Source organism: Lissotriton helveticus, chromosome 4_1 (genome assembly GCF_964261635.1).
Source record: "Lissotriton helveticus chromosome 4_1, aLisHel1.1, whole genome shotgun sequence".
In the NCBI taxonomy this organism is placed as follows: Eukaryota; Metazoa; Chordata; class Amphibia; order Caudata; family Salamandridae; genus Lissotriton; species Lissotriton helveticus.
The window spans coordinates 1,121,532,331-1,122,685,763 of record NC_136063.1 but is presented as its reverse complement, the minus strand read 5'-3'; the positions used below and the strand labels follow the sequence as shown (position 1 = coordinate 1,122,685,763).

The 1,153,433-nt window shown below is 44.7% G+C and overlaps 1 protein-coding gene across 2 annotated transcripts; it reads right to left on the bottom strand.

The window, feature by feature from the left end:
• Positions 1-186,761: 186,761 nt before the first annotated feature.
• Positions 186,762-1,122,113, bottom strand: EPB41L4B (erythrocyte membrane protein band 4.1 like 4B). 2 transcript variants are annotated; one of them, XM_078687730.1, is made up of 16 exons: positions 1,121,096-1,122,113; positions 802,986-803,090; positions 705,490-705,532; positions 595,026-595,104; positions 532,753-532,797; positions 443,783-443,835; positions 441,301-441,421; positions 368,500-368,587; positions 335,622-335,710; positions 317,217-317,286; positions 316,954-317,123; positions 276,372-276,481; positions 252,911-252,941; positions 226,587-226,620; positions 207,209-207,270; positions 186,762-188,227 (listed from the first exon to the last, which is right to left on the bottom strand). In XM_078687730.1, the coding sequence occupies exons 1-16, from the start codon at positions 1,121,375-1,121,377 to the stop codon at positions 188,080-188,082; spliced, it is 1,530 nt and encodes a 509-aa protein (XP_078543856.1). In that variant the 5' UTR covers positions 1,121,378-1,122,113; the 3' UTR covers positions 186,762-188,079. The 2 variants fall into 2 exon arrangements, 1 of the variants encoding a protein (XP_078543856.1); XR_013610581.1 differs by lacking the exons at positions 186,762-188,227; positions 207,209-207,270 and adding an exon at positions 221,490-222,192 and having other exon boundaries at positions 226,139-226,620; positions 1,121,096-1,121,884.
• Positions 1,122,114-1,153,433: the final 31,320 nt, after the last annotated feature.

Genomic DNA, 1,153,433 nt, shown 5'->3' with positions numbered 1-1,153,433 from the left:
CATTAAGGATACAATGGCCTGGGACCATGCTAGAAATATCCCTTGGTTAAACTACGTCAGGAACTTATTATATGATTTTTATGATAAGCCAGAGTCGATCTGTTCTAAATCCAGAAAAGAATTGAAAATATTATGCATGAATCACTTCGAGCTGCTTAGATTAGCTGGGGAAATTAACATAAAAACTGTGATTCAGCACCAAATGACCTTGGCCTGTTATACTATCCAACCCTATTTGCTTTATTGTTTAAGGGGTTTTGATAGATATGTTTTGACCAGGTTTAGGTTTGAGACCTTCCATCGACTGGTAACCTTTCCAACTAAAAATGACTGGTCGAGGGACCTAGTGCTTTGCCCATGCGATAATCTCTCTTTGCAAACTACCATTCATGTGGTCCTATTTTGTACATTTTACGTTAGGAAACGTGCAAGATGGATTAAGCCTTATCTGCAGCAGGGTGCATGGCGGCAATGCCGCCCAGCTTTTTTATTTTTACAGCTAATGGATAATGAATATTGTACTGGAATTATGACTGGTCTTTTAAAGAGTATTCTGAAGAAGCGGAACATTATAATTTGCTAAATATTTTAAAAGGGAAAAGCATGACCTTTTTTGTATGGAATGATTTTAAATGTAATTTTGTGTGAATTTGCTTCTTTTAACTGCTGTGTTTATGATTTTATTATTCTGCTAAAATCGAAGAAGGCATTTTTCTGATTCTTACTAATGAAAATCTAGAACCAACCAATCTGGTGGAAAGGAAGGAGCCACTGAATAAGACTGAACAAAATGTAGAGAAACATGAAAATGATTTGCAAGAAGGTAAGGGCATATACTTGTGATCTAAACTACCAATATGGGCACATCTACGTTTTCCCCACAACGGTATGAATCCCTAAGAGTTAAGGAACAACTGGACACAAAAATAAAATAAGGATACAACCACAAGTGAGGTGGATGACAGTTCAGAATCTGGGTCATCAGCAGATGAAGGCATCAGCACTAAACTAAATTGTTTAGAAGAAATGAGACTTGTAGATATGGTGAAACAACAAAGACGGAGAGGTATGCCATGACCAAGATGACAGAACCTATAAATGACTCTTTGGTGATTAACATATCATATAAATATTAACAAAGTGCAAGAGAATCTTTTAAATAAAGGTTTACCTTTTTGCCTGCAATCAAAAATACATTTTCCTCATCTCAGAATTGATCTGTATAGTTTGTGCGAAAACTGAAGTTTAAAAAGTACTTTGTTTTAAATGCAAAGAAAATTAAATATGGAAAAATAGAATAAGTTACAAAACTATGCAGCACAGATGTTGCCAAATGTCTGGAAATATGAGCCCTCTTCCAAGAAAATGAAAATGACTTACACGAAGGAGAAACACTGATGGAGACTGGAAAATGTGACAGATTGGGGTTTCGAGACGGATATACCACAAGTTGTGGTCTAAACCCGAAAAGTAGATTCTGTCCTAAACTATCTATGGGAAGCAAAGCAGAGATATTTCATGAACTAGTCATGGAGGCATTAATAAATTCACAATCACATGCAACAGAAATACAAAAATGAACACGATCAGCAATGATTAAGAAAGAACACTGAAGGCTGAGAATACGATTATTTTTAAAGCCTCTAACAAAGGAGGAAATGTTATAATTATGGACAGATTTTTTTATACAAGAGAACATCAGAAAGTTGAGGAATTGACTACAACAGACTACCATGGACATATAAAACGGGAGTACCATAAAATCAACAACATTGAGAAAATCTAGGATTAATAGAGAAAAGATGAGTACATCTATCTGAAGGTTAGTCACCCTATTAATCTGATGATATATGTTGCCCCTAAAATATATAAGAACCTTATTAATCATCCTGGAAGACTAATTGTAAGTTCAGGTAGGTCTCTATGGAAAACCACCAAGATTCCTGGATATTTTTCTTACCCAATATGTTCCAAAGCTTCAATCTTACCTGGTCGAATTCACAGATTTTTTCCTGAAAATCAACACTGTACCCTGGAACAAGAATTATCTCATGGCCACATTGGACATGGTGTCATTGTACACATGCATATAATAAACAAAGGGGGGAGGGAGAGGAGAAGTGGATTCTGTCTCCCCTGGAGGTATGTATAAACAAAAGGAATCCACAAGGTTGGGTTTGGTGATCCCTACAATTGTGGGGAGCAACCAGTGTTGTTTAAATACCCCTCACACACCAAAAGGCCCCTTGGTGTCATGCTTCATCATCGGGGTCTTCGCAAACCTCTACGGAATGCGGCGTGCTACGACTCACGACTACGCAGGAGCACTTATAGGTGAACTATGTGTTGGTGTGTGTGAGGGTGAATTACTGTGAGTGGTGAGGTGAAAGAAAATTAAAAAATACCTGGCTCGTGGGTTTCCAAAAAACTCTTTATTCAGTCCCCGGCTGGTATCATTAAAAAGTGCTAAGGAGGTAGCCTTTTCTATTAAGGGTAAGGCAACCTCACAAGTGCGTCGCCGACATGTTTCGGAGTGAAGAACTCCTTCTTCAGGACAAGGATATGCACTATGTATCCTCACCTTACTCACATGGGTGTGAATGTAAAAGTGTGCTCTACAAAAATAAATCTAGGTGAAATGTACCTATCTGATTAATTCAAGTTCGTTGCGCCCAATTGGCGAAATTACTGAACTTAAGATCATAGGTCTAATAACCTCCTGAGCCAGATGCGTAGTATTGGGGGTCTCCTGTCCTGCCCACTGTGGCAACAGTTACAGCAGTGCCTGCTTGGCTTCCTCCCCTCAACGCGGCTCCGACGAAGTGCATATCACCACTCACAGTAATTCACCCTCACACACACCAACACATAGTTCACCTATAAGTGCTCCTGCGTAGTCGTGAGTCGTAGCACGCCGCATACCGTAGAGGTTTGCGAAGACCCCGATGATATAGCATGACACCAAGGGGCCTTTTGGTGTGTGAGGGGTATTTAAACACTGGTTGCTCCCCACAATTGTAGGGATCACCAAACCCAACCTTGTGGATTCCTTTTGTTTATACATTGTACACATGCATTCATCATGATTTGGAAATCTCTACCTGTACATATACTGAGCAAGATATATAAGACTCAGCATACAGAAATGCTGCCTGATATGCTAGAATATTGTCTCCAGCACAGTAATTTTGTATTCAAAAGCTCACTATACCTACAAAAACTAGGAACTGCTTTGGCCACCCCCTTCGCCACAAACTATGAAAACCCCAACATGGAAGAAGGTGTTGGCCTGAGAAGAGGGAAAACCTGACATGAGGGACCATGTGGTTTATGGTCCAGATTTATTGATGCCTCGTTTCCTATATTGGATGGATAAAAATACTTACAGAAAGAGTTCAGAAATAAATTGAATCAAAAATAATATGCTATTCATATGACGAGTAACATCAATAGACAAGCCGTTGATTATTTGGATGTTTTACTATATTTGGTAATGGTCAATTACGCAGTAAAACATATTGTAAAGCAATGTCTACTAACAGCATAAGGCATACAAATAGTGGACATCCAAAGGGCCTGAAATGGAGTGTGCCCTATTGGGAACTAAGAGCACATAGAACATGCTGAAAAGAAACATTTTGAAAAAGAAGCACATCGCATGACCGGCAGGTTCCATGCTAGATATACCTATCTACAGTATTGAAAGATGCACTCAAAAGAGTGAGAGAAAAATAGAGAACAATTGCTACTGGCAACTATGGGAAATAATGTTAGAAAATCAAGAAGAGCAACTTTGCATATTAATTGAGGAATACTCTATGGAGTTCCAGAAAATCAAGGATATATTACACAAACACTAGAACCTGTTGCAAAATGATGTACATTTGAAAGAAATAGTAGGAATGCATCCGCAAAAACATACAAAAACTGCATTACTATGAAACCTACTAATGAAGAACCACTAGGAACCTATGATTAGGAAGAAAACATGGCCAAAATATGCAGACAAGAGGTTTTGGATTCAACAAAGCATGTAAAAATTAGATAAATATAGAAGAATATGTGACATTTGAACAAGTATATAAGGGAAACAACTACATGTAAAATGGAATATGTTGTCCATGTGTCAGAATACAAATGTAAGTTCAAGTATTTGGGAAGTACTACAAAAATGCCAAAGACAAGAATATTATCAGAGAACCATAAAAATTAAAGACATCAGCTATCCCATTGCTTAATATTACTGAGAAGTACACAACAGAAAGTTATAAGACCTGGTGTCCTGTTGTGTAGAACACACCCCTAAAGACCCACAAGAATGTAATCAGGAAAATGTACTTAAAAAAAGAGAACTCAAACATTATTTTGTCACTGGGGAGTGAAGCACCATGGGGTCACTACCAGGATGCAGGGAAGCATGTCAAAAGTCAAAAGTCAAAAAGATTTTATTTGGTTTGGTACTCGACTGAGGACCACAAATATTATAAAAACAAGTTCGTTACAGATTAATATAATGTCAAGAAAGATTTTAAGAATTTATAGAAATTATAACATACAAATTCATTGGGTGGTTGATTGCACACAAGTAACAGATCTTTTGCAGTTGAAATTCTACATTTCCGATATATAGGATCCAGATATCTTGACCGTGCTGATACTATATTAGCGTTTGGGCATATAAATAAAAGATGCTCAATGGTCTGATTTCCCCCCTGACAGAGAGTGCATAATGGGGATCCACCTGAAGTCCATTTTGATGTAACAGTTAACACAGGTAGAATACCTAGGCGCAGCATTGTAATTGCCCTCCTTGGACCGTGTGTGAGAGAAAACTCTAGGTAGGGCTGTACTTGCTTATACTCCAGTGTCTCTGCATAAAACTTGTACAAAGATAATTTACTACAATGTTTATGATCAATTTCAAAACTCAATTTAGGAGTAAAACATCTTAAAAAAAGTTTAAGTTGGGAAGGTGACCAGGTTAACAAAATTTCAATAGTGATATTAGCTAATTGAAATGCCACTTTCATGTTTCTGAAGAATGTTAAATTTGAAGCGTCTCGATCAAAAGTCTCGATCTTTAACAAAGAACGTAGTGATCTTTCTTTGGCATGGAGGAGATTGTAAGCCCACCTGATAAGGTTTGCAACCGCCGTAGCGTAGGAACTAGTGATCGAAAATTCAAGTCTTAATGCTTGCACCGGTGTAGATTCAGAGACCTTCAAAATTTTCTTTAATATTTTCCCTTCTTTTTGATCCATATAGGACCACTGTTTTATTGGTATATATTCAGTGGCATAGGATAAAACAGGAGGAATCTTTGCTCTGTATACTTTTAGCAATGTGGAGAAATGCCTATTCCCAGTGGCCGAATACAGTCTCGAAAGGGCCCCAGCATGTAGTTCGGATTTCTTTTTTAGATGGATGATTTGTTTGGTATTTTTCAAGTTCTTTGTGAAGATCCTACCGAGATAGGTGTATTCCTCGACCTCTTCTATTTTTTCTCCACCGAGCCTCCAACAGTACTTGACACTTTGTTTCCTACCAGAGAAAGAAACAACTTTTGTTTTATTTAAGTTGGGGATTAAAAAGTTAGCTTTCGAATATTTGTGTAAAATGTCCAGAAGATTTTGTAAGCCAAAGGGCGTAAGGTCCAACAGCACAATGTCATCAGCGTATAACAAGGCGTGTATGCTTTGTGCAGCGAGCTTTGGAGGCAAACTAGAGCCTTGTTGCAGATGGAGGGGTAGGTCGCTGAGATACAATGAAAATAGTATCGGCGCCAAGAGGCACCCTTGTTTGAGCCCATTGGACGTGTGGATTATTTTTGTCAAACCTTTTTCACACCCCATTTGGACTTGACACCACGTCTTAGTGTGGAGATTAATAACAACCTGGAGCAATTGATCAGGGATACCTAATCTCCTCAACTTATTCCATAGAGTTGGTCTATCAACTCGATCAAAAGCAGTCGAATAATCAATGAACGCTGCGTATATTGACTGAGATCTCCCTACTGTATATTTGTCGAGGATGGTCTGAAGTGTTGCTGTATTATCAAGAACGGAATGATTGGGTCAAAAACCTGCCTGAAACATTGGTATTAGACCCTGCGAAAAAGCCCAGACTTTTAGTCGGTCCAATACTTCTGCGGCAAAGATTTTCCCGGTGGCATCCATCAGCGCTATTTGCCGATAATTGCCGGCTACATTTTTGTTCCCCTTTTTGTGAATGGGAATGATGATACTTCCCTGCCATGATTTAAGTATTTTTCCTGTTTTGATTATGTAATTAAAAAGGGGAGAAAGCATCAGGCTCCACTCCTTGGGGTCAGTTTGTAGGACCTTGATGGGAATTTGATCAGGGCCGGAGGCTCCAGTGCTTCTAGCTTTTTGAATATGCATGGCAATGGAGTTTGCCGAGATCTTACTAATTTTAGTGATGTTCCTTACCACAGTGGTATTGGGATCCTTTCTTTCGAAATTGGTTGGATTTGATTTATATAAGTCACTCAAGTAGGTTTCCCAGTCCTGGGGTGATACTGGGATAGCTTGAAGTTTCTTTTTTGATCCGGTCATTTTAGCGATTAAGGTCCAATATTTTCACTGATTGTGTTGTTTAGCTGCTATTTGAATGTCTACCCAGTTGCAGTCCTGCACCTTTTTATTATGTTTGTTTTTCTCTCTTCGTGCTTGATTTTTTAATTTATTAATTTCTGCTTTAGTTGTGATAGAGAAATTCAAATGTTGTTCTCTAATGAGTTTATTCAGTTTTTTTGCAGTAGATGAATTCCGGTTTTTATTTTTATTGTTATTTTTACTTTTTCCTGATGTAACCTGTTGTGATTTATTTAGAAACACATTCTTGATGTTATTGACTATATATTCAAAATTCGTTATTGAAGCATGTTCATTTATGATTTCAAAATTGAACTATGAAGTGATGAGCAATCGATTAAGCGATGAATGGAGCAATTTAAAAAATATATAATATTATTACATTTTCTCTCCAACCATTCTGAAATGGAAAAGAAATAATGACCTGAGCAACCAATGTGAGATAACTGTACATATGATTGTTTCAATGATAGATGGTACCATCTGGAATGCGAATTGCGGAATTTAAATAAGACTGGAAATAGTCAAAGAACAATTGATTATTCAAAATTAATAAATGATATAAGGAAAAGTTGTTTGAAAATACACTATTTATCATACTGATTCAGAATGTAATGTGATTCAAAAAGAAATATGATAAGTAATGTTTCAAGAGGTTGAGCTCTGGTTAGCCATGGTCTTACATCAATTATTAACTTTGACAATATTGAAATTGAAAAATAAGGCATTGCATTAAAATACAAAATGAATTGGCAGGGAAATAAAAGATGTAACTGTCTAGGAGGTGGAAAATTAATTGGCCAACTTGAGGATGAGAAATTTGACAAAACTAATTGGGAATCAAGACATAACTCATCAACAAAAATATAACATATATGGATCACCTGTTGGAGTGGAAACGAATGAAAGAAATATACAAATAATGAGAATTACAAGGAAGAATTCAAATGGAATCATCTTGTAAATAAAACAGAGAAATATGTATTAAAGAACAGACTCAAATTGATTTGAGTCAGTGTAAAATCAAACCTCCAAAAACCAGATAAAATATTATGCAGCACTTTTGCTGATGTGCATTAAAGACATTTGCGTGTTACTGTAAAAAGTAAAATGTGAGCACATCTGGGAGCAATAAATCGGTGGAATCGTTTGAAATTCGAGAATGTTCAATAAAACATCTCAGCATTGTCTGCAAAAGCAAAATGTAAGCAAAGCATCTTTGGAATCCAGGCTGTGTGCAATGCACACATCTGAGCATTATCAGGATGAAGTACGATGCGAGCAAATCAATCTGAGAAAATTAAATTGGCAAAAACTGCTGAAAATCAGGATGTATGCAATAAAGAAATTGTAAAATTCTGCCTAAAAATAAAATGTGAGCAAATGGCCAAAGGCTTGAAAATAGCAGCTAAAATGGGGCTGTTCACTTTCTCATTACGGCCACGAAACATGTTTCAACAATAGAGAAAATGCACACTTTTTAGGGGGATCCAACAATTGTATTGTGGTCCAGAAGACATATATATATAAATGTTATTCATCTAAACTCCTCTTCTAATACTACTACCCTTAAAACCCCCTTACTACCCTGTACCCTTAACTATCCCTCAAAATGTAAAACCCATTTACTACATTGTACCCTTACTCATCCCTGAACACTTAACATCTCTTACTTTTTCCCAACTCCTACCCATCCTGAAAACCTAAAAACCTCTTATTACCGTTTACTACCACTACCTATCGCTGAACCCTAAAAACCATAACAACTATGTACCCTTACCTTACATTTACCTATCCCTGAACTCTAAAGAAAATCAATACATCCTACACTATTCCCTGAATCCTGAAAAACCTTACAACCGTGTATACTTACACACCCCTAAATTCTAAAAACCTCTTACTAACCATTATCCTTACCCATCCATGAACCCTGAAAACCACTCAGATGCCTTGCTTCCTTTATTTGATGCAATTAAAACAACACTTACCTGCCATGGTAAAGTACAGTGTAGTAAAGTCCCAGAAAATGGCAGGGGTGGTACTTACTTGCATGGTAATGGCTGTATTGTTAAGGTAACACATGTAACATCTGCATTGTAAGTGTTACATCCTGGCGGTCCTGCAAACGCCCCATCATAATGAAGTACTTAACCTCATCGTAAATCATCTTAAGCATGACACACTTTGTATTACCAAAACACGGTTAAATGACCACTCCAGTCCCACCCTCTAGATCTTTGCTCCTCAGAACTATTGAAACTTTAGTACCAATAAAAAGTACAAAATCTGTGTAGATCTAGAGGTCATTCTCAAAAAAGCTTTATTAATACAACAAACCATGACAAGTTTGAATTTGTCAAGCTATTGCTATAAGCTAAAACAATATCCTACAAACCCGAATTGCATCTAAATTTGCTGAGTAACTAACTGAATAACACTTGGAGAGCTCTATACAATCAATAATTAACAGCTTCCAAGTGGATCTGTATCTAGACTGGGACAATCATAAATCCATACACTCACCACAGTCGATGACATAGCCAAATTGAATAACTTACATAAACTCACTTGTTTCCCCAAACATAACAAGGGGGAAATTAATTGACATGATTTTCAAAAGTTAAAACTAAAGTGCAATTTGCGTGCCTTACATTTATCACTGACTACTCAGTTCTTTCTTTCCATACCTTTTTAATACCATGTTTCAACTACACGTTAGAACAGCAGTCTACCAGAACAAAGCGTCTCTTTTGTTCAATAACTAAGATTATGCCTCCTGCCAAGCATGAGTATGTCATGCCCAAAATCAGACAAATCACCCCAATTAAAAATGTCGACTTCACCACAAAGACTAAGGGGAAATAATCAATATAATGATAAAATCTGTCTCTACTACAGCTCAAGAACAACTTACCAAAAGCAAGCTAACCATGGTCAATGATTTGGTCGTACAGGAGAGAAGAACACTGTGGAAACTTGAGTGTGAGTGGAAGAAACATAAAACACATCAAACACTATCAGAAATGTCCAAAAAAGTGGTCACTCTAGGAAAGTAGGATCTGCTTCTTATGGTTACCCCCATGTTTTACTAAATGTGATACTGGTTTTGACTAGTCTGACTGGGATCCTGCTAATCAGGACCCCAGTCTATCTGCTTTCTCCTTAAACTGTTATGCTATGTACTTAGGTACACTCCAGATTGGATACCAAGGTACCCTTGACAGTCCTTAGTATATGGTACCCAAGTACCCAGGGAATAGGTACCCCAGAGACATCCGATGGGCTGAAGCTTGTATTATGCCTCCCATGAGAGGCCATGCAAAATGGAACTATAGGCCTGCCATTGCAGCCTATGTAAAATGGTGCGTGCACCACTTACTTAAGATATAGGTTTATTATATCTAAGGGTCACTGCACTTAAAACCTATAAGTCACCCCTCTAGCAGGCCTTTACAATTCTGAGGGCAGGGTGCTTGGTTCTAAGTGAGAGGGTGCCACTGCATCACTGCATGAGAAGAACACCCCTGCAGCCTACGGAGTCCATTCTCCCAGGTTGTCAGTGAAGCAGCCATTTACGACATATAGAGTGGCATTATGCTACAGAGTGATGACCAACTCTAAAACGGCTGAAACAAGCCCTGTCGTGTTTAATGTCAAACATGATGGAATCATACCCCCACAGTGGTAACCGGTGTGTAAGGTATGATTCCACCCCTCAGAAGCGAGCTTTGCTGGGTCCCTGGTGCTGGTGTTCCAGGTACAGCCTTCTAGTCCCTTACAGCACAAAATGGTTGCCGCTGACCTGAGACACATTTCTGCCCTCCTGCTGCTGAGCCAAGCTCGAGCAGGGGAAGGCAGAATAGGCATCCTGTCACAGGGAGGTGTGACCACCTCCCAGACAGGATTTAGTGTAGTATGGCTGGGTGGGTGCGCTTGCCAACGACCGAAAGTCTGCATGAGGGGCACATTTCATGCCCCTGTGCATAATCCAGTTCAAATTCAAACCAGTCATGGTAGCCATTAGCTCCTGCTCTGGCGCAAAATTGGACAAAGGACATGAGAGTAACCGCCCCACTGTCCAGACCCTCCCCTGGGAGGGTCCCCTGCAAATGTCCAACCCTCCTTTGTGGGTACATAAGGGCTTACCTGGCTGCAGAACCCTAGATTCGTGGGGACAAGATTCTGAACCAGAAACCACTGCGCTTCCACTTTCTGGAAACTCTGGACTTCGGTGGACTTTGTTTGGGCCAGACTTTGCCTCCCACTCAGTTTGCTACATTGTCTGTGCCCATGCATCATAGAGGATTCGTGCAGGACCTGTGGTGCATCAAGGACAACTAAAGATATCTCCCTTGGAGTGAAGGAGTCACTCCCCTGCATTCGCAGGCACCGCACCACTGCTGTCCGGTCTGCTGACCATGATCCTACAGACTCCAAAGGCTTCAGCAACACAGGACGTGGGTTTCTACGTCCCCCGAAGTCTGAGCTGCCCTCTCACCAAGTTTGAGGTCAGAATCCCTCTTGGGGGCTGCAATACTTGAACCCCTGTGCACCGCGTACATTTGTAAGTGCATATGCATGTTGCCATTTCAAGGAAACAAGTGCATCGGGCTCCAAGTAGCCCTAACCTCTGGCACCATTTCCTACCAAGATCTTTGACCTCCTTGCACCAAGTGCTTCATGGGCTGTGGGTCCAATTAAGGGTCAACTTTGCTTTTCTTGGGCTCCCCTGGTTGCTCCAGGCTTGCCCCGACTCCCCTGTGTTTGGTGAGTCTCCTGGACCTTGCTGGTCTGAACCGTACACATCCTTGACCTTCTATGTGGGGTGCCGTTGCCATGGCTTGCTGGTGCTCCCGCACGTCACCAACATTGCAGAACTCGACATCCTTTGTGGGACAGTTTGTATCCAGCTCCTGGTTGTCCTAAACATCTCCTGGTTCCCAACCTGAAGCACCCGGCATCGGTGGGCATTCGTCTACTGAGCCCCTAGTCACTCTGAAGTGACCCAGACTCTGTCCCCTCTGACTTCAGGTGCTCTTCAACAAGAATCCACATTTGGATTCCAATTTACACTTTTCTTCCATCCAGCAGCGGCTCTTCTTTGAAGTTCTCCATTGAGTTTGACAGCGGTTTCCGACGCCACTGCAGACATATGCACCCGGCTTCCCTGGGACAGGTAACTTGGGTACCTCGGTATCCACAGGTGGGGTGGCTCTCCAACCTTCTGTCTTCCACAGGGTTTCCTCAAAGTCCACTGGGAAGCGTCCTTAAACTCTAAAACTTCAACCACGACTTTCCCATAGAATTGTACAGAGCACGCGGTCATGTTCCCACACTGCACCCATTCTCTGTGTGGTCCCTACTTACTCAACTTGGGTGGTTCCTTGGGTTCCCAGTGATTCTATATCCTCTCAACACTGTCTTGACTCGAGTCATAGTTCTACCATTATTTTAGTGTATGGTTTGGTCTCCCTCGTGGCCCACTGTGTATTAGTGTTATTTACTGTCATTTCTGTGCTTAAGTATTGTGTGCTTTGTGATTGTCTCCTGGTATGAGATAATGTGTCGTACTATATAGTGTTATATTAATAAATACACATTTGTATAAGTACTGTGTGGTTCCCCTTTCATTTAACCAATACTATAAGATTGAATTCTGCTAAAACAAGCTGCTTAACATTCCTTCAAGATTAAGCCTAAAGGCTGCTCTCCACAGCAAACACTTGGATAGCTTTCTAAGGTTATTTTTGACCTCTTAAATCACCATAAGGGTTGTTTGGATTGGTGCAAGGTGCCCGCTTTAATTAGTGGACAGCATATACCAGGCCAACTTCTCAGTTACCAAATACAAGCTATTGATCACACAGAATGAATTCAACAATGTACAAGAACAAATCTCTACCAACTCAAATTCGTCCATATAATTTTTCTGTCAAATTAAAGTCCTCACCTTCTTTCAAATCTAGGCATCTGCGAAAGTCAAATAATTTGCTTTTGTGTAATTAAGCAGAATTTTAGGACATTGTGTAAGATTATAAGTAATTACCCAAAATGCAAATCCTTTATTTGGAGCTATATTTTATCAAAAAATATGTCCTGGTGTCCGTTTTATATGCAAGGACGCTTTCTGTGCTAAAACAAATAGTACCAAAAACACTAATACCACGAACAACAGCGACTTTTGTTGTGATCTTTTGCTTTGTATCCTTACTCATGGGCTTTAATTTTGCCGCAAATGCAACAGAATTATCTGACCACATCACTCCAGTACTAGTAATGCTCCAATGGCTCCCATTTAAGACAGATCTTTATACAAGACTGCTTACATCACTCATAAGGCGATACATACCTCCAGTCTGGGGTATTTGTCAGTGAAGCTGAAATTCTCTGGTGGACTCAAAGCATCACACAGCTGATTCACTGCTTCTAACACCAAGGGTTTTGGGAATGCGGTATACCTTGTCTAATATCAACAATGTGGCAGCATGATCAGACATCACCCGCCCCAGGTAGTCAAAGAGCGTCAATCGTGGAATAAAATCTGGGGAGCAAACAAAACAATCTAGTCAAACATATAAATCATGAGGGACAGAGAAGTGAGTATAGATGTAGGTGCGGATTACGAGTTCTCCATGCATCAAGGAGGGACCATTGCAGAGTCCACTGATTAAATTGTCATGAGTGCTGACAAGCCAGGGCACTTGAAAGTGATGGGTAGGATCAATCAAGGGAAAGATCTAGAACACTATTATAGCCCCCTCCTAGCAACCATGGGATGTCCACGCATTGGACAAAGATTTCAGATAGGGTGTTCCAAAAGGCTATCTTTTCCGCATTTGGGGTATACATGCATCCCAAAAGGAGAACCATATAAGGAGTTTGACAGACATTATTGTAGGAATACATTTCAGCAGCTCCTTGTACTTCTATCTTCATCCATAGTGGATATCCTGGGTCACCAACTGCCGGCTTTCAACATCCTTTTAAGGAATTCACTGTTTGCCTTCCTACATCCCTCCACATTTTTTATCAAACTTTCTATTTGCAGAGAGATCCAACAATAGGAACTCTATAAAAAGTTATAACAGAGAGTGGATATTATCTTCTTTATCCACTCAGCACTTGCGGTGAATTAACATAGTTATAACACATTCCTCAAAATCGTAATACCCAGACGACCGGTCCATCCGGGAGCCCTCCACAAGCCAAGTTGGTCGAAGCTGCATCTTCATCGTCACTTGTTGTTGAACTTGAGTCTGTGTCAGTGAGGGTCGACATAAAGCGCTGGCAGCCGCTATGGCTTATTTTGTTTCTGCCGCAGTCCATTTGGAGAGAGAACGCTGGTGCCCCTTAATGCCTACTGCATCTTCCACCACCTTGCCGGCCTCTCTGCCATCCAGATCATGAAGTTTGATTAGTGGCTGTTGTGGGGGAACGGCTTCCCTCAAATTGAGTTTCAACCGAGTCCCAGGCTGATCCTGGATCCATAAAGAAATGAGATCGCTCTTCATATATAATCCGTAGTTTTGCCGGGGACATCAAAGAGTATGGGATATCCAAGTGTCAAAGGTGTTGCTTCACCGATAGGAAAGCAGAGCGCTGTTGTTGGGTCAGCAGCGTGTAGTTGGGGAAAATAGAGACTCCGCTATTCCTGTATTTGAGAGGAGCAGCATGTCTTACGGCCTGAACAATTGTATCTTGGTATTTATAATGAAGTAGCTTCACGACTATTGGGCGGGGAGGTGGCCCCGGCTGGGGCTTGCACGCTGGCACACAATGTGCCCTTTCCATGGAAAAGTGAGGGGAAAGTGTTAATGTTGGGGTAAAGGACTTCACCTATTTCTCCAAGAAGGCAATCATTGATCGGGAACCCTCTGAACCTTCCGGCATGCCTACTACATGGATATCATTTCTTCAGGCTCTTCCTTAAGCATCCTCCACTTGGTATTCCAATTGCTGCTTTCTACCCTGCAGCTCACAGGAGGTCTTTACCTGGTCTGTCAACTGTGGTACCATATTGGGGACATTACATTTAGTTTCTGTGACTCTAGTTGTTATTCCACCCGGATTTCCCCAATTTGTGACTCAGGTGAGGTGCACAAGGACTCTATAGCTTGCAATATTGCATCTAATTTTTCAGAGTCTTGTGTTTGCTGGCTTAGCAGGGGTACTTGTTCTCGATAGCCTGGTGCATGTGGCACAGGGGAAGTGGGAGGAATGGCTTCTTTGCCTTTTCATTCTGCCCATAGTGATGTTTAATTCCAACTGTATGTGTTTTCGGGTAGGTTGGCTGAGCCTCTCTTGATTTTTCAGATTAATTGGTAGGATTTCGCCATTTTCAGGTAAACAAGTTAGATTTCACCAGAGCCAGATTATGTCCAGCCTTCACTAAATTTTCACTTATTGTGTCTTTTTTTGACTAGATGTTACAGGTAGGTTAAAAGTTGTTCATCATGGTATTTCAGTTTGTGCACCCTTCGAATGAATATTTCAACAGGCATTGAGCTGGGCATGTGTTGAGTGTTGTTTTTATGATGTTTAATGGCATTGTCCAAGTAGAGTAAAGCATCACTGAAAGTCACTCAAAAGATTGTTTAATACCAGGTAATAGGGCAATTGATCAGGAATAACTATTTCTAGTAGCTTAGCAACAAAACATGCTAGCCCAGAGATTAGTTTGTAATTGATGCATTGTCAGGATTGGGAAATAGTTTCTCTAGAATGGGGGCATGATTGTATGTTTGGGGTCCTGAGGAATGACCCCACTTGAGCAGGAGATGTCGATCATCAGCATTGTGATTAGCATGGTAAGTAGGCACCTGGGGCACCTAGCCTGCCACTTGCCTGTGGCCTCCAGTTCCTGCTTGTTTCAGCCTGATCTTGTGACAGCACCGCTGCCCCGTTTTTACTGCCCAAGTCTCCAACTCACTGTTCTTCCCGCCAGCAGAAGCCCCACCCACCCTAGGACCTACTTAATGCAGGCTGCAGCGCGACCGCACTATCAGGCACCTGGACACTTAGCCTGGCACTTGCATATGGCCTCCAGTTTCTGCTTGTTCAAGCCTGATCCAGTGACACCATCGCTGCATGGGTTTTCCTGCCGGGTTTTCCTGCTTATGGTTTTTCCTGCCAAAAGGAGCTCCGCCCACCCTGGGACCTACTTAATGCAGGCCTCAGCACAACTGCACCACTGGTGTGCCAATCACAAGCTTGTCTGCGACTGGACCGTATGCCCCCGCTGATATACCTTCGCACCTGGATGCCTTAACCCATTCGATGCTCATGACGAGCTCAGCTCGTCATGAGGTATACCTCTAGGGTGCTCATGGCGAGCTGAGCTCGTCATGACCACACCCATTAACATATGGCCCAGCACAGCAGAGGGATCTCTCAAGCAGCCATGAGGTTAACAAACACTGCCACCACGCTGACCCATGCTTCAGGGTAGGACCTTTCACCTGCACCTACTGCCACTTCACCTGCCACTGCACACACACTAGACTAGCGACTAGCCCCACCTCGAATACACCACAGACACCAACATGCACACTCCCTTCTAAACACACGCTCACTATACAAACACACCACCAAGATTTTGGATTTAATCTCCATCCTCACACCAGACGTCATTTACCTCACCGAGACCTGACATAACCCCACTTCTCCGGCCAACTTAGCTACCGCAATTACCAAAGGATACAAAATCACCCACCATGACCACATCAACAAGTCTGGCCGTTGGATCGCTATCCTACCCAAGGAATCCATCCAATGCAGTACCACAAATGACGGCATCACCCCAGCCATGTAACATCTCAACTTTCAACTCCAAACAGACAGCAAAACGACTATCAGGGGCACCCTCGCCTACAGTCCTCCAGGATCACATCCAGCCTACTGCAACTTCATGACCAACTTTATCGCCCCCCTCGCAATAGACTCCAACAACATTTTCTTTGGCAACCTTTTCTTCCATCTTGACGACCACCATGACATTAACACCACCAACATCCTCGACAGCATGAACAACATCAGACTTACCCAACTTCTCCACAAACCACGCACACTGCAGGCCACACTCTAGAACTAATCTTCACCTCGAGCGATGGCATCAGGTATAAGCCACAGCGCGGAACTCACTTAGACAGACCCCTACATCATCCATTTCAACATCACCAGCTCACGGATCTCCACACTCAGTCTGCCTACTGCACCACATTGCAGCAAGAGCAAGACTCAAACAAACACATGGCTCAATGCCCTCAACACCACTCACCCCATCTCTTTCAACAACCTAGACTAGAACATCAGAAACTTCAACAATTGGATCACCAACTGCACTGACAAAGTCACTTCCATCGACAACGAAACCCAAAGAAAGTCCACTAGCATGCTGGCTGGTAGACTGAAGACCTCAGAACTGCTAAACAACACTGTAAACACCTGGTAAGTAGATGGAGCACTAGAAAGGACATGACAGACAAGACAGCCCTCAATCTCTACAACAGACAGTTGAGAGAATCGAAGAAAATTGCCTTATGCTCATGCATTAAATCAAGCTCCAATAATAGCAAAGAACTCTTCAACATCATCAAACAATTCTCCAACCCCTCAGCTGCAACAAACAACATTACCCTCTCACAAGAACTCTGCGACAAACTTGCAAACTTCTTCCACAACAAGATTGCCAACATCTACAGAAACGTCAAACCCCAGCCCAAGGCCACCAACTTCTTCAAGCAACACAAAGACCCAGCTACCACCACAGACATCTGACTAACCAGATGGAGTCAGGTCGAGTTCACAGGACACCATGTCTATTATGAACTCGGCCCACTCAAGGGCACCCAACAGACCTATGCGTACATCACATCTTCAACCAAGGCGAATCAACCACATACTCACCACTTTGTCCAACCACTCAATTGCCACAGCCACCTTCCCCAAGGATTGGAAACCTGTGGAAGTCAACACCCTTCTAAAGAAAGCATCGGCAGACTCCAGCGAACTCAACAACTCCCGACTGATCTTCCTGGCTAAAATATTTGAAAAAGCCAAACACCAAAGACTCTCCTCACATTTGGAATGGAACCTTCTACTGAATTCTTCCTAATGTGGATTCTAAAGCAACCACAGCACAGATACGACCCTCATTGCAGCTACTGAGGACATAGGAGCCTTACTCAACTGAGGAGTGACTCCGGCTCTGATTCTCCTAAACCTCTTGGCAGCCTTTGATGTGGTCTACCACCATACATTCATCACACGGTTGCACAACATAGGCATCCAAGGAGCTGCTCTCAGGTGGATTTCCTCTTTCCTCACCGGAAGAATGCAAAACGTCCACCTTACCTCCTTCACCTCCAACCCCAAGAAAATCATTTGTGGAGTACCACAATGATCCTTGCTGAGCCCCACCCTCTTCAAAACTTATATGACACCTTTTTCTCTAACCAGCATCGCCAAAACCCATGGACTCATCATATCCTATGCGATGATACACAACTCATCTCCTCCCTTTCCGAAGACACCACCAAGAACAACTTTCACCACTGCATGCCAGACGTCGCCACCAGGATGAAGGACGACTGCCTGAAGCTCAACAAGGACAAGACAGAGGTACTGATTTTCGTAAAGAAAAGCTCCCCAAGGGACACATCCTGGTGACCCACAGAGCGCAGACCTACTTCTATTCCCACTGACCATGCTAGGAACCTAGGCATCATACTGGACAACAAGCTAACCATGATGACTCAGGTCAACTCCAACTATTCCTCATGCTTCTTCATCCTCCCCAAGTTTCATAGGATATTGAATTGGCTACCCCAAAGCTTGAGACGTACCATCACCGAGGCCCTTATCTCCAGTTGGCTGGACCATGACAATGTTCTCTAAGTAAGGATCGCAGCTCACCTCCTCAGATGACAACAGACCAAATAGAACGCCGCAGCCAGACTGGTCCTAGATCGCCCTAGAATAGTGATACTCAAAGTACGCCCAGTGGCCGCATGCAGCCCTCCAGACCATTACATGCGGCCCCTGAGTAACAGCAGTACTGGGCTGCTGTATACTGACTCAGCACTAACATAAAATAATATGCATCAAGCACTTATTTAAAGGTTAATTGCAGTTAAACAATAGGAAGTAACTAAGCTGTGAACTTTAGGAACACCTTCATTTTAGAGACAGCAAACGTAAAAATACGATCGTTTTTTCAAAATTCAAAAAGTGTATTTCATTGACCTGTAGAACCATATCACCTTAGTAAATCAAATTATAGCAGTGCATTCAGAAGTATTTTTTTAAAGTGATGGTTTGCAAACGTATTTAGAAACGTACATGCTCTCTCCCCCCGCCCCCACCCTGACAACAATGCCATTAGTGATTACATCCAAGCACAGGAGATGGTTTTGTACAGCACGCATCCTGAAGTCCTGTATTTTGAGGTCCTTTTATATGTGATAATGAAGAAAAAGGAGGCAAATCCCAAGTTTTCTGGTTTCACATTGCGCCATTGAGTTCAGCCAATAAGATATACATGTTGCCCTTCCTCTACACCCACTGTACACCACCCCTTCCCGGCTGGCATCAGTGCGGCCCTCGGTCACACCAAAGACCAAACTTTGCGACCCCTGGAAAAATGTTTGCGAGTGCACATGTCCTAGATAAACCCACATCACCCCCTACCTCAGGGAACTCCACTGGCTCCTTGTACATGAAAGATGCCAGTTCAAGCTCCTGACTCATGCATGCAATGCCCTATACAACTGCGGACCGGCCTACTTGAACTACCACCTGAACTCCCATCCGCCCACCAGACACCTCTGTTCTGAGTTCCTTTCTCTAACCTTCTCCCCCGCATCAGACGTAGCAGATGCATTAGTCTCTCCTTCTCCTGCCTAGCAGGGAAGCTATGGGAGGGGCTACCATTTCAGCTACAGACCTCCCCTTTCTCTTCCAGAGTTCCGACAGTCCCTGACGACCTGGCTAGTTCGATAATCAACTGGACCCAACCAGCACCTGGATACCCTTAGAGGTGACGAGAAGAGCTCTACAAATCTATTGATTGATTAGCAGATCAAATGGTGGGAAACCCAAGCTAATAACTTGGAAATTTCAGAAATCCCACAATGGAGAGGATTTTTGAAGGAAGCCAATATTTTTCCAATACATTACTCACTAATTCACGCAAATTATGAGCGCAGAGAGAGGAGGTGGCAGCTCATGATAGCCAATCTAAGTCACGCTAGTGAATGTTCTTTTCCTTCCAGCATAATTTTTTTACTAAAGAAAGATCCTGTACCAGAGATCATTTGAGGGGGCTGGAAACCTTGATGCAAGATTGGAGTATACCATCTCCTTGTAGCTTCGCAACAGTTCTTTTGTTCAATTCTCAGCCCCAAAGATGCAGATTTGAAAACATTTATTTTTGCTTTAGCACATGCTAATTAAAGCCTCGGTAATGCACACAACAGGTAGACTAATCAGACAATTGTTTGTATTTTTTCCAGTTATTTTCTAACAGTCATTCGAATTATTTCAATTGACACAAATTGTTAGTGAACTCTTTGTTCTTCAAGTAGTTCAGCTTGCTGTCAGGGACAATAGCGAAGTTCGGCCAAGGCTAGCAAACAGGGGGTACTTTCTCTCTGAAGGGACAGGGGATTTCAAGACAAGAGGCTTGCCATATGCAAAATAATACCTAAAACCTGAGAAGAAAAGTAGGACAGAAGCATAGAAATTGTGTAGGCTGGTACAGGCTGTGAGGGAAACTAGAAATATAACACAAAGTGAGGGAGATGGGGGACCTGGGCTGACATGTCCCATGTTCACTCCCTCGCTACAATGTTTGCTGCAGCTCTTCCACTGCAAAAACCAGAGCAGAGGTCGCCTTCAGCAACCTGAGTTCGATTGGAGGCTTGGGGCGTCTGATATATCCTCCCCTCAATATATGTTGGTGGCTTTGCCCTGATGCCCATCAGAATCGGCACCGGCCTTTCACTTTATTTAATGCATAAACATTGCAAATGTGATTGCTCTGTCTCTCCCCCACCCCCCTTTGGAATCTGAACCACCTGAGAGAATTTGTGGCCCACAATGCAATGCCATACTTTGTGCTGTGAAATTGGTAGTGCGCAGCCCCAGCACTAGCCGGACTCCTGAAGCTGTCACTGGTGGTGGGACCCGGGGTTAGTATGAGTAGCATCACTCACAGTAGCAGTTTGAGAAGGGGTCTGTATGACTCAACCCCAAGTTGCAGGAGTTCCTAGTCACAAATGCTGGCTTCGATAACAGCCACGGATTAAAGCACAAATACCAGTGAAGTGCACCTCTCAGGCCAGCCTTTTCAACTTTCTTACTTCACTTCCAATACACGGGTCAGGGGACACCTGGTTAAGGCAAGGGAGACCAGTAGCTACCATGGCCCCTCACAAAGCAGACATGAAAATACTGGTAACCTTGAGAAAGGAGCTCAGGGAAAAACTAAAATTCGAACTGGACAAAGGATCACCGGCCTCAAAAGACCACACGAGCCCTAAAATAGAATCTGTGAGATCAGATGTAGATTATTTTGGTTCAAGGACCGTTGCACACTGTTAAACAAAATGGATACTTATGCCTCTCATTAGGAAACAATGGAGTCTGAGCTTGAGAATTTGACAAATACTGAGAGCTATATATTTGGCCAACTGTAAGGATTTGGAAAATTGTGCAAAAGGGAGGACATCTGCATAAGACGCCTGCGGAAGGGACAGAGAGGCTAAAAGGCTTCTGTGTCAGACCTGCTTGCCTCTTTCTTATAGGAGATGCAGAACCCATGTGAACCAGATAGAGCCCACGGAGTTGGCACATGAAAACCACAGTTGGACAAGAGACCTAGAGAATTACTAGTCAAAGTCCACCGTTTCAGAGTTAAGGAAGCAATGCTGCTAGCAGCTCAGAAAGTGAAATCACCTTCAGGGAATTTTCTTGCCAACATTTCTACTCCATCTTCACAGAGACTCCACAAAAAAGAGACAGTTCCTTCGTCCCATCACGGATAAGCTGAAGGCTGACTACATCAGATATAAATGGAGATTGCCCATTGAGCTGTTATTCGAAAGAGACAATACAGTCCATCATTTCTCTAATAGGGAAGATATATACCTAAGTGTCCGGGTGTGAGCCTCTCTGGTGGGGTGCCCGGAGCCACATTTCCTCCTCAGCTCACAGACACGTCTCCACAGCAATCTACTTTGGACAGACCATGGACTAAGACTAGAGACGTTGATGGTAAACAAGACAAAAAGGTAGAAACACTTTGTGAAAATGATTCATGCTGCCGTGGATCCCCCTGGGGCCAGGGATGGGGACTCGAGCCTGAATGGACCAATAGAAGTCATCTAGACTGAAGGGGGACCGATGTCGGCCCGTGGCTTGCACAACAGAGAGGATGTGGTCTCACGGCTAGACTGCCTACCTTGGTGCTGGGAAACCAAGTTTCGAGCCGTGGGGTCGACGCTACATCCTGTGATTCTGGGCAAATCACTTAATCTCCCTGTGCCTATCAAAACAAGCATTGGAAATGCAATAGGTCTCGCCTTTGTTTAAGTTGGAGCTATTGGAATTGTAAATGGCAATGTCTTTTACCCATGTTATGGAGTGTATGTTTGTGGTGTGCAGTGGAATTATGTGGCTTGGATTGTATTAGTTAGTAGTGGAATTGTGTGGCATGGAGTGGATTTGTGGAGTGGAATTGTGTGGTACGGTGTGGAATTATGTGGGTAGTAATTATGTGGTATTGAATTACGTGCAGTTTGATTGTATGCAATGAAGTGTCATTTTGTGTTGTGGAGTGGTATTTTTACAGAGACCATGGTAGTAGTGTATATTAAACTGTACATTACCACCAATGGCCACATATGGATGAATGGCAAAAGTAGAGATCAGCTATAACCACAAACATGCAAATGGTCTGCTTACTAATTAATGTGCATCCTTGCAATTTATTGCATGCTATATTGCTCATAATACAGAACCCTCGTCTCACAGCCTCCAACTCAGAACATCTGTTAGAGAAAAATCCAATATCAACTGGATTGTCATGCAAGCTAATGGCCATGCTGATTAAATTATACTGTATGTTTCACCCTGGACTTTATATGAATTCACAGCTGAACCTCCTTCTGAGCGTGTAATCAGTTGATTTATTTCCTGCAGCGTGGCATTTTGTTCTTTATGTAGGGGAGTCTGGGTCTTTGAAAAAATGGGTGTAGTGGTGCGATTACGAACAATCATACTGGTAATTTACAAAATGTAAGGTGTTGTTAAGGAAAGACGGGGGAACTTAACTGAATTGGAAGCAGTGCCATGTGCCAGGGAGTGACTGTAAAGCCTCAAATACATAAACAGCCATACTTGCATTTTTACAATACCATCACACAGTACATGGACGCGCGGGAACACATAAATAGGGGTTCTGTTGATTTTAGACAGTATAGCAACATGGGAACGTTTGTTTTGCCAGAATGAGGGGTATGCGGCTGGGGGAGGGAAGGAGCCACTAGAAGCAAACACTGCTCAGGATAACGTGTGTTCTTAGCAGGCTGGCTGTATTAAAAGAAGAACCACGCTTGGAGAAGTGTAAACAAACCAGCAGCCGCATGTTTCACTAGAAAACCTATTTATGGGAACTGAGAGGAAATGCAAAGGAAGAGGATGGTATGAAAGGAGGTGAGAGAAGCTTTCTTTAAAATAATCTTACAAAGAGATTATTAAGTTAAATTAACACTTTGCAAACATACAGGACAATGTGCACCGCCAGCTTCTTTAGTGCTACTCATCAGCTGTGATTTCAACAGTTGCCCAATGAGGGCTCTTTCAGTTCATCTTTACTCGAGTAGGCAGAGATAGGGTGCAGGTGCCCGAGCTATCCCGCATGGCAGAGTCCATAAAATAGCCACAGAATAGGGAATGTACGTTCTAGAAGGGATCATACATATTACAAAACACCTGTTTGTGACTGACTCACCTTAGGTGCACCTTTAGCTAAAGGCTGAGCACGCTTATAGTGGGAGATACACCACCAACTGTTGTAGGAAGGCAAGGAGAGCGGCACGTGCAAGTCTACAGCCAATGCACTGGCGAAGATTCCACCAGACCCTCCCACTCAGTTAGCTCTTAGCAATACGTTTTACTGTAGGTTCAGATGTGATGAGGCAGGGATGTTTTTCTGGAATTAGAGATAAGAAGATGTGTGCTTCCCGTGGTAACAGAAAAACACTAATACATGGCGATCGCAAAACTGTAAATGCAGTGTGTTGGTTGATAAATTAAAATGCTGCTTGTTAGTTTCGACATGCCTTTTCTGTGCAACCCAAAAATACCAATGGTGACCTTCTGGCCCAGTTGGCGGGACAGATCAACAATCCCCGTTTGTAAACATACAGGGCGTGGCGAATGAAAGTAGTACAATCACCACCAGGAAATCTTAGTAACAAACACAGGATTGTCCGAGCTAGTATTTCAAGCCCGTACAACTGCCCCCGCAACTGCAAAATTCCACCTAGAAGCAGCAGCAAATGTGATCTGTTAGCCTTGCCCTCTGGCAGCTGCTGCAACCGAAGTTTAGCATTCACAAAAGATGCAGGGAGTAAGGGCCGCAATGTTGCCTCCGTCCAACTTGCTAAGGCACAACTCGCTTTACTGTAACACCATGGACAATAAAGGAGAGCAGCAGGAAGCGCGCGCCACAATGTTGCCTCCTCTGTTGTTCTGCTTGCTTGAGGCACAGATGCGCTTCACGGTCAGGAAGGGAAAGGGGTATTTTTAACATGCCGAGGATGGGTAGGGGAGAGAGGGTCGAAAGGCAACATGGACAAAGCTTGAATTAAAAGCTGTGCGCGAAGTGGCGCATGGAGGTAAGAGCAGGGAACTTGAGCAGACATTATTTACACTGAGAGGGGTTCCAACAACCGCAACCCAGGTGGCCCACTCTCACAATGACAAAGAAAGAGCACATCCCAGCTAATGAAGGAGACTGTGTAACACCATTAGTGAGAGATCCAATCCCGGTGGGTGGGGCAAAAGTGGACAGGGTGGTAACAAGGAGCGACTAATAAGCCTCCTTTTCAATCAGGAGCCAGTATTTAGCATGGAGGATGATGCCAGCAAATTAAAAAGATGGGTGGGGCTTCAAGTCCGCCTCTGAAAGATTCGGAATCCGTATTGATTCCAAGAAGTCCTCGCATGGTGAGACACCGCATGTGCGCTGCTAACGCCAGGCGAGACCTAAAAATGAATGTGTCCTTGTGTAACATAACTGGTGCTCATGTTAAGCACGCCAATTCCTTCGGGTCAGAATAAAAAAACAGTCACTGAAGAAACCCTCTTAGAAGCATCTCAATATCCTTCACAATGAGGACTTCTAACTATTTGTAGTCTCCTCAAAACTGTGCTTCTACTATACACCAGGAGAGCTAACATGCTTAGGTCCACTATCTAGAGCTGGTGACAATTGTAATCGTAAATACAAAATCTGACCCTTTTTGCCCACTATAATATTTTATACCTTGCGTGACTCCTTAGATGCCTGGAGGGGAGGTGTACTTATCTTATCAGAATATAAACATATTGCAGGAAAACAAAAATACATCAAAATCGAAAACCGTGAATCTAAGCTTGTCCCCGGCTGATCTGACAGACCTATGCATTGCATTTCCATATAAGTGGGCTGAAGCACACATTAATGAATGAATTACCCCTGCCTCCTGGGAGAGATAAAGATAGACCTACATAGCAGGGCCTCATTGTTTGTGTCCAGGATTGGCCGTATAAATGCTATACAAACGAATGCCCTTCCTAGAGTTCTCCATCTATTCGAGCCTTGCAGGCTGCAAATAATGCATTTATTTGAAGGGGTATCCAACCTCCCCTTCTGACTAAACTATTATATGAAAGTAGGAAACGAGGAGCACTGTACTACAAAGGGTAATAGTTGAATGGTACAAGGAACAAACAGACACTCAATCGACACATATGGAGAGGGCACTCACGAGCTCATTGTGGGACGTTGTGTGGCTGCATAAAATGCATAGACCCCAAAACACTTATTGGATTCTATGATCAGCAGGGGACACCTCATCACTTCTCCACCCCAATGTACCACAAACAGTTTCAATTTTCCCTGCATTTTAACAACGTCGTTTTGCTGGAGAGGAAGAGGGTGGTGTAGACTTATACCCTATATGTTCCATAATGAGATAATAAAGTAATTCATGCAATTTAACTGGAATTTCAAATATGTGAATCTGAACACTTTCACTTTGCTCAACTGAGGCACTGAGTAATGCAACCAGAATCCAGGCTTGTGGCCACCAGAGAAAAAAGGCTATTTGAGAAACTACTTGCTAGCCTCCAATTAGCCACCCCATTATACCAGTGCCGTTGTGGGCAAGGAATCATAAAGATCCATATTCCATTGGAATGGCCACAAATATAAAAATTGTGGACAGAGGTCAAAGCGGCTATTAAAGACACATTGGGTTATTGGGCTACCCACTGCCACTTACACTTGACTCGTATGTATTGGGTCTCTGGCAACCAAATCTGAGGTACATTACCAAGCAAAGAAAACAGAGCTGTGGAATTGCTTGGTAACAGCTAATTTAGCAATAGCTTTATGGTGGAAAAACTTGATTATCTCTTGATTTTCCATTAGTAAAGTAAATTACATGACTTACTCACCATGGAGCACTTACTGAGCACTGTAAGGGGGAACACTTGATTTTTTTAGGGTACCTGGATGCCTTTGGGGGAGTTTATATTAGGAGGTCACCCCAATACTGTGTTCTGACCAAGACTAAAGGCCCTTCAGCTTTCCTTTTAAAGAGAGTGGGTCTGGATAAAATATAATTCATTGTTGCACTGTAATTGTGAGATAGGAGTGAAGCAAGATGGCGACCGCATATTGGTCGGTTGCAGCACTGGCGGACTGGGTCTGAAAAAAGTTAGACCCCCCATCGATATTATCCCATCGATATTATCAGTGTAGCAACAAACAAACGCAAGGAAGACTTATGTTTGAGCGGAGGGCTCACCGTTTGCTCTGGTGGAGTGAAGCAAGATGGCGACCGCATATTGGTCGGTTGCAGCACTGGCGGACTGGGTCTGAAAAAAGTTAGACCCCCCATCGATATTATCCCATCGATATTATCAGTGTAGCAACAAACAAACGCAAGGAAGACTTATGTTTGAGCGGAGGGCTCACCGTTTGCTCTGGTCGACCCCGCGAGGCTTGTGCGACTAGTGGTGCGTTCAATCAGCAGGCTTCTGACTCACTGGAATCGACGGAGTCATCGGAGCAGAGGAACAATGGCTCCGAAACCAGCGGCAGGAGCAACATCTAAAGCAGCGGCGGCAGCGGCGGCTCGTAAGCAGCGAGGAGAGGCAGCTACGGGCTCGGCAGCTACGGAGCCAGGTGTGTTGGTGCAGAACCGGGTAGGAACTCTGCAGAAACTGCAGACGCCACCCCCAGACCCGGCGAGGAAAGGGAGAGGCGGTACTATGGCCAAGAATCGTCCGGCGGCTCCTACGATAGTGGAGCTGCTGACACGCGGCAAGGAACAGCATACGGAGGCAGCGGGAGCACTAGAAGAAGCTGTGACAGCGCCGCGGTCACAGAAGGGTGCAAGAAGGCTACATCCAGACCAGGTGAGCCCAGAGGAGACTCGGATCCTCCCCCAAGGGGGTGTGAGCAAAGAAACATAGCTGACTATACATTTAGGCACTATTTCTACGGCGGCTCTCCCGGTTTACTCCGTTGGGGAGAAGGGGGACGGGTGATGGTGTGCATGTGGGCGGCATGGGCCATATGGGTGCCAGTGAGCTGGTGACGGAGGAGGTTGCTCTGTGAACAGTGATATACTTGTCCTACAAAAAGAGACTTTGCTTTGAGGGACGGCGGTCGAAGTTGATCAATGCCATATTCTGTTGTAAACGTATCTAGGACCCTATTTAAATATTCCCGATTTATGCCCTTATGTGGTTATATCAAATCATACCCTTATAAAGGCATAAGAATCATACCCATATTAAGTCATAGCCAATGCAGTCCAAATACGGCAAGGCTACTCCCATAGACTCCTAGAATTCACAACTCGTTCTTAAACAAACCAAGCCTCCAGCAGCCCGGGAATTCCCCCTGCTTCTGTATTGATTTGTCCTAGAACTCCTGGAGTCCTGAAAGAACTGCGAATTCTTAGTGAAGTCTTATGTCCACCCTTACGTCAAACTCGGCACCTTGCAGGTATAAATATACCAGCATCTGCCCTAGCAAAGACACGGTGGTTTGGAGCAGATCGACTATCTACTTGCCCGACACCCTACTGTAGCAAGTGCCGTAGGAAGCCGACCCTCCCGCTGACGCACTGAGAGAGACGCTGCCTTTTCTCCTGCCGAGAAATCCAGCTCCAGTGTTTCCCTTTCACCCTTGCGGGTTGCTGGGATATAGAGTCCTGAGAGAGAGATACAAGACCTCCTTCATTCTATAACCAAGGTACGGAGCTGATTAGACCCTTAGAGAATTCTTGATTCAGATTCTTGGCAGAAAACTATCTTAACTTAAACTGCAGCTCACTTACACCTTCCCTGTACTGTACTAGGCTTAGGTTAGGTACACCGGGGTAGGCGTATCTTAGAAGCACCAGTTGAGTACTGTTAGACATGACTTTATCATTGTATGTATTTTAACCATTTTAAACACCGTATGGCTTAGAAACCATACCATGCTTTTACAGTATTACTTTGTAATACTCTTTTTACTGTACACACTCTACTTTATGACAAGTATTGCAATTGTAGTAATTCACTTCTCTTGCATGAGAAAGAAGACTGTTCAATAAATAATCTCTTTTATTGAAAACGCCTGTCTCTCTGTTTCTCTGCACTTCTGGTGAAACTAAGCATGTGTGGAAAATTAGTGCGTTTTGGTGAACATTATCTGCGCCATCTTGCCTCTTCCCCTGATGCCACACTTTTGTCGTGCGCGCCCGCCATTTTAAGATGCCCCGATCAGAACAAACCCTTTTGCATGCCGCTGGCCCCTGACATAGCCCTTTGCCTTCACTAAGCCTGCACGCTGACCACCCCCTGCTTGCACCTGCCTTGAGTCATAAACCCCTCTTCGGCGCTGCTCTGCCCCAGACCCTCATCCTGTTCCCAGCGCGACACCTCCCTGCTTTCCTTTCATGATCTCCGGCCCTTAGATGCAAACCCCCTTTTCCCCGTGTGCCCGTTTTGTCCTCCCCGTTCCCAAGCCGACACCCAGCTCTGCCGATACCATCCTTGCCCCTCCCCGTACAATAGAAAGCTTCCCCCATCAAAGAATCCCCGGGTTGATCAAAGCCCCACCCCATGAGATCCGATCAAACTCCCCACATTCCGTGAATCGGCGGATTATCCAGCTGCGCGATGCTCATCACCTGTTGTGACTAGGGTGGGGACTTCAACTGTAAATGTGTGTGGGAACGGGCCCAAAGGGGAGTTCCGAGAATGTCTTTTCCGTACATCAAAGCTTTAAACATGTATGTGTAATCTACAATAAAGTCATAAATGTGGGTATAAGAGGCCACGCCTCAGAAATACAGTTAGAGCACCTCAGAACGATACCTTCTGTCCGTTTCGTTGTGTTCTCCTCCGGAGAGAATAAAAAACCTTGTTTCCTGCTTTCCAGTCTCCAGCGCCTGCCTCTTCATTTGATTTAAATAACTAGAGGGTCACAGAGGCAATACCGCCGGGCAAATATCGATTGTCCCCGACCCGATTGAACTTTTTACAATTGGCGTCCCAAGCGTGGGGCCCATCAGCGACTCGTGGATCCAGTGGGAGAGGTCCCGACGACAGAGTGAACGACTGCAACGATCGGGAGAGCTCTTGCCCAATAGACCCTCGTCTGGCAGCCGATCATCCGAACTTCACTAGTTCCGAACAGACCTCTCTCGAGTGATCTACGGTCCTGACTGGGAACCATCAGGAGTGCCGTGAGAAATACGAGAAAAAGAGGCCGATCGGGCGCTGGATTCGGAAGACAAGAAACTGTCCACATGGTCCGGGTAAGGTCGTGTTGCCACGACAAGTTGCGAAAAAAATGTGTTTTGATTGCTTGATTGTTCAAAATACTAGTATTGCTTTGTTTATTTTTATTTGGAGATTCACTGTCTGCAAACGGAGAAGCAACAGGCTCTCTCTCCCTTTGCAAGCAGTGGAGGATAGGTAGGGTAGCAGCCGTGCTTGTTCTTTTTCTCCCCCACTCAATAATTGCTTGAAACTGAACTGTTGTTCACAAAACTATTGTTTCCTGGAGATTCCCTGTCTGCAAGCAGGGAAGAGACCACCCTTTTTGCAGATAGTGAAAAGGGTAGGTAACGCAGATCTTTGCGGACCTACTCATTCTCCCCATTGTTATTTATTGGTCGTTTGGTTTTATATTTTTTTTTGATCCATGAGGTATTCACTACCTGCAAACAACGTAGAATAGAAATATTCTGTCTAGTCTTTGCACCTAGTGATAAGATAGGCAGTGCTGACTTTTTAGTCCCTCGTTACGAGCCGTCATGTCTGTCTTCTCCCCACTGATAAATAGCCTGTTTAGCCCGGACCGGGTGCTAGAGGTGGACCATATAGCTCCACTAGAAGGCACCCCTAATAAGGACATGTTCATAAACTATGGGTTAGTCACCATAGCTTATAATAAATTATGGCACAGGTATACCGAAGATAGCCAAGACAAACAGTGGCCACTGGCAGGATCCTTTGACCTTGATAAAATAGAAACGTTAGAAATAGCCCTTCGAAATAATAAGACGACGCCAATTATGCTCGACAGTCTCGGTATGTGGCGCAGAGAGGCTACGAAACGACAGAGAAAAGACGAAGATAAACCAAGTAGGGAAATATACCGACAGGACAACCCCAGGACACCGCTACCCACAACTTATCCCCCGACACTATGCAAAGGACGACCAGACTTAGGGTCAGACCAATGCGCTTTTTGTAGGTATGTCGGACACTGGAAAGCCCAATGCCCGACTCTACTGAGCGTGAGTAAAGGCAAAGGGCCGACAAGAACGACAGACCGACAGTACGAGAAAAGGCGCGAGACAGAGAAGAACCCGACTTACATAGACAGACCAGACAGAACCACCACGTTTGATTATGCCCGATGGCACAGATTTCGCCAGGAAAATCTCAGCGGCATGCTCAAGTTCTCCTAGGTCGGGCAATGTCAAGACGGGAACCCAGCCTCGTTTAAAATTCACAGACGGAAAGAGATAATTATGACCGATAACTGTTTTTATATTTGTCTTGGGTCTTTGTATGTCGTACTTGTACTGTCCCCCGTCTGAGTTCGTGTGTATGTAATGTACAAATCTGCGTCATCCCTCTACACGTGTTTCCGTGTTACTCGACCTCTGTTAGCAGAAACTTAGCATAAAAGCAACCTGGAAAGAAAGAAATGGTAAAACAAAATCCGTAGACCATTAATAAACTTGAACTTTTAATTTAACACAACAAACAAGGAATAATAACGATAAACTGTAGAAAATGAAAGTCAAACAGAACATTCGCCCCCCCCATTCTGGAACCTTCCAAAGTAGGGCAGGGTTACGGCTACGCCCAACCAACGGCAACCCATATAAGGCGAGCCCCGCCGCCAACTCTTGGTCAGGAAATCTTAACGTATGGGGGAGCCGGAGGAGAGGCAGGAGCCCGCAGCCTGGGCATTTGCAGGTAGTCCCGCCACATGTCTCCTTGGCCGGCCGCAACGGGCCTGGAAAGACTAAGGTAGTCCCGCCACATGTCTCCTTGGCCGGCCGCAACGGGCCTGGAAAGACTAAGGTAGTCCCGCCACATGTCCAGAGGAGAACGAGGCACCTCTTCCTTTTCTCTTCCGTCACAGCCGCAGCAGTCCTGGACGGCGGGATGTCCTGCACGTACCTCCACAACAATTTGTCCAAGTTGGGCTGGGAGGGAGAGGCGACGCGGACGAGCCTCTCCCACCTCCACCGGTAGGAGGTTTCCCAGCCCCCGGCCCGACGCCGAACACCCCCAGTCAGGCGATGGTGCCAATACTTGCGCAGCACCGAACGTACAATGGTGGCACCCCAGTATTTGCGCAGCACCGAACGTACAATGGTGGCACTTGGGGAACACCGGATGTGGAGAGGCCTTCATGCAGGGCGATGAAAAGGAGCGGCATGGAGTGCACCGGGAGAAGGAGACGATGTGAACGAGTCTCCCTCGCCCCCCAGGTGGGGGCATCACAGCTGCACCCCAGCTGAACGTCCCGCTCTCACAAAACAGGGACCTCTTCCTTTCACTCCGAAGGGTCTCTTCCATTCTTGCAAACTCGACGAGAGTGGCCCCTGTAGGGCCTCAAAATGGCGTCTGGACCCGTTGGAAGGCGGGCCCCGGCCACTAGAGTAACTTTGGCCAGCCGTATAACTCGAACATTTGTCCCATGGAGCACGAGCCCCCATCTCCGACAGCATCTCCGCAGCCTTGAAGATCATACAAAGGTCCCCGGCGGAACCTTCGGCCTTTGCAGGTTTCCGATAAGGGACGGCTGCCTCGATCGCCAACGAAACAAACATGACATTGCCACACCTTCTGTTAGCGTGAATTCTAGAACTGCCGAAAAGGACTCTGGTCCAAACTGCCAGTAATGGAAACATTTCCCCCTGATGCTGCTTCCGGACTGTGCCGGCCCCGCCCAAAATGGCGCTGGTATCAATCGGAACTTACGAACACCTCGTGGTGTTCCTTCGCACTAATATAAACTTGATGTTCTGAGATTTTATATGATCCTTTGTACACTTGGCTAGAAAAGACGAAGAGAACTCACTCGACGAATAGTGTGAAAAGATCCCCGTTACAAATGTTGATTACGAATGTACAATGTATTATATTTTTATAACTGATGTAAACCCCATTTACGACGCACACGTACGGTATGCATATAGGAAATCTGATTACAACTGTTATGATTATGCTTCTAAATTATGAAAATATATGCCCCCGAACCCCCAGCCAATTAATAGACGTTTTAGTCTCTTACAAATGAATGAGTAAAACTTTCCGATGTTTTTATTGTTGCAAACGACACCCCCCACTGTACGCACTTTAGCCATTGCCACGACCGACCAAATACGACCGCACCCTCATAATCCATATGCTGAAATGATTTTGCAAAATAAAGTCTTTGAAACTATGGACGGGTATTGCATGCTTTATTTTAAAACAATATGGGATGGGTGGGAAAGTTCTTTTCTGTGCACCCTACTCTGCTCTCTCTTTAAGGTTAAAGGAAGATGGTTGCCCAGCCCTGGAGGACGGATCGGATCGGCAACACGACACTCCGCCTTCAAAGTACGCGACTGACTCATGAACTCTCGCATAGAGGAAGACCTTGACTTCCAAGGATGGGTAAAACGAATGGTGTAAACGAGGGAATGTAAAAGGAGGGTGAAATGAAATAATGTAAATATTATAAAGTACAACGTTCCAAAGTAGCAGGGACCCAAGAACCGAAGAACTTTAGAACGCCACGGCGTTGAAAGAGGTTTAAGGATCCCGATAATGAGATATATCCTTTGACTAGATACCTCGCACTAGGCACCTCTGGTTTCCTTTTTATGTTTCCCCGCACACGCCCTACATGAACACACTACCCCCCCCCTCGACTCCGGAAACCATATCCCCGGGGACCCTGCCCCAAGGAGGAAAGACGAGTAAGAGGTAAGTAAAGGACTTATGAATCCATGTATTTGAATGCGCGCGAATGCTGTCTCCCCCACCCCCCCCCTTTTTTCCTCCCTCTGCAGGTTGCATCAGAGATTACAGCCAAGGTGTGGCGAAGATCCGAGACCTTGCCATGTCTAAATACACGAAACGGACTAGCGCCGCAGGGTGGTGTCTAAGCACGCCTGCAAACTACTCACGTATCGAACAAAACCCGAAAAATTAGCACAACCTGATAAAAGTGATCACCCTTAAACCAGACCGGACGAATGAACCCATGTCACGTATGATGCGAAACTGTGAGGGAATGTGTGTGTGTGTGACTGAGGCGTTGGCCCAACTGGTCAAAGGACCGAGAATGCGAGAAAGTGCGACAAAATGGTACCTCCTTTCTTCTTTCCTTTTTCTCAAAGCATGTCCCCTCTACCCTGTCTAATGCTCAAACTGCATGATTACAAGATCCTAACGCAGACCCGTGAATGCCCTTTACTGTGTAATGCACTAAATAGCCTTTCTTGAATACACTGCCACCCTCTCTGTTGCACGTGTACTATTTAGCCTGCCGTTGCGCACTCTCTCTCTCTCTCTCTCTCTCTCTCTCTCTCTCTCTCTCTCTCTCTCTCTCTCTCTCTCTCTCTCTCTCTCTCTCTCTCTCTCTCTCTCTCTCTCTCTCTCACTCTCTCTCTCTCTCTCTCTCTCTCTCTATTTTTTCACTACCACTCTTCCGAGTGGTTAGCCCCGAAATTGGCAGATTGCCACCCCTAGCACACCACCTAATTGGCTTCAAATACCGTCAGTATTTGCACAAACGCTTGTCTCTAATACAATCACCCTGAAGCCGCGTCATTACCTCTCCTTTTTCGCTAGAAGTCAATGAACCCAGGTTGGGCCGTAAGGGAAAGGACAGGTAAGACGACAGAGGTTCCCTAATCTGACCCGAAATAAGGGAACTACATGTCAAACGGCTCCTATAGTATAAAACAAGGACCTCAGAATACGCGACCCTCCCCTCCCCGAATTGTCGCAGTACCCAAACCGGAAAAGTGACCACCCCCGTTACCTCCCCTGTCTATGTCCCTGGTTGTTTCCCATAAAACCCCTGTCCTTCCTAGTTAAGTAACCGGGCTGTAAAAGGTTGCGTAGGACCCAGAATTATGTTTTACAAGGTTAACAGACTAGACCAAGGTAAAGAAATCATCAAAATGAACCCCGCAGTAGTTGAAAAACAGGATGCACCGATAGAAAGGAAGTGTTTAGCCATGTTCGTCTCTCAGCAAAATACCTGTGTAGTACCATGTTGACGACTCACTGTACCCTTTTGTAAATGTAAAACTCTCCGAAGGTGGGTTACCATCAGATGAACTGTCATGCCTGTAATAAATAATTATGAAGGAAAGTCATAGTAAATCCAACAGGTCCGCCACCGGTCATTCATATGCCAGTTGTGAACATTAAATATAACGGACATTTTCATTCTTTGCCTGGAGCTGGGAGAGAAATAGACTTTTTGATTATCTTCATCTGCAAATTTTCTAAAGACTGTCTTTTCAAACTTGTTTAAGGGTACTGCTGTTGGAGGAAAGAAGGACCGGATGTGGGAGCACGAGGCCCGACTGCAGACTAAGGAACACCTGCGACATTAGCCAAGGCGAGACCACGACTGAAAAGAGCTGCAGGACGAGGCACTGTTTTCGACAGCATGAAAAGAAAGGGTCGACCTGATGCCCCTGCTCGACGTCCAGTGCCTGTCGACAAGTCCCCGCTCTCTGAATTCCGTCACACGCCCGCCTATTTGAAGTCTCTCGTTCCCCTAGTTTGTTCCCAACTTGGCCTTGCTCCATCCCCCTTTTTCCTCTGACCTACCCTATGGACTGTTTTGAACGCTCTTCTTCCATCGGAACTTTCTGACAATCACCTCAAAGGACACAGGGCGAAAAGGACCTTTCCGACCAGAAACGCGAGGAAAGGGTCGTGCCCTGCAACGCAGAACTTAGAACAGAGCTGGACTTGTAGCTCCACCGCCGGTGCTCAACAGCGCCAACGAAAGACCACAAAGAACAATGAGAACTCATAAAACTTCGAACATTTGACATCCTCAACCACCGTTTTGCTACGCCTCATTTCTCTCCCAGCCGCCATTGTATTGATCCTGCTCCAATCCGAATCTGAAATATGTATTAACCTGCCAGTTCACGTTATGATATGTACTTGCTGCTCGCCGTTTTTGTATTTCATTCCTATGACTTTCCTGCTGAACAAATTTATCAAAGTTTATCAAATAGGTGCACCTCCTAAAAACTAGAAACCTCAAAATGTATTGTTTACAACTCTTTTTCATCTAGGGTTCCTACCGTTTTCTTTCTCATGCTCACCACAGTAGAACCGAATAGAAAATGAACCAGCAAGATGTCTTGAATATGTTAAAGGGAGGACTGTGGAAAATTAGTGCGTTTTGGTGAACATTATCTGCGCCATCTTGCCTCTTCCCCTGATGCCACACTTTTGTCGTGCGCGCCCGCCATTTTAAGATGCCCCGATCAGAACAAACCCTTTTGCATGCCGCTGGCCCCTGACATAGCCCTTTGCCTTCACTAAGCCTGCACGCTGACCACCCCCTGCTTGCACCTGCCTTGAGTCATAAACCCCTCTTCGGCGCTGCTCTGCCCCAGACCCTCATCCTGTTCCCAGCGTGACACCTCCCTGCTTTCCTTTCATGATCTCCGGCCCTTAGATGCAAACCCCCTTTTCCCCGTGTGCCCGTTTTGTCCTCCCCGTTCCCAAGCCGACACCCAGCTCTGCCGATACCATCCTTGCCCCTCCCCGTACAATAGAAAGCTTCCCCCATCAAAGAATCCCCGGGTTGATCAAAGCCCCCACCCCATGAGATCCGATCAAACTCCCCACATTCCGTGAATCGGCGGATTATCCAGCTGCGCGATGCTCATCACCTGTTGTGACTAGGGTGGGGACTTCAACTGTAAATGTGTGTGGGAACGGGCCCAAAGGGGAGTTCCGAGAATGTCTTTTCCGTACATCAAAGCTTTAAACATGTATGTGTAATCTACAATAAAGTCATAAATGTGGGTATAAGAGGCCAGGCCTCAGAAATACAGTTAGAGCACCTCAGAACGATACCTTCTGTCCGTTTCGTTGTGTTCTCCTCCGGAGAGAATAAAAAACCTTGTTTCCTGCTTTCCAGTCTCCAGCGCCTGCCTCTTCATTTGATTTAAATAACTAGAGGGTCACAGAGGCAATACCGCCGGGCAAATATCGATTGTCCCCGACCCGATTGAACTTTTTACACATGCACAATTGACTGAGTGAAATAGCTATCTATTGTTTCCGCGACTCTGGAGGTATACTCCTTATTCTGGAGGGAGCAAAGTTGTCATGTTTATGCGGTTGTCAGACTCTAATCCCTTCTTGTGTACTCGAGAACGTTTCTAGTGACCTCTGAGCTAGCTGGCATTCATAATTAAGTCTAAAATATTCAATAGAGACCTAGTCGACCTCAGTCCTATGTCTAAACTATCGTTTATGTTATTCCAATGCGCAGAGCCTATTGGGAATATAGGAACTACACTACAATTAGAAGGGGTGATGTGCTCCTCTGATGCCCTACTAAATGGAAAAGAGAAAGATAAAGAAAGCTTGGAGTATGAAAAGGATAAAGATCCTAGTGACTGTTTTTTTCCATTTCTGAAGGGGCCAAGTGTTCTGAAGATGAATGGAACTCGTCTCCAGGGGACAGTAATCTTGACTCAGATAGCGACCCCGATCCCCTTGCAACCACTAAAAGGCCTAATACCCTACCAGAAATTCAAGGTCGAGGTATGAAAGATCTAAGATGGGATTATTCATCTGCTACCCCACTTTCAGGGGGACTTAACACCGAAAACATCACAACCTCACCTCCTATGTTAGAGGTAATCCATCAGTCTATTCTCTCACATAGGGAGGAAACATGCCAGGACAGTTGTAAGGCCCAGGCAGCAATAAGGAAGATGCAGGGGGTGGTAACGAAGCTCTCCAAGGCCTGCATAAATGTAGGAGATAGAGTGTCAAATCTAGAGGAGAGGATAGTCACGACGGAATCAGAAGCAGCTGCCGCCTCCACTCAAGTAGAGGCCCAAAGTGCCCAGATCAAGGATATCCAGTGGAAGATGGAAGATTTTGAGAACAGGCAGAGGAGAAATAATATCAGGGTATTGGGGGTACCAGAGGGGGTGGAGGGGTCAGATACAAGGGCCTATACAATCAACCTGTTTAAATCTGCCTTCCCCGAACTCCCGGAGTGGAACTGGTCGGCTGAAATTCAGAGGGTGCATCGTACTCCGTTCAAAAAACTAGTAGGATCAAGAGGAGGGCGATACTGGTATTTTGGGGGAACTTCCTCCTGCGGCAGGCAATATCGGAGAAGGCAAGACCCAAAGCAAGGAGATCAAGCAGGGGGGGTTACATTTTTTGTTCGGCCTGACATTTGTCACGCAACGGTGGAACGACGCTGGAGGCTAAGACAATTATTCAAACCATTTCAAGAAAACAATATTCAAATTTATCTTATCAATCCAGCACAACTTAAAGTGATAAATGAAGGACAGACCCGGTATTTTACATCTGAAATAAATGCACGAGAATATTTAGATTCTATGGGTAACTAGTGTAGTGTAGTGAAATGTTTGAATGTATTGTATCAGGCCAAGGGGGTCGGTCCATAGGTAACCTGAAATAACATTTAAAGCATGTCTAGCTGCTAGGTTTCGGATGGTTTCTTTGTTTACCTGTGTCTCCTTTTTTGGGGGGGGGATAAGGGTGTCATTTTTTGGTTTGATTAGGACGACCTGTCCGATATTGCTGCATGCATCACATGCACAGATCACGGTCTGAGCGCTTCACAAGGGAGGGAGGTGTAGGGGGATGGAGGGAGGGCTAGGGGTTTAGGTGGCAGAGAGGGTTGAAGAGGGGGTAAGGGGGGAAGAAAAGGAAAAACTTTAAAATTGAGAATACCTGGTATTATTCTGTTGCTATTCTGTCTGATGTAGACTCTTCTATATGGGCATGCTTTTTTCTGTCGGTACATAAAGGAAACAAGAATCTCAAAGGGAAGTATGGTGAAACTTAGCGTATGTTCTATTAACATCGGGGGTCTAAATGATTGGTAAAAGAGACAAAGACTGGCCGACTTTGTAAGATCAACGCATATAGATGTTATATGCTTACAGGAGACGCATTTGCCATGGAAAAAGAAACAGCTGCTGAGTTTGATTTGTTGGCTTGCATTTCCCAGACCTCCACAGTTAGGGTAGTCGCAATTTTAGGCAAATCTTCACTTGGGGGCGCAAAGCGCCATAAGGCTGATACACTAGGGAGATGGGCATTGGCCAAGTTATCTGTTGGCTTTACGATCTGCGGGATCTATGGTTCCAATCAAGATGATCCTGAGGTGTTTGATCTACTGGAAAATGAATTAACTAGATGGCCTACTCCTATTGTAATATGTGGAGGCTTAAATATTTATGCTGATCTTACTAATAAATGCCCTTATATAGGCCGGAAACCTAGGGTATTCCAGGCGCTGAGCTCCTTAATTAAGTCACATGGATTAGCAGATGTCTGGGGGAACAAGAAACCTAATAACCCAGGGTTTACTTACTTCTCTTGCCCATATCAGAAATATACAAAATTGGATTCTTTTTTAATTTCCTTAACAAAGTTGAGAAACGTTAGCATTAGAAAACTGCCGAAAATAATATCTGACCATAGTCAGTTAATGTTGTATTATGATTTAGATATGTTCAAGAGAAAACAGGCAAGATGGACGTTCGACAGGAAGTTATTAGTAGATAACAGATATGTAGAGCATCTAAGGAAATGGACCTTAGAGTATTTTGATGCAAACCAGTTCAGAGCATCTAGAAACAGCGTCTGGGATGCATTTAAAGCTTCCTTGAGAGGCGAGACAATTAGCTATGCTGCCCAGCTTAGGAAAGAGGCACGGCTAGAAAACGAGAGGCTGATAGGGCTATTAGCAGCAGCAGAAGAGCAACATGGGAATGATATATCGCATGGAAAGGAAGGTGGGGAGAGCCAACAGAGGATTAGTATTATCAGAGCAGAGCTCCATAAGCAGATGGCTGAGAAATCAGCTAGTGAATACCAGGCCCATAGGTGCAAACTGTATGAAATGGGAGAGCAGGCGGGTAAAGCACTGGCATTACGGATTAGGCAGGGAGCTACAAAGAATGTAATTTCAAACATAAAGGAGAATGGCCAGGATTATACAGTACCAACGGATATCCTGAAAGTTTTTAAAAATGTTTATCAAGTATTATATAAGAAAGAAACGGATATTGGTATGATGAGTGGAGAGTTAGTGGATGATGGTCCTCAGCTGGATGATTCAGAAAGGGAAGCTTTAGATAAAGATTTGTCAATTAGTGAGGTATGTGAGGCATTACAAGAATTAGCAACGTGTAAGGCCGCAGGGCCAGATAGCATCCCACTGGAAGTCTACAATAGTATCTCGAGCGAAATAGCCCCAATGCTTTTAGACTTATTTAGTGGAATAATATGTACTGGTCTAATCCCTGAGACTTGGAAAGAAACAAATATTGTTGTATTCCACAAAAAAGGGAACCAAAGGAAAATCCTGGGTCTTATAGGCCAATTTCCCTTATAAATGCGGACACCAAGATCTACGCCAAGATTCTTGCTAAAAGGCTGGGGAGGATCATTGGTGTTATGGTCTCCCCTTGGCAGCATGAATTCATCCCAGGTCGAGGGACAACCAACCATATTAGACCCACTATTGCTCTTTTTGATGCCCAGGCTGCCACGGGGGGACGGATGGCCATGATCCTCCTCGACGCGGAAAAGGTCTTTGACCCCGTGAAGTGGAAGTATTTGTGGGGGGTAATGGATAGTAGGGGTATTGGCCACCAAATTCTGAATGTACTTAAGGATATGTATCGGGACCCAGAGGCAAGAGTCCAGTTAATGGGAGAAAGCTCAGAAAAAAATATATTACAAGGGGGACACGCCATGGGTGTCCCTGCTCACCCATACTTTTTGCATTGTATATTGATCCACTGGTGCGGCTGATCCAGGGTTGTGTGGATATTAAGCCTGTAACTATTAATGGGTTTGAGACTAAACTATTGGCGTGTGCCGATGACCTGGCTGTAATTACCCCAGAACCAGATAGGGCTATGTCCACACTCGCTGGGATTGCAAGAGAATTTGGCAGTCACTCAGGATATAGTCTGAACGAGAGTAAGACCCAGATAATCTGCAACAAAAACATTACTAAAGTTGACTCAAGATATGTGGAATCGGCAGTCTATCTCAGAGTTACGGTTAAGGCAGCGACAGACTTAATCATTAAAGATAACTTTACTCCACTCTTAAAATTAATTACAATGGATTTGAAAAGAATCGATGCGCTACATTTGTCCTTAATAGGGAGGTCTAATGTATTGAAAATGACCATGTTTCCCAAAATCCTTTATATATTCCGCGCTATCCCGCTTATAATAGAGAAGGGTCTGATAAAATCAATAGAGGCAATCTTTATGAATTTTATATGGCAATACGGCAAGATCAGGCGATCATTGAAATTCATGTCTCTTCCACAGGAAAAAGGAGGGTTGGGAATCCCTAATGTTAGGTTCTATCAAAATCTCCCCTCTATATACAAGTTGTTACTGGGCAGGGAGGCCGTGGGATTGTTATTAAGGAAAACAGACCGACGGTACTTCAAGAAAATGCGCTAGGTCATAGCTAGTGAATGGGGGGTCTGAAAACTTGTGCAAAAGTCATTGGCAATCTCGAAAATCAACTGTCATACGCCACAATGGAAATCTAGTACCTTTCCACAGCTTAGTAATGATGGAATATGGAAATGCTGGGAGCAGCAGGGGATCAGAACTGTAGGAGATGTTATGGAAGTGAATGCTGTGCTGAGATTTGAGATTATCCAACAGAGTTATGGCATCTCTACTAACCAAGGGTTTAAATTTGTCCATGTCTCCCAAACGTTAATGGCCAAGAGACCCAAGATTGCCCTTGGAACTAGAAGCAACCTGTTGGACTATCTATTAAATGGAGGTAGTAGGATTAAAATGGTATATAGGTCCTTAATGACTGGGATCCAAGATGATTTGGAAAAATGTGAGGTCTCTTGGGCCTTGAAATTGGGTGATCCAGATGTGGATGTGGATAAAGCTCTGCAACTAGATAAGAAATTATTCCGCTCCTCGAATCTGAGAGCACAACACTTCAAGACACTGTTTAGTCTATACCATACACCCGCTAAATTATATGAGTGGGGTAAAAGGGAAGACAATAGATGCCCTAGATGTCTAGAAGGGCCGGCTAACTTACTACATATGTTTCATCAATGTGAAAAATTAAATTCAATAGAGGGGAAATCGAGATATTATGGGAGGGGCTGCTAGGTTTGAAGATTAATCTGTCCCCTACCCTAATGATAATAGGAAGTGACAGTACGTTGGGGCTGAAAAATGAGACCGAAGCCTTTGTGTTTATTTCTGTTGCGGTCCTGCGTATCCTTATATCAGCAGGGTGGAATGATAAGGCAGCACCATCCTTCCAGATGTGGCTGACCAGATTTTTAGGGATACACAATATTGAATCCTGCCTATATGAGCACAAGGGTAGGAGAGTACGGGAGAAGGTGGTTAAATATCTGGGCTCCACCTAAAAACTGGAAGGACTCTCGAGTATAGAATGAAAGTAGGCAGGTACAGCCCTGACATGAATAAGTACTGTATAATGTTCTCTTTTTCTCGTACCCTGGGGTCAGGAGATACCATTTACTGTATGTATATATGTATAATATCTGCCATATAGAATGGTTTTATATCATTAATATGAAAATGTATTGTATGAATATATAACATATGGAATGGTTTCTTTTCCTATTATTATGGATCTGTATTGTATATGCCTGCTCTAAATAATTATGCAATATTTAAATTATTTATTAATGTCTGTACCGGGAAATTCTCAATAAAAAAATGTATTAAAAAAAAGTAATTGTGAGATAAATGTAGGATCACAGTCAACTGTGTTCACACATGGATACTAGTCAGAAAGGGAGGGGGTGGACTGTTGGATTAATTTTAGCTTGCTGGCTCTTAATCTTTCTCTTTTGATGGTAAAATGAGGTAATCTTCACTTTGGTGTTTCGATCTTTAAACATAATCTTTCATGCCATACTATGTAACTATGCTATGCCAAGGTGAAAGTCAATAAATGTTAATTTTAAAAAAAAACATGAAAGACAGAGTATTGGAAACAAATATCATGGGCCAAAATAGTGTGTCAAGAATATCAAGGACACAAGTATCATGAATGAAAGTTTCTACAGGTATGCAAAGTATTACTATATAAAACTCCACATATATCCACCTTGATGAAATATATAACTCCAAGATATGCAGATGTAGAGTAAAGAATGGTAAATCTATTCCTACCAATTTGCACTTAACTTCTCAATATTTTGGTCCTCGATATTTTTGGCACAATATTATGTTGACACAATATTTATTTTTCTGATATTCTGTAAGTGATCCAGCACACTTACAACAAGAAGATGTAAGGCAGGAAGCAATAGATGAAATATAGCTTGTATGTTCCAAGGGAAGTAATCTATCTGTGAGGCGAAAAAACCTTACAAGAAGATAAGGAACAACTTAACCTCACACAGTACGGGGAGGCACCCAGCAGTTCTTATGGAGAAAGAGTGCTTGGTCGTTCTCTGTGCCAGAGGCTCAATCCTCTGTATCTAACTGGTACCTGTAATTGACTCCCAGAGGGGTTCCCCATATATTTCCCACCTGCCTGTACAGATGCTTGCGCTGTAACACCAGCGGGGTGGACTTCATACACCTGGCATGGAGATGCCGGATAGTGCAGGACTTCTAGGCACAGGTAGTAACGGACATCCAACAGGCCATACACTTACAAATTGACCATACACCATTACACTGTCTGCTGGGCTATGTTAAAAGACCGAAGGGTTGTAGGATGATCTACAAATTCCTGCAACTGGTGCTAGTTCTGGTCGGGTGCTGAATGGCTATCACATGGTTCTGTTGAATTTGATGTGCTCTTTAAAAAAACAAACTCTAATTCTTACCGGCGCACCTGCTCGGTTCCTTGCTGCTGCAGGGCAGAGTCCTTACTTCCTGGTGACACTCCCATTAGGGGCATTCCCTACGGAGTGCGAAAGGAGGAGTCTGTCGGCACCAGTTATTTAATAGTGGCTGCAGTGCGGGAGCGCAGCGTGCGTGCGCCGCGAGCGCGCCAAAGGCCAGCCCGTATGTGCCCGTCCACGGCATACAGGGCCAGGGGACAGTTAATATGAAGTCCTTTCATTCTAGGGACCAGCCACTTAACTCCTTTACTAGCTCTAGACAAACCAGGCTGGGAATTATGGAAGCAAGGCCTTCCTTCCCAGATATTACACACTATCAACACGAGGCAGGACTTAATCAGATAGGACTCAACAAGAATTTGGACTCTGATAGACCTTCCGAGTCAACCATCCTCTACTTAAATACTCAATCCCTGCCTACAGTTGCTGGTCCTGCCATTCACACCCTATAGACATCAAACATTTATTATTCACTTTCTTCTTAGTACTTACTTTTTGAATGCAAGTCCGGAAGCAAATTGACCTAATTTTTATTCAAGATACCCTTTTCCATCATACATTCTTTGGGGGAAGTCTGGCTGATTGTTTGACTCTGGTTTCCACTCACACAAGAATTATAGATTTTTTGCTAGCAGTAGCATTCCAACAAATCACCAAGAATTGGAAAGACTTCTCCCAATTATCCTTTCAAGTTTGGTCGTAAGCAGTTTGTCATAACCATAGACTTGACACATCATATTGCTATCCCCTCCCACTGGTTTTTAACTGTTCTGCTTTTTCGTCTCCAATGACAAATATTTCAGACAAACAGGCACAATCCTCTTCTCAACGCCACCCTACAACAACGGAAGTTCTAAAATCCTCCTTGATGTTCCTTTCCTTTCTTATTTTAAATGATGATTCACTGCTCTTTCTTTACAATATATAGTACTGCATAATAATATTTTATATTATCCTCAAACTGTTATTAAATCAACCATGTATGACTATGTTGTTATAGTAGCCCCCTTTTCTCCCCTTTTCTTTTCCCTCAACTATATCTTTCGCATTGGTTTAAATACCTTTTCACGCAGTACTTTGTTTACTTCTAATAATCTAGCTTTCTAAACTTTAAAAAATCAAAAACAGCTTTGACTCTTCCACCGCCTTCGTATTCTATATTTGTATTAATTGAAATGTCAGAGTTTAAAACTAACACCGGGGACACTATTCAACAAGTCATTCATGGTCCGCTGGAAGAGCGATAATAACATCAAGTCTCAGTAAAGCAAGATGAGCCAAAAGGTGTTATAAGAATTGTGGCATCTTTAGAATCCTCGCGGATTTTCACTTGATTGAATGCCAATGCAAAATCTAACTAGGGGAAAAAAAATCTTGAATTGGCTAAGGAGGCAAACGTGTTTGGTATCTTTGGTAAGAGAAATTGGTCTATTGAAACAAACGTAATCAATGCTCTTAAGATAGCACACACCTGCAAATCTCTTGATGCCTTGTGTGCTACACCAAATCAAGTGGACACAAAAAAAACAGAATAATGAGAGAGAGGAAAATTCAAAGAAAGGGAAGTGAATGGGCATTAGATATGGCACATTTGGTCACAACTTTGAGTATAAGTGTAAAATATGTATAAAAATAAGAGAAGAACGATATTAAATGTGGAAGACCTGGAGGGTCAGGTGGGAAGATCTCTTAAGTAAACAAGTTTGAGGTAATCTGTATCTTATATTTTGGTAAGCATGGAAAGAACACATATCCTAAGGAAACTGTTGAGATCAATGAAAAACCTATTGAAGTTTTAATGGACTCTGGGGCATGACTTACTTCATTTATTATATAATAACTTTCTGAAGAATTTTCGGGCGGGGGCAGGACTGTTAGACTAGTTTTATGCAAAAATTGTATTTCATGAGTGTTGTCTGAAAGGGAAGGTGTATGTATCGAAGGTCAGTGGAACTGTATTGCGTGCCTGCATCCACGTCAAATGGGCATTATATTAGATCTTGCTTCACCGGAACCTAACAACCTTAGTGAGCATTACTGGAAGAATCATGCGATTACTTTCCTCTCCACGTCACCGGTGTAACATACAAAGACATAAGACAGCAAATGAGGTAAGGTTCAGCTGGTTGTTTATTAAGCCTCCTCAGATCATAGGTCGCATTAAAAAAAAAAGGAACGTGAAACATTCATTACAATGTCCTGTGATGTAATGCCTGGCAGGGTTCTGCTGCTTGAAGAGCCAAGTAGGATACCATCTGACCACCAGAGGAAGGACTAGGACCAAGAGCTAGAACCACAGACGCGGTTACTTCTACTGCAATTGTGAAAAGAGTGACTGAAGCAAACTGAAGAGCAAGCAGAACTGAAATTCCAGTAACATGGCTATACCTTAAATGTGAAGAAAAAAAAACACATAGGATAAAAGTCCACAAAACAATGTGATGTAGCCAGGCAAGATATAATTGAAACATGTCCATCTTCAGCTGTCTCTGAAATGAAAAATTGCTCATGCATAGAACGAACATTTTCCTTTTTAGGGTCAGAAAAAAAGGGGCGGGTGAAGGCAAAAAGCTTTCCTCTTAGGTTCATAGATTTCTGTGCAGACTCCTAACTGGACTTTGTAAATCTCATCATCACCATGAATAAACTTTATTTGTTCCTCTTCAGTAACATAAAAGTATATAAAAGCACACAATCATATACATTTCGCCCTAAAATTCATAACCATACAAAAAATGCTATTCAATTTAAAATTAGCACACCTGCAAATTTGTCCTAATTTTTCAAATCTGCCATAAAGGAGAGCTCATTACGCAGCAGTCCAGTTGACTGTTTCGTTGGTGCAGAAATAAAGCTGGTCTGCACTGTTTTAAGTTGAACATTTAAAAAAAGGAAGGACAAATATTCTTCAAGGTAGCTCATGATACGGATAGAAAAATACAATGTGTAAATTCATTAGAGGGGACACATCAGCGCCAGGGCACAGTGAAGGATTTGACAAAGAATATCAATTAGCAGTAAAATGCATCATAAGTGGCAACAGATTAAACCTAAATCTGGTCAAAACAAACCAGTACTGGTCATGGACATTTTGCACTAGAGTTAGGAAAGCTTGTAGGCCTTCCTGGAGGGCAATCATGAATCTCAAATATGCCTAAATATGTGCACATGCAGAGACTAACACACGGTTTCATGAATCCACCCAGAATATTATCCTTTTCACAAAAGTGGTTCTGTCGGAAAGAACATTTCAATTGAACATAGTACTTAATACCCAAACAAACTCATATATCTAATGACGGATATATGAATTTGTTTGGGTATTAAGTACTATGTTCAATTGAAATGTTCTTTCCGACAGAACCATTATTGTTTGTTTAATTACCCGCCCAGGTTCTGAGGGTTAACCTATTATATTTAATGGTTTTCACAAATGTGGAGCAAAAGACTTCCTCAATGTTATTCACCGTGACCAGCTCAGGCTCCCAACAGAAAATACAATCAATAGCCAAGCCAATAAAGCCTGCCTTGGAAAGCATGGTTTTTAAAATGCATTTATGCATCTTGTGAAGATTTGCAATATGAAAAAAGTACACTCCTTTTCATACGGCTGTGGATGTAATCAGGCAAATTGCCAACACTCATAGTGCAAGAGACTCAATTAAACAAGTGGGCTGACCCAATGCCCCATGCTCTATGCCATAGTTCGGCAGAAGCAAAATGTGAACGACACTGAAATAGCCGCCTGGATGAAGAGTGCTGATTAAAAACCCCAGTATCATTCATACGAAAATGAACATTTATTGAATACATTTTTCCAGCCCACACCACTTCACTTTATAATTGAGGGTCGTGGTTACAATTTCAATTAAATAAACACAATGACCAGGATAAACAAAACACACAAATGAAAATATTTATGAATGTAAAACAAAAATTGTGAATATACATATTTGGGATTCCCCTTCACTGTGTCTCATTCAGCCCAACCATCTTTCAGCAAAAATGACACACTACTAACATTGGTAGGATCCTGACAGTGTTTGACTGGCTTGCCTCCTCTTTCCATTTTTAGGTCTCGCCTGAGACAGCGCATGCGCTGTCTCTTCGAGACATTTAATAAGTGGCTTTTAAAAGTGCCACCGGAGGCTTTTGCTGGCCTACAGCTTGCGTTCACGAGCTTGTGCACATGCACAGCTGCCATCTGTGTTTTTATTGCTGTAATCAGGCTCCTCTGCTTGCACTACCCCCTCCCTTTCCCCCCTACCTCCTGGTCAGCTTCATTTGTGTCTTCTAGCTGTGAATCATGCTCCTCTGCTCGCACTCCCCCCGTTTCCCCATCCCTGTTCGTCTGTTTCATTTGTGTCTTCTATCACTGTGAATGCTCCTGCTTCCACCAGGCACACCCACCACCATCCGTCAGTGCATGCTTCCACCAGGCACATACACCACCAGCCTTCAGTGCACGCTTCCACCAGGCACACACACCAGCAGCCATCACACACTACCCGCCGTCAGTGCACGCTTCCACCAGGCACACACCACCAGCCGTCAGTGCATGCTTTCACCAGGCACACACACACCACCAGCCGTCGGTGCACGCTTTCACCAGGCACACGCACCACCAGTCATCAGTGCACGCTTTCACCAGGCACACACACCCCCAGCCGTCAGTGCACGCTTCCACCAGGCAAACACACCACCAGCTGTCAGCGCATGTTTCTACCAGGCGCACACACCACCAGCCATCAGTGCACGCTTTCACGGGCACACACACCACCTGCAATCAGTGCATGCTTCCACCAGGCACACACACCACCAGCAGTCAGTGCACGCTTCCACCAGGCACACACACCACCAGCAATCAGTGCACGCTTCCACCAGGCACACACACCACCAGCCGTCAGTGCACGCTTCCACCAGGCACAAACACCACCAGCCGTCAGTGCATGCTTCCACTAGGCTAACACACCACCAGCCATCAGTGCACTCTTTCACCGGGCACACACACTACCAGCTGTGACACAGTACCAGCCGTCGGGCATGCTTTCACCAGGCAAACACCACCAGCCATCAGTGCACGCTTTCACCAGGCACACACACCACCAGCCGTCAGTGCAGCAGGTAGGCTCTTCTCAGAGTTTCTTGGTGAATATGTGTTCGATGCCTGGGAGGGAGTGGGTTAAGTTTCCTTAAACCATGCTGAGTATGCAGGTGTAGTGCATGAACTCCTGTGTGAGTGAGTCATGCTTCCTGGGGCTCACTCACTCCACACTTGTAAATTGTGCCTGCACCAGGCCTTTTCTCATTTGCAAAGTTTGGCGCATGCACACAGCTAGACAGCCCCCACACCCCCGGGAATGACTGCTTCCTGCAACCAGAATGGAAATAACATTCAGAGCAATGAAAACAAGTTAATTTGATGCAAAGAACTGTTAACAAAAACCATGTCCAGCTATTGTAGATCTGGCAACTTAAACAAAACAGCAACAAAAACAAACAAGTATTGGCATAGTCAATATGTCTCGCTTTTTGGATCCTATAAGTATTTAGTTATGCAGCAGAATATCATTGGTGCAACAACACCAACTGTTGCATGGCTAAACACTTATAAGTTCCCAAATGCGAGACCTATTGGCTATGCCAACGCTTGTTCATCCTGCCACGTTGCATCATTTTACCCACAAGAGGGTTTTTGGGCAGTCTGCATTGCAGGTCTCGTCTACAGACAGTTTTGGGTGTTATCAACTGATCTACTGTATCTGATAGTTTAACATATACTTATAGTGGGTCAGTCTAATTCATACTATTGGCTTTTTATATTCTTCTTTGTCAAGCTGTTAGCCTGAGACATTGTCAATCACGTTTTATATCGACCCACAGGAGTCACTGCATTCAAGTCCCTGAGGGACTATTTGCTCTCCATCCTGCCTCTCTTCCTGCTTACTGCTGTTCTCCCATCTCTTCCAAATGCCGACTCTCTCTTCCCACTTGCCTTCTTTGTCTGGTATTCTCACGCCCATGCTGTAAGTCTTTTTTTTTTTTTTTAAATGTTGCCTTTTTTTTTGTAAGGGTTTGCATGTTGCCCATTGACACCTGGCCATTCGATTTGATTTATATGTGCAGCGCCCTGTGCATTCTTGATTATAAACATACTGTTTAACCACTTCCGCGCTCATGACGAGCTCAGCTCGTCATGAGCGACGACGCTCGCACGCTGATGACGAGCTGAGCTCGTCACGTAACGCGGCTTTTTTAAAAACGCAGCACGCAGCGGGAAAACCGCTATCGCGCATGCGGTTAAAAATGGCTGTCAAACATCTTTAAACACTATGTTAATCATAAAGAATAACTAATAAGATGGCCACCCGTGCCTGTGCATCCAAGTGCACTGCAGCCATCTTTCAACTTGATCACAAAAATTAACCCGAGATGCCCACCATGTTTGTGAGAGTGTACACATGCGAAATGACCATCTTGAAGTGGTTTTGTCATAAAATAAAACAGCAGCAATGTATTGCCCTCAGTGCAAATGACAATCCTGTTGATGTCCTCTGTGCTGCCTTCACAGTGCACAGGAAGCCGATCAGTCTTCCTCATAGAGGGGTGCGAAGGAATCTCCGGTGGTCCAACTGGAGGTTTCCCTCATGTGGGCATCTGTGGGAGCTGATGCAGAATTGCTTCCATGTAAGCTCCGTCCCCTCCTCCACCCATTAGTGACTTCAGTACACAGCCCAGTGCACAGATGTCACAGATCGCACCAGACAGCACGAGCAGGTGCACGAAGCTCCCAGCGCATCCAGTGGAATAATAGCTTCCAGCTGCCTCCTCGGGGTTTAAGGAAGGCATCACTGGAAAGCGGAGAGTCTCCCCTTCCTAGCAATGCATTTTCTAAACAGGTCCCTGCTTGTGGATTGCAGGTGGACTGTAATCCATGAGCAGACACTCACTAGCCACCAAGGATTTTGGTTTTGTGTGCGGGGGTCTGCTCCCCTGGCATGGGCCTTCTAGCCTATTGTAACGTGATTTCTCCTCTTCTTTATGTGCACCATTACTCTCCCTTTTGTTCAGCCTGAATGACTGTAGAATGTAGGATGATGTCACAGAATGTTTGTGAGTGGTCTTGGTTAGAGTGTCAGTTGAAGATGAGAGGATGAGCAGCAGGGAGGCTGCTCCTGGTGGGGCTAATACTGATTACCATCTTATCGACTACTTACCTTATTTCTACTTACCTTACCCTTGACATAATAAATATCCTCTTGGAACCTACCACTCTGCCTACATTTAGACTTCTTTACTTAGTACACAGTCCATGGGGAAGGACTAATATTTATTGATTTTTCTTTCCCTGGGGGACCCATTGGCATCGAAGGAGGCAGAAGGAATGATCAGCTCGAAAGAGAAGGGAAAATGAGGTCATTTTTTCTTCTACTTCTGCTGCTCAGGCCTTTCTTGTACCTCGGTACGCAAATAGAACAGCATCTGATGGCTGAAGTGGACTGACACATTGCCCTGTTTTGTGGTGGGCAAAAGGTAAATGAATGGCTGAATAAATTAAATGATAGTGTCTGAAGTGGGTTCAGCCTTTGTACCATGATGTATGCCATGCTGGTAGAAGAAACACCTAAACAGATCAATAGCTGATGAATGGCCTAAAGTGCTCCTCCAGTTCCCAATGATATTTGCTGTGGGTGGAAGAAAAATATGAATGACACAATAACTGATCAGTTATTGTTGTAGTGGGCTAAAGCAGACCGGCATGTGGTGCACATAGCTATATTCATTGGGAGTCATCTACATTCTGCTCTTCATTAGGAGCACGTCTCACGAAGAAGTTTCACTTGGCATCAGGGGAAAATTTGGCACAATATGCTCTTGCCTTATTAGGTGTGTTTTTCAACTTACACTATTTTTTTATTCTTTTCCTCTTATCATTTTTGGAAAACGTTTTTTGCAGCGTTGATCTTTTTGGGTGAAGTTCTTTGCAGCTTTGACTCAGATAAGTGTTTTTTCCCTTTTGAGACTGTTCTTGTGATCACACGTTACTACACTCTAACAGTATTGCATTCCAATCTCCCTTCATAGCTCACACACGATTCATATCTATGAGGTCCTCTGCATTATACTAGGTCAGCAAATGTTAGATAGAAAACAGAGATGGTATCTTGTTGGATGACTGCTTCCAAGACTTAAATGGAAAGGACTTGCTGCCAACAGATTGGTCATCAGTGGTTTCAAATAGGCCTAGGCGGATTCGCGTTCCGCAGAAAATGCAGAGCTGTTGAAACTTCTGCGATCCGCTGCGCAGCGGAAGTTTTTTCTCATGCTTTAAAAATGTGTTCTCGCGCGTGCTGTAGTGACTTACCTGTTTTCCTATCCGTTCGCATGCGCCACGAGTTGTTGGATTGTTGGTAGCTGGTCGTGTTATCCGCGAGAGTTTGGGATCGCGAACACATCATTCGACCCGGAACAGGAAATAAGCATCACGAGCAAAATGGCCGTGCCCATTAGAGACTGCATGGGCAAGTTAGAGATATATTTCCCCAAGAACACGCAAAAACACATCGCGAACAGGCGGGATAAGCAATCTCAGCGGCTTCGGGAAAGTTGGAGCAATTTTGTGATAATTTGCGCAGGGCAACTATGCAAATTCCGCCCACCCCTAGTTTTAAATACTGTGAGCGAGATCCATCAGAAAGGCAAGAGATTGTTGGGCAAATGCTAAAAGATAATGAAGGAAAAACCAGGATCATTATGACTGGGACAGTAATTTCCTACCGGTTTCCTTGGAACAATTGCCTAAGAATCCGGCTAAAGTTTTTCAACTTTAATAGAACTGCTTGGAATCGCCACAAGAAGAATTAGAAGGCATTTGATGAGATTTGACTCCTTCCTTATTTCCGCCAATCGCGTACAAGCAGCGAGTCACCTGGGGACGGGACTTTTCCTCTGATAATTCAAACATACTGTTGAGTATAACTCTTGCAACCTTCATAAACATTGGGAACACTGTTCTCAAGTGATAGATAAAAGGAATTATTATTATTGTTACTAGTAACATAATTATAATAAATGAAGGATAATCTGAATTGAAGTGTTACCCTCAATCGGGTGAACTGCTTCCCCTCAGTCACCCATGATCCTTCTGTCATTGAGTGAGCTGTGGCACTTGCCTTATGCAGGCCTCTTTTCCAAACGAGTAAACAGTGCCATTTAAACATTTGTGCCATTTGCAATCGAGTGAAATGTGCCACCCTGAAGTCACCTTTATCCTTTTTGCAATTAAGTACGTGAACTGCGCCATTTGAGCTGAACACAGCTCTTTTGCAATTGAGTGTGCGACTGTAGGCTTTTGGGTAAATCAGATGTACACTGTTCTTGACCCTTCTTCAGATCGTTCCACCTAGTCAGACTTTGAAACACGTAATTTCTCGATGGAGTCTAAGGCCAACAAAGTGTTCAAGACCAATGAGCGTGACAACATTTGTGATTTTATTTTGGAAATCAGCTGCACATACTTCTTCATAAATAGCATATTGAAACCTTGCAATCAAACAGTTTTTTAATAACTGAAAAAATACTCTTGCCGCGAAATTTGTTTTTTTAAACAAATGAGTCCAGTGAAAAAAATATATTTGCAGGTTCTGAACAAGATATACGCATTATTATTTTTTTGGGGGGAGATTCATATAGCTTGAAATAGACCTGAAGGTATCAGAGCCCTTTACATGAACACCAGTTGCGCTAAAGACTGACACATTCATTTTTATTAGGCACCTATTACTCAAAAAGCTTGTTCTACTACTCCCTCAATGTTTCAAAGGGGCCGATTAGGATGTCAGTCGGAGTTGCCTCTGACCGACATCATGGCGAAATCAGGAAGACCAACCTCCGGTCAGCGGTCCCGATCACCTAGTTATGGTGCAGTCGCATAGTCGCATTTCCCTATGGGAGCTTGTGCTACGGCCGTATGCATGTATGTATGTATGTATGTATGTATGTATGTATGTATGTATGGCGTTTTTGTAGAGCGCATGGTTACCATGAGGCATCCCAGCGCTGAGATAGAGCAAGATTCTGTGGAGGAGGAAAATTATTTGGGGAAGAGGAAGGTTTTCAGTGATTTTCGAAAGCGGAGATGGCCGGATTCCTCACGTAGTTGCAGTGGCAGCGAGTTCCAGTGAGAGGCCGCCTTCACCGAGAACCGGCGGCCTCCAGTGCGAGATTTCTTGACTGTAGGCACCGTGGCCAGAAACCCATTGTCAGACCGCAAGGGTCTATTGGGTTTGTAGGGGTGACTAGGCTTCTCATAATCGGGGGTCCTTTACCTTGCAGGATTTTGTGGGCAATGCATAGTGATTTAAAGATGATCCTCTCTCGCACAGGGAGCCAATGAAGCGCTCTGAGAGCAGGTTTGGCTGATGACATGGGGGGGATACCCATTAAGAGCCTAGCAGCGGCATTTTGGGTTTGTTGAAGCTTGTTGATGCTTGAAGCTTGTTGATAGTGGCTTCCGGGGCACCGTAAACCGGCCGTAGCCAAGGTCCCATAGGGAAATGGGAGGTTGCGTTCATCTCTGCACTGCTCAGCAGGCACTTCAGGGTGCCAGCCACATGGTGCAGGGATCAACAGGGGGGCACCATAGGCACTCCTTCAGTCCCCAACCAGAGGCCGCATAGAGAAGGGAGCCCAGCTAGGGGCATCCAAACTCACTTTCGACAGGCTTTCCATGTCAGAAAGCCCGTTGGAAACCGAGCATCGTAATCCCAAATGCAGAAATGCCGTCCATTGGAATTACGGGCCAGCCTCGGACTAGCCAGCGGGCTTCTTGAGCCTGTCAGAATCCAGCTGGAATGACCGGCCAGTTTCAAATCCAACCGCATACATTGTACTTAGGTGGTCGGCTTTGAAACCGTCGATGTCGGTCAGAGGCTTTCCGACTGACATCGTAATAGGCCCCATAATTTTGCACCTTTCTGCTGGGGTAGCTTGTCATTTCTCCATATACTTATATTTTGTGTCAAATTTGTACCTTTGTCCTGGTTACTTATTGGAAACTTTATCAGGGTCATCAAATATTTATAGCAAGTATTATTGCAAAGATCAGTAGAAAACATAAATAGCATACAATTTAAAATCACACTGCACCACAGAATGGGACCAGAGTTTCCACTCATTATCAGTAAGCTTTACACCCATGGGAAAATATTGACTGTTTGTTTTCTTTTCTGTTGGACAAAGTGAAACGCTTAGAAAACCACGAGTTCAAATAGGTCCACTTCCCACCAAACATAATAGACCTGGATCATTTAAGGGAACCTCCAAGAGAGAATTTGAATTACTTTGCAACTCATTAGGAACATGGAATGTGTGCTGTACAGTTTATTCAAACATTAGTCCATTTCAAGCTTTGATAGCTCCGAAAGCAGAAAAGGAACCAGGAAAATATTTTACAAGACAAGTGATAGATTTGCACATTATTGTGTAAAAATGTATATTTATGAAATTCCCATTTCCGAAAACCTAAATTTAGCTATACACATTGGTGTCAGCTAAACTGCTGGTCTTAAAAGTAGTGCATCATCATATGCTTCTTAAAGCATATTTTATTGAGTTTACACTAACAAAAGAAGGCGTTCCAACTCAATTGCTCAAAATTTAACATAGATGTCCCAACAAAGTGACGAAACACAAATAGATGTCTGCACTGCCTGGTCCCCCCTGCATTCCACCCCCTACTGGGAGATCCACAGAATCTTCCTGACGTCTTCTGGTGGTAGTGGTTTGAGGCCAAAAGCTTGCGCCTGCCTTATCTCCTGATTCATATATACATTTCTGTTGTGTGATTTTACTGTCTCAGTCACCAGCACTCCTACTTCCGTGCAATGTGGGCCTTCTGGGCCTATGGGGGGAGGGGAGGGGGGGGCAGGTTCGAGAGTTCCCTCTCTATTTTGTTGAGCGACACCACCCTGGTGTTCTTGTCCCCCACTTCACCTGATATTATCTCTCTGTGTATTGTTGCATTATAGGCCTCCCAGAGTGTGGATACCTCCCTCACTATATTTGTGTTATCTTCAAAATAGTGTGGTGGCCTCTCATTGCGGGTCTGCCACCTTCGAATTGAAGAAGTGTCAAGTGTTCTGAGTTTCTATGCGAATGCTAAGTGGTGAGTGATCAGAGCTCCCTTGTGCCAGGTATTCCACTTCCGTGAATCTCTGGGAGGTATTCTGCCCTGTAAAAATAATAGATACACAAGTTGCTGTTGTGTGCTCATGAGCAGTAGGAGTATTCCTGCGAAGAGATGTGCAGTGTCCTCCAAACATTCCCTATTGCAAACACTTGTCTGAATGGGTACATTTTCTCTGTGTGGTTGGAGGTTGCCCCCCAGCCCAGTCAACCCCTTCATCTAGGGTCATGTTGAAGTCTCCACCCAGTATGGTAAGCGCATATCGCAGTTATGTGATTACACCATCTAGTAAGTCCAGTGTAGTGGACTGTAGTCCTGGTGCGGCATAGGCTTTCACTAGCACTATTGTTTCCCACTCATCATGTACAACCCATTGCATCCCCCCATGTTTTGGTCAAATGAAAAGGTGTTGCTTAACTATGTAAAATCGCTACTACCCTGGAGCTCGTGGTGTTCCACAGCATATTATACTTGGGCCAGGGCTGCGCAGATAGTGCTGAGTATCTATTAAGCGCTTTTGTCACAAGGCCCCTCTTTATTTTGGTGCCCAGACTGTTAATATTCCATGTCAGTAATTCTAATAGGTGGGTTGTCATGTTTGGAGCATTGAGTCCCTTTTCTGTGTTTCTCAGTCCTCCCTCTGGGTCGTGCTCCCCCACATACTGTGCATTGTGACGTGTGCTACAATTTATTAACCGATCCCCAACTCCCCTTTCATCCTACCTTATTGTGGTCTTCGACTTGACCGCTTCCCCAATTTACAGTAGTCTGTCGTTCCAACATATGGAACTGCTGCCACATTTGTGTCTATCCATTGCTTCGAATGTGGTCTCTTCTGCAGTGCCGGCCCGAACAACCTGTTGCACCTCCTCATCTCTGGTTGCATGCTCTTGTGTGAGGCCTCCCATCGGTAAGTGGTGTCTACTGAACCAATCTCTCTGCATTCCCGCCACCACGTTTGCTCAATCCAGTTTGGCTTGGTCTTTGGTGGGGACTGCCATGGTGTGTTTCCATGGTCTATGCCATTGCCTATGATCCTGCCAGCATTCAGTAGACTGCGATTCCCTCCCAAATGGTAGTGCATGCCCATGACATTCCAGCCACTCCCATAACTCCGGTGCAGTCGAGAAGAAATGTGCAGTGTCTTTCTTAATATTCCTAATTTTTCCCAGGAATAGTAGGGCACATGGAAGGCCCAACTAGTCTAAGTGTTGCTTCACCCCATGGAAAGGCTCTCTTTGCCTTTGTACCATAATGGTATAATCTGGGTATATGTGTACCTGTCTCCCTTCAACCATCCAGGTGCCATGCGTCCTTGCGGTCTGTAAAATGGTATTTCTGTTGAGGAAATTGAACAGTCTTGCCACAATAACTCACAGTGGTGCCCCCTGTTGTGGCGGTCTGCCGGGAAATCTGTGTGCTTGCTACACCATGAACTAAGACTTCTTTTCTAGCAACACCAATGCCGGTCAATCCTCCAGGAATAATTCCATGCTGGGTCTCTCCACCCCTTCCAGGACTCCAACCAGGCAGATGTGACGTGATCTCCCCTCTGCATCATCCACTCATTCCCTCACTGTGTTTATCATGATCTCAGAACCTTGTATGTGAGAGGAGTGGTCTCAGATGCCTGGCTTCAATTGTTGCAGCCTGGTCTCCGCATCCATCACTCTCAATGCCAGCTTTTTGTGAGCAGCTCATAACAGCTTCAGATCCAATACCACCTTTTCTATTTTACTTTCTAGGGTCACCTTGATGGCCTGAATGGCTGTCAATATGGCTATTGTATGTGCCCCGGTTCCTGCTCCATTGACGCCATTGACTGCCTTGAAGCCGAGAACTATCCATTCCCAGACCGAATTGTGAACTTTGGTCCACACCATCTTTTCGACATTGGCCCACAGAAATTATTGTGGGGCGGGTGGTTGTGAGTTCCCACCCTAATCTTTAGAAGTGTTTGGGGCTGTATTGTGTTGTGAGGCCACCTCCGGCAGGTGCACTGGTCTGGGCTCTTAGTCCAGCAGCAGCGGGTTCTGAGGCTATCTTCCTCCTGACCCGCACGCACCGGTTCTGCTCCTCTCCTGGACCAGTTCTATAACCACACCCCAGGCATGAGCACCCCCCATGCCCTTGCCTCACCCCTCCACCTTTCCTGGTCACACGTCCCTGTGCCCCACTTTTTCCCCACTCTGTGTCAGGGCCTAGTGGTGATGCTGGCTTGGCAGTTCCCATAAGCAACAGGGTCAAGACTGTTTTGAATATGGCTGGGTCTGAGCTGGGGTGGCGAAGGGAGCTAAAGGACGATGATGGATTCAACCCAGATCTGTGACTGGGGGTGAGTGTATGAAAAGTTTCAGTGCTCCGTCCATCATCTCCTTGTGTTTGCTTTGTTCGCCCTAAGTTGGCAGGGTATGCCGAGATGTGGATCCCTTACTCACTTTGACACTGGATTCAAGCTAGCCTGGCTGATGAGGGGTGTTACCGCAAAACCGGTCCGAGGAAGCTTGTATCTGGTCCGGGGAAGACCTTGCTTGGCAGTTTGGGCTGGAAAGTTCCCATATGGAACCGGGTCAAGACGGATTTGCATATGGCTGGGTCTGAACTGGGGTGGCGAAGTGAGCTAAAGAACGATGATGGATTCAACCCAGATCTGCAACTGGGGGTGAGAGTCTGAATTCTGACACCCCCTCAAATGCTGGAGATGGAATGTCTAAGAGGTCCAGGGAGGGATTGTCTGTACTGCAGGGGAGTGCTTTCCCCGAACCCTGCATACCTCTGCACTCTCACCTCAGGCGTGGGTTAGCAGCTCACTAAGTCAATATTCCATGGCCTCTATCTTGCCTGCCAAATTGCCACCATAGCAGCTGTCTCCAGGCCATTTGCTGCTTATCTGCAGGCACTGCGGTCCATGCACCTCACTGTAGGGCCAATGTTCTGGTCACATGTCTTGTTGTGCCCCCTCCCACACCAGGGGATAGTGGTCTAGAAACTCGGGGGGAGCATGCCGCAAGGGATGGTTTCTCCTACCTACCCTGTACGCTGCTGCGCACTCACTGCTGGGCCTAGGTCAGCGACCTGCCGCAATCGCTATACAGCGGTCGCCATATCGTCTCCCCCACAGTGGTCATTAAGCCATTCTCTAGCCACCCCAGTGCACTGCAACCATCTCTCCACACCCCTTGGTTTCCCAGCAGGTAGCAAGGCCTGCTGGGCCCCAGGATAACGTCCATCACTGGTCCGCAGGTTGCAGAAGCTCAGCAATATCACAGCCGATTCCATGCATCCCAGGATCATCACATGCTTATGAGTTTAAACCAATTGGAACATCTAAAGAATAGCAAACATGATAAAAATGTGTTTAACCCAAACAAAACAAAAAACTTCTGTTAGGGATGCATTCTATAGAAATATTATTGCACTGAAGAAAAAAGTACCACCTGATCCTTCGGTGCCTCCTCTGCTCTTTCCAAGCCAGTCAGACATTTTTACAATTTCATCGTGCCGCTTCCTCCATTTATGCCAGGTGGCAGTAGAACGTGCTTCTAAGTATAAAAGGAGGTAACCTCCAGGTAAACGAAAACATGGCAGCTCAAGCATCTAGCCCCACCTGCAACTGTGTCTGTGTTTAGCTTACTCATTATCAATAAGCATGCAGGCTTGCTTTAAAATCTGTAAATTATTTCTGCAGCAAGATTGAAGGGCCAGGGGCTTAATGAACCCTTTGCACTCCTTCTGTGAAGACCTGCCTCGTTATAAATAAGCAAACAGACTTGTTTTCTGTACATTATTTCTGCAGCAAGATTCTAGCCCTGAAAAAGCTCAGGACCTTGGGCTTGATGTCCCCTTTGAACTCCTAATTTGAAGACCTGCTCTATTGTGTTGTGCAACAAACATCTCCAGCCTTCTTTCTCAGCCGAAATTGATTCTTCTCCTCTCTATTTTTGACACCAAGGAATTCAACAATTGCCAGTGAACAAAATATGTAGTGCATACATGAAAATAGGAACCACTACTAGCACGTCGAGTTCACCATACGATAACTTTTCTATGTGGAAAGGGCATTAATATAAGTAAAGGTCAAAGAGCAAACAAGTAATTTATAATAGATAAAGTACCACCTGACGTACATTATAAAGAACATTGCAAGTCACCAAGGAGTGCCATAACTATGTAGAGAAATTAGGCCAAAATCCTTTAAAAGGGTATAGAACTGTCAGGTAACTTGCCATATCCTAATCATGTACCCCAGGGGGTACTGTATCCCATATAGTACATGGTTACATTATCACCATTTATCACAAACCAATTAAAATCTTGGTGTGTAGCCCTTCGAATGAAAAAACGATCTTGGTGGCAAATATGAAGGATAAAAATAAAACCTCTAGTGCAAAATCAAACACATCAAAAACCGGTTAGATATTTGTTGCAAATAGATATTAAAAACAGTTTGATACAGGTCAGTTAAAATGTTTAATATCATGCAGAAAGAATCTGGCTTCTCTCAATCTAAGGAGTGAAAAAGCTAAACATAGTCACTCTGTTTGTCACCTCGACTGCTGGCTCCGGCAACAGGCAATGTGATGTCAGAATTCAACTGTGATAAATTATAATAATAGTCAAGTGCCGATTATAAAAAAAGTAGAGACTGACGTTTATGCAGGATCACAGAATCCCATGTATAATATTTTTATAAACTACAAAGGCAGGGCCTTCTCTCCCGATAACCTTTTCTGCAGTGTTGGACTCTTACTTGACAACCAAGAAAGCCTGAGAACTTCAGGAAGCGTCCCATAGGAAGTAACAGGATGGAATAAATAAGAAAACTTGAAAATCATAATTCAGCAGAACCCAAAATTCAGACAGAGTCATACCCAAAGGAAACTCAAGGTGCAAAACATTAATTGTATTAAAATCGAGATCAAGATGAAGACTAAAAGGCGATAAAGCAAACACATACAACCTGCCATGTTGTGACTTGTTAGGCAGTCATCAACAATCAGAGCCTTTACTTATGTTCTGTTCCATGCAAGTTGTCCACAGCACCATTTTTGTACAGATATATTGAATGCCTTTAAATGTATTTCTCTTTCTCTTGATCAAGGTGCATTTGTCACAGCTGGACAAATCAAGACATAGACTAACACTGTGACAGAGGTACCAAGGACATTCTGACCAAGGAGCAGGCATGGCCTAAATCCCAGCAAGAAGCCAATTACAGTTTTATCTAGTGTGCGAAGGCCCTCATATATTATCGTAGGCGGGGGGGGGGGGAAGTATTCATTTTTTTCTCTGATCTGCCGATAATGTTCCCGTGTGTGTGTGTGTCTGGGGGGGGGGGGGTAATACTTTTCATTTCATCTGTGAAACATAAGTCTTCTTTACGATACCAGCCATACATAAAAAAAACTTGATAAAATAATCAAAATACACAACATTGATATTCGGGGAAAAAATGCCTGGAAAAAAACGCGTTTATAAAAATTTGATTATAAAATATAAAAGGATCGAGACATTGGCTGTTCCAAGAGACGGACAAACTCTATGAGAATTTTTGGTTTAACTGGGCTTTTCATTATTACATGAGAGTGTCGTGCTAATGCTGCAGGATATCTGCACAGTAGTTGGCAGTCCAGGTTTTAGATCCGACAAACAATGGTGTTTGTTATTCCAATTCTCATATGGAGGACAGCATTGTAGGTATGGGTGGGCGATAAACACCGCTCCCCCATCACTGAGTTTTTCCCGCTCTGCTTGGAGTGCAGAGTCCTTGAAAAACTGTCAACTGCAGCGTCGCAAACTTTTTTCATGTGCACCTCTCGCCATAGTCAAGTAGGCAAATACGAAAATCGAGAGCTAGAATGCCTCCCGGTGAGATTTCTCAAGAATACCGGTCGCGGCAGCTCGTAGCAGTATGGCGCACTTTACTTTTAAACATATTAATCTAAAGCGCAGCATGCCACCATTGCTCCAAAAATAAATACACAATTTTTTGGCCTACAATTTATAGACTTTTGTTGCAATTGGTGTTGCAATATTTAGCAATGCCAATAGCTCAAAGTTAATTAATGCGAGACCTATTGCATTGCAAATGCTTGTTTTTTTTCTGCGATGCTCGCAGCCAGCGGGATGCGACACCTTCCCGCCCTCGTGCAGTAACCTCCGCTGGTAAACAGACCTCATACCTTCAGGTTTCAGAAGTTACATGTGCAAATGTATGCTATTCACATACGTTTCTAGTGTACTATGACTTTTTTCCCAGGTGTAATGGTTAAGATATTAAAGAAACTGATAAACATTTTTTCTATTTTCTAGTACTTTGTTCACCACGTAGACATGGTTTATTCAGACGCAAGCTTCAGAGTGAAGTAGCATGGGAAATTCATAGAAATTGATGTGAATATTCACATTTACAACTGTGTAGCTGTGTTCATATTATTTGCACTTCATTTTATGACGATCCCTTTTCCCTCGACTGTAAACGCATGTGTGTGTACGTGACAACTCAGCATGCAAAACTGGCGTCGTGACTCCTTGATTAGTTTTTGCATGAGAAGATACCGACCTTTCGTGGTTAAAATGTGACTTATGCACAGATACAATAAAATGTGACTGAGGGTTACTTATGTATCTTCCATGGGATTTATTACAAGTGCCTCTTTAATTCTGATAGGGCTCGTACCACCCGCTACTAACGCCATCCGTATTACAAGGTCCATAGATTTACCGCAGACTCAGTGTTTTCCTCCCAAAAATGTTCCTCATTTCAAAAGAGACAGTGAGTAATTACCATGTGAATCGGGGGCAGAATTAATGATTCCGCTGGTAATTCCTTATTTTACTGGGGAACTGAGGAATTTAAAAAGGCGATACTAATGAGGCCATTTAGAAGAGCAATGCAGAGAACTGTCTTGTAAAGTGAATTACCTGATATATGTTCTTTTCTAAGGCAATATGGATTGATAAGGGCTGTGCATTATTAAAATCAACATTTATGAGAGGGAGTAGCTGTAATCTTTGTTCAACTCAATGTACCTGTGCACTGCGTTCAGTGAAATATATCATTTACGTTCAAGTATGAACGTTTTTTTTTTTGTATAGAACGTGCTGTCCATGAAAACTGCCTCCGCACGAGACGTGCGCGCGGCCACCGCATGGAAGGAGCCAGCTCGGAAATGTTGATTCATTGCCCTGCAGGAGGAGGCAGGGCGCCGCTGAATTCTAATTTCACGAGCTCCAGCCTTGGACACGGGAAGATAGTGAGAAATTGAAAATCTTTAGAGGAGACTTTAAATCTTCCTTAGAACAACGTCCAACTTTTAATTAGGAACGAGGAAAGGGCGAGCAAGATAGGCTGCATCTGTGTACGGGATGTCCTTTGGGAAAACACTGGGTGCGCGCGCTGACACTGGGATTGATGGGCTCAACTGAGAGCGAATGAGAGCGCATCTCCGAGCTGGAGGAGAATAATCTTATTTACTAGCATTTCCTATGACATGCCTTTAGAATTTGCTCACCCAGATAAAACAAAGAAATAAAACAGATAGTGCACGAGTTTGCAATCCATTGGAGCTAGCAAAAAATCATGGTCGGATATCACTACTAGATCCTAAAGCACCTCACGTCCTTTAGGAAAGTTTGAGGTGACGACAAAATCCGCTAAGAGCACCTAGAATTTAGGGTTCACCTGCCAGGAATTAATCCCATATAAATGTACCACATTTGATTACACAAAAAACTATCAAACACCATAAATTAAAACTTTTACTGCATGACTTGTGCTTCAACTATTATCACCATCCCATGCTGGGCCTTTTACTTCCAAATAACTATTTTTTGACCATTTATACTAGGGATAGGGGTTGGGTATTTAACAGCAGAGTATCTCCGACTGCCTCTACAGAGAATGTTCTTACTAGAGCGGTCCGCTGACCAACATACCCAGCAGTGAGTGGGAAAAGGTAGGTGACCCCAGGCCTGTCCTTGCAGACCTTCCACTTGAACTATAAAAAAACTGTTAAAGGTAGGTGGGAATGTGCTAGCCTTCAACAGGTCTTTTGAGATCTGATGATACTGCACCCTTAAAATGGGTGACTAAGAGACACTTTCGTGGAGGAGTTCAACACACATGTAAGAACAGCTTCAAGTCGTAGTTTCCGCACTCCAAGTGCAGAAGGGAATAGCAGCCAGCCCTCCACATATGAAGCAGGGGGTTATCTGCATTCCTAAATGAATGTATTGGCTGGCTCCCAGAAATTCTAAAGAAAAGACAAGTTTTCCAAATTTGAAATAATCAATGTTTGCTAGCCGAATGCCTGGGAGAGGAACCCCTGGCAACATGTCCACAATAAACCTTCAACTGCCCGATTACAGGGCAATATAGTTGGTAACCTTCTCAGATGAACATTGAAAACATGATTTTGTTTCTTAAAAAATATTCCTGTAGGCTTCTTGGAGGGTTCTTGCTCTGGACAAGTCATACTTCCATGATTCAATTGCTAAGAGACACCTTCGGGGGCCACAGAAATAAATAAGATACTTAAGCTACATGCAAGTGCCGTGCTCATGGGCATTTTATCTGGGTGAGTTGGGGTCCCTGTAGCAAGATGTGGTTTGCGTTTTTACAATTGATGGCGACCTAGCTGAAATAATGGGGAGAAAGAAATATGTTTATAAAAGCATGAAGCATTGTTTTAAGAGTCGCGTGCCTTTCACTTTTGCATTAAAACAGTGATCTTTCACCAAAACATAGATCGCAGAGAAACTCTCCGCACCATTAACATCAGTATCTATCTGGCACCAGTAATGTGAAAATGTAAAGTCCAACTTGCTAATTCATATAGTAAAACGCCCTGCAGGTCAAAGTTGGAAAAACCACCAATTGCATAAGGAGACTGCTTTGCGAAGACACAGGTAGGTAGACTTGCACTCTTATGGGGGTCACTTAAAAGGGCGTCATTCATTAAAATGCAACATTCCTGGATCAGCTTGCACCGATGACCGAAGTTCCTCCAAACTTCCATGGCACTTGCATGTATTCTCTTCCTATGGCTAGCTGCCTCCTTCTTGTCTGCCGGCCACTCACTATGATCTACTGTAAGGCAGTGAGAGAAGAACAATCCCTCAGCTCCTTCCAGACCAGGAAGGCTCCCTTCTATCCCACCTAGAGGACTGCTATTTAGCATGACTCCTGCTGGCAGTGTGCACCTGCTTGCAGTTCATGCAGGAGCCATGTGCTTGGAATATTCTAAAGCAGCATTTCCCAAACAGTGGGTCACGATGGGAAAGTCTGAGCAATAAGTAAAGATGCCTTTACATTCTATGTTCCTCTTGTCTCATTTGGTGCTTAAAGACAGTGGTCAAATGTCAGGCTATGTCTCCTGACAAATTACAGCTTATTCTTTTAATGGGGATTGATAGCTACTTTTCTTTTTCTGACTGCACAGCCAGAGGCGTTTTTCAAGTGAATTATGTCACAATTCTTCTGGAGTACAGAGAGTCTGAAAGAAAAGGCTGTCTGATGTCGTTTTTTCGCAACACACAACAAAATGGGAAATACCTGTAAATAAATTGTACTCATTCAGCAGTTCTGAATATAAAAAATTAAGCAAATCTTTTGTAATTCTAAAGTGTGCTGTAAAGAGATTTTAATAGGATCAAAACAGATCCAAACTAACAAAGACACTTTACTTGGTGATGCACAAATGATAAATATTCACAGAAACTCGATTTCCGCACATCACTTGTGTGCACTATAGCTTCATCAGTAAAACTATATGTCTATGCAAAGTTAGCAGCCATTTTAATGGAAAATGTGTTGTTTTTAAAGAAAATTGGCTATCACAAAATGCTTCTCTCTTCAGGTCCACTAAAGGTTCGTGGCTCACATTTTTCATTCTAAAAAATGTGTTGTGGTTTTAAAAAGTGTGTTGTGGTTCCAAAAAGTTTGGGACCCTAGTTCTGAAGGGTTTATTCAGCATTTTTTTTGTTGTTGCAGTTTTATGCAGCGTTAACGTGACTCACTGGCATTAGTGCATTGTACATAAGCTCTAGACGTTTTGACACGAGAAACAGACATTACACAGATTAGCAAGGCCGGACTGACTACCGGGCGTTTTGGAATGCTGCCGAGCTGGGGGCTGATTTCACTGCGGTGGGGGCTGACTTTGTTGATGGAGACCTGTGTGTGCTTTGAAATAAACAAAGCAAAACGAATTTTGTTCAGCACATGCAGGTCCCCATCAACAAAATCAGCCCCCAGCTCAGCAGCATTCCAAAACGCCCGGTAGCCAGTCCGGCCCTGCAGATTAGGATTATATTATTTGCCTAATATCACAGGCAGTTGAGCCAATGCCAGGAATCAAACTGATTATATAGTTCCAAAATCGGCAGCTCTGACCCACAGGCCACATCTCACATATGTTCTATTTCACAAACGCCTGTGGCACGAACTGGCAAGCACACATCAAGAAGGAAGAATGCACACACAATTTTTCGCTTTGCGGGTTTTTGATGCTCGCGTGGTATACTGCGCACATGCGCAGTCGAGCTCGCAAGATTTTATGTTTTAGAGTAACTTCACTAGCGAGGGTTAAGCCCCGCCCCTCTTCTCCATTGGCTGGCCTAAACGGTGGCCAGCCATTGGAGATGAGGTCAAAGTGACGTTCTTCTTTCTCTCTAAGCCCCGTCCTTTCCAGACTGGGTTCCTTGCCTTACATTTGTGGTAAAAGCTTTCTTATCTCCTTTATGGGTCCAGATGGCCACATAAAGAAGATAACAAACCTTTTAAGTCAGCATGAAGTCAGGGAGCCCAGTCTGAAAACGACGGGGCTAAAAGAGCAATGTGTACGTCATCCAACCGGGGGTCTCATCCATAGAGAATAGGGCTGGCGAGCTCTGCTCCTCCATTACAGGATGGTTCTATTTTGTTCTTTTTAGCCCTGTCCGTCTGCATCACAAACTCCACGTACCAATGAGCTCGGGACCAGTTCCCTTACTTTTTAAATGTACTTCTTCAAAAGCTAGTACACGCATTGACTACAAGGAGAAAGGGTCACAAATATATTCAAAACAGACGATTCTAATCATGAATGGTATTCCACAAACTTTAGGTTTTAAGTTCACGATAAACAAAGTTGCAGACATATATTGCCCGATGTGAGAAGTTGGACTGATGTATGATGTCTCCAATTCTGGGGGCACCTTATATCAGTCCAAACAATCCCTTATGGTGGTGATTGTAAGTCAACCTTAAAGACAAGCTATCCTAGAGGTAGCATGGACTAAGCAGCCTAATGGCTTAACTCAAGAGGACATGTGAAGCCAGCTGTTTTACCATATGCAATCCTGTAATATCAAATGAAAGGACACCACACAAGTTATATATTATAAAAATATATGTATTTATTCTCAGAATAATCCCCACTACTCTTTATGAGCAATGAAGCACAAGCGTTTAAACAAAAGCACAGTATAACATATACAAGTTGCACAATTATGGATGAGGCCGGTGGCCACTCAAACCATATATCAAAAAAGTGGTATAAGAATCACTAATCGATCAGGGGTAAGACCTAGGGCCTTGGGAATCGCTGGGACTACACTGGACTAACAGCAGTTAGGACGGGAGTAGCCCACGGGATGCGGGTGCAGTGCCTAAAGCACACGCATGCACCAATGCAAAGTCAATGGTGCGTAAAAGTTATCGAGTTACAGTTTTAAGAGTCTTCCGACTGGACTAGAAGGACAAAACTTTAGACTTAGACACTAGAGGTGCAAACCACTACAGGAGCACCGGCGTTCAAGAGTTACCTCACCCACAGGAAGCGGGTGCACAGGTGCAAAGATGTGTCGGGTTTCGTCACGAAGATCTATGTTGCCTGAAGCTGAAGATGCTGCAGGCGTCCAGAAGAAAAGTGTCCGGTGTGATACAAGGGTGGATCGAAGATGTAGAGTACCTGAAAGCAGAGGGGACAGAGTCTGGGTCACTAGCCAGTGACCAGGAAGGAACCAGGCAATGTCGGGTGCAATCAGGTCGTTGTCGTGAAGCTGGTCTCTGCTGCCACGTGGTCTCTGGGGCCCGGAGGATGTCCTGGAGTGAACCACGAGCTGTCCCACAAAAGCTCTCGCTGTCGGCGGTGTTGGCTTCAAGATCGGAGTCAACAGGCCTTGGCAAATGCAACCCACGCAGGATTCGAAGATCGCTTCTTACTCTGACCAGCAAGGTCTGAGCGGGTGCTCCTTTTCAGGAGAGCGAGGGCCAGTCTGGAGCAACCAGACTAGCAGAGCAAATTCAAAGGTTCGTCGGTACTGGTGCCACTAGCCAACGGGCAAGTGACCGGACCAATGCGTCGAGCAGGAAAATGCAAAAGGGCCCCACGCAGCACTTGAGGAGTGTGGAGGGGTGAGCTTCAGTGCAAAAGCTGCTCGGGCTGGAGCTTCTCAAACTCCAATGCACAGCTTCGAGGGAGCCTTGGATGCTGCACGGTCAGCACTTCGTAGTTTTTCCAAGATGGCCGGCCCCACGCTTCAGGTCGCATCCACGGGTCTCAGCTGTGCAGGGACTGTGGATCGGGCTGTTAGAAGGCAGGCACGCTGGGTCTTGTCGATCTCTGTTGCTCGAGTTCCGGCGGGAACTGCAACAAAGCAAACATCGAGGTGCTGGATGGTGCCTGTTTGCACAGGGTGGTCACTCCTTGACCACAAGGGAGATTCTTCAGTCTTCCACGTCGAGTGGGATGTCGAAGGGTCCAGAGTTTCGTTTCATAAGTTTCAGTCAGGATAATCTGATGTGCATCTGCACAGCTCCTACCTTTATTCCAAATCAAGGGGCTGGATTACCTGCTAGGTCCCTCCTATGGGTGGGACCCAGGAAGGGGGTGGTTAAACCCCTTTCCCTTTGTCCAGTTTCGCGCCAGGACTGGGGCTGGATGGCCCCAGAACCGGTTTGACTGGAATCTGCCCAGGGACACCTTGTGCGCCCCAGTCAGTGTCAAGTTTCTTTCAACCCTCCCTGCCACAATCCACTATCTCCTGTCTGGGGTGGTGTGACACCTCCCTGTGACAGGAAACCCTTTGTCCAGGCGTCCTCTGCCAAGTTTCGGTCAGCAGCAGGAGGCCAGATTCGTGTCAGTGGCAGCAGCATCCATTTTGTGATGCTGGGGCTCTGGTTAGGATTAACCGTGTTTTCAGTAGAGTAACATGTCTTCTCCCTCTAGAAGGGTGGGATGCTGCCCCCGTCGTCAGAACTGGCGAGGGGGTAGTATTCCAAAATGTATGACACCAAACACGACATGTTTTGATAAAGCCAAACCAGAGTTGCAATAACCGCGAGGATTATAATGCACTTAAGAGTATATGGTATGGCAGTATCACTGGAACAGCAGTAAGGAAATGGTTCCGAACACTGCAGACAGGCTCAGCTTATGCTAGAGCACCACCTCGCATAAAACCAAGCACTCTGCCTCCAGGATTGTAAAGGCCTGCCATAGGAGTGACTTATAGGTATCTATGTGTCCAGATATAGGTTTAGACATAGGTATACTATATCTAAGCAAGGGGTGAGTACACCACCTTGCCCCAGCTGTGTGAACAGCCAGTTGTGTCGATTTAAGTACCAGCCAGGGGTGGCAAAAGATATGCTGCAGCCCCTGGTAGGCCTTGGATGCACCTATGCCCTGGGCACCTATAGTGCACTGTACAGGGGCTGATAAGGTGTCCAGTACCAAATTGGTGATGTACCTATAGTACATGGAGCCCATTTAAAGAGAGAGCAGATAGCCTGGGGCCCTGATTAGCAGGATCCCAGGCCAACTAAGTCGAAAACCAGCTAAACACAAGCCAAAAAATCTGGGGTAACCATAGTCAGGTATCCACCTTCCTACACCCAACATACCTAATATAAGCAGGAACATAAGGTAAAAGGAGTAGCACTGCATCTGCTAGAGCACGCGCTGTCAAAGTATTATAGTTGACTGATCTCCATACCCGTTTGTGCGTGCCGGCCTGCACTCCATTAACATTAATCCGCAGCGTCCTTAAACGAGGAACCCACAGTCATTGGCCAGGAGGACCTCGGCGGGTATGCTCTCCTTAGCCTGTGAGCACACATGTATGGAGGCCCACTGCGGGAGTTGGAGCCGAACCACAAGTCTCCTTTAGAAGGCACGCGCAGTGAGCGTAGTGAGGCCTAGGAGACCAGGCCCGTGACGCCGTTGGGTTACCACCCGTCTTGGCACTTAGGCTGCCTGTTGGGAGACCACAGATGAGTTGTAAAACGTTGGCGCGAGGTACTCGGTGCAGGCAACGCATGTTAGGAAAATGAGGTCAGGTGACATGAAACAAACGTTGCTGGCCCCACGAGATGGAAAATGGCCACGCAGATCGCAGCTCCCAAGGCTCAGCAGCATCCCGAACCTTTTCAATAACCAGCCTCGCAGAAGCTGCTGAATGTGCACTCTCGGCATGTTGCCCATTTTAGTAGTCCGTTTAATGAAACATTGTTCGGGACTGATGGTGCCCCAGCCCTCAGGCCGCCATGGGTTCCAAGCTGTCAGAGCGCTTCCCATCTCTCTGCGGGTCAGCCAGTCTCAGCTGAGGCTTTTTGGCAGGCACTTAAGCGTGCTGCCTCTCAGGCAACGCAGAGCGCAGCCCAAAAAGGCTCAGGGGCCGCCCAAATCTTTTTAGTAACCATGATGGAAGTAGGTGCGTCACGTGTGACCTCCAGCCAGTCACGGCTCCTTAGACAGCATCCTCTGCCCTCTGGGATTTTTCAGCCTCTACTTGCGTTGTTAGCCACTAAAGTGTTATATAATGTAATGATTGGGGTGGAGTTCACATTGTTATGCATGGCTTTGTAGTCCTGTTGATGTTAAGCATGTGCACTGTCGGGATTTTGACCATTTTGGCCTGCGGAGAAGGAAAGGTAGTGTTTTTGTGCTGTCCGTTTAATGTAACATTGTTTGCGACTGACGGTGCCCCAGCCCTCAGGCCGCCAGGGGCTCCAAGCTGCCAGAGTGCTCCCCATCTCTCTGCGGAACAGCCGTAATGATTGGGGTGGAGTTCACGTTGTTGTTATGCATGGCTTTGTAGTCCTGTTGATGTTAAGCATGAATTTTGAGTTCCCACTGATGTTATGCACAATGATTGAGGTACTGAGGTTATACATGGGTTTGAGTGACTATTGATGTAATGCATAAGGTTTGAGTTCCCACTGATGGTATGCACAAGGTGTGTGCTCCTACTGATGTTCTTGATGCACAAGGTTTTAGCTCCTACTGATGTTATGCATGAGGTTTGATTTCCCACTGATGTTATGCATGAGGTTTGACTTTCCAACTAGTTTGACTGGTAGAGTAGTTATGTTTAAGTATCTGACTAGCGAAATGTAGACATAGCGTCTGACTAGACTTGTCACGACAAGTGTCTGACTAGCTAAATTGAGTGCCTATCCAGATTGATGTAGAATTAAACCAGCGATACCAGGTATTAGACCAGCTGGAACTAGTGTAGACCGGATACGTTATTGTGGTAGACTAGTTACACCCACTTCATAACCAGCAACAACACTATTGTGTATTACCAGAGGGTTTCACACTTTCCCTTGCCCCTCCTTAAAAAAATCATCTAAAACCTCAAAAAAACAAGACAGTTTCTCACAATTATTATGGAAAACGGTCAATATGGCGAGCAAATTAGGCATCCTTATCGTTTATTAGAACATTGCCTCTAAAAACATACACAAAAACCAGTATTTATGCTGTAGCGCTTTTCAGTTTGTCAAATAACATTCCATAAAAATGTCCTACTGTTTTGTAGTTTGTGTTCTGCGCATTGCCTAAAGTTGTGTCTGGTCCATTTTATGACCTGGCTGTGTTCTAGTCATTCACAGGTGTTGTTCTTGGTCCATTGTATGATGTGGTTGAAACAAAAATCAAAAGTAAAAAACATTGTAATTTACACCTCCAATAGCTCTAATTTTCACAAATGCGAGACCGTTGCATTGCAAGTGCTTGTTACTGCGTTCAACCCTGTAAACGTGCTCCGTCCGTGTATGTGAAGTAAAACTGCAAACCTTAGACACTTAGTCAGGTCCCATAGCAGGGTGCACTGATAATGTTTAAATTCTCAAAAATATATGTTCCAACAGTCCTTTTTAAAGTTTAATCCATTTTATATTTCGTTCAATTTTTCTTCCATATATCATATTTAATTTCATCCAGTTTATTCATAAGTTCAACCACTGCCTTACAGGCTTCTTTTCTACAAACATGGAGATTCACCATTCTTCAGACCACGACGTAGGAGGTCAATCCTAATGCATTTGGGGCACTAAATGCCCTTCTTCAGGGGTAAATACAATAGAACAGATAATGCATAAAAAGCTCATACCCATCCCAGTCTTGTATGTATTGATGGTTTCACCCTACGCTACTTCTCGAGTAAAAAGTGCCCTCCGTTTTCATTACTTCAAAGTAAAATAAAAAATATACAAAAACTATTGTACAACCATTGATTAACTGTGCAACCTTTCATAACCTGTCTTGCTTTTTGGTGCTAAATAAACATGCTTTGTGCCCATAATCCAAAACTGAGCCACTGTGCCCCTCACAAAACCGTGTATACACCCTAGGGAACACTACACGTTACCTTCAACCAAAACGCCAAATTTCCCTCTGCACCAGAGTGCTTGTGCTGTTAAACCACACGCCAGCGTCTCACGTGTGTTTTACATTCTACACGTGATCACACCCAAGCACATAACCACCACATCTATAAAGCTGAACAAACGTAAAACACTCCGTACTCCCAACCTTGGCAAACAAAAATTAAAAATAGCAACAAATTGCAACTTGGTCAAAATAATAATAAAACGCTCCCTTAGCATACGACCCCCGAACCACTAAATTAAATGAATACATTCAGACTCTCAATCCTCTCCCCCCATAATAAATAATTATCATCTTCGAGATCATGGTAACATAAACCAATACACTCAGGCTAACAGAGTGTGCCATTGCTGAGAAAAATACTATAAAACAATTTGTATCAATATTTTTCCCATGAAGTAACAAGGTTCTTCTAGCAAAAAGATGAAAATCTACTGCTGAGCATGGTACGTCGGTCCATGCCAGAAACGAACTGACTGGCAAGCCCCACAGTTCAGTCTTTGTTGATAAGGGTGCTTAACTATTCATTTCCATTCCCTTTCTAACTTTGAGGGGGAAACAGGCTGTCACATTGGGAATCTTTCCTAATCCAGAAAACACATTAGCACAAGTAGCATGTTTGTATCCTTGCAGACATCTCAGTGCAAGCTGCAGAATCAATTTTACTATAACACACACTGGGAACCTCAAGAACTTTAGCATTAAGGGGCTACTCTGAAGTAACCCATTCCAACTACTTCCAACATTAAACATAATGCTGCTGAGAACAACGCTTCCGTGGAAGGGACCGGCTTCCATGACCTGAGTGGTAAGCAAGTGCAATACCAAAATAAACAAACATCAAACAAAACCAGAAAGCAAGAACTGTGTGTCACTAAACAGAGATGTTAACAAACTAAGAGAAAAAAGGCTAAAAAGATCTCGGACATGGAAGAACTATGGGCCATACGTATCAAAAAAGAGTGTTGCGATTCTAAAATTGTGATTTTTAGCGAATCGCAATTAGAGAATCGCAAAATGCAATGTATGTAGGATTTGCTCAAAATTTTGTGAAACCTACATATTCCTTATTTGCGAATCGCAAATTGAGATTCGCAATTAAGGAATACCTTCCCATTCATTCCTATAGGCTAGGAGGCCCATAGGAATGAATGGGAAGACATTCTCAATTTGTGATTTCCAATTAGAGAATTGCAAATTGAGAATGCAATTTCAAGGGTGCTAGGGTGCCAAAAGGATACCCTGTTGCACTCCTGAAATATGCATGTGTGCACATTTTGCACACATACATGCCCTAAGGGCATTGTGGTGTATGTCTGATGCTTGTGGACGTCTGATGCTTCTGGATGCTTGTGGACGTCTGATGCTTCTGGATGCTTGTGGATGCCTGATGCTTGTGGACGTCTGATGCTTGTGGACGTCTGATGCTTGTGGACGTCTGATGCTTGTGGACGTCTGATGCTTGTGGACGTCTGATGCTTGTGGACGTCTGATGCTTCTGGATGCTTGTGGACGTCTGATGCTTCTGGATGCTTGTGGATGCCTGATGCTTGTGTATGTCTGATGCTTGTGTATGTCTGATGCTTGTGTATGTCTGATGCTTGTGGACGTCTGATGCTTCTGGATGTCTGATGCCTGATGCTTGTGGATGTCTGTTGCTTGTGGATGCTTGTGGACGTCTGATGCTTCTGGATGTTTGTTGACGTCTGATGCTTCTGCATGTCTGATGCCTGATGCTTGTGGATGCTTCTGGATGCTTGTGGACGTCTGATGCTTCTGGATGCTTGTGGATGCCTGATGCTTGTGTATGTCTGATGCTTGTGGACGTCTGATGCTTCTGGATGCTTGTGGACGTCTGATGCTTCTGGATGCTTGTGGATGCCTGATGCTTGTGGACGTCTGATGCTTGTGGACGTCTGATGCTTGTGGACGTCTGATGCTTGTGGACGTCTGATGCTTGTGGACGTCTGATGCTTGTGGACGTCTGATGCTTCTGGATGCTTGTGGACGTCTGATGCTTCTGGATGCTTGTGGATGCCTGATGCTTGTGTATGTCTGATGCTTGTGTATGTCTGATGCTTGTGTATGTCTGATGCTTGTGGACGTCTGATGCTTCTGGATGTCTGATGCCTGATGCTTGTGGATGTCTGTTGCTTGTGGATGCTTGTGGACGTCTGATGCTTCTGGATGTTTGTTGACGTCTGATGCTTCTGCATGTCTGATGCCTGATGCTTGTGGATGTCTGTTGCTTGTGGATGTCTGTTGCTTGTGGATGTCTGTTGCTTGTGGATGTCTGTTGCTTGTGGATGTCTGTTGCTTGTGGATGTCTGTTGCTTGTGGATGTCTGATGTCTGATGTTTGTGGATGTTTGACGTTTGTGGATGTCTGATGCTTGTGCATGTCTAATGTCTGATGCTTGTGCATGTCTAATGTCTGATGTTTGTGGATGTCTGACGCTTGTGGATGTCTGACGCTTGTGGATGTCTGACGCTTGTGGATGTCTGACGCTTGTGGATGTCTGACGCTTGTGGATGTCTGACGCTTGTAGACATGCTTTTGCAGATTTTGGCATGCAAAGTTTTTGGTTTTATGAGCAAATAAAGTAGTCAACTCAAATTGCAAAAGGTAACTAAAAGGAATTGATTTGAACATTTTAACCGCCTCTGTCAGAATTTGGCCTATAGTTTTCCACGAGGGGCTCTCTTACACTGAAGTTGTACACTGCACAATTACAGCAGATTCGGCCAAAAACATCAGAAATATTGCTGTTTTAGCTCTTTTAACTTACACGGCAATGCCAATCACAGCAGGGGACGTGGCTCAGTGAAATCTGCATAGTGGATCACTTGTTGGTTTATTAAAAAACAAAACCCGCGCTTCAGAAAACGGTGCCTTCAGCACAGTGTATGGAGGGCAGGTTTCTGCTCCGAAATCCACAGCGTCAGGTGGATCGGGCGCCTTGCTGCAGTTATGAGCAGGGGAAGTGGTTTCGAGGGAAGGGAAGCACACACTGTGAACGCCAGAGCGCAGTTCAGTAATTTACTTTTAAAGAAATACACAGCTGGAGCACACTTTATTGGCAGCAGTTGGGTTGTAACTCACACTGCTGCGTGCATTAGTGAGCAGGGTGTAAATCACTTCTGCAGTCCATCGAACATGCAGACTGCATCCAAGGGTCCTAGCTCACGACCTGCTCTATTACAGCCCACTTCTCAAAGAGTTTATACTTTTAATGTAATAAAGTTCTCCTAAGATCTATGGTATTCACATGTATAGCAGTCACGGGTGCGTGAGCCGCAGAACTCCTAACCCGGAGCGAAGCGCCAACATGCCTTTGTTTTCATGAGTTAACTGAGGCCATAACTCACACATGCCAAAAATTAAAGTACAAATGAGCGTTTCCTAAACGTCTTATTTATTGAAGGCTGCGGCAGCCCCGAAAAGAAATCCCACTGAGAAGGGGCTATGCGAGCCTGAATGTGTTCATTAATCCAGCCGGGCGGCTCGGCTCTGAAGGGGCAGCATATAAAATCTGCTTAACCTCAGGTTTTCGGGTGCAGGCTTCCTGGGCTGTACATCCCACAGGCAGAGAGGGCTGCCGAGAACCACCTGCACGAGATCCCGCACGTTTCTGATAGGTACATCAAGAGAAAAATCAATCACAATAATAAAATGGCCTTCAATCAATCAAACCACAAAGTAGTAGTGTAAAATGCTATGCAGGCAGCTATACAACAGCGCTGGAGCATGGGAAATTGGGTTCAACTGTTTGCGCCAGTCTATGTCGCCACCGCCAGCGTAAACCCTAGAGTAAAGTACATCAAACAAGGCTCAAAACCATATGGGAAGTACTGAACTGTTTGATGGCGACTCAACGACAACACTGTCAGTTGTAACTGCGCTCTTAAAACTAAATGAAAGTGTATTCCCCAGGATTACATTGAGCTTCAACAATTGCCAACACATCTAAATATCATTTCAACACAGTGATTTGAAAATTAACTGCGACGTGTGGATTGTTGTCTTGTGTCTACATTGCTGGTGGCACGATAAGGAGACAGAGAAATCCGCCACAATGAAGGGTAATTGCATTTGTCAGGGACAAACAAGGCAGAAAAGAAGGATTACACAAAGCAGGCTCGCTCAACCTATAAAAATGGATCAATGGGATAATTGTAATGCCTACTGGTGGCATTGCCCTAATGTAGCAATGCTACATCTGCCGCTCTAGATGGCAGAAGATGCAGGGGCTGCAGGAGGCCCCGCAGGTTGCCACCAGCTCCACATTTATCTCCACATTTACCATCATCCTACTGGTCCTGTTACATGTGGTGGGCATCCACCATTTCACAAAGCATCAGAGGCAGCAGGCATGAAGCCAATCTACGCAGTTCATGACCCGTGGCAAAGGTCTCCACCAGTAGCTCTGGGTCTGCTGCAGTGTGTCCAGCAGAGGTGCGGCTGCCAAGAATTTAGCGTCTTGAGCATCTACTGCTCATTACGTACCGGGCAGTAGTGAAGCAGCAGGTCCCTATACCCCCCTCCCCCCAGCAAAGACACTACTTTTATCAAATAAAGAGGACACTTGCTCTCATGATAACTAGTGTCTCGTCTGTAAAATGGCTAATTCCTTGCACTAGGCTACAGAAAGCCATTCAGCACTTTAATGATGAATTACAGATGGATAAAATCGTACTGTGCACTCGGTTTGTGAAAAGTGATCACTTGTGTGTAAATTCAGGAAGCCCAAAACGTTATCTGCTAAAAACATACAGTTCAATCAAACTAAATAATGTCAGACTAAAGCTGGAGTGTGACAATCTGTCCCAAAAATGGATGCTGACTCCTGATGCTGGGCCTGGAAACGTCTTGTAGAGCAAATGAACAATGGTCTTAAATTTGAAGAGATGGGCCGGGGGTTGCAATATTAAAAACAAGTTTCAGTCAAAGATACAGTTCTCTGTAACACGTTGTTTCCAAAAGTGTCTAAAGCAGATCAGTCGAAGGTTACCATTAGCTGATGTAGCTCAGTTTATGGATCATGGAGGGTCAGACCCAATATTGTGTATCAACCTTAAAGGAGGAGGAACAAAGATCTTGATAAAATGCAAGGTAAGCCATTCATTCTAGTTTAGGGAGAGAGTAATTTACTTTATATGGTAAACATCTGTAAATTGTCAATCATCCAGAGCTACTAAGCGCAAGCGAACAATTATCTCTGCTATGCATCTGGAGAGTGTCTTGTAAGCAGACATATTTCCATGGACAATTGCAACTGGCATCATTAAGATTAAAAAACACCCTCAGGAACTACTTTACACTATAAAAAGTTTGTACATAACATACAAGTTCAGCTGCGAGTGCAACTATACCGAAGTCCATTTTTAAATATTTGCAATATCAAAAGCCATTTTCCAGTACTTAGATCATATGCTCACATTGCTCCCTACAAAACAAAATCATGAACTACAAATAGATGCTGGTGCCAAAAACAGTTTAATTATTAACACTTTTTTACTGAAAGCGGTCTGTTGCTGCACTAAGGTTCTAAGTGCTAGCTGGAGTAAGTATGATAGCATCAACGCGGGACACAACATTTCTCCTTTGATAAGCATCATTTCAAAAAGTAGTTGAGATGCAGCATTTATAATGTTGCAAATGTAATATGCTAGAAAACGCTATTCCAAAGTAGTCCTTTACTATGATATGGGGCAATGGAATTATGCAGTTGTGTGGCCACGGCGTTTTTAAGCATAATTATGGATTTGCCACATAATCCATCATCTGCTACATAATCTGAAGATGATAACAAAAAAAACATTTTTCTAGTTCAGACGGTTCAAAAATTACTAAAAAGCAGCAACACTTTACTGTGTAGCAGAAGACCCCTTACAAAGGTTAAGGGACAATTTTCTGTTGCCGACTGCAATATTTAGGTATTAAACTGGTACTAATGAGGTGCAATTTATCTTTATGTCCAGTTTTAACAAGTATAAAAAATGAGAAAATTAAACAATACCATCACAAAATGTGCAGCATTAAGTAGCATAATTTGGCTTTTCTTGCTGCATAATTTAGTCAACCCTGCCACATAATTTGCACCTCCCCTGCCGCATAATTTCTGCAGTCCTGATCACAATCCTATCCACTGATGAGCCAAGTGAATGTGCATGGAACATCTGAAGGATGAGGCACAACATTAGACCATGTAGGTATGTAGACAGTCAACAAGTGGTTATTAAGATAGCAAGTTTTAGAAATAAGATATTGCTCCATTTACATCATGAACCTATTACCTACTCAATGTGCCAAAGGACACCTCTTTGTTCAAATAAAAGAAGGGATTGTTTTGAAATAAGTGGCATGAGATCATGCGAGTATTACACAGTTTATGATGTTCATTCTCTCCCCACTTTCTTTAAAAAAAAAAAAAAAAAAAACTAAGAAAGCAAGAAAGAAACTTGCCATAAGTGAACAGCAAAATATCCAAGCTGAAGGGAGCGATAGGGTTAAAAATTCAGCAGCCCACTCTTTTCCTCAAGCAACTCTCCCCACTGTAAATACTTTCTGCAAGGGAAATTTCTATAATCAGTTTGATAAATATTTATAAGACTGACACTTTGGAGAGAATTTAATTGGCAACTAAGAGGAGAGAATGGAATACAGGTTTGCTGTACAGCAGTAAGAAATACAATACCTTGTGTGAGATTTAATCAGAGTGAACAAGAAAATAGCTCCCACCCCCCTCCACGTCCAGCAGGGCGTGTAGGATAGTTTGAAAAAGATGTTTCCAATTTTGTTTCAAATGCTAAGGAGTGAATGGAGGCTACTAACCTACACTGTCTGTGCATGCTATTCCTTATTACACATGGCATTTTGTAATTTATTTCAATGCCTCTAATAGGAGGCAGGGGGACTGTTTGAGTTAACCCCACTCTGCCCAGGCCCAGTCGTCGCGCGCCGCGACGGAGGCCGTGGTGGCGCGCGCGAGGGGTGCCCCTGGTAATGATACCTCTCGGCAGCCGTTCCAGAGAGGGGAGGCGAGCGCCGTCCGTGAAACGCTTTCCAAAAACAGGGGCGGGAGGTCTCTGGGTAAACAGAAAGCGTTAACCGGTTCACCCCTTCATGGAAGGGGGCTCCGAGGCCAACCGGCGCCCTCTGCGCTCTGAACTTCATTAACAACAACAGAAACAACAACAGAAGAGGGACTCCGCGCGCTAAGTAATTATCAGCTGCGAAGACGGGTGAATCACCGCACTTCATTTTCATTAAAGAGGAAAAAAACTGCCAAACTAGTCGCGCGGTGGGTAAGCTACAGTAGACAGACATGATTTAAGGCTTGCAGAAGGATTCCCCGGGCCAGCACTTCTGTGACAGCCAATTACAGAGTCCAGCCCAGCCCCGGCGCGCGGGCTGCTCGCGCGCAGACCTTGCTGAAAAGGTAATGTTTCTTACAATGAGTTACAGATTCTCGAGAACAGGAAGGCACAGAGAACAAGCCGTGAGCGTGCACGTCCCGAAACCGGAAGTTCGGGAGCGTCACGGCTGTCGCGCGGTGGCTGCAGAAGTCAGGAGGGGCGACTGAGGACGTCGATGGGTGAGTGGGGCTTAGTTGGGGGGGCGGGTGTGTGTATGTGTGTGTCTGTGTTCAGGGGGGGCTGCGTGCGTGAATGAGAGAGGCGCTGTGTGAATGTGGGACAGACAGGAGATGTGCACGGCGCCGGGAGGCTGGGCATGCGCGTCCACGATGTTAAATCTGCGTGCCAAGCCCGGTTAGGTGGGAGAGGGGGAGAGGGGGTTGCCTGTATGTGTCTGCCTGCGTCTGGGTGCCTGCGTGTGTGTGTAAGTGTAAGTGTAAGTGCGTGTGCGCGCGTGTGTGTGTGTGTGTCTGTGTGCATGCATGCGCGTTAGGCTGACTGGCTGGGAGTATGGGAGGGAAGTGCGCGGCGCAGGATGGAACGTGCGCGTTCGCGCACACAAATCCAGGGAAAATACTCGTAACACCCTCTTGTCCTCCTTCCCTCATGACAGGCAACATTAGGTCTCTAGCTGTACCAGCTCGACCTAAAAAAATACTATGCTTTAATACTTTTCACACTTTGTATGTGTGGGGTACATTGTAGCACAGATACAACGTTAGGTAAATGTGGTGAGTTTTAAAACGTTCTCCACAGTTATACCCGCCATGAGGATGCATGTGTGTTTGAGGCAAATAGCCATGTACCAATGTGAGTTAAAAAGAATTTGTGTCAAAATGGGTGGGTGGTTGCTTGAGAATTCCTGGTTACCACCCATGGATGGCCCCTTGATGCAAAGTAGCACAAAGTATCGCTTAGCAATACTCTGCTTTACTTTGGCCAACTCTCCAACGCAAATGCTAATTGATAAATCTGGGTCTGAGTTTTTTTGTTTTTTTAAGTTTGATTTTTATTGAAGATTAAATAAGAAAAGGAGGAGGGTAGAAAAGAAGAAACAGTAAGAAGGGTATGTCAATAATTACAATGGAGGGAAAATACATTAGCTAATTACAATAAAATCTCACATAAGGCAGGTAAATGAGCATGAAAATATCAATAGCAAAAAATGGGTACGAACATCAAATACACTTTATGATAATATTGGGATTACAGATAACAAAAGGAATGGGAAATTCAAGGTGGTTTACGGACCTCAACAGCCTCAGGGTCCATGAATGAGCTTGTCGGGGCATTGGAGGATAGGTAATTTACCAAAGGAAGCCATATAAGATCTCGCTTAATTGCCAGTGAAATGGGGGAAACAAAATTAGTATCTAATCTGTGATGAAAACACACAGCGTTCCACCAAGAACGATAGGACACGTTTGCAGCTTGTTTCCAGTTAGATGTGATAGAATGCAGGGCGACCGCTATTAAGAGGTCAAGGAGTTGGTAGTGATTGGAGGACTGAGGAAGGTCAGGTGAGACAGAGCCAAGAAAAATAAGGGCAGGGGAGAAGGGAACCTGAAAATGAAAAATCTTTTGGATTTGGGCCCACACAGAGTGCCAGAACCTGGAAATATGCGGACAATCAAAGAGCATGTGTTTTAAATCTGCTGAGGGATAAGGGCAAGACCAACAGGTACAGGGTGTCTCTGGTGAAAAACGGAAAAGGGAGAGAGGAGTGAATAAAATTCTATTATAAATAAAGTATAAAGTTTGGGTATTATTAGCAGCTCTAGAGGTATCATGAAGTTTGGACCAGATTTTCTCCCAGAGAAGAACCGACCATTGTTGAGATAGATCGGATTCCCAAGCAAGCTCAATTTTAGATTTCTCTCGAGTAGCCGTGTAGCGAAAAGAATTATAAAGGGAAGAAGCAGAGGGGGTAGAATCAATTAAGGAGGAAGTGGTTTTGAGCTCTAAAGGAATATTGTTGGAAAGTGGCAATGACTGAAGATAAGAGGTAAGAACAGGGAGAAGTGAATCGTATTGTGAACGGGTACTGGAGGGTAATGAGAAAGAAGACTTAAGATTAGAGAAGGATAAGGGGATATTATGAGACAGTAATTGAGAGATCCAACACAATCCTCGAGAATGCCAGACCTTCCAAGAAATAGTACGATTACGAATTTTAAGATGAGGATTAAACCAGATAGGTTGTTCATGAAGAGAGGCGTGGGAGGGATATGAAGAAGATAGAAAGGGAAGAAGAAGAGCACGACAATGAGATATAATAGGAGATTGAAGGCGAGCAGGATAGGACTTGAAGGATAAAAGTTCTCGGAAGTTGAAAGGAAAAATGAAGGAAGATTCCAAGGGTAACCATATGGGAGGATAAAAGGGAATATCATTCGAAAGCCAACGGATGGTCTGTTTCAGAACAAAAGCTCGGTGATATTCTCTAAAGTCGGGAAAACGAATACCGGACTGAGCTTTATCTTTCCGCAAAGAAGCAATGGCTATCCTAGAGCGCTTGCCCAGCCACAAAAATTTTAAAAGCAGAGAGTCAATTTTTTTGAAATAAGAAACCGGAATACGAAATGGAAGCATAGATAGGGTATAAAGAAGAAGAGGAGAAAGCATCATCTTTATGAAGTTAAGGCGACCCCACCATGATAGAAAGAGCGGGTGCCAACGAGTAATGGGCGAGTCCAGTTTCTGAGAAATATAAGTAAAATTCAATTTAAGAGTGTCGGATAGATGTGGCGCGAATAAAACACCCAGATATTTGATTTTAGATGGTTGCCAGGAAAAACCCGAGTGAGCGAAATGATGTCGTTGACATAGAGGATTCAAAGGAAGTACTTCACATTTATCGACGTTTAGTCGATAGCCAGAAACCTCAGAAAAAGAGGACACTTGTTGTAAGAAAGGAAGTAAAGAGGATAGGGGGTCAGAGCAATAAAAGAGGATATCATCCGCATAAACCGAAAGTTTAACTTGAGTGGAACCGAAGGGAAACCCAGAAATCCTGTCGTCTTGCCGAATCTTGGTAAGAAAGGGTTCTAGAGCTAAAACAAATAGTAAAGGGGAAAGTGGGCATCCTTGACGCACACCTCTATGTAAAGAAAAATAGTCAGAGGTCATCCCATTGACGAAAATGGAAGCTCGAGGATTAGAATAGAGTAAGGAGATAATAGAAATAAATTTAGAAGGAATGCCAAACCATTGAAGAGCCTGAAACATGAAATCCCACCCAATCCTATCAAAAGCTTTCTCCGCTTCCAAAGAGATAGCTGCGAGAGGAAGATCTAACTTGGAGGCCCTGCTAATAATATTAAGAAAGACTCGCGAATTGTCTGAAGAAAGACGTCCCTTTACATAACCGGATTGTTCGGGGCCTATTAAATCTGGCAAGAGGGGATCCAAACGTAGAGCTAGAATTTTTGCTAGTATTTTATAGTCCGTGTTGACCAGAGAAATCGGGCGATAGTTCTTGCAAAGAGAGTGATCTTTATCTTCTTTGGGAATTAAACAAATGAAAGCTTGTTGAAAGGATCCGGTCGAAGTCCCTGAATCAAGGAAGGATTGAAATAGGAGTAGGAGTTTAGGGAGAAGGAGGGAGGCAAAATGACTATAGAATTCGATGGTGAAGCCGTCAGGGCCAGGGGCTTCCCCATGTCGTAGTTTAGATACAGCAAGAGATATCTCAGAAAGAGATAAGTCAAGGTCCAAAGAGTCGAAATTAACATGAGATATAGAAGGAGAAGGAAGGTGATGGAAATAGGAAAGAAGATCTACAGGTGTGGGAACCAGTTCAGGAGTATAAAGATTATCATAAAACTTGACGAATTCAGAGAGAATATCCTTGTCTTTGAAACAAGATTCACCCGAGGAAGTTTTTATAGATTCAATTTGTGTACGTTCCTTCCTTATTTTTAAATAATTAGCTAGAAGCTTCCCCATCTTATTTTTGCCACCATAGTACCGGGAATTGCATTTTAATAGAAGATTAGAGGCAGCTTCCGTTGTAAATCTATTGAAGGAGATTTTTGCCTCGAGAAGTTTTTTAAGAGAGGAGTCCGAGTTAGTGGAGTGGTAAACGAGTTCTAGTTGTTTAATTTCGTTTAGGATTTGAGCTGACTTAGCTTCTCTGAGTTTTTTCCGTCTAGCCACAAAATTGATCATGAAACCCCTAGAAGCTGCTTTGAATGAGTCCCAAACCATGACAAAAGAAGATTCAGGAGTGTGATTAAGAAGGAAAAATTCATTGGCAAAAGTAGAGAACTCAGAGCAAAAAGTGGGATCCTGGAGTAAAGCATTGTTGAATCTCCATCTGCCTGAGTGAGGCGAGAATGGGAGGAGGTCAAAGTCCACAAGGACCGGGGCATGGTCAGAGAGAAGAATGGAGCCTATTTCAGAATGGATGGCATGCTGGGCTGGGGTTTACTAAGGAAAATATGATCGATACGAGATTGGGATTGGTGTGGGGGTGAGAAGAAACTATACTCTCGGAGGTCAGGGTTGCATAATCTCCAGATATCTACCAAAGCATTATGCTGAGAAGTTTTGACAAATTGGGAATGCATCTTGGAGGGGATAAATCTGAACTTGGAATGACGGTCGAGGAAGGGGTCCATAATTTGATTAAATCCCCCCCAAACAAAATGTAATCCGCAGATATAGAAGCTAATTTGTCAGAAATAGAGGGCCAAAAGGATTTATCAGTTCCAGTAGGGGCATACACATTAAAAAGAACAAGGGGGACATTATCAATAAGCAAGTTAACAATGACCCAACGGCCATTAACATCACATTCATGAGAAACTGAAGCAATATGTAATTTCTTGTGTCACAAAATCACAACACCATTTTTCTTATCAACAGTGGGGGGAACAGAAAACATGACCCACCCAACATCTTTTATGTTTTAAAGCTTCAGCCTCCGAAAGATGAGATTCCTGGAGGAGGGCAACATCAGATTTAAGTCTTGCCAGGTGAGATAAAACCCTCTGTCTTTTAATGGGATTATTTAATCCCTTAACATCCATGTTGTAACTCTGAATGAAGCAATATATAAAAGCAACTAGCGATAACATGCTCGTTACATGCACGAATAATGGAGTGGTTGATAGAATGGAGAAAAGGAGAAGTGTAGAAGGAGTAGAATAGGAAAAGTATAAAGAAGGCAGGAGAAATAGAGAGTGAAATGAGAAGGAACATTGATGCAGAAATAGAAGGAAAGGAAAGAAAGATGACCAAGAAGAGTGAAGAAAAAGAGAGAAACAAAAAGATCAAGAAGACAGTACAAGTCCAAAACGGACGTGGGTCTGAGTTTTTAAATTGTGGATCTTGCTAATTACTGCAATGTCTCTCGGTTGCTCACAGTAGACAATCTACCACACTAACAGGGTTAGGGAGACTAGTGCTTCTGCCCTGATTTTTTTAGTCGTTTTCACTACAGGGATAACAAACCTGAATGGAGAATCTCCTTTCCCTTCATAGTCTAGCAAACAGGCTCACTCCAATTTTTTACTCACAGACATTCAATTGTGTTTGCAGGGCAAAATACCAGCAAACCCTTATGAATCTCACAAAGTCTGAATTCCCAAAAATGTTTTTCATGGCCAACCTCACTTTCCCAGCACTATGCTACATTTACTCAGCTACTTAAATCTACCCTGTTGTTGGACTTTTGCACATGCCTAAAGTAATACCTGCTTGCAAATCTAGATGCTGCAAAACAAGAATTAAATTTGAGAAGCAGTGTTCCACATACCTTTTTTGCAGTTGCTGAAACATCAATGAATACGTTCCTGAGCGCTCAATTCTATGTCAAGTAATTTTACCTCCACCATCATTCTTTCCTCATTGATCACTTTCTGTTATGTTCTGGAAATTGTATTTTGAGCTTATTTTTGTCTCTTCTTTATCGAGTTTGGAGCACATTTGGCCTCAGTAATTACTTTCAGTCACATATTCCTCTGGTATTCTTTGTACATCTCTTTCGCTCTGACAGGGACAACTGGGCTCTATATATAATGGCATTTGCCAAGGACATGGCTGGGGGTGGGGCTGTTCCCGCATCCTGGAAGGGAGCTGAAGTGATCCCCATTTTTAAAAAGGGCAACAGGAGCAATCCAGCCAACTATCGGCCCATTAGTTTGATTGATTGCATCCAAAACGTTTTCTGCCTTTCCCTCTTAGTGAAGATCTAAGACTGGATGCCAGACAACCAATCACATCTTGTCCCCACTACAAGCAGGGTCCCGCCACAAAACGGGAACAATGAATCAAGTCTTTCGCTTTCTCCTGCTCTATTGGAAGGTGGTAACACTGGGTAAAGGGAGTCTATACATAGCAATAGCATTCATAGACCTGACGTCTACATTTGACCTTGTGCCCAGGGGCAAACTTTGGCAGGTCCTTAAGGAGATAGGAAGGCCCATGGAAATCCTCTCCCTGGTCATAAACCTCCACGCAGAGAACTTTGCTAGAATAAGATGCAGCGGCCAGGGCAAAGTCACCGACCCGGTAAAATAATGTGTGGTGTCCACCAGGGCTGGGTCTTGGCCCCAACACTGTTCTCATTGCACAACAACCAAGTGGTTGAATTCCTAGCAGCAATCCCTGCAGATGTACCTTCCCTAGGGAAACAGAAAATTGCAACCTTGCTGTTTGCAGACAATACCCTCCTTGTCTCCAAAACACCAATGGGGTTGAAAACTTTACTAAATCGATATAAGATCTTCTGCGACAAGAGAGGCCTTAAAATAAACACCACATAGACAAAATTGATGATGCTGAACCCTCACAAATCCTTTAAGGGGTGCTTAACCCTGAACAACATCCTCCTAGAGAGAGTGAGTAGTTTTGAATATTTAGGCATACATTGTCTGAAGGAATGGCCTGAAAGCGGCATCTAAATAAGGCCCATTTCAAGTTCCTACAGGTAATTGGGGCCCTAAGGAAGGAACACTGTCGCTCCTACTCAAAACCAGTTGCACCAGCCCTGGAGTTATACAAATGTAAGGCTTTAAGCAGCGCCCTCTACGGGGCTGAGCTTTAGGGCTTTCACAATCTGAGCTACCTAACAGCGACTGAGAATAAATTCCTCAAGAACTTAAGTTCCCTTCCACCAAGCATACCACTCTACCCCTTAAAACTGGACATGGGTATAAAACCTGTTAAGGATTTAGTCAAGCTCTGCCCACTTCTATTCTGGCAGAGGCTTGTATCCACCCCAGAGCTGTCCCCGTATGCAGCCGCCTTCAACAAGGTTTGCTCACTAGATACATTGAACAAAATAGGATGGATAAACCTCATCACCAGCATTGGACTAATGGGGCCCACAGCATCAACTGCCCAGCACCACTTACCAAGAAACAATTAAAAGCTCTGTACTGGGACTGGGTAGCGCAGAACGAATCAATGGGTAGTAAGCGGGCAGATTAACCGAGGAATTTATAGACTTTAAATCAAGCTGCTTACTTGAAGGCTATTTTGACCTTTTCAAGGTGGCGGCCGATAGGAAACTATACATACAATTTAGGCACGGCTCCTTGCCGGTCAATTCATTCACAAGTTCCTGGTCATTTAACACTGTCCAGACTCAAAGCTGCCCTAGCTGTTCCACCCCGAACGAAACAGTCGGCCACGTCCTCTTTGCTTGTCCAGTTTACCCTAGACCCTGTGGAAAATGGTATCTCCCATTTGTAAGCAGCTTGGAACTCGCGACTTTGGCGCAGCGTTGCACCTATTGAAACCAGACTCTAGATCAGCATTTGTGTGTGCAACAGCAAAGTTCCTGGACCACATGTGGGCAATAGGAAGGAAGGCCCAGAGCTCAACCTTTACCCCACTCCAACACGCATAGACCCTGATGGTGGGGAATTGAGTTTGATTAAGACAGTACTCTATTCTTAGGTGAACACTTGGGCCAGGACCCCATGTCCCCTTAAGCTAGTGGAAGTACATCACCCAACATTCCATCTGTACCACCCCTCACAAAGCCCCATTTAATCTGCTCCCCACCTGTACTGGACTCCCTGAACTGGCTATCTTTCAGTTTTTACAGCATTTACTGCATTGTTTTTAAGGGTTATGTTTATTTTGTTGAAATTGTTGTGTTTTATTCTTAAGATGGCTTTTAACATTTAAAAGTTTTCACTGGGCTCTATATACCCATTTTGCACTTTTATGGTCCGTTTACCGACTAAAGTTTATTAATATACTATGAAATGTAGAACACAGGTAAAAAAAAATGAAGAGCTAAACTATTTTTATTATCACAGAGGGTCTTAAGAGAAGCAAGGGAGAAGGTACAACAAACAAGCATTTACAATGCAATAGGTCTCGCAGTTGTTAGAGTTTGAGCTATTGGCATTGTAAATGGCAATGTCTTTTATTTATGTGTTGGTTTTTAAAACATAAATAAAAGGCATTGTCATTTACAATGCCAATAGGTTAAACTCTCGCAAATGCGAGACCTATTGCATTGCAAATGCTTTTTTTTTATGTAGTTGTCTGTGAAGTTCCACTTGCAAGTCATGGAGCACGCCCAGGTCAAGCAGAATCTGTGGTGTTTCTAGACAACTGAAACAGCCAATTGTTTTATGGCCATTTCTTGCAGGGGCTTCACAAAAAACAACCACAAGGACTGACAGGGGAGACCCCTCAGCAATCCTGCATATTAATGTTTTAGGAGAAAAGATAGTTGCAAAAAAATACTAGGCGTGACCGTCTGGACAAGATTGGACAAAACCAAAGAAAAACAGCAGTCTTTTCCACGTTTGGGGTGTCTTTAAAGCCCTAGCCTAGCAACATTTTAACTGCACTCTGCATCTGCACTCTAAATCTGCACTCTGCACTCTGAATCTTGAATCTTGAATCTGCACTCTGCTCTCTGAATCTTGAATCTGCACTCTGCACTCTGAATCTTGAATCTGCACTCTGCACTCTGAATCTTGAATCTGCACGCTGCACTCTGAATCTTCACGCTGCACGCTGCACTCTGAATCTTCACGCTGCACGCTGCACTCTGAATCTTGAATCTGCACGCTGCACTCTGAATCTGCACGCTGCACTCTGAATCTGCACTCTGCACTCTGAATCTGCACTCTGCACTCTGAATCTGCACTCTGAATCTGCACTCTGAATCTGCTCTCTGCACTCTGAATCTGCTCTCTGCACTCTGAATCTGCTCTCTGCACTCTGAATCTGCTCTCTGCACTCTGAATCTGCTCTCTGCACTCTGAATCTGCACGCTGCACTCTGAATCTGCACGCTGCACTCTGAATCTGCACTCTGCACTCTGAATCTGCACGCTGCACTCTGAATCTGCACGCTGCACTCTGAATCTGCACGCTGCACTCTGAATCTGCACGCTGCACTCTGAATCTGCACGCTGCACTCTGAATCTGCACGCTGCACTCTGAATCTGCACGCTGCACTCTGAATCTGCACGCTGAATCTGCACGCTGAATCTGCACTCTGCACTCTTGAATCTGCACTCTGCACTCTCAATCTGCACTCACAATCTGCACTCACAATCTGCACTCACAATCTGCACTCACAATCTGCACTCACAATCTGCACTCTGAAACTGCACTCTGAAACTGCACTCTGAAACTGCACTCTGTAAGTGTGCTTACCCCTCTTCTAGTGCACTTACCCCTCTTCTAGTGCACTTCCTCAGAGGTAAGAAGCACTATATACATTCAGCTACAATACAATACATGCCTTTCGCGAAATAATTTTCTTCCTTTGGTTGTCTGCCCTGGACTATATATATATATATATATACTACGTGTAGAAAACAAAAAAAAGCTTAACACAAAAAAAGAGACAGGACGCTTTATTACAGTTTTATAAACATCAACTTTATCGACTGTTAACACCTCTCTTGGATCCGAAAAACCCAAACAGGAAATCACGATCATCACAAAATATGTAATTGCGCAGACAAAGCTTGAGAATACTTTCATCGTTAATAGCCCATAGCCAACAGCAAGATCTCAAATACTCTGTACCCAACAATACCTAGGGTACACTGCTAGATTGATTTAGTATGGCACTGGAAGGGGACGTGTGTGTACGAGGCCTATCATACGGTCTTCATAAATGTAAAAAGCCTACCTGTTGTGCTGTTCGGTAACTTTGCCCTACGGCTCCGAGAATATTTGCTGAAAGAACAAGCGGGAGGCGGCTCGGGCGCAGCACGTCTTCCGGAGACGTGCGCGTCCACAGAGCTGAGTCGGCTCGTGCACAGGCCAGTAGCGGCTCGTGCACAGCTCTAGACTCCCTTGCCAGTGAACACGGCGACTATAGAACTCGCTGGCAGGAGCGCTTCGCGCTCCAACGCCAGCTCGACCTAAAAACGAGAGCGCAATTGTTACTAGAAAAAGAAATAAACTAGCAAAGAGAGGGAGAATGCACTCAGGAATCTATGAGACTAGTTACAAACGGCCCCACAAGTGCATCAAAACGTTTTCCAAATAATGAAACGCAATTGGAATATTTTACGATCTGACCCAGTAATAGGGTGATCCGTGACAACAAAACCACAGATTTCATGCAGACAGAGTTCTGCAGTAAAGGACCTACTAGTTCACAGTCACTACTTTAGTATGGAACTGAAAAAGGAAGCAGTGACCGTATTTTTTCCTTGCTTAAGATGCAAAGCGTGCAAGTTCATTAAAGAAAACTCTGACATATGAAATGCCACAATCGAGAAACAGAGGAAATCACAAAACGACTTAACTGTAATTCTGATCATGTGGTACATTGCCTCATTTGTCCACGTGAACATAAATATATAGGAAGTACATCAAACGTGGCAAAGAGGGCATTAGAACATATGAGGGCAATTACCAATCATGATGCAACTAGCCAGTTGCAAGACATTTTCAGACACTACATGACAGTAACCGGGATGTTTTAATATTTTTCTGTTGAAATCAAATTAGGTAAGATGAGCGAGGGGGAGACTGGGTCAAAATACTAAGGCAGATGGTATCAAAATAAATCATCACATTGCAGACAAAACAACTGGCAGGCCTTAACTTCGAAGAACTATGGATCAGTATAGGATCAATATACATCTTTTTCTCCTCCACCAGTAACTGCTATACCCCATATGAATAGTAGGACTATAGTCAAATGAGAACTAACAGAATACCAATATGATGAGATTAGATGTAACTATCGGAAAGGGATAACTAACAAAAAGATATTTAATCAGTACATTGAAAAAAGTTATCCATCAGTATGTAGGCCCATTCAGGGGACAGATATGAACACTATGAGGACAAATCATACCTTCCCTTAATTTATGACAATACATCAGTGCACATTGTAAACTTCTATATTGAAATGATATATTAATATCTCCTCTATTGAAACAAAACAACAATTTATTATGAGTTTGAGAACCCTCGACAGAAATCGTAAAATGAAATGGAATGTATGCTATTTTTTAGATTATCATTGTTTTGTGCCGGCCACCAAGTTACTGGGCCGGTCTTGGCATTGTCTTAGCTAGTAGTGCAGAGACCCGCACACAATATTTAGAAGGTTTGCATCCAAAGTTTTTTCCGACTCAGCAGGAGCACTTTTGTCAACATTGATCAATGTTAATCACCCAATGGACAGGCTTTTTTGCATTTTTTAAGACAAACTACTAAAGCATTGTTTAATTTAGGGGGAGGGGGTAAAATCAAGTCCTGAAACATTTAGAGCTTTCTCCCACTGCCTAGAGGACTTTGAAAGGTGTTTGCTGTGGCTAAGACAACTAAGATTCTACATCAGAAAGCAAGCAATTCTTGCTCCTTAGTAGCATCCGCCTCTGAGACCCTTAGCAACGAGCTGAGCGACACACAGCTGCAGATTAAAACTTCAAAGAGCTATACCCTGAAGATTACTGTAACTATGTGCCTTACCGGTAATCTATAATAAGATTGGACAATGAGAAGGAATGATCTATGTAACTATGTTTGTGATCATTGAGTGAAAATATAGAATGGTATAATAAAATGACCCTGAGCTTCTTTATCAAGTTCCCAGGACATCATTCGACAAGTACTATGCCTGAAGGTATTGCCTAAACACCTCTTGTGAGAAATTCAACTGTCGAGTTGAGGGAAGAGAGCCCAAAGACCCTAAGGCCAAGCTCCCACAAAACCGAGGGTCATAAGAACCCTAGAGAAGTTATCCAAAAATACCCATATATTATCTCATTCATCGGTTGCGTGGACCGCAGGTGAAAAAGTACTCTTAGGAGGTGTTTATGAGTGTGCTGGGAAGGACAGACGTAGTAATGCTGAAAATGTCAACTAAAGAATAAATCTTTCTCGTTGGGTTGTTTAAAACCATTACTATGTCTCGATTCACAGTGAAATTTTACCCTAAAAATAACACAACATACAAAAAATACACAATCAATAGATGGCCCTGAAACATGGAATCTAAAACAGTGGTATTCATCTGTCAGCACTTGCTAAAATCTAGATTTATGTATTACTGACATTATAGTGAGGTCAAATCTAAAATCATATCCAACTCCTAGGTCCATAATACATATAGGGCTAACTGTCCTAGTTTGCGCCACAAGCAGGTGTGTTAGGAGCAAACAGGGACAGTGTGCAGCCCTATTAGAATAAATGAGCTGCTCCCTGGGCAAGCCTCAAACCCAGGGGGTAGGTAGCACATTCAGTGAAATATGGAGCAACTCCATGTTTCTCTGTGCAGCTGGCAACCCACCTGCACTTTAGAGAGGGGCTAGAGAACCTCTTACATGCAGGAGAAGTGAGTGACAATCTCCCTGAAGGGGGATGTCTGGGGCACCATGGTACCCCCTTTCACTCCTCAAGAGGGCTAGCCTCAGTAGGCGCACTAACAGTGCAACATCTTTGTGTGGCACATTTTCGGTGAGCCTCATAAGGGCATGTTTGCCCCTGCGTACACATCGGCATTTGTGATATGGCATGGGTGCAGAGACAAAGTGATTTCCTCATTTGCATGGTGCCACACCCCATGCAAAAGAGGAAATGGCCTCTCTGGATGGCTACAGGTGTGTCAGCAGTATCAGTATTACAGAAGGGTGGAAAACAGACTTTCCCAATGTGCACATCCTTTGCCCCTTTGCTCTGTAGAGTCATCAGAATTCATAGGCCAATTGGAATCTAACACTCCATTTTAAGCAGAAACGGCCATCACACAGTCCAAGGCACATTTAAGGCATTTCAACTGTGCCTAGCCACAAGGCTTACCAATCAGTAATGGTCACTTTCCTGCTTTGCAATAACACAAAAAAATCTTCTGTTATTTAAACAATTGTAAACACTCAAGCAAATAACCAAGTAACTCTTTTGATGGTTAACAGAGTAAAAATAACTATCTTTAGCAAATTTGCCATAACAAGCTTAAATATTTAATCCAGTCAAAGAACTAAAAAAATATTCCCCACCAGGATTCCTGTGTTATGCAACATCAAATATTCAACACAGGGTTTGCAGCACAACGTGGCATTTTCACTGACAAGTAAAGAAAAGAAAATACATTTTTGGTATGCGTTTCTCTCAGCCTTTTTGGCTGTATTAAACATATGTTATGTGGCACATAATAGAATACCAATCTTACATATGATGAACTATTAGACTTGGCATCGTTGGAGTGGTTTCTCACCTAACATTTTGCCTTCAGACCTCTTGTTTAGGCTGACTTCGTTTTTCCTGGTCTTAGGACTTTAAGCAGTACTAAAGTGCTTGTGTTCACCCCTTAAAGTGTGTTAAAATGTCTTAAAACCAATAGGCATATGTAATATATTTATAAGTCCCTAGAAAATGGCACCACCTGTGCCCGGAACCTACACATTAAATGCTACTAGTAGGCATGAAGCACCGATTGTGATACCTACTTAAGTAGCACTTTAAAACATGTCTCAGGCCTGCTATTACAGCCTTAGTGTGTGCATTTTACACTGCCATTTCGACCTTACAAATCAATCCTTTTGCAAGGCCCAAAACTTCATTTTTAATACATATAAATCATTCATAGGGGAGGACCTGACAGCCCAGCGGGCGGGGTGCAATGTATTTCAAAAGTAGACATGTACCTTTTAGTTTTACACGCCCTAGTAGTTTTTCCCTTCTGCACGGGCTATGTCTCCCATGGGTTAATATTGGAGTTGCCTTATTGCATTTTAAGTGTAATTTTCGAGGGGGAGCAGGTAAGCATTTCATGTTTGGTGCTTCTGGAATTGTGATGAAAAATCCAAGCTCATGGTGAAGGTGTATTTTAAATTACAATTTTGAAAATGCTACCTTTAAGAAAGTTGCTCTTTTCTTGGTGGAAATTCTATATAAAGTTGACGACTCGCCTGATATCATCAGTAAATTCCCAAAACTGTTCTATGGTCTAGGAAAACTAGCTCACTTCAAAGTTTGATTACATATCAATGAACAAGTGACGCCTGTGGCCCAGCACCACCGAAAAGTACCGTTCCACCTCCAGCAAGCAGTGGACGAAGAGCTACAGGACTTACTGAGAGCTGACATCATAGAGAGGTCAACGGGACCCACTCCCTGGGCATCACCGGTGGTGGTTGAGCCCAAAGGAGGACAAGAAAACAAAGTGCGATTGTGTGTGGGCATGCGAGCCCTAAAACACAGCATCGAGCGGGAGCGGCATCCAGGATCCCATATCAGCGACATGATCACTTGCCTAAATGGAGCCAAAGTCTTCTCAAAACTAGACTTAAACAAGGGGTACAAGCAACACGAGCTCCAAGAGAAGTCTCGATACATTACCACTTTCACCACACAACTAAGACTCTTCAGATACAAGCGCCTCAATTTCGGAATTTCCTCAGCAGCGGAAATCTTTCAAGAGGCAAACTCATTCAATTACAGCGACGATATCCTGGTATTCGGCGAAACTCGCAAGGACCACGACAAAGCACTTGATCAAATATGCCATGTCCTTCTCAATGCCATCCTCACACTCAACCAAGACAAATGCGAGTTTCACAAGTCCACTCTATGGTCACATCTTCTCTAAAGATGGAATGAGACCGGATCCTGAATAAGTCTTGGTGCTAGCTGACATGCCACAGTCCCGAGATGTCAGTGACATACGATCTTTCCTAGGCATGGCTAGCTACTGTGCATGCTACATTAAAGACTATGTGACCAACAGCTATCTGCTACGAGAACTCACAAGACAAGGTCAAAGTTTTCACTGGTGAGCACACCTTCAATCAAATAAAAACAGCAGTGAGTTCTGCCATCAACCTAGCATACTTCAACCCTCGGGAAAAAGACGAAGATCACAGTAGATGCGAGCCCCGTCAGACTTGGAGCTATCTTAGCCCAGTATGATGATGAAGGAGGAGAACAACACATCTTGGCATACACTATTCGCAGCCTCACCGTCACGGAGAGAGCTTACTCGTAGCCTGTAAAGAAGAGCCTGGCGGTCGTGTGGGCGTGTGAGCATTTCCATCTGTTCGTCTATGGGAAACACTTCACGCTCATCACTGATCATCAGGCCCTAATAACAATCTTCGGAATCCCCCGTGCGAAAATGCCACCATGGATCAAAAGGTGGGAATTCACCTTCAAGACTACATGTAAACCATCATTCACAAGCCAGGGAAGGCAGAAAACCCGTCAGTTTACATATCGCGACATCCGCAGGCCTCGACGTGGACAAGTTACTCGCTGACAGTAGAAAATCTCCACTTTGTTATCGATCAAGCATGACCACCTTCTGTCCCACTCGATGCCATCATAGAAGCCACGGCCAAGGATGCCACGCTCCAAATCATCATGCATCGAATCCGCACGGCCTCCTGGAGACATCTAGAGAACTCGCCTTGTGATAACACGATTAACATGCAAGATCTCATATCATTCAGACACGTCGAACGATGATCTCACGATCAGCGCCAATGGACTACTACTGGAAGACAGGAGAATCATCATTCCTCAACAACTGAGACAAGGAGCTGTCAACTTAGCACACGAAGGACACCAAAAGCGTTGTGGGAGGGAGTCTGGTTCCCATCCCTTGACCAGATGGTAGAAGCCACACTCCAAGACTGCCCTCAATGTCAACTCTTAGGACGGGAAGAACCACATCCCCCGCTGCAAATGTCCGACCGCCCAGACCGGGTGTGGTAACAAGTAGCTGTCGACTTATTCGGTCCACTGAAGTGTGGGAATTACATCATCCTCATCATGGATGAATATTCCAGATTTCCTATTGCGCAACAAGTCTCATTCACAAGAGCAGCTGCAGTCATAGATGAAGCGTTTGCTGCGTGGGGAATCACTGCAGTAGTGAAGACGGACAATGGGCCACCATTCAACGGGCACGAGTTTGCAGAGTTTGGAATCACCTGAACTTCAGACAAAAAAAGATCACTGCCCTGTGGCCTCAGGCCAATTGGATGGTCGAAAGGTTCATGGCCACCATAAAGAAAATGATACAACAAGCCGAACTGACTCGATGCAACATCCAACCAGCGAATTAAGTATTGCGAGCTTACAGGGCCTCACCACACAACACCACTAACAGATGCCCCGCCACTCTGATGCTTGGAAGAACACCACGCACCAGAATACCAACTGCCAATGTTGCCATGTGTAGTATTCCATGTTAGTATAGCATTCCATGTCAGAATTGTTATTGTACATTCTCACTGTAACATTCTCTGTGTGGTTACCTGAGCAGATCTTACTGGTGTTATGCTGAAGGTGGTTGTCTAAGCTGTCTCTCTGAATAAACTTCTCTACTCATCACTTGAACTCCTTGAAGTGATTTCTACATGAATTTGGCGACGATCGGGATCTTTGACCCAGTGATCCAGAGAAGATTCTTGTATTTATAAAACAAAATTCACTTTGAAGAAGTTTTGGAAAACTGACAGCGTTCACCTGTACAGCTCAAATTCAACCAGGTATTTACCATTTTTTTTTCTTGTGTATGAAGATCGCACCAGCGGCTGTTTATAATATTGAGTGCTTTGATTGCACCAGCGGGAGTTATACCCTGTTTTTTTTTTTTTTGGAGGGCCCTCTCTGACTGGAAAACTGTTTCTACCCTCAAATTATCGAGCACTGCTCGTGTACTGCACGTGTTTCCTCCCGATATTGTTTGGACATTTTTCCCGTTTTGCTCTGCCCCGTTGTGACATTGCGTTGTTCAATTTTGGAGGTTACCGAACACGCGCTGTTGTATTGCACCATCGCTGCATTATTTGAAAAGAAACAGAGAACTCACCGAACGCGCGCTGCTTCCCGTGCTCTGCCGGCGCCGACCTGCAACGAAGGAACACAATCCTTCTGTGTGACGTCACCACGCATCGCGTCTCTACGCATGCGTCTCAGCGGCCATCTTGATTATTGATATTTCATCGTTTCCATAGCAACGAAACCACGATCGCGTTTCTAACCATTTTAACTGATTTCAACCATTCCTCTTTCTCGTTTTCACTGCAGAGTACTCTACTTTCTACAATAACTACTATTCCTACATTTATTTAACGTTTTTTTTGTTTTAAAAAAAAAGAAAACATAATATTGAAAGACTTGGCTGTGGATATTTCCTGTATCTTCCTCACTACAGACAACGGTGACTACTTTTGTTATTTTGGTATACATCTTTTCTTCTAATTTTGTCATTTTAATATAGGAAAATAATTTTGATCTATAATGTCTAACAACATTGCCTCTCCGGCGCATTTCTTACCTACAGCTGGAGATCCAAAAGTAGAATGGGATCTTTGGTACCCCACATTTTTAGCTTATGTTGATGTCATTGAAGAGGATGGTTGTTCTGCTAAAAGAAAGTTAGCTTTGTTAAAAAACTGTTTAGGTGGTGCAGGACTCAAAGAGTTAGAAAGTTTACCTCCCATTGAAAATGTTGGTTCTGGTGACTTAAATATATTTGAAATAGTCATAAAACAACTAAGCACTAGATTTGGGAGAAAGATCAACGTCGTAATGGAAAGGTTTAAATTTTATTCCAGAATACAAAAAGATGATGAATCCATAGAAAATTACGTAGCTGCTTTACGCACTTTAGCTGGGTCCTGTGCGTTTGAAACTATAAATTTTGAACAGGTCCTTAGAGATCAAATAATGATGCGCACTAAAAGTAAAAAAATTCAGGAACGTCTGTGGATGGGTACTGATTCTTCCCTCAGTGCTGTATTAAATATTGCTAAGGGCATAGAACAGTCTGAACTGTTTGTAAATGAAATCAGAAATCAAGATGTCAAAAATAAGGTAGTTATTCCTGAAGTCTCACTAGTAAAAAGTTTCAATAATTTTAAGAAACCTCCCATCTCTTTTAAAAAGGATTTTTCAGGGAGAGAGAATAGATTTCCCATAAAAAAGACTCAAATTATTTGTTATAGATGTGGCGCAAATGACCATGTAGGCAACTATAGAGGATGTCCTGCGTGGAACAAAATCTGTGTCAAGTGTAAAAAATCTGGCCATTTTAGTAAAATGTGTAAGTCTCCTCAGAAAGTGAACTTTTTATCTTATGAAGAATATGAGGATGCTGAACAACCTTCCGAAATTAACACTTTGTTATGTGTAGGTGATTCAAAATGTGAAGGGTTTCCTTCTGACATTATTACTATCAATGGCAAAGAGATTCCTATGTTAATAGATTCCTGTGCTTGGTACACTCTAATTGGCAAAAATGTTTTTGATCGTTATTGGCACTCTACTAAGTTACTACCACCTGATGTACACCCTGGTGGATACACGGGTAAGAAAATTGATATTGAAGGTTGCATGTGGGCAGACATCAAGTTCAGAGACAGGACTATTAAGGGGAAAGTTTATGTTTCTTCTAAGGGTGCATCCCTATTATGTTGGCCTCATCAACATGATCTTGGCATCAAGCTTGATCCAAACGCTTCACCCCCTGTTTATGTTGTCCCTCCTGACAATGACTTCATTATCCAATTGAAACAAAAATTTTCATCCATCTTTTCAGATAATTTGGGAACCTTCACAAACTTCAAACACCGTATCATTCTCAAAGATTCAGCTATTCCCATCCGGCATAGAGTAAGAAATGTTCCCTTAGCCTACCGTGAAAAATTGAAGGGAATTTTAGCAGACCTAGTTGACAAGAAAATCATAGAGCCAGTAGAATCCTCTCCATGGGTTTCGCCAGTAGTTTTGTCCCTCAAAGGTAATGGCGAACTCCGTCTATGTGTTGATCTTCGAAGTTTAAACAAGGAAATTTGGATTGATAGACATCCTTTGCCCCATATCCATGAACTCATTTCTACTTTGTCAGGTGCTTCAGTATTTTCTACTCTAGATCTAACTAGTGCATACCATCAAGTATTGCTCCATGAAGAGTCAAAGTTTTTAACGACATTTATTACACCGGAAGGCATGTTTCAGTATTGCCGAATGCCTTTCGGCTTAGCCAGTGCGGCTTCGGTCTTTCAAAGACTAATGAAAACTGTCTTAGAGGGTTGTTTGGGTGCCATCGCCTTTCAAGACGATATTCTTATTTATGGAAAGAGTTATGAAGAGCATGATGCCAATTTAGAAAAAGTCTTAAAATGTGTTCAAGAAAAAGGCTTAACTTTAAAGTTGTCAAAATGCAAATTCAGGCAAAGCAATGTCGAATACCTTGGTCATGAAATATCCTTAGAAGGTATCAAGCCTAAGTTTAACCATATACAGAGCATTTTAAAGGCACCAGCACCATTGAACAAGGAACAACTAGTGTCATTCCTAGGCTTAACGGAATTTTATAGCAAATTTGTTCAAAGTTATGCTTCGAAAGTACATCCGTTAAGATCTCTGTTAAAGAAAGACGCAAAGTTTGTTTGGTGTAACGAACAACAACTTGCTTTTGATTTGATGAAGCAAGAAGTAGCCAATGCTCCTTTTCTTAAACCATTCGACCTGGGTAAAGAATGCATAGTATGTGTGGATGCAAGCAATGTAGGCTTGGGTGCTGTTTTAATCCAAAATAACAAAGGAGATGAGTATGTAGTCTCATATGCTTCAAGAACACTGCGTGGCGCCGAATATAACTATTCCACTATAGAGAAAGAACTCTTAGCATGCACCTGGGCCTGTGAGCATTTTAGGCAGTTTATTTGGGGCACTAGGTTCCGTTTAAGAACTGACCATAAGCCCTTGATAAACATGTTGGCAGCTGGAGGTGGTAGAACTTTAACTGCACGTTTAGCCCGTCTAGCAGCAAAACTACAAGAGTTTCAATGTGTTGTTGAGTACATCCCTGGTCGTCTTAATGTACACGCTGATTGTATGTCAAGGTTACCATTAATCAACTCTGTTTGCCTTGGACAATGTGATTCTGATGTTGTATTTAATATTGACGATGTTAATGAATGTGATACCTCTGGTTCATCTCATGGTATATCTGAGACTGTTTGGAGAGAAGCAATGTCTAATGACACATGTTTATCTGGTGTGGTAGATTATTTGCAACATGGTTGGCCCCAAGAAAGGTATCTTTCTGGTGATGTTCTCTCGTTTTTTAAAATCAAAGATGAACTTATGTTTGACCAAGGTTTCATAATCAGAGGTGACAAGATCGTTCCTCCTTTTACTTTGAGAGAAAGAATTGTTTCTATGGCGCATGAAGGCCATATGGGGATGTCCAGTACCAAAAGACGCATCCGTGAATTTTACTGGTGGCCTGGAATTGATAGAATGGTGGATAAATGGGTAAGTTCTTGTTCTCCGTGTGCCAAAAGTGACAAGACCGTAAAGCCTTTATCCACAAATGTTTCCCCAATCGAATTTGTAACTTCTCACTGGAAAAAACTCGGTATTGATATTATAGGACCTTTATCTTTGTCTCCCAATAAGGAGGTATTTGCTTTAGTCTTGATTGACTACTTTTCTAAATGGCCTGAACTTAAGGTTGTGGATAAGGTTAGTTCCACACAGGTTATTCAGTTTCTGGATGAAGTCTTTTGTAAGGAAGGAATACCAGCTGAAATCGTATCTGACAATGGTCCACAATTTGTCAGTAGAGAATTTAAATCTTTCCTTGATAGATGTGGAATTGTGCATAGAAGAGTGTCCAATTACAACCCTCAGGCCAATGGTCAAACGGAACGCTTCAATAGGGTTATCAAGGAATCCATTCAACTGGCCATTAAGAGTAACCTTGATTGGAGAAAATCTCTACGTGCTACGCTGTTATCTTATCGAACTTCTCCTAATTCGGTCACAGGTTTGTCTCCTTTTGAGATGCTTAGGGGTAGAAAACCTGGTTCTAAGCTTCTTCCTTGGTGGTTGAAAACTAAACTCCCGTTTGAATCTTCTTTTAATTGTGATGAGGTCAAAGATAGAGTTTTGAAATACCAGGAAAAAATGAAAAACAGTTTTTTGTCTCTGAATAGTCAGAGTAACAAAATCAAAGTTGGTGACTTTGTACGGGTCAAGTTTGGAAGGTCTGTTGGGAACAAATGGAACAAATGGTCAGATCCTTGCAAGGTGATTGAAGTTTTCTCTAAAGCCATTCGTGTTGAAGGGGGTAAGGTATGGAATTTCAGAAGAGTGTCTTTGTGCAAGAACCTGGTTTTGGATGATGATAATTCATGTCCATCTAACCCCTCTTTAGTCAACGTACCTAAGGATCCTGTTGTAGAAAATAGCACTTCCTACTCTGCCATGGTTGATACCTTCTTGCAGGAGAGTCCAGTTCCTAGCGTTGCTATTCCTGTATGTGGTTCTTCCCCTCAAACTTCCCAGGTTGTTAATGAGCGGGATGCCAATAACTCCAATGTTCAAGAAACTGTTCCTGTTTCCCAATGTTTCGCTTCCCAACAAAATGTAATTCCTTGTCTAATACAAAGGAAAAGTTCTCGCATCAAGCAAATTCCTGTGAAGTTACAAGATTACTTATGCTAAAGTTCTTCCTTTTGCTGAAGTTTTTTTTTTCTCTTTTGTTCTTATTTGCTAATTTTTCTAACTTGTTTTTTTTTTTTCAATTTGTTTTTTGTTTTTTTTAGGGGGGAAGGTGTGTAGTATTCCATGTTAGTATAGCATTCCATGTCAGAATTGTTATTGTACATTCTCACTGTAACATTCTCTGTGTGGTTACCTGAGCAGATCTTACTGGTGTTATGCTGAAGGTGGTTGTCTAAGCTGTCTCTCTGAATAAACTTCTCTACTCATCACTTGAACTCCTTGAAGTGATTTCTACACCATGCAATCTAGATCCCTGACCTCGGACCACGAAACCCTAGTGAACATTGACAAGACCAAGAAAGCAAAAATGAAAGATTATGCAGACGATCGTCGACATACCAAGGTATCCCACATCTGAGAAGGAGACTGGGTACTAGTAAGACAGGAGCAGAAGACCAAGGCTGACAGTCAATATGGTGTCCAACCATTGCAAGTGACGAGACGGAAAAGAACCATGATCAAACCGCCTCTGGGACCAAGAGAACAACACAAAACTAACCTGAATGGGACACAGACGAATCAAACAGAGAAAGCAAAGATCATGAAGAATCACAACTGATGGCGAATCTAAGTGAGCTGAGAGAAAGGCGACTCTCTCACCGACCATGGAGAACTATCCAGAGACCCACCCGGCTTATGGAGGAACTGTAAGAAAGCACAACCTGGAACACTTAAAATAAAAAGGGGGGAGATGTAGTGTTGCTGTGCCTGACCCAGCATCTGACTTCAGGGTCAGTCATGGCTGGAAGAGGAGGAGAAAGGGCGGGGAGGGGGGAAGGTATAGAGAGCTGCGCAGAGCAGGAATAAAGACGTGTTGAAACGCGGTTGGTTTCTGCGTCTTCTTTAACGTGCCCGACACGAAAGAGGTGAACACTCAGTTACAAGAAATTATCAACAAAACTAATACAGTAATTAATTTAATACACCTTTATCACACAAAGATGAAAAAGTTGCTTCCATTGGCCTCTCTTTTTGTCCTGCTTCAGGCTTTGACTTTGCCCAAACAAGGGTGGATATTTGTGCGTAAACTTAAGCTAAAGAAATTCTTCACCATGCAGCAAAACCCGACTCAGTCCATGACAAATGTAAGAGGCGGTCAAGACACTTTGCAAGTATTAGATATAGAATTTATGAGAGATCTACTTTCCCTTGAAGAAGGTGAAACAGAGACAGAAGGTGCAATTGGTAATACCCAACTCTTAAAGCTGGCAGTAATCTATACAGAAGAAGGCGGCAATACTTTGCTCAAATTCAGATTCCTCCCTCCCCATATACATGACGGTATAGAAGGTTTCTTAGATTTAGGTCTACCAAATGAAATCTAATGTGTTAAGTAGAAAAATGTATGAACAGAATAATTAATTGAGGCAGGTGGTGAAAAAGTAGAGCACAAATGAGGAATGCCTTGTGCCGTCATCATACAAAGGAGGGAATGTAGTCCTTTGAGACAAACAAATGTATGAGGGAAGCATATTGACAGCTCAATGACACTGAATGCTATATGAGAATTTCAAAAGTTGAGTATGAAAGAGTAAAAACAGAGTGGAGGAATGCTGAGCTCCTCCACTGGAATGATTGGAACTGCCTGAGAAAAACAGAATAGAAAACACCAGTGTTCTCTCTCATTCCCAAACCACATAAAAAGAAGACTAAACCATTAGGGAGAGCAAATTGACCACCATTGATAGTATATTTGAAAACACGTCTATTTACATAGTCCGTTTCCTACAACCGCTGGTACAAATCCTCCCAACTTATGTAAAAGACATAACAGATTTTCTAAAAATAATCTTTGATGTATTTTGGGCGGTAGACAGGCTCATGATGTCACTTGATGTGACATTACATTATACAAGCACAAAACAGAGATGGTCTAAAAGCCACAGAACACTTTTTAAGAGCAAGGGCAAAAAAAATACTACAAACACAATGAGTTGATTTTACAGATGATGGAATGGTGATTGAGTAGGAATATCTTTTTGTTCAAAGGTGAGCTTTTCCAACAACAGAGGCAGAGGGGGACTTCGATGGGTACCTGCTTAACCTCCAGCTTTGCAAATCTGCACATGAACTGGTGAGACAAGCAGCTACTGAACAGGCTAGAATTAAAGGAATGGATGGGCCAGGTAACTCTATGGGTCCTTTACATAGATGATGTGTTTGCACTGTGCACTGTGGAGATGAAAGCACTGCCAGAGAGTTAATTGAAGACAAACCAGAATAACTTGAATCTTTAACGAAAGATAGTATGATGACAAGACTAAAATAGAGAGGATATACAGAATCTACACTTAGTGAGGCACAGAAAAAGAACTCTCAAATTTGGTGTAAATCCATCTGGTAGTTTTTGAGAAATTAAGGTTAACAATTTATGTATACATCATGCTGTAGAGGGTCTGCGGACCTGACTGATCTAACAATATATGACTGGCTGCCATAACAGCAACAAATATATGGCGGCGGATATTTTAAGACTCAGTGAATCAGTCCAGTAAAAAGTATTTAAAAAAACATACAGGGGGGCAGGGAAGGGAACCCTGCCCCACTAGGCCTTTTGGGTGAGGATGTTTCAAGGTGCAAATATTTTTCTTTTTCTTATTGGTACCACAAATTCGCAGAGGATCCAGAAGCACTTCAAAAAACAAAAAGGGCAGGTGCTTTTGAGTTATACGCCCATGTGAAAGGCCAGGGCCCAGGTGAGTGGTGGTGTTGGTGGGGTCAGCTGAATTACTTTGTTTTTTCTTTTAAGGAGGGGGCATATAGCCCCTCCCCATGCCATATAGAGGTACCTGGGATACCATTTCCAAGGGCCGCTTTACTTATTAAGGGGAGGAGTTATGTGGCCTTCCTCTCTGAGCCTTAAAATTGCTATAGGACCCACATCCTCTGGGGCTTAAGAAACTTACAGTTGCAGTGAGTGCCCCAATCTCAACTGGGACACCCACAGCAATTACAGGACTTGGAGCTGTCGGGGAAGCCCAGGCGCATCCCGGGTGCGGAAGGAGTTGGATGCATTTGATTGCTCCTGCCTAGTGGGAGTAGCTTTTCTCTTTGCTCCCTGCCTCCAAGAGCGCAGGCAGGGAGTTATAGTTCTCTCTGCCCACCCTCTTGTGGGCAGGGAACAGAAGTGTTCCTGGGAATAGGGTCCCTGGGACACTACTGCCGTCATGCCATAGTGTATGGGGTCCTGGGGACACTGGATGGCCCGGAAATAGGGTTCCCACCTGCTTCCCAAATTAAAAATACATCGGATCCAGAGGATGGGGTGGCTGGTGCCTTTAAAATCCTCAGGGATAAGGGGCCACAACCCCCCTTCCCAATAAAACAAATATAAAACAGTGAATGTAAAATTAGCAGAGTAGCAATTCATTTTACATTCACTGCTGCAGCTGCTGAGAGGCACCTTAATGTCCTGCAAGGCCTTTAAAAATATATACATTTTTTTGTGCTGGTGCTGCCCGTAAGAATTGGCAAGGGCACCGCCAAGCTTAATGTTTTTTTAAATGTTGGGAGGAAGGGTCTGCAGGTGGCCTCCTTAGGAATATTTAAAATACATTTTCAGTTTAGTTTCCTGGGTTATTGAAATTATGACCCCTTGAGGACTTGCTATATTTTTTAAAGCACTTTGAGCTGGCACTATGTGTTCATCAGCTGGAGGAAAGAGACCTCTTGTGGTTAATTCTATGACTGTATTTTGTGGATTAAAGCATGTTAAAGAAAGACAACACAGGTTTATGGTTGTTTGGAGGAAAAATGCTTAATTATATGACAGTGATTATTATTCATCATTGCTATTTATATACATGAAAGTACACTGGATTATAGTCATTGCTAAAGGATTGTGTTGATTTATTGACAAAAACAATAATTCAATTTTACATGTGTTCATGTGCTGAGCCCATGAAAAAAAAACAAAAGGCCCACTTTTTGTATTTTGGAGTTTTGCCGTTATAGTTACTTTAGGGCACGGTTTCTAGATACTTGATTTCAGTTGTTTTGTTAGATTTAGAAGCTATGTTCTAACTGACATTATCTCCTAAGTATAACCTGCTTTTAACCTTTGGCTTTTTCAGTGAATTTTTAAGGTTTTATTTAATGTGAAGAAAGATATTACAATTCCTGACAACCCCATCACTAAAATATATATATATATAGATATCTTTATTGATTTCTATTTATATATATTTAACCGGTTCCATGCTGGTGACGGAACAACTCCGTCACCAGCCTCGGACGCGCTGTGCTGGTGACGGAGCGGTTCCGTCACGGCCCGGCCGCCGTGCCTGCGCGGCGCATTCTATTGAGCGGGCGGGGCCGTGACAGAACCGCTCCGTCACAAGCACAGCGCGCCCGAGGCTCGTTACGGAGCGGTTCCGTCACGAGCATGGGAGCGCCACGCGGCCCCCCTCCCCCCCCCTAGCACTGCGGCGGAATTACCGCCGCAGCCAAGGGGTTAAAAATGCATATTACCAACTGGTGGTCTCCAGAAGGTATAGTTAGGACCAAGTTTCTACAGGAGAAGTGTTTTTTGTCTTGCTAATAATTTTGATGCCATTTGACAAATCTTTATGAAAATGTCTAAACTAATTTGCTACTCACTACAGCTGCTGTCTGACGGGGTGATTCCTCAAGTAGGGACATAGAAAAAGGCAGGGTCCCAAAACATGTTTCCCTCATGCAATTTCCCAAAGGGATTTCAGAAACAACTATAGCCCAAACCTCTGAATGGAATTACACCAAATTTGGCGAAAGCTAGATTGTGGTCCACGAAGAGTGCTTTTTTTAATCTGGGTTAAATCTGTATAGTAGTTTTGGAGTTATTAAAGAACAAAATTTGTGTATATCTAGAGACGTGGATTCACATGCCAACAGCAATGCCGAGATTGGCTGGCCGCAACCTGAAAGAAAAGTTGCGGTCACAATTTTGTGAATTGAGACTGGTTTCCGGTGGAGAATAAAGCAGGAATAGGATATAAGGGGTCAGGATAGAGATATCCTGGCCCCAAGCAACTGATGGAGAAATTGTTTTTTAGGACCAGTGTTTCCACCGCTGCGTTCAGTGCGCCTCCCCATGTGAAATTGCAGATCCAGATCCCCATTTTTTTTTAAATACACCCCCTCACACAGCTACTTACACAACTACACGAACACCCCCACAACCACTCTCACACCCTCTCTAAGTCCCAGAACGCCACAAACACATCCACTCACAGACCCAATGAGGCACTCACACTTCCACACACATAAAGCCACTCACAGACCCATAAAGCCATTCACAGACCCATACAGCCACTCACAGACCCACTCACAGACTACACACCTGGTCACACACACAGTTACATGCCCACCACACACTCACATGACCACTTCCACACAACCACTCACACACCCAGGTTACAGGGACATAGTTAGGGAATAGCATAAAAAAAAACATAAAAAGTCACTGAAAAACCAAAGGTTACAAATATGTTATAGTTAGGTTCAGATTTTAGACACACAAAACCATAGAAATTCAGCATTTATATTTACCCTGAGTAACTATAACTCGTGCCAAAAGGTAACTATAACTTACATCCCCGCTATGCACAGTTTTCTCATCAATAATTTCACTGCAAATGTTACAGGTATGTTAACAATGATGCCATACAAGATGTCATGAGTAATGTAATATGTGGGGTAATTAGCAGTGCATGGGTTGGGAGCAAGTACATTGTAGTGAATTTCAATGGGTTTTTAATTCTATTTCCTAACTATAACTCCCCCATGCCTTAGTTTTTTTCAGTTAATATAAAAATACATGTGTATGTATCTATAAGTATGTTCTCTAATTCCTATTTTTTCTTGATATTAATATTGTATGTCATTCATATACTATTTTACTTCATTTTTATTAATTTTAGTTTAGCTTTTTTTAATACATAATTTATTTTCCATTTTTCTGTTCTTTAATGCAGCCTTTTTTTAGCTCAAACCCATTTCTTTGTATGTGTCATACATATATATATACACATACATTTGTCTATTGATTTGTATGTATATATACGTATATATATATATATATATATACGTATATATATATATATATATATATATATATATATATATATATATATATATATATATATATATATATATATATATATAGTCCCAGAAAAAAGTTTACATGGACTTTATAGTTAGGCTCAAATTGTACACGCACAAAACAATAGAAGTTATAGTTACCTGAGCTAACTATGACTTATAGCCCCACAATGCACTGCTTATGAGCTCACATATTACATCACTCAAGACATAGTCAGTGACATCACTGATGACATCTCAAATGCTAGTCCTCCTTTACTGTGTGCCACAAATGAAGACTGTGTTTCGGCTTGTACACAAGTCTCTGTCAAGGTGATAAACTGAAGCACTTTCCGTTGCTATTTTTACGTGCTTACACACTCAAAAGCACACATAGAAAACATTGGCATGCCCAGTGCAAATATGACTAAAAACAGACATTAAAAATGTTACTCCATTTGTGCTAGGGTGTTTAAAATAAACGCACAATATATGATAATGTTTAATTACTAACACGGACTGTTTCACTTTATAATTTGTATGGCTAATCAACAGCTACTGGCTTTCAAATATTTTATAAGGGGCAACATGTAGTTTGCATGCAAATTTACATATTTACACATGCCATATAGGCAACACCCCGATGCTTCGTTATAATTGTCATACAGCACTAAATAATGCATAGTTGCCATCAAAATATTTCAGCTGGGCAATGAAGTCAATTGAAGTAAACATTGAGCTTTCTTTGTTTTTAAATAGCTTTTGTGTGCATAAATTACCACAATCTCACATCACAAATTGATAGGCTTGTAGGATCTATTTTCAAATAAGCACTATGTAAAAGTCTGTGACAAATCATTCCTACAAATTAGTCTGTACTCCTCCTTATGTTAGAGACCAAAAAAAAAGCACTAAAACTCTAGGACATATATTGATAGCAACGTCCTTAATCGCCATGTTTCTCCATAAAGTGTCTAGCAACTGGATAGCTTACATCTTAATGGTTGAGATTCAAGCCACATATTCTAAATGAAAGCTGCCTCATGCAAAGTTAAGTAAACTATATATGGTGATGATAGAAAGGAATTCTTATCATAACTAAGAACTAAGGGGGTAATTACGATGGCGGTGTCGCAGGGCTGGGGACCGGCGCCTGTAAGGCGGCGGTCCCGCACATGAAATTACATTGCGGCGGGTGCTCCTGGCTGCAGCAGCCGCCGCAATGTCAAACATGCACTGTTGCCATTTCTCTGCACTACGTGGCAGGCACCATGTGGTGCCTGCCACCTGGTGCAGGGAAATGGAGTACCACTGCACACCCACCTTCCTCCAACACAAGGGGGCATGCAACAGGCCCCCAAATGCAATGCCTGCCAGCCTGTTAATGGCGGTTGAACTGCTATCCACCGCTGGCGGGGTTGAAGCATCCTAATATGGGGGGCGTTGCCTGCTAGGCACCGCCACTATTCTAGGTATGCTTTCCGGGTCCGCCAGGCAATTGCTCCGATTGCCTGTGTCGGACCCATAGCGGACGGTCTTCCCGTCTGCCAGCAAACCACCCTTCATCGTAATTCACAACTTCTGCCATATAGCATTGTGAATCAATTGGCGACTTTTCCCAAAATAAATTGCTTCAATTACATAAATTGATCATTTGCAAGCCTCTCAAGGAGAGAGTAGGATATCATTCCAGGAAAAGCAGAGAGCCACGCAGTTCTTAGTGGAAGTGCACCAAGATCACGGTCACTCAAAAATTCTGTGCCATAATTCACTTTCATGTCAGAGAGATGGACTGGACTGGAAAGTAAATGAAGTTTAGGTATGGATGAGTGAGGATTATATCTAAATACTGAAAACCCTCAGAACACAGAATTTAGATATAAAAGTTAGATATGTAGGGATCCTCCGCATGTACTTTGCACTTTGTTCTCTTTTCATAATTTTTACATTCTGTGCGGTCACTACAACTGTTTTGATATCTGCAATAGCCTTGCATTGATTCCTCGCTAAAATCGGCATTAATATAAGCCTTAGAAATAACTGTGTATTTGTGTGTGCACAGTTTGAGTGAAAGACTGCTAAATATCACAACAAAAAAATCTAAATGCTTTACATTCTCTGGCAGCTTTTACATGCCTAACGTATTCTCGCTAGGTAAATTAAGAGTTGTGTGGGACAAAACCTGCCTGTTTTCCCTGCTCAAGCTGGTAGGTTGAGTCATGCCTAAGCATCTCAAAGGGTCAAGGGAGAGCTACTGGGTTGTGATCACTTGAAGGCCCTGATAATATACCATGGCACTGAACTAATAGCTTGGAAAGTTAAGTACGTTCAGGGTCCACATAGAAGTACTTGCCAATTATTTATATCGAGATGTGCAATATTGGCACTTCCTCACACTTATGATAGGAATCCTCTATTTTGTTCGAGAATTTGTTAAGCACTGAATTATGAAAAGCATTTTCCTGTAATTCAATTGAACTTTAAATCTCATTTTGAATATGTGAAAATGGCAGACATAAATGTAAAAATAAGGGTTCTTATTTGAAGTCCAGGTACTAATTAGATGATGTCACGAGGGTTTCCTGCTATCGAGCATGTAATAAGTCTGGTACTAACAGCGAGTTAAGCTAATTCTTTTGAAATATTGTACTCATGCATGGTTTCAACCATATGAGTTTGCTACTAGACTCTTCACCTAGTACAAGCCAGCACAACAACAACTGCACAATACAGATCCTCATATATGTTATTAACAACACACCTTATGGTTCATAGGGGAGTTACCACATGGTGTGAAGTAGTTAGGATGGGTCCATTAGGCCTTCCAAGGCCCACATGGTCAGGGTTTACGGAATTTGCAGAGGCCACCCCTGAAGGGGGCCTCACTGGCTGACGCCTCAACAGCCGCTAGGGACCCGAGAAATCCGGTTTGGTTGCATCAGCCTGCCCGAAGACAAAAGAGGTGAGGGGGGGGGCAGCTCTCCCCCCAACAGGAATTAGCATGCCAAGAAAAGGGCGCTTGGCCAATGGGGGGGGCAGGTATTTGTTCGAACACCCCAATGGGGCCGCCGCCGCCATAATGAGGGTCTTGGGGAGGATTATAAACCACTACTCTGCCAGCACAATCCATCTATTCTACCTCGGAGAGCTGGGGAGCGGTGCAACGAAATCACGATTTCAATGGAAGGATTTGGTTGCCAGAAAAGGGATTGCGGACTTATCGGCTCCGGAGGTGGTGCAGCAGTCAGGCCTGTCACGATCGGCTCCCTGACCTCCTGGTGTCTAGTGGCAGCAGATCAAAGCTCTGCACTCCTAAAAAATACCTGGCGGTGCCGCACTCTTACCTCCTGTGACTCTAGTGCTGAGTGCGGCCCCCAGGGGAAGTGAGGTCGACAGACCAGTCTTCCCCTGGGGTGTTCGTGCGAGGCTAGGGACAGGCAGGCTAGGTAGGCTGGGATAGGCTGGGGGTGGGCTTAGGGGTGGGGAGCTAGGGAGGGTACTTAAGGGGACAGGGGAGGAAGTCCTTCCTCTTCCTGTCCCCGGTGCCGCAGGATGAAGTTAGTTTGTGTAGGCAGGTGCTCGGGTAGTGTTGGGTGCCTTTAGGTAGGGGTAGCTTCAAGGTCAGCAGGGGTTTGTGTCAGGACGCCGCTGGTGCCCCGGTGCGGTCCTGTAGGTGGAGCGCTCAGTTTTTCTTAGGCGGACTGCTGCTTGCGGTATTTGGTGCCGGCGGGCGCGCTCAGGCCCCGTTATTGCACGCGTTACGCGTGAGGCGCGAGGCTGCCGAAGTGCACGCATCTCGCGGGCAGGAGCAAAGGTGCCGAATCCCACGCATCTCGCGGGCGGGCGCGAGGTGCCGAATTACACGCATCTCGCGGGCACCTTAGGTTTTAGGAGGTCACGCATTGCGTTTGGGCCTCAGTGAAGGGGGGGCCATCGCGACATCGGACGCAGAGGCAGTGCGCGAGGCTCTGCTGGTGCTGGGGAGGGCCAATAGGGCGCTCCTCTTGCGGCCTGGAGTACTGGATCAGGCGTGGGTCGGCATGACCCGGATGCCGAGGTCCGCGTCGGCGGGTGTGGCGGTGGTGGTGGTGGCTTGCATGGACGAGCCGCCACTGGCCCGATCAGGTGCGGATGGGAGGGGTAGAGGCAAGAAACAACCGGAGGTGCCTCTGCGTGGAGGACGGCGTAAGAGCCTCCCTGCACGGTTGGTGGATGTGTCAGTGGGGGTGGGGGGAGGCCTGGAGATCGTGGCAGGGGGTGACGCCGCGGCCGCGCGCCTCCGGTCATGCATGTGGGCAGCCCAGCCCCCTCGGATTCGGAGGAAGACGGGCCGGATCAGGGGGGCATTGATGAGGCCATGAGGGAGGACAGTGAGGCTAGCGGGCAGGAGGGTGAGGCTGGCCCGGAGGTGTCTGCGGGGGAGGAGTTCACGCTCATGCTGTCGGAGGGGGAGTCTGGGCCTGAGGAGGGGGGTGGCCCGTCAGGGGAGCAGCCGGTGGATTTGTCAAGTGGCAGGAAGGGGGTGTGAGGGCGCCTGTCCCCAAGGGGAAGGGCCCGGCCAAAGCACTATACCAGCGGACGGGAGGGGTTCACCCGAAGGGGGGCCGCACGGCCCAACCGCGGGGGGCAGAAGGTTCCAGGGAGCTCACCGGGCAGGACACGTGGTATGCCAAGGGGGCACACATGACTGAGGAGGAGAGGGTCCGCGACCAACGTCGTATAATTGAAGAATCCGAACAGGCATGGCAGCGTTTGTGTGCTGCCAAGGAGACGTGGGCGGGTGGGGTGCATGGGGGCAAAGGGGCCCCGGCACCTGCGCGTGGGGCAGGAACTGGTAGAGGCCGCGTAGGGGGGACTCCCAGGTCACGGGGCGAGTGGGTCTGGGTCGAAGGGTCAGGGACTGCTCTGGCGGCGCAGAGACCTGGTGGCACTGGGGCCTCCCCGGGCGCATACGGCTCGGGGGGGGGGGCGGGAACAAGCCAGCTGTGAGTGCTGGCAGAGGCAAGGGTGGGCCGGCGGAGCGCAAAACGGCCTCCAAACGCCGGGACGAAGCAGCAGGGGGGTCCGCGGCGGCCTGCCCTCCACCGAGGGAGCTCGCAACTGCAATGTTGGAGTGCGAGTTTGTACCTGGAGTGCGAGGGAAAGGTGCGAAACGAGTGGTGAGTGAGGTGCGGAGAGTGGCAGCAGAGGAACGATTGGACTACGAGCACGAGGATGAGGAGTTGGAAGAAGGTGAGGTGCGTGACGATGAGAGTTGGGGGAAGGGTGGAGCGACAACAGGCAGATTTGGTGTTTTCCAGGCGGCACAGGATGGAGCTGGTCGGACGGCCAAAGGGAGTCAGAAGCCGGCGGATGCCCGGAGGACGGAGCGCTTTGGCAGGTGAGGGCGCATGGTGGGATGCTTGGGACGAAGGTCCTAGAGGGGGGCGCAAGAAGACCTGCCGGTCGGTGGGTGTGGGAGATGGCTCTGTGCGGGATGGGGGGGCCCTTGGGGATGGTAAGAAGCAGGTCGTGACGGCCAGCGTGCAGACAGACACGACGGAAGATCAGGGTGGGAAGGAGGATGGATCGGACAAGTTGAGGAAGAAGTTGCCTTACATGGGCTTGGCGATGCCACTCGGGTCACATTTGTCGGACAAGACAAAGGCCAGGATTTGGAAGCATGAGTATGTGGATGTTTTCAAACTTTTACATAGAGAGATTCAGGCGAAGGAGGGGTCTAAAGAGGAGGAGTGGGAGTTGACCAGGTGGCCGAGGGTGCCCGTGATGATGGAGAATTGGACGTCGGCGTTCTTGATCTACGCGAGTATCTATTGCGAAAAGCATGCGGACAGGGCGATAGCATTGTTTAAGTATATGGATGTGATACGGAAGGCCCAATTGCATTTTGGGGGCTTCACCTGGTTGAGCTATGATGAGGAGTTTAGGGCCAGGATTAGTGTGAACCCGGACAAGCCATGGGGTGACATTGATCAGGAGCTTTGGGTGCAGTGGATATCTTCTACGCAGGCGGCGGCATCTACTCATACCGCAAGTGGTCTCCCGATTGCGTACCGGCCTTTTCAGCCTCGTCCCGCCCAGTCTGGGGCGAGGGGTCAGGGAGTGTCCGGGGGTCAGGGAGTCAGGGAACGTGGACGGGTGCTGCTGGTCAGCAGTACAAACCTGGAAACACTGGGGCCTGCTGGAACTTTAATTAAGGTTTCTGCACGAGACACCCATGTAAGTTTAAACATGAGTGTTCCAAGTGCGGGGGACGTCACGCGGTCACACAATGCCTTACGCTTGCCACACCTTCAGAACAGTGGAAAATTACTAAAGGTGGGGGACAATCTGGGCCAAAGGGCCACTACTCCGGTTAAGGTGGAGGCCATGGGTCCATGGCTCTCTAGGTACCCTGATAGAGAGGCTGCTTTGAAAATTCACTGGGGGTTCGTGGAAGGATTTTGGATTGGCTATCAGGGTCCCCGGGAGAGTCGTTGGGCGGAGAATCTGCGTTTGGCGAAGGAGTTGCCAGAGGTGGTGGCGAGGAAGTTGCGGAAGGAGGTGTTGGAGTGTAGGATTGCTGGCTCGTTTGACACGTGGCCGATGTCGGACCTTATCTCACCACTGGGGGTGGTTCCCAAAAAGGAGCAGGGGGAGTTCAGACTGATTCACCATTTGTCGTGGCCGGAAGGGAGTTCTGTGAATGACTTCATCGCGGAGGAGGATTCCAGGGTGTTGTATGCGTCGGTGGATGATGCCGTTGGTTTGGTGATGGCTTGCGGGAGGGGGGCAGAGTTGGCCAAATGTGATATCAAGTTGGCCTTTCGCCTCCTCCCCATTCACCCGGTGGATTTTTCCTTGTTGGGCATGCAGTTCGAAGGGGCCATCTTTGTGGATATGGTGCTGCCGATGGGTTGTGCGATTTCTTGTGCGCTTTTTGAGACCGTCCGTTCCTTTTTGCAGTGGGCCTTCGTGAAGAGGAGTGGGCACCGGCTGGTGTCGCACTACCTGGATGATTTCTTGTTCGTCGGGAAGGGGCTGACGGGAGAGTGTGGTGTGGCTCTGGGACAGTTCCAGTTGTTGGCGCAGGAGTTTGGGGTTCCATTGGCACTGGAGAAGACAGCGGGACCTAGTTGTTGTTTGACGTTTTGGGGCATTGAGTTGGATTCGGTGGCTTGGCAGGCGCGACTGCTGGCGCAGAAGGTGGCAGAGATGCAGGCTGTGACGCAGGTGATCGGTGTCCGCAAGAAGATTTGAGGTCTGTGCAGCGCCTTCTCGGTTTGCTGAATTTTGCGTGCCGGGTGGTGAGGGCAGGGAGAACGTTCTGTAGGTACCTCGGCATGGCCATGTCGGGGGCGGTGCTCCCTCACCACAGGGTCAGGGTCGCGATGGGAGTCCGGTCGGACTTGCGTGTGTGGCTGGTGTTCCTGGAGGAATTCAATGGAGTGTCCCTGGATTTTGCGCATGACAAGATGGTCTGGCAGGTGCAGCTTTACTCTGACGCGGCGGGTGCAGCAGGTTTCGAAGTTTTCTGGGACGGGCGTTGGTGTGCAGAGCAGTGGCCGTCTCATTGGCTACGACAGGGCAGGAGCATTGCTTTTCTTGAGTTCTTCCCCATGTTGGTAGCGTTGTTGGTGTGGGGGCCAGAGTTCCGGAACCGGTCGGTTTTGTTCCATGTTGACAACATGACGGTGGTGGACATGGTGAACAATCAGAAAGCGAAGGACCTGCGAGTGCTGCGCCTGCTGCGAAGTTTCAGGCTGCTCTGCTTGTGTTTTAATGTGCTTTTCCGCGCGCAACATGTGCCTGGGGCGAGTAATGAAATTGCGGATGCGTTACCTCGTTCGCAGTGGCAGCGTTTCAGGAGGCTGGCGCCGGGAGCAGAGGCTTGCAAGACCAAGGTGCCGGAGGGTATCTGGGCCTGAGGGGAGTGAGAGTGGTGGGTTTGGTTGAGAAATCTATAGCTGAATTCACGAGGCGATCGTACAGGTTGGCATGGTCTGAGTTTGGTGCCTTTTTGGGTTGGAGCAGGGCTGCGTGGGGGATGCCCCAGAGTGACTGTGAACGGGGGGTGGTGTGTTTTGTTCTGGATTGCATGGACAGAGGATTGTCGCAGACTACGATAGCTGGCAAGCTGGCTGGCATCTCGTTTTACATCATGGTTTACTTGGGTTTTGATCCGGCCAGAGCGGATTTGTTGAGTCGAATGTTGAAAGGTTGGGGTCGCATGAGGTCAGAGGGGGGGGGGGGGGAGTTGCCGTATGAGGCGATCACGTTTGAGTTGTTGACAAGAGTGCTGGGGGAGTTGCCCCACTGCTGTTATGACGATGGGGAGGTGGCGTTGTTCCGATTGTGCATGGTCTGGATGTTCTTCGGAGCATTTCGGGTGACGGAATTGTTGGGAGTGCGTGGGGCTCCGGGACGGTTGTTTGAGGATGTGAGGGTGGATGGGGCCCGGCTGGGTATATGGTTGGGTCGTTCAAAGACGGACCAGACAGGTCGAGGCAAATGGGTGTGGTTGAAGGAGAGTGGGTGTGCGGGCGTGTGCCCGGTGCGTGAGTGTACGGCTTTTTTGGGACGAGTGCAGAAGTCGGATGGAGAGATTTTCGTACATGCTTCTTTGAGGCGCTTGACATCCTTTCAGTTGTTGGCTGTGTTGCGAATGGCTTTGCGGAGGATTGGCAGGTATCCAGCGCGTTTTGGCACTCACTCGTTTCGGATTCGTGCAGCTACGGCGGCGGCCGGTTTGGGTTGGTCATGGGAGGAGATTCGAAGAATTGGACGCTGGAGGTCCCGCTGCTGCGAACGCTATGTGAGTAAATGAAGGGGGTCAGAGTAAGGGTAGAAGGGGGGGCTGCTGCGGTTGTGTTGCAGATCTGTACTTTGCTGTGGTGTTAATCTCTTTCTCTTCGTAGGTTGCGTTCGGGGTCCAGGGGCCAAGACGGTTACCTGGATTGTTGGACACTCCTTTATACACTGGGCCTCAAAATATGCGGACAGGCAGGTGTACGGTCGTAGCCTGGGCCTGCGGAGCAGTCATCACGAGGTCCATTGGTGGGGTAAGAGCGGGATGCGATGGGGCGATTTGTTGCCTTGGCTGACGAAGAAGTTGTCTCAGCTGGGTTGCCAGGACATGCTGGTTATCCACTTGGGCGAAAATGACTTGGTTAAACTATCAGGAGTGTCCTTGTTACATTTGATGCAGAGGGATCTGGAGGCAATGAGGAGCAATATGGCTGGCGCCTGTATTGTTTGGACAGAGTTTGTACCACAAAGAATCTGGAGGGGGGCACTTGAGCCTGCAGTCATTGAAAGGGCGAGGCGGAAATTGAATAGGGCGATGTTTGTGATGCCCACGGAATCAAAGTACTGGCGCATGTGGGGCTCCGGCTTGAGGAGCCCCTTCTCTTCCGTGACGACGGTGTGCACCTTTCGCACATGGGAAATGCTTACTATCTAATGGAAATGCGGGATATCAGACTGTTGTGGAACGAGTCTATCTGGTGTAGGCGAGATTGAGTGCGAAAGGTGCACGATTGGTGGGGCAGGTAACCGCCCTCCGGGGGTTCCCTGTGTGGTAAATAAATAAATAATACCTCTCTTTTTGACTAGACATATATCGTAACAGATAGCTCAATAAATAAGAGTCAAGATTCGAGGTAGTAGGAGTTTTGCAGGTTTAATACAGCATAAGGACAGGAACAGGACAACCTGCATAGGAATAGGATGACAGGGCCCAGCAGCTGCTGGGGCTGGGTCTGGGATGAGCGCGCTGACTTTTAATAACAATACATGAGCATATATACATAACGCAAACACATAGCATTACATTGCAGTAGGCGTAGCAGTGGGTGGAGCAGAAGGTGTGACGCGTAGCAGTCGCGAAAGATAAAGGCAAAAGTAGGTGTAACTGGGCGTATACATAGACATGTGGTGTAGACGTAACAGGATATGTCATGAATGGGGCGGAAACCATGGAGGGGGCTACCTAAGGAGCCGGGACCTCTAACCTGGTGGTGCGCGCAAACTGGCAATGACGTATTACTAGGAGAAGCTGGGGCTATGAACTCTGTGCTAGGAGCAGAGACTGAAGTCTGGAGGGTCGGAGCGACATGTACCTAAACCCTATCTAGTATCTGATGTTTAGAGAACATGTTGATATAAACTAGAAGTCAGGAGGGGAAAGGCTAACTTGATTCTAAGACTGGACCATGCATTATTCTACATGTAGTGCGTGATGAAGAATATGAAATGACCATTAAATGCAGTATTTCTCTAACGTGGAGACGTGAAGGCTAGACAACGACGGAAACTATTGATGCGATTCAGTAGTTTAGGAATGCAGGGAAGGAGGACTGAACTGATAACTGGAATCATAACATACTCTTGGCAGACTCAGAGGCTGAGCCAGGCTGGACCGGGCACTGCGAGGCAGGAAGTAAGTGAAGGGTCGAGGATACAGGTGGGGGCTGTATCCCTCCTCAGCGAGGCTTCAGGAGACAGGAGCTGAATCTAGTGTCCAGGCCCTTTTGAGGCCTAGAAACGGGGACTTTATAATAGAATAACGTGCACACTGAGAAACGTGGCAACGTAACTTTACATAGGCCTGATATTCGTAGTATTCACGAGGACTGGAAACTGGCATACTAGAGGTGGACACAACTATAATTGCGTCATTAATCAAACATAGGGAGTACATATGCATATTTAATCATGCACACATAACATATGATGGATGAAGCGTAGGGACACAGAACATGGCAAAATTTACTTTTCCACATTCCCTCCTTGTCACTACGTTTCCATCAGGAAACATCAATTTTCATGATACCGTCTATCATTTCATACAGTATCATTTGCTCGTCTCGAATTATCCTGGAACGGGATTTAGAACGGGGCTTGGGACTAGGAATACAAGAGGTGGCACAAATGCCGCAAATCGCAGGGCCACATTGTATACAGAGGCAGCAGCTGAATATGATCGCTACTGCAATACCTAGAAAGGACAATATTTTCCATCCCCATGCGGAAATTATATTCCAGAACCAACCGGACCATGTCCAGGTGCCTGGATCTTGGTGTATCAGATGGGCAATTTTATGGAGTCTGGTTATAGCTGAATAAACAGACGGCGCGTTATTTGGAATGAAAATACAGCAACTAGATCCGATGACTCTACAGGCCCCGCCCCTATCGGCCAGTATGACGTCAAGGACGAGACGATTTTGCAAAACTACAAATCTCATAGCAGATTGCTCTTCGGTTAGGTTACCTAGAGCAGAGGCAGTCTCATTTACTACAGCTTCAAGGGTTCTGGTTAACCTACGGATTAACTTACTATTCTGGATAGGTCCTATAAAGAAGAAGAAACCTTTATTGAAATCGGTATATTGTTCTAGAGTAGTTTCAGTATAATCGACAATTGGGGACTCCCTTCTATGTCTAATGTGTACTAGATGTGTGTTTCTATGATAATCAGGTGGGGCTAGGAAAACAGGTGGCAGTAGGAAGGCAATGTAACAGGTTCCCTCCCAATCGAGGGGCAGACGAACATATGCGGTTTGACCACAAATAAAATATGAATGACGTGAAGCTTTGAAAATAGATTTCCCACTGTCACTATACTTGACAATAGTAGTACAATCACTATGTCCTACATGTATGGAACCATTATTTCGGACACATAATTCGCCTTTGACTGGTAGTACTGAAATAGCAGGTAAGTCTGGAGTAGTATCAGACTGAACATTCAGGACCATAAAATTCGACGAATAATTACCTAAATTATACACTTCATTTTCTAGATCTAAACCTGTTCGGTGAGGGAGACCTTGCTTGTCTGGGAAACATGTACTGTTAAGAAAAAACATATCTGTTGAGGATGACGTTAACGTGGACCATGCTCCACACGAACCATTATGTGAAAATGGATAAGGAAAAAGTGGCAGAACTCCCTTCGGCGTCTGGAAAGGGGGGAGTCGACCACACACCCAACAATTAGTGGCATTGCTGGTCTGGTGTGAGTAATGTAACATGCGGATAAATGAGTTATTACGCATAGCGAGGCGGTAGGACAGCTCGTGAGGAGGCAGATCACTAAACGTGTGCTCTATTGTAGCATTAGCAGACTTATTTACATGTGAAACTGGGAAACATAGGAAAAATGCATAACTCGTGCAGGAAATCATAATGCTGAGAAATAATATGAAACATAGAAAAACGATACATCGGATTGAGTTTTGACTAACTCTCTCACTATGGGGGTCTATTTTATACATGTCAGAAACAGTCTAACCGTTTCACCTAGGGGAGGACTTAGACAATCAAACTGACCGACTTATTTTACTAGACCGTAGTTTCTGTTTATACTCCTGCTGCGGAGTTTTCTCTAATAGGGGAGGGGTTGTAGCAATGTCTTTTGCGGGACAGTCCTTGAGAACAATATTCTGGCAATCCTTCAAATCCTGGGAAATGTTCTTAAAGACGGGTTTCAGTCCATTAAAAAGTTTAACATGAGAAAGGTGCACCCAGCCCTTGCGTCCTTCCAACTTCACGGCTGTACGGGTGGTGAGGAGGACCTGTCGGGGCTCTTTCCAACGAGGCTCCAGCGGACTTGATCTGTCAAAGTTGCGGACCATCACCATGGATCCTGGGACGATTTCATGCGGTGCCACCTCGGTATTGTCTGGAAATGCGGCGGCAACCTGTGAACGACATGAGTTGAGGGCAGACATCAAGGAAGCTAGGTAATCTGTCAGCATATTACTTGAAACATCGGTAATACTTCGGGGTCTAGGAGTACCCCACATGTTAGGGGGGCGGCCGAATACGACCTCATACGGGGACAGACCTGATCTGGAATGTGCGACCATGCGCATATAAAATAAAGCGACTGGCAGAGCTACTAGCCAGTCCACACCCTTCTCTTTACACACTTTTGCAATACGGATTTTTAGAGTCTGATTATGTCTCTCAACGAGACCGGCTGCTTCAGGATGGCGTACACAATGGAACTTCCACTGGTACCCTAGCAAAAGGGAAACGTGCTTCATTAATTCTGAGGAGAATGGCTGGCCGTTATCAGAATATACGACTCTAGGGAGTCCATAACGGGGGAAGAATTCACGAACCAACTGCTTGGCAGTGGTCGTGGCTGTGTAATCTGGGACTGGATATGCTTCGGTCCACCTGGACAAAGCGCATACAACTACAAGGACATACTTGAAACCTCGACATCGCTCCATCTGAATATAATCCATCTGGAGGACTTCAAAAGGGTGGTCAGGAGGCTGGAAACCACCTTGTTCCACCGGGACACTTTTACCTGGATTGAACTGACAACATATCATACAGGTACGGACTTTCTGCTTAGCTGCAGCTCGTAAATGCTTGTTGAACCAAATGTTCTGGATACTATCTAACATAGCTTTTTCTCCTAAATGTGCTGGACTATGTGCGGTATTAATAATGACTTGAACCATAGAGTCGGGGAGAAACCATGTGGCTCTACCCTTCGTTACCCATCCTTGATCTGTCTGGACCCCTCCTTGTTCGGACCATTTCTTGATTTCTTCGGGAGTAGCATGTAACTGGATATCTATGATATCTTGAGTAGGGTCCTTAACTGTCATGCATTTAGTCGGATCTGGAGTATGTGTCTGATTAACTTGAATGTCTGGAGTCTGTGCTGTAAGCTTGGCTGTGCGATCTGCTAGATCGTTACCCTGGGAAATAATGTCAGTGACCTTCGTATGTGCTTTACACTTCATGATAGAGATAGATGTCGGTAAATGTATGGCATCTAACAGAGCTTGAATAAGGAGACCATGCTGAATCTTGGTTCCATGAGAAGTCATGAAACCTCTCTCCTGCCAGAGCACTCCAAAGTCGTGCACGACTCCGAATGCATAACGGGAATCTGTGTAAACATTAACTTTCAAGTTCTTGGCGTGTATACAGGCTTGGGTCAGAGCAACTAGCTCTGCTGCTTGAGCGGACAGGGTGTCGATGCGGTGGGTTTCAATAACTTCAGTGTCAGTAGTCACAGCATACGCGGCGACTAGTTCTCCTGTACTAGTTCTTAGGCATGAACCATCCACATAAAGTGTCAGGTCGGGATCTGGTAGAGGAATATCTGTCAGATCTTGTCTTGGCTTTGTCGTAATGTTAACTACTTCCACACAGTCATGTGGGTCAGGATTTGATTTAGCTGATGGTAACAGTGTAGCAGGATTTAAAATGTTGCAGCGTCTGATTTCTATGTGTGGCTGGAACAGTGTCAATTCATAACCTGTTAAACGTGCAATTGTCAAGTGCTGAGTTTGTGTTCGGTTCAGAAGAGCTTCCACTGAGTGTGGAACTTGTACTGTCAAGGTATGTCCTAAGACTATGGAATCACTTTGTCTGATAGCTAGTGCTGTGGCTGCAACTGACTTGAGGCACGCAGGCAACGCCTGGGCTACAGGATCTAATGTGCTCGAAAAATAAGCACAGGGCTTGTTTTGTCCTGCTTGATCTTGTGTGAGAACAGATAATGCTGTACCTTCACGTTCTGTGACGAAAAGTGTAAAAGGCTTACTGTAGTTCGGTGTGGCTAGAACTGGAGCTTGACATAGGGCTTTCTTTAACTCATTGAAACTAAGTGTATGTTCAGATGTCCAAGGGAGGACAGTCGATACGGCTGCCTCCTGTGTCGTTAACTGTATCAGTGGTTTGGCTAGAAATGCATACTGAGGAATCCATTGTCTGCAATAAGAAGTAAGGCCGATAAAAGCACGTACCTCCTTCTGGGTCTTGGGCTGAGGAAGACTCGCTATTAACTGGATACGGTCTGGTGTCAACTGCCTACCCCTCTTGGACAGTAAGTGTCCTAAGTAGACCACTTGCTGGACACAGAATTGAAGCTTAGAAGGGGACACCTTGTGCCCCATCTCGGCTAGGAAATACAAGACTGTAAGGGATGCCCGCTCGCAAGCACGTTCAGAACGGGCTGTGATCAGTAAATCATCGACATACTGGAGCAGGGCAGTGTCAGTTGGCATGTGAATGTTGTCTAGTTGTCTCTTAAGTGCTTGACTGTAAATACTAGGACTTTCTGTGAAACCTTGAGGAGCGCGTGTGAACATATAGCTCCTTCCATTTAAACAAAATCCGAAAAGAAACTGGCTGTCTGGATGAATAGGAACACTGAAAAATGCATTCTTGAGGTCGATTACTGTAAAGAACGTGGCTTCGGAATCAATGACTGTCAATAGGGAAGAGATATCTGGGACAACTGGGTACTGCGGAATAATACATTTATTAAGCTCTCGTAGGTCGATCACTAATCGATAAACTGGGGGTGCATTTGGATCAGTACGTTTCATGACAGGAATGATCGGAGAATTACATACGTTGGAGTCAGTTTCTACAACTACTCCTTGAGCGATGAGCTCGCCAATAATTTTGGATAAGGCTGCTACAGCCTCGGGTGGCAATCTGTACTGTCTGATTCGTGGTAACACTACACCTGGTTTCAGGGTCACACGATAGGGTGTGATTTGCATGTAACCTACATCAGTTGGACCTTGTGCCCATAGATGCTGCGGGACATTAGACAGTCTTGAATCAAAATCTCGTAATACATAGTGACCCTTAAAGTCACGTAGGAACAATCGTATTCCCTCTGGGGAACAACATATAACTGCACCTAACTCTTTCAGTGTTTTAATGCCTAATAGGTTTTCTGGACATGACTTAGTAAGTAACAGATCAGTAGTGCGGGACAATGGACCTACTTCTAGAGTAACTGGCTTTGAAATCTCATTTACGATAGGCTTTCCTGAAAATCCAAGGGAAACATTTCTTGAGCCTGAGAGCGGAGCCCCTGGAACTTCGGCGTGACTAATTGTGGTCCTACTTGCCCCTGTATCAATCAAAAACTTTCTGTCTTTCCCTAATACTTGACTGTGAACATAGGGACCTTCTTGATCTACAGGTATCTCGATGAGAGGCAAGCCTACCTCCCTCTCTAGGCTGTTTCATGAATACTGCTGGTACTCTGGATACTCAGACTGTGCATACTGGTACATCTGCTGTGTGACATGCTGTGTTGCAGCAATAGGCTGCGGAGCTGTAACTGTCTGTTGTGCATTCTGTGGCTGAGGAGTCTGTGAAACTTGCTCTTGTCTAGGCGGACGTGGTCTTTCTTTAGTCTTACCAGTAGCTATGTTGTGTTTCAGAACTGCACACTCGTTTATAAAATGACCTGGCTGTTTACAATAGTTGCAGTTCCCTTTAACGGGAGCTGCAGGATGACTGGCTTGATTCGGACCCCTCTTCTGACTGTCTTGAGGAACAGATTGTGCAACTAGTACTTTCATTTTCGTGTCTTTCATACGTTTTCTCTCGTGTTCTTGCTCTTCCCTGATTCTATTCTGGTGGTACTGGAGCATCTGGAACATCTGGGACGGAGTATTAGCTTGCCAGGTGCTTTCGACTTTCAAAACTCGATTTTTAATTTGTGGGCTTGAATTCTCGACTAATTTAGTAACAAAAAGGTGAGGGTATGACTCACTACTTGTCTTGAGGCCACTATTGATGCTAAAACATTTTTCAAATCTAGAATAAAAATCACTAATATCTTCCTCTTGTTTCTGTTTACAGGCTGAGATTGCATCCCAGTCTTCTTTTCTCGTTGTTAATAATCTGGGTAAAACTTGTATTAATAATTCTGGTAATTCTTTACATTTATCTCCAAGACCAGTACCTGGTACTCGTGCCTTGTCTTCAGCTTCTAGAACTGCCCAATCTATCTTTTTCTCTCCCACCTCCCATTCTTTTTCCTTTAGCTTTTCATACACCCCTGCGGGCAACAGGACCTTTAACATTTTAATGATATCTGGGTAAGTGTATTCTCCCATACGGAGCATGTCTTTTAGTTCTCTATGGAACCCTGCTGGATCTTTGTCATGACAGGGAATTAATTTCTTCATTTCGAGGAGTTCCATCTTTGTAATCGGGGTGTAAACAAACACTCGTTGCATTTCACCGTCCTCTGTCTTAACTGGATGCACTTCTCGTAACGGGTTCTGTCTTTCCATGTAAAATGGTTTACTTTCTGGGGGTGAGACATGAACAAAATGCGGGTTCAGAAACGTTCTATATTTGTGGCGCTGTTCTAGAATGACACTAATTAAATCGGTACCTAAACCTTTCCATCTATACTGGAGTAACTCGTTCAGGACATCATGTAACGGACCTGGATCAGAGTGCTGACCCTCATACAGAGTAATGAGGTGCTGGATCATATACATACCCACCAGTCGCTGCTCGGCTGGGGGCAATTTCAGAAACATCTGTGCCACTATTTCGTCTGGAAAAGTGGTAGAATCAGTAATCCATCGGACTGCTGATCGGGCTAGTTCCTGCTCATGCATGGTACTTAATTTACTGTAACCGATTCGTGATTTCAGAATGTGATCGGTAGCTTGGAACACTTGTTCTAGGGAACCTTGTTCTGGTGCTGAATGATGGAAAATTGGCTTGTGTTCTAGGCGTAAATGGCGATCTGGAAATCTAGATTTTCCTACATACGCTATTCTGGCGGTATTCTCGTCGTCTTCCTCTTCAGGATCAGAGTTACTTTCTTTCTCGCTTACTTGTGCTGCTTTACGTTGTTCGTGTATCTTTATTATTTCTCTACGGATTTTCTTGTACATACTCTCCATGGCACTAATGGTATTGTGCTTACCCTCGGCTATATTATCACTCCACTTTGTCAGGGTTTTCATTTCTGCCGGATCTTTAGACGGGTAATCTTGTTCTCTTATTAGACAGTTAATTAAAAACTTTAATATCATACGCTGGATCTCAGCTTTCCTTTGAGACATGGCATCACTAATACTTTCTGGATCATCCCCTGTACGGATGAAACGATATATTCTGTCTAGATCTTCTTTCATATTGGGTAGGGTGACTAGATACTCGGTCACCCTCCTTACGCGTACTGAATATAAAACCATATTATTCTCGCCTGGGACTGGGTCATAGGCACATTCGCCAAGGGCTTGCCTGATTTCTGCAACCGACTTATTACTCTTGGGAGTACGCTGTGATGCTTGAGCATGTAATTCGAGTGCTGATAAACGCTTGCGTGGCGGCGGGGTTTGAGGAGGACCTCCTCCTGCGGCCCCTAGACTAGAATCGTCGACTGATATTCTTCGTGGCGGAGCGGGAAATTGAAATGCTGGCTGGACCGGGGGTACCGTAGCAGGTACTGCATGGGGTGCCCCGGTGTCTGGAGGAGCAGGATGTGCCTGATTTACAGGGACTGGCGGAGCGCGAACAGGATCTGCATATTCAGGGACTGTGTCGTCCAGATAGGACGAAATAAAAATATCAGCTGCGGTCGGTTTGTGACGTAGCTTGGTCGGAACTAGTGGTGGCGGGAAATTACTGGATGCCTCCGGGGTCGCTTTTGGCAAGCCCTCGGCAAGAAGAGGATACATACCCTTAATAAGGGCATTCCTCTGTCTGTCTTTCTGTTCAGTTTTGACTTGTTCACCTATCTCGATTAATTCTTTTTCTTGTGCTCGTTCTAAGGATTCTCTACTTAATTCTGACTTTCTGATTTCTTTTTCGGTTCTTTTATGAGCTTCTTTACGCCATAACTCGATGGCATCTTTCTGTGACTGTCTGGCTTTCTTTTTCCATAATGCCTCTTCTACTCGCATGATGCATTCGGCATCCCATGTACCCGATACGGGCCATCTATACTTTTCTTCTAACTGTTTGGTATACTCTACCCATAAATCTAGATACAATATGGCACTTATGCCATGTTTCTGATACATAAAGTGACCTGGACTGTCCCTGGGCGGGACGGGAACTGCTGCTTCCAGCAGACCCTTTCTAGTTTTTAACTGACGTAACTTGGAAAATATGGGCATGACTGAACTGTAATCTAGACACAATACAATACACAATGAACACGATACTTATTCCCCATTCATACCACGACATTAAAATACATGAAAAACATTTAAAAATAACAGTTCGAACAGAATACTACCTGGAAATACTGAGAACAGAACACATAAATTTTCTCGAGAACAGAAACTGACTAGAACAGAAACTAGATGCACTGCTGAAACAGTACGAAACTTACCGGTCTCATAAAGAGACACGTCAGGACCCGCATCCACCGACGTGGACACTTCGTTTGTGGGACTGTGTACCACCAACCCACAGACCAGAGTCAATTAAATTGACCCTGTCTAGATACCACCCCAGTAACGGTACTCACCGGGCAGCAAGAACGGAAGGCCTCAGACTGGACTGGACTGCTACGACGACGGACGACGAACTTCGGACTTCGGACTTCAGTTACGGGTGGACCTCCGGATACCTCGGACCTTGGACTCTTGGCTTGGGCTCTGGTCGGGACTCGCCGCGTTCCTCCACCGTCTCGTCTGGATGCTGGACCGCCTCCTCCGTCTCCTCCGTGGGCCTGAGGGATACTTGAGCAGAAATATCTGCCACTGCGCAGAAGAGTTCCGTCACGACTGCAGAGGGTCAGGGGGTCGGCGTGGCTTCACCGACGCGTGGGGAAAGGGCAAGTCCCTATTCGGGCACCATTATGTGGTAAATAAATAAATAATACCTCTCTTTTTGACTAGACATATATCGTAACAGATAGCTCAATAAATAAGAGTCAAGATTCGAGGTAGTAGGAGTTTTGCAGGTTTAATACAGCATAAGGACAGGAACAGGACAACCTGCATAGGAATAGGATGACAGGGCCCAGCAGCTGCTGGGGCTGGGTCTGGGATGAGCGCGCTGACTTTTAATAACAATACATGAGCATATATACATAACGCAAACACATAGCATTACATTGCAGTAGGCGTAGCAGTGGGTGGAGCAGAAGGTGTGACGCGTAGCAGTCGCGAAAGATAAAGGCAAAAGTAGGTGTAACTGGGCGTATACATAGACATGTGGTGTAGACGTAACAGGATATGTCATGAATGGGGCGGAAACCATGGAGGGGGCTACCTAAGGAGCCGGGACCTCTAACCTGGTGGTGCGCGCAAACTGGCAATGACGTATTACTAGGAGAAGCTGGGGCTATGAACTCTGTGCTAGGAGCAGAGACTGAAGTCTGGAGGGTCGGAGCGACATGTACCTAAACCCTATCTAGTATCTGATGTTTAGAGAACATGTTGATATAAACTAGAAGTCAGGAGGGGAAAGGCTAACTTGATTCTAAGACTGGACCATGCATTATTCTACATGTAGTGCGTGATGAAGAATATGAAATGACCATTAAATGCAGTATTTCTCTAACGTGGAGACGTGAAGGCTAGACAACGACGGAAACTATTGATGCGATTCAGTAGTTTAGGAATGCAGGGAAGGAGGACTGAACTGATAACTGGAATCATAACATACTCTTGGCAGACTCAGAGGCTGAGCCAGGCTGGACCGGGCACTGCGAGGCAGGAAGTAAGTGAAGGGTCGAGGATACAGGTGGGGGCTGTATCCCTCCTCAGCGAGGCTTCAGGAGACAGGAGCTGAATCTAGTGTCCAGGCCCTTTTGAGGCCTAGAAACGGGGACTTTATAATAGAATAACGTGCACACTGAGAAACGTGGCAACGTAACTTTACATAGGCCTGATATTCGTAGTATTCACGAGGACTGGAAACTGGCATACTAGAGGTGGACACAACTATAATTGCGTCATTAATCAAACATAGGGAGTACATATGCATATTTAATCATGCACACATAACATATGATGGATGAAGCGTAGGGACACAGAACATGGCAAAATTTACTTTTCCACACCTGGGTGGCAGGACTTGGGAGGGGTGGGGAGTCCATGACGGGCAGAATCACCCTTCCGGGGAGGGGGTTACAGGGGCAGGATGGGGGGTGTGGTAGACGGAGGTGAGATGGCGGGAGATGCTGGAGGAGTATGAAGGTGAAAGGGGAAAGTGAATGGTATGCATGAAGAGGTTGTGGTGTGAATTGGAGTGAGTAGTGGAGTATGTGAATGGATGATGTTTGGAGGTCAGGATGTTGGGGGGATTGTTAACTGTTATTGAGGTTATGTTGAAATTTGGTAGTCATACCTGTCCTAATAAATGGCCTTTTATGCTAAGTCATGCGTGGAGTGGTTATTGCGCGAGAGTTGGAGCAGCCAGGAGGGAGCAGACGAGCCAGCAGGAGCAACATTAGGGAGTGCGCCAGGTGACCGGAGGCAGGCGAGTGTGAGGCGGCCATACGGACACGGTTACCTCCCCCGGCAGAAGTTTTGTCAAGGGAGCAAGGAGCCCGAGGTGCTTCCCCACCCGCCTGGTGGGACGGATTACAGCCACGGAGCGGCCAGGCTACTGACAGGAGGCAGAGGCTCGCCCAGAGATGAGGCAGGAGGGGGGAGCCCAGCTAGTGGTGTCTGCCCCCTCCGAGTGCAGGGAAAAGCACGAACAGGCGTGCGGCCAGCCAGGACCCCTGAAGGCAGCCAGAATCCTTGGTCCCCGGTCACAAAATCAGATGCCAACGGGCTTTAGAGACCAGCAAACGTAACTCTTTGGCAGTGTTCAAGAAAGTTGAGCACTGCAAGGCCCCTCCCCCTAGAATTCTGTTACAGGAAAACTCTACATTTAATGGAAGACTTCCACTTCCACAAAAAAAGGAAAAAGGGAAGCGAAAGGGCGAGAGGGGAAAGAGAAGGAAACCCCAGTTTCTCCTAGCCCAGGGAGTGAGTGTTCCTGCATAAAGTAAGCAGCAGCACCCGGCAGATTCCTGAAACGGGAGTGAGTAGCATCACAGGGAATTGCGCAAGGGGATGGTGACAACCCTATCAGAGAGTTACGTAACCCAGCCTCTCCTGCCCCAAAGAACAAGTGTTAGTGCATACGGGGAGCGGCAGCAGCATGCAGATCATGGCAACAGGGGCGAAAGACACCTCAAGGGACAATGCAAGGGGCTGGGGACAGCCCGGTTAGGGGGCAATACAACTCAGCCTTTCACAGCAAGCAACATTCCTAGCCACCTAACACTAAGCAAGTATCATGGAGAACCAGAGCACCAACGAGTGGCCAGGGGAGATGGTAGAGCTCTTGTGCCAGATCAGGGCTGCATCCGAGGTGCATGGGATAAGCTGGCAGCAGGCACACCTGGACAGAGATGTTTGAGAGGGACCAAGCAATCAGCAGACGGAGGGGTCGAGAGATACTAACGGCTGGCAGCAGAGGCCTGCTGAGAAAACACCAAAGGCAATGGTTGCAAGTAAAGGATGCAAGAGGGCGGAGCCACTGCCTGCACCCATCCCGGCGACGATGGGCATCAACGGCAAAGCCAACAAAACAGTGGTGAGCATATAGGTTGCAATAGTGCAGGAGTGTTTGAAATCTATCACCCCTTTGTTGTCCAACGGCTTAATCACACAGGGTCAGGCTTCATCAGACACACAGCTGCAGGGGGGTATCAGGGCTTCCATGGCACCTGATGGATCAAGGGCACTCACATTTGGAGAGCTTGAAAAGGCAACAGGAGCGCTTGCAAAGGCAACAGGATGTGTGTGCTAGCAATATCAGCGGACCTGGACAATTAGGCAGCCAGGTGGCACAAGGGTCATACTGTCATGGTTTTCCCCATGACAGCATGGGATAGTGCCAACAGGGCAGGCAACCTGACATGGGTGGTTCAAACCCCAGAGGCTTATGCAAGGCCATCACCCGGGCAGCCATCAATGATCACTAGAGCCACAAGTTTGGCAAACCTCATTCCTTTACCAGTAAAAGAAGGGATAAGGAGGAAGGAATTTATAGACATCTTTTCATTATTGGAAATACAGTTGGACCTGACCACATGCGATAAAAAAGATGAGGATAGGAGGGAACGGCGAAGAGAGAGGAAAGAAAGGATTTTCGATAACTGGCTTGATACATTCAGAATTAGGGCGTGCATTATTGTAGAAAGATTCCCACACTGCGCAGTGGATCTGTAGCTGTACGAGGCAGACATACACAGAGCACATAGGCAATTCCCGGGAATTCATGGTTGGAATGCGACAAAGGTTTTAGACTAAAAAGGCAAATACACCCCAAAATGGAATGGAACGAGGAGCATGTGTCTGGGTCATCCACAAAAAGTTGGTAGCAAAGGAGGTCAGGACATGGTCATGGAAAGGGAGAGCAGCCCTTTCGGAACATGCCATATAAGGGGAGGGGCAAGTCATTTCAAAGACACAAATCACACAGCAGCTCGAAACACCCGCCCATCAGCGGGACAGTGGCAATCTGTTGGAAATATGAATCCAACAAGTGCACTGGTGGAGCTTATTGCAAGTTCCAGCACATATACCAGGATCAGGTTGTAGTCAAGGCAAACAGAGGGGGGAGAAGAAAGAGAAGAAGAAGCACTAGCAAGGACACGGAGGGTGCAGGGGGATGACAGAAAGGAATAGTTTTCAGCTAGCCAGGGCACCGATCAACACACACCGGCTCAGGAGGCTAGCCAATAAATACTGCAAAAAAACTACACAGCATTGCTAGTGAAAGGATTTGAGGTAGGATTTGTGATTCCGTTCGAAGGCCCCTTGCCCAAAGGCAGAGTGAAGAACCTGAAATCAGCTTTGGGACACCCAGAGGTGGTGCTCCAGAAAATAGACAAACAGAGGAAACTCAGGAGGATTGAGGGTGCCCTGCCCTCCCCTCTGCCAAAAGGATTAGTGATCTCCCCATTGGGGGTGGTGCCTAAGGAGGAGTTAGGTCAGTTTAGACGTATTCACCACCTATCCTTTCCCGAGGGCACATCTGTCAATGACAGAATTAGCCCAGAAGTTTGCTCAGTGGGTTATGCAACAGAGGAGGACGCCGTGAATTTTGTAAGGGCAAATGGGCGTGGCACCCTCATGGGAAAGGCGGACATGGAGTCAGTATTCTGCACTCCTCCCGGTGCACCCAGATAGCTTCCACTTGCTGGGTTTTCAATGGGAAGGGGCAACCTACTTTGAGAGAGCAATGCCTATGGAGTGCTCGGTGTTCTGTGCGTATTTTGAGCAATTTAGCACCATCTTAGAGTGAGCCATCATGATCGCCACCCCAAAGGGGGCAAGTTACACTACCTCGATGACTTCTTGTTTCTAGGACATTCAAAGAAGATAGAATGCAGGGACCTTCTGGCCACCTTCCCTCCTTGGCCAAGGACTTGGGGGTTCCCCTAGTGAGGGAAAAGAGGGTGGGCCCCACAACCAAATTTAATTTCTTGGGGATTGAACTAGACTCTGTGTCAGGAACATCCAGACTCCCTGAGGAAAATGTGAGGGAATTTAGGGAGGAGATAAAGTCTTTTATGTGGCAGGGAAAAGGCAACTCTCCGCAAGTTCCAGAGGGTGATTGGTAAGGGGTGGTGCAGGCGATTAACAAAGGCATGGCCAGGTGCTCTAACATACCGAGACTAATGCGCACTTGGTTAAATTGCAGCTGGAAAGGAACATAGAGCTGAAGGCACGCCACGTACCAGGGGAGGCGAACACAGTGGCAGACGCACTCTCTCGAGCACAGATGGGCAGATTCAGGGAACTGGCCCCAGGGGCAGAGGAGAATATGATCTCCTTCCCAGAGGAGCTATGGGCCCTAGTAGGATGGACTTGTCAGTACTAGTCAAACATAGCCCTCACCCCAGGGGCGGCCAGGTGCCACATGAAATATGCAGGGACAGTGATGCAAGTGGGGGGCTCCAGTCCTTGGGAGATGCAGGCAGGAAAACTGCAGCAGTTGAGCGTCTTACACAATGTGCATTCACTGGGAAAAAGACAAAATCTTGGGTGCAGGCTCACCTATCAGCCATAGTACATGTTTCAAAGATAATTACTGGGTCCTACCCCACCGCCACCCATTACATCAGGGAAGCAATAAAGGGAGAAACATAACACCTGGCGTCCTATAGACTTTAAGAAACTGACCCTGCTCATGGACACACTGGGGGAAGTGGCATGAGACACGTTTGAAGCAACACTGTTCACGACAGCATTCTTTGGGGCATTTAATGGTCAGCGTACTCATGGCCTCTGCAAGGAGTGGCCGGGCGGTAAGAAGCCTGCAGGCAACCGACATCAAGATAGGAGTATTCTATGTAGAACTGCTGTTGAGGACGTAAAAAAATGGACCAGACGGGTAGAGGGGTGCTGGTGTGGTTGGATTGCATCAGTGACCCCAGGTACTGCGCAGTATGCTGCCTCGTGGCCTACATGACAATTTGCCCCGCAGGGGAGGGCACCCTATTCCAGCATATAAATGGGAACATCCTAAGTAAATTCCAATTCACAGCGGTCATGTGCCAGGCCCTGGGCAGGGCAGGGCTCTGGACGACCGCCTTGGTTCACATTCCTTTAGGATTGGGGCGGCAACATCTGTGGCGCAGCTAAAGATATCAGCGGTGGGGATCAACGCTGTGGGCTGGTGGCGGGATTACATGAGGCCCCACCCATTACAAAATTAGAGGGCATGTGTGCAATGTGCCACCTGACAATGTGATTGTTGCCTCAGCAGGGAGGCTCACTCGGCTGGTATGAGTGGTGAGCCACTCATATGCCTCCTGAATGCACAACTGGCAGCAGCAAGGAGGCCACAAGCACAGTGGCAGACCGGTTGACATGCGAGTCTGGTGGCGGGGCCAAGCAGGAATGAAATGGAAGCAGCTTTCAGCAGCACTAGAGGGAATGCAGCCAGCGGCCGCATGGCATCCGGACAACTTGATAATCCATCTGGAGAAACGATCTTGCGCAGTTAGGGTGGAAAGGTCTCCTACACACCATCTAAACAGTCCTGACCAAGATGGCCAGGTGTTTTGGGAACACCACCATCATGTGGTCCAAATCCATACCCAGTTTGGTTTAGCGAGGAGCAAAGTCACATAAGGCAGTCTAAAACGCGAGGAGGAAACTGAACATCGCCATGAGCAGATTTTGTAGGATCAATGGCCTGGACAGCATCAGGCACGGCCTCATCAAACCTGGATGCCTGGAGCTTTATGCACAAGACTGGGTCCACCTGTGGGAAGAAGGGATGCAAGTGTTCTGGGCCAACATATTGGGAGCAATGGCATTGGCCGGCTGTACATAAAAAAAATTTAGAGAGAAGCAGGGGAAAACGCGGGAGATGAAAGCCTCCATACAACGTGGTGGGTAAGAGGGGGTACAGTTGCTGATTAAGTAGCACACCGACAAGGTAGTGTGTAGGATGAGGGCCACTCACCTGGGGATGCCTTACGGAAGGGTGAGTAGCCCATAAAAGGGGGTAGCAAATGGAGACGGCACTCTCAGCTCAGACCCGCCTGATGGCAGGGCACAAAAGGGACAAATAAGGTAGCGAGTTGGGGGCCTAACTCTGGGGAGAGGCTACCCCCAACATGCAATCAGTGTGAAAACTAACGGAACACTTTATGACCTCCAAAACCGTCAGGAGTTATATATTGATTTATGATACTAATGTATGACAGTTCTTTATGATGATTTTTGGCCAGGGTCATTAAGTTATGACCAGGCGATTGTAATACAAGACCTAACGTTATGTCTATGCAAATAAAACTGCGGACCTCATCAACCACAACTTAACAATGCATGTTGGCTAATTCATTGCAAGAGGAGAATATAAACTTTGCATGTCATTTGAAGTGGGCACAGTGCGGGGGTTAACACTTTGCACCCAAAGACAGTGAATTTGACGGGAGGTCTGTTAAGACAGGTGCTACGTGCACAGACTATATATAAATAACTGAGATAGTATGCATAACCAACATCAGTGACCAATACTTGAACTCCAGTAGTCGCATCTGGAACTCTTTCATAGACAGTAAACAGAGTATAAATGAAGTTATGGGCTCAGGGCCGGCTCTAGGCTCACGGAGGCCCTGAGCAGGGAGTGTAGGTAGGGGGCCCGAGGCCGCCAAATCCCTGGCAGGGGCCGCCACGCAAATATGTATCTAAGGATATATATTGGCATGGCGGCCCCTGGGGTTTGGCGGCCCTGTGCAGGTGCACAGCTTGCACATGCCTTAGGCCGGCCCTGCTCAGTGCCCACTACGTGAGATGAACTTCCATTTTGGATTGCTCAGAAAAATAATTAGAGGCAGTCTGTTCCAAAACTATGCCCCAAGATAAAAATAGAATGTTAACTGTGTCTCCCCCTGAGAATGCCACCACCTACTGAGCTATGAGGTACACGGGCAATTAGATTTGCTGATATATGCCATAACTCATGGCACCCTGTTCCACAGTAGTATTACCAGATGTTCTAAAACAAAAAACAAAGTGTGCTTGGGGCAGCTATGGCAGTTGATTTGGGTATGAACTGTCATGTCCTGATAGGGTGGGCGACCGACAGTAGGGCGTTAGGACCCTGTGGGTCCTAAGGGAGAGTGACCAGGTCGTCACCGGACACCAGTTCCGGTGACGGGACAGGAAGAGGACAGACAATGACCAGGACAGAGACGAGGACGGATGTACTGACGAGCTGCTGTACAATATGACAATAAATGAAGTACCCGACTAACCTGTGTCCTGTGCTTGGTATGCCGCCCAGCGAATAGCTACAACACGACACTGGCGACGAGGGAAAGAAATGGATCGACGTGTGTCCAGCACGTGCACCATCGTGGAAAAACCAGGTGCTCACCCTGGATGTGCCGCAAGTGAGATGGAAGACGGGAAGAGCGACGCGGGAGCCCACCAGACAGCGACTGTAGAAAGATGCAGCAGATCGCGGTAAGCGCTAAGAACAAGCGCGAGCCTTTGAAAGCAAGGCGGGAGGTCTCGCGAGAGCTTAGGAGTCTCGGCGGCCATCACTAAGTCAGGCGGCTGAGCCAATGAAAGTGGGAAACAAATGAGGAGGCCATCATGAGGTCAGGAAAAGCGAGATTTCGATCGCGAAATCTCGCGAGATAACGGCGGCCATTTTAAATGGGACATTGGAGAAACAGGCCATAAGAAACAGCGGGGCTGCCATTTCAAGGCCAGGCGAAGAAGAAAATAAGTAAAACATTGAAAAAGAGACAATTAAAGAACACGAAGAGAAACAAAGGTAAACAGAGGTAGAAAGGGACTAAAGATCCCCACAACAAAGAAGAAAATAAGGGTCAAAAGAAGATAAAAGAGAAGAGAATAAGTACAAACACAATTAAGGTGCCAGAGAAAAAGATAAAGGATAAAGAAAAAGGAGCACAACATAGCATACTAAAAGAAACAGACTCAAGAAATGATCAAAGGAAAGAACAGAGCAGCCATTTCAAAGCCAGGCAAAGGGCAAAGAAGAAGAAGAACATAAGACAAGGTGAATAAAGGAGAACGCGAGCAAGAAGAAAAGACAGGAAGAAAAAGAAGATAAAGAAGAAAAGAAAGATAAGCACGGAAAAGGTCTGAAAAGGGAGACAAAGGAGATAAATGTCTTGATTGAAGAATAAAGGATAAATAACGGGCAAAAGAGCACACAAGTGGAAAAAGAAAGAAGACAGTGCAATAAAAAAAGAGAAAGAAAGAGAAAGCAGAAAAGAAAAGAGTTAAGAAAGGAGCAAAAGAGAGTGAAAGAAAGAGTGGAAGAAGCCAGAGAAGGCTGAACAAAAGACAGAAAAGAGAAATAACAAAGAAAAGAGGGACAAAGAGGACTTAGAGAAGGAGAAAGAAGGAAAGAATATATACATATATAAGAAAGAAGAACAAGAGAGTGGAAGAAGCCAGAGAAGGCTAAATAAAAGACAGAAAAGAGACACAACAAAGAAAACAAAACAAAACAAAAGGAAAGAAAGCAGAACAACAAAGAGAAATAAAAGGACAAAGATTGCGCAAGGACAAAGAAAGAGCAAAAGAGCAATAAAGAAAAGAAGAAAGAAGAACGAGGAGCAAAATAACGAGGAAAGAAGGGACCAAAGAAACAGGAAAGAAAAAAGGAGAACACAAAAGAAAAAGAGAGAAAAAGGAGACAACAAAAGAGACACAAAAAAATGGGCAAGGAGAGCCTAGAAAAGGCTAAAAGGAAAGGAGGATAACAGAAGAAGAAGAAGGAAAAAGGATACAAAAGAGACACAAGAGAAAAGGACAAGGAGAGCCTAGAAAAGGCTAAAAGAAAAGGAGAATAACAGAAGAAGAAGAAGAAAAAGGACACAAAAGGGACACAAGAGAAAAGGACAAGGAGAGCCTAGAAAAGGCTAAAAGGACAAGGAGAATAACAGAAGAAGAAGAAGAAAAAAGGACACAAAAGGGACACAAGAGAAAAGGACAAGGATAGCCTAGAAAAGGCTAAAAGGACAAGGAGAGCCTAGAAAAGGCTAAAAGCACAAGGAGAATAACAGAAGAAGAAGAAGAAAAAAGGACACAAAAGGGACACAAGAGAAAAGGACAAGGAGAGCCTAGAAAAGGCTAAAAGGACATAGGAGAGCCCAGAAAAAAAAGGGGGTAAAAGGGAGCAACACGGAAAGACATACCACAGGAGAAAGAGCAGCAAAAAGAAAGGACAAAGACATGCAATGAGCAGAGCGGACAAGCGCCACCAAGGAAATAAAGGAAAGAGGCACCGCAGGGCCAGGACCAAAGGTGTTGAGACAGAAATAATATAGATGATAAGACAACAAGCTCTCCAAAGAGTCACTGGCGGTGACGAAAGTGAACGGATGGATGATAACGGCTGTCTACGATAAACAACGAATAACAAGAAAGAGATAGCATTTCAAGGACAAAGAAGGCGGAGAAAGAAGAAATGGCAGCGACAACTGCAGCCATATGGAAGGTAGAAGATAAAGGACAAGGAAGCGATGGAGAAACTAGAATAACGAAGGGCATGCAGTAAACAACAGAGACTCATTGAAGAAATGTAGAATGACAAGTGCTCTCTCTCTCTCTCTCTCTTTTTTTTTTTTGTTTTTCCCTCTCTCTCTTTTTTTTTGTTTTTCCCCTTCATCAATGTAACTGTGAATGAGGACTGTCAAGGGTGGGCGACAGTGGTTATGATAAATGTGTCATGAACATTTGTTTGCAACAAGGGGGGAGATGTCATGTCCTGATAGGGTGGGCGACCAACAGTAGGGCGTTAGGACCCTGTGGGTCCTAAGGGAGAGTGACCAGGTCGTCACCGGACACCAGTTCCGGTGACGGGACAGGAAGAGGACAGACAATGACCAGGACAGAGACGAGGACGGATGTACTGACGAGCTGCTGTACAATATGACAATAAATGAAGTACCCGACTAACCTGTGTCCTGTGCTTGGTATGCGGCCCAGCGAATAGCTACAACACGACATGAACTAGATGGGTAACTTTGATGTGGTCTCCTTGATAGTTCACAATAATGTTCGAGGTGAAGTTGCATTATTGGAGACACACTAGTGTCTTCCTGCAATAATGCTGCTCAAGAGGAAAAGGGAATTGGCAAAAATGACTTTGCCAATAGAGCTCTGCAGTCAATATACTATAGGTACACAGCCTTCAAAACTACAACTCATGCCTCAGGCTGAGGTAGATGGGATGCAGAAAGATAAAGGTCTCAGAATAAAAAAGTAATAGAAGGCTAAAGAGAAAACAGGCTGGATCTTTCAGCAGGAGTGCAGTGGGGACAATTTAAAATTTGAGGAACCGTGATAAAATTGAAATAAGCCCGATCCGAATCAGTAAACTAATTGTTCTTCCCAGGACTCTAGGGATGATAGGCCCTCACAGAAATACCAAGTAGATTAAATAAGTGGCTGGCGTGAGAATCATAGAAATGATTATTACATCAGTCAGAATGTTAACAAGCATTTGCAATGCAATCAGTCTAGCCTTTGGGACCTTATATATATTTAGCTATGCAGCACATTACCCAGGGTGCTGAAACATCTACTGTTCTTTAACATGGAGGGAAAGTAAGCACCAAACTGCATGGCACGCCAGGTATGGGAACACATGGAGAGAAATAGTGCCTTTTAGCAGAAAAGGGTATAGTACAAAGATCTGTTTTTAATATAAAATCAGGGGCTTTGGTGGTCATATCACTGAAAATACAAGATTTAAAAAAAAATATTATTGTCTACGGGTGCTCGTGGAAGAAAATTTCAATGGACTAGAATCTAGAGAATGATAAAGTGATTATGGTATTTTACTGACCTCTGCTGGGAGTTTTCTATCAAGAAAGTTAAATAATAGAAGCAGCTGCCAGAAAAAGAAAAAAAAAGAAAGACTCAGCAGAATGCAATTCTGGTATTTTACTGACCTCTAGTGGTCGTTTTCTATCATGACAGCTAAATAGAGGCAGTTGAACAGAAAAAAAGTCCCTATGCAGAACCAGACAAGTCCTAGGGCTGATCTCCAGAGCCCACAAATTACATACACATATAAGTATATACTAAAGTATATACAAGATGTCTTGAAAGCTCGACCTACAAATGAAATTGGCAGTATTTCACTATCAGGACATGCCACACACATCAGAGCATGTCCCACCTTTCACATACACTGCACCCTGCCGACACGGGTATCTTGGGCCTACCTTAGGGGTGCCTTACATGTAAGAAGAAAGAAGGTCAGGGCCTTGCAAGTGGGATCACTAGCCAAGTCCAGTGGCGTAATGTAAGTTGAAGGGGTCCCCTGCAAGGTACACAGAGGGGCCCCCGCTCCCGATTTAATCCGGAGCTCTCAGGCCTGAGTACAGTGCTAAGGGGGCCCCCTACAGCTCAGGAGCCCCCCACACCATGGGGGCTGAGGGGCCCTGTGTTAGACCCCTGGCCAAGTCGACAGGGCAGTACTAGACTGCACACAGGCTCTGCAATGGCAGGCCCGAGTTACCCTTTCAGGGCGACTCGTGTGGGTAGCACAATCAGTGATGCAGGGCCACTAGTAGCATTTGATTTACAGGCCCTGGCACACTCAGTGCACTTTACTAGGGGGTTACCAGTAAATCAAATATGCCAATCATGGAGACAGCAATCCATAATAACAATTTACAACAGGAACACTTGCACTTTAACACTAAACAGCAGTGAGAAAGTGCGCAGAGACACTAAACTAGCAAAAACAGAGTCAAAACCGGGAGGTCAGAAAGCAAAAAAGACAGAGGAAACACGCCAAAAGATGCCAAGTCTAACAGTCCTCATGTTCTTCTCTTTAGACAACATCCTGCATTAATGTCTCTTCTTTGCATATGAATGAACAAGTGAGAATTTATTCTTTGTTAAATGTCACAGGAGTGACTTCTAAGAACTTTGAGTTAACTACGTTGTGGTGTCTTCGATAGTATAGAACTCATCAGTTCCTCTTAGGGAAAAAATACCTTACTACAGTGTAAACATCCGCCAATATGAGTGAGGTATATTGTGTTAAATGTCATCCAAGTGGTTTCTAAGCACTATCGGTTTTCAACAAGGAGGGTAGGGCACTCTAAAAAACTTCACTACAACCTAAAAATGTTCTTACATAGTGTTACACTTGCACACATGATAAATCATGTTTCACTATAATATTTGATGATATGTATGTTCTTAAAGACGCTGTAACTGGTTGCCTATTTACGTGTATCTAAATGATATACAGGCCTCTTTGTATAAAAACATGAGTTCAAAAAGAAAATAAATAATAAAATGAACATTCCACATCTTTCTTTTTCTCTCCGAGAATGCAGAGTTGGGGTGATTTAGGCAGCTGGGATTAGTCTAATCCCAGCTGCCTAAATCACCCCAACAAACACTACGTTCTGGGAGAGAGAATAAGAAAGATGTGGAATGATCATTTTATTATTTATGGCAAAGCTGTAAAATGTAAAATGGATTTCTAACTTGCGGGGGGGGGGGTATTTTAGATTGGACCGCCCTGGCTTTATAGCTAAAGTGTGCCCCTGGAAAGAAGCTGCTGGACACAGACACCCGGAAGAGAGCTAAACGGAGGGAAGGGCTCCTTTATCTCCCATGGACTTCTCGGGAGCAGGAAATGGGCACCCTCCGCCTCAACTGCCAACAATGGACTCGTACCACAGAAAAAGCTCTAGGTATCTCCAGTCTGAGCAAGAGATAACCACCAACAGTGGAGTCTATTTGTTCAGTTTTCGCGGAGACAATTGGGGAGTTTGTCCAGACGGGGTAGTTTTTACTGGAGGCATTTTGGAGTGCTTCCTCGCCAAACAGGGCCGTCCCCTACAAAACGAATTTTTAAAATCACTGAATAAAGTCTGTGCATTTAAGTCGACGCAGATCCCACTGTAGGCCTTGAAATGGAATTTAAAATGTAGCGTTCGAAATTAGAAACATGACCTCCTCGCACGATTGGGACCATTTATTTGGACTGCAGTGTTTTGAAAATAAGGGTGGAATACATTTGGTAACCTGGTGATACCCTTAGGTCATTTTCAGAGTCTGGCATCCTGTGCTGCAATTAGTACCTGGATATTCGTCTATGTGGGCAGGCCTGCTAAAGATAGGTTCGCTTCTATTGATAAGTTTTCTTAAATATTTTGCCCTCGCATTGATCTACTAAAGTGCCAGCACCCTGGGGTTTCAGCGGGGTGGATATTCAGGGCCAATTATTATGGTTCACGTGCTCAGTGCTGTACTGTACTGTAAGATGTACCTGTGCGATATAAGGCGTTGGAGCACACTGCGCGCCTTAGTTCAGCTGACAACAAACACACCGGGCACTCAGACACAATCGAGTCGGGGTACCACACAGGTGGACGGGGTCCCCTCACTTATTTTTCCAGTAGCTCGATTACTGGAGCAAATGAAGCCACACATTCACTTTTTGGCCTCTCTGGGGTGAGATCGGAGCTCATTCACAACACTGCTCACGCGCTGGCTTCTCTGATGCTATCGCATCTAAGGGATGAGCAAGGGGAGGCAATGAGTCTGATGGTGCAAGCCACCTTTTGTGACGTCACTACCTGTCGTGACGTCAGCCTCCCCCTACTTCTTTCTTTTTTTTAGGACTTGTGCCCTGGTTACATCCTACAAAAGGGTGCCTCTGCTTTAGGAAAATAGAGAGCCCGGTCATCGTCCTCACTATTTTCCAAATGTAGGGCCATTTACCTTTTGCAAAAGTAACTTCGGAGTTATATGGAAAGTGCACAAAAACAAGCAATAGGGAATGTAGATGATTGAGGGTGGGGGGGGCTGCAATTATAAAGGGAGCACGGTAAAATTGATAGTGAGGATCTATCTAGAAAGTCTGTGCGTGCATCATTTCCCCACCCAAAAAGTTAAATAAAATTAGACCACTCATGCTATTATTAAACCATTGAAGGTGAAACGTAGCAAGTGCCCTGTGCCAATGGCATTCCAGCGAGAGAGCACGAGTCACTGGCCCGGGAAAAGTTTTAGGAAGCTTGACACACACACTCACACTTTGTGGTTCTTCTGCTGCCGGTGAAGCCATCCGGCACCGTGCCTTTAAATATGGAATCAGGAGTCTCCCTGGTGTCACACGTCTTGTGCTAGGGTGCACTGCTAGCGGGGAATAAATACAGATACTCAACAGGACTCCCAGCTCCGCCGCTTCTTGCTGACAACAGGTACAACCACTTCGCTCCTTGGCACTGGGGAGGGGTAAATGAAAGGGGCGGCACTTTATTCTTCCTAGGGACTGGCACTGACAGCTAGTGGGCAGTTGTGTAGTATCATGTAAAATGGGACTTTGGGGCCCACCCAGGAGGGCGGGGGGGGGGGGGGGGAAGGACCGACCACAGACACTGTATTAAGGTGTGACAAAGGCTGCTTTATAGAAAGCAGGTGCATCCTGAAAACCAATAACCTTGGCCTGCGCCGAACAAAACGAATCCTCACTAAATAAGCAAACACCTCAATAACACCCCCCCCACCCTCTCCCCTAAAACATATCCCCCCAAACACAACGTACTCATAACATCACCACAACATCTCCTCCGCCACATGCCTCCTTTCTGAATTAAACATTCCTTGCCCCCTGCAAAGCCACCCCACCCCTTGAACCAGCCTTCCCAGTGCTCCAACTTAGCCCCTTTTCTCTATGAAAAGCGCCCATCCTTTGCATAGTACACCTGCACCAGAGACATGGTAAAACACCAACCTATCACCCGGATGCACCGGCTCCCAACAAACCCCCTCAGATCCACCACCGCTACACCGACACCTTTTACTCCTCAGGCAAAACCCCCCAGGCCAAGAAACCCCTTGGTAACCCACTCCGAGAAGGTCCACCCACCAGGAACCCCCCCCCCCAGGGTAGGAGTATCCCCGCAAGCACCGTAACACTTAGGAGGGTGGGAGGGCCAAAAAACACCTGCCCAGTTAACCCCTCCGGCCGCTGTGTCACTGCCACCGAAATGGTGGACAGTGACACAAAATGGCAGTAGAAATACACCCCCAGCCCAAAAACAGCCCAAAAGCAGCCCAACCCGCAGATAGGAGCCCAACCAGCCCAAGCCCCCGGAAACCCAGAGTTAGGCTCTCTCCCCCCCCCCCCCCTCCTCCGGGCCCCAAATCCCACCGGGTGTGGCAGGCCTCCCGTTGGTCGGCCGACCCCCCAAAACCCCATTCCTATCACGTCGATTCAAGTCCTCTGATTATGGTAGCGTAGTGGGACTGTGACGAGCATTTCTGGGCGCAGCGGTGCTGCCTTGTGACCTCCACACCTCAAAGGTCAGCCTTTTACAAATCCCACAGCATGGAGCTAAGTAAGGAACGATCCCTTTCTTGTCCATGGGAATACAGAGAAGAAAGCACAGAGAGGCAATACAGGTATAAAGGCACAAATGCTAAGCAAAGAAATCTATCCGGACGCTTCAATGAAGTTTTATCAGATCCTTTAATTGATGCATGAACCACAAAAAGCGTAATGCAGTGCAGATGCTCCCAATGCGTTTCACCTTGAATAGGGCTTCCTCAGGGCAATAATAAACGGTACTGTATTCTGGAATGCACTCAGAAATGTACCCAGATAGCTGAGAAATCCGTAATAACTCAAATTGATGAAGTTAAATTCCAGATTGTAAAACCAAATTCACTTTCTGATCGTCAAATTCAAAATAACCGTATAATGTTCACTATGTTAGGTGAAACACTTTTGTCATCTTAATACGGAGTGCTAGGTAAGCACATTTGAAAGGACGCGGTGTTGCTCAACCCGACGTCGAAAATAAAAAGCTATTTCTCTTGTCTTTCTTATCCATGGGAATACCCTGTTCTTTAATTCATCATGCTGTAGTGCTTCGAATCACTGCTCCACCGATCCCTTATCTCTCTCCACCAGCGGGCGCGCAGCTCCAGCTTTCAGGCTTTGCTTTTCGCATCAGTTGCCTGAGCCACACTTGCTCAATCTATCCTTCCAGCTGGGCACCGGGAGCTGGTAAAACGGGCGTAGCTAGAGCTTGTGGCGCCCGGGGCTATCCCTTAGATTGCCGCCCCCCGGGGGGGGGGGTGCTGGGGAAAAAGGACGGCGAGCACTTGAAAGAGGTCCGAGAGACACGTAGTATTACCGCTAACAGCAATTATTTTCTAACTTTTGGTACAGCCGCACCTCCGGCTCAGCTGGGAGACAGGGTGGTGTGCTTGGGTATAAAGGTTCCTGCATGAGACACGTGTACCTTGACATCAGGAACTGTATTTAATGTAGACCGCTCAGTGGGCTATTGCTTTTGCGACAGAGATCCTTTTCTTATTTGTGGTTCAGCCGCACCTGCGGCTGAGCGGGAAGACAGGATGACGGACTTAGACATGGGTGTAAAAGCCCCTGCTCAATAGTTACTTGTCTAGTAGCAGTTTTAAGTCTCCATAAAATTGTGTATATAGGGTTAAAAGGCATGCTGCAAAGATCAGCTGCTTTGAACCTGTTTCTGGTATTTATAGGTTTCCTTCATCTTTATTGAGTGATTTTGCCCGTGAGAAAGTGTCACTCCTCATAGCTGCCAAGGTTTCAGATTGCTATGAGTGACATTTTCATAACTTCTGTGTAATTATGAGTGACATTCCAACGACTATGAGTGACACTTTCCCGCAATAGAAATGAAGCAGTGAAGACGATGGAATCCTACAAATGTCAGAAATTACACTCATTTGAGCATAGCTGCTAATGTTTCGGATTGCTTAGGGGGGAAACTTCATAGATTCAATGGATTTACGAAACGAAAGACATTTAACAACTAAATGTATGACAGGTAGAGCTACACTTTCTTGCGGCCAAAATCATGCAATGAAGTCCATGAAAACAGACACATTTCGGAAATCACACTGATTTGATCAATAAGAAATTCCAACTCAGTAGCATGTGCTTTTAAAGCAATTATTTAATTTTTAAATAATCAGCACCTACCACCCCAACCTCCGCTTCAGGTGTGGCTGAACCACAAATATCAAAGAGTTCTCTGTGACAAAAGAATTAACCCACTGAGCTATCTACATATAACACAGTTCATTACAATACAATATGCTGGTAACTTTATTTTCAGTATGCATATAAACTCTCTGCTCTACTTAATAGTGAGTGAAAACAGCCATGAGCCAAAAGTCTGACACAGACAGCTCTCCAGCGCGGATAATAATCATCTGCCTTATTTGTGACCAAGCAAGTCTCATGCTGCTTGTAGTAACACTGTCAAGCAAAGATATTAAACCCTTTAACTAAACTAGCAGTTTTGATGATTTATTAGTGCAGACAAAACTCGGAGATGGCCTGCATTTGCAGCACAGACAACTCTAGTGTACCCATTTCCTAGGCGCTATGCTGTGCTGGAGCCCCCTCGCCATTCTCTTAATAAACATTTTGAATTTCAGGAGCGGATTATTAAATTAATATCGGACTTACCTGGTGTGGTCCTTTGATAGAATGATCCACTGAGAGGAGTTGCCTGCGTGTCACAGCAGGGGGGCTTGGGGGAGGGAGCCGACCGCCGGGAGGTCTCCTCCCCCGGGCGGTTTGGGAGGGCTGCGAGGGGTTTCCCTTTAAGGAGACAGAAGTTTCTAGATTTGGGCTGGTCTAGTAGGACCAGTATAGCCCAATTATAAACTCCCCTCCCACTGCCTACCAGCCACCATTTTAGGTTTGGTGACCTGGTGGCTAGGTGGGCTTGTAGCTTTTTTGTCTTTCAGTATTGTGTAGAGATTATTGTCAGGTTTTAGGTGCTTTTGGTTAACCTGGTCTTGGTGACTGTAGCGCTGTCATTACGAGATGGAAGATTACCGCGTTTTGGAGGCCATGCGACTGCTGTCGGAAGCAGGTCGCATGGACTTGTTGGTGGGAGGAGGGCCGGCGCGCCCCCAGCGCCAGGCCTCCGCCGGCGTGTCCGCGGCGGTAATAGCGTGTTCATCGCCTAAAAAGAGGCGTTCTGCCCAGGTAAGTGAAAGGGGCCGGTCCCGTACGAGGAAACCGGCCCCTTCATTGCAGGCGCGTGCGGCGGCGGGGGAGGGGGGAGCGCCGATAGCCTTGGGCGCTCCCGTGGTTGTTGCTTTGAATGCGCGAGCGGCCCCTTTGGTTTTCCCTCAGCGGCAGGGTGGGGCGGGAGGTGCTCCGGCGGCGGGGTATTTGGCTCCCATGCAACCGGGTCCGGCGCCTGGCGCGGGTTCAATTGCCTCGGAGGGACGGGGGGGTCCAGGCCTGGCGACTGATGCGCTCGCTTCAGTGGGCAATTTACCGGCCAAGCGGGGGAGGGGGGCCGGAGAGGGAGCAAGAAGCGCTCCGCGTCTGACCCCGTTGAGGAGCGCCGCGTGGTGCCAGAGCTCGTTGTGTCTGCGCGAGGGGGGCGCAGGGGCTCGGTGCAGTTAGAAGGTCGTTATGGAGTGGCTCAGCAGCAAGCTATGACGGGCATGAATGTTTCACAGCATTTTGTGGCAGAGACGCAGTGTACTGTTGACCCAGGCGCTCACATGTTATTAACCCCCTCTGTACCAAGGATTAATGTGGCTGATGTTAGGGTTTCCAGTCAGTCAGTAGCAGGTGGATTGGGAGGGCATGTTGGTTTGGAGCTGCAGGCTGGCCAAGTTTTTCTTCCACAGGATGTTGTTTCTACACATGGAGAGGTGGACAGTAATGTGGGCAGCCCATTATTATTCTCTACCCCTGGTTCCTCTGTGGGGGCTGTTTTGTCTGTTGGAGGGGGATCCAGGGGGGAGGGCGAGTGGGCACAGATGGGGGTAAGTAGTTCTATGTCTGGAGTTGATTTGGGCCAGGATTGTTCTCGGCCTGGGGGTTTTGTTTTTCCTGGTGTTCAAGAGAGGGGTGACCATTTGCGGAGGGATGGTAATAGAGTGTCACTAGGGGGTCTTGGAGTCTTTCGTGGTGAAGGCACTGGGTCAGGTTCTGAGCATGGCCCGGGGCTGGGGGGTATTGGAAGGGCTGGTGCGGATGCTTTTGGGGGGTTTTCTCATCCTGAGGTAAGGTTTGCAGGGGATGTGGGTGTATCGAGCACGTTTTTAGAGCATGAGGGGATTTCCAAGCAGGTGTGTGGGGCGCCCATGCAAGGGGATGCTAGAGGTCCTTATTTCATGTTTGGTTCTCCTGGTTGGGAGCATTTCGGCACGGCAGGTTTGGCGCAACGCGGTTTTCCCAGAGACTTTGAGGGCCAGGTTGGGAGTACGGGGGCCCCTCTTCAGGCCTCTTCTTTTGTGGCAGCGGGAGGTAATTTGGATGTGAGTGAGGATGAAGAGATGATAGGCGACTCCCCGGGTAGGGGAGGGCCTTTGAGAAGTTGTATTAGGGGGCGTTCTTTGGAGAGGTTTCATGGGATGATTGGTGATGCTAATATACAGAGGCCAAGGGCTGTTTCAGGTGTTGTATTCAGGGACCCTAGCACACCAGTCCAAACTTTTTCTTTTCAGGATAGGAATAGGTGCGGAGGTCCAGACTTGGCAGGGCGCGGTCCAGTCCCATCTTGCCAAGGGGAAGTGAGGAGAGTGCCTAGCGCGGCCCTCTCTGTTCCACCGAGGGATCCCGCCGCGGTCAGCACACGAGGGTCTGGCGTGACCCCGCTGGCCCCAACGAGTAGCAGGTATAGGTGGCAGGCCTTGCCGGCGGCTATGGAGCTGCAGAGTCAACGCGCAGGGAGGTACAGGCGCGTACAGTCTGCTCCCCCTCCTGGAGTTTCAAAATCATTTAAATGTACGGTGGTTGATACCGGGTTGGGTAAGACCCGTGGTGATTTGTTACATACCAGTGTCGATTCAGTGGTGTTGGACTACGACGAGGAGAGTCCTGAAGAAGGTGAAGTGCGGGATCCGGAAGGGGGGGTGCCCTCTCATGTTTCTTGTAGTGTGTTACAGGCTCCAGTGGTCCAAAGTCAAGTGCAAGGGAGAAGAGAGCACGGCCCATCGAGTAGGGCGCCTCGCAGACCAGATGCATTGACCTCGGAGACACGGGCGGAGCCATCGAGAGTGGTCTCTCTGTTGCCAGGTGAGCAATCAGCCACACAGGCCAAACCTACGATGGTGTCTGTGGGTACAGGTGGTGAAACCGAAGTGATTAGTGGTGATGGCCGTCTGGTCAAAGGTCGTTATGTAAAAGACACAGCAGTTGGTACAGATGATGTGGTAGACGTTACGAACAAGGTGGTAAGTGGTGTTATGGCTGGTGCTTCCAGCAAGGTTAAAGAGCCTGTGGCCAGTAAAGAATTAAAAATCAAGAAAATGCCTTACATGGGGGTTACGAAACCGTTAGGTGCTCATCTCATGTTAAGTACCAAGGAACGAATTTGGAATGGTGAGTATGTGGAACTACTGAAGCTACTCCACAGGGAAGTCCGGTCTAAAGAGGGGTCTAAGGAGGAGGAGTTTGAGCTGGCAAAACGCCCCAGAGTGCCTTTAACTATTGAAAACTGGACAGCTGCATTTTTGATTTATGCCAGTGTATATTGCGAAAAGTTCCCTGAGCACAGCGTGTCCCTTTTTAAATACATGGACGTCATTCGCAAGGCCCAGATCACCGGGGTGGTTTTGCTTGGTCTCAATATGATGAGGAATTTAGGGCCAGGATGGCTTGGGACCCGGAGGCTAAGTGGGGGGAGCTGGATAATGACTTGTGGCAACACACAATGGGGTCGGCGTCAGGGGGGAAAACCATTTTTACGGCCAGTGGTTTGCCGTTAGTTTATCGGCCCTTTCAGGGGAAGCCCACCCGGGGAGGGGTGGGGGCCACTGCAACCTTGCACTCAGGGTCTGGTTTCTGTTGGGAATTTAATAGGGGCTCCTGTACCAGGGAGTATTGTAAATTTAAACATGAATGCTCAGGTTGTGGTAGGAAGCACCCGTTGTCCAAGTGTTGGGACAATCAGCCATCGGAGGGTACACATGGAAAGCAAACGGTTTCAGGAACATCAAATACGACTTCACAATTTTCAGGAGGAAGGGGATACAGAGGTGCTAAGGGTGTTGGGTCCAAGGGCTCGTACGCCAGTTAATTTAGAAAAGGCTGCGTATTGCCCTCCATGGTTTCGAAGATCAGTCAGCAAAAGTTACACTGTTGGAAGGTTTTCAGTTTGGGTTCCGACTCGGTTACTTAGGTTCTAGGGAACGGAGGTGGTCTGCCAATTTAAAATCAGCTTCTGAACATGCCACAGTGGTACAAGACAAACTTAATAAGGAGGTACATGAAGGGAGGATGGCTGGCCCGTTTCACGATTGGCCGATCCATAACTTGATTGTTTCACCGGTTGGAGTTGTCCCGAAGAAAGAACCGGGACAGTTTCGACTGATTCAACATTTGTCATGGCCTGAAGGGTCGTCTGTTAATGATTTCATTGACCCAGAGGCAGTGTCTGTCTCTTACTCTTCGGTTGACGTGGCCATGTCACTTGTTGTGACAGCGGGCGCAGCCGCTGAGATGGCTAAGTGTGACATCAAGTCTGCTTTTCGGTTATTGCCTGTCCACCCGGACGATTGGAGCCTTTTAGGTATTCAGTTCGCTGGTAAATGGTACGTGGACAAGGCGCTGCCGATGGGCTGCTCCATATCATGTGCCTTGTTTGAGTGTTTTAGTACTTTTCTGCAATGGTATTTTTCCCATCAGTCCGGTCATACCCTGGTAACACACTATCTCGATGATTTTTTCTTTGTCGGATCCCCGGGCTCCGCGGAGTGCCAGAAGGCTCTGGACACATTCCAAGGGCTCATGGAGGATTTGGGAGTTCCTTTGGCTCCCGAGAAAACAATGGGCCCTGCCACTGTCCTCTCCTTTTTGGGTATTGAAATAGACTCTGTGGTTATGTCTGCTCGACTGCCCGAGGACAAAAGGGTCAACATGATTGAATTACTGGATGTGATGTTGTCAAAGAGAAAAGTGTTGGTGAAAGAGATTCAAGTGCTTTTGGGTCATTTGAATTTTGCCTGCAGAGTGGTGAGAGCGGGCAGGACCTTTTGTAGGAGACTGGGCAGGGCTTTGGCAGGTCATCATTTGCCCCACCATCGTGTTCGTCTGTCTGCTGGTGTCAAGGAGGATTTGAGAATGTGGAAGTTTTTCCTGAACTCCTTCAATGGTGTCCCCTTGGTCAGAGAGGTTGACTTTCAGTGGGATGTACAAATGTTTTCGGATGCTGCTGGCAGTGATGGTTTTGGGCTCTTTTGGAATGGCAAATGGTGTGCGGAACGTTGGCCCGATGAATGGTTGAATGGAGGTCGCAGCATCACTTTCCTGGAACTGTTCCCTTTATTGGTCGCCTTGACACTGTGGGGGGAGGAATTGGCGCACAAGAAAGTGCTGTTTCGTGTGGATAACATGGCGGTGGTGGAGATAGTGAATCGCCAATCGGCCAGGGACGAACAAGTGTTGAAACTTATGAGAGTTTTTGTTCTTGGTTGTTTGAAACACGATATTCATTTTCGTGCTTTACACATTCCTGGCGTGGACAATGACATTGCGGATGCTCTGTCTCGTTCACAGTGGGGGAGATTCCGTGGACTGGCGAGGGATGCGGACAGATCCCCGACTCCGATGCCGAGTCATCTGTGGCACGTCGGCGAGGTCGGGTCGTTCAATTGGTGGTAGGTTCTCTGTCTGTGTCCACGCGTTCTGCGTATTCCCTTGCGTGGAAGGAATTTCTGGAATCTGGTGCTGTCAGAAGGGAGGATCTGTCGAGTCGGTCGGATGATGTGGTCAACTTTATACTGGACCTCATGGATAAGGGTTTGACCAAAGTAACCATTGCTGGGAAACTGGCGGGGATTGCTTTCATGGGGAAGTTGTGGTGGGGCTATCCTCCATCTGCGGGGGAAATTGGTAGAAGGATGCTTGAGGGCTGGGCCAGGGAGCAAGGGCACGTTGGTAGATCCAGAGCCCCTATATCTTGGCAAGTTCTTGCCAGGTTAATTACGGTTTTGCCTTTAGTTTGTTCGGATGATTTTGAGGCATGTCTTTTCTCAATGCTGATGGCGTTCATGTTTTTTGGTGCTTTCAGGGTATCGGAGTTGTTGGGTGCAAAATATAAGTGTGGATTGTTTTGGAAGGACGTTTTTTGTTATGATGAGGGAGTTCATGTATGGTTGGCCAGTTCTAAAACTGATCAGACGGGTAAGGGGAAAGGTGTGTGGTTACAGGCATGTGCTCCGAAGCTTACTTGCCCTCTACTGCTGGCGCGGCGCTGGCGTTCCTTGTGTGGGGGTGGCGATGAAGTCCTGGTTTTCCAACATATCAATGGCACCCCTGTAACACCTTATCAATTACGTATGGTTTTGCGCAAAGCGCTACAGCACATAGGTCTCGATGGCAATATTTATGGTACTCATTCTTTCAGAATAGGTGCAGCCACTGAAGCTTTTCACAGAAATTGGTCTGAAAGGGATATTAAGCGATTGGGGCGCTGGTCTTCTAACTGTTTCCAGCGTTATGTGAGGAGCTCGGCGGAGGAGGCGCATGCGTCATCCTCCTTCACATGATTCTAACTCTCTTTTCTTTTTCAGGATCCGTTGCTGGGCCTCGCTCCTCGGTGGTAACGGTCTGGATAGTGGGGCATTCCTTTGTCAAGTGGGCCAGAGTCCAGGCAGCGAGGAGTTACTTTGGAGATCTACTTGGTTTCAATGATCGAATGTTTAACGTTCTTTGGAAGGGTAAAGGCGGGATGCTCTGGAGAGAGTTGATCCCTTGTTTGAACAACAACATGGTGGGCGGTGTCTGCCCGGATATTTTAGTCATTCATTTGGGAGAAAATGACCTATGTGCAACGAAAGGTGTAGTCTTGCTGCGAGCTATGAAACGAGATTTAGGCCTCATTAAGGAACGGTGGGCTGGGTGTCATGTTTTTTGGACAGAGTTAATCCCTCGCAGGATATGGAGAGGAGCGGTGAATCCCAGGGCTGTCGATCGGGCTAGGAAGAAAGTGAATTCGGAGGTGTCTCGTTGCTGTAGGAGCCTTGGTTTCAGCAGGATTTCACACAGGGACATTAAGTTTGAGTCTGTTGAGTTCTTTAGGGATGATGGAGTTCATTTGTCCCGTGTGGGCATGGAACTTTACTTGTTGGAGATTCATGAGGTCTTAGCCCGGGCATTGGCCATGCAGCGCTGATTTTCTGGTTTCTCTTTCGCTTCGCGGTTGGGGGGCAGAAAGGGAGGCGTGTCTTCCCCGCCTACCTTTCTGGGTGGCGGTGTTTTTGGGTATCATTACGGTTTTAGGCAGATTGCTGGTTGAGTATTAGTTCGAGTATTTCTTTGACAAGTGCTGGGGTATGTTGGTCATGGTTTGACCGTTCAGTTTTGTGAGGGGGGTATCTGCAGGAGTGCAGGGTCAGGCAGGGTTTATGGTTATGGAGGACCTGACCGTTGTTATTGCAATTGTGGTTTGACGAATAAAGTTTTAACGATGACGTATGTTTGTTCAATGACGAAATGTTTTATTGATGATGTAATGTTTTATTGATGACGTAATGTTATAATGCTGTTATATTGTTTATTGATGTATTGTTGGGAGCGGGAGGGCTCAAATGTTTTAGGGGTGGGGGAGGGTTCGGGGGGCTGAGTTTGTAGTTATTTATTTATTTAGTGAGGTTTAGTTTTGTAAGGCGTTGCCAAGGTTGGTATTTGTAATGTGCACCTGTGTCTTAATAAAGCGGCCTTTTACACACACATACAACTTTTGGTCTACTTTTCTCCCACCCCTCGCCCTCCCTCCCAAGGGGGGCTTGGGGGAGGGAGCCGACCGCCGGGAGGTCTCCTCCCCCGGGCGGTTTGGGAGGGCTGCGAGGGGTTTCCCTTTAAGGAGACAGAAGTTTCTAGATTTGGGCTGGTCTAGTAGGACCAGTATAGCCCAATTATAAACTCCCCTCCCACTGCCTACCAGCCACCATTTTAGGTTTGGTGACCTGGTGGCTAGGTGGGCTTGTAGCTTTTTTGTCCCACCCTCCCTCCCTCTTTTTTGCATTAATGTTGCTTTTTTCCCCTCGCGGTCTCGTTTTTTCCCATTTTTGGTGCTTTTTGCTCCAATTTTCTTTTTTACGTGAAAGGCTGTTTTGTGGGACACCGGTGTGCAGGGGTTTTTTATCTTGTATTTGTATTCGTCGCTAGACACAGGTGCTGTGCGGTGTTTTTGGGTATCATTACGGTTTTAGGCAGATTGCTGGTTGAGTATTAGTTCGAGTATTTCTTTGACAAGTGCTGGGGTATGTTGGTCATGGTTTGACCGTTCAGTTTTGTGAGGGGGGTATCTGCAGGAGTGCAGGGTCAGGCAGGGTTTATGGTTATGGAGGACCTGACCGTTGTTATTGCAATTGTGGTTTGACGAATAAAGTTTTAACGATGACGTATGTTTGTTCAATGACGAAATGTTTTATTGATGATGTAATGTTTTATTGATGACGTAATGTTATAATGCTGTTATATTGTTTATTGATGTATTGTTGGGAGCGGGAGGGCTCAAATGTTTTAGGGGTGGGGGAGGGTTCGGGGGGCTGAGTTTGTAGTTATTTATTTATTTAGTGAGGTTTAGTTTTGTAAGGCGTTGCCAAGGTTGGTATTTGTAATGTGCACCTGTGTCTTAATAAAGCGGCCTTTTACACACACATACAACTTTTGGTCTACTTTTCTCCCACCCCTCGCCCTCCCTCCCAAAGATCGTTAGCCTGTCTCTTAAGCGAGCCGTCCCGCAATGTATCCTCAATCTGTGCCACCTGCTCTCACTACGAGACTCACGCTTGCATGGTGAGTCTGGGGCATTAGTTGGGCTCTGACTGCCTGGGCAGGGCACAGCAACAGGATAGTGTCGAGGTCATGAGGTGAACAGGTGATGATCGATTCTCGAACACCGGCTGCAGAGGAACAGCAATTAATTCCTTGGTGCCTTGGGGCCCGGCTGGCGGGCAGAAAATTGAAACTTCCTGTTACAGCTTGGGACAACGGAAGGAGGACCTGATAACACCCAGGAACTTTTACAAAAAGTTGGTATGGCGCTAGTTTATTTTAAATAGCTTCTTTTGCATTAGAAAGCCTACGTTCCGAAGACCAATTAATGCATTTGGTAAGTATGTGCCCCTGCAGAGTGAGTGGAGTTAGAGACGAGTAGCAGCAGCTGCGTCTCCTCAATCCTTTGTCCGTGCACCGGCCCGACTCTCCCATAGAGAGAGAAGCTGTCACAACAGCCAGCCTTCGGGGAAAGCACGGAAAATGTGGGAATGAGCCGCCCTTGCCCTGCCACCTTATAGATTTATATTATAAAAGCAATGCGCGGCACTTTCCACTACCTGGAAGTGCTGTGCTTTAGAAATCACACGAGCGCACTTAGGCTTACCAGAGAGCAATTTTAACACCATGCCCAGTGATAAGATCAGTGCCTGCTGCGCGTGATTTATTTTAGCTAGCCGCGCGCCCGCCTGTAACAAGTGGCGCCGGCATCACAACGTCATGAACGTGGTGATTAATCATCTGAGGCGCATGTCCGGTGAATTTCTGTCTCATTGTAGCGCTCTGCCACTCCCACACACAAACGCAATACCTTTGGCAATTTTGAAAGCACTGCAGGCGCACTGGCGCACTAGCAGTTACTAAACAACAAGAAGCAGGTCAGGTGTGCACATTCCACGCAGCTTTGCACTTTTAAACGCGGCCGCGGCACTGGAGGCCCGTCGCGGCCTCATAATTTATTTGGGTCTGGACTCTGTGTTCACAAATAAATTATAAAGGCCGCTGCGGCCGCAACAGGTCTCCAGTGCCGCGGCCGCCTCAAAAATAGTGCCGCCTGGGGCGGACCCCCCCCCCTAGCTATGCCGTGGTGGTAAAAGCTGCATAATGTTGTCAGGCTACTGTAACTCGCACTGCCCTTACCTACCCCTTCGTTGGGAACCCAGAAATGCATTTGATTAATGATTTTCACCCAGGGCTGGTGGATACTTGCACTTCAATCCCGGGGGCCGGGCTAAGGGGTTGACTTATTTCACGACCTCAGCATGAGCGGTTCTGCCCCTCAAAAGACAAGGACCTCTGCAGGCACTCTGCCATGCCTTCTATAAAGATATTCAGAAAGGCATTCCAACTGTAGGAAGTTTGAGCTCGTAGTGTCATCAGGGCCTGGAGCTCTTTGCGGACGCTCGAGCAGCTCTGGAGATAAGAGATCCGGGGAGTTGCCCCATCCCCTTTAAAAGGCAGGAGCGGGGGCAGGCGCTGAGCCAGGGCTCTGCTGAGCTGTCAAGAGTCTTGGTTAGACGCTGACTGCAAGACCCCAGGGTCATGACATCAGCAAAGAAACAAAAGCATTTGCGATGCAATAGGACTCTAATTCATGCGAGACCCATTGCATTGCATCACAGGCAACGGGAGGGAGGGAGGGGAGCACGGACAATGGGGGTGAGAAGGCACAGACAAAGTAGTGCTCACAGTCTAACACGTACCATACTGTGTAACACAAAGTAAAGGGGCCAGTAACCATGGGGGGGGGTACAAATGACAACATGGCCATAATAAGTAGAGACTAACAAGCCAAAGTCAATCATATGGCAGCATTTACGAAATACAATCACGCAAGCCAATTAAAAACATGGGCGGAGAGTGGGCTGAGCTTCCACTCCATACTCCATGACTCACAAAGCAAGCAGCGCATGCACGCTGCTGCTATAGGCTCGACCTAAAAAGGGCCTTTCTTGGGATAGAAAGTTCAGGGTTAAAATGTAAATGAAAGGATAGGATTCAAAAGCTCGTTACTAAAAGAAGAAAATGACTGGCTTGACTACTAAAAAAAAATATGCCTCTGAGAATGAGTCTTTTTCTATGGTTTAATTTGTCAGTGGGGGCTTCTTGACAACGTAGCTGAAAAAGCAAGAGTGCATCTAGTCAGGACTCCTATAGGTGAATACATTGAGATAGAAACACAGAACGGACAGATAAATTCCCCAGAAAAAGTCTATTATGCAGAAATATAGGTATAGGGTGGCATAGCACCTATCAAAGTAGTTTTCTGAAAACATGTGACAGAAACCTATGATCTCATCCCCGATGAGGACTTTTGGCCTCCATCTGTTGTAAGAGACAAACTGCAGTAGACTCTTCTTCAGTGCCTGAGGATCTCCTGGGCACGGGGCAAATAGGCATGGTCGTGGGCTTTGCAACAAGCACCGGCTGTATGTAGACAACAAAGGGGGTGGGATAGAGACTCTTTGCAACATGCGATTATTCTTTGGAGTGAACCACAGGTTCAAGACCAATATTCATAAAGGCGGAAGTGGTATGAGGGATTGATACTGTTCTTTGAACTGAAAAAGAACCCTGTCCTCTTTCTAGTGGTTAAAGTAGACAATATCAAATATGCTGGACTGAATTTCAGAATTATGCATTCTCTCAAGCAGTGCAGAATGACCACATGCACTGAACTGGTGGTGAACTACATACTGCAAAAAAATGCAAAATTACTCCTGACATCGCTAACGATTTTTTTAGTCAGAACAATCCCCCTGAATAACAGTATTCCACAACGTTCACATGTGTTGGTGTCCAATGTGCATACAAGAGATTAATTAACATAGGAGTGAAAAAACAGACCAGATTTATTGGTAGCAAGAAAAATGGGAATCCAAATGGACAATCCAGAACTGTTCTCGTATACTGATGATATATATTTTTGGGACAGTCACTGAGGTAGACCTTTATAGACAGTGCCCATTTAAACCTTACACCAACATTTCCCAAACTCTGGGTCGCAATACGCAACCCGTTTTTTTGTGGGTCGGGAAACCCAGAGAAATAAATGAAGATGCCTTTAAATTATTTGTTTATGTTGTCACATTCACCAGTGCTTCAAAGACAGAGGTCAAATGTGATGCTATGTCTTCTGATAAATTGCTGCTTGTTGTTTTGACATGGGTATTGGTGTTTAATTTTCTCTTACTGCAAATTTAGAGGAGTTTTTCAAATGAATTGTGACAATCATGCTGCAGTAAAGGGAATGTGAAAGGAAATGCTGCAAGATTTATTTTGCAACACAAACAAAATGTAAATACCTGTAAATGAACTATATACATTCGGCAGTTAGGCAAGCAAAAATGAAGCACTTTTTTGCAGTTCCAAAGTGTACTGGAAACAGATTTTAATAGGAACAAAACAAAATCAAGACATTTTCCTTGGTGAGGCACAAATGATAAATATCCACGAAAACTCAATTTCAATACTTTATCATTTGTGTGCTATATAGTTTTATCAGTAAAAATGTGTCTGTGGGAATTTACTTTAATTTCAATGGAGAATGTGATCTCTATTTATGATAATGCACTACCACACAATGCTTTAGTTAAGTCCATAAATTGCCCCACCTCATGTCCATTAGAGGTGGGTGGCTTGCAAATGTTTGTGGCTCTAAGAATTGTGTCATGGCTCTAAAACGTTTGGGAAGCACTGCCTTACACTGATACGACATACATTTTCATAAATCAAAGAATAGGATTTTTGGTGCAATGTATTTCTACCCCTCTGGTGCTTGAAAGGATTCAGAGATTGGAAAGATAATTAGATAAAACCTACCAGCTAAACAAGCAGTGATTCACGTTCAACCTAGGATGACCCATAAAAGTGGAACTGTGCGGCTGATTTAGCTGTAAAGACAGCTGTACATACCTGTAAAGCTGTAATTGTAACAGGATCTCTAACTGAAATTGTCACAAATATAACGGTAGCAAGAGAGGCAACATTAAAATAGTCCAAACCCCCTGAAGCATAAACATTCTTACAGGATGACTGAAGACAGTGTACCTACAGTATTTATACCATGGACAGGGGATAGACTCCGCCCCAATGAAACACTTGGGTTAGATATAATAGAAGCAGGACATGAGGACGCTACATAAGCCCATGCAAGTATTAATGCTATAGCATCAGTGCGGCAGCAACAATATTGGTGTCCAAAGCTACAAAACAATATGTACAACAATGAACAAGTAACTTACCTTCAGTAGCAATCTTTCTGGGGGATACTTTAACTTCAGTGTCCCCACCTTTTCAACAAACTCCCGGTACAGGACCGGAACCAGAAGCTTTCTGACCAGATTTTCTGCTCGTCACTATGTGGCATCATCCAGCTCAATGTGAACACTGTTCCATTCCGGAAGTGACAAATAGAGGCGCATATAAGCATCATCCCTGCGTGTGGAATTCAGTTAATTTCTAGGCTGTCTGCGCCTTCAGACACTGAGCTCATCAGCAATGGATATCGTCCATATTCAGATCTCTAGATTAACACTTTTTAGATGCAAACAAGTCTAGTTCATACAGCGGGGAGACTAGAGTGTCAGTGAGGATCTACGGATAGGTGAGTATCTATCAAAAAGATCACTACCGAAGGTAAGTAACTTGTTGTGATGATGGATATCTCTAACAGTAGATACTTCACCTTGTTAACAGATACTAAAGCAGTATCTTCCAACGTGGGGAGTCTGTGAACTGGATCACACCACAAAGTTCTGCAGAACAAAGTACGCAAAATGCCCCTCTTGATGGCCTGGGCTTTCAAGGGTTTAGTACTTTGTAAACGTATTAAATATGGAATAAGCACCCATCAAGGAAATATCATAATCAGACTTTTTTGTCTTGAGTGAATCGGAAGATAGTTTTCATAATAAACAGGTCCAGACTTTAGTGATGATCGTATTCAATTCTTTATTAGTTGATCCAAAACAGATAAAATCCAAATGTACATGCGATTTCTCTTTTAGGCAACGCGTTTCGCCTCGTAAACGAGACTTCTTCAGGGCTCAATAAACTGTCTTTACTAATTCGAATACGAAATAATTGTTCTTGTATCAGTAGCATAGTAACATAGCATTTAGTATTCTGTCATGTTCTTGCTGTGTCTTGTATATACAAAAAGAGGCATGGTGGCCAGCAACGGGAAACAGCATCCTGGTGCTGCTGAACCGCTGATGCTGTTTCCCGTTGCTGGCCAAAACTATCTTCCAATTCACTCAAGAGAAAAAAGACTGATTATGATATTTCCTTGATGGGTGCTGATTCCATATTTAATTCGCTTTGTAATTTGGGCTTTGCCCAAGAGGGAACAGATAGGGTTGTGTTCCCCGGTTTCACAAGCACCATCACAAGAACAACTAGCCACGTATGTTAACAGGTGCAGATCTCTGTTGCCTCAACCCTTTTGCGTAACTTTTCTACTTTGTAAACGTGTGCATAGAAGTCCCCGTTGCTGCATGACAAATGTTCAGTACAGATACTATGCATGCTAACCCAGTGGTAATAGCTTAGGCCCAGGTGGAATGAGCCCCTAAGCCTTCTGGGGGCTTCTTTTTTGCCAGTGCTTAGCAGATCTTTATGCAGAGAACAATCCAATGGGAGATGGTCTGTTTTTGCACTGCAAAGCTCTATGCTCTTTCAGGATCCAACAATGGAGCCTCTCTTCCTCTGTAGAGGGGTGAGGAGCAAAGGCCGCGGCTTGAAAGGTGAGGGCATAAACAACTTGGAAAGGACTAACTACTTTTGATAGAAAGGAAGCTCAGGTCTCCAAAATCAAATAATCAGGGAAGAAGGTTGTGCAGAGTTGGTTTACATAGAGAGCCTGAGGTTCACTCATCTATCTTTTTGATGTTATGGTGATGAGAAACACTGTCTTGAAGGTCAGAAGTCTTAAGGACAAACTGTGAAATGGCTCAAACGAGGTGCACATCAAGAATTCAAGCCTCACTGGGGCATCACAAAGGGTTTTGGTGGAAAAAAATGATGCAAACACTTAAAAAAAAAGAAACGCATCACAACTAGTAATTTGAATAACAAAGGCTGATCCGACATCTACAGGAAGACCAAACAAGCCAATAAGAAGCCTTGAACAGTGCCAAAAGTAATGGGGCTAGGGCCAAACTAAAAAAACTTCAGACAGCTTTGCCTGTAAAGGGTCAATGTGGCGGGTGCCACATCAATTCACAAATGTCTCCCAATGGTTGACATATACTGGTTTAGTGGAGGAATGCCTCATATGCAAGCTAACATGAACGACCTACCTTGGGATGCGGGTTAAAGGAGGTCAACTGCAGCCATTCAATCTCCAAACACGGAGTCCCAAAGTGTGCAGGCCAAGGTCAAATACCTTTCCCAGCCCCTGTAGCAGAAGATCCTCCCAAAGTGGCATCTAAATAGGAGGTCAGATGCTCACGCCTAGGAGTTCCAGCTACCACACTCTCCTGACCCAATCCAGTGCTACAAGGATGACTTGGCACAGTTGTCCATTATGATTTTCACAACTCTGGACAGGAGAGGCAGTAGTGGAAAGGCCTTCAGGAGTCCTGAGCTCCACTCTAGATTGAAGGAGTCTCCGAGTGAAAACTACTTTGTAAACTTCAGCATGCAGAAGTGCTGAACGTCTGTGTTCTCTGAGGTGGCAAAAAGATGGAGCCAGGGTTCTCCCCATTGCCAGGAGATGGGTGTATCTGCTATTCATGATCTGCTGGGTGCCTGCAGATTTGTTTGTCTGCCCTGGCATTTAAAGATCCCGCTAGGTGATTCACCAACAGAAAAATTCCTTGCAAGTCCAGCCACTTTTAAGGTGCATGACCTCTCAACACAGAATACAGTACCCTGCCCTCCTTGTTGCAGTACTACATGGTGGTGGTGGTGTCCATGAGCTTCCTTTGAGGGCAGGCAGGAAAGCCTTCAATTTCAAGTAAATCACCCTCAACTCCAATTGATCTGATCGCCATCTCTCTCAGATGGCATCCTCACCAGCAGTGATGCATCCCTGACCACCGTCACCATTGGGTGGGGTAAGGAGAGGGGCCTGCCACTGACCAAAATCAAGGCCCAGTAGCAACCACAGAAGATCTTTTGCAGTCTCCTCCAAATTCTGGATATAATCTGACATATCTCCATGATGCTGTGCCCACTGGGTCTGAGGTCCCACTGTAGAGTCGCATATATCTTCTGTTGTGCGTCACCAGCAGTATGCAGAAGAAAAAACAATTCCAGCAGTCTCAGAGTGATCGGCACTAGGATCAAAGAGAGAGGCTGAATCATTTGGGTGATAGCCTGAATACCCTGGACTCCCAGCTCAGGGGAAAACGTCTGAAAGCATATACAAAGGAGTCAGTTGGAGGTTTGTCATAGTCTAGTGGTGGTTGATGACTGCCTGGGGCAAGCCAGTCTTTAACAGCCAGTCATCGAGGTAAGGGGAAGACCAGGACCCCCGACCTATATATAAGTGACCGTAATCACTGTGGCAACCACACGAGGGACACTGATGAGGTCCAAGTCGAGCACTGCAAACTGAAAATGCTCCAGGCTCTTCATGAACCATGGATAGTGCCGGTGGGCCTGCAGGTCAAGGATATGAAAATAGGTGACCTATAGGTCCAACATCACCATCCAAGTCTCCAGAGTCTAGGGCAGGCAAGACCTGACCCAATATGGGCACCCGGATTTGTCCTTTTGCAGGATGGAGTTGAGAAGTCGAAGATCTAAAATATGAAAAACAGCCTCCATACTTCTTTGACACTTTGAGGTAGAGGGAATATAACCCTTTTCCTACTTTTTAGGTCAGAACCTCCCTAGGGCTCCAACGGCCAAAAGATTGTGCACATCTTGCTGTAAAAAGGATAACTTGGACTCTATTAGTCATTCTGGAGGTGGTGAATGGTGCGGCATGGGAGAAATGAAGGGAAGGGTCCCAGTAAACCCCGTTTATCATGATGGTCTGCTACCCTTGTCGAAAATATTGGATTCTGTCTCCAACATGGTGGTTGTGTATCAGCAAGGACACACTAAAGTGGTTTAGTGGGTGAAGCCACTGGACGGGAAAGGGGACTGAGCAACACGTTTCTACTAGACTAGTGGTTTCTCTGAACCATGGCATGCCCACAAAAAGGGCTGAAACATGTGTGCCGGAGGAGCGGTCTTTGGCAGATGGAGAAAACTTCTGCCGTAGCCACGAGGTCAAAATTACAGGTGGAATTGCCTTATGGGAGCAGACAGGCCCACAAAATGTGCTGTGGCTCTGCTCTTTACAGCATTCCAAGGCAGATTCCTTTTCATCCCCCAAAACACAGGATCTGTCAAAAAGAGTGTCCATTAAAGATGTATGGGTTTCCCCAGAGAAACCTGTAAACCATATTCAGGTGTAATGGTGGAGAGTAACACTGGTGCCGATCATACATCCTAGGCAATCAGTTTTGCCCAGTCCTGAGTATCACAGATCATGCCACATTGAGGCCAGCCTGAATAGCTTGTGTGATAGGTGCCTGAAGGTCATCTGGAACAGCTGTTAACTGTGAGCCACTTTATTCCATAGAGCATGAAATTCACAGCCAAGGACACAGCTTGCTTGGACCTATCTCTGAGCAAGGCTCGTTGAAGGAAACCATTTTTTGTTTTGTTATCAAAAATCTCTAATCGTTAGGATTCACAGTCAGGAGGAGTGGTGGCAAAAGCATTCAGGTTGACCCTGCTGGTAGATGCTTGAAGCACCACGCTCTCTTCGGTGGGATGTTGTGTTAGGAAAGCAGGGTTGCCAGGTGCAGGGCAACAGCGATGGGCAACTTGTCTACTGATAGCCACACCTGAACGGGGCTTGACCCAAGTGCCCCAAAGGGTGTCAATAAGTGTCTCGTTAAATGATAAGTGTTTTTTCACCTCCATGTTTGGCAGTTGGAGGTCTAATACTTCTGCTGCCTTTCCCATTACAACAGTGAAAGAGGTGCTTTCCTTTGCAGCAGGACCCAGGCGAGACAGCAGGATGGTATCAAGCAAAATGTCAAGCCCACTGAAATCCTGAAGCTCATCATACCAATTGTGCTCATCTTATTAGGGAACATAATTATCCCCATCATCATAGTTACCGTTTTAAGAATCTGTTCCAAATAGATTATGCAAAGTGTGGGCCCTACCACGTGGTAAGGGAAAGGTATCAAAGTCACAGGAATTACCAAGAGATTGTGCGCCTGTCAGCATCCGACATAACTTCAGTTGAGGTTGTTGCAGATTCAATTTGGGGTTGGCTATCACTATAGGCTATATATACTCAGCCAGCTTCATTGTGCTCAGGACAAAGGTAGTGGAGGGTGCCAGAACTGGGGCACAGACTGTGCAGAGGGCAGACTGAGCAGCGGAAGTCCAACAGAAGGCCTGTGCAGTTCCTTGGGACCAGAAGGCTCGCTGAAGGAGATATTAGAGTGCTAAAGATCTGCATCCTACTTACTGTGACACCGCTGACAGACCTGGAAACTTAGCGAGGGCCTGGACCAGAGAAGAAATCTGCTCCAAGAAAGAAAAGGAGTGAGACTGGGAGGCATGTTGATGCCATCACGCCCTCTCTGGAATTTGAAAGTGGTGGGAAGGGGCTGTTTCCCACTTGCCTGATTCTGTTCCGTGGACCCTTCTACTGCAAATGGCTCCAGATTGGACCATGTCCTCCGACTATTCTTCAGTTGCCTCAATAAGAGGTCAGCCAAGTTGAGTTAGTGTCCCTAACCAGAGGGATTGCTGAGTATTCAGATCTACACCCAACAAATCCTGTTTTGTTGTAAGCAGAGCATGAGGGTAGAGTGGGGGACTAGGCAGGGATGCCTTTTTCCCCTCTGCTGTTCACACTGGCTATGGAGCCACTGGCATGCCGGGCCAGAACGGGACGGCACTATACAGGATTGGCTATCAAAGACACTTATCACCGCATAGCACTCTATGCAGACGACCTTCTCATCTTCCTGAAAAATACAGGCAGACACCCGCAGGGGGCTAAAGATATGTTGGAAGAATATGCCACCCTCTCAGGACTGCGAGTGAGCTGGCAGAAATTGAAGGTATTCCCCATGACAAAAAACAGACACCATCCGGACGAGACAGGGACTCTGCAATGGGAGGCCACTTGCCTAGAATACTTGGGAGTGACGATATACCATGACACTGGGGACTTGGTGGAGGGCAACATGGGTAGGGGGATATGGGCACTCCGCTCCCATTATGGCCATGAGGCGCCTGATGTTAAGGGTCGTGTTCCTGTGTGGTACGAACCCCTTTTGGTCCACGTGCACCAGCTGGGACATGTGGGGAAGCAATCTGTTCGCTATGATTTTGCTCAATATTTTATAATCCATGTTCAACATGGACAGTGGTCTGTACGCAGTTCTGTCATGTGCCGGTTTTCTAGGTTTGATTATAGGAATTATTAGAGCTTCTTTTGTGGTGTTGAACAGCGATCACAGCTCTCTTGCTGCCTGGTACATCGCTACCAGCTTAGGAGCTGGTAGCAATGTGTCAGTGTATGTCATGTAGAACTCAGCGGGGAATCCATCTGTCCCAGGCGTTTTGTTGTGCGCCATATGCTTAATGGCAACTTTCACCTCCTGTAGGGAGATGTCTGCCCCTAGGTCCTCTGCCTCCTCCGCATCCAGTTGGGGCCATTCTAATTCCTCTAGGTACTCTCCGAATGTTTCGCCACCGCTCACGACAGTGCTACTGTACAATTTGGTGTAGTATCTGGTGAAGATACCATTAATGCCCCCTTGCGTGTATTGTCTGCCTCCATCTCCGTCCTCCAGTTCTACGATCGGTGACCCCCTGTTGTGTGGGTTGGTGAGCCACACCAGCAAAGAGCCCAACTTGTCGCGCTCCGCATGCGTACGGTCTAAATATTGTTTGTAGTCGAAACACCGCAGTCTCTCAGTCTGTTGTGCCACTAATTCTTGCGCTTCCAGGTGTGCCTCCTGCAGGTCAGGTCATTCTGGTCTCTTCTGTTTTAAATGTCTAAGCTCCCTTTCAACTGTTAGGACTTCTGCTGTCAGTGTACGTCTAACTCCTGTCATTTCTGCTATGCAATGCCCCCATATAGTTACCTTAAAAGCACCCCATTCTGGAAGCAGAGAGGTTGCCGTCCTGTCGTTGTGTTGGAAGTACTGTGTGACTTCCCCCTAATACCTTCTCTAAAGACCTGATCTTCCAGTGTCTCGGTGCGCAGTCTCCAAGTCGGAATGGCCGGAGCAAGGCTGGCCCAGAAATGCAGGGTTATCATCTGATATCGTCCTAGCTAGGTATTCAGCAGTGTCTACCTGGCCATGTATGTCTGGGGTGAAAAGGAACGTGTCCAATCGCGTGTGTACGTCATGTGTCGGTGAACAAAATTAATAGTTTATCTTGGGGGTGCAGAGTCCTCCAGGAGTCCACCAGCCCCCATTGTCTCTGTCTGTCTTCGCACGATCGCGCATGGCGGACGGTTGGGGAGTCCGGCGGGGGTGATCTATCCAAAACTGTCTGCTATGGCATTGAAGTCTCCCCCAATGAGCACCGTGGACGTCAGGTATGGGGTCAGCTGTCGGGATAGCCGCGCCAGAAATGGCGTTTGGTCCACCTTTGGGGCATAGATACTTTTAATGTTCACTTCTTTACCCTCTAACCTCCCTCTCAGTGCCACAAACCTGCCCTCTGGGTCTATCAATTTATTGGTGACCTGGAAGGGAACCCCCGATTTCACCCAGATCATAGACCCCCTGGTATAAGCAGAGTATGTAGTGTAGAATGCTTGTCCCCGCCATCTCTTCTGCAGGGTCTGACCCTCCTTAGCTGTGAGGTGTGTCTCTTGCAGGAGTGCAATTTGCACCCCCCTTGTGTTGAGGTAAGAGAACAGTTTATAACGTTTGGTCATTGTGTGCATGCCCTGTATATTCCAGGTTAAGCACTTATACTTCATATCATTCGCCATAGCTGTACTGTCCCCCCTCCCGCCTCCCCCTTCCCCCACACAGACCAGATGTGCCAATCCACAACTGCTGGAATGAGTATGTGATGCGACTCGTGCTTTCCCATCCCAACGATTCTATAACATTATAACAAACTTCCCAACGCCCCGTCCCCAGGACAAGCAGGTGGTACCTTCCCATCCAAACTAGTAGTCCAACTGCCGGACTATCATCCACAAAGTTAGGGGGGTCAATGCCAACAACCTCTTCTTCATTTGAAACAAAATGCTCCAACAGCACATTGACAAGATCAAGCCAGTTTCATTTCTAAGGCCCACCCCTTCACAAAAGGGTAAGTCTCCAAAGCCCTTGCTCTTTCAGACATACTCCATTCCCTCAAAGCCACTTCTTATGAAGATGTCACAACTTTATCCTTCATCAAAGTTATCTCTGGGGATGCTCTTACACCTACTGACCATTATAATGCTTCCCTCAGCCAAGGCATCTTCCTAGAAACTCTCATTGCATGTCAGATCCTCCTACTCCTAAAGAAACTTATGCTAGACCTGGATGACCTTGCCAACTACCAGACCTAGTGTCTAGTCTGATGCGGAGTGCTCGAGGGCAGGTAGATTTATTTCCATGCTTTACAGCTCCTGTGCTGTGGAATAACAGGCACACCCCTTTATGTAATTTTAAAGCAAGCTTACTGAGATGAGGGCATGCCCGCTTGCAACTGAGTTCTGTGGCTTATTTTCAAGTATCGATGGATTATTTCCAGTGCATACTTTTACCTCCAAAATTTTGATTCCCAAAAATGTTGTGGTAGCAACTTTGCTGCACATCAGGAGAGAGTTGGACTTGTAAAAATGCATCAAGTATAGCCTAAATCCTAAATTTACACTTCAGCAATTCTCATCCACGTTTTTACTGACTGTAAAACTGCTTCTCTCTGGAATACCCTTTGTACAAGCTAATTGAAATGTCTAACCATTCAGTGGGATAGTTTTGCCATGTGCCCTATATTCACACATTAATATGTATGTTTTAAACGAAGGGCCACTAGGCACAAGAGAATAACTGTGCTGGAATATAGGGAACGGTTTACCATAAAACAATTCAAAGGCTGGAGGCAAAATCGAAGGGTCAGATTTATAAAGATTTTGCATCGCCCTTGCACCTAGAGATTGGCTTTGTCTGGAGCAAGGCAAGGCAGCGCAAATTACTGCCTTGAGTTACTGTGCCCCAGGAATGCGTTCTATGGGTGGGGCATCCGTATTCCTCGCATTCACCCATGTTTTTTTTGTGTATTCCCAAATTTACCATAAGTGGTAGACCTGGGAATGCGTCACCTCGCCAGGAGAGGCATAACGAGGAGAAATATCCTATTTCTCCTCATTATTTCCTCTTTTTGCACGTGCTGCATTCAGTAGCTCACAAAGAAAGAGGAAAATACCTCTGAAGATTGTTTTTGTGCAGGAAGATGTCCCTTCCTGCACAAAACAAATCCTGCCTACAACGCGGCATCCTTGCACCATGACGCAAGGGTGCCTGCTATGGTGCTAGGCAGCCAAAAGTGCACCAGAACTAAGAAAGGATAGGAATTTTCCATATGATTATCATTCTTCCCCTTTCACGCAACGCAGCAAGGTGGCTTGCAGTGCTGCCCTGTGTAAAAAAAATTATACATTTGGGCTAAGTAATTTTGGTTACAGAAAAGTGTTCTGCAAAGGCACTTGACCCCCCAGAACACCCAGGCTCTGTTACATATTTAGACACCTAGAATTGAACCTTTTGCAAAATCAATAGGAATAACATTGACATAATGTAAAGCTTTTTACAGATTCAGTTAAGAACGAAAGAAGCAATGAGGAGTGCATACTAATGAATGCAACCACATTACAAGGACAGACATTGACAATACACTTTGCAATTGTCACCACTTACACTGAGCTTGAGAGGGAAGTTAAATGTTGAACAATCCACACGTATATTAACACAAATAAAGCACAGGTAGATGAGCTCATCTCATTTGTTATATGCTGCACCAATGGACCAATTCATAACTAGCATGCAACTACATGTACCCTTTTGATTGGTAACCTGTGAATAGAATCATAGTTTCCAATTTTAGGTTAGGTTTGCATCACGCTGCCTCACAGTTCCAGTAGGCAATTATAATGTTGCATGTGGCGTCCAGAGAAAATTGGTATACCGAACAAATGATTCAGGCAGGCAAGGGATATCAGGTCCTGTGTTTCTATTTAAACATTTTATTCTTTTCGATTGAACAATGGACTTTGCAGCATATTTCGTAAAGTCATCATGGCAGCTTTGAAAGGTTGTATGATTGGAAATATCGCAGTGTTAAATAGTTTTCAAGGAAATGCACAGTTTATCTTCAGTTAACACTGCAATCATGTTCCTTAATGTATTAAACCAAATAACTGGATATCTGTTAAGGATTCCAAAAGTCATTACCATATAGTTTATCTGTGAGATAAGTTATTACTATACAAGAAAATGATGTAGAGTGTACGAAACAAGTGTTTACTATTTGTAAGGCGATATTTCGTCTGCTACTGATTAATGTTGTGTCAATCAATTACTTTGGTTTATCACTCATATTGCATGACAGGCATTGGAACTTGCTTCCTCCCCTTCACCTAGAGATTCCAGAAAAACAAAGGATAAAGCTTCCTTCGGCTATTACTTACTCTCATTTTCCTGGGTCTCCTTCAGGTGAATGAGAGGCGAATGTTCATGTTCCCTTCTCTTCACCTGACGCAAATGACATTTTTCACCAAATGCTTTATCAAAAATATAAATGTGCACACTTTACATTTAAATATAAAGAATGTTAGATGGAAAAATGCATAGTAGGCAACCATACTTTAAACCTATAGGCTTGTAACCTCATAATGAAGTACGAATTCTAATATTGGCATATGTGAAGATGAAATGTTTGTAACGTAAAGTCCCATTAATACTGAAATGCTTCTTTTCCATTGTAAAATACTATTGTGCAAGCTGTTTTACTTCTCTTTGCTGCAGATGTTGCATTTTCGAAAGCTATTCATTAGTTAATGCATAAACATTTGTTACATTATACATCTGATAGTGAGGTTCACATCACAGAACATGTAGACGACGGAGAGGATGATTCATGGGAGACAATATTAGATACAAGAAAGGGTGTGCCTGCAACATTCAAGGACACATGGTTGAAAGACGACTGTGCTCTGGTGAGAAGATGGGGAGTAGACCTGTTCCCAGGATGGTGCCGAAATCTTATTGGTCAACATGAAGAAGAAAGAAAACTAATGTTGCATCATAGAAAACGTGTGTTCATATTAGTACCTATTCCTAGACTAGTTAGGTTCGATTACATGATTTCCTTTCACAGAGTACATTTGATGTGTCCCCTTTTCTTGACTCCGAGAAGATTTTTCTGTATTGAGTTTTCTTTGACATCTCTTAATTAAAGTCTTAGTTTATTTCTTGTTCTGCTGTTATTTAAGCAGAGAAAACTTTCCAGATTATTCTGCTAAAGCTCCATGCTCATGCTTGATTCGCTCATCAGAACTCTTCATGGGTTTGTGAACTGACACCTACAACCCTTTTTGCATTTATCTTGACATTAGCTTAGAATAGGGACATTTCCTAATGGAACGCACTGGTTACATTTACCTTATTAATGCTTCGTTAGAATAATACTGAATTGATTCATCGTATCACTAAATATTGATTGATTGTTTAGCCTTACTGATGACTCAGCTGATCACAAAGATCCATCGACCTGATCTATGCAGGCATCTTGGTGAGTAGTGAATGACAGTGGAAGCACATGCTTCAGCATGTCTGTGGCTGCAAGTTACTTTCCATGGAAATACAATGTGCCAGCACACTCCCTGAGCAAGATATTTTCCTCATCAATGGATTACTCCCTGAAGGTGATTTTTTTCAGGAATATTGTCTGAAATTTGAAGTACAAGCATAGGTCCATTTACATCACCCCTCCACTTCAGGCTCCCTTGATTCTTCTCTTGGGGGAGGGACTCAAAACTAATGCGGATGGATGTGCTATATTGCCCTTGGACCTCAGGGCCTCAATTTTCATAGCTCCCTTTAATCAGAGCCAAAAGATTATTTTCTGTGACTGCCATGAGAAGGCTCAGGGGACACTGATAGATCCAGCTTGGCTGATGAAGTCTTAGTTCCACTTCTCTAAAGTCTTCAGCACCAAGTCTTCCTTATCGGCCTCTTCTTCCACTCAAAACCTTCATTACCCTCAAATTCCAGATCTAGCCATTAGTCAAGTCAAGTAAAACTTTATTCGATTGCTATTTCAGAAATCATAAAAGCACATAAAAACACAATTCAATACACAGTAGAATTAGAAATATAAAATATACAATTAATTATAAAATTAATTCAATTAAATCACTATCCCTTAAATCTTTGTAGGCTAGACAGTTATATTACAATGGATTTCCTGTGTTTGAATATACTCTTTAACAACATTGCTACCCTCCAGACTATGTGTTCGTTTTCCAAAAATTGTAATACAGTAAACGGAGGAAGACATTGTCTGATCCCTAAGGATTTAAAAATTGTAACAATCCACGTTTTCCTCAATTCAGCATAAAATCTGCAAAATAAGACAAAATGTATGGTGGATTGTTCTGAGTGATTATTACAGGGACACAAGTGCATTACTCATGACCAGACATTCATTTTTGGGAAACTTACAAGTTTATGAGAGTCTGAATCTGGTCAATAAAAGCCTGTCTTAGCCACCAGGTACAATTATTAGATATGGTTGAATACTAAAAGTTGATAAAATCATTTGGTTGGACAGCACAGGGGGCTTCATGATCTCTGCCGATATTGAGTGTGTCTAGTAGCATGAGTCCCTCTTTTTTAGCTCTTTTCTTGTGATGGTGTACTTAGTGCTAGGCTCAGTGTAATATTCTAAATGGCCATGGTCACGCATGAAATGCCAAACATACCTTAGCCAAGGTATGGTAAGAACCCCTTCCAAATTTAAACTGTCCATTAAGATGTCCTGATTAAGCATGGTTTTTGTCGAAGACCAGATCCTATGCCATAGAAGAATGGGTTCCATTTTTATAAGGTCTACAATGTGTGGTAAACATGCAATTCGGAGTGGGAAACATGCGATGTTATGCTGCTTTGGACTGCCAGGATATACCTTAACCTCTTCAGCGCGGCACAAATTTTTGCGCTGTGCTGAAGGTTCTATTGAGCGGACGGGGCCATGACGGAGTGGTTCCATCATTAGCACAGCTCAACTGGCGCTCATGACGGAACCACTCCGTCATGAGCACCGAAGGGGTTAAGAACGCGTTTTCCACTATTTGTAAGGGATACACATCAGCAAAACCCTAGACCCCTGCCCCATACATGGCTGTGGAGGCACATTTTGCCTTATAAATCTGTATGAGCTCTACCGGCAGCCCTCTACCCAACTTTCTTGAAAACTTAGCAAAGGCAGCTGTGGTCTTTAAAAAACGCCAATTCTTTAGCTAGCACGACTTGAACCCATGTGTCATTCTTAACCAAAAAGGATACCAAGATATGAAAATCACTTTGTAAACCCTATCTTCTGCTCATCTACATATATATCCCTACACTTCTGACTGCCATGAACACACCTCATTATGAAGGTTTTCGGGGTGTTCACCCTAAGACCAAGGTTGCGCATAAAAACTGAGAAGCTATTTAAAACCTTTTGCAGTCCCACTTGAGTGCGCAACATCAGAACTACGTCATCCGCTTATAGGAGAGCAGGTATTGGGCGTCCACCTCTTTGGTGGCGGTCTTGGCAGTCTTTGATCAGTGCTTCGCCCAGGCCATTGATATAAAGATTAAAAATAAAGGGGGCTAGCACGCAGCCTTGCCTTACCCCCCTCCTTATTGGGAACGGGGCAGAGCACTCACCGTTAATACCGTAACACACTCTCGCCTTGGCATCACTGTATAACCGTCTGAGAAAGTGGATTATTTGCTTTTCCACTCCAAGGAGCTCCCAGAGCTTGCTGAGCCTGACAGTCAAAAGCTGCAGTGAGAGCCACAAAAGCTAAAAACAACCTATCCTTCTTGACCAGAGTATATTTCCCTATAATAACAGTCAAATTTAAGCTCTGTTCAACGGTCCCTAGGCCTTCACGAAAACCATACTGGATGTCAGATATAACCTTGTTGTCCTCGGCCCAGTCCTGTAGTCGTTCTAGGATAATTCGACCTGTCACTTTTACCAAGGAATCCACTGATGATATTGGCCTGTAACAGCTAGGATCCTGACGATCCCCCTTTTAAAAAATGGGCACTATGATCGATTCCACCCAAATTGTTAAAAAAGGGGAAAAGCAGCTTACAGTGATTACCTGGGTTATTAGCGGGCCCCATAATGTCACATTTGACTTATATAAGTCTACAGGGACCCCATCCAGACTGGGAGCCTTACCATCCAAGTTTGCTGAAATGGCACGGTTTACTTCATCCAGAGTGAACTGGAGATCAGTATGTTGGGTCAAATATTCCACTGCATCATCCCCATAGTGTTGTGTGCCTGGCGAGTCGAGACTCCCATCACCATTATAAACTGTGGAGAAGTGCTCAAGCCATTGTACTTCTGTTATGGCTATTTTAATTGTCCGACCACCTCCAGGAGTCAAAAAGGGAGATTTCACTGCTTTTCAAAAGGCCAAACTATCTTTCAATAGAGAGGCATTATGTAGTGATACTCAAGCATCATTTCTCAAGGATGATTTACGTTCCTTAAGTGCTAGCCTATAAGCCCCTCTAGCCTGTCTGATATCGCTTGGATTTCCTGGAGTCTTATGTATTTAGTGCTTTAGGTTGGCATATGCACGTGTACACTTAGAATCAAACCACCCCCGTTTCCCTTTTTTGCTGTTCTGTACAAATAGGGCCTCCTTTATAGCGCCCAATATTTTTTGAAAGGAGAATAGAACACTATCAGGTAAATCTATTTCACCCAGACAGACATCAAATTCAAATTTACACCCAGTTTTCACTTGTTTTGAGATTTCTAGGGGGTCAATCATTGACCAGCGCAGAGAGTAACCATTTGTCTTAATAGTTAGATTTTGTGCAACGTGGTCGGTTTCATCCTATTTACCAGTTGGTCTTTTCAGCAATAAGACAGTAATGCTCAATGGGAAATTGTCACTCAATGAGTTGAAATGTGTGGTGAATGATCGAAGTCTGCATGCATGACTATTTGACAGCAATATGTAGTCTATAGGGGTAAGGGAATCTATAGCATTGAAAGTGTAGCTCATCGGAGCAGGCGTAACACAGCTCATTCGCAAACCCCAAGTCAAGACGAAACATCTCTTTATTATGTAGTTTCCCCAATTTTGAGTGTCGAAAATGAATATTGCTAGTCCCATCTTCTTTTATAGATCTACAGTTTACCATCAGCATTTGAGCATAAAGCACAATTGAAATCCCCTCCCAAGATTATAAATATGTTCTTGGCATTGTCATTGGAGAATGATTTCAAATCGTTGGCCAATTTTTCCACAACTCCAATTTGATCTTGGGGAATAAATTGTAGAAGTTTGTCAGGACAATACAGTGCTTCCTATCCACATTAATTAAAATCAGTTGGTAATAGATTTCTTCCATATGCATCTCTATTTTTTTACATTCAACCTGTTAAAAACATAGGTGCATAACCCTCCCTTTGCCCTTCCACAGACCACCTCGACGGATGCAGTCTGAATTGTTTTAAAACCATTAATGTGAATTATGTCCTTTACCCAAGTTTCTTGAAGACACATTATATCGAAATTTGACATAAAGTCACACCAGAAGGGATTAGTCAACTTGGATCGTAAACCTGAAATTTTCCAGAAAACCGGGTTACAGGAGACACTAAAAATGTTGCATGACGGCCTTATTGCTGCGATATTATTAGGAGTTTATTCGCAGTTAGTAACAAATACTTGATTTGAGCTTGTGGGTTTCATTGGTTTAGGGTGCACATTCCGATTTCTGGTACCCAATAACTCTTCTCTCAGCTTAGGATGAGCCGGTGATAAAGTGTAGTTATTTATTTATTTGTGCGCATAGTCAGGAGTGGTTCTACCTTTGAGTAGTTTATCTGGCCTGCTTGCTAACTCAGGGGGTGAAAAAAATTCAAGAGCTGACGCCGTATGTTGCAATTGTGAACCTTGAGGGGAAGAATCTTGAGGGTTATTACCCGAGGAGTGACACCAACGAGTGAAGACCGTTTCTTCATAGTTTGAGGCTCCAGTGAGAGCTAGCGTTCTGTTAACTCTATCTCATGAATGAGGGCTGAATCAGCCCTCAAAAGAAACGCATCAAGTGTCCCTACAACTCCCGGGCCCTGCTGGTCGCTGGTAGTCTTAGCTTTACTCATTTTAGCAGCCCCTAGTAATGATGATAATAAGTGGCACAGTACCTCATACAATGATGCTCAATAAGCCCGGGATCCAGATGTTAGAGGGGGCAGCCCAGCCTCCTCCGGCCTTGGACGGGCACAGACGGGACCACCCTTGGCACATGCTTTGCCCGGGCACGGCCTGGGTGCGACTGCGTGGGTCCCGCGCCGCTGGATCCCTCAAGTGCTTTTGAGCACCTTAGGCGAGTCTGGGCTGGCACTGATGCCTCCTAGCACTGCGGCTGCTGGGGGATGCAGTCCCCAAAGGAAAAGTTCTGGTGCCTCCTGGTAATGAACTCCCGCGCTGCGGGAGCCCTCGGGGGACTATTAAGCACCTTAGGCACATCTGGGCTGGGGCTGGCGTTGGCGCCTCCTGGCACTGTGGCTGCTGGGGATGCAGTCCCCAAGGAAAGAGTGCTGGTGACTCCTGGTAACGGACTACTGCGCCGCCTTAGTCCTCTGGTGCTTCTGAGCAACTCAGGCGCATCTGGGCTGGCGCTAGCACTGTGGCTGCTGGTAGGATGAGACCCCAAAGGAAAAAGTGCTGGTGCCTCCTGGTAATGGACTCGCGTGCCGCGGAAGCCCTCTGGGACTTTTAAGCGCCTCCGGTGCATCTGGGCTGGCGTTGGCACCTCCTGGCACTGGGGCTGCTGGGGGATGCAGTCATCAAAAGAAAAAGTGCTGGTACCTCCTGGTAATGGACACGCGCACCATAGGAGCCCTCATGTGCTTTTGAGCACCTCAGGAGGTCTGGGCTGGCTCTGTGGCTGCTGGGTGATGCAGTCCACAAAGGAAAAAGTGCTGGTAATGGACTCCCATTAATAGGAAATGTATTAGCTAGAACTTACCTCTGAAGTTACTTTAGCTTTGCAAAATTAATAAGAGATTCCACTCTACATTCCTATAACAAGCATGTTCACTGCTTTCCAAAATGGTGTTCTCCCAAGGGTTTATGACCCCTCTCTTGGGATCCAATTTGTTTTTTTGGAATTCATAAAGGAGGGTTTTGTGTAATATCTGTCAGTTTAGACTCTTTATCACCAGGTGCCTGCCTACAAAGCTTTCAGGCTACCTTGTGGGAATTTGAATCAGGTGTTTATTCTTGCTCCTCACATTTTTTAGGGGATCTGATTGATCTAAGACAAGGGGTTGGCCTCCTATACCAATCTGGGATTTAGCCTCAGGTCTTGATTTGTGGGATCTGTTTGTACTCGTTTTTAAAGTGTTTTATGGTCTTGTTGTTGATCGAATAAAGATTATTTTGAACTTAAGCCTCAGGTCTTAAGGTCCTGAAGTCAGCTCATTTTGAACCCTTAGATGAAGTTCCCTTCTACTGGAAGAAGTTATATTTCTTGTTTTGCAATTACGTCAGTCCGCAGACTGGGAGAAATTGGATCTAATTTTTCTTATGAGCTTTTACTCCGGTCTTTTCCAAAGGGTCTGCCTTTGATTTTTTCTCCAAAATTCTTGCCTAAAGTTGTCAACAAATTCCATCGTAATCAGATTGCTTTGCCATATTATGTATTATCCCCTCATTGGATGATGAGTGTGAATTACATACTTTAGATGCTGGCACAGAGGAATTGATTTATTTGCTCCAGGCATCATACTTCTGTTGCTCTGACTTTCTTTTTATAACATTTGGCTTTAGTTTAAATGGGAATTATCACCTTACACTGCATTATCATTGAATTCAACCTGGGCATTTCTCTGTTGCACTGTGTGTTTGACACATATTCATTAACTAGAGCAGCTTCTTATATACAATGCACCGTCAGCCCTGAATATCATCTGTTGAACACCCCGAGATTACCCATGTATGAAATTTGTATCAAGATAGGATCACTAATATAAAGTACAAATGTTTGAGAGGTTGACATTTGCCTTGTCCTTATCCAGCATTGAATTAATTAAATGTTTTAAATATATGTCACACTGTAGAGTTGAAATTGAGTACTTTCTTGCATTTAATCTGCATGCACGGTCTGTGAACTGTGCATGTACACAAACTTAGAATCATACACGTATGAGTGAATGCTACGAAACCATTGCTCCTTTTATCTAGAAGGAATACTTCAGTCATTTTATTATACCTCTGGCACCACAGGCATAGGAGAAAGGTTATTGTTTTCAGTGTTAAAGATAGACCTAAGTACTTCCATAAGGGGGAAGAGTGCAAAGCTGGACTAGTCCAGTGAGCTGTCACGGGTGAGAGGGGGAACAAACACAGTGTTTGGGGAGCATATGCACACCACTGCATGGGCTTCATCTCAATCACAAGGCATTTTAAGAAATATGTATTTTTTAAACCCAGCAAACTTGGCTTATTTATCTTTGTAAATCACTTGAACATGCAGGTGATTTGTGATTAGTACAAATGTATGTCCTTGATTGGACTGTAGATGCTTTCCACATTGGTTTTACCTGCCTTTGCCGGGCAGTGGAATATGACGGCCAAAGAGAACGTGCTAAAGGCATTAACTTGCTTTTTCTGCACCACACATATCCAAAGGTATTCTCTAGCGCCGAGAAGTGTAATCCACTGTATCAACTACACAAATACATTTTCATTGATTTTGAGCATTTCGTAGGTACAATCCTCTCATGTCCGCAGACTACATTTGTTTTAAAGCACTTCCATGTCTTCATGTAATCTTGAAAAGGATTTGTTCTCCAAACAAGCATCAATATCCTCACACAGCTGACACATCCTTCTAAAGATGACAACATTAGCTCCTCCTTGACAAGAGAGTTGCAGGGTAGTTCTGTGTTTCGTATAAGGTTCAGGCAAACTCTATAGTAAGTAAATGTCTGTAACCGGAGAGCTATCCATGGCCACTCGAGCTTTCACTGGGACCACTATGACCTCTTGCAAGGATTAAGGCCCGAACAAAACAGATAAAGTCCAATTTCTCTGATGCACTGATCTGGGGAGACTTTGGCTCTCTAATCCAGGCCATTGAACAACTCCTATGCAACTGGAAGAAATGTATAAGCTGGACAAATCTCCATAAACGATCTTGCAATCTCTATAAACACTGCTGCACTGGGAAGCAGTTTATGGGAACAAGTCAGTCCTATATGAGACAATTAAACACATATCGGGCCAATTGTTGTTGTGGCAAGGATGTGTATTAGTATTCCATACTGGAGGGGTAAAGCTCAAGGTCATAGACACAAAGCTTGCCCATCAAAGAAAATAGGGGCTGTTTGTACCTGCACTAGTGAGCTCGTGAAGCAGGTCCAACATTTACCAGCAGAGGCATGTAAATAATGTCTCACAACCCAGCTCGTTATCAGTTGCACGGACAGCTTTTTAAGTACTCATTGCCCAAGCAGCCTGAAAACGATGCTCTGACAAGCTTTCTATGGAACCCCTAACGGTGCAGGAAGTGTGCACCATGGTTAGTGAGCTTTTACAAACTCAAAGGGTCCAACTTTGCTTTGAAGCATAACTGAATGATACGTCGATGTCAAAAGGGTGAGAGCGCTAACAAAAAAAAGCAAAATTGTAACAGGTCGTGGCCCCACCCATGGCACAACACCTTCCATATTCAACAGAGGTGTAGAGATAATACATAAAGAGTTTGTCAAAGGTTATGGCCAAAAATCTCTTCACTTATCTCAATCAGGAACAGATCAGGAATGTATCCGGAGCTGGGGCGTGGCTTGGCGCCCGACGAGGACGGCGGCTCTCATGTGAGCGCTCCCGGTCTGAAGGGGCTTTCGCTTCACGCTTTACTTCACCACTTCCTGCAAAGCGCATTTTCATGCACCGGAGCTCACGGACACCAGCGGGCTCCTGTCGGCGGAACGAAACGAGCAGCGGAATGGTCGTTTTTTACACGTTGTAGCGGACGCGGCTGTGAGATAGCTGCGCCCGCCATCTTGGCTCCTGTCACCACGGACGGCGGCGCTCCCGTTTGCTCACCATGACAGCCTACCATGGAGCCCTTCGTGCCTCCAACTACTTTGGGTGAGCCAACTTCTGCTTTTTAGCACCACCGCTGGGCACCTATCCCTCATGCCGCCTTTTTCTCAGTGAAATCAACAGCCTCCACTTCTCTCCTGACGTCCTTGGCGGCCATGTTTGCTGACTGTTGCTTCTTTACCTCAGGCACCCTGTATGCCTATTCAGCTGCAGCCTACTCTATATTATGAGAGCGTTTAATTTCTTCACGCTCTTACTTCAATAGGTATCTACTACGTGAAGCTGTCCTGCGCACTGTTTTTACACGGTTTTTTTCTCTCTACATGATCTTTTTGCATCTGTGATGTTCCTCACCAGTTAAATCTCTGCTGCACCACCATGTGCCATTCTTGCATGCCCTAGTGCAGTGCTGTTTTTTCGCTCTCAACCTCAATGTGCTGCCTCTTCAAGTGACTCAAGTGCTGCTCCATTTATCTGCGTAAATCCTTGGCGTTCCTGAATTCTGCGCAGACAGCTCTCTTCTTCTTCTTTTCATTTTTTTTTCTTGGAGGGGAATTTGCTTGTTTCCCTCCCATCACGAACTCCTGCGCACATTTGCAGCTGTCTACAGACCAGCAGAGATTACCACTGAACTTTATTTTCTCTCCCCAACAACTCCCTTTTATGGAAAGAAAGGCAATTTCTCGCACTCCCAAGACTCCACGTCGTGTATTCATTAAGAACTCAAAAGTCTTCTCTGCATTGGCACACCTCGAGGCCGCTCAAGCGCTCGTCACTCAGATGTCGCAGTCTAGCACGGAGCGGCCTGCCCAGCCACCAGGGAAAGTCACGCAGAAACGCCTTAAAAAGGATCCTCCATCGCCATCAGGATCTACTTCCACTGTTTCCATGGAGCTTCTGCTGGAGGAAATCCGTGCCCTCAGACCTTTTATGGAGGAAACTAATTCTAAACTACAGGTTCTCACCGATAATTGGTCTCAGATGGATGCCAGGGTGACAACAGTAGAAAAGTCTTTGACCTCTCTCCAAGAGTCGTCCTCCAAGGTCTCCCACATGCAGTCCCAGATTTCCTCCCTCCAAAAGCAGGTTGAAGAATTGGAGAACCGAAACAGACGCAACAACCTCCGTCTCTACGGCCTGGCAGAGAATTGTGAAGGGACTGACCCCATCGCCTTCTTTAAGTCTTTTTTACCCAAACTCCTTCATTTACCTGAGGGTACTACGCTTAATATCCAGCGTGCACATAGGTTGGGCCGCCTACCTTCTACTCCTTCTCCCTCTTCACGGCCGCGGGGTGTCATCATGTACTTCTTAGAGTACACTGACCTTCTCAAAGTCATTTCCGCAGCACGAGCATCACCTCGTCTTCAATGGTCAGGATCCCATCTCTTCTTTGCGCAGGATTATGCCAAAGCTACAGCAAGCCGTCGTAAAGCTTTTTTAGACATGAGACCAGAGCTTCGTGCTCTTGGAGCCAGATACGGCCTTTTTCATCCTTGCCTGTTCAGAGTTACACACAACAACAAGACCACGACCTACGAGGATCCCGTTCGTCTCCGAAGTTTCTTGAACGCTGCACAGTCATCTGACATGGACTTCTCTGGCTCCTCATCAGCTTTCCCACCATGAATCTTGTTTTCCGTGACTTTACTGGCCTAACCAAAATTATATGTTTCATGTTCGCTGTTTTGTTGTTTGCCTTTCATGGATTTCCCAGCATCTTCAGTTTTTATGTTCCTTTTGACCCCTCCCTATCTTTCTTCCATCCTCGATGGATGGCCAAGTATTCTCTTTTAACGTTGTTCTGGTTTCTTCTTCCTTCATTCGTCTCACTCATTTATGTTTTCGTTCCCTTTTTCTTGCAGGTTTATAGTATGTTTGGCGTTTTCCCCTCGACCTGTCGGTTCGCTTGCATTGGATGCTTGCTTCCTCTGCCTGGCGCTCCCCTCCCACTCATTTTTCCTCGTCTCCTTTCCCTGGTGATCATTCCTCCCCGCCTCTACCCTCCGTAAGTATGTTTTCCCTTTCCTTCCGAATGTTCACTTTCCTCATTGCGATTTTCTCCCTTTCAAGTTCACTAGTTTCCTTTATTCCACAGGTGTCTTCCTTTCATATTTCTCGACAACTCTTCTACTTTCAATTCCTTCCTATCATTCTTGCTACTTCACGATCTACCTTCTCCTATTTCTTATATCAATTGATTCTATCTCTCTCTCCTCCGCTCTATTTTCTACTCCTTCACCCCTCTTTTTCTCATTTTAATGCATTGCCTTTTATTGCTTTTCCTACTTTCTTTGACTTTCTTCTTCCTCTGGGTTCCTCTTGCATTTTTTTTCTGTCTTATGACATTTTCCTCCTTTCTTATTTGATATGTCTCTGAAAGTAATTACATGGAATGTTAAGGGCGTTAATTCCCCTATCAAACGACAGAGAATCCTATCTCACCTTGCACGTTTGAATGTGGATATTGCTTTTTTACAAGAAACTCATTTATCTGCTGAGGAATCTGTTAAATTGAAAAGAAGTTGGGTGGGCGATGTTTACTACTCTCCTGGGGATGGTAAACGCAATGGTGTTGCTATTTTATGTCACAAAGCTCTTTCTCATTCCCTGCTTGTTCAGGAATCAGACGCTGAGGGCCGATGGATATATGCCAAACTTTCTATCAAGAATGTTCCAATTTCTCTCCTAAATGTTTATGCCCCTACCACTGGTGAACCCACTTTTTGGCACTCATTTTCCCAGCACATCACCAGATTTATTGACGATAATTTTATACTGGCAGGAGATTGCAATCAGCCCCTGGACCCCTTCCTAGATAGGAACTCCAAAGCACACTTCATCCCTAATAAATCTCATAAATCCTTTTCTCAAGCTATTTCCCAACACAAACTCACAGACGCTTGGCGCCTCTGTAATCCAGAACTTCAGGAATTTACTTTTTACTCTCCATGCCACCATTCCCAATCCCGAATTGATTATGTTTTTGTTACCCACAACATCGCCCAAACTCTCACTCATGCGGAAATTGGTCCAATTTTACTTTCTGACCATGCCCCCACATTAGTTCAATTGGACATCTTACCCAAATCAATAGGCCCTAAACGATGGCGTTTCAACAATTCTCTCCTGCTGGACTCTAAATTCACCACCTCCTTTACTTCCTTCTCTAATGAATTTTTCTCCCTAAACGATAACTCCCCTGTCCCTAAACACACCATTTGGGATGCCTTTAAAGCGGCGGCAAGAGATTTCATCATTGGCTTTGTTGCTAACAAACGTAAAGCTGCCCGCGATTTTACCAAAGCTATTCTTTTGGATATTAAGAAATTGGAGCATTCTTATTTTACCTCCCGCTCACAGCAAACTCTAACCGCCCTGGTCAACGCTAAGATGCAATTTAACAAAAAATCTACGGACGACGCATCTTTGTACTTATTAAAATCTAGTGCCAAGTTCTATGGAGGCAAAAATAAGGCAGGCAAGATCTTAGCTAATTATCTCAAGGTGAAACACAATAAATTAAATATTGAATCAATCTACGACGCCAGCTCAAACCTCAAACATACAGACGCAGACATCCTCACTGAATTCTCTACCTTCTACAAGACCTTGTACTCTTCTGAAACTCAGCCTTCTTCTCACTCTCTGGACACATTTTTCTCCTCCATTCACAAGCCATCTCACTTCCCACTTGATCTTTCTCACTTAGAACTTGATATATCTCAACAAGAGCTACTCAAAGCGCTTCACACCCTCCAGAAAGACAAGGCCCCTGGGCCGGACGGCTTCACAGTAGAATTTTTTCTCCACTTTTCAAAACTCCTCATTCCCAGACTCCATTCCCTTATTGGCACCTTCCTTTCCCTGGGTTCATCCTCAGGCTCTTTTTCAGATGCCCATATCTGCCTCATACCCAAAGAGGGGAAGGATCCTCAACACTGCAAAAACTACAGGCCAATCTCCTTAGTCAATATTGACTATAAAATTTTTGCAAAGTCCCTTGCGGCACGTCTCGACCTTCTTCTTCCAGACCTCTTGGGTGAGGAACAGTCGGGCTTTGTCAAGGGTCGTTTTATTACGGATAACACCAGACTCCTCTTCAATATTCTTTCTAAATCTCGCCTCTTACCCCATCCCCTTGCGGCCATTGCCCTGGATGCCGAAAAGGCGTTTGATAGAGTCGAATGGACTTATCTATTTCACACCCTCCGTTGGTTTGGTTTCGGTCCTGTTTTTATATCATTAATTTCACTACTTTATTCTAACCCACGTGCAGCGGTTTGTGCCAATGGCCAAATTTCTTCCTTTTTTGATTTAAAAAGAGGTGTTCGCCAAGGCTGTCCCTTATCACCCTTTCTCTTTAATCTAGCCTTAGAACCCTTCCTCTCCAAACTCCGTCAAAATCCCTCCATTCATGGTTTCCAATTGTCAGATTCCCACACCAAACTAGCTGCCTATGCAGATGACATTTTGCTCTTTGTTTCCAACCCCTCCGTTTCCATTCCTGCCTTTCTCAGTGAAGTCCATGCTTATTCCCGAATATCTGGCTATAAACTCAACAACGACAAATGCGAGATCCTCCCCTTGACTAAATTCACATTCAAACCTGATTTTGCCGCCTCTAATTTCACGTGGAAACCTTCCCATATTAAGTACCTTGGAATGCATATTACCCCTACCATCCCAGACACTGTTTCTCTGTGCATGTCCAAATGTATTCAAAAATTAACGGATCTCACATCCAAGTGGCATCCCCTTTACCTATCCTGGTGGGGTCGCCTTGACACTATTAAAATGATGTTGTCTCCCATTGTTCTCTATACCCTCTCCAATATTCCGGTCCCTGTCCCCTCCAAATTTTTCAAAAAGATCAACTCTATTCTGGTGTCCTTTCTTTGGAATAAAAAGAAGCCACGAATGTCTTTACAACGTCTGATCCGTCCTAAGTCAGAGGGTGGGGTTAACTTTCCTGACTTCCCAGCCTACCACAAGGCGTTCCAATTGCGGCAAGCCTCTTTTTGGCTACAAGACCCTGACACCCCATGTCCTCTATGGGCCAAATTTGAACGCCTCCTTCTTTCTCCCTTCTCCTTCGCTGAATACCTCTCCTTCTCTCGCAAACCCACTTCTATCTCTACTCCGATTCATAAGTTCACCACTAAATTACTCCTCTCCTTCACTCACTCACCTCCTACCACCATTGCTGATTTCCTCTCTTCCCCCATATGGCATAACGCGTCCTTACTTATACGTAATAGACCCTTTTTTTGGAAAACTTGGCATGCCCGAGGTCTTCGGCGGATCTCCCAACTTTTTTCTCAATCCTCTTTCTTATCTTTTGACGCCCTTCGCTCCCTTTATGACCTACCTACTTCCTTTGCACGCAAATACCAATTACTTAAAGACACAGTCCTAACGAAATACAATGACCTTTCCCAGCCTGGTCCTCCTCCTGCTTCTTCCACTCCCACTTCCACACTTCATTCCTTCTTACGCACTACGCCAAAAGCTGCTGCTATTTACAAATACCTTCACGCTGGTGAGACTCCTAGACCTAAATCTAAAGTGGAAGAGTCCTGGGAGCATGATCTGTCTATCTCTTGGTCGGTTTCCTTCTGGGACAAAATCTGGATCAAACTTCGCAAATCTTCCAGAGCAGCAACCCTCACTCAGACTTTGGTTTTTATTTACAATAGACTCCTCTTTACACCCTCTGACCTTCACAAACGCTTCCCCAATACTCCCCATACATGCTGGTCTTGTTCGTCACCACAAGCTACTTTATTTCATATGTTATTTTTATGCACTCCTGTTTGTAATTTTTGGCTACAGGTCTGGGCTCAAATTAATTTAATTTTCCGCACTTCTATCCCTTTTTCCCACACACATGTTTTTCTGGGTAGCCTCTCCCCTTGCTGGGATGACGTTGATCTAAAACCTCAGATTGTTGACCTATTACTTGCCGCTGCCTTCCAACAAATAACGGCCAACTGGAAAGACTTCTCCAAAATTTCCTTCAAGGCGTGGTGGTTTAATGTGTGCCATAACCATAGACTCGATACTGCTCATGTTTTCCCGGCATGTATGGCTACTAAACGCATGGACTTATGGACTCCCGTTACACTCTATTTGGACTCATGTAGTAAACGCTTGTTTCACCCCCCACCTCCACAACAGGAAGTTCCCAAACCTCCTTAATCGCTCGATACATTCCACTTATCCTTCATTGTACCATTTTGTTTTAATGCTTTCCAATGTTCTCATGCTTTTCATATTTTTTGCTTAACATGCTTCTCTTTGCCTTCTCCCTCTCTCTCGTCTTGTACCCAGATTCCTTTCTTTTATTCTAATGCTTGCATTTGTATGATTGTATTATTCTGCTCAAAATCTTTAATTTGATATCGCATTGTATTTTGTTTTGACACCTGGTTTTCTCTCTTATTAATATCAAATAAACTTTTCTTGAACTTAAAAAAAGGAATGTATCCGGAACGTACCAGTCACCTTACCTTTCAATCCATGTCGTACTCGAGCGTAGGTTGATTCATGGACTGCTAACACCATTGCATTATCCATGCATTTAACTCAGAGATTATCTATTTTAATGACCCTTGTTCTTACTACTTCCAGTCTAAACGTGTTGGAATATAATTGGCAAACCTATGAATGGTTGTTCCATAAACAACCATTGCTTGCCTGCTGTGGTGGGAATTCATCCTGACTTGATGTGTGCAGCAGGCTGTTAAGTTGGATGCTAGGGTGGATATTATGCTCACTGTCCTACATAAGGGGGCTGGCCTCTGGCTGGGTACAATGTTGAACTAGGCATTCAGTGCATTGTGAATAGTGTTACATGTTTACCGTGGCTTTTGGTGCGAGTATTTTCTGACATTAAACATAGTTAGTCAAATCTTGATGAGTAAGCCACACTGGAAGAGCCCCTAGATTGCATCAGCATGGATGTGCCCATTGCTCAATTCCCACAGTGAAGCTTCCCAGTTTGTAAGTTACCTGAGGCTGAGGTACTAAGGCTGAGCCATGTGTCCACACGAGTTGTTCCCACAGGAAGTATTACCGATGCAGGGCTTGAGATGTTGCAGAACTCATGTATCAAAAGTTCATAGATCACTGTAACTTGGACGATACACATTTCTCAACACTACGGCCCAAACAAGCATTGGCAAAGTCAAGAGTCAGGGCTTTTACGGGACAACACTTGGAAGCACAAGCATTCACAAACATTGCTTACACGAGTTGCATGCACAACAGTTGTTTTACACATCATGCCTGCTCTAATGGCTTTGCTAGTGTTGGGGTGAGTGAAGCAAATAAGGATTGCTATGTGTATAGAACTGCGTGGAAGATAAAGAGTTGAATGGGACAAAGTGATGAGTGAGTGTACTTTCAGTTGTAAAATAGTCCCACATGCATTCCAATCGAACCATTTCCTGGAATGAAGAATGATACACAAAATACCCACTAGAATGAAGCGAGTAATGCTCATCTGGGGAGGGGGGGAGTCAAACGTCACTCTGTTTATCATTTAAAGAACAGGTAACAAACAGTATGCCTTGCAGATAGCTGCTAGACCTCAACCATGCACACCTTCATGAATGAAGATGTGGCCTAATCCAAATGGAGCCCATTGGGAGGCACTTTATTCTGACTTCGGGTTGTATTTTACAGAGCAATTATGGAAGTATAAACTAATTGGTCTTAGACAGGCAGGACACATTGTTACTCAGGGTAATTATCTTTCGACATGGGATTATCTGCAGGGCCACGTGATTTATGTGGCAGAGGAGGACCACGTTATGTGGCAGAGTTGAGTAAATTATGCAGCAATAAAAAGCAAATAGACCCGGCCTAATGCGAATCATTTTGGAATATTTTTCCACATTAGTTTGTCCTTTGTACAGATGGTAAAACTCACTGGGAAAAGCTTTGTCTTATTAGTATCAATTCAACACCCAAATACAGAAATAGACAACTGAAAGTTGACTAGTCAACTTTTGAGAATGTTTTTCCAGTATGCAGGAATAAGTTACCTTGTTTACAATACCGTTTGAGCTAAAAGACTATCTGTTTGCTGTAATTACAGATTATGCAGGATAAAATGGATTATGTGGCAAACACAGCATATTCATAACAATAAAAAAAAACGCTGTGGCCGCAGAATCGATTATTTGAAAGACCATTGACACAAACTGGCAGTTCCTCCATAGGGGTCCAGATCGAAAAGGCCCATAGAAAATAAATGTTGACGCCACTCCTTTGAGAATATTCCTCCTGGGCCAGGTTGACGTCGTGCAATGTCACTATGAAGATCTGTTTGTCAAACACCCTGCCCTCATTCACGTGTGCATTCCACCATTATGATCCACCACTGATGATCAGCAAAACTATTCACAACCAGACAAGAAATATAACTGGGAACTCCAGAGCGACTAGAAATCAAACTACAAGAAACGCACGACTAAAATAAAAAACTGAGAGCAGCAGGATATTTATTTGTACCTAGCACATACAACGAAAATTCAAACAAATGACAAAAGAAAAGCATTTGTAAACCAAAATAATTTACAGGAAATATAACAATTTCAAATCCTGCTTTGAAATGAAGGTAAACCCTTCCATTCTTTTAATACAGGATACTAAATTCAAATTTTGAACTGATTTAACATTAAATTATCGTTAACGGAGGGTATATCATTTTTAATATGTCCTAGACGGTCACAGCGTTAAGGCCAACGTGAAAATAAAATCCATTTAAGAATAGCGCAACAAATTTAACATGAAGATGCAACTGCAGCAAGCAAATGATAAACATACCACTTATGCCTACAAGCAACATTTTGGAAAATGTGAGGGATACCCTTTGCAGTAAGTGCTTATAATAAGAGCACAAAAGAGGGTGAAACACTTCCTGGATAGGGAAGGTGTAGTGTTAAAGCCTGGTTCTATGACCATCCTGCATTATGTTTAAAATTATAATAGATCGCGAAAATCAGACATAAAAGCACCCACAGTTAAGGCATCATTGACAACATTTCTGTATTATAGCAGCAAAAAGATCCTTTGGACTTTTGGGTCTGCAGTTTTCAGCTTATACAATCATTAGGTTAGCAATTACAGATGCACTGAACAGGTAAACCCCAGAAATTCAAGTGTTCCCTCCCTACCTCCACCCACAACCCACCCCCACTCAACCCTTTGAGATGTTGGTCCTACGAAACCTTTTTAAGTTTTTAAAAACATAAAAAATGCACACATTTCCCAGTTAGTAGTATCCCTTTGCTGCAACAGCCTGAGCAACTGAACTGGAACTAGAATATTGCATGTGGACCTGCATATTGAACCATCGTGCTTCAGAAGAAATATGCGACTCTTTGATACAGTACATACATAAGACCCATCAATGAAACAACGAATATAGTGAGGCGGTAAACTGCTGCATACTAAAACATACACAGCTAACTCACTGCTTTGTGCCTGGATTCAAAGCTCCTCGGACAACCTTATTAAGAACATGAATTAGAAATTAAACTGATTGTTCTCACGCGACAGCTCAATCCACTGGCACTTTGCTAATTTTGAACACATTTCTCTATATAATTAATATACAAACATAAATTAGCTCTTTTCAAGAATGCATACAAATATAAACAAGGCACTTGCACCAATGGAGGAATGAGTTTAAAGCATGGCGTTTGCATAATATCCTTCCCATACCACGAAGAAGACAGGTGAGTTTATGGAAGGTGACGAGTGTTTTTGATGGTTGATGAAATTAGGGAGAGAGAGTTTTTCAGAGGGTTGTCATGAGTTTATCTTGGTACAGCACACTTTGGATCCCTCCTAAATTCTTCTGGTTCTGATCTTGGATATACCGTGTGTTTCTGCCATCACCACTCGTAGCTGGTCTCCACTGTGCCCTGTCGTCGTGAGATGGAGGCCTGTACCATTTGCACATGGAATGGTTAGTGAGACATGGGGCTAAACAAAAAACAACTAATGAAACATACATTTCTTTCACAAGGTGTATAAGAGCATGCACCAATATCAAACAAGATGCAGTGAAGATGGATGGAAAAAGGCTGCTTAATTTCATGCAAAGAATTGATTAGATAATTAGCTTTGACGGATGCTTATTATAAGCACGTAGGTGGAGATCTCGCCTGCATGCTCAAGTGCAAGGAGGTTCACACAAGAAAGCAGTGAAGTGGAGGCAAAATGGCAGCAAGCCATGCTAGTAATTTGTGCTCAAGCATGCAAGGGTTGAGAACGTGAAAACATTGTTTTTTCCTAAAGCTTGCAAATCTGGAGTGGATAACCGTGTTAGAGCCCAATGCAAACCGGCATAAATTAGTATGGTCGGCAACAATCCAGGGTGCTTAACGCTCTTCCTTAACAACATCTAAATGCATGGACACAGCATGACTACTTTGTTAGAACACACGCTACGTAATGCCTCAAGGCCAACTGCAGAACAGCTTTAAACACAACTCCAAGAAAACAGGATAAAAGCAGAGCAATTTGTCAAGCAATGCGCCTTCACACTTTCATCACCACTGCTTGAACCGTCATCACCCTGACACCTCCCAAGCCGTCCACCAGCATCAAGAAACCAGCCACCGAACAGCAGCTCACCGATTAGTCGAAGGTAAAAAGAATCAATGGCAATTGTTGAGAAGTTACATAAAGTGACATTTGGATGACTCAGATGTTCACACAATCTATTTTATCAACAATACTCAGGTTATAATAATCAAAAAACAAGTGTCTGGAATACGCGCGATTGATCACTCATCATGACTCACCTTCACGTTTATTGTTTGACTACACACGAGGGATGTATCAGGTTCATGCAAAATTTGAAAATAGTTCAGCAACATGAATTGGTTTTCAGGAAGGCAGAGGTGGTGGTGGAAACTAAAATACCCTTTTGCATTTAGGAGTTTGGTATGCATTGGTGAATGACCTGACACGCAGCCGAGTACCTTAACAGATGTTCATCAGATGATAGCTGTGGGTAAATTACTATGTTAGGGGCGGGCAAGGATAAAACCTTTGCCTAAGAAGATCTGGCAAATTTAGAAACGTCATCTGAGTGAAGCTGGTAAACTTTTTCAACTTTGCTGCTTAAAAGTTTTCCTGTGGAAGATCGCCCCACACAGAAAGATTAGAATAACATATAGGTGTAAAACAGCTAAAAAGAGTGTGGATTGGGGCTGGGTTCTCAGTGGCATGGGCTAAAAAACTAGCGCTAAATGCAGAATTATTCTTATCGCATAGTCTCGTGGAAAGTTTGGTTAATTCTGCTTGATCCTGCTACATGGAATTAAGTGAGTTATGCCCACTGCTAATGTTAATGTATCTCCAGATCATAGTTAGCTGGCCACAGCATACCACCTGCAGGCAATTCTATTTAGGTAGACTATGGCATCATTGAAGTAGACCACATGCACCTTGCAGGCAGCTTACTATTGCAGGCGCATTTAAAATCATTCCGTGGTACTTTGGTTGATGAACAGAGTGGCCAGCACATGCCTGCATGCAATGTTTTTAAAATTAGTACAAGCTTTACAACTATGCAATAATGGTACTGGCAATGCAATTATAGCTGTCCAAATGCAAGTTTACCTGAGCACCGCGGCACCATCATTGTCAGAGATATAAGGGAGACTTCTGCAGACGGGTGCCAGGTCAAAGTTGCAAGTTCACAGAGTAGTCCTCACCTAGGATGAAGTGGTCATGACTCGGACTATATTCACCCTTTCCTCTGTTTCAAGGCTTGGTGATTTTTTTGTACAAAGACAGGTAATGGTTGTAAGATTTTTCATAGGATGGGACTATGACTTTTGTGTTAACTGTATTGTTCTAGTGCCACTGAAATTAAGTGAGCTAATTGCCATTCATTGGGACCTTTTGTAGGCATTTGCATATCGGCAGCATAAGGATAATTGGTTTTGAACTCTTAGTTAGAGAGCAATATTAACGAGGAGTAAATGGAAGCGATAAATGAATGCTTCTCAAAAAGGGAGGTTAACTTCAGATCTCAGGTTTAAACTCTGTGCTCAACAGTTGAGGTACTGTGTATCTCCCCTATTTAAGAGTCAGAATCTTCCCATTTCAAAACTTTAAAGGAGTCAACAGGGGTATGTTTTTTTGGGAGGGTGCAGTAGAGGGTATAGCCAGAACAATGAATATTCTCCCCACTTTAATTTAACTACCAGAGAATCTGGACTAATCTGTTGTAGAGTGTACTTCAAACATTGGAGACCAGCTTTTGCTTTGTGGGGACAGGAGACGTATGGGCACCTCTGACTGAGGCCTTAAAGCATTAAGGTGAATTCTTTGCAAGTCTAAATTTGTTTGTGTCCTTTGGTTGGCTAGGTCTGACAATTTTACTTTGATAAAAAGCCTTCACTTAATCTCCATTACTACCAACTTCAGCTAGGGATTGGTAGGAAAGAAATTACATTTAATTTCATTCCACAGATCTACCCTTGTTAGCTTAAATGAAAGATCTGTGTGCGCGTACTCTTATAGTAGGAAAATCCTGTGGCACTTCATGGGATAAAACAACTTCTTAGTCATACTTAGTTGGACTTGTTCTAAACACAAAGATGTTGCAAAAAAGCTGCTTTCATCAATTGCCAATAACCACCTGACCTTCAGCACTGCATGATTATCATAATACACAAACAAGGCTGAATGTTATTTTTCTCAAGACAGGGACTAGGTTTAAAGAAGTTAGGATCAAAAGGGTGTGGTGGTAGAGTTGGAAATCCTAAAATTGAGCGTTCTACGTCAGAAATATAAAACAATGTTAGGGTAACTTGGCTTCTCTAGGATTTAAAATGAGGCACAACACAGATGAATATAGTCACAAAGTGTGCCATGACCGTGAATGAAAGCCCATGTTCTTTATAATCTTTGGCTAAAAAGCCCATCCAACATACAAATGTAACATTACTTGCCTGTAACTAAACATCCTCAAGTCTTTTCGATGCCAAAAGGATTTCCACATACATTGTTCCAAGTAATCTACACTCTTGCAGTCACAGTGACTTTTTCTTATGGCCTTTACCTACTTTCTGAATCACATCCACCCTATGCAGGGAATTTCAAAGCTGTTCAGGAAAACTAGGAAAAAGATCCGGATAACCTACATAAAACGAAAGGCAAGAAGATTCTGCATTCAGGGGAGTAACTTGCTTATGCAGTTCAATAAACAGTTGTAGAATTCAACTCTTTTAATCAAATTTGATGGCGGAATCACCCTAGAATATAGCCATTTGGAAAGAGACTATAAGAAACTGCTATACAGGACTACACTAACAAATCATTAACAAGACGTCTATGTGCGAAAGCAGCGGTGGTATTTTGTGCCTTATAACAGCTATCAAGCGACTGTTTCAGATAAAGACGGTAGCTGATGCATTAGGCCTTGCTGAAAGCACCATTCATTACTCTTGGAATTCCAACTACCGATTCATTTTCGAATCTGTTTTCAGCAGAAAATTAGAGTCTGGGTAATTTTCAATCTTCTGTGAACTTACTACTCATACCAAAAGATTAGAAGAGATGCCTTCTAAAATCTCTTCCTATACCTCCAGATAATACGCAGTCATACTACTGCAGTATGCTAACCTTGTCAGCGAACATTGTATAATTAATTCAACCTAAAACGTGCACTAGGAAAGCCAATAGATCTTACCTTTTTCGTAAACATATGCAATATGAAAATGACAAAAAAAATTCAAAATCTAAAAAAAAAAAATGAGTGACTTAGTAGCCAAGCCACACCAACAGTGAGGATCCTACTTTTTCAGGTGTTGGTGCACATGATCAGGCAAAATGCCCTCATTCAAGCAAGACAGCCATTGACTGATACGAGCTGATCATTGGCCATGCTGTACGCTATTGGTTGACAGAACCACAGTATGAATGACATGTGAGCTAAACAGACTAAGAAAACTGACTGAAAGCCCCTTTCTGTATATATTTAGGGATTTGTATTATGTTTTCAAAGATACCCTGAGTCTGGCAAGACAGCTAAATGGGATTCCAGCAAAAGGTGTCGGCCTCCAAAATGTCAGGATCCAGAGACAAAGTCAGTGACTAGCTGTTTGAAGATTAAGGAGCAGATCCTATCAAAAAAGTTCATCTTTTACTGTATGTAGAAGGAACTGTATGGGTAGATCCAGTAAAGATCTTCGAATCAAATCTGTGCACATAGGCCAGAGTCGTTAATATCACTGTGATAGAAAATGATCTAGCCTTTTATTGACCATTTCATGAAAATTAGTAAAAAAGGTTTGACAGTCCTGTTCCCCATAAAAGGCTTATTCACCCCCGTAACAGGCACTGTGGATACTGCCACTAGTAACTGGGTAGCCAGACTAGCTATACTGTTTCAAAGCCTTGCCTATTCCAAAAGGAATTAATAACCATTTGAGACAAAAAGCAAACTATGGATACTGTACAAGCATTTTTTTAAAATTTGAAACAATAGCCAGTCCCTTTCACTGAAAACAATTAACATTCTCACATTTGGAGAATTTGGAGAAAAAAAACTAGCACGTTTTACGTTTGAGTATACGAACATTTAGGAATGTCATTGATCTTAAGAGAGAGCTTTTACCTAATCGTGTGACCGTTTAATTCAAAAGGTAGTGCAGTAGGAGGCTAACAACAAATGTTTAGAGAGTAAATGGGAATAAAACAGAATTTTAGTCAACTTAGTCCAGTAGTGTGAAGGTTCGCCTCAACCACAGAAAATGATATAGAACTAAGGCCAGCCTGATGCACGCGTCGAAGGTATCTAGTGAAGTGAGAGACAGAGTGAACAGCAGAGAAAAATATAAACATGCCTGTGCTTCCATGCTCACTATAGTGTGTAGGCTGACATTTTATGTTCAACTGGCACACATGGACTAAAAACACAGACATGCAGGACAACACGACCCACTGAGATCACAGTTCCTCTACATGAAGATTAATTGGCTGCTACTTTTTTGGCAAAACGGTTTTAAGCTTCTGAATTTTAAACCAATTTCATAATATTCGGATAGATTTCCACCAGCATTCGGCCCACGAGTGGGATTAAGGTTATGTGTCTCTTTTTAGTTATACAAAGGGAGACACGAATTATGAGGCTATTGGGGACCAAGTTAAGTGACATTGACATAATTATGCAGCACATTCTCCAGGAGTATTATTTCGCTCCTTTGTCATTTAAATACACATTAATACTGTCACTTCATGAACACCAGTTTAACACCTGAATAAAACAATCAGCAACTAAAAGATGACCAGTCAACCAGTAATGGTCGGAGGTGCTAGGGGGTGCGCGACCAAGATGTTCGCTAGCAGATGAGGCTCTGGTGGCCCGGCCCGCAATTTTTTAATAATATGCAGAATCACCGGTGAACTTAATAAGCAACGCAGCGCAACCGGCATCATAACACTGAGGGAGCCCCCAATGCCCTTCTGAATGCTGGAGGACCGCGGCGGGACATCAAAAGACCTGCTATAACTTTGAGTGGAGGAGGCGGAGCATGGTGCGGCTGAACATGAGGCGGGGGCCGAGGCGGCCGCGCACCCTCTACTCCGTGAGCCGTGAGAGGCTCTTACTGGGAAATGATCGAGCTGCTGTGTGCCCCCCCACCACTGGATGAGGTGAAAGGGACCCCCCCATGTCCAGGAATCCTGTGGTGAATAACAGGGAGCAAGTGAAGAGCATTCTCTCTTCCCCCCGGGCTAGAAATTCTAAGAGTGGTGGCGCACCGTCGCGGCTCCCCCGCTCTAGCTACACACCAGCACACCAGCCGCTCACTCGAGGGTTACCCCAAACCCCCACTGACATGTGGGACAAGCATGGAAAAGCTGGAACTAAGGGGGCCAAGCAGCTAAGGTTAGCGGGACTTACGACCACCCGTACAGTCTTGTCATGGCTGCCTAAAGACAGTGGTTGGACCCCCTCAAGTACCTGAGGGACTAGGGCACGACGTGGTGTGAGGTAGAGACTTTCATGCTAGTAGGGTGCAGCAAAGGAAAATGTGTGCCTGAAGTTTGGCGCATGTAGGCCCAGTTTGGAAGAGCTATAAATTGCGGACTCATTAAAGTGCCCCCTTACGCCCTTTGGCTGCATAGGGAAGATATTGTGGTGCTGAACCTTTACTGTTTGTGGTGCATGCGGCCTGGCACAGTGAATTTTCCCTGCATCTCATAACTAAACAGCTGGGCGGTGCCACCCATCTCACATGCCGCCTACCCGGATCCGGGAACTTAGCAACATCTACATAGCACCCCTGAGATGAGGTGAAGGGAAAAACATAGCCTGTGGTCTGTCTAGTGGATGTGGAGCTGCATCGCGTGAGGGCAGAGCCACATCCCAGAAAAAATATTGCATTAAGGTAAGACCAAAAGATCACCCTATAACATCGCAGTGGTGGCTAGCTGCCTAAAGAAGTCACTGCGGAGCATCAACATAGATGAAATGGGGCGTACGGACGGTAAACAGTCGAAGCTGCCGTTTGAGGCCCGGAAATCAGCTCGGTCGCAGCACGAGGAGCAGACCGACGAAAGGTCTCCTCCTGTCAATCAAGAACACGACTGGAAAGCAATACGTCTCATAATGAAAAGCAGATTAACCTCTCTCGAATCCATAATGGATTCCATGTCCATGCGTATGGATACCATTGTCCAGAAAAGTGAAAAGCATGACCACAGGATCAAAGAGGTAGAGACAAGAATCTCAGATCTGGAAGATAATACGACCAGCCACAAAGAGCAGATCTCCCAGATGGGCCGACTGCTGAGGGTAATAGCCATCAAAAATGAAGACCTCAAAGCGGGTTCGCTCTGAAATATCGTGCCCATGCTAGGCCTACCTAAATCAACAAACACAGGTCGTATGGAAGAATACGTAGAGCAGTTGCTCTGCGAAGTGTTCGGTGTAGAATCCTTGTCCAAACACCTGGTGGTAGAAAGGCCACAGAGAATGCTGGGGCTGAGACCACCCCAGGGAGCACCACCCAGGCCTATAGTGGTGAGATTCCTCAATTACCGCGACAGGGATACTTTGCTGCGGCTGGCCTGGGAAAAACAGAAGGTACAATATGGGAACACCACCGTCCGCTTCTACCCTGATTTCACCCAGTCTGTTCAGGATGCACAGAGAAAATTTGCCGGAGTTAAACGTAAGCTCCAAAAAGCCCACTTGGAATACGCTATGCTATACCAAGCGCGATTAAGAGTCGTTCACAAGGGGAAACAACATCTCTTCCAGAATCCACACCAGGTTGAAGATTTCCTGAAAAACAGTCAACACACAGAGCCCAGAGCTGCCCCTAGCAGATCCAGGTCTCGATCTCATTCACCACTGTCTAAACTCAATTGACCTGGCAGATGGTCTAAAGAGCAGCAGACTGTATGGGTTGTACGACCCCAAAGAACACTTACCTTATCTCAACTGTGAATTGCCGTGTCCCCCTGATCCACATGGATCCCCAAATAATCGCTGAAGAGAACTGGATGGTGCGGTCAGATAGACGGTAAAGGGCATAGAACTTTCGAAATAGAGCAGAATGCCCCTGTTCTTTCTCCCTCAATTGCTGCGTTTGCATAGTAATTTGTCTCCTTTATTTCCTTTAAGTGATATAAACTCCAACCAAAGGTCAGGAAGCCCCCCCTCAAGTCTCCATAAACTTCCAGTGCCTGGAGGTATCTCTCTCTGGTCATTGGGGCACAGTGGGAAGAGGGCTAATGCAACCCCACTAGTGGTACCTCTGCGGTAGAACCCCCTTATACAGCCACACTGTAATCCGTACAATCAGCTATGACAGCTGTGTGTAATGAGTCATGTTTCAAACTCTTATTGTCAAATTGGGAACAGGTGGCAAATGCATACCTGACAAGTTGGGGACATCGGTGTGGGAGGGAAGGGTAGTACAGTCACGGCAGACAAATATTCATTGACAGAAACTCAAAACAGTGCGGTACTTTTCAAGCTGCATAGTAGGATAACATTATTACATGCTTTCTTGCTAACGCTGTGGGACAATAAGTACTACCAGTACACCAGTTAAAACCCATTGCATATCCTGGAATGTAGGGGGCCTGAATGACCCGCGTAAAAGGCGGCACATAATTGCATATCTGGACAGGCACCAATTTCAGATAGCACTTTTACAAAACTCATTTTGACCCATCCGTGCAACCAAATTTTCCACTTTACGGGGGTGGCGATCCTCATTAAAAAGAACACGTTGTTTGTCCCCGGGGGCTCTGTAACATATCAGCAGGAGCGATATTGTATGGTGGGGCCACCTGGGAACACATGTAGTTACCATTGCCAATTGTTACAGCCCCAACGTAAACAACCCTCATACTCTCCATAGGAGAAAAGTACGTCCTCTGGGGAGGAGACTTTAACATAGCAGTCTCACCCGCCATGGACATATCTCACCCGACCACACTGCACTACACTACACTGAGGCGCAGAGACAATTGGCAGGGATTATCATAGGTAACTGCCTTCTTGACGCGTGGAGATATTTTCACCCCACTAAGAGAGAAGGGATGCACCACTCAGCTGTGGCCTCGATGTGGTTGAGAATAGACTACTGGATAATGACAAGAGGAATAGGATACTGGGTGGACCGGATCACACATCTAGCGAGAACATATTCCAGCCACTCTCCAGTGAAAATGGCACTCTCCATCTCGGGGTGAGAACCCTCACATACCAAGTGGCAACTAAACTCAACACCACTAGACCCAGTTTTTAAAGCAGAAATAGGACAAGAGATGCAAGAATTCTTTGAACGGAACATAGACACAGTCCTTAAAAGCACTACAGTATGGGAGGCATTCAAAATTACTATACAAGGTTCCTGTATCACAATGAGTGGGGGGATATTAAAAGACATCCGCACGCAACTTAATAGACTGGACAGGGACATAAAAGAATTAGAACAAAAACCAAATGATCCAACTAGTGGAGGGCACTTGAAAGTTACTTTGCGGGACAAACTAACAGAATATAAAGAGACAGCTGACCGAGAGTGTAAATTTAAAAGTAAATACTACAGAGCCGGAGTATATGGAGAGGGGGGCCTCCCGGGAACGGTCCTTGATGACTTTATTAGACAACCAAATTTCTCCAACTTTGTAACAGAACTATATGACTCTGAGGGAAACATCCACAGAGAAGCTGCTGAGTTAAACATATTCACCACATATTATTCCACCTTATACACTTCACAGAGGATGCAGCCCATAGACCTCTTCAAATACCTCGAAGACACTACACTGGCATGGCTGGGGACTCCCAAAGGGACTTCCTCGCAGCCCACCTTGAGAAAGATGAAATCATGACAACTATCATGCAAATGAACCCGGGGCATACCCCCGGTTGAGACGGACTACCAATAGAATTTTACAAGGCATACATTACAGAATTAGCCTCCAAGCTCAGGAAGGTATTTGAAGAAGCGCACGAAGACGGGATACTCCCAATGGCAACGAGGGAAGCTATGATCACCTCTCTGCTTAAGAAGGGAAAATCGGCTGAACACTGTAAATCATACAGACCACTCTTGTTGATAAACTGCGATACCAAAATCCTTGCCACGGTCCTAGCAAATAGGCTGAACCTTCCTGCCCGACCAATCTGGGTTCATCCCTGGTAGAGCGTCACCACACAATCTCAGAACCCTATTCGCAGTCATGCAGGATATAGACCCAGACATTGTAGCAGTGGCTGTCTTTTTAGACGCCACCAAAGCATTCGACTCTGTGGAAAGGGATTTCCGCAGTGGAATCCTAAGTCATATGGGAATGCCCCCAGTTTTCTAAGATGGATAGAGATTTTATATTGGAAACCCCTGGCCACAGTCCTACTTAACGGATCAGGCTCACCTCCATTTGAAATTACAAGAGGGTTGAGGCAAGGATGCCCGCTCTCCCCCATATTTGCACTTGTGATCGAGCCACTAGCAGCTAAGCTAAGACAGCATCATAAAGAACGAGCATTAGCATACCCTACCAGACACATCCTAATATCATTATATGCAGACGATATTACCCTCTTTGTAAAAGACCCTCAGGAAAATCTAAACCCCCTGCTGCAAGAAATTACCAAGTTTGGCGAGTACTCGGCATAGGCCTCAGTTGGAAAAAATCAAGCATATCTCCCCTCACAGATAAAGTCACACTATGCACCCTTGACTACCCTCTGGAATGAGGATAAAGCGAAATATCTTGGGACCAATCTGGCAAAAGATAGGAATGTACTGATGCGTATTAACTACGGCTATGCCATTGATGCAATAAAAGACTCTGTGTCCAGCTGGACTGCGATGCCTCTCTCCATGGCAGGATGAATCTCATTGATAAAATGGTCATACTTCCTAAAATGCTATACCTATTTACAAACATCTTGTATAACCCTGGTAGGTTTTTTAAAGACTTTACAAATGCAACTGATCCGTTTAACATGGGTGGGCAAATAACCTCGACTTCAGTGGTAGGTACTTACACTCCCATACTCCTGGGGAGGATTTGAAATACCAGATCTTGAACTGTCCTACTATTGCGCACAGGCACACTATGGGGCGTACTGGTTCCACCCACCCCCCTTTATGCCACACTTGGCAGCCGAGATGTGGTATATGGAACCAGTTCCCCTTACAAGGTTCATCTCCACTAAACCAAAGAAACGGGAAGCAGTCCCATAGACCGTAGCGTGCACCAGCACAGCATGGATAAAAATAGCAGACAGACTAGAGATACCCATGCTATACTCTCCTCATTTACAAATCCCATACCAACCCGACCTATAGGTCACATACGAGAAGACATGCAAACAGGTTCTAGACACTGTTCAGAGGAAAACATGGGGAGACCTCTATGAAAATGGAGAGTTTTTAACAAAAAAAACTGTTGTTTTGAGGCAACGCTCCCACACCCATGGAAATGTTCACGATTGTTAGGCTAAGGCAAAGTGTACGAGCCATCACACCGGAGTTTCCACTAGAACCTCAGACATGAACACCACTATATGACTTACTCCAAGTGGACCCACCCCAACATGCGACTTCGCGCATATACCATAATACACAAAGTACTCCTAAATCGCCTCAGTTACTATGCCGAAAGGCATGGGAAGCAGAATTAGGCGCATCAATACCAGACAAGCAATGGGACTTCTGCTGCAATAAAACTGAATATATCTCCGCAAACAGCAGATTAAAACTGATACATTATACATTTCTACACCGATTATATTATACACCTGCCAAGCTCCATTAGCTCCTCCTGAGGGACGATGATCGGTGCACACTCCGTAGGCAAAAAGGGTCAGGATTCTTACACCTGGCATAGGAATGCCCAACTGTCAATGAATATTGGCTACAGGTGTTCAGGGCTCTGAAACAAATGGTTGGATCCCCCTACAAACCACCTCGGTTATAGCTATTCTGGCATACTCAGACGGGGCTGAAACTACACACAAGACGTTTCGAGCACGAGGTCTACTGAAAGCAAAAGGCAAAGTCGCGTGCAAATGGAGCTGAGGCAGAGCTCCTAAATTCAAAGATTGGCTCAGAGATATGACAACATGGCAGGAACAAGCCCTAATATATGCGGAACTGCTCTCACCAACGTCCAAACCCAAGGACATATGGGAACCCCTCAAAACGTACCTCCTTTCCATTCCAGAAACTGCAATAAACACTCAAGAGAGACAGGAGATGTAGGGGCACCGAGAGACATAGCATAGGGCGCAAACTGATCAAGTCCCCCCCTGTGGGGCCACAGTAAGGAGTGTGTCCCGATTAGCACCAACAGATGTATGCAGAACAGACATGAAACACTGCTGGATAATATCACGGTTAATATCAACAGTCTATCACATATCAGTAACTGTAATGCATGGTGCGTACTCTCAGATGGACTACCAGGATATGTCTTCAAAGAAAAATGCTGTTCCCCTTTGGTATCACCAGCTTTATCCAATGATGGGAAATGTAACTTATCCTCATTGATATGTACTGTCCGCAGCATGTAATGCCAAGACTGTGAAGTTTCTCTTTCTTCTTGTTATTTTTAGTTTTGATGCTATATATTTGCCTATTGCAGAAATGCTGTATGAACTGTATTGTATGGATGCAGATACAAAAAATAAATAAACAAAAACAAACAAAAAAACAGTGCAAATGGTCTGACTGCTCAGCACCTGGAAGGAGTCTTTTTCTGTAACTTTTTATCCTTTTATCTTAAACTAGGAGCCGTTTGTGGATAATGTGGCAATTCCAACACACCCATAATTTTTCAGAAAATGCCACATAATCAGATAATCCAATGGAACGGTTTACATACCAACTTTCACATAGCAAACTGAAAAGCATTACCGCATTATATGTAATTACAGCAATCAGCAGAAAGCAACCTGCTTTACTAGCGAAATGAGGTATGGACACAAATATTTGTGTCAAAAAAGGGTCGTGACTCGTAGAGCTGGGTGACAAATTGAGTTTTTAGGTAACTCCGTGGAGTGAAACTACGCGAGTTCAACCCACCAATAGTGTTGAGAACAGGTTTGGGGAAAGGAGAAATGCTGAGACAAATGGTTTATACCAATAGAGGCCACCTCCCTCAGGTCAAATGATCAGGACATGGAATTCTCAACTTTTCCGTACACGGAAATGTTGTCAGATGTGACTTATTGAAAAAAGACATGCTTTATATATTGAAACAGTGCAACAACATATTAATTGTCACATGAAAAGAAAAGAAAACCGAAGGTTCATATAGGTATGCCTTTTTAATCTCAAATGAGGTTATGAAAGTTTATGATGTCCAAGACTGCTTTTAGCTAAAGTCCCAGGTCCGTGAGCCAAGCAACGCAACAAACATGCAAATATCTTGCTTGATATGGGGGTAATATAGGGTTTATATACCACGAAGTTTAAAAACAAAATTTATCACAAAGCAGCATTTTCTTAGGAATAAGAACTGTACAGAATTAACTGTGTGCCCATTGCTGCACTTCCCTCGAGATTTATACATATCTTTGACTGAAGCCGTGTCTACCAATCACATTTTTCCTCCAACTTACATTTGCTCAATTACAAGCAAGGCTAATGGATATTGTTTGTTGTCCATCTTTTCTATCATAGTATGAGGTTTTCTCACACCTGGTGTCCAACTTGATGTATAAGACGAGGTTGAGAATATAAAGTGGTTTGGAACCAACTAACTCAACTACACAAATTTAAAAACAACCACCGCATGAACATTAATGTCCGAATTACATACAGGTGACCAGCATATGTTTTTACAGAGAGTATTTGTCTTTCATCTCTTGCTTTCTGTGACATGTAATGAGAGGGAATTGTATGTCCATCAGGATAGACCCCCAGCATACCCGATTTTTTTTGTAATACACGTTGCACTAAGTTAATGGATATGTATATACATTTTGCCCTTCAATAATATAATCAAACCCATAAGGAAGAAACTTTGAGATGCAAAGTGTGAGGTTGCTAATCCCTGTTAAATGTGAGACAATGCCTATTCATGATTGTAGGGGACAATTTGTTGTTTCATGAATATAGGAGAGAAATACGGATTTGTATAAGAAATCAAAATTGACTAATCTTAGCTTCCATTAATAACTACCCCAAATAATTTTTAAAGTGTTCTCTTAAAAACATATGTTGTAAGCTCAGAATCTCTCCTTAATTATAGTTTGTGATCTCAGTTCAAGTTCAAATGCCTTCTTGAGTAGGTACATTTCTCTCGATGGTTTAGGGAATCAACATTGATCTAAAGTTGATCATGCTTAATGAATACAAGTGAAAAACATACGTGATGTATCTCGATTTGTTTTACTTGGAAAATTGACAGACTTGTCAATTTAAAAATTGGCCTTTGCTTCTTTATCATGGTGGATTTATTTGCCTTTTGTGTTTGTATGGAAACGGACCATTACATGTGTGGGCTGCACAAGTAATGGTTCTACACTCGTCCTCCACTGGGAACCAAACACCCCATTGTAGTGCTTGATTCCCAGGGTAGCGGAGCAGAGCAGTCTAAGACGTATTCATGGGAGGTGGTGAGAGCTAGTAATCACCATTTGTTGACAATCAGTAATAAAAGTCAATAAATAATTGTTCAGGCTGTGTTTTTCTTTGGAAAGTAAAAAGTATATTTAATATAAACTCACTACCCAGAAATCTGCATATCTAAATTAGGCAAAAGGAGGATACCATATTTGTCATTGCATAATCACCGGTTACCCCCTATAGGGTTGTATAAACAAATCCGGAAAAAATCGTGTCTTGGTCAAAGGTTGCAGATCAACAACCTACATGTCAAAACTTCATCATTTTATGAGTAAATGCAATATTCAGTAATAACCACGTGGAAATCCACTTATTAATGTGAATAAAGCATGTGCACTTTTGCGATCTAATACCTGTGAACATTTTATCGATAAAGCATTTTCTTCTGGCATGGTGGGGTGATGACGGGAATGCCCACACATTATGGATGGCTGATTAGGAAGTAATGAGATCTTGCAATGTTTAATTGTTTATGGTTCATTACTTCTTGTATTCATGGCCTGCTACCCCCTGCGGGGGCAACAGGCCATATTGACAATATCAATGACCCAAGCAGGGGCCATTGATATTGTCAATATGGCCTGTTGCTAATAGATTGTGACATACCCTGAGGATCCTCTATTTTTTATGTTGTAGCACTGGAATTGTGCGTTAGGAGTACCACTGACGATCAGATCACTATACTGCAACAAAAAAGTTGTCTATATTTGGGGGGGGAAAATCAATAACACATTAAAAAAATAAAAATTCATGTGTCATGTGATTTTTATATACTTTCAAATTAGGATTCCACTATCATAATAAAAGCCCCCAGAGTGCATCACATTCTGATTATGAGGACACTGGACAACATGGACCTTTTTTTGGAATCCTTTGGGCCACAATAGTTTTAACCATAGACTTAGCCCTATAGGGTACTGCCCTCCCAGCTATACAGCACATTCTTCAGCCTGGGGAGAGCTTGAAACTTGAAGAAATTCCTTATTTGGTCTTTCTTTTGGGGAACCTGTAAACTTAGGGTCAGTACTTTCTTGAAAAAGCTCCAAGAGCCATGGGTGGGGTGAGTTGTGACACCGCTGCAACTTCTCTGCACCCTTTTTGGGGTCATCAGTGGTGGCACCACTGTCCTTGGGGCGCCACAAACAGCAGAAAAGTCTTTGGCAGTTTCAAGCCCTGCAGGTCATTATGGGGCACTCCTCTGGAAGCACTCATATTTGATGAGCGGCTCTCCTGAAAGAGCGACTGCCTTTCCTAGCTTTTGTTTCTGTTGTTGAGCAGCCTTGCACTGCACTGCTTTTTTTTGCCTTAGTCGGAGGCAGCACAGGGAGCCCACCCGTGGTTGCCCCACCAGATCCTGTGCGGCCCGTACCGCCACGTACAGCGGAAGAAGCCGGCAGCACCGACAGCCGAAGAAGCCGGCAGCACCTCCTTCCCTGCCCGTTTCTGCTTTCCTTCATTGGTGTGGTGGCTGTCCACTCCACCCCAGACACTGGCACAGGGAGTGGGGCAGGCCCTTTGCTCCTAGAGGGTGCGTGACAGAGCTCTCCCATCACCTCTGACATGTGGGGGCGAGATGATAATAAGTAACCCTGGGCATTGGGTCCCTGTCCCCTGGCTATAGGGATAGTCTGGCCAGGGGGACCCATGCACGCCAACTCCCTGCAGAATTTTAAAAAGTGCTAACATGCACCAAGCCCTGCTCCCCCCAGTGTAATACTCTGATGTGGCAGCTGAGCCTCATGCACTCCATTCTGTCAAAGGTCGCCAATCTTCCAAATGCCTTAAATTGGGCCCGCTAGGCCGATTTGGGAGCTCCTGAGCTCGTTTTTCTCTTTATGACAGGCTATATCAACCTGGAGCCCTTTCCTCAAGCTTCCTGCCCTCTAAAGTGGCAACATTTTCAGGGAGCTAGTCCCACTGGCTCTTCTGAATGTCTTCTGCAGCTTTTATCCTCCTTGGCGCAGAAGCCCAGTCTTTCTCCAACTAGTCCTCACGGGCTGTAAGGGGAACAGCTTCACTGGCCCTAAGGATAGACCCACTGGTCCTGGAGTCAACTGCAGGCAGAGTCCTTATCACAGATGTGCATCAAGGCGTTCCTCCTTCCAGCTGTCCATGGCTGCCGCCTCTAGTCTGAGTGACAAGCAGAGAGAGCTCCCCCTTACACAATACCTTTTAAGTGGGGGCAGAATGTGGAAGAATCGAGGCACCTCTGGCCTATCCTGGGTGCCATATCACCTCTCCACCCCAGCCCCAACCATCCTGCACAGCCTGCTGGGACATTTAAAAATGGCATCACCCAGGAGTCACTAGTTATATCTGATCTCGGGGCCTCAGCTCCACCCCTCGTTGACATCACTGCCAGGGCCTTTCCCATCAAATGTTTAAAGGAGGCCTCCTCCTGTGTTGGCTCCAGAGGTCTGGGTTCCCTCCTTTGGTCAGTGGGCTTCGGCTGGCCCATCCCTCGTATAGTGTGACAGCTGATTGATGGATGCAGATCCTTCATCCCCATCCTTTTTCTCCTCAGGAGCTGAGTGAAGCACATCTAATTACTCACATTATGTGGAAAGGCCTTTGTTTCTGCTGCTGGAGAGAAATGTAACTAACTTGAAACATGAGGGTCACGAAAGACCTGGACTCTGCACCTGAGCTCAACCAGAGAAATATGACAATCTTGGTGACCCGTAAGCTGTACAGATATCTTCATGAAACTCTAATATTTGGGTTTGGCATACAGATTTCACCCCACTTTGATATGCCACTTGTTCCTGTCGGTCAAAAGGAAGCAACGCTGCACTCTAAGGAAGTTTTTTCTATAGTTGTATAATAGAGTGTTATTGCAGACAAGACAGTAAATCACATTGATTTTCCCCATGAGTGTACACTAACATTATGAGGTCAATATCCAATCCTACAGCGCTTCCTCTGTGCTAGGCTACCTGTGTGCAGTTACAGAGCTGCACACAAAAGGAATCTCTTAAGGGCAGCCTTCACACATGGCCATGTGTAATCACCCAAGTGCCCCTTTCCCTTGCTACATCAGAGTAGGTAGCCTTATCTTAAAAGGTGTACGCTAGCCGTAAGCAAGTGCAGCCCATATACCATGAGATTACCAGGGTTGAATCGCTAGTTAGAAGACTCACCGACAGTAAAATAGTCAAAACGAGTTGATGAAAAAGCTAAAAATCTGGATAGCTTTGATGGACAGAACCCATTGCATTACACGTCGTCGCCAGCTTATTCTTACGGGGAAGAATTAGCCACTACACATGGGTATTCTTCACCTAATCAGCGATAAAAAGAGACAAGGGTATCTGACCAGACATCCTTTTCGCAAGCTGTACGCTATCCTAGATACCTTACGCTGGCTGTTAGCCACCAAGACCCTGTACCTTACCCAGTCATGAAGACTACTCTCCCAAAAGGGAATCAGACTGTGCTATGAACTCTTCTGGTTCTAGAATGAATGCATCTAGGACACTGAGCGCCTACATAGGCTAAGTAGAACTAGACCTACCCTTGCCCTGGGTCATGCAACACTACATTCACCACACTCTCTTTTGCAAGAGTCCAATTCCTCAGCGTGAATGCCTTCACATAAGACCGGTCTAAACCCTATCTCCTAGGCCACTGACTAGTCTCACTCTGGGGATTACTCAACCCCGACACTCTCTCAATTCGGATCTCAAGATCCTGGAGATGAAGATGCCTTTGGACCTCACCCCTAGCACTAAGGCTGGGGTCTTTAGCTGCCACCATCCTTTTGGGACAACGGTGTTCCCCGCTGCGAGAACAGGTCCTATGCACCCTACCGTAGGAAATCTCAAACTCACTCTTCTGGTATCCTCCAGCCCTACCTTCCCCAGGCATTAGCTCTATCCCTTAGGGTTACATAGAAGAGTCTATGGACTTGGGTCAAGTCCACCCCACTGCCTTTAGGCAACTGCTTGGCCTCCCAGCAGCTTATATGGAGGCCACCTATGGACCCTAACGATCTCTTCTTTAGAACTTGACAAGTGACCCTGTAGACACACGCTGTCGCCTACCACCTAGGACACCTGCCCTATACTTGGTACACCTGTTGATTTACAACTAGCCACGTTCCCCATACCCTTGCTGTATCATAGTGCCCTTATCTTACAAGGCTAACATTGGAGGTAAACACACACAGTCTATTTACTGCAAGCTTACCATGAGTGAGTCACCGTTTGCGAGGCTCACCCATATTTACAAGGTACAAATCCAGGTGATCATAAAGTGAAAATTACAGGTGGATTTGAAGGGCAGAACCCATCGCCTTACAGTTTTTTAATGGACGTACAAGCATCCAATTGTTCCTCTTGGTTAAATATTGCCTGGTTTGTAGTGCTAACTATCCCCAACGCAACAATACACAAATTCTGTAGAGCAAAGTTTCACTTAAACAAACAATTAAAGGATCTCATTGTTACAGGCATTCTTAGTCATACCAGTAAAACATTGAAACAAAGCCAGTACACTAAAGGTATATAAAAGCTGAACAAATGCAGACTTGACCACAGGTGACAAAGCGTCACACACCTATAAGACAACCTAACCAGCGACTACAAAATTCTAAATGAATATGGAGTAATGAGGCTACTGCCTCGGTATCCAAAAACTCACCACTGTCAGAAGGTATCTGACAGGAGAAGACATGACTCAGGCTCGACTTGACCACAGTTACACAACACATCCATAATTACATTTACGTGGATTTTTCTCTGGTAAAAACTAAACTTTTATAATATGCTCTGTATTGTCTTAAGTACAAATGCTTACCTTGCATTTACAGGAGAATGAGGGTGCCAATGTGCTTGACTCTGCTGCATATTAGAAACATACTGTGAATGAGAATACATAATTCATGATTTTGTTATCCATCTGACAATTATTTAACTTATTTCTATGGCAAATAGACATCTTTTTTTCAGTGTAAGACCCATTCTCCTCCAAAACACGTTTGAACATGTATTAGAATTTTAAATTATTTCACCAGATTGATAATTCCTTCTTTAACGGATTGATACTGTATTAATTTCAGATTTACTGTACCACAAAACTTTCTGTTTGACTGCTTCTTTTATAGCTGTGAGACCATATGTACACTACACATCCCTGTTTTACTACAAATATACCTGTGAACTTGTCATCAGTATTTCAGTAACCAATAACATGTCATTTGACTGAGGCGCATAGTGCCTTAATGTTAAACCTGACTGGTCTCTTAAATCCAGGGCCATCAGGTTTGTGGCTAGCCTGTACCTCAAGCAAGCCTTCTGCATTTCCCAAAACTGTTCAAATAAATATATGTGGTAAGAAAGCCACTAGGTGAGATTACCTTGTAACATAAAAACATAACTGCTTTTCAAAAAAGCAGGTACACAAGGCACTAAAGATGTGTTACTCTTCCACATGAGCCTTGTCCCACCCACACACTTTACATATACCTCCTCACTTCCTGTTGGTTTTCACAAAGGGAACACACTTTGTAATTAATAATAACAAATGGTTTGCTAACCGCTCAAGTTTAAACCAGGCCTAATGCAAACTGGTGGTAAAACAATTGTTAAACTACAAGTCTCTCTGGAACTAATACTTACCAAATTTAGGTACTATGCCACTGAAGACATATACGTACAAGATGTATAATTTAGGAAAGTCATGCAATGTTATATGTGTAGATGAATAAGTATTATGCCCCAGTGGAAGAGTATCCATTGAATCTCCCAAAAGTGGGAGATGCAGGAGATGGCAAAGGGAAAGATATCGGGCATAGAGGATTATTAACCTGGAGCTTTTCCATCTTGTGTTATAAATTCTCTAGGATGTAGAATTCATAATTGGTTTAATTAAATAAAGAATTAATATAGCTCGCCTTACATCCACGTTTCAAATGATTAGTTTATCTTAACTGATGAGATCTAAGAAAGAAAGTCACAGTAAGAAACTGACTTGGATGAAGTGGACATAAGAAATTGTTTTAGGAAAATGTTTAAAGGCAAGTAGAGCACTAAATTGTCTTTGTCAATCAATGTATTGTGGTCCACAGTAAAACAATGTGTAGTTCAGCTTTCTCCATTTGACTATTATACAGCAGAATGGACGTTATGAAGGCAGAAACTGAATCACTCGGAAGCCATGTGTTGATTTATTTGGGCTTTGACAACAAGTCAACATGGACTAAATAGGATTCAGATTCTATATAGATGCCCTTCAACATTATATGCTAAAACTATGCTTATGTCACTCCAAATACACCAAAGCTGAAAATGGTTCAGATCCCAACTCCAGTACCAGTCGACAATGTATCCAAGTGATTGACCCCCAGGATGCCATCTAAAACTCAACCTAAACATTAACAACAGGGGGGATGTGGCGGGGACCAAGATGGCTGCACATCCGTGAAGCCGAGGTTTCTCTCAAACGGTTTAAGCAACCATTACTTGTAAGCTCCAACTAAGCTAACAGACTGAATATACTTTGGAAATCCCCCTACTTGCTTCATAAGCTATAATGAACCCATAAATCTATAAAAAAAAAAAGCTCCTTGATTTCTTCCTTGCCACTTACATATCACCAGCTTTCAAATTCTTGCATTGGCTCTCAGTGGCTATGGGCATATTTTTAATGCCAATGTACCCCAGATTCAAGCAATCCAGTGCATGGCCTGTTTCAAGAACACATTCAATTTGTTAAGGTTATTGATTTTATGTTCAAGTTGCAGTCATAGTTATGATGTTACTCTTAATGTTTCTGGAATTAGAAAACCAGGATAATATTTACAACGCCACTAAATATATAGCATGTCTAGCATAAAATGCTTTTGGAGATATAGGCAGCACTTCCGAAGATAACTTTGGTAAGTAATATTTTTACACCCAGATGCACACTAAAAAAAAGCCAATGTTTAGAGTGACGTTACAGTTAGGTGCTGTAAAAAGATCTTTGCTTACGTAAAAAAAAAAACCTCTAGATAGTCACAGAAAACCCCCCCAAAACAGTGATGTTATAGTTAGGGGTTGAGGTAACATAAAAACTAACATTTAACACCCCCCAAAAAAAACCACTGAAATTCACCCTTTATAGTTTACTCAGCTAACTATAATGTACACCTTCCTCCATGCACTGCTTATGGCCTTTCATACTGCATCACTCATGGCATGTTAAATGACATCATTAATGAAATCTCAAATGACATCACTGAGAACACCATAGTCACAAACAGCACAGATACTGACCGTACTGTGTGGGTCCACAGCATGCAAACAGTGCAACTTTAGGAGGTAAGTGCACTTTTGATGTTGCCCAGCCGCCAACCGCACCGCAGATGGCCAACCCCCCCTTTAGCCATGCACAGTGGGGGGGATCACTGTTTGCAACTGGGTTGACTGCAGGCCAACCCCCACTGTACAAAGTCAACTACTAAGGCACTACATCAAACCACCCCTTGGGCAGACAACCCCCCACTACACACGGCCTTTGAACATGCGCAACAAGGGTTGCAGCCAATCACTCTACGGGTCCCCGCTGCTGAAGCCCCTTGCCCATGTACATTGGGGATGTATTTTTTGTAAATTTTGTGTGTACCTCAGTACTGGCATTCTGGCTTCATAGCTGCCAAGGTTTCAGATTGCTATGTGTGACATTTTAATTTTTGTCAGTGTAAATATGAGTGATATTTCACCGACTATGAGTGACAATTCCTTGCGCGCAAAATCAAGCAATGAAAATAAGGGAAACATAAATATCAGAAATTACACCTATTTGAGCAATGAGATGGTCTTTGGGATCACGTGTTCTGCCACATGTAGTTAAGCTAAAAGGGTGTGGACCAGACTGGTGACCAAAAACTCTAAAAAAATGATAAAACAGGCAATTAACTTTCTCCATCTATGCGTGAAGGATCTGGAAAAACATTCCTGTATCCATCAGGACTGGCTCAACACTGCTCCAACTGAGGAAAGAGTTGTAGAAGAGCATGACAGCACAATGTAGTAATATTACATGTCTCCTCAGTCCTCACAGAACCCAGGTACCTCTCCCATCACTCGGTGACTGTTCTTGTGCCTTTGACCCTGTACAGCACTCCACTTGTCTTGGTCTGTGCTATTAAAATAGCATATACTTAGAATAATCTCCCTTCACTGACATAGAACTTCAGAGTACACTACGTGCACAGGTGCAAGAATGCAAACGTGCTGCTCCGTCATTTATGGCGACTACTAACTAGGATGTTAGCAGAGAAGCGATGTTAAATACAATAATCAAATAAAACAATCTTTTCATTTAAAAAGTAGCACTAAGGATCTGGATAACAATGTTGGAGTTATTTTAAAATAGTAATGTATTGCCAATGCACGCTTAAACAAATGAACAATGTTCATTTGCTATCATTCTTGTATCCCAACTCGGTTCTAACAGTGCACCTGCCTGGAAGCCCTCGCTGCCTGTGCACTTACTTAGCTCCAGCAGTTCCTAGAGGCCCTGGCTGCCTGTGCCATGGATCGGGTGTAAATGTCCGAAAATCCCCCTCTGCTCTGCAGACAGAACATGACTGATACGGTGAAAGGCTTCAGAGCAGCCCTGCCTGCAATTGTGTCTGAAATTAAAGGATCAGATCTTGCAGTGCGTGCGCTCGGCTCAGCGCTGTGTGTGTGACAAGTTACAATACACACACACACTACAAGTCTGAGTGGCAGCAGGCTGCCTGGCCAATAAGTACTTAAAAATACTAATAAACTTTACTTAAGTGATGCTTTCAGAGGTGGTGGTCGGAGCCCAATGAAAAACCTAAGGTGTCACGAGACAGAGAGCAGCCCTCCCCTGCGGCCTGCTGATTATTTTATGAAGGATTCAAAAAGGGGGTGGTGATGGACAGAGTATCTGAATTAAGCAGAACACTCCTACCCAGTCAAAAGATCAGGGCTTGATCCATCACCGTTTTTTAGCTCACTGCACCATCCCAGTTCAGAACCTGGCTACATGCAAATTAGTCTGACCCTGGCCCAGTGCATCATGGGAACAGGGCAGACCAAACAACCAAGCCAATTCTTTACTGGAAACGAAACAAGCTTTCGGGGACCGGTTTCTGGCATTACAGCCGTCTTCGGCCCGGCTTGCTTGAATCCTGATGGTGCAGTGAGCAAGGGACTCACATCTGAGCATACCCTTCCACACTTGTGGTGGCCAAAACGATTCAAAAAGGGGGTGGTGATGGACAGAGTATCTGAATTGAGCAGAACACTCCTACCCAGTCAAAAGATCAGGGCTTGATCCATCACCGTTTTTTAGCTCACTGCACCATCCCAGTTCAGAACCTGGCTACATGCAAATTAGTCTGACCCTGGCCTAGTGCATCATGGGAACAGGGCAGACCAAACTACCAAGCCAATTCTTTACTGGAAAGGAAACAAGCTTTCGGGGACCGGTTTCTGGCATTACAGCCGTCTTCGGCCCGGCTTGCTTGAATACTGATGGTGCAGTGAGCAAGGGACTCACATCTGAGCATACCCTTCCACACTTGTGGTGGCCAAAACGATTCAGAATCGTTTTGACCACTATAGGAGTGGCAGGGTATGCTCAGACATGAGTCCCTTGCTCACTGCACCATCAGGATTCAAGCAAGCCAGACCGAAGACGGCTGCAATGCCAGAAACCGGTCCCCGGAAGCTTGTTTCCTTTCCAGTAAAGAATTGGCTTGGTAGTTTGGTCTGCCCTGTTCCCATGATGCACTGGGCCAGGGTCAGACTAATTTGCATATAGCCAGGTTCTGAGCTGGGATGGTGCAGTGAGCTAAACAACGGTGATGGATCAAGCCCTGATCTTTTGACTGGGTATGAGTGTTCTGTTTAACTCAGATGCTCTGTCCATCACTACCCCCTTTTCTGAATCGTTTTGGCCACTATAGGAGTGGCAGGGTATGCTCAGACATGAGTCCCTTGCTCACTGCACCATCAGGATTCAAGCAAGCCGGGCCGAAGACGGCTGCAATGCCAGAAACCGGTCCCCGGAAGCTTGTTTCCTTTCCAGTAAAGAATTGGCTTGGTAGTTTGGTCTGCCCTGTTCCCATGATGCACTGGGCCAGGGTCAGACTAATTTGCATATAGCCGGGTTCTGATCTGGGATGGTGCAGTGAGCTAAAAAACGGTGATGGATCAAGCCCTGATCTTTTGACTGGGTATGAGTGTTCTGTTTAACTCAGATGCTCTGTCCATCACCACCCCCTTTTCTGAATCGTTTTGGCCACTATAGGAGTGGCAGGGTATGCTCAGACATGAGTCCCTTGCTCACTGCACCATCAGGATTCAAGCAAGCCGGGCCGAAGACGGCTGCAATGCCAGAAACCGGTCCCCGGAAGCTTGTTTCCTTTCCAGTAAAGAATTGGCTTGGTAGTTTGGTCTGCCCTGTTCCCATGATGCACTGGGCCAGGGTCAGACTAATTTGCATATAGCCAGGTTCTGAGCTGGGATGGTGCAGTGAGCTAAAAAACGGTGATGGATCAAGCCCTGATCTTTTGACTGGGTATGAGTGTTCTGTTTAACTCAGATGCTCTGTCCATCACCACCCCCTTCTCTGAATCGTTTTGGCCACTATAGGAGTGGCAGGGTATGCTCACACATGAGTCCCTTGCTCACTGCACCATCAGGATTCAAGCAAGCCGGGCCGAAGACGGCTGCAAGGCCAGAAACCAGTCCCCGGAAGCTTGTTTCCTTTCCAGTAAAGAATTGGCTTGGTAGTTTGGTCTGCCCTGTTCCCATGATGCACTGGGCCAGTGTCAGACTAATTTGCATATAGCCAGGTTCTGAGCTGGGATGGTGCAGTGAGCTAAAAAACGGTGATGGATCAAGCCCTGATCTTTTGACTGGGTATGAGTGTTCTGTTTAACTCAGATGCTCTGTCCATCACCACCCCCTTTTCTGAATCGTTTTGGCCACTATAGGAGTGGCAGGGTATGCTCAGACATGAGTCCCTTGCTCACTGCACCATCAGGATTCAAGCAAGCCGGGCCGAAGACGGCTGCAATGCCAGAAACCGGTCCCCGGAAGCTTGTTTCCTTTCCAGTAAAGAATTGGCTTGGTAGTTTGGTCTGCCCTGTTCCCATGATGCACTGGGCCAGGGTCAGACTAATTTGCATATAGCCAGGTTCTGAGCTGGGATGGTGCAGTGAGCTAAAAAACGGTGATGGATCAAGCCCTGATCTTTTGACTGGGTATGAGTGTTCTGTTTAACTCAGATGCTCTGTCCATCACCACCCCCTTTTCTGAATCGATTATTTTATGAAAGCATTCTCAGATCATTATTATCTTGCAGCTAAACCAGTCAGAAGGATGACTAGCAAAGCAGCCCTGCCTGCAACTGTGTCTGACAAGTAAGACCACAACTTCAAACATACACCGTATGTCAGTGGCAGCATTGCACAGGCGGCTGCCTGGCCATTACTTACTTCTATCTCTCTGAGTCACGTCAATGCCGGCGGCCGTGGCGGTGAGCCACAGGGGGGTCTCCAGACTCTTCCAGTGCAATATGGATGATCACAATGGCTGATGCGGCCCATGCTGAGAGTCAGTCAGTGACAGGTGTGGGGCGCCACAGTAATTAAATTTTTATGCGCATAGCAGGCTCTGAGGCAGCAGCAGCTCGACTCTCTGTCTCTCTCAAAACGCCTGCCACTTCTAATGACTTCCTGTGTTCTGGAGGTAGCCGGACGTCAGTTCCCAACATCCGATAATTACGCCACCCCCGCCCCCCCACCCCACCCACAGCGACAGGCAGCCAACCTCTGCGCCGGGACTGGGAATTAAATGAAATCCAGCCAGGGCAGTCTGTCGCAGAGGCAGATTGCAACATTGTAGCACCTCACTGACTCTCAGAGGAGAGACCGATTTAAAGCAGGTCGCCCCCACTTCACTGCTCGTCACCTGACTGCCTGGTTGCCTGGTTCCTGCCTCCTTGTTCCTGGGTTTCATTTTCCCTCCCCTCTGTTCTGCGCGCCAGTTCCCCCCCCCCGCCCCCACACCGCTCTCGATCCCGGCCCTTTCCCGCCGCTGCCTCCCTGCGGCCAGCCCCCTGCTTACACATTGGCCTCCCCACTCCCGCCTCCCAGCTGCTCCTCCCTCCCAAGCCACTTCTTATGCAGGCCGAGAAGCGGCCGCGCGCAGCGGGCGAGCCTAAGGCAAGCCCATCTGCGCCCGTACGCGCCTGGACCGCGCCCAGTGGCAGAACCCCTGGACCCTGCGAACGCCACGACAACAGAATGCACGACGACGTCAGCACCCTCCACGCACTCAAAACCGGCCGAAACCACACCTGCCTCCAGGCCGCTCCAAAAAGGACCCACGGACCCTTCTCCTGCCGCACCTGCAGCTTCACCTGCGACAGAACCACCAAAGCCCCAAGGACTGGACCCAACCACCTCCGCTGCATTCTCCTCAACACTCACTCCGCACGCAAACACGCCGTCGAGCTCTGGGATGGGCTCGACACCTCCGCCCCAGATGTGGCCTTCCTGACCGAGACCTGATGGAACGACTCCTCGGCGCCCGACATCGCCATAGCCATCCCGGATGGCTACAAGATCACCTTGAGGGATCGCGCTAACGGAATCGGAGGAGGAATAGCCATCGTCCACAAGTCCACCCTCAAGGTCGCCACCCACCCAGACGACACCCTCAACACCACCGAACACCTGCACTTCCGGATACACACCGACCCCAACACCACCTTCAGAGGAACACTCATCTACAGACCCCCCGGACCCCGGGTTCAATTCAGCAACTCCATCACCGACCTCGCCAGCACCCACGCACTTGCCTCCACGGACTACATCCTCCTCAGGGACCTGAACTTCCACCTCGAGAACAACAATGACACCAACTCCGCCACCCTGATTGACAACCTTGCCCTCAGACAACTCGTCACCGCACACCCACCCACACCGCCGGCCACACGCTGGATCCCGTCTTCTCCACAGGCTCCCACGTCGCCTTCGACCACACCACCGAACTCCACTGGACCGACCACCGCTGCATCCATTTCACCTTCAAGAAACCAATCACGCACCACCACAGCCAACAGCTGCCTCGCCGCTGCTGGAGCAAAGTCACCGAAGACCAGCTGATCACCTCCCTCGCCAAGAACTCACCCACCGACCCCACCAACCCAGACATCGCAGCCTGCAACCTCAGACAGTGGATCAACGACTGCGCCAACACCCTCACTCCGCTCAAGAAACCCTCTAACAGCCACGCCAACAAGAAAGCCACCTGGTTCACCGACGAGCCCAGACCTCCAAACACGCATGCCGAAAACTGGAGAAGACATGGCTCCACGAACGCACACCGGACAACCACGCAGCCCACAAGGACGCCACCCGCAGACACCACCACCTCATCAGATTAGCCAAGAGATCCTTCTTCAAAGACCGCTTGGATAACAATGCACACGACAGCAAAGAGCTCTTCAGCATCATAAAGGAACTCTCCAACCCCAGCGCCAACGACATCCCGCCCTCACAAGAACTGTGCGACTCACTAGCCATCTTCTTCCACCGCAAGATCGCGGACATCCACGCCAGCTTCAACACCACGACCGCCCCGACTACGCCAGACTCCAGGGAAAAAAGTTCCATTAGCCAATCGAAGAACCCTATTTATTTTACATTCTTTACATTTTAGTGCTATGGTTCTCCAGAGGGACCAATTGTCCAGATATATCTAACATTTTAACCCCCTTCTAATCCAACCCGAGCACATCTTTAAATGCCAATTTCTCAAAAAAGGCTGAATGGATTGACACCAACGTTGTAGCTTTGTCAAATTTGGTGTAATTCTATCCAGTTAATTTTATTGGTATTGGAGTGCAAGGTTTCCCAGAGGAATTCATGGAAAATCAACTTTCAGTTTCCCCAACCTTTTTTTGGTCCCTTTTCATGGATCATTACAAAACTTTCCTGTAGATTGTTTTGTACACATTTGTCAAACAGCGCTAAATTTATCAAATCAAAAATACTCTTCCTATGGAAACTCTGACCTAACCATAACAGTGGTGGCAGCCACTGTGTAATATTTCTCATTTTGTATTTCAATTATATTGTAACCCCCATACCTATCCCTGAGCTCTAGAAAAAAAACCTTGCTACCTTACATAACCCCTCCCCCAAAAAATAAAGTTAATATTTATGATACAGTAAAACATATGATCATATATATAAACCCCCTAACTTGGATCTTCTCAGGGGGACCTTGAGAGTCGAACTGACAAACAGGCGGACCACATCACTTTCAGCTATATAGAGATCATAGGGTCCTCCAGCACTGCAAAATGAAAGGTCATACATTGTTCACAGTGTAAATTGTCTGTCACATCAGGGCCTTTGATCATTTGGCATTTTGGTAGCTGGCTTTTTCATCAGCTCATTCGCTGGTTTTCTAATAGGCTTTGGCATCATTTTAGAACTGTTGTTTGGATTGGGATTCTTATTCTTACCAAAGTCTCCATTCACTCTGTACCCAAAAATCCTGTTTATCTACTCACTTCTCTCTAATGAATGAATGAACCGAATCTTATAGTGCGCAAACTTAGCCCCATGGGCGTCAAGGCGCCTAAATCAAATAGATCAGCAAAATCCCCCATTCTACAGCCTTCTCTCATTGATATGCCCTCTTAAAAAGGCAGGTTTTAAGAGCCTTTTTAAATGTCTCAATTGTGGGAAGGGTTTTTATTAGGATAGGTATGGAATTCCAGAGCTTCGGAGCCGCCACGGAGAAAGCTCTGGCTCCCCATCTAACTAGTTTAGCACGAGGAACAACCAGTTGACAGAGTCCCGAGGAACGAAGATCTCGTATGGGGACATAGCGCGTGAGAAGGGAGCCAATGGCGCTCGAGGGGCCTTACGTCAAGGCTCTGTAGACCACACACAAAATCTTGAAAGAAATTCTTTGGTGAACAGGGAGCCAATGAAGTTCTTTCCTGGCTGCAGTGGCAGAGGAGGATTTAGGAAGGGCCAGGATAAACCGAGCTGCAGCATTCTGCACTATCTGCAGTCGGTGAACAAGACTTTTATTGGCTTCAATGTACAAAGAATTACAGTAGTCTAATCTAGATCCTACCAGGGCAACCGCAACCTGTTTACGGGCCTGGGGGGAAAGATACCCACGGATTTTATTGAGTATCCTAATCACCCCCCAGCAGGTGGCCACGGTCCTGTTGACTTGGAAGGTCATAGAGAGCGAAGTATCGAATATTACACCCAGATTTCTGGCAGATTGGGAGGGAGTGGGGCAGATGCCAAGAGAAGGTGGCCACCACTCATCAGACCAGGCATCTTGGTCCTTCCCAAAAATCAACACCTCCGTCTTTTCGCCGTTCAGTTTCAGGGAGTTTATAGTCATCCAGTTTGCCACATACTGCATGCATACCCTGAAACTGGCAGCAGATGACCTGACGGAGGAGTGAGCCAGTGACACCATTATCTGGGTGTCATCTGCATAGGACACCACCTCCATCCCCTGCGATCTTACTAGTCTTGCAAGGGGAGCCACATAGATGTTGAACAGGGTCGGACTTAGGGCCGACCCTTGTGGCACCCCACACTGCAAAGACTTAGCAGGGGAGAGGTGGTTCCCAAGCATCACTCTCTGCTCTCTTCCCAACAGGAAGGAGTTGAGGAGACTCAGGGCCGAATACATTACAAATATTATTTGTAAACTAGAGGGATACATAGTGGCAGTTTAAGTGAATATGCCCATATTGCAGAACTCATATTTTTGTCCTGATTTTTTATTCTTCAGTCCACATGGGTTGGGGATCTCTGCAGTAGCATTTGCAAACTATCAGAACTCAAATGAATTGTCAGAAGTGGAGGTAGCCTGTCTTATTTGGAGGGGTGGCCCAGGCCTCCAGATAACAATGCACAATCACGTTGGGAACACGACTCTGAGCTCTTGAAAAAACCAAAACCTCTGGTATGCCTCTGTGGTACATTCCTTGTGACTGTTCAAACTAGCTTAAATACATTTTCATTTAAGTAAATAAACATTCATCGAAAAGGCCTCCCAGTGGGCAGGGGCTAAAGAAAAAGAGGCCACAAAAGCACTTAAAAGTGCAGAAAACGTGCAACCTAATGAACTGTTAATAAAATAGGGAGTTTTGGAATCCTTTCCATTCCTTCCACTCTCAGTCTCTGACATCTGATGCTATTCATGCCAAATCTCATAGCAATTGTAAGGGGCTCAACAGATCGATCAAGTACTATTGAAGGAGCACACAAGTCGATATGCCTCCCTAAACACAAGGGGTGAGAAAAGTGCAGCAACTAATTCTCCGTCATAGAAGCCAACATGGAAGATACGAGTGTAAACACACAGTTATAAACCAAAGCAACATTGTATACCCTTGCACTTCACCGGGCTGTAATGGAATGGCTCATAGTGAGCAAACACAGAGTGCTCCCTGCTGAGGCCAGGCTAGGAGCTGGAATGTGATCTCCTATGCTCCAAGTAAGTACGGTACGGGGAGAGGATCGACATGGTGCTGGGCACATCCTGGCCACCCAGCTGCCAAAGCAAGATGCAGCAAGCTAAAGTGCACCAGAGTGGGTTCAAGAAATAGGCTTGTGAGAACCACGCCTGCAGTGCCTCTCATGAATTACCACAAAGCCTGAGCACAAGTCAACTATTTGAAGGAGAGAGACTACAACCTTGTGCACATTCCAGTTTTAGCACCCCCTTAGCACTAAAGAAGAAATGTGATTTGGGAAAAGTATAAAATATAAATACTAAGTCCTTTAGGTGTCTCTGTAATGGGGCAATGTCTCCAAACTGTATTCATCAACATTGTCATGTTGTTATTGGCTCAGATTAGTGCAGTGCTATGAACATAAATGAATTTTGTGTTCTGGCCATACACTTCAAGCCATTGAGATTGCATATCAGCTGAGAAAAGGATTTCCTGCATGTCCCTGTTGACTTGTACACCTTCAAACTTAATCCCCTCTATCCAAAATCCCAAGCAATTTTAAACTCCCTTCTTCAAACTAAACTTTGAAATGCATTTATTTTTCATTTTGAGCGTATGTTGCACATTTTGTCCCATGAGGTTTTCTTTTTTCCACAAGGAAAAGAAAAATGCTCTGGTGTATTAAAGAATAATCCACAATTCACAAAACATCAGTATGAAAGGACTAAAACATGTGGAGAATAACTTTCTCTTAACCACTTTTTAACACAGTCCTAAAGAGAAATCGTTAACAATTTTACTTTCACCAGCATTTTGTCACCACATTATTCAGAAAAGGAAGGGGTGAGGCGCGGCTTCTCACCCACGGAAGATGCAGTCTTCTTGGGTTTGGTAGGGCGCTCCTGCTTGCAGATGCTGTGCTTCTGCTGACTAAGTCCTTTGCGGCTGAATTCTCGGCTCCACAGCATGTTCTTCTTTGAAGAGAGTCACCGCCTCAAGCACTGGTCACAGCAGCCATTTTAGGTGATAGTGCGGGTAAGTGAGGAAAGTGGTATTAACTGCCCATCTTTCCATTTTCCTTCCTGTGAGGCATTCTCCACTGTCACGAATATCAACCCTTGTTGATATGTTGGTTTCTTTTATGAACTCATGCCTTATGTTGCACTTATATTTAAAAAAATAAAATTCAACTGGTCTTCATCTCTACTGTGGATCTCCTATTTGATGGTGTACACCCATTCTTTTTGACATAGCCTGGGAATTTGACAAAGCCTGGAATTGCTTTCTTGCCTCCATTTTATTTTATTTTTACTGTCTATGGGAAGACTGGGAAAAAAAAGACCCCCCCGCTTCACGCTCAACGCAATCTTTCATAAAAATGTCTAAAATCTTCACTGAATTTTCAAAAATGGAGAACTCCTTGGGGTGTCTGTCTAAAAACTCCTCATCTTCAGGGCCTATTCCTCTTGCTGCAGGGAAGGCTTCTACAAAACGCTTGAAGAAAGAACCGCATTCCCCGCCAAAAACAATCTTCTCCGGTCTATTTAGATCTGTTGCTGGAGGAAATTCATGCTTTACGCCCCCATCATGGAGGAAACAAATGTTAAGCTGCAATTCCTCACAGATAACTGGTCACAGATAGATGAACGTCTTACCGCGGAACATAATGTGCCTTCTTTCGGGCTCACTGATGTTAAAGTCAATGCACTTCAAGCACAGGTATCCTCACTTCAGAAACAGGTTGAGCACCTTGAAAACTGGAATCGAAGAAACAGCCTTCGCATTTATGGTCTACCAGAAGGCTCAGAGGGCTCTGATCCTCTCTCCTCCTTCAAATCCTTCCTCCCCAGGGTGCTGAATTTGCCAGAAGGAACTAAGCTAAATATCCAACGCACTCATTGACTAGGTCGTCAGGCGATGGTTGTGTCGAATTCACGGACACCAAGAGGAGTCTTCTTGTACTTCCTTGAGAACACGGATCTGCTTGCAGCAGTCAAGTCGATTCAACGTGTTTTATGGTCAGGTAACACCTTATACTTTTCTCAAGATTATACCTAAGCCACTACAATCGGACGTAAGGAATTTCTGAATACAAGACCTGACCTTCATTCTTTGTGGGCCCGTTATGGACTTTTTCATCCTTGCCTCTTCAAAGTCACATATAAAAACAAAACCACAACATGCGAAGATCCTGTTAGGTTGCAGAGTTCATCAACGCCTGCATATCAGACTCCATGGACTTCTCTGGAGCCTTTTCGTCTCAGGCTAATTCATTTTAGTGGACTTTCATGGTAGGTCTTGGATTGACAGTTATTTGTTTCAAACTCCATTAGTTTGATGACTAGTTTATCGCTGTGGTAATAATGCATTCCATCATATTGTTGTGGTTGTGTTTTGATGGTTGCCTTCTTTCCTCCTTTACAGGACTGTTGATGTTTGTGCCTGACTTACTCCCTCATTATATGTAATGCAGGCCTTCCTTGCCCTCCGTTCCATTGAGCTTGGGCGTGTCGTCTGGTCCATGTGGTCTCACCCCTCCACCCTTATCTGGAAATTTTAGGTATGTTTTTCTTCTCTTATCCTCTTATTCTTTTCTTCTTCTCTCTTTGTACTTACCTGCCCCTTTCTGCTGTCTTTCCCTTTGATAGACCTCGTTTCCTTTTCAGTATTGAAATTTTCGTCCATCTATTTCTATTAACTTTTCTTGTCTCATTTGTACTGTTATATTATTTATTTGAATGGTTGGGCTGATATATGGCTTGTTTCCTACATCTTATATGGTATGCATAGAGCATTGTTTTTCTTTTAAATTGTACTCTGTCTATGAAAATTTTATCTTGGAACGTCAGAGGTTTGAATTATTCCATACAGAGACAACATGTTTTATCCCACTTATGTAAACTTGAGGCAGATATCTCCCTTATACAGAAATCTCACCTCACGACAAATGAATCCTTAAAGTTGAAGAGGGGTTGGGTAGGTGAAGCAAGCGGAATGGGGTTTTGACTGTCGTAAATCATTATCTGTTAAATTGCTTTCTCAGATTTCTGATGATGATGGTAGATGGCTTTATATTAAATTGTTGATTGGAAACACTCCTATTTAATTGCTCAAAATGTATGCCCCCAAAGTTGGAGACCCCTCTTTTTTTATTGCTTCTTCTCAACAAATAACACAATGTATTGATGATAACTTTATTCTTGCAGGTGATTGTAACCAAGTTGTTGATCCTTTATAGACCGTAACTCTTCAGTCTCCTTCACATCACAAAGTACATAATTTTTTTGTGCAAACTGTTCAACAATAAGCTTATTCACACCCTCCGTCCAATGAGCCACCATGACACCCCATCACCGATGTCTCGCTCTCTCATGACGTGGAATGTCAACGGCCTAGGCAATAGAATTAAAAGAGGGATAGTCATGCAATATCTTAAACGCCACGCTCCAGACTTGGTTCTCCTCCAAGAAACACACTTGATGGGCAATGCATGCCAAGCATTACACCGGGGAGGCTATAAACTACTCGTACACGCAGGCTTCACCTCTGGATCTAGAGGGACTGGGATTCTGGTTCTGAAAAATGTTGTGCTGACATGTACAAAGACGTGGGCTGACCCTCTGGGTCGTTTCGCAGTAATAGGGGCCACCTGGGAAGGCAAACCGCTAAATGTCATCTCAGTCTACATCCCTCCGGCCCTAGGCACAGCTGCGTTGCAGGCCCTACAACGCATTATGTTAGACCTCCCACAAGGACCCCTAATTATTGGGGGCGACTTCAACATGACAATGAATGATGCCCAGGACCGGCACCCCCAGCGGCCTTCACACTGACCGGGCTCTGATCTATTTGACTTCGCACAGACAATGGGGCTTGAGGACCTATGGGGTTCATCTCACCCTACTACTTCTTATTTCACACACTATTCCAATGCCCATAACAGCAGCTCTCGTATAGACTATCTGTTCTCTCCCATCGCTGACCTAGAGTTCTTTCGTCACCCTAAAGGTCTTCTCAGGGGAATCTCGGATCACTCCCCACTCACAGTGGAATTCACGCATCACCGCCAGAGACCCCGCGACCCTATAATCATAACACCCTGGATCCTAAAAATCCCTGACATAAAAGACAATTTACTAGAACACACAGAATACTACTTCGCGGAAAATGTCGGCTCTGTGAAATCCGCTATAACTATATGGGAGGCCTATAAGGCGGTACTCAAGGGTAAGGCGTTATCTCTTAAAACTGGTTACATCCACAAGCAAAGCGAGCACCTGACTCGGGTGGAAACAGACCTGACCCATCTAGAAGCACTCCACAACGCAAATCCCACGGACGAAACGCAGGCTCGTCTCCTTGCGAAACAAATGGAATATAAAGCGCTGGCCTCTGAGAAAGCGCAGGCCAAGCTCCTGAAAACTTGCCATCGTGTCTACGAACTGGGAGACAGGGCAGGTAAACTGCTGGCATGGCTGGAAAAACACGACCAGGGATCCCGATGGATCCCAGAGTTGACCATATCAGACCAATCCCCTATCACAGACCCAGGCGAAATAGCTGAGGCCTTCGCCGCCCACTTTGAGAGAATCTACACGGCCAAAGCACTATATAGCGCCGAAGAGTCTAAACTGCTCCTGGACGACATGAGACTTCCCACTCTCTCTAATTCTGATGTGCAGGAATTGGAGGCAGACCTCACCACAGAGGAGGTTGGAAATGCCTTGTTTGCCGTTCAATCAGGTAAAGCTATGGGCCCCAACGGTGTCCCTATTGAGTTCCTAAAGGGCATGGCAGGCGAGATCCTCCCGCACCTTAAGGCAATGTTTGAAGAGAGCCGAGAGGTTGGATGCCTGCCACTTGACCAACGGTTGGCATCAATAGTGGTCATCCGTAAACCTAATAAACCAAGTAACGATTGCGGCTTACCGACCAATCTCCCTCATTACCTCTGAGGCGAAGGTCCTGGCGAAGCTCCTCGCTACCAGGCTCATGACAGTCCTCCCCGCCTTGATCCACGAAGATCAGTCTGGCTTCATGCCAGGCCGGAATACAGCGCTCAACCTCAGACTGGTTCATAACGTAATGAGCAGAATACCACATCTTCAAGAAGACGCATCTATCCTCTCCCTAGATGCTACGCTTGCCTTCGATTCTATAGAATGGTCATACCTTTTCGCGGTCCTACATCGCTATGGCTTTGGTCCCAAATTCATCTAGTGGATCAGACTGCTCTACACTGATCTCTGGGGTCAAGTCTTTGTTAATGGACATACATCCAGGCAATTTCCCCTACACAGAGGCACGAGACAGGGGTGCCTTCTGTCCCCTCTGTTGTTCGCACTCACTCTTGAACCTTTGGCTCACTGGGTCAGGACTGACAACTCCATCAGTCGCCTCCAATGGAATGACGACACGATTGACAAGATCTCGGTCTACGCGGACGATATCCTCGTCTACGTCTCCTCCCCCAAATCCTCTCTCAATAGCCTACTACACGTCATCACTAACTTTGGCAAATACTCAGGCTTTTCCATTAATTGGTCCAAATCGATATTATATGTACTACACGGCCCACCACCTCCCCTCCCACGAGGCTACTCAATTGAAATGGCCCAGGAGGGATTCAAATACCTCGGAATTTTTGTCACTCCAGACCCCAAAATATTTTACGATCGCAACCTTAATGGCCCACTACAAAGACTTCATGATGACATTTCTCATTGGAGATCACTCCCTCTATCTCTCCCTGGCAGAGCAGCCCTCTTTAAAATGCTCGCACTCCCTCGATATGCCTTGCAGAACTGTCCATTTCCCATAGCCGATTCTTATTTCAACGCGCTCGGAGACCTCAGACTCCTCCTATGGGATGGCGGTTCTCCCCGCATTGCTCTCCTTTCGCTGACACAGGGGTGGTACGATGGAGGCACTGCCTTACCGAACATCCGACTTTACTATTGGGCTACCCAACTGACTGCCATTAACACATGGATCTATGGTTCACCCGCAAACCCGGCTTTTCACCTAGAACGATACCAGACGGGCCGCGAGGGGCTATCTTGAGGCTTTGTATGGTACACATCCTTGAGCCCGATATATAGGCCCAATGTCCCACACACTCACAATCTGGCACCGCGCTAACAAATGACTTGGGTGGGCTAACACCCTTACGTTATCCACCCCACTGTGGACCTCACATAAATTGGGTTCTCTCTGCCACTATCAGGGCTTTGACAAATGGGACACAATTGGCATCGCTACCTTAGGTGACATGCTTCATAAGGGCAAACTGCTGACATTCGAGGAGCTCCAGAAGGCACATGACTTGGCCCAATCCGAGGCTTTCCGCTATCTCCAAATCAAACATGCCATACTCGCCAATGTCCCTGATCTCTCTTCTCTTCCACAATCCTCGCCCCTTGAGGATAGAGTCTCCTCTAGGCAAAAGGAATATCGCACACCTACCGCAAACTATGTAACAACATGCCCAATGCCTTCCAACTTTTACGAGACAAATGGCAAAGCGACATCGGAGACTTAGACGAGACAGAATGGCAGGCGGCATTGATATCCCCGCGTGAATCAGCTATTAACCATAGATTTCGACTCATACAATTAAAGATACTACATAGAACATACATGTCCGCTCCCCTACTGGCCAGGATTGGTAGACGTGCATCTGACCTCTGTCTCCGTAACTGCGGTCTGATTGGTACCTTCTACCACATTCTCTGGGAATGCCCGGTGATTCAAGACCTATGGGAGAGAGCTATTCGCAAAATGACTGATGCTCTAGGGAAGCCCGTCCCTCTGACTCCCAAGTGCGAACTCCTTAATATATGGGACCCCACAGACCTAATGCACTGGAGCAACAGTGGGCAGCTCTGGGCTTCCTCTTACTGAAAAGGGAAATAGCAATGCAATGGGGCTCACCATCTAAACCGCTTTTGATCAGATGGGTTGCTGCTATGGATTTGTGTATGTTGTCTGAAAAAACGGTCTACAAGATCAGGGGATGCCCTGGTGTTTGGGATAAGAAATGGGGGCAATGGAACGTTTATAGAGGTGAACTGTGTACTTCCCCCTCAACTGAAATGGCATTGGCTAGACCTGGCTCCCCTCGTAATCGTACTGGCGATACATTGCTGTAACATACGTATTCTATGTAAAATATGTACTTTATGATTGACTACCTAATACTATCTCTGCTTTGTTCAATAAAATATATATATATTTTTTTTAAAACCAATAAGCTTATTGATGCTTGGAGACTTTGTAATCGAACCACGAGAGAATACACCTACTTTTATCCGGGTTCACCAGGCCTAATCACTAATTGATTATTTTTTATAATATACAATATATCCCAATCCTTAAGGGCTGCAAATATTGTATCCATTCTAATATCTGACCATGCTCCTATCTCTGTTCAATTGGATAGTTTGCAAAATCCCAATAGTCCCCAGAGATGGTATTTTAATAATGCTCTCCTTTTGGACCCTACATTTACCTCCTCTTTTGTTTACTTTTTAAATGAATATTTTTCACAAAGACACCCTGTCCGACCCTTATCATTAAAGGATTTTTTAAGCGATTACTCTACTAACAACTTTCAAGAAACTTCAGACCACACGTCATAAACAAATGTGCAACTGTAAAAAAAGAAATCATGGTGCTCATTTATATAAAATGATTGTCTTACCTGGTAGTTATGAATGTCCGGATTGTTTTTAGCACTACAAGAAAGAGACAAAAAGCAAAGTTCAAAACAATTGTTGGTACATCTGTCCAGCTAGAAAAACATGTACAATTTAGGAGACTAGCAAAATAGTCAACTGCATCCTATGTACTTACAAATTAGTATTCATTTCACAAGATATAGATGCGATTTGATGCAACTCACAAGAAATATTAGGACAATAGCAGTAATTCGAAATGTTTCTATGTACTAGGGTTTAGGGTGTCTATGATTACACCTTCGAACATCTATTGAAGTGCACCCTAAAATAATTTATTAAAAATCGCAACACCAATTGTAACGCCAACAAATCTATTCTTGTACACCCCAGGCTCTCCTTATGCAGGCTAACCCTTCTTTGTTACACTTTCATACATTGATCCAATTAACAAAAAAATACATTAAATGATGTATCCGAAAGAGGCATTTTACACACAAGTGAACATGAACATTATATCATTATACTTCTAACTAAAATTATTTGTTAAAATGTCAAGACAGTCAATGTAACGTTTTGTGCACGAAGCATTTCAAAGAAGACTTCAAATCAAATTACAAGATGAGTGACAAGACAAAGCTGTGTCAAAATATAAACATATAACAAAGGACTTCAAAAAGTTGATTTGGTTGGGAAGGTGGATCCTTTTAGGATATGATGAATAAATATTTAACAATGAGTAAAAAGGATTTCCTCGTAACAAATCCAAAAAATACACTATTTATTTATGATCTGGGGTACCCATAGCTAAAAATAATTGTCAGACATTTCTGGATAATTTTGTTTGATCAGTCCCTTCAATTTAATACGTTTGAATTCTTTTTTCAGTTTTCCAATGTGATCCAGAAAACAGACCCAGTAACAAATTTCATGCAGGATTTGCACAGAAAGACACACACATTTAATAGATACCACTGACCCTAGCCAAGCTTGCGTATTTTACTTTTTCTCTAAATTGCCATTCTGTTAATCAATGGAAATTCGGAAAGGTTTGACAATTGGTTAAATAGTAGTAAATTCATGTTTGCAGCTAAACAGAAGCCTCACTGCTTATTCAGAAAAACTACTGGTTCAAAATAACACTATCTACTGTCGGAGGCTTTGGTCATTTGGCAGATTAGAGGCCCCTCCTAAAAATATCAGGGCCGATTCACAGAACTAATCTGAGACAAAATTCTAATCTTACAGAAGGCATTTAGTAGGAGTAAAGTTAGTTGTTTGTCTTAAGTTAGTTGTTTGTCTTAAAGTTAGTTGTTTGGTCTAAAGTTAGTTGTTTGGTCTAAAGTTGGTGTTTGGTCTAAAGTTGGTGTTTGGTCTAAAGTTGGTGTTTGGTCTAAAGTTGGTGTTTGGTCTAAAGTTGGTGTTTGGTCTAAAGTTGGTGTTTGGTCTAAAGTTGGTGTTTGGTCTAAAGTTGGTGTTTGGTCTAAAGTTGGTGTTTGGTCTAAAGTTGGTGTTTGGTCTAAAGTTGGTGTTTGGTCTAAAGTTGGTGTTTGGTCTAAAGTTGGTGTTTTGTCTAAAGTTGGTGTTTTGTCTAAAGTTGGTGTTTTGTCTAAAGTTGGTGTTTTGTCTAAAGTTGGTGTTTTGTCTAAAGTTGGTGTTTTGTCTAAAGTTGGTGTTTTGTCTAAAGTTGGTGTTTTGTCTAAAGTTGGTGTTTTGTCTTAAGTTGGTGTTTTGTCTTAAGTTGGTGTTTTGTCTTAAGTTAGGATTCTGTCTTAAGTTAGGATTCTGTCTTAAGTTAGGATTCTGTCTTAAGTTAGGATTCTGTCTTAAGTTAGGATTCTGTCTTAAGTTAGGATTCTGTCTTAAGTTAGGATTCTGTCTTAAGTTAGGATTCTGTCTTAAGTTAGGATTCTGTCTTAAGTTAGGATTCTGTCTTAAGTTAGGATTCTGTCTTAAGTTAGGATTCTGTCTTAAGTTAGGATTCCGTCTTAAGTTAGGATTCCGTCTTAAGTTAGGATTCTGTCTTAAGTTAGGATTCTGTCTTAAGTTAGGATTCCGTCTTAAGTTAGGATTCCGTCTTAAGTTAGGATTCCGTCTTAAGTTAGGATTCCGTCTTAAGTTAGGATTCTGTCTTAAGTTAGGATTCTGTCTTAAGTTAGGATTCTGTCTTAAATTTTGTTAAGACAAAATCCTAATTTAAGACAAAATCCTAATTTGAGACAAAATCCTAATTTAAGACATAATCCTAACTTTACTAGTACTAAATGCCTTCTGTGAATACCAAAAGTAGTAAGTTTAGGATTTAGTCTCAGATTAGTTCTGTGAATCGGCCCCATCATCTATAAGCATCCACTGGAAAATTAGATTTTTATTAAACGTCGCAGTAGTTTATTTTATGCTTATTCCCACTTTAAGACAAACTTTGCAACAAAGTCCCATGATAGCAAAAAACAGCCTTCACTGGTTATATCCAGGGACCTGAATTACCTGTCTTTTAATGAACTCAAATAGGTGGATGTGGCTCTTAGGAGCAAAATGCATAGAAAAATCCTGAAAAGCTAGCAAGCTCTCGCCATTTGCTTCAGATTCTGAAATTCCTTTGTGCATATCTCTGTTCCATCAGGCACTAGCAAACTGTGTTCCTCCCAGTAATTAAATTCCATTTCAAAAGTCACACCAGTATGAGACTAATTACAAGGCTAAAATACAAAAACTAATTTATGCTACAACATATTGTGTTCTTCCCCACACTTTCGCCATATGGCTTGAAACACAGCGACAGACTTTATACACGTGTTCTTGCATATCAGCAATGCATCTTTTCTGGTCTTTACACAAAAACACAAGCAGTAATACTTTATATTTTTCAGTGTTTAGGTCTTCCCCCTTTACAGTGAAGGTTCTTAAAGCTGGTATACACAAGTCAAACTTCCTATAAAAAGATCTTACAGTGGATGACATCATGAAATCAAATTAACTCACTTGCATCTGTAACTTTTTTATACTGATATATGGCTCAAAAGAGACAATTCTGTAACATACATTTCTATTTTCCCTTTCCTACTACCTCCTTTTTAGGTCTCGCCTCTAGACAGCATACATGTGCGGTTTCTAACTGAGACATGCTGTACCTACATCGTGGGCTTCCAGCCCGCCTCTACATTTTCCATTTGCTGGCACCATGGTCGCTCCATTTTTTGTCCTCTCCGTTTGTCGAGGGCATGCATACGTCCTGCTTCTTCCATTGTTTAGCCCTCCCCAAGAGCACATCCCAACTACATTTAAATATACATAGCGGGCTTTGTTTCTGGACTACTTTTTTATTTTTTGGGGTGGTGCTATCACTTTGAACCACACCCTGAGGTGACAAAATTAGGCATTTGGTAACGAATAGTGGCCTTTATCCCAAAAAATCACAGAAAATGGCCAAGGTAATTTGAAGTACAGTATGGGTCAAGAATGAGTATTATGTCTATTCTACGACTTTTTCCGAAGTCGAAGTTTCCTGAAAGGTATGCTGGAACATATACAACACATTCGATAATGTTAACATCTCACAGGCAGCGTCATGCAAAAATGTCTTCTTCACCATCTAGAAATTCTCAGTTGCTCGTACTGTCAAATGGTATACAAACCATTTGAAAGAGATGGTCTTTTTAGGGCGCATATACCTAGAAGGATAGGTAGACTTTGGCTTTCATGCCAGCTTATTCGCATGCATTGCATCCAAATATACCTTGTTTTGATCAGTATGGCAATGCCACATATGAGAGTTTGGGGCAGGTGGGGATGCTGGCTGGTGACAAGTCTATCGAAAGACACAATAACAGAGCAGACTTGTAATGGATAGCTGCCTACCATACATTTGAAATCCCCTGTATAACAAAGCTGGTGAGATATGTTTGCATATGTTAAGGTTTCAGTATAAAACCGGACCAAACATTTCCAAGGCCAGCCTCTTTAAAAAGCCACTAGGGGTGGAAGAGAGTCAACCACATGACCGGTGTTTTTTTTCTTTCATCATCAGCCTTAACCCTCAGAATGAAATTTCAAGTTGCAGAAAAGGGTGAAAGGAGGGCAAAAAAGAAAGGAAACTGTGGTATCCTGAAAGACTAAGGCAGACCGGAAATGTAGGGTCACATGCAAGGACACATTTACCATGTTCGCATCAAAACCTATGGTTGCCTTGCTCGGCAACTGGCTGTGTAGATTTCTCCTTTTGTTTACCAACTTCACATTCATCAATGCTAACCCTTAGCATTGCAGGAAAGGGAGACATGGTGCCTGGACAAAATCCTGGTACTGGTTACCTAACAGTAGAACCTCTTGGGGGAGAGGAAGCGGCATTACAGCCAGGCCTGCTGACTTTGGAGCTGGGGGAACCAGGTTAAATTCTTGGCACCAGCTCAACATCCTGTGATTCTGGGGAAATCACTTAATGTACCCGTGCCTACCAAAAATGAATGTGTCCTGGTGTGATGTAACTGGTGCTCATGTAAAGAACTCCAATACCTTCGGGTTGAGTAACTATACCGATTTGGGCCCTTATCGACCCTAGATGTAAATGACTGACTATCTATTAGCCAGAACCTAGCAGGGAATTATAATAATTTTAGTACTGAAACTCAATGCGAATCAGCCCTAAATAGTTCAAATAGAACTGAACTAATGGATGAGGGGGATAGTAAGTATAAAGGTGAAGGAACATCTGGGTCTGACAATATCAGCAGGGTTCCCAAAGAAATGGACAATGTAGGGATCTTTAAACAAGCCATGCAAAAAGAGTCTGGACCAACAGAGCAGTATGAATCTGTCCCTGTAGTAATTCAATCCAAATGAAAACATTTTAGGGTCTTGTTTTGGAACGTAGCAGGCCTTAGGAATAAAGTGAAAGACATGCCTTGGAATGATTTTATAAACAGTTTTGACATCTTGTATATTCAAGAAACCTGGGCCATCAATGAGGTACATATTAATGGCTTCAGGACATTACACACACAAGCAACTCATACTTTGAGCGAAAGACCTAAGGGTGGAATCTGTGTATATGTCTCAAATATGGTTGGAGCCCAGAAGATCGAAATAATTAGTTCTGAATTGTATCAGATTGTACTGATCCACATAGAAGCGAAATGTATACTGGTTGTAATTAACCTTTATAATAACGTTGAAAAAGGGCAATTGGGCGCTACCACAAAGAAGTTGAGCCAGGATATTAGTAAACTAATACCAAAAGGTGAGATTTGGCAGGCGTGGATTCGCTACTCATGGAGTGAGATGCACGCCTTTTGAGCTCCGGGCCGCCGCCACATATATTAGCCATTATCAGCGATGCTCTGACCTGCAAGCGACTCTAGCCAGCGGACATCCGTTGCGGAGTAGCTGGTGGTTCTTTGTGAGGGATTGGAGGTCTCCCTGGCACCTGGGAGCGGAGACCCTGACGCTGCTGGAAGCGAGGCCTGGAGGCGAACGTTCAGCCCGCCATTTTATACGCCCGGGTCCGGCGTGGCTCCTGCCTCTAACTGCCTGGACTCCACCCTCCTGGTGCTCAGAGGGATCGGCCGGGACCCAGTGACCCTTCGACTCTGCAGAACCTTTGGCGACTCCCTGCTGGGTGAGGTAGCTGTCTGGCTGGTGGGAGCGGCTCTGAGGACATGGCGCCCGCCATTTTCGGCGCCCGGAGCCGGCTCTGCACCGCTTGACCCGCACCCGGCGCCTTCCACTACCGGAGATCCACTGCGCTGCTGCATGGCGACGGGTGATGGGGGCCCGGCAATAGAGGCAGAGAGGTCTGTAATTGCCTCTTGCCTGACACGGCACCTGTCATCTCTGGCGCCCAAAGCCTGCTCGGCGCCTCGTGTCCTGGGGCACACCTGGTGTGAGACTGAGGCCTGAAGTACTGATCGGGGTCGCGCTGAGGAGCCCGCAAAAGAACTGCAGTGGTGAGGCTTCTCCTTTGGCAGGGGCCTGGACGGGAGGCCAGGAGAGGCCTGGAGTTGAGCACCCGCCATTTTCCCTGCCAGAGCTTGGAGGCCGGGGGGGGGGCCTGGAGACCTACTGTGACCTCGAAGGACCTCACTAGCCCCGGAAGGGGAGCGGATGCTGCAGGGGCCCAGTTTGCCTGTATACTGGCTGCTTTGTGGAAGACGCTGCGGGGTGCGCCAATCAGCCCTGTTGTTTGAGCTGTGGAGGGCGGTGGAGCGAAGAAGAAGCCTGCCATTTTGAAACCGGAGTGCAGCTTAGATCTCATCTGGAGGTTGGTGACTGGCTCGAGGTGATGGGGCCCCAGAGACCAGGCCCTGAGCAGGTACAGTGGTGGGGGGGTGCCCTCGCCACCGCGGGGGGGGGTGCACTACTGCATTTTGGGCGACCTGAATCTCCTGCAAACCCGCTCGCGTCTTGGGTTTGAAGCTGTGCCCCGGCAGTTACTCCCCTGCCTCCCCCCTGTGCAAACTGGACCAAACTACTGGGGTGCCTCCTGGCCGTGGATACCTAGACCCCCCGCTGCTTCCTACAGCACTTGGACGCCCCCTCCTGCCCCCATCCTTACTCTTCTGACTTGCACTGGGGCACAGCGGAGGGAACACAATGCACAGCCAAAGCCCTCTTGCCGTTAGTCCTAGGCTGCCAGTCCCTTGAGAGGCCTAGGCCCGGTGGGCCAAACACTGAAAGACTTGCCCCCTATTTTAACTGCTTGGGGACTTCTCCGTTGTCGCTGCTCCTGCTCTAGTCTCTACCACCACAAATGCTGTCCCCGCATCCCTCTACGCATTGTGGATACGTCCTTGTTTTCCTTTCCCTTTTTGTTCTTCTTACATCTTTTATCCATAATTTTCAGCATATGAGTATACTACTGCATCGTGTCTCCATCTAGGCTTAGATGCTAGAAAAAGAATGCTAAATTGCTAGAAGCTATTTTTGCCCTGTAACATCATGCCACCACTGATTGACAATTGTGCCTCTACGGGACCAGTCGTAGGCGTGAGTGTAGTTTTTGCAGTTTTATACCACTGGTACGATAAGTCAGGAATATGCAAGGCGAGGACTCCGGACAGCCTAGGACTGCCTTATTAATATTGATTGGGATAGTAAGGGACCGAGGCGCTCTTGCTATTGTTTCCCTCTTTGTGATGCCTTGAAATGTATGCACAATACTGCACTGACTGTCACAATGTACTTACGTTTTTTGCTCTGTCTTCTGAATATTAATAAAAAACGTTTGAAACCCAAAAGGTGAGATTGAAATAATTCCTATCTGTGGCGGGGATTTTAATGTCCATTTAAGCTCGATAGCCGGGCTAGGAAAATGCAGCTTGACAACTGAGGATGCTGACCCGGTGACGCATTTCTCCCATACAGAGAGAGGAGAAATTTTCAATGAGATCTTATTCCAGCACGATTTCAGTTTTGTAAATTGTCTATGTTCACCTAGGGTGGAATTTGGACACACCTTTATTGGTAGAGGAGCCGAATCCACAATAGATTTCATACTTATGCCAAACCGCTACGCAAGCTACGTTACTGGTTATAACATCCACCAAAATGTAATGAGTGACAATCTGCCCCTAAGTGTAAATATAACCATTCCTACTATTGCAGCAAGCAAATATTGCAATCAAGTTGAGGGGGCACAAAATGTAACACTAGGAAGACAAAACAGCTATACATTACGATGGTCTATTCTAGCCCCCTCAGAGTTAAGTAAACAACTCGTCAGCAAGACATATGATTCAATTCTAACGTGCCTGAATGATAGCCGATTGCATGATAATATCCTGACTGCCTTTACCCACATAAATAATGCATTTAACAATTTGCTGCTAGTAGAAAGCAAAGCTACCGGAGATGATAGACAGGGATGGTTCGACAAGAACTGCACAGAAACATATACTAAATTAAAATAAGCTTTACATAAGCCAGCACGAGATAAGGAGGAAATCAGGAAATGCATGAAGTTGTACAATGAAGCCAGGAAAACTAGAAAAAATGATCTTAAAGAAAAGGCTTGGGAGAATCTTAAAAATGCCTCCGGGAGTAAAGATAGCTCCCTATTCTGGCAGGCTGTGAACGCGCCCTTCTTTTCTGTTAATACACCTGATGCACCTTCTATTGAAGTAGCAATAGAAGAAAAAACTTTGGTGGACTTCTTTTCAAATGTTTACTCCCTACAGAATGACACAGAGCGAAACAGATCGGAGGCAAGAGCTTGGGAGGGACCTTCAGGACTCCCAAGATTTCCGGCCCATCGACCTTGATATCATTCTGGAAGATGTAATAAGGACAGTAAACGCAAGTAAGAGTGATAAGGCCCCAGGCCCTGATGGGGTCCCAATCAAGCTTTTTATGTCAATTCCACAGTTATGGTCCCAATATTAACGTGGGTCCTACAAGCATGTTGTGCAAAAGGATTTATAGATACATGGTCTGAATCGATAATTGTTCCGGTTTTTAAAAAGGGGGATCAGGAAAATCCTGCCGGTTACCGCCCAATATCTTTACTAGATTCCCTAATGAAGGTGGCCGGAAGGATTGTTTTAGACAGGTTGCAAACATGGGCAGAGGACAACCACATTTTAAGTGATGTACAGTACGGTTTAAGATCTGGTTTAGGTGTCAACGAGCAGGCTCTTAATCTTAGTATTTTAATTGGAAAGTACATGCAGGCTAAATCAGAGAAATTTACTTGGCTTTTGTCAACCTTACAGCCACTTTTGACTGTGTTAAACACAGCAAATTGTGGGACATTCTTCGCAATCTTAAGGTTGACCCAATTTTAATTCAATTTTTAAGACAGTTATACTCCGGGGCTACAGCTAAAGTCTGTTATGGGCTTAACTGAGAATGTACCACACCATTCAAAGTGGAGAGGGGAGTGAGGCAAGGGTGCGTTTTGACACCATTCCTGTTCACTCTTTACACTAACGCGTTGGAAGAGGAGTTGGTGTCAAACGCTAGGGACCCACCATATGTAAACAAGTGCCCGATAGTCTCCCTTCTCTAAGCTGATGATGCAGTCCTTATGGCACGCACCCAGATTGGTTTAGAGAGGGATCTTACTTTTTATACTAGTTTTATGGACACCCTTGGTTTGAAAATGAACGCAAAGAAAAGCTTTATAATGACCTGTGGGAGAGGGAAACAAAAGTGTAGAAGTTTTCAAGCTGGGGGTAGCAGGGTAGAATCTATTAATACTTTTACACACCTGGGTGTTTTATTCAACTGCACTGGGTCTTGGACACAAGCGATCAAGACTAGGAGCCTTCTGTTTATGAAGTCCACTGTAGCATTAATACATTCCTCAGAAAAACTGGTTAAAAGGCCACCTGAAATTATCTTGAAAATTTACCAGGCCAAATGCGCGAGTATAGCAAACTTTGGGGCAGGTATATGGGGACTCCATGATTCTAAAACAATTCAACAAGTTGGAAAGGCCTTTTTAAGATCCATATTGGCAGTTCCTGCAAGTTTTTAATTGCCACAGCGAGTTAGGTGTACCATACATTTCAGATTTAATTAAGGTACAACCGGCGCTGCTTTGGCATAGAATTTGGACCTCCAAGAGCACAGGGCTAAACTAGGAAATCCTAATCTAAACAATAAAATTAGACCATGCAAATAAGATCACCTGGGTAAAATACGTGAAAAACGTTATGCAGGATATAGGGCACCCAGAGTAATTTCTCCAACCGGAAACGATGAACTCAATACATCGGAAGGAGTTCAAAAAAGTTTGCATGACGGTCTTGGAAGATAACAGGTTAGCTTTGGAAATGAACAAATCCATGGTGGTGCAGCACCAAATAATTACTATAACGTACAACATCCAGCCGTATCTACTGTGTTGTGTGTGGGGATGCGATAGATACGCGTTAACACTTTTCAGATTTGAGACTTGACCAGTCATCCAGACATGAACAATTGGTCAAGGGATTTAGGCCTGTGTCCTTGTGACAACACCTCTTCACAAAGAACCATCCAGGTAATTCTATTCTGTAATTTCTATGCAAATGAAAGACAGATGGATTAAACCCTTACAAAAACAGGGAGGCTGGAGACAATGTCGTCCAGCCCTATTGTATTTACAAATGTTGGATAGTTACTATTGCATCGCAATTATGGTGGGTTTCCTGAAAAGTATATTGAGAGCAAGGAAAACTATAAGTGCCTAGAAGTTCGAGGGGACACATATGAGAAGTTTTAATATTGCGATGTATTATTTTGGCATAGAGGTCATATGTTACAATTGTTTAAACAATAGAAAAAGCTGGAGCAAACTGAACTGTTTCTATGAATGTGTATATATTTATGAAGATCATGGTATATTTAGAATTGAGATGAGATGTTTGTATTGATGTTTGAATTGACGCTTTTATGATTTCATATGCCTAAAATCGAATAAAGCTCGTTTTGACTTTGAGTAACTATACAACTACAAAAGCAATCCAGGAGAAAATCATGACTGTATGTATGGGATGGGCATCAGACTGGACTTTAGATGATCAATAATGCAAGCTGGCTCAGTGTGCTGGTTTTACTCAAGGCTATCAGTCCTAAATTACCAATCTTATTCAGGCTGGAAACTGATCTAAAAATATGCCACTGATAGCACTAGTTTGTTTCATAGTACACTGGGTACTTAAGCAGACGTTATAGGAAAATCATATCACTTGGATACAAAATGGCCAGATGGTGTGTACCATTCAAAATTGTAATGTAGGGCACCAGCTGAAAAATAAATTATCAGAAATCAATAAGTAAATGTTTTCTTTGTGTGCTGTTCATAAATTCCTCTGCCTAGGCAAGCTAATAGTTAAAACCTGGCCTTGTTCCAAGGGTTTATCTCCTGTGGTGTGGAAACATTGTGGTGCCGCTCACCGTCAGGACATGGGGGTCTCAATGCCCATAGTCTGATTGGCCAACAGGATCAGGATTCATGACTGCCAGGCCAAAACTTTTTGCAGAGCAGTAATTGTTGGAGGGTAATTGCTGCAGCATACTCATCCCATGTGGCAGATTTTCTTCCACACATTGTGAGGTCAGGGTTCACCAACCACAATGAATTCAATGGGCTGGTGACTCCCTACTGCCTGTGCCCCAGGCACCATGAGACTCTCTCCCCTAATAACAAAAATCAGAGTGTGTAATTTAATTCTAATAACATTTCTGAACTGCACCAGCAACTCAATTAGCACTACTATGGGAATTCAACCACTCAATACTCGAAAATATGCTCTGACCTTTTTAGATCTCGGCTCAAGACAGCATGTAAGCGATGTCTTGAACAGAGACATACTGTATCTACATCGGGGGCTTACAGCCCGCACATAGGCTTCCCATTTACTGCCATCATTGTTGCTCCACTTTTCATCCTCCCCATTTATCAAGGGCATCCATACGTCATGCCTTTTCTGGTGTCTAGCAATCACCGAGCGCACCACCCAACTACATTTTAACATACCCAGAGGGCATTATTTCTGTACTTCTTTTTTATTTTTCTGGACAGTGTTCTCGCTTCCAACCACACCCTATATGATGTAACACGCTACCCATGTACACAAGCACTTCAGCGACAAACACACGTGTAGTAAGGGCTGTATATGTTGCTATGTAAGACAGCACGGTCTGCAAGCTAGAACTCTAGAAGGTTATGATGACCAACTGCGTTTCGTGGTCTGGTCTGCAGTATGGTGATGCGCAGAGGTGTCTGATTTGAAATACATTGAAGCATTATGCTGTGCACCTCTTAACTAGCAGTTTGGAAAATTTAATGAGGCACGTCTGGTTTATTTTTGCCTGTTTTCGGTCCAGGGAAAGGGCCCTCCCCCCACTTCTGTACAACAACCCACTTCATCACCTCCACTTCTCTAGGAGATTCAGACTCCATCTGCTTCGAACCTACTTTCCCCTCCTGAGGCGGAAGCCGGGAGGTCTCCCTACTTTTCTTTTATTTAGAACACTTGACTCGTGTTTTTTTTAAAATTTACAATTTCACTGTGTGCCTCTGCAGTTGTGCTCGCGCTTGTGTCTAAAGCGTGCAGGAGCACAGCGCTGCTTATTTTTCGATCTCCCAGCGCTTGTAAGCGCTTTGCTTCCCCCCCCTCCCTTGCCTGGGACTCTGAGACCGCCCTCGGCTGAGTATTGACGCCGAGGGCTGGGATCTCATCTTGGCAGCCATCTTGGGGGTAGGACTTCCACACGCGCGCTCTAGCAGCGCTATAAAAGGGAACCGGATCACTTTGCAGGTGATTACCATCTGCTTCGAACCTACTTTCCCCTCCTGAGGCGGAAGCCGGGAGGTCTCCCTACTTTTCTTTTATTTAGAACACTTGACTCGTGTTTTTTTAAAATTTACAATTTACAATTTACAATTTCACTGTGTGCCTCTGCAGTTGTGCTCGCGCTTGTGTCTAAAGCGTGCAGGAGCACAGCGCTGCTTATTTTTCGATCTCCCAGCGCTTGTAAGCGCTTTGCTTCCCCCCCCTCCCTTGCCTGGGACTCTGAGACCGCCCTCGGCTGAGTATTGACGCCGAGGGCTGGGATCTCATCTTGGCAGCCATCTTGGGGGTAGGACTTCCACACGCGCGCTCTAGCAGCGCTATAAAAGGGAACCGGATCACTTTGCAGGTGATTACCATCTGCTTCGAACCTACTTTCCCCTCCTGAGGCGGAAGCCGGGAGGTCTCCCTACTTTTCTTTTATTTAGAACACTTGACTCGTGTTTTTTTAAAATTTACAATTTCACTGTGTGCCTCTGCAGTTGTGCTCGCGCTTGTGTCTAAAGCGTGCAGGAGCACAGCGCTGCTTATTTTTCGATCTCCCAGCGCTTGTAAGCGCTTTGCTTCCCCCCCCTCCCTTGCCTGGGACTCTGAGACCGCCCTCGGCTGAGTATTGACGCCGAGGGCTGGGATCTCATCTTGGCAGCCATCTTGGGGGTAGGACTTCCACACGCGCGCTCTAGCAGCGCTATAAAAAGCTCACCTCTTTCTCCGCGCAGCGGACGCGTTCAGCGGCCGCGCCGGATCTGCGCCGGAGTCGTGCCCGTCTGCGCCCGTCAGCGTCCCGGAGGCGTTTGGCGTGGCAGGTACCTCTGGCCACTATGTGCTGCTATTCCGCTCAGGAGCTCTTGTTATTGCGCAATCGCAATACTTCATGCCTATCAGTCTTCCCTAGCCGGTATAAGGGTAAGCATAAGTGCCCTGCCTGTCTTTGGCACCCTGTTTGCACCCTCCCTTCCCATTTGTCTGTTAAGGAGAGTAGCTCTAAACATATCTGTCTACTCCTTAATACGAGGTCATTGCATCGCCACACTCAAGAGATCTTTGATCTTCTGTCAACTATCAGTCCCACCTGTCTGATGCTTACTGAGACATGGCTCAATGATTCCTCTAATCCGGACATAGTGGCTGCCATTCCCACTGACTACACCATCTATCGTCAGGATAGAGACAAGGGAAGGGGAGGAGGAGTCGCCCTGATTGTGAAGAATTCTCTTCCGTGCACGGTCACTCACACACATACCATCGAAGGGACCGATTCATTAGCCTTCACCATCTCTTTATCACCGCAACAAGCATTGAAGGGTATGATCGTTTACAGACCCCCGGGCGCTGTCGGCTCTTTTTTCGAGGACCTCCAACAGGCCATGTCGGTCCTTGTTTTGAGATCGGAGCAGTGCTTATTGGTAGGCGATTTTAATTTTCACATGGACGACCACAATGACCAAAATGCCATCAAATTGTTGGATATTACATCTACCCTGGGCCTTTCCCCTTATCTTTTTGGTCCTACCCACGATAAAGGCCACACACTTGATCAGGTTTTTTCCACCATACCTATCATGAACGTTACACTCTCGCCTATCGTTTGGTCTGACCATTTCCTGGCCCACTTCGAAATACATTCTATCTCGGCCCCCCCTGCCAGAACTACGAGACAGCAGGGCAGCAACTACAGAACACTGCACAGGGTGACCTCGGACATGCTCACACATGCCTTAATTGATCACCCTGTGGTCTGTACTGGGGATCTAGAGGAAGATCTGGAGAGCTTACAATCATGGCTCCTCGCCAGACTCGATGAGTTCGCTCCCCTCCAGCCACCCAGGTCCGCTGCTCGACGGGTCTCTGCTCCCTGGTTCACGGAGGACCTAGCCATTGCCCGCAGGCATTGCAAAGTGGCAGAGCGTGCATGGAGAGCCCAGTATGAGCCTGAGGCTAAACAACGTTATAAAACAACGATGAAGGCATACCATGTACTTGTTCTTCAGAGCAAGAAACGATATCTCGCCAAAAGGATTGACGACGCTGCCAACTCCTGTAAGGAGATTTTCTCAATCGTGCGGGAATTTACTGGCCCTCGGTCTGTTTCCACTCAGAGTGCCCCGACAGAGATCTGGGCCAACACTATTGCCAACTTTTTTACCACCAAAATCAGGCAAATCCAGGCCTCCTTTCCGCAGAGAGACCTGGATAATGTGTCTGTGAGGCCGATTGAGGCAGTGCCTCTGTCTCCACCGGGCCCAGTCCTGCTCGATTTTCCTCCTCTCTCGGCTGACATATCTTTAACCCTGATGAGGAACCTTAAGTCGGGCTCACCATTAGACCCATGCCCGGCAAAATTTCTGGCGAGAGTGGCAGATGCTATAAATCCTATAGCCAATCCCATCCTTAATCTTTCTTTGAGCGAGGGCTTTTTGCCTCCGACCTGGAAGCAAGCCATGGTCATTCCTCTGATCAAGAAACCTAATCTTGACCCGGAGGCTCCTTCCAACTACAGACCAATCTCGCTCCTCCCAGCACTGACCAAGATCTTGGAAAAGCACGTACATGGCGTGCTCTCCAATTTCCTGGAGTCTAATGATCTGCTCCATGAGTCCCAATCGGGATTCCGTTCCAACTTAAGCACCGAGACGGCGCTCTTGGAAGTCTCGGAGATCATTAGAGAGGTGCTGGATATGGGAGGCAGAGTGCTGTTAGTCATGCTAGACCTGTCGGCGGCGTTTGACACCGTCCCCCATGAGGATCTCCTCATTAGGCTCCATGACATCGGGCTTGGGGGGACGGTGTTCAACTGGTTTTCTTCCTTTTTGGCCAGCCGCCGCCAGACGGTCTGGGTTCCACCCGGATCCGCCGAGATGCCGCCATTGGGAGTCGGAGTGCCTCAGGGCTCTATCCTGAGCCCCACTCTTTTCAACATCTTGATGACCCCTCTGGCGACATTGGCGGAGTCCTATGGGGCCCGGATCGTCTCTTATGCTGACGACACTCAGCTCCTCTTCACCTGTCGTAAGGGTGAAGAGTTTGATGGCGAAGGGATCCGCGAGTGCCTTGGGGCTGTTTTTAGCTGGTTTTCACAAAACAGCCTCAAGTGCAACTCGGATAAGTCCGAGATACTATTCTTCGGATGCCCCTCTGAACCAGATTGGCGAGGCTGGTGGCCTGTAGACAAGTTCCCTCCCACACAGTCATCTAAGTGGGCTAAGAACCTGGGAGTCAAAATCGACAATGAGCTGTCGCTCAAATCCCAGGTGTCCACCCTTACGGGAACCTGTTTCGGGATCCTCAGAATGTTGCGCAAGTTTTTCCCCTTACTTTCGGAGCAACATCGGAGGATTACCGTTCAGGCCCTCATAGGGTCCAGATTGGACTATGCTAACGCTCTTTATCTGGGCCTGCCTGAATACCTCCTCCAACGCCTGCAGATCACCCAGAACGCTGCTGCGCGTGCCATCTTTGGCCTTCATCGTCGGACTAGTGCCTCTCATCTTCTTGCATCCCTTCACTGGCTCCCGGTGCGGAAGAGGATACTGTTTAAGACCATGACTCTTGCCCACAAGGCCTTATATGGCACTGGTGCCAAGTATCTTCAGAGGAGGCTGGACTTTTATCGACCGGCACGCTCCCTTAGGTCAGAAACTTTGGCCTTGGCTCGGGTTCCACGTATCAAAAAGGCTCGGCTAGGCGGCCGGTCTTTTAGCTTTCTCGCTCCTAAGCTTTGGAACTCATTGCCGTTGTCTCTGCGGAGCACCTCTAATTTGCTTATTTTCAGGAAAAACTTGAAAACTTGGCTATTTGCCGGATAATTCTCCCCTTTGTGGCCCCTTTTTTTGTTACTGTTGTGTTTTCTGCCCCCCTTTTGGTTTGGAGCTCAAAGCGCCGGGACACTCCTTTGGAGTAGCCGTTGCGCTATATAAGCCCTAATTTAACATAACATTAACATAACATAACTCCCCCCCTCCCCTGGTGATGACAAACTCCACCTCCGCTAATGTCGTGCACAAGCATCCCTTCCACAAATGTTCCACACAGGACGCCCTCATTACTCACAACCAGACAGACTCCACCAGCCACTCTCCATACTTGCCCTCATCAGAGTCAGCGGCAGCCATCCCTCCGGTGTTTTTATGACAAATTTGTGTTTTTGAATCTGGACCAAATGTTAAGAAACAACTTAACAGTGTAACAGAAATACAAACACCCATTTCTGGGGATAGTTAAGAGATTTTGGGCACATTAATACAATGACTTTAGAGACTGTAAAGGGAAGTAGAGGGATGGTTACTAAAAGAAGGGGGTCTAGGAAATTAATAGAGGTTCTAAGAATTCTGAAAACAGATACTACCCAGCTGATAGTGTTTGGTGTGGGTAGATTTTTGTTTGCTACTAGTCTAATGCGGAGGAAGAAAGGACTCAAAAGAAAAAAAGTTAGTGTGACAAATTATTACTATATTAGTTTTAATCATGCATTTACTACGCTGTTGATTTGTAAATACCCGAGATGAAATTTTATAATTTAAGTTTGATTAATTTTATGATGATGTGCTTTTTATGGATATTTTACCCGAAATAAAAGTTGTTTGACTAACTGAAAAGAAGGGGGTGAGTTAGTTGGTGATAGAAATTATTGGCGGGAGCAGTGGTGTAGTCTATGTCATCGGTCCGAGGGAAAGGAAGTGAATGGGCCTCCTGTCCCCTGTTTGAACTGTGAATCACAGCAATAATCAGGGTTCAGTGGGCCCCTGGGCCTCTGGGCCCCTGCACCACTGTACCTGGTCCACCAACGGCAGCCAGGCACTTGGTGGAAGGGTCACTGAAGGAATGAGTCAGATACCTAAGATCTTTTAGCAATATCGGAGAACAACAAATCCTTATTTCTGCCCGCCCTACCTTGGCTTGCTCTGACATTTTATAAGTCCATTGGTGCAGGAAAGGAGGAATCTGGAGAGGGTCACAAACATTTTGGATTCTGATTAGCCCCCATATGAGATTGGGGGTGTGGGATGGACAGAGCTGCATGCTCTTTTACAACTCAGAGAAAACAATATCTAATAAGAGGAAGCAATGCAAGGCCTGTATTACATCAGCTGTGTGACACACAGCCTTCCCAGGTTAACGTGCTACAATCTGTTGCTATTCCAGAGAGGAGATGACTCTGGGATCCACCGACTATGTACAGAGGGAGAACGAGAAACAGAGAGGATCAGCCTACAAAAGAGAGAGAAAGGACAAACAGGGAGAGAAAGTGCTGGGGAGCAAAAAATAAAGAGGGCGAAAAAGAAGACCGACTAGGAAAGAGAAAGAGCTGAGGAGGAGTCAGGAAAGGAGGTATCTGTGGGTAGGTAAGAATAAATTAGAGAGAACAAAAGAGAAAGTAATTTTTGTGTATGTGTGTGTGTGTGTGGGTGAGATAGCAGAAGTAAATAAATGTGTGCGTGTAAATAAAAAGCAGTCAGAAAGAGGAAGAACTGACCTGATATTAACCAATAGAAACACTAGGTCGGGTCTTGGAGAAGCTGCAGAGTGTTTAGGGAACAAGGTTAGAGTCCACCAGTGCTTAAGTAGCTATGGACGTGTATAGGAGAGGAAGTGGCAATTGAGGCAGCGCTTTATGCCTATCACTGACAAAGGCAAACACTCGTACCCTCCCCAAACATACCCACTTCCAATGTCCTGAGGAGGCTTTAAAACCTACAAGGGGAATTTAATTCTGTAAAGCCTCCACACACAACCTTGAAACCACTCTCACTGACAGGGTTTTCAGCTCCCCAGTCATACTGGCACTGGGTGACCTTGGGAAGAGTGTAGGATCATGTGACACTTGGTGGCATCATGAGAGTTGGCCAGGCTGGAAAAGAGTGAGGATGAAAAGCAAGAGTGATGAAGAATGAAACAAAAAGTGTGTGAGAGAAGCAGTATATTTGTGAAGGAGTACATTAAAGGCAGAAATTGGCAATCTTAGAGCGTTACTCGCAATCATAATCAGGCTTTGCTTTTTTGTTGGCTCGACCCATGGGTTTGGTTGGCTCGAGTCATGGTTGGATTGCTGGCTCTGCACTTCCTACAAATCTCGGCCTGACTCACATCTAGTAACAATATGGATATGGTTTGGGGGTGCGGCCAAGGTGCCAAAGCCAGTGGCTGCATTTTAGTGCAGCTCCTGGCCATCTACTCTATCCTTCACCATCCTCACCAGCGAATCACTCTGGGACCCTCCCCCCGATCTGCACTAGTGGTGAGACCCTCTTGGATTCAGGAGGGCAGCACCCGAACTGAGCCAGGGACCCTGCACCAAAGAGAGCCCATATCAGGCTGCCATCTGACATGGCGGCCTCGCGCCTCGAGTACACAGCGATTTGAAGATGGCCCCAAATGATGCTGCTGGTGCCGTGCCTCAGGGGTCCAACGAGTATCAGCTCCTCAAGGCTGTGCGGCTGCGGTGCAGACAGATGCCAGCTACACGACTGTAGATGGGTGCTATGTTGCGCATAGCAGTGTCAGGCCCCAGGGATCCTGGGAGTCCTAGCGAGCCGTTGACAGGAGGGCCAGAGAAAAGACGGTGAGTGACCCACTGAAGGGGATGTGGACCAACTGGTCATACCAAGCCCCAAAAGTCGTCAAGGTCCAGGCAGCCACAGCAGCTGAGCCTGAATAAGAGTGAGGCAGATGGGCCCCAATGGGAATCCCCAGTATCAGTACATTCACGTCCCAGAAGGGAGCTGTTGATTCCCTCCTGGGATGGGTCACGGCACCCCACACACTGGACCCCTCTTGGCATGGACCTGGTGCCCAATAAGACACCCACCAACATTGAGGCCTTGTCAACTCCAGCTGCTCATGTTGCCCATCTGGAATGATCTTTGAGGCCAGACACTGGCTGTCCTTTAGATATTATGGGCAAAGACTGACCCACTCCCTCCACGCAGGCCCAAACAACGATTGACTAATTAACCACACTGGTCTGAGCGGCCAGAGGACTGGCGGTAGCCCCTCAGCGATGCAACGTACTCTTACACTTTCAGATCTCACCCCCATCCAAGATTTGTGGAAAGAAGTGGAAGCCAAAGTGGGTGATGTCAAAGTGGATGTTTCATTACTGCTTCAAAATTTGCAAAATGTTGCCCACTGCGTCACTGAAACCAAATGCCGGATATCGTCTGTGGAAGGTGACATAGGTATCCTTAAAAATCAAATGCCCAAACTACTCGTCATGGCAGCAGCACTGGAGGGCAGAGCCAAGGATGCAGAAAACCGTGCATGCAGGAATATTCTCCTGTTTGTAGTGTTTCCTGAGGGCGCGGAGACCCTGGATGGACAGCATTTTCCGGAAGAATGGCTGCACTATTGTGTCCCCGAGGGAAGCCTGTCTGACTGGTTTATACAGAAGCAAGCACATAGATTCCTCACACAGTGACATACCAGATTTCGCAAAAATTCTACTCTGCCCCATGGTCGCTTGGGCTCCTCAGAGGCAGGCACAGGGTTGCCTGGTGGTGGTGGTCTGGTAAATCAACCAATATGCACACCAGAACTGTTTGGGGCCCCGGCTGGGGAACCTGGTTCCCTGCCCTGCTAACCCAGGTTTTCCCAGGAGATTTGTGGTCACCCACTATTCCCTCCGGGGGTCCATACACAAGCTCACTGGTTGAAAATGTGACGTATGCAACTCTCCTCACGTTCTCCAGGTGATACCAACAAGTTCACTGATTCACTCTGATGTTGGATTACTTGGCATGAATGATTACTTAAACGACTGGTAAATGGTTCATGCACTGAGAGTCATATAGTTGGAATCTATTACCCTACTTAGGACTCACTATTCCGCTTTTGGATAACATTATTTAATTTTTTTATTATTTGACAAGGGTCCACATATATATAAAAATCCACTTCTTCATCCTAAGGCTGGTCCCATGAACTTTTCAGACACCTGGGGACCGAAACATTGACGCAGAGATCACCACAATTATTGTAAGGAGGTGTAAATCCCTTGCCTCAAAGTAATCTTTTTTAAATATAAGGAGGACTATATTACTGGGGCATCTCAAATCAGTGTACCTACAAGAAAGCATGACTTGATTTAACTATTTGACTGTAACGGGGTAGGAACGGGAACCCCTGTTAAGTGGTGGAACGCTGATTGTCCCTCCCCTCCTTCCCCTCAGTCTGAATGAGACTCCAGTCCGTTGCTTTCTGACGCCGGAGATGACGAGACCACGCCCCCTCATGAAGTAGGAGGACCCGGACTGGATAAAAGCCAGGAAGCCCTCTATTCGGGGTGTGTCTACACCCAGGAGGAAGCGAAGCGGAGGACTGGAGAGGAGCATCGGAACGAGGAGGACAGAGAGCAATGGAGAGGACGTCAAAATACCGGAGGAGAAAGAGCGGAAGACGGTGGAGAGCCAGGAGGCCAACGACCTGGTGAACCGCCGTGCCACACTCCCGAGGGAGGAGTGTGGCTGTCACAGGTACGGCGGCGTTGGGCGGCTTGGGTCGGGGGCAAGGGGGCCCGTGTTTGATAGTGTATATAGTCCTCCCCTTCCTTTTTACTTCCCACAATCCTACCTTCCTAATCCCCCCCCCTCGTACCTCACTCTCCCGAGCACAGAGCACCGGCAAGTACTTGTGTAGCACTGGTGTTCCTTCACTTCACTTGGTTCCCGTGGGTTGCTTGAAGTCAGCTAGTGAAACTGATGATACCCCTCTGTTGGTTTCTCTTTTCGGAGCTGACCCGGAGCAAGAATGCCACAGCGCCGTCTCTTGAAGAAATCCACACCATCCCCTAACTGAGGACGACCTCGTCATCCTCGACCAGAACGGACGCCACCACGACCGGGCAGACCTTGCAAGAGAAAGGCTGACTTTCAGGACTCGCCAAACCTTTATCAGAATACAACCATCCTTACGAAAAACAAGTCTCCAGCCTGTTCATACTTCCTTGGTAGAAAGACTCCAGCCTGTCCACACCCCCACGCTACATTGACCCTGTTTTTTCTTTGTGTGATCAATATCCTCATGTAACTAATACATTCTATTTGATATATATACACACAGAAGCCTCACATCTGATATAATCTATAACTGATTTGCGGTTTATTTCATGTAACTAGGTTAGCAGATATATCCTTTACTGCTATTCTGCACATACTTACAGGGGTATTTTCCTTCACAGGATTTCTTTGTGTATTCATATTATTTGCTTGTGTTTGAGGTCCTACAGCCATGCACAACACGATACCATCTGCCTGCTTCGTGTCCATACATCCTTGCATAACCCACCACACAACATAATCATTAGAATTTGGACTCACCTCAGCATCCTAGTCTCGCACTGTTTGACCCATGGTCCACATGGCACCCCTTGAGATCCTATTGTGGAATGTGAATGGTATGCTGAACATGATTGGCAGTGCGGCAGTCGTCATGCTGCAGGAAACCCACTTAGTGGGAAAGCATTACCCTTTCCTCCGCCGCCAGGGCTATGACAGAGTTTACCACTCTAGGTTCTCCCGGTGTTCCCATGAAGTGGCCATTCTATCACATAAAGGCTTTAGACTAATGGTGATCAACACGTACACTAATTCCCCCGGGAGGCATGTTGGTGTCTAGGGCCTGCTAGAGGGCAGAAAGTATAGCTGCCTATCAGTATAAGCCTGAATCCGCTCCATTCCCAAACACTAGATACATTTGCCTCTCTCTTTCTGACGTTCCTACAAGGCACCACAGTGGTGGGAGGTGACTTTAGTGTGGTCCCGATCCAGACAGGGACGCCATTCTCGCAAGGATGCTCATCCCCTGGACAGACTCCATGAGGCTCTGTGATGCATCAAGGATACGGCACCTGCAGGACTGTACTTACACCCACACATCAGCGGCTCATAGCACAAGGTGTGTATTGACCACCTCTTGTTGTTGGCTATGGACACCCTTCAATTAACTAAAGTTACAACCCTACCACAGGGCATATCCGACCATGCCCAACGTATGGTGCATCTGGGGTCTTTGGAACTGGCCCTCAGTTCCATGTGGAGTTTTAATGCATGGTACATGACAGACAGACTGCTCGCCCAATATGAGGTCCGGGATACAAACCTACTTTGAAGAAAACTAGGTCATTGTCCAGTTCGCCTGCACCCTATGGGGGGGCAGCAAATCCATGATCCACAGTCAAGCTAAAGGGTTTACCCAAGGCAAGGAGAAGCAGAAACTTGCACAAATTACAGCCCTTAAGGCCCAAATCCTTTCCCTAGAACACCAGACCCGGTTGGAACATTCACCAGAGCTTGATCTGCAGTTGACATCTGCCAGAGCCTTGGTGGGACAGATTTTACTGAAGAAAGCCCTACAATGCTGGAGGGTATTGACCCGGAGGGTTTATGAATATTACGACAAATCAGGGAACCTTCTCTTTTATCTGGTCACCAGAGAGATCGCTTCCAGAGTGATACCACAGGTTGTGGATGCAGGAGACACCCAAAAGTCATTAACTCCAAAATTATGTAGTCTTTACAGATTACTACAATGCCCTACAGAGTCAAAGACCCTGACCCTCCCAGGAGTGGATCCACGAACTGAAATTCTGCTGCCCTTAATCCCCCGCCACCCAGCCTTAGGCCAAGCAATCACAGCTAAGAAACTACAGAGGCGATTTCAGACATGACCCCGGGCAAAAAGCTGGGCCCCAACAGGCTCCCTGTTAAGTACTATTGGTAGTTCTGAGAACTTCTGATCTTCTGGCTAAGTATTTGGCAGCGGGAGGTACCCCTCAACGACCTGGACTTGGCCACGCTAGTGATGATACCCAAACCAGGTCAGCCTGCGGTTAATTGTGCAGCTTGCAAGCCGATTTCCCTATTAAACATGGATATTAAAATACTCACCAAGGTGCTAGCTAACAAGTTATGGTGAACACTTCCCCACTTGATCCACCACAACCAATGTGGTTTCACGCCAACTAGAGGTTCTCGCCACTGTTTCAAGTCACCCTTTCTCAGGCACACCGGCTGCAACACCCATGGGCCCTGCTTCTGATTGACTAGAAGAAGGCCTTTGACTCAGTAGACTGGTATTTCCTAAGCACATTCCTGGTGAGAGCCAGGCTGTGGCCCCATTTCCATAAGCTCACTAATCTTCTGTACTCCCACATGTCTGCGCAGGCTCAGGTAAACTGGCTGCTCTCTGCCATCTTCCCAATCCGTAGAGGCACCCGGCAAGGCTGCTCTCTCTCCCTTCATCTGTTTACCCTTTCCATAGAGCCCCTGGCACCATTATATGCTGCGAAGCCCAGATAAGAGGCTGGGCTTGGGACTCTGGGCCAGAGGAGTGCATAGTGCTCAATGCAAATAATAACCTACCCTTCCTAGCTAATCTGCAGTCCTCGGGCTAGAGATGCCTGGAAATACTTGACTTTATGAAGAGGGTTGGGGCTCAAAGTCAACCAGACAAGTTCTATTCTGGTGCGAGTCAAAAGAGGCTCCACTGCCTGCTCACGGAAGACTACCATCCCACCACATTGTCTACCATTCCACTACTTAGGTATTCATGTTTACATGCTCCCTGAATTGACATTGACTCTTAACTTGTCTCCTCAACTAACATGAACAAGAGCCTGCAGAATTGGAGGCACATACCCCTTTGATGTAATGGGGCACTCTTCCCACTTCCACTCCCTGAGAAATGGTTCCACAACCTGAATTTCACTATCCACACCTTTTTGTGGGCAGGTGGGCATCCCCAGATAACCAATGCCAATTTCTGTCTGGCACCGGCTCATCTTCACTGCTACTACTTGCCTTCACAGATAATCATTAAACGGGCTCAACAGGGGCTTGGGCAGCCATATACACCAGGCAAAACTGACCGTGTTGTACCTTGACAAGATTCTGGATATCATCAATTGGGCCAAATCCCCCGCTCCCTCCTGGAGATCACTTGGGCGGTGTTTTTAACCTGGAGGTCAGCACTGTGCTACACATGATGGGACTGTAAGCTGATAGAGATGACTCCACTATGGCAAGGAACACGGGTACACCATACTGCAACGCTAGAGGGATTCTCCTAATTAGATATGATAGGAATCACTTACCTGTGAGACATATGGACATGCAGCCACTTAGACGTTTGAGAGGGTTCCAGCTTCCCGCATTCAGTTTCACAAGTATTTACAATTGCAGCACAGCTCTGACATGAACATCCCCTCCCGTCACTTTGGTACCAGAGTTTAGCCCCCTGGAGACCAAATTGTTGACCGGGAAGCTCGGCAAGGGAGCCATTTCTCAAATGTACCAATCCTTGGTTGTCAACAGTTCAAACCAATTCTATAAATTGAAACAGAAATGGTTGGGGGAGATGGATGACGCAGACTTAAAGGAAGTCTGGACGGCCCCTAGGGAAGTGGCCATATCATTACGCCTGCACCTAGTTTAACTCCACTATTTGCACCTCACTTACATGACCCCCATATGGCTTCACCAGGCCAGCAAGATCCCCCTGCCTACCTGGTTTTGCTACACAACTCAAGAGACTGACTTCTTTCATATGGTCTGCATCTGTGCTGTCCTGTTCTGTCATTCGCAGGAAAAAGAGCGCAGGCTGTCATTGGTGCTGGACCAGGCACCAGAGCTTACCCCTCGGATTAACCTACTGGGATTTATTGACGACCTTGGCAGTCCCATACTGGACCAAGTATTCATGGGGGTGGCGCTGCTGGACACCAAACAAGACATATCCTGAAAAAGGAACTCGCCACACCCTCCTACAATCGAGCAATGGTGGGCCGGAGTGGACTAGCGTCTCCAACAGGAAAAGCCCATTTATGCAGCCCCTGGCTGCCCACAGAAGCACAGGAAGGTCTGGGGCAAATGTCGGCACTACTATGGACGGGACTGGGGGCATTGATTACTCGGAGATGTGAAAACTAGGCATGGCTGACATTGGTTGTGATGGCTGGGGTTTATTTATGTATTTGGAAAACAATCAAATTTGGTTATTAAAAAAAAAGAATATGATAAGAGGTGAGTTTTAAGATTATTTTCTGAACTGTGTGGGAGGAGCAAGTCTGAAGTACAAAGTTAGTTCTTTGTTCCATAATGCTGGTGCATAGAAAGGAGGAGGCTTGCTTGGATTTTTATCATGTGTTCTGGTCCTATAGTCTTGTATTGGATGGGCTGTGGTTAATGCAATGGCCCTGGACATGTGAATTGTCTCTGGGAGCTAGTATGGTATTGTTAAGTGCACGGCCTTTTAAATTCACAGTATGATTTAAATTTCCTATCAGCTGGAAACTAGTGTAGTTGGTTTAGTCTGGTGGTAAATAAGTCACATTTTGTTTGATTCGAGATCCTGTGAGTAGCATTATGTGGGATATAACGGAGCCAAAGAGCATTTTGTCTGCTGGAGTGTTTCTTATACGCTGTAAAAAAGTAATTTGTTATGGGCATTTTGGAATAAATATGAGCTATCAGTAGAATGGTGCCTTACCTCGCCTTAGGATAGGGCTGGTCTTCAGTCTGCTATATTATTTTAGTAATGTATGGAATAATGGTAATTAGCTACAAATGTGGCCTGCATAAATAAACAAAACCCGTTTTGTAACATGACCAATGCTGATAGAGCAACGTGACACTGACAAGGCTTGGCGTGTGGCTTTTATCTTATTTAGAAAATAACAATATCTGTGGTAGATATCTCTCTGAGTGATATTTATCTGTAAAATTCAATCGAGATCTAAACATCTTTGCTGTTGGAAACACATTTCTCAGATGAGTTGCCTCTAACGTGACAGTCATGTAAGATCAAGACCATGATTGACATCTTTTGTGCGGCTAGTGAGTAAATTAGTCCGTGCTGTTTGGATTATATACATCATGGCAATTTTCCAAGCGCAGAGTAATTTTTTGACAGACTGTTGAACTATGATGGTGATTTACTGTGTCAAGTGTCAATCTTCTCAGCGCCTTGCATTAAACAGGTAACTGCACTATAAGACTTACCACCACTCGGCTCTACTGGCCCTTTATTGTGCGAGTCATTTCACAGAAACATTCACAAATCATAAATGCTGTGGTTTCACTTACCAAAGCTGGGCTGCTTTCACAGGATTAGTGGCTATTGAAAACAAAATGTATGACAGGAAACATTAGGACCATAAGTAGCAGAATATCAAAGACTTTTCAAAAACGTTTGTAATTGTTGAAACTGTTAAGAATTCACACTAATGCTGTAGATGCAGGCAAATGCACAAAGATTTGACAACGTATTTTTAAAAAAGTAACTTTCATTGCAAATACTGGGGCTGTTCATACATTTGTCTGAGTTTGCACTTCTGTAAGATCCCTTCAGATCCATGTAGTCAATAAAATAAAACAGGTTAGCTAACACAATACATGAAAAAATTGAACATCTCCTTTTGATGGTGGCTTTAATATGGAGTTCTACAAAGAATGGATGTGAGCAAAAAAAAGATATTTTGCAAGCATCACACAGTGCCCATCAGGCTTAGAGTGCTTCGTAAATTATGTAAACCACGAGTAGTTATCCGTGGGTAGTTACCAGTCTTGATATGCTGAGCTGCTCCTTTATATGGGGGCTTCGCTGACACTCTGATGTTTGCCTCAAATGTCTGTTTTTGTAGCAGAATTTTCAAGCGTAGGATAAGCCCAATGTTATCCACACCGAGCCAGAAAGACGAAATGTCTTTTACCATTTTTAACGAGCTTGTAAGTGTTCTCTGGAGTTGGGCCCTGCAGTGCAGGTAGATCGTACCTCTTTTTTCTCAGCGTGAGGCTGCTGCTAACCAGACGTTCAATGGGAAGAAGACATTGAATAGAAGAGTGATGATCCTCTTCTCACTCACTGGAATACATTCAACACTCTATCAGCTGCCTCTTGGCTATGTGGGTCCTCACAGGTCAGAAGTGTGGGGGCCCCGGGGACTGGATAACAGCTGAATGCTGCCACACACCTCACACTTTCTTGTCTTCCTTAACAAGGAGACATCAATTTGTTAAGATCTGAAACTGGTACATTTTCTAAAGCTTTTTAAAAAGGCAAAATGATTTCAAACAAATATGAACCAAGCTTTGACAAAGTCAATAAAGCTGTTGGTCAGGCACTGGCTGCTAACAGTTTGGGTTTGCCAATGCTTATTTATTGGTGAATGGTTTTTGTGTGAAGGAACTCACTGTATGATAAACAAGCACAGTCTAAAAATATACAAATATATGTTTTTATGTAAAAGCACCCCCTGCACCAGTACTTCTTTGCACTGAAGAGGGTTATTTATTGAGCGGATGTGCCCACTGTGCAGGCACACAATGGTATCACAGTCTGGTTAGTCAGTGGCTGAAGGGGTGTGACTCTGTGCCCCATGCTCTGTGCTGTGATAGGTGGAAACAAAATGTGAATTACAATATTTCACACAAATGGATAAACAGGGGCGATTGAAAGAATAGTTAGGTTCACATTTTATGCACACAAAACCATAGAAATTCAGCAGTCATAGGTAGAGTTATCTCAAGTAATTTTAACTTGTGCCCTCAGGTAATTATAAGTTGCGCCCCCACCATGCACAGTTTTCACATCAATAATTTTAAAGCAAATGTTGCTCTGTTATCAATGATGACATAGAAGATGTCATGAGTTATGTAATGTGTGGGGTAATTAGCAGTGCATGGCCAGGGAGTGAGTTATAGTTACCTTAGGTCACAAGTTATAGTTTCCTCAGATAACCAACTAGAATTGCTAAATTTCCATGGTTTGGTGTGTAAAATGTGAACCTAACTAGAACGTCCCTATTTTTTCAGTGACCTAATAAGGTTTTTTTAAATTCTGTTTGCTAACTAGAACATTCCTAGAACCTCTGATTTTTCAGTGAATTTCTAAAAATGTTTTTAAAGTAAAGGAATATCTAATTACCACATGTTAATCCAACTGGCGGCCAAGCCCTGCAGTCATACCCCCCCAAAAATAATGCAGTCAATCCAGTGGGGTGGGGGCGGGGGGGGGCACCGAGCCTCCCTTTACAGAAGGAATGACAAGGATATCACCCTACTTAGGGTCTGCTTCGGTTTTTGTAAATAAAGTATGTTTGCTATATACCTTACAAAATATATGAATGCTAACCAGTTACAATACACAATTTTTAGGCATGGGGAGATTAAGTGACTTTCCCAGAATCACAGGAATGTTGAGTCGATGTAGAGTCTTGAACCTGGTTCCCAAGTTCAAAGTCAGCATCTCTGGCTATAATGCCACATCCTCTCTTGACTTATCTTCCATACAGGGCCAGGGCATAAGTAGCCGGCTAATGTATTTTCTAATGTGTGTTCTGATTTTAGGGTTCAGTGGTAGTGGAATGAGTTGGCTGCTCATAATCCCGGTGGGTCATGTGACTGGGATTTCAAACATCTCTCCCACAAACGTGTATGGCCGACGGGGAGGAGAGGGGGACAAGTCCGTTTTCTCTGGCTCTGCATAGGAAGAGCTATATCCAGAACTCTCGGGGTTATGTAAGAAAGTAAGATTTAAACATGTGAAACCTCTAAAAGGGGGGGGAGGTGCAACTTCAGAATCCAAATATGCTGGGAGCTCAGTATCTCTTCGATCGCTGATGCACAACTTTATTTTGTGAGTAGGACGCTATTAAAAATTATCATCCGTTAATGTGCCACTTTACGGTGCTGTTTACCTCAAGAATGCACTGCAGACTGTTTTGAATATTAAGTGAAATGCTATAAAGTAGCTTGACAGCAGCACAACAAATTTTTTAGTAGGTGCTTCAGGGGTAATGATAAAAGATCAGCAGTACACTCTTATTTGTGCAGCACCTCAGAGAAAACTCTTAACTTGCCTCATAAAACCAGATGAACGTTTCTATTTCACCATTAAAGGCCTGTGTGACTGATAACCCATCTGCTTTATGACAAGTGGCACAGTATATACCATACTATGTAATAAGGTGAATACAATATTTGCCACGTTTGTGATGGAGTAACCCAGATGCCAAGCTCTAAATCAGGCACTAAGGTTCTGAAACATCAATACTATCACTTGGAGAATTTGATTATTGTATTTTAAGTGCACACTGGCTAAGATTACACATGAAGGGGCGCCATAAGGTAAACTGGTGAGACAGTTATGCGGCTACAGTAGATACACACAGCACGGGTGACTCTGGCAGAACTAATACCACAAGAGGAGTGCCAAGGTGAAATGCCAAAAATACCTGATTTTCAAGTGGCATCCAGTGCCCCTGCGACAGCAACCAAAGCCACCACTGGCAGGAAAGTGGAGCAAACCCTCAGCATGGTTTTTTTCTTTTGTGAAAAACTATTTCCTTGAGTTGATGCAACCAATATGTCTACATTACTAGATGCCACAATCCGACTTTTTCTCTGCAATACAGCACTGGCGTTATTGGTATTGACACAAGGCCAGAATTCAGACACATAGGTGGACAGACAAATGTATCTTTTGTTGCTTACTTTCTTATCCTACCCTGGAACTTTTTTCATGCCAATCTGTGCCTGTGATGGTTAAAACTGCATCTCCTATTGAGGTACCTATACTGGTTGGTATTATTTTACTAGTTGCCGTTTGCTATACGATGGATGGTGCAAACAACAGGTTAAAAAGAATTCTCTTTTCGGAGACAACAGGTAAGAATTCAACTTTGTTCTTGGCTTCAGACTTTCAGGTACAGTTATCCTTGCTGTAGCCCCTCTCATTTTGCTTAAGTGCCGAACGCGGTGAGACTGACCTGAAGCCACAGCTAAATGAATAGGACTTGTAGCCAGTAAAGAAGGCAGGAGAGAGTTCGCCTTCTCTTCAATCATGACTACGGTTATTGGTATAAACTGATTATGGCAACGCTTCTGTGCAGGCAGTCAGATCAGACACCAAAAGCGTGTTTTTCCCTCCTATCTGTGAAGTCGGATATCCGGGAGATTCATTGTTCCTGCAGCAATCTTTTTCCTGGTCCTATATAAACATGCATTCTATTGTCAGCACTACCTGCTCCCTGCATCGGAACGCTATCAGTACCAATTGGGTCATGAAAAGAAACATTCAGCTAGCAATACAAAAGTAAAAATTGGATGTGGCCCAACGGCCAGAGCTGCCGACTTTAGAGGTGGGGAACCAGGTTTGAGCCTCTGAGTTGGCAGGTCAGCGTCTTGTGCTTCTGGGCAAATCACTTAATCTCCCTGAGCCTACCAAACAATTCAATGTGTCCTTGTGTAACATAACTGGTGCTCATGTAAAGGGCTCCAATACCTTTGGGTCGCGATATATAAAACCGCAGGAAAAAAACAACAAAAAAAAACCTGAAAACGCACAAATGTGTCAGAGCAGCCATGCACTCCCCTAGGTTGGGCAGAGTGGGCAGACCGAGACTTCCATGAAGGTTCTTTTCGTGAGTCAGGTTTCAAATCTACTTCCATTCAAAGTGCATAGGTTGAATTCTCTGTTCCTATCACCTCTTACAATAGCCTTTTGGGGATCTCTTGCTACTAAAACAACACTTTACACCATGCTAGACTAGTCAACCAAAATGTGTATGTTCCAAATTATCCTCATTAACAACCCAGCACATCCAAAGATCTTAAAATTGGACTATGGGCATAATGAGGGTGGGGAGGGTAGTCCTGTGGTCATGTGCCAAGTGATCTGCAGGATCACGTCTGTAAAGTAAACTGGGGTGCCACTGATTTGTAAGTCAATAAGACAATTATAGGGAACAATGATATTTACCTCCTGGCTAAATAGTGAAATTGTACTTGAAGGAGGGCTGGTAAGTGACTTTCATCTTAAATACGGAAAGGAATGTTAATGGCCTTGACTATAGCTACAGTGTCCCAAAAAACAAATTAAAGAACGTCTGAGGTAACTGTTATTTCCTCATTGCTTCACCATCATAAGTGTATTGTTGGTACCTTAATAGGGATACAAACTCCTTACATTTGCCAATAATAGAAGCTGCCCAGGAATTTCTCTACTCTGTGACTTCTAGAGTTTGTAAAAACTTAAATCCCGCTATTGCACAGGATCTCGGGTATGTTGTAGCATCAAGGTCCGGTTGGACTCTCTTAATCCGCTCCGGACAGGTGCAAATGACAATATCCAGGGTTGTAGGAATTTCTCATGTGCCTCTGAAATATTCCAACGGTGAGTGGAAGTATCCTATGGCTTATTATATTTGATACTATAAAACAAGGAAAGGAGGGTCTTAGGGGTGTTTTTAGACCATGCCTAGGTTCAGCCCCCAACACAATAGTATAAACACAAGAAAACCTAGGGGTCTACGAATAGGGTATCTTTTATGCCCTTAAACCATAGCACAAGCTTACTGGAAGACAATAGTAGGAGTAGGATAAAGATAAAATGAAATATAGAAAGGTGTAAGTGATTGTAACCAAAAACCCGCTCGGTTGGTATGATTCCCATCAAACACTTGTATGATCAAATTCTATCATTTGGTCATCCTCAGGGATTTGGAGTCTCTAGATCATTGAGACCCATAAGTACCCTGTAGTAGAGCGGGGTCAATGCCCACAAGCACTAAATAACCAGTGATAGACAAAAGATGGGTATAGGTGCAGTGCAAAAATCAAAAAGTGGTGAAATTAAAATAGAATAGAGGGCAGAATAGTAAATTTATTAGGAATCTGTCCTCTTCCTAATTAAAACCAAAATGAACAGTGCAAGAATGCAGTATGGAAGCAAATTACTGCATTTAAGGCCAACATGTTTCAACCTCATCGGGAAGGACCCAAGGTTTTCGTCAGGGCCCTGTTCACAACATTGCTACTGCTTAGTGAAAATTCAAATATACAACTATATCAAACCCAGTGTGATAACCAACAAAGGATACAGCGTAAGGGTTCAGCACTCCGCCGTACAGAAGGTTCCAATCAGTGATCCTATTCTGCCGGGGAGGAGACCTCACCTCACCTGGACTCAAACTCAGGAGAAAGGGAGGCCACGCTCTCTCCGTCGTTGCCCCAGACAGTATCTGAGTAAGGGATGTTAGCATTACCTCGCAATGTATAAAGATAACTTTAAGGCCTAGTACCAAGGAAGTTTCAATGTATTTGTGTGATAAAATACTAGGGTTTCCTATGTTATTTGAGTTAAAGAAATGCTTCTGATGTGAGAAAGCAGACAAGGACAAGAGGTGAATGGGAGATAATTTACAGAGGATAATTGGAGAACTAAGATGTGGCCTCCATGAAGACTTCTTTTGGGTGCCAGATGGGCTTTGTTCGGCCGAATGAATAGGGTGAGCAAATGGTATCCAGTCTAAGTCAATATTCTGCAGTGGGTAATAAGTGTGTTGACTTGAAAGAGAAGCGTTGCGGTGGTGTGTTGGTGTTTGCGATCTCTTATAAGCAAGGATGGAAAAGGAAAAGCATACATCAGATGAAATATTGAAGGCAGATTTTTATTAATACGAAGGCGACAGATGTCAGGAAAGAGATCTGATGACTTCAAAAGACTAGTGGAAACCATGGTTTCAAAGAGAGATCAGCAGTAACATCAGATCCACATGGACTGACTGAGGAACAGTGGAAGAACATATAGAGTGAAACACAGTTACATGTGATAACCCCCCATGCTAGAAAGGCATGCACTGCATCACAACCTGCAACTGGAGAACAACATATACAAAGAAACCGATTTATTCAAGGTTCATGGAGATCAAACCAGGATTTTATCAACTATTTATTTTCCAGAACTGTTGAACCCTACTTTCCATAAGGGCCTCTCAGTGTAATACTGGGGGGGAGTTTGAAAGGGCCCAGAAACCAGTCTGGGGGAAAGTAAGTGATTTGGAGCATGAGTCCTGTAACAGAATGAGTAATCAGTTGGGTATTTCCATGGCAGTACACCAGAACACTATGCTTTCTACTGACACAGAGGTGTGCCAAAGGATAATTCTGAAACAATTAGTGGAAATATGGAGCTTCACTCCTCATGTGGGTGTCAGATTGGGTAACAGACAAGGTGGAAAGAGACAGTATCATGTGGGTTAAAGACCTCGCACATCAGTATATTAATAATGCCGAGTAACATTCTCAACAAAGAGACTCTTCAAGAGTTTCAATATTTTACTAAAAAAAGAGGAAATTCATGTTAGATTGTTGGACCAAACTATATGCAAGCCCCCCGTGGCATCTGTCATAACACTACAAAATGTGATTCCCTTCGCAAGCCAGTACTGTATATTTCAGGTCAAATCTGTTTAAGTTTAGGCCGGCTGGGCATTCTTAGAAAACAACAGTCAACACCGAATGTAAAAAAAACAACAACAAAAAACTAGCGATGGAATATTTTAATAATCATTTTTGCTTGTATGCACTTTTATACGCATACAGAGAGGTGACTCGCTTATGACAGTGTGTATTCTATTTTATATTTTCCATGTTATGATGCTCCTGTATTTAAATGAGAGTTTGTGAGTTAGAAACTAATGAGTGATGGTCCCAAATTCAAGAGAAAATCAAATCGTTAATTCCTTCAAAGAGAAAGCGCAGCAAAAAGAAAGTATAATGTTGGGAATTGAGTGTCCCCTGCATGTTCTCTGCACAGTGTGCCCTATTGCCTGGGAATTTGGTATCCCGACTCTCTCCTGAATCTAGTATGTGCCTGTCCATGGTTCAGACAGGATACAGAACCTGTTTTATGACAAAGACGGCTGCATATCTTCTGTAGCGACATGAGCTTTCTGTCCATGTCTTAATTTGATGACCTACAGGAAGGGGCAGCATTCCGATTTTTGAGGATCAATAGTTTTGAGCAGATCCTGTTATATCTGACTCAGAGCAGTGCAGACTATCAGCTTATTTGTGTAAACGTTTATTGAGATATAACACATTGAACCTTGCTCTGGCATGTTGTGTGTGTGTTAGCTGTGTGTATGCATAGTGGGTTTATGATACATATGTCAGAGCAAGACTGTGTGCAGTGGGAGTATGCTTCTTGTGACCAGAGGGATCCATTTTGGATAGCCCCTGATTATATCATCGCACACGCTGGAGGGTATATTCAGCTTCAAGATAATGCCATTTGCAAAGGAATAGCCCTAAACTGGTTCGAGAACCTTAGGCAGTAAATCCACATCTGACTGGAAAATGAGCATAGGCGTAGAACCCAAACTAGCCAACTTAGTTCCTTTTCCAAGTTCTTCTTGACCAAGGAAGTGAGTGTTCCGCACTGAACTTAAAGGACTGATGTGCAACTACGGCTGGTGTCCATCATCCAGTTCTGAGAAGTGAGGGAACACCACCTGACATCAACACAACTTGCTGGAGAAGCGGTAGGTCGGCCCAGTGCCTAGAGGCCTATTTGCCTTCTTAGAGAAGAAAAGAGTGTGTCTGGTCCTGCAGGAGGAGAGACTGTTTAGGAGAAGCCCACCTCTGTTCACAGTGTGAGAAACATGTATAAGCAGGCTTTCTTGGTTCATTTGATAAAACTACATGTGACTGCTGCTGTCACAGAAGAACAGTGTGACCCTTGCAGACAAAGACTTCCCCATGAGGCAGGAGACTGCAAATGCCCAGGAGAAGACAACCGCTGATCCTGGCTAGCTGTGTTATCACTTCATCATCATCTGAGAGTCGGGGCAACCTCCACAATCCTTCGTCCACTACTAGAGGACTTTGCCACGTGACTTCAAAAAACAACGGGTGACTGCTGATTCCTGCCTACTTACTGTAATTCAGATGCCACCTGAGTGAGGAGGCTCCCTCTGTGACCCTGTTCTCACTGCCAGGTGACTTTGCTATGTGACTGCAAGGAGTATAGTTGACTGCCGCATACCAAACAGCACTTTGTCCGGACAGGTAACTTGGGCAGTGAATCAAAGGCACAGGTCTTTCTCATTTTAGAACTGCATTTCAATCCTCCCAGTGGGAAGCTCACACTCTTAGCAAAATACGACATGAATGGGCTGATGGATCCCACACAATGGGCTGTGATTTTATAGCCCTAATACAGTACTGGGTCTGAAAAGATTCTTGCCTAATATTATCCTTAACTACACAAAAGGTGATGGGAGGAATGCTTGCAAATAGTTTAACCATTGGCAATCAATTGAGTAGCACTCTAGCCCGTTTTTTTGTTGTTGTCCAAAATGCCACCTCAGATTAGATCTAGCCGTATGCAAATCAGTCTTGGTCCTGCTCCAGTAGGAACAGTCCAGTCTGAACTGCCCAACCCAGATCCTCTAAACTGAAAAAAGCAACTCAATACATGTTTTGGCCTCTACAGTCCACTCAGGAAGGTTTCAGTGCCCAGTAGGCACTTGACCCACCTCTGGGCATAGCCTTGGCCACTTAGAGTGTTGTGTTACACAAACAAAGGACAATGGGCGGAATGCTTGCAATAGTCCAACCACTTCCATCACCTTGTTGGTTTTAGAGTGGACTCCCCAAGTGAGACAGGTAAGCACAGTCGTCTAATACTACATTTTGCTGTGTTATAAAAGCATTAGAGCAGACAGTATTTGTATTGTGTTCATTACGATAATTTTTAGAGTTGTTGATGGTTTGCGTGCACATGTGGTAGCTTCTTTCCACATGTTGCCTATGTAGCTATACAACCACATTAAAATATTTTATGTGTATGCAAGAAAGTTACATAAGCCAAACAAAGTTAAACATTTATAAGGTAACTCCTCTTCCTCATTGTGAAATCTAAATTCTGCATAACCTTGATTAAAGTGGAATGAGTGTTTCAATCACAAAAATGTTGCTTAGGAAATTGTGAATCTGAGCAGAAATTGTTCCTTTGAGAGCACGTTTTAGTTTGGAATAATTCTGCTCAAGTCTGGGTATGTTTTCAGATTGGATTTCTGATTTGCACTTTCTGATGTTTCCATCTTGCCTTTAGTCTGTGTGATTGCCAGTGGCGTAGCTAGGCCTATTGCCGCCAGGGGCAGTCCCTAAGTTTTCAGCCTGGTGCAGGTAAGGGGGGTGGGGGGGGGGAGGGAGGTCGACAGGCGAAGGGGGGGTGGTAGTCAACAGATGACTTGTACTCAGGGGAGGGGGGATTTAGTCAACAGATGACTTGTTCTCGGGGGGTTTAGTCGACAGAGGACTTGCTCACCTACGCCGCTCCAGAAAGAGTGCCGCCCCTCCCAGCTGTGCCACTGGTGATTACTGTGCGTTCAGGGTACATACTGAGCCAACCAAAAGCTGCTGACAGTCTGTGGTGTCATCATACCAGGTTGAGGCTGAGGGAAAGCTGTGTGTGACACAGTCGGTGAGAGAACTTTTGGAACTGAAGATGAGATGAAGCTGCATACCCGTGACTTCTGAGAAGTCATCATTTGAGGTTGTACCTGGGTAGACTTTTCATTTAAAAAACCTATCAGCAACCTCTCTCATATTACATTATGGAAGCCGAATTTGGCTGAACCACTCTGTTGTATTAGTATGGGGCAGTGTGGTTAAAGAAGAATACTGTACTCACGGGAGCAAGGGTGAACCCCCAGCATCTAACCTAAGAAGCATTAATGAACTATATACACTCCTACGCTGACAAAATAAGCAAACAGGTAGGACTGAATGAATTGGCAGTACATCTGTGGCAGAAATGTTCATTGGCAGCTTTTTCTGACAACCGGAATTTGCTGTGGTTCGTTAACAAATTATGTTGTAACAACACTGAACAGTATTAGATAATGAAAAGTAAACATTCTGGGTGTATACGAAACTGTCATTAAAAAGTCAGATCTTGTGTGTCATTCATTCAGGTTTGGTCGCCCAAGGATTTTTACAAACCTGTCCTGTCAGCACAAGGTCTACTCTAGGCTATTCTGATGCACACAGTGGACAACGCAAAAGGATCCTATGTGTGGACTGCTAATATATCTATTAGGCACCATAGGCTATAGAATCTGGCAGCACGGATATGGCTAAGACTTACGTGGGATAACTTGGCTCCAGCCCTCAACAGCTTGAACCATCAAAAGCGCATTAACAGCTTGCATAGTCCGTCATGCAATTTAAGGGACGATCCTTGGATCTCTTAGTGATCACCTTTAGCCATATGAACGATTCTGATTAATCATTCCTTTCCAAGAAACAACGTCTGGGCCAAATTATGAAAGATGGCGCACTATCCTTTTATGTGCTGGGTGCACTCCCAATTGGGTGTGCCTAATGCAGGCAGGGCCGGACTGGCCATAGCGGGCACCGGGCAATCCCCTGGTGCGCCGCACGGGTGGGGGCCGGTTTTGGGCCCCTGGGGGCCGTTTCTGTTACAGGGCTGTTTCTGCAGCATAGCCTCTTCTGCCAAGAGAGGCCAAAGAGACTGTGGCGCGCGCCCTCATTCTTTCCAGACTGGACTATGCGAATGCCCTGTTCTGTGGTCTACCTTCCTATCTGATCAAACGGCTCCAGGTGATTCAGAACGCGGTTGTAAGACTCCTATTTAATCTGCCAAGGAGATTTAGCATTCGCCCTCACCTGCGTAGCCTACACTGGCTTCTGGTGGCACAGCGCATTACCTTTAAAGCTTTGGTCCTTTCCTTTCGAGCTTGGGCCACTATACTTGAGAAAACGCTTCTCCCTATATGTCCCCAACCGCTGCCTTCGATCAGCTAATCAGTGCAGGATGGTTGTGCCCAGATTTAAATTCACCAGGCTGGGAGGTCAGTCCATCTCGGTGATAGCTGTCAGAGCCTGGAATGCACTCCCTCTCCACCTGCGGGCAGCCCAGACCATCTCATGCTTTAAGAAAGGTTTAAAAACTCATCTGTTCACTATTACTGATTAAACTTCCCATTAGTCCTCCTCTCTGCTCATCGCACTTCATTCCATGCTCCGCGCCAGGATACTCGCGAGTAATAGAGCGCGTTATAAAACAATTACGAACATTAATAACACATCCATTGCTACTTCTGATGTGCCTGAATAGTGTATGGATGTAGTAAAGGTCGATGGCAACAAGTGGCTGTGGACTGTGCTTACTGTATGACTGTCAGTTACTGGAATCCATCTTGGAGTCCCACTACAAATAAGCTGTACAAGCTAGAGTTTGGAGATAGTCTGCCAGACTAGCATTGTGTATTATCATCATTTTTGATGCCAAAAGACCCTGAAGTGCGCAAGGATGGAGACAGGACTCCCTTGAGATGTACATAGCGGACTTTTGGCTGTGCCCCGCCGTATTTCCAGGAGCACTCTCATTAGCGTAGGTAGAGGATGTGATGAGCCTGGAGACTGCAGTCTTCTATGAAGCTTTTGTCAGGGCTTGTGCCCTTTTGTTATCCAGGTGGTGCTGCTGCCAAAAGGCTGATGGCTTCTCACCTGTGCTAGTGTTGTGGGTTTCCCCTAGTGGAGACTACTTCCATCACCACCTGCGCAATCACCTTGAGACAGCATTGAACTGGTTACTGAACAAAACGTGGTATGTACAAGCCACATCTGGGAGAGGTGTATAACAGAAGGTCAAAAACTGTAAGTTTGTGTTCGAGGACTTCTAGCCGACTGATGAAGATGACTTTCCGCAGGTTGTTGGAGGAATGCTTGAGAGGGCTGGTGACAGTAGGGGGGCATAGTCTGCACCTATCTACCAGAAATATCAGAGAGTCTGCCTTAAAAGGGAGCCTGTATGGCTATCTGGGAGAGGGGAGCAGGAGGTATCACTGCAGGAGGAGTCTGGCAAATGGAAGAAGTCAAGTCTCAGCTGACCAGAAGGGCAGACTGAACAACTGAAGTAATTGCCAACAAACACCATAAATGTAGCATGTGCAGCCCAGAGCTGTGGTGAGCACCCTGCTGCTATGATGCAGGTCCCCAGTTATCAACTAATACTGTTCTCTCTAAAACAAGGAGAAAGCGCCTCTGAGCACAACGTTGAGGACCAAAAAGTCTTATTCCATAACACAATAGGTTAAATCAAAAGTTCATGGTAGGAAGTACCAAACAGTTCATCCAAAGTTCAAAATATTTATTTAACTGATGTTAAAGGTGTTGAATCATCGTTCAATGAGCAAATGTATTCAGTGACGTGTCTCCAACATTGAGAAAAGTTTTAAACAAATGATCACACATCCCGATGCATTTCGGGCCACGCCCTTCTTCAGGGGATTACTCTACAAAAAAATCGAAATGAAACTATTCAAATACATGTCTATCTGTTAACAAGCAAATATAATTTAAATGGTGCACCTAAGTGACTTAAGTAAAGGAAGTGACAAGGAAACGAAAAACAGCCTAAAAAGAACCTCAACCACAGTAGCAACACCGAAAAACGTGCGGGAAAGATATGAAGCGAGTGGCATAAGAGAAAATCATATATCGTATGTAACACTGAAAGTCACAGTTTGTAGAGTGCTGTGCTCTGAAGGAAAGAACGAGTCAATATGCACTAGGAAGGTGCAAGATAAGTGAAGCGGTTCACACGTGCAATACTAAATAAATAGTCTGGGAAACTTAACGATACGTGGGTTAAATATCAAAACGTCTAGTGGTGTCCCAAGTCGGGTACTTGCATACGTGTGAAGTAGTTCAGGCTCCGCGGAGTGCCGCAGAGGAAGTGTTCAGTCGGGTAAGCCGCTGATCAACTAGGTAAAGGCGTGTGGGAGAGATAGAAATGAAAAGAGGACTGACGGCCTAAATATAAACAAACGGAAGACAGGGGGGAAAAAAGAGTCGCCATGATGGAGCAGGATACAAACAAGGATAAGTGTCACAAAAATCAGAGAAAGAGATATGAAATCAAAGGAAAAAATAAAACTAAAAAGGTAAAAGTAAAAGATAAAAAAGTGCCAAGTAAAGAATATAGTTTACAGATAGCATAGATATTCCATCCGGTCATTGAGTCCATGAGGCACCATGGTGGACATGAATCGGATCCAAAAATTCTCTCTTTTTAAGATGGTGTTCTTATTGTTCAACGTAACCTTGACTTGCTCCAGTATTTGAAATTTCAATTGTGCCACACTGTGTCTGTTTTCATGGAAATGGGTTGCTACACTGGATTTCAAATTTTGGGTTCGGATGTTACTTTAATGTTCAAGAATTCTGACCCGAATCTTTCTCTCAGTGTGTCCGATGTAGCATTTGCCACAGGGGCATTTCAACATGTATATGACGTTACTGCTGTTGCAGGTGGCATTTACACGGAGTTTAATCATATGTCCTTTCATAGGGTGATTAGTTGTGTTGCCCAAGATACAATTATTGCAATTGCTGCAATTGTAGCAGGGTTTAAGTCCCATATAAGGGATGGTGTTTGTTGGTTTTCTGGGTTGACTTAAGATTTCTTTCACGTTTCTGCCTCTGGTGAAAGCAAACATGGGAGGTTGGCTAAATAGGCCGTGGAAGTCAGGTTCCATAGCTAGGATAGGCCAATATTTTCGGATGATGTGTTGAAAGTAATTAGATGTCTTAGAGTATTTGGAGACAACGACCATGCGGTCTGAATGTTTCTTAGGTTTAGACTTGAGAAGTTCGATCCTGTCGATCTTTTCAGTTCTTTCAACTGCCAGATCCAAAATAGGGGTGGGGTACCCCCGTGCCTTGAGTCTCTCCAATGTGAGTTTTATTTCTTTCTTGCTTTCTTGTTCATTTGAAACAATGCGTTTCACTCGGAGGAGTTGAGCATAAGGTAGGTTGTTCTTTAAGCCTCTTCGGTGAAAGCTTTTATAGTGTAATGTGGAGTTCCTGTCCGTGGGTTTCCGGAAGATTGTAGTGAACCACTATTCTGGCTCTCTATGTATTTCCACGTCCAGGTAATGGACACATTTTTCACTATATTCCCAAGTAAATTGGATTCTCTCATTGAAGTTGTTCCATGATCCTAGAAAGGTAACTAGGGTGTCGACAGATCCACCCCATAACAAAAACACATCGTCTATGTATCGAAGATACAATTTTCCATGTTGTAGCCAGCTGTTTTGACAGAGTATGTGTGACTCCTCGAATTCTTTCATGTAAATATTAGCGTAGCAAGGAGCTGCCGAATTTCCCAAGGCAGTGCCATTCAATTGTAGTATCCACTTGTCTAGTACGGTAAAATAACTATGATAAAGTGTGAAAACGGTGAGTTGCATCAAAAAGACTTTTAGATCCGGGTCTAAATCAGATGAAGCCAATACTTGTTCAATCGCTTCAATACCTCCATCATGGGGAATGGAGGTATAAAGTGAACATACGTCCACTGTACACATGATGAGTTCAGTGTTTTTAAGTTCATTCATGATAGGTTCAAGCTTCAACAAAAAGTCTGTAGTGTCACGAACGTGTGACTGAGTTTCTAGTACAAAAGGTTGGAAATATTTATCTAGAAATTTACCAACATTCTCGTGGATGCTACCTCTGGTGGATACAATAGGGCGAAAAGGAGGTTTTGTGGGATGTTTATGCATCTTAGGTAACATATAAAGCACAGGAGGTTTCGGGTTGATCGGAGTCAAGAATCTTCTGGTCTTATCATTAATAGTACCATTGTCGAACGCCGGGTTAATAATTTGAATCAGATTTTTGGAAAACTCCAAGGTGGGGTCCCCCAAAAGAACATCATAAGTGTTAGTGTCCATGATATGAGCCTCAATCTGTTGTTCATAGAATGAGGTGTCCATGATCACAAGGGCGCCGCCTTTATCCGCATTCTGACAGGTAATGGTAGGATTGTCAGCTAGTTTTTGTAGGATATTTCTCTCCTTCTTTGTTAAGTTGCCGTATTTCATCGGTTGTTGGAAAGGTAAATTCAAAATCTCTTGTTTGATCAGGTTCTCAAAAGAGTCAATGATCTTGTGGCTTTGGGGTGCCAGGAAAGTACTGTGTGGGTGAAGTCCTCTGAGCATATCTTCTTCTTGTGGAGGTGTTGGGCAGACATTCTGAAAGTAATGTCGGAGACGAATATTCCGTACTAATTTAAAGGCGCTAACTTCTAGCTCCAAAGTATTGGTACTTGTGGTCGCCACGAATGATTGTCACTTTTGAAGGGTGTTAATCTCTTCAATAGATAATGCCATGGATGAGATATTGATGACCAGATTCTCCTCTGAGTTTATCGTCTTCTGTTTGACCTCTTTCCTTTGGTTGCTAGTGGGCTTCTTTCGGATTCCTCGACGTGTTTTTCTCCCCCGGGATCTTTTTGTTGATCTGGACCTGATTCTAAAAAATGAACCGCAGGCTCAGTGGAGGTGCTCGGTGTCTGTGGTTCCACATTAGATGTTTCTCGGGTTGGTCTTTGTCTGTTCTCTTCCTCCGAGGAGGATGTTTCGTTGCCAGAAAAAGGATTATAAGGCTTGTTAGGTCGTCGGCGGGCGTACACCTCTGCCCAGGTGTACACCTCGCCGAGCTTATAATCGATAGTGTCTCTTTTAAACTTTCGAAACTTTCTTTCTTGTATTTCATTAGTGTGTTTGTCTATTTGGGTTTTTACATCCTCCAACATTTTGGTAAGTTCTTCAACTGACATGGCATCGTCCAGCTCCTTTTTTACGTTCGTAATCTCATGTGACAGTTCTTCCAGTGTTTTAGATAATTCCTCCGCAATCAGGAGGATCAGGTCAAGGGAACACTTGTTGAGAATGGAATACCATCGCTCAACAAATTTGACATTGTTTTTACATAATAAAGGTTTTAAGGGGACCCTCAGGCCCCGTGGGATCCGTTGAACACGATGGTACCGGATTAGGGTGCTAGCATGTAGTTTCTGATTGGATGTTTTTTTAGTAAGTAGAGTAATTGTCTGATGTTACTCTCCACACTACGAGGGTTACTAGTGGAGGTGATGTCTTGAATAAGGCCATAAATTTTATCTGCATCATCTGCGGTGAAGGCAAACGTGCTCGCCTTTTGATCGTTCATACCTGAGACCGAGTCGAAATTCATTGTCACGGCGTGCAGAGATCCAGGGACAGAAATTAGTAAGGACTGAAGTGAGAAGGAACTCGCACAGCTGGTTTAATCAAAAGAATGATGAATTGTAAAGGGGTGTAGTGTGCTGCTAGAGGAGAACACTGTCTGGCCTGGCAGTGCGAAATCCGAAGGAACTAATACTGTGCTCTCTCAACAAGGAGAAAGCGCCTCTGAGCACAACGTTGAGGACCAAAAAGTCTTATTCCATAACACAATAGGTTAAATCAAAAGTTCATGGTAGGAAGTACCAAACAGTTCATCCAAAGTTCAAAATATTTATTTAACTGATGTTAAAGGTGTTGAATCATCGTTCAATGAGCAAATGTATTCAGTGACGTGTCTCCAACATTGAGAAAAGTTTTTAACAAATGATCACACATCCCGATGCATTTCGGGCTACGCCCTTCTTCAGGGGATTACTCTACAAAAAAATCCAAATGAAACTATTCAAATACATGTCTATCTGTTAACAAGCAAATATAATTTAAATGGTGCACCTAAGTGACTTAAGTAAAGGAAGTGACAAGGAAACGAAAAACAGCCTAAAAAGAACCTCAACCACAGTAGCAACACCGAAAAACGTGCGGGAAAGATATGAAGCGAGTGGCATAAGAGAAAATCATATATCGTATGTAACACTGAAAGTCACAGTTTGTAGAGTGCTGTGCTCTGAAGGAAAGAACGAGTCAATATGCACTAGGAAAGTGCAAGATAAGTGAAGCGGTTCACACGTGCAATACTAAATAAATAGTCTGGGAAACTTAACGATACGTGGGTTAAATATCAAAACGTCTAGTGGTGTCCCAAGTCGGGTACTTACATACGTGTGAAGTAGTTCAGGCTCCGCGGAGTGCCGCAGAGGAAGTGTTCAGTCGGGTAAGCCGCTGATCAACTAGGTAAAGGCGTGTCCTCTAGCAGCACACTACACCCCTTTACAATTCATCATTCTTTTGATTAAACCAGCTGTGCGAGTTCCTTCTCACTTCAGTCCCCAGTTATCCTCATCAGCCCTCAAAATGTTTCTCAGCCCCTCTTTGACTGGGAGCAATCATAGTGGTAACCAGCGTGGATCCAAAGAGGGACATTGCAGAAGCTGACTCTAGCATGAACATGGGGGTCTCTGTAGCCTATACCCACGGTATGCAAAGCAGAGGATTACAGCCACATCCCACAGCTGAGGGGGACAAGTAAACTATGCCCAAGGAATGTGTGGCACCATAAAAATATGAAGAATCACTGGCTGCAGTTGTCGCCACAATGCTACTTTGCTGGCGCTGATCCAAGCACCAAATGAACACTCTTTCATCATGTGCTGGTTTCCTGGGACAAACTTTCAGCCGCCTTATGAACTCCCATCAACCTGCTGCAAGATTTGTGGTTGGGCTGTGAAATTTAGTTTGGTTGGGAGTGTTTACTTTGGGCCTGAACCACACTGTGAACTGGGCAACCGCTCCTCGGCACGATTGCGGTATCTCTTAAACAGCTACTCAAGCCTACAAGAAGGCGTGACTGGGTGAGTCTTAAACTCTATGGCTAAGACCTTCTGATCAGGGCGCAGCAGTAGTATTGGATTATCTGCACATATTCTTTCCTTGATCCCTACTCTTCTTTATGATTGTATTGTTTCCCAACCCTACTACTCTATCCCATGGATTGGTCTGCCCAGGGGTGTTGTTTAGCAGCCCTATGATAGAGCATGCCACAATTGCGTGGGTGAGGGCAGTTTTTCTAACTTTGCCATAGGACTCTTTAAGCAATTTTTAGTCCACTGCTACTTCTCTGTGTGAGTGGTGAGCTTTAGAGGAGGTCGAAGTAGAAGTTCTCCCGCCTCAGCCTTTTTTGTGTGTGGTACACATTGCAGCAGTAGTATACCATGTAAAACAGTAAGCCTGACCTCCCTCGAGCCAAAGTGAGGCTTCAGACATTATCCTTTCCCTGGCAAAGCCAAATAGTCAGGACCTATGTACAAAAGCCTGACCAAGGGATTCCAAAAACAGGACGCTGCTAACTCCTCACACGGTCAGCCTACACCTGCCCTGCTTTCTCCAGTTAATATTTTAGCATTTTCTTACCTGTAGAGTTAAATCAAAAAAACTTGTGCCTCATGGCCACATTTGTGTGCCTTATTAAGTATTTGAATTTAAAAAAGGACTTTCTCTTTTATAAAGTCACAGCACTGATTGGACAGTTAAATGTTGTGTCTCTAACAACGCAGAACTTCCCTTAAGATTAAGTCTTTGACTGCTCATCTCAGTGCAGTGAGAGTCAAGAGCTAAGGGGCACACTCAGTGCTCAGTTACCCAGTATCCAAATTAGGTCGGGCCATGGTAAATCAGTGTTAAATAGACTCAGCCCAACAGTTAAGACCCAGTAGCCCGTTTGCCCTGGAACCTGGGAATTGGTTCTGACATTCATCTTGTCTTTTCGCCACAACTGGACGAGCTAAATGAAAAACATAAATCCACATGAATGATATTATTTCAGGCATACACGGGTGGAAAAATAGCCTCTTAAACATCCACGATGAATGCTAGAATTATGCTCTTTTTGCGAGTTTTTATATAGCGCAAACTTGGCCTAAGGGCGTTACAGCGCTTTACAGGAACATCAGATTACATTACAAAAATGCAGTTATTTTAGGCTTCGGGGATTAAGTGATTTGCCTAGAATCACAGGATGTTGAGTCGATGTCGGGAGTCAAACTTGGTTCCCCAGCTCTAGGTATAGCAGCTCTCCTCCAAGATGTACCAAAAGTTTCTAGTCAGCTATCAAGGTACAGTGTTCTGCTCATGTTGGCACATTCCCAAATTAGCCTTCCCATTCATAATTTTAATTTTCTATTAACTTATTACATTAATATAAATAAGGACATTTCAACTCCTCAATTGCACCATGCCTCCATCTAATCTGCTTAGTGGGCACTTGCTTCTACATTCAATTCTTGCATACGGGGTGGCGACTACTACAAGCCCTTTCTATTCAATTCCTGAACTGTTCATTCACTGCGCCCCCTGTCCATTCACTGCGCCCCCTCTCACTTCACTGCGCCCCCTCTCACTTCACTGCGCCCCCTCTCACTTCACTGCGCCCCCTCTCACTTCACTGCGCCCCCTCTCACTTCACTGCGCCCCCTCTCACTTCACTGCGCCCCCTCTCACTTCACTGCGCCCCCTCTCACTTCACTGCGCCCCCTCTCACTTCACTGCACCCCCTCTCACTTCACTGCGCCCCCTCTCACTTCACTGCGCCCCCTCTCACTTCACTGCGCCCCCTCTCACTTCACTGCGCCCCCTCTCACTTCACTGCGCCCCCTCTCACTTCACTACCTACCCTGTTCATTCACTGTATTCACTATACCCACTGTCCATTCACTATCTACCCTGTTCATTCACTACGGGCCTTGTCCATTCACTACCAGCTCTGTACATTCATTTCAAAATAACTTTATTCGGCGCCTAGATCACAAGTTTAACAAAAAGACAATACATTTTTTAAATGTTACAAAATCCTTATAGAGATAAAATCACAATAAACAATAAATGCCTCATCGACCATAACATTTGATATTGGTTAAAATTAAACTATACAAAGTATTTCTTCTCCCCAACCAAATACTGCGGTTCATAACGTTTCCTGATAGCCATTGCAGTTTTGATCAAGTCTGACATTGCAGTGCAAATAACAGACTGTCAGCGATTGCAGATATATGAACCCCTCAACATATGTACATGGACGAGTATTCTTTAATAGGGGTACCAAAAATCTTCTCCTCGGTTCATTGTAAAGTGCACAATAAAGAATAAAGGCAGGGTGCTCTGGGTTGCCATATTGTCACAAGGACAGGGAGTGAGATTGTCCATTCACCCAAATTGTCTGGGAAATGCCACTAGAAAGAACCTAAGCGGAATATTGTTAAAAATAAACATGTCTGATGGTTTGTAGTGAAGGATAGGTAAAATTGCTGTTTAGGCATAAAAAAGCAGCTAGGATCTGACGCCTCTAATTGAGAATGACGCAAGGGTGCCCAGGTGTGGTGCACGTCTTTTATAATAGCCTTAGCGTTTGTAGGAATAGTCAACGGGGTGTCAAAGTACGCGTCCAAATAACATATCCCTCACAAAACGAAGCCAGGGGATCTTCAAAGACTTATCCAAATTCATACAGTCTTTAATGACCTCCCTGGAGAACAGTAACTCTTCAGACACCCATATATTGGTCCATAAAAGCAGGGGGGCAGAGCCAATGCGGTCAACCACATATTCCATCCCCACTTCTTGGTGAGAAAAAGAAGAGGCAGAGCTATTTGGAATGATCAATAAGCGTTTTATAAAAGGTATTTTCCCCCACTTGTAGTAGGCGATTTTTTTGGTAGCCCCACACACCCGTAAGATGCAAACATTCACTATGGGCCCAGCCCATTCACTACGGGCCCCCTGTCCATTCACTGCACCCCCTGTCTATTCACTGCGCTCCCATCCTATTCACGGCGCCCCCTGCCCATTCACGGCGCCCCCTGCCCATTCACGGCGCCCCCTGTCCATTCACTGCACCCCCTGTCTATTCACGGCGCTCCCATCCTATTCACGGCGCCCCCTGCCCATTCACGGCGCCCCCTGCCCATTCACGGCGCCCCCTGCCCATTCACGGCGCCCCCTGCCCATTCACGGCGCCCCCTGCCCATTCACGGCGCCCCCTGCCAATTCACGGCGCCCCCTGCCCATTCACGGCGCCCCCTGCCCATTCACGGCGCCCCCTGCCCATTCACGGCGCCCCCTGTCCATTCACTACCTACCCTGTTCGTTCACTACATTCACTACGCCCACTGTCCACTCACTACCTAGCCTGTCCATTCACTACGTGCCCAACCCATTCACTACGGGCCCGGTCAATTCACTACGGGCCCATTCCATTCACTACGGGCCCATTCCATTCACTACGGGCCCATTCCATTCACTACGGGCCTAATCCATTCACTACGGGCCTAATCCATTCACAACGGGCCTAATCCATTCTCTACCTGCTCTGCTCATTCACTACACCTCCTGTTCATTCACTAAACCTCCTGTTCATTCACTAAACCTCCTGTTCATTCACTACACGCCCTGTTCATTCACCATTCGCACTGGCCACTCACTACGCGCAATGGGCAATCACTACACGCCCTGGCCAATCACTCGCGCCCCGGATACTCACTGCGTGCCCTGGACACTCACCTCGTGCCCAGGCCACTCACTTCGCACCCAGGCCACTCACCTCGCGCCCAGGCCACTCACCTCGCTCCCAGGCCACTCACGACGTGCCATGTTCATTCACTACATGAACTGTCCATTCACTGCGTGCCCTGTCTATTTACTACGCGCCCTGTTCATTCACTACGGCCCTTGTCCATTCATTAACTGCGGGCCCGGTCCATTCACTACGGGCCCGGTCCATTCACTACGGGCCCGGTCCATTCACTACGGGCCCGGTCCATTCACTACGGGCCCGGTCCATTCACTACGGGCCCTGCTCATTCACTACCTGCTCTGTTCATTCACTACACCTCCTGTTCATTCACTACACCTCCTGTTCATTCACTACACCTCCTGTTCATTCACTACACCTCCTGTTCATTCACTACACCTCCTGTTCATTCACTACACCTCCTGTTCATTCACTACACACCCTGTTCATTCACCATTCGCACTGGCCATGGACTACACGCCCTGGACACTCACTGCTTGCCCTGGACACTCACTGCTTGCCCCGGACACTCACTACGATCCCTGGACACTCCCCTCGCGCCCAGGCCACTCACCACCCGCCCAGGCCACTCACCACCCGCCCAGGCCACTCACTACGTGCCCAGGCCACTCACGACGTGCCATGTTTATTCACTACATGAACTGTCCATTCACTGCATGCCCTGTCTATTTACAACGCGCCCTGTTCATTCACTTCGCCCCTTGTCCATTCATTAACTGCCCTGTCCATTCCTCCTCTTTACAGACTAAAAACACGCTTTAGAACTTTACGTGTTTTGGCAGTTAGCCACCAAGTTACTTTGTTATTCTCAATAACTCAAAAATAAAGCAATACATGGAATAAAAGAATTGTAGAAGATACTATAATTTGACTGTCCACCCATTTTACAATACATGTGGTTCTGCAACAGACACAGTGTAATCAACAGTTGGTGTATGCCTTATAGAAGGCATACAAAAGACAATATTCAGCTTACCAGTTATACAACATGTAATCAAACAATATGCATGAAGGAAAAGGTATAATCCGCTCACACAAAGTAGCACTTTCAAAATGTATCCTTGGAAAATGACAGCTTGCGTCACAGCCCATAAGACTAGGTCAGAACGCTATACACTGGGTATCCCTTGCTTTATCTTCCTTTCATCTACTGCGCCATGAGAGGCATGCTGCATTCTGATGTGGCAAATAAAAGGTGAGGACAGAGGCTTCGAAATGCTGTGCAGCTTATCATCAGATCAGCATAAGGAAGACTTCGATAAAAGAACACTAGGATTGTCTATATTGCCGCTGCGCATTGTGCTGTTCGTTCCCAAACGACCGTCAGCACACCGAACCTACTTGTAAACACAAAATGAAGCACTATTAAATGGTATTTGTATATTAAAATGACTGATAAAGCAACTAAAATAACCTTTGTATGTAGAATGCCTTCTTGAAGGATACCGTTTGCTGGGCCGCCTCTCAAACGTGCTGGTTCTCCGTAATCTGCCTGCGTGCGTTGCTTGATATTCTGTCCTTCCACTGAAAAGCAGAGATATTGTTATTGGCAAATACTTAAAACAATATATACTGCAGCATACGAAACATTCTTTGCACGGTCAGAGACTTCATGTTTTTGTACAAATTATATGACAGTTTGGATTATTACTTTCGGAGGAAGTGCACCACCAATTTAATAATACAATATATTGCTTTCTTAAACCCGTTTCAATGAGACTACCTTGCTCAAACCCTGGTAGCTATGGCACAAGAAGGTGATTCCTGAAAATCAAATATATTCGGCAAAACAATTCGGCATAAAGGGGAGTGGTTTAAATACATACATTAAGATAATAATATTCCAACTTGGAATAAGCGAACAAGAAAAATTAATCTTTATGATTTTAAGGACAAGTGACCATTTGAGGTTGATGGAGCGTAAATCGTTGAAAAATGTTTGCCTCTAGCAGTTCTCTTTACTAACTAGATTTAATATTGATCGAGTTGACATGAAATCGAGTTAAAATATGAACATGAAAATGTTCAACTGCATCGTAAAAGTATGCAGAGTATTCGAAAGTTTTGATTTATGCTTTGCAAATATAAGAAAAAATACTGACGACGATAACCGGAGTGATAAATATGTGATATAAAGAAAAATTTGGACTAAGATAAAGGTAGACGTGATATAAATTAAAACAAGGTGTTGAAAAAGAAATGAAATATGCATAATGATGCTTAGGGATTTGGTAAAAGAATCGCATGTGATTGAAATTAAGGCTAATGTGTTTTACGGTTTGAATTTAATAATTAAAGTCTAACGTATACAGAAAAACGTGAACGTTAGAAATTACATGTAAATAATGCACCTTTGAAATAAGAACATCTATGAGAAGTTTTTCTAATTAATGTGTGACAATAATTTAGATGTAGAGTATTGTAAATTATTTTTAGGTCTTAGGCAGCGCGCATGCGCTGCACTAGGAGGGCCTTTACCCATCGGTCTTCACTTTTCAAGCATTGCACTCGTGCTTGTGGCGGCATCCACCTTGCGGGAGCGAGCAGCTGCCCGCCACAAGCACAAGTGCAGTGCTTGAAAAGTGAAGACTGATTGTTTTTTAATGTGGCTTTTCCTTTGACTCACTGCCAGCTAGTGGTCACCGTTGAGCACTCTGGCCGACATGAGCAGGGCCCACGCGCCACATTGGCGCTTTTTGTCTCCAATCTCTACTAGATTTGCCACTCAAATCTTGGTTTCTTCAGACACTCTCCTGGTTTACATTGTCCATCTGCGCCACTTCCCTCGTTCTTCGTTTGTTTCTTTTTCTGGTTCACATTTCCTTTATACCCTCCCTTATTTTCTTTCTTCCCTGCATCGCTCATCACCTTCCTGACTTAGTGTTCTCTGCTCCCATTTGTCCATGTCTATTTCCTTTCTTCTTCTATAGTTTATTATTTTCCTTCCTTACTTCCATTGTCAACCTCTCATAAGTTCTGTCCTTCCTCAGTTTCTTCTTTTCTAACGTACACTTCCTCTCATCTCCTGCGTCACTCTCGTGCGTTCTTACTTTATTCATTTTGTATTCTTCCCCCTCTTTGTTCTGTCTTTTTTATTGATTATTCGCGGTCCACCTCACAGCATATGTCTTCCAGTGTCCTCGCTTTTCCGTCTTAATTACGTCCTTACATTCTATACCCATTTTAGCCCCTTAATTCCTTATCACCCCACCTTCTACCGGTGGGGAAGTATGGGTGCCATAAAACCTGGTGCAACCAAGCCCCGCCCACTCCCCGTTTGTGATCAAATTAAATACAGCCATAGCTATGCAGATTTAAATAGAGCGGATATTACAAACGGGTTAGTACCTTTTCAGTGAGCCCAGTACCACTGCATCTGCTGAGGTACTGCTAGCCCCTGCCCCCAATTTGATCTCCTCCTTTACGTATACCCTTCCATTTCCCTTCCCTGTGATACACTGTTTTCCTAGCTGTGTCCGAAACACGCTCTCTCGCTGCGCACGGGGTCACTGACTTTCTCTCACTGCCCACTCGCTAGTCTGACCTGGTCAGGCCCCCCCAGCAGCCCCCTCCTTGTCTCCTGCTATTTGCACACAAGAGAAGCAGGACTCGTCATTGTGAGTGAACAGCACACTGCTGCTCTTCGCACAGCGCATGAGATCTTCCAGAGAAGAAATAAAAGGCACAGTCGCCTCATTGCGCAGTTCACTGGAACTGCTCCTCATCCAATACATTCAGATAAGAAGTGGGCGGGCCAGCACTCTGTCATTCCGACGTCCAACCAATCAGCAGGAGAGCTAGTGAATCTGCAGTGGCAGCTGTAGGTGGCTTGGCAGGGCACCAGGGGAAGTGGTTTTACAACCGGCTGTTTGACGAAGGGGAAGGGGTAGGATGCCTGGCACTTCAGAGGCACCTATAAAATGCTAATTCCTCGAGTCTTTCATCTACATAATTGGCAGCTGATACCATTGACAATTTTTGGGTGGAAAGATGAGGTATTTAGCCTGCAGTGCAGCTAGATATATAACAAAAGACATACATGTTACTGAAAAGCAAATTTGACATGATGATTATTGGTGTCTTATCCACAAATAAATATTCTATACTTCAAAACATCGTCTGGTCTTCATGAAACTAAACCTTGAGAAAAAAACATGTTTCTGACACTCTTCTGTTTTGTCGGTGCCTTCCAATATCTCAGACTACTGAAAGATGAATCTCATTCCAGCTCTTAAAACAAGCATTGGCATAGCCAATAGGTCTCGCCTCTGGGACCTTATAACTGTTTAGCCATGCAACAGTTGATGTTGTTGCACCAAGGATATTGTGCTGCATAACTAAATACTTATAAGGTCCCGAAGGCGAGACCTATTGGCTATGCCAATGCTTGTTATTAATGAGTTTGGATATACTGTCATAGTGATTAACGTGACAGTGATTCAGCTAAATTTTATGTAGGCCCCAAAAATGCCATCAGCTTTGACTGACTGAACCAAATTTCCATACTTGGTTTGTATGATTCGAGACTTGTAATTCAAAATCTATAATCTAGAATTTTCTCTCTCTCTCCTCGTCTTTCCACAGGCGAGTCACTGATGTATACAATTTACTGCAATGTGTGAGACTATGTGCTTATTTGATTGTAGGAAGGTGGATACCTGACTATGGTTACCCCAGATTTGTTTGCCTTGTGTTTAGCTGGTTTTCGACTTAGTTGGCCTGGGATCCTGCTAACCAGGGCCCCAGGCTATCTGCTCTCTCTTTAAATGGACTCCATGTACTATAGGTACATCACCGATTTGGTACTGGACACCTTATCAGCCCCTGTACAGTGCACTATTGGTGCCCAGGGCATAGGTGCATCCAAGGCCACCAGGGGCTGCAGCATATCTTCTGCCACCCCAGACTGGCCACTTAAATCGACACAACTGGCTGATCCCTCAGCTGGGGCAAGGTGGTGTAATCACCCCTTGCTTAGATATAGTATACCTATGTCTAAACCTATATCTGGACACATAGACACCTATAAGTCACTCCTATGGCAGGCCTTTACAATCCTGGAGGCAGAGTGCTTGGTTTTATGTGAGATGGTGCTCTAGCATGAGCTGAGCCTGTCTGCAGTGTTCGGAACCATTTCCTTACTGCTGTTCCAGTGATACTGCCATACCATATACTCTTAAGTGCATTATAATCCTCGCGGTTAATGCTAACTTTGGTTTGGCTTTATCAAAACATGTCATGTTTGGTGTCATACACTTTGGAATACTACCCCCTCGCCAGTTCTGGTGACGGGGGTAGCATTCCACCCTTCTAGAGGGAGAAGACATGTTACTTTGCTTAAAACGCAGTTAATCCTAACCAGAGCCTCAGCATCACAAAATGGATGCTGCTGCCCCGACACAAGTCTGACCTCCTGCTGCTGACCGAAACTTGGCAGGGGAGTCCTGGACAAAGGGTTTCCTGTCACAGGGAGGTGCTACACCACCCCAGACAGGAGATAGTGGATTGGAGAAGGGAGGGTTGAAAGAAACTAGACACTGCCTGGGGCGCACAAGGTGTCCCAGGCAAAATCCAGTCAAACCGGTTCTGGGGCACTCCAGCCCGAGTCCTGGCGCGAAACTGGACAAAGGGAAAGGGGTGTAACCACCCCCTTCATGGGTCCCACCCATAGGTGGGACCTAGCAGGTAATCCAGACCCTTGATTTGGAATAAAAGTAAGAGCTGTGCAGATGCACGTCAGATTATCCTGACTGAAACTTATGAAACGAAACTCTGGACCCTTCGACATCCCACTCGAAGTGGAAGACTGAAGAATCTCACCTTGTGGTCAAGGAGTGACCACCCTGTGCAAACAGGCACCATCCAGCACCTCGACGTTTGCTTTGTTGCAGTTCCCGCCGGAACTCGAGCGGCAGAGATCGACAAGACCCAGCGTGCCTGCCTTCTAACAGCCCGATCCACAGTCCCTGCAGAGCTGAGACCCGTGGAGGCGACCTGAAGCGTGGGGCCGGCCATCTTGGAAAAACTACAAAGCGCTGACCGTGCAGCATCCGAGGCTCCCTCGAAGCTGTGCATTGGAGTTTGAGAAGCTCCAGCCCCGAGCAGCTTTTGCACCGAAGCTCACCCCTCCACACTCGAGTGTGGCGTGGGGCCCTTTTGCATTTTCCTGCTCGACGCATTGGTCTGGTCGCTTGCCCATTGGCTAGTGGCCCCAGTACGGACGAACCTTAGAATTTGCTCTGCTAGTCTGGTTGCTCCAGACTGGCCTGGTCCGAGTAAGAAGCGGTCTTTGAATCCTGCGTGGGTTGCATTTGCCAAAGCCTGTTGACTCCGATCCGGAAGCCGACACCGCTGACAGCGAGAGCCTTCGTGGGACAGCTCGTGATTCACTCCAGGACATCCTCGGTGCCCCAGAGACCACGTGGCAGCGGAGACAAGCTTCATGACAACCACCTGATTGCGCCCGACATCGCCTAGTTCCTTCCTGGTTCCTTCCTGGTCACTGGCTAGTGACCCAGACTCTGTCCCCTCTGCTTTCAGGTACTCTACATCTTCGATCCACCCTTGGATCACACCGGACACTTCTCTTCTGGACGCCTGCAGCATCTTCATCTCCAGGCACCATAGAACTGCGTGACGAAACCCGACACATCTTTGCACCTGTGCACCCGCTTCCTGTGGGTGAGGTAACTCTTGAACCCCGGTGCTCCTGTAGTGGTTTACACCTCTAGTGTCTAAGCCTTAAAACTGTAACTCGATAACTTTTACGCACCATTGACTTTGCATTGGTGCATGCGTGTGCTTTTAGCGCTGCACCCGAATCCCGCGGGCTACTCCCGTCCTAACTGCTGTTAGTCCAGTGTAGTCCCAGCGATTCCCAAGGCCCTAGGCCTTACCACGATCGATTAGTGATACTTATACCACTTTTTTGATATATGGTTTGAGTGGCCACCGGCCTCATCCATAATTGTGCAACTTTCATATGTTATACTGTGCTTTTGTTTAAACGCTTGTGCTTCTATACTCATAAAGAGTACAGGGGATTATTCTGAGAATAAATACATATATTTTTATAATATATAACTTGTGTGGTGTCCTTTCATTTGATATTACAGGATTGCATATGGTAAAACAGCTGGCTTCACAGGTCCTCTTGAGTTAAGCCTTTAGGCTGCTTAGTCCATGCTACCTCTAGGATAGCTTGTCTTTAAGGTTAACTTACAACCACCACCATAAGGGATTGTTTGGGCTGATATAAGGTGCCCCCAGAATTGGAGACATCATACATCAGGCCAACTTCTCAAATTGATGTATTAAATTAACCGCAAATGCATTTATTCCTTGCTTCTGTCCATTCTAAAGAGTTTAGATAAATGTTTTTGGTGAACTATCTTTATTTTGTCTTATTCTTTCAGTCATATTTCTTGTCTCACGATATATATTACGTCATTTACGGAAGAAATACTTGAAACAGATATTTTTTGGGGAAATTTCATATTCCAGGTCCTCATACTGAGATCACCCCGAATCTCTCAAGTTCTGGTCCGTATTAGCTCAACCAAAGATTCATCTGCGGACCTTCTGTAAGTGATATGGTAATTAGATGAAAGTGTTTATGGGCCTAGTTTCAATGAAATTATATGACATAATATGAGAAAAAGATTTTTGGCACACTTCACGATAGATCAGTTTTCTGGTAGCTTGTCGGATGGTTATTTTGAGTAATTAAATCAGGAGTTGAGGGAAGTGGCTAATAAGAATATTTTAGGTTGGTTAGTGATATATGGATTTTCATTGTCAATAGGAAAAATATTATTCATTCTGATTTCGACAAAGGACAGATATGGACTTGTGATCACAGAAGAGTATTGTTGTCGTCTATGTTGTATTCAGCTTAAGTCCGTCGAGGCTTAAGTATGGGTCCGCCGAGCACGAAGATCCTGGGATACGCCTATGAGCAATCTTAGTGTGGCATACACTAAGTGTGTTTGTCTGCTGTTTTGTGAGTACTGTGCATGAGACGTCGTTGCCAGTGCTGAAGGAATGGGAACGTTTGCAAGTATGACAGGTTTGGGATCATGGAAATTTCTCCAGGGAGCGCACTGGAGGAAGTTTCGAAAATGTCTCACCTAAAGAAAGTGGAATCGCACTGGTGGAGGTTTCTGCTGGAAGTAAATGAGATTTCTTTGAGTGAATGGGTATCTATAACTCTGAAGCAGACAAAGTTGTTTTATGTTGTATTGTCTTTGCGTAAGTAAAAGAAAAGTTGACAGATTGTAAAGGGAGGGTCAGTCGTAGTGAGGAGTTAGGCTGACATCATACTACTGCAGCGCTGCTATTGGTGGGTTGGTGTGGAGCCGCACTGGGATTGGTAGTACAGAAGCAAATTTTGATTAGAAGTTAATTATCAAATTACAGATGTAGATTATAGAAATACTAACATTTTGCACCTTTTGGAGAGAAATAAGTAGTTTTTGAATATGTTAAAAACGGTATTTCAGAAAGATAAACCGATTTCAATAGAGAAGGTGTTCCAGTGGCTCCAAAGGGCACACCTGATTTACAGATGTCGCTCAATGACAGTTGTTTTTCAGTTTTTACGAGTTTTTAATATTCTGCAAGAACATTATTTTTTAACTATATGAATGAAATATACAATGATTATCTTATAATTAAGCAACCCTGATTGTTTTTCCTTTTTGGTATATTTAATAATACATCCTTTGTGAAGTTTTGATTATATATCATATCTCAAAAGTCTTCCATTAGGTTTCCAAATTATTATATGCACTAGTGTTGTTTCTCTATTTATGGAAAGGGAATTTCTGTTTTTGTTCTTCATGTACACATCCCTTTTCTGAGTACGAGGGTAATTCCTTATGTTTTTGTGACATCATACTAGTGCAGCGCTGCTATTGGTGGGTTGGTGTGGAGCTGCACTGGGATTGATAGTACAGAAGCGAATGTTGGTTGGAAGTTAATGATCAAAATACGGACGTATATTATGGAAATACTAACATTTTGTATCTTTTGGAGAGAAAAATGTAGTTTTTGAAGATGTTAAAAATGTTATTTCAGAAAGATGAACCGATTTCAATAGAGAAGGTGTTCCAGTGGCTCCAAAGGGCACACCTGCTTTACACGCTCAATAGGGGTTATCACACTTGTACATGGTTGGAAAATTGGGTAAAATACACTGAGGAAGATGGTCCTTTGGCTTTTCCAAGGATCCAGAACCTTTAATGTGTGCATTTGGGAGAACCTATGGGGGATATTGGATGAATTAAAGCATAATCCTAGACCTATGCAGGATGAGGCTCTAGAAGAATGTGAACATGAGAAGTAAAAATATCAAGGGAGATATAAGAATACATTAAATCGATATACAGAAGCAAAATGGGATTCCCAAAAAAAGGTCCGGAGGGTAGATGTTGCAATAGGTACACTTATATATCCTGTAATGGTCAACGAGAATAAAGAGGAGGAAACATGTAAAGAGAAAAAGAAGCATATGGAAGAGCCAACAGAAAGGGTTCTCAAACTTACTGAAGAGAATCTAGATAAGATAGGCGATGATTTACTAAACAATTTATTGCTAAACAGACCACCTTAAAATGAGGAACATGATACCTCAGGAACAAACCCATTAGTGGGTATATCACCAGATGCTCCACCTGTTAGTTTGGATTCTGCATATAAAAATATTTTCTTGCCAGAAGAACAAATGGCAGAGAGAATGGGAGGTTTGAATACAGATATGACAAATAGCCCTGATGTGTTGTCAGTTCCAGTGACAATAGGTCCAATTGCTCCTTTATATCAAGCAGGACGATGGAATTCACAAGCTCATGCAATAATGATTCCAACTCGAAATTCGGAAGAAATTCGGATGGAGCATGAAAAAACAGAAGACAGGGAATCAAAGAGCATCTGTGAGCCGAGACAGGTCATTTTCAAGAAAAAGTGAGACAGGAGAAAGTGATCGGACAAATTCTGTTGTAACTGAGCCATTAGTAAGTATTTCAAAGAGGAGTTTAGAAACACAGAGTCAAGGACAGCAAAATGTTACTAGAAGAATTTAACAAATGGGGAACCAGAGAATCAATTCACAAAGGTCACAAAAGATCGGAGATACGAGTGGATAAATACTACAGTTAGAAATGAATACCACAACGGGGCCGTCACTAGAAGAACTTGATAATTGGAACAAGGACATAGCACCAAATAATAGTGGAAGAAATATTGAAAATCAAAGTGATTGTATAGATGTAAGTAGGTTAAAAGTGGAACGAGAAGAAATGATAGCCCGAACCATAAGCCCAGATAGGTTAGGGAAATATGGAGATGAAGAATTACTCTTCATGTGCAAAAATAAAGCACACAAAGTTAAGAACATTCATGTGAAATTTACGGGAGTAGCACAAGAATATGGGGTGGATATTGAGAAATTTAAAGCACTGCCGAGAATTTACAGATTAGACTTTAGTGACATATCTAGAGAGGTTGAATCTGTCAGGGAAAAGACTACAGATTAAAGAATTACTAATGACACTAAAGCGTTGGGGAGAAGTGGACAGGTGAGAAGACAGATAGTCTAAAAAGAATGAAAATGCTGTTGTGAAATTACCCCTTTATCCATTAAGGGAAAAGGAGACTGAAGCTACAGATTATCCTATGCAAGAGGTGCCTAGAGGAGGTTTTTCCATGTTCCATGGAGTCAACAGGATATTTTGTCATTTACAAATGATTTTCCGAGAGAAACCAGTAGAGTGGTATATGTTATGTTATGTTATGTTATGTTATGTGGTTTTTATTAGGCGCACAAATGCTCCAGCTAAGGAGCGTCTTGGCGCCCGACAAGGCAGCTACACAACACAACTAAATAAAACAGCACAGAACACACTAACTAAGGAAATAAAAATGTTTTCAAGGCACGACGAAAAGAGAGCAAATCGCTCATAGCGCGAATTGCCGGGGGTAAGGAGTTCCACAGAGCGGCGGCCCGCACTCGAAATGAGCGCCCACCGGCCCTGCTTCGCTTAAAGCGCGGTACCACGGCCAATTCGAGATCTGACGATCTTAAGGGTCGTGCCGGAATATAGTTGGCCATGAGGGTCGTAAGGATCATTGCCGAGGACCCCTTCAAGATCTTATGGGCGACGCAGAGTACCTTAAACTGAATCCGCTGCGCCACCGGGAGCCAGTGCAGTGCTCGAATGGTGCTGGAGGTGGGGCAGAATCTTGGAAGGCCCACCACCGCTCTTGCTGCTGCATTCTGGATCCGCTGCAGGCGCCCTATCTCAGCTACATTCAGACCGGCCAACAAAGAACTAGCATAATCCAATCTGGAGATGACGGTCGCTTGGATCATGAGTTGCCGGGTGGGGGCATCGAAGAACTTTAGCACAGGACGAAGCCCACGCAAGATGCCGAAGCAGCAAGCAGCCGTGCGTTTAGTGTGGCATGCAAACGTAAGGGAAGGGTCCAGCCAGACCCCGAGGTTTTTAAGCTCGGTGACTGGGATGGGAGCGGAACCCAGCTCCTCCGGCCACCATCTCTCTCCCCACAGTTCCGGTCGCCTACCAAATACCATCACCTCGGTCTTACTAGCGTTTAGCTGGAGACAATTAAGCGTCATCCATCTAGCGACCGCCCTCAGTCCTTGTTGAAACCTAGGAGCGTCGACCTCCGCATCCCCGCTGATCGTGACCGCTAGCTGGGTGTCATCGGCATATGACACCATGGTCATACCCCATAGTTTGACAACCTCAGCTAGCGGCCTTACGTACAGATTGAACAGCGTAGGACTCAGCGAGGAGCCTTGGGGGACGCCCAGGTTCAACGGGTGGAATTTTGACTGAAAGGGTGGGACGGTCACGCTAAAGGCCCGGTTTGATAAGAACGACCGGAACCAGTCGAGCGCAATGCCGGAGACACCAGCATCCTCTAAACGCTGCAGAAGGATAGGGTGCGAGACGGTGTCAAAGGCAGCGCTTAGATCTAATAGCACCAGCGCTGCCGTTTGTCCCGCGTCAAGCACGGAGCGGAGGTGCTCCACCATATAAAGCAGAGCCGTCTCCGTGCTGTGACCTGCCCTAAACCCATTCTGCGTAGCGTCGAGTATATCAGCTCGACGGAGATGTTCCGAGAGAGCGGCATTTACGTGTGCCTCCATCACCTTAGCCGGCCACGGCAAGAGTGAAATAGGCCGATAGCTCTCCGGCTTGCTTCCATCCAGGCTAGGTTTCTTCAGGATCGGACGTACCATGGCTCGCTTCCACTTAAGTGGAACAACGCCAGATGTCAGAGACGCATTGACCAAGGAACAAAGCGGAGAGATGTCATGTGCCGCCAGGTCCTTGAACACCTCAGGGCAAAGTGGATCCTCAGGGGACCCAGATTTCACTTTGCGAGCCAAAATGCCTAGGCTATCTAGATTTAACAAAGGTAGAGAACACAGCCCCTCAGATGGTGGAGGCTTAGATGATGTCATCACTGAGGGAACGACCACGGGGAAGGCTCGATAAATAGCATTCACCTTCTCCAGAAAAAACTCTGCCAACTTTTCACAGTGCTCCAGAGAGCTCTGGTGTGATGTTATAACTTTTTTGGCAGTGAGGTCTTTCAATACCTTAAAGATAGCCTTTGCAGGGTTCGAACTATTCCTGAATTGTGTCGCATAAAAAGCGGCACGGGTTCTACACACCACCCGATGGTACACCTTCACTGTAGCCTGATATAAGACTTTCTTAGAGCTGGAGTAGGCTTTGCGCCATGCCCGCTCTGCGCGCCTGCAAGACACCTTCAGGGCTCGTAGAGAGTCATCGTACCAGGGGCTGGCCTTGCCAGGACCAGTTTTACGGGTCACCAAGGGGATGAGGGTGTCCAAGGCCCTGGAGACCCAATCGGTGAACCTGTCGTACAACTGATCCGGAGGGCCTGAGACGTCAAGCGGGTCAGCTGATAAGAGATGAAAGAACTCATCTAGCTTAAGTTTGTTCCAGCGTCTTCTTGGAACAGAACACACCATTGGCTTAGATGGACTAGCCACGATAGGGCAGTGGAACTGTATCAAATAATGATCAGTCCACGCCAAAGGTGTGTAGCTGGTGACACAGACTTCCGTCAGATTGGTAAAAAACGGGTCAAGGGTGTGACCCCCTGAGTGTGTGGGCTGCGTCACCAACTGAGTAAGCTGTAACGCCTCAAGGTCGGCCAGGAAACTGGCGACTGAGGGGCTGCTGGAGTTGTTAAAGTGCAGATTTAGATCTCCAATGATGGTGAAATTGGAGCACCCCGTAGCCAGATTACTAACAGCCTCGGGTAACGCTGCTCTGAAGGTTACTTCACTCCCCGGGGGCCGATAAATTACCAGTCCCGACAGGGTGAAGTTGGATGAGATAGCAACCTTAAACAAAGCGCTTTCGCACCCCGAGATCTTTTGCCCATGCCATGTGGTAGGGTAACAGGACTTGACGGCAAGCGCAATACCCCCGCCTCTTGAGGTCCTATTCAAGGTGAATACCGAGTATTCCGGCGGGAAGGCCAGATTGACAATGGCCGTGTCAGCATCCTGCAGCCAGGTCTCTGTTACACAAAATAGGTCAGGCAACTCCCTGCCTAATAGATCATTGATGTCAAGATGGTGCTTGACAAGCGACCTAGCATTAAGATTCCAAATGCTAATACCTGGCACCGGGCTTAGAGGCACGCGCAGTATTTCCCTGCAGCTCCTGCTTACAGGGGCAGCCAGCGTAAAGCATCCGCAGCCACACGATAAGGGGCCGCTTAAGGGATCCACCCTTGGTGTCAGGCAGGGTGGTCGAGACCTCTCAATGGCAACCAGACCATCTCTGGTATAGCACCGCATGATGTAGAGTAGACCGACCAGGAGGGGGGCCAGGGTCCAGCCACGTCCAGCGCGTCCTGTCGCGGACGGGCGCAGACGGGCAGGACTCTGGCACGACTCCGGCATGCGACGGCGTCCCAGCTGCGCGTTCCCGCTGCGCGGGAGAGAGCGACTTTAAGTAGGCGCCGGAAATGGAGGGAGGAGCGCGTGGACGCTCCAAGATGGCGCCCGCCGAAAAAAGCCTGGTCCCAAACAAAGATGGCGCTGGTCGCCGATCAGGAAACAACCCACCCACAGAACCCGGACCCACCGAAAACGGTGGTGGAGATTCCAATTAAGTGCAAGTAAGAGGGGGGGGGAGAGCCCAAGCAGCGCACAGTTAAAAATGCTACCAAAAAAACGAAACAAAAACGAAGCAAAGACGCGCTAAATGCGTCAGCAAACAACAATTAAAATTTCAAGCGCTCACAAACCGCAGCGCGGTGATGTGCCACCTTGTCAGGCCGGCAGATACCTAAAAGTGCCTTAAGTAGGCGCCGGAAATGGAGGGAGGAGCGCGTGGACGCTCCAAGATGGCGCCCGCCGAAAAAAGCCTGGTCCCAAACAAAGATGGCGCTGGTCGCCGATCAGGAAACAACCCACCCACAGAACCCGGACCCACCGAAAACGGTGGTGGAGATTCCAATTAAGTGCAAGTAAGAGGGGGGGGGAGAGCCCAAGCAGCGCACAGTTAAAAATGCTACCAAAAAAACGAAACAAAAACGAAGCAAAGACGCGCTAAATGCGTCAGCAAACAACAATTAAAATTTCAAGCGCTCACAAACCGCAGCGCGGTGATGTGCCACCTTGTCAGGCCGGCAGATACCTAAAAGTGCCTTAAGTAGGCGCCGGAAATGGAGGGAGGAGCGCGTGGACGCTCCAAGATGGCGCCCGCCGAAAAAAGCCTGGTCCCAAACAAAGATGGCGCTGGTCGCCGATCAGGAAACAACCCACCCACAGAACCCGGACCCACCGAAAACGGTGGTGGAGATTCCAATTAAGTGCAAGTAAGAGGGGGGGGGAGAGCCCAAGCAGCGCACAGTTAAAAATGCTACCAAAAAAACGAAACAAAAACGAAGCAAAGACGCGCTAAATGCGTCAGCAAACAACAATTAAAATTTCAAGCGCTCACAAACCGCAGCGCGGTGATGTGCCACCTTGTCAGGTATAAACAAGTGGAAAGGTTTGTGAAGGTTTCTAAGGTTTTGCTAAAATACCTAGATTCCTTATTTGATATTGTAGTTCCAACAGGTTTATGGGTAGAGTGTTGAATGGCCAGAAGTGGAACCCCCAAGAGAGAAAAAAGGGGCTCCATCTATAGAGGTATTATCAGGTTTTAACCTATTTGAAAGGGGAGATTTGCTGAAAGAAACAGATTGGGTAAAAATAGACAGGACTACTCAAGAACTGAAAGAGTCGGTGCATGCATATTATGAAAGGTTACTACAGGCATTCAAACAGTATAGTGGAATTGAGAAGGTCTCTGAAAAAGATATGGGACGTTTTGTATATGGACTGAGACCAGAGATTAGTATTATGACTCAACCCCATTTGATTTGTTGGCAGAGCAAAACAATTGATGAGTTTCTTCATAATGCTAAGTATTGTGGAGATTACATTGATTCACGGCACAAGAAATTGAAAGAGAAATTGATGTTTCGATACTGATTTTTGAGGTTTATTCAAAGGAATAGACAGACTACAACCGGAATGTAAGGTGTCTGAATAAATTATGGACAGAATTCGAAACCTTTAGGGAGAGGACGAGGAGTACACATAGAAGCTTTAAAAAAGTTATACCCGTGTCATATTTGCGTCAGCTTCGGACATTGGAGACGTAAGCGTAAGGTTGATTTTGATTAATACACAGAATAGGCAGATGAATGCAAATTATGAAAATAGAATAGTTCAGACTCAGGCAAATAATGATAATATAAAGAATCAGACATTGATGAGATCTAGCGGTCAGAATCAGAATATGCCTCAACCTCCTCTGCAGAATTTGAATGGACAGGTGCAGACGTATAATGCAGATTTGGGTTTCCATACAAATAAACAGGTAAATTCAAATGCACAATTGGTTTCACAATATTTATTGCAGATGGATGACAGTAACTTGGATAATCTCAATGACGGTGCATGAGGGGGGAGGAGGAATGCGTACTTGGCGCATCCTTAGAGGTAGATCAGACTTGTCCCCATTTGGATGGCAAAGTAAATGGAACACCTATTTCATTCCTTGAAAATACTGGTGCTGCCCGCTTCAATGTGAGAACTGTGGAAATACCTAACCTTCCCCTCTATGGAGAAAGAATCCAAGTTGTGTTAATTGATTTCAACCCCAGTGATAGAACCAGTGCAAGTTCAAATCGGAACACTTGATAAATTACATACATTTGTGGTGTGTGATTCTAGTCCTGTGAATGTATTGGGTCGAGATTTATTATGCAAAATTAACTGCTTAATTTATTGTAATCCAGACAATATAGAATTTCATACAAAAGATGAAGATGTGGTGTTTAAAATGAGGAGACCGAAAGCTGAAGAGCCAGGTTTATTTCCTTTACTGACTGAAAACGAGTTACCCCCTGTGTGACGAGGAACAGTGATACCTGATGTGTGGGAATTTTCAGGAAAGGATATTGGTTTGATGAACGGAGTAGCTCCAGTTCAAATCACAGTGAAACCAAATGCAGAATACCCCCAGAACACCAGCATATAATCGGAGTCCTGGGACTATTGCTAGAATAACACAGTTAATTGAAACTCTGATTAAACAGGGAATTTTGAGAGAAATTATGGGCAGCCTATGTAACTCACTTACCATGGGTATTTGAAAACCGAACGGGAAATATAGAATTGTCCAGGATTTGCAGAAAATTAACCAGATTGTTATACCTTGTTGTTCAATCGTACCAAATTCTGCTGTGATTTTATATCAGATTCCATGTGAAGCTGAATGATTCTCAGTGATTGATTTGTGCCAAGCATTTTTCTCTATACCTTTGCATCCAGATAGCCAATATTTATTTGTGTTCCGGTTCGAAAATCATGTCTTGGCATTGTTCGGAGTCCTACAAGGGTATACAGAGAGTGCCTCTTATCTTTAATCAGATCTTGAAGAGATGCAGTATTGGTCCAGTACATAAATGATTTATTGGTTGCGTTCGGGACGAGAGAAGCTTGCATTTCTGATACCATTGCATTGTTAAATCATTTGTCAATCGGTGGACAAAGTGTCTCCAGCAAAGCTTCAGTTTTACAAAAGAGATGTTCTCTATTTAGGACATAATATTCAAAAAGGAGTCAGAAAAGTGTCACAGGATTGGATCACTGCCATCTTGCAGAGGAATCCGCCGAGCAAACAAAAAGAAGTTTGCATGTTCTTAGGAATGATTGGTTATTGTAGATAGTTGATACCAAATTTTTCGCTGATAGTCAAGCCATTACAAAGACTGATGCACAAAGATTTATCAGATCCAATTTCTTGGGATCAGGAATGTATGTGCTCGCAGACCTGTTGCCTATTTTTCTGCTACATTAGACCCTGTCGTTGCTGCTTTACCAGGATGTTTGAAAGCTGTGGTTGCAACGTGTGAGAGTTTGTAACAGTGTGAGAGCATCGTGATGGGTCATCCTTTAAAAGTGTAGGTGCCACATTCTGTTGAGATCTTGCTAACTCGGACAAGAACACAGCATCTTACGAGTAGCAGGTTAACAAAGTAAGAGCAAGTGATTTTGAGAGCAGTAAATGTTACTGTGCCAAGATGCACAAGCTTGAATTCAACTACCTTGATGCCATGGTCTGGTCATGAAGTGGTGATGGATGAAGCTGATCATGACTGTTTGAATGTGGTAGAATTGTGTACAAAACCACGTCTTGATATTCAAGATTTACCATTGCCTGAGCCAGACCATGTTCTGTGTGTGGATGGGTCTTGTTTGTGAGATTCGGCAGGTACCTTGTAGGCTGCATATGCGATTTAAAATTTCTGAGAGGGGTTTTAGTGTTTAGAGGTATATGGCGCACATCAGCTAACGGTGAAAGTGAGTAAAAGATGCTAAAGTAGGAACGGTGCTGCTAGGTCAGGGGAAGCCCAAAATCCCTGAGAAAGAGTAGCTTAGAGAACCACCCTATGAAATGTAAATGCAAGGTTCAGAGTACACGTGAAAAAGTAACTATGTAAGTACCAAGGTCCTTGAAATGCGTGAACATGGGTAAGAAAACAAGATCGCCAAAACGTTAGTTAAATGCTTAAAGTTTTATAAGTGGTTGTGGTCCTCCTTCAAGAGGAGATCCAAAGAGAAAACCAGCCGACACGTGTTTCGTCAGAGGGGCAGTCACCCGTGACTCTTCAGGGCTGGGGGTGATACAAAAGAAAATGGTACAGAACATGGTAAAGAAAATAAGGTGACGGTACGAAAAATGACTGAAACTGTGGTAAGAAATAAACACCTCCATGTGAGTAGAAACCTTAAAGGAGAGAAGTGTAAAGGACAACAAAAGTGAAGCATGATAAATAACTAGATAGTATCCACAGTTTGTGTGTGTTTGTGTGTACAACCTTGTTTGCCAGTTGTATGACCGAACATTATTTACAATATTGGCGTTTAGAAAGGCAAGGGAAATCCGAGCAAACAAATGAGAAACAATGGGACAAACTTATGTGTGAGAGAGAAAAAAGGTGCAAATGGATATCATTTGAACATTAAAAGTTACAGCACCACTATATCTTATCCTGCTGATATTGAGGCAATTGCCATGAGCATTGGTTACCTAAACGTAATTGAAAGTGAGTGACGTGACGTGGGTGATCACAAAGGGAAAGACATCAAAATGTTCAAATATCTACATCATTACAGTATTTTTTTGTGCTAGAAAATGCTAGTAAAAACAGATTTTGGTTGCGATAAACTGTAAACCAAAAAGCGTACTGTAAGTCACAGAATCAAAGAAGCGTTGACCTGAAAAGAGTAGGAGACAGAAAACAAAAACAAATAAAAGAAAAACAATATGCGCTTCAACTGTCAGTTAAAATGAAAAGCCTAGAACATTCCTAGTAGATTAAGTGCGATTCTGTTTGGTAATTCAACTGAGTAACACAAAGTACGTCTAAAACAAACAATGCGCCCAAAACTGAAATTACCATAGTTGTATTAGATAGCCCATTCCAAAAGTATTAAAGAGTAAAAAGGTAGAGCTGAAAAAACGAAGATAGAACAATGAAAGTTCACGGATTAAAGTTTACAGTTAAATACCTGCAAGTGTCTCTATGGAGCAGTATCTGTGGGAGCATGGAAGAGGAAACTAATGAGTATTAGCAAAAAAAAGCTCCTCGGAGCTGCTAAAGTAAAATAAAAGAAACCACCAAAGGGTTAAGCTCACATACCGGGGACAGAGGATAATTCCAACCCGGTCCTGATCGGGGTGTGTGGTTCCGGAGCAGCAGGATTAGCCGAAAACGTAAAAAGTGATCCTATGCAACTTGAATTGTATATTTGACGAACGGGTGATGTCGTCATGGTAGCAAATGGCCGGAGCTGTGGGCAAAAGGCAGGGGTGCATAGCTAGTTAGGAGCAGCAAAAAAGAACCGATTACGGTCTTCGCAGTGAGCCCAAAAATGCAATGGAAGGGAAAAGAGAGCGGGGCACCTACCTGTAGTGCAGCACGAAGCGGTGTGAGTTTTGCAGTAACCGGATACTCCCCAGGGGCCTCATTATAAATGACGAAGGGTGGAACAAATTAGACTGCTACATACACGGTCTTGGGGAGAGTGGAAACTGAGGACGGAAAAAGAAACCTTCCTGAAAGTAAAGGGAACTACCTCGATTATGGGTGTTCAAGAGAACAGAACTGTGTAAAAATGAAAAGCTATCCCAAGAACGTATGCGCTCGTGAGTTCATGTATAAGGTTTAATGCCGCTGTGTTGTCAATAACTTGGAGGAGGTAGCAAGCAGAAAATGCGAGAGAAAGGATGAAACAGGACAGAAAGGTACAATTGAAAAAGAAACTGGCCCTGTAAAATTACAAAAACGGTCATTGGCACAATGGCCACATACTGAAAGGGTTTAACAGTATGTAAGCAATGGTTAGTAAATATCAGGAACGGTTTTAAGAATATAACGTTATTGTCTGTCTTACACACCAAAGGTCAGGGCTTTAAGTGGGGAAAAAAAACTGGGGGTGCTCTAAAAGGGGCGGAGCAAACCTCTTAAAGGGGTGTGGCCTATCCACGTAGGGGCGTGGTCTAAATAAAGGTAACTAGTGTAGCTCTGCCCCCTGCTCTGACAAGCCGTCAGCTCTAGGACTCCTCAGAGGGTCATCAGATTTGGAATTCCCCACTCAGGCTCGCTCTCGCCCCTCCTTATTACAGCAAGGCTGTGTATGGATAACGCCATACACCCTCCCCAAGACCGGTGTCGTCATCCTGGGAAATGCCCAAGCGGACACCTCCTGTATAGGGTGGCTTCACGTGAAGCTGAGTGTACTAGAAGCACTGCTCCCACTAGGCAACGCGACTTCACAGGGGTGAGTTTTAACAAAGCCACCACCCCCTTCAAAACATGCCACAGAGTCCTCTTACAACGCGGTTCACGTGGCATGATGTCATGCTTTGACCTCCACTACTCGGTAGTGAGCAAAATGAGCATGCGCACATCGATGTGCATGCTCTCACTGAAGTCCAAGAAAAAAAAAAAGAAAACGGACTATCTCTGCGAGGTCTGAAAATAGAGCCCGATAGAGACTCGTTTGGAGGCCCCCTAAAAATAACTGCCAGTGATCAGTCCCAGACAGACCCGGCCCACTAAAAGCCCTGAGTTTAGTAGTAGTTAGGGCATATACCGCAAGCAGCAACATAACACCGGCACATAAGACATAAAATGTAGACTACAAGATAATGCAGTGGGGTGAATATACTGTGGAGAGATCTGGGGTTAACCTCCAGGTCACATGGTCAAATCTCTGGACAGCCACTTATCTTTCCACGTTTAATGAATTAAACGGCTGGCAGTCACAGCTGTTATTTAAATAACCTGGTCTGGCTGCTCTCGTGGTGGTAGATTTCCCAGTCAAGCATGCTAAAAAGGGCTCAGGCAGTCATGAGCAAGGCGTAAACGTGTGGGCGCTATAGATATTCTCTTCTGGGTTGCTCGCGTGATGGCTCTGCGTTATGCTGAAAGCAGTGCTGTCTTCACCCGAAAATACTGCCTGCGCCATTTTTCTCCGTGACCTATCTTCACCCTGAATACAAGAGGCCTCATTTATGAAAGCCTTGCGCCACCGATGCGTCACTTTTTCCCATGTTAAAAGTGACGCACCGACGGCGCAAGGCCTTCATAAATAAGGCCCAAGGCTGTGAGCCCTAGGGTCACGTGACCCGGCATGGGGCGACGTTGGAAGTGCAATCCTCCTCCATTCCCGTCACAAAATGTTCCTGCTGTATTGTTTCAGCACCCCCTTTCATTTTTGCGAAGCAGAAGGCTTGTCATGTAGGCAGAAATCCGGCAGTTACCTTTGACGGCCGTGCATTATTTGTGAAAGAAAGGACACACTCTGGTTTGATCATCTCGGAAACCACAAACAGGATCTGTTTTATATTCTGCTCCCCGAGGATGCCAGCATTGAGCTGTGCACATCGATGTGCATGCTTTCACTGAAGTCCAAGTAAAAAAAAAAAAAGAAAACGGACAGAAAATAGAGCCCGAAAGAGACCCGTTTCCAGGACCCATAAAAATAACTGCCGGTGCTCAGACCCGGACAGACCCGGCCCACTTAAAGCCCTGCCAAAGGTTAAATAATGTGAGAGGAATAATTCATATTGGAACAGCTATTGTTAATGAAAAGAGGAGCAAAGAGGAACAAAAAAGGAGCAAGAAAATAACGATGAACCCAATGAGAAATAATGCAAAATACACAGAAAATGCAATCACGTATCCTAACAGTGAAAGGACACATAGCGGAGTCCGAAATTGTCATGGTGTGTTACCATGGTTCATGGAACAAACACTACTTTGTCAATAATTTCTGCCGAGCAGAACTTCACCAAGGTTCATGTAGGGGTCAAGGACCTAAAAAGTAATGAAGCTCATGATCTGAATTCTGGCGGTGTTTCACTGTGTCCAAACGCATAATCCAGGTGGCTTCCTGTTGTCTGAGCTTCAGTTCACGAATGCCACCTCTGACATTTGCCTCAGTGGTGTCGAGTCCAAGGAATTGAAAAGTCTTGTGATGACCTTGCGACGGACATGTCGCCATATGTATAGCCATAGGGTAACGTGCGTCCTGTTGATGAATGGCTCTAACGTGCTTCCTGATCCGTTCTTTAAGGGGTCTTATGGTGCTACCCACATACTGGCTTGCATGCACATTGTAGGATACAGACTACATATCTGGTGTTGCAGTTGATATTCTTGTTGACTGAGAATGGACGTTTATGAAATCCTTCAAAGGTTATGGTACCGTGGTTGGCCCATTTACACACTCCACAGCATCCACATTTGAAAAAAGCCTTTGGATCATTCAGTTAAGCATTTGTCTGTTGTTGTGACATGAGGAATACTGCGGCTGAGTTTGTTTTTGAGGTTCTTGCCGCAGCGGTATGTGATTTGCGGTCTGGAAATTATGAACTCCTTTAAGGATTTGTTGGCCAAGAAGACATTCCAATGTTTGTGGATACTCTTTTTAACACAAAGGCTCATGTCGTTGTAGTCCATTATTAGCCTAACTGGTTGTTTGGTTTCAGTTTGAGGTTTTTTATTCTTGAGTGTGACTTCCCTTTTGACTGTCTCGATTCTTGCCGCGGCCTTGTGTAGAACCTGCGGTTTGTAACCTCTCCTGGAGAAGCATTCTGTCATATCATTAATGCAGATCTCAAATTCACTCTCTTCACTGCAGTTTCTCCTTGCACGTAAAAATTCTCCAAATGGAATGGTGTCTATTTGATAAGTGGGGTGAGAGCTCTCCACAAGTAAAATCGAGTTACAGGATGTCTCTTTACGATAAAGGCGGCTGTGCAGAGCATTATTATTTATGTATAACTCCACGTCAAGGAAGGTGACGTTAGTGGTGCTAATGTGACAAGTAAACCTCATGTCCATGTTGTTAGTATTTAGGTAATCACAGTAGTCACACAGACTTTCTTGGCTGCCAGACCAGATCGGAAGGCAGTTATCGATGTATCGACCCCAGTATACAATGTAATCAATCCATGGGGTACCCCTACTTCCCCATATCCAATCCGCCTCAAGTGCCCCCATGTAGAGGTTAGCAAACGATGGTGAGAATCTGGATCCCATGGCCACCCCTTTAGTTTGCCTGTACCACTGTTTGTCATGGATGAAGAAGTTGTTTTTGAGAATAATATCCATCATGGAGACAATCATGTTTGTATGCTCCCATAAAGTCACCCGTCTGCTGTGTAGGCATTTGGTTCTTGCTTTTAATCCCAAATCAGGTTTGATGGATGTGTACAGTGACAACATCCAGGGTGGCCATAACAAGGTCCGGTTGCCACTGGATGTCTGTCAGGACACTTAAGATGTGTTTTGTGTCCTGTCTAAATGACGGAAGGTTACTGACAAGAGGGTTCAAAAAAACATCAACATATTGGGAACGTTTTTCTGTTGGACCACCCATCCACGAAACTATGGGTATACCGGGGGGAAATGTGCAGGTTTATGAATTTTGGGCAGTGTATATAGCCACGGATAAGTTGGCCCACTACTCTCCTTTATAGGAGCTCATCTTCATCAATGAGTCCTTGGGTGTGCCACTCATATGTTTGTTAATGAGGATAGTGAGAGGCCCGTGGGGTTGTAGTCAAGTGGTTCGTAGCAAGTGGTGTCCAAGAGTTGTGTCAAAATTTCCTGGTGGTAGTCCTCCCTGTTCATGATTACCACATTCCCACCCTTATCCGCCTCTCTAATGATGATTTCCTGATCCATACTCAAAGAATTGAGAGCCAGTCTCTCATTTCTGGTTAGGTTGTCCCATGATCTGTGCTTGTGGTGACTGAGTCTATTCTCGTAATTGTCAATATCTTCCATGCTCCCACAGATACTGCTCCATAGAGACAGTTGCAGGTATTTAACTGTAAACTTTAATCCACGAACTTTCCTTGTTCTATCTTAGTTTTTTCTGCTCTACCTTTTTACTCTTTAATACTTTTGGGATGGGCTATCTAATACAACTATGGTAATTTCAGTTTTGGGCGCATTGTTTTGTTTTAGACGTACTTTGTGTTACTAAGTTGAATTAACAAATGGAATCGCACTTAGTCTACTAGGAATGTTCTAGGCTTTTCATTTTAACTGACAGTTGAAGCGCATATTGTTTTGTTTTGTTTGTTTTTGTTTTTTGTCTCCTACTCTTTTCAGGTCAACGCTTCTTTGATTCTGTGACTTACAGTACGCTTTTTGGTTTACAGTTTATCGCAACCAAAATCTGTTACTACAAGCGTTTTCTAGCACAAAAAAATACTGTAATGATGTAGATATTTGAACATTTTGATGTCTTTTCCTTTGTGATCACCCACGTCACGTCACTCACTTTCAATTACGTTTGGGTAACCAATGCTCATGGCCATTGCCTCAGTATCAGCAGGATAAGATATAGTCATGCTGTAACTTTTAATGTTCAAATGATATCCTTTTGCGCTTTTTTTCTCTCTCTCTCACATAAGTTTGTCTCATTGTTTCTCCTTTGTTTGCTCGGATTTCCCTTGCCTTTCTTAATAATAACATTTTAATAAGGAGGTGATACAAATGCTTTGTACTGCCTTGCAAATTGAACAAAAATTACACTGTGCCTATCAGCTGGAAGCATCAGGCGTAGTTGAAAAAATTAACGGATGCTGAAATCCTGACTAGCAAAAGTATGTGTGTCCACGTACCCGAGATGGCCAGATGCCTTATCTTTGGTGCTGATGAGTTTGCAAAGTGTCCCTGACAGAAGAACTGGACTATCCCCCCACATGATAATTATGGGGAGGGCTATGAGGCAGCCGACAGTCCCAGCAAATCAGCTTGTAAATATTTCTGATGACATTGTACTAAACTATTGTAAAGGATTGGCTGATGTGGTTCGTCCTCTGTCTCACAGGTTGAAGACGTCGCAACAACACTTCAGCAAGAGCAGTGCCACAACCTGTGCCTGGGTGCTAGTCAAGGAGCACTTGCGAAAGAGTTGCTTGGAACCTCATTGGCGTGGGCCTTATCAAGTGATACTGGTTACCACATCAGCTGTGAAATGTGGTGGTATGCCTAATTGGGTGCATGCTGCACACACTCGACGAGTCACATGTCCTCTTGAAAGGGCTGAGTCTTTTGTGGATGTACTGGTGGTTACAGAAAAACATCCCATATCGACTAAGCACGAAGTAGAGGGGGCGTTAGCTACTGGGTCTCGAAATACTGGTTCAGAAAGAAGCCAAGGAGAGTTAATCCCAGAAGGTAACGAGGGTCATGGAGAAAGGGATTTCACTAAGCGAGATATTGACTTAAGTAATGTGAACAGTGGAACTGAAAAATGAGTGCAAAAAGGCGACCGATGGCCCAGAAAATCAGAAACACGATCTAACTACAGGAAAAATACCAAAAACAGTGATTCAAGTCTCCTGTCAGTCTGAGAACAGTGACACAGACACAAAAGAAACTGCAGTTTTCAGATCAAAGAGAGCAAGAACACCAAAGCAGAAATACACAGCTCCAGAGCGGACATATCTTGCTGCTGCACGACTGGGAAAAAGATTAATATGCATTTTGCTTCAAAGATTGCATCTCACAAAAACCACTGTGAAGAAGAGTGGTTGAAACAGATAAAGGCCAAATGAAAATAAAGGGACAAAAGGCACTGTGATTAAGGCATCAAAAAAGCCTCAATGTTACAAAGAATTATTTTATAAAAAATAAGAAAAATGAGTGTTTAGAGATGGAAAATGCACATCAGTCCTTACTATGGCATAATCACACATGTGCTTGCTTCTCAACTGCTTTCATTATAGTGTCTGTTTTCTTTCTAATAATATTAAATCTACCACATTATGTTTATTCTGATACTAATCCGCATGGGACAATGGCTACTAAATCAAAGACTGTGCATGAAAAATAAATAAGGACTTATGAACTAATTAATGGTGAATTACATCATGATCAATCCATTAAAGCTTTCTCTTTGAATGTGTTCACAAAATTAGTATATGAATATGTGGACTCAATGGATGCAAGAAATTGTTATGTATGCATGCAATGAACTACTTCTCTGTCGGAGGGTGCGACTTATCATTCTTAGTTGAATTCCGCCTCCTCTCCTCGACCTCCTAGTGCCTCCTTTCCATAACATGATTTTTCTAGACAGAGCTAAAAAGCAGGGAGGTGGCCTAGCTTGTATTCATCGGAGCACTCTCTTAGTCTCTCACTCCGAGACCTCAAACCCCCCCTTCCAATGAATACCTCTGTCTCAACATTTTAAGTAACCACATCCCGATATGCAAACTACATACTTGCTATCACCCCCGGGGGATAATCTCTCCTTCATCGAACAACTGATGGAAATCATCTCCGGTAATGTCAATTCCGCAGTTCCCCCAATCTTCCTCGGTAATTCCAACCTTCATTCGTCTAATCCCAATGACCAAACTGTTACATGCCTTAAATCCTTCCTAGATGATCACGAGCTGACCCAATACTGTGACAGGTCAACGCATAAAAAAGGAGAAATCCTGGATCTCATCATCTCCAAAGGAAACACCATATCACTGGATAACATCTCCCCTTGCGACTGGTCTGCCCATCACATCATCCTCTTTTACATTAACCGGGAGATGTCCGCGAGGTAGCCTCAATCGAAGAAGCTAAAGGTATGGAAAAGGGACCTTAGACATATCAATACAGCTGACCTAGCAACCCAATGTAAACTTGCCCTTTCTGCCCAAGTTGTCAATTCAGAGGTTCACTTACTTACAGACTTTTACAACTCTACTATCTCAAGTATCATTGTCTCCGGTGCACCAATCCAACAAAAAAATGCATCAGCAAAAATCTCTAAACCATGGTTTAACGACAACCTAAACTCCGAAAGACGCAACCTAAGGGTGACTGAACGATCTTGGAAATCCAATCCTTCCTCGGATCAGCTAAAAGTCCTCACAACGGTAAGGAGCTCCTATAACAAACAAAAAAAATCAAGAGCGCCAAAGCCGACTACCTCAGATCTCAACTAAACCAAGCCTCTAATCGTACCAGGAAACTTTTTGAAATGGTTAAACAACAATCGTGTGATGCACCCACTCGGTCTGACCCAGGACACAGCCCACCCTCTTGCGACGCTTTGGCTACGTTTTTCTCTGAGAAATCGAGACTCATCAATATTGAACTTGAATCTAAAAAGGCCTCTCTACCATCCTATTGGCTTGTGCACCCTCCTTCCCCCACTGAACAGCTCAAACCAGCTAGTCTGAGCACCAAAAAACAATGCCTCTTAGGACACCTTCACCCCTTTCAGCGAAAGAGACATTAACAAAATTCTTCAGAGTATCAACCCATCCAACCACTTTAATGACCCGCTACCACCCTCGGTCTTCAATGAAATCAAGGAAGTTATCACCTCCCTCTGGACAAAGATTGTCAATGCCTCACTGTCTCAAGGTATGATCCCCGACTGCCTAAAAGCAGCTCAGGTTTCCCCTATTTAAAAAAAAACTAATAATGATAGTGAAGATCGTAACAACTTCTGCCCTATCTCCAACATCACTACTCTGGCCAAACTCCTTGAAAAATGTGTCCAATCTCAACTTTGTGCTCACATTGAAAATGTACAACTCCTACACCATCACCATTCTAGCTTTTGGAGTGGACACGGCACTGAATCATCTCTCATTCATGTTTTTGATGACATTTTAAAAATGCTCAACCACAACGAATCCTGCCTCCTGGACCTTTCCTCTGTATTTGACACTGTAAATCATGACAACCTATTATTAGTTCTGGAAGACAGGATGGGCATCTCTGGTCTGGTGCTGCAATGGTTCTCGTCCTTCCTCCACTACAGATCTCAAATAATAAAGGTGAACCCTCCCTATCCCAGCCCACACCTGTATCCATGGGTGTCCCACGCCTTATCCCCCATACTATTTAATCTATTCTTGGAACCACTTGTTAATTCACTAAACTCAATTAACATTCTCTTCCACATGTACGCAGATGAGACGTAACTTTACTTGAAAATCTCCTCCCCATACAATCTCACATCCCTCAACACTACCCTCCTGAACACTCAAAATTGGCTAACGGAGAACCACATCCTACTTAACACTTCCAAAACCAAATTCTTGCTAATTTCGTCCTCCGAATCATATCTCAAAGGTAGACCTCTGGAGGAACCATCTCACTGCCTTCAACTCCACCCCCCCATATTATTTATTCAGCCAAATCGCTTGGAATCACCCTTGGCAAACACTTACATTTGAAGAACTACATTATTAAGATTTGCAAGGGAGGGAATCACCAGATGAGACTACTCTGGAATCTCAAACCTTTCCTCCCACCAGTTGACTTCAAGCAGGTGGTTCAAGCGCTGGTTATGCCGAGGCTAGACTATGGCAGTGCTACACTATGTGGCCTCCCGAAATATACCTTGGCTGTATTGAATGCTGCGGCCAGACTGACCACGGGCACAAAAAGATCTGCGTACATTTCCCCAGTCCTAAAATCTATAAATTGGATGCCTTTTAAAGCAAGAATACAGCTAAAGATCGCCTGCCTGACTCACAAAGCTCTCCATCTCATAGCCCCCAAGTACCTATGCCAAAAGCTAGAACTATCTGGAGGTGGTAGACCCTCAAGAAGTACTAACACCTTCCTTCTGAAACCACAGATATTTCGCAAAAAGAAAACTTGTCAAAGAGCTTTCTCCAGGCCTGCTCCACAGATCTGGAACTCTCTCCCTCCTGAAGTTCGCAGACTCACCTTCACTGTTGCCTTCAAAATGGAAGTAAAACGACTCCTTATGTGCAAGTTCTTACCCTAAATGGGCTCTGATCATTTGCTTGAAGATACTGGACTTACACTCTCATCTCTTATATTGATGTATTTATCCCCTTACCTAATCTTTTCTTCCCCTCCCAGTCCCGCTATGTTGCACCCTGTGTAAATGTTTCCTTTGATATGTATTTGACGCCTGCCTAACCCGGACCATCCGTAATTGTGAAGCGCTCCGATATCCCTTGGGATCATGTTCGCGCTATATAAAACGTTATGAATAAATAATCTTCCATTAACTTATGGAATATCATGTGGTGTACTAAAAAGTTTATTTTATGGAAAAGGACAGTTTCAATATTATTATTCAAATTATGATTTAATATTTTCAGAAATTCCTTGTTAGCAGTAATTGACACATAATTCCTGATGCAGGGGATGCTGAATTTATGGGAGAATTTTTCAATCCAACAATACCAATTGATACAGTACATTACAAAACGTAGAAAAGGATTTTATTAACTCAATTGAAGATAGACTGGAAGAAATAAAGCGAAAATCTGAAAAACAAGGAAGGATACCACCTTGGGCACAGAGAGGAGGATAATAAAAAATGGAAATACTCACGCTGCAATGACTCTGGACTGGGAACATAAAGGAAAGCTTTCCATAATAAGACGCAAAACTGATGATAATAATAAATTCATTGGTTCCAGTTATTGTGAACATAACTTCCTGTTAATGGGAGGATCGGAATTATTTTTAGCTGGTATGGATCCAGAGTTTGCCGGAATATATTTTGTTTGTTAGAAAAACGCATAATATAAATGACTTACTCATTGGTATGGAAGTGGTTATAAGTGAATTGTCTTTCCAAAAATGTACCATTTAAATGAGAACAATGGAATCAATGATAAGAAACCCATACACTAAAGTAGGGGAGTAAGTGCTGCAGAAATAATTGGGGATATTTTTGGAGCAATAATACCTTGAGTTGGGCAATATTGACCTTGCACAAAATTCATAAATTGTCAACATTAGTAGATCGATTATCTACGGACATTGCTGGATGGTTCTTAGTTGTAGATACTAAAATGGTTGCTATAAGATCTATGGTCTTACAGAACCAGCTTGCCTTATATGTGTTATTAGAAAAGGAAGGCGGAGTTTGTCGCATGCTAAGGGTACTACAATGTTGCACTTATATCCCTGATAAAAGTAAAGACTTGAAGGGTTATATTAGCCACATTACTAAAATAAGAAAAGAAAAACAGAACTGAAACAGATGGTGCTTGGGAGAGGGTAGGAAAGGGATTTTCATGTGTGGGAGGTTGGCTTCCAGCACTGGGAAAGAGTCTTGTAGGCAAAATACTGACACCATTAATATCAATTGCTATTGGCTTAATAATGATTGTACTAATATATAAATGTTTCAAAACAAAAGAGGCAAAGAAAAGAGAAATAAAGGAAAAAAAAAAGAAGTAAAACAGAAGTAGAATTAGAAAATAAACAATGTGGGTATTATGATGACATGAAAAATCTTGAACAAGCTAGACTAAAACGGATGAAAACAACTGCATTCTGAAAATACAACATCAAGACAAGATTGAAAAATAGGATTTGTGTGAGGGCTTGATTCGCCATCAAAGGGGGAATTGATGGAGCGTAAATTGTTGAAAAATGTTTGCCTCTAGCAGTTTTCTTTACTAACTATATTTACGACTAATATTGATAAAGTTGACAAGAAATTGAGTTAAAATATGAACGTGAAAATGTTCAACTGCATTGTAAAAGTATCCAGTGTTCAAAAGTTTTGATTTATCATTTGCAAATATAAACAAAATACTGACAAGAATAACCGGAGTAATAAATATGTGATTTTGAGAAAAATTATGAAGATAAAGGTAATCGTGATATAAATTAAACAATAATGCGTTGAAAAAGAAATTAAATATGCATAATGATGCTTAGGGATTTGGTAAAATAATCACAAGTGATTGAAATAAATGCTAATGGGCTTTACGGTTTGAATTTAATAATTAAAGTCTGTAACAAAGAGAGAAAAATGTGAACATTAGAAATGACATGTAAATAATATACATTTGAAAAAGAATGTCTTTGAGAAGTTTTCCTAATTATTGTGTGACAATAATTTAGATGTAGAGTATTGCAAATGATTTTTATTAAAGAGTTTGTTTATAGTGTTATAGTAAATAACGGGACAGTGATTCCGCTAAATTTCATGTAGGCCTCACACATTATTTATTCTGCTGGCCTGTGCAAGAATATAGAAAAAAGTTATAATGAGCAATAATTCTGAAAGCTGTGAGAACCTTTCGTGAAGTTGCTTTTTAGCAAAGGAAGTTTCTTCCTATCATACATTGTATGCAGAGACTTTGTAACAATAGATAGAAAACCCAGGAAAAGTGCTCGGCTTTATGACAAAGTATCTAAAGAAAGTTTTATTTGAAAACGTCCATGGGAAGGATGAAAGTTTATTACAACTTTACCAAATGGGATGATATTTAAATTGGATTACCTAACCTTACGGATTTCTTAGATGATGTATTGATCACACCACGAGCAGACCATTGAAAGGGCCAATGAGCATTTAACAATTTGGCTAAAAGAAACATTTGTGGATGTATACGGAGAACATTTGGAGTATAACTGCCTTGCAAGGGAGGAGCAGGGGCTTGCTGAATGTCTTATTCCCTGGATGGCATGCTAAAGGAATGAACTCGCATTTTCCTTGATGCCAAACTCTGAAATGAACTTTTCCTGACTGCGATCTCGAAATCTGTACTTTGTCGACTGGCAAATTTAGCAAAGAACAAATATTCGGCTGAAGGGTTACTGGCTCCATCTGTGGCATTTTATGCTACAGGCTTTGATGGACTGAACCAATTTCCATACTTGGCCTGTATGATTTGAGACTTGTAATTAGAATTGTATAATCTTGAATTTTCTCTCTCTTTCCCCCTCTTTTCCACAGGTGAGTCACTGTTGTATACAATTTACTGTAATGTGTGAGACTTCATGTGCTTATTTGATGCATTAAATTAACTGCAAATGCATTTATTCCTTGATTCTGAACATTCTAAAGAGTTTAAATAAATGTTTTTGGGGAGCTATCTTTATCGATTTTGTCTTATTCTTTTGGTCATATTTCTTGTTTCACTATATATATTTCATAATTTACGAAAGGAATACTTGAAGTAGATATTATTTATTTTTGGCAATTTCATATTCCCGGTCCTCATATTGAGATTGCCCCACATTCTCTCCAGTTCTGGTCCCTATTAGTTCAACCAAAGATTCATCGGAGGACCTTCTGTAAGTGATATCATAATGAGGGTAAAATGTTGTTTATGGGCGTAGTTTCAGAGAAATTATATGACATCATATGAGAAAAAGATTTTTGGCACACTTCACACTGGATCAGTGTCAATAGCTGTGTTTCTATGGGAGCTTGCCACGATTTTCAGCTGGCCACGATAGAGCGGTTGCCAGGTAAACAAACTAGATTGCACAAGTCAATTCGTTTTATCTCTGGACAAACCCTTCCCACGGACTCAGGCAGGATCCTTTAGCTGGCAAGGGTCCCTCCCATCTGGACAAGCGCTTGCAGGCTCTGGGTAAAGCTTTAAGTATTAGCAACAAAAGCTCTTAGTAGGGCAAAGCTGGAATGTGTAGTCACCAAGGTCGCTTTGCATCCCGGATGATTTTACTGACTTTGCCAGATCCCTTTGGCCTTTATCACTTTTTTGGTTTTCAATTTCCCACAGCATTTTAAGGCTTCAGGTTCTAAGGGGTTGGATACATCTTTTTCAAGCAGTCCCACAACAGCCTTTAAAGTTGCCTGGAGATAAACCAGGAATCCTCAACTGCAGAGGTTACATTTTTCTTGCGGGATCTCAGCACCTTGTCACAATCACCAGAATTTTAAAAGAAATTACTATGTCCCACTCTCTTGGCAATGGAAATCTCTTGGCCTCTTCTGCAGATCTATTGGCCTCTCCTACAGCTTTTAAGCTTTCATGGAGAGCTCTTCTGACACAGGTCTCTCTCCAGCCAGGCAAACTACATGGCCCAATGCAGTCCGATCCCAAACGGATTCTTCTCCACAGGATGTAGCCCTCCTTCTCCTTCTGCCCCTGTGGCAGAGTGCCAGGAAATTGACGCTGTGGAGATCATTTCGTCCCAGATTATAAGTAACAAGCATGTCAACCCAGGGGCAGCTCCTCCGCTAGGGCGGAGGAGCGTCACCCTACTGCTCGGAGAGCAGAACATTTTTTAAATAAAATAACTTTATTATAATGATGTTCTTCTTGGGCTGGGTTAGGGGGGGATGGAGTGGTGTGTAAACACTCTCCAGGAGCACAAGGCTGCTTGGCCGGCTGTCTTGGGCCGGCAGTCTTGGCCCCACCAAAGCGTCATGCTCACTTAGCATGTTGCCCACCAAGCTGCATTACATAATTTCTAATTTAAAACATTTGTAAAGCGCGGCGTACACCTGTCGGTTTCTTGGCGCTAAAGGAGGGTATTGACTACTGAAACAAAGAGAAAACCGGTAGTAGAGTCGGGAGATAGAAAGAGTTATGCAGGGAAGGCCTGTTTAAAAAGAAACGTTTTAAGTTCCTTGCGGAAGGATACATAATGAGTAGACGCACGCAAGTGGTCAGGGAGGGAGTTCCAAAAAGTGGGGGCCAGGGTGGAAAAATTGGACCCACCCCACTTTTTACGCCTGAAGCGTGGAATTTGGAGAAGGGACTTGGTGGAGGATCGAAGCTCTCTGGGGGGAACGTAATCTTTTATAAGTGAGGAAATGAAGGCAGGGGCGGTGCCTTGACGGGCCTGAAAAACCATACATGCGGTTTTGAACAGGGAGCGTTCCTTAACAGGTAGCCAATGAAGCTCCCTGAGGAGGGGTGTGGAGTGGTGGAAACGTGGAAGGCCAAAAACCAGCCGAGCAGCTTGGTTCTGAACCAACTGTAATCTCCTTAGGCTATATGCTGGTATGCCATGATAGACGGCGTTGGCATAGTCCAGCCGTGATATCACAAGCGCGGCCATGATCATTTTGAGTGCCTGAGTAGTGAAGAAACGGGAGACAGTGCGGATAGTGCGGAGGGTAAGAAAACAAGAGGAAACTACAGAACTGATTTGAGAGTGAAGGGTGAGCTGATTATTCATTTTCACCCCCAGTGTTTTCACCGTGATTGAAGGAGTGGGGGTGGGACCAAGAGTTTGGGGCCAGAAGAGAGGGTTCCAGGGACTGGAAGAACCACCAGTGAGGACCAACTCGGTCTTATCCGGGTTCAGCTTGAGGTGGTTGTGGTTCATCCAGTCCCTGATGAATATCATAGTGTGCTGAAAGCTAGTAGCAGAGTGAGGGGAAGAAGATAGATCAAAGATAAGCTGGAGGTCATCCGCGTAATTATACACGGTGACCTCCAGCTGTTGAAGAGCGAAGATAAGAGGAGAAATGTAAAGATTGAATAGTAGGGGAGACAAGGAGGAACCCTGGGGGACACCACACGTGACGGGGAGTGAGGTAGTTGTGAGATCTCCCAGCCGGACCGCCTGGGTGCGGTCCCTCAGGAAGGAGGAAAGCCATACCAGGGCGGAGCCCTCGATTCCAGCCGCCTTGACACGGGACAGTAGGATGGTGTGGTCAACCGTGTCAAAAGCGGCGGAAAGGTCGAGGAGAATCAGCGCCTGGTATTTGTCATCCATACCCTTCCTGAGGTTGTCCAGGACTGATACCACGACTGATTCTGTCGAGTGCCTCGGTCGAAAGCCTGCCTGGCGGGAAGCCAGCCCCCCATTTGCCTCAACGTGGGTGCTGAGAGTCGTGGTGACATGGCGCTCCAGCACCTTGCCCAAAAAGGGCAGCAGGGAAATGGGACGGTAGTTGGCTGAGATGGATGGGTCGGCGCCAGGCTTCTTAAGAATGGGCACTATGATGGCTGATTTGAGCGTAGGGGTCACTACTCCCTGCGCTAGGGAGCTGTTAAGGAAGGCAATCGGGGGTTCGGGACAAGAGGAGTAAATTTGTTGGAGAATTCGTGCCGGACAGATATCTGCCGGGGACCCTGATTTCACTCTAGGGAGAATCTCCAAAAATGCCTCTTCAGTAAGTGGAGGGATAAAGGTAAGGAGGTTTCGAATAGCCGGAGGAGAAGGGTCAATAAAGGCAGGAGAGGGGGGGGGGAATGTTGGCCTTAATAGTGGTGATCTTATCCAGGAAATAAGTGTTAAGTTGATTGCAGAGGGACTGAGATGGGGGGATCTGAGGTGAGGCTCTGTCAGAGTAAGCCAAGTCCTGCACTATGCCGAAGATCTCCCTAGGTTTATTATCGGCAGATATTATTTTAGTTGAAAAGTAAGAGGATTTGGCGGCAAGGATTGCGGTCTTATAGTCAGTAAGAGATGACAGATAGAGGGTTTTTAATAAGGGACAATAATTTTTCCTCCAGCGCCTTTCAGCTTGTCGGGTGGCCACTTTTAATTCTTTCAGGTGGTCATTAAACCATCTATTGGATTCCTTGGGACGCCGAACGGAAATGCGACGCAGGGGAGCCACTGAGTCGCACCCTCTAGCCAGCCAGGTGTTAATAATGTTGGCTTTACATAGCTGCATTACATAGCCTGGTGGGAACATGCCCAGACCCCCCATCTGAGCGCCAGACCATGGCACTCAGACCAATCACAAAGCTGCATTTCAGCACTGTGATTGGCTTTCGGGAGCCTGTGTGCTTCCCTGATGTGGACTTGCCAAGAAGTGAAGGCACGACGAGAGACGGTGGCAGCGGAAAGTTACGGTTTTTTTTTTTTTTAACTCCGCCTTCCTGCCTTCCCCATTCCTTGCCAACCGTCACTGTCTCACCACAGTCCTCTTCAAAAATCAGCCCAATAGGAATTTCCACCTTCCGAGTCTTCACCAGTTTCAGTTGTAGTCTCATGAGTTGGTGGTGGGATGACATTTTTATCATGTAAGCTACCTAGTGACTGGTGACACTTCCTAATCCAATTATAACAGTTAGCCCAGCCATCTTACTTTTCAAACACTTCCCGTTTGTCTTCCTGCACACTATCTCAGAAGTCTTTATTCCTGATGGCAGGACCTTTGCTCCAGGATCCGGAGTGCCCAAACTCAACCTACGTTCTGCGCAATGGAAATGAAGATCCACTGATGGTCGAGTTTCCCCCAACTGAAAACTGAGAAAAAAAGTCTAAGAAGCAGCCCAGTTCAACAGCCTCTCTCATACTAGGTTCCTGTTTATCATAAAAATGCCAAAATCCATGCCTTTGCTTGGCCCTTTGTGACACTATATGTTCCTGTTCACTGCCAACTCCCCTCTTCTAGCATAAGTAGTCCGTGATTACTCTTTTCATCTTACCTGCTTTCTGAGGAAAAAGGTATTTCGCACCACATCATCAGTTAGGGCCAGAAGTAAAAACGCTTTTACTGATGACCAACCACTTTGATTTACTAAATTAGAGGGCTTGTAACTGGTAAAAAAAAAAACGTTTGCTAATGTACTAAATCCATTTATTGATTAAGAATAGGTTTTTTTCGGAATCACTATCGTGTCCAGGACATGGGCACTAGGACCCTGGGACAGCGCGAGGGCGAGGGGACACCGGACACCACATCCGGTCAGGGGGTGGAGAGGAACGGCACTCTGATGCTAGACCTCGAGGCAGGAGGACATGATCCAAGCATGATGTAAACCAACAAATAAAAGAATACCTGCAAGATGCACATCGTGTCCTGTGTGAGTTCCTGGGTGGTAGGACATGACAACTGGCGACGAAGAGTGGGATGCGGTATCCAGCGCAAGAAGAGGTAGAGGCGAGGCATCATCAGGAGGCCAGCAGCGACGTGGAAAAGATCGTGATTTTAAATAAGGAGCCCACCCTGGATCACAGTGCAGCGAAGAAGAAGAAGGAAGTGCTGGAAGAAGACGTGCAGCGACGTGGGAGCCCACCCCAAGCGCTGCAGAAAGAAGACCAAGTGAAGCGGTAAGCGCCGAGGCAAAGCGCGAAGACTTGAAAGAATCGGCGCGAGCTCTCGCGAGAGTCTCGGCGGCCATCTTAGAAACAGGCGTGAGAGCCAATAGGAACAGAGAACAGATGGGCGGCCATTTTAAAGCCAGGCAGAGTCCCGATTGGATGGGAAACAACGCGAGAACAATGGCGGCCATTTGTAAGTCAGGCGCGGGAGCCAATAGGAAGCGAGGAACAGCTCGGCGGCCATTTTGAGGCCAGGCAAAGCGCGAGAAAGGACGAAAAGTGCAAAAGAAGTGACAAAAAAGGGTGATTTAAAGCAAATTAAAGGAAAATAAGCAACAGTAGTAACTTAAAGGGACAAAAGAAGTGGAAAAGAAAGAACACAAGAACAACAAGTGGTGATAAAAGAAGTGTCAAAAGGGTAATTTAAAGTGAAGTTAAAGGGAAATATGTCACAGAAGTGACCTAAAAGGACAAAAGAGGAAGAAAATAAGGATCAGGACCTCGGAGCAAGAGGTCGGGGATAACGCAGGCCAGCAAAGGAGAAGACAAAGAAATAAAAGAAAGAGACAAAGAAATACTACAAGTGCATACCAGGAAAAAGAAGGATAAATAAAAGGCAAAAGAGCAATAAGGCAAAGGAAGATGATGGTGCAATAAGAAAAGAGATTACCAGAGAATAACAAAAGGACAAATAGAGAAAGAAGGAAAGAATATATACATATATAAGAAAGAAGAACAAGAGAGTGGAAGAAGCCAGAGAAGGCTAAATAACTGACAGAAAAAGAGACACAACAAAGAAAAGAAAAGAAAAGGAAAGAAAGCAGAACAACAAAGAGAAAGAAAAGGACAAAGATTGCTCAAGGACAAAGAAAGAGCAAAGGAGAAGTTACAAGGCAGTAAAGAAAAGAAGAAAGAAGAAAGAGGAGTAAAATAACGAAGAAAGAAGGGACCAAAGAAAAAAGGAAAAAGAAAAGGAGAGCCTAGAAAAGGCTAAAAGGACAAGGAGAGCCTAAAAAAAAAAAAAAAAAGGGGTAAAAAGGAGCAACACGAAAAGACATACCGCAGGAGAAAGAGCAGCAAAAAAGAAAGGACAAAGACATGCAATGAGCAGAGCGGACAAGCGACACAAAGGAAATAAAGGCAAGAGGCACCTCAGGGCCTGGACCCAAGGTGTTGAATATAGATGATAAGACAACAAGTTTTCCAAAGAGTCACTGGCGGTGACGAAAGTGAAAGGATCGATGATAACGGCTGCCCACGAACAACAACGAATAACAAGAAACAGATATCATTTCAAGGACAAAGAAGGCGGAGGAAGAAGAAATGGCAGCGACAACGGCAGCCACATGGACGGTGGAAGATAGAGGATAAGGAAGCGATGGAGACACTAGATTCATGAAGAAATGTAGAATGACGAGTACTCTCTCTCTCTCTCTCTCTCTCTCTCTCTCCATCTCTCGCTTTCTTTCTTTTCTTTCTTTCTTTCTTCGTTTGTTTTGCAACAAGGGGGGAGATATCGTGTCCAGGACATGGGCACTAGGACCCTGGGACAGCACAAGGGCGAGGGGACACCGGACACCACATCCGGTCAGGGGGTGGAGAGGAACGGCACTCTGATGCTAGACCTCGAGGCAGGAGGTCATGATCCAAGCATGATGTAAACCAACAAATAAAAGAATACCTGCAAGATGCACATCGTGTCCTGTGTGAGTTCCTGGGTGGTAGGACATGACAATCACTAGATGGGATTTCAAATTATTACAGGTTTGCAGCTAGGAAGGGCCGTGTTTAACGTGTCCCTTCAAAACTGTGCATCAGTAACATGAATGGTTTACAACCATAGTTCCGGTCCCAAAACATTGACAAGTTACTGCCTCCCAAGTTGAAGTGGTAACTTAAAGCACTGATGAGTGTGGGTTACAAGGCATACTTACGTGACTTACCTAAAATTTTAAAGCAGGTTTTTCTACCTGCCAAAATGGTTTCTTTTGACATGTACTACTACAGCAGTGCCTTAAGCTACAGCCTTCAGGTGACAATGGTGGTCCTGAAGCCAGCCTTCAACAGTCATACATGTGGGTGGGATAAATGTTTATTGCAACCCACATGTGGCATTTCACATGAATGCCACGCTACTAAATTAAACATGAGAGGCCTTAAATGAAACTTCCATATGGGATGTATTCTAAAACTTTCACCTTGACACTACACTAATGCATCCATGAAACCTAATTCTGCGCATCTAACAAACCACTATATTGCCATAAGAATACAACATACTGCACCTAAGTAGATCACAAAATCTGATGTGGCTATGGAGATTACACACAACACCTAAACCACGGAGGTTGAACATCTCACACTACCTAACAGCAAACCTTTTGATGGTTTGTTTTATTATAGTATTGGACTTGGCCCTCGCAGCAGGGTCATCCCCAAACCTTTTGCTTTCACCCTCCTGTTTTCTGAACCTGTTTTTGCTGGCTTTTAGGACTCTGCACACTTTACCACTGTTAACCAGTGCTAAAGTGCTTGTGCCATCACCTTTAAACTTGATTAAACTGGCTTACACACAATTGGCACATTTAATTTACTTGTAAGTCCCCAGTAAAGGGGTACTCTATGCATTCAGGCCTGTAAATTATTAAATGCTACTAGTGGGCCTACAGCACTTATTGTGCCACCCACTTAAGTAGCCCAGTCTCAGGCCTGCCATTGCAGCCTGTAGTGCAGTTTTAAACTGCCATTTTAACCTAGTAAAATAAACTAAATTGTCAGGCCCGATCCTTTCTTTTTTATAATTCACCCCTAGGGTACGCCCTAAACAGCCCAGATGCAGGGTGCAGTGTATTTAAAAAGTCAGACATTACTTTTAAGTTTTGCATGCTCTGGTGGTGAAAAACTCTTACATTTGTTTTTACTGCTAAGCCTACCTCTCCCATAGCATTACATTGGGTTGCCTCATTAAATGTGGTAAGTGATAACTTTAACTTGGCAGCAGGTAGGTGTCTAAAGAATGGTAATTTAAAAGCCTCTTTAATCGTACAGTTGGAATTTAAGTCACAATCCTGAAAATACTACTTTTAGAAAGCTGTCATTTTCCTCTCCTAACCATTGGTGCCAATATCATGGGTCACGTGACTAGGAACAGCTGGCAATTGGTCTTTGTATCTTGCCCCCAAACAGTGAGACACAGGAGAATATGTGTTGGCAGGATGGGCCACCTCGGACTTGATGATTGGGAGGAGTTGTCACCTACCCCACTGGCAAATCACAAAGGCTCTGCCTGAGCACACTCACAAAGGGTTTGACACTAGACTTTTATATCCACAGACAGGCTAGGGTAGGACATTCCAAACACCTCTAGGGATGGAAACCTCCAGAACTTTCTCCTACTTTAAAGTGGGCACCAGTTATAAATAATAGACCCTCAGACACAACTCTTCAGCAAACCGAAGAAAGACTAAGGAGGACTGCTGAGCTGCTCTACAAGAAGGACTGCTACTCTGTGGCCCTGCTGCCAGAGTGAAAGGACCTTGATCCCAGGATTACCAGAGTGGCTCTAATGGCTAGTTGTCCGGCCTCCTGATCCGACCCTCAGGGACAGAAAAGGCTCCATCTTGAACTAGCATCTGGACTCTACTGGCTGAGAGTCTTGCCCTCCAAGTGGTGCCACTCCAGTCCTGGACCCTTCGAAGTGGGCCTGAAGGTGCTTTGCCAGCCCAGCTTTGGTGTTGTCAGCAGAACCGATGCTGCACAGCACATTTGCGCTTTGAAACCGCTGCAGCGGGACGTATCCCTGATCTCGCATTCCAGGCCACAGTCTCCTCAGAACTGCAGCTGCACGATGCATCCTGGACACAGCCTTTTGCATAGCAAGTCCCTCGTCGATAACGCAGGACTTTGCATGGCAGCCCCACAGTCCTGTCAGAATTGCCAGTGAGCAAAGTACCTTCAATGCAGAACCTCGCATCGCAAGCCTCTCAACGATGATGCAGGACTCTGCATCACAGCCCCACAGCTTCCCAAGAACTGCCACAATGAGAAGCATCCTTAATGCGGAATCGCACAACACTCTGCAACCCTGGATTTAAGGTACTTTGTACTGTGGGTCCAACTTGGTCCCTGTATTCGGCCCACGCTACGTCGAGGCCAGCCTGAACTTGTGACTTTGCCCAGGTCCAGCACGAACACAGTGGGTGATTTGTGCTACTAGGCACTATTTTCACTCAAATATTTAACATTGCATATCTCCAGTTCCACTGATTTGAGTTTGTCACTTTGATATCAACTTATTCAGTTTTTCTAAATTGGTGTGGGATTTTTTTTGTGTTGGGTTTTCACTTTATTACTGTCTGAAGTACTGCATAAATACTTTTCACGTTCCCTCCAAGTTAAGCTTGCCTGCTTTGTGCAAAGCTACCAGAGGGTTAAGCACAGGTTCATTGCGGGTTTGCTTGTGACTTAACCCTGACAGAAACTGTGGTTGTTGCTCGAGTAGGGCGCTACCCCCTCAACCAGTAAACCAATTCCCAACAATAGTACTGCAAACAAATCATCTTTTGTGATAAGAATTTCCTGGAAGACTTTAGTCTTCAATGAGAAAAAAGACGGACACCCACACATACCTCCAAAAATACATCATATTACACAACCACCAACTGCAACACTGAAACTTCCATACAAAAAATAAGAGCTCTACTCTGGACCTGATAGTTTTACATAAACATCATATACTTCCATTAAGTCACTGAAGAGTGACAGTACTTTTTTCTCGCTGTCTCACCAATTAAAAAAGACAATGTAAAATGTGTAACAGCTCAATTCAACATTGAAACCCCCACTTTGTATTCTCTTTATTTTCTATCACCTGAATACTTACTTGCATGTAGCTAAAGCCATTAATGTCCAGACCTAAAAAGGAGAAAAAGCCTAAAACAGGTGGTGCGAGGCTGCACGGGAGGGATTTAGATAACTTAGTTTGACTCTAATCTTGCACTATGAATCTCCAGTTGTCACTGTTACTTCAGGATTAGCTTCCCGCTGAAGATTGCACAATCAAACCAACTATATATGAGAACAACACCACCATCGACAGCAAGAAATACCTGAATCGGAAGCGAGATCCTAGCCGTATGAAGTCAGACCGGTCTGGTTTAGTGTTCGCTGGCGTTCGCAATCTAAAGAAAGCATGGTGTTCCACTGCACACTTCCAGAGATGCTTACATACTTTGGCATTGTCTAACCGGAAAACAAAGGTATGTTCCTGTTCTCTACCCTGAAGAGGAAAGAACAAAAACACATTTATTAACACCAAAATGCTCGACATTTGTCGCGATAATGCAGAAATGTATGTATCAGAATATACTACCTGATCGTCATCTTCAACAACCACAAGTGTTAGTTTGCTTTTCTTGAAGTCCATTTTGGTAATTTTTGGCCTGGTAAGTGAAGAATAATAGTGTATTTTAAATGCTGGCAATGGCTTCTTCATAACATATAGTGAAAACAATTACAGTTAATCTAAACCTTTTGACAAAAACTAGAAATTTCATGGATATTGGATGAAGCTAAATCATCTATTTAATGTTATTGCTTCTAAGATCTTTAGCTTACAATTTGACAGTGTGTGCTGGCGGTCACACTAAGTGGGGACTCAGCTGTGGACGCCCTCAATTTCTGTGAGGGGTTGCGTGCGGTGGCCAATTGGATGACCCAGAACTGTCTCCAATTGAACACAATGAAGACAGAGGTGATGGTGGTTGGGAAGCAACCTGGATGGTGGAATAACAACTGGTGGCCCCCCGAGCTAGGAATGATCCCTTCTCCTGTTTTGGAGCTAAAAAACCTCGGGGTCTGGCTGGACCCTACACTCAGCTTTACCTGCCAGACTAAGAAAGTGGCGGCCTCTTGTTTTGGCACCATTAGGGGTATCAGGCCGGTGCTTAAATTCTTCGATGCCCCTACTAGACAGCTTGTGGTCCAGGCCTCTGTTCTATCCAGGATAGACTATGCCAGTGCTCTGTTAGCTGGCACGAATAAGGCTGAACTTCTGCGGCTACAACGAGTGCAGAATGCCGCCGCAAGAGCAATTTTTGGGTTGCCCAAACGTTGCTCAGCGTCTAGAGTTCTGCAAACGCTCCATTGGTTACCTGTTGCTCGGCGGATTGAGTTTAAGGTGCTCTGCCTGGCCTTTAAAATTTTGAAGGGCACGGCTCCACCTATTCTCATGAATTTACTGACCCCATATGTCCCCTCTCGCTCTCTGAGATCGATGGGTCAGAATCTGGCTGTTGTGCCTCGTTTTTCGCTGAGCAGGATTGGAGGCCGCTCCTTCCGAGTAATAGCCGCCAAGCTATGGAACGCTCTCCCTAATGAAACCCGTGCTTTGGAAGACCTATTCCAGTTCAGACGTGTCATCAAAACCTTTCTTTTTAATAAGACTCCCTGATTCTGCTGCATTCTGTGATGTTGTGTATACCTTTCTCTGCGCCAGGACGCCCCTTTGCTGGGGCAGCTGTGCGCGGTATAAAAACCATTAACATAACATAACATAACATAACATTAGTTAAACTTCAGAACCATTTTGAAAAACAGTTACAGGGCTGATACCACAGGTTCAGCTGTACGGTTTAGTTGTCGAGTCTCCCAACACTACAGCCACAAAAATGCAGACAATACACCTCCACGGGCTGAGCAGGGTAACTTCACCCCCATTTGAAACTATGCTAAATCAGAGGCATCCAAAATGGATCCCAATTCTCTTTTGCAATTAACAATCTGAGCCAAACTTTAAGGGTGAATATCAGAAGACACCCCCTCTAGCGTTTGCAGAATCTCCTTTTCAATGTTTGCGTTATTTACCCAAAAGTATGGACTCATGCTGCAATTATCATGCGGTTACTGCTTTCTTTGAGTGCAGCTCAAAGCTTTCCGTCTGATCTAGATTTGGATCCAGCCAATAGTTCATGCTTCAACCCCAAAACGGATTAACTATCCTTGCTGAAGAGGTGGTCTAGAGGTAGCTTCTCGGAGTATAGACTGTTCACCTGTTGCATGTTCCTACATCAAAACTACCTAATCTAGTGCTATCTTACATGTAAATAATGTTGTTTCTTTTACACTTTTGCTTCCTTGAATTGAATGTTCTCTTAAAAAGCCGACCCTGTATTCCCAAAGCGCAGCATGAAAAACTTCCCTCAATTTAAATCTTCCAATGATGCCCTCTCCCGGTCTTTCGAAGGTCCCTTGACTTCATTCCCATCTTCTGCAGGCCCCCTCACTCTTGGCACAGCCTACTGTAAGTCACAGGCATGTTTGCCTTAATCTTTATGAATTTATTCTGTAAATTGACCTCATTAAATTTTTTAAAAATCACAACCTCTGCTTTGGAAGTCATTCCTGTAACCTAACAAAACCTAACCTCGGTTTCATCTATTAATCCCACCAACCATCTGCATGAACTCACTTACCTCCACCCACTAATGAAAGATCACGCCTCACTTCAATAATGTCATCCACCACAAAGAAAGTGGTGGAAATACAATGAATGGTTTTCTTGAGAGCACAGATTTAACCCTGAAATCTAACAATAATCAAGAACCACTAGACTAACCACTATCCCTAGGTTCTGGAGCAGTGTGCTGCCCTGCGTAAAGTGCATCAACACCTTGTCTGGGGTAGTGAGCACTATATAAATAGAATCACAATACAATCCTCAGCCACTTTAGAAAACATCTGCCATCCTGGAGCCTGCTTTCCCCCAAAATCCAAATGATTAGATGGCCTGTTAGTGTTTCAGAATGTTTTTGTAAATGATTTAAACGACTTCTCTAGTTTTTCTCGTCTTAATGACTACGGCATCATAAAACAGACTTGCTGAAAATTAGGTTTTACAAGGATACCAAACACACCATGAAATGAAAAGGCTATAAAGTCCATTGGCTATGAAAATATAGTCAATAACATCAATCTATCACACTTTATGTACTTTTTTATTGGTTGTGTCTGGCATCCTTTAAGATTTCTGTGCGCACTTCACATAACTAATCTCCAAAAAGTGCAACTCCAGCATCACTCTGCTGAACTGAGATTAATCCTGACATCACGAAGATTAAACTAATGTATACAATGGAGTGCTGTTCCAATGCAGAACAAACCACTCTTCCTTGATTCTGGTGACTGACATGAGCTCACTATTGAACGCAGCGCCATAAATTACCCAAAAGAATCCAGCTTCAGTTAAGGATGTGGTGACTTGAATTTTACTCTTAACATAGTTTTGTCACTTGCCTCGAGGGCTGCTCGTGCGATGTCGTCATTGTTTCTAGGCAGTTCACTGATCACCTGCCAGAAGCAGATTTGGATTGGCCGTCTAAAAATCAGCTCAAAGTCACTAACCTGTGGACCGGTTTGGTGTCATTTGATAACCTCTAAACACTCAGCAACGCTTTACACATAACTATCCTCTCGGACATTGCTCCTGGACCAGTTTTCACTATTGACATAAAGCCATTCACCTTGCGAGTTATTCACGTAAATTTTAGAAATCATGAAAATTCACCTTGAATAAATTGGGGCCAACTGACCGTTTTAAAGGTGTCTTGAACTCGATTGGTTTTGCAAATCTCACTCAGAGCAGGTAGCACAGCAGCTGCCCCAATACAAGTCCGCTCGGTTCACAATTTTAAGCCGCAAATAGTCATCAGTGATGCAGAGGCCATTTTCCCCAAAGAAATCAGCTCCAGACACTTCCGGTGGAGTAGCGGAAGCACAAGGAGATGATGGACGGAGCGCTGAAACTTTTCAGAATCTCACCCCCAGTCACTAATCTAGGTTGAATCCATCATCGTTCTTTAGCTCACTTCGCAACCCCAGTACAGACCCAGCTATATGCAAATCAGTCTTGACCCTGTCCTCAAGGGAACAGTCTAGACCGAACTGCCAAGCCATATCTTTCCTGGACCGGAAACAAGCATCCCTGGGAGTATACAGCAGTTGTGACTTTATGAGTGTGCACATCCCACAACCAATTTACTGCTCACTAGAAGCATTCAACCCCGGAGAAAATGCATGGATTGATGAAAACATCATCTAAAGCTAAACACTCACAAAACCATTCCTGCTTATCTTCTTCCTCTCCTGCAATTCTTCAGTATCAATCATGGTTTGACTTTCTAACCGTTTTCGAATACAAGCCTGAAATGATCTCTTGCACCAAGTCTCTGTGCTTCAACTGTGAGAAAAGGCTTGCCATCATATCCCCCCCCAAAAAAAAGAATGCATGGCTCTAAATTAGGTTTATGAGAGGGATAAAAATCGCAAATCCCTGAGCAAGTTTTAAGATCAGTAGCAGTCTTTAGTGCTGTTAGGATTAGATTACAGTAGCACCCACCTTACTGGTGCATACAAAGAGCATCTGAACAAGCCACCCCAGTCCTAAGCCCTTTTCAGCGGTTGCCTAATTGGGTCTGATGCATATACCAAACGTCTTACACCTACACAGAATACTGCACTCTTTCTGTCCTGGCCACTCTGTAAAGAAACTGAACATCTAAGAGGCACTTTGTTCCCTTTTAAACTTTGAGATCCTCTGTCAAATGTAGGCTTTTAAGAACACTGTATGTTTACCATCATTTTCAATATGAGGCGAGAGAATAAGCAATTCTGTTGCCCCTGAATTCTGGGTATCTCGTTCCCATGCTACTACTAAAAAAACGAAAACACAAATAAAAAAACTAAAATGGCTCCTTCCCGCGAGAGATATATGTGGGCACACTTAATTGCCCTGAACTACCATGGCTTAATGGTATTTATCTAGGTTTCATTCTGTATCTAGTGCCACTGCTATTGATCCACTATATATAAGCTATCTCTATAAGGCCACACCATCATTTTTGCAGTCTTGCTAAAGACCACTTAAATTCTTCGTCACAGGCACAACTGTATCCAATACCACTAAATGCAAGCTTTGGGTCAGCCCTATGCACATTAATAGAGGACTTCGCGATGTCAGTGCCCTGCTCTTTCTTCAATGGCTTTCCTCCCTATTCTGTGATTGTACCACCCCAGGAGTATAGCTTCCTTACTTTTCCATTGCACTAAATAAGGCATAACTCTTAAATACTGAAGTCACACTTAACTACTGATGTCATGGAACTACTTTTCTTTTCCCATTTAATTTCCCCTTTAGTACTCCAGGAGTGAGCATGAGTTGCTCCTTCCCCTGCTTTAAGATCTAGTTCTCTTTCCCTACTCCCTGAGGGTTCTCCATCCTATCTCTCCTCTGGTATCCTCAACCTTAGTAATCGTCTAGGACACGCCAGATGGTGAATTTCATTATTGGAGCCCTGTAAGCTATTATACAGCCCCAAAAATCATCTCTACTGCACACCAGGTGCCATGGATGCGGTCCTGCAGCACTTCGCGGTGCCTCTTTTCCCCATCTCTTCCCTGCTGCAGCCACTTTTCCACTTCACGGTGGCTGCTGCTTTGTCTATGCCAGATGCTTTTAAAATGCACAAGCACTGACAAAGTCATTGATGATGTCCGGCTTTCTTAAAACTATTGCAAGGCTGGACTGGCCGCATCAGGCATTTCTATGGGAGGCCGGAGGGGTGAGGGCCGGTCTGGCTGCAGTGCTGCAACATCATTCCCCATTAACAGGCAAAAATAAAAGTGTCAAGGTTTATATATCAAGTGATTAATCTTCCTGCTAGAGAACTGAGGCTTGTCCATTAGCAGATTTTACTCGTCTAAAATAGAGGGTTAATATGCCAGCGTTCAAAAAACATGTAATATGCAGATCAAAGAACTGTGTTTTATGTGCATGCCTCAGTGGGTTACTGCTTTTGCCACAGAGATGCTCTTGTTACTTGCAGTTCTTAATTTACAATCATAATCTAGCACAGTGAGCTATGAACAGCTGTCAAAAACCTGCATGCAAACTGCAAACTACAGGTTCGAAAGTTAGTTTTCTCTCCCCGCCTTTCATTATTCTAATGTTGCTAAAATGGGTTTGTTTGGGTAGAAATACATTCTTATTAGTAAATCCAACCCCAACGAATGTAGTACGGTTTGAATCCGGAGTTTGTGCTTCTCAAGACCAAGCACTCTTAAAAATGCCTATCAGTATGGATGCCATGTGAATCCTACACCTTGTAATTCCTTTTGGCTTATGTAACATTTTCTTTACAATGATTTACAAACGTATGATTTATTGTCTGTCTGTATGTGTGTATGATCTAGAGTGCTTTGACACCCTACAATGATATGAGGGGTGCTATATAACAAATAAAATACATGTGAAATATTTGAGTAGCTATGGAGTGATGAGGGGCACTGGTGGAGAGTGATAGTGAGTGAATAATTGAAGGACCTCAACAAAGATTGTTGTAGCCGTATTTTCCTGGGGAGAACCCCTCTTGAAGTGGTCAGGCTCACTCACTGCGCTCGCTACACACTGTACGGAGCTGGTCTGACAACATTTGCCAGGGCTGCTTTGGGTTCTGGGTCTGACCCTGAACTATGGTAAACACTATTTTCTCTACTGTCCATGTGGACATAACTTTGCGGGATACAACATAATGTAACTCAGCAGCCATGCTGAAATTATAACTTCTGTCTTTTTGTACTTTTTAGAGGCCGCCCACCTACGGAGTCATGTTGCCTCATGGAATGCAGTAGCCATCTCAAAATATGAAAACATTGCTATCTGCTCGTTCAAGATGGCCGCTGTGTTATATCAAATGTGCTATGCAACATGGCAGTGATCTTCAAAGTGCAAGACAGTATAGACAACAATGTTTTTCTATGCAATCAAGAATAGTATGAATGAGGCAAAAAAGAAAAATCAACATCTAATCTTTCTACGACTGAAATTAGGCTATAGAACAATGAACGGTGTGAAAGGAAAGATGATGAAATTTACAAAATATACAAGCAGGAGTGGCAGCCTCTGCACTGTAAACTAGGCCACAAACAAACCCCTTAGAAGCTGCAGAACCCAATCAAGTACACCTGCACCGCCTTCCTTCTGTAAGTAATAAGCCAAATAAGTAGGGTGCTAAAATGGGAAAAAGAGGGCATTGATTAAGTGAATAACTAGAATCAATCACCACTCCAGTCACCACCCTGATACTCTTATATGAACAACTTCATGCTGCCAGCTCCTCCACAAAGAGACAGCGCCTCACTGATGAAGCTACGGCAGGCTAGGGAAGAAATAAGAACAGAGGATTGGCTCAGTATTGCAGTGGCTCCGCGTGGAAAATACATGGGCATGGGGACGTATGGCCACTTCCACGGTCTCAACAGTAGTACTGCATACTAGAGCATTATGTAGTAGGGAGGAGGAGCAAACAATGTTCTGTATAGTTTAAAAATGACTGGTCCACTATTGACTTCATCAATGCTGGTACACACTAAAAGCAGTGGAATGGAAAAGCCAATAGCAGTGGCCCCCAACACCAGGAAAGAGAGACAAGATGGATTTGCACATGCCTTTTTTCTTCAAGGTGTAAATAATAGAAATTATATTTATCTTTAGTTCTATATTATGTTTAATTATGTATCTTTTCAATGATGGCTACAAAGCACATCGACTTTCTCCTGTACCTGGGCCACACTAAAGAAATCTATAACTAAATAAATACCTGTTCAACATTATTCTCAATTTTTTGTTGTGGTGACCAAGGTTGGATGTGCCTGGGAGCTTCTCGGGTACTGAGTTTTGGATCTCTGCGGTGTGCGGTAGGAAAAGATGCGTAAAGCAGCAACTACTGTCTCTCTCTCTCCCACACTTGGGACATAATATGGGAGAATGGACCAGAATCTTTTTCAAAGTTCTGATTGTTGGACAGATGTGTGAGAGTTGGGGATAGTCCTTATAATTTTGCCCTCAATTTATAGCATAGGTGCTCCATAGTTGTAGAGGATATATGGGTAATGGCGTATGGAACATTAGTGCATACAGATGGAGACATCTCCAGCCATTTGGGGATAACCTGATTCCCCGCCCTGTCTATGGGCAGTTTTTCTTGCATCTCATTGCACAAGATAAATATTTGTTCCTCATCTGGAATGTGCAGCACATGAGCACATTGACTAGGAGGTATGAGATCTTATCATATCTTACACTGTGGGGGTGGATGTAGCCTTCCTCAGGAATCCCCTTTGGTGGGTACAAAAATAGCTACCTTAACAAGGCAGTGGAGAGGTCATGTGTATGCCATGGGACTCATCAAATGTTCAAATATCCCTGAGCTGCATCCAACCTGATGTTACACACAGAAAGGGAGGGCCAGTATGAGATCCTTCAGGGGATTCTGTTTGGGACTAGGGTATCACTAGGCAGTATTTATGCACCAAACACGGGACAGATACATTTTCTCACCTCCCTGGCACCTATTTTATCTGAGGGGGAGCAAACATGGATTATTGGGGGACACTACAACTGTGTAGCAGATGTGAATGTAGATCACTCCACCCCTCCGCTGGTGGACTCGCCCAGAGTTCAGGATGTGGACTGAACTAGGGGATGTCTGGACGCTTAAGAGCACCAAGCAGAGGGGATTTTGGATACAGGGGATTAACTACACATACATGGATTGCTTTCCACCACAAATTCCTACACCATTATAAGGAATTTTAAGGCCCACACAGGCAGATCGCGAAGGGCGATCTAGATGCTTTCCTAAACAGCTGAACCCTGCCACAGCTGTCGGAGGCAGCCAGGGAGCTCCTGAGAATCCTTATACCTTAAGCCAAAATAACAGCGGCCCTTAAGGCCCTTGCACATAATAAAACACTGGCATTTTCTGCCTGCCGATGTTTATCAGATGTATGCTTCTCTAATTGCAGAAGTGCACTGGGAGGCCCTGGAGAAGGATTTGCTACTGGCTACCAGTAAAGTGGCGCTGATAGTCTATTCATAAGATGAGCAGAGAGGCGACTGATGCATCCTTCTACAGAACTCTCTCCTTGCTGAATTTGAATTAAAAGATCCTCAGAGGGGTACTGGCCGATTGCCTCTCTCCATAACTTCGGGCTTTAATAGATATCGATCAGAAAGGCTTTTTTCCTAAGAGAAACACGTTCCTAAATATTAGAAGATTCTTTAGGGCCCTTGTGGAGACAAACCAGTGGCTATACCCAGATGCTGTGATTCTGTCAATCAAAAGGCATTTGCGATGGTGCAATGGGTTTACCAGCAGGTGGTACTGAGATGCATGGCACTAGGAGCTGGCTGGGATAAGTGGGTCATGCTGTTGTATGCAGAGGCACGGCGAGGGTCTGGAAGGAGGTTTGCCCCACTGGTCAGTCAGTCAGTGGTGAAGCAAAAAATAAATTGGTTGATGACTGTCTTAGCACAGGGCTGGACTGGGAACCAAAATCAGCCCTGGAAAGTTTTGTCAGACGCGCCACTTCCACCAGCCATTTCTGCCTGTTGTGGGGACTACAAGCCCCAGTGTGCCCTGCTCCCATGAGGGAGGACAAAGCGATAGCAAAGGGGATGATGGACGGAGCGTTTGAGCAAATCAAACATTCTCCCCCAGTCATCTGGGTTTAATCCATCACCATTCTTTAGCTCACTCCACCACCCCAGTTCAGACATGGCCATATGCAAATCAGTCTGACCCTGTGCCTCATGGGAACAGTCCAGCCCGAACTGCCATGTTGTTTTTGCATTTGTCACCCCGTGTGGGACGGGTATGCTCAGAGGTGAGTCCCGTGCTCTCCAGGCCACTGGAATCAAGCTATCCTGGCTGATGACGGCTGATAGCCAGAAACAGGTCCTAGGATGCTTGATTCCGGTACAGGGAAGATATGGCTTGGCAGTTCGGGCTGGACTGTTCCCATCAGGCACAGGGTCAAGACTGATTTGCATATTGCCATGTCTGAACTGGGGTGGTCTGGTGAACAAAATAACGATGGATTAAACCCGGATCTGTGACTGGGGGTGAATGTTCTGCCATTCTGCAACATTCCGTCCATCAATTGTTGTTTTTGCATTCGTCACCCCGAGTGGGACGGGTATGCTCAGACGTGAGTCCCGTGCTCTCGAGGCCACTGGAATCAAGCTATCCTGGCTGATGACGGCTGATAGTTAGAAACCGGTCCTAGGATGCTTGATTCCAGTCCAGGGAAGACATGGCTTGGCAGTTCGGGCTGGGCGGTTCCCATGAGGCACAGAGTCAAGACTGATTTGCATATGTCTGAACTGGGGTGGTTTGGTGAGCAAAATAATGATGGATTAAACCCAGATCTGTGACTAGGGGTGAATGTTCTTCCATTGTGCAACATTCCGTCCATCAATTGTTGTTTTTGCATTTGTCTCCCAGGAGGGAGGAGCTTGACACTTCCGTCGCACTAAAAAGCACAGAAAATCACTGCGGCGCGGGACGCGCCACTTCCATCAGCCAGCTCTGCCTGTTGTGGGTACTACAAGTCCCAGTGTGCCCTGCTCCCAGGAGGAAGGACCCTGACACTGCCGTCAGTGACAGAAAGAGCAGGGCAGGGCCACCCCTCTGTCATCTTTGGCTTGGGACAGGTTTCGACGCTGTTGCCGCCAGGAGACATTTTGTCTGAATCCTAAGGTACTGTTTCTGCTCGCTTTTCGAGGTTGTAAAACTATTGGTGTTCTATCTGGCAGTTTTTTTTAGTCCATTGGATTGCTGGACTTTGTGGACATCCTGGACATCCTTTATTGTTCCCGTTTTTTCACCTTCACCTTCTGTAGCTAGTAGGGGGTGGAGTGTTGTGGGTTATAGCTGTACCGTACCGTTAAAGATTAGTGGTGTCACCGCTTCCCGACTTCGGGGAGGCTAGTAATTCTATCCGGTTTATGGCTACATTTAGGGATATGGGGAAAAGAAAGATACCAGAAGAAGGTGGGGATGGGGATGGGGGGGATTCTGGAGGGACTGGAGCGAGAAGATGTAATAGGGGGAAGAAGGCAAGGAAGCTTCATAAAGGTGCATGTAGCAATTGTGTTATGGATCGCATTGACATCTTAATCAGCGAATGTGAGGAAATTCTAGAGTCTTCTCCCCTGGCATTACCTATCTGCAATAAACCCCTGCCCCAACTGAGCAAACTTTCCAACCCTGCTATCCCCGCCATGTTTCAGAAATCAAAAAACTAAGTATCAATCTCTTGCAATTAAATAGGGGTAGATGAGCAAAGGGTAGAACCCCTTCTTATTTCCAACCCGATCACGACCCCGCCCAACAATGAACATATTCACCCTATAATTATCTGCACTAATCGGTTTCAACCCCAGGTTGATCTAGCCCACCACGAAGAAGGGGAGGATGGTCGGCCTCTGTCGGCCCAGGCTCCACCCATACTAGACACACAACATCTGAGGATAGGGCTAGGCAATCTCGAGACAGGGCAGGATGTGATTCAATTGGTTACTATGCTGTGGGCAGAAGTGGGCTCCCGAGAGGCAAGATAGAGGAGCTAGCCGAAATGATGAAACTATTATCCCTAGATCCAACCGAGAGAGGGAGGGCCGAGGCATCAGAAAGCAGTCTCCAAGGGTGTTTGCAAGGTTCCTCCCGGGCTATACCATTGGCAGCCCTGGTTAGTTCTGCAAAGGATAGTAGGGATAACCCTATTAGGCCGCCAATCCCCTCAGGAAGGGTAACTACAAGGGTAGAGGAAACATCACTTCTACCGATGACCAAGCACCCACCACGCAGGGTAGTCAGTACCTCGATTAACCAATATAAGACGGCTACATTGATGGATCAGACCTCCCTTAGTAGAAATATCCCCTTGCATGTTAATAATTTGGAGACACCCCTCCTGTCTGGGAAACAAGATCAGTACCAACCTCAATTACCCAGTACGCCTAGAATATATATGTAAATGATCCAAAGCCATTCACTGGATACGGCATGTTAGGGGTTGTCGTTCAGTGATCAGGGTGGACATATTTAAAGCACACATGTTAACTTCCCCGTATAATCCTCAAGATTGTATAGAGCTCATCATGATCAGGGCAGACCTAGTGGAGAACCTCTTTGCACTTAAATTACGTACCACAGTGCCAGGTCATTCACCAATACAGTTTAGACGCTGCCGTCCGAGTAGCAGGAGTAACCATATAACATGTCATAGGCCATCTGTTATGCGAGGTGGCTCTACCCTTGAGTTGACTGTGGAAGGAAACGCCCCTAAAGCAAGAAGCAGCTCATATAAAATATTCCCCTAACTTAAGTGATAGTATCATGAGTCCCGAGTCCTCTATTGTAGGGATGGGCCAAATATCAAGGACCACTCCGGCAATCACAACCCAGGTAGCTGCAGAGCTGGCGGCAGGTGACCAGGATTTGTGTTCTCATAATGAGCCAATATTTCTTTAGATCCGAGTAAGAATTCTTTGCTGTTCTGGAACATCGCAGGCTTGCGCTCGAAGCTGAGCTCCCCTGAATGACTTACCTTTATTGAGGGGTATGATATCTGCTTGTTCCAGGAAACCTGGGCAGATGCTCTGCTATTTTGTGTGGGTTATTTGAATTACTACATCCTGGCTAGTATAGGTACTAAAGGAAGACCATCGGGGGTGACAATCTGGGTGCGGCAAAATCTAGGGATAAATATTCAGTTACTTACCCAGCAGTGTTAAGACATACTGGCAGTTAGATTGAACATGGGCTCCCAGTGGACTACAACGTCTATGTGAGAGGTACTAGAGGGAAGAAGTCGGGGGTTTTGGCGGCCCTTGACAAACGCCTTGATCCACACCTTGAAAAATCTCAAACATTGTAGTTGCGGGGATCTCAATTCAACATTTGAGCCCCTCACTAGGGAGGAGGTCAATCTCACAGATGAGGAAGATGCTAGGTGGGGTATCCCGAAGTTGGAGCTGGACCAAATTCCCAGGTGGACGGATGTGGCTATTCAAATTAACTCCTTTTGTATGGAGAAGGGTTTGCGGGCTGTGAATGGTCGCACACCTTCTGATAGATTGGCGGCTATAACATTCAACAATGGGTACTGTGCTAGCAGGATAGATTATGTTCTGATTAGTTTGGCACTCTGTCACGCCCTTAGAGATATATTGGTCATAGACAGGTTAGAAGGTGATCACAATCCCCGGTGTTTGAACCTGGATCTGACCAAGTATAAGATACCTACCCAAACTGGAAACAAGTACTCTTCTAGTGAAGTTATTCTATCGAACGATATGAGACGCCTCAAATGGGCTAAAGTAATTGAGATGCCTGAATTGCTGAAAAGCATTGAAAAGGGCATGGATGGTGCAATAAGCGAGCTAGAGGTCTTTGTAATAAATTATTTGACGCTAGAACAAGCTACTCGCACCCATAACGATCTATTTACCCACTTGCGTACTAATTTCTTCATGCAGTAGGAATAAAAAGGCTACAAATAGGAAAGATGGCCATTGGTTTAACAAAGATTGTCGCCAAGCATGTGTGGATCTGGGGAATGTCATCAAAATAGGTGACCCGTTGGTCGTGCGGAGAGCCAGGCATGTTCACAGGGCTACCCAGATAAAGGCGAAGAGAACATGGGACGACAAAAGATGGCAGGAACTGAGGGAGGCCTGCGCAATGAAAAACAGCAAACAGTTCTGGAATGTGTACAAATGAGATAGAGGAAGGCAGGCCAGTCAGCCCCTAAATCATGTGAGACAGACTGACTGGGTGAACCACTTCAAACCCCAAAATGCTGCAAATACAGTTGATGAAGTGGGTACTATAATCATATCATTCTATCAGGACGTGGCCTTTATCAGGGCGGAGGTGGAAGCGGCACTCAACACCATAATGTCAGGAAAGGCTCCATGTCCGATGGCATCCCCGAGGACATATTCTTGTATGACAAGGATAGATGGTGCCGATATATCCTACTGTTGTTCAATGCCATTGCTCAGGGAGCCACTGTCCCAACATCCTGGAAAGGAGCGGAAATTATTCCAGTTTATAAAAAAAGGGGAAAAATCATGCCCAGGGTACTATAGGCCCATCAGTTTAATTGACTGCCTACAGAAGGTAATGGGGTGCTTAGTGCCTAATAAAATTCAAGAGTGGATTGAGGAATTTAATGTCTTATCACCACTGCAAGCTGGGTTTAGGGCTTATATAAGCACTATTGATCAATTGTTTAGGTTTACCCTGCTATATTGGAACACAGTGACTTTGGGCAAGGGTAGTTTGTACGCCGCTTTCGTTGATCTTAATTCAGCGTTTGATCTTGTGCCAGGTGCCAAACTGTGGGGTACTTTACAAGAACTGGGTATGCCACCTAAACTACTTACACTCATTATTAGCCGGCATGAGAAAAATACTGCCAAAAATAGATGGGGCAAGCAGACGGAGGTCACAGAATCTTTACCTGTAGAGAGAAGAGTGCGGCAGGGATGCGTGATGGCGCCGACCTTATTTTCCCTATTCATTAACTGAATAGTGTTTTTTTAGATCTGTCCCTACGGATGCCCCAAATCTAGCAGGTGAAAACATCCCCATACTAATGGTCGCGGATGACAGATTGATCATCTCTAAGACCCCTAGTGGTCTCCAGAGAGCTCTAACTATTTTCGATGAGTTCCTTACGAAGCAAGGCTTGGAGGTCAAGGTGTCGAAAACTAAACTAATGGTTTTTAATCCGCATGGAGCCTACAACGGGGGTATTTTAATGAATGAATAAAGGCTAGAGCAAGTCAAAGAGTTTACATATCAGGGGGTTAATATTCAGGATGATTTGAAATGGAACGACCAGATTGACCTGGCATCTCTTAAGCACAGGCAACTGTTGAGGGTCTTACATAGGGAACATAATTTATCTCATTCAAAGCCAATCAGCCCGGTTCTTGAGATTTATAACCTGAAAGTTATTAGCTCAGCCCTGTATGGCTCAGAGCTATGGGGGACACGAGAATCTTTCCACGCTGACACTAGCGGAAAATAGATTCAAGAGGAAAATTAACAGGCTACCACATAGCACTCTAACTTGTCCGTTACACTATGATCTTGGGTGGAAATCTATTGCAGACGTAGCCAAATTGCGTCCCCTTCTATGTTGGCGGAGGCTGTGGACTATTCCCGAACGAGAAGCGTATGTGCTTGGGTTTCTCGCAGTAATTAGAGCAGATAAATCTCGCCGAATAAAATGGTTATGGGCGGTGAGAGACAGTCCAGCAAGTATTGGTATGATTTCACTGTGGGAGGGCCCAAAAAATTCCAATTTTCCCACTACAAAGATCTTGAAATTGGGAAAGAGTCCAGATGAACATACTCCAAAACAGTGAGGCGTCCGTTGTTAACCGGATGTTTCTCGGAAAATAAACCAATACCAAGGCTGGAGCCCTATTGGGACTCAATTACAAAGCTGCTCGACGGGAAATTATACTTCCAGTTTAGAGCGGGCACACGCCCACTAAGAGCATTTACTTCTAAATGGAATAATTTTACTGACGAAACTTGTCCGGTATGTCATCTTAGTAACAAGTCATTGGCCCATTTATTGTTTGTTTGTACTGGGTACGATGCACCACGTCGGGTTTGGTTGGCACCAATCTGTAAGCTCATAGGCACAAGTAGGGCTAGTGAAGCTGGTCGAATCCTTAGAACAGACACATTACCAACGTTTGCCATAGCAATGGCTAAATTCCTGGGGTGGTCGTGGGCCATAAGAATAAATTCCCTTTGCCTTCTAAAGGCTAACTAAGTAGTGTCTAACTGTACTTAACCCAGATATGATAGAAGAAGCCAACTAATTTTGTAAACCAGTCTAGTGTAAATATGCTTTGCAATTTATAAAAATGAGTTTCTAACTCTGTTTTAAATTAAGTTTTAAAATTTGAAGCCCATCAATTTTTAAAGTTTAATAGATCTTCTTTTATATGGTGACTAGGTATTACCACTAGGCTTTATATTTTTTTTACTGTGCTGATGTTGTATTGTTATCAGCTATGTTTCATTTGCTCTGTGTATGTGTATGTGCTTTTATGGCATAATCTGTCAAAAAAAGCCTGTTTGGATGGTTTTGTCAGACCAGCCCCCATACTGCCGGCAGCAAGTAAGCACGATGAGCGAGCTCAACAACTACAAGGTGGGTTTTGGTGAGTATTTCTCCCAAGAAATGTTGGGAAAAATTTGTGAAAATGGTGTACCAGGCCACAAGGGAAAAGGTCAGTTCTGCTCAAGGGAACAGAAGAAAGGTCTGAAGACTGTCTGCTCAGAGCCCGTCACACAGAGGCCTGTTTCCATTGTGGAGTGGCCTTTCATACAAGAGGGAGGGAGGCTACACAAATGTACCTGAACCATCAAGGACTGCCGGTGTGGTTTTGCTGTACAGACAGCTAGCTGGTAGTATTTGCCGGCAGCTCTCAAACCGCTCTCCTAGCCCTTAGTGAGACAACTAGGCCAGCAGTGAGAGCCCCTGATGCTGCTGCAATGTGGGAGGCTGGAGCAGCCTGAGCCTGCTGCACAGTGACAGCGACTGACCGCATGTGCTTCAAAACAAGGGATTTTCATCACGTTTTAAAGCTCGGCTTGCATGCACTCTTCACTGTACTGGCAGGCAAACCTGCCCCGGGCACCCCCCACACCCTGAGACACCCCCAGCCAGGAATGCGTCTAGCACCAATGCCTGCCTATATGCTTGAGTCACATACCTAACTTAGGCACAATGATGCAGGAGTGCAGGAGTCGGACTGTTTTACCTGCCATCTGCTTTTCGTCATTTTTCTGTTTCCTGTGCTCACATTTAATAAGGGCAAGCGTCAAGGTAGCTATTTTTGGAGCGCATGTGCAGGATGTGTGTGCGTCCTAAAGCAGCTCCAAACAATTAAAATGGGCAGCAATTGAAAGACATTATGGGACCGCATAAGTCGCACCACAACTTCGAATACCAGAACGGACTCCCGGGTGCCGAAACCGGCCTCCGTGCGTCAAAACCAGCCTCCAGGAGCTCCGGCTTCCTGGGGGATTGCCCGCTTGCCCGGTAGGCCAGTCGGACCCTGCCTCAGCCGATGCCAGCAGTCTAGGGAGGGGCAGGGTCAGGCATAGCAGGGAGGAGTGGTAGGCAAACTGTAAGTGCACATGTCCATTTGGCCAGTCGTCTTAGGCCGGACAAACAGAAATGTGCAGTTAGGTTTCTCTAACCAAGCTGTGTTGCACATCTGGGTTGGAGAAACGTCACAGGCTCCTAGGCACTGTCTGAGTGGCAAACCACACAGCTCAGACCAATCCTGGCACTGCTCTCATATGCTTGAAAGCAGAGCCGGGATTAGGTGGGGAGCCGGTGCCCCTGTGCATGCTCAGAAGAGAGCCGGAGAAGGGGACTGAGGTGGCAGCCTTGTGAGGTAAGTGCATAAATGCTGCCTAGTGTTAATTTGGACATAAGTTTTAAACAAATGATTATTTCCTCTACTGGGAGAGGTAGACAGGGCGGGTACAGAGATAAGGAGTGAAAATTAGCCCTAGCCCACCCACACAAAGTGTCCAGGAATACCAGATTTCAATATAAGAAATGTAATGATCGGCACACTATGTACCTTACACGTCATGGGTGGAATGTCATTGATCAGACCACTGAAAAAATATGCCCTAACTGTGCAATGTGACATGGACCTGCCAACTCACAACTGTTATTTTGGCAAGTAGCTACTCCTGAACTGGGGAGAACGTTTGACACGACTGACCTGCTCAAAGCCAGAACTTGCCTCCTAGGCCTCTACACTTGACCAAAGGCACAGTGAGTCGGCTCCAGATTCGCGGCTCTGACTTAGGAACGAGCTCCAGCACACCCCAGTGATGCACTGGAGATCTCCTAAAGGCCCCCCTGCAGATGGAAGGTGCTGCTTTGCGAAAAAACTGTGTACACCGGCTACGTAAATACCCTATTGCTGATCAATGGAGTGCGCTGGTGAACTACGTTGAGGGGGCGGAAGCTTAGAGTGGTCTGTAGCTGTTGATGGGACCTCGCTTGAGCGGGGCCTAAAAGGTGCAGCTGCATTCCAGCATACCTAGGGGGAACTGTGGCTCTTACCCGATAGCTTCAAGATGTTTGCCAGATAGATTTGAGATGTAACAGAAAGCAAACTGTGCAATACTTCCAAATCTTCTCCGTAAGATTCTACGGACTTGAACTGGGCAATGGCAGTATATTTTGTGTTTTTTTCTATATTGTTTTTAATATTGTTAGATATTTTTTTATTCAACCAACTTTCACTCCCGATGATCCGATATGCTAAATGCACTCTACTGATAGATGGGAGCTTTAGCCATGTTAGTATCTTACACTTTTTGGTGCGTGTCCTTGCTAAGTTGTACTAATGCGTTTCTGTAAACTGCCTTGATGAATCCTGGGAGTGTTGCTGTCAACATTATCTAAAAATTAATAAAAACATCTTAAAAAACATTGGTTCTCTAATTTGAAAATATACTCAAAGAAGCCTTAATTGCAATAATGAACAAATTAAATGGCTTGAATTTTAGTAAAGTCTATAACATTTAAGAGGTTACTTGAAGGCATGCATGTACATTCCTGTGAATGTCGCAGATGTCACAGTTTGCAACATTTCAAGATATGAAAATGTAGTACAAGTGTCAAGGGTTTTATGCTAAGTGGCATTTTCAGGATCTGGCCAACATACATGTGTTAAGTCAATCTTTCAGGTATTTATGTGCATTATATTCTGTCTTGCATTTAATGAACTGTCACTACAGTAAGGGTACTTTAATACAGGAGAAGGAATTCCAATGTGAAAGAAAAGGATGATGAAGCAAACTGGAATTACCAAAAAAACAGGCCTATTTTATTCGCTCCCTCGAAGATTAATATGCCTGTTGGAGTCAGTCCAAGAGCATAGTCGCAGCCATCCCTTCCCTGTAAAAAACACAAAATCGTTATTTAACAGCAGTTCAGATGCAGGCCTCCGGATTCAGTGTGTTAATAGTTCAATGACATAAAAACATCAGAAACAAAGCATGTCTGCAGCAAGGAAAGCAGAAATACAATCAGTGACCTCCGATTCCCACTGTGACCCCAAAGACTTACAATGCAGCGTCCTTTGAGATGCTGAGGGGTTTATAGATAGGCAAGAAATGGAAGCTGCATACATTAAGCAGGGTCATGAGAAACAACACACACTTCCTGCTCCTCTTCATGTCCTCGTGACTTTCAAGACTAGTTTACCCAAGGGCAGTGGTGGGGTACCAATGGGCAAGTGAGGGGTAAGGAAAATGCTACTTACCAGTATGCATCTGTTCTTGGCATGTAGAGCTGCAGAGTTGTACACTTTGCATTAGATCGCCACCTGGTGTTGGGCTCGGATGATTGCAGGTTGTTGTCTTCTTGGAAGAAGTCTTTGTAGTCACAAGATAGGTGACTCCTCCCGTTGACAATACTGCGCATGGGCATCGGCTCCAGCCTTAGACTGTTTTTCGCCATGATGGGAAATGATGGAGTTAGTAGAAGTAAAGAAAAAAAAGGATGTCCATGCGTGTGCATCTAAGTAAGATGAAAACTGGAACGGATACAAGTCCCGGGGAGGCGGGAGGGTGTGTACAACTCTGCAACTCTACATGCCAAGAACAGATGCATACTGGTAAGTAGCATTTTCCGTTCAAGGCATACGAGCTGCAGATTGTACACTTTGCATCGATTGTGCAGCAGTGTCTCCCCTAGAGGTGGTCACCTGTATCCGTTGCAGTAGTTTGAAAGAGAGTTTTAAGGACAGCTTGCCCTACTGCAGCTTGCTGTTTGGCTTGCACATCAACACAATAGTGTTTAGTGACGGTGTGTAGTGTAGACCATGTTGCTGCCTTGCATATGTCGTCTAGGGGTATGTTTCCTAAGAAAGCCATAGAGGCTCCTAGTTTGCGAGTGGAGTGCGCTCTAGGAGGAACTGTTAATGTACGTTTAGCTTTTATATAGCATATTTGTATACACTTTACAATCCACCTTGCAATCCCACCTTTAGAGATGGGGTTGCCTTTGTGTGGAGGAGAGAAAGATACAAACAGTTGTTTTGTCTTTCGAAAGGATTTAGTTCTATCTATATTGTATAAAAGAGCTCTTTTAACATCTAATGTGTGTAAAGCCCTTTCTGCTACAGAGTCTGGGTTTTGGAAAAACACAGGTAACTCTACGGACTGATTTAGGTGAAAAGGAGTGATGACCTTCGGAAGAAATTTTGGATTAGATCTAAGAACCACTTTGTTAGGATGTATTTGAAAAAATGGTTCTTGTATGGTGAAAGCTTGTATCACACTTACTCTTCTGAGAGCGGTAATGGCAACAAGGAAAGCTGTTTTCCATGTTAGGAATTGCAGTTCACATTTATGTAGAGGCTCAAAAGGGGGTCCTATAAGTCTTGTAAGGACAATATTCAGGTTCCACACAGGAGAAGGTGGCAACCTGGGTGGGATTATTCTTTTTAATTCTTCCATGAATGCTTTGATTGCAGGTACTCTGAAGAGAGACAGATGTTGCCTATTTTGTAAATAGGCTGCAATTGCTGCCAGGTGCAGGTGTATGGAAGAATATGCCAAATTAGACCTTTGTAGATGTAAAAGGTAACAAATGATATTTTGGATGGAAGCATCCAGGGGATCGATGTGATTATTTTTGCAATAAATTGCGAATCTTTTCCATTTAGCGGCATAACACACTCTGGTAGTGGGTTTCCTAGCCTCTTTAATGATGTTCATACAGTCTGGTGGTAGGTTTAGATAACCAAACTCTAAGACTTCAGGAGCCAGATCGCCAAATTCAGTTGGTTCGGGTCTGGGTGTCTGATTTCTCCATGGTTCTGTGTTAACATTAAGGGTGTGAGCTGTAACTTTTGATGTGGAACTAGAGAGAGATCTAGTAGTGTGGTGAACCACGGTTGGCGTGCCCATGTGGGAGCTACTAGGATCAATGTGAGAGGCTGTTGTCTGAGCTTGCGCACTACTAATGGAATCAGTGGGAGAGGCGGAAAAGCGTACGCAAATCTGCCCGACCAGTTCATCCATATCGCATTGCCTTCGGACAGAGGGTGTGGATACCTGGCGGCGAAGGTTGGGCATTTTGCATTCTCGTGGGTGGCAAACAGATCTATGTGTGGATGACCCCACTTGTGGAAGAATGGCTGAAGAACTTGTGGATGTAGTACCCATTTGTGAATCTGTTTTGACTGCCGACTTAACAAATCTGCTATCTGATTGTGAACTCCTGGAAGTTGTTCTGCTAACAGATGTATGTTTTGAGGAATGGCCCATCTCCAAATGTTCTGTGGGAGCTGGGACAGTTGCAGAGAGTGTGTCCCCCCCTGTTTTTGTATATAGTACATGACTGTCATATTGTCCGTCTGGATTAAGACAGCTTTGTTTTGTACTTGAAAGTGAAAAGTCTTGAGTGCTAGGTATATTGCCAGCAGCTCTAGATGGTTGATATGGAACAGTTTTTGTTGATTGTTCCATTGACCCTGAGTTGTGTGATGTAAGAGATGGGCTCCCCATCCTGTGAGGGATGCGTCTGTTGTGAGCACTACTTGTGGAACAGGCTCGAGGAACGGCCGCCCCTTTTTCAAGTTTTTGGTGTTCCACCACTGCAGAGAGCGATTCGTGCGGCTGTCGACCAACACCAGGTCTTTTAGTTGACCTTGAGCCTGGTTCCACTGATGTGCTAGGCACTCTTATAATGGGCGCATTTGCAATCTTGCGTGTGGTACTATGAAGATGCAAGATGCCATCATGCCTATTAGTCTCATGAACACACTGGCTTGCAGAGACTGTTGGTGTTGAAAAGTGGCAACTAAGGCTTGAATGCTCTGTATCCTGGCTGGACTGGGATACGCTAGGGCTGTAGACGTGTTTTTTGTAGCTCCTAGATACTGATGTACATGCGAAGGCTGCAGGTGCGACTTGGTGTAGTGTATTGTAAATCCTAAGTCGTGCAACGCAGGGATGTGGAATTCCTATAGCCCGACTCCCGGGACATATTGTTTGGGGTCAAGGGCAACAAGTTTTCAAGTGTATTTTGTCCTTGGGACAAGTAGGCCCAAACCCCTAACAGCACAAACCCTTTGGCTGCCAGTTTACAGTACCACTTTATGGATCAGCAAAGGGCAATGTCTGCAGTTAAGGTAATATTTGTGTCCATGTGTTAAATGCTGTTCAAGCTTGTATTTATGGTTCATTAATGCAAAGCCTTTATTATTAGGGGGAGCACTAAGAGTAAATGCTGTAAGCTCGGCCTGCACTACGGACGGTGGTTTCAGTATAAATGTGTATACACGTTTTCAAAGTTTAGTAATATGAGGCTATGTATAATGCTCCCAAAATGCTCTCTGATTATGTGCAAATATTTGCCAAAGTTTCAAAGCAAGAGTGATGATTCTTTGCTTTCAAAATAAAATGTTTAAAAAAAATGCAAGTAGGAAAAAAAACACTTTGCTACTGTAAGATTTTAGGTACCATATCTTTGCCGCATCATTTAGCAACATGTTGATGTATGCTTGTATTTCGGCAAAAATATTCATAATGGAAAATCAGTGTAACCAGTTTAAATACGATTACCGAAAACAAAAATAAACAAGCATTGGTAAAGCCAGTTGGTCTGAAATTGGTGGTCAGCCTTTTTAGTTTTGTCAATGCGTGACTTGTTCAGGCATGGTTTTTGTAAAACCGTATCCGTGTGGGAGCTGCTGGGCCCTCACCATTCTAACAAGCATTGGCAAAAGCAAAAACAAAATTTGGTTTTAAAAAGCACACATTGCCACAGCAGTTCCGGGCACTGAACAAAACTACTTTGTGTGCCAATATGCTCCTTGTCAAAGAGCAGAATACTGTTACTGACAGTGAAGCCATCTGATAGACGGAGCGAAAAAGAGAGCGAGAGAGAGATGGAATTTTATTAAACACAATAGGTCGTGGTAAACGCCAGGCCTAATTAGAGGCCCAATTATTAACGAAAGTCTCAAAAGTGCATCCATGGTATATATCCTTGCATTAAGTGCATATATACAGTTTCCATGAATTCACAAGAATTTACAGAAGTAGGCCAAGAAATAGTACTCCTAGAAATTATTTGTGAACTGCATTTTAGCATGAGCCCATGTGCATGTGTAGATTGGCTCATGTGAAAATCTTAATGTTTCAAGTTCACTTTTCCTCTAACCACTTTTTTCCCAACCCTGGAAGAAGTTTTACGTCTGCGACTGTCAGGCGTAAATTTCCAACCTTTTTCAGTACGGGAAAAGATTAGAAAAGAGTTGGTGCAAACCCAACACGCACGTTAGTAGGTTTGCACAGACTCAAAAGGGCATTCCAACCCTTGAACTATTTCTTACCAATACCTTCAGCCCAGTATGTTGACCTGCAGAAACATGGCAGCATAAGAGAATTGCTAGTATTCAACCGTACTATGGTACGAGCCCTGGCATAATTAGAGAGGTCATATCAGAACTCTTATTAAATGAGATTGCTGCCGTAATTTGTCACCGCATTACATGGCACAAAAGGGACAAGTGGATTTTGTTACAGGGCAAGTAGATTTATGAAGCAACCTGCCCAGTGGACAAGAAGATATTTTATTAAATTCCACACCCCTGGCAACGTTTGAATTGTTTGATGTGTGTGTTGGACACACTGATTGAATGACTTGGCTTTTATGAGACAATCATCTAGATAAGGGAAGACAGGTATTTGTTGTCTCCTGAGATGTGCTGCTACCCTTGCTAGGCACTTTGTGAATACTCATGCTGCCGTTGTGACTGCGAATGGAAGGACCTTGAACTGATAGTGTTGTCCTTCCAGTACAAACCTTAGATAATTTCTGTGAGCAGGATGTATGGGGATATGGAAGTAGGCGCCCTTTAGATCTAGTGTTGTAAGGAAGTCGCCTTGTTGCAGTAGTGGAAGCACTTGTTGTAGAGTGATCATATGAAAATGATCTAATTGTATGTAATGGTTGAGGGGCCGGAGGTCGAGAATTGGCCTTAGTGTCCGGTCCTTCTTGGGAATTAGAAAGTACAGCGAGTAAACCCCTGTTCCTTGTTCTTCTAAAGGAACTATTTGAATAGCATCTTTTTGTAGAAGTGACAGAACTTCTTGTTGAAGCAGAGTCAGATGGTCTGTAGACATTGGACGCTGCCTGGGAAGTATGTGTGGAGGGGTTGCTGTAAGTTCTAGGCAGTAACCATGTTGGATAATCTGTCTTACCCACCTGTCTGTTGTAATGGAGTTCCAGACAGGCAGGAACTGTGTTAATCTGCCCCCTACAGGAGTGGAATGCTGTTTGGAGAGCAGAGGGAAGTCACTGTTTTGTGGCGGAAGAGGATCGATTGCTGTTGTTACCACAACCTCTTCCCTTGTTATTATTGCCTCTGTATCCTCCTAAAATATCCCTTGTAAGAGGATGTTTGTGCTTTGAAAGATGTTGTAGTGTCTGCTCCAGTTTGTTTTGAGCCTCCTCCGTAGAAGGAGCGACAAAAGGAGCCTCTAGCTGGTGTGGACTGTAAAGCCCCCAAAGACTTGGCGGTGTAGGTATCTTTCTTCATCTTTTCAAATTTAGTGTCTACGTCTGGGCCAAATAATTGGTTCTGATTAAATGGTTGGTTTAAAATGGTGGTTTGCACTTCTTGTTTAAACCTTGAAATGCGTAACCACACATGTTTCCTAAGTATGACACTAGTATTTACAGCTCTAGATGCTGTGTCTGCGACATCTGGCGCGCATTTTATTGAGGCATTGGATATTAGCTTGCCTTCTTGTATAAGGTCATGTGCCTGATCTTTATACTGATCTGGTAGGTGCTCAAGTAGTTTCTCTAAGTGATCATAATGAGCCCTATCATAACGAGAGAGGAGGGCTTGTGTATTTGCTATACGCGATATGTTTGAAGCTTGTGCAGCTATTCTTTTACCTGACGCATCAATTACTTTGGATTCTTTGTCGGGTGGGGGTGCATCCCCAGAAGTTTGAGAATTTGCCCTTTTCCTAGTATTGGACTCGACTAATGAGTCTAGTGGCAGGTGTCCTTTAATGTAGACTGGATCTGTGGGTGCCAGTCTATATTTTTTCTCAATTCTGGGGTTTAATATTCTAGTGCATACAGGGTCTTTAAATACCTCTGGAGCATGTTTGATGGCCCCTTTAATCATGGGAAGAATTTGAGCAGCCGCTGAGACTGCCCAAAGGTATCTAGGAGAAAATCCTCCTCAATGTCACCGGAATGCATAGAGACTCCATGGTAAACAGCAGCTCTGTTTAACAGATGACCAAAACCAATGGTATCTTCTGGAGGGGAAGGTTTTGATGGGTATGACTGCGGTTCAGGAATGTCAGGCACATTTTGTGGGTTTGTAAAGTCCCATATAGGCACATTTTTTGGGAGGTTCCATATTCCCTCATCTACAGGGTATGAACCAGGTTCTTCTATATCCTCCCCTCCCCCCAAATCGTATTCATCATCATTGTGCTGAGGCGAATGTGATGATAGTGGAGAATGTACAGGAGAGATTTAAGGTGATATGTGAGAAGGAACAGGAGAAGAAGGAGGAGGAAGTATAGGAGAGGAAGGGTGCATAGGAGATGTTGCACAGTCCTTTTTCTTGGCAGGAACCACAGGTGTGGGTGGTGCATATGCTGGTCTCTTCTTGTGAGATGTAGCACCTACATGACCTGTCTTTGGGTCTATATAGATGTTCTTTTGTCGAGGATGTGGTCGAAAAAGTTCCTCGTCCTCAACAACCGTCTTGGGCGTCGATTTTTTCGGTTCCAGTAGAGGTTGTCGTGTGTCCTTAGCCTTGGGAGGTGTTATAACGTCCCATGCCATAGTTTTCGGTGCCGAAGGTGTCGTTTTCGGCTTCATAAGCATGTTCGAGGATTTGGGCACCTCGGAATCAGGCTTTGGGGTCTTCGGCACTTAAGATTTAGGAGTGGACGGCTTCGGAGCCGATGCTTCTTTCGGCTTCGGTACTGGTACGTCTTTAGGTTTCAGTGCCGGTACTATTTTAGGCTTCGTGCCGAAGGGTCTTTTGGCTTCGGTGCCGAGGCATCATTATTTTTCGGTGCCGATGGAAGAGGCTTGCTTGGTGTCGAGGCACTAGAAGGCTTAGTTAGTTTCTTCTGAGCTGGGCTCGAAGGCGTGGCTTTTGAAGCAGGTATTCGGTCTCGACTGGACCCTTTGGGCGGAGTGCTGACCATCGCCTTCTGTTTGGGCAGTGTATGTGGTGCAGGGGCAATAGTACTCACGCGCTGACCCGATGGAATGGAGTCATCTGAGTCGTCTGCCTCTAATACGGTCTGGAGATCAGGTGAGTCTTTTTCTGGAACGAGCGGAACCTCTTCCTCGAAGATATCTTCAGGTGCTGGAGCTGATCTCCTCATTTCGTGTCGACGGGCCCCCCGATCCCGGATGGTTTTCTTCGATTGGAAGGATGCACAAGCTGTGCAGGTCGACTCGTCGTGTTCCAGCGATAGACAGAGGTTGCAGACCTCGTGGTGATCGCTATGTGGAAACTTTGCTCGACATACCGGGCATCTTTTGAACTGAGTTCTTTCCATGTGGTGTAGGCCGCACGGCGTCGATAGGCCAAACGGCCCGCGTCGATGACCGGAATGGAACTGATGGCGTCGAAAAATATTATAGTGATGTCGAAGGTAGTTTTTAGAAATTTGAGGAAGTTCTGCGCTTCGAAGTTGCTGAAAAGTATTTTTCTAGCCGGAGCGGAGAAACTTTCATCCGAACCCAGTGGCGGAAAAAACACAATCTAAGGATGGAGCCGATGCCCATGCGCAGTATTGTCCAAGGGAGGAGTCACCTATCTCGTGACTACAAAGACTTCTACCAAGAAGACAACAACCTGCAATCATCCGAGCCCAACACCAGGTGGCGATCTATTGCAAAGTGTACAATCTGCAGCTCATATGCCTCGAACCAACTGTTACTGGATGGCTACCTATATTGAACGTCAATGACTGGGACTACACAGCGTGTGGACTAAGAGGAGGTTGAGGCAAAGCAGTCATTTAACAGTCATCCACAGAATTTTTTTTTAACAGATATGCCATGCATAAGAACAGCAAAAAAGAACAATTGATGGGCATAATGTTGAACAATGTCAAACAATCACCCCAATACAGAGATCTGGGCCTAAATCTGTCGCTTTTTTGCTCCCCATGTCATTCCAGTTTAAACCTAGCCATATGCAAATCAGTCTTGACCCTGCTCCCCACGGGAACAGTCCAGTCCGAACTGCCAGGCCAGGACCTCCCTGGACCGGAAACAAGCATCCTGGGACTGGTTTCGGGGTATCATCCCTCATCAGCCAGGCTAACTTAGCTCCAGTGGCACGGAGAGCACTGGACCCCCATCCGGGCATAGTTATCACATTCGGGTGACCAATGCAAAAAGAACAATTGATGGACATAATGTTATGTTGAACCATGCCAAATATTCACCCCAGTACAGAGATCATGACCATCAGTACAGATCAGAGACCATTGTTTTCTTTTTCTCCACTTGCCATTCCAGTTTAAATCAAGCCATATGCAAATCAGTCTTGACCTTTCTCCCCATAGGAACAATCCAGCCCAAACTGCCAGGCCGGGCCATCCCTGGACTGGAAACAAGCATCCTGAGACCGGTTTTGGTATATCACCCCTTGTCAACCAGGCTATCCTAACTCCAGTGGCGGTGAGAGTACAGGACACACATCTGGGCATGCCTGTACCACTCTGGGTGACAAATGAACAAAAAAAACAAGAAATTGATGGACAGAATGCCGAACAATGTCAAAAATTCACCCAAGTCAGCGATCTGGGCCTAAATCCATGTTTTGTTTGCTCCCCATGCCATTCCAAACTGTTTTGCATATGACTGGGTCCAAACTGGGATGGCGTGGTGGGCAAAAAAATGATGGATCAAAACCAGATCTGTTGACTGGGGGTGAATGTTTGCAGTTTTTAAGCATTCCGTCCATTATTTATTCTTTTTGCTTTTGTCACCTTAAGTGGGAAGGGTATGCCCAGACGTGTGTCACGTGCTCATTGAGCCACTGGATTCAAGCAAGCTGGCTGATCCCAGGATTCTGGTTTTCGGTCCAGGGAGGACCTGGCTTGGTATTTCAGACTGGACTGTTCCCATGAAGAGCAGGCCAAGACTGATTTCCACATGGCAGGTCCAAACTGGGGTGGTGTGGTGCGCAAAAAAAACCAATGGATTAAACCCAGATCTGTTGATTGGGGGTGTATGTTTGCATTGTTCAGCATCCGTCCATCATCTGTACTTTTTGTTTGTGAATTAGAACAGAAGCAGTATATAAAGATATGCAGTTGGGTTGTTAATGGATGAGTTGTTAGAAGGTTAAACAGCAAAGATGGACAGGCAGATGAATACATGTCTTATGCCTAGCCAGAAACACAGTCATAATGACATATTTCTAAAGTATTGGCAGTGGCGATGAGTAGAATCAGATGCCCCAACTGATATATATGTAACAAAAATTTGTATAGCACAAACTGTTTGTGAGAGAAGTGTCTACAGTTGCAGAAAACAAAAAGTTTTGAGAAAAGCAATAACTACTTTCTCCCTGTCAATCTTCTACCACTGCGTCTAGTGAATAAACAGTCGATAGATTGCTAGAAGGGCTTTCCTTCTAGTATTGCAGACCAATCCAATTATTACCTTTGCAATGCAGCAGACAATGCTTACGGCCTACTGCAGAGGAGAACTGACCTGAAATCTGGTGCATGACGGGAAAAAATGCACTTTACAAGACAAAGAAGTGGGAGCCAGTAAGCCTTAAGGAAGTCAGATTGTTCATTGGGAGGTCTTACATTATCATATTTCCCCTGCAGGTGTGCAATCCTACTGCAATGAATAATCACCCCCCTATAAATGGATATGTCACAGACCTTGCAAAGGATGCAGGGCACAATCCTACTGTAGCCTATTCGCGGTAGTGGGAAGCAACCAAGGCTGACAAAATACAGAGGAGAATAATTATATTTCTACTAATGAGATTTAGAAAAGGTGGCAAATGTTTCACCTTCTGTGACTGGGGATGAGTGTTTGAATAGTTTCAGCACTCCGTCCATCATCTCCTTGTATTTGTAATGTTTCACCCTCACATAGTTGCCATGTTTGACACCTTTGAAAACTGTGCATGCAAGAAAAACTGATTGTGCATTTATTCTGTGGGATTGAAGTCCACCACAATGAAAACGTTCATCGAAAGCCCTAATCTAGCTACTTCTCTTCGAAATAAATAAAATAGTGGAAAAAAGAATTTAGAGTTTGTTTTCATTTTAACCTTCATTTATTTTTGATAAAGCAACAAGGGTTAGGCAATGGCTTACAAGTTTCCCAGTTATATGGTGGAATGGAGCCCGGTCGACACATGAAGGGCAGATATCAACCCCGTTAAGTGACATTTATGGCTCAGCATTGGATTTCGGGCAACCCTTTCAACTATTGCGATAAAACAGAGCACGTATCAAACCACGGACAGCTTAAAAAAAGTCATGTTGGACAGGTGCAACCCTGCAGTTACATCTCTGGTATTATAACGAAGAGCTACCTTACAGGCTTTCAAAAATCACGAGCATTTCTGGCGACTCCTGAGGCTCCGCAAAGAGTGATATGTCGTTGGATTGAATGACTGCTGGCAGCAGAGCAATGCACGATAACCAGTCTGTTACAGTAGGAATCGGACCCACACCCGCGTCTTGCCAACTCCTTGTTTACCCTTGAAAGTCAACAGAAGCACCAGCAGAGGCGCCAGAGTCAGCCTCGGCTCCACTGTTTTGGACAATGGGTTTAGGACATGCATTCAGAAGATCTCGCCATGGGACCCCGGGACACCAGAGCTGTATTCCGCGTGGTCCGGACTAAGTTCCGTGGCCACGCCTCCTTTATTTTGTACCTAGCGCGGGGTGACGTACCACGCCCACGCTAGCGCACGGCTACGTGCGTACCAACTAGACTGCGCTCCCGCAGTCTTAAAACATTACAGTGTACAGGATCCGCCCGGCTATTCTCATCTGGACACGTTGTACTCCGGGACATCATGCCCGCCTTGTTTAACATAAGTGTGGCACACGTAGTGTAAGCAATTCGAATGTATTCGCATATGACTGTTTATAGGGGTCTGTTTTGCCGAGGCACAGCAAAGCCCTATTGTTCTTCTGCAAGCTGGATGTCCAGATCCAGGCTTCGACCGCCCTAGTAGAGAATGACTGATATGGCCTGTCCAGTGGCTTAGTTCCAGCTAATCAAGGCATCCATATGCATTTATGTAGCGAGTTTATTATCTTCTGCATGCTGTAATCGTTTTTGTTCTGGGTAATGTCCATCTCTTCAAACAGTAATATGTGTCGCCGTCTCAAATTAGTAAAATTATTTGGCAAGTTGTTCAGCCCTACAACGGTAATGTTCCAGAGATATAAAACTTATTTAGTTATAAAGAACTCTGAGACGACACAGACCCAACCTTTAGAGGATGTCCTTAGCTTTCAGCTCAAATGTCTCTGGTATACCAAGGACAGACTTGTGTTTGGTCAATCTGTTCTCCTAAATTGTACCAGGCAAGACTAATGCAGGTTACAAGGTTTATTGAGGAGGGACACAGAGTGATCATTATTCATTTGCTGTCTTACAACAAAAGCTCACCTGTATCCACCACCACGTGCGACTAATGGGGAGGTGGATGAAACTAATATAGGTCCCACTGAGCTTCTAATGCTGCTCCAAGTCAGGAACCATCAGTCCCCCTCGAGTAACGCCACATTTCATTTTCAAGGGGAACCTTAAGGATGAGGCTGCAAGGACAAGAGGCAGGAAGACAAAAAGACATAGAAGTTCTGATCCCTTATAGCACTTCTCAAAGGCCAGGTTATTCAGCACGATGAGAGAAATCTTGGCTGACGTGAACAGGCAGCAGAGCAGATGACACTAGGAAGGCAAACGACCATGAGCTGCTTTTTCCACCAGCTTCTTTTTCAGACTCATCTCCTTCCTCACGGGCCTATGATACTGAGGAAGAGGAGTCTTTCAGTATAAGCTTGGCAGAGGTCTCTTTTCTACAGATGGGATTGCATTGGGTATGTACTAGCATAGGGTTCCTTTTGGGTTTACTTGCAGAGGAAGGGATGCCTATCACCAGCAGGAATCTTGTATCAATCCGATTGCCCGATACTCATCAATTCACAGTCCGGCAAATGGAGGAGCAGGAAAAAGCTTCTGAATCCTCAGTTCGCCATAAAGATGTACCGCATTGAAGACAAGGACCTGCACAAAACTGTATTAATGCATCCTCTGCTTTCTAATCATGCAGGCCATATCTCAGTGGTCCTACAGGATTCCTTAAGGTGAAATGTCATGCTCAAAATAGAATTATAAATAGCCACATGGACACCACATTGGGCTAAGGTGTGATTTATGATCTAGACAGGCATTGATTAAAATTATCTAACACAACTCCTTGTGTAAGACTTTAATGCCTGAGCGACAGCACTGCAAAACGGAGTAGACTGTTCAGAATTAGCAAGTTCTATTTCTCACTAATGCATCCTTTCATTATTTTAAGGGATCTGCTCTGCCAGCAGGTGTGCCAATGGCAAATAGAAAACTGGAAAGTAATGGTCCTGCATCTTTCATTCCTAGGTCAGACACTATTTGGGTTGCAGCTAGAAGAACTGCTCTGTAGAGCTTTCAAGGATAAAGCGTGGGCTCTTACCTTTGCAATAATTCTCAAATCAGGGTCAGCCTCTGTAAAGTCCTTTTGATGGGGGCATGGCCAAGATGGCGGCGGGATAGGCAGTGTTTTCCTTGGCTCCTGCCCGCCGCCTCCTGAACCGGCACAGCACGGCCCTTCTGGGGCATAAGATAGCTTGAGGTTCGCTGATAACGAAGCAAGTGTCCCTCCGGAGCCACTTGGTGCCCCGTGTCTTGGCAGAGGGAGCAGATTCCGGCGACAACGTGGCACAGCCGGGAGGCTGCCTCGGTCTCTCTGAACTCGAGAGGCCCCAACAACGCGGCGCTCCGAGCTGCAGACCGTCGAGGCCGGCACCTTCCCTCCTAGCTGCTGTGGTGCATGCTTCACGGCCGGTGACCCACACGTCGGGTGCCCGGCCCCAACAGCGGCCCGAGTCTGGGGGATGAGGATCAGCCGAGGATCGACCGGACACCCTGCTGCGGAAACCCTGCCGAGCTCGCCCCTAGGCGCGGGCCGAGTGCTGCTTGCGGAACAGTCATGTAACTTCTGACTGGGCCGCGCAGATCCCCGACCCACAGTAGGGGGAGCACCCGACACAGCAGTGCACAACGCAGCGGTGCAGCAGGTGAGGCCGCGGCATCTGGGGGGGCGGGCCTGCAACTGCCACAGTTCCCCCGCACCGGACCAACGAGCCGATACGGCCCCCCCGGACGGTCTATCCACTTCATGTCTGCTGGGGGGGGGGCACCTGAAGGCCACGTCCTGATTGCAAGCCTGGGATTAGCTGTTTCAGGGCATCAGTATCAACAGAAGAGACTCTGAGGGCTGGAGATTGTAGCGGACTGGGCTGGTGCCATTCGCCCACCAGACCGGCACTGTTGGGGGGGCCCCGCTCGGAACCGTGCCTTGGGATCCACCGGAGAGCGGGTGCAGGAGAGGGGCCCTGAGACGCAACTTGACGCTCGATTGGGTGCGCAGCGGGGACCGGTGTCGGGTTCGTGTCCCAAGCCAGTGGTGATTTGAGGGACCAAGAGAAGCACAAAATCGCGCCTGTACTGGATCTGCGGATACGCAGGGAAGGACCGCCAGACCCCAATGCCGCCGGTATCTGGCGTTGTGAGACGAGGTAGGCTTTGGGCGACCCCTCGAGGACAGAGCTCCCCTACACTTAGCCTCTCATCTCTGTCCTAACCACACAGTTCTGCTGGACATACCGCTTGCCGGAGGGGTGACCCGGGGGCTGCTTCGGAGGGGGCCTGACGCGCACAGAGAGTGGCTTATACATCCTAACTACAGGGCTCTTCACGGGGAAGTCCCAGCTCATACCACATTATATGAGGAGTATTTGGCTTCTGCCTCCACGCCTGGACCCGGAGAATTCCCAGTGGTCATCTCTGACGGGAGCGTGCACACAACAGGAGTTCTGGGAGTCGCCTTTTCACTGGACCCCAGCTGCCAGTGCTGCCGCGATCGGAAGGGCCAACTCGCCTTTGTTTCTGCCCGCCCTACGTCTCCGGGGGAAGCGGCGGCCACCGGCTGAAAGCCCCTTGCCCCCCTGGGGGGCCTGCCAACCCTCAGACGCTGCTTAGTGGGGTGCTTAGGGGGTCGAGTGAGCATGTCCAAAGCCAGGACCAACAAGCCGAAACCCCAGAAGGGCATCTTCGGCCGCCCACAGCCCACTCCTGACATGGCTAACATAGCGCCGGAAGCCGAGACAGCAAAGCGCCCCACGGCGGCGGGGGATGAACCCTTCACGAAGGCCTTCCTAGAATCACTCTTCCTCACTCTCAGGGAAGATATCCAGTCAGTCTAAGCTGAATTTGCCACGGAAATTAAAGATATACGCCGGGATGATGACGGGGTCAGAGAGCGGGTGGCCGCACTTGAAGAGAAGAGCGATTCCAGTCACAGAATTGACGACGCTTCAACAAGAAGTCCTTCGGTTGCAAGACCAGAATAGGGACATGCAAATGCATTTGGAAGATATAGAAAACCACTCCCGTAGACATAACATCCGAATTCGGGGAGTGAGGATGACTGACGACCCTTGAGACCTCTTTGCCTTCACAGTTGGCCCTTTTCCGGCATATACTCAGTGACTCCCACGCGGCTGACGTCGTCTTGGCAAAGAGCACACAGAGTGGGTCCACCCCGCGGTCCCAACGCATCACCGGTGGATATCCTGGTGTACGTTCACGACTTCAAGACCAAAGAATCTATCTTTTCTAAAGCACGGACTCTCCACTCTATCTCATTCCAAGGTCACTCCCCGGCCCTATACCAGGACCTAGCAGTAATCACCCTTCAGAGACGGCGGCAGTTCTGCCCTGTGACCGACCACCTGCAGCAACAGGGGATCTCGTACTCCTGGGGACACCCGTTTCGCCTCATTTTTAGATACAACAGCAAACTCCACCAACTTCGCTCTTTGAAGGAAGCATGCTGACTGCTGGGATAGGCTCCACCGAGTGAGGAGGAGGAAACCGACGGGTCGGGACCCAGGCCGGAGATCTCTCCATCAGGCTGGCAACGTCAGGGCAGAAGGTGGCGCCCTCGAAGACCGCCCGCTTCGGAAATTGCCCGTAGCCAACAGGAAGCACTCGCGGAAGCCACTGAAGCCCTCGCGGGGGAAGGCTCTGAGGACAAGTGATGGGCCTGGAACTACTACACTTTTTTGAACCATCCTAATGCATCCTTGCTGGTTCTGAGTGGGTCGCGGGGGGGAGGGCCTCCCTTCCCATTGATCACACCATGGACCCCAACTGGATGATACACCAGTCGTCTTGGGACGATGGACTTCTCTTTTGAACAGTGCTTGTTCAGGTTGTTTCTAGGTCAGGGGGGGGGTGGGGTATTTCTTTGGTGCGGGTTTTTCAGGTTTTTTTTCGGGTATTGTTCCCCTCGTCCACCTTCCACCCCCTTTCGGGTGCCAGCTTGCAGCGCTATCAAACTCCATTTTCCCCTTTTTAACCAGGAGCTCTTGAGAGGCCCTTCCGGACCGTGTCCCAGCCAGTTCCCACTCCACATGTCACATGCCCCAGAAACCGCTTAAAATTCTCACCCTCAATGTTCGTGGTCCCAACAACCTGATCAAACGCAGAGCGGTCCTCCACTATCTGGAACACTCACAGGCTGATATTTGCCTTTTACAAGAGACTCACCTTGTCCCTAAAGATCACCACAGATTGAGGTCCCGGGCATTCCCCACAGAACTATTCTCCTCTAACTCCACTAAATCAGCCGGGGTTGCTATACTTGTCTCACTCTTTCCAAGGTAAGGTCTTCCAGAAGGAGGCTGAGATTAAGGGCCGCTTGCTCACATACAGATTTCAGGTAGCCGGGATTCCCCTCATAGTGGGTTCTATCTACGCCCCCAATGAAGGTCAGGGGGGATTTTTCCATACAGCACTCCCGGAAGTGACAGCTAACTCTGAACAACACTTGCTGTTAGGGGGAGACTTAAACATGGTCTTCGACAACGTCACTAACCGCTCTGGTCAGCGCACCATGCAGGTCGGAGCTCTCTCCCAAACCGACCTGGATCGGCTTCGCGATCTTGGGCTCTCAGACATGTGGCGCCACTTTCACCCTCATAGACGGGCCTATACATACTACTGAGGGGCACATAAAACATATGCCAGATTGGACTATTTCCTTAGTTCTACCCCCTTACAGGTGCATGCAATAGACACGGAGATCCTCACTGCAACCCTCTCTGATCACTCCCCAGTTGCGGCCACCTTTCACTTCCCACATGTCTGGCAGCCACATCGACACTCGTGCCTGCGCGATGCACTACTACACCATGCGTCTACGGTCACTCAAATCAAGACAGCCATCACAAATTTCTTGACCCTCAACGCCAACCCAGACACATCCTTGGCGACGCAATGCTCTGCCCTCAAAACCGTCCTACGAGGGGAATATATCGCCATATCTGCAGCCAATAATGTGGAACGCAGTAAAACGAGAGCTGAACTAATCCAGCGGGTAGCCGAACTAGAACAAATGCACCAACGAACAGGAGCCTCTCGGGCTGGCGCCAGCTTTGTATGGAAAGGAAACAACCGGCGGCACTAAACCAGGACTAGGCCGAATACTCTGCTCTTCGTCTCCGCCATTCCTATTATACTGAGGGCAATAGATGTGGCCGCCTCCTGGCTCACAAATTGCGTGAGGCGCGACAACGTCAGGGTGTACAGGCCATTCGGGATCCCAGGGGTGAGCTTAAATCGGAGGACGCAGACATAGCAGAAGTTTTCTGAGACTTCTATGCGGATCTATACGCGGATCTATACGCAAGCGACTCTGGGCGCTCTTCACGGTCTTGACTACCTAGAGACCGTGCAGATACCCCCACTCTCTCAAGCACAGGCAGAACACCTAGATAGGGATATAGGGACGGAGGAAGTAATCACGGCCATCTCCCGCCTCAAACTCGGAAAATCCCCAGGGCACTACGGCTACTCGCCAGCCTTTTATAAAACCTTCTGTGGTCAAATTGCCCCCCTGTTGCAGGACCTTTTTAATACCTTTGCACAAACGGGGGCCGTCCCTGGTGAAATGTTGGAAGCCTCCGTAGTAGTAATCCCTAAGCCCGGGAAAGACAAGACGCTTTGTAGCGCCTATAGGCCCATCTCCCTTCTAAACATTGATATAAAGCTCTACACGAGTACATTAGCGATTCGCCTAACGCCCTATATGCCCCCAGCTCATTGAACCGGATCAGGCAGGGTTCATATCGCAGAGACAGACCAGCGATAACACTAAAGGGTACTACACCTTATTGAAAAGGCTTCTTGCACTCAGGGGGAGTATATGCTCCTGCCTATTGACACAAAGAAGGCCTTTCATAGGGTGCACTGGCCCTACCGGGAGCAAGTTCTGTCGAAATCTGGTTTTGGGGACAAACTGAGAACACGAATACTTAACTGTTAACGCTCACCTAAGGCGACGGTCCGTGTGAACGGCCAGACATCGTCCCGATTCCCCGTAAGCAGAGGGGTGTCCCTTTTCTCCCCTCCTCTTCGCGCCTTATATGGAGCCACTGGTGTGGCGAATCAGGCAGCACCCTCTCATTAGCTAGGATTAAATACGGTGGAGATACCCACACCATCAGCCTGTACGCAGACTATATTCTGCTCTCCCTTTCTAACCCGATCCAGACCCTGAGGGCTCTCTTCGTCGAGTTATACAGCTTTGCGTGGGCCTCCGGGTTCAAGATTAATATGGATAAATCTACCGCCCTTGACATTTCACTCGCTCCGGACACTCTGGCTCACATTCGCGACGAACACCCACATCCGCCAGGAGCTAGATCATTGCAACCAACACACACTCTCCTGGCTGGGCAGAATATTGGCCACCAAGATGACCATACTTCCTCAGATTCTTTATCTTTTCCAGACGCTTCCCCTGCGTCCCCCTACAGGCTGGATCCAACAAACCCAATCAGACTTGGCGCAGTTCATCTGGCAGGGCCGCAAATCCAGGTTTAAGCATGCCATAGCAATTTTGCCTCCGGAGCAAGTAGGCATCGGGGTCCCTGACTTGCAGCTCTACTTTTACGCCTTCCAGCTCCACTACCTAGAGAAGTGGAGCCATCTTTAATCCAAGAAACATTGGCTGTTTCAGGATCAAGCAGTTGCCGGCACGCCCCTACAGGGTATCCCCTTCCTTAATAGAGCGCATAGACCATCTAATCATTATGCCTCTCACATTACGGGCACCACGATGGAAGCATGGGATCGCACTGCCATTACCCATGAGTTGATGTTGTTCCCCTCCCAACTCACGCCACTATTTAATAGCCCAGAGTTCCATCCGGGTACTGTTGCCAAGGCCTTCACACACTGGCGCCCTACCCCTTGCAGGGCGTTGGGTCACTTATTTGACCTAGAAGGAATTAACCCATTTACACGCCTCCGGAGAGATTACGGTATCCCAGAAATGGAGAGGCTGTACTATCTACAACTAAGACACTGGACTCTCCAACCACAAATAAGGACCGGGGCTCAGCGATTACTAACTGCATATGAGAAGTGGCTTATCACTCGCTCTGGCGACAAGAAACTCATTTCAGATCTTTACAAGCACCTACTGCTCACCACTGTGCACTCATATAATGCAGGGTGAGCGCGTTGGGAAAGGGACTTAGGCTGCACTCTCACTCATAAGGAATGGGCTAGTATTTATTATAGGGCCAGGCACTCAGCATATCACGCAGGTCTTACCGAGACACTGAATAAAGTAGTAACCTACTGGTATTGCACCCCAGAGCGACTCCACCAGTTCGACCCCCGCCAGAGCGCCCTGTGTTGGCGGGAATGTGGGGAGGTGGGCACACTGGAACATCTTCTATGGGGCTGCAGCCGAATCCAATCGTACTGGTCCCACATTTTAGACGACGTAGACTCGCACCTAGACACACAACTTCCACGCTTCCCGGCCTATATCCTCCTGGGCCAACCCAACCCGCTTATGTATCCGGCTAAGTCAAGGAAAGGGAGCCTGATTGCAATCGCCCTAGGAGCGGCTACCCAGAACATACTTGCACACTGACGCTCCCCCCAGCCTCCTCTACACTCCGGATGGCTGCAGAGACTTTGGACGGTGTTGGGGATGGAAAAGATGTCTCTTACTCCAGCGGGTAGGAGTTCTGAGTGCCCTGAACTGTGGTGCCCTTTCCTAGCGCTGCTCACAACAGAGTTCAGGGAGCTGACGTGTCCTAGATATATGCGACTCTTGCACCTAGAGGATACACTATTACCGCAGGCGAGCTCCACGCGAGGGTCTCGCAGACCGCGATGAATCATGAGGTACTCTGTCCTTTCTCTCCTTTTTTCTTTTAGCCTCTCCCCTTTTTCCTCTTATTTGTATCCCATTTGGTGGATGAGGGGTAGGGGTGGGGGTGGGACTGTTGGTTTTTTTTCTGTTTGCTTCTTGCAGCGCCATCTGTCATCGACTTTACCAGACCCGCTCCATGCAGATTCTACTGTACCACAGCTACCCAGAACACTTGTTGTCTGCACTAAGATAATTTTGAAAGCTGCGGTCATGTTCTTTGTGTCATTTGTCTTGAAACCAACAAAAAGATTTAAACCATAAAGTCCTCTTGATGCAAGTATCCCAAATATAAACACATAGCAATAACGTTTGTGCCCTATGAGAGAGGGTCACTTAGAAAATCAAACACGTAATGGTCAACATGCTTGTATTTATCTCAAACACTGGTAAAACTCTGGTCGCGTTTCAGTCTATAGTTGTTTTGCCCAATATGCTACTCCACAGAGACCAGCCATATCAGACTTGGTGTTGCTGTAATAGGTCATTTTCCTCTAGAGGGGAACACAAACAACCGATGAGAACATAACCAAAAGGCAAGTCTTTGATAAAATGATCAAGTGCAAGAATTGGATCTTTTGAATTCAGGCTGGGCCGTATACTGGGTAAATGTATGCAATACATAAGTGACAACAGCTTGGTTAGAGGCATATGCATCAGAGCTCCTCACATTATCTTCAGAACATATGTCATTTCCAGCAAGAACATTCATAAGTCTTGAACAAAGGTAAAAAGCACAGAAATTCCCAGTCAATTTTTAACAATGCCTATTTTGTGTTATGTGGTGGGTTTGTCTTTGATAGTCAATGAACTGGTTCAACCTGATTCCGATCGCCAATTAGAAGAGATAAAACTGAGATGGACCAATCAGAGCTCACAGAAGAAAGCAGTACCCACATGAAGCAAGAAGTGTACTATACTCCTTTTGACCCTAAAATCATGTAATGGGTCAACCCCACTCATCCTTAAACGAGAGTAATGTGGAGCGATTGTTTTAATTGCTCCTCAAGTTAAAAAGCTGAAATTACGGAACTGTGAAGGGGAGTTTTTCGTCAGAATGGATTCGTACGTCATGGACTGAATTAAGAATAGATAATGCTCTACTGGTATTCCTAATATGGCAGACCAAATTAGACATTCTATGGCTTCCACCCTTCCTCGTTACTTTAGTGCAATTCTGACTTTAAATAAGGAGCACAAGAGCATTGTTCATTCAGACCAGATCGAATCTTGAACTTTCCTCTCCCTTTTTGCCCAACTAGCCTGCCGTGACCGGTTTACCCGGTCATCTGCTTGGGCTAGACCAGGGAAATTCACAAGTCCAGGCCGAACATAATAGAATCATGGTTCAGATACAGGAACTGTAAGATGAGGCTTTTTTTGCATTCTATAACCATTTTTTCTATGGGCGTTTAGCCCAGATGTACCCACACTTCTAGGGTGGGCTACGAAGCTTCAAGCGACCAAGGAAGGGTTTGGATATTTTGAAGGTTGGGAGGACTATGAAACACAACTGCAAACAGCTAGAAAGAAGATGGTACTCCAGCAAAGACCCCACAGACCGACCCACATTTAAGTCATCCATCAACAAATATCACCAACGCCTAAAAGACACGAAAAGAGTGCTCCTGCCCATCCGCCACCAAGAAAACAATGGCCCCGACCCAGGAGCTTTGCGACACCCTGGCAGACTACTTCCGCAACAAGATATTCACCATCTACAACATGAACTCCACCCACTATGGACAACTTACGGGCCCTCTGCCTCCACCACCTCTTCAACCTAGGAAGCAAGGAAATCCCTTGCAAACCCACCTTCATTCTTAACACATACATCACCAGGGCAGCATTCCCTAATGAATGGAAACACGCAGAGGTCAAACCCCTCCTCAGGAAACACTCTGCTGACCCCAGTGAACTCGAGAACTACTGCACTATCTCTATGTTACCCTTCCCTGCCAAAGTCCTCGAGAAGGCCATCAACTGTCAACTCACCATACACCTGCAAGGAAACAACCTGTTATACACCTCCCAATCCAGTTTCCAGGCCAACACCAGCACCAAACTGCCCTGATCTCTGCCACCAACGACATCAGACATAGGAGAAACAGAATCCCTGATCCCCCTCAACCTCGCGGCAGGGTTCAATATCATATCCCACCACACCCTCAACAAGAGACTCCATCACATCAGGATCCAAGGAGATGCCCTCAATTGGATCACCTCAGTCCTCACGGGATGAAACCAGAGTATCCGCGTACCACTCTTCACTTCAGAACCCAACAGCATCCATCATCTGCGGCATCCCTCAAGGTTCATCCCTCAGCCCAAGGATATGACCTCCCCCCCCCCAGCTGACATTGTCAGAATCCATGGCCTCAGCATCATATCCTGTGCAGACAACATTCCGTTCATCCTCTGGCTTTCAGAAGACCCCTCCACCACGAGGACCAATCTCCACAACTGCATGATGAGTGTCCCTGAGACAAAGACCAACTGCCTGAAACTCAACATGGACAAGATGTAGTGCGGATTTTTAGGAACACCTCCCTGTAGAATGACACCTGGTGGCCCTCCAAACTCAGACTGACACCCACTCCGACAGATCACACCTGCAACCATGGCATCATCCTAGACAGCAAACCCACCATGAAATGCCATATTAACGCAGTCTCCTACACTTGCTTCCACACCCTATACCTCCTCCGAAAAATCTTCTTTCAGATGACTCCCCATCAACACAAGGAAAACCGTGCTCAAGCCCTATTCACCAGCCAGCTGGACAACAACAACATGCTCTATGCAGCAATCATCACCCATCTCCTTAAGAGATTCCAGAACATACAGAACACAGCTACCAGACTGATCTTCAACCTCATTAAACATACCCACATCACCCCCACACCTCAGGACCCTCCACTGGTCCCATCCCGAAAAGATGCCAATTCAAGATGCTGACACACGCTTACAAGGCCCTCCATGATCAAAGACCAGCATACATCAACCCCCTCCTGAACTTACACCAACCCCCTAGGCACTGCGCTCCGCATCCCTCACACACACACTCCCGGCATAAGCTGCAGCTAGAGTGGAGGACGCTCCTTCTCCTACTCGCCCACCAAGTCATGGAACAATCTTCTCCCTCACTTCTGAACATCATCCTCCCACCATAAATTCAGAAAGGGATTCAAGACCTGGTTTTTCCACTGATCCCAGCAAGATCCTACAGCCTGGAGACCTTCACAGGTGATTAGCTGTGCTCTACAAATCCAAGCTTATGGGGGTGGTGGGGAAAGAGGGGGAGGGGGTAAATTTATTTTAAAAAAAAAAACCACTTGCCTGCAGGCTGGCCGACCGGCTCTCGCCTCTCAGTCCTCTTCCACTCCTCGATCGACAGCAGGAACCAGGAAGCACAAATGCTCCAAGACTCCCCTAGCCAATCACGACATTGCCTTACAACAGCGTTTTGACCGATCTAAGCACTGTGATTCGATGCTCAGAGAGGGACTGCCAGGTTGAGCATATTCTCCACCCAGGCTGTGCAATAAAGCCGATGGAGAACATGCAAAGTGCACATGACTGTTTAGTCGGCCGAAGACGGCGGGCCAAACTGTCATGCGCACTTAGAGTGTGGTCACCATTCTTTTCCCTGGTTCCTGCTGTGGCCATCTCAGCCCCGCCCTGCTTCTAAGCTGGAATGGAAAATTAAAATGATAACATTGGTTATTGTCATTTTAGTTTTCCTTTCAGAACTGCTTGCAGAGCAGTGGGGCGACCCTCCTGTGCCTTAGCTGAGGAGCCAGCACTAGTTTATTGATTTATTGACAATAGCTAGATGCTGCACATTGCCCAAATTGTCATAAGGTGGGAGGGATCCTGGAAGCTCATTGGCTAATGTCTGCATTTTACCCCAGTGCACCTTTGGGGCATAAATATGTCACCTGTGGCACCCTGAACCTCAGGTAACTAGAGAAAGGAACAAAAAAGGACTGCTCTGACGACCCTTGGACCTGGAAAGAGGCTGCACCAACTGCTGGACAGCACCTGCTCCTCCTTGAGCGAGCAAAGACAGGACTGTGTATGTGATGTTTGGGTCTTTAAGAAGTCGTTTGAGAGCCCTGGACTGAAAGGGTGAACTCAAAGGGTCAGCCGGCTGACCCACTATTCCACCACCAGGGCCATCAAAGCTGTAGTACCTCACCTGGCTGGTCAGTAGCCAATGGCAAAGAAATGCAGCAGACCACTGGTGTGCAGCTAAGAACTTGTTTTCTTGGGACTCGAGTATTGTCTGCCAGACCCAGTATAGTCACCAGAGTGCAAATTGCTCAACAAAGACGGTCACTAGCCCTCACCAAAGGAAACAGCTGGACCTGCTGTGACCAGAGATCAATAGTGCAGTTGCTGCTGAAATTCTACTGACCCAAAGAGGACTTTGAGGGACATCTATCCCTCTGGCCAAAGACGTCCCACCTTACCTGTGGATCGAGGAATGAATGCATGGAGACCCCAATTGATCACACAGCATTCAGAGTATTTTTTAGCATCTTGTACCCTCCACATCAGAACACTTCATTGAAGCCTACAGCAGTTTTAATGTAAACTGTGCAGGACCAAAATAATGAGATTTACATTTTCTTAAAACATCTATATCTCTGGAGGATCTTGATAATCTTATATTTTTTACATAAATTGTGTATGATTTATTTCATGTTCTGTGACTCTAATTCTGTTTGGTGCTAGTGAATGCTTTACACTAATTATTTGTTTAAGACTTGCAGCTCAAAATTATAGCTTTTTATGGCTGAACATGAGGTTTTAAAAACTGACTACATCCAAGATAGTGTTGTGAGTATATTACATGATGACGTCATAAAACCACACCAAGTAATACACCACAATCCTCACAGGGACCAGGTTTGTCCAGCTGAAAGAGTAACCTTTTCAAAGTCTGGTGTGAAGAGTTCTGTTCACAGTGAAGAAGACCGTGAGGAGCAGGAAAAGAATTGCAGATGGTCACCACTGTAGCATGAAGAGCAGGCTGAGCAGTGCAGGTTGTCTTCGATGTAGCACAAAGAGGCGGTCAGGCATCGTGGACAGTTCTGCTGGAGCTTTACATTGTTGGTCACTGTGGGCTGTTGCTGGTGTAGCGCCAAGTGCAGGCTGGCAGTTGCTGTAGCACAAACAGCAGGTCTCACTGGAGCATCGCGTTAGCAGTTGTCACGGGCAGCAGTGTATTGGCACGAAGGGGGTCATTCGCGGTTGCGAACAGCCCAAATTTCTGCATTTCACCTTTTCTTCTTGAGATCAACTCAGACTGATACCAGCCAAGGGTCCAGGACCTACTAGACACCTGTCAGGATAAGATACTCATTCCAGCAGAGACCAGCACGGCTTAGGCCTGTCGAAGTGCAGGTCCAGGAAGGCCCAGTTGCATCAGGTGAGGGGGACACTTGCAGGAAGGCCTCTGGAGCTTGTTATGTCCCTGTATGTCAAACATGAGGTCAGCCAACTGACCCTTGGAGTCACTCTGGTTATCCTAGGATTAAGGTAAGCAGGTACAGTATTCCTTCTCAAACAGCAAAGCAGTAATCAAGCAGTAGGGCAGTCCTATGGCAGAGGAGCAGCCCTCGTTCTTTAATGTCCAGGAGTGTTTTGAGGAGTGGCTCTGGGGTCCAATATACATATATACCTACTGCTAGCCCTTGTGAGGGGGGATTCCCTTTACTACCCTCACATTTAGTTCTGGGAAGTTCTCCCCCTTCCTCGTGCCAGGCCTCAAAACTGTCTGGGGTGACAAAAAGCTAGTGTCCGGTCCCTTTATGTGTGCTAGAGGCAAGCCCTTTGAAGTGCCAGTGGGCTAGAGCACCGCCCCACCCCTACTCATCCTGGCAGGATGGCCCATCCTGCCCGCACCCAGTCCCCTTTATGTCACTGTCTGGGAGTAATATACACATCCCAACAGCAGGGCCATTCACAGGCATGTGACCCAGGACACTAGCAGGAGGCATGAATGGTTAAGACAAGAAATGCCAAATGCCAACTTTCTAAAAGGGCATTTTCAGAATTTTAACTTAAAATCTGACTTTACCTTTAAAGAGTATTTTAAATTACAATTTCATTTGAGTGTAAGCAGCATATTTCTATCTGCTCCCAATCTAAAGTTATCAGTTAATAAATGTCATATTATCCTAGTGTTAGTAAATAGGAAAGGTAGTCCTTACAGAGAAAACATCTTTAGAAGTTTTTCACTCTCAGGACACTTAACACTTTAGTACGCATGTCCTCCTTTTTAAATTCAATGCACCCTGCCCTATGAACCTTTAGGGCCTACCTTAGAGTGACCTCTATGTATTAAAAAGGAAGGTTATGTAAAAACTGCACTGTAGACTGCAGTGTCCGACCTGATACTTTCCAAAAGGCTACTTTAGTGGGCCCGATGAATAATGCAGGCCCACTAGTAGAATTTAACTTACAGGCCATGGGTACATTTAGTACAATGTACTAGAGACTTGCAAGTAAATTAAATGTGGGAATTAGGTGTAAGCCAATTTTACCAAGTTTGAAGGAGCAGGCACTGCGGAATACTATCCAAAAGATGTCTGGCCTACGAGTACTTCTAACCTTAGCATGGACTGCCCTCTTCTGCACCCACCACAGCCTGCCACCATCCTTTATAATAACCATTCCTATCAAAACAGCTTACCCTTTTAAAATTGCATGTGTGTGCCCTATGATCTATTTAAAACAATTGTACGATGAAAAGGACCAAACATCTTTTTATGGGGCTAGTGCATACAATGGAAGATGTATATTCTTTCTCATACAACACCTGAATGCAGCACAATATATTCCATCAACTATTATGCTACTTTCAAACATGAGCAAAACAAACAATTTATGGACGGAATGCTGGACAATGCAAATATTCACCCCAGTCACAAGGATCTGGGTTAAATCCATCATTCTTTTGATCACCACACGACCCCAGTTTGGACCTCAGCCATATGCAAATCAGTCTTGACCCTGTTCCTTGTGGGAACAGTCCAGCCCGAACTGCCAAGCCAGGGAACCTCTATAGAACTGAACAGGCAGTGTGGGCCCCATATTTTCAAATTCTTTTTAATGCAATTTTAAACTGGATGCTGCACCCAGCCACTTGGGCTGGGGCCGAAATCATCCCAATAAACAAAAAGGGGTCCCCAATTGATCCTGTAAGCTACAGACCAATAAGTCTGATAGACGTATCCCAAAAAATCTATGCCAGAGTGCTTTTAGCTAGGCTAAATGAGTGGATGGAGGAACACGACATTTTGACCCCCCTCCAAGCGGGTTTCAGTAGCAAAACCTCGACCATTGATCAGCTGTTTAGGTTACAACTGATCCACTGGAAACACAGTCTTGGAGGGTGGAAGTCTGTTCCTCACGTTCGTTGATTTAAAATCAGCCTTCGAAATATGGTTGATCACGAACAACTGTGGGGTATACTGCTGGACATGGGAGTTCCTTCATACCTATGCCACCAGTTTAGGCGTCTCCATGTAGGGACCTACGCCAGAGTGAGGTTTGGTAAGAATGGCAATTTGACCTCTCCTTTCCCTGTTGAGAAGGGGGTGAGACAGGGGTGTGTGCTCGCGCCAACCCCTTTCTCCCTCTTTCTCAACAGGCTAATCAAAGATCTCCTTGCTGTCAGAGATATAGATCCCCCACAAACTTGCAGACCGCATAATCCCTGCATTAATGTTTGCGGACGATACCATGCTCCTCTCGAAATCACCTATGGGGATGCAGCGTATCCTAGAGTAATTCGGTCAGTTCTGTAAAAGGAGGAATCTGGTGGTTAATCTTTTAAAGACCAAATATATGGTATTCAATACAAACACCACCAACCACCCTCACCCCACCCTGGATGGAAGAGACCACTAGAGAGAGTCTCTGTCTTTGATTATTTGGGACTCTCTCTAAATGATAAAATGGGGTAGTCCTCCCGAATTATTAAGGCCAACCTAAAACTGACTCAGGCCACTGGTGGAATCCTAAAGCTTTATAAAACCTCGACCTCAAAGATCATAAGCCCCCCAGCAGAAATGTATAAAATACAAGCCAGGGGATCAGCTAAACACGGGGCAGAGTTGTGGGGGCATCGCTTGGTGAGTGCACTCACAGTTACTGAAAATAATTTTATGAGGCAGATTCTAGGCTTACCTAAGAATACACCTACCACCCCACTTAGAATGGACCTGGGTATTAGTCCAATAGCAGATTTGATCTCGTCGCGCCCACTGTTATATTGGCGACGCCTCTGGAGCATTCCAGAATTGGCCCACTATAGGGACGATTTAAAAGCTGTGCTGTCCATTATGGGGGCAGGTAAAATCCCTTGGTTGGCATTTGTAAGGGACACAGCGAGATCATTGGGGATGGGAGATCTTTGGTCTAAGCCAGAAACTGCATGTCCTGAAATCCCAAAAAAAAACCTTAGCATCTGCCTTGAAAGATTACAGTTTGGGACGTATTGTGCAGAAAGTTGATGCTTCTTCTTTAACTTATGATTTCTTGAACCATAAGTGCCAATACGAATTCGAAGAAGTGATCGACAATATGCAACCAGTATTACTGAGAAAGCTCTATCTACAATTTAGGTACGCGACCCTCCCACTCAACGCACGCACAAACAAGTGGGAAGGCGGGGCAGTCCGCCTTTGTACTGGGTGTTCAGTGGAGGAAGAAACTGCTATACATGTGGTATTCTTCTGTCCAGCATATAGGAGTCCAAGAACAATATGGGTGATCCAATTTTGTAAAAACATGGGTATCAGTAACTATAGAGAAACCTTCAGAATTCTAAAACCAGATACTGACCCAGCTACTGTTGCTGTGATGTCGAAATTTCTATTTGCAATGTGGTCCAAGAGAAGGTATCTGCTAGCTGCAGGTTCTGTGAACTTGTAACCTGTATGTAAACGTTTATCTATGGCAATGTGCTAATGAAGAGGGCTTTATCTGCCGTTTCTTTAAACTCCTCCCCAATGTAATCTGCCTAAAATGAGGGTAAATGATGAATGGGCTTCCTCATCTTATCTTTAGCCGTACACTATTTACTGGTTGGGCCTTTTATGCTTGCGATGTTTTTATAATATTGTTCTAATTCGATTTTAATATTCACATATTAATTTATATTTTTAAGACATATTTTTATAACCTTTTCCCAGACTGCTGCTATTAATGGCCTTTCTCCCTATTTGGACATATTGTATTTTTACAGTGTTTATATCTCTGCACCTGTGAATTGGACTCTCCATTGTTTTTTTATTTTTTTATTTCTCTTGATTGTAAAAACTGTACTTTTTTCCAATGTACTTTTATGGCCATATTTGCCGAAATAAAGTTATTATGAATGAATAAAAGTAAGAATATCGGAGGAATCTGAGACCGTAATGAGTGATTTGCCTGACAATGACTCATTTCTAAGAGGATCTTGGGGTCCTATATATTATCCCATAGTCCTCCCCCCAGAGTTACCAAAGCCTGTATGCGGGATAAAGGTCTTCTTTTAAAATTAAATCTACCAGAAGTTGTTACAGATGTTTCTCTGATTCACTGGACTATTCACGTAAATTACATCTCAAGTTTTAATGGCATCATTAAAGGATGAAAAGTTATAGGTGGTTAAGAGGAGACAGCAATTTTTTCTAGACTTTGATCCTTGTCGTGCAGGCTCATCCAATGGTGAAAAAATACCATAGAACCAGTTTTCCACACCATTTGCTTAAAGGACAATTCCACCAGTTGTGAATTGGACCTTTCTTTGAAGTGAAGTGATGTGCGCCGTGCATGTTGGAAAATAACCACTTGTACAATGTTTTACTCTTGCAGAAAGGGGCGGTTGACGTTATTTTACCCCGTGATGAGGTTAAGATCCAGGCGAAGTCCAGTACTGACCCCACCCTACTCTCAGATGTGGCACCGCATATAACCTCAATCCTTTCGCATAAAGACAAGCACTAGAATGAAATCAGAGGTGGCACTTTTTCTGTGCACGCATGTACCAAAACCATAAAAATAGACAGACCTGCTTCCATAGCATATGTTAATTAACGAAAATGAAATAATTACTTACTGCCTTTTTGTTTTATTTCTAGGCCTGCTGCTAGCTGCTTGCTTCGTTTGAATGACTAATGCTGCAGCTGCGCACTACGCAGAGGCTGGCGAAAAGCGGGGATTCTGATCGGCATTGGTCCATCCGACTCGGTGGGGAGGGGGGCACTTGTCGATGCAAAGCCAAGGAGGGAGAACAGGGCTGACATCACCCCGCCCAGGAAGTTTCTGGTGGTGTCCGTGTGCTGTCCGTGTGCCTCGTGATATTTTACAGCATGAACAAATACAGCCCAATCAGTCACCCAGGCAGGCATCGATTTACCCTTTATTGTGTAATATAATCTCTTCGCCATCACTGGGGAGACCGCTATTTCGTTAAGACCCGGCCCTAAGAAATAGGTGCCGGTGTTAAGCACCGGAAAGCACCGGCACAAATTAAGCACTGCTGAAACCAGTCCAAGGATGCTTATTGCCAGTCCAGGGAGGACCTGGCCTGGCAGTTTGGGCTGGACTGTTCCCGGTGGGCGCAGGGGTCAAGACTGATTTTCATTCATTCAAAAGTACTGATTTGTATATGGCTGGGTCCAAACTGGAATTGCATGGTGAGCAAATAAAACGATGGATTTAGGCCCAGATCTCTGTACTGGGATGAATGTAAGACATTGTTCTGCATTCTGTCCATCAATTGTTCTTTTTGCAACTTTCAAACATGAGTGCAGCGTTAAACTAGTGTTTTACCAACCACACCCTAAATATCTTTCTAAAGATTTATTCCAAGAAAGTAATAACATGTATAATATGCTGTTTAACAGCCTCGAAAACCCCCAGGCCTGTGCGCCAGAAGGGGCGAAAAAATAAATAATTGATTTCAAATCGATCAACGTGATACTATATATATATATATATATATATATTTATTTATATACACACACACACACTAACTTGTAATGTGCCGATTTAACAAAGAAGTACATTGTGAAACTAAACAAAGGGTGAAAGCATTCCTATTCTATACTTTTAATTCGTGAGGTCCGTCCGATTGCCATCATGAAGGACCACGACTTCAGTAGTCCTTTTGAAAGTAATCTTAACATTATTATGTGTTTTATAAAGGAAGCTGCATCCATTATATTCATATTTGCCAATGCCAGGCCTTAATTTTAGTCATAAATGTATGTCTATATATGTCTCGATGAGCGAAACACCCCAAGGATACCCTCAAATAAAAAAGCAGGCTTTGGCACAATTTGGAAAATTAAATCCGGAGTCAATTTTCGAATTTTCCTGCTGAATGTTTTGTTATATTTGGATAAGTCTGTCACATAAATAACACGAGTCTCTCACCCACTTGAAATGTGTCGGAAAACAGCAAGGAGGGAGGAAGATGGCAGACGCTAAGTGTTAACTTTTAGCTATTAAAGTTGAAAAAGAGTGACAGAAGCTACTTTGGGAACAACCTTTATCAAAGCCAATAGGTCTACGTTGCATTTTGAGCCCGGATTAAAACATGACTATTAAAAGTGCATAGCTGTAAAAAAATTAACCAAACAGTTGCTTTTTCTAAACAATGCGGCTATAAGATAAATACTCGAATGCATTGAAATGATTCTTTACAGTGGTTAAAGAGACAGATGTGTATCATGGGCCATTCATTGCCCAAAAAGGGAACTTCCCCTTTGAACATCTATTTGATTTTTTTTTTTTTACTTAACTGTGCATCATAACCAAGATGGCTCTCATGGTTCTAACGGGCACTTCACAAACGACATATCTTAACATCAAAGTCAGAACGGACTTCGGATCTTGGTGCCTGCACTATTAGTTTTCCTCAAGACACATTCTGATCCCTATCAGGCTCAGTCAAGTACAGCACAACCTCCTACCGAGTACAGAAAGGTAACCCAACAGGTAAATGATTTGTGTTTTTACATCTGCTATCTCCTTCTAGCCAGAACCAATGCCCAAGACCTAATACAAGAATTAAAGTGTGCATTAAAATGGTTGGGCACCACTGTTCTTTGAATTCTGGTAAATCAGTGGTTGGGTTGAAGGATATTCTACTTGAATCTCCAGCACTTCAGATTCAGGCCACCAGAACTGACATAAAAGCGGAAACTAACAGTCTTTAGATTGAAGACCACTGTGAATCAGAGTTCAAACTGAACTAAACATTGTCAGTTATGAGAGGGAAACAAAATGACTGAAAGTGGGAGCAAGAAATCTTTGAAGAGGGAAATCCCACATTGATAGGAGATTAGAATGAAAGAGAAATATTTTTTAATGGATTACTTTAATTGACATTGATGAAGTTATGAATTTATTTTATATGGTGTAAGTTTTATATTGATCTTATTGATGCAATGGCTTTTTAACTTGTTTAATATCTGTACTTTTTATGCTTTGAAATAATGCTAAATAATATAATGTTTGACTGACTGACGAGTATGAAAACCAATGAACGAGAGGTGTGGCACCGTTGCAATACATGGAAACACATAACAGAGACGGAAGTGATGTAGTCTAAGTATTGGGAGCAGCTGGGAAGACTTGTTAAAACCCTGGGCAGAGGGCACGACCAGAGAAGGAATCGCGTGGGCTTGAAATATAGGACTGCACTGCTCTAAATGATGAATTGACTGTCAGAATGTTTTTTTTTACATGCACGTGGGAAGTTTTGTGGAGTTGTGAGCCTACAATATATTGTTGTGTACTTGATAAAAGAATAAAGATAGAAATGAAAAATAATTGTCCAATACTTATTGGCTGCAAGTATGCACCACTATTTATCAATGTCAATTTCTCCAACTGAAAAAGAGGTGTTATAACTGTTTAGTTCGAGAATATAGTTTTTTTTTTCTAAGATCGTGTACAGCCTTGGTTGCTAAATCTTGATCTGGATACAACTGCATTTTACGCTTACTTTAGGAAATGGTCCTAGTGAAATATAGATTTTGCCTCAAAATGTCTGTCCTTCAAGCTACACCAGGAAATTGTACACAATCAGAAAATGGAGAAGAATAAATATCCTTACCTTAACAACATGCATTTCTACTCCATACATTTCTAACCATTTAGCCTTATTCAAGTAGCAGAGTTCAGCCTGTGCAGGATTCTTTCCCCTGTGAACATTGAACACAAATATAATGGCAAACAATAAGTTATACATACAATCAAGGGCTTTTTTAAGTGAAATTGGGATTATATTTCACTATTCCAAAACAACATACATATTGATGCAAACATTCCCTTAATGTGACTGGTGCTGCATCCTACCAAATAACCTGCTTGAAATATACAGCAAACTCATATGGAATTAGCTGTGATCAATAACATATAAAGGCCACTGAGTGTGGTCATTTAAAGATGCACGTGGTTTTCTAAGGATATTATGCCACGAGGCAAATTAGAGGCAACATGCCTCTCCACAATACACAACTCACATCCACATAACATTGAAATACTCTGTGTAAAGTCGTCAGGCTGGATAGGGGACAAGGTGCAAGTAAAATATGCATGCATAACTTTAAAAAAGGCTTATATTGGGATGCTCTGATACAATGAAATGGTAGAGGGGGCTACTATGTTGCAGGCGTTCAATCGGCTAAGGGAGGAGTTCCGTAAGAGGCATGGAAGAAACAAGATTGATTGTCCTCAAAGTTCTTCAGATGTTTAGAAATGGTAAAAAGGTTGGGAGGCAACTTCTCAGTAAGATTCATGTAGTGAATACCTATGCCAGACTCTTGGACTACAGCATGGTGTTTGGGAGGGGGGCAATGCAGCTGGGTGAGATTAGAGAGATATTTTCCACCTTCTCTGGTTTTTAGTAATGTTTTCTGTATATTGCATTTCAAATGGACTGCAAACATCCCACAAGGGCTTCTCTGACTTCCATGTAAAACATTTTTACATAACGAGCAATGAAAGGATGAGTGCTACACAGGCCGCTGAGAGGTGTTTCCAGGGTTCTCAAAATCCTTGAGTCCATGCATTAGTAGCTTACCAAGTCCAGGGTTTTGTTTTGCTTTCTGAGAATCGAATTGCAGTTTATCCTAATATAAATACAGGACAAGTCACAGAATTCCAAGCCTTCATCTGCATCGTATGAGTTACTCATGCATGGCCTGGGAAACTTCAGAGCTGGGAGATACGTCCTGGAGGCTTAAAGTGGTGCATATGGTGAGGGGCATGTGCATAGTCAAAGGGTGGAAGAGGTAAAGAATGCAGACTTGCAGGGAATGCTCTGAAAGTGGTGTGGTGTGGTGATATCAAGGTGGGGAGAGTCAGAAAGGGAGAGTGTGAAACTGATCAGATCCAAAGAAAACATTTGGGGACCTCTGTTTATCTATGAGAGACGGCCGGCAATGCTAAAGTCTTAAGTAGATGGACATATGGCACCCCAATTAGTTTCTGTGCTTTGGAGAAAACATTGATGTTATTGAGGACACTCTCGAGTGGAGACAACTTAGTCTGGGAGCAGCCACCTCCCTAGAGTTGACTCGTATAGTGCTGGACCTGTGCCCTAAAGGGACTACTTCTTTGATGATTATGCAAACTCTAAGGCACCATCAAGCGCTCAGCCTTCAAGTTGGCGAAAACTGCATTATTTAGAAATTCATGTTGTGCCTTTTTGTGAAAGCTGTTTGATGGTGCAAAGGCACAACTATTTAAAAACAATTTATAGATTTGACCAAAATACTGTTCATGTACAGCAGACTCAGCCTTTTTTCATAACACTTACTGGATGGTTTCTAAAAATGAAGTCAGCATAACGATGTTAACTCTTTAAATGGACACTAAGGACGAAGGCCATTTTGGCTATTTATTTTTGGCTACAGCCAAATACCTGACCCTGAAGGTTCTTGGATGGATTTTCTTTAGCAAGATAAAACATGTCACTTCTAGAGAGTCTACAAGTAAGTAAACACAGCGATATGTGCACTCAGGAAACAAATTCAAAACTATTTCGATCTAACAATATTAACATCATAAACGTAATTACGTGTTCTGCAGGCCGCCTGGTTCGAAATGGAGAGAGATACCTAGATGAATATCTAGGTTAACCCAGTGCACTACAAATGTGTCAAGTATCAGTGTACAATCATCATGAAAATTATTCAAAATAACACTGTGTAAATACAATGAATCAATATTAATCAAAGAACTTCATCAGTTGCATCAAGTAAGTTCAAGAAAATCATCTAAAGCTTCAGTGGTTAGTAATCTGTGTTGTTTATTCCATCGTCATAGCAGATCAATTCCAATGTTAAAGAAATGAAATGTTGCTTGAATTCAGCATACAGAAACAGGTTTCAACGGTTCCCAATGCATTCTGGGGTTGTTTTAACGGTTCCAGCATTCACCGAGCCGCAGCACCAGCAGCAAAGGGCCGGGCCTAGCTCCGCCTGCTCCCCGGCCGGGCTTGGCTCCGCCGGGTCCCTCCCACCACCAGTGACGCCCTGAGCAGCACCAGGAGGCGCATAAAGGCAGCGCCGGTGCCGAGTACATTGGGGTTGTTTTAACGGTTCCAGCGTTCACCGAGCCGCAGCACCAGCAGCAAAGGGCCGGGCCTAGCTCCGCCTGCTCCCCGGCCGGGCTTGGCTCCGCCGGGTCCCTCCCACCACCAGTGACGCCCTGAGCAGCGCCAGGAGGTGCATAAAGGCAGCGCCAGTGCCGAGTACATTGGGGTTGTTTTAACGGTCCTACGTTCACCGAGCCGCAGCACCAGCAGCAAAGGGCCGGGCCTAGCTCCGCCTGCTCCCCGGCCGGGCTTGGCTCCGCCGGGTCCCTCCCACCACCAGTGACGCCCTGAGCAGCGCCAGGAGGCGCATAAAGGCACCGCTGGTGCCGAGTACATTGGGGTTGTTTTAACGGTTCCAGCGTTCACCGAGCCGCAGCACCAGCTGCAAGGGGCCGGGCCTAGCTCCGCCTGCTCCCCGGCCGGGCTTGGCTCCGCCGGGTCCCTCCCACCACCAGTGATGCCCTGAGCAGCGCCAGGAGGCGCATGAAGGCAGCCCCGGTGCTGAGTACATTGGGGTTGTTTTAACAGTTCCAGCGTTCACCGAGCCGCAGCACCAGCAGCAAAGGGCCGGGCCTAGGTCCGCCTGCTCCCCGGCCGGGCTTGGCTCCACCTGGTCCCTCCCACCACCAGTGACGCCCTGAGCAGCGCCAGGAGGTGCATAAAGGCAGCGCCGGTGAGGAGTACATTGGGGTGGTTTTAACGGTTCCAGCGTTCACCGAGCCGCAGCACCAGCACCAAAGGGCCGGGCCTAGCTCCGCCTGCTCCCAGGCCGGGCTTGGCTCCGCCGAGTCCCTCCCACCACCAGTGACGCCCTGAGCAGCGCCAGGAGGCGCATAAAGGCAGCGCCGGTCCCTCGTCGCGCGGGCACGCGCCGGGAGAAGCCCGGGACAAGGGTGGGGCCGTCTGCGGCCGTCAGAGGCCAGAGGAGGCCGGGGCGATGGACTTTGGGTCTTCTTTCCGGGACATTTGTGAACCGTGAGTGTTTATTGTTGGGTGTTTTCGACAGGCTGCTAAATGAGCCAGTCCAATATGGCTAAATTGCGTTCTTCAAAAACACCATCATTGTCTGGGCCGATAGATAATTATATGGTAAAAGTTGTGAGTAAAATCAACACAGCACGCCGCATGTCTTTAAGTCGAATCAGCCCGCCTGCTTCACCTACAAATGGTTTAGTACTACCAGAGTTTTGTGATCTAGCTCCAGGGGGTACTAAATGCACTCAAATAGTAGCGGATATAGACACATCTGCCATCTTAGCGCCTACTGTGGCGATATTAGATAACTCCCTGTTTTCTACAACACAACCTTTACCAACATCGTCCCCGGAACCCTCTCCGGTACCCTCGCAGGTACGAAGAAAAGTGAGAGCCTGTAGAGGGTCACAAAACAAACGGGGAGGGTACAAGAGAGTTAAGAAGGCAGCCATCATACCTGATGATGAAGTAGGAGCCTTCCCGGATAAACTAAATGAGGTGGATACGACTAAACTGAATAGTGATCAAATTGACTCCCCGATTAACATGTTTGTGGTGAAAATGGAGACTATGTTTAGACCATTGGCAGACAGAGTCGAACAGGTCACAAAAGAAGTATCCAGTTGGGCACTCTTTTAGCTTCCCACTTAGCCACCTCACAAAATTCTCAAAAATCTAACGTGAACACTAAAGAAACTAAGGGTCCTGCTGTCCCCAGTAAAGGGGTTGGGGACAAAATGGACCAGGTTTCAAAGGAGGTTTCTAGGTTGGGTGTTCTCCTATCTGCACATTTGTCCTCATGTAAAACAGCTAGGAACACTAACAAGGCACTGCTGTAGATGAGGGGGCTATAAGTTCCTGTAGTGGGGGTCACAAGGCAACACACACCGTGCCAGTTGTAACACCTGCTCAACCATCTAGTAATCAAACTATTCCCCGACCCATCTTGAGGGCTAACTCCCAACTTAATGTCGCAGGCGACAACTCGGGGCTGAGGGAAGGCAAGCAAAGACCCCTAGTTAATCTTCCACCAGATTGCGCCCCATATATAGTAGTGCTAACCAACTTCCCCGTGGTAGACTCGCGGTTAAATGACGCAAGGGGGGAAACGACTGATTCCTTGAACTATAAAGTAGTAGCATGGCTGAGTAAATATGGTGGTTTCCCTGTCGCATTTTGTAACGATATTATATTGACACGTAGAGTGGGCTGGATAGGTGATTCAAGAAAAACGATTAGGGGTGACTGCATCATTGTCAACTTTAAGCACCCACAGCATGTAGCTACCGTCCTGCTGAGGGCTGCTTCTTTACCAATTACAGATTATTCTATATGCGCGCGCCCCCTTGGGTTTTTCTACAATCACCTTAGTAACATCCCCAAACCTCATGCTGTCCAACAAAATCCCTTAACATCTTCATCCATACGGGGCACTGTGCCATGTGCCCATTCTGGCTATCGAAACTCCTTGCCATCGGATTCTTATTGTTATAGCTTGTCTAGGCCAAACTTTCAAGCTGAACAAATTCTCCCATTGTGTAATCGGTTCGCGCCTTTGGCCTCTCTGGAGGAAAACGATTGACTGGTAAACAATTCACGGATTAACTCACAATCTTGCAGAATTATGACCTGGAACATTGCTGGGATTAGGGGTAGAGGTGAAAATGAAATATGGATTGATTTCTTGAAATCTTTTGATATTTTGGCATTTAAGGAGACCTGGGATATATTGAACAGCTTTTCCTTAGATGGATACAGACATTTTATTATTCCGGCCACAAGCAGTGTGGCAGGTAGATCAAAAGGAGGTTTATTAAGCTTGTTCAAACTTGATCTAAAAGGAGTGTTAACCCAGCTCGAGTCAGGTTGCCAAAATTGTCTAATTGTTGAATTGAATTCCCCTGATTCATCTAATATTTTGTTTATTAATTTTTATAACGGAAATGCTAATGAAAGTACTAGATATAATTTGGATTATCTTGATAATTTTTTGTCAGTTTATAGAACCAAAGTAAATTGCTTTGAGATAATTCTCTTACGTGACTTTAATATTCATCCCTGTAAACAGCCTTGTGCCAATTCAGTAGAAGAGGGTCCCCCCTGTTCTACAGTCACGCATTTTGAACATTCAAAAAGAGGGGAGGCACTTGAGGATTTCTTGGCGGTGTGGAATCTGTATGAATCTGGATGCGGTGAGGGTGAAAATAAGGTCCCTACTTTTAAAGGACCTGGTGATGGCACAATTATTGATTTTATTTTTATGTCTTGTTATATATTAGGTAAAGTGGTAAGGTACAAAACAGTGGTGTCAGTTTTTAGTGACCACAACCCGATCCTAGTAGAGGTATTGTCCAGGGACTTTTTAACCATGAAATCAGTGTTACATAAGGGAGGCCAAAATGTGATTTCCATAGACCAATGTCGTAAGTTAAAGTGGTCGAATATTAATCCTGAAACTATTGTACAGGACGTTTTGGCCAGGGCGGAGGATGATGTAGCTATTTGCCTAGACACAGGGGCATTAAGTACACAAGTAGTTATGGCGTTTGATAACATCTGCAAACAAATCAACCAAAGTTTAACTGGGGCAAAGGGACCCCCCAAACATCATGTAAATAGATGGTTTGATCACTCATGCTCAAGGGCACATGCTGATTTACTTAAGGCCCTGAAGACTAGTCCAAAAGACCGTGCCCTAATAGCTAAGTTAAGAGTATGTTATAAAAACACTATACAAATTAGGAAGAACGAGTTAAAAGAAAAGGCCTGGTTAAAGCTACTTGAACCAGAGACATTAAAAAATAGCAGTCAGTTCTGGGAAGTAGTAAACCAGCCACTCTTCTCAAACGAGGAGAATCGTCCCCTTGAGTCCAATATTCCTGATGATGCATGGATCAAACATTTTGGGAATATATACTCTAACACTGCCCAGCACGACCCATTAAATGACATCACCCATAGTACTGAGGGTTCCTGCGTTACCTTTGAGGTCCTAGAAGTGGAAAGGGCGATAGACCAGACCCTGTTAAATAAGGCACCTAGTCCCGATGGGGTCCCTGCCGATATTTTTAAATATGCCCCAAAATTGTGATCAAAGATCCTGTGCAAGGTCTTTAATGCATTAAATCATAATATTATCCCAGCATCTTGGAAAGAATCCATTATTGTCCCAGTCTTCAAGAAGGGCAACAGGGTAGACCCAGCCTGTTACCGACCGATCTCCTTAATAGACTCATCCAATAAAATCTTGGGACGGGTCATTCTGCACAAATTACAGGAGTGGCTTGACGACAAAGGGATACTGTCAAACGTGCAATATGGATTCAGATCCAAAAGAAGCACTTTGGACCAGTGCCTTAGCCTACAACTGCTGGTGGATAAATATACCAAGGCCAAGGATGGGTCACTATATTTGGGGTTTATGGACCTGTCCTCGGCCTTCGACCTTGTAAATCGCACAAAACTATGGCAGATCTTAATTGATTTAGGTCTTGATCATGCCCTCGTAAACTTTTTAGCGGACCTACATTCTGGTCTCGGCTTCTGTTAGGGTGAACGCAGAGGGGCGTTGTTCTAGCCACTTTAAATCAGAAAGGGGGGTCAGGCAGGGGTGTATCATGCCCCCCCTTCTGTTTACAGTTTATATAAACGCCCTTGAACTCTTGCTTAGGGAGGCCACGCTTGACATACCGCATATAGGAGAACTGTATGCGGACGATGCGGTCCTCCTAGCACGGACCGGGGTAGGGCTTCAACGTTTGCTGGACGCTTTTGGCCTTTTTATGACTTCCCTGGACCTCAAAATAAATGTAAAGAAATCTCAAATCATGATTATGGGAAGGGGTTCAAGAAAGAAAAACTTGAAAACGTTTTTCTGTTGTAAGGAGGAACTTAGCAGAGTCCCTACATTCCCGTACTTGGGGATTACCTTCGAGGAGAAGGGGAACTGGGGACCGCAGATTAAAAATAGAAATGCTGCCTTTGCTAGAACCTCCTCTGCAATCATGGGCTTTAGCAAAAAAACTGGGGGCTAGGCCCATAGTGGCTCTGTTGAACATTTATAAAGCCAAATGTCCGACGGTAGCCACATATGGCTGCTCATTATGGGGTCATAGCGCTATAGACGGTATACAAGTCACTGAAAATAAATGTATGAGATCAATCTTATCAGTGCCACAGTCCACCCCATCTTACACGATGATGTTTTGTGGTCATTACACGGCTGTAAGGACAAAGTTTCTTGTTCCTATCCTTAAGGAGGCAGGGTTCTTTCAAGTTAAGCCCGCTCTCCTATATTTACAACTACTAAATAGCCCTAGGGTTATTTTTCATGTTGCCAGTTATTTGGTGGGTGCTGTTAGGGTTAGGAACAAGAGAATGATAAATTGTAATTAACTGTATTTTTATAAGAGTTGGATTTTCCGTATTGTATATATTTTTCTTTTTATTGAGTAATGTAATATGGCAGCTACATTTACTGTAAAATGATTTTTTAACATTTATGAAATTTGTGGGATATTTCTAAACATATGAATTGTAATTGTTTTTAAAGTGTATTTGATTGTATAGTATGTATCACCGTCTTTTTTATGATATTGAATTATCGAAATAAAGTATTTTGACTGACTGACATTCCGGGCTGTAAACAATAGCCCTTCATCAGGGGAATCTGCAACAAGTATATAAATTACAATGGAGGTTTTCTATGATTGTATGAACAGAAATTCTAGCTGACCAGAGCTCAAAAGTGTGAATGAGTGCCTGGGGAGTACCAATATCCAAGTGAGTAAGGAAAATGCAACCAGAAGTGCAAAAGAAGGTTTGAAAAACAAGAAGAAGCCATTTCCAACCTTGAAAGTTTAAAAAATGTGAGTGAAAAAGTAGTTGAAGGGGTGAAATGTGGAACTAAAAAGCCGAAAAACGAATCTGTGTACCTGAAAGCGAAACGTAAGTGGCTTAAAGCCACAATGCACAGCCAGCTTCTGGGGTGATGGTATCCGAATGGTTAAACTGTGAAAGTAACCGTCAGTGCGTTAACATCAGAGACCTTCGAGAAATGTAGGAATAAGCAGAAAGTAAGCAGCCAATCGTTACCTTGGAGGTGTGTGATTTCAGATATAATGATGTATCTGTCTTACGGCGCAACAAACCAAATGTCCGCGGTCACCTGAAAATGGAGCGTCTTAGGTTAGAAGCTGTGTGGGGTAATTCAATGAGGGAACGGATAAAAGCTGCAAACAAGAAATGTTGCTTAGCGCTGTGGGCGATAAAGGATGCCGATATCTAAGCTCAGCTGACTCCGTAACAACGCCGGCGTGAGTTAACGTGCCGCGTACTCTGGCTGTGTTGAAGCGTCCAATAACTAGTAAGCATAGAGAAAGGACTACGATGGTGGTGATAGTGAGCATAGAGAAAGGACTACGACGGTGGTGATGTGATGAAACAGATTGTGAGCTCCGCCATCTAAAGACGGTGAAGACATGGCTAACAGTCATCAATAGAATGAGTGATCAGTAAAATAAGCAGCTACGGGCATGTCCATAGATACAGATAAAAGAGAAAAAGGTCAAAAGATCATTTATAAATTGTGATGCGATCAGTGAAAGAATAAAGGAAAAAAAGAAGGAAGGAGGAAAGGAAAAAAAGGTCCTCAGACACCCAGAAATGAAGAAGTAAAATAAATCTATGTAAAAAGACCTATTCTAATACACAAGGTAGCGGTCTAAACAAAACCTACTATTTACAGAGAAGTAATATATCTCCAAGTGAATCAGTAGAGATGACATGTGACTGATGAAACTGTAAATTACAGAAAACACGACAGTTCAAATGTATCATTAAGCCCCGTAGGGGACAAAGATTGCATATACCATATCCAATGAGATTCTCGCTGCGAAAGCAGCTTAGACATGTCCTTGTCAGGTTGTTCCTCAATTTTTTCCAACACTCCAAATCTAAGCTGTGCTATGGAATGATGTGCTTACTGCCAGTGTTGCGCTAGAGGTGAACTCATGGGGTTGGTGCGAATTCTACTCTTTTGCTCAGTAATCCTTGTACGAAGGATTCTCTCAGTTTTCCCAACATATAACAAATCACACGGGCATTTAATAATGTATATTACGTGATGACTATTGCAATTCACATTAAAGTTTAAATTGATCTTTTTACCAGTGCGGGGGTGGCATATACTGTTGCCTGATATGACATTGTTACTATGTGAACAATTGATACACCTGGTCATACCTCTAAACGGATCCTTGCGAATGTCAGGACGTTTGTTCAAGATTTCCTTAAGGTTGCGTGATCTTTTGTATGCAAATAAGGGAGGTTCATTAAACATACCCTTACGATCTGGATCTGATTGGAGTAAATCCCATCTTTATAGAATACTTTTCTTTACAGCTGTAGAATGGGTGGAAACAGTTGAAACAAAGACTTCTCTGGATTGTCTAGGGGAAATTGTGCTTTTTTTTCCAAGAGGTCTTCTCGATTTAAAGCCAGTGTTCTTCTCTCTGCCTGATCAATTACTTGTAGGGGATAGCCTCTCGAGAGAAATTGTTTTTTGGCGTCATTTATGGTCTGCATGCCCAACTCCGGGTTGGAAGTTATTCGTTTGATCCAAAAAAGTTGAGAAATGGGTAAGTGGCGTTTCAAGGGCCAGGGGTGGAAACTCTGGTAGAGGAGAGCATTATTGCGGTCGGTTGGCTTTTTGAAAACTGTGGTTTCTATCCTAGTGCCTGAACGTTTGAGCATAACGTCTAGGAAAGCTATGCTGTGTTCCTCAATTTGAGATGTAAATTGGACTCGGGGATTGATGTTATTAAGGCTGAGAATCTGTGTCTCAAGGAGGCTACGTTTCCCTTTCCAAATGATGTCGTCTATGAATCTTCTGTATACAACTATGTTGGAGCTCCAAGTGTGGTCAGATAAGATGTTCTCAGTCTCATATTTTAACATGAAAATGTTTGCATAGCTGGGGGCTCCGGAAAAGCCCATTGAAGTGCCGTTGGCTTGAAGAAAATATTGTTTGTGCCAATGAAAATAACTGTGAAACAAACAAAAATGAAGAATTTCTAAAAGGAATACTTTGCTGGCTCTTATGTCACCTTCTTTCAATAGAGCCCATTCTATGGCTTCAATGCCTTCGGTATTGATTGTGTGTAAAATGTTCAGTAAATGTGTCCTGAAGATATGACACACTGGCTTGTTGATGATTGTACACTGATACGTGACACATTTGTAGTGCACTGGGTTAACCTAGATATTCATCTAGGTATCTCTCTCTTCACTTCTAGGAGTCGGCATTGAAACAATCAACTCATGTAAAGTTCCATTTTCAAGAATTAGGTAAATTACATGATGGCTATATTATAATTGTGTTACAGAAGTTGTTTTTCCCCCGATTTTTTTCATTAAATTCCAAAAACACACATTTCTCAAACTATGCAAGACAACAGGAAATGTTACAAAATAAAATGCAAAGAATTGTGAACTGGAGCCTACAGATTAATGAGGCAAGAGTATGCAAATTACAAATACTGTTCCGAGTCCTCATCCCTTACATTCACTATTAGTCAGTGGCCCCCAGTCAAGCAGGTCTTCTTATAACTGATCAAATCTCGTTCTCTAACAGCCACTCTTCACGGCCTCTCTTCCACATGTCTCAAGGACCCTAAACTCTGCATCCATTGACTGGTTAAGCAAGTCTCACCCAGGAGCAACACATTTACAATGTATAATACCCTTCTTTGGCCTGTGTGTAAACTGATGAAGCAGTGTCCAGGTGCCAATGAAATTAAATTGTCCACTATATTAGCTAAATGTGTCACTTTCATCCCAGAAAGTTATTACTACTACTGTGCAGTCAGAACCATGTCATGTGTCAAATAATTTGGGGTTAATGATAATTGTGATTGGAATAGTTTTACAGTGAATTCAAAACAACTAGATATGCATTTTCTGCAACTCTTTTCTTAAGAGTTTGTGTCAGGTGCAAACAGGCAGCATTTTAAAATGTTTTTTATGAGGTTTTTCATAAACCATGAAAAAACTACAAGACATTGAGCCCAACAAGGCAAGCTTGCATCACTTTTATTTATGTTTTATTTATGTTGTTAATACAGATTAACCTACCTAAACTGAAGTGCAAGGTAACCCAAATTTGATTGAGTGTGATATGGACTAAATAGTACTATGTATGCTACACAGACCTTCTGTTTTGCTGAGAAACTTAGATTATGCTCGCTGATGCTCTTTAATGTCATGTATAAGTTAGCATTCGCGACACAATTTTGACTCCATTTTCTTTGCTGTTTGAAAATAATCCTGTTTGATTCCAAGAAATGCGCCTTGCTAAGTTTTGTTTCTGCAACGAAGAATTGTCTGTGTCAGTGCATAGCTTTCCTTGGTAAAAGCCCTCCTCCACCTGTCCAGCAGTTTGATCACAGCCCAGGGTGGATCGGCCTTGAAAGTGTTCTGAGCTGTGCAAGATACGAGAGTAGAAGTCTTTTTTGTCGCCCACCTCTATTGGGAAAATTCCACTGTTGGCATGTTATTAGTGGACCATGCAAAGCATATATTGTACCTGTATGCTTACAGTTCCTCAGTTCCCTCTGAAGAACTCTCTTGAGACTGTGCAGGCGGGGACCGGCTCTGAGCATATACAATAAATGATTATTGGTGTATATTCTCCACTGTTTCTCTGACTCTTAATTTAGCATGGGAGGCTGAAAGGTGGTCAGTGGTGACCCGTGTAGCCCTAATTGGGTATTTTCCTTAAAAACACTGAATCATTTTCAACCCCCGGCTTACTTAGGAGCCCTCTACAAAACTGAGTTAAGTCAGGATATCCAAATGTGAAGGCTTCAGGAGACAAGCCACAGGTCCAGAGATGTTGCTCATGGATGAGTGATCATGCCCTGATCCAGGACGAACTGGCTATGACGAACCAGGAACTGCCCGTGCATCACGAACATCCAAATTGTGAACTCATCAACCAGCAATTTTCTAAACATCTAGAGGACAACTTGCTTCTGGATGACTGCCAAAACGGATTCCGTCCTAAGCATAGCACAGAGTCGGAGCTACTAGTAGTCATGGAGGAGGTCAAACAAATCCTAGAGAAGGGAGGAGTGGCAGTCATCATCCTCCTCGACTTCAGTGCAGCTTTTGACATGGTTGACCACCAGACACTGGGAGTCAGGCTGAGGGAAATTGACATAGGAGGTATTGCTCTCAAATGGCTTTGTCATTGCTAACAGAAAGATCGTTCCAGATCTGCAAACTCCCTTGTTACTCAAAGGCTGTCCCTCTGAAGTGCGAGGTTCCACACGTACCCCTGTGCTTTTTCATGTCTATGTCAGACCACTGGCCTCCATTTTCAAGGAATTTGGAGAGTCCATTGTCTCCTATACTGATGGTAGGTATGCATCTTGCCATCCCCCTTGCTCCAAGCAAGGTTCTCAACTTCAGTTACGCTAATGCCTTGAGAAAGTGTCTCACTGGATGGCTAGCTGCTCATAACCACTAAATGGAGACAAGAATGAACGGATGGTACTGGGAAATAATCCATCCTCAGTGACACTGTGGGCAGGCCAAACAGGCTAGGAATGCTACCCGTTATATCTCACCCTGTAAAAAGTTTGTGAACAAGGCTAGAGAGTTTTCTTTTGATGGAATCCAATCCAAAAAATAGACCAGTTCCAGCTGCGCCATATTGAGGACCCTGAGAAAAATTCTGGATTCCATCTATTGCAGAAGAGTGGTAGTCCAGGTATTGATTTCTTCACACCTGGACTATGGTAACTGTGTACCTCGGCTCCCCAAAAGCGATTAAAAAAATGCTACAAGTGATGCATAACACTGCGGCCATAACCATTTATAAGATACCGAATGGTTCATCACCCAAGAAAGCCCCCCACCTTCCCCATCAGTGCCTTGAGTCTCTCACGGGTGAGTAGCGCGCTTTAAAAGCCCCCAATTGATTAAAATCCCTGACCTCATTACACTGGCTCCAGTCAAACATAAAATCAAATTCTTTCCATGTGTATGACCGTGCTGCTGCCTGTAGTTTACTTTTGCCCACGAACCCTTTGCTGACCAGAGAATCACCCGCGGACCCGCATGCCTGTCTCCCGCTGCCTGACTGCTCACCTGCCACCCAGAGCCGGGCTGCCGAGAGGAGTCCGGCGAGGGGCGGACTTCAACACCCAGCAGCCCTTGCGGTGTTCCGCGTCACCGGTAAGCGCCAAGAGGCACTTAAAATCGGCACCAGACCCGTCTCGCGGAACGCGAGCGGACGCCGGGCGAAGCCCAGGCCAAGGGCGGGCCCGTTTAAGCCCGTTCAAGACCGGGTAAGACTGGACTGGGCTACCCCATTGACATTTTTAAAACCGTATTCATTATTCTCCCAAATTTTCATTGCTTTAGCTCTTGTCATCGTGTAAAATCCCTTACTCGGGTTCCATTACCTTGAACCATGTCACCTAGAGGGACCAGGAGTAACAAGGCGCTCCGTACTGCCCAAACTACTAGCCCAATCGACCAGTTTATTGCCAGAGCAAATGACGCCATCAATCAAGGCGTTCTTTTATTAGAACGGAGGGTTTCACAGGATTTGACTGCCGCTAAGCGCTCTTCGTTGGGCTTATTGGCGGCAGCCAAAACCCCTCAGCGCCCCCCTGTACCTGATACCTTACTGGCAGATCATGTTGACCCTCATATAGTCCCAGGTACTGTGGACCTGTCAGTCTCTTTAGAGCTATCAGCCCTCCAGACATCACAGCTATCTATGTCGTTGGAGAAGACTCCGGCCCTCTTCATTAGCCCGAGTAGGGACGACTCCACTATAACTACAATTCGGGGTATAAGGGAGGGAGCAATACCTAAGAATAAAAAGAATAAAAGGAACCCTCAGCTTAATAGGAATCTTCAGCAAAACAATAATTCTCATAAACAGACTCAAAAAACGACGCACTTTAACCTCCAATCCCTTCCTATTAACCAAACCCCCAACCAAGTTGCCCCTCCTCTGTACGAGGAGAACCCCATTCCCGCTGATATAATAAACCTCTCCACTACATCAGCCAATCTTAGCGCCAACAGCAACGTGGGTAGTAATAGTGAACTCTGCGGTTTAAACACCCAACTATTAGATAGGTTAGGGGCACTAATTAAATCTTACATCCAACCGATCGAACTCACCCTTATAAAAATAGAAAAACAGTTAGAAGAGTTATCCTCAACCCTAAAAACTAACAAAGGGTCTGCCCCCGGCCACACAATGGCCCATACTACGGCTCATAAACCAAAATCCAAAAATCCAAATGATGGGGTGACAGTAACAAAATCATCTACCACAGTAACGGCCGCACACCACAAACCCTCACTTCCACGGGCGACTAACACCCCAACCTTACCGAACGCCCCTGCCCCTCCACCTACCCAGCCCACTATTCCGCCCCTTAAACAAATTAAGATACCAGGGATCCAAAATACCACCTACGCGAACAGGAGGAAGGGTGGCCATTCTATTCACCTTCCCCCAGAAGCCGCCCCCTATTTTGTCATCATGACAGGGGTCCCCGAGCTGAACCCAAACTCGGAGGAACCGGGCTGGTCCCTTAGAAACAAGGTACTTCATTGGCTATCTGTCAATAGGCCCCTTCCCCCCTATTCTGACAATAGAGTTACTACAGTTCGCAGAGCCCCCTGGATAGGAAAAGAGTTAAAATCTATCCAGGGTGACTGCGTCATTGTCAACTTTGAGGATCCCCATACTGTGGAGCACATCTGCTCCTGGGGTACACAATTCACATCCGATGGAATTGGTACCAAGAGACTCTCCTTCTTCTATCCCCCAGTCCAACATTATAACACCGGCCCAGAATGGAACTGGACCCAAGTTGGAAACTGGAACAGAAGACGTGACTGGGCTGATTGGCCGAGTACTGGGGGTAGAGATGTAGCTCCAACCTTTGGATGGAGAGGCGTGCCACTGACCAATAGATATGACTGCCTGGAAATGGTGGACTGACCATTATCCGACAGGAAAGCACCGTTCAACCCTCCCTAACGTTTAATCTGCTAGAACATCCCAATCACTCTTTGACCCCTTTCTTCACAACCAGTACCATACTCATTCCAGAAGCACCAATTCCAGAAGCACCAATTTCAGAAGCACCAATTTTATTACCTATACCATTACAACATTCTGCTTCTAAGAAAGACGTTCATACTACAACACATTCTGTTGCTCCACTAACACACACCTCTCTCAGCTCAGGAATTTTGTCTGCGGACCTCACGTTGAACAGCAGAAAGTCTACTCCCTCTGCCTATCAGCTCTCTGTCCTATTTTGGAACGTGGCGGGCCTCCGTTCTAAGTTAAAACTTAAACCATGGCTGGACACAGTAAACACTCATCAAATAGTTTGTTTACAGGAAACTTGGGCTATAAACCCCATACACATTCAGGGCTACAAAACATTCCACTCCCCAGCTGGCATTACCACTCATGGCAGATCCAAGGGAGGTTTAGTGGTGTATATTTCAAATAATTTACCCTTAAAGAGATCATCTGTTCTATATACCACCGCGAACTTTCAAATTATTATGGTTGTATTTAGTAATTGTATGTTACATCTTTTTATTAATTTCTACAACAACCTTTGCCCCGCTGAATGTGTTAAGTCTGTAAATGAAATCTCCTTTGTCATAAATGAACAACGTAACAAGTATCCAACGTATGTATGCTATGTGATCTGGGGGGGGGGATTTCAATGTTCCGCTGTGTGCCAACCATAAGGAAGGTATCTGTGGTCTGTTAGATGAACACGACTGTCCACTAACTCATTTCACGCACACGCCTCCAGGCAATGCTTTGAATGATAGTCTTTTCACTCTGGAATTAGAATACGCCAATGTCTTAGTGGACCCTTCAGTCGAATTCAGACCCACTTTTCACGGCAGGGGCATGTTCAGCACTATTGATTTTATCTTATGTTCACTAGCGTTAAAAGGCAAACTCCAACGGTTTATTACTGGCACTGATATCTCAAGTGACCATTACCCCAATAGTATCACTTTGTCCATAGATACCGGTGTTTTTCATCCCACTAGGACTAGCCAATTAACCCATCAATCATTGGCCATGGATAAAGTCAATGGATTTTCTGTTAAATGGTCCAAAATCGACCCCGTAGTTATCAGTGGCAATGTTATATCAAAAACCCTTCCTTGGATAAACAATTGCCTGGCTGAGGGCTCCCCACCTCAGCTGATCCTAACTAGTTTTTCAGAGATTTTATCAGAAATGCGGTCTGAGCTATTCCGCAACCACAAACCTGGTACTCAGGAATCCTTAAGATGGTTTGATTCAGCTTGTCGAAAAGCTCTTTCTGCCCTAAAAAAGGCATTATACACTTCAAACAGAAACTCAATTGAGATAGCTAAATTAAGAAAAGACTATAAAGTGGCTCAACAAAATTGTAAAAAGGAATTAAAGAAAAACTTATGGGCCCAACTGCACGAAAGCTGCCTAAGTAAAGACAGCTCCCAGTTTTGGCGTGTCGTTAAATCACCTTTTCTAACTGACGTTAAAACTCCTCAGCATCTTGACGTGGCTGTGCCCGCTGATGTGTGGGTGACCCATTTCTCAACAATATTTGGGGGGTCCCCAGTTGACATCTCAAAAACGGTCAAGCCAGCAGATGACCCTGCTAAGGCACAAGTTTATCCCAAAACTGGTAAGGCGCCTGGCCCCGACGGAGTCCCTCTAGATATTTTTGTAAATAACATTGAATTGTGGTCTCCTGTCGTCACCCAGGTGATGGCGGCAGCCTTGAAAACTGGCCTTATAGATTCTTGGTCCTCCTCTATTTTACTCCCCATTTTTAAAAGGGGGGACCGCAACAACCCAGCCTGTTATAGGCCCATTTCTCTCCTGGACTCCCTGGGGAAAGTTGCCGGGCGTTTGATCCTGGAACGTCTCCAGGACTGGGCATCGGGGAATAACATCCTGACCGATCTCCAGTATGGGTTCCAGGAGGGACTTGGCACAGTCGAACAGGCATTAAATTGAACCCTTTTAGTAGGCAAATATGCTGGGGCTAAGTGCGGCAATCTATACATAGTGTATGTCGACCTCAGCTCTGCTTTCGACTGTGTGATACATTCTAAGCTGTGGTCCATTCTTAGTGATCTTGGGGTGGACCCTCCCCATATTAAATTCCTTCGTGAGCTCTATTCCGACGCCACAGCGTGTGTGAGATACGGGATATGCAGCGAATTAACACCCTTATTTACAATAAATAGAGGAGTAAGGCAAGGGTGCGTCCTGGCCCCTTTCCTGTTCAACCTCTACACTAATGGGGTTGAGACGGCCATGCTGGAGGGAAGCCAGGACTTACCATCTATCAATCACCTCCCAATCCCCGCTTTATTATACACGGACGATTCCGTCATTTTAGCAAGGACATTATTACAGTTGCAAAAACAATTAGACAAATATTGCCAGTTCATGCTCTCCCTTGGGCTAAAAGTTAACAAAAGCAAGACCTATGTCATGCACTTTGGTCCTAAGGCAAAGAACCCTAAACCCATCTATATAGAACAGGTTAGATTGGAGCGTGCTAGGGAATATCCTTACTTAGGCATTTTAATGGACGACCAGTTAGCTTGGAAACAAGCAGTGGTAAGTAAAAAAATGCTCTTTCAAAGAGCAACTTCAGCTCTTGTTTCCTTCTCAAGAAAACTGGGTAAACCAGCCCCAAAAGAGTTGCTTAAAATTTACCACGCAAAATGCCACAGTGTAGCAACCTACGGTGCTGGCGTCTGGGGCTACGCTTCCGTAGACTGTTTACAATTGGTCCAAAATAGGTTTCTAAAATACATTCTGGCACTTCCCCAAAGTGCTCCAATATACGGTTCCCATATTGAGCTGGGTATCGACTATATAACTGATAACATCAGATGCCAGCCGATTCTTTTATGGCACCGTATATGGACTAAACCCCAATGCCATCTCACCCGCTCCTTATTACAAGACTGTCTATCCTTGGTGAAATGGAAAAAAATACCTTGGCTTTTATATGTTTCCAACTTTCTAACGGATTTGAACTGCGCATCTTACTTCATTGAACCGTCTTCATTATTAGACATTAGTAGAAAGGCGTTGAAAGCTCTCTGTCTAAATCATCTGAGAGATCTCCGCCTTTTAAATGAAGTATCAAAGCCAACAAATGTGCAAATTCTTATGGTTCAAACCTCCCCTGGTATTCAGCCTTACTTAACATTCTTTCTATCTAATCACGAAAAATTTGTTCTAACTAGGTTTCGTTTTAACTCCTTTTTTCGCCTTGTCACCATCCCAAATGAGCTAAACTGGTCACATGACCTGGCAAAATGTCCGTGTGACGGTGTATCATCACAATCTACCATCCACCTCACTTTGTTCTGTCGCTACTATGAACAATCTCGCAAGCGCTGGATCATCCCACTACTTCGAATAATGGGGTTGAGAACTTGTGGGCCAGCTTATCTGGCATTCCAGATGTTAGACTCACCATATGTAGCCAAATGTGTAGCTCTTTTTCTAAAATCATGTTTGAGAATACGTTGTAACATAGGGCTCCCTCTCCCTTGATTTGTTGTAAATTGCTGTCTTACCGATCAACTTGTAAATACTGGTTTTTAATCATGTTTTAAACACCATCTTGTTTTTACTCGTACTATAATTCTGTTTTTAATTATTCATTCGATTTTTTATGATGTACTTTTCATGATTCAACTGATTGTTAATCGAATAAAAGTTTTGAAACGAACGAAACACATTGTCTGACCCGCTGGGTAATAAATGGGAAGGGTCCCTGTATAAATAGACCCCTATTCCCTGCCTGCATTCCAAGCAGGACTGTAAGAACCTTCAACACAGGTCTTCTCAGTTCCATACATTCAGAAGGCCAAATGGGGCGGAAGATCTTTCTCCTATCCCTCCCCTAAACTGTGAAATACATTGCCAATCTGTTTAAGAACTGAATCGGATGAGGTTAAGTTTAGTAACCGTCTTAAAACTTTCATATACCCTTATTAATTAGGGCCTAACAGCAGTTCTGTAGGTACACAGTTCATACTCACAACACTAGGAAGCCTTAGGGTAGCTATGTGGTTTATACGTCAAGCTAAGATTGGGATAACCACATCTGCCTGTCCCACACATGTGCCAGGAGTGTTGTCATCGTAAGCATGTGTCTTCATTTTCTGACTATTTGTGGCATTTCAAGTAGCTTCAGAGCCTAAGCATGCACCAGTCTAATTCTCAATGAGACACTAAGCAGTTGTGGGTACATGAATTGTATGCCTTTTTGGTGTGGCAGACACCTGGGTGACAGCAACGAGGCACGGACTCCCTCCTCCCCCCCCCAGAGGGAGCAAAGATCAACGAGGAAGACAGCGAGGCCCTGGGAGCCCCCTGATCCAACAACAACCAGCGGTGAGTGACCGGCCTGGGTCTGGTTGAGGAGCGCGGGCCCTCGGCTGTTCCCTGAACCGGGCAGAAGGGCTAGCACAACAGGCAGTGTCTGTGACCCACCTCGGAGAGGGTACAGGAGCAACGGCACTGGCCCCTATCGCCCCCGGCACCGATGTGAGCTTAGGAGGAGGTAAAGGAGGCCCTCAACATGCTACAGAGAGTCCCAATACACCTCGAGGAGGCAATTGCAGCACAAGCCCTAGGACTCAGGAAAAGGCCTGCAGTGGGGGCATCCTCTGACACGCCTCCCCTGGAAGTAGGGGCGGCAGACACATGGTGTAGTGGGACCTGGGCATTATACAGAGAGCTAATTAGCCCCCACATTGGTACCCAGGTTAAATCGAAGACAGGAATTACCCCCCCTCCTCTCCGGCATGGCAGGAACAAGCCTAAAGAAAGGGGGAGAGAGTACCAGACAGAGGGACCCGGATTCAACTAAAGGGAAAACGACACAACATGCCTATTGGGGAGACACTGAGGACTAGCCGATTATTCAGTTCACCAGCAGCACAGGGCAAATAGATAATCCGCATAAGAGTGAGACTATCCCGGGTGGAGGGGAAGACCCGAAACGGAATAGTAAAACACCTGCCTCACCCTCCGTATCCTCTGAAAGAATACCACAAGGAGGAAGAAACAGGGGGGATGCCCACCAAGAGTCCACTTCCCGGAGAACGCGGTCTTCCGCTGAGTCTCCCAAATTACCGGAAGTCCCGGAGAAACCAGCCCGAAGGGGGGCCAATGTTCATTTGACGGTGCTATGGGCTGCCCTCAACAGTGCACCCCCCTCCAAACAGAACCAGACCCTTCGAAGACAGGGCTGTCAACCGTCCTCGGCAAACATCGGACCAGTGGTGCCCAATCAACAGGGACTGGGGGAGCAGGGGACGGTCGGCCTCCTGCAGCCATGCTGAGGTCCCAGGCCCCATAGAAGAGACCCCTGCCTCAGTATGAGAAGTATCGCCTGATGCAGGGGTAGCCCAGGACCATAACACGCTTGTACCAGTGAAGGCTGAGAAGGGTACTACCCTACGCCCAAAGAAGCGACTGGCAGGGGAAATAAACCGCATCCAGACAGGTAGAAAGATTGCGCTCCCTTGGGCTATCACTACAAGCTAAAGAGGGACCTGAAGGAGCCTCCGCTGGTGTAGAGCCACGACAAACCACATGCCTAGGCAGTGGCGACCCAGGGCATCATAAACTCACCCGCGACTGAAAGAGGACACACCTGAGGACGGTTCTAGACTCCTGATCGGCGGCAGGCCTTGCGGCCCCAAAACATCCCGGGAGAGGTACTGAGCCAAACTCATATTCAGCAAGGGGAAAGACAGAGGGGCAAAGCCACCCTCGACACAAACCGGAATAGACCAATACACTACAAATAGACCAGGACCTGCTGAAGCATTCAACAAGAAAAAAACCTCCCAGAAGGAGACCTTAATGCAATTCTCCAGGCCACACGTTCCTCGCAGGCCTTTGTGGAGAACAAAATAGAGGTATGAGTCAGCATGGCCCTCATACAGCAAGGTCTCGGCAAAGCCATGGCCTGTACATCGGAAGCTGAATCCCGCCACTCCACAGTTTTTAAGATGATGTACACCAACTGAAGGAGCAAATCTCACAACTTCGATCCCACACAAAGGAGCTGCATAAGAGGACCGAAGATGCAGAAAACCGATTGAGGCATAATAACCTCAGTTTAGTGGGTGTTCCTCAAGGGACAGAGCAGGGAAAAACAGCGACCTTCATCCAAAACTGGACCAGGTCTTGGATACCGGAAGGTGAATTATCGGCATTGTTCACATTGGAGCTGGTCCATCGGTTGCTAGCGCCCAAACCACCACCAGGTGCCCCTCATTGGCCAATCAATGCTACGATTCTCAACTTTAAGGATAGGGACGCAATCCTACAAGCAGCCCGGTCTCAAGCAACCCTGACCTATCAAGGACACAAAATAATGATTTTCCCAGACTACACCAGGGAATTATAGTCCCAACAGTGATCCTACAGGGGTCAAACAGAAACCCCGTGCACTCAATCTCGAATAGAGACTGCTTTTTCCTGCTAGCCTCCAAGTCATCTTCCAGAACAAAACCCACTTCTTTGAATCACCTGAGTCAGCCTTGACATGGCTGACTGAGGAGCGTCCTCTTGGGTCCCAAGTGGTGGTCTCTACTCAGGTACCCCGGAGCAGCGCCCTGCCGCCTGTGAGCTGCAGGTCCCAGAGGCGGCGCACCTGCAGAGGTCGAGGTGCCCGAAGAGGTCTATCTCCCTCGCCCGCTGCTATCAGCTACAATCCTGGAAAGCTGCATGGATCATCAGCCACTGCGACCCCACAACGAGGCTAATCCTCTGAGAGACCAACTGCAGAGGGATGTCCTCTTATGCCTCCAGAAGCCGGGTCCATAGACACTGATCTCTCCCGAAGCATGACATTATAAAGAAAAGCTGATTAGAAACTGGGTTGTCCGCACAGAGAAGAACCTACCTGAAAAAACTGGATTGAACAGTCCAGTAGAACTGATGTAGCCAGCTAGATTCAATTGGAGAGAAACACATCCTGATACATGGAGGGGTCCACCAGGCAGCTTTCATACTAAGCTCTACAGTTTACTTCTGTTAAAACCACTGTTACCAGGGAGACAGATGTGTCCTGTCCAGAAGTATAGAGTGGGGGGAGGGGACTGTTGCTCCAGGTTCTGTTTCACCTTCATTAAAATGCCGCTGCAGCCAATCTCTCACTTCGAACATGCGTACACATGGCATTCACGATAGATGATTAGGCCTCTGCATACACCTAGCCATTGATCAGCCCGACCCGGCAAGCCAGAAGCATCATGGGGCTCATGGGCCACACAGGTCTCAATACGCTGAATACAACGCTTTCAACATATAAGGGGAAGTTCCTCTGAATCCTATCCTGGAACGTTAATTGCCTTCTTGACAGGGTGAACTGCACGGAAGTCCGGAGATATGCCCATAAACTCACTACCGTTGCCCTTCTGCTGCAAGAGGCACATCTGATGGGTAATTACTGTCCCCTCCTTGGGAGACATGGATTCAAGAGTCTGGCACTCTGAGTGTGGCTCACACATGATAGCAATCCTTCTTAGGCACGCCCTTCCCTTCGTACCTACTAAAGTAACCAGAGACCCTCATGGTCGCTTTGTGGCACAAATCGGGACTCTGGGGGGGAACAGTTGTCAACCTAGTTTCACTTTAACTGTCACCGGCTACCCTTACCACCACCCTGAAAGCCAACAACAGTATATCCTCCCTTCCCCTGGGTATGATGGTGATTGGGGGTGACTTCAACATGGTCATTCAGCCAGACAGACACCACAGGCACACCTTCCCCAGGCAGGACCCTACATGCAAAGAGACTGCCAGAGTGGGTGGCAAACCTGGGCATATGTGACGTCTGGAGAACATGGAACCCAGAACATCCTAATATACTCACACCTCCGGGGTGCACCACACACACATGCACGTATTGACCAGGTCTTCATGCCCATCCCTGAGTGCCGAGGCATCGCTGACATTAGCATCCTCCCCCGGGGCACACTACAACCCATCTGGAGGCTTAACGCCCGATTCCTTCAGGACAGCAAACTCTGGAAGGCGGTTGGCTATGAACTCCAACAATACTTCTTTACTAACCAGCACACAGTCCCCTCCCCAGGCACTCTCTGGAAGGCCGGCAAAGCCAACATTTGTGGCTTCACCAAATAGCAGCTTAAGGCCACGCTATTGGCGCACGATAGCCGATTCACCCTCCTCGAAGCCCAGGCGAGCGGGGCTCACCCGAATCCACAGGCGAAAGGGAGAAGAGACTGCTTGCGCTATTGAGGGACAAACTAAAACCATTGTTGCTGGACTAAGAAAAACTGGTATGAAGGTCTTCAGTTTCTCGCATATATAATTGGGGAGACAAAAATGGGAAGATACTCCACAGGCTGACATGGTATCCCCTGGTGAACCGATTAGTCCCCGAGATCCAAGATCTAATAAGTGTCGCCCACCATATGCCAACCTTCATCGCCTAAGCCTTTGCTGACTATTATTCCTGACTTTATTCAGCAACCTGGCCCGAAACCCCAGCATTATCTGGGTTAGGGGCAATCCAACTCTCCCGGTTACTTGAATCAGAAGCGGCCTGCCTAGACCTTCCCATTGTGCAGGAGGAAATAGGGGAGGCCAGCTCCCTTGTTGCATCCGGGAAGACACACGGACCAGATAAATTCCCACAAGAATAATATGCCTCGTATCGAGACATACTAATACCCCACCTCCATGAACTTTATGCCGAAGCAGTAGAGAAAGAAGCATTCCCCCCCGAAACTGACATCGCAACCGTGAAGTCATCCCCAAATCACAACCCCCTTCATCCTCCTGTTCAGACTATTGAGCAATTTCTTTAATAAACACAGAAGTAAAAATGTATGCAGCAATCCTGGCCCAACGGCTAAGACCAGTCATCAGCAACCTGGTCCACCCAGACTAGTGCGGCTTTATGCCTTTGCGCAGTACGAGACATTGCCTTCGGTGCCTCTGCTTACCCTGGCACACCGACATCTACTCTCCCCTTACTTAACACTCCTGCTGATTGACTTCGAAAAAGGACTTTGATACAGTGGCCTGGTTATACCTGGAGGATGTGCATCAGGTCTGGGTCAACATTTCCGTCACTTGACCTGAGCCCTTTACTTCAGACCCACGGCACGGGTGCTCATCAATGGAGACCTCTTGGAGATCTTTCTGATCAGAAGAGGGATGAGGCAAGGATGTCCCCTATCACCCCTCCTCTTTGCCATGGTGATGGAGCCACTAGCATGCCTCATTCAAGCAGATGAACAAATCCAGGGATGGAGATGGAGAGGTGTGGACGAGGACCGGATTGCTCTCTATGCGGACACATGTCCTGCTCTTCCTAGCCAGCCCGCCATGATCAGAGCCCAGATGCCTCCAGATTGTCTACACATTCGAGCAGGTGTCAGGCCTGTGCCTGAATCCCACCAAATCAACCTTGGTGCTCCTTCACATGTCAAGGAAGTGCATTGACGGCAGTCAACCATCCCCATACGACGCCAGTCACTTAAGTACTTGGGTATTTGGGTTGCGATGCTCCCAGACCTAGCATGGTAGCTCAACATTAGCCCGCTAGTCACGAAAACCAAGGAGAACCTCCACGGCTGGCAAACTCTCCCACTCAACCCCATGGGGAGACTCGACCTATTCAAAATTATGATTCTTACCCGATGCCTGTACATCATCCAGAACACCCTGTTCCATCTCCCACAAAGAAGGTTCAAGGAGCTGGACAGCCTCGCCACATTGTTCCTCTGGGGCAAATTGAGGCAGTGTATGGCACTCGTTCACTGTCAAATAACACCCTTTGACAGAGGCATGGGTATGACCAACCTCTACTTATACTACCCGCTAACTCATCTACTAGTCCTGCATGACTGGTTCAATGGCAGCTAGTCTGACCCGGCCTACAAAGTCGAACTGGAGGGACTGGGACTTTTCCAGATCCATACAATGCTATATGGGGACCCGATACCTAGTGCACTGGCCACGGTGACTCTGGCAGTCTTACTTGCCTGGCGATCCGCGCTGCACCACATACTCTAGGACACCAAACTCACGAAGCAGACGCCCCTGTGGCATGGTGCCTGGCTTAGGGAGGTGGTGACATTAGAAGGTATCAGGAATAGAGACCTAATTGGTATATCACAGTTGGGGGATGTATGGAAGGAAGAACACCTGCGTTCTTTCCAAGACTTACAGATGACTTACTACCTTCACCCATCACATTTTTACAAATACCTACAACTTTGGCAGGCTCTCACCTCCCACATGCCCGCAGGCACTTCACTTCAAGAATTCTTTTTTAAAACAAACTTTATTGAGCACCACTGGAGTACTTTGAGTTAGCATACCAGGTACATTGTAGCATTTTCTATTTTCTTACTGTTCACAAATGTTATCTATTTGCAATTCCCAAAATCTGTTTACATAAGCAAAAGTGAAAATAAGACAGTCTGTGTACATATGACAGCACGGATATCTACAAGGTGAGAAATATCCTTTGGTTCGATATGCAACATATTTCCGAATCACCCCCATTAACATAGATTCCCCCACCCTCCACCTTCCTCTTGGCCTGTCGGTTCCTTTGCGCCACTCAACATTGTGTGTTTGTGTATACATCACTTGGTATGACCTACAGCGGATGTGCGGGCAGTAATGCCATTTGGCCATTTAACAGTTATTTTAACCTAGAACCACATACCGCAGGGTAGAACTGGTTTGTTGTGGGAGAAGATCTAGTGTTTTGAAACCTTCCACCATAAGATCCCATTCCATGGAGATGGGGCGTTTTCGTAGTCCACGTGCCTCTTCACTCCTAATTGCAGCGCTTTCGGCACCACATCAGCATACCACCTCTTCCTGCCAAGTAGGTAAGGTAGGGCATCGTGGGGATTTCCATCTTATGGTGATAGCGTGTATAGCCAAAATGAGAGCAAGATCTAGGAAGAGCAGTTGCACTTTCAAGGGGCTTGTGAGTTTGCGGAGACCTAATAAACACTCCATTATGTTGTCCTTAATCTGCAAATGTGTGATCTCCCCAAGTGCGGTTCGGAACCCACCCCAGTAATCACGAAGCTGAGGGAAAGCCCATAGCATGTGAATGAAGCCCATATCCTCAGACCTACAACGTGGACAGCAGTGTTGGGCGTCTGGGAACATGCGATGTAGTCTCCTTGGGGTTAAATAGGATCTGTGTAACACCATGCATTGTAGTAATTAAAATTTGGCGTTGCGGGATACTCGCTTGGGGTGCTCTAGGATACTAGCCATGCTTTATCAGTTACTGCAACATCAGTTGTCTCCGTCCAATTCGTTCTAAGGTCAGTGAGTGGAATGGATGCTTGTGCCCGAATACCAAAGTACAACCAGTTAATGAGATGGCGACCCTCCCTCATATAATATAGTGTTCAGACTAATTTGTGTGGTGGAGACTCATTTATGCTGGGGTGCCAACATCTTCCTAACGCAGGGAGACACTGCTGCATGAGTTAAGTAAAGTTGATCCGGCATGCAGGTGGTCTGTACAAAGGTGTCATGATCAAGGAGGGTTCCATCGCCAAACAGTGACAGGACCTCGCCATGCCAGCTTCCAACCAGGAAAGTAATCAAGCCTTCGTGAGCCTGCCACTAGTGGTTGGTAGTCTCAATAATGGGATATTACCAGCGTAAGGGATCACACCTGATGTGTAAAGCAGAGCCTTCTTCCAGCCGTGGAGTGCTGTCTTAAGTAGCGGTGGCGCAGTCGGAGGGATTTTTACTTTTAGTAACAGAGTGTGCAGGGATCCTCCCTCTAAACCTTGGGTCTTACAACCTATTTCCTACAGGTTCCTGCCTGCCATCCAATAAGATACCCTTTGAAGCTGACAAGCATAATAGCAGTCCCTAAAGTCGGATACCCCTAAACCACCCTTGTGAGGTTCCAACTGCAATTTCTTGAGGCTCACCCTACGTCGACCAGTCCCCCAAATAAGCTCCAGTAGTAGCGTGCCGAGTGTGCGAAAGGTGGACTGAGTAACAACTAGAGGTAAATTTGCAAATAAATATAGGAGACGGAGAAGTACCACCATCTTGGAGATGGCAACCCGCCCCATCACTGATAATGGCAGAGACGTCCAAAAGGAATTGCTTGAGCCGATTGCTGTAATTGCCCTTGATAGATTGCCATCAAGTTGGTCTGATTGTGATCTGTATATCCGAATTCCTAGATACTTAAATGTATGATGAGCTACTGGCGGTTGTATTTACCAAATGTGAGTATATTTAGGTGGGGTCCATCATGGAGGTAGAAGGCGTTCGACTTCCCTTCATTAATAGCGAGACCAGAGATGGATTCAAATTTAGAAAAGATGGTGGGAAGGAGCTCTGACCGGACAGAGAGGTTTACTTCCGGAATTCAATCCCCTAGAAGCCCAAATCATGATAGGTAATCTTAGGAACAGTGGGTTATCGAGGATCTACCACTCACTGACCAACAACAGCCCAATCACACTTCACCCTCTTAGATTACAATGGGATGCGTGGCTGGGCCGGCTGGAGGACGAGCATTGGCACAACACCGTGATGGCTCCCAAAACCATTACCATTTCAGCCAGGCTCCATATGGTCCAACTATAATATCTCCACTGTGCAGATCACACCCCAAGCTGCTGCAATCGGGTGGGGCTGTCGGACACTCCAGCCTGTACGCGCTCTGGGTCAGAAGCGGCAGACTTCTACCACATGGTATGGGCGTTTCTCCACCTCATTCCGTACTGGGAGACTCTGGTGTCCAAACTAACTGACGTACTGGGAGGTTCTAAGTAGCCCTCTAAATCTGCTCCTGGGAGTTATTGACAGCCTAGGAGGGTCCCGGGTGTTTAGGCTCTTTCTGGGTACAGGCATTATGGTGGCCAAATGAGACATTGCGGCCGCATGGAAAAAAACCTACCCCCACCTAGCATAGTCAAATGCCGCAGAGGGGTGGATTGGTGTGCTGCACAAGAAAGGCCGTTATACGAAGCCAGGGGATGTCCTGCTAAACCTGGTTGAGTTTGGGGCAAATGACTGGGTCATGTGGAAAAGTAAATTTTGCTATGTTCTGTGTCCCTACGCGTCCTCCATCATATGTTATATGTGCATGATTAATATGCATATGTTATTCCCCATGTTCGATTAAAGACGCAATTATAGTTGTGTCCACCTTTAGTATGTCAGTTTCCAGTTCTCGTGAATACTACGAATATCAGGCCTATGTAAAGCTACGTTGCCACGTTTCTCAGTGTGCACGTTATTCCATTGTAAAGTCCCCGTTTCTAGGCCTCAAAAGGGCCTGGACACCAGATTCAGCTCCTGTCTCCTGAACCCTCGCTGAGGAACGATACAGCCCCCACCTGTATCCTCGACCCTTCACTTACTTCCTGCCTCGCAGTGCCCGGTTCAGCCTGGCTCTGCCTCTGAGTCTGCCAAGAGTATGTTATGATTCCAGTTATCAGTTCAGCCCTCCTCCTCTGCATTCCTAAAGCTACTGAATCGCATCAATAGTTTCCGTCATTGTCTAGCCTTTACGTCTCCATGTAAGAGAAATACTGCATTTAATGGTCATTTAATATTCTTCATCACGCACTACATGTAGAATAATGCATGCTCCAGTCTTAGAGTCTGTTAGCTTTTCCCCTCCTGACTTCTAGTTTATATCAACATGTTCCCTAAACATCAGATACTAGATAGGGTTTAGGTACATGTCGCCCTGACTCTCCAGACTTCAGTCTCTGCTCCTAGCACAGAGTTCATAGCCCCCAGCTTCTCCTAGTGATACGTCATTGCCAGTTTGCGCGCACCATCAGGTTAGAGGTCCCGGCTCCTTAGGTAGCCCCCTCCATGGTTTCCACCCCATTCATGACATATTCTGTTACGTTTGCATCACATGTCTATGTATACGCCCTGTTACACCTCTTTTCACCCTTATCTTTCGCGACTGCTACGCGTCACACCTATTGCTCCACCCACTGCTACGCCTATTGCAATGTAATGCTATGTGCTTGCGCTATGTATATATGCTCATGTACTGTTATTAAAAAGTTATCGTTCCTAGCCTTCTTGTCCAGATCCTGGCAGCGCTGCCAGGGCTTACCATTCTGTTCCCGTGCAGGTTGTCCTGTTCCTGTCCTTGTGCTGTATTAAACCTGCAAAACTCCTACTACCTCGAATCTTGACTCTTATTTATTGAGCTATCTGTTACTCATTTATGCATTCAAAAAGAGAGGTATTATTTATTTATTTACCACATAATGGCGCCCGAACAGGGACTTGCCCTTTCCCCACGCGTCGGTGAAGCCACGCCGACCCCCTGACCCTCTGCAGTCGTGACGGAACTCTTCTGCGCACCGGCAGATATTTCTGCTTCAAGTATCCCTCAGGCCCACGGAGGAGACGGAGGAGGCGGTCCAGCATCCAGACGAGACGGTGGAGGAACGCGGCGAGTCCCGACCAGAGCCCAAGCCGAGAGTCCAAGGTCCGAGGTATCCGGAGGTCCACCCGTAACTGAAGTCCGAAGTTCGTCGTCCGTCGTCGTAGCAGTCCAGTCCAGTCAGAGGCCTTCCGTTCTTGCTGCCCGGTGAGTACCGTTACTGGGGTAGTATCTAGACAGGGTCAATCTGATTGACTCTGGTCCGTGGGTTGGTGGTACACAGACCCACAAACGAAGTGTCCACTTCGGTGGATGCGGGTCCTGACGTGTCTCTTTATGAGACCGGTAAGTTTCGTACTGTTTCAGCAGTGCATCTAGTTTCTGTTCCAGTCAGTTCTGTTCTCGAGAAAATTCATGTATTCTGTGTTCCGTATTCCAGGTAGTATTCTGTTCGAACTGTTATTTTAAATGTTCTTCATGTATTTTAATGTCGTGGTATGAATGGGGAATAAGTATCGTGTTCATTGTGTATTGTATTGTGTCTAGATTACAGTCCAGTCATGCCCTTGTTTTCTAAGTTACGTCAGTTAAAAACTAGAAAGGGTCTGCTGGAAGCAGCAGTTCCAGTTCCGCCTAGGGACAGTCCAGGTCATTTTATGTATCAGAAGCATGGCATAAGTGCCATATTATATCTAGATTTATGGGTAGAGTATACCAAAGAGTTAGAGGAAAAGTATAGGTGGCCCGTATCAGGTACGTGGGATGCCGAGTGCATCATGAGAGTAGAAGAGGCATTATGGAAAAAGAAAGCCAGACAGTCACAGAAAGATGCCATCGAGTTATGGCGCAAAGAAGCTCATAAAAGAACCGAAAAAGAAATCAGAAAGTCAGAATTAAGTAGAGAATCCTTGGAACGAGCCCAAGAAAGGGAATTAATCGAGATTGGTGAACGAGTTAAAACCGAACAGTCAGACAGACAGAGGCATGCTCTTATTAAGGGTATGTATCCTCTTCTTGCCGAGGGCCTGCCAAAAGCGACCCCGGAGGCATCCAGTAACTTTCCGCCACCATTAGTTCCGACCAAGCTACGTCACAAACCGACCGCAGCTGATATTTTCATCTCGTCCTATTTGGACGACACAGTCCCAGAATATGCAAATCCTGTTCGCGCTCCGCCAGTCCCTGTAAATCAGGCACTTCCCGTTCCTCCAGACACCGGGGTACCCCTTGCAATACCTGCTACGGTCCCCCAGGTCCAGCCCGCCATACAAGTCCAGTCTGCATTTCCATTTCCCACTCTGCCAGGACGAAGAGTATCAGTTGACGATTCTAGTTTAGGGGCCGCAGGAGGAGGTCCTCCTCAGACCCCGCCGCCACACAAGCGTTTAACGTTAGTCGAATTACATGCTCAAGCGTCACAGCGCACGCCCAGATATCAGTCTGTTGCAGAAATAAGGAAAGCCCTTAATGAATGCGGCTATGATCCAGTCCCAGGCGAGGATAATATGGTTTTATATTCATTACGTGTAAGAAAGGTGGCCGAGTATCTAGTCACCCTACCAAATATGAAAGAAGATCTAGACAGAATATATCGTTTCATCCGTACAGGGGATGATCCAGAAAGCATTGGCGAAGTCATGTCTCAAAGGAAAGCCGAGATCCAGCTCATGATACTAAAGTTTTTGATTAATTGTTTAATAAGAGAACAAGATTACCCGTCCAAAGATCAAGCCGAAATGAGAACCCTGACAAAGTGGAGTGATAATATAGCCGAGGGTAAGCACAAGACCATCAGTGCTATGGAAAGTATGTACAAGAAAATCCGTAAAGAAATAATAAAGTTACACGAGCAGCGTAAAGCAGCACAAGTAAGCGAGAAAGAAAGTAACTCTGATACTGAAGAGGTAGACGACGAGAATCCCGCCAGAATAGCGTATGTAGGAAAATCTAGATTCCCAGATCACCATTTACGCCTAGAACACAAGTCAACTTTCCATCATCCAGCACCAGAACAAGGTTCTCTAGAACAAGTGTTTCAAGCTACCGATCACATTCTGAAATCACGAATCGGTTACAGTGAGTTAAGTACTATGCATGAACAAGAACTAGCCCGATCAGCAGTCCGATGGACTACTGATTCTACCACTTTTCCAGACGAAATAGTGGCACAAATGTTTCTGAAAATGCCCCCAGCCGAGCAACGACTGGCGGGTATGTATATGATTCAGCACCTCATTACATTGTATGAGGGTCAGCACTCTGATCCAGGCCCGTTACATGATATCCTGAACGAGTTACTCCAGTATAGATGGAAAGGTTTAGGTACCGATTTAATTAGTGTCATTCTAGAACAGCGTCACAAATATAGAACGTTTTTGAACCCGCATTTTGTTCATGTCTCACCCCCAGAAAGTAAACCATTTTACATGGAGAGACAGAATCCGTTACGAGAAGTCCACCCAGTTAGAGGAACGGGTGGCGAACTAGAACGAGTGTTTGTTTACACTCCGATTACAAAGATGGAACTCTTAGAGATGAAAAAATTAATCCCCTGTCATGATAAAGATCCAGCAGGGTTCCATCGAGAATTAAAAGACATGCTCCGTATGGGAGAATACACGTATCCAGATATAATTAAAATGTTAAAGGTTCTGCTGCCCGCAGGGGTGTATGAAAAGCTCAAGGAAAAAGAATGGGAGGTGGGAGAGAAAAAGATCGATTGGGCAGTTCTAGAAGCTGAAGATAAGGCACGAGTACCAGGTACCGGTCTTGGAGCGAAATGTAAAGAATTACCTGAATTATTGATTCAAGTTTTACCCAGATTGTTAACAACGAAAAAGGAAGACTGGGATGCAATCTCAGCCTGTAAACAGAAACAAGACGAAGACATTAGTGATTTTTATTCTAGATTTGAGAAATGTTTTAGCATCAACAGTGGCCTCAAGACAAGTAGTGAGTCATACCCTCATCTTTTTGTTACTAAATTAGTCGAGAATTCAAGTCCACCAATTAAAAATCGAGTTTTGAAAGTCGAAAGTACCTGGCAAGCTAATACCCCGTCCCAGATGTTACAGATGCTCCAATACCACCAGAATAGAATCAGGGAAGAACAAGAACACGAGAGAAAGCGTATGAAAGACACGAAAATGAAAGTACTAGTTGCACAATCTATTCCACAAGACAGCCAGAAGAGGGGTCCGAATCAAGCCAGTCATCCTGCAGCTCCCGTTAAAGGGAACTGCAATTATTGTAAACAGCCAGGTCATTTTATAAACGAGTGTGCAGTTCTGAAACACAACATAGCTACTGGTAAGACTAAAGAAAGACCACGTACACCTAGACAAGAACAAGTTTCACAGACTCCTCAGCCACAGAATGCACCACAGACAGTTACAGCACCGCAGCCCATCGCTGCAACACAGCATGTTACACAGCAGATGTACCAGTATGCACAGTCCGAGTATCCAGAGTATCAGCCATATTCATGAAACAGCCTAGAGAGGGAGGTAGGCTTGCCTCTCATCGAGATACCTGTAGATCAAGAAGGTCCCTATGTTCACAGTCAAGTATTAGGGAAAGACAGAAAGTTTTTGATTGATACAGGGGCAAGTAGGACCACAATTAGCCACGCCGAAGTTCCAGGGGCTCCGCTCTCAGGCTCAAGAAATGTTTCCCTTAGATTTTCAGGAAAACCTATCGTAAATGAAATATCAAAGCCAGTTACTCTAGAAGTAGGTCCATTGTCCCGTACTACTGATCTGTTACTTACTAAGTCATGTCCAGAAAATCTATTAGGCATTAAAACACTGAAAGAATTAGGTGCAGTTATATGCTGTTCCCCAGAGGGAATACGTCTGTTCCTACGTGACTTTAAGGGTCACTATGTATTACGAGATTTTGATCCCAGATTGTCTAATGTTCCGCAGCATTTATGGGCGCAAGGTCCAACTGATGTAGGGTACATGCAAATCACACCCCATCGTGTGACTCTCAAGCCAGGTGTAGTGTTACCACGAATCAGACAGTACAGATTGCCACCTGAGGCTGTAGCAGCCTTATCCAAAATTATTGACGAGCTCATCGCTCAAGGAGTAGTTGTAGAAACTGACTCCAATGTATGCAATTCTCCGATCATTCCAGTCATGAAACGGACTGATCCAAATGCACCCCCAGTATATCGATTAGTGATTGACCTACGAGAACTTAATAAATGTATTATTCCCCAGTACCCAGTCGTTCCAGATATCTCTTCCCTATTGACAGCCATTGATTCCGAAGCCACGTTCTTTACTGTAATCGACCTCAAGAACGCATTTTTCAGTGTTCCCATTCATCCAGACAGCCAGTTTCTTTTCGGATTCTGTTTAAATGGAAGGAGCTATATGTTCACACGAGCTCCTCAAGGTTTCACAGAAAGTCCTAGTATTTACAGTCAAGCACTTAAGAGACAGCTTGATAATGTTCACATGCCAACTGACACTGCCCTGCTCCAGTATGTCGATGATCTACTGATCACAGCCCGTTCTGAACGTGACTGCGAGCGAGCGTCACTGACGGTTCTGTATTTCCTAGCCGAGATGGGGCACAAGGTGTCCCCTTCGAAGCTTCAATTCTGTGTCCAGCAAGTGGTATACTTAGGACACTTACTGTCCAAGAGGGGTAGGCAGTTGACACCTGACCGTATCCAGTTAATAGCGAGTCTTCCTCAGCCCAAGACCCAGAAGGAGGTACGTGCTTTTATTGGCCTTACTTCTTATTGCCGACAATGGATTCCTCAGTATGCATTTCTAGCCAAGCCACTGATACAGTTAACGACACAGGAGGCAGCCGTACCGACTGTCCTCCCTTGGACATCTGAACATACACTTAGCTTCAATGAGTTAAAGAAAGCTTTATGCCAAGCTCCAGTTCTAGCTACACCAAACTACAGTAAGCCTTTTACACTTTTCGTCACAGAACGCGAAGGTACAGCATTATCTGTTCTCACACAAGATCAAGCAGGACAATACAAGCCATGTGCTTATTTTTCGAGCACATTAGATCCTGTAGCCCAGGCTCTGCCTGCGTGCCTCAAGTCAGTTGCAGCCACAGCACTAGCTATCAGACAAAGTGATTCCATAGTATTAGGACACTCCCTGACAGTACAAGTTCCACACTCCGTGGAAGTTCTTTTAAATCGAACACAGACCCAGCACTTGACAATTGCACGTTTAACAGGTTATGAATTGACACTGTTTCAGCCACACATAGAAATCAGACGCTGCAACGTTCTCAATCCTGCTACACTGTTACCATCAGCTAATCCAAATCCTGCCACACATGACTGTGTGGAAGTAGTCAACATCACGACCAAGCCAAGACAAGATCTGACAGATATTCCATTACCAGATCCCGACCTGACACTTTATGTGGATGGTTCATGTATGAGAACAAGTACAGGAGAACTAGTCGCCGCGTATGCAGTGACTACCGACACCGAAGTTATTGAGACACACCGTATTGACACCCTGTCCGCTCAAGCAGCAGAGCTAGTTGCTCTGACACAAGCCTGCATACACGCTAAGAACCGGAAAATTAATGTTTACACAGATTCACGCTACGCATTTGGAGTCGTACACGACTTTGGAGTGCTCTGGCAGGAGAGAGGTTTCATGACTTCTCATGGAACCAAGATTCAGCATGGTCTCCTTATTCAAGCTCTGTTAGATGCAATACATTTACCGACATCCATTGCTATCATGAAATGCAAAGCACATACGAAAGTTACTGACATTATTTCCCAGGGTAATGATCTAGCAGATCGCACAGCCAAGCTTACAGCACAGACTCCAGACATTCCAGTTAACATGACACACACTCCAGATCCGACTACATGTATGACAGTTAAGGACCCTACTCAAGATGTCATAGATATCCAGTTACATGCTACTCCCGAAGAAATCAAGAAATGGTCCGAACAAGGAGGGGTCCAGACAGATCAAGGATGGGTGACGAAGGGAAAAGCCACATGGTTTCTCCCCGACTCTATGGTTCAAGTCATTATCAATACTGCACATAGTCCAGCACATTTAGGAGAAAAAGCTATGTTAGACAGTATCCAGAACATTTGGTTCAACAAGCATTTACGAGCTGCAGCCAAGCAGAAAGTCCGTACCTGTATGATATGTTGTCAGTTTAATCCAGGTAAAAGTGTCCCGGTGGAACAAGGTGGATTCCAACCTCCTGACCACCCTTTTGAAGTCCTCCAGATGGATTATATTCAGATGGAGCGATGTCGAGGTTTCAAGTATGTCCTTGTAGTTGTATGCGCTTTGTCCAGGTGGACAGAAGCATATCCAGTCCCAGATTACACAGCCACGACCACTGCCAAGCAGTTGGTTCGTGAATTCTTCCCCCGTTACGGACTCCCTAGGGTCGTATATTCTGATAACGGCCAGCCATTCTCATCAGAGTTAATGAAGCACGTTTCCCTTTTGTTAGGATACCAGTGGAAGTTCCATTGTGTACGCCATCCTGAAGCAGCAGGTCTCGTAGAGAGACATAACCAGACCCTGAAAATCCGCATCGCCAAAGTATGTAAGGAGAAAGGTGTGGACTGGCTAGTAGCTCTGCCAGTCGCTTTGTTCTATATGCGCATGGTCGCACATTCCAGATCAGGTCTGTCCCCGTATGAGGTCGTTTTCGGCCGCCCCCCTAACATGTGGGGTACTCCTAGACCCCGAAGTATTACCGATGTTTCAAGTAATATGCTGACAGATTACCTAGCTTCCTTGATGTCTGCCCTCAACTCTTGTCGTTCACAGGTTGCCGCCACATTTCCAGACAATACCGAGGTGGCACCGCATGAAATCGTTCCCGGATCCATGGTCTTGGTTCGCAATTTTGACCGCTCAAGTCCGCTGGAGCCACGCTGGAAGGAGCCCCGACAGGTCCTCCTCGCCACCCGTACAGCCGTGAAGTTGGAGGGTCGCAAAGGCTGGGTGCACCTTTCGCACGTAAAGAAATTTTATGGACTGAAACCGGTCTCAAAGAACATTTCCCAGGATTTGAAGGATTACCAAAGTACTATTCTCAAGGACTGTCCCGCAAAGAACAATGATACTGCACCCTCCCTGTTAGAGAAAACTCCACAGCAGGAGTATAAGTTGAAACTCCGGTCTAGTAAAATAAGTCAGCCAGTTTGATTGTCTAAGTCCTCCCCTAGGTGAAACGGTTAGACTGTTTCTGACATGTATAAAATAGACCCCCATAGTGAGAGAGTTAGTCAAAACTCAATCCGACGTATCGTTTTTCTATGTTTCATATTATTTCTCAGTATTATGATTTCCTGCACCAGTTATGCATTCTACTTGTATTTTCCAGTTTCTCATGTAAATAAGTCTGCCAATGCTACAGTAGAGCATACGTTTAGTGATCTGCCTCCTCATGAACTCTCTTACCGCCTCGCTATGCGAAATAATTCTTTCATCCGCATGTTACATTATTCACACCAGACCAGCAATGCCACTAATTGTTGGGTGTGTGGTCGACTCCCCCCTTTTCAGACACCGAAGGGAGTTCTGCCACTCTTTCCTTACCCTTTTTCACATAATGGTTCGTGTGGAGCATGGTCCACGTTAACGTCATCCTCAACAGATATGTCTTTTCTTAACAGTACATGTTTTCCAGACAAGCAAGGTCTCCCCCACAGAACAGGGTCAGATCTAGAAAATGAAGTGTATAATTTAGGTAATTATTCTTCGAATTTCATGGTCCTGAATGTTCAGTCTGATACTACTCCAGACTTACCTGCTATTTCAGTACTACCAGTCAAAGGCGAATTATGTGTCCGAAATAATGGTTCCGTACATGTAGGACATAGTGATTGTACTACTATTGTCAAGTATAGTGACAGTGGGAAATCTATTTTCAAAGCTTCACGTCATTCTTATTTTATTTGTGGTCAAACCGCATATGTTCGTCTGCCCCTCGATTGGGAGGGAACCTGTTACATTGCCTTCCTACTGCCACCTGTTTTTCTAGCCCCACCCGACTACCATAGGAATTCCCACCTAGTACATATAAGACACAAGAGAAACCTCCCGATTGTCGATTATACTGAAACTGCTCTAGAACAATATATAGATATCAATAAAGGTGTCTTCCCTTATTTAGGTACAGTCGTGAATAGTAAACTGATACGTAGATTAACCAGAACACTCGAAGCAGTAGTAATTGAGACTACTTCTGCTCTAAGTAATTTAACCGAAGAACAATCCTTTATGAGAATTGTCGTGCTCCAGAATCGTCTCGTCCTTGACGTCATATTGGCCGATAGGGGCGGGGCCTGTAGAGTCATCGGATCTAGTTGCTGCATTTTCATTCCAAATAACGCGCCGTCTGTTTATTCAGCTATAACCAGACTTCATAAAATTGCCCATCTGTTACACCAAAATCCAGGCACCTGGACATGGTCCGGTTGGTTCTGGAATATAATTTCCGCCTGGGGATGGAAAGTCTTGTCCTTTCTAGGTATTGCAGTAGCGATCATATTTAGCTGCTGCCTCTGTATACAATGTGGCCCTGCGATTTGCGGCATTTGTGCTACATCATGTATTCCTAGTCCCAAGCCCCGTTCTAAATCCCGTTCCAAGAAAATTCGAGACGAGCAAATGATACTGTATGAAATAATAGATGGTATCATGAATATTGATGTTTCCTGATGGAAACGTAGTGACAAGGAGGGAATGTGGAAAAGTAAATTTTGCTATGTTCTGTGTCCCTACGCGTCCTCCATCATATGTTATATGTGCATGATTAATATGCATATGTTATTCCCCATGTTCGATTAAAGACGCAATTATAGTTGTGTCCACCTTTAGTATGTCAGTTTCCAGTTCTCGTGAATACTACGAATATCAGGCCTATGTAAAGCTACGTTGCCACGTTTCTCAGTGTGCACGTTATTCCATTGTAAAGTCCCCGTTTCTAGGCCTCAAAAGGGCCTGGACACCAGATTCAGCTCCTGTCTCCTGAACCCTCGCTGAGGAACGATACAGCCCCCACCTGTATCCTCGACCCTTCACTTACTTCCTGCCTCGCAGTGCCCGGTTCAGCCTGGCTCTGCCTCTGAGTCTGCCAAGAGTATGTTATGATTCCAGTTATCAGTTCAGCCCTCCTCCTCTGCATTCCTAAAGCTACTGAATCGCATCAATAGTTTCCGTCATTGTCTAGCCTTTACGTCTCCATGTAAGAGAAATACTGCATTTAATGGTCATTTAATATTCTTCATCACGCACTACATGTAGAATAATGCATGCTCCAGTCTTAGAGTCTGTTAGCTTTTCCCCTCCTGACTTCTAGTTTATATCAACATGTTCCCTAAACATCAGATACTAGATAGGGTTTAGGTACATGTCGCCCTGACTCTCCAGACTTCAGTCTCTGCTCCTAGCACAGAGTTCATAGCCCCCAGCTTCTCCTAGTGATACGTCATTGCCAGTTTGCGCGCACCATCAGGTTAGAGGTCCCGGCTCCTTAGGTAGCCCCCTCCATGGTTTCCACCCCATTCATGACATATTCTGTTACGTTTGCATCACATGTCTATGTATACGCCCTGTTACACCTCTTTTCACCCTTATCTTTCGCGACTGCTACGCGTCACACCTATTGCTCCACCCACTGCTACGCCTATTGCAATGTAATGCTATGTGCTTGCGCTATGTATATATGCTCATGTACTGTTATTAAAAAGTTATCCTTCCTAGCCTTCTTGTCCAGATCCTGGCAGCGCTGCCAGGGCTTACCATTCTGTTCCCGTGCAGGTTGTCCTGTTCCTGTCCTTGTGCTGTATTAAACCTGCAAAACTCCTACTACCTCGAATCTTGACTCTTATTTATTGAGCTATCTGTTACTCATTTATGCATTCAAAAAGAGAGGTATTATTTATTTATTTACCACAGTCACAGTGCGAGATAATCCGGATTGGTGCAGGCCATAGTGTGTATCATATACAACTAAATGTGATTGCAATGTTAATGCATAATGTCCGGGAAAGAATGGAGCAGTGCTGTATTTACCAGTCAACAAAATTCAATAAAATTGGTTACCAAAAACATAAAACAAGCAGCGGCACCAGGTGGCAGACTCACATAAGTAATGATGTTAACAATTAGGTGTTGGTGCCAAGCACTGTAAAGAACCAGCTCAAATTAAGCATGGGACAAAACAGTAATTATGTTTTAGGGTAACATCTTGGGTCGTGGGTGATGACCTTTTTCGGTGCTCTCACTGTACCAAATAAAGGTCTGCTATTCGAATGTGCATGAAATATCAGATGTGACAATACAGGGATATTATCATCTACTACATTTTTTTTATTTCACCATTCATTCTATTAATGGCAACATTATGTTGAATCGTTTTCTTTTCATGTTTGCTTGCTTTACTCATCAAGTAATAACCAGATTCAGCTCTAAAAAAACTTTTTTATGTCCTTGTGTGAAGAATTAAATTATAGCTTTAATTATGTTAGTTGTTTATGATTCACAACGTGTAGGATTTACATTGTGAAGTGCTGAATACATGAACGATCTTGACATTTCGATACTTGAAAACGGAGGGAACAGGTACGGGTACGAATGTCAATTATTCAACAATAGGGTGATGTGATTGAGTTTCATCAATCCCTTCATAATTAGTGCAATAGTCTGTAGCACGGATTGGAGAGGTGTCACAATGGTGATGCTGGGTCACTGAGAAGAGTGTTGCATCCTTCGAGGTGTGAGGATAAGTCTTGCACTAATGGTCTGAAATTAGTTTCTAGAAGAAACGGGTTCGCCTTTAAAGGACAGAGAGGTGTTTGCCAGCAAATTCGTGCTTTGAAGGAAATGTTAGTGTCGAGGATGAATCCAAATGATTCTGAATTGACTTGAAGCAGAAATGAAGACATCAATGTTCACGCTTGGATACTGTCTTTGTCAGGTTGGGTATTATCTCTGTACTGGACATCCAATGCTGGAGACTTTTAGACTGAGTTAAATAGTGAACTCAATGTACTGATAAATCTCTGTGCTGATGTCTGTGAGTAAGGCTCTAGGACAGTGTTTCACAAACTGGGGGACACTACCCAAGCAATAAATAAAGATGCCTTTAAATGCTTTATTTATCTGGTCAAATATGCTGCGCTTCAAAGATATAGGTCAAATGTCAGTCTATGTCTTCTGCTGCTTATGTTTTAGCATGGGGACTGATGCTTACAAATTCCTCTCACTTTGGAGTCAGAGAAGGAAAGTGAACTATGTTACAAACTTGCATTGCTCCAAATCTACAAACAGAAAGTGGTAAGCTCCGCTCTTTACGGAGCTGAACTTTGGGGGTTTGATAACCTGAGGGCCTTCTTCGTACAGAAAATAAATTTCTGAGGTCTCTCTGCGCTCCCCAACAGAGTACTCCACTCTTCCCCCTAAGGGTCGACAAGAGCAGGCCCTCAATAGTGGACAAAGCTAGATTATGCCCTCTACTTTTTTGGCTACGCCGGAAAAACACACCTGAGCTTTCCCACTATGTGGGTGCCCTTGAAGAAGTCTGTAGCCTAGACCGTTTAGCAACATCCAGACATCCCTCGCTGCGGTTGGCCTGGGGAATCTGTGGGCTTAGTCTGACATCTGTTTGTTACCCAGCAGAGAGTGCGTTACGACTTGATACTGGAATTGGGTAGATCAGAGAAATGTGTCATTAACAGGTGGGGCCGCCTTACAACAGAATTCCTGTGTGTATGAGCAGTACATGGAGGTTATCACCATACTGAGTGATAGGAAACTATACATACAGTTCAGATTTGGAACTCTCCCTCTGAACTCATTTACTGATGCTTGACAGCAGGTATCTGATGACGCATCACGCTGCTGTCTCAACTGTTTAGGGGCTTATGAGTAGGGCTGGGCGTAGTTTGAGAAATAGCACTACGCGAAGCTACGCAAAGTGCACTTCGCAAGCTACCCGTAGCACTACGTGAACAGCGTAGTACCCTGTATGCACTGTGCAAGATGCCGTTTCAATGATTGCACAGTGCGGACAAGCATCCGGCACTGTGCAATCATTGAAAACGGCATCTTGCACAGAGCGAGCTGTAGTTTTCTGCCGCTCGAGTAGATTTTTACTCGTGCTGCAGCTTTCTCAACGCAGACTGGTAGTTTCTCATCGCGAGGGGTCGCGTACGGTCGTGAGCATACGCGACCACTCGCAATGAGAAACCTGACCTCCCCGTGTTGAGACTCTCGCCGGAAGGTTTATTTTCCACGCTTGCGATCGGCAACTTGATGTTGCTGATCGCGAATGAGGAAAAAGTCTCACCGGGATGTCATTTTGCTTGTTCGTGGTTGCCAACTTGACGGTGAGGACCGCGAGCAAGCAAAAAATTACCGCTGCACTACGCTAAGCTTACTCATGAGACCGATAACCATGTTCTTTTTGTATGCCCACTGTATAAACTCCCGAGGCTTCAGTGGTTAGCCCCCGTTTGCGGGCAGATGGGTACTTGATGTCATCAAGAGGTGTTACGCATGCTAAAAACTGACTCCAGGCCATTACCAGCTTGTGCAGTAGCCAAATGTCTGGGGAAAATGTGGCTTATCAGGAGACTTAGATTGAAGAATGGTTAAACCATTCATTGCAGTTCTTCAACTATACCTGCCCCCATCAGTTTATACGTACTGATGGGGCATGGTATACAAATAGCACCAGTATTAGTAAACAAGTTATCATGACTGTGTGCTCGAACCATATGTATATACATTTTTATGGGCTTTTAGTACGGGGGAAATGTTGCCGATTTTCTTCTCTATGCATTATGCCCTATCTATCTATCTAACCTCTTGTTTATTCTCCATTGGGGTTAAAAATTGTAAGTACAGTCTGTATCAGTTATATAACAATTATGCATAATGGTAACCTTGCGCTATATGCACTAGCACTTGCTTCCGTCTCAACCTTTTTGTGAAGATTTATGCTTGAGAGTATTTTTTAGGAGTTCACTTTTGTGCAGTTGTAACTATTTTTATGAAGATTTTTCACAGTATGATATTTGTAAGTTTAGCTGTTTTTTAATCCAAAGAGTTATTCAGCTGAATTGTGGAAACTGTGCTCAATAGATACTAGCTGCACCTTTTTAATAACGTTTAATTGACAGTACCTGTCTTCTCATCTTATTTTAAAGTAACATTTAGTATGGGTTCTATTATGTGTGGGTCTCTCACTTTGTTAAGCCTTATCTTATTTCTTTTTTAATTTATCTTTTTTCACAATCATCTAACATTATGTACAGAAACATCGTTAGACAAGGTTTGTGTTGGTTAATCTACTACCAAGTATCTTTTGCACTTTGATGGTCAATACTGACCAAATAAAGTTTTACTGATATAGCTTACTTGCCTTGGACTAGGATCTCTAGGGACTGGGTGGCCAATGATATTTAAGATTGAGGGGTTACGTGGGATCTAAAGAAAACCTACAACCTGTGTGTCCTTTAGGGATAAATAATCTTCATAGATGTAAGATACATAGTCCAACAGGATACCTATTGATAAAGTCTGTGAAATGAAGAATACAAAAATCAAATAAAGTCCAAAGGTTTGACATAAGTTCTTAGGATCAATGGAGAGGAGGTTAGATCGTATGTACCAAGCATCATAGAAGTATCTGTTGATGGTAAACACTATAATCCTTGAGGAGTCATTTTTAAAGATCCTATGAGCCATCAGGAACCTATCAATGCCCAAAGTGAGACACAAGGGGCAAATCCATTGAGTGGTGCAAATAGAATGGGCAGAAAACCATGAAGTGATCAATGTCCTAGCGTTTATGTTCACACAATTCACAATCTGTCATGAGAAGAGGTAATGAACTTATCTGCTTGGAGCCACATTTAAAAGAGGCTGATTGCCTAGTGCTCATGCCTTTTGTTTGGTTGATAACGTTCTAATATGGAACTATTGCTTTGTGATGTATGCGGCTGCTTGGGTCTGCATTAAAAGTTATATGCATAATGGTAGTCTCTGGTCTTGTAATGAAATCTTGATAGCATTTTTTTGGGGGGCTGATAAATGCCCTTAAAGGCAAGATGCCCAAGTGAAATTTGATGTATAGACTTTTTGCAGCAGGAGGGGTAATCTCATCGAGGTAGCACTCGAATTTAGGATCAGGTTTGCAAATCAGGAATTCAAGTGATGGAGAACCTGGGTTAATCGATTGGTGCCCCTGGGTCAATAAATAATTCCAATACACTTTCTTTAGGATAGTCTTGGAGTTCAGAGTGATGCATCCAGGAGTGGTGTACAAAAATACTGCCAACCTAGTTTTGCTAATCAGCCCTTGAAATGGGGGACCTACTTGATCTTATTGCCTAAATCTAGACTCTTAAGTTCAAGAATGTTCCTTCTATACAATTCTAATTCTGGATTGGACCAAAGTCTGATCCAATAAAGAAGGTGTCTTAAGGCAGCACGATCGATAATCTGTACCTTTATGCATGGTATCTATAAATGAGAGGCAGGTTAGGGGCAGACTTGGGGAGTTTAGGCAAAGGAGTAAGGAACATGAGCTCCTTAGATTCTAGAAAATTAGAATTTGTATGTCCCCATAGCTCTGTGCCATTCTGTGTAATTGTTTGTGTTTAGGCTCTGCAGACCTCCGGTGCTGGAGAGGTCACCTGCAGTTGTGAGGTTTTATGCTTTTATAAATTGCGGGGGTTAGGTGTGAAGAACGATCAGGCTGCTTTTGAGAATATGGGGCAACCAAGAAAAGGAACTGGAGATCCTTACCTAAAGATAGTCAAAAGTGAGGGGTGTGGCAACGCAGCTGTGCAAAATGGCCGCAAGTTGAGGTGTCTCCATAACTAACTCCCAATACTGCCGATCCGACTCAAATATCCGTACCACTGGGACCAGAACTGCGAACCGGAGGTGTAGTGAAGCCCTTCGACCCCAGTCCTGTCAACAGCGGACAGCCAGAGCCGAAGTTACGGGCTCTGATGCTTGAGGCCTTCTCCGTCGTGAGAGCTGGGGCCTTGCTTGGCGACCAGGCCGGAAAGGAGATCGTGTCGCCCGGCATGAACCCTCCCCCCACCACCTGCCGACTCTGAGCGAGCCGGGAGGCACTGCGGCTCCACAGTTCCTGACCTCCCTTGCCTTCCTGATATCCGGCTCCGAGCACAGAGGATCTACAAGACGCCACGCACTACATATGCAGTGAGGGGTCCGGTGGTGGGCAGACCGGCCACAGTGGCGGACTGCAGAGGGGCCTTGTGCTGCATTTTGTGAGGGGACAGGCGGTAGGTGTTGCACCTGGAGTACTGTCGGATCTGTGGCTGCCCCCCCTCCACGGACCTGATTCAACTGCTCCTGTGGGCCCCCGCTGGTGGCAGCGGCGGTGCGGACATCTCGGCGGCCGGTGCCGGGTGCGTACCAGGGATGGCCCCCCCACCCTCTGTATCCTAATCAACGTGAGATACTGCTGGACCTGGCTCTACAAGAAAGTTCTCGACCTTGAAAGTGGCCATCGCTTAGGCTCCAATAACCGCTCTGTGAAGACCCAGTTGGAGCTGAGGGGTTCCCTTGACCGCCTTGCAGCTGAAGTGCGTGGGCCGGAGGGGTGCACTCCTTTCTCCCCCATTCCCCGCCAGTGGTGCGCTGTGTGGGGCTGGCGAGCGATCGGCGGGAGCCAAACCACCTGTACCAACAACGGAACTCGGACCAAATGACCTTCCAGATCTCACCATGTCTGGTGCAAAAGGCACAAAATCATCTCAGCAGAGCTGGCTGGACTGCTATACTTGCCCGAAAGCTGACTTATCGAAAGGCAAGTTGGCAGGGGACAAGCAACAGGGAGGGGCTGAAAATGATTCTCCAGACCTTACACTGAAAGATGTAATGGAGGCCATCACTGGGGTGCGCACCTCTACAGAGCAGCGAATGGATGCCCTTTCCTCATAAATGATGCTTATCCGAGCTGAAATTTCCAAACACAGAGAAAAGGTTAAACAGCTGGAAATTACTAGGACCAGCCTGGTAGAAGATAACTCGCAACTGCAAACCTAAATTCAAGAACTCCAAGCGTTTCGAAGTTTTACGGAAGGCAAGCTGGACGACTACGAAGGGCGCACGAGACACAATAACATATGCATCCTTGGTGTGCCGGAAAACTCAGAAGGGCATGCCACGGATCTGTTTGTAGAAACCCTGATCACGACACATCTGCAACCTAAGGGCCTATCCAACCTATTTGTAATCGAAAGAGCTCACAGGGTGCCGGGGGGTCACCAGAGGCCAGGGAATCCCCCCCCCCCCCCCCGCCCGATACTGGCCAGACTGCTTAACTACGGAGATAGAGATACGATCCTGCAAGCTGCCAGAGTGGCCCCACCAATTAAGTTGGACAATTAAGAAATTACTTTCTTTCCTCACACAAGCAGTTCAAAAACAACAACACATTTCTAGACGTCAAAAAAAGACTACGGGAAAAGGGTCTGAAGTACGACTGTATGTAAGTATGAAGCAAGACTCCAACTAATCCCCAACCACTTGCTCATTCTGGGGTATGCCTGCTGCACACCGACAACTGGCTCAAGTGGACATTAGCTAAAATTGATGAATGCTGGTGGACTCCAATGGTAACTATATACTGTAGACTTGGACCAACTGGGACCAGAGACTCTTTACCTTAACGTATTGGTGAGGTGGGATGATGAGATACCTAGGCCTCCCCAGTTTGTCTTCTTTCAGTACCTTGTTGGGCGACAGGCACTCTGCATTTTGTAACTTATGGGCAATTTGAGCCCAGAGTGCAGGGAAGCAGGAAGGGGTTTGTCGAGTGGGATCGATTTTGTTGGTTCTTAGTTATTGGGTTTCAATCGACAATGCAGTCAGTAATCATTGTGGCGTGAGTTACACTTTACCATATAGTCAATTGGGGTACAGTGGAAAAAGGAAATTAAACTGTTGAGTTGGAATGTCAACGGTCTTGGGGACAAGATAAAGCGTTGTGTTGTTTTGCAACAAATTAAGAGAATTGCGCCAGACATTGTATTACTCCAAGAAACTCACCTGGTGGGTGACACCTGCAGGGCAATGCACAGATGGGGATATTCGATGATCGCGCAAGCGGGCTTCACAACCAAATCCCAAGGGGTAGGCATCATGATGAAAAGAACATTTTCCCTGCCACTCGCATCCACTTGGACCATCGACTGGGGGCGATAAATCGGGGTTACTGGGACATGGGAGTGGCGGACAGTATCATTTATGTCCATATATGCACCGCCGGGCCTGCAGTTCACCACCTTCACTGACCTAAGTGCTATATTACTAGCATTACCTGATGGACTGTTGGCGTTCGTGGGAGATTTTAATTCCATGATCTCTGGTACATTGGATAGATACCCCCCTTGTGTGCTGCCCCAATCTTCGCATTCCCTCCTTGGCTTCCTAGAGGCCATGGGACTTGTGGATGGGTGGAGATCCTACAACCAGAGCAAAATCCAACACACCTTCCATTCTGGGGCACACAACAGCCTCGCCCGCCTGGACTACATTATAGTTCCCGCCCAATAGGTTGCAAACATTCATGAAATTAGGCACCTTGCCAGGGGCATCTCCGATCACTCCCCACTATGGGTACACATAGTCCTTGACCATACGTAAGTGGGAACAATCGCATCCATAAGCCGGTGGTATACATGACATCCAAAAATCCGAAATGATGTGGCAAAGTCCACAGACAACTACTTCCTAGAAAATGAGACATCAGTGGACTCTCCCCAGGTCCTTTGGGAGGCCTTTAAAACTGTTCTCCGAGGTCAGGCCCTTTCATTGATAGCGGGGATGAAAAAGGACAAACTTTAAGATATCTCAGATGCAGAGCAAGAAATATATCGCCTAGAGCAGGACGTGTGTTCCGACGCCACACCTGACGCAATCCACACACTCCGCCTCCACCAAGATGAGTACAGGGCATTAGTGACCGACAGAGCCAAAAAACTGGGACCAGGCAAGCTGGGCCGAATCCACGACTGTGGGGACACGGCAGGGAAACGGATTGCTTGGCTCGACAAGAAAAAGCACGCTAGCAGACTCGGCCCTGAGCTCATAGATGCCGACACGACTCCCATAACCGACCCATACGACATCGCTACCCATTTCGCCGACCATTTTTGCACAGTCTACACCTAATTGGCACCACACACTGAAGACAAATTCCTTGACCACCTTAGGGACATTTCTCTCCACACACTTTCTCTTGAGGACAATACACTCCTAGATAGCAATCTTTCCACGGATGAAATTGCGCTCGCGATACGTGCTCTACACCCAGGAAAGGCCCTGGGACCGAACGGTATCCCTATCGAACTTTACAAGCTCCGCCCTGACAAGCTGGCCCGTACCTAAAAGCCATGTACGAGGAAAGCCTTGAAAAGAGATTGCTACCTATAGATCAAAGAATTGCAACCATTGTCACAATTCACAAAGAGGGGAAAACAAAAACTGACTGTGCCTCTTACCGTCCTATCTCACTTCTAATTGCTGAGCCCAAAATTCTTTCTAAGCTTCTTGCCAATAGATTGATTAAAGTTATAGGAGATCTAGTACACCCCCATCAGTCAGGCTTTATGCCACGCAGAAACACCGTGTTGAATCTGCGCAGGGTACATGGGGTTCTGAGTAGAGCATCCACCATACAGGAACAAGTGATTATTGTGTCCCTGGGCGCTACCATGGCCTTTGATACAGTTGAGTGGCCCTACCTCTTCGCCATAAACACGAAGTTGGGATTTGATCCAGGCTTTATAGGGTGGGTGCGTCTCCTATATTGCGACCCCATGGCTCAAGTGGTGGTTAATAACAAAAATTCGGAAGGCTTTGCGCTCAGTCGAGGGACTTGACAGGGATGTCCTCTGTCCCATCTGCTGTTCACACTGGCACTAGAACCCCCTCGCAGCATGGATCCGGAGAGACCCAGTCATTCGAGGAATGCGTTGGTCCCCAGACTGGGAGGACCGTATTTCTCTCTATGCTGATGATATCCTTTTATACCTCACATCCCCTAAGAAATCACTGATCGCAGTCCTCGACATCCTAGCCATTTTTGGCAGATACTCCGGATTTGGGATCAACTGGCAAAAATCCATCCTCTATGTCCTCCACGGAGACCCCCCTCCGTTACCTCCAAACTGCCAGATACAGACTGCCATGGACGGTTTCAAATACCTGGGAATATTTGTCTCACTCGATCCAGCACTTCCCTACTCCCACAATCTAGTTCCCCCACTGCTCAGGCTTAAACAAGACACTGCAAATTGGAAGTCACTACAGCTCTCAATGTTAGGCAAGGCGGCCTTATTTAAAATTATGTCGCTACCCTGTTTCTTATATGCGTTACAGAACTCGGCTGACCCGGTCCTTAATTCATACTTCAGAGAGGTAGAGGGGCTCCAGCGTGAGCTTCTTTGGGATGGGCAACCACGCATCGCCTTACATAAGCTTACACTTAACTGGTATGACGGGGGAATCGGTTTGCCGGACATAAAAAAATACTACTGGGCGCACATCTGGCGGCCATTAATCACGGCACCTACGGCCGTTTTGATGACCCGGGATTTAACATGGATAGATGGCCCCTCCCCGGAGGTGTATATAATCGGGCACTCTACTCCAAAACAGGCAAATACCCACGTACGGGTCCCACCAAACATGCAGTCGCTGTCTGGCACTCAGCTAATAAATCACTCGGATGGGACCAGAAACTCACACTAGCGACACCCCTATGGGATTCTCAAAAACTGGGCGATTTGTGGAAATCAAAGGGCTTTGATAAGTGGGAGCTAATTGGCATTTCGCGTATAAAAGATCTCTGGCACAAGGGCGATGTGTTACCCTTTGCCGAACTCCAACACCAGCATGAGCTGGCAGATACAGAGCTGTTTTGATACTTGCAAATTTGACATGCCCTGCGAGCTGCCTTGCCTAAGGAAAACTCCCCCCGGAAGCATCCCGGCTAGAGGACAGGATCCTCAACGGATATTTACCTGAGAAAGCTATTTCCCTCATATATAAAAAACTCATAAACAACATGGAAGATCCTCTCCACACGTTGTGGCAAAAGTGGGTGGGAGATGGCATTGAGATGGATGACGAGGACTGGCAGGTAGCTATTTCCTCCCCCAGAACAGTCGTAATCCCAGCACGTCTACGATTAATACAGTTAAAAATCCTCCACAGAATCTATGTCACAGGGCCTCAGCTATTACACATGGGGGGACCAACAGATGGGAACTGTAGACGGGGATATAATCAACAGGGCATGTTCATGCATATAATTTGGCATTGCGATTTCATCCAAAGCTACTGGCAGAAGGTGCACGATGTGATCAGTGAAGTTTTGTCCATTGCGTTCCGCCCTGAGGCGCGTAGATGCCTCCTAAACATCTGGGAGCCAACTGACCTCAACACCTACAGTACTCAGTGGGCCACACTCGGACTCACGGTAGCCAAGAGAAACATTGCACAACTCCGGGGAGCGACACATGTAGCCAAAATAGCAGACTGGAAGAAAGATCTCGACTGGTGTATGCACAGGGAAAAGACGGTCTACATTGCCCGTGGCTGCCCCCGTAAATGGTCTAAAATCTGGTGCCCCTGGAATACATATCGTGGAGATATCAGTGTCCCTCCCCGCAATATTGATTTTGATGATGCCCCTTCTCCTTGACCCCCAATGAAATATCCTATTGTATTTGTAATGATGTTTGTCTCCACTATATTTTCACATGTCATATATGCTATACTGTATGTTTATGTCAATACAAGTTAATAAGATATTTAAAAAAAAATGGTCAAAAGTAAGGGCCCATTGCAGGGAGTTGAGCCCAAGGTGAGATGACACCTAAGCCTTCTATGAGGTCTAAACGCCATAAGTTTGATCTTTTGCATGTTGATTTTCAAATCTATTAAAAACCACAATTCCTTGAATTTAGTTAGAAGATTCTGTAGGCCAGATGGAGCTCTAGAGAGGACAAGGTTGTTGTACGTCAAGAGGAGAGCAGGGATCTTAGTTACGCTCAACTTCAGGACAAGAGCCTTTTTCGACATTGAGCTCATCAATGACACCATTGATGAAAAGAGAGAAAAGAGTAGGTGTCAATACTCATGGCTCACTCCCCTGTAAATGGGGATAGTGTCTGTCAGTACGCCTTGGGGGCCCCACCATCTTACAATCACAAAATTCAATTGATGAAGTCTTACAATGATGTTTAAGATGTCAGGGGGAACTCACAGGTCACCAAGGACCTCCCAAGGAAAGCACCTTGGACCAGATGGTACAAAGCCCTAAGGTTAACAAAAACCATGTACAGATGGTCATTGGATAAGATGGTGTATTTTGGAATGGTGAGGAGAAATCTGAGCACTTGGTCTAAGGTTCTAATTTTGCGTCGAAACTCAGACTATAAGGGGACCAATATGTTAGCTTCATCTAGCCGATCCTGAAGCTTTGTGAGAAGTGGAGAACAAAACATTTTTGGAGGTTGTTTAGAAGGCTAATCAGCCTGTAGTTTTTAGGTTCACTTCAGTCTCCCTTTTTAAAAATGGGGATAATACGAGCACATGGCTCAAGTTGAAGGAAGATCGGCCCCTTTAAGGATTTAATTTGATAGGGAAATATTGTAAGAAGCCCAAACATCAACCTCAGATTTAAATAAGTCACCTGGGATGGAGTCCGGTCCAGGGGCCTACATCGTTGTAAATTGTTTTTTGACAATTTCCTATCTGTCAGGAGAAAAGAGAAGTCTTTGCAACCAGGGAAATCAACCTGAGGAGTGACAAGAGAAGAATTATCATGTAAAGGGTCAGCAAAGTTTTGAAAAAAGCTCTATCCAGATTACTAGTGGTGTGAAGTGATCAGTCTGGGTAGTAGCCAGACATGACCATAAGCAATGATCCACCAGAATGACGCCTCTTGCTTACGCTGAGCAGCATCAAGCGGATCCAGTCAAAAAGATTAATCCCATTTGCATTGCTTGGCTTTAAAGACCTTCTTATAAAGTTGGTGATCAGTTAGGACAGCAACTGGATTGTGGTCTTTAATCGACCTTAAGAGATGCATTTTGACCCGACCGCAATCTTGGTCATACCAAGGAGACAATTTAAGCGATGTGTTCTGACAAAATTTGTATGGCTTAAGAAAAGATCTTTGAGGGACTGTAAAAAAGAAGATTGATTCGCTAGAATCAACTTGGTAGGGCAAGAAGAAAATTCATCATTAGCGAACTTGGCCAGAAAAAGAGAATACATTTCAGCCAGCATTTCAGGATTGTTTGCTATGGTGGGCAATTTGACGGCCCTTCTATTGTTAGAGACAGCTAGAGATGGTAGTAATTTCACAATGGGGGCTGAGAGGTTTCAAAGAAACACACATAACAGTAATAATTCTAAGACATTATGTCCGCTGTCATCTCCAGTCATAACCTTGAAGTCGTTGATGTTTTTAGAAGTCTGGTGTCGATGATACAATAATAAATACATGATTTCTAGGTGCCCCTCTTGAATGTAAAAGCTTTATAAGACTCGGATCTTCCATTGCAAGCCCCGAGATCAAAAGAAATTGTCAAGGAGGCTAGCTGTAAAGCAGCAGTAGACTAAGGTTTCAGGGAGTCTGCTTGTAGAGAAGGAATGACCAAGGATTTCTCTTTGCTTTCAGTTATAGAGGTTACAAAGTCTGTGGGCTTGTAGGTGGTATTAAAATAATCCATTAAAATCAAACTCCGAGCTAGGATGCAAAGAAATGACGTTATCCATGATGGCAAGGGTCAGAGATTCCTTATTTTTGGGGGCTGTTTGATTGTAAATGTTAAAAACATTAATGACGCTCCCCTTACAAGGGCTAAGGTTAAATATGTCCAATTTTTTCATCGACAGTGAGTGAAAGTTTAATCTAAATAACCAGTCCTCCACAGGGTCCGCCTTGGTTAGGATGGTAGGGCATTGTCACTAAAACTGTATATCTGGGCAAAGTTAGTGACCATTTCAATGCACAATATGCTGCCCTTAAATAACAATGCGCTACCACATGATGTCTTAGTTACATTTAAAAAATGGCTATCTTGTGTCCATTAAAGCTAGGTGGGTCGCGAAAGTTTGTTGTACTAAAAAGTGGGTCAACATTCTAAAATGTTTGGGAAGCACTGATCTAGAAGATTCCACAAACTGAATAAGGTAATACGTGAGCTACTGCAGAAAATAATTAAATAACCAATGCATGCTTCTGGGGTTTCAATCAGAGCTTGAGTCTCAATTGTGACAACGGTTGGAGAGGGTCTGTGCAGGATCATGACACAAGAATAATTTTTGTACTTACAGCATAGCTGTTCTTGTACTGCAGTCTGGTTTGACACTGAACTGGTAATCCTGAAGTAGTTTCTTCTTTTTTTAATTATATTTTTATTTAAAACCATTAAAATACATAGAATTATATCCAAATATACATCCTTTAAAATCCATCAATAGCATCGGAAGGGGTAATAAATAACACCAATTGATCATAAAACAACACCACATCTAATAGTTAATAAGCAGGGGGATCTTAAAAAAAACAACAACAAAAACATTATCAAGCCCTAAGATAACATGAACACCTAGAATCTCAAGACTTAGAACCTGGCATTTTAACATGGATAGTATACTTCATGCAATTTGATCCGTTTTGTTTGGTACCAGTGGACATAAGTCTTGAGATTCTAGGTGTTCATGTTATCTTAGGGCTTGATAATGTTTTGGTTGTTGTTTTTTTAAGATCCCCCTGAAAAACGGATCAAATTGCATGAAGTATACTATCCATGTTAATATGCCAGGTTCTAAGATTCATGAAAAGAAGGACAAATTGAAGAGATACAACAGATTATATACTACCTTTAAAAATCACAGTCAAAATACAATGCCCAGATCTTCTCAAATGTCTTAAGTCCCCCGATTCGTGAAGCATAGGTTCAGTTGCTTCTTTTAACCTGACCCATTTTCTGAACCTATTCTGTTTTAGACAGAATAAGATCCATTCGCCATCTTTGAAGTAGGAGTGATCTGGCAACCGTCATACAGATATATAAAAGTTTAATCAACTTTTTGGGTAGCCGCAGATCTGGGTCATAGCCCCACACTATCCGTCGATCTTTAAACCCAATTGATATCAAACATTCTGTTGCATGATATTCAAAAATATTGTTCCAGAATTTCTGGATTAAGGGGCACTGTAGTATTGTATGAGTCCAATTGGCTGCAGGGTGAATATGGCACCGAAAACGCTGCCCCGATTGATTGGGGTAAACCTTGGCTACAAAGCAAGGAGTTCTATACAGTAGCCACTTGCTGAAATAGAACATCCTTCCCCAGTTAGCCCCTATGACTGAACTAAAATTTAAAGTATTAATTTTAGACCACATATTTGCTGTGATTTCCAGGTCCTCATATTTACTCGATTTTGTTATGGCCTTGGCCTCCAAATCTACCCCTTTAATTGCGGCTAAATGTTTTTTCCAATCCCCAGGCTTTTTAACTAGCCTATCTTCCAGCAGGTCGAGGACTAACTGTTTCTGAACAGTAATCTGAATCAGATCAAGTTTGCTAAAGAATTTACTGAGTATATTATATGACCCAAGGAGGAGGAAATCACCGGGGATAAATTGAGATATTGCGCTTACATTCATCCATCAATTATTCCGGAGAAAATCATTAGTTTATGAAAGCCTGCCTTGGTCCAATTTTGGGTAATTGAAAATGAATCTCTAATACCTGCTGAGGGAAGAAGATCAGCTATTGGGTTTATGACATTAATAACTGGAATGGAACACCGTCTAAAAAATGCCTGCCGTTTATGAAAAAAGCAGGGTAAACACTTATATCTTACTAATTTAGGAGATCTAAATATTGATAGTGTGCAGTGGATCTGATTTTCTTTGCTTATTAAATTCATAAAAATATTAATGAAAAGACCAGACTGTAAACCCTGCTTACATCTGGACATGTATTGTGCAAAATACGCAAAATAGTATTCCTTCAAATTGGGGAGGGCTAAGCCGCCATCCTCCAATTTCTCATATAAAGAGCTAAGTGCGATTCGGGGGATTTTCTTACCCCACAGGAACGATGTAAACATTGCATCTAATTTCTGGAAAAAGTTAACTAACACACAGGGAGTTGTTGAAAAGAGAAAATTGAACAGTGGAAGCACTGACATTTTGATCAGAGTGACCCTACCGAGAATGATTAAAGGGAGAGAATTCCATGGTGTAAATAAATCCTGGACTTTTCGAAGCATTGGGACAAAATTGAAATCATATAGTTCCGAAATAAATGGTGAAAAACGGATCCCTAGGTACCTCTTGGGATTCAAATTCAAGCACGGAAGAATATCGGGGTGTAAAACCCTAGATGCACACCCACACACAATTATTTCTGTTTTTCCAATCAAAAATCTGGAAGGCTTTTGCCCGGACTTCCTCTTCCGGCTTTAGAATAAGCATAATGTCGTTGGCGTATAATTTAACTTTATTCATGGTTGGGAGCGGAGGGCAAATATCCCCATTATTCCCGATTGCTAATGTGAGCGGCTCAATAAAAACAGTGAATAGCACCGGGGATAACAGGCATCCTTGTCTGGTTCCCCTTTTAACTGTTACTTGGCCGACCTGAGTGGCATTGATGATAATATTGGCTTCTGCATTCATATATCATTTCTCAACCAACCCAGTAATCTTGGACGGTATGCCAAATTTCGTTAAGATACAAAATAAAGTCTCCCAGATAACCAAATCAAATGCCTTTTCGGCGTCTAAAAAGAGTATTAATGCTGGAATCTTCCAGGTATCAAAGTAGTCCAGTGCCTCTACTAAGAAATGCATATTGGTTCTGAGCTGCCTTCCGGCTATAAAACCATTCTGATCAGGATGGTTTAAAAGCGAGGTGATCCCATTAAAACGATTGGCTAAAAGTTTAGTAATTAATTCATAGTATGAATTTAAAAGCGTTATCGGGCGATATGAGTTAGGGTCTTCACTATTTTTACCTTTTTTTTAAAAAACGGACTATGTTCCCTTTTCTGAAAGAGAGCGGTATGGATCCTCCTTCAAGAATTGAATTTGCCAATAAGAGGAGCTAATCCACAATTACACTCACGAATGTCTTAAAAACACGGCAGGGAGGCCATCTGGCCCGCATTCTTTACCATTCGGGAGGTTTTTAATAACCTCCCCTAGCTCTTCTTTTGTGAATGGTCTCACGATATTCCTTTTTCTAAGTCTGTTAATACTGGTAATTAATTTTCCTGGAGAACATCCCCCAAAGATGACATATCGATGGTTTGATGTTGACCATATATCCTTTCATAATGTTGTACCATGATATCTCCTACTGCACCCAAGTCTTCCAAACGGGAACCTGAGTGGGGCATCTCAGTGCGACTATTTGATTACTTACAGCCCGTTCCCTTGCCTGCCGTGTCAGAAATCTGTCTGTATAATTGCTTTCCTCATAATTCTTTTGCCTATCCTGCTGGAATAGGAATTCACTCTTATAGTATTTATCGGCCAGGTTCCGTTTAGCCTGATTCAACTGTCGATGGTTCGCCACCGAGGGGCTAGAAAGAAATCTATCAAGGGACCTTTGCACTTTTTTCTCAAGTATATGTTTCTACTCCTTCCTAACCCTTGAATTCTCCGCGTCTTTAGAAATAGCAAGCCCTCGGAAAAAGGCTTTAAACGAAGCCCAGACCACATGTAGTGGAGCTGAGCCAAGATTTCGCTAAAAAAACTCTCTGATTTAATAAAAGAGACCCAATCTTCCTCAGATAAGTATTGTCAATTCAGCTGCCATCTTTTGGAGGATTTCTTGTATTCGCCCAATTCCAACCCTAAAATAATCAGTGCATGATCCGAGAACCCACTTTGAAGAATTTTTTGTGAATTAAAAAACAAACGCCGAGAGATAAGAAAAAAATCTATTCACGAGAAAGTTTGGAATCTCCCTGAAAATCAGGTATAAGCGATTTCAGTGGGGAATGCGGTCCGCCAAGGGTCAGCTAAATCAAGCATTGAACTATAACTTTGAACCTATTTAAAAGATTTTTGCTTCAACTGTTTTTTGCGTTAGATGATTAATTTTTGGATTCATTTACAAATTGAACCCCCCCCACTATTAGCTCACCTGAAAGTTGGATTAATGATTGAAAGAATCCCACATATGGGGTGGGATTATTCTCTATTGGGGCATATAAACTAGGGAGCGTCAAAGATCTGTGTTTTAAATTATAGGTGATCCAGCACCATCTTCCACTTGGATCACTCCCCGAGTTAACTACTTCAGCCTGAAATTTCTTACTAAGAAACATCGCTGTCCCCCTGTGGTCTGCGGAGGATGAAGAGAAGCCCCTATATGCAGCCCACGATTTAAACCTTGAGAAATCTGCTATTTTCCCCGCTGGTATATGGGTCTCTTGTATCAAGATAGCCGAAGGATTCTCGGTCTTAATCCAGGCTTCAATGGCTCTCATTTTCCTCTTATTATTAAGGCCATTGACATTAAAAGAAACCACCTTCAGTCACTCCTTATTCCCCATTTGTCATATTTCCAATTTGCCATTACGATATAAAAGGCACACTTCTTTATTCCCTAATAAACTAAAAGAATTCGAACTGCCACTTTACCATGCAGTGTGCACCAAATGGCCAGCTAGATAATTTGTCCTCCCTTCTTGGACGTTCATATTAAAGTCTAAACTATGGTTTTTGTTTTTTCCCACATGCTCCCCTTCCACCCCCGTGTTCCCACCCCTGGCCCATTGTCGCCGGAGCAAATGGCCGCCCCTGCTCAGAACCAGACAACCTGTAATCTACTCACCCACCCTTCTACTGGCACAATGACTTGGTGCCTAGTGCAGCTGAACAGCCCTCCCCCTGCCCTTAAAGAAAAAACACATTTTAACAGCATGAAACATCTTGAAAGAAAGGAAAAAGAATAAAGATGCCAACATAGAATAAACTATAATAATCCTCTCTGGATAAGTAGCTCTTTGCTTTTCCAAATAAAAAAAGTCCGCCTAACTGAAGACTAACTTAAAGCAATTAGGGTTTATCCATAGAGATCTGTTTCAATAACCCCTGCGCATCTGGAACACTGCAAAAGATGTGGAATTTACCCTTAACTAGCACCTTCAGCTTACTCTGCTGAGCTATCATAGCTTGGGCCCCTTGTGCCCTAAACAAATGTAACATTTTGACAAATTCTTTCCGCCTTTTTGCAGTGGAGGCTGGCATGTCTGAAAAGATATGGCATAAAGGCACTTCTGCACAGGAAAACTGTTTTTGTTTAATGGCTCTTGATAAGATCTGTTCCTTGACCCTAAAGTCCCCGAAGTTAACCACGATAGTCTGTGGGAACTTAGCATTAGGTGGGAGGTGTGCTGGGACACGATGGGCTCTCATTATTGTCAGATCCCCATTAAATTCTAGGATGACATTTTTCTTTATAAATGAGTCAATCCAATGCAGCATCTGCTGAGCCTTAATCCCTTCGGAATGTCCAGGATTCGAAGATTTGAGTGCCTGGAATGGTGCTCTAACTCCTCCAATTTAAATGCCAGCGTGGTTCTCTGGGACTGGAAGGTGGTGACTTTGAGATTCATAGATGACACTTGATTCTCCAATTGGGAAATCCTGGTCTTGGCATCCGAGAGCCTTTTCAGGATCTGAGCCATGGTTTCCTCAATCTTTGTTAAGCGGGCATGGATTGCTGTGATCTCAGCAGATTGGGAGGTTTTTAGCTCACACATTTTTCCAAGAATTAAATTAAGAAGACTCTCCGCGTCCCATTGCATAGAAAAAGAGCTACTGCCTAGAGAAGGATTAAGCTGATTTACGTTAGGCCTGTCCCCCACCTGGGAACCCTCTGAATCAACCAGCACGGGCACCTCTGATAAAGTCAAAAAGGACACTTCTGGGGCCGCCGGCATAGAATAATACATGGGCCCTCCTCCAACTGGTGGATTTAACATACCTGAGGATGAAAGGGAGGGGAGATGACTATCAGTCTTGGAGTTTAAAGTTTCCGGGCCCGAGTCCAAAGAATTATCCGCTAACAGGTTGTTCCCTTCCATCTCCTGCTCTGCTTCGGCCAAGAGCCCGCCCTGTGTGGCTTTAAAAAAAATAGGATACTTTCTAACCTCTGTAGATTCCCCCACTGCCCCACCAGGTGTCAAAGTTACTTTAGTGAAAGCAGCAGAGATTGGCGAATCCACCCTTAAGGGTGCCATCTTACTAGGGCTAATGGAGGAGTCCGAGCTGCTTCGTGATGGTCTTGTTTAGTGGCCTCAGCACATGCCATCTCAGCAAATATCGATAGAAGAGGAAGGTCTTTTCTGAATGCGGCTGCGTGGTTTGACCATGCCGTGGCCTGTCCTACTTGTTTTTTTGCTTTTTGACCCAGATTCGGAGACTCAGACTGAGCGACCCCTTTAGCTCCTTTGTTAAGCCTTCCCATAATGTACTGCTCGCGAAGTCCCTCTGCCAGTCGCTACCAAATTTGCTGGCATAATTATTTAAGGGACCTTATGGGACCTTCCCAATGACCCTCAACCAAGGTGAATAAGGAGGAGATCTTCACTTACCCCCTCTTGGTGAGAAACTCTGAGTCCTGGAAAAAGATCTCCAATCCTCGGGCCCAGGGTCTGCAGCGGTTGGCACCCATGAAATCAGACCAGAACCAAAGGTCTATAAAGCAGGGAGAGTCTTTGCAGCCAGCTCAGAGTCTTCAATTTCAGCTACACTACTGGCTCCTCGTGCTGAACGAGACTAATCCGGGACTTCCAGAGAGGAGAAAAATAAAAATCCCTTTCCTTCTCCAACAAAATCGCAGGCCGCCGGTTGCTGGAAGTCAGCCTGCCCGCTGAGGAGTCAAAGAAGCCAGCTTCTGAAGCGCTGCGGCTTTGGGGTATCGGCTTTGTCGACGGCGGCAGCTTTGTGGCTCTTTGCAGCTGCAGCTAGCGTCTGACGTCAAAGGGGAAGTGAGGGGGAGTGGTTGCAGCCTCTCTCTCAGCCGGTCAGCCTCCCGCCAAGTAGTTTCTTCTTGATGATTGTCTCCTGCAGTTGGATAAAGACTGCTTTCGCCATGACTTTTCTAAAGAAGCCTAGGCAGGTGATATAACAGAAGTTGGCCAGTTCTTCCGAGGCCAGAGTTATGTTTTTTTGGAGGGGAGGACATGGCTTGAGGGCATCCATAAAGTCTGTGACTGGAAAGAGGAACGGACTATGCTGAGGAGAGAAGTTAAAGGTATATCTGTGAAGAGATGTGGTTTTGGTAGTATGTTGTCTTCATAAGAGGTGGCCTTAAGTGAGTTCAGGGTGTTGACAGTTCCCGATGTGAGAGGAGGTTGAAGGCTGTCCACCTGATGGTGGAGAAATGGCAAGCAGCCAGTGAGGATGTCAAATTATTTAGCTATCATTTAGTCATAGGGAACAAGGCCAGGAAGATGATGGTTTTCCCTGTGTGTCTTGTGTGAGTTGTAAAACTAGACGGAGAGTATTGTTTCCTTTTGTTAGGCTTGATCCAGGCTTGGGTTTGCTTATGATGTGGTCAAAACTCACAGATCAAGGACACCATTTCCATGCCCATTTATGAGCTGTACAAGTCTCAAATTGCCAGCCAATGCAGAAAGTTGCTGCTTAACTGATTTGTGTGTCAGTCTTTAACCATGAGCTGCAAACCTATTTTGCTTATTATTTTTTATAACATCCATCTTTAGTGATCAATTAATACAAATATTTTGACAACAATTAGGATTCCAATGATAGGCCAATTTCCTGTCTTTGTTGTCCAAATTAGTGTTTTGTCTTAGCCCACATTACTTACATGACCGACTCTGTGCATGACACCATGGATTGTAGAATAAATCATTCAGATTAAGAAGGGGGTGCTAGATTAGGTTGGTATTTATATTTAAGGCTCCCTGTTTTGTGTTTTTACAGATAAATACAGACAGAAACAATGTGTTTTCTGCCTGTATTTATTTTTAAAAGTGGATAAATACAGAAAATTATGCATCTTTTAAGTAATTCTCCTTGCAGTCTTTCATGGATTATAGGCCAGCAGCTGAGCAGATGGACAGCAAGGGAAATTAAAAAACAGGATGACATTTCTTTAAATAACAGAATATGTCACATACATGTATGGTATAATGCTAGTATTTACCATTGAATGTACTGTTAGGTAATATTTGGCAGCTTAAATAGCTAAAAAACGACAGACATCATAGTATGAGTGTGCATCTATCAGTTAAATAGATACGGAAATGTACAGTTTTACAACTTCTTATATACGAAAAACAAAATAAATATGATAAATACAGATAAAATGGCCAAAAAAGAAATACGGATAAATACAGACGGAAATGGCCCAAAAATAAATACCATTAAACCGGGAGCCCTATTTATATTCAAACAGGAAAAACAAATTCCAGAAGGCATGCATTCGTACATCACACCATTAACCCTCTCGCTAGAGTTCACTATATAACAGCGGATAGGGCTAAACTGTTATTATGAGTGGCTTATTTCTATCATTTAACTTTGCTTGCTTTCAGGTAAAGTGCAGCTTTTCACATTTTCAGTGGGGGCGATACAGTGTTGAGCAGTAAAAGGTATTCAGTTGCTGAGTAGCTGCTCTGAGCAAACCTCCTTTCCTTTCCCAGTGAAAAACCACTTATGGATGAACACAATTAAACACAGGAGGAATTACTGGAATACTTATCATAAGCTATCATCAAGGTAAGATTCAAGGAGAACCCGGAGTTTTTAACATAATGTTGCTTCCAAGAATAAATAATGGAAGAAAGGAACAAAAGAGAATAAATAATGAGTCTATAATAAAAAAATCATGGTATGATAAAGAACATAAGAATAAAAGATTATTAGATATACACATTCACTAAAATACTGAGCAACAAACTATGAACTCACTCCTGGAAAACACTAATACCTTTGAGGTAGTAATTATATGCAGATTTCATTTGCCAGCTATTCTGATGAGAAATTGAGGGCACCTTTTGCTTGGGTAAATGATTAGAAATGGTTTCAACACTGCATTTTGGTATTCATTTTTAAAAGTACCACCATTTCAGTAGGGATGGGCAGAATGGAAAATGCTACTTACAGTATGCATCTGTTCTTGGCATGTAGAGCTGCAGATCCACACACTGTGCATAGATCGCCATCTGGTGGTGGGCCCGGATGTTTGCACTTGTTGTATTGGAAAAATCTTTGGAAGTCACGAGATAGGTGACTCCTCCTTTGGACAATAGTGCGCATGGGCATAGACTCCATAATCAGATTGTTTTTTCGCCAAGCGGGGAATTGATGGAGTTTTGTTAGAAACAGAAAGAGATGTCCATGTATGTTGTATCTAAATAAGATAATACTGGAACAGATAAAGATAGCCGGGGAGGTTGGTGGGTGTGTGGGGATCTGCAGCTCTACATGCCAAGAACAGATGCATACTGGGAAGTAGCATTTTCCATTCGAGGCATATGAGCTGCAGATCACACACTGTGCATAGATTGCATAGCAGTACCCCTACTTAGCGGCGACCACCAGTATCTGTTGCAATAGTTTGAAATAGTGTTTTGAGTACAGCCTGGCCCACACTAGCCTGTTGCTTTGCTTGCACATCTACAGAATAGTGTTTTGTGAATGTGTGCGGTGTAGACCATGTAGCTGCTTTCCAGATGTCATCTAAGGAAATGTTCCCTAAAAATGCCATTAAAGTCCCTACCTTTCGGGTAGAGTGAGCTTTAGGGGGAATAGATAATGTACATTTTGCTTTGTGATAGCAAATTTGAATACATTGGACAATCCACCTTGCAATTCCAGATTTTGATATGGGGTTGCCTTTATGTGGTGGTGAGGACACGAAAAGTGGTTTGTGTTGCGAAAAGGTTTTGTCCTGTCAATGTAGTATAGGAGTGGTCTTTTTACGTCTAGAGTATGAAGAGCTCTTTCTGCGACTGTTTGTGGTTGCGAGAAGAATACTGGCAACTCCACAGACTGACTGAGATGAAAAGGAGAAATTACCTTAGGAAAGAATTTGGTGTTTGTTCTGAGAACTACTTTATTATGATGGAGTTGTAAGAATGGTTCTTGAATAGTTAGTGCCTGTGGCTCACTGACCCTTCGAAGGGAAGTACTGGCCACAAGGAAAGCGGCTTTCCATGTAAGAAATTGTAACTCACATTTGTGCAGAGGTTCAAATGGAGGGCCCATTAGTCTTGTGAGAATAATGTTCAAATTCCACACAGTTCAGGGTGGTAACCTGGGAGAAATTATTCTATTGAGACCTTCCATGAATGCTTTGATGGCAGGTACTTTGAATAGTGTTAAGTGTTACCTATTCTGTAGGTAGGCTGCTACGGCAGCTAAGTGTAACCAAATAGATGTGTATGCTAGATTACACCTTTGAAGATGTAGTAGATAACATATGATGTGTTGAATAGACACATCTAGAGGATTGTTGTTGTTGTTACAGTATATGACTAATCTTTTCCACTTGGCTGCATAGCAGGCTCTAGTGGTGTGGCGTCTAGCCTCTCTGATAACGTTCATACAGTCAGGGGGAAGGTTAAGGTAACCAAACTAACACTTCAAGAGCCAGATCCCTAGTTTGAGCTGTGCTGTGTCAGGGTGTCTGATCTCTCCATGGTTTTGTGTTAAGAGGCGTGGGGAGAGGTGTAATTTTTGGTGCGGGACTACTGATAGTTCCAGCAATATTGTGTACCACGGTTGTCTCGACCATGTTGGAGCAACTAAGAGGAGTGTCAGTGCGTGTTGCTGCAGTTTGCGCACCACCACCTCGGTCCCCGATCCCTGGGTGCTGTATTTCGATCAGGTCCCGGGCTCAATCCAGTTTTGGCGGCCATCTTAGGTGGGGGCACATTCGCCGAGCGGTCTAGTCGCCCTATAAAAACAGTCCCTTATGGCTCCGAGCAGCGGACGCGTGCAGCGGACGCACCGGATTCGCGCCGGAGTTTCGCCAGAGTTAAGCCCGTCTGTGCCCGTCCGGGCCCAGACGGGACAAGGGCCAGTTGCTATGCCCGATGCGAGTCCCCTACAAGCTATTAGGATCAGGTACACGAAGGATGAGCTTTTATCTTATAGAATACCGACGTATGACACATGCTGCTATATTGCCAAAGGGGGAAAGCGCTTTAGGGGATGTAGAGTTTGTCAACCAGAACTAGGAGAAACTACCCCCACCACCCTGCGTCGTCTCGCACTGCTGAATTGCAGGTCTCTCCCCTGCCACGCTACGGAGATTAACTCCCTACTCCTGGACCACAAGGTTGATGCCTTGCTTCTTACTGAGACTTGGCTATCTGACACCTCGGGCCCGGACGTGGTTACAGCGTTGGCACCGGGATATTTGATTTACCATCTTGATAGAGGCGTAGGGAGGGGGGGGGGTCTGGCCATTATTTATAGGGAGTCACTGGGCTGTAAGGCACGGGAGGCAGGGGTTAAAGACTGTGAGAGCTGCCAATTCTCCCTCCAATTCTCCCCTACCTGCACGCTGACAGGCCTCCTAGTCTACCGGCCACCTGGGAGTGTGGGCGATTTTTCATCTTCACTAATGGAAACTACCACGCTCCTGGCCTCGGCCTCGTCCAATTTCATTCTGTTGGGAGATTTCAACTGCCATTTTGATGAAGCAACTGACCCACTGGCAACTAATTTGATGAGCGAGTTGAGCGCCCTGCAGATGAAATTGATAAACACTGGGGCCACACATGTTAAAGGTCATCTTTTGGACCCCTTCTTCGCGAATATGGCGGGTATATCAGCTATGCCCCCCCTCGCTCTTCCTTGGTCCGACCACTCATTGATCATGGCTAATTGGGAGGTAAAGTGTGATGACACTCTCCCACTCAGGAAATTCAGAATAGATAGGGCATGGTAAAGGCTCCCTGTAGAGGCCTGGAGTGCCCGGTTGGAGGGCACCCAGCCTGAGAAGGGTCGGGATCCGGTGACTGCAGATGCTACGGCGAGGAACTGGCTGACCAACGCAGTGGACCATGTGCTTCCACTCAAGAAGATGCTTATCAGGGATAAGAGAGTGGGGTCCGCCCCATGGTATACCCTAGAGCTCAGAACCTTGAGAAAGAATTGTAAACGGGCGGAGAGAGTATGGAGGAGGAATTTGGAGACAGATAGCAGGGAAAAATATTGGATGGAATTAAGGACATACAAACTTGCAATACGCGCTGCAAAGGCCTCCTTTTACGGGGAGAGAGTGAAGCACGCTGCGTCCTCATCCAGGGAAGCCTTTCTAGTGATGAAGGAGCTTCTTAAACCGCCTGATCCCATTTTTGTCCACGACAGACCACAGGAAAAATGCCTGGAATTGGCCACTTACTTTAAAGATAAAATTGACATCATTGTTAGTTCTCTCCCCCCGGTGATGGGGACCTCGGTCTTTTTGGAGGACTTGAGCATCTCGGAAAAACTATTAACGTCATTTGGCCCGGTAACCCCAGGCGAAGTACTGAAGGTCCTCGGGAGCTTGAAAGGTGGCTCACCTCGGGACCCAGTCCCAATGCGGTACTTAAAGCAGGCCGCCGTGTCGATAGGAGAGCCCTTGACCGATCTGGTCAATCTCTCCTTCGCTCATGGGACTGTGCCGCCGGACTGGAAAAGTGCGGTTGTTAAAGCGCTTCTGAAGAAGCCTGGCTTGGACCCGCAGAACCTGGCCAATTTCAGGCCCATTTCCTTGCTACCAGGGGTTAGTAAGGTTGCCGAGAGGTTGGTAAACCGTCAGCTATCCAACTTTCTCGAGGAGAATGGCCGGTTGAGGGACTCCCAGATGGGATTCCGACCGGGTCATGGAACTGACACGGCTCTGCTAGCAGTGGTAGAGGAGGCCAGAAGCACTTTGGACGCAGGGGGGTCAGTGGCAGTGATCCTCCTGGACCTTAGTGCGGCCTTCGATACCGTCAATCATGGAGTGCTGATACAACGTCTAGCTGAGTCGGGTGTCACAGGAGTGGCCCTGGAATGGTTGGCCTCTTTCCTGGAGGGGCGTACCTTCGAGGTTTGGGAAGGAAACGCAAAATCCCCTCCCCTCCCACTTCATTGCGGGGTGCCCCAGGGCTCATCCCTGAGCCCCACGTTATTTAACGTGTATATGGCACCCCTGGAGGGTGTGGTGTCTCCGTTTGGCTTTAAGACCATAAGCTATGCGGATGACACCCAGCTAGTGGTGGGTCTGACCCAGCTGGAGAAACAGCTCGAGACGCTCCATTCATGCTTGAGAGAGGTGTTTGACTGGATGTCCAGGTCAGCGCTCAAATTGAACGGCTCAAAAACTGAGCTGATGATCTTGGGCCAGTCAAGTTTTGCCCTCTCGCCGAGCAGTTGGCCCAATTGCATGGGCACCCCGCCTGACCAAAAGAAGGAGATTAAGAGCCTGGGGGTCTGGCTGGAGCCGGATTTGTCCTTTAGGACACACGCCAAGAAGGCCGCTGGCGTGTGTTATGGAATGCTCCGGTCGGCCCGTAAGGTTCTTCCCCTGTTACCAGAACTCTCCCGGAAGCTGTTAGTCCAAGGTCTAATCATCTCACGCCTGGACTACAGTAATGCGCTCTTTCTCGGAGCCCCGGAGTCAACGTTCAAGATCCTGCAACAAGTGCAGAACGCGGCAGCAAGGCTGCTGCGGAACGTTCCGGCCAGGCAGTCAGCCAGGCCTGCGTTAAAAGCACTCCACTGGCTCCCCGTTAGAGAGAGAGTGACCTTCAAGGCTCTCTGCATTGCCCATAAGAGCATACAGGGGAAAGGACCAGCCATTCTGAAGGACATGATTCGGCCCTACAAGCCCACAAGAGCTCTACGCTCTGACAACAAACACCTCCTTCAGATAAAGCGAATTAGGAGAGCCCGTTCAGGTGGCAGGAGTTTTTCCATCCATACAGCTCGCGCCTGGAACTCCCTCCCATTCTCACTACGTTCTGAATCAAATCTTCTTAGGTTCCGGAAACTTCTGAAAACTTACCTATTCCCAGAATAAGTGTAGCTCTTTCTGCTCTGTTTTAGCAGCTGGCTCTAGGTCTCTATAGGCGCTGGGATGCCCCTGGGTAACCGTGCGCGGTACAACATTCGTTAATAATAATAATAATAATAATAATAACCAGTGGAATGAGTGGGGGAGGCAAAAAAGCGAACGCAAATTTGCCTGACCAATTCATCCATATCGCATTGCCCTTGGAAAATGGGTGTGGATATCTGGCGGCTTAGCTTGGGCATTTTGCGTTGTAATGTGTGGCGAAGAGATCTATCTCTGGCAGCCCCCACATTTGGAAAAATGGTTGAAGAACTTGGGGATGAAGTTCCCACTTGTGAATGTGTTGCGTCTGACGACTCAACAGATCTGCTATGTTGTTCTGGACTCCTGGAACGTGTTGGGCTAGGAGAAAAATGTTTTGAAGAAAGGCCCATCTCCATATGCTCTGAGCTAATTGAGAGAGCTGTAGGGAGTGTGTCTTCCTTGTTTTTGTATGTAGTACATTGCGATCATGTTGTCGGTGCGGACTAGGACAGCTTTGCCTGATATTTGTTTCTTGAATGATTTTAATGCTTGAAATATGGCTAGTAACTCTAGATGATTGATGTGGAGTAATTTTTGTTGAGGTGTCCATGTGCCCTGCATGGTATGATGTAACAGATGAACTCCCCAGGTGGAGAACGGTGCGTCCGCTGTCAGCACAATTTGTGGAACCGGCTCTATGAACGGTCGCCCTTTGGAAAGGTTTCGGGTGTTCCACCACTGCAGAGATCAATGCGTGTGGCCGTCCACCAACACCAGATCTGTTAGTTGACCTTGAGCTTGGTTCCACTGTTGTGCTAAACATTCCTGCAGGGACGCATCTGGAGTCTTGCGTGAGGTACAATAAATATGCAAGAGGCCATCATCCCTATCAATTGCATGAACACTCGAGCTGGACAAGAGTGTTGCAGCTGGAATTTTGTTATGAGACTTTGTATGCTTGCTATTGTGGGTGGACTGGGATATGCAAGCTCTTTTGAGGTGTTTCTTGTGGCACCAAGATACTGTTTGTGGGACGGTTGTAGGTGAGACTTTGCGTGGTTTATGGTAAACCCTAAGTCGTGAAGTATTTGGATTGTGGCGTGTGTGTGATGTACACACTGGTTGCATGACTTGGCTTTAATGAGCCAGTCGTCTAAGTATGGGAAGACGTAAATTTGTTGTATTCTTAGGTGAGCTACAACTACTGCCAGACATTTTGTGAAGACTCTGGGTGCTGTGGTGACTCCAAATGGGAGTACCTTGAATTGGTAATGCTGCCCGCACACTACAAACCTTAGATATTTCCTGTGAGCAATGTGAAGGAGAATATGGAAGTAGGCGTCCTTGAGGTCTAGGGTGGCAAGGAAATTGCCTTATGCGAGAAGAGGAAGGACCTGTTGAATTGTGACCATGTGAAAATGGTTTGATTGTATGTAAAGGTTTAGGGGTCTGAGGTCCAAGATGGTTCTGAGGGTTCCGTCCTTTTTGGAATGAGGAAGTACAGGGAGTAAACTCCTGTGTTTTGTTGATGCAGGGGAACTGGTTCTATTGCATGTTTAGGTAGGAGGGAAAGCACCTCTTGCTTCAGCAGCGATAAATGCTCTGTTGACATTGGGCGCTGTCTGGGTGTTACGTTTGGGGGGTAGAGGTGAGTTCTAGACAATAACTGGATTGAACTATTTGTCTCACCCACCTGTCGGTAGTGATGTTGTTCCAGACAGGGAGGAACTGTTGCAGTCTTCCCCCGACCGGAGTTGAATGGTCTGGAAGGAGTGGAGGGAAGTCATTGGGTGGGGATGGAGGCGGAGCGAGTATTGTTGGTCTTGCCTCTACCTTTGTGGTGATAGCCTCTGTAGCCTCCTCTATGATAACCTCTGGTAAATGATGTCTGGGTGGGACTTTTGTAGGAGGTGGAGGGGTTGTCAGAGGAATAGCCTCTGGAGGTGACCCTATAAGAGGAGCGACAAAATGAACGTCTGGGAGCTAGCGATTGCAAGGCTCCCATTGATTTAGCCGTGTCGGTGTCTTTTTTCATCTTCTCTAGTGATGAATCCACGGCTGGGCCAAATAGATGTTGCTGATAAAACGATTGGTTGAGTATCGTAGTCTGTACTTCTGGTTTAAACCCTGAAATGCATAGCCATGCATGTCTACGTAAAAGGACACTTGTGTTGATGGCTCGGGAGGCGGTGTCTGCCACATCTAGAGCGCAACGAATGGAGGTGTTTGTTATAAGTTTACCCTCCTGTATGAGGTTGTTGGCTTTTGTCTTGTATTTGTCTGGAAGGTGTTGTAATGGGGTCTCTAACTCATCATAGTGTGCCCTATCATATCTAGCCAGCAAAGCTTGTGTTGGTGATGCGCCATATATTGGCTGCTTGTGACGCTGTTTGTTTGCCAGATGAGTCCAAGAGTTTTGACTCCTTATCGGGAGGCGGAGCATCGCCTGACGTTTGTGAGTTGACCCTTTTTCTGGCATTGGAGACCACTAAGGAATCCAGTGGTATGAGTCCTTTGATGTACACAGGGTCAGCTGGGGCAGATTTGTATTTCTTTTCCATTCTGGGGTTAATAACCTTAGCTCTAACAGGATCATTGAACACCTCAGGTGCGTGTTCAATTACCCCTTTTAACATAGGGAGAACAGAAGTGGACCTTTGAGATGTGTCAAATGTGTACATTAAAAAAATCTTCTTCCACAGGATCTGTGTATAGATCTACCCTGTGATATTGTGCAGCTCTATGAATCAGTTGATTGAAACCCATAGTGTCCTCTGGCGGTGAAGGTCTAGAGGGATAGATATCATCTTGTAGCACATTAGGGACATCTGGTGTGCCATAATCTTCCCCTGGGGTATCAGGATGACTAGGACCTCGGAAAGGTTGATCGTCTCCCTCGTCTCCCGTCCCCAGCTGATTCATCATCGTCCAGTGGTGAGGGTAGTGGGGAGGGTGTAGGGGAGTGGTGTGGTGGGGGAGGTGGAGGTATAGATGGAAGAGGAGGTGGAGAAGGAATTCTGAGCGGAGATGTTGCAATGTCTCTCTTCTTTGTTGGAGATGGAGCCGGTACAGGCATATCCATAGGTCTTTTCTTAGAGCGGAGAGTCAGTTGACCTGTTTTTGGGTCTTTTAGAAGCGTTTTTTTGGCTTGAACCTGGTTGAAAAAGCTCTTCTTGTGGAAGTTGGTCTTACGGTACCGATTTTTTCGGTTCCGAATGATTGCATGGCACCGAATCTGAAGCCGGTTTGCATTCTTTAGGCTAGGAATTGTGAGGTTTCTTGAGTTCCGAAGGAACCTGTGAAACCAGTTGTTTTTGGATTCCGAGGGTTTTCTGGGTTCCGAAGGTTCAGTGTCTCTACTCTTCGGAGTCAGCTTTTTGCTCAGTTCCGATTATTTTTTCGGAGTCGAGGGGTCGGTATCAGTAGGTTTCGGTGCTGAGTGCGCCGATGTGGAACCAGTGTTCGGCACGGAAGGTAAGGACAGTTTCTTTTTGGGTGCCCGGGATTGGGTGTCGGCACTGACGGTGGCTGACTCGATCCAGAGTGGCCTGAAGGCTTATTTGTGGACCTTTGTCGGGCCCGAAGGCGAGACGTGGGAAATATTGTCCCGTTGTGCACCCAGACCCGAAGGTGAAGGTGTTACCGAAGCCTTTTTGGAGCTGGGTGGAGGGAGGGGGTCGGGTCGATGTCTGTACTTATGACCCGCTGCCCTGGAGTGATGTCTTCGCTGTCGGAGTCGTGGGCTTCGGAGGCGCTGACAAGGCCTTCTTCGAGCTGCTCTTGCACATCGACGCCCTCCTGGAAGATGTCTTCGGAAATGGATGTCGACGATCGAGCCATGCTTCTTCAAGCTCGACGATCCTGGATTGTTTTCTTGGAGCGGAAAGAGGCACAAGCTGGACAGTCTCTGGCCTCGTGCTCCGGCGAAAGGCAGAGGTTACACACCTCATGAAGATCTGTGTGTGGAAACTTGGATCCACATTGAAGACTCTTTTTAAAAGGAGTCCTTTCCATGATCCAGGTCTAATGGCGTAGGTAGGCCCAGAAGGCCTGCGTCGACGACTGGAATCGACGACTTCGAGCTTGTAGAGATGCGCGTCGATTAGGGAACGCGATTGAAACAATACTGGAGAAAAGGGTTAAGGATCTCGTGTCGAAAGTTGGATCGGTAACGGCACCGAAATGGAGTGCGATAAACACATCAGAGCTTGTTAGCGGGGAATCTATCTCGTGACTTCCAAAGACTTTTCCAATACAACAACAAGTGAAAACATCCAGGCCCAACACTAGATGGCGATCTATGCACAGTGTGTGGTCTGCAGCTCATATGCCTCGAACATTCTGTTCTGCCCGCGAAATTGGCAAAATTTAGGCGACTCCACATTACTCTTGCAACACGGAGTACGGACCAAATTCCGCCAATCGCCATGTGGCAGAATTTTTTCTCCCTTGCAGCTCCAAATGATAAGTTGGTGAGCAATATTTCTTGTCCTCTAGCGTGGTCGCTATGACGACATCTGGTGAGATTTTTCGAACGCTCAACTCGAAAATCTACAGGAGCTGCAGCAACATTTACTTGAAATGCTGCACCATTGGTGCACTGCGTGGTGTCATTTGCGCTGATTTTCCAGCACAGAACATGTTACCGGTGCTAAATCACAGCGGGCATGCCTATTTCCGCCCGTTGGTTGAACTCCTCCAGATCTCACTGAGTTTTTATGAATTCCACTCAGTAAAATTCTGCAAGTTCCACCCATCCCTACATTTTAGCACATGCCACAAATATTGTGTAGCTAACTTCTATTAAATGTTCCCCATCAACAAAAACATTCAGGTACACTTTCGAAAATAGTTAATTTATTTAATCTCTACAAGTCATCAATTGCAAGCAATAATACCCTACTTGGTCATCATTTTATTAAAAGAAGTTGAGTGACATTCTACTTTGTGGCAGCAATTCAGAGCTAGTATTTACACTCCAAGACTTAGGAAGTTTACCTTCTGTCAAAGTTTGACATGTCATATTCAAGAGGACAAAGGAGCATACATTTTTTTTTTTTTTAAATATCAGCAGATCTAAGACATTAAAAGCAAATTCGAGTGGAGTGGGCCATAAGAAATAATAGTTAGATCAATATGGGACGCCCGATGTGAACTGAACTTAAGGCGATGCACAATTAAATGAATTTGGCTATGATTTTAAAGGTTATGTATATGCCAGGGTCGTTTTTCTCGCTACTTATACATTGCTTTTCTTTTATATTCAAAACAAACAAAAAAATGTTCCACAATAAAATAAAACGAATATATACTTTTGCCTTTCCGTAAATCAATTCAAATGTGGAAGTGCTAACTTTAGGTATGTTTGAAATACGGCCTAAATTTAGTATATACTTCTTTTAGGAACATCATAGGAAGGTAGGCAATGTGTGTGTGCTAGGAGCAAAGGGGGCCCTCTGTGTAATTCTACTGAAGAAAGACAGTTTAGGGTTTGATTTAACTGGCAGGGATGCCATTCACTACACACCTATGACAACGACAGTATTTAGCACCTTGGTATAAAACTTTACTCAAGGCACAACAATTGACATTTTGCCAGTTCTTATGAATACACACTTCTCTGCATCATGATAGACATTAACACGGCAGGATAACTCCAGCATATTAACAGGTAAACCTAGAAAATGGATGTTCTGTACCTGCACTCAGTCCACTTCTGAAAAATATCCAGCTCCATAGGCTCAGTCTGGCCGGGCATGAACCGGAATTCAGACACTAGTTCTGGTGTGTGATCTGGGGGGTCGCACTCTCCAAGCTCAGCTGAAACCAAACCGAACAGAAATACAAATTAATAGACACAGCCAACAGTACATTATTATTGTTCCATTCGCAAAGTAGGAACTAACATACTCACAATAGTAGAGTCACAGCTCTTTCCTATATTTTATATTACCAAACATCCACCCTAATAAATATAGCACTTCAATTTACAGATTTAAGCATAATGCATTTCATCGAAACTACACTTACAATGCTATTACATGGAGTTATTTTTACTTGTAGTGCATCACTGCTTATTCATTAATGTAGCAGTAGTCACGCTCGTTTGCCCGAAGGATATTTGTACTTAACTTTTTTTTATGTTTGCAATCCGGCATAACTACAAGTAATTCTGAAAAGGAGGCACTCCGCGCATTGAAAACCTGTCAAATAAGCCACCCCAGTGTATTTAAGAGTTGCGTTTGATAACTTATTAACCAACTTCATAATTTTCAAATTGAATGTTACAACAAAATATATATTTTTTGTCTACAAATCACATCAACAGGATGCATAACTATCTGTGCACAATGTCACCTAAGATAACTGTACTAAAGCTTAAGCCAGAATGCTTGTACATCTTTGTATTGAGACTGATCTGTACAGGCCGTGTCATAAAGAAGCATTATGTAGGAAACAGCGACTTCACATCGTGACCCAACCTTCATACATCGGGACCACAGCTTCTCATATTTATGATACGGTTCATATCTCAATACAGTATATGGGACAACTGACAACTTTTTTAAATTTCAGGTGGCAAATAATTTGTGCCCACTAATGATATTTATGACGAATATAGCCGTACCCGAATAAATATTGATGTTGCCATTAAAACAATTTAATTATGATGTTTAGAAGTGTAGTTATTAACGTCATATCGTTATGCCACATTTTCGCTGGGAGACCATTTTATTAAGCTGGATGCAGTTTCGAATATTTTCCTCATCCTGCTTCTGCTCATTGCCCCTCACAATTAAGATCACCGTACAAGTCTTCTCAACCCACAGTTTTCATGGAGCACAGCACATTGTGACGCAACTGGTTCGATTTCTTAGAGAGCATGTACTGTGAATTAAACTTTAAATCGTGTTCCTGAAGTATCTTTCTGAATGACGCTTCCACTGGAAGCGCTGATGCAGGCTTGCCAGCACATTAGTGAATGAGTCTGAGAATGTTCTATATTGTGTTTTGCATCTCTGGACTGCTGCTGCTGTGGAAGTTAATGAAAGATTTATTTTTCTTTAGATATGGATTAGTGTTATACAACTGTTAATAATGATCTTGATTCTGATTTGTCCGATATGTGTTATCGCTAGTCATGCCATGCTGAATCTGCAGTTTTTTCTCATTGCTTATGAGTAAAATGTGAATAAAAACCCCTGGTTTTGGGTGAGATCGAGACCCTTCCTTTTCCTCTGGACATGCGGTCAGTGTTCCTTGTGAATCAGATAGATAGAACTTAGATGACGTCCCATTTCTGCCAGAGACTCTGTCCTGTTTATTACAGAGAGACTTTTCATTTTCCTCATTGGCCTCTATCCCTTTACAAAGAGACTTTTTCTTTTCCTCCAGGGATGAGGTCTATTCCATTTATGATTTTTTGCTGCTTACTGAGACTTGAATTAAATCTGATTTCTGGCTATGTACCCTGTATCTGAGCCTTCTGGCATTTACTGCATCTCTCTGTACCGCCTATTTTGAGATCTTTGTAGTACAACTCTCACTTTTTATTGATCTAGAACTCAGTTACTGAGTGGTCCTAGTCACTATTTGATTTACTCCACTAATTGTTGGGCCAGATGCTGTGCAGAGCAGGGAAATCTTATTGCTGGATCAAGAGTTCCAGAGGAAGGTTTTGGGGGTGTTCGAAATATTAGGGCTCAGTATTGGGGTTCGGAATCCCAAACAACTTCCAGATATAAGCTAAATTCTATACTTTGAAACAATGGCAAACATAAAATTCCTTTTCTTTAAAAGAAAAAAATAAAGTATATGATTCAAATTAAAAGTTGACTACAACCATTTGTTATCCTATCCCAATGAAGTGTTTCAGACAGCGAGTAACTTGCCAACAACTTTGTCTATGTTGCTAATTTATTGTTTAAGCTCTGTACAAAGACTTCAATATTGAAGTTTAATACCCGGAACTGAACAACTTTTTGCGAAAATCTGTCGCATTCCTAGACAGCAGGAAGTTACATGGATGGTAGAGAAGATGCATCCATCTCTAAGGAGAGATATCTAAAAATAAATCACAATAAGGTGGCAGGGACATTTTAGAAGTTGTTTTAATATGAGTAAACAGCAAAACGATCTAATGTGCTCAAAAACAGTTGTGGAATAAAAGAAAATTCTCACCTTGTAGACACCAGGCAGCTAATTCCACTGCAGTTTCGTACGGGCATTTTAATCTGCACAAAAGAACACAGCAACTGATGATATGGGTATTTTCCAAATATTTTACATTCTGTTATTCAACAATTAAAACAATATTTAAAAGACATTTTTGACAGCTGAATGTCCAATTGAGCTTTTTAAATTTTTCTTCACAATAAACCAACTTCCAGCATGAATAAGGGTAATCTCACATACTATGGTGTTGGTGTTTACTTCAACAAAATTATTTGAGATTGGTAAAAATGTCATGGGGCAGTGATCACTCATCCAAAATGACCCGCAAACTGTTGAACTAGTGCCCTCTATCATTTGAATTTAATTAGGAGGGCCTAACACAGTGATATGCTATTTATCACACCTGTTAAACACATACCAAGTGAATCAGAATTTAACTGGCACGTTAAATAGCATCCATTACAAACGAGCGTTCAGAAATGGGGCCTACCATTTAGATTTGACGTTTTGGGCACCAAGTCCTGCATGTTCTGGTATTTAGTTGAAATGTATTAGGAGTCAGGGATTCCGATAATTTATAGTTAGGATAAACACTGCCACTTGCACCCCTACACAAAGACATTTGAACAAGAACTGTCCAATAATGGAGGCATCCGTAATCAAGACAATAAAAGCATTGGATCTGAAAAAGTTGTAATAACTCCAATGCCAAGGGTCCAGATGGCTAATAAAAGAGAGTATGGCATAGTGGGCCTCTGTTTTAGCAGCTTTTCATCACCTATAATATCAAAGAGATCTGGAAGTGATCTCTTATAGCTTCTATTTTCAGGAAAAAGGTTGACCCCCAGCATCTTTTCCTATGTCAAAGTTCTCTCAATGTTTTGCCCTTCAGTTAAGATGTTTTTCACAAATACTGATGGACAAACTTGACAAGTGGCTTGAAAGTAACATCTTTACATTTATCCAAACTAGTTTTGCTATAGTAGGTCAACTGGGACCAATGCAGTTGCCACTTACTGTCAAGACACCATGTGCATGCCCTAGACACTCTCTCATTGTACTTTGGTCCAGTTGGACCAATTGATTCTCTCGTTAAAGGTCTTGCAACTGGTATTTTCTTCTCCATTGATCAACATATTAGCTGATTTTCTTCGTATGACTTAGGTCCTACTGCCCAAACCCATCACATCTACTGGGACCATTACACGGGTTTTTCCACTACAGGATATATATATAATCTTAGATGCCTTGCTAAAGGTAGGCATATCTTTTTCCTCTCCTCACGGTGGAAATATATAAGGTGGGTGTCATGCAGTATGCTGATGACCTGTTGCTGAGCGACCGTAAGTGGAATGGAAACAATAGCATCTTTTAAACTTCTATCTTGAGCTTGCCTGCCACAAGGCCCTCCAAGTAAAAGTCAGAAAAACTCAAGTGACGTTTGGTAAAATAAATTCAAGTAATAGGTGGTAAAAGCAGTGCTACATCACCTGGGTACATATACTTAGTTATTAGCAGACAAAATCTATAATCATATTTTTAAGGCCTCCCCTGTACTGACATTAATTCGAGGTATGTGCTTGACAGGGTGATACATCTAGAAGATAAGTAGGCGTTGCAGGCAATATCTAATCAGTGTGAATAACCCACCAATGTGATACTCTTATTTGTATTTTTAACAATTTGTCCTATTGTATCAACTTTTGGTGCAGGTTTGAATGTATGTATATCTCTGAAATAAAGTTTACTTTTTAAAACCAAGAACTAACTAAATAAGGGAAGATCTTGTACGCTTTGATGTAAAAATGGTGACTAACATTTAGCACTGGTTTAGGGCTTGAAATAGAGCTTAGGAATTGTTATGCTGTAGTCCAATGAGCTCTTCTCAAGCTGGGACCCTTTCTCCATAAGTTTTTTTCAAATAATCCTCCTGAGTACGAACTGGTGTATTGCTCACACTCCAAGTAGTAGGCAGCAGCTTTTATTCATTCATTCAAATAATCTTTATTTCGGTCATAAACCTTAAAAGATACAAACATACAATCGATTAAAACAGCATTATGACTATGTACATCAGCATTGGAATAAAAATACTCAAATATCATAAAAACTAAGAACATAGTTAATAAAAAGAGTAAAAAAGTTAAAAAGGAAACAAGAAGTACAAGTAATAAGCTAACGGGATGCATGTATCACACCTCAGTAAGGACTAAACAAAAGTGTCAGCGGGAAGTATTATTAGAACATTGGAATGTTGGGAGCTCCATTGAAAACAATGGAGTGCTCTGGGTTTATAATGGCTGGTATAAGCCTGGAGCTCCAACATTCTAATATTTCTTTGTTCACAGCTCTGGCTGTGAACAAAGGCTTCAGGCAACCTGAGGGGATTCCAATCCCTTCACGCTCCCAAAAGGCTTTGTTTTTTTTGTTAGAACATTCTGTCCTCTAGTGACAGAATGTTCTAATAGCCTTATAGCCCTTCGTAGATGGGCTATACTGCTATTAAAGTCCCTCTCCCTTGTTAAAGGCCCTCGCCTTCGGCTCGGGGCCTTTAACGCTGGAGAGGGCCTTTAATAGCCGGTATAGCCCTCTACGGCGGATTATAAGGCTATATTAATAAATGACCAGTGCCTGCGCCACATAGCGTACAAGAAACGGGAAACTGAAAATACAACAGGCGGAGAGGTATCACATTTTAATATTGTAAATGTCTGATGATACTGTTTGAACCCCAAGTTTCTACACAGTTGGATAAGCCAACGCTGCCTAAGAGACTTATAGCATGGGCAGAAGAAAAAAACATGGGGCTCAGTCTCCTCCTGTACACCACACGCTGGACATTCTAGCAGCTTGGGATGGGACCATTAGTGAGAAAAAACCCTAAATGGTAGCGTACCGTATCTAAATTGCACATAGAGTTTCCTCGCTCCACTAGGCAAGATCTCATCAAAAATGGCTCTAATTTATACTCCTCTTTAAGACTAAGAAACTCTGTGGTTAAAAGACTCAAAGTAGAGTTACTGAGGATATCCGCCATCTGTTGATTATGATAGCATTTCACCAAGTCAGCGTGTGACATCTCTGCACAGGCAAGTTCAGGGTTGCTCCAGAGATCCAAATTACCTAGCCTCTTAGTCTCATTATTTATAGAAGCAAACGACTGGAGTTTATCAGTCCCAGGAAGTCCCATGAGTTCTTTAGTATCAGATCTAAAATACTTCAGTCCTGGAGTTACCCACAATCTGTGCCAGTATATTAAAGGGCGTAGGCCAATTTCTTCATCTATTGGTCTAATTCCTAAATCCATTCTCAAAGGGGTAAGGGGAGTACTAGCCGGGAGAGCCAATAAAGATCTCAAGAAACAATTTTCTGCCTTGAAAATACATTCAGTCGAGCAGTGTCCCCACAGTTCCGCCCCATATATTGTAGCTCACTTATCTTGTGCTTTGTAGATTTCCAGAATGGAGGCAACTGGTTTAGAGGTGGATTCCCTATGCGATTTTAGGACACCTCCCGTAGTCTGTATCAACCTAAGTTTGGCCTTGGCAATCTGGGGACCCCACTCCATATTATCTGTGAGCATGACACCCAAATATTCAAATAGAGTTACCCTTTCCAGAGTGATGCCATTTAAAGAAGGGTTGGGGCGGGTGGTCTTTGGTGGATTACAGATTATATACACTGTCTTGTGTGTTGATCTCCAACCCCCTTTTCTTACAAAAGCTGGTAAAACTGTCTAGAGCACGCTGTATTCCCATCGAGGATTTTGACAATAGAAGGGTGCCGTCAGCAAACATTAATGCCACTACCTGTTCATTTCTTATTTTCGGGGCATCGATGTCTTTGACCCCCATAAGGTGGACAATTAAGGCATTGATGAAAAGACAGAAAAGGGCGGGGGCCAGCACACACCCCTGTCTCACTCCTCCATTAACCGAAAACCTAGGTGTCAAAACACCCTTTGCCACTCCTAACTTGGGCAAAAAAAATTCTGTGAAGTCTCCTGATAATATCAAGGAGATAGGCGGGGATCCCCATGTCCGCCAATACCACCCACAGGATGTCCCGATGTACGAGATCAAAAGCCATCTTAAGGGCAACAAAAATTATGTAGAAGCTGCCACCCTCTACTTTCATCGTTTTCCAATACAAAAATTGCAATCTAAGAAGTTGGTCTACGGTGGATGTTTTTTTCCTAAATCGGGCTTGATATGGGCTCAATATCTCATATTCCTCCATCCAAGTCTGGAGCCGATCGAGGATAATCCGCGTGAAAAGTTTTTGGCTAACGTCGATCAAACTAATCGGACGATAGTTTGCAGGGATTAATGGAGAGCCCCTTTTAAACACTGGTACAATCTCACCCCCCAGTCAGGTTTCAGGTATAGGGGAGCCCTGGAGTATAGCATTAAACATCAGGCAGAAGTATGGAGTCCATACTGCTGGTTGATCCCTAAAGAGATCCCCGGGCATTTTAGCAAGACCAGGTGCTTTGCCTGCTGGGAGTCTCTTAATCGCACCTTCCACCTCTAACTGTGTGGCTCACTGGTTAGAGGAGGCAGACCCTTAAGCAGAGGTCAGACCCGGGACCAGGGTTCAATTCCCGACGCGGCAGGGTCTTGAGCCCAAATATCCACGGACTCGATAATTCTCGTTTCGGTGCCTACTCGAGTCACGGGTTCACACTCTGCAGCTCTGGGCATTAGCTTGCTTAATCTCCACTACGGCCCCCCGCGGCGGGATGCCTGGCTTTCACCTTGGGGATGCCCAGTACGGGTATCTCACAGGGAAAAGCCAGGACGGGTTCCCAAGGCAAGCGCCGAGATGCCTACGGGTAATCGAGCGCTATATAAGAACGCTTAATAATAATAATAATAATAATAATTGTACCTACATCAGTTTTAATTCTGGGCAGTGCGGGAGCATTTTCAAGACTATATGCAAAGTCGATATGTTCTTTCTGGGAGATTGTCTGCGACATGGAAGTAACCACTTCGGTCGATTTTGGAACTCCCTTCCTGATAACCTTCGATCTTCTCAATCTTACTTGGAGTTCCGCAAAGGTTTGAAGACCTGGTTTATCATTAGAGCTTTTGAGGTCTAATTGTTACCCTGTTTTGCTGCCGACTGCTTTAGCGCCATGAAACCTTTTTGGTATACGTGTGCTCTACAAATTTCCCCAACTTCAACTTCGAATACAGCGCCCCAAAATGTTCCATCCACTTCTCAGGTGCAATATTCCGCTCGTCTGCCACTTGACCATAGCCACTGCCAGTCTCACTATTGCCCACAATTCCCGCATATTCCTATTCCCCAGAGCGCTTTTTATACTGTCCCATTTACTATTTTGCCAGAGCTGTTTAGCCTCTGTAATCACCTGCTTATACTCCTGCCTCCTGAGTTTTATTTGTCTCCTATCAGGGGCTTTAATTGACTTGATTAATAGAGACTTTGCCATCTTACACTTATGATCAAACCACGATTGGGTCTTCTGGTTTGACCTGGATTTAGTAACTATTGGGTTAAGTAGGTCTGCCAATTCAGCCACCAGCCTGCGTGTAATTTATAGATTTAACATCACTTCCTGTCCATGCTCAATGAAACCACTTACCTCCACAAAAAGCTTATGAACAACTAAATATAAGGCACTCATTTTATCTGGGGATTGTTTTATCATGGATGTATGACGTTACAACGCACACTTTTACAACGCATACCGTTACAACGCATTTTTTACAACGCACGCCATTACAACGCATACCATTACAACGCATTCTTAAAAAATACCTTTACAACGCATTCCACTACAACGCATACTACATTTACAACGCATACCATTACAACGCATTACTTTACATTGCATATAAGGTAAGTGTTGGATAGTGTAGGGGTTAAAATTACTATTCTAACTCCAGGTGGGTGCAACAGTAGGGAAAGTTTTGGATAGTGTAGGGGTTAAAATTACTATTCTAACTCCAGGGGGTGCAACAGTAGGGTAAGTGTTAGATGGTAAGTTTTGCGTTGTAATGGTATGCGTTGTAAAGACTGCGTTGTAATGGTATGCGTTGTAGTGGTGTGCGTTGTAGTGTTGTGCGTTGTAATGACTGCGTTGTAAATGTATGCGTTGTAATGGATGTTGCGTTGTAAAAGTTTTGTTGTAATGGTAGTGCGTTGTAAAAGTTGCGTTGTAAACGTTGTATACCGTTTTATCATGGGCCATTTAAGCCTTCTTCTGTCATTAGAGAGAAGCAATACACTTTCCTTACTAGTGTTTTCCCCAGGGGCAATGCCTATCGCAGGAAGTCTTAAATTTAAGACCGGGGCATTATGGTCGCTTTCATGGCGTACAAAAATCTCAAAATCAATGACCCGGGGGGCGTGTCCAAGATGGCGATCGTGTAGGACGTGCTTTCAGTCCCTCCGACGCCGCACCTGCTTCAGCTTTGTCCAGCATCCCTCCAGGCCCAGCATAGGCGAGGCCGCCCTGTGATTATTTGCTCTGGTGCCGGTTGGGAACCTTTTGAGCCGCCTGCGGACCTCCGCGGACCTGTCGGAGGGGAGATCGGCCCCTGCCCGCTGGGAGGCCTGCCGCGTGGCTGGACCGTTGGAGCCGGGGCCTTGCGTGGCTCGCTGCGGCGGCTCGGGGGACCCTTCCTGCCACGACGGTGACGGCCGCTGCTTGAGGCTCTTGAGCGACACCCCGGGAGGTGGCAGCCGCTTCAGTTCCTCCCCGCTTTCAACCCGATGGCCTCCTTGCTGTTCCCCGGGGTGTGCCCCCGGCCGGGAACTGCCGACGGGCCGGCGAGGCACTGTAACTGAGGCCGGGGATTGGAGATCGGATCGGGCCTGACGCCGCAACCTCAGCCCATCCCGACGGCGTGCTGGTCGGACTCTGACGTAGGAAGGGTCGGCCACAATCTTTGCTGCCGGGGGCCGGGCCCCCTCTTGGCGACTCCTGATCCCCGACCGGGGGAGCCTCGGTGGGCATCGGAGAACCCGGGACGTGGGAGCGGGGCCTTCGCCCTATCCGAGGCTGAGCTGAGGACCCGGATCCGAGAGAGAAGCCCGCCTGCCTGCGCGGAGTACCTGGGGTGCCCGCAGTCCGCGGAGCCTTCTTGCTGAGTGGTGCTATCCGGCCTGGTGACTCGGGACGCCGCCGAGGGCTTGCCCCCCATGCCTGCGCCCTGTGACTACTGGCGCGGAGGAGTGGGACGCGGTCACGATCGGTGAGTGGCGCCTTGGCGGGCCTCGGCCGAGGGGAGAGTGGCCTACCTTTTGGACCCCCCGTAGAGGGGATCGCCTGAGCCCAGTGCTGCTGCGTTGAGTGCTCGCTGTGCCACGCCTTGCAGTGGGGTTCTCTGCGCTGCTCGAGTCTGGAGGTCCCCGGCCTGTGGGCCCTTCTGCTTGCCGGGCTGACGTCTGAGGGGTGCGGGAACCGAACATTGGCATTGGCGCTGGGGCTGACCCTTTCCCCTCCCGGCCCTGTGTGGGTAGCATACTGGCTTTGGGTTGCCGGCGCCCTCGACCTGCTGCGTCGCTGCGCACCGCGCTCTTCATCTGTGCAGCCCTCGCCCGCTTCCCTGCCTGGATTCTGGCCTTCTGCCCCTTGAGAGGATCTGGAGGGGTGACCCAGGCGGCACCCACCTGGCGCGGACAATTAGCGCACTCCTGTCACCTGGGCCCGGCGAGCTACGAGGGGGCAATGCACTGCTGTTACTGACTTATTGGGGGAGTTGAGTCACTCCCTGCTTCCACCTGCGGAGATCCCCTGTCTGCACATCGCCTGGTGAATCTGCTGGCCTGCTATGACATCTCCGACAATAGGGCATTGGGATTGAGTTGGGGGGCCTCCCCCCCGGCACACAGCCGGAGAGACCACACACTAGCTTCGCCATCTGGGGATTCCGCCCTGCTTCGGACTTGGGGCCTACGGGAAGCAGCGACGACTACGGAGCTTTGGGGGATCGGGCGGCGGACCCTCCGGCGGCAGGGCTGCTGAACTGCCGCTCCATATAGCGTGGCTGTTCGGACGACGTTGAGGCGATGTCTAACAAGGCTCGTAAAGAGAAACCGGGCAAGGACGCCCCACCGAGTGTCTCAACCGACGGCATCGCCCGGCCCTAGCACCTCGCCCAAACTAAAGGACGATGAAGCACCAGCCACTAAAGCCTTCATGCTAGAACTTTTCTCCGCAATCAAGAAGGACATCTTGGAGCTCCGCTCCCAGCTCACTTCGGACCTCCGCGAGATGAGGAGGGATGTAGATGACATTGGGGAGCGAGTAGCTACACTCGAGGACCATGACTTGGGGATGGCTGGCAAGGTGCACCAGCTCCAGCCGGATGTGCTCCGCCTCACGGAACAGAATTTAGACCTTCAGACCCACGCGGAGGACCTGGAAAACAGGTCCCGCCGGAATAACATCCGCATCCGGGCGGTGCCCTGGGATGGAGAAGCTGGAGACCTGCGAGGCTATGTGGAGGCCCTTTTCCTGCAGATCTTGGGTGAGTAAGATCTCCGCGAGTTCAGGATGGACAGGGTCCATAGAGTTGGCCTGCCGAGGAGCGGTGGGGCCCCCCCCCCTGACATCCTGGTTTGCGTCCACGATTTCCAACTGAAGGAGCGCATACTTCGGAAAGCACGTGGGATTCCCTCATTGCAATTTCGGGACCATCGTCCTCAGCTATTCCAGGACTTGGCGGCCTCGACACTTCAGAAGAGACGCGAATTCCGGCCTGTCACCACTTTTTTGCGCGATCAAAATGTGGCCTATTCTTGGGGCCACCCCTTTCGACTGATCTTCAGATGGCAAAATAGGTGGGTCCAGATTCGCTCCCTGCAGGCTGCCAAGGACCTCCTGGGTCTGGAGGACACGACCCCCTCCCCGAAGGGCAGGGGCTCCCAGACGCCGCGGAGACAACGCTCTCCATCCTGGCAGAGAGTGGGCAACGCGACTGCATTGAGGAGACCGGATCCCACGACCAGCTTGCAGGAGAGGGGAGCAGCGGTTGCCTCTGTGACCACGGTGACGGTGGCTTTGTCACAATACAGCTCTGGAGCAGCCGGAGCCTGGAATGGATGAGTAGATGGCGTCGGAGGGACACCTCCGATTCAGGTACCGTGGGTCCTTATGTACTTTTTGGGAAGACACCCCGGTCCGGACCACTGGGGGGCCACTGACTCTCACCCAGGCCCCCGTTTTCTGAGGGTACCTATAGACTACCAAGCCCTGGGACTGGCGACCCCTCTGACCTGTATGGTGAGACTTTCCTTCGAACTTCCCTATTGCTTACCTCTGTTCAGTTGTTCTTTGGTGGGGATTGAAGGATTGGGGGGGGAGGTGATTTGTGGAGGGGCTCTTGGGGGAGGGGGGGGGAGTTGGGGAAGGGGGTACATTGGTGGTGACAAAGATGTGTGTCTGCAGCTGAATGTCAAATGGTGGTGTGCTGTGTTTTTGCTCCTGGCTCTGGCTGTCTGCGGATGTGCTTGTTGGGATGCATGGGCTCGACGTGACTTTTGGTGGTCTTGGTCGGGGGGGACTGAGTGGTCTCTTTACTGCTTAGGAATAGCAGGGGATGAAGTCTTCATTGTGTGATGCCTCTTACTATAGGAACATGGAACGTGAAAGGTTTGAATTCCCCGTACAAACGCCAGAAAGTTTGGAAGTATGTGCATGATCACCAGCTAGATGTGGTGGGCTCTCAGGAGACTCATTTGGCGCGTAAAGATGAGCCCCGCCTCAAACATAAAAATGTCCCCCTTATTATGTCCCCCTTATTTACAGGTCGTCAGCTTCCACGAAGCATAGGGGGGTGGCCCTTCTCTTCCGGTCTACCCTGCACTTTCAGCCTATGGGCGTGCGCAGCGATAGGGAAGGTCGTTGGCTGATGGTCAAGGGTTTGATGTATGATTGGATGTGCACCTTTGTGGTAGTGTATGCTCCGAATGCGGGCCAAAATAACTTTCTCCAAGACCTGCTGCGGAAAGCGGATGATTTTGTGGAGGGTGACCTGTTTTTGTTGGGGGACTTCAATCTAGTTTGGCAAAAGGAAATGGATAGCTCTCATACTCAAAGATCCGATACTGGAGTGTTCTCCACTGAAACGCAGCGCCTGATAGGGGAACTGGGGCTGGTGGATGGATGGCGCTCTCTCCATCCCCAATCTCGGGACTACACCTTCTTTTCCCACGTCCATCACACTTATTCCCACCTGGACCATATTTTTTTTAACCAAGCTCTTAGAGGGGATGTCCACGATGCCCGCACGTTCCCGCTCTCTGTCTCGGACCACAGCCTACTCGTGCTGTGCTTGAGCTGGTCGGCAAGGGGTGACGATCTACGGAAATGGTACTTCCCAGCCTCGCTTGTTCGGGATGAAATTTCCTGTAAGGGGTTGCGTAAGGCCATGCGTGACTTTTTCGATCTTAATCCCGTATCCGATACGTCGATATTTACCACTTAGGATGCCTTTAAGGCATCGATGAGAGGCACTTGCCTGGCCCTCAATGCCAACCTTAATAAACTAAGACGTAAGGAGCGTGAAGAACTGGAGGGGGAACTCGCAACTCTTGAACAGGCCCATAAACTGAACCCTTCTCGGTTGACTCTTCGCCCATTAACAGCGGTCAGAGGGAAGCTCAGGGCCCACTATAACAACAGGGCGGAGTTTACTCTGCTCAAACTTCGACACCTCTCCTATTCCCAGGGGAACAAAGTAGGGAGACACTTAGCTCGCCAGCTTCGGGATAAACGAGAGCAGGAGTATATTGGGGGCATCCAGGATGCGGCGGGGACACTGCACCCTCGGGACGGAGTCAAGGCCGATCTCTTCGGGTGCTTTTATGCAGAACTCTATAGGGGGGGAGGCCTCTGACTCTGAGAGTCAACGGACCTATCTGGATGGTCTTCCGCTGCCCTGGGTTTCCAAGGAATGGAATGAATTGCTCGAAGCCCCGTTTACCAAGGAGGAAGTCCTGGAGGCTATTAAACGCCTGAAACCACACAAAGCGCCTGGGCCAGATGGCTATACTGCGTTGTTCTATCAGACTTTCGCATCGGAGGTGAGCGACTTCCTGGTTTCCCTTTTTAACGCCATGGCGGATGCCGGGGAAACGTCGGGATCAATGGCTGAGGCAGTGATCTCGATTATCCCCAAACCGGGGAAGGACCCGTCTAAATGCTCCTCATATCGCCCGATAGCCCTTCTCAATCTCGACGCCAAGTTGTACTCCTCTATCATTGCAGGGAGGCTCCAGGACCTGATGCCGGCGCTCATTCACCCAGATCAATCTGGATTCATTAAGGGTCGCCAGACTCACGATAACACGAGAAGAGTCATCCACTTGATTGAGAAGGCCCATAAATTTAAGATCCCGGCGGTCCTGGTGGGCCTTGACGCCGAAAAGGCCTTAGACCGAGTGGACTGGGGCTTCCTCTTTCACACCTTGACCGCCTTTGGCTTTTCGGCTGGATTCCTCTCGATGGTGAGAGCGAACTACAGCGGCCCTCGCTCGAGAGTAATGGTGAACGGCCACCTATCTGCATTTTTACCGCATTCGCGAGGCACCAGGCAGGGCTGCCCCCTTTCCCCTCTGCTCTTCGCCCTGAGTATTGAGCCGCTAGCGCTCGCTGTTCGGGAGCACGAGGGGATACGGGGTCTCCCGTTCACGGGAGAGCAACACAAGGTTACCTTATTCGCGGATGACTTTCTCCTCTCTATTAAGGACCCGGCACATTCTCTCCCTTACATCCAGCAGGTTCTGCTGCGCTTCAAAAACGTGGCCGGCTTCAAAGTCAATTATAACAAGTCCTTCGTCCTTAACCTTACGCTCCCCCCAGCTGAGGTGGAGAGATTGCGGCCAGTCACTCCCCTGTCGTGGGCCCCCCATTCCATCCTGTACTTGGGGATCCGGCTGACTCCCTCGATTGGGCAGTTGTACTCTGCAAACTTTCCCCCGTTACTGGCGCAGATCCGAGCGGACCTGAAGCGCTGGAAACCGAAGTACATCTCGTGGCTGGGTAGAATCCACGCACTCAAAATGGTCGTTCTCCCTAAATTTTTGTATCTTATTCAGGCGCTCCCTATACCACTAGAGGCAGACTTCTTCCGGCGTCTCAAGACTCAGATGCTGCGGTTTGTCTGGCAGGGGGGCCGAGCGCGGTTCTCCTTTGCTACTCTCCACCGATCTCGGAGGGAGGGAGGGGTGGGCCTCCCCGACATGCTCTTATACTACAAGGCGGCGCAGTTGCGGGTCTTGGTCGAGTGGTCCCAACAATTTTCGGAGAAACACTGGCTGCACATGGACAGAAGTGTAGCGGGCAGATTGATCTGGGACTTGCCGTGGAAACCTAACGGAGACAGGCCCAAAAACGCATACATTAGTACTCCCACCGGCACTACCCTGAAGGTCTGGGACACATTGGCCGGGGATGATCGCTGGACTACATTCCCGTATCCCTTCACGCCACTTCATTTTAACCCGGCCTTCCCATCGGCGATGCGGGAGGGGCCCTTCCACCTTTGGAGAAAAAAATAGATTTACTAACACGGGAGGTTGATAGATTAAGTAACCTCGTCTCAAGACAGCCAGGTCAGACTGATGAAGGGAGTGCCGTTAATAGGGCCCATGATGAGAGGCCGAGTCAGGTGGCCTCTAGTTCAGCTCCACTGTTACAGCAAGCGCCAATACTTGGTAAAGAGTTGCAACAAAAAAACAAGATTGCTCCAGCGACCCAAGGGCCAATAGTGTATAATAAACCTAGTGATCTTACTCTAGTGGTAAATAGTGGCGCTCAAATAGAATAAATCTTCCTCCAGAAGCAGCACCCTTTGTGTGTATTTTCTCAGGGGTCCCCGAACTTAAAGAAGGGAAGACTGAAAGTCTTCAGGAGTTAAAAAACAAAGTAGCTTTCTGGCTTACAAAAAATAGACCACTCCCCCCTGCAATTGATGATCGTATTCTAAATGTACGTAGGGTGGGGTGGTTAGGCCATATGCCTAAAGATATTCCAGGGGACTTGGTTATTATAAACTTCAGAAATAAGTATGTAGTTCCCTTTCTTAGAGGTTGGAATCCCCAGGCCAATGATGGCCCTATTGTAACATGGGTACTCTCGGATTTTTATCCAAAACCTCGCCCCAGTCCTATGATGTGCCCTCCTTTGCCATCACGGCCAAACACTTCCCCTTCTCTGGGCCCTGTTAATACATTGTGCATGGAGTCCCTGATCGCTGCGGGAGATATGTACCATTGACCAATTTGGATGAAAACGATGGACTCTTTGTTGGGCAGGCTTTAGGTACCTCGGGGGTAGAAAGTGGTTCCGTTAATATTGTTAAAATCACAGAGGTTCCATATGTTGTCCAACATTCGGATTCCACCATTACAGCTATTTTACCATTGGCATATGATGATGTGGTAGTTCCTCTACCACAGGATGTAGCACCCTCCCACTCTAAGGCCGAAACTTTTGTCCTGACGGTTTCAAACGGCACCAAGTTTGGTAGTTGGAATATAGCTGGGCTTGAGTCCCGTATGTGTATCCCGGACTGGGTGAATTTTATACAACAAGGTGATGTTTGGTCATTCCAGGAAACCTGGGCACTCTCATCTGTGTTCCTTGTGGGTTATTTAAACTTCAGTAAACCTGCAATTAAAGGACACAGAGGGCGTGCTATGGGAGGTTTGACTACCTGGGTTCGCCAGTATGAGGGCGTAAGAGTGGAGGAGGTTCCAATTGATAGCCCTGATATATTAATGGTTAGTATAAGATCTTCTAAAGGCCTTAACATTCTTTTGATTAACATATACGTTAGGGGCATCCAGGGAGGAAGGGTTTCTCCAACCCTCCGCCTTTTGGATGACTTCTTATCAGGAGCATCTGTAGACGGGTACACGGTTGTGATGGGGGACTTTAACACCCGTTTTGAACCCCTGAGTTTAGATGATGCCTCACTCACTGAGGTTGAAGATATGACCTGGGGGATTCCCCAGCTTGAGTTATCCCCGATTGGGAAATGGACACAATCCACAACATTTATTAAAGGGTTGTGTCTGGACCAGGGACTGCGAGCAATAAATGGTAGAGTGCGATCAGATAGTACGGGTAGACATACCTTCAGCAACGGCAGACACAGTAGCCGTATTGACTATATTCTAGTCGATGTGAAGCTGTGGGCTGCAGTTGAGGATATGGTGGTCATGACCCGCCCGGAAAGTGATCATGATCCGCTGGTGGTGGAACTAAGGGACCACAGTTTTCTTGGGTCTGAGAGCTGTAGGTCATACGCCGTTCAGGATGAAGTTGTACTCAGTAACGATATGAGAAGGGTACGGTGGCCAAAAATTTCTGCTAATGTAGAGGCACGTAAGGAGATTAGATCCCTGGTGTCTAACTCTTAGGAAGAAATATCTAGTTGTGGGTCACAGGACGATATTAATGCAATAATCACTAATATTCACACTAGTCTTTTTTTGGAGTTGAAAAAGCTGTTTGTGAAGTCTATCTCCAAGCAGGGTAGGAGGGGGAAACTCAGTTATAACCTGGTATGATGAGGAGTGTCGTCGGACTCACGGGGATTTGTTTAAAGCAATAAAGCAAAAAAATCATAGTCAAATTAGGACTTGTAGGAAGGCATATAAAGATGCTAAGCACAAAGCCAAGACTAATTGGGAGGAGGAACGGTGGTTATCACTAACCTAAGCATGTAGCTTTCGAAATATGCGACAGTTTTGGCATCTTTTAAAATGGGGTAAATCCCAGGAAGATCGCCCCAAGCCCTGCTTCGGTTGGTCAACATCAGTGGGTATGCTATTTTGAGGAGCAATTTAGGAACTATAGAAGTGCCCAGGTTGACATTCCCTGTCTTGCCCTGGTTGATCCTCTTAAGTTTACGAGTAGTGAAGTAAAACATATTTTGCAGTCTATTCCGAGGGGTAAGGCACCAGGCCCGGATTGTATACCTGCTGATTTATTTCAGCAGGATCAGGATCTCTGGGTCCCCTATATAGTCCATCCGGCTAATGCTCTAGCTTCTGGAGCTAAGGTTCCCGAGTCCTGGTTCGGGGCAGAAATTCTGCCAATCTACAAGAAAGGCGATCGGTCGGTTCCTTCCAACTACCGTCCGATCAGCCTCATAGATGCGGTGCAAAAAATCTCAGCCCGCCTTGTTCTTGGCAGGATTCAGGACTGGATCAGTGAGTTCAACATTCTTACACCACTCCAGGCTGGTTTTCGGTCCCATGCGAGTACTTTAGACCAGGCTTTTCGGTTCATTCTTCTTTATTGGAAGACTGTTATCCTAGGTAAAGGTATACTCTACGCAGCCTTTGTGGACTTAAGGTCTGCATTTGACCTTGTCCCAAGGGCAAAGTTGTGGGATTGTTTAGTGAAGCTGGGTATGCCAGCTCCCCTTGTACGTCTCTTGGTGAATTTACATGCCCACACTTTTGCCCAAGTACGTTGGGGTAAACCAGGGGAGGTAACGGATAGATTTCCAGTCGCTAAAGGTGTAAGGCAAGGGTGTGTTTTAGCTCCTACCCTGTTTTCTTTATATATAAATGGGGTTACTAATTATTTTGCTAATCACCCCACTGATGCCCCGTCCCTGGCTGGAATGAAAATCCCTTTGCTCATGTTCGCGGACGACACTCTTTTAATCTCCAAGACCAGACAGGGTCTTCAACAGGCCCTGACAAGGTTTGAACTGTTCTGCTGCGAGCATGAGCTTGAGGTGAATGTGTCCAAAACAAAATTCATGGTACTAAGAGGACCCACTCCGATTACAGCTAGGGTTACTATGGGGGGCACATCCCTGGAACAGACTAAATTGTTTACCTATCTTGGAGTTACGTTTAGCGAGACCCTTAGTTGGTCTCAACAGGTTGACTTATTGGCATTAAAGCATGCGCAGATAGGAGGAGCCCTGCTTAAAGAACATAAAAGCTCCTATACCCGGCCTCTGTTCCCATTAATGAAGATTTATGGAACGAAAGTTCTACCCTCTGTCTTATATGGGGCGGAGCTCTGGGGCTACAGTAATCTCGATCCCCTGAAAGTTGCCCAAAACAAATTCCTTAGGGTGGCCATTGGTCTCCCGCAGTAAACACCGCGGATCCCACTCTTGTACGATCTTGGGTGTCAACCAGTGGAGGACCTAGCCAGATTGCGACCGTTAGCGTTCTGGTGCCACCTTTGGACAACGCCCGAACTTCTGCTTTATGCAAGAGCATGCATTGAGGTCAGGGATCTTCCTGGCTCCTCTAACATAGGTTGGTTCAAAGATTTAAGAACTACCTTGTGTGCCTTGGGGCTAGGAGAACTATGGTTAAACCCCGATACTGCAACCTTCCCCTCCAAAAAGGAGTTGAAACTACGATATTGGGATTGGGTTGTAGGAAAAAGACACTCAGGATTGACTGTTTGTAACCTTACTGGTACTTTTGTTGTTATGAAGGATGTCTCCTGTCTTGAAAAATACTGGGATGTTATAACCAAGCCCCTGGACCGTAAATTATTTCACCAATACAGATGCGGTTCATTGCCATTAAGGGAGTTCACTAAAACGTGGGGCAAGGGTGGGTCTGGTCATTGTCCTATGTGCTCAGGACAGGGTGAAAGTGTAAATCATTTTCTTTTTGTCTGCCCGCTGTATGTTGCCCCAAGATTAAAGTGGTTAAGTCCAGTTTGTAGAAGCTTGGGAACACGTTCAGCAGCAACAGCCAGTAGGATATTAAAGACAGACCTGTCGCCCGTGATTGTAATTGGAGTAGCAAAATACTTAGGCTGGGCCTGGATCTTAAGAGCAAGGTTCATCAACTTGACTTAGGCTCCAGCCTAAAAATCATAGGCTTTCCATTGACTGTGTGCAAATGTGTAAATTAGTTACTGTGCCCGAACTTACTATGGTTATTTAACTAAGGATCTATTGTAAATTTTTAAAATAATTTTCAAATGAAGTTCTGAATAAATGATTTAATATGGTCTTAGATTGTTTTTTATACTATTTTAAATTATATTTTTTTAAATAATACATGTATTTTAGCTATTGTAAATTGTGATGCATGTCTTTTATGATGTAATAATCGAATAAAGACTTCTTGAATTGAGAGGGAGGTTGCCGTGCTCTCACGCATCTGTTCCACGGCCATACTCCCCTTACCTTTCACAACTGTATGCGGGATTACGGGGTACCACCTTCCGAGCGCTTCCGTCACGTCCAGCTGCTCCACTGGGCCACATCCCCTGCAGTCAATGACGCTGCCACGAGACACCCCTCCACTTTGAGGCCTTTCTGCTGCGGACCTCCTCCGTGAAAGGTGTTCTTTTTCTTTTATAACCTGCTGCTTACCTCCGCGGTGTCACCTCGCCCCCGTTATATGGGTACTTGGGAGAACCTCCTTGGGCAAGATATTTCAGACGAGGAGTGGTCACACCTGTGGCGTGACATCGCTGCGCATAACCATTCGGTGGAACTCAGGGAGGCCCATCTTAAGACTCTCATGGACTGGTGCCTGTACCCTGCCAAGTAGCATCGCATTTTCCCGTCCTCCTCTGACAGATGCTGGAGGGGCTGCGCTTTCCTTGGAGATTTCCGCCACATTTGGTGGGACTGCCCGATCATCCGGCCCTTCTGGGAGGAGATTTTATCCCATAATAAAGAGATTCTAGGATACCCTGTGGCTGACTCGATGGCACATGTCCTGCTGGGCCTTCGAGACCCGGAGCTCGAACACCAGACCTGAGCAGACAAAAAGATACTGTGGTTATGTCTCGGTGCTGCTAAACTCACGCTGGCTGCAGCCTGGAAGAAGCCGGAGGCCCCGGCGATCTCCCTGTGGCACGCAAGCCTGTGGAGACTGCTGAGCATGGAACGGGTAGCGGACATCTTCCTAGGCAACTTCAAAAACTTTATGTTCCACTGGGGCCCCTTGGTACGTTTCCTCTCCAGAGGTCTCCCATCAGCGGTTTGTCCATCGACGATTCGAGCCCTCCACTTATTTCAGGTGTGAATGTTGTGCTTAGAATGACTGCCAGAACGAATGCTGTCACCACCACTGGGGGGAGGGGCGGGATGGGTGTTCTTTGTTCATTGTTATTCTTGCAACACTTTCATTGACAATGAGGCAGGCACAGGTCCTACGCGGCGGGCAGAGCTCTTTCGGTATGGCTCTTCTAACTAACTGAGCACCCTCCCCGCTAAGACTTTTGGCTTGTGAATCCCCTACGACACTGCCTGCACCATCTACTGCCTCCTGGTCTTCTACTCCGGTTCTGCTCCCCCCACTGCCCTTCCCAGCCTGGCGACTTGCCTCTCTGATTGCCCCCTATGTGGGAAGTTGTGCGGAATTGTCGCTTTCTTTTTCCTATGTCCTCTCTTCTTAAAACAAAAATAAAGATTTAAAAAAAAAAATCAATGACTCAAGACCATGTCCTTGTCTCTACCAAGATATAATCTAACCAGGAGGACTGGCCTAAGCGATTAAACGTGGCATTCCCTTCCCGGTCTGAATGGGCACGTCCATTACAGGCACTCAAAGAATGAGCCATAGTTTTAGAATTCAATTGGAGAGCCAGTGGTGACCAGACCTTAGTAGGAGCGACCTGGAGCTCTGGAATAGACCATTGCTCATCTTCTTCTTTGGTAAGTAGGCAGTAGCACCAATGTGCATTGAGCATAAGCTGTGCTAATGGAACCCTGAAGGCAAGCGGACTTTGTCGGATTGAATGTCTCCGACGTACTGGAGTGCAAAACCCCCATTTGAAGTATTCCTTTTGTCTTAGTTGTGTCCTGGCTGCAACACGTGTCAGAAGTCGAAGGGAGCAGATCCAGATATGCTCACATCTTGTGCCCAGACTTGGCAGTCTAGAGCACAAATCAACCTAAATTAATATACATTTATAGTGATTAACACTCTTAGCGGCCCCACATGTTCTAGGATAGGAAGGAGTGTTTTTGCTGATGTTACAACAGCTGAGTGTTTCATTTGTGAACAAATATTGCATTGCATTTCTGCGCACATTTCTTTGTATGCTTCAGTAAATATGGTCACCAGTATTAGTGTTGTAACACTAATACAGTTGCACTAATACCAGCAGGAGCCAAAATGTCTCCCCATGAGCTTCCTTAGTGGTTCTAATGTAGCTAACCTGTTATGGTTATATAAATCCCTTACCCTGGATATAAAAACATTTGGATCAAACAAATCCTGTGACTATCGGTGTCAACCTCTGTGAATCCTCATTAATTGAACCCTACAACTGTACTTTTACCTTTCAATAACGTTATCCTCATACGTGTGCACAGGATTTGTTTTGAACTTGTTATGTGAGTGCTTGGTCCACATATTATACAAGGGGTTTCGGGTCTTCCCCTTACCTAGTTGCACCATGAAACACTAGTTCTTATTCATTATACCTCACCGCTTAAATGCTTGAGCGCCGCTATCCTGCTTATCCAAAACCCCTCGCAGGAATTGTAAATAAAAACATTAGGAACTTTGTCTTTAAGGAGGGTGTAAGCATATCTAGGGGGATAACCCATCAGTAGGTTTTTCCTCCTTTCACCATTGCCTGTATTGCCACTAAAATATTGGTGTATAACTTGGTTTGAGACAGAGTTACAGAAGCTACCTTAAAAGTTTGAATTGCTGTTTTTGCAGCCGAACCTGCTGCACAGCCCATTTTAGCATGAATTCCTTCCCTTTCATTGGCCATGGTGTTCTGGACATGGACCAGAGAAGTTTGTCCTGTAGAACAGCTATTTTTCCCCCATGTTGCTTAATTTGAATTGATTTCCCCCTTTGAATCTCTACATCTATTCAAGCCCCAATGCAGTAAATCCACATTATAGTTGTGTTTTTTTCTATAAACTCTGCAGTACGAAGCGTAAGGTCATATTCAAATTTCATGTCACTAGCATTTAAACACTGCACCCAAGGGAGGTGTAGAACATGTGCACTTGGAATGCTAGCTTTGTTTCATGGTAGGTATATGGGAAACTATGATGTGTTTTACCTTCGCTAAATGGCACTCCTTCAGTATGACTGTTTGTACAGCAGCAAGAACCTTTTCAGTAGCAGTAAATCATTCCTCAACAGAGGAATACAGGTTTGATCTGTATGCTATAAAAGGGGTCTGCCCATCATTAATACATATTTGAAGGTTGCAAAGTAATGCACTTCCGCTGGAGGTACCAATCTTTTATCCTCACTGAATAAGTCATATCCCAGAAAAATCACATTAAAACATGCATTTTTAGATTTCCGAAAAGTATTTTGTTTTACCAGTGCTGGCCTGGAAGCATCACTATCCAGCTAAGGCTTCTCAGATGTACAATCAAGCCATTTTCTGAAATCTAGGTAGCGTCAAAATAGGATATTGCCTTTGGATCCTGCTGTAAAATCCTTGCTGCAAATCACCCTGGGCTGTTCTTATAACCCTGGGGCAATTCTGACATATTTAATGTTGTTTCATCTTTTTTTCCTGACTAGAGTATGCATTATTCCAGTACTGTGAGCATTTTGTAAAGCATGTATGTGTATGTGCATTCAGATCTCTACAATCTAAAACTATTGTGTATGAATAACCAGGTATTAATGCCGAAAAAAGAGTGTTCATGAAGGAATGACAAACCACTATTATACCTTACTATTGCAGCTGGTCTATATTACCTTTTAGATCTCACCTAGGTTCTTCCTCTTAAAGACACTGAGTCTGAACCTGGAACTCACTCCTTAAGACTCTTTGTTGCACTTAGTTTGAATGCTATATAATGCAAGACCCTATTTTAAAGCCCATTCTTGTGCATATTTTTCCAGGGTTTTTCAGGAGCTAAGTTGGATAATGCTTCCTTCTTCCCTCCTCGCCTTGAGGTGCACCCCTTACAAAAACCGGAGAATAATCATCCTCTTCAAGTATAATATCATAAGCTTTGAACAAATGAGACTAGGATATATCTTTAACTGTGTACAGTATGTCACCCTCAATTTGTATCTCTACTCCACATACCCTGTCTGTAGGGTGTACATGTCCGGTTAAGAAATCTTTGTGTGGTTAATAAAACCATTATATAAATCAGGATTAAAACACTCATGCTGATATAACTATTAAATATATTGTCATTGGCTGAAGAAGGTAAAACAACATATCAACGAGGATTAATTTCAAGACATTAGGTTGTGCTTTTTGCTAATGTTTTGCTAAAAATGCTTTAATAATTTTACAGTTCCGCTAGTCAGTTGCATATTTGTTGGATTAAAACATTCCTTGATCACTGACTGACACGATCTAATATTTAATCATCTGAAGGAAGTAAACATTTAGAGCGCTCGTCCTAGAAACCTCGACAGCAGTAGTTACATGAGCCAGCGATGCCTAACAATAATACCGGAAGCAACAGATCCTAGTGCGGCGGGAGAATTTCCATGTCTGCTGTATGTGTCAAATAGACTCAATCTTAGTCTTGTCATATTGCATTTTAGTTCAAACGATGCTGGACCTAGCAGATAAAATTGCACTGCCCATTGAATAGAACAGTTTTTTCTCCCCCCGCCCCTATCATATTCCCCACAATCCACCGCTCACTGCTCAAAACTGTCTTGTGCTCAAGCAACAATGTGCTTGAGCACCACCCAGTTTGAATTGCCGAGTGCAAAGTAGCTTGTTTCTTCACTTGGGCTTTAAAGTGCACCCATTCTTTGCCGGAGTTACACTGATTCGACAATTTAAGACTTTTAATTGAGTTCATCAGGATCTCAAAGTGGGATTTTTTTTTAAATTAACTGTGTGACCATGGCTCCTTCTCATATGAGAGATCTTAATGATCCCCGCCAAACTCTTGCAGCTTTGCCAGAAGTGAGAAATCCGAAGTAGCCTGGACTATTGTCTGATTGGCCAGATTGAACTCTAGTCTGATTTTGACTTCCGATAATGAATGTGGTCAGTTGGACAGGCATCGCTACAGATTGCACTGCACCAAGTCCAGCTTTTTCATCAGACTGGCTGGGAAATGTTTACAGCTATGGTACAGGGATGGCATATATGTGGCTTTGATTATTTCAAATAAGGGGTTTAATGAAGGACCTGTTAGATTGTTTGATCATTTCAGGAAGGCGAGCATAAGATTTCTTTCCTTGTTTTGATTTTCTCAGCTTACCTGGCTAAGGTGCAGGTATTGTTGAGCCATATTCCCAGGTATTTACAGATTGTGGCTCCCCAAATTGGATCGAGGCTGCTGTCTGTTTGGTCTAGAATGGAGGTATTGTCGTTTTGGAGGGCAAGACCTATTATTGAGCAGCAGTGTCTTACTGGGCGTACCGGGCATCGGTCATTTCCCGGGGAGGCTGCAAAGGTGGGGGCCGATTTTGCAGCAGTGGGGACCGGTTTTGTTACTGGGAGCCGATTTTGTAGCAGCGCTGCAATATTGAGATCCAGTAACAAAAACAGCAAGCAAGCATTTCCAGTCTCCAGGGGCCAGGCAATGTTTCCCCATGGGCTGCTCTGAGAAAAGTATCAGAGCTTCTTTGGGTTCCCAGTCTGGCCCTGGTGAACAGGGTGGTCACCATGTCTGCAATGTACATGTTGAAAAGTATTGGGGCAAGAACACAACCCTACTTTAGGCCTGTTGCGATACAGCTCTTACTGCTTAGAGAGATACTACCACCCAACTTCACTCGCACCCATGTGTCGGACAGAACAACGTGACAGTGTACAAAAAGGGGAAATAACACTAGGTAAACGGTTTAGATTCTTAGGGTTGTTTTATTATTTGCTTTCTTAAACAAAATGAGGTCTTTAACATAAATCCTCCGCTTCTGTCGGGCTTCCCGGTTCCGTGGATATCGTCCTTGAGCCTCGTACTGCCTCTTGCTTGGCTCGTAACAAACAAAAGAAGAAAGAAAAAAAACAAAAGAGGACTAAGATCAGAATGGGGGGAAGACAACGCTTCCTGGTTTAGGGAAGGTAGTGTGAGGGGAGCATCTCTCGGATACCTCCACCATATGAGCTACAGTAGTGACCTCCAGGTAATGCGTCCCTGTCCCCTGCCCGTGTCTAGTAAACCCACGGATCCTGGCCCTTACCTTGCTTAGCCACCCCCCTCCTGGAGAGTGGCTGGGTGGCGCGTGATCGTGTTGACCTCCTGGCGTCTTCTTTTCATTGAGGTTGGCTTCTCTCCGCAAGCACTCCGCTTCTCCGTCCAAGAATCGGCGAGATCTGGCAGTCCTCCCATCTCCTGTGTCTCTCCCACAGTCTTGGCGCCGGCTTCCGCGCTCGTCACAGCATCTGGGGATCTTCTTTGGGCAGGCCTAGCTTGTGATAGGCCCGTTGAAGGAAGCGTCACCGGCCACTCCCCTCGGACTCCTCCTGCTGGCAATCGAGGTGTTCTTTAAAGGGCCCGTCCCATGCCTGTATGTGAAGGGACAGTATGTCAGCTGGTGTCTCCATAGGGGAGTATGGGACTGTAGTCAGTTCGTCGTCATCGGTCTCCTGACACAATGTCTGGTATAAAGTGCCCAGATTGTCTTCAGCAGGCTGTCATTAACTTACCATCCTTTCAGTTTCAGTCATAGTTTGTTCCTGTTTATTGCGTTTAATGCTGTGCGGAAGTAAATGAGGCACACAAATAAGTCTGGGGTATATGATGTATATTTTTGGTTAATACTGAGGCAGACTTTATATTGTCAAGGGTGCTGTGACTGTCTCTGAATTCTGTCTGGAATCACGGTATTAGCTCGTAGTCCTTAGCCCGGTTTTTGAGGTCCCTTAGTAGTTTCACTTATTTTTTAGATTCGGTGCCCAGTAGGGCAATCATCGTGTAATTTGTAGGGCAGGAGTGAGAACCATTTTTTGTACAAACAGCACAAAAAGGAACCTAGCCAGGATAATGACATAAGGTCTGAAAAATAGCATCAATAGTTGACATCCAGTTTGAACATTTTTCAAGACAGGTTATTAAGGCCTGTCTTGCGATTGCTTTAGCAGTATTTGAACAGGTGGCTTTCTCCCACTCAGCTGTTGGCCACAGACAAGTTGCACAGCTCAAGTAAAGGTAATAATGGGTGAAAATTGATGTACTTTTTTCAGGAGTTATATACATGAGATTTCCATTTGTTTGCTGGTATACTATTGCTTGGTGGCTGCAGAACGTCTTTACATTCAATTTCTGTAAACCCAGAATTTAAGGGTATTTTCTTTTTATAGTTCGTATAGAGTCAGTCATGAATTGTCGGTTTCTCTTCCCAGAGAAGTGTATTATACAGTGCCCTTCATGGTCTACATGCCTTTATGAAATCATGTGTGGCAATTGTTTCAAAGGCTTTGCGCTGTAGGCTATTTAGCTCTCTTTTTGGCTGAAGGAGCGATGAGGAAAGCTGGGTGTAGTTTCCTGTGGCTTTCTGTCCAGTGTGCAGACCAGTTTACATCTATCCTTTGTATCAACTTGCATTTATTCGTTAGTTTGAGTCACCAACATATGCTTTTTGAGAGTCTGAAGGCCCTATCTATTGGACCCTGTGCTGGAAGCACTTTTTACCAAGTGCCCTGAGGCTTCTGTGCTGTGGTACATGATAAATGCAAATGACCCTCTCCAAAATGCTGCTGCATCAGGCACTTCCTTACCAGTCATAGCCATAGCTGAGTAGAGTGCAACTTTGGGCAGAGGGGCCATGCTGGCACTAGGGCGTGGCAGCTCACCCAAACTGTACAGCAGAGCAGTCTTAGGTCACGTACTTTAGCCCTTAAAGAACTTAATTTTGAACTTATAGAGAGATTACAGAATAAGATTCTAAACACATGGGGGGCCTAACTCGTGTCCCATGTCGAGACACAATGGTGTACAGGTGAATGGGTAATCTGGTCAAGCCCACAAATAAGATACTTCTGGTCATACACTGGCTTTTCATATATGGCGGAGACACGCCCTTCAGTTAGGCACCACATCATACAATATGTCATAAGCATCACAAGTCATGTCAATGAAAGCGAAAACGTACTAAAACATGAAAGCCCTATTACAGCATAATATTAAGACCAGAAAACTGGACTATCAAAAGGCAGGTGCACTAGTCTAAAAGCTGCCAGAGACTCGTCCACATAGGACACAGCTATCCAAATCACGTGAATCTTCATGTAACAGATGTTTGCAAATCTTAGGAAAAGGATCTCCTCGGTCAAACTGGAGCTTCAGAAAAGACTTAAAGGCATCCAGAAGGAAGTAACTCATCTGGGAATGTACGTCCATGCCTTAGAGGAGAGGCTAGATGACTCAAGTTTCACTAGTATAATGACAAATAGTGGTTAATGGCCATTATCCCAAGAATGGAGGAGTGGGTTGATCTCTTATGATAACTCGGCTGCAAGTCAACCAAGACCTGCCAATAGTAGCACTCCTCAAAGAATATGCCACCTTATTTTGCATGCGTTTACAACGCATGGCATTACAACTCGGTCATTACAACGACCGCGTTGTTAGTTTGCATACCGTTACAACGCAAGTCGGAACAATGACTTGCGTTGTAAGGGGCAGAAGGTGTTGGATTTAAAATCCAACACCTTCTGCCCCTTACAACGCAAGTCATTGTTCCGACTTGTGTTGTACCAGTATGAGAACTAACAACGCGGTCGTTGTAACAACCGCGTTGTAATGCCATGCGTTGTTTCGAATGTGTTGTTAACGCTGTTTACCCTCCTGAAATGCTAATTCTTTAAACTGCCAAGTCTTTCCAAGGAAATATGTTGCACTGGACTGGAGTTGCCACCCACTAAGTATAATCTGCAGCTGGAACAACTCACAAAACAAAGAAATCGATAAAGGCAAACCAGAATTGGCCATTTTAGAGGAAATAAAGCCAGTGATGGGAACAAAATGGCAAAAGCAAATCACTTAAACAACCAACATAATGGCAATGGCCTGGAATGCTGGAATGAAGCAGATCAGAAGGTCCTCCTGAGAAAGAACAGCAAGAAAAAAGGAAACAGACACATGAGCGCCAAGCAACTTGATGAAACATTCTCTGAAAACTGACTGATGTTATGGAGCTGAGAGCTACAAAGTGTAAGGACAATGTAGAATGCTTCATAGTTAAAGAAGATAGATATTCTTTAACAGACCACTTCACTGTGGGTGCCGTGTGGTATGCGGCCCCGGTGTGTCTAAGGGTTAGTGGGATTAATACTGGGTTGGAAGTAAGTAGAAAGATAAGAAGAAGACACTGAAAACCCCTATACTTCTATGGTAGGGAAGCGAGGAGGGATGCTTAACCAATGGTGTCCAGATGGAGACAGAGTGACTTACAGTCCATAAAAGGGTAGTTCATATTTTAATCTTGGGGATTTATGTACATATTACTGGGGGGGTGAGTGGGGTTGGAGGGTTCTGAGGTATGACAGAGAGAGAGGGATAAGGATGAAGGAAAGGGTAGTGGTGACAGACATTCCTGAAAATAGACCCAAAGTACTGAGGGTTGCATTGGTGAGCTCTAACCTCTACTGAGACCTCAGTTAGGAAGCAATGACCACATATAAGTTTACAACATACATGGGTTAAATAGTCTGTCTAGTAACAGTCTTACCAGAATCTAGACAGAGCAATATTGATGTATGCCTCTTGAAAGAAAATACACGTAATATCCAATGATAAAAAATAACTGATCGCAAAATTTCCCCGTGCAATAGAAAAAGGATGGAAAACCGTGCTCTTATTTTTATGTTTTTTAAGGGCAGCCTTCAGGTTTTATAACTTGTCCTGAAGGCTGACCTGGACAAAGGTTGATACCGATTTGGAGGAACAAGTGTTATTATAGCACACGGAAGAGGTCTCTTAGAGGAGTGAGACCTTTCTGATGGTCGAGACATCATGGATACAATACTAATCAGAAATATTAGAGACATCTTTAAAGAACACATTCACTTTAAAGACTGAGTGCCATACATGTGGCCATAAGGACAAATTCTTTAAAGGCAGTGGTCAGCGACCATTTTATAAAGGAGGTGGCTTGGGTTTTATCAATGACTATGAAATAGAAAGAGGGGCTGTCAGGAGAGATGTTATCTGGGGGACATTTCTCTACTTAAAATGTAAGAGATTGATGGAAGAGTTTGATCCAAATAACAAAGAAAAAAATATTGCTGGATATCAGCTGCCCAAATTGTTTACTTTCATTTTTTATAGAAAATTTGCTATTGACATTTTGGTAAATCTACTAGAGCTTATTAACTCTTTCAGAGACGCGCACCAAGCAACACAGATTATAGATGGAGCAATTAACGTACTCCTAGTGAATATAGGGAAAGACCCTGGAATCTGTCAATCTTATAGGTCCGTACCAATCTTAAAAATATATTATTAGCTATTCACTGACATGTTTACATCCCAGATAGTCATTCTATGCTTAAATTAATCTGGCCAGATCAATCAGGCTTCAATAAGGGAAGGTAGAACAGTGGTAACACCAAAAAGGTCTTACATCTGTTAGATATAGCTGAGAAACAACAAAAAAATGCATACTGTTTTCTATTTCCAAAGAAAATGCTTTTAACAAGCAGGACTGGACATTCTTAAGGTAACTTTAATTAAAATGTGATTTAGGGAAGATGTGATAAAGGCGATGCTGGCAGGCTATGGGTCACTAGGACATGAGGGGCTGGTGAATTTGATCATTTCACAACTCGTTAGAATACACAGATGTACCAGACAGGGATGCCCACTGTCTCCTTCATTTTTCCTCTCTATTCGGAACTCTTTGCAAAGAGGATCAAAGATAATGTGGGGATATGGGTCATATCACTAGGAAAAGACACTTTCAAAAATATGTTTGCAAATTGCATTCTGCTGCAACTCTCTGATTGATTTGTATTAGCTGGGAACTTACTATATGAACTGATGTGAGTTTCAGCATGAAATGCGTTTAAAAAACACATATGACAAAAGCGGAGTATATTTTGGTATCAACAGACAGGGACCAAACTGAAAAGATGAAACAAACTACTACCCCCTTTAAATGATCCTGGTTTAACATACTTAAGAGTTGAAATTGCAGAAAAGGAGGATGATACCAAGCCAAAAGACTTTATGACTCACAATACAAGCCAAAAAAGTGCAGATACTTCTCTACCGGCATGTCTTGTATTAGATGAAAAGAGGGAATCAAAATAAAATTACCACCTAAGATGCATTCTGTTTTTTAAGCATTAGCCCTGTGTATTAGAAACTCACATAATTGTTTACAGATTCTCATGGAAGATTACATATGGGTAGGTGAGAAGTCACGACTAAAGAGGTCTCAATTCACATTTAATCTCGGGAGGTAGGCTTTTGAATACCAAATGTGACAGCCTACTATCAGGCCATCGAATGTAGATTCTAGAGTGAGTGGATGGAAAAAACAAACGTTTGGTGTATATTTAAACATCCTCTAGAGGATAGACCACTATGGGAAGTGAAGTGGATATCAAAACAACAATGCAATGTAATCCTCTGTAGTTTGCCTGTGTTAGCTACGCTCATGAACACGTGGGACACATTCAGTTAAAAAATGAAGGATTATCGTTTACGGTTTACACCCTTGTGGTAGAATCTGGATTTCTGTCCAGGGATGCAGTGAGATGTCTACAAAACATGAAACCTGGCGGCTTTAGACTACAATATATGTTCCCCAGAAGACAACTGAAGGGACTCATGGAACTTAATCGGGAACTTGGGCTTTCGGAAGTCGAACTCTTGATATACATAGGTTATACACATGTGGTGAACCACAGGTAGAGCAGGAGACGACCAGGGTTGTCACTGGAGTAGAGGTGTGACTATAGGATGAAGAATATATGACACATGCCACTCCCAATCTGTATTGAACCTTACAGAAGAAAGGGGGAAGGGGGCAAGGCTATATACCACATGGCCTGTAAGTGAAAATGACAGGTGTAGCTAGATGAAGGTCAATAGCAAGACATTTCCTTCAGGGATACTACTTACATCAGATATGCCAAAGGTGAGAAAAAAAGGTAAAATCGTGTTTAAAATGTTAAATAAGTGCCACAACACCAAGACTTATGGATATCTGACATACCACTGTTGTGCTCTTTAATTACAGGCTTCAGGGACAACTTATATGAAACCTAGGAAGCTACAGGTAGCCAACTAGATAAGTGCCCAGAAGTAATCTAGTTATGGATCCAATAATTGGAAAATTGCAACTAATAAAATGATTAAGGGCAAGCTTAGAGCAAACCTACTCCTTGCAGCAAAACAGGAATTATTGGCACAGTGGAGAAAGGAGTCAGGACCTACTATGGTATCCTGGTGGTATGAGGGTATGGTCGTTTCTGGGCATGGAGAAACTAGCATACTGCTCCCATGGTAAGGGAAACACATTCTTGAAATTCTGGGGCTCATTAGTAATCTATTTAGAGACTTTAGGGAAGTATGCTGCCCAAAGCAGTTACACGCATTACAAAATTAAGGGACAGTGCCGCTGTGATTAGGTGGAGGAAGCCGGGACCAGACTAGAAGGGGACTGCCTTAGAACAGCAAGGCAATGGATCGCCAACATGCAGGAAGAGCTAGAAGGGGTAGCTGGATTGGTGTTTTTTTGTAAAAAAAATAATTAGAAAACAGTCATTTTGCAACGACTGTAGTATCAGTAAAGTTCTCTGTGAAACATCTGTGAAAACGCAATAAAAACGATTGAACAATACATATAGAAATATGTACTCTATACGGTAATGGCTCTTTTCCTTAACCTGTTCGACCGTGCTTTTAAAACACAATCCAGTCAGAGCACTATTGTGCTCCCTAAAGCTATACATCTCTCTTGGAGGGATACATCCAGACTGCTGCCAACATATGACATTTAACTTGCATGCCACCGGTTAAATGGCTTTGTTAACTTAGAATGGCCTTAGTGGAGAGTTAAATACACTGATTGGATTAAAACAAGTTTACACTACCATTTTAGGGGCAGATCTCAGACAATCACACACATGCACGGTCACAGTCATAATACCAGCAAAACTAATGTCCAGGAAAAGGGAACAATTTAGGGTGATCATGCAGAAAACACAACTGCTATAATTCTCAAATATGAAAGTCAGATTTATTCACTGAGAATAGATAAACAGAATACAAAAAAGTTTCCTTATTTTGGCGTGATAGTGGAAAGTAATTTAAACTGGACAGTTATATTGTACAGATCAGCGGCCTTTTCTTGGAAATTCCAATCGCAAATGTGATCGCTTGCACATGAAGTGTATCCAAATTAGATTTCTTTCATGTCATTGACCATCTCATGACTCCATCAATAGTCGCATACATCTTGGCCTGGGTGTTTACTTGAAGCCTGCATTGGCTGATCAATGCCTTAGTAAGCATTTGTTATCATGTGCCAAGGTTAAATAATTATTTTAAGACGGAGATCAACACTCATTTGCGCTACTGCGATCTAGAGCACAAAAATCATGGTTGTTACTTACATCTACAAAGTCTTACACCATTATATTATACGCTCCTACGTGGTGAATTTAATAGGCAAATGCCTTTACAGATATCATTTGAAAACAGTGGTCAAGAAGTGTCTATCACACAGCACTGCTTGCTTTGCAACAGCAAAAATGCTTTTAATATAAGATTTTTCTAGGCATTATCATGGAGTATCTCGCTTCGAGGCGAGGGTTAGAAGAAAATTCCTTCTGTTCTAACTTTTATATAGTTATCTGCGCCATTTAAAGGTGTACAGTGCAACATTGCAAAAAAAGATAGGCTCGTCGTCTTTGGGATACGTATCAAGAGACACGTGATCACTGTTTATGCATCTGTCCAACCTTGGAAAGCGATTTAAACGTATCCCATGCTCAGTGAAGCAGGCTGTAGAACTACAGACACAGATGTACAAGGTATGTTTAACCCCTTGACCGCGGCGAAATTTTCGCCGCGGTGAGGGTGATTTATGGCTTGGGCGTGGTCCGTCCTCCGCACACGCCCACCGTGACGTCGGACGGCCAGCGGCCGGCCGACGCACACAAGGGGTTAAAGGGTCAATAAATAGAGGGATAGGTTGTGTTTTGAAGATTATAAAACCTGGTGGCCAAGGGCCCGATTTATATATTAGTTGTACGTATACTCCGTTGCAACAGTGATGGAGTATACATACTGCCAATATGAAGGGCCGCCAGCCTGATTTTAATGGACCTCAGATTTGGCCACGGTGGAGGCTACTCGGTCTGCAACGTGGCCAAACTTCTCCAACAGCCCTGGGGAGTAAGGGCTGTCAGTGAAATAGCTAAAGTCCGCCCGTCCAATTCAGATGGGTGGATATTAGTCATTTTCTGTTGTTCCTTACCGCCAGGTTTTGAAAAAAAAACAAGGATAATGCTTTCCCTCGTCATGTGAAAAGCCTCCTGTGGCGAGGGGAGCAACACTTTCTTTATAAAAAAAAAAAAATCCAGTTTTGGGATTTTATATTTGAAAAGAAAAACGATTGCTGTATTCTACAGAGGTACATCCTTTCAGCACAGTCCTGTAACAAACAGCAAAATACATTGCGAGGAACTGCCATAACAGCCGTTCCTGCCAATGCCATTAAAAATGACCGCCTGCTTGGTGGTAATTTATAAATTAGGTGGGCGGCCTCTCCACCATGATACTCCATCTCCATGGCGGACCTAAAGGCCGTCTGCCTAAAATTAAATCAGCCCCTAAATTAATAGCAGCGTCACTTAATTTGGCACTACAATCTGTAATTATTTCTAAATCACATGTAATGCTGGGGCAACGAATTACCCATCCATCACGTGACAACCATTGTCAAATGGCTGATCATCTGATTTCTACAATATCAGCCTTATTAATCTCTGTTTGTGGGTTTCTGTTTGGCGCGGCCAGTTGGTATGCTGGGTGTTTACATCTTTGCTTGGTCCTATATAAATGCTTGCTAGTGACCGAACCTTCCTTGTTATAGCACACAATCTCTTCATTTACACTAAATGTGAACTTGGTCTGCATTTTTATGATTGAAAACATTGTTTAATATTTTTTTATCAATACAATAAACTCATTTTACTAGCAAAACAATTTTTAAGTAAAAAACAAACAAAGCCAAAACAAATATATGCCTGTCGCAATCTCTACACATACTATTAGTCATTGTTGGAACCGACAAGCCTAAATGTAGGCTTTCTTTTAGCATTTAGAATGCAGAGTATTTTTTTTTTTAAAACAGTAGTAATCAAGGCAAGCAAGAAACTTTTACAGTCTTTGTTTACAGAAGAAACTGTTTATTTATTGGTCGAAATATATAGTTAAGATGGCTCTAAATATAAAGGCGATGGCACAGTGGCGTAACGAAACTTGAAGGCCCCCCCCTGCAGGTTACATGGAGGGGCCCCCTCCGGTTTACATCTGGAGCTCTCCAGCCTAAGTGCGGTGCTGAGAGGGCCCCCTGAAGGTTGGCCCCCCGCACCGCGGAGGCCAGTGTCACGCCCATGCGATGGCAATGTATGTATAGTCAATTTGAGGTATTGTTTCTGGACCTTTTGAAGTTCAGAAGAACCTAAATGTTCCCTCTCGGGCATATTGAACTAAAGTTTTTATGAGAGAATTTTATAGACGCTGTGTTTAAAATCAATACCTTTTGGAAAACCAGCAAACCTGCTTTAGACTAGAGTGTTACCCTGTTTCAGATCGTTTGGTAATTATGTTTTAGCAAACCTGTCAGGGAAGGTCAAAGTAGAAAAGGAACCATAATACTGCAAAACCATGCAAACTGCCATATTCAGGAAACCCTTAAAGCAGGGCCACTGTAAATAAATATGGCGGTTTTCGCCTAGTTACTGATTAGAAGAATCTACCACCTAATTTAATATATCGCTTGCTGCATAATTTGCAAATTTTTACAAACAAAATTGTTTCTAGCTCAAATGGATCAAAAGTCACTAAAAACTCAGTGATGAGTTGTAGAACAGTGGAATTCCCTTCTTAAAGGTGACATTTTCAGTAGCTTATTGAAGTATTTGAGTTTTAAAGTTGTACTATACAAAGTGTTAACCTGGGCAAAAATATTAAGTAATACTGTCACGTAATGTGCCTCATTAAGTCGCATAATTTGCCTTTTCTTGACGCATAATTTAGTCAGCTCTTTCACATAATTTGGTTTTCTTTGGCCGCATAATTCCAGTGGGAAGCAAGTTACACGTTTTTTGGGAAGTAAATTACTAACAGGGTTGTTGAAGACATTAGATGCTAATGACTGGAATTCACAGCACATTTTTATTAGAAATGTCAATCATACATTAAAAATATCTAGATTGGAAACAATTTAATTAGCACATCCATGCAACATTTTTGATATTAAGCTCTATGTTGCTCTTATCATTTCAAAATGAGCTGAAAACGCCCCTGAACTCTTTCCAAGACAAGGTGGTGTTGCAGTGCTATATTCATTGGAGCCTAGCCTGCATGGCTAGAGACTGCCCCATGCATGATGAGCCATGCCTATCAACTTCCTTTTTTATGCCTCATAAAAAGAAAATAAGCTAGCGGGCATTGCAAATGGGATATCCTACACTTTGTTGCACATTATAAGGATACTGCCAGTCACTGAGGAGTTCAATGACCTTATAGAAAACGAGGTAAAGGCCATGGAACTCTGAGATGACTTACAACATCATTTTGACATCCAACAGAGAGGATGTGGCCTAATGGCAAGAGCAGTCAACCTCGAAGCTGGGAAACAGGGTTCGAGTCTCGGCACGGACGCTCAACATCCTGTGATTCTGGGCAAATCACTTAATCTCCCCGAGCCTAACAAAATGATGTGATTCTGGGCAAATCACTTAACCTCCCCATGCATAACAAAATGTATGTTTCCATCTGTAATGCAACTGGTTCTCATGTAAAGTGCTCTGATACCTGTGGGTTGAGTTTGCGCAATATAAAACTCCCCCAAAATAATAAAATGGAGGGTATTTTACTCCTTATAATTCATGATCACACCATTATTCCTCACATAAAATGCCTAACTTCTTGACCTCTTGCTCCAACCCTTGAGTAAAGCAAACACAAGGAGATGATGAACTGGAGTCAAGCTAGCCTGGCTGATGGGGGGTGATGCCCCGAAACAGGTCCTAGGATGCTTGTTTCCAGTCCCGGGAGGACCTGGCCTGGCAGTTCAGGCTGGACTGTTCCCACGGGGAATTGGGTCAAGTCTGATTTGCATATGGCTGGGTCCGAACTCGAAAGGCATGGGTAGCAAAGAAAACGATGGATTTAGGCTCAGATCTCTGTACTGGGGTGAATGTTTGACATTGTGCTGCATTCTGTCCATCAAATGTTCTTTTTGCCATCCCTTGACGAGGTACAGTTGCAAATATGTAGAATAAATGTAATGACTTAAAATGCAGGAAAACATTTCAGAAGAGTGAATTAGTGTGTCCTAGTTGTCACTGTTTCAATTGTAGTTGTAATTCTGTTCCTCCTAACCTGCCCTTTTCACCACATGCTGGCAGAGAACACTGTTGCATTACAACTGAAATGTAAAGTTAATACACTTCAACAGCTGAATCAAACTCTTATTACAGGTGAATAGTTAAACACAACTATATTGCAAGGAGAAAAGTAGAGGCAGGCTTTCATACATGGATTGGATGCTCCCATGTATGACAGAGAGATTAGTCTCCAAATATACACTATTGTGCAAAATACAAATCGGAGTGTCCCATGGCAATTAGAAGACACTGGGTCCAATTTTAACAACTAGGGCCTTTCCCTTCAACTTTCCTGGTGCCACCCTACGGTGGGCAGTAAAATGGGAGTCAAGTATCCCTTTTATCACCTCACCCTACGGATAGCCAGGCAGAGGAGTTCAAGGTTTACTAAGGGAGTTGCTGTTAGCTAGAGACTTTGAATCCAATTAGCTTCAAGTCAAGGCTTTTACTTTCAAAAGGCGCATTACTTTAATACACTAACACAAATACTATGTACAATTTTACCAATATATACAACATGATAGAAGGAACTACCAATGAAAACACCCAATAAAGGACCTTAGAAAGTACACGAGGTGGATACAAAGGAATGCTCAGTGCCATCAAACCACCCTCTGAATGCAAACCGGAACCCCTCCCCTCACTGAAATCACCTTTAAAACCACAATACCCCCAACTCCTCCCTACCTAGCTTTTGCAAATCATGTGGTATACAACAATAACACAACTGGCTCTGTCACAGGATGTTACCAGTACACTTAAAACGAAGATAATAAACATTTCACCATTATCAACATTGCAGGAGGTTACCACAAATGCACACATACTTTGACTTTCACCAGATATACACTTGCAAACAGTACCAAAACAGATCAAATTTCAATGAAAGTCTGTTTGGCCACTAAACAAGACTGTTCACCAGCGAGTACCCAGAAACTCAATGGGTCCATCTGCTCCTACTATAAACCAAAAGGTCATCCCTAGGAGTGTTCATAACATGCTAATATCACTCCCTGATTCACTGCTTCTTGGCCCTAGGAGACTTACGGGCAGATGTACGACCATTTACTTTTGCGACTCGCAAAGTGCAAGTCACAATTTGCAAGTCGCAAAAGCAAATGTACACCATTGTCAGAGACACGGTTAACGATACCCAATTGGGTCGCAAAATGCGAGGCTCATGAATATTATTGAGCCACTCGCTATTTGCGACCCCATAGGGAATTGCTGGTCCTCCCTGGGATGGTGGCTGCTGGGCTCAGCAGACCTCAATGTCTGGGGCTGCTTTTCACTAAAGCAGTTTCTTTTAAATGCAGCACGTTTTCCTTAAAGGTAAACTGGCTGCATTAAAAAAAAATGAAACCTTTTCGTTTATTTTATTTATTTTTTGCATTTGTATGGCGCTCAGCTACCCAACAAGGGTTTCCCGGCGCCTTTGACATTAGGTTGAATGAAGGAAGATACTGAGTGGGATTTTAGCACAGTTGTTTCTGGAAAAGCCAGGTTTTTACATATTTAGTTTAGTTATTTAAGGGCAGATAGTGGTCGCTGGGACCACTGCCTGCCCTTAAAAAATATTTTTTGAGCCAGACACAAAGGGGAAGAGGTCCCCTGTGGACCCCTTCTCACTTGCGACAACCATTACCACCCACTTGAAGAGGGCGGTAATTTGCAAGTGTTTTGTGACCGCAATTGCGGTAGCAAAAAAATTCTTACATAGGGTAGAGACTCGCTATTAGGAAAGGACGCCCTTGGCACGACCCTTCCTAATAGTGACCCGCAATTCCTAATTAGCGAGTTGCAATTTGGAATTATACATGGCCCTGTAACATTTTGCATGTGCAAAGGGGTCTAAACCCGCTTGCACATGCAATTTAGGGTCGTACATCTGGCCCATAGAGTTTTGGACTTTTAAACTTGATTTGGAACTCTGGTGGAGTCGTGTCACTCTCCTGCTAGTACTTAAGTATAACAAAGTATTTTTGCCAACGCTGCTGCTACACCTGGAGCACTACTAGATGGAAAACACAATTTGTTTAAGCCGCCCACAGCCTTATGAGGATGCCTATAACCTGGGGTGATATTTTTTTCATATGCCTATGGGCTGTTTATTGTTTTAATATTGATTTGATGGATCCACTAGTATACTGCTTGAAAGCTGGTACCCCTACCCTTCTGAGGTATCCACACGACACAGACTGCATAGCATGCTCCAGGAGCCCCACAGTCTTAGTAGTGCATTCGCCTGTCCCAGAATTTCCTCCTTGGGTGTAGGGAGGGTGTACAAACTGACATTCTACTATTCTGTCTCTATCACAGGTAGGAGCTACAAAGACAACAGGTGACGGGGGTTCCAAATCATACGAGTCTTAGACAATAGCTCAAGGGCACTCCTGGTTGACGGTCCACAACGTCTCTAATGTGAATATTTTGCTAATTAAATGTGATGGTGACCGTGATCTCCCCAATTCCCATGGTGGCGGGGAGGCTAGAGCTTTACAGGATTCTCGGGGGTTACAGACAAATCATGCTAGGGAATTTTTGGTTGTTCCTGGTGCACACAGGCAAGGGACACCGAAAGCAGTATTTTAGAGTGCAGCTTGGATTTTCTTGTAATCCTCAATCCCTGATGGGCAAATTGAAGGAGGTTTGTTGCTCCTAGTGGCATGCTCTAGTCACTACAAGAGCATTGGTGGTCCTCCTGACCTCACCAACATTTTTGATGACATTTTTTGAAGCTTTTTGAAGCCGTCCTGTAGTCTTTAAAATTACATACTATATACTATTGTTACCATTTACAGAAAATATTTTGCATTGATTAGGTGACTAAATTTGCCTTATGACAAGTTATTTGGAAGAAAACTATCAGCATAGTTGGGAGAGTGTTTGTGATAGGCGTCAATCCCAAGCCCCGCCCCCTTCGTACATTATGCTTATGAGTTAGCGGAATGTGTCTAACTAATTACTTGCATTTGCGCATTTACATTTATGTTCTCATTATTCAGTTATTCACTTATGCGTGTGATATCGTTTCAGTGTTCTTAACTTAGCATCTGTGCCACCATTTTGAATTATTTCTCTCTGCGTGCAAACTGTACTTGCTCATTCCCCGGGCCCGTAGGAATAGGAATAATTCCTCGTGTCAGCATATATTCATTTCTTGGTTTACTGTAGCTGAAACTCCTGCTAGCGAAACTCCTTATCAGGCCGTTCTCATGTGCTGGAGATGCGGCGGCCTGGCTCTGTGTCCTTGGGAGATGATAACAAGTGTTGCTATTGCAGGTGCAGATGCCTCTTGTATGAGGCCATTGTCCACACTCTTGGTGGACCAGTATTTTTCCATTATGGGCGTGTTTACTCTGCCTTCTCGTAATATAATGTATCACCATGATGATGAGAGTTAGTCCTTCTCGGCACACTCCTAGGGGTGAGGTCGATATAGGGCCCTCTCATATGGGAGTTTGTGGCCTAATAAACTTGCCTTGTTTATTCTTCTCCACTGTCCGGCTGACTTATTTTGGGTAACTGTAGGTGAGTGAGGTAAGTCACTCTGGTGGTATTTTAGCCACGCTTATCAGATGGCGCCCGAACAGGGACTCCGCGATTAGGACCTTTCTCACCCGTAAGTGGGTAGCAGAAGGCCGGAGACCCCCTGGTCGGCACGGTGGGTCCGGGTACCCACTTTGATGCTGAGCTTGGTTCTCGCAGCGCTGCCCCACCCTGCTGATCGGAGGAGGTCTCGGTCCAGGATCCTACGCCGGAGTCCGGAAGGCGGAACCTTGGAGCTAACCGTGTTGGTCCAGGCAGCCGGAAGTGGAGAACGATAGAGGTCGGTACCACGCACGGAAGGTAAGTGGTCCGACCGGTGATTGAAGGGGCCGGAGTGCTCCGTGAGACCGGTGTGTCTCTGGTGATTGGAGAAGCCGGTGTGCTTCTGGGGCTAGTGTGCTCCGGGAAACTCAGGGTGCAGATAGCGCTCTGACAGACTTGATGGAGATTGGGGAACGTTGGTTTGTGAAAATCCGACTGGATAGTACTGCGGGTTGGTGAGCGAATGGCTACGTGAGGATTTTGGGCTCGCCCGAACACCTAATGTGGTGGTTTGTGGGAGAATGCCGGGTCCCGCGCGGTGTAGCGCCTGCCGATTTGTAGTGCTGCCCGGGAAAACGGATTGGTTTCCCAGTCTCGGAACGGCGGGTGTGTGCTGTTCAGTCTGCGGTAGGGTCCAGGTTTCCCAGGACTTGGTCGACGGGCCTTGTCTCATTTTGGTAACACGTGTTTTGGTGCGGATTCTATTTAATAAATATATGTATATTGAAACTGTGAATTTTTGTGTTGCTGAAATTGTGAATTTTTATGCTGTTGTGTGTCTGTAGGAGAACAGGATGCCGTGCTTTAGTAAATTGCGGTGTTTCGGGTGTTGTGATGAGGTTTCAGACGTGAGATTGGCTAAGAGCCAACCCGCCCCGAAGGAGGGCTCTCCGAATTTCGACATGTATGTTAAGCACGGCTTACCTCCTATTTTGTTTTCCTCTCTGTGGCATAAGTATACAATGGATAATGTGGATTTGCAGTGGCCTTTACTGGGCTCTTTTGACGCAGCAATATTAGATTATTTACAAGACAAATTGTTTGCTAGGCGCAGCCGTCAGAGTATGTTTGATTCTTTGCGAATGTGGCAGAAGGAGGTACGAGAACGACAAATGAGGGAGGAGAAAGTAACTCAGAAAAGATCGGCGCAGACCATGGCGCAGAAGGCTAGGGAACACACTAAGAAAGAGAATGAGCTGCGGATTGAGCGCGCAGATAGGCGTTTTAGGTTATTGGAAAATAAGTGCTATGTGGTAAAGGAAGAGGACATCGATGAGATGGAAGATATTCTGAGCGCCCGACCCCCTCCCCCATATGCTCCACAGCCGCTGTACCCCGTGCTCGGAGATTCCGCCCCACAGGCGGTGGTTTCAGTTCCCCAAGTCAGTGCCCCTCCCTTGTCCGGTACACCTGCTTCCTCTGCAGAAGGGCGTACTTCCTCCTCTACCACGGCACCCTTGCTCCCTTTCACAGCGGCGAGCCCTGCGTCTGCTGCGCTATCCCCGGTGTTCTCTGCTGGCCCCGCTATCCCCACTGTTCCTGCCAGCGCCACCCCTCAGAGCGCGTTGCGAACACCTGCTAGAGGAGCGGAGGGTGGACTATTTACTCAGGTACGGAAGTTACTTACACGTGCTAATGTACCCCTAGATGAGAAGACCATGGTAGCTAATAATGCTTGTCAATGGGCCAGGAATAATATTTATTCACTAGAGGATATTTGGTCTACTATGAAGGATTATGAGCCTTTGATGCAACAGCATGCTTTGTGGCACATGTCATCGACCCTAATAGCGCTATGGGAGCAGGGATATGGTGGTGTGGCGCCAGCGATCCTTCGCGATATTAAGACTCATGCTTACAAGGCTAATACTGGAGCGGCGGATGTGCTCCGTAGTTTGAGGTACTTGTTGGAGTACAGGAATGAGCTAACAGCGACAGGTGAGACTAATTTCCCGGGGATACATCCGATGCGTGAAGTACACCCTATATTTCACCCTGAAGTATCTGAAATAGTAGACCCGACTACCAAGGTAGTAACTAGAGCTCGTGTAGATGCCCATTTCCAAGAACAATGGGTGTATACGCCCTGGAAAAGGAGCGAGGTATTAGCTCTGAAGGCGCAGTTACCCGACTCAAGGAAAAATCCAACGGCCTATTACAAAGAATTAACGGAGGCAGCCTCCTCAACAGTAATGACGCTAGCAGATATTGAACTGTTTTTCGGATTATTGGTCCCCGTGGATGTGTGGAGACAGGTGAAGGGTTCGGAACATAAGAGAGGAGTTAGGCGGTACTTGGGAAGAATTTACAGATTGGGATAAGGAACGAAAGCCAGGTGAGAAGCCGAAGCCCGAGATACTAGCATTACCCGGGCGTATAATAAAATATATGCATTCGCTCATTCCTCCTAAGAAGGTAGATTGGGATAAGTTAACGGCTTGCAAGCAGAAAAAGGATGAGGCAGTTTCAGATTTCTTCACTCGTTTTGAAGAAACATTTATGGATTTTAGCGGACAAGATATCTCTCAAGATGGAGGGCTCCGTCTTTTTGTCAACAGATTCGTTACGAATCTGCTGCCAGAAATATCGGCCCGGCTGCAAGCGTCAGAGAGTACATGGACAACATCTACCCCCTCAGGAATTTTGAGCATGGCCCAGTATTATGAACATAGAGAGAATGAGAATAAGGACAGGCAAGAAAAGAAAGCGAAAGATTTGAAGACAAAGGTTTTGTTGCAGCAAGTAGCGAAGGGCAGAGGACGGGGAGCCCCGCCCGTGTCAGGTGGTCGAGGAAGTAGCTTCGGAAGGGGAGAGAGAAGAGAGCGTTTGGGACCCAACGAGTGCGCTAACTGCAAACAGGAAGGGCACTGGTGGAAAGATTGTCCCCTACTACGGTCCCATGCTGGACCTGGCAGAGGACGAGGTCGGGGAGATGGGAATAGAGATGCTAGACAGTCCGAGGAGGGCAGGAGACCGGGAGGAAATTATTTTGACGGAGGAAAAGATAGACAGCATTCTCAAAGGGAGAGTGATGACAGCAGGGATAGACTGTTCTACAATGATGCGTACGCCATGGATGATTTCACAGGATTTTCCTATAACTAGGACAGCGTAGGGCAGAGTGTGGGACCTGTTTCTGTGGATGTTGATCAACGTGGCCCTTATGTAACGGCAGACTTGTCGGGATCCCATCAGAAATTTTTATTGGATACAGGTGCTACGAAAAGTTCTGTAGCACGTTCTCAGGTTCCAGGGGCGGCTCTTTCTGGCAAGACTAATATTTCAGTGGGGTTCTCTGGTACCCCGGTGGTTAGCCCCATCTCTAAGCCCTTGACACTTACGATTGGCCCCTTCACTGTTGACTCCTCCTTCCTCTTGACTTCGAATTGTGGTGAGAATTTGCTGGGTTTGGATTTGTTAAAAAGGTTGCATGCTACGATTTACTGTTCCCCGGATGGTGTATACCTTACGATGGGTCCTTCTGTCGCGCGTGCGCAGCAATGTTTTTCAAAGGACGAGCCCCTCCCAGTTGAGTTCAGGGATGTCCCCCGAGTCTGTGGGCCAGTAGCGATACTGATGTGGGAAAGATGGACATTGCACCGGTGTCCATAAATGTTAAGGTGGGAGCGAAGCTACCTCGCATACCCCAATACAAGATCTCTAGGGATGGAGAGAAGGCTCTGTTGCAGATTATACAGGATTTGATTGGATCGGGGGTAGTCGAGGAAACGGACTCAAATATCTGTAATAGTCCGATACTTCCGATACTTAAAAGATCCTCCGGTGACGCAGGTGAGAATACACCTGATGTCTATCGTTTTGTGATTGATTTACGCCACGTTAACAAGGTGGTTGAGCCCCAGTACCCAGTGGTTTCTGACATTACTACCATTTTGACTATTATACCTCCCTCAGCCAAATACTTTTCAGTGTTGGACCTTAAGAATGCGTTCTTTAGTATACCTGTACACCCAGATAGCAGGTACCTCTTCGGATTCTCATTGGCTGGCCGCAGTTTTAGATTTTGTAGAATTCCTCAAGGCTATACAGAAAGTCCCAGTATTTACAGCCAAGCATTAAAGGCACAGTTAGATGATTTAGAGCTCCCGCACGGAAATGTCTTGTTGCAATACGTGGATGATATTCTCATCGCCTCCGACAATGAGGAGGGGTGCCGAGAGTCTACTGTTAAATTGCTACACCATTTGGCTCTTAAGGGACACAAGGTGTCTCTTCCTAAATTCCAATACTGTCGACAGGAGGTCACCTCCTATCGAAGGACGGGAGAAGGCTGACACCAGAGCGCGTCAAGGCAATAACTAACATGGCAGTACCTAACACGCAGCGAGAGGTGCGTGCATTTTTGGGCATAACATCGTACTGTCGCCAGTGGATACCTAATTATGCTTTACTAACAAAACCCCTGCTGTATCTGACCACAAAAGAGGTGCGCGAGCCCCTACCCTGGACACTTGCATGCCAAGAGGCGTTTGAGTTATTGAAGACTGCTCTATGTTCTGCACCCGTTTTGGGAACACCTAATTACCAGAAGCCTTTTGTACTCTATGTGCACGAGGCGGAAGGTTGCGCGTTGTCTGTCCTAACACAAGATTTTGGAGGGAAACAGAGACCGTGTGCTTACTTTTCTGCAATGCTCGACAATGTGGCAAGAGCGCTTCCGAGCTGTCTAAGGGCTACAGCGGCTGCTGCAGTCTCGATAAGACAATCGGCAGGGCTCGTACTGGGTTCAGCTCTTACGGTAATGGTACCACATGCGGTGGACATTTTACTAAACAGAACACAGACGCAGCATTTAACTAGCACTCGTCTGACTGGTTATGAGATGACACTATTTGCCCCACATGTAACGATAAAAAGATGCGCTAACCTGAATCCAGCCACACTGCTGCCTCTCCCTTCAGATGAGAAAGATGGTGAAGTGCATGACTGCCTGTTCCGAACAGAGGAGGAGACAAAAGGGAGAGTAGATTTGACGGATAAGCCCCTCGATGAGCCTGACGGAGAGTTGTATGTTGATGGGTCTTGTTTTAAACTAGCGGACGGTACCACAACAGCAGCATATGCAGTCACGACCTTACAAACAGTGGTGGAGACTTCTAGAGTCCCGTACAACTCAGCTCAAGCTGCAGAGATAATAGCGTTGATGCGTGCATGTGAACTGAGCGAAGGATTGGATGTGAACATTTATACTGACAGCCAATACGCCTTTGGCGTCGCTCATAGTTATGGAAGACTGTGGGCAGAGAGGGGATTTTTGACATCACACAGACAACGAATTCAACATGGCCCATTGATATTGCGACTGCTGACAGCTCTAACGCTTCCCAGACGGCTAGCAGTAATAAAGTGTAGTGCACACAAAGCGGTGGTTGATGACGTAGGGCGGGGAAACGCGTTTGCAGATCAGACAGCTAAAGAAACTGCCAGGAACAGACTCCCGCGAATGTTTGTGGCTGGACCGGCTAGATGGGTACCAGACGTTAACATGTTTGCAGATACTGTACAGAGTGTGCGGAACATACAAGAGAAAGTGACTGAGGAGGAGCTGAAAGAATGGAAGAATGGAAAGGGACAGTTGGACTCGGATGAGTGTTGGACGGATGTGACAGACAAAAGACGATGGTTGCTCCCAAATGCGTATGTCCTCCCAGTGGTGACAATGGCTCATGGACCAGCTCACATAAGTGCCAAGGGAATATGTAAATTATTAGACCCAGTATGGAGTAATAAGAACATTTCCAGGGTGGCCACACGTTTGGTACAACAGTGCATGATTTGTTTACGACACAATCCTGGGAAGGGAACACCCGTCCCTGTGGGTAATTTTGCACCCCCAACATATCCTTTTGAAGTAATAGAGATGGATTACATTGAAATGGAAAGAGTGAACAACGTTAAATACGTACTTGTGGTGGTGTGCGCATTCAGTAGGTGGGTGGAGGCTTTTCCAACAAAAGACTGTACAGCCATGTCGACAGCTAAAATGTTGATTAAGGAATACTTTAGCAGGTTCGGGTTACCTAGAGTGATCTGGAGTGATAACGGTACATCCTTCAATGCTGAACTGATATATGTAAGTGATTACAAATCTCTCAAAAATTCCACGCAGCCCTACACCCACAGGCTGCGGGTTTAGTTGAAAGATGTAATGGTACACTGAAATTAAAAATGGCCAAGATACAGGAAAGTACTGGGCTACGCTGGCCAGACGCTCTTCCCCTTGCTCTACTCTCCACACGAGTTACAGTAAATTCCAAGACAGGTGTTTCCCCCCACGAAGTTGTATTTGGCAGGCCCGCCAATGTGTGGGGAGTTCCTAGACCTAAATGTTTCTCAGAGATAGAATATCCTATGTTGACAGACTACTTGTATGCTTTGACTAAAGATCTCCATTCTGTTCATCAGCAGGTAGCAGACACACTGAAGCCGCTGCCTGAGGGGCCCGGCCACGGCATCAACCCAGGGGACTGGGTCGTCGTCAAGAAGTACCAGCGGAAGTCCTGTTTGGAGCCTAGATGGTCTGAGCCACGGTTGGTGCTGCTCACCACCCGCACCGCACTTCGAGTGGAGGGTCGAAAGGCGTGGACACATGCCTCGCATGTGAAGAAAGTCCCACTACCTTTACCTTACGATGCATGGGTAAGAGGTGGCATTGCAGATCACGAAACGGAGTCGTTGCCTCAGTATCTTCCCTTCTCTGATGCTTTGTTGATTGGGGAGGAGCACGACGAAAAAGCACGGAAGCCAGCCCTGAGTACGAGTAGCGAGGCTTCTATTGGTCACGGTGCTCAAGCGACCGAAGCCACCTCTTTTCAAAACGACCCACCAATTCTGTTCTCAGACCCCGAAGTGCGAGGGAGCACTCGCTATAACTTGCGGCCCAGGAAAGAGAGGCAAACGCATTGAGCACTGGAAGAAGGGCTGAGAGAGGGACTAGGAGTGGACTATAGTCGATAGGTTATCGTAGCAATAGGGATGGACTGCTGAAAGGAGCCCTGGTGCACTTCTGAGACATTGCTTCTGAGACATTACTGAATGGAACATTGGAGTTGTACGTGGGCCCAAGTTCTGTGCTCCTGAGTCACTGCAGTTGTGTGACTCCGTCGAGGGAATAGGGTTTGCGAAGTCGAAAGCCTGCCTATGAGGCTTTAACGGACATAGGGAGAACAGCCCATCGAAGGGTGAAGAACCCCTCTGGCCGGTTTTGGAGTGTCTGAACTTTTAGTAGTGTCCCTAGCTTTTGAACTTTTAGGATATCCCTTGCCCCGTCCTCTAGCAGACATGTATCCTTTTGGCCGTCCAATACCAGATGAGGAACAGCCTTTCGCTGCCCCTCGCAGACCAGAACCAGATTCACCATGGCGTGCCCTATCACGAAAAAGCAAAATTGTGGTTATTGTGGTGCTCATTATTGTTTTTCTAATAATGCTGGGGATACTGTTCTTCCTGGATAAAGCTTACCCCGTCCACAAACTGGTTCCTACCCCTTCTCCTTTGCCAGAACACAATATGGTCACTGTTGATTATGGTGAACAATGTATGAGAAAAGGTTATCGTGATAATGTCTTCATAAAAACTCTACATCATGCACACGCTGTATACAATGTGACAGATTGCTGGGTATGTGGGTTGCTTCCTTCTGCAGCATATAAGAAGGATAGGTTATTGGCACTGCAATTGACCCCTGTGAATAGCTGTGTGGGCTGGTACACCTTGATAGGTAGGGTAAAGTTTTTTCAGCAGCCTGACTCTCTCACCCCACGACTCCCCAACAGTAAGTCTACACTGACGATGCGAGTACGCCCTTTGCCTCCCTCATCCCTTGGACGATTATTTACTGATGGACGTTTTGACCAAATATTTTTAGAAACTTGCTCGAAAAAGTTGGACAAATTCCTGATACCTAATGACACTGATAAGGTACGAGAGAGTTTGACAGTTGAACTCTTCTCTAGCATATCGACACCCTCCCGCAGCAAATAGTAGTGCTCATTCTCTGGTGCCCCTAGCAGTAGTGGGACCCTCGCCTTATTTCTGTATACAGGGTAGAGGTCCGATTAAGGTAGGTGACAGCATTTGTAATGTGACTACCTCGATTCGGCTGACCCTTAGTCCTTTGCTTGTCACCCCCCCTAATGTCTACTTTGTATGTGGAGATAACGGGTATCTGTGGTTGCCTGAGGGTTGGGGTGGGACATGTTACCTGGCGTATTTACTCCCTCCTGTTTATGTAGCACCTTCGGATTATCATAAGACACATAGGAGGTTTGACGTGGTGCAAGGACAGCGAAAAAGGAGGGACCTTCAAGTTGATGACGTTGATCAGACGGACACCGCTGGACAGCAGTTTAACGATTTTTCTAAAGGCCTGTTGCCATTCTGGGGCCCTATCTTTAATAGTAGGTCCATCAGACGTCTTTCACGGGTTATGGAAAAGGTAGTGAATACTGAAGCTGATATTGCAGCTAATATGTCACTGGAGATGCAGGCTATGAGATTATTTACGATTCAGAATAGAATGGTTCTTGACGTCATCCTGGCAGATAGGGGTGGAGCTTGTCGCGTCATCGGGACGTCTTGCTGCGTGTATATTCCTGACTCCGCCCCGACTGTTAACTTGGCTGTGCAGAAACTTCATAGGTTAGCTGCTGAACTACATCAGGATACTGGTACCTGGTCCCTGAAGACATGGTTATGGGGTCTTTTCTCTTCCTGGGGTTGGAAAATATTCATGGGCATTGTAGGAGTAATAGGTTTTCTACTATCATGCTGCCTCTGTGTTTACTGCCTTCCCCCTTGTTGCTCCATGTGTGCCAGCAATATGCGAAAGTCTACGAAAAGATTGAAACAATATCCTGTCTCCAATGCTGTTGAGCTTACTGATGCTAATTGGTTGATACTCATTCATGATGATGTTCTGGTTTAAGTATGTCTTTGCAGTTTTTCCCAGCCCATAGATTTTGCTGTAAAGGCCCTCCTTTTGGTTAATAAATGGAAACAAACGTGTTAGCCACAGTCCGCTAAAAGGAGGGTCTGATAGGCGTCAATCCCAAGCCCCGCCCCCTTCGTACATTATGCTTATGAGTTAGCGGAATGTGTCTAACTAATTACTTGCATTTGCGCATTTACATTTATGTTCTCATTATTCAGTTATTCACTTATGCGTGTGATATCGTTTCCGTGTTCTTAACTTAGCATGTGTGCCACCATTTTGAATTATTTCTCTCTGCGTGCAAACTGTACTTGCTCATTCCCCCCGCCCGTAGGAATAGGAATAATTCCTCGTGTCAGCATATATTCATTTCTTGGTTTACTGTAGCTGAAACTCCTGCTAGCGAAACTCCTTATCAGGCCGTTCTCATGTGCTGGAGATGCGGCGGCCTGGCTCTGTGTCCTTGGGAGATGATAACAAGTGTTGCTATTGCAGGTGCAGATGCCTCTTGTATGAGGCCATTGTCCACACTCTTGGTGGACCAGTATTTTTCCATTATGGGCGTGTTTACTCTGCCTTCTCGTAATATAATGTATCACCATGATGATGAGAGTTAGTCCTTCTCGGCACACTCCTAGGGGTGAGGTCGATATAGGGCCCTCTCATATGGGAGTTTGTGGCCTAATAAACTTGCCTTGTTTATTCTTCTCCACTGTCCGGCTGACTTATTTTGGGTAACTGTAGGTGAGTGAGGTAAGTCACTCTGGTGGTATTTTAGCCACGCTTATCAGTTTGTATCTTTTATATAATATTTCTGTTTGGAAGACTGGACTAAGTTGGATCGAAGAATTTACTGACTGTATTGCCTCTTAATATGAGACTTGTCCTTTCTTTTCTTTAATTCTTAGGGGGGACACTTTATACAAAATGGTGTGTTTTGAGCCCTATTTCTGAGACTATACACCTGGAAAATTATATTAGGGTACTGGAGCATATTTAAAACAAAATAAAAAAAATATTGCCATTTGTCCGATTTGCTTGTTTACATTCCTTTGGTTCATTGTCAGAAATGATTTGATGTACTTTAAAACGTATTTGATTGTAAATGAATTGGCATTTTCTATCACACGTGTTATAGGTTTGTCTTAATATTAGTCTGTAGATTATTTCTGTACTGTTATCAGTGGTACTGGTAATATATGTATGACTGTAAATTTATAGGAATGTATATTTATGTGAACACTTGTGTTACTTACGGCTTTGAAAAAGTTATTTTTTATTTAGAGGAAAAAGCTTTGGCTGAGCTGATCTTAATAAAAAAAAGAAAGATTCAAATAAAGAAGACTTCAGAAGTAAATCACCGCTCTCATTGAGTGATGTGCTGAACCTCTGAACTTTTGAGTGTCACCTTATCTAGGTTTTCTCTGCAGCATTTGACACTCCTGCTTCCTCCACTCCAGCAGAGGTTAGCTGTAGTGGCTCACCTCTGCCCTCATGCAAGCCTTGATAGTCTCCACGAATAGGATCTTTCTGGCAGAAACAGCCCAAAGTACTGAAGGCAGATGACTCACCATGACTTCACTCCCCAATCACCTCAGATCTTCAGGCACTAACAGGGTGCTTGTGTGTCCAGCAAAGTCTGTAGTATTGACTACTTTGGGACCTACGCCAGGACCATTCTACAGAATGTAGAATAGGTTTTTAGTAGGTCTGTGTTTGGAGTGCTGTGCCATTGGCAACGATTGTCACACCAAGAAAGTCCAATGTGATTTCATGTGTCATGCATGTAAACTTCAGGAATTTATCATGGGTGTTAAGCAACTCTAGAAATTCTGGTATAGTATTCGCTGCTCCATGCCAGATGACAAGAATGTCGTCAATATATCGTTTCCAGAGGAGTATCTTGGAACTGTATGGATTGGTAGTGTTCAGTATATGTGTATTATTGAACGTGCTAACAAAGTCAATCAATCAAGTTACTTGAAATGCACAACTACTCACATGGAAGGGTCTCAAGGAAATGGGGGGGATTGAGGGGTGCTGCTGATCCGCGGATTGCACTGTGGTTCAGTCGAAGAGCCAGGTCTTGAGGTCCTTCTGAATTGAGGCAGTGACTGTGATTTCCTGAGATGAAGAGGCAGGGTGTTCCAGGTCTTTGCTGTGAGGTAGGTGAGAGCCTACCTCCAGCCGTGGTCTTGCAGATACGTAGGATGGTGGCCAAGGCCAGATGGATGAAGTGTAGGTATCTGGTGGGTGCGTAGAATGAGAGGCTGTGGTTGATGTACGCCGGTCCCGCATCATGTAGGGCTTTGTAGGTGTGTGCGAGGAGCTTGAAGGGGATTTTTTGTTGAGTAGGAGCCAGCGGAGGTTTCTCAGGTGGCTGATGAGGCTGTAGGGGGGGATATTGAGGATGAGTCTGGCAGAGGCATTCTAAATGTTTTGAAGTTTCTGGAGGTGTTTACTGGGTGATGCCGGCGTAGAGTTCATTGCCGTAGTCAAGTCTACTGCTGTTGAGTGGGTGGATGACTGTCTTTCTGGACTCTGTGGGGATCCATTCGAAGAACTTTCAGAGCAGGCATAGCATGTGGAAGCAGGATGATGAGATTGCGTTGATCTGGGGGCAGAGTCCAGGAAGATTCCAAGGTTTTCTGCTTGGTGTTTGGATGTGGTAGGTTATCCAAGATATGCGGGCCACCAGGAGTCATCCCAGGTGAAGGGGGTGGAGCCAAGGATCAATCAAAGTCTTTTCCACACTTGAGGCAAAATTGCCGCCCATCCACGTTCCCTGGGTCTGGCGACATAATGAGCCTTCAAATTTAAAAATGTTTTCTGTCAGCACAATTCGACAACATTCTAAGATGAAACGTCTTGCTGTATAGAAATTCCAGTCTTCTTTGAATAGAATATCCTCAGTGGTTTCTTGTGTGGCACCCTTTGAAGGGCTGGTGTAAAGACTTTCAATGTTGACTTTGTATGTTGCTGTTGGGTTTATACTGTTGGTTCTTTAGATAGTTCAAAAGATCTCCGATATCTTTCAGATAGGTAGTAGTTCTTTGGACTATTAATCGCAAAAAAATACTCAAAAGATTGTGACAGAGGTTCTAAGATCAAGCCAATGCCGGAAACAATCGGAGAATCTGGTATGACCTATGGTTAGCAACACCAATGTTTGGTGAGACCATCATCCTTCTGATCAATTCTGTAAATCATTCCAGTCAGCAACTAAATCTATTGTCTGATTTCACCATCAGATCAAGATGGACTGTTCCAAGTCAACCTGCAACCCATGGGGTACATTGAAAAGCCCCCTTGAGGTATACTAATGTTCATCCTTTTCACTGCCTTCTATTTTAACTAAAGGTTTTGTTAACATGAGCATGCCATCCACTACACAAATGAATGTGTTCAATATGGGCACATATACGTCCTATGTGAGGGAAGCAGAAACATATTATACTGCCCAAAGATTTGAATCCTCATACTCCAGTATCCCAACTTAGGGCAGAAATAGTGCCTTCGTAATGCATTTCTTCACTTTTTACATTGCACCTTAAGATTATATAATAAATAATATTTTTATTATATACACTCAGTACCACTGAGCTGACAAACACATAGGTACATACCTAGACGCTCATGAGCCATTTCCAATACCGAAAGTATCACACTGGGCACCAAGGAAGGCAATACGATTAAGATAGAACACCATCTATTTGATTCACTTACATTTTAATCTCTTTTTTTGCCTTCCAGGTACAGACTACAGACTATGCCTATAACAACGATCCGTCTATGAAAGAGTCAACTTACCCACACAGCCTGAGGAATATCCTAAACTTTAGGGTTCCAGTACACATGCTCCTGGTGAAGGCCACTGACCCTTAGTGGCACACTGGCCCAAATATGTCGACCTGACCACGAATAAATAACTCATTTACACTACATCACTCTGTCTTTGGTCTTATCCCTATACTCTTGTTTGATAAATCTCATAGTACAAGAGATAATTTTATGATACAATTTCTAGATCATGGCGCTGTCTTCACCCAGACAGTGTACTTCCTGGTGGAGGATGTAATCACTTGGAGAACAGGACACTCAAATGAACAGATCCAATGATGATACAATCCACAACATCAAACCAACGGAAACTATATACGCCATTGGTAATGAAAATCTGGTTGAGGGGCTTTGAGACAATCTTTCTGGAGACTCACACATATAAATGTGGTTCACTTTCCTATTATTTTGATTAATGCTATATTTGACCATATGCCATTCATCCAGAGATTAAACCTGGGATCAACCTCCATGTTTGCCAATGGGCCTTTTCAATTGACCCTTTACAGCAGTGTTGTCATTTCAAAGGATTTATCTTACAGACCTATAGTACTTACTGTTGTGTCCAATGGACCTCTGTATGATTACATTTGTGTGCTACATAATGCCAATGCTGGAACATTCAGTGCAATATATCTAGGCTACTAGAGTAAGCGATGCAAAATACGTCACTATTATAGCATTTCATGTATGCCTCTCTGCAACACCTACTGGGTATTATTATTCACTAAAAGTACAAATTGTGTGCTATATGCAATCAGTTTCTCAACGTGTGTGTTATTTTTTCTGACTCAATCCAATACAACAACAACTACTACAACTTCCTCACAACAAAGCCACTTCAGGCTGGCATTTACTGTATTTACTCCTTGGCTGGCAACTTTAAGACTGAGTAGGAAATTGGGGTTTCATTGCACGGGCTCTTAATATGAATTGACTTGTGCTATTCTGCAGACAACAATGAACACCACTTGTGTCTCTATCTTCTTACACCATTTGACACCCTTGAGTAACCACAATCCAGCAGCATTACAAGGCACACACAAATCAAAAAAGAACAGTTTGGATAATTTAGTCGAGATTCTGTGCCTGGATCATAAAAGGTGGTATTCTCCTGGTAAGACCATTGGTCGTTTTCGTTAGGTGTTACTGCTGAGCATTTAATAAAGGGCAATGCAAGTAGTACTAGGCATGTTTATTAGGTAGGACCTACTTCACCAGCAGCAACTCCCACATGCTTCTTCAGAATGGACTGAGAGGTGTGAGAGTGAACTTAAATTGCTTGCTTGAAAGGTACTTCAAAGCCTAGTTCCATGTTACAGGACTTGACATCAGTATCCATTCAAGAAAGCTAATGAAAATAGGCCACATCATAGTAGCACATTCACAGTTGTGGACTACTGGGCAACTAGTTTACATATTCATCAAATTATATTTCACTCCCTTTAACCATTTTAGGCCCCACAAGAAGATTTTTGTATCCAGTTTGCTGCAAATATATTCCATCAGAAAGATTTTGGACTCACTCTGTCAATAAACAAATCCCGACTAAAATCTCTGCATCAACGATGCTAAGGATGTCCAACAACTTGCCAAATGCCTCGGACACATTTGCCCAATAAATTGTTTTCTCTCAATGCAACAAAAAGGAATTCCTGCAAATAAGTCTCAAACTTCAAGTTACTAACACCAAGCCCTACTCACTAACTGTTGCTGAGATACTAACTCTATTGAGTCAGCCTCCTAATAGTATCTATGGAAGTACTCTGAAGCGTTAAGCTTTATTCTGAGGTTCACATCAAAGATGTCACAGGACACATAGCTTAAAGGTACTAGGCAAGCTCAGGTACCTAAACACCAAAGGTTGTCACCCAAGATGACGGTATACCACAGCACACTGTGAAAGTAACTTAAAGGTTCATCACTGTTGGTTTGAAATGAAGATACATTATTCATTGTGAACCTCAAACAATGGTATCTTATTACAACCACACTGCACTGGCTCTACTGGCTCCCAATGAGATACCAAAGTAAATTAAAATAATTGTGTCTCTTGCAAAACAAATACACACCAAGAAATCAGCCATTACCAAGAAACAGGCAGTACTGAACAATTAACAACCAATATAGTCAATATGAAACTCAAGAAGGCCCTTTCAGCTACGTATTAGTGAGGTTGCTCCAATCTATTGAGCACACACAATTTGGACACTCGCCACTTTAAATTGTCCTTCAGACTCACCTGCTCTTGCCCAGCATTAACACCGACAGCTCTTGAACCCCAAAACCCAAATGGTGCATACCCCCCTAAACTTCATTTAGCCCCAACAGTATGCTTCTAACTCCCTGCTTTTTCTCCCACTCCTACACACAGCACAGAACATTGCTCGTTGCATAGTGCATATAAAAGGAGTATTGGTAGTTAAGTATATTCTGCTTCTTGAATCTGTAGAGGACATTTTATCTCTGGCTTGATAGCACAGCTGTATATATGACCTATTATAAATACATATTTAAAATATACTAATAGTGGACCTTGGCTCCACCCAGAGGGCTAGTTCTCTCTCACTTCGAGCTATTAGCACTTTGGTGTATCATTTTCCTTCCTATGGAGTGCTTGCTTTGAAATGCACAGAGACTATTTTTAAAGTACACTGAATAACTAAACATTAAATCCTCTCTCGTAAATGCACTGTATAAAGAAAATAATAGTTTTGGTTTCTTTTGTTGATGCATGCTTTTAAAAATATTTTAGTTCGCGAACAAGCCCAAAAGCTTTGCTAATGCTTGTTTAAAACTTATCTATGGCAGTGCTCTCTGAAGCTGATAAAATACCCAATGCTCAAACATTAACAATACCACCTATAAATAAACAAGTCTGCAATGGACAGTGCTCTTAAGTTTTAGGAGTATCACATGAAACCTGCATAACCGTTTGCACAATTACAGTGAAACCAACTATTTGCTCTGCTTACACCACAGGTATGGACTACCATTGAACCAGGTCAAATGATTAGCTAAGGTACAGCACGGTAAATATTGTATTAATAATTAACTAAATATGCTCTCCTTCCTCAAAAGAGACCATGTTTAAGTAGAAGTGTTTTTTTGCATACAGATCTTATTTGCTAAGGGATTTTTTCCGAATTTAATCACAAACAATTAACTAAAATATGCGAACGAGGCCAACCGGACTACCATGGGCTGTCTGCTTCCATTCTTAGGTCTGGTGTTAGCCAAGAACGTTAGATTCAACTTATATATGATTTATATTTAGTATGCTTAAAGGCAGGGTCGGACTGGGAACCAAAACTGGCCCTGGCAAAGAGCTTGGCCGGCTCCCCTGGGAGCGGCTGAGTTGTTTGCCAGGGCCCGTTTCGGCCGATTGTTACCGGGTCCGATTTTGCAGCTATGCTGCAAAAACGGCTCTGTAACAAAAACGCCACCCAGGGCCCCAAATTCGGCCCTCGCGGCCCACCGGGGAAACGCCCAGTGCCCGCTACGGCCAGTCCAGACTTAAGCTAGCCCTCTTCATTCATGCTGTCATTCACACTTATCTTCCGCCCTCCGCAGCATACAGCATGGGCAATAGTTCAGCCCACTTCAGCCATTGGCTAGCTCCACCATGAGTGAACTGTTTATTCTCCTTCATAAAGAGCACATCCAGTCTCAAAGTAGTTTACTTCAGTGAGATGAACTAGTAGTGCAATATGTGCTTTTTAAAATCAAAAAGACATTTTTGCATTTAGCCAATATTAATGTTTTATTGTGGTGGGGACCCTGCAGAGCCCTCAATAATTAACATTTACAAACACCACAGCAAATAAAAGAAGCATTGAAAAAAATCAAAAGTCTGGCAGAGAAGCCAGACCTAATGATTTTGCTAATGTATTTTATGAATTGCATCAAGTGACAACTGCTATGTAAAAGTAGCATGTATATATTGCACGAAGCAAACCTTTATCTTATTTTTAAAACAATTAATAGAGCACCAATGTAGCACCAACTAGCAGCAACGTGGTTTACAGAGAATACTTGATTGTAGCTTTAGCACATGAAACATAAGGTGCCTTATATGGATTACTACAGTGTGTGAGGTTCAGCGGAGTCTGGATTACAGACCACGATGTGATGTGGCTGAACGGGCGGCATATAACTGGGACTGGGTTTTTTATTTCCATCAAACAACCGTTCTGATACTTACATATCATTCTTCATAAATGTGCTGTGAATACAGAGCTATGATAAAAAATGTGGTTGTTTTGCATGTTATAATTTAATATTTTACTTTAAAAGTTGTATTTTTTTTTTTTTTAAATCAATGGTTAGAATATGTGGCGTATACCCAAACTCAGCCAATGCAATGTTCATAAATTGCGAAAAGGCACTGATAGATAAATGTCTGCTTCGTTATACAATCCAAAGATCCCACTTACCGTACCCAGGTGCATGCCGTGTAAAGAAAACCCAAAGCCTGAGAAAAGGAAGGATTTTAACTTTCTCTAAAAACCCTATGGGTTTTTCCACTTCCTTAGTGTCTAAAGAAAAGTCATTAGCTGCACCACAGCACCCTGAGAGATTTGTACCCAAGGGTGCTTATAGTTTAAAAAAAAAAAACTCAATCAAAAGACTTGGCCATATTCCCTGCCCAATCGAAATAGCTAGCTATGGCTGTCTTTTTGAAACACCGTCCAACTTGGGGTTCTTTAACAGGTTTTACAGGGCACATTTTTGACGAATTTCAGCAGCTCTTCAACTGAATAAAAAAAAAAGCTCGAATTGTGCAAGCTAATAGGTCTGGCATTGACTGCCAGCCTTTTGGCATTGTCAAAGTGTCTTTTGTTATGGTTTTGGCAAAACTTTATTGCTGGGAAACGGGAAACAGCCATTTCTGTATAATGCGATGTAATAACACGTAACCATTACTACGCATACCATTACATCGCATGTGCTTTTACAACGCATGCGATGTAATGGCTATCCACATCGTTGTGAGGAAACTGAAGCGGTTTTCTCACAACGACGTGCACTGCCCCTCAGCCAAAGTGAAGCAGGGACCAGGAGAGAGGAACCACGAGGAGAGAGAGGAATGGGGGATTGATTTCGGGGTGGGGGTTACTTTTGTTGTGTTTAGGGTAGTGTCAAAGTAGTGTTGTAATGATGGTGTAGTGTTTTAGGGTAGTGTCGGGGGGTCGTGCAGGGTAGTGTTTCAGTGTAGGGACCAGACTAGGGGTAGGGGCCGGGTCGTAATGGAGGTACTGTTTTAGGGTTTAGGGTAGTGTTGTAGTGTTAGTGTAGTGTTTTAGGGTAGTGTCGGGAGGTCGTGCAGGGTAGTGTTTCAGTGTAGGGACTGGAAAGGGGGAGGGTCATGCATGGGGGAGTGTTTAAGGGTTTAGGGTAGTGTCGAGGGGTCGTGCAGGGTAGTGTAGTGTTACCGTAGGGAGAGGACTGGTGGTCGGGGATGGTTGTGCAGGGGTACTATATTGGTGTTTAGGGTAGAGTCACTTACCTTGCAAACTTTTACCATGAGTATTACTTTACTACGCATGCCTTTGCGTTGTAAAGGCATGCGTTATAAAGGCATAGTCGTGGTAAAATTTTGCAATGTAATGGCATGTCGTTGTCATTGACATCGCGTAGTAATACCAGTGTTGTAATGGTACACGTGGTATTGGTATGCGATGTAATGTCATACATTCCTGGGAGACGGATGGGCTCACCACAATCTTTAAAAAAAAAAAAAATACTGGATGAGAGCAAAACATTTTTTGCCATAGTAATCCCTAGCACTGAAGAGAACTACTTTGTATGTGTAAGGTGGATGTGCTTGTTGCGAAAGGGCTGAATATCATCACTCTCCGAGAAGTCAATGGCTGAAATGGGCTGAAATAATGGATGTGAATGACACAATAAAATACCAATAGATGAAGAGGGCTAGCTGAAAGCCCCTTAAAGCATATTAAGCACATCGTTTTAGTGAAATCAAAAGTTCTTGGGTTAGCACTAGACCATAAAATTGGAAGCCTTCTTCAAGAGGTCACGTCGCTTAACCCCCCAATGTGCCGTCATTTTGGAAGTATCCACTGCTTGGTGATAGTTCTGCATTGAGTGTTTTATCGCGCAATCGTACCTGTAACATTTATTGAGTGAAACTGTAGATCACTTGCTCACTTAACAGAGCATTTTCCTTTGGTGCATTTTGGTCCACAATGGTGTTGGGGTCAAACTTATAAGATCTGTTTTGACATTACACTATTCTTGCAAGTGAACTTCTATACTGGAACGTTATGGATGCAAGTCATTTAAATAATGCGAATACCAATACAACTGAGTATATCAAAAGAAGTTCTTTCAAATCAGTGCTAGACTTGTATTAAATGGATAGAGTGGAAGGAGTATTTTTCAAAATTATACAGCCACATTAGAAGACAATAGGAGTGTATGATCGCCTGAAAGGAAACAAAAATCTTTAAACATTGTCTCGGTGCTGAAGGGCTTAGGATCTACAGTCAAATACAAAAGCTGACAAGGTTGGAGATTATGTTGTGTTCAATAATACTATCTTAGACATTATACTCCTACCGTCATTGTTGCGGTCATGCGAAATACGCTTTTTTTTTTTTTAAATTGAAAGTTTATTGAAAAAATTTGCAATGATAACATGTGAAAAAATAACAGAAATCATTGAACCTAAAATACATACAATATAAAAGGGAAAAAATACAAAGAGCACCAGCAGAAAAATAATAACGGTAAAGAATAATATAACAAATGGGAAAAAACAATATTAATGAAATTCCGAGGAAAATAAACATAACATGGTATATGAATTTGAAACTTTTTACCATAACTACATCATGGAGGTTTAGGTACTTCGGGATTATGAGAAAAAGCAATATCAGCAGATTTATCCAAGAAAGAAGTAACTGGGAGCCATAGGAGATCTCTTTTTATAGCCAACGAAACAGGATGTATGTATGCCCTATCAAGTCTATGGTGATAACACACACCATACCACCATGCTTGAAATGATAATTGAGAAGAGTCCTTCCAAGATTTGGTAATCTGTTGATAAGCTACTGCTAGAAGTAAATCAAGTATAGAAAAATCACCAGATTGGGATGACTAATAATCAGAAGCGCTGCCTAGAAAAAGATTATTACAATTGTAAGGGGATTTGGAATTAAATATTTTGTTAATTTGTTTCCAGACTTTTACCCAAAAATCATAAATAAGGGGGCATTCAAATAACATATGTTTAAGATCTGCAAAAGGGTGAACACAGGACCAACATCTAGAGGGCAGTGTGGGATCTAATTTATGTAGTCTAACAGGGGTAATGAATAATATATTATATACAAAAAATCATATTTGAGTTGTGTTAGCCGCTCTAGAAGACTTTCTTCTTTTAGACCAAATCTTATTCCAATGGGAGATGGGAAAGGTAGATTGAAAATCAATCGCCCAACAAAGTTCAATGTCAGTTTTATCTCTATCTTCCGGAGTTAAAGTTATATGTTTATATATTTGGGAAGCAGAAGGTAAGGAGTCTAATAACTTACAAAGGGTAGATGAGGAAGGTGAATGTATTGGTTCAGAGGAGAGGTTATGATAAACATTTTGTATTGCTAGGGTAAGTAAATTATATTTCTCTTCATAAGAGGCCGGAAATGAAAAAATAATTTAGGTTTCAGAAAAAGGAAGACTAGAACCATCTTGATATACTTGAGATACCCGTTTCAGTCCTTTAGAATGCCACTCCCTCCAAAATAAAACTCTGTTATTAATCTTAATCAAAACATTATATCAGATCGAGGAAGATAAAAACTTATCTCGTGATGACTTGAAGGATATAAAAGTGGGAGAAAGGATCCTGCATGTATTCTTGAAAATTGAATGAGACAAGAAACCAGGTTTAGAAGAAAAGGATAAACACTCTAACAAGGAAAAAGGATGCTAATAAAATTTCTCCAAGTCAGCCCATTAAGGTATAGGCACAACATCATTGTCTTGTATTAAAAGAGCCGACTGTTTAAGACAGAATGCTTAATGATATTAGATTAAATCTGGAAAATTAACGTCTCTCAGGAGTTTTGGTTTCTTAAGTTTACACAAAGACATCCTAGATTTGTGCCCATTCCACAAAAAATTGGATAGAATTGAGTAGATTTAAAAAGAAATTGTTTAGGGATATTAACCGGAATGTTAGATATATAGAATAATCTAATGGGCCCAAGCATCATCTTGATAGAATCAAGACGTTCCCACCAGGATAAGAATAGGGGGTTCCAAAGAGATGTAAGATCAAGTAGAGTTTTACATAAAGAGTCCAAATTCAAAGTATAGCATTCTTAACCAAATCTGAAAACAATAAGCCAAGAGATTTAATATGAGATGAATTCCAATGAAAGGAAGATGCACTGAAGTCGGCGTGGAAACATAACTTATTTAAAGGGAGAATTTCACATTTATCTGTTTTCAATGTGTACCCTGAAACCTGTACAAAATTGACCACTTCCAATAAGAAAGCAGGAAAAGATGTTTGAGGGTGAGACATGAATAAAAGAATATCACCAGCATAAGCAGAAATTTTAAGTTGGGAGTTGCCATAAGAAAAAACAGTAATGGGGGGGTTAGAGTGAATCTTTATTCAAAAGGGTTCTAAAGCTAGAATAAATAATAAAGGGGAGAGAGGGCAACCTTGTCGTACACCTCTATTGAGAGGAAAATATGAAGATAAGAGGCCATTAACTAAAATAGAGGATTTGGAAGAGGAATAAAGTAAAGACACATATTGAATGAACTTAGGACCGAAACCAAACCAGGAGAGGGTAGCAAAGATAAAGGACCAATTAACTCTATTGAATGCTTTTTCTGCATCTAAAGCAATCGCTGCTAGGGAGAATTTATATGATTTGGACTTAGTGATAACATTAAAAAATAAGCGTATACTGTCTGAAAGAAGTCTACCTTTAATAAACCCACATTGTTCTTTCCCAATTAAAAGTGGAAAAAAAATCTCTAGGCGTAGAGCTAAAATCTTTGCTAAAACCTTATAATCTAAGTTGATCAGTGAAATTGGACGATAGTTCTTACAAAATGTATGATCTTTTCCTTCATTTGGAAGAAGGCAGATCAGTGCTTCCGGAAAAGAACCGCAGGACAAATTAGATGAACTGAAATAAAGAAAGAGTTGATGTAATTTAGGTAAGAGGAGAAATGTGAGTAAAATTAAAAAGTCAAACCATCAGGGTCTGGAGCTTTACCTTGTTTAATGGAGCAGATAGCAGTCGAAATGTCCTGGATCTGAATGTCCTGTTCTAATAAGGAAAAATCTAAATCGGGGTGTGAAGGAAGGGAAATGGAGGCTAAACAGCTAGAGATATCAGGCGTTTCTGTTAGAACTTCTTGGGAATAAAGAGTTTGATAAAACATTTTAAATTCTAAAAGAATATCTTCACTTTTGTAAAGATATGGTTAGAAGAAGATAGGATAGAATCAATAACAGTACGTTCTTTCTAGATTTCCAGATAATTTGCAAGAAGTTTCCCAGATTTATTCTGACCACCATAATATTTCGCACTAGCCTTGAGTAGGAAAGAGTTAGCATTGTCAGTAGATATTCGATTAAATTCAAATTTGACTTGAAGTAAATCATTCAGGGTAGTAGCAGAATGGGATTTATAGTAGGAATGTTCTAGTATCTTAATCTTTAATGTGAGATTCTTTTATTTATTATGAGCTAATTTCCGTTTTTGGGAAACAAAATTAATAATTAAGTGTCTAGAGGTGGCTTTAAAAGGGTCCCAAACAATTTGAGGTGAAATCCCGGGAGTTTCATTATCCTTAAAAAAAGTATGAGCAAAATGTTCAAAGGTGCTTGTGAAATGTAAGTCTGATAGAAGGACGTTGTTAAATCTCCATTGCTGGGTTCCCTGAAGAGGAGAAAGGAATTCTAATGTGATTGGAGCATGGTCAGAGATCAAAATAGATGCTATATCAGAACTTACAACCCTCTGAGCGAGTTTATTAGAAATAAAAATATAATCTAACCTAGATTGAGAAAAATGGGCAGGAGAGAAAAAAGTATATTCTTGAAGATTAGGATTACATAATCTCCAAGCATCCACAAGAGATCTTTGAGAAAGGGTTGATGTAAATTGAGAATGCATGCAAGAAGGTATAAATTTGGTTTTAGATTGTCTGCCAAGGATAGGGTCAAAAATCATATTGCAATTACCACCCACGATCAAATAATCGTCAGAGTATGTCATCAACTTAGATAGTACTCCTGCCCAAAAAGATTTGTCAGGTGTGGAAGGTGCATACAGATTATTAATAGTTATTGGAATCTTATCAATCAGTAGAGAGACAGAAACCAATCTGCCATCACATTCTACATCTTGAGTAAGCATTTGTATATTAAGACGTTTATGACATAAAATAGCCACCCAATTGCGTTTTCCTAATCCCGGAGAAGCAAAGACCTGACCCACCCAATGACGTTTTAGCTTAACAATTTCTTTATCGACAATATGGATTTCCTGTAACAAAACAATGTCTCCTTTGAAAGAGGAAAGATGAGACAGAACCTTTTGATGCTTTATAGGGGAACCTAAACCTTTAACATTCCATGAAATTACTCTCAAAGTCATTTATTACATAACATTAACTTAAGAACTTTACTGCGAAATACGCTTTTTAACAAAATAGGGACACAATAAATCTATCAAGGATTATGCATCTTCACTAAAGAATTTGGCAGCAACTGCGGATTTGGGATTTTGCACAAGTTAATTTGTGATCAAATCGTTATGTATTCAAGATGCACAGGTATACATGATAGATTGTGAATTGAAGGGGATTCTAATTTGAAGGAATAAGACAGAATTGTCAGAGATGTGCCAGGGATACTATATCACATGGAAAAGAGGGAAAAACTTGGATTCGAGAAAAGTTAAAGATCGTGAGAACATTAAGAAGAAACCGCGTAAAGAGTTAAATAGCATTCACGAAAAAGTTACCAGCCTTGCGTGCTCTCATTGTTGTAACATCTTGCATACTGCCAGATTTAATACACATCATGTTAAAGCTGCCAAATGTTTAGAATATGGGATTATTGGTCACTTTATAGGAGTATGTACAAAGAGAAGTAAAAAAAAAATAGAGTGGCTTGCCTTACAAAAAATGGTTTGGATTCGCCAGGAAATGAGTCGGATAAAAATGTCTAACGCTTGTTTACATATGGATCGCAGTAAAAAAAGAAAAACAAGTTATTTTGAACATTAATGGGAACGATTGCAATAAACCTTTATGTGTAATTAATTACATATGGAGGGGTTCCTGTTACGGGTTTCTGCAAATTCAGGCTCTCCTTTAACTATTATTGCATGTTCTGTGTGGGGGAAAAAACTTTGAGACTGTTTTTGGTTCTCATTTAGAACTTACTGATGTGAACTCAGTTTTACAGATGAAAAAAATTATGCATTGTATTTAGACTTTTGGTATTCAAATTTAATAGACGCAGCACTTGTAAGCTGTATGTGGCAGCTGATGGCCCTTCGGTTTTGGGTTGTAAGGACTATATGGTATTACACATTGTCTGGGACTCCAACAGGCCTGAGGTGTGAGATGGTGAAAACACTGTGTTTTGACTGAAATCTAAAATGTGTTCAATGGGAATGCTGGGAAGCTCAAGGGGTAGATTTTCCAAGTTTGAGGTAAGGCCTCAGCCAACCCTAAAATATTCAAGGCTTGTAATGTTCCTATCATTGTGAGGAATGAAGTTAAAATAGAGCTTACAAAATTGCAAGATGCTGGCATTATTCAGCCTATCAAGGTATTAGAATGGAATTCCACAGTGGTCGTCGCAAGGCAGGCCAATGGAAAAATTAGTTTTTGTGGGGACCATAGATGCTTGAATGGCAATATTGTGGTGGACCAATTTCTATTACCAAGGGTTGAAGAGATGCTTTCTCAGAGCTTAAGCATATCACCAAATTCCCTTGCATCCATCCACTCGATATTCCACAGCATTATGTACTCCTTTTGGTTGGCTCTAGTTCTGTCATATTCCCTTTGTTCTAGTTTCTGCAGCTTCAGTTTCCCTGAGACTTGTGAAGGAACTATTTGATGATATGCCTGACAATAGTGTTCTTTCAAGATGACCTCTTTGTCATAGGACACAACAAAAAAGATTACAACATAATGTTGAGGAAGGTCTCGAGGGTGTTACAAGAAAAAGGGTTGACAACAGAGCTTACAAAATGTAAGTCTGCTGCAAAGAAGGTCACATACTTAGGTCATAAAATTAGTGAAACGGCATGAGACCAAAGGAGAAACTTATAAATGCCATTGCCAAAGCACACTCGCCCAAAACCAGGATCAATCTTAGATTATGTTTGGGTTTGGTTGAGTTTTATTCTAAGTTTGTGGACAAATTTGTAAAAAAAGAATAGGCTATGAGAATGTTGCTAAAACACAAAGTTAGTTTTGCGTGGTTCAACGAACGTAAACAGTCCTTCAATTATATCAAGTAACCCATCAGTAAATAACCTAATTTACAAGGGTTTGATCCTGCTTGCAGCACTAATGTTACTACTGATGCTAGTAGCAAAGGATTGGGTGGTGTTTTTTTCCCAAATTGATGAGTTTGACAATGAAATGATCACTGCCTTTGTGTCTCTTTCACTCGCTCTTACTTTGGAGAAATACTCTGTAATAAAGTGAGAAACATTGGCGTCTTGGAAGATTTGGTGGGGTAGAAAATTTACTGTGACCATAAGCCATTAACAAAGTTATTGACTACAGATGGGCTTTTTAGAGGATCAGCTAGGAAAGCTTGATTATCCATCCATTTGCAGGATTTTAGATACAATGTTCAATATATTCCAGGTGCAAAGAACTTTAGTGCAGATTTTTTAGGTTAGATGACGTTGCCACTTACAGAGACTGATAAGGATCCCTGGAATGAATATGCTTTGCAGATGAATGCCCTTGTTGGCAGTTTTGAAAGAAATTATTGGTTGGAAGCGAAGGATAAATATACTGCATTGTTGGAAGTAAAGGGTAAGGATGTGAATGGTTGGGTTAAGGAAGATAAGAAGGGTCTTGATGACAATCTGAGTGGATTTTGGGAGGTCAGAAATTAATTGGGTGTGCCATTCCTTTGTTTTAAGAGGTGACAGTGTCATTCCTCCCAAAGGTTAGCGGGAAAAAAATATTTACATTTTTCATGATGGGCATTAAGGTATCTACCAAACTAAGTGGTGGGTGGAGGATTTATATTGGTGGCCCAAAATTTATATGGATACAGAGATAATTGTGAAATGATGAGCTTAGTGTAAAACAGTGGATACAACACAGACAACCTTTAATCCACCACTGAGTTTTATAAGGTTTCCCAAATTTGCCATGGGAGGAGGTAACTTTGGATATTATGGACCCACAATAATTTGGCCGGATGGCAGTTTTAAAATTATTATAGTTTAGTAGCCATGTTTTCATGGTGGTTTGAATTGAGTATTGTTGATAAGGTGGATACTAGAACTGTAATTACATTTCTTGATGATGTGTGGAGAAAATGATTTGTGCAACCATTCTGATTGATATTGTGCAGCTTAAATCTGGTGAAAGGACTAATTTTTGTTTTGAAGGAGCCAGTGGTATTCTGTCCTTTATCATCCTAGTGGGAAAGGTGCTGTAAAAAAGGTTAATATGATTATTAAACATATTTTACAGCCATCAAATAAGAGTAATGTGTGTTGGGATGATGAGTCAGGGAACATAATATGGGCACTGAAAGTGACTTGCTTTGTTCTTTAGGTAAAAGTCTCTTTCCATTGATGAGAGAGAGAGTATCTTGCTCACAGGTTAATCATGGAAGGATGAGTGTGATGGTCAAATGGGATGTCAATGAAGTGAGACTGTGCATTACAGAATCCCAAAGAAAAAACAAGGTGCATTATGATTCTAAAAATGAAGTAAGACAGGTGAAGTTGCAAGTGGGTGCCTGTGAAACGTGTAAGGAAAGTTACTAAATTTAGTGAACACAAGAGGATTGTTAAAGTGATGAAGACCACTGACCAGCTGGAAGATGTTGACGTTTGGCACTTAAGTCGCCTTGCATTCGAGAAAAATGGGAAATATGAAGACAAGTGAGTGCTGAGAAGAGACTTAATAACTTCTAGTGATTATTGGTGGATTGATCCTGTTGTATGACCTAGGATGATCAGTAGGATTCTGAGTTCACACGCATTGGAATTTGGCCCATGCCAAATGGAAGTTCTGATAATATTTGAGAGCCAAATTGGGATAAAGGACCTATTTCTCATAACGCAGCACAGGAGAATACTTTCCATGCCTAAGTGGAGAGGAAGAATTATTTATACAATGAGGTTGAAGGGAGAAGGTCTTTGGGAGAAAGGTGAAGAAACCTAAACAAATGTTTCATTGTAATTAGTTACGTCTACATTGTATCTATTTTTTCAATTATTTATATTTTTTAATTAAAAAGGGGGATTGTGTAGCATATGTTTTGCATTGCTAGTTGTATTATTTACTGTGTAAAATTTACGATGCTTAACATTCATAGTTCTGTTTATTTTTGGGGGGGCTGGAATATTAGGGGGGCCTTTTTTGGAAGTGTTGTGTTGCCAACAGAGGTACTCGCGGGGTTGTTAAAATAAAGGAAGTCCCCTGCACCACCCTTTGATTAGGGTTATTTCGTAGGCACATTAGTACTTCAAAACTTATCTTATGGCTTCTAAAAATCCCTGGCAAGACAGTATTGTCTGTTCATGTGTAGTGAAAAGTAATAAAATATCCAGTGGGGATTACTAGAGGCTGCCTGAAATGAGAGCAGGCCCTACCAGCCATTCAACTTTGTAGTATTTCCAGTCAATAAGAAACAAGGAAAGAAGATCTGGATGGCTGACTAGGTTCCTTCAAGCTTCAGCAGCACAAACCCTTTGGGTGTGTAGTTTGCTCAAGCTGGATAGCAGGTACTGTAATTGGAAGGCCAGAGGTTGAAGGGGGAAAGGAATGCTTGCAACTTTCCATCTGGTGAGCCACTCTTGGTTTCCCCTTGTGTCTGACATTTGTGTTAGGATTATTGGTCTTCCAGTGGCAAGGATGCCAGGGGCCCCAATACAGATATGGCAACTGGGATCTCTTATTGCCTTTCTGGGAAGTAAAAACATTCATACATTGAGGGTAAAGGGACCAGTTAGCTCTTCACAACTCTGGGCCACTACACCTGTTGCACGATTGATAGCTATACCCATTTTGTTTCCTTTTTGGTGGGTGTCAGCATTTTTAACATTCAAACATAGATACCAATGGGGACATTACAGGTATTTATACTGAGCGTTCCTTACAAATTCCCCAAACTAGAGATTTCCTATTAGCATGTATGAAAATGGTTACGTGTGCTTGGAAAGGGATAAAGACATTTTTAAGTCCCACGTGTGACATAAGCACTATCTCAAATGCATTTGGAAAACAAGCATTGGCAAATCAAATAGACTGGACCTTGGCAGGCTCGTGCAATGGTTACATGATTTGCATTTGTATTGCATGAGTATGGCAAAAAAAAAAAGAAAAAACTTAAACTCACCACAACCTAAATATGCTTTCAGTATACTTGCAATAAAAAACGAAATTTAAAAAAACAATCATTAGTGTGGTGTTTACTGAATGATTTTTATTTGAGATTTTTTTTTAACGAACTACAATTTCTGTGTGCGTATCATTTTATTATTATTTGTAAAGAAGATAGGAATAAATCATCGCCAACCCAAGGACTCAATGACAGGCAGTACTCAGTCAATCTGTCACTTTACTACACCAACTTTTTAAAAAGTCATTTAAAATAAATCACAAACTAACCGGATACCCTAAATGCGGACAGAATAAATACTCCGTTTTTAAACTTGATATAAATAAATTAAATAAAAAGTACACTTTAAAATAGTTTTTCAGTGAAGAGAAAGGAACTATATTTAGGCCAGTCTGAAAAATGTTCACAGACTCTGTCAGTCACTCAATTCTAATGAAATTAATCGTTAAAGTAGGCCAACGCATTGCTCCGCCCTGTAGGATGTGGTGGGTGGAAGCAAGATGTGAATGACAATGAAGCAGACCAATAAGTTAAGCCCTCTGACCAAAAGCTGTCTATACTATGAGTAAATTGTTTGGGGAAAAAAACTAAAGTCTGGTGAAACAGCTTATGCGGTTTCAAAGGACAGAGCTAAAAATAAAAAGTATAGTAAGCATAAATTGGAGGTTTTTTTTCAATCATTAGGAAACTCATACTCCTGACCCCGCATTTCTAACTGAAACCTAGAGCGATAAAACATCAGAACCAGACATAGATGATGCAATCCCAGCTGAATTTGCTATCTCTAGGATAGATCAAGTAGGTATGCGAGGTGGTAGACTTGTGGTGGTCTATTAAGACCATCTTGAAGTGATATGTGAAATTGCTACCATGGCGGATAGTGAAACAATGTGATTCAGTTGTAAGTTATCTAATAATAGCAACTTCAATGGTTTATAGATCTATAGCCCATCTCGGCCCAAAGCAAAAGTTTAGGAGCTCTGGGAGACAGCCTAGAATCTTGCATGCAAGACCCTAATTTTACTATTTTAGGCGACTTTAACTTTCGTTTAGAAATAGGTCATGAAGATTCAGAGCACCAAATTTACATTTAAAATGGTTTTAGTTCAGTTCAACTGGTGAATTCATCCACACACATAGTAGGACACACTATTGATGGAATTTTGTATTCTAATAACTCAGACTTAAATGTTAGCAATATCTTACCCATTACTTGGTCAGACCACAAAGCCATCAATTTTTGGCTAAATGTTGCTCTAACATCTTCTGTCATGAATGAGAAGATGGAAAGCAAGAAGGTTCAAGCCTAGATTAAAATTAATAAAAGAACCGCAACCAATATCTTAAAGAGGTCTCGGCCCTCAATTATGAATGATTCCAATTTAACTAAGTAAATATTCAGATTGGTTAAGGATGCTAACTACTAAATTGGATCCTTTTAAACCTACCTTTTAAACCTATTAAACTTTAGAAGCAGGCCGTCGGGACCATTGGTTTTCTCCTCAGCTCAAGGAATCAAAACCAAAATGTAGAAGGCAGGAAAAAATATGCAGAATAAACTACTTTAAGGAAGAAAAGGCCAGATATGATCAGTTAATTCAAGAATACAAAACATTTATTATCACTGAGAAATCTAAATAGTTTACTCAGCAAAAAATCCACAAGGGAACTTTTTAAGACAGTTCAGGTCCTATAATGCTCATCATCAATCGTACAGTTCCCCCTTGTCAAGTTTTTTCTGATAAGCTTGCATAATTTTTTTTAAAACAAAGTTGAGGATATTCATGTCAAACTAAATTCTAACGGCGGACCATAGTCTCGGCATCGGGTGCCTCAGATGTAGCTCCCAGAAAGAATACTTTTTGCAAATGTCCACCTCTTACAGAGGAAAAAGTAGTCCAGTTTATAGGCTAAAAAAAGTTGGAGGCTTGTCCTTCTTTCAGTTCAGTTCAAAAATACTTTATTTTGGAGGAGCCATAAAAGTTTTACATCAACACCATAAAAAACAAAATCCTGTAGATGCTCCCTCTTAAAACAAAGCGATACAAAAGGGGATGATGGACGGAGCGTTTGTATAAATCAAACTCACCCCCAGTCAACTGATCTGGGTTTAATCCATCACCATTCTTTAGTTCACTCAGCCACCCCAGTTCAGACATGGCTATATGCAAATCAGTCTGACCCTGTGCCTTATGGGAACAGTCCAGCCCGAACTGCCAAGCCATGTCTTCCCTGGACCGGAAACAAGCATCCTGTTCGCCCTAAGTGTGGCAGGGTATACTCAGACGTGAGTCCCTTGTTCACTTGGCCACTGGATTCAAGATAGCCTGGCTGATGAGGATTATGAATCCGGAACCGGTCCCAGGATGCTTGTTTCCGGAGGGAGGAGGAGGAGGGAGGGAGGGAGGGAGGGAGGGAGGGAGGGAGGGCGACAGAGGGAGGAGGGCGACAGAGGGAGGAGGGCGACAGAGGGAGGAGGGCGACAGAGGGAGGAGGGCGACAGAGGGAGGAGGGCGACAGAGGGAGGAGGGCGACAGAGGGAGGAGGGCGACAGAGGGAGGAGGGCGACAGAAGGAGAGAGAGGGAGACAGAGAGAGGGAGACAGAGAGAGGGAGACAGAGAGAGGGAGACAGAGAGAGGGAGACAGAGAGAGGGAGACAGAGAGAGGGAGACAGAGAGAGGGAGACAGAGAGAGGGAGACAGAGAGAGGGAGACAGAGAGAGGGAGACAGAGAGAGGGAGACAGGGAGACAGAGAGAGGGAGACAGGGAGACAGAGAGAGGGAGACAGGGAGACAGAGAGAGGGAGACAGAGAGGGAGACAGGGAGACAGAGAGAGGGAGACAGAGAGAGGGAGACAGAGAGAGGGAGACAGAGAGAGGAAGACAGAGAGAGGGAGACAGAGAGAGGGAGACAGAGAGAGGGAGACAGAGAGGGAGAGAGAGAGAGGGAGAGAGAGAGGGAGAGAGAGTGAGTGAGACAGTCAGAGTGAGTGAGACAGAGGAAGTCAGGGGAGAGAGAGAGAGGGAGTGAGAGGGAGTGAGAGGGAGTGAGGGAGTGAGAGGAAGTGAGAGGAAGTGAGAGGAAGTGTGAGGGAGTGAGACAATCTGAGTGAGACAGAGGGAGAAATAGGGAGAGATGGAGGGAGAGAGAGGGGGAGAGAGAGGGGGAGAGAGGGAGAGAGAGAGAGGGAGGGAGAGAGGGAGGGAGAGGTGGGAGAGGGAGTGAGAGGAAGTGTGAAGGAGTGAGACAGAGGGAGAAATAGGGAGAGATGGAGGGAGAGACAGAGGGAGAAATAGGGAGAGATGGAGGGGGATGGAGGGGGAGAGAGAGGGAGAGAGGGAGATAAAAGACCACCAATGCTAAATTTGGAAGGGAAGGCAAGGCCTAGATTTAGCGTAATCAAATGGTAGCAGAGGAGGGTTTACCTCTTACGTGAGGGCAAAATGAGGGATTTAGAGTAAAAGCGGAGGAAAATTCAGCTCTGGACTTGGAGTAGACAAAAGAGAGAAACGAAGATTGACAGAGGTGGGAGGATGCTGATGGTGTGGCGGAAGCGGTGGTAGCGTGAGTATGAAATCGTGTAGTGTGCTAGATTGAGGTGATTAATTGTGTGTTGTCTTGCAAAGTGAGAATGCAAGTTGAGTGATTGTGGGTTAATCGGTTTACTGGTCTGGACACGTGCGGATCAGGAAGTTTTGGTGAGCGGACTCAAGAGAAGTCCAAGATCCCGGGATAGTTTTGTGTACGTGATTGTCCAATAAAAAATTGAGGGTGTCGTGAAGCGCTATCTGCGACCCACTTGTGATAGGGAAGTTTGTGTGAATGTAGGAGTAACGTCGCAGTGGAAAGCCTCAGGTACCGGGGGTAAACTACAGCAATTGGGTGATCAACACAGGTCAGGGGTCACAGCGAATGTTCTTTTAAGAGTGTTCTATTGATCTTTTAGCAGACTGACAATTACTTGTTTATGTGACTAAGTTATTGTGGCCGTAGTAGGAAGCAGTTACTCTGTTAATAACTTTTGGTTATACAGTTACTTGGGTACAAATGTGTGAGCGAGTGTATGAAGTGAAATTGTAAAGGAGAGTGAGCCGTTGCAAGGAGGGAGTTGTGACGTCAGTGCGAGCCGCGCTGGGATTGGTCGGTTGGTGTAACGCCGTGCTGGGATTGGTGGAATTTCGTCAGTAGTTTAATATTGAATCTTGATTGCAAATAACTAATTTTCACAATAAGATGTTTCAAGGTGTTGCGTGATTTGCGCAGAGACTCCATAACATAGTGTGGCTGCAAAATTGGCACAAAAAGGTAGAATTGGCTTTCCCTTGTTATGGGTCATTTCGGATGGTGGTGCTATACCAACTGAGAGGAGTGATGTCTTCTCTGAAGCCTCCGCCTAGACCACACAATTTGAGGCATTAGACGCATGGATGAGGGAAGCAATGGCAAAGAGAAGAGAAGCGTCACAGGGAACAATGAAGAAAGCAATGAAGGCATATCAGGATGTTAGGTGGGATACACAATTGAAGAGGTGGAGAGTAGATACCATAGAGGGAGAACGTTTATATCCATTCAGGTTGCTAAAAGGATGGTCTGAAGGACAGATAAAGACAGAAGAGGACAGTGATACAGATGATAGCTTTCTAGCTAGATTGCTGGCAGAAAGTCCTCCACCTTATGATTCCAGATTGGAGTTAGAGAGAACGCTGCAACCTGGGAAAGCTTTAAGAGTAGATCGAACAGGTTCAGAAGAGCAGACAACAGGAGTAAGAGGGAGAATGGCGGTAGGAATAAGGATTCCAGGGGGATCTGGAGGGCCAGGATATGCAGATCCTGAGCACAATGGCAATGCATGGGGCATGCAGTTACCAGACTCTCTTATGGTACCAGTTACAATTGGACCTGTGGTTTCGAACTATAACCCAAATGAGAGAGCAAATGAAAGCCAACAGCAGACAGCGGGATATGAGACAGGAAGCCCCTAAGGTAATGTTTCAACCACAGGGTTTGTGCGAAGGTAACCATTGGAGAAGTCAAAGTTGTGAGAGAGAAAGTCGTCCGGTGTTGAGAATGGAGGAGAGTGCAGGTCCAACGAGGGCACAAAGTTGTGGCAATGAAGAAACAGGAAGTGAGAGGGGTCCGATGACTATACAAGTGGAAATAAAGGCACCATTATTAGATGTGGTCAGATAGAAAGTTGAAATAGATTAAGTGATATAAGGGAATCTCCTATTGGACAGGATTGAAACATATGACCCAAGCGAGTTGCTATTTGTAGCTAAGGATGTTACTAAACAGGCAAAGTGAGCTCATGAAGCATTGGTACAGTTGGCAAGATGGTATGAGGTGGATTTGGCCAAAACTAAATTGATGCAGGGAAGCTGCAGATTGAATTATACTGATCAAGATTTAGAGGAAAAGCGAACAACAGGATTAAAGGCACAAATTAGAGATTTGATTATAGCAATGCGACCGTGGAGAGAATTGGATAAATGGGAAGAAAGATGGCTAAAAAGAAAAGAGCCAAGAAAGTGATAGGAGATACTCCGCCTCCAGGTGGAGGGATAGGAGCAGCAGGAAATTTCCCTCTGAGAGAAGTACAGAATGGGGGGTAAGTACATGTGCCATTGAGCAGGGGTGACTTAGCAGCATTCACCAATGATTTTCCTCGGCTGAGGGAGAAACCTGCTGGCTGGTATAAACAAATTGATAGGTTTGTTAAGATTTCGAAAGTGTTCTGGATTGATTTGAATACCTTGTTTGACATAGTGATTCCGGGTGATCTATGTATGGCATGTAAGGTTGCCGTCGACTGGTCTGCTACAGAACCGGCTAGAGATCTGGTGACTAAGGGTCCTTCAGCTGAGGTGATGAAAAAATAAGAACAAGTGATTACATACTTGCAGTCTAAAGTGGCCCTGCGGACTGTAGATCGGCTTAAAATTTATCGTACTACCCAAGACCCTAAAAGATCGGTTCATGACTTTTATGAAAGACTTTTAGTGGCATCTAAACAACATAGTTGATTGGATATTGTGGAGCCAAAAGATATGGGACAATTTGTTTCTAAATTTGTGTTGGGATTGAAATCTGATATCAGTTTGATGAAACAGCACCACTTGATATGTCGGCAGAATAAATCTGTTGATGAAATTTTGCGTTATGCAAAATACTGCAGTGAACAGGTAGAGGCAGCACAAAAGAAAACAAAGGAAAAATTAATGTTGGTACAGTTGAGGAAAGCCAAAAGGCCTGGATGGGGGCAAAGAGTTGGAGGTGCGATGGGAAGAGGAAGTGGTAGAGGAATGAGCCAAAAGACTGTCACAACCTGGACAGGGTAGAGGAAGGGGTGCAGATGTCGGTATGGGAGCTGAGAGGGTGGCAAATCAAAAATGTGACACAGCCTTCCACTATTGCCACAGAATCAGGCATTGGAAGCGCCAGTGTAGATTGAATCCAGCAAATCAACTGCAATATGAGGGAGAGGGACAAATGTCAGAAGGTGTGAATACTGTGACACAAGCTAGATCCATGTATGGAAGAGGTTGTGAGTCCCAAATGCAGATACCACTGCCTCCAAGAATACTCATGAGTAATAAGACATATCGCCAGATGCCTCACTTTGAGATAAAAGACAGAGAAGATCAAATACAAGATCCTCATAAGTATCAGAGGGGGTGCAGGGAGAGTGCACTTGGGCTGCTGCTCTGGAAGTGGATCAAAGTGGACCGTTTGTAGATGCAAAGGTGAATGGACGTTCTGTTCTTTTTTGTTAGACACTGGAGCTGCGCACTCCACAGTAGGGACAGAAATGGTCCCAGATTTAACCCTGTGAGGAAAATCAATCAAAGTGGTGGGAGTAACCAATTTGAAACTGACTAATCCATTAACAAATTAATTACCTGTGAGAACCCTTTCAGGACCAGCACCAATTTGTGGTTTGTGATTCCAGCCCAGTCTGTCTATTGGGACGAGATCTATTGTGTAAGCTAAATTGTACCATATCATGCAATCCGAGGTGTGGAGTTACAAACCTATGATGACGATTTTAAAATGGCCAATATGCGTTTGTGTGCAGAGCTATTTGTGGTTCTCACAATAGAAGACCTACCATATGACTTGAGAGATTCAGTTTCTCCTTAGTGTGGGATTTCACGGGTGAGGAGATAGGATTGATCCGAGGGGTTGAGCCTGTTAAGATACAGGTCAAACCAAAAGCTGAATTCCCACAAATCCCGCAGTATAAATTGACTCCAGAAACTGTGGCTGGAATACGACCTGTAATTGAGTCTGACTGCACAAAGCATTCTGAAGGAGATAAGAGGAAGTCCCTGTAACTCACCTATAATGAGACTACAGAAGCCTAGTGGCAAGTACAGAATAATGCAAGATTTGCGCGGGGTCAATGAAATTGTGATCCCATGTTGTCCTGTGGTACCGAATCCAGCTGTTATACAATTTCAGATACCTTGTGAGGCTGAATGGTTCACAGTCATCGATTTGTGCCAGGCGTTTTTCTCCATACAAATGCATGAAGATAGCCAGTACAGTTTTGCGTTTAGGATGGACGACTGTGTGTTAACATGGTGTAGGATCCCTCAAGGGTATACAGAAAGTCCCTCTATCTTTAGCCAGTGTTTGAAAAAGAATCTTGAAGGGCTAGTGATGCCCCAGAGCTCAGTCCTGGTAGAGTACATCAACGACCTTCTGGTGGCGTCAGAGACTGAGGATGCTTGCAGGATTGATACAGTAGTGTTGCTCAATCATTTGGCAGAGAATGGACACAAGGTGTCCCCAAACATGCTTCAGTATTGTCAAACAGAAGTGCAGTATCTAGGTCACCGAATTGAAAAGCGAAAACGAAGGGTGTCACCAGATCGCATAGAGACGATTCTGCAAATGGGAACTCCGAAAACACAGAAAGAAGTCCACATGTTTTTGGGAATGGTCGGCTATTGTCGACAGTGGATCCCAAACCTTTCCTTGCAAGCAAAGCCACTTTTGAGGTTGACTCGAAAGGACATTAGTGATCCGGTCCCATGGGATGATCACTGCTTGAGAGCCTTCAACGAGATGAGAAAGAGTCTATGTCGCGCTCCAGCTCTGGGAATGCCAGATTACAATAAGGCGTTTTCGCTCTTTTGCTGTGAGAAAGAAGGATGTGCATTAGCGGTCCTTGTACAGACACATGGAGGTGCCCGTAGACCAGTGGCTTTTTTTCTGCTACATTAGATCCTGTAGCTTCTGTGTTGCCCGGATGTTTCAAATCTGTAGCTGCAACAGGTGTCAGCATTGAGAGATGTGAAAGCATAGTAATGGGTCACCCTCTTATTGTTTATGTGCAACATTCAGTAGAACTACTAATGACAAGAACAAAGACACAACATTTGACAAATAATAGACTTACAAAGTATGAGCAGGTTATATTGGCTTCTGAAAATGTTACTCTAAAAGGTTGTACAACTTTGAACCCTGCTACACTGTTGCCTCTTCCACAAGAGGAAGGAGAAGATTGTGAAGAGCATGACTGGATGTTACTGAACTATCTAGCAAACCCAGACCTGACATGGTTGATGAACCATTGCCCGAATCTGATTTGATCTTTTTTGTTGATGGTTCATGCCTAAGAGACAATGTAGGGTGTTTGAGAGCAGCTTCTGCTGGGTGTACCATTTTGGGGGTGTTCGAAGCTGCCTGTTTGAATAGAGTATATTCTGCTCAGGCGGCCGAAATTATTGCTCTGATACGTGCCTGTACCATTGCTAATGGAGTTCGAGTGACTATCTATAAGGACAGCTAATTCGGGTTTGGAGTGGTTCACAATTTTGGACAGTTATGGTCTCAAAGGGGATTTTTAATGTCCTGATGGTCCCCTATCCATAATAGAGAATATGTACGTCAATTACTGGAAGCCTTACAGAGACCCAAAGCAATAGCTGTAGTTAAGTGTGCAGCTCATGGGAGAGGAGAAGATTTTGTCACCAAGGGTAATAACTATGCTGACGAAGTAGCTCATTTTTGTGCACTACATGTTTGCGTTTTCAATGGAGAGTATGTAGGAGAAAGCACAGAAGAGACCGAGCTTAGCATGTTGTTGGCTGTGGCTGAATACATGGGATGAGGTTAAGCAGCTGCAGGATGAGGTCTCAGAGGAGGAAGCTGCATCATGGGTTAGAGTCGGATGTTAAAAGAGAGAAGATGGCATTTGGGTATCGACAGATGAAAGGGCAGTGTTACCTAACTGTTTATTGAGCCCAATGGCAACGAAGATTCACGGAACAGTTCATCTTGGCATAGATGCCATGGTGCGGGTGTTCAGGCAAACATGGTTTAATCCCCGATTTCATGTGCATGCTGAAGCAGTCTGTCACAGGTGAGTTACGTGTCAACAAATGAATGTGGGGAAAAGAACTGTGGTTGTGATGAGTCAAATTGGAAGATCAGGAGGTCCTTTCAATAGGATACAATTGAACTTTATTGAGATGTCGAGATGCAATAGATTGAGATATGTTTTGGTGGCGGTGTGCATCTTTTCACGTTGGGTTGAGACGTATCCAACTAGACGATGTGACAGTCTCATAGTGGCAAAACTTCTCTTAAGGGAACTGATACCGTGGTTCGGATTTCCGACCTCAGTGGAGACAGATAGAGGAACAAACTTCATAGCGAACTCATGAAATTATGGAGTACAGCTTTGAAAATTGATAAGAGACTGCATTGTAGCTACAGGCCTGAGGTTTCTGGTCTTGTGGAACAGATGAACAGCGCAATCAAGATGAGGGTGTCAAAGGTATGGTCGTCAACTTTATTGAAATGGTCTGTTGCGTTGCCGCTGGTGCAGAATCTGCGAAGTACTCCTGATAGGAATTCAGGGCTCCCTCCCCACAAAATATTGATGGGAAGAGCTATGCGACTGCCTATGGTGCCAGCTACTGCATTGATAAACATCACAGATGATTTGGGTATGGATTATTGTAAGGGACTGGCTGATGTGGTTAATTCTGTGTCCCACCAGGTCGAGAGTGCGACTGCATCCACCTCGAGAGACTTACTGCATGATCTAAACCCTGGTGATTGGGTGCTTGTCCGAAAGCACGTGAAGGAGAGCTGCCTTGATGCTCGCTGTCGAGGACCATATCAGGTGCTTCTGGTCACAAGTACAGTGGTGAAGTGTGGAGGATTGCCAAACTGGATCCATGCTTCATATACTCGCAGAGTCCCATAACCTGTTGAGGAAACGACTCCTCTTGTTCCCAGAAATGCGATCAAAAGTGCAACAGAAACAGAATGAACAGGTCAAATCATGAGAACTCTTGATGAGGCGGAACAATCAACCGAGCAAGAAAGAGTAAATCAAACAGCTCCCGAAGTAAATTCAGAATCAGAAATAGACGACATTACAGAGGTGAACTTTGAACCAGAGCAGAGTGAACAGCCTGGTGCCGAAGGATCAGATCAAGAGGAAGAGAGGAGAGCAGATGCTGCAGCGGCAAAGTGGCTAACAAAGAAAGAAAGGCTGAACATAAGGCTTGCATCTGAGAAAAATCTCGCTCCGATTCCGGAAACATCGAATCCGATTAAAGTGAAACCAAAGACAGACCGGATGATCGAAGACGATCCAAAAGGGAGATAGTACCGTCTCGAAAGTATGCATCTCCTGAGTGGACATATGTGCCTGCAGATGCAGAGACCAGAGAGATCCGGGAGGCTGGGGACCGCCGGCACAGCGAGTAATGGAGAGAGCACTCTGACAATTGACCTTCAGTTAATTGTCCTTGGAGTGGATGCCTTCGGAATTTTGACTCTGACAGTTCCCAATCCACCAAGGCTGAGTGGGTTGCGCTTTTTGATCCTCAACCAAGTTGCTTTCCCCACTTTTGGTCGACAGCCAACCGCACAAGAAATGGGAGAAGTTTGTGCTGAAATACTACAGCTTGTTCTTGCTATGCTTAGATCTAATATCATAAATAATGAAGAGTCAACTGTAAAATAAATTAAATTAGCCTTAGAAGAAGATAACCTAGCCCCAAGAGGCAGAAGTTTTAAAATGAGGGGCTTTCAATAGAGAGAAGAATTGAGGGTCAGGGCGGAATACTTTTCTTCAATAGGTTTAGTATTGTTAAACTGAACATTGAAAAAATCGAATAGGCAAAGGAAAATAAAAAGACATTGTAAATAACTAAAAGAAGCAAAGTAAAGAAAAATAGAGACTTTGTTGAATTCAGTTATGCTTCAAATCAAACAGTGATTCACAATGGAGTCCGAGAAATCAGGACGCAAGCACAAATGCATAATTGGTACTCTTATCATTGTGGTGCTTACTGTCATAGCTGTGGTGATTGTTACATCTTTGGTTGGATCGCGCAATGCTGAAAAGAATGAAATGACATCTACCCCATCTACCGTAGACGTAGGAGAGGGTGCATCTGCCAAAGACAGAGATATGATTAGGGAAACTAGTTGGATGCTACACGTAGATTTGTCAAAAGGAGATTTAACGCTGAATGCATATGCTCGTTTGTTGTACAAATATGTGGATACAATGGAAGCGAAAGATTGTTATGTCTGTATGCAATTACCAGCATCGGTAGAAGAGGGCATCCGATATCATCACTTCCCGTTGACTTATGGCATCACATGTAGTGTGTTGCTGAGCATGTTTTATAATAAGGCCCATTTTGAGTACTATTTCACAAATTATGATGTGGTACTCTCAGAAGTTCCAGTCCTGAAGTACATGAATAAGTATGATTATTATAAGGAGGTAGAGAGGATGTCTATGTATTTCGCGCCTACTATTACTTTAGATACATCATATGCTCACAGACACAATTTGACTTGCCTGCTGACTGACATCGAAAAGACATCTGTGGATCAGCTAGGAGATAGACATAGACAGACCTTATTTAGACCAGACCCAAAGCATTTGGGTATTCCATGGACACAGGAAGAATTAGATCATAAGGCAAAGGGAAGTTCTGGTCCAATAGCTTTAGACTTCCAGCAGAAAGGAAAGTTATGTATTAGACACCCGTCAACTTATTATGACAAAATATTTGTGGATGAGAGGGATTGTGAACACATTTTCTTAATAGAGGAGACAATGAGAAAAGCATTTTTCGATAAATTAACCATAGTACCAAATGTGTATTTTGTGTGTGAAAAAGTGCTTATGTGAAATTGCCCAAGAATTGGTATGGTACATGCTATTCAGCGGTGGTATTTCCCAAAATCTTCCATGTAGATGATCTATGGCCCTTAGAGGGAAAAGATGTTCACAGAGGAAAACGTGGTGGAAGTGCTGGAGAAATTGTTGGAGATGTATTTGGAGCTATGATTCCAAGTGTGGGTGTGATCTTGAATGATGTGAAAATTAGAAAGTTGGCAACAATAGTGGAAAAACTCTGTAAATACGGCCCAAATATTGTTACTTGTTGATGGGGAAATGGTCTCGATAAGGGCTATGGTTCTTCAAAATCGTCTGGCTTTAGATGTCCTATTGGCAAAAGCCAGAGGAGCCTGTAAATTATTGAAAGTCCAACAGTGCTGCACGTATATTCCTGACAATAGTCGGGATATATGAATATATATCAGTAATATTTCAGAGATATCCCAAGATTTACGCGATTTGGCTGCAGATGGGATTTGGGAACAAATTGGCAAGGGATTTGGGAAGATTGGAAGATGGTTTGGAAACCTGGGACAAGGAATAATGGGATACATTTTGAAACCCATCATAATAGCAGTCATTTGTATCATTGTATTATTGGGAGTCATCAAAGCTTAAAAATGGCAAAAGGCACGTCATAATGAAAACTCCTTGAAGAAACGAGAGCAGCAGTTAGAACGACTGCAGGGCTTTCATTATCTGCATCTTAAGGGGTTAGAAAGATTTAGACAGGGTTGGCAAGCAACAACCTCTGTTTAAATCTATCTCTTCTGCATAAAGAAAACTATAGGAGAGTGAGATGTTGGTGTTGTGACACTAGTCATAAAAGGGGGGACCTGATAGAGCGCTTATAGCACTCCACATTGTATTGGTGCATTATACTTCTAATCAAATGTATCTACATGTGTTTTTATTGTTTGCAGTGCCATATGTTTATTAAATGCATGTATTCCACATCTTACACATAGAAATGCAATGTACGCCTTTAAATAGAATTTACATGTATTAGAGACACCATCATTTCGGTATGCATAATGTGCAGGATGACATTCATATCAATGTAACTGTGTGTGTTTAAGTTGCCTGCACTGCAGGCCCAGAGCTGCAAGTTGTTGCCAGTTTCAAAAGCCTTAGTTGGTAAAAGAACTAATTACATTAATCTTTTGTGTGTGCCAGAACAGTGTGCTCTCATCCCACTGTAGGTAGAGGAATTTGACCTTGTTATTCTTAGTTTAAGGAGATAACTGGAATGTCCTCGAAGAGTCGGAGAAGCGGGACAGGAGGATACCTTCTGTGCCTGGCCTATCTGAACCTCAAGGCCACTAAAAGACTAGAAGAAATTAATTAAATAAGTAACGGAAATCTACTGGGGAACTTTGCAAGTGAAATAATTTGTCATGTGATACATTTAGGAGGAGCTGAGTTTTGTCTTTTTGTATTATGCGCAGGGACAGAAAATCAGACTTCTAGATTTCGGAGGAGAAGGAGCATCTTAAGAGCAAGCTTCATAGCATTAAGCTATCTTGGCCCATTTGACGCGAGTACTTCTTAGGAAGTCTACATGTGCTGACACCTTTGGGAATTGATATAAGGGAAATAGGCAGAATCCTCAGAGAGAGTAGTGTAGGGAAAGAGAATTCATGCTTTCTTCCCTAATGCATAAGGAGTTGGACTCAGCCTCAATATTGTGTTGTATTTTAATTCTTGAATTTGTCACCTTATGCCTTCTGTGCCCAAATAATGATATGCGTAGGTACGGCTCTGTATTGATTTTTATGTACCTACATTCACTGATTCTTTGATGCGTTTACATTCAATTATTTTTGGCCTTAAAATAAAATCCATAACCGGATTTCGGAGTCTGTGGTCCTTTAAACATGACTAAATTGTAAGTATTATCTTGAAGTGTTTACTCCGCTCAACAACTTTCAGCAGGCAAATAAAAGACCATCAATGCTAAATTTGGAAGGGAAGGCTAGGCCTAAATGTAGTGTAATCCGGTGTAATAGACAAATCCAAGAACCAAACTAGAAAGCAGTGCACCCTAGCAGAAGAACAAGGAAAAGCATCTCCAATGCTGCCAATGGACTACAGCGACCCCCCCCCCCCATTTCCTTCCAAAATTACAGGCATGAGGAAACTTACAGGGAAAAGCAGAACTAACAAGAATTTAAACATTTTTACAAAATACTCTTTTTTTTCTTTTTGAACTCTGGTGTTAGCCAAGACATATTTTTAATAAAAATACATATACTGAACGTACTTGGGTATAGGGACTTTCAATCTGGCACTTTATCAATTGCTCTGCTGTAGAGTCGTTCACATTTTGCTTCTGCACATCATAACAGACAGCCAGGGATACAGCTTCAGCCCACGTCAGCCATTGGAGTACATGACTTGGACTGAAGTCATTCTGCTCTTCCCAAATGTGTACACCCACACAGTAAGTAGTCCTTTTTAGTGACAGGTACAACTTCTGCAATGTTAACTTTTCCATAAAATAAATATATTTTGGCTTTCGACAATGCTTGTTTTATTTGGCCAAGGGCCTGGCAGACTCCTAATACTGCTTCTGGGGCGATGTGTTAAGGCAACTGGCACAGTGTGGGTGTCAATATTTAATGTGGAGGGTTTTTATTTGCACACCGAGTAAACTGTAGCCATATACCACTTTGTATGTGTCTGGATAGCCCCAAAGCAGATTGTTCCAGAAGTAGGAGGGTTGCAACTTGCAACCTTCTCCCAAAACATAACAGTTGTAATTGGAAGCTGTGCGCACTGTGTGCCATCACTTGTGATCTCGTCTTGTAATGAATGTTACGGGTAGGTCCATCAGGGTTTCAGGGCAGAGTTACTGGGCTCACTGATGCTCCTCTGAACCCAAACGCATATTGATGGTTTGTGCAGAACAGGACACAAAATAATGTCCCCCATAGGTGTGCGCTCATGTGAGAGTAATTTGTGAGAAGTAATCTAAATAGGTGATATCATGTGGTGAGTTTGTTGAAATTGCTTACATGAAGAGGTTGATGTGCTATTCTTATAGTTTGGAGGCGTGTTGTGCAATATGAAGACTTTATTAGGACAGCCTGATGTGGTACAAGCTTGCATTGTGATACAGTGTACTACATTTATGCTGGTGTTTGTGTAACATGTTGTGGAGTAATTCTAGAGGATTGTAAGATTGATACAATGTATGGTTTTCAACCATCTCCTTTGTGCAAGTGAAGTTTATGACGACTCCAGTTTCTCCTACTTGTTTGGTGTGGTGATGTTTAGTGCTTGAGATGTGGCTTGAACCCTATAGCAGAGATGAATACATTGGAGTATTTCAATGTGCACACCGATGTACTTTGAGACAGTGTGGTATATAACGGGTTGTGTGGCATCAAGACTTGGGTTGAGTAATGTGCAAGTTTGTGTTGTGGTACAATGTGAAGGTTTTCATGGGTCCTGCAGTCAACTGTTGATCCTCGCCACACAAAAGTAGTAGGATGCAGGAAACGCAGGTGAGTACTAGCAGGAACGCTTCATTGACGACAGGGACTGCACATCAGCCAACAAGAAGGCAAGTAAAAACAACTGCTTCATATATTCAAAACCTTGAGTTCTGGGGTCTGTTGTGGAATGCACACGTGCTAGTACCCACAATGGGTGAGTATTCCACAACAGAGAGAAGCACAGTGAGGGAGACCACTTAAAAAGGGTCTGGAACTGGCAGCAAAATGGTGGATGGAGTGTTATGCTATCATAGGGTGCCGTAAAATGTGTGGTGAGATGTAGAGGGTACAGTGTAGTGTAAGCTGCTGTGGAACGGTGTGGTCCGATATGCTGGTGATCATGGCGTCATATAGAAGGGGATATTAGGTGGTGTTAGAGAAGCAGCATGAGGTAGTCTTGGAGGCATTAAGATGGGTGATAAGACAGTCATGTCAAAGGATGATGTAATATGGTGCTACTTGATATTGTTTTATGTTGTTTCTTTATTACCGTTGTGATAATGAGTGTGCAATATATTTGGTGCGCTGTGGTGATGCAGGAATTATGCTGTAATTTCTAATATGAAGTGAAGCGAGAGAAAGGAATGTAGAAGAAAGAGTGGGGAGAATTGGAAACGAGTGGTAACGAAGGTCAAAGTGGTGGAATGGCCTAGATTCTGATAAGGGAAGGTGAGTGGAAAAGGTTCGGACGAAAGAGGCAGCGGGTGGAGATGATCAAGAGTTTGATTAGGAGAAGAATAATAAAAAAGAAAGATGTAGGGTGAGTAAGAAGCATTTGGGAGAAACATTTTGGCAAAGCAGTATGGCGAGATTCAAGAGACTGGCTGGAGGGTTGGACACAAAGAAGATGGCTGTGGACTGGTCTTGCGTGAGTGTATGACAGGTGGAAATAACAAAGGGAGAGAGAGAGACTGGGTGGATTCGTTCTCCCTAATTAGATATATATATAAACAAAGAGAATCCACTCGTGGGTATGGGTGGTCCCTACAATGGTGGGGAGCACGTAGTGTTCTTAAAATACCCCTCACACACCAAAAGGACCCTTGGGGTCATGCTTCATCATTGGGGTCTTCGCACCCCTCTATGGGATGCGGCGTGCTGCTACCTACGACTACGCGGGAGCACTTTTTCCAATGACTATGTGTGGTGTGTGTGAGGTTATTTGCAAAAGTGAGTGAGTGGTGGGGTTCGAAGTGACTTTAGTGATGGTTAAAAGTACCTGGCTTGTGGGGTGGACTCAGAACATTTTTTAATGGGCCCCCGGGCTGGTACTGTTAAAAAAGGGTGAGTTTAAAGGTTCTTATGTAATGCAATGTACATCACCTCATGTGTGCGTCAACATGTTTCGGAGTGGAACTCCTTCTTCAGGACGGGGTGCACAAATCCCCACCTCATTCACGTTTTTCTACACAAAGTCTGTAATTTACAGAAAAGTGAAAATCTAAAAGTTAATATGTACCTAAAGCAATTGTCACAAAGATTTGTGCGAATAGCGAACCTAGAAAGACAGGAAAGAAACAGTAATATTTGTTTTTATAGCCATTCACTACTTGTACTATTCCAGGTTCAGTGACCTAAGAAAAAAGTGTGTGGGCAGCAACTCCTAGACAAGTATCGTCATCCTAATAGTGAAGGTGCGCCCTGTAAAAAAAGGGGACGAAGACAAGACATATAAAACACAAAACATAAAACACACGCTCTATTTGTTTAAACCTCTGTGGCATCTGGGGCCTAATACTGTGAGGAGTATAATAAAGTTGTTTAAATGCATACTTGTTGCCACACTATGGTGTGCCTCATAAGCCTCCTAACGTTGGGGGACTATCATGCCAATCTGCATCCTGTAAAGTAAGAGACAACTCAGATTTGCTTACTTACAGAGTTGGAGTATCTGCTGCTTGTTACCCGTTATAGTACTCACGATTGCGAGGGAAAATTTTGCCTTGCTGCCCCAACGCCCTCCGCTGTGAATGCGGGCTTTGCTGAGTTTCGCGCTTGTTATATCCGGTCTACTGGCCAATTAAGCTTTGATTGTCCGCAAAAATCAGAAGGGATGTCATGCCCATAACTGGTTATTCCGGCACACCTGTTTGTTGCAGGTGCCGGTCCCGGCTCACGCCCGGTAGTGTTTTGGGAGCGGATGTTATTGTGCATGTGCAAATCCCATCGTGTAGCGTCTTTTGTCAAAAAGGTTGTGCCGTAGCGAACACAGCGTGTCTCTCCTCCCGCACATGCGCATCGGCCGGGTGGCCTCAATGCAGCGTTTCTGTTTGGTTCTTTGGTTTCCTGAGCCACGATAATTCAATAAATGAATGTCCCGGACATTTGCGAGTCAGTTGAATGCTTATGCTCAATGGGGGAGATTAAATGCTCTGGAGGGCATACTCCTTGATTGTACAGGAGAAATAGATTTTAAAGGGGCAGTCAAATTAGAAAAACATCAGTCAAATGCTAATGCCACCGGGTAAGGGGTCCATCATTAATATCCAGAGGTTGATGGTGCTGACCCCATTGTGAGTTCTGTAGATTTGGCATGGGGTGACTAATTGGTTGCTGGTGGTGCTGCCTAGTGTCCAAGGCATCAGTAGGTCTCTCTGGATTTCTAGTAGGTTCACTATGGATGTGAGAGAAAGGAGTTCATTATGGAGAAGCCCCCATACTATTTCTGGTGTGAAAAATATATATGGGTGGGTTCCCACTGGTTGTTAATTCAGTTGCCCTCAAGGGATATCATCATTGAGGCCGCTGATATGGGTACCCAGACGGAACACCCAACGCTGTTCCTTTTCAAACAGACCATTCTCTGACTGTGGCTGTTCTATTACAGTCCAGTTCAAGTCGTTTACACAATGCTGTTCATTCAGAAAGTGGGTGGCCATTTTGGTAGTACTTTTTTTGCACCTCGCATTACTTTTATGCTCATTCATTCTGATTTTGACTGCTCTTGTGGTCCTCCCGACGTACTCCAGGCCGCACGGACAAGTGATCAAATAGACAACGTTTTTGCCGTTACAGTTTGTAAATTTTCTTTGGTCCCATGTCAACCCATTTCTGAAGGCTAGCTGCTTACTTTTCTTGGTCAAGTGGCAGCTACTGCAATTCCCACAGAGGTAGTGCCCTTGTATGACATGAAACCAAAGAAACAAACAAAAACGCGGCATTAAGGCCACCCGGCCGATGCGTGTGTGTGGGAGGAGAGACGCGTTGTGCTCGCTTCGGCACAAGCGCGTTGACAAAAGACGCTACACGATGGGATTTGCACATGCGCAATAACATCGCGCTTCCAAAACACTACCGCGTTAGCCGGGAACGGCACCTGCAACAAACAGGTGTGCCGGAATAACCATTTATGGGCATGATATCCCTTCCGGTTTTTGCGGACAATCAAAGCCGGTAGATCGGATATAAAAAGCATGAAACTCAGCAAAGCCAGCATTCACAGCGGAACCGCGTTGGGGCAGCAAGGCGAAGTTTTCCCTTGCAATCATGAGTACTATAACGGGTAACAAGCAGCAGATACTCCAACTCTGTAAGTAAGCAAATCTGAGTTGTCTCTTACTTTACAGGATGCAGATTAGCATGATAGTCCCCCAACGTTAGGAGGCTTATGAGGCACCATAGTGTGGCAACAAGTATGTATTTAAACAACTATTATCCTCCTCACAGTATTAGGCCCCAGATCCCACAGAGGTTTAAACAAATAGAGCGTGTGTTTTATGTTTTGTGTTTTATATGTCTTGTCTTCGTCCCCTTTTTTTACAGGGCGCACCTTCACTATTAGGATGACAATACTTGTCTAGGAGTTGCTGCCCACACACTCTTTTCTTAGGTCACTGAACCTGGAATAGTACAAGTAGTGAATGGCTATAAAAACAAATATTACTATTTCTTTCCTGTCTTTCTAGGTTCGCTATTCGCAGAAACCTTCGTGACAATTGCTTTAGGTACATATTAACTTTTAGATTTTCACTTTTCTGTAAATTACACTTTGTGTAGAAAAACATGAGCAAGGTGGGGATTTGTGCACCCCATCCTAAAGAAGGAGTTCCACTCCGAATCATTTTGACGCACACATGAGGTGATGTACATTGCATTACATAAAAACCTCTAAACTCACCCTTTTTTAACAGTACCAGCCCGGGGGCCCATTAAAAACATTTCTGAGTCCACCCCACAAGCCAGGTACTTTTTAACCATCACTAAAGTCACTTTGAACCCCACTACTCACTCACTTTTGCAAATAACCTCACACACCACACAAAGTCATTGAAAAAAGTGCTGCCGCATAGTCGTAGGTAGCAGCACGCCGCATCCCGTAGAGGGGTGCGAAGACCCCAATGATGAAGCATGACGCCAAGGGTCCTTTTGGTGAGTGAGGGGTATTTTAAGAACACTGCGTGCTCCCCACCATTGTAGGGACCACCCATACCCACGAGTGGATTCGCTTTGTTTATATGTATGACAGGTGCACAGGCTTTGTGCAAAGATACTGTAGGTGAGGATAGATTACTTATTTTTAGGACGGAGAAAGGAATATTGACTGGTAGCTGAGGTGCAGGCGAAGAGTGCTCCAAGAGTGAAATCAAAGCCGCCAAGGGGGGGGGGGGGGGCAGGGATTTAGGGAGAGTTGTACAAGTATTTTTAGTTCTGAAATGGAGATGAGGATTGAGACGAAGTGACAGGGAATGATGAAAACACAGAACCCTCGAGACAGGTGTAGGAATTTATCGAGTCCGGATGGTGTGGAGCAGGAGGTCTTGTTGCTAAGGAATGGATTGGTGCAGAACGGAATATTAGGATCATTGGATAATAGATGTTATTTGTTTCTTGGGCTACACTGTATTGGACTATGGTATGAATACCATTTGGCTGACTAGTTTTTAAAGGACTCTCGATTAAAGGAATAAAGGATTAATCGATTTGAGAAATACATTGATCTAGGGTTTTCCAGTTTATGGTAATTTCCGGTACTGTGATGAAGGATCTGACCTCTTGTAGCACAATTGCTTAGTTTGAAAGTCTAAATCGTAATATCAGAAGAACCACAGGATAAGAGTACGAGCCCTGATGACGTCCTGCCTCTAGGACGAAACGCGTCGGCTGTTGAACATCAAGAATAAAATTGTATTTTGAAATTGAACATCAAGAACAATATTATGTTTTTTTTGAAATTGTAAATTGATGTATGTTTCCTTTTGAAGATTAAAATTTCTGATTGAGTCTGAGATAAAACTAGCACTCCCAGCTCATTTTTGTATTGGTGTAGGAAAACAGTTTGCGTGATGGTTGTGATGTGGAGAAGAGGATGGCATCTACAGAGCGAAGGGTGAGGCCTAGGGAGAGAGACCAAGGTAATGGTAATGGTAGATGAATACTGCAGAGTGAGGTGTAGGGCGAAGGATGAGAGGGAATAATGCGAGGGCAAAGAGTCCGGTGATGATGGGGAGGTAAGCAAGCATTGTGGGAAACTAGAAGGCATGAGAAGTGGTACGAAGGAAGAGAAGCAGTGGTGGCTATGGCGGAGGAGCGTTGCCCCACTGCTTTTGAGCAGTGCAAAGTAAAGGAAATATAAAATTATAATAACTTTGAGTTATTATAATTTTATGTTTCCTCTGCGGGCAGGCAGGTGGGCAGGGCTGCTCTGCTCCCGGGGCAGGGGAGGAGTTGGTTGCCCATTCCTAAGTGCGCAGTGACCGCTTGGTCGGGCCTCTCGGGCCGCCCAAAACAGTCATGCCCACTTTCCCTGTTCTCCATTCAGGCTGCATTACAGCCTGCATGGAGAACACGACCAGGCCTCCATCCCGGGGTTAAACGTCGAACCAGGAAGCTCAAAACCAATCAACGTTGCAGTGCAATGTTGTGATTAGTCAGAGGAGCCTGGCTGCTCTACCTGGCTTCCTGTTCCTCAAGTCCCATGCGGAAAGCAGGAGCAGATACGGGGAACCGGTGGCAAGGTAAGTGCATATATATATATTTTTGCATTGCACAACCCTGCAAATGAAGGATGCTGGGTGCGCTGGATTCAGTCTACAAAATCGAATCAGGGGTGTAGCTTTGTCAGTAAAGTTGGGGGGGTTTGAACGTTTACAAACAATCACGCTGGTATAGCTCGTGGAAATACATTATATGAGAAACAAGGATGGGGGTGGTAGTAATGGTACAGTACAAATTGTTAGGAGTACTAAAAACACAATATGTTTCAAATGAACCAACATTTTTTAAGGTCTTCACTACAGAGATGAGAAGTGAGTATGTGTGTGTGATTTTGTGAGTGCATGTAAAAGTCGCAGGTGAAATCCAACAGACATCTTGCCATAACCGACTGAAAGGACTTAAACCCAACTATTTATTACAGAGTACATTATTTAGTGGGAGGAACACACTGTACCACCCTCCCCCCCCCCCCCCCCCATCCCACAGCCTATGCTCCTTAATCTAAGGTCTCAGTCCCACGCCTACTTAGATATTTTTCCTCCTGTGTGTAACCAGAGGATTACTGCTGGATGCCGGGATCCTCAAAATACAACTAGTAATGATAATGCGTTCCGAAACTTGGCAATACACACATAATTGCTTTTTTTATGCAGCCCAAAGGCACCATGCTCATGTTCTGTTAGGAGTAGTAAGGGATGAATTTACTCAAGCCCGACAATTGCTTGCCTGCATCAACATTTGTTTGGAATATAAAATGCCTCAATAGCTACACCGTCATAAAAATAAACATTTGAAAAAGAGCTCCTTAGAAGAAAGCTCATTAACAGTTTTTTGGTTGCAAGCAGGAATATTATACATAAATTTAACATGACACAAAAGATAACAAAATAGTTCTTACTTTCCTGAAAGAATGTCTTGTCGGAGCTGCAATACAAACAAGTACCTAAACGGAAAAAAAGGAAATGTTATCACCGATTAATAATGCAATGTTATGTGGACCCTGCGGTTTGCTGGGTCAAAAGGTCATTTAACCTAAGCTTAACTGCACAAGCATGCAATGTTGGTGTCTATGGCTTGGTAATAGTAAAGACATGTCCTTCTCACTACTGACTGCAGCAATGTGCATGGCTTGACAGTCTGAGAAGAAAGGTCTATAAAATCCCACTTTACACAAGTTTAATTATTCTCTTTTATGCTTACAAAATGTATCGGAAGTTATGGAGAGAAATATAATGACAAGAAGTTACAAAGGTAATACTCACATTTTATGAATAATAGACGTACAACTTCACTAAGAGATACATTCCTGCTTCGTATCTACACTATATTGTTGGAGATATCTCAAGTGAAAAGCTTAACCAGTTAAATACACAAGCACTCGAAAAGTCAATGCACCTAGCATGCATTGTGTGAAAAGCTCTGTGGTCTTAACTAGGGGATTCAACTGGGTAAGTGCATTTAACAGATCTGCAGACCTCCAAAGTGAAGTCTTCCAGGACTGTAGAAGCTGTATCTGAAGTAAAGAGGTCTGCGTCCGCTGCGCATACAATAACAAGCTACTTTACACATCACAAAAGTCACTATGGTACAATGCAATTGTCACACCCGATTTGGAGAAAATGAGCTACTGGGAGACAACCATAGTGTTTGGGGTCATTTGCTACTAGTGTCCTCGGATCTATCCTAATAGAAGCTTCATAAACTAGGGTCAAGTACACTCTTTCTGCACTTGATTTTTGGCAGCGAGGGTGAGCAGGTACAGTCTTCTCAAGGGTTCAGAACTGAGCAGTCCACCATCAAACAGTAATCTAATGTCCAACCCAGTGCTTATCCTTCAATTAAAAAAAATACTTTAATCCTACAACAACGTAAAATACTATACACTGCAAAGTTTCAGATACCTGGTTTCAATCTCACCACAATAGTCTAGTGAAATACTGATTTTACTCTATGGTGCTGGCTTCCCCTATCTCTAGTGTAAGGCCCCCCATCTAGCATAACTGTTGAAAGTAAGACCCAGTAGACGAGGTAAGAACTCAGTAACTCTTTATTGGCCATCCACTCTCTGACTCTGCCTCACAGTGCTTCACCAACATTCTAAAGCAGGCTCCCAAGGGAGAGTCCACTAGGGAAACATTGAGGGGAAGATGGGGGTAGAGCGAGAAAAAGAGATTACAACACACCTCCCTTTTTTTACATAATGTTAAACATTGGTACATTTGACAATTCTATCAACTCTACAAATGCCCATTTTCCAGAAGTACCACATTGTTGTAGGCCTTGGACACCCGACATGGAGGGTAGAATTTGCTTTTGCTATACAAGTCTTTTACACTCTTTTTGACTTGTACCCAATCACCTTTCCTCCAGTTGAGAGCTTTGACCCCATTCTTCTCATCGTACCACTTCTTGTAATTGCTTTGGTGACGATCCACCTTCTTACAAACTTCCTTGGGATTAGAACAAACCGCCCTACCACCCCCCAACCACATGGGGTTAACCTTTGTGCTGGGTTCTCTTCTTCTGAGAGCAACGGACGGAGACACCCCTGATATAAGATTGGCTGAAGTGTGGTACACCCATAAACAATCACGCAAGGATAAATCAACATCATACCATTTACTACAACTAACTATATGTGAAATTAAAAAGAAATGAAATGAAAAGAAGATTTATAAAGCGCAATACATTTACCCGAAGGTGACAATGCGCTTGGCCCTGTCTACTATGCCATTTGCCTTGGGGAAATAAAGCGCAGTTCTTTCATGTTTGATATTAGGATTTAGCAAAAATTCTTTTATCTGTTGCGATGTGAACTGTACCCCATTGTCGGCTTTTGGAACCGCCAGAGGTACCGACGAACAGAGCGGGGCCTCCTATGTACTGAGCCGTGGCCAGGTCTTACCCTCTCAATAGACGGAAGTCGTCATTCAGAGGAACTGGTATCCTTAATTTCAGGTAAAGAGGTTGTATCAGTTCCAACTCTTTACATATGTAATACTTGATTTTTTCACAATATGCACTTGCAGTAGCAATAATAATGGTCCTGACGAATGCATTGGATAGTATATCCACCATTGAAGAAACATGCTCCTGTATGATCAACGAGTTGCCAACATTGTTGTCATATATAAAGAAGGCAAACCAAGGACCAGCTGCGCATCCTATAGGCCAATATTGCTACTAAATGTGGAGCCTAAAGTCCTTGCGAAGTTGCTGGCAACACGTCTGATTAAAGTTATAAACACTCTGGTTCACCCTGAGCAGTCGGGCTTTATGCCACATTGTAAAACCGCCCTCAATCTGCGCCGACTACTGTGAGTACTGGGCAGAGTACCCACCATACTGGAACTGGCTGCTCTAGTATCATTGGACGCCACCATGGCATTCGATATGGTCGAGTGGCCATATTGATTCGAAGTTTTAAATAAATTAGGGTTTAGCCCTGAATTCACGAGCTGGATCCATCTCTTGTACTCCCGCCCCATGGTCCGAGTGGGTTTCAAGCTCTTTGTTGCAGTAGACCATGTCCATCAACCCGTTTTTCACCTTAGGGGTTCTATTACTTCCCCAGACGCAGGCCAATCATTTCTTGGCAAGCATCATAGTGGCTGAGGAGAACCTGGGGGACTGACAGTGTCATCATGTTGTACATCTTAGTAGGGCTATTTTAGAAGGTAAAATTGTAACATTTATCATAGATGAACTAGGTTCAAACACCTTACCCCAGTACTATTTTTGTACCGCTTTGTTCACCATAAGTTGGCAGGGTGTGCTCAGACGTGAATCCCTTGCTCACTTTCAATCAATCAATCAAATAATTTGTAGAGCGCGCTACTCAACCGTTAGGGTCTCAAGGCGCTGGGGGGGGGGGGGGAGTCGCTACTGCTCGAACAGCCAGGTCTTGAGTTGTTTCCTGAAGGAGAGATAGTCCTGGGTCAGTCGTAGGGGGGTGGGGAGGGCGTTCCAAGTCTTGGCCACCAGGTAGGAGAATGATCTTCCTCCGGCGGTGGCCTTGAGAATTCTGGGACGGCGGCGAGAGCGAGGCTGGCGGATCGGAGCTGGCGGGTGGGTGTGTAGAATGTGAGGCGGCTATTGAGGTATTCGGGGCCCATGTCGTGGAGAGCCTTGTGTGCGTGGGTGAGGAGTCTGAACGTGATCCTCTTGCTGACGGGGAGCCAGTGCAGGTCTTTCAGATGGGCAGAGATGTGGCTGGGACGGGGGATGTCCAGGGTGAGTCGTGCAGAGGCGTTCTGTATGTGCTGGAGTCTTTTTTGGAGTTTGGCTGTGGATCCAGCGTAGAGGGTGTTCCCGTAGTCCAGTCGGCTGGTGACGAGGGCCTGGGTGACCTTTTTCCTGGTGTCGGTGGGTATCCACCGGAAGATCTTCCGGAGCATGCGAAGGGTGTTGAAACAGGATGACGAGACGGCGTTGACTTGCTTGGTCATCGTGAGGGATGAGTCCAGGATGAAGTCCAGGTTACGGGCATGGTCCGTGGGCTTGGGGGCGGTGCCCAGCGCAGAGGGCCACCAGGAGTCGTCCCAGGCAGAGGGGGATGGTCCCAGGATGAGGACTTCCGTCTTGTCTGAGTTCAGTTTCAGACGGCTGAGCTTCATCCATTCCGCGACGTCTTTGATTTCTTCCTGGAGGCTGGCTCTGGCGGGGTCGTTGGTGAGGGAGAGGATCAGCTGGGTGTCGTCAGCATAGGAGATGATGTTAAGGTTGTGTTGGCGTGCGATGGCTGCGAGAGGGCTCATGTACACGTTGAAGAGGGTGGGGCTGAGCGAGGATCCTTGCGGGACGCCTCGGATTACTTCGGTGGCCGCGGATCTGAAGGGGGAGGCGGACTCTCTGGGTTCTTCCGGCGAGGAACGAGATGATCCATTCCAGGGCCGCTCCTTGGATTCCGGTGTTGCTGAGGCGCCATAACAGGGTGAGGGCAGCTGTATCCCCGTTGTCGAGCAGGGACCTGATGTCGTCGGTAGCTGCGATGAGGGCGGTTTCGGTGCTGTGGTTTGCTCGGAAGCCGGACTGCGAGGGGTCGAGGGATCCGTTAGTCTCGAGGAAGGCGGAGAGTTGTTTGTTGACGGTCTTATCGATGACTTTGGCAGGAAAAGGGAGTAGCGAGATGGGGCGGTAGTTCTTGGGGTCCGCGGTCGGTTTCTTCAGGAGGGCGCTGAGCTCGGCGTGTTTCCAGCTCTCCGGGAAGGTGGCGGATGCGAAGGAGCTGTTGATGGTATGCCGGAGTTGGGGTGCGATGATGGAGCCGGCTTTTTTGAAGACGTGGTGTGGACATGGGTCGGTTGGGGAGCCGGAGTGGATGGTGTTCATCATGCGGGTGGTGTCTTCAGTGCTGATCGGGATCCAGGTGCAGAGGGTGGTGGTGGGGGGCGCTGGTTCAGTGGTGGGGTGCATGGTCTGTTCGCCGAAGCTGTTGTGTATGTCGGCAATCTTGCAGTGAAAGAACGAGGCGAGTGAGTCGCAGAGGTCTTGCGAGGGTGTGATGTCGTTGTTGCAGGCGCTGGGGTTGGAGAGCTCTTTAACGATGCTGAGGAGTTCCTTGCTGTTGTTGTCCAATCATTCTTTGAATGTTGTCCTTTTGGTGGTGCGGATCAGCTGGTGGTGTTGGCGGGTGGCGTGCTTGAGGGCTGTCATGTTTTCTGCTGTCTGGTTGCGGCGCCAGGCTTTCTAGAGGGTGCGGCAGGTTTTCTTGGAGTTTTTGAGGTCATTGGTGAACCAAGAGGTTTTCTTGCTGCCGGGTCTGCTGGGAGGGATCTTCAGTGGTGCAAGGTCATTGGCGCAGTTGGTGAGCCACTGTGTGAGGTTGCGGGCCGCTTCGTTGGGGTCCGTCGTGTGGGTGGGAGGGTTCTTGCTGAGGTAGGTGGTGAGCTGGTCGGCGGTGATCTTGCTCCAGTTTCAGCGGGGAACCGGTTGTGGGTAGTGGTGGGTCATGGTTCTCCTAAAGCTGAAGTGGACGCAGCTGTGGTCTGTCCAGTGTAGTCCGGTGGAGCGGCTGAAGGAGATGTGCTTGCTGGAGGAGAAGATGGGGTCAAGCATGTGGCCGGCGCAGTGGGTGGGGGTGTTGACCAGTTGCTTGAGTCCGAGGTTGGTGAGGCTGTCCAGCAGGGCGACTGTGTTGCTGTCGTTGTTGTTCTCCAGGTGGAAGTTGAGGTCCACTAGGAGGATGTAGTCAGGGGAGGTGAGGGCGTGCGGGCTGATGAAGTCTGCGATGGCTTCGCTGAATTGTGTGCGTGGTCCCGGGGGTCTGTAGATGAGAGTGCCTCTGAGGGTGGTCTTAGGGTCAGTGTGTATCTGGAAGTGAAGGGGCTCAGCGGCGGTGAGGGTGTCGTCGGAGTTGGTCGTGATGCGGATGGGGTTTCTGTGGACGATGGCGATGCCTCTTCCGGTTTGGTTGACGCGATCCCTCCAGGTGATCTTGTAGCCCTCCGGGATAGCTATGGCGATGTCAGGGGCTGAGGAGGCGTTCATCCAGGTTTCTGTGAGGAAGGCGACGTCTGGTGATGTGTCGAGGAGGTTCCAGAGTTTGACGGCGTGTCTGTGGATGGAGCGGGTGTTGAGCAGGATGCACTTGAGGTGATCGATGGTGGCGTTTGGCTTGGCGGGTGCGGTGCAGATTCAGAGGCAAGTGTATTTGCAGGCTTGGCAGGTGAAGGGTCCATGGGTGCGTTTCGGGGTGGCTTGGTAGCAGGCGGGTTCCGGCCGGCGTTGAGTGCGTGGAGGGTGGAGGCGCCGTAGGTCCGTCGGGTGATCTGGCGCCAACGAGGACCAGGGGTCCTGGCGCTGGGCGCGGTCCAGGTGCGGACGGGCGTAGACGGGCTTGCCTTTGGCACGCCTTCGGCGCGTGTCCGCTGCGCTTCCACGCGGCTTCCTCCATAAGAGGCTAAGTGGGAGGGAGGAGCAGCTGGGAGGCGGGAGCGGGGCGGCCAATGGCCGAGGGAAGGGTTTATAGAAGAAAAAAATGGGTGGGGGAGCAGCGGCGGGGAGCGTGGGGGGTCAAGGGACATAAGGGGAAGCCAGAAACCACAGAAAGCAAAATGCAGAATAAAGAAACAGCAGCACAATTATGATACCCGGGTCAAGGGGCGCATGGGGAAGTCAGAACCACAGAAAACAGAATACAGTAATACAGAGCAACAGCACAATTACGATACTGGCGATACCAGTCCCAGGAGCAGGGGCACACCAGTGGCGGGCTCCAGGCAGCAGGAGGGGGTCACGCAGGCACACTGGATTCAAGAAAGCCTGGCTGAAGACATCTGTCATGCCAGAAACCGGTCCTAGGAAGCTTGAATCCGGTCCAGGGAAGGCATGGCTTGGCAGTTTGGGCTGGAGTGTTCCCATGATGCACAGGGTTAGACTGATTTGCATATGGCCATGTCTGAACTGGGGTGGCAGAGTGGGCTAAAGAACGGTGATGGATTAAACCCAGATCTGTTGACTGGGTGTGAGTGTTTGATTGGTTCAGATGCTCCGTCCATCACCACTCCCTTTTGTACCAGTACTATTTTTGGGCAGACACAAGGCTGCTAAGGAAAATGCTGATTTGGTGCCTGACAATCCACAAAATGTGCAGTATGACTGGTGTTAAATTTGAAAGATTTGACTGGCGTACGTAGGTTTGGTGCATAAATATGAAGTGGATTAGTCAGATTCGTCCATTAGGGGAAGGTTTCCCAATCTGAGAACAATAGTACTGCCAATCTTTATCCAAAGATATCTGTCCCACAGTAGCCTCCTATTTTATTTTCGATTGGGGCTGGACTACTGGAGTTTCAATTGTAGTGTATAGTTTCCAAACCATATGTCTGCTTGATGAAGTGGGATAAGCAAAGATAGTGTTTTATAGGATTTATCTTCCTGGCAGAAAGATGAGTAATTAGCTTTGTATAAAGAACATATGCCAAGTTCTGCGAACCAGTCAGCTCGGGTGGAAACCATCTTATCATTAATTATGGCATATTTCAATAAGGTTTCCTCAGGAAACCGATCACCAATCTGGTTTACTCCCCAGTTTCGCAATCTGTTCAGGGATGGTCATTCTACGAGTATCTGACTCAAACAGTAGTATGATAATGACTGACCTGGTGCATAGAGAATGGGACTATCCCTATGCTTCCTAATCTCCTCCCATGCTAGCTGTGTGCTCATCACTGAAATTATCTCTGTGGGACTTCAACAGGGAGTCTGCCTGATCATTGAACCAAACGTTGTCAGGGGCTGTGTCTTGCTCTGCCGTTACATGTGTCAAATGGAGTATATCCAGTAATGGGTATATTGCACCTGTACGCATAGTTAGTATAGCTCAGAGTTGAGGGCTGCCAGTCCCACTTGTTCCCAGGGCAATGTCAAGGTCTCCCAATTTATTCTTGTCTCGCCACCAGCCCCTGCTAATGTAAACATATGGGGCCCAGAGCGTTTTGAAAAACAAAATTATTCAGAGGTATGGGAATGTTAAAGAATAGGTATAGTAATTTAGGCAGTATAACCATTTTTATTAGGTCAAATCAGCTATCAGGGAGAAAAATTAATCTCTTGATCTTCTCCTTTACATTGGACATTACAATGCCATAATTTTGAGTTATGACTGTTCCTCTGCTGCATCTAACCCATATGCCAAGATATTTGATGCCTGATTGAGTACAAGGCAGTGGAACTCAAGATGACATACGCATTCCTAAAATGAGGGAAAATATTATTGACAGGTATGTGTTAGACCGGACATCTTTGGCTTCACCTTGATTTTTTGCTTTCTGACCTCCTGTCTTGCTGACTTCATTTTTGCCGGCTTCACGATTCTGGGCACATTACTGCTAACCAGTGCTAAAGTGTGTGTGCACTGTACTCTAAACATGTTGGCTTATCCACAATTGGCTTATTTAATTTACCCATACGTCCCTAGGAAAGTGCACTACATGTGCCTAGGGCCTGTGAAACAAATGCCACAAGTCTGCGTGCAGGACTGATTGTGCCACCCAAATGAGTAGCCCTACAAACATGTCTCAGGCCTGCCACTTTCAACGTTCTTGCCAGGCCCAACTCCTCCTTTTTAATACATACAAGTCACCCCCAAGGTAGGCCCAAGGTAGCCCCAAAGGCAGGGTGCCCTGTATTGAAAAGTTGGACATATAATTTTAAGTCTTACATGTATGCTCTTCAATATGTTTACACTACTGCATGGCCTATCTCTCCCATACGTTAACACAGGGACTGCCTAAAAATGTTTTAATATAGAAGTGAACACACTTTAAACTAGTGATATAACTTCCTGTCATGGTAAATAGTAATCAAGTTCTAATACTGCTCTAGCCCATACATGTGCTTGAAGTCTAGAAATTTCCTAGTTAGCCGACACCTCTGACTTTAAGTTCCTCCCTCTGTAGGGTGTGAGCCCAGTAATGTTGTTTCGACACTCAATCTGAGGGAATTTTAATAACTTCAGAATGAGGCCCAAGGTCACCCAATCAAAGTTCCTTTAGTAGCTGCTTGGTTGAGGACAGCCCTGGGAATTTGTTGGCTTTATCCATCTTGATGATCTCATCTAGGGCATCTGCATAGTGGGTTAACCCAGATTCTTCAGCAGGAAAGGTGCGAGGGCAAAGGAGTTTTGAGGGCTTTCCTATTCAGGCCCATATCCATGAATAGGAGACCGAACAGGGTGCTAGTTGGAGGTGAAACAATGCTCTCACAAATGTATTCGCTGATTTCACCGAATCCGAAACGTTCCCAAAACCCCAGAGGTGTGCACCATACACACTCAAAGCTTTGGCTGTGTAAACTTTCAGGGCAGGTGCAGGAGGCATAGTGTGGGAAGCACAATGTTCTTTTAAAATGGAGTAAACTATCTGTCTGCGATTTATTGTTGCAATATCAACGTGTGGACACCATGATAAGTTAGATGAAAGCTTGATGGCCAGGAATGTAAAGGAATCTATTTGTTCCAATTGCTCATTCCCCACTGACAAACTATCTATATAATTCTTGCGATGGGTAAACACAATAAATTTGGTTTTGTCTACATTAACCTCAAAGCCTTGCTCTATGCAAAAGGCACTAAAGCTATTTAGTAGGTTTTACAGCCCACTCAGAGTTTTGAAAATTAACAATTTGTTGTGTGCCCAGACACGGGTCCTGGGCTCACTGTGCCACTGGAATCAAGCTATCCTGGCTGAAGAGGGGTGAAACCTGAAACCGGTCCTAGGATGATTGTTTCCAGACCAGGGAGGACATGGCTTGGCAATTCGGGCTGGACTGTTCCCATCCCATGAGGCACAGGGTCAAGTCTGATTTCCATATGGCCAGGTCTAAACTGGGGTGGCATGGTGAGCAAAAGAATGATGGATTTAACCCAGATCTCTTGACTGGGGGTGAATGTTTTGATTTGTTCTGCATTCCGTCCATCAATTGTGTCTTTTGTGTGCAAACAACAACATTGGTATTTTACCCATATTTATAGAAGGGGAATCAGCGTCAACCTTGGACAGGTGGTGTACAAAGTAATTTACAAATAAGGAGAATAGGGTTTGGGGCCAATACTCAGCATTGTCGACCGTCCTTTAGCACTGGGATTTCGTCAGTTAGTTCACCCACGAATCCCATCATATCTCGGCAAAATTATTGTGATGTAATCTAATAAGCAGAGACCATATGTAAAAAGGCATACCTATCACTTTAAGGAACGACCATAACCTTGGGCTTGGGATTAGATCAAAAGCGGATTGAAGATCGACCAAGGCAACATGTAAGCCACCCACGCCGATCCAAATTTTCTTCCAATAAATTATGGAAAATGTAAGGACTTGATGTGCAGTAGATGCTTTGGGTCTAAACCTGCTTGTAGTGGGTTGAAGATGTCATTCATTTCTATCCATTCCTGGATCTTTACCAATACCATTAGACAAAAAACGTTCTGTAGACAGTCTATTAGGCTAATAGGCCTGTAGTCAGCAGGGATGCTCTTGTCCCCCTTCTTGTACACTGGCACCACCTACGCTCCCTGCCAGGAGCCCCTAAGCGCTACTAGCTTTTAAGCACTATACTGCAGATCAATCCTAAAAATTCATATCTCAAGCTCTACATGTTGGATTTTTGTCACTTTCGGTTTTTTTTTACTCGGATACATATTCTCTATTTTTCTAAACTGGTGTGGAGTCTTTTTGTGGTCTTTTCACTGTGTTGCTGTGATTAAAGTGTTGCACACATGCTGAGCACAGGTTAAACTGGGTTGTGTATCCTGACTAGGACTGTGGTCCCTACTTGGACAGGGTGTAAACCTCTGCCACCTAGAGACCCAATTTTTAGCAGTACACCTGCTAGGATCTTGAAATTGGTAAATTTGTGGTTGCCTGGGCTGAAATTGTGAGCCGGATTTTATGCTTGAGAGCATTTGAAACATCCAGGAAAAGCCTTTTAGAGTTTGAGAAGTTTTTCAACTTCCAGAAAACTGGGACAAGTTGCGTGTGCTTCCTGAACTAAGTGCTATTTTGGAGGCAAGATCTTAGATATTTTTGTTGTTAAGTTCAAGGCTGCTCAGGTACTGTGAAAATCAGGTGCCTGGCCTCAAGGCGGTCTACTCTGCTGCAGCTCCTAGCATTACCCCAAAACAGGATTGTGATCTCCCAAAAATAACTAAGTCTAAAAGCAGAGCAAGAGTATGGGGATGCACAGCAAATGACCCCACCTGTGAGAGGACTGCGGAGGTTACAATTTACAAGTCTGTCCGGCTCAGAGCTATTGTTTCCAAAATATAAGGCTTAATAACCCCCTACCCAAAGTCAAGGCATCCAGCTTCGTGGATCCCTGAAGTAGTCACAGCATCCTCCCATTTCCTTCAGAAGGATTTTGTCTCTAGAAAAACAACATTAGGTAAAACTGTTGAGCAGGACGATCCTCTAGGCTTTATCTGACACCCTCTACATTGCAGTTGGCCTGAAATAACTCCTATGACTCGTTCGCTTTCATCCAACACACAAACACGGCCTTTGTACTCCCCATCGTTTCCTATAGATACTTGTTGGTTTCTTTTGAAACATTTTAGCCCCTGATCCACTTTAAAGTTATGCATTATTTTTTCCCAATCATTACATTTTTATTTCATTCAGAAAAAGGATTTGGTGGTTTTATTTAATAAATTCAGCTTAAAATTCTGTAGCTGCTGGTAAAATACTTTAAATGCATTTTTGTTCGGGAAAGCCTGTTAGTCTGAGCCAGGGGTGAGCCTAATTAAAACCGAATTGTTCGGTACTGACTTTGCTGGGTGTTCTACTGTTTCTACTTAATAATCGAATTCTAAATTTAAAAAAAGATGAATTGCAAACCCTTTATGAATAATAAAGATGCTAACATTCTGTTTTAATGTATGCAAAAGCATCTTTAAAAGCATAGCCATATTTTGTTTTACACAATATTAGATTTCGCACTACACCCATAAAATGATCTTTACAGTTTCTTGCTTCATATAAACATAACTTCTCAGAATGTACATCCTGTTTTCAGAGTAACCAAACTGGCTAGCTGCAACAGAGAGAGTGCAGTGTGTGCTTTGGCTGAAGCTGTTGTGTATTAGATCACTGTTTTGTTCAGGTTTATTTACACGTCCGCAATCCAAGATATACATTTTGGATTAGCAGGTGGAAAGACATAGGCTTTACAAGGTCTTTATAGTTCGCTAACTTTATCGGGTAGGTTCACAGAAAATCCACCAAAAATCTATGCTCTCGGCGAGGATTTTAAAGGAAGCCGTCAATAAAGTAGAGTGAAAGACAGAAAGAACATTGTTCCCACGTGCACATTGTATGCCATGTCCAAAAAATAAAACACTTGCAACTTCAGTTCAGATTTATCCCAACCGCGAGTCAAATATTTGTTGCACCTCCTTTGCTTCCTTTTTAACATGAGGAATTCAAAATCTGCATTCTCTTCATGTTGTGACAATGAAGCACTTGCTACCATTCATACCAACAATCTATCTTCCTACTAATGTATTGTAGCCACAGGTCAACCTGCCGGCCAACTACAAACATACACGGTAAGCATGAATTATTCAATACACAAAAGGTGATAGGAGAAAGGCTTGCAATTTGTGTAACCACTGGCATTCGCTCAGAGTAGGACTCCATCTCATGCTATTTTGCCCATCACGCCACCTCGGCTGGTACACAGTCATAGGTATCATAATTCCGGACGCTGCTCGGATAGGGACAGTCCAGCCCGAACTCCCGGGCCAGGCCCTCCCTGCACCGAAACACAGTCAACCCAACACCATTTTTGCTCTGAGTGGGGTTTGTCAGTCTGGTGTTGCTTGGCTCCAGTGGCACATTGAGCATGGGGCACAGGTCTTTCCCCAAAGATAGTCGGGATGGAGCCAAAGCAAGCCATATCTACAGTGTCTTTAGAATCCATTGCCCACATCTCTGAGACCTCTTCAATGAGCTTCAAAGTAGCCCTCCACAGCTACCATTTTGTCTATTTGAGAATATGGTAAATCCTTCACCGGCATACAAATCTGTTGATGGGAGGTCAACAACAGCCTCTCAACAATTCTATTAATCTGCATATTGAGATACCGGTGCCTACTTCATCCAAAAACATGCTGTGCTTCCAGGTTTGCCACTACAAAACAGGAACTCAGAAGCCTTTGCTGGTGCAATATACACCACTGATCTTGAATCAATCTATGCAACATAACAAATACTGACATACCAATTCACAATAACATAGCTCAATCCGATACATATTTTATCCACAAGTATTTGGATTCACCTTCATCTCAAAACTCTTTCTTTGGCGTCCTTAGATGCATTGACTTTTGTCCTCACCTTTAAAAGTTACCTATGAGGCACAGACCAAATCTCTGGAGCAGCAGACTGTCCAAATAATCAAAACACTTGACGAGCTTCGTTCACAATATTCCACAATTAAAAAGATGAGGAAAGTATACCTGGCAATAGAAATATTATTACACTTGGGGCAAAAGAAGATCTGCCCACTCACTTCACACAACTGATCTAGCCTTTATAGGTGCATCTGATTTAGTCGTTTTGGAAGCAGTTTCAGTTGGACTACGCAAAATCCAACATTACAGACTCTCCTTTATGTTCATGGCCAGTACTCATTGCTTTCTTCACATGATGCCTAATTTTTTTATTCAACGCTAGTATCGCTTGTAATCATATTATATTCAATGTGCACTACTTATGCAGAAAACTCTGTTTAGAAAACAATGTAAGTATAGGCGGAAAAACATTTAATCTTAGAAAGGCCTCAGTGGACTTTCAGTGTGGATTATTATTGACTGCAGGTCTCAAAGTTTACCTAGTCTCCTAATAGAAACCTGGCAACCAGTCTATGAAAATATTTTCCAAATGATTTACTAGCACAAGAAGAAACTGATGAGGTACGTCAATTAATTAGAAGCTACTCTATATTCCCTTCTCTGGATTTTTGATTTTAAAAAATCCACTTTAGAAACATACAGAAATGAGTACGCCCTGCAGTTTGCTGTTGCTACCTGCCCTGGTGGGACTTCCTGTTCCTGGGTTCTTTGCTGGCGAGGGGGGAGGCACCACTAACACTCAAAGTGCTGCCTCAACCCCCGCGGCACGAGACATTCGCGGGCCGCACCCGGGTGACATTTTACTGAAGTTAGTATGGGTAATCGTAAGGCTACCAATGACGCCCCCCCTCCCCCCGCCCCGAGCTCTAGACACTGCCCGCACAACAGACTCCTTTTTAGTACGGGCGGTGAATGTCATTACTAAAGAAATATACATTGCAGGTGGGGTTGGGATATCTGGGTCATCTATGACCAATGACATTGTGAGAACAGCTTCTGAGTTGCAGTTGGGAGAACCCCATAGCCTTAGTAGTGTGGAGGGATTGAGAACTCCATCTAATCAAGAGCTGGCACTAGTCTCCTCCACTGAGAATTGTTTAATCTGCTCGTCTCCGTCACCTTAGAGGAAAAGGAAGTGCAAGAAGGCTGCTACGCTGATTGATTGGGTGTCATGTGCCCATCCGTCTGTAATTCCATTATTTATTGAGGCAGCGACCCAGCTGATCCCCCTGCAGATTCCTTTTGGGCTCCATTAATAGCTGGAATAACATCTAAAATAGAGGATTTGCTAATACCCATTAGAGAAAAGCTAGAGATCCTGATTACCGAAGTAGAAAAAATTAAAATCTATTATCTTAATGTACCCAAAGAGCAGTCGAGGGGGAACGCACCTGCCAATTCCACATGATTTCTAAACATCAAGGGTGCCGGAGCGGCCTCATACAGGGGTAACTAGATCATTCCTAGAGTGAACACAAGAGACAAGTACTGGGTCCGAGCTACACACTAGGGGTGGAGGATGCCTATCTGCCTCAATGGTCCAGATAAGACATAAGTTGCTGCAATATACTGTGAATAATACCTACCCAATACAAAGCAATTCTAGCTACCTGTGTCCCTGTTAGCAAATCAAAATATAGTATGGGATATTGGCGGAAACAAAATGAGTGCCCATGTTGTCATCAATTTACCACCAGAATGTTGCCCATATGTGGCAGTTTTCACTATTGTCCCACCTTTGCGTGCAGACCAGAAAGAAACCCATGAGTCACTAAAAATTAGAGTGGTACACTGGCTCCATTGAAATTGTCAATTCCCAGTAAGTGGCGCCCAACAAATCTTGTTAACCAGAAGAGTGAGTTGGCCCTACGAGGAAACAATCGAAAGGGATTATAATCAATTTTAGGACCCCAAGCTGGGCACAGGAGGTTATAATGAACGCAAGACCCCCATTGCTAATGGAATCAGCTATATCACTGCAACCCTTGGGTTTTTCTATAATCACTTACAGAATCCCCAGCTTCAAATGAGGGGGGGCAGGAAACGCATGCATTAACCATGTTTCAGAATAGTCATTAAATCAGCACTCAGTGGTCTCTGTTACGTTTCAAGCACTGAGTGACCTGCAGAATATCGGGTAACATAGGCAGATTGAAGTCTTAAATCAGGGGGATAGGCAAGCAGATGTTTTCTTGGCTATCAACGATCATTGTATTGATAATAGTTTTAAGGCTCGACCACCATCCCCGAATAGTAACGCGGTCCAATTATGACAGAGGGCCGTTCTGCAAGATTCACCACCCCCTGGTGTCTTTTGCCAAGGTCTGGTTGGAGGCCACAAAATTGCATTTTGGAATGCAGGTAGGCTAGCGAATAAACAAGGCTGACCCAGTTGGTCCGATTTCATTAGTAATTTTGATATAATGTGTAACCAGGAAACCTGGTGTACAGCTCCTATTTATTTCGAGTTTTTTTCATCATACTGGCTCAAGGCTGATCCATTGCCGTCTGGTTGTGCTAAAGGGGGGCTTTTGGTTCTTATATCAAATGGCCAATAAATTTTAAGAAAAAATTAACTGTAGGTCCTCACTCATTAATACTATGGCTAATATGTAAAGGAGGTCGGGAAGTGGTATTGGTAAACTTTTATAGTAACATTTATGATACTACCCGAGGAAAGGAGATTGCTGCTCTTGATGGTGGTTTAGATAAATTACTTCCCTCTATCCCCAATAGTTTTCTATTTATTTGAACAGGTGATTTCACCATCCAATCCTGCTCTTTGTCTGCTACACTGGTCTGTGGGGTCACTGACCAGTCTAGGTCTGGTTATTTGCATTTTTCCATAATGTTTATGGGGTTTACTGAAATCCATGATAACCAAGCTGAACCTACACCTATTAGAATGGGCCTGTGATAATAATGGTTACACAGATACCAACATTTATAGGAAGGAATGCCTTAAGTATTATTGTCCACATACTAATTTCAACTTGTGCAAGTAAATGGTGCTCTACCCCTACGGTTGTAAGGCAGGATCTGAGTGACCATAGTTTTATTATATTGACTATCTTTTTTTGGGAGAAACGCAGTAATACTGGGCCGAATTCCATTGCTAACATCACTCCTACAAGACCTAATGACGTACGTATTAAGTGAGCAGGAGTTGACCCAATCAAAATCATTCATGGTATTTTTTCTAAGGGCCTTACAGATATCCTTTACTGCCTAGAGGATGAAGTGACTCCTAATCAGTTACTAACTAGTTTCATTAGTGTAACCAACATAACTAATGACCTCCTGACTCGCCCGCGCAGCTCAGGCCATGGCCAACAGTGTGGCTGGTTTAACCATACTTGTACCTTAGCCTCCTGTGAATTGAAACTGACTCCATCGTCAACCAAGAGATTCCAAGTTGATTAAATTGCTTGGTTTTAATAGTAAAAAGCCCTCTCTGTTAAGAAAAAAGCGCTACAAGAGGAGGCTTGGTAAAACTTAACTCGGGCTGCTGAAACAGGTAACAAACTTTTCTGGGATACGGTCAGTTCTCCCTTTTTAAAAGAGCGAAACTTACCCCGAGAGCTACTTTCTCATGTTACATGTGATGCCTGGGTCTCCCACCTCACTGACATTTTTAGGCTACCTGCTACAAGAGCGGGGGTCAGATTACGAGAGACAGATGACCCCTGGTCTACTCTTCCACTGAATATCACAATTGAAAAAGTCCTACTAGCCTTAAATGGAAGTGCAGGAGGTAAAGCCCCAGGACCTGACGGGGTACCTGTGGAGGTCTAAAACTGTAGTCAACCTCTGGGGCCCAAATGTAACTAGGGTTTTTAACATGGGTGCTACTACAGAGATCCCACCGTCATGGGAAAGATGTATTATAATACCAATCTATAAGAAGGGCAACAAATCAGAAGCAAAGAACCGTCCAAAATCGCTTTTAGATTCCTCTGTAAAAGTGATAGGTAAACTGGAAGATTGGGCAAATGAACACTCAATACTTTCCCTGACACAGTTTGGGTTTAGAAAAGGAATAGGAACCCTAGAGCAATGTGTGAACCTAGATTTATTTATAGGTAAATATACTTGGGCCAAAGATGATAGATTGTAATTCTGGTTTGCGGATTTGAGCAATGCTTTTGACTAAGTCGACTACACAATTCCATAGTCAACCCTGCTCTCCATTGATGCCCCTAGGCTGATTATTAATTTTCTTGCTAGGCTAAATGAGAATTTGAGTACTGTCCACTTTGGTCCACAAGGCGAACGTACTGAAAATTTCAAGGTCGAGAGAGGTAATCGACAGGACTGTGTTCTTGCCCCTTTGTTGTTTTCTTTGTCTATATTGAGTTGTTTAAGATGCCAATCCTGCCTAATCACTGATCGATATTAGCACTCTCCAAACGGTCTATTAAGGATAATGTTATGTATTACAAAAGGGAAGCCAGGATGAGAAGCGAGGGAGGTAAACCAACTGTTGCACTTCATTTCTCACTTGCATTGAAGGAGGGCTATCAAAGTTATTTACCCCATTTTAAAATTTATCACACCATTTTATATTAACGAGATTTAGATTAGGAATTGTCCACCATTTATTTGCCTTTCCCTATATGAAAACTTGCCCACCAGATACAATTCCATGTCCTTGTGACGGCCAGAACAAACAAAGCACTGTGCACTTTATGCTGTTCTGTGTGTTTTATTCCAATTTTAGATATTATTTAAAACCACTTTTGCTTATAAAAGATATTAGATTGCATATCGTTGCCTTAAAATGTTTGCTTGAGCTGAATGACTCTAGAGTATGCCTTAATGTTGCACTTTTTATCTCGAAAGCAATTAACTTATGTAAAAGTATTGCTTCTTGATGCTGTAATGAACCCCACGGAGACTGGTTGGCAGTCTTTTAGTAATTTTAAGTATGTATCTCTGGTATGAACGTGTTTGATCATAATGAATTATCATTGCTGCGGTAATTTTTCAATTTTAGTAATGTGTGATCGTTTTATTGTGATTGCTTTTATGGTTGTTCGTTTTAACACACCGAAAAAAGTATTTTCGATTCGATTAAATTCATATTTAAAGAGCAAAAAAAAATAATCAAAAGTTGTGGTGGCTGTCAACCACACACAACGTTTCAACTACATCCACAGGGTTTATCAAGGTCGCATGGCCTAGCCAGTTAACACTGTTCTAGTACCTTTTTATTACTGCATTCATGCCAGTCAAACCCATTAAACCAACTAAATTCAAACAGGCGAATACCCCACATTCCACAGTACCATTAGGCATGACCGCTTGGACTGCAAAACCCATAAGAAACTATGCTTGCAAACATACTTCAATTTGTGAATTTCAGTTGTGAACTATTCAAATAAAAGGGACCTAAAACACATGAGGTGACCTGGTGCCTGGGTCCACTTCTCATCAGAAGTATTGACTGGGGCTAGCATTTTTCTGGGGGTGCTCCCTCCTATGGCCTAGCTGCTCATGCTGCCTGCAATAGATATATGGTGGAGCAGGCTGTACACGTAAAGTAACACTCACTGCCTGCATGGGCCCTGATGACGGATACCATTGAGCGGCATTCCGCAGGTGGGACCTCAGTATTTGAGGTGCACTACTTGCCACCAAGAGCATCCCCTGGAGCTAGAGCGCCCTCTGCAGATACTGGGGACTTGGTTGCTCCTGCACTAAGATTACAGTGGGGCAATTGGGCCAGGAGCCACACCACTCTTAGCTGCACTGTGGAAATGTACCTTTTTAGAGGTACACTGGTGCACAGTCACCCTTTTGTCCACGGGTTCAAAAACCAACAAAGTAGAGATCAGCACTGGAGTAGGAATAAAAACAAGTTTATTAATCACTCATGAGTGGGACCACGTCCACACAGCACTTTCAAGTGTTGGAGGAGGTAGTACACTGGCTACACAAACCAGTGCCCTTTTATACAGGTTTTGTGCAGTGTAAGCATGTGAACAGAAATTGGAAGAACAAGTTTTAGAAATAGTTATCAGCAAACAAGGGCAGATGAATAACTAAGTGGTCAGCAAAGTTGGAGGGGGAGAAGAAATGGTTATGGCTGCAGTAAATGATTGACAGTTAACAGGTGTACTGGCAGCTAGAAACTCTCAGCACGTACATTGCTTTTAGCTGAGTCAGGAAGTCAACAAAAATAGATAACACAATCACAGTAAAAAGATGAGCAGCAGAGGATGGGATAATTACGAAGGAAACTAAATGGAGACCTACGTCAAAATGGCTGTCGCTTATACCAAGTAAAATATTACACGTTTTCCACAGAATAGGCCCCCACTTTCTGAGATTATCGGGCTACACCAATGGCCCAGGATGGGTCGCAACAAGCCCACGGCACCCGCGACACAAACAAAAATGGACAAATTTACAGTGCTATAGGGAGGACAGAACATAACCTGTGGAGAGGCACGCTGGAGTGATGGCCCACAAGGAGGCAAACCAAGAGTCATGCACTGCCCTCGAATTTAAGATTGAGGAGGTCCGAGTTGACATAGCCCTCCTGCACCCAAGATTTATGGAATGCCACAGCTACAGTCTCTGAAGCAGAGGGGCATATGTCTGAGCTGGAGGATGCAGTCCAAGACCTTAAACGGAGGTGATCCATCTGACAATGACTTTGAAAACTCTTCAGACTGGGCTGAGGACGCTGTCAATAGGGCCCGCAGACATAACCTTTGTTTATTTGGCTTCCAGGAGGGGCTGGAAGGGTCGACACCGGAATTATTCATGGAGAAGTGGGTGAAATCATGGATCAACGGTGGTCTTTTATTAGTCTTTTTATTTGTTGAAACAGAGCACAGGTCGCTGGTGCAGAGGTTCCATCCCCACCCAATGATTGACAAAATCCTTACCTGCCATGATAGGGATGCTATCCTGTGAGGAGTAAGGGCAAAGGAACAACTCATGTACCAGGCCAGTCAGGTGATGATATTTACAGACTATTCTCACCAAGTTCAAACCCAACGAAAATTATGTGATCAGGTAAAGTAAAACTCAAAGCTATGGGATTACAGTATATGCTTCTACTCCTAGCAAGGCTAAGAGGAGTTCACAAAGGCAAATCACATTTTTTGACAGCCCGGAGGTTACCTGGGACTGGCTAATTGAGCAGGGGTACCTGGGACTGGCTAATGGAGCAGAGGCACCTGTGGGTGGCCTGCCCACTCCTATGGCCAGATTATGTGGGACTGGGCGGCAGTCGGTGAGAGTCGGTGGGGTCCTCGGAATAGGAAACAATTTTGTAGAGGACTTCGGGTGACTTGGAGACACCCGCTACTACAGACTCAGAGAAAAAGGAGGCCAACATCCACTCCTCCAACAGAGAGGAACCATTAATTCTGAAAGGAAGAGTGGCTACACTGGACATACCACATTTCTGCATGCCAGCACTACTGTATCCCGACTACAGCCATTGACGTCTCGTAATCAGAAATGAGGGAGGGAGAATCTAGGATTTATTCGGCTTCTGGCCAGTAAAGGTATAATCAGAGGGGAATGAATCACTTGTCCTGTTTGTTACCAGGGTCAGGGGTTCTGGTCGCCTTAAAAAACCCTCATTCACGAAATAACGGTGAGTGCGGTATATCTTGGTTCTCTGCAGAAATGGTTACGTGAAAAGCATCATCATAGGGTCTTGGTTATGCTTTCCTCCAACAGGAGGAGGACCAACTGGTATTTACAGTAGTGATTAGAGAATGTGAAGGTAAGGGTGTGGTGTCATTAAAATTAACTCCATCTGTCGATCCTGGTTTTATTAAGTCGAAGATGGGGTGAAGGTAAAAACAAGGTGATGGTGCAGTGCTAGAAGGGCTAATGTTCCATCGCACCTGTTTGAAAATGTGACTGGTAAACATGTTTCAGCCCAGGTGTTCCCAGTAGGGTCTGGGGGCTTTCTTCAGGACCAATAGAGAGCATGTTATCTTGTCGTAACGTGCAGATGTAAGTAGTGAACTTACCCTTTTTCTTAAGTGTGCCTGTGCACACACTTACAGGTTGTAGATGTGATTGTGTCTACAACTGAAATCAAAAAAGAGCATCAAGACAAAAGATAGCAGTACATAACAGTCTCATTAGGGCTATTGTGTTCGCAGTTCTTTGTCAATTGTGATACTTGAGGTTCAATTTTTGAACTTACTGTTTGTTACTGGGAAAGAAATACAAGGCAAAATCCCACAGAAATAATAGCTCTGGTGGACAGATTTGTCTGTGAGCAGAGCTTATAAGTGATGATACAACATGGTAGTGTGATTTTACATGGAAGGCAGATAAAGTAGTGCACAGTAACACAGAAATTAATCATGCTTTCTCATACAATGTGTGCTGCAGTATTGTATGGCAATGCAGTGCCTGCGGCCCGGAAAATGCTAATCAGCCTCAGGGTACATGAGTCAGCGAGTTGGTATGACCACTGACTGCCAGGAAACCATGAGGGTGACCCGCATACAGGTTTTGTTACCGCCTAGTTATGAATGGGACTCAAGTTTGAGCACCTGATACTTCCGGGGCGGGGGGGGGGGGGGGAGGAGGAGGAGTATAGGGTAGTAGAATTGTTGGGGCGGGGAATTGGTTGGATTGTTATGTTGTTTGGTCTTCAGTTTTCAAGATGCACATTGCGCTATATATGTCCTGCACAGCCCTAAACATATTAAATTCATATTGCTGAGACCGAAAGTGAATAGAAACAGACAGTGCTTACCAGATTTCCCGACCATCTACCTTGCTTTCTGCAACCTCATATGTGACTCTTTGTACAAGTACCACAAATAATTTAACAGCACTGACATGGACTGTGAACGGCCTCATCAACCGTATCCAGAGAGGAGCAGTTATGCAGTTCCTACACAGTCATGTTTCCCAGGTTGTTATGCTCACAGAAACCCCCTTCCTGGTGACTAATTGCTCTTTCCTAACACAATATGGCTACAGTAAGGTATATCATGTTTTGCAGGGGAGTGCCAATCAAGCTCCCTAAATCTCTGTCACTTGTAATCCCTTGAGTCACCAGTGATGGTTTGGGGAGATGTGTTACTTGAGGGCTTACTAGAGGGATCCCTTTATAACTTACTAAGTGTCGATGTCCCCCCACGTTGGGTGCCTCCACAATCCCGACACTGAGTGACCTTATATTATTCCTCCCCCAAGCAAGACACTTATAGGGGAAGTCTAATGACATTCTGGGCCTCCTTAATTTGCTGCCCGCCCCCAGAACGGAGACCAGAGAGGGGAAGGGGATGGCCAATTGGAAACCACACCTTGGGTTATGCGACGCATGGAGGGTATGGAACCCTAATGGTAGGGAAAAGACACACGCTTTGGCAGCACATAGCTCCTTATCTCATAGTTACCTTTTTTTGCTAACTTTGCGACCTTTTTCACATACAGGGCCCTCTTATTCTTACAGGGGGCATTTCAGACGATGCACCAGTTCTGCTCCAGATGGCAGATCGAAGAGAGGAAGGGTAGAAACCGATGTGACGTCTTATCGTATCCTGGCTTCTTCAAGATAGAACATTCAATTTGACCTTGCTGGCCCAACTGAAGGCTTTTCTCAGTGTTAATCAAGGAATGGTGGACTAGCCGGGGGCGTGCAAGGCTACTATGCACGGTAACGGGTGCTCCTTTATGAGGGGCCTCTCTCGCGAGGTGCAGGCCCAGTGACAACTAGAAATGCCTATTCAATCCCAAGAAAGTAAAAACCAGGGCAAAGTGACAGAATTGCTTGGTCAGCGATTGGAGAGAGCAAAACTGTGACAAGTATTCTTAGACAAAGCCTGTAGACATTGGTAAAATTCAATAAGACATATCTATGAATAGGGCAATAAGTCTGGCGAGCTCCTTTACTGGCTCGCAACTAAAGAGCTAGAATCTAGAATGGCGCTCAGTATCACAACTGCAGACGAAATGTGATCCGTGATATAGACTCTGCGGGTTACTACAGCCTCCTATGCGCCTAACGTACATGCCCTGATCGGAAGACGTATGCCTGATCATTCTGATATCCCCCTACCCAGAATCACCCCTATGGAGTGAGAGACCCTGGATCAACCACTGACCGTTGAGGAGATTAACAAGGGCCTAACAGAGCTCAATACAGGTAAAAACCCTGCCCTTGAGGGGTTCCCAATAAAATGTTATCATAAAATGTGCCAACTCTTTATACCTCCAGTTTTAAAGGTTTACAGATCAAAAAATGATGAAGTTATTCTATATCTTTATTTTGACAGAAGGACAGGCCTTCCGATAACCCATTCATTGAATTGGGAGTTAATTGCCTTTCTTCGAATAAGCAATAACTGATGTCCCACACTATCTGTTGTTATCTGTTCTTGTTGCTATATTTGGGAAAGCCGTTTGGTTTATTTGTTACTCTACCCTCTAGGTTTTCTTTGCTCCCTTAATATGATCTTCCTATTACTGTTTATTTAATACATCTGATCTGACCTGACCTGCATCTTGAATTAAAAAAATACTTGTTCCGCTGTTTGGAATTGTACAGTTCTCATTATCAGACCAATCAATAATAAATGCACTTGAAGCATTAATATGCAACAATTTTTGTTCAACTAACTTTCCACTCTTGTATACTTAACGTGGAAGGAAATATATATATATAGCAAAATCAAGATTATCAATCAGATTCTTTTCAATAGTTGAGTAATATCAAAAATCTAACTTCCTGGCTCACTTATAAAGGAGATTTAAGATGTTTAACACATTGGCTAGTTGCGGAATTATGTCCAGTTTCACAGTTATATTGCACACAAGTTGCCAGGTATTGTATTTTTGTAATGAACGATTTGTTAAAGGTTTATTTGTTAGTTCATTCGGAAATGTTGCTTGCTTTATATATTGTATTTTACTTTACTCCAGTAACTGTTTGCATTTTCATCAGCAGGTTGATGCCTGTTTGCAGGTCTACCTGCCTGTTTGCACTTCCAAAACTCTTGAAAACAAATAAATAAAATGGTATGATGTATGAGAAAGGAACAATGGGTGGCCGGGACATAGGTCGTGAAAGTTGTCTTCTTTCAAATGAGCAAGGATGGAAGACTTGTTGAGCGTGACTATGCGAGATTAAGAAGCTGCTCTGGGGAACTACACTTACACCATTGTAACGTACTACCCGCCACTCTGGGTGTCACATTAACACAAGCATAGCAAGGCAATCTGTGTTTGATGCGCGGAGTTACCTGGCTCCATAGCGCAGCAGGAAGGCAATGTAAACTCTAGAAATGGGCAATTTTGGTATAGGACTGTGAAATAACGCAAAATTATCAAATTTTCATGTTTAACAGGTGTGGAATTTTATAGTATATTTGTAGCCACAATAGTCTGGTTTGAGCCATGTACACTTATGTTGAACATCACTGTCGCGCATAAAAAATGTACCATCCCCCAAAAACAAAAACAAAAAAAATATATATATACACACATACACTAAGGCTGCTAGAAATGCAGAGAACTCGCTGACATGTGCAAGCACCACAATAAAACATAATAGAGACATATAAAGGTAAAAACGAATTAAAAAAACAAGAAGTCCTCCATGACAGACACACTCAATCTATCACTAAACAGTCAGATTTAGATTAAACGAAAATCAAATTGAACACAAAAGCACAGAGGCACATAACTAAGCCGAGAGAAGAACAGAAGACCATAAAGGAATGCAATAAGCTTACTGAGCACAACTAACAATCTTGAATCGAACGAAGAGCGGATTCTTAGAAAGGAAAAACGAGTCAACCAATGGTACCTGTTGTGTGTCTGGTCAGGACACAACACGTGGCAGGGTATTACAAATGAGGGACACGGACACTGCTGTGCTAGTTAGAAGGAAAGACCCCGAGCGGTCTTCTGCTGTGTTTATTTATACCCCGGTGCGAGCCCGCCCCGGGGTATGTATGGATGCGTGTTGGTGGCTGCAACATTGTATGGGAGAGCCCGTGTGGCTCTCTACATCCCTCCTTCAATTTAGTCTGTCTTTACGTGGATCAAAAACTCTCTGCCTCAGGGAGATGTCCAAGCAAAGTCTCTCAGCCTCTGACTGGGTCTCGGGTTGGATCGCAGGTTGTAGTGTTGGCTTCGGGCACATGGAGATGCCGCAACCCCAGCCGGGGTTGTCCTTTCACTCTCACCGCTGAGGATCCCAACCGGGCGACTGTGCTCGACGGTGATGTTTTGTGGCGTCCCGCTGGGTGAGTTCTCTCCACTCTGCCTGGCCACAGGTGACCCTGGCGATGATCTTCCGAGATCCAGACCTCCATCACCTCCCATCTCCTGACATTCCGTTGTGTTGTGTCTCCCAGCGGGTGCTCTCGTTCTCTTGAAGCACGATACGTTGCGTGTCACCACTTGTCCATTGCGCCTGGCGGTGACCATGGTTCACCCCGGATCTTGTCTACGACCCACACCTCCGGCTCATAGAGTGTTCGGAATTTCCATTCCGGGTGCCGATCTCGCACTATTACGGTGTCTCCCTCCTGTAGAGTTGGCTCTTTGGCATGGCGACTCTCACTCGCCTTCTGATTGGTGATTCGCCTCCGAGCCTGAATGGCTTCGTCATTTCTATCCTCGGGCACCCACGTGCTATCTGTCGGGATGCAGTCGCGGGGTGCTCTCTTGAATAGGGCATGTGCAGGAGCGCATTTGGTGGTGCTATGAGGCGTCTGCCGATAGGCCCCTAGGAACTGATCAAGGGCCAGTTCGGGATCCTCTCCGTTGTCTACGGCTATCCTCAGGGCTCGATTGAGGGTCCTCAGTAGTCTTTCAACCTCCCTGTTCGCTTGGGGCCACAACGGGGTGATCTTCCGATGTTTGATCCGGAGGCTCTCGAGATAGTTCTGAAACCCTCTCCCCTGAAAGGGGGGTCCGTTGTCTGATTTGATTTCGTCTGGGAGTCCCAGGATGGCAAAGATACGATTCAGGGCCTTCTTGACCTGTGGAAACGCCGTCGAGGAGATGACTTCCACTACCGGGAATTTGGAGAACGAATCAACAATGACCAATGTGTGTCGGCCATCGGGGAAACTCCCAAAGTCTATGCTGAGGTGTGTCCATGGCGTCTGTGGAGCATCCTCCGTGATCACCGGTGCAGGGGCTGGGTCACTGCCGGTGATGGTGCAGGCATGGCATGAGCGTACCATTTCGTCAACTCAACTGTCCATGGCTGGAAACCATACTTTGCTTCTCAGGCGTGCTTTTGTCTTGGCCATTCCTTGGTGACCTATGTGCGCCAGCGCCAGCACCCTCTGCTGGAGGCTCTCAGGTATTACTATTAGATGCCCTCGTAGGATGACCCCTTCGTCTCCCACGCTTAGCTCGCTTCGAATTTGCCACAGCTGTTGGCGAGAGTGGCTCACTTCCAGTCGAAGGCTCTGCGCTCCGTCCAGGAAATGGGCCCAGCGATTTTCTTCCAGAGCCTGGCGCACTCTGGTCAGCGTATCATCCGTTGCAGTCGCTTCCCCGATCTCCTTCACCGTCATGTTTTCTGGACATGCTGCTTGCGAGATCATATGGACGAATTCTTCTGCTTCAGTCCCTTCTTCTGGCTGTGGACGTTGGCTGGTGACATCAGGATGGCGGGACAGATAATCAGCGGGGTTGTGCGCTCCGGGTTGGTACACGATCTTGAAATTGTAGCCTTGTAGCTGAACCGCCCAACGTTCGATCCGTGGGGGTGCTAGCCTGGTGGACCCCGCAAATAACGGTAGTAGCGGCTTGTGGTCTGTCACCACGGTGAACTCCTGGCCGCACAGGTAGAGGTGAAAATGTTGACACACCCATTTTATGGCCAGGGCTTCCTTTTCAATTTGCGCATACCGAGTCTCGGTGTCAGACAATGCTTTGCTGGCGTATGCGACTGGCTTCCACGCCTCTGGTCCATGTTCTTGCAGGAGTACCGCACCTAGGCCCACTGGGCTGGCATCAACGATCAGCTCCGTTTTGCGGCGGGGTTGGAAGTAGGCCATCACAGTTGTGTCTAGGAGATTGGCTTTGATGTTTTGAAACGCATTGTTGGCGGCTACTGTCCACTCCCACTTGTGGTCTAGCCGCGTGAGGGCTCTGAGAGGCTCCGCCAAAGCAGCCAGGTTGGGTATAAACCGGCCACAGTAAGTGGCCATGCCTAGGAAGCAAAGCACTTCAGAAGGGTTTCTCGGGGTACTTGCTGCCTTGATCGCTTCTGCCTTCTTGGGGTCAACTTTTAGTCCTTCCCTTGTGAAAGTATACCCAAAGAAGTCTATTGATTCTTGATAGGAGCATTTCGACCGGTGTAGGGTCAGTCCACTGTCCACGAGCCTTTGGAGGGTTGCCCTCAGATGTGCATGTGTTCCTCCAGGGTCGCTGAGTGTACCAGGATGTCGTCACTGAGGTTAATCACTCCGCTGAGTCCGGATAGGACTTCACGAATGGCGTTCTGAAACACCTCTGCGGTGGAGGAGACGCCAAAACTCAGACGTTTGTAGCGAAAAAGCCCTACATGGGTTGAGAAGGTCGTGATGTATCTACTTGCCGGTTCTAGCTCGAGTTGATGGTATCCCGAATTGAGGTCCAGTTTCGAGAACCATTTTGCCCCGTTCAGGTCAGCCACTATGTCGTCCATAGTGGGGGTGATGTGCCTCTCCCGTTTGACGGCCGCATTGGGCAACCTCATGTCCACACACAACCTGATCGCCCCAGGTTGTTTTGGTTTGGGCGCGACCACCAGCGGGGAAACCCAGATTGTCGGGGCTGACACCTTTTCTATCACGCCGAGGTCTTCCAATTTCCGGAGTTCCTCCTCGACCTGCGGTCTCAGGTTGAATGGCACCCGTCTGTGTCGGAGGGCTACCGGCCGTATAGATGTGTCAATATGCAGTTTGAACTTTCGCCCTGTGAGTTTTCCAAGGCCTTGGAACAACTCTGGGAAGTCTTTCAACAGGATGTCTGCATGCGCCTGGTACACCTGGTTCGCAAAGAACACGAGCCCAAGGTCTTCTGCTGTGTGGCAGCTCAGAAGGGTGCCCTTTTTTCCTTCCGTGATGTGGAAGCGTGTTTCGGTAGAGTAATCGCCATTCACGACGGTCGTCTGAATTACTCCTCTCAGTGGTAGTGGCTCAGTGCCGCCGTATGTGTAGATCCTGGCATTTGAAGGTGCAAGAGGGGGCTTGGAAGACATCTTCTCGTATTGATCTGAGTCCATGACGTTCACTGAGGCCCCCCGTGTCGATGAGGGCTTTTATCTCGGTACCTTCTCCGGCTATTGAGCACATGGGTGGTGGCCTTCTCTTTGTGGACGCTCGGCTGACGTAGGAGACGACATATTCCTCATCGTCCTCGTCATCTTCATATCGAGGTCTTCTTTCTTGGGCTTGGCTATCCGGGGGGGGGTAGTTCTTGGTCAAGCGACAACTGCCGAATGCGTTGCGTCATTGCTCTGGGCCTCGGACCAGCCGGTCTATACTTTCCCCCTCTGCATACCGCGGCAAAGTGGTTTAGCCGCCCACATTTCAGACACGTCTTCCCTTTCGTATATCTCTGGACCACCATACAGGATGAGGAGCGACCTCTTGACTGTCCCGTCGGTCTCCCTGGTGCCTTTAAAGTATAGGTTTAGCCTTCCGACCCACGCCTTCCATCTCGGCGCCGCCGTGGCAGGGTCTGCCGCCTCGCTAAATGGGGGAATGGGCGCCGCGCCCGAGTGAAGGTGGCTGGGTGGAATCGGTACTGGTGCTCCAGCCTAGTTCAGGGCTGGTGGTGGCGGTGCGACTATCGCAGGTGGTGGTGGGGCGACCACTGCTGGTACATTTTGCCCTGCGCCATCTTGGCCTGCGCCTGGCGCTGTGTTGCACATGCTTCCGTCTCTTTCCGGCCTTCTGGTGCTCACTCGCGTGGCCTCTGCGCGCTAAACCCTCTTGCGTAGGGAACTGGGCTGGCCAAGTCTGTCTGTTCTATGCTAAGGCGGCTGATCCTCTCCCTTCTTTGTGTTGAGGGTCCTGTTCTTGCCTTGATATGATTGTGGCTCTGGGGCGCTGCAGGAGTGAGGCCAGGAGTGCCCAGATTTATTTCTTTATTCTTTTTTTTTTCTTGGCTTTGCCTGTGCTTGTTAAGCTGTGTGCCGCTGCAGCGTCGTCCTGCGGGAGCCAGGGAGCAGTGTTCCCTCTTGCCGGTGGGAAGCGCGGTCGTCGCGCAGCTGGGGGCGAGCCCTGGGCCTCCCAGCGACCAAGTGTGTCCCCGCGCTCGAATAGTGCGATGCTCCTCCCCTCGTCGGCTGGTTCGCGTGCAGAGGCACGCGGGCGGGCAAAGCAGACTCACCCGCACCTCTCGGGGCCAGCCGGCCACGAAACGACCTTCCGGCGAGTCCCGCCAGCTGAAGGCGCTCCCGACGAGCAGACGCGTGGGCGGGCCTCCAAGCCAGGGCCGATGTCGGAGCACAAGCGGGTGGGCTCCGCGGCAGGCAGCAGACACGCTGAGAAGCTGAGCACAGAGACAGCTAGGCACGCGTGCAGGTAGGCCGGCCTCGTCACCAGTGTTGTGTGTCGGGTCAGGACCCAACACGTGGCAGGGTATTACAAATGATGGACACGGACACTGCTGTGCTAGTTAGCCGGAAAGACCCCGAGCGGTCTTCCGCCGTGTTTATTTATACCCCGGTGCGAGCCCGCCCCGGAGTATGTATGGATGCGTGTTGGTGGCTGTAACATTGTATGGGAGAGCCCGTGTGGCTCTCCACATTACCTACCAAGACAAAAATCAAAGCATTTTCACGAAACCGGTAGAAAAGCTTACTTCACAGGTTCCAGAGTGGCATGAGGGTTGTACGGATACAAGAAGAGGAATGGACCCTTTGGCTTACAAGCTGACACAATCCAAAGAAAACAAACACGTCTCACAAGTTCAAGTAAGTCTTCACCAAGCAGAGTTTCCAAGAGAGCACTTATGCCCCAAGAAGAAGGTACACATTGCTGCTGGAGCAGGGGAACAGGAAGTACCCTCAATGCTGGAAGGGCATCAGCAGTGACCTTCATTCACAGCTAGGACACAAAATCAGTTGAACAAACCCTAACAGTGCCATTAATACTGGCTCCTGCTTCACATTACATAAAAGAGACAAGCTATTATGAGCGGATTAGCTGGCATGCCCAGACCCAACAACATGATGCTTTACATATTTCCTGATGTCCTGCTTTTTCAAGACGAATATTGAAAGTAACTGGCCTCTGCCAAAAAGGTGCTATTATGCTTTTACATCGACCGTTCTTCGAGTAATGATCAGGCCTATTGATTGAATTTTAATGAAGTATGTTACTGTACGTCCATCTGTTTTAGACTGGAAATGGATGTTGCTGTTCGTGATACATTGAATGTTTTTTATGTGATCTTTGTGGTGGTTTTATAAGTATTTGTATTATTATTGGATTCTTTTATGGCTATTTAAGACGAATAAAGATGTATTGAATTGATTGAATCAGGCTGGGTTCAGATTTATTTGGAGCATGAACACATATTTGCCCCTTGTATTATTTTCTGTTCTTACTTCAAGAATATACAGCAGAGAAATGGAAAAGTAGTTTATGATAGCCTAGAGCCCGACTTTTAGAAGCATAATCTTGCATAAATCTGGATTTCTGGGTCTTGTATATTATAGCATTTTTTACTTTTCCTTTGACTTACACCCTTCTGCGTTATACGTTTTCTATGAGGAGACTGTTTCCAGTAGGCAAAGGAACTGTGAAACGCCATATGTACAGTGGCCACATTAAATGCACTAGCATCGTTCACCACGTGACTTTAGAAACGGAATATAAAATATATTGCAAAAAAAGTCTTTTCCATTGAACTTCATAATGTAATACACTATATCATACAGGACTGCAGCTATGCAGGGGTCTCGTTGTCTGTGCATCTCTTGTGTTGAATTATTTGCCCTGCAGATTAGCAATTAACCAGTCAATCAAATCATTTATAACGGGGATGCTTATTGAAACTGAAATCACCATGAAGGGTTTTAATCATTTACACTAAGAAACCTCTCTATGTTTACAATTGTATTATTCATGTGCATAATCCAGTATAGGGTCATACAGGCAGTTCTTAATCAAATCCGGTGGTAGCAGGTGGGGCACATCGATTTTTGGGAACCACACCTATTTTTCCTCAGCAGTCTTTGGGCCACGGTAGGACACGGAAAAGCATCGTTTGCCACTGACCTTACACATACAATGCCCCTGACATTCCAAATGTAGATCCCCCACCCAACCCAAAAAAAACAATGTGTGCCCTTTTCCTCCATGACATGTTGATTACCAGATTTTACTGAAAGGCCCTTTGTTCCCATCAGCCCAGCTCATCTACTACTTTCCTTTTAAGTTGCACTTCTGAAACGATTTGCTTCTCAGTCAAAGCTCCCACACAAGTACATGAGAAATGCTCATTTCTGTTTCTCTTTCTGAATAACATTTTTCATTGATCAGCTTTGTTGGTCAACATTGATCCGTGTTGCTACGATCAGAATTTTATTTTAATGTTTGTTTAGGGTGGAACGGAGAGTCAGAATCCCAGATACATTATTATGTGTGGACTTTTGAATGAGAGTAGTTCTTCTATTCCTACCATTGCTTAGTTAGGACTCCATTGTTGGCAACATGGACTATATTTTTCTCTTGAGAAATGCCACGTTGTCACGAATATTTTAAATAAATTCAAAACAATTCGCAACCCGCTTTTATGTAATTGCATTATTTTCCACTAACGTACTGCCACGCATGTATGTCTATACACCCAACTTTATAATATTCATGTTGGGTTCAGTGTAGGAGTATGACCTGGTCAGAGCCGGTCGCTCCACCCGCCGCGTGGCCCACCCCTGGTGTGCCCGGTCTCCGCTTGCTGCCGCTGCCCGTTGTGCCTGACCGTATAGTGTCTCGTTTTTGCCACTTTTAATGTTGTGCCTATAATTTTGTTTCTGACCGTCTTTGCTTTTTGACTGTATCTGCCATTGTATTTTGTTGTGTTCGTGTTATGCCCTTCCACCCCGCTCCCTGCCGCTGCTCCCCCGCGGCCCCACCCCCGTTCCCTCCTGCATCACCGCTTCTCCCCTCCCCACTCGCCACCCCGCTCCCGCCTCCCAGCTGCTCCTCCCCCCCCACTGGAAACATGGGGCTGGGTCCGCGAGGCGGGGAGCTGTGACCAGACCTGACCTGACCAGAGCCGGTCGCTCCACCCGCTGCGTGGCCCACCCCTGGTGTGCCCGGTCTCCGCTTGCTGCCGCTGCCCGTTGTGCTCCTGTTGTGCCCATGAGCTCTCCGCTCACTGCCGCTGCCCGTTGTGCCTCTGTTGTGCCTGACCGTATAGTATCTCGTTGCCAGTTTTAATGTTGTGCCTATAATTTTGTTTCTGACCGTCTTTGCTTTTTGACCGTATCTGCCATTGTATTTTGTTGTGTTCGCTGTTGTGCCCCTCCACCCCGCTCCCTGCCGCTGCTCCCCCGCGGCCCCACCCCCGTTCCCTCCTGCATCACCGCTTCTCCCCTCCCCACTCGCCACCCCGCTCCCGCCTCCCAGCTGCTACTCCCTCGCTCCGCCCCACCACTCTCCATTTATGGCAGAGTCCACGCGTACGCGCAGCGTTCACGCGTAGTGGGCGCGCCGGTTGCGCACCGAAGGCACACCAAAGGCAAGCCCGTCTGCGCCCGTCCGCGCCTGGACCGCGCCCAGCGCCAGACTCCCTGGCCCCCGCAGATGCCAGCCCACCCGCCGGACCTACGAAGCAGCCACCCTCAACGCACTCAACACCGGCCGGATCCCCGGCTGCCACCGAGCCACCCCAGGACGCACCCACGGACCCTTCACCTGCCAATCCTGCAAGTTCTCCTGCATCCGGATCTGCACCGCATCCGCCAAGCCGAGCACCAGCAGCAACCACCTGAAGTGCATCCTGCTCAACGCCCGCTCCGTCCACAGACACGCCATCGAACTCTGGAACCTCCTCGACTCCACATCCCCCATGCGTCGCCTTCCTCACGGAAACCTGGATGAACGCCTCCTCAGCGCCCGACATCGCCATCGCCATCCCGGACGGATATAAGATCACCCAGAGGGACCGTGTCAACCAGACAGGAGGAGGCATCGTCATCGTCCACAAGAACACCATCCGTATCACAACCAGCTCCGACGACACCTTCACCACCGCTGAACACCTTCACTTCCAGATACACACCTACCCCAAGACCACCCTCAGAGGCACCCTCATCTACAGACCCCCGGGACCACGCACACTATTCAGGGAAGACATCGCCGACTTCATCAGCCCGCACGCCCTCCCCTCCGCTGACTACATCCTCCTAGGGGACCTCAACTTCCACCTGGAGAACAACAACGACCGCAACACCACCACCTTGCTGGACAACCTCGCCAACCTCGGACTCAAGCAACAGGTGACCACCCCCACCCACTACGCCGGCCACACGCTTGACCCCGTCTTCTCCTCCAGCAAGGGCATCTCCTTCAGCCACGCCACCGGACTCCACTGGACAGACCACAGCTGCGTCCACTTCAGCTTCAGAAGGACCACGCTCCACCACCACCCGCAACAGGTTCCCCGCAGAAGCTGGAACAAGATCACAGCCGACCAGCTCGCCACGTCCCTGAGCCAGAACCCTCCCGCCAGCTCAGCGAACCCCAACCAAGCCGCCAACAACCTCACAAGGTGGATCATTAACTGCGCAGACGACCTCACTCCAATGAAGACCCCCCCGTCAGACCCGGCAACAAGAAAGCATCCTGGTTCACCGACGAACTCAAGAGCTCTAAGAAGAACTGCCGAGCCCTCGAGAAAGCCTGGCGCAGAGACCCGACACCAGACAACATGACCACCCTCAAGCTCGCCACTCGAAAACACCACCAGCTGATCCACACCACCAAGAAAACCGCATTCAAGGAACCACTAGACAACAACGCCCACAACAGCAAGGAACTCTTCAACATCGTCAAAGAGCTCTCGAACCCTAGCGCCGGAAACAACGACATCACCCCATCGCAAGACCTCTGCAATTCGCTCACCTCGTTCTTCCACAGCAAGATCGCAGATATACACAACAGTTTCAGCACAGAGCCGACGCACCCTATGACCACACCAACACCCCCCACCACCACCCTCCACGCCTGGACCCCGATCAACACCGAAGACACCATCCGCACAATGAACTCCATCCACGCCGGATCACCAACCGACCCCTGCCCTCACCACGTCTTCAACAAGGCCGACTCCATCATCGCACCCCATCTCCGAGACATCATCAACACCTCCTTCAACACCGCCACCTTCCCAGAGAGCTGGAAGCACGCCGAACTCAGTGTCCTACTGAAGAAACCATCAGCGGACCCCACCGACCTCAAAATCTACCGCCCCATCTCGCTCCTTCCTTTTCCTGCCAAAGTCATTGAGAAGACCGTCAACAGACAGCTGGCCGCCTTCCTCGGGAAGAATGGATCCCTCTACCACTCGCAGTCCGGTTTCAGAGCCAACCACAGCACCGAGACCGCCCTCATCTCAGCCACAGACGACATCCGAGCCCTGCTTGACAACGGGGAAACAGCGGCACTCATCCTCCTGGACCTCTCCGCGGCGTTCGACACGGTCTGCCACCGCACCCTAGTGCAGCGCCTCAGCAACATCGGAATTCAAGAGAAGGCACTGGAGTGGATCATCTCCTTCCTCGCCGGAAGAACCCAGAGAGTCCGCCTCCCCCCGTTCAGATCAGAGGCCACTGAAGTCATCTGTGGCGTATCACAAGGATCATCGCTCAGCCCCACGCAGTTCAACATCTACATGAGCCCCCTCGCGGCCATCGCACGCCAACACAACCTCAACATCATCTCCTACGCTGATGACACCCAGCTGACCCTCTCACTCACCAACGACCCAGCAACCGCCAGAACCAACCTACACAAAGGGATGAAAGATGTAGCCGAGTGGATGATGAACAGCCGCCTGAAACTGAACTCAGATAAGACAGAAGTCCTCATCCTGGGCTCATCACCCTCCGCCTGGGACGACTCCTGCTGGCCCCCTGCCCTGGGCAGCGCACCCAAACCAACGGACCACGCAAGCAACCTGAGCTTCATCCTGGACTCCTCCCTCTCGATGACCAGACAAGTCAACGCAGTCTCCTCGTCTTGCTTCAACATCCTACGCATGCTACGGAAGATCTTCCGGTGGATCCCCACCGAAACCAGGAAGACGGTCACCCAGGCGCTTGTCACCAGCCGACTGGACTACGGGAACTCACTCTATGCCGGAACCACAGCCATACTTCAGAAAAGACTCCAGCGCATTCAGAACGCCTCAGCACGACTCATCCTGGACATCCCCGACACAGCCACATTTCCGGACACCTGAGAGACCTGCACTAGCTCCCCGTCAGCAAGAGAATCACGTTCCGACTCCTCACCCACGTGCACAAATCTCTACACAACCAAGGCCCTAGATACCTCAACGACCGCCTGACCTTCTACACTCCAACCCGCCAGCTACGATCAACCAGAAACGCCCTCGCCGCCGTTCCCTGCATCCGAAGAGCCAAAACGGGAGGAAGATCCTTCTCCTACCTGGCGGCCAAGACGTGGAACTCCCTCCCCATCCACCTCCGCCTGACCCAAGACCACCTCTCCTTCAGGAAGCAACTCAAGACCTGGCTGTTCGAGCAGTAGCGGACCCCCCCCCCCCTCCCCCTTCCCCCCCCCCCCCAAGCGCCTTGAGACCCTCCGGGTGAGTAGCACGCTATACAAATGCCTTGATTGATTGATTGATTGATCGAGTATGGCAAATGTTGTGATTTGACATGTCAATAGTTTTGTCAGTATACATTCACCCTGACATCATACATCTAGCATCAGTCAAGCTGTGTTCACACGCTGCAGGAGAACTCATGTCAGGGGGCTAATGTTAATGGAAGGTATGTGTGCACGTCAAGCCTTGGACTACCTCATCCAGTTAGCAGACGGCTCCGAGTCAACCCTGCCAACTTGTCAATCCCACCAGAACACAGTTATGTATCCTGAACCAAGAAAAGGGTGCCCAATTCCCATGTATAGGTGCAGATTGACACCACAGACTTACAACTGCCACACTGTAGACCCAACCCACAGCCCCAAGTCTAAGGCAGACTTGAGATATTAAAACCTGCTTAAAAGCAAAGGAAGATGCAATTTTACTAAATAAAAGTCTTCATTTTTAAACATACACTAGGACAATGAACTCAAGTTTTTATTACAAACAAAATCTTGAATCAGGACTTGCTTAATCTTTGAAGCATATAATTTAACCAGCTAATAATTATTATCAATGTGCCAGAGAATGCACATTACTACAAAATATGCGCTCCTCAGTGTTTTAGGGAGACCATAATAAGCACATCAGAATCCCAATAAGTTACAAAACAAGTGTAAACTTACACAGAAGCTTCAAGTCCCCAAACAAATTGCCTTTAAGTTTATCACTGTAATCAAACCCTCAAATAAAGTTACTAAAACACTTCCTCTATACCCAATCCATTCTGCAAACAGGCAAATTAAAGCCCAAATTAGCAACATTTAGATGTTCTTAACATGCTGTAAATTCCGTGGATTAAACATATTAAAATATTTATCGGTAAGGAATACAAACGAATTCTAGCTTTGAAAAAGTAATTTATCTTTTTATTGTTTAATTCTTTTTATTAATGATTCACAGTCAAACCAAGTGAGAAACATTATAACCACAGCACACTTTAGTACCTTACAATGGTACACAACAAATTACATCTATTACAATTAGTATTCCTTCACACGTTGCTAACTCATTATTCTATCTTAGAGTTCTAGAACTCTAAAAACGAGCACTGGCAAAGCCAATACAATTTGCCTATACATGAGCTATTGAGTTTGCCAATGTATTTCAGCTATTCTGTAAACCAGCATTACTAAAGGTTTGTGGTGTGGCGAAGAGTGGCATAATGTGACAGAGTGTAGTAAAGTGGTGTACACAGAAGTGGAGTGTCGTAGAGTGGAGAGCCGTAGAATGGTGTAGAGTGAAGTAGCTTAGTGTTTCATGAAGCCGCCTAGAGTGGACTGGAGGATTATGGAGTGGCTTAGGGTTGACAGGAGTGTGGTATAGTGGGGTGTTATGCAGGAGAGTGTTGTATCATGGAGTAGAGTGGAGTAAAGTGTTATCACGTGGAACAGAGTTTAGTAAAGGGGAGTGGCATAGTATGGAGCGGTTCAGAGTAGAGCAGAGCGGTGTAGATCAGAGCTTCACAGAGTAGAGGGGCGTAGAGTGGAGTAAAGTCTCTGAGTAGAGTGTTGTAGAGTTTCATGAAGTGATGCGGAGTAGAGTACCAGAGTGGAATGGCATAGAGCATCGTAGGGTGGAATGGCGTAGTGTGTCAAAGTTGCATAGAGTGGAGGATTGTAGTGAGGAGAGGAGTGGCGAAGAATGAAGTGGTGTGGAGTGGGATAGAGTGGAGGGGAACAGAACAGAGGTGTGCATAGCAGAATTGTGAATAGCAGAGGGTCATAATTTGGAGGATCATTGAGTAGAGTAAAGTAAAGTGTTGCGGAGTGAAGTAGCATTCAATAGAGTGCAGTGGAGTAGTGTTGTGAAGTGGCAGAGTGGAGTAGAGTTTCGTAGAGTTGAATGGCAAAAATGATTGTGAAGTGGCAGAGTGGAGGGTTGTGGAATAGCATAAAGTAGAATGTTGTAGAGCATCTTAGCATCTTATAGTGGGGGGTGCAGAGTGGGGGTCGCAGAGTGAAGGGGGTTCTAAGTGGAGGGGGTGCAGAGTGGAGGGGGCTGCAGAGTGGAGGGGGGCATAGGTTGGGGTGCATAGAGTGAGGGGTCATAACGTTGGGGTGCATAGAGTGAGGGGTCATAACATGGAGGTTCATAGAGCAAAAGGACGTATAGGGGAGTAAAGTGTGTCCAGTGGAGCAAAGTGTCATTCAGTGGAGTCGTGTAAAGTGGCATGGAGTATAGTAGAGTGGAGTGGCATAGAGTGGAGTACCCCAGCATAGAGTGAAGTGGAAAAGCGCAGCATGAAGCAGAATGTCAGAGTACAGTGTGTAGAGTGCCAGAGTGGAGAAGAGAGGAGCAGTGTGAAGTGAAATAGAGTGGAGTGTCGAAGAGTGGAGTGGCCAAGAGTTGAGTGGGGTTACATAGAGTGGAGTAGTGCCGTTGAGTGCTGTAGCATGGAGAGACTCTTACAGAAGCTCAGAGCAGATTGACATTAATAAGTGTATTGTACAGTAGAGTGTCACAGAGTGGCATGGACTGGCGTAGAGTGGCGCAGAGTAGAGTGCTGTGGAGTGGCGTGGAGTGGTGTAGAGTGTCAGAGCGCAGTGTCAGAGTGGAACAGAGGGGAGGAGTGTGTTGTGGATTGGTGTAGAGTGTAGTATGCATGGTGGAGTAGTGCACTGCTATTACAGACTAGTCAATGGCCAAAATCAAAGGTAATTTTATTTCAGTTAATAAAAACCATAATATTTTGCTCAGGTCATTAAAAGGTGCATAGATGCTATATATATTTTTTTCCAATTCTATTTTCAACAGTTTCATTTTATGCAACGCTAAAATACATTAAAGATTTTGATACCAGCTTCTTGGGGTGATTATACACATCTAATCTACATATGATCTTTTTGTCTATTTATTCATATCAATTTTTGTACATAATACGGTGCAGTCGTGCCACTGGATTCAAGTTATCTTGGCTGATGAGGGGTGAAACCCCGAAACCAGTTCTAGGATGCTTGTTTCCAGTCTAGGGAGGACCTGGCTCAGCAGTTCAGGCTTAACTATTCCCGTGAGGCACATGGACAAGACTGATTTGCATATGGCCAGGTCTAAACTGGGGTGGCATGGTGAGCAAAAGAATGATGCATTTTAACCCAGATCTCTTGACTGCGGTGAAGGTTTTAATTTGTTCTGCATTCTGTCCATCAATTGTGTGTCTTTCGCTGTTGTTTTCGCATTGGCTGTCTTTAACCCCTTTGCTGTGGAGGTAATTCCCCCGCGGTGCGGGGGGGGGGTCCTCCACGCCACTGTGCTCGTCATGAGCACAGCTCCACTTTGACTCATGACGAGCTGAGTCGTCATGAGCACCGAAGGAGTTAAGCGTGGAGGAAATTAATAATACGCGGCCCATCCTATGCCTCCCTATCTAGGGCACAATTACGTAATACTGCTTCCAGAATTTGTGGATTTTTTTTTTTTTTTAAATAATTTTATTGTTGCAGCAAGTAAACACACGTAGCATTGTAAGTATTAAGAGACGTGGCGTCAACATTCCGCCAAAATCTAGCTGAAGTGCAACATTTCTTATTTTTTGTAATATTGAACCAAAAACGACATTCAGATGTACAGATTGGGCTCACAGAAGCATGCTAATCATACAGTATCTATTCAAGTCATGTCAGGCCAATAGGCCAGATTTCACCATCCACAGGTAATCTTACCATCGGTTACGCCCGACGGGCCATGGAGGACCTAAGCAGCCCGCTCCCTTACCACCCCATCCCATCCGCAGTCCCAGTGCTAATCAACCTCGTCCTCCCCCTCTGAACTGTCCTCTTCTTCTCCTTCCGGTAGTGGTGCACAAGGTTCCCCCCTGTATGTGTTCCATGGCAGCCATATTTTGTTCCATTTACGAGGATTAGCCCGCTGTTGATAGACCGCCCACTCCACTATCATGAGCAAATCCATATTTCTGCACCACTGTGCCAAAGTCGGCGTCTCCGACGCTCCCCATCTTTGCGCTATATCCCTCTTCGCTAGCATCATCCCGATAACCACCCATCTCCGCCCATGTGGTGTAAGGTCGGTTGGGCCCCATACATTTAACAAGCAGATTCTAGGGTCGGGAGTGTAGGAGAGCTGTAGTGTTTGGGCGACTGTGCGTGCCACTCGCTTCCAGTAGTCGATTATGTTCGGACAGGACCAAAGGGTATGGAACAGTGTTCCCTCCTCCCCACAATTTCGCAAACAATATGGGTGATCTGCCCTTTGGATTTTGTGTAGGGTGGTGCGTGTGTAGTACACTCGGTGCAATATCTTGAATTGTACCAAACGGAATCTTGCTGAGATTCCCGCTTCTTTAGGCGATGCCATTGCGGCATTCCACTCCGCCTCATCCAGGTCTCCAACCTCCTCCTCCCATTTCCCTTTCAATGTCTGTAGTGGGTCAGGCAAGTTATTCACCAATTTACGATACGTTAAAGACGTAGCGCTGGTTTCCATGTAATCAGTGAGCAGCCTATCTTCCAAAGGGGCCGAAGTCGGGACCTGAGTACCTGGTGTCAGCGCACCCAGTAGGGCATGTCTAATCTGTATGTACCGATATGTCTCAGTGGTGTTCAGCTCGTACTGTTCTCGCAGTGTGTCAAACGGTATTACCCCCTCAGTCGTCCATAGATCACCCACCGTGGAGATCCCTATAGTGTCCCAGTGGTCAAACCCTTTACTACGTCTCAGGTTACCCAGCGATTTAGTGTCCCACAATGGTGTGAGCTGCGTAATTACCCCCCCCACTTCAGACGGGATTGAGCTCTGTGCCATAACGTGACGGTGTGTTTAGTCGGGCCGATCAGTTTTGTCATAAGTCCTTTGTTATAAAGCGGGGCCAAAAGTGTGGTAGTGCCAAGTTGCCGTCTATCTGCTAAGTATGCCGGGTCGTCCTGTGGTGCATGCAGCCACTGGTTGATCACCTTGAGGTGCGCCGCCCAGTAATACAATTCCAAATTTGGGAGTGCAATTCCCCCACTGTACCAATCTCTAATCAGTTTTGCCTGCGCTACCCTCGCCGGTTTGCCTCCCCACAGCAGTCCCGACAGTTGCCCTGCTATCCGTTTAAAAAAGGAAGGCGGCACCATCACCGGCGTATTTTCTAAAACATAGAGGAACCGGGGTAGCGCCATCATTTTGAAAAGCGCCGCCCTGCCCAACAGTGTCAGCGGGAGCGTCATCCAGTGGCGCACGTCCGCTTTCAATCTTTCGAGCAGTGGTTTCAGATTGAAATCGTGAAAGGTCACAGGATCTCGCGCGATCCGAATCCCTAAGTATCGAAAGGAGACAGCCTCTAACATCAGGGGGCAATCCGCCTCCAGACGCGGCGGGGTCCCCCGCAGCATGAAGAGCACCGACTTCATCCAGTTGATCTTGTAGCCTGAAGCAACTCCCTGCCGCTCACACAGTGCAAGTAGTATTGGAATCCCCTCAGCCGGGTTCGCTAGGTATATTAGCATATCATCGGCATATAAGGACACTCTGTCCTCCCAGTCGTCTCCCCAGTCAATGCCCCGAAGTAGTGGTGTGGTCCTAATAATAGTGGCCAACGGCTCTAATACCAGGGCAAACAGTAACGGTGAGAGCGGGCAGCCTTGTCTCGTGCCCCTTGTCAATGAGATGACTCTCGAGAGGTGTCCGTTCGCAGTTACTCGCGCCACCGGGGACTCGTACAGTAGCTTGATCCACCCTATGTATTTCGGGCCGAAGCCCATATGGTGCAAGACTGCAAAAAGATATCGCCACTCTACCAAATCGAACGCCATAGTGGCGTCCAATGAGAGGATCGCTGCATCGGTCGTTAACAATGGAGCTCTCGCCATAACACCATGTAGGCGTCTGAGATTCAGCGCCGTGCTCCTGTGCGGCAAGAATCCCGATTGGTCTGGATGAATGAGATGACTAAGGTGAGGCAACAGTCTGTTGGCTAGTAATTTCGCAAGAATTTTGCTTTCTGCATTGAGGAGGGAAATCGGCCGATAAGAGCCGCAGTCTTCAGGGGGCTTACCAGGTTTCGGGATCGCCACAATGGTGGCCATGCATTGATCAGGAGGCAGGTGTCCTTGCTCTAAGCTGTCTAGGTACATATTGAGTAGCGGCGTTGCGAGCGTTTCCGACACGGTTTTATACCATTCAATCGGGATTCCGTTGGGTCCCATGGCCTTTCCCGGATGCAGCGCTCCGATAGCCGCTTGTACCTCCTCAGTCGTGAAGTCTGAGTCTAGGTCGTCAACCCCGTCCTGCGACAGGGTGCGGGTGGGCACTCCCGCGAGCGCCCCCTCCGCCATTTCCCGGGTAACCTCCATAGTAGAGGTATACACCGCCTGGAAGTGATCAGCTAGGAGTTCGACTATCTGGGCGGGGCGGGTGTGTAGTACCCCAGCAGAGTCCCTCAACTGTAAGATGGCCCTCTGTCCCTCATGTTTTTTCGCCAGCCAGGCCAGGAGCTTACTCGCCTTATCTCCTACATCGTAAACCCTATTTGCTGAGGCAGTCATGCATTCGACCACTCTACGGCGCAGAAGCTCAGTGTGACTCTGCTGACACAGTCGCAGTGTGTGGAGTGTATCTCCGGTCGGGTCAGCCATGTGTGCCTCATGCGCCCTGGTGAGTCTGGCCTCCAGGGCCATTAGTTCTTCTTTCTGAGAGCGCTTATAACTCGTGATAGCGGAGATGGCTTGGCCTCGGAGGACTGTTTTATAAGCCTCCCAGAGGACCGATGGGGAAGAGACCGAGCCACTATTCTCCGTGAGGTAACACCTTGTCGCTGTTTTAAGAGTTTTGGTCACTTGTGGGACCCTAAGGTATCCCGGGAATATCGGGTAAATGCGCTCTCGGGACCGCTCCGGGTTGGAGAGGGTCAATGTCAACGGGGAATGGTCTGAGACACCCCTGGGTTTAATCTGAACGTCATCGACAGTGAACCTCCCACAACCCGGTGCAAGGAAGTAGTCGATCCTCGATAGGCTGTCGTGGACCGCCGAGTGGTAAGTGTAGTGTTGGTCAGTCGGGTGCAGGCGCCTCCAAAGGTCTATCAGGCCTTGCGCTTCTAGGAAGTCATTTAGCCGGGAGGGCCCTACAGCTGGTGTTCGAATCGGGAACCTATCCAGTGTATTGTGTACCACGGCATTGAAGTCCCCCCCCACCAGAAGGTCTCCCTCCGGGAGTTCCAATAGGAATTTTCCCAAATCTGGGAGAGCTATTGTGTGTAGCGCCGGCGGAATGTACACCGACACTATATTCAGCTGTCTCCCCTCCCACTGCCCAAGTGCTGCTGCGAAGCGCCCCTGCGCGTCTAGTTTCGTGGATTGAAGTATAAATCTGGAGGACCGGTGCATCAGTATGCCTGTCCCACGGGACCCCCTCGTGAATTCTGAATGGACGATCATGCGGTAGCCTTTCCTGTCTAAGGCGCGTGTGGCTGTGCCTGTAAGGTGTGTCTCCTGCAGTAAGACCAGGGCCGGGTTGAACCTCTTAATACTATGTAGCACCAGACCTCGTTTGACCTTGTCCCCCAGCCCCCTCACATTCCAGGACATCAGGTGCAGAGGTGTCATTCGCCCAGTCCCAAGGTCCCCCCTTTCTACATCATTCTGAGTATTGTAAGCCATTGCAGCTGTGGGTGGGAGAGTCTGTGTAACAGTGAAATTGTGAGCTAATCTCTCGACATGAGCCCGTCATCTTAAGTGCGTGTGCCTCGCGTTGCCAATCTACACCTGTAACACCAACCAAAACAATCAAACACCCCCCTTTCCCAACTCCCCCCCTCCCTGCCCCCCTGCTAGACGGACCCCGAACTGCCCGCCCCCCCAACTTAGCAGAGTGCCTGATCCAAACCCCAAACATAGTACTTGCTCGTCGGGGTGAGGGACTCTCCGGAGTCGGCGGCCTCCCTTCAAGTCCACGGAGGACCTCCGCCCGGCGTCCTGGACGGCCCGCCCGGCCAGCGTTACCTTTAGTCTAGTTTAGCGAGTCTGGGAAGTCATTGGTCGGCGATGTTCTCAGTTTCTTGGGCCTCACTCAGCGGGGAATGAGGATCCACGTCCTCTCCGGGCACGTGGTGACCTGATCGGGATCCATTTGTACGGTGTTTATTCGGTCGCGTGGAGCGGCGGGGTAGTCCTACCTGTCTCCACCCCTCCAGCCAGTCGTGTGCAGCCTCCGGAGTATCGAAGAACCACGTTTTGTTGTCAGCCACTACTCTCAACTTGGCTGGAAAGAGCATGGCATAAGGAAGTTCTCTTGCCCTGAGTTCCTTTTTGACTTCAAAGAATGTTCTCCTCCGTCGCGCGACCTCTGCCGTGTAATCCGGAAAAAAGGCAATGGTGGAATTTTGAATCCTCACTGGGGGCGAAGTCCTTGCCGCCTGTAAGATCGCATCGCGGTCTCTAAAATTGAAGAGTCGTGCAACGATTGGCCGCGGAGCTACTCCTTGTTTCGGACGTCCCCCCGGGACCCGATGCGCCCTTTCCACTGAGAAGAAGGTGGAAAGTCCCTTGGGTTTGAGTTCTTGTTCGATCAATTGTTCCACATAGAGGTCCATCGCTCTCGTGTCCTCCGACTCCGGAACCCCAATAATACGGATGTTGTTCCGCCTCGAGCGTCCCTCCTGCTCGTCCAGCTTTGCACGTAGGTCCTTGTTTTCGTTGGAGATTCGTTCAACACTGAGCTGGAGCTCCGAGACATCCTCCACCAAGGATTTGGTCACCACCTCCATCGCGGAAACTTTTTCCGACATCTTGTGGAAGTCGGCTCTAATCAGTGTTATTTCTGTCGAGATTGAACCTACTGTAGCCTGCACTTGCGTCAGGGCCCTCATAACGTCATCAAGGGTCGCTTTTTTTCCTCCCGCTGGGTCGGTCGACTTGCTTGCCTGCGTTCTAGCGTCTGGTGGGGAGGTGGATGTTTTGTCGAATGCGTACCTCTCAAGTCGTGTCTGCGCATTCCCACCCTTCGGTCCCTTGCCCGCCATGACAGACTTGGTTGTGTTGCAGTGAGTGCTATGAGCAGGGTTGCGAGGGAGTCGAGACTCTTCAGGAGGAGCCCTGGTAGCAGCAGTCTGTGAAGGTGGTCGGGTTGGGGGATCAACTGTCCTCGCCCTCGTCTCCTGGTCCGCCGACTAGATCAGCGGGTGAGGTCAAGTTGCAGCGTGGTCCGTCGGTCCAGATGGTCCTCTTCACCGCAGGAGAGGAAATATCAGAGGACAGGGCGGTGCGTGAGTCCCAAGCCCCCAGGGGCGCCCGAACCGATCCACTCGCCGCCGCCACAAGTGAGGTGCAGACCCCGGAGCTCCCAGGTCCTAGCCGGATATGTTGCAGCCACACCCCGGGGTGCTCCTGTTGGTCTGAAGGGCACAGGAGACACTATGGAGCTTACAACGGGACAGGATCTCCCCCCGCTGTTGCGGGGGCCCAGCTGTGTCGCACCCCCGCAGTCAAAGTGAGGACCCAGAGCACTGTGGATGGAGTGTGGGTGTCCGGGCTAGACTGAGCCGAGACGCGGGTTGCGCAGCGTTATGCAGGATGTGGTCGCGCTGTCAGCGCGTCAGTGGCTGCCCCCGCGTCTCATCCCCGTGACAGTCCTGCCGCAGTTCAGGTGCCGGACTCTGCTGTTCTCAGCGCAGCAGGCTTTACCTCGGTGCAGGGCCGGGCCCCGGTCCCTCCGGTGGTCAGGAGTGAAGGCGGCGGTCGCGGGCTCAGATCGGGTCTTTTCTCCGCAATGCTGAGGTCCGGAGCGTTCCCAGCACTCACCGGGCAGCAAGCGGTGGCGGCCGGTCACTCCCCCGCCGGCCCCAAAGGCTCCGGTGGCCGCGCCGGGTCTCTAGCTCCTCACGTCCCCGGTGCTCCGGTGTCCGCTCCCACTTCCGGCCTCCTCACGCCCAGTCCGGATCACTTCCTGTCGGCTCCGTCACGCCAGGCAGGTCCCCGGTCGCAATCTCCCTCCAAGGCCAGCGCTGGTGACACCGATAACTCAACTTCCCGCATTCGGATTCAGGATCTGGTCGCTGTCGGGCGTGCCGCCCGGCCCCGGGCTTCAGTCCCAGCCCGCAGGGCGAATTATCGTAGCGGATTCGTGTTCGGATATGCCTGGAGGCCGCTTCAACCGCGGAGCTCGCCCTCTAGGCTGCCACCATCTTAGGCTGCTAGCCACGCCCCCCCGAATTTGTGGATTTTAAGTTACTTTGTCATTATCTGCAGCTCTTCCGGGTTGTAATGTACAAGATAACTGCCACACATTCTTTCTAAAAAATATCTAGTTTACATAGTGTTCATCAAGAGGCTTGCAGTTGTTGACTGCTCCGCTTTGTTAGCATTTCTGTTTTATCGGCTTTGTGTAATATTCATCAGCCCCTTTGCAGTCAATGGCCGCTGGGCTTGAAAACAAAATCACATACACAAGATTTCTAAAGATGCCGACATTACATAGTATTCGTCAAAAGACTTTGTAGTTGTTTAACCGCGCTGCTTGGCTAATATTTCTGTGGTGCCAGCCCTACATTATGTTCATCTTTGTGATCAGTAGCCGCTCCGCTTTAAGGTAACATTTCATAAAGGCTGCTAATATTTGTGGAGATTCTCCTTCCATACGAAATAGGAAGGCATGACGACATGATCCGATACCATGTAAATTAAAAATTATTTTAAATAAAATTACTCTTTAGTCAATAAAATCGGGCAGATCGATAAAATGTGTGTCCGACTTTCTTGGTATAATTAGCAGAGTCTGAAATTTGTGTTTAGTTGTTTCGGTTGCCATTTGGGCATGTATTCTAGTGTCTGACATTCCGATTCGTAAATGGAGTAACTTGCTTTTATAGAAAGATCTAAGTAATGTTGTGAGTTCTTTCTGGGGGTGAGGATCCCTGTAGGTGTAAATCGTTATCCAAGCGTTTCTCCTTTTTGTAAACTCCTCTTTGTCTTCGAGCTATGATAACCTCCACATTTGTTTATTGATAACGTTTTTAAAAGCATCTTGTGTTAGTGCCATATCCCATAACTCTTTGGCTTCCACATTTATTAATGCTGTGTGGAAAGCTTGGGTCCAGTTACTCGGATGTTTTTTTTTCCATATCAGAGCATGTGGTGTATTTTCATTAGAGGATCTTATTAGTGATAGATATTTGATCAGTGCACCGGTCTGTGTAACTTTTTAATTAATTATCCCGAATTCCAATAGAATCTGAGCGGGAGATGCACTTTGTGGAAGCTGGAATAAAAGTCTGAAGACCTGTCACTATGATTCCTTACTGTATCTGTTTATATTCTGTTTGTTTTTCTTTTGAAACAACCAATAAAAAACTTTTGAATTGGGGGGGCGGAGCTAGCCGGCAACCGGGATGGCTGCCTGAATCCGGAGCTCCTCCGCTCTGAACCGCCATCCTTCATCTATCCTGCTGATTTGAAAGCTCTGACGGGGCGAATCTGTGTCCCGAAGTGATCGGGGTCGCTGCGGTCCCGTTCGCGGCGGAGAGGCTCGAGCACGTCGTCTGAGAAACGGAGAACTGCGGCCCGGTGCGGAGGCGAGGGGCAGGCATGTGAGACCGCGGCCTCGATTTCCACGGCGGCCGCCCCTGGAACTACATCGGCCGGTGCGGAGAGCTGCGAGACCCCGTGCGGTGGAGGGGGACGCGGCAACATTTTTGGCGGTGAGCGGGATCGGCGCGGGGGGGGGGGGGGGGGGTCTGCCTCTACCCTTGCCCCTGGCGTGGACTATTCCAGAGCCTAACGCTGAGGCGGATGAGCGGACTGGCTGGGGCCTGAGAGGCCTGAAGGTGCTACGTGACGCCTGACCTTGGCGGACAGACTGCGACTGGGGAGAGCTGCCTGGGTGCATCGTGATCGCCGGCACTTGCTTCCACCTTAGAGCACCCCCTTGGTGTTGTGCAAGCGGTTAGTGCAGCGGGATATATTTTTCAGCCATTATCGTCTCCCTGTTGATTGAGGCGGGGGTCCCCCTCCCCCCTCCTGCGAGGCCTGTGTCAGAGAGACCAGTATACCCCCTTGCTTGCGCTTTTATTGACTGCCCCGAGCCCATTTGGTGCCAGCTTTATTTTTCTCCCCAGTTTGTGGGCTGGTGAGCGGTCATAATGGAAGGAACTTGGTGCCCCTGTGGATAACTTGACTTCGCTTGGATACTCGAGTGCTGCTCCTGCCTGTTCCCTCCCCCTATTTGCTAATATCGAGCTGCTTTATGTCGAATTCCTGGACACGTGGGGGCTGCAAGTGCTCCTCTCTCTCTTGCTGCACCGTCTCTCCCCCCCTGTGGGACATTACGACTCACTTGGCCAGATCTTTACGGCTGAAGCGTGCATTGACCGCGGACCTACGCTTGGGGCTTGGAGGGGCTTCTGCCTGCAACATGGGGCGACAGGATAGAACTCAGCCGAAGCTCTCCTTTACGCAGAAAACCTCGAAGACGGCGGATGGCGCTGGGAGTGGCGGCACTACTGATGGGGACGTGCTGGAAGGGACGCAACAACAGGACCTTAGAGAGATACTCCTAGCCATGGAAAAGAACCTTCAGGGCAGCATGACTGCTCTTGGCACGAAATTGGATGCCCTGACCTATCGTATGGATCGCATGGCTGAGAGGCTGGATAAGCATGCGGAGAGACTGGATATGTCGGAGCACCGCCTTACTGAGGTTGAGGAAGCCCACACCCCGCTGGAGTCGGACAATAGACAGATTGGCAGGGCTATGCAGTCGCTACTGGACAAAACTGAGGACTTGGAAGCCCGTTCGAGACGCTGCAATCTGCGCGTTACGGGCCTTCCGGAGAGCACTTCTACGGGCAACATGGAGCTTTTTATGGAAAACCTGCTTAAGAAACTACTGGGAGATGACGCATTCTCCCACGTGTTTGTGGTGGAGAGGGCGCACCGCTCCTTGGGGCCACGACCGAAGCCAGTGGCCCCCCCGCGTCCCATTATAGCCAAGCTATTAAACTATCGGGATGTTGCACTTAAACTGGCTAGAAAAAAAACAGCCTTTGCAGTATGAGGGTTCCACCTTGTCCATCTATCCTGACTTCACGGCTCGGGTCCAGGAGGCCCGGAAGCAGTTTGCCCCTATGAAACGGCAGCTATGGGAACTGGGTGCAGATTATGCGATGCTATATCCGGCAAAATTGCGCGTCAATCGACAGGGGAAGTCCCTGATTTTTACGGACCCTAAGGCGCTGCAGAAGACCCTGAAGGACTGGCAGCGAGAGAAGTGACAGCCGAGACAGGAGGACGACGATCTGGAAGGGGGCTCCCTGGAGAACCTGGACTGATTGAGATATGCTGCGAGCTGACCGCTGTAGGATGGGTTGCCTCAGGTTTGGTTGATGTTTTATTCACTTTAGGCTGGCAGAGGCATCTTCTGGCCCAGGGGACCTGGTACCCCACAGACTGCTGTGTTTACCATCTATTTCTCCGGTTTTGGCGGCTCTTTTATATTGAACTTGAATCACTTTGCCTTAAACCCCCGATGTCACTGTACCGCTCTCAGGGCTATGTATGGGTCTGCCATTGTATTTGTTTGTAAATCATTGCCTGCTGGAATGCGCTTGCCAGTGTGTTCTTCTATGTTGCGTAGCTGCGGTGGCACTGGTACTACCCTGGGCCCAGTGAACTATTTTGATGTGATGCACTTCTGTTCTTATGTCTTTATGGTATTTCCAAATGAGCGCATTGTGGTGTCGTTGCCACGCTTACCTTTTTCAAAGGTTCTGTGGCGGGGGGTGACGGGGGGCGGTCTTTGTCCTAGTTTTGTTGGGTGCCACTGGCACGTGTTAGTTCTGCTACTTCTGCCCTTGTGTGCTTACCACTGCTACCATGGTACTTTTGTGGGGGGGGGGGTGGATGTTGTGTGGGTGGTGGGGGTAATTGTGGCTGTATCTTTGTTGGGGGAGGGGTCTGTGGGTTGGGATGGGCAGATGAACGCAGCCTGTCTGTGACTGTTGTGGTGCTGGGGGATGCATGGGGAGGATGGTCTGCTTGTTGGGGTGGATGGATGAACGCGGCCTAGTTGGGGCAGGGCAAGCGTGGGTGGGGGGATGGGATTGCTCTGTTTGAGACTTTTTTGTTGCTTTGCGTTGCGGAGCGATTGTTGTTTGAGGCATGTTGATCAACTGGTGAAGATGACAGCGATGGACACGCAACCTTACAAGTTGCTAAGCAGTATGCAGCAGATGTGATTTCTTTTATGCCCATATAGCGGGGGAGATGACAGGTGGGGCGACGACTCCTGATACACTGCGACTCCTGACATGGAACGTGCGGGGCTTAAATGACCACCGCAAGGTCCGTAAAGTTCTCCAGTATTTAGCGAAGCACAGGGTAGACATTGCGATTTTGCAGGAGACACACCTAACGGCACATAGTCCTATCCTTGGTTACAGAGGGCTCCGTGATAATATCCATGCTGCAGGTTTTACTACTCACGCCCGGGGGTCCTCACTTGGTTTAATCCTAAGTCCTCCCTTGCTTGGACGCCTGTGACCACTGATAGCGAGGGACGATTCACGATTACGGCCTGTTCTGGCAAAGGTCTTGACATGTGTATAGTGAACACATATGGTCCCAATTTTGATCTTCCTGGCTTTTACACGACACTGGCACAGAAGGTATATGCGCTTGAAGAGAGGATTGTTTTTTGGGGAGGTGATTTTAACCTGACTCTCCGTCCAGCGCTGGACAGGTCAGATGGGCCGTCCTGGATGCCTTCGGCCTCTGCACGCACACTGGCTACACAATTGACTAATCTTGATCTGCTTGATGCCTGGTGTAATAGGTATCCATTGCAGGGAGGGTTCACACACTACTCAGCCCCTCATAATATTCACACGAGGATAGACTACTGGTTTGTTTCCTCTGCTTACCTGCGGGACTTGCGATCCTGCGAGATCCTTCCGCAGACCTACTAGGACCATTCGCCTTTATTGCTCTCCTGCTCGGTGCCAGTACGACGGATACCGCCTTTTTCCTGGCGTTTTCCTCCTTATTCTCTGCTCGACCCCCTCTTCAAGGAGGAACTCTTTACGGCATTAGAGATTTTTTTTTAGACCAATGTGGGCTCTGTTGATTTGTTCCAGTCGGTTTGGGAAGAGTTTAAACTTTATGCTAGGGGAGTTACTATCTCGGAGCACGCAGGCGTGTTAAAGTCGATCAGGGGCCGCCTTGACCTCTTGGAGCGGAAACTTCGAGACCTGGAGGAGCTGCGCCTCTGGTCCGGCGACAGCTCTGTTGAACGAGAGATCGCTGGGACCCTCCGGGAGCGCAAACGACGAGGCGGATTTGGAGATTAAACACTTAGGGAAGTATGCCGTTACCAGGACTTACTGTGAGGGTGAGCGTCCGGGCGCGGTGCTGGCCCGCTTGGCTAAGCGGGGCAGAGAGCGCTCTTCCATTCCGATAATGAGATCTGGTGACTCCAGGCTCCCGCTCTCGAACGATGAGATAACTGCATGCTTTAGGGACTACTACGAGACTCTGTATGCCTCGAGGGGACCCACTCCGGAGGAAGGGATGTGGACTACCTGTCACACATAGAACTTCCATGGCTATCTGAAATGGACCGTAAGTTTTTGGCCCGGCCCTTTGAAAGAGAGGAGGTGGTGTTAGCCCTGTCCTCCATGAGGGGTGGTAGCGCCCCGGGCAGCGATGGCCTTACGGTGGCTTTCTATCAGGCTTTCTCTGATTTGCTGCTTCCTCATCTGCTTTGCCTGTTCGATGATATGGTCAATTCAGGCTCTATGCCACCCACCATGCGTGAGGCTATAATCGTGGCAATCCTTAAACAGGACAAGGACCCGAATCACTGCGCCTCGTATCGCCCACTCTCCCTGGTGAACGTAGATACGAAGATCTTTGCTAAAGTGCTTTCTAACCGTTTACATCCTCTGGTCACGACCCTGGTGGCCCCAGAGCAGTCTGGTTTTGTCCCCACATGCAATCTTGTTTACAACATTAGGACGGTCTTTGCCGCTTTTCAACATACTCATCTGGACGTGTCGGCTGTGGACGTATTTTTAGATATGGAGAAGGCATTCGATTCTGTTGAGTGGACTTTTTTACATCATGTTCTTCGCAGGATGGGTGTTGGCCTTCTCTTCCTGCAGCTATTGTCGGTCCTGTACTCCAAGCCGAGGGCCCGGATCCGTATTGGTCCTCTGACCTCTAATCCCATTGAAGTTGGCAGGGGCACGAGACAAGGATGCCCGCTCTCCCCGATACTTTACGCTTTGGTGGCTGAGCCCCTTGCCTGCGCCCTTCGCGAGTACCATGGACATCGGGGTATCCGCTTCCATACGTACAAGCTCATTGTTTCTACTTGCGCGGACGATACGCTTCTTTACGTTCGAGATCCCGAGAATCATCTTTCCCCGGTATTGTGAAAGGTGATCCGGTTTGGCGCTCTTTCTGGCATCCGGGTGAAGTGGACGAAGTCGATTATGTTTCCACTTACATTGGCCACGGTGCAGTTTGAGCCTGAGTTTCCACTAAAGTGGACTACTGAGGCGGTACGATACCTTGGCATCCGGCTCCATACTGATCGTTCTCTGGGAAAATTATGGCTGTGCGGTTTCGAAGTTGGAGGATGATATGAGATGGATTTCTCTTCCACGGTCTCTCCTGGGGCGCATAGCATTAATGAAGATGGTGGTACTCCCGCGTTTTCTTTTTCTATTCAATACTATCCCTATGGTCCTGTCTGTCCAGTTCTTCCGCAGGCTCCAATCGCTGCTAATGAGATTTGCTTGGGCGGGTAAACAACCCAGGGTCTCGTGGCATATTCTACTACGACCATATGCGGCGGGTGGGCTCAATGCCCCGGACTTGGAGCTCTACTATCGTGCAGCGCAGGCTGCTCATGCTTACTCGTGGATCCACAGTCCCCAGGACGCCCCTTACGTCCCTATTGAACGGATCGTCGCGGACCCGACCCCTCTGCCGGCACTGCTAACACAGGCTCGGGATCGGCGCACTGGACTGGTCGACTCTTTGCTGTCGGTCACCCACGCCTGGCATTTCATGGCGAACGCCCAGGCGTGTTCGCTACTATACTCCCCGAGCGCGAATCTTGAGTGGTGCTACTGGTTGAGTCCCTGTAGGGAAAAGAGAGTGATTCGGGCACTGGGACGGCTTGGTATCCATACTATGGGTGACTTGTTCTCGGGAGGCACGGCGCGGACGTGGGACGAGGTGAATAACGCGGTGGAGAACCCCCCCCTTGATGGCGCGCTTCCAGTTTCATAGGGTGCGTAGTGCTTTGCGTGAACTTCTGGGGCCAGATATGGCGGAACCGGTGACGGTCGCTGCCTTTGATTATGTGGTCACGGCCAAGTCTCCACTGCGATTGATTTCCAATCTTTATCGAATAGCCCAGACGGAGCTGTATGCGGCTTATACCAAGCCACGCTTGGCCTGGCAGCATGACCTGGGCACGGAAATGACCGAGGACCTCTGGAGCTATTGCTGCGCCAGCGTCTGCAAAATCTCTCTTAATGGTCGCCATAGGCTCACGCGTTTTAAATTCCTGAACAGGACATACTATACACCGGAGAGGCTTCATAGATATGGGCTCCGCGAATCCCCGGAGTGTGAGAGGTGCAGAGCCCCTTTGGCAGATTTCCTTCATGTTGCGTGGTCATGCCCCTCGATCTTTTCTTTTTGGCAATTGGTCTTTGCTGAGATTAATACAACGGTTAACTTGACATTAACCCCGGAACCCTTACTGGCTACTCCAAACCCTTGCGCTCCTCCCAGTGACGTATTGTGGATATGGCGCTTCTGATGGCCAAGCGTTGTATTGCCAGGGCCTGGATGAGCGGCCCCCCGCCTACGGTGCGAGTGTGGTAGAGGGAACTGGTGTATTGCTGCACCCTGACTGAGCTGTATAGTGACCTGATGCCTCCCAAGAATAGACCTAAGCACTTCTGGGCGGCAGTACTGGAGGGTGCGGTTCATATGGAAGTGCCTGTTGTGACTGATGTGGCTACTGATGATGAGCGGGATGGCTCTGTGGGGGTGGCTCCTGCGGCTGACCCCGATACGCTTCTGGAGGCTGACTCATAAGTGTAGGAGGTTCTTAGCTGCGAGAGGGTTGCGTAGATGAGTGGTTGGCCCGCGCACGCTGACCACTTTCCCTTTCTTTATGTCTGCTCTGCTGCACTTGCTGTGTTGAACAGGTTCCAGGAAGAGGTTTTTGGTATCTGAGACACTGCATACTGACTGCTCTGCTGTTAGATTGTCTACATGCCTGTGATGCTATTTTTGTTGTTACCTTATTGGTTAACTGAAAAAACAAAGTTCATCTGGAAATGCTATGTCATCTTGATCTATCATGTACAGCGGCCACTTGGGGTGCACTTTCCTAAATCGCCGCCGGTCCCCCGGGATGTCGGCTGACGGGCTGTGTTTCATTGAAGATTGTTCCTTTTGATATACGCTGCCGGCCCCCGGGTTGTAGGCACGCAGCTGTGGTACATGTGTGATATTCAATAAAATCTGTTGAACTTTAAAAACAAAAAACAAAAATACTTTTGAATTGAAAAAGTCTGAAGACCTTATTTGTGCTGAATTGAGGAAAGCTCCGAACATACCCAGGAATGCTTCAGTGCCATAACAAAGTGTTGGGATGAACTTGACTTGTATTGCAGTTAGTAATGACTAAAAGGTCAGATTTTGCAATTTCCGATGCATTCGCTGGAGTACTGAGATTAAGGAGGCGATTCTTGGTTTCAGTGTGCTCAGGTGCAAATGACGTGACTGCCAGTCTTGTAGCCAAACACCAAGAGATTTATATAATGTACCGCAGAGAACAGGTTTCCCCCACAACCCCCCAATCATCAGCCGCCCTTCTCATTTATTTTCCTACCAAAAATCACTACCTGTGTATTTGTTAGATTGATAGCCATTGCATTCTTAGTGCAGTAGATATTTAACTGGTTGAGAAGTCTCTGTATCCTGTCCTGGTTAGATTCATCAGGACAAGTTCATCAGCATATTGTAGTGCGGCCACTTTCCTGGTTACCAGTCTTGGTGGCGGGAGTTGGATGTTTCTAAATAAGTGCTAAGATCAGCCAGAAACCGATTGAAAAACACTGGCGCAGAGACACAGCCTGACTTCAGGCCTCTCTTTATTGCGATTCTGTCTGTCAGGTTGGTATTCTGACAGAGTTTAACCTGGGCTCAATTATTGATGTACAGAAGCTGAATTGCGTGCAGTAAGTTTGTGGGGGTATCCCAATTGTACAGCTTTTTTCCATAAAAAATAACGGTTAACATGGTTGACAGCTTTTGAGAAATCCACAAAACATGTGTATAAAAGTTGTTTCTTTGACACGCATTTGTCCACGATCATATTAAGAGCTACCAGGCAGTCTAGAGTACTAGATTTTGGTCTGAACCCTGTCTGATTATATGTAATTAAGTTTTTCAAGTTCTGTCAATATAAGTCCTGTGAATAATTTAGAATCTGTGTCCAGTAAAGCTATCATTCTGGAGAAGAATAAGGGCCCTTCTTGTATATTGGCTGTAAAATGGAACCACACCAAGTGTCAGGGGTAGTTTCTGTAGCTAAGAAGAAGTTGACTAAAATTTGAAAGTGACTACTCCAGAATTCCCGGTCCTCTTTGTATATAACCCCAGGAAGACGTTTGGGCCAGGCTAGCTGTTCCCCCTGCTTTTCCCAATTATTACAGACAACACATTTTCAATTGAAATGACCATTACATTTGCACAGACATTCAGTTTTACTGCTAAAACTATACAGCATGCAAACAATGTGTGGAAATGGCATCACAGAGTGTATTGATTTGTTTTGATTGTATTAAAATGTGTTTCTGGAAACTTCAGAATGACAAAAAATGTGTTTCATTTGTGCTTTCCTAATTCGGATATATTCTGAAATATCTGCACAGTTCATTCACAGACATTAAAAATTTGTTGTGTGATAGAAAAGTAGCCTTTCCTCTCACATCAAGATTGTCCGGTAAATCCTCTCATTTTGAAGTTGGAAAAAAAGGAAAATATCCCTTGGAAGACAGAGCCTGACATTTGAACTCTGAATGCACAGCAAATGTGATAAGATAGGAACAACATTTAAAGGCCTATTTGCAGAAAGCGAACCCTCATGGAAGAACACAGGAAGGTACAAAAACATGCTTGATGGCCTAAAACAAATAATGCCAGTAAATAGAAAGAAAGCAAATGTGAGTTACAAACCACAAAGCCAATGGGAGGAATGCATTCTTAGGTCACATTTTAGAATGTTCCCATGAAGCCTCTAGCAACCAAACAGCTCCGCTGTCTGGTTGGCTTTGACCTAAAAAGTGGAGAGGGAGGAAGAGAGTATAGAGATGAATTAGGCTAAACACATACAGCTGATGACAGACCATGATTGGCCAGTCTCTCTCCTCAAGCCCTAGGCTAACCCCCGGTCCATTTCAGTTCAAGGATCATACTAATCCGATAGCATGAAAATCAGCAGTCCAATAAGACTACTCTAGTATATTACCCAAAAAAGATTCCACAGACCACCTGCTAGAACAGGAACTCTTTCTCTTTTTACGTGCACTCAATCATGCAGGAAAGCTCATTGAAGCCTCAATGTTTCTCGTTGTCAAAATACAAATAGAGGTGCTGATCGGATGCTGTAAGGCTTCCTGCACCCCATGTCTGTTCTGAGTCCGTTTTTATGTTGATTTTAATCTTTTGTGACTTTGGCATACTAATTGCCTGACTAAATTGTACTTACACTGAATTTGAGGGTAACTTAAATCAGTACGAGGTAGGGGAGCAGCTTAAATCTTACATGGGAGTTCTTTCTTATCCAACATTGTGTCCTTTGTTGTGACACCTAGAGGCGCCATCTTGGGCAGTGCGCTCTCTAATCTTTCACGGCCACATGGATTTAAAAAAAAAAAAAGGCACCTTGCGGACGGGCTAAAGCAGCACCAAAGGCAAGCCCGTCTGCACCCATCAGAGTCCCGGAAGAGGCCAGTGCCAGCCCCTATGTCCATTTTTCAGATGAAGGTAGGCCTTGTGTCTCCTATGATAACTCTATCCTCCATAATCTGGCTCTTAAATCAGCCTGTGAACCCCTTGGCACACCCATCAATCTAAAGGATTTCATGTGTAACCCTTGTTTACGGGCCCTTGATACTTTGCAAAAAGAATGGTTTGAACCAAAACTGAACTACTAAACCCACTCTCTGCACAGTTCTTGGCTGCCTAATTGAATAGTTGTTCACTACAAAAACACAGAAGGCATGTTTTAGATTTTCTAAATGAAGAAATGCCAGATCATCTATTTCTAACAGAAACATGGCTCACATGCCTATCCAATCTGACCGTAGCTACCGTCATACCTTTGGGATACAAAAATCTAAGGAAATATTGTGTTTAAGAGAGAGGAGTTGGGGTGGCAAGGATATTAAATTGGGAGTTTGGAGGTACATCCATCCCCCTTCATGAATTAGTGGATGCAGATGATTTGGGCTTTCATCTCACATTGTTCCTCCTGCAGTCGATCGCAGGGGGTTCTTATTTATAAACCCTTCGGTCAAGCCTACCCTTTCCTGAGATCATAAAGGAGCACAGTAGCTCTTTGTCTGCTCCTATATACACACTTTCTAGTTTTAGGAGAATTCAACCTCCACATGGACTCTATAGATGTTGAGATTTCTTCACTCTTCGATACCATGTCATCCCTTAGTCTCTTACATAAGATGCTCAGACCTACTCATCAAGCAGGCCATATAGGAGACCAAATCTTCTCAAATGAGAAGCTGGTCATCTCTGATCCTCTACGTCTCATGTGGTCAGAGCACCATCTAATCCAGTTTAAATGGCAAAAATGTATATAAGCTCGTTCCCTATGGAGAAAATTTGCCCTACGTCTCGCACATTTCATAAAATCCATCCAAATGACTTGTCCCGCTCATTGGAAGCTAATATTCCCCTTCCTTCCAGCACTCTTGACTCGGAGGCTTAGTGGTTGGATAACTGAATTTTAAACACCATTAATGATGTAGCTCTTGTCTCTGCACGCTTAGTCCCACAGAGAAAAACAGATTGGTTCAATGAAGAGCTTAAATTGGGCAAGAAACCCTGCAAATACCTAGAATAAAAATGGTGGCAAGGCTACAGTCAAGAGGACAAAAACACCTAAAAACTAGCTTTTAAGACCTATCATGGAGATGTTCACACAGCAAAGAAAGTTTTCTTTGAGAATAGGATAGCAGAAGCAGGTAACAAAACTAAAGAGATTTTCAAAATAGTAAAAACCTTAATGAGCCCAAAGTCCACCTCTAGAGACCTCCATCCCTCAGCTGAATGGTGCGACTCAATGGCTGTTTTTTTCATGATAAAATCTCATCCATTCAAGCAAAGTTTCTCACTGACGCTCATCCAGTAGGGTCTCCTCTGGAGTCAGTAAGTGTTACTAAGTCCATTTCGGGGATGGCAACACTTCCTAACTTACAACCTATGTCCCGAGAGGATTCCCTGCCACCATCAAGTGCCTTAAATCGGGACCTCCATCTGACCCATGCCCTCCCTTGATGCATGTTTAAGCAGCTCAAGTCATTAATTCAATTGCTAATAGAGTGTTGAACACCTCATTGTCAAATGGCATGGTTCCAGCGCAATGGAAAAATGAAAAAATCCTGCCACTGCTTAAAAAGCCCACTACAGATACTAAGGTCCCTGCGAATTATAGGCCGAGCTCCCGGTTACTCGCTTTTTCAAAAATATTGGGAAAAAAATGGTAATTCACAACTTTCTCAAATTTTAGAGGAAAATAATGTTTTGCAGCCAAGTCAATCGGGCTTCAGAACCCATTTTAGCACTGAGACGGCCCTGATAGAGGTTGCATTGCACATAAGAGGCACCCAAGACAATGGGGAGAAGGCCACCTTGATCATGCTTGCCTTATTGGCGGCTTTCCACACTGCCCCATCAGATCCTTCTTTACTCCAAACTGTTGGAATCCAGGGCACTTCCCTGAGGTGGCGCCTCCTCCTTTCTAGAAGGAAGACATCCAATAGTTTGGTTGCCTCCTTTTGTTTCCGAGACTCGTCAGCTAATGGATGGAATGCCTCAGGGCTCGGCACTCAGCGCTACTTTTTTTCAATGTTTACCTCACGCCTTTAGCTGTTTAATGGCGACTTTCGGAGCCAAGGTAATCTCTTAGCTGACGATAACCAGCTACGCTTCTTCAGTGGAAAGGAAGAAGACCTCTCAGGGGAAGTCATTAAAAATTGTTATATTTAATGTGTTCCATTGGTTACCTAGCATCCAAATAAAATGTAACCCAGATAAAACCGAGATTATGTTTTTGGGCCCAATATCGCCAGACCTTATCAAGTACTTCCTGCTGAAGGAAGCTCCCCTCCCTTGCCCACAACTTGGCACCATAAAAAGCACATAAATTAAGTTTGGCAATGCCCTCTCTTTTCAGCCACAGATCCAGGCACTGACTGGCACCTGTATTGGGCTGTTACGGTCCCTGAATAAATGAATCCCTCTTCTGTCAGATGACAATACGAGAACAATGATCCAAGCTTTAATAAATTACAGGCTGGACTGCGGGAATGCACCATACCAGGGTATCCCAAAATACCTTCTTGGCAGACTTCAGGTAGTGCAGAACATGGCAGCCCAGATCCTCCTCAATCTTCTCCCTAGAACACATGTCCTCACAACTGAAATCTCGGCAATGGCTTCCTATTAAAATAAGGATTCCTTTTGAATCCTGGTATTGGTTCACAAAGCTCTGCATGATTCGGGAGCTGGGTATTTGAGAGAGAGGGGATCCATGACTATGTCGCTTCTAGAAATCGATGCTCCTTCTGTGAGCATCTGGCTAGAGTCCCTAAACTCCATCGAGCCAGAGTTGGTGGCAGGTCTTTTTCCTATCTTGGGCAAGACACATGGAATAAACTCCCTCTGGAGCTTCAAACCACGATGGAACTTTCCTCTTGCAAGACAAAACTAAAAGCATGGCTCTTTCAGAAAGCTTAACAGGACATGCACAGATATTGAGGGATGCCTGAAGCAGCTCCGGGACACTCTTGACTTGCTGTGCGCTGTACAAATCTCGCTAACATAACATTAGGTTCCTTTACTTTGCTAATCATGTCTCTGGGTGCAGATCGTAGAACAGCAGGAGCTGTTGGTCCGTCCAGGAGCATTACTTTGTTTGTGGATAGCTGCTCTCAAAATATTGTTAATTATCTCATGTGTTCACAGAGTGACCACCACTATACCTCCACCTTCCATGATACTCCCTCATGGTTTCAAGGGAAGGTCCAACATTTACTTCTAGTACAATGATCCTGGGACCCACCGGTCCCAGGTGGGTAGAGAAGTCCTCAACCAAGAGGATAGAAAGGACAAGTCCTCCCTATTTGCTCTACTTTTTACCACTAGAATGTCCCTTCTGTAGCATAATTGTTGCTTTCTCTTCAATTAGGTCAAGCAACGAAAGTGAGGCCGATATTGGATTGGGTGTTTCTAAGTGTGTGGTGGTGATCCTCTCCAGAGCACAGTTCAAGAGAGAAACAAATGAAATATACCCAACCCGTTTTTATGGGTGGCAAGAGAAAGACACCCTTTTCTTTAAATAGCCCTCACTCCCTCTAATGTAAATGTAAACACTCCTTCCAGCCTGGAGAAGTGCACCTCCCCTGTCTTATACAGTTTTACACAGCTCTGAATTCAAGAGTCCTGCCTGAGCCAAGGTTGAACTGGTTCGGGTGTTTTTGCAAAATTGACTTAAAAGCCTATTGCTGCTACCAGGCGAATTTGCAAAAACACAGAAAAGAGGAAAAGGGTGTATTTCACTCTGGCAAGAGGAAACCTATTCTGGGCTATGGAACAAATTACTTCCCTCCATCTAAACATGTGCATACAGATTTCTTAGACATGGACCAGGACAGGAGGCTGGCATGGTCAATATGGACATAACCAGGCATACAGAGTTCGAGTGGAACCCCACCATTCACCAACTGCTACTAAATCCCCACACACAACAGATACATACCCTTTACTCATGTCTCACTCAGGACGAGTGAAAGATCCCAGCCGTGGGAATGCATGATCTTAATAGCAAAGGTTCAGTACACTGTCATCCCAGAGGAAAGTATCAAACTGCTTCACCAGTCACCACAAAGCCCAGACTAAAGGAGGCAGGAGTTACTATTACTCAAAGGGTATATACTTCTTTGGTGTCACAAGCACAGGACGGAAAAGGTAATCCAGAAAAAAACAAAAGGCTGGAGCCACACCTTTTCCCAGATATGACAAAGAATTGCATCCCATTAAGCTAATACAATCATAGCACTGGTTTCTGAAATAGGAATGTTTTATGCATTTGAACTGCTACAAGTTTAATTACTGAAGTATGATTTTAAGTAAACGTATTCAATCTCAAATAAAGGTAAGTTTTTCTTAACTTTCAATCAACTAAATAAACCTAAATTATGATATTTGTTCACAAAGTTATCAGTAGCTACTATTTAAGAAAAAAAGCAAACCAAGCCTAAACAATGGTCTTACATGGTTGATCATAAATAAATAATTTTTCTGTGAAATATTTACTTTCATATTTTCATAAAACAAACTGGTGGGGTACAATTTACCTGCAAAAAGGAGCAAGTACATTTGACCAGTGTATACATAGCAGAACCCATACAATTGACAGAATGTCTTTTACTTTTATATCACTAAAAGATCTACATACATCTGGAAGTTTTTTTGCCAATCAGTTGCGGATACAACTCCACGTCGTAACTCAAGCCAATTATTCTCACCCTTCAAACCACAGAGGCTTGTTGACTCGTGTCCAAGCTCCCTGTGTGAGATTCTGCAATATTTCAGCCCATATGATGCAGTCCTCATCTGCCCTTTCATCCATCCTAACCTCCTTCATGCGCCGTTCTTCTGCCAATGCCCATTCCCGATCATATATAAATCACTGATAGTCATGATTTTCCAAGGACATAAAGCAAGGGCAGTTAGTTAACCTAACACCTAACAAGTAACCAGTTATTTCAGATATGAAAATTATTCACAAAAACAGCATATATTAATATATTATGGATTTCCCTATTCCAATCAGAAGTGCACCCCAGTGAAGTAAGACACACTGAGCAACATGTATGTTATGCTGCAAGCAATGTGACAAAAAACAAGTCATACGGTTGGTTTCAGAATGCAGGTAAAATCTTGTCTGCTTCAATACAGAATCCCACAACCTAATTCACTAGGTATGGAGATACTCACTGTCTATTTGAAGTAAAGCACTGCCATGCCCAATAAAGAGGTTAGTACTACGCATATTATCAATTACCAATTCTAGAGTTTCTGATCCAGTCTGTACATTTTCACACCATACAATCATAAAAATAAACATGTACGTCTCCATACATTATGAAGCTCTACAACTTTCAACATAGAAAAGAAGAAATCATGATAAATAGATGGGCTCACCTAGTAAACTCTTCGTGCAGATTGTTGGGTTCTGATGAATAATATTTTATTCTAAAGTGCAGTGTATAAGGAGGTCCAACTGTAATTGTAAGGAAAAGAAAGTTAAATATTGTGGTAATTAAGCTACAGAATAATATATGTTAGGAGACAAATAGTATTTATTGTAAGGCATCCTCAGGACTTAGTAACATACTCCAGCTTTCAATATATCAAAATAGATTCATAATGTAAACTAAGAGTAAAAATATATTAAATGAGAATCATGCAAAATGGCTATTTCTCATGTTAACTCGCAAAAAAACACAGGCATCTATTTTCAGCTTCAACTGGAACTCATGTAAAAGTGCGGAAAACAGAAACTGCCACAAAGAACGTGCAGATTGCTTATCATGATCTACTTGATACTTCACTCAGGTAACAAAAAATGTATATACCCTTAATTTAAACCAGTGCCTTCAAGGGCATATACACCAGGAAACATTCAGAGGAATAACTTGTGTTGTGCAAATGACACTTATTCGTATATTCAATGTGCTTATTAATTATGTTATTTCACATGTAACTAAATGCATCAGTTGAATTTTACATTAATGTTGTGCGTGTTCGTAAAGCTTATATGATGTTTTTGTTATGTTCGCTTTAATTCGTAGGCCTGAAATGCAAGTCCCTGAAAACTCCTGCTTTAGAATTAACAGTTTGAATTTCATGTGAACTGTGGAATCTGTTCTTTCTCACGTTTTGTATTGCAGGGGAAGATGCGCTCTCTTGGACACAATAATGTTTGTTTTACTAGACAGACAAGGAGAGAAGTTACAATCGTGTGGCTTGCCTCTATAAAGGAAGGTACTTTTGCTGCATACAAGAGAATTCCTGGAAACCAAGGACAAATTGTGGCAAGGAAAGCGCACCGTCGACATCATGGAAAAATACCTTCAGGACTGTACCCAGGGTAGACGGCATGATCCAAAATGCACAAAGGGAGTGCTACCTATGGATAGCTCATTGTTGGATTTAGGGATAGCGTGCCTCTTCTTTCTTGCCTTCAGGGTGAGAGCATCCTAGAACGAGCTCTGTCTTTGGTAGCTTTATGCTACTTGGCCCATTGGTTGTGGGGAGACTCCTTGGGGAGACTCCATGTGTTGACACCTTTTATCCTTCCTTCTGAAAATGCTCATTTAGGGATGTTACCTTAGTGTTAGAGTAGGGATAGATTTAATGCTTTTCACTCACCAAACCTCGATGCAGTGAAATATGGACACGTGCTTCCTGATTTTCTGTATTCTACTTCTGGAATTAATTGTGTTGCTTATGATGCTCCGTCTAAACTGGATGCACAGATTTGGCTTTATGCTAATTCCTTTGTATTTCTATACCCTTGTGTTACTGTGTCTCTATGTTCAGTTCTTTTTGGCTTTGTAATAAACTAGCTAAACTTAGGTAGTTGCACATTGGTTATTATGTATCAAAAATACTTATTGGCTAATTGGTGGTTTTCCTAACAATGTTTCTTCCCTTTATACTTTAATGCTGCGAAAAAGAGCCATCAGAGTGTGACTCTAGAATGGTCTTGAACTTATTGGCCCGACCCTTTCAGTATCTTTAATTGCACCCGAACCCAATAATTGCTCTGATGCCAATAACCGAAAAAGAGTCTCCACTTGTTCTGCCACTTCCCCAGGCCCAGGGAGGAGGGGCTGCAATGTCCACTGAAGGTGCCGGAGCGCCATAAAGACCTGGGAGGCGTCCCACAGCGCAGAAGCCTCCATTGTTTTGCCCCCAGCCCAGGGAGGTGGGGCCGCAACAACCACAGAAGTCGTTGGAGCACCATGAACACCTGGGAGATGTCCCGCAGCACGGGACTCTAGCAGGGCATGTCTGGGCTTGGCCCGGGTGAAGACAGGGCCAAGATGGGGCCGTCTTAGCCCATCATAGACTGGAGGAGACTGGGCTGATCCGGCCCGTCCCCACCCCCGACAGTCCTGCTCCAGGAGCGTACTCCTTTACAGCACAAGATTGCAAGGTACGAAATCATTCACATGGTCTCTCCCAAGCACCCTTTTAATCATTAGGTCAGCGGAAGACAGCAAATATGATCTGTAAGTGTTTTTTCTTCTATTTATTTTTGGCGGCCTCTACTTTATCAGTTATTTTTCATCTAACCATTGTTTGGAGTCCTCCCATAAGACCACCCACTTGCGAGTTGTAGCTTTCATTGAAACCAGCCCAACCAATAATCAAAAATGGGGAAGAGAACCAAAAATTTTAAGCAACAAGCGCCACCCCAATTAATACCCCCACCACTGCTGAAAACATTCATTAATCGGATGCTCCAGAGGGCCATAGGGGTATTGTCCACAGAGATAGAACTAACTAAAAGACGGTTGTTGTTGACTCTAGATCATCGCTACACCCAGATAGACTTGGTTGTACACACAACCAGTAGAGCCCTGGAAAGCCCCTGTGTTATCTCTACAAGCACTAGACACTGACACTAAAACATTACCCAAACCATCCACAAAGAGGGGGGTGTGAGAACAATGGCCCAGTTAAGAACAAACCCAAACAATCACTACGGGTGGGGGTAAAGCGGAAAAAATCAAATGATGGGATATCTGTGAATATGGACATATAGAGCAACCAGGTCTCGGACAATGGCCAAGGCGTACAACCGGACACAATATTTACGCCATGGGTGGCCACCCTGATGGAGCAGCTACAAGACCAGATTAGAAGCATCGTGAGAGAAGAGCTTGCCCCTCTGGTGGCTCACCTTGTTAAGTTGGCCAACCTGTGTGACAGCAGAGACTGAAATATACCCGTAATACCCTCACCGGTTGGAGAGAGTGAAACTAACCTTTCGCGCCACATAGACACTGGTGTTATAAAGGATACGGAAAGACCCAAAGCACCAAGGGAGGCGGATCCTATCATCCTGGCCCAGATTGATGGTAGCACAGTCTATGGACCAAAGCAGAGAGAGGGGATGGTACTAAGTAAGAGCATCCTGAAGAATAGCATTGACAGACATGGGTTCTTGAGTGAGGGGGCGGATCAGGGGATCTGCCAACAATAAATCTCCAGCCTGATTTATCCCCATAGGTTATCGTACTGACAGGAGTACCTGAAACTAAAGTAGGGCAGAGGAAATCCAGCTAGAGTAATAAATGCCTTCACTGGCTGGCAAAGTACCACCAGTTCACCTACACACATGCAGGCAAAATTCTTATGACCCGTAGGGTTAGCTGGGTGGGCAATAGACCAAAAGATCTACGTGGGGACTGTGTTGTAATTAATTTAAAAAAAATCCAAGGATGGTACAGCATCTTTTGCAACCAAATCATTCCTCCCAGGATTCTGGTACAACAATTCGGCAATTCACGTCCACCCACATTTATATTTCAAAACCCACGTTCCAAACCAGGGTAAACAAAAAACTAACACAGGGTGAGTGGCATCCAAATCAGCCTCCAAGGGTATCAACACCTGAGACCACTTATATTCAATGTGCCTGTGGTAAAAAGATATGGGATCCTGGAGGAGGTCGATTGACTTGCATTAAATTCTAGCCTCGACCCGGCAACCATCTGTCAAAGTGCTCCTCTGGTGAGGAACACATGGGACTCATGGTCAGATTCCCAGCACGAAATGGTTGTTATATAGAAGAGAGAGGGTGAAAAAAGGAGCGAATGAGTGCGATCAAATGAGACAGGGACAATTGTGCAAAAAATGTGCCCGGGTCTACAAGCCGAAGTCTTAGTGACAGCACTGTGAATACATACTCCAGCTCTACTAACTTACACAAACAGACCAACACACCAGGACCATCCAATACCGCAAGCTCTAGCTCTAACGTGGTCCCCCAGGAAAAGGCCCACTCTAGTTCTGCATGTCCTCATGTTCAGATTAATACCCTTGGAACACCAGAAATCCCAAGCCTTGAAACAAACAGGATGATACAGGAAGCCCCTACCAGTCCTAGGAGTACATGTTATACTGACCCGATAGGGAAAGCCCTACCAATGGAGCCTGAAATGGTGGGTGGCACCATAGTCCAATGATATGAAACAAACAAAAGGAGGCTAATCTCCTGGAATGTCGCAGGCCTTAAGAGCAAACTGAGTAATCCTGATTGGGGGGACTTTATTGACGGCTTTGATATATGTATGTTCCAGGAATCATGGACACTGGAGGAGACATCATTCATGGGGTTTGCCACCTTCAACATAGCTGCCTCCTCGAAGGGAAGGCCCTCTGGGGGGCAGTGTACTTGGGTAGGTTCCCATTTAGGTTGTATGGCCACTCAACTGGAGTGCTCCTCTGACGACATCCTGTGTATCATCCTTACCATCTCGCCAAACCTCTAAATGGTTCTGGTCACTGTCTATTCAAGGCCCGTGAGCACCAGTCAAGAATCCTCGACCCTAGATCAATTAGATAATTTCATTCTTAGATTCACCAAAAATGATATGGTAGTCATAGGGGGTGATTTTAATTGCCAATTTGAGCCAACGCAAGACCTTTATGATACACGACCCACAGAGGAGGATGCACTCTGGGCTATCCCTGATCCTAATATTCCTCCAATCAGGGCATGGACACCGCTGGCTCTCCAGATTAAGTCGCCTACCTTATATCACTCCCTACGAGCCTGCAATGGCCGAACCAGATCGGATTCCCCAGGTAAACACAGCTTTAATAGGGTTAGCTATTCTTCCATCCTAGACTATATCCTGATCGAAACAAGGATATGTGACAGGGTTGTTGATTTCACGGCATGACAGGGACCACAATGCTTTAACCTTGGAACTGCAGATGTTAGATTCTGTGGAGAACCCTGACCCTTATATAATCACTGATAGCAGACTATTACTCACCAATGGTATAGTAGGCGAAAAGTAAGATGGACTTGGATAAAACAATCGCCCAAAAGAATGGCTTTCTAGTATGAATCCATTATACCAACCCTTATGGAACCAGCAAAGCTTCCGACCATACAGGGTACTAGTGCACCGCTAATGGGAGTTGCTGAGTTGCATGAAGTAAGGATCACCAAATTGGTGGACATATTCTGGCCAGTGGGCACCCGGGGGGGGGGCAAAGGTTAAGGAGACCTGGTTCAACCGCAGCTGTCAGGAAGCATAGAGGGCCCTGATAGAGGTCATAAAATCTAAGAGAAGAACCCAAACCAGAATTGCGAGAGCTTTCTATAAAAACACCCTTGCTCTTGCAAAAAAATCATGGGAAATGGAACAATGGCCATCTTTGAAACTGGCCCTAGAAGCAAAGGATATGACAGCCTTTTGGAAAATTGGGAGTACAAGTATTAGAAGTTGAAAGGTTGCTCAGTAGCCCAATATAGCGGCTGATAGCTGGAAAAAACATGTTCAGGCCCTATACGCTCTGTTGGAGACTGAGGTTAGCACCCAGACTATAGCAATCCAGCCATCACTAAACCCCCACCCAGAGATCCCTGCACTCACCCTGACAGAAGTCATCAGTGCTGTTAGAAAGATAGCTCCTGGTAAATCCCCAGGTCTGGATAAGATACCTGGGGGTCTCTTCCGTGCTGAGCCTAACATCTGGGGACCTTTTCTGTGGGTGCTTTTTAACGCTATATTACAAGGGATGGCACACCCCGCCACCTGGGCTGGAGCAGAGGTCATCACAATATATAAAAAAGGGTCCCCATTACTGCCTATCAACTACAGACCAATCAGTCTGATCGATGTAACACTAAAAAATTTGCAAGGATTTTATTGGACCGCCTACAGGCCTGGTTGGAGGAACATAAAATCAGGCTTTAGGGAAAAAACATCCACTATAGACCAAATATTTAGGCTCCAACTCCTTTAAGGCAAAACGGTGCATCTGTAAGGTGGTAGTCTATACTTGGTCTTTGTGGATCTTAAAAGTGCTTTTGATCTAGTGCCTAGAGATGCTCTCTAGGTGATATTAAGTGACCTCTTGCACATGTTAAGAAAACTGCATGAAGGTAATTATGTACAAATCAGGTATGGGAAGCATGGGGAGCTCACTCCACAGGTTCCAATAAATAGAGGATTTAGGCAGTGCTGTGTGCTGGCCCCCACCTTGTTCTGTCTTTACATAAAGGGACTGGTAGACACATTGAGCAGGCTGAAGTATATAGAAGGCTCCCAAGCTAGCACACAAGTTAATCCTGGCACTGATGCTTGCTGATGATTCCCTCCTGCCGTCCAAATCACCAATGGGCATCCAGAGAACCCTGGATAGATAATTTAACAGAAAACTAAATATATGGTCATCAATCCCGTTCACACAACTAGTCCTAACCCGCTTATGAATGGTATACAACTTGAGCGGATATCTGTTTTTGAGTATCTTGGTCTTATCTTAACAGAAAAAATGGATTGGGGCCCCATATGGACAAGTCAAGTCTGAAGCTAAACCAAACCGCAGGCGGGCTGGCCAACCTATATAGAAATTATTTTCATAAGCCAGTAGGACCCATTCTAGAGATCTATAAAACCCAACTAAGGAGTGCGGTCATGTATGGGGCCAAACTCTGGGGGCATTGTCTCCCCAAGAATATTTTTAAGACAGAGACCAATCTTTTTAGACAACTGTTCGGCCTACCAGTGAGCTCCCCACTTGCCTCATTGCACCTGGAGCTAGGGGTAAGACCTATTATAGAGAAAATGGTCTGTAGACCCCTAATATTCTGGCGTCGATTATGGTTGACCCCCGAACTGGCTAAACACAGGACAGAGCAGCAAGAAATATTGGGATTCTCTGGCATAAGCAAACTGGCCTGGTTTGCACACATTAAAGAAGGTTTTCACAACTTAGGCAAAGACATTCTCTGGAGAAATTCAGAGGTAGCCTGCAGTAAAATTTTGCGTAAACAATTGGTTAGTAGCTATAGGAGGGCAAACTTGCCCAACTACATGAAAATCCTGTCACCGGTTCTCTCAACTAAATTTCTGAACATAAAGGAGATCTATAATTTGGAGTCATGCTTAGATGAAATGCAACTAGCCTTCTCTAGGAAACTTTATGTTCAGTTTAAGCATGGTTCCCTCCCTCTGCATGCATTCTCTAACAAATGGACTGGAAGCTCTGCTAGGGGGTACCCTGCATGCAGTACGGAAGAGGACACCGATCTCCATGTATTTTTTTTCTGCCCCGGATACAAAAAATGTAGACAAAGATGGCTGGCATACCCGTTTGGGAACCTGGGTACAAGGCGCTGTAAAGAAACTTTTAGACTCCTGAAGTAGAATACCCAATTGTCTACGCTGCATTACGTTTTTTTTCTTTTATGTGTTGGGCGCATAAGGTTTTTTTAGGAACCAGTAATGGACTCAAATGTTGATTGATTTTTTTAACCGCCCTTTTAATAATTTTATCATGATTTTCGTTGCCCAAAATAAAGAAATTTTGGATTAGATTTGGGTTCTGCAGCCGTCCGACATCTTTGAACACTTTAACGCCTTACCACAAACCCTCACAAAATCCTTGAATCCTTCCCTCTCAGACCCTCCTCCCCTAGACTCATCACCCCCCCTCTCATCCCCGTCACCAATATCTTGTCTCTCTGACCTACCCCAACTTTTAGTGCCTGCATGTCCCTTCATCTCCCTCTCCCCCCTATCGCTTCCACCACCTGATTCCCACTCCCACTTCCAATGAACAACATATTAGCACTTTATCCCAAACCATCACTCAATCCCCGAATCCTGCCTTCTCACCCCATCCACCCCTAGATTCATCACCCCCCATTTCATCCCCTTCCCTCATACCTCGCCTCTCTGACCTACCCCAACCTTCAGTGCCTGCATCTCCCTTAATTTCTCTCTCCACCCTATCGCTTCCTGCTGATTCTACCCTCCCTCTCCTACTCCCAATGAACAGCACATTAGCACTTTATCCCAAACCCCCACTCCATCCCCCTCCCTCTTACCTTGTAATGTAATGTAATGTAGGGGACACTTATATAGCGCATCTATCACTCCATGGAGTATCTTGGCGCTCAACCAGATGGAAAACGGTTTAGGAAAAGATAGATCGATGGGAGCGCTTAAACCAATGCTGTGCAGGCTGCGTCTGTAAGGGAAAACACCCAGGTCTTTAGCGCCTTCCTGAACTGTGTTTCATGACATAGTAACCTAAGGTGAGAGGGAAGCTTGTTCCAAGCTCTGGAACCCAGGACAAAGAGAGACTTTCCTCCCTTGGTAGCCAATCTAAATCTGGGGATGGTTAATAGATTCTGGTTGGCAGACCTCAGGCAGCGAGTGGGATAGTATCGCTTAAAGCCAGTGCACAGATATTTAGGCCCCTGCTGATGGAAGGCCCTGAATGTGATCAGCAAGATTTTGAAAAGGATCCTTTTACCAACTGACAACCAGTGTAGCGCTTTTAGTGCAGCTGACGCAGATGACTTTCGGGGCCAGCGTAGCACCAGTCTGGCAGCAGCATGTTGGATCATCTGCAGCCTATGGAGTACGGACTTATTAACTCCGGCATACAGGCTGTTACAATAATCTAGCCTTGAGCTTATTAAGGCTACTGCGACTGCTTTCCTGGCTGACAGAGGAAGGAGATCAAAAAACTTCCTCAAAGATTTAATGGTGTGAAAACACAGGCCGGCTACGGCCACCGCTTGCTGTTTAAAGCACAACTGGTCGTCAAATTTGATGCCCAAATTCCGAGCAGATGTTATAGTTTCGGGGGGTGATTCAGCATCGTCTGGCCACCATTGTTTTGGAGAAAACAGATTTCGATTTCCAAACGGCAAGATCTCCGTTTTGCCGGAATTGCATTTAAGGTGGTTTTCAGTCATCCATTTGAATGTGGCTGTTAAGCAATTCTTCAAGTTTTCTTCCGCTCCCCGCAGTTCTCCATCCAGTACCAGAATTAGCTGAGTGTCATCTGCATATGATATTGTGCTGATGTTAAACGATGCAATTAGCTCAAGCAGGGGTACCATATATAGGTTAAACAGGATCGGGCTTAGCCTCGATCCCTGAGGAACCCCGGAGCTGATGACCTTAGCTTCTGACTGGAATTTGCCCAAGACAGTAATTTGTCGTCTGTTGTTCAAAAAATTTCTCAACCAACTTAAGACTGTCCCTCCTATTCCTGAGGCCACCATCCGGTCTACTAAGATGGTATGTGAGACCGTGTCGAAGGCTGCCGACAAGTCTAATAGTATTAGGACAGCCTTCTTGCCTTGGTCGACAGCCATTCGTAGGGTTTCCGCCGTGAACAGGAGGGCAGACTCGGTGGAATGTTTCGATCGAAACCCAGCTTGGTTGGGATGTAGAATGTTATTCACCTCCAAGTAGTCCGTAAGTTGATTGTTAACGAACTTTTCAACCAGTTTGAAAACCACGGGAAGCAGGGATATCGGTCGCATGTTGGAGAGAGTCGACGGATCAGCGATAGTCTTTTTGTGGAGGGGCTTGACTGCTGCGAGTTTCCACTCAGGTGGGATTACCGCTGTGGCTAGCGATGAGTTTATGAGGTCGTTTATGATGGGGTTAACAACCTCCACCGCCGCCTGAAGGACCAGGGGTGGGCAGGGATCAAAAGGCGATCCAGATTTACTGGCCAAGATGGCTTTAGCTGTGTCCTCCAACGAGACAGGTGTGAAGGACTCAAAGCGTGACGTCCCCCTCGCCGTTTCAACTCCCTCAGCCCGCTCTAAGCTGCAAGGAGAGGAAAGCGGTAGAGGAAAAGTCTTCACAATATCAGCAATCTTGTTGTCGAAATAATCGGCAATTGAATAGCAGAGGTCCTGTGAGGGGGGAATCTCTTGTGACAAAGCTAATGGTTTTGTAAAGTCCCTTACTATTTTAAAAATTTCCTTTTGGCTAGAGCCCACAGTGGATATGGCCTGTAGGTAATGGGCTTTCTTTGCTAATTTGATCTCGGCATGGTAATGCCTTCTAGCTGTTTTATAGATATTACGGGCCGTTCTCTCATAATTTCTACGCCATCTCCGCTCAAGAACTCTTACTTCTCCCAGCTCTAACTTCAGAGCTGGCGAGAACCACGGGGCACTTCCTTTGCTCTTTTTAGCAGATGATTCTTTCCTACCGGCTGGTCCCAATAGATCGCCAGCAGAGCCTATCCAGTCACAGAATTTCTGATTATCTATTATGGTGTCTCCTATTAATTCCGGTGACGTTTCTAGTAGTATGTCTATTAAGTCGGGTCTACTGGGAAATTTCTTCCAGTTCGGTTTAAAGGTATTATTACGTGTTTCATCATTCGACATGATAGCAACAGAAGGTTTATTGTTTAACACTATGTCAAATGGAATAAGGAAATGATCAGACCAGATTTGAGGGCGCGGCTGCCCGACTGTGAGCCTAGCAGAATTGGAACAGATACAGTCCAACAAATGGCCGGCTACATGGGTCGGCTCTCGATTTCGAAGGGTAAGGCCAAGAATATCAATGATGTCCATAAAACTGTCTACCCCTTGTTCCTTGGGAGAATCTAAGTGCAAATTTAGATCTCCTAACAACATAAAATGTGAGTACCTGAGCACTAGATCACTCAATGTGTCCCCCACGGTTTCAAGAAACTCAGAGGGGGAGCCAGGAGGGCGGTAGATAAGGGCGCCAGAGAAGGTAAAGGAGTCATAAATTCCTAGGCAAAAAGCTAGTGCTTCCGCTCCTTTAATGGTTGTCAGTGCATGGATGGAACATTTGAGTGAGTTGTGGTGGATTATCGCCAACCCTCCTCCTCGTTGTTCATTCCTATCCAAACGCAGTATTCTGTAGTCGTGGGGGAGGGCAATAGCCAGGTCCGGATTGGACCACGGTCTCAGCCATGTCTCAGTGACCAGGAGCCAGTCCAAGTTAGATTCAACGATCAGATCATTTATGTTCTGAGCGTTCTTGCAGAGTGAGCGAGCATTTATAAGTCCTCCTCGCAGCACGATATCGTGAGAGGGGACTTCAGGGGCGTGAGAGGGAACTTCAGGGGCGGGCAAAAGGGTCAACTCGAGCTTACATTGACCGCAACAGATGGATCCGGACCACTTGTCGGGGTCTAACGCCCCATGACAGTGTATGCTAGTAGAATTATAGGAATGTAAAAGATCCCTAGACATACCTGTTGAAGCTTTACCAGGAACCAGGTGTGGCAAGATGTCCTCTGCCTCCAGCACCGCCTTAGCGCGGACGGGCGCAGACGGGCTGGACTCTGGCTCGACTCCGGCGCGAATCAGGCGCGTTCGCTGCGCGTCACCGCTGCGCGTGAGCATGGTAGGTTTTAGTAGGGCTCACCTGACCTGGGCGTCGGAGCACTGAAGCGCTCAGCACGAATGTACAGGCAGACTTCCCCAGCTCCTCCCAATATGGCGGCTAAACAAATTATTCCAGTCTACTTGGTCCGCTAAAAGAGCAGTGAGGGCACAATTATAGTGCTAGTATGTGGGCAATGGTCCTACAACAGTAAAGAATCAATTAAAATAATTTAGAGCAGTTTAATAAAAAAACGAGCGCAAATAAAAAGCGCGTTTAAAATTAGCGCTACCACTGTCAGAGAGCTCGCTAATACACAGGGTGAATATTAGGCGCGCTACACAAATTAAAACGATCTGTTCTCCAGGGCTGAGCTCACACAAGTGCTCGCCTTTAGTAGGGCTCACCTGACCTGGGCGTCGGAGCACTGAAGCGCTCAGCACGAATGCACAGGCAGACTTCCCCAGCTCCTCCCAATATGGCGGCTAAACAAATTATTCCAGTCTACTTGGTCCGCTAAAAGAGCAGTGAGGGCACAATTATAGTGCTAGTATGTGGGCAATGGTCCTACAACAGTAAAGAATCAATTAAAATAATTTAGAGCAGTTTAATAAAAAACGAGCGCAAATAAAAAGCGCGTTTAAAATTAGCGCTACCACTGTCAGAGAGCTCGCTAATACACAGGGTGAATATTAGGCGCGCTACACAAATTAAAACGATCTGTCTCTCTGACCTACCCCAACTTTTATTGCCTGCATCTCCCTTCATTTCTCCCTCCCCCCTATCGCTCCCTTCTGATTCTCCCCCTCCCTCTCCTGTGCCCAATGAACAACATATTAACACTCTATCCCAAACCCTGACACAATCCCTGAACACTGCCCTCTCACACCTTCTACCCCTAGATTCATCACCCCCATTTCATCCCCGTCCCTCTTACCTCATCTCTACGACCTTCCCCAACTCTTATTACCTTCATCTACCCTCACTTCTCCCCCACTTATCGCCTCTTCCTAATTCGCTATGCTCTGGTACACATGCCTTTCCTTTCACCCTCCTCCCCAACATCCCCCCTCCCTGCACCACTTCTTACATCCACACAACATTACCTCCTACATCCCCCTCTTACCCCCTGATCTCCCCCGATTCCAAAAACACTCTACTCCGCGCGCTCCTCCCTCCACTCGACTCCCTTACCCCCCCAGGCTTTACACCTCATCCTCCACACTTTATCCCCCCACTAAACAACCCTAACTCGACAAACAGCCCAATAAACACTGATCCTCCGCCCTCATAAACTCACACACTAGCTTCCCCTACCATTGAACTTGTCCTTTTGTCCCTCATCTTAGAACTCTCCTCACTTAGAAGCGATATCTCACTCCTTTCTAAAACTATCTCCTCACACACTGACACCCTCCTCAGCACATCAACAACTGTCAGCCTAATTCTATCACCTACAGAAACACTCCTCCTTCTAGCATCTACACAACCAGCACATTACCCACTCAACCCTCACTAATCGTGCCCCCCTACAATACCAACATATCCACACAGCCACAACTTGGTACTCCCCCAATGACCTCTAATGCTAACAGTTCCTCTAACTTAACTATCTCTCCACCACCACCGTCGTCCAATATACCCTCTAGTCATAAATCTTCTATCCCAGTTCTCTTAGGAACAAGAAGACTCCCCCTTCCTCCTTCCTCCCCTAGACCACCCCAACAACTTAGATCTATCCCACCTTGTCCCCCCTCCCAATCGCCCGATCCCACTCCCCTATGTTGCATGATGACTAACTGCTGATCTGCCTCCTGCCCTACGTATCTGTCTACTATTCCAGTTCTTTTAGGAACAAGCAAACTATCCCTTCCTCCTTCCTCCCCAAGACCACCCGAACTACTCAAACCTATCCCCACTTGTCCCCCCTCCCTATCGCCAGTCCCCACTCCCCTCTGCTGCATGTTGATTAACTGCAGATCTGCCTCCTGTCACGCTACTGAGATTGCTGAAATCATTCTTAGTGAAAACATTGACATTGCCTTCCTAACTGAAACATGGCTCACCTCCCACTCCACTCCCATCCTCGACTTGCTTATCCCCACTGGTTATTCGATCATTAGAAAAGACAGAATTGAACAAACAGGTGGTGGACTCGCCATAATTTTTAAAGCTGAACTTAACATATCACTCGTCAATCTACAAGACCCTTCATCCTTTGAATACCTTTGCGCGGATCTCATCATACCTGACTCCCCCACCACCCGGTTGCACACTATCTACCACCCCCCTGGAAATAACATCCCCTTTACAGAAGAGTTGACTGATCTTATCATACAATCGTCTCTCTCACATTCTAAAAATCTCTTCCTCGGTGACTTCAATATCCATTGGAACAAAAGTGTTGATCCTGCTGTCATCCTACTTAATGATACCATGGACATCACCAATATGACCCAGCTCTGCCATTCTCCCACACATAACAAAGGTGCCACCCTTGATGCTATTATAACGAACAACGATCTAGCCTCCCTCTCAAATATACTTCCGGTAGATTGGTCTGACCACTACCTTATATTTTTCACCATGACTAAATCCATTACTCGCCCTGCCCCCACCAGCATATTATCCAAGAAATCCACACGGAACCTTCACCTTATTCCTCCGGGCGAATTGGAAACTACAATTAAGGCTCACTTAGTTCTACCCCCTCTCTCGGACAGCACCATCGACCTTACTAACCATTATAACAATTCTATTCTTGAAGCCCTCGACCAAATTGCTCCAATCAAACTCAAACAACAAAAAAACATTCCTCCTAAATCTTGGTTAAATTCTGAACTCAATAATGAAAGACGGTCCCTTAGACATTCTGAACGGGTCTGGAGATTCATCCAAGCGTTGACAATCTGGCTCTCCTTAGAACTGCTAGAGCCCAGTACAAAAAACACATATTTAACGAAAAAGCCTTCTTTCTACGATCTCAACTTCATCAGGCCAGAAACCACCCTAGAGAACTCTAACATTGTAAAAAAACAAACCTCCACCGGCCCTCCTAAAATATTAGCCTCCATTGACAAATGCAAAGAAATTGCCAGCTTCTTTAGGAACAAAATCAACACGATCGAACTATCCTTCTCTTCCCTCCCACTCTCAACCCACCCCCTCACTCCTAACTCTCCTTCGACCACTTTTTCCACACCGCTCGATTCTTCCGATCCCCGCCCTACTCCAACAAGATACCTTTCCGAAAATAAACCCCCCTGCTAAAAACAATGCCTCATGGAGCGATTTCAGTCGAGTATCAGAATCTATGATCACTAATGTCATTGTCAAAGTAAAACCTTCCGCCCACTCCAAAGATCCTCTTCCCGCCCTTCTGGTTCAAGAACTTAAATCTACCATTGCCCCCATATGGACTAAAATTATCAACCCCTCTCTTTCCACTGGCTGTGTCCCTGCCTCCCATCAACTTGGTAAAATCTCGCCTATTCTCAAAAACACCACAGCTGACCCCAATGACCCAAACAACCTTCGTCCAATCTCTAACCTTCCATTCCTCTCCAAAGCCCTTGAAAAATGTGTCCTAGATAAACATATTGTCTCCTTCAACCTCCTTCATGTCTTCCAGTCCGGCTTTAGAAAGGGATGCACTACAGAAACTGCTATGCTAAATATCATTGATGACATACATCGTTCCCTTGACAAAGGAGAATCCTCAGTACTAATCCTTCTCGAACTCTCAGCTGCATTTGATACCGTCCACCACCCCACCCTTCTGAGCACTCTCAAAGATCGATTCGGTTTGGAAGGCACGGTATTCAAATGGTTCTCCTCATTCCTACAAAATAGATCACAACAAATCAAGCTTAGCCATTTCCTCTCTAAACCTCAACCTGTCTCACTCGGCGTCCCTCAAGGATCCATCCTCTCCCCAACCCTATTCAATCTGTTCGTGGAACCACTCACCCTCATCCTCAAGCATTCTAATATCAATTACCACCTCTATGCCGATGACACCCAATTATACTACAAGATCAAATCTCACAAAGACATCCTTCACCTCAATGAGACCCTGACCAAAATTCAAACCTGGTTCCATCTGAACCATCTCAAACTGAACCCGAAAAAAACAGAAATCATCATTTTCTCCCCCAAAAACAATTCCCTTCCCATTCAACTTTGGTTAAATGACATCAAAGCTCTAAACTTCCCTCTCTCCACCTCTAATTCTGTCAAATCCCTAGGCATCAGTATTGACCAGAATCTAAATCTCATCTCCCACATTAAAAATGCATCCAAAAGCGCTCTTTTCACCCTTCTCCACCTTAAGAAATTTAAACCTTTTATTCCAGCAGAAGATTTCAAAATTGTTGTCCAATCGCTTGTCCTTTCCAGGATTGACTATGGTAACGCCACTTTGGCTGGCACCCCTAAAATCCATCTTGCTCCAATTAAATCTGTCCTCAACCTTGCTGCTAGACTAATCTCTGATTGTAGAAAATTTGATCACATCTCCCCCGTCCTCAAAAATCTCAAGTGGCTCCCAATAGAAGGTAGATCCACCTATAAGATTGCCTGCATCACTCACAAAGCTCTTCATCAAAACACCCCTTCTTATCTTGCAACAAAACTACATAAAGCAGGTTGCTCCAGGTCCCTGAGGAGCACAAACTCCCTTATCCTGATCCCACCTAGACTCAGATGTCAAAAGACCCAATCCCTTGCGTTCTCTGGTAAAGCTCCTACAATCTGGAACTCTCTCCCAAAGGATACCCGTTGCAACCCCTCTTACCCTCTCTTCAAAAAAGAACTAAAAATATTTCTTCTCAACAAGTATTGGGGTATCTAATGTTACTGACACTGTATATGTTCCAAGTATTGGGGTATCTAATGTTTCTGACACTGTACATGTTCACTCCTCTCTCTTCTCCTATGCACTCCTCTTCCCTCCCCCTCTCAATGCCTTCATATGCCTACTCCCCCTCTCTTCACCCCCCTCTCTCCCCTAACTTTCATTATCCATTTCCATCTTAATTTTTATCTCTATGTTTCTTTGCCCCATTAGCCCTGCTGAATGCACTATCATTTTGTAACTTGTTTCTCGCTTAATGTTTAGGTTTATCTCATTTTTGTTTCACCTGCCTTGTAAAGCGCTCTGATACTCTTGGATCCAGTAGCGCTATATAAAACCTTTGAAATAAATAAGTAAATAAATAATTCTCAAATCAGACATCATCTGTGATAGGCTCCTCAAGATCAGGGCTTGAAAACAACCAACATCAGACTGCAGGTCAAGGCCATGCTTATTATAATACAACATTAAACACATCTCTGGAACGCAATTAAACAGATTAAGTAAATGTTAGCAGAAAGCAAAAAGATGAGACATTTTATTTCACAGTGAATTCCCAAACATTTCAAAGATGCAGGTACTTTGAAGGGAGCATTCTTTTAATAACAAAAGAAAAGCAGTATCAGTTCAGCATGGACAACTTAGAAGTAATATTTGTAGTTCTTTCTAATTATTTTAATACTATACAGGGCAATAAGGGCTTATTAGAATTTAAACTCGTCTCATTGGGCTTCATTCTAATAAAGTGACAGTACTCACTTTAGGCTTATGACTTCACAAAAATCTCAAAGGTGGAGGACTCATATCTTCGAAAAATGTAAGAATCTGAGCCTATGCCTAATCCCAAAAGACAGGTTATGCACTTCCAGAAAATCTGTTGGCTGACACAATCAGATGACAAATGGAACATAATTATATTCAGCATGGCAAATATTTTATCATATAGTCCCTCTTTCCTAAACCCCTTAAAAAGCGTTCGGAAACGTTATACAATTTTTTTTAAAATAATTTTCTCCAGTATTTGTTACTAGTAGACGAAGGAGTACATACTGGTTGTGAAAAACCAATTGGGAATAATCATGAATACCCATAATGGGTTGGTAGACATTCATTAGTTTCAAGTGCCCACCCACAAAACTTCCTCAAGGGCCAGCTGATTCACCAACTCCAAACCCAAGTGTCTAATTATGTAAAAACGATGCTACTCGCAGATGTGCTGTGGTGGGTAAACTCCATCCGTGTGCATTAAAGACATCAGATTCGCAGTCTTTGAGTCAGGGTAAACCATTTAGGTCCACAGACATATTTCACCAATCACATTAAAATATAAGTGTACAAAACATTTTGCAATCATACCCACTATGTTAAAGAAAAAGTTACTTACCTGCAAGAACAGTTTACCACAATAGGTATCTAATAAACTCATAGGCATTAAAATACTTGTATTTATGCACGAGGCCTCAAAACCTTTTTAACAGGCAAAATGACTTCTGTCCATTTATTTGTTCCCTCCACCATATTTTCATTTAACAAAATTAACATGTTACATTATAAAATATGTTTCTAAACTACACAGTCCTACATTGCTGACAAGTGTTTTTATATTCTCCCTTTAACCCGTTGCGTGCTCGTGACGGAACCGTTCCGTCACGAGCCTCGGGTGGGCTGTGCTGGTGACGGAACGGTTCTGTCACGGCCCGCTCGCCGCGCCTGTGCAGCGCGAATTCCGCGCCGAGCGTTCTGAAGAGCGGGCGGGCCCGTGACGGAACCGTTCGGTCACAAGCACAGGTCACCCGAGGGCCGTGACGGAGCGGTTCCGTCACGAGTACGGGAGCGCCGCGCGGCACCGCCCCCCCACCAAAAAAACCAACATGCAAAATAAAAAACAATTCTTCCTACTGGCCGATTATCCCCTACAATGGCCTAAACTGCACAGTCAATTTTAATGCAGTCAAAAGCCACCTCAATAGAAGCTTGCATCCATGCAGAAGATGATCTCTTTGTTTGTTATGACATTGATAAATGGAAGTAAGACTACCTTAAAATTCTGCTTCCTTTCAGTGGCTCTTTATCAGAGGACAATGTTTTGTTTTTTTAATGATAGACACGATCCAAAATTGCTTTTACAGGTAAGCAACGTTTTTTTCCCAACATGGGAATTTCACTGGCATTCATAAGTAAAATTGGAATAAAACATCAAGTTTATTGCTTCTCAATGAGGTAGGAGATTTATGAGTACTAGAATAAAGACAATTGAGAAGGATGGCATGAAGTCATGTACCGCAGACATGGGGAAGAAACAGCGCTACCTTTGAGCCCACTTCGGAGACGAGATTAAAGAATGTTTTTTGCTCAACTAAGGGCTAATTCTTGCTATCCTCCTCAGCTAATTCTACCACTAGCAACCTTCATGCACCAAGGCTTGAAGGCATTGGTTTTCTACATCAGTTTATCATTCAAGAAGCAGATGGAAACATCTAAATATAGTTCCACCAGCCACTTCTCTGCCTCCCACTAGGCCCATGATATCCTGTGGAATTGGAACAAAACAAAAAGATTTTTAAAAATCCCACTATGGTAATGATATGCTGCAGAAATGTCGAAATTGAACAAAAGAAAAAGATTTTTTAAAAATCACAACTCCTATATTTAAAAGAAACAGCTAAGTGTGAAATCGGTTTGCACTCAACTAAACTTTCCCATACAGAAGCGCAAGTTGCTTTGTAGAAGCAGCTCAAGTTGCTTTGTAGAAGCAGCTCAAGTTGCTTTGTAGAAGCAGCTCAAGTTGCTTTGTCGTGTTCATTTTCCAGATTTCTGTGCCGTGTCATGACCATAGATAAGAGAGATATAATTATGGAGTGACAGTTTTGTCGAAAAAGAATCGCAGCATGTAACAAGGGAAAGGCAAGGCTGCACTTATTGACGCCAGTTACTTTGTTGGAAGAAAAACGTGCACACACCAAATGATCTTGAACGTGAAGGTATTTGTTTTTTCTCTACAAACATATTTGGGGGGAGTTGAATTAATCAGTTTAGCCATTTAACTTGGGGTTGAGCTGGGTCTAGTTAATGGCATCACAAAGGGGAAAGGGTATAGCCTAAATACAGAGGATATGCGGTTTTTGAAAGGGCACTAGCATGCCTGCAAGCATTACAATACTACACAGAAATAGGACGACAGCTAAAAATGTTGCTTATTGATGGTTTCTTATTTGATGTTTACAACAGTGCCTATTCCCTTTCCTTAACCATAACTGCGCACATAATCAGGCATGTTTGCACTCTGTATGTTGGTCGGAGTAAGAAATACAATTGTATGTTCAGGATTACAATTTACCGAAGAAGATACATTTAATCAGTTCATTCAATTTGGAAGTACAATTTACTGTTGATTTGAAGCGGGTAAAAATGTTTAATTTTGTTCTCAATATTCACGGATGACTTGATCATAGGGCATATAAGAGGATTCAATAAAACGTTTAGTGTTTTATAGAGCACAAAGGTGACCCGTTAGGGTATCACAGCGCTTTACAGAGATAGCAAGCTATTTACAAAGATTAGGAATAAGCGATCATGAGTACACTTGAGGGAGATAATACAAGAACTATAAGGACTGGTTCTTCGTTTGTGAAATACAGAATGCTCTTTGGAGGCCCCTATGGAGCAATTTAAAAAAAACTTTGTCTTAAATTTGCTTGTTAAAAGGTATAGAAGGTTTGGAAACCTAAACCGGGGAGAGAAGCAATGACTTTAGATACATCTGTAATATTTGGGCATTCAAACTTTGAAAACTTGGCCAACCTGATGTTCACAGACACGAAAAGGCACCTAGACTTTTAACGTTCTCTAATACCGCACAACAGAAATGCTCGAACACAAATGACGATAACACAACAAAATATGAGAAGGGTGAATCTTCCTCCTGGTGACAACCCATCCCTTTTCCTGCTGAACAGACTTCAACAGTAAGAAAGTTACCAGGAACAATATAAATCTCAAATTCAGAAAAGAAGCATGTATTATGCCGGTAGCTCTGCTGAGAATCTGTCTTCCCCAAACTTATGGCCTAAAAAAAGCAGCTAACAGAAGTCACCGATGCAGATCAAAAATTACAAGTGTGATCCTTTACTCTTTTTCAACAGTGACAGCTACAACTACAGAAAGGGAAAAATATAAATGAGCAAAAAAAGACATATTTGCATTCACTCCAACTTGAATCTCCAGAGAAAGGAACCCGAAAAACGTATCTTACATACAAAAACGTCTTAAAATAAGGATGTATTTTAGCCCCATTTGCCTAATTTATATCAAGCTGACCTGCAACACACACTCAACACAGTAAGAGCATTTCCACTGTTATTAGCCAGAATTATGATCCAAGCACTCCAGTATGCCAGTGATACTGTTTTATTAGATCAGATGGCCATTGGGTTGCAGGGATCCTTGGACGTTTTAGCGCTAAAACAGCATTCAAATCAACCTCTCTAAATGAAGATTATATGTTTTTGGTTGTAAACTAAACAAAAGGGGTTCAGGGTTTTTAAATAGAGGAAGACTTAAGAGGGTGTTCTCCTATTACTATCTAGGGGTTTGGCTGGATGAAAGAGGCCTTACAACAGCCAATGTGAAAGCCCAAACGAGTTTGGTTCAAGGCCTTACTTTCGCATTCCAAAGATTACCAAAGAACTTATCAAACCCATATATGATTGTCTTTGGCCAGGGTTATTTATTGCAAATTAATGTCAACACTAGCGTTTGGAGAGGTCGCTTTAAAAAAAAAAAATCGACATATGGCTGCAGAAAGGCCAGTGCAACTGTTACAGACAACTTTTACCATCTACCAGATTGCACAAGTTCATCACAAATTCCACTCAGTCGTGCCAAGTATCACGCTTCAGGTGTGACACTCGCGCATTTCAGTGCGGTGTTCTGCATCACCGCACTGAAAATGCACTGTCACGCATTTTTCCAACTCGCCAGCTCGCGCCACCGGCGGCGCCTGTGCACAGCTCCTGCTGCTCCGAGAGACGTGCTTCCAGTGCCAGCAGCTGCTCTAGTTCATAAATAGTTAATCCAGACATGTCATGACTGCTCTCAGCTAGTGGCTGAGTGGGAGCGCAGCAGCACTAGGCGGCTACAATGTAACAATCCTCATGCTGGCTCCAGGCTGGTGCTGCAATTATTCCTGCTGCGCGGCTGAAGTGTGACACACAGTTGCTGCCAATTAATTAGGGGGGGTGGGGCCGCCTTCTCAGCACAATGCTGTAGCACAAGTTACTTACCTTCGGTAACAATATATCTGTAAAAAACAGTAGTTAGTGTTAGATTCCTTACCTTAGAATATCTCCAGGCGTCAGACTGGATCCGGAAAGTTTTGCGTAGCAGTACCCCTGCGCGTCGGTAGGCGTCGTCTGCGGCTCCGCGTCCGTCGTTGGCGCTGGGATGACGTCATCAGAGTACTTAGACGCAGCCCTCGCGCGCTGACGTCAGTTCTTATACACAGCTTTTCCTCGCCAGAAGCGCAGAGCCATGATAAAAACCGACACGGGTGCCATGAAGCTAGGGCCCTCAAAAGGAAGAACCTTAACCCTAGATATCGGTTCGCAGAATGGGGAGTATGGGTGGGACAGTAAGGAATCTATCACTAACTACTGTTTCTTACAGATATATTGTTACCGAAGGTAAGTAACTTGTGCATCTGAAAGAAACAGGTTAGTGTTAGATTCCTTACCTTAGAATAGATACCCCAGCAATACCAACCGCGGTGGTGGGTCTGTGAACCAATGATCACACCAGAAAGTCCTGGAGAACAGAACGTCCGAAAAAGCCATCTCTCCGGACTTGGCTGTCCAGGCAGTAGTGTCTAGCGACTTGGGTCAAGCCTTGGAGGGGGCGAATCTAGTTATTCCGAAATTGGGGAATGTGCGGCTTCCAATCCTCCAATACGAGGATGACCTGGTAATCTTGGACCACACTAGGTCAGGTCTACAGAAAGCCTTAGAAGCGCTACACAGATTCAATTAAAAGAATAATCTACTGGTAAACCAGGAGAAGACCAAGATTCTTATCTTCGGGAAGTACCATCGAAAGAAGACAGCTCAATGGCGCCTAGGTGACCTGCAAATAAGATCTTGTAAAAGCTATAACTATTTGGGTCTCAGGCTAACGGAAGGGGCAAAACCATCAGCTCACTTGAAATATCTAAGAAATAAAGAGGCCAGAATTATCTGCAGCTTGAGAAGTCTCAACCGAAGACTACACAGCCCATCCACTGAACCCATTCTGAAAGTCCTAAAAGCAAAGGTAGTGCCCTCAGTCAACTGCGGCCACTTAACCTTTCCTGGCGCCCTCACTAACTTTTTCATGAGCTACCAAATCTCTGTATACAAGAAAGTATTAGGAATATCACGACAGGCCAGGAGAGCCAGAGTAAGGCTGGAGCTGGGTCTAACTCGCCCAGATATGTCCTGTCTTGGCGATACTATAAAATACTATATTAGTATCCTGCGAGCTCCAGCATCAGCCTTGACAGCGAAACTCAAAACAATCTTTGAAGAAAGTGGATCCCCATGGCATGCGCAATTGACAGTGGCCACAAAATTGTTTGAAATAGAGGTGCAAAACCTGGATAACTCAAACATTCCAATAGCTGCATGGAAAAGAGCAGTGAACAGACAGGTCAAATATATATCACACGGAAGAGACCTAGAAAGTTTACATCACCAACTAAATCTCTCACCACTGGATGCCTCCTATATAGTGGGAAAACTACAGCCTTATCTCGAGCAAGCACTATCTATCCAAACCCGAAAAAAGATCACTTACATGAGGCTACTCACATTGCCCATTGTGGATTTCAATCAAAGCTGGGCCCGCCCGGATAAGTCAGCTGCATGTAGACTTTGCAATTACCATCAGGAATCCTGGCTCCATATGCTGTGCTGTTGCCCAAAGTTAGCTAGTGAGAGGCATCGTTTGGTTACCCCAATCTGTAGAGCTCAGGGCTTCACACGATGCAGCGAAGTCTCGGACTTGTGCTTTTCTTCGATCTCAACTCAAACAGTTGCACGGCTGGGGAAATTCATAGAACTAATTCGAGCCGCACTGTCCACGAAAATAGAGTCTCATAGAACACAGTCAGCCCGGAAGTATGGGAGTTGCGGACACACCTCCCGCTTGAAACTAATGCACTTTACACTCAAACAGTATATTTAGAATGCGATACTGTTTTTAAGGTGTTATGCTCTACTAGGTCATAGTAATAAACAGGGAATGTAACTTATTTTTTTTTACACAATGCTTTTATATTGCTAGTATAGTGTAATGATTTTAAGTAATCGAACAATAAAAGGCTTTTTCACGTTTCACATGTCTAGCGAACGTGTGCAGCGAAGCCCACGTAGCTGCCTGACAGATGTCCTGCAAGGGGACTCTCCGACCCAGGGCAGTAGTAGCGCCGTGGCCCGAGTGGAATGGGCACGCAGCCCCACAGGAAGCTCTTTTTTAGCCAGTGAATAACAAGCCTTTTTGCACAAAACGACCCATTGAGAAATGGTTTGTTTGTGCACCGCCCGTCCCTTCTTAATGCCCACGTAAACAAAAAAGAGCTGGTCGTGTGCGGTCCAGATAGAATGAGAGCGCACGTTTTGGGTCCAGACGGTGGAGCCTCTCTTCCTCTTTCGAGGGATGCGGAGGCGGAAAGAAGGTGGGTAAAGTGATGGACTGCCCGATGTGGAAGGCTGTGACTACTTTGGGCAGGAAAGAGGGACGCGTTCTCAAGACAACTTTGTCCGGATGGACAGAGAGGAAAGGAGGTTGAGAAGATAGAGCCTGGATCTCACTCTCTCTCCTGGCAGAGGTGATGGCAACCAGGAATGCTGCCTTAAGAGTAAGATGACAAAGAGGGCAATTGTGAAGTGGCTCGAAGGGAGTGCACATTGTGGAGAAGTGTGGCTCACTGGTCAGAGCGGCAGACTCTGAAGCAGAGATCGGGCCCGGGACCAGGGTTCAAGTCCCGACGCGGCAGGGTCTTGAGCTCAATGTCTGCGGACTCGATAATTCTCGCCTCGGCGCCTACTCTAATCATGGGTCCCACACTGCAACTCTGGGCAATAGCTTGCTTCATCTCCACATCGGCCCCTACAACACTGGGATGCCTGGCTTCACCTTGGGGGTGCCCAGGAGGGGCTTCTCACGGGGAGAGCCAGGAAGGGTTCCACAGCGTTATACAGTGCCGGGACGCCCCGTTGGGGCATCTGTGCGCTTTACAAAATACACTACATTTACAAATTAGTCAGAACAAGGTTCAAGTCCCACTGAGGCATCAGGAAAGGAACAGGAGGAAACATGTGAGTGATGCCCTTCAAGAATCTATTTACAACAGGGGACTTGAAAAGAGAAGGCTGATCAGGAAGCCTTAAGAAGGCTGAAATGGTAGCATTTGATAGTGCCCAGAGCAGAGCCCTGCTGGGCAAGAGAAAGAAAAAAGAGGAGTACCTCTAAAAGGGGGGTAGAAAGGGTATCCACAGACTTTGCTGTGCACCATGCCACAAATTTTTTCCAACTGCAGGCGTATACCGATTTTGAGGAGGGACGCTTGGCTGCCAGAATGACATCACAGACTTCAGGAGGCAAGTCAAATGACCTCAACGGTCGCCGCTCAATCTCCACGCATGGAGGTGGAGACTGGACAGGTTCGGGTGGAGGACCATCCCCTGCTGCTGCGACAGAAGGTCCTCCTGAAGAGGCAGACAAATCGGGGGATCGACTGACATGCTGAGTAGCTCGGGATAGCAGTATCTTTGTGCCCAGTCCGGAGCCACAAGGATGACTTGAGCCCGGTCGTGCCTGATCTTTTTCAGCACTCTGGGCAGAATTGGTATAGGCGGAAAGGCGTACAATAGACCGCAACTCCACTCGCGACGAAAAGTGTCTCCGAGCAAGTGCCGCCTTGGAAATTCCAACGCGCAGAACTGATGATATTGCGCGTTCTCTTCTGTGGCGAATAGATCTAACCAAGGCTCTCCCCACTGCTGAAAGAGGCCTTGCGCCACATCCGAGTTCAGACGCGATTCGTGATCCATCATGCACCGACGGCTGAGTTCGTCCGCCCTGGCGTTCAGGGAACCTGCCAGGTGTTGAACCACCAGAGACACGCCCTTGTGTTCCAGCCATTGCCAGAGGCGCAGAGCCTCCGGACAAAGGGTCCACAACCCCACCCCGCCCTGTTTGTTGCAGTACCACATGGCGGTGGTGTTGTCTGAACACCTGCACTACACATCCCCAGACAGAGGGAAGGAAGGCTTTCAGTGCAAGCCGGATCGCCCGCAGCTACAGAAGGTTGATATGGAGCCGAGACTCCGCCGGAGACAAGAGGCCTCTGATCTCCCTCTCTCCCATGTGGCCCCCCCATCCCAGGAGGGACGCATCTGTCAAACTACGTGCTCCGGTTGGTGTAGGGAGAGAGATCTGCCACTGACCCAATCGCGGTCCGTGAGCCACCACTGCAACTGTCTTGCAGTGCCCTCCTAGATCAGGACGTGGTCGGACAGGTTGCCTTGATGCTGGGCCCACAAACTTCAGGTCCCACTGCAGAGCCCGCATCTGCCACCTGGCGTGATGCACCAAAAGGATGCAGGAGGCCATCAGCCCCAGATGCCACAGTGTCAACCTGACCGAGACTCGGGATAAAGGCTGAAAGTTTGGAATCAGAGCCTGAATATCCCGAACCCGCTGTTCAGGAGGATAAACCCGAAACTGCGCCAAGTCTAGAACCGCTCCGATGAAGAGGAGCTTCTGGGAGGGACACAAGTGCGACTTCGGCACATTGATGGAGAACCCCAGCAGGTGCAGGAGGACGGCCGTAGTCTGGAGGTGGCTGACAACTGTATGGGGCGAGCCCACCTTATACAACTAGTCGTTGAGATAGGGGAAGACGGACACCATTAATCTGCGTAGATGAGCTGCGACCACCGCCATCACTTTCGTGGAACACCCGAGGGGTGCTGGTAAGGCCAAAGGGGAGTACGGTAAACTTAAAGTGTTAATGGCCTACCGTGAACCGCCGGTGGGCCGGAAGGACGGGGATGTGAAAATATGCGTCCTGCAAGCCCAACGCTACCATCCAGTCTCCCGGTTCTAAGGCAGCTAAGACCTGAGCCAAATTTAGCATATTGAACTTCTCTTTCCGGAGGAACGCCGTTGATGTTCCGCAGGTCCAAGATAGGGCGCAGGCCCCCTTTGCCCTTCTTGGGAACCAGAAAGTAGTGGGAGTAACAACCACAACCTACTTCTGGCCCAGGAACATGCTCGATGGCCCCCTTGGCCAAGAGGGCGTAACTTCCTCTTGCAGAAGTTGCAAGTGATCCCCCGACACGCGGTGGTACTGCGGTGGCACTGCGGTGGCATGGCTAGAGGGGTCATCTCAAAGGGGAGGGAGTAACCCCTTCGGACGATTTGCAGCACCCACCTGTCCGATGTGATGGTGCGCCAGTGGAGGAGGTGATGGCGAACCCTGCCCCCCACTGGCGTCAATGGGCCTGAAAGCTCAGACTAGGAAGACTGAGGTGGATGCTACGAGGGTGGATGTGGACTGGCCTTGCCGATGTCCCCAGGCACGTCCACCGCCATGCTGGATGTTAGTCTGCGGCCCGTGGCTGGCAGGACGTGAGGGGGCACCCCTTCCTTGGCCACGAAAGGAGCGAAAGGCAGAAGTTTGCTGGTGCTGGCCCGACAGGCCTAAGGACTTGGCCGTAGCCCTGAAGTGTTTGAAACGCTCAAGCGCACTGTCTTCCATTGTCGCCAAAAAGGCGACGGCCATCAAACGGCATGTCCATGAGTGTGTTCTGGACATCAGCCGAAAAGTTGGCAGACCTCAGCCAGGCGTGGCGGCGGACCGGCACCGTCGTGGAAATCGCCCTGCCTAGCGAGTCCGTGGTATCCAGCCCACATCGAATAGAGTACCATGCTGCATCTCGCCCTTCCGCAAGGGCTTGAGCGAGTTTCCGGGGAGTCTGGCAGCACGTCCGCAACCGTGTTCCACAGAGAGTGGGTGTAACGGCCCAAAAGGCAAGCGGTGTTGACCGACCGCAACCCCAAACTAAGTGAGGAGAACAGCTTCTTACCGAACTGGTCATACCTTTTGGATTCCCGATCAGGAGGGGCAGTCGGGAATGCGGCCTGGGAGTTAGAGGCCTGGATAACCAGGCTCTTGGGGGTGGGGTGGGTGGACAGAAAGGTAAGGTCACCCGGGGCCAGGCGGTGGCGTCTGGCCACATTCCGATCTACAGGGGGGCCTGTAGCGGGCTTGGACCATATGCCCAACAGAACGTCAGTAAGGGCTTCACTAAACGGCAGTAGAGGCTCCGAAGAGCATGGCTGCAGTTTGAGGACCTCGGTGAGGAGGTAAGTCTTCATGGCCGCGACGGGGAGCTCAAGAGCCAAGGCCTTGGCCGTCCTCGTCAATACCACGCTGGAAGCAGCCCCCTCCTCCGTAGCCACGGTAGGAGGGGAGACAAATCCAGTGTCGGGCGAAGTGTCCAGACCACTGGCCTCCCCTAGCTCAACTGCCCAGTCCTGATGCGACTGGCACTCCAGTGCCAGAGCGTCCTCAGACCCCTCCCAATCCTCCTCGCCCCCATCTCCTGATAGTCAGGTCCAGAGGATGGGGCCGGATCATAGAAGAATTGCTCTTCTCTCGGCGTCGAATGCGGCGTGGAGCGACGCCGGTCCGATGCCGGATCCGGACCGAGGGGGGGACCAGGGACGACTGTGTCTGGGGACGGCGTCGAGGGTGACACCCTGGGGGTCGGCGCCGGCGGAGGGGTTGTAAGGTTGACCAGCGGCGACCCAGATCTGGACCCAGATCCTGTGGGGCCCTGCGGCGTCGGGACCGGAGTCGTCGACGGCGCCTGGGCCGAAGCACCCGGCGGCGCCGGGGCTGGAGCCACCGGCCCGCTAGGGCACCCAGACGGACCCATGGGGCCCGGAGGCACCTCCGTAGGGCCCGGAGGCACCTCCGGAGGGGAGCGATTCCTCATGGCCACGAGGAAGGTGCTGATCTCCTCCGGCGTTGCGTTCAGCCCAGGGACCGGCGGGTATGTAGCTGGGCGTGGGGCCAGTGGCTCCGGCAGAGCCGCGCGGGCGGTGTTGTCATATAGTTACTGCTAATCGATATATTGCGTTAAGTTAGCATGAGCTTATTAAATGTTTAAACGCCATTTTTCTTTTTGCTGCTTCTGCACACGACACTTAATTGTTGATTTAGCTTTCAACCTACAAGAGCGTTGTGATTTACATGAGAATAATATGTTATTGCTCTGATATCAGCTTTGCTTAGTAAACTATGTCTGTACAGAGAGTGCTGAAGCTTCAAGGATAACTCGACACAGAATTGTTGTGAAGTCTGATCTCCGCACCTTCATAGACATAACATAAGTGCAGCTCCTGCCAAATTCTGGCTTTAGGCGCGTTTTATATTGCTTTGATTAGAGCACAGATACATACTTGATGCGGTTCGCATGCAGAGAGAGCTGGTGGAAGCTGATGTGATCTCTTCATACTAGGATCTTGAGGTATGGGCCCGCCCTGCTAAAACCCAAAGAGACCTTCTTAGATATTAATATAATATGCTAGTTAGGGAGGGTGAGAAATAGGTGTTGTTAACCCTTATTCATTACAGCATCTTAGTATGCTGTCACCATTTGCCTTTTATGGACTAGTAACTATGCTAATAACTTTGCTTCTGATAATATGTTTCCTTGTATTATCTAAGATACTGCGTTTGAGAAAACGGCATTAGTAAATAAATATTTCAAATGTGCACTTGTCCTCATTTACTCCACTTTCTGGTTTGAAATGATTATATAACGAAAGAGTGTTCATGTGTTCCACGATGCCTGAGGTATTGTAAGTTCATATTCTGGTTTGTCTAAACATTGGGAGCTTGTTATGACCAATGAGACACTGTAGCTAGCTCGGTAAGGGGATTTTGGGTACTTAGGTGAGTTTTGGGGTACCCTAATTCACTGAGGTTCCAAATCTCTATGCACAGTTCTGTAGGAGAACGGAATCCCTGCAACATTGCGCCCAACCGTTGGTGGTCTTATATCATGACACTCGAGTAGTATATCATTCAAACCTTAACCCCTTCACTGTCGTTTCCGGAAAACGGTGGTGTCGGAAAAACCTACCTATTTTTGAAATAGGTCTTTTCAAGCTTGAATCTTTCTAAAACGGTTTCCTTGAATTACTACCCAGTTGTGCTACAAAGTTTCCTTTGTTTTTCTAAATTCCTGTGCAGTCATGGCCCAGCCTGTGGACATTCCGCAGCATAGTCGAATTGCTGTGCGCAATCCTTTGCAGACTTACAATGTTCCCATTGACGGCTTGGCTGTGATTTTGGTGGTGACTGCGGATGCAGCTTACCCATACGAACTCTTTTATTCGTGGGTGACATTTCCGGCTGTGGACGCAAATTCTAATGTGTTCCACACTTACACACCCTCACCTGTGCCGAATGAATATACTCCGTACAGGGCACTGGAAATACCTATTGATCATTGGCAGCATCGAGTTTGGTTTGGTGGCGCCCTACCCCATTCTTTAACCGCTCAGAGGTTAGGTCATTTATCCATTCCAGGCGCAAATTGGCCTGTTCTGGCAGGATTTACTCCTCATCCTCAACACGGCAATTGTACCTTGGCGGAGGTTCGTAGACTACGTGTGGTTTCTATTGCCGTGATTCGTGCGTTAGTGCAATACATAGGTCGTCATCTCCCGAGTGGGCCCCCGGGGGGTCCGGCTCTTCCAGCGGGTCAGGGCGGTTTGAAGCTCAGTCCGGTTATGGTCAATGCAGTGTTTGGTAAGCGTCCCCAGGACAAGGATGATTTTCCTTTCTGGCTTGCCGAGAAATTTGACCAGCTGGAAGCAGTATTTCCTAATACAACTCCTGGAGATAAACATAGAATCTTGACGATTAGTTTACCGAAGGATTTAGCAACCGAATTCGCTGACTGTGAGACCTGGGGCAAAACTTTTGCGGCTGTCTATGCGAGATGGTATGGCACTCCATCTATGGCTGTACTGCCTACGATCATTAAACGTGTTCAAGATGATCACGGACCGGAGGCGGCGGTTGAATTGGGTATGCGCCTGTGTGGCTCCTTTGATATAGTTTGCGATCTCATTCTTGCTAATGTTAAGGGAGATGCGGTGAACTTTCAGGTGGCTAATGCTTTGGCGGCAATCCCCGATGCCGAAAAACCCCGTCAGTAAGCAAGGATTGTTGTGGCTGCTTATAAAACAGTGGGTCGCACTAGTAAGGGTCTAAAGCCTTTTTCTGTAAAAGAGAAGAAGCAACCCCAAGGGCAGACTTCAGAAACTGAAGTTCAGCCCCAGTCCAAAAAACAGAATTGGCCTAAGAAGCAGAAACAGGGTAAGCAACAGCAACAGCAACAGCAAAAAAAACAGGAGTCTCACCCTGCGGCTCCTATGCCTGTGCAGACAGAACGTGTTTATGACTTGCGCGATCGCGCGACGATTAAATCACCTGATCGATTTCAGGTTTCTGATCAACGCTCTCCTCGTTCCTTTCAGGACTCATCAGCCCCGAAGACCGGTGGTGGAGGAGGCGGAAGGGGTCGGGGTGGTCAGCAAGGACGTGACCAGCCCCGCCAGACAGACGGCACAGGTCAGCAGGACGGCTCAACGCCGAAGAGACCGCAGTTTGCCAAAAAGAAAGTCGCAGCTTTAACAGCGCATCGATATGCCACAGATAGTGAGAACGCGGCTTCGGAATCTGACATGGGCTCTGACTTTGCTGGACAGCGCGGCAGAGATTACCATTGTGAGAGAGGCCCTGCGTCCACTACTGAAGGTGACAGCGACTGATATTTATGTTGTGATAGAAACAGCCGATACAAGAGTTGCTCCCCCTGATAGACTTTATGAAATTGTCCTGTTAGTAGAAGGTGACATACAACGTACCATCAAAGGGGTATTTTGGGAAAATCTTTCGTCTACGTATGACATTTTGCTTTCGGAGGCTGACTGGCCCCCACCTTTTGTGCTCGCAGCTCCGCGAGGGGAGGAGGTAATCCTCCCAAGTTTCGCGAACACTGTCTCGAAAGAGCATGCGCAACATTTTGCAGAAGAGTGGGCTAGGGCTCTAGCGCCGGCTCTGTACCGCAACCAATGTGGTTGGGATAAATTGTCCCCATGCCACGAGATTCCTTTACGGTCTCAGCCTCAACCTCAATATCCCATTCGGCGTGAAACCAAGTCTTCGGTCGCGGCAATCCTTGAACAATTGGAATATCAGGGAGTTATTGAAACATGTGTGTCACCGATGAATAACCCTCTTTTTACTGTAACCAAGACTGATGGGTCATATCGTTTGGTATTGGATTACCGACATTTAAACTCGCATTGCCGTAACTGTGCAGTACAGAATACTCACGGCTCTGCCCTAGTGGATATTCTAGTGCGTAAGCATTTTAAAACCACGCTTGACATTTCCAACGGTTTTTATGCCCACAGATTGGATAGCTTTAGCTCCCAATGGAACAGTTTTACAAGCGCTGGGGTCCAAAAACAATTCCGGCGTCTCCCGATGGGCTATAAGAATAGTCCTGGTATATTTACCGCCTGCATAGTCTCTCTTTTGGAGAGGATCGACCCAGATGCATGCTCGTATGTGGATGACATATATCTCACAGACGACGAAATTTGGGAGCATCTGTGTCGAGTGAATTCCATTATTTGTACCTTTGCAGACATGGGTTACAAATTTAACTTTGCAAAATCGCACATTGCGGAGTACACAGTGTTGTTCCTGGGCTATGAGCTCAACAATGAAGGTAGAGGTTTGGCTCCTCGCTTCTTGGAGAAATGCGCACAGTTACGCGCTCCTACAACCCTGAAAAAATTACAGTCTTTACTAGGCTTTTTAAATTTCGGGAGGACATACATTCCGGAATATGCCAAGCGTATCAAGCCTTTGTATCATTTGATACAACCCACTTTTTCCAAGTCATGCTGGCTGCCTGAGCACTCAGCCATTTTGCAATCCTTGCAGGCTGATCTGCTCGCTTCTAAATTTCTGCTGACTCGTGATAACCACACTAACCTGGTGATAAGAGTTATTCCTGGGACGGTGGGTTTCACGTACCTCACTTTTAATGAAGGAGACACAGTACCTATTGCTTACAAGTCACACTTGTACACTTCGGCTGAAATGCGGTTTTCCACTGTGGAGAAAGTTGACGGCTGTGCAGATGGCGATTCTTAAGGGACGTGCTCTGTCACAGGGGAAACGCATGTTGGTTGTTACACCCTGTCCTCATTTGGAGGCAGTTACGAAAGCCAGTGTACCAAATTCTATAGCTTTGCACCCTCGGTGGATTCAATGGGCTGCTTCCTTGACGTCCACGGATGTCACGTTTATTTTTGACGCCTCATTACGGTCGCAAGAGTACTTGCAGTATGAATTTGTTCATCCTGCTCCTCTGGCTATGCGACCTTTGGAGGACTTCCATTGCATCATTTACACTGATGGTTCGGCGCAGGTTGCGCATGGCTCTAAACACGCCTACATTTCCACATGCGCCATTGTGGTCGGTGCCATGGTGAACGATGAGTTCAAGTCCAGAGTAGTGCACACGCAGACTCTAGGGGACTGCACCGCACAATTGGCAGAGCTTCGTGCTCTATTACTAGCGTTGGAGTACGCTGATCCTGGTGTGAGTACTCTTATTGTGAGTGATTCTTACTACTGTGTCCAGTCTTACAATGAGAACTTGTTCTTTTGGATTCAGAATGATTTTCGTGATTCCAAGGGTAGCACAATAAAACACAAGATGATCTGGGTTCGAGTGGCTGAGCTTAAGGCTACGTTGCCGCTCGTTTTTGTTATTCATACTCTCGGCCATCAGCGTGTGGGAGTTCACGCTGTCCGTAACTCGCTCGCTGATGAAGCAGCGAAATCAGCGGTGTCTACGTATTTAGTTGCAGCAGTTACACGGTCCAAAAGTAAGATTGATGATGACATCTTGGCGGCTGTTGCTGCCACTGAGAAGGGAGGTAAACATCCTACGGGGTTCCCTTCGAAGTACACATACCACTTAAGTCCCGAAAAGGTTCCTTTTGTGAAAATTCCTGAAGTTGGAGAACATTTAATTCCCAACTCGGATCGCAGAGCTAACTTGATTACAGCGGCGCATGAAGGTGTGGCGTCTGTGCATGCGGGCGTCTCGGCCCCTGTAGCTCAATTACAACAACGTTTCTGGTGGCGGGGACTGTACAAACAGACGCAAGATTATGTCCTTCAAAGTGACATTTGCCAGCAGATTAAACCTTCGACTGCTGCGCGTCCGCCACAGACACAGTTGTACATTTCTAATAAACCACCAGGTTGTGTTTATTTAGATTACTGCGGTCCTTTTTCCTCTGATACTGCGTATAAGTACATCTTAGTAGCAGTTGATTTATGCACACGCTTTGTGTGGGTTTGGAACCATCGCAGCGCTGATTCACGGACTGTCATAAGAGATTTGCGTATCTTTGTAGGGATTTTTGCCTGTGGTACCTTCCATTCGGATCAGGGTCCGTCTTTCGCCTCTAAGGCGTATAAGGATGCCATGACTTCGATGGGGGTCCAAGTCAAGTTTTCGTCTCCCTACAGACCTGAGGGTAATAGTGTAGTGGAGCGAATGAACCGTGATTTAAAGCAATCTTTGACAGCTCGAGTTATAGGCACTGGCAGAAACTGGCTGGCCCACCTCAATGGCGTGCAGCGTGCTCTTAATAATCTCCCTAGAAGGTCTCTGGGTGGGCGGACCCCATACGAAATGCTATTTGGCATCAAGATGTACGTCCCTGGTCTAGACTGCGTGGCTCGCGCCACAACCTTTGACGTAGATGAGCATTGCAATGTTTTACAGGATCTACAAAAGACCAGAGACAGTCTTGCAAAGGAACATTTGCCCTCCACATCGGATGTTGCGTTGCAGATCCCGGTAGTCGGCTGGCTACCCCAAGTTGGAGAACTGGTTCGAGAGAAGATCGATAACAAGAAAGAATTTGGTCCTTCCTATCGAGCTCCGGTTCCAGTCCTCGGAGTGAAGGGCACAAGAACAGTCATTTTACCACCACTTCCTGGTCGTAAGGGAAAACAGGTTTATCTCAATTGACAATGTCAAGATACACAGAGTGGCGATTCTTCTTAGCATGACACCGGCAGTCTCCTGTCCTTCCATTGTGAGAAATTCTGTTTTGGCCACTGCTTCTAAACCTGAACCTGAAGTGGCCATCTAATTGCCTGCAATTTCCAGTCCTTTATTAAGTACTTTGCCTGGTACAGACCATGAAGAAATAGACTACACTTACCCCACTGACTTATCCATGCCTGCCCTGCAAACACGTTTGGCCACAGAATCCAGATTTTCATTTGACAGTGTTTCCAATGCCTCGAAGAAACCCTCACGTTTCGCAGTTTATGCCAGCTTATTTAAAAAACATTTTTTGATTCCCCCTTGGACATATATTTGGCTGGTGCTTTTTTCAATTTACCTTTTTATGTCAATTGGTTTTGTGTTTTATTTTTTTCGAATTGTCAATGGACACTATGTCGAGGAGAGAACATGCATTCGTAATCTCAATGGAACTTTGGCACCACTTTCCTCGTCACATTCTGCACACAGACTGAAAAGAGACTTGGCATTTGTTAATATCACTGTTTGGCCTGTCCTAGATGGGATTGTGTGGGATGCCGTTAGGTTTCAAATTCATGGCCCCACAGAGGTTGTTAATGTCCCTAATGTGCTTAGAGGGAACATGGGGGATGTAGTGAAACAAAACATACGTTCTGATGATTGGGATGCTCAGGCCGTAGAAACTTTGTTTTCTGATTTGAAATACTATGCTGCCTTTGATGCTGAAGATTTGTATTTAGAATCTGCTAATTATGGCGATTTCTTTTGCTTTCAACATTTTGGCAATCACTTCTTGCATAAAACTACTTCTAGAAGGAGTACTGTAAATTATACACAATGGGAGCATTGCCCAGCTCCTAAACAAGGCAGTTCGAGTACTTTTTTGAAAAAGTACACTTATTTTACTGACTTCAATCAGTCTAATCCCGAGTCCTTTTATTTTAAAATGACACAGAAGCCTATGTCCAAGGTTAGACTTACCGATACCAAATTATTGTACTCTAAGTCCTTTCTTGATCAGCTAGCTGTTGGCGGCTATGAATTGTGGAAGGAGACTATTGACCTAAAACCAGTTTGGGGTTCAAAAAGCTGGCAGCGACAAGGCACTGAGGCTTTGCATCGTGCTGGTCTCATCCCGAATCAAATGTTGTTTTTGAATTCCTCTATTTCACAGACAACATGCTTTGGATTGGCTACTTCTAAAAAATTGAATACTCCTACCATCCCTGAGTTAGAAGAATATTCTGGCTGGAGTAATCATACTCAGTTTTCGATTAGGGACTTGCAGACCCTTTTGCATAATTCATCCTTTAACATATCCAGTTTGGATCCAAAAAGTTGGCTGATGTGGCACAGAAGTGCTGATTCATGCCAGCACCGTTTTCTGGGTTTATCTGGTGGCTTTAAACAGGTCAGACCTGATCCACGTTTTGAAACTGAACATTATGTCACGACTTACTCAGTGGGCAAATTATGTCAAAATTGGCTGAAACATTCTACATTGGCTGCAGTTAAATTACATCTTGCGAAGCTGAATGAGGATGTTGATTTAAATGATTTCATAAGAGGCCCGGCTAGTGGTAGATCAAAAAGATGGATATATGCTATTTACAATGAAATCTGGAAGACATCACAGATTGAGGCGGCAACACACCTTAGAGCTATTGATCAAGCGAATCTGGAAAAAGTGCTTGCTGTGGTAGATAATAGTATTAACATGCTTTCTTCCCGCATTTACACGTTAGATAATATTGTGTCCTCTGTAGTGGATATTGTGCAGGATGAAATATCTGTATTGTACCATGGTCAAAATCAATTGCGTTCTATCATGCAATTTGCGTGGACCCTGCAAACGTTGAAATCTGGCAAGGTGCCATGGACCTACATGAATGTTTCCTCTCTATTTGCCCCCTTTAATTTAACTGACAAGCAGCGCTTGCTTTCCATGCAAGATGCATCCTTTTCAATGTTACATATTGAAAGATTAGAGTCCTTGCCTTTTTCTGTGGCGGAGGCCACCGCTGCAACGTGGCTTATCCACGGTTTGATAACATTACCTTTTGCTTTGTATAAATTTACAAATTGTATGCGATATGTTGCCATAGGTCGATATGAACCATTAGGTAGTGCGTTTCTCCATGAAGTCTGGTCCCTTCCTTTTACTTATAGATGTTTGAAAGACGGACAGGAGGTTTATCTGAATGGGGAGGAGTGTACAGAAACACCAGATCACTCATTAATGTGTAGGCACATACAATTGCACGGTTCTTGTAACCAGGACCGGCCAAATTTAGCCTGTGTTTTAAAGGGAACGCCAGTTCCAGCTATCATCCCCACTTTTACCTTACTGGCGAACGGAAGTTATTTACTTTTGAATAATGAGGATTGTTGCGGGTTAATTAAAGGTGCAGCTTATGTGGTGACCGTATCTGAACGTGTGGTTTGCTGCAAAAATTTACTTTACCCACCCACGCATGGGAACGGGGATGTTTCCATCTGGCCGCGCATCCCAACCTTGACAGCGGAGTTCAATGGCATGAGTAGAATAAGCTCTTTTGTCCCAAAAAGAAGTGGCCTTGAGTTCGGCTCGAGAAACATTTGTGCTGCACATAGCTAACACCCGCACAGAGGTTCAGGCCCTTTTAAATACTGATTTGCCTTTGCATTTCAGCGAACTGGTTCATTCAATCTTTAACGCGTCCTCCACGAGTGGGCTGGCGCACTTTTTTAAAATAGTTAGCAGCGGTCTTGTGACTTCATTTGAGAAAATATTTGGAGTCATTCCTGCTTTCTTCCATTCTATTTTTTCAAGTTTGTTTGGTGGATTCCCGGTTTTACTGGCACTAGCTTTTTGGAACCTGCACACGCGTTACTGCACTGGCAGCTTTTAAATACTTTTAATTTCTTTGCACTGTACACGCTTGCGCTGTAACACGCGCACTCGCGTTCTGATTTACTTTTGTGGTTTTATGTTGTGAGGACTTACCCGCACTATAATTGTGTCCGCACCCGCACTTTGTGGGATCTAGATTGCAGGAATGCTCGTGATATCCGCATCGCGGCGTTAGCCGCCATATTGGGTGAGTGTCAGGGCGAACGGGCCGTTCACTAGGCGCCATTTTGGTTGGCGGTCTAGAGGCTCGCATCGGTGGACTCCCGCGCTTACGGTGATAAATTGCAATGGCGGACGCTACGCGCAGCGTTGGCGCGCAGCGGGCGCGTCGTTGGTGCGCCGGAGGTGTGCCAGAGGTAAGCCCGTTTGTGCCCGTTCGCGCACAGGGTGCGCTGTCGGCTGGAAATGCTGCCCCTGTTGCCTCCCCTTCTCTGGTCTACACAAAGGAGCAGCTCCTTAGCTGGAAATCTCCTGATATAGGTGATTCTCAGCTCCCTATACCTATTAGATGTCAGGAAACTCTGACCTGTGGCTTGCTTAATGTGAGATCACTCTGCAAGCATTTCATGGAGATAGCGTTACTCATAGAGCAGCATGAGTTTGACGCTCTCTTCATGACAGAAACTTGGACCTGGACAGATAGTGTAGTGGAGCTGGGTCAAGCCTGTCCCCCAGACTATAAGATCATACACTCTCCTCGGGTGGGGGCCAGAGGAGGAGGTCTAGGACTAATCTATAGGGAATCGCTGGAATTTCCGACTTGGAAATCAAGGAGATCCCTGACTGTGAGCTGATGGCTTTCTCATTGAAGGAGCAGAGCGGGGTCCTCTATACTGGCTTATTGTGCTATCGTCCACCAGCCTGCGCCCTATCTGCCATAACCGAGCTCACAGATCTAATTTATGACCTTTCAAATTCCCACGCTAGATTGGTGGTGTTAGGGGATTTTAATCTGTGGCCAGAGGGGCCAACAGACTCAGCCTTTAAATATCTGACTCAGGCCTGTTATAAAATCCAACTGGAGCAGTTAGTTCATTCCCAAACCCACCAAAAGGGTCATGCTCTGGATTTGATTTTTGCCAACACCAGTCAGGTGTTTGTTGGAGATATCCTACCACAATGCTGGACAGATCATGCTCTGGTCCTCTTCTCTATAGCTCTCCCAAAGGGTTGCTCAAAGATCTGTCGCTCTGGAGTGGTTAAGATAGGCAGACAATGGTCGAGACTTCTGAAACATACTAGTTTACCTAAGCTACTTCCAGGAATCTTCATCCTGGGCGATAATGCGGATGAAAGTTATAACTCTCTTAGCCGGCAAATAACCGCCTCATTGGACAAACTAGCTCCACTGAGGGAAACGCGAGATAAAACCAAAACCGCTATGCCCTGGTTCTCGAAGGAGCTTTTCCAGCTAAAACTCCAGTGTAAGCGCGCTGAGCGGACATGAAGAAAACAATACTGTGAGGCTGACAAACTCCTCTTTAAACAGGAACTGGCGTCTTATAAGTCGCAGATTAAGTGCGCAAAGGCCAGTTTCTTAGAGGAAACTTTATGTTCAGCCTCAAACAAAGCCCAGGCCTTGTTTAAAATCGTTAAAAATCTATCTCACCCGTCTTGCGTCACAACAGCTATTCCAGCCTCCCAATTGCTATGTGACTCGCTGGCTAAAGCCTTCGAGGATAAGATCAGGACTATTCTAAGCAACCTGAGTCCACTGGCACTGGTGACGGCTTCTCCTCGGGTCTCTGAGTTGGAACCCGGGAAAGCTCGGCTGGATAACTTCTCTCTCCCTTCCTTTGTGGAATTTTGCTCTTTGGGGGATGGGGTAGCCTCTGGCTCTCCCCTTGATGTGCCTCCACATAAATTCTGGAAGTTGTTCAGGGATGAACTTTTTCCCCCTCTTTATGCTATTTGTTGCCAGTCTCTTGGGACCGCCCAAGTCCCAGCTAACTGGAAGCTTGCGGTAGTCTCTCCACTGCTGAAAAAGGAATCTTTGGACCCTTTGTGCCCCGCAAATTATAGACCCATCTCATTGCTCCCCTTTCCGATTAAAATCATGGAAAAAATGGTCACAAAACACCTGTCCAGTTTCTTGGAGGCCAATGACTGTCTGGACTCGGCGCAGTTCGGGTTTAGACCAGCCCATGGAACAGAATCAGCCTTGGTGACTGTTTTGAATGACCTTCGCTCGCGTGCCGACCAAGGCCGAGCAGCATTTCTTGTGCTGCTCGACATGTCGGCAGGGTTCGATACAGTCAGTCATGCCATCTTGATCAGGAGACTGGAGGAGGCTGGGGTGGCGGGCCTGGCCCTGGATTGGCTGGTTTTGTACCTTGCCAACAGACATCAGGTAGTTGCACTGCCCCCTTTTAAGTCTTCCATCAAAAGGGTTGAGCAGGGCGTACCACAGGGCTCGGCCGTCAGCCCCATCCTTTTTAATCTTTACCTACGACCCCTGATCAAGCTTATTAAATCTTTTGGCATCACAGTCACCAACTACGCCGATGACACGCAACTTATCTTCTCTTTTGAGGGTAAGAATGCAGTGTCACAGGAGTCCTTCCATCACTGCATGGTCAGCACGGCGGAATGGCTGGGCAATAACTCCTTACAGTTTAACAGCTCTAAAACGGAGGTGCTTTACTGCTCAGCAGACCGTATTCCTCGTCCTCTTCCGCAAGATTTCTGGCCTTTAGCCTGTCAAGGCACGGAATCAGTGGCTGAATCTGTTCGAAACTTGGGAGTGACGATGGAATCTAACCTTCAACTAGACGGCTTTGTAAATAAAACTGTGTCCACCTGTATGGTGCTGTTACGCACTCTACGGAAGATCCTCCCATTGCTCCCAACTAATGCCAGACTAGAAGTAGTGCGGAGCATCATCCTAAGCAGACTAGATTACTGCAACGCACTGCTTCTGGGGGCCCCTGCCATCTTGTTGGGCAAATTGCAGCGGGTTCAGAATTTTGCTGCAAAATCGGCACTCTCTCGTAGACGCTATGATTCCTCTTCAGCGGCAGTTAAAGATCTTCATTGGCTGCCCATATTCCAGCGCGTTGAATTTAAGGCTTTGTGCCTGGTGTTTCGGGCTCTTCATGATCTGGGTCCGACTTCTCTACGAGAGTTGTTCTCTTGGTACACTCCCACCAGACCCCTTCGTTCTGCCTCAGCCTATCTAGTGGCAGTCCCAAAAATCCGGAGGATACGGATGGGTGGCCGCTCTTTTGGCCACGTAGCATCTAGGCTGTGGAATGCGCTTCCACTTTCTCTCCGGAGTATGGGAGACCTTTCCGCCTTCAAAAAGGAACTAAAAACTCACCTTTTTCCAAGAACAATATAGTTGGCTGCAAATGTAATGTTTCTTGTGTTCAGACCTGAAAGATCATAGTGCCAGGATACCCGCCGGGTGACAGTCGCGCTTTATAAGTATGCCTTACAATACAATACTAGCGGCAGGCGTTCTGGTGATTTTTTGTTTTATTAAACATGGATGCCCTTCCTGTGCAAGAAGTCGAGCAGCACCTCCTGGCACTGTTTCGTAATAGGATGCTTGAATACTATGGCACTTTGCCGCTTGCGACTTTGAGCACGGCATATGGATTATTGTTTCTATTTTCCTATTTTACATGTGTCCAGCCTGTGTTTCATTGCCTGAGCTGTAACTTTGACTGGGCCCTTGATTTGTGTCTCTGCAAGACGGTATCTCCTAACGTCAATTTTAATCAGCTGATGAGTCCCGTCGTTACTCACGAGTTGGTTTGTTCTGGCGAAAGGATTATGGCTTTGGCAGCGATGCATGGACTAATTGGTCATTGGAACATTCTCGAAGCGGCGCACGACTTCTTGGCGCATAGCTTTCTTGAGAACCCACCGAGTTGCCCTCTGATGGTGATAGAGGCTCCGGTCCTCGAAGAGCACGTATGTTCTTTCCCATTGTTAAATTGGATGGCTGAACTGTTTTCGGATGAAGACGGTGATTTCATGTTGGAGGCTGCTGCTGCATATTTTGCGTATTCGGTCCTGCCCTAGAAACTTTCCACGTTTCGGATCACGGCCCCTTATTTTCTACTGGCATGATTTTTTGAAAAATGTGTGTATTTTTCACCTCCCAGACCTATTGGCTTGAGTGAACACTTTATAGACGTTTTTGAAATTTTTTGTATTGCTTCATAAAAAAATTTCTCTTTCCATCGAATTCTGAATTATGAATATTGCTCATCGTTCTTGAACTCTGCTTTCATGAGGACGCCCTTATCTTATCTTATCTTGTCCGTGCTCGGATCATGGGGGGGGTGTCATATAGTTACTGCTTATCGATATATTGTGTTAAGTTAGCATGAGGTTATTAAATGTTTAAACGCCATTTTTCCTTTTGCTGCTTCTGCACACAACACTTAATTGTTGATTTAGCTTTCAACCTACAAGAGCGTTGTGATTTACATGAGAATAATATGTTATTGCTCTGATATCAGCTTTGCTTAGTAAACTATGTCTGTACAGAGAGTGCTGAAGCTTCAAGGATAACTCAACACAGAATTGTTGTGAAGTCTGATCTCCGCACCTTCATAGACATAACATAAGTGCAGCTCCTGCCAAATTCTGGCTTTAGGCGCGTTTTATATTGCTTTGCTTAGAGCACAGATACACACTTAATGCGGTTCGCATGCAGAGAGAGCTGGTGGAAGCTGATGTGATCTCTTCATACTAGGATCTTGAGGTATGGGCCCGCCCTGCTAAAACCCAAAGAGACCTTCTTAGATATTAATATAATATGCTAGTTAGGGAGGGTATGAAATAGGTATTGTTAACCCTTATTCATTACAGCATCTTAGTATGCTGTCACCATTTGCCTTTTATGGACTAGTAACTATGCTAATAACTTTGCTTCTGATAATATGTTTCCTTGTATTATCTAAGATACTGCGTTTGAGAAAACGGCATTAGTAAATAAATATTTCAAATGTGCACGTGTCCTCATTTACTCCACGTTCTGGTTTGAAATGATTATATAACGAAAGAGTGTTCATGTGTTCCACGATGCCTGAGGTATTGTAAGTTCATGTTCTGGTTTGTCTAAACATTGGGAGCTTGTTATGACCAATGAGACACTGTAGCTAGCTCGGTAAGGGGATTTTGGGTACTGAGGTGAGTTTTGGGCCACCCTAATTCACCTGCGACAGTGTCACCCGAACCCCTGGCCGCTTCGCGTGAGCGTCGGGGGGGGGGGGTCGGAAGAGCGGTATCGTCTCTTCGACTTCTTGTGCCTCTAACCTGAGGACTTGGAGCCCGACGAGTGGTGTCGACTTGCCGAGCTGTGATGACTGTGGCCCCGCGACCGGTCCCTCGACCTCCTTCCTGGACCGGGACCGTGAACGGCGCGGGGCCGACTGCCAGAGCTCGAGGCGCTTACGCGACTGCTTCCGCCTAGCCTCCGACGTCAAGGCCCGGCAGTCGGGCACGACTTGTCATCGGCCCCAAGGCAATAGAGGCACCGACGGTGGGGGTCGGTAACCGACATCAGGCGGTTACAGTCGGCACAGGGTTTGAACCCGAGCATCTCTATCGACACAGAGAGTCGGAAAAGGATCCAAAAGAGATCGAAAAAGTTAGTCAAAAATTTACTAAGAAGTACTGCTTTTTCCGGATCTGCTCTTGCTGGTGCGGAAAAAAAAAAGAACTGTCGTCAGCGCGCAAGGGCAGCGTCTAAGTACTCCAACGACGTCATCCCAGCACCGACGACTGACGCGGAGCCGCAGACGACGCCTACCGACACGCAGGGGTATTGCTACGCAAACCTTTCCGGATCCAGTCTGACGCCTGGGGAAATTCTAAGGTAAGGAATCTAACACTAACCTGTTTCTTTCAAATACTGGCTTACAGCCAGGCACTCACCAGGGGCGCCCAGGTGGCTATAATCCGGATCATGATGTGACGCCGTACTTGCCCTCACCTCTGGAGGAAGTGGAAGTAGTTAGCACACTGAGGCAGAAGCGGCCGTGGCGGGGGACTCAAATCGAGTCAGGGAGTCCTCGCCTTAGTGTGCTGCACTGCTGTCTCTGTAGTAAATGGCTGGGCTGCTCAGCAGCTGTGTGCGTGGGTTTTTGGTAGTGCTCCCAGCTGAGCATGCTGCTTGCACCATGTTGCGGCAGCATAATGGATCCCCTGGGCAGCCTACACCCTCTGAGGTTCACCTGAGCCCGGGCGCTGGTGGCAGATGAATCACTCGCTGTCATGAGCCTGCTGCTCAACTTTGAGAAAACTGAAATGCTAAGTAAAATGATTTAATTTTTTAGATAACTAATTAATGTACTAGGAGCTGAATAATCGTAGCTGAAACTGAGCTTTTACAATAATTGAAACATACACAGTGAGGCCAGGGATTTACAGGTCAGGCGTGCCCCGTCTGGCCTAGGTCCGTCAGAGTGTACACTGGGCATGGGTAATCCATGGGTGGAGGGGGGTGGGGGCCGTCTTGCCTGCAGTTTTCCTGTGACGTGTGCGACACCGCTGGCCACTAAAGGGGTGCCCATTTGATGGGCAGCAACATCACACAGTTGGCAGATTGCCCCCGGGTAGGCATAATGGGGTGCAGCAGCTTTGTTTTTCTTTGCAGGGGCCGCCAACAGCAGACAAGTGGTGCTTAATGTGCTGTCTAAGCCCTTACATTAGTGTGGGGCGGGTCATGATGCAGGGTGTTGGTTTGTAGCCTGCTGGGCCATTGCCCTCCTAAGCTCCCACGCCAGGCTGGCCACATATTGTTGGCAAAAACATTACCTTCGCAGCTCCTGCCCCCCCTCCCCCTACCCCCAATTACCGTGGCTTTGGGAACGAGGGCACAGTGTTTGTCTTTTTTGGTCGGCAGTCCGCTCAAGTCTTTAAATGCGACCTTGATAAGCCCAGGCTGTCAACAGCTCCAGTTGAAGCTCCTGCCATCCCCCATCCCAGAAAGAAGTTTGGCTGCACTATACCTGGGAGACAGCCCAGGCCAGCGTGAGATTGTGGCCAGACACCAGCAACTATTTGGTAGGCAGCAGTGGTAAATGTACAGGGCAATGGCTGGTGACAACTAAGTACTTCAGAGATCGGAAAACTGTGGTCATTAAATTTGGGTAATGTGTATCAATTGCAACACTAAAATACCGAACTAGTGTAAAAAATTTTTACAACAAAATTAATTTCTAACTTGCAGACCAAAGTGTATATGCAGGACGACACTGAGATAAGACAGCTGTTATTTGGTATAGATTACCAGCTGCATTTTATTAAATACATTACAGGAAGGTATGGTACGGTAGGAAAGGGTGCAGGGCAACTTCAAAAATCACATAGTACCCCAGGCAGGTGTGAGTGGTGTATTTAATCCAGGTACTACACTGCATTTACTAAAACGAGATTTTCGTTTTTGTATCATACATTTTCTTAATCCACTGCTCCTTATAAAGTGCAACTAATGAGATGTGAATATCACTCAAAGATGACTTGAAAACATAGAAATGTTACTCATGCACACTGAAAACTTGGCATCTATGTTTGGGTTGTGCTGGTGAAGTTCGGGGGACTCTGGTCAGTGGGGACGGAGATAGTGTCACTCATAGTCGTTGAAATGTCACTCATAATTACACTGAAATTATGAAAACGTCACACATAGCAACCTGAAACCTTGGCAGCAATGCCAACTAGAAATCAATCTCGCCCAACAACAGTTAATATTGAATGGAAGATTTTCTTTATGTCGTGAAAAATTAAAGAGGGCCACAGTAGGGACTATGAAATTGTATTTGTGGCAAGTATTAAAACAAGAGACTTCATCAGGGCACCAATATTTTAATACCTCACTATGCAACCTAGAGGCATCAATAGGTTGTGGGGGGGGGGGGGCATATCTCCCACATACGTGATTAGCAAAGGTATTGGTCAAGCAAGCGAAAAGTTTATCTGCGGATTTAGACTTCTGCCTTGGCAAGAAGTTGCATGAGGAACTGGTAGTAAATCCCTTGAGTATGCCAATCTACCCGAAACAGCCACTGGAAACAGCCCTGACATTAACTCTTTAGGCTAAGATTTGGGTTGAGTCCTCTGAAGGCATACAGGTTTGGAGATTCACTGGCACCACGGATAGCCAATGCAGATTATACCACTCCTCCTAAAGTCCTTAATCAAAATAGTTTGTATCTGTAAGGAACTGCAAACTCCAAGAAAATTTTGGCTGCATCCCATGTTTAGAACTCTTCGCATTAGAATATGCAGGGGAGCTGTCTTTTTGTGCCTTAAGGGCTAATTCGCCCAACTATCTGATTTATATTTAAAGTTTACGAAGGTGGCAATCAAGGAACTGAACAGAGTTAAAATGTAGTAGTAGCTGTACTTTAGATATTAAAGTAGATGTCAACTCTTTTTATCTATAAATTAAAATATTTTTCAGCTGTCTTCTCTGAAGATAGATGAACTAATGTTGGAACATTGGAATGTTGAGCACTCCATTGTAGACAATGGAGCGCTCCGGGCTTCTACTGGCTGGTAGAAGCCCAGAGAGCAACATTTCAGAGTTGTTTTCCTTTTACAGCTACTGCTGTGAACAAAGGATTTTCAGAGCACGAAGGGGTTTTAAATCCCCTCAGGCTCAGAGAGGCCTTTGTTTTTACTAATTAGAACATTCTGCTCTCTAGAGGCGAACTGCTCTAACAGCCTTATAGTCCTCCTAGCAGGCTCTATCGGCCATTAAAGGCCCACTCCCTTGTTAAAGGCCCTCACCTTTATATGGATCCCTGCGTATTGGTTCAAACAGCTACAGACAATGGTGACGGAATTCCTATGGGGGGCAGGTAGGAGGAGAGTGGCTTTGACAAACTTAATGAGGCCCAAGATGGAGTGGACATGCGGTGCCGGATTTTGAATACTATTATATAGCAGCTCAACTGCAATGGCTGATGAAATGGGTGTCCAGCTAACTTCGGGGAACAATACCAAGAGGCGATGGATGCCCGCTCTGGATCTCCTTTCCAGAATAGTATTGAAACTAACTATATCAGAGAGAGAATTGATTGCGGAAGCACTTCCGGCCCACAAATGCTGGATCAGGAGGTTGCAAAGAGCTAAAGTGAGGCACCCGTATGCGCCAGATATACCATTAAAATATTGCATGGCACTGCCTCAGAGCGTACTGGAGGAAGCCATGAGCACGGGAAGAAGCCGGTGTGCTCATCATAGGGCAACTGTATCAAGACGGCATTCACAGACTTTAGCGAGAAAATGGAATACCAAGGGCGATTTCTTGCTTCATGCGGCCTTAACTGCAGCAATACGTAAGCATTGGGGGATGAGCCTAACTAAACCTGGATTAAATGAGGGTTGTCAATATGTGGTAAAGGCAGCAGGGAAGGTTAAGGCGGTCACCTGCTTGTAAAGGAAACGGAGTCCTGCAGTACTTCTTCCACTTAGTGAACTACAACAGAAATGGGAAGGGGACATAGGAGAACCCTTGGAGGATAAAACATGGGGAGAGTTAACGGAGAGGGTCAGTAAGGTCACTAGAAATGCCTTATTTCAGCAGGTACATTTTTACATATTCCACAGGGCGAATCTTACCCCCAGGCGCATAAACAAGTATTTTAACACGGCCATGGACATATGTCCCCGGTGTGGCGAAGTAGGAGCGGAGTGCCTCCATATGTTCTGGAGTTGCCCGGAAATAGAGAATTATTGGCGATAGATGACAGAACATTTAGCGGAAATAACTGAGAAATAAGTGACTAAGACAGCAGGTTTATGCCTGCTACACAGATTCCCACATACGCCTAAGAACGAGATCACCAGCAAAGTTCAAGATCAAGGCCCAGTACTAGCAAAACGAGATATCACAAGTCATTGGAAAGCAAGGGAGTCCCAGCATACCTAGATGGAGAAGAGAATTTGAGCGTTGGGCAGGCAGCGAAGGAACGGTCCGCTTACAAAATGCTAGGAGAAATGGGAGTGAGAAGGCACTAGAAGCAGCAAGGGCATGGAAAGCTTTAGCACTGCAATTGAAGCTGCTCAATGACATCTCAGAAGAGTGAGACCGAGAATAGTCGGGCGGATGGGTGATTTCATGCATTACAATGCAAAGGTGGAGAGACGGGAAGACTGTGGAATGTGTTCCCAGCGGAAGCCTAAGTGGGACTATCAAAGTTCAAATGGTTTAGACTGGAGCAACTGGACGATATCGCAAAGAGGGATACGGGTGCTTAATAACTCAAGATACGCCTGGGGGGAGGGAAGGGGGATAGAGGGCGGGGGAAATTATTGTTTAGAGGTGGGAGGGGGGTTACATTACTTATTGCCTTGTTTGTAGGCATGTGCTCATCCAACATCTAATACTAAAGCTCCTGAAGTGATGGAGCCAGAGAATGGACATTCACAAAGTAATCTCGAACTGTATGTATATCAGAGATGTATTTCCGTCGGCTAGCCATGTGGAGCCAGCACATATTTTGTACGATGCCTCATTTTTCAAATGAGCAATAAAGTTTCTTTACAAAAAAAAGGGCTTAGCCTTTAACACTGGAGCGGGCCTTTAATGGCCAGTAGAGCCCGCTAGGTCGGGCTCTAATACTATATTATGCTATGTGGGGTGTTCTTTTAAATGTATTGTCTAGTAATTATTTTAATTAGTAATGTAAATGGAATTTCATAAGGGCTGTAAATATACGAACAATTAACTGAATATTTATCCGACTATGTTGAAATGTTAAGAAAGCAAAGGCAGCAATATTCTGCTCACTCTATTTTGAGGTCAGTGTATGGTAGAAATTTGGAAGGAGGTTTTATAAGAAGGACTAATTTTAGGAAGAGTTCTGTTCAAATGTAGAAAATACTTTTGCGACTGTGTGCTTATCTGACATACTCTAGGGAAAGTTGTCGGATGAGAGATAACACGTTAAAGTCAAAGACTGCTCTCCCATGCAGATTACTAAACAAAGACAATTTTCTTGCGCAAAGGTTTTGAGAGGCGTTGTAGCAGAAAAGTTTAAAAATGGTTGATGATAATCCCAGCATGTAACATGTTTTAGATGGATTTTGTTTTTCATGTATTTTGAGTTTTGATTAGTATTGTAGAATATCCCAAAAAGACCATGTGAGATCCCTGTTTTACAATACACTGCCAATGGGTTTAAACATTAAAAGAGGTAAGAGACTAACAATCTAATGCTTATAGATCTCTTCTAGATGTAATGACTTGTGTTCGGTTAACATGGTATTCTGTGGATGCATGACAAATCACATATAAAATATAGAATAACATGAATACAGTGAAACTGGTCTTGCATGATGCTTCAAATGTGAAAAATCTTCTATAAAACATTTATTTGTTTTTGGTAAAGTGATTTTTGGGTTAAGTACCTCAATTCCCATTTTGCAGACTCCAATCATTGATCCAAGCACATTCACTAGCACCAGATGATGCTTTTTATTTCTGCTGTGCTGTGTTGTGTTTACAGCTCCAAATCCTTCTAGTTTTCTCCAATGGTATAGTTTATTTGATGATGCTTTTGGAGTCTGTGCTCTTGATAGCATGTGGAAAGGCTGACGTTCGATATGATCGATAATGGAGTACTGTCATAATTCCGTATTAACTGGACTTGACAGAGTCATACACGATTATGAGTATTTATAGTTGCTAATCCCCATGAGAAAATATTCAAGCGTCCTCTCATGCAAAGAGGACTACAGAAGCACCAACCAGTGCTATAACAAGTCCACAATCTAGCGCAGTGGGCACTCTGATCTTTGCAGACGGGGAAGGGGATCATTAATACACTATTTTGGGTCTCTAGTGCTGTATGGCATTTGTTAAAGGAGTGAGTGGGATCAGATCATGGCCATCTCGTATAAAGCCGAAGAATAATGTTGCCCCTCACCAAAATGTAGGGGGGCGTTCCCCTATCCCTGGTAAAACTTGGGGATTGCTCCCATTGATCTGGAACACACTAGTTTTGGGGAACTTTTGTTTGCACATCAGAACCAGAGATAACTATTATGAAGACTTACGAAACAAGTTCTTATGCCAGAAAAGGTTCTCGAGGCCTACTGCAGTATGGAGGTTATGAGCAAAATGGCTATTCCTGGGAGCATAGGGGAGAGTAGGTCAATCCAAGGCTCATTTCATCCGCAATGGAAGAGGGGACAACTAGACAGTTGTGTAGATTAAGGCTTGCTCCTCTTATTGTATTGCAGAGTCCGGCAACTTAAGCTTCGGCAGATCTAGTTTCCCATTAAAATACAACACAAACACTTTTAGTTTGAGCGAGACTGAAAAATGAAAAACGATTTCTGATGGCTCCTGGAGAATAAATCTGCCTCAGATTTATAGATGCACCGTTAATTCGACAGTATGAATGGCCTACTTTATTTGGGTTTATTGCACAGTCCCAAAGGCCTGAACTGTGCCCCACGAGTGTCTTGAAGGAGGTGTATATTTTACCCTTTATTGGTAATGATGTTCTATCAATTCTATCCAACTAAAAATTAGGGAAAGCTAAAGGAGCGATCTCATGGGTATCAAAAGATCGACCGATTAACATGTTAAAACATCATACAATTAATCACTCAACATTGCAGAATTTATGTAACTAAAACGCTTTTTAAAAATAATAAAACTCTCACGGCCACCAGACACTGTTGGAGGAATACTTATAAAAGGTGTCTAAGGATAAACCTAAGGTATTTACATCTAAGCTTTAACAACCTAAAATTCTATATGAACCCCATTCTCACACAAAGTACAGATTAACTGAAAATCTCTAACCCGTCATTTATTCTGCAATTTGGGTTTGGAATAGTAACATTTAAAAACAAAAAAAAGACAATTGATTATTATGCGTATCCACATATATTTCTACTTTGGCCAGTATCAGGTTCCTGCTTTATGCAATCATAATTCAATCGCCCAAGCACAGGTGGTCAAGATTGGTTAGAGGATGTGCTCCCCTGAAAATGCATACAGTCTCATTCAGTAAGACTGAAATTCATACTGAGGTATACAAAGGCAATACATCACACCCGCTAGCAAACTACTACCAAATATTCCTCAGCAATTCAGTGGGGGCGGAGGGGGGGGGGGATAGTCAGGTAAGGAGTACAAAAAAGAATCCAAGAAACAACTGGTAATTGGGTGGAAAATGGGAATTCCTAGGTTTTGCACGGTCAGATGGGATGCTGTTCCTCTTGGAAGGCTGCTGCAAGGATATGGAACACCTTATCTGCCCACACTGCTAAGCTTGATGCTTTTGTGGTGTTTAAAAAATCCCTGAAAACACGGCTTTTTTGCTCCTAAGTTGTGGTGCCAGGTCTGTATTATCGAGTCCTGCTTGGCTTAGTACTTAGATACCATTGTGCTTCATGCGCTTTATAAATGTTCATTTAATTTCATTTCACACCACTGCAATATGTACCCAACAGAACTGATCTTTTGCTTGTACTTAGATATTCGGAAATACTGTACCTATGGTGGAGAAGCTATTTATCTTTCCTTTTCTGATCTCGAGGCAGCCTTCAATCAAGTGCTTGAGTAAAAATGCAAAAAAAAACTAAATGAAGAGTATCGACCCAGGATCAGTAAGAGAACACTAAGTGCAGAGCCTGGAGGAAAAAGGAAAATAAGTGCTCTTTCCTGTAGAAAGGGGTCAGCAAGGGTTCAGCTCGAAACTCCACGTTAATGTCTGTATAAAAGACACATAGGAAGCATTGTTCTGTTCTCAAACCAACCAATTAATCTATCTGGTATGGTGTTTCCCTTGCTCTTTTATGCTCACACCACCATTATGGTGAGGACCGATATCTGGGTGGTAAAACTCCTTGCAGGATTCAGAGCCATTAGTAACTTGACAGAACTGCTAATCAGTGTTGTCTAGTGTACAATACACGATGCAAGATGACAAGATGTGAAGAAAATTCAGATTGGTACTGAAGCTAGAGAACTCAAGCAGGCCAACTGTTTTCATTAACCAGTTGGCTGCTGCCGTCGGCCATTGGCCGACGGCAGCACTACCTCGCTGGTGCTGCCGTCGGCCAATGGCCGACGCGACGCGCCCCTTTTTTAGAACGGCCGCAAAAAAGCGGAAGCAGCCAACGGGTTAATTCAGTAACTGATTGCAGACAATTGGAACGGCTAGGGCAGATTCCAAGATAAAAATAATCACTTTCCGCTACTCCGCGACATAGAAGCATTTTTTTTTTCAGACATATTGTGTTAATTTTAACGATACACCCAAAGCTATTTTCATTATTACATCTGTTATCAACACACAGGTCATGTAGTCTATTCCTCATAAAAGTACAGCATATAATCATGTATACATGCATTGTGGCTACCGTACATTTAGCCAGCGATATTGACCATATCTTAACATGAGCTGTGTTAGAATTTCGTCATTGGTAAGGCCCTCCCGCCCCCTTCCCTCAATGAGTAACAATTTAATAGCATCCCACCCCCCCGCCCACATTCCCCCAGACTCATTCCATCTGTTAACGCAAGTTTCCTAGTCAATGTGCCCGAGCTATGTAAAACAGTAATGTCTGAGGGATTCGTTAAATTCCCACCCTCTTTATTTCAATTCTGCAGTCGGATCGCTCCTTGTCTGCACCTGTACAGTCATTATACAACATAGGAATGTGGACCCCATTCTAATCCGTTGGAAGTTCCGTGGCTATAAACCCCTCTAGTAATGCGTTCCATTCTAGCGAAGCAGGAGTCTTTCTTAGTCCCCTGTTTTCTTCCCTTTTTATCTCCATACCTTCGGCTCTAAACCATTTTTTTAACAGATTTTATTGGGTTTTGTTCCATACAGCATACAAATTCATATGCCCTCATGCTTCCTACGCTCCCAATACAGTTCCCCTTGTTTACATTCCCGGTAACGGGCTAGGATGTGAGCAAAGTCAAATATACAAAACCCCAGTAAAGGATTAGCCCCAAAAACTCCCTGTCTAGTTTCTTAAGGAATTCCCCCATGATTCGGCTCTACCCCATCTGATAACTTCTTCGAGCCAACCCTGTATTGTCGGGCCTTAGTAGCCTTCCAACTCATTGTGATTGATCTTTCGGCCAGGATCAGTGCCAGGTTGGCAAACCGATTTTGCACTCTCTCACATTTGGGGCCTAATATACAATATTTAAAATATCTCCATTCGTCCCCGGAGCTATTTTATGCAGTATTTTTTGTACCGTTACCCAGAAGTGGGATAAACGTGGGCAAGCCCACAGCATATGCAATAAATCCGCGTGTGGAGCATGGCAGCAGGGGCATGTGTCCATCACGGCGGGAAACATTTTATTTAGTTTATCGGGAGTCAAATAAGCCCGATGTACCACAATGGATTGGATAAGTTTAAACTTAGTATTGAGAGATATCTTCCTCGGGTATTCAAGTATTACCCCTCATTCCTTATCCGTCAGTTCTCGTCCTATGTCCCCGGTCCATTTGTCTTTAAGCGCCCATAGGGAGGTGGCAGCATGCATTCGTATCCCCCTGTGCAACCATTTAGTTAGGTGTCTCCCAATGCCCATTAGGTATTTAAGCCCAACTTTGAGTATGCCAGAGTGCAGTGCCAATGAAGTCTATGAACCCAAGTGCACTGCCATTTATTTTTATGGGAATAAGCGAACCGCAGCTTGCCAAGTCTGGAACCGGACTAAGGAAGTGATGGATATTGAGTCAGGGCCCTAGGTGCCATCTAGCTGGTCTCTTCCCTGGCTAAACAAAAAAACGACTTGTCCGTTCCAAGCCAAAACTGCAATGCTATGTCACTGGAAATCCTCTTTTCGAAACTGGGCCCAAGGGACACAGTCGATACTGTTAGCCTTCATTTTGTCAGGGAAGAAAGTACGATTTCATTCCAATTGAAAACCAACTGCCACTTACTTTTAAATTCCATTTGTTAAGTGTTTTAGTTCATATGGCTCAGGGTAATAAAGTTATATTAACTTGTAAGTGAATTATCCCACTGATTTTGGTGATTCTTTGTCCAGTTAGCCTGGATGAATTTGTCAAACACATGATTCTCTTTTACTTATATTAGGTTTAACTCTTAGTTACATAGAGCAAGTCACTTGTAAAGGTTTTTCAGAAAGGCTTATTAGGCCACTCATATTTCAGGGACTCACCCCATCCTACTTAAAGCACTGATCTGAATGGAATATAGGGTGCACTAATATCTCCTAATCCATGATAAAAAATATGTTTTATGTCTCCCCTCGATCACCTGCAGTCAACAAACGATAATGAGCTTGCATCCATCAATCTCATCCTCTTTTGGCCCAAACAATTACAGGAGCCATCACAGATAGAACTACTGATAAGTACTTGAAGAACTCTCTCAGAAACAGTGCTATTAGAGGTCAATAATTTATCAATAACAGTGTTACTAATTATTCTAGACTCGGAATTGTGGTATGATGCTACTAAGATCTAGAAGTCACCTCCAGATCAAAATGGCTAAAGTCTTACCTACAAGATCGCTGCAAGGCAATGGCTCTGCCCCCGTTCTGTTCTAGTTTCAGAACTACTCAAAATGAAGTTCCACGGGGCTCTGCACTGAGTCCTATCTTTAATGTCTACATTAAACCACGGATATCTCTTATTAAAACCTATAAGATCACGGTTATTAATTAAGCAGACCATGCTCAACTGATTCTATCGCTTAACAATCAGTCTGATGTGATCAGCAATTTTCAGACCTGCAAAATGGACATTTCAAAATGGATGAGTGTAAATCCACTTAAACTAAGTGAAGGTAAAACAGAGCTCCTTTATTGTTTCTCTGGTAGAGTGCTGGTACTTTTGCCGTCCAACTTTTGGCCACAGTCTGCAGAGACTCCTCTTGATGCCTCCGGGAAGGTCCAGAATCTTGGAGTTAAGGCTGAATGAACACCTTTCACTTGAAAAACATGTTAATGGATAAGTTGGGGTCTGCTTTGCTTCTTTGGAGCCTCAGAAAGCTCTTTCCAATGTTACCTGCCCATGAAAAATCTTTAATTGCCAGGTGTGTAGTGCTCAGTAGGCTGGACTATTGCAATGCCATTCATCTAAGAAATTGGACAGAGTTCAGATTGCTACAGCCAAACTGACATTAAATAGATCACAGAGCTCCTCTCATTCCAGTGCTCCTAGGGTTCTTCACCGGTTGCCCTTTAAACAGAGGATCCTTTTTAAATCGCTTTGTATTGTTTTGAAAGCCCTTCAGAATAAGGGTCCAAAACTATTGCAGACCAAACCGAGGAAATACACTCCAGGAAGGTTTCTATGCTCAGCCACAGCCGATCTTGTACAAGAATGTAGATTCAGTAGGGTGCGTCAAGGAGGGCGTGCATTTTCAATTAAAACTGCGCAGACATGGAATAAGTTACTACCTCCTTTAAGATCCCAGACTGATCTGTGTAAGTTTATGGAAAGCCCTCAAGACCTGGCTTTTTCTTAAATAATACTGACCAGAACAACAGCTACTCCTTCCGCATTGCTGCTTCTCGTTCCCTCTGTCTTTTGTCTGGACTGTAGCACTCTTCGCGCCAGAATATCAGTCTGGTCAGAGTGCGCTTTATAAATACACCAAACAATACAATAAAATAGCTCTGGCTTACTTTGTACCATAGTTTTGTGCACCTGTGACCTACCTTTGACTAGTAAGGGCTCCATTTATTTTAGTACAAGTTCAGGCGAGGCAAGCTCTTGTCTGACTATCAGGAACCATAGTCTAGTATGTGGACAAGTGGCGCTGGTGTTATTCATTCTGTTTTACCAGGGTGCTATACATCTATGCAACAATGCCCACAATGAGCATGCATTGTTGCCAGGAGTACATAGACTAAGTATCCGTAATAAGATGCATTTCAAAATAAAAGCAATAAAGAGGAGATCAAGATCTTAATGTTAATTTTTGTTGATTTCTATTAAGTGCGTTTGGTTACCTAATATGTATCGCAGGCATTAGATTTTCACATGTTAGTCACATAAGCTGTCACAGGTTAGCTGGGGTGCTAGGTTCGTCATATCATCTAAACGCTTCAAACCCTGATGGTAGACTCCATGAGAAGGGTGGAGTTTGCTGCTCGGATCAAGCGAGCCCTCATCCCATCCCACACACTTTCCACAAATGAGAAAGAGTTGCAGTCCTCGTCTGAATAACTGATAGAGTCTGGCATTGTGTATGGAGCCACCAAGCATGTGCGAGAGCCTTCATTCAGCAGATTGTGAAAATGGAATAAAACATTTTTAAAATGTCTTTCAACTTGTTTAGTCTTTTTTTTTTTTACTTTAAGTTATCAGCAATTGTGGCTTGTGAAAGCTTTGCAATATTCCTTGTAATTTTATGCGTGTTTAAACAAAGGATCACATTGATTTAAAACGAGAAAAAAGCTCTTCAAACAGTGAAAAGACTTTAAAATGTAAAAAAAAAGTAGACCAACTAATCAAACGGTTTCAAACTAATCGTGATTGTTAGCAGCTTTTTAATGAAGGCACAAAGGAAAAACACCCATATATGAATCAAGAAGTAATTGATTTTTCTTTCTTCTGGGAACTATTATTTCAAGGTAACCTCCACAATAATAACCTTCCCTTATGCACTGTATGCCCCGCCCCGTGACACTGCATTCTATAACTCTACTCATTATCTCTTTTTCTGCACTCCTCACTAAACCCCTGCACAACGTTCCTTTGTTTTTTTTCTAGATATGTACCCAAGAAGTTAGATCCAGCATGCTGGAGAGCCAGTTGAAGCTCAACGTTTGCTTCCTTTCCTTAATAACAAAAAAGGTAAATAAATATTATTTTAAAAAATAGCAATCATGGTATATTTAAAACAAATCCATTTATCGCATCGATTTTGTAAGCACAATGCTGCATTTCATAGGTTACACAGATTTAAAACGCAGAATTGTGTGCATGTCCTTCACATACATGTGACCTTACATAAGTAAGCATGTAGGCACAGTGCCAATGAAGTTTGAGCAATCTGCCTTAACAACAGTGCATCGCAGGAAGCCGACAGTTGCTAAGTGAGATAACAAAATCTCACATATGATTATACGCACAAGGCGCTATAGGATTACTTAAACATTGCAGGGAATGCCATCTTGCATTCTAGGAAACTGAAATAATGTCTGGATGGGGGGCATGCAATCACTTATAACTCGGTACTACACAAGAGCTCTAGTTCACAAGCACACAAGAAAACATAAATCACAGCAACAGCAGAAGCAAATCAACTGGAAGCCCGAAAGTAAAGAACTATGTAGGTTGAAGCAGGTTAAGGCTGAGTGGGCTGTTGCTAGGCAAATCCCGGAGTGCTTAACACTACAGGAGCATGACTCACCTGCACGCAATGGAAAACGCTTGCTTATCTTATTGGCAAAGTAGAAAATGTGTCCTGTCTGCGTTCCACATTGCGGGTGCATTGTCTTCTGTGAAGCGAACCACAATTTCTGCCATTTTGGGAAGCAGCCCTTTTCAATGCTTTCTGGGCTTAATTGGGTAAAAATACCTTCGCCAATGAACATATGTCTCTACAAGGGCAAATGCAGTGCAGGAGTAGAACTGACTAGATTTTAGGATACAGAAACAATATAGCCTGGTGATGCCAAATTGTCACTGTGATAATCTGGATTTTTGGTTGACTGGGGTGTGAGTCCTGGTCAAGCAGCAACCACAACCCTGATCAGGGTGAGGCACAAGCGAACCCTAAATTAACCTGTACTCAGCCCCTCTGGTAGCGTGGCACAGAGCAGTCGGACTTAACTTAGAGGCAATGTGTAAAGTATCTGTGCAACACTTTAAACAGTAATAAAGTGAAAACACCACACAAAAGGCATCCCACACCAAGTTAGAAAAATAGAGTAAAATGTAATAAATAAAATTAGACCACAACAAAAATCCAATCAGTAGAACTGCAGATATTCAATTTGAAAGATTTTAGTGCAAATAGCACCAAAAAATGCACAAAGCGACAACTGTGGATATCTGGTCATGCCGAAAAGTACAAAGTCACAAGTTCAGACCAACAATGATGGAGTCCGGCTGGCTACAAGGACCCAGTTATGTCCGCTAAACAGAGAAGCTTACATCCTGGTTTCATAAGTGTTGCGGGGATCTGTGTCCCAGATGGGTCATGCAGTCGAAGCGATGCTTTGGTTCTGAGATGCCGAAAGGCTGCGATGTGCGGCCCGAGTTAGAGGATCCTGTCAATGGGGCTTGCAATGGGACATCCGGTGTCAGAGATGCGGCACACAATCGGGGAGATCTGTCGGTTCTGAAGACCTGCAAATCAGAATCTGTTGTTGTGGAGTCACTTGTCGATGTTGCAGTCGACGAGGGATGTGAGGGCCTGCACCGAGGATGCGTCACCTAGTTGGGGGGATCCGGCGGATCCGAAGAGCTGCAATGCAACGTGGGTCACTGTGACAGGTCCTATCCATGCAGCAGAGTCAATGCTGGGGTTCTGCTGGGATTTACGTAGTGCAGCAGATGAGATGCATCGGTTCTGATGGATCCACAGAAGCTGGCAGAGCACCTTAAGCACACTTCCAAGGGTCCAGGACTGGGGTGGCACCAGTTAGCAGGGTAGACTCACAGATGGCAGAGTCCAGGTGCAGATGCAAAGTTGTTAGAAGCCTGTTGTGTCCCTTTAGGCTTCAGATCATGAGCGAGGCAACAAGCCCTTGGAATCACTATGAGTTCTGGGTTCAAGAGATGCAGGTCCAGTCCTTTACACCCTGGCAGTAGAAAGGTCAGCAGTTCCTTCAGAGCAGCAGTCCGGCAAAGTGTCCGTCCTTGTAGCAGCACAGCACATCCCCCTTCCTGGCATTGTATCCACATGTGCAGAAATGTACTGAAGAGTTGGTGTCTGAGGTCCAGTGTTTATACACAGTTGAGCCTTTGAAGTTGGGAGAAGGTTCCAGAGGCATGCCTTTGAAGTGCTCAAGTGCCCTGTCTTTCTGGCCCTGGCTCCAGACTAACTACAGGGGATATGCAGTCCTTTGTGTGGAGACAGGACAAAGCCTATTCAAGTATAAGTGGGGTTGGGTCGAGCTCCTTTCTTACATCCAGCCAGTAACGGCTCATCCAGTCTTAAGCTACCCATTGTGTGTGACTGTATAAGGGAATATACAAAGCCCAACTGTCAGCTACACTCAGTCATGTGACTCAGACAGACTGCAGACACCAAATGCCTAAGGCAAGAAAATGTTAACTTTCTAAAAGGGTAATTTTCAGAATTGTACCCTAAAATCAGACTTCACCATACGACAGGATTTGGAATTGGGATTCCATAGGCACCGAACATGAACTGGTTACCTATTCCCATTTAGAAATTGCACTTATAAAATGTAAGAAGGTAACACCAAAGTTATCCTATGGAAGAGGTAAGCCTAGCAGTGGCAAAAAATAAATGTAAGAGTTGTTCACTACCAGGACATGTAAAACTTAAAAGTACATGTCCTACTTTTTGAATTCATTGCACCCTGCCCCCTCAGCTGTCCAGGGTCTAGAGCAGGGGTGACTTACATGTACTAAAAAGGAAAGTTTGGACCTGGTAAAAGGTCTATTCTGCCAAGTTGACATCACAATTTAAAACTGCACACACACAGGCTGCAATGGCAGGCATGAGACAAGTTTAAAGGGCTACTCAAATTGTTGGCAAAATCAGTGCTCCAGTCCACTAGTAGCATTTCATTTACAGGCATTGGGTACATTAAGTACCACTTCACTAAGTACTTATTATTGCATGAAATATGCCAATTGGATATAAGTCAGTGTTACCATGTTTCGAGGAAAGAACACAAGCACTTTAGCACTGATTAGCAGTGGTAGAGTGTGCAGAGTCCTAGGTCAACAACAAGAATTCAGGAAAAGGTCTGGGGATGACCCTGCAGAAAGGGCCAAGTCCAACAGTTAAGCTTTAGTGTAGGGATTGGGTGGTGCACATTAAGGATTTTTCAAAACAGAATTACATATTGCGAATGCAGGGATAATAAAACAAAATATGTGAGCTGAAGAAGCTTGTCAATGCTTTGTCGCGAAGTGCATTAGGCATTTCAGGATGTTTGCAACTCTGATACCAATCAATCAGACTATTTATAAACCTTTGCACCTCATGGCTTAACTCTGAAAATGGAACAGCGTGTTCAATTCAGAAAGTTATTCTCAGACGCCGGACATCGTTACTAAAAGGCACTTGGCCGTGTAACACTACAGAGTGAAGGTGTGGCAGGAATAGGTGGAAAAGAGTTTGAAAATATAAAAAGTAACCCATTCTAACAAGGCAAAAGCAAGCACTTGTAAACAAATTTGCCTGATAAGTAACAATCCTTTATTCCCAGCGTGCTCATTCCTTGGCTGAAATACTGAATTGTTACTGCATTAAGAGATCAGAGGTTATCTGGCCCAGCCACAACTGGCAGCCCTACGAATATTCAGATAGAACAAACTACAACCAGTTTCCCCACTTGATCATTAAACAGCCATTGGTGAGACATAAATAATAGTAGTTAGTTACTGTGTGATACCCAAGGTCAACTCAAGCACATGACTTTATCTGCAAGCAAGGGCACAAGCCTATCAAACTACGAGGACAGTCACTGCAGGAGGAAATAGGAGAAAGGATTTCAAGTGGTGGGGATGACAGCTGTTAATATCTGAAGCATCAGTGCCCTTAAAAGGCTTCCCAAGCTTGGAAGATTTTCACGCCTGTGGGATCCAGTTATCACATTGAATTTTAAGATTTTACACAAGGGAAGAGATTGGTGCAGGAACAAATGCTAATCTCAGATCACATGCAAACAACTTAAAGAAGATTTCCATCCTCGGCCATATGAACAAAATGTCAAGAAGGAATCATCCTCCAGAAGCCTCTCCCTGAGAAGATCAAAAGGCATTTAAATGGAAAAACACAAGCCTAAGACATCAACTTTGGGAGTGGGCTCATTGGAATACTCGGGGTTTGCTGAGGGGCTACAAGCTCAGCTCTGTTTGCTGATTGAGATTTGCAGATTTCATCTTGAGTTGTAACTAGGCGTATCTCCATTGTAAGGGGTGAACAACTCTCACTGGAAAACGTCCAATAGTTATTTTGACCTTGTAGACAGTACCATTAGGCAGTTCAGGAGAGGATTGGTTTGCAGCCCACCAGGATATTCCAGGGTAGCAGCAAGGCATATCTTAAAGATACTGATTATTTTTAGGTGGCCTTTCTTGAACTTAGAGGACCGTATAACCTCTATAACCTTTCAAACTAAGACTTTTTGATGTACAAAGCTTCAATAAATTATCCGGGATCATTCAGAGTATTTTTATTTTGGCTGTTTGAGGATGCAATGTCTGAGAGCATACCGTTTATGTGGAGTCTGAGTTTACCAATTTAGGATATAAAACCAGATTGGAGTATCAGCTTTAAAAATGATTAAAGCCAATGCTGGATAATAAACACATGCAGGTTGTAGGCAGCAGCTGGTGGTGATGGTGGATATGTATGTATGCATTCATTCTTGGTCCGGAGAGTGGCTGTGAGAGAGAGAAGCCCTTGTCTGCCACTAGAGGGAGCTCGAGAGCTGCGAACGCCAGAACGCCACTGCCTCGAGGAAGACACAGCTGCCGCCGCTGAGCTGAGCTGAACCGAGCGGTAACAGAGCAGATTGTCAGCTGCCCAGTCTTGCCCAGTCCGCCGAGTCCCTGCCCGGTCCCTGCTCGGTCCATTGGTCATCGTTGGTCATCGGCTGTCGGCAATCGGTTTGCAGCCAGTGCTGCTTGTGCTACCTGTGCTGCCGGAGGGCAGAGGCCACCGACGGGGGCTGTTGGACTGTCGGACTGTCGGGTCCCTTTGTGCAGCGGCAGCCTTGGTCATGAAGAGGTGAGCAGAGGTCGAGGTGCAGCTGAAAGGGAGAGGCCGCTGCGGGCGGGCGGGCGCCGAGCAAGGCTGAGTGGAAACGGCAGTGCCAGAGCCTCGCCCCTCCTCTCCGCTTCTGGTATGGTCTGGTCTGGTCTGCTTCTGGACTCTGGACTTCTGGACTTCTGGTCTTTCTACAAAACTATCAGTCCATCATTTCTGAGGAGCAGCAGAAACTGCCTCTGCAGCAATAAGGACAATTAGCCACACGCCACACATGAGAGAAGCAGCAATTGCAGCAACTACAGGTGAGTGTGAGCACTGACCGCATAACACTAACCAGGTGTCAAGCGCTGCGATAACAACACCACCGTAGTTTTGTCTTACAACACCTGGCCCCCCACCTGGCCCCCACCTGCTCCACAGCTGACGACCGGCGAAAACTCAGGGGCAAATTCTCTTGAGAGCAGCGTCAGTATGTTCAGGGGAGCGTTCCATCAGTTATAGTCCTCCCAGTCCTCCCAGTCTTAGTGCAGTTGTGCAGTTGTTTTCATCTTCTGTAATTCTTGGCTGCGCTGCATTACTCCAACGAGCTCTGAGAGAGGAGGCACGGACGGAGCACAGAGAGCACGAACGCCGAATACAAACACCAGGCGGGGGCGGGCTCACCGCCAGAAACTGCCTGATACCGCGGCACAAACCAGGCCTAAAGCCGTGCTGCGTCTACAATTTATTATGCGATCTGGCAAAGTGAGAAGGGCCCCAGGAGATAAAACCAACGTCCCAAAGGGGCCTGCAAAGCGAAGGAGGATTGATAAATCTAATGATAACAAGGCTAACAACCCTCCGAGAAATCCACTAATTTCGCCAATCGCATCCTTATTTGAAAAATCTGCATCAAGAAAAGATACAGCAATGAGTTTGCGATTTCAATTTTTAAAGGATCCAGGATCAGTACTGTTTTCATCAACAGGGGACGTTGAAGGACTAACGTCCCCCTTAGCCCCTGTTAAAATATTAGCAGCGGAAGTTCAAAACGAGGTGGATGCAAGAGATGCAAGAGATGCACCCCCAGCAGAGAAATCACACCTCCATTACAGCGACACATTACCATCCATAAAAGGCCCGGATCAACAAGTCAACACAGCCAGTAAAAAAATCTCTCCTGATGCTAACAGATTAGTTACCACATCAGCAATGGTCCACTCAGCCACAGGAAATCTCAACATTACTACAATACAACCAACACCACTCTCAAAAGCAGTGGATTCAAAAGCAAGCCAGGATCATATACAAGTTATGTACTCGAGCCTTGACGAGCTCTCTCACCAATGGCCTGACCTTAGCCAGATAGATTGCCACAGCAAAGAGAAAGATCGTTCGGCCAATATAAAGCATCTTCAGGCGGAGGAAGATACTCCAGCTGAAATTAAAAGCAGCGAACCGGATCCCAGCCTGAGAAACAGCGAAAATCACGCATCTATATCAAATGAGAGAAATGTTAATCTAGCAAACACAGATACCAACAAACAGCTCAACAAAGACAATGGACCTTTGGCCCTTGCCGCGCCTCTACTACAAGCACTTCAAACATCAACAACAGCATTAATAATGCAATCCGATAAGCTGGATATTCAAATAGATTTAATGAACGTAATAGCTTCCTATATAGCTGGTATTAATACAAAATTGGATAACCTAAATAATCTGATTATTAGAGCACAAGCTAATGCCTTCCAACTTGAATCGTCATGTACCTGTGGTCCAGTACTTGATAAGTTGAGTACATTGCCTACAGTCTTAGACCAGATTCTTACGTTAAACAAGCGTTTCATCTATCCAGCCAAAGAGCTTGACCAGTCTGGCAATGGTAACACTCAGAGCTATGAACCTAAAGATGACAACCTCTCATTAGAGAACGCCAGTACAGAAGAACCCCCCAAGCTCGGAAAAATCTCAATCAACAAGGAAGCCCATAAAGTAATTAAAACTGATGTAGTTCCTACAAAGCCAACAATGACAAAGCGACAAAAGAAAAAAGAACGGAAAGCAAGGAACAAAAAAAGTGAAGTTGGTTTTCAGTCAAGCCTCAACATATATCCCATTTTTGTAAACTCTAATACAAAGGCACTAGAACAGGACAGCACTATGGAATCTTGCACAGACGAAAGGGCCAATGCTGACACGTCCACCAATACATCACGGACGACGGATAAGGCTCTCAAAGGCCAACAGCCAGCCGATAGCCTGACTAGCTCGAAACAAAAGATTGTCAAACTCCATAATATACCGCAAACAACAAACAATGGGCCAACCACAGGAAGCGAAAATACCTCTGAAAAATCATCTTACTGTGGAAAAGACATAGAATCCCATATAGATCAGAACCCTTTCCCTCATCAAGAAATCAATAAAGAAATTACTACATCGCAAGTGACCACTTCAGTTTGGTCGCATAACAACAAGTACAGTCACCAACTAGCTCCAGGACCAAAAGCAAACCTCAATTTTCTTAATCTGCAAGACGCAAACCTCCCAGCTGGAGACAATAGGGTAGTAAATGATGATATCATTCAAGTACAAACAGCCGCCCGAACAGAACCGGAGGAAAAGGGTCTTACCACTTCTACTTTTCAGGCTTCGTCTGAAACGGGAACACATAATTTAGAAGTAAAAGTTTGCCAGGATTCTCAAAGGTTGATACTCGAAACCCCGGTAGCCTTAAATCAAGGCAAACTAAGTATAAGTATAACAAATAAGGACAATAAACATATAAATGGAGAAATGAGTAAGAACACAAGGAAAGATCCAAACGAGCCTGCAGATGTTTACTGTCAACTAATTTTTACTCCCGAATATAAGACACAGGGCAGGCATGATACACTAAATAGGAGTAACATCTTGAAACTCATGGCAGAAATTAAAGAACTAAGTAACATAAAATCCACAGACCTGGAACTGGTACAATTTCAGAGAGAGTCAAAAGATATAATTAACGAGCAAACATTGACCACTTGGAAAACCCCAGGGATTGTCCAATTAATATTAGGGTGCTCAGACCGGTTTCTATCATGGGGCATACAACTATCACAACCCACTGCCCCGCGTTATCCGCTGCCGTTAAAAAAAGAAAATTGTACACGGTTTACCAGGAAATTTACAGACCTTGCAATCCAGAAACCAGTCTATTCAATATTACACAACGCCCAAGGTAGAAGCAACCTAATGTTTACTCAGGGAGTAACAGAAGAGGAAAAAGTCGAGAAATTTCAACACTCAATGAATCATTGGAAGTGGCTTCCCAGTATGCTAAACGACAAGCGGAGGTATTGACCAAATAAAGAAACGCCGAATCAACAAGCACACGGGGGAATACACATAATATCATGGAATATCGCCGGAGCAAAAAGACTGTTGGAGGAAGGACAAGCATTAGATGAGTGGGCAAACTGCGATATCATCGCTTTACAAGAAACCTGGTTGCAAGAAGATATCGCATTGGTAGGTTTCATCCATTACACTGTAGCTGCTGAAAAATCCAAAACCCATGGAAGAGCCATTGGAGGCTTAGCAGTTTACGTGTCAACCGCCTTAAATATCAATTCTGAGCAGCTTCATTCTTCGGACCCAAGCATTCAAATAATTAAATTATCAGGTCAAAAGGCAACCGACAACAAGACAACAATCCTGATTAATTATTACACTCAACCGAACTCAAAAGTCAAAAAGAAAAAAAATGTAGAGCTGTGCAACGCAATAACGGGACTTCGCTCCACTGAGCCCTCGTGGAATATAATATTAACTGGCGATTTCAATTCGAATTTGATATACTCCACTGAGGAAGACGAAATACTATCTGCAGACAACATGTACTGGAGCGTTCCACAGCAATCATGCAGCGTGTCGAGACCTCGTACGGATCTGCTCGGCTTACACCTTGTGACAGAACTAGAGTATCTAGGTATGCGCGTTTTGAATGGCAGGACCAACGAAGATCGTCCTCCGAAAAAAACTTACTACGGTCCACATTCTCATTCAACGTTGGATTACACAGTTGTAAGCCTACCATTAATTCATTTAGTAGAATCCTTCTATATTGAATACACGCCCTTGAGTGACCATGCGATGCAGCACATTAAATTTAACCTCCGTACGGAAAGATTCCAACCATCATATATACTGGAGGGCCACCTAAGCACAATTAACCAAAAGCGCATTAATTGGTCGGAAGCAAACAAAACGGTCTGGTTTTCAACAATAAAGGCCACAATGAAAGATGTGGGTGACGAGCCAAAGAATAATATCCAGGCATGGAATCTTTTTCTGGATAAATTGATGACAAAAATGAAATTACCGGGTAAACAGGCCAAAACAGTAAGGCTCCACAATAAACTACCGAAAACACTACTAGAACTAAAGAGGACCTTGCGAAGAACTCAAAAGAAGCTACAGATCCAGGACAAAGATGCGCAGCAGTGGGACACTTTATACGCGCTAAGGCGACTATATAAAAAGATGGTCTGGGAACACAAAAGGAAGGCTAACGACAATTTCTGGACTAATTTGCTGTTTAGCTCAAAGCTTTCGAATTCGAACAAATTCTGGAAAATTGTAAACGAATTAACAAGACCGCGCAATGTATTGACCTCAAATGTCCAGGAATCCGATTGGGTCACCTTTCTCTCCTCCAAGTTTAAAGCTCACCGAGCAATAGCCATCGGGAATACAGAGCTATCATCGTATCAACAAATAAGGACACTGGAAGAAGCCTACACCAGTCAATCACCAATTACTAGCCAGCCTAAATACCCAACTTCTGTCGTATTATACGGAAAAAAATCAGTTGAGGAGATAATGAAAATAATCAAGAGGGGCAAAAGTAACGGGGCCCCTGGGCCAAACGGCATACCGCAAGCTGCTTTTAAACATGCACCGGAATACTGGAGCCCATGGCTTGAGAAACTTTTTGCAGACATTCAAACATACAACCTAGTGCCTGAGAGCTGGCACGGTTCCATCACAATGCCAATATATAAGGGCGGGGAGAGATCAAACCCTGCTAACTACAGATTAATCGCCCTGCAGGACGTGGAAGCCAAATACTTTGCATCGCTATTATTAGTTGATCTGGTAAAGTGGTCAGGAGAGAGGGACTTGATCCCACTTAACCAAACAGGATTCAGAGAAGGGATCGGAACTATAACAAATATTTTATCCATCTCCATGATCGCGGAAAAATGTAAGCGCATCAAACAGGATCTGAATTTGTGCTTCATTGACCTCCAAGCAGCCTTCGATAGTGTGGACAGGAACCTATTATGGGCGAAATTAAGAGCCTGGATGATTCCTGAAAACTTACTAAGGGGTCTGCTGCTATTTTACTCCGACACCTGGACGCAAGTAAGGCTAGGAGATGGGTCACGACTATCAAAAAAAGTACGTGCAACATCTGGCTTAAAACAGGGATGCGTCCTGGCTCCGCATCTGTTTAATCTATTCATTTCGGACCTCTCAGCAATGCTAAACGGATGTAACGCCCACCCGCCAAAATTAGGCGACCTACAATTGACACATCTGGCTTACGCCGACGATATCGTCCTCATGAGTCAGACAAAGGTTGGCTTATCAAGACAGCTATCAGTTCTATCAGCTTTTCTGTCTGCAAATAATTTGGCTCTGAATTTCTCAAAATCTAAAACAATGCTAATTACCAATCGGCATATAACATCACACAATGTTTGGCTAGAAGGACAACAGCTGGAAAGGGTGACAAGTTACAAATATTTGGGATATTACATCGACGACAAGCTCACTTTAAAGGCCCAGAAAACTTATTTAACATATAGATCAAGAGCTTTAACATTTGCACTTAGTACTCTATCGAAAAAGCTGGAAGGTCCTTCCTTAAAACCTTTACTTACGGTGATTGCCAACAAAGCTCTTCCAACCCTAGCCTACGCTAGTGTAGCAATGAATGGCAAGGACTCCGTTCTCCTAAACAGTTTAATTACCAAAACTTACAAACAGGTACTACAACTGCCGAACTCTGCTTCACCAGCACAAATTCGCTTAGAGTTTGGACTAAAGAATGAAAGCTTGGGACGGCTTTACTCATGCCTAAAGGAGTGGTATTGGATCAAAATGAAAGCCGCAGCTAACAATTTGAACAAATATCTATGGCAGGAATTAGAATCTCAAAAAAAATCAGAAGCAAACAAATATCTGACAAGTGCATTGGAGATAACATGCACCGCTAATCTTTGGGACAAAAACTTGCCATTTTCATCATTCAAACTGGCACTAAATAAGGCCGCAAAACTTCACTCTCTGATTATGGACAAAGGCATTTTCTCACATCGCTCACACTCTTGGACCTTGATCAATAGTTACAGATCCTTAACCCCAGCGGCTTATCTGGACGCAACATACTCTGTCTTTATCAAAAGAAAGCTGATGGCATTGAGGTTCGGCAAATTTCCAACATTGGCCGACGAGCCAGCCTGGAAACATACAGAATCCGTCTCTTGCCGCCTCTGTGGGCATGTAAAAGAAGATCTTATTCATATAATATGTATCTGCAAACCATTGACAACAGAGCGAAGGCGCTTTCTAAGGAACATATTTCTGGCAAGGAAATTACGAACATGTAGGTCTGCAGTAATTGGCTGTCTGGACGCAACGTCACCACAAACTAATTGCAAGATCGTAAAGTTCTTGCAGATCTTTGAAAAACTTGTGAACGCAATGTAAAAACTAAGATTTTATTTTATTTTTTTTTTACTAATTTTCAGTTATTCGTTTAATTACAAGTATTAGGTTTTAAAGAGATGACTAAACTCAATGATCAAAATTTTAATTTAAGCTGAGATGATAATGGAAATGTGTTGTATCTGACTTTATTCAATGATTACATTTTAAATATGCTTAAGACCGATAATGGACATTTTTGTGTTGTTAAGGTTTTAATTAACTGAACAATAAATAAATAAAATAAAATAAAAAATGGTGGATATGTATCCTTTTCATAAGAGTTCTACTTCAGACCCTCAAAATGGCATGACGATCTGTCGTCCTGAACAATACAATACCAAAACATAGCCAGAATTCAGCACAAATAGTTGCCTTCAAGTGAAAGGAGCAGAATTTGTACAGTTGAAGGTAAGACTGGGGAGAGAGAGAGACTAGTAGCCCCACATTTTAGCCTTCAGGGCTGGAGTACTATCCAACCCATCAGCCAGTAAGTAAAAGAAATGGCGGACTTTTGCATAGATTGGACTTTCATAAATACACATCCACAGGCTAGCTTGGACGGAGTGGATGTTGCAGCCCTCTACTGTAACCTTTCCATGGCCATGCTGTAACATAAGCATCACTCTGCCTCCAATTCAATCCTAAGTGTAGAGGGTAGGATGGGAATGAAGCATCAATACACAAAAGCTTAAATGTACCTGTTATTGAGTGGAGTTCTTTTAAAGTCATGAGGTACAGATGAAACTTCCACTAGCAGATGATTGCACAAGGGGATGACACCTCAGTAGTAGGGTGAATACAATTGATCATTCCTCGAATTATGCCAGATCCACATACAATCTACCAACCAACACAACATTTAAAAAGGGCCTGGGGTGCACTCCTTGGTGGATGTTGGAAAATCCAGAGAAGTGGAGTAACTCAGTACAGAAGGAGCGTAAGCCTTTTGGACCAGCGGAGCACCCATCCATTGTGATAAACTCACAGTAGGCCAGAAAAGGGGAGATGTTTCTACTGAATAGAAGCTGGTAATTGTGGGAGAACAAATCATTGTGGCATTGAAGTGACCGAACCAGTGGAAGAAAAGGAGTTCTGAAACTCCTGCTCTTATGGTACCTTATATCCATGTATCCAGAGAAATACGCAAAAACATTATTGTGGGGTCTGAACCACTTGGAAGGGTTGATGCTGTCGAGAAGGCTAGCCCCTGAAAAAGTTATAAAAGTGGCAGTGGCGAGTGAAGTGTTGATATCCCTCCCTGTGTGGCAGCTTCCCCCATTAGTTTTTTCTTGGAGGAGGTAGTCTCAAGCATTGAGCTCTTGGCATCAAACAAGGCCCCAGGCCCTGACGGTATACCTCGGGACCATTTCCGCGATAATACAGAGGTTTGGGCTCCCTTAATGACTGAAGTCCTAAATGTGGCGGCCTCGAAGGGGACGTTGCCCTCCTGGTCCACTGCCGTCATAGTCCCCATTTTTAAAAAAGGAGACAAGGATAACCCGCAATCTTACCGTCCAATCTCCCTCATTGATGACGTAGTTAAGGTCCTGGGTCAGGTACTTTCATCTAGATTGTCCTTGTGGGCTATAGATCATCGCATTTTATCAGAGGTTCAATATGGCTTCCGGGAAGATCTGTCAACCACTGACCAATGTCTCAACTTCACCTTCTGATTTCTAAATACACAGTGGCCCAATCGGGGGCCATGTATTTAGCATTCATGGACCTTGCGTCGGCTTTCAACCGGGTTAACCGTTCCAAGCTCTGGTACATATTAACTAAGTATGGGCAAATTTTGCGGATTTGCGGTCCGCGAAAACTCGCGAAATGGCAAAAAAATCCGCTAGTTCGCGGGAAAATCTGCGAACTTGCGGATTTGCACAAATATATACTAGAGTTCTTTTCTACTGGCTAATCAGTGCTTTTCCTACACTGCAGCTGGGTAAAGGACCAGAAGAGTTGTCTCCAGTGACCATGTGTGCCTGTAACTTTGCCACCGCGCCGAAAGGCGCCGAGGTCCCTCGAGTGAGCTGGCCATCATAGTGATTGGGCTCGAGAAACTCTTGGATGCAAAGACCTCCATCAAGGATTTCATCTAATTGTAGATGGTAGATATAGGGAGGAAGCACACCTGCCTAGCCTCGACCGTGCTCACTAGTTGTTTGGGCTGATTATAATGCGGTACTGAATTTGAGCTTCAACTCGGCCACCTGCTTTATTTATATCTGTAAGTGTTTCCTGTTGAGGTTTAATTTTTGTGACAGGAGCATCATGTGAATCCTGCCTACATATTTATCCACAAAGATGCCACTGTGTTGTGCCATACCTCTACTCAACTGCAGTACTTTCTACTGGCTAATCAGTAAGTGCTAGCTCGTTGGGTAAATGTATAGTGCTTTTCCTACACTGCAGCTGCGTAAAGGACCAGAAGGGTTGTCTCCAGTAACCATGTGTGCCTGTAACTTTGCCACAGCGCCAAAAGGCGCAGAGTTTCCCTGAGTGAGCTGTCCATCCTAGTTGGGAAAGGGCGGGAAGACGATAAATCTGCCCGCGAGCGGATTTTTCGGCAATTTCGCAAGATTCGCAGATTGCGAAATTGCTGAAAATCCACAAATTCCGCGAACGGAACAGATTTTGCGCCCATACTTAATATTAACTGCCCTTGGAGTGGAACCTTGCATTGCCCATCTATTGATAACACTCCATTCCCACACAACGGCGACAGTGAGATTTTCCCATGAGGGAGACAAGTCTAACAAATTTAACTGTATACGGGGGGTGCGTCAAGGCGGCATCTTCGCTCCTTTTTTCTTCTTGGTTCATATTAATGGCCTTGAGGCAGCCCTTCTGGCCCTCCAGTCAGACTCCCCTAGAGTAGGCAGGAGAGCGTTGCCAGGTTTACTCTATGACGACGACGCAGTGCTTGTGGCCCGTAAGGGCCAGCCTGCAGGTTCTAATAGACTGCTTTGCGGCATTTATGGACAGGCTGGACCTGTCCGTGAATTACACCAAGTCCTATGTCTTAGTGGTGGGTTCCCGGGGGCTCTGGACAAAAAGCTTAAAAGCCGGCAACTATATCCTCGGTAAGGTCTCGGCCTTTCCCTATTTTGGAGTGTTACTTGATGACAAGCTGCAGTGGGAAGCTCTTTTAGAAAGGAGGCTGAGTGAGTTGAATACATCTTTGGGAGCCATCACCAGTTTTGCAAGTAGATTGGGCTCTTGAAATTGTATAAATCAAAAGGCATCTCTAGAGTTGTATACGGTAGTGAAGTTTGGGGGTACGTGTCTCCGCATATGTTACAGGTGGTGGAGACTCAAGAACAAGCTGCACCACTGAACTGTACTTAACGTCTTAGGTGAAAAGATAGTACTGTCGAAGTGTGTCAAACAAAATGGGTTTTGTGTTCAACGGGGTCCTGGTTCGGACACAACATATCAACCAAGTGGCTAAGAATATTTCTCAATAGCTTTGAAAGGCAATTTCAGCAATTCCTATTTGGTTTTTAGAAATTGCATTTATCTTGCAAAGATAAACAAACCTTGGCCACACTCAAATTAGCTTAGACCATTGTGAGAATTAGGATAGACACCAGACTATGACTGAAATCTTATACATGTGAAGCCCAACCCAAGCATTACTGGCTACCAGTAGAAACCAGAGTGGCTTTAAATAGCCTTATGTCCAAGAATATACATAGCCACGGGGCATTCAAATCAGTTTTTAAAATAAACAATACAGGGAGATGGGATGGCCTAGGTCATTCAATAATTTGAAGGAAACTTCTGTGTACAACGGTCCTAAAAACTTTCTAAAATGATAAAACGCTGACTCTGGTTCCAGTACTGTTGTACTATCACTTTATTTGTTGCTAAATTAGATTTCTTGCCTTGTTACTTTATTCATCGTATATCAAGACATCTGTGTTTATATTTATAAAAATATATGGCTGCTATTTTTTAACATGTGTTGACTATAATGTAGTTGGTCTTTTTTCTTAGTTTTGTGTTTAACTTTTATGGTCTGTCCTCAGAAGACCGAATAAAGACAACTTGGACTTGAGTTAGTCACTGGATTCTGGAATACCACCCAAACTGTAGGCAGGAATCTCCTTGGCAGAATTCAGATTCAAGCACAAGCGTCAATACTCTAAATCATGCTTCCAGCTGCATTACTTCAGAAAACAGAAAGACCAGTGTCTGCGGAAAGCTGGCCCCATAGAGAGCAGTATGACAGTACTGCATGTAAGTGGCTTAACAGCAGTGCCAGACTGGGTATTGTCACTCGCGTTTTTCAAATGTGCCCCATAAGCTGGGGCTGCTTTCATATCAGGACGGCTATCATGACCTAATCATAAGGCCATTGACCTATTCTAGTCATAGCCTTCTTCAGACTTGGGACAATTTCAACAGACGTGCAGGGCTGATGTTGGTTTCCAGTCCATCACTACATACTATATAGGCAGATAAGAAATGAACTCCAAAATCCCAAAGTACTAAAATGTATAGCCCTATGACATCGGTTTAAGAACATCAACATTAGCTACTCTTGGAGACAAGAATTTAAGTCAAGCTTGACTGACATACTTTCAAAGTCCATAGACTTCAACAACCAGCAAACATCCATTCCACACAAAACATAACCGGAGGCACCAAAAATGACAGATGCAAACCGAAATAAAACCTATTTAAATTCCACTCGGCTGTCAAAAAATATTTTTTTGGGCCTTATCCTTAATTTGAAACGTACTCCAGAGATTTTAATGGCTAGAAAAAATGTACCTGGTCCAGAAACAACTTAAAACCCTTTGTTCAATGCTCGTTTCAACGCTTAGGGTCATTCTACCCACTACTCGCCAACAGATGAAAAGCAAATTTCTGTCCTTCTCTCTGACAAACACCATCCATGATTGCCCCCTCAATTTTCATTACTATCAAACATGTATTGCATTCTTGAGAAGGATTGATTCTGCTATATTTTTATATTTCAATGTATTTCAAAGACCCCAATCTAATGTTTGTGTTAAATCTAATAAAATATGATTGCGTTGGTTGCGCACTGGTTAAATTGTATTAATTTCTTCTTTGTAGTGTGCTCCTGAGGTATCACTCTCTGAACCCTCGAGTGTGAATGTATAAAACTAAGCAGGCATCCCCTACAATTATAGGAAGACCCTCTGGGCACAACACGAAATACCTGATGGCGATTAGTTCATAAACTTTTTGTTCAATGAAGTTATTCCATATTTTGTAAATTCAAATATGAGTTTGATTCCAAAGTTGATCATAAATCACATTCTTTATGATGTATTCAAGTTGTTTTTCACACACGTAAATTGTAATTTCAATATGGCATTCCCAATGCATTTCGTGCACACCCGTGCACTTCTTCAGGGGAACTCTAAACAAAAATATATAATGACTCATGAGGATACAGTTTTCGTTTCTAGCAATTCATTAGTATATGTGATACAATGATTTAACATGCAGTCATTGATGGGTTACTGGTGTTCAGGCGTTGTTAGGTGGGATTATTCTCTAGCGAGATCAGTTATACAGTTACACACCATGTGAAATCTGAGGTTCAAAACATAAAAAGGTGAAATGGTAAAGAAATAGCGCGTTAGTCTGAAGGATTATAGTGGTAATTGGGCGAACTCGGGACTTTCGTGATTCATTAAATTTATCAAAGTGATCTGTAGTGTAAAATATAATAAATGACCTAGTTGGTCCGTTTCTTACCTGCCGGTTAGCGTTACGTGTACATGTTAGTCTTCCGCTCGTGTGGTTAAAAAGTTAGCGACTCGCTCGCGTGTTAACAAACTGTTTGGACATAGAAAGAGGACTATAGATACTGATTATGGTCGCCATCTTAAAGTGGTGTGATGTCTAAAATCGGGGGTGCTCCCAAAATAGTGGCTATACAGAGAATTAATATGATAGTGATGTGATATGTTATATTGTTCGAATAACCAATGGAGAATTAGTGTACAAATAAAGAAAATCTACGATTCTCCTTGACAATCAAATATGAACGCTATCTTTAAAAAAAAATGTTTAACTATCAAATGAAGCCTAAATTCCACTGATGGTTATAGTAGTGAATTAACAATAGAAGCATAGTAAATAATAAAAAATCGAAATGTAATGTATCGAACTTCAGTTACACGACACTAGTTACGTTTGTTTCCTTAATTCATAAGTTGATCATAAATAGCAGGCGAATTCCAATCGATCATTGAGTCCATTAGGTTTCATCGAGTCTAATAAATAAATCTACTAGTTCTCTCTCTGTAACAACATTTTGTTCATATCTCTTCCAGGTATTTTCTCTATCACTTCCAGAACAATAAATTTCAGTTGAGAAATGTTGTGATGTCTTTCGTTAAAATGTGTAGCCACTGTAGAGTTAGTTTTTTGTGTTCTGATATTGCTTTTATGTTCGGACATTCTGATCTTGATTTTTCTTGATGTCTTGCCAACATAGGCTAGTCCACATGGACATTTTAATCGATAAATCACGGGGGAGGAGCTTCGCGCGTTTCCAAGATGGACGTGTGAGCTAAGGGCTCCCGAGACCCTTTCCGCCTCCCGCAACTATCCTGTGAATAATCCTGATTTGGACGACGGGTACTTGTTATTGATGCCCTGCTGATGCCCACATTCTTTTCGAAAATCGATTTGCCCGCCGGACACCGGACTTACTGCACTTTGAACTTTGAGGCCCACATCGTATGCCAACCGGGGGCTCGAGTCCCCGAGGTACCCAGGTGGTAATCGAACAACAACGGCTGATACGCCACGCCCTCTACCCCTGGGTTACTTTCGGTTTCGTTTTCGGTCGTTGTGGTCAGCGACTTGCAGCCGATCGGCGCACCGGCTCTGTTATTGTGGCCAACCTTCAGTCAGCGTTGGATCCCTGCCCTCTCGCCTTTACGAACTTGCCACGACGGTAATCACTTGGACCAGATCCTAAAGGTCCCGTCGGAGTTTGTTGCCCATCATGGCGGGCAGGGCGGTTGTTGAGAAGCGCACCACCAGAGGCCCGTCCCGGGGAGGGGTTGCCCAATCCCAGACTATCGATCGCTTTACTCGCCCTAAGGGATCCCCGGGCGGGTCGAGTGGGGCCCTCGAGGAAACTGGTGACTGTTCTCCTGAAATTGAGGAGCCAACTTTGAAGGACGTTATGGGCGCCATTGTAGGTGTCCGGACCACCATGGGCCAGCAATATGAAACCTGGCAGCTAAGATAGACACGGTGGCGATCGAGGTCACCCTCATCAGGGCGGACTTGGGGAAAACTAATGACCGGGTCAAGTCCCTGGATATCAAGACTGCGAGTCTGACCACGGATGTCTCGGATCTTCAGACCACAGTTCGCAATCACCGGACGGCTAATGATCTGTTTGCCCGTCGGCTGGAGGATTTCGAGGGCCGGGCCAATCAATCAATCAGGAGTTTGTTAAAGCGCGACTACTCACCCGTAAGGGTCTCAAGGCGCTAGGGGTGGGGGGGGGGGTGCAGGTTCCATTCCATCAAGGAGGGAGTCTGTCAAAGAGCCAGGTTTTGAGGTTTCTTGCGAAGATGGGGAGCGATGTTGTCTGTCTGAGGTGGAGCGGAAGGGAGTTCCATGCTTTGGCCGCGAGGAAGGAGAAGGAGCGGCCTCCCGATCTGGTCTTTCTGGTGCGGGGGACCACGGCGTAGGAAAGCTGGGCTGATCGTAGAGTCCTTTGGGGTGCGTGGAATTTGAGTCGGCTGTTCAGGTATGCTGGTCCGGTGCCGTGGAGGGCCTTGTGTGCGTGGGTGAGCATCTTAAAGGTGATTCTCGCCTCGACGGGGAGCCAGTGGAGTGTGCGCAGGTGCTGGGAGATGTGGCAGTGTTTTGGCAGGTTGAGGACCAGTCTTGCGGCGGCGTTCTGGATGTTCTGTAGCTTGCGGATGAGGTTTTTGTTTATTCCGGCGTAGAGTGCGTTGCCGTAGTCGAGTCTGCTGGTGACCAGGGCGTGAGTGACTGTCTTTCGGTGTTCGAGGGGGATCCATTTGAAGGTCTTACGAAGGAGGCGGAGGGTGTGGAAGCAGGAAGATGAGGCCAGACGCAACAACGTTCGCATCGTGGGTGTTCCGGAGACCTCCGCGGACCTGCCCGTAGACGTCCTGGTGGAGGACCTCGTGTTGAAACACCTGGCACCGAAGGGCCTCAGTAAACTTTTCGCTGTGGAGCGGGCTCATCGAGTCCCTGGTGGGAAGCCGAAGTTGGGAGCCGCTCCGCGGCCCATAATAGCCAGGATTTTTAATTTCCGGGACAGAGACGCTATCCTGCAGGCCTCCCGCACAAATGGACCCACCGAATTTGAGAATGTATCGATCAGTTTTTACCCGGACTTTACTCAGGCGGTGCAGAAACAACGAATGGGCTTCATGGGAGTGAAAAGGCGCCTTAGAGATATGGGACTGAAATATGCTATGCTTTTCCCGGCCCGCCTGAGGATCGAGCATGAGGATCGTGCGTTTTTCTTTGATCGCCCTGAGGTGGCCAGTGACTGGTTAGACACTTTGCCGACGCGCCATGATGGCCCGGAGAGCTCGAGGGGTGCTGAAGGCGGTTTGGCGGAACAGGAGTAGTGAGTCTGCATCGGCGAACCTGACTTTACGGCAGTGGCTCAGAGACTGTGTTTTTATAATATGGATACCCGGGGGTGGGGGGAAATGGGGAATCTTCCTCCTCTGGGGACTTTTTCTCTCTTTTTGTAGGTTAGTTTAATGGGGCGACAGGCACACTGCAAGTTGGGGTGGCTTTTCGGTCTACCGCAGGGGTGCAGGGAGGGGGGTTTGTGTTTTGTGGGTTCACTGGGGGTGATGGGGGGGTTCTTTCTTTCTTGTTTGTATCGAGGCTGCGCTTTGTTCCATATTTGCTGCTATGTGCTTGTTTCATGGTGGGGGGGGCAGAATGTTTACTTCTGGGATGGGGGTAGGGGGCTGAGGGTGTTGAGCTGGAACGTTAACGGTCTTGGTGACAGGATAAAGCGGGGGGATAGTACTGCAGTATTTGAAGCGATCCTCCCCAGATGTGGTTTTGCTCCAGGAGACGCACTTGGTGGGTAATACGTGTCGGGCATTGAATAGGCGAGGTTACCGTTTGGTGGCCCATTCCGGCTTTACCACTGGATCGAGGGGGGCAGGTATCCTGGTTAGGAACTCCCTCCCCCTGGAGATAGATGGCACGGTGCTGGATGACAAAGGCAGCTACGCGGCTATTACGGAGAGGTGGGAGGGAAAGTTGATTTCCATATTGTCTGTCTATGTTCCGCCTGGTCTGCAGTCTACTACATTCACCGATTTGGGTGGGGTGATTCTGGGGCTGCCTGATGGTTTGCTGGTATTGGGTGGCGATTTTAATTGTGGTTAATGGAGAGAGTGACCGTAGCCCCCCCAGGCTTCTTCCCGCATCGCAGTTATAGCTGGGGAAATTTTTGGATGCTTTTGGGCTGGCAGATTGTTGGAGACAGCTGCACCCTGGACAGCTCCAATACACCTTCCACTCGGAAGCTCATGGGAGTCTCTCGAGACTCGATTATATCCTCGTGCCGGTGGTGCAGTTGGTCTCGGTACGTGAAATCAAGCATTTGGCTAGGGGGATTTCCGACCACTCCCCGCTTTGGCTTCAAATCTATGTACAGCTGGGGGTCGGATTGCCCCGATCAATCCATGGCATTTTCAGAATCCCAAAATTAGATCGGAGGTGGTCAAGTGTATGGACTTCTACTTTGCTGAAAATGAGGGATCGGTGTCCTCCCCGGTCTCCCTGTGTGAGGCCTATAAAACTGTGATCCGTGGTCAGACTGTCTTTGATCGCTGGCGAGAGGAGGCGCAAAAATGAGGGGGTGGTGAGCTTGGAAACTGAAATTGCTGGGTTGGAGGAACAGTTGGAGTCTGGGGTTACACCCGAGCGATTGCACTTTTTAGCTCTTAAGCAATCTGAATACAGGGCTTTGGTGACTGACGCGGCTGAGGCGATGAACCGTGTGCAACAGGGGCGTTTGTATGATGTGGGTGATAAAGCGGGAAAGCTGATTGCTTGGCTGGACAAACGAGACAGACTGAATCGAGTGGTGCCTGTGGTTGAGAAAGTTGACGGTACGCGAGTGGTGGACCCGATTGAGATAGTCGAGGTGTTTGCCCGGCACTTTCGGGTTGTATACGCGCCGGTCTCGAATATGCCAGAAGAGGACTCGCACTTGTTGCTTCGTGATCTCGTGCTGCCTAGTCTCTCGGAGTCGGACAGGGTGCTTATGGAGGCGGACTTTTCCACTGATGAGGTTGCACTTGCTATACGCTCCCTTCGCTCGGGGAAGGCCTCGGGTCCGAACGGTATACCAGTTGAATTATACAAGCTATGCCCGGACAAAATGGCGCCGTATCTTAGTCGGATGTTTGCGGCATCGCGAGACCTTGGGTCCCTTCCTAGGGACCAGAGGCTGGCGTCCATTGTGGTTATCCATAAAGATGGCAAGCCCCGCGAGCGCTGCTCATCGTATCGACCGATATCACTTTTGAATGCGGAACCCAAGATATTGGCGAAGCTTTTGGCAAATCGATTGGTCATGGTGATTAGCGATTTGATACACCTGGACCAGTCTGGTTTTATTCCTCGTCGGAATACTGCGCTCAATCTCCGCCGTCTTCACGGTGTCCTTGCGAGGGCGGGGTCTCTCACTGAACCGGCCATCTTGGTTTCCCTTGATGCCTCAATGGCCTTTGACACGGTCGAGTGGCCGTATTTGTGGGCTGCTCTTGCTAAATTTGGTTTCAGCCCGAAGTTCATCGCGTGGGTCAAGCTTCTGTATGAGCAGCCGTTGGCTCAGGCTGTGGTTAACGGCAGAGCCTCGGAGCCCTTTGTTCTCGGACGAGGCACGCGGCAGGGGTGTCCTCTGTCGCCGCTTCTATTTGCGCTCGCGCTTGAGCCCCTTGCCGCGTGGCTCCGCTGGGAGCCCTCACTCAAGGGTATTCGATGGTCCCCTGACTTCGAAGATCGCATATCACTATATGCCGACGACATATTACTGTACCTGACCTCCCCCCGTAAGTCACTAGGAGTCCTCTTCGACGTTTTGAATTCCTTCGGACGAAACTCCGGTTTAGTTATCAATTGGGCCAAGTCTTGTATTTTCCCACTGACTGGAGACTCGCCCTCTCTGCCCCGCACTTGACCGATACCGGTTTCTAGAGGTGGCTTTAAGTATTTGGGGATCTATATTTCACTGGACCCCATGGTGCGCTACGAGCGGAATTTGTTACCTCCGCTTGTCCGGCTTCGGTCGGACGTTGCGGCATGGTGTAGTTTACCCTTGTCCCCTTTGGGATGAGCTGCCCTGTTTAAGATGATGTCTCTTCCCCGTTTTCTGTATGCCGTCCAAAACACGCTTGATCTGGTGCCAGCTAGTTACTTTCGTGAAATCGAGGGCCTCCAGAGGAGACTAGTGTGGGCTGGACGGCCCCGCATTGCGTTGGCGAAGTTGACGTTGCCCTGGTACGATGGTGGTATAGCATTGCCTGATATTAAAAGATACTACTGAGCATCTCAGCTGAGCGCTGTGAACCATGCCATGTACGGTCCAGCTCCGAATCCTGCATTTGAGATGGATCTGTGGCTGTTGCTCGGGGGTGATTATTATAGGGCGCTCTATTCTCGAGGCGCCAGGAGTAACCCGACGGGTCCCACTGGAGTGGCAGTGCGAGTGTGGGGTAGTGCGACCACGGCTACGGGGTGGGCGGATAAATGACCAGAGCGACCCCATTGTTTGCCGCTGAGAGACTGGGGGAGCTATGGACGTCGAAGGGTTTTGATAGATGGGACCTCATTGGCATTAGTAAAGTGGGCGAGCTCTGGGCTAAAAATAGAGTTAAGACCTTTGCTGAATTGAAGCAGGAATATAATTTGAATGACACGGAGTATTTTCGCTATTTCCAGGTTCGACATGCCATTGAATCGGTTTTTCCAGCCGGATCTACTATCACGGAGTGTTCTCCCCTGGAGGACAGGGTGCTGGACGGGCATGTTCCGGACAGCACTATCTCCCTTATCTATAAAAAACTCATCAATGATCGTTCGGACCTGCTTGTTCAGCTTCGGAGTGCTTGGACTAATGATGGGCTGGAGTTGGATGATGAAGACTGGCAGGCTGCGATATCCTCTCCTAAAGAGGTCGCGATCCCGGCGCGTCTGCGACTCGTACAGCTGAAGATTCTGCCCCGAGTCTATGTCACGGGTCCACGATTGATGCATATGGGTTTTTCTGCGGATGGGCTGTGTAGGCGTGGCTGTGGTGTGCTTGCTACTTTCCTCCACATCATATGGGAATGTCCGGAAGTGGTGTCTTTTTGGACTAGAGTGCATGCGGTGATGGGTGAGGTGACGGGCGTTGAGTTGTTGCCTGAGGCCAGGCGCTGTTTGTTGAACATCTGGGAGCCGCATGACTGCACTGCTGCTCAGACTCAATGGGTTAGGCTAGGGAACATGGTTGCGAAAAGAGACATTGCTCAATTGTGGGGATCTCAGAGGGCACCATCAGTTCGCAACTGGGAAGAGCACATGGACTGGTGCATGTTCAGAGAAAAAATTGTGTATGTCTCCCGTGGCAGGCCCAAGAAGTTGGGCAGGATTTGGGACCAATGGAACTCATATCGAGGGGGGATATGTGATCCCCCTTTACTGAACCTCCCGACACTCCTTGTTCTCCTTCACTGTACGTTTCGGTTTCCTAATTTCCCGTGTTCTACGATTTGTTTCTTGCTCTGTGTCCCCCCCCTTCTCCTGGTATCTCTCCTGTTTCTTAACACTGTTCTTTGTTCGCCTCTCCCCGCGCCATATGGAACTGATACTATATTGCAGGGTACAGCCTCGACTCTTTTTTCGATTACGTTTTTTTGTTTATTTGTATAAAATGTGAAACCTTTTTAACATCCTTTCATCCGTAGCATTTTGAGTAATGTCATGCAATATCGCTGCCGGACCTTCGGTTGTCGGCTGATGAGCTGTGTTCTAATGCGCTACTGTTATTTTATGTGACTGGCCGGCCCTAGCGGTTGTAGGCCTGTAATTGTGATCCTTTCTTGCTAATAAAGGTTAAAAAAAATATATATAATAATAATAAATCACATTGGTTGTATCACATGTAACTGTCATTTTTAGTTTTATCGGTGTTCCTTTCATGGGGTGAGTGATGATAACGTTCCCTTTTATCACATAGTGGCAACTGCTGCAGTTATGACAGGGTGTCATGCCCTTATGATCAGCTTTAGTGCTTTGTTCGGACCTATTTAGTAAGTCTTGAATTTTCTTACTTCTGGTGTATCCAAATGTGGGTTCTTTAGCTATTATATTAGCAAAGTTGGGTTCATTGGTGAGTCGCGGCCAATGTGTTTTGATAATCCGTTTATATTGTTGGATGTATGTTGAATAGTTAAACACTATGACTGTTTTCAAGGTTTTAGTTTTTTGTGTCGGTTGCAGTAATTCTTTCCTTGTTCTCATGTTGCATCTCTGTTCAGCTTGATCTAGGATACGTTTGGGGTATCCACGTTCCTCAAATCTGGAAATCATATTGTCAGTTTGAGTTTGTAATTCATTAGGTTCTGATACAATGCGTTTAACTCTGGACAGTTGAGATACTGGTAAATTGTTCTTCAAAGGAAGTTGGTGGAAGCTATTGTAGTATAGTAGGTTATTGCGGTCAGTAGCTTTCTTATATAGAGTAGTTTCAATCCTGGTATTCTTGCGTGTGAGTAGTACATCCAAATATGTTGACGATTTGATATTTAAATTGAATTTGTTCATTGATGGTGTTAAGGTTGGTGAGTGCTGTTTGAAGTTCTTGATGGGTACCCTGCCACAGTACAAAAATGTCATCAATATACCTGAGAAATACTTTCGCATTTTTCTTCCATGATTCTTGGTTAAGGATGTATTTGTTCTCGAAGATATTCATAAATGTGTTAGCATAAACTGGGACGGCACAATTGCCCATTGATGTACTCGTGAGCTGTAAGTAGTATTCATTATTCCATTTAAAATAACTTTGATAAAGAGTGAATGTGAGAAGTTCCATAAGAAATATTTGAAAATTGTGGTCCAGAGTCGAGGATAGAAGTTCTCTATTGCTTCTATACCAAGGTTGTGGGGGATTGAAGTGTAGAGAGATTTAATGTCTATAGTGCACATTCAGATTTCTTGGTCTTCTGTCAGTTGAATAATTTTCATTTTGTTGATGTAATCCGTTGTGTCTTTGACATATGGGTTCATAGTTTTGACAAAGCTCTGTAGATGGACATCCAAAAATGTGCCTATTGGTTCATGTATACTTCCTTTTGTGTTCACTATAGGTCGAAAAGGAGGATGCGTGGGATGCTTGTAAATTTTTGGAAGCACATATAATGTTGGTATCTTAGGATGTTCTTGGTTAAGGTATTTCTTAGTCTTATCTGTTATAGTGCCATCATCATATGCCTTTTGTAAAATCAATTGAAGTTGTTCTTGAAATTTAGTCGTTGGGTCATGACCTAATTCTATGTAGGTATCCTTAAATTGTACATGCTCATTGACTTGTGACATATAAAGGCGGTATCCATCACAACGAGGGATCCACCTTTATCTGCTCGTTGGCATACAATTGTTGTTTGCCAGGTTTCTTTGAATATTCAGTTCATTTTTCGATAGATTTTCTAATTTAGTATTTTTCTGAAATTGAGTTTGTTGATGTCATTCTGAACAAAATTTTCAAAGTTGTCTTAGGTCTTGTGGCTTACTGGAGCCTGAAATGTACTTTTTGGTCTCAGATTCTTTAGTTGATTATCTTCTTTTTTTAGATAATATCATGATGTTTTCGAAGAAATGTCGTAAGCGTAGATTTCGCATAAGTTTAAACAGATTCAAGTCTAGTTCCAATTTGTTGGTATTGTGAGTTGGGACGAATGATGTACCCTTTTGTAAAGTTGTTACCTCCTATATTTGTCTATTTGCAATTGAATGTCCTCCAATGTTTTTTGCCAATCCTCCTTTTCCATGATGTCCTGTAATTCTGTCTTAATTTGAGTGATATCTTTTCGTAGATCTTCTAATACTCTGGAGAGTTCTTCTATTATAAGCAGGATTAAATCTAATGAACATTTGTTCAGGATTGCATACCAGCGTTCGACAAATTTTGGACTATTTTTACATAAAGGTGGTTTTAAAGGAACTCTAAGGCCTCTTGGAATCCGTTGTGCTCAGTTGTACTTTATAAGAGTGCTCGCATGGAGTCTTTGATTAATTGCCCTTTTAGTTAGATAGATCAATTGTTTTAAGTTGTTTTCTTTGTTGCGTTTGTTGATGGTGTCGTATCCTCATTGATGAGAGCATAGATTTTTGATACATCTTCTGCGAACGACTTTGAAACCTTGAAAATTTAGTTCAGAATGACAAACTCAATTTCAGAAAAAGATCGAAATTACAAAATCTATCGAATATGAACTGAATATTCTAAGAAACCTGGCAAACAACCCTGACATTGTATGCCAACGAGCAGATAAAGGTGGATCCCTCGTTGTGATGGATACCGCCTTTTATATGTCACAAGTCAATGAGCATGTACAAGATAAGGATACCTACATAGAATTAGGTCATGACCCAACTACTAAATTTCAAGAACAACTTCAATTGATTTTACAAAAGGCATATGATGATGGCACTATAACAGATAAGACTAAGAAATACCTTAACCAAGAACATCCTAAGATACCAACAATATATATGCTTCCAAAAATACACAAGCATCCCACACATCCTCCTTTTCGACCTATATTGAGCACAAAAAGAAATATACATGAACCAATAGGCAAATTTTTGGATGTCCATGTACAGAGCTTTGTCAAAACTATGAACACATATGTCAAAGACACAACTGATTTCATCAACAAAATGGAAATTATTCAACTGACAGAAGACCAAGAAATCTGGATGTGCACTATAGACATTAAATCTCTCTACACTTCAATCCCCCACAACCTTGGTATAGAAGCAATAGAAGAGATACTTCTATCCTCGACTCTGGACCACAATTTTCAAATATTTCTTATGGAACTTCTCACATTCACCCTTTATCAAAGTTATTTTAAATGGAATAATAAATACTACTTACAGCTCACGGGTACATCAATGGGCAATTGTGCTGCCCCAGTATATGCTGACACATTTATGACTATCTTCGAGAACAAATACATCCTTAACCAAGAATCATGGAAGAAAAATGCGAAAGTATTTCTCAGGTATATTGATGACATTTTTCTACTGTGGCAGGGTACCCATCAAGAACTTCAAACAGCACTCACCAACCTTAACACCATCAATGAACGAATTCAATTTACATATCAAATTGACAACTCATCGATTGTATATTTGGATGTACTACTCACACGCAAGAATACCAGGATTGAAACTACTCTATATAAGAAAGCTACTGACCGCAATAGCCTACTTCACTACAATAGCTTCCACCAACTTCCTTTGAAGAACAATTTACCAGTATCTCAACTGTACAGAGTTAAACGCATTGTATCAGAACCTAATGAATTACCAACTCAAACTGCCAATATGATTTCCAGATTTGAGGAACGTGGATACCCCAAACGTATCCTAGATCAACCTGACCAGAGATGCAACAAGAGAACAAGGAAAGAACTAATGCAACCGACACAAAAAACTAAAACCTTGAAAACGGTCATAGTGTCTAAGTATTCAACATACAGCCAACAATATAAACGGATTATCAAAACACATTGGCCGCTACTCACCAATGAACCAGACTTTGCTAATATAATAGCTAAAGTACTCACATTTGGATACACCAGAAGTAAGAACATTCAAGACTTACTAAATAGGTCGGAACAAAGCACTAAAGCTGATCATAAGGGCATGACACCCTGTCATAACTGCAGCAATTGCCACAATGTGATAAAAGGGAACGTTATCACTCACCCCATGAAAGGAACACCGATAAAACTAAAAATGACAGCTACATGTGAAACCACCAATGTGATTTATTTATTAAAATGTCCATGTGGACTAGCCTATGTTGGCAAGACATCAAGAAAAATCAAGATCAGAATGTCAAAACATAAAAGCATGATCAGAACACAAAAAACTAACTCTACAGTGGCTACACATTTTAACGACAGACACCACAACATTTCTCAACTGAAATTTATTGTTCTGGAAGTGATAGAGAAAATACCTGGAAGAGATATGAACAAAATGTTGTTATAGAGAGAGAACTAGTAGATTTATTTATTAGACTCGATGAAACCTAATGGGCTCAATGATCGATTGGAATTCGCCTGCTATTTATGATCAACTTATGAATTAAGGAAACAAACAGACCACGTAACTAGTGTCGTGTAACTGAAGTTCGATACATTACGTTTCGATTTTTTATTATTTACTATGCTTCTATTGTTAATTCACTACTATAACCATCAGTGGAATTAAGGCTTCAATTGATAGTTAAACATTTTTTTTAAAGATAGCGTTCATATTTGATTGTCAAGGAGAATCGTAGATTTTCTTTATTTGTACACGAATTCTCCATTGGTTATTCGAACAATATAACATATCACATCACTATCATATTAATTCTCTGTATAGCCACTATTTTGGGAGCACGCCCGATTTTAGACATCACACCACTTTAAGATGGCGACCATAATCAGTATCTATAGTCCTCTTTCTATGTCCAAACAGTTGGTTAACACGCGAGCGAGTCGCTGAACTTTTTAACCACACGAGCGGAAGACTAACATGTACACGTAACACTAACCGGCAGGTAAGAAACGGACTAACTAGGTCATTTATTATATTTTATACTACAGATCACTTTGATAAATTTAATGAGTCATGAAAGTCCCGAGTTCACCCAATTACCACTATAATCCTTCAGACTAACACGCGCTATTTCTTTACCATTCCACATTTTTATGTTTTGAACCTCAGATTTCACATGGTGTGTAACTGTATAACTGATCTCGCTAGAGAATAATCCCACCTAACAACGCCTGAACACCAGTAACCCATCAATGACTGCATGTTAAATCGTTGTATCACATATACTAATGAATTGCTAGAAACGAAAACTGTATCCTCATGAGTCATTATATATTTTTGTTTAGAGTTACCCTGAAGAAGTGCACGGGTGTGCACGAAATGCATTGGGAATGCCATTTTGAAATTACAATTTACGTCTGTGAAAAACAACTTGAATACATCATAAAGAATGTGATTTATGATCAACTTTGGAATAAAAACTCATATTTGAATTTACAAAATATGGAATAACTTCATTGAACAAAACGTTTATGAACTAATAGCCATCAGGCGTTTCATGTTGTGCCCAGAGGGTCTTCCTCTAATTGTAGGGGATGCCTGCTTTGTGTTAAATATAAGGCACACTGGAAGTATTAGGTGGATTCTAAATGTGAATTGTTATAAATTGATAACTAGCCATAGGTGCAGAAAACTGCCTTTCCTGGAGAATATATTCATTATGTTGTACGCATTTGTTCAAATTGGTGTTTTCTTACGCTTGTGAAAGTAGAATTAACATTAATGTGCTGAATTAACAAATGAGAAAAATAACGTAGGTGTACTGTATTTTCATAATGAAGTATTTTAAAGTTGACTTAAGGCCTAAAATTAATTTTTAGTGTGTTGTACACTGCACATTTTAAATGTGCTTTCTCTTTTCCACCTGTACAGCTTGTGTTAAAATTTCTTTTGTAAAAGCACTCCCAATTAGTAGTTTTATGGTCTTGTTCAGAGGTGCTGGCTAACTGCCTGAGGCTGGAAGAACACACATTTTGTTACATCATTCAAGGTTGCTGTTTTGCTGGAAGAACAAGGTATGATCATATTTTCAAGCAGATATTGGTTAGTAATTTGCTGTCATTTTCCCTTGTATGGAAGGCAAACGGACACACAAACTTAGTTTTGAGAGGGTTTCTAGAGTGAGCTTGTTTGCTTGTTTTACGTACTGTAATTTTTAAATGATGATTGGCTCGAATTGTAGGGGTAAAGACCATGGTGCAACCTCATATCATGGTTAGAGGTTGAATCTCCGTTGCTAAAAGTTAAAAACGCTGGATGCATCCCAATGCATTTCCCTTTTACTAGAAAGACAGTAACCATTTCAATCGGTAACAAGAATTCATAAACATTTTTCATGATTCGCCCATGTCTTTAAACTGAGCAGTCCATAGGACTATTTGATTAATTAATCGTATTATGCTAGACCATATTGTGTTCTGGCTGTTAACTCAGCTTTCACAGCCCCTACTAATTCACTGTATTTGCATTTTGAATATTTTTTATTAACTATTGCCTTTTTGCCTTCTATAATGATTTTTACATTTTAAATAAACCTTCATGATTTCTCCTTGAACCTTGCCCGTTTGTGGATTTCAGTGTGGATTTTTCCTGGAGGGTCCTCAGAGTTTTACTGTAATTTTATGGCTAGGGCTCTCATTCTATGGGACTCACAAATAGCCCCGATCCATCTTATGAGCCGGTTTAATGACAAAAAGCTTCAACACAAATCAGCTATGTTCTGTGGCCTCATCAAATTAAGATGATCAAGGCCTAGTCTTTGGCAAGAAATTGCTGAGCAGATAAAGTCATCTGAAATGCGGATTCAGGTGTGACCTGATGCAAGTTTTGGCCCTTTCAAACTGATATGCTCTAGTTCTCAGCACACGTTTGTTCAAGCACAGATGCACACTTGGAGTTGATCCGATGGTCAGCTTTCTCATAAAACTGTATAAGCGCAGGGACCAGGTAGTAATTCACATCGATGTTAGCATTTAGCCTTGATTCAAAAAGTGAGTTCAGCTGCTGCAAGTCACAGACCTTTCAGACAGCTAAACCCCATGATGCAAGAGTGTCGTGATATAGGGAGTGATGGGACTAAAAGTATTTACCAATACTCTATTTAAGTGGTTTGAATTCTGCTATCAGAAACCACCAGGATCCACAAAATGGGTCACAACCATGGTCAAACTACACTGGCACAAAATTTGACATCTATTTACCTCTGCACTGCAAACCTTGAACTGGAGTTGTAATTCGGATGGAGGAGTGTGTAGAAGCTTCTCTACTACTTCAGTGAGGTGTTCTGAATGTAGGTTTGACATTGGTTCCTGGAATCTTAGGACAACAAATTATTGTTGAGGTTAACCCAGATGTGATTGATACAGTGCTAGACAATATTGATGTCCAGAAAAATATATATTTTATGTGGTAGAAGTATGTGCATGAATGCCTGTGACAATTGCTTAATTTGTGGAAGAATGTACCAGTGCCTGAAGCTCGGCGCAGAGGCCCGCAACCGGTGTGATTAAACATCCGTGCGACAAATACCACAGCTGCCTTGACTTCAATCCACTACCAGTCACTCCCTGCCCCTTTATCTCGCTCTTGCAGTTTCCTGCTTTCTCCCTTTGTGGCGGTTACGGCTTCTTTCTGATCTGTGCTTTTTCCCTTTCTTGCACTCTGCAAATATCTGATACAGGAAATAAGTGCTGGGCTACAAAAATAAGTGCCACTGGCCCCCATCGGCAACCACCGGCTCAAATTAAACACTGCTTGTGAGGACAACGAAGATGTCAACTGAGAGAATACAAGCAAATATCTTTATAGCTGTAGGCATATAGTACAATGTTAGCCTGAAAATAACTTTGATGAAAACACAGGCGAGTTTTCGAAGAAAAGCACACTATTACTCAGGTTCTGGGAGATTATTGATGGAATCAGTAGCATCAGTCAGTACCAAAACTGTATACAAAATATTATTCGGAAATTCTCAGTGAAAGATTTGAGTTACCACATCCTTTGTCCCCAGAGTTGCTATTGCAGACCAATGATGTATATTTCGAGACAAGAAAAGTAAGTATATCAGTACCAAAAACTAATAGTTCACACTGTCGAAATGTTTTCAAATAGTAAACTGTTGATTGGTTTTCTTCACGGACTACCACTGCTGCTACCTGGCCCATGCCACGTTGCAACTTTCTTCATATTGAGACTCTTGGCCTGCTGCAATCTGCACTGGGGAAGTTGTCTTTTTACCTTTTTGATTTAGGGCAGCAAAGTTCCAGTGTGCACAATCCTTCTGGGCAAAGACCTGCACAACACTGGGATTCCAGAGCACCACGGACTACCACTGAGCAACAAACAGAAGCCTGATGATGATAATACCAATAGTGATAGAAACAATAGCAACACCACCAATAAGTTGTTTTCATACAACCAGTGTAACTCCAATAGTAACTACCAATAACTTGCTTTTATAAAAACGCTTCTTAGTGCCCTCACACTGTTTCACCACTGAATAAAACGGGGGCCGGTGCTACCCAAGTTAAAGGTACTGAAGTTACCAACCTTGGAAGGACTGAAGGCTGAGTGAGCCTTGCCAGAATGTTAACTCTCTACTGCAGATCACTGCATACCTCAGCAAAGAGCGCTTAATTCACTGGGCCATCCTGCCAGTCTTTCCTTGCTAAGCTCCGATTTAGTTTAATTATTATGACATCTTTATACTCTACATACCACTCGGCGATTCCTTGAGCTATATTTCACCATGAGCACGATTGGTAAAAATACATTTGCAGCCTTAATCAATGAATGCAGGGGGTGTGGCCAAGATGGTGACCGGAGCGGACGTCCATTAAGAGCTCAGTAGCCCGCCCGTTAAATAATCCTACAATTTTCCTAGCAGCACAACCGCTGTGCGCTGTCATGATTGTTCCAACCCACAAAGCCACATGGGGCAAGAACTTGCGGAGGAAATGACAAGAGGAGGATCTGTGGAGCCGTGCCTGCAGATGAGGCCTGTGACCGGAGAGGCTGCGTAAACCACGGCCTGGCGTTCAAGTGTGGTGGGTGGTCTGCTGCACGCAGAGGTCAGAGAATAAACAAGCTGCCGCTGGAGACGGGAGAGCGCTGTGCCACAGTCTGGAGTGTTAGCCCGAAACCGGTCCCAGGATGCTTGTTTCCGGTCCAGGGAAGACATGGCTTGGCAGTTCGGGCTGGACTGTTACCATGAGGCACAGGGTTAAGACTGATTTGCATATAGCGGTGTCTGAACTGGGGTGGTGAAGTGAGCTAAAGAGCAATGATAGATTCAAAACAGATCTGCAACTGGGCTTAGTGTCTGAAAAGTTTCAGTGCTTCATCCGTCATCGCCTTGTGTTTGCACAGTCTGGAGTGTACCACCCCGTGGGACACCCCGATCGAGGGGATTGACACTGACGGAGGTGCCCTGCTCCACCTCCTTTGGCCGCTGCGGTGGACAGCTGCTCGCGCACCACTACGGGGAGACCGAGGGCCACCTAATATCCAGATCCACCCCACCGTTGCACTCCGTGGCCCCCCTGGCTAAGAGACTGCCCCGCGGGGAAGAGACACGGCCACCACCCTACACGGGCGAGACTACTGTGAGGCCTCATGTGCTGGGGGCCGGACACCTCCGATAATAGTGGTGCCGCCCGAGGTAGCGTTGATGGGGGCAGTGCCCCCCTCAATACAATCCCATGGGGGCTCCTGGTGGGAAATACGAGGGAACCGAGTCAGTTCCCACTGGGAGACCGCTGTTCCAGTGCAGAGACAGACAGTTGATGGTTGACTTAAACGTGCTTCAACCTGCTGAAGACACCATTATTTCCCCATTGGTGTGTGGTGGGGAGTAGAGTGAGTGAGTGACATCTACCCCCTAAGCTAATCCACTGTAAATCAGTGGGGCCCGCTGTGGCTGGCTTGGCCTGATCTGGCTGACTGGCCCCAACCAAGAGTACACACAGGAGACATTTATTAATACTAATATGAGATCCACTGCGTAGTAATACCCAGGCCTATGGGGCTTACCATACCGAGGGCATGGAGAGTCCTTGCTCTGCAACCACCTCTCTGGTTGGGAACCTGGGGTCCCGCACCTATCTGGCCCTGGAGTATCCGAGACCATCAACAAGTACGCCACTGTTAACCACAGTCACCCCTGCCATTACCTACATACAGGCTCCAATGTCACCGCAGATGCATCACAAGAGCTAGGGCCCAGTCTGGTTCAGCATTTGCTACGTCTGGGAAGATCCTCCCGACCCTCAGAACCTGCCTGCTGCTGTAAGGTATCATCCAAGTCCCCCCCCCACCCCCCTTCAGGGCAGCCAGTTGACTGAAGATGGGCAAAGACAGGCCGCAAAGAGGAGTGCAACAAACTAAGATGGACCAGTTCACTGAACAACGGGGGTCCTCAAAACTCGACCCTACACGTAAGACCCCCTCAGAACATGAAAATCAACAGCAGGGACAATCAGGGGCTCTAATCCTTGCAGCCATAGAGGCCTCAAGCACGGCGGACCAGGCACAAATTGATGCAATGTCCCTGGACATAGGTCTATTAAGGGTGGACCTCCGCACGGTTGCAGAGAGATCTCTGGACACTGTGCAGAATGTAGCCAGATTGGAGAATAAAGTTTCCACACTAAAAACAACTTTTGCTGACCTAGCTTCCAAAGCAGCCACACTGGAATGAAGAGCGGAAGACGCCGAAGGAAGTTGGCGAAAAGACAACCTCAGTTTTGTGGGATTCCCAGAGGGTGCAAGAAGATAAAAACCCAGAACTATTCCTGGAACAATGGGTCAAAAACACTTTCCTCAAATCACAACTGTACACCATATTTGTGATTGAGAGGGCCCAACAAGCACTCATGCCTATACCACCCGTAGGGCGCACCTCCAAGAACCCTCATTGCCAAAGTGCTTAATTATAGGGACAGAGACTGCAAATTGAGAGCGGCACGCCAGGAGGGCGACCCCACCTATGAGAATCATGTAATCCGCATCTTCCCGGACGACACACGCCTAATTCAACAACATAGGGCATCCTTTGGTAGGGTTAGCAAAAACTCAGAGCAATGGGCCAACAGTATGTGCTACTGTACCCCACCAAACTAAAGGTTCTTTTCACTACTCCAGAGGCTGCTTGGGATTGGTTCGAGGTACGTGGAGAAGCCAGAATGGTCCACAGAGGGAACAAGAGATAGAGCATACCCGTCCCCGGCACAGCGAAACGGTCCAATGGCAGAGGGAGGAGGTCCAGACAGTCATTGTGCTCAAGTCAACTAGTGGCGGTCCGCCAGACCATATCCCTACACTTGCAACAAAACGACATTGGCAGAGAGGACCAGAGGGCACCACGTGTAGACCCTCACCCACAACAAACTGAACGAGAGGCAGCAAGACCTTTGGTGGAGGTGGTCACAGTGTCCAGCTCAGACACCAGCACGGAAGAGGTGATAGAGGATATGCCGCAAAACCAGATGAACACTGAACTGGCACCATGCAGGATAAATATAAGTACCCTCTGAGTGGGGAATTTACATGTATGGAGTACCTCGAGTGTGAGCAGCCTGATTGAATCCATTGTGAAAGCTGGGTGCCAATGAAGGCCAGAAGTACTAGCCGACGCAGGTGGGCAGCTGCCTGGATGCAATTACAAGAAGGGAGGAGCTACACCCCACTCACATCTCTTCCCATCTTGCCTATTTCTCTGTTTCTCTCCCTCAGCTGTACTATAACCCCCCCCCCTTTAGTCTATGTTCATCTCCTCTTTCTTATCTATTGAGTTATTGGTGTATATTTGCAGATAAATGAGTGGAATGAATGGACTGATAGGCGAGTAGTGAGTGTGTAGTTGTGTGCATGGAGGCCGAGAGTTGTGGTGGGACTGCTGATTGGTCTACAGTCAAGCCCTGAAGCGTTTCATTCCACTCTGGCTCTGGATAGTTTTGGCTGACTGAGTGTGTGGAGTATAGGTATTTCATTCAGAGTGTGGATTAGTGTAATCAGTGTGGATCGGTCATATTCAGACCATAATATTTTGGCTGGAGAACATGTGTTATGTGCTCTACTACACGGGTGCTCAGGTAGCTTCAAAGGATGTGAATAATGTTTGGGGTCTAAGAAATGGGGAGGGATCGAAGGGGTTAATAAGATTGGGAATGCACAAATTGTTATTATCGTGTTTACCCGGGGTGTGGACAAAGTCAAATGTTGCGTGGGTTTTACAAGTGTTTTTACAGCAGTGACGGAATACAAGAAAACCTGGGTGGAGCCGAGTGCAGATTCACAGACACATGGGACAATTTAAGATTATAACTTGGAACGTGAAGGAGCTTAATTCATTTACAAAGCGACACAGAATTCAGACTTCTCTACACAGACAAGGAGCACAATTAGTGATGCTGCAGGAGACTCGCCTACTAGACTCAGAAATTCAAAAGTTGCACAAGGAATGGAGAGGAACTATATGCTTCTACATACGCAAGAGTTTTTTTAGTGTGGGTAGCCCCACAAGTCCCTTTCCAAATGCATAACTACACAACAGACAGAGGATAGCTATATAATAATACATGGCACATTAGATGGAACAGAGGTTACCTATTTAATACATATGCCCAAAACAGATGATGGAGATTACTTCCTAGAACTTGGAAAACTGCTCATAACATATGCTGGAGTTCCCCTTATATGGGCAGGAACTTTAACTGTGTACTAGGCGGCAGCCTTGAAGGACACCCCCCAAAATTGCACACCAAGCCCAATATGACCTCATCCCTACAAGAAGTGATGCGCTGTTTGTTATGTGTAGATATCAGGTGAGAAACCCACCCAGACTTGCAAGGAACCAATGGCTACACGCTAGCTAGGGGAGTATCCAGTATATTAGCTAGAAACCTTCTTTCAGAGTGGTGTGGCTCACTGGTTAGAGGCGGCAGACCCAGGAGCAGAAGTCCGCCGGGACCAGGGTTCAATTCCCGACGCGGCAGGGTCGTGGACCTGGGTCAGCGGACTCGATAATTCTCTCGCTTCGGTGCCTACTCTAACCAGGGGTCCCACTCGGCAACTCTGGGCATTAGCTTGCCCAATCTCCACAACGGCCCCACCAACGCCGGGGATGCCTGGCTCCACCTTGGGGACTCCCAGCAGGGACCATCCCACAGGGAAAGCCAGGACGGGTTCCCCAGCGTTTTACAGCGCCAGGAAACCTACGGGTAGCAGTGCGCTTTACAAGCTCAAACATTAATTAATTTCAGGTGAGGCCATTACGGCCGCTATACAAACCCACATACTCACACAATTTCTATCAGACCACACCTCAGACCTACTCGAGTGGGGTCCGGCTTGCACGAGACCGAGCAACCCATATGGCTGCTGAGCCCTGACACTCTTTGAGACATTGTGTTCCGCACGGAATTTAAAGAAACATTCACAGGCTTCTTTAACTCAAATTGGTCAACAGCCACCTCCGGAGGAATGGAACAGGACACACTTAAGGTGGTGATCCGAGGTGAGTGCCTGTCCAAGGTGGGGGACGAGACGCAGGCAAGAATGCGAACTGATGGAAGCAGAAGACAAACTCCCCAGACTGAATCACGAACCACCAACACCATATAATGATTCCCTACTACAAGCCCATCGCCCTGTGAGCGAGATATGGGACAGACTGGATTGTCTTCTTGCATGATCACCTAGCCACAATATACCTTGATTTCCGAGAGATTGTACAGCCCTCTAACCCCAATTTCCTACAGGATATATCAGTTCTCCACATCACAGTGGAACAGGCGCAGGCTCTAGGTGCTGAAATTCAGCTAGATTAATTATGCTAGGCTGTGCAGAGCATGGACAGATGCAGAGCCCACCGGCCCAGATGTCCTACCAGTAGAATTTGATCAAACGTACAGTGACATATTACTCCCTAGACTGCCAGAGACCCTACGTGAGGCTAAGGAAATGGGTATACTCCCGCAATCTATGAGGGAGGCTTGAATGGTCATGCATTTCAAGTCGGGCAGAGATGTGCGGGATCCGGGATCATACAGGCCATTGTCAATGCTCGGAGTCGACGCAAAGATACTTGCCAAGATCCTCGCAACTCGCCTCGGAGTGGTAACCCAGCTGGTCCACTAACATCAGTGTGGGTTTATAACATGAAGTGAAACGCACATGAATATCTGCCGCCTCTCACATGCGCTGTGCTCGATGACTGCCAGCGTCGATAGGGCGGCAGTATTCGCCCTAGACGTCGAAAAAGCATTTGACACCATGCAAAGGGAGGTTCTTAGAAAATCAGATAACTGGGAATTGGGTGGGATTTTATCACCTGGTACCATCTGCTCTACTGGAGTCTGAGTGCACATGTGCGTACAGGCAAGCAGGTATCGGAGAGCATGACTATCAACAGAGGTACACAGCAGGAGTGCCCCTCGGCCCATTGTTATTCACTCTGGAAATGGAGCCTTTCGCTATTAGACGAAGATGAGACATGAACAGATGGGAAAATCCCATTGACGGTCACACATGTGGTGTCCCTGTCCGCGGATGATGCACTTGTGTACATCTGTCAACCGGAAGAGGCGATGCCGGCCTTACTAGAGTTATTGCACTCTTTCGTGGGGACATCTAGTCTCCGCATCAACCATTGAAAGTCTGTAATTTTCCCTCTGGCTGCCTTGGAACAAGTGAAGGTGTGGGATCTCCCTGTGGTGGAGTTTAGCTGGGAAACTGACCATTTCCGATATCTGGGCATGCAAGTGACGCATCAGCCTCTGGACCAATGTGCACTAAACATAGGAACAGTCATTGCAAACCTGAAAGAATCCATTCCTTTCTGAAATTAACTCCCCCTTTCTATTATGGGACGCGTCAGAGAGAATGGTTATGCTACCTTGGGGCCTTTATGCACTATGAAACACATTCTACCACATCCCAAACTCCACATTCATTACACTAAACAAATGATTAAATTCACTAGTATGGGCCGACGGCCGGAGCAGGGTGAAATTAGATGTACTTAAAACGGTCACGGATTCAGAAGGACTGGGACTGACTGATGTTAGGCTTTATTATTTTGCTGGATAATTGCAGTATGCCGTACAATGGTGCATGGAGGAACATACTAAAGAGAAAGCGCTGCTGCCAGACATATTCTGACATATGACGAAGCGAAGGAATGGAGTCAAATACCCAAAGGTGATTTTCCTCAAAACACCAAACGGTTCACAGAATATAGGCCCTCTTTTCCGGATGAGTCTAGAGAATCACACACACTGGCGTTACTGCTTAACCGTGGGTCCACTAGAGGCATAATTTCCCTCTTTTATAAACCACACACTTACAAACTTATTGGTGCATCCTGGTAGGCTGCAGACGCAAGCACAAATCCACCGTCAAAATATGGTGTGTCAGCCGACCGGCGAATTCTGGTGGAGTACTTACAAAGTTCAGGAATGGAAGAACCGAACTAAAGAACAATAGAGAGTGCAAATGCTTTATGTTCAGTAATTGATATCTCTTCAGGTTCGAATCATGTGAGTGATGTGCCGTAGTGTCGGATCTTAATGCTGTTCAGTCGATCAATAAAGGTGGTGGGGATGATTTAGTATTACGTCCGATTGATCATCCTTCCTCTACTGGGGACGTTCGTCCTTTTAGTCAATCCAGTAAAATCTTGGAGAATAGCTTCTCTATTAATAAATCAGTTTTGATTCCAGGTGTGGCTAGTAGGCGCAATAATCTTAAGGTTGATATTAATGCGCAATGTAAATCCTTTAACTCCGCAGATTTATCTCTGTTAACAAAATTTGACGGAAACTTTCAGGCAAAATCAGATGCCTTGGAAAATAATGTTAGAAACTCTGAGCGTGGAGTATGGGATTGTTTGCTTAACACTATGGATTCTATAACAAATGCCTTAATTTCCACTCTGACAAGTTAGACATTCAGGTGGACATTTTAAATACTTTAGCAACACTGGTTGTAGGAATTGACGCAAAGCTTTTTCAACTAACTAAGTGGATCTCTAAAGTTCAAGCTGATAAAGAGAACCAGTTAATATCTTGCACTTGTGCTCAATTGATTGATAAAATCTCTGACCTGCCATCAATCGTTAGTTCTATGGTCCACGAAGTAAAACTACTATCGGGTAGAAAAGTCGAGGGGAGTGATGATTTAATAAATACTGGAACCATAGCAAAAAATCTTCTGACTTAAAACTTCCCCCCCCGCGGATTGTTAGTTACAAAAAAATGGCCCCTCGAACAGTAGCTGGTAGCATTGGTGTTCCTCTAGAGACTCCCCATTCCCCCAATTCAAAGATAAATCGGGAGTTAGATAAGATTTGCTCAATAGTACCCACAGAAGCAATTGTAGTACCCGAAGTTTTATCAAAAAGGGCGAGGAAAAGGTTAAGAAAAGCACATAAGTCAGCCCAGGATAAAAAAAATACATACTGGGGTAGTAAACAACAGCGGCCCATTAACCTCGAACTCTGGTCCCGTGGCTCTCTTCCCAATTTTTAGACCTTCGATTGACCCTCAAGTCAATAAAAAAGATAAACAACACAGTAAAGTTGGGAGTGAAGGGTCAAAAGATGAGCCTAATCTAAATGCGGGGACCAAAACCCAGACACTAGCAATTCGAGAGAATCAAGGAGGACAAGACAAGCCTACACAAGATTGATATCAGGGTATTCAAAACTTTATTAATCAGAATGAGATTGCTCCAATCCAAGAATTAGCTGGGCCCAAAGATAATTCACAAAACTATCCAAGGGAAATAGGGTCAGTTTGGTCTATAGGGGATGGAGGAGTTTCAAAAGGAGTGCAATATATCGCTAAAGATAAAACTGTAAACCCCTCCCATATATACAATAACCAGATTAGTCAGGGAGTACAGCCCTGTATACAAGATCAGTAGCCGCCTATTGGAAATTTAGTAAATCCCACGCTTCTGGAAACTAATAAGAATGAATAGGTTGAGTGTGTTTGTACCCCGGTTCAATCAAAGCCATAGCAGATTGAATGCTTAAATCTGCCGGATAATCCCCTGTTGGTGATTGCTGGGAATGTGGATCTATCTGATTCAAGACTAAGGAGTAATATGGAATTCCCTTAAATGCAGGTTGAAAATCACAAAATGATTGCTGGGAATACGGATCTCTTTGATCCAGAGCTAAGGAGTAATATGGAATCACCCAAAATGCAGGTTGAAAATCAAAAAGTGTTTTTTTGTCCCAAATATTCTACTCGTGGTATACACGATATTTTGAATAGGGGGAACATTTTGAAACTACTAAAAGCAATTCCAGATCTTAGGGATGTAGTATCTGGAGACCTGTATTCTGTAGAGTTTAAGATAGACGGTGGTAACAGGGAGATAACCATCACGAGGTGGCTAAAGGATGATATAGTAAGGAAAATATTAGCGAATTCTAACAATTTTGAAAGCTGGGGTATTAAAGTATGGAGACTCCATGGTCTGCAATACCCGACCCCGGTAATACCTATACTGAAGAAGGAGGCTCCAAAACTAATTGAGGTTAACCAATTCGGAGTACTGAAAGGCGCATCGGGCCCATTCTCAGACTTAAATAGGTTAGGTGGCATTAAAAAAAGCTGTCAGCCCGGATCACGTGTGTGTGAGGAATTAACACCTTGGCTGCTAAGGCTTTTCCCGTCCTGTGCTGCAAATGTAGGATCCCCATTGTTCATGACAAGGTCAGCTCGTCATTAGCACAGCTCCAGTGTGCCTCATGACGAGCTGACCTTGTCATGGGCATGGAAGAGGTTAAAAGGGGTTCCCAAGGCGGCTGATGATTGGAGTTGGCTTCTGTCTATTCTATCAAGAAAAAATTCAGTAAAGACTGATTGATGTCGGGGTACCTCATATAATGCACCATCAGTGTTTAAATTTTGCTCTTGGAATACAAATGGTTTTAATACACTTATAGAGGATGTAAATGTTGTAGGTTTTTTAAAATTGTTTGATATGTTAATTTTGCAAGAAACATCGAATTTGGTCAGTACAGCCCTGATCGGCTATTACGAATACTTGAATGTGGCATGTAGGGATGCCGCTTATGGTCGACCGAGTGTGGGACTTTCAATATATATTTCTTTAAGCCTTAATGTTGAACATTACGAGATAGACCTTCAATTCAAATGGATTCAGTGCGTTAAATTAGTAGCTAGTCAATCCTTGATAATTTTAAATGTTTACTTAAGTTCGAAAAAAAAGGTTCGATCATCTCAACTAATCCAGTTATGGGAAATGGTGAAAGTGCTATATTATGATCATAGGGATGCACAGATGATTATTTCTGGGGATTTTAACACTCATCTTGTATCGTATAAAAAGCGGGATACCCATTCAGATCTTTTAGCCCAATGGTCCAAATGTGAATTTCTTAAATATAACCTAACGATTTTGCATGATAGAGAGCATTTCCCAACTTTAAATAAAACTGACTGTCTTTCTATAATTGACTATACGATATTGTCAGATAAACTCTCAGAATTAGTTCAAAGTTATGAGGTTGTTCCAAGGATTGAGAGTGACCATAATCCGCAAGTTATCACGATTAGTTTACCCTTCGAGTATTTATCAGAAACCAGAATACTAAGAACTGCCCCGGCTGCTTTTAACCTAAAGAGGTTAATATGGAGTGAAAAAACAGAGAAAGATATTATTGATTTTCTCTCGCTTTTAATTCTCGATGCCCGGGCTGCATACTCTGAAGGATCATCAATGGTTTCTGTTTGGCCCACCTTATGTGGCTCCTTATTGAATAAACTCCCTAGTAGGGAACCAACTGGGGGTGTAGTTCTGAACCCTAAGAACCCAGGATGGTTTTCCTACCGCTTATTATACTTGAAACGGTCTCTTAACAAAACAATAAGATCATTGTATAGAAAAGCAAATGGGACTTCCTACTTTTTAACGTCACTTAAAATCAGAGACTTAAAGAGGGGTTACAAGAATGAAATCTGGAGGGCTAAACAATTGTACTATGAAGAAACTTGGGCCAAACTCCACTTTGCATGTAAATCTAAGGATCTGCGACTGTTTTGGGGCATCATTAATAATTTAGAAAATGGAAATTTTAGAAGTACTCGTGCCAATATAGATGAATCAAGCTGGATAATTTTTTTTTAATATGAAAATAACTTCCCTAAGCCAACCGACCGAGGAGTTTGAATGTCTTCACCACCAATGTAAAATGGAGCCAGAAGAATGTGACCCTTTCAGCACTAGGGATATACCAGGCTCCAGGGATACCGAGTTATGGTCGGTTGACAAAGTTAAAAAAGTTCTACTTAAAATTAGATCAAATGGAGCACCTGGCCCTAATGGAATTCCCAATGCTATTTTTAAAGTTAAAATTAGATATTGGCCAGAGTTATTAACGCTCCTTTTTAATGACATCCTTAAGTCAGGCTGTATCCCGGAGTCATTGAATGGTAGTATTATACAGCCGATCTACAAAAGTGGTCCCCGGGACAATCCTGCAAATTATCGATTAATAACCCTCACAGACGTTGATGCGAAAATATTTGCAAGTTGTCTGTTAGAGGAGTTGGAGACTTAGGCGGAAAGAGAAGAATTGATCCCTATTTTTCAAACAGGTTTTAGGAAGGGAGAATCGACTCTTACTAATTTGATTTTATTGTCATTACTAGGAGAAAGAGCAATATGTAGGAAACAAAAACTGTACATCTGTTTTATCGACTTAAAAGCCACCTTTGATTCTGTACCCAGAAATATCCTTTGGACTAAGTTAATGAAGTGGGGTATATCAGAAACCCTTTTTTAAATTATTAAATTATTGTTCTCCAATACCTGGGTTCGAGTCAAAATTGGCGACGGTAGACACACTACCCGCCGCCTTGAAACGAATATCGGCTTAAAACAAGGATGTGTGCTCGCCCCTTGTCTTTTAATTTATTCATGTCTGATCTCCCATCCCATTTTAATGATGTAAACTCGCATTGCCCTGCTGTAATGGGTAAAGAAATTAAATACCTACAGTATGCTGACAATACTATTTTACTTAGTCAAACCATGATAGGATTAAAAAGATTAATACATTCATTTAATATATATGTAACTCAAAATGGTTTAACAATTAAGTAAAAAAAAAAATATATAATGTTAATAGGGAAAGGCAAACTAGGGGTAAAGGATTTGAATATCAATTGTTTGTCTATTGACTGTGTAAAAGCTTATAAATATTTGGGAATTACATTTGATGACGGATTGACATTTAGACGGCATTTTGATAACTTAGAGGCTAAAGGTACCTCACTTGCCTTCGCTTTTCGAAAACTGAGAGACAAGTTAATATGCCCCAATTATGACCACCTGCTTAAAGTCATGAAAGCAAAACTTATTCCCTCCCTGGACTAGGGTCCATAATTTTTAAGGGTAGAGACGTGAAAGTCCTGGAGGGCATAGTGGCAATAACATATAAATCAGTTTTTAGGATACCTAGGCAGATACCACGTGCCAATTTAAGATTGGAATATGGTTTAAGGAATCAGCTCTTGGTTCATCAAGCTTCATTTTTAAAAACATTATTGGCATTGTCTCGAGCCGAGGAGGGCACGCTGGCCAATATGTGCTGGCGTTGAGATTTCGAATGGCGAATATTCCAGAAGCTAGCAGGACTATTTCGCCGAGTGTCTCCTAAATTTCCAATGCCCTAAATTGGAAGATGAAACAAGGAGTAAAATGATTTTTTTAAAATTAATTAATTCAACCGTTGCTCTGTTGTCAGAAGTTTTGGATAAAGATGAGTTTAGAAAAAAACTAACTTTTGGTCTATTGCCAATTCTTTTGATAACATGATTGCCCAACCTTATTTACTCTTTCATCAAAAACCCCTAAACAAAAAGAAATTTATGTTATTACGGTTTGGAATATATCCAACTAAAGATGGAACCCCTAAATGGGAGTCTAAATGGGCTTCAAATATTTGTAGGCTTTGCGGGCAGTATGATGAAACCTTGTTGCATATGATAACATTATGCCCAAAAATGTTGCAGGAACGGAAATCAATTTTAAAACCTATTTTTAAAGAAAAGGGAGTCAGAACTTGTAGATCGGCATTAATATTTTGCTTAAGCAGTGTCAACGTCTATATCATACAGCAATTTGTTCAATTAATTTTTAGAGTGGAAAAGAAATTATATAAGGTTGACACCCAACGTATATGTTAAACTTGTTATGGCTGTGAAATGATGATGTAGCTGTCTTTAGTGGGTTGATAGATTATTTTTATGGCACATTTTAACCGTGTTATATTTGCTTGTTTTTAGAGTTCTTTTTTTAATAATGTCCCGCTTAACATGTCTACTATTTTTATTGATTGGCGTATGTGCACTTTATCCCCGAATGTTGCCATCCATTATAGACTGTGTTAAAAAAAAAAAAAAATAATATAATAATTCTTTGCTGTTAGCACAAGGCACTTTAGCTTTGTCAGTGAAAGATTTAATGCACCTTTCACGTTTTAGCTGATAGCACAAGCTACCTTAGTATTGATTCTGTTCTACTAGTGTATTTTAGTCGGTTTTAGTTTTAGACATTTGTGATATTGTTCTTTTGCTCTGTTGCTTACTGCCATTGAATATTTGCTGCTAGCCTATTGCACTTAATGCACTGTTCACTTTCTGCTATTGAATATTTGCTGCGCGCCCATTGCACTTAATGCACTGTTCACTTTTTTTGACGATAGCATAAGTCACTTTGGCAATGATTTTGAAATACGACAGTTATAGAGAATCTGTAAAATGTTCTTTTATGTCTTTTCTTTTGCTGCTAGCACATTGCACTTTAGCTTCAGCTCCGTAAGCACATTGCACTTTATTTTGGAACATGTAGAACAGTTACCAATCCTGTGAAAATATTGACAGCACTATAATCCCTAACTGGAAAATGTTAATCTACTGCGGACAATTTTTATTTATGCACTGTATCCCTATATGTTCAATTAGTTAATGTGAGTGTTTTGTATTTGTTTCTTCTTTTTTTTTAATGGTTTTAAGTCAGTCATAAGCTTTTATTCGATATGCAAGATATCTTATAAGCACATTTACAGTATAATCATTACAGTGTACAAAAAAAACATTGCTTTAAGAAGTCAGTATAAAATACATTTAAAAGGGATAAAAGGACGAAGTGTCCATTAGTAAATTAGCTAAAAAAGAGAATTAAACCGCTACTGACAGTCTCTTGCTACGAATAATGGTTTTAATTAATCAACAAATAAATACTTACTTACCCTCTTTTATAAGGCCCTCATAGACATCCGCACAATTGATTAGTCTCTGATAAAAGACAGATGGTCTGAGGACAAACCGGTTCCCCTCACAGAAGGGGAATAGAAACAAATGTTTGCACATGTGCGGGAGTTGGCTAGCAAAGCCAGATTTAAACCTATTCAATTCCACTACATATAATGTACCTACCTGACAACTCCGAGGCTTGCCCATTTTAGCCCGGAACGCCCCTCACATTGCCCCAGATGTCGTGCAGATCCCGCACGCTTATTACACATGACATTGTCATCTATCTGATTACAGCAATACTGGAGTCAGGTAATGAAGAAGATACGCACAGTTACATCAGTAAAAATAGAAGCGGCCATTAAGCACTGCCTGCTAGGGGTACTTCCGACCCCTAGAAAGGGATCACGTACACAATATAAATTTGCACTTCTAGGCCTAGTTTTAGCAAAACGGTGCATTGCAATACATTGGACACAAGCCCTCCCCCCAGGTAGGAGAAATGGTAGTTGGACATGCGAGAATGGGGAGTGGCGGAAGAAAGGCATCTGAAAACAGTACGCACTGACAAGAATGCAGAATGGGACCTTGAAGACTGGGGACATATGCTGAAAGCACTGCAAAGACCAGATAAACCCCCCTTCCCCCGAACAGATTAGGAAAGACCACCATCACCAAATGCTGAGGATCTTCCACCTCCTTCTATCGACCATTTAACTTGAATGGTGGTCTGACACCTGGCTCTGATAATGCAATAAATATATGATAATTACTGGCCCCCTGGCGCAGGTGGTGGCAAATGGTCACATCTCCAGGACCTTCCCGCTTGGGCGTGGGACGAGACAGGGTTGCCCATTATCTCCTTTACTGTTTACATTAGTTCTGGAGCCGCTGGCGATTTGGGTTAGATGGGAACCGTCCATTAGGGGTATCCGATGGTCACCAACGTGGGAAGATCGGATATCACTATACGCTGATGATGTCCTGCTCTACCTCACCGCCCCAAGAAAATCAGTCCCGGAACTACTCAATGTCTGCGAGAAGTTCGGGAGAGTATCCGGCTATAGAATTAACTGGTCGAAGTCAGTTCTATTCGTTCTTGCTGGCCACCCCCCCCCACTTCCAGGGGACTGTCCGTTGACCTACACTACTGCCCCCTTTAAATATCTGGGGGTTTACGTCACTCCTAGCCCGGACGAATTCCACGTTCTGAACCTGAGACCCCCCCTGGAGCGGTTTGTGCGGGATGTCAAGGTCTGGCGCTCCCTTCCACTCACTCTTTTGGGCAAAGCCGCCCTGTTTAAAATGATGGCTCTGCCTCGTTTTTTGTACCTCCTGGAGAACTCACCGTTCCCAGTGGCCCCCTCCTACTTTAAGGCTATCGCAGCGGCAATTTCTAATCTGCTCTGGGACGGGAAACCGGCCCGTATTGCGCAGAACAAGCTGGTGAGGGACCGGTACGATGGGGGGATCGCGCTCCCTAGTATTGAATTATATTACTGGGCTGCCCACCTTAAACAGATCAACTACTGGTTGCATGTCCCACACACGGACCCAGCCTACATGGCGGACAGGCAGAATATCGAGTCCAGAGGTCTGCTGAGGAACCTCTATAGCCGCACCGTTCCGTCTGAGCTACAGGGCCCGACTCGTCATACAATCCAAATCTGGTATAAGGCACACAGACACCTTCAATGCGCGCACACTGTTACACAAATGACACCCCTATGGGACTCACACAGGTTGGGTTACATGGGCAATACTAAAGGGTTCAAGGCAAGGGACGACATTGGAATTTCAGTGGTGGGGGACCTCAGGAAAAATCACAGAATCGTGGATTTTGGATTTTTACAGACCAAATATGGTATGGCAGAGTCCGAACAGTACAGATTCATGCAGATACGGCATGCACTGGGGGCGGCCATTCCGGCGGGTACGACTTTGCCGGAGTCTACCCCTTTTGAGGACAGACTGTTAACCGAGCACATGCCACAAAAAGCCACCTCATACACGTACCGGAAACTAGTTAACAATCTTCCCGACATGTTGTCCAAGTTGCGCTCCAGTTGGGTGGCGGATATAGGTGACCTTGATGACTCGCAGTGGCAGGAGGCTCTCTCGTCACCTCGCGAGTCGGCGATCCCCTCCAGACTTAAACTGGTGCAGCTGAAAGTGCTGCACCGTACATACTATACCAGGACGGTTCTGTACAAGATAGGAAAGGCTGATCGGGAGTACTGCCTCCGCGGTTGCGGAGAAAGGGGGATGTTCTATCACACCATTTGGGATTGCGGGAGGCTGACAGGGTATTGGACAGCGGTGTTACGCACTATCTCTCAGACTGAGTGTTTCCCTGCGGCCCGACCCGCGCTGCTGCTTACTGAACATATGGGAGGCTACGGACTTGACCCATCGACAGCAGGACTGGGTGGTGTTGGGTCTGATGGTCGCGAAGCGCAATGTGGCTAAACTGTGGGGATCACCTGTGGTACCCAAACTGAGAGAATGGTGCAATGATATGGATGACGCGATGGTGGCAGAGAGGGCAGTGTTTGTCCGGAGAGGTTGCCCCAGGAAGTGGGGTCTGATCTGGGGGGCGTGGAACAAATATAGAGGAAACATCTGTGAACCGCCGAGAGAAGACTTAGATGAGTGTTTGTCAGATTGAGATTTAGAACTACACTGGAAGTGAGTGGTGATACGATCTGCAGCCTTGATGAACTCCTGACTACTGCATGGGAGGAGGGAACTGGGAGGGGTCCTGGACTACGTCACTATTATTAAGATAATGCGATTGTGGATATATGTCTATTTACCCTCTGGGAACGCTTTGTGGTTTTACTCAACTGCTGTGCCCTTGTTTTCTGGTACTGTTTGGTTCTACAGTTAAAAAGCAGACCTTTATAACTTCCGACAAAGTTGCCAACTTACTTATGCACACTAGGAATGGTTGCCACCGGGCCTCAGGGATGCCGGCTAAAAGGCTGTGTGACTTTATGCATTCTAACTTCATCACTGAAATGTTTGCGGCCGGCCCCAGCGGTTGTAGGCCTTCGACTATGTCCTGACTTTACTGTGCAATAAAGGTCTTTTAAAAAATAAAAAAATAAAATATATATGATAATTATGTTCTTGGAGAAATACAGTCACTATTCATGCTACAAGTTGTTGTTGGGTTGTTTCCCTTGTTGATCTAGTTCTTACTGCTGCAATTTCTGCTTCCTGATTGCAATGAATGCTAATGTACACCAATAAAGCCGGGGTGAAAAAACCAAGATACCTCATGCATACCAAAACGCAGCCTTGCTAGAAGCCAGATGGGCAAATTACATGAATTGTAAAGTGTGCAAATTTTTTGTAACAAATAATGCAGTACTATAATAAAAATAAGTTTTAAAAACAAATCAGTGCATGCAAAACAAAATTCCTGCAGGTATGCAAACAGATTTCTTGTTTTATCCACCAATGGCTATAACTCAAAATGTGCACTCAGGTGGGTGTACCAGAGTTGTGGTAAGTACAGAGCTTCCCGTGCCACGTAACTCACAAAACGATGCAGGGACATTCATCTATAATGCAGAATGTCCCCTTGCTTACAACTTGCTTGAAGAAGGCAGAATCCCAACACATACAGGGGAAAGAAATGACATGTGTCCACCCTGCAAACTGCTGTACTACACAGCCCAACACTTACATGAGCAGTTGAGTAAGTACTGTATTACAGTTGTACATGAGAATGCCACTCTAGAGGCCGATGTGGGCTCATGGATGGGAGTCTGCTGACATCAGCAGTGGTTCCTGTCATCCCTACGCGAGTCCTCGGAGCCAAATGGATAAAAGACGTGCGAGTGCGTGTCTGCTCCATAATATACTTTGATAGGTGGAATGAATCCCTGATAACCGCATCAGTGCTTCGTCCTCCACTGTGATGGGGGATTTGCGGGAGCAGGCTACCAGAGGGAGGCCTGCTCCCGAGTATTTTGGGATAATTGAGCAGTTGGACGACTGCTCATGGGTTTGGGCTTTATTTGGGCTACAAGGTTACAAAACTGGGCATTTTGTATGCCAGCCACCATTTTGTCAGGTGACAAGGTGGCTAGCAGGGTAGTATTTCCCCCCCACCCGCCCATCCCTTTTTCCTGTTTTTTTTTGCCTTGGCGTAAAAGTTCCCCCTTTTTATTTTGGGCAACTTCCATTGCTACAGGTGTGCAAGGGGTGCATGCTGTTAAGGTAGGTTGTCACTTGAGGCAGGTGCACTGGGGGTTGGTAGAGATGTTGCCATGGTTTACCAAAGTTTATCGCAACTCAGCACCAGTTCAGGCTGGAAGGTGATCCGGTAGGCAAGTTTACACCTAGTCGAGACAAGAAGTTTAAGCTTAGATAGGATATTTAGGGGGCTAACAGGTAAATAGATGTAAGAAAGCGAGAAGGGATTTTAGAGGTGTCAATTACAATCGAACAGCCATTAGTCAGTTACACTGTTTTTTGTTGTTGTTTTTTTTTTGAAAACCTTTATTGACATCAAAAAGGAGAGACAAGTCAAGGCCTACAACCCAGCCGGCCGGCCGCAATGTACAAAACAATCAGGAGTCACCAGGCAAATATCACATAATCAAGCAATACAAAGCAGAGGCCGTACAATCATAAAAGGGGGGAGAAAAAATTCAGGAACCAAAGGGCTAAAACACAGGAGTAAATAAGGCTTAATTTTATAATATGGGGAGAAGACGTATGACAGGCGCACTTTCAATACGGAGGCATCCGATATCCCGTAATCAACTGCAACATTAATAAGGGGGCATGGGGCCAGAAGATCGGGGGGGATAATACAATGCATTCAAGAAATCAGGATATGTGAGACACAATCAGCCCCTGAGCATTCTTCTCGTAACATGCCCGCCACCCAGGACACTACCAAGCCAGAACAGAGGGATCGGAAAGACAATAAACCAAAACCAGCTTGTCATAATAACTTCTAGGACACCGAGAGGAAAAAGGGGGGGGGGGGGGACGAGGTAGGGAAGGGGAGGGGGAAGGGAAGGGAAAACGGAGGGAAGACAAAATAAGACAATAAAAAGGGAAATAAAGAAATAAGAAAAACGAAAGGAAGAAGACACGCCGACCCAGGCCCCCCGTGGCAGGAAGACAGGAGACAAAAGGAGTAGCGGCCCAAGTGGGGGTATGGCGATCGGGGAGAAAGACAGCCAAAACCTATCAGGAGGATTAACGACGCCACACCCCCCCACCCGAAACACACCAGAGGAGGTCAGGACAGACGCGGCCTCACGAAAAAGAGATAGAAAAGGGCCATAGAACCAGAGGACAAACAAAAATAGTACCCAACCCACCCGTCCCACCCTGCACCCCTGTAGAAAGCTATGGCCTACCCTTCAGACAGCGTGCCTGTCGCCCTAAACCAGAACCCGAAATATAGCGAGAAGTAAGAAAGAAGAACGAGACAAAAAAAAACAACAAAAGCGAAGAAAAAAAGAAGGACAGGAGGGAGGAGCAGAATAACTATAATCCGAACGGGCGGCCGCAGCCCTCCGCCCAACCAGAAAAACACAGTCAAAAACAGCCCAGGACGACACCCCATCACGCGCTAGAAAACATTAAGAGAAGGGGACCGCCCACCTTTCTACGATTAAAAACAATGATGCTACTAATCGTATACCGGGAATCAAACAGAAGTCGTACATTTCACCCCCAACCCTTTCGAGCGACAAATCCCACCCACCACATGGCAATGTAAAACCACATACTAAATACGAAATCAGCATATAGTCGAGTGGAATGGTGACTAACATAGCTACGTGGGGGGTAGATAGATCCACAAGGGAGCAATAGTCCGAACCGAAAGTGTAGATGCATCAACAATCGCAGCACGATCAGTGTAAAACAGGAGTTCAGTTGCGCCACTGGATCGGGCGAAGTGGTCCCAATTATAGACACAGGCAAAGTCATCGAAGCAAGCACAGGAGGCAGTCCACCAATAGTTTCAGGCAACAATGTCGAAAATGGTCGCAGTACAGCATCCAAGTCCCCGGGGTCCGAACCACGAAAAGCAGGGCGTCCCAAAGTCACCGGCACACTACACGATCTTCGATCAGTGGCGGAGACACTCAAGTCAATCGAGGGGGGCGAGGCAATGAAGTCATCGAAACAAGAGGGCGACAAGAAGAAATGGCCGCCCAAAATGGCGGCAGATCGTGGCGGACCCACCGAGACTCCCAGGGCCAGGGAAGCGTGTAGGGATCTCAGGGCTTCCAGGATATCTCTGACCGTCGGCTCACGTCCACCAGATCCGCTCCTCACACGATTAGGCAACACGGGCCCGCCGCCACAGGGTGATTCTCGTTCCAGAGGGTCGGCGCCATTTCGTGAATCAGCCCAATCGCCGCCCACCAAGACCCCCGGAAATAACAGTTCGCAAATGTAGGACTTTACAAGCTCCGGGGGTCCCAGCAAGGGCGGCCTCGATGCCAAAAGGATATCCGCCCAAAACGGGTCTCCGCCAGCACCAGCTCCGGTGCCCCAAACAAGCGGAGTCCGGGCCCCGAGGACCAGGGCCGCCGGACCGAGCAGCGGCGGAGGGAGACCCCTTCACAGAATCAGGTCCCGGGGCCTCTCACCCACGTCGGCCGCGCGGCCACCAGGGCAGGCCCGGGTCAGGATCGCCGGGATCTCCGCACATCGGCTCCCAACACTGGTTCTCGCTCTCGGCCGGGGCCGAGAGCTGTCGGATCCCGCCGGCCAGGTCCCGGTCCAAGTCTCGCAGAGGCCCCGATCCCTCGGAGGCCACAACTCCGGAGCCACTGCACACCGAGACCCCGGGGTCGGATGGTAAGTACAAACAAGCCGTTATGTTTCAATGCCCCAAAAGATGTGTCGTCCTCGGACAGGATAGAAGACAGGATAGTCAATCAGGACGGAGGGCTGCGGGAGCCGAGCTAAAGGGCGACCATCACGGCCGCGAGCTAGGCTCCTCCAGTCAGATACACTGTTGATGTATTAAGTTGTTATGAAGTGGGAGGGATATCTGAGGGGTGCGGTGTAGAGTAAAATAGGTTGCATCCTTGTATAGTGAGGTTGCATTTTTGTAAGGCGAAGACCTAGGTTGTGTTGTGCGCCTGTTTAAATAAGCAGCCTTTTTCACACAAACATGGTGCCAGGGGTATGCACTGCTCCCCTCTGCCCCAATGGAAGCGTCTTGGCTCAAAAATTGTTAATGCACATTTGCGAAGGAACATTCGCCCCTCTCAAACTTACACTATTATTTTCATGCAATCGGCAATGTGCAGTTAATGTATTTTCAGCAATGTCTTTGGTGATTTATTTAGTAAGGTGACCAACACATCAGCACAGTTATACTCCCAAAATGATTGCAGGAAATAAATACCAAACAAAACATTGAACCTTAAAATTAAATAACATGCCTAAACTACCAAAACAAAACTCAGGTTGATAATACTCACTTTTTATTTGCTTTTTAATGGGCTTTGCAAAATCCAGCCAATGCTAAAAAAAGGGGGGAAAAACAATGATGTTAGTATGTTGGAAAATCTGTTCAAGGTTAAGATATTCTGCGAGCTACTTATCATTTTTGTACAGGCAATACATTATTATATCTCACCAGAACATAAACTCTGTGGTTCGTACTTGGGAGAAAAGAAAGGTTATTTCCCCCTTTCGAAGATTGAAATCTGCCAGCACTGAGACTCCTCCGTAGACAGACATTGCAGGCGCGTGATTTATAGACAGAGGAGCTGGAGTTTCCTGGAGGATTTTAATGTGACCGCTTGCAATCTCATAAGAACAGCGATTTTTCAGCCAGCCCATGCACTTTTATAAAATACATAACAGCCCGGTTAAAGAGTTAAAAAAAAAAAAAAGGATTGCAATAAACGTAAGTGAACCTATTGAAAGACAGCCATTATGATGCTCCGTTGTGTTCATTATAATTTGCGACAGTCGAACGTGTTGTATTATTTTGATCTACTGGATTGTATATCACCTGACAGTCTTTATCTCACCATGTTTACGTTTCTATTCACCTTGTATTTAACAGGAAAAGATGCAGTCACTCAATTCCTGCTGAGGACCAGCCACACTGCAGAAAATGCCTTTGAAATGACCAAGCGTCCTAACTACACCGTGAATGGGGAAGAGACATTTCAAAGGAGAATAAAACCTGGTTCCGATTACTAAAATACCTGGGGTCTCATTTAAAAAAAAAAAAAAAAATCAACAGACTGAGAGCAGCATAGCAGGGAGTGCCACTGACTCAAACACAAGCAAGGAAAGTAGGGCCCATAGAAGAAGAAAAAAACACACTAATTTGAGTGCAGTGGAATCCTCAAATTAGAGTGCAGTTCACCCCTCAAAGTCACTGCGTCTGATGCACTATTGCTAGCTAAACCCTAACAGTCTGGTCTTCAAAAACCTTCCCAATATTGCTTTCTACAATTAAATTTTAACGAACACTCATTATGGCTAAGCGGCTAATAATGTCACAGTTACAACAAATTGTGGGATAACCTTGTAACATTACCCTGTTTTCTTTCGTGGTCAGTAAACAAACTTTACTGTAAATGATGTTTGGTAGGTTTTTTGCGCTAAGAAGACCGCTCTTCAAAACTGCACCATCGTACAAAGCCAATTGCATTAGAGAATGTCTTGCATCACCCACGCTCAGATATAATGGTTGAGTTTTTTAACCTGTTAAATGCAGTTCTTTGTCAGAAATTATCTTGGTGGGTCCTCACTAATAACACCATGTGGCGAGCAATACTCAGTATTAAGGGGTGGTATATACAAGATAATTACTCTGCAAAACCAGCAAGCAGTACTTCAGTCAACAGAACTATGTATAACAAAAGTATGGGGATCAAACCAGGGTACCATCCTGCCACAATGACCTAATGCACTCTGAAGAACACAAGAGCATCCTTGCCCTGAACAGAAAGAACAAACAGACATAATTGAAAGGCCTTTGACAGACCTCACATTGAGACTTATAAATGGTATGTGTTTACCGTTACGTTTAAGCAACGACTCCCACCTCCAACCAGTGGCATAGATAGGGTACTAGTGGCCCTCATGGCAGAAAGCAAACTGCCCCCGTTCACTGCTTAGATTCTATAAAACTGCCATCACTGTGGTGTGTAGGGCTCCTCCTACCCTAGGCCTCGATGCCACTGCACCCGCTGCACAGCTGTTTGCTATAACTCTGCCTCAAACCGCCCTGGAGTTCTAGGATCCACCAATGTACCCCCAATCCCTATGTTTCTAATTCATGGAGGGCATTTCTATTCAGGTGCTTTCCGTTACCAATGCTACAAATTCGAAATTATCATATTTATTAATGCATGCACATTTCGCAGAGGGGTGGTAGCACATGTTTTGAAGCTGAAAATCATGCCTACAAGAACAATATAGACTGTTCAATAACAGCTCAGTCTCAATCTAAAACTAAAAAAGTGTAAACTTTGGGATCCGAGCAAAGGTAAACAACGTTTACCACGAAACGTTTTCCCCGCAGGGAATCACAACGCGGTCGTTACAACGATCGCGTTGTGATTCTGCATACCATTACCCCGCAAGTCGGAACAACAACTTGCGGAGCGGTGGGGGAAGGTGTTGACTTTAAAATCCAACACCTTCCCTCGTGGCCGGACAGACTGGAGTTGGAATAGTAAATTATACTATTCCAACATCCAACGCCCCCCTCCACAAGTCGTCGTTCCGACTTGTGGGGTAATGGTATGCGGAATCACAATGCGGTCATTGTAACGACCGCGTTGTGATTCCCTGCGGGGGAAAAGACTGCAGGATAAGGACATAGATTCCGGAGCAAATGGTCATAGGAGCTCTATGAGTGAATCAAGGTAATTATTTTTATATTCAAATATCAATCTGATGTTTTTATAGATTACCTTAATGAAACTTCAGTGATGAATATTCTATTTTTTCCTAGTCTTTCGCAAAAAAAAAAACAACAATCTGGCATTTTAAAACTGTAAGGGAGACGGTGGGGAAGAGGAGCACCATACAGTGAAAAGGAGGAGAAAGATCCTCAGCCCCGAGGTAGTTAGACCTACGGAGGTTCCTTGATTATTAATGAATAAAAACTAAAATAATCCTTTAAATCCACTACATATTTGACTCAGGGAGGGCCTCGCTGAGTAGAGGTGGGGTTGAGGTGCCAGCCAGGAGATGGCTCGCCCTGCCTCGATCAGCCCACTACCTTTCTATGCGAGCCAATCTTATGTCCCTATGCAACTCTTCCCTCATCTAAAACGTTTCGTGAATCCGAGCACAACAGAATACTCTTACCCATGGCATTTTATGGAACTTGGGCTTTATAGGGATCCTGCCTATTGTATTATTTTATTTGCTGTTCATGTATCCCAGTCCTTCTAACTCTGTAAAGCCCTCTGGTGTTCTTGTAGTGTTGTGGGCCCTGGGCCCACATGTTACCAATAATGGACGCAGACACAGGGTGGCAGGGTACTGGAACTGGCCCAGGGCACGTGTGCCCGGGCCTCTTATTTGCAGGGTCACCTGACTGGTGACGTCTGTGATGGAAGGATGTATGGCGTGTGGTGCAAACAGGCAGAACACTTGAACGTGTTCAGCAAGACACTACAGTTCAGAGCTTTAGGAAAATTTAAAATATTATCAATAATTATTACTGGCTGCTTTCTAAGCTGTGCAGGTGGATATTATTGACATTTAGAATGAGCAGTGAGGTTTAGCCACATTTTAAGCACAAACGGAACAGAGGCCATTTTACTTCCCGCCTATGATCATCTAGGATAGGAAAAATCAAATAAACAATGTTAAAGTAGATGGATTTGATCTTGACACGCCTGTGTGCTATATTTATTTACGTATGGCATACAAATGCAATACTCATTCAAAGTATAAAAAAGTATCAAACAGTAAAATGACAACATATAAACAAGTTGTGAATGAGTGAAATCGATTACAAAAATAAGTAAAAAAACATGAACTGAATGCAGAGACTGTCCTTTCAGTCATGTTACTGAAGTAGCAAACTTTGTAGGCGCTAGCGTGCATGTGCACAAATAAAATGAAGTTGTCGATAGCGAAGAGAGTCAATGACTGAAGTCAGGTGACTCACTGTCCCATGTTGTACGCCTTGGTGGGCAGAAGCAAAATGTTAATGACACGTGAATATACCAATGGATGTAGAGGGTTCAACGCAATCCTCCATGTGTGTATATGAATGTGTATTTTATTGTGTTTTTTTTTTTACATGAGACTGGATAAACACCTAAATCTTCTTTTGGCTATACCTAAAAATGAAACCAGTTTTTCACCATATCAAACAGAGCAAGCGCTTGTATTTTTGGCATGGTAGGAAGACTATCAACGTACTGCTTTTTCCCAGTTAGAGCCATAGTGCATTCTCCCAGTGTCAATCTGGTACACTACAAATGCTAGTCCCTCCAGGTGTCTGCCTAGATTTTTCTTTGGAGTGACCAAACACAAGGGTTTGCCATTTATCACAAAAAACATCTCGGAGAAGATGTGTGCGTAAAACAACACCATTTGTTCTCTCAACACACTATAACGTTGGTATTTGATTTGGAGCAGGGCTGGCTCAAATGAGTCTCTTATTCATGTATGTCATGGCATACAATAACTAACAATAGACAAGGCAACCAAGTGAAGTACAGTATGAAACTCATAAGCTAATATTGTACTAAACGGCACAACACTAAAAAAAAGTAATTTTGTAAGTACTAAAACAGAAACAATACAAAAGCACTAAGGCAAGTATATAAAACACAATCTATAATATACACAAGAGCACCAAAAACAGTGTTTTGTTTAGTAGACAAAAAGTCACCAAAGAGGTCTCTCAATATTTGTGCTTGTGTCAGTCAGTGTTTCAACCATGGCAAACTACTCCACAGGTCATCATCAGGACTGTAGATTATATTACGAGAAGGCCTGAAAAGTCAACATTTCAAGACAGACATCCAAAATGGGCAGGTGCAGGGAATCAATCCAGCATGTGAAACGTGGTGTACATGAGACCTTGCAAATGAGGCAAAAGGTATGTGTTTCTCTAACGTGAAGTATTGGGTGCCAAATTCTACCCTCTGTCTTCCTTCCTATGGTTAATCTCAAATTCTATATTCACCTTCTCCCTTTAAGCACTGATGAAAAATCCTGAGCCTTAGCTGAACCCTTTCCAAACCTTTATTGTTCCCCTATCACTCCCCATGAGGTCTGTTTGGACGATGTTCCTTTTTCTGCACTGTGACCAATCATTTTAGAACGTGGATCAGGGCAGACAGCACTAATAGACATGCTGAAAGCACAACACAGGCTCCGACAAGGACCAGTATCTTTGTAGATAACCCACATCCACCCTCCTAGCATGGCGCTGAGAAAGGCATGAGCAGGCAAGCACGCCATCATCATGGACCAGCAGGACTATGCAAGCGGATGCCATTTATTTGAAACCTCCTCCATATTTATGCCCTCCTGCATCCTTGAGTGAATTTCCTCGTTCTACCTTAATCAATCTAACCTACGTTTACCTGCATTCTGGCAATCATATACATTTTACATTTAATTAATGATATAGTCCTCCTGATAGAGAATCTTCCTTAGTATACACTGATGTATGTAACCAACATTGAGGTTCACAATTCCTTTCCTGTGGAGACTATGTGCCTAAACGTCTCACCATCCTTTCTCAGGCTGTCCAATAAACTTTTTCCATGCCACATCTTCTGACCTGCTAATACAGAGTTACTCCATAACGTTCTGCCCAATACAGATGTACCCTCTTCTTCCCCTCTCCATTTCCTGTAATTCACAACTGTTCTACTGAAGAAATGTAAATCGATATCGTATAATGTTGGCCTAATGTATCCAATATATTAGCATGCCACCTTAGGTAAACCCCTCGTCAATACACTCGAACCATGCATACACTAAGAATCGGGCCTCGACTGAACAAACGCCATTTTGGTCTCATTTCCCTGTACCCCTTCCTTCTTGCTAGGAAAACACGTGACCTGCTACTGTGTAGAAAGCTTGAGAGGTCGGCCTGGGCTATGAACGGATCATTTGTTCTAACTTAGGAAACTCAAGGTCGCATCTGTCTTTCTTGTAGGATGAGCACATTCTTGCAGGCACTGTGCCTGTACTCCCGTGCCCTAGAATGAAAGGGAGGCACCTTTACTGACCTAACCCCGGAATAGCTCGAGCTAAGTTTCGAATCAATCAATTGTGCCTTATATGGGTTTTCCTGTTGGCTTCACGATAAGTGGTACTTTTCCATGTACGGGGGTTTCATGAGGTATGCTGAAAGTATATATGCACTGTTTTGAATGTAATCCAGCAGTCTCCTCTGCGCACCTTTGAGGGTGAAGGCGAGAAAGAGGCTCCCCTATATAGGGCGCTTTGCAAAATAAACGATTGAACCTTCTCCATTGCCGACTGACTTATTCCTGGTAAATAAGGTATATGGGGTATTGGTAAGTATAGCTCTACGGTATATAATTTTAGTACTTCACTACCATGTATTCTCTCTCACTTTTTCCTATTCTTGTTTATCTGTATCGACGCAGGGTCCATCCATGTCCATGAACATCATCGAAAGCCTTGCACCTACTGAGGTCAGGTCACTATTTGCCATCCTAGAGAAGATGGGTGCCATGCCATTCTTGTATGAACCTACCTATTAGCTTTTGCAGGCAGCCCCAACCACCCTTTTAGGGGATGGCTCTCATGCAGTCTCTCTTCTGTCTCCATTCCCAACCAGTGCCGTTAACCATCTCATTCAATTCAATTTAAAAAATGCCAAATATATTAGCAAATAAATACTTCTTCTATTCCCCTCTTAAAAACTTCCTCCATCATTGGTGGGCCTGCATTCAATTTGAAGAACCAAGAGTAGGCTAAACATGCTAAGTCTCTGACATATTTTGTGCAGATCCATCCGATGGGAACCTTAAAAAGGTTTCAACCCACTCTTTAACATTTCCCTCCACCTCCTAGGAATCTGCACAAAACTGAGATACATGCACTAGGTGTAACTTGCTAACTGCCTGCCACATTTGATACAGACAAACAGTGCAAAGGTTATATTGAAAACTGTGTTTCCTTCTTGCTCCTTGATGAATTGGCTCAAAACTTGACATACCAATCAAAAATCAAGCCTTCCAAGCATCTGCCAGATTTTGTGCAGATTCATCACACAGTGCCAATGATCTTACCAAAAGAACACTTCTTTTGCCTTCTTTTTTTTTTTTTTTTTAACTCAGCACTCCCCTTGGTGGATCTTAACAAACATACCCATGCTTAAAGAATGTTAAATGTGTTATGTCCAGCGAGATTTCATGCAGATCGATTGGTGCAAAGTTATTAATATACCTAAAGTATTGTTACATCCTCCTTTAAATTTTCACCTTCCGCATTGGATCTTCCTATATCCTAATATATCAGCACTGGGTATTGCTTGCTAACTGTTTGCCACACTTGACATAGATTGATCAAACAACCCCAAAGTTATGAGCAAATAACAATTCTTTTGACCCTGCTCTGTAACTATATCCCACCTTTATGGACTAATGACATGTAAGGAAGGTAACCAATAACCCCTTGTGAACTTAGGTAACAGTAAACATTAAAGCAAATGGCCAACAAGGGTACAGTTACAAAAAGAAGTACATAAATTAAGTATATATGCGTATTAGTGACCTTTGACACACTAAACTAATCAGAATCATGCAATGAAAAAAGAAAAAACAATAAATGAAGTAATAGGTGTAGTAAAATATTACAAACAATTAGTCTGTATTCAAACATCAGCTACACAGTACAAAAGTAAGTTTCATGGGGTTCTTAAAACAACAAACACATATCCATCCATTATGGGTTTTTTTCTTTTGCATTTTGAGTCTGCAATGATTACAGAAAAATTCACATAATATAACAAAAATGTTTTTATACAAAGCGTATCATTTTCATATACTAACCAGTACCATTCAGCAAGTAATAATTAACACAATAATGCAAAAAGAGAAAAAAAGAATAGTAATCCAAATAAGGACAGAGTAAGATTTGAGGTCTATTCCCAATTTATATCAGGCCAAATTCTTTACCCAGATTTTATAGTTTGAGGGCCTCTAGCCTTAGCAACCGTAAGTTCACATTGATATATTTGACGAAAGATCACCCACTACTCAGTCAACTTCAGGGGAGAGGAGCTATCCATGACCTGGCTATGAAAAGACAAGCAGATACTATTATTATGGAAAATAATTATATAGTACTAAAATCATAGTCAGACTTTTACACCAGAATAATTTCTCTTACAGACAACTGGAAATCAAACCCAAGGTGAGATGTTATCAGAATGCCACATCAGCCCAGTAATTCTGAAGTGCCGGACATCCGACATACATGTGCACTATATCAGCCGCATAGCAATGACAAAGGACAGTAAGCCTTATCCAAGCCCCAGGCTGGGGTCCACTTAGAGATCCGGTTGAGTGTATAATAAAGCCTATGAACGGTCCTAAATTGATGCGATTTTAAACTTTGTCATCTTAACTTTGCAGAGAGAACGTCTGATATAGTAAACTGATGGAAACTTTACCAGGTGCCTTAAAGAAATAAAACAAGATATCAGATGTTTTGAGGTCTATTAGCTCCTTGCATGAAGTAATCCCGCACCTGCAAATACTTAAAAAAGATCCATTGAGGGGGGCTTGGTTTGAGGCAAAAGGAAAAAGGCGGTGTGAGCGAGCAGCACTGCCTCAAGGGGACGTGTAAACAGACTTTTGGTGAAGATTCGTGGAAGTACTTTAACTGTTACAGCTAGAGATTATGCCACTACATCAAGAAAAAGGTTCTGACTGTTTAGGACCGCCAGAGTGTGACGACGGAGTGCTCTGGTTTCCACTGCTGACTCACCGACCAACGGGAGCCTCCATACTGCGGAATGACAAGGCCGCCGGGTCCAATCAGACCGGTGCTCATGGAAACTCCCTGAGCCTCCCTTGGTCATTTAAGAGTCTCGAGCTCTAGAAAAGTATGGAACTGGCATTCCACTCCCTTATACAGGAGACCTACCTCCATTAAGGATAAACCATCAAGTAGATTGAGTGGGGGTCCTACCAGAGAGAAAAAGCAACACCACAGCACCACAGCATAAGGGGAGTCCGACAAAGATATTCAAACAAAAGCGGAACTGGAGCCCAACAAATATTTAGGGGGACAAAGGAAAAGTAAGGTGAAACTGAAGACGAAAATAAAGTGATAAGCAAGCAAGCTTTAGCCCGGGCAACTCACCACATTCTGCCCGGCCGCTGCCAGTTGCTTTCATCTCTGTGCGGCAGCCGAGTCCTGCACAGATTTTGAACATCGGGGGGAGAAAGATCATTCAGGTAAAACCATGAATAGTGAAGGGAAAGTCGAATGACTCCGAATGTCTGCAGCAATGCACGTGGCATGCCTGGTTCTAAAATGGCACCTGAATGGTGACAATAATATGCTGTGAACTGCCTGACCTTAATATGGCCCAAGACTTGTGACACACCTAAACGAATTCAGTGTGGTGAGACGGAGGATCATAGCTAATACCGAAGTACATAAGAGCGGTCCACAGGAGGAAGGTATCGCTGCAGTTAAACAAATAAATGTACTGGATTCTGGGTGATTCCAAGTGTCTGCAGCAATGCACGTGGCGTGCCTGGTTCTAAAATGGCGCCTGGCCTGTGACAAGATAAACTGTGATTGAACATTGGTCCATAAAATAGCCAGTTGAAGCAATGGAGGAATGTGGCTGGAATTAACTTTAGGCTTCAACTTTACGAATTCGCTCTGACTAAATCCCCAGAACATAAAGGCAACCGGAGATCATTACTTTGGGATGCGAGGAACCTTCGCTGCATTAACACATTAACCCATTATAACCTATACAACGGAATCAGTACTGGAACTAAGATACCACCAACTAAGGTGGTTGTTGTTAGATACCTCTGGTTACACCATTTCCTCCAGGTGCTCGACGATCACTACAGGCAATGGCAGGGGTACAACAAAAGGCCAAGGCACAGTGCAAAACTCTTGATCTGGAAAATCCCGAGAAGAGATTTTTTTGTTTTGTTTTTACAATTTTTATTGTGGTGTTATCTGAGCATAATGACACAGAGTATCCCGCTATACAGATCTGCACAGGAGACCCAATTTGCCTTGCGCATCATACAGCCGTTAAGCCCACATCCCGGGGGCCGGGCGGCGTTATATAACAGGACAGCTCAGAACAATACAATTGACAAAATTGCGGTAACAGTGACATGTACATCACTTTTTAATATAAACAACCCCAAACAAGAGGTCACCGCCTACCATTTCGTGCCCGGTGAAACCGGCATCCCCTACATATGGGCATTACCTATATTTACCCGTTGACTAAGTAGTACAAGTTGGCCCAGGCTTGAGGCGGTCACAGGCTACATCTACGCTAGCGCCACCCGCCGGACCGGAACTAGCGCGCTATTGACCAGCCTCAGGGTGAGGGGAGAGGGAAGGGACATCAGCCGCCTTCATCCTCCTGCACCATGGCCGTCATCTCTAGCCGCCTTCTGTATTCTAAAAAAACTCCCCAAACATGTTTGGGCCGGCTCTTAAGCGGCAATAGCTCACTTTAGTTCTCAGACTGCATGCAACAATAGGTCAAGTCCCTCGTCCAATGTTCTATCTTGGGAAGGGGCCCTCATCCAGCACATGGCTAGCCGTCTTTTTGCCATCAGGAAACCCATTTCCACAATCCTGCGACGTGCCTTCGGCAATGGCCTCAAGAAGCCTAATAGTGCTAGCGCCGGGGAGGGTGGAATGTCTGTCTCCAGTGTGTTGCTCAGTTCTCTGAATACTTTACTCCAAAAGCTCTGCACCCCTGGACACTCCCACGCCAGATGTAGGAACCCCGCATTTTGCATTTTACACCTCTCGCATGTCGCGCTCTCACGCAGCCCAAAGCGATGTAGCCTTTCGGGTGTGTGGTATACTCTGTTGAGGTACTTGAAATGCACCAGTCTACGGCTGCCGTTCAGGGAAACGGACCTCGTGCTACTACAGCAATAGCGCCACATGTCGTCATCTATAATCGTGTCCAAGTCCCGTTGCCAGTCAGAGCGCGCCTTAGAATGCCCAGCCTCTCTCTGCGCCATGGCAATCCTGTACATAATAGAGACCAGCTTCCTCGGGACTTCCGCCTTAATTACGTGAGTAAGTTCTAAGATGTCAGGAGGTTCCTGCAAGTCTTCACCCAGTTGTTCCCGCCAAGCATCCCTGACTCATCATGAACCCCACCTGCTCTGGTGCCACCAGCTCAGGGGCCAACAGAGCCAGCCTAGTCGCTAGGAACTTAGCGTATATTTTGGTATCAACGTTCAGTAGCGACAGAGGCCTGTATGAGCTACACTCCTTCGGGGGTTTGTCTGGCTTTGGTATGGCAACTATTAGCACTTCCCTCATCGTCTTCGGCATCTGCTCCGTCTCGCCCACATCCGCGAACAAAGCTGATAAATGCGGGAGCAACAGGTCTAAATACGTCTTATAGAAGATAACCGTCAGCCCATCTGCCCCGGGGGCGCTTCCCGCCCTCATTCCCACCCAGGGCCTCTCTGATCTCGTCATGTTGATGGGGTGCATTAAAAATTCCCGCTGTGCGTTAGATAAAAACGGGAGCTCTATGTGTTCTAGGTAGTCTAGAATGTCCGCTTCTCCACCCGTCGCTCTGGAGCTGTATAAATCAGTGTAGTATTCCCTGAACCGCTGTGCAATCTCTACTTCTCCAGTGAGTGCGACACCCTCCTTAGATCTAATTTCAGTGATCGTGATTTTCCTGCGCTGCTACTTCACCATGTTGGCCAAGATCGCTCCCGGTCTGTCCCTCTCTCCATATATCCTAGCTGTGGCATATTTCCCTAGATGCTTGATTTCCACGTCTGCCTTCGTCTGATAGTCTGCTAATAGCTTTTTCATTTCTTCGCTGTCCGCATCAGTGCCTCCAGACACTTGGCGAGCTTCACATTCTGCCAATTGCCGTTCCAGACTGGTCAGCCACTGCCGGATTGAGCGGAGGACCCCTGAATGCATGCTCATGGCTATCCCCCTGATATACACCTTAAACGCTTCCCACACAGTTTGGAAGCTGTCAACTGACCCGATGTTCGTTTCAAAAAGCGTCTCTATCGCAACGTGCAGCTCTTCTCTGAATACGGAATCTAGTAGGGAGTACGGTGGGAACCGCCATAGGAATGGGGGGATTACTGTCCTAGGCGTCGTTAGTTTAATCAATATGGGAGAATGGTCAGAAAGCGTTCGAGGCAACACTTGGCGCCTTCGCACCCGTGTAAGCAGGCCCGACGTGGCCTGCCAGTAATCAATGCGTGTAGAAATGTTGTGGAAAGCTGAGTAGTGTGTGTATCCCCCCTGCGTGGGGTATAAGGTGCGTCACACGTCTGCCAGGTCCTCGCTAATTAGTATTTTGGCCAATTCCCTAGCCACCTTAGCCTGTTGTCTAGGCGGGCCACTCGAGCGGTCCATCTCAGGGCTTCGAGTCACATTGAAATCCCCGCCCCACAGGGCAGCAAGGCCTGGCAAACCCTGGGTGATTTCAGCTAGCCTGGCATAGAACTCGGGACAATCATAGTTTGGGCCATATAGATTAACGACTAGTGCCTCCAACCCCCTGCCTGCCACCTTTAAAATTACATAGCGGCCTGGCGGATCCGCTCTAAGCAGAGTCAGAGTGAAGTCTGATTTTGGGTTCACCCATGTTAACACCCCCCTCGCATGTGTGGTGAAACCAGCGGCATTAATCTGTCCTCTCAGCCATCTGTCTCTCAGCCTAGGGTTCCCCTCGGGTAGGTGTGTCTCTTGTATTAAGGTCAAATCAATGTGGTGTCTAGTGAAATAATTTGGCACTCTGAGCAGTTTGCGATGGTCGTTCAGCCCATGTACATTCCACGTCAGGGCACTTAGACTGCAGTCGCCTGTGCCCACTCCTGTGTCATTAGATGTGTCATGCACGGTTACCGGAAGTCAACATTATCACGTACCTAGTAGAATTGTGGGGATAGGTATCAGTAGACATGTGCTGGCCGTCACCTCTAAACAAAAACGAAAACTCCTGTGCACCTCTCCCCCCACCTCCAACCCACCCCAACCTCAGCCACACTCCCAAAACAAGAGCGCATTGCAGTGCTACGCAACCTCCCCCCCCCCACTGCCCCCCCCCTCCCACCCACAGCGGACCACCCCCAACTAGGTCGTGAAAATCTGACCCCAGAACCTGCCTCCCCCCGCCCTCCCCCCTCCCCAAACAATAAACCCAAAAAAGGTGTTACCACTTGTGGGCGAAGGTTGCCACGAGACATTGTGAAAGGCGAAAACTATCACAGTTCATAAAGCTCGTCTCGGCTGCGCCAGCCGACAGCTGGCTGCTCCTCGTAGCTGGATTTATCAATATGGTGCCCGACTTCAAACTCTATTCGGTCCTGGTCGTCCAGTCTGCCACCCGATGCTTCATCCAGCAAATCTCGGTCGAGGATTTCCTCCGCTCAGTTGCCCAGGTTTTTAGTGCTTTCTGCAGTACCTTTGGCTCCGTGAAAATATGTGATTGCCCATTCCTGTTGACTTTCAGCGTAGCCGGATAAAGCATAGCATAGTCCAACCCCAGATCGCGTAGTTGTCTTTTCATGGGGACGAAGTGCTTTCTTGCCTCGTGGACTTTGGCCGTGAAATCAGGATACAGAGAGATGGTGGATCCCTCATACTTTAGAGTCTGTTTCTCTCGAGCGACACGTAAGGCGGCGTCCCTGTCCCTGTAATTTAGCAGTTTAGCAATTAATGGTCTCGGAGGGGGACCGGGCTTTGGGCATGGAGCTAATGTACGGTGTGCGCGTTCCATGATAAAGGTGGTGGAAAACACCCCCCTCACCCAGTAAGGTGATCAGCACGCGTTCAATGAAGGGCTCCATCCTGCCCGTTGAGGTCGTATCGGGAAGGCCAAGGATACGCACGTTGCAGCGACGTGAGCAGGCCTCCAAGTCCTCCGTCTTGTCCTGCAGTACTTGTAAGACTCTGCCCAACTGCTTGTGCTCTGTGTCCAGAGTGGTTCGCGCCTCTTCCACCTCCGTCAGCCTCATCTCCGACATGTCGAGTCTCTCTGCATGCTTGTCCAGCCTTTCTCCCATTCTGTCTATTCTGTAAGTGAGCGCATCCATCTTGGCCCCAAGCGATGAGATGCCCTCCTGCAGCCCCCTCTCCATGGACAGCAGCATACAGCGTATATCTTGCTCCTGTTCCGGTGGCGTGGCAGGTGCACTGTCGCCCCCCACACCGCTGCCTTGTGTCTTGGCATGCGTTTGAGCGAATGGCAACTTAGATTGAGTCCGGTCTTCCCATTTTAGCTCGCCAGGGAGTCATGCACCTTCAAAGTTTTTGTTGACTGCACTGCGTTCAGCTCTGGGACCAGGGGCTCAAGGGGCCGCCACCACACCTCACTCCTCCGCCGTCAGTGAATGGGGCCACACAGCAGCAGCAGAACAGAGGCTGCCGTCATGCCGCAGTCCAAGAGAACAAACAGCTCCACTGTCCAGACCTCAGGCCAGGGTTTCCAGGGGTGTCGCTCCTCTCCTGTCACCACCCCCACACTTCCATCAGTGTCAGGTTCTCCCGCAGGAAAGCCACCGCACCTCACGTTCTCAAAGGGGGCCGGGTAACTCCCAAGGATATTCGTGGTCCGTGTCCAGGGCCACTAGACCGTCCCTCACGCCACCTCTCAGCAGCGGGCTGCTTATGGTGTGTGGCGCCTCACTTCAGACACGGCGCCCTTGACTCCGGCCGTCTTTCGCTGGTTGTGACTCGTGTGGAGGGGGGGAACCGCTGCAGCAGCGCCAGTTTGCTTCGATTAGTGGGGAGGGGGGAAGGTAGTGAGACCGCAGCTCCACCGTGTGCGCCAATGCCCCCAGCCACCACCTCTCAGGCAGCGAAGACTCCCTCCAGGCCCCGGCTGCATCCGCGTCTGTGCCCCCACCGCGCCTCCTCACAATCACCAGGGCCCCCCCCCTCAGCTCCCGCAGTGTCGGGTCTAGGATCGGTCTCCGCCGCGGGGGCGGGGGTCCCAGCTCGTCCTCGGCCTCCAGGCGGGCTCCCCCGTGGGACGTTGTGATAGCCGCACTCCGACCCCCAGACCGGCTCCGCGTTTGATGGGCAACGGCAGCCATGTGGTCAGCCTCACCTCGTCAGCCAGGTGCAGCTATAAGTTTATTCAGGCCCTGGTACGCAGCAGCGCCCGGGCTCGCAGGTCCAGCGGCGCGCCCCACTTGCAGCGGGCCGCACATAATGCTACATCGGCGAGGGGCACTGGTAATTGAGGCCGGTGTTTCTGGGCCTGCTTTTCCCTCCGGGCAGACCCCAGCCAGTCTTCGGGATCGGGCGAATTTAGCGTAGTTCCGCAGCTCAACGGGTGTCGGACAGTGGCGCCAGTGTCCGTCACAAATGGTCAGTGGTTCCAGCAGCCGTAGGACCAAGGATTTTGCAGGATATTTAGTTGGCTTTGGCGGAGCTCGAGAGTTATGCGCCCATTTTGGACCCGAGCAAGCTGCGCCCCCCCCCAAATCCCGAGAAGAGATACGGCAAGCACTCATTACTGCTGGCGCCTGAAGTGGTACCTGAACGATCCTTCCAGTGGTTGAATATATGCGAAGTAGTAGAATTGGGAAAAAATCTGGCACTAGAGTGACCGAGAAAGAAAATCAACCCTTAAGAGGGTTAAATCCGACCCGCCAAACCCAGACTCTCCGATCAAGAACAAACGGGTCATAAGCGTAAAGATGGAGTCAATACTAGTGAAACTAGCAGAGGTCAATGAACTAGAAAAATCTACAAAAGAAAACATACTCCATGCAGCTAGGAATCTCAGCAATGCAACTAGAGATTAAAGAGACCAACCAAAAGATGGTTGAAGCGGAAAACAGATTAAGTGAACTGGAGGATAAATGGCCCATACGCAAAAGTCAATATCGAAGATTGAGGCGTCCTCCGGATCATATGCAAAACAACTATCAGACCTACAAGATAGAAATCGGAGAGGGAACCTGCTAATTTTTGGCATGCCAGAGGGCAGCGAAGATGAAGCGAGCTCTTGTGTGTCATTCCTAGAGAAATGGTTACCGCAAGCCACAGGCTTGATCTTTGAAAAACCGCTGGAGTTTGATAGCGCTCAGAGTTCCAGCCAAAAGAATGGTGAACCACCTGCATCCAAGGCCCATTGTCTGTAAGCCACTAAGGTTCCAGCACGTAGAACTCATCCTTGCCTTTACGAGGAAACAAAACCACATTATATGGAACACCACCAACATTTTTTTTGCACAAGACTACTCCAAAATCACGGTAGACACCAGGAAAAGTTTTCTTGCTCTATGACCTAGGCTGAAAGCGCAGGGATATCAAATCTCATTTACGGGTCCTTCCAGATACCGCGTAATGGCGCAAGGTCCTCCTCATCTATTCACAGAAGGTGAAGCCCTGAGAAGATTCCTGGATAAGGCTGAGGAAAACAGGATGGATATCTCTACACCAAGTGACCCGGCAGTGAGACCAAAACAGTTAGACCGAAGTGCTGACCCTCACAAGTAATGCGGTAAACCAAGGCACCATGTCTATTGTACATTCTGAATGTTCGCGGAACCGTCTCAATCCGTGCCCCAATGTTCATGCTTATGTTCATACTTATATTTGAAATGAAGTATGTTTCGACGTAGTAGTATGCGGTAATAGGTAATGAAGGTTAGAATAATTTCCAGAACAACCAATATCGGCAATTTTGACTCACAGTAACAATGTCTGTCAACCTCAGTACAATTTGAGGTAACGGTATAGAGGAGTAGACATTTCAATGTTAGAATAACAATCAGTGCAGATAATTTCGACTGATGCCTAGCAGTTAAGATGACTATCGAAACATTCTTAATGACTTACTGTTGATCTCAAAGATCTTGGTATTGATCTCAATGATCCAGTTTCCTCAACTGCCTTAATGTCTTAAAATGCTCGAGCTGTAAAGTACACTCCTAATGTTTCAAGTGTTCCTAGATCCAAGTATCCCAACTGTTTCTATTTACTAGATTTAGGGCTACAGCTTCTGGCTGCAGGACTACAGTCAATAGTCATAATGTTATCACCACGAATATCAAGTTAACTAGCACCCTTAGAGGAACGCTTTCCTGGTTTTCGCCATGCCTGTCTTTAGCAGGGGGGGGGAGAGAGGACGGGTTAGGGAGGGGGAAGAGGATTTAGGTTATGCTATTTTTACTGGTACACTTGGAGTTTATTCTTTCTTTATTTTCCTTCATACTTCTTTTTGATTTTCGCCATTGGAACATTAGCACACCACATTTGTTCTTACAACACTCATGATCATAGGCAAGTACATGAAGGCCAGGAGGGGGTCGACCCACCTAGTCTTCATGGACTTGTCCACTGCTTTCAACGCAGTGAGCGGGGGGAAGTGTGGACATTGATGGAAAATATGGGTTTTGAAGAACCCCTCATTACCCTTTTGTGAAGGCTACATGCATCTACTACTGTAGCTTTTCGCTTTGATCCTGGAGGAGAGAAGACTAGGCCCATTGCTTCCACCGAGGGGGGTACATCATGGTTGCATTCTGGCCTCTTTTTTATTCTTAATATATACAAATGGAATAGAATCATTCCTGCTAGAACAGCAATTGGACTTCCCAAGCATAGAAGGTAAACAGGTTCCATTGCTGTCTTATGCAGATGATACAATGTTGATGTCCTTAACGGCTAATAGCCTCCCAAAAAGTTTGAACACTTTTACCTAATTTATGATGGAATTGGATTTAAAGGTAATTTTATTAATTCATTTATTATGGTATGTGGTCCAATTCGACAAAAACAAGAACATATATCGTAAAGGGAAAAAATCATTGACTAGGTGTCAAATTTTACTTACCTGGGAAATGTTTTTAATAATAAATTAAATTGGCATAATCTAATTGTGGCTAGGAGTCAATATACCAGTAGAATAATAGAGGGGCTTTTTCATTTTGCTGGTAAATTTGGACATAAGCCGGTAGCAGAAATGTTAATTTTAATATAAATCGAAATGTCTGTCAGTAGCCACCTTTGGCGCAGGAGTATGGGGCTACCATAAAAGTTCCTAGATCCAGATTCTAGGGAACAAATTCTCAAAAAGGTTATTGATGATTCCTAACAGTTCTTCAACATTCTTCTGTCGCTCTGAAATGGGTCTGGATTACGTAAAAGATAGGATAAATATTGCCCCGTTGATTTTATGGGGAAAATCTGGAGCTCTGAGGACTTAATGTTCTCAAGGAGTATCCTTAGAGATTGTATGAATCTTGATAAAGCAATGTCACTTCCTTGGCAACGTTATATCAAAGATACTTTTTATAAAATAGGCTTGGAAAATTACTATGATAATCCAAAGGGAATCCAACTACACATGAAACAGGTTATAAAAAGATGCATTTCATACTGAATTATGTATGTCTAACCCGGATCATGAATCACTAGATTGAGTGTTTCCAAGTCAACAGGAATTTTACTTGTCTTTTACCAAGCACGCCCAATCATGTTTCCTAATGACCAGATTTCGTCTTTGCACATTGACCTTTCTTGTGGCTTTCCCCAATCAGGCAGGTTGGTGTGAGAGACTAACCCCCTGTCCCTGTAATAATGTAGCCCATCAGAGCACAATGCACTTTATGGAAATCCGTCCTATCAGGAGGGTTTTAATTATTTGCGGTCATTATCTACTGCAGCCAACTCCAGCGTTGTGCTTAACTTCATTAGAACTGCACTCTTAATCAGGAAACGCTATGAATCGTAAAATGCATTTAAATTTTAGTGATTTTAGGGTTTTTTAATATCTTGCGTAAATTTGTTGTAGAGCGGTAGGAGGTTTTCTTCAAATTTCTAGAATATCTGCTGGGATAATATGACCTAGGAAAAGAAAGTAGGTGTACTACATATTTAATCTTTGCACACAATTTTTCCTATGTATATTAGGCCTTGTTTTTTAATGTATGAATATACATTTTAGTGATTTTAGGGGTTAACATCTTGTATAAATATGTTGTACAATGGCAGGAGTGTTAAGATATTGGGGTAAAGTGCATATGGCTAAGGTGTGACAAGGCAAGAATGGGGTGGGCGCATAGTCTAGGAAGGTGAATGATTTTTAATAATGTGGTGTGAAAGGGAAGGTTAACTCGATAGTAAAAGCAAGAAATGTTTAAATAGAGAGGAAGAGGAGTGAGGTTTGGGGGCCCAGGTGCTCGTTAAAGGAAACTAACATTGGTGAAAAGAGAGGTTGCATATATTAAAAATGTTGGGACCACCTAGGAGTCAAAAGTGACGGTAGCAGAATGTTGTTTGATACAGAGGAGAGGAACACATTTAGAAGCGTTGTTTTCAAAAGGATTTGAAGTGCAGTAAATTCGTGTTGTGGATTAATATATTGTTTTGATTATTTAGTGCTGTATCTAACTATAATACGTGTTTTATTGATATTTCCAGTAACCCCTGACGAAGGGCGAAATTGCCCGAAATGCATTGGGTTAATAAAATACTGCCATGGTGAAGTTATGCATCTGTACTTGTTCTTGGAAAAAGGTCCGGATGGACGAACCTGAACATGAGAAAACTTTGTAAATTGGCATGATGTCTGACGTGTGGAAACAAACAGAAGGCTTTTAAGAAAGAGAAAAAAATATGAAAATTATGAAATTGAGGACGAAAATTATCTACATAGGATGAATTGCGCAAGTAGCATTTTGCTGTGCCATTGGTTTTGGGGCAGAGTGCTGCCCCAGCAGATAAATATTTAGTACAATGGCAGGAGGCTTTTCTTCAAACTTCTAGAATCACTGCTGGGATAATCTGACCTAGGAAAAGAAAATATAGTACTGTATATTTAATTTTTGCACAAAATGTTACTATGTATATTCTGTCTTTCTTTTGTTAATGTATGTATGCAAACTTTTATGATTCAATTGAATCAAATAAAGTCATTTGAAGAAGCACTCATGAAACAGGGATTCTATTCTACAAGCAATCATTACTATTACCGCAGACATGGTCAATGACACTACCCACTAGGGGAATACAGCTTAGTAATTAAGGCTCTGTTACTTATAGTCAACCACTCGGGCCAATATCAGGCTCTACGCTTCAAAGTCAATATATGCTTTATTCGGTTAAAATTTTAAAACCATCAAAGCGCAGTACAAAACGAAAATTTCATAGGATAATGTAATTAACAGATTGCAAATATGCGTATTTTATAGTTAATACAAAAACCGTGTGAAATGCCTAACCCCACAATGAAACAATACTTGGAGTTCAAATAATTAATTTAAAACATTTGTCACCCATTGAGTATTCCTTATAAAATTCCCTAAATCATTTAAAATTCCTCTTTCATAAAATCACTGCAGATACAAAGGTGGGGAATTGGGGTCACAGTTACTACACCTTGTTTCTTCATCTAATGGCCCCCGTGAGGTAGCTAGCTACCCCAAAGCACACCAACGGGGACCCCAGGCATTGCAAATATGCCAAGGCCGGCCTAACCTGTTCAAAGTTATAACCCTTTAACAATGGCAATATACATTTCTTGCGTAATAAAACGTAAAAATCACAGAAAAAAAACATATGTAGGGTATTCTGCTCTGAGAAATTATCGCAGGGGCAGGGCCCAAGACCCCCCTCCTTGGGAAAGCCTTTTGGAAAAGATAATAGCCATGGGAGCATGTTATACTTGAATCTTGTCAATACAAACAAATGAAATGGCTTGTTTATATAAGTCAAGTATGGCTGGATTTCACTCCCTATACTCAGCATTACAAAGCTCCTGACTGAAGGTTTGACCAACTCCCCTTCTTCCCTCATTAACATTGCCCTGTTTAAAAACTGGGATTTTATGGCTTTGATGGCCACCTTGCTTAGCGCCCTCGGATTTGTAAACAGGTCGGGGCTGCCCAATATATCCATTTGTGTTTTAATATATCTAATCCATGAAATGTCAAGGATTATCAATTGGTTTAGGTTAGGCGATTGCTGTGCCCAAATTCTTAGCCAACCTAGTAGTGGGGCCACAGCAGTCTGATTTAGAATGTAACTAACACCCACGTCCTCATGCATATTAAAAGTAGCAGCAGATGCTGGGAGCGACACCAGTTTTAGTAAAAAGATGTTTTCTGCTACTTGTATTTCACTAGCATCTATGTAGCCCCATACCTCACTCCCATATAGCGCCATGGGGACACACTTTGCATTATATATTTTCATAAGGGCTGGGAGTGGCTTTGAACCTATCCGTTTTGCAAAACCCAAAACAGCCCCGGTAGACCTAGATAAGCAGTTCTTTTTAAGGGTAAGCTGCATAGCCCATGACCTTTTCTCATCAAATAGTATCCCTAAATATGGGAAGATTGGAACTTTAATGACTTCTAGGCCTTTGCAGAAAAATCTTGCATTTTTTGCCCGCTTCCCACCTATCCTCATAGAATGTGACTTCTTGAAATTGGTTATTAAATCAAGAGAGTCCATAAAACTAATAAAATGATCTAAAAGCAATTGCAGCGCTCTTGCAGTTCTAGCCACCAGAACTGCATTGTCTGCATATAGGAGTGCTGGAATCTTTTTAAAACCTACTCTTGGGATATCTTTGCAAGATGATATTAATGTGTCTCCCAAGTTGTTTATGTAAAGCGTGAACAGTAAAGGGGCAAGGATACATCCTTGCCTTACTCCACACTTGACTGGCCACGCTTCAGTTAAACTCCCATTTTCATTATAACGGACCGTTGCGGTATTGTTTCCGTGTATATCAGCCAGGAAGGATACTAGAGCAGGTTCCAGCCCAATGTCAGAGAGAAGGGCCCATAGCTTTTGCCTATTTACAAGGTCGAAAGCAGTGGACAGATCCATGAAAGCTAAATGGATGTCCCCCTGCTTTGCGACCGTGTACTTTCCTATGACCAAATGTAAGTTGAGGCATTGGTCTACTATACTTTTCCCCTGTCTGAAACCATACTGCAAGTCCGAAATGATGGAATTTTTGTCCAGCCAATCTGTGAGACGTGCTAGTACAACTTTTCCCATTATCTTGGCAGCAGAGTCCAAGAGTGAGATTGGCCTATAACAGGCCGGATCTTCTCTTGAGCCCTTTTTATATATTGGACTATAACTGCTTTGCACCAAGACTTCGCCAAACCAGCCTTGGTGGCAGCATTAAAAACACAAGTTAAAACCTTTGCCCACACACTTGGATCAGCCCTGTACAAGTCCGCCGGGACCCCATCCGGGCCCGGTGCTTTCCCCTTGGCTGCGGACACAATTGCCTCCATGACTTCCTCCTCCTGGAAAGTAATTTTCGGTGCCTGAATAAAATCCCCATGGGGAGTAGGTAACGAGTGAGTACTCACAGAGTACAGGCCACTAAAATGTTCCACCCATCTTTCTGGGGAGATGAGGCAGTCCTTGATTGTGTTATCTGCCTCATCAAAACCTGGACTATTAATCACTTTCCAGAAATGGGTACTACTTTTTGGGTACTGGCTTGACTCAGCTCGTCCCAAGCCATCTCCTTGAGCTCGGTTTTCCTCGATCTAATTACATTTTTATAAGTCCTCCTGGCCTCAGTGATCCTAATAGTATCCCTTACAGGATCCTTCAGGACCAACATGAGGGCAGTGTGTGCAATAATGCACGCTTGGTCAAACCAATTTTTTCGTTTCTTTGGCCTTGGTTTGCCCCGCCAAGTCAGGTTGACCGTTATCTGATTTGGGATGAGGTCAAAGGCACCTAAAATTTCCCTGGACTCAGCGCCCGTATTAGTACAAAGGCTGAAATCCTCACGGTTACTATTGTACAAGTTACTAAGAAAATCAGCCGGAGTAATTCCCTCCCATCTCAGCCTTCGACCCTGGCAATTGGCAACTATATTAGAATTTGAAATAAGAGTCAAAGGTATCTCACATTTAAGGGCCTTAATTTTAATGTCCATCCTAAGGGGATTATGATCACTCATCCCAACCTGTCTAACTCCAAAGGAGCCAATACGGTCCATCAGGGGACATAACACTAAAATATAATCAATAATGCTATCATGGCCTTGACCTATATAGGTTGGGATCGAGTTTAAAATATCTGATTGTTCTGTGCAAAAAAAGTAGTGGGCAGCTAAAAGACTCTAGATACGACCCGCTCCTCATATGTTCAAAATGTGTGAGCCCCTGCGGGGCAAATTCATACTCAATACTTTGCAAACAGTTTAGGTGACAAGCATGAATATTAAAATCTCCAAGAATTATAAGATGGTAAGGTGTATCATTGTTAACTTCAAAATCGTCTAAAGAGGAGGACAGCGCTTTTAAATGATCTAGTTCGTCTGTCCTGGTGAAAGAATTAAAAAAATTTACCACTAGTAAAGCTGGAAGATTATTTCCCTCCAACTTAACGGCTAAAATATTTTGGGAATTTGACACAACCAACTCTAGGCTATATAGCAATTTTAGGCTAAATAATAACAAGAGTCCCCCCCTCGCTCTCCCCATTAATGATGGTTCAGCAAACTTGCTAAAGGAGAGGTAACCATCCAAATGATAGCAATCTCCAGTCTCCCATGTTTGCAACACAATACTACTCGATTTGAAATGGCGATCTAACAGACGCACACGAGGCACTCCGGGAATACGTGCCGGCCAACTGAATGAGCCACGAACGCAAACTACCCAGGTGCACCAAGAAAATCAATACATACAGACCTTCCCTCTAAATCAGAGGCAGAAAGGATATTCGCCAAAAATAAACAAGAATAAATCGTTGTCATACAAGACACTTTGAGGATCACGATAGGAAAAGCGAAACCGAGTGCAAAAAAATGGAATGACACCGTATTTGAAGCTTTCCATCTGTTTTCTCTTTAAATATCGAGGAGTTTGGGAAATCATTCAAATTTATAAAAAAACGACCCCAGGTAGAAAAACAATTGACACAACCCACCAAGATGCAATTGCATAGGTGACACACTGATTGTGGAGAAAATCATAGATATTGTCCTGAGGAAGGAGGCCATAATCATTCAAGGCTTCCGAAACGCATAGACGCATTTACAAAGGGTTACATTCGGAGTTGCCAAAAAACATATTGGGTACAAGGAAGAAAAATCCTTCCCAGTGTTGCCAAACAGTGGGTCCGAATTAACAAGAATAAGACAAAGTCATTGTCTTTTCCCATCTTTCTCCATTTCCACATTAGGTGGATTTATTGTACATTGTATGTGTTTTTAATTAGAATGGTAAATGGATTCACATGTTTTTTTATTTAAATAAACTGTATATTTTTACATAAATATTGTTTTTTCCTTCTGGTGAGGGTTCCCCGAGTAAAATGTTGATATTTGAGTGAGTGATGCAGACTGAGTGAGATAGGTCTCTGAATTCCTTTGGAGTCTGAGATAACTTGATCTCCCACAAGGAAAACATTTTTCTTTACTTGATAATTCACTAACAACCTACTAATGACACTAAAGGAGAACGAAAGCACACTACTAAACAAAATCACTTAACTACTGAATGGGTGGTCACCAAAATGTGTCTACTGATGGGGCAGAGTCGAAACAATTAAAATGATGATTAGTGTTCTCATTAATTATATAATTAGCATGCTTCCAATGACATTATCAGAGGCATTTTCTTGGAAAGTAGACAAGATCTTTAACTACCTCCTGTGGCAGGTGAAGAAATCAAGAATCGCCTTAGATAAACTCAAGCTGGGTAAGACTAAAGGAGGAGTAGGTCTCACCAATTTCAAGGCATATTAAACAGCCTTTTTATGCAAACAGGGTGCATCATGGCTTAAAGACAACCCAACCTATCAACCTATATGGCTAGAGATAGAAAAGAACCTGATCAAGGGTATTCCCCCAATTGCATTCATGACATTGAACACCTCTACATTATACAAAACACATGACAGGCACTTTTACGACTAGATAAGCATTTCACTATCAAATTTAGCACCTCAAACATGGCAACACTTAGGCATAAGATAAGGATAGGTCAGACTTTATACTGGCAAAGATCTGTATATAGGGTCTTCCCCCAAATCCTTTCTCAATCTTTTTTTTTTTTTTTTTTTTTTGAGCATTTTGAATTTTTATTTTATACAAAAAGCAAAACAAACACTAAAAAGGCGAATGCATGGTAATTAAGGTCAGCCCAAAGAACGGAGGGGATGGTCCACGAACAGGAGAACATACCCAGAGCCCTGAGGCTCCAACAAGGTCGGGGGGGAAGGGGAGCAGCGGGGAGAATCGAAAATGCAAAAAACAGCATGAAAGGGTTCCGGGAACGCTCGCCTAGGGAGATAAGAGAACCTCAGCAGTGCCTACAAGGGGAGGGGTACAGATATCCCCACGATATTCATTCCACTGGCCCCAAATCTTCGTCCACGCCCTGGGTCTGCCCCTGGCCACATAACCAGTCTTCTCACGAAACATGGACCAGTCCATGTTATCCTCCCATTTCGAGACCTCAGGGGGCCTGGAAGCGCCCCAGAGTTGCGCGACATCCCGTTTCGCAATCATGTAACCCAAGGTAGCCCATCTGGTCTGGGCCACAGAGTAGTCAGTGGGCTCCCACACATTCAACAGACATCGTCGAGGCTCCGGCCGCAGGGCCACACCAGTCACGTCAGTCATCACCTCAAGCACAGCAGTCCAGTAAGCCGCCACAACCGGGCACTCCCAAAGAATGTGTAAAAAGGTAGCACTCGACCCACAACCACGCTTACATAACCCATCCAAGGAAAAGCCCATCGTCACCAGACGCGGACCAGTGACATACACTCGATGAAGGACCTTAAGTTGAACCAAACGGAGACGGGCAGGAATGGCTACCTCCTTGGGAGAAGAGAGTGCCGATTGCCAATCTTCGTCGTCCAGTTCCAACCCATCGCTGACCCAAGCCTCCCGAAGTCGAGCCAATAAGTCCGCCCGATTATTGATCAGCTTCTTATAGATCAGAGAAATAGTGCTATCAGGCAGGTGCCCATCAAGGACACGATCTTCGAGGGGGGAAGACTCGGGCAGGGCCTCATCAGGAGTCAAAACTGAGGCGAGGGCGTGCCGGACCTGCAGATAACGAAAAAATTTCCTACCATTCAAACCATATTCCGCCTGGAGGGCCTGGAACGACTTCACACTACCTTTCGAGCACACATCACCCACCTTACAAATCCCAATCATATCCCAGCGGTCGAAACCCTTGGTAGACCAGAGACAGCCCAAACGTTCCGAGGCATAAAGCGGCGTCGCCAGCGTCAGTCGATCATCCCATCCCAAACTCACATTCGCAGCTCGCCATACAGTTACTGCAATCCTGGATGGGCCCACAAGATGGCGCCCGGCTGATCGAGAATAAAGCGCTCTATTAAAGTCCCCACCCGGCAGCTGAAGTCTATCCATCTCGAACGCAGGATTCCGACCCGGTGAAAACATCACGTGATTAATAGCAGACAACTGGGAAGCCCAGTAATATCGCTTGATATCGGGGAGCGCCATGCCCCCGTCGTACCAAGGGACGGTGAGTTTCGCGAGGGCAATACGTGGACGCCCGTCCCAAATCAATTGCCTTTGAAGACTCTCGATCTCTCGGAAATAGGTCTTGGGGATTGCGTCATAGGAGTTCTGGAGCGCGTAAAGGAACCGCGGCAAGGACATCATTTTAAACAGGGCCGCCCTGCCCAGAGGAGACAAATGAAGCTTACGCCAACGGGCCACATCCAGTCGCAATCTAAGCAACGGGGGGAGGAGATTACGCTCAAAGCGGAGCGAGGAGTCCAACGTAATAAAGATCCCTAAATATTTGAAGCCAGACTGGACCACCTGGATAGGAAGTCTGCTCGGCAACGGGGGCAAAACACCCGAAAGAACATATACGCAGGACTTGGCCCAGTTAATAACGAGGCCTGAGTTGGCACCAAAGGAAGCAAGAACGTCAAATAAAACAGACAGAGATTTGCGCGGGGAGGTGAGATATAAAAGAATGTCATCCGCGTAAAGTGAAACGCGGTCCTCAAAGTCCGGAGACCAGCGAATCCCCTTGAGCGAAGGCTCCCACCGAAGCCAAGCAGCCAATGGTTCCAGGGCGAGTGCAAAAAGCAACGGAGACAAGGGGCATCCCTGACGGGTACCTCTACCAAGGGTGAAAGGAGCAGAAACCCTACCATTGACCACTACTTGTGCCAGGGGTTCCGCATATAATAACTTGATCCAACCAATAAACTCGGGCCCGAAACCAAATTTCTCAAGAGCCGCCCAAAGATAAGGCCATTCCACCGTGTCAAAAGCCATTGAGGCATCCAACGATGCCAAAATGGCCGGCTCCGTCAGAAGCCCCGCCCTCGCAATCGCGCCGTGAAGACGACGTAGGTTCAGAGCCGTGTTGCGATGCGGGATAAATCCGGATTGATCTGGATGGACCAAGCCACTAATGACCGTCAGGAGGCGGGACGCCAGGAGTTTCGCCAATACCTTGGGTTCAACATTTAGCAGGGATATGGGCCTGTAGGAGGAACTAAGATCTCGCGGTTTACCATCCTTGGGGATGACAACTATCGTGGCCAGTCGCTGATCATAAGGGAGAATACCCCGTTCCCGGGACTCTAGAAACATGGCGCGAAGATACGGAGCCACCCTGTCGGGACGCAATTTGTACAGTTCAATTGGCAACCCGTTCGGGCCCAATGCTTTGCCCGAACGGAGTGAACGGATGGCAGTAGCTATCTCATCAACAGTAAAGGGGGAGTCCAACGCCACACGATCCAAATCGGAAACACTGGGCAGAGCTATATCACGCAATAGAAGGCGAGAGTCAGCCACATCTCTCACAGACACAGGGGTATACACCACACGGAAATATTCAGCAAAACGGTCAACTATTCCAATCGGGTCCGTCACACTCTCACCACTCAAAGGCTGAATCACGGGTACCACACGATTAGCCCTCTCCTTCTTATCCAGCCATGCCAGCAATTTACCCGCTTTATCACCCACATCATACAAACGTCCCTGTTGCTCCCGAAACATCACTTTAGCAGCATCTGTGACCATGGACTTATAGGCAAATTGTTTCAGACCCAGGGAATGGAGTTTCGCAGACGTGACACCAGATTCCAAAGCATCCTCCAATTCAGAAATCTCCCCCTCAAGATCCACCACCTCTCTATTCCTCGCCCTCTTAGCTTCAACAATAAGGGAGAGGGCCTGCCCACGAATCACCGTCTTAAAGGCCTCCCATAGGGACACAGCTGAGGAAACAGACCCCTCGTTATCCAGAAAATACGCGTCCAAAGATTTAAGCAAAAGGCTGCGGGTCTCGGGGGAGGTAAGGTACCACGGATTGATGGGAGCCACCCGGCCCACTGCCTCCACTCCAACCTCAAAACGAAGCCAGAGCGGAGAGTGGTCAGAGATACCCCTGGGTAGGTGTACAATCTCACGCACCGCTGGCGACTGAGCCGCAGGCATCAGGAAATAATCCAGCCTAGACAGACTCCCATGGGCCCCAGAATGAAAGGTGTACTGAAGCTGAGTGGGGTGCAAAAGCCTCCAGCAATCCACCAAGCCAAAGGTATCCAAAAATCCACCCAACCACTGTTGGGCCGCAGGAGTATCTCTAGGGGGGTGGTGATCGTGGAGACCAGAGAACACCGAATTAAAATCACCAGCCAGAAAGAGAGTACTATCAGGGAGGTCCAACAAGACACGGCCCAAATCTGAAAAGGTAGAAGTCTGTAAGCCGGGGGGCACATAAACAGTGAATAAGGAGAGGGCACGACCCTCATAGCGACCCACAAGGACAGCATACCGCCCCCGGTCATCCTGAATCACATCATCAATAGCTAGGGGGAGGGAAGCCCGAACAAGGATACCCACACCCCTAGAACCCGAGGTAAACCCCGAATGTGCCACGAGGCGATAGCCCCACCTATTCATTGCATGACAAACATTGCCTACCAAATGAGTCTCCTGCAGGAAAACAATATCAGGAGATAAACGTCGTATACATTTCAACACCACACTTCGTTTGATACGATCTCCCAGACCGTTAACGTTCCACGAAACAAATCTCAACCCGCTACCCCCATCCCACCCGACAAAGCCAAAACCCCCCACCAATGAGCATGACACCAAAAACATTTTCAAATACAGGATAAAGTCGCCTTGAAAACAGAACACACAAACAACAAACTTCCCTACCACCCTCCCCCCAATTAACAAGAAAACACCCCCCACCCTGCACCCCTGCAAAAAGCTAAAAAGCCACCCCAACCTGCAGTGTGCCTGTCGCCCAAGAACCCCTATTCTACACAAAGACCCCGGAGGAGGAAAGGCTCCGTCCCACCCGCCCCCCGATCAAGACCCATGACGAGAAAAAGAACATACATCAAACACATAAGCAGTAGAGGAACATAGGCGTACACCCCTGGAAAAGTTATTCAAAACAAGGCACCAGGTATAGACGAAATGTTCAGCTCTCTACACCACCTTCAGCACCGCCCGGGTGGGCATCGGACTCAGTCTCAGGAGGTCGGCTAGGCAGGGAGTCCAGCCAGTCATTCACAGCATCCGGCCGATCAAAGAAGAAAGTTCGGTCATTATACTCAACCCGCAGTCTGGTCGGAAAGAGCATAGAGTAACGCATCCCCATGTCCCTAAGACGCTTCTTGGCACCACGAAATCCCATCCGCTGCTTCTGGACCTGTTGGGAAAAGTCCGGATAAAAATTCACCGTGGCATTCTCAAAGGCCACCGGGCCCTTCACCCGCGAAGCCTGCAGGATAGCGTCCCGATCTCTATAGTGGAAAAGCTTCGCAACAATAGTTCTCGGCGGGGCGCCTGGCTTACCCTGGCCCCCCGGAACACGATGTGCACGCTCCACTGTGAAAAATTTACTAAGGCCAGATGGAGTAGGTGGTTCTGGATCAGGTCTTCAACCAGGAGATCAACCGAGTGGGGTTCTGGGTTCTCCGGCACACCAACCACGCGAACATTACAGCGACGTGCCCTGTTCTCAAAGTCCTCCAAGCGCCGGGTCATGAAATCGTTCACCCTACGGAGATTGCCAATCTCTGTCTGTATCTCAGAGACGTCCGTCGTGAGGCTGGATGATTTGATATCCAATGACTTCACCTTTTCGTTCGTTTTGGAGAGATCGGCACGAATCAGATTCACCTCGATTGCCACAGTGTCAAGTTTGTGGGCCAAAGTTTCGTACTGTTGGCCTATCGACTCCCTCATGCCAGAAATGGCGCCCATGATGTCCTGCAAGGAGGGCTCCGTCGACGCATCCACTACGTGGTCAGACGCACTGGGACCGGGCAGGACAGCTCCGGGGGACCCCTTAGAGTGGGTATAACGGTCCATAACATTAGATTGGACCGGACCCCCGCGCAGAGGTGTCTTCGTCTTGCGCGTCTCCCGGTCCCCTCTGCCCGCCATTTTGAAGATGCGTCACAAGAAGATTCAGCAGGGTCAACGGACCGGGCACCAGAAATGGAGACCCCGGGACCAAAGGACCGCCAGAGGGGTATCACTAGGATAGAGGCAGCAAACGAGGAAAATAGTCCAGCCAAAGGCCCGACAGCCGACGTGTGTCCTGGCACCAGTTCTGGCCCGACCCTCTCACCAATGTCCCAGTCTGAGGCAGAATCGAAATGAAACTTAAGAAGGGGACCATCCAGACAAATCCCCCTGCCGTTGTTGTTCAACTCCAAGACGGCCACCGAACCTCACCCAGTCCCGGGCGCACCTCAAGGGCGGAGCCCAAAAGTTCAATTCATCATAATTCAGGCACCCGGTGTCCAAATCAATTTCTGAAAGGTCCAGGTAGATCAGCCCAACGTCCTCTATATAAATCCTCGCGAAAAATCAGGATTCATACAGGATATTATGCCGGGAGCGGCGGGGGTCCGGGGAGCGCTGTGCTCACGCGGCCATCTCGGATGCCCGCCAAGCTCCTCCTCCTCCTCCTTTCTCAATCTTGAAGTGGAAAAGAAGCAATAGACCAGCACACATTTCTGAAACTCAAAGTCCAGATTGCTAATCTACCAATATCACTGGAAACTCCATCATTGATAGCCAAATTAACTCAGCTTAGTATAGGGGGTCATATGGTATCTAAGATATACAAACTAATCCGATCTATGGCCCGTAAGTTACACAAGAAGAGTGAAAGAAGATGGGAGTCAGAAATAAACTCGAGCACAAGCAAACTGGATCTGGAACTAATAGCCAGAACACCGTTCAGAAACAAAATCTCACCCGCACCCGCACAGGCAAAATATATTATCATTAACAGAACTTACTGGACACCCAGCAGACTACATTAGATTAATCTTACTGCATCTCCCCTCTGCTGTAACTATAACACACAGGAAGTGGACCTGGCACATGTGTTACTTCACAGTGACTTACTTCAATCGTTTTCGGAGAAGATCTTTCATTGCATCAGGTGCACTTTCCAGGTCACTCCGACAAAGGAACTTTCCTATATACTACTGGGGTCACTTGACACTAAGCTACCCACCAATAGTGATTAGGACCGTCTCGATCTAATGCTTACCTTAGCTTGCAAAGTTATTCTATGCAACCGGAAGAATTACAAAGCTGTATCATTCAAAATGTGGCAGTAATAGTTAACCTTTTTGAGAGGAGCGCACAACTTAACTCTGCAGCTTACCCTTTGGCACTCAACTAATACAAAAATGTGGTGCTCTCTTGACTCCGCACCCATTGTCTTTAAACCCCCATGATCAATTTTGACACTCAGGATCAACAGCTAGTAAATGATATGCCCTTGTGATGTCAGTCACTGAGTCAGCAGACCACTGAAGAATACACCTGATACGGCATCTGACTGTGGGGAAGTTCCATTGGCGACCCTTTTTTAATTTTCTTTCTTTCCTTCGCTTAATCTCATTTGTTTTCTTATTATTTATTTTTCGGTATAGTGAATCCATTGTCCGTACCCTTAGCAAATATGACTGTTACCATCATTACCGAGATAAAGATCAGCAGTAACCAGAAGATGACTTGGACTTAAGACCTTACATTTCTCCTAATAAATATGATGTACAAGCCATCAATTTGTATCTTATCTCTGCTAGTGTTAACATCTTCTTTGCGTCTAAAAGAGCACAAGACAATTGCTGTTGTGTTAAACTTCCGGTGAATTTCCGAATTGATGAGTACTGTAATATGCTATGTCTTTCTTTTTTCACCTTCTTAAACCCCTAATAAAAAGTATTCTTTCCCATGCATTTCCCATCAAATCATAATATATTTCAGGAAAGACCAGATTGTCCCAAAGTGGTGTATATGTATGAAGTGTAGCTAAAGAACACCTGGAGCAAATTTACTGTCAAATGCGAACCATATCCATAATGATTTTAAATCGAACTCTCTTGTAGTAGTTCGGGTCTGTCAACATATGAAAGGAAAACCTCATTTCAGGCCCTAAAGTAAGCTGGTAACCCAAGACAGACATAATTGGTTCCTGCCCAGTCAACAGATTACGAATACACCCAGCAAAAGCTGCCCAAAAATACAATTTGAAGTCCGGAAGAATAATCCCCCTTGTTTATATGAAAAGTTTAAAAGTGGAGTAGCCCCGTCTAGCCCTTCTATAGCCCGAAATAAAGCTGCTAATTACACCTTCTAGGCGCCTGAAGAAAGAGTTGGGGGGACACGTAGTGGAACAGCTCGAAATAAGTACAAGAATTTTGGCACAATATTCATTTTAATGATGTTACACCGGTCCACAATGCTGATGGGGAGTTGATGCCATAGCAGCACCTTAAAAGATAGCAACTGCAGTTGAGGCTGGTAATTGAGCATAAAAATGTAATCTACTCAACTGCTTAGTTTTATTCCTAAATATGTAGCTGTAACTCAAGGGGCAGGGACATCCAATGAGTAGTTGAGCATTAGGTGGGTTTTTGATATGTTTAGCTCGTATCTAGAAAAGCTCCAAATCGATCTGCCTCCTCTGTTATTTGAATAAGAGTAGTCAATGGGTTTGTGTTAGACCTGGCATCGTTGGCATGAGTCTCCCTTCCATTTTGTCGGATTGCCCCCTCTGTTTTTATATGTTTTTGCTGGTTATATGCTTTGGGCACTGCGCCACTGCTATTCAGTGCCACGGTGCAAGTGTCCCAATGTTAAATTGATGTACTAATTAGTGATTCCATGATTGCGTTATTTGATTTACTTGTCAGATCCTAGTACAGTGCACCATGTGTGCCCAGGGCATGCAAATCAAATGCTGCTGGTGGGCTTGCAGCACTGGGTGTGTCACCCACAGAAGCAACTTGTAAAATGTGTCTCAGGCCTGCCATTGCAAGGCCTGTGTACAGTCTGTGACTGCCATGTCGACTTGGCAAGTGCACCCTCTTGCCAGTCCCTAAACCTTCCCTTTTCTTCATATCAGACACTCCTAAGGTAGGCCCAAGGGCAGCGTGCATTGTAAGTATAAGATAGGACATGCCCTGGTGTGTGTGGCATGTCCTAATAGTGAATTACAGCCATGTTCTCCATAGGCCAGAATGGGCAGTTAGATTATTATATTTTCTAATCCTAACTGACTCCGGGAACATGGTAGAAATTCGAGTTTAGTATGCCTGAACTCAGAATGATAAAATACATCTTTGAGTAAAGTTGGTTTTAATATTCTGTGTTTGAAAATACCACTTTTAGAAAGTGGGTATTTTCATGTCTAACTATCCAGGCCTAACTCTGCTAGGTTGTGTATTCCTTGTCTGGAGTTTGAATGACAGAGCTGGGGATTCCAGTAGACAGAATGAGTCAGCCCAGTGGTGAATAAGGAGATCTGCATCTAGATGGGAGGGAGGGGTTGCACCTGGGACCTGAATATGGCTGTGCCTTCCCTCCACAATGCTGGCTCCACCCCCTGGGGTGTGGCTGATGTCTCTGCCCTGCACTATGAAAGAAGAGAAGGAATCATGTCAACAAAGTTCTCCAGGGCTGTGCTTTCCCGCCACAATGCTGGCTCCACCTCCTGTGGAGCGTCTGATGTTTCTGCCCTGCACTGTGAAAGGAAAGAAGGAGTCCTGTAAACAAAGTGCTCAAGAACTGGTTTGGACTAGGCAGAGGCCTCTCTGCCTTCAGAGACCAAAATATTTTGGGGTATAAATATTGGGACCCAGACCCAAGAACTTTAGATCATTTCTGGGAACAAGACAAACCTTTTGACAATGAGAACCAAGAAAGCTGCAGGAGTTTGGACTGCCCCTCTGCCAGTGAGCTGTTTGCTGGGTTGGCCTGCAGTGGTTTCTTCATTGCCAATGAAAGGAGAAGGAACTTAAGGACTTTCATCATATTGCAGAATAATACTCGAAGGGCTTGAACTTGTGCTTGCTTCCTGCTGAAGTCTCAGGGACAAAAGGCTTCATCTCCAGCTCCCCTCTGAATTTCCTTGCTGGGAATTCCATCTGCAGAAGCCTGCGTGTCGCCGGGAGCTGGAAGCGCAATGCAACGAGAAGAAGCGTGACGCCGCCGCAGCTGTAGTCGTCACATCGTCTGAGAAGCGTGCCGCCGCCGCATCTCCCAGGAAGCATGTCTTCGTCGAAGTTGTCTGCTGTCGCATCACCGGGGAAGCGTGACGCCATCGAGAGGGTCGCCATCGCATCGTTGGAGAAGCGTGTTGCAGGGCCTGTCGCTGCTCCAAAGTACAAAGACGTCGCAAGGCTGCCAGGGCGTGAACGCATTGTCGTCGCATCAAGGGCGTCATCTTCTCACATCGCACCACGATTGTCGCATCGCATGGAGGCACCATCTTGTGCATCGCAACCGGGCAGCAGGCCGAGAACCTACACATCATCCCGCACCAGTAAGGATCACGATGCATCCCCTACTCTGCGCCAGCATTGAGGAGCGACGCATCATCTCCCCGGAGCACGAAACCGACGCATCTCCCTCTGCGAGCCTCTTGTTTATTTTGCGTTACGCATCCAGGTACTTTTGTGAGAACTATGTTGCATTTATCACCAACTTGAACTAAGCAACTTCTACCACCTTTTAAGTCAATCTTAAGTACAGTATTGTGGATTTTTGTCATTTGTGGTCTTGTGTTAAGTCTATATAAAGAATACTGATTTTTATAAAACCTGTGTGGTGTAATCTATAGTGTTTTCACTGTATTACTCTGTATATTCACAGATGCTTAACACACTGCCTCTGAGATAAGCCTGTCTGCTCGTGCCAAGCTACCAAGGGGGTGAGCAGGGGTTATCCAGTAGTGTAATCCCCTTATCCTGACTTAGAAGCAATGGTCCCGATTTGGACAAACGTGTATACCATTGCCAACTAGAGAACCCCAGATCTAACAGTTTGTTAAAAGAAACACAATATCATCCACATAAAAGGTGAATTTGAGTTCGGTGACATTTAACATTAGTGGCTGAATTCCTTCATTCAGAAGGAGAGACTTTATATACAGCTCTACATAAAGGCCGAAGAGAATAAGGGAAAGCGGACACCCTTGACAAGTGCCCCTAAAGATTTTAAATATAGGAGAGGAATTACCCCCGTAGGACCTTTGTCATAGGGTCTTGTATTGAGATTGGACCCATTTGATAAATCTATTCCCAAAGCCAAATGCCCCCATTGTTGCCCAAGGGGATTCCTAGACCACACAGTTGAAGACCTTCTCAGCATCCAACAAGATCATTCCGAAACAATCTTTAGTCTTTTCGACCACATCAAATGTGCAATCGCTGCGTTAGTGAGTGACTAGTGGTATCTCTGCCAGGTACAAAACCATGCTGTTGAGGTGACACTAAGCTGTGCATAAAAAGAGCCAGACATTTTGCTAATATTTTAGAAAAAAACATTGTGTCAGCATTTGTTAAAGAGATAGGACAGTAAAAGCCCATGTCTTCTGATGGATTATCCTTCTTAAGAAAGACAACAATATTAGTTAATGTCCATGAGATAGGGACCACTCCTCCTCCATCTATGTGCTTGAGCAAGTCAAGAAATTCTGGTAATAAAATCTCTATTAATACTTTGTATAACTTAAGAGGAATCACATCCTCTTCGGCTGGCTTCCAAGTGGGTAAAGCATTGAAAGCCACCTCAATTTCGCAGTAGTAATGTCCGTCTGAAGCTCTGTCTTGTAAGTTTCTAAGCATGATAATCTGCACCCTTGTATGTACTCTAGAATATCAGAGTAGTTAAAACCCTGAGGCTCACCATAGACCTCCTGATAGAAAGATGTAAATTGACCAGCAATTGCTTGGGAATTAGTATATAATACTACATCATCCACTTTAATACGGTGGACAGTGCTTCCAGATTTCTTATCAGAGATCTGATGAGCTAGAATAAACCCTACTTTCTCACCATATTCATACTATAGTATATTGTTCTTGTGCTAAATGGTAGCTACTTTTTCTTTTAACCCTCATTTGAGCAAGCAGTGATTTTCAAATAGTCTAAGATATATAGACTGCTCCCCTGGATCTGACTAATATTGCATGTGCATGCTGGAGTTCTAATTCCAATACCTCATGGTGAAGCTGCCTCATGTCCCCATTCATGGATTTATTTGTATAGAGAATGAACTGAAGCCTGACACCCCCTTATGTATGCTTTCATAGTGTCCCACTAACCCGGGAATATAGCTGATCCTTTATTTACCTGAATAAACTCACTAAGTGATCCATCAAGATGTGCCCAATACTCTGGATTAGTGAGTAAGTGGGGAGGAATTGAAAGGGGGTATGACTCCTCCCACCCATTACATTCTAAAGTACCAGCAGTAACGGATTATGGTCGGAAGTGACCTGAAGGCATACTTCCATATCTGCTCCCTCTATTAGCTGGCCCCCAGCAAAGATCATATCTATATGTGAATATTGCTTATTTGGAGCAAGATGGCTTCTGGCTAAACGGCAACTGCAATCACTCCTGATGCCGTGGCGGTTATGAGACAAGGAGTGGTGTGCCGGCAGAAATCTTACCTCCGATGACGGCGCTGCATTCAGGCGATTTCCTGGCGATAGCGGAGAAGCTGTTCACCGAGCTCCTGGTATCAGCGGCGGCGGTTCTGCTAGAGCTTCAGTCTTACAGGCGGCAGCGAACGGGAGTCCTCAGCGCTCTCGGAGCCGGCGGAGCCCGCGGAGCCAGCGGAGCTACGGGAGGCGGAGTCACAGACAGAGGCAGCCAAAGCAGTGGAGCCTCGAGAGCCGGGATTAGAGACATTTTGGAGATTCCTTCAGAGGAGCAAGTAGAGTGAAATCGATTGGTAGCTGGTGCCTCTTACTCCACAAACATGGCGCTGAAGATTACCCGGGGAGCAAAAGGAAAAGCGGCAGATGGGGAACAGCAACATGGATCAATACCTCCAAAGGCTCCAATACAGGTAAAAGACCCGGATAAAGGCTGTCATGATAAAGGAGGTTGACTAAGAGATCGCGAAAAATACTGGCAACACCCCAGGTGAGAGGGCTGAACTGTGAAAAAAAAATTACACTGGGGCTTGGAACAATACAAGGGGGAGAGTGCCAAAGACAGGGGAAACGAACACTGGGGGGCTTAAAAATACAATTTTTTTTTTCCACCAGCCACCCAGACGGGCTCTCTCAAAAAAAAAAAAAAGACTCACCAGCCTTAGGGAACCCCCTGGTCGCAACAACCTCTGTAGCAACCCCCAAAGGAAAAAAGGCTGAACAGGAAGATCTTAGAGCAACCCAGGCAGCCTCCATCGGAGGCTCAATGGGGAGAGATAACCAAATATAGCGAACATAATGCATATGTTGCTGATGTGGAAAAAGATGGGGGGAGCAACAAAATAGCAGCTGTGAATCACCCTCATGAGCCAACTGAAGAACCCCCGGATCAGCATGAGGCCGGTGTGGGAGAAAACTGAACTTTTAATCTTGTAGATCCAGGCGGGGAGCATTTACTAACAACTATGTTAGTGCAGGAGGTTATGGCAAGCAGCAACCCTAGCAGCCCCGGAGATACCCAGGATACAGGAGACAACTTTTATTCGGTCACAGATGGATCGGAAGGTATCCCCTCGGGAGGGGAAGAAAATGAAAGCGAGAGTGAGAGTGCGTCATCTGCAAACACGATGTCCAGTTCGGAAGCAGGAGGCAGTACCCATCAAAAGTATAAAGATACAGTTGTTAGGAAAAAAAGGCTGTCAAGGAAGCAGAGATACTCCCACTCCCTATGGCACAAAGACGGGCTAGTAGAGCAAACTCAGAAGCAGCCTTGAATTGGGGCTACTCAGCCACTAGAAATGTCTACCCAGAGCATACAACACAGATGCATGCAAAGGCAACGGCAGGGGTAGATGAGGAAGCCCCCTCACTCCGGATGATTCTCGATTCAATCAAGCAACTCCAAGAAGAGACAAGAACTGAAGGGAGAAAGAATAGGCTGGCAACCAAGAATGTACAAGGGGCCGTGAGAAAGCTGGCAAAAGTTTGCACAGATACCAATACGAAAGGGGCCCAACTGGAAGACCGGACGAGCCACCTGGAAGATCGTCAGGCAAAAGACTCAGCCAAACTTAGCACGTATGACAAACAATTTACTGATGTGCAGTGGAAGCTTTTTAGATCTGGAAAATAGCCAGAGGCGAAATAACCTCAGGATTCTGGGAATAGAGGAGGGGGCTGAAGCAGATGATATCAGGGCTTATGTCCTGAAACTCATGAAAGGTGCTTTTCCGGAATGAAGTCATTGGAAGTGGGAAAGAGAAGTCCAAAGGGCCCACTGCTTTCCGCTGGCCGTGAAGAAGTATCAGCCCAGAGTCCAAGAAGGCACAGTAAGACCAAGAGCAATATTAGTTTACTTCTGTAACTTCCTACTGAGGGAGGATGTATACTCTAAAGCTCGGCCAAATGCTAAACGATCCTTTGAAAACCAGTCCTTTTTCGCCACCCCGGACTACTGCCATATAACAGTCGAGAGGCGTTGGCGACTAAGGGAGCTGGTGGAACCATGTCGCCAGATGGGCCTACAAGCCTATCTAATGAATCCTGCGAGGCTGAAGATTATCTATAAAAACAGCACTAGAGTCTTCACATCCGAGATCCAAGCCAAAGCCTATATGGACACGCTAAAAACAGAGAATGGAAGTATGGCCTTGTGATGAGAGGGAAGGTGGTAGCAAGGGATGCTCACTATTAGTTTTTTTTCACGCAATAGTAATTTTGTATCTACACAAGCAGGTTGAGCAGATAGACAAGAATGTATAAGCAATTAAAAACTAAAAGGGTTGGGGGAAGGGAAGAGGAAAACTAAACAGTTTAGAACATAATTGGGGGTTGGTTAAGAGGATAATGCACTGAGGAGGACTATATAACACACCACAAAGTACTAAAAAGCACGAAAAATACGGCAAAGGGAAGCAGATTGTCAGACTCCACCACAGAGACCTTAGGTCTGCTTGCTTCATTTCGTGGGAGGGAAGGGGGGGGGGGCTCGAGAGAGAGAGGCGGAGTCGAGGGTGGGGGAAAAAGACAGAACAAATCATCATAATTAAGTATTAAAGAAAGCCAGAATGGGGTACACAGGAGGAACAAAGGTGAAATTAAAGAAATCTCATGCGGATAGCTACAATTATTATATGTGGATTAAATGATACAAAGAAACGCAGAGATGTGAAGGAATATTTAAGAACAGTGTGGGCAGATATAATTTGCTTACAGGAAACCCACATTGAGGTCTCTTGCAAGTTTTTATAAGAGCAGTTGGGATATCAGCTGTTAGTATGTACAACTCAAGGAACAAGAACGCAGGGGGTGGCGATTTTAGCTCGGGCCAAGGCGGTGACAGTAAAAAAAACAGCTTGCAGATGCTCATGGTCGCTGGGCTATGGTAGAATTTTAAGCGCAGGGACTGAATTTTACCTTGTGCTCGGTTTATGCTCCCACAGTCGATGACCCTGAAATCTTAAACCAAATTAATACATATATGGCTAATTGGCCACTGCCAATAATAATGTGCGAGGATCTGAACATAAACGGGCTAAATGGTCTATGGAAAAATGATCCAGCCAGATTTTTAGGTCGGAAAAGAAAGTGCCATAGAGCCCTGGTACAATTAATGGAAGATAATGGACTTCTCGGTATATAGGAACAGCAGAATGAATCGGGGGAGGGTGTACATATTATTCCGCACCACATAAGGCTGTAGCAAGTCTAGACTATTTTCTGATCTCACCTACTTTAACATCCATCTCCAGGATAAACAGGCTGCCACAAGTAATGTCAGACCATAACCCCCTAATTTTAGACATGTCAGTTTCAAACTCTCAGACACAACAACCTATCAGCTGGTCATTTGAGAGAGCCCTATTACAGGATAGCACATATGTGTTACATATGGAAGGCTGGCTCAAAGAATTTCTTGAAATCAATAGAGGGTCTGCGCAACCGGGGGTGGTCTGGGATGCTTTGCAGGCCGGCATTAGGGGGGAGACCTTGAGTTTTTCAATCAAACAGAATAAGGCGGAGAAATTTGAGCTAGAGGGGAAGATAAGAACATTAATCATATTAGAAGAGGAGCTGACTTAAGCAATCAGTACAAAGCAAGACATTGTAGAGACAACACAGAAGTTGGCCTTAGCTAAGGCTGCAGTAGGGGAATTGTTCGCCTCTAAGGCGGCTGGAAATTTTTTAGCCTGGAAACAGGAGCAATATGAATATAGCGAGCAAATTGGGTGTACATTAGCGATCAGAATTCGGCAGGCAGCAACAAGAGGGAAAATATCAGAGCTAGTCTCAGAGGCTGGGGTAACAGCCACCACCCCTAAGGAAATCTGCCTGATATTCCAAGAATTTTATCAGAAGCTATATTATTCAGATAGGGGGCGAGTAGGGATGAAATAGAGCACTATCTAGAATCTGCACTTCTAGAGAGACTATCAATGGAGGATAAAAATGCTATGGAGGCCAGCTTCACCCCGGAGGAGATACAGGGGGCAACAAATTATCTCCCTGCCGGGAAAGCGGTTGGCCCGGATTTTATTCCACTTGAGTTCTACAACAAATTCTTTCATATACTAAAGGAGGATATTGGAAAACTTATGATCCATACACAGAGGGAAGGAGTACCACCATCATCGTGGGGGGAGGCCACAATGGTTGTATTCCTGAAGAAGAAAAAAAAACAGATCCAGGGTCATATAGACCAATAAGTCTTATGAATAGTGATACAAAAATTTACTCAAAAATTTTAGCGAATCGCTTAAGTTCAATAATCGGTAAGATCATATCACCTAGATAGCATGGGTTCATCCTGGGAGGGGCACGGCTGATCATATCAGGAGGGTATGCATGCTATTCAATGGCACAGCAGCCTCACGAGACCCTATGGCTCTTATATTGTTAGATGCTGAGAAAGCTTTCGATAGGGTCTCATGGGGTTTCTTGTGGGCTGCATTAGAGAAAGCAAATATCGGGAATGGATGCATAGGGGCTCTGAAGGCGTTATATAGAAACACAAAGATCAGACTGAGAGCAATGGAAGAGGTTAGCGGGGTAATTAACATTGGGCGGGGAACACGACAAGGGTGCCCTTGCTCCCCGCTTCTCTGCGCCTTTTACATCGACTCCTTCATCAGGAGAATAGAATTAAATAGGAACATCCCACCAATAACATTGATTGGCCACGATACTAAAATACTCGGCTATGCAGATGATCTAGCTATCACATCATCAGATCCTGCTGTGGTTTTGGGAAAAATAGAAAGTGAAGCAGATATCTATGGGGCACTATCAGGCTACAAACTTAATCAAGGCAAGTCGCAAATCGTGGTCAACAATAAAATCACATTGACAGATCACAGAGTTACAGATTCAGCGGTATATTTGGGAATTACTATAATGTCTGATTTAACAAAGATTGTGGAAAAAAACCTGGTGCCCTTGATTCAAAAATCCCCAAAAGACCTAGATACAACTGGCAATAATAGGCCGCTGTAATGTAATAAAAATGCTATTTTTACCAAAACTCCTTTACCTCTTTAGGACAATTCCACTGAAATTTAATAATGACTGGTTCAAAGAAATTGAGGGAGTTGCCAATCGTTTCATCTGGGCTAAAGGCAAAACGCGAAGGACCATTAAGTTCCTGTCCTTACCAAAAGATTGTGGGGGTTTGACGGTGCCAGATTTTAAGGCTTATTATTGGGCGGCGGTCCTCCATTATGCCAGAAGGCTATTGGGTGGTAACACTGAAGATAGGTGGCGGAGTAAGGATGGCATCCCTGATATATATGTACCTATAATACCGGAGGCTAATCAATGGTTGTTAATGTTTAGCGAAGCAAACTATTATAAGAAAGTGAAGTTCAAGACACTGGGGGCGACAATATCAGTCTGGACCTCGGTTCGAAAAAAGATAGAACTAGGGAGAATGAACTATTATACTCCATTATTCAAGAATCCCTTGCTTGCAAAGGTGTTCCATGACAATGTTATGAAACGATGGAATAGCCTGGGTGTAAAAACAGTGGGGGATCTTATCGACTCCACAGGGCTAATTACGTTCGATAAGGCACAGCAGATATACAATCTAGAGCGTAGGGATTTCTACTAATATTTGCAGATTAGATCAGCTTTGCTGAAGAAACAAGGGGGTAATATAAACTCTAAAAGAGAAGAAGTTATGGCACGACTGCAAAGCGAGGATGGCTGTTCAATTTCTCAGATATATGATGAACTGAGCCAGCACAAGGAAGATGACCGGGCTAAAGTGTCTGATAAATGGAAAACAAAACTAAATATAGAAGGTAATGAGTTTGAAAATTCGCTTAAACTGGCAAACACTGTACTGAAAGTAGCGAACTTCCAGGCTCAATATTATAGGACTGCCTTTGAGTTATATTACACACCACATAGAATAGCAACCTGGGGAGGAACAAATGGTATAAGCTGCCCGCGATCCCAAAGTATGGAAGCAGATACAATTCATATGTTTGCTTCATGCCCTAGTCTAGATCCATTTAAAAGGTCAATAGAACATTTTATGGATAGATCATTGGGGATCCCCATGGGCTTAACTAATGAAGTGATGGTATTGGGAGTTACTAGATAAGGGATCCCAGTAGTCCATCCGGAATTTATATTTTTGGCAGTAACTATAAGTAGGTTATGCATTGCTTCACTCTGGAAAGACTCAAACCTTCCGACGTTTCAACAATGGATGACACGATTGTTAGCCACTTATAATCTAGAGAAGGCATTATACGAAAAGAAAGGATGGAAGGGAAAACAATTGGGGAAACGGTTATGGGCCCCAGTGCTAGAGTGGAAACAAAGGATGGAGAGAAATCAGAGGGGATTATATCCATTGTAGCCATCAAGCTATTTTAATATGTTTAATTACTAAATCCATATGTTCTGTAATTTGTATGGTATTGACCTTAAAGTGGAAAATATATATATTGTATCCTTTCTGTGTAATAATGAAATCATGAAATTACGAAACGATGATGAAATAAAAAAAAATTAAAAAATAAAAAGAATATTGCTTATGTGGGGAGAAATAGTCAATATACTCTGGTTTAAAAGGCTGTACCGACCTCCACAAATCTACTAAGCCACGCAACTCCTAGAGTTCTAATATCAATGCAAAAGTTTTGTCAACCTTGGGTGAGCGAGGCGATTAGTGGAGTTTATTCTGTAATCCATAACGGAGTTAAAATTGCCCATCAGAATTAGATCCCCGGCCACTATAACAGTTCTAGACTTAGTGAATCAAACATTACAGGTTCATCAACATTTGGGCCGTAATTTATACAAATAACTTATTTCTGACCGTATACTACATGATGAGAGATGGCACATCTACCCTTAGAGTCCACTAAAGTTTTAAGTAAATTTATCTCCAAGGTCTTAGATTTCGTAATAGTCACCCGTTGTATAGAGAAAGATTGCAAAGTGCTTACAAGAATATTATATCTAAGGTGATTTCGCATTAACCGATCTTTAAAAGCCCGATGTTTCATTATTTCTTCCTGAACTAATTATCACTTATTACAGCAATTAAGACCTGCAACATTCTAACACATGCAGTTCAACCCAGCCACTGAGTCAATCTAATCTCTACTGTGCCCTTATTAAATTCAAGTCCACAACAGCACCCGATCACAGTTCTAACCACATATTTAAAGTGCTTGTAGAAATTATTCTGACTTATTTTACCGACACCAATCCATTTGACATTTAGATTAGTGAATACAACCCCTTGACCTCCAACCCTAAAGTCTCACCTCGAACCCACCCCTCATGTCTGAGAAAAGGAATCATCCACCCCTGGATGTCAGCTGGATAGATAGATAGCGCTGTGGTAGCCCCCACCCCAGAGCACCCCTTACACCAGACCCAGTACAAAAAAATTCCCGATCCCCTTTGTATATGACAAAGGAATTCAACAGAAAGTCAAAAGGCCAAATACAAGGGGAAAAAAAGGGAAAAAACTAAAGCAGTAAAGTGCTATTGCAGATGTATAAAAAAAAACAAAGAGGGACACCTAGACTAAGCAGGCACATCTAGACTTTAGTTGGCTGTTACTCAAAGTAGCCAGACCAAGGAGAGAAGGGGGGCCCAAGGTAAGCCCCCCCCCTCGGTATTGGCCTGCTCCGGTACAGGCCTGCTTTAGCGGGCAAAGATGACACTTGCCATTGGCTTAGACCCTGAACTGTGTACAGCCACCCTTGATATTTTGAGCCGAGCAGGTTCCTGTAAAAAGACCTGTCCCCCAACATCTTTCAGAGGGTTGATTCAGTCACAGCCGATGCAGGTAAGAGCGGTGAGTCGAGCAGGGGCGAGGGGGGAAATCAACAGACAACAATGAGGGAAAATAAAAAAAAAATAAAAGAAAACTACTTACCTTGTGCTCACCACAGACGACTTGGCGAGCGCCAGGTAAGTGCTTTTCTTTCTTATTTATTTTTTTCCGTCGGATGTTGGCTCCCTGCTCTGCCCCACCACCCCACCGCTCTTACCTGTACTGGCTGTCACTGTGATTATTTGGCGCAACTTCAAGCATCGATCCATAGTAAGTTTGCAAAGGTCTCACCAAACTGAAATGCACAGATTCAGCGTTCACAGGTGTAGCTGGGCAGGCGTTAAAAAATATTGCCTGCCTAAGTAGAAATTTGCCCACAAACATTAGTATTGGATGGGTGTTTGAGGACGTCGCTTTGAAAGTTGCTTGCCTCAGGTTTAAAGGAAGTCGATGTGCCCATTGTATTTAGGAGTCCGTGTCCCAATATTCAAGCTCCGGGAATGCTTTTTCAAAAATCGTACCTGTAAACTGTCTTGGATCACCCCCCCCCCCCCCAATCTCTGGCAATTCCAAGGACCCTCAGATTATTTCAGTGTTGGGGATTTTCCAACACTTCAATCTTATTTTGAACAGAGAGCAATTGACTCTCATAGTTTCTAATAGATTAGGATGTAGCTGTGCAGACTTCCTCCACCCCAGCAACACGTTGTTGCAGCTTGGCCATTTCTGTAATAAGCAGCGTAACCTTGCAAGTCACTTCAGCCGAAGACTGCTACAATGCCAAGTTGTCTGCCCACACTTGAGCATAATGTTAATGCACTTTGGTTTGTGGTGCTTGAAAAAACTGTAAAATTGTTAACAAAGATGGTTCCTGTGAGTCGGCTAGGTTAGAAGTACTGGTTGTAGCTACTGGTGTAGACAACCCAGAGGGGATGCTGCCAGAAGAGTCAAGAACTTCCTCCTGAGTCGGGCAAGTATGACGATCCAGGACTAGCAGTTCTCCCCTACCACCTCCCCTCCAATTGCTGGTTGGCTGTGTTGGGGGAGTAGATAGTTGAGAGAATAAGGCTTTAACTTCTCCTTTAGATGTGTTATAGCGCAAAACGTGTTGGGCCTCATGAACTATCTTGGATAGTTAATTTTCTCCCATCCCTAATTAACCTCAGCTACCATGCCTAATCCTTTAGGTCCTCCGATGGATCTTGTTCTGTGCTGAAAGGGACCGGAATTAGCGTTTGAGGATCTGGAATTAGATAATTGTTAACATAAAACTATTTAGGGTAAACTCCCAATTAATCCCACCTCCAATTTAGTTAACCACCAAATTAAATTGAACTTAGCCACAAACAAATAATGAGACAGAATCAGCAGAGTAATTTATCTTAATTTGTATTTCTATTTAGAATTCAAATAATTAACCCAAATAAACAACCTAGATTTAAAATAGATCAGTTAATAAGCATTTGCAAGCTCTGTGAGATTCAGATATGAAGGAACTAATCTTTCTCGGCCGGGGAGAGATTTAATTCTAAGGAAAATTAATTAGCAGGAAAATCAATTTTCACTCATACCTACCCTATTAGGAAAGTGCCATAAGTTGCAAATGACCAGTTCCAGTCCATACACAGAATCAACTACCTCTGTCCACACTGTAGCGTCACTGTCACAACTGCTCAGACGAGAACCCTTCCAGCTTTAAAGGCTTCACTATGCTGGCATACCAGATTTTGTCACAGTTTGCCTTTGTTTCTGGGAGTCCCAAACATCATTCTCTGTACCACAAGATGCCCTTTAGTTCAAATGTAGGCAATTATACTCCATCGATTCCAGGTTTACACCCCTTGACATCTCCAAATTTGTCGGACCACTCAGTCCCATTGGTTCTTCACAATAGGAAGAGATGAAGTAGTAGGTAAAAGTATACAGATCCAGAAGAATTAAGTCATCCATTACTCACAATTGCCTTGGAGCCACTCTGGTTTAGTCATTCAATTATTTGTTACATTTAGAAAGTAGGTGATTTCATACTCTCATCTAATGTCTGTCCATTCCCAAGCATTGGCTCTACGAAGTAACACTTTGTTGCAATTCTAGTCAAACAAGCTACAAATGTCAAAGAAGGCAAATGAGTGTTAGAACACAAGTGGTAACTTTACGAAAGGTTCCCATAGGCTCACTTCTCAAGTTCATACTAGGAAAGGAAGCAACGTTTGAGGACTTCATGAGATACAGTTCATGCATGATGAAATTGAGCTAAAATATGCATCTTGCATTACATAGAATTGTGCATTAATTTCTCCAAATAAGCATATTAATATCACTTCATTATAAATTGCAATTAGTTCTTGTAAGTTTAAGTTACCCATAAAAATGTTTTTAATATTCACCATCATTTTGCATATAATTTTGTGAATTTCTTTTGCACTTTAGATGTTATTACAGCATACAAGGTTTAAAGGTACATCATTGAAAAACGTTACGAAATTCAATCATGACAATCTCATGTAGCATCTATTTTCTTGTCAATGTCAGTGCTCCCGTTTATACATTCTAATACTGCTATCCTTTTTCTAACACATGAAGCCTTTCATTCCCACACTGACATTTTCAGTGTTATCATTTATTACGTTTACCTAAGCATATGTACGCATGCCACTAAAATGTCAGCTTTCACATCTACTTATTGATTGTTGTGTTATCAGAAAACATTTCTAACATTTCTGCATGGTTTTACGATGCAGTATCTAAATCAGAACTTAACTGGATGTAGTTCTGAAATGTGAAGCCTAATGCACAGTTTGTCGTTTTTAATGTAGAAATGATATCACAAACCATTTCTATGTAACATTTGTCATAAATAGATGAAAGGTAACAGCTCTGCTCTATCAGATGTAATCCAGTTGCGCAATGAGCTACCTTTAACACCCCCTTTTGTATGAGCAGTTGCTGTGTCTAGAGATCCTTTGTAAGTCCAAGTTTTTCTTCAGAATGCAACAGCTCCTCTGAGTCTGCTGTTTGCCTCGTTTCTTATAAGGGGATCTGATGGCTTGTGGTGTAGGGCCAGCCACGGTGCTGGATTGGATGGATTATCCATGGCTGTATGGCTTGTAATTGTATCTGTGTTACTTACATCAGAATAGGGAGGGAACTCATTACCCACAAATGCAGAGGTAAGTGATCTCACCGATCTACATCGCTGCGGAGACTTCCCCACTGAAGCACAACAGTTGAAGGTGAATCCTCTTGCTCTGTCTGCTCCAACTCACCTCCAGCCTCAGTTGCGGTCAGGCTCTCAACCTCCCCTTGCGTCTGCCTCCTCCGCTGATGAATTTGTATTTACTTTTTGATTTTCGTCAAATTCAATCTCCCCATGCTGAACTGACACTCTCAGGGAATTTTGTGAAAGTTCCAAGCTGTCTAAGAGTTACCTTGTTGCAAAGCCACCAGAATTTGAAGAAGCTTTGCAGCATTGTAGCAAGCAGCTGTGGTAGCCGGTATAGAAGAAGGTGTTGGGTTGGATAAATTAGTCGTCACAGCTTGAGCCTGAGCTGCGTCTGTTAACATGCCCTCGATAGAAGACTCTTGGCTCGACCAGGGATGCTCCTCAATGCATGCTTGGAGGAGGCTGACTGCAGTACCAGAATTTAAGCGCCCCATGATTGGGAGCTGACCCAGGAGGTAGCTGTCGCTGAACGAAGGCAGCCGTCTGGAGCCTCCTCTGAAATTAAAGCCATAGGTGGCGTTTAACTAATCGCAGTTGCTGCTGTATGGCCCCCCCCACCGATCTCCACAAAGCGCACTGGTCCGTGGAGGTGTCATCACACGAGGGGGGCTTGCCGAGCGGAGTCTGGATTTGCAAATGCCAGCGAGTCACTTCGCACGCCACAGGTATGTCCAGCTGTCTCGAAGCCTCCAAGCACTGGGCTGCTGCATCAGGTTGTTAATCAAGGTCTTATGAGTATTACGCCATTTGCTGAATGCAGAGAGCAATAAAGAGGGAAAATGTTAGCCAACAAGGAAAGAGGTCAGCGGTATGGCAGACGTGGGCAGCTGTGGGAGAGAGCTCACAGCTGTGGTGTCAGCCCGCTATCTTCCTTTTCTGCCCAACTCCATTATGTTGATCATGTGTTCATACAGTGATGCACTATGACAGATGTGTGCGCTCCACTCTTAATGCATGACACATTCCTGAAGAATGTATCCTAGTGGTGTAGAATATGTTCCAATGATGGTTGCTGTATGAAAGTAGTGGCGTATGCGTCGAGGTTTCAGTCTTCTGCTGCATTAAATGAGCAAGACCATCCTCAGAACTAAATGGTGTTGATAATCACTGTAGAGGAGCCCAATAAGGGTCTTCCTATTGAATGAGGTGTGGAATGGCATTAATAATTCCAGAGCGTGTTCCTATATAGTAGAAAAGATCCTGAGTATACTTGAAAGGGCCATGTATCTGGAAAGTCATACTTGGCATAAAGCCACCTTGACTGGAATCCGTGACTGAATCACGGGCCCACTGAGTAAAACTGACCAAAGTCAATTATATAGCAATACAATGATATTTCAATGCAGACTAATTGTTTCCAATATCATTTTTTTGTAAGCCTGTTACGTTCTTTTTTTTCTCTTTTCATTGCAGGATTCTGAAAAGGTTTATTTTTTATTCATTTTCATAAAATTCGTTTAGTGTGTCAAAGGTAATTAATATGCTTGGATACTTACTCATTTATTGTGATGTTTTTGTAAATGATCCCTTTGCAGGCATTCCTTTAGTTTCCTCCTCTAGGATTGGCACAAAACTTGGCATACCAATTTAAAACTAATTCTTCCTAGCATCTTTGTAATTTTGTGCAGATTCATTACAAAACGCCAAACTTCTTAGTTGATTTAAAAATACCCAATAGGAATCTGAATGTACCAAGTATCTGCCAAATTTCTTTTATGTTGTTCAAATGGTGTGAAAGTTATCAGCAAATTAAATAGCTTTAACCTAAAAGATATACAAGTGTTAACCCTTTAAATCACTCCCTGCACTTTATTTAAATGTGAATATCTAAGGAATTACTGAACAAATGTACAGAAATTATAACAAGCATGCTTTCTGAGTAACGTTCTACTTTCATTTAAAGTGTAGTGTAAAACCGTTCAGTGGTTTTTGCTCTATTGTTTGGAAAACTGGTTATGTGAGCTAAATCTGAAAATTATACACATTTTCACAGCACCCTTAACGTTTTTCTGTATTGATGGATCTTCACAAAATTTGCCACGGTGAAACTGAGCTGACTGATTTATTAGAATGGCAAGTTTTATGCACATCTATTCACAGGGTGAAAAGTTAGAAGTAGGTTAAAAAATGCCTTTCAATGTGATGGGCTGCTGAACCATAGCACTGTGTAGTTACAGTTAAGGCGGTTTGATTAATATTCACAAAAACGTCCCCCCAAAAAATTAATACACCTTAGCTATTTCCTGGAACTTTTTGGAGTGATCCATCAAGCGGCAGCTGAGGAAAATATAGGGGGGCCCCAAAATGCAATTTCCCCAAGCAATTTTTCATAGGAAAATTAAATTGTACAGCGATAATACGTAAACAGTTCAACTGAATTTCAAGAAATTTGTCAGAAAGCTAGATCTTGGACTAGAAAGTATACTTTTTGTAATTTGGCTTTAATCTGTTCAGTGGTGTTTGAGAAATAAAGGTTCAAAAAGTATGTATACGTTGATGGTTGGGTTTGTGGGAAACTCCCGGGCGTCCCGTGAAATGCAACTTCAAATAATGAAGCAAACAAATTGGCTGAGGTTTTTTTTTTTTTCCTGTCAGCCCCCTCACTACCTTGGGAGGGACAGGTTCCCGCGAAATCCCACAGGAACTTGCACTCTGTTTGGCTGGCCGCAACATGAAGAGAAATGTTATGGCCACCATTTAAAAAAAAATAAAGTATAAGGGGGGCAGGAAAAGGGTATACTGACGCCCCTGTACCTTGTAGGTGCTGGGCCAGGGAGGCCCACACGTTGCCAAATTTGATAAAATTATTATTTTGAGGGAGTTTCTGAGGTTCCACGGGTGTCCCACTGGAGCCAGTGCAGAACCCTGGACTCCTGTGGGCTAAGGCGGTGCATGTCAAGGGTGGTGCCGCTCAGAGGGGGAGAGGTTTGCGTGAATTATAGTTACTTGAAATAACCATAACTGTTGAATTTCAGTGTTTTTTTTTTGTTTAAAACGTTATATTTAAACTGACAGTGTCCGCAAACTATAACATGAATATATATAAAATAAGGCTAATAAGTCTTATTCAATATTTGCCCGTCGTTTCAAAGCTCCTATTTCACAGAAAAGAGTTCTAACTTTGAATTACTGTAAATAGTTCAAAGTGCTCACTTCATTTGCAAAATATGCTGCTTCCCTAACCCAGTAAAAAGTCAAATAGATAGTTCTGTATGCCTCTCACAAATAGTCTCCATCATTTATTTCAGTTTTTGAAAGTCATATCTCTGTGATAGGACTTCAACTCAGTTGATAAAACTGGTTATCAACTTTTATGATGCCAAAGGCCTTCCATGGCAGGTGACGGGTCGCTCCGACAGCCTTTCAGCGCAGCTCTGCTTGTCTGCGTTGACTGAAAACAGAAATCACAGCTGCAGGAGGGAGAAGTAAGGCAGGGAAGGTAGTGGGTTTTGTTAAGCATAGAAGGTAAGATATTTATTGGTCACATGCGCATCAGGGAGGAGAGGGCATGTTATGTATAGCTCTCCCATTATCTGCCACTGCGCAGTAGTTGAAGGCAGGGTGAAACATTTTGGGGGTCATACATGACTAACTCGTTGTCAATTTGATGTCACTCAGAACTCCTCGGTGGAAAACATAGCCGTAATTCACTGTTACACATCTATAATTCTGTATGTTAACTAAGCATTTTGCTTTTCTTCTAGTGCACATATAAAAACGCTTCCACAATGACAGTGCTGCTCTTAGAAAATTAATCAGCACACCTCGTAAGCTAACCTTTGCCGGCCTATCCTCAAAGCAAGCATCTGCAATGTTTTCTTTATGTATGTCTTGTTAGGTGTACTCTTTAGTGTCAACGCACTACAAAAGAAAAAAAACATACTAGAACTCATATTTTTTATATTTTCATTGCGTGCTTTCCATTTAAAATGTGATTAATAATACAAATTGTTGCATAAACATTTTGAATATTAGCACATTATCCTCAAAAAGGCACACATTTCTCAAAACATTGAAAGAATATATGCAGTCTCAAGCAAACAATGAATTCTAAACGTATGACGCTCAAAGGCAAATCTTTCTACAGAACATCAATATCATACAAAAATCACGTAATATAAGAAAATGCATAACAAGTAGCGTGTGCAATATGGTTCAATATTGTCATTTCAGGCTTCTGGTGATATTTATAAACCACTTTGCCTCCAGCATTGTGGTTGCTAAATGTCGCCACAACCCCTTGATAGCAATATAGGCTTATAATACAGTGTTACCAGTTTTTTATTTTATATACACATACATACACACACACACGTACATACCCCTTTGGTGCTTTAACCTCCACAAACACTCATATTCAAGCATTGTGCTGCCAGTCTTAACATGATTTCATGAAGGCCAGAACATTTCAAGTCAGATGTCCCTGAGCCATGAATAATCACAGCCTTGACGGAGAGGCTGCGCTTGTAAGAAGGGATAAGTATTAATAATTCCCTTTCATCAATTCATCAGCACTGAATCAAGTTAACACAGTGAGCGGGAGCGCCTCGGCCTCCTCCTGCGAAGTGCTGTCCCCTCGGACTTAAACCTCTAAACATTTCAATGACTTTCTTTTATGACTGCATGAGAGAGCTGCGCCACCCACCTAAAGAGATTTCTAGTTTATGAGGGACATTATATACAGCAGTATGAAATAAAGACAGCTGCGCACACCATACGATATAATGGCGATAAACGGCAAGGAACATTATGTTTGGCAAAGCAACAATTGGCCTTATTCTTCGCCTTTCCTGTTTTCATGCATTTAAACAACTCCGAACAAATAACGAAAGATTTCACAATTGTACGTGATTTGCGGCATTGTTGCTTGTGCATCGGCTTTGGTTTCGCATGATGGTGTCGTGTCCCGTCACTCAGACGTGTGTCGCCTCACGAGACAGCTGACGTGGGGAAAAAACTCAGAACTTCAACCTATTCAAAGCCAAATAGGCAGCTGCGAATTAGATTTTCGTTTGTTGCGCATCTGAGTTAAACTTACAATGCTTGTCCGCTATCCAAACAAATACATAACAAATATGGGTTGATTATTCAGACAAAGCCTTGCCAATCACTAAAACGGATTGCCGTTTCTGATTTTAAAAACACCTGGCCCATTGATTCCAGGCCTTCTTTAGCTAAAAAAGATCTCCTAAAACCAGAATTATCATGTTAAGAGATTAGTGTAGCTTTGGAAACCGTAAATAAAGGCCTGGGATGTGGGAACTAACCCTACAAGCATTAAGAATTACCAGTTTTCTTTAGTCCTTCCACAAAACAAATAATGTACGCCACGCTGCTTTACAACGTAGAAAAATATAGAAGCTTTCGTCTTTATGAAGCAACTCCTATACCACTGAAATCATACAGAGCAAATAATGACCTGGGTGAGATCACCGGTTCTTAAACAGAAAGTTCAACCCACCTACATGGCAATAACAAACCATCACCCATATGTGCTACAAACCACTTGACACAAGATACGACAAAATCATTATTTCAGGCTATAAAAAGGGTCATGCATGCAAATGTGCACGCCTGTGTTTGCATGCTAGTACATTGAAGTCAGAGAACTCTTGATAGAGGCATGCAACCTCTCTTGTAAAAGTGCTGCGCTACTCGGTGGTACTGGTCTCCACTCCACAGAAAAGGCCGCTTCAAAGTAGAATTTCCCTCTGGTGTCGGTACGTTTCCCACTCTTTCCTGCTATACGGAGTGCTGCTTTTTATTTTATTTTTTCCCTGTTTTATATAGTGTGAACTCCACTAGAAGGAGTTGGAGAGCTTTACATGAGCACCAGTGGCATTACACAATGACATTCATTTTCGGTAGGCGCAGGGAGATTAAGTGATTTGCCTTGAGCCAACGCTGAGACTCGAACCTCGTTCCCCAGGTCCAAAGTAGGCAGCTCTGGCCTTTATACCACATCTGGCCCTGTCCAATCATCAGGTTACTGTGCTCATACTTGGACTCCGCTCTTATAAACAAAAGCACAGACTGACTGTAATTCTCGACCTTGCGTGCACCGTGAATCACAAGCGGACTAATGGACATGACCTGAGTCTATGTCTGTGCTTTTGTATATGAGAGCTGAGATGAGCCGGGAGCGCCGACATGGGAGGGTTTGTTGAAGAAATGGATTGTCAGGAGGTGCACTTAAGCACAGCTATTGGCTCTGTCCTGCTGCAACTGTCAAGGAATTGAGTGTAGAAGTTTGGACCGGAGAGGCGAAGCCGGACCCGATAGGGGATTGTGACAAACGCCTTCCGGAGGTGGGATCCCATTCCCCTCCCCCTGCAAGCCCATGAAAAATGGGGTGAACGGATTGGTCGCCCCCAAGCTAGCTGCTAGTCGCCCAATCCAGGTGAGAGGGGGTAAGCGGCTGAGGGGATTCAAAAGGGATGCAAGTTTCCCCTCACATTTACTGAACACCCCTCCAATCGTCGCAGGGGCACAGAGTATAGGGGAAGAGGAAGTGACAGCATTCATAGAATGGGCTTTCCAAACCGGGAAGACCAAATCATGAGCCAAATCATGAGCCCAAAGCGGTACAAAAGGGGGTGGTGATGGACGGAGCATCCGAACCAATCAAACACTCACACCCAGTCAAAAGATCTGGGTTGAATCCATCACCGTTCTTTAGCCCACTCTGCCACCCCAGTTCAGACATGGCTATATGCAAATCAGTCTGACCCTGTGCCTCATGGGAACAGTCCAGCCCGAACTGCCAAGCCATGCCTTCCCTGGACCGGAAACAAGCTTCCGAGGACCAGTTTCTGGCATTACAGCCGTCTTCAGCCCGGCTTGCTTGAATCCAGTGGCAAAGTGAGTAAGAGACTAACGTCTGAGCATACCCTGCCACACTTATGGCGGCCAAAAGCGGTACAAAAGGGGGTGGTGATGGACGGAGCATCCGAACCAATCAAACACTCACACCCAGTCAAAAGATCTGGGTTGAATGCATCACCATTCTTTAGCCCACTCTGCCTCCCCAGTTCAGACATGGCTATATGCAAATCAGTCTGACCCTGTGCCTCATGGGAACAGTCCAGCCCGAACTGCCAAGCCGGTCCCAGGATGCTTGTTTCCGGTCCAGGGAAGACATGGCTTGGCAGTTCGGGCTGGACTGTTCCTTTGAGGCACAGGGTCAGACTGATTTGCATATGGCCATGTCTGAACTGGGGTGTCTGAGTGAGCTAAAGAATGGTGATGGATTAAACCCAGATCAGTTGACTGGGGGTGAGTGTTTGATTTGCTCAAACGCTCCGTCCATCATCCCCTTTTGTATCGCTTTGTTCGCCCTAAGTTGGCAGGGTATGCTCAGACGTGAGTCTCTTGCTCACTTGGCCACTGGATTCAAGATAGCCTGGCTGATGAGGATTATGAATCCAAAACCGGTCCCAGAATGCTGGTTTCCGGTCCAGGGAAGACATGGCTTGGCAGTTCGGGCTGGACTGTTCCCATGAGGCACAGGGTCAGACTGATTTGCATGTGGCCATGTCTGAACTGGGGTGGCTGAGTGAGCTAAAGAATGGTGATGGATTAAACCCAGATCAGTTGACTGGGGGTGAGTGTTTGATTTGGTCAAACGCTCCTTCCATCATCCCCTTTTGTAAATCATGAGCCCAAGCACACTTGATCACGGTGGACTATTACACCTAGCTAACAACAGGGGGCATCCCACAGGGCCATTCTTCTATAAAATGGCCATGAAAGGCTGGGGGAGATTACAACCTGCAGCTCAGGACAAAACGAGGCCAATTGACTTTGTTATCCTAAAAAAGACAATTGGCACGCTAGCAAGGGTTTGCATTGGGAGCAGGAGCTAAAGCTCTTTAAGGGAGCATTCGCGCTGGCCTTTTTCTTGGCGTACAGGATCAGGTAACTAGTTGCCCTGGCAAAAAGGAACCTGGGGACGGCATGCATATGCAAGACAGATGTAAGCTTGGGGCGGGGGTACATGGCAATTCACTTGTGACGCTCAAAAACGGATCAGGCAGGCAAAGGAAAATACACCAGGATCTAATGTATCAAAGGTAAGTCCTGCTGCCCTGTATGCTTCGTCCAAGAGTATATGCTTTAAGGAGGGCCGGCTGGGGGGACATTGTTTACACATGGAGATTGGTCATGCCTCATTAGGTTTCAGTTCATGGCAGTAATGCTTAGGTCCCTGTGAAGGGCAGGCTTTCCGTCAAAGGAATTTGTGTTGCACTCTTTACACATAGGAGGTGTAACCATGGCGGCGGACCTGGGGTTTAGCGCAGAGAAAATCAAAGCAGTAGGGCTCTGGGCATTGAGCGCCTTCAAGAGTTACGTATGCCCCTCATATTGCTAAGCTCTCGTCTCCCCCCTCCCCCATCCTCTAGGTTCTCTGGTGAGTCGCAAGAAAGTATGGATCGTGGGGCACTCTTACATAACCCAGGCACAACAGTGGGAAGCGGTTCAGCATGAATTCAAAGGGATCTGGCTCAGTAACACAGAGGTGACCTGGCTGGGACACTTCGGGATCAAATGGGACCAGCTGCTATATGCAGTGCGAAAGGTGCTACGGGAGGGTGACTAGCAAGACGCAGTGGTGGTTCATCTGTAGACGGCAATGATTTAGCAGCCTTAGGGAGGAGAAGCCTCTTGGCAAAGATGACAGCCCTTGCAGCACTAGCTAAGTTGATCCATCCAGCAGAGGTAATAAGGTCCAAAATCATAGTACGCGGGGCATAGAGGGGGCCATAAACCAAGGCGCGGTTGAAAAATCCAGATGCAAATTTAATATTACCATGACAAAGATATGTAGGGCTAATAGCTGGGGCTTTGTGAGGATGGGGGATGGGGTGCACCTGACAGGGTAGGTGTAGACATGTTCTTACTTAACATTCGGGGTCCTGGAACAGCTGGGTTGCTCTTGAATAAGGGCTAAGGGAGGTGGCAAAGGGGGAGCTGCCTCCAATTGTCAAACCATAGGCAGCGTGGCAGAAGTAACCCAGAAAAAAGATCCAAAAGAGGAAATTACTAGAGGTAGATGAGCTGCTCACATCATTTCCTTGGGATGCCTCAAGGCAGGGACACAGAGTGAGCGAATGACAGCACACAGCCATAGATTAGATGAGATGCTCACATAGGGTCCTTGGCATGCCACATGGCAGGGGCACTGAGTAGCTGGCGAGTGGCAGCAAGGGACCAGTGCAAGCGGAACGGCACTTGCAGCCCAGGTCAGTCTTAAAGGGTGCCCACACACTCGGTAGCAAGAGAAGGCTGGAACCGCACAATACAAAGGCCCTGCTTAAAAGGGGCACCTCGTGCTAAGAAAGTGCTGTCATAAAAGGACTAACGCCAAACTTGGAGAATAATGCATGGTATAAAAGGACATGGATGTTTATGAATGATCAACCATAAGTTGCGAGATATATAAACCATGTTTAACTAACTGCGGCCTTTCTATGCACTATACCATGCTGTCACTGGAATGATTGATGGGGACAGGGATGCAGTCGGGCAGGGCGCTAAGATGGGGGGACTCGCTCTTGGGATGCGTTAACTCTTCTCTCTCAGTTCAGTCTGAAGCAGGAATGTAGTAACCTATCAATGACGCAAGTCCAGCTCAGGAGGTACTTCTCACTATAGTGCGCTTCAGATGCAGCCCCAGCGTCAAGTTGTCTAAGTCCACCCATGTGTGCGGGGACCATGCTTCCACCTTCCCATTGCCTCACCTACACACAGTAGTTCTATGGAGGGTCCATCTGCGATGGATGCATTGTGGCCCCAGACCGCGCCATATGAAGCTTTTGGGCTTAGATATGAAGGTACCTCTTGAGAGAGGATGTAGAGATCCACATGTAAGTAAGGGTGGCCATCTTAGGATGATCATGAGCTCTCTCCAACCCAGCCACTTTGGCTTAGACATTTGTCGAGTCAAATCTATGGAAACTGATGTATAAAGATATTTTTGTTAAAAATGAAGTCTTTAAACATTATCTTGAAACTCTTACCAACAACATCAGAGGGAACTTGCTCAAGCTAATGAACAGAAACAGCCAGAATGGGAAGGATGCGCTATAAGAAGGAAAAGCGGACTAGATGAGAACGGAGGGCAAAGCATCATTAAGCAATAAAAGCCATGAAATGGAACTAGTGTGACCCAGAAAGTAATAAGAGACGGAATAAAGAGTGCAGCCACCAAAGTTTTGGATATTAACGAGATAACACAGACTGACATCCAAGGAAAAAGCACACTACGCTTGTCCACAATTAAGCTCCCTTCTCCAGTGAAAACATAGCCACACTAAATTGTCACCCACAGATTTTATTTGTAGACATCCACCAAAGCACTGAGACAAAAACTGAGCTACTTTTTTTCAAATTAGACACAAAAGCATATCAGAAGACAATCAATAAGCTCTTCAGAGTAACGAAAAGGTCAGAGAACATCACTAGACTTAAAAGACACAAACCTAGTTTTTCTGTGACAAATACATCAATTGTAAATGGCTCTATCGTGAGCCATGACAAGAATAGAATGCAATATCCTATAAACATGCAAAATAAAGGATCAACAAAGTTAAAGCAGTTACACAAAGCACAACAGGAAACTTTTCCTGAGAACATTCGGTAACATGAAGACGGGTATTATGGCAAATTCTGGTGTATAGGGTCCTTCACACAGAGACCAACACACAACCACGCCATGCAAGAAAATCACGAGACCCTCATCTAAAATCAAAGTGCCAAGATCAAACCACTTGAGTCTCTGGGAAACCCAAGATAAAATAGACACACTGTAGAAGAGTCCACAAAGAAAACACAGCTTGGTGTGTCCATGGTATTACATATGAATGCCCTATTAATAAGAACATATCCATGTTGACTGCAATTAAACCAATTAATGCATAATTCACGAGAGAAACTCACTCCCATCCTGCATTTAGTAAATACACCCTTCCACGAATACCACTATGGCCCGAACGATGGAGGCAATTTTCCATGAACTGAGTAACTCAAAGTCCCAAAATATATCCCATTGAATGAATCAATATTACTGAATGGACACTGACATTCTTAGTCTAGTACAGTTAAAAGGTGCAAGGTAATAGCAAATGCACCATTAATATTCTCATACCATCTAGAACACGTTCCTTCTATTGTAATCATTTTCAGCATCATGGCAAGGTGATGAAGCTATCAATAGCCGCAAAGCGATGCCCAGTCTCACAGCAAGAAAAGATTCCCAACAATCACACGGACATTAGACAACTCAAATAGGTATCTACTCAAGACTATATTCCACAGTCAATAAAATAAGAATCACCCTCCTCCTGATTAAATCCATTCTAAACACCAACATGCTATTAAAATTTATGTCCTGTACCATTTCTCCTGAAACTCTACAAAACAGTGGAAAGGGAAGAACCAGGATTGCTTTAAGAGCATGAAGAATACCAAATCTTGTGAATGACCGCAAGTCAGGGACAGGCCTAGAGCTATCAAAGAGGACTTCCTTATCTACAATTAAGACAACCACCACACAGAATTGATTTTCCTTTACCCCACCAGTGTCATATGGCAGAGTGCAACAGGACACATTACAACAACTAATTAATTGGATGACAATCTCACCATCTAGTTGCATTTATTTTGCCCTCACTAGACATAACTGATAAGAATAAGGAAGGTGAGAACTCATTGGTAAAAGGTTTATGTAACTTGACTTATGATTGGTGCTTTCACCCCTTTGTTAGTTAATATCTACATAGTGGCCACTGGCACAGGTTAGCAACCTTCACCATTTGCGAAGTACACTGACAACACTCACTTTTCTCTCCATTTGAAAAATGATGAAAGGAATTCGGGCAATATTACACTTGACCCATTGTGAATAATTGATTAAATAAAACTACTTCTATTCTTGTTATACAAAACATTAAGATGCAAAACCACAACAGGTAATACTAAAGAATAGTAAAACAAAAAAAACGAAGTTATAAGACAAAAAAAAAAAGAAATCACATGACTTACATGGAACCGGTGTTATCAATTACGAAACATCACCTCGAATTACAAATACCTCATTAGTGCAGTGATGGTACTAGGGATCGAAGGAAGTGGGGGAAGGACAGGTGGAGAGAGAAAAGACAAATTCAATTAGACATACCGAGCAGAGAAACTTGTTCCCCACAGCTTCATGAGGCTTTGGTATGTGTAGTTCAACCTGCTGCACTCCATAGCACTCTGAGGTGCCAACACCGATTTGCATCGGCTCAGCAGAAATAGACCGGCAACTCTGCAGCCTCAATATGCGCAAAGCAGTAGTTTTTGCCACCATGGTCCAGAGGTCCAGAGGGACCCAGAGGTTTTTTTGAACTTTCGCCCTGTCTCACTCCTTTCGATCTTTTCCAAAATTATGGAAAAGCATATGAACAACCAATTGGCGGAATTTGTTAATTCCAACAATCTTCTGCACCCATCTCAATCCGGGTTCAGAACTGGTTATTCAACGGAATCCACACTCCTGGGAGTGACTGAAACAATCCGTCAGAGACTGGACGAGGGTAGCTTGGTTGCACTCATTTTATTAGATCTGAGTGCCGCCTTCGATACCATCTCCCATGAAACCCTTATCCAGACACTGGAAAGTAAAGGAGTGCGAGGCTCTGCCCTGAAATGGCTAGAGAGTTTGTCCAATAGGTCATTTCAGGTCTTCTCAAAAAATAATACCTCGAGCACTTTGATCTCCCCTTACAGAGTGCCGCAGGGCTCAATCTTAAGCCCGCTGCTTTTTAATATTTACATAAGTCCGCTGGCGGCAATAGCAGAAGAAGCAGGCCTCACAATATTTTCCGACGCTGATGACACTCAGCTTGTCTTCTCCCTTTCGGCAGCAGTCAAGACTGAGGAGTCCCCCCTTCGCATTGGGCTTCAAAGGATTGCGGAATGGATGCACGCCAACAAATTGAAACTGAACGGCGATAAAACAGAGTTGCTTATCCTTGGAGAACAAAAAGAGCTCTGGGGTCCTTTACATTGGCCTACTGAAATGGGTCCAACCCCGCAACCAGTGCAGTCCGTTCGCTATTTGGGCTTTATGATAGACGAAAAATTGTCTATGCGACAACAAGCTGCAAAAATTGCCTCTATTTGCTTTGCCATTTTAAAATGGCTGAGGAAAATCCTTTGGCAGCTTCCGGAAGGGGCACAAAAGACAGTAGTCCAGGCCCTCATTGTCTCAAGACTGGATTACGGGAACATCTTATATCTAGGCACCAACAAAGAAGTCACTCGGCTGCTGCAAGTCATGCACAATGCTGCAGCCAGGGTACTTCTCTGCATCCCCAAGTGGACTTGCATCTCTGACTATCTTCACAACTTACATTGGCTCAAGATGGGTGTAGGAAGGTGGATGCCTGACTATGGTTACCCCAGATTTTTTGCCTTGTGTTTAGCTGGTTTTCGACTTAGTTGGCCTGGGATCCTGCTAATCAGGGTCCCAGGCTATATGCTCTCTCTTTAAATAGACTCCATGTACCCTAGGCACATCACCAATTTGGTACTGGACACCTTGTCAGCCCCTGTACCATGCACTAGAGGTGCTCAGGGCATAGGTGCATCCAAGGCCTACCAGGGGCTGCAGCATATCTTTTGCCACCCCTGGCTGGTACTTAAATCGATACAACTGGGGCAAGGTGGTGTAATCACCCCTTGCTTAGATATAGTATACCTATATCTAAACCTATATCTGGACACATATATACCTATAAGTCACTCCTATGGCAGGCCTTAACAATCCTGGAGGCAGAGTGCTTGGTTTTATGTGAGATGGTGCTCTAGCATGAGCTGAGCCTGTCTGCAGAGGTCGGAACCATTTCCTTACTGCTGTTCCAGGATATTGCCATACCATATACTCTTAAGGGCATTATAATCCTCCCGGTTATTGCTAACTTTGGTTTGGCTTTATCAAAAAATGTCGTGTTTGGTGTCATACACTTTGGAATACTACCCCCTCGCCAGCTCTAGAGAGAGAAGACATGTTCCTTTACTTAAAACGCGGTTAATCCTAACCAGAGCCTCAGCATCACAAAATGGAAGCTGCTGCCCCGACACAAGTCTGACCTCCTGCTGCTGACCGAAACTTGGCAGAGGAGGCCTGGACAAAGGGTTTCCTGTCACAGGGAGGTGCTACACCACCCCAGACAGGAGATAGTGGATTGGAGCAGGGAGGGTTGAAAGAAACTAGACACTGCCTGGGGCACACAAGGTGTCCCATGCAAAATCCAGTCAAACCGGTTCTGGGGCACTCCAGCCCCAGTCCTGGCGCGAAACTGGACAAAGGGAAAGGGGTGTAACCACCCCCTTCCTGGGTCCCACCCATAGGAGGGACCAAGCAGGTAATCCAGCCCCTTGATTTGGAATAAAGGTAGGAGCTGTGCTGATGCACATCAGATTATCCTGACTGAAACTTATGAAACAAAACTCTGGACCCTTCGACATCCTACTCGACGTAGAAGACTGAAGAATCTCCCTTGTGGTCAAGGAGTGACCACCCTGTGCAAACAGGCACCATCCAGCACCTCACCGTTTGCTTTGTTGCAGTTCCCGCCGGAACTCGAGCGACAGAGATCGACAAGACCCAGCTTTCCTGCCTTCCAACAGCCCGATCCACAGTCCCTGCAAAGCTGAGACCCGTGGAGGCGACCTGAAGCGTGGGGCCGGCCATCTTGGAAAAACTACGAAGCGCTGACCGTGCAGCTCCCGAGGCTCCCTGGAAGCTGTGCATTGGAGTTTGAGAAGCTCCAGCCCCGAGCAGCTTTTGCACCGAAGCTCACCCCTCCACACTCACCGAGTGTTGCGTGGGGCCCTTTTGCATTTTCCTGCTCGACGTGTTGGTCCGGTCGCTTGCCCGTTGGCTAGTGGCCCCAGTACCGACAAACCAAATAATTTACACTGCTAGTCTGGTTGCTCCAGACTGGCCCTCGCTCCCCTGAAAAGGAGCACCCGCTCTGACCTTGCTGGTCCGATTAAGAAGCGATCTTCGAATCCTGCGTGGGTTGCCCTTGCCAAGGCTTGTTAACTCCGATCTGGAAGCCGACAGCGAGAGCCTTCGTGGGACAGTTCGTGATTCGACCCTGATCATCCTCGATGCCCCCGAGTCCACGTGGCAGCGGAGACAATCTTCACGACAAGCACCTGATTGCGCCCGACATCACCTGGTTCCTTCCTGGTCACTGGCTAGTGACCCAGACTCTGTTCCCTCTGCTTTCAGGTACTCTACATCTTCGATCCACCCTTGGATTACACCGGACTCTTCTCTTCTGGCCGCCTGCAGCATCTTCATCGCCAGGCTCCATAGATCTACATGACGAAACCAGACACGCTTTTGCACCTGTGCACCCGCTTCCTGTGGGTGAGGTAACTCTTGAACGCCGGTGCTCCTGTAGTGGTTTACACCTCTAGTGTCTATGTCTAAAGTTTTGTCCTTCTAGTCCAGTCGGAAGACCCTTAAAACTGTAGCTCGATAACTTTTACGCACCATTGACTTTGCATTGGTGCATGCGTGTGCTTTTAGCGCTGCACCCGAATCCCGCGGGCTACTCCCGTCCTAACTGCTGTTAGTCCAATGTAGTCCTAGCGATTCCCAAGGCCCTAGGCCTTACCACTGTTCGAATAGTGATACGTATACCACTTTTTTGATATATGGTTTGAGTGGCCACTGGCCCTATCCATAATTGTGCAACTTTCATGTTATATTGTGCTTTTGTTTAAACGCTTGTGCTTCTATACTCAGAGTACAGGGGATTATTCTGAGAATAAATACATATATTTTTATAATATATAACTTATGTGGTGTCCTTTCATTTGATATTACAGGATTGCATATGGTAAAACAGCTGGCTTCACATGCCCTCTTGAGTTAAGCCTTTAGGCTGCTTAGTCCATGCTACCCCTAGGATAGCTTGTCTTTTAAGGTCGATTTACAACCACCACCATAAGGGATTGTTTGGACTGATACAAGGTGCCCACAGAATTGTGGACATCATACATCAGGCCAACTTCTCACAATGGGTAACTGCTCTAAGTTTAAAGCACTCTGTTTCATGTTCAGAATCAACATGGAGATGGCTCCCAGCTACTTATGTAAGCTGGTACAAAAATACATCCCAACTCGTAACCTTCGTTCAATGAATGGGCTAAATTTGTAGTCCTAGATTCAAACGAGCGTGAATAGGCGGCCGCTCTTTCGCTCAGTTTGCATTCGGCCTTATGGAATTCGCTCCCTCTCCCACTGCGGCTGGAACCGAGATATATAAAATTCCGAAAAGGCATCAAGACCTGGTTATTAAATCAGTAAACCCTCATCGGACTCTACAATCTAGTGTCCCTTCCTAATTGAGTGCAGATCCAGAGCGCCGGGAAACCCTCTGGGTAGCGGTCGCGCCTTATAAATTCAATAAATAAATAAATAAAATAAATGGTCAACCCTCACTTTCACCTGGAACGCCAGGGTTGCCACAATCAGCATTATAAACAGTGCTTTTAATCCTCATAAATGTTATTTTCCTCTATTGTCTTGAGGTACAGATCAGCGAACAGAAGACAAGAGTTCAAAAACAAACCTCCATCAAGTTAATCACATTCTGTAGCACTGCGTCTCAGGTGAGGTGACCTGAGAACAATCATCATCCCATCATTTTCTTCTCAAGGTTTTGGGTGTTTTGTAAGAGATTAATAAACATGTTGCAGGGGATGGGATGGATATGCCAATCAGTTATCAAACCACACAGTGGTATCGGCACACACTCCACAAAATTCAGCAAAATTCAGCAGCCCATCAGCTAGTTTGGCCCTATGTTAAAAACCACATTGCTGTTCCATGAAGTTCAGGATTTTATTGAGACATTGTGGAGAGAGTGTTCAAGTAATCTATACAAGTTGCTATCCTATCCTGCCCTTCTTCAGGGTTTCGGCCTCTGCCTCTGCACCATTTTCAAATGAAGAAACATTTTGTGAAAATATGCAAAATATGAAGAGATGCTCAAGAAGCAAAATCATAATGATGGATCCCCTGCACCATCCCACACCCTGGAACACTAATAATCATTGAAAACACCAAGAAATCAATCCCCTACCAAAGGTTTAAAATGCTGGAGAACCCCAAGGGACAACAGAGCAGGGGGTCAGGAAGCTGCATATAAGACAGCAAAGGATGTGAGCCAGATCATCTAATGCATGACAATGGAAATCCTAAAAATATCCTGTGAACTTCCGAAAGTTACTTGCCTTCAGTAATGCTATTTCTAGTGGATACTCCATTTAACAGTATATTTCACCCGCTTAGGATATCTCCAGATGCCAGTTTGTATCCAGAAGATTTCAACAGCATTGCTCCTACTTGCTGGTAGGTTGTGCCATGCTGCTTTGCATTGACTTTGTTCTGCCCTGAAAGTGACAATGGAGCCACATATAAGCTCAACTGCCTGGCGTCGGTTAGTTTCTTGACTGTCCGCGCCCTTGGAACTCAACACCGATCAGAGGTACCAGTGTGCAGATCTGTAAATTGAGAACGTTTTAGATGGGAAAAGAGACCATTCCACAGAACATAAAGGGGGAGGGCAGAGAGGAATTTGTTGTTAGATACATTATCCATAGGAAGGAGCATCACCAAAGGTAAGTAACTTTCTCTTTTGATGGATATTTATAATCACAGGCTCCTTACCTTTAGAAGAGACATCAAAGCAGTACCTCGCGAGTTGGTGGGTCTTGCAGGACCGAAAGGCAATGAGCTGCATGAACATGTATACTAACGCTCACGAGGCAGCCTGACTGATGCGATGGGCAGGCACTCTGCCTGCCAGTGGAGTGGTAGCAGCATTGGTGCTGGGGAATGGGCTCTCAGCCATTCCAAATATTGCCTCTTGGCCAAAGTGTAACATATTTAAGCACATGACTATCTACCTTGGCAGAGTCCATTTCTGCACTGCTTTTCTTTTCTTTGACCTACGGCACACCACAAAGAGCTACTCATCCAGCCAATCGTCTTTAGTGTGATCGCTGTAAAAGATGAAGGCTCTATTGGGATCCAGATGAAGTCTCTCCTACACTAAGGAGGGTGAGGTGGAGCAAAGAACATGGAGAGAGTGATTAATTGTCCTATATGAAAAGCAGTTTACTACTTTTGGCAAAAAGGCCGCCCTGGCCTTCAACACCATTTTATCCAGAAAAAAATGTGGTGCACAGTGAGAGCATGGAGTTCACTCAAGAGGCAAAATCAAGTTACAGCAACCAGGAACACAGTCTTCAGAGTCAGAAGACAGAGGATAGCTTTGCCTTGGTTCAACTGGCATGCACATGAGGAAAGTGAGGACCAATTTAAGGTCCCACAGGTGGGATCACAAATGGTTTAGGAAAAAACTGTCAGACATTTTAGAAACCTCATCAGGTGATTTGAACGAGGATAGTTGGTCCAGTGAACATAAAAAGGACATCAGATAACCACTAACAGTTTCCAATGCTCGTTCTTGCTGGGCTAGAGACAAGACAGACAGTAGGACATCTGACACTATGGCCTGTAATAAGTCAATATTGTGGGTCCCACACCAGGATACATACTTGTTCCAGAGCAGATAGACTTTGCAGAAGATCACCTGGTAGCCAGGAGAGCGTCCACTACTCCAGGAAGCTGATCGAAAGCGGTCAACTGCTGCCTCTTAATCTCTAAGCATGGAGGTGCAGATTGTGCAGTTTTGTGTGACGGACCTTGGCCTGCAACAACAGGTCCTCCCAAAGCATTGGCCCGAGCCAGAGACAGGTGCTTATGCCAAGTAGTACTGGGTACCAAATTTGTCTTGCCCAATCCGGAGGCATTAGATTTACTTCAGCCTGGAAATGTTTGATCTTTCTCCGAATTCCGAGCAGGTGAGTAAGTGGCAGAAAGATGTACAAGACTCCCGTTCTCCTATCTATCTGGAATTGTCTCCGACAAAGAGCTTCCTTCAATGCCAAAATGCAAAAGCACATTCTAGACAGTATAAAAAAGATCAAGCTAGGGTTCTTCCCATTGCTGAAAGACTGCCATCTCAGAGTGTACCTCCCATTTGTGACCTTTCAGGCACTACTGGCTCAGTTAGTTCTGGGATAACCTGAACTAGCTTCCCTTAAATTTCAGCAACCGGTGAATGGCCCATAACTGCAACAATTTGATGTGGAGACGAGTCGAAAGCCACATGTAAAAAATATCCTTTGAAAAACAGCACAGTGTGTGCTAGACCAGTGAGGAAAAAAATGAGTTTCATTGCCAGTAGAAATATAGATAGTGCAACTCCCAGGTCAGCATGAATGCTCATGTGATTCACATATATGATGTTCAAACTAGAGTTTTATGGATCTGAGAACTCCTTCCGCTTCAGTGGGAATGAGTTTGTAAGGGGACCAGTCTCCTTTCATGCATCATTGTTCTTTGTATACTCCTGGCAGAAACTGGAGGCAGAAATCTGCATCACACACTTAAGAGCAAGGATTCTGGTGGGATCCAGAATTTAGTTTTTCATGGATGTAATTATCAACTGCTTAATGGAAAATGAGAAATCATTGGAGGGTCCCATTGTACTCAGTGAAGCATTTGGTGTTGCAAAGAGGGAGGCTAGCATCTCTTGTGTCACAAGGTTGGAGAACAGATTAAAAAATGGTGTGCTGAAGGGGTCAGAGAATAAGACTCTGGAAGCAGGTGGATACTGAAACAATTCCATCTGAGCTCTGAAGGTTTGATTAGAAGAGCAACACATCCAAAATGTACGGTTAAGTAACTAAGCTGAGAATGCTTGCCCTTGTTAATTATGGAAGAAAGTTCACTCAGCAAAAGTATTACTTATCAAAAGCAGATAGACCAGCAGTCCACATCCAGACAGACATTATTGCAATTTTGGGAACACTCTAACTCCCTATCATGTGGAGGTCAGAGACACGCTTATTAAGCAAGTTTAAACTCTTACAATTCTCTAATGATGTGCAGGATGATCTGGGCTTCTACACATAGAAAGGGGACATCGGAATTGCAACAAATCTGTGAAAGGAGGTAAAATTATTGAGAATGATTTCCTTCTGGATACATTTTAAAGGACTAATAGCGTTATTGATTTCCTATCTGCTTATGGAACCTTAAAGATTCCACTTACACAAACACTTGTTGATGAAGTGCTACCATCATTTATAGCCAGTGATACCCAACAAGAATGTGGCTTCTAAAACCAAAAGTGGATCTGAATTTCTGACCTTCATATCGCCCATTTTCAATGCTTCATGAAGAACCAAGATGGCAAAATCTTGAGCAAAGACACTGCCTCTGAAAAACAGCTCTGGTGCACTCAGGCCAAGTCGGCTTCACAACAGAAAGGAATGCCTTCATGAATTTGAGAAGGATGCAAGATGTCAGAGGGCATCAGGAATGGCAGCTGGAACTGTAGATAGACCGGATTTTGCCCCTTCTCGTGTTCGCGGCTACACAGAGTGACATGCTGTTCTTGTCATGGTGTTGTGTTTCTATCTAGGACCCTAATTCGATGTTCCTGATTTATGCCCTTATGTGGTTATAATAAATAATATACTTATAAAGGCATAAGAATCATATCCATATTTAGTAATAGCCCATGCAGTCCAAATACGGCAAGGCTACTCCCCTAGACTCCTAGAAAGTACAACGCGTTCTTTAAACAAACCAAGCCTCCAGCAGCCCGGGAAATCCACCTGCTCTTGTTTTGATTTACACAAGAACTTCTAGAGTCCAGCAAGCACTGTTAGTTCTTAGTGACGTCTTATGTCCAACCTTACGTCAAACCGGGCACCTTCCAGGTATAATTATACCAACGTTGCCTTAAGCAAACACACAGTGGTTTGGAGCAGAGCGGCTATCTACTTGCCCGGAAGCCCAGCTGATGCGAGGAGCCGAAGGACGCCGCCCCTCCCTTTTGACGCACTGAGAAAGACGCTGTCTTTTTCTCCCGCCGAGAAAATCCAGCTCCCGTGTTTCCAGTCACCCTTGCGGGTTGCTGGGAGATCGAGTCCTGAGAGAGAGATCTAAGCCCTCCTACATTCTATTACCAAGGTACGGAGCTAACTAAATCCTTAAGAGAATTCTTGATTCAGATTCCTTGGCAAAAACCAACTCAAATTAAAAACTGTTACTTACTCCTTCCCACGTATTACGCATAGGTCAGGTACACCGGGGTAGGCGTAGTTTAGAAGCACCAGTTGAGTAAGTTAGTTAATGTTCTATGTATGTATATATTTTATCCATTTTAAAGTATCATATGGCTAAGAAACCATATCAATGCTTTTACAGTATTATTTCATAATACTCCTTTTACTGTACGCACTTTACTTCATGATAAGTATTGCAATTGTGGCAATTCATTTCTCTTGCATGAGAAAGAAGACTGCTCAATAAATAACACCTTTTATTGAAAACGCCAGTCTCTCTATTTCTCTGCACTCTGGTGAAACTAAGTATGCACGATTGACTGAGTGAAATAACCGTCTATTGTTTTCACACAACTCTAGAGATACACTCTTTATTCTGAGGGAGCAAAGTTGTCATGTTTATGCGGTTGTCAGAAGGTAATCCCTTCTTGTCTAAATCAGGAGAGTTAACTCTTTCCTGAACATTCGAGAAAGTTTCTAGTGACCTCTGAGCTAGCTGGCAAAACTAATTAAGTCTAATATAGTCAGTAGAGACCTAGTCGACCTCAGTCCTACGTCTACACTGCTGTTTATATTATTCCAATGCGCAGAGCCTATTGGGAATATAGGAACTACACTACATGGCGCCCAACGTTTGGTAAGGCGATAATCTAACGCAAGACATTAGAGTAACTCAGTCGTGCTTTTTCACACAGACCCTTTTCCCGTAAAAACTCCAAAAGACGTCTGGAGTGGGTAAAAGGTTAAAATCCGCCGGAATTTAGTAGGAAGAGATTCCTATGTATAGTTTTTGGTTTAGTCAACGTTGAAGGATACAGTGTTCCAAAATATTGTGCACCTAATCTTTGTTTCCCTGAAACTTGATCTGCAACAAAACTTTCTGTCAGTAAAATGGTGGAAAGTGATGATGAAACAGAGAGAGAGAGAATAGCAGCTCAACTCCCAGCGGAAGACACAAGTCTCCAAGGTGAAGACCCGAATGCTATTATCATTCCGGTAAATGTAAGAAGAACTATAACTAAAAAACTTATAGAAAATGGAGTATCATCACGAGGTGGTACAGTCATATTTGTGGTAGAGGCCCATGAATATCGGCAGACAGAGGTATTCTATTCATGGATACATTTTCTAGCAGCACACGCTGTGACACACGAATTCCACTATTACAAAATAGGGGAACCTCCGGATTAATACACTCCTTTCGAGGCTGTTGAAATCCCACTAACTTACCAAGAGCCCCTGCTCTGGGTCAAAGGCGCCCTAAAACATCAAAATCACATCAGCAGGCTCGGTCCACTAGGTAGACCAGGAGCCACATGGCCGGTTCTAGCCAGCTGCACACCACATCCAGACATTGAAACAATGTCAGACCAGGAACTTTTAGCTCAGCTAAAATTGTTAATTAAAATACATATACAATTGGTCCAATATGTAATGCGGACTTCAACAGTCCAACCAGCAATAAAAATTCCACAGACCACCCCTCAGCAGGGGAACACAAATAAAATCACAGCACAGAATATACAATCAGCCATTGTCAAAATACCGGCGAAACAGGAACAAATTCGATTCTGGTTAGCAAAAAAAATCACTCAGATAGAGGCAGTATTTCCAGATACAACGCCTACTGAGAAACACAGAATTCTGACTGTCTGTCTTCCAATGGGGATCGCACCACATGTGGAGGACTGACACACTAGGGGCACAGTCTTTGCTTCGCTTTACACAAAAACACATGGTGTTCCGTCCATGGCGGTTATACCAGACGTACTAAGACAGATTCAAAATGAATACGGTCCAGAACCTGCTTTAACTCTGGGTATGAAATTACTAAAAGACTTTAAGCAGGTCTCGGCTATATTATTAGCCAACATAAAAGGAGAATCAGCATCTGTGGCGATCCGCCAGAAATTGAAAGAAATAGATATAGCAGAACAACCTTTTGAACTTGCCAGAATCATAGAAAAATCCTATGAAGAACTAGGAAGAGATAGTTTGGGTGGTAAACCACTAAAACCACAACTAATTGAAAGTCCTGACAATTTTTTTATTAAAAATAATCTAAATACTCTGAAAAAGAGTTGGGATGGTAATAAACAATCCACTCCCAGAGAAAAACGATTCCAGTCCAGAGGAAGGTCTCCTCAACGGAGAGAAAGATCTCCGGACCGAGAACACAAATCTCCCCAGAGGGAGCCCTCTGAGAAAAGATACAACCTTAGAGATAGGGATAAATTGAGAAAACCTGATAGATATCAAGATATTGATACACGTCCCTCTCGATCTTTTCAGACATCCTCACAGAAATCGGAAAGAAGAGGACGGTCAGAACACAAGGAAGAGCACGTCAAGTCCAAAGACAAGGAACCTGCTCATCAAAGTAAAAAATTACAATTTCCAAGAAAGAAGGTAGCCAGTATTAAAATAAAACATGCCGAGGATACTGAGGACACAACTGAAAAACGGAGAGTGGGCCCAGACAATGCTAGACAGCGCAGCAGAAGTGACAATAGCTCGCAAGATCTTGATGAATCTTCTGGAGACAGTGGACACGAATGAATACATTCAAGTGGAAACTGCAGACACCAGAGTTAGCAAACCCCATAAATTATACGAAATAACATTGCATATAGAGGGGGACAAGACTAGGAAAGTAAGGGGTCTCTTTTGGGATAACCTTTCGAAAGGCTATGACATCCTGTTAGCTGAGAAAGACTGGCCACCAGAGATTGTCAGGGAGTGCCCTCATGGCGAAGAAATGATTATGCCTGCCTTCTCAAATCATATTCCAATTCATAAAAAATATACACTTGCAAGAAAATGGGCAGTGGCCCAAGCCCCTGGATTATACAAAAATCATGTAGGATGGGATGAGGTCTCTCCTCCTCACAAAATCCAGTTAAAAAATCAGCCCACTGCACAAAGGCAGAACCCGGTTAAGCAAGAAGCTAAAAAACAAGTCAGGGAGATTTTAGATCAACTTGAATACCAGGGGGTGATTGAAACATGCACCTCACAAATGAACAATCCTTTGTTTCCTGTCTCCAAGCCAGACGATTCATATGTCTAGTTTTGGACTACAGACACCTAAACTCCTGTTGCAAAACATTTGCAGTACAAAACTCACACAGTGCAGCACTAATGAATAACATTGTGCGCAAAAAATATAAAATGACATTAGACATCTCTAATGGATTCCTTTGTCAAAACATTGCACCTGAAAGCAGGTATTTGACCGCTTTCTCAATAATGGGGTCACATAAACACTTCTGTCGACTCCCACAGGGATTCAAGAATAGCCCAGGGGTATTCTCAGCAAGAGTAACAGAGTTACTACAAATATATGATGATGAGGCATTATCTTATGTCGATGACATCTATCTCACAGATGATGACCTGGAGACACACTTGAAAAGAGTAAACACCATAATACTTGGGTTTGCAGCTGAGGGTTACAAATTCAACTTTAAAAAGTCACGAATTGCCCATCTAACTGTCCTATTTTTAGGATATGAATTATGAAGTGAAGGCAAAAGCCTAGCAGACAACTTCTTAGAGAAGTGTGCTGTACTCCAAGCACCTAAAACGCTGAAGAACTTACAATCAATACTAGGTTTCCTGAATTTCGGAAGAACATACATTCTAAGTTATGCAGAGAGGGTTAAACCGCTCTATGAATTAATAAAACCTGATTTCAAACCAATAAATTGGACTCAGAAACACACAAATTTTAAGATCATTGCAAACAGACATGTTAGCTAAAACAAAATTGCAAACACGCGAAAACGTACGCAACCTTGTAATCCGAGTTATCCCAGGAAGATGCGGATTCACGTACCTAACCTCTAATGAGGGAGAAACGGTACCAATAGCTTACAAATCACACTTGTACACACAAGCTGAAATGAAATTCAGTTCTACTGAAAAAATTCTAATAGCGGTTCAAACTGCTGTAGCAAAAGAAAGAGACCAAGCCCAAGGCAGGAGAATAACTGTTTGAACAGCAGAATCAGCCCTTGAGGCATTAACAAGCCCACGCAATTTGACTGCTGTGGCATTAGATCCAAAATGGATACAATGGGAAAATTCTCTTGCTGCAGAAGATGTGAAATATTATTTTGACCCGAAAATGAAAAAACTAGAAGATCTAGAATATGAAGAAGAATATACTCTGCCAATCGAAATTCTGCCTCTCGAACAGTACACATGTGTAATCTACATGGACAGATTTGAACAACACCACGATGTAGAGAAAAAATCCTACAACACAGCATGCGCAATTTTTAAAGGCCGCTGGCGCCTTGGTAAATTCAGACCAATAATAACCAAAACTGAATCACTCAGAAACTGCTCAGCGAGCCGAAATAAGATCTTTAAAGATGGCGCTTGAAAATGTCGATCGCGAATTCCCCACACTAATAGTGTGCGATTCGCATTACTGCGTCAAGTCTTACAATAATGACATGCAGACATGGATCAAAAATGGTTACAAAGATGACACAGGAGCCACAATAAAGCATAAAAAGCTTTGGGAACAAGTAGTTCTTTTGCAGAAAGAACTACGAAAGACTCACGTGATACATACACTGAGTCATCAACGTGATGGCGTTCACGTTGCAGGGAATTCATTGGCTAACAGAGCCACAGCGGAAGCGGTTCAACCGGCTTCCGTAGCCACAAAAAAGCGTTCTAAAAAATATATAGACGGAGAAACCATGCTAGCGGTAAAAGCCTCATTAAAAGGCGACTATGCAGCATTACCTCTCGGCTATCCACTCAATTATACATACATAATAGATGCAAACTCCGTTCCTTTTGCTCAAATCCCTGGAGTGGGGGATAGGGTAATTCCAAACACGAACAGGAGAATCTTCTTGATTGAAAACGCACACATGGGATTGGGTCTAAGACACTTTGAGATCGTGAAATCTCTAAAAGAACTACAATCAGAATACTGGTGGCCGGGGATGAGCTTGCAACATTACAAATTTGCAAAGGATTGTCCAGACTGCAACCGAGATCGCTGTCGTGAACCGGACCAGACTAGTGCCAGGACACCTCTATTAGAAAGCATAAGACTATCTATACGCAAAAATCCAGCAGGAGAAATGCGATCCCATAAATATTAAGACTAGATTCACTTAAAATGCAGACACCAGCACTCGGCTGACGCCAGAACTGTTATAAAAGATTTGCGAGTCTTTATCGGCACATACGCAATTGGCATGCTACATTCTGACCAGGGTCCTGCGTTTAGCTCTAGGGCTTACAAGGAGGCCATGGCCAGCATGGGCATTGCATTGCGATACTCTTCTCCATTCCATCCTGAGGAAAATGAGGTAGTGGAAAGAAAAAACCGTGACATAAAGCAATCTATAACGGCGAGGGTATTCAGTTCAGGTGATGGGTGGGTCAAACATTTAACAAGTGTCCAACGTAGTCTTAATAATCGGCCAAGAAATTCTCTAAAAGGTTTCACTCCATACGAACTATTGTTCGGTACTAGAATGCATATTCAGGATCTTGATTGTCACACTTCAGTGGTAGAAGAAAAAGCCTTTGATATCAAAGACCATTTGGCTGTTTTACAGGACTTATATGAAACAAGAAGAAGTCTGAGTAATATAAAGTTAAAGCCGACAGCCACTGAAGAGAAACCACCTGTCCCAGCAAGACCTGACGGGATTCCAAAGATTGGGGATCTGGTCAGAGAAAAGATCACGGTAAAGAAGGAATTTGGGCCTTCTTACAGAAAAGCAGTACCTGTCTTAGCTGTCAGCGGAACAAGATCAGTTGTACGACCGCCCCTTGCTGGTAAAAAGGGGAACCGAGTTGTATCCATCGACCTGGTAAAACCACAATCATGCGGCCAATAATAAGTAGTAGGCCCAGTGGACTCCCAAGAAATAGCAGAAGACCAAATCTTGCTACAATCCAAGAGGTTCAAACTGAGAGACTAATCACTTTTGATAAACATGCAGTGAATAAAAAAAGGACTATGCAACAAAGCCATGGAACTTGTGCCTCTTGAAAACCAAATTGAAACAGTTTGTCAAGAAACACCGGTCTACAACGATGTAGCTTCAGACTATGCTAATGAAACAATGAAAAATCCAAAAGAAAATCCGGAAACAATTCTAACAATTGACAGAACTGCATCTGGATACTTCATCAATTTCGATGACTTTTCTGATGATCCAAGTGAACATGAAGAAACGCCAGCAACAAAAACTTTCAAAGACAAAGTAACTGAACTCTTTCATCAACTCAAAGAAACCTATCTGATTTCTCCATGGATTGAATTTTGGATTGTGTTAGGTGTACTTTTTCCTCTTGCTTTGGCTCATCATGGTTCTAGGTTTGGGAAAATTCATTGAAGGAAAATACAGTACAATGGACACAGCAAGTCAGAACATCAACTTGGTCCTAAAGCCTCACAAGTCATCTCACATCGAGAAAAGAGAACGGTCATCAGTGAACATCACAGCCAATCCAATACCCGGTGGGGTAGCATGGGACAAAATGGATTATGAAATTTATGGCCCGATCGAGCTCTTGATATATCCACACCAGTTCAAGGTTTCATTAAGTGACTTTGTAAAACCAAGTACTTTCTCTGATGATTGGGACTTTGAAAATATTAATAATATGATGTCAGATTTAGTAATGTCAGCTAAATTCACAGAAAATGATTATTTACAGGGTTCGTCAAATTATGAAGAGTTATATTGTTATAATCATTTTGGTCATCACTATTTGCATAAATCTGCACAACCTAGAAATGTTTTTAATTATAACCAATGGGAACATTGTGCAACACCGCCTAAAGGCAGCTCGAAAACATTTTATGAAAAATTCCCAAACTTCTCAGGGTTTAACACAAGTGATGCAGAAACATTTTATTTTAAAATGTTAAATAAGACAGGAATCAAAACAATGTTGACAAATACTAAATTGATTTATTCTGACACATTTTATGAAAAAATGACTACATTTGGTTTTGAATTCTGGAAAAACAACATTGAAACAAAAACCATCTGGGGTACAAAAGAATGGCAGGTCCAAGGTTTAGAAACATTATTTAGAGCCTGCATGATCCCAGAACAATTAATATTCCTGAATGACACCATTCAGCAAACAACCTGTCTTGGTCTAGCCAAGATAAAAGACTTAAATAAACCGTCTTTTCCGAAGCCCATACCTGATAGTAATAGCACTACAGATGTGGGGATAGACGTATCCCATATTTTTCACCAAAACAGAACAAATCCTGATTGGAAAAAATGGTTGATCTGACCCACAGACACAAATAACTGTCAAGATAGATTCCGGAGCAAAATACAGGGGTTCAAACAGAACAGGCCAGACCCAAGATATTCCCAGAGACAACATCCAGGGATAGTTACAACATACAGTGTAGGGAAACTATGCCTTGAGTGGCTACAAAAATCCACACTGGCTGAAATTAAGCAACACTTGACTTTACTTAAAGACAGTGCTGACTTGCGTGATTTCATACTGGGACCACGCAAACAGTGTCAAAAACGTTTCATATACACCGGTATATACGCTGCTTACAAAGAGGCTTGGAAAGTAACACAAATTGAAACAGCTGAAAAAATACGAGAAATTGATCGTATTAATTTGAAAAAATCACTTTCTGTAGTGGACAATGGGTTAACGACTCTGTCCTCCAGAATATATTCACTGGACAGCATTGTATCATCTGCTATTGATATAATAGAGCAGGACTTACTAATGTAACAACATGGTCAGTCCCAATTGCGTTCTATTGTACAGCTTGGCTGGACGTTGAAAAATCTGCGTTCAGGCTACGTGCCATGGCGTTTAATCAACACAACGTCATTATTCTCTATCTTTAACCTTACTGATAAACAAATCAGTTTGGCACAAAAAGGAGCAGACTATACGATTCTGAGCATTGAAAAACTTGAGAGATTACCATTGACAATGTCAGAAAGACCGGTCATTGAATGGATAATACACAGAACGATTACAATCCCAATAACAACTTTCCAGTTTAAGTATTGCCAAAAATATATACCAGCAGGCCTGTATGACAGGTTGGGTAAAGGATACATCAAGTCAACATGGGGAGAGGAGTTGGCCTAATGGCTAGGGCGCTCGACCTCGGACCTGGGGATCTGGGTTCGAGTCTCGGTAACGACGCCAAAAACCTCCTGTGATTCTGGGCAAATCACTTAATCTCCCCGTGCCTAAAAATGAATGTGTGTCCGTCCTCATGTAACGTAACTGGTGCTATGTAAAGCGCTCTGATACCTGATTCGGTTCGGGTCTAGTTCGCGCTATATAACACTCTGCAAAAAAAAAAAAAACATGGAAATTACCTTATACACACAAATGTTATAGTGAAGGTATTTCTTAGTGGTAACAATTGTAAAAAATCACTAAGCGGTACACTTCTGTGTCAAGGTATTAACTTGCATGGAGCCTGCGAAGGGTCTTCAAATAACCTTTCATGTCACCTGCACGGCACTCCTGCAACACAGATAGAGCCATTCTTTAGACAGCTTTCCAACAGCAGCTACGTTCTAATAAGTGACCACAGCTGTTGTGGCATGGTGCCAGGAAAAGCCTATCTCGTGAGCGTTAGTTCCATTGTCACTTGCTGTATGCAAGTATTGTATCCAAACAGCAATCCAGACATGGAGGCGGCAATATGGCCTTCTTTGAATATCTCTTCTATTCGAATTGATACTTTAAGCAGAATGAAGTCTATTATTTTACAGACAACTGTGCCTTTAACCTCGTCCAAAGAGACGTATGAACTACAAGTTGCAAGGACAGCGGCAGAGATACATTCCCTATTATCAACAAATTGCCCCGTGCATTTCGTAGAAATGTAATGTCAAATCTTAAACATGTCTGATACCAGTGGCATCGCACATGTATTTAAGACAATTTTTTCGGGACTGTTAGCACCCTTTGAAACAGTTCTGGGCATTTTTCCGAATTTTGTCCATTCCTTTTCGGCGGCCTGCCTCTTCTTTTGGGACTCGTAGCAGGAATTTTATTTTTGATCCTTCTGCTCCGATATGGCAAGCCAAGCCACAGACAAGACTCCAGCAACGATGGGAGAAACGATCCTAGCTATACGCTACCGGGACCGCATCACTAAAGTCCTCGGATTTGCCCGGCTAGGAGATCTAAGTACAACTTGGTTTCTTTCATTCAGACCAATCTGGCAGAATTGCATCTTACCTGTGCTTCGATGTCTGCAATGTGGAGAAGAATGCGTGTTGGACATCTCTCTAACACTACCATCAGCAGTACCAATGGATATCGATACCTTGCTAGGTCCTGTAACGACTCATGCATCGTGTTGTCCCCAGCGGCTACCTATTCTGATGACGGCATTCGTTGGGACTTCACCATTACGAGTAGGTGGCGGTGAAGTACGAGAGGAAAGCAGCACCAAACAGGTACAACCTTCTGTGAGCATTGCTGATCCAGACATCGATGATAGCAATCACTCTCACATGTGCACAATTTCAACTTTTTAGAACTTGGTCGAACTTTCACCTGATGTCGTAGACCAATTTTTTGCAAGTCTGTCTGAAATGATGTTCTCTCCAGTCAACGAGAATAACTTTTAAAACAACGAGCACACAGCGTTCCCTGAACTCTGAATTCGGCCTTCAGTTTTTATAAACAAAACTACTTAAAAACATTTGGAACTATTTTTTCCCATGAAAGCGAAATTATTTTTTTTTCACTTCCAAAATATTTGCCCTTTTTCTGGCACATGGTAATCTGCTTAAAGTAGAACTATTCTTAGAGAACAGAGCTTCTAATTTAGGAACTCTAGAGACAATATTTTACCTCAGCCTCTAGCACACGTACAGCATTTGCATAAATATGTGATGAAATGGTCTCGACCTTTTCTGTATTTAGAGCCATTTCATGTGTAATTTTCGCAATTCATTCAGCTGATATATATATATATGCATTTAACTGAATGATGACACTGCTTAATAGGCGTACAGTACCAATAGTCATTTTCGTGTATTTACCATATACCATTTCAAATGCGATTTATGTATTTTGGGGTGGGTTGGAAAACACACATGCATTGTTATATGTTTAATATTGCTTAGTTTTTAGTAATGATGGACATTAGTACGTGGAGTGAGTGTTGTGTTTCTATCTAGGGCCCTAATTCAATGTTCCTGATTTATGCCCTTATGTGGTTATAATAAATAATATCCTTATAAAGGCATAAGAATCATATCCATATTTAGTAATAGCCCATGCAGTCCAAATACGGCAAGGCTACTCCCCTAGACTCCTAGAAAGTACAACGCGTTCTTTAAACAAACCAAGCCTCCAGCAGCCCGGGAAATCCCCTTGCTCTTGTTTTGATTTACACAAGAACTTCTAGAGTCCAGCAAGAATTGTTAGTTCTTAGTGACGTCTTATGTCCAACCTTACGTCAAACCCGGCACCTTCCAGGTATAAATATACCAATGTTGCCTTAAGCAAACACACGGTGGTTTGGAGCAGAGCGGCTATCTACTTGCCCGGAAGCCCAGCTGATGCGAGGAGCCGAAGAACGCGGCCCCTCCCTTTTGACGCACTGAGAAAGACGTTGTCTTTTTCTCACGCCGAGAAAATCCAGCTCCGTTGTTTCGAGTCACCCTTGCGGGTTGCTGGGAGATCGAGTCCTGAGAGAGAGATACAAGCCCTCCTACATTCTATTACCAAGGTACGGAGCTGACTAAATCCTTAAGAGAATTCTTGATTCAGATTCCTTGGCAAAAACCAACTCAACTTAAAAACTGTTACTTACATACTCCTTCCCACGTATTAGGCTTAGGTCAGGTACACCGGGGTAGGCGTAGATTAGAAGCACCAGTTGAGTACGTTAGTTAATGTTCTATGTATGTATATATTTTATCCATTTTAAAGTATCATATGGCTAAGAAACCATATCAATGCTTTTACAGTATTATTTCATAATACTCCTTTTACTGTACGCACTTTACTTTATGATAAGTATTGCAATTGTGGCAATTCATTTCTCTTGCATGAGAAAGAAGACTGCTCCATAAATAACACCTTTTATTGAAAACGCCCGTCTATCTATTTCTCTGCACTCTGGTGAAACGAAGTATGCACGATTGACTGAGTGAAATAACAGTCTATTGTTTTCACACAACTCTAGAGATACACTCTTTATTCTGAGGGAGCAAAGTTGTCATGTTTATGCGGTTGTCAGAAGCTAATCCCTTCTTGTCTAAATCAGGAGAGTTAACTCTTTCCTGAACATTCGAGAAAGTTTCTAGTGACCTCTGAGCTAGCTGGCAAAACTAATTAAGTCTAATATAAAAAAAACAAAATGGAAGGTGCACTCAAATGAAGTCAATAGAGAAAGTAATTAGTAAATATCTTCTTCTTTATTCAAAAGGTATTCATGAAGCAAAGCTGTGCCTTTGCTTCATGAATACCTTTTGAATAAAGAAGAAGATATTTACTAATTACTTTCTCTATTGACTTCATTTGAGTGCACCTTCCATTTTGTTTTTTTGTATTGTGGTAAATTGTACATCCTAAGGCAGCGGATGTTGGAAGTGAAAACACCACCTAACTTTAAGAACTTTAAGATCCGTTGTGCTTGACCTTGTCTGCTGCTTTTGGTCTTTTGGTCATATTAAGTCTAATAAGTCTAATATAGTCAGTAGAGCCCTAATCGACCTCAGTCCTACGTCTACACTGCTGTTTATATTATTCCAATGCGCAGAGCCTATTGGGAATATAGGAACTACACTACAATGGCCTATATTGGTCTGAGGACTAGAAGTGGGAAGGGCAGCACAAAGGAAAGAAGCTGGCTGGATTTTAGGGAGTAGAGAGATTTTACTATAAACAAACCAGTGGATATGGTCAAGTCTGGATGTCTGACAAGTTGTGTATGTTTCCAGTGCTCGCACTAGCAGCTAGATCCCTAGATACACTCCCATCACAAAAATCTGAATTGGAATGCACAGCTTTTATAAACAAGCATTGGCATAGCCAATAAGTCTCTCTGACAGGACCTTATAATTGCCTAACCAAGCAGTAGAATAGGGTTTGGGGGAGGGTTGGGTGACTGTAGCTTTTTTTAGCCAAGCAGTTATGGCTATGCGGGTCACAGGGGTGCACTGGAGAGGGTGGGAAGAAAGTCAACACAAAGTACCACAAGAGTTGAGATCTCAGTCGATACTCTGTGATGTTATTGTGCTGTCACTGTAAATCAAGGGGATCAAGTATCTTTCACCATCTCACCTGATGCGCTGTCTAACTGGTGCCATGGTTCGTAGGACGTGCCGCCCCCTGTTCCTTATGCCCCGCTAGTCTCGCCTGAAGATGGCTCGGCGCTCTAGCAGTGCCTGGTGGGATGCCTTCAAGTCCCTGCGGAGACAGACGCACAGCTCTTTCTAAGTGACAGCAACAACATGTATGACTTCAGCGAGGATCCAGGTGGCGCAGATGAGGATGACTTGCTTCGGTTTAGCAAGCTCCGAGGGGTGGTGGCAGCAGTGCCCTGGCAGGGAGGGTAACTCTTTGCTGGACCGGGACCTACCGAATGCCTGCGCTCATCCCTCCCCTGCAAGCACTGCATCGAACAGCTGGAACTGTCCAAGCATATGCGGATCCACAATAGACTGGTGCTGGCAGCTACACTTTACCTGGGGTTCATGGTGGGGGAGGTAGTGGGTAAGGTGCACTGCAGGGCAGGCTGCTGCTGTGCGCTTGAGGGGCGAAGGGGGGTTATTAAATTCCACAATAATCAATCACAAGGGGTAACTGGCAGGATGAGCTTGGTCAAGTGGATAGAAACTGCTCCTGCCAGAGCGCTGTCTCAACGAGGCACTAAAGTGCCATGTTTGAGCGCCAGGCCCATATTCCATAGTATGAGTCAGGGAGAGCTTGTGCAACCTATTCACCAAAAGGGCAGCCACCTTCTTTGTTTTAAGGAGCCCAAGGTTGTGGGTGTAATAGTGGTGGTGGAGCACATTCAAAGTTAGGGGACAGAAAGAAAGACAACACGGACAAAGGGAGGGGGGCAGAAGCAAAGGGAATATGGACAATGGGCGGGGCAGGAGCAAAGTGAACACCGACAATGGGAAGGGGGCGGGAAAAAATACAACATGGACGAGGGGCGGGAGCAAAGGGAATCACCAGAGGGTGCACCCTCAATTGCATTGGGGCTTGGCCCCATGCAAATGAGGGAATCACTTTGCCTCTGCGCCCTCGCTGTATTGTATACATGGGCACAGGGGCAAAGCTGTCAAGAGGTGCACTGTCAGTGTGCCCCTTGATAGCAGGCCCCCAGACATCCCCTTGCAGGCAGGTGCAGTCACTCACTGTACCTTAATGCAAGGGAATCTCTAATGTCCCTTAAAAGTGCAGGTGGGCAGCACTTTTTGACAATATTGCATTAGTGACCTCCATTTGCAAAATGTCCAGCAGTGCATCATTAATGCGTCAGACATGGATGTCAGGAGTAATGTAAAAAAAATTAAAATGCAAAAATATTAGTAATAAGTCTCTCCAATGCAGCATGATTTACCACATATCAGCTGAAAATATAGTTTAAACATTCAGCCATTTGTCTCCAAACATCAGCTGATGATTTCTGAAAATACAGACATTTTCATCTTGAATAGACACTTTTCAATGTTGATATACATAAATTAATCCAACCAATCAAAAGCTTCTAATTTAGTAGGCTGAGCTACACACAGGAGTGCTACCTACAGGTAGCTTGGAGAGCTATTGGTAGCTCATGAGCTACTTATTGTTGAAACCTGGTCTAGACCGCCTCTAGTGGTTTTTTGTAATGCACTTAGAGCTATGCATCGGCTTCTGTTGCTAGAGGATTATGCAACAACAGAAACCGGGGAAGTGGTGTTCTTCGCTCATGTCAGAGGGAATCATACATAACACATAAAAACAAGTTCCAAGGATGGGGCATGGAAAGTTTAACATGCAATTTGGCACATTCAACATGAACATAACCAGCCTTCGAAAAAGAAACCACCATCTTGAGCAGCACATAGTCCAAATGGACCGTGCAATGCACCTAGTCATCTGTGTATCATCCAGACAGTAGACACGTGTCTCACATGACGAAGACAAGGACTCCAGTTATTGGCAGAGTTAATTCTTACAAGTACATTTCGATCGAATAGCAAAAGACAGTATGGGGTGTTGGATTGATTCAGTCCCTTCACAAACTCTTGCCTCATTTAACCAAACACAAGCACCCGCATCTCCCGCATTTAAGGCTGATTAATATGGTCTTTTTTAAAGCTGCCTACTCTTATTCACATATGTGGGTTGTGGAGGCACGCCAACAAACCAGCATCAATGACTCTCAGGTTATAACCTTTAGTGTATTACCCCCTGTGCATGTGAGAGAGCACAAGTTTGAAAAAAATGTATAAGTACGCCATATTTACAAGCACGTAGTTAGTTTAAACATGTTTTGCACACGAGTGTTTTATATTCAATAGCGAAATGTATAGAATGTTAAGTAGAGTAACCATAATTATAACGGTGTGAGATTAAATGTAGAAATGTTGGAGTATATGTGAAAACCTCATGTTCTCATGTTAAAAAGAGTCATGTCCGAATTAAATGTAACTTTGGATTCCAGTATTTTGTGTAGGCCTTAGGGCAATTCACAGCAAACCTGAACGTGCTGCTAAAATAATGTGAGATAAAGTTGACATGGTTCTTTCAAAATGTACTATTGAATTTAGGGTTAAAAGTATATGCTTTATAGATGTGTTATTTTAGAAACGTATGCTAGTTAAGAATGTTTGCTGTTTAAATCAAGTTAACGTTTTAAGAGTGCAGGAACCTGCTGCATGTAAATCAAGTAGGCCAGAACAGATAATGTCATGTAGTTTAAATCGTCATGTGCTCGTTAGAGGAGAGGTCGTGAGGTGTCCAGTATGGAGCTTTGAGAGTGTTTTATGGCCTAAGATATGGTGAAGTCTGGAATTTGAGGCCCACTGCAGGACGAGCTGTATGCAGGTGCGAGGGTCCTAATCAGCTCGAATGAAAGGGACTTTGTTCAGTGGCGCCTTGCGCAGGCCTGTAGGAGTTTCCAGGAATTTCAGGGGGTATCAGCGCACGGAAGAAGGAGCCTGGGAACCAAGGTCAACTATAACGAGGGTCTTCAAGAGTACCATCATGGAGTTTACCGCGCAAAGATGTACCACGTGAGGGGCGTCCCAAGGGGCGTTTCTATTGGAAAAGTGATTTGGTATTAGGGAAAGTGACCCGGGAGGAGAGCAGAGCAGATGATTTTGGGAGCCTAAGGAAGCGGATGGGTAGGCAGATAGGCTGATCAGGAGAGACCCATTATCAGAGAAGAGACAAAGAGAAGTGCGTGATCTTCTTAGGAAGTCACCACGGCTGACACCTAGAGGGTTAAGATCTTGCTAAGTAGGGATGTCACTTAATATAGTGTAGGGACAGACTAACCTTAATTTTTCTTTCTGTAATGACTTTGAGGTTGCAACTTGTATTCATTTTGGCAACGCTCATGTTATTAGAAGTTGTACTCATTATTTTGTTCTTCAGACTCAGACTATTCAAAAAGTTCATGTTCATAGTGATACCGATTTATCTTCTTAATCACATTTTGAGAAGTTTGTATCTTCAGTTATCTTTGACTTTATATTAAATCTTTAAAACTTAATTTTGGTCAGTGGTCATTTAGAGTGGTGTAAGTTCTTAAATTGATTGCTTTATTGCGAGATTACCTTTTACTCAAGACAGGTACCAACGATTCAGTCGACAGGAAATGGGATTTGGTAAGATAATTAGTAACCAGTAATCCCGCGTTAGCAGTTGGTAGCAGAGTGAGGATGGTTATCTTCTTGAGGAAGGTAATCTAGAGAGGTTAGTTTACCCCAAGGCCCGAGACGCCGAGAGACGAGCAGCGGAAGAATCGTGTGCCGAAAGGTGCAGACGGTGCGAGAAAAGCAGCAGTATCGGAGAGTGAGTATAAAAAGGGTCATGCGTGAACAGATTGCGGTGTTTTGTGTTGTATTTGTATTGTAATGTCTTGCGGAGTTGAATGCCTGTAGTGTGAATGAGAGAAGGTTGTGAGCGCGCGCAACCTGGTAAACTGGTAACCTGGTAAACGGGTGAACTGGTGAAATCTTAAGTTCAGGCCAGAGCTTAAGTGGTTTTGGGTGTATCGAACATCCAGGGTAGTTGTCGACCATAGTACGGAGGTCACGAGGTACCATTGACCGCCGTGGATCCAAGATAGGGGGAGTGTAAGAGTGAGTGTATGAGTAACGGACGCTGGTCGAAAGTTACTGCGTGTGAGTAACCTATCGGAGAAGGCGATTGTCTGGAAGTAAACGGAAAGACATTTCGCCAAGTTAGGGTGACAACTACAGAAAGACTGTGGGCGTACAGTCAAAGAAAGGTGATCGCTTGGACGGAAGTAATCATTTTTCAGAGTATGAATGGGATGCGTGCATGACCGAGGAGACGAGCTGAGAAAGGAGGGGAACTGCTGCGAAGGGGGACGGGTGACGTCGGCTAGAGCCGCGCTGTGATTGAGCGGTTGGTGTGACGTTAGCTAGAGCCGCGCTCTGGTTGGGCGGCTAGAGTGACGTCGGAGGAAAGTCGCGTACGGATAGGCCAGTTAGTAAGAACGGGGCTGAGATTGGTGGAATATCATCAGGAAGTAAACAAACGCGGAGAAAAGAGAAATCATGAAGTGTTTTAAGTGTTTGAAAGGGATTTTTAAACGTAAACGAAGTGAACATTATTACGGGGAAGAGGCTCCCCCAGAGGGTACGCCAGCTCATTATATGGCAACGAATGTTGGCCTGCATACGATATTGTGGATTGGGGCTTGGAATAAGCTTACGGAAGGGAATGAGGAAATGCAGTTCCCGAAGTACGGGACGTTTAAATTAGAGGTGTTACATCGGCTGAAAGCAACCATGTCCTCATTGAAACCCTCACCTAGACCAACACAGTTTGAGGCTCTTAATGCATGGATTAAGGCTGCACACGACCGAAATTTGAACAGGCGTCAACAAAGGCTGACGCGATCGGTAAGGGCAGTGCGAGATTCCAAATGGGATGAGGAGGAAAAGCGTTGGAGGGTCCAGACTATTGAGGTGGAGAAAATGTATCCGATGAGGGAGGTGTCAGGAGGAGGAAACCTCATGGAAGAAGACGAGGAAAGCGAGTCGGAGGACAATCTGATAAACAGATTGTTAATGGATAGACCACCTCCGAGAGTGGAGTTGATAGAAGATAGAGGGCTCGCAAGGGAGGATGGGAATGAGATAGAGGGATATGCACCACTCCCTATTTCGGAATGGACACCTAGCAAAGGCGGAGAAACACCTCCAAACAACACTGTACAGAGTGTAGTGGGAAGGTTTGTGGTGCAGAAAACGCCAACCACAGAAAGGGTTGAGTCTGTGGGATTGCCAGACGCTCTTCAAGTGCCTGTTACCATAGGACCCATAGTTTCGATCTATAATTCTGAGAGAGATAGAGGGGAACAACAAAGGCAATTGGATAGGGAAAGGATTGAGATGGAAAGGAGGAATAATGTGACGAATGCATGGAAACAATTACCAGGTTCGGTAACGTGGAACACCCCATTAGACACAACTGTCGGTCCCAATTCAGAACAGGGAGGTCCGAGAGGACCAATGGATCTAAGGGGACCGCGGCCAAGATCTTTTTCAGAGTTAAGAGCTGATTTGAGGGAATGGGACGGGTCCATAGTATCTCCGAGTAACAGGACAAGAACGGAACCAGAGTGGGAAAGCAGGGGTAACGGGACAGTATCTCATTGTGGGGCCAGCGAGAGTAGTCAGGGCCGGGAAGGCCAAAGTCAAGAGAATAGAGGGGATGCATGTCCTACAAATCAGAGAGAACAGCCGGAACAAAATACTAGGATTGTAGAATGTGAGGAAATGTCCCGTCTCTGGGGGAAAGGAGGAGATGAGGCGGTACGGGCTTTTCAGAATAGGTTTAGGTGCCTTCATCATACACCCGGGGAAGACGTCCAACATTGGAGAAAGGAGAACAGCGATAGGTCCCGCCACGCCTCGAATAATCAGGAATCACAGGGAAGTAGGGAAGAAAGAGGGAGTAATGGAACATCTTACCCTGCAGCCCGTGAAACTAGCCCGGAGGGGGAGAGAGGGGCTATGAGGCATGAAGGAGTGTTTCACCACCCACCCCGAGAAGACGGAAAGGCATGGGATCTAGAGAGATGGGAACAGGGGAGGACTCCTTATAATTCACCCATACCTAAACGTAGATCTCGGAGCTGGGATGGGAGAGATGCGGATGGAGGAGCTAAATTGAGTGTCTTGAAAGCTGAAATTAAGGCAAAAAGGCTTGATGTTACCAGTTTAAAATCAGATGTTGATGAGATAATAGATGGAACATTGCCTTTGGAAAGGATAGAATTGTACGAACAGGATGAGTTATTGTTCATGGCAAAGGATATTACTAGGAAAGCTAGAGCGTTTCATGAAAAACTGACTGATTTGGCAGACAAGTATGCCGTGGATTTGTCTAGGACAAGGGCATTGCAGAGCAACCACAGATTACAGTACGCAGACCAAGATCTAGATGAGAAGAGAACTACTGGATTAAAAACACACATAAGAGAGCTGGTAACAGGGATAAGAGTGTGGAGAGAACTGGATAAATGGGAAGAAAGGTGGTCGAAAAAGGGCACAGTTAGGCGAAGTACAAATGTGATGACCCCTGAGGGAAGGGTAATGCAGATGGAGGCATTCCCTTTGCGAGAAATATCAAATGGAAATTATGTACATGTGCCCTGGAGTAGAGGAGACTTAGCCGCATTTACCAACTCATTTCCGAAGTTGCGGGACAATCCAGTCGAATGGTATAAGCAGGTAGAGAGGTTCGTTAAAATCTCGAAAGTACTGTGGATAGATTTGAACACGTTGTTTGACATCGTGGTCCCATCTGATTTGTGGACCCCGTGCAAGACTAGTGTCGAATGGCCAAATGCTGAACCATTGAGGGATGCTCGAACAAATGGACCATCTGAGATTGTCATGCGAAAGTATGAAAGGGTAATAGCATGGCTGAAAGATAAGGTACCACCACAGGATATAGATTGGGTAAAAATAGACCGAACAAGGCAGGAACCCAAGGAGACAGTTCACGAGTTTTATGAAAGATTGTTGAAAACATTCAAGCAATACAGTGGACTAGATGTAATGGATCCCAAAGACATAGGGCAGTTCGTGTCAAAGTTTGTCTTGGGGTTGAGACCTGATATTTGTTTGATGATACAGCAACATTTAATCTGTTGGCAGAACAAACCACTAGATGAGATTTTACGATATGCGAGGTACTGCAGTGACGAGATAGATTCTAAAGCCAAGAATCTAAAGGAGAAATTGATGGTGGTGCAAATGCAGTCCGCTGGGAAGGGTGGCCAGCAGAAGCAGGGGATGGGACGAAAACCAAATGGTCAGAACAAAGATAATGAAGAAGGGCAGAGACCTAGGATAGACTTTGCCACTTTAAAGAAAACGACAAAGTGTCATCTGTGTCACCAGGTGGGGCATTGGCGACGCGAGTGTCCCTTTAACCCTGAAAATGGAGAGCTAGAAGTAGAAGAACAGGTCCAAGAAGACCCAGTGCAAAAAGTGACGGTCCCAAGTAATAAGGTGGCCAAAGGGGGGACTTCGGCTCCACGGGCCCAATTCCCACAGCCACCGAAGATAACGGCTGGAGGAAAGGTCTTTAAACAAATGCCTCTGTTTATTGAGGAAGAAAAATGTTATTACATTGATCCATTGACAGGACAACGAGTGAGCAGTGAAGAGGACTGTACCCTCGGGGCAGTTCTAGAAGTGGATCAGAGAGGGCCATTTGTTGAGGCAGAAGTGGCAGGGTGTCCCACTACGTTCATAGTGGATACTGGGGCTACTCGTTCGACTCTGAGATCAGCGGTGGTTCCAGACTTGCCGATGTCAGGGGAAACAATTCAGGTGGTAGGAGTCGCAAATAAGAGAATGACTAGTCCTTTGACAGAACCAGTATCTGTGAAAATAGGAAATCATATGAACGAACATCAGTTTGTGGTTTGTGACTCGAGTCCGGTATGTCTGTTAGGAAGGGATTTGTTGTGCAAATTGAACTGCACCATATACTGCACCCCGCAAGGAGTGGAGGTACAGACTACCGACGATGATGCTACCTTTAAGGTGGCCAATTCAAAATTCTGTGTAGAACTATATCCTACTCTGACGGTAGAAGATCTTCCACAAGACTTAAGAGATGCAGTGGCATCAGAGGTGTGGGATTTCACAGGAGAAGATATAGGATTGATTAAAGGGGTAGAACCGGTAAAAATTCTGGTAAAACCAAATGTTGAGTTTCCAAGAACGCCTCAATACAAATTGTCACAGGAAACGATTGCAGGAATAAAGCCTGTGATCGAGTCAATGATACAGCAAGGAATACTGAAAGAAATCGTGGGCAGTCCTTGTAACTCCCCGATTATGGGTTTGCAGAAACCTAGTGGGAAGTTTAGGATAGTTCAGGATTTACGAAAGATTAACAACATAGTCGTTTCATGTTGTCCCGTGGTACCGAATCCATCAGTGATATTGTTTCAAATACCATGTCAAGCAGAATGGTTCACAGTGATAGATCTTTGTCAGGCTTTCTTTTCAATCCCATTGGATGAAGAGAGCAGGTACCTTTTTGCGTTTAAAATGGAAGATCGCGTTTTAACATGGTGTCGAATCCCACAAGGATTCACAGACAGTCCATCCATCTTCAACCAGTTGTTGAAGAAGAATCTTGAAAATCTAGTACTGCCGCAGAACTCGGTTCTGGTACAGTACATAGATGACCTACTTGTTGCGTCAGAGACAGAGGAAGCTTGTAAAGCAGATTCAATTGCCTTACTGAACCATTTAGCTGAAAATGGACATAAGGTATCTCCGTGCAAGTTACAGTATTGTCTGACAGAAGTACAGTATCTAGGGCACAGGTTAGAAAAAGGGAAACGTAAGGTGTCCCCAGAGAGGATTGAGGCAATAATGAAAATGAATGCGCCTACAACACAGAGAGAAGTTAGAATGTTCCTAGGAATGGTGGGTTACTGCCGACAGTGGATAGTGAACTTTTCACTGAAAGCAAAGCCCTTACAGAAACTGACGCACAAGGAGGTGAGTGATCCGGTACCATGGGATGAAGAATGTCTGGTGGCGTTTTTACAGCTGAGAGACGACTTATGTCGTGCTCCGGCTCTGGGAATGCCAGATTATGAAAAGTCGTTTTCACTCTATTGCTGTGAGAGAGAGGGATGTGCTTTGTCAGTCTTGGCACAGACACACGGTAATGCCCGTAGACCAGTTGCATACTTTTCGGCTACATTAGATCCAGTAGCCGCAGCGTTGCCCGGATGTCTCAAATCCGTTGCTGCAACGGGTGTCAGCATTGAAAGGAGCGAGAGTATTGTGATGGGACATCCAGTAGTGGTGTATGTACCACATTCAGTTGAATTGTTAATGACCAGGACGAAGACGCAGCATCTGACCAATAGTAGGCTCACGCGCTACGAGCAAGTTATACTTGCCGCAGAAAACGTGACTCTCAGGAGATGCTCTGTCTTGAATCCTGCTACTTTGATGCCATTACCTACCGTAATAGAAGGCGAAGGATGTGAAGACCACGATTGCCTTGATGTGACTGAACTATGCACGAAACCCAGACCAGATATTGTGGATGAGCCATTGTCTGACCCCGATGAAATTTATTTTGTTCATGGCTCATGTTTAAGAGACGATACTGGTCGGTTGAGAGCAGCTTATGCTGTTTGTACCATTACTGGAGTTGTGGAAGCCGCTTGCCTGGAAGGAGTACATTCCGCACAGGTAGCAGAGATTATTGCCCTAACTCGTGCCTGCATAGCAGGAAACGGAAAGAGAGTCACCATCTACACGGACAGCCAATATGGTTTCGGTGTGGTTCATGATTTCGGGCAGTTGTGGTCTCAGAGGGGTTACATGACTTCCTCTGGTTCGCCCATTCGAAATGGAGAATTTGTGCGATTGCTGATAGAAGCATTACAAGGTCCTGTTGACATCGCAGTAGTGAAGTGTGTAGCTCATACTAAGAATACAGATTTTGTGTCACAAGGTAATAGATATGCTGATGAAGTCGCACGCTATTGTGCGGAACAAAGTTATTCTTTCTCAAAGGTGGAAATAGAAGGTGCAGAAGAAAAGACTGAATTAAGTATGATGTTAGAAACTGTAGACACTTGGGAGGATTTAAGAATAATGCAGGAGAACGCACCTGAAACAGAGAAAAAGGCATGGGAAATAGCAGGTTGTGTGCGAAGTGAAATGGATTTTTGGGTTTCAGCAGATGGGAGAGCTGTGTTACCTGAAGAATTAGCTAATCCCATGGCGAGAGAAATACATGGTCCAGTACATCTGGGAAGGGATGCTATGATGAGAGTTTTTAGGCAGACTTGGTATTGCCCGAAATTCAGAATAGCAGCAGAATCAGTATGTAAGCGATGTGTTACCTGCCAACAACTGAACGTAGGCAAACGAACACCAGTCACACTGAGTCACATTGGGAGGTCGGGGGGGCCTTTCAATAGAATGCAACTAGATTTCATCGAAATGCCAAGAGTCAATCGCCTTCGGTATGTGTTGGTGATTGTATGCGTATTTTCCAGATGGGTTGAAGCGTACCCTACACGTAGGTGCGATACACTCACAGTGGCTAAATTGTTGCTCAGGGAGTTGATACCGCGCTTCGGGGTGCCTGCCTCTTTGGAATCGGACAGAGGAAAACATTTTAACAGCGAAATAGTGAAGATGTTGTGCTCCACACTGAATATCGATCAAAAGCTGCATTGTAGTTATCGACCAGAAGCTTCAGGAATTGTGGAACAAGTGAATGGCACTTTGAAGAATAGGTTGGCTAAAGTAGTGGCATCCACATCTTTGAGTTGGCCAGATGCTCTTCCATTAGTGCTCATGAGCATGCGCAGCACACCTGATAGGAGGACAAATCTCTCTCCCCACGAGATCCTGATGGGGAGGGCCATGAGACTTCCTACAGTTCCAACTACTGCTCTATTGAATATTACAGATGATCTGATCTTGGATTATTGTAAAGGACTGTCTGACGCCATCCATTCTGTGTCCCTTCAGGTGCATGCGGCTGAAGTTCCAGCAGCGAGGAACCTGTGTCATGACCTGAACCCAGGGGACTGGGTCTTGGTTAAAAAGCACGTCCGGAAGAACTGCCTAGATGTTCGCTGGCGTGGGCCCTTTCAGGTAATCCTGATAACGAACACCGCGGTGAAGTGCGGGGGGCTGCCAAATTGGATTCATGCATCCCATACTCGAAGAGTTCCAGCACCTCTAGAAGGAACAGCTCCCATCCCAGACGAAAGCCCGGAAGTGGAAGAAGAGTCGCAAGAAGGGATTGAGGCAGCTGAGGAGGTGTCGGAAGAAGTTGGGAACGCATCGGATTCAGAAGAAGAGCGAAGGCAGGACGGCAGTGAGACAGAAGACGCAACTGAAGGAGAGAGCAGAAGTGAATACGACTCAGACTCAGATCCGTATCGGAGCGACCAAGAACCAAGTGAGAGGACAAGGAATAGGAGAATAAGGCTTGGAGCTGCCACTTGGCCAACAAGGAGAAGAAGGCTAAGTTTGAGGTCGGCCCAGGAAGAAACGCTTACTCCTATATCCGAAGACTCAGATCCAGAAGAAGATATCCAGGATCAAGCCGAGGAGGGTCTTAGAAGATCAAGTAGGGTGCGAGTGCCTAGCAGAAGATACTCTACTCCCGATTGGACCTACCTCGTTGCAGATGTCTGGGAGACACAGAACAGGGAGGATCAGGGAAGTGGAACTGATCAGAACTGACCCGATCATCACAGTGCAAAAAAAGTTTCTACTGCCAGGAGCGGAGACCGAAAGGTTGCTGACACTCAACATCGTTCATCCTGCTCTCCTGAGTGGAATAAGAAAGTTGATTTTAGAAACAGTTGAGTTTCCAGTTTGCTGTTCACGATATCCAATATTGGAGGGAACTCTTCTTCGTTTGGAAATGCTTGAGCGAGTAGTAGAAATGCTAGGAGCACTTATTGTTGTGGACTAATATCATATTGCGAATGGCTTCAAAGGGGTGCAGATCTGGAAAAGTGAAGAAAGTGATCTTGATTAGAACGGACCCCTTTGTAATTGTGGATATAGAACTGATAGTACCAGGATTGGAAATTGAAAAAACGCTAACTCTCAATTTTGTCCGTCCACTTGTCTTGAGCGAGATAAGGAGAATAATCCTAGAAAAAGTTGACTTTCCATGGTGTGGTACGAACTGTCCAGAACCTGAGGGAATGATACTTCGGATGGACATTTATGAAGAAGTAGTGTCACTCCTTGAGTCATACATAACTTCAGACGAAAATAAGACTTTTGAAAAGAAATTGTAAATTATTGCAAGATAACCTAGTGCCGAGTGGAAGAAGAAAAAATGGTAGGGGTTTCCTTTTAGCGGATGGAGAAGGGCTAGGGTTGTCTATTTTTACTGGACTTTGAATTGTTTTGCGGAAATAAATTGTCAAGCTTCCAAGTGTTCCAAGAAAGACATTGCAAGAGAGAAAGACTTTGTTTGAAAAGAAGAGGAAGTGAATGCTGGAAAAAAAGTCGAAAACTACACTGTTTGAGAACATGGAGGCTGGCAACCCGAACCGCAGGGCAAAATGTATAGCTGTTACATTTTTAGGAGTAGTGGTTTCTCTTATAATTTTAGTGGTAACTGTTTCATTCCTAGCGGGACACGAAGGGGATGGAACCACAGTTAAGGAGGATAAGGGAGTGTCAACACCGAGAACTACCATTATTAAGGAGAAGGGAAACATCAATGAGAAAGACAAAGCGTTGTTAGATGCAGAAGTAAAAAGGTTACACATGGATGAGTCACAGGGGAATTACAAGTCAAATGCTTATGCTAAATTGCTTTATGAATATGTTGATGCCATGGAAGTAAAGGATTGCTATGTCTGTATGCAATTACCAATTTCGGTGGAGGAGGGTATCAAATACCATCATCTCCCGTTGACATATGGAATAACGTGCAGTTTATTGTTAAGTATGTTTTATGGACGAGACGGATTTGAGTATTACTTCTCGAATTTCGACTCGACATTGCCAGAGGTTCCGAATTTCAAGCATTTGAACAAATGGGACTACTACAAAAGCGAAGACAGATTACACAAATGGTTTATTCCATGGAGAACGTTAGATACTTCACATGCTCGAATAAACAATCTGACTTGTCAAATATCAGAAGTTGAGAAAAAGTTTATAGCACAGGTAGATACTAGATACAGGAAGCAGAAGGTATTGAAGGCATCAGGACAAGGAGAAACAGATTGGACCAAGGAGGAAAGGGCACAACAACGAAAAGGTAGTATTGGTCCAATTGCTTTGGATAAGGAGAAACGGGGGAAACTGTGCATTCACAGGAGTTACTCCTATTATGAAAACGTTTATGTAGGACAAGTAAATTGTGAACATGCCTTTCAATTGGAGTACTACTCTAAGAACTTCATGAAAGGGATGCAAGCAATACCAAATGTATATTTTGTATGTGGAAGATATGCCTATGTGAAGTTACCAGATAATTGGTACGGATCATGCTATCTGGCTGTTGTCTTTCCTAAAATATATCATGTTGAGAATTTAGACACGCCTAAGAAAGAAATATCAACTAGATGGAAGCGAGGGCTGGGTGCAGCAGAAGTAGTTGGAGATGTAATAGGTGCTGCATTCCCTTTCTTAGGATTGATAATGAATGACATTAAGATCAGGAGGTTAGCTACAGTCGTAGATAGACTGTCTGCCAGTACTGCAAGATCCTTGATGCTGATAGAAGGGGAGATGCAATCGATTAGGGCAATGGTTCTTCAGAACCGACTTGCTTTAGATGTTCTGTTAGCAAAAGAGGGAGGAGTCTGTAGGGCCTTGAAGGTCCAGGAATGCTGTACTTACATTCCAGACAATTCAAAGCCTCTAGAGAAGTATATACAAAACATCACTGCCATACACTACGAAATTGAGGACCTGGCAAAGGTAAATGTGTGGGAAAAAGTAGGTCATGGAATGGGTAAAGTTGGAAGTTGGTTTGCCAACTTAGGAAAGGGTATCGTTTGGTACATATTGAAGCCCATCATCATAGTAGTGATTTGTGTAATCACTTTGTGGGGATTGGTGCGTTTGTATCAATGGTATAGAGCAAATAGGTTACAGAGAGCTATGAAGAAACAGGAAGAAGAGTTGACAGCGATGCAGGACACTCAATATAAGAGTCTGAAAGCATTAGAGAGTATGAAAAGAAGTGGTACTGCCCTGTCTTCACTTTAAAGGTTCTACATTTTTAGTGTCATGGTAATGATGACCCCTGAAGGTCATCAAAGGGGGGACTGAGAGAGCACAAGTTTGAAAAAAATGTATAAGTACGCCATATTTACAAGCACGTAGTTAGTTTAAACATGTTTTGCACACGAGTGTTTTATATTCAATAGCGAAATGTATAGAATGTTAAGTAGAGTAACCATAATTATAACGGTGTGAGATTAAATGTAGAAATGTTGGAGTATATGTGAAAACCTCATGTTCTCATGTTAAAAAGAGTCATGTCCGAATTAAATGTAACTTTGGATTCCAGTATTTTGTGTAGGCCTTAGGGCAATTCACAGCAAACCTGAACGTGCTGCTAAAATAATGTGAGATAAAGTTGACATGGTTCTTTCAAAATGTACTATTGAATTTAGGGTTAAAAGTATATGCTTTATAGATGTGTTATTTTAGAAACGTATGCTAGTTAAGAATGTTTGCTGTTTAAATCAAGTTAACGTTTTAAGAGTGCAGGAACCTGCTGCATGTAAATCAAGTAGGCCAGAACAGATAATGTCATGTAGTTTAAATCGTCATGTGCTCGTTAGAGGAGAGGTCGTGAGGTGTCCAGTATGGAGCTTTGAGAGTGTTTTATGGCCTAAGATATGGTGAAGTCTGGAATTTGAGGCCCACTGCAGGACGAGCTGTATGCAGGTGCGAGGGTCCTAATCAGCTCGAATGAAAGGGACTTTGTTCAGTGGCGCCTTGCGCAGGCCTGTAGGAGTTTCCAGGAATTTCAGGGGGTATCAGCGCACGGAAGAAGGAGCCTGGGAACCAAGGTCAACTATAACGAGGGTCTTCAAGAGTACCATCATGGAGTTTACCGCGCAAAGATGTACCACGTGAGGGGCGTCCCAAGGGGCGTTTCTATTGGAAAAGTGATTTGGTATTAGGGAAAGTGACCCGGGAGGAGAGCAGAGCAGATGATTTTGGGAGCCTAAGGAAGCGGATGGGTAGGCAGATAGGCTGATCAGGAGAGACCCATTATCAGAGAAGAGACAAAGAGAAGTGCGTGATCTTCTTAGGAAGTCACCACGGCTGACACCTAGAGGGTTAAGATCTTGCTAAGTAGGGATGTCACTTAATATAGTGTAGGGACAGACTAACCTTAATTTTTCTTTCTGTAATGACTTTGAGGTTGCAACTTGTATTCATTTTGGCAACGCTCATGTTATTAGAAGTTGTACTCATTATTTTGTTCTTCAGACTCAGACTATTCAAAAAGTTCATGTTCATAGTGATACCGATTTATCTTCTTAATCTCATTTTGAGAAGTTTGTATCTTCAGTTATCTTTGACTTTATATTAAATCTTTAAAACTTAATTTTGGTCAGTGGTCATTTAGAGTGGTGTAAGTTCTTAAATTGATTGCTTTATTGCGAGATTACCTTTTACTCAAGACAGGTACCAACGATTCAGTCGACAGGAAATGGGATTTGGTAAGATAATTAGTAACCAGTAATCCCGCGTTAGCACATGCATTCGTCACATTTCATTGTAGAACTTGTAGTTGCAATCTCCACTGTTCATGTCACCGTTGCAGGTTTTGGGGCCCAACTGCTCATGTCTCAGTGCATCATGGCCATTACATTTAATCTTGTGTTCAAACATTACCTCACAATTTGTTCCAATGCAACTGCCACCACATATTTTGCTCTGCTGGGAGCTCATCGGATGTGGGTAGAGACTGACTTACACAAAATCTCACTTTGTTCCTCTCGCTCACCCTGCGAAATCAATAGTTTCATTTACCACTATGAATATCTCACTTTGTTCCTGTCTCTCTGCGAAATCAATAGTTTCATTTAACGCTATGAATGAATGACAGTCGGGTTGTGTGCCAGCCATTGACCATTATTAAACACTCATCCCCTCAGCTTTTCTTTCAGGGTCAATATAAAGGTCTAGTGGAAGCCCCGCCCTCCCCAGGGTACATTTGGATACACTTTTCAGCTTCAGGCATCTATCCCTTGGCTGGGCTGCAGCACGGTTTACCACTCCCAGCCCTCCCAGCGTGAACGGATTACGTGAGATGAGCCGACGCAAGGACTAGAAGAAGGTCATACGTACAAAAACCTGGGACGCGTCCATGAACTGCAGGCCAAAGTAATCCGTTTCCACAAGGTCCAGATGATATACAATCTGATCAAACAGATCTTGCCCTTTGGCGTATTTCTGAAAGACAAATGAAGAGAGAAAGGCAATGTTAGTTAGCTGTCATTATTGACTTTAAAACACTGCAAATATCCTGACATTTAGGAGGTTGATGAATTCGTGTATGTTTAACGCACACTGTAGATAAAATAAATATTATCACGACCTCCTCCTGGTCCCTCTGCCCTGAAAACTGACATACGTGCTCGAATTCAATTACATTTCCAACAATTAAAGTCGCAATTTAAAAAAAAAACTAGATTCTATTAAACTACACCAAGAGGGTCGAAGCCTTTGGCACGCATGCTCCACCAGTCCAAATTAAATACCACTGAAATAATTTAATCAAATCAAATCCATCAAACTATCAGCTGCAGCTTTCACAGAAATATTTATGCCTAGATCAAAAACCTGGTCCTCTCTGAAGCATTCTGTCACCTTCAGCTCTATGCTATTTATTACACGTGGGAGTTGTAATGGGGGTGGCCATGCGGGGGTGTTCTTGCTGACGCCCCTGCTGAACAGCGCCGTTTGGTTGCGACCGCGGTCATGTGACTGCGATAATAAATAGACGGGCAGGGCTGCACGAGGGAAGTCCCGCACTAGATACCAACCTTGTGTGTGCGCCCTGATTCTAGCGACGCCCTTAAGGCAAAGCCCAACAGCGTGTGCCAGCCACAGAGCATATCGGCCCCCGGGGACATGACAGGAGTCATGTCCGGTTAAAGTACAAGACAGTCCTAATCGCAGTGGCCCCATTTTAGGCAATCATGGATGTTAGTACTTTGATCTCTGGAACTTGTAGCTTTGGTTACCCCTCTACATAGCACTCAGTAGTGTTGGAACAAGTTCAAAAATAGGTCCTTGTAACAAGTAAGCTGGTTGCCTTAATGAGATTTTTTTATTTATTTTTTATTTGAAAGGTTTTATATAGCGCTGGCTAGACCCGGCGATATCAGAGCGCTTTACATGAGTATCAGACCATAGTTACAGGTTACATCGTTACAAAGGGTCCACAGTTATTAGAGCATAGCTACATAGTTACAAGTTAGGTCGAGACAAGCAATAAGGACAATATGCGTAAAGGAAAAAGTAGGCAAGGGGAGAGATTCATTGGAGAAGGGGTAAGAGCAGGGGCAGTAGACAGTGAATGAAGGAGGGAAAGTGGAGGGTGAGAGACACAGCATGAGCGAAGAGGGGTAGGGTGGCGGGGGCACAAACCGGTAGACGAGTAATAGCTGCGTCCAAAGTCCAGTAAGCTGTGATCCCAGGGGAAGTGGTATCATACCCCCAACTCCGTTGTGAGACGCTCCCTTTACGCAGTGGACTCTGAGAGGGGTCTCGGAGACTCCAAGGCATACCTACTGGATCCTTCCCCAAGAAGGGGAGAGGAAGTGCTTTGGCAAGGGGCGCAATACCATATCTCACATGTGAGTGGCTCCCTAGGCGCAGTGGACTCTCTCAGAGGGATCGCTGAGATTCCATAGGATAATGAATTGGATCTTAAAGGGCACAAGGGACAGGGGGCTAGTGGCAGAGGAAGTAGACAAAGAATGAAAGAGGGAAAGCGGTAGGGGAGGGTGAGAAAGCTTTAAAGGGTGGGGAGTGTGAAGGGGGCACAAACCAGTAAACAGGTAAAATCCTTTTCCAAGGTCCGGTAAGCTGTGATCCCAGGGGAAGTGGTATCATCCCACATCTCTGCTGTGTGAGGCTCCCTTTTCACAGTTGACTCTCTCACAGGGGTCTCAGATTCCAAGGCCTACCTACTGGATCCTTCCCCAACAAGGGGAGAGGGAGTGCTTTGGTAAGGGGCGCATACCATGCCTCAGCTGTGCATGGTTCCTTTGATGCTGTGGACTCTCTCAGAGGGGTCACTGAGACTCCAGAGTAAGAATATTGGATCTTTCCCCAACAAGGGGAGAAGGAGTGCTTAGTCAATGGGCAACAAGGGACAGGGGGCTAGGAGGTGGGTCAGAACTGGCAGGTCAACAGAGGGGGAACAAACTGCAAAAGAAAATCGCATTATTCACAGAAAGATAACACATTCAATACCAGGGTAAATTAGCGATCCAGAAAACTACAGGATCCACAAAAGGCAAGGCGGAGGGAGTCCGCAAATTGAAGAGTCCCACAGGGAAGACACGGATAGCAGAAAACTAAATGTATACGTTGTAGAGTCACTCAGGAGAGAGATGCAAACGGGAAAGCTCAGAATCACAAAATAGTGATATTAAGTACAAAGAACTACTACATATACTAGTGGTTAGAGTTGTAACTTTGCAAAATAGTAAATTCACTCAGGGTTCCATTTCCACAATTAGACTAAAAACAATTATATATTACTTTTCAACAGAGTAAAGGGAGAAATAAGACATCCAAGGGGGTAGAGAGGAGAGGGCTGACAGGAGAGACGGGGCCTGGGACTGATATCAGCAAATTCACCACGATTGTGACAAGTATATGCCATATGGACAAAAGCCTGTCCATTGCTTGCTTTCTAGAGTTTAAGGTTATTTAATTATTCCGAAAAAAAGTGTTAATAAACATTATTTCATATTGCTTTTCATGGAACCTTCAATTTGAAATGTTGTGTACCATTACTAAGAAGCTGGGTGTTGGTGGGAGTGGCCAAGACCAAAATGGCGTAGGATGCCCGTCTCAGAGCTCCTGCTACCAATCGCAATTCCGGCCTGATATCCTGCCAGTGAGTGAGCCCCAGAGCCATCACCCAGCCCAAGACATTGCCTGGGGTCCCCAGGGCACGCTGCCGAAGGGAAGGCGCCAGACTAACTACTACAGGCCACAGACCGCCCCAAGTCCCCTCTCCTCCAAGATGGTGAACGGAGGCTGAAGCATGCCAGAAGCTGAGCCGCTGTGGGACTGTTGGGGCAACCCGCTGTATCCTAAGGGGCGCAAGCTTCCCAGATCCCTTTGTTGATGCTTGGGATCTGAGCAGAGACAGCTCCTCTCACTTGATGCGAGAGGCTGACTTCCCTGCAAGAAGGCCCACATGTGGTGTCTGCAGCCTGTAGAATGGTTCGGGCTAGGGAGGTTTTGCAGAATGACCGGATAACGGTGGGAAGGGAAGCTGAGGTCAGAATGTTGCTCTTACCACCCCATCTCCCTGCTTAAAATCAAGAGCAAGCTCTTGACCACTATCCTGGCTCACAGGTTGAATTGAGTCATAGCCACACTGAACTATTGTGAAAATGGGGTTTGTATAATGCTGCTCAAGGCAACATAACATCAGACGCCTCCACAACTGGCTAGACGCGTTGAGAGATGTCTCCTGCCCTTTGGCAGTCCTTTCCACTGATTCTGAAAACTCCTTTGATTCAATACACTGGCCTTACCTCTTTGCACCCGGCTCCTGTAGCTGGGTAGCCCTCCTACACAGAACCCAAGGTGGCAGTGAGGATAAATAGGGTTAGCTCTGCACCGTTCTCGCAGGGGTATGGCACCAGGCAATAGATGTCCATTATCCCCTCTATTATTTGCTCTGTGCATCGCACCTCTGGCTTGCTGGGTCTGGACACTTGAGGTGGGGGTGGGCGGAGCCGTGGCAAACAGAGACGATCTCCCTATATTTGAAAGGCATCCTGCAGTATATCCTGGAGCTGAAATTATTCTTGAATCCCATGCTGGGAAGGGTGGAGGAATTATTCTGTGTACAGGGTGAACTGGGGCAAGTCAGTTCTATTTCAAGTAGGCATATGGGATTGAGCTATAGTAATACCTACCTCCCTGCGAGTAACCACTGAGGGTTTTTGATACTTAGTTATCTATATTGTGCAGAGGTAAGACGGTTTCTAGGAGGATAACTAGGACCTTCAGTTGGTGCACTTACAGGAAGATGTAGCCAGATGGGGGTAGCTCCCACTGACCCTCCATGGCAGGGCTGCCATTCTCAATATGATCACGCTCCCGAATCTACTAAATGTGGTACAGAACACACCATTTCCAACACCCAAAATGTTTTTCAGCTACCTAGACAAGGAGGTCTGGTGACTTCTGTGGGATAGGGGGATGAGGAGGGAGTCCTCATATAGCGATCCCAATCCTCTGTTGATCAGTGTAAAATGAAGGGATTGCCCTCCCACACTTAAGTGATACAAGAATAGTGGTTCTGTCGGGAATGAGGCAATTTCTTTGTGTATCTAAATCAATAGTAAGTCTCTTCATACATTATAGGAGAACATGCTATGCACAAATCATAAAGACACAACACTTTGCTTAGATATTCAGTATTTTTTCTTATTTTGGAGATATTATTACAGTGTATGTTGTGGCTGTCCTAAACAAAAACGGTAAAAAATCGTTCATGGACGGATTGATGTAAATAACGTCGACGTTTCGACCCTAAAGTGTGGTGCACAGTTAATTGCATCCGAGGCGGGTCTTCATCAGGACAAAAATAGGCGGACAGCCTGGAAGTAAAGGAAGTTATAGCATGGACTTGATGCTAACACGGTGGAAGGTGTCAGCCGACACCTATCCTGGATTTCTTTTAGGAGATCTTCCAATGTATGGAAATAAATTAGCTTCACCAGCCGGTGAAGTGAAAAGGGGAGTGTCGCAACCGCGATCACTAGATGGGTGATGGAGAAGACGTCCGATTCAATCCTCTCGTGGCGATGAAGCGCCATTCATCGGATTCGGATGCAATTAACTGTGCACCACACTTTAGGGTCGAAACGTCAACGTTATTTACATCAATCCGTCCATGAAGATTTACAACACTCTAAGCAAAAGAATACATTTTGTTGTGACCAATGTAACGCATATGGATAGATGATATTCTATGTTCTTTAGTAATATTTATGTTATGTGTTTGGATCCCTGTATAAACCATGTTTCACGTATCACTACCAGTCACTGAAACCGTTTCACTGTATGTACGATTTGTTACCGTTTTTGTTTAGGACAGCCACAACATACACTGTAATAATATCTCCAAAATAAGAAAAATTACTGAATATCTAAGAAAAGTGTTGTGTCTTTATGATTTGTGCATAGCATGTTCTCCTATAATGTATGAAGAGACTTACTATTGATTTAGATACCCAAATAAATTGCCTCATTCCCGACAGAACCACTATTCTTGTATCACTTTAGGACCCAGGTTCTGAGGGTTACGGGCAAACCCTATTATAACTACTAGCTCCCGCACTTTAGGGCATACTACTTGGCCTCACAGATACAGGTGATAAATGGCTGGGCATGTGCCCGAGAGAGGATCAAAGGTTGTGCCTGAACAAGAGCTCCATGACGGAGCCATCCTGGAGGCACCATGTGTATGATGGGAAGTTCGATCGGGCCTCTTGATGCCAGCACGGGCGACTTTGTCAGCTTGCTGGAACAAGACTAAATCCCAGGTTGGATGAAAGGTGAAGGTCGCTAGGACAACACTGCTCTGGGGTGGAGGAGGGGGAGGGGTGGAGGAGGGGGAGGGGAGGGAGGGGGGGAGGAGGGAACACTGCCCGAAGTCCACAAGCTTCAAGGCTTTGGCCGGTGGGAAACAAGTGGCATAGTTTGCCTAGGTGATGTGATGGCTGACTGGGCGCTCAAACTGTTTTCCTGTGTATAAGAAGAGAACTGTACTACAAATACACCCAGCTTCGACATGCTCTCCATGTAGAGATGGTAGACTAGGTTTCCTTGCCAGACTTATCTCCGCTGAAGTTCCACCTCTTGACTAGACCCTTGGGAAGGCGGGCGATATCCTCCATAGAGTAATTGTCAATAATAGCTCTGATGGCCTTGAAAGCCTCCCGAGGCACTGAGAACAGGGCATGGGAGATATGGAGGATGTGGACTGGGAGGCAGTACTAATGCACTCACGGGAGTTGGACATTAGGGCGCACTTCTGCTGGATTTCACTTAAAATCCTACAAAGGGTCTACATTTATCCCCCCCCCCGTGGGGGGGGGGGATAAATAAAAAAATATACATCTTAGGCTTCGAACCGACGCAAGATGCCCCACATTACTGGACCTTCATCCGATGTAAGAGCAGAATAGAAAAAGTGTTATATTAATAACAAAAAACACAGAACGGTTCTTTCCATCCCCTCACAGTAAGTACACTGGTAAGTGGTTCCGTGTTCTAAACTATTGCCAAAGGGAGCTGGGCTGTGCAGTACCAATCAAGGGTATGAGAGAAGATTAACATTTTGCCTGGTACCTCCATCAATTTGTTCTCAGAGGAAATGAGTTTGTCATAACTGTGTGAGAGATTCAAATTTCTGCAGTAATGAAAACAACAAACTGCTGCCAAGCCTGTAGGGCACGGGTTGTCATAAATTATTGTTGTAATACAATGTTTAGTAATGTATCAGCTCCCTTCTGTCTTATGCTAATAATGCCAAATGTGGAGTCATTGTTTATCTTAATTAGCGTTAACACAAATGAGATGAAGTACATGGTGTACTGAGAGATCGGAATAATTCCCTAACTAGAGCTTTGCCCCGTTGTCGCTGCACAGACACAAAGATGCTGGTGAGTCACAATTAAATACGACAATTAACTAACCACTGTTTATTGTACTACAGCACACTTTCTAGACTAGCATAGATCCATTCATGCACGTGAAACAAGTACTGGATTAGTTTAGAAAAGTCGGAATATTGCTTGAACCAGTTCATCGCTGCTACAACTGTATAGATGTTGTAGTGTGGTATTCGCAATGAACAAATGAGCAGGAACGACATGCAGTGTTATACATAGATGCACTGGTTTATCAAGGTTTTGTGTTACATTTCCCTTTTATTGTGATTTGTGTGCTTTTAACTGTTTGTATACATTTTGTGATAATATTAAAGTGCTGTGTCTTCCCAAATGCTCACGATTTTGGCTGGAGCATTTTGTTGCGCATGTGTGAACTGGGGTAGCATACCTAGAATCACCCATACAACAATATGTACCAGCCTTCAAGCTAGATCATAACTGCTCATCCAGATTTACCCTGAGAGAATAGGATTCCGACATTCAGACAAACTCAGCGCATACTTTCCTAGTTGGTAGAGGGAACACCTGGGCTTACTTGGTTGGCTTAACAACTGCAAGCTTTGGGATGGGGTAAAAGTGAAAGGGGGTGGTGGAAATGGCCGTACAGTAGATCGCTTGAGGTGCTCTTGAGTAGACAAAGTAAAGTCAATCTTTAAATATGACAATACATAAAATTCAAACTGAATTCATATCCTCCTGATGATCACACATCTCTTGTATGAAATTCTCTAGATGTTGTACTAATATGTCATTCAATTATAATATTAAAAACTATGCTATCAAAAGCTGTCAACTTCAGAATGAAAATGCATTATTCAATCTTAAGCACGGACGGTGTTGACGAATTAGATAGATATATATATATATATATATATATATATATATATATATATATATATATATATATATATTTATCCAGCATTTGTGCTCTTCACTATATCTTATACATCCTTGAAGTACCCATCTCTATACACAGAAAGGGAGAAAAGTTAAAAACAAATCAAGCCCTAGCAGAGTTCATCTTCCCATATAATTCTGCGACTTTACTGCAGTATTTCCAGTGTTAAAATAACGGGTAGGGAAAGGGGGAAATGACTTCCATATACTAGAACGATGTTTAGGACTTCAGTACAACCTATTAGCAGCGTGCCATGCTACTTACTTTTAACATGGTCAAGTTACTTTGAGGACTGCAGTTTTAATCATTCTATTCCCAATACTTTTATGTGGAATTTGCAGAGATAGTACCTATTTTGTAGATGAAGTCTCGTATAGAGATTTTTAAATCCTCTCTGTTAACTGGAGATTTCGATATGTGCCGTAGAAACACGTTCTGAAACCACATGGGTGCTTGAAATTCTGAAGCTGTAACTATATGGCTGACAGTGCAGTGGCATCTAGTAAGTAACCTTCAATTCAATGGAAAACTGGTGAAAGAAAGAATGGCATGTAAGAAAGGGAGTCATGCTGGACTTATTCCTAAAGAAGGTTGTTTCTAAAATGGACATTTGAATCAAATTTCCAAGTCCGACATTTCCTTTCCATTATCCTTTTTGTCAGTAGGCGAGGGTTCATTCCACGGCTACCGCAGTAACACTTCACTGTCTGTAGAATAATGTAGATTCTGTGCTGTCCACGAAAGTGTGTGTATATTTATAGATTTAAGGATCTGTGAAGGTTGACAAGATAGTTATTATTTTACTAATATGTCCGGTGTTCACCACTCCTTATGGTGTTTGCCAAACTCTTAATCTTTGCACTATAGGCTATCAGAATTATCAATTTTTCTAGCCATAATGCTTTGTGCCTTGTAATTGTCCTTTTACTCCAGGGACCGTCCTCTATATCTACAGAGCTTGCATTGTTGCAATCAAGGTCTAGATTTTAACTTGTAGTTCCCACTTCGGAATGATGGAAGGATCAAACGATAGGTTTGTGCACATACAGATTATACGGGGGGAAGATCCAAGTCCAAATTGAAGGAGAGGAGTTCACTTGCTGATAGGAACAGAGGGGGGAGTTTTCAGGCTTGTCCCGTCCCCTTGGCCACGGCTATAACCAATAGGGCTTAATAAACCAGGCACTGGTTATTAAATGTCATCCTGGCTCTATAGGTCGTATTTAACACATCCTTGCAGATGTGGAGGACTGCAGGTGGTGTGATATTCATTGGTGCATGAACTATCTTATGGTGCAAGACTAATATATTCACATAGGTGGACATATTGACTGGGCTTTTGAAGTGAAATTTTAGAAATGTAAGGAACACAAGTATACAGTGGGACGATAAACAGCAAGCATCCTAGAGAGGATCTAGCCCAGTGAAGAGTGCCCCTTAAACAGTCACCTAACATGGAATCTGTTTAAATGCAGACTCCATTCTCATTGAAACTGGGAGACTGCTGCATTGTTGAGTGTTGCCTACACCAATGTCCTGGGAATACACATAATCCTTGAAGACCAGAAAAAAAGCATAGAGGTGTTGGACAGGCCCCATGAAGGGCTCGCTCCCTCCACGCATGACAGGGCCCTGGTACCGGCCTTCCAGGTACTACCCGCAGAAGCAACCCCCAATCCGTCCCCCATGGGACGTCTGCTCCTGGGAATCCCTGTGTCCCTGGCCTGGGCCACCGTCAGCACCCTTGCCCGGACCAGCCGCCATCTTAGACACTGCGCCACGAGGCCGCGTGGCCTCAGCTCGACCCCAACCCCGGGCCTGGCCAGGTCCCGACATCCCGGCACCACCATCCACCCAGGAGGTGAACGGACCACTTGGCAGGTCAATGGGAGTAAGAAGTGTCGATGGCTCTCTCCCGCCAGGTGCCGATCACCCCCAGCCTCCTCGGGCGCTGGCTCCACCCCCCTGCTGGGTGTCTGGACTCCCTCATCCCGGACCTCCCGACCTCCAAGAGTGAGGGTCCGGACATCAAAGAGTGCCAGACCTATAACTGAGGCAGCCCCAGAACAGGAAGGCAGTTGTATCCTGGAGTCGAGAGACACCGCGACGAACTCATCCTTGACGGACTGCTGGCGCTGCCGCAGCCCTGCCTTGTGAACTATTGTTCTGCCTGCTGGCGCTGCCGCGGCCTTCTGCAACCTTCATCCTCGTGGGACCTGCTGGCACTGCCGCGGCCCGTTGTAACCTTCATCCTCGTGGGACCTGCTGGCGCTGCCGCGGCCCGTTGTAACCTTCATCCTCGTGGGACCTGCTGGCGCTGCCGCGGCCCGTTGTAACCTTCATCCTCGTGGGACCTGCTGGCACTGCCGCGGCCCGTTGGACCCTTCATCCTCGTGGGACCTGCTGGCGCTGCCGCGGCCCGTTGCCACCTACGACCTCTTCGGGACCTGCTGGCGCTGCCGCGGTCTGACCCGTCCGAACACCGAGCTCGAGGATTGTGAGCTATCACCGTTCCACCGCCGTACCTACGGGTACCAAGACTGTCCCGCTACCCTTTTCCCTAATAGAGACTAGAATTGAGAGGATCATCGTGTCCTGATCTCATTGTATCGTACTACCTTACTTCAAGAACTGCCTATAAAAGGTGTTAATCTGATCTTCGTGTGGTGTCCATCTGTGGGGGGAGAAGTTACTTGTCTGTACGATCGCTGGGGACGGCCCTCACCGGAGGCCTCTCCCCTTGTGCTCGGCCGACCCTCCAGGTCGCCGTCTAACATTGGTGGCCAGCGGCGCGATCCGAACCAACGCGTACCGTACAGATAGTAACTCACCCTACGACTAAACCACAATGACGACCAAAGAGAGCGGATCGGCAGAGAAGTTCCAGATGGAAAAACTGGAGGAATACAGCCACCGAGAGCTAAAACAATTTTGCATGGACTTAGGCATTGCTACCACCGGGCTAAGCACAAAAGAAGACTTCAAAAACGCCCTAGAGGCCTGGACAGAGACGAATATCGCCACACCCCGGGACCTCGAAGCCCCGGAAGTCAACACCACCCTGACGGAAGAACGGAGAACAGGTCCCTCCCGAGAAGAGATCCAGGAGCGGGAAAAAAATAGACTACACGAGCTAGACTTGGCACGGCTCAAATTAGACGGAGAATTGAAGCTGGCGGAACAGAAAATAAACTTAGAACACTTACGGCTCAGAGAAGAGCGAGAGGAAAAACAGAGACAGAGGGATCTCGAAGAAAAAAGACTGGCATACGAACACGAGTGCAAACTAGCAGAGATAGAAATACGCAAACTGAACACAAACCTAGGGGTGCCCGAGCCACCGCGCTCCCCGGGTACTACCGAACAGAAGGTCCACATCCCCAAGGATGTGGTCTGAGAATACCACCGGAATGACGACATACAGCAGTGGTTCAAGGCCTATGAGATCGCCATGACGGCCCACCGGATCGCTCGAAGTGACTGGGGAGCTGGGCTATGGGGAAGATTCGTCAATGAGGGCCGTGATGCCCTGCTGCAGCTTCCGGACCATCAAATGACGTCCTATGACCACATGAAGGCCGCCCTCCTCAGCCGATATGGGCTTACGCCCGAAATGTACCGCCAGAGGTTCCGCAACTGCACCCGGATCCCAGGTACAACTTGGTTGGAGTACGTAAACTATTTCAGCCGAGCCTTCGAGGTGTGGATCAAGGGTAACAACGTAACCACCTACGAACAACTCTTCAATCTCATTGTGTGGGAGCACCTCTCCAACAACTGTTTCGTCGAGCTCAGGCAGCACCTCCTCGACAGTAAATTGACTGAACCACGGCAGCTCGCCACCGAGGCGGACCGGTGGGAGAGCACCCGAGTGGCCCGGAGTGGGCCGAATGAGCAGAACAGATCCAACCAAGGTCATCATCGTCCCCGAGGAGGAGGAGGAGGACCGGGCCGGGGCAGAGACGCTGTCCCGGTCACTCCCGCTAACACCACCCCGCCCCCAGCCGGCCGGGGAAACCCCCCGATGCGCCCGGGGTTCCGAGCCAACGTTACGTGTCACCGATGCCAGCGAGTCGGCCACTACGCCAGTGACCCGACCTGCCCGAAGAACCCGGCTCCCGGGCCCCGCCAGGTGGCGGCCGCCGTCCTAGGAGAAGAACAAGTCTCCGAAGACACTGAAGCATACGAGTCGGAACAGTTCGAGTGGGAACCTGCCGCCATGACCCTGGCCTGCCTAGGGGGAAGAGACATGGTCCCGCGGACTCCCCTGCCAGCCAACACTCGGAAGTACAGCCAATGGGTGAGCATAAATGGGCGCAAGGCCGAAGCCCTGCGTGACACCGGGGCCAGTTTGACGGCCGTCCGCTGTCACCTGGTGACCCCCAGAACAAATACTGCCAAACGTTCTTTGCCCCGTCCGATCGGCAGACAATTCGGAGACCCTGTGTCGGATGGCCTGCGTCCCCTTCGAATGGGGAGGAGTGTCCGGCATGCTAAAAGTAACTGTCCGCGACGATGCCCCCGTGGACTGCCTCCTGGGGAACGATCTCGAGAGCTCCCCGTGGGCAGCTGTTGAAAGAAGAGAGCATCTGGGGATGTTGGGCCTCCCGGACTGGGCGTGCGTGACCACCCGGTCCATGGCCACCCGCACCATCCCTAGACCGGAAGAACACGAATGGTCAGCACCTCCTCCCCCGATCGCTCCCGAAGATGACTCCATCCATACCGACCACCCGGAACCAACCCCAGAGGGGTCTGCACAGCCCCCCGAACTTCCCGACCTGGCTCAGTGGCGTCAGGAAGGGGGGCCCACCCAAGAACAATTCCGGCAGGAGCAAAAGACCTGTCCCTCCCTCGAGGGACTGCGACAGCAAGCGCTCGCCCAGGGCCAAGGAGACACCACCGGGGCCCACTGGGTTTATTGGGACAATGATCTCTTGTACAGCGAGCAGAAAATCGCAGAGCTGGGGGCCGGTCAAGTGCTGGTGGTGCCCCTCCACTTCAGAGACTTCCTGTTGAACTTGGCCCATGATGTCCCCCTGGCTGGGCACCTGGGGCAAGACAAAACCTACCACCGCCTGGTGACTCACTTTTTTTGGCCCAAAATGAGGAAGGACGTCGCCAACCACTGCCGGTCCTGCCCGACCTGCCAGGCCAGCGGGAAGAGCGGCCGCAAACTCAAGGCACCCCTACAACCATTCCCCGTGGTGACCACCCCGTTCGAAAGGGTGGGAATAGACATTGTGGGGCCCCTGGACCCCCGAACAGCACAAGGGCATCGCTTCATCCTGGTCCTAGTGGACCACGCCACCCGCTATCCTGAAGCGGTCCCCCTTCGTACTATAACAGCCCCAGTAGTGGGTCGAGCCTTAATGGGGATCTTTTCTCGAGTGGGCTTCCCCCGGGAAGTAGTCAGCGACAGGGGTACGAACTTTATTTCAAAGTATATGAAATCCCTCTGGCAGCAGTGCGGGGTCACTTACCGATTCACAACCCCCTATCACCCCCAGGGAAACGGACTGGTCGAGCGGTTCAACCGCACTCTCAAGGGGATGATCATGGGGCTAGAAGAACCCGTACGCCGCCAGTGGGACGTGCTACTACCGTGCCTCCTCTTCGCCTACCGAGAAGTCCCCCAGAAGTCCCTCGGCTTCAGCCCCTTCGAACTCCTGTACGGACACCCCGTTCGCGGGCCTCTCAGCCTAGTAAAGGAGGAATGGGAAATGGCCCCCCTAAAAGCCCCTCCAGACGTCTACAAGTACCTCCTGACCCTCCGCAATCAGACCCGGAAATTCAGGGAGATCGCCAAAGCCAATCTTGAGGCCAGTCAAGAGGACATGAAGAAGTGGTACGATCAACATGCCTCCTCCATCGAGTTTGAACCGGGTCAGCAGGTATGGGTGATGTCCCCCATCGAACAGTGTGCCTTGCAGGACAAATGGACAGGGCCCTTCAAGGTGATCGAGCGCAAGAGTCCCGTCACCTATCTCATCGACCTGGAGTCCCCCCGGAACACCCTCCAGGTTCTCCACGCCAACAGACTCAAACCCCACTTCGTGCGCTCAGAGCTCAGCCTGCTGATGGCTACCGACAGTGGCGCCGAAGGAGACTCCGAGCCCCTCCCTGACCTACTGAGGACACGTGAAAGAGATGGTTCGGTGGACGGGGTCCGACTCTCCGAGGCCCTGACCCCAGAGCAGCGTCAAGATTGTCGGGCCCTCCTGCGGCCGTTCGCAAACCTGTTCTCCCTCGCACCCGGAGTCACCTCCTGGTGCCTGCACGACGTGGACACTGGGGACAGTCCTCCTATCCGACACCGGGCATACCGAGTACCGGATCGGGTACGTACATGCATCCAAGAAGAAGTCTCCAAGATGCTCGCCCTCGGGGTCATCGAACCTTTGGACAGTCCCTGGGCCAGCCCGGTCGTCCTGGTCCCCAAGGCCGCGGCCCCGGGCACCACACCTGAGCTCCGATTCTGCATCGACTATCGGGGTCTGAACGCGGTCACCCGAACCGACGCTCACCCTATCCCCCGAGCAGATGAACTAGTCGACCGCATGGGGGCAGCCCGCTACCTAAGCATCTTCGACCTAACAGCGGGCTACTGGCAGATCGGCCTCACCCCCAGGGCCCAAGAACGTTCCGCTTTCTCCACCCCGGATGGGCACTACCATTTCAGAGTGATGCCATTCGGCATGAAGAACGCTCCAGCCACTTTTCAAAGACTGGTGAACCAGGTATTGGCGGGCCTCGAGGAATTCAGCGCCGCCTACCTGGACGACATTGCGGTATACAGCCGCCACTGGACAGACCACCTCCACCACCTCCGAGAGGTCCTGCAGGCCCTCCAACAGGCCGGCCTCACCATAAAGGCCAGCAAGTGCCAAATCGGCCAGGGGTCCGTGACCTACCTCGGACACCAAGTGGGGAGCGGTCTGGTGGCCCCCCTCCTACTCAAGGTAGCTGCCATTCAGTCCTGGCAACCCCCCGAAACACAAACCGAGGTCCGAGCCTTCCTGGGGCTCACCGGATACTACCGGCGGTTCGTGAAGGACTATGGCAGCATTGTAGGGCCCCTCACGGAACTCACGTCTAAGAACCACCCAAAAAGAGTCAACTGGACTCCCGACTGTCAAGCGGCCTTCGAGAAGCTGAAGGCCGCCATGTGCACCGCGCTCCTGTGCTCCAGGCCCCCGACTACAGCCGCGAGTTCATCGTTCAGACCGATGCCTCCGACCATGGTATTGGGGCCGTCCTCTCCCAACTGAACCCCGAAGGAGTCGACCAACCAGTGGCCTTCATCAGCAGACGCCTACTGCCCAGAGAACAGCGCTGGAGCACCATTGAGCGAGAGGCCTTCGCAGTAGTATGGGCCCTCAAGAAGCTCCGGCCTTACCTCTTCGGAACCCACTTCCGGGTACAAACAGATCATCGGCCCCTGCAATGGCTCATGCAAATGCGGGGGGAGAACCCCAAACTATTGCGATGGTCCATCTCCCTGCAGGGGATGGACTTCACTGTAGAGCATCGCCCTGGTCACGACCACGCCAACGCAGACGGCCTGTCCCGCTTTTTCCGCCTCGACGAGGAAAGTCCCCAAGAGGATGGGTGACTCTCCCCGCCTTCAGCTGGGGGGGACGCATGTTGAACAGGGCCCATGAAGAGCTCGCTCCCTCCCCGCATGACAGGGCCCTGGTACCGGCCTTCCAGGTACTACCCGCAGAAGCAACCCCCAATCCGTCCCCCATGGGACGTCTGCTCCTGGGAATCCCTGTGTCCCTGGCCTGGGCCACCGTCAGCACCCTTGCCCGGACCAGCCGCCATCTTAGACACTGCGCCACGAGGCCGCGTGGCCTCAGCTCGACCCCAACCCCAGGCCTGGCCAGGTCCCGACATCCCGGCACCACCATCCACCCAGGAGGTGAACGGACCACTTGGCAGGTCAATGGGAGTAAGAAGTGTCGATGGCTCTCTCCCGCCAGGTGCCGATCACCCCCAGCCTCCTCGGGCGCTGGCTCCACCCCCCTGCTGGGTGTCTGGACTCCCTCATCCCGGACCTCCCGACCTCCAAGAGTGAGGGTCCGGACATCAAAGAGTGCCAGACCTATAACTGAGGCAGCCCCAGAACAGGAAGGCAGTTGTATCCTGGAGTCGAGAGACACCGCGACAAACTCATCCTTGACGGACTGCTGGCGCTGCCGCAGCCCTGCCTTGTGAACTATTGTCCTGCCTCCTGGCGCTGCCGCGGCCTTCTGCAACCTTCATCCTCGTGGGACCTGCTGGCGCTGCCGCGGCCCGTTGTAACCTTCATCCTCGTGGGACCTGCTGGCGCTGCCGCGGCCCGTTGTAACCTTCATCCTCGTGGGACCTGCTGGCGCTGCCGCGGCCCGTTGTAACCTTCATCCTCGTGGGACCTGCTGGCACTGCCGCGGCCCGTTGGACCCTTCATCCTCGTGGGACCTGCTGGCGCTGCCGCGGCCCGTTGCCACCTACGACCTCTTCGGGACCTGCTGGCGCTGCCGCGGTCTGACCCGTCCGAACACCGAGCTCGAGGATTGTGAGCTATCACCGTTCCACCGCCGTACCTACGGGTACCAAGACTGTCCCGCTACCCCCTTCCCTAATAGAGACTAGAATTGAGAGGATCATCGTGTCCTGATCTCATTGTATCGTACTACCTTACTTCAAGAACTGCCTATAAAAGGTGTTAATCTGATCTTCGTGTGGTGTCCATCTGTGGGGGGAGAAGTTACTTGTCTGTACGATCGCTGGGGACGGCCCTCACCGGAGGCCTCTCCCCTTGTGCTCGGCCGACCCTCCAGGTCGCCGTCTAACAAGAGGTATTTTTCAAATTTGGACTGTACCTTGGATTTAGGACTGAAAGAATGGCCAGTGTGCAGTGTACTTGTTTAGGGATGACTATTCGTCAGCATCAACAAGCGTTCTAGAATCGAGGGTTATGCTGCACACTGGGAGCCACTCTACTGCTCCATAGTCTGTTAACCGGCTTTCAGTGTTTGACACATGCAGTAGACTACCTACCACCACCAAGAGTGCTAGGCACCGTCTCTCATCGCTTGCCCTCTCTTACACAAGCAAGTCTTCTCGTTGTGGTGTAAGAGGAAAGAAAGGACCTGTGGTCTTCAGAGTGAGGACGTGGACATACACTGCCAGACAGCAAGGAATGAGTTGTGTGGGACCTCTCTGCCAGGAAGCAATGACACAATGGTTATCTGGTCAGTACCTAGTAGACAGAACCGTTCCTTGGAATTCAGTATGGAAACTGTTCATCTCTTCTGCCAACCAATTAAAGGAAAAACAGACATACAGCGACCTAAGAACCGATTTCTGTTGGGTAGCACTAATTGCATACCAGAGTACTTCAGGTTTTAGTGCAGCTTAAATACTTTTTACCTTACAAAATTACGCATTTAGAATTGAAAAAGATAGCTGTAGGTTAATTATCAAGTGTGGAATTGACAGATTTAAAGTACACATATTCAAAATATGTTTTGTAGTATAAAGGACATTGACCTTCAAACCTATGACAGGTGTAGGAACGTTCAACGTTTGAATTGATCTTATTGTGCCCTGAAAAGCGCAATGGGTCATGACAGAAAAAGCTGAAACTTCAGCCACCACTAGGGCACGGTTTCTAAATGTTACTATACTTCATGGGAATGGCTGATATTTGAATGTTTATTCATGAAGGCAGGACGCACACCTCTTCTTCCAATGTTGTTGAGCTTTAATTTTTAAACCATTTTATCCTTTTTAATCCTTAGGTGCGTGCAATTTACTGTAGTGCTATGCCCAAAGCACAGGGGTACTAACTTCATCAGAGGTGGGACTGTCTCCAGTCCCCAGAAATGCACAGCAAAACGCCCCTTTGGGCTTTACCTATTTACGAACATTATTTTTTCGAACATTATTTTTTCGAACATTATTTTTTACTTATTCCACATTTATCCAAAGTAAATAGGTACAGCCCAAAGGGGCGTTTTGCTGTGCATTTCTGAGGACTGGAGACAGTCCCACCTCTGATGATGATATTTGAATGTGTCACCGAGATAAGAGGGGAGTCAGATTTAATATTTTTGGGATAATTAAATGATGCTCCCAGGTACAGAGCAATGCGGGAACAGCTATTTTCCCCGCCATGGAAAAGTATTAATTGAGAGAATAACCTTGGAGGCATGATATTGAAGACGTAATTCACACAGCTCCGAGATCACAAAGAAAAAAAGACGTGGAAATAAAGGAAAAACTTGCGAGCATTCGTACGAGTTATGGAATACCAGACTGTGAGTAACAAATACGTTTCTTTCAGTGATTTAATGTTTACTCTTGAAATGTAATACACCCATGAAGCACAGGATATGAAAGTAATAGTTCAAAACGTGTCGATCGCTTAGGCCAGGTCATTGGCGTTATCTGTGTTATACCAAAGGGCTGTTCTTATTAACCATTTGAGTTAAATAATCGCTTCCTGCAAGATTTTAAAATAAGTTTTAATCGGTAACTTTTCGCACGACAACCAAGCTTGTTTGAGAGAAGTCTGCACAACGAATCTCTGTAAAAGGCATTGGCTAAACCAATCGTGGCTTTTGTATGGCAATGTTATCTCGAGTAAGATGAACCCTACACACAACAGAATAATGTATAAAAGCTATATTATAACCAAGGCTGTGGTACGCTCCTTCAGTAGCTTTAGGGTGGGGGCCGGTTCTGGGCCCCTGGGGGCCGTTTTTATTACAGGGCTGTTTGTGCAGCATAGCTGTTACATCGGCCCTGTAACAAAATCGGCCGAAAACCGGCACCAGCATAGAGCTCGGCGGCACCTCCAACCCCCCCCCCTCGAGTGGGGAGTGGTGGCGGACGAGCAATTTGCCAGGGCCGGTTTTGGTTCCCAGTCCGGCCCGGCATGGGCAGCAACAATGTAAGCTTTTTCCTCACCCGAGCACAAGTGCCACACAGAGTGCACAAAAGCGTCCCTCGCTCACAGAACGTGCGCAGAACAGACAGCCGCCCAATCATCTCTCACGCAAAGAGCCTTCACACCATTGATATCTGAGGCGCTAGCTCCCTCACGCAGAATGGGGGCACCATACAGAGCATAAGAGTCCATCACACAACCAGTGACCCATAGAAACAAGCAGCCAGGGCCGGACTGGGAACCACAACCGGCCCTGGCTAAGTGCTCGGCCGCCCCCCACTCCCCACTTGGGGGCTTAGAGTTGCCGCCGAGCTCTTTCCTGGGGCCGGTTTTCAGCCGATTTTTGGCCGATTTTGCAGCTATGATGCAAAAACGGCCGTGTAACAAAAACGGCCCCCAGGGGCCCAAACCGGCCCCCACCCGTGCGGCGCACCGGGGGATTGCTCGGTTCCCGCTATAGCCCTGCAAGCAGCACGTATGCACAGCATAGACGGCGCAGTGTGTATGCTTACCTCACAAGAGGACTAAACGAGACAATTGATTCAGCTTGTGTGAAAAGGAACTGACAACCCCTTCAGCAACATAGTATCATTATGAACAGAGGTGTAGCTTCGCAGGCCGGGTTCTAGTGGGTGGGCCAGCCTCACCCAAACATGAGCCTGTACCACCCAAACATGAGCCTGGACCACCCAAACATGAGCCTTGGCCCTGGCAATGACGGCACAAAGGCCATTAGTAAATGGCCACTTTCATTCAAACGGTTCCTCCGAATGTTGTTTTTCTTCCCTTTCTGGGACTTGCGTGATTGGGCCTGGGCTCTCTTTCACAGGCACCCCCAATCATACATCTTCTTTTAGAAAGGTGGGCTGTGTCCCCGCCCACTCATGCAGGTAAAATAGGGGGATGGCGAAGGGGACAAATCCTTTCTTTGGCAGCAGGTAACCTTGACGGTTCTGCGGTGTGGATATTTCCTTTTCTATTCCACACTGGAGAATAAATGTTCGTTTCTCCAGATTCACCTTTCCTAGCCTCTGCAGCTGCTTATCATATCGGGCTGTGATTAGGACCGAGCAGGTGAGAAAATGTCTGGCTATTTGTTCTTATTTTTAACATCATCAGGGAAGGCCCAGCAAAAGACATACTTCCTGTATGCTTTATTTAAACAGTTTTTATCATTAGCAAGGCCTCTCTGCCATGGATCTAAGACAACAATAAAAATGTCCAGATAACTGGTAATTAATGATTCTGCCAATTCTTTGTCTGTTGGTAGTTTTGAAATGTGGTTAAACTGTATTTTATGTGGATAGCCCAGTGGGCCACTGCCTTTATCACAAAGATTCTTATGTTACTTGCAGTTCAGAAGTTATTATCCTATCATAAGACAGTGACCTATGAACTTTCATCAAAGACCTGCATGCAAACCTGAATGATATAGTTGGAACATAGCTTTTTTGTGCTGTAATATAGTTAGAACTTCCCCAGACTTTCATTATTCTAATGTTGCTAAAAAAGAGTTTGTTTAGGCAGATCTACATTTTTATCAGTAAAGTTAACCCCTAACCACTGGGGTATGCTTTAAATCCGGAGTATGTGCTTCTCCAGACCAAAGCCTTTTAAAATATACTGCCCACCAGTATGGCGGACATGTGATTTATACACCTTGTAATCCTCATTGGCTTATGTGACATTCCCTGTAGAGTGATTTACATACTTGCATGACTGTCTCTGTATAATGTGTGTGTGATGTAAAGTACTGTGACACCCTACACTGATATGAGTAGTGCTATACAACAAATTAAATGCATATGAGAGAGTGGCTATGGAGAGATGAGGTGCGCTGGTGGAGGGTGGTAGTGAGGGTGTCCGGGAAGGAGGTCAATGGGGGAGAGGCTACAGAGAGATGAGGGGCACTGGTGGAGGGTGGCATTGAGAGAATCCGAGGAGGAGGTCAATAGGTGTGGGCTACGGAGAGTTGAGGGGTGCTGGTGGAGGGTGGAAGTGAGGGAATCTGAGGAGGAGGTCATGAGGGAGAGACCGAGAAGTGTCACTTGCCTGATACTTCCACCTCAGAAACCTCCTCTTCCCATCAAAGGGACATTACATGGAAAAAAACACTTTTTAAGAGTGATAACATTTAGAAAGATTTGGAAAGAAAATAATGCATTTTTGCCGGGCCCTTGTAAGACTAAGGAGAGATGAACGAGGGCCCTGAAGCAGGCCTGGATAGACATATAAGTGATAAATCGGGCCTACAGTGGCCCACCTGAATGCCTCCTTGGCCCACCCAAATAAAACTTCCTGGAGCCGGGCCTGAGCTTCAGGCGGTGTTTGGGGTGTTACACCCCACATTACTAAATATATGTTCTGATAAATAGTTGGGTAGAGGTGCTTTCAGTCAGGTGTTGTGACATGAGAGTCGCATTTTAGCAGGAATTTTTGTACTTACAGATACACAAAAATGCACACACACCCTCTCCATCGGTTTTGAAAGTCCTCAAAACTCTTGTCTATTTTACAAACTATTGTGTTTTCTCTCTTAGTACTCCTACCAATATGCATTTCTCTCCCTTTCCACTACCTCACATACACCGCTTGTCATATAAAGTATTGAAAACATTATAGGCCAGCGTGATGGAAAGAGGAAAGCAGCAGAGGAGGGCACAGGATACAGAAGTGGAACAGAGTCAGAAGGTTGCAAGGTTGGCCAGACATAACCAAGGATTTACATGGGGTGGCAAAGAAGACCCAGTGCCTGCACAGAGAGGCACACAGTGCAAGAAAAGAATACACCAGGTCAGTTGGTAAAGAAAATTTAGTGAGGTGTGTGGAGGTGGAAGTAGGTGAAGAAGAGATTGCAGGAGCATGCAAGAGGAAGGCACCTGATTTTAGATGAGGTGGGTCACACACGTAATGTGGCATGCTTCATCATTGTCCACCTCATCCTTTTCTGGTAAGATGGTACTATCAGGGCGGACACTAATTAATGGGGAGTACTTAAGATGTTATTTTTCTGGATAATACAGGGCTCCAGTTTATATTAAAAATACCTTAAGATATACCAGAGTTATATCCTTTATTATGTGGTACCTCGGGTATGATTAAAATGTGAATGAAAACAGTTATTGGATGTTTAGGGGTACCATTGCCCCATCATCCTTTAAAAGTGCTCACATGTTTCTGCCTACTCTAAGCCTATGAGTGAAAGAACCAACTGTTCAATAAGCTTTTTTATAATTTTACTGGTGTGGAATTCCAAAATGTGCTGTCAATTAAAGTTGCAACCTCGTTTTTTCATTGATTAGTAGTTGAGTTTGACATGAGTGAGTGCTACCGAGTCAAGTGTGTGTATGTGGAGATTTGATCCAAGTAAATTTCCGACTTTTTTTCCCTTCCATTTAGAATTTGGTAGATGGCCTCCATTAATACCCTTTTTGTTGACAATATTTATAGCTGTATGTTTTCACCGTAGGAGGTATGGCATTGATTTTAGAGGATTTAGAAGTATGACATATTTACTCAAAAGGAACACTACTGCCTTTACACGCTGCGGATATAGAGCATTTATGAGGAAGGGTTAGAATCCATTTGTGGGGGTGGGGGTTTTCTCTGCTGCAGAAAATAGGTCTTCTGAGTAGGATTTCCTGGTTCAGTTACATAAATATGTTATTTAACATTTATATGGCCCCCCTGGAGGATGTTGTCACTCCCTTTGGGATCAAAGCCGTCACATACGCTGACGACACCCAAATGGTCGTCTCACTCTCACTGGAAAAGGACAAAATCAGAAAACTGCATGATTGCCTTGCAGGTATCTATAATTGGATGTGTGACTCGTGACTTAAATTAAATGGCACAAAAACTGAGCTTATGCTTCTGGGCCATCGAATAACATCCCTTCCCACCTCTATATGGCCATTGTGTCTAGGAGCTCTCCCACAACCAAAGAAAGAACTCAAAAGCCTAGGGTTCTGGCTGGAGCAAGACCTCTCCCTGAAAACACAGGCCAACAAGACGGCTGGTACCTGTGTGGGCCTACTTCGCTCAGCCCGTAAAATTCTTCCCCTACTCCCGACACAGTCCCAAAAGTTGCTCATTCAAGTTCTCATCTTATCAAGATTAGACTACAGCAACGCCCTTTTTATGGCTGCACCTGAATCCACTATTAACATCCTGCAGCGTACACAAAACGCAGCAGCGAGGCTGCTGACAGGCACCGCCCGGAGATCATCAGCAAAACCAGCACTCAGAGCCCTCCACTGGTTGCCTGTCCGGGAAAGGATTACATTTAAGGCTCTGTGTATCACCCACAGATCCCTTCAGGGCAAAGGGCCCCCTATGTTAGGGACAATACTCTATCCCTTCAAAACCACCAGGTCCCTGCGTTCTTCTCAGGGCAACCTGGCCACTATTCATAGAATCAAGAAGGCCCGTACTGGAGAGCGACGCTTTTCGGTCACGGCAGCAACCCTGTGGAATTCCCTGCCAGCTTGGTTGCGAATTGAACCGACCTACATGAAGTTTCGTAAACTTCTGAAGACATATCTTTTCCCACAATAATTAGTAATTCATTCATCATCTCCTTCCCTTCAGTTTTCCACTGCACCCTCAGCGCTGGGACGCTTCCGGGCAGCCATGCGCTTTATAAATCCTTTTTCATTTCATTCATTCATTTCATTTCATAAATGCAGCAAATGGGTCTAGAAGAAAAAAAAACTATACATCGTCTACGGTGCAGGGCTGCTTTCACACAGACATCCAATAGAATATATTCTGCCCACCTCTATGTCCAGACCCTGACTGGATAAAAATGCAACTGCCATCTACAAACGGTGACAGACTCTACATATTGTTGAAGGTGTAGTGTGGTCCCTACATTATCGAAGGGTCTTAAAAGGGAACGGATGTCTGAGACTTGTAAAGACAGAGGTCAAATGTCAGGCAACTTTATTCTTTTAGCATGGGTATTAGTGTTTACTTTTCTTTCTCTGACTGAAAAGTGAGAGGAATTTTTAAAGTGAGTTGTGTGGCAATGTAGGATGTTGCTTTTTGCAACACACAACAAAATGCAAATACCTGTAAACTAACTGTATGTATCCAGTAGTTTTGAAAGCAAAAATGAAGCAAATTGTTTGTAATTCTGAAGTGTGCTGGAAACAGAGATAATAATAGGACCAAACAAATCAAGATGCTTACTTGCTGATGCACAAAAGACAAATATTGGCAGAAACACAATTTCCACAAAAACTCTTCTGTGCTCTATACATTTATCAGTCAATCCGTGTCTGAGCAAATGCATAGGCCATTTGAATGGAAAATATACGGTCGGAAAAGGAGAATGCGCTACTACACAATGCTTTAGTTACATAAAAAAATCGCCTCACTTCATGTCTATTAAAGGTAGGAAAAGTTTTATGTTTTATAAAGTAGGTTGTAGTCCCAAAAAAAATTGAGAACCACTCCTCGACTATGGTTCTACTTGTACATTTTCATCCCACAAATAACAAGTGAATTGTGAACCTCTGGAGCATGGTGTGAAAATGAGGTATGTTTAGCCAGCTGTCCAGAGACTGTTTCAGCAATTAGAAACTCCGGCAACATTTAAAATAAATACATTTATCGGGGCATCTGAAGGAAAGAATGATAATTCAAGTATTGCACAACATCACAGTTTGTATTGTAATCCTCTTATTTTTCACACTTTTTGCCCATTTCAAAATGTTCTGCAATACACAACCAAGGCCAATTCTACTCAAATGTAGAAGCAAAGAGTTGCTACAGGTATACATTTTAAGACCAAAATGAACCCCTATGAAATAAAAGCATAGGAGACCAAGAACTAGTAGCTCAACCACCCCTAGCCTGGAACGTATTCACCAGACCAACACAGAACTGAACCAACTCGTTAGTTTTCGCTAAGAAAGCAAGGACCACTCATGCTCATATAGAGCCTTTCTCCAGCTGCCCCCTCTCGAGGAACTTTTCAGCAGCCTCTAGACTAACTAACAAATGTGACTTCTTTTAAACCTAAAAATGTGAAATATTGTTAAATAATTTGTGATAGATTTCTGCTATACTGTATGGCCGTGTATGGCGGGATGTCTAGCAAGGCAATGAGATGGAGGACCACCTAAAAATCCAAAATGCAGAGAGCTTAACACAGCGGCGTGCTTCTGGGCTCTCCCCAGGGGGAAAGGTGCTGTCAGCCACCTGTCATCTCATACTCCATGACTGCCTGAATTTCAAACAGACATCCACCGCTCACTTCCATGTTTAGGTTTGACTTGACAGTGTAGCTGTATGCACAACACCTTCTTACCAGTTCTTTAAAATATACATAGAGTTGGCTTTGGCTGAACCCAAAGAAGGATTAATCTCTATCCTCGTGTTTTTGGCTCTTTGGTGCATCATTCCATCTTCTAGGAAGTGTTTCTTGTTCAATACACATGGGACTATTTTATTTCTGAAAAGTACACTCAATTAGCAGCAGTTAACCTTGTCTAATTACACAAAAAGCAATTCTTGGATGCCACTTTTTCCAGCATTGCCAAATCAGGCTTTTTTGAGGACCATGTAGAGATTCGGCAAGCTCCATTAGGCAACAGAGTTGTTCATAAATAAATAAAAATAAAATAACTGAGAAAAATTGACAAGAGAAAATAATCAATGCAATATTTCACTGGTAAACGCAAAGGTCTATTTTTCATATAGCGCCATGAATTTTGATCATTTGTAAAATCTACTAATTTTAGCAGATAAGGGAACTGAGACACAAGATGGCTACGGTGCAAAACCACAGTAATAATTCTGTGTTCCTGGGTTAAGGTTGGGAACGATTTACAAAGAAAATAGTAATTTTATAATCTTGTGGAATATATACACATATATATATATATAGCCACAGCTTTCTTCTTCCCACGTTTAAGTAGAGTAAAGACCACGGCACAGCAACAGATGAATTTCAGCGTTTTATTTACACACCAGTGCAAAGAATAACGTGCATCAAATGGACGGTCTACGCGTTTCGGCTCCTGCCTTCCACTGGACCATAGAGTCCCTGGGTCTAGACCTTACTTATATAGTGCAATTCGTGTAAGTACCCTCTACCATTTCCATGGTCATCTAGACCAACCCAACCCAGCAAGGTTTATATACATGGCCAGTACATGTTAAAAGGTATATACACAAATATGTACAATCAACGTAAAGTACATTAGTCAAAATCTATGACCATACATAATAAAGTATTATAGGGTTTCATGGTCTATTTTACATATCAATGCGCAAATTAATGTAAAAGTATATACATAATTATGTACAATCAACGTAAAGTACCTTAAACAAAATTCTATAACCATACACTCAAAATAAAGTATTATCAAGTTTCATGGTATATACATAATTATGTACAATCAACGTGAAGTACCAAAAATAAAATTCTATGACCATATACTCAGAATAAAGTACTATCAGGTTTCACGGTCTCTTATTACGTTTCAATGCGCAAGTGTAATGTGAAGTACCCCTATATATAGAACCGAAGATTTTTTATATAAATTAAAGTATATACAAAAAATCATTATCTACATTTCCATCCATCCCTATAAGAATATTAATTTTGAGGATTACTTAAGTTTAGGATGGTTATACCTTGTGGAGAAACAGTCAGTTTCTAAAGTTTTACGAGAAGAGAACTAAGGTCTTTAAACTTAGTAAGTTGTTGCATGATTCACAATAAAGTATCTACAATATATCCAAAGGAATTAATTCCAAAACAGTATAAGACGTCATTATCAAGGTACTACCTGACCTATCGTATATAGTTTTATATACCATCTTGACCAACCTTCCTATGCGAACAACCATAATTTGTGTAAAGTACTTATATTTTCAGCTTCTTCTCTTCTAAACATCCAACTATTAATAAACTATACACCATCATATCCTTCATTCATTAGCTTCTCAGGGGGGGATGCTTGGGATCTTAAATGATTTATCGGTTCAGAATCAATTATTCATAACATGTACACATTCCAGTATCAAAGGGACAACGTTCTCCACATTCTGTAGAGTTCCACAGGTTTGAAATCAAAGTCTCATTGAATTATCTTAAAATCAAATCACAAATGTACATATAGTTCGGCATCCAAATTATGACCAAACGGTGCTTCAGTTCCCATATTTAGTATCATTCTCGATTCTAAGCGTCTCAATAGTTGTAACTGGTCACCACCTCGTTCTGGAAGTTTGCACAATTTTATTCCAGAATATTTCAAGAAGGTGGTGTCACTCTGGTGGTGTTGGGCAAAGTGTGTGGCCATTGGGTAACACGGGTCCTTGTTTTTTATCGCCCTCAAATGTTGTAGTATTCTCAACTTGAGTTTATTTACAGTGCTCCCAATGTAGTATTTGCCACAGGGGCATTGAAGCCTGTAGATCACACACTTGGAGTCACATGTGATATGGTCATAAATGGTTTCTTTTCTGCCATCTTCTAGTAAATAAGATTTGATGTTCACCCCATGTTCACAGGCCTTACATTTATGGCATTTCCAGAAGCCAGGTGTTGTAAGCCATCTCTGTTTTTTCTCCTCCCGCACTACTAAATGACTTTGTGTTAGTATGTCTCTCAAGGAGTAGGTTTTCCTGTATGTTATGCTGGGATGTTTCGTCAAACTCTCATTTAGGGTGTTATCCAGACGAAGAACTTGCCAATGTTTTTTGTAGGCTTTTCTCATTTGTGGGCTTTGATTATCATAATCAACTATTAGTCTGGTTGTCTCTCTGCTGTGATCATTTTCTTGTTCTTGGTTTCTTTTTAGTTTCTTATTTTTTGGGGACAAGAGTTCTTCTCTTTTCTTCAGGTGCATCCGGCTTTTTGCAGTGGTAATGACCTCCATTGGGTATCCTCTTTCAAGGAATCTAGAACCCATATTCTCTATTTCTGCATTCAAATCGTTTCCCTCGGAGCAGTTTCTTTTTGCCCTTAGCATCTGACCATAAGGGATGCTCCACTTCAGTCTTGTCGGGTGTCCACTGTTGGCATGTAAAATGCTATTGCATGCTGTTGGTTTTCTGTGGATTTTCGAGCAGAGTTTATTGTTCTTAACAAAAATTTCTACATCGAGGAATATTAGAGAATGAGAGTTGATTGTCGATGTAAACTTTAAGCTGAATCGATTATGGTTCAGAGATTCAGTAAAGGATTTCAATGAGTTCTCATCTCCGTCCCATATGACGAACAAGTCGTCTATGAAACGACACCAAAATTTAATTTTTGGCCCATCCGGGTTCTCCTCATCTCTCTTCAGCACCTCACTTTCCCATTGCCCCATCAGGATGTTCGCATACGTGGGCGCAAAAGATGTCCCCATTGCTGTCCCCTGCTTCTGGAGATACGTCTCCCCTAGGAACAGAAATGCATTATGGGTCAGGCAGTATTTGAGCATCTCCAGTAACATTTGAGAGTGTTCTAGGAAATTTACAGATCGTGTCATTAAGGATTCTTTGACAGCCTCGATACCATCCTCATGACGTATTGAGGTGTAAAGTGAAGTGACATCGATGGTCGCCATTCGATAAGTTGATTTCCATACAACTGTGGATATTCTCTGCAAAAAATCCATGGTATCTCTTAAAAAAGAAGGTAAGCTAGTCACATAGTTCATCAAAAATATATCTATAAATCTAGAGGTGGATTCCAAAAGGGACCCTATTGAACTCACAATGGGTCTCCCTGGTGGATGCTCTAGTGACTTGTGAATTTTTGGGAGGAAGTATATGGTTGCCATTATCGGGTTGTTGGTCTTGAGGTAACTATATTCATCAAAATCCAGTAGACCCCTATCCTTCCAGGTTAACAACATCGAGTGATATTCATTGGTCCACTCCTCCATTGGATTAATGGTCAATTTTTCATAATGTTCCTGGTTAAGAAGTTGTCGATTTGCCTCCTCAATGTAGTCCTTGACATTTTGGATTACGAGGTTGCCCCCCTTGTCAGAAGATTTTATAATTATGGACACATCATTCTTTAAATCCATCATTGCCTTTTGTTCTTTCATGGAGAGGTTATGTTTTTTAGTTTGTCCGTTTTTTCTGGTTTTGTTTGAGATTTTCATTATTTCCTCAACCATAAGCTCTTGAAACAAGTCGACTTTATTGCCATGTGGTAGTTGTGGGCAAAATTTAGAATTCCTTTTTAGACCGCTGTTTCCACTCATGTTGGTCGGTAGACCAATGCCTTCACAAAAGTTAATTTCCATTTCCGGTGTAATTGTATTATCCTCTTGGCTACAGGAGGGGTTTTCTTTGATCGATGTCAGGGTTATCATAGCAGTTAAATCCTTCTGTGTAACTGTTGATATTGTTTCTATTTGAGATGCACGGGCTTTTTTGATATTCCGATTTCTTTCAGCAAAGTGTTTCTTTAGTTTCACCTTTCTGCAGAATTTGTAGAGGTCAATGCGTGCGTTCGGTACGTTCATAGATTTTGTCGGGCAAAAGGAGAGACCTTTATTTGAAAGTTTTAAATGAGTGTCCGAAAGTTGTTTATTTGATAGATTTACCACTATGTTGGGTACGGACAATTGTTTTTTGACTTTTATTTTGGCTTTCCTTTGCTTCGCTTTGCTTTTACTTCTTTTGCCACCCCTTCTGGTTTTTGGTTTGTCGGGGGTTTCTTTGGTGGGCGTTGTTCCCTCCCCCAGGCATTGGATCTTCCTCTTCCTCTTTGTCGCGTTATCATGTGTGCCAACTTGATCTCCCCCTGAAAATCCAAGGGCGTTGTACTCTGTTCTCCCTCAACTGAGCTTACTTCGGAGCTGTCTACTTCTTCAGTTGGATCAGTGGATCTGTCCATGTTTTTATCCATGGCCACATGGCTCCTCAGAGTGTCATATTTCCTTGCGAAAGTGTAAATTCGGCCATTCATATAATCCAATCTGTCTCTCATGAACTTGTTGGCCTTCCTTTTTTCCACCTCCATCTCATGTTTAGCTATTTTCTTTTCCATGTTATCTAATGCTTCCTTAATCTCCTCAGATGCGGGGATATCTGCGAGTTCTGCTTCTATAGTTACTATCATGCTCCGTATTTTCTCAAGTTTTCTCTCCGCATGGATGATGAGGGTTCTCATAAGTTTATATGAGCATTCATTTGTATCCGTTTGCCATAGCTTTATAAGATCCGTATCCAGGTCATTCAGGGTCGGCATAATCAAAATCCTCAAACCTCGAGGAACTCTTTTAAATTCAATATATTTCTCTAGTGAGGTCTTCTCCCACCACTTATTTATTTCCTGAATACGTAGGTTCTGAAGTTCTTTAACAATATTAGCAAATGTTCTCTCCTTGTTTTTCTCTCCCCCATCCCTCTTAGCATCTGTGGTTGCTGTTAGTGCATTGTCGTCATTCAGAAGCTCGCTTGCACTCTGCTGGCGATTTCTTGTTTTATCAGCCATGTTATTATGTGTTTTTGTTTGTTTCTGCTGGGTTGGGTTATTATTTATTTCTTCTTCTTGATACACTGTTACTAATTTGTTTTGGTGTTTTATTTGCTCGTATTCAATTGGGGTAATCCACTCCTCTGATCCCAAAGGTTGTTGGACCCAATTACACGCTTTCTGTTGCTTCTTATGAGTCGCTTTATGCTCCCACGTTAAATCCAAAAATACTGCACTACCCCTTTAAGGATATTCTGGATTCGTCAATCTCTCCGATGACGCGATGTCTCAGTTTCCTTGCAGGGTGAGTTGTTAACGTTCTCCCTTCCGTTCGGGATTATGACCAGGCTGTACGCTTACAAAAAGCTGGTGAGTGATTTTCCTTGTGTGTTCAAAGATGCGTTCTGATATTTTTATTGTCACACATTCGCTACACTGCACCAGGGCTTCCCACGCCAGAGCTCGCTGAACCGGCGGGCGAATGCCTCTCACCCCACCCGAACGCAGCCTCCGCTGCGCTAGCAAGTTAGGTAATATGACAAACTCCACGACGGATCACTTACCCCAGCGCTGGTCGCCTCCGTACTGTCCCGTTAACGTCTCTCCCGCTCTGAATCTCTCCACAGCGGTTCTTCACGGGCTGCCTGGATCTGCAGTAGAGGCGTCAGCCGTTCAAACTCAAATTGCGATCAGCTGGATTCCGATCGAAGAACGGTCACGGCTGCTTCACCTCGTCTTGGAGTGCCTGTGTTGCGCGTTCCAGCTAACGCGTTCAATATAGCCACAGCTTTCTTCTTCCCACGTTTAAGTAGAGTAAAGACCACGGCACAGCAACAGATGAATTTCAGCGTTTTATTTACACACCAGTGCAAAGAATAACGTGCATCAAATGGACGGTCTACGCGTTTCGGCTCCTGCCTTCCACTGGACCATAGAGTCCCTGGGTCTAGACCTTACTTATATAGTGCAATTCGTGTAAGTACCCTCTACCATTTCCATGGTCATCTAGACCAACCCAACCCAGCAAGGTTTATATACATGGCCAGTACATGTTAAAAGGTATATACACAAATATGTACAATCAACGTAAAGTACATTAGTCAAAATCTATGACCATACATAATAAAGTATTATAGGGTTTCATGGTCTATTTTACATATCAATGCGCAAATTAATGTAAAAGTATATACATAATTATGTACAATCAACGTAAAGTACCTTAAACAAAATTCTATAACCATACACTCAAAATAAAGTATTATCAAGTTTCATGGTATATACATAATTATGTACAATCAACGTGAAGTACCAAAAATAAAATTCTATGACCATATACTCAGAATAAAGTACTATCAGGTTTCACGGTCTCTTATTACGTTTCAATGCGCAAGTGTAATGTGAAGTACCCCTATATATAGAACCGAAGATTTTTTATATAAATTAAAGTATATACAAAAAATCATTATCTACATTTCCATCCATCCCTATAAGAATATTAATTTTGAGGATTACTTAAGTTTAGGATGGTTATACCTTGTGGAGAAACAGTCAGTTTCTAAAGTTTTACGAGAAGAGAACTAAGGTCTTTAAACTTAGTAAGTTGTTGCATGATTCACAATAAAGTATCTACAATATATCCAAAGGAATTAATTCCAAAACAGTATAAGACGTCATTATCAAGGTACTACCTGACATATCGTATATAGTTTTATATACCATCTTGACCAACCTTCCTATGCGAACAATATATATATATATATATATATATATATATATATATATATATATATATTACCTACTGGCGGTCGCCAGTAGGCATATATAGTTAGGATTTTTTCTCTATGGGATTTTTGAAAATTCTACGTCTAATAACTTTGGCGTTTGTGGACGGAATTGGCTGAAATTTTCAGGAAAATGGCACATTTTGTTTCTGAGCAGCCCTTGAAAATTTGGGGGGGTTCGTCAAGGGGGGGCCAAGAAAAAAGGGGGGTCCCAAAACGTGTTTTTAACATTGAGTTTTCCATAGGGCGGTTGGCCTCACTTTTAGCCCGAACGGCTGAATGGATTTGCACGAAACTTGGCAAAATTGTAGGGACTGGTAGCCCGATGTGCCTTTTGTAGGTCTCAATATATGTGCTCCAGTGGATTTTGAGAAATTAACGTTTAAAAAAAGATATATATCTGTAACAGCGGACCTGGCAGCGTCCCAGGACGCGTACTTTTCGCGCAACGGAGCTTTGTGAAGCGAAGCTGATTGGTTCTCCGGCGTCTGTCAACATTCCAAAAAGTCCGTAGCGGCCGCCATCTTGTCTCTCGGTAGGATCGAGAGACAAGAGGAGGTCAAAACAAAGGGGGAAATAACTATAAGGGGGCATAGTAGATCCTCGCTGACCCCCTAGGTTTGATGTGGAGGTTTTAAAAGGGCCCCGCGGGGCAAAAAAAAAAAATAATAATAATAATCGAACGGCTGAATGGATTTGCACGAAACTTGGCAAAATATTAGGGACTGGTAGCCCGATGTGCCTTTGCTAGGTCTCAATATATGTGCTCCAGTGGATTTTGAGAAATTAACGTTCAAAAAAAGATATATATCTGTAACAGCGCTCCGCTTCGCGTAACGGAGGTTTGCGAAGCTGATTGGTCATTCTGTCACTGGGCTATAGTTGGGCTACATCTGGCTGATATTTGGGCTACATTTGTTTTTTTGTGTGTCTGGCGGCCATCTTTGGGCTACATTGGGCTACATTGGGCTTCATTGGGCTACATTGGGCTACATTTGGGCTCCAACATATATATAGGCCAATGTAGCCCAATATATATTTTTCAAAGTTAATTTTCGTAAAAACCACTGGAGCATATATCTTGAGACATAGCAAAGGCACATCGGGCTACCAGTCCCTACAATTTTGCCAAGTTTCGTGGAAATCCATTCAGCCGTTCGAGCTAAAAGTGAGTCCAACCGCCCTATGGAAATGAAGGAAATGAATGGGTAATTTGTAATTAGCAAATAGCTAATCGCAAACTAGGAATGGTAAAGAATCGCTATTTATTCCTTAAAGTTCGCTATTTAGGAAATGCAAAAAACTTTGATGATACATATGGCGGTTCATCTCTAACAAGATAAGAAGCATAGGGATACATTTATGATGACTGGCGCATCACCAGGGATGTGTTAGTCATTCTGTGCCGCTGTTCCGTCACCTATGGTGTGCTGCATTTACAATGCGGCGCATCATGGGGCAAAAACAGCACAGATGCGTGATGTATCTGTGCCGTAAAGGTGGCGCATTGCTGGAGTTGTATCGCAAGTGTGATGAAGCTCCAGCAAGGGTCGGGGGTGCCCCTGTCGCAGGGTTTCTGTTCTCACACAGAACTGTGGACAGAGGATTGGAACCTCGGCGAATTAGGGTGTCCCAAAACTCACGTTAGTAATCAAAAACTCCTTAGCAAGCTAGGTACAGTGTCACATTGGATATAACAAACTCTCAATGTTTAGACAATCCAGAATATGAACTTATAGTACCTCAGGATACGTGGAACTCATGAACAGTCGGTCGTTATATATTTCTTAGAAACCAGAACATGGAGTTAAGAAGAACACATGTGTATTTGAAATGTTTATTTACTAATGCCGTCTTCTCAGGCGTAGTATCTTAGATAATACAAGTACACATATTATCAGTAGCAAAATTACCAGCATAGTTACTAGTACATAAAAAGCGAATGGTGATAGTATGTTAACATGCTGTAAATGAATAAGAGTTAGCAACACTTATAAGCAGCCGCGGGCCGTGGAGGGAGTTACGGTGAGGCAGGGAGGGGGAGAAGCAGGGTGGAGAATACAAGTACACATATTATCAGTAGCAAAATTACCAGCATAGTTACTAGTACATAAAAAGCGAATGGTGACAGTATGTTAACATGCTGTAAATGATTAAGAGTTAGCAACACTTATAAGCAGCCGCGGGCCGTGGAGGGAGTTACGGTGGGGCAGGGAGGCGGGGAGGGGGAGGGGCAGGGTAGAGAGGGCTCCACCCTGCTTCTCCCCCTCCCCGCCTCCCTGCCTCACCGTAACTCCCTCCACGGCCCGCGGCTGCTTATATCTCACCCTCCCTAATACACATATTATATTATTTGCTAAGAAGGTCTCTTTGTGTTGGTTTAGGGCGTGCCCATACTTTAGTGTCTTAGATTTGAAGGAATCACATCAGCATACACCAGCTCTCTCTTCATGTGAACCGCATCAACTGTTGTGTATGTGTGTTCGGCAAAGCAATATAAAACCCGCCTCATGCCCAGAATTGGCAGAAGTTGCACTTATGTTATGAGTATGAAGTCGTGGAGATCAGACCTCATAACAATTCTGTATCGTGTTGTTCTTGAAACTTTAGCACTCGCTGTACAGATATAGTTTAACAAGCAAAGCAGATAGTAGAGCAATAACATATTATTCTCATGTAAACCACGATGAACTACTAGGTGGAAAGCTAAAGCAACAACTAAGTGTCGTGTGCAGAAGTTGCAAAAAAGGAAAAATGGCGTTTAAACCGGTAATGAGCCCATGCTAACTTAACACGGTGTAAAGATATCCAGGACCTAGATGACACCTCCCCATGATCCGGAAACGAACTGAATAAGATAATAGAAGTGCTATCTCATGAGAGCAGATTGCAAGTTTATATGTGGACGGTCCGCAAGGTAAAGCATTAAAAACTAGGAAAATTTAATGCTAAAGAAAAATAAAACAGCCAAGTACTTTATCGAGTCTTAAGCCAATAGGCAAGGTAAATAATAAAAACTTGACAAATAAGTCAATGAATTGTCAATGAAATGCTAGTACTCAGCATATCAAACATGAAAAAGGTCTATGACATAACTGTGTATGCAAAATAAGCTGCAACAGCCTCCAATAGGAAGTCACCGTCTTCATCCGAAAACAGTTCAGCCATCCAATTTAAAAGCGGAAAAGAACATACGTGCTCTCCCAGCACCGGATCCTCTATCACCATCAGAGGACAGCTCGGTGGGTTTTCAAGAAAGCTCTGTTCCAAGAAAGACTGTGCTGCCGCCAGTAAATTCCAGGGACCAAGTAGTCCATGCATCAATGCCACAGCCATAATCCTTTCGCCAGGACAAACCAACTCGTGAGTAATGATAGGAGTCATCAGCTGATTAAAGTCGACGTCAGGAGAAACCGGTCCGCAGAGACACAAATCAATGGCCCAATCGAAATCACAGGTCAGGCAGTGAAATACAGGCTGGACACAGGTGAAGTAGGAGAATCGAAAAGATAATCCATATGCCGTGCTTAATATCGCCAACGGCATTGTGCCATAATATTCTAGCATGCGATTGCGGAACAGTGTCAGCAGCTGCAGGGTGGGAGGTTGCATAGGAGGGACATCCATATTTAAAAATGTAAAAAAGCACAAGAGCGTCCGCTGGTAATGCAAGTAAAAATGCCAATCCACGAAGCAGAGTGGAGAAAATAGAATGAAAGGAAGCAGGGATGACTCCAAAGATTTTCTCAAATGAAGTCACGAGACCACTGGTAACAACTTTAAAAAAGTGCGCCAGGGCCTTTGTGGAGGATGCGTTAAAGATAGTCGGAACCATCTTGCTGAAATTGAAAGGCAAATCTGAATTGAAAAGGGTCTGCACCTCTGTACGGGTGTTCGCTATGTGAAGCACGAAAGTTTCACGGGCCGAACTCAAGGCCACCTCTCTCTGAGACAAAAGAGCTCTTATTCTTGCCATGCCGTTGAAATCTGTCCCAAGGTTGGTATTTGTGGCCAGATTGAAAACTCCCTATGTTCATGTGTGGGAGGAAATAGAACATTTCTGCAGCAAATAACCCGTTCACTTACTGTTACGATAAAAGGAATACTTTTAATTAACTCAGAACAATCTTCATTATTGAGCATCAAATAACTACCATTTTCCAACAACTTGAACGTGGGGATGATAGCAGGAACTGGCGTGCCTTGCAACACGCAAGCCATATTTGGTCGGTGTTTGTTGCATGAACCGTGTAACTGTATGTGCCTACACATTAGTGAATGATCTGGCGTCTCAGTGCATTCCTCTCCATTCAGATAAACTTCTTGATCATCTTTGAAACATCTGTATGTGTATGGAAGCGACCAGACCTCATGAAGAAAAGCACTACCTAAAGGTTCATAACGACCTATTGGTATATATTTCATACAATTTGAAAACTTATATAAAGCAAAAGGCAGCGTTATTAAACCGTGGATAAGGCACGTTGCCAAAAAACCCGCAATCCTCTGCTGATGATGTCACTGAGCATGTCATGAATGATGTAATATGTGACATCATCAGCAGTGGATTACGGGTAATAGTATCTCTAGTTTACTCCCCTATAGCTGTCTTTCTTTTAACATAAGTGTCTGTTTCCTTCCCTTATACTTACGGTTTTTGGTTCGCTTCCGGTTCGCGTACCGGCGAGCGAACTGGGAAGCGAACTAAGAGAAATAGAGGTTGGCACAGTTCCAAATATTGTACCAATTTTTTAATAACGGGGAGGTAGTTCTGAAAAGAACTTTTTTTTATTATTTTTCGGAACATTTTTTTACTTTTTTTGAATTTTTCTGAACAGTTTTATATTTTTTTGGGTTTTTCTTGGAGGGGGCAATGAAAACGATTCATTGTAAAGGGCTCAACAGGAGCAACAAAACAAAAAAAGAAGTATTTATTATTTTGGGCGTTTCGTACAAACTTGCATATGATAGTCAATAGCTCTGTTGATCAGAGTGATGCTTCTTTCTCCGTAGGAAATGAATCCATCGCAAAATACGCAGATGTGTTTTACTTCACCAAATTTCATTTGTATATTTGGCACCATCTCCCTGCCCTCTGGTCCCGTTACTTCCGGTACAACAGATCTTCTGGCCATAATAGGGAGATTATCTAGGTCGTTCCGAAACTGTGCAGCACTGTAGTTGTTAGGATGCCACCTAGTCATATGGCGATGCATTGTGTAGTTTCCGAAACTGTATTTTTTCTCGGTTCCTCTGGACAGTCTATCTTGACATATAAGGCAAGTTACGTATCTTGCATTTACTTTTTTCTGACCTTTGGGAATTTTAAAAAATTGCCAAATGAAGTTTTCTTTCCGGTGAGACGTCCTGGGCTGCTCAGGCAAAAACTGCCTCTCTTCGTGCTCGTCGTCCTGTTCCTCTTCTTCCTCTTCTTGTTGAATTATAACTTGAGCAGGTGGTCCACTCTTCCTTGGATGTGGTGGAGGTGGTGGGGAAGCACCAGCTGAAGCTACTAAAGAAGCCATTGCTCAGTGATCACAAAGGGTCTTTCTCTCACAATGATGAAAGTCAGAGTGAGGAAAGAAGGAGGGATTTTCATCATTTGGGAAAAACAAGAGTTCTCAACCAATCAAAAGTGTTCATTTTAGATTATATGACCTAGTCTTACATCATTAGGAAACCAAAAGTGAAATGATCCAATGAAAAGTGTTATTACCAAGTCACATGACTTGCTGTGTTTACGTTAAGCGCTTTGCAGGGCCTCCCGGTTTGCTTCCAGAAACCTGCGCTTTGCGACTCGCTTCGCGTACCAGTTCGCTAACGTAGCACGTCATATGACGTATCACGCGACAACGTGAAACGTCATGCGGACGGGAGGCGTCACGATGTTGTTTTCTAACGCGGCACTTGCGGTAAAGAAACGTTTACCGGCTCGCGGTCTATTTCGCGGCATCAAGGTCAGCTAACGGGAAGCTTCCCGATTCGCGAAGCGGGAACGAAGAAAAAAAAATATTTTAAAAAAAAATTATTCATAAACATATAAAATATATTTTTGGATTTAAAGAAGAATACATTTTACAGCTACAGATATTAGCTGTTAAAAAACCAATGAAATTCACAGAAAAAACCATAGGTTATAGACCATATATAGTTAGGAATTAGCATTTACAAAACCTTGAAAATTCACTGAAAAAACCATAGGTTATAGACCATATATACTTAGGAATTAGCATTTAGAAAACCTTATTTTACTCACACAAAACCATTGAAATTCCATATATAGTTAGTTGCACTAACTATATATCGCGCACCCGCAATCCACTGCTGATGATGTCACATATTACATCATTCATGACATGGTCAGTGACATCACTGATGACATCACTGATGACATCTCAAATGACATCACTGATGACATCATCTAGTGTCTGTGTGTTTTTGTAAAGTTTAAATACGTTTTACATATTGAAGAATGACTGGATGTATGGAAGACTGAGTGTGTGTGTGGCTGGCTGGGAGGTGTGTGACTCTGTGCATATCAATATGTACTTGTATCAGTGATTGTATAAGAGAGTAAGTATGTGTTAGTATATGTGTGAAAAGTATGGTGTTCTGTGTTTAACTATAGATGAGGAAATCGAAGTGTGATTGATTCTTCACAGGACTGACTAGGTGTATGAGTGCATATGATAGTGTTCTAATAATAACTGACTGTATGTATGAGTAATTGTATGGGTGAATGAGTGAATGTGTGTGTAGACGTACGAATCAGTGAGTGCGTATGTAGTAACTGGTATTGGTGTGTCATGATGTCATCAGTGATGTCATTTGAGATGTCATCAGTGATGTCATTTCAGATGTCATTAGTGATGTCATCAGTGATGTCACTGAAGTATGGTGTTCTGTGTTTAACTGTATAGATGAAGAAATGGAAGTGTGATTGATTCTTTACAGGACTGACTTGGTGTGTGAGTAACTCCATGGATGAGTGGCAGTGTGTGACTGTCTGCATAGGTGTATGAGTGCATATGATAGTGTTGTAATAATGAGTGACTGTATGTATGAGTGATTGTATGGGTGAATGAGTGAATGTGTGTGTAGACGTAGGAATCCGTGAGTGCGTATGTAGTAACTGGTATTGGTGTGTCATGATGTCATCAGTGATGTCATTTGAGATGTCATCAGTGATGTCATTTGAGATGTCATCAGTGATGTCATCAGTGATGTCACTGACCATGTCATGAATGATGTAATATGTGACATCATCAGCAGTGGATTGCGGGTGCGCGATATATAGTTAGTGCAACTAACTATATATGGAATTTCAATGGTTTTGTGTGAGTAAAATAAGGTTTTCTAAATGCTAATTCCTAACTATATATGGTCTATAACCTATGGTTTTTTCAGTGAATTTTCAAGGTTTTGTAAATGCTAATTCCTAACTATATATGGTCTATAACCTATGGTTTTTTCTGTGAATATATAGTGACTCCCTCCGAAAGAAGAGAGCAGGAACCCAGGGGAAAGGTTGGAGGGACTTTATTGTTCAGATCTCTTGCTCCAGTGGCGGCGAATGCATTTCGGGCATCCCCTTCCTCAGCGCCCAGCACCGGACTCGTGTAGCACCATCGCAGTACTTCCTGCTGTCTTAAGGATGTTTCACACAGGTCCGCTCCTCCCCCATTGGCAATCATGCTCACCTGCTGCAGTCCATCTTCATTCTGGGACTACAACACCCAAAATGCTGTGTAGTAGCGGTGTGGGTAGGTGAAAATTGCGGGAGTGATGATGGTTCTCTGTGGCGGTACCACTGTAGGCTTAGCAGGATCGCTGTAACACACCGCTGAGTCTCTGGACAAACGGACCCTCCTCCAGTCCCCATGACCGCCACAGCCACCAGCGTCAGGATACAGTGTGCAGGGGCATAACACGGTCAGCAATTAGCCCAGGGGAGGTAACATACCTCGACTGCTCCCTTTCTCCTTCAGCTAGGGCGGGTGCCAGAAAATGTTCGTAGCCGAACGAAAAGAAGGGCCGTGAGGCGTTTCCAATTGTAATCTGGACCCAGGAACGTGGCAGGGGTATCCTGAACTGCGCTGCTGGCCAACGCAGAAATGTATGTAGAGTGACTCCCTCCGAAAGAAAAGAGCAGGAACCCAGGGGAAAGGTTGGAGGGACTTTATTGTTCAGATCTCTTGCTCCAGCGGCGGCGAATGCATTTCGGGCATCCCCTTCCTCAGCGCCCAGCACCGGACTCGTGTAGCACCGTCGCAGTACTTCCTGCTGCATTAAGGATGTTTCACACAGGCCCGCCCCCCCCAATTGGCAATCGTGCTCACCTGCTGCAGTCCATCTTCATTCTGGGACTACAACACCCACAATGCTGTGTAGTAGCGGTGTGGGTAGGTGTAAATTGTGGGAGTGATGATGGTTCTCTGTGGCGGTACCCCTGTAGGCTTAGCAGGCTCCATGTAACACACCGCTCAGTCTCTGGACAAACTGACCCTCCTCCATTCCCCATGACCGCCACAGCCACCAGCGTCACGATACAGTGTGCAGGGGCATAACGCGGTCAGCAATCAGCCCAGGGGAGGTAAGATACCTCGACTGCTCCCTTTCTCCTTCAGCAAGGGCGGGTACCAGAAAATGTTCGTAGCCGAACAAAAAGAAGGGCAGTGAGGCGTTTCCAGTTGTAATCTGGACCCAGGAACGTGGCGGGGGTATCCTGAACTGCGCTGCTGGCCAACGCAGAAATGTATGTAGAGTGACTCCCTCCGAATATATATCTATATCCAGGATCCCAAAGAACAACCACAGCGGGCCAAGCAAGGACACAAACTCCAGTTGAAGATATAATTAATTGCTTTATTGCTTTAGCACGTCAGGATGACGCATTTAGACTACAAGCATGTAGTCTTGATCACATAAATATATATATATATATATATATATATATATATATATATATATATTTTTTTTTTTTTTTATTCAATAGTTCGTAAAGACAATTGGAAAAATTGTACAATTTCAATACATAGATCGAATTCTATTCCGGAATATTTTCCGCCTTTTCATAGTTCAAGCACCTTTACTATTTCCTGCTCAGCCTGAGATGGTAGAAAAAAGTATTTCCCCTCCATCCCCAGAAAACGTGGGGTGGAGCAGGGCACTTATTCCATTCATAGCTGGCACTCACAGTATGTGTGCCAGACCTTACCACAGAGGTGTGGCGTGGGTTGGAGGGCTGTGGGAAATTTTTTAAAACAAAGTATTGCACCCCCTAACCAGTAGACCGTTAGCTCAGTAAGTGCAAACGGTCAACAGGTTAGGTGGCAAAATACTTTATTTTAAAATCTTGCAACCCCTAAGAATTTTGCGCCCAGGGCAACCATCCCTGCAGACCCCCCGCACTGCGCCACTGCCTTACAAACAGACCCCCATGCCTCTCAGCTGAGAATCTTCATGTTCCTACCCACAGAGCCGAACTTACGACCGCACAAAAAGATAATGCTTGCAGTTCATTTCACGCTTTATGTGCATTTTAAAAATCCACAGATACTTTTTCAGTGAGCTTGAATGAGATTTGTGTGCGCCTAGGATCAGCTAAGGTCCCCAACACCTTTTGGAATCAGGCCCTTGGACCCTAAACCACTTTTCTCTTCTTGTGTGATCAACAAAATCATATTCTACACTGACTGGGGCACAGGGATGCACTTGAACTCTCTGGGGTTTTCTGCATCTCAAACCACAATTATGGTTGGTTAAACGCACAAATTATTTATAGCACAGATCCATGGCGGCTCTGAACTCCTCCTTGATAAATAATGGAACATCTTATGAGTGGCAGCCTCGGTGCCACGTTAGCCAAATGGCTAATGTTTTATACTTTCCCCACAGGTGCAGCAGGCTCCTGGGAAGAGAACAGATTGTGCTGCTCTGTTGGGAGCTTCCCGCCTTCCCGTTCAGAACAACAAAGTCTCCAGAAGTGAAAGCGTAAACGGGGCAGCCATTATGAAACAGACGCTTTTTGTATCCCGAATAAGAAGCTAACATGGATACTGATCATTTAAATGGCCCTTTGCACAAAAAATGAGGCTAAAATGTATTATTTGAAAATAACCAAAGACACACATCAGAATAAAAAAATCACAGATGGTTTTGTTTAATTTTAAAACTCCATTCCCAAAGGAGGTAGGAAGGAGGCAAGCATTTGTCAGTTACATGGGGATATGTGTCTTTAAAACTGTTTGTGGACCGATGTTTACAATCATCTGCATCCCAATGCGTACCATTGAAATTAGTAGTGACAGATTTTTTTTACACAACCATATGCCATGAGACTTGGCAAGCACAGATGAAGGCAGCAAATGCAGTAATAGATTTTGAAACAAACAGTGTCTGCTGCAGAAATAAAGCTCCATAGAAATACTGACTTTCTATATGTTTTGTTTGTGAGGTAAAATACAAATATGTGGGCCCCACAGGAGTTAAGAGCTCATGAAAGGCTGAACAGGGCCAACATTTTGTGAGTGGCAGGGCAACCCCCGGACAGGAGGCGTTCACTAGATCCACCTTCTTCCACTGCATAGGGAGAAACGAGGAGATAGGATTAAGGCCCAGTAGAATTTTTAAAATGGAATCGTTTAAGAATTTAAGTACCCACCGTCAACCAAATGTTAAATGCTATTACCTAGGGTCAAAAGGATGACCTGGCATTTGACACGCCAAGAGTGAGCAAAAGGAAGGGATAAGGCAATGCAGGCTCAAGTCATGGATGTATCCTGCAGTCACCTTGCAAGGTGCGTTTCCTTCCAGTAACCTGGATCTTGTTCACTTCATCAGGGATCTGTTACTCTTCAAGCTCTGAGCATACACTCTCTTCTTTTTGTAGAAAAGTTCAACCAATATTGTTTCCCAAATAGCCTAATGCTGCTCCGGGCATTGGGAAACACAAACTACCAGTTCCTGTGCTGGGGCTGCAGAGCTTCTTTAGAAATCTAGATTAATACAACATTAGTTACTCGAAAAGCCCAGTCTCTAAAACTGGCAGCACTGGTGGGAGGTCATCCCACGCTGTGATGCGATGGTTCAAAATGCATAACACCAGCTAACTAAAGAAGAACAAATCTCCCTAGCCTTCTTCCATAAAGGAAGAATGGGAAAAGCACCAACTGGTCACAGGAATTGTGATTTCCTGGGAGGCAGAGTAGACTATCAGTGGGGCCTCTGACTTAGACATTTCTTAGCAAATTATAAAGAGAAGACCACAAATGAAGAATTGTTTTCAAATGGACTGCATATAAACTCGATACACAAAGCAAGAGTCAACTTATCCCCTGTAAGACCTGCCAAGCACCAGAAGCAGCGTTTGTTAGCTTCGGGTTCAGACGAGACTCTGGGATGACTGGATAGCCCAGCCAGAGGTCTGGTGGGGGTAAAGCTGCTGATGCACGCACGCAACCTGGGCTTCATCCTGGACCCCTCCCTCTCGATGACCAGACAAGTCAACGCCGTCTCCTCATCGTGATTCAACACCCTGCGTATGCTTCGCAAGATCTTCCGCTGGATCCCGACCAAGACCAGGAAGACTGTCACCCAGGCACTCGTCACCAGCCGACTGGACTACGGAAACGCCCTCTACGCCGGAACCACAGCCAAGCTACAGAAAAGACTCCAGCGCATCCAGAACGCCTCCGCCCGACTCATCCTGGATGTCCCCCGACGCAGCCACATCTCCAGCCACCTGAGGAACCTGCACTGGCTCCCCGTCGACAAGAGGATCACGTTCCGGCTCCTCACCCACGCACACAAGTCTCTCCACGACCTGGGCCCCAAGTACCTCAACGACCGCCTTACCTTCTACACGCCCACCCGCCAGCTACGGTCCACCAGCCTCGCCCTCGCAGCCATACCACGCATCCGAAGAGCCACTGCCGGAGGAAGATCCTTCTCTTACCTGGCTGCCAAGACTTGGAACTCCCTCCCCATCCACCTTCGGCTGACCCAGGGCCATCTCGCCTTCAGGAAACAACTCAAGACCTGGCTATTCGAGCAGTAGCATACCCCTCCCCCCAAGCGCCTTGAGACCCTCCCGGGTGAGTAGTGCGCTATACAAATGGCATGATTGATTGATTGATTGATGGGTTGCTGAGGCACAGCTCCAAGAGATCTAAGTCACCATTCGCACTTACTCAGTTTGGTATCCAAAAACGAATTCGGTGTTTTTTTCTAGACTGAAAATATATTAGCACATCTCCTAGTTACCTAGCAGAGAAAATCTGCTAACAGGAAGAAGCATTAACAAAGCCAGAAGGTCCTAAATGTAGGTTTACAGTGAAAGGAAATTATTGTGGAGGCTGAAAGAGGCATTCCATAAGGATCAATACCCAATCACACCAGGCAGGTAAACTATCAGCAGTGCTCAAACAACATCACACTAGAAGTCAAGACATCTTCATACTAGAAACAAGAAAAGCAAGAAACCAGAATGAAAGGCAGACATTGTCAGTCTATGGAACCAAGATCTGGTACAACAGCACCTTCAACATCAAACACCTCTACAATTCAGAAAGAAACAACGCATCTCTGCACAGAACATGATCCCCTCACCCGATAGGTACCCACTTTCTGTCTGCTTAAATGTAATAGTATAAAACTAGACGATGAGCTCTCAACAGTTTAAGTACTTTGTTCATAGGTTCTGGTTATACAAGTACCTCTTCAGAAACACACGTTAATACAAGACTTGAATAGTAGTTCTTCTGTGTTCCATCATTACTGAGAGAGTAGCAGCTCTGCTTTTTAAATTCTAGCTTTGCTCCATGAGGTGGTACTGAAGAATGATCACATTCTCCATTCCTTTTAATGGATACATACCCTAAAGCCCTCCTTCTCATCGCTGGTCCTAAATAATATATCTCTTTTTGTCTATGTTCCTATCTCTAGCTAGATTTATTTAACTTTCTTTGAGTCTCAATACACCTAGACCTTCCTTTGTTCGTACAACCTATGTCTGTTTAAACATCCCTCAATGTCCTTATATGCCTGTGGTGATCCTAAGCCCTTTTTATGTGTGATTGTCCGTGCCCATCTCTGTGTTTATGTTACTATCTTCTGATTCCCAATTCTTCATCCATCCCTTGGTCTTTCTCTATACCTAGGTACAAGTCGGTCTCTAGCTCTCAATGGAAAAGGATTTATTTATGCTTCCTGAGTTTGTATTTTTTCTAATGATTTCTACTCATTTTGCAGTCTGTGTTGGAAGCCGGTAAAGACGAGCCCCTAGGAAAATTCGGCTTACCTGTATTGCTGAACTGTTTAAAACAGAAAGTGAATGACCACGTCTGCCTCCACGTGACAGACTCTTTCTAGGCACCTATGTTCATTTACGGTCTCTTTTGACCCCAGTCTCTAGCTCAGTCATGTGTGCTCAGTCAATGTTCCTGCTGGCTATGTTCTGATACCCAAATCTTCCTGTCACACGCTCCTTTTCCTGCAAGCTCGCTTTGGTCCTATATTTCTGTGCTATGCACCTGTACTTTGACTAGTCTGAAATGTACTGGTTTGCTTTGGTGTGTCTCATTACCAAAATTATATTTGACAGCTCTACCACAATCCCACTGGCATGAACTTATGATTTCAAAGTGTATACCTAACTGCTTGCCCAGGCTCACTACACATTCCTCTGAACTTCAACGAAAAATAAGAGCCAAGCCACAGACACTGAAGCACGTTCAATAACCTGCATAATAGGACAATATTTCTGTGATCTGGGTCAGAGCGCAGAAGATGTTCTATGCCATAAATGAGATGTGTGGGTAGCTTTGGCTATAGAGCACACCTCACTCTGCCCTGCGGAAAGCTTAATTCTATATTTCAATAAGTTGTTTCTTGTATTGTGCTTACTGCAGCAATATTACCATTATATTGATCTATATATTCTATGTATTCAATTCCAGTACTGTTCAACTCTCTGTTTTTGAGGTTGTTGTCTCTCTCGCCACAAGTACAAAATCAGTAGTCCATGTATAGATGTGTACTTAACTCAAGCCCTTTAATCAATCAAGTAATATTTGTATAGTGCCGCTATACGAAGTAAAACCACCTTACCTACTTAGCTCTGTATGATGTTCCTTCTATCATCAGTAACTAGAATGTAGGCTGCTCAGGTTTCTGTATGATAAAAGTCTTGTATATACCCACGTTAAACACACGCCCTCTAGTTAGGAATCCATGACGCACTGGAAATAGTTAAGGCACCCAAAAAGCTCTATGCAAATGCTATTTGAGCAGCTTAATTTAGTGCTCTCTACATTAATGCATTAAATTATGCATTCATCTACTAAAATATTAATCTGTGTGTAACGTATTAATCAGAGTGTTAGCAAGTGGCTATATTTCCTTGTAGCATACATCACTTTTATATAATCAATTTATGAATAAAGTATTGCTTATGATAACTGTATTCACTTGACTGCCATTTTCTGTCTTAACTTTAGCATGAATGTGGCAAGCCTGCAAGTTGACCAGATGTTAAGGTCTTTCTCCTACCCAGAAGGAAATGGTCTCCTAGATTGTTATGTTTTCTTTCAATCTTAGGTGTTCTATCTGCTTCGATTGTAAGAACAGGCTTTTGTTTACAATGAAAACTGATTGAATGGGGAAAAGTAATTGAAGCTTGGCCGTGGACATGCAGTGCATAGGGATGAGAGAGCGCCTCTTGTACCAGGCAGACCTGACCACTGCTACTATCAAGGCCGTGCAACTGTGTGTTTCTTTGTTTGCTGAAGGTAATGTGGGAGGTTTACAAGTTGGCAGGATACTCTGTACCCAGATTGGTCCAACCAGAGGGAGAAGCTTCCAGAACTTTCAACCATGTATTGTGTCTCTTGGTATAGTTTAGTGAACCCTGAACTGACTTCACTGAGAAAAGACCTTTCCAGAACTCTGCTGATTTCCCCTACTTGTGGTGTTGCGCTTTATGCATGAACACCCACACCTGTTTCCCTTGAACCGTAACTCGGTTCAACAGATGCCGGCACCTTCCTCCTAGAATTTCCACTTGCCATTTTCAATGCTATATTTAGGATTATGGAAGTCCTTTATGAAACCAATCCATGTCCTATTTTGTGCTTTGTACCTCGTTATATTTTGCGAATATACAAATTTAGATTCCATGATTATATTGATGTATATATATATGCTTACTTGACACATTGATTGACTGATTGAATAACTTGCAACTTAGACTAAATTGTCAGAAAACCTTCATGGTTTGGACACAATCCTCTGTTGCTTTTGCGGAACCAAATGGTTTTCATTGTATGGAAATTGTGTGTTGACACTAGTTCCTTTGATGCATTTTCTGTTGACAATTGAAGGTCCATATGACCAGTGGTGCAACCCAATAAAGTATTGCACTAGAGTACTGAGGTATAAGTAAGTGCACCAAATCACCCTCACATTTATCCACGTATTTTACAAAGCACTTGCAAACAATTAAGTTGTATAGTGTGCTGTACAACCCAAATAAACCAACTGTTACGTACCACCAGTTAATGTGTACAGCATTTTTGTTAGAAAGTAAACACATTTATCAATAAACCAGAACACTCGCTGAGCGGTCTTACAGCAATGTATTTAGTTGGAGGAGTTACCTTTGTATTCAACCTTCAGCAACAAATACATTAACATTTAAAACAGAATAGAGGCCATCATTTTTGTGAAAGCTTGGACAAAAACACTGCAGCCTAGTTACCATGTTGAGATGACACAATTAAAACAAGTGACGAAAAGTAAGGCCTTGTCTAGCTGGATACTGCATGTAGTGGGGACCACTGACGTCTATTTTTCCTACATTATATTTTTTTATCAATGACATTACACATTTCAATTTGCAGTTGCAATAACGACATTTTTGTATCAGGGTTATCACCAAGCAAGTTATTTTTCAAGGTGGATTCAGAATTTTAGAAAGTCTCAATGACTTTAAAGTTTGCCTTGGATAAAATATTTAACTTGCATATTCTACTACAGAATCTTGCTTATTAGGAAGTGGTTCTTCTAGTATCCCTAAGGGGTCAACACAGAATAAGCCACAATGGCTTCCAAGAGCCAAGGTTAAGAACAAAGCTGGCAGGACCACAATAAGAGAGGTGAACCTTTTCAGCAATGTGCATGCCACTGTTCAACAGACACCATTACCTTTATAAACAAACAACTTCTAGTTTTGAAAGCACGAGTGCCAAAAGCACTTCAATGAAGGACTTGCTGTTGGGTCCGTAGAATGGAAGTAGTGGATCTACAAATCTCAGAATGAAAAGTGATTTTAGCTTTAAAAATACTGGCTACACATACGTTTGAGGACATAGTTGTACAGAGGCATAGCTTAGTCCATGATATTAGGCAGGGGGATATCACATTTTCCTACTAAAATACAGTGTGCCCCAGGGTGGAGGGTTGAGATGACCAAGATCTGGAATGGACTATTACTATGAGGAAAAGGGTCAATACTGATATCCATTAGGTGGGCCTCTTTCTAAGGGCCGAATTAAGAGTTTGGGGGTCCACCTCTGTGGTAGCTTTATTTCCCCTCTGTGGTAGCTGTATTTACCACCACCGAGTAAGCGGTCCACCTGCCATATTATAATGTTTTCAGAATGAAAGACCGCCGAAACACCATTGCAAGCCATTCGCCGACCTTCTTGGCGTCAGTTGAGAAAAAGTAGCTGCCATAGAGCGGTACAGAGAAGTTTCTCTGCTGCCCAAATTAAGACTTGGCTTTCTGAAGAGCTGTTTGTAGCGGTGGGACCGCCTGCTTTGAGTCATCAGAAATTAAGGATTTGGGGTCCCCCTTCACAGCAGCATCTTAACCCTAAAGAAAATGACCCTTTTGGCACTGGACACCAGGTAAGTCGGTTTTGTAGTAGTTATCCATTGACAGGACTGGATACATATGGTCCAGATTCCAGCAATGGGTTGAAGGTATTTTTTCGTGTGTCATGCATATGTGTACATTCAACACTTGTGCAGTCAGAATATACACACATGCATCGACAATATGAAAAAACATTCACAGCCGTCAGAAAGACTACAGTGGGTCCATCAGAGACATCATAATATGGTGGGTGGGAGACTGCCAGGGCCGGACTAGCTATACCGGGCATCGGGTGTTTACCCAGGAGGCTGGAAGGGTCAGGCCGTTTCTGAGACGGTGAGGGCCGGTTTTGTTATTGGGGGCCAATTTTGAAGCACACTGGCAGAACCCCCCACCTCTCTGGGCTGACAAAATTGCCAGGGCTGCTTTGTGTTCCCAGTCTGGCCCTGGAGAATACCTCCTTCTGGCCGCAGCACCGGTACGGCGATCAGGCCACCATAATCATAATCCGACCCGAAGTTTCTGATAAAAAAATGTAACCGGTTAAAACCTCTTAGTCAAACAAGCTGAGAAAAACCAATAAAGACATAGGCGGCCCGATTTACCAGGGCCCTAAGACCCAACTCTCAAGCCAATAATGCATTTATTTAGGGTGTGTCACCACCCAATCGACCCCTCGAAACTGCAGCCCTATGGTTGTCTTGGAATTATATACCTCTGTAAACAATAATGCTGGCATTATTCTAATTTAAAAAAAAGAAAAATTGAGGACTGGTTGCCAACTTTGACCTTGGTGTTAAAATGTAATTGGAACTGGATAATAATGCTACTTGCCGTATACATTTCCTAGACAGGAAGTACAGCTCACATAGCTTTTCCCATGCTATAAAATGTAGACAACCCGACTGCATAAATTGGCTCTGTCTCGCACTTTATTTAAGGGTGCCAAAACTAATCCGCACATTCTGCGCAAAAAATGGGAAAGTGTTCTGAATGTATTTTTAACTAAAATGATAGCATGTACTGTGTTCACACCTTACATGTTACACGCCTCAGTATCAATAGAAGTCAATGAGGAGAAATACATGCTCCAGACTATTTTTTTTTAATCTTCCGCTTTCCTCTTTTAAAATATTGGATTGTATGACACCGGCGTTAGATCATGATTCTGTGGGGAAATGAGTAAGCAAATGAGAAAACGCTACAGATTAAAAAACTGACTGATCTAGAAATCATGTATTTCTAGAAGTTTCTAAAAGTTTCAGCTTCCCTGGCTAGGGACATAAACCAAAGTTCAATTGAAGAGTTCTACTTTTTTTAGGGGTTAAATAATGAGCAGATAAATTAATAATCGGTGTGTTCAAGCAAAGCCAGTGAGTGCGAGGGGTGAATTTTAGGGATAGGTCATGTGTTGATGGGTCCAAGGAATCCGAAATCATTAATTGTTTGTGGGTGAACTGCACTCGTCCCCATTTTTCCACTTTTGCCCACCACCCTACTGGTGGGGTTTTGCTGAGACTTGGACCGCTCTCTTGACATTTACATTTACATATCAGCCCCCCTTGGTTCTTAGTAAATACAACTCCATCTCCCAGTTGTCTGGAAAAGGTGCCGACACCCAGGCAGAAACGCACTTTATAACAAGCATTGGCATAGCCAATAGGTCTCGCTTTTGGGACCTTATAAGCATTTAGTTATACAGTGCAATATCCTTGCTGCAACAACAGTAACTGTTGTATGGCTAAACACTTATAAAGTCCCAAAGGTGAGACCTATTGGCTATGCCAATGCTTGTTCACTCTTATTTATTTACGTGACGTGGGCTCTGCCGCTGCTACACGTGTAGGCTCGTGATAGAACCTATGGTGCCAATATCTGCGAATGCACCCTTCCGGCTAGCCCGTATGGAAAGTACAAGGCCCGCAGAGCTGGCCCACACTGCGCAGCACGCCACTACACAAATCCATATCAGGAGTCGTGAGGAGCGCCTAGAAGTCACGGACCATTTCAGTGTCACTCTATATAAGGCAGCGTGCATTTGTATGGCGCAGAAAGGATGCCATGATTTTAGGTACAAGAAAAGAAAATGTCTCCCTTTCCACTGGCTGGATGTTAAGATGCAGGCATAAGTAGCGTCCAGAGTGCCTCTGCGGTCCCCCAGCCCTGGTGCCACAGCAGCGGCTGCATAATTGATAGCTAGGTCTCTGACTAAGTTGGCGAAGAGACATTGCATGCCCAGTGAAATAACTCAAGTCACTATAGGAGTATTTTAAACTTTCTTGTGGCTCACACTAATACAGGACACCAAGTGGTACTCATTCCACCACATTTGGAAGAATGGAAGACTGAGGCAGACCAGCCAGAATTCAAACACATAATTTGCAGGCCCATGCGGCGGATGCCCAAACCCACTGTGCAATCTTACCAGGTTGTTTGAGTGGCGATATCCCATACTCCCTCGTACAAGCTTTTATAAACTTGGTACTCCTGGGCAGAACGGCTGCAATGTTAATACCTGGCTGATAAAGCGAGCTTGACTTTTTGGAAACGTGCTACAGACCTCCCCTGATGATACCAATGTGGCCTTGGTGCAATTTCATATTAGAACCTCCAGAAAGTATGGATCTAGAGCCCATAAGGCCGGTCTTATGAACTTAGGGGCTGTGCCTGAAAGACGCGGGAAACTTATTCCATCTACAATTATCTAGAACATTCCACGAGCTGCCAAGTCACACCAGTTACTTTTGAAAAGTTCCCCCTCTGGCTTGTAAAGGTGCCCACGAGCACAGTTGGATAGGTTGTTGGTGAATGCCAGTTATGGCTGGGCAACAGAGAGTCAATAGGCTACAGACGCAGTTTAGGTATGCTCTGCTCCCATGTTGCCCATTGGACCAGGAAATATTTGTATTGAGGATTTGGGCCGGGGTCATAAATCCTGTATATAATAAGCAAGGTGTCACCAAGCAGCAGCTGCCCTTACAGCACAATGACCACGTGACGCTACAGCACCATTATTGCCAGTTATCAAAGGAGGGCATCATATCTTTCGCCAGATGCCACTTCTGTCTATCATCAAATGGCGGATTGGTTTGCCACCAAACTGATAGCATTTCCAGTGCTACGACTGGAACAGGGTAGGTCACTGACTCTGCACCAGGCCTACACTCCTTTACCTTGCTTTTTGTGGTAGCAGGGGAATAACAGGCCCGTGTGGCACAGGGGGTCCCCCCAACCCACCAGGCCCCCTATTCAGTTCAAAGCCTATAAAAAATGTATGTTGGAGACTCAGGATCCCTTATTACATTCTGCATGTTGCATAATTTTACATTGCCAGTGAGTGGAAGCCAAACATATGGCTGACTCGGCCACAGCCCTTCTAGCCTGTCATAGGAACTGGCTATAAAATAATCTCACACTATTACTTCAGAGTGTATTAGTTCAGTGTGTGGTATCAGCAACCGCTTTCTTCCCAGACTCATTTCTTCTCATTGTATCCACCTTTAAAATAGGGTGTAATACCTAAAGACCATTATTCAACCAAACACAGAAAGCATGGGTAAAAATGGTGGCAGGTTCACGAACAGGAATGTTTGCGTTAATGCCCACCCCCTCAGTTGACTGTACTGCCAGATGTGGGTACACAAAAGAAGAAAGCCAGATGCATTCTGGGAAGAATTTGTTACTCTAATGCAATTATTATCTATAGGTTTAAAAGAACACCAACTTTGCAGAACCTTGCCACATTATTTAGGTGACGATTCCAAAGTGAACACAGAAAAATTAAATGTTACCAACTCGGTCAAAACTCGTAATCTTGCTGCCCGTCAGCTCACAAGTCGTCTCCATTAATAAAGGAGAAATAAAAACAAAACATGTTTCCAGTACTTTTCTACAATCACACCCCAGATGCGGAACTGTTTTTCTTGAAATAGTATTTAAAGTAAATGTAAGTATGTTTACTCCAATGAAAATCAAGAAGGCTACATTATGTGTCTCAATGTCAGATATTCACAACTGTTTTATAGTGCTTCGAAGTTGCAAAGCTGTGGGATATTCGCTATGTAATCATACCATTGTTAGCACTAAAAGAAGGCGTGTATCGAAAGATCAATTACAAAATAATACTTACAATTCAACATCTTGGGCATGAGGACTGTGAATATTGAGTTTTGGAGGAGAGGAAGGGAACCCCTAGAAACTGAAATCGCGGGGACGCGTTCTGTTGTATGGGAGGAGCAGAGCGAGGAAAGGCAGATGGCGCAGCAAAAGTGAAAGTAATCGTGGCTATAAGGGTGCCCGCGAGATGGCGCGCGTGCTCGTAAGCGCGCGCCCGCGCGCGTAACCACAAGCTCTAGGTCACCACCAAATGTGTGGTAGCATTTTCTGAAGCCCTACTAAAAGTCTCGCCACAGCAGCGCATGCGCTTGCTCAGGCGAGACCTAAACATGATGCACAAAAATGGATCAAAACAGGCATCTCTAAGAAAACCATGGGTTTGGAAGTAGATTCCCCTTCCAAAGTTAGAGAATGCCAACGTCCTTTTAAATATAAATAATCATATTTCAATAATACAGATGTTCCTAGATCACATGATAGCGTAAATGTTGTTACTCCGAGACCCTCAAACAATAGGCATCATCAATTGCCAACTCCAAGGCACTCGTTTTGTTAACTTCCCAAGGATGCATGCAGAGTTCTTGCAGGATCCGATCTTGTGACCTTCAGGTTACAAACACACCCAGCAGTTGGTGCACATCTGGCCACGCTATCTCAACATTTAACAACAATTGTGCTCCAATTACATTTATTCTGTAAGAGAAGAAACGTGCATTCTGGTCAATAATCGATGCTAGCAAGCAATTAAGAAATCACACTCAATGTACTTCACATATGCCAACTTATGTAGCTAAATCATTTCATATTTGAGTAACAGTGAGTAAACGCCGGACTACAAACAAATCTAGGATACACAATCAGATGTAACGAGGTCAACCTCTGAAGTTCTCAGCATTGTGGTTGATGCACTTGGGGTGAGAAGAAATATGTTCATATTCTGTAACCCTGCAGATTCGATCAGTCAGAGTATTTGAAAACACTTTTCCTACCTCTACAAATTCATCCTTTTTTTTAGGTCTCTCCTATGCAGCGGGCATGCGCTGCATAGGAGAAAGACCTTAAGCCATCGTGCACGCGTTCCGTTGAATTCAATGGCAACGCGTGCACGTGTGGTGATTCCTTTGCGGGAGCGAGCTTTGGCACCATGTTTGTAATTACCTAGCAGACATATGGTGCCCCTGCTTGTTCCCACAAGGGAAACATGCCCAGGCCCCTCCTGTCTTTTCTCCCCCTGCTGCCTCCTTCTTTAGAGCGACTCACGCGCAGCATGAATGTTTGAAATTCTATTTTGTGAGCCGTGTTCTAGCTGATCAGTCATTTCATTGTAGGTTTTCAGTACCTCAGAATATATCAGCAATATATGGGTGACTTTTGTGTGTTTTGATTAATTTGTTTGCAACCAGTTAAAATGCAGGGTAGAAGAGTGTTATAATGCCCGCAGATTTGGTTAAGGGCACACAGAGGAATTTGCTTCAACCGTTCCCTGTACAACAGGGTCAGGTGAGGACCATGTCTTGATGCAATCAAATGTCTGGCAGAAAAAAAAATGAAACAGCCACTCGCGGGATGCTACAACTGCATTCCACGTGTGTGCTCCCTGCCGGCTCCCTGTGTCGGACGCACACCGTGCTTTATCTTTTAATACAGCGCCTCCTTTAAAAAATATATATATTATATTTAACCTAGAACGCATACTACGCTTTTTCTGTGCTTGGCGATCAAATAAGGGCCGATGAAGCGACAGGCCGGGAAATGGGCCTCGTAGGCGTGATCTGCTTAGTAGAGTGCAGGCAAGGTGAGCGGCACAGCATGCAGAGCGCACTGCCTTGTAGGAGCTGAGGGGGCCTAGGCAGACTTGGGGAGACAGACCGCTCCCCTCTGCACGGCAGGCCTACTTGGTAATTCTACTGGCTGTGGGGACAAAGAGTGCTCCTGCACGGGTTGACTCCGTTGACACTGGATCCTCCCTGCATGAACTGGAGAGCTGGGCGCGCTTCCCGGGGGAGGCCATTGACAAACTTTTAGCGAGCTGGGAGGCTGGTTCTGGCTGTGGCCTGAGACCTCGACAGGGACGAGCGCAAAATCATTTTGAAGGCGCTACCCAGATGACCTGTTGCTCAAGAGGGCTGGAGACCGTGTTCCTATAATTGTTCTCCTGACCTAGTGATTGGCAGCAGTTTGCCCGGAGCTGCATAACGTCTGAAGGCCCTGGTCTTTCTCTTCCTCTGTGTCAAAGTCTTATGTGGCAGGAAATAAGTGCCTGTGGTCCCTAAATAGGAGTGTCAGTGGGCCCCACCTGCAACCTCCAACTCAAGTCAAGCACCGCCAGTAACCCGTGACTGCCCTGGTGCCTTAGGAAACTGGTCGTCACAGTGTCAGTGGCAGGTATGGTGGTGGCAGACATGCAGTACACAGTGCTTGATACATGGTTATATATGTACACTCTGCACGTTTACTTCTTTGCTTTAATGCAATAGACGGTCGTGTGATTCAGAAATACACATGCAGTCCTATATGATCATTCCTGCATGCGGAGTCTTAGGGGTTTGAAAAATGTGGAGCCCAGTGCCTATATTTTAATAACACCTTTTGTTTTTTGCCTTTTAGTATTCCCTGTGCCAAGATGCCTCAGGGTAAAAACATCCAAAAAGATACATAAATAAAATTAAATGCATGCTAAGTGTGAATTGTGCAGGTTTGAGTCCGAATTTCTGCCTCAGCCTTTGACGACATTGTGTGATAAGGTCTCGTGGACAACATGTACTTAAATTGGCAGCACTTAAAAGCAGGCCAAAATTCTGATATAAACTGCTATATAAATAAACAGAAACGTATGTCTACAAAGCTGACATGGGCAGCGACCGTTTCAAACAGCAGCACTGTCAGAAATGTGTTTTCATACCTTCTGGGTCAATACTTAGCCCAAACAAAAAATGCCACGCACATTAGTTTGCAGGTTCCCCCTGAGCGGCAGCTGTGCTACTTTATTTCAGACAGCTGGAGCCGCAGGCTTCAGATACGATTAATACTTGAACATCTGACCAATACCTTGAGAGGGGTACTGAGGAGAGTACGGCAATGTTCATCCTAGCGCAAAAGACGTTAATAAAGAAATACAACAATATAAACAAAAGCAACAAAAAAACCTCAGGGTAAATAATTATAATTAGATTAAAAAAACGGCAGAACGGAAGTACATTGTTAAAACCTTTTGGGACCTGCAGGTTATGGTCAGAGAAAATAAAAAATAACAAGGACCGTTCGACAGTGCATTGGCCCCGCGGTGAGGAGTCACCGGGCCCTGAGTTCAGTTACAGCCCCCGGAGCTGATGAACACAGCCTGATCACAGAGCGCCCGAGGGCACCATGGAGCCACAGAAGGTTGAATCATCTTGTCTCTCCTGGGGCTGTGAGGAGACCTTTCTTAATTAACTGTCAGAAATGAGGTGAGACTGCTCTGCATTACCTGGTTGACTAAACAATATCACCACGCGCCTGTTTTGGGGCTCTCATCCAACCGCAATCAGGTGTCCGTTGGTGATTGGTGTCTCTGCTGCTACAATTGTTTTCAAGTGATTGCTGTGGGGCGTGTTTAGTGTCTGAATGCTGAAATGCTCTGATTATCATTCTGACACCCTATGAAGAAAACATATAAATCAAGTCTGACCTACATAAAATAAGCATTGGCATAGCCAATAGGTCTCGCCTTTGTGACCTTATTAGTGTTTAGTTATCCAGCACAATATCCTTGGTGCAACAACATCAACTGTTGCATGGCTAAACACTTATAAGGTCCCAAAGGCGAAACCTATTGGCTGTGCCAATGCTTATTTCTTTTGCCTTTGATTTTTCTGCCCAAAAAAGAGAACTTCATGCTGAGCGGTTTCGCATGAAATATTTATTTTCTCTGTTCCCACGATATACAGAGTATTTTGCCAGGGAGTTCAAATGAAGTCTGTGTGGATATTATTATTACTGGTAAGCACCAATTCTGAACACTTTCAAAACCTCTGTTTTTGATGAACACTCAAGACCATCTTGTTTTTCTTTAGAGTTCTTAAGTTCTCAGTCAGTGAAGCTGACCAAGCTGCAACTCTACCGCTTGTAAAGAGGACGCGCCGTCAGCAGCCATCAGCAGCCATCAGGGCCAGCAATTCGAAAAGGTGAAGTAAGGCAAAAGACTTAAAGCTCCAGCTAGCATAGGCATCAATTTATTACAAGCTGGCCCTAAAAATTGTCTTACTGTGTGGCACCTCTCCAGTTAGCAGATTTCTATTTTGGCTTGAGGGCAGAAAGTCCTTGCATCAATACTGGTAGCCTAATTTTGGATGGACTTTTATTTATTTTTTAATTACAGCCAATCAATATGGTGTTAGCGTGACAGTGTGCTCATGTGGGTTATCGACCAGCAGTAGAACAATCAAGTGAAATTAAATATGTTTCTAAGGGCATGTTTATGGTCGATCACACTCACTATGCTGTACAGTAAGCTCAAAATAAGATGTTGGCTTCTAAATTACAGTTTGAAAATACTAGGTGTTAATGCTCTAGAGAAAAAAAAAACTGGACTACTAAAGTAGTGAACTATTTCCTCAGGGAAGATTTCAAATAAAGCCAAAAGATGACCTTTGAAATGATAGCATACTTTCTTCTATTCTATCAAAACGATGATTCAGATCCAGATCTCTATACTAGGGTGAAAGTTTTACATTGTTTCAGTAGTCCGCCCATCAATTATTCTTTTTTGCATTTGTCACCCTAAGTGGGAAGGGTATGCCCAGATGTGGGTCCCATGCTCACCATGGCACTGGAGTTAAGGTAGCCTGGCTGATGACGGGTGATATCTTGAAACCGGTCCCAGGATGCTTGTTTCTGGTCCAGAGAGGAGCAGCCTGGCATTTCGGTCTGGACTGTTTCCAATGGGTGAACTATAGGAACTTGTGAGGGGGAGGACAAGCACTTGATGATGGGTGGGGAAGGGTCATTCAAGGTCAATAGGGTCAGGGAGCAGAGGTCTGGAACGATTGTTCTAACAATGGCTTATAGCCGTGGTTCCCAAACTGTGCGCCGCGGCACCCCAGGATTAGGAGGGAACAGTCAAAGAAATAGGAAGGTAGAAGTGAAGCAGGATGCTATATTGATTTTTGTTCATAGATGATAGGCCCTTTTAAAGTGCATGGTCAAGATTTTCTGAAGTGACTGAAGTTCCTATGGACATTTTATTGATTTCTTTCTTTCAGCAAACTACTGTGAATTGTATCAATTACTTTAGGAAGCCGACAGTAACTACTCCCGAGGTCGTGCTTACACCCCCTCCCCCCTCCCCCTGCCCACCGGTAAAAAAAATGGTGTGGAGCCACGGCCAACTGCCAATTAGGTCAAGGGAGCCACGGGTCAAAAAAGTTTGGGAACCACTGACTTATAGAATACAATGTGAAGGCTACTGTATTTATACCTCCAGACGTCCTTTGATGTAATACTGTACACTGCACCTGATGTTCCTTTAATAAAAATATATATTTTTTAAAAGACTGATTTACATATTGTGGTTCTGAAAATTCTGGACTCGTGTAATAATTCTGGACTAGAGAATTAAACTTTGTCGTAACATGACTAATTTGGTATCAAAAGACCGAGAATGGCTAGTACACTATGTACAAGCATTTTCGTCATATTCGAGTGACGATTTCACCTCGAAATCGTCATTCTCGTTCTGAACCCTTGGCTTCCATTTTGTGTATGGCAGCCATTTTGTGAGTTGCCCTCACATAGGCAGCGAATTAAGCCAAATTCGATTCCAAAGGACACGTACACCTTAATTGACTTTTCTCTGACCTGGGCAAGTTGGAACCATTGCCCCAGGCCGAACCTGTTTGGTCAGTTCCTCTCCCAGTGGCCGACCGAGATAGCATCAAGGAGGCAGGCCATAAACCCTTTTCATCGCACACACACCCTGCCGAATCTTGCTCACACCTGTCTCTGCTCTTTTCTCTTCACTTGCTTCATGATGGGGAGGTGCCCGGTTTTATTGGGGGTCCACCGATATCTGATGAGAATGTTGGGCCTTGCCAGGTAATTTATTGTGGGCCGGACAAACTGAACTATGGCCTTGTCATCATGACTCTGCTTTTTCTTTGTAATAGGAACATGTCTATGGTATACTAAAATTCGAAGAATGTTTGCCTAAAGCACAATATTTAGTATAAAAGGAGAAGCCTGACTTTGTAAATTCGAGCAGTCTCCTGAGAATATACATCCCGTGTTGTTGTACTTCTAGGACCTGTTACTTGGTTGCAGCCAATAAAAATCGATCCTTGACTTCACCTAGAAGACTCTGAGTTTCTGTGGTCCGAATCAGGAAAGTACTCGAGGTCTTTGGGTGTGTTCCCTGACACCGCTGGGTTACCGGTTCGGTACCGGTTCTGAAAAACCCAGTACCTCAATATGGCTGGGTCTAAACTGGAATGGCATGCTGTGCAAAAAATGGATTTAGGCCCAGATACTTATACTGGCGGTGAATGTTTGACATAGTTTCAGAATTCCGTCGATCAATTGTTCTTTTGGCACTCTTCTAGACGGCGGCATGCAAGGGCAAAGTTCTTTCAGCCATGTATAATCCTACTTCTGCTCTGCACAAATTCTCCAGGCAGAACCATCATTCCCGTAAACATCATATCCATCACCCATGAGACTTCCATTTCAGCACCCACTAAATGTGGAAAGGAAATATTTTATGCTCATGGGTAAAATGGATGACTGCAGCTTACCAGCCAACTACTGGTTAATAGTCCTACTTGATGCGGAGAGCAAACCTTGTGCACAGGCAATGTTAGCCTCACTGCCAGAACGTATTAATACCAAAGGTTTCATAACGACAACTAACTGGATTCAGGGATGGTTCCAGCAAGGTGGACAATACCAAGGCTTTGTACTTTATGGCATCTTCTGACTTCCAGCCAGTGGATGGAAGCTGTACTGTTGTTTCGTTGACTTCACTTCAATCTTCAACTAGGAGGACAGACTAATGCTTAGGCAGAAGCCTGAATAACATGGCACATGACCAAAACCGCTGAACCTCGTATAAGAGCTGCACTTCAGTTCAGGTCCATACTAACATTAAGGGTGCTTTACCTCCAAAAATAGCCATCCCTCTGGATGAAAGCAGGATTGCCTATTGGTGACCACCTTGTTTAATCTTTATGTGGCAGATATGAATATGTATTCTCAATACCCAGACTATGATACTCTGCTAATTTTACCCGTTTAGAGCAGATATCAACAGGCATCCATTATCTTCTCGATGCCTTAGTTCTGCGCTTCAAAGAACACACTTACGACTATCAGCATGATCAAGATAACGGTCTTTCAAAGGGTAGGGTTACTTTTTTGTGTGTGGATTAACACTGGACTAGGCATGAAAATACATAGCTGTTGGCTTGTCATACTTTGGGGACTACATTTGGCTGATTTATTCAACAGAGTAGAGAGGTCCTCGATGAGTCTCAAGAAATTACATTCCATGTAAGAAAGGGGGGGCAGTGAACCCTGTGCTAGAAGTCTTGTTCAGCAAAATTGTTTCAGTTGCACACCTGTCTTTCAGAAGTGCTGTCTAGAGGAATTCACTTGCAAGTATTAACGCTCAATGTCCTTGATTCTTGTGACCGAGTTAAGCAGAGTATGTATTTTAGTGACTATGTAAAATACAGATGTACCTGGTGGTGACTAACCCCTATTTAGATGGAGTTCGTGGCCCCACCAGGGATAAGAAGAATTGAAAAGGACCAAATCATATGTTTTTATGTACTTTTATGGCCTTGTGCCGACTAAAGAAAGAAACTTATGGTTTTGGTGAAAGAACCAAATTATTCCAGACATCAAAATCTTCAGGAATGATTACTCCAGAGATAAAATTACACCCAATTGAAATCCTAGGCCAGATTGGAACTCCGATGTGGGGAGCCTTCCAGCACCACCAGCGAGAATCCATTCTCTAGAGGTTCTCACTGGGTTTTGCATTTTATTTAATAACTTTTGGAAGGTGTTTAGGTCCAGACCAAACAACTCTGATGTCTTAACTTTTTAGCAAGTTAAAAAGTAAAACATATTAAACAAAAAAAAAACTCCTATGTCTATCACTAGAGTAACCCACAACGGGTGTCATTAAAATATCAGTGAATTCAGGTACATCTTCGTCAGGTATGACTTCGAAGATTTTCTTAAACTCTGATGATTAGCACATCGCGCATCTGTCACAATATTTTGTATTTTTTTTTATTCACATCCTACATTACCGAGAACGTTGAATTCACAGTTCAATACAGGCTTGTTTTGTTTCGAAAGATCCGCTACAAATGTTACTCGGTAATTTATGGCAATGATGTGCAGCAGATGTGTCGATATGCACAACTGCATTTTGAGCTTTCATGAAAAAAGTAAAGTCGGCTATCATGTTTTAAGTTTGGGGTTGGTTGGTATTTATTAGATGGAATTTTCTGTAATTGTGTATACGGTCTGTGAAAAATATACATTTATTTTCTAAAATACGTAATGGAATAACAATATAGCTCTGGCGCTATAGGCCATCTTTAAGATTTGCTCGATCATTTCTAAGACAAATTTAAAAACAGGCGTTAAGCTTCCCATCTCTGATTGGGTTTTTGGGAGGATGATGGGATTTCTCTGGTGGCTGCAAGCAAAATGGACGGCCTCAAAAAAAGAGACCTCTAACTCAAAGCTGCTCCTGTTTTTAGTATCGTACGAATGTGGTGTTAAGGAAGAGCGGAGATGCACGGTTTGTTGACCTTTCACAACTTCCATCTTGGCACCAGTCACGGGGATGGATCAAGTATTTTCCTTTTGCGTGAAAGGTGTCAGTCTAAGATCATTTCACAGGTCGCTTTAGTTAATACACTTAAAAAATGTGTCCACTTTCAGGCACCGTGACACTGGCAGACAACCGAGGTCACGGGCACATTGATCTTGGAAGAAGCTTTACAGGTTTCGAACTATAAATGATGACTCGCCCTTCGATTTTTCTTTTCACGGTTAGTCACTTTGGTGTTTCAAACTAATCCCGGTTTAGGTCGTGTTAGTGCTCCTCTCTGATGCCTCAGTCAGAGAATCTAATTATTGCTGTTCCCCATTCTCCAGGCACACTGTTCGTTCTTTGGGTAGGTAGATATGCTGACTGTGGCCACATGGTGGCACACGACCCCATTTCAATCAGTAGATGACTTACTTACATTCTCCACTTAGGTAAGAGATCAGAACTGCACCCTCACTTACTCCAAAGCCAATTCCGCCCACATATTCGTTCAAGCCAAAAAGAACTATTTATATTCAAGGGTGTATATTTAACCTGGCGTAGCATATGGAAAATATGAAGCAATTCAGGACTCCTATACTATTGGACAAGAGATTTTAAACACATATGCAAGTAATAAAGCAAAACAATCTCCTTGTACAGTACACAACAAATAGTTTTAGGGCACTACAATGCAGGGGGCAGGACCAGCAGATTCTACAATGTGGCTACTGAGACTCAAGTTTGACAAAAATGGTCAAGTAGCCTATAACACTTCAGACACACAACGCTAGCGGTGAAATGTGTGAGCGCATAGGAGTAAATCACAATCTCATGGAACATGGGTACAGAAAATGGGATTGTTCAACCGGACAATGGTCTTCCCGCAAAAATTTTTCCTTCTCATTTCCTGTCTTCTGAAATTCGTTTTTAGTTGGCTTTAGGGCTGTGCATATTACCACTGCTAACCAGTGCTAAAGTGCTAGTGCTCATGCCCCTAAACATGATAACATTGGCCTATAACCAATTTGAAAATTTAATTTACTTATAAAAGTGTTAATATTGATGTTGATGTATGCAATGATACATGATGTACAAAAACAATATCAATTCACTGTTGTCGAAATCCCCCGATATAACGTATCCATCAACTCCAAGTAGGAAATATGGGGTCAGGCAGGCCCTGCGCCCTAACCTGAGGCTATTGATTGACAGATCGCCGGTGGGGTGGCAGGTAACCAGCAGGATCAACGCACAGACAGGAAAAAAACAGATTAGTCCCACAGATATGCAGCGACACCACAATGCTCCTGGGAGATGGCCCAAATAAAAACGCACATGGTTGGAGGGGCATGCATTCCCAAAACACCATAAAGTTAGATGCCACATGATGTTAGGAACAATCAGCCAATTAGGACACAGCACACACTACACAAGCAGCGATCACACGCTTCCCAAGCCAGATATCTGGAACCGTTACCCACTGGTCCTCAATTGAGTCCACGCAAGGTTGAGACCCGCCTACATTTGTCATCAGGTGAGAGTAATTTATGGTTTCATGAAAAGACCCAGATTCCTCTCTGAAAACAGGATCTATGAATTGTTTTATGAAGCTTCAAGAAATGTATAAAAAGTCATTCAAAACTAGTCAGTCCTCAGACACGTTTCTGTATGCTGCACTCCGGCAGTAGTGTTTGATCAAACCAACTGTTCCTATTTTGCCAAACGCCTCTTGTCTTTGGTTTTTCAAGGTAAATGCATATTCAAGCAACATATGTCCCCTGTAAAGAGGTACTACATGTACCTAGGGCCTGTAACTTAAATGTTTCTAGAGGGCCTGCGGCACAGATTGTGCAACCCACTTAAGTAGGCCTCTAAAACATGTCTCAGCTCTCCCAGTGCAGCCTGTATGCAGTTTTAAACAGTCAACTCGACCTGGCAAAATAAACCTTTCTCCAGGCCTAAAACTCTAATTTTAATACATATAAGTCACCCCATGGTAGGCCATAAACGGCACAAAGGGCAGGGTGCACTGTATTTAAAAGGTAGGGTATGCCGTCTTAAGTGTTGTGTCCTGGAAGTGAAAAAACTCCCAAATTCGTTTTTCACTACTGTGATGCTGACTTCTCCTATAGGATAAAATTGGGATACCTTATTACATTTAATACACGCTAACCTTTGACTGAGGACAGGTAAAAATGTCATTTTTTGGTCTCAAAAGAATGGTAAATTAACAGTTTTAAAATTAATGGTAAAGTCGGATTTTAATGGGCAAATATGAAAATGCCAGAAAGTTGGCATTTTCTTGTCTAAACCATTTGGTGCCTGTGTCTTCGGTCACATGACTGAGATAACCATGTCAGTTGGCCTGTGTGCATTCCTCCCAGAAAGTGAGACAAAGGGGGACCAGGTGTTGGTGGTGGGGTGAAGCGGTTTGCTGCCCACTTACATATTAAAGGAGTGCCTCCAGCATACTGGAAACCGAATTCAACACCCTCCTTTTGTCATCCTAGGCCACTTGGAGCCTGTGTAGGAGGAAGGAAGGAAGGACATTTCCAGAACCAGATGTGGGGGATAGCCTAGGAGTTTTTCCCACTTCAAAGGATGGCACCAGTGTAGGAAGCTGGCTCTGCATATACTATACCAAGGTAAGGTATAGTGTGCACAGAGTCCAGTGGATCCCCAGAGACTTACAGAGGCTTAAGTAGATAATAAAAGCTGTATTTGTGGCAGTGTGGTCGTGCAGTTCGGCTTATCAAGTGGCTGTGTTAAGCATCTGTTGCACACACTCAGGCAAGAAATGAGTACACACACTTAAAGACTGAATCCAAGACCAATTGTTTTGTGGAAAAAGTTATTACTTTGTTATTTCATTTGAGAACTAAGAGGAACTCAGTTGCAGATAAGGAACTGTTTCAAGAAAAGCAATACTCTTCAACTACAGTAGGTATTGAGTTGTAAAGGCATAGGAGTACTTTACAGGAGTATGAAAATGCGTTGGTAATGTCAATCAAACAGTAGCAAACATAGCAAATGTAAGAGATAAACATTTAGTGCAAAAGGCAGAAATGCAATGCAATCCTAAGGAAGGAAACCAGATATGTACATGTAAGGTAAGTACTCGACTTATACATCCAGTCTTCAGGGGTTTATACCAACACTGAGCAAGGGTCAGATCAAGGTAGGTTCTTCACCTTCTTCACCACCAGCGGGACTGGAGATGCCAGATGCAGAGGTCACTAGGCCCAATGTTAGTCAAAGGAGACTGGTGGCACCCACAAGAGGCACAGTTTTCAGGTAGTTACCCGTGGTTTCAGGGCACTGGCCCCGGGGGTCAAAGGAAGCACAGGGGGCCAGAAGACCGCAACAGTCCTACACCTCCAGCGGCACAGGGGCAGCCGGTTGCAAAACAATGGGCGCCCAATGCAAGTGAATGGGGATCTCGGTCGCACAAACAGGCTGCAGGCTCGGACCAGGAGGCTGAACCAACGTGACCAACACCTGAGTAGGTAAATTGAGGGGTCGATGGACGCCTGGGCATCGTCGGCAGGCTCCCCAAAGTCGGGGGTTCAGGATGCAGGGGTGCCCTTTGGTGTCAGATCCCTCCATCCTGTCAACTACTCATGCATCCATGTATCGATCCTTCATTCATTCTTTTTTCTATCAATCCATTTCTTTCTTTTAGCATTAATCATGAGCTTTATCTGCCAATTTACAGATAAGCGGCCAATAAAGAACCCTAATCCCACTGTAGGTGCTTAAGTGGGGTGCTCATGACGCCCCTGGAAGCATGTACTTTATTGGAGGCTCACCCCACTCCTCCCAGATGAGACAAAATGAGTGGCCTTACTCCGGACCTTAGATTCTTTTCCAGTTTTACATCCGTCTTCTGGCCTCCACTCAGTTTCTAGTCCTGCTGCCTCTCCCCTCCTTATTCCCATGTTCCCTCTATATTCACAAAGCAAATACTATCACAGTCTGTACTTTCCATTGGGTTTCATCTTCAATGTATTTAAATCTTGGATTCAAGTGTATCTATACACATACAAACACAGCCTTTCGGTAATTTTGAATTTGTGGCTGCAAACGCACATCATTTCTGGATATCACATTTTACGAAATGGGCAAAATATGTTCCCAATTTCATTTTTTGCGCGATTTCTGCCCACATGAGCCTGGCTCGAGCAGTAAATGTCTCGCTGAGTGACATTTTCTGCTCAAACGACTCCCCTGCCAGTATCTTGAGTAACTATTTGTGCATTGCATGCCCTTGCCTAGGAAAAGTGAGACAAGATACTAGCCTAGAAAACTTTATGTATCTTATTCAATTTCACGTAATGTTCTGGAAATTTCAGAGAAAGATTCCACAAAATAGGCAGTGCCCTAACCCACACACACACACACACACTAGGTCTGTCTCACACTTTGTAAGTCACAACAATCTTAGAAATAACAAGCATTTACAATGCAATGGTCTCGGCATCATTAAAGGTAGAGCTATTGGCATTGCTCATGACATTTCTTTTTTTTTCTTTAAATCATAATTAAATGGCATTGTCATTTACATTGTCAATACACACCACTCTGCACTCAACTGCACTCACCTGCACTGCACTGCACTCACCTGCACTGCACTGCACTCACCTGCACTGCACTGCACTCACCTGCACGCCACTGCACTCACCTGCACGCCACTGCACTCACCTGCACTGCACTGCACTCACCTGCACGCCACTGCACTCACCTGCACTGCACTGCACTCACCTGCACGCCACTGCACTCACCTGCACGCCACTGCACTCACCTGCACGCCACTGCACTCACCTGCACGCCACTGCACTCACCTGCACGCCACTGCACTCACCTGCACGCCACTGCACTCACCTGCACGCCACTGCACTCACCTGCACGCCACTGCACTCACCTGCACGCCACTGCACTCACCTGCACGCCACTGCACTCACCTGCACTGCACTCACCTGCACGCCACTGCACTGCACTCACCTGCACTGCACTCACCTGCACGCCACTGCACTGCACTCACCTGCACTGCACTCACCTGCACGCCACTGCACTCACCTGCACTGCACTCACCTGCACGCCACTGCACTCACCTGCACTGCACTCACCTGCACGCCACTGCACTGCACTCACCTGCACTGCACTCACCTGCACGCCACTGCACTGCACTCACCTGCACTGCACTCACCTGCACGCCACTGCACTCACCTGCACTGCACTCACCTGCACGCCACTGCACTCACCTGCACTGCACTCACCTGCACGCCACTGCACTGCACTCACCTGCACTGCACTCACCTGCACTGCACTCACCTGCACGCCACTGCACTCACCTGCACGCCACTGCACTCACCTGCACGCCACTGCACTCACCTGCACGCCACTGCACTCACCTGCACTGCACTCACCTGCACGCCACTGCACTGCACTCACCTGCACTGCACTCACCTGCACGCCACTGCACTGCACTCACCTGCACTGCACTCACCTGCACGCCACTGCACTCACCTGCACTGCACTCACCTGCACGCCACTGCACTCACCTGCACTGCACTCACCTGCACGCCACTGCACTCACCTGCACTGCACTCACCTGCACGCCACTGCACTGCACTCACCTGCACTGCACTCACCTGCACGCCACTGCACTCACCTGCACTGCACTCACCTGCACGCCACTGCACTGCACTCACCTGCACTGCACTCACCTGCACTGCACTCACCTGCACTGCACTCACGTGCACGCCACTGCACTGCACTCACCTGCACTGCACTCACCTGCACGCCACTGCACTGCACTCACCTGCACTGCACTCACCTGCACTGCCCTGCACTCACCTGCACTGCACTCACCTGCACTGCACTGCACTCACCTGCACTGCACTCACCTGCACTGCACTGCACTCACCTGCACTCTCACTCCTCTGCACTCACTCCTCTGCACTCACTCCTCTGCACTCACTCCTCTGCACTCACTCCTCTGCACTCACTCCTCTGCACTCACTCCTCTGCACTCACTCCTCTGCACTCACTCCTCTGCACTCACTCCTCTGCACTCACTCCTCTGCACTCACTCCTCTGCACTCACTCCTCTGCACTCACTCCTCTGCACTCACTCCTCTGCACTCACTCCTCTGCACTCACTCCTCTGCACTCACTCCTCTGCACTCACTCCTCTGCACTCACTCCTCTGCACTCACTCCTCTGCACTCACTCCTCTGCACTCACTCCTCTGCACTCACTCCTCTGCACTCACTCCTCTGCACTCACTCCTCTGCACTCACTCCTCTGCACTCACTCCTCTGCACTCACTCCTCTGCACTCACTCCTCTGCACTCACTCCTCTGCACTCACTCCTCTGCACTCACTCCTCTGCACTCACTCCTCTGCACTCACTCCTCTGCACTCACTCCTCTGCACTCACTCCTCTGCACTCACTCCTCTGCACTCACTCCTCTGCACTCACTCCTCTGCACTCACTCCTCTGCACTCACTCCTCTGCACTCACTCCTCTGCACTCACTCCTCTGCACTCACTCCTCTGCACTCACTCCTCTGCACTCACTCCTCTGCACTCACTCCTCTGCACTCACTCCTCTGCACTCACTCCTCTGCACTCACTCCTCTGCACTCACTCCTCTGCACTCACTCCTCTGCACTCACTCCTCTGCACTCACTCCTCTGCACTCACTCCTCTGCACTCACTCCTCTGCACTCACTCCTCTGCACTCACTCCTCTGCACTCACTACTCTGCACTCACTACTCTGCACTCACTACTCTGCACACTCACTCTGCACTGTGCACGCTGCTGATATCATGGAATCTTCCACCACACTTTCTAAAACTCTATAGTCCGAAGCATAATAGGCACAGAACCAAAAGAAGGGTAGACATTGCTTAAAATAATCTTATTGTATTTATGAGAAGCAAAAGCGAGACTGTGAAATGTGCTGAATATCAGTTTGTTACGAATCAACAGAGTGGAGTTAGAGAACCAAGAAATAGCAATTTAGAATCCGGGTTAGAAGGAGTAGTAATCACAAGCTGAGGATCAACGGGCGCGAAACAGCGTGGTGGGCGCGCAGGAGACGCAGCGTGAGCGTGCACATCAGCTGAAGATCGCTGGAGAAGACACCGAGCCTGCTTGCTGCCGTGACTGACCCGCTGCAGAGGGAAAGAGCCCGGTGAGTGGGGGTAGGGGGGGGGGGGGCGGCAGAGAGGGAGTGGGCAGAGAGGGAGGGAGGGTGTGTGTGTGTGTGTGTGTGTGTGTGTGCGTGTGTGTGTGCGTGTGTGTGTGTGTGCGTGCGTGTGCGTGTGTGCGTGTGTGCGTGTGCGTGTGTCTGTGTCAGTCTGGTGTGTGCTTGCCTGCCTGCCTTTGTGTGTGCGCATCCACAGACCCTGGTCGGCTCGTGCACCGCTCTGTACTCCCTTGGGAGCTTACATGGCGACAATAGTTCTCGTTGCCGAGACCTAAAAAGGGCAATTTATTAATGCTAGCAAGATGCTGCTGGCTAAAATACATGCTACCCAAGGGGTGGTCTACACCGTACACTCCCAATCTGCTGTTGGAGGTCCTTCCTGGAACCTACACCTACTATGGGCACCCAGAAATCGAAGCCTAGAGGGCAGCGGGACCGGACATATGGGGAGACCTGTTTGCAGATTTGCAATTACAGGACTTCACGGTTTGGTGGACGTTTATGGGATACCACCGGAGATATTCCTGCTCTACACCACCCTGTCAAAGCACTTCTTATACTTATGGGGTAACACTTGTAACAAACCTACCTCTTCCCAGCCTCTGCAAACCGTATTAACACATGGACAGGGTAGGTGTGCAATCACAGCGATTTACAACTCTTTTAGGCCTGATCCGACACCCCTGTTGGTCCCATTGTACGAGTATTGGGACACAGCACTGTCCACTAATATTACCGATAAACAATGGACACAATGCATAAATCATCCCAGAGTTGTATCACCAAATGCTAGGCTGAAGTATACACAGTTCAATTATCGCCACCATACATAATTAACACCATACAGGCTTGCACGCATTTATCCCACCTCGACATATGTCTGGCTCCAGAGGCACCATTTCCCCACATAGTGTGGACGTGTCCATGTCGCAGACCATTTTGGGATGAGGTGGCTGGGACACTAACAAAGGCAGCAGGCACCCCGATAACAACCCAGGGACCACATTTTCTGCTGGGAATAACGAACGCCAACGCACCGCGCAAGACTCTCAATAAATTCTTGGACCTAGCACTGGTGCAGGCAAAGCGCAGAATAGCTATGTCTTGGAAGTCGGAGCAGGCCCCAGCACCCAATTATGGCTCCAGGACCTCCGTAGAGTACTTGTCGCAGAACATGAGTCACACTCACTAGATGCATCTAGGCTACCCTCACAAATCAATCCCCGACAAGGGCAAGAATATTTGACTGCCATCGAAACTAAGCTGCACACAATTGTCTCAACTAACATAGAATGCTCCCTCGCCCTGTGCACCACCACAAGTAGAAGTGAAATCACCACACATACCGCATATCCTCACACTCTACAAACCCTTGTCTGGACATGGATGTGTAGGCGCTGTGTGGGCACACACACAGCCTATGGGGTTCTCTCTCCCCTCCACCGACACTCCCTGACCTCACACTTGCTCGCCCACACCTGACGGCACGTAAACAGTTCTTATTCCCGAATATAAGGCAGTCGATGAAGGAAAATATTCAGTTATCTGCAATTCTACCGATAGAAACAGTAAGCTTTGCGTCCAAGTTATAAATTGTCAATACTGGTTAAAAAATATTATTTTGAGTTACTGTGAGACACTTCACCACAGCCGCTTCTGTAACCTGTGCTGTAGTAACCTACAAATGTCAGTTAAAGCTCAATTGTATAACCTGCTGAAAATGAATAAACATCTATTTAAAAAAACAAACCTATATGATTATTCAAAATGTTTAATCTTTTTTCCCGCGTGTTAACCCAAGTGCCGACTTTTGTGCCAAATTTGGGAGCACGTCCCGGACGACGGTACCAAATGCACAGGTAGTGCATGTGGAAGACCCCCGCCATCAGTGCATGTTTAGTTTTGCCCTTGGTGACATCAGGGAATAATAAAAGGAAGTTGCGCAGCGGGAGTCAGAGTCAGTCCACGTCGCATCTAAAATAGCGTGTGCACTTAATTTCTTTCTAGGCCTGTCAGTACGCCTCATGTGACAGAGAGAGTTGTGGACGGGGTGTCCCTGCACTCCATATTTATTTTTCTGTGGTCCACCTCCCCCTACAAACTACATCTCCTCATTCCCCGCACTCTGCGTAGCTCCCTTCCTGCTAAATCCCCTGTCCAGGCTTCGGTTTGCCTTAATGCACACTCGCCGTTTCTTTTTTGGTATAGAGACGTTCCAATGACTTTCATATTCCCTCGACAGTTCACACTTCTATTTTTTCAACAGAATTAATATTTACAAACATCTGCTTTAACACCTTCCATGCTAATGACGGAATGGTTCACTCATGAGCACAAGTGCAAGTGTGCTCATGACGGAACCATTCCGTCATGAGAACACTTAAAAACAAGCAACCAGTAAACGTGTCCGTCCTAGAAAAACAAACGCATTTTAAAACAAGAGGTGCTAATGCTACCTGCTGTGCGTCTGAGATGCCACGGAGTGCTAGCGGAAGAAACGATCGCTATTGTAAACAAGCTGAGGATCAACGGGCGCGATACAGCGTGGTGGGCGCGCACGACGCAGCGTGGGCGTGCACATCAGCTGAAGATCGCCGGAGAAGAAACGAGTCTGCCTTCTGCCGTGACTGACCCGATGCGGAGGGAAAGAGCCCGGTGAGTGGGGGGGGCGGCAGAGAGAGAGAGTGTGAGAGTGTGTGTGTGTGTGTGTGTGTGTGTGTGTGTGTGTGTGTGTGCGTGCGTGTCTGTCTGTCTGTCTGTGTGTCTGTGTGTCTGGCGCATGCCTGCCTGCCTGTGTGCGCGTCCACAGACCCTGGTCGGCTCGTCCACCTCTCTGTAGTCCCTTGCTAGCTTACTAGGCGACAATAGTTCTCGTTGCCGAGACCTAAAAATGTTTTAGGCCTCAATGTATTTGGTAGGCCATAGCACTCAGCTGGACTAGGAGTTAGGCCAAGATCTCTGCAAGCAGTCCAGTGCTTCGTTCTTATACCATTATCTTCCCCGCCCTCCAACTTTACACTTAAGATGAGGCTGAAAATATGAACTAAAACTCATACGGTCAGCATACGTAATATGCACAGTGAAGTAGCAAGATTTAGTAGGTTAATTGTAAATTCTGTCTTCCAGTGGGTGATCACTCAAGTTACGGTTTACCCACTTTTAGAAGTCATTTACAATTTAACAAATATAACAAATGGTCATTCGCACAGCACACTCTACTTCTGATTTTGCCCTCTTACCAGTGGTAAGTGCTTAAACTCCTCGCCAGGGGTGGGAAGTGCTATATAAATACAATTACAGTGCAACAGAAACACACTGGCGCCTCGGTGCTTCTAAGTGCTGGTTAGACGACCGAGCCCAACCGTACTAACTGCACTTCACCACTAAACAAAAGAAGCCTGAATCAGCTCATCAAGAGAATAACCTGCGACCTTTAGGTGACTCACAGATGTATGGATCAAAAGCATTAACACTCCAAGTGGTTAAAAGTTCATCCACGATTCCAAATTAAAAATGTAAGATCGATTCAATCCAATTATGTCCAATAATAATTATAAACATACAGTGAAATAATAAAGACAACGTATGCGTTCTCACACATCTCGTGTTTGCTAATACGGTTTTGTACGATTATCGCCAACAACTAGAACATGTAATCACATAAAGCTCCATTAACTGTGTTAAAATCGATTTACAAAATATCAGAACTACAGATGCTGCTTACACTTGATGGTGTTTGGCGGAAATGATTAACTGCACTGCAAAAAGCAGAGCATGTCATTCTTTTGTGCTTTTGCAACATTTTCTTTTTCTAAGTATTTGATAACCCTCCCCACCCCCTTCACTCACTCACCCACACTCAAATTTCCGGATGTCAATTTCCATAGACTGGAAAACGATAAAAGCAATCTCGGTAAAATAAATCAATCAATGGAATTAAGCAAGTAGGATTGCTCTAAAAAGTTCACAGCACATCTATAGTTTCCAGACCACACTCCCTACATATTACATACATAGGCACTCCATCCCAGTACATGGAAAGATTTGTTGCTTACAATGGGTTGCATCACTTAAGCTTCCACTTAATTAATTGAGAGCACATCCTTTCAATTTGCTAAATCTTTCCAGTGCGTGCATTTGTTGCAAATGAATGAACCTCATAGTTGCCTTGGTAACCACACATCTCAATGACTCCATTTCTTTATACCTCTGGCCTCCATAAACATGCTTTATACTATCGAGTCTGATATTGGCTCGATTTACCAGTAAATTGCAGGTTTGGAACAGATCATGCCCATGGCCAGGCCGCATGCTGTGGTAAAATAGGCCAGTTCCAAATTGTTTTTGCCCGCTATTGTGATTCACTGAAAAGCAATGAAAAATGTGGATATGGAAGTTTAAATTATTATTCATAAAAGTGCTGCTGTTGCCCAATAATGGCCTGTGACTGAAAAGTCAGGATGCAGAAGGTAAGCAATAAACTGAACCAAACAGATCAAGCAAACAGCCATGATTTGACAGTCGGCAAAAAAGTGGATTAGGGGTGAAGAGTAGTAAGGAGGACGGAGTTCCAATGCATGGCAGCCAAATAGGGCACATATATGCCGACTATCCAGCCCGATGCACGTCAGAATGACTAGAAGCACCAGTGAAGAAGTACGCACCTAACGAGATAGAACTCTTGAATAAGGCTTGGAAACGGCTTAACTCTGTGCCAGGCACCACTGGAACCACCAAGAGTGAGATTTAAAAATAAGTCCTTTGGTAACACCTTGTTGATGCCCACATTAAAAGGTGTACTGTGCCCCTCTTTATCTACTTTGTGGAGGAGAAGGTTTGAAATGAACACAAGTAGGCACACTTAGCTGCCGATTCAGTTGAAGCACCAAAGACAAAATAGGAGCCAAGTAAATGTATATATTGTGCATCAATGTCCGCCACCAGTCACAATGAGACTGGAAGGAAAAGGCTTTTCAGATTATGGCAGCAACACCATTTTCTTACATTTTTAGGAACAGACCAATGCAATAGGTCTGCTGCCTCTGTTTGGGGAATTTAATAGACTTGCTATATTTTTTAATTTTTTTGATGAAATGAAATAAGTGATGGTTTGTGAATGAGCTAAACCAGCCTAGTATATTCAAAATACATCACTGAGTACCACACAGAAGAGCAGACCTAGAATTCTGGGCACGGTCAATTTCCACTTTGTATAAAAAGTTTGGTACTCCTGGCTAACCTGCTCAGTTTCTTTTGTGGTTATAGCCAGACAAGCTTGACAAGATTATCTGAAAAGTTAGAGTGGTAGTTTATGCACTGGAGACTTTTCTGAAGCAGTAAGAGACACTAACAATTAACAAATACCACTGCTGACCACTTTCCATGCAGATATGTCAGCACACAAGTTAACGCAAAAAACAACAAGTGATGGACTGAATGTGGATCAATGTCACACACTCCCCCAGTCAAAAGATCTGGGCCCAAATCCATCGTTTTTTTGCACTCCACACCACCCTGGGTCAGATAATGGCTTTATGCAAATCAGCTCTGACCCTGTTGCCCCATGGGAACAGTCCAGTCCGAACTACAACAGCCATATCTTTCCCAGACCGGAATCAAGCATCCGAGGACCGGACCGGTATCGAGGTAACACCTCTCTTCAGCCCGGCTAGCTTGACTCCAAGTGGTGTGGAGTGCCTGGGACCCACGTCTGGGCATCCCCAGCGCACTTAGGGCGGCAATTGCAAAAAACAACAAGTGATGGACTGAATGTGGATCAATGTCACACACTCCCCCAGTCAAAAGATCTGGGCCCAAATCCATCGTTTTTTTGCACTCCACACCACCCTGGGTCAGATAATGGCTTTATGCAAATCAGCTCTGACCCTGTTGCCCCATGGGAACAGTCCAGTCCGAACTACAACAGCCATATCTTTCCCAGACCGGAATCAAGCATCCGAGGACCGGACCGGTTTCCCATGGGGCAACAGGGTCAGAGCTGATTTGCATATCGCCATTGTCTAACCCAGGGTGGTGTGGAGTGCAAAAAAACGATGGATTTGGGCCCAGATCTTTTGACTGGGGGAGTGTGTGACATTGATCCACATTCAGTCCATCACTTGTTGTTTTTGCAATTGCCGCCCTAAGTGCGCTGGGGATGCCCAGACGTGGGTCCCAGGCACTCCACACCACTTGGAGTCAAGCTAGCCGGGCTGAAGAGAGGTGTTACCTCGAAACCGGTCCGGTCCTCGGATGCTTGATTCCGTTCTGGGAAGGACATGGCTTTTGTAGTTCGGACTGGACTGTTCCCATGGGGCAACAGGGTCAGAGCTGATTTGCATATCGCCATTGTCTAACCCAGGGTGGTGTGGAGTGCAAAAAAACGATGGATTTGGGCCCAGATCTTTTGACTGGGGGAGTGTGTGACATTGATCCACATTCAGTCCATCACTTGTTGTTTTTGCAAGCACACAAGTTAACTGCACCTATTCAGATAAAGTAGGAAACCTAACACCACAGCATCTGAATAAATGGTTACATTGAAGAATTGTAACCTGGAAATCAAAAGTGAGACAAACTGGATACAACATAGCATCCAAAACACTGAGGGAGAAGGGGAGTGGAGTAATTGTTTCACATTAATCAGCGCACGAAAACAGCAACATCATAGCTGATCAAAATCTCACACTTTCACATTTTAAGAAGTTCTTTGAATGCTTCAACACTGAATTATATAAATATTGAAGGATTCATTTCAAATAAAATACAGGGCTAACCGAATTCCTTAAAACATTTTTTTTTAAAAAGGCATTTGCCTTCTTCAAAACATTCATACTAATGAAAGCCTAAATATACCCAATACTTCAAGACAAAGGCCTGGGACGAGACTTTAAAAAGATTTCATTGTAACCCCACTGTGCATTGCGTTCAGAACATCTAGAAGTAAAAAAAATAATCTGGAAAAACTATCCATCCACCATGGAAGAGAACCGAGCACCCACCTTAATCCTTTAGTACTCCTCTGCAACACATGACACATTGATCAGAAAACTGACCGTCCATCTAACAGAGTGGCTAGGGATCCCTTGTCATCTACTATAGTGGATGAAAGAATTCCTCAATAGACAGAGTGAATACATTATTTGCAGGGCATCTAGGGGTTCCTTCAAACTCTCTTTGATATTCAACATCCTCATATTCCAGATCTATTAATTTTTTTGCTTATCATTTTCAGACTCACAACTGACAGGAGGGAGGATCCGACTGGCTTTCAAAATATCTACAGATGCCTAAAACATATTTGCTTGTGGATGAATGAAAACTCCATGAAACTGAAACAAATTTGAGCTATCTTCCCTCATTTTGTCAAAGGTAAAAATAAAAAAAATCCTGGACCCGTGTCCTGGAAGTCTATCACAATGCCAGCTTAAGATATAAATATTGGCATTTCAGCAACTTTTAATTCTACTTTTCCTCATAAGTCCTCTTAGTGGGTAAAAGAGCAAATCATCAACGAAGCCTCCTCAGAATCAGCTTACCTTCCCTCCCCTTGGGACAATAGATAGAAATTGAAGTGGCCGGGGCACTCCCACTTACAACCCATTGTAATATTAGCTATTAATCTTTCCCAAAGAATAAACGCCAGGAGAATTGAAGGATGAAGAACTAGACGACCAAAATATGCTTTCATTTTAAGCTGTGGTAGAATGGGACACTCACCTTTAATGTCCTTCTCTTGCTCCCAGTGAAGGCGCTTTTTTGATCATTTTGAAATTCAAGAAATAATATGACTCCACACTGTAAAACCAGGTGGTTTCGAGTATAAGCTTCATTTGTGTTCACCCTCACGAAGGCTGCTACAAGAGGCCTTCCCAGATATAGCCACACTTCACAAGAACAACAAATGTGAATGGGCTGTATGGCCTGGGGGGGGGGGGGAGGACTATAGTCATAAAGTAGTCTTCCATGCAGTTTTATTTCGAGCACTGGAGAGGAACTTAGAATATACAGTCAATAGTATTAGCATTAGCGGAGGTATAAATACTGTACTGGGCTAACAGAAGATGTGACTAAAAGTCTCAAGACAGTGGCTGGTTAAAGAAAGTCAAATGTGAAATGATTGGACCGAAAGTTCTCTCCAAGTATGTTTTAAAAATAAGTAGCACAACTATGTACATAATAGCAAAATAAAAAATCAAGACAACACCTTTTACAGATCAATATCATATTATAAAATCAAAATCAACTGGAATTAAAAAACAGACAAAGAGAATTTAAACCATCCTAGCATTAAATAATTACAACTAAGCTGATGTTGTTTGAAGCATGCATTTCTAAGCCCTATAAGTCACACAGCAGAAAGATCTATTTAAATAGATGTAGAAACAAAACGTTTTGAAAAAGCATCAAAGACCGGACTAGGGCAGGAATAGCAAAAAGTAACATATTCCATGGGGAGAGGATGTAGCCCTATGGCTAGAGCAGTCGACTTTGGAGCTGGGGAACTGGGTTAGAGTCTCGGCAATGACACTCAACTTCCTGTGATTCTGGGCAAGTCACTTAATCTCCCCGTGGCTGACAAAAATGAGTGTGTCCATCTGTAATGAAACTGGTGCTCATGTAAAGCGCTCTGATACCCGATTTCTCGGGTCTACTTCGCACTATATAAAACTAAAAAAAATACAATTAAAAAAAAGATGCAGTCAAGCCTCAAATTGTAACTGGCTCTGAAGAGCTGTTTGTAGTAAAACCTTCTGATCAGGTCATTTGCAAACCTTACTTCCTGTAAAACTAGTGCCACCTGCAACCAGAGTCATCACTGCCTGAGATCCAGGTAATAAATTACATTGCCATGACGATAGTGCACGACTGTTTGAAAAGGGTCCGTCAGCAGAAGTGCAAAGAGTACTATTTAAGCAAAAAGGAAGGTGGCGTCTGGGTGCACCAACCACGCCCTGTGCTGCAGAGTTAACTATAGCTTTTAGCAATGGGCAAATAGATAAAGAGAGATATAAACAGCAATTATGTTATCAATGTTTAACTAAGTGCTTGTATAAAGAAAATTGGGCTCCTCAGCGAAGAGAGTGAAAGAGCAGATCTAACTCAGTTTTGAGTTTGTCACCTGGGCGCCCAACATGTACAAACAGCCTAAGCACAGAAAACAATGAGGATAACCCTTCAGGGACTATGCCACCAGTACAACTGTTAGTAGACAGTATGGAGAGGACTGCAAAGCATGCAGTCAACAGCTTAAGAACCTGTGCAATTTGCATAGGCAGGAAAGAAGGATTCTCTTAATAGGATGTAGCTTTCATGAATGCTAATAACTGCTTAGGCCAATTTTAAAAAGTGAAGATATATTACGTAGAAAATAAAATACCTTAATAATAATAAGAACCACATGCCAAGGGAACTAAGTTCTTGACAGAAGTTAGAACCAGTTTGCCACCATCGCTTCCTTATACAGCAAATTTGTCTAAATTAGACTAAAAAGACTGTTGGTACACCACTGAATGTTGGGTTCTGTGCACACCCCCATATATCTGTGAGCACATCAACGTTGTCCACTGTTACCAGTAATGTAGTGGGCAGCTAATTACATTGGGATTATTCGAGAACGAGACTAAGAATTTTAGCTAGGGGCTAGGTGAAATGTGCAATTCATAAACAACAATCATGGTAGGGTGATGAGGAAATTTGAAAGGTCTAAATAGTTTCACATCTCTATAGTTTAACTTGCTAAAATAATCTAATGTATGGTGAAACTCTGTAAAACATACAATGCAAATACAAAGCAGCCAAGAAAGTAATGTTGTTGAACAAATTCACACATAAACCACGTAGTGGGTCAGAACAAAAAAAAAATTAAAGTACACTTTATGCAGCAGAAAACAAGGGGAGTGGTAAAAGATGCAGTGACGAATTCAACAACTGCATACTTCACTGCCCCTTCGAAATGGATGTTGACAGACTGCTACAGGAAAAAGCTTCCTTTTAACACAGATTCAGTTTTCAACCAAATAAAATTATAATGAAGAAAAACACTGAAAATAACTGATGCAATAGTCAATTTAAAATTGATTACTAAACATGTAAAAAAAATATGCTTTGCCTATGTCAGAAGGGCTTGAAAAGAACCCCCTTATCTGGAGTGCATAGGTCTTCAGAAGGTGACATTATAGAAATGTTACAAGGCCTTTTTATAATTGTTGCACCTGTCAACTAAACATATAGGTATGTTTCGCAGAGCTGATCCGTTATGACAAATTTGCTTAGTTATCACCACACAACCACGGAGGACTGTTCTATCCACTTTCACTGGACCAGTTAAATCGGAGCTCGGAGCTGCAGATGCAACTTCTTCCTACAGGCTCAAAGCTTCTCTTACCAGAAACTTATCAAAGTACCCAAGAGTAGAAAACTGACTCCATCAGTTCAGGAAATAATTCTGGACATAGAGATTTAAGTGCTGGGTAGGAACAAAGATAATTTCAATGGTCCATTGGCAGATAATCAGTAAAAGGGTCTCCTGTTGCATGCTTCTTCAAAGGTGCAAGCAAGATTTCTAGTGCCAGTGAGTTAGGCACAGATCTAGCATATAATTTATAGGTGCCCCTAAAAAAATTTAAAAGAGGTTTCCTCAGACCCCACAATACTCTTACTTTCTGTTCTAAATTCCAAGACAGTAAAAGAGTCATTTAGTCTGAAGAAGCTTGCTCTTCGTCCCTCCCAGATCCACCAACCACTAATTCTATCCAGTCAACTAAAAACAGATGCTAGCATTATCTTTCAACACTATCACAGGCACCAGTGCTAGGAAAGAGTTTATGGCAGTGTTCCTTAATCTGTGGTCCGAAAAACCCTAGTGGTCCGTGAGGCCTAACCAGGGGTCTGGTTCATGATTGTTTTACAAAATGAAATATTAAAATTACTAAATTAAAATGAATAAGGTATATATAAACAGGAACGCAACATTGAAAATTTGAAAACTTATATATTTCATTATAAATCAAAAAAACATTTAAATATTGGAGTATTTATTTAGTGTATACTTTTTGTATTTATATGCATTGTTTTAAGTTTGAAATCTGAGGAATTGCTTAGGCTGTAGGTCCTCATCTTCCAATAATGACTCGGGGTGGGGAGGGCCTTGGATTAGAGAATTGATTCAGTGGGGGTCCACAGAAGTCAAAAAGTTAAGAACCACTGGTCTATGGGAATGCCATGGACATCTGCTTCAAAAGAACAGTGTGATCTGGTCTCTTCACAAACAAAAGTCCAGGTGGGTGCGCCATATTATCTATACTTGTCCACTTCCACCTAACATGTTCTATCAGCACCTTGGGCCACAGTTTTATTTGAGAAACTGTTAATAGGTGCACACAAGATAAATCTAGCTCTCCAGACAGAAGGGAGTGCGTGGCCTGATCGATCATATGTATTGCTTAACAGCACTCAGATATGTGCTTTGTAGCATGTACCTTACAGGTCAGAAACTAAATTAGGTTGCTCAAAGCTGATAGATTTATTAGGATCCGTTTGGCATGCCTCAAACCACAACAAATTTCAAACTAATACAAGGTGTAAATTGAAAACAAAAACAAGGGCAGCTACGCAAAGTAGATATATTTCATCTTAACCTCGAAAACAACAAAATAAAAACACCTGGCAACTTCACAAACTACAAACACTAATATATATACACACATACACCAATCCACCAAATCTATGAATGTAACCACAAGTACCCCGCACGAATCCAAATATCCATCCATACTCAACCTTTTCATACAAGTACTCACACATTCACAAATCCATCCAATATTGTGAGAGTCAGTGAATAGAAGGCTTTGTGCATTCTGTGTCCACAGATGCCAGTATGCACTGTGGGGGTCTATATATATGTTGACACGGGTGTCTAGGTGCATGCTGCACTGCTTGACGTCGACAGGAGTGCTGTTTGGGGATCAGCATGGATGGCGGCTTTGTCTATATGATTGGCTCTATGCCCATTGCCTCTTTGGAGATGTTAAGTCAAACTGACTTTGATATGCTATGTTGGTTAGTTTTGTGCAGAATACTATTCTTATCCCAAACAGTAGGTCATCGGAACATTCTGCATATGGAATTAACTACTTTTATATGGACTTCTTTCCTGAACATATTTCTAACTGGCATCCACAGTAACTCCCCATGCCCTGTCAGGCCAATGGAAAATCCACCCAGTGCAAAGAAAGTGTGGCATATGCAAATGAGTTTGGCAAAGTCATTCTGTGAATGCCGCCATACGCAAATTGTGGTTAGGTTTATAGTAATAAAAACCCTGTTGGGGAGCGTAGAAAGTAAAAGTCAATTAACTCCCACAGTTCCTTTACTTCTTTTGCCGGCCTTTCTCAACTGTAAATTTGAAACGCTGCAGTAAAAACCCCAACTACTTCTAGAACATTTATTCACACTGTTTTCCTAAACGCCTTTGATGAACACAATCTTAAGAGTTATTTGAAAGCGATTACCCAGGCATTTTACTGGCCCCCAAGGAAATTGGTATTGGTTACATGTTTATGCAATTGCTCAAAAACAACTTACAAATCCAAACTGTAGTACTTCAAACAGACAGCTTTTAGGTCATAGTGTGAACAACTCGGAACAAGCATGTGCAATAGGTCTTGCATTAGTTTAATTTAGAGCAACTGGCATTGCAAATGAGAATGTTTGTTAAAACAAAAATTCTCAAAAACTATCCTAGCAGTAGCATGACTAATAAAAGGAAATCCATGAAGCAAAGAAAGGGTGCAGTATCTTCGCCTGTTACTAGGTCTACCTGTCTGTCTCTATTTGCCATTTAAGGTACTGCACCCTGCCATAATGAAGAATATAACATCCCAGGAACCGCCTTATTTATTCCCAAACAACAGGGCTAGCTTACACACACAGGAAGCATGGTAGAGCTTAGAAGCACGGTAGAGCTTAGCCTGCTGCTGCGGCTGTTTTCTTGCTCAAACGTGTTGGGCAAATATGGCCTTGTATGGATTCCCTATATCCACATAGTCAGTGACAGGGAGTGTGAGGAAAATAAGAGAAGTGATCTTTATCCTGACAAAGACCGTCGACCCTAAGTGGCGGTTAGAATGCCGAAACATGTTGTTAATAGCAATTAGGGGAACAGGGAACTAACTATCCAGGTTCACCCCGATTTACATTTTTAACCCTGCCAAGAGGGGCCCAGATTAAAGTAAGGATGGAACCCTGTTAGGTAGTTTTAGTATTTGCCCCAAAAAGAATAATGTTTGTTTCACTCTGAGTGTTGGTCTGTGCCAGAGTGTTGTAGCATGCCCAATAATGAAGCATGCCACTATCTAGTGGATGAGGGCAATTATAAAAACCACTGAGGGTTTCCCAAAGAGGATTCATGTTGACTTTATTTTTATCTTCCTTTTTCTTTTTGTGTTTTTATGTGTGAGAGGGAGGCCAAAGGAAGGGTAGTACCTCTAGCGCTTTTTTAGTGTGAGTTGGATAGTGATAACATATATTCAGCGCATCAGAGTAGAGATAGCCACAATCATAATAATAATAATAACACTAACGCATCATGACGGTAGAGGAAATCTTCCATTAGCTTCCACAGCAACAATGCAGTCTGGAGATGTACAACACAATGCAAAACATTCTCAAACAAAGAGTAATACACCAGTGTGCTAGCAAGTCTGCAACAACTTCCAGAAAAGCATCCTTCAGAATGTTACATTAGGTACACAAAAAAGGTCCATTCACAATATATGCTCTCTCAGGAAATTAACCAATTGTGTCACCATGTCCTGTGAATATGATGAGGAGAAAAGTCATGCACAGGAACTTAGAATGAGGAGGTAATGTGCAGAAGCAAGATGAACCGAATACAAAACCACACCACCATCCATTTTAATAAAATGGTGTCTGCAAAAGTGTGGCACAACTAAACTACATTAATAAACACACTTGCTAACCACTAAGTGAATTAATTTCAAGCGCAACATTAATAATTCATCAGTTACGACTATGTTCATTATAGAATTCATTCAAAAATAATTTGTCACCCAAAATTGCACATTAAAAAAAAGCACAAGGAGAGCTAAGCAGTGGTGTTACATGGAGATCAATATATGAATGAGCATGTTTGTGGTCGACCAGAAAGCATAGTTATAATAGCGGAGTATATGCAGGGTCCTCTGTCACTGTGAATGCCTTAGTGTGTTTGTGTTATATGATACGATATAGAAATTTAATATAGTGCACAAATCACTCTTAAAGGAGTATCTCGGTGATGCACTATTGAAAAAAGAGAAACTTTCTATTACAGCCAGGTCTTCAAACCCTTTTTGGAGGAGATAATGACTGAGCATTAGCAGAGACTAAGGGGGGAGTTTGTTTCAATGATAGGGGGCAGTATAGAAAAAAAGATCTACTCTCCCTGATTTGAGGTCTGAATGCAAGGGAGCTTTATCTGAAGACCTAGGGCATCTCGCGGGCTGATATGGTATTAAACGCATGGACAAGTAGACAGGCGGGATTTGTGAAGTGCCTTAACCGCATGCGCGCTAGCGGTTTTCCCGCTGCGCGCTGCGTTTAAAAAAAAGCTGCGTTACATGACGAGCTCAGCTCGTCATCAGCGTGCGAGCGTCGTCACTCATGACGAGCTCAGCTCGTCATGAGCGCGGAAGTGGTTAAGTGTTAGACAACAGAGATTAAATATTACCCATTTTCTAAGAGGTAGCCAATGGAGATTCCAAAGAATAAGAGAAGTGGGAACAAGAGGGACCATTACAAATTAGTCTAGCAGCGGTGTTCTGTACGACCTGTCACTTGGTCAGCAGGGAGTTGTTTACTGATGTTAAAAGAGCATTACTGTAGTCTAGGCAACTGATTATGAGAGCTTGGACACAAGTTTCTCTACCACTGTCAGGGAGCCAAGGAAGAGCCCTTTTTAGAAGCTTCATAGTGGTGAAGCAGGAGCCGCAGGTGTCATTTACTTGGTCTTTCATGGAGAGAGTCCGATCAAGTTTCACGCCGAGATTTTGTACAGACTGCTTAGGTGAAGGGGCAAGGCTCATGTCAGGCGGCCACCAATCGGCCAACCAGAGCTGTGACTCTTTCCCAAAAAGCATAATCTCGGTCTTGTTGCGGTTTAGTTGAAGATACTTACTAGACATCCAAGCAGCGACTTCCCTCATACAATTAGTAAACTTGCTTTTCACTTTGTCTGGGTCTGGTCTGAAGGAAATGAGAAGTTGGGTGTCATCAGCGTATGACACTATCTCCATATCACAAGCTCTCATGAGCCAGGCAAGTGGTGCCACGTAGAAATTAAAGAGGGCTGGGCTTAGACACAAGACTACAAGGGCTACTGTAATTTCTGTCATGTAAAATTCACGTGGAGGGCAGATCCTGGTGATTTGAGGGTTGTGGTGGAAAGGGAAAGAACCAGGTTGGTCACTTTCACGGTGGGAGGAGGTGGTTGGATATGGGCGCTTAACTTGGTGTTTTTCAGTGAAAAATAATAAGTTAATAGTTCAGAAACTCGTTTGTTCTTCAGACGCAAATAAAACATTCTAGAACACTGAGTGCTGTGATATTTGAAAGACTTCCAGTTCCATTTTACTCCTGCACTGAAGAATGCAATTCCTTTCTGTTGCTTGGGACCAGTGATTAAAGCAAAGGTAATTTTCCCGCTAAATTGAAAGATTGCTTTGCATACAAAAATGCATATTAGGTTTGAAGGTACTATCATTTGCAAAAGACAGCCAATCATTAGGTCTGCTTGACATGGCAGCTGCCTGCAATAACTATTGTTACAAATACCCCACCCATAGGAGAATTTCTCTCACCTCATGCAACTGACTGACAGATGTATCATTCCAAGAAATACAAACGGTGATGGGAGGAATGTTTGTAAATTGTCTAAGTACTGGCAATTGCTCATTGTAGCATCCCAACCACATCTTTCTTTTGCTCACCATGCCACCTTAGTTTGGACCCAACCATATGCAAATCAGTCTTCACCCTGCTTCTCATGGGAACGGTCAAGTCTACCTCCCAAGCTAGGTGTATCATTCCTTTTTCTATGGCGTGCTTGCACTGCAATACATAAGGGACTATTGGTACCTCAAAAGGACGCAATCTTCACACATAAGTTTCCTTGCTTTAGATCTACACTGCTAACAGAAAGCAGATGTTTTTGATATCTTTTTTCACTTCAGAAGGCTTTTAAAATATTTTAGTGAGAACTCAAAATACAAACCATAACTATTGTTTTTGCCAGTACTTGTTTTTTTCTCCACTGACTGTGATCAATTCTTTGCTTTTTTGAAGCATTTACTAGCAAGGAGTTGTGTAAAATATAAAGAGTGAGTGTGTCATTACAAAGCATCACGCAACGGTAAAAGGCAACAGAGATATCTTCAGACTATGAACTTCGAGTTGACCAGCCTTGCTCGCCTGATTAATTACACACACCAGAAACATATAATTCACTGCATGAACCAAACCTCCTATTCTCACGTCATATCCTAGATAGGGAAATCAAACTTATACTTGAGAATAAAGTATGCATTTCTTTTATCTCATCGGTGCAATTCCCTGATCCTTCTTGAACAAGTGTCTGTGCATTGTGGTTTTGTATAGCGCAGGATTTACCGATTAGTTGGCCATATATTGCTTTTAGACATGTCTTAAATGGCAGTTCTGCATTTTAGCACAAAGCATTCCCAAGTGAAGGGTAAATATTGTTGATGGTGAACATCCCTGATTCGAGTGAGTGTGGGGTGAGCAATCTCTAAGGCAATGGGTTTTCTCCAAAGGAGTAACTTCATTGGTTCGGAAGGCGTTGCAACTTTCCCACCTAATTAGAGTGGGAATGCTAGGAATTATAGGTAGCCTCTGTGAAGTGATTCCACTTGGGTTTGGGTCTTGCGACCCACCACCTATCCATTGTCACTTGCGAGCATCATAAATGATTCAATATTGAGTGAAATGATGTCTTAGGATCTTAATAGGTTTGTTTTATTAGTCATGATATGTTTGAGGCTGATCTAGTGTGATGCAGAGTGCTTTTTTTCTGTATGATCTAGGGTTGGGCGAGCAGTGCCTTTTCTGACCCCTTGTTCTTCTTAGTTGAACTATGCAACTGACATCTCATCAGACATGTTTCAGCTGGTACCACTTCATTATCCATTGTTTATGGTCTGGAATTCTAGGCCCTTTTCACAGAGTGGGGTTCCCAGTGCCCAGTTCCAATGTATTCCTGTCAATTTCAGCTAAAGTTTGCCATCTTGCACAAGTAGTTCCCATTTTCTATTACTCCGCTCCCTGTCTCTGTGCACCCTGTTCTATCTGAATTGGTTTCTGCAACGGTTAATTCTCTTAAGTGTCTCCTCGGAGTTTATTGAGATGAGCCAGCTCTATTTGCAGTAATTCCAAGTCAAACAAACAAAATAGGACACGGTGCTCTAGTCTTGCACCACCAATCATCATGCCAAAGTACCGTAAGAAATCTGTAGAGACACTGCTTTCTCAGTAGAAACTGCCAAGCTGTGGAACTCGCAACCAGCCAAGAACGTAAGTATCTAGAAACATACACTTCAAAAGAATGTTGAAAATACCTTTATTTCCACAATAACGACATCATCCCACAACACTGGAATTGAACCCAGAACGATAATTGCATTTTTAATTTCAGTGTAAAGTTCACAGCCCACAAATATGGAACAAACCAACCAATACACTACTTTCTATATCCAGGAAATCTAAGGGCTGGTCATTGGGTATAGCCTGGGTATTATATAATAATGTAAATTCATATATAAGCCTTCTGGTTCACATTAATATGAATACCATACTACTCAGCAGGTGGCAGCCAACTACTGCCAATTCATCATACACTCACATAAAACATATATGCAACGGGTCGTGCCCACCACCCAGTAATTTATCTGCCAATAACCGGCTCCACCAACAAAACCTGCATGCAATAACTGAATAATGCTGGCCACCCAGAGTACTCTAATCTAGTCTGCCATTGCAGGTCTCAACTAGCTACACTCTATGACCACTTCTTTACATCCCACATGGGCCATCGGACATGGGATGATAGTAAAGTCCATACCAGCACATCTCCCCACAATTTCGCTCCCCAACCATGCCTATCAAGGACCAAAAACTTAAAACAAAATATCACGTTAAACATCCAAGTGCAGTTACTAGCTAAACAACCTACACTCATAAGAAATACCAAAAGGGCTTGTAGAGCTGCTCAAAGCGGCCAGCCTACAGAAAACCATAAACTGGGTCTCTGTAAGGGCTACATCCTATAACACAATAACCGCATTTCAGTCGTCATCGCACAAGACATGTAAACACTTCCCACGTAGAATCAAAATATAACCACACACTCTATACAGCCTCACTTGCTGCCCATGTAGGCAAGCGCTTCAGTGCTCCACATAGGTGTAGTGAGCACCATATACATTTTGCAATGTAATACAATGCAACCGAAAATTGCACAGCAGGGATCATAAGGTACGGATGTATGACATTACAACGAATGCATTTACATCGCATGCCTTTACAACGTAAGTATTACAATGCAGTCCATTACAACGCATAGTGCTTTGGGGTGCTGGATAGTGAATAGTTTAATTTACTATTCCAACTCCAGTCCCCGTGGACACTAGGGAAGGTTATTGGATAGTAAATTAACCTATTCCCTATCCTAGAGCGCCCCCCAGAGCAATGCGTTGTAATAGTTTGCATTGTAATGGTTGCGTTGTAAAGGCTCTGCGATGTAAAAGTTGCGTTGTAAGTGTTGTTCACCATAAGGTACTAGCACCACGCACAGAAGTCTTAACTCCCAAAAAATATATTTACGGGAGTATTTTTTTTATAAAGAAATAGGTTGTGAACAGCCCCAAAACAAACATACAGCTCAGAGAAGCAAGGGCGTATGTGTGTTTAACAAATAAAGAACTAATCCTGAGGGATGGGCGACCACAAGAACAACTCCTGCCAACCATGTCGTCGGGTTGGATCTCCACTTCAAATTTGAAAATAATCAGAAGAGCAAATAAGAGCAGAAAGCAAATTCTCTTCTTTTGAAGAGCATTTCATTTTCTGCGTGCGACAGTCTCGGACTTGCAGTAGATAATTAGGGCGCACTTCACTTGGCCCACCAAAAATCATTAACAGCACAGCAAAGGGGAAATCTAGGCATGCACGTTTCAGTCATGGCAGCTAAAACAACACTGTGGGTTGTAGTGGCTTGCAGGCAAGGTTATTGTGGTTTGCATTCGGAAATGCAAAACTAAGATTTTAACCAGCAACAAAATCCACTAAAACCGCAAAAATGACAGGTACAATGATAGTCTTGGCACAGACGCTTAGGGATTTCGTCAGTGCTTTCATTTCTTTTTTGCAATATATGTTTAACACATAGGAAACTGAAACTGTAAGAACATCCATAGACCTCTATTTAGCGAGATTTATGGAAGGCACTAACCAAAGGTGTCACATTCAGGCCTGGACAAGAACTCAGTGCAGTGTACCTAGCAAGAATAGGGTTAAATTCCTAAAATACTATTTAAGTTCGTTCGTCATTCCAACAAAGGCAAAACTGTCAGAAAAGGGGTCTCTCGTTGGCAGTGGTTTGCACTCTGTCCAAATAGGAACCCACACTCTAGTCAGTGTAGGAGTAGTGCACACTAAGGTTACCTGTGCACACCCTCTGGTAGCTTGGCTAAGAGCAGTCAGCCTAAACTAAAGAGGAATTGTATAAAGTATTTGTGCAGATACACACACAGTAAAAACACCACAAACGTACTCCACACCAGTTTAGAAAAATAGGCAATATTTATTTGAATAAAAGCATACAGAACGACAAAAATCCAAAATACACAAGTCAAGATATGAATTTTTCAAGATTAAATAACATTGTATCACTGAGAAAAACAATAGCTCCGGCTGGGGCTCTCTCGATGGGCTTGACAGTGGCGAATGTACAAGTTCAGGCAGACTACGATGGAGTGCGGGCTGGCTACAGAGTCCCACAGACCCCAGTACAGTAACTCGGAGATGTTGAGAATGAAAACCAATGCAAGACGCCGGGCAGGTGAGGCATTGCGGAAGCGAGGCGTCGTAGAGTCAATTGTCGACATTGGTTCCTTAATGCTATGCAGGTTGTTGGCACTTCAGCTCTCGGGGACAGTGTGTTGCGCAATGGGGGTGAGGCGCCACTGAAGCAAGTGAGGGGCTGTTTCCTGGAGGTGGTGCTGAGTTGTTGAGCCGCAGGGTATCCTTATAAGTTCCTAGTATATGGTATACTATATACCCAGGGAATAGGTACCCCAGAGGCCTCTCAGGGGCTGCAGCATGTATTATGCCACCCCTGGGAGACCATTCAAAATGACACAACAGGTCTGCTACAGCAGCCTGTGTTAGGTGGTGCATGCACCGCTTACTTAGATATAGGTTCACTTTATCTACCTCATCACTACACATATAAACCTATCAGTCACCCCTATGGCAGGCCTTATCAATCCTGAAGGCAGGATGCTGGGTTTTAAGTGAGAGGGAGCCCATGCATGAGCAGAGCCCCTCTGCAGCCTTCGGAATCTATTCTCCGGGCTTGTTCTGTGATGCAGCCATACCAAATACTCTTAAGTGAATTATAACCTTGTGGTAAATGCTAACTTTAAAATGGCTGCACAGAAACCTGTTGTGTTTGGTGTCAAACACCTTGGAATCATACCTCCACACCAGTAACAGGTGTGGGAGGTATGATTCCACCCTCCTAGAAGGAGAAATATGACAACACCGGTACACCCGGTAACAGTTTTCTCAACTCTGGCATCACAAGATGGATGCTGCCAGCCACAGACACGAGTCAGCCCTCCTGCTGCTGGACGAAACTCTGGCAGGGGAAGGCTGGACAATAGGTTTCCTGTCACAGGGAGGTGTAACCACCTCCCAGACAGGCTTCAGTGTATTGGGACTGGATGGGTGCACTCTGAGAATGCTTTGATGTCTGCACCGGGGGAACATTTGGTGCCCCTGTGCACAGTCCAGCTCAAACCTGTTGCAGAAGCAATTTGCTCCTGCTCTGGCGCGAAACTGGACAAAGGACATGGGTGTAGCCACCCCTTTTGTCCTGACCCCACCATAGGTGGGTCCCTCGAGTTTGTCCCACCCCTTTCTTGGGTATAAAGTAGGTACCCATGGCTACAGGACTTTGGACTTACCTGGATGAAACACTGCTACAGAAACCAAGTACTTCGACTATCTACACTGCGTTGGATGACTGAAGAATCTCCCTTGGAGTAAAAGAGTTACTCCCTTGCTAAGCAGGCACCAAAGACGCATCTGACCGGTTTGCATCTCCGAAGCTCCTGAGGACTCTTCATAATTTTGCAACACCGGAGGTGGGTTTCCAAGTGTCCCCGAGGTAGACTAGTGTGTTCAGCAAACCGGAGACCCGTATTGCTCATGGGAACAGTGCAACCCGAACCCCTTGGCACAATGTCCATTTGCAGAAGCATCTGCTTTCCGGCGACCCCTCAAGCTGTGATTTGGGATACTTGTAGTCCAGACCCCGAGCAGTGATTCCACTGAAGATTACCGGCCTACACTCCGTGTTCCGTGGGCTAGTATTTTGTGATTCCTCTCGAGGTCCCTTCGCGAACCTTGGTCCGTTGGCCTGTCGGTCCCTGTGAAGGCAACTTTAACTTTCAGTGGGCTTACCTGGTTGTTCCAGACGTGCCCTGACTATCCATCGCTTTGACCTTGCTGGTCCTCACTGAAGCATCTTTCATATGACCGTGTGGGTTGCAGTTGCTAAGTCTTGTTGGTGTTCAATCCAGACACTGACCTCCCCCCAGCACTTTACATCCTTGGTGGGACAGCTCGCCTGCGGACTTTGGTCATCCTAGACATCTCCTGGTCCCCGTGGCTGCAGAGTCAAGCTTCACCTCTTCTCACCTGAAGCACCCAACATCGATGGGCATTCGTCTACTGAGCCCTGGTCACCCTGAAGTGACCCAGACGCTGTCCCCTCTGCTTTCAGGTTCTTCTCAGCACCGATCCAGGCTTGGATCACACTGGACACTTTTCCTCTTCACGGTAGCAGCACTTTTCAGCATCACGCCACTGAAAACGATGAAGATTCCTGACACCATTTGACACCTATGCACCCTGCTTCCCTGGGTGAGGTAACGCAGGTACTCCGGTACTCTCAAGGGTGCTGGACTTGGAACCTTCTAAGTTTGAAAGGGTTTGCTCAAAGTCATCTCCTAAGTGTCCTTAATAGTTAAAATTCCAACTGCGACTTTCCCATAGAGTTGTACAGAGTTTGCACCTGTATTCTCACACTGCACGCGTCCCCCGTTGGTCCCCTGTGTCACTACCTTGGGGTCCCAGCGATTCTACATGCTGTAGGCACTGTGTCTAGTCAGGTCATGGTTGTTATACCACTTTCTTAGTATATGGTTTGGTCTCCCCCTGGAGCCCACTGTGTATTGTGCTATTTACTGTCGTTCTAGTGATTTAATATTGCGTGCTTTGTTCACTAATCTCATAAAGAAGTTAGTAGAGAGTGTTTACTAATAAATACATATATTTTATATATTCCTGGAGTGGTTCTCCTTTCATTTGCTCATTCAGGAGGTTCTCATCTGGTAAAACAAGCTGCTTTACGTTCCTTCGAGACAGCCTGAAGGCTGCTCTCCACAGCTACCACTAGGATAGCTTCCTTTAATGGTTGTCTTTGTCCTAATCATTAATAAGGGTCGTTTGGACTGGTGCAAAGTGCCCACTTTGATAAGTGGACAGCATGTAAGGATGGGCCAGACGTGGATTAAGATAATTATATATGCTTTAATATAAGCAATCGTATAATACAGGTGAGCGCCAGGGAGCGTCCTCTGTCAAACACCAAAGCTCCTTAACTGCCCACATAACCACGAACACAGATACATTCTAAATGTCATCACTACATTCTAGTCTTACCTACACGAGCCTTAAAGGAATATAACAACACAACACATCCCCCTCCTTCCAATGGAAGAAGAAGGAAGACATGTCTCTGAACAAGAAAAAGAAATATAAAGAACATAAGAATAAATAAAGAAACATAAAAATAATTAATTGATATTACTATTATCCAGTGACGTAATCTTTGAGCCAAGAAGGTGGAATGCGAGTTCTTTTGTTCAAACCTTCCTCAGCGACATTTAACTCACTACTGATATTGTCAGGAACACCATCGGTACCATGAACCCCAACACTTCCCCCCCCCCTCCTCACAATTTGGGTCATTCACCGACTCATCAGTGTCCCCAGCCACCCCAGCGAGTTGTGCCTGTAAGTCGCTATTCGCAAAATGGTCCTCCATCCAATCATACATATTAGGAGAACAAGGCATCTCCTCCCTCAATTCATCATGTAGATTTTTACTGAACGCTATGTTTTTTAGGTTCCAAACCTTACCATCACTAAGTCTGACCGCATTCCTCAGAACTTCAATCACTTGTTTCTGTGGTTCAAAACGACTTTCACCCTTAGGTACTTTAAAAGGTTTTTTCACACGTACCCATTCACCAACTTTAATCTCCACCTCCTTCGCACCATGGTGACTGTCATAAAACTTTTTACTTTTGGAATGGAGTAATTCCAGATCTTTCTTCACTTCCTTAGGTGACCATTGTGTGACTTTCCCATCAATCAACCAACCAGGATTGATCTTACCTCTCGGTAATCTCCCCCTCATCATAATGAAAGGAGACAATCCAGTACCAGCTTGTACCGTAGTCCTGTAAGACCATATTGCTTTTTGTACTTGGACCTTCCAATCCAAATTTTTACAAACAGCTGCCTGGATGACACCTTTGATTACTCTATTGAACCTTTCAACGGTACCATTCCCACTAGGATTGTATAAAGCAGTTGTCTTATGTTTTACTCCGCATTTCTCAAAATATGCGCTAGCCATGTGTGATAAAAACTGTACACCATTATCCGTGAGCACACACACTGGTAAACCTTCCAATATAAAGATTTTATCCAAAAACTTCAAAACATTAGATGTGTCTGCTTTGTCCACAAATCTTACGATAGGCCACTTAGAGAATAAGTCAATAGCCACCAACCCAAATTCTTTGGACTCCCCAATGGGCCCAATGATGTCAACCGCAATAGTTTCCCACGGAAGTCCTGGGATTAATCCCTCACTCATACAAGGTTTCAAAGTCCTGAGAGTTTTATCCGCAGAACAACACACACCACAATTCCTTACAAAAGTCTCAGTGTCCTTATCCACACCAAGCCACCAGAACATACCCTTCACAAAGACTTTGTTCCTCCCAATTCCAAAATGTCACTCATGACATAGCTCTAGAACTTTTTTCCTCAAAGAAATAGGAGGAACAACCCTGTCTCCTCTGAACAATATGTCTTTTTCCAAGGACAACTCCATCCTAACTTCCCAAAATGCCCTAAAGTCTCCTTCCAAAGAACACTGTCTAGGCCAACCATTACAGATGTATTCCTTAATCTTCTGAAGTACTACATCTTTGTCTTGTTCTTCCATCCACTCTTTATTGCTAATAGCAGAGGCTCCCGAGTCATGAATTAAAGCAATGCTAACATTCCCCCATGGATCATCCGCACATTCCTCTAACGGAGATGGCAGCCTAGACAAACAGTCAGCGACTACATTGTCTCTTCCAGGCAAATAACTCATTTTGTAAATAAACTCACACATGCGCATAGATAATCTTGCCATTCTAGCTGAAGCCCCCGAGATGCCCTCAGATGACAGAATCTTCACCAAAGGACGATGATCAGTTCTGATAGTTACAGGCCTCCCCCACACAAACGCCCTAAAGTGTTCAAGAGCCCATGCGCAAGCTAATGCCTCTCTCTCAATGATGGGGTACCTGACCTCTGCCGGGGAAAGTGCCCTAGACGCAAACAAAATTATCACTTCTTTCCCTTTCTCATTTACTTGAGATAATACGGCACCAACACCTTTATCACTTGCATCAGTAGTTATTAGACATTCAGCATTAGGATCAAAACTTGCCAAAGCACTGACACTCTGTAATTCAACTTTCATGCTATCAAATTCCTCTTGGCATTCCTTAGTCCAAATACATTTTACGTTCTTCCTAAGCAAACTGCGAATATTAAATACTTTAGACGCAAAGTCTTTAACAAACTTGGCGCAATACTCCGCCATTCCAAGAAAAGCCCTAATCTCCTCTTTGGTACTAGGTGCACTTGAATTTACAATGTTTTCAATCAGTTCTGGCTTGGGTTTTACGCCTTCCTCACTAATGATGTGCCCCAAGTATGATACACTCCTTTTACCAAATTTACATTTTGACAATTCCACTGTAAGTCCTTCCTCTCCTAAAACTTTCAAAACTTGTCTCAACTTATCATCATGTTCCTCTTTGTCCTTTGCAGCCACTAAAATATCATCCTGAAAGAATGCAACCATGTCCAAATCCCCTAGCAGCTTATACATTAACTTCTGAAATACAGCCGCGGCTGACGCCAACCCAAAAGCATTCGTCTAAATTGGTAACACCCAAAAGGTGTGATAAAAGCAGTTAGGTGTTTTGACTTACTCTCCAATTCAACCTGGTGGTACGCAGCAGACAAATCTATGGTTGAGAACCAAGTAGCATCCTTAAATGAGGCCACCATTTCATTAATTTTTGGTAAGGGGAATTTTTCTACAATGATATTGTTATTAAGATGGCGTAAGTCGATGCACAAACGGATTTTACCGTTGGATTTTCGTACCACGACAATAGGACTGATCCACTCTGAGGCCTCCACTTCCTCAATTATCTTTTTAGCCAGTAGTCCTTGCAATTCCTTCTTTACCTCATCTCTAATCAACATTGGGATGGGTCTAACCTTGTGCACTTTCGGTTCCGCTTTTGCCTTTAGTAAAATTCTATGTTCAAATCCCTTTAATTTCCCCAAAACAGCGCCAAACACTCTTGGAAATTCCTTACTCAAAACATCACACAGCTTGCTCTCTACATCCACCACCAACACTTTTTCTTCACTATTTGGGTCTAAAATTATACTTCAGCTTTTCTGATCCCACCATCCCAAAACCGATGGTCCTATTTTAGACAAGTACAACTTTCCCCTCGTGCTCCTTCCTTTAAACCAAAATGTGAGCCACCTATAACCTAACATTTCGATTCTTTTTCCTGTGAATCCTACTGGATTAATATCTGAACTTCTCAACTGATCGCCAATTTTTCCCACAAAATGTTTTTTCCACACATCCTCATTTACAATCGTGTAAGGTGATCCAGAATCTGCATAAACTTCCACTGTTACACCCCCCAAGGACACTTTACATAAAGGTTTCCCCTCTAATGCCTCATCAGATATATTGATGACGTAATTACCCCTCACATTCTTTACCCATTCTAAACTCTCCTCCTCTTCTTCAACAGCCACTCCTTCCTCATCCCAAACATATTTTACATTACTCCGTTTGCGACACATTTTTGAAAAATGCCCTAACATTCCACAAATTCCACATTTCTTATTTACAGCAGGGCAGGTCCTACTAAACGCCAAGTGTTCTTTGCTATCACACCGATAGCATCTTCTCTCTTCTGCTTTAGTGTCTTTTCTTTGAAATCTATTGGGTTGAGCGTTCCACCTTCCTTGCGTATTAGATTGAAATCTTGTAGGAGTTCTGTTATGTGGCATCACTTTACAAACAGTACCAGGTGTCTTCTCGAGCTCAGTCTCTTTTACCACTGTGGAACATCTTCCTGACATTTCAGCCTTCCTCATAATAGCTAACACCTCCTCTAATGGCGCATCGCCATTCACCCATAGTCTATCCTGAAGGGTGGTATTATTATTATGCATCACAAGTTGATCTCGTATTAATTCATCGTTTACAGCTCCAAATTTACAGTCAATTGCTAGCTTTTTCAATTCATCCACCCATTCATCCACTGTTTCTGTTTTATTTTGCTTCCTTTGAAAGAATTTGTGCCTAGTTACACCCATACATACTTTTGGTGCAAAATATTTATCCATGTTTTTTACGCAATTTTCAAAAGCATCCACATTTGTATCTTCAACTTTATTCATCCTGGAGTATGTTTTAAGACCAATTGCTCCTAAGCAATGTAAAAGAATCCTCTTCTTCTGTTCTGGTTTCATTTCCTTTTCCTCATCAATTGCCTCAATATAGTTAATAAAATATTCCTTCCACTCAATCCATTTAATTTCTGGTTGGGTTCCTGTAGCCCAAAATGGTTGTGGAGTGTTTATGGTAAAATTCTGTTGTGCCATACTGTGTTTATTAATTTCAGTACCTTCACCAATTTCGTTTTCCACCGTATCTCCACTCTCCATAAACAAATAAATATATAATTTTTATTAAAATTATGTCTTTCTACCTTAATGTGCTCCCCGACCGTCTCACCTGTATTTCCTTTATTGCCCAACAACTTTAAAATGTTCTCACACCTTGTAATCCATCGCGTACTGACAAACGCGATATGCGCGTTAACTTCAAAGATCAGATGCGCTTCACTAAGATGGCCGCCGCGCAAGGTTACGCTGCGTGACCAGCGCCTGTGCGTCAATTCCTCATACACCGGCAGCTGCTTCACGCGCTAGACGCTCTCGCCCTCAAGCAGATCGTTGCTCCTCTCACGGTGCTGCTTGGAACCTTGCTGCAGTTCATATGATGCACCTCATGAACCTAAGCGGTAAGGCGTTGTGTGAAACTATCAAAATCACAAAATATGCCACTGTCCTCTCGCACGCTTACCGCCTTAAAGTCCTGAAGTCTCTCTTTAATTTTTCCGTTTTCCGCCGAGTAAGGTCATAACCACGCGAATCTTCCCGGAGTAGTATACTGGGGAAAATGTCCGTCAGTCTCCACAAGGGTTCTTCAATAAGTCCAATCGTCGCCAATTGTAAGGATGGGCCAGACGTGGATTAAGATAATTATATATGCTTTAATATAAGCAATCGTATAATACAGGTGAGCGCCAGGGAGCGTCCTCTGTCAAACACCAAAGCTCCTTAACTGCCCACATAACCACGAACACAGATACATTCTAAATGTCATCACTACATTCTAGTCTTACCTACACGAGCCTTAAAGGAATATAACAACACAACACAGCATATACCAGGCCAACTTCTCACAGCAGAGAGCAAAGTTCAGTCCTCTCACTCCCAGGCAAGAAGCAGCAGGCCAACACAGCAAAGCAAACAGCAAAGTGGCAGTCCATTCTGGCAGCACAATAGCTCTTCTTCCCGGCAGAATGACCTTAGTACAGAAGTGTCCAGAGTACATGGTGTCAGAGGTCCAGTACTTATACCCATTTTAGGGAGACTGCAAAGAAATGTTGTTATAGTGCACAAGACCCTGCTCTTCCAGGCCCCGGCTCCAGACACACTACAGGGAGGAGGTGGGGGTCCTGCAGCTCTTTGTGTGGGGACAGGCACAGCCCTATTCAGGTGCAAGTGTCAACTTCTCACACCACTCTAGCTCAGGAAGACCCATCAGCCTGGTGATGGGCCATCAGGATATGTAGAGCAGACCTCAGCTCCCTGTGTGTGTGATGGTCTAGCGTGAATTAACAAAGCCCAACTGTCATACAACCCAGATGTGTATTACAGGGACAGGTAGAGGCACAGAACGGTTAGGTAAGAAAATGTCAACCTTCTAAAAGTGGCATTTTCATGCCTGCAATTTAAAAACCAACTTCACTAAAAGATGTGTTTTTAAATTGTGGATCCGGGACACCAACCTCCAATTTTCTTCCTGCTCCCAATTGGAAGATACACTTGTAAGATGTTAAGAGGCAGCTCCAATGTTAACCTATAGGACAGATATGCTTTGCTGCAGTGAAAACGGAATTTAGCAGTTTTTTTACTACCATGACATTTAAAACTTAAAAGCACATGTCCTACCTTAGAAATACACTGCACCCTGTCCATGGGGCTACCTAGAGCCTACCTTAGTGGTGCCTTTCATGCAATAAATTAGATGGTTTGGGCTTGGAAAGAAGGTGAACTTGTCGGGTCAACATGGCAGTTTAACATTGCAGAGGCACAGGGTCAGACTGATTTGCATATGGCCATGTCTGAACTGGGGTGGCAGAGTGGGCTAAAGAACGGTGATGGATTAAACCCAGATCTGTTGACTGGGTGTGAGTGTTTGATTTGTTCAGATGCTCCGTCCATCACCACCCCTTTTGTACCAGTTTAACATTGCACACACAGGCTTTGCAGTGGCAGGCCTGATGCATGTTTGAAGGGCTACTCATATATATGGCACAATCAGTGCTACTGGCCCACTAGAAGCATTTGATTTACAGGCCCTGGGCACAGGTAGTAAAGTGTCCTAGGGACTTACCAGTAAATCAACTATGCCAATCATGGATAAACCAAATGCCATTACATTTTAGACACAGAGCACAAGCACTTTAGCACTGGTCATCGGTGGCAAAGAGCCCAGAGTACTAACACCAGCAAATGCGGGGTTCATCACACAGTCAAAACCAGGAGGTCTGAAGCAAAAACACAGGGAAAACCGCACCAAAAGATACCAGGTATAATACTGATCATTAACAAACTATTCATCTTGTGAGAGACAACACTAGCATTAAACAAAACATGAAACACAACAAAGATCGGATGATATTTAATATATTACAAGGGCGTCCTCCCGTGTTCAAACACATCAGCTCAGATTTTCAGGTGCACTGTCACGTAGGCTCTGCTCTGCTGGTAAAGCAACAAGTGGCCACATACATCGAGATTACAATGACCTACAAGAATGGAAACCACTTGACAACACAGCTGTATCCTAGCTCTATAATCCCAGGGTGCTGGAAGTGGCTGACCTACATGCAACTGTCTGAAAAGAGCTCGGTATTAAGTCCTAAACCGCCTTTCACTGTCGCAACATGTTTCTCTTGGGTGGATCTCACGTAAACCATGTTGACCCAAAACAATACATAATTAACTATTAACGTACAGTGCCTTCTATGCTTGCTACTAGACCGGAACATGTTAAGAACCTGTCAAACTGCCACAACATCTTCTCCATCATCCAAAAAGCAACTCCTTGTACATTCCCTTCTGACGCAGAACTGAAGCATCAATGAAGTGGCACAGCTTCATGGTATGTTATCAGACGCGGCCCTTCCTTACGGTCAGAGGGGCCAAGCCCCCTCATTTTTTGCCACAAGGGCCAGCTTGACGGACATTCTTCTTGTTTAAGTCAGGCAGCCAGGTACTAGACATGTGCAGGCTCCTGGCTGCCTGGGCTGAACTTTGCCAGGCTTAAGAAGCCGCATCTCCTTTGGCCGTGGCTTCTTCAGCCTGGCAAAGCACAATCGAGGCCCTCCCCTTCGTGACAAGAGGAAGCGTCATTGATAGCCTTTAACCTGGACTTTTCAGTTTAAAGCCATGAATCGCCCAGGGACGAGTGTTTATTATTGACAACACGACACAGATTGGGGTGGGGTCAGCAACTCTAAATGACCCCATCCCTATCTGTGAATAAGTCGGACCACTGCCTCCTCTCCCCTAAGGTCCTCCAATGAGAGAAGGCAAGGTCTCAACCATCCTGGAGCTTCTGAGACATCCGTACCCGAGAGCTGCAGCAGGTGAATGTAATGTTTTTCAGCATATGGTGCATATGTGTGTATGAATATTTGGGGAGTAAATGTTAAGAATGGATGTGTGTGCATGTGGTTGAATCCATGTGTGTCTGAGAATGTGAAGGTGTGCGTGTGGGGCTCACCAGCCCCTCCTACAATTATCGGCCTCCTCTCTATGTTATGCAAAGAGCGACATGTTCACTTCAAGCTGCATGCTTGAGCGTTCTTCTAATTTATTCTTTAGGGCAGTTTGGATTCACAGAGCATTGTTTCACAAGTATTTAGTAAGATGCTCTGTCGGTGTCAGGAAAGGGTTTGTTTAGCATCCCAGCTTCTCAAAGGGAGCTTGACCAACTAGAAAATAGCAGACGACTTACTAAGGTTACACTATGCTCCAATCAGCTGGAGAAAAAGGGAGGTCTGTAAAATCTATGATACAAACTCTTACATGCATGTCTATGCCATGTGGCAAATCTGGAAGGTGAAACAGTAATGTAATAAAAATGATCCGGCTACATTGTGCTTCAGGATCATTCCTGATCTCTTGTTGCGTGGTACGGGTGGGCATAAACTAGAGGGAATAAACCAAGAAGGCACTCAGGAGAGCCATAAAAGTGAACAATTTTCTTCGGCCTGCCTTTAAATTTGGCAGTGGGACACCCATGCATTAAAATATGCCAACGCAAAACCTTTTTAATTCAGACAAGTGTCATGCCAAAAGTGAATCTGAATAGAAAATGTTAGGATGCATTTCCCAATGAATTTGGTGAAATGTGACGCAAGCAGGAGCAAAAATCCATAATATTCCAATTCTATTAATTAGTTGAGAGAAATTAATACAATTTGTTTAGATTTAACCTGAAATACCACCTTGCTGAAAAACAAAATCTATTTATTGAGCGTGGTGCTGCCCAATATAGGCAGGGGGCTCCAATATGTAGCAAAAGCTCTTCTGTCAGTCACTTTGCGACATCCCCACTGGCATCTGTACGGTAGACTGGAGTCTAAATACAAGATTGCAATACACCATGACTAAAGGGAAAATATAAATATTCATTCAGTGAAAATATATTTTTATGAAAATATATAATTAAAACCTACAAGAAAAATATGTGCAAAAAAACCCACTTTATATTTCACAAAATCGAATACCATCATTTAATAAAACACTGATAAAAGCCCCAGAGCAATATCTCATTTCATCTTAATCAATGTTTTTGTTTCAGTTAATAAGCAATAAAAAAATACCCACAAACCAACAATTTAAAAAACTGATAATCAAGTAGAAACTTCAATCAGGAATAATTAAAACTGCGAAAAATATCATCTCCTTAACTTCAAGGAAGACATAATATAAGATGTAATTAGAAAAAAAGATAACTTACTAAGACACTCCTGTGGCACAGGGTCATGGCTTCTATATAAGATCTTATATTATGCTTCCAGAAAGGAATGGAAGGGCCGGTCTCCTTAATAGCAAGAATTTCGTTCAAAGCAGCATAAAATAGTTGCTGTCTCACCAACTAATTCACAGTTTTCACTATTTCGAGAAGTCTTCACATGTGGACCTTTTTTTAATACCTATGATTGAAATATATTCGATCTGACTTGCACAATTATTTGCTCTATACGTTTTCTTTGCTGGGGTGTCTGGTGTAGTTCGTCTGTTTAATGTAGAGTCCACAAAAAACATCCCTACAGTCTTTAGTATCTCTGAAGTTGTCTGAGGTCAATTCAGTTATACCCCATACGGTTTCCACTTCAATGAGTTCTATCTCAGACGTCACTGATGCATGCAGTCTGTTTTCAAAGTAGTCACACACTAGAATTATTTTGCCATTTCTATTTTCTTGTTGTCAATCGAGTTTAAATAATTGTGGATTCTGCGGACTTCAGTAACTGGCACCTGTCATTTTTTTGTCTGGAGACAAGAAGGCATTAAATATGCTGATAGTAATGACGTCAGTTCCCAGGACGAGCACTGTACATTTTTACGTACAACTGAGTTTACTTGCCCTTAACAGCACGTGTGAATGCATTCCATGTGATCAAACCTTCTTTTGGTCTAGCCGTTATTGGCTTAAACAATACGGGATAAAACTATCCATTGGCAATTTTTTTATAGTCCGCATTTCATGGAAGCAGCTGATCTCAACGGATTTTAGGAAGCCAGCCCAGTTTCTCTTCTATGTTATGTTTTAGCCCGGCATTATTCCAGCTTTACAATGAGCCGTGTGAAAATCAGAGCCGTGTGAAAATCAGAGCCGTGTGAAAATCAGAGCCCGGTGAAAATCAGAGCCAGGAACGGAGTATGGCTTGATATATTTGGTACTGTTATGGCTGTTCGTCGCTAACCACCTCCTTTCGCTAATCTTCCAGCTGCCCTGACCTGGTTTATGATTGCTGTTTGTTATGAACACAATCTCTTTCTCTCCAATGTGATGGTGGAGGACACAGTTCAAATTAGACCGGTCATTTCCAATAGGTTAATTTGAAATAGAGCCACTACTGGATGTATATGTCACTTTCGTAGTATGCCTGTTTTCCTGTATACTCTGCTTCTCTGCTTGATTCAACATTTGAGGTATGGTTCCTCTGCACTTAGGGAGATTTTTATGCCCCACCCAGCCAGTGTATCTTTGTTTGCCAGGATTTTATTTACCAGGATGTAACGTGACCAAAAATCTCTGTATATTTAATCTGTTCACTAGATCTTTTTTCCACACAATTTCACGGATATATCATCTGAAGATACACGATTCCGGTTTGGCAACGATTGAATGTCTTTCAGAATATTACCACTATTCAGGATATCATGGCTTCATCTGACAGAATACAATACTGTAAGATGATAGTGTGCTTGGGGACAAGCATGCTACTATTTTGAAATGTGGCACTGATGGTGGTGAGACGAGACAGTGAGGCACTGAGGAAGCGTCTCTACACCAAATCTCCGGGAATGGGAATCCAATATGGATTGGTGCATGAGGGCCAAACAGCTAGTCAAGAAGACCCGTGGATGTCCTCACAAATTTGACAAAATATTGGGTCCCTTGAAGCGGACAGACGAAGATGGATGGTAGACAAATGGGACAGCCAGGTTGGGTCAAGAGATCGAAATGGACGGAGGGCTGAACCAATCGTTGTCAGTTCTCTCAGTTGATGGGCGGTGGAAGGGGCCAGGTGGTGCGCTCTTGTGCAGCACGAACGTCTAAGTAAATGGACACCATGTCTTATCTGTAGGCAACTGTTGTTTGCATTTCTGGTTTTCGATACTGGACGATGGGTTGTGCTGGGTGGTGCACTTGTATGCAGCAAAATGTTATTCCGCAAATGGACACTGTGCTTTCACTATAAACCAGTGTTATGTTTGTTTTTGGTTTGTACTCACCATTTCTTTGTTGCTATCATATGGAAAACTCAATAACCATAAATGTAAAAAAGAAAAGAAATGCTAAATATCTTAAAGGAGTGTTTGGCCTTTTCGCATGCCCCACTCAAGTGGCCTCTACCAAAGTTAGAGTAATCTTAGTAGAATGCCTTTACGTTCCATTAGCTTATGTTTCGTGGCATGTATTCTATTAAGTTTAAACAGATTACCAAGGTCTGGGTTTTACGCTAAAGGCAACAGACAAGAAAGAGGTCACTTAGGGCTGTATTGCCTTGACTGGATATTGATGAAAGATTGTGGTAGTCACTTTGCAAGTTTATCAGCTAGAGCTTGAACAATGCTGGCTCTGAGAAAAAACCCTCATCTGCTCAAAACATTTTCTCACACTGACCAAACCACCCAATAACCATGTTTCAAACTTTAGTTTCAATATTACTATGGCCAACAGTGTATCAAAAACATAACATTTTCAATGTGCACATCACGATGTGACTGCACACACTACTCAATGCCAGGCGCGTCCAGCACAGGTATGAGCGGTGGGGTAGTGGTGGGTCGACAAGATAGGTCAAATAAAATAAAAAATAAAATAAAACCACTTACCTTGCATTCGCCGTGCCGCCGACTGGGCAATGTGGTGAACAAGGTAAGTGGTTTTATAAATTTTTTTATTTAATTTTACCTATCCCATCATTTGTTGACTTAGTCCTCACCCCACCTCGCCTCGCCCGCCCGGCCGCTATTACGTCTGCGGCCACGCCACGCCTGTTCAATGCAGACAAAAGTCAAAGTAGCAGAATGGATAAGTACCCAGCCTCTACAAATCTCACGATATCTGCCGTTTCTGTTCCAAAATGGAAGCCCACTGGCATGCAACTCTACCTTTAACACCAAAGTATTTGAGTATGGTAACTGCAAACATGTATTGAAAGCATTCAGTAATTGAGACTCCCAGAATGTCATCTACTGTATTGAATGCCCATGTAAACTGCAATATATTGGTCAAACAACTCAGAAGGTAAAGGCCTGGATTTCCCAACACAAAAGCAGGATCATATGCAAAATCCTTATTGCACCTCTGGTGGACCACTAGCTACAAAAAGGGCATTCTGAAAACGACATCAAGTGGCAGGTGATTGACAGCCTACATACCATTGCAAGAGGAGGGAACCAACAGACTATCCTCAACCGGCTGTAATGCAAATGGATTTTTAATTGCAGATCTATTGAGAACAGACTAAACTCTGTTGATGAATGAAATGCCTGCAGCTAACTGCCAAATGACTATATGTTGAACCTACCGCACCGCAGACACTCTAGACTGCCTTCCCACATTCCACCTATCCAGGATTGTTGGCTTGTGTCAACCAGTAATGTTCGGACTGCAAGTGCATCTGCAGCCCGCTAACCGAGATGAACACGCAAACTGTGCGTTTAACGGACGATCGCCACCACTCCAACTGTGAGCGTCTTAATTAAATTAAGCTATCACACTGGGAGCACGCCCTTGCCGCTAGGAGTCAAAATGTAGGGTACATATCGTAATTTCAATTTCTTATCCTTAGTTTCAGGTTACTCACTTACTGTCCTGAAGATGATCTTGAGTCCCTAAAAGATCGAAACGCCGTCGACCCCACAACAGGAACTTCCTTGATTGTACTTACCTATGTGAAGTTCGTTTTTCTGTTTTCAATGCGATGTAATGTTTTTTAAGTTCACCTCATTCTATCACATTACTCACCTGTCACTTTATGTGAGCACCTGTTTACTCCAACTATTTCTAATCATGCTTGTTTAAAATAAAATGTCTATTTTACACCACAGATGCTCCCCTACTACTTTTGTGCTCCCGTAATTATTGTCTAGCATACATTTTACCCTGTATCCTCCTCAGGGACCCCACTTGTTTGCACAGGACCCGATTGGGCCAAACTGAACCATTGTTTTTCCTAAACATATGTTAACCCCAGGTTCTTCTAACGGAGTACCCTTGTTCTACGATATACTGGGCGATGCGGTGAGCACTAGGTAAGTGGTTTTATTTATTTATTTATTTCATTTTACTTATCCCATCATTTGTCGTCTTAGTCCCCATCCCACCTGGCCCCCACCGCTCCTACGCCTGTGGCCACACCTGTTAAATGCAGACAAAAGTCAAAGTAGCAGAATGGATGAGTACCCAACCTCTACAAATCTCACGAAATCTGCTGTTCCTGTTCCAAAATGGAAGCCCACTAAACTAAGGGTACCAATTTGACCCCATCTGCTCACTCGTTGATGCTCAAGTAACACGCAGTCAGATTGACGAATTAAAAAAAATTCGTAACAGGCCAAATCTGGTTGCTCTTGTACACATTGGAACAATATTTAACCTTTCTGAAACGGAGAAATGTTTCTTCCAAGTGAGACAGAAGCAAAAATGGGATAAGTAACAAGCAAACCATAAATGAGAAACACTTCATCATAATATTGCACTGATCGGGTCACGATGTTGTTTAATAACTAGATTATGCAATCCATTTCCTTGTGCTTTCAATCACCATCGGGATAAAGTTTGCCAACAGTTTCCAAAACAGGCCGCTGAATATTAAGGAATTACGTGAACTATGACTATTTTTAATGCAGATTGGATTTTACCTCTGTTTACCTGGAGAATTTAGAGCCAGTCTGTCAAGAGGAGGCCTAGAAGTATGGTTTGGGTGCTGGTAAAACACAAACGCCTGCCAGAAACGAATATGCAAGCTTTTCTAGTCCTACAGAGTGATCATCAATAAAAAAAATTATAACATATCAACAGAGGTGAACTTTTGTTCTGGCACCAAGCAAAGAGCAGTTACGTTTACAGTACCCTCCTAGCCGACGAGGCCGCTCATGGCAAACCTCCACAGTGCATCAAGAGCGAACTGTTCCAGTACATTCCGACACAACCCGAAGTCCACTAACAATGGCGCACTGTGAGCTCTCAAACCGAAGACTTATCAGGTGGCAAATCCTTTGCATACCAAGCTGCTGGACACTGGCTGTTTTTTTGTTCTTTTCGATTGCCGTCTAGCGCAGGCCAGGCGCAGGAGTGCTCTACACCCGCCATGTCTTTATTACTATTAAACACACTGGAGCAAGGGAACAATCGATAGAAGTAAATCTCACCTTAAACAATCGGTACATGCTGGTCAGGTTTAAGTATGTAACACACAATGAAATGTACACAGATGAGATGAATACTTGGTTTTGGACAAATAAAAGTTAGATTGAAAACAATAAAAAAGTTAGATAGAAAACAATGACTGTAGACATTGCAGCGTTGAATATTTTCCTACTACAAACTTTACTTCACGTAACAGCAATAATATGTTAGGTCATGGGTACTCACAAACATTTTCCCAAAGGCCAAAACGTTTGGTCTGTAATGTGACCATGGGCCACATTAATGCCAGATGGGTGACGGTCGGGATTGGGGCGGAGGGGGTTGGCAGTAATGTGGGTGTAGGCAGGGCCAGACTGGGAACCAAAACTGGCCCTGGCAATGTGCTCGGCCGGCCCCCCTGGGGGTTGGGGGTGTGGCTGAGCTGTTTGCCAGGGCCGGTTTCGGACGATTTTGTTAAAGGGGGCGATATTGCATCTATGGTACAAAAATGGCCCTGTAATAAAAACGGCCACACACTGGCCCAAAACCGGCCTCGCCGTGGCGGCCCACCGGGGATAGCTCGGTGCCCGCTACGGCCAGTCCGGCCCTGGGTGTAGGTAAAGCAAAGCATATACATCTAGTGGCTGAATTGAACAATGTGCAACCAGAAAAGTGGGGATTAATCTCAGCTTCCCCAGTTAACCAAAACTGTGTGATCCTAGGGAATTGCTGTATTTTACTTTCACTATTTTCCCCTTCATTGTTACATAAAAGAGGACCGCAACATGCATGTCTTCATGGTGTGTGCTGAACAAAATCTTCTCCTGTGGTTGATTCCATAAACTATAATGTTGTTCATGTATAATAGGAACCCAGGCCACCCAAAGAGTGGACCCAACAACTGACCGGCCTCATAGTCCACTACTGGCATTGTTGTCAGGGTGGGTGGGAAATAAATGTTTCTAAATGAATGTTTGAAAACTATCACTTTAAAAAAAAATCTTCTGAATGCATTGATATATTCTGATCTACTAAGGCAAAACCGTTCTACGTTCCAATAAAACACATTTTTAGAATTTTGACTATCATATTTTTACACTTTTGCTGCAAGACGTCTTTGAAAATATAAAAGTTACTAAAGCAACTCCGGACAACTTAGTTACTTCAACTTCAATTAACCTTTAAATTAACGTGTCGCTGTTTATTTAACACCTTTTTAATGTTAGTGCCTAGTCGAGTAAACAGCAGCCCTGTGTTGCTGTTGACCACAGGGCAGAATGTATAGGTCAGGAGGGTTCCATTGACCTAGAAAGGTGAATGCGATAACACTAAATGGAACGCAGTTGTTCATCAGGTAGCAACAATGAAGATATATATTTGCCTCCTGTATTAAATTACATATGTAAATGAGCAATTATTTGGTGGTAGAAGCGAAAGCTTCAACATTTAGAAAATCAGATGGTATTAAGGACAGCCAATAAAAGTGATTGTGTTTGACAAACATATGTTTGAATTCTGAATTCACCTTACCCTGTTGCCGTTCTCTGAGGAAGGACCACGCTCCAACTTGCGGAACCCGCTTCGCGGGTCCCGCATCGCCGCTGCTGACACAGGAGCCACAGGAGCTGCAGGTATTTGCTGGGCGAGTGAGCGCGAGACAGGGCTGCGAGCGTAGGAACCGGGACTCGCTTTCCCAGGAGTCCCGGCAATCCTCCGGCCGAGTCACCTGGCCCGCTCTCCCTGACCGCCCCGCCCAGCTCAATCACCTTAGGAGACCCTGCCTCCCATTGCTTGTGGGGACGCTGAATTCACCTTACCCTGTTTCCGTTCTCTGAGGAAGGACCACGCTACAACTTGCGGAACCCGCTTCGCGGGTCCCGCATCGCCGCTGCTGACACAGGAGCCACAGGAGCTGCAGGTATTTGCTGGGCGAGTGAGCGCGAGACAGGGCTGCGAGCGTAGGAACCGGGACTCGCTTTCCCAGGAGTCCCGGCAATCCTCCGGCCGAGTCACCTGGCCCGCTCTCCCTGACCGCCCCGCCCAGCTCAATACTGACCTACGCCCATAAGAAGCAGTGATCTACGCTGCGCAGGAGCGCGCGGGAGCGCCCGGGGCTAAGCCCGGGCAAAGGGCGGGCCCTCTGTGGCCCTCCGAGGCCCGAGGAGACTGGACTGGGCCAGAAATCTAGGTCGGGCACATATAGCATCCAATTTGTCTCTTATTCATCTTGAATACACGGGTTATGTCCTGCCGTGAAACGAGAAGTATGGCCGCTGCAGGAGCTAAAAAGCTTACAGGGACTCTGGACGACTTCATCACCCGTACACACGCACTTATTGACGAGGGGATAATACTTATGGACAGGAGAGTCTCTCAAGACCTGGCCATGGCCAGGCGTTCTTCCCTTGGCCTTTTTGCCCAGGCTCAGACCCCAAAAACTGATTCCCGACCAGAAGTACAGGTCTCAGTACATCATCCCGTAGTGCACGGGGACTTGGATGCCTCAAATATTGTCCAGGACCTGGAGGCTTCACCTAACCTCAACATCTTGATTGAGAGTGGAACGCAATGTAGTGAGACAAACATTAGTATCTCTACAGCCAATATAAAAGAAAGGGCCCGGATAGAAGGGGCAATCCCTAAACAAAAACGTAAAACTAATACCTCATCTGTTGTGATAGGGAAGAAGGCTATTACTTTAACCAACCTTCTTAACATTGAAAAACCCTCAGTCGGTCTACCTATCCCCATAGAGGGCTCTCTTCCCAACAACCCAGGTTTACTGCTGAGCCTCCCAGACGATACCATAATTGACCAAAGTTTGGAAGAAATTCTGCAACTTAGTGGACCTACAGGTAACTCATTAACAACACCACCACAGGAGGAGACTGGCTCAAGCACAAATAATACAGTAATCCTTAATATGCTAAAAGCATTATTGGAACCCATAGAGGTAAGATTACGCTGCTTGGAAACGGTCCTAAAAAATATACATAAGGACATAAGTGCCCCTAGTTTCACTTTAAATAATAAACCCACCCAGGCCACTAATCTACCTAAACCCGCAAAGACCCCAGTGGTTGCCAATAAAGTGTTGGAGACTAACAAATCGACGGTGAAGAAATCCAGCAACACCTTAAACCGGGCAGGCTCAAAACCTAAACCCCCTGTTGTAGAGCAAATTAAGAAAACAGATACTACACTGATCTCTTCTAAAAACAATATAACCTCCCATCCCACACCCAGTGATGGTCTATCTCAGGCACCCAAACTTGATACACAGGATAAGGCTAAGGATATGGCGCGTAGAAATATTCACCTCCCCCCGGATGCCGCGCCCTATGTGGTTATCCTTACTGGAGTCACTGAAATTCGTTCGCCAGAAGGAGAATCATATCAGGCTCTTAAAAATAAAGTCTGCCACTGGCTAGCGAATAATTATCCCCTTCCACCGAACATACCCTCCAACATTTTAATGATAGAGAGGGCCCCCTGGGTAGGAGGCAACAGAAAAAATTTGCAAGGGGACTGCGTGGTGGTTACTTTCGAGAATTCGGAGGTAGTAGATTTTATCTGTAACAGTAGGGCCCCAAGATACCAGGCGAGTACGGTGACCGCCAGACCTCTTTCGTATTTCTATCTTCCCCACAATCAAGCGGACAACCGCTGGAGCTGGCTTAAAAGTCCACACGATCGCATTCCTAGACAGAGGCTTAACTCCCCCTGGGACATACAACCCCCTGCCAGGGAGGTGGGCTGGGATGGAGGATGGAATTTGGTGGGGACTAGGGGAGGTAGATCACGTCAAGGTGGCCCCCTTCAAGGTGGCCCCCTTCATGGTTCCCATCTCATCCATCCTTTTTACTACCAGCAGCCGCTAAATGGCCCATCTAATCCTTTGCTTTTCCCTATAGCAAATCGTTTTGATTGTCTGTCAACTACAGATTGGGTGGACTGACATACTCAGGGCCCGCCAGGGGAACGGAGCATATGTGCTAATCCAACCCGTCTTCGCAAGGATGTCGCCATAGAGGACCTGGTCATAGTTAATTCATCCCCCACACCCGGAACTAGCCGGATGATGAGAGAGATTCGGGGCATGGGTGCATCGATTGCTCCTGACACAGACTTAGCACTCTGTAAAGTCCTTACCTGGAATGTGGCAGGATTAAATGCAAAGGCTTTAGACCCAACATGGCAAAGATTTATTAAACAACATCACATCCTAGGTCTACAAGAAACGTGGGATACCACACCCAGTTTCTCCTTGGACGGTTTCTGTAGCTTTTCCATTCCGGCAGTATCAGGTGTAAGAGGGAGAGCAAAGGGTGGTTTGCTCACATTGTGTTCTCTGGATCTAGCAGGGGTTTTAAAAAAATTAGATACCGCATTAACAAATACGCTTGCGGTGGAGTGGACCCTCCCTAACTCAAAGACTTTTCTGTTGATTAATTTCTATAATTCAAAGGAGTCCGCCACTGTAAACGAACATCTGATTTCCTTGTTAAATTTTTTGTCAGCCTATAGGCTTGATTGCACTACCCTCCCAGAACTGGTTATTCTGGGGGATTTTAACATTCACCCCTGCGAGGGAGGGTGTTTTAACGATCGATATGGGGGTATACCATCTGAAGCCATTCCTCATTTTGAGCATACTACTGAAGGCGAGTACCTGGAGTCACTTTTAGCTAACCTAAACCTCTACGAATTTGCCCAAGCCATTAGCGAGCCTAGAGCCCCAACCTTTGTTGGGAGAGATGCCAACACTGTTATAGATTATATTTTTGTCTCAAATGGGGCCCTGGCAAAGGCACGTGAGTACAGTGTGGTCGATCTGATCTCAAGTGATCATCATCCTGTCCTCCTGACCTTGGACCTAAACTGCTTCTGTACCGGCAGTCCGCTAAGCGTGACAGCTTCAAAGGATCTGAAGTCTAAAGATCAGGGAAGGCGCCTAAAATGGGAGATGATTGTCCCAGACGAATTCTTTCATTCACTAGCCCAAGAGTCTGAGGCCAATATGGCAGTGTGTTTGGACCCAACTGCCGAGGGCTCCAAGGTTTTGGTTGCATATGAGGAGATTTGTTCAAGGATCAGCAAGAACTTGGAAAGAAGGTCAGTTGGGCAAGGGAAAACAAAGACTCATAAATGGTTCAATAAGGAATGCTCGAGGATACATAGTGCCCTGCTGAAAGCCATTAAACAAAAACCCAGAGACAGGTCAATAGTGGCCAAGCTAAGGAAGGAATATAAAACCGTAATCCATAAGCGCAAATCCCAAATCAAGGAGGAAGCCTGGAATAGCCTTTTATCTGTGGATGTCCTTAGAGACAGTAAAAAGTTTTGGGCCATTGTAAATCAGCCCTTTTTTTCTGATAGCGGGACATCGGATTTAGACTGTGTCATAGAGGACAACAGATAGCTAGACCATTTTTGCAAAATCTATGATTCTACAGTCCTTGCCTCACCTGCCAATACCCATGACCATTCCAACTTGGTCATGGATTTTAACACCATGGAAGTCGAAAGGGCGATTAGAGATACCAGCAAACACAAGGCCCCAGGACCCGATGGGGTGCCCGCAGATCTCTACATACAGTACCCACAATTTTGGTCAAAGATTTTAACCAACGTCTTTAATGCGATTCCCACAGCTGGCTTCCCACTTTCCTGGTCCACCTCTATAATTGTCCCTATATTTAAGAAAGGGAATAGGGCGGACCCAGCCTGCTATAGACCTATCTCCCTGCTGGACTCTGCCGTCAAGATCTTAGGCAGAGTCATCTTGCAAAGATTGGGGGATTGGCTGGAGGAGAGTGGGATCCTTTCAGATTTGCAGTACGGCTTCAGGGCACATAGAGGGACAATCGACCAATGTTTGAACCTTCACCTAATCATTAGTAAATATACTGTGGTGAAAGAGGTGCTTCTTTATTTGGGGTTTATGGATTTATCTTCCGCTTTTGATTTGGTCAATCGTTCAAAACTATGGTTTATCTTACGAAATTTGGGCTTGGACACTACCTTGGTTAGCTTTTTGCACGACCTTCATTTAAATTTGTTTGCGTCTGTTAGGGCAACGAGGGATGGAAGGTGTACAGCAAAGTTTAGATCAGGGAGAGGGGTTAGACAAGGGTGCATCCTGGCCCCTCTCCTCTTTACACTGTACATCAATGCCTTGGGGAAATCCTTGAACCCAGCCACCCCGGACATCCCGCGTATGGGGGGGCTACCTATCCCGGTCCTCCTATACGCGGATGACGCTGTTCTTATAGCGCGGACTGGTATAGGTCTGCAAAGACTTTTGGACCATTTCGGCCTCTTCATGGAAGCCCTCGACCTAAAAATTAACACTGCCAAATCCCATGTTATGGTCGTAGGCTCTCGAAAGAAAAATATGAAGATTAGATCCTTCAGCTCTAACAACTCACCAATTTCGAGGGTGCCCTCCTTTTGCTACCTGGGCGTCACTTTTGACGAGAGAGGAACTTGGAAGCCACAAATGAAACTTAAGGAAAACGGAGTTATTAGATCCACCACAGCACTTCTGAGCTTCTCCAAAAGATTGGGCTCGAAACCTATGGAAGCCATGACCAGGATTTATAGAGCCAAATGTGTGGCAATCGCATCCTATGGGGCAGACATTTGGGGTTATGTCCCAACTCCAGGCATACAAATCGCTGAAAACAATTTTATACGGGCCCTGCTGACACTTCCGAAATCTTCTCCCACACATTCAACACATAATGAATTAGGCATGGGATATGTCTCTGATCTTCTAAAAATGTCCCCAGTACTTTGCTGGATTAAAACCTGGACAAATGAGGAAATCAGCTTGAATCACCGCATCCTTAAAGATTGTATATCTCTGGACAAAGCTCACACTATACCATGGCTGGCATATGTTAGAGCGGCATGTGCGAGGCTAGGGCGCCCGGAAATGTACTCTCTACCGCAAAATCTTAAAAAAGAGGATGTAAAGTGGGTGAAGCAGCACTTTCGGACTTTGTTGGAATGCGAAAGAGAAACGGTTGAACTCAGTAAACCTACGGTGAGATTACTCTTTCAACTTTCCACAATTACAGCTATGGAACCTTATTTAAAATATGTTACAAAGCCTTACCATCGCTTCCTGCTCACAAGGTTCAGATTCAACTCGATCCATCTTATCCTGGGCTCGTACATAGAATGGGGTACCCCAGAAAATTTTCCCCCTTGTACATGTGACTGTTTTTCAACACAGGACACTCTGCACCTGGTTATGCTCTGTGAGCACTACCTGGTGCCACGGAAAAAATTTCTTGTTCCCATCTTGAAACCTTTGAATTTCGCCCAGGTACGCCCAGCATTATTATACCTCCAGATGTTGAACTCGGTGCCGGTTGCATATGGTGTAGCCTGTTTTTTAGTAGCAGCCGCCAGACAGAATAAACTAAGAGCTGCCGCACCACTTTATCATCAAATCTGACTTTCTGTATAAACCTTGACGAGAATGACTCTAACACGTTGATATAGGTGTTCCCCACATCTATCAATCCCTTTTTTTTTAATGAATGTGTGTATTGTGTTCTTAGAAGGAGTAGCAATCAATTCTTTACACTTGTTTAATTGTACTGTTTAATCTGATTTTATGTATCATGCACTGCTTTTATGGTTTTAATTAACCGAATAAAGTTTTTTGACTGACTGACTGACTGAAGTCACTTTCTATGTTTAAATGAAGATGGCTACGGTTGGGGGTTTTCTGTATATTAAGGCTGTATATATACACAAATAGAAATTAAATTAGCAGGGATGTTTAACCCGTTACCTGCGCTGAACGTTCCGCGTTAGTGTGGAACGTTCTATTGCGCGGGAGGGGCCGTGACGTCCAACGGACGTACGCAGTACTACAGAGGTAGTGCATGCGACGTCCGTTGGACGTCGCCAGCAGCGATGGGGTTAAGAGAAGAAATGTAGGGAAAAAATATTTTGCTTTTAGTCTGTAAGGCTCCGCTGGCCCATAACATAGTAACAGAGGAAGTTATGAACATCGAGGTCTTTTCTATTAGGATACAAGCCGCTTGTATAGGAGGGTTTTTACAATTATTGCAGAATTCTAAGTCCCATTAAAGGATCAGAGGAATTTAAAAATGATTCATGCTTGTAAGGAAAAGGCAGTTTTAATGACTGGTGAAAACACGTCCAGTCATTGTTTAGGAGGTGTGAAATTACCAAAGATTCGCTGCTTTTTGGATAAGTGACAGGATTTAAATAAAGCATAACATTCACATGTACAGAAGTTGTTGGACAGTAAATTTACTAGATTTAAAAAACATGGCTAAAACCATATTTCAGGAATGTGCAAGAAAGATATACCACCTGACCTGTAGCACTAGAACGACGACTTTAGTAGGTATCTGTGTGGCTATAAGAGTTGTTCCTCAACTTATCTTCACATATCAATTGTATGTTTTGTAAATTGTCGCATATTAGCTTCCAGTATCTACAATTACAAAGGAGAATTTTTGGCAACCAGTAAAGGTGCGTGACCTGATTTTTTAACTCAACATCTCTATAAGCCTACCGAAACTTGGCTACATTTGAAGTTCAAACAATAGGTAACCGTTTTTTGCTTGCTTAGTGCCTGCAGCTGTGTATGAACTGGCGTAAACTTACCTGAAACAAAGGTTTCATTTACAATCTGTTTAACAGCTCCATCTTCTAATATAATTGCACCGAGCAATATGAATTAGTGATTTTGTAAACAAAAGTAAAAGTAATACAATCTAAATTTTCCTGAGTCTATCATGCACGTCAATTCACCAAAATACCAGGGGTAGCGGAAGTGACATTGCACGCCCTTTGACCTTCACTTTCTCTCACACACACGCTTATGTATACCCACATATTCACACTTGCATACACACTCAATTCACAGTATCACCCGAAGCACATTTAAAAGCCACTGTGTTCTTGGGACTGATTGTGCCACCTCTGAGGACAGGGGTTTCACAGGCAGTGCAAGGGGTTACGACGAACAAGGCAGAGGTCGCAGCTGCGACCCCTGGCGACCCCGAAATGACGTCCATGGAGTCTATAGTCCAGGTGTAATGCATGGCAGTGCTGCTATCCCAGATTTAGGATAGGTAATTTCATAGTTATCGTTTAATTAAATTTACTAGACACACTTTCTTCCTTAAAAATGTCTAAAAATGTTTTAAAATACTTGCTCTGGGTAATAATTAAAGCAAAAGGTGTTTACTATTTTATTTTTGGATTGCAGCTGAGAAGGGAGAGTTCGCCATGCACATCTATAGCTTAGTGCTGTGTGTCAGACCTGGTGTGTCTTCAGTTTGGGCACTCACTTTATTCATGAAGTGAGGCACCTAGGCCTCAGCAGGGGCCTATGAGACCCATCTGCCTTATGCATCCCCCTTGTGTCTGCTATGCCCCTGTTGTACAGGGGAAGAAAGCCTCACTGATGACCATATCTAAATCCAACCCTTTGTGGACTGGTAATGCACTTCCAATGCCCACTGGGCAGCCTCACCTTCAGGCACATCACACGCCCTCTGGATAGAATATCGGCAAGTGAGCCATGTATGGGCAGCCACGTGTGTGTCATATACGAGTTTTGCCAGTGTAGGATGGTTTGTGGACTAGCAGATGTGATTTATATATTTTTTTCATTTTCGTGTACGTAAAACACATGCAAGTCAAAACAAAATCCACAAGTAAGTGTTTTTGTCAAGCGGAAACATGCAGGCTTTGCCCATGCGCGGAGGATAAAAATAAAACACGATTTATCACAACTGTGTACGCTGCTGGGCTTGGCTTGGCTGGGCAATGTGCAGTTTTACAGTTTCAACAAACCGTCTTGCTACTCACACAAATCGCTCTGAACGATGAACCCAATAAATGATCCCTTTGGCATCTTTTATTTTTTTATGCTGGTTAGGTTTAGTTATTCTCTATTTATCGGCTATTGCCCTTGCTCTGGGTGATGCCGCATGAAAATCTCAACTGTAATACGCAAATATTTCAATGTTCTTAGTAATACAATTATTCAACATTTGTTTGTTTAACACCTCTCTGAAACCATTCGAAATCAGTCCAGACTAGAAAACCTATCAGTAGAAGTGCGGCTGCTACAACTTCTTTCAAATTTTAAATTAAAGTTACTATTTCAAAAGCCCCATGATGCGTGCAGTCATTTTGCTAGGCAACCATCTTTTGATAAGCAGCTCCATTCTCATATTCTATTTTAACACCTGATTTGTGATAAGTGCAGTACCCACAAGTACACCAGAGTCCCCTTTAAGTTCTTCTTCATGATGAATAATGCTCATTGAGGTTGGGCCCTAGATGCTTGGCAATTTGTCCTGTCACTAAATGCCTTCAGTCAGAGTGACTAACTTACAAACTGTAACGGCATCCTGTAAGGTCAGACACGAAGACCCAAGCGAGGCGACTACATTGACATAGACAGGGACTGATTCGCCGTATGTTAAGGTTGGGACAAGGAGGAGCAAAGGGTAGTGACGTTACGCGGGGAGGATATCCATAGAGGAGAAAAGAAAATAAAGTAGAAGGTTCTGAAGCTTACTAAATTATATTTGACTCTTTTTGATCTCCCTGAAAGTCTTCTTCGACTCTACAGCTGGTGACAGGGGGAGACAGGCTCCACTTCAGCGTTCCACCCGCTGCTCATGTATATGGGACAGACCAGACGCTCCTGCATCCTGCGGTCCATGTTACTGCATGTCTGTTATGACTACTGGGTAGCAGTTTGCTGCTGCCCTTGGGGCGGGCCTGCTTAGAAAGGCTTTCCACAGTCGCTTGAGTGGTGCTCAATACAGGCCTGAAATGGGTGCCACGTTACTCAGTGTAGTGTAGTTCCTACATCCCTGATAGGCTCTGCGCAATGGAATAATATACACTATAGTTGTGGCATAGGACTGAGGTCAGTATGCCTCTATTGAGTACAGTAAACTTAATTATGTGTGCCAGCTAACTCAGAGGTCACTAGAAACTTCTCGAATAAACAAGAAGGGATTCGTTTCTGACAACCGCATAAACATGACAACTTTGTTTCCCTTAGAATCGGAACAGTCTCAGAATCGTGAAAACAATAGATAACAGTTTCACTCAGTCAATCGTGCAGACTTCGTTTCTACAGAGTTTACACAGAAATAGGTTGACGGGCGTTTCAATAAAAAGGGTTTATTGAACAGTCTTATTTCTCATGCAAGAGATATGAACAGCTACAAACCATGCTATTGCAGTATTTTTTTGTCTTACTTCTAATGCTGTGCGTATTCTACTTCACAATCTGTCTTACGATTGTAGCAGTTTGGTAATGAACTAATTTAACGGTAGATACTGAAGTAACTCAGTTGTGCTTTTCTCAGAGACCCCTACTCATAAAACTCCATAAAACTAGTCCTGAAATCTTCTCTCTCTTTTTTGATAAATAAGAGGGATAATACCCGCCATAGCGGAGTAGGACGAAAATCCTATTGTGGCGGTTCAGAAGGAGGGACTCGGACACTAGAGCAGGGTAAATGTGGTTTTATTTTTATAAAGGTCTTTTTCTTCCTTTTTGTGAGTCTCTCTCGAGCTAGGGCTGCCGGGTCCAAGGTGTCGGCAAGAGCACGGGGTCTTCTTGGACTGGTCCGCCTTGTCTCCGCCTCTGGGGATTCCTGTTCTCTCTCTCTTCTCGGGTTCCAGCGCCACATGCGGGAGAGGAAATGAGAGGGCTTTTAGCACCTTGAAATACTGCCGTAACGTACCCCCAGGGTACCAGGGAAGTGAGGACACCGGGTGATTGTGATCTTTACAGTCTAACAGTGCTCAGGACTGGTGAGGTACGTTTATAGTGAGGAAAGGAGGTAGGGGGGGTTTGGGAACAAACAGGTAGGGAAGAGAGCACGATATATACACTAATTACATGGCGTTGCCACGCTGTCCCAGCCAACCCGTAATACGGGAACGCACCTGAGTGAGCCACACTCCTCCTTGAGCGTGGCTGGGCGGTGCTTGATATCGTTGGCCTCCAGGCACAGCTACTCCTGATCTCCACTTCTTGATCTCCTCACTCGAACCCCCTCCGTCCTCCGTAGTCTCCGTTCGCTCTCCTCTCTTCTCCCAGGTGTAGGGGCACACCTCTCCTTCCTCTTCCGGCTTCTTGTCCACTCCTCGCGATGCCACGTCATCAGGGGGCGTGTCTACGTTCTCCCAGCTGCTTGTTCCACACAGCAACGCGTCATAGGGGTTTGTCTCTTCCTTTGCATACCCTGCCTCGTTAAAGGAACAGTCTCCACTTCGTAGGGGTTGTTGGTGCCAGCATGCTTCGGACTCCGTCTCCCAGGTGTCCTGAGGCGGTGAGCGAGAGGAGGTGTAAGGTCCTTCGGTCTTGCACCAGTCCTCATTGGTGGTGTTCCCCGCCTCCCCGTTACACCTATGTATTAGCTTTTTGTTTTTTTCAACGTTGTAGGATACAGTGTTCCAAAATATTGTGCACCTTATCTTTGTTCCCTTGAAACTTGCTCTGCAACTTTCATTAATCAATGTCTAATAACAAGACGACCAGTGGAGCTGTACCCGGCCATGTCGCAGCAGCTTTTGATTATACAGGTTTTGATGAAACCAATGAAAATGCGATAAACATCACTCCAAATTTAAGGAGAGCCATCACTCTCAAACTTATAAAACATGGTCTAACACCAAGAGGTGGTAGAGCAATTTTCGTGACAGAGGCACATGAATCTCACCAGACAGAGGTATTCTACTCATGGATAGTATTCCCTGAATCACATCCAGTAACTAAAATGTTTCACTTCTACAAAGAAGATGATCCACCTGAGGAATATATTCCTTTCGAGGATATTGAAATTCCACTCACATACCAGGAGCATGATCTCTGGTTTAAAGGTGCCTTAAAACATTACAATCACATTTCCAGGCTCGGTCCACTAGGAAGACCAGGAGCAACATGGCCGATTTTAGCCAGCTTTACACCTCAACCTGACATTGAAGCAATGACAGATATAGAATTACTCAATCAGATACAAACATAAATAGAATTACACAGTTAAACCACAACTCTCTGAAGGTCCTGAGAAGGACTCTATTAAACACAATCCTACCTGTACTAAAAAGAAGTGGGAAAAAAATCAACATTCGAAAGAGAAACCTTCTCAATCCCGAGGTAGATCTCCTCAAAAGGAGCCCTCTGAAAGGAGGTATAACCTCAGGAATAGGCATAATTTGAGAAAACCTGACAGGTATCAAGATACTGACACACGTTCCTCTCGTACCTTTCAGATATCGTCACAGATATCAGAAAGAAGAGGACGGTCAGAACTAAAAGAAGAACGTGTGAAGTCCAAAGACAATCAACATGGTCAGAAAAACAAACCAAAACCTCAATTCTCCAAGAAGAAGGTAGCAGGTCTGAAGATCAGACATGCCTAGAAATCTGAGAACACAACTCAAAAACGGAAAATGGGCCCAGACAATGTTGGACAGTGCAGCAGAAGTAACAATAGCTTGCCAGAACCTGAAGGGACTTCTGGAGACAGTGGACTTGAATGAAGACATTCAAGTTGAGACTGTAGACACCAGGGTTAGTTCTCCACATAGGTTATATGAATTAACACTCCGGATGGAGGGAGACATACCAAGAAAAGTGAAAGCACTCTTTTGGGAGCATCTTTCAACGGGTTATGGCATACTTCCAGCAGAACGGGACTGGCCACCAGAATTTGTCAGGGAGTGCCCACATGGCGAAGACATCATTATGCCAGCCTTCTCCAACCATGTTCCAGTGCATTTCAAATATACCTATGCCAGGAAATGGGCTGTTGCCCAAGCCCCAGCATTATACAAAAATCATGTAGGATGGGATGAGGACTCACCTCACCACAAGATTCAGTTAAAAAAAAAAATCAACCAACTGCGCAAAGGCAGTACCCGATTAAGCAAGAAGCTTTAAACAGGTCAGGGAGATCTTAGGATCACCTTGAATACCAAGGGGTGATTGAAACATGCACCTCATCAATAAACAATCCTTTGTTTCCCGTTTCCAAAACTGACAATACATATCGTCTAGTTTTGGATTACAGACACTTTTAAACTCTTGTTGTAAAACATTTGCAGCACAAAATACACACAGTACAACATTAATGAATAACATTGTGCGTAAAAAATATAAAACCACATTAGATATTTCTAACAGTTTCTTTTGTCAAAACAAAGCACCTGAAAGCAGGTAATTGCCAGCTTTCTCAATAATGGGGACCCGGCATCAATTTTGTCGACTCCCACAGGGGTTCAAGAACAGCCCAGGGTTATTCTCAGCAAGGGTAACAGAGTTACTACAAACTTATGATGACGAGGCATTGTCATATGTCGATGATACCTATCTGACAGATATTGACTTGGACAGGCACTTGAACAGGGTGAACACTATTATACTGGGCTTCGCCTCTGAGGGTCATAAATTCAATTTTAAAAAATCAAGTATTGCCCATCTCAACATCCTTTTCTTAGGATATGAACTATCAAGTGAAGACAAAAGCCTGGCAGCCAACTTTTTAGAAAAGTGTGCGCTGCCCCAACCTCCAAAAACGCTCAAAAACTAACAGTCGATTCTAGGTTTCCTGAATTTTGGAAGAACATACATTCTAAGCTACGCAGAAAGGGTTAAACCTCTCTACGAATATATCAAACCTGATTTGAAAATCACACATTGGACACAGGAACACACAGATATCCTGCATTCACTTCAAGCAGATATGTTAGTAACAAAACACTTACAAACACGCGTAAACGTACGCAAATTAGTGATCCGAATCATTCCGGGTCAATGCGGATTCACTTACTTAACTTTTGTCGAAGGTGAAAAAGTACCAATTGCATTCAAATCACATTTGTATACACAAGAAGAAATGAAATTTACATCAACAGATACAACTCTGACAGCAGTTCAAACCACTGTAGCAAAAGAAAGAGCCCTAGCACAGGGGAAACGCATTATGGTCATAACTCCTGTACCAGTCTAAGAGGCAATTACAAAAGCGAGCATTCCGAATGCAAAAGCTTTACATCCGAAATGGATACAATAGGTTAAATTCACTAGCTGCAACTGATGTTGAATATGTTTTTGATCCTTATTTGAAAACACAAGCATTCCTGCAGTACGAACACGAATGTCCTCTGACTACTGAGATTCTCCCTTTTGACCAGTACAAATTTATAATTTATACTGATGGATCAGCACAACTGGCTACGGGGGGTAAGCAAGCTTATAGTGCAGCATGCACAATCGTTAAAGGTTGTATGCGCAATGGCAAATTCAGACCAATAGTCACAAAAACACAATCTCTAGGAGATTGTAGAGCTCAGCAAGCTGAACTACAAGCATTCAAAATGGCACTTGAAAAAACGGATCGTGAATTTCCCACACTCCTAGCGTGTGATTCTTTTTACTGTGTTCAATCATATAATGAATATTTACAGAATTGGCTTCAAAATGGTTTCAAAGATATAAAAGGTGGCACAATCAAGCACAAAACGCTTTGGGAACAAGTAGTTCAGTTGCGAAACGGACTACAAAACACTGACGTGATACACACGCCGAGTCATCAACGTGATGGCATTCACGTTGAAGGGAATTCATTGGCTGATGAAGCCGCGAAGGGGGCTGTGCAAACGGCATCCGTAGCTGCAATCACTTGTTCAAAAACGAAAATAGACAGTGAAATAATACTGGCTGTCAATGCTTCAAGCAAAGGCAGCGGTGCAGCGTTACCTAAAAAGTTTCCACTCAAATACTCATATATAATTGATGCGAACAATGTTCCGTTTGCTCGAATCCCTGGAGTGGGGGATAGGGTAATTCCAAACATAGAACGAAGAGCAGCTTTGATTTATGAAGCAAATCTGGGAGAGGGTCTGACACATCAAAGGATCTCTAAAATAATAACATTAAAGGAGATGTACTGGTGGCTAGGAATGAATACACTGATTCACATTTTCATCAATAACTGCATAGACTGCTATAGAGATCGCAATACAGAACACCACCAATCACCTGACTACAACATAGCCAGCCCAGTTCAGAGATAATTGTTAAACAGCATTAGACTATTTACATGCAGGCATCCTTATGGACGTATGCAGTCCCACAAACACTAAGTCAAGGTTCCTATTGATGTGGTCTCAGCACTCGGCTGACGCTCGAACTGTTATAAAAGATTTGCGAGTCTTTATCGGCACATACGCAATAGGCACACTACACTCTGACCAGGGCCCTGCGTTTTGCTCTCGAGCTTACAAAGAAGCCATGGCCAGTTTGGGCGTAGCATTGCCGTATTCTTCTCCGTTCCATCCTGAGGGAAATTCTGTTGTGGAAAGAAAAAACCAGGACATAAAGCAGTCTATAACAGCTAGGGTATTAGGTTCGGGCGGTTCGGGTGATGGGTGGGTCAAACATCTTTATGGGGTCAAACACTTGTTAAATAATTTGCCAAGAAGTTCTCTAGGGGGTGTCACTCCATATGAGGTTCTATTTGAGACTAGAATGTTGGTACCGGACCTTGACATAAAAGGCATAGTGGTGGAAAATAAAGAGTTTGATATCAAAGATCGTTTGGCTGTTTTACACGACTTCAATGAACTAAGATCGAAACAAAGCAACGTGTTCCTGAAGCCAACCACCACTCGGGTGAACCCAGCTGTCCCAGCAAGGCTTCTTTGGATCCCAAAGCTTGGTAATCTAGTCAGAGAAAAGATCGCGGACAAGAAGGAATTTGGGCCTTCTTACAGACAGCCAGTACCTGTCCTAGCAATCCAGGGATCGAGAACAGTACTTTTGCCACCCCTTGCTAGTAAAAAGGAGAAAAGATTTGCGTCCATCGACCTGATCAAACCACACTATGTGGCCGATACTAAGCAGTAGGCCAAGTGGACTCCAACAATGTAGCAGACGCACTCCTCTAGCTACAATCCAAGAGGTTCAAACTGAGAGACTCATCACCTTTGAAGATTCTACAGTGAGAAATGAAGGACTAAGCAACAATGCTATGCAACTCACTCCTCTTGAAACCCAAATAACAGTTCGTCCTGATGCACCTGTGTACAATGAAGTAACAAGTGATCAAGTGGTTCCAGCGATTTCAACGAATCCTGATGCAATTCCAACCACTGACAGAACTTCCTCTGGCTATTTCATTAACTTTGATACGTTTTCTGAGGATCCCAGTGAACCTGAAACAACGCCAGCACAAAGAACTTTCAAACAAGCAACAGATTGTATTCATCTCCTGAAAAAGACTTATCTGGTTTCACAATGGATTTAACTATAGATTGTTTTGGGAATATTCTTATTTCTACTTTGGTAATATCTCTGGGCGTGCTGATAAATGGAAGATATATTCAAATGGGCACAGCAAGTAAAAGAGAGAACTTACTTCTCCAGCCACACAAATCATCCCATCGTGAAGCAAGAGACATGTCAGCAGTGAACATCTCAGCCGTTCCTATACCAGATGGTATACTTTGGGACAAAACCGAATATGACATTTTTGGCCCGTCGGAACTCTTGAAGATTCCAATCTTATTTACAATTTCATTAAGTGACTTTATTACTTCTAGGACCTTGATTGGGACTTCGAGACTGTTAATAACATGAGGTCTGATCTAGAAATGTCTGCAATAATCACAAATCATGAATATTTAGAGGGTTCATCAGACTATGAACAGATGTATTGTTATAACCACTATGGTAATCATTTTTTGCATAAAACTGCAAAACCTAGAAATGTATTTATGTATAACCAATGAAAACATTGTCCTACACCTCCAAAGGGTAGCTCAAAAACTTTTGCAAAGAAGTTTCCATATTTTTCAGGGTTCAACGTGTCAAATCCAGAAACGTTTTACTTTAAAAATGTGAACAAGACAGGAACGAAAAATATGTTAACCAATACAAAACAGATTTATTCAGCAGCCTTTATTGCCCAACTGTCTAGAGAGGGTTTCGACTTTTGGAAAGACAACATTGGGTCAAAATTTGTCTGCGGTACAAAAGATTGGCAAGTGCAGGGGGTAGAAGCTTTGTTTAGAGCCTGTATCATCCCTGAGCAAATTATGTTTTTGAATGACACTGTCCAACAAACGTCTTGCCTTGGGATAGCCAAGATCAAAGACATGAACACTCCGTCCATACCTGCACCAGCAAGTAATAGCACTACACAGGTGGAGGCCGACGTACATACTATTTTGCATCACAACAGATCAGATCCAAATTAGAACAAATGGCTGCTCTGGCCCTCAGACACAAACACCTGTCAAGATCGACTCCTGAACAAAACACCGGGTTTCACTAGCAATAGGCCAGACCCAAGATATGTTCAAAGACAGCATCGAGGGGTAGTAACAACATACAGTGTAGGGAAACTTTGCCTTTATTGGCTACAGAAAGCTACACTACGTCACTGTTTTCAGAATTCAATCTCACTGATAAACAGATCAAACTGGCACAAAGGGGAGCAGACTATACGGTGCTTAAAATTGAAAAACTGGAAAAATGACCATTCACGGTGGCAGAAAAACCACCAAATATGAAAGGTTGGGTAAAGGATACATCAAGACATCCTGGGATTTACAGATGTTGGAGTGGGGGCCGTGAAGTGTTTCCTAGCGGTACAAACTGTGAAAACGCACTAAGCGGTTCTCTCCTATGCCAGGGTACTAATTTACACGGGGCCTGTGATGGCTCCACTACAAACTTATCCTGCCACCTGCAAGGTTCACCAGCTGCAGCGATTATTCCAATTTTTGGCCAACTTTCGAATGGAAGTTACATTATGTTGAATGATCACAGCTGCTGTGGCATATTGACAGGTATCTCGTATCTAGTTACGGTTACATCCAGGGTCACTTGCTGTATGCAAGTCTTTTTCCCTCAAATGGAGACAGCCAGGGAGTCGCCTTTATGGCCTTCACTGAACATCTCTTCCATATGGATTGATACTCTAAGCACAATGAAAGCCATTCTTTTACAACAAATAGTGCCTCTGACCTCAGCCAAAGAAACATATGTTCTACAAGTGGCAGGGACTTCAGCCGAGATACAAGCCCTTTTGAATACAAACTGCCCTATACATTTCTCAGACTGTTGGAACATATCTTAAAAATGTCTGATACGAGTGGTATTGTACATATATTTAAGAACGTGTGTTCAGGACTGTTAGCACCTTTTCAAGCAGTCCTTGGAATAATTCCCAACTCCATGCACTCTGTGTTGGGAGGACTGCCACTACTTTTAGCACTCGTTGCAGGGATCATGTTTTTGCTCCTACTGCTACGATATGGCAAGCCAAATCACCAGTGTCACTCCAAGCACCATAGAGAGAGCTCTAGTGGATATGACGCGTCGTGAGCGCATCGTCCAAATTGTAGGTTTACCTCGTCTACGAGAATTAAATACCACATGGTTTCTGTCATTCAGACCAATCTGGCAAGATTGCATCTCACCTGTTCTATGCTGCCTGCTTTGCGGTGAAGAATGCGTGCTAGACCTCTGTCTAACACTTCCATTAGTCATGCCTACGGATATCGATACTCTGCTGGACCCGGTAAAGGCCCATGCTGTGTGTTGTCCGCAGTGGCTACCAATCCTGATGAGAGCATTCATTGAGATCTCACAGACACAAATTGCTACTGATGAGGTACGAGAGGAAATAACAGGCACACAGGTAACATCCGATATGAACATTGCTGATGCAACCAATGCTGGAGGCAATGCTTCTCATCTATGTGCAGTTAGTCTTCCAAACGAGGTAATCCAACTTTCACCAACAAATTTAGACAACTTTTTGTCTACAGGATTAGAAGACTTCATGTTTTCTCCACCCCCATACACTGACTTTTGATTCAGCACACAGCGAACTGGGAAGACTCTGAATTTGGTCTTCATTTTTCAAAACAAAGACTAAACTTGGAACTTTTTCCAAGGATTAATTTATTTTTCCAAATTTGAATGTTTCTTTTTTGGGCAAAATCATCTGCATATAGTAGAACTATTCATAGAGAACAGAATTATTTGAAACACTTCCAGAGACAATATGTCACCTTGTCAATAACAATTATTTTATGTAAATTGCCATTAAATGGTTCTGGCTTTTTTCTTCTGTATTCACGAGCCATTTCTTAATATATACTCTCATGTTCATTCATTTAGCATTCAATGCCAAATTATGCTTAGAATGAAACATTGCTTTAATATGTACAACACCATTACATTTTTTTATGCATAGCAACAGTCATCATGCATTTTTATAATGCATTTTAGACATCTTTTTAGCAAAATGTGTAGCAATATTTTAGATATGTTTAGCATGTTTAGAATTTAGTAAAGTCGTTCATACGAAACTGGAGTGGGTGGTGTGTGTCGATTTAAATACCGTATGTAAGTTTCCCAATTTATGCCCTTATTTAGGCATAGAAATCCTATCCTTATTTAGGCATTATCCATGCTAACCAAATACAGGCATGGCCACCTACATCCGTCCATCCACATCACAACGAGTTCTTGGAAAACCTGACTCTTAAGCCTTTAGGACTTCCCCTTGCTTGGATTATGGATTTCTCCAAGAACCCATTTATTATGCATGAACATCTATTCCTTAGGGGTTCATTCATGACGTTCCTCTGCCCGACTTTTTCGTCAATACTGGTATTCCTAAACACCTTCAGGGTATAAAATATACCCTCACTTGCCATGGCAAGTCACGGCTGCATACTTGCACGGCTCGCCACGGCACGTTCGGAAGGAAGTCGAGTCCCCGCACTGACCAGACGTGGTCATCCTCCTCACAGAGAATCCAGCTCCAGTGTTTCTGATTCCCCTTGCAGGGTGTTAGAGATCGAGACCTGGAAAGGGATTCCAACCTCTCTCATTCTAAGGTATGGTGCAGACTAGAACCTAGAGGGACTTTTGGCAAATCTTGGCAACACCAATCCTAACTATAGCTAAACTGGACTATAGAAAAACAGCACCTACTTCTTACCTCGTACTACACTTAGGTTAGGTACACTGGGGTAGAACTAGCTAAAAGCACCACATGAGAAGTCACATTTTAGCCTGTGTTATTCATGTATGTATTTTTATGAATATATGTCATAGCTACAAACCATGCTATTGCAGTATTATTTTATCTTACTGCTAACGCTGTACGTATAATACTTCGCATTCTGTCTTACGATTGTAGCAGGTCATATCTCTTGCACAAGAAATAAGACTGTTCAATAAACCCTTTTTATTGAAATGCCCATCTACCTATTTCTGTGCAAACTCTGTAGAAACGAAGCATGCACAATTGACTGAGTGAAACTTATCTATTGTTTCCACGATTCTGAGACTGTTCCGATTCTAAGGGAAACAAAGTTATCATGTTTATGCGGTAGTCAGAAACTAATCCCTTCTTGTTTATTCAAGAAGTTTCTAGTGACCTCTGAGTTAGCTGGCATACACAAGTAATTAAGTTGAATGTACTCGATAGAGGCATACTGACCTCAGTCCGATGCCACAACTATCGTGTATATTATTCCAATGTGCAGAGCCCATCAGGAATATAGGAACTACACTACACCAGCACATCTGCCTAGTGTGAGAAGAGGCCTGCAGTGGGGCGCCATGTTCCCGGGACAGTGCAGTCCTTGAGAAGGGGCCTGAAGTGAGTGTCATGTTGTGTTTCCCAGAGAACAACAGTAGTTTAGCCACAGGACGAAGCTCAGCCCTACAACCAGTGCTAGCTAATACTGAAGGGCAAGGTAAGCCCTTGTTAAAATTCCTTGAAGACATTAAAAATGCTCTCGAGGAGAATCATGACACTGCTGATAGTAAGATTAAACATGTTGGTAAATATGCTACTGCTAGGGTTTATGATGAGGAGGGCGGGGTCCTGGAGCTATGCTGGCAGCGCTGCTGCACCCTAAAAGAGAAGCAGATACCATTATAGAGTTACATGATGAAGACCGTAATCCACTTTGTGAACCTAATGAGAGTGCTGAAAGGTTTGGTAGATAGTACTCTGAGTTACATAAAACTCAGATACCCTCAAATGACGAGGCAATCAAAAACTACTTGGAACATATACAAATGACATGGCTTACCAACGCAGATAGGAAACACCTCATGGGCTCTCTCAAACAGAGACATTTGTGCGGCTCTTAAAACAATGCGTGCCGGAAGAGCACCTGGAATAGATGGCCTCACAGTCACTCTTTACAAAGCCTTTCAGGCACTGCTCATGCCTCACCTAGTCACTCTGTATGAAGAAATGGTTAAGGCAGAAGAGATGCCCCCATCTATGAGAGAACAACTACTAGTCATGCTTCTGAAGCCTGGAAGCCTCAAGAGGCCTGTTCTTCCTATAGACTGCTATCATTAATGAATGTGGATACCCAGATCTTCGCCAAAATATTAGCCAATCGCTTAGCCCCACTGATACCTTTGGTCGTCTGCCTGGAGCAAGGTGGTTCTGTTCTGGGCCGGAGTTTAACTTACAATCTCAGAACCATATTTGGAACCATTCAAAGCCTTAACCCAGAGGTCAGGGTTGCAGAAGTTTTCGAGGATGCCAAAAAGGCTTTTGACTCTGTTGAGAGTGGGGTATTGCGTACAATAGGGGATGGTTATGTATTTCTCCGGTTAGTCACTGTATTATATACTACCCTAAAGGCATGGATACTGAGAGAGCGCAAATTGGGGAAGATTGTAGAAGTGCACCATATTTACAAGCACGTTGTATCAGCTTAGTATAGATCATATAAGAGTGTTGAAAATATAGAGAGAAAATATATAAGAGTGTTTAACTAGAATAAGAATACATATATCAGTGTGAAAAACTAATGTAGAGATGTTGGAATGATGTTGAAATCCCATGTTATGTGGCTGCTGTAGAAGAAAATGTAATTCTGCTAAACGTAGAAATGTGTAGGCCACATGGCAGTTCACAGGAAACGAAAGATGCAGTTACACTTTCTCATGAGAATGGATTTTGATGTTGTTATAATACAAAGTATTATTGATCATGGAACTGAAGTATATGTTTTATAGAAGTGTTTCATATAACCATTGTGTGTAATAAGTTAGAATACTGTTTAAACAAAGAACTAAAGGATTGCAGAGTGCATAGGCCCGTTTCATGTAATTCTAAAAGGCCTGAATAGATAAAGCCATTTCTTTAGATCTGCATGTGCTCGTTAGAGAAAGGTCATGTTCAGCACAAATCGCAGAGCTTGCTCGATGGTTTACGACTTAAGAAGATACGGTGGAGACTGGAATTTGGGGCCTACAGTACAAGCGGCTGTTTGCAGGTGCGAGGGGGTTCTAATCAGGAAAGTGATGAATAGGCTTTGTTCAGAGAAGCCAGGCACAGGCCTGGAGGAGGCTTCAGGAATTTCCTGGGGGGTACCGTCCTGCCGGAGAGGAGCCTGAGAAGCAAGGTCAACGCTAACAAAGGGTCCAGAGGAGTATCAGCATGGAAAATACCAGAACCAACACCACGTGAGGGGCGTCTCTAAGGGGCGTTTCTATTGTAAATGTGATTTTTGTATTAGGGACAGGACCCCTGGGTGGAGTTAGAGCAGATGGTCTGAGGAACCTAAGAGAGCGGATGGGTAGGCAGATAGGTTAACTGCGAGACATCGATACTCAAGAAGACTAAGGGAAGTGAGTGATCTTCTTTGGAAGTCACCACGGCTGACACCTTTTTAGGTAAAGATTCTGCTAAGTAGGGATGTCACTTAGTCTATTGTAGGGACAGTCTAATCTGAAATCTTCCTTTCTGTAATTGACTCACAGGTTACAACTTGTGGCTATTCTTGCAACTCTTATGACTTTTGAATTGCTATTGATAATATTCTTTTGCCGACTAAGAGCATTTAGAGAATGTATGTTTATATTGATACCCGTATATCTTTTGAACCTTATTTTGAGATGTTTGTATCTCCAGTTAACTTTGGCTTTACAATAAACCTTTAAAACTTATTCGTGGTAAGTGGTTCTTCAGAGTGGTGTAAGTCCTTAACTGATTAACTTAGTAGTGGATTGCCTTTTACTCAATGACAGGTACCAACGGTTTAGTCGACCTGAGTGGGATCTAGATCTATAACGATAGACCAGAAATCCCGCGTTAGCAGTTGGTAGCAGAGTGAGGATGGTTACCTTTTTGAGGAAGGTGATCTAGACTAGGTTAAGTTTACCCCAAGGTCCCTAGAAATCGAGATATGGCCTGCCGAAGAAGGTGCTGACGGTGTGAGAAAAAGCAGCAGAGTCGGACGAGAGTGAGTATAACAAGGGTCATGCGTGGACAGATTGCGGTTTTGTGTTGTATCTGTATTGTAATGTCATGCGGAGTTGAATGCCTGTAGTGTGATTGAGAGAAGGTTGTGAGCGCGCGCAACCTGGTACTGGTGAACTGGTGAACCGGTGAAATGGTGAAAATCTTAAGTTCGGGGAAGAGCTTAAGTGGTTCAGGTGTATCGAACATCCAGAGTAATTGTCGACCAGAGTAAAGGGGGTCATGAGGTACCATTGATCGCCCGCAGGACCGAGATAGGGGGAATGCAAGAGTGCGTGTGTGGGTAACGGACGCAGGTCGAAAGTTACTGTGTGCAAGTAACCCATCAGTTAAGGCGATTGTCTGGACGTATACGGAAAGACATTTCGTCAGTTAAGGTGACAATTACAATTAGACTGTGGGCGTACAGTCAAGGAAAGTGATCGCTTGGTCGGAAGTAATCATTTTTCAGAGTATGAATGGGACGCATGCATGACCGGGAGATGAGCGGAGAAAGGAGGGGAACTGCTGCGAAGGGGGAGAGTGACGTCAGCTAGAGCCGCGCTGTGATAGGGCGGTTGGTGTGACGTCAGCTAGAGCCGCGCTCTGATAGGCCAGTTAGCGAGAATCGCGCTGAGATTGGTGGATTGTCATCAGGAAGTAAAACGGACGTGGAGAAAATAGAAATATCGTGGATTTTGAACATGAAGTGTTTTAAATGTTTGAGAGGGATTTTTAAGAGAAAAAGAGAATCTTATTACGGGGAAGAGGCACCGCCAGAGGGTACACCAGCTCACTATATGGCAACGAATGTAGGGTTGCATACTATACTGTGGATTGGTTCTTGGAGTAAGATTACAGAAGGGAATGAGGAACTGACGTTTCCGAAGTACGGAACTTTTAGACTAGAAGTGTTACATCAGCTGAAAGTAGTTATGTCCTCATTGAGACCTTTGCCTAGACCAACACAGTTTGAGGCCCTTAACGCATGGATCAGGGCGGCGCACGACAGGAATCAGAACAGACGCCAAGAAAGGGTACGGCGATCAGTAAGGGCAGTGCAAGATGCCAAATGGGATGCGGAAGCCAAGATGTGGAGGATACAGGCGATTGAAGTGGATAAGTTGTACCCAATGAGAGAGGTTGCAGGAGAAAAGAGACCCATAGAAGAGGATGACGAGAGCGAGTCGGAGGATAACCTAATAAATAGGTTGTTGATAGATAGACCGCCTCCGAACAATAGGGAGATAGAAAGTACTGAGCTCCCAAGGAAAGAGAGGGTGGACATAGAAGAGTATAGGCCACTCCCTATAACGGATTGGGTACCTACCAAAGGTGAAGAGTCACCTCAACATAGTACTGTACAGAGAGTAGTTGGAAGGGTTGCGGTGCAGAAGATGCCAGCAGCAGAGAGGGCTGAGTCTTATGGATTGCCAGATGCTCTTCAAGTACCCGTTACCATAGGTCCTATAGTGTCGGTTTATAACCCAGAGAAAGGGAGAGAGGAAGAACAGGTACAGCTAGAGTGGGAAAAAGTAGGACAAGGAATGGGTAAAGTTGGAGGTTGGTTTGCCAACCTAGGAAAGGGTTTCATTTGGTACATACTGAAAGCTATCATCATAATAGTGATTTGTGTAATCACTTTGTGGGGATTGGTGAGACTGTACAAATGGTATAGATCAAATAGGTTGCAGAGATCCATGAGAGAGCAGGAGAGGAGATTAGCCACGATGCAGGATAATCAGTACAGGAGTCTGAGGGCTCTAGAGATGAAGAAACGAGGGAGTACTGAAACGACTTCAGTTTGACTCAGGTCATACTTTAAAGATGGTGTTGTGATGATGATGACTACTAAAAGTCATCAAAGGGGGGATTGAGAGAGCGCAAATTGGGGAAAATTGTAGAAGTGCACCATATTTACAAGCACGTTGTATCAGCTTAGTATAGATCATATAAGAGTGTCGAAAATATAGAGAGAAAATATATGAGTGTTTAACTAGAATAAGAATACATATATCAGTGTGAAAAACTAATGTAGAGATGTTGGAATGATGTTGAAATCCCATGTTATGTGGCTGCTGTAGAAGAAAATGTAATTCTGCTAAACGTAGAAATGTGTAGACCACATGGCAGTTCACAGGAAACGAAAGATGCAGTTACACTTTCTCATGAGAATGGATTCTGATGTTGTTATAATTCAAAGTATTATTGATCATGGAACTGAAGTATATGTTTTATAGAAGTGTTTCATATAACCATTGTGTGTAATAAGTTAGAATAATGTTTAAACAAAGAACTAAAGGATTGCAGAGTGCATAGGCCCGTTTCATGTAATTCTAAGAGGCCTGAATAGATAAAGTCATTTCTTTAGATCTGCAAGTGCTTGTTAGAGAAAGGTCATGTTCAGCACAAATCGCAGAGCTTGCTCGATGGTTTACGACTTAAGAAGATACGGTGGAGACTGGAATTTGGGGCCCACAGTACAAGCGGCTGTTTGCAGGTGCGAGGGGGTTCTAATCAGGAAAGTGATGAATAGGCTTTGTTCAGAGAAGCCAGGCACAGGCCTGGAGGAGGCTTCAGGAATTTCCTGGGGGGTACCGTCCTGCCGGAGAGGAGCCTGAGAAGCAAGGTCAACACTAACGAAGGGTCCAGAGGAGTATCAGCATGGAAAATACCAGAACCAACACCACGTGAGGGGCGTCTCTAAGGGGCGTTTCTATTGTAAATGTGATTTTTGTATTAGGGACAGGACCCCTGGGTGGAGTTAGAGCAGATGGTCTGAGGAACCTAAGAGAGCGGATGGGTAGGCAGATAGGTTAACTAAGAGACATCGATACTCAAGAAGACTAAGGGAAGTGAGTGATCTTCTTTGGAAGTCACCACGGCTGACACCTTTTTAGGTAAAGATTCTGCTAAGTAGGGATGTCACTTAGTCTAGTGTAGGGACAGTCTAATCTGAAATCTTCCTTTCTGTAAATGACTCACAGGTTACAACTTGTGGCTATTCTTGCAACTCTTATGACTTTTGAATTGCTATTGATAATATTCTTTTGCCGACTAAGAGCATTTAGAGAATTTATGTTTATATTGATACCCGTATATCTTTTGAACCTTATTTTGAGATGTTTGTATCTCCAGTTAACTTTGGCTTTACAATAAACCTTTAAAACTTATTCGTCGTAAGTGGTTATTCAGAGTGGTGTAAGTCCTTAACTGATTAACCTAGTAGTGGATTGCCTTTTACTCAATGACAGGTACCAACGGTTTAGTCAACCTGAGTGGGATCTAGATCTATAACGATAGACCAGAAATCCCGCGTTAGCAATACGAATGGCCATTATCGTCACACGCCCCATTGCTATCTCGAGGGGAACCAGCCAGGGGTGCCCACTGTCCCCTCTTGTATACACCCTTGTAGCGGAACCTCTTGCTTGTGCCCTACAGCAGTACCATGGCCGGCCATAGGGGATTACGATTCCCAGGATACCGTTTAATAGTCTCGGAATATGCAGATGATATACTGCTTTATGTCTGGTGACAAGCATCTTAACAATATACTCACCGAAGTAGTCCACTTCGGGTAGCTATTGGGTTTCAGAGTCAATTGGACAAAATCTATAATTTTCCTTCTGACTACATCTATGGCCTCAATAATCTACTCATTCAATATGTTTCCTAGAAATACAAATCCGCACAGACCATGGAATAGTATTAGCGATAATTATAGGAAATCAATATCTAAGCTTGAGCATGACTTTGCCCGATAGATTAGATTGCCCTTCTCCCTGATCGGGCGAATTTCTGAAATGAAAATGGTCATCCTAGCAAGATTTTAATTTCTTTTTCAAAACATACCAATGCTTCCACATCATGTATTCAATGCTCTACGATCACTGATGATCAAATTAGCTTGGGCTGGTAAACAACAGAGGGTTAAATGGCAAACGCTGGCCTTGCCCTTATTCCATGGGTGGCCTAAATGCACCCGACCTTGAGCTACACAATCGAGGTGCGCAAGCTTCTGACATGTATAATTGGATACATGGCCCCGCAGGAATTACCACATATATACATAGAGAGGGATGCTGCTGACCTAGACACTCTCGCTCAAGTGCTTTTCAGCACCCTAGTCAGACGACATCGCATCCTAGATTCCCTAAACTCAACAATTCATGCATGAAGGAAGCGGCTTGAGAAACAGGCAGGTGCGTTCATGTACTTCCCACTAACTCCATTAGAATGGTGCAACTGGTTTCCGACAGATAGAGAAAAAGATGTAGCTCGGACATTGCGAACGCTAGGTATACTAAAGATGGGCGATTTTTTCCATGACGAAGCAGTACATAAGTGGGATGACATATTGGAAGAGGGGCAAGAACCTTCACCTCTTGACCAATATCAATACCTCTGAACTAGACATGCCTGGCGAGCTCTATTGAGAGATAACATGCAGGAACCAGTATAGATGCCAACACTCACTCACATTATACGAGCAGATACCCCACTAAGCTGGTAACTAGAATTTACAGCTTTGCACAAGAGTCCAAGAGATTACAACTAACTAAAGTTCGCCAGGATTGGCAGAAAGATCAAGACCTAGTTATTGATGATAAAAGCCGGCAGCATTGCTGCGAAGTAACAAAGCGCATATCACTGAATAGCAGAGAGCGACTAATCCATTTTAAATATATCAATAGAATATTACACACCTGAGAGGCTTTTCTGAAACGGATTCAGCAAAATGCCATAGCTGCACAGAACAGGTAGCAGGATTCATACATGTAGCGTGGTACTGCCCTGACATCCTGAAGTTCCGGGGAAAGAGCTTTCATAATTTAAATGAGATTACAGGATACTCTTGAGCCTAACCCGCTCCTCCCCCATCTAGGTTATGATTTGGTGGTAGATAAAATTATAAGGAAACTAGTAGCGATGGGTGTATTATTAGCTAAACATGGAGTAGCTACGTGATGAGCTAAAGGCCTAGTACCTTTCATAGATGATTGGGCACAGATATGCTCTATTGCAACATGCAATCCGACACATACAATGAGCTGTTACCCCCACAGAATCGTCCCAAAGGTTTTTGGAGGTTATACCAGCAATATGTAGAAGGAACTGAGACAGGGGAACCGGAAGGCATAAATACGAATAATTAGATGCATTACATGCTCTGGAACATCCAGTGGGCTGGTTATGCCGATCGGGAGCGAAGTGCATAAGTGCTTTTCCAGCCTATGTTTGGAATGTTAACCTCTAATGCTCAGACTATCAATCACTTGAACCATGTTTTTATAATTACGATGATAACATGTGCCATAATTGATGTATAATTGAAGCCGAATGGAATGTATCCAGACAAAAGAAAATATAACTATCGTTTATTTTTGTGTTATTGAATATTTCCAGAAAACCCAATAAATAAACGTAAAAAAAAAAAAAGAAAAGGTAAGCCCTCGTCCATCAACATCAATACTGCTGCAACAAGTGTCCAACTCACACTCTGCACACCGCCACAAGTCAACAGATGGAGTGCACATCTAGACTGCACACGCTTACAACCGCAACACACGGCACAGAACAAAGGGATTAAATGCAACTCAGCTGCATTCCTGAAGCCGCCACCCCCTTCAACACAAGGAACAATTAGAACCTTGCAGCACACTGGGCAGTGTGGATTGAGACATTTGATAACTTAATCAATGGTCTTGAAGAGGAGGATGACAAAAAAAACATTAAGTACTTCAAGAACCTCACAGTTGAGGGAGTGAAACAAGTTACCAGGCGAAGATGCGGTGTCATACCGAAAGGTCAAGGCACCAAATATCAACTATGAACATAACATTTTTAACAAAGCATAACAGGCAGGTTAAAGCATAGACACGTTTGTTGAGAGACTGGAAACCCTTATAAAACATTGCAAGTTTTGTGACTTCAATGATGAGGAAGCCGTTCTCCTCAGGATAATTGATGGCTGCCGGCTGGATTCATTTAGGAGGCACATGCTAAGGGAAACCGTGAGACTTCGGGATGCTCCTGACTGCGTGAGTGAAGGAAAGAAAGTAACAACAAGCGGTAGCAATGGAGGCAGGTTCCAGCCACAGCAAGACAGCACTAGATGTGAGGAGAAGGCAACACATCAGCCGAGATATGCACAAGTCACAGTCGAACAAAATAATGAAATCATGCTATCAATGTGGATTGTCGTTTCAGCATGAAGGCACATGGCAGACATGCAATGTGTTGTAAAATAAACAAGGACCAAATGTAGTCGCAGAGTAGGTTACATGAGTAAGGTTTATTAAATCTTTAGTTACAGGATATTCAGGTGGTAAAGTAGATAGGAAGTTCAGCATCACCAGGAGATGCCTGCTTGCTGCTCAGCCCACACACTCCAACTGACACTCTCTCAACCACACCAGACACTCAAGCATTCCGTTACCTCACCAACCACTCCAGCATTCCAAAACATCACATCCATAATGGCTGAGCAGCAGGAAACAGGTAAGTTGGGAAAAGAACGAAAAATAACAATTTAAACCACAACACAATGGCTGTGAAAAAAGCAAACTATTTCTAAGTGCTGTGTTATCCGTCTGCAGAGAAGGCAGAGCATGAAAAAAAAAAAAAAAGAATGTCCAAGGACGACCGGAAAAAGTCACACAGCAGCCACAATAGTAAAAGAAAGGTATCATGTCAGACTTGTTGAGTTGACTCACAATCCACGGTCCTCCAATTCATTGAACAGCGAATCATCAGTAACCATGTTGAGTGAGAAGGACGGATATTTACTTATGATCGAGGTGGATTACTCTGTCCCGGGGAGAAGGGAGAACCATTGCAGATGAACCGCTCAAAAGCTGAATGGAAATGTTTCATGGTTCAACGGATGTTAAATGGTCATCGGGTGCCCCTCATCACTGCCAGCTATGCATACATCAACATAATGCCGCTGGACAAATTAAAAGAACTTCAACCCCCTCCTAATACTTGTGCCATCAAGCATAATAGTGGGTGGCCCCAAAAACCAATGTGGAGCCAGGGGTCTTTCAACATATTGGGGCAGCTCAAGGTAAAGCCACAAACAACAATTCATGTGCTGCCAGGAAGTGTGTCCAGTGCATGTCTCCTCCGTTTTGCAACAGAAAATGAAATGGGGTTGATAGTCAACCACCACATATGCAAGAAGCCAGGAATTGCTCATACGTTTCCATCACTGTTTCATGGCTTGGGCAAGCAAAAGGATATCACGGTGCATCTCTACATCAATGAAGACATCCACCCATGGCTCAAAGACACAGGAGCATTGCTTTTTATCTGCAGAGCCCTGTTGAACCTGAGATAGAGAACTTACTGAAGCTTGACATAATTGAACACTCCAGGGGGTAAACTCCAGGGGGGCAAACTCCATGGGACTACCGGATAGTAGTAGTGCCAAAAAAGTGCACCAAATGAGAAGTGCACATTTGCATTGACATGAGCCAATCAAATAAAGCTACTGAACGAGAAAGACACCCAGGACCTCACACTTCCGACATAATAACACAACTAAATGGTGGAAAAGCGTTTTCAATTTGACCTAAAAAAAAGGATATCATTAGCTGGAACTAGAAGAGAACTCTCGATACATCATCACATTCTCAACCCATATTGGCCTGTTCAGGAATAAATGGCTGAGTTTTGGCATCTCTTCCACTGTTGAAATTTTCCTTGATGTCATCAGGCAAGTCACCCCGCCAGTAACCAATGCCATCAACTATAGTGACTACATATTGCTATTTGGGAGCACCAGGCAAGAGCATGACAAAGCGCTCCTAACGGTATGTCAATTGGTCACAGATGCTGGTTTGACTTTGAATGTTAGTAAATGCGAACTGCGTAAATCCAAACTCAAGCTCTTCTGCCACATCTTCTCGGAAGAGGGGAGGATGACACGAGATCCAGGCAAAGTGAAAGCACTAGCGGAGACCAATCCTCCCCAAGTTGGAAGCATGCTGCAATCTTTTCTAGGCATGGCGAGCTACTGTGCCAATACATACACAACTATGCCAAAATCAGTGCAATGCTGCAAGGCTTGCAACAAAGAAAAGGTTGCGGCTCCTAGGGGACGGGGAGAGAGTGGGCGAGGCCGAGGAACAAGCAGTCAGGATGGAGATCAGGCTCCTGGGGCATCACTGGGCCAGCACGATCAGAATTATTTTGATGACGTTCGGGGGTCGACAGTATTATCATGATGATTGTGATTTCGATGAGGTGACGGGGATGTTTTACAGCTAGGACAGCCAGGGACAGGCTAAGGGACCATTTCCGATACCTGTAAATCAGTATGGACCTTATATTACTGTGGATTTGCAGGGCTCGGAAAATACATTTGTGGTCGATACAGGAGAGATGAATAGTTCTGTTTCGAGGTCACTGGTCCCTGGGGCATCCCTGTCTGGCCATAACAATGTTTTGGTTGGTTTTTCTGGTGTACCGGTGGTAAGCCCCATTTCCAAACCTCTTGCTTTGACTATAGGCCCTTTCCCCGTTGATTCACCATTTTTATTAAGATCCAATTGAGGAGAGAACTTGTTGGGATTAGATTGTTGAAGAAGTTACATGTTACTATTTACTGTTCCCCGGATGGTGTCTATATAACAATAGGTGAGAGTGTGGTTAGTACTACGCAATGTTTGTCTAAAGATGATCCCCTCACAGTTGAGTTTCAAGATGTCCCATGTACGTTGTGGGCCACAAGCGACACAGATGTGGGACTTTTGTAGATACCTCCAGTTTCTATTAAGGTTAAAGAAAATGCAATTTTGCCTCGTATTCCTCAGTCTAAAATTTTGCATGCAGGAGAGCAGGCGTGGTTACAAATAATACAGAATCTGATTCAGTCAAGAGTTATAGAGGAGACAGCGGCAAATGTTTGTAATATTCCAATCCTTCCTATTCTTAAAAGACCTCCTTCAGGTTCCTCAGATGATGTTGACTATGTTTATCCTTTTGTGATTGATTTGCACAAAGTTAATAAAATTGTGGTCCTTCAGTTCCCCTTGGTTCCTGACATTACTGCTCTTTTAACAATGGTTCTTTCTTCTGCTAAATATTTTTCTGTCATTGATTTGAAGAATGCCTTTTAGCATTGACGTTCACCCAGATAGTAGGTATCTTATGGGATTTTCTTTGGCTGGGTATAGCTTTAGATTTTGTAGGTTTCCTCAGGGGTATACTGAGAGTCCTAGTATATATAGTCAGGCTTTGAAAGGTCAATTGGATTCCCTCACCCTTCCCCCAGATAATGTATTATTACAGTATGTAGACGATCTTTTGATTGCGTTCGATACGGAGGAAGGATGTAAAAATGCTACGGTAAAATTGTTGCTGCATTTGGCTCAATATGGACACAAAGTGTCCCGATCCAAATTTCAATATTGTCGACAGGAGGTCACCTATTTATGTCACCTACTGTCGAAGGAGGGTCGGAAACTACTGAGCGTATTAACGCTATGGTTAATATGCCTGTTCCAAGGACTCAAAGGGATGTACGAGCCTTTAATGGTATTACTTCCTATTGTCATCATTGGATACCGGATTTTGCTTTACTTACAAAGCTGCTTTTGTATTTAACAACTAAACATGTATATGAACCCTTGCCTTGGACGTCTAAATGCCAACAATCCTTTGAGAAATTTGCTCGGCTCCTGTGCTTGGCACTCCTAAATACAACAAGCCATTTGTGTAATACGTGCATGAGTCGGCCGGTTGTGCGCTTTCTGTCTTAACACAAGCCTTTGGAGGTGAGCAGAGGCCCTGTGTATATTTTTCTGCTGTGCTCGATCCAGTTGCTAAAGTGCTCCCGAGCTGTTTAAGATCGACCGCGGCTGTGGCCGTCCATTCAACAATCGTCAGGGCTTGTTCTTGATACTGTTCTCACAGTTATGGTACGTCATGCTGTGGATATACTTTTGAACAGAACAAAGACACAGCCCCTTACCAGTGCAAGTCTAACTGGCTATGAAGTAAAGAGTTTCGCACCACGCATTAGGATTAAAAGATGTGCCACTCTGAACCGTGCCAAGTTACCACCCCTCCCTTCGGAGAGTAAGGGTACAGACATACATGATTGTATGTTCCGGACAGGACAGGAGACGAAGGGACAGGTAGACTTGACTGAATTTGCCCTATCTGACCCCCAAGGGGAACTCTATGTCAATGGTTCTTGTTTTAAGTTACCGGATGGCACTACAACTGCTACTTATGCAATCACAACACTGCACATGGTAGTTGAGAAATCACAAGTTCCCTATCAGTCAGCCGAAGCTGCGAAACTAGTGGCCCTCATCAGGTCTTGTGAGTTGAGTCCGGGACTGGTGGTCAATATTTATACTGACAGCCAGTATGCCTTCGGAGTCGCCGGTAATTTTTATTGCTCTGGGAAGAGAGAGTGTTGGACACGGCCTCGTGGCGTGGTCCGACCCCTTCCGCATGGAGGGCCCAGGACGACATCGGCCCTCCATTTACCTACTATCGACCCCCCTGACACGCACATTCACGAAACCATCGGCGAGAGCAGCCTCCCTGGCCGCCTACAACCCCTCCCTGGTACCCCGGCGGAACCTGCTCGCCAACGCTGCCAGCCTGGCAACCTGACCAGGCCCCCCTTTCCGGCCGACTCCATCTCGGGGCCATCACGACCCGAACACGTGGCCGCAGCCATCCCCGGCCCCGGCCCCAGCAAAGCCCCAACATTGAGGCACCAAGATCCTCTTAGGTGGTAAAGTGGCCACTCGACAAGATCCCGGAGGAGGAGAGTTTCGATGGGCCCCCAGCCGTCCCCGGACGCCTGGTATCAATCGCCCTCCAGCCTCCCTGGGCGCTGGCTCCACCCCCCTGCTGGGTGTCTGGACACCTTCATCCCGGCCCCTCTGACCCCCAGGCGCGAGGGTCCGGACATCAAAGCCCTCCGGTCCTATATCTGGGCCAGCCCTGGATTAGGACGGCAGTTGTATCTGGAGTCGAAGCCCTGCTGACCTCGTAGCGGCTGATCCTGGTCCGAACTCTTGCACCTGGAACCTTCGAGGCCCTGCTGTCGCGGCCTGACCAAGCTGAACCACCTTCGAGGCCCTGCTGACGCTGTCGCGGCCTGACCAAGCTGAACCACCTTCGAGGCCCTGCTGACGCTGTCGCGGCCTGACCAAGCTGAACCACCTTCGAGGCCCTGCTGTCGTGGCCTGACCAAGCTGAACCACCTTCGAGGCCCTGCTGACGCTGTCGCGGCCTGACCAAGCTGAAACTATCTTCGAGGCCCTGCTGACGCTGTCGCGGCCTGACCAAGCTGAACCACCCTCGAGGCCCTGCTGACGCTGTCGCGGCCTGACCCCTTGAACTATCCACGCACCAGTGGGTGCCAAGACTGTCCCGCTACCCCCTTTCCCCGAGACCACGACTTTACGGATCCCTCGATCCTTGCCCGCTATCCCGCCAAGAACTTGCTTTGATTACTTATATAAAGATTCTTGTGAATATCCTTCCTGTGTGGCGTCTATCTGTAAGTAGTGTGATTGCTCTGCTGTTACGATTGTAGGAGAGCAGCCTCGCCAAGGAGGCCTCCCTACGGCGCTCGGCCTGTTCCAAACAGAGAGGTGGGTCTCGGGGCGGACAGTCAGACACCTTCTGTCTCCCCTGGGGTCGCCTTTCCAACATTGGTGGCAAGCGACGGGATCCGAGCCCGCGCAAATCGTACAGCGAGTAACACGTCACTACTGACAGAGACCCACAGCCACGATGACTACTTAGGAAGCCGGAACCACTGCAGAATTCCAGAAAGACCTGTTAGAGGAGTATACCCATAAAGAACTTAAACAATTTTGCAAAGATTTGGGTATCGCTACCACCGGACTAAGCACAAAGGACGATTTCAAAGGAGCGCTGCAAACTTGGGTGGAGACCAGAGAGACCCCACCCCAAACGAACGATGACATTGTCCAAGAAGTACCCGTGAGTACCGTCATAGCCCCCATAGAGGAAAGAACCGCCAACAGGGACCCGGGCCTCTCCCAAGAAGACGCCCGGGAGCGAGAGAGGAGTCGGCTCCATGAACTAGAGCTCGCCCGACTCCGGCTGGACGGAGAACTCCAATTAGCAGAAAAGAAAATGGCCCTTGAACAACTGCGATTAGAGGGAGATCTGGAAGAGAGGCGGCGGCAAAGAGAATTGGAAGAAAAAAAACTCGCATACGAACACGAGCGTGGCCTCAAAGAACTAGAGATCAAAGCCAAACTCGAGGAGGCTGGCGCCGCGGTAGCCCGGAACCCTCCACCTCCTACCGACCCAAAGGTCCACATCCCGAAGGATATCGTCAAGGAGTACTACAAGAATGACGATATCCAGCAATGGTTCAAGGCGTACGAAGTTGCCATGACCGCGCACCGCATTCCGCGAAAAGACTGGGGTGCCGGCTTATGGGGGAGATTCGTCAGCGAAGGAAGAGACACCCTGCTGGAGCTGGCCGACGACGTAATGTCCTCCTATGACCACATGAAGGACGCCCTGCTCGTCCGGTATGGCCTCACCCCCGAGATGTACCGACAGAGATTCAGAGACTGCAAGAAAATCCCCGGTACCACATGGGTCGAGTACGTGAACTTTTATAGCCGGGCCCTGGAAGGATGGATAAAGGGCAGCAAAGTGTCCACCTACGAGCAGCTGTTCGACCTCATCGTTTGGGAGCACCTCTCCAACAACTGCTTTGTCGAGCTCAGACAGCATCTACTCGACAGCAAGCTAACCGAGCCCCGGAAACTCGCCGTCGAGGCGGATCGATGGGTAAGCACCCGGGTCCCCCGAACACCGATAGGAGAAACAGGACCGGGCGGCCGGGGGCACCCCCGCCAGCGTGGAGGCGGAGGAGGACAGAACCAGAGCCGAAGCTTCCCGCCGGCCCCGGGCCGGGGCCCCCCTCAGGGGTCCCCCCCGAATAACACTTCGCCATCCCTGATCAGAGGGGGGACCCCCCCAGCACGGCCGGGGCCCCACCCAAACATTACTTGCCACAGATGCCAGCGGACCGGTCACTATGCCAATGACCCCCTCTGCCCCATGAACCAGCGCCCTGGCCCCACTGGGCCTCCGACCCGCCAGTTCGCTGCTGCAGCCCTGGGAGAGGGGGGGGGAAGAAGACGTAGAGGTCTACGAGGAAGATCAAACCGAGTATGCACCGGCCGCCATGGCCCTAGCCTGCCTGGGCAATAGAGACCTGGTCCCCCAGACCCCGCTACCGAGCAACACTCGAAAATACCGTCAGTGGGTACACATCAATGGACGACGGACCGAAGCCCTCCGAGACACGGGAGCCAGTGTGACGGCCGTCTGCTGCCACTTGGTGACCCCCGAACAGATCATCCCGAACGTACGATGCCCCGTGAGGGCCGCCGACAACTCAGAAACTCTATGCCAGATGGCCCGAATTCCCTTCGAATGGGCGGGGGAGTGTCGGGTACCCTCAAGGTGACCGTCCGGGACGACGCCCCCGTGGACTGCCTCCTGGGGAACGACCTCGAGAGGTCTCCCTGGGCCCAAGTCGAGCGGAGAGAGCACCTAGGAATGATGGGACTACCCGAGTGGGTCTGTGCGACGACCCGATCTATGGCGGCCCGAGCCCCGGCAGCGACCGAGGCTGCCCCGACCGAAGAACCGGAGTGGCCCAAGCCACCACCCCCTGCCATCCATGAAGAATGCGACTCCGAGACCAGGCCATCGGAGCCCGGAGACCACCATGAGCTCAGCGACATCCCCGAACTCGCCCAATGGTGCCAAGAGGGTGGTCCCACCCGAGAACAGTTTCGGCAGGAGCAGAAGACCTGCCCTTCCCTCGAGGGGACCCGCCAACAAGCCACTGCCCAAGCTACCGGGGACACCTCAGGGTCCCACTGGGTCTACTGGGACCACGACCTCCTATACAGTGAACAGAAAATTGCCGAGCTGGGGGCCAGCCGAGTGCTAGTGGTTCCCCTACGATTCAGAGACTTCCTTTTGAACCTGGCGCACGATGTGCCCCTCGCCGGGCACCTGGGGCAGGACAAAACTTACAGCCGCCTGGTGACCCATTTTTACTGGCCCAAAATACGCAACGATGTACACAACCACTGCCGCACCTGCCCGACATGCCAAGCCAGCGGAAAGAGCAGGGGGAAGGTGAAGGCCCCGCTCCAACCTTTTCCAGTAGTGACCACCCCCTTCGAGCGAGTGGGGATAGACATTGTGGGGCCCCTGGACCCTCAAACCTCGCAAGGGCATCGCTTCATACTTGTCCTGGTGGACCACGCCACCCGCTATCCTGAGGCCATCCCCCTCAGAACCATCACCGCTCCCGTAGTGGGGCGAGCCCTGATGGGGATCTTCTCCCGAGTAGGATTCCCCCGAGAGGTCGTGAGCGATCGGGGCACCAACTTTATATCGAAGTATATGCAGTCCCTGTGGCAACAGTGCGGGGTCACATATAAGTTCACCACCCCGTATCATCCCCAAGGGAATGGACTTGTGGAGCGGTTCAACCGGACTCTCAAGGGGATGATCCAGGGCCTAGAAGAGCCACTACGACGCAAATGGGATGTCCTGCTGCCCTGCCTCCTGTTTGCCTATCGGGAGGTACCCCAGAAATCCCTGGGGTTCAGCCCCTTTGAACTCTTGTACGGACACCCTGTCCGAGGTCCGCTCAGCCTGGTCAAAGAAGGCTGGGAAAATACAGTCAAAGACGCACCACCTGATGTCTACCGGTACCTCCTGACCCTCCGAAACCAGACTCGGAAGTTCCGGGCCCTTGCGGAGGCCGACCTGGAGGCCAGTCAGGAGGACATGAAACACTGGTATGACCAGAACTCCTCCTCCATCGAGTTCGAGCCGGGCCAGCGGGTCTGGGTCATGTCCCCGGTCGTACCCTGTGCCCTCCAGGACAAATGGTCGGGGCCCTTCAAGGTGATCGAGCGCAAGAGCCCCGTCACGTACCTCGTGGACATGGAGTCTCCTCGGAACCCCCTCCGGGTTCTGCACGCCAACCGGCTCAAACCTCATTTCACCCGCACAGAACTGAGCCTGCTGCTAGCTACCGACGATGGGATCGAAGACGACTCCGAGCCCTTGCCCGACCTCTTAAAGTGCACTGAGAAGGACGGCTCCGTCGAAGGGGTCTCTCTCTCTCCCGACCTGACCCCCGCACAGCGCCGAGACTGCCAAGAACTGTTGGGACAATTCACAGATCTGTTCTCCCTCACCCCCGGGGTTACACAATGGTGTGTCCACGATGTCGACACCGGGGACAATCAGCCAGTACGACACCGGGCCTACCGGGTCCCCGACCGAGTTCGGGCCTGCATCCAGACGGGAGTTACCAAGATGCTGGTCCTGGGGGTGGTCGAACCCTCCGACAGTCCCTGGGCCAGCCCAGTTGTCCTGGTCCCCAAGGCCGCCGCACCTGGCACCCCGCCAGAACTCCGGTTTTGCGTCGACTACCGGGGACTGAATGCGGTTACCAGAACCGACGCACATCCCATCCCCCGGGCCGATGAACTGATCGACCGCCTGGGGGTCGCCAAGTACCTCAGTACCTTCGACCTCACCGCCGGGTATTGGCAGATCGGCCTCACCCCTGGCGCCCAGGAGCGATCAGCCTTCTCCACACCCGACGGCCACTTCCAGTTCAAAGTGATGCCCTTCGGCATGAAAAACGCCCCGGCCACCTTCCAGAGACTAGTAAACAAAGTACTGGCGGGGCTAGAAGACTTCAGTGCCGCCTACCTAGACGACATTGCGGTCTACAGCCTCCACTGGGCTGAACACCTGAAACACCTCTGGGAAGTCCTGACAGCCCTCCGCCGGGCCGGGCTAACTGTGAAGGCCAGCAAATGCCAGATAGGCCAAGGGTCCGTGACCTATCTGGGACACCAAGTGGGGAGCGGCCAAGTGGCTCCCCTCCAACCCAAGATAGACGCCATCGTAGCCTGGGAGCCCCCGGTCAACCAGACCGCCGTCCTGGCCTTCCTGGGGCTCACTGGGTACTATCGGCGTTTTATCAAGAACTATGGGAGCATTGTGGGGCCCCTCACGGAACTGACCTCGAAGAACCTGCCCCAGAAAGTGCAGTGGACACCCGCGTGTCAGGTGGCCTTCGAGACCTTGAAAGCAGCCATGTGTACCGCCCCTGTGCTCCAGGCCCCCGACTACAGCCGAGAGTTTGTGGTCCAGACCGACGCCTCGGAACACGGCATCGGGGCGGTCCTGTCGCAAATTGACTCCGAGGGAACTGACCATCCTGTGGCCTTCATCAGCCGGCGGCTGGCATCGAGAGAGAGGCATCGAGAGAGAGGCCTTCGCGGTCGTGTGGGCCCTCAAGAAACTCAGGCCCTACCTCTTCGGCACCCACTTCCGGGTGCAGACTGACCACCGACCCTTAAGGTGGCTGATGCAGATGCGCGGCGAAAATCCGAAACTGTTGCGATGGTCCATCTCCCTCCAAGGCATGGATTTCACTGTGGAGCATCGCCCTGGCAGCGACCACGCCAACGCTGATGGCCTGTCCCGGTTTTTCCGCCTCGACGAAGAGAGCCCCCAGGAAGATTGGTGACTCTCCCCGCCTTCAGCTGGAGGGGACGTGTGTTGGACACGGCCTCGTGGCGTGGTCCGACCCCTTCCGCATGGAGGGCCCAGGACGACATCGGCCCTCCATTTACCTACTATCGACCCCCCTGACACGCACATTCACAAAACCATCGGCGAGAGCAGCCTCCCGGGCCGCCTACAACCCCTCCCTGGTACCCCGGCGGAACCTGCTCGCCAACGCTGCCAGCCTGGCAACCTGACCAGGCCCCCCTTTCCGGCCGACTCCATCTCGGGGCCATCACGACCCGAACACGTGGCCGCAGCCATCCCCGGCCCCGGCCCCAGCAAAGCCCCGACATTGAGGCACCAAGATCCTCTTAGGTGGTAAAGTGGCCACTCGACAAGATCCCGGAGGAGGAGAGTTTCGATGGGCCCCCAGCCGCCCCCGGACGCCTGGTATCAATCGCCCTCCAGCCTCCCTGGGCGCTGCCTCCACCCCCCTGCTGGGTGTCTGGACACCTTCATCCCGGCCCCTCTGACCCCCAGGCGCGAGGGTCCGGACATCAAAGCCCTCCGGTCCTATATCTGGGCCAGCCCTGGATTAGGACGGCAGTTGTATCTGGAGTCGAAGCCCTGCTGACCTCGTAGCGGCTGATCCTGGTCCGAACTCTTGCACCTGGAACCTTCGAGGCCCTGCTGACGATGTCGCGGCCTGACCAAGCTGAACCACCTTCGAGGCCCTGCTGATGCTGTCGCGGCCTGACCAAGCTGAACCACCTTCGAGGCCCTGCTGACGCTGTTGCGGCCTGACCAAGCTGAACCACCTTCGAGGCCCTGCTGACGCTGTCGCGGCCTGACCAAGCTGAACCACCTTCGAGGCCCTGCTGACGCTGTCGCGGCCTGACCAAGCTGAAACTATCTTCGAGGCCCTGCTGACGCTGTCGCGGCCTGACCAAGCTGAACCACCCTCGAGGCCCTGCTGACGCTGTCGCGGCCTGATCCCTTGAACTATCCACGCACCAGTGGGTGCCAAGACTGTCCCGCTACCCCCTTTCCCCGAGACCACGACTTTACGGATCCCTCGATCCTTGCCCGCTATCCCGCCAAGAACTTGCTTTGATTACTTATATAAAGATTCTTGTGAATATCCTTCCTGTGTGGCGTCTATCTGTAAGTAGTGTGATTGCTCTGCTGTTACGATTGTAGGAGAGCAGCCTCGCCAAGGAGGCCTCCCTACGGCGCTCGGCCTGTTCCAAACAGAGAGGTGGGTCTCGGGGCGGACAGTCAGACACCTTCTGTCTCCCCTGGGGTCGCCTTTCCAACAGAGAGGATTCCTCACTTCCCATGGTTCAAAGATTCAGCATGGGCCTTTGATAAATAGGCTTTTGTCGGCTTTAGCTCTGCCCAAGAAGCTGGCAATAACGAAGTGTAGTGCTCACAAAGCAATTACTGATGATGTGGGGAGGGGAAATGCTTTTGCAGACCAAACAGCTAAGGAGACGGCCCGATCTAAGATGAAAAACATGTTTGTAGCAGGTCCTGCTAGATGGGTGCCAGAAGTTATGATGTTTGAGGACACTCTAGATAATGTGAAAGAAATACAGTTGAGGAATTAGCAACATGGCAGGAAAGTACAGTGCACTTGGATGAAAACGGATGCTGGATAGATAAGTCGGGGAAGCAGAGATGGATGCTGCCAGATGCATATGCTCTTCCTGTAGTTACTATGGCCCAGGGACCAGCTCACATTAGTGCTAGGGGTATCTGTAAGTTGTTAGACCCTGTATGGCAGAACAGTAATACTCCAAAGAGGGCTGCCCACTTAGTCAAACATTGCATGGTGCGTCTGATGTACAATCCTGGAAAGGGTACTCACACACCTCCCGGTAATTTTGCACCCCCTTCTTTCCCTTTCGAAGTCTTTCAGATGGACTTCATTGTGATGGAACGGGTGAACAACCTGAAGTATGTGTTAGTGGTGGTTTGTGCATTCAGCAAATGGGTTGAAGCTTATCCTACTAAGGAGAATACAGCTCTGGCGACGGCGAAGGCTCTCTTGAAAGAGTTTTTCCCTTGCTTTGGTTTGCCCTGTTTGATTTGGAGTGATACCGGCAGTCACTTTAATTTGAGAGTCATCCAGTTGGTGTGCAATGGCTTGCACAATAAGAAAAAGTTTCATGCTGCGAATCACCCTCACGATACAGAAAAGGGGGTGGTGATGAACAGAGTGTCTGAATTAAGCAGACCACTCTTACCCAGTCCAAAGATCAGGGCTTGATCCATCACCGTTATTTATCTCACTGCCCCATCCCAGCTCAGAACCTGGCTATATGCAAATTAGTCTGTCCCTGGCCCAGTGCATCATGGGAACAGGGCAGACCAAACTACCAAGCCAATTCTTCACCAGAAAGGAGACAAGCTACCGGGGACCGGTTTCTGGCATTTCAGCCTCTTCGGCCCGGCTTGCTTGAATCCTGATGGAGCAGTGAGAAAGGGACTCATGTCTGAGTATACCCTGCCACACCTATAGTGGCCAAAAACGATACAGAAAAGGGGGTGGTGATGAACAGAGTGTCTGAATTAAGCAGACCACTCTTACCCAGTCCAAAGATCAGGGCTTGATCCATCACCGTTATTTATCTCACTGCCCCATCCCAGCTCAGAACCTGGCTATATGCAAATTAGTCTGGCCCTGGCCCAGTGCATCATGGGAACAGGGCAGACCAAACTACCAAGCCAATTCTTCACCAGAAAGGAGACAAGCTACCGGGGACCGGTTTCTGGCATTTCAGCCTCTTCGGCCCGGCTTGCTTGAATCCTGATGGAGCAGTGAGCAAGGGACTCATGTCTGAGTATACCCTGCCACACCTATAGTGGCCAAAAACGATACAGAAAAGGGGGTGGTGATGAACAGAGTGTCTGAATTAAGCAGACCACTCTTACCCAGTCCAAAGATCAGGGCTTGATCCATCACCGTTATTTATCTCACTGAATCACCCTCAGTCAGCAGGTTTGGTTGAGAAGTACAATTTTACTGTCAAACTAAAGATGGCCAAAATTCGGGAGAGTACAGGATTGAAGTGGCCGGATATTTTACCATTGGCTTGGTTGTCAACAAGAGTTATAGCCCATACTAGAATATGGTGGTCCCCTTATGAAGTAGTTTTTGGTAGGCCCGATAATGTTTGGGGCGTTCCGAACATTAGCTGGCCTAACGCCATTTTTCTGAGATAGAACACTCCTTGTTGATACATTACTTATGTGAGTTAACTAAAAATTTAGGTTCTATTCATCAGCAGCTTTAAGAGGCCTTTCCATCCGCTACAGAGGGACCCGGACACCACCTCAGGCCGGGGATTACACTCTGGTTTGCCATTTTCAGCGCAAACACAGCCTGGAGCCCCGGTGGAAGGGTCTTTTCCAGATCCTCCTTGCAACATGTATAGCTGTGAAGGTGGATGGTCAGAAAAAATTGATTCATTCAGTGCACTACAAGAAGGTGCCTCTCCCTCTGCTCTATGATCAATTGAGGCTTGAGGGCATTGGGGATTCCGAGACGGAGAAGGTTCCACGTTTCATTCCTTTCTCCGATGCCAGAGTAACATGGGCACCTACTGAGGAGGAGAGCAGTTTTGAAGGATGCAGTGCCCCCGGAGATTAAGGCTGGCCAAGAGCTTCTGTCGGCTGGCCTGTCTGTGTCCGAGTCTGAGTCAGTCAATCACGTTGAAAGTGAGCCTTTGTATCTTGATCCCTCTGTTCCTGGAGTTAAGTACAATTTACGTCCTCAGCGGGACAGTGCACCAAAGCAAATTCAGATTAGTAGGGATGGATAGCATGGATGAAGAGTAGGGGCGATAGAGTAGGGACAGGGAGATTGGTGCATTATCCGAGACACTGGACTGGATAGGTTTGGGGTGTTTTCCCAGGAGGGAAGGTACCCTATCCTGAGAGAAGTGGATTTGACTTATGAATGGCTATGAAAGCGCAGCTCCAACGAGAAGTGCTCAATAGTACCACAGTAGATGAATGATAGGAGCCTACCAGCGAGGCTCAAAGGAGAAAAAACAAGGAGGCTGGAAAGAAGATTGTTTTAGTTCAGTTAGGTTATATTAATTATATATTTTTTGTTCCGTTATCATGCATCTTTTTGGCAGGCCAATGATTGATGAGGAACAGCTGTTCAATCAATCAATCAGATGGTTTATAGAGCGCGCTACTCACCCGTGAGGGTCTCAAGACGCTAGGGGGGAGAGCAGCTCCTACTCAGTTGAAGAGCAGGGTCTTGAAGTTCTTTCTGAAGGCGTGCAGGTTCAGGGAGTGTCTGGTGCTAATTGCGAGTTGGTTACAGGTCTTGGCTGCGATGTAGGAGAACGCCATTCCTCCTGCTCTCTATCTGCGGATGTGGGGACCTCTGCGAGGTCGGCGGACTGGAGATTCCTCTTGGGTGCGTGGAAACAGTCTTTTGTTGAGATATTTGGGTCCGATGTAGTGGATGGCTTTGTAGGTGTGTGTAGGAAGCTTGAAGGTTATTGTCTTCTCAATGGGGAGCCAGTGTAGGTCGGGGAGGTGTTGCGTCATGTGTTTGTGTCGGTGAGTCCCGAGCACAAGTCTAGCCGAGTTGTTCTGGATGGTTTGGAGCTTGTGTAGGAGGGACTTGTTGATGCCGGCGTAGAGGGCGTTTCCGTAGTCCAGTCTGCTAGTAATGAGTGCATGGGTGACAGTTTTTCTGTGCTCGAGGAGATCCATTTGAAGGTCTGGAGACAGTTGTAGCTGGTGTAGGTGATGGCGTTGATCTGGCGGGTCATCGAGAGGGAGGAGTCGAGGATGATGCAGAGGTTCCATGCGTGGTCTGTCGGGGTGGAGGGGGGGGGGCAGAACTCCCGAGGGCCGCCATGTGTTGCCCCAGACGGATGTTGAGGGTCCCAGGATGAGGACCTCTGTCTTCTCAGTGTTGAGCTTTAGGCAGCAGTCCTTTATCCACGCCGCGAGGTCCGTCATTCCTTCCTGGAAGCTGATCCTGGTGTCCTCGGGATCCTTTGTGAGGGAGAGGATGAGCTGGGTGTCGTCGGCTTAAGATACTATGTTGAGTCCATGCTGTCTGACGATGGTGGCGAGGGGGCCATGTAGATGTTGAACAGTGTTGGGGTGAACGATTATCCCTGTGGTACTCCGCAGTCGATCTCTGTGGGTTCGGAGAAGAAAGGTGGAAGTCTGATCCTCTGGGTTGTGCCGTGGAGAAAGGAAAAGTTCCAGTTGAGGGCGGTTCCCTATATCCGACCATCGTGTAGTCTGGCTGCGAGGGTGGAGTGTGAGACGGTGTCAAACGCTGAGGAGAGGTCCAGTAGGATGAGTGCTGCGGTGTGTCCCTGGTCGAGTAGCATGCGGATGTCGTCGTGCCAGCGAGGAGGGTGGTGTTGGTGGTGTGGTTGCTGCAGAATCCAGACTCGGAGGTGTCTAGGATGGCGTTTTCTTCAGTGAATATGGTCAGCTGGGCATTCACGAGTCTTCCAATGACTTTAGCGATGAAAGGGAGCAGGGAGATGGGCCAATAGTTCTTCAGATCTGTGGGGTCAGCCATGGGTTTTTATGAGGAGTGGTTTGTCTTGCGCTCGCTTCCAGATGTCCGGGAAGGTGCCGGATAGGAGGGAGGCGTTGATGATCAGTCGTAGTTCGGGGGCGATGGAGGTGGCGGCTCTCTGGTAGATGTGCAGTGAGCATGGGTCCATTAGGGCTCCAGACCGGGTTTTCATCATGGTCATGGTGGTGGTGGTGGTGAGCCATTGGGTCTTGTTGTTTTGCCCCGATTATGATGGATCAAACAACGGAGATTATATTACTCCTTTTTGCTATTCTGATGATTATTTTTTGTGGGAATCTCTCGGCGCTAGAGTATGTATATAATTAGCCCATCTTTGAAAATAAACACCTAGTCACACCACGACGGAAGAGAATGTTTTCTAATAATGTTTTCCTAGACACTCATAAGAGATTTTTCAGTAATGGTGTTAGCTGGTTATCCCACTGAATCTGTGACTAGCCTATGGACTGCTTATCCTCTGTCTTTGATAAATTACATGCATTGTAAACCCGCAAATTTCATTGAGGTAAAAGAGGAGTTTGGCTACCCAGAGCTGTTACAATAATACGCATCGTGATAACTGCTATTTAGAGAGTGAAATATTACGTTGGTGGGTTGGCATTATAAAGAAGTGACGTTTCCTTGAAAGGCTGGTTTTTACCCTGCTTGTGGTCCCATCATATATAGAACTGATGCTATACTGTATATCAATTGCTCAGGGATGGTCATATCCAAAGAGGCATTCCATTTTTAAAGATTCGAGAGGTTCTAGTACAATTACAGGTAATTCCTGTTATTCAGCCGTGGATTATGACAGACCGATTTATGCCCATCCCAGGTTCTTTTTTTTTAACTAATGGAACATATTCAAATATTCATATCATCACCAATTATGTAGCTCTTGGAATAGTGTTGCCCCTGGGGGTCCCTTGTAAATATGCCCATAGACAGGTAAAATGGGGGAAGAGAACACTCAAAAAGGAATTTTGTGAAGGAGTAACAGATATTGAGATAAATAGTTATAATAATACTATTACCTTTAGTTATATGCTGTCTGTTATCTTCACATTGGGGGGAATGGCCATGAGTAGGACTGAAAGGGCCCAAGAATATTTCGGTTATACATTGCAGATATTGTCCAATACCACAGTGACAGCATTACGTGACCTCACCATTCAATTATAGAGTATGAGGATTTATTCTGTACAATCTAGATATGCAGTTGATTTTATTTTGGCAAAACATGGTGGTGCTTGCGCAGTTATTGGCGATCAATGTGTAGTGGGAATAACCAATATGGAGAAAAATATTATGAAACATATTCTGGATATTATTGAGAACGTTAAAGGCATGGAACCAAGTAATTGGAGTTGGTCCCTCTTTGGAACATGGGGTTGGTTAATAGAAAAGGCACTATATCTTGTTGCCATATTAATTCTTTGTTGCATTCTTACTCAATGCCTTCCAGTGCGTTGCACATACTGTATCTCTGTATTGGCTCCAAAAGGGAAGATATCGATTCAGGATACCAATGCTGCAATAATGTTTCAGAAATAAATAGATGACATGATGATTATAGATGAAGGTATCTTCAAATCATCTTTTCTACTCATGGAGCACATACCTACTGTTGATGACATGACGTGTATGAAAGGCTATGTATTCTATTATTCATTTATACTTTGTCTGGTTCCCGACTGTAGATGGTTAGCTCATGCTAACAGGAGAGTTTTTTAATATTGAAGGTCTCTCTTTCATGTATAACTTGGCATTCGCGCAACCATCTTATAATCAGGAAGCCATTTTCTTTTATAATTGAAACTGCTGCATGGTTATTTTCAAGATATCCGTCTCTGGTAAGTTCCGTTTTCCAAGGTTTAGTTTTTTTCCTTTTCTTTAACTGCAAGCGTTCTCATTAGTACATGCCTTTCTCATTAGATAGAGTTCTTCTCCCACCTGCCTGGTGGGGAGGATATGCCAGGCGACCTTGGGCAGTAGATAGCTTGTGCCCAGCTGCAGAATCAAAACTTATGTTCTGTACCTCCATTGTATTATGACACCTGCTAGTATGTTTTTTATAGTTGGCCAGACTTTGTGGACTCTGCAACGTACATAATGTAATTGTATGCTTAAGGGGTCCAGTCCATACACAGCCACCCCAGGAGGCTGGTCAGACTGGGCTCTGCTGTAGTGTAATCAAGAGAAGGTGGTTGTGAGCGATCCTTTTCGGGTCACTTCCTTAATGATGGACATTGTGGCATGGCAGCCACCAAAGGAGCTCTCTGTGAAAGGAGATGGTTTTCAAAGATGGACTAGATGGTGGAGGATGAACTGAACGCATGTGACATGTGCCGCTGTTTGTCAACAAAGACAACTCACTGTCCACTTACTATGCCTGATCTCCCTGAGAGTGTGTGGGAAAGAGTGGCCATTGACTTTTTTGGACCTCTCCCAAACGGCAAGTACCCATTTGTACTCCTGGATGAATACTCACAATTCTCACTCATCAGTAGTGTTTTGTTCACTGGACATGGAAAATTGATGAGCCTTGGATGACATATTTGAAATGTGGTGAATACTGAACATCCTCAAGCCAGGTAACAACCCTCCTTTGCACAAGAAGCAGTGCAAACAATTCTTGACCCTACTGGGCGTTGAACATCAACTCATAACCCCACTGTGGCACCATGCAAATAGGATAGTTGAATGTTTCATGGGCGCCCTTAAAAGAAAAGTTCATAGCACATCAGAGGAGGTGATGGAGCTGGACCAAGCTCTGTGCTAGGTCCTACGGGCTTACTGCACAGTGAAAGTCCGGCTACCATCATATTTCCTCGAACAGTTCACACAAAAATTCACCATTGCATATCAACTACACATATAAACATAAAAACAATCCGAACATCTGATGCTACTGGGAAAGAAAGTATGAAAACGTACGCTGATGTTAGGAGACAGTCCAAGGACATTGCTCTTAAAGGAGAATGAGTGATAGTCAGAGACAAGTACAAAAGTGCTTCTGAGGTCCAGTGATTGTCTGCTCACGCCGACACCGAAGCTGACACTAGGAGGTGGGGCCGCAGGAACCACGACCCGCATAAAATTTTGTGTATTCTGTGTATCGGCTGTAAACGAGCCAAAAAACCGAGCTACGGCAGTCCAACGGGCCCCGGGATCTGTCACGGGGCCAACGGCGACCGCGACCATGATGAGGGCAATTTATTGCTGACTGCTGCAATAGACTGCTGACTTCTCACTAAGTTGGCAAGTTGTGTGGCAGGAGTAAGTGCACCCAGGGTGCCGGAACAGTGGAGAACAGCAGAGAAACGGTGTGCTGTGCAGCTGCGGTGAAAGGCTGAAACAGTAAAACCAGGCAGCGAAGCCAGGCAGTGGCAGATGCTCACACCATCCACCGGAGCCAGGATTGACAGTTGAGGCCGGGGCCCTGGAGCAGGGGCAATCTGATGAGTCTGACAAGAACAGCTGAAGCAGAAAGTCTAAAAGTGTGGTGTGGCTAGAGATGAGCCCGGGCACCTCTAGCTGGTAATTACCTAGGCAGCCTTGTTGTGCACGGTCTACCAGCCAAGTTACATTCAGGCTGGTTGCAGTTTGGCTGCATTATTCTGACTTTGTTACAGTTAATCATACCTAGCTACCAGCTAACTGCCAACAACTTAGTTAACCTGATAGCCAGTTCTCAGACACCGTTTTAACAGGATAATACTGCACATATACATGTACACCAAGGAACAGCAGACATATTCAGAAAGTCAGCCTAGTGAGAAACCCAAATGCTTGCAGACATATAATATTCAACATAAAAACGCAGGATTGGCTGAGAGGAGACAACTGAGTGGAGAGAAAATGAGATCAGGCAAAACAAAGCAGACACAGGTCAGAAAAAAGAAGACAAAACAAACAATCAAATCAGAAGACCTGGGTTCTATTTAAAAGAGCCCACTAATTTCTCCAATACTAACAATGTTTAGAAACATAGCCAAAGAAATAAAAAGGAACTCAAGTTTGAACTCTAGATTCTACTTCCTTAAAGATCCTGGAACCCTAATCTACTAAATGCCTGTAGAGGTACCAGGCCTCTTGACACCATTAGCTCCTCAGAAGTCAGCCTTATCCACTACCAAAAAAGATTTACAAAAGGACCCTACACAACTTACAATTGATTCAAACAACCTAAAGAGTCCACTAAACCTAGTTAAGGATCCGGACCAGGTAGGAACAAACTTGACAGTCCTAGAGTAGGTGTTTAAGGAAGACTGTATTGACAGGATAAACATTGGGAAAATACGCCTAAATAAGGAGCAGCTCTTAAATGAAAAGACAAAAAGGCTCAAACAACATAGTAGATTAAATAGAAGATTATACCAGATAACAAGGCCAAAGCAATTGGTCCATTACAGTATGGGACAAAAGAGCTTGTAGGAATAATAAAAAAAAAAAATAGAATCACCGACAATAAAGTTTAATACACTTCAGGAAAACCCGACGTCTTCTACCCCGAAGTTCGCAACAAATAATGGGACAATACAAAGGTTAAAAATAGCAGCTCAGGTCCACCAGTTTGATCAAGATGACCTTGAAGGTCTGGATGACCCATGGCAGAACGTTTCCAGGCTTTCATCGAACAAAGACTCCTTACAAATGTCGGTCACTAAACCAAGAACACCGACTGGAGAAACGCACAATATCAATATACAAAATAATACGGTCATACAAGGCTGACAAATTTCACAAATGAACAACTCCTCCCCGTCCTCTCATGATATTAGCTATTTATTTAACCAAACCAATTCACCAAACAAGAATCAAAATCACACATAATACAAGAGGAGACACTGAGCGACCAAAGTAGCTTTCTGGAGCTTTTCAAATTATTACTGCAAACATTACAGACAACAAAAAAGGCTCTCAATATGCAATCACACAAAATGGACATTCAAATAGAACAAATGAATATGATAGCACTGCAAATTGCAGGAATAAATACAAAACTGGATAATATGAACAATCTAATTACAAGAGTACAATCCAAATATTCAGTCCAGTGTGCTCTCAAGCTAAAAACGAATTTAAAAAATGGAACTACACAAAATCTGATGGCAAGGGTGGGTGCCTTGAAATGTGAACTCAAAAAAGCAATCAAGAGGCTAAAAATAACATACCTCGACCAAGCAGCTTGGGACAACGTAAATCAGCTGAGGAAAACTTATTAAAAAAAGAGAAATAACAATGACATTCTGGGATGAATTATTCTGTAGTGCAAAGAAAACCAACTCAAATAAATTCTGTGAAATGATAAATAAATTGCATAGGCCGGTGAACATGTTATTGTCAAACATACAAGAACACGAGTGGGCTAAATTTCTAAATACAAAGTTTACAGACATCACAATTCTTGATAATCCACCATTATCCGAAAACATCATTCAAGGAGGTGACGACACAAGCAAAATAGGAGAGGACAGCACGAGTAATTCAATAGTAATGATTGATTCTAGTGCTAACCCAATTGAGGAAATCACTAAACTGCATGGTAAATATGGCACAAGGTCTCTCAAAGTAAAGATAGGCCGGTCCCCCCTCTCGGCTGATGGAATAATACTCACAATACAGAAAGGCAGAGGGGATGGCGCACCAGGACCTAATGGCATTCTTCAAGCCATCTTTAAGAACGATCCATCCTTCTGGAGCGAGCATCTATTCCTGTTATTCAAAGATATTGAGCTACTAAAAATTGTATTCTACCTAATTGGCAAGGCTCGATAATGACACCTATATTTAAAGGAGGAGACAGAACAAATCCATGGAACTATAGGCGAATTGCCCTATTAGATATCTAAGCCAAATATCATGCCTCACTCATTTTGGAAGATCTGAAGAAAAGGTCAAACAAGCTTAATCTGATTCCAGTCAATCAAACAGGTTTCAGGCAAGGCATAGGGAAGATCACAAACAACTTAGCTCTATCACTAATAGCACACAAATGCAAGCAGAGGAAACAACAACTTCACCTCTGTTTTATAGATCTAACTTTTTGGCTGTTACGGACATTCCGCTGGGGTGCGGCCGAATGAGACGCATGCGCAGTTCGGATGGCCCCCATCCGTCCGACGCAGATGCCTACTGTGACATCGGACGGCACCCGGCCGTCCGGCGCATGAAAAAGGCTAAAGACTGCCTTTGACAGTGTAGACCCTCACCTCTTATGGAAAAAAATGTGAGCCTGGAAAATTCCAGAGAGGTTGCTACGATGAATACTGCAAATCTATTCTAAAACATGGATAAGAATCAAGATAGGAGACGTTCTAGACTATCCAGAAAGCTGGCTACAACTAAAGGACTAAAACAAGGTTGCGTATTGTCGCCACACCTTTTCAATTTGTTTATGTCTGACCTTTCACAAAGGCTTGACCGTATTAATTCCCATCCTCCGCAAATAGGAAAATTGTTATTCACACATACATCTCTCGTACGCCGACGATGTGGTGTTAATGAGTTTAACTAAGATCGTTCTGCAAAGAGCTTTAAATGAGATTTTAGAATATATCTCATTTAACAAACTAGAAATAAATGCATCAACAACCAAAACAATGATGATTGGTAATTACCGACGAAGCAAGTAGAACATCTGGCTCAATGGCAACCAGATGAAGGAAGTAAAAACTTACAAGTATCTGGAGTTCTATATAGATAATAGACAAAACCATCTAGAGCAAAAAACGTACATGTCACAGAGTCCCAGTGCACTTACATTTGCCTTCAGAATACTGGCAAAAAAACTGAATGGACTGTCATACAAAACCCCTGCTTGCGGTAATGATAGCCAAAATGCTGCCAATGCTAACGTATGCGATTACCGCTCTCCATGGCAAAGATTCAGACCTTTTAAACCGACTAATAGTCTCTACTTAAAAAAATGTCTTACAGATACATCATTCTTCTTCACCGGCCCAGGTCCTACTTGAATTTGGTCTCTTCAACAAAACTATAGGGAGAATGTACAACACAATAAAGCTTTGGTATCGGTTGAAAAAGAACACGGTTAGTAGATGAGGATAAAAAAAAAAAAATATCACCATACAACCAATATCTATATAAATCCTTGCTAACAACTTGCACAGATGAGTTATGGAATAAAAACTTGCCATATCAGTCCTTCAAACAAGCAATAAACAAAATTCCATTCACTGCTGTTCGACAAAAACATCTTCAGCTCAAGGTTGCATGCCTGGATGGTGATTATTAACTATAAGACCCTTGCACCATCACCTTATTTGAGCATAACATTCTCAATTAATTTGAAGAAACAATTAATGGCTATCTATTTTGGGAAGCTGCCTTCGATAGCAGACTAGACAACCTGGGTGCCATCCACATAATCTTCACATTCACAATGCACAAGTCACTTTACTTAGACAAACTTTTAATGCCAGAGTTATCAGGTCCTGCCAAGCTGCAACCCATCGGACCCACAATTGAATTGCAAATTGATTAAATTCCTTAATGTCTTCAAACAGGCCCTGAAAACGGACTAAAAAAAAATCCCCTCTGAAGGAAAGCACGGGACGCACATTTTTTAAACAATAAATCAAGTCTGTTGAAATGGTTGGATCTTTGCCAGTGCAAATAGACTGGGATCTGGACTAATAATTAGAGCATGTTTAATTAATGGTGTGGAATATTTTATAAGCGACATACTGATGTCAAGTGTTAAAAACTGGCAAAAGTTATTGATGTTTTAAATGTCTTTTATATTGTTACGGTTTTAACTGACCAAACAATAAAACTGACTTTGACCGTCACATTTCTTTTGCCTTTAGTCCCTTGCAAGTAGTTGAGAGGAAGGGGAACATGATCACTGTGACAAGACAATGGTAGGGAAGTCCATTACTAGGGATATTTCTCTTTTCAAAAGCCTAATACCACCCACAACGACGTCAGAAACTATCATGAGTCAGGCATCTGAGTTTCCACTAACCACTGGTTGTGAAGGGGGGCCAGTGTAAGGAGAAGAGCAGGGCTGCAGCCAGTGGTCACTACAAGATCTGCATGGCAGATCTGACTGAAGAGTTGCAAGACTCCAACCATACAGGAAGCCGATATTTAAATTGGAAGGGAGATGTAAAGTTGGGCACAAGGACCTGAGCAAGGCAACTACATTGCCAAAGACAGAGTGAATCGCTGTGAGGGGCGGGGCAAGGAGGAGCAAGGGGAAGTGACATGACGCAGGAAAGATATCTGAGTACAAGAAGAGAAAAGAAAGTAGAAGGTTCTGAAGCCTAAAAAACAGTGTGCACTTCATTTTTATCTCACTGGGAGTCTTTTTCGACCCTACACATCCTTTAACCAAAAGGACTCTGGAGGGAAAACCAAAGGAATACACAATGCAGATTGTAATGCCCAGCATAAGTCAGCAGTCTAGTGCTGAAGCCTGTATTCACACTGAACACCCACCCACCACTGATGTCACTGGTCAGGTGACACAGCATGAATAAAAGAGGCCGAGCCCACATGCTCTGGGCCAGTTGCACCCAGTTACCAGAGTGTCTGTGTCAGAGGTTCTTTCCAGCATGAGGGCCTAAGGCCCGACCCTACACAGATGCATGGAACAAACCAAGCTTAGTCTTAAGGCCACACAACGGATTCAGCCAACATCTTCATTCAGATATTCCATGCAACACAGTGTGTGAATGGATAACTGCAGACCCACATAGCTCCTCGCCTAGAAGACCAGGAACCATAGTTAATTTCAAGATGCACAGGAGCCCACAGCAGGCTGAGAGACAAACGGGGTCTGGGCGTGTGCTGATCTTAAGTTATTAATGCAATGACTCATCCAGTTACTTTGTTTTTCCGGCTCACTTCACAGCGAGTTACTCCGAAAGGGCTCTTAAGCTGCAAGTCTTACCTAAAATGACACAAATTAATGAATACAGAATTTAAAGATAGGCAGAGAGTTAAAAAAATATATAACACCTGAACCTAAACTTTGCAAATGTAGTTTTGAGTTCAAATTATGAACAACATACTGCTGTTTTACAGGCCTGCATATGGCTTGTTAGGTAAATTCATTCAATACATAAAAGAAAACTACTGCTCGAAACAACAGTGAGAGTCCTAAACCAAGTGTGGGCAAATCTATTACATAGTGGAAGGGCTCGAGAATAAAAGCACTATTGGCTTCTTGCCCACTGGCATACCATGGGCAATATTATCTGACATGTCCACACCTACCAAGCTGAAGTAGTAAAACTGGTTGGTCATCAGGTGCAGCTCACATACATAGCACTTAATTGCCACATATAAACACAAGTTCTGCAAATAACAGGGTGCATAAACAATACTGCACTAATGAAGGAGAGACGGCATTCCAAAGAACTCTACTTGCTCAGCAACATTCATTAGGAGAGCATGACCCCAAAGAACAGATTATCCACTCGTTCCACAGCTTTGGATGAATACATTTAGCTGGAATGATCAGGGTATACTATTTTAAATTAATTAACACATTAAGCATTTATCCGAAATATCGTTTGCACCAAGTCAGAGCATTAACAGAGATACAAAAAGAGGTCCTCTGCCTTCCTACCTCAAGACACACTTATCTATACAAATACAATTTTAAAATTAAAAAAGGAAAATTCGCAAATAAGACCTGGGCACAGAGCACCCTGTAGTTATTATGAGTGGCTAACACATTTTCTTTTAAAATGTACACTCAACATAAATGCAATTCCGGAATAATAAGCATGGTAACTGTAACGAGAGAGGGGCTTGCAGTTTCACAAAGAACCCTCTCTCTCTCGATGCAGGGGATTTGCTCAACGAGGCAGGGGTTGTCAGTAAATTGAACATGTCTCTCATTGCTACCTGGAAACGTAGCACATTCACAAAATGAGATGCCTAATCAGAAAACTAAAAGGAGATCAAACCTCCAAGACAAAAATAGAGGAAAGGACACAGTGATAAGACTACAATAGTAGAACCATAATTTCGTTGATACGCAAATGAATGGATCTATTAGAATTTGTTTCACCTAATTATAAGGATTTATGTAAGAATGAATGTAGGTATAAGGGTTTTATTTGTATACTGTGAAACTAGCAGACGGGCAACGAGAATTTAGCCAAAAGGCAGCACAGTTGAGTATATGTACAATGGATCATAACACTGTTCGAACATATGAGCACTTAAGGTCTAAGAAGATCAAAATATGGTACGAAGAGTTGGAATTCTAATTAATTGTAGACATGACATTACTTGATGTTTTGACAGGAACTGTTCTTTTGGTGGGTCGAAAACCAGGCTGCACAGTTACAGTAGAGTACAGTGAGCTATTTGGTAAATGTATAAGGTGGAATACCTGTGGAGCTGTGAGGACACCGCCCCCCTTCTGCGGAAGCCTGCCTGTTCCCATCTCCCCTGAACGGAAGCCTGCTCCTGTTTGAAGCCGCGCCTCGCCGGACCCGCTACGCGGGTCCCGCTTCGCGGTTGCGGTGCAGCAAAAGGAAAAAGCACTAACCTCACCGGCAGGGCTGCGAGCGAGAGCGGGGGACTCCGAGGACCAGGAGCCCCCGCGCGCCCATTGACCAGCTGGGCTGCTCTCCCTGCCGGTCCCGCCCACCCTTAATTACCCATTAGAACCGCTACATAGAGGAAGTAGTCCACCCGCTGCGCGGGAGCGCGCGGGAGAAGCCCGGGACAAGGGCGGGACCGTCTGTGGCCGTCAGAGGCCGAAAGAGGCTGGGCTGGGCCACCCCTCTTTCCTCACCTGAAACAACGTAACCTCTGTCGACGGAGGACTGGAATACGGAGATGCCCTCACCAGCACTTTGTGAAACCCCTTCAAGGGTGGGGGGAACCAACTCAGGCACATTGGACAATTATTTTAAATCCTCCAAAGGGGATGGGGGCAAAGAAAACTCCTTGGAGAGGCGTAGGGCGGAGCGTCGCCGCTCTATTGAATCCATGAGGAGCAGGCCCCTTACTGACATAATCCCGTATTCTACTTCTCAAGAGGATGGCACTGCCACTGATAGGCAAAATCTACTAACACCAGAGGACTTTCCTCTATTATTAAGGGAGACTTCCACCACCCCTGGTATCTTGCCTGAAAAGACTATAGAGATCGCCCCAATCCACATCATCTCAAATGGCAGTGGATTTGGTTACCCAACCCCCCCCGGGGAATAAAAACAAGAAAAACAAGCCAAAGCAAAGTGTCATGGTGGAGTTGCATGGCCCTCCACCTAGCAAACGTAGAAGAAAGACAAGGGGGGGACAGGGAAAATCTAAACTATCCCATTTAGATTTTGGCAAAAAACTCAAAACTGTACCCTCCCTAGGCAGGGATAACGACATGGCGTCTATTGAGATCCCCCCCAATGATATCAGTTCCAACACGGCCAATACCATTAGTGATCCAGCGGCTAATACGTCTAATCCAGTACCTTCTCCTACATCCCTGGGGAGTATTGAATTCTTACTTCGCTCACTTTTACAGCCCATTAGTGAAAGCCTGAAAAAGGTGGAGATAAGGCTTACCATCTTAGAGGCAACTCTTACTACCTTGAACACCTTAGTTAGTAAGCAAACCAAATGTACGGGGTCCAATCCTCTCATAGCCAATCCTCTGAGAACTGGAGTTGAGCAGGGTATTACCAAAGCCCCTTCTCAGGGTATACCCACTGCCCCCCCCTTGCGGCCGCTTATGGCCATTCAAGTCCCGGCCCCACGAAACAACTCAACTAATAGGCCTCTTGAACCATTACACACTGTCCCCCATAGCTCTCAGACAGGGACTAATTCTGACCTTTCCCAAGCTGATAACACTTCCTCTCCCCCTCCGGCCCAACTCGCCCCAAGACCTCGGAGGCCGGACTTGCCGCCAGAAGCCAATAGGCTCACGGTGGTACTAGCAGGGGCCCCTCAATTACAAAGAGGAGAAAATGAAGACTTCCAATCCCTGAAGAAAAAAGTCATCAAATGGCTGAATTGGAACCGACCCCTGCCACCGCGATTCAATAATGAGATTATCATGGTCAGAAGGGTCCCCTGGCTAGGGAAGACGAGGAAATCAATAATAGGGGATTGTATTTTGGTAACCTTTAAAGACCCGGGCACTGTTCTACACATCTGCGATGGGGTAAATCGCTCGTTGGATTCTACTATCCAAACCCTGCCAGTATCCTTTTTCTTTCCCCCAATTCGCATGCATTACGATCAACAGCATGAAGAGTGGACAAGGGTGGAACGCAGACACAGGCATACAGATTATGCCCGATGACCAAATTTCCAATTACCTGACACACCCTACTTTCACTTTAATCGCTTCAACTGCCTAAATGGTTTGGATGGGGTTGACTGACTGCCAACTAGTAACCCTGTGACTCTGGCGATTGGCTCTCCAACACACCCCCATCCATTCGCCCCCACTGATGGCAATGTTCTTGAACATTTGATTGACCCAGAACCTGCAACCGTCCCCGTTCATTCATCTTTTTGGCACGACACCCGGCACCCCAGGACTTTTGAGACTAATATGGTGGAATGTCGCCGGATTGGCCAATAAATTGACCGATCCGGACTGGGCGAACTACATTGAGACTGGAGACGTTTGCATGTTCCAGGAAACCTGGGCAAGAGAAGACCATGGGCATCAAGGTTTCCAGTCATTTTTCATTCCAGCTAGGTGGGAGGCGAAAGGACGCCCGTCAGGCGGGCTCACAACATGGGTTGCTTGTCATCTAGGCTGTAAGGCTACACGGTTATTAGTCAGCTCTGACGACATTCTTGCGGTCTCACTATCCTGGCCAAATCAAGTTAAACTTGTTCTAATCAATATCTATTCCAGGCCGGTGGGAATTGCCAAGGAATCGCCGACCATAGCTGAACTTACGAACTATTTAACCGAGCTACCGAGGGACTCATTCTACCTGGTGGGAGGGGATTTTAACTCTCATTTTGAGCCACTACCAGGTCTTTTAGAGGGATTCCCATCAGAAGAAGAGGCTAGATGGGCGGTGCCCGCGGTTGAAGCTCCCCCCCCCCCCCCCCGAGGGCATGGACCCCACTTGCATTACAAGTCACAGCCCTCACCCTAAGGTTCGGACTTAGAGCCTGTAATGGGCGAATGAGATCTGACATACCCAGCAGAACCACCTACAATAGGGTGGGAAGAGAGTCCCGCTTGGATTATGTCATGGCCCAAGTAGAGAAGTGGTCAACCATTCGAGACTTTAGGGTAATGGAAAGGGTAGACAGTGATCACAATGCACTAGAGCTCGACCTAGCCCACCCTGACCTTCAGACTCCAATGATCGCTCTGGAGGGGAGCAAACCTGCGCTTCTTCTGGAAAACAGCAGGAGAAGAATCAGGTGGGAGCATTTGGTTGCAAGTGAGAAGAAACTTCCCATGCTTTACGAGGGAATAATTCCAATATTGGAAACTGTGGGGAGTTTGGAGGCGGAGGTGAATAACAAAGATGCCCAGGCTAAACTAGGTAAGGCTCACGAGGACCTCATAAAAGTAGCGGGCCCTATCCTCTTTAGTAATACACGGAAATCAAGTAGGGGGCAGCATTGTAAGTTCTCATGGTACAACCAAGCATGTAGAAGGGCAAAAGGGGAACTTGTCAGATCCATCAAGGAGGGCCTAGGGGGGGACATCTTAAGAGAAAGAAGACGGGCTTATAAGAAACTTGCTGCCCATGCCAAAGCTGAATGGGAGGAAAATAAGTGGGAAGAACTCACTAAGGCCCTAGCAACGAAAGATCAGCGGCTGTTCTGGAGGATAGTGAGTGGGGGGGGTCGGGAAATCTCCAAAGGGCAATTGAGCCAAACATTGCTCCAGAGGTTTGGCAGGCACATTTTCAGTCCCTATACAGCTCTGAACCAGGAGAATTAATCTCTAACACCGGGGCTGGCTGGCCAGATTATGAAGGGGATTTAATAACACTGGGCGAGGTTATGGCTGCTATAGCCGGACTTTCCTCGGGAAAGGCGCCGGGACTGGATGGCCTGCCCGGAGACCTGTTTAAACTGGAACCTATTGTTTGGGCCCCCTATCTTGCTGCTCTTTTTAATGGAGTGCTCAGTGGCATGGAAATTCCTAGTACTTGGCTGGGGGCGGAGGTGGTGCCCATCTTTAAAAAGGGTTCGCCTCTCCTCCCAGTCAATTACAGACCCATTAGTTTAATCGATGTTGCGCAGAAACTGTTCGGCAGGGTTCTGCTGAACCGGCTTCAGGACTGGGCAGAGGAGGTGGGTGCCCTCAGTCCCTACCAGGCAGGATTCAGGAAGGGGGTTTCCACAGTGGACCAGGTTTTTAGACTAAACATTATTTACTGGAGGACAGCAATACTCGAGGGCGGCAGTCTCTATACCATCTTTGTGGACCTACGGGCCGCATTCGATCTGGTCCCCAGGGGGAAACTCTGGAGCGTCCTTGCAGAGATGGGCGTTCCCCCGGACATCCTATTAATCCTGCAGAGGCTACATTACAACAATTATGCCCGAGTGAGGTGTGGAAGGTCCGGGGAGCTTACTGAAAGGTTCCCCGTTGACCGGGGGGTAAGGCAGGGTTGCGTGCTGGCTCCGACCCTGTTCTGCCTCTTCGTCAACGGGGTAATCGCCCACTTGAATGCCACTGACTATACCGACGCTCCCAAATTGAATGGCAACAGGGTGCCTGCAATAATGTTTGCAGATGACACCCTGCTGCTATCTAAAACCCCTATGGGGATACAGAGGATCCTCGACTCATTTGTGACCTTCTGCACCGACAGGGGGTTGGAAATAAACGCGACCAAAACAAAGTTCATGGTTTTGAACCCGAGCCAAAAACTGCGGCCGAATCCGATTCTAGGAGCAGTACGGCTCGAGAGAGTATCCACCTTTGAATATCTTGGTGTGACTCTTAACGAAACCATGTCCTGGGGATCCCATCAGAGTAGGGCAAACCTTAAACTGACACAAACTACCGGGGGTATTGCCCGGATGATGATTGGTTCTTCATACCGCCCGCTGGGGTCACTAATCCAGATATATAAGGCCCAGGCCAGGGGAGCGACATTGTACGGGGCTGAACTTTGGGGACACACATCATGCCGCAGTCTGTCACTAACAGAAAACAATTTTATTAGGCAGATAGCCGCACTCCCGCCCAGCACCCCGCTCCTCCCCCTAAGGCTTGATTTAGGTCTACGACCAATAGCCGAAGAAATAGGTCTGAGACCCATAGCCTTCTGGCGTAGGCTGTGGAGTAGTAACAATCTTGCTGCCTACAGGGCGGAGTTGCTGGAATTATTGACCCATCCAAAAGCGCTCCGCATCCCGTGGATGAAACACATCCAAAACATTTGCATGGAACTAGGGTTATCCGACTTATGGTATGATCCACCCAGCGCCGTAACAAATATCTCCAAAAGATCTCTGGCTAATGCATACTTTGAACAAAAACGAGCGAGGGCCCTAGACAGCCAGGCCGAAGGGTCACTATCGTCGGTATTTGTACAAAGCAAGGACCTATATAGGTTTGAGGGGGTCCTGGATGCCATTTCCCCAGTGCTGGCCAGAAAGCTCTTCCTCCAATGGAGATACGGTACGCTGCCATTTCGATCATTTACTAGTTCCTGGTCATCACCCCGTTCCACTAAGCAGTGTCCGGCCTGTGATGCCACGGAGGAAACTGATCTACATGTGGCTTTTTTCTGCCCAGCCTACAAGGTTGCAAGGAAATATTGGCTGTTGCCACTGATAAGAAATATGGGCTGCAGGGAATATGCACCAATGTACAGGATTTTAAAATCTGATGTTTCAGGCCCAACTGTGTTTGCTCTGGCTAAATACCTTACTAATGTCTGGCATACTCGTAATCGCATTTTAAAGACCCCGGTTTCCCCCTAATTTTAAGACTCATAGCTTTTAATGCATTTTAGTATATTATTCCAATGTTTTATATTGTAAATGCACTGATTCTTATTTTGTATATGTGTATTGTGTATCTTTTATGGCCAAATGGCCGAAATAAAGATTGGAAGAAGATAAGGTATAGAAAGGTTAACTAACCAGTTTATAGAAAATAAAGTTCTGGAAAAGAAGAAATATTTGTCAACTTAAGTTTCCATCTCCATTTTCTAACAATTCAACAGAAGTTTATTGACCAACAAGTAGTGCTCATATTGTGAAGAAATCTGCAGTTTGTTCTCCAAGAATTATACGAGGTGTTTATCAAATATTTCGCATCATTCAGCTGCTAACTGCACTGTGCAACTAGCACCATCTACATTTACTATCCATAAAGGATCTTCATTGTACATAATTCTAAGGGTTATGGTAATAGTAGACAGTACTAAGCGGGTAGGGACTCTGTTGATACAAATGAGAGAGAAATTGCAAAAGAAAAGCAAGCTTGTAAAGTGCCACCATACTCAATGTATCCGTTCACCAAGAAGCTTAAATTGTAACAAAACACTCTCCAAGGAGGACGAACGTTTTTTGTCTTCTGTTTTGATTAATCTAAAATATTATTTAAAGAATGTATATGAACAGAGAAGCAATGTATACCAAAGATATCAACTAGAATTCTTGATCTGCTTTGTCACAAAACATTCATTGGCCCCATTCAATGTTTAGTCACGCTAAAATAAACTCCAAAATTATTATCACTGCTTAGCATCTTCAAATGTAATAACTATGAAAATGCAATCAATGCTTTCTGGATTTTACTGTAAAAGAGGTTTGTTTTCTGTTGATTTTTAGAGAATAAAAGCATATAATGCCCAAGAGAATCTACAGATATGCTTCCAACTAATACTTTTGTGAAGAATGTGATGGGAACCCCTGAATGCCAAGGCCAGTATTCCTATTATTTGTTTCGTTTGACACCAGACAATAATAGTAAAAACAAGCATTAGCAATGCAATAGGTATCGCATTTACACGAGTTTGAGCTTTGGCATTGTAAAGGACAGTGCCTTTTAATTATGTTTTGGTTTTTAAAACATAAATAAAAGGCATTGTCATTTACAATGCCAATCGCTTAAACTTGCGTAAATGCAAGACCTCTAGCATAGCAAATATTTTTTTGTCAGTGCTTACTAGCCTTCCACTGTGCATCGTGTTTACTCGCCCTTCAGATTGGAATTATCAGTGATTGGTCCATGCACCATTGTGTTATAGTCTCTTTCTACTCTTGGAGAAAGCGCAGCTATGTGACGCTACAGGAAGGCAGCAGTCCGTGGACCATGAACCACGAGCAAACGAGGACGAATGCCAAACACCGCCACTGCCCCGCCTAGACTGCAGGATGGAGAAATGCTGCTGCTATCACCCCCTATCTCTGCCATCACCGTGGGTGCCGTCACCAGCAGTTGGCGGAATCCGGTAAGCGGGTGGGGGCAGACGAAGTTATGCTTGGCATCATGGGTACTCTAGGGCAAGGCGCCGGATTGAAGGCCTTCTTTGCAGTCAGAATTGCAGCCTTGGAACCAGAGGAGCAGCTATCGCTCGTGCTGACTTCAACTCACCCCCCTCCTGTCGCTCTCCTCGCAGGCAAGGCAGAATCAAGGCACTAGTGGCAAGGTCGGGTGCAGCTTGCAAGTGGGACTACTTGACTAGTTTGATCGAAAAATTGAAGACTGCCATACAAGTGCCACCAAAAAGCTGCCACAATTGTTTACACCCCCAAAACCCTCACTCTCCAAGGGAAACAGTTTGAGTCGACGGGTGCGGCTTGTGAGCAGGACACTGCACCTTATTAAATCACCACAACCTCACTGAAAGGAAATTTTGTGTGGTGTGTAGTGTATTTGTGTATTGGAATTATGTGGCATGGCATGCAGTGGAATTATGTGGATAGTAATTATGTGGGATTGAGTGTAATGGAATCATGTGGAGTGGGATTTTTGCACTGATTTTTACACCTGATTTTAACTTTCACGTCTTCTGGTAAGGGTGGGCCTTAGCGCGCCCATAACGCCGAGGTACATCACGAACGGTCCTGATGAAAGCCCAGTAAATTCACACATAGATGGGCAGAAACATGTCGACCCCACTTTAAGTGGAAATACCCAAAACATTGTTTAGTAGATTTCCCGACACATATTTTTAATCATGTCTGGCTGACCATTGAATAAAAAAAAAATTGTTTGGTACAGCTTTCAGACATTGTTAATTCACATTCTTTTCACACTATTGTCACGAAGAACCAGCTCCGCAGTATTCTGGCGTTGTAGCACACCAGGGAGGCATTCGGCTTCTCCTGGTGGGCCCGATGATGAAGCATGTCACCACCCAGGGTGGTGAGTGAGGGCTTCCTAAAGAAATCCCTATTGATTTCCAATGTGAATGTATTAGGTCATTTCCTCCTTCTCTGCTACGGTGCTTGAAATATTTACCTCTCACGACACTCTTCTGTTGTTTGATATATGAGTGGGATTGTGTGTCATGAAGTGGAATTATGTGGAATGGTATTTTGTGTTGTGGAGTGGTATGTAGTGAAGTTTAATTATTTGGTGTACTGTTGAATTTTGTAGTATTATGTGAACTCTTGTGGTGTGTATTGGATGTATGTGGTGTGTTGTGTAAGTGTGTTGTTGAGTAGAATTATGTGGTTGGGTGCCCTGCTAAAACAAAGTGCTGCGCCGATGAAATTAACGAACAAGCATTTGCAATGTAATAGGACTCGCATTTATGGGAGACCTAATGCATTGCAAACGGTAGTCACCACGGACAATGGGTGGGAGGGCAGGGGAGGCACGGACAATGGGGTGAGAGGAGAGAAAGCACAGACAACAGGAGTGTGGGGGGATGGGAGAGAAGGCACGGACAATGGGAGTGTGGGCGGGGGAGGGGGAGAAGGGGGCGAGAAGGCACAGACAACGCGAGTGCGGGTGGGGGGTGAGAAGGCACGGACAACAGGAGGGAGGGGAGTAGAGAAGGCAGTAGGAGAATCGCATTAAAGAAAATAGTGATCACAGTCTAAATAACACCTACCGTATAACACTTGAAGTAAAGGAGCCAGTAGCAATGGGAGGATACAAATGGCGACATGGACGTAATAGGGAGGGACTAACAAGCCTATAAATTAATCTGAAGGCAGCATTTACGAAGGACAAAGTCACAAGTCAATGGAAAATATGGGCGGGAGTGGGGGGGGCTTCCCTCACATACTGAACTACTGCAGATCTTCACCAGAGCAGCGCTTGCGCGCGAACTCTATGCTCAACCGAAAAACTAGGGATAACAATTCCCTGATGGTAGTTTAAATGTAGACTAATTTAATGGCTATAAGAGATTTGATGACCAAGTAAGTCAGTCCCATGCAACAGCAGTTTGAGATAATAAAAGAGGTGTAGTAGCCAATGGTTCAGCAGGTGTTGCATTAACAGGGTCGATTCATGGTGGTGAGAGGCCCTCTGCAACCTAATTGAGATGTTGTTTACCAGGTCGTAGTGGAGTACCATTTTCGTTGTTTACCTCATGGTCCACCCCACCCAGGCAAGACACTGAAAAAAGCATACCCCTACTGCCTGAATCAGCCCTATAGGACGTGATGTGGTTATCGACATGTGGCATAAACCAATTTAGTAATTCTAGCTCAAGACCAATGAATATCGTTGAGATATGGTGGACTCAGGTGCCTCTCTTCACATTCTGCAAAGGGTGGGGGGCACATTAGTTTACATTACGTTCTTGTCTTCTAGTCTGCAGTTCTGCTACATAGCCACTACGGAGTCTCAGGCTTTGTAAAGTCTGTACAAAATGAACAAGATTTTATTCTGTGCCAGGAGAAAAGACTGAATGAAAACAACGAGAACCTTACAGAAAAATGGATATCTTCTGTGAAGCAAAATATACCATCTTTTGGCACGATGGTAGCTTAACTCGTAAGTGAACAGGCATAAAAGCTAAGTTAACTTTGCAGGCATTTCTTTCTGCCACGTTCTTCAAAGAACCATGGCCAATAGTGCTAACACAATTACATAAATAAGTTCTGCTACATCCCAGGAGATATAACCCCTGACTGCACATCAAAGAACCCTATTTACAACCGAATATAACACAGCATAAGAAATTTACATATACAAGTTTCTTCAGAAGTTGCACAAGAAACCTCCTGTAATAGCTTAGCTAAGATTCGCATTAAAAAGAAAACATTCACAATTTGTTCACAGTAATAATTTGCGGACTTCCTTCCAAGGTCACTATAGTAAATTTGATCAACTCTGTCTTTTATTGTATTTCTTACCCCCATTGGTGTGCCAACTCTTAAAATGGCAGCCACCTCAAACGATATTACTTTTTAAAAATATGTCCATCAAAAATGAACCGAAAAACCAAATTACCACTCTGCACTAGCCCACAATGCACAACTGAGACCCCTTCATCCACAAATTGCTCCACCACAGCATATTAGCAAAAAGAGCATCCTTCTGAAATAAGTCATTGCCCAGCACTTGATCTTGTACTCCTCTGTATCACTATCCAAACGATCCACTTATGCACAATATAGACTATTTAGTCCATCAAGGACTCACCATTCTTTTCCAGCAAGCAGGACAAAACTGTCCGTTACTTCTCAATCTGTCACAAAATCACAGAGAAACTAAAATTCCAGTTTTGCACACATCCGTAGGCTTTGAAATAACAAATCAAATCACCACACGTAACTCCAACTACTTCCATGTCTTCCACAGTCCGCTAAGGCGGAGGCAATTTTGATTCAACTGCGGCTGAAAATGTTTCTAATCATAAGATATTTCACTGCAAAACACCTCGCATAACTCAGTCAACACACTCTTCACCACCCCTACATACAAGTGACTATCTGTAACCGAATGCTGTGATGGAGTCTTTTTTTTGTTTATAATGCCTTCAGTTACACAAACTACCACTTCAACCTCAACTCATATATGGTAAGAACCTCAAGGAAAACTTACAAGGCATCAATTCTCATTAGAGGCTTGAAAAACTCTGTACCAACTCATAACTAAACAACATTGCTAATTAATTTCACTTTACATGAAACGTTTGTCAAATAGTTTCTGAGCACACAGGCACAAAGCCGTCAAAGATTTAATGCTTCTTAAACATAGACTTTGAGCACACCTGTGTGGAGTATAAGAAAGACAAGACCCAACAGGCCGACTCAGCCCAAACCTGCATCGACAAATTTACCACGGGTCCCGTGGGGGGCCAGCTCCATCCAAAGAACCTTCGGGCACTCCGTCAGCCCAGACTCTGGCGACCTGTCCACCATCCTGCAGGCCAGCCACATGTCACAAGCCGTGTTAGAAATTGTAGAGTTGTGCGTCGATGTGGCGCTGTTGCTCCAAGACTTGAGCAACGTGGCTGGTAGGGTTATCAAGGCTTAGAGTTGCATATCGGTGGTTCAAGACAACGTAGCAGGTTTAGAGAAGGTCTCCAAACTAATGTCTCAGGCTGCAGAGCTACAAGACTGGGCCGAGGATGCTGAAAACTGATGCAGATTATTTAACCTCTGGTTCATCGGCTTTCCTGAAGTGTTTGAAGTGACTGACTCAACAGTGTCACTGAAGGAGTGGTTAAAATCCTGGCTACCACCAACTAAGTTTTCAACCGGTTTTGTGGTGGAGTGAGCACATAAAGCTTGGTTGCGCAAACCGCCTTCATGGGGCCCACACAAAACCATGATCACTCACATCCTGAATTTCAGCAAGAGGGATGGCATCCTCCCTGAAGCTCAGGAGGTCAAATATATGTGCTACCAAAACTCTAAGATAATGGTGTTTCCAGATTATATCAGAGCGGTCCAAACTAAAAGGAGGTCATGCACAGAGGTCAAGCAGAAACTAAAAGCCATGGGCCTGCAAAATATGCTTAGAATCCCTGCACGTCTGAGGTGATATTTGACAGTAAAACCTTATTCTTTGACACACCAGAGCCTGCATGGGACTGGCTGACTGAAGACAGATGTATCCACCTGCCCACTCACTCCAACCAGAATTCCAGGAATTAGCCCACTCGAGGGGGTCCAGCACGTGGCCCTTCGTGTCTCAGGGTTCAGACTCTTTCCCACATGGGCTGCAGTTAAAACGGAGCCCGATCACGCTCATTGGAGTCTGACACCTGCATCGCAGCCACGGACTTGGCAACACCTGGCACTGGAGGAGGAGTAGCCCTCTGATCCCGCACCCCTCACAGAAGTTCCTGGAGATCCACTCCCTCCACATTCCCAAGAGGCATGAACAGATGAGTGGTAGCAGTCTGTGGCCCTGCTGCTAGTCTATTCATTTAGTTGGGGCTGAACGCTGGGCGAACTTTATCTTGCTTTGATGGTTAGTCAGTGATACTTTTTGGGGGGGACCACCACTCCACATCTAGTCAGTAAGAATTTTTAGGGGTTGTGTTCTTATTACATGGTGACAGTTGCTTCATGGGCGGAAGAATGGGCTGGGGGGTTATTGGGTGGTTTTTCTTTTTGTAATATAGGGGTTTTCTTTTGCTGTTCCAACAGAACCACCAGACTGACTCAGTATCGACATATGACCATCTGCCCCCGCTGGCAGGGTGGCAAATGTTTCGAGTTGAAGCCCAACCTCAGTGTGTCCCAGGAGGTGCTTTTGCTTGCCTGTTTTACCAATGTCTGTCATGAAAGAACTCTATATTCTGTCCTGGAAGGTTAATGATGGTTAGACCGCATTAAGCAGTCCCCAGTTTTGAGTATGCATAGAGCTTCCTTCCTGCCTTTCTGATGTTCCAGGAAACACACCTACTGGGGACCCAATGTACCTTCCCTTTCCAATACGGTTATGATAGGGCTTTCCTCACAAATTTTATGAGTGGCTCTCGAAGGGTGGTAATCCTTCTCCATTGCACCTTCCCTATGGTGGTCTCCCAGGTCCGCAATGACGTTCACGTCACATATGCAGCCCTGGAGGGTAGGGTAGAGAGGAAGGGCCCTAATTTGCTCTGTTTTATGCTCCTCCTCAGGCCGGCAAGTCTCTTTTACAAGTCGTAATGAAACTCAAATTAGAGTTCTCACATGGTGCCATGGTTGGGAGGAGTGGAGGGGCTTCAATGCAGTCCTCGATCCCAATATGGATATCATGGGAGCCCTCTTAGAAAGCAGATGCACCAAGGCCCATCAATTATCCAATTGGGTAGACACTCTTGGTCTGTGTGATGCATGGAGACTGTGGCATCTGCGTGAACAGCAATACACGCATACATTGGCGGCCAATCGTATCCTTGCTCGCATTGATCTTCTACTTTTGACCACCACTGACTTTCTATGCGTCTCCGATGTGCAGATCCTGCCCAGGAGAATATCAGACCACGCCCCCATACTACTCCACCTTGGCTCAGCGGTTCCCTCCCTCCTACTTCAATGCCTGGCACCTTAAAGACAAAAATTGCTCTTGTGCACCAGCTGAGGAACTAATAGCATACTTTCAAGTCAACCAGGGCACGGTCGAGTCGATCAATGGGCAATTTGTGGGAAGGAGGCAAGGCAACTATTAGAGGGAACACTAAAAGCTTTGTCTTAAAGAAAGAGTGACAAAACCTCCAATGTATGACCCTGTTGGAGGCTTAGAGACTGCACCTGGTGGTGCATCTTCCAGAAGAGCCTCAGGGTGAGGCCTCCCGTCACCTTGCCATTCACCAGGCGGAGTTACAGCAGATATCAATGGAGGCATGCCTAGTTTGGCGGCCCTTCATGGCGAGGGTTTATGGGCAGGGTGACAAAAACGGCAAACTACTCTACTGGCAGGCCACCCGACACATTGTGTCTAGGGTAACCCATGAAATCTTAGATTCTGTGGGTTTGCCACTACACACCACACCTAATATAGTAAAATCCTTTGCCAACTTCTACAGATGGGTTCATGCTGCTGTCGTAAGGCCAGCGTTGAGAGGACCTCCCCGTTTTTGTAAAGTATCCCCCTAACCACACTGTCTCGGGCTCTATGGCAGGGGCTTGACCAGCCGATTACTATGTGAGAAATTGCAGCAGCTATCTCTGACCTGCCCTCTGGGAAAACACCAGGTCCGGATAGCTATCCTACTGAATTTTACGGTGCGTACAAGGACATCCTCTCCCGACTCTTATAAGTGCTTTATGAGGAGGCAATCAAGGTAGGCAGCTTTCCGGCAGACCTTCATGTAGGCACCATTGTGGTTATTCCAAATCCCGGTCCGGAGCCCAACACATGTGCTGCCTATCGCCCATCTAAGATGAATTGCAAAATCAAAGTATTTGCCAAGATCCTGGTTAACAGGTTAAAAAGCACTCTGAATACACCCGGATCAGTGTGGTTTGATGCTGTGCTGTTCAGAGGTACAATAAGTATAAAAAACAGAGATGGATGGAACGCTTCAACTAATCTCAACCACTGGTAATCACTTGCTACGCATCCCAAAACATTATTATTTTGCACATCATGCCAACTCAGTGTGGACCCAGCTGACACAGTGTGCACAGGACCTCAGTTTGGACCCAGCTGTATGCAAATCAGTCTTGGAGCCTGCCTATAGCTCGGTCCAAAATAAGGTGGCATGATGTGCAAAATAATGATGGGTTAGGTTGTGGCCCTGTGAGATAACCAGTGGCTTATATTAATTCAGGTCTTCCATCCCCCCCTTCCTCTTTGTCCTAGTTGTCAAGCCACTGGTGAGGCTTATCTGCTGTGACACGCAAATGCAGGGCTGTTTGTGAGAGGTGAGCCAAGCAGACCAAATAGTTCTATACACAGATGTCCTTTTATTCCTGACCAACCCACAAGCCATGGGTCCCCATTGCATGTAACATTCTTCGGGTCTACACGTCAACCACACCATATCAGTTAGTTCCCCTCCACCCCACTGGGCAATGCTTTGCATAGCAGACATCCATCCCAGTATGGTGTTTGCACTTTCAATGGTCCGAAGTGTGAAAGCTGTCTTACAGAAGTGGGAGTCCTTCCCTCTCAATGTGATGGGTAAGGTCGGACTATAGAAGATGATTGTTTTGTCACAGTTCATGTACCTTTCCCAAATCTTCCTGTAGGCGAAACCCCGCCAATGGTTTTGGGAGAGGACACCATCGCAAAGATTTTTTTGTGGAGCAATACAAACAGACAGAGGATGGTGCTGGCCACCAACATACGATGTACGAGGGGGGCATTGGCATGACTAACCTTTATTTGTACTGTCTGGCATCCCAAACACTAGTCATTAGAAATTGATTTAACAAGGGCTGGTCATACCCAGCATACAGGATCGAGCTAGTCTCAATGGCCTCTGACGTCGTGACGCGAATGCTCTACAGTACCCCCATTCCTCAGACACTTCCCGAAGTGACCCAGGTAGTCTAACTCAGCTGCTGTACAGCTCTCCGATACACGGTTCAAGACGTTAAACTTACAAGACAGACCCCCTTATGGAGAGGGACTTGCCTAAGAGAAGTTGCTAGCCTGAATGACTTTGCCATATGGGACTTGATCTGTATCTTCCTGCTGGGGGGCATCTGATCCAGTGATCATATACATTCTTTTTAGGAGTTCAATCGGCATTTGAGGTGTCTCCTACACAGTTCCACAAGTATCTTCAACTGAGACATGCACTACGGACACATACTGCCCCAGAAACAGGGCTCCTTGAACACAGTCTATTAGAGGTCAAGCTTCTGATGGGTACTCTACCCAAGGGAGGGGGGATGTCCCAAATCTACCGCTCTCTGGTTATTAATGCCCTAGACATGTCTGCACCACTACGAGCTCAGTAGGAAGAGTGGGTCGGATCCCTGGGGGAGGAGGATTGACAGGGTGCCAGGAAAGCCCCTCGCACCATTACAATCTCCTCCAGGTTAAGATTAATGCAGCTATACTACCTTCACCACAACTATTTCAGCCTTATTAATGTCTTTCAGGTGCACTTCCTATTCAGATGTTCTGACGAACCCGCAGACTATCATATCATATGACATGGCTGGCCCGTTGATCATCAGTTACTGGGGGGAGGTGGGATAGAAGCAGTCGCAAGTGGTGGGCTGGGACGCAATACTGTCACCTAAAATCACCCTTTTGCTAATTTTTGAGGGGTTAAGGGGACGAGATCTGATGAAGTATTGGCTGGCATACCTATAATAAATTACTTTATCAGCAGTATCAATTTACCTTCAATTTACCAACAAAGATGAATAAAAATAGGCAAATCCAGAACCACCAATAGGTTACAAAACTATTATTTTATGAATTCATTGTCATTCATAGTAACCCTGCATTAAATATATACATTTATAAATTCTACAACAACGGCGCATCAGAGTAAAGTGACAGTGACATAATAGTGCAGTGATTTATCGTGCAGTGAAATTGTAAACAGTGAAATATGTACAAGTGAAGGAACAATTGGGGTTTAAAAACGGCCAAAGCAGTATTCAATCGGAAATATTCCCATGGGCCACGTAGTTAGCAATTGTTTGTGGAATATTCCGTGTTGGTCAACAGACTTCTTTAACCGTCGACGTTTCGACCCTAATGACGCCTGATTCGTGGGTCACAACGGGTCTTCATCAGGACTGGGGGATTGTGGTTGAGTTAGACTGATGTCGCCTCTGGGGTGCCCGTCTGTAGTATGGGGCACAAACCCAGACCTCCACTGGTTCAAAAGCAGTATACTCTGGTTCCAGCGGTCATCATAGTCTGTAGTTCAATGACGCAGACTCTTCATGCATATGACTTCTGTACCTTTCAAGATGTACTTGGTCCGGTGAGCGTTGCAGCGTACCGTTTCCTTTTCGCTTGCAGCGCGATGCGTCCGTTATTCAGGTCTCGGCTTGTGAGACCAGTCACTTCCGGTCCGTGAGCCCCTCTCCTTGTTTTCAAGGCAAGTTGTGGGACTACTTTGGGCTCAGGGTTTCACGTTAATACTGCTTTTGTGGGCGAGCACTGGGGTTTGGATGGTGTCTGGCTGTGATGATAACCTTATGGAACTGAATGGTGACTATATTTGTCTTGGTGGTCATGTTCGTTGGTTTCTATCATTTCAGTTGTCCAAAATCAATACTTGTTTAATAAAAATAAAAAGGACATTGAGAGAAAAGGTATTATCCTCCATGTGGCTTGGTGTGCCATTATCTTGGGTCATTCAAGCATACAACACACTAATGAATACAGGGAAATGGTTTGATAAGTTCCCTGAAGAAATTAATTTATTTAAGATTTATGTGATTATGTCATCAACTTATGCCAACATTTTATATCGTAAATAGGTCTTTAGGAAACATTGAAAAATAAAATTACGTTCCGAGACATTACTTTCAAATATTTTTTATCAGAGATAAAATATTTAATACAATCAACTAAATAGATAGAAACGCCCGAGACACTCATGAATAAAATAAGGATAGGTTGGATTATAACCAAAGCATGGGTAAGTACTGAGGAACCAAAAGATGTAAGGAACTTATTGGATGATATTAAATGGAGCCATATCTAAGAAGAAGAGCCAGCTGTTAAGAAAAACAGAGGGGAAATGGAGGTCAGGAAGAGGTTATGGCCATGCTCCTAAAGTGAAGAGTTCAGTTGTGGGTCCAGGGAGTATTGCTACATTTGGATGCTCGAGCAGGAATTCAGAGGAATGGCGCATTAGTTTTCAGACCAATATAGTAGTTGTGAAAATTTGAGAAGTCCTGCGGTATGTGGTCCTTTCGGCAGAATAAAGAGATGGACACACTTTTTGCAGTGAGTAGGAGACTACTCCAGTACCCAAGATTAGTAATTCGTAGGTTAGTAAAATGTTTCGTTTTTTCTTGTGCAATAATTGTGTTAGGATTGTGCTCTTAATTTACTTAGCGTTTAGTAGAGTTTGGGTGGGTATACAAAGAGAGGAGTGGATTTGAAAAGGGGTAGTAGTGACATGCTTTGTAAGTAATAGTGATGTGTGCTTGTTAGTTGGTTGACAAGGTTTAAAAGGATGGGTCAAAGATTGAGGTGGATGTTTGGGAGTTCAAAGTAGTCAGTGGATCAGGATGAGTCAGAGGGAGAAGTGATGAGAAGGACTTTTTTTTATATTAGCAAAATATACATCTCACACACACTTGCATTCAAAGAGAGCCTGCACACGGAGACTGCAGGAATTCAATCCTTTAATGCATTAGGCAGCACGGAAGCAGATAATTCATAGACCCGTTTCGGCTTACAAAGCCTTTTTCAGTCTTAAAAAGTCTACATTTTTGCTTGCCTCTATACACACTTGATGTACGGACATAGAAGATACACTGCCACGCTATTCACAAGCAGCTGCCACTTATCAAATCATAATCACATTTTAGTTTACTCATGCAATATTAGCAGGAGCTAAGGTTCTACGCTGAGATTCTTTGGGCTCTCTTGGCAAGGGCTTTCTTTCATGCAATAAAGCATGCTTCCCTCACTCATGAATTCTGGATGCAAGGAGCAGGACACCGTGGTGGCATTGGCCAGACAGTGGGGACTGTATATACACATATACACCCACATGATGCTAGATAAAGATTTGTTTGAATGATTAAACTCCTATATAAAATACCCATATATACATAGAAGCAGCAATATTTACATGTTTACTGTCCACATTTATCATGCGGTACATTGTTATGGTTTCAAATAACTGTAATTAACTTATACATACATAAATATACACAGCACTTATTGTAGTTATTAGTAGCTGGCATAACCCCTCCATAAATGCACCTATATGTACATGGATGCTGCAATTTTAACATGGTCTGATATACACATGTATCCGGTGGTGTAATATATAATTTTTCCTAAAATAAATGTATCCGCTTATAACAGAAGGTATAGTTCACATTACAATTGCAACAGTGTTTTCCATATCTGATAAGTATAGTTTGTCATGTCTGAGTATGTTGTGGTACATTCTTACGTTATGAGTAAGGTCACACAAAAATCAGCCAATGTTGACCACGTGGGACTGACTTGATACAGAGCAACACAACTGGAGATTGAAAAGAAGAAAAGAGACAATTGACAGAGTTTCTTTATTTTAAGGCCAGGATCAATGCCCGTGCAACTAGTTATATTGCATTTAGCCGCCACAAATCCTGGTGATGATATTTACCAATGAGGTTTAAACTGATGTACAGTCTGAGAAAAATTCACATTTCCCATCTTGCCTGACACATCCCAAACAATGCTTCCTCAGGGGTAGTATGCTATTGGTACACTTGCTGACACACACAGACTACATTTGTTTTCCTGGTACACTTTAATTAACTCGGTTTCAAATAATGAATGTGCCCTTATATACACTTACAGACTAGGACTTCGCATTTTAAATACCGCAACATTTAAGTCTACCAAAGCTTTTGACCAACTATACAATATTACAGAAAATGAGTTGAGTGGGAAATCTGGTAAAAGAATAAAAGATTCAGTATCATAGTGAAGTTGCGTCTTATCTTCACGAATTAGAAAATATAGTTGTCAATTAATTCGCTCAGAAGTTCCCACTAAACCACTAAAAATAATGTCAAGGAAACTATTGTGTCTTTGCTTGCTCTCTGCCTCTTTATTAATCTTAATAGGTCCTATAATGCCTACACAATACTGGATGTGTGCGTTTCTCTACTGTTCTAGGGCTGGCTTGATGGGGATCGTTCAGAGGAGCTTTTGACCTGTTAATACCTAAATCCAGACAGCGAGCAAAGCATTAAGTTGCAAATAGTACATTCTACTCGGAAAGCCACTGGCCCGAGTCTGTTTATACCGGTTAGAAGTGGATAATGTTGTAACCTTTTAAACGACAGACTTGTTTCAGTTACTGCAGTCGCCCTTTCAGTTTCACACAATGCAGATATTGTTTAAGGGGGAGCAAAAGATTATTGCATGCTTTTTTGCTTCTCTAAACAGCCTGGCAAAGTTTTCTTTGGATTCCAACCATCAACTTTACTTTTAAACTTGCGCAGTATTCTTCTGCTAAACTTTTTTTGATTTTCAGCATGTGTATAAAAATCAGACAACTAAAAGCCCATACTCGAAATATGAAGAAATAAAAATACAATGAATCAGAAGGGCAGTGGGCAGGAGACACATAATTACAAAATGACCAGAAGTTGGTATTTTGGAGATGCTAATGTAGTGTAAGCAAACATACAGCTTTTGGAGAGTTTTCAAATAACTTCAGGAAGATTAAAGAAATCTAAAATAGTTGTAACCTCCTGTCCTATACCTGATCAACGTACGGGGTTCCCACCCCATTCACTATATATATATATATATATACATATATTACCTACTGGCGATAGCCAGTAGGTATATATAGTGAGGATTTTTTTCCTATGGGATTTTTGAAAATTCTATGTCGAATAACTTTGGCGTTTGAGGACAGAATTGGCTGAAATTGTCAGGAAAATGGAACATTTTGTTACTGAGCAGCCCCTGAAAATTTGGGGGGGTTTCGTCAAGGGGGGGCCGAGAAAAAAGGGGGGTCCCAAAACGTGTTTTTCCCATGCAATTTTCCATAGGGCGGTTGGCCTCACTTTTAGCCTGAACGGCTGAATGGATTTACACCAAACTTGGCAAAATTGTAGGGACTGGTAGCCCGTTGTGCCTTTGCTATGTCTCAAGATATAGGCTCCAGTGGTTTTTACGAAAATTAACTTTGAAAAATATATATTGGGCTACATTGGGCTATATATATGTTGGAGCCCAAATGTAGCCCAATGTAGCCCAAAGATGGCCACCAGAGACAAAAAAAAACAAATGTAGCCCAAATATCAGCCAGATGTAGCCCAACTATAGCCCAATGACAGAATGTCCCAGAGTGTTCTAAAGAACAACTAGAGTGCTAACAGTCCTACTTATTACAAAGGTATGGCACACCTGAAGCCATCTTGATTGGAATAAAGTGGTAACTCTTAAAACATTTAATTTAAAAAGGAACAAAATGAGGGGGTTCATTTTGCCATAGAAAGTATGATTAGCGAATATATGACGAAATCCCGCATACCATAAGTCCGCAAAAAAAATCCCGCATGTACTATTAGGCCGCAAATTAAAATAACGAAAACTTTTAGAACGAATATGCCTTTAGCATACACTAAACAACTAAACTACCCTAAACCCTAAAACACTACCCCCAGCATGACCCTACACTACACAAACAGTACAACACTACCCTAAACCCTAAAACACTACCCCCAGCATGACCCTACACTACACAAACACTACAACACTACCCTAAACCCTAAAACACTACCCCCAGCATGACCCTACACTACGCAAACACTACAACACTACCCTAAACCCTAAAACACTACCCCCAGCATGACCCTACACTACGCAAACACTATAACACTACCCAAAACCCTAAAACACTACCCCCCAGCATGACCCTACACTACGCAAACACTACAACACTACCCAAAACCCTAAAACACTACCCCAGCATGACCCTACACTACGCAAACACTACAACACTACCCAAAACCCTAAAACACTACCCCCAGCATGACCCTACACTAGGCAAACACTACAACACTACCCAAAACCCTAAAACACTACACCCCAGCATGACCCTACACTACGCAAACACTACAACACTACCCAAAACCCTAAAACACTACACCCCAGCATGACCCTACACTACGCAAACACTACAACACTACCCAAAACCCTAAAACACTACCCCCAGCATGACCCTACACTACGCAAACACCACAACACTACCCAAAACCCCAAAACACTACCCCCAGCATGACCCTACACTACGCAAACACTACAACCCTACCCAAAACCCTAAAACACTACCCCCAGCATGACCCTACACTACGCAAACACTACACCACTATGCTAAACCCTAAAACACTACGCCCAGCATGACCCTACACTACGCAAACACTACAACACTACCCTAAACCCTAAAACACTAGCCCCAGCGTGACCCTACACTACGCAAACACTACAACACAACCCTAAACCCTAAAACACTACCCCCAGCATGACCCTACACTACGCAAACACTACAACACTACCCTAAACCCTAAAACACTACCCCCAGCATGACCCTACACTACGCAAACACTACAACACAACCCTAAACCCTAAAACACTACCCCCAGCATGACCCTACACTAAACAACCACCACAACTCTACACTACACTAACACAACACTACACTACACAACACTACACTACACAATCACTAACCCACGAAAAAATTAACACAAACCCACTTACCTCTCTCGTCATCGTGGTTTTCACAACGCAAATGCATTTACCATACATGCCTTTAAAACGTAATTCTTTGTAAAGGCATGCGCGATAAATGCACATGCGTTTTGAAAAAATGCGGGATAATGGTATGCGAGGTCAATGACCTTGCGGGATAATGGTATGCGGACTGAAAGTCTGCGGGATAAAAAATGCGGGAAAATAGCTGCAAACCATGATTAGCAGCAGACTTCCCTGGTGAGCACTAGCTTTACTACAGTGATCTAATGAGCAACTAGAGTGCTAACATTCAGAATTTATGGCAAATGTGTGACACATCTGAATGCCTTCTTGATAGAACCAAAGTAAACAAGCATTGAAAATGCAATAGATCTCGCCCTCGTTTAAGTTAAAGCCATTCTGTTTGTAATGAGGTGGCTTTTTAGCTTTGCTTTTATTAGTGTTTTTAAAACTTTCATGTAAATAACATGCATATGTATGCATATATGTATATGTATGCATGCATTTATATTTATATAGATATGCAAATTATATATGTTTATATATGTATATTACCTACTGGCGATAGCCAGTGGGTATATATAGTTAGGATTTTTTCTCTATGGGATTTCTGAAAATTCTATGTCTAATAACTTTGGCATTTGTGGACGGAATTGGCTGAAATTTTCAGGAAAATGGCACATTTTGTTTCTGAGCAGCCCCTGGAAATTTGGGGGGGTTTCGTCAAGGGGGGGCCGAGAAAAAAGGGGGGTCCCAAAACGCGTTTTTCCCATTCATTTTTCCATAGGGCGGTTGGACTCACTTTTAGCTCGAACGGCTGAATAGATTTACATGAAACTTGGCAAAATTGTAGATATGGTTTGCCCGACGTGCCTTTGCTATGTCTCAATATATGTGCTCCAGTGGATTTTGAGAAATTAACGTTTAAAAAAATATATATATCTGTGACAGCGCTCCGGTTAGCGCCCCGGTTCGCGTACCTGACGCGTAACGGAACTTCGCGAAGCGAAGCTGATTGGCTCTCCGGTGTCTGTCAACATTCTAAACAGTCCGGAGCGGCGGCCATCTTGTCTCTCGGTACGATCGAGAGACAAGATGTGGTGAAAAACGAAGGGGGAAATGAAGGAAAGGGGGCAAGGTAGACCACTCCTGACCCCCTAGGATTGATGAGGGGGATATTAAAGTGCCCCGCGGGGCAAAAAATTACGCCGTAGAGGCGCGTCCCGGTACGTGAACCGGGCAGCTCACCGGGCAGCTCACCGGGCAGCTAACCGGGCAGCTAACCGGGCAGCTAACCGGCAGCATAGCTGTCAACATTGTAAACAGTCCGGAGCGGCCGCCATCTTGTCTCTCGGTAGGTTCGAGAGACAAGATGTGGTGAAAAAAGAAGGGGGAAATGAAGGAAAGGGGGCAAGGTAAACCCCTCCTGACCCCCTAGGATTGATGAGGGGGATATTAAAGTCCCCCGTGATTTTTCGCGGTAGAGGCGCTTCCCGGTACGCGAACCGGGCAGCTAACCGGCAGCGTAACGGGAGTCCGCCATCTTGTGTTTTTGGAGTGTCCGGTTCGCGTACCGGGTAGCGTCCCGGTAAGCGTAACAAGGGGAAAACCAAGAGAAACAGTAAAAAAAAAATTAAGGGAATAGATTTCCAGCAAACTTGGCAAAATTGTAGGGACTGTTTGTTTGATGTGCCTTTGCACGGCCTCAAGATATGTGCACGTGTGGATTTTGTCTAATTAAGGTTAAAAAAATATATATATATCTGTAAGCGTGCTCCGGCACGCTTACGTTACGGGTTTTGTTTGCGCTGCAGAGCCGATACGTCACGGTTATGCGACGCGTCATGAGGCGTCTCATGTGGCTACGTGATACGTCACGTAATAAAGAATATATTTAACAGCTATAGATATTAGCTTTTAAAAAACCAATGAAATTCACTGAAAAAACCATAGGTTATAGACCATATATAGTTAGGAATTTGCATTTACAAAACCTTGAAAATTCACTGAAAAAACCATAGGTTAGAGACCATATATAGTTAGCTGGACATTTTATTGACATAAAACCAATGAAATTCCATATATAGTTAGTTGCACTAACTATATATCGCGCACCCGCAATCCACTGCTGATGATGTCACATATTACATCATTCATGACATGGTCAGTGACATCACTGATGACATCACTGATGACATCTCAAATGACATCACTGATGACATCACTGATGACATCTCAAATGACATCACTGATGACATCATGACACACCAATACCAGTTACTACATACGCACTCACTGATTCCTACGTCTACACACACATTCACTCATTCACCCATACAATCACTCATACATACAGTCACTCATTATTACAACACTATCATATGCACTCATACACCTATGCAGACACTCACACACTGCCACTCATCCATGGAGTTACTCACACACCTAGTCAGTCCTGTAAAGAATCAATCACACTTCCATTTCCTCATCTATACAGTTAAACACAGAACACCATACTTCAGTGACATCACTGATGACATCACTGATGACATCACTGATGACATCACTGATGACATCTCAAATGACATCACTGATGACATCATGACACACCAATACCAGTTACTACATACGCACTCACTGATTCCTATGTCTACACACACATTCACTCATTCACCCATACAATCACTCATACATACAGTCACTCATTATTACAACACTATCATATGCACTCATACACCTAGTCAGTCCTGTGAAGAATCAATCACACTTCGATTTCCTCATCTATACAGTTAAACACAGAACACCATACTTTTCACACATATACTAACACATACTTACTCTCTTATACAATCACTGATACAAGTACACATTGATATGCACAGAGTCACACACCTCCCAGCCAGCCACACACACACTCAGTCTTCCATACATCCACTCATTCTTCAATATGTAAAACATATTTAAACTTTACAAAAACACACAGACACTAGATGATGTCATCAGTGATGTCATTTGAGATGTCATCAGTGATGTCATCAGTGATGTCATTTGAGATGTCATCAGTGATGTCATCAGTGATGTCACTGACCATGTCATGAATGATGTAATATGTGACATCATCAGCAGTGGATTGCAGGTGCGCGATATATAGTTAGTGCAACTAACTATATATGGAATTTCATTGGTTTTATGTCAATAAAATGTCCAGCTAACTATATATGGTCTCTAACCTATGGTTTTTTCAGTGAATATATATATATATCAAACACACCGTCACTTGTTCGCGCTCTGGATACTCTCCAGCCAGGAAGAAAGCCAACGGACACGGACCAATTGTAGTGCTCCAAATTTATTACAGGTGCAGGAGAAGTCTCATGACGTTTCGGCACACACATACATACACATACATACATACACATATACATACACATATACATACATACACATATATACATACATACACATATATACATATACACATATATACATATATACATACATACACATATATACATACACATATATACATACATACACATATATATAGTAATTTTTAGGAGCTTTCTCAAACTTCTAGGGTATGTTTTGGTTATATAAAACAAAAAAGGACACTGGTATCCTTTTGTGCTAGTCCTAAGTGGGAGGTGGGTTTGTCACTATGTGGAAGACTAATTGAGCAGGATCAGTTGAACACTTGCCTTTTTGAAGATCACAAGGGCAGGATTCTGTAAAGGTAAATACCAAGCAACTCGATCGGGTTTTGTTCTACCGGTCCTAGGCAGCCAGTTTAAGTGCGAAGTGTTGATCAGGAATAGTGCACCATGCACATAGTTGTACATGCTTCTTTAACCTATTGAAAGTACCCAAACTCCATGGTTTAGGACTGTAGACATGTTCACTGTTGATGGGTATGCACTGTTGTGTCTTTATAAATTGTTTTTACAATAAAATGAATATAGATTTTTAAAAAGTCGATCTCAAACTACCAAGTTAATAACCCGATTCAGTAAAGCCAACTGTTTGTTCCGATGGATACCCAAATGTACATAGTATGACAGAATAGTAACAGCAAGAATCCAAGAATTATAGATTGGTGTTAGAGATAGTGGCCATCGCCTATCATCAGGGATACGAACTGTAAAATGGTTCCTTAACAATGAACATATTACAAATATTTTAACATGAAACCTCACATTGTCCATACCACACATTCCATCAAGGAAGTGGTTTGTCTTATTAACTTAATTATTGATAAATCAACAACCTGACTGCACCGAATACAAATGTCTCCTATGTTAAAAGTCATACTAGAAGATATGTATTAGGTTATTGCCTGTCCTAGACCAGAAACAAGTCAATTTTGTGGTAGTGCCAAGATGTGCAACATAGGTTACTGAACATATTTACTGTGGTACAAATGTAAGACGCTTAAACAAAGGGGTTTGTTTCGAACTGGAGATGTTTAACAGGCCCGAAGAGAGACTTGCACTTGAGGGAAATCTCTGAACGGTACGAATTTTAAAATTCTATAACTAGGCAATTCCTCAAGGTTAATGAATTTTCATACATAGGTAACACATGACAATTTGGAATGATGGAAATACAATTAACTGCAGAGCACAGGGAGTTTGTAGCATGACGCTGTTCAACATCTACAACATCCCCCCCAACAGACGTTGTCAGATTCCATGGACTCAACACAATTTCCTACGCACATGACACTCAACTGATCCTTTCGTTCACCAAGGACCCCTCCAATGCCAAAACCAACTTCTGCAATGCCATGACCAAAGTAGCCTAATGGATGAGAGACAACTGCCTCTAACTCAACTCTGACAAAACTGAAATACTGATCTTCGGGAAGAACACCTCCACATGGGACCACAGCTGGGGGCCTGCAGAACTCGGACTCTTACCGACCGAACATGCATGCAATCTTGGAGTCATCCTCGATAGCCAACTGAGCATGAAACGAAAAGTTTAAACAGTTGCATCCTCTTGCTTCCACACACTTTGCATGCTCTTCAAAATCTTCAGATGGATCGCAACCAACACCAGAAAGACTGTCACTTAGGCCCTCATCACCAGCCGCCTCGACTACGGAAATGCCCCCTACACTGGCATCTCTACCCAGCTCCTCAGAAGACTCCAGACAATACAGAATTCTGCAGCAAGACTCATCCTGGACCTCCCCAAATGAACTCACATTTCCCCCCACCTAAGAGACCACCACAGACACCCCATCCAGAAAAGATGCCAGTTCAAGTTACTCATGCACACCCACAAAGCCCTCCACGACCTAGGACCTGCCTACATCAACCATCGACTGAATGTCCACCAACCCGCTAGACACCTGCATTTTATCTTCACTCGCCCTCGCACACACACCCACATTCGTCGCAGCAGTGATTGCTCCTTCTCCAACATCGCTGTCAAGACCTGGAACGACCTTCCACTCCAGCTCCGTACAGCGCCCTTGCTAGACAACTTCGGAAAGAGACTCAAGACCTGGTTCTTGGATGGAGACACCACGCCCAGATATCCCTAGGGTGCAGTGCTGTGCTCTACAAAAGCTGTTTGATTGATTGCAATATACTATGTATCAAAATTATTAAAATGTTTAATTTATTCAGACAGGATATTTGGAGAGCAGATCTGCACATTGCAGATTACATTAAACATTGAATGCTTTATACCCAGGCTACTAGGTGGACAGGAAATATGTGTCAACTGTTGTGTATTGTCTCTGTTGTCTGGTCTACAAAGTAATTAGAAGACTTCAAGGGGCACTATGTACAGTGTGGGAAATCTTAGCTGAAGAATGTAATATGCAGTTATTCACTCATTACTTGAGCTTTCGAGCATTGTGTGATTTATGATGAACATATCAAGTTAACTTAGAGTTAATAAATCAATAGGAGACCCCGCTTCTGGTTTTTTTCTGCCACACAGTCCCAGGACTATTGCTAAGCACATTCGCAATGCTAATGAGTGGCATAGCATGTCAATAGCATTTTGCCGCTACATTGGGAAGGCTACATGTGTGCATGATCACAAAGCACTGCTGAATCAATTAAATAAACAGATGTGCCTACAGAGGTCTCAAGTCACCCAAATGAACAAGAATATTACTGTTGAAACAAAGGTGTATGAATGTACTGATTTTTTGTGTCAGAAAAGTCACGGGCATGGTCCGGGGAAAAAAAGACTTTTGTTGATTTCCTAATCAGTCAGCCCTTAAACCTATGGCTGCAGATTGTCATTTGAATTACTGGAACACCACAATTTCACATTTATTTCCTTCTGTTCACCTTTTCAAATGGAAAGAAATCCCCTCCCTTCGCCTTCGATCCCCTAAATCATGTGGATGTATAGGCACTTTCCCTCAATCTGTGAGCCTCTTGCACCTACTTGAAATAGATACATTTTTAAAAGTGCATTGAATCGGAGAAAGGGATTGGCAATGTGACTGGATAATTGCTTAGCCCACTGGCCATGCCACCTCCCGTGGGAAAGGTCACATGTGCTGCAATGGAGTAACACATTTCTGAAGTGATTATGGAGAATCTAATATTAAGAAAAAGATCTTCTTCCACTGCACCGAAAATAATGGGAAAAAACACTGTTGTGTACCGCTTCTAGCTATTATTGCAAACACAGGTTTCAAAAAACGATTGCTTACTGCTCTGACATCAGAGCAGTAAATAAAGTAATGTTGTTTATTTTATTTTTCTAATGTTATTGAAGCAACAAGATAAAGATCGGAAGCCAGTGCCCTGGCGAATGCCAATCCAAAACTTCCTTTGGGTCTCCACAGACCCATGACACTACTTCCTTCGCGCCACAATCCAAAGTCTCACCGGTCAGCTGTGGTTCTGAGCAGACTTGCAAATAACAGGGAATTGTATTCCCTACTGATAAGTGGCTCTAGTACAGTTCTCGCATTAAGATTGAAGAGCCCAGCTTCAGGTTAGAGAGGGAGTGATAAACTACAGGGGGAGGTGGAGAGGATGGCAGGACACCACATTGTTACCCAGCCCTTTAGATTTTTCTAAAATATGTGTAATATACTTACATATTGGGGCTTTCAGCCACCCCTTTCCATCCATTGGTCTGTTGCTTCATTCACAATTTGCTTCGGTGAACAGCCTTTATGACGCGGCTGTTACACCGCCGTGCCGTTACAACGCGGTCTTTTTAACGCAAGTCGTTACCACGACTTGCGCTGGAGGGCGCTGCAGGACAAGGAATTTTTTAATTTACTATCCAACACCTTCCCTACTGTACGTAGGCTGGTGTTGGAATAGTAAATAAAAAAATTCCTAAGTCCGCACCCCCTCCAACGCAAGTCGTGGTAACGACTCGCGTTGAAAAAACCGCGTTGTAACGGCACGCGTTGTACAAGTACGCGTCGTAATGCCGTACATCCTTTGCTTCTGCCCACTACAGCATATAGCATATAGCATGGGGCAGTGGATCAGCCTAATTAAGTCACTGGTTAACTTTAAGTGACTGCATCTTGCTGTCTCACAAGAGGCACATCTGCACACAAGCCTGTTCCCTTCAGTGCCAGTGTTTTTGTTTTTAATTTATAATTCCCTTAGTGTTGCATATGTGTTTATAACCTGATGTAATAGCAGGATGCTGCTCCTGATACAATTTTCTTCTTTATCAGATCCCAACTCCTGCCAATGCGGTTGTAAATTTCTTTTGGAGTGTTTTTCTTTTCTGCTGCTATTTCAAATCATACCAGATCACATTATGTCCATTTGAAACTGTTCTGTATTAAGTTATCCTCCTTTTACTTTCTTGCTCTACTGCTTCCTTTCCTAATGTTTGCCTTCTTTCTTTCATTCCTTCTTTCTCTTACCTTCCTTCTTTCACTCTTGCCTTTCATTCGCTTTCCCTCCCTCCTTTTTCTTTCCTTTCCTGTTCTTACTTTCACTTTCTCCTTTTGCTTTCTCTCTCATTCCTTCTATTTCCTTCTCTTTCTTCCTCCTTTCCTTATGTTTATTTCCTTACTTCTTTTCTCTTGCCTTTTTTTCCTTGCTTTCTCTCCTATCTTTCCTTCTGTCCTTTCTTTTAATCTTTCTTTCCTTTACTCGTTTTTTCTCTTGCCTTTCTTTCCTTCTCTTTACATCTTACTTCCGTTCCTTCGCTTTCCTCCTCTTCTCTCTTTCCTTCTTTCTTAAAGGCCGGAGGCTTACGGCCAATGCTAGACTGATTGACAATTTTAGGTCTGTGTTAGTCAGGACCATTTGACTTTAGTAAATTTATGTGCATAACATGGCTACTAATAGTGTTTCAGCCGGGCTTCTTCCATTAATCTGTGGTTGGTGTCATTCACACTTTTCTTCCACCCACTCCAGCATGTATTAGGGGGCAATATATCCGATCACTTCAGCCATTGGCTGACTTCACTACGGGTTACAGCATGCTGCCCTTTCACAAGGAACACATTCAAACACCAAGTAGTACTTATCAGTGCCAGGGAATACTATGGTAATATGTGTTTTTTAGATCCAAAACATTTTTTTTTGCCTGCAGCAAATGATATGTTTAGTTTGACGAGAACACCGCATATTCCTAAACACTAAGTTATGAAAAAAACATGACAACACAAGAATTGCCATTAGGTTGGTGGCCGATGCCAGACCAATGCTAGTTTTATTGGATGGTTACTTAAGGGTAATGCTGAAGGTGGATGGGGAGGAACATTTGATGCAAGATATTCTTTTTTTATTGGGAGGAGTGAGAGGGTTAAGTGGCAAGACACTAGTTTTTTTTTTTAAAGGGTGCTGAAGGAGGTGAGTCTATGTTAAGCGGGCTTCCCAATAGGGACTCTGACACTGTGCTGCTAAAATGAGCACACATTAAAATGCTCATTAGGCAGTTGTCACTAATGTGGAATTAGCTGATTGGATTTTCAGACTTTTATTAGATGCTCTTCCTAAATATTTATAAAATATCCACAGTGACCATTGAATTAGATTTTTAATAAATAGGAAAACAGTGTTTGAATAATTTCTGTAGCCTATCACAAACCAGAGTTAGCAGAAATAATATTTTAACTGCACTTTAATTTTCCTTAAAGAATCAGCTACAGCCCTATGTCGGGCAAATATATATTGACAGTTTGTCACTAACAATATGCCAACAGTAAATTCCTCCCTATACCACTTCTACATACAAGGCACCCTATGCTGTGGGTTAAATATGCAAGTTGGGCATTAGCCAATTTTGGTCATGTTATAGGAATCAGAGCACATACATGGGGGATGGGGGGAAAGTAGGCCCCAGGGTGCAGAGTTAACAAAAACAGCAATACCATGCAAAGAAAAATATGTGGGCGAGTATGTAAAATGAGGGCTTTTCTTACATTGCTCCCCCTTAGCTAAAAGGCAATGAGCAACTTTAGCCATTACCTTGGTAGTACTGAATGTCTAAGCGGAAAGGATGTGATGAAGTGGTCTTCATTGGTGTAGTCATATCCAGGCTGACATGATACTATCAAGTCAACCCCCCTGACAAATAGGGGATCCCCTCAACAGTTTTGGACTATCCCTCATTGCCTGCCTTTGTTAGTACTGCCACTCTGTCACGCTCAGCCCCAAACATTACCCAGGAGGAACCCCTCTGCTTATCTGCAGTCTTCAAGTGGGAAAGGACTAGCGCTACCCTCCCAGAGATGCATCCCAGCAGGTTAACAATACCACCATGGCCAACACTGTGATGTGGCCTACGGTGGTCCTTAGGTCAGACTTATGTCCCCAACATACGGCCAGCTTCACCCAAAAGACAAGCAACCAACAAAGGCAACTGACAGCTAGGAGTGTCTGGAACCAGGCACTGTGCATTCACAGACAGGTGGCTGCTTCAGTCCAGTGCACTGAATAGGCTCGCTCCCAGACTGTAGGTTTGAAGGAGTCACCCCTTCGCTCCTGAGGGCCTTTTGTCCTCTTAGGTTTCCCAGAGTTAGGGGCTACAATCTCTGATTGCAGATACCCTCCTTCTATGCTCACTCCTACCAACACAGGGCTGACTCCATATAGCTGAACACTTGCTTGGTAGTCCAGGAATTCTAGAATGGACTCACAGTCCCCTTAAGAGTATCACAATGTATGGGTAAGGCAGGTATCTACATTGTCTAAGTCTGTCTCCTCTCTCTTTGGTAGCACAGCCAACACGTCCAAGCCAGAAGTGACCTCTTCAATGTCATGTGGCCCTCTCCTCTCAGAGCAGTTAACCCCCGGTCCTCTGGTTGTCCCTCTTGGGATGAAACTTGCCTTCTACCTCTTACTTTCCTCTTGGGTGTCTGTACCCTCAGGTTGGAGACAGTACCCTCAGAATTCTGCAGTGGGCCAGTCTGAGTTCTCCTACGCACTGCTTCCCTAGCCACCTTTGGTAGCTCACTGCCAAGGATGCAGGTGACATTTAACTTTCCATTGAATTAGTATATTTTCCGTACACCATATACCAAGGCATTACTGGAAACTTAAATAGGATGATTGGAGAGTAGTCAATTTTACTAGGTTTTATGGAATCAGAGCACATACAATGGTGACTAGACAGCAGTGTCCCAGTTCACAAAATTTAAAAACAAGCACTACTAGTCAGCAACAAAATGGGACAACACAAAGAAGGAATTTCTTGCACCCACCATAAAACAAACTCTACCCACAATCCTAAAGCTGTGCATAACCCAAGCTTCAACTCACCACTGAACCTGAAATGTTAAACTTATTTCTAACACAACCCGAATGTTTGTCCTTCAACCAACATTAACCATAATCTTATGCCTAACCAGAACGCTGTGCAATATATATTCTCAAAACAAGAGTGACCCAAATGGTCATGCGCACGTGGGTATTAACAAAAAAGTTTAAACGAGCAGTCACATGGAACTCGTATGCAAGGTATACAATAAGACAACAAAATAATGGTCAAGATTAAATCTGCAAAGGAATATAAAGAAAACCAGCATGAAGGAGATAAATCCAATTCAAATGATGTCCATATACCTAAAAGCTGTGTGGTGGGTGAGATCCAACACAAAGGACCAAAGAAAAAATTTGAGGAATGTGAAGCAAGAAGGGTGCTACTTGTGTAAGAAATAAGTGAGGCTTTGAATTTCGGATATCAAACAATAGGATCACTTTTCATGAACGGTTACCAACAAGATTGTATTTCTCACCTTGGGAATTATCTGCTTTATGCAGAGGGACCCAAGTGTCCTTTGTGAAGAGCAGTGTCTCAATGACTAAAAGTACAAGCAGCAGCATTCACTGTATGCGAGTGCTGCAGCAACTCATTTGCAAGTCAAAAAGGGCAGACAAATGAGTGAATGCAGCTTCAGTTTCCTGGGCCTTCTGCACTGAATACAGCCTTCAAGCTAGAGAAACAGAGGACAGACTTGTTTCACGCGGTGTAGGCTGGAAAAATCGAATCTCGAATATCGACGGACAGAATATAGTTACAACAATATTGAGGGACAAAATAATGAAAGGTAAGTTTCTGTACATTTTCTATACCCAGCTCTACTTAACTTGTTGATTTGTGTAGGTGAGTTAACCTCCCTCTGTGCACTTACATTTCAGTAGTCTGTTACTCGATATTGTTTTGATGATATTCAGTCTCACTAATAATTAGTATTTGATATTACCAGCCACAATTATTTCTTGAGGCTTAAGGTGGTGAAGCGTTCCTGCTCAGATCGGGCCTCTAACCAGAGAGTGAGAGCAGGAAAGTAACTTAGCACAGCAGTCTCTCCGAAGGCAGGGCCCACTCCGATTTCAACACAGACAGTATTTGCCAAATATGCGATATAATAAGTGAAACGCAAGCCGTCTGTGCACACACTGCAGAGACAACTGTAAGGAGGTCAAGGGTATTTTCGGAGAAATTACAAAGCACATCGTGCCTTTCATCTGCTCGGTTATTGTTTTATAACGTGCACTGTTTGAAAAGACAACCTTTGTTCTGCCTAACGGCAATGTGAAAGCTTAAATAAATAACAAGCACTGAACTATGCACAGGGCAGCGGCTTTAGATAACACTTTAGATAGCACTGCTACGCACCTATATTTTAATACGCCAATCAGTCCACACTACAACCTAACAAAAAGTAGTGCACCACAGTTGTGTACCACAGTTGTGTGAAAGTATGATAAATTTACTAATAGTGGCAACAGTCGGCAGAAAACCTACGTCATGACCATATAATTTTGGCATTTCGTTAAGTTCATAACATTCAGTTGATTTTATCGTTTTTAGACATCAATATTTCTGTCTTTGTATTAGGATACACAATCGTAACACAGCAGGCTGCATGGCATACATACAGCAAGAAAACCCAGTCAAGAAAATCAAAAATAGGGTGGCACACTTAAATCATCCGAAGGTACTAAACAATGTAAATAAAAAAAATAAAATAAATGCAATAGTATATTCAAGTTGGGTGCATGTGGGTATTTCCCTCTGACCGGAGGGCGTGGAAGCAATAGTCATATGAAGCGCTGTAAACGCCATAAACAGCGTCCCCACTAAGCACTCCGCAGGGTGAAAACCCTTACTGTGAAGTTCTGAAAAATGCAATACTTCCATAGGACATTGATTGAGAGTTTAAAAGAAAATCTCCTTTGTATTCATCACAATGTTGCATTTCACATGTAGGTTTGCATGGTCATGAAATGGACTTCAAAACGACATTCTTTATATAACTTTCTCCATTCATTTTGTGAGCAGTATTCCCATAATCCAGATGCATTTTGGGTCGAAACCCTTCTTCAGGGGTTCCTTCTCTAAAGCATACCGCGACGTGTATGAAATATTAAGTCTAACACTGCAGACTGTCACTCACTAGTAGATATCGTCAGTAATTAGGTGCAGTTCGTTAACCTCTCTTTACTGTGAAGACCAGCGTTCGTTTAGCTCCCATACATACAGCAAGGACAACCCTTAGAAGGCCGACGGTCGGAGAGATTAAAGTGAGCTATTGCCCAGAGTCACATGGCGCTAAACCGCCGGCGATCGAACCATGAGCCCCACACTCTGGAGTCGGCCACCTTGGTCGCTGCGCAACACCTCTCCTTTCATGCTGAAAACAGTGTCGACAGCACCCAGCGCCTTGAGACTCGGAGGGGGGGGGGGGGGCGGGGGGGGAGGGGGGGGGGAGAGATTAGGTTGCGCTAAACCAATACCGGATTTGTTTATTTAATGTCATTTATAAGATTACAATACCACAAAAGCAGTCAAACATGTAATATGAGTATTGTGTCTCAACCATAGTTTATGAAAATATCGCCACATTGGAGCAAACAATCGAAAATCTACAGCCAAAAGAGAGATCCTTTTGTAAACGACTGAATACAACCTAGTGACTGACAGACACCACCCTAGTCTGTGCACCAGGCTTCTTCATACACACATAAAGACAGACACCACCTTTGGATCACAAAGCAGACAGCTTATTTTATAACATACAACATTAAATTGAGGAATATTGAAGTTACAGACCACCAAGTTGAGCATGTCGAAATGGATGCATACCACAGACATGACAAAGAAACATCACTAACATTTACAGAACAATTTTAACGTGAGCACAATGAATTTCGAAACATACACTTTACACCTGATAAGTGATAAACCAACATCGCGCGCAGTACGGTAGTTAATATTTATACTGTGACTTAATTAGGGGAACATGCCTTTCCACAATAATGCCAAACAATGGGGAGTGGAGGGCAACCCACATTCGAGCTTAACCCACCAGCAAAGACACCACAAGGTATAACGCCTGCTAGCACGGGATACAGCCCGTTCAGGATCCTACGTGGTCGTGAACCATTTACAAAGGACAACCTGGCGTGGAAACACCTCATCGTGAAGAGCCAATGGTCTCCGGCGGTAGTACGCAATAACTTAGACAAAGCACAAGCCATATATACAGACCAATACAACAAGAGCCGTAATGTCAAGGAGACCACTCTGGAAAGGGGAGAGTGGGTGAGAGTCAAGCAACCCACGCTGAGAAAGAAGGGAGACAGCAAATATATCTCGCCGTTGCAAGTGATGGAACCATACACACGCTCTGCATTGCTCAGCGATGGAAAGATATGGTCACAAGACAGAATGGCGAAGTGCAACCGTGTTGAAAACTGGGAAAGTGGCAACAGACCAAGACGTCAGTTACCCAACAAAGAAGCGACCAGGACGGAGGGTGTGTTAGAGGATAAAGAGGCACAAGAAGCAAGAAGCTCGAGTCCAGAAGAAGAAGGGATGGATGGACTGAGTCAGTAACCTGACCCAAGGGAACGCAGTGGGGACGATGGAAGCATGAGAAGGCGCCCGCGGCCTCTCGGGCACAGAGACAGCTGTTGTGTTCCCCACAAAGGAACACGGACCCCAGAGTGTCCCTAACGCGCCATGGCAGAGAAGTCAAGCTCCCCAAGAAGTTCGAAGGTTTCGAGATGAAATACAAGTAAGACTGTTGCTATTATCTTGTTATGGTTGGTGTGAAAGGAGGGAGATGTGGTGTTGCGCTCCAGTTGTTGGACAACACTCGGACGACTGACGGAAGTGTGATACGCACCTTCCGGGGGGGGCGAGTGTGGAGAGCGCAAGAGAGATAGCGGGCGCGCAGTGTTCCACGCTCCGTAGAGCGAAACAATTAAAGGTGCATTTAACCTTTATACCGGCTCCGAGTGATCCTTTCCGGTGCTGGGGGCACTTCCACAATGGTGACGAGGGTTCGGTGACGGACCCGTGGGTCTATACGCTACCACAGCGGTCACGGCCCGACCTCTACAGGAGCGCGGCAACACGCACACGCCGCCTGCGACGACTCTGGTGACCAGGAGCTGGAGAACACTCGGAAGGGGGGCACTCATGCAGCCCTGTACAGCCACGCACAGGCAAGGAGCAAAATGCCAGGAGTTCCACTCGGAGTCAGCGCTACCATACCCTGCTGGGAGGTCCAGGCACAAGCCGAAGGCACTGCAAGTAAAGGGGGGGAAGCCACCAGGGAGCTCCAGGCACCAAGGGTTCAAGAGGGCACCAGAGGAATGGTGCAAGTGAAGCCAGAGAGAGAACCACCCCATTGAGCCGCTCATAAAGACCATCATAAGAGGCACCAGCCTTCAAGCTGCTGGGTGCAGGGAGAGGCACCACACTATCAGCAAGAAGTCACCCTGAGCACAACACTGGCGCACCAGAACCCAAGCAACATGGGCGAGAGCAGCGCGGGCCCCGCAGAGCACACAGGCGACGAAGACATCAGCGAAGAGAGGGCGCTGCTGAGCGACGATAATCAGCCCCAGCGTCAAGCACCCACAGTGAGCAAGATGTGCGCACAAACCTTCTCCTTGACCAACCCGGTCCCCTTCTTAGCAAAGCCAGGGCAGCCGGAAATGCCCTGGGAGGACTGGAGGGAGTACTTTAAAAACGACATCTCTGCATTGGAAGAGGAAGGAGAGGAAGCTTTTTCCAGCGCCAGGAAGAAGAAAATACTCTTGCACAACCTCAGACCGGCAGGCCAAAGGATATACCTCAATCTGGTGAAGGCAGAGAGACCGGCCACAGACACGCATGTGTTTCAACATGTTCTGGATGATCTGAATGCGCACTATCGTCCGGTGGTTTGCACAGCAATCGACAGGTTTAATTTCTACCAACGCAAACAAGCCAAGGGAGAGTCGGTTGACAAATACGTAACGGCCCTACAACAACTCGCGATTAGGTGCAAATTCGGAGTGCTGCAAGAAGACCTAATAAGGGACCAAGTCATAATGCACACCGTCAACACATCCATTCAAGAAAAACTGTGGGTGAACGGAGATGCTCAACTCAAAGAAGTGGTCGCATTAGTCAAAAAGGCAGAATTGTCAAAGAGGTGCGCGGAGGCCGCACGCAATGAGAGCAAGCCAGGGGCAGCAGTGTGCAAAATTTCGACCAAGAACAACACGGACACAAGACAACGAAGCCAACATCACAAGGGGCCAGGAATAAACAAAGATACCCGTCGAAACCCTCCAAGATGACCAGGCAACGAACAGAGGGGAGGAGCGCATGCTATAGATGCGGCAGTCAAACACATGCAGCCCATGATAAGGGGTGCCCAGCGTTTAGAGCGAGGTGTTCATACTGCGGGATAATAGGGCATTTCGAAAAGGTGTGCAGGCAAAGTCATCGAAAGCAGAAGTAAAGTTTGTAGAACAAAGTGAAGACAGGGAAGAGGTCAGCACAGACGCCGGGAGTGAAGATGGCGTCCTGTGCATCGAAGATCAAGTGCTGGACATCGGATGTCACACACACAAGAAACCGGCGTGCGCCATGTCCATCGGAGGGGTGTCGGTAACCATGGTAGCGGACTCGGGCTCACCGTACACCATCATTCAAAGGAAAGTATGGGAAAGAGACTTTGAGCCAGTAGTGGGAAACCATTTGATGGCCACGGACATACACCCAGTGACATTTACAGGAGAACCAATCCCTATGGTGGGATTTCGCCCCTTAAAGTTCGGATTCAAAGGGAGGACAGCGAACGGAAAACTGTATGTCGCGAAACTGGGACCCTCCGCGTTAGGCTGGAGAGATCAGAGCACCCTAGGGATCAAACTAAATCCAGGAAGCGACACACAAGTATTGATGACCGACGAGACCCGTGTCCCGGAGAAAAAAGTGTGGAGAGAAGAGTTCCGAGAAGTTTTTCCAAGAGACCATTGGACGGATGACCAAGTTTACGCACAAAATCTGCCTAAAGGAAGGAGCAAAGCCTGTAAGCCACAAGGTCCGAAATATCCCTTTTAGGAGCAGAAGAGCGGTACAGGAGAAACTGCAACGGCTGGAGGAGAATGGAATCATCGAAGCCATTGAGAGTGCGGAATGGTTGGCGCCCTTAGTGGTGGTACAGAAACCGAACAGCAAGGTGCGGCTCTGCGTGGACCTCAGAGAACTTAATAAGAGCATCATAGTGGACAAGTTCCCACTTCCAAAGATAAACGAAATGCTAGGAGAAACAAAGGGAGTAAAATGGTTCTCCACTGTGGACCTCACCTCCGCGTACCACCAGATAGCATTACATCGTTCATGCAGCCACTTAACGTCCTTCATAACCCGGTTCGGATGCTATAAGTTCCTGAGGATGCCGTTCGGGCTGGCCTCGGCGGTGTTCCAAAAACTAATGTACCGTCTGTTCAACAAAATTGAAGGCATTCAGTATTTTCAGGACGATATCCTAATGATGGGCAAATCACAGGAAGACCATGACAGGAAGCTGAGGGCGGTACTGAAAATCCTGGCCGAGAACGGACTGACAGCCCAATGGGACAAGTGTAAGTTCGGAGAGAAGTCCATAACATACCTGGGACACAAGATCCATGATGGAGGCATTGAACCCAAACAGTCCAACGTCAAGAGAAGATGTCTGGTCCTTTTTAGGAATGGCCGAATTTTATAGTAAATTTGTTCCCCACTTCGCGTCAAAGACCCACCACATGAGGCAGCTCTTGAAAGAAAAGAACAAGTTCCAGTGGACGGAGGCCGAACAAAGTGAATTCGAGGCACTTAAACAGGGCATAAGTGCAGCCATACCACTGCAAGCATTTGATCAAGAGGCACTGTCGATTCTGAACACAGATGCCAGCGACAGAGGCTTAGCCCAAAGAAGTCCGCAAGGGGAGATAACCACAATAGGGTTTGCATCAAGGTCCCTGGTACCCAACGAGGAAAGGTTTAGAGTAGTGGAGAAGGAAATGTTGGCTGCAGTGTGGGCGATGGAACGGTTCAGGCAATTCTTGTGGGGCGCTAAGTTCCTGCTACGCACGGACCACAAACCCCTAGTGAAGGTCCTCACGTCGAGCGGTCATGCCCACGCAACCCCTCGCATAGCCAAAATGACATTGAGACTCCTGGACTTTGTATACGACGTGGAACATTTGCCAGGCCAGTAGAACAAGGTAGCCGACTATTTAAGTAGAGCAGCAGCCATAGCTCTCATGGAAGACCAAGAGACAGCCATCTGTGCCCAAGAATGGGAGAAGGGGTATGCGGCGGACGACACGATCCAAGCAGTGAAAGGATACGTGATGAACGGATGGCCAGACAAAAGACTACTGGGCAGCAAGTTGAGGAGCTATTGGGAAGTCCGAGAGGAACTTTCCATAGGGGAGAACCCCAGCTTTCTGCTCAGAGGAGCCCGGGTAGTGCCCCCACATGCCTTGTTGGAGCGAGTCCTGGCAATCATACATGAGGGGAATTTGGGAATTGTAAAGACCAAGTGGAGGACCAAAGAAGCCTACTGGTGGCCAGGCATGGACAACCACATCGAAAGGCATGTGAGGACATGTGACCAGTGCAGCAACACAGACAAAACACAGGTGCTGCTCCGCCCTCCCCTGGGTAAATACGATTGTCCCACAGGCCCGTGGGAGGAAGTGTCCATCGACATCCCAGGTCCCATCCTGGATGCACAAGGGGTGCCTAAATAGGTCACGGTGACCATAGATCGGTACTCCAAGTGGCCTGAGGTTGATGTCAACGAAACGGCGAATACGGAGACAATATTAACATTCCTAACTGAACTGTTCGTAAGGGAAGGCATCCCCAAAGGCATAATGTGTGACAACGGACCACAATTCACGTCGGAAAGGTGGGCAGCGTTCATGGAAAGAAATGGCATCATGGTGAGACATACACCCGTGTATCACCCAGCTGGAAGTGGCCTCGTCGAACGATTTAACAGGGTCATAATGGGGTCAGTCCAGGCTGCAATAAGCGCAGGGAAAGACTGGGAGAAGGAGCTCAAGCGCCTAGTGTGGGCGTATCGTATTACGCCTGCTAGCACGGGATACAGCCCGTTCAGGATCCTACGTGGTTGTGAACCATTTACAAAGGACAACCTGGCGTGGAAACACCTCATCGTGAAGAGCCAATGGTCTCCGGCGGTGGTACGCAAGAACTTAGACAAAGCACAAGCCATATATACAGACCAATACAACAAGAGCCGTAATGTCAAAGAGACCACTCTGGAAAGGGGAGAGTGGGTGAGAGTCAAGCTGAGAAAGAAGGGAGACAGCAAATATATCTCGCCGTTGCAAGTGATGGAACCATACACACGCCCTGCATTGCTCAGCGATGGAAAGATTTGGTCACAAGACAGAATGGCGAAGTGCAACCGTGTTGAAAACTGGGAAAGTGGCAACAGACCAAGACGTCAGTTACCCAACAAAGAAGCGACCAGGACGGAGGGTGTGTTAGAGGATAAAGAGGCACAAGAAGCAAGAAGCTCGAGTCCAGAAGAAGAAGGGATGGATGGACTGAGTCAGTAACCTGACCCAAGGGACCGCAGTGGGGACGATGGAGGCATGGAGAAGGCGCCCGAGGCCTCTCGGGCACAGAGACAGCTGTTGTGTTCCCCACAAAGGATCACGGACCCCAGAGTGTCCCGAACGCGCCGTGGCAGAGAAGTCAAGCTCCCTAAGAAGTTCGAAGGTTTCGAGATGTAATACAAGTAAGACTGTTGCCATTATCTTGTTATGGTTGGTGTGAAAGGAGGGAGATGTGGTGTTGCGCTCCAGTTGTTGGACAACACTCGCAGGACTGACGGAAGTGTGATACGCACCTTCCGGGGCGGGGGCGAGTGTGGAGATTGCGAGAGAGATCGCGGGGGCGCAGTGTTCCCCACTCCGTAGAGCGAAAGAATTATCGATTGATCCTTTCCGGTGCTGGGGGCACTTCCACAAAGGTGAGCAGCCCGAAGGTATATGATGCACTCGCGCTGTGACCACTGCTGTCAGACCCCCCCCTTCACCTCCAGTCAGTCCCAAACCCACACTCAAATAATCTTTCCGCACTTTAAATCCAGAGGAGGTCCCATATGGTTGCACTTCCCCTTTGGCTTTACAGTCATTTCCGCAAAAAAGTTATTTACACAATTAAGATAAGGGGATGAGATGGTGGGGAATTGCGGTTCAGTGACAGAAAACACGTGAGATAAGAGACAAGGGGCAAGATGTACTAACGTTTTTTGCGGACGCAAAAAACGTGTGGCCCATATACTAATCCTATTTTGCGTGCTGCAAATCAATTTGCGACTCGCATGATAGGATTAACGACTCGCTATTAGGAAGGGGCGTTCCAAGGGTGCCCTTTCCTAATAGCGACTCCTGAAGCTATGTATGACTATTTTGAGACTGCAATTGCGGCCGCAAAACAGTCGCAGTTTACCACCCTTTACCTAAGGGTGGTAAACAACTCGCAAACGGGAAGGGGTCCCCAGGGGACTCCTTCCCCTTTGTGAGTGGCTCTCAAAATATGTTTTCTTTTTAAGGAAAGGCAGTGGTCCCAGGGACCACTGCCTGCCCTTAAAAAATGAAACTGAAAAGTTTCATTTTTATTTTTTAAATGCATCCCGTTTTCCTTTCTGAAAAACAGGCTGCATTTAAAACAAAAATAAACTGCTTTATTTAAAAGCAGTACCAGACATGGTGGTCTGCTGACTCCAACAAGCCATTCCCAATGGGGTTGCAAATTACGACAGCCTCATTAATATGCATTAGGCATGCAATTTGCGACCCGATTGGGAATCGCAAACAGTGTCTCAGACACTGTTGTGAATCCCAATTTACGAGTCACAAATGCAATGCAATTTGTGACTCGCAAATTGGCGAGTCGTACCTTTGGCCTCTACGAGGAGCAGCCTGGGAGAGGAGCGGCTGTACTTCTAAGCCCCAGAACCTGACTAAAATCTTTCCCCTAAATTTACCTCATCCCTAAAGCCCGCAAAAGGAACCCTTCTTAAATGACATTTACCAATAAAAGGAACTAAATCGAGAGTGAGAAACCAAACCAAGAAAACACACCTGAAAGGAGGAAGGAATTGACCTTCCAGCACTATGTGAAAGATAGGGGAGAAGACGTCCTCGAAACTTGGTGCCGCTAACGACGTCTCCCATATTACTGCTGTGGCTCAGACATATTAGAAAGAAGCAGCCACGAGGATGCCTGCTCGTGGTACAGCTTACAAAACTAGCATGCCTGTCAACTTTACGCCATTCGTAAATGTTTATTATTGTATGTTGGAACAAGGAGGCGGCGCACGTCACTGGAAACCAGGGCCGGACTGAGCACCAAAACCGGCCCTGGCAAAGTGCTCAGCTGGCCCCCTCGGGGTGCGACCGCGCTCGTTGCCAGGGCCGGTTTTCGGCCGATTTTGTTACAGGGCCGATTTTGCAGCTATGTTGCAAAAACGGCCCTGTAACAAAAACGGCCCCCAGGGCCCATAACCGGCCCCCACCCTCGCGGCCGACCGGGGGATTGCCCGGTGCCCGCAACGGCCAGTCCGGGCCTGCTGGAAACTGGTACCATGGGAGCGCTATTATGTAATCCGGGGCAGCGTCTATTCGCTTGATTACTGGCATCATGGGAGGAATGGGTTTTCAAAGGCACTGTCCATCAGAATTTAAAGCATAAAAGTGAAAAGATCTGGAGTGCACAGAACTATCTAGTAACAACACGTTTTCAAGCAAATTCTGCAAGTTATTTACAAGCTAAGCTTTCAGCAGATTAATTACGGTTTAGCCTGACTTTCTTGTGCATGTGCTTAAGCTCATTGCACATTAATTTGCTATATATTCTGTATTTGTTGTACGTTTGCACGTGAAGCTTAATTGGACAGAAAGGCGCTGTACATGCAGTGTTCTCTTGGGAAGTTGTCCTATGAATTAGTGTATATTATTATGGCTAAGTGGCTATGAAAGTATTGTTTTTTTCCTGTTAGACATGACATCCTTGGCATGGTTTTCCATCAGACTTTTGGCTTCCCTCTTCTATTTTCTGCTGAACTGGGTTTGAACAATAGGACTCTGTGCATCTTACCCCCGCTATCAGGGGTGAAGAGCTTGTTCTCTCCCCTTAACATGATACAATGGGTATACCTCAAACTTGGCACAGTTCATTTACTTATAAGTCCATAATATATGGTTATGTTCCCAAAGTTTGTAAATTAACTGCAAAAAATGTGTTGCAGCATTCATTGTGCCACTCTACAAAGTAGCTGGTAAAACAGTGCCTGTAGTGCAGTTTTAAGCTTCCATTTCACCTGGCAAAATCAAACGTTAGCCAAGACTAAAGCCTTCTTGTAGGTACTTAAGTCATCCATAAGGTTGGCTCCACAGGCACATGGGACAGGGAGCGTGGTATTATAAAAACTAGGATATGTATATTTAAGTTTTACATGTTCCAACAGTCAAACAACTCCTCCAGTCATTCTTCACTGTAGTAAGGCTATCTCTCCCATAGACTAACACGAATGTACCTTATTACACTTAATAAGAAATTCTTCTTTCACTCATTTGAATTGTAACTTAAAATACTCTTTAATGGTAAAGTCAGATTTTAAGTTACTATACTAAAATGCAACTTTTAGAAAATTTGATTTTTTTCTACCTAAACCAAATAAGCCTTACTGCCAGTGTAACATGAAAGTGAATGGCTCCCATGTGGTTTTATGTATTGTTTCTAGTCGTGGAGACAGAATGGACTTGGGTGTGGGGAAGTGGTTCCTCTCCTGACGAAGATAACCTGGAGGGTTCAACTCAGCCCTTCCTGAGCTTTAAAGGGCTTCCACAGGGTTTGCCCACTGCCATCCTGACTTCTAAGGGCTGACTGTCCTATGATTAACAAATGTAGCTCACACCTACACCTGCCAGCCTCCCCCCAGACAGATTGGAGCCAAATCCAGAAAAGTAGGAAGGCTAGAAAAAAGGTGGCTTTGCCCACACACCGGCTGACACTGGCTATAAAAATGGCACCCTCAGAAACTCTCACCAGAACACTCCTGGACCTGTGGAAGATTCTGAAGAAGGGCTGTCCTGCTCTCTGAATAAGGAAGACTGACGATACTTGCATTGAACTCAAAAGTGACTTCAAGGTCAGTTGGCTGGCCTGTTTGAGCTAGAGGAACTCAACAAGCTTCCAGAGCCTTCCCTGCAACAGCCCAGTTGACCAGCACTCACTAGACCTGCCGGAACTCTGCTGCTGACCTCTGCTTGAGTCTGCCCCGATACCCACCCAAGAGGTGCCCCCCCCCCATCTAGGATGTGAACTCTTGTCTGGAAACATAGTGCACTCCTCCTGCTTCAAAACTGAACTCTAGAAGTTTGGTGCTCATTGTGAGAGTCACAACGAGCAGTCTCTTGGCTTCTGCACTGAACACCATATCTCCCGCCAAGGCAAATTTCTGACGGTGACTTGCTCTTGGTGATAATTTTTGGACACACTCATTATCCGCCAACAAGAAGCACCAATGATGAGCTGCTCCGTGCACGGATAACGATCTCCTTGTGGTCCCCATAAACGCAAAACACCAACTGAGGCTCCTCAAGTGGAATTGGACTTTGAGATGGTAAACTTTTTAACGGGACGGGCAGTTTCCAACTTGCACGCAATCACGGTGAGCCTCAACTAGTGCCTTTGACCCTGTCCAGCATTACTAGACAATCGAGGGTTGAACTTTGCGTTTTTGGCTGTATTTTCTCCTGAAACGTTAAACTATCATAACGTTGGATTGACTAATTAAATTGTAGTCATTTTGGTGTCATTTTATTTATTAAAGATTACTCCATTTGTCAAAATTGCTTTGGGATTTTATTCGTGTTGTGTTTTCACTTTAGTACTGCTTGAATGCTACATAAATATTTCACATTTTGTCTGAGTTAAGCAGGACTGCTTTTGAGCCACAATACCACAGGGTTAAGCACAGGTATATTTAGTGACTTTAGTGGTTCACTCTGACAAGGACTGCATTTATCACTTGAGCGGGGCTCTCACCCCTCTCAAGTAATAACCCAATTTTGTACACTTCCCTACCATACAACTTGATTATCAATAATGGCCTAATAATTTCCAGTACGCTCTATACACTAAGGAAATCTAATTAAGTCTCAGATACAGATTGCTTTAGCTGCCTTTTGGCCAGACAAATTGTTTCCAATATACATAAATTGGCTTTTGTTCAGCTTCTTGCTCGTGATTGCATGGTTTTGCTGTCTCAGTTTTCTCTTCTTGATTCAATGGCTTTACATCCTATTCCTGTGTTTCTCACCAGTGCTGGCTTTAGCACTGGTGGCGCCCTGTGTGACAATGTTTGTTGGTGCCCTCCATAGACTCCTTCACTACCACCCTTCAACAATGCCCCCTCAAGTCTCCATAACCACTTTCTCTCAGATGTATTTAATTAGTTATATAGCACCTCCTATACTAGTGTAGGGTGTCCGAGAACTCTACATCTCACACACATTACACAGAGACAATCAATCATAGGTGTATAAATCAGTGTATAGGAAATGTTACATAAGCCAGAAGACTACAAGGTGAGTCACATGTCCTCCATACTAGTATGCAGTATAGTTTAAGAGTGGTTGATGTGGAGAAGCGCTGACTCAGAATTAAAAAAAAAACATAGCCCCATGGTTTGGGGTTACATTTAATAATAAGGATTTCTTTTTTACCGAAAGGAACAATCTTGGAAACATGAGAATAATGAAAGACAGAGATAAAAATTATAAAGCTCTAATATATACCTTGCAGTTTGCATGTAGCTCTTTGACCGTTATTAACTCATTGTTCCATGTTAGGATTTTAACATCTACACTGCTAGAAACAAAAGGATCTGTCTGACAAAAGCACTGACCCATTTAAACTATAGCGGTATATTGAACAAGGGAACCCGTATTAGGTAGCAAAGGACCTTGGGTGATTAGTCATTTTTTGAGGAACAGTGGTCCTTAGCTTAAAGAATACACATAGTAGAATTGCAAACATAGACTTAAATAAGTACCATGGCGTAGTTTTCCAATGTCCAGCCGGACAAGGAACTGTTTATTTATAGTATTATAGAAGAATTTCTAGATACGTGAACCAAGAATCAAGCAAACTGGGCACAAGCCTGTACCAAGTAGAAAAGGACAAAATCAAAAAATCAAAGGAAAGAATAAAGATAGTTAGAGAGCAGGCAAAAGAGAGTTGGAGCGAGTGGCGGCTTGCTTTTACAATTGAATCTTGTGCAAGCTCAAACCAACAGTAACTGCAATGATTATATGCAAATGAGACATGCAGTACTATTAAAACAGTCGATGAACGTTTCGATCCCTAGCTCCTAATTTATACTGGGATCATCCTCAGGACAATTGTAAAGAAACTATTGCCTGACCATTAGTAGCCTGTGGGAATAAACAGGGGAAAAAAGGAGAGAGAAAAAAATAGTTTACACGATAGTTACTACATTCTAAAATAAGCATGTCAACAACTTGTCTGCAAATGCATTACCGGTGCACTGGTGATTCTTTGTGCAATAGTGAAATGAAATGAAATGAAATGAAAAATTGCATTTGTATAGCGCATAACTGCCCTAGGGCCTCGCAGCGCTTGAAGATAAAATGGTTTAGCGCAGGCTCGGGGCAGATCAGCAGGATTTAGCAAACAAATGCGTTTTCAAGGCCTTTCTGAATGAGAGGAGGTTGCTATTTCCTCGGATGGCAAAGGGGAGGGCATTCCAAAGTCTGGTCGCCGAATGGGAAAAAGAGCGGCCACCCCAACGGGCTTTGTTAATTTTAGAGGAGGTGGCCAGCTGCAAGGTACCAGACCGAAGGGGGCGTGCTGGGACATAAGGCGTGACCAAAGGGTGCAGAATCGCTGGGCCTACACGGTGAAAGGATTTGTGCATAATGCACAAAGCTTTAAACTGCACTCTGGCAGCCATTGGGAGCCAGTGGAGGTCTTTCAGAGCCTTCCTCGCCGACTGCCGACGGGAGAGATTGAACAGTAGGCGGGCCGCACTGTTTTGTGTGACCTGAAGCCTCTGCAGTACCGAAGCCGGTGCTCCTAGGTAGAGAGCATTCCCATAATCCAGGCGAGAGAGAATCAGGGCCTGGACCATGGTCCTCCTCGCCTGGAAAGGGAGCAAAGGGAGCACCCGCCGGAGCATCCTCATTAGTCCAAAGCAAGTGGCGGCAGTCTTAGTAGCCTGGACCGAGAAATCAAGGGCGGTGTCAAGCCAGATCCCGAGGCTCTTTATCTGGGACTTGGGGGCAGGAGGAGCGCCAAGACATGGTGGCCAGACGGGTGCAAGAGCAGACGGGGAGGGATTTCCGAGTAGAATGATGTCTGTCTTCTCCCCGTTAAGCTTCAAACAGGAGGCTTGCATCCATCTGGCAACAGCCTCTAGACAGGGGCCTAAGGTGTCGGATGATCCATCTGCGTGGTCTAACGAGACCACAAGCTGCGTGTCATCCGCGTAGGTGACTATACGCACACCAAAGGGATGGACTATCCTGTCCAGAGGTTCCATGTAGGCGTTAAAGAGGGTCGGGCTCAGGGAGGAGCCCTGAGGGACCCCACACCTGAGAGGGTGTTTGGGAGAGACTATCTCACCCTCGAAGACCTGGAAAAAGCGCTCACTCAGAAAGGAGGTAAGCCAGTCTAGAGCCGCGCCCGACACGCCCATGCCCGCCAGTCGGTGTAATAGCGTGGCATGGTTCACCGTGTCGAACGCGGCGCTAAGGTCTAACAGGATAATGGCCACCTTTCCTCCCCGATCCAAAGTCGTTCTTGCTTCCTCTGTAACCGCTAACATAGCGGTTTCTGTGCCATGTTGAGGGCGAAAACCTGTCTGGGAGGCACGCAACAGACAGTTGGACTCCAAATAGTCTGTTAAGATATTGTTGGCGTGCCTCTCCAGCAGTTTACTCAGCCAGGGGAGCAACGAAATGGGGCGATAGTTGGACAAGTTGCTCTGGTCCAGGGAGGGCTTCTTGAGAAGCGCCCTCACCATGGCGCACTTCCAGGGGAGTGGGACCGACCTGGCCACGATGGAGGTGTTTAAGGCTTCCAGGATGACAGGACGAATAACGTCCAGTGCCTTGACAAGGATCCGGGGGGGTGCCGGGTCATTGGGAGACCCGGAAGAAACTTTAGAAATTAATCTATCCAGGCTGCCGGCATCAAGAAGCGGAATTATATCCAGTTTGCAGAGAGCCGGAGAATCAGCTGGCTTAGATGGGACGGAGGGGGCGTTGACCGTAGGATTACTAAAAGAAGAGTATATGGTCGAAATTTTCTTGGAGAAGAAGGCAGCTAGCTCATTACAGCGGTCTTGTGCCCCTTCAGCAGTAGGACGCTCAGCCGGGGGTGAAATAAGGGACTTGGCTATCCTAAAGATTTCCCTAGGCGCGTTGGCTGCAGCACTAATTTTCCCTTCGTAGAAGGAGGTTTGCGCCAATTTAATCTCTGATTTATAGAGCCTTATTGCGGACCTATAATCATCTTTCCTAGACAGAGAATGGTCCTTCCTCCACGCTCTCTCTAGTTTGCGGCAGTCAAGCTTTAATAACCTCAGAGCAGGAGTGTACCAGGGTGCAACTTTAGGTCTTCTGATGAGTTTACAGGGGCGTTTGGGAAGAACTCGGTCTAGGGTGCTGGAGATCCAGTGATCAAAGTTGCTAGAAGCAGAGGCAGGGGTCAAGGCCCTTCTCGGGGGGTCTTGAGTGAGAGCCAATGTCCAGTCGGTGAGGGGAAGTGAGGACCATTTCCTGCCCATGTACTTGGTAGAGGCCTCACGGGGGGAACAGGAGTTAGAAAGCCAGGTGAACGGTATCAAAAAATGATCAGTCCAAGGCAGTGGAACAGGGGACTCTACATTAAGGTTGGTATTACTGTATATGTGATCAAGGAGATGTCCCTTCTTGTGGGTCGCCTGATGGCCTCTCTGGCAGAGGTCTAACGCTTGCATGTTGGCACGCAAGTTATTAGCTGCCATATCCTGGGGGTCATCTGAATGGATGTTAAAATCCCCAAGCAGGGTGAGGTTAGATGAGGTCAAGACTGCGTTGGCAGTGAGATCAGTAATTTGAGTGATAAAATTATTCAGGGAACCCGGTGGGCGGTAGAGTAAAATACCAGAAAAAGTGGTGGTAGGGGAGAGATCAAGTGCAAAGTGTAAGCTCTCGCAAGTCAGCAGGGAATTAGGAGTGACCCGACACTTAAAGCTGTCCCTGTATATAATTGCTAGGCCTCCGCCTCTCCCCGATTGGCGGTCGAGGCGCTTAAGTGTGTAGCCTGGAGGTGTGGCCCATATTAAGGACGGGTCGTTGTCAATCTGAAGCCAAGTTTCCGTTAAAAATAGGGCGTCAGGATTAAGCTCATCGATCAACAGATGCAGCTCTGTGAAATGTTTGGGTAGCGACCGGCAATTAAGGAGATACATTCTCCAAGTCTCTCCCAAAGGGAGGGAGTCGCTATATGGGCGGGAGGTGCTCCATGTACAATGTTTACAGTGATGGTCGATATTAGCTGGGGAGACAGAATGGCAACAGGAAAGACTGACGGGGGGACGTAAGGAGTAATCATGCAGGCGGAACGTCAGTGACTGGTGCCTGGTGAGTAATAGCTCGGGTGACATTGCGAGCATCGGTGGGCCGTGGGGTGCGGGAATAAGTGGACAAGTGGTGGCGTCTGGTGTCCCACTGCATGCGGACTTGGACATGCGACTAGTGCTGGGGAGAGCACACTAGGTGCTCAGGGGATCGAGCTGCGATACCGGCTTGGTGGTGGTGGAGATCTAGCCTGTATATGGCGCATAACGGTAATGCACCAAGGTGTAAAGGACTCCGCGGAAGTATTACCTTCAATGAGTCGGCAGATTTTGAGTACGCTCAATGGCGTGACCGGGCTGCAGTCCAAGCTAGCCGGGATCGGCTTCAAGGGGCCGTAGAGCCTGAAACGTAATCAGACCAATAGTTGTGTCATGTATTCCTATAGGTTCTGAATCAATCCCCCTATTCCTGACCCTATTCTGGTTAAACTAACTATCTAGTTAACTAGCAATCAGCCCATGAGGCAAGAAAAGCCCCCATGATGCAGATACCGTTATCTGACGCAGTCACACTACGGCACAGGAACGTGTTATCTGATTAGGTCATAACGCTTGAGATCTAATTAGACAAGCGACATTCCTCCAGCCCCTGATAAGGCATACGACGTTCTCATAACAAATCAAACCTATGACAACCTGGAAAATCCGTGCGGCCATTGTTTTGATTTCACAGAGAACTTTAGTAAAGAATGTGCTAACGAGCAAGTCGTATGACATCTTTATTGACGTATCTATGTCCATCCTTACGTCAATCTCGGCACCTTTAAGGTATAAATATTGCCGATCTTGCCCTATGCAAACACACGCGTGGTGACGAGACGGAGCAGCCATACTTGCCGAAGCCGAGAGCAGAGCAGACCCCGCTGGCAGCAGCCCCGCCTTCCTGACGCGCTGAGAGACGCGCTGCTATCTCCTGCCGAGAGACCCAGCACCGGCGCTTTCGGGCAGCCCTCGCAGGCAGCCTGGAATATCGAGAGCAGAGAAAGAGATACCATTCCTCATTCATCCTAAATTCCAGGTACAGAACTGAATAACCCCTCACAGAGAATTCTTTAGTTATTCACTTGGCAAAAACAAACTTAACTTAAACTGTAACTTTCTATTCCCGCCCACGCATTAGACTTAGGTCAGGTACACGGGGTAGGCGTATTTAGAAACACCAGTTGAGTACGTTTAGTCAAATGTATATGTGTATGTAAATATATTTTAATCATTTTAAACATCATATGGCTCAGAAACCATATCAATGTTTTTACAGTATTATTTTATACTATTGCTTTTAATGTATGCACTTTACTTAACTATAAGTATTGCAATAATATCGATCCATTTCTCTTGTACGAGAAAAGAGACTGATCAATAAATAACATCTTTTTATTGAACACGCCCGTCTCTTCCTTTTCTCTACAATCTGATGAGACTAAGAATGCACGTACTGACTGAGTAAAATAATTGCCTTGTGCTCACACGACTCTCGAGATTGACTCTTGATTAGGGGAGAGCAAAGTTGTCATGTTCTATGGTTGTCAGAAACTAAATCCCTTCTTGTCTAATCAGGGGAGTTAATTCTTTCCTGAACATTCGAGAAAGTTTCTAGCGAACTCTGAGCTACGCTGGCAAACCCAAAACTTAAGTCTAGTATCGACAGTAGTAGACCTAGTTAACGTCTGGCCTAGGCCTTTACTGCTGTAGGTATTATTCCAATGCGCAGAGCCTATTGGGAAGATAGGAGCTACACTACAGTTGAGAGAATTTAGCGGGGAGTGGGGGTCGCGCATCCGAGGGCATGCATATTACGGCAGGATTACCTTTGATTGGCCAAGTGGGGCTAGAATTTCGAAGGGGCCTCGTGGGCTAAAATTTAGATGAAGCCTCGCAGAGGGGTTCGGGTTAGACCGCGGTTGCAGGGGTAAGGCGGTCCGCGTCACATGGATCCTGGAATTAAACAATGAAGGGAATCAGGGGAAGCCTGGAGCCTTAGAGGCGCTTCGTATGGAGTTAAGCTGAGCCCGCTTACCTTGACTGGAGCGTGCAATGAGCTCGGTCGTGGGTGTCTTGCTCGATGGCAGAGTGGTGGACAAGCGATGCTCGCGGTCTTAAGTGACATACAGAGCGCAAACTGTAAAAATGGTGAAGGGACTAAGCCGGATGGCCAGTCTTGTGTTTGGGCGCCATATTGGAGCGGTGAAGGGAGTGAGGGGAGTGAAGGTGATTGCAGTGAGAACGTGGCGGCCATTTCTAAAGGATAAAAAAGTGACGCTAGTTTAACAAAAAACAGTGAATTATTACAAATAGTTATTCATCACGAGTAACCACTTGGTAGATAAAACATTTCATGATCAGACAGTAACTAATGTACAACGACGTAGGCAATTTCAACAGGGAATTGTTGAATTATGTCCTTCGTTCGATTAATCATATGGTCAGGAGTGGCAACCACCCCAGGCTGGATTACATCTCACGAAGTGAGGGGGTGTTAAAGCAAGCTTGTCCAGTCCTCTGATCTGTTTAGTCCATCTTGAATGGAGTTGAACTGGATGATAGATTTGAGTTCCTCTTTGTTCAGTAGTGCTGCCATGTTGCCTCCCCTTGGTGGTAGTTTGAGTGACTTTAGGACAGTCCATTTTAGGTCATCATCTGTGTGTCTTGCAGTTGAAAAATGTTCAACAAGTGGGGCATTTGGGGTGCCGCATCGAATACGGCTTCTGTGCTGTCCAATCCTGGTCCGAATCTTCTGGGTGGTCTGACCTATATACACTTTGAGGCATGGGCACTGAATCAGATAAATTACATTCTGCGTATTGCAATTCGAGAAGGACTGGCTCTTAACGGTAATGTTGTTAAACGTGAAGGTTTTGCCTTCAATTGTCAAATCACAGTTGTTACATCCACCACATTTTGCGTGACCAACAATGGGGGACAGACCCCATACAACATCAAGAGTGGAGGCTGTAGGTGCACAGGGTAGTGTTGCCCTGACCAAATCTTTTAAGTTCTTGCTTTTTTTGAAAGCAAAGATGGGTTTGTCAATGCTGAGAACACCTGAATTGATAATTGGCCATTGTTTTAGTATTGCTTTCCTTAGTTTGTGCGAAATGGGCGAAAAAGTAGTAACGCATGCAATGCGTTTCAGTTCTTTTTTGGGTTTGGGGGTCAGCAACACTTCTCTGGGGCAATACCATGCTCGTTTCGAAGCATTTTTTACGATTTTGCGAGGGTAGCCTCGTTCTTTAAGTTTGGAAGATAGAATTGCTGCCTCCTGATGATCCCAGTATAAATTAGGAGCTAGGGATCGAAACGTTCGTCGACTGTTTTAATAGTACTGCATGTCTCATTTGCATATAATCATTGCAGTTACTGTTGGTTTGAGCTTGCATAAGATTCGATTGTAAAAGCAAGCCGCCACTCGCTCCAACTCTCTTTTGCCTGCTCTCTAACTATCTTTATTCTTTCCTTTGATTTTTTGATTGTTTGTCCTTTTCTACTTGGTACAGGCTTGTGCCCAGTTTGTTTGATTCTTGGTTCACGTATCTAGAAATTCTTCTATAATACTATAAATAAACAGTTCCTTGTCCGGCTGGACATTGGAAAACTACGCCATGGTACTTATTTAAGTCTATGTTTGCAATTCTACTATGTGTATTCTTTAAGCTAAGGACCACTGTTCCTCAAAAAACCATTTAAACTATAAGCACATTGAGATCTGCATGGTACACATTCTTTGCAGCAGGCATATTAACCCTCTGTGCTACCATAAAATGAGTTAAAACTTCCACTAGACAAAACTCATTCTCTCTCCAGGAAGAACATTAATCGCTGTAGTTATCTTGACATTTTTATTGATGTATGAAAATTGGCGGAGACCAGAAATGCAGCAGCAGGTGCTTTTAAAACTATAAAATACTTCCAAACATGGCGCCGCCTCGAAGAATCAGCAACCGGTGCGGTGGCACCGCTCGCACCGCCCGGTTTCTCACACCCAAGAGCTTTTAGTCTCACAATGCGCTAACTTGTTGACGCGTACCCTTTCACTGCGGACGCTGCTTGCATTCAGGGAACTTCTGTTTCTTTTACCACTCCATGCAGTGCATGTGTTTTCTTGTTCTCAGTGTGCTGCTTCCCCCTTCACTTAGCCTCTTCCCCACTCCGTGTTGAGCCTTTCATCCTCTCCAGATTGCCCTGTCCCTTCACATCCCACTTTTTTCCTAAATATCCTGCCAACTTGCTCATCCACTGATCCTCATTCTTCCCACGTGTGCCCCTTCCCTCATCCCTTGCCACTTCACTTCTTCCATTTCCTTACCCATTTTCAAAACGGCCACACAAGTGCCCATGACGCAAAGGCATAGGTTACTTTTATTTTGGCAATCATATTCAAAGAGGGCCATCCCATATGCTCATGCATGCATTGTGGCCATTTTTGAATGAGTTTGGTAAATTATTACAAATACATTCAAAGATGGCTGACAAGGACGAGTGTAGCGTCATATGACACCTATTTAAATGCTTCTGTAATATGACAGAACCCGATTCAGATCCCAATGGGGCAATCAGGGGTGCTGGGCCCAACTTTAGGAGTTAAGGCCTTTTACTCCTGATATTTCAGGGCATGACCTACTATGGACCTGAGCAACTGGTCCAAGTAGGTCGGCACTGGAACATCAGGAGTAAAAAGCCTCAACCCCACAGTTGGGCCTAGAACCCTTGTTTGCCTTGTGGTCATCTGGGGTTCTGACAATTGGCAGTAAGCGTGGGACATCTAATGTTTTGGAACCCTGGATACAGGTGTGCCATTTATTTCCAATTTACGCCAGTAGTACATTTCGACCAGTTTTTATGCACAAAGTGGATACGCATAAACAGCTAAAACATAGGGTTGGTAACAGTCCTCAGCACCATGTCCATAGATTAGATGAAGAATTTATATAGGGAAAGAGAGTGGAGGAGTTTTAGAAGTAGGGACAGAGAGATCCTTGCTAATTTCTTTAGGGATCAATTTGAGACAATGGGTGAAACGGATGAAGTTGTATTTGACTGGGGGGGGGGGGGGCACATGATAGGATCCCAGGAAGAGAGCACTGGGGATTCAGGCTCTACGATCCCCTTAGCACAGATCTATGCTAGACACATGCAGAGTGTACACCCAACGCATTTTCCATAGTTTCACTAAAACACTCAACACCTTTAGTTCCTAGAATTCCCCGGATGTGTACACACCCATGAATTTCTAGGGTATCACTTTCACCGATTCCAGGAGAAAATCCCTTTGGTTGGGTTGAGTTTAGCAGAGACCTTGAGCTTTCAGCTGACGCTTCAGGAAGCTAAGGCTGAGGAAGAAGAGAAATTCAGAGAGTTCAAGAGAGGGAAGCTAAGACAAGCTCACTAGGAACAAAAGGAGAGGAGGCAGGAGGAATCGGCCCAGTAATAGAAATTGCCAGGCGGGGGATAGAAAGGGATTAAAAAAAGAGAGTGGGAGGAGAAACAGAAGGGAAGGGAAAGAGAACTGGAAGGGGGAAATATAGCCCCTGAGAGACAGAAATATATGGCAGCAGCAATGACAACTCTACCTAGAATAAGTGACTTCTTCCAGGTCAGGTCAGGTTGTGGCCAAGGTTCCAAAAGATCTTGCACATATGTATGTTGAAGGTCATTATATTTTGGTATTGTTTGTGAGCTTTGAGGGTGCTTGCAAAGGTCAGGCCTTTAATGAGTTTTCTAAGGCAGCTCCTTCAATAGGGCGCATGCAATTGGAAGGGAGAGCAGTCATTGGAAGGATGTCTGTGGCAGATCAGATGGTCTACGGGCGAATGAAGGAGGCTCTGATTAGACAGTTTGGGCAGAAGCCAGCCAATAACTTAAGAGACTCCTAGACTGCAAGAGAGAGCACAGTGTTACATTGGAGGAGACTTGAACTAATGGTGTATTTAATGACTGGAAGGAGTGGGTAGGGCTGGCTGTAGTACCGGTGTCGCCCAGTGTGAAAATCTTTTTTGGCACCCCCTCTCCAATGAACTACTTTTCCAAAGATTCTCTCACTACCGCCCTCTAACAGTGCCCCTTATTGCTCCATAGACCCTCTCTCACATTTCATTTGTTTTATTGCAATACTCATACTAATGTAGGGATTCAGAGCACTTTACATCACATACAAATTATACAGAGACAATAAATCATCAAGTGTGTAAATCAATGTATAGAAAATGCTATATAATACAAAGAGGATTACAAGGTGTATGAATTACGTCATTAATTTTAGTGGGAAGTATATTTTGAGCGCATTTGGTCTGGAGAAGCACAAACTCGGGATTTAAAACATACCACAGTGGCTGGGGTGGGCTTTACTACTAAGAATGTTTTTTTACTCAAGCGAACCCTTTCGAGGAACATTAGAATAATGAAATATTGGGGGGGAAAAACAACGTTTCAACCTATACCATGCAGTTTCCGTGCAGTGCCTTGATGACAGTTCATTGGTCTCTGTGCTTTAGTATGATTGTAACTTATGAACTGCAAGTAACAACAGAGTCTATGTGACAACAGCATTAACCCACTGAGCTTTCCACATAAAATACAATTCTGTGATCTGCATTAAACAAGTTCTTTGCAGCAGGCAGATTAACTCTGGCCTACTTTATGATAAATCAAATCTGCCACTTGACAAAACTCCATCTCTCTCAGGAACATTAATCACCAAAGGGATCTTGATATGTTTATGGTTGCCTGAAAACTGCGGGGATGAACACACAAGGGACTTTATAGAAAGTAAGGTACGTTTTTAATATGCTTGACTATTTAAAACCATTGCATACATTACGTGAGCATTAAAATCGGAGCACATTGCGCTTGTGCAAAAATTAAACATATTAACCCCTCCCTTGCTCATGACGAGCTCAGCTCGTCATGAGCCACGGTGGCAGTGTGCTCATGACGAGCCAAGCTCGTCATGACCGTTGCACTGCGCCCACGTGGGGATAATTCCCTGCTGTGCTGGGCATTCCATTGGAACGGGCGTGGTCGTGACGAGCTCAACTCGTCATGAGCACGCGGCCACAGTGGCTGACGAGCTGAGCTCGCCATGAGCACCGGGGTGCTGCGCACGCCCCCCTCCCCCCAGCACAGTGGGGGAATTAACCCCACAGGCAAGGGGTTAAAACAATCCACTTTATATTGTAAATAACATTATCTCATGAGTGTTAGATTATGCACTAATTGTATTGAAGAATTTAATTCAAAATATCTTTAATAATAGAATTATCTATTTGAGCGATCAGTCCACCAAGTTCTTACGCACATTTTTGCTCCTGTTTTTTTTTTCTTTGAGCAGGTGATGCACTAGCCATGCAAGATATTTCCAGGTTACAGATAGCCAAAAAGCAAGTTACGCCTGTTTGTAGCATCTTTTTGCCATTTTAAGAGTCTTAAATTGGCGTAACGGTGCTGACTCGATGGATACCCATGTCCTTTGTGTGGGGCAAATTTGTGACCAATGCGATTAGGTTTTTCAATCTCTCTGCAGTAAGATAAAAAAAAATTGTAAGGCGGCAGTTTAGCTGCACTAAGGTTGAATTAACCCCTTCCATGCTGCCGTCTGCCATTGCCCAACAGCAGTACTACCTCCCCAGTGCTGCCGTCGGCCAATGGCCGACGCGGCCCGCCTGTTTTGCGGAAGTGCCGCACTTCCGCAAAAGCTCAGGCGCAGTAAACGGGTTAAAGCACAACAGTACCACCTGCCTGCAAGACCGGACTACAAGCTGGTTAAAAAATGGTTTTAACAAAGTGCTCCTTATATCCTTTAGTTTTTTGCAAATGCAGATCATATGGATGAGGTTCTCCATGCCACAGGTGCACAAAAGGCATAGCGGGTCTCCTCTTCTTTCCCAAGTTGCTAGAAACAGAGTAATTGAGCCAACTCCTAGGCGAAGTTTTAGAAATTATTTTTTAATCACGATCTTTGTTCCTGCTATAAAATAATTATCGTAATTGTTGAGCACGACCCAACCATGTGAACGCTTTGACAGAGCTTCCTTGTCCTCTATGACTGATATTAATTTTGTTGTCTTTGTAACAATTTTTTTAATACTGGATAAGCCGTTGGGCTATTCCAAAGGTCGGTCAGGCCTAGCATCTTGATGGATTCCAAAAGATACTTATTGGCTGGCAATTTTCCAGTATGGGACAGCTCTACCCAAAGGTTATTCACAGTCCCTTCTTCCCTTAGGCCAGCATTTTACGAAGGCTCCCCTTCTCTCTGTCACTTGGTTTTTAAGCCCAAATTTCAACCTTATTTGGGCCAGCGAAACTTATTTTGGGAGCTGAAAGATCGCTCGATAGGCGGTCGCTGTTTAACTATCTAGAGTTGTTGCATCTTTCCCTCTCAATGGTTTGCTCCCGTAAGTGATCATAGGCTGTAATTTGGCACGCAAAACTTTTAAGAGGGGGTCTAGTGTAAGGTCCGGCAGCAGCTTCTTCGGGTGTTGTAAAGCAAGATAGTTCCTAATTCCCTTCCTTCTTAAGGACTCCATCTGTGGCTTAAAAGAGTTGTTTTGAACTAATAGAATGCCCAAGTATTTGTAACAAGTTACTTGATTTAGATGGTTCCCATCCAAATACCAGCTAGGATGTGTCCTCAAATGGTGATTTACTATCATGATTTTGGATTTTTTTACATTTATTTTCAAAGTGCTCCGTTGTGAGAATTTTTGAGTCACGTCCAAGAGGTGCTGAAGACCAATGGGGGTCCGACTGATCAAGACTAGATCAGACTCTACAGAAGATGCTTTTGAACCCCAGAAGTTAATTTTAAACACAGTGCTCATCTGAGCTCAGCACCAGATGTGGTTGCACTGGTCACGCTGCCCTAAACCCGGCTCTTTGAGTGGGTGAGACAGCTGGAGGCCACAGACTTTTAGTCCCTTAACTAACTGATGGTGACAGAGTAAGCCAATAAGAATTGTTGTAGCCCATTTAGACAATACCTGTCTGACTTGACAGAGCAGAATCCAGAGAAACTTGCAGTGTTGGTTAACAAGTGATTAGCTAACAGTGTTCGCAAAGGGCTAGAACAGCATTGTTTTAAGCCAAAAGGAGAGAAACACTCGGACTGGTTCCGAACCAGAGGGTTTAGACCAGGGTAACTCCCACGGGACTTAAAGATGGCCCAGGTAAAAAGGGAATGGGGATGCTGTATCCTGAAAGGAGCATCATGAGAAGGGAGGACAGGGAGGTGCTTTCAAGTCCAAGGTGGTGACTTGCTTTAAATGTGAGACTTTAAAAGAGAGTGACCTGGTCGAGATAGTCATCAGAGGAGAGAGGCTGCTGTGGTGACCCTAGCAGGCCTGAGCCATGACTGAGGACCAACGTCAAGTCCTTCACACTCCCAACTACCCGTGAGAAGAGCCGAAGTACTTATTTAGCTTAGAGGAGCAAAAAGAACCCCTGCCGCTGCCAGACCACATGTGAGGAACATTAGGACAGCTGATCCAAGCCCAACGTGGCCATGTGTAAAGGACTTACCGGCGATTGACACTCCAGCTCCAGCACCGTAGATGGGGCGCACCTAGACTCGGATTGCTTCGATGCTGCTGGTGCACGAAGACTGATTTCGGGCCAGTCGGCCCCAGAAGGAACTTGCTAGTCAAATAGCGCTGCATTGCTGGAACACTTTTAATACAGAGTTGGAGTGAGAGGTCTGACACTCGGAGTACTAGTGGGGCTTAACCTGAATGTAACCTATAGTGAATGAGGAATGACCATTACAGCTAACTTGAGGGGAGTGGGACTCCGGAATCTGCTTATGAAACAATAGAGGCCAAACCTCAGGGGACTGTGTGTATTGTTTGTGAATGTTGTATGTTACTTTGTAGTTGTAGGTAAATACTTCTTTATCAATAATGCGAGTTTTTGACTGGAAAATTATTTATTGCTTCTGTGCATATTTTCAGTTGTGAGCCAGAGTTCAACCCCCTGTGTCTGCCCCTCTCCTCCCTCCAGAGAAATCTTGGACTGCTTGAACCACTATACCTCTGAGAGTCAAGTCCTTAAAGAGTACTTGGCCCAGTTGCACAGGATCCATAGTAGGTTGGGCCCCGGGACATCCGGAGTAAAATGCCCCAACCCCTATGGTTGGGCAGAGTAACCCCTGCTTGCCCCTTGGCCCTATGAACGGGTTTCTGACATAATATTTAAAAAACCCAAACATTGCTGTCACAGATGCATACATAGTCATGCCAGCTGAGTATCATAAAAATCATCACTGTCAAAGCCAATAGGTTTCACTCCTGAGAGTTTTGCCAATGTTACTTTTTTATTTGACACCTCCTAGTAGGATCACTGAATGGTGCAATCATTTGTAATCATTTGGAAACATTAGCCCTCCACTTGACCATAAAATGATGGTACTGTCATGTATAACATCTCGAGCTAGTCCTGGATTTTCAAGAGTACTATACTTCTGGGATGCTTGTATATTCACAATCTGGATTTTGTGCTCGGTAGCTTGTGCCTACCAGCCCCAGTACACGGAGATACTCCAAAACTTCCAGTGCAAGTAGCAATCAATGAAGGGACAGGCGAGACACACTTGGGGATTGAACTGAAGACAACCAATACCCTACCGTGCCCACTAATCATCTACAGAGTACAGTCCAAAGGCATTGTGCTGCGCTGGCCTGCAGGCTCTGGGTAAGACAAGCGGAGCAGGGTTCCTGAAACTCCACAAAGTAACCAGAATAAGGAGATTTAGTCTAAATTCTGTGGTGAAGGAAAGGTTTCACAAACCACTTAAGACCCATTCAAACACCTTGGTGTGGGTCAGCTCCAGGTAGAACATCTGGAAGCAGATCGAGCTGTTGAAAGATTAGTCCTTGCCGGGACATACATGAAAATTACTCTGGTGCAAATACAAAACATACTGAGGTAGATCTTCCTGTCATAGATAAGTAGCGAAACAGGGTAGTATCACTATTTTCCAATGTATGTCGACAGTGTTGGGAAAGGTAAGTACCACCACAGATTGGGTGGTGTTCATGGCCAGGTATGTTAGCGGTCTTATGGTTTTATTACATGAAACTGAGGCTTACAAAGGTCTATGTTTAAATGCTGCCAATTGTACCCCGACTGAACGGATTCTACAGGGTCATGCCATAGGGTCTCAACATGTGCCACCCAGTTTGGCAAGACTGTCACTCAATGGGAACATGGTGCTTTCGAAATGTGGGCAATGGCAAACATAGGGTCCTTCTCAGGTCGCGCATTCAGATCCAGACCTCATATAGACTGCTGCTAGTTGGAATGTGATAAGAGAAGTATCGGTGCAGAACATTCCAACTGCAAGTGCTCAAAATGATTTAGATATTACAGTGCTTGCACAATACTCTGAGGTCATTATGCGCTGTGTGAGAATACAGCCCGACTAGAAGTCACATCTCCATCAGTGATGTTTCAAATACTCGAGGTGGACTATTGTATTTTGGCTGGTGGGGCTCAGATGTATGGATGCCTGCAGAAGTAGTTTTCCATTCGGTGTCTGACCTTCGATTGGGACATAGACCTAGAACAATCACTGCTACTAGCACCTTTTCTGTGCCTAAAGCTTTTTCGCAGCAAGTGAAGAGTTGTCAGTGCATATATGACAAATATTAGGCTTTTCCCTTGTAGTAGTTTTCTCTTAAGAGGGGCTTACCACCACTGATGCATCTTGGTCTCTCTCCCTAGCACAAAATATGTATGTTTTCATAATGCAGCTACCAACTGAGCACTAGAACCGACTGCAGATAATGCAGGCATCCACATAAGCACTAGGCCTCAATACATATCTAGATTTTTGTAGCAGCATGGCTCACCATTGAAGCTCCTTCTTATGGAAAGGTCATCCTGATTTCCTTTTCTTTCTTCATCTTGAATTACCTTTCAGTCTCTAAACATCAGACTGTGCTAGTGCTCTTAACTTTGAGTTCAATACACTGATTATCCCTGCATGAGAAGCCTCACTTATGGTGTACAACCGGCAGCCCCTTCACTCCTTCTGGGTGAATCATCATCACTATACTTGGACTCCAATAATAGAACTCAGCACACGACTTCAGATGGAACACAATGCGCATGCCAGATTAATTCTAGACATCCCTAGGAACCAGTCTGCCGTCAAGGGACTATAGGCTTCCGTTGGCTGCCGATTAGAAAACACATTATTTTTAAATCTCTATGCATTGTGCACAAGGCCCTTTATCTCCCCTGCATACTAAGAATAAAAACTATGTTTGGATGATACATCCCAGGAAGAAATCTGGAATCAGCACATCAATACCAGCTCATGGTACCGAGAATTAAAAGAAAGAAATGGGGGGGGATGGAGCATTTTCGATGGCGGCAAGCAGACTCTGGAACTCCCTCCAATAAAGACTTAGAGCCATTCCTCAGTTGATGTCCTTCTGGAAGGCACTCAAGACCTGGTTATACTCCCTATATATTATTTCCCAAATCATCTATAGGCGTAGCAGGGTTTTCTACGGACTGTCGTTTACAGCGCCTTGATACCTTTGGGTAACTGTTGCGCTTTACACATTGTAATCAAATCTTCTATTTTACTTTGTATAATCTAACAACCTAATTGATGGGCAACAGGGAGTTTTTTGTCTCAGTCTTAGCAAAACGTTGGTGGTCTTCGTAGACTTTGAAGATCTTCACCAGCTCAACGATAAAGGAAAAACTGACATGGTAGTCCCTTTCGAATTGTCAGTCGCATTTGATTCCACTGACCTCAACATTTTGCTTATGAGAAGTCGCTGATATCACTGATATGTTCAGAAGTAAAAATCTTTCATTTCAGCAAGATCACAAGTGATCACTTCCCTGTACTCTACAAAGGTATACAACATCCATTGCCGGATCCTGGAAGGGTCAATCCTCTCACCCTTTCTGTTTAACATGCAGTCCCTTGCCTAATTGCTCCACCAAGCAGAAATATGTTTTTACATGTATGCTGGTGATGCTCACCTTATCTTTAAGGAATCTAGTGCACAAGTTCTCCCAATAGAAGACCTTACAAGAGGTCCTCACCACGATCAATTATGTCTTGACTACACTAATTCAATCACCTTGAATCTCCAGACAAAAATCACATATCAACTGTAACTTGCTCAGACTTGTGCGGCATGAGTGCTTAGAAAAAGTGCTAGACTATTTCAGATATCACCAGTCCAGCAATCACTACACTGGCAACCCGTTCAATCTTAAGTAGCCTTTAAGGCTCCAACATCTGTCCCTAAAGCCCTACAACTCAGATTACACTCCTACATGTTCCTTCTATCAACCGTCCTGCTTTCACAGATCAGCAAACCAACTTGCTTGCCAACACTAGGACCAGAATGGTCACGTATGGAGACCACGCATATTCTAGAGCAGCAGCAAATCTGAAATTCTCTCCCTTCGAGTGTGGGCAGAAACAAATCTACACAGTTTTAGACGCCATCTGAAACCTCATCTTTTGAATAATTGAGTGTCTTTTAGTCATTTTTCCCCTCAGTCACACAATTAGGCTTTAAGGTTTCATCTTCCTAAAGAGCCAAGAAGCATCTCAATATGAGTGGCATATATATAAATTGTGACATAATATAAAATAACAACTTTGGCAAGTGCACATGGTTGCGTCCATATTGTAGGTCCGATGAGATGATATTTATGAGATCTCTACCAGCACTCCAATGAGTGCTGGAAATGACCATCTACTGTGTGGTGTATCCCCAGACTATTTCCGTGACTGTTTTTTGTGGCTGTAGAATTTTGTGCACTTTGCCTCTGCTAACTAGGGCTAAAGTGCCTACGAAATTAACATGACCCTAATTGGCATGTTTAACTTACCTATAAGTCCCTAATAAATGGTACAAAAGTGTACCCAGGGCCTGCAAATTAAATGTCAAAAGTGGATTGCAGCACGCATTGTGCCATTCATTACAGTGACAGTGTAAACATGACTGTAGGTCTACCCTCTGTAGCCTGTTGGTTGCAGATTTAAACTGCAAATTTGACCGGTCAAAGATTTTGACGGACCTAAACCTTCTTTTAATATTTCAAAATCACTCCTAAGTAGGCACTGTAGCACGTATGGCTGTTCTAAAGAACAACACAGGTAAGCAATATCAAATACTAATACTATATCCCTGGAATGGAACTAGCTTGAACAATAATCACAACTATTTTTAATAGTTATTAAAAATCCAATGTAATGGCGAATTCAGATTTTTACTAAAGTACTGAGAAGTAACCATTAGAATTTTGCTATAAGAGGTGTGGCGCCGCGGCCAGGGCGACTGACGCTGGAATTTGGGGATCACGGTTCGATCCCCGGCGCCGGTGGCAGGTTAGCCCAGCACCATGTGACTCTGGGCAATAGCTTGCTTAATCTTCCCGACGGCCCCCAGCGCCTAGAGACCCTTGCGGGTGATTGTGCGCTTTACAAATGTGGATTTATTATTATTATTTATTATTTCCCTGCCAGAAACTCCTGAAGACCAACCTTCATTTTGCTCTCCGTTGTTTGCCAGACAGTAATTAGCATTTAAATAGGTGTGAAATGCCTTCCAAGAACAGTCTGCTGACTTGACTGGTCAGAAATTACCCATCTGAACCGAACAGAATATGCAGGGTGGGGCACTGAGCATCCTTTTTCACAATAACCTGTCAAATCCTGCTTGAATGCCAAACCATGCTCGACAGGTCTGCTGGGATTACATAAAATAATTGGGGAGCACTTCAAATGAGGAAAACAGGATACCAAAATAATAATTCTGGTGCATCTACTGTCTGATTGCTTAAATCCTACTTTTTTTCTACAATACTTCAGTCTTTGTGATTATTGGGGTCCTGTGGTTGTTTCAAACTGGATTTTAGTGTTAGATGTGGCAGGACACTATGATAACTATAGTACACTCCCCACACAAAGCCCTAGCCCTCACAGACCAAGTTTAGTGAGGCTGAATACTTTTGCCACCTTGAAAATGCTCACAGTGGATAGGTTTAGCCACTGGAGCCTTCATCCCATTGGTTAGGGAATCCCTAGAGGTCATTCCCACCCACTAGCTTCTGCGAGGCATAAACCTGGCATTTCTAGGCAACCACTTCATAACACTCCTGGACCTGTGGAAGTTCAGAAGACTGAATCTGCTGTCTGAGGCCTGAGAAGAATGTAGAACAATAGACCTGCTCTCCCTCTTGTACCCAGGACAAAGAAGTTGATTCCAAGGGTCAAAAGGCTGACCTCCTGTTAAAGCTACACGTACACAACAAGATACAAGATACTTTTTCCTGCAACTGCCCAGCTGACCAGTGGCAACCAACCTGGATTGGATCCTCCTGTTGGCCTCTGCGTGACACCATTGAGTCTTTAGGTGTCTCCCCTGTGGGCTTAGAAGTGTACTCTTCTGATGGATTGGGACCTAAAAGACTAAAGTCAAAAGGCAAAAATTGTTGACCTGGATGAACCTGGCTAGTGTATCCGACTCATGCTCGATCGTTGTGAGCATCAAATTTCAACCATGGTCCTGTTCTACAACCACCATTGACTATCACTGATATTTTGTGCTTCTTGGCACTAGTTCTACTTAAAAACTTCAAACATTCGTACGTCTAGCTCCCTCTATGCTACTTATTGGATTTTTAGCATGTTGATGTCATTTTATTCATTAAATTATTCTCTATAATTCAGTTTGGAATTTGTGTGGTTTTGCATTTTGACTTTATTACTGTATTGATACTGCATAAATACTTTACACATTGCCATACGTTAATCGTGTCTGATTTGTGCCATACCTAATAGGGGGGCTTGGCTGAGCTCAAGTTAATTTAGTGACTTAAAGGATTCACCCTGACAAGGGTTGCGATTATTCCTTTGTGTGATTAGTCACTCGTCCAATTAATAATCCAATGTCTTACAGACCCAGTGACTGATGTGTGCACTATGACTGCTATATCCCTTTCACATACCCTCCCACATTGTCCAAGAACTCTGTAGTGGATTTACTCCATGGTTTCATAACCACTGCTCCAGGATGCACCACCCCTGTTATACCTTGGGATGACAAGAGCAGGTCATCCTTCCCAGACAAACTAATGTACAGACCTACCTGCAATACAATTGAAGTTTAGTCCTTTAAGACTGATTTTGAAGAAAAACATTCTTCATTTAAATGAAGATAAAGGAAAACTAGGATTTTGCTATGCAAGGAGCTTCTTATTAATCACATTTCTAAAGGAGTTTGTCCTATCTTCACTCACTTCAATGTCTTGCATTACTCCCACCAGCTTCAGAAAGGTCAACAATACACTTCCACAATACGGCAAAACAACTTCACCTTCATCTTGTGCAAAAGTCAGTCTAGAGGCTTCCAAAATGGATCCACAGGCCTCCATTCACTGGCTAACTCATACACAGAATGCATGTACCACGCAGGGCCAGGGACAAAACGAAAAACCAGGATACCAGAGACACACAGTTGGCCACCCTGGGCAGGCAAACACTACTGTATAGCAAGCAGGGGCATTACCATTCAAACACAGAAGCTAATGTTGTGACCAGTAAAGGGTGATTTCATTCTGCTATTCAGTTCATATTTGAAGGTTGTTGTGCACATTTATATCAGAATAAAACCTAGGTAGTGTATGTGACATACACATTAAATACCATTTACAAACCAAAAATGTGCAGTATTTTTCTAGATTCAATTTCTTTTTAGGGGCTCTGGTCTGTAAGATATTCTTTCAGTGTGTTCACTGTTACACTAGGACTGGGAAACTACCTACATAGTTGGCTTTGCCAGTTTCTGGGCGATCGTAGACAAACTAGAATCTAAACGATACCACCCTCCTCGTGACTGTGTGGGTCTAGCAAGTGAAATGCATTATGACTTCTGGAGAAAATAAACAGAAGTACCTCCAGGTGAGTTTATGCAGGGTTTTCTACTTTACTCTTAGATGCATGGGGAAAGGGTCGCTTTACCACAAATAATGTATGTACTGAGAGATGGTGTATGTGGAACTAAACGCATTACCTTACTCTTGAAAGGAAAATCTTGATTCGGATTCTTCATCATCAATAAAGCCTGTTCTTGCCATGGATACTTGTTCTTTCAGCATACACTTCCCTGCTAGCACAAATACTACAGTTCCCCAGTGCTGGAGACATTTAAGGCCCCTTGACTGCTCTTCTGCAGAAAAGAATGGGTTGAAGAAAAGCATGCCCTAGTGGACCCAAAGTCTGCTATTGAACACAGTCAAGAGAAGCCTGGCTCGTAGGGACGAGAAAAGAAGAAACAAACACGTTGGCAAAGCCAGTAGGTCTCACTTTGTCCGCCTATTCGCTTGGCCAATGCTTTGTCCTGGTGGCATAACATTAACCCCTGAAGGCCCCGTGGTGCAGGAGGACCTAAGCTCCAGAAGGACCCCACGAGCATTTTGCACGGATATCTGGCCCCCATCCTGAGCGCTCCTGACCGGGTCCGGAGCGTGGGAAGGCCCCCCTCCCTGTACATTGCCTAGGGACCCCCTAAAGTTTCGTTACATCACTGCTCTTTCCTCCGAGTTGTGTCGCATTGAGAAAACGCTGATGCTGTGCAGCATTGTTTAATTCTTTTTTTTTTTTTTAAAGTAAAGGCATGGTGATGTGGAGCCAATATGCACTCAGAGATGTGTCACTATGCATGCACATGCCTACGGAATGACGTGAGCACCATTTTGTAGGTTATTTTTGTACTCTAATAAAAGAGAGAGGGACCCAAACCCAAAGGGATAGGGTACCAACAAACGACTTTATGTCAAGAAAAATTCCCTTTAGGTAAATCAATTCGACGAACAACAGTTTCTCAGTAACATAGAAGAACAACATACATTTTGAACACGAACACAATTGTTACTCTGGGGACTAGGAAACTAAGAGCAATGCATAAAGTTTAAAAACATGAGATAACAGTGATTTCAAAATAAGCACAGTTTATTCATACATAAAATTAGATAAAAATTACATAAAAACGCAATAAATTTGGGAACACAGAGAATATAACAAAGGGTGAATCAAACCATAAATATTTCTAATCAAATTCATACACCTAACAATAAGAAATACACAAAAAACCTAAATCAAAATGTTGACAGTATTATTCCTTTCAATTCAACGCGTTTCGACGGACTTTTAACCTATCGCCGTCTTCATCAGGAAATATAGTCTCTGTATTCCCAAGCAATCTTGTATATAAGGCACGTCACCCACGTAAGGCGAACAATTACTATTAGCACTGATGGTAAGCCCGCTCTCCGTAGGGCAGCAGAGAGGTATACCTCCGCAAATTAAAATCCAAGAATCGAGCTCGCCTTCAAATATAAAACAGATAGTGATTCGGCGGATAATCTATCCAACGTATTAAAATCCAGAATACTCGCGGTATATATCTGGAATCTATCTCAGCTAGTTTGTCCAATTCAATAGGCTCCCAACCGGTTTTATCGATGTTTGTTTTTGCTGAACAGCGCGAAGTCGTCACTGAACACCGGCGTGATCCTAGCTCTTTGTCGGGTAAAGATATTTCCTCTAAGAGCTTCGTGTTTCCTGGAGCCACTATCGACCCGCGAGTACCACCGCTCGTATCCGGCTGAAAACCCAGCCGGATACGAGCGGTGGTACTCGCGGGTCGATAGTGGCTCCAGGAAACACGAAGCTCTTAGAGGAAATATCTTTACCCGACAAAGAGCTAGGATCACGCCGGTGTTCAGTGACGACTTCGCGCTGTTCAGCAAAAACAAACATCGATAAAACCGGTTGGGAGCCTATTGAATTGGACAAACTAGCTGAGATAGATTCCAGATATATACCGCGAGTATTCTGGATTTTAATACGTTGGATAGATTATCCGCCGAATCACTATCTGTTTTATATTTGAAGGCGAGCTCGATTCTTGGATTTTAATTTGCGGAGGTATACCTCTCTGCTGCCCTACGGAGAGCGGGCTTACCATCAGTGCTAATAGTAATTGTTCGCCTTACGTGGGTGACGTGCCTTATATACAAGATTGCTTGGGAATACAGAGACTATATTTCCTGATGAAGACGGCGATAGGTTAAAAGTCCGTCGAAACGCGTTGAATTGAAAGGAATAATACTGTCAACATTTTGATTTAGGTTTTTTGTGTATTTCTTATTGTTAGGTGTATGAATTTGATTAGAAATATTTATGGTTTGATTCACCCTTTGTTATATTCTCTGTGTTCCCAAATTTATTGCGTTTTTATGTAATTTTTATCTAATTTTATGTATGAATAAACTGTGCTTATTTTGAAATCACTGTTATCTCATGTTTTTAAACTTTATGCATTGCTCTTAGTTTCCTAGTCCCCAGAGTAACAATTGTGTTCGTGTTCAAAATGTATGTTGTTCTTCTATGTTACTGAGAAACTGTTGTTCGTCGAATTGATTTACCTAAAGGGAATTTTTCTTGACATAAAGTCGGTTATTTTTGTACTTCCAGGATAGAAGACCATTTGGATCATTAAAGAACTAATTTTATTTCTTAGCACAAAAGCAATGTGGAAGAGCTTGGACTATGTGTGATTGGGGCAGCATTGGGAGAGCAAAGAGGGGTGTGTAAAGTGGACGCAATGCAGGTGGCTGGCAATTGAGGAGGGAGGGGGAAGGTGCACAAAAAAGAGAGCAAGAACATACATGTACTCCCAAGGAGAGCTTGATGAAAAAGAAAAATGTGTTTTCAATGAATGTGAGTGTAGGAAGGATACCAGTTAGCCAATCAAAAGAATGGTAAAGATGCTGTGCTCCAAGGGAGGGACCATAAGAGAAAGGCAAAACAATTAAGAGAAATGAGGACTGGTGGGGGGCTTCTAAGGCCCAGTATACGTTTTTGTATAGTCCTCAAGAGGCTTTTGCCCGGGAGATCTAAAGCAGGAGAAGCATAGTAGGACTCATATCCAGAGACGCTGCTCCCACCGCAGCACGAGACCATCAGATGTGGCATAGAATTTGATGGAATCGAAAGATTCTTAACAAGACATCACAGCATCAACCTATCTGCAGACATAGTGCAGATTATACCTGCCTTATTAATACATAACTGGATCCAGAGAACCTATGACATAAATCCAAACAGACCAAGGCAAATTAAAGGAGATGGCCAAAGGATCCGCTCAGTTGTGGCCAAAAGAAAACTGCAATGTAGAGAGGCTGCCTACAGAAATGAAGAGGTGGTCTACAGAACAAGCCTACCACAGAGGAAGTAGAGGCCCAAAGAATAAGCTCACAGATGAATAAGAGACGTACACAAACTGGAGAACGGACCAGAAGAAGCTCACAGGAAAGTAAGGTATGTCTGAGAGAAGCGATCAGAGGCCAACACATGGACCCAAAGAAATGAAGTATATGGCCCAGAAGAAAGCTTAGGATGAATGCGACCAAGGCACCACCCTCGAATAAAAGGACCAGGCAAGCCATCAAAAAAGACAACACTTGAGTGGCTCCAAGAAAACAAAATCCAGTGCAGCTGTCAAGATGGCCAAGAAAAACATGAGCACTGAATACAAATTACTACATCTGCTCATCTGGACAATTAAGCCTCACCACCATAGGCGCTGGAGTTAGGGCTGCCGGGGGTGCTGCAGCACTCCCTAAATAACCATGCTGGAGTGCAGAAGGTAAATGAGCAATTAAGATGCATTTACATTTTGTTTTTTTATGGAAACATTTGCTGTGCTACAAAGACAGAGGTCAAATGTCAGGCAGTATCTTCTGGCAAATGGCTGTTTATTCTTTTAACATGGAGCCTGTTTTTTATTTTCTCTCTCTACAAAGTGAGATGCCATTTTTTTCTAACCTATGATAAAATGTAAATTCCTGTAAATTAACTGTACAGATGTTTCAAAGGATATCAGTAGTTCGGAAAGACACATTAAACACAGTATATTTGTAACTCTGATGAAACAAAGATTTGAATAAGATCAAAATAATCAAGGCATTCATAATCCTGTGGTAAATAAATAATTAATTACCGGTTCTATTTTTGACAAGATATACAAATAACAGATAGCTCAATAAATAAGAGTCAGGATTCGAGGTATCGAGAGTCTTTACAGGCTTTAATAAGGCATAAGGGACAGGAACAGGACAGCCTGCATGGGAATAGACGGATGGCAGCTGCCGGGGACAGGAATGGGATGAGCAGGGACGCTGTAATGGGTACATCACATTAACAGTATATGATATATATACATTTCATTTACAATAGCATTCAATACAGTAGGCGTTTCTCGTAGCAGTCGCGAAAGATAAGACATAAAGTAGGTGTAACAAGAGGCGTGTACATAGACATGTGATATGAACGTCACAGAAGTGTCATGAATGAGGCGGAAACATGGAGGGGGCTACTCGAGCAGCTGGGACCTCTAACCTAGTGGTGCGCGCAAACGGGCAATGACGTGTTACTAGGGAGAACTGGGGGCTATGACTTCTGCGCTAGAAGAGGAGACTAAAGTCTGCGGAGTCAGGGCGACAGGTACCTAAGGCATATCTGGTATCTGGTGTTTGGAGTACATGTTGATAGAATCCAAAAGTTATCAGGGTAAAGGCTACTTGACACTAAGACTGGTGCATGCATTATTCTACATGTATTGCGTGTGCGAGGAATATTCTATGAATATTAATACAGTATTTCTCTTACATGGAGACAGAAAGGCTAGACTATGGCTGAAACTATTGATGCGATTCAGTAGCTTAGGAATGCAGAAAAGGAGGGCTGGACTGATAACTAGAAGCATAACATACTCTTGGCAGACAGGCAGGCAGAGCCAGGCCGGGCCGGGCACTGTGAGGCAGGAAGTAAGTGAAGGGTCAGGGATGCAGGTGGGGGCTGTATCGCTCCTCGGAGAGGGTTCAGGAGACAGGAGCTTGAATCTGGTGTCCGGGCCCTTTTGAGGCCTAGAAACGGGGACATTTACTGAATTAACGTGCACACTGGAAACGTGGCAACATAGGCCTAATACTCGTTGCTTTCACGAGAACCGGAAACTGGCATACTAGAGTTGGACACAACTATATTTGAGTCTTTAATCGACCATAAGGGGATACATATGCATATTGATCATGCACATATAACATAAGATGGGGAACACGTAGGCACATATAACATGGCAAAATTTACTTTTCCACATTCCCTCCTTGTGCCCTACGTTTCCATCAGGAAACATCAATATTCATGATACCATCTATCATTTCATATAGCATCATTTGCTCGTCTCGAATTGTCTTGGAACGGGACTTAGGACTAGGAATACAGGATGTAGCACAAATGCCGCAAATCGCAGGGCCACATTGTAAACAGAGGCAGCAACTGAATATGATCATTACTGCTATACCTAGGAATGACAATACTTTCCATCCCCAGGCAGAAATAATACTCCAGAGCCAACCGGACCATGTCCAGGTGCCTGGATTCTGGTGTAACTGATGGGCAATTTTATGAAGTCTGGTTATAGCTGAATAAACAGACGGCGCGTTATTAGGAATGAAAATGCAGCAACTAGATCCGATGACTCTACATGCTCCTCCTCTATCGGCCAGTATGACGTCAAGAACGAGACGATTTTGGAGCACGACAAATCTCATAGCAGATTGCTCTTCAGTTAAGTTACCTAGAGCAGAAGTAGTCTCATTCACTACTGCTTCAAGGGTTCTGGTTAACCTACGGATTAACTTACTATTCTGGACAGGGCCTATAAAGAAGAAGAAACCTTTATTGAAATCTTGATATTGTTCTAGAGCAGTTTCAGTTTGATCGACAATCGGGGACTCGATCTCCCTTTTATGTCTAATGTGTACTAGATGTGTGTTTCTATGATAATCGGATGGGGCTAGAAAAACTGGTGGCAGTAGGAAGGCAATGTAACATGTTCCATCCCAATCGAGGGGCAGACGAACATATGCGGTCTGACCACAAACAAAATAAGAATGACGTGAGGCTTTGAAAATGGATTTCCCACTGTCACTATACTCGACAATAGTAGTACAATCACTATGTCCTATATGTGCGGAACCATTCTTTCTGACACATAATTCGCCTTTGACTGGTAGTACTGAAATAGCAGGCAGATCTGGAGTAGTATCGGACTGAACATTCAGGACCATGAAATTCGAGGAATAATTACCTAAATCATATACTTCATTTTCTAGATCTAACCCTGTTCTATGGGTGAGACCTTGCTTGTCTGGGAAACATGTTCGATTCAGAAGGGACATATCAGTTGAGGATGACGTTAACGTGGACCATGCTCCACACGAACCATTATGTGAAAATGGATAAGGAAAGAGTGGCAGAACTCCCTTCGGTGTCTGGAAAGTGGGGAGTCGACCACACACCCAACAATTAGTGGCATTGCTGGTCTGGTGTGAATAGTGCAACATTCGGATAAAGGTATTGTTTCGCATAGCGAGACGATAGGATAGCTCGTGAGGAGGCAGATCACTAAATGTGTGCTCTACTATAGCATTGGAAAACATATGTACATGCGACATCGGAAAACATAAATGTAAAGCATAACTTGTGCAGGTAACCATAAGACTCAAAAACATAAGAAATAACAGAGTGACAATGCATCTACTGCAAACATTTTTTCGATAACGGATTCTCTTAGAGTTTTGACTAACTCTCTCACTATGTGGGTCTATCTCATACATGTCAGGAACCTGTCTAACCGCTTCACCCGAGAGGGACTTAAACAATTAAACTGGCTGACTTATTTTACTAGACCGGAGTTTCTGTTTATACTCCTGCTGCGGAGTTTTCTCTAACAGGGGAAGTTTCGGTTCAGAGTCTGTATCTGGGCAGTCTTTAGGAATGAGGCAGTCTTTAATGAATGTCTTTTGCTTAAGTCCATGAAACTTCTTAATTTGGCTGGTGTGCACCCAGCCTTTGCGGTTCTCGAGCTTGACGGCGGTCCTAGTGGTAAGAAGGACAAGACGGGGCTCCTTCCATCGGGGCTCCAGCGGACTTGAACGATCAAAGTTCCTTACGAAGACCATATCACCTGGAACGATCTCATGCGGTTTCACCTCAGTGTTGTCTGGAAATGCAGCGGCAACCTGTGAACGACAAGAGTGTAGGGCAGACATCAAGGAAGCTAGGTAATCTGTCAGCATATTACTGGAAACATCGGTAATCTTTCGGGGTCGAGGTGTACCCCACATATTAGGGGGGCGGCCGAATACGACCTCATACGGGGACAGACCTGATCTGGAATGTGCAACCATTCGCATAAAGAATAGAGCAACTGGCAGGGCTACTAGCCAGTCTACACCTTTTTCTTTACATACTTTGGCAATTCGGATTTTCAGAGTCTGATTATGTCTCTCTACGAGACCGGCTGCTTCAGGATGACGTACACAATGGAACTTCCACTGGTACCCTAACAGAAGGGAAACGTGTTTCATAAGCTCGGATGAGAATGGCTGGCCGTTATCTGAATACACGACCCTAGGTAATCCGTAGCGGGGAAAGTACTCACGAACCAACTGCCTGGCAGTGGTCGCATCTGTGTAATCTGGGACTGGATATGCCTCTGTCCACCTGGACAAAGCGCATACGACTACGAGGACATACTTGAAACCTCGACATCGCTCCATCTGAATATAATCCATCTGGAGGACTTCAAAAGGGTGGTCAGGAGGATGGAAACCCCCTTGTTCCACCGGGACACTTTTACCTGGATTGAACTGGCAACATATCATACAGGTACGGACTTTCTGCTTGGCTGCAGCTCGTAAATGCTTGTTAAACCAAAGGTTCTGGATACTGTCTAACATGGCTTTTTCTCCTAAATGTGCAGGACTATGTGCGGTATTAATAATGACTTGAACCATAGAGTCGGGGAGAAACCATGTGGCTTTTCCCTTCGTCAACCATCCTTGATCTGTTTGGACCCCTCCTTGTTCGGACCATTTCTTGATTTCATCGGGAGTAGCATGTGACTGGATATCTATGACATCTTGGGTAGGGTCCTTAACTGTCATACAAGTAGTCTGATCTGGAGTATGTGTCAGTATTGTGTTAACTGGAATGTCTGGAGTCTGAGCTGTAAGCTTGGCTGTTCGATCTGCTAGATCGTTACCTTGAGAAATGATGTCAGTGACTTTCGTATGTGCTTTGCACTTCATAATAGCGATAGCTGTCGGTAAATGTATTGCATCTAACAGAGCTTGAATGAGGAGACCATGCTGAATCTTGGTTCCATGAGAAGTCATAAAACCTCTTTCTTGCCAGAGCACTCCAAAGTCGTGTACGACTCCGAATGCATAACGTGAATCTGTGTATATGTTAACTTTCAGGTTCTTGGCACGTATGCAGGCTTGGGTCAGAGCGACTAGCTCTGCTGCTTGAGCAGACAGGGTGTCAATACGATGTGTTTCTATAACTTCGGTTTCAGTAGTCACTGCATACGCGGCTACTAGTTCTCCTGTACTTGTTCTCATACATGAACCATCCACATAAAGTGTCAGGTCGGGATCAGGTAATGCAATATCTGTCAGGTCTTGTCTTGGCTTTGTCATGGTGTTAACAACTTCCACACAGTCATGTGTGGCAGGATTTGAAGTAACTGACGGTAACAGTGTAGCTGGATTTAAAATGTTGCAGCGTCTGATTTCTATGTGTGGCTGAAATAGTGTCAGTTCATAACCTGTTAAACGTGCAATTGTCAAGTGCTGAGTCTGTGTTCGGTTTAAAAGAACTTCCACGGAGTGTGGAACTTGTACTGTCAGGGAGTGTCCTAACACTATGGAATCACTTTGTCTGATAGCTAGAGCTGTGGCTGCAACTGACTTGAGGCACGCAGGCAGAGCCTGGGCCACTGGATCTAATGTGCTAGAAAAATAAGCACAGGGCTTGTATTGTCCTGCTTGATCTTGTGTGAGAACGGATAATGCAGTACCATCACGTTCTGTGACAAAAAGTGTAAAAGGCTTACTATAGTTCGGTGTTGCGAGAACAGGTGCATTACATAAAGCTTTCTTTAATTCATTAAAAACAAGTGTATGTTCCTGGGTCCAGGGGAGGACAGTCGATACGGCTGCCTCCTGTGTCGTTAACTGTATCAGTGGCTTGGCTAGAAATGCATACTGAGGAATCCATTGTCTGCAGTAAGAAGTGAGGCCGATAAAAGCTCGTACCTCCTTCTGGGTCTTGGGCTGTGGAAGACATGCTATTAACTGGATACGGTCAGGTGTCAACTGCCTACCCCTCTTGGACAGTAAGTGTCCTAAGTAGACCACTTGCTGGACACAGAATTGTAATTTGGAAGGGGACACCTTGTGCCCCATCTCGGCCAGAAAATACAGGACTTTAAGTGACGCTCGTTCGCAGTCACGTTCAGAACGGGCTGTGATCAGTAGATCATCGACATATTGGAGCAGGGCAGTGTCAGCTGGCATGTGAATATTGTCTAGTTGTCTTTTAAGTGCTTGACTGTAAATGCTAGGACTTTCTGTGAAACCTTGAGGAGCTCGTGTAAATTTATAGCTCCTTCCATTTAAACAGAATCCGAAAAGGAACTGGCTGTCTGGATGAATGGGAACACTGAAAAATGCGTTCTTGAGGTCGATAACTGTAAAGAACGTAGCTCCAGAATCAATGGCTGTCAATAGAGAAGAAATATGTGGAACTACTGGATACTGGGGAATGATACATTTATTAAGCTCTCGGAGATCAATCACTAATCGATAAACTGGAGGTGCATTTGGATCAGTACGTTTCAGAATTGGAATGATAGGAGAATTACATACATTGGAGTCAGTTTCTACAACCACTCCTTGAGCAATGAGCTCGTCAATAATTTTGGATAAGGCTGCTACAGCCTCAGGTGGCAATTTGTACTGTCGGATTCGTGGTAATACTACACCTTGTTTCAGAGTCACACGATGGGGTGTGATATGCATACAACCTACATCAGTTGGACCTTGCGCCCATAAATGCTGTGGTACATTCAATAATCTTGGATCAAAATCACGTAATACATAATGACCTTTAAAATCTCTCAAGAACAATCGTACTCCTTCTGGGGAGCAGCATATAACTGCTCCTAACTCTTTCAATGTCTTAATGCCTAACAAATTTTCTGGACATGACTTTGTGAGTAACAAATCTGTAGTACGGGACAATGGACCAACTTCTAGGGAAACTGGTTTCGATATTTCATTAACAATCGGCTTTCCTGAAAATCCAAGGGAAACATTTCTAGAGCCTGAGAGTGGAGCCCCTGGAACCTCGTCATGACTGATTGTAGTCCTACTTGCCCCTGTATCAATCAGAAACTTTCTGTCTTTCCCTAATACTTGACTGTGTACATAGGGACCCTCTTGATCTACAGGTATCTCGATGAGAGGCAAGCCTACCTCCCTCTCTAGGCTGTTTCATGAATACGGCTGATAATCTGGATACTCGGACTGTGCATACTGGTACATCTGCTGTGTAACGTGCTGTGTTGCAGCTATAGACTGCGGTACTGTAACTGTCTGTTGTGCATTCTGTGGTGGCTGAGAAGTCTGTGAAACTTGTTCTTGTCTAGGCGGACGTGGTCTCTCTTTAGTCTTACCAGTAGCTATGTTGTGTTTCAGAACTGCACACTCGTTTATAAAATGACCTGGCTGTTTACAATAATTGCATGTCCCTTTAACGGGAACTGCAGGATGACTGGCTTGATTCGGACCCCTCTTCTGACTGTCTTGGGGAACAGATTGTGCAACTAATACTTTCTTTTTCGTGTCTTTCATACGTTTCCTTTCGTGTTCTTGCTCTTCCCTGATTCTGTTCTGGTGGTACTGGAGCATTTGTAACATCTGTGACGGAGTATTAGCTTGCCAGGTACTTTCAACTTTCAGGACTCGATTTTTAACTTGCGGACTTGAATTCTCGACTAGTTTAGTAACAAAAAGATGAGGGTATGATTCACTACTTGTTTTCAGACCACTATTAATAATAAAACATTTCTCAAATCTAGAATAAAAATCACTAGTATCTTCGTCTGGTTTCTGTTTACAGGCTGAGATGGCATCCCAGTCTTCCTTTTTCGTGGCTAGTAATCTTGGCAAAACTTGTATCAATAACTCGGGCAATTCTTTAGCTTTATCCCCAAGACCGGTACCTGGTACTCGTGTATTATCTTCAGCTTCTAGAGCTGTCCAATCTATCTTTTTCTCTCCCACCTCCCATTCTTTTTCTTTGAGTTTTTCATATATGCCCGCAGGCAACAGGACCTTTAACATTTTAATGATATCTGGATACGTATATTCTCCCATACGGAGCATGTCTTTTAATTCACGGTGGAACCCTGCTGGATCTTTGTCATGACAGGGAATTAACTTTTTCATTTCTAAGAGTTCCATCTTTGTAATAGGGGTGTAAACAAATACTCGTTCTAGACCACCACCCTCTTTCTTGACTGGATGTACTTCTCGTAACGGATTCTGTCTGTCTATGTAGAATGATTTACTTTCTGGGGGTGAGACGTGAACAAAATGCGGATTCAGAAACGTTCGGTATTTGTGGCGCTGTTCTAGAATGACGCTAATTAAATCGGTACCTAGACCTTTCCATCTGTACTGTAGTAACTCGTTTAATATATCATGTAGCGGACCTGAATCGGAATGCTGATCCTCATACAGTGTGATGAGGTGCTGGATCATATACATACCCACCAGTCGCTGCTCGGCTGGGGGCAGTTTCAGAAACGTTTGAGCCACTATTTCGTCAGGAAACGTGGCGGAATTAGTAGTCCACCGGACTGCTGATCGGGCTAGTTCTTGTTCATGCATGGTACTGAGCTCGCTATAACCTATTCGCGATTTCAGGATTTTATCTATAACCTGGAATACTTGTTCTAGAGAACATTGTTCTGGTGCTGGAGAGGGAAAAACTTTCTTGTAATCTAGGCGTGAATGTCGGTCGGAAAGTCTAGTTCTACCTACATACGCTATTCTGTCGGGATTCTCGCTGTCTACCTCTTCAGTAGAAGAGTCATTCTCTTTCTCGGTTGCTCTACTTACTCTTTCTTTCTCGTGTATATTTACAATTTCTTTTTTTATTTTCTTGTACATACTCTCTATACTGTTCTGTGTCTTGTGTTTTCCCTCGGCTATATTGTCACTCCACCTGGTCAGGACTTTCATTTCTTCTAGATCTTTTTCCGGACAATCTTGTTCTCTTATTAAACAGTTAATTAGAAACTTTAAAAGCATGAGCTGAGTCTCGACTTTTCTTTGAGCTATGGCTTCGTGAACACTTTCTGGATTCACTCCTGTACGGATAAAATGATATATTCTGTCTAGATGTTCTTTCATATCGGGCAGGGTGTCCAAATAATCGGTCACCCATCTTAAACGTAATGAATATATGACCATGTGGCCATCGCCTGGAACCGGATCATAACGACATTCAGTAAGTGCTCGTTTGATATCTACGTATGTATGAACTTTTGGGGTACGCTGTAACGCTAGTTCATGTAGCGTCATACGTCTATGTTGAGGCGGGGTACGAGGAGAACCTCCCCCCGCGGCTCCTAAATTAGAGTCGTCGGTGTGCACGGTACGTGCTGGTAGAGTGACTGGTAGAACGGGTACATGTACTGTGGACTGGGCCGGGGGTGCTGTAGCAGATGCTGTAACATTAACTGGACCCACAGGACCAGTGGCTGGAGGAACAGGAATTACATTATTTACAGGAGCAGGCGGGATAGGATTTGCATATTCTGGGACTGTATCGTCCAAATAGGACGAGAGAAAAATATCAGCTGCGGTCGGTTTATGACGTAGCTTAATCGGAACTAGTGATGGCGGAAAATTACTGGATGCCTCCGGGGTTGTCTTCGGCAAGCCCTCGGCAAGAAGAGGGTACATACCCTTAATAAGGGCATTTCTCTGTCTGTCTGACTGTTCTGCTTTAACTCGTTCACCTATTTCGATTAATTCCCTTTCTTGGTCTTTTTCTGAGGATTCTCTACTTAATTCTGTTTTCCTGATTTCTTTTTCGGTTCTTTTATGAGATTCTTTGCGCCATAACTCGATGGCATCTTTCTGAGACTGTCTGGCTTTCTTTTTCCATAATGCTTCTTCTACTCGCATGATGCACTCGGCATCCCATGTGCCTGATACAGGCCATCTATATTTCTCTTCAAGATCTTTAGTGTAATCAGACCATAAGTCTAGATATATTATGGCATCTAAGCCATGCTTGTGATACATAAAATGTCCTGGACTGTCCCTAGGAGGGACAGGGACTGCTTCCTCGAGCAGCCCTTTTCTGGTCTTTAACTGACGTAACTTGGAAAATTGAGGCATTACGGGAATACACTTGAAATACAATATACAATAATCACAATAATAACATATCAGACAAAACTTTCATACCACGACATAAAAATACATGGATAACAGTTCGAACAGAGTACTACCTGGTATACTGGAAACAGAACACATGAATTTCTCGAGAACGAAACTTACTAGAATTACTAGATGCACTGCTAAAACAGTACGAAACATACCGGTCTCATAAAGAGACACGTCTGGACCCGCATCCACCTAGGTGGACACTTCGTGTTGGATCTGTGTACCCAAACCCACGGACCAGAGACAAATTAATTGACTCTGTCTAGATACTACCCCAGCAACGGTACTCACCGGGCAGCAAGAACGGAAGGCCTCGGACTGGACTGGACTGGACTGGACCACTACGACGTCGGACTACGAACTTCGGACTTCAGTTACAGGTGGGCCTCCGGATACCTCGGACCTTGTACTCTCGGCTTGGGCTCTGGTCGGGACTCGCCGCGTTCCACACCGCCTCGTCTGGATGCTGGACCGCAACCTCCGTCTCCTCCGTGGGCCTGAGGGATACTTGAAGCAGAAATATCTGCACGTGCACGGTATGGTTCCGTCACGGCTGCAGAGGGTCAGGGGGCCTGCGTGGCTTCGCCGGCGCGTGGGGAAAGGGCAAGTCCCTATTCGGGCGCCATTATGTGGTAAATAAATAATTAATTACCGGTTCTATTTTTGACAAGATATACAAATAACAGATAGCTCAATAAATAAGAGTCAGGATTCGAGGTATCGAGAGTCTTTACAGGCTTTAATAAGGCATAAGGGACAGGAACAGGACAGCCTGCATGGGAATAGACGGATGGCAGCTGCCGGGGACAGGAATGGGATGAGCAGGGACGCTGTAATGGGTACATCACATTAACAGTATATGATATATATACATTTCATTTACAATAGCATTCAATACAGTAGGCGTTTCTCGTAGCAGTCGCGAAAGATAAGACATAAAGTAGGTGTAACAAGAGGCGTGTACATAGACATGTGATATGAACGTCACAGAAGTGTCATGAATGAGGCGGAAACATGGAGGGGGCTACTCGAGCAGCTGGGACCTCTAACCTAGTGGTGCGCGCAAACGGGCAATGACGTGTTACTAGGGAGAACTGGGGGCTATGACTTCTGCGCTAGAAGAGGAGACTAAAGTCTGCGGAGTCAGGGCGACATGTACCTAAGGCATATCTGGTATCTGGTGTTTGGAGTACATGTTGATAGAATCCAAAAGTTATCAGGGTAAAGGCTACTTGACACTAAGACTGGTGCATGCATTATTCTACATGTATTGCGTGTGCGAGGAATATTCTATGAATATTAATACAGTATTTCTCTTACATGGAGACAGAAAGGCTAGACTATGGCTGAAACTATTGATGCGATTCAGTAGCTTAGGAATGCAGAAAAGGAGGGCTGGACTGATAACTAGAAGCATAACATACTCTTGGCAGACAGGCAGGCAGAGCCAGGCCGGGCCGGGCACTGTGAGGCAGGAAGTAAGTGAAGGGTCAGGGATGCAGGTGGGGGCTGTATCGCTCCTCGGAGAGGGTTCAGGAGACAGGAGCTTGAATCTGGTGTCCGGGCCCTTTTGAGGCCTAGAAACGGGGACATTTACTGAATTAACGTGCACACTGGAAACGTGGCAACATAGGCCTAATACTCGTTGCTTTCACGAGAACCGGAAACTGGCATACTAGAGTTGGACACAACTATATTTGCGTCTTTAATCGACCATAAGGGGATACATATGCATATTGATCATGCACATATAACATAAGATGGGGAACACGTAGGCACATATAACATGGCAAAATTTACTTTTCCACATTCCCTATGATTGTATGAGCGCTTTTTAGCATAGAAACGGTATGCTTGAGCAAATTTAGTGGTCATTTCAACATAGTGGTCGTTTCAATAAAAACATGCATTGGCATAGCCAATAGGACTCGCCTTTGGGACCGTATAAGTATTTAGTTATGCAGCACAATATCCTTGGTGCCACAACATCAACTGATACCTCTGGGTCCAGCAAGCGCTATATAAAACCTCTAAAATAAAATAAATAAATAAACACTAATAAGGTCCCAAAGGCGAGACCTATTGGCTATGCCAATGCTTGTTCCAATTCTTTTTGCCAATGGTGCTCAGCATTGGCAAAAAGAATAGAATGATTTATTGCCAATGAATAGCCGCAAAACAAACCAAGCATTGGCAAAGCCAATAGGTCTCGCCCATAGGCGAGCTTTTGCCTTTGGCGATTGGGTGGGAGTGGCGACCGGGGGCAGGGAGGGAGAAACAGACCCGGCGGGAGAACGAACAGGGACGGAGGGCAGAGGGAGGAGAAACAGGAAAGAGAGGGTGGGTGGAAGGAAAGAGCAGGCTCTGCCTAGGTTCGACCTAAGAAAGATGAACTATAAACTGTGAAACACTCCAGCGACTGTTACAGTCAAAAACAGATGCGCAACATATAAAAAATACCAATACCTCAAGCCATGGCCAACATTTGCTTTCCGTTTTCGTCGATGCAAGGTTTTTGTTGTGTTCCTTTCTATGAATTATGTACAAAAAGAATAAAAGCCCCAGCGTTGCTGCTAGTGTCGGGCAGATGAAACTTCAAAGTGAAAGTCAACATGTCTTGAAAGGCCACATCCACCGAGAAGAATTTAAGTTAAATGGGCATCTATAGACTAGCTTGGATTAATAGTTTCCATGTTTCCTTTAAAAACCAGCCTTAATCCCCTCTTTTTTACAAGGAAGGTGTAGAAATGCAGCATTTTTTTCCTACGAAAACCAATCGCATTAAATCCGAAGAGGCCTCATTTGTGTGTGTGTACACACACACACACACACACACACACACACACACACACACACACACACACACACACACACACACACACACACACACACACACACACACACACACACACACACACACACACACACACACACACACACACACACACACACACACACACACACACACACACACACACACACACACACACACACACACACACACACACACACACACACACTTCTCGTTTTTTTCAACAACAAAAAAACACATACGCACAAAACAAAACTGTAGGATTTTAATATTTTTCATCTCCGAAAAGGTAGAAAGCTTTTGATTTATTTTCTTATGACGTACAAATATCAAGAATATTAGCGCTACGAAATGAAAACGTGGGCAATGCGCGGATGTTACCAAAGCATACCGGATTCTAATCTTTATTTGGTGAATTATTCCTCTTAATCCTCCAGAATCCAAAAAGTGTTAGGGTGCTCTACTATTACAAGGATTGTAGCCATAATGAACGGTGCACTGATGCTTCCGGGAGTAGTGTGGGCGCCTTTTTGAAACATGCGGATACTGTGCCTTGAAAGACAGAGCTGCGTTACTTACATCACGGAGCCGCGAATACACTTGGCCACGAGGGCAAATTAGATTTCAGACTCCATAGCCATGTTATCCTTGTCCTCATCACCGACACTGGCAGTGACCTTTTTCTAGTTTCAAGATGTCTCCCACAGCTAGCCTGATGCTGTCTCCTTCTTATTCTGAGAGTGAGATGGTTCCATTAATGGCGCTGGCTTTCGGTTCAGATACTGTTCCGTTCTCCAAGTGTACTCTTTGTATGGCTGTGGGCTTGGGTCTTTCCTCTACCATATTGACAGGGCTACAGACGCATGGAACCTTGTTTCTCTCAGTAGAAGTGTGGGAATGCTGAATGGTAGGACTTCTGCCATTAGCAGCGAATGCTAGAGTTCACATTTTCAGGGTATCCTGGGTAAGAACAGCTTGAACAGAGCAGACAAGTCCCCTCCTTCTACTGTTCAGAAAGGAGGATGGTAGATTTTCCTCAGAACCGTGAACCAGGGGACTAAAAACGTAGCTGGGCCACTTTTTAGAGATCTATGACATAACCTTAAATCCAAACTCTGAACACCTCGGTTCAGTTTTGGACTGTTCATTGGGATAGCCGTGTTTTATGCTCATGTAGCCACTTCCTGGTTTGTGATGCCAGTCATGCACCTGGCTTCGCTGTGGAAGCCTCTGGTGCGTGCTCCAGGGGCCTCTGAGGTCATGGCCTTCTCACTAAATGTAAGTAATTTCTGTAGGAGCGGGGTTCTAAGGAACATGGATAATTGAGGGACCCCATTCAAGGCTTCTGCAGTGGTACGCTCTGTGTCGGCTGTCAACCATTGCCTTACATGTTGCTAACTGAGCGGTATGGCTGTCGCATGTAACCTTCGGTGACCACTAATGGAGAGTAAATATTTTTTGTAAAGCCGTAGTGTGACAGGGCTGCATTCTCATCTGAGTGGGATCCCATTCTGTGGCTGGGTCATGGATGACAGGTCCCCTTTTTACTGTCATCATTCTTTGGGTAGGCACACCTGAACCTTTACCTTCTCTTTCTTGCAATGGAAGGATGATTTTGGGGGCGTCGGTCTTATACCGTTTTGCTGTTCGCCAAAAGAACCAGGCGACCACACAGGGAGTATTGTGCCATTTCACAAGATTAGCAAGAACCGAAATGAAGAGACCACTTTTTATAGGGGTGGTCTGGAAGGAGACATACAGCCTTGCTTTACTGTATTCCTTACAAACAGTAAGGAATACAGTAAAGCAATTCGCTAAAATCAATAAAAACAAGCGCGGCCGGGCTGAAAGTTGAAAGACACACTCTGTGGTGAGGGAGGGGAGGAAGGGGAGGGAGAGAGTTGAAGCGCGAGCAAAACAGAGAGGCAGAGCGTAGCGCGAGAGCAAAGCCAGATGGCGCCTCTGCTCGTAAGCGTGCGCACGCGTGCGTAACCGCAAGCTCTAGGCCTGCCATGGTAGCATTTTCTGAAGCCCACTTACTAGAAGTCTCGCCAGAGCAGCACATGAGCTGGCTCAGGCGAGACCTAAAAATGTGCTGTCTGTAAATTACGCTGTGCTACCATACGTTAATAATGTTTTTGAAATAGTGTCAAAAAAGCACAAGCATCTACATACTACACCCTTACCACTCTCCTGCTGAATACATCTGCTAGACTTGTTCTTTGTGGGGCACTTGGATTTTTCACAATCCCTATAACTTCAGTGATGTACCATCGATGGCAGAACACCCACTCTGAAACTGTTCCAGCAGCACTGCCACAAACTTCAAAGGAGGAGCTGGTGCATGGTACTGGCAGTGCCAGGCAATAAAACAATTACCTACAACTGCACTATGCACACAAGGTGAAAGAAAAGAGGATGCCAGGCAGCGGGCAGAGTAGAGGCGGGAAATAAATGCAGCATTGGCAAAAATAGCACTCAACTAATAACCTACCTGAGGGTGCAAACAATTGCTCCATTACCCAAAAGCAATGAACATCATCATCCTCTGAGAACAGAACAGAGAAAATGGCTATCAACAAACAATGGGGACTTCAGTTACTCATGGTTACACGCTGCACACATACGTGTCCTCCAGAAGTGCACGCCATCGACCACTAATAAAGTAGGAGCTCACCGTCTCAGAGGCGCTCTTCCACAGAAACTGCAATATTAGCACCTCCACATTCGGAGGAGCCTGCTAAACATTAGAGAGAATTCTTAGACTGCTTTCACTCAATAACTAGAATTGTTTTAAAAATTTATTAATTTGTGTCAAAAGAAGCAAGATATAGTCTATGGTAATATCAGCAAAAATCTCTTACGATGCTGAAGACTTTCCACCCCTCTGCTCAAGTGAGTCAGTGATGCACACTGCAAACAATAGACACCAGCCTACAACACTAGATCGTAGGAGGTTCAACATCTGAAAACGACAGCAAAATAAGCTTTTTCAACGACAAAAATGCATTATAAAAATATTCAGAAACGAGGTAATCAAGATTGCGTTGACGAACTTTACAGATGACCAGATCATATTACATTTTAATTGGCTTTTAATTGTGCAAACAGGTGTGGAAAGCCACTCCAGCTAAACTTGCTGCTTATCGATTTCAACATAGGTGTATTCATATAGTGTACATCTAGCCGAAAGGAACTGATGCGCTGCACAGGGCCAGAGGCAAAGACAGTCCAAAAAAATAGAGCAGGGCGAGGAGATGGATAGAGGACTGTCAACTGCATCATGATGCAGTGTGTAGAAAAGAGGCGGGTCTTCAGCTCTCTCCTAAACTGGAGCATGGCTGGGGCAGCCATTGTTGTATGTCAACTTAAAGACAGTTTAGGTAACAAGCAGGCTTGCTTGGAGCAAAGCCGCTACATTTGATTTGCCCTCGTTAAATCGTGCAGAATATATTTGTTTGAATTCATCAATTTTTATTAATTCAACTTCTCGCCCATGTAGCCGAACACTACAAAAACCTTGAGAAAGAATGTAATCGGAAACAAGTTCGAACATGCCGGAGGGGCATACTTTCAAGTGTAATCCGAGTAATGAAAGGCACACTGAAAACTCAGTTTAACCCCAAGCGAGGCCAACTGGTCAAAAGGCAGATCGTGCGTTTACAAGAAACAAAAGCTGCCCGGTAGAGGATTCCCTATGCACGGCATAACTAAGTTGGGACACTGCACCGTTTCTCATAAAAGTATTGCTAGCGTTCAAAGAACGAGCATACAATCACTGTATGGTAGGTGTTGCTCTTGGAAAGGTAGAGGTGTCCCCTTGAGATGCTCTTTACAGTGGGGATGCCAAGGATGTGCCAAAACGGTGTTAAAGAAATGTGACTACAAAATAGGAATCTGCTAATGCGCTCCAGTGATGCAGGCTTGGAGGGTTCAAAGCTAGATCTATTCACTTGCTATATTGGCTGCTCTAGCGGCCTACTGCAGCACCGAGAGGAGGCCAGTGGCGGCTACCATGTACCGTAGATAGGGGGACTGATGTCAAAAACTTAAAATAGATTAAAAAAAAAAAAAGTCTTACCTCCTCCTTCGGTCTTCTGGCAGGCCCCAAGACAGCTAGGTTAGAGAGCTTCTAAATGCCCATTTCTGGCTGGCCACCGAAAGACGGCCAGCCAAAGGGGCAGTGCATTTTAAAACGCACAGCTCCTGCTGCTGCCACCCGGCAGCACGGGCCCCACTCGGTCCCAACACTTTGTTGGGGGTGGGTCGCCTTTAAAATCAACTTTATTACCATTTTATTTTTCAGCTCTGGCTTGGTGCTTTAGTAGGGGCGACGCTCCCCTACTCAGAGGAGCCGCCCCAGACGAGGCAGCAGGAAACACTGGAGACTTTACATATATTAATGAAGCCTACATGGGCCTGCTCTCCATTCCAGCTGTTCCCTTCCTTTATTCTTTACATTTGGAGTGTGTCCGAGCATTCAGAAACTGATAGACCGTTCCATCCTGAGCAGCGTCCATAATTCCTCCATGGCTTTCTCAGTGCCAGCGATTCTAATGTCATTCCGTGTGGCACCCATGGATACATCATGGCATTAACACGTGGCGCTTCTCTGATTATCAAAAGGATGTAGGCAATCATTACAGTATACAGCATTGCTGCAAACAGGTAGTAATTGCAAAATGTTTCACCATATCTAGATAGTTAAAAAATAATGTCACACTTCATCACTAGTGTATGTATCGTTTACATGGTGTAGAGTGTTCCTGATGAATGTGGATCATTTGTGTATTGACCGCCATTGCTACTTGTAGTCACTCGTATTTTCAACTCTCCTTAAGCTGGGTCAAGAACCGGGAAGGGATCACCCGTAAAAAAATAAATGCAGGTTATTAAGCGCTTCCCTTTTGCTATGCCATAGCAAACCTTCTATTAATACTTAGAAAACGGTTGGCTTAAGAACGCACACTAACCAAAAAGTGGGTTCATATAGCCCAGGCCCCAATTTTTGTAAAACGTGCATAACCTAATACATCGACACCACCTTCAAAATACAATCATACTATAGTCTAAGTGTTCCTATAATTCCAAAAAATCAATTGGGGAAGTGTAGAGGAGATGATAGAATCACCCTCCTGAACTAGACTTGTAAACAATGGGATTCTATCAATGTGAGTGGTGACTAATTTTATATGATATTGTATATTCTCTAAACTTGTGGAAACACTGCGATGTGAAGATTAGGCCGCTCTGCGGGTGGCAGAATGAGGGCACTGTGTGTTTTTAAAATACCCCTCACACACTATGAATCCCATAGTGTCATTCTCCCATTATTGGGGTCTTCCCGTCCCTCTACGGGGCGGGGCGTGCTTCAACCTACGAGTGACGCGGGAGCACTTATATTATTTGACAATAGGCTATGTGATGTGATGTGATGAGGATAGTGGTATGTGTTAGGGAGTGTAGGGACCTATTTACGTGAATGGTGGTGTAAAAAAAGGTAAAAATTCCCTGGCTGGTCAAAAAATTAATTTTAATGGCTTCGCAAGCTGGGAACATTAAAAAGGGGGTTAGTAAGTAGAATTACAAGTGTGGTCTACTTTGTCGACATGACATGTTTCATAGGCAGACCCCTCCTGCCTACTAAGTGTTCCTATAAACTTCTTTTTTGATCAATGGTTGCAGTTCTGGTTTCGAATCAGAAGGTGTCCCCCTGATCAAAACCTATGATGCCCTGAAGGATGACTGTAACCTAACTCACTGTAGATTTCCTTCCAAAGTCCCTTACATCGCCAGAGACGCTCTCCTCCGAATTGTGTGGATATCCTACAATCTCTGGGAAATTATCATTTGCATTAAATTGTTACTTATATGTAACAAACCATTATCAGGCGAAAGTCTCAGGGTTTTGAGCTACTTACTTTTAAATGCAAATTCATGACAGAGGTTTACTGTGTGCCGCTGCACTTTGCAGACCTCTACAAAGTTAATGATTTCCTTACACGTGTATTACACTGAACAACACAGCCTTGTAGATTATGTTCACTTCTGTGATTGTACACCAGGGTCCTGCCACATGCAATGTGCACTAGTGGGGGGGGGACTCTTCCCAACTCTCAGCAATAGTTATAAATGTCATGTTACACTTTTCTCATATGCTACATATTTTTCAAGGAAGGGCACACAGAGAAGGGTGCTCGATATGTTTTTCTAGGGTATTGGGGAGGGGAGTTTGGTAAAAGACACCAGTTTCATTCCTAGGTTATGTGCAAGTGCCCTAGGAAACCCCTCTACACCCACACTTTGCACACAGGCTATAGGTAAGGTGTGTGGCAGCCATCTATCACAAAGTATCACGCAAGAGGTGATCGCAACAAGATTAAGGTTTTGAGCTCAGGTCCTAAGTGAGGTAAATCACTCCGAACGGGTCAGCTGAACACAAGCATTACCCTACACAAGTTAACATGGGTGTACGGGTACAGTATTGTTTTGGAATTGCTCTTATATAGTGCTTCATAACCCAGATGAGGTCAGGGGTATCTCTTAGTCCATGGGATTCAGGGGGTGCGAGTCTGAGATTTTTCAACAATCACTGCAATGTACCCAACTAAAAAGGATGGTGAGAAAACAAAAGGGGAGAATGGGAATTGGTTGGGTTGGTGGTCCACTAGTTTTGAAGAGGACTTTTGGGGCAGTGTTGCCAAAAGGAGGTAAGGACAATATTTTGAACATAAAAAGTACACATCTTTCTTCAGGTCCTTCCAATCCAAGCACTGAGGTCCCGTTTGGTACAAAAATAGAGCTTGAGGTAAACAACCTGGCAATAAATAGACTGGCACATTGGGTAAAAGCCATCGAAATTAGCCATCATTGCAAATGTCCCCATCTTCCTATTACATCCTCAGGCCTACATTTAATGTCAGAAAACATGTTTCTTTATCTTGTGAAAATGTCGTTCTCCCACCAGGACAGTGACTGTGCAGTGCAATGGTGCACGGTGCAAGCAACAGATATGTTTAGGCAAAGGTTTTTTTGTTTGTTTAGTAGACAACTTAATGGTGGTTGGCTGGTTTGAGCAGAGGCAAAGGTCTAGCCTACACTCCAGCTGCTGTGTTATATATAGTCTGAAGGCCTAGGGAGATGTATGTGCTATTCCTGGTTGCAAGACAGAATCTTCTCATAGAGCCAGATGGACTGAACACACATTTGATGGCAGATGGACAGCAATGTAGAGGGCCATAGTTTCAATTCCAGAGTGCAGAGGTACCAGCAGGGTTGGGGAAAGCAGGTGCCCCTGAGCTGTGAAGAATCACACTACTCTGTAGTTCAGTAGTACCTCTGGTGTAGAGGGGGTGATTAGATTAAGTAATGAATTGAAAGGTAGGTGGAATATAAAAACCATATACGTTTTTACTTTTGTTATTAAAGGCTTAGGATACCCTTTTACAGAATCCACCATGACACTCTCTGGTGCCTAAAGGGGGAGACTATGGCATACCGCAGCAGATAGTTCTCCTCGTCCAGTTCTTTCTATGACAATTTTACCTGAAAGGTCTGACAAAGTGGGTATATATTTGAAGTCAGAACTGGTGTGAGACAAGGAATGCATAATATCAGTGTTGCTCTTCAACCTAGTCATCAGCTAGGTGATGTGAAGCGCAACAGAAGACCAAGCCAGAAGTAAAAGATGGACCTTCTTCTCTACACTGAAGAACCTTGACTAAGTGGATGACCCTAGCTTGCTCTCTCACACCCACCAGCAGATGAGGAAGGCGACGTCTCACTTCAACCTTTATGCACAGCAAATGGGCCTGAAGATCAACACGAAGAAATCAGAAGCCAAGCCACTCAACTTCATAAAATCTTAACCAATCAAGGTGGATGGAGGGGACCTAACCATGACAGAGGAATTCACTTAACTAGGAAGTACTATCAGGCATGATAGAGGGGCAGGCAGTGATACCAACAGCAGACTGAACAAGGTCAGTAAGGCCTCCAGGATGCTGAACAATGTGTGGAGATTATTTCAGTATGGCACCAACACCAAGCTGAGGCTTTACCCAAGCTGCATCCTGTCCACACACTCTTGCATGGATCAGAATGCTGGCCAGTGAGGAATATCATCACCGCCTAAACTGTCTGCCTTCCTCAACTGTAACCTGAGACGTACATTTTCTGGCAATATACAGTCTCCCACTAGGAACTGCTCACCAGATAAAAGCAGGAGAGCACGGACACCATCATTATGAGAAGAAAAAGGAGATGGATAGGACATGCTATCAGAAGAGCACAAGACTCCATCACAAGAACACCTCTGCATTGGCCCCAGTAGCAAATGGAAGGAAGGCAGGCCAAAAAACACCTGTGGAAGCAGGAATGGAGACCCTGAACCACAGCTGGGACACAGTACAGAACTGTGCTCAAGCTAAACAGAAGGAAAGGTCTTTTGTTTCTAACCTACATGCCATCAGGCATAACGGGTAATAGTAGTACAAATTATTCTTCCCTTTGTAACAAATGTGGCATGGGAATATGTTAGATTTAGTTTTGGGACAATGTGCATACTTGGGTAAAATCAAGATCATTTTCTTTACCCAGTAGCGCTAATGTGTACTCTTCTGCACCCAATGAAGAACCCTGCTGTGCACATGCCAAATGCTCCATAACCAAGTAATGCTCTTCACCATTCTGAAAATTCAGTTTACCTAAAGCAGTTAAATACCTTTGGAAATCACAGCCTCATATTTTTTAGAAAAGCACTGGGCACATGCCATGCTCTGCAAGCCTGTACATGTAGCCATTCAAACTGGTATCACCTCGCACATCTCGATTTAAAACAGCAACTCAGGCCAACAGCTGGCAAATAAATAAACATTCCCATCTAAAAGACTTGCAATTAACTGCAAGGACTTGGGAATTATATTTGGCCCCAGCAAAGAATGACAGATTTCAGTTTTTGTTGCAGGAATTATCTGCATATGGGAATTTCTGCACTGCCTGTGGCAAACAAGTAACAAGAGGTGCGAATCAGTTTTCAATTAGAGCGATCTTGGAGTCTGACACATAGAAGAAAATTAAATATTTCTACTGCAGGAGGGGTAGGTGCCTGCCAGACTGCAGAGCTACTCAATCCACTTGCTGCTTTGCAGACTACAAAACACAGCTGATCCAGCTTTACATGTAGATTCCACTCCCTGCAACCTATTTGAGTGGCACTGATGCCATACCGAACACACACTTACATCCGATTGGGAGTCCGCACCACCGAACTGTCAATCTCACAATGCACATATTGAGGGGATGTGACACCCCACATGACCCCCCCTTTGAAGATACGCCCCCGGATGACGTTTCAAAGTACATTAACAGTCATGCAGCACATTTCACTAAGAGGTAGTTCTAGCTTGAAAAAGTGCAACATTGCAGCGTTAGCTGTATGGCAAGGGTTCTGGTCTTGATCATGAGAGGCCAGAGTGATGCACTTGTATGGTCTTGGACCTCAAAGAGTAGGTGAACAAGTGGAGTAAAAAGAACACAGGCATTCTTATCAATTGTATAGCTGTTAATGATTGCAGTGGCTAGGCAGTCATGTGTGTCTGTGTGTACTTTCTGAATCCGAGCTTTAGGCAACACAAAATGATTTTCGTGGGCCATTCGTGCAGGTCTAGAATCAGACTCTTGTTCAGAGGTCTTCGAACTAAGGGGAAGGCCCCGTGTGGGAGGCCGAATTGAACTCAAAGGGGGGGTAATGCTCTAGCCAATAGAAGCATCTGTAATGACTCTGGGGAGAAGACAATCATCAGAATATGTTTTCGTGAAAGGAAAAAGAGCAACAGTGAGCCGCACAGTAAAGTGCTTTATTCACTCATGTCCTGGCTGGAAGTAGGTGTCAAAGTGTGTGTGAGGGTGAGGAGAGGGAGGGATCCCTCTCCCATTTTGTGATGAAGGATCACACTGTGGATGCTTTTACTCTTGTAGGGATCCAGGTTGCCACTCGCATGCTATCAAATCATATTTTATTGCATTTTTAAAAGAGTAATCGAAAATGACTACGATGTTTGGATTGCTAAATATGTTCAGAACTGTCAATTGTATATAATAACTATGAGAAATTAGGTTTAGAATTCTGAGAGGCCCTTGATTTTTTTTGAGGGGGGGGGGCCAGAATGGGTGGTGCGGAACTATGCATCCGCAGAAATGTTTCCGGGGTGGTCACATTTTTTACTTCATCACCATCCCCCTTGCACCCTTCTTCCCTCTGCCTTGCACCCTTCTCGCCCTCCCCCTTGCACCGTTCTCCCCCTCCCCCTTGTACCCTACTCCACCTCCGCCTTGCACCCTTTTCTACCTTGCACCATTCTCCCCTCTGCCTTGCACCATTCTCCCCTCTGCCTTGCACCCTTCCTTCTCCCCTCTGCCTTGCACTCTTCTCCCCTCCGCCTTGCACCCGTCTCCCCTCCGCCTTGCACCCTTCTCCCCTCCGCCTTGCACCCTTCTCCCCTCCGCCTTGCACCCTTCTCCCCTCCGCCTTGCACCCTTCTCCTCTGCCCCCCCCCCCTGCGGACGCCCATGGTATCAAGATCATTGATCTAGCACACCCAACCAACAAGTCATGCAGCTTATCAAAGTAGCTTCTTAATGTAAATATGTATCGCTGGTTGTTCCGTAGGTAGGCTTACGAGAAAGATTTTCTATTTAATCCATTTGTATGGATGCCATTAAGATGTCAAATATTAACTATTTCCATGAAATTTAAGGCATCATGAATTTGGCATGTACTGAACATAGGTCAGAATTATTTGGTGAAAAAGAACATTTTTTGCCAGTCTCAAATGTGTTTTCTGAGTTCGGGATGTACATTTTGATGGCAGGTGTGCAAATACAGCTTAACAGAGGTTTTGAGTGGCATAATCACAACTAGAGAAAATATTCACATTCAAATTCAGAAAATCAGCATCATTTGTTGATTTTCTGATTTTGAATCCGATCGTTTTTTACTCCAATTGCTGTTGTTCCACTCGGAACCTCTGTTGCACATTTATACATACACGCCACTGCCAGTGTTATTTGGGCTGCCCGTGCTGTATTTGACTACTAAATAGGCTTTAAGTCAGTTAATTTAAATGTCAAAGTGGTAAAAGATCTGGGTGAATAGGAGGATCATTGTCTCGCCAGGACTGTGCAGTTCTCCTTGGAATGGAGTGCCTGGAGGACTTGTGTATCACAGATAAACACAGAGACACCACAATGGAGCTGTTCTACCCGGGGATCCATCTGTTGCCCACCACAATGCTGCAGGATTTTTAATAGCTGTGTCTAGCAATTCAGATTTATGTTGCAAAGAAAATTGATGCAAAAAGGTCCAACTACAGCGACTGCCATAGTTTACACCATGCATTCAGTCATTCTCCTGGTCTGGATTCTACAGTGCCAACAAGCTCCAGCGCCTAAATTTGCCCCTACATATCCCATCAGCATACACATACAAAATCAATTGAAAAGTATCCAGTTGGAGAAACGATGCAACATAATGCCTTTATGGAGCTCTTTCTGTAGTTATGATGATGGTCATCATCATCAAAATCTTTATTAGGTTTCATAGTCAAGAAAACCATAAAAGAACTATGTAAAAAACAGGATAAAATAGTGTGGTACTGTGGAAAAGTGTAAATTCTATGTTAGCATAAGCGGCAGCCATTTTGACTGTCACGTCCATTTCATTTCGATAGTATTCATTTTATTCCCTGCTGTTCGCCTTTTCACCTAGCTTGTGTCCTTAACTTTAGCGGACCTCTCTGACATGGTCAAATTGGTGTACGTGCTGGGGGGCTGCAGCTGCCGGTGCACCTGGTCTCAGATGTTATCAAATAATTGCTTATTGCCGCCATAAACATTCTTTACGCCCCCCTCATCTCCTGACCACCTGGTCACCCTCTGCTCGTTTGCCTATAGGTATTTCCGTGCTTAAACTGGTTTCCTCCAGCTTTCCTTCCCAAGCGATTACACTGCAAGAAACACTGTATAAGGGTGATGGTTTTTGCATTAAATGTACTTCCACCCGCAACACTTGAGGGCGTTGTTTGGATGCAGTCCCGCTCATGAGCATTTAATAAACTTGGTTTGTTTTACTTCACTCCAGTGCCAATCTCTCTTTTGTTAGTCTTCGGACCGGGGGACGAGAGGGTGACCCTGCACCAGTGTGCCCTCGCGAAGGTACATTTCCATAGTACAATGGATACAATCTCTAGAACAAGCCTTTGCAGGAAAAAGACTCGAGTAAAAAATACAAAGTGCATCAAAAGTGCCAAACACCAATAATATTAGGGTGGATCTAAGGGAAGAAGCCAGAGCAACGATTTCTTTATCACAGAAAGGAACCTAACATCGAATTTGCATTTACTGTTGTCTGCAATACCTCGAGTTTTTAATATGCTTGAAGATGGCTCTCAATATCAGATCCCGGGAGTATTCTCGCGAGATTTTGATTGTTTCTAAGTCAGCGTTCTGAGAAACTCGGAACATCTCTCATCGTAGTGAACGCGTGGGAAGTTCGAATTGATTTTAGGTATGACTGGGTAGCAGGTTGTTGCTAATTCTGCCCGGAATAGAATGCAGTGTTTTTGAAATTAGTCACGTAGTGTTATGTTGCAATCTTTTAACTGAGGTCTTGTTTAGATAGACTTACACGCGACTGAGCGCTGCCAAGTCCACCATCCATGCACAACCAGGAGGCCGCAATATACAGGCAGCAGGTAGGATGCGTTTTTGCAATGGTCCCGCAGTATTGTTAATGGGTAATCATGCTTATACATATGCTGACCATGGCTCATATCGTTCTAGGGATCGGCGTGTTCTCTGGGCCCACAATAATTTTATATATAGCAGTTTCTATGTGTAAGTGTTTGTTGTCCTATCATTTGCTGGCACACTGCCTCGCCATGTTGAGGGTTCTTAGTGAGGTGGTGGTAGTGTCACTAATTGACGGTTCTGAACTTTGATACACTGAGTACTTTGGTGTTGCAGTGAGGTATAGAAATGTATTTCTCCTATCCACACATACATTTCACTTATTCACCAAGCTGGTGCTACTCAGAAATTGATGATGGAAATGTCTTATTTTTCAGCTGTCTGTAGAACCACTGAAGTGCATAATTTGCTTATTTTGTTTGTATTTACAGGTTTTCCCCTGACCAAGGGACTGCCCGTCCCAAAATGCATTGGGCGAAGATTATGTTCATGAAATGATCATTAATATAGACATTGAATATTGTACAATTGTCTACCGAATTTATTTCTATATGAAATGTGATGTTTTCTTTTTGAACAAAAGTTATGAAAATAAATACAGTGAAATAGTGAATTACTAGCATGTTATAATTTTGATACAACTGATGTATATAATTTAGAGCAGTGCAAGCTTGAGTCCAGGTCACTTCAAAAACCTGGCCACAGTAGACAGTCTCGACACATGCTAGGCAGGTATTTGACAAGTGTAGCACACTGATCAGCCTCATCAAGATCAATTCTGTTTATGTTGAAATTCAAGGAGTGCACAATCTCCCCCAATCTCCTTGGTCTCTGCACCATGGCACATAGAGCTGTAGTTAAATTACACAAATCGGCCATCTCCAAACTACATATGGGCAGTTAAGTCAACTATAAATCCCCTACCAACGGTACACAGTTACCCTCATGAAACATGTAGTCAATAAGAACTATATAGGCTGATGTAACCAGAGTTTTACAGATATGAGTTACCTCAAACGATCCTTCCCTGCCTTTCCCTACCAAACGCCTGCCATCTAGACTTATAGGTTTTGCAAATAAAAATATTTCTTACACGTTTACTAGACACAACCTGGGTCTGACACTGCAAATTATTTATTTTTCAGTGTTTTGATTAAAATTAAGTGGCGTTTCAAATATCTATCCCCTTAAACATTTCAAATAACAATGCATACAATTTCTGAAATACATATTTAATAGCTACCCATACATGGCTTTATGTATTTGGTCGTTGCTCTCCGGAAGAAAACTGAATTTTTAAAATATTACTAAAACATGACGCAAATTGAGTGCATATTCAAAAGATAATAACCCTTGGGTGCTGGGAGAGATCGGGTTTGGTCTGCATACTGTAAACAACTTTGTTTTGAACTAAAGGAGCAGAGCTTGACCCTTCATGATAAAAGTGAACATCACACTTGACCTAAAAAACAGACAAACAGAAAAATAACAATGAACAATTGACCTCACTTGTAACTAGGATGTGCTACCAAATGTATTGAATATGACGACTTGTTACATATGATTTCCAGACGTGGCGCACACACATTTGGCTCAAGGTAACACAATACAGCTTCCTCTGGCACAGTGACTGAATTTCGCTAATTTACCCACGCGATCACCTTTCAGTATTACATGTCTTACCCAAACACTTGCAACGGACAATATGTAACTAACATGTGGTCATTGTTCCTTTAATTATGCAAGGTGTTTTAGGTCAAAATGGGGATTTTCCAGCAAATACATATGTAAAAGACCAATCTGAAAGTATCAATGACTAAAGGGATATACACTCAACCTCGGACACAAGAGAACAGCTGTATCCTCCAATCGGAGGTCAGCAGAGTCCACCAGCACGAACAACAGTGTTTAAATCAAATGCTCGATGCAAGTGGAGTTGCCGCGTGCATAAAACGGACTGCCTGACGACCAAAGTAATTCCATCACAATTATTTTAATGGAGGAAAAAGTGCAGAGAGCACTGGCTGCAGGGCCCAGTGTGAGCGACTGCAGTAAATATCAATGAAGGCCACAGGTCCGTCATTATGCATCCGGAAAAGCCTCTTTTTCATCGCAGTAAAGGGGTTTGGATCTTTCCCAAAACACTGCCATGCTGCAGGTGCAAGACGCGGACAGGAAAGCCTGAATGTCAGAGCGGACATTATACAATGGCATCAAGCTAATCAAGGGTGGAATTTATCCGTGGACATATAACGCCGACCGCTTCTAAAGGATGCTGTTAACATTCTGCAGCCTCCCAACTACCCCTACTAACAGGGATTGTGGCTAGAATATTAGTCCTTAAAAGAGGAAAACGTCATCTCAAATACCTCTGAAAATAATATGAAGATTCTTGCAACAGGTCTCATGCGGACATCTTAAAAATTGAAGCTCGCTGCACTTTCATCCAGCGGGGAGTCTGGGGCTTGTTTGTGTTTTTATATAAAACATTCACTTAAATCTGGACTTGGCGTGCGAGCAACAGATTGCGCTGTTCACTGATCACATGTGCACCACTCAGGCAGTCAAAGTACTTTATTTGGTTGGTTTTAAAACCATAAAACCATACCATCATTTTGTACAAAAGATTATTCAAGATTCAAGTTAAAAATGATAACAATTTACATGAAATTTAAGACAGTGCAATATAATCAAGTTCGTGTTGGGCGAATCTCATAAAACCATATTACTAAACAATGGCGTTACTGTCATTTATTTGATTCAGTTAAGTGCATTTGGGCCAGTTAATCTTAGCCTGAGTTTTCTCATCATTCCTACGGCCATGGTGAGGAAACTCGCAACATTAAAAATTTCCCACACATTTGATAATAGCTGGAGATATAGAAGTGCAGGTTTCGCCTGAGAAAAGCCTTTATTGGCTAGGATTGGGAGGATAAAACGCTTCCTGATGACGGTAAAGTGCTTGCAGAAAAGAATAAAATGCATTGTTTCCTGAGTGGAAGTGTGCACCACTCAAAAAGGTACAACAATAATTACATTTAGCACGCTCACTGAAGACCAAACATTCCTTGAAACAAGGTTACATTTCATATGGCCCAATATTTTGATTGTCAGGTACTCTCATGTACTCTAAGCCTTATCACTTCATAACAGTGCATACTGAACGGAGGTCAGTCCGTCCACGTCACTAGACAGACAGTTTCAATGCCAACATTTACCTAAAAACAGAAGGCTCTTAAGCGTCGGTCATGGAATACCATGAAAGAATCACCCACCTTCCGCCGCTCACTGACCTGCTCTTCTGTGTCCAACTGAGGAACTGCTTTTTTCATCTCCCAAACCGCATTCCCGGAGGCTGAGGTCGGCTGGTGGGAGCGTGACTGCAATCGGCAGTTTCTCATCTCGCTCTCAGCGCGACCCGCCCAGGTTGCAGTGCGTTGCCTGAGGCCAGGAAAAGCCTACCGGGGGACTGCGAGGCCCAGAAAACACCGCTCCTTGCAGCCGGCGCCTCTTCCCCCGGCGGCCACGCCCACTGAATCGAACGCTGTTCAAAAACCTTTCGCGCCACCCGCTGCGCGGGTGCCGCTCACTGACCTGCTCTTCTGTGTCCAACTGAGGAACTGCTTTTTTCATCTCCCAAACCGCATTCCCTGAGGCTGAGGTCGGCTGGTGGGAGCGTGACTGCAATCGGCAGTTTCTCATCTCGCTCTCAGCGCGACCCGCCCAGGTTGCAGTGCGTTGCCTGAGGCCAGGAAAAGCCTACCGGGGGACTGCGAGGCCCAGAAAACACCGCTCCTTGCAGCCGGCGCCTCTTCCCCCGGCGGCCACGCCCACTGAATCGAACGCTGTTCAAAAACCTTTCGCGCCACCCGCTGCGCGGGTGCCGCTCACTGACCTGCTCTTCTGTGTCCAACTGAGGAACTGCTTTTTTCATCTCCCAAACCGCATTCCCGGAGGCTGAGGTCGGCTGGTGGGAGCGTGACTGCAATCGGCAGTTTCTCATCTCGCTCTCAGCGCGACCCGCCCAGGTTGCAGTGCGTTGCCGGAGGCCAGGAAAAGCCTACCGGGGGACTGCGAGGCCCAGAAAACACCGCTCCTTGCAGCCGGCGCCTCTTCCCCCGGAGGCCACGCCCCCCTTCCTCCCCCTATATCCACGCAGTCTCTAACGCGCCGCGGGTCGCGCCGCGGGTCGCAGCCCGGGGCGAAGACCCGGGCAAAGACCGGGCCGTTCTAGGCCGTTAGAGGCTGTTAGAGACTGGACTGGGCCACCCCCCCTGATTTTAAAATTTTTTTAAATTTTTATTCGATCTTCCGTCTTAGCAATACCTTCACGACTCACCTCATCCCCACAACCTAACAAGAATAGCAATGGTCCTTACGAGAGGGAATAAATCTACAACTAAAGCCCCTAGCGCAGCAGGTAAATTGCTTGGTCCCATGGATGACTTCCTAGCGAAGGCTAACACACTTATAGACGAAAGCATAACACTCATTGAAGAAAGGGTCTCACTAGATCTAGCATTTGCTAAAAGATCCTCATTAGGCATCCTGGCGGAAGCCAGATCTCCAGCATTAGGCGTCCCAAACGCAGAGCTGATTCCAACTAGAGAGAGACGCAGCCTACCAAACACAGTAGACCTGTCGGTATCCCAGATAGTGGACTCTCAGCTCAGCTTTGACCTAGAAAAAACCCCCGATCTGCTCCCAATAACGCCTGCAGAATTCTCTTCGTTAGAAAAAAGAGTAGAAAGGGGTAAGAGGGAGGGAGCAATCAGTAAGAAAAGGGCACCAAGAAATCCATCTACCCCAGTAAACCTGGCAATAACATCAAGTATTCCACAAACTCAAGATGATAGGGCAACACATGTTGAGATTCTAGCGTTAGTCCATCAGGTAGAGAAGGAGCCATCCCCCCTGATAGTTTTGGACCCTTACTCTACAAAACAAACCCGGTGGATTTGAACGCTGTTGAGGCTCAGGAATTAACACTCTCTAGCATAGCTAGTGTAGTTAAACATGCCCTACAACCCTTAGAACATCGGCTAGCAACCCTGGAATTGCAAATCTCTGAGCTTCTAAAAAATCAGCAATCATTTCTACCACTATGTCCTCAAAAACCATCACAAAACAATAGCAAAAATTCAGTAAGCACTAATGCATCAATTGCTAATCCACCCTTACCCAATCCACAACAAAAGACTCTCCAGATAATTACTCCAAATCCCTCGACCAATAAAAACACCCCAAATCCAACCAAAATAACAAAAACTGTAGTAGCCCAAAGCTCTACTAGTAACCTACAACAGACCACCGTTCCGACTTCCCCAGCTGTGCCTGCTACAGCTGTGCCTGCTACTACTGCCGCAATTCCGACGGCACCGAGCAGTACAGCCAATAAAACCTCAGGGAAAACCATGCATAATGCAACTATAAAAACCTTACCCCCCCCACCCGTACCACCAAAAACACCTGCGGGCAGGCCCAAGAGAAACACTGCGGGGAATCCTGGCCCGCCAAGATTCCCAGCAGATTTCCCTCCAGAGGCTTCACCCTATGTGGCAGTTATGGCTGGAGTGCCAGAACTAATAGATCCTACCCCAGAACCGGTCTGGTCCCTAAAAAATAAAGTTCAGCACTGGCTCCAGACCAACCGCCCAATTCCATCCTCTTGGCGCGGAAGAATCAGATCTGTAGCCAGGGTCCCATGGGTGGGCAACACCCGAAAAACCATTTCCGGGGACTGCATCGCAATCACTTTCGAGGATCCTCGAATAGCGGATTATGTCTGTGCCTGGGAAGACATCACCCCAAACGGAGGAATCAAGATCAAGTCCCTCCCCTTCTTTTACCCCTTCAGGCAAGTAGACAGCTATACACAGGATCAAGAGCCCCCTTGGTCCGTCCCATTTCCCAGGCAGGACGACTTTCCAAACATCAGTTATAATGGCCCCCATAATCAATACGAGCCAGACTACTCCTGGCACCCAGTGAGACAACGCCGCCAGGGAGGAAGGTGGGACGATAGAAGACCTTATACACATTGGCCCCCACATAGAGAGCAATCACGATGGGACCCATGGCAAAACATCCCACTAAGCAATAGGTTCAGCGGCCTAGAAATGGTCGACTGACCATCAACAGTAGTTCCTCCCATCGACACCCAACTATCTTCCTCTTTGCAGCCCAATACCATCGCCCCACTTACCAGTAACAAGGACACGATAACCCCAGAAGTAGAATTGGCCGATGACGCTTCATTCCTCATAGCCTCTTATTGGAACATCGCGGGCCTCCGAAATAAAATCGAGGACGGCTCTGCACAGAAGTTTTTAGCCCCATACCAAATAATTTGTCTCCAGGAGACATGGTCCGTAGAAGAACATCATCTACAAGGCTATAAAACTTACAATGTTCCAGCCCTAACCAGTACAATGGGCAGACCAAAAGGTGGGCTAGCAATCTATATCTCAAATTCCCTACCTCTCAATAAAGTGGCCACACTTTCCCAGGACGACAATCATCAAATCTTATCACTTACCTTTCCAAACAAAGACATCATTATTCTGACCAACACATATAATAACTTATCGGAAGAAAACTTTATAATTCTTCTCACCACCATAACCGATAAATTAAAACAAGTACTCCATCAGAGCCCTGCAGACAAAGCAACCCAATTAATTTGGGGAGGCGATTTCAACCTTCATCCCTGCACAGCTCCCAATTTAATGTGTTGTGGGATTGTAGATGACTTTAATGCTCCACTAGCACACCTCGCACACTCTAAACTAGGAAATATAATTAACATCGCCCTATCAGATCTGGATCTCCAGATTGCCAATCATGTAAAAGCAGACCCAAATGAATTTATACCGACCTATGTGGGTAGAGGGCACAAGACAACAGTAGATTTCATATTTCTTTCCCAAACCCTAATGCCGAAATTTAAAGACTTTGAAGTCATTGTCACTCCCTTTAGTGATCACGCAGCCCTAATACTAACAATGTTCATGCCTGCCAACCTTTCCCATAAATCAGAGATGGCGACCACTCTCAGGCAGAACAAGATTGAGATTAGTAAACGGAATGGACTAACAATCAGATGGGCTAAAATTAACCCATCCGACATAATGAAAAAATTAATAACGCGGTCCTACCCAAATATAATGAAATGCCTGGATCTCACAACTAGCCATAAAGAAGTCTTGAGAAATTTTAATTTAATACTAGATGCTATAAAAGACCTGCTCACCACAAAACCTAAAATAAACCGCCCTACAAAACCAAAGTGGTTTAATCATAACTGCACAGCGGCTTTATCAAAGTTGAAATCCGCACTCAAAAATAACCCCCATGATGCGGCTCAGATCCAGTTGCTCAGGTGACAATACACAGGGGAAAGAAAGCTGAGAACTGCCCAACTAAAGCAAAAGCTATGGGATGATCTCCACCATGGTGCACTCTCACAAAACAGCGAGCTTTTCTGGCGCACGGTCAGAACCCCATATCTCACAGAAAGAGATACCCCAAAAATAGAAGTCGCTATCGACGAAAATACTTGGGTTTCGCACTTTGAGGATATTTTTAAGAATACCCTCCCAACAGAATCCCCTTTTCCCAAGGTAAATTACCCTATCCTGGTCCCCTTTGATATTTCAGACCTTATAGACGCTCTGCAGAGTAGTAAATCAGGCAAGGCACCAGGACCCGACGGGGTCCCGGTGGACCTCTTTAAAAGTAATCAAGACCTCTGGGCCCCCATCTTAACCAGAGTATGCACAGCAGCAGCAAGTGAGGGAATCCTAACATCTTGGACAAAATCAATAATGGTTCCCATTTTTAAAAAGGGGGACCGACAAGATGTAAAATGCTACCGGCCTATATCACTGCTGGATTCGCTCGGGAAAGTAGTGGGGAGAGTGATTTTAGAGCGCCTCCAGCAGTGGACCGAGGACCGGGGCATAATTTCGGATATCCAATTCGGATTCCGAGAAGGATTTGGTACCCTAGAGCAGGTCCTCAATCTTACACTAATAATGGGGAAATATACACAGGCCATCCCCACCAAGATATATATGGTCTTTGTCGACCTCTCCGCAGCTTTCGACTGCGTGTCGCACAGGAAGCTGTGGAGGGTCTTAGCTCAATTGGGAATAGATCCACCCCTTTTAGATTTTCTCAAAGAGCTCTACACCGGGGCTACAGCCAGAGTACGCTTTGGCGTCAATGGCGAGCTGACGTCTCCGTTTAGCGTAGGGCGTGGGGTCAGGCAGGGATGCGTCCTGGCCCCCTTCCTCTTCTCACTCTACACCAACGGTTTGGAGGGGGAGATGTTGGGGGGGGCCCAGGACCTCCCACGCATAAACCGCCGCCTGATCCCAGACCTGCTCTACGCGGACGACGCCGTCATCCTAGCACGAACACCCAAAGAGCTCCAAAAAGCAGTGAACAGATACACGTCCTTCATGGGCAACTTAGACCTAAAGGTGAACGTAAAAAAAACGTTCGTAATGACAGTTGGCAGACACCGAAAAAGAACCTATCCTATAGTCCTCAATAATCAAAAGCTTGAACCTACCCCACATTATCCCTACTTGGGGGTTATGATAGATGACCAACTCTCTTGGAAGCAAGCAGTGAGCACAAGGGCACTTTTATTTAGGAGATCAATTGCAGCACTAATAACTTTCTCTCAGAAACTAGGCAAGAGACCACCAATAGAGCTCCTTAAGATTTATAATGCCAAATGCCAGGCAATAGCAACATATGGTGCAGGAGTCTGGGGGTACACAGACGTCAGCCCTATTCAAAGGGTGGAAAACACCTTTTTAAGATTCTTACTAGCTACCCCCAAAGGCACCTCAATCTATGCAATGCACCTAGAACTAGCCATACCCTACTTAGAGGATTTAATTAAAATTGAACCTCTGATGTTGTGGCGCCGCATTTGGAAATCAAACAAAAACGCTCTGACTCAAGCCATTATCACAGATGCAATGAATATGGACAACTCTGCAACAATAAAGTGGCTACTATATGTTAGGAACTTTTTTACTGATTTAGGCTTCGAGAACTACTATTCAGACCCGACAACCATAACGGTCATTCCAAAAAAAGATCTTAAACGCCAAGCATTATGCCATTTGGAATCGTTAAGACTTGCCTCCAACTCCACAAAAACGGCAGTGATCCATTCAAATATGATCCAAATAGCCTTTGTCATTCACCCGTACTTAGAACTCCAAATACCAACTTACGAGAGAATGCTCATTACAAGATTCAGGCTAAATATATTCTTTAGAATGGTCACCTTTCCGTCGCAAAATTGTTGGGAAGCTATACTCCCGCCTTGTCCTTGTGACGGTATATCAATGCAGTCGAATCTGCACGTGATCCTGCTTTGTAAATACCACCAAGCCCACAGAAAGATCTGGCTTTTACCGATATTAAAATCCTGGGGATTGAGACAGTGCAGACCCGCCCTTTTAAGACTGCAAATGTTGGAAACACCGAATGTCTGTTATTTTATTAGTAGTTTCTTAAAGTGTATTATGAAACACAGAAAGAATCTCTAAAAATCTTGTCAGTCTGAGCATAAGCGGTACTTTGCACATTTCTTGATTAATTTTTCTCTTTTTAAATGTGAAATGAATTTTATCAGAAACATATGTAACATGCTTACTTTTACTGTGTTTTGACATTTTGTGCACTTTTATGGTTTTTCCATTGTGAATAAGCCGAATAAAGATTTATTATAACCTTATAACCACCCACCTTCCCACAACATACCCTATGGAAAACTCGTCCACACTATGGTGAAACACCTCATTTGTAATGCTTTTTGGACCCCTTAGTTTGAAAATCTGCAGGGGTATAAGACTTTCAAAATAGGCTCGGTCACTGTACTCACCATTTTAAAATGACATTGACTTTGATTACAACCCAGACCCTACTGCTGCGGGTCTGCTAGGACAACCAGAATCCCAGACGGGAACTGAAAAGCGATTAGAATGAACCCCGGTCTTACAGTAAATTACCTGTCAAAAGCACAGGTTCTGCCCAGTTACAACTATCCTAAGCAGTTGGTCTAAGAAGCATAATAGATCTTTCTCGTTGATGTGATATGTGTCTGTCCTTTAATAGGCTTTGAAAGAGTTAAATAAAATTCTTAACTTCAGACCATTTGATGGGGTGATAGTGACTGATGCACAAGCAAGATGGCCGCACTTATGTGTGGCCCTTGCAGCTCGGAGCCCATAAACAGCATTATCCTCCTCAAATACCGCATTAACGCTTTTAAAACAGCCACCGCGGGATCGGAACGACTTCGCTACATCCTGCAGTGGACCACGGCTTTTAAAGCGGCCCAGCGGCCGAGTAATCAGCTCTAAGAACCAACACTGTTGAAACCTCAAGATGGCGGCCACTACTGTCCGATAGCGGACGGCATCACCCCTGCACTTCCAACTCTGGTGGCAACCAGTGGCGTGGCCCTGAGCGCGATTGAGAGCACACCTGCAGCAAAAGCTCAGACGTTACCCTGGCTGTCCCTGGGGACCCGCCTAACTGCACTGCTGCAACCAAGCTTGCCGGATGCGGTAGATGGCGCTGAGCTCCCTGTGAGCCCGGCCGCCTTAAGTACAGAGCCTGCCTGCTCGGCGAGGCCCGGAGCCAGATGACACTGCCGTCTGACCTCTGACGTTGAGGGCCGTGCCGCCTTCTACGAGAGCTGTCTTCCCGCTGCAGGAGTAGCACGTCCATTTGGTGAGTGGAGACTTCCTCCGACACTGTGCGGCCCCAGCCACCCCTCCATTTCGCTTTCCCACCGCGTCCGCCACAAGCGGTGCCGATCTGCATGCATCGCTAGCCAGCATTTGTCCAGAGGCCCTCGCATTTGGGACACAGGAACGGTCATCTGCTCGGGGCGAGCCACGAGGCTTCGGCCCCGTCACCCTTGCTCCTGACGTATGCCTAAGGTCCCGCCCACTGCAAATTATACCGGCCCTGGGAGATATCCTCAACCCCTTCTAGGACCACTTCACCCACCGCTGTGAACAACGCCAAAGAAGGGGCACAAGCAGCCACTGAAACCTCAATTATGCTCCTGCCCTAAAAGCCACAACTTGGGAGCAGTGGGACTCCCTGTGGGCAACATGGCCCAGTGACACGCACCTCACGGGTTAAGAGACAGCTACGCTATCATACAAGCCCGTATTAGCCCAACATACCATTGACTCCCATACCCTTCGCCTCCCTGGGCCCTCTCCCTGCCTTCTTCGCCAGCTACCCTACTCTTCCGCTACCTCCAGGATTCGTTAGCACCTCCCCTCCGCAGCCCACAGTGACTCCTTTACATCTGCCTTCAGCGCCTACTGCCCCACTTATCGTACTGTTTGCCACTACATACTCCGCGTGCCATCGCATGCGTGTCTCTTGGATATTATTGTAGAGCTGTCGCCTACTCTGCCACCCTGCACTGAGAAAAAGCACACAAGCCAATAAAATTTCCAACTATACGCGAGCTGTTGGGTTCCCAACATCATTTGCACAGTTTTTGACTTTGGTGCATGAGGAAAGATGTCCATGCGGAGCCCTGTCTGACCCCAAAATGGGGCCCGCGCTGGGAGCGGTCTTCTTCTTGATCCTGTCACTGCATCTTTGGGATCACATGAGGTAGGGTAGGCTGGGCACCCCTTTCTATGTGTCCCTTCTAGGGCTGGGACTATTCTCTGGCGGCCGCTGTCCTGGATACGGACTCTAGCTACCTGTTGCCTGACCTTAGGATGGCCCCCATTGTACAGTACAGTCCCCTGCCTGACCCAAAGATGGCTGTCATAGTGGCCCCCTCCACATTGTTTTACTTCCCTGAGACAACAATTTGACATCGACCAGACCTTGACCCTATCCCCTAACCTACTTACACATCAGGACTTGGAACCTGCAGAACTTACCCCAGACTGTGGAGACCAAGCGATTTGGCTGATGCCCGGTGGAGCTACCAGATAGCTAAAGAGGAGATGGGTTGTGGTATCGCCCCACCCCTGCCGTCACCTACCCAGCTGGATCTTGGGCAGATTTTCCCCTCGTCTCTACGTCCTATCTTCCTCCTACCCCTTTACCCTATCCCCTTACCCTTCCTTGCTCCACTCACCTTGTCCCCTATGTTCTTTAAATGCTTTTCTTGATACTTATGTAACTTTTAACGGATGTAAATTGCAACATTACTGTTCCTCATGTAAAGTGCTCTGATTCCTTCGGGTCTAGCCAGCTCTTTATAATAACTTGTTAACTAAATATGTTCCCATTTAGTACTATTTCTCTCGTTGTCTACTTCCCAAGCTCCTATCTCCTCTCCCCAAAATCTCTCCCCTTGCCTGCTACTCTGCCTAGCCCCCTGTCCTTTGCGCCCTTTGACTAAGCACTCCTTTTCCCCTTGTTGGGGAAAGATACAATATTTATTCTCTGGAGTCTCAGCGCACCCGCTGAGAGAGTCCACTACACCAAGGGAGCCACTCACAGCTGAGGTATGGTACGGCACCCCTTGCCAAAGCACTTCCTCTCCCCTTTTTTGGGGAAGAATCCAGTATGTAGGACTTGGACTCTCAGAGACCCCTCTGAGAGAGTCTACTGCATAAAGGGAGCCTCTCGCAACAGAGATAGGGAAGTGATACCACTTCCCCTGGGATCACAGCTTACTGGACTTTGGACGTTGCTTTGACTCGTCTACCGGTTTGTGTCCCCGTCTCCCCTCCCCTCCTCTTTCCTGCCTTTATTATCTGTCTACTTCCCCTGCTCCTACCCCCCTCCCCTGAATCCCTCCCTTGCCTGCTTCTCCCCTTAAGTATTTGTGCTTATTGTTTATCTTGACCTTACATGTAACTATGCTGCCATGCTCTAATAACTTTGTAACCATTGTAATCGATGTAACTTGTAACTATGATCTGATACTCGTGTAAAGAGCTCTGATACATCCGGGTCTAGCCAGCACTATTTAAAACCTTTAAAAATAATGCTAAGTTTTCCTGAAACATATCTGTTCGGAATGAACTGTATCAAAGGACTATTTTCTCGGGTTCAGATTAAGACCCATTAACGTTCTCTAATGTTATTGTGGGAGACCTGGCAGAAATTCAGATTCCAAGCCTTCGTTTAAACAAAAGGCAAGAAACAGAAGGCTCCATTAAGAGAGAAGCTCTTCGGCCTAACGGGTATTCACATTCAACTGGAGAGCCCCACTCAGTCGTAGGGTGTGTGGGACAGCCAGTCTCAAGTGGGCCACAGACACTGATCTGGTCTCCTGCTGAACATTTCTATGTGGGAAAACACTTATCGGTTTAGGATACATTTTGGCAATTGTAGTTTTACTCGGAAGTCAGTAGAGAGATTTGTTAACACTGTAACCAAGCATCCTGGGACTTTTGTAGCATCATCTTGCTGCACACGAGGGAGTGTCAAGGGCGGCAGCTATTTTAGAATCGGTTAGCAATACCATGTCCGGTGACACATCAGAACCTTTTTTTTTTTACAATGTTTTGCACACCATTCTTACATTGCACAAGACTTGAAGTGAAGAATATGGAGCAAATGTTTAAAAATAACTGTGTAATTATTAGTTAGGACTCAATAAACCAATGACTAAACTCCCTTTTGCGAAAGGACTTGCTTAAGAGATAGAAGCAGTCGATTTCCTGATCTGGTCTCCATGAAAATTGAAAGAAAGTCTGCTTTGATTGTTGTTCATCTACAAGGAGTCCATATGTGGCTCCTGGAAGCTGTAGTTTGAGATGCGTATATGCCCAGAGCAAGGTTTTTTGTGCTGGATGGGTTCTTAACTGGGAGTGCTTATTTCATAGGTTAACAGTAGCCAATTGAGTGGGGCAATGGGTCGTGCGAGGAGGACTGGGTTTCTGTGCGAGACACACCTACAACGTTTACAGTACATGACAAATTTACTTGAGACCTGTTGCGAAAATTACCTGCTTCTAATGACTGGAGTATTACAAAAAAAGAAAATTGAAAAAATAAAGTGACTTTCTCCAAACCCTTGTAGCTTCTGTATATCTGAGCGCTGAGGTATCCTTGTAAAATTTATTGAGGGACCACTGAACCTTTGTGGCTATTTTTGATCAAACCATTTTGCTTGTACGGAATGGTTGCATCCATTGCCTTGACCTAACAGGGGGTTATAGAACTATTGCCACATAAATAATCTTCACTTAGGCTTTTGAGCATTTTTGTTTTGTATGTACCTCATAAGAAGACCAATGGATTAATAGGCAGCTATCCATTCATGAATCTATATGTTTGTGGTACATATTCCTCACTTTACAGTATTTATCAACTGTTTCTGCTATAACGTTTGACCCCATCATCTGCTTAGTTTCCCTTTTATTTAAGTTGTAAAAAGTTACATACTTAAAATACACTGTAGGAAAGTGGAATATTATGTGATTATGGGGGAGTATCCTTACCATGCACTATTATCACAATGTCACAAAGAAGATCCTTGGATTCACAACAATAATCCTTAGCTCTGTCCTGGTAGTGTGGCAAATAGCCGTCAGGCAGTACTGGAGGAACAGCAAGATAGGGTTCATAAATAATTGAGAAGCCTCGAGAAAAATTATCACCAATTTATAAAAACAGAGTAAAGTTTTATGTAAATTTAGACACCAAAACAGACTAAGTAGCATACACATACCCGGAGTTATGGATTTCCAAAGCATTAGAAAATAAATGCATCATTAAACAGTGCCGACATTTAACATTTTGGTCAATGGGATAACCTACTAGTGACAATCGTTCACTTGGAGGTTGACTTGCGTTGTGCCCTCGCACAGTAAAGTTCTTTGGGGTCGCAGGGCCAATAGTCAGTTCATTTTTACCTGGTTCATGGATACTGGGCGCAGTGGTTGTCCTGGCTGTAAATGGTGTTTAAACAAGAGTCGCGCCCAAGCTTCTTTTACCATAGAAGCAACACTACCATAAAGGGGATGCAAATACAAGATTGGGGTCATTGCTGACATTGGTCGCAGGTGTTGTGAAGTGCCCTCTTTATGTAGCGTTGAATTAAGGATCAGTTACCTGACTGTTAACTAACAAGCCTTGGCAGTGATAAAAGTATCCAGAAAGGCCTTCGACATCTAGCAATCCAGGAGTGTGTGGTAGCGGCTAGCAACTTCGGTGAAAGCCAGACTACAACTCCCACAATGTACTTCACCATTTACTTTTGGGCAATCCCTTGGATGGCCCAATGGCCAGTGATTCTTTAGAAACAGAGTATTCGTTTACTTGAACTCTGCAGGGGACTGGTCCCACCAATCCAGGAACGTCTGAGGGTACTTCTGGCTTCCACAGGGGTCCCTCACATCAGGAGTCTTGAGTTTTAGCCAAGGACGAGGGTTGTTCACTCAGTTCCAAGTCTGTTGCCTCAGGGACACAATATCCCTATTTTGCTTTGTGCTGGTGGGCAAAGTCCAGTTGTGAGGGATACGGTTCTCCTCTTGGTTCATCTTTGAAGTAGATGGTACAGATCTGAGGTTATGGTGTCAGGGGGGTCCCTTAAGTCCTAGATTTTGGAGTCTTAAGGGTTTGGGAGCTAGGAGCCAATGGGCACGTTGTCCCTGCAGGTAGTCCACCCCTGAGGTTACCACATCCGGAGGTGTAAGTCACCTTTTCTTTCCAGAGCCCACTATTTCTGTCGTTCTAAATAAGGCCGAAATAATTTTTAGGTTTACAGATCAGGCTGCTCACCCTGGAGGTGGGGCCAGCCTTACTTGAGGTGTACACCTGCATACCTGATTTCCTGCCTTGCCAGGGTCCAATCACACCTGGGGCAAGAGGAGAGTTGTGTCCTCCTCAGGGGGACAGTACAGCTGCATATAAAAGGCAGGGCAACCCTTGAAGATCCCCATTTGATGTGTAACGTCACTAGCCCACTTGGGAGGGGGAGATGGGACCTCCTTCCTGCCCTAACCTTTGTTTTGACACCTGAGAGTGCTCACACTGCCTGTCAGGAGGTCAAATCCCTATCTTGGTAATAGATGGGGTGGGGTGGGAAAACCCAGACTTGCCAGCGAAAGCACGTCAGTTTAGTTTACCAAGTAAGCAACCATTAGGTAGCCACCTGGGTGCATGCCAGCCTTACTTTAGCTCCAGATTCATGTCAGGGGAGAGAAGACATGTTGTTTGACACCAAACATGACCTATTTAGGTGGTACCATAATAGAGCTTTCAACCTGGGTATGCCTGGGTGCAAGTCCAATGTTATCCTATAGACCACCTATCACTTATAGTGTACTTTAATGGTAAAGCCACTAAAAAGACATATATGCTCTACACTCTTAATATACTGCATCCTGTCTCCTGGGCACAAGGCACCTGCCCTGGGGTGACTGACATGCTTAAGAGCAGTGATGTGACCCTGTCACACATGGTGAAGACAGTCGAAATTGAGTAGTGAACACTGTTCCTGCAGTCTGTAATGGCAGGACTGCCGTCATCGGTTTACCTGGGTCACTCAGGGTGGTACAGCCAGTGCTGCGGGCCCTGAGGGCCCCCTTACCACTCATGCCCTGGGTACCACAGTGCCACTTATAAGGGGGTACGAGTTCTGTCAACTGGGGATGTTAATTACACATGTCACTTTTTGGGATATAGCACTGGAGCCTGGTTGGCAGGCTTCAGTGCACTGTTAGTCAAAAATCTGTATCTAGTAATGCAAATGGGGGAAACATTGGGTGGGGGGGGGCAAATCAGCAAAAAGCCTCATTTTCTTACATACACCCTACATGAAATTCAGAAATTCTATATTTTTTCACTCTTGTTGTAATGTTGGGAAATATATGCTGTCAGGCTAGCATATTGATATTGAAGGAAGAAGTTAATTACGGCAAGAAGTAAGATCAGACTCACAGAAGTGGCAATTGCTGGTAAGTAACTTAAACATTAAATGTTTCTTATGCACCTCCTTAATCGATTCATTAATAGAGGACTATACGCTTAATCCATTGACCAAACCTGGCAAACCCTCTAAAATGACTTCCATTAAAGAATAACATCAAAATCACTGCACAGTCAGTGTTGATGTTTCCTCGTCTTACCAAAATGGAAGCCAAGCCATCAAAAAAGCTCAAGCACAGAGAGATCTCTTGCAGGAAAGTCTTGACTCTCGTACCTTGGCAAGATCTGGGAAGTCACATGGTTTTGACATGGATTATCATATATTTTCACAAATATTTCACAAGAGTGCAGTCCAACAGTCACAATCCATTCTTTTTAGAAAGGTAAAGCAATTCAATTCCTTCCAGAATTTTGCTTAGGGTCTTTCGTTCCTTCCAATAAAAAGAGCAACAATCTGTAGGAAAGCTTTTCTGGGCCTCATTTTTTATTACTCCCTCAAAGATTTTATCAATCGAGAGCTCAGTTACTTTCTTGGGTTAAACATTTCAACCACAACCTCACTCTATAAATTTTTCCATTGACTCCCTTTGCCAGCATGAATTCCAACGTGTTTCATCTCACTCTGTCCATCAGAAGGGTCAATAAAAACAGACCCTCTGTCTATCACAAAGCTACTCTATTACTAACTCTCACAATAAACGCAACATGTATTGGAATAGCCAATAGTCTTCCCTGTGTGACCTAGGGACTTTTCCAAAATTGTTTTGCTGATCCCATACAGCATCAAAGGAATAGAATATTAAAAAAGGCATGATGAGGATAATTCGTTTGAGTGCACAAGTGTCACCATTCACATGCATTCCCACGGAATGATGCCGGTGGCCTTTTCTTTTATTTACTGATCAAATATGGAAACTGCCACTTTGATTGGTAAAGAAAAAAAAAATCAACTTTACTTGCATGCACCCTCTTTTTGAAATGCAGGTCTGTAGGGCTACAAACAGTAACAGCCAACTTAAAATAAAAAAATGTAAAGGGGCACAAAAGGTTGGGGAGCAGTGGAGGAGCAGGTGTGCGAGTCAGGTTATGCAATGGGTAGTCGGCACGGAAACAACAAAAGTGCTTGAGGAACAAAATATACCCGAAAGAAAAAAAAGCCAGGGTGTGTGAGGAAATCAATGGACAAGCTGGGAGCCGGGGGGGGGGGGGTGAGGGAGCAACACAGAGCACGAATGTGGGGGTGGCGGGTGTTTTAGGGGGAAACCGCACACAAGGAAGAGAGATAGAAAACCTGTGAACTCTCCTGAAGAGCTGAAAGAAAAAAGTAGGTCACTAAATGCATGTGGTGAAAGGATACAAGTCAGTGAATCAAAAGAATGCTAAAGCGGCTATGCTCCAGGGGAGAGACAAGCACAAAAAGAGAAAGGCGAGCAAATGAGTGCGACAATAAAGCCAACCAATGGTAAGCAATGGACGGGCTTCTACCAACTGTATTTGGTATGGCCCACAAGTGGTCTTTGCAACCAGACAGCTAAAAACCATCGGTCAGGCAGGAACTAAAAACCGATTTAAGAGTTTTCTAGTGTGTATGTATATTGCTCAGGCTGCAAATAACATTCAGTATTCATGATTTTATGTTGAATCCTATACATCAACAAATCAATTGTATGTATGAAGTTGTGACAAGTTTAATGTAAAGTTTATAAGTGTGTTTGTTAATATCTTTTAGTCATGTCGTATTCTAGAAAAACACCATATTAGAAGATATTTTTCCTGATTCTGTCTGTCTTCCCATCTGCATTCACCCCACCCATCAGGTTCCCCAGCACATCTTCTCTACACGAAGGCTCAGCGAAAGCGAAGACAAGTGATGTAATGCACTTTCTTGTTCGACAATAATATAAAGGTCTATTAAAAAGAATCTTCTAGTGTACTAGGAAAGTTGTAACTTTCAAGGTTTCTTCTGCTGTGTTTCTGTAGAAGAATTAATTTCACATGCTTATGAATAGCTTTTGTTCGATGCTGCAAGTTATGTTCAAAAATCTCTGGATGACTGTATGATTGATGAGCATCCGGCTTACTTAGAAAATGGTATAGTACTAATATATAATGCCAGTTACATGGTCTACTCTGATTTGCTAAAGAAATGTTACACGTATCATGCCATATTGAATATGTGCTTTTAACTATTTTGCCATACAAGTATTAAAATGTGTATAAAAAATCCTTGTTTTTGGGGGTGGGGGATTTATGGGGGGACAAGAATTTTTCAGATTTTCCTTTCCTGTCCTATGGGGGATGCTGTCCGATTTTTCATTCATTTTACTGCTCATTTGAGATTTATAATCTTTGTATTTTAACCTATTTGGCATTATCTTGTACCGCGTGATTTTGAGATTTGTTTAATAAAACCCTTTCACTTTTTCTCTGACCTAGAACTCAGTGATCGAGTGGTCTTCATGATTTAATATGCAACTCTGCTAAACTGATGTTGGGTAGGGTATTCTATATGCAAGATCAACTTGGAATTGTAATCTCATGAGGTAAAATGTGATATTCTGAAGATTTTGAGTGTCAGAATTATTGCGATACAGTCATAAATATTGGGGTTTGAGATTCCGTTCCTACATAGAGTAGGTCTTTTCTTCGAGTTCTCCGAGATTGCAGACTGTTGCTGGCAACTCATCCGGGCGTCCCAGAATTTACTATAATTTAGGAGACATTCAAACTGCACTTTTGTATCTCACTTTTCGTAGCACAGCTTACTTCACCTCATGATGGTTTTATCTCTACGTGGATTATTACTCTGCGAATTAGTTTTAAAACAAATCTATTTTATGCTCTTTGGTTCTAAACTTTATATGAACAGCTCTCCACTGCCTCCATTGATTTGTCAAGTGCGTCATGGAATTCAGGGTGGGGTAGTCATGCATCATTTCAGCAAACACAGACTGAAAATAAGGAATTGCAAAACAACTTCTTTTCATGACTCAATATGAGATGGCAAAAGGTGAAAAGCATACAAATCTAAATTGGACACAAGCAATATTTATGAATCAAATAGCATCCTCATCCGCTCCAGATCACCATATCACTGAATACATGAAGCAAAACTTGGAGTAACAATTCACCAACTTTTTTCTGAATTAATGACTTGATGAAGCCGCAATTAATAATTTTTCCACCACCAACTGGAGGGTGCACAGAAGACTGAATAAATCATACAATGCATTTAGCACTGCACTGTCCATATTCTAAAAAGATAGAGTGTCGGATTATGAACACAATTTTCTTTTTTTTAAATTTAATTTTAATCCTGATGTTTGCAATTTCAGTTTTTTTAACCAGGCTCCTCAGCAGAGCGACGGACTGAGAGCCGATTGTTGCCATTATCAACGTATTTGATGCACTTGACTAAAACTGCTCATAGCCAACAACTCACTACATTTTTGATGCTCTTAACAAAAGTTAGGCCACAAACGGCTCCTATAGGATCAGAAAACACAGCTACTCACTAACAGTTAACCATGTTTGAAATTAAATTGGAAGTCATTTCTTGATAGATTTGAGGCGGATAAAAATTTTATTTTTCCACAGCAATCAAAATCTTAGTTTATCTTTCAGCTTAAGTGTAAAATACTGAACGCCAACAAGGGATATTTTTATTATGAAGATGCAAGAGAACCGTACTCTCCAAAGGACTTTCACAAAGTGCATTGCTAAGATTTTCCCATTCTCTTTTCCTCTAATATTACGCTGGCATTGTAGTTCTTGAACTTTTAACACTCCTTAGCTTTTACCTCAAACTACGTTTTATAAGGGATTGGTTTAAGTACTGGAAACCTTTCGAGACTGTTGGGTTCTGCACATCATTCCTGCCTGAAAATGTAATTTTGCACCTTTCCAAGCACATGGCAAGAGCAAGGACAGCTCCTTGATGCACACCGTCCCATATGTAGTCGAGAAAGAACACTCAATACTAACTCCAACTATGTAAGTTAGCTCACTGTTTGGCAAACATAATAATGTTTAAAAAGCTCATCTACATATGGCTTGTTTTTTCAGACATTTAGGTTTACTGCCTATGTCACATCATACAGAGGGACATGGCAATATACTTTTACAATGTTTCTCATTTGTGTATGTGCAAAATCTTAGTCCAGTAGGCCGGGAGGGGGGTCACCGCCTAAACAAGTTGTACAGTGTTAACTTCGAAACAATACACAAACGTACAGAAACCAATATACATCAAATAAATACTGAAATTATTAAATATTTTCTTCAGTTTACAAATATTAAATCGAAATTGTAAAGGGACGGTTGGAGGTTTTCAAAATGTTGTTTTAATTTCTAAAACACAAAGTGATATGCTAGACTTTAGCATATCACATTATCTTTTTTTTTTTAACTCTAAATGCAGGTTTCTATTTTATTGGTTAACTGCTGCTTCGAATTGATACTTGTGCGGTTTCATCAAATCAGGACACCAACTTAAAGTTTAGTTTTCAACTTCAAATTCAGAGCATTTTAAAACTTTTTTTTTTTTCTAAATGCTTCATTAAATTTGCTAAAAAAAATTATTTTCTAAACAGTCGTGGACCCCCAAGAGTCCTTGTAACCCAGGTTAAGAACTGCTGATCTACTATATTACTACATGAATCTAGACCTGTTCGTCCACGAATGCAGACTGAAGCATTTACTGCACAGAAGAGGATAAAAGCAGGGCGATTTGTCATCTCCTTAAGTGCTGCATGTATCACACACACCCTCCTGTGTCATGCGGAGCTCAAGATTAAAAGGGATAATTACAAAGAAGCATCTTTCGCGAAAGGTTTCCTTTACTGTAATTAGGTCAGTGATTTTTCCTCGATTTTCATAATTGGTAATTTATGGTCGTTCTCCCCTTATCCGCGTGAGAATCTGCTCTGCACGCACTGCATCAATTAATTCACCAAGCTTAATCACCTTAAAATTCAGTAGCTTGCCTTTAGCAGTCAATAGGCAATGTGGTTTTTCGCACGACAGCAACCTTTTTCTTTAAATAAAATAAGTGAAAAAAAAGGCATACAGGTTATATTCCGACGCAAGAGTGAAAGCTCTATACATAAAAGAAAATATGCCCCCCTCACTCAAAACCTTCCAAAAAGGAGGTTAAACCATTTACTTTAAGAAAGAGAAAACAAAAACTAAAAGGTTCTCTTCTACTAACATTCTTAAATACAGGCTCAAAAGGATAATTTTAAAATATGCATTTGATTCAAAAAGAGCAATTTTTACGTTGGGTTGTTGCACTTCAGAAGGGATCTTATAAAATGCGCATTTGGTATAACATTTATTAATTTAGTTAAAGCAATTTAACATTTTAAGCATAAACAGACTTGTGAGCCTGAGGAGCTTTCATTGTGCATGGAGGTGCGTCCTCTGATGGGTAAAGACTTGGGAAGGTGAGGCTTTCAGGCCATCAAGGCCACTTGCACTTTGGAGGAACACTTGTGGAGGCATGTCCAAGAGATGGCATGGGGCTCAAAGCTGTCACTGCGGGTGCTGCTTGAGAGAAAAAATTAGAGAGGGCCAGCTTTGATGATGAGCGCCCATATTCACCTGGGCCAAAATCACACAAAGCTTCTGAACTGAAGCTTCCTCCATTGTGTGACCCCGGGAAGTTGTGACATCCCTAATGGATTTAAGGGCTTAAAAGTCTCCTCATACAAGCTGAAAATCCACTTAATGAAAGGGCTTCTGCATTCTAGGACTCACTGTGTGATGTTTGATCTTCAGCAGGCGACAGTGTGAATTGAGTCGATATCGTGTGACACAAGGTGGAACAGTGCGAGTTGGAACGTCTACATGAATGCTCATGAATTGTAAGAGGAAAGCCAGGAAGGCTTTGGAGTGTAGTGGGTTTGAAAGAGGTAGTGTAGAGCAGCACAGAGTAATGTGCTCATATTATTTGTGAAGGTTTTTTTTCTTCATTTTTATGAGGTGCAGGTGGCAGTCATTTACTGAAGGGATAGGATCATAATGAGTGGGTGTGGTGAAGAAAGGAGCAAGCCAATGGTTTGAGCACATCTTTCACAGTTTGCTTGGAAAGCGGTGATGAGGGCCTGAAAGTAGATGGACTTGAAAGTGTCAAGAGTAGTGGACAGTGTGTGCGTGTGTCTCACTTGTTTTAATTAACGTTTGCTGCCATTTTAGAGTTTCATCATTTGCTGCTCAATGTCCTCATCTCGATGTTAGAGGAGCGATGTTTAGTGAAATCTACAGATTTTACATTGATCAAATGGGGGTTTCTGAATACAGTAGTAAATGAGGACTGAAAATGTAGCCAAAGTGTCTATCCAACAGAACGCATAAAGCCTCCAGAAGAGCTCTAGGAGACTCAAATATCTATTGATCTACTGTACAAGGTTATTAACGTTGCACCACTTGGAAAGAAACACTTTTTTAGCACAATTAACATGTTATAATGGATGCAATTTCTATATGGCTCTTTCACTTCATGAAAGCAAACCATCAGTTGAATAAGTTCTGATCGTCTGACAACAAATGAGTAGATTGGATCAAATAGTCACCTCTATTGGCCACGGGCCTTTACATATACCTACTTTCTTAACACCGACTCTGGCAAAACGTTCATGGTCAAGGTACGATTTAGTGAAAGGTCAGGGTCTCACTAAGTTCTTGATCTAAAGGCTAAATGATCCTATAATGTTGCCCTTTTTATTCCAGATCTCATTGTATTTAAGAGCTTTTAAATACAATAGGAGGATTACAATTAAACTAAACCAAAAAGAATGTTGACTGGCATTTACAGCTGCTGTTTATACCTCTTGAATGTAATCGCTGAAGATCAAAAGGTAATATGTTCTTTGGCTTTCAATCATCTAGACGACAGACTGAATAGGTGAACAAAAGTGACTAAGTACATATTCAACCTCCAAATCAGTTAGCCATCCTTATCCCCAATTCATGCATACCCTATTTTGCACCAACAAACCACACATCTCATAAAATGCCATTCATGCCAAACCAACCAAAAAATTTATCCGAATTGTAGCCACTCAGTCAAAACGTAATAATTTCTTTTTCAGAAACGCTGCATGAACGCCATTCAAACAAATGGTACTCAACGCCATTGCCATAAAACTAGACCCAGTTGTGCAAAAATAAAACAACAATACACCTGCTCTCCCAAAGAGTCCTCTAAACCTCAATCTTAGTACACAAATATTACTAAAAGCCCATCTCATTATGGACATGTGCCCAGCTCATACAGAGCTTGAAACCAACTCCAAATTTCGTTCCCTAGATCACTTCTGTTCACCATGCTATAACATCACATACCATTAAAAGGCACCCCAGGTTCTGGTATTTCCCTTTAAAACCATTTCAGTTAATTGCAGTATCCAGAGGGTGACCAGATTATTGATACCTATGTGATCCTCTTTGTGAGCATGATCCGATCAGTAAAAGCATTTGTCTCTCCCTGCAACTTTTCAAAGATGACACACAGAGCACATAACTGGTTGACCCACATATCTATATAACTGGACTTCCTGTATGAGGACTGGATGACGAGACAAACTCCAACAAAACAAGACAGCACTCCTAGTCGATACTTAACTCTACTAATTACCAGCTGCCCTCAAACGCCTACTTTAGCCACCCTATTACCTTTTCTGCTTTTAATTATTTTTTTTTTTTTTACAAAAACCCAAAAATCGAATTGGACAGAAAGCCAAGAACGCCCTTAAAAGTAAGTGCAGTAAACCAAGGAGCATCTATTTACCTCAAGACAACTGACCCTCTCGTATATATATCCCAAACTACATTTGATAGTAACAGGCAGAGTGGTCAATAGAAAACGTTCAAAACTGGTGTACAATGGTAAAGATGCAATGAAAATACTACAGTAGTTCATTAGAAAGTATGGTATTATTTCCATTTTGACCACCGTGCCACAGACCGAATGGAAGAATTATTTTAGCTGTTACAACGGTAGATTTTCCATAATGAGCAATGTGATGTGGGACGGTAAGCTGAGGCTAACTAAAGTGAACCTTCAGAGAGGAGATGGCCTAACGGCTAGGGCGCTTGACCTCGGACCTGGGGATCTGGGTTCGAGTCTCGGTAACGACGCCAAAACCTCCTGTGATTCTGGGCAAATCACTTAATCTCCCCGTGCCTAAAATGAAAGTGTGTCCTCATGTAACGTAACTGGAAAATATGTAAAGCGCTCTGATACCCGATTCGGGTCTAGTTCGCGCTATATAAAACTCTGCAAAAAAAAAAACCACACAAATACAGATTACAAGCAATATCATCTACATCACAGGATGGATGGCCAGAAGGCATATTGTGTGATTTTCTGCAGTGGATTAACAACTGTGATGTCAACCTTAAATTCACTCATACTTCTGACAGAAAATAAATGATTTTCCTTGATGTGACCACCTCCAAGGTTAGTGACAAACTACTCACGAAAACATACTACAAACCTACTGCCAAGAACAATCTCTTAGAATTCTCCAGCTTCCATCCTAGGATACTGAGAGAAAATCTGCCATACGGGCAGTACCTACGTATTCAGAGAAATTGGAGCAGACTTGATGATTACCCCACTCAATCAGCTGACTTGTCAGAGAAATTTAGAAATCGTGGGAGCCCAGAGAAGGTCCTGAAGAAAAGTCAGAAAAGAGCGAGGAATCAGCCCAGGGAGATCCTCCTTGCGGACAATCCCAGACATACTGATGTGATCCCCCTAACCGGTCACTACATACAGCACAGCACCTAATGCAATTACAAAATCTATCAAACACTGGCAGATACTACAGACCAATACCAGAAATTGGGAAAAGCCCCATTTTTCCTTCAAACGGGCAAGAAGCCTCAGAGATTCCCGTTTACTCACGCGGCCCAGATAGTTAGAAAGTAATCTCAACCTTTCAGTTCTTAACGCCTGGGGCCTATCTAGTGTCACTGGACACTTCCCCTGTGGGAACTGTAGTGTCTGCCATTTAACCACTACTTCCAAGGTTCTGAATCTACTTGATCATGTTCCTATATGACCTCAGATACTTGGGGATGACCGGAAGGAAAGTAAAACAACGCATTTGCGAGCACCGGAGCAATATCCAGTGCCGTAAAAGCACTACCAAAATGACTGAACACTTTTTGCAATCTAACCATACTACTAATGACTTGAGATGGACTGTAATTGAGCAGATCAAAGTAGGCAAGGACACCCAAAGACTTCGGTTTCAAAAGGAACAGCGTTGGATTTATCGCCTTTCCACGCACAGACAGGGTCTGAATAACAACATCCCGTGGGGGACAGTCCTCAGGAAATAGTTATGGCCTTGCAATATTTAATCACCTCCCCTTTTTTTCTCGGTGTCACCTAGCATCCTCGATAGTCACTGTCATTATACAGGGCAATTTGTATCCTAAAAAAGCAGACCATTGGCCATCTCCCTCCTATCATGTATTTATATTCACTTACATTCGGGAGGTCTCGGATACAGTAGCAACACTACAGTGATCTCTTTGCAAGGGTTAATAACATTCCTATGTGAATATATCCTTTGCGTAAGCATGATGCCCCCACTGATTTACTGGCATAACATTCCTATGTGATTATATCCTTTGCGCTAGCATGATGCCCCCCACTGATTTACTGGCACTGCTTTATGCGCTGTATAAGGTACTCTTTTCACTTTTCCAATGGGACGAGATTTCCAATTATCCGGTTTAGTTTTGGGAACTCTGAATAAAACTTTCAATCAACACTTGCCCACGTAACTCTTTATTCATACTCTCGAGACCCTAAACAGTTTACGTTCCATAAACGCAGTTACAGTGTGTCAGCATAAAGATATTTGATAAAAACCACACAGTAGCCGTGTACGGTTAGCGTTCTACTCCCTTTCATACAAATAGGCCAATGAGGGACCGCCCACGTACATGCATACACGATGACGTCACGATCTTCGTGACAGGAAGCAAGTGCAGCTCGATCCGGCACCTTCCAGTCACGAAAAAACTGTACTTAAACTTGCTTACCCCAGACATCTTCATCCTCGGGGTCCTGGGATACGGGTAACACCAGGTGCCATACGGGCGTCTGGCTTTGGCGTAGTAAGTATAGAAGAACCGCTGCAACTCTAAGGTAACGAAGCATTCCCCGATGTTTCTCCAATTACTGCATTCATTTCCTAGCGTGTGACTACAAGCCACCGCCCCCCACTAGGATCCATGGTGTAAAACTCTTCAACACCACATGCAAGCCTGTATTTTCTTCCACAAAAACCTGAGCCTTGGCGGTTTTGCATCGCTCTTTTAATAGCCATGTTCACCTCTTTGTGATGACTAATTAGTTATTCCACATACCTAGCACTCAGAATTGACAAGCAGGTATTAGTGAATAGAGGCATAACAATTCGGTATTTGCACTTTCACATAAGGATGTGACTGGCCACTTGCAACCAGTTTATACATCAGCCTACACCATTTGTTTCTAATCTGGTCCTACCTCTCCACCAATAAATTCAGTTGGGACAAGTAAAGACATTTTTAAGTTTGCACTTTCACCTTTTGCACCTCACAAAACCCCGCTCCGCTGTAATCAGGCGTCGTAGCACACCCGAGAGGCATTTGGCCCCTCGGGTGGGATCCTAATGATGAAGCATGTCACAAACTAGGTTGATGAGTGAGGGATCTTCTTAACAATAGGCGTGACTCCTTGAGCAAAACACTCTTTGTTGGGAATCACTGTTTTGTTGATTGCTTATTTGTTACAAGGGGACCAAGAGTGGCTCCATAAATATTCCCTTTCTCTCCTGTTATTTTGATATATAGCTACATCTGAAACATCAGGAACATGATGTGATACAGCTCCTACTGGTACAAATTCATGTAACACATAGCATCCTGGAAAATATGGCATTACAGGTCAAGTGAGAAATTCCCTTCTTCACATGTCACCAATGGGGTTAGAGTTATAACCCCCTGGACAGTCACAAACATGCCAACAGTTCTCTCGGTGATGTCATATTAATTCCAGACATTACATTGCTATCTAACTGGCACAGAAGACCCAGTGTAATGCTATCTAAGAGCCCTAATTCAGCAGCTTGAAAATAGATCAACAGGGTGAATACTAATATGTAAAGGAAATTTTTTTTATTGCAGAAGAGGCTTTGGAATGGTCAGAAAATCAGGTGTGTTAATATGCACCTGTTTCAGTCCATCAGAAGTTGGAGCCTTGGTGTTTAAAATACCGGTCTCATCCAATTGACTCGCACTCCTGGGATTTAAACTATTTATATGGCCAAATAAAAAAAACACTGTTAAATTCCTAGAGACTTTAGTTTCTGCCATAGGAGGCCATGATCAACTGTATCTAAGGCAGCATAGAAATCCACAAAACATGAAATAGTTAACGCCTGCATTCTGTACCAAGTAATGCTCCCTTATCATGGTAGAAACATAGTTGCTGCATTGAAAATAAGGTTGCTTTCAGGAGGACATTGTGGCAACAGGTGGGAAAATATTTTTGAAGCAAAGACCAAGATCGAAAATATTTTGAATCAGGGCAGGTCCCATCGGATTCCTTTTTTCAATATGGGTTTTATGTACAAGCTCAACCAAGTATGGGGAAAGCAACCAATACTAACTATAACAAGCATTTGCAATGCTATAGGTCTCGCATTTGCGAGAGTTTGAGCTATTGGCATTGTAAATGACAATGCCCTTTATTTATGTGTTTTGAAAAGCTGCAAGCGGTGCGTAAACACTCACTTCGTACTTCTAGTCCTTGCTTACAAGACGCAAGACTGGCAGTAGTAAAAGATGCACAGTTGTTGCCAGCCTTGCATCTCGTAAGCAAGGACTACAAGTACAAAGTGCGACCTCGAAACAAAGAAATAAAATGCATTGTCATTTGCAAAGCAAATAGCTCAAACTTCGCACATGCGACACCTATTGCATTGCAAATGCTTGTTTTCATTTGCATACCCAGAAGCCACTGCAAAGGCATAAGACAGCTCATTTCCTTATCACGGGTAAAACAGTATTAATTTTTTAGATATTCATTTGCTGGATATTTCGACCTTTCAAAGCATAGAAAACAACAGCTGTTATTATTACACAGTTTAAGGGTGCACAAGTGTAAAGCCAGGATTTCCGTTTGGCATCAAGTAAAACAATTGTTTGCTGAAGGTAATTACATTTCTCCCCATGGCTAATAGTGGGTGTTTTCCGCAGTCCCGCGAAGTTGAAGGCGAGACCTTTAGCAAAGATTAACTGATCACATTTTACTTTAACTTTGATTGCCTTGTGTGAAGATGCAGCGAAAGTAAAAGCTGAGATGGAGCGCGTGATCGAAAGTCAGAGCGCGGTGGGAGCACGTTGCCATGAGTGTGCACATCTGGTGTCCCAGCGCAAGCTGAGAACGCCAGAGAAGACAAGTCGTCCTTGCCCGGGACATCGGCGGGGAACGGAGCGCACGCGCCAGAAGTGTCCGGGGCTCCCGTGAGCTGTTTGCAGCCTGCGTGTTGGGGAAGGGAGGCGGGAGCCCACCCCACACTGGCAAGCAGTAGAGGAAGTCTGTCGGGAGCCCACCCCGCCTTCGTGAATGCCGCATGGTGCGGCCAAAGCAGGATTCCTGTGAGCAAGACAGAGCCCCACGTGTTGCTGCAGTGACCGGCTGAAGATGCGAGACCAGCAGAGGAGCAGCGCAGAGTCCCCACAAGAGCCGGTAAGTGGGGTGAGGCATGCCGTACTTGGTAGGCGCTCCACGCTTGGACAGGAGATGTGCACACATATGGTGCGAGCAGGAGTTGTGATAACGCCGCGACCCGTACGCGTGCACATCTCCTGTCTGTTAAGCTTCGGCACAGCATATCTCCGGTCTTTGTTTAGCGAAAAAGCCCAAACCAGCAACGCCATATAGGCTGTTGCGTGTACATGTGAAATCCTCGTAAACAACAATGAAAAAATAAACTTATTAACATGGCGCTAGTGGGACACCCACGTATTTCCTCTCCTGGGAGTTGTTGAACAACTAAGCAGGGGGCGCATTAACGCAGCGCCAGCTGTACACATGCAGATCTTCTGCCCTGCAAGTTAACTAACGCCTCACGGTGTAAGCTGGCGCGTGTATATGTACTGTTTTTGTTTAGCAAGTTTGTTTAGCGAGGAAGCCAACAACAGCAACGCTATATAGTGTGTTGCGTGTATGAAAACATTTATAAAATTGTTAATGAGTCGCATTGCAAAAATGACAAAACATTAAATAGAACAGCCAATGTATTGAAGGCAATTCTTTTTTTGCTTGCAATTGACGTGCAAGCTTTTACGAGAACGGGTAAGAGCGCAGCATGTGGTATAATAAGTAAACTGTTATTACGCACCATAGGCTGTGGTATGCAAATATTAAGTCATCTACGTTGATCAGCTATACAAAACAGAAGCAGGAGATATATAAACACACCGCACAGTGAAAAATGGCGCCTGCACATCTCCGGTATTTATTTAGTGAAAAAGCCACTTCTACACGCACCAATATACTGTCTTGGGAGTTGTTGTATAAGGAAGCAGGAGGTGCGGAAATGCGGCGCCAGCTATACACATGCACTTCCCCTGTCCTGCAAGTTAATTTAAAGCCGTGTTGCGCGTACACGGGCATGTTCATAATTCCTGCACGTGTACATGTCCTGTCTCCCTTCCAAAGGAAGTCCATAACAATAGATAGTGCTAGCGACAGCGCTTTCGTGCTGCGTCGCTAGGCGAGACCTAAAAATGAACAAGCGATAGTACAATTTCGCCCACCATAATGATCACCTTCTAATTACAGAACAAGTAACCCATGAAGGATCAGCATAGGACTGATTTTAAGGCTTTCACTCATCTCTGCTATACTGGACAATATCTGAGTCCAGCAATGAGGTATTCTTCACATTTTCCTATAGAGGATCAATGAACTAGGAAGGTATATACAGTTGTAAGAGACAGTAGGTCCATGGTATCTCAGATAATACTAAATCTGGTATGACTTTACTTGGATGCAGTATGAGTAGCCAGCAATTGCCAACATTTTCTGCAAGTCTCAGTCTACAAGTAGCAATCTTCCTTTCCCATTTTGGTTTTGTTAATGCACATAACTTTTTTACACTACTTAATGCTATGCAACGTCTGTAGTCGACGAAGTCAGTTATTAGAAAGGCTAACTAGCTCTCAAGTTTTTTACACTATTGCGTTCCAGAGGTCTGACATTCTGAATGAATCCAATTATTACATGGGAGTTCTATTGCTTGTCCTCTTATTTGGCAAGTTGACCAACTAGTTATCCCACTTTCAGGAATTCCTTGTAAATGAATGGTATAATGACTTTGATATCAGTAATTTTTGCTATTAGATATTGTATTTTTGCTATTAGATATTGTATGACTCAGCTTTGATCTCATGATCACTAATGAAAGAAAGGATCAAAGATTCTAGACATCAACATTTTGGCAAACAAATTATGGGATATTTCAAATAGGTCACCTTACAGATTAAGCATTTTAGATAGTTGGTTGGCTTACTATGTGAAACTGGAATTCCCAAATATAAAACGAACAAAGGCATCAAAACGACTGTATTAACCTTTACTAAGGATAGCTTTCTCCAAAAATATATCTGTGAATAATAAGTTTCCTTTCGCTTATTTAGCAGAGATGGTAGTTTCCAGCTCTTGCAAATGCATGGTATCCAAAACTCCTGGGAATCCTGGTGTTGGATCATACTCTAAGGCAAAAAGAGAAGCTGTAAGGCCAAATTCGAATTTTCTCCTTCGGGGTCTTGTAGACTTAAAATCTTTTTGTTAAAACATGAACATTGGAGGATCTTGCAAAATTTCGTCTGCCACCCTTGTTGATCGGTCAAAAGTATTTTTTACAGGGTTTTCTGCAACAATTTGTTTCCATGGGCTAGAAAGAGTAAGTTACTAGAAGACTGCTTGAAGAGCAGGTAAAACTTTGAAGTCTCCAGGGATATGCCAACAAAGAGCACGGCGACGTCTGTTGTATTTGTTTTATTTAGAGTTTTACTTAAGTGTTGCTAAGCGCCTCATTTAATGGCCTCAAGGTGCTAGGGTGGGTGACAGTGGGTGAGAAAGAGACATGTGCAATTGGGAGAGACCAATGTTCACTACTGATCACTGCCCCCACCACTGCGTTACAATTGATGAAAAATCATTGGATGTGAAGTAGTCTGCAGCCCAGGTTTAAGGAGACCAGCCCTAGAGGTTTGATTGGTGTGAACAGTGTAAATATGGCAGTCAAAAGTACTCGGACAACCAGGTAATGAAGATTGGTAAGGATTTCCTAAATTTGGTGTAGTGACTTTCGAGACTCAAATAGGTTGGAAGAGAGTTACATAGGGAGGAACCCTGGTAGCAAAGTCAACGGCCACTGAATCTTTTGAATCCCATTTGATGGGGAGTCAGCAGACCTTGGCTTGCAGGCCTGAGGTTTTGGGGCAGTACTAGAGGAATGTTCTGGGCGAAGTCTAGGACAGGAACGATCCCTTTCAGCGTCCGTAGATGAAAAAAATGCTGTTTTGCAAATCAGGTTTATATGTGAAGAGAATGAGGATTGTCCTAGTTCTTTCTAACACTGAGGCTTAACCTTAAATGATCACTTGTGGCTTCTTTGTTAAACGTGAATGGACTGAGCACACCCACACCAGTCAAACGTCTCATATTTAGAACCACTTTTTCAAACCCCTTTGCAGGCACTCATCCCAACGAGAGTGTCCTTTGCTAAGTATACAAAGTTAAACCATAATAAAATATATTTTCTGTCACTCACTATTCTTTGTTGAGTTAAGGCTAACAAGCAGTTAAGATTTTGCTTAAAAATTTGAATAGATTCTTCAATATGTGTAATAATGTGTTCTCAGGCCAGAACAATGCCACATTAGCAAATCAAATGGGTGAATTAATGTCATTTAATCCTCCAATAGCACTGACCCACTAAGAAGATTAATAGTTACTTCATCGCTGCAATTTTAGTAGTCTTGATTAAAATGGTTTACCACATCGCACATACGTATGGAAGGCGTTTGATTGATACCATGCTATCAACAAATCAGTACGTGTATGGGAAATTATAAAGAACAGGGTCAGATGTGGTGCTCAGATTGTAAACAATTGATTTAGTTAAATGTAATTTACTTTCCTGTTTTATACTGAGTGTTTGTTCTTATTAATTGAATCAAGTGTTGGGGTGCATTGTGAGGATGTGAAAGGTTCAGTAACCTAATTACAGCATGAACAAAACGTTTGTTAGGTGATTGTGGAATGTGAGGAAGGGCATGTTAATGATTGGATCTTTGTGCCATTTAGCTCCTTTTTTCTACCTCTGTCTTTCTAGACCTCAGCGGCACAAACATGAACTAGCACGGTCTTACAAAACCTTATATCTCAAATATTAACCAATGATTGTGATTGAGACTGAGTAATAACATGTGAATCTCTACCTCATAAAACCACCCACTGAATCTGGAACAGAAAATAATTTACATGCAATATACTTTCAAGTCTATATTAAGCACATGTTTGAAAGATTAGGTTTCCATTCGAAGGACTTTCTCAATTCCTTGGCTTTCCAATCAGGTAGTACAGATATAAGTGGGTGGGAAACCCAGCAACTGCCATGGTCAAGAAGAAAAAAATGATCTGCACATAATCTACCTCCCTTCTCCCAAAATCCACAAAACATGAACTACACAACTGCAAGAGTTTGAAAAACCCAACTGCAAATCAATGTCTCAATGACTTTGCTTTAGACAAGAGGAGAAAAGAAACAGCACTGGCAAGTATACAAGAGAGGGACTCCTCCTCACTCACAATGATGGAAACCAAGCTTACTGTTCTCGCATCACCACTTTGTGGCATAGGACAGTGATCAGGACTGCCTACTGAAAACCTGGCAAGAATCACAACCCAAGACACTAGGCCAAGGGCACAAAGCCTACTGTGTCAAAGATCACCATGCACTTGATCATTCAACAAGCCTTCAAATCGTAAGGAACACAGGGAAAAAACCTTACTACCAGATTCACGAGAGGGAAGGAAAACATGGCAGTAATTCACTCCTGTAGGTTTAGGGTAGGTTTTAATAGGTTCTTATTCCCCACTAACAGGTTGGGGGTCCATTTAGACAATGTCCAAATTCCAAAGCAGTGGGACAGCACAGGAAGAACAAAGACACATCCTTTTATTAGATCAAGCGTGGCTGAAGCAGTCTCAATCCACTGTAAAAGTCCCGATTTGAGAGATCCGCTTTTATTTCATGCTGGAAACACACTATACAGAAGGACGTTTCAACAATGACACTCGCAAATTTGGCCCCACAAATAAGAAACAGACTATAGAGTAAAACTGAAAACAATATAAATGTGAAAAGAAAACTGAAAAGAGCCTCACTGGAGATTTAAGCAATGGACATAAAGAAGACATCTAATGAGACAAATTTTAATAATCTTGCACGTACATAGATTATGGGAAAATAAAAATTTGTAAATAGACAAACCGTTCATAAATTTTGTAATAATCCATTTTGACCAGTGTCTCTGTAATAACCCGTTATAAGCAGCATTTTTAGTGGTTTATCAACCACAAAGGACTTAACCCCTTCCACGCTCATGACGAGCTGGGCTCGTCATGAGGTAGCCTCCTCGCACGCTCATGACGAGCCCAGCTCGTCATGAAACATGGGAATGAGTAAATCTCAGCACAGGAGGGGAAAATGCATAGCATCGATGTGGTTAAGGAAAGTTATTCAGTGCACAGACATGCCCTTCTGGCCAGGAAGGAGGCAGTGGATAAAGTTTGTTTTCCGCTGCTACAATACGTCATCTGTGGGAATCACAGGTAACTTTCCCAGTACAATGAATTTATAGTGAATGTGAAAACAAAAGTATGAGATCCTGAATGACAAACACAATCCCTGGCTCTCTCCAAACAAGGTAATGAAAGGAATATAAATCACTTAATTTGTGTAAGTATTATGCATACTCTGGCCCAATTTCTCAAATCTTAAGCTAATGTCATAGGCTCTTTTTGGAGTCATTATGAACAAGAAAGATACTCATGATTAGGAGTGAAGGTTAAACTCATGGAATAGTCAAAGGCCAGTGTCTTTTTCTATTTCACAGCTACAAAGAAATATCGAGCAAGCCATAGACAGTCCTTCATAACCCTGGTCCTAGTAGCCATCTAATGTTTTAAATGCAGGAACTAAAGTTGACTGCCTGCATGTGGGTGTATGGGCGAGTCTTATGAGGGAACAGACACAGTCCCTAATGTGATAGTATGTGTGAAGATCCTTTGGAAACCCTAGATAATCATGAACATGATTCGCTTCCATATGTGCTTCAGCACATAGGGGGTCATTCTCAAAGTCAAATGAGTTGGCAGAGAACTCATAAAGTAACCTTCTGTGAGCCATGGCATTACTCCCATTAGCTGCATAGAAGCAAAAAATACATCACATTGTGTCATATTCAACAGCACAAAAATTTAAAAATATCTTATAATAATGTCAACTGCTATAACGTCAATGTAATATGGTTTGTGTGCACATTCACCATTTGTCTTATTCACTTGTAGTGCACCTAATTAAACTTTACATCTATGGTTACCCAAGCTCCTCTTATTTGATTGATATACCGAACAAAAACAATCTGAATTGAGCCTTAGAGAGTACTCCAGTGGCATGTTGGCCATTGACCTCAGAAGTTTTTATCTCCTTGACAGCATCCATGAATATCTATTTCTCCAAAGCAAGTGATCCCGTTTGATAAAGAGAGTAAAGGGGTTGTTGGACGGATCTCACCCAAGGATGATACATCCTTTTGGAGACTTCCCCCTGGGTCAGATTCCTGCTACATCTAATGCGCCTCTTCAATCCATTATCATTAAAGTGTTGATTCCTGGGTGTACCCTCATTACCCTTAATTAATATTTTTAAGTGGAGAAGTTATACTTGGATTAAAATCATTCCACTAAATTGCAACAAAACCAAACACAATTTCAAACAGATCAAAAAAGGGATGGAATCAAGATGTGCATGACCTATATATATGGATGTGTTTGACAGGCCATTCAAATGCACCCACTGATTCGCTGGTTTCAGAAACGTTTGAAGGCAACAAAGTCTATACAGAACACACACACACACACACACACACGTCCCACCGCCCAATGATCTGCCGTCTGACCTGGAGTTTTGCAAAGCGGGCAAAAACACCAGTGTGTGTTTTTTTGCTTTCAAACGTCGATCTACAAGGTCAGTGTGTTAGACATATTGAGTCTTATGACTTTACAAAGAGAGCTCAAAACTAGATACCTTTGTTGCATGTCGGGAGGCACAATAATAAATTGGGACAGAACTCTCAGCCTACAGAAGTCTGAAATTAAGTTGTCAGGTCATATAAAATATACACTGTTGCACCTATCCATCATTGTTACCACAGAGCTACAGAAACGACATTTGCAGGTTGTGAAATGCAGAAGTAGAAAAGCATTTGATTTTTTTTTATTACTAACAAAATTGATCTCAGCATTGATGGAGTAAAATACTACACTTCACTAGACAACCCCAAATGACTATGCGATAACATGAGCGTCTAGAAATGATTTAGGTACTTCTTCCATGAATTATCTCAAGCTCAGATGACCAAAATCAAAATCATCAACTCGCAAGCAGTCTCCACTGAATAGAAGTACTATTCTAACATCAAATGATGCAGGAAGGTCCAGTGAAGAATTACTGCTGTATCAAGCAGTAATGTATACAAAAGTGCTTGAGAGAGAAGCCTTAGATAAAATGTGTGATGGACCTTTTCAGCTGATAAATGCAGAGAAGCTGCGAGTATATTTCAGCAAGAAATTATCTGGACTTGGTACAAAAGCAGGACAGCGAAACCATCAAGTTTTTGAACCAGCCAGAAATGTAAATTCCTGTTAGAACGTTCTCAAAATACCAATCCTTTGATTATATATCTCTCCAAAAGAAACATGATACAAGAGGAATACCCAGTCTCTCAGTTGGAGGTTCGCAGGCGGGCGTCACCACCATATATTCCAAATGACCAACATTCCTCCATCCAGAAGTATAACGAGCCCACCAGCCAACTTGTAAGCTACAACTTCCTTTATTTTGGTCAAGGCACAATGCTGCATAACGTGTTTGGACCCTCCTGGGTCTTAATCATATGCAAATGTGGGGCAGTTACTCATTCGTCTTTTTAAAGCACACGATACACCAATAATGTGGAAAAACTTCCTTTCAGGTGAGTACGAGTTCAAGTCAATTATGTTTTCAAATCACATTTTGGAAGAAAACAAAAAAGTGGCCTGCGGCTCCTTCAGCATATATAAAAATTGTCCTTTCTCAGCAATACCTCAGGTTTATGTCAAATCAGCTCAATAGCAAGCCGTCCCCAGGCCACAGTGCCCATAATGCATTTTGTTGGTGCTGGGCAATTACTTACTTCTTTTGCCTCATAGGAATCAATTTCACTTAATGCATAGTAACCAAATGTCCTACAACTCTGGCTGCTTCACTTTCAAAGTACAATCAGTACAGTGCTACAACTGAATGTTTGAAATAAGGCATTGTTGCTTACATTTTTGTCACCGTTTCATTTTGTGTCCCTGTTCCATTTTGTGTCTCTTTTTTAATTCAGTTTTGGCTACAATGGTGTTCCATTGATTCTGTTATCAGTTGTGAACTATTTTGCTTGATATAAGTAGAGTCTTTTTTTTAAAAACGTGATTTGGAATTTCGAAGTGCTTTTTTTTTGGTTGCTTGGATGTGCTGCTACACTGTCTAACTACTAATGGTAAACCAAGGAATCATTAGGGAAACAGCTTGACCTTCGTGGACTGGTCTATTCAACACAGCAAAACCGATCCTCCATCTCACAAATTTCTATGATGTGATGCAGCAGCAATTACATTGATGGGCATAATGGATGATATTTTAGATTTGTATATTAACACTAAATCTGGGGAGAGAATGTGGCCTAACCTATAGGGCGGTCAACCTCGGACCTGGGGAACCGGCTTCGAGTCTCGCCAGGGACGCTCAACATTCTATGATTCTGGGCAAATCACTTAACAAAAATGAATTTGTCAGTCTGTAAGGTAACAGGTGCTCATGTAAAGCGCTCCGATAGCTTCGGGTCTAGTTTGCGCTATATAAAACTCCACAAAAAAAAGCACTTTGTTCAGAGTGCCACATTTCAAAAGAATCAGATATTGCATGAAATCAAAATATCTGCATGACTTTATAAGACAGCTTCGATTATGACCATATCATGTATCATTGCCCAAAGAAATCTGCATTGCAAGGCGCCAGTACTGTATTTTCAGAAATGCCCCTAGGTTCATACATTGCTCGTAAATGTTGGTAATACTATGGCTCAAAATCCTATTTATCTTTGCATAGTATTCTTGGCTGTACATATAGAGCCATTAAAATGCCTTAAGAGCGTGTAAAACGCAATTTCCAACTTTTAAGTAAACCAATGCGACCTCTTTAAGCAGCTTCACAATTGCACTTATCATATTTGGCTCATTTTTCTAATCCAAGAAAAGGAATGGTTTCCCATACAGAAACAATGTGAAACTTCAAAATGCAGGAATTTAGAATTATTTTCCCCCTACTTAATTACAATGCTTGTAAATTAAGTCAATTGCATCCGGTCAACCACCCCATCTCGCAGAAATTACACATTCTGTGTGTATCCCTTTACCCTGGCTCAATTCTAGTCGGGCCCCCAGAAGTAAATCATCAAGTCTCAGGTAACGGGGGTACTGGAAGGGAGGAATAGAACTCTAATGAGCGTGCGTGTTCCCTTGGACATAGGGAGATCCCAGAGATGCCAGGGCGGGGTCCTTGGTGGACTGCCTACCTTTGTCCTTGGTTCCAGATTAGCCTGAACCAGAGGGAGGTCGAAGCACATTTGGTTTCCTAACCGTGATTAAACTGTAAAAAAGAAATCGGACTGGTCATAGGCCACCACTGGCTCGCAGGTCAGGGACAAGTGCAGGAAGGGCAATGGGTGCCTCTGAAAAGCACTATTACAGCTTTCCTTTCCCGGCAGTGAATGCCTGTGATCCCTAAATCTGGAGAGGGGTGGGGGTATTATGACCTCTTCCACGTGGACTCACTGGGTGTTCTTAACAAGGGTAGCAGCTTGAAGGTAGGACACGTTCCTTGGATTCTGTTCTTCACGCCTAGCATCACCTCTAGCTACAGCGGCAGCAAACCCCTTGAGGCCCCTGTGTTTTATGAATCACTTCCCAAAACCTGACCTCCGAACATATGGTCTCTCTGAGCCGGGCGCCCGCAGGGAGAATGACAAGATGAGGTAGGTGGGCTCACTTGTTAAGTTATCTTAGAGCATGGGTACTCACAAACATACTCCCAAGTGCCATGAAGTTTGGGCTGTGATGTAACAGAGAGACGCACTGATGCCAGCAGGGTGTTGGTTTAGGGAGGGGTGGATGGTTGGCAGTAAGGCAGGTGTAGGGGAAGTGAAGCATATACATACATTTAGTGGCTAAAATGCACAATGTTAAACCACAAAACGTGAGATAAACCCCTGCTTCTACACTTCACCAAATGGTGTAATCCTAGGCAATTGTATTGACCTTGAAATATAGGACTTCAGGATGTGCTCTGTACACAACCTTCTCCTGTGTTTGATTTAATGAACTATAATGTGGTTTATAAATAATAGGAACCCAGTCCACCCAAAGAGTGCACTAAACAATTGGCATGACTCTTAGTTCACTATTGGTTTTGTTGTTAGGGAAGAACGAATATTTCTAGATTCATTTTTAAAAAACATTTTAAAAAATGTACTGTTATAATCTGATGTACTAAGGTTCTGTATGTTAATGAAATACACTTTTTAAAATATGAATAGCCTATCACATTTTTACATTTTTGCTGCATGAGGTCTTTAAAAATGAAGGTGCTCCTGTAGTTGAGCGCCAACCTAGTAACTTACTTTCTTTAACTTCAATTAAAAATTGCATAAATGCTTGCCTGTTTATTTAACTTCTTTTAATGGTAGTGCTTAGCCGAGCAACCAGAAGCCCAGTGCTGCTGTGGACTAGAGGACTACATGTAAAGGTCAGGAGGGCCGCATGCGGTTCCCGGCCATACTTTGAGTATCACTGTCTTAGAGAGACAAGCACCTGTTACAAATGAAGTGGATAAAATAAGGTTTTATTTACTAAAGTTTGAGTATTTACACCAATACAATACTCAATTACAAACCACACTGACATGATGTAATATTGCCCCAATCTGGCCAGAATGGAAAAGCCCTTCATGCAGACTCCTTAAAAATGTAGGTAGGACTTAACCACTACAGTGGCTCCACACTCAAGTGTCTAATGAATGCCTGATCCAGAGAAATAGGTGGATTAAAGTCTAAGTGACTTCTACCTGCTTCTACTACAATACGATTGTTTTACCACAAGTAGCATTTAAATTAGCTTGCCTCATCATCCAAGTAATTAATCACTCAGGTTTTAATCTCATTTTTGCTACAACGAGTAATAAAATATGAAATCTTTGTGTTGAAATTATTTTATTGTAATCACGGAAATCAAGGGGAACAAAAGAAAAGACAATCAGCAAACATACAGGAGAATGACAGCTGTCAAATAGGATACATGTGAATTTGACAAAAAAGAAAGGGGGAGGGGGCGAGGGGATAGAGCCAGTATCACCAGGAATCAAATAAATAAATGGAGAGGGGGTGGGGAGAGAGGAGGGCGAAAATGAAGGGGGCAAGGCAGATGTTTGCAGGGAGGATGGCTAAGAGGGTCAGTTCTCCCCAAGAAAGAGGAACCAAGTAAGAAGGAACTTGTCTGGCCGATCCATCAGGTCATAGATCACCTTCTCATAGGAGTCAGTCTTGAACAAGGTCGCGAGCCATTCCTCGACAGTTGGGACCCGCAGAGAATCCCAATGATGTAGGATACAGATTTTCACTATTGTGAGGGCAGTGGTAAGTAGGTAGCGAGCATGATGTTTTAAATGTGGGAGGTCTGCCAGGTCAAGCAGGAGAAGCAGCCCACTCGATTGTGGGGTAAACAGATCCATGGTCTCCTACAACATGGACCCCACTGCAGCCCAGATAGCGCAGACCGCGGGACATTCTGCTAAGAAGTGAACCATGTCACAGGACGGATGGTCGCAGCTCCAACAGGAGGAGTGGGGCAGCATGCCCACAGCATTAAGCCACACCAGCATCCACCGCCATCCCTGCAGAATCTTAAAAAGGCTGCATTTCAACCAGGCCCATCATGGCCCCGTCCCCAGGGCCTTCGGTGGCTCCACCGAGTTCTTCTCCCTCATATTCTACCTGGACACAGCTCTGCCAAAGCTTTCTGAGGCACTCCACTTGCAAGTGGGAGTAAAAATGGCGAATCAGAAGGTTATACAGTCCAGAGATGCCCCTTTTAAACCAGCCCCATGTATTAAGGTATGTGGGCGCCGGGGATGATTGAGGGACGGACCAGGGTTGTGTGCCTAGTCTGCTCTTTATGCAGTGGTGCACTTGCATTTAGCATCAGCGCGGAGTTTGTGGCAGGCCAAATTCTTCCCGCAACACTGCGAATATGAAAATATGAAATCATGATGTTGTAATTGCTCATGAAACCCTTCATGTATTGCACACCGCACTGCTCACGTACAACACAAAACTCCCTTCCACTCCCTCCACAATGTCTCCGTCTAGAACACACAGAGTGACAATTAAGTTGAATGTTGCTAAATTTGTAAAGTAGACATATGAACTGTACTGTCAAAAAAAAAAAAAAGAAGAAAAGTAACTGTCACCAACACGAACCCTCAGAATAAACTAGAACATGTTTACTTCAAGACGGGCATACAAATGTATTCTGTCCAGTTTGCATATGTGAAAACTAAACGGTTCACAGTGTGAATACTCGCATTTACCCACCCCTCGGAACAGTACCAAGGTTACACATGGGGGACAACTCCTTTTGCTTTCACGCGTCCACCATATGAATTGCAAAACACCAGGCCTCGTGCCTTCCTCCCCTTTCCCAATATTTTAATTCACTGCCCGTCCAATTTCTACCAGTTGAACATCTCTCAATGGCAGTGCAAACATATGCCAAGGCCTGGGGCACTACAGAAAACTAGAAAATCAACTAAGAATTAACCGGAAAGAAATAAAGGGGTGGGGTTGCCTAGAGCAGCATCTAACCCGGAAATTCATCATCATAAAGAAGAAAACGAATCAATGAACACGCTGCAAATTAGCAAGTCAGTACATTCACACATACCTTTACAGATTGTTTTCAACGTATGCTCCATCAGCTTCTGACCATGGGAAACAAGAACGGCGCTCTCCACAGCTCACTTTATTATTTTATTAAGAGAAGCATAAACTTAAATCGGTCTGTTGGACACCGACGTGCTTTCACTCATTCTGTAAGGCCCGGCAAGACTGACAGCTCCATTTACAACTCTGTAGTGATTGCTAGTGGAGAAAAAAAGCGTCCTTTAGTTTGGAAGCCCTCAAGGGCATTTGATGGAGAATCAAGACCTCTCCCTCTGTGGAGTCTGAATAAAAGCATGGGCTTACGTTCAGCAGAGAGGAATGGTTCAGGGTCCAAACAATTTACGGAAATGGTAGGTTTAAATCTCGGATGCGGAAGTGGCTGGGTCAAGCAGCCAGGGTCGAGCTGGAAACCGAAAGCAGCCTTAGTAACAAGCATTTGCAATGCAATAGGTCTCGCATTTGTACGGGTTTCAGCTACTGGCATTGTAAATGACAATGCCTTTTATTTATGTGTTTTGAAACCCTGCATATGGTGCGTAAACACATACTTTGTACTTTTAGTCCTTGCTTATGAGAAGCAGGGCTGGCAGTACCTGCACCTCTTTTACTGCCAGCCTTGCTTCTCTAAGCAAGGAGTATACGTACAAAGTGTGTGTCTACACATCACTTGCAGGTTTTCAAAACATAAATAAAAGGCATTGTCATTTACAATGCCAATAGCTCAAACTCTTGCAAATGTGAGATCTATTGCATTGTAAATGCTTGTTCAATTGTATTAGTATCTTGCAGTGGTTTGACAGCAGTGACATTCCGAAAGCGATTTAGAGCCACCCATGCATAGATGTTCCATACAGTTTCGCGATCACTAAAATTAATGTTCCCAATTTTCTATTTCCTTTTCTGCGCCTTTAAATATGGGGGGCATTGTAACCTGTGTGACACCCTGACTGGCAGCGACATTGTGTTTACGTACCTCGTGCACCACAAGGAATAGGTGTAATCCGAGCATCTGATGGCAGAGACAATGAAGCTGCCCAGTGAAACAGTAGTGGTGCAGAAGAGATGGGGTTATGCTACGCCCTGGTGAAACCCGCTCCATTGTGTTATTTTCTGACAGGGTTTTCTTGCCCCAGCGACGTAGGACATCATTCTAGCAGCATTTTTCTTCGGGCTGGATATACCCCCGTTTTATCTTCTCCTTCTCTAGCTTTAAAGACATGGGCTTAAAAACACCATATTTTCAGGAACTGGCACCTTGCGTTTGTCGCGCTCAGCACCGCCGTAGTGTTCACAAACATCTTTGCTCCACAGCAGATCTGAACATGATCTCCTGAAACGCCTAGGATGCCGGGCTGTTTCAAAAAGACCCTGTTTTCCTCGGTTATGGCTTTAAGTTTTGCCTCTTTTCTGATCCTAACTGTTGCTATGGGAACTCAAAAGTGGATGACTGGGAAAATCCTCTGTCAGACTGGAGTGGACCTGATCAACGCCTCCGAACCGGAGCTGCACAAGTTTGTTGGATACATTTGTTATGGACTTTTTCTAGGAGGCAAAGTACGCCAGTGTGGGCTGGGCAGGAGGCGCTCCAAATTCACAAGTAAGTAAAGGTGGGTACTATTACAGCCAGAGCTCTGAGTCACACTCCAATCGTGCCTTTGTGTGCACCATGTTGTGCTAAATAAATGAGTGCCCAGAGCTCCTTTAACTTGGCGCATTCGCTGCTCTCAAGTGTAAAAAGCTAGTTGCGTTCCGAGGGGCGATTTAATGATGAATCTATTAATTGATGGAAGTTCCCTGTGGATTATATTGGTTAGAGAAAGAATGGTCTTTGCTTGGATACCTACATATATATATATATATATATATATATATATATATATATATATATATATATATATACATACATATACACACATATACACATACATACATACATACACACACACACACACTTGTCACTTCTTTAACACATGCACCACATTTGGGTCAAATAAATAGTTTATACATAAGGTCACCTCATCTTGAGGAATGGACTCTGGTCCAACCTTTCTTCCTACTGTCTACGCTAGCACACTCTCCTCCTAGACAGGGATTCTGTCGCATGGCGTTTTTCTAGTGCAGGGTTCGCATCCCTTGTGCTATAGTGTATACATCTTCTTCTAATCCACGTACTTTATTACAGTACTGGCCACTGTAATTATAAATCTACTGATGTTCTGACCTTCTTGTGCTCTTATGCAATGCTAACTCTCTGAGGACACTAAAAATATACAGCAAATGTGATATCTTCATGCAATCTCTGTAACACGCTCTAGCGTTCTCCTTGATTATGTCCAAGCTACAGAAAAACCTATAGAAAAGTGAATATACAACAAGCGCTCGCCACTGCGGAAAGGCAGCCGCGTGTTTATATTTGCATTGCGCTTTCACTTTAAGTGAAAGCGCGATGCAAAAATAAACACGCGGCTGCCTTTAACAAAGACAAGTGAAACAAAATAGTGCTCACCCACCAGATAAAGCCCACCGTGTAATGTCCGCGAGTACGCAATCAAGTCTGGATGGGCCGTCGCAGAAGGAGACAGGGCGGTAACAAAAAGGCCTCACTTTCAGTCAGAGGTCAGCGGTTTGCATAAAGTATAACGCTGACCAATGGGATTGATGGGCGGGGTTTCAAGTCCCCTTCTGAATTCTCCTTGATCACAATAAGCCTCACAGAGCGAGCAGCGCATGTGCGCTGCAACGCAGGTCTGCGAGAACTAAAAAGGTTTAAACTAGACCCACGCAGCAGGAAGTCACAGCCAAAAGAGAGGCTTGGTGGCTCGCGGATGGCTGACTGCAGCCATCCAGCTGTGAAAGCAACCCCAAAGCCTACAGCCCACATGGAACAGCGGAGTGGCAGGGTGGCCATTCTGGCCTGTTTGGCTATCGTGTTGGACCAATATGGATTATCACTCAGTGGGGACCATTCTTCATATGCGGTCCCTTGCAGTGAAGGTAGCATAAAGATGACGTGGGCTGACATACTGCCTCATGCTGCGAGATCCAAAACTGCCCCTTGCACATGACTGAAGTGTGTGCAGTAGTGAAAGCGGATGGACACTCACCCCAAGCACATGTTCATATAATGGGAGTGTAGTGCTTTAGTCTGGAACCAGATCCTGAATAAAACCTGACAGAAGAAAAGCTTTAGCTGTGTAAGGTAACATGCTAACCTAACCCAGATAGGCACTGCAAGCACTTTTGAGAGCAAACAGGGCCAGCACTTTTGAGAGTAACCAGGGCCAGCACTTTTGAGAGTAACCAGGGCCAGCACTTTTCCAAATAAGAGAATGAGTAACTTCATTTAAAGAGGTGACCATAACATGAAACTGATTCAGTCAACCAGACTTTCCAATTCAGAACACTAGGAGTATTTCAATGACACTATCTCCATCATCCTATTGCGTCTTTCATTGTGTTTACAAGAAGTTGGCTTCCATTTTGGGTCTGACATATAAAAGTGTCACTCCCTCTGTGTCACACACAACCGATGTAATGCTGCGACACCTGTATTAGAAAGATGCAGCTGTATTAAGCTGAAGTGCCCTACAATGAGCACCACAAAATTATACTTATGGGAAAAGTTGACCGTTTCTGGAGGCCGTTTCTAAACCAGTACACTAGGAATTCTAGGACCTTATTCCATATCAGGACATTGGAAGACGCTCTACTCTTGTTTAAGTACCTCTGTTAGAGTGGACACCTCTACAGAACCATGGCCCATATTTGCGCTATCAGTTTCTTTAACTCCTTGTTGACGGTCAGTAGTTTGTACCAGGTAGTGAAAAACACAAACGTCACTCAAGGATAATAATCTAAACCAACAACCATTATTGAATTATTTAAAGCCCACAATATCCCCAAAGCTGGTAAGCTAAACCTTAACAAAGATACAGTTCTCGGCAATTGAAACACCACCATCTGCCTTGAACAACAAGAAAAGATGTAAGAACAATCAAAACACAGATGCACTGGGTTTCTGCAAACAAGAAAAACTAGTTTCTTGAGTTGGTCACCAAAATCAGTCTTCTTAGTTTTCCTAAACCACCTTCTTAAGAATGCTCTTTCTAGGAGATCAGTTTGTGCCTCAGCTTTGTGAATGATCTCCTTAGTATACACACTCTCTAGGATTTTAACCCACATTTTATTTTTCTCCTTCTTGAATTCATATAGTATGGTGGTACTACTGTTTGTCTCGCCTGTTTTGTGCACAGTGTAAATGAACGACCTGTTGAAGTCAGTGGCTTGATATACATTGGTGTCTACTTAAACTTTTTTTGCTGCAAGAAAACATTTTGAGAAACTAAGCATAATGATCAGAAGTGAGATTTTAGATGAAAGTTATGGATCTATAAATTAATGCTTGTTACAACTGCAACCACTTTGTACACCCACTACCTTGTGTTCTAGAAATATTGTACTCCTTTCTTCCATAGTCTAAATGCATGCAGACCAGAAGAGTGTAGAGGGAGATACGGAACAACTTTGAAAAACGTATTATTAAAAACTAAACAACCTCTAGGAATCAATAATGTGCGCCCGTTTGGGTGAAGGGAAAGAGTAGCACTTTTTCTAGCATGAGTACATGTACTCAGGACACCACTGCTTATCTTAATAGCTATAACCATTCTCGATATAGCTCAGTTTGCAGCGTCTTCAATTGACAGATTTCACTAGATGCTGAGAAGGCATCTGATAGAGGTGAGGCGATAGCTTTGCGTGTCACTTGCCTACAGGACAAGTTTAAAGCAATCTGTGTTTTTAATACTTGCACTATATGGTTCCCTAGTGGCGAGCATATGAGGGATGATACTAGGTCTGGATGGTATGAAGAGCACTGATGGGTACCAGCATGCTGCTTTCTATGTTTTTTTCTATGTTCTTTTTAGCGCTTTGGTAGACGCCTACCTAAGCACGGAGATATTTCCCCCATAGGCCTGTTGGATTTCAATAAAAGACCTTCGCGGTTACCAACTACGTAAGCATAGTCACCACTGGTCTGGATGCTCCTTTTCAAGCTATTCAGATGCTGGCCTAAGACCCCCTGTACACAATCAAGATATCGGGGGACAATTGTCAAAACCAACGTTTTACATCTAGGGACATGTGGACACCAGCGGCTGAGGTTTTCACACCGGCAAAATACATTGCAGTTCATACTGCTAGACAAATCAACTAGAATTACAGGTCTTTACTTGAGATGCGTGTTGGTCTTCTGAAAAGTTGGGGTGTGCCCCCACATATTATTTCATTAGAAAGTAAGCCTAACCCAGTAAATATGTGTCCTTTACTTAAATTTGCAGATTTTAGTCTGCAACGCCACTAGGGTATGTGGAATTTAAGTGCATTGAGTTAGTAATTTTGATGTTAAATTATAAAAACGATAACTTTAGTTTATTAATCCCCCACTGGGGATAAAAGTTGGGCTTATCCCGATGTTAAATTATATGTTTTGCATGCCCTCAGACTTCACCTTAATAAAGTGATTTTTTTTTTATATCCTACTCTCAATTTCGAGTCTTAATTCTAATAATACAATTTTTCACTTGTGTATAATGATTCACTACATTTTAGGTAAATCCAACTGAAGACTTCATATTCTTCCTAATGCCTGGACACTTCAAAAACTACGTTACACACGATTTTCTAGTGGAATTGTGAGTGACAGAAATCTGGATCGATGCAATGTCAAATTAACACCTGCGCTTGAATAGAACTACATACGCACTGGACTCTTACATCCAGCTTCATGACTCAACATGAAGGTTTTATTCCAAAATTAACGTTTTCAAATATGTGTAAATAAGAGGCAACATCGCCCTAGAACATGAGGAACATTTAATAACTTCTGAGTTTTCTTTTCCTTCACCGATTAGATCTACTATACATTTCCAATTATTATACATCTACCTATGCAATTCATAAGTTATAATACATGGGCGAATACTATCTGGTTATCAAATGGGCATGTGTAAATAATCCGTTTTATTATACTTAATAAATGTTTGTATTCAATATTTTTTAACGCAGCTAATTTTAAGATGCAGCATAAATATTATTTCATGATGAAACTGGTAGTTAAATAAAAGTTTAGAAGCAGTGGGAGGCGCCCTAGATATATCAACATGTGTTTTTCAGCCTCTCTCGGAACACAAATAAAAAAGCTTGCATCGCAGCACTATGAAAGAGCTATGCAGTCTCTGTGTGGAATAGGTAGTAATATACTCTATGTTATATTCAAAGCATGTTAGGAGGTTGGAACGGTGGGTGGGTAGTGTAAAATAGTTACAGCAGCAGACATCCTACTCCTTATCCAAAGGACAAATTGCGATCTGGAACATCACTTACTCAGACCAGAATGCGGCCCCGGGGTAAATCAGGTCGCAGACCAGTCTTCCCCCGGGTTATTCGCGCAGGACAGGAAGGACATCGGAGTTTAGGGGTTAGAGGGTGGGGTCACTTGGGAGGGGTTATAAGGGCCAGGAAGAGGTTAATCGTGCTCTTCCTGCGCCCAACACCACTGGGGAGGGAAAAGGTTTTTTGACCACCCACCCACCCTACAAGTTCTGAGGGCAAGGTGCTGGGTAGGTACGGCGTGCCAGTTTAGGATGGGTTGTGTTAGGCCGAGGGTTGGCAGTATATTGGAAAGCTGGGGGAGAAACAGGTGGATGATGGGGGTGCTGGATGCAAGAGTGCATCAGCGGGAGATTCAAGAGAGGATGTTGAAAGAGATGTGAAGAGGTATGGGGAGTTGGAAGATGCACAGAGTGGATTGGGAAGTGAACGGCAACAGTGAGGGGTGTTTGGACGAGGTGAATGAAAGGTTGGTTTTGGGGACTGTTAATTTTGAATTGATGTTTAGATTTAAGTTTAAATTACTGCCTGTCCTAATAAATGGCCTTTTACGCTTCTACATCAGTGTGGAGTGTATTTATTGCTCGATCACCAGAAGAGGAACAACGGCAGAACGGGCAGTATTCTGGGACCACAGCTTTGGAACTCATTGAGAGAGAATGCCTGGAGACATCCTTGATGACAACCCATGACCCACCCCCTTCCACAAACCCACACACACACACACACAATGGCGCTGGGCCCGCTATGCATAGCTAAGACAGTGCTTAAGCCTTCCACTAAAGACCGATACAAGTGAGCCCCCGGATCAGACCTGCATGTTTCATCGCATTCATTGGGTGGTTTCCAGGAGGTCCCCAGGCCGACTGACTGAAGCTGCTGAGGTAGCGGGGTGATGTGCCAACACTACGAAACCCATATAGTTTCATTTTAATGTTATTCTAAGTCACGTACGGCAAATTAGCGGTCATTTTGAGCAATACGATACAAAAGGGTTATCTGTAGAAAGACTGCAATTATCACGGGTTATATTTATTTGGCTTGAATTTTATATTCGGTTGATATGATGATGGATATAATGAACTTGTATAAAGAATGCTGGTTTCTCACGTGTTTGATCATTTATATATAAAGAAAAAAACGAATATAAAGTGGTTACAGGGTTGGAAAAGTCTTTATATCCGCATATTACGGCCACTGCAGGTAGAAACAAAACCCTTGGACCTTGCCGTTTAAAATGTTAAAATCCATGGGATGGGTTTCCTGCTCATTGGTTTCCTCGAGTAGAGACAGCGAAGAACAGGTGATGCAAGGAAACAAACACACATACACTCTGTCTACCGTGGATGAGAACAAAAGCGAATTCCTAATCTCAAGGCAGAAAAAAAAAAGTAAAGAAGACGGACCTGTTTTAAGGTGAACACAAGCACACACATGCTGCATTCCAATCCAAAGGCAACAACACACACACTTTCATGCTGTTCCATGACTTGGCAGATTGCTTGATATTTATCAACAATTGGGACCTACATTATTATGAAGTATTACGACGACCAATGCAGTAGGTCTCCCTCATACCTACCTAGCTATAGAATTAAACACAACACTTAAAGCATACAGTGAAGATGAACAAATGACTCCACCTACAGAGTGCTGAATGAGTAATTAGCTGCTCAGACTATACATTCACACAACCTGTGCATCAGAGAGATGCTCACATGCCCGTCCTAACAGGCCTGGACAACATATTTTGCTACATGCGTCAATCCTAAATTAAATAAACACCCGCGCCTATGCCAACATTTTTCCACTCCTTTCAACGCTACCCTCCCTTGGGAACTATTTTAGAAGGGCTCACTGAGACATAGTGAGAAACTGGGTGCGACACTGGGATTTCTGAAGTTCTTGCGTCAAAGTAGTAGTGAGAAACTGGGTGCGACACTGGGATTTCGGAAGTTCTTGCGTCATACAGTAAATGTTAAGCCATGAACATAATTCAATGGAAAGAGGCATTCTGTGCAAACTGTAGAGGTTACTTGACAGTCACTAAATCTATCCATGCATAAATGACGAATCCAGACACTCGTGGGGATGGGGATCAGGGTACAGAATGGCTGAAACGTTCTATAATACATGGGAGCCTGCAATCCCTATATAAAAGGCAGTCCCAAATTACCCTTAAATGCATGGGAGCCTGCACGGTACTTCATTTATTTTTGGTCAGCAGCCCTGTCCAGAGCTACTGACGTTCGGCAGTGCTGAATACCACGGCTGAATAGTCTTGATTTCACTTGATGCCTCTTTCATCCACCACCAGACACTCCCTGCTCCTTTAGCTCACTCTTTCAGGTTTTTTTCCATGCATGATTTTTTCATTTGTCACTGTTTTAAGTCTCTCTTCCTCCTACTTACCCCTGTGTGCTTTTTTCTCTTTTTCTCCAATTAAAGTCTGATTCGGAAAAATAAGCACTGGTCCCTAAAAACAAGACACATTTGCAGTAAGGAGGGGTGAAGGGATCCTAATTTGTACCCATCACCACCATCCTTTACGTTTTTAACCCTGGCCGGGTGGCCCAGGAATAAACTTAAAATTAAGGACACACCCTAGTTAGTTTTAACTTCCACAAGCTGCATTAACTTTGGTGATCCTTCAACTTTATGTTTGTATGGTCTTCCCCTCCCTTATGCTCCGCCCCAGGCGTTGGACTGGGTGTCAGTTAGCAAGCCCAATGAAGCATGTCACAAACTTGTGAGTGGGGGCAGTTAGACTCACTGAGCACATACCACACCGAAAGTAGTTTTCCTACCTCTTTTTTGTGTGATATAGATTACGACTGGGGAGGACGGGGTGGGAAAGTAACCTCTACCCCTTTCTTTTCTGTGTGCTATACCCCAAACATAAGGGCCAGTGTGCCCCATCTGAAACCACAGTCTTAAATTAAGCAATGGCCTAAAATCCCTGAGATTTCCTCCAGCGCTTCTTGTGTATTCCTTCTCCGGACCCCTCCATTCAACCTTGACATTTGAACTGATTGCTTAGAGACTAAATACGTAATTCAGTGTTTCTCTGAATGAACAGCATTTCCAAATGAAAGCATTTCTGAGTATTTGATATTTTTGTGAACCATGTAACTCTAACCTATGCACAATGTTTACCTTTGGAGTGGCATTAACTCCAAACTATGTTCGGAGTGTTGTCCTTAGAAGTGCGTCGTTATCAAACGAGAGAGAGAGGACTAGGTAGCTGGTCCGAATTCCCAGGGTTATATGTATAATCAATACGGACTAGCCTATTTGTGAAGTTTTACGCTTGACTCAAAACTGTATGGCAAGGTACAAACCATTCTGTTTGTTCATGAAGCCCTCACCCACCAACCTGGTTGGTGGCATGCTTCATCATCGGGCCCACCCAGTGACACCGAGTGTGTCCCTGGTGTGCTTTAACGCCTGGATACAGCGGAGCAGGTATGTTACTGATAGTGCAGTGTAGTGACGTGAAAGTGAAGGTTAAAAGCTATACAGTGGTCCCAATACCCGAGGGTAAATTAAACTTTAATAACTGGGCCACTGTTAGCATTAGAAAGGCTGGTGGATGTGGTAAGAGTATCAATTAGGCCTCCTGCATCCTGGTGTAATCTACATGTTTCAGCCAGGCCTTTATGATTAAAACTGGCATTCCTCAGGACCAATAAATAAGTGAGGTGCAATATTTACTATTAAGTGAGTGTGTAATTTGAAAAATGTGAAGCACTCGCTAAGGTGCTCTATGTGTGTGTGAGAGGGATTCCCTCTTAAAGCATCAGCTAGCTTTTTGCCGCTAATGCCCCATGGAGTCGTCCTGCAGAGGTTTAGACCGATACCGTCGATCGAGATCTGCGGGGAACCGGTTGTTCTTCTCGTATGTAATGAACATGAACGACAAAAACGCTATGAACTCCAGCAGTTTAAGGAAAGGTAAATTATATATGAAACAAAAAACCCCTGCCGGACATTTAAAGAATATTTCCAGTCAACTCCATGAACTTATAAAAGAACTCGGCCTTCAGCTTCATTCCTCCATGTGGTCAATGAACTCCTCGGTGACTTGCAATATCATGTGCCTTTTGTGGCACTTTATGCCATATATAACTACGCATTACACTCTTTACGGTAACATGAAACCGCTACTGTTTCATCAGAATTCGTCCAAACTGTTAAAAAAATTCATACGTACAACTGCAGCTGAGCATTAAAGTACATTGTTTTTGTACTCAGATTTAAAAATGTTAGGCCTAGAAGACAAGCATTGCATAAAAAGTCTAACATAAATACGTGTTAGTGACCCAATATTGAGAGACATGCCAAGTGTGAGATGTACACGACTGTGGGACTTAATGTTATGCTTTGTTCAGATATACAAATGCACAAAACCACACTTGATGAAAATTCAAAAATTAGGTTTTGCTGCATCGAAAATTCAACCCATCTCGAACACGACCTTTCGTTCAAAGCCACACAAGATATGTACAACAGTACTGCCTCGTGAAGGGAATGTCTCTTTCGGTTCGAATCGCTCTCCTGCCAGACAATCTGCTCTGGATGAAAATTAACATTGCAAAATAGTGTAAAATGTCTACCAATGAACTTCTTCACACGTTTCTGTAGTGTGAAAAACAGAATTCTGTGGACATCATTTAAAAAGCCATACACCATTATTGGCGTGGTCCTACACCTCAACACATGGCCCTGGTGCTTCAAAGTTCACAGTATTGATGTTGAAACGGTTTCAGTGTCGATATCTATGACTAAGGGTGATGTCAAATCATCAAGGACCCTACTGCATGCGACGGAAAAGAAAGAGTTAATGTACCCTTCAGTTTAAGATGTTCAAGAGCGAGGGGTGGATTCCATGGCAGGGTCCCTCTCATCTAATGCATTTCCAGAAGGGAATGGATCACTTTGATGAACAGAAATGTATCTGCTTACTGGTAAGCTTAACAAATATGTCACTAAGCACTGAGATTCGTAAACTGCATTCAAAAAATCCCAAACTGTAGAGCCAACTCAAGGGTAAAATCTGTTGATCTGAATGCTGCCTGGTAGCAGTAGGGGCGAGTTTACTACAGTAACCGGAAGAGGAGCAGGAGTTTTTTAACATTCAATTAGTGCTTGTAGGGGGCTTTGAGGTTACAAGAGGAGATTTATGTAGACACATTTGTGGCACATTCAGCAAGGTGGTTTGTTCTGGCATAATGTTAGCATGCAGGCAATGGCAAAGTGAGGTTCTCGTCTGTGTGGAGCCACGCCCACATGCAAATGAAGGCACGCCTTTGCCCATATATAAGGTTCCATAGTGCTGAAGCAAGCACATGGATAAGAAAGAGACCTTTGACCCAGGTTGGCACCAGAGAAGTGGCCAACATTTCCTCTCCCAGGCCGCTTTGAGGGAGAGGCGCAGACAGTCTTTGGGATGCTTGCACAGATAGGAGGCGCGCTTCACCATGTTGGGTTTCCCGTCTCCTGATGCAGTTGCCCCAGCACATACAGTAACAAGAGGGGGAGGGCTGTCATTAACTGAGCCCCAACCCTTGAAGTGGGGAGGGGCACGATGGCTCTTGCTAAAACAGGTGCAGGGTGGGAAAGCACTTAAACCCAGTGTGGCCTTCAAAGCTCCCTTAAGTCGGAGGCCATGTATAGCCAGGCATGATCGAACTGCGGGTGAACTGTGTGTGAACACGTGTGCACATGCTAACTAAATGCATCTACCCATTAAGGTAACATTGGGGTGTACCCAGTTCAGGGGCGCGAGACCCTCTCAAAGTGCCCGGTTTTCTGCCAAAATATTTGGGCAAAATTGTTCAGGAGTTTATGGACTAAAGTTGAACAAAACTCAACTTACTGAGTACATTACCCAAATGTTTTATTATCTGCAACGCAAAACAAACGGAGACATACTAAACTACTCACAGCATATCTCTAATGAAATTAGGATTTCATGATATATGTAAACATTTTTCAATTAGGGATGGGGATATAGTGGGAGCTCTGTTACAACTGGGAAAATGTTATAAACATTGAATAAACCCAAATCTGTTTTAATAGAAAGGCGTGCATTTGCCACATTAGAAGGTAAATGCTGCACTTTACTTGCTTTATTTTGAAACATTGTCACTCGTGTTTTCTAAGAGCTGATCAGTTTAAATGTTTGATTGATCGGTCAGAGTTCCAGTACATCTGTTTGTAAATGAGCAAATTCTACAAAAACAGCAAAAGGGCTTATAAGTTCTTGTGTGCCCTTACGTTGCCTCCAACTATATCACTTTTTTTATTTTCTCTTGAAACGTCCAGCGTTTCAAGAGAAAAAAAGTGTTATTTTGTGAAATCCTTGCCAGGCTGACACAAATACATGCCCCATTTTAAAAGATATCTCAAAGACAAAAGACTGCCTTGACAATCATCCAGATGCTCACAAAACAGTCTAGCTAAACCATGAACAACTAAAAAGTGCATATCACCCAAGCATGTTTTCAATAAATAGGATCCACGTTGTCATATCAGGTTCATGCCTCTGTACCTTCAACTAAATAGAGTGACAGGAAAAGCATTCACAATCATGGGTCCTAAGACCCGGAATGGGCTCTCTCGAGAGCGGTGAGGTGAAGAATAAACACAGCATCTTAAAAGACAACTCATAGCATCAATCAATACATTGTTTGCCATTGCTGTTAGCGCCATTAGGCCGTGATGCATTTTTTCTTGGCTGAAATCTTGACCCGAAGAGCCTCTGTTTTGATAACTGGAGAGCTACAAAATGCTTGTGAACCTGCTGATATTTATTAGGGGTGGAAATGACCTGTATTTACTGCAACAAGCGGATTGTAGTGCTGGAAAAACCAAAATGTGCATGTTATTTGCCAAAAACTCATAATTGAATGGGATTCTTTAAATTCTGACCCAGTGGAGTTGGATATTACAAGGTATGAAAAAATAAATCACACCAATTAGCACACACATGAAATGAAGGTCTATGGTGGCTATTTAGAGTTTTGCGAGAATGAAAAATGGGGGTCTGTACTCCAAGTGTCCCCCAAATTTTGCACCCCCAGCATAAATGTCCCTCTGGAGTACATGCCCAATTTCGTGCGAGGGCAAGCAGCAACATTTCAAGCTTTGCAACACGGAACTGGGAACAACTAGCTCTATTAATGGGTTATTCCCCACTCCTTGGTGTGACAGTCAGAATGATTAAGTAAAACAGCACTACTTAAAAGTGACTTGAGGCATCAGCAATTCTGGGTGCAGTATCACTACTTCTGTTTACTTTGGGACTAGTAATGAGCTCCTAATACAGTTACCTGTATATTTTACCATGCACTGCGCACTAAATGGAACCCATTATATAATTACAGCATGCCTACCAAACTATATGTACATGAAAACTGTGTATAAAATACAATTAATAATGCACTGATATTACTCTTTTGCCTTCTAGTAACTTTAAGAAGCTTGCTAAAAGTTGGCTTCCCAATCAAGTTGAATACAAACTAGGTGACTATAAATGACTGCAACTTCTTAAAATGATGGCATCATTTTTTTTCCACACCCTCACTCCAAGTATATAAATCGAGAACTTGTCAACACCTCCGTCTAGGCATGCCTGCAAGAAGCTCCACGGATCATATTTTGTCATTTAAAAATAAATAAGTAGTCATAAATGAAAGCACAATATGTCCCGTCGCAACAGGATGCGCCTTGGCTGCAGCAAGATAGGCCGCTCAGAGGCCAGCGACTATCAGCGTTCCCAATCGAAAGAGGCATATCTCACGTGGCCCTTTCGCAGCCCCTCCCCCTGTGCCACAGTTCAATGACCCCACTGTCGATCCAACCAACGCTCCACAACGGTGGCCCAGAGATATCAAAACACGACGCCCGGCAGCTGCCTCAGGTGAAGCACTGGTTGCTGCTGCTAAACAAACGCTGGCGGGCCTCCAGCAGGGGAATGTGGTTATCAAGTCTATTTAATCTAATCACCAATCGTGAATTTACCATCATTATCATCCAAAACAGCGTGGTATGCAAGGCATGAAGAGACAGTCTTGCTTTGTGTGCTCTGTAAAAATAAGGGGACGGGTACAGTGTGCATAGCAAGTAAAATACATCAAACCGGGCACAAATTGTGAATGAGTGCAAGCCCCCCCCCCCCCCCCCCCCCAAATAAAGAGACGCTGCGCCTCGACGTTCATGCACCATCCACATTGCTTTGCTACCAATTTCTGTAACCTAAATCACGCCCCGACTCATACTTCAGTGCTCATGCGAATGACGTTGTGTGCCAGGAGTAGTAGAACGCGTTTTTCGTGTTTAAACAGAGGCTATTAATTGGAATGGTGGTTTAAGAGTGTGCACAAGTCACCTTGATAAATTCTACAGTTGAAAATGTGCTGCAACTCACACAGGACTGTTATACAACAACCCACAAGATGGTCAGAATAGAGGAAAGGTGCGTTGCATTCACAAAATAATGAGACTTTTTTACTGGAATAATTGTGAATTTATAGTCGTTTGATGTGTCTTACTAGTCAAGCACCTGCTGAAAGCTTCTGTCACCTTCCTTCGGTTGGATTTGAACATGGTAAACATGATAGTGTTGAAGGAGCTCACTTGGGTGGCAAGGGCAACTTCTAGACACGGTTATTGTAACTTCACAAGTTCTGCCACCTTCCTGTAGCGGGATTGTGTATATAGCTGCAATCGGGTGTGCTTGTGTGCACATTCTTCGAATAATTAAAGTAAACAAACCCATATGCAAATCCGGAAGGGTAAATCGCCCGCCACCACCCAATCAATACCCACTCACGAACTGCAACAAAAAGCACGTCACGCGAACGGAATATCGCTAAACATCTGTCTGTCACATTTCATTAACCGGAAGACACTTCGAGCCTACGCCTTGACGATCCATCTGTGTGTTGGCATAGCGACACTCTGGTGCGCTCTGTTGTGTGGCAGGACGGAGCTTTCACACACTAAACTGTGGGGGTGATCAGATAACGTATGGTTTACGCATTGGTTTGCGTGTTTAAGCTGCAGTGCAAGGGATGGAGTGTACACACCTGGGATTGCTACACTTACATAAGCACGAGAAGGTACCCAGATGGACTATGGGCATAAACTTTTACTACCTATGTATTGGACAGGAAGAGCCTTTTGCTCCCTTGTGCCAGGGCCCGTGGCACACCTGCTGCGCCACTGCCTGTTGTGTGCACTTCAGGAGCTGCCAACACAGAAAGCTCCCCCACACAACTTCCGCGTACCGTAGGTTCCCAGGGCCCCACCTCTGTTGTTAAAGGTACAGCCCTGCCTCGGTGTTTTCTCCGCTCTCACAATTCATGCCCTGTGTTTCGCGCTGCTTGCGAAGCAGGAGCCATGGTGATGTTGCCAGGAAATCTATGCCTGCAGCAAAAACGAGTGCGCATTGTTTTCGAGATGCGTGCACCGTATTCGTAGCTTTCTGTGCTCTAAGGCTGGAAGAAACTGAGAGGCGTATCAGTCTCTGCCACGCGTCCGGATTTGTACACCTTCATTGCTCTCTGAAGCCAGGCTAATCTGGTTTTCCCACACCTCCCTCCATTGCTACATCACCCCGAGAAACAGGCAAACTAAACAAGAACACTAAAAGGACCCCATCCAACATGGGCCACAGACACACACGACGTAAACGTGGCTCTTTGGGTATAGTAGCAGCATCCTCACACCCGCACACCCTATACAGAAAGGGAAGAGTTGCACTTTACGATTTACTACTGTTCACCGAAACTGCGGCCAGGTAGTGAGCCAGGCTGACCTGCCTCCACTAACACAAACACACCCTAGAAGACTGTGTACAAATGCAACACTCCCCCGCCCCTTTTTAGGTTTCAAGAACCTTTCTCCAGCCAAGTACAAAGCGCAACCAGCAGAGCCCGACAATAATGCCACATACAGACAGGGGACACTGCTGATACACCTGCGAGGGAAAAGAGGGGGAAAAAAGAGAAAATGCTGCAGCGGAGAAAAAAAAGTGGAGACAGACAACTACAATGGGTAGCAAATGAAGGGTAAACGGAATTATAGAACTAGGGGTGCTACGAAAAAAAAATGTAGAGAAAAATAAGTTAACAGATTTGGAATTCAGTCGTCAGGTAAAGGAAAAAGGGTGAACACGAGAAGGCAGAATAAGATGAAAAATAAAATATGTACTGAATGTGAGGAAAGAGCCAGACAGGAAAAGCAAAGTGAGCATGTATCGATACTGGAGAGAAAAGGAAGGACGAGGGTACAGTGGGAGAAGGGCCACGGAGGGGAAGTTTCGAGAGAAGCCTGCAGGTGGGCGAGGGCTGCACCTGCCCGACTGCTGGGAAAGCGAAACTTCCCTCTGTGCCCAGCCGAGCCTGTTGGGCGAGCCCGGGGGGCTGAGGGTCACTCACCGGCAGGTCCACGCTGACGTCCGTCCCGTCCAGCAGCAGCACCCGGCAGCAGAGCGACGAGCGGCCGTCCCCGGCGGCCGGGATGTGGACGGGGGCGCCCCCGCTCACCACGGGCGGCTGCAGCAGCGAAGAAGCCGAGGCGGCGTGCTGCGGCCGGTGCTGACCGAAGCCCGCACGGCCCCCGCCGTCCGGCTCGTCCCGGTGTGCGCGGGGCGCCGCCTGCGCTGCCCGGTAGCGCTGCATGGAGCGGCGGCCAAAGGTCCTCCGCAGGAACCGGAGCATTCTCCCCTCCTCCGGGCCGGCTCCGCCGCCACCCCGGGACCGCTGAGGGGTGGGCCCCTTATCTGCCTCAAGTTGCGGGGCAATAAAACGCTGTCACCTCAGAGTCGCAGTCCAGGCGGGGAGAAAAGTAGCAGGAAACTGCGGCTGCACAGGGAGAGCTCAACCCCCACCGAGCGGGGATCATAAAATCAGCAGCCCCGGGAGCGCTGAGCCCGGGCGGGAGCCGCCTGCAGGGGAGGGAAGGGCAGCGCGGTCACAGCGGCCGCCGACCAGCCACGCTCGGGATCCGAGGGGTGTGTGAGCGCCAGAGCGAGTCCGCGGGGCTCTCCCTCCTCTCTCCTCCTCTTCTCGCCGTCTCCTCCTCCCTGCTCAACCTGCGGCAGCGCCGAGCCCTGGCTGCGGCACAACTTCCTCTCGCCTGCCCGTGCAACCCTGGGGGTTCTTTCCTCCGTTCGTGTATGGTTTTGTCGTTTTCCCTCGATGCTACTTTGTTTTCGGGGGAGAGCCTCTCTGGCCGCTCGGCAGCTTCAGTGAGTCTCCTTTACGCTGTCTCAGCAGAGGAGGGCATCTCCGCTCACTTGAGACGAGAAGTGCCCACCTGTGTCTTCTGAAGAAGAAAAAAATGAAGTCACTGAGCCCGCTGTGATACAACTTTACGAATCCTCACCTAAAATGATTTGGTAACTGACTTGTGTAACCTTATTAATCAAAACATACTGCGTTCTAAGGTGGTATTTGTTTCTATTTTTTACTCTCAGATTATCGGTCCCGCGATCTGCTTCTGTAAACTTCTCAAACGCACCAATTAGACTCTCTCTTTGTTTATCGTAGAGAGGAGGCGAGAGCAGCAGCGCACCTGTGCACCCACAACCACCTGCCACACATTTATAGGAAAGGGACTCAAATCCGCCCAGAAAAAAACAACCGGATCATGGACTTGTTCTTGGTACAGAGTTATGTTTTTATACTAAATAACCTGATCCCTTTGGGCAAGAGTTTACACAGGGTTAAATAAAAAAAAAAAAAACAACCACAAAAAAACACTTGCTTTGTTTTCTCAGTTCTATTCAACCACTTTCTGATGTGAATATATAGAAGCCAGTGGAGTTTAACTTAACCCCTTGTGTTCTAAGGCCCCCTTCTCTCCCCGCGTATCCCTTTCCTGGATGTTAGGGGTTGCTTGTGATAGAGCGCGCAGGTCACCCGACTCAGATTACCATACTCACCTGGGCCCATAAACAACATATGATGAGATTTTAATCAGGTAACTTGTGCACTTACTCTAATCAGTGATTTAAAATTTTCATTTAGGACCAATACCATTGATTTACCAATCTTCGTCATCGGTACCTAGAGTCCTAAGGGATCAAAGGTGTTAGAATAATAGGTAAAATAAGAACATTTGCACTCATAAAAACACCACAACTCGGGAAAGGTTTAAAACTCTTTATCTAAAATCTTTAAAATGTCATAATCCAAGCATTGAATAATAGAAATTTGAAAATTGAATTTTTTTTGAAATTTAAACTTTATTGTTTAGTTAATTAAAACCATAACAATTTGATGTATTTCGCACACGCATTATAAACGTTTATAAATTATCATTTAAAAAGGATTAAAAAAACATTTTGTAAGGGCAAGAATTAAGAATCAATGTTTTTCCAAATTATTAACAATTGGGATCTTCGTATTGTTTAAGATATTTCTCAAATGCTTGCAAGAACTTCACAAACTTGCAATGCATTCGAGGGGCAGTTATGTCCAAGCTTCCAATAATAGCAGATCTACATGTTCGTAGCTTCTTGATCCGAAAACTATGCTTTAAAAGGTATGACCGTTCCTTGGACAGCTTCTTACAATGGCTAATTATGTGTATTAGATCTTCTTTGGGGCTACCACACAATCGACATGTTACAGCTACATGCTGTTTCCATGCTGGTTCCTCTGCTAATGTCGGAAATTTGCCAAATCTCAATTGCATCAGCTTTCTTTTAATAAAAATGGAATATGTTGTTTACAGGTACACTGCTGGGGTTAATGTTTTATAGCCGTTTATCACCGCCCAGGAGTGCGAGCGATGGGAAAAAATCTCTTTGTCCAGTACCAATGAATGGACTTTGGCCACTTTATTTAATGCCTGTTTTAGGGCTACAAATGACAGATTTTTTTCCCAAAGCGTTTTTGAACAAGTCACCTCCAAAGCATGCGTGAGGAATTGATTTGCTTTGGATTTTTGGGGGGATTTGAGCTCTTGCCATAGGTGTGTATTAAAAGTTGCTCTTTGCTTGATCTGATACCATACCTTGATATATGAGTATAGTCTGCCCAGAGTTTCATTTTTTATGCCAAATTCTAGTCGCATTTGGGCTGGCGACGCCATCCTGGGTAATCGTAAGACCTTCTTGTAAATTTTTGTTGTTAAGCTGTTAAGTAGGTCCATATCCTTTCCATGCATGGCCTCACTTGCATAGGACAGTGTTGGAAGAACTTTGTTGGCCATCACAATTATTAAAGGTTTAAGTGATGGCCCTTCAAGTTTTTTTGTCAAAGTGCTTAGTCCGAATATCAAGGCACCCGCTCTTTGCGTCAGGTATTTCTTCTGTTCTTTAAAATCAAGCTTATCATCCAGATAGAAACCCAAATACTTGTATGCTGAGACTCTCTCTAGTGGTTTTCCTTTTAGCCAAATATTAAAATTAGATCCACTTCGATTGGTTATCAACATGGATTTGGTTTTTGAAACATTTGAAGCCAACTTATTTGCCAACAGGAATGTTGAGAGTTCAGTTACTAATCTAGTTAATCCCACTTTCGTTAGGCTCATGAGTACTATATCATCGGCGTAGGCCAAGTGGGTGAGCTGTAGGTCGCCTAGTTTAGGTGGGTGAGCATTACAATTGTTCAGTTTCCCGGTGAGGTCCGAGATGAAGAGATTAAATAGGTGAGGGGCAAGGACACACCCCTGTTTGAGTCCAATTGATGTAAAAACTTTTCTCGACAGCCGTGTGCCATCCCCTATTTTTACTTCCAACCAAGTTCTGGAATAAAATAACAGCAAACCCCTTAAAATACTCTCCGGTATTGCCCATGCTCTCAATTTGGACCACAATAAGTTGCGTCCACACTGTCAAATGCGGCCTGAAGATCAATAAAACACAGGTTCAGGTCCCGTTTGCTGGTAATACACTTCTCCGCGATCATAGTGATGGATAGGATATTTGCTGTTGTACCTATCCCCTTCCTGAACCCTGTCTGATTAATGGGTATCAGCTCTTTTTCACTTGACCAAGTGACCAAATCATTTAAGAGAAGCGTTGCAAAATATTTTGCCTCAACGTCCTGCAGTGCTATTAGGAGATAGTTGTTTGGGTTTGATCTTTCACCACCTTTATAGATTGGCGTAAATATGGATCCTTTCCAGGTTTTGGGTATTCTGTTCCAGTTTTGCACATCCAAAAACAGTTGCGCCAGACAGGGTCCCCAAAATTCCAGAGCATGTTTGTAGGCTGCTTGCGGGATACCATTCGGGCCTGGCGCCCCATTGGGTTTAGCTTTTTTGATCAATTTAATGATCTCTTCTGCCGTATATTGTTTATTCTGAGGAACAGTGCTAGATACGTTACAAGGATTACTAGTCAAAGGTTGTCTCCCTTGTTCTTCTGCGGGGCACATTTTATTTTGACTGTTTAGACAAAGAGCTTTACTCTGAGTTTCTGTCGAGATATCTGTAAATTTTGTAGCAAGAAACGATGCCCACTCCGATTCCTGCACATTTGATATAAGGGCGTTACAGGGTCCTGTTAGCTGGTTTATGGTTTGCCAAAATATATTAGTATTCTGAAGTTTTGAACTGAAAATTAATTTGGACCAAAAACTCTCATTAATTAACCTTTTATATTCCCAGACCTTATTTTTATATTCTTTTCTTTGTGTACGGAAGCTGACCCATTGACTAGTACCACGGTCGGCCAGCTTTATGTTCCTTTGAGTTTTTCTGAAGTTGTCTACGCAGGTCTTGTAACTCTTTCGGATGTTTTTTCTGTGGTCCGTCTATACCGGGTTTCATAACTGGCAACTTCATTTTTTGTTTTAGTTTTAGCAGAAAATGGGACCATGCCTCAATTGAATAATAGAAAATTCTCAATTAGGAAAATAATGATTAGAATGAGAATGCAGAGTTTTTATAAAGCAATCGTTACGCATTTGACAAGAGGGTGGGGAGAGAGAAGGAAACAATACAATGACATACCCACATTGAATATTTACCTAGAATGGTGTGAAGAACTAACCCAGGCCACGGGTCAGTTTAAAGGACAGAACTCCGAAAGTGCAGGCACCATAAAGGCAAGCAGGTGTAGGTCGGAATCAGGACAGGTAAAGCCAAATTGGATCAGGACAGGACCACCAAGGGCTAAGACCAGCACCCCCAGTTAAAGTTGCAACGCCTGCGTTACTCTCTCTTTGCAGCTATCAGCCAGAACCCGGTAAAAGTTATCGATTTCTCCGACAAAGTGCTTTGCCAGCACTTCAGTTCTCAAACCCTTATCTGGGTTTCGAACCTTCTGACAGAGGGCTCTCCGCCAGCACCTCTGCTCCCGATCACCTATTGAGTGCGTTGGGTCAGTGACAGGTAAGCTATTCGGACAAGTCGGACAATTTCTCTAGCTAAGCTTACTCCAATTATACTGTTTCCAGGGCATTGTACCACCCCCCAATGTTGCAAGTGTAAGGATCCCCAAATTTGATTGGACAAGAAGAGAGGAGAGGTCATCACACCATACTAAAATGAAACTTTCAGAATGAATATTAATGTTTGCGTTCCCGCCCATCAATTTATTTTCCCAAGCACTTTTATTCCACCCGGCAGTGAATGTATCAATAATGATTACAATGTAGTCCATATTATAGTTCAGCTTCCTTCACAGGGGTCAGGAGTTGACGTTCCCATGAACATCTTCTAGCAAGTCAGGAGTTGGCCGGGTTTCAAAGGTCAGTGCTTCATGGACTTGAGCTTTTCTGCGCAGTCGCAGTTCCTCCAAAGATGAAGTTCAGAAATACATATCAGGCCCATAGTTCGATACATATGAGAAATAGAAAAGAAACAGTTTTAGAACAAAGAATAAATGAATGCACTGTATACCACTTATCTCTACTCTATTCCCATTATTTTATATTTAACTATTGCTTTAGAGTTAAGCAGAACGAACAGCTTGGCATAAGCAGCGGTGCAAGCTTCTTGCATGTGAGGACATAGAGCAGCCATCTTAGTTCTAGTGCGCAGAAGCAAAAGATTCCCTCCAAAAGCAGAGAGTACGTCATGTCACGTGAGTGTGACAGACGCATGCACAGTAAGAAATCCCGCGTACCAGCGGCCATATTAATGCAAGCGGATTATCGTTAGTAAAAGCACATATGCAAGCTTCACTTAGATGTCATGTAATGCAATATTAATAAGACAAACATGTTGATTAGTACATTAACGTTATGTCGAGAGGACTGAATTCAAGCAAGTTGCGTTATGTGCGAATCCTTGCTCCATCACTTGCATTTACACCCTCATGACTTTATTTCTAAAAAAGATATCCACACCAATTTTGCACCTTTTTTCCAATATCTTTGGGCACCTAAAGGCACCCACGTTTTATAAATCCCTCCTGGAGGGAACAGGGGAAATCGTCCAAATATAGCTACATTGTGTGTTTTTTTCAAGGGAGAAAGGGGGAAAAAGTGCTTGAAACAAAGCATATTACTTTTTAAATGGCATCAACAAAGGTTTGCTGTACTAAGATCACCATCTTCTGTGCTTTAGGAACAAGCAGAATTGGATATATATTTTTTTCAGCCACCTTTTTTGCATAGGTTGCTAATTGTTCATAATTGTGATGGCTTTAGCCTACTTGCAGTTTGTGGAGTAAACGTGTGAAATCCATGGGTGTTTCAGGAAAGCTATACATTTCTGAAAACTAGACATAATTCAGAATTCAGCAAGGGGTAATTTGGGCAAGATTTAAAAAAAAAAACTAGCAGTTGATATAAACAAGCATTCGGCACAGACAACGCAAGAGCTATTGGCTTTGGCAATGTGTTTTAGCCGTGTTGTACACCAGTGTGGCTGGTGCTTAGAATGCCTAAAAGTTAGTGTGGGTGGAAAAAATTGGGTTAGATTTGAATGAGGTAGATTGGAATGGAGTAGATTGAGGAAGGTAGGAGTGGGGTAGATTGGGATAGAGTGAGGTTGACTGGAGTCGGGTAGATTGGAGTGGAGTAGAGTAGAGTGAGGTAGATTGGAGCATATTGAAGCTGAGTGGTACAATACGTGAAGGATGTATTGCAGTGGGTGTATACTGTATTCATCTTCTGGATGTGTGTGTGCCCGTGACCGGTACAGTACATGGCGGACTTTGTGTAAAATGTTGTGAGACCCAGAGCTGCATGGCGAAACATGAGGGGGTAGAGGAATCCCTCAAATAGATTTGTGTATTGCTGCATTTCTGTAAACTGGGTGTGGCACACTGTAGATAGGGAAAGCCATGCTCCCAGTATACTTTATAGGATACTCTTTGATTTAGAGAGAGGTCAGACGGAAAGGGACCTGGTCACCTCTAATGAAGGAGATGGGTCCAGTTAAGGGAAACACAAAGAGTAGGCTGAGGCCCACCTCTTTAGACACATATCACTGTGGCTAACATCCAGGTGTAAACTCCTAGTCACTCCCATAGCCTATGTTGTGGGGCTATCAGCCACAGAGTTGTTCCTTCTGTTACAGACTGCTTTCTGGCGAAGAGAGGGCGGAGAAGTGGGTACTTCAAATAGGAAGCAGACGCTCAACATAAACTTCAAAGACTCAGACTCTAGATCATATTTGGTATCTGGAACTGGACTATAAGAAAGGGATCTTAAGACTCTCAAATATGTCAACTGTCTACCAGCCAGTTGGGCTCTGCAAGCAGAAAAAGCCCTGTAAGACCTCTGCCTGTGACCTGGACTGGGGGCCAAGGCCTGCTAGTCTCCCAGCTTGGCAAGGGGACGTCACCAAGAAAGTCCAAGACCAATTGCTTTGGAGCTTGAAGCACCAGCAACTGCCTGCTTGTCAAGGCCATTGTGCCCTGTGAGGAAGGGGAGAGCATTGAAGGGAGGGAGGTATAGTGAGGAATCCTGTTAAGTAGGTTCCCTCTTTGAGGTGCGAGGAAGCAGATCACTATGGGAAGGATCGAAGAACTTACCCACTTGGAGGAACCACGAAGAACCTCTGGTTATTGTAGCCGCACCACCCATGTGAGGAACTTGAGGACAGTCAAGACTCGCCCGTCTGGGCTGCGTGCAGAGAATGTACCAGAAACAGTCGATATTGCTTCTGCACCCATGGAGTGGGCACGCTCAGAGACTCTGGTCACTCCAATCTTGCATGTGCTGGTAATACTGATCTCGGGCCAGTCGGCTCCAGAGGAACTTTATTGTTAGATGGCACCTCAGCACAGGAACACTTTTGACTTTAGTTACAGAGTTAGAGTGGGACTCCTGAGACTCAGACCACTAGTGAGGTTTCACCTGAATGTCGCCCATAGTAAATGGGGTATAACCGCTAGAGCGAGGAAGGAGCAGGGCTCAGTGAATCGCGTAAAGAATCACTAGAGCCATGCCGCCCTCATGGGACTGTTGAAGTTGTTTGTGAATGCCATATTTTCCTTTATGTTCGTAGTGATAAAATAAAAGTATTAGCTGGAAAATCATTTATTACTGCTGCTGCACATATTTTGAGTTGTGAGCCTCTGTTCACTGCCTGTATCCATCTCCCTCTGAGAAGTCTTTGGACTGCTGGATGCATGCTATTACTGAGAGTCAAGTGCTGAGGGGGTACTTGAAACAGCTATTTGGGGTCTAAAGAAGGTTTTCCTAGGTGGCAGCCAAGCCCAGGTCCAATTACTGCAGTTACATTGCCAAAGTAGGATTTTTTTTCTTCAGGAATCATTGATGTCTCCCCATTGTGTTTTTGTGCCTTTCCTGCTGCAGGTGCTAGGCCCACCCTCACAAGTAGGGTTCTGTTGTTATCGGGACAAGTGAGGGAATGTTCGGTGGTAGGAATTTTGTGGCTTCTGGAATTTCATGTCACATAAAACCAAATACCCACTTCTTTGGCCCAAATTTAAAAACAGCACGCAAAAGAATCTAAATGTCCCCTCACTTGCCACTGGGATGGGAATGCTTTTTCTGACCCAGGGGAAAATTGGGGATAGAAAGATTGGTTTGCCTATTTGGGGTGGGGGTATGACCCAATGCTAGTGTGCGATACTCCCATTGCTTTCGGTTGCCCCTGATGCAAAAAGCGTAGTGTCTAGTGGGCTTTCTAGCCCCCTAGGGAGCAAACTTGCGGCAGCATCCCCAATCGGGTCAAACTTCCTAGAAGGCAGAAAGACTCTATTGCCAATTCAGGGGTTGGAGACTAGTTCAATCACAGGGTAGGCTGCCCCCATCCTTTTGTTTGTTTTTCTGTCATGTTGAAATCCCGTGAGTCTAATGGGTTTCCTGCCTCCACGGGAAAAAGCCCCTCTCTGGCTCCCAGAGTGACAAAGACTAGTTTGCCCCATTTGGGGCTGTGGTATGGCCAATGCCAGGGTGGGTCACCCACACCCCTTTTATAATAAAAACTATTTTGCCTAGTGTATTGTAGGGGTTCTATTGCCCTCTGCGGTGTAGATTGGAAGCAGTTTCCCCAAGTGACCTCCCATGGTGGGCAAAAAGTATTTTTAACCTTGAGTATGGGGCATGGCCCGGTTCCAGGGTGAAACACCCCATTCCTTGTTTTAAAAAAATATTTTCCCAGGTGCCTACTGGGCTTTTTACCACCCCAGGTGGTAAATCCTGTAACTACTTCATGGGGGGGGGGGGGGGCAGAAAGACTGAATTGGCTCTATGGCTGGGTGGGCCATCTCCATCCCTTTCCTTTCTTGTAACAAACAAAACACAGTGCGGTCTAGTGGCAATTCTACTCTCCCCGGTGGATGGAGCGGGCAGATAAGTGGTAACCCCCAATCTGTACAAACAGTATTATGTAATTTTGCACTCCTTTCTTTTTCACTTTTAACTAAGTTTTGTACAATTACATCTGGTGCAGACCCATATCTTGACTAGCCCCAGTCAAGTCAGTACTAATGAAAAAACCACAGAAACCTGCGTGATGGGGAGCACTATGCACTTACTCACAATTACGTGATATGTATTTTTTAACTAATTTACATGCATATTTTCAATCCAAACGAAACAAAGTAATTTTATCAGAGTACTTGTTCGTCAAAAATCAACACATAAGATGTTTACATCGTATTATACGGTCTTGATAATCAGACTGAGAACTAAAACAAAAAATGAAAATTGTCATCAGACAGTGTTTGTATTTCTTTTCTTCAAAGCTGTTTTTATTCTTTTTTCGTCATTCAATATGATTATTCGAGTTCTTCAAACAACTCTCCATCATTCAACATATGAAGACATATCCCAATGCATTTCGGTATGCACCTTCGTCAGGGGAATGTTCTATAAATAACGTAAAATTCTATCATATATATAGCAAAGTCATACGATATTCACAATTATTAATCCAAAAATTACATTATTCAATTAATCTTAAACAGAAACCAGAGAATCTCCATGTGAATTTAACACTTCCCGTGTGAAAATCAAAGATCATGCTCACAAAAGTTCACCTACCACCTTATAAACCAAACCGAAAACTCTGTGAACAACCCAGATGAAGCTACACCTAATAATACCTATGTTCAAAATAAACTGATCTCAAAGTGAAACCGCATGTTTATCCAAGTGTTCACAACATGCCTTAGATTTCTTGACACTCTTACCTTCGCTGTCAACAATCAAGCCAAATAAACGTGTCACCTCAAAGATAAATAAATAGTCCGTGCCTTTCTTCTATAAGAAACAATGACGGGAATCATGTTTTACTAACTAAGTTGTGCCGTAATTTAACTTAATCCAATATCGACAGTGCCATTACTCACTCATTCGTCCAAGTGCCGCTTGTAGATGTTTTATCACTATTGCGGTTGAGTAATTCCTTTCATCTGAAACGTATCAATAAAGTCGCCTTAAGACTTGTTCAATTCGTTTGGCAATTGAACTAAAAATGAAAATTGAAAATTAAACTTTCTTCCTAGTATATAGTATCATTCCTTACCTCTGTCTTCGTGTTTAGGCGTACAGCGTTAATCCCTTGCTCTCTCGGTAATTCGAACCATCGTCGAAATGCCAGTGTTAGGCGTCTGACGTCAAACTTACTATAAACAATGAAAACGGACTAGAGACCTACCCTTACTCATCCAAAATGGCGATTGTTTACTTTCTCCTCGGTGTTATGTGAGTCAAAAAATACAAAATTACCTGATCCCACCCCATTAAATCTAAAAAACGAACTATGAATGCACCAAAATCAATCAACAAATATATATTTATTAGGTGTAAAAATGAAATACTCCATGTGCCTATATCGAGAAAATCTGTGAAGTTTTATGAGCATGAGTTTCAATGTCACATAAGTGTGATTTAAACCAGAAAATACATTATGCAGATGTCAGGCATATATTATAACACAATTTTACAGGAAACACATCATCTCAATTTTATCATTGAGTCCATAGGGAATCAGCGTCCTAAGGGACTTTATCCAATACGTTTCTCTTTGCGCCAGCAGTCTGACTGTATCAACATGTGGTCTCTCCACCAATCTCTCTAACACAGTGAATTTTAACTGAGGTATCGTGTGACCGCTTTCATGCCAATGAACCGCTAAACATGATTTCATGTTCTTTGTACGTATCATACTCTTATGTTCAGTCATCCGAACCTTCACCTTCCTTGTAGTGCGCCCAACATAAACAAGTCCGCATGGACATTTAATTGCATATATTAGAACGCTAGAATTACAATCCGATGTGTGCCTCAAGGTTATCTTTTTGCCTGTTTGTGGATGAGCAAATAAGTTACCTACCAACACGTTACCACAATGTCCGCAATTTTGGCATTTCATCATGCCTTTCTGGCCCAGATCTATACTTTCTTGCCTACGACCTTTCAAAATCTCCTTAATGTTCCCCGACCTAGAGTGTGCAAACAAAGGTTTGTCAAGAAATACCTGCCTAAAGTCAGGTTCTTGCTCAATTATTTCCCATCGTTTCCTGATGCATTTTTTTATAGCCGCTGTGGCTGTGGAAAATTTCAGTACATAGACTTCCCTCCTGCGTTTCCCTCTCTCACTTTTTTCCAACATTGTGGATCTAGGCATAATTCTCACTCTGTTCTCAGCTTGGTTAAGAACTGTGTCAGGGTAACCCCTCATTTTGTATTCTGATCGCATTCTCATGATGGTTTCAAACCCTTGATTCTCATCTGAACAGATCCTTCTTGCCCTGATGAACTGTGAATGATGGAGAGTTGTTTGAAGAACTCGAATAATCATATTGAATGACGAAAAAAGAAGAATAAAAACAGCTTTGAAGAAAAGAAATACAAACACTGTCTGATGACAATTTTCATTTTTTGTTTTAGTTCTAGATCTGGGCCAGAAAGGCATGATGAAATGCCAAAATTGCTGACATTGTGGTAACGTGTTGGTAGGTAACTTATTTGCTCATCCACAAACAGGCAAAAAGATAACCTTGAGGCACACATCGGATTGTAATTCTAGCGTTCTAATATATGCAATTAAATGTCCATGCGGACTTGTTTATGTTGGGCGCACTACAAGGAAGGTGAAGGTTCGGATGACTGAACATAAGAGTATGATACGTACAAAGAACATGAAATCATGTTTAGCGGTTCATTGGCATGAAAGCGGTCACACGATACCTCAGTTAAAATTCACTGTGTTAGAGAGATTGGTGGAGAGACCACATGTTGATACAGTCAGACTGCTGGCGCAAAGAGAAACGTATTGGATAAAGTCCCTTAGGACGCTGATTCCCTATGGACTCAATGATAAAATTGAGATGATGTGTTTCCTGTAAAATTGTGTTATAATATATGCCTGACATCTGCATAATGTATTTTCTGGTTTAAATCACACTTATGTGACATTGAAACTCATTCTCATAAAACTTCACAGATTTTCTCGATATAGGCACATGGAGTATTTCATTTTTACACCTAATAAATATATATTTGTTGATTGATTTTGGTGCATTCATAATTCGTTTTGTAGATTTAATGGGGTGGGATCAGGTAATTTTGTATTTTTTGACTCACATAACACCGAGGAGAAAGTAAACAATCGCCATTTTGGATGAGTAAGGGTAGGTCTCTAGTCCGTTTTCATTGTTTATAGTAAGTTTGACGTCAGACGCCTAACACTGGCATTTCGACGATGGTTCGAATTACCGAGAGAGCAAGGGATTAACGCTGTACGCCTAAACACGAAGACAGAGGTAAGGAATGATACTATATACTAGGAAGAAAGTTTAATTTTCAATTTTCATTTTTAGTTCAATTGCCAAACGAATTGAACAAGTCTTAAGGCGACTTTATTGATACGTTTCAGATGAAAGGAATTACTCAACCGCAATAGTGATAAAACATCTACAAGCGGCACTTGGACGAATGAGTGAGTAATGGCACTGTGGATATTGGATTAAGTTAAATTACGGCACAACTTAGTTAGTAAAATATGATTCCCGTCATTGTTTCTTATAGAAGAAAGGCACGGACTATTTATTTATCTTTGAGGCGACACGTTTATTTGGCTTGATTGTTGACAGCGAAGGTAAGAGTGTCAAGAAATCTAAGGCATGTTGTGAACACTTGGATAAACATGCGGTTTCACTTTGAGATCAGTTTATTTTGAACATAGGTATTATTAGGTGTAGCTTCATCTGGGTTGTTCACAGAGTTTTCGGTTTGGTTTATAAGGTGGTAGGTGAACTTTTGTGAGCATGATCTTTGATTTTCACACGGGAAGTGTTAAATTCACATGGAGATTCTCTGGTTTCTGTTTAAGATTAATTGAATAATGTAATTTTTGGATTATTAATTGTGAATATCGTATGACTTTGCTATATATATGATAGAATTTTATGTTATTTATAGAACATTCCCCTGACGAAGGTGCATACCGAAATGCATTGGGATATGTCTTCATATGTTGAATGATGGAGAGTTGTTTGAAGAACTCGAATAATCATATTGAATGACGAAAAAAGAAGAATAAAAACAGCTTTGAAGAAAAGAAATACAAACACTGTCTGATGACAATTTTCATTTTTTGTTTTAGTTCTCAGTCTGATTATCAAGACCGTATAATACGATGTAAACATCTTATGTGTTGATTTTTGACGAACAAGTACTCTGATAAAATTACTTTGTTTCGTTTGGATTGAAAATATGCATGTAAATTAGTTAAAAAATACATATCACGTAATTGTGTGTAAGTGCATAGTGCTCCCCATCACGCATGTTTCTGTGGTTTTTTCAACCCCCAATCTGTCTCACGGGGAGACAAAAATATTGTATTGTCCACTTGGAGGTGGGGGCATGGATCTGTGCTGGGGTGGGCTGCCTTTATCCTTTTTTTAATATAAAAAATATAATTTCAATGATGTCTTGTGGGTATATTACCACTCCAGGGGAGTTGATTGGGGGCACCCCCTAACTATCTTCCAGGGTTAGCATAAAGACTGGATTGGGTGGCCCATGGCCCTAGAACACTGTGGGACACCCCCATCCCCATTCTTATTTTATGAAAAACAAACACCCTGGGGTCTAGTAGGATTCCACCCCCCACCACAGGGGTGGCCAGATAGGAACCAAACTGCCCAAAATGACTCCAGAGTGTCAGAAAGACTGGATGGCCCTTTATGGGTGGGGACATGGCAGTAAGACAAGATGGGACACCCCCAGCCCTTTCTTGTTTTGTTAAAAAATATACCCTGGTGTCTAGTGGGCTTTCTGTCCAACTGAAAACCAGATTGGAATTAAGACCTCCTATTTGCCCGGGTTAGGTAGGGTGGGGGGGGGGGTGTGAAAGAATGTGGTACATGGGGGGATGAGCACTAGCTCATTCCCTAGAGGCCACCCCCTAAAAAACAAATACCTAGTGTCTAGTGAGTTGATTACTTCTTGGAGATTGGCCTCTTGCAGCAGTTTCCTAGCAGAGGTCCATTAGGGAGGGATACCACTTAAAAGAGGAGATTCTCCATGTTCTAATGATACCTCCCCCAATTAATTTGTTCCTGGGGGGGCTGAGATATGGCCCTGGGCACCGATGGGCAAAGATGCAATTAAAATGAGCAGTAACTCAGCCAAACGGCTCGTTTTACTTCACAATTTGAAGTAAGGATCATTTTACTTTCATTTTTGTTGTGTTGACATCTGGGTGCATGTGTGCTCGTTGTCGTTACCCTTCCAAAAATTCTGCCTCAGGTTGCTGGGAAAGCACTACCACAGCAGCCCAACCTGAAAAAAAGGGAATACCTCTGGTGCCAGCACCAGAAGGATTCCCAGCCCTTGGCACTTGAGAGTGACTGCCATGTCCATAGCGTCCAATTGAGAGTGCTATGGGCATTAATGTCACAGCCATAGCGTCCAAGAGGTTCACAAAACTGCTGAAATTTAGCAGACACACACTATTAAGAGACAAACTGGAGGTGTCCAACAAGTATATATATGCCAAATAGCAACATATCAATTATATAAAAGTGTTGGATACCAAGCTTGAATCACATCATTAATATTCACTGTGAGTTTTTCTGAGTAGCATTCAATTCCATCATCCTAAAGCATGTGTGCACCATTACAGAAAGGGGTCATCTATATGTAAATTGCCTTTTACCCTGCCCATAAAGGGCTAGTCCACCACAAAATTCTGTGCCTCGCCCCCTCCGAACAGGAAAATTAAGACTAGACACTTGTTGGGTATCTTGTGCCTCATCAGTTAGGTGTAGTATATGGTTCGTCGCATTATGTAAAGCACCGGAAAACTAATAAAAAATAATAAGTTGCTTAGAAGGCTCGTTGGTTATTACTGCACTCCCGATAATTTTCCCTGAACAGATTCTTCAAGTTTTATAAGGGAAACAAATCAACAGAAATCAGGTGTTGAAGCTCTCACACAGGTACCTAGCTTACCCAATCGCTAGAAGTAAAAACATCTTTGAAATAAGATTTGTAGTGCTACCTCAGGGCTCAAAAGCTTTGAATGAAACTAAAATTCCAGTAAGAGTTTCCAAACTCAAACTGGTAAATGGATCCAAATAAGCACCAGGCGCACCATCACTCAAGCCCTAGTCAGTAGCAAATGGCAGCACACTCTATGCCAGATTCTTCAACCACCGCCTCCACCGACTTCAGACCATCCTGAACGCCACAGGTATACTTATCCTGGACCTCTCTAGTCAAACATGCATCACCCCACCCTTCAGAGATCTCAGCTGGCTGCCTAAACACAAATGCTATCAATCCAAATGCCTCACACATGCATGCAAGCCACTGCACAACATAGGACCAGCATACCTCCATTGCCGACTTTACTTCCACTAACCAAATAGACTCCAACGCTTAGCCTCTGTCTCCTTCGCAGCCACTACTGTATCCGCAAAAGCAGAATGGGTGGTCTAGCTTTCTAATACATCTGACCCAAAATATGTAACTACCCCCATCCACACATCAGGGCCTCCTCTTCACTTCCTGAATTCTGCGAGAGGCTGAAGACCTGGCTCCTCAACTAACCCGCAGAATATGACCTATATTCCTGCTCCAGCAACTGGATACCCTTCAGGTAATAAGTCGTGCTTTGCAATCCATATAACATAACATTTTGGAATGGAAAATCCCTTGCAAGGTAATGGACTTGCACCCCTATCCTGAGAGCCACTGCTGCAACAATGTCTGGATCCCTGGTACAGATTTTTAAGTCAAGGGCAAACACACATCATGGGTTAATCATGGCCTAGGCCTGCCTCATGGTTTTCAGTCAAGATGGACCTGGAGGGGAACCCAAAAAGGTAACTTTATAAGTGGTAAAAGGTTACTGCCTTTACTCAAGAGTTATGTAATACAAGCGTGGTGGTGGCAGCATACTATGTTTTAGTAAAGCTGATCAAGAATGTGAATAAGCCTCTCTACCTGTGGCACTAGAGGGGGACCAGCCAGCCCACTCACAGAAAGTTCCCCCACTGTGCTCTTAACTCACACTTGGCCTACATGGTGTTAGCATATAGCACTATGCAGTGCCTGTGTGTGCATGCTGTGTTGTATGTCTACCTGTGAGTGGTACAGAACATGGAGCCCTTTAGGTTCCATATTGGAAGCCCAGGATCTTGAGGAAAGCTTGTGGAGGTGGTGGAGTCATCCCAAACAGATATGTGGGTTGCCTGCATTCCTGAGAGCTGGGCGGTGTGCATACAATGTAAGAAGCAAGAGCTACATTTGCTTGTGTACTTCAAAATAGTTCTTTGATTCTCAAAAGCTCACTGGTCATTGGGGTCTGGGCACCTCTCAGTAAGGAAATGGGGCTGAGAAAGGAATCATATAGTTTCGGGCTGGGAGCCTTTGTCACCTTTTGCCTATATCAGTGCAGCTGACATCCAGATGTGATCTCCTAGTCACTGTGGGTTGGGGCTATCAAGAGTGAAGTTGCCCCTGTAGTGACACACTGCTTCATGGAGAAAGGACTAACATATGAATAGGCACTTCAAAGTGGGCACCCCCCACAGCAGGAACTTCAAGACTAAACACTAAATCACATCTGGGTCTGGTAAAAAAATTATTAAAAGGGGAGTTCAAGCTTCTCAAAACTGACAAACTGGAGCTGTACATCAGCAAAGATAAGCTCAGCATGACTTTTGCCCGTTTGTAACTAGCAGACCTCAGTCCCCAGTCCTGGCCATACCACCCACATACTTATAGTACAGTGCCCTAGGGAGGTGGTGGTCTCCAAGGCTGCGGGGGAGCATTGAGACCCCCTGTGGTTTTAAAAAATAATTCTTGCCATGGGGAGGTGATGGTCCCCATGGTGTGGGCGGGCCCAGAGTGCCTGTCGGCATACATATTATACAGTGCCTTGGGTGGTGGTGGTCCCCCTATATTTATTTTACATTGTTTGCCCAGGGTGCGTGGCAGTCCCAGGGGCACATGCAGGCTCAGCGGGCCTGCCCACATACATATTTCAAAGTGCTCCAGGGAGGTGGCAGTCTACAGGCCTTTCATAAGCCCTAGGAGTGGGCCTGGTGTGTCCCCTTCTTTATATAACCATTCATGACTCTGGGACCTGGCCCACATGGGGCTAAACATTAGAGAAGAGCAGGAGCCCGTGTTTCTATTTTAAGTTGTTGGCGGGAGCTGAGGATCCAGCGTGGATCCCTCTTTATTTAAAAAAAAAACAATGTTTTTTTTTTGTCCTCCTCCCCCGAGAGGCCTAGGGGTCATGGCATTCCTACCCTTCTCTTTTGTTTTTTGTGGGACTCAGCAGAAGCCGAGTCCCAAGATGACTGGCAACACTTCCTGGTTGAAGTGTTGGTAATCAATCAGATTTGAGCACAGGAACTGTCAGAACCTCGGAGGGTCTGTGTTCCTATATATACAAATTAGAATTTCCCTTAATATTTCCAAAACTACTGAATGGATTTACACCCCAAAACGTTCCATGCTCAACAAGAATCACCAGAGCACTTTTGTTTGGAAAATCTTGTGAAGATTCGCCAAACAGTGCCAAAGATATAGGCAAGTCAAAAAACGCTTTTCCTATGGAAACATGGTTGTAAATGTAACTGACTAATGGCGACCGCCAGTAGGATATATATATATATATAATAACACCAAGCGCTGCACTTTGTAGCTCCCAGCCTCCGGCATCGGTGCCAGCCAGCGGCAGCAGCGGCCTCTCAAATTATGTAGGGATTCTTGTAAATTGTCTCTAATAACAAGAAAACAAGATGCGGCACACCAGAAGACACCACAATAATTTTATTGTGCACCAAAGTAAGGACGACACTTTTCAGAGTAAGCCTTTGTCATATGCTACAGATTTTTACTTTTAAAGCTCCTCCAAAACACTTTCATAGGGATGAAAAGTAATAAGAAAAATAAAAGAGTAAGCTTCCTATCTGCCTGATGCTACATCATCCATCCTTCCTCAACCTCTACACTCCACTATATGTAGAAATAGGCAGTGAAGCCTTCAAATCATTTAAAAAATGACAACGGTGAAAATTAACAAAGTACAATTTCTCACATAGAAAACAATGAAAACCTATGGGAAACAAGGTGTACACATATTACTATGTTTAAAAAGTATATATTATATAGTTGTGTAGTTAAAATGCTTTGTTTAAAATACTATTTTTAGAGTCAATCATTAAGTTTAAAGAGATTTGTGTAATTGAAATATAAATTAAAATGCTTATTTGTAAGTAAAGTTAATGTATTAAAATAAAAATATATTTAACATGTGTTGTGTTATAAGGCTAATATAAAACAATAACTAAAATTTGAAAAATAAAAATACTGATCATTAAAAAAACATGAATCCTAAAATTTAATTATCCTAAAACACAAATAAAAACCCTCACCCCAAAATGAAATGCTCATAATAAACACCCCCACTCAGGAAGCTTTTCACCCTTGTATCTTGCTCCTAAAAAACCCAGTTGAACTAAAACATGAAAAATACAATTAAATATCCACACCCCTACAAATTAAATACAAAACCCAGAACATTAAAATTAAAATGCCACAGATTTCAAACAAAAACCCTGCTCCCAAAATGAAGTACTCAAAAATAATTGGGGCTCTCATTTTATGGTATTTTTTTTTTAACATTTCCATTTAACCAAATTTTTTTTTTGTCCATCTTATCAGTATTTATGCATATTTAGTTTGTGTTTATCGAACAAACGATATGTAAAATTGAATGTTTCCACATGTATTTAACTGATAAACACACATTCATATTTTGATGCCTTTCGAGTTTTAGCTAATTAAGAAGCCAAATATAACAAAGCAATACATCCACAGGTAAATATTAGCATTATACTTCAAATATATGTGGCATGTGCTGTCATTTAAGGATATGTCATCCTCTGTTTTTAACATCCATGCTATCTATCTACTCAGCTGTTAGCCTGGAACTCACCAAAGACAACATGAAGCTTCACTTAAAAGAAGCCTAATTATGTTTATGTTTCTACTCCTAGCCCCTTCGCTGCAGGGGTTATTCCCCTGCTGTGCTGGGGGGGAGGGGGCGCGCACAGCGCCCCCATGCTCATGACGAGCTGAGCTCGTCATGAGCTACGACGCTCCGGTGCTCATGACGAGCTGAGCTCGTCACAGGTGCATTGGCTCCCGTGGAACGCTCAGCACAGCGGGGGAATTCTCCCCGCACCTGAGCGTTCCACGGGCCATGACGAGCTGAGCTCGTCATGAGCACCGGAGCGCCGTGGCTCATGTCGAGCTCAGCTCGTCATGAGTGTCGAAAAGGTTAAAAGTAAATGTATACAGAAAGCACATTGTTTTATGTCTGTATTTATCTGTAAAAATCAGTAAAAAGGAAAACTGTACATCTTAAAAGTAAGACCCAGGGCACCTGCAACCTAGCATCCTATTGCCAAAAGTTACAGAAACAATAAGTGTGGACCTGGGGACAGCTTAGGTGGCCCTGCTAGGACAAGTATTGAATGACTGCTGAATGCAAGTAAGGACAGTTACCCTCCTGGGGGATTTATTTGTCAATATTTGCATCTGGCTCCCTTTGGTCCTGTAGACTTTTCTCAGGAGTCTGTGGTTAAGTCAGTTCTAAAAATGATGAGTTCTCCACTCAACGCTTCTCACCTGTAGCACAGTCCCTTTCTGTCTTTATTGTTTTGTTTGTAATCTTGCTCTACTTGTTCCAGCAAGAGGCAAGATCAAGACAACACCTTGTGGCATGTCTTTTCACATGGCCCACTGAACGGAATTGTGGCCACTCTGCTACATCCCAGCTAACATTGCCACTGTCCATGTTTGATGTACATGTGCATGCCCTAGTTTAATTATTGGGGGAACTTGGTTATGAGAAGACTGTGATCTGGGGGAACTTTATACATCTCATGGGTGATAAAAGGCTCTGGACAGAGAAGCATTTATTTTGCCCTTAGGGAACAGACAAACATTGTGCTGAAAAGAGTGTTGCACTTTAAGTGAAAGCAAACAGAGTGGCAGTGAGAAGCTCTGTAATAGGCCATCAGTAAGTCTTTTGTCGGACATGTCCTGGCTGGGAGTAGATTCAAAGTGCCAGTGTATTCAAAACATCCTCGTAGTCCCTCTGCCCTATTTCTTATCTTGTGTTTTAACATTTTTAGAGAATTTTTCTAAGTTAAAAGACAACACAAAAATTATACAAAATTGGTATAACATAAATATGCTAAAACGTTAAATTTCCGTTTTTGAATTATACATATACCTATAATAACTAAGAATCATGTAGCTAGAACAAAGGAAAAGATTAATAAGAAACAAACAAGAGCTACCTCCTATGTCATAGACTACAGATTGCATTAATAATAAGCAATACATGTAATTAATAATTATATTACATGTAAATAGCATATAGTCATCAATCAGTTTCCAAAGCTCATGAAACATTGGAGTATTTTTGCATGTTCCTTCAAAAGAGAATTGAGCTCCACATCTAGAAAATGTGACCCAAGACCACCCTGTATGAACCAATAATGCTTCAGTAGATTTCCAATTAGTCAAAACAGATTTAATGGCTATAGCGATCATAAGGTCAAGAAGTTTATTATGGGGTACCGTTAATTTGGAGGAGAGTCCAATCAATTTACATATAACCTCTACCCTATTAGTGGTAAAGGATCACACTGTGAATTATTTTAGCCATACCTGGCTGTCAATAGAATGTTGAGTGGAAGACAGAGTAAAGCGCGGGCACCAAGTTGAGAGGTAAGAAGTGCACAGTTTTCTTGAGTGTGATATTTCAATGTTTGCAGTGTCTATTTGTGACATTTCACAGTTTTATGCATAGCATATCATTGTGAGTAGAACAATGCATTTAAGTCTATATGGTGCAATACATTTCAGTTTGCAAGTTCACTAATCAACTACTCTTTCTGCAATTACTTACCCTGATTCCTGGCAGCAGTGTTGGAAGGGAGCCTGGCAAGCCTGCACTTGGGGGGAAGCCTGTTGCTTTTGCTCCGGTGGGATATTCGCACCTCCTGTGACGCGGACCGCGTGCTGCCCAGCCTACAAGACCCATAGGGCAGCGCGGTCTCGCGTGAGGAGAGGAGCCAGCCCACGTGACCCCGGCCCCTTAAAAATCAACGGGGACTTCCGCGGCGCGGGACGTGCGGGAGCATGCCCGGGCGCTGCCCGGGCCAAGGGCGGGCCCATCCGTGCCCATCCGTGCCCGTCAGAGACTGAAGGAGACTGAGCTGGGCCACCTCTCGTGCATCTGGAACATTGTGAACCCAGTAAGACTCTTTATTTTATATATTTGGGACTGTTTTAGTGGGCCCTGTGTGTATACTGTGAGTGGGTTAAATTTTAACGAACATTAGCCTGGATAGTAGACAGCGGGATATGGCGGCCCGCACAGGAAAAAGGAGAAAAACTGTGCTCAGAGGAATGGGTGGGAGTATTACCAGGACTTTGGACCAATTTATAACTAGGGTAGCATCGGTCCTTGAGCGTGAAATTGTAATGACAGAGCGCCGCCTTTGCCTAGAACCAATGTACTTGAAACGCTCTTCTTTGGGGAGCTTAGCTTCAGCTATTACTCCTGAACAGGTAACAAATTGTATAGCAAAATCTAATTTGGGAGGTAGCAGTAAACAGTGTCTACAAGAACAACCAGATAGATCGGTGATTAGCGAATCAAGTGTTACTGCCCTGTTCAGTGTAGCCTCTTCGGATAAAACATCAAATGAAGTTGAGCAGCATCTCCCTACCAGATCCACATCTAGATCTAACCTTAATTTACAAACGCAAAAAAAAGTTTTAGGATCTGGTCCTATTGTAAAAAGGAAACATGGAGGGGGAGCCCAAAAGGGAGGGTGCACAAAGAAACCAAAAGCATCAAAGTCAGTTAAGTCAGCTAAGGACATACCAACCCCGGTGCCTGGAAGCCCGATCTTGTCACCCGCTATGATTAGTACTCTATCACCCAAGGCAGCCCCTATTAAAATGGTGGATCCCTCCTTGTTTATGGCCCAAAACACTGATGGCTTATTGGGGAAGATTGAGCAATTAATTAAGTCCCTGATGCTACCTTTGCTGGAGAGAACTAAAAGGATTAACGAAAGATTAGGAGCACTTAAACAAGCCACTACAGCTAACTCTGCCATATTGAAAAAATTTGAAGACATTAAAATGTCACATAATACAGCAGATGGTATTACGACAACGGAATTATTAAGTAACATTACCCAATACAAAACCAATAGACTGCCTACAGTGTCTAACGCCCTACTCAAGGGCCTTATTAATAGAAGGTGGGACAAAAGCTCCTGAAAAGGTTGGACGACAAGGGGGAAGCGGGATAGGTGAGGCAAAGGAAATAGGGGAAGTAGTAGCACAGGCCAATAATAATACGCCACTACACAAGAAAATCTCAAACAAGGATAATCACAAAAGTACCCTCCCACGCATCGATCTTCCTCTGGAATCCTACCCTTATTTGGTTGTTCTTTCTGGAGTTCCAGAGCTGAGTGACAATAAAACAGAAACCTAGTACGAACTTAAAAATAAGGTAATTTTTTGGTTAAATAAAAATAGACCTCTACAACCATATATAAACGGAGAAATTTTGAATGGTCGTAGAGTGAGTTGGGTGGGCCATAGAAGAAAGGACCTACCCGGGGATTGTATTATTGTTAATTTTAGAGACAGACGTGTGGTTCAAAGTGTATGTGATTGCTATCATCGAGGAGAAGTGAGTGGTATTCAAACGTTTGACTTGAGCTACTTCTATCCTTCTTCAGCTCTGGTTCGACCGAATAACCCTCCTTTTGAGAAAGAGCGAGCAGGCCTTATGACTCTGCATCAAGATTGCTTTAACATTCCCACATCTAATTGTTTTGATACGCTGTATGGACTAGAGGGGGTGAACTGACTGAGTACAGGGATTGTCATTCCCAAATTGATACCTAATTCCCTATACTTGACATTAGATGTGGAAGAAACTATGGTAAATGTATCACCCTCACAGGCAGTTTTAAGGGCACCTCCTGGGTTACCCAATCCTGAAATTCTGGCAAATGTACAATTGTTACAGGTAGTTTCCAGGGTAGGACCTGGGTTACCCAATTCTGAAACTCCTGCAAATGTACTATCCTTACAGGTATTCCCAAGTATAAATACACAAATGGGAAATGGCAGCGTAAAAAATATAGAGACGGGTCCGGTAGGAGAAGGCTTGAGGAGACTAAATGAAGATAGGATTATAGCGAACAGGGGAATATGGTCAGTCATGTTTTGCAATGTCGCAGGATTAAGAAACTGGGTAGAACTTATAAATGGATATGACATAGTCAGTCTACAAGAAACCTGGGCCGAAGAAGCGTATCATTTGTGTGGATTTAAAACAATTTTATCGCCTGCAATAGGTTCAGTACACGGCAGGGCCAAAGGGGGGCTGTGTACTTATGTATCAAACCTTTTTAAATGTGAAAAAATTGTGATTCCCCGGAATAACATATTTTACCACATGGTTAGGATACATATTGATAAAAAGCTGTCTTTGATTATTGTTAATTTTTATAATAATGTCCCCGCAGAGGAGGTTGAAATTATCTTGAAAATGTTGAATACAGACATTAAAAATTTGCTAGGTGGGAAAATCGAGGAAACTGTAGTCATTTGGGGAGGTGATTTTCAATTGTACAGTATGCAGGACAGGCGAATTGGGGAAATGCGGTCTAAAATTGGATAATGAGACAAACTTAACGCATTTTGATCATACTGTATGTGGGGACCTAATGAATGACATTATATTCTCTTGTGATTTGGGTTTCGCCAATTGTATGTGTTATCCTGAGGTCCCTTTTTGCCCCACATTTAATGGGAGAGGAGCATTTACCACAATAGATTACTTCTTGATGTCAAACAGTCATAAAGAATGGGTGAAAAACTTTAAAACCTTAGACAACCCTTTGAGTCATCATTTTCCTCTCAGTGTTGAAGTATTAAATCCCCACTATGACCTAGACAGGGATTCTCCCCCGAAGCATTACACGGGTAATATCGCTGTAAATAGGAAAAATGGCTATTCGTTAAAATGGACAAGGATAGTTCCAGACGATTTCCTAAGTAACCTAATTAAGAAGTGTGAATTCAGCATAAATGTCTGTTTGGACGAAAAATCGGAAAACTCTGCGATTATTAATAATTTTATTTTAATTGCCTCACACATTAAGTCCAGCCTGTGGGTAAATTTAAAACACCCCAGAGAGAAATCAGCAGGCTGGTTTGACACAGCCTGCACTAAAGCCTACTCTAACCTTAAGCATGCCCTAAATGCCCCAGTAAAAGATAAAATCTTGATAAGGGAACTGCGAAAAGTCTATAAGGAGGTTTTAAAGAAGAGAAGGTGTGCCCTGAAAATGGCAGCATGGGACTCTCTGTGTGAGGCTTCGTCAAGCCGAGACACTGCAACCTTCTGGAAAGCTGTAAATGCTCCTTTTTTTAATGATAAGACTAAGGCGAGGGTAGAGATAGCCATTGCAGAGACCGAGTGGGTAAAGTTCTATGGTGAATTATATTGTGCACCCATTTCACTGGAGCAATTACCCACACATCCGGTATCGGATGTAATGATGATCTATAGTAACAAGGAAATGAATATGGCTATTACTATGGATGAAGTGACACTGGGAATCAAAGCAAGCCTGGGAGGAAAAGCCCCATGCCCAGATGGTGTCCGGGTAGATCTCTATAAAAATAATATGGTGTTATGGGCCCCACTTCTTACACAACTTTTTAATGCTTCTTGCACAAGTGGGCTGGTATCGTCATGGTTCGAGTCCATTATCATACCTATTTTTAAAAAGGGCGACAGAACAAGTTGCCATGCTATCGCCCAATATCATTATTGGACTCGACCGTTAAGATACTGGGCCGCGTGATTTTAAACAGATTGCAAAAATGGGCAGATGATCACTCCATAATTAGTGACCTACAATATGGATTTAGGAAAGGCTTAGGCACTATTGATCAGGGCCTTAATTTGTGTATTCTTTTAGATAAATATACTAAAACTAAGGGGGGACGGATGTATTTAACCTTTGTTGATTTATCATCCACTTTTGATTGTGTCACCCATAGCAAGCTCTGGCTAATACTGGAAAGATTGGGGGTTGAGAAAAATATAATATTTTTCCTTAGGGACTTATATAAAGGGGAGAGGGCCACCATAAGATTTGGCAAGAATGGGGGGTGCACTAAGCCTTTTAGTATAGCAAGAGGAGTGAGGCAAGGATGTGTCCTTGCCCCCTTCTTGTTCACTATCTACATCAATGACCTGGAAAGAACATTGCTCCAGGAATGCCGGGATATGCCGTTGGCATTTAATTGATCTGTACCGGCATTACTGTATGCTGACGATGCGGTCTTGGTGGCTAGGACACCACAGGCTATGCAAAAAATGGTTACATCTTTCTCCAATTACATGGCCAATCCAGATCTAAGAATTAACTGTTCGAAAACTTTTGTATGAATTGTGGTTTTGGGGCAGAGAAGAAGAAGAGAACTATGTATATTGATTAGAAACCCTTGGATTTTACCCGGACCTTTCCTTACCTGGGAATTTTGTTTGATTGTACAGGATTATGGACTAGAGCCATCGAGACAAGGAGATTGTTATTTTCTAAATCTATAATGGCTTTAACAAATTTCAGTAGGAAAATGAGTAGGAAACCGATCAGGGAGCTCTTACGTATTTATAATGCAACTTGTGTTGCAACTGCTATATATGGTGCTGGTATTTGGAGATACGCAAATGTAAAATCGTTGCAGGTGACTGAAAATAGTTTTATGCGATATCTTTTAGCAGTCCCGGACAGCGTATCCACCTATATTTCCCATGCCGAACTCGGACAACCCTACCTAGAAGACGTTATTAAGGTACAACCTGTCCTTCTATGGTGTAGGGCAGTGGTTCCCAATCTGTGCGCCGCGGCACCCCGGTGCGCCGTCAAAACCAGCCAGGGGCGCCGCGCATCAAGCACACAGTTTGGAACCACTGAGCAGAGAAGACGTGCATCTCCTTTGAGGACCGTGTTCGTGCGGTCCTCTTTTTATGTCTATGACCGCAAGCGTATTGAACAAGCTCACGGTCATTCCAAGAATGGCAATGGATCAGTATGTGCAGTTCCAATACAAAAGGGATAAACTTGCTTGGGGAATAGAGGGGTTTTATTTCCGACCTCATGAGAACATTTTATGATCATTATTATATTGTTGTAGCTCTGCATATATTTATACCTGTGACTGTACATTGTTCGACTGAGTTCCGGCGATTGTGAACTAACCTCCTCTTTATCTGTTAACAATGAGGCTTGGATTGCATTCCGCTTTCAAGCCTCCCTTTTAATCCCTTCTTCATAGTGCATCCTGAGTGAGTGTTCGTGTTCCCATGGACAGTGTCTGGGAAACCGCACTGCCTGCTGAGGAATTGGAGCACTCAATACTCCAAGATGCCATTATTTTCATGGAGTTTAGTTGACAATTAGGCTAGGTTTCTTTTCAATCCTTCAAGCGCACTTCAAATGCATACTTACATCAGACCGTTCAGTTCCTGTGCGCTGTCCTCAGTTATATTGGCAGCTTTACTACAGTTGCTGCTCTTCATACCTTCAGCCGATTGTCGTTCTGTTTGTGCATAGGAGCGGACTCCCAGAGGTGAGTAAAAGGAGTAGTAAAATTTACGGGGCCTGTTATGTGTAACTCTTTAAAAAAATGTACTTATTATCTCTATGTAATTTGTTTTTGAGATTACAGGTTTGCACCCTGAGTACTTACTTACCGTTCAAATTTCACATCAGGGTGTACATGTGTGCCGCTCTGTATGACTTTGAATTCTAATGCCTGCTATCCAGGGACTTTCCAGTAACTAGTTTTATTAAATATGCTACTAGCACACCACTTAAACCACCATCATTTACCAGTTCTTTCTATCCGTACTTACAGGATGTCACTTCTTAGTTCTGAGGAGACCCTAGTTTCGGGTAGAAATGTTGCAGACACACCCTGGTAACAAACAAATAACTTTTCTAACTGCAAATTGGAATGTTTAGAGAAATTTTGGAGTTGTTTGTTACTCATACATTAACCTTTTTTTACTTTCGGATAGTTGTATCAGTTTGGCTTCAGTAATGGAACACACTGCATTGTGTTGCAATTTGCAATGTGACTTCTCTTGGACTTTGTTTAAAAAGTGAATATATAAATAGCTATTATTCTAAATTAAGATGGTTTAGTGTGATTTTATTTTATATACTATGAAGCATATAGGCTACGTAGTCTTTCTATTGAAAAATTATCTTACTAAAAGATAACAATTGAGAACCACTATTGCCTTAATATTGTATCTTAACTAGGTTTCCATAGGTTTATGGGTTGCTCTTGTAACCTGATGAGAACTCAGTTGCTTGTAGCAGTGCACCTCCTGCTAAAAAAGACTCAAATTAAATACTCCTGAAGCCTGGCTTAAATCGCCCCACACTATATATTTTTTTAACATAGTGGGGAGCCGCGGCCAACGGCTAATAGGTCAAGGGAGCCGCGGGTTGAAAAAGTTTGGGAACCACTGGCGTAGGGTATGGACCACTGAGGAGTGTACGTTCAACCGTTTCATCCTGAGGGATGTGTTGTCCCTCAACAATTTTAATAAAATTAAATGGCTGAGCTAAGTAAAAATGTTCGTTACACAGATAGGCCTTCAAGATTATTACGAAGACCCTATATTGATGTGTCAGATCCCTAGGAAAGAACTGAAAAAGCTTTGTATGAGCTATTTAGGGGATCCAAGAATAAAACAGGAAATGGCAAAAACCACAGTGGTCGCACATCAATTAATAATGATAACAAGCGATATTCAACCGAACTGTATATTACAGATGAGAGACTTTGAAAGGTTCCTACTAGTACGATTTAGACTATCAATTTTTTTTTCAATTTCAATCTTTATTTCGTTGCGTTGCAACATAAAAGATAGCAATAAAATACAGTTTATAATATACTATACAACAATGTAACATTCATTCCAAGGGCTCCCTTCTACATTTCATTAATTTTAGCACGTTAGCCAGTATTTCATCGATAAAGCACATGATTTATACTCAGTTTGACACAGTATCAGATAAATATTAAAATATTTTAAAAAGAGTAGAAAGTTAAAAAAAACATTAAACATTAGATTGAATCTACAACCAAGGTTAAAATACAATGCATTGGCTTTGTTCATGGTTCCGGGGAGTCTAAGTAACAGTTTTCTTAATTTAGAAGGAAAGAAATAGTTTCTTTCTAACAAAGTAAGTGGACAATAAAAATTTGCTAATGTCGAACACGATAACTTGACTGGTGTCCGTGCTTAGGATTCTGCCAGTTTCCCTATGGGAAATAGAGCCAATGTTACGACACAAGGGGACTATCCACTTTTTCCTAGCTTTATCATAACTAGGACAAAAAAACAATATGTGGAAAATGTCCTCCCTTTGGTTATTAGTGCACAGAGTACAATATTCTTTATCGGTCTTCCCCCATCTTTTCTCAGTTACTTTTGTCCTCAACGTTCCATACCTGAATTTTAGATATAAAGATTTTGCCAGTGGAGGTTGAATTTCATCTAGAAATTGTTCGAATAGAGCCTCATTTTTTGCCATAAGAAATTTTTCAGTAAGGGGGCCATGGGTTCTTGAATACACAGATTCATAATTCACATATGACCAGAAGCTTAATTTTACAATTTTTTTGGAATTTAGGTTTAAAGATTCAGGCTCGTTCCAAAAGTGTGATAATCCGAGCTTGGTAAGCCAGTTTTTTACATGCTTGAACCAGAAAATCTTATTATCTCTATCCAGCTCTAATACTTCCTTCAGCCCATTTCTATAGTCAGATAGTTCCAAGGTTGTCCATAATCTGACCCACATCAGCAATGGTCTCAGTGCAGCTTGCTGATCAGTGTGTTTAATATTAAGGTCTAAGAATAGGGGTATCAGGGGAGTGTTGTTTGGGACTTTTAATAAACCCCTGACAAATTTGTTTTCCAGTGTTTCAAAAGATTTTTTACATACTGGCCCCCAAATTTCTGCCCCATACAAGGAGGCAGATTGAACCTTGTATCTAAAGAGCTCTATCGCGGGAGTAACTGCTTTATTCACACTTTTATTATATCTCTGTGTTATTGGGAAGCAATTTTGTTTAAACACCAATTTAGATTTTTCCAATTGTGGGCCCCATCCCATTGCAGAATCCATCAAGACCCCCAGGTAGGTAAAACTGTGCTCGTAATCTAATCTTTGCTCATTTAACATTAGATTCTTTTTAAAAGTTTTATGCGGGTTCAATGCCATATATTTTGTTTTTTTTATATTAATTTCTAAACCTTTATTGATACAGTACTTTTGGAACCTGTCTAATAGGATCTGTAGTCCACGTGGCGTTTGTGATATTAAAATTGTATCATCCGCGAAGAGGAGGGACGCAACTCGTTCCCCTCCCAGTCGAGGAGAGTCATTATCGCAATTTTCCATGTAGGTTGCAATATCATTTACATAGAGGGAGAATAAAGTAGGGGCCAGGACGCAGCCCTGTCGCACTCCCCTTTTTATCGGAATCGGGTCTGTGAGTTCCCCATTTGGGCCCCATCTGACCTTGGCGTAATTCTCCCGATGCAATCCTATTACAAGTTTTAATAAATCGCCAGGCAGCCCTTGCCTATTCAGGGTTTCCCAAAGTAGATCTCGTGGAATGAGATCAAATGCTGCTCGTAGGTCAACAAAGGTCACATACAAGTGACCTTTGCGGATGATGACATACTTCCAATACAAGCAGCATAATCTGAGTACTTGATCAATTGTACTTGTTTTGCTTCGGAATCCCGCCTGATATTTGGATAAAATTGACTCCTCCTCCAACCATGAATTTATTCTATTTAGAATATGCCTAGCATATATTTTTTGCGTGATATCTAAAAGACTAATGGGGCGGTAATTTGCTGGATCACCGCGATCCCCTTTTTTAAAAATGGTGATGATTTCTGCGCCATTCCAAGTATCTGGAATGTGCTCACTAGCCGTAACTATGTTAAATAAATGATTTAAATAGGGTGCCCAGACATCAATATTGTACAAATACAGGTCACCGGGGATTCTATCAAGCCCTGGCGCCTTCCCTTTCTTAATTGAGATAATTGCTGCCTCTGTTTCTTTTAGAGTAAACACTACCTGGTGAGTGTTAGCTGATGATGTAAGCGGGGGTACATCATTTGCTGCCTCGGTCAAGGTTTTGGCAGCATACAATGACGAAAAGTGCTTGACCCAAGTGTCTTCATCTAAGTAGACCTCCCTGGAACCTTTCTCTCGTTTATTTTCCTTAGCTGCCAGTTCCCAGAATTGTTTCTGGTCCTTGTTTTTGGCGGCTGTTAACATATTGAGCCACATTTCCTCATCCCATGAGGATTTGGCTCTTAATATTATTTTGTTATAAGCCTTTCTTTTCTCTCTGACTATTGACGGACTTTCCCCTTTAACAGCGTTAATCAGTGCAGTTTTGGCAAGGCGGCATTCCTTGTTGTACCAAGGTTTGCCTACAGATTTTGCACTAGTCCTACCTGCACCTCTTTTAGGTTTTTTAGTAAGAATTTCTAATAATTGGCTGAAAAGGGATTTATGTAAATCGAAAAATTCTTTGGGAGTGCAGCTGAGGGGGCAATATTGGTCCAGGGTATCTGCAAAAATGCAATAAATATTAGCTAATAAATCCTCTTTTTCTAGGACGAATGCCCATTTGACCGCCCTACGATTGTTACTAAGAACAATATTATCGGCAGTGGTTGAGGTTACTGTACTATGACCTCCCTCCATGTTGTCAAGCTCCATAACCATGCTTAATAGAAAACTCATTTCTAGGGGGTAGTGGTCACTTTCGTATCTTTCTTTGACCTTTAGGTCCACTGTAAAAGGCCAGAGATCAAGGGAGACAATAACATAGTCTATTTTACTCCCATAGTTGCCTCTCTTAAATGTAGGGGCTTTAGGGCTGTCTGAAGGCATACGGCCATTGCATGCTCTCAGACCATGTGAGGTCAGGAACCGTGTGATTTGTAGCGCCAATGCTGTACCGGCAACCATACAATTCTCATTCAGGGCAGGTATTGCATTGGCGTTATCCTCCTCCTCAAACAATATGGCTATCCCTGAGATTGGTTCAAAGTTACAGTTCAAGTCTCCACATAGAATAACACCTGACTCTGTTTTTAGTGAATCCATGAGCGACTCCAACTTCCCTATACACATAGATTCCTTGTGGGAAGATTGGGGGCTGTTGTAAACATTAAATAAATAGAACGCCCTATTATCCACTGTTGTTATTTCTAGACACATAATGTCTAAGGAGTCGGTGTTGATCATTTTGATAGCTAATTTAATGGAAACATTGACCCATACTAAGAGGCCTCCAGATGCACGACCTCTCAAGGAAGGGACAGCCTCTATTTGATAGGTTTTATAGCCAACCCTGTGCAGTTGTACTGTAGCCCAAGTTTCCTGCAACACACAGATGTCAAATGTGTTTATGTATGCGTTCCAGTCGGGATCATTCAATTTTGCACGCACCCCCGCAGTGTTCCATGAGACGAGTGAAAATAGGGAAGATCCCTCATTCGTAACATGGGGCACAGCAGGTACAGCTGCTATTTGGCTCCTAATCACTTCATCTGGGCCTATAACAACTGGGCGTGTATCCTCCCTAGGTCTATTATCACCTTTTTTCCAGTGGTTATGTCCCAAAGTACCTGACACATTTTCAATCCCCCCAGCATCACTGCTTTGGCTCGGGACAAGTGATA

Coding starts and splice junctions, on each gene's coding strand:
- EPB41L4B (XM_078687730.1), bottom strand. CDS start 1,121,377: ATGCTCCGGTTCCTGCGGAGGACCTTTGGCCGCCGCTCCATGCAGCGC. Junction 335,711..368,499: donor TAGAAATGCATGTTGTTAAG/GTAAGGATATTT, acceptor TGTTTTTTACAG/GGAAGGGATGGCTGCGACTA. Junction 188,228..207,208: donor CATTCTCCTGTAAATGCAAG/GTAAGCATTTGT, acceptor CAAATGGTACAG/GCCTCCATCTCACGACGACA.